At 38.6% G+C, this 1,078,036-nt stretch overlaps 3 protein-coding genes, 1 long non-coding RNA gene and 1 pseudogene across 35 annotated transcripts; 3 read left to right on the forward strand and 2 right to left on the reverse strand.

Moving 5' to 3' along the window:
• Positions 1-308: 308 nt before the first annotated feature.
• Positions 309-118,665, reverse strand: CCDC6 (coiled-coil domain containing 6). Its single transcript, XM_003821180.7, has 9 exons — positions 117,274-118,665; positions 64,149-64,298; positions 44,004-44,132; positions 26,158-26,261; positions 24,141-24,301; positions 18,443-18,599; positions 15,941-16,041; positions 6,016-6,140; positions 309-4,656 (listed from the first exon to the last, which is right to left on the reverse strand). The coding sequence occupies exons 1-9, from the start codon at positions 117,574-117,576 to the stop codon at positions 4,462-4,464; spliced, it is 1,425 nt and encodes a 474-aa protein (XP_003821228.5). The 5' UTR covers positions 117,577-118,665; the 3' UTR covers positions 309-4,461.
• A 119,666-nt stretch (positions 118,666-238,331) lies between these two features.
• ANK3 (ankyrin 3) lies at positions 238,332-947,857 on the reverse strand. 31 transcript variants are annotated; one of them, XM_055092833.3, is made up of 48 exons: positions 947,594-947,790; positions 827,053-827,091; positions 490,443-490,544; positions 489,955-490,053; positions 489,679-489,777; positions 481,033-481,131; positions 474,741-474,926; positions 474,032-474,055; positions 472,763-472,861; positions 445,765-445,863; positions 424,380-424,478; positions 418,994-419,191; positions 416,749-416,847; positions 413,963-414,061; positions 411,099-411,197; positions 409,309-409,506; positions 407,498-407,596; positions 407,116-407,214; positions 397,676-397,873; positions 392,283-392,381; positions 384,027-384,125; positions 383,839-383,937; positions 383,241-383,336; positions 377,756-377,828; positions 377,523-377,585; positions 356,918-356,971; positions 349,912-350,035; positions 345,194-345,296; positions 325,149-325,255; positions 319,767-319,991; positions 319,125-319,223; positions 316,843-316,997; positions 299,100-299,311; positions 297,620-297,827; positions 296,113-296,209; positions 295,557-295,785; positions 294,444-294,569; positions 293,567-293,689; positions 293,101-293,127; positions 291,491-291,572; positions 279,608-287,425; positions 278,906-278,980; positions 275,137-275,268; positions 274,091-274,234; positions 270,379-271,045; positions 266,730-267,108; positions 253,776-253,863; positions 238,332-240,886 (listed from the first exon to the last, which is right to left on the reverse strand). In XM_055092833.3, the coding sequence occupies exons 1-47, from the start codon at positions 947,648-947,650 to the stop codon at positions 253,795-253,797; spliced, it is 13,875 nt and encodes a 4,624-aa protein (XP_054948808.1). In that variant the 5' UTR covers positions 947,651-947,790; the 3' UTR covers positions 238,332-240,886; positions 253,776-253,794. The 31 variants fall into 31 exon arrangements, with proteins under 31 accessions (XP_054948808.1, XP_054948823.1, XP_054948826.1 ...); XM_055092848.2 differs by lacking the exons at positions 827,053-827,091; positions 947,594-947,790 and adding an exon at positions 600,255-600,924 and having other exon boundaries at positions 270,379-270,469; positions 270,737-271,045; XM_055092851.2 differs by lacking the exons at positions 827,053-827,091; positions 947,594-947,790 and adding an exon at positions 600,255-600,921 and having other exon boundaries at positions 270,379-270,469; positions 270,737-271,045; positions 280,949-287,425.
• Positions 899,096-899,981, forward strand: LOC100980957 (ADP-ribosylation factor-like protein 4A; annotated as a pseudogene).
• Positions 947,858-947,880: 23 nt separating the features above from the next.
• Positions 947,881-956,120, forward strand: LOC130540538 (uncharacterized). Its single transcript, XR_008954529.1, has 3 exons — positions 947,881-947,966; positions 948,669-948,754; positions 955,766-956,120. It is a non-coding gene; the product is annotated as an uncharacterized LOC130540538 (long non-coding RNA).
• Positions 956,121-992,620: 36,500 nt separating this feature from the next.
• CDK1 (cyclin dependent kinase 1) lies at positions 992,621-1,009,149 on the forward strand. Of its 2 annotated transcripts, XM_008955812.5 has the most exons (9): positions 992,621-992,821; positions 994,392-994,453; positions 995,014-995,100; positions 998,980-999,136; positions 999,936-1,000,059; positions 1,002,353-1,002,523; positions 1,006,186-1,006,349; positions 1,006,444-1,006,585; positions 1,008,176-1,009,149. In XM_008955812.5, exons 2-9 carry the CDS (start codon positions 994,417-994,419, stop codon positions 1,008,272-1,008,274), a joined length of 981 nt encoding a protein of 326 aa, XP_008954060.1. In that variant the 5' UTR covers positions 992,621-992,821; positions 994,392-994,416; the 3' UTR covers positions 1,008,275-1,009,149. The 2 variants fall into 2 exon arrangements, with proteins under 2 accessions (XP_008954060.1, XP_003830379.1); XM_003830331.5 differs by lacking the exon at positions 995,014-995,100 and having other exon boundaries at positions 992,626-992,821.
• The last annotated feature ends 68,887 nt before the right edge of the window (positions 1,009,150-1,078,036 follow it).

A 1,078,036-nucleotide genomic window follows, 5' to 3' on the forward strand; every position in this document is an offset into this window, starting at 1 on the left:
GCCATCATTCCTTTTTTTTTTTTTTTTGGAGATGGGATCTTCCTTTGACACCCAGGCTGGAGTGCAATGGCGCAATCGTAGCTCACTACAGCCTCGAACTCTAAAGGCTCAAGTGATCCTCCCACCCCAGACTCCTGAGTAGCTGGGACTACAGGCTTGTGTCACTGCACCCAGTTGTTTAAATTTACTTTCTAAGGCAGCCTTTAGAGTTTACAATTTAAGTTAGATGTCTGTCAGAAGCAACAGAGAAACAATGTTTTATTCCCAAAAACCGAAATGAAAAAAGATAGGGTTTGAGGCTCAAGAGGTGCATTTTAAAAAATTATCTTTATTTAGGTTTCTGATTCAGCACATGTATCAAAGACTAATCAACATAAAGGAGTAAATAAGACATTAATTGAAAGTCTTACATCTCTCTAAACTCTGACCAAGAATGTCAAGATTGCCACTATTACCAGAACTCCAACCTAGTCAAGTTGTAGACAAGCTATCATGAACAACATACAGTGTGCACAGATATGCAGAGGCAAAAGGCATGCTAGCGCTTGGCTCTCCTCTTTTGCTTGTTGACATCTTTCTGTTGGACAGTCCACTTTCGCTTTCCAGGCTAAGTTCCAAATCAAGTCCAAAGAAGGCTCAGGGTCAACCTGACCAGATACTCTTCTGGAGGAATGCATTCTTAAACTGTTGTGCCTGCAACTTTGTTTTTGCCAGGATGAAGTTCAGACCGAGATGTACAATACAATCTAGATGACGGTGCAGACTAAGTCAAGAACTAAAGTTGTGCAGTAACCCGAGTTAAGGCATGAATGCAGACACACAAATGCACACACACAGCACCCATGCTATCAAGACACAGGATTTTTTCAGTTGCCTCACGAGAGGCAACCTGGGCTTGGCAGTTAATCAGAACTGCTGAGCATTCCAGAAAATGCCCCCCACGACTTTATGCTAACAGCTGTGTGTATGTTTTAATCAAAAAATTAAAGAAGAAAAAAAAACCCTAAAAAACAAACAAAGAAAAAAACAAAAAATCACCAAAAACCTAGAAACCCCTTAATCTCTTACAATGGCTCTTGAGCATGGAACTCATGTAGCAGCATCAATGGCTGGCTCTTTAACAATTTGGAAATAAAAGGTTGTTTTACTATGTATTTCTTTGGTAGTCATCACTACAAAGTTTTCAGTGTTGGTTACCTATAAGACAAGTACTAGACAGAAGATCAAGTTACACAGAAATATTTCTTCTGTACTGATAAGATACAAATATTGAGCTCTCAAAGCACAAGTTACTATGCTTTTTCTTGCCTTATTGGGCATTCTCTAAAAGCAAGGCTTTGTGCAGGAAAAGTTCATGTCTACCTAACAAAGGGTGATACATGTTCTATTTTCCTACAAGTGAACAATTAACAAAAATTCACATTATCAATTATTTCTGGTTGAATCCGTTAGAAGCCAATTACAAAGGGACAGTAGCACTTGGTGTCAAAGCCACTTTCTGGTCACACATTCATTCCATGGTTGCTAGTCAGTATCTCAGGAGCTCAGAATTTAAAACTCCTTTCAGTCAACGAAGGAGTAAGTTCAATTAAAGGCTTCCACTATCTGCCAAATTTCTAGAATTCTGTCTAGAGTGCTAGCATGCTTGATGAGAGAAAGCAGTTCAGAGCCCAAAGAGGTGTCAGGTATTAGGTAAGTTAATTTGGTTTTGTATAAAAGGCATGGTAATCTGGCAACAGAGTACTTATCCTATTAGCAGCACAGTGGTAGCCAAGGGTCTCTGTCTGCAAGACAGGAAAATGAAGCTACTGAAGCCCCTATTGCTCCCGCCTGCCTGCAGGATGGCTACTGATTTTACAAAGGCCTTCTGGGAGCCAATCCAGGGCTCACCTGGGAGAGTGGGTAACAGAATGGCAGGAACCATGTTCAGCCCCCATGAGAAGTGCCCGACTGAGGGAAGTCAGCTTCCCATAGGTGAGGAGGCTCTTGCCATTATGGGCTCAGAATCTAAATCTTACTGATCCCTAGTAGTAAGACAATTGCCAAGAAATTGTCCTAGCAGGTACTACCCAAGTGTTACAGGCTCTGCATAGGTCCTCAAACACTTTAAAGGACACGAACCATCAAATTCAAAAGAGTAGTGTTTGTTCTATCAGTTCTGAATGTCCACAGGGAGAGGCAACTAGATTTATGTGGAAAAAGTGCTGTTTGAAAGAGCTGTGTTTTATTTCGAAGTGAAATGACTTTGGGAACCAGAACATTTCTGCAGATGTCTGAATATCAAGAACCTATCTCTAAAAGGCATTTATCAGGAAATGTTTGCTCACTCCAAGTGCTTTTTAAAAATTCAACATATGGCAATGTTTTAATTTTTGTGCTTTCAAGAGGTAACTAAATCGATAGGAAGCTGAGGGAAGATCATTCCATTATGGACTTTCTTGTTTGGGTGCAAGACACTATCCACAGCATTGAAATCTATAATCTCATAAAAGATTCTTATAAACATATACCATATTTCTCCTATAAGAAAAACTGAGAACTGTACCATGAAGGCAAAATTTGTTTGCCTACTCTCAGAATTCCTTGGAATGGCAATGTACCAGGAGGGTCAGTGAACTGTTGGTGAAAATTCCGGGTTTGACATGGCCCAGTCTGATCACATCAAAAACCTAAAGCCTCAATGATTAAATGCCAAACTTCTTCCCTGCATCTGAGAACTGTATTATGATTATGTATATTACACATACATTATAAATAAAATTTATATAGACCTACAGTTTCTTCCAAACAATTGAGTGATGTTCTTAGTTTGGGGGTGGAAGCAGGAAGAGGTGAAAAAATCTTATTGTTGCTTTTACTCTCAAGTTCTTAAAATGCTAGTCAAACACTATTATCCAACAAGACTTCTTTTTTTTCATTCTGTTAACTCTTAAATATGCATTCGAAGGCAAAAATGGAGGTTTCTATACTGTACAATATTAAATATCTACAATGTCATGGTTCCTTATTTTTAGGAGTGTGTTTAATAAAGAGTTGGCTATTAGAGATGGTTGTCACAAAACATGGACTCTTAAAAATTACTGATAAATTACTTTTCAGTTCTCTGATTATATCCAACAGATACACATTCTTGTCATAAAATATACATTCTCTAGTAAGTTATTTTCATCCACAGCATATAGAAATATGCAAACACAGGTGGTAAAAATCACTTTACTACCAAAGTACAAAACAGCAACTGCTGAAAAACAAAAATTAAGATGTTGCACGTGTTAAGAAAAGAGTGACTCAGTGTTCCACTGCAAAGTGAAACCAAATGATTTATTTGTGCTAAATGAATGGAAATAATGTATTCAGAATATACTTCTTTGTACACTGCACTTGCTTATACTGGGTGAAATGAACAGCCATCAATGCTAATGTGCTACTTTCCTTCAGACCTTTTTTTCTTTTCTGCCAAGCAATACAATATTTTCTGGCCATTATGCCAAGATAATCCCATAATGTCCATTTCAAATAGTATTTTCTAATAGTATTTTGCACCTTTAAAATATTTGTTCAAACTCTATTTTAAGAGAACACAAATGAAGTATGAAAGGGGGAAGCCACATTGTTTTTGTTACAATCACACTGCCTTCTGCAGCAGAAATCAAATAACACATTCTAATTAGCCATTGAAACCACGGGTGAGTAGGACAACATTTATTGACTCATGTTAGAGGGGGCCAGGTTAAGTAGATTAACATTAAAGATAAAAAAGAGAATCACATCTTAATATACGATAATTATCCATCCCATTTATGTGGAGAAGGTACAGCCACATGATTCATTACTTTGGGCCATCTGTTTTACGAGAGACATGGATGTCAATAACACAATGAAAATAACCTGTAAAAAATGTATCTGTAGAAAGTTCTGTTAAACAGAAAATATGTCTTGGGCACTGATTCATCTAACTTTCTGTTCTACACTGAAAGCCAGATTTTCAAAGGTCTGAATTGTAGTGCTGAATTATTGGTATGTTTGGTAAACACTATTATAATGAGAAGAGGGTAACAACAGCTCAGTAATTTTCTGCAGATTCATGGAAAAAAATATAAAAAAGATATCCCTTTTTCTTTTACAAACCTAAAAGCCAGGAGAATGAAGCTCTGGGCCAAGCAAAAATTGCACACTGCTGCTGAAATACCAAATACCAAACAGCGAAGGTTCCAGCCAGGGAATGGACGTACATGAAGATTCAAGTAAAACACTGATGGAAAAAGTCGTCTGGTTAGTGTTGTAGACCCACAACACTGGCTGCATTTCTGACAAACATTTACAACACAATGGATAGTGAAGCCTAGATAACCTCAGTGCAAATAAGTCATATCCAAATATGCCAGAGAAGGAAGCCTTTGGCGTTGAGTAGACGGCTCCATTGGATGAGTCCCAACTTGAAATTCAGACTAAGCTCATGCATTAAGGCTGGGAGGAGGGGTGCGCCGAATGTTGCGAAGGAGTAGGCTGTGAGGTGGCTGCTGAGGGGACCGTGGGCTGCATGGGTGGCGGAGGTGGAGGCGGAGGTGGCTGGACTGGGGTCTGTGTGTTGGGAGATGGAGGCGGCGTGGGCCGTTTGAATTTGTCAGGACTGTTGCTTCTCCGTGGTGAAGGCCTCTGCAGAGGGGACAGGAACAGCAAGTCAGTCTAGGTACAGGTGGCTCTCATTCTACCTAACACAGCCTGACTTGGCACTGGGGCTAATCAAACACTAACCAACAAAGACAAGAAACCAGGGATTTCTTTCTTCATCCCTACTGGTTTCTGAACTAGTAATAAAATTTAAATAAGGCAGTGTTTACACTTCCACCTATGAAAAAGCTACATAAAATTACTGCACAACTTGTGTTGAACAAACTGCTGGACTTGGGTCCTTCAATGAGAGCTGTAAAATATCCCCTTAAATCTTTCTTTCCGTGTGTGTCACCAATTCCCTCTATTGCTTATCTCCAATAAGTTGTCCACATCCTGAAAGATACAGCTCAACAGAAATGTTTCTATGTTTGAGGCCGGGTGCAGTGGCTCACACCTGTAATCCTAGCACTTTAGGAGGTAGAGGTGGGTGGATAACCTGAGGCCAGGAGTTCGAGACCAGCCTGGCCAACAGGGCAAAACCCCGTCTCTATTAAAAATACAAAAAGCAGCCGGGTATGGTGCCATGTGCCTGTAATACGAGCTACTCGGGAGGCTGAGGCAAGAGAATCCCTTGAGCTCAGGAGGCGGCTGTTGCAGTGAGCAGACATCATGCCGCTGAACTCCAGCCTGGATGACAGAGTGAGGGAAAAAAAAAAAAGTTCCTACTTTTACATAAAGTCCATCAAACTGGCCAAACAGCTTCAGAAATACCTTAAGTGCATTCTTAGAATAGGGTTCTTCTTTAAAATATTATAATTTATTCTTTGAAATATTGGTATTTCTGTTATTGGAAATACCCTTAATAATACTCTCACTCTACTAGCTACATTTCTAATGGCTCTATTAGTCAACTATATTGCCGACTCTAAAGAAAAAACTCCCTTGGGTAGAGTTGGAACCAGATGCACTTAAGCTTCCTTGTAATTCGAGGAGAGAAAATTCTGAGTGACATTACAAACAAGGCTAACTTCAGGAAGAATACTTGAAGGTCAGTGAACTGTGAAGGTGCAGACAATAAATATCTTTAGACATTATGGCAACCAACAATAATGCAAGGAGCTGGCCAGAGTTCAATCAAAGCACTGGCCAGAGTTCAAATTATATTTCACAAAGGGTAATTTTTCATAGGAAGTGAAGTTAAAGTTTTGTCTCCTGGGAAGGATTTTAGTTTCAATACCAGAATTTGGTATCAAACTGTTAAGTCTCTACAGTTTCAAGGTGAACGGATGGAGGAGGCAGGAAGAAGGGCAAATGTCTAAGGGCACCGATCCTGTTCTCCAGAACACCAGTCGGTACCACTTTCAGGAGTAAAGTGCTGCTTCCTACCCCGCGGACACTTACTGTGATACCATGGGATGTTCCCATGTGCTGCACGTGAAGACCCGGGGAATTGTAATAAGACATTCCAGCTCTAGTCAGTGAAGTTGGTGGCGTGAAACCAACCGTGTGACTTGCATATGATAGACCTAAAATATAACAACAAATTAAGTATCATTTTAAGCTCAACTATCTGGTGTCTTCAACTATCTAGGAGGTTTTAAATCGCAGTAGTTCTCTATCACCCACAAAAATACAAACAGATGAAAAGAATGATGGGCTCACTAAATGGTGTGGATAACGAGGGAAATAAAAGTTAATTCCTAGGATAGAATAGAGAGCCCAGAAATAAACTCACACGTATATGGTCAACTGATCTTCAAAAAGGGCACCAAGAATACACAATGGGGAAAGAGAACAGTCTCTTCAACAGATGGTGTTGGGAAAACTGGATATTCACATGCAGAGGAGTGACACTGGACCTTATCTCTTACACTATATACAAAAGTCAACTCAAAATGGATTAAAGACTTAACTATAAGACCTTAAACTATAAAACTCTTAGAAGGAAAATAGGGGAAAAGCTCCCTGACATTCATCTTAGCAATGATTTCTTGGATATGACATAGGCAACAAAAAAAAGCAAAAACAAATACGTGGGACTACATTCAACTAAAAAGTGTCTGCGCTAAGGAAACAGTCAACAGACTGAAAAAGGCAACCTATAGAATGGGAGGAGATATTTGCAAACCATATACCTGGTATGGGGTGAATATGTGAAATACATAAGTAACTCCTATGACTCAAAGCAAACAAACACACTCAAATAGTCCAATGAAAAAATGCACAAAGAACTTGAATACACATTTCTCTAAAAAAGATACACAAATGTGCTAACAGATACATGAAAATACGATTATCACCACTAACCATCAGGGAAACGCAAATCAAAACCACAGTGAGATATCACCCCATAACTGTTAAGTTGGCCATTATTATTTTTTTTCTTATTCATTTTTATTATTATTATTATTATACTTTAAGTTTTAGGGTACATGTGCACAATGTGCAGGTTAGTTACATATGTATACATGTGCCATGCTGGTGTGCTGCACCCATTAACTCGTCATTTAGCATTAGGTATATCTCCTAATGCTATCCCTCTCCCCTCCCCCCACCCCACAACAGTCCCCAGAGTGTGATGTTGTTCCCCTTCCTGTGTCCATGTGTTCTCATTGTTCAATTCCCACCTATGAGTCAGAACATGCGGTGTTTCGTTTTTTGTCCTTGCAATAGTTTACTGAGAATGATGATTTCCAATTTAATCCATGTCTCTACAAAGGACATGAACTCATCATTTCTTATGGCTGCATAGTATTCCATAGTGTATATGTGCCACATTTTCTTAATCCAGTCTATCGTTGTTGGACATTTGGGTTGGTTCCAAGTCTTTGCTATTGTGAATAGTGCTGCAATAAACATACCTGTGCATGTGTCTTTATAGCAGCATGATCTGTAGTCCTTTGGGTATATACCCAGTAATGGGATGGCTGGGTCAAATGGTATTTCTACTTCTAGATCCCTGAGGAATTGCCACACTGACTTTCACAATGGTTGAACTAGTTTACAGTCCCACCAACAGTGTAAAAGTGTTCCTCTTTCTCCACGTCCTCTCCAGCACCTGTGGTTTCCTGACTTTTTAATGATTGCCATTCTAACTGGTGTGAGATGGTATCTCACTGTGGTTTTGATTTGCATTTCTCTGATGGCCAGTGATGGTGAGCATTTTTTCATGTGTTTTTTGGCTGCATAAATGTCTTCTTTTGAGAAGTGTCTGTTCATGTCCTTCGCCCACTTTTTGATGGGGTTGTTTGTTTTTTCTTGTAAATTTGTTTGAGTTCATTGTAGATTCTGGATATTAGCCCTTTGTCAGATGAGTAGGTGGCAAAAATTTTCTCCCAATTTGTAGGTTGTATAAAAGAAAAAAAAAGGTAACAAGTGGTGGTGAGGATATGGAGAAAAAATCCTTATACACTGTTGGTAGGAATGTAAAATGGTGCATCCACTATGGAAATCAGTATGAAAATGCCTCAAAAGATTAAAACTAGAAGTACCACATGATCTAGCAATCCCACTTCTGGGTATTTATACAAAATAATTGAAATCAGGATCTCAAAGAGATATTAGCACTCCCATATTCACTACAGTGTTATTCACAATAGCAAAAATGTGGAGGCCTGGAGTGGTGGCTCATGCCTGTAATCCCAGCACTTTGGGAGGCTGAGGCAGGCAGGTCACAAGGTCAGGAGATCGAGACCATCCTGGCTAACACGATGAAACCCCGTCTCTACTAAAAAAATACAAAAAAATTAGCTGGGCATGGTGGTGGGTGCCTGTAGTCCCAGCTATTCGGGAGTCTGAGGCAGGAGAATGGCATGAACTCGGGAGGCGGAGCTTGCAGTGAGCTGAGATCGTGCCACTGCACTCCAGCCTGGGCAACAGAGCCAGATTCCATCTCAAAAAAAAAAAAAAATGTGGAAACAACCTCACTGTCCATCAACGGATGAGCAGATAAAGAAAATGTGATACATACAGACATATAATGGAATATTCAGTCTAAAAGGAGAAAATCCTGCCATATGCAACAACATATATTAACCTGGAGAATATTATGCTAAGTGAAATAAGCCAGTCACAGAAGGACAAATCCTGCCTGGTTCCACTTACATGAGGAGTTTAAATAGCCAATCTCATAGACACAGAGTAGAATCGTGGTGAACTGCTGCTCAACAGGCATCAAGTTTCAGTCAAGCAAAACGAATAAACTACAGAGAGTTGCTGCACAACGTTATACTATAGTTAACAGTACTGTATTGTATTCTTAAAAATAAGAGGATAGATCTTATATTAAGAGGTCTCACCACAATAATGATTTTTTTAAGTCAAACCCTGTCAGGAGTTCAACTGAGATTCAGGAAAGCAAAAGACATGAGAAAGAACAAGAATAAAGTGGAGAAAATCGAGCAAAGGAGTAAATATCAAATGCAAGAAAACCAGAAATGTCAAAAGATGTATCAACAATTGACCAAATTGGAGATAGATATTAAGTAGCCAATGAACTCAACCTCCTAGCAAAAAAAAAAAAAAATCAACAAGAAGAAGACAGGGAGAGTGTGGGCATGAGTGAGTGAGTGAGAGAGAGAGTGAGAGTGTTGTGTGTGTGTGTGTATGTGTGTGTGTCTCAGCCATAACAGCAAACAAAACCACTGGGAATATCACGACTTGAGAATATTCAATACAAGGAATGAAAGCCCTGCCAATGTTCCCTAAAAGAACCTGGTATTTAAGGAAGAAACAATCCCCAGTCCAATATAATGCTCTGCGTAGTCTTCATCTAGGACTCCAGGATCATCTCCAATGTGTTTTAACATCTGTATGTCCAGACTCTCCTTACTGTTAGACAGGTTTGGATTGGGGTCCATATTTTGAGAACATCTAAAAGCGATCCTCACCTACATGTGGCATGTGAAGCCCTGGTCGTCAAGAGTTAGTGCAGAAGTCACCAGCCGATCTGGGGAATTACTTGTTTTATCACTGCACAAATGTGGCTAGCTTTCTTTACACCTTTGAGTTCCCAACATCTACCACAATACCTTGCACAGGGTAGGTTCCATACTGGCAAAGTGAAAAGGGAAAACAGAGGAGCTGTCTGGGGAAATGTGGATAGGAATCACCTATTGACAATTACTCTGAACATACTATCAGCTATTAGAGGTCAAGCAATGTGAACTCCACTTACTGCTTTTCTGAATTACGTAAAAACAAGAAGCTGTTAAGTATGCTCTTCCATCTGTCTTTTTTGTTTCCATGACAGAGATATTCAGCCAAGCCTTCCTTTAGTTGTGCTATTATCGCAGGACTTTTCTGTGCCCTCAGCATCTAATACTAAAAGTTTATTTTGTGATTTGGCTATGAATTAGTGATGCTTTCTATTTGACATATTTCCATTTCCAATTGTGGAGTTTTTATTCACATTTACAAAATGGAGGTCTGGGATAAAGGACAAGTCTTTGGGAACTAAGTGGTTTTTTAATGTGATATTTACTGGAATCACAAGAACTTTACTCATCTGGGAAAAGAAAGAAGTTGTTTTCTTTAAAATAACATTGGAGAATAAAATCCTAATTTTATTTCTTATGAAAGTGATTACATTTAAGAGAAAGGCTATAAAATATAAAAGTGGGCTGGATGTGGTGGCTCATGCCTGTAATCGCACCACTTTGGGAGGCCGAGGTGGATGGATCACGAGGTCAGGAGTTCGAGACCAGCCTGACCAACATGGTGAAACCCCATCTCTACTAAAATTACAAAAACTAGGTGGGCGTGGTGGTTTGTGCCGATAATCCCAGCTACTCAGGAGGCTGAGGCAGGAGAATCGCTTGAATCTGGGAGGTGGAGTTTATAGTGAGCTGAGATCATGCCACCGCACTCCAGCCTGGGCGACAGAGCAAGACTGTTTCAAAAAAAAAAAAAAAAAAAGTGGATCCTTGTCTTCAAATAGGGGATTCAGTTCATTTTTAAAAATATAGTCAATGTTCTAGTATTACTGAGTTAACTTTTCTGAAGGGTAATTATGAGTACTGCCTACTTACTTAAAAAAAAAAAAAAAATCCTGGCCGGTCATGGTGGTTCATGCCTGTAATTCCAGCACTTTGGGAGGCTGAGGCGGGTGGATCACTTGAGGTCGGGAATTCAAGACCAGCCTGGCCAACACGGTGAAACCTTGTCTCTACTAAAAATACAAAAAATTAGCCAGGCATGGTGGCAGGTGCCTGTAATCCCAGCTACTTGGGAGGCTGAGGCAGGAGAACTGCTTAAACCCAGGAGGCGGAGGTTGCACTGAGCCAAGATCATGCCACTGCACTCCAGCCTGGGCAACAGAGCAAGACTCTATCTCGAAAAAAGAAATCTCCTTCTCTAGCTGTTATCAAGACTTCTGCATTTGGCTTCAAACTATATTCGGATGCTGCAGGTCAGTGGTTCTCAACAGTGAGTATCAAAGTTCTGCTTGCCTTATCCCAAACCAATGAATCAGAATCTCCAGGGAGCTGGACCCCAGGGCAGCTGTGAAGAGAACTGCAGTGATTTTATTGCTCTTGATTCAGACCTCCATGCCTCTGTTAATGGTGTGCCCTAGCCTGAGAATGTCTTCTCTTTACCATAGCTTCTTCCTGCTCCCAGTGCCAATCAGCACCTCACTCATCCTTTGCAGAAGGCAAAGACCACAGAGTCTAGAGTCAGACTATGTTGGATCCTAGCTCTGACACTTGGCACTAAGTAGACAAGTTCCTTAATCTCATTGTGCTTTAGATTCCTGAGCTGTTCAACGGGAATACCGTAGCTACCTTGCAAGGTTGTCATGAGGATGAAAGGAGATAATATCACAAAGTGCTTCGAGAGTGCCTGGAAAAAGTAAGGGTTTGATGCGCTTTAGCTCATTAACTCCTCTCAAAGCCCATCTCAAAAGCTCTCTAAGCTGGTCGCTCTCTCCTCTTTGAACCTCTTTTTAAACTATTTTACCTTGGGTTTATAAAAATTATAACTTTTTATTTTGAAATAGTTTACAATTCACAAGAAACTGCAAGAATATTACAGGGTTCCCATGTATCTTTCACTCAGCTTCCCCTGATTACACCCTACGTAACAATAACACATTGTCAAAACCAGGAAATTGACATTGGTATAATATTAGTAACTAAAGCACAGACTTTGTGTGGATTTCATCAGCTTCCATGTGTGCTCTCTGTGTGCCTATGCATGTGTACAGCTCAACCATCCTTATCCTTCTACTACTCTTAACTCATCCTAGCAATGACTGATCTGTTCTCTATAATTTTGTCACTTTGTGAATGTTGTAGAAATGGTATCATATAGTAGGTAACCCTTTGAGATGAGGTCTTTTCATTCAGTTCAATGCCCTTGCAATCCATCCAAATTGTTCTAAGTGTCAATAGTTAATCTGTTTATTGCTGAACAGTATTCCATTGAATAGACATACTGCCATTTGTTTAACTACATAACTTTTTAAAGGGTATACGATATACACAATTTATGAAATTTATTACATTTAGCCTTGTATTAAAGTTTTTTTTTTTTTTTAAACCTGCTTCTGTAAGCCCTGCTGTTGATTATAAGCTCTTAGAGGTTGGAAATCATGTACTATTGATTTTTTTTTTCCTTAAGTTCTAATTATCATGCATCTTCACCCTCTGACCCAGGAATACAATAAAGGATAACCCCTCCCCACCAGAACCTAAGTTGAAATTGCCAAACCACAAACACCAGCTTACTAAATATAATACTATGGTTTTACATCAAGTCTTTGCTGGAATAAACTTCCCTTGCTTGATATGGAAATGTATAACAAAAGCCAAAATTCTAAGATTTATTTCACTGTCAAAACTGCAAACTTAAAAAATGATTAATTAAAAGCGACTCATGACTGAGAGAACACACTAAGCTATATAAAACAAGATACAAAAGCATTTCATAATATGTATGAAACCAACTACCTAAAAGAAAACTGCAAGGGGTGGGATAGGAGACACTTGAAAACACTAAAACATTAACACCACCTTTGGATGAAAGAATTCTGGATGACTTTATTTCTGCTTTTTTATACCCTTCTCACTGCCCCAAGTTTTAATATATCTTTGCTAAAGAAAAAAAAATTGTGGAAACAAATTAAAGGCAGGCACTTTTCCTTCCTATTTGACACACACAAGTTATATATGAAAACATCTTCCTTGTTAAAATTCAAACAATTTGGAAACAATATCCTCTTTAACTCTATCTGATCTGGCTTCTTTCCCTACCACTCCATCAAAAACTGCTCTAGCTAAGGTCAGTGGTAAGTTCTGTGCTGCCGGTCGCCATCACTGATCTCCACTCCTAATTGTACTTGACCTTGCAGCTAACCACTCCCTTCTTGGTGAAATTCTTTGCCTTGACCTCAGTGACATCATACATCAATTTTCTTTCCACTTTTCTGGTAGCAACTTCCTCATCTCCTTTGCCAGGTTTTCATCTTACACTTGACCTTACAGTCGCATATCCCACATTTAAGGAGTAGAGTTATTTCCATCTCCTTGAGGATGGAATATCTACATATATTATCTGGAATTCTCTCCGTGAGGATTTGTGTCTTCTCCCTTGTTTATTTATTTAGTCATTTATTCATATCAGTATGGACTTTGGATATTTGTTTGATGTTTGAATTATATTTTATTATATTAAATAATGTTATAATATAGTAATTAATACTGCTCAAATTGTCCCAGTTTTGGTGTTTGGGAGCTCCTGTATCCCTCTGACACACCCTCATCACTTTGTTTTCTGGGCACTTGTTTACTCTTTTGCACTACAAGTTATCTCACCCAGCTCATCTCGTACATTCAGTGCCCCAGCTCTAGAAACATTCACTTCTCCAAGTAGCTCTAGTTCTTTTAACTGGATTGAAACCAATGTCTGTGGGGTACGTTCATTGCTATGAGGGTGCAGACCTATTTTTTAGACCTCATTATTGCCTATCCCTAATTCAGACACATCAAAACAGGCTAACTGGGAATATCCTTCATTATACTGCATAAAATGACGGACAAACTGAAAGATAACACTCTTCCTATATATAATTCATAGAAGCAGTCCAAATATAATAAAGATGATGCTCTTTCTTAGTTTTAGGCTATGTATTTTTCAAGTACATTTTCAATATGTAATTGCCAATATTTCAACAAGTTAGTGAAGTTAGTGAAAACACAAGATTTCCAATGTCAACCACAGAGGGAGGAAAATTCAGAGCCAATATGTTTAAAATGGAAATGAATGCTATTCAAACAGTATACTTCCACTAAGGAAGTGATTAGATGTTCTTAATACTTAGAGCCACAAATTTTTTCCAATAAAAACTAATGTGAAAAGAAAACTGGAATATTCAGGTTTTGGTGATCTACTATGTATAGGACTACAATGTACTAGATCAGAATAGAGTAATTCTGCTGCCAAATAGATAAAATCTCCTTTGGTGATGTTATAGAATTTAAAACAGGATAAAAATATTCTCATTTAGGCTAGCTGTAAGGAAAAAAAATCTAGGTGTTACTTATGACATAGTTTAAGAAAAGTCAAATAGCTTATCTATCCAAGCAAGCCCCACACTTGATGTAGGTCCCACTATGGGAACAGGTACAGTGAAAGTAAAAATTATGTAAATAGAGTAAGATTTTCCTGAAGAATCTTTGTTAAAATAGAAGGAATATTCCTAACCAAGGTCTGACATTTGTTCTTTTTCTTTTCTCAATGATTGCAACAATCTTTTTAATCAATCGGAAATTACATGCCTCTAAGGCTTTACGTTTAAATAAATCAAACAGGGTATTAAATTATATTTAATATGAATCAGCATCATAATCATTATCACAAAATAATGAAATAATCCTCCATTTTACTTCTTCTTGACTCATGACTTCCTTTTACATCAATAAATCAGAAGCAAAAAAGACCTTTATCATGGTAATGAAACCCAAGTGCTATTTTGGGAAAATTGAGAGGCAGCTAGAAGAGAAGCTTCTGAAGAGAGATTTAATGGCACTGGAAGATGGAAGAAACAGGTTCGGGAACATCTTTTTGGCAAGAACAAGTTGTGATGATTGTGCCACTGATCTCTGATAGGAAGTCCTTCTGCTTTGGAATCAGCATCTTTACCCCTGCCTGACACCAGAGAGCACACTGGCCCATCGGTACAAAGGCGGCCACCCTTTGTGCTAGACTTTAACTTTTGATTGCCTCCTCTTAAAAAAAAAAAAAAGTTAATGGCAGCACAGTGCTGTGAACTTTTGTTATCCTGATGCAACGCTGTTTTACTTTATAAAAACTTTATGCTGCCATCCTTCAAAGCAGTCACCTCACTCTATTCTACTGCAAAACTCTGCCTCTGTCACAGTCCCCTCCATACTTTTCTCCCAACTCTGCTGAAAATCTGCTTACCAGCAAGCACGAGAAAATCAGTCTCATCATTTTGGTCACAAGATGTGATTCTTTGGCCCATCACCTTTTCTTTCCTCCCCCTACTCCACTGGCCACCCACTCCACCCTCTGCTCCTCTTTCTCTCTCACTGGATCAGCTACTTGCCTCCTTGGCCTGAGAGCCCCATGCCATGCTGGTACTGAGCCACAGAGCTCAGGAAACAGTTTTTGGGGTCAGATGGAGACAAGCAATCCTTTGAGGGAAAGGCTGTGAGGGCAAAGCCAGAAGCAGGCTGCCTGACAGAAGTTTGTTCCCTCTTCTGCAGCCTGCCTGCTAGGGCCAGGTCCCACTCACCAATCACTGGAAATATCAGGAAGCAGCTCATGCAAGAAAGAACACACAGGCTCTTTAAACAGATAGGCCCTGCCTTGCCACTTCCTGGCTGTGTAACCAGTAGTGACCCTCTGAATTGCTGCTTCCTCATTTTAACATGGGCAAAATGATGCCTACATTAATTATTCTGAGGACAAAAATGAGATTAATGTATGTGGAATATGGTAGAAGAACCCATAAAAGGTGTGCTATGATGCATCTTGGAAATCTACCTAAGGCTTTTTTGTCTACCCATCAGCACTTAAAATCATAGTCAAAGACATTCTTCTTTTTAAAAGGTGTTTTAAAGTCAAATTCCTTTTAGATTAAAAAAAAAAAAAAGAAGAGAAACACCAGCTGACACTATAACATTTATGCTTAAAATTTTCAAACTCTTAGCCTTGAGAGTGATGAGTTTTTGATGTTTTTGAAAAAGACATGATTATTATCTCTGTTTCCAAGATTTTTATACACTAGAAGGGAACACAGTCAGGGTTGCCTATTCAATGTGCCAGGAATCAGTCACTGAAATAGCCAAAGACATATGCTCACCAGGTGATATAGGCCTGCTTGAACTCGGAGAAGGTGTGTAAGGGATCGGGCTGGACACAGTGCGAGGTCTTAATCCTTGTGCAGACATCTCATTAAAATACCTAAGAGGAGAGAGGAGGAAACGATAAAACCGCCTGCATTTAAATAGGCCTTAGGAGAGTTTTTAAGAGAAAATGTTTGGGGTTCACACCTTGAGGTCAAAATCCTGAATGTTTAGAGTGATGTTATAATTAGAAGGCATTTATAAAATGGACTCCTGAGTCACACTGCTCTGCTGTTTGACAAACCTCACTCCAAGGGTCACCAGTTGGGAGACCTAGGATGTTTTAGCTCAGGATGGAAGCCAGGTGAAAGAGGTGCACCACACCACAGAGAGGACCAGTTTTTCCTCCATCACACAACAGCTATGCTGAAATTCACCTCCACTGTCCCAAGAGTTACAAAGATACTCACATGTTAGTGGTGACATTTAAATTGTTATTTGAAACTCAAAACCAAGCAAGCCCTCTGAGATTTATGTCATCAAATTAAAGCCTACAGATACTTATTCCTATGAACTGAGTATCAACTGTTTACAAGCAAGCCCTGCTTAACAGACAGTCACACACTAGGATTTAATAAGCCTTGAGCACTGAACACCTACAGCAGGTCACGCTTAGTCACACCATGCTGAGTCTGCCTTTTTCCTGGATTCAGAAGTCACATCAGACCTGAAAATGCTGAAGTGTGATCATCAGGAACATCAGCTTACACTCTGTGAAATGAGCATGGTGCGCTGACGAGGAGAAATTTCTGCTTGAGAGACTTCCTGATAAACCATCCTGCAAGAGCAACCCACCCTAGTGGCACCAGGTGGAACTTCTTGTACTCCACACATCCACTAGTAGACTAAGAGGCATCTTGTGGTCTCTTAAGTGCCGGACAATTTTCTTTCTCCCAAATGTAGTATCATTGTTCCTAGTAGGGAAAGTATTTATTGGGCAGCTGTGGATAATCTGACCTACAAAAGGTAGGGCAAACTTTCTGAAATGAATACCGGTTCTGGAAAAAAATATTTATCTGGAAGGCTGAAATTGCTTCACTATTGACACTGCAGTCAGAATACATATTTCCTTAGAGTGTATCTTAACCCAAACTGGGTCCCAGATGCTATATATGAGCTGTATCTGAAGATAGTTAATAAGCTATTTAGTATTCTAGCTAGCAGTTTTAGTCAAATGGTTCTTAAGGGATATAGATTTTAGGAAGAACAGGGAACTGTAGTTTTATAAGGCAAAGTTTTGAGAAAGAATAATCTTTATTATTTCCAAATGAAGAGGCATACACACAGGTATTTAAAATAGAATAACCTGTTACTGTTTTCCTTTTTTTCTCATTATAAAAATATAGACTTTCATTATAGATAATCTTAAATTTTTAACAATAATGTCACTGTCCACAGCAAACTGATCAACAGCGTTGTTAGTCCTCTAGATCTATTCCATAATAGAAACAGAGTACAGATGTGCTAACATTGCCTACATGTTTTGGACAGCACGTATTGGCATCAACAGGCAGTACTACTCATCACAGCCATGAGTAGCCCTGGTTTCAGACACTGAATGCCCAGTCCTGCTGGAGGGACCCCCAAGAATACTCAGTCTCACCTCTCACACTAAGATACGGCGCATGTAACGCCAGGGCACTGCTGATCCAGAATGGAGAATTTTCTTGCAGAAATGATCTGGTTCAGAGAAAGGTTAATTCTCTAACTTCTGGGTTTCTCTGCAGATTGAACATCTTTTTCCATTTATACTTGTTTGTTATCTTACCACTGCCTTATCCCAAATTTAGAGAGGAGGAAGAGGGAAGAGAACTGGATGAGGCACAAATACTTGAGACTATTTCTGCTAGTTAACCAAAGGATGGGTCTCTTACTCCAGATCACTCACAGTGGGGCAATGAGGGGATTCGTTGCTTAGGTTTGAATAGATGAACGCAATCCATTAGTTTTATTTTTTTTTAAGTGGCTACAAAAAGGCTCAAAAGTTATCAAGTGTGTTAAGGCAAGTCCTTGGGATTTCAACAACCCCCACCTGTGTCCCTGCTGATTCCTTTCAACCTATGCATGCACTGTTTTCCTCGAGCTGCACTATAGCTTGCTTATCCTTATACAGTACAGGAATTAATATGTTCCCATGCTTTAAACAGATATGACACTGGATTAAACTAATTCAGCAACAAATGCAAACTCTGCTGCTTCTCTAATATAACCCTGTCTCCATTTCTCTCCCCACCAAATAATTTTAGAGCGGTGATTTTTTTCATCTTTTTGTGTTTAAGGAAAATGTTCAATCTTTATCCCATTCTTGGCATCTACTATAACGCAGTGGCATTCATTAGCACAATAAATACATATTTAAGCCATCCCCTTATACATCTAACAGGATACCAAAGAAAACCTCTGTAGAACCTGGGTTTTATTTTTTAAACAAAAACAAGGCTCATAAGACATGCACACACCTTTCGTCGTCCATTTCTAAGCTGGACTCACTCTCGGAGAGCTGTCGACAGAGGGCTTCTCTTCTCTCCATCTCCCTCTGCAGCTTCCTCTGCAGCCTCAAGTTCTCTTCTCTCATGTGACGTTCCTCCTCCAGATACTGTGCCATTTTCTCTGAATCTGAAAAGTCAGTTTTCAATTAAACCATGTTTCATGCAATCATATCCAAATCTAAAAAAAAGGAGACTTCAGTTCAGCCCCTATGCCACAGACAGAGGGAATTGTTACAAGATGGTCTTTCTGGTCAGGTATGGTGGCTCACACTTGTAATCCTGGCACTTGGGGAGGCTGAGGAAGGCGGATCACCTGATGTCAGGAGTTCAAGACCAGCCTGGCTAACATGGTGAAACTCAGTCTCTACTAAAAATACAAACATTAGCCAGGCGTGGTGGCAGGCACCTGTAATCCCAGCTATTTGGGAGGCTGAGGCAGGAGAACTGCTTGAACTCAGGAGGTGGAGGTTGTAGTGAGCGAGACTGAGCTACTGCACTTCAGCCTGGACAACACAGCAAGACTCTGTCTCAAAAAACAAAGAAACAAAAAAGATATCTGGTCTTTCTCATTCTCCCACACATAGATGAGATATGGATTTAAAGTTTATCTCAAGTATAAAAGTTTACCAATTATTTGCATTTAGAAAAAAATATAAAACGCAGTGTTGGCAGGTTAGGCATCGTCACTCCCACTCATTTGCATTCTAAAGTGCTTTAAGTAGAAGAGGAAATGGTGGAATTGGAGTCTACAAGTAGCCACTACAAGAGCTCTTCTCTACATTGCCAGAGCTGGGAAAGGAGGGAGGCCCAGATTCTGCCCATGGGCTCTGCTCTAGACACCAGTTTGGCTGCCTCTCAACTCCAGACACAGCAAGCCATCTAGGGGAGCCTGTGACACTTGTTGGCATCCCCGCTGTGCACAGTGGTGGCGGCACACCAAGAACCACTGTACTAGAACATGTGATAACAGTTAACATTCTTTTCATGAGAATAGACATTAACATAGTAAACTAGAAAACTTCAGATTAATATTTCCAAGTCTAATTTGTGGTATGTGTGTGGCTGTCTGTTACCCTGACTCACACACACGTAGCAGCAGAGGGCAGGTGAAGTCCTGTATATAGCTGGCACCTCTAGGGATGGCATCTTGCTTATGACAAATACCCCTTCCTCAGGAGCTCCCCCACAAATCCAGGTCTCTGCTACAGCACCCATCTCCCAGGACAGAGCTGACTAGCCCTGGCACTAGATGTTGGACCCAGGCTGAGCCACTTAGACTACCTCTCCCAGGAATCTGAAATGGGGAACTGACATCTTTATGGGGATCCAGGGTCTGCTTCAGCTAAGTTCCCTGGAGCCATCAAAACTCTTGTCCTTCCAAGGTTATTCTTCACAGGATTCTGTGGCATACTCCACAACCTTCCAAAAAAAGAAAAACACGTCTTCCTTCCTCTTTTGACAACCTCCCCACCGCCCCCATTCCTTTCTGGTTTATCTCACACAGAATCTGCTACTAAGTAACCAGAATTATCTAATACAAAATGTGGTGTCTACCCATCTTCTTGCTTCATTTCTTTTCCTTGTCTTTGTCAATGAACTTGGGAAAAGTAAAATCTCCATATACTTCTCTTTTCTGAAAAGCAGCTACAAATTCAGAGTGGCCATGAGCACGTCTAAGAGAGTTTCCTGTAGGCTGCTGTTCCATATTGTCAGTTCGGTCCAAATTTAGGGAAGAAGGAGGGAGCTGAATGCCACAATGAGCATTTTTCTCCCACAGACTGACCCTATTTCAACTCTCAATGCCCATCAAATTAGTTTCAGTTTTAAGCAACTCTACAAAGGTCTGGCATTTTAGCCAATAAAGACTTCTGATAAGTATTCAATGATTTCCAAGACAGCATCATTACAGATATACAAAAGCTCTTGAATATCCTTATTTTAGAAATTCAAATAAAAATACCAAAATTATTAAACACTATTACGTGCACTAAACACTAAATCCCTTGGCTGTTTCAACATAGCCAGAAACCCTGCTGTCTAATCCAGACACAAAAATCTCTTTAATTGAAGGCATGCTGGGGAAATATTTACAAAGTACACTTTTAATATAAACGATTTAAATTATTTCATCCCAAATATGCAAGCATGCAGAATTTTTCACTTGGCTCTATAGGAAACAAAAGATTGACCCCTTGGAGTATTTGCTGTTTCTAGAACTAGAAGGGTGACTGTCAGAGCAAGCTGACTTTCTTTTCCATAATAGGACTCTTATAATGCCTTTTACAGGAAGTGTGCTGGAGACTACCATGAAATCCTTTGCAGAATTAACATTAGTGAGGCTCCAAGAACAATAACTTCAGAGAACACTGTCTTTCAAAGAAAAAATGGCAATCCTTTAGCATTGGGGAACTCAGCAGGGGGATCCTTAAACAATATATCTATAGATAAGAATGTCCCCTGCAGTGATCGGCTGGGAAGACTTCCTGGCAGTTCAGCAATTGACCTAGAAGACAGAGGCACAGAGAAGGCACCAGGTCCAACACCTCTGGGTGTCACTGACTCACACACAGAAGGCTGTCACCAGAGCATTCCTTGGCTGCCCCCTGTTGGCACACAGCCTCACCTGACCAGATTTGTTCCTATGAGTCCTCCTCCTTCCTCTTGCACACAGAACTCCCTAGTACTTAGGGGCCACAGCTTATATTTCCCCAGGTCTACAGCCATCTCCCAATATAGTAGGCCCTCACTTAACATCATCCACAGATCCTTGGAAACTGTGACTTTAAGTGAAACAACATATGTATGCCATAGGAACTTAACTCTTGTTTGTATCAGTTAGCCTATGGTAAAATCGGTTTTGTATATAGAAAGTTGTTTCACTTTAAGTCTCAGTTTCCAAGAACCCAAGGATGATGTGAAGTAAGGACTTACTGTATTTTAGTCAAAGATGGTGTGAACTGCGGATGACTTCCACACAGATTCCAAAGAGGTGGCTCCCAAATGATCCAAAGATCTGCATGGCTTGCATTCCCTTCCAAGTTCACAGTTAGAAAATACCAGTGCCCAGACTATACCCCAAGCCAATTAAGTCAGAATTCCAAGGATGAGTCCTAGCCACTGGTCTAAGCTGGCCAGGTGATGCCAACGTTCAAACATTGCTGAGAACTGTTGAGAGAGAGGTTCAAGTTCAGATGCAGTCAAGCTTGGAGGGTGAGGAGCCACCTGCCATAGCTGCATCCAAAAGAGGCCCAGGTCATCTAACCTAAGGAGAATGCAAGGAATGGATGATGAAAAGTCATTAACACATCCTTTAGGCCCAATCCAACCACTGCAAGCAGCTAAGTGCCACTGCTGCTTCTTTAGTTCAGCTTTCTCTGTCCTCACAAAATCAGAAATAGCACTTACAAATGCCTCTGTTAGTATCTGCAGTCTCTTCAGACTAAACAGTGCAGTATGGAGATAGTAGTAAGCAAAAATTCTCCCCAAATTCCTTCTGAAATTTTTGCTAGGGGCACGATGGAGCAGTATAAAGGAGGAGGAAAAATGCAAACTGACAGCACTGGAAAAAGTTCAGGAAGGTGCTGAAAGATGTTTGTGTACTCACATGGTAAAAACTCAAGAATCTTAAAATAACTAATATTTGAGAACTATTTGATATATCTCATTTGATTTCCACCAAACACACATAGTAATTATCAACCTGAGGTCCACATCAGGATTACTTATATATATATTTTTTAATATGCTCCTTTTTTACTCCATGGAGTAAGCCCAGAAACCTGTACGGTGCTAGAATAGTGATTCCCTAAAGATGTCCACATGCTAATCCCCAAAACCTATAAATGCTACTAACCTCACTTGACAGAAGGGCCTTTGCAGAAGTGATTAAGTTAAGGGGCTTGAGATGGGTAGATTATCCTAGATTATCACAGTGGGCCCAACATAATCACAAGGATCCTAATAAAGGGAGGCAGGGGAATCAGAGTGAAAAGAAGATGTAACAACAGAGGCAGAGGTGGGGTGGTACGACTGCAAGGAAGGGGCCACAAGCCAGGGAATCCAGGCAGCCTCTAGAGCTGGAAAAGGCGAGGAAACAGAGGCTCCCCAACAACCTCCAGAAGGACGGCTGCCCTGATGACACCCTGATTTTAGCCTAGTGAGTCCCATCTTCGAACTGTAAGATGGTTAAGTTTGTATTGTTTTGAGCCTCTAGGTTTGTGGTAATTTGTAATAGCAGAAATAGGAAAGTACTACACCATATTTCTCAAAGGCTCCAAGGATGATACTGATACACCATCCCAGATGCTCCACAGCACAAGAATTTGTAAGGAACTTCAGAGATGAAAACAAAGGTAGGAACCACTGAACTTTTTAAAATGCACATTCCATGTGGCCCAACAAATCCACTTCCTGGAATCTATCCTGAAGGTGTTCCTGCACAGGTATCAAACACGTGTATAGAGATGTTCATTGCAGTTGTAGCATAGCAACCAAAAAGGGTCCACTGGTATGGGACTAGTTGAATTACGGCATATTCATACAATCAAATACTATGCAGCCTTTAAATAAGGGATGAAGGCAGCTTTGTACGTATCGGCAGGGGAGAAAACTACAATGCATAGTAAGCGAAAAGAGAAAGGTGTAAATGAGTGTGCTCATTGTGTTACTACAGCTGTCCCTCAGAACCTGTGAATCCCAAGTATACCAATATGTGTGCATACTCAGGTCCTGTAGTCAGCCCTGAGGAACCCACAGATAGGAAAAGTCAGCCTTCCACATGTACAGGTTTGACATCCCATGAATACTGTATTTTCCATCCATCTTTGGTTGTGGATGCAGAACCTCCAGATACGAAGGGACAACTGTATTTATTGAAAAAAAAATCCACAATATAAGTAAACTAGCACAGTTCAAACCCGGGTTGTTCAAGGGTCAACTGTATGTGTATAAATAAGTTTATATACAAATATATCTGGAAGAATATAGTACAAATGTATAATTGTGGGAACAGGGTAGCTAGAGAATAGGAATGAGAGAAAGACCCATTTTTTCACTGCATACCTTTCACTGAATTATCTGTTCAAAAAAATAAATTTGAATAGCCAAAAAAAAAAAAAAAACACAAATAGGAGAGACCCAAGAAACTACACAGGGACATAATCAAATATTCAGAAATCTAGTCCTTTGATTTTTCAACTCAACATCTTGGCCTCTTCCAAAATATTAAGTATAAATTTCAAAAGCATTTACTCTTCAAATAGCATGAACAAATGTCAGCTAAGGTTGAATGTAGTAGTAAGGAAGGTAAACACTACTCTCTGCCTTAATATTTTGAAAGTGCTTTGAGGTCTGCTGCAATATTTTTGTTAGCACAATCCTAGAGATAAACATGGCAGAGATTAAAAATGTTACTTGTGATCCTGGATGTTCCTGAAATTACTTTAATTATTTTCTGGAAGTATTCTAAATGGTTTTGTTCTCCCCTACTATAACACTCAAAAAAAAAAAAAATTCCATTCCAGGATGATGAACTTAAGTAAACATGCATCAGTAATATATGAATTTAATTACTGCAAATTCAACAGTAATTAAATATTGGTAATACCCTATATTTGGTAAAGTTATTAATTCTATAGGCATGAAACTAGTGAAACCAGAGGCTACGTACGCTGTAACTGAGCAGCTCTCAGTTGCTTCTTCAGCCGTTCCACTTCATTCTTTAAAAACCTGATGTGACGCATCATATTTTCTGGAGAATCAATCTCCATGGAGATATCTCTAGGCGATGGTGGAGCAGAGACGGGCTGGTCTAATTTTTCCTGCAGGATTCTTCATTGAAAAGAAAAATTCCAACAATGACTAACAGTTTTCCTTGAAAAGACAAAACAACATACTAGCTGGCAGGTTTGTTTTAAAAGCAAACTCCTGTTTACTGCCAGAATTCACAGGGTTGCTTAATTCCTCTGCCCATTTTACATCAAACTTCTGCCCTTACCTGGTGTCTCACGTCAAAGGGCAGAGCTGATTCTAATCTCCCTTTTTCCTTTTAAATGACTATTAAATGTTTTAAATTAAACAATACTGAAAAGTCTTTATTTAACAACAGGATCTGATAATTATGCCTGGAATACAGTATGCACTTAGAAATACCTGCTGACTCAATGTTCAACTTCTTGGGTTTAGTGCATGAAGATGCTGAGGAAATTCCATTTTCTTACGGCTTTTGATTGAAGCTTCTAAGCTACTATGAATCTCCTTGGAGGGTAAAGTAACACAGAGACTCAACTTCTAAAATTCCCTCCTGCAAAACTAATTGCAAGGGCATGGCAAACTGGACTAGCGGCCCTTTGCTTTTGGCCACAGCAAAGGTAAAAAGTTAAAAACAAAACCAAAATTGTCAGGTTAATAATTAGTAGTGCCACCTTCTTTACCAATTATTTTTATGTTGAAGGATATAAAATACTGATATTCAATAGCTCTGATCTACAAAATGAAAACTTCCATACTGTTCAATCCAATAATTTGGCACTAATACATGTAAAACCTCCAACTGCCTTTTACAAAGTCTTCCTTTGGCAGCAGATCTCTAAATCCCTTTCCATAGCTGCTGGGGTTTTTGTTTTGTTTTTGCTTTGTACCTTTGAGTTTGTCCAAGAGCAAACTGAGTTACCTCCATCCAGGTCTACCCTTGAGAAAACTAGTGTGTTAAATATTATAATGGTCCCTGCATTTATTACATAAAATGACTTTTCGTAATTCAACTTATTAGTACTGCTACAATAATACCTATCAGTAAAGCATAGTGGATATGATTATAACAAGTATTTCTTATAGATATAGCTCTAATTTTCACTTTTCTTAAAGCTATGTGGCATGCCGATATTTTGCAAATGTAGACATGAACTCAAAACAATTACAAATATGCATCCAAACCAAATACTTAAGGAGGAAGGGCTCTGGGTAGCAAACAAAAGATCTTGGTGAAGTAGATTAATGACCATTTTTAAGAAACTCACTTTTTACACCCGTACACACATTCCACATACAGAATCTTCTTCCCATTCTTACAAGCCCTGCCTCACACACTCCAAAGTACTCAGTGCTTGAAAATAAGGGCTTAACTATCTTGCACAAAGAGGTTTAAGAAATGTTTGCTGTTGAGTGACATTCCACTTCCAAGTACATACATTTTATATAAAGAATCCTAGCCTTAAGTATGTAAAGGTATTTCTTTACATTAGGTTTTAAAACAATTTTACTATTAAAATCTCAGGCTTCCTAAAGAAGTAAATTCCAGAGATGTATAAATAATAGTACGCAGTATACCCTATGTACTTTAGAAAACAACTGAGGAAGCCAGTTCAATAAGATGGAAAGTTGAAATTGCAACCATTCTTGAAAATACTTTAAAGGTGAACAATAGCAGCATGACTAATTCTCTCATAGCCTTGTAACACCAAATGAAAAGAAATTCTACTGGGACAGTATGATAGCAAAGAATAAAGAGGTGCCCAACATGGGAATAGTTCAGAAGGCTTTCAACATTTTTTTTCCTTTGGCCAATTAAAATGATGTGCATCACCAAAGAATTAAGGTGTCCTACTGCTATTCCTCAGTCACACCCAGAACAGCAACACACACACACACACACACACCCCCATACTGAACAGCAAGACTAAACAAACCGCTTTTCAGCTTCAAGCTTATCCATCCTTTTCCAGAGGCGATTAACTAGTGCTTCTTGTTCTTGTTCCAATGTATTTTCAAGGTCAATCTTCTCCCGTCTCAACTAAAGGAAGGAAAAAAGTGTTACCAAAGTGTCAGGCCACTTATACTTTGTTAATACATTTTTTGATTGAACAATTAGGACCCCTTTTCTTGGAGAATACTGCAAACATATGGCCAATTTTCTGGCACAAACATATTAAGTGCATCTAGTTCTTAAACTTTGAAAAAAACTAGATAGGTTCATTCTTGGATGTTAATGCTTAATTGTTGTCTGGTACATGAAATGCATTGCTTGTTTCAGCATTTATTCGAGGCACGTGGAAAGTCCTCCTTAGAGAGGTCTTTAGGGGAGTTCGGTGTACTAGTCATATCAGGACTTTTCTGGGCTTGTCCCTTACAGTTCTGGGCTTACAGTTATTCTTCCGGGCTTGTCCCTTACAGTAAGTCAGAAAGGTTATATTACTATTCATATAAATAACTCTTAAAAGCTCCCAAACACTCTACATACTGGCTAATGGAGATAAATAAACATGTACTAAGATATAAAAACACACACAAAATATGATAAACACCAAATCCACAATACTGGTTACTCTAAGGATTTAGGGAAGGAAGAAAATTTGATTTGGGGGAGGCTTTGCAGTTGGGGAGGGAACCCCAACAGTGTTCTATTTCAATGAAGCAAACATGGGAAAATTCAATTAATCAATATTGAGCAATATGTAATAAATACTGAGAACAATGACTGGATAATGGGGGCATAGCAGTGAATCAAGGAGTCAGGAATTTCTGCCCTCATGGATCTTCCTTTTAGTGGGGGTCAAGACAGTAAATGAAACAATTATATACTTGTGAAATAGTATGAAACAGATATGCAGAAAAAGGGCTGGTAAGAGAGACTGAAAGTGCAATAGGTTTCATAGCAATGAGTAGAGGACATGTGTTCTATCATTCTCCGTACTTGACATATTAAATAATTAAAAATTTTTTCTTAATGCAAAGAGCCTATGCTACTGCTTCCATGTTATTTCTTCAACCAGTGGCAATTCACCTTTCAATGGTTGAGTCAACAAATTATTCTTGATTGCACAAAGATGTTAATAGATTCCACATTTCCTTAGTGGGTCACAGAGGCAAGCTCCTCATCCAAAGATCCCGTGTGTACACATAAGGCAGAACCAAAAACATGAATAAAAAGTAGTCTTTTAAAGCAATCAAACATCAGAAAATAATATCCAAAGTGCGGTTTTACTTTTACAGCCAAATGACATTCCCCTTTCTGAAACTCTTGGTAGCTTAGTCTTAAGAAGCAACAATCTCAACCTCCCGAGATGGTTAGTACTACCAACACCACCCAAGGTCCTTAAGGAGCTCACAGAGAGCAAAAGACTTGCCCATATTCACACAGGAGCACAGGACAGCCAATGAAGGTGAGCAGCTACTTGTTCCACATCTGAGCCAGAATGAATATGCATAAAATCAGCTGCCTCAGAACCTGAACAATCAAGACCTGAGAGGAAATGATATAAGGATAATGATATCATTATGTTCTAAGTTTAGAGAAAAAAGGAGGTCTCAAACAGATGGGAAAAACACTCTCCTGTGACGACAGAGCTCTAGGCTTTTCTTTTCTCCTCTCAAAGCCATAAAAATAGCTGTAGAAACAACTGGCCATTTGAATATTTAAAATATTTCCTACAAACAGGTACAGTCACAAAACAGCAGCCAATGCATTGGGGGGAGACTCCTGTAATTACACTTCTGTCTTATGATCATAGACTTTGAGCCAAATGCCTAGGTTCAAATCCCAGCTCCATCAATCACTAGTTAGAAAATGTTGAGAAAATTACTAGATATAATTTTACCATTTGCAAAGTAAGGGAAAAAATAATGTTTGGCTCATTGGATTACAGTGAGCATTACATTTGTAAATCTAGGTAAACCATTGATAACTAATTGGCACTTAGAAAGCACTCAACACTTTTTGGCTATGATAATCACCATATCTGGATATCCGTTCTATTTCTGTTCCAGCCCTCCACAATGTAAGTCCTACAAGGCACTTGTCTTGTCTGTTTCATTCCTTAGTACATCCTCAGTATCTAGAATAACATCTGGCACCTTATAGGCCATCAATATATATTAGAGGGCTTATTTGACAAGTGAATAAGCCGTGATTACGTAGCAAACTGGAAACAGAGCTTCAAAATATGTTGTTTTTGCATGGCAGAATTTGATTCTGAAGAACAGTTCAAGGGCAAAAAGGAGGAGGTGCAGGGTGTCAAAATAAGTCAAATATATTGTGCCGCAAAGTTGGGACCCCACTAACGTGCAAATGCTCCTCAGAATGTTAAACAATTCCTACCTGCAGCAACAATGAGAAATCGTGGGACCCTTATATGACTCCTACTAAACCTTGTGATTCTCTGCATTCATCATACATTTTGGCCAAGCTTTGAAGTACAATCCACAGTCATTTCTTTTCTTTTCTTTTCTTGAGACAAGGTCTCGCTCTGTTGCCCAGGCTGGAGTGCAGTGGCACGATCATGGATCACTGTAGCCTTAACCCACTGGGCTCAGGCATTCCTCCTGCTTCAGCCTCCCAAGTGGCTGGGACTACAGGCACACACCACCACACCTGGTTAATTTTTTATTTTTTGTAGAGATGAGTTCTTGCTACGTTGCCCAGGCTGGTCTTGAATTCCTGGCCTCAAGCAATCCTCTGTCTTAGCCTCCCAAAGTGTTGAGATTACAGGTGTGAGCCACTGCCCCCAGCCTCAGAATTATGTTTATTTAAACAAATAACTATGAGGCATTTACCTTTAAGGATCCCAATTCCAGTGTTTAAAAGCATCATAGGAGGTAGAGGTAGTTGATAAGCAAGAAAAAAATTCAAGCAGGCATCATTTTGCAGTATGATGTCTAGTGGAGAAACACATACTCAATTACTTTTAGAGTAAATACTCATAATACTAATCAATAACTCTGAGAAGCAAAATCAAGACAAAGCTGTCTTTACCCATATGTAACTAATAAGGCATGTGACTCTGAGCAGGTCACCCAGCTGCTGTAGCTCCGATGCCCTCATCTATGAAATGAGAAGTTTGGCCTGGATGATGCCTGTGGTCCCTTTCTGGCCTATCCATTCTGTCATTCCCTGCCCAATGTCAAGACAGTAGCTGTCTTCAGTCGGGGCTAGTTCCGTCACACGCATTTAGAGCCAGAAGCAGCAAGGCAAATCATCATTTTAAAGCTGAGGAAACCACTAGCCTGCAAGATGACATGACTCAGGCAGTCATGCCACCAAGATAGGAACGGATATCGGTCACCATGGCAGCCAAAATTGCTGGGTCCTGTCCAACCAGCAAGTACAGAGGAACTTGAGGGAAACATGGATTTAGGGCAAATCAAGCTGTGGTTTGTGGGCCTATCTCCTTTGCCAACAATACTTGGGAGTAGCAGAGTTGGGGGTAGCTGATGCCAGGGAAATAAGGACAGTTTAGGGAGTCTATGAGCGATTTTGGAAACAGACGAGATCAGGAAACATGGGTTGGAGCTCTACGTGAATCTCGGCTCCTTCCTGGCATCTGTTGGTAGAGTTACCAGCTATCAATCTACTGCCCACCTCAGCAAACGTGGGCACCCTGAGTGTGAAACTTGGGTTTGCTGTCCCAATTTGCTCTACTAATTTATTTCTATGATGCAGGCAAGACAGGAAGCCCCAGCTCAGCCGTGTGGATTCTCAAGTACAGTAGGTCCTTGAATGTTCAACATCCTTTTATTATAATGTTGACGAGGGGGAAAAAAAAAAAGCAGATTCTCAGTGGGGCCTCTGTCTATGTAGGGTTCACATGTTCTCCTTATGTCTGTGTGGGTTTTCTCCAGATACTCGAGTTTACTTCCATGTCCCAAAGATGTGCAATCGGCATGTCTACATAGTCCCTCTGGAGTGAGTAAGAGTGTGTGTATGAGTGTGTCCTACAATGGGCTGGTGCCCCATCCAGGGTTGGGTCCTGCTTTGTGCCCTGAGCTGCCAGGACAGGCTCCAGCCACCCTTGATCTGAACTGGAATAAGCACGTTAGAAAATGAATGAGTACAAATTATTGTAAAATACAAATTCATAAAGTATATGCTAATCATACAAACACATGAAAATCAATGATGCAGTATGCAAGTGTTCAGCAAGCTGCTGTAATTGTTACTATTTGCTTTTGAACTGTGAGTTGGGGGGAGGTGCTCCTTACAATTTTTACTTTGCAAACATTTATCCCTTGATTTAACACATCACTACTATGACCATCACTCACTGATTCACTAAAAATGGGGTAATTATATGGTTTTCATTAATCTTTAATATATGCATAATTCATATTTGTTTCAATGTTTAATATCAGAAGTATGTTGGGTCTTTATTTAGAAATGTGATAATGTTTTTGTGACCAGAAATACGTCATAGGAACTTAACTCTTGTTTATATCAATCAGCTTCTGGTAAAATTGATTTTCATATATGTTGTTTCACTTAAAGTCAGTTTCCAAGAACTATACTGACAATGTTAAGTGAGGACTTACTGTATTTCATTACATAGGCTGGCAGTGCTACAGGACTCTATATTATCTTTAACCCTGCAAAGAGCAGGGCCTCTTGTTTTTTCAGTTTTAAAAATCTCAACTTTTCAGCATTGTTGAGGAGCTCTGGCTGACAATAAAGAGCAGAGAAGTTAGAGGAAATCATATTGAGTCCCTTGGTTAATTTCCCCTGAAGTTCTTTATCAGTTTCCCCACCACTTCCTGCCCACCTAATTCCAAATCCTATATACTTAGAGCCAAAGTGAACATAACAGTTCTGCCAATTAAAACAGATTTTCAATGCTTACACTGTCCTGGTCATTGCACAAGCTCATAATATATGTTAAGTTTCCAGGGTAGTAAGTTGGAAATTCTTGCTTCAGGTGTAAAAAGCCAAGTGATACAGTGCTTTCAATATGCTGGTCTCTATCTGTAATAATCTCTCTTCCACATCCTTCCTAGTATCAACTGATCACTTTTTTTAAAAAATTGGTGTTCATGCAATACATACCCCACTCATCCCTTACCAAACATCTAATTTTCAGGCTAACCCAAGCCCCGTACTGTGATTATTCCGCAAGCATCCAGCACCAAGGGATAGAGCTGATTTATTCATTGGAGCTGAATATTCATTGGAAAGACTGCTTTGTAATTAAGTCAGTTCAATGAACTGCCAAATTCTTTACTCCTCTTGAGTAGCTCTACTTTCCATTACAGGTTAATTAACATCAGACCAGGAGTTCTTATTATGTTCCCAAAATAAATTTAGAACTTCTTCAATGAATAAACTTAATATATAAAAATGCATCTGGCTTATTTGAATTCACAGCCGGTCCTACTTGTGTCTTCTCAGTAGACAGATCCAGACCAAAGAAGCAGAAAGGGAGTGGGCCAGCCCAGAGGTGGCTCCCAATGCTACCACAGTTCTTTCTTACTATTGCATTTTTCCATTTAAAGAGGACTACGATGCTAGGGTGGGAGTAAGGAACGTTTGGCAAAAAAGCCGGATGAGAACTCTAGCTAAATCTAGCTCAGTTATAGGATTTTGAAAGGTTTTAGTGAACCTTTTCAATCTGCTTTGAAAGGTTTTAGTTTAAGGACCATATTATCATCATTACTATGGGAAAATCTGTTTTGAAACCCAAATATTTGATTTATAACACAAATTTTGGAAAGCAGTCCATTATAACTACGACATGTACTAATCCAGGCATAATAAAGAAAAGGGAAAGCCTATGAAATAAAGGCTATCATGTAAATAGAACACAAAGTTTGCCAGGCACTTAAGCCTGGGAAACAGAGTGAGATCCCGTCTCTACAAAAAAAATAAAAAATTATTCAGATGCAGTGCCATGTGCTTCCAGTTCCAGCTACTCAAGAGGCTAAGGCAGGCGGATCTCTTGAGCCCAGAAGCCTGAGGCTGCAGTGAGCTATGACTGTGCCACTGTACTCCAGCCTGGGTGTCAGAGCAAGACTCTGTCTCAAAAAAAAAAGAACGAATGAACAAACGAATGAAAGAAAGAAAGAAAAAAAAGAAAAAGATAGCAGAATACTTTAACAGCCACATTAACCAAACTCTAAAGTTGGCTAGATTTTTTTTTTTTTAAATAAGAGGCAAGTCCTAAGACAACACGAGAGTGTGTTGGGGATTTAACACAACAACTTCCCAAAGCCTTTCAGCTTAGGTTATGTCTAATGCTATGTCTAAAGGCCATTAAAAGCTTAGCCCCATCTCCTATCACTTTACTATGTGATTTCATAGATGTTCAAGTGTTCAAAGTGCTGACCTGGGGGTACATCAACATCACCTGGGAAAATATAAGTACAATATTCAAAAAATAAATCAGTCAGAAAAATGGTCACAGTTTTGCTTCTACTACAAGAGCAGAGACAATCTCATTCCATCCTATTTTCCCATACACCTGAGTTAATCCAGATTGTGCCTATATATTGGAAAGAAGTGACTAACAGAATTCATGAGGGGGCTATTAAAATACATCACGTGCATCTGACATGAAAATAGCAATCCACAATGGTCCTTGACAAAGCCTTCACAAAGTAAAGCAATGGAGACAAGTCAGGTAAAACAAGCAATGTCTGTGTCAGCTGTCTGTTCAGGTGATCAGTGGAATTTTGCTCAGTCCTGGCAATTCTCCTAAGGTGGAAGACATCTGACCCTTGCATTCTGGAAAACTGTCTTTTAAAAAAAAGACAAAACAAGTAGTCAGTCTGTGTTACAGATAAACTAAGACAGGTGTTCATAGACCACAGAGTCCCCCCAGGTGTCTATTTGATTAATCAAGCTGTGATTGCTTTCAGAATTTTAAGAACAAGTTCTAGGTCATCACACAGCTCATGCAATGCTGAGAACAGAAAGAGTTGAGGGAAGTCTGCCAGTGAGGAGCAAGGAAAAGGGGGAGGAAGAGTGGTCACTTTCTAGACTAGAAGATCAAAGTTATAATTGAAAAGAAACTTACCTACATATATCTAAAATACAGGAAAAAGGAGAAATACGCAAAAAAAATCAGAAAGAACTATACAGCAAGATAAATATGGTTGTCCCTTGGCTGAAAGTTATGCCATTGATAATTTATCTTCCTATTTTTTCCTGGCCTGCCCAATTTCTTAATCAACATCTGCTATTTTTATTATAGAAAAAAACTCAGATATCTAATCTTAAAAAAACTGAGTTTCCTAGTATAATTGAATAGTACATCCAAAAACAGCAATCCATTAATATGGTATTATCTGGCATATTTAAAATACAGAATGAGCTAATCAACCTTCAGAAGAATAAATGACAGTGAAAGCTCAGTTATTTGGAAGATAGAATTTTCCAGATAGCTCAGAGTTTACTTTCTTTAATACAGCTTACATCTTTTTTCTTCTAAAAAATTATGTTCCTGTAAGAATTAGATTTGTTCTTTGAAATTGACATAATTTCAGGACAACATTAATATGCCATTATTAACATGAAAATGACACTATTTCATAACTTATCAGTTCAATAAATTTTGCTTTCAATGAGAAATAACTTTTGAAATAGACACACATTTAATTACTCAGATTAATACAGTTTCTAGTCTTAACATTTTCATCACTTTAACATCAACATAATATTACAGAAATTTGCATACTGGGTTCATTACTTGAGGGGATTCTTTTAACCGATAATTGCCGTTTAGGGAAAGCAAGTTTCACAGTATTGTGTATACATTCTTTTACTACATCAAGAGTTCAGTGGAGAAGTCCTCAGGAAAGAAATGACATCTGTAACTGTTGCAAATATACTATCAGATCAGTGGCTACCATCAGACTATTACCTAAAATAAGCATCTTGCTGGGTGTGGTGGTGCATGTCTGTAATCCCAGCTACTTGGGAGGCTCATGCAGGAGGACTGCTTGAACCGAGGAGTTTGAGACCACCCTGGGCAACACAGTGACAGAGACAGGGGGGCAGATAAATTCTAGGCAGAAAAGGGCAGGTCCCTGGCAAAACCCCATCCTCAAGCCAAAAAGCCTGAAACCACAGTCCAAAGTGAGAACTCATATCCCTGTTTTTCCACTCGAATGTTGCCTTTTCCTAAACCACCCATGGCCCTGTCCCACCCCACCCTATGCTTATAAAAAAAAAAAAAAAAATCCAGACTCAGCTGGTAGACAGGACTACAGCTGGAGGTTGGAGAGAAGCGGTTTGACTTCGGAGGGACAGCTTGCTGGCGTAACTTTGGAGAAGACTCCAGGCAGACTTCAGGGGAAGATTACCTACCTGCCCCATCCCCTTTTCAGCTCCCCTTCCCGCTAAGAGCCACTTTCATCGGCAATAAAATCCCCCACATTTACCATCCTTCAATTCATTTGTGCAACCTCATTTTTCCTGGATGCCAGACAAAAGCTCGGGAGCTATGAGTGCAGATACAAAAGGCTGTCACACTGGCCCTTTGCCCTTGCTGGTGGAGGGCAGCCGACTCATGCAAAAAGGCAAAGGGCCCACTGAACTCTTAACACTTAAGCCGTCCATGGACAGCGGAACTAAAAGAGTACAGTAACACACCCTCTGGGGCTTCAGGAGTTACAGGCACCCCCGCCTAGATGCTGCTACGGGGCCAGCACAGAGTTCGTTCCTGCCAGTACCTAAGCAGCCAGCCGGTGCCAGCACTTGTTCACTCCAGTTCCCACACTGGAGTTGAGAGTGGTGGGCTGAGTAAATGAGACAGGCCTCTCACAACTACTGTGAAGGGGTCAGGGAAATATCCTGCTTCAATAGCAAGACTTCGTTGTCTCCCAACCCAAAATATTATTAAAGTTAAAACAAGCTTCTTTAAAAGCAACAGGGCAACTTCTCTTGCCCTAATGTGATTTATCCAAAATGGAAGTTTTGGACAAACTTGATGTTCTTTATCCAAAATGGAAGTTTCCTTGATAAATCATTTCTTTCTTGTCATTACCACATTCATCCCACTTCCTTACATAGGGATGATGAGTTTATTTAGCCATTCATTCATTTGCTGTGTGTTCAGCTAGAGAGAACACCTAAGTCATCAAGCAAATTCTTGTTTTGATCATAAAGAAACAGACCTGTGCATTTCACAATTACAACTAGGAAGTCTCAGTACAGTATCCCTGGGTTTCACTGCTCTACTGCAGCAAACCAGTGCCCTTCAATTTAACATGCAAGGTCTTTGTCCCCAGTGGGTAACCAGAAGATGCACATCATTGGTCATGATGAACTGCCTCTCCTTTGACACAGGAAATACATTGAGTTTTTCCCCCACCATCATGTAACATCATCTGTACAAGTTGATCTATATGTGGCATCTGATGCTTCAAAATAAAGTCTTACAAGACTTACAAGATGGAACACAGTTTTTCTATTTAATTGAAATTGAGTCTAGGAAAGGAATTCGGGGGGATTTTTTTCCTTTTTCATATCCTACAGAGAGACTTATCTGTGTCCCTTGACAGAGCTCAGAGTCTATTTTCACAGGTCTGGAGTTGGCACCCCTTAGTTGGCTTCATCACATCCCAACAAATGGATTCCAAAACAAATCAACACAACAGACAGCCTCCTGAAGCTTCTTTTGAGTATGGTGTATTGACCCTAGTTTTCTCACTTCCAAGGCACAAAATTCCATTTATTTATCAGCTATTATCTGAGGTTTCTTCCCCACCTCTCTTGGACAAGCAGTGGGTGGGATGAATGCACTCAAGCTTCTCAGGCAACTGAAACATCACTGTGGATTCGCTATAATCAAATTCCCACCAAGCTGACTTCAGGGTTTACTATGATTATGTCTCCAATACAGCTTATCTAAATGTGCAGACATAAGTTATGATGTTTTATTTTTTAAAAAGCAGGGCAGCCAATTATAAATCCACTTAAAAAAGAGAGGAAGAGAAAAGAGGAGGAGGAGGAGAAGATGAAGAAAAACATTAATAGCTGTTTTTCTAGGGGAACTGCAATCTAGGTCATGTTTTCTGATTTTTGTACTTCTTTTTGTACTTGTTTTCCAAACTGTCTTGAAAGAACAATGGATTATTTGTACAATGCAAACGTTTGATTTTAAAAAAAATTCCAAGACTTCCATAATCTGAAATTTGTATTTATAACTAAACTACAAAGTATGCATGGTAGTCACTAAATTTCATTTCCTTAACGCAAGTGACTCCTCAAGGAACATGGTTGTTCTTTGTGTTTTCAAAATGGCACACAAAAATTGGTAGGTGCTCTACTCAGCACAATTTCAATGGATTCCTCTAGCTGTCAGAATCTGCAAGGGAAGCTTTTAGCATGAATGGAATTCTAAACAAGACCCAGTATGGTCACACTACCTGTGAATTTAAGAGAAACACCACTGATATGGTTTAGCTCTATGTCCCAATGCAAATCTCATCTTGAATTGTACTCCCATAATTCCCACATGTTGTGGGAGGGAACTGGTGGGAGATAATTGAATCATGGGGGCAGTTTCCCCCATAGCGTTCTCATGGTAGTGAATAAGTCTCACGAGATCTGATGGCTTTATCAGGGGTTTCTGCTTTTGCATATTCTTCATTCTCTCTTTGCCTGCTGCTGTCCATGTAAGACGGGACATGCTCCTCCTTGCCTTCTGCCATGATTGTGGGCCTTCCCCAGCTCCAAGGAACTAATCCAATTAAACTTCTTTCTTTTGTAAATTGCCCAGTCTAGGGTATGTCTTCATCAGCAGCGTGAAAAAGGACTAATACAACCATGTTTTACAAGAGTTAGTAAAACCACATCACCCAAGGATGCAAACTTGAATATGAGCCACTAGCCACTGAGTTCACTCATAAATCACAAGGACACAAAGATTATCTGTATAATTCACTAGAGTTAGTTGCTGTAGCTACTAAAACAAGTGGCATCAGAATTGTATGGGAACTGGCTATGATGTCAGTTTGGTTATATTTTTGAATGAATTGCCTTCTAGACAACCAAGGCAGAAAGGCCATCTTGTATCCTTAGCACTATCCTTAACTGTTTTTAACATCTTAAGAGCCACTATTCTAAGAACTGGAAATGTGAAAATTTTCTTTCCTTCCTGATAAGACTTTAAAATATACTAAATATTTTCCTGCTTAAGACAATGAATTTAAAAAATTTTGTCCTGAGGATTCAAATTCATTATTCTAAACCCTGGCCTCTGTGATTTGCTGCAGCTGTAGATGACGAGGGGCACTGAGATGAGTGAGGGTCACTCCCTGTACTGCCCCTGGAAGCTGGGGTCCCATCAAGCCCCTTTAAGTCATCCAGTGTCATCTAGTGGCTGAAGATAATCACTGAACATGGTTAGCACTGAGGCTTGCACAAGCCCTGGTAGAGCTATGTGGCTTCCTTCCATCTGGCATTCACTGTAAAGACAAGCCTAAACCCTCAAGTACACCACACAGCAGATACCAAAACCTCCTCTTACTCCATGACCCCCAAAGTAGAGGCAGGGAGTCAACTTCAAATCTCCTTCACAGCTCTTTTTCTGTTCTTGGCATCTTTACTCTATATAGTACCTGCAAATACTTTTTACTACCTATTTTCTCTGCTCATTTCTGCCTCCTCTCCCATCTCTGCTTCCCTGCAACATGGCTGAACATAGACCCACTTAGCCAGTGGGTCTTTTCTCCTGCATCAATCTCAGAGCAGCTGCAGGCATTCTCTGCTGGCTAGGGGGCTGCTGTGCTACAGTGGGAGCACCACTACTCTCCTCCACTACAGTATTCTGCCCAGTGCATCCCTCAGCACTGGCCTCCCTGGACCAGGCTTCTCAAGGCCAGGGACCTCCCATCATCTTTCTTAGAAGAGTTTGTGACACACAGCAGACATGCAATACAGGTGTAATGGATTAATGCAGGATGCATGCCATACAAGGGCATCAACAGCAGCATGGGCAAAGAAGAAAGTTAAAGAGGCCAGATCACAAATGACATATGAGCATAAATATGTCCATAACTGAAGAGACAGATAACCAGTTCAAGGAAGGTAGTGAAACATTTGAGGCTTAAATGATATACACACTTATTTTCCTGGAAAATGGGTAGGGCAAAGGGCAAAGTACCATAGGAATTAGATGACATTTTTCAGTATAAATGGCAGCAGCTACAATTTTTGGAGAGCTAACAGATTAGAGTCACCAGGGATACAGTGTTAAGGTCAACCTTGTCTCGGCCCTCCTTCATCTTATAGGGAAGCTATTAGAAAGAAACAATTAAACAGAGTACTGAATGTTACAAGAGTAGTTCTGAATATTATAGAAATACCTCATAGCACAGACACCTAACTGACCGGAGGAGGGACGCTAGTAAGGCTTGAGCAGGGATAGGATAGAGGAGGGAGAAAGTGTTCCAGGCAGAGGAAACAGATCCATGAAGATCTCGAGGCACCAAAGCATTGGGCAAGGCAGAGCACTTTTTTCAAACTGCAGGTCAAGACCCATTACTGGATTGTGAAATTAGTCTAGTCTTTTGTGACCTACATTTTAATAAAAATGAAATATAATTAAATAGAAAATCAGTGCAAAGCATGTAAGTACCGTTTTATGAAAGTCATCACAGTGACACATACAATTATATATCATCAGTGACTAGGTTACCATATAAATGTATTTCTTGCTGTGCAGTCCACATTTGAATAATCCTGCATCAGAAAGAACTTTAGTACACATGGAGTGTGAGGACAGGCAGGAAGGACAACTAAGCCTCCCCAAAATATACAAATAAGAATTGCAACTGCTTCACAGAAGAGGTCAAATTGCATGCATGAGGCCACACTGTTTATTACAGATGAAAGGGAGATTTGAACCCAGGGAAGTTTCCCTAAACTACACGGGCTAAGATATCATTATAAATGGATGCTAATAAGCTAAAATTAATATACCAATCCTAAATCCAACCTTTACATATGGGTTTTAGTGCTATGGAAGAAGGGGGACATCTCAGATAAGAAAATATGTCCCTAAATTCCAGGAATAACTGAAAAAAAGACACAGGGCCAACTACAGGAAGGAAAAAGTAAGGGGCCTGGTACATGGTAGGCAATCCTGTTACACCATGTAAGTGTTAGCTGAATTAGATGACTAACCCTCCACGGACATAGTGCCCTATTTTTCTACAGTACTACTTAATAACCATGGAGTGTCTAAAACCCACGTACCTTATGCCACTGTTGTCTTCTTCCCCATCAGATAATTTTCAGAGCAGAGTACACAAAAGGCCCTCATATCTGATGAGCTAAACTTCACTTATTATATAAACTAATGTGTGCCTTTTAATGCTAGACAAGTAAGGAAAATTTTCCCTAAGTGGCAGAACATATTATTCAGAATAAGATTTCTTGACATGAACAGAAAATTCCAAGTTCCAAATGTTCTTACCATTACCTAAGAAAATGTGAATAGCAAATAAGAGATGTATAGTGACCACGTTTGAAGAAAATCTTCAAGTCAGGGTTTATAGGCACTGGCCACCAGTGTTTGTTTAGAAAGCCCCAATATCATTAAAGCCATGTTGACTAGATTAATCCAATTTACTAGACTAATACTGTGTGCTACAAAGACCACACAATTTTACATTATCCTGAATATGCTTTTTTACATCTGCTTATAAATTGACTTTTGGCATCAAGCATTTAAGATGCTAAATAAATGCCAAAAAGGTAACTAAAATAAATGATTAAGAACTAATGCAGGCTGTTTGAACAGGAAAGCAGCAGAGTTCTTTGAAGTATAAAAGAAAGGTGACATTGCCTTTACTTTTGCAAAGGCTAAAGTCTTTCCAGGGTCTAAAAGACCACTAAGACGAGAACCAGGGGACCACGTTTGCCACTCATTAGCTGTGTGACTTAAGAAACCCTCCCAATCTCTCTCCGGATTTCCATTTCTGAAAAGGGAGCATGAGCAAGCTGGGCCACTCACAGGCCAAACTGATCTATCACTAAGCAGTGATTCCCACCAAGCCCAACTCTGCAGCAAACTCTGGAGGGAGAGGACATGAGAATAAGAGGCTGTTGTCCCAATTTCTAAGAGCAGAGCTGATGCCCCTACCCCTGGATTTATTTGTGATTTTCCCACTGTCTCATGTCCCCACTAGCGTCTGGGGAAAAAGGTAGTCTTCCCAACATCTTGGACTTCTAGCTCTACAATTCTGTGAATTATAATACTGCAAAACACCAACAGAACCATTTATAGCCCATAGACCTTCATGATCTAGCTGTGAACATTCCCTGTTTGAAGAATAAGAGGATTCCAGATTCAAGGCCTATGAAAAGAATGAATGATATCTGACTAATTGAAGTGTCCATACCAAAGGACTAACTTTCAGTGAGATAAACTTACAGTGAGGCCCTGCTGACATGTGAGTTAACTGGGGCCTTCCTAGGAAGAAACTCAGCCCAGTTAAGTTCTGCTTTACAGAGAACAGAAAGGAGCCAACTCAGAAACCACGATAACCCAAGCTCTACTTTCAAAACAAACACATCGTGACCAACTCAAATCTCTGGCAGAATGCCTTCCAATATCCCTTCTGCAGGTTCACCCACTACATGCAAAGTATGGATTATTTTAAAATTACATTTTGTTTGCACAATTTTAAGGAGAGTTACCACGTGACCCAGCAATTTCACTCCTTGGCATATGACTAAGAAAAATGAAAACATATGTCCACACAAAAAAATTATACGTGAATGTTCATAGCAGCATTCTTCATAATAACTAAAAGATGGAAACAACCTAAATGTCCATCAAACGATAAATGGATAATTGATGAGTGTGGTATATCCATACCATAGATGATTATTTAGCCAGAAAAAAAGAAGAGTACAGATACAATAGGGATGAAAACATTATGGTAAATGAAAGAAGCCAATCACAAAAGACCACATATTATGATTCTATTTACATGAAATGTCCAGAATAGGCAAATACACAGACAGAAAGTAGAACAGCAGTTGCTTAGAGGTTATAGGGGATTAGAGGTGACAGATGAATGGTACGGGGTTTCATTTTGAGTTCACAACAATGTCCTAAAATTGATTTGGTGATGGTTGCACAACTCCGAATATGCTGAAAACCACTGGGTTGTACCTTTTAAGTGGGTGAATTGTAGGATATGTAAATTACATCTCACTAGGGCTGTTAAAAAGAAAGTGAACTGGTGAAAGGATTATTAAGTAGAGGGAACAGGTTCACAACTGGTTGCTTTGAAGTCAGAGCCCAGGCCCTGAACACTAGCCTGTGCTGCCTTCTGAAATACAGAGGACCACTCACCATTCACATGCCCAAACCTACACTTACTACTGATCTAACAAAGCAGTGGGACATGTGGGAGCATATGTGATAACTGCCTTCAAGTGGCTTATAGTTTAAAAGCATTGACTGTCAGTAAAGCAAAGACAAAAACTACATGTAAATCATGATAAGGCATAGTGTAGTGCATGCCTTTGCTCTTCTGACAATAATATAGAGTACAGGATATCCTTTATAATATAATATAGACTATAACATATACTACATCGTATCATACAATACAGATAATTCCAAGAGATGGGCTCAAGGGCTGGTCAGATCATATCCATGGAAACTAAGAGATTTATTTCTATTAGAGGGAAAAACCAAACATGCCCCCTAAATGCTGATTAAAATTATTTATAGTCAAAGAAAACACATTTAATTATCCCAGTCATACCCAAAGCAAAGTGGGGGAAATTTTTATGACAATGTTAAATTTTTCTACTTTAATTAAAACATAGGCTTCATATGCTGGATCTGAGGCTTACTTCTAGAATGGGCTTTGCATTACACATATTTTATTGTGGAAATCTATTTCTTTACCATCGAGGACTGAAATAAGCCTAAAAGGTCACTAAGTTATTAACTTGGCGCTTCAGACTTCATTTTAAAGAGGTTCAGCTACTAAAGTCTGCAAAGGGTCTTAAGACAGGGAGGCAGGACTTTTTCCCAGGAACAATAGGATGAGACTGCCCTTCTTTCTGACACTAGGCCACTACCTCCCCCTTGTGGCCATAGCTAAACCCTCTGGGTCACGGTCCTAGTTTCAAAGTCTCCTTTAGGAGCCTGTGAACAAATACCAGAGAGAAGCTATTATATTTAAAATATTGACAACCATCATTGTGAAGGGCATGGCCAGGCAAAGCTCTCCTAATACTAGCTTCTGTGAGGACTTCACTTGGTCACTTGGTTAACTCTTGATTAACAAGTAAATACTTGGTGTGTCAGGGACTTAAACACAAATCTTCGAAGCTTAGCTTAACTTGAACAGAACTGGAGCTACTGCCTATCCTGGGAATTAAACGGGTGAAACTCAGAACAAAATGTTTTTAAACTGGTAGGGCACGGGGCATGGTGTCTGGTTAATTTAGACACTGAATTTAAATTTGGAAGATGAATGGTAAGAAGAAATTACTCTAGAGATGTATAAAATAGCCAGCCCTTGAAAACTGAACTTTCATCACAGAAAGGATGAAAACACTTTTAGGGTCATCATTCAGTGTTAGAAAACCTAGTACCATTCCCTGCTTTGCTACAGGTAAAAACAAGAATAACAGAATAACTAAAGTCAGTCTTACTTTAAGACAAACTCTAACTTCCCTTCAAACCTTGCAGCATGATCACTGTTTCATTCTCAGGTAAAATATTCAAACTAGAGCGGTCCTGAGAGTGACTGATGGAATGAGTTAACATGGAGTAAGGTGCACAGGGAGAAGCCTGAATGTGAGATAAATCAGACAACTTTAATGAGGCTTAGCCTAATCAGGGCAATCAGGATCCAAAATACAAACAGCTGGAAGATCTTCATCTACTGCATTTTACATGGAAACCCAGGTAGCAGTACACTAGCGTCAGCCTCTTATAACTTAGGGGAACTAAAATTTCAGGACACTAGCATGGGTGAAGGCATCGGGGAACACCGAGGCTAGCAATAATATAGTTTGACACACCCTGAATGGAGTGACAACAGCTGCCCAGAGTTCTGTGTGATAATGGGGCATACAGACCAAGTCTGGACTCCCAAGGCCAATGTTCCAACACCAATGCCTGCTGAGGGCAGAGGACAAAGGGATTGCGTGCTATTACTACTTCCCACCTTTGTCCCTTGTTAAGTTTGCCATTTCTGGTTTTAGTCTGTCCTGCTCTGTTCACAAATGGAGAACCTGAGCCCAGAGAAATTAATGAAGTTAATATAAGGTCATACAATCAGTCAGTGGTTGACTCAAGGTGAGTTACCAAGTCTATGACTCCATATTTGTACCAACAAGTCTGGACTGGGAGAAGAGAAGGCTCATGTAAGGTTGCTAATCAATCAAAGAGGAAAATGTTAATTGTTTATTCTGAAGAAGCTTTGAAAGACCAGTTTTACTTCCATAGCAACATTGTCTTAGGAACTTTCACAGAAACTATCCTGTGGTCAAAAACATTCTTCTCCCTTTGCTTTGCAAAAAGGAAGCTGACATTTCCTGCTATAAATCAGTACATCACAACTTATCTCCTGAAACTTTATTAATTTTGGTTAAAAAAGAGAAAATGTGTGAGAGAATGATAGGAACTATGTAAACCTGTCAATGCTCACTTTAGAAATGAAGTCTCCACAGTGGGGAGAGAAAGCTGAAAACTACTTTTCACTTAAATTCCTCCAGGCATCTTAAAGCTTAAAAGAACAAGCTGAGAACGAGAAAATACAATGTAAAGGAAGAGCTACAGGTGCTTACCTGTTCTAATGTAAGTTGCTTAGAAATGGTGTCATTCTCCAGTTTTTTAATTTTCTTCATCAGTTTGTTGACCTGAAATTCCTGCTCTTGTTCAAGATGCTGTTCTAGTTCGGCTTTCTCATGCTGCAACTGGAAAATGAAAAACACAGAGATGTGGAAATCAGGCAACTCAAATGCCATGGAAACACTGGCTCCAAAAGGTGACTATACAAAGAAGCTATACCACAAAAGTTACATTACCCATTTTTGCTCAAATGTGCAAGTGTATACCTAGTAATCTGTGCCTAACTGGTTCCTCTAACTTAAAACCAAAAGTCATAGGGAATGGAAATGCAATTTGTGTTTTGCCATATACTTTTTGCTACCTTTCAGGTTTTATACTATAGGCATACAAATAAATTTTTAAAAAATAGAAATTTCATACCAATTTTTATTAAATGAATTGCAGTTTATTCAGATTTGCATCATGTATGTAGACAGAGAAGTCAAAATCACAGAACATACTTAGGTAAATTATTCAGAATGCTATTTCCAGTGTACAAGTAAGCATGCCTTCATAAAAATCAGCACAATTATTTTTCCATACAGAGACTGTACGCCACAGTTACTATATATTCCCTAAAAACCAAGAGGGAAAATGTTGGCTGGTCATGGTGGCTCACACCTGTAATCCTAGCACTTTGGGAGGCCAAGGCGGGTGGACCACCTGAAGTCAGGAGTTCAAGACCAGCCTGGCCAACACAGTGAAACTCTGTCTTTACTAAAAATATGAAAGTCAGCTGGGCGTGGTGACAGGCACCTGTAATCCCGGCTACTTGGGAGGCTGAGACAAGAGAATCGCTTGAACCCAGGAGGTGGAGGCTGCAGTGAGCTGAGATAGTGCCATTGCACTCCAGCTTGGACAATGAGAGCAAAACTCTGTCTCAAAAAAAGAATCTTATTCATGCAATTAAAAGATAAGGCTAAGGTGTCATTACCAGAGAAAATTTAAAAACAAAAACAAACCAAACTCCAACCTACAAAACCAAAGGAAAATAAAAGAAATCCAGTGGACCCATAGGGACTTGGGGAGGTTCTCATTAATAATCGTGCGTTATTTTTATAACACTCTCAACTGGGGGGGGGGTTTGTTGATCCACAGCAGGGGTTGGCCTGATGTTTCAGAATTAAGGGAAACAAGTAAAAGCTACTAAAAACAATGAAGCACACAAAAGTTTTAGTTTTTGGCTGAATAGGACACTGCTCCCTAATTTTATGTTCAAAGCCATTTCTTTTGGCAGACACTATACACCAGGTTCTTCACATGCATTTAGACAGGCATGGTCACTTCCATTTTATATGTGACATTTTATATGTGACAAATCACATTATTAGACTGAAGCAATACAGCTGGAAAGTGGCAGAGCTTGGGACCCAGAACCCCAAACCAGTGCTCTCTCCCGCTGTATCACTGAGCAAAGCCAAGAGAGGTTGCCTTCAGACTGCTCCACCCATGAGCACCTACCACACCCTGTGCACCTGGAAAGCCAAATGATTAAACATAGAAAAAAAGCCACGTATGCTTGCCCAGGGGATGCAACGTTTCTTTGTAAACCCTCCTTAGGGTGGAGTGGACAACTGAGAGCTGAGGCAAGCCTGATCATCCTCAAAATGGCTACAAGTAACACTCTCCACATTTGACAGCGTCCACTGCCCTGAAAACACATACTCAGTTTAAGGAAAAAAAAAAATTGTTTTGGCTAGGCGCAGGGGCTCACGCCTGTAATCCCAGCACTTTGGGAGGTCAAGACAGGTGGATCACATGAGACCAGGAGTTCAAGACCAGCCTGACCAACATGGTGAAACCCTGTCTCTACTAAAAATACAAACAAACAAACAAACAAACAAATAAATAAGCCCGGTGTGGTGGCATGCACCAGCTACTCAGGAGGCTGAGGCAGGAGAATCCCTTGAACCCAGGAGGCAGGGGTTGCAGGGAGGCGGAGGTTGCAGTGAGCCAAGATCACACCATTGCACTCCAGCCTGGGCAACAGAGCGAGACTCTGTCTCAAAAAAGAAAAAAAAAAAAAGAAAAAAAAATTTTAATCTGACGTAGTCTTCCAACACTGGAAATATTGACTAAATAGATGCTGTTTTCCTTCCAACTGTTTTTGATGTTCAAGGCCAAAAATAACCTGGTCAATCTTGCAGGGACCCAAGAGAAAAGCAGGTGTAAGGAGGTGCTTACAGTGACAAGTCTATATTTAGCTAGCTCTTTAAAACTCAGGTTCTGCAAGACCAAGCAGCAATTAAAAGAACTAAGACGAATGAATAGAGAACAAGAAGAGTTCCCAGCACTTTCGACAAAAAGAACCCAATGGAACAAGCATCGCTTAGGAGGAAAAATATAGCAAAGCATGTTCATCTGCGCCTAAGGCTTTCATTCAGTAAGCGTGCTGTGCTGTCTTCTATCTGCAGGTACTATGAGAATGGTAGGCGAGATCTATAGTTAACATATCATCCTTGCTCTAAAAATAGTTATGAACACTAAGCTTTAACAGTATCTACTAGTTATTGAGAGATGATAAACTTAAGTCTTAAAACCTTTAAACTATTTGCATAGCTTTTTAAATATAGTAGCTATGTTTTCCTCCAATATGTTTTCACCTGCTGCCATTTTTATTTGAAAGAACCCTTCTTTTTTCTCAACATTATGCCTCTGCCCTGAGGTAAACTAAAACAATAAAGGATGTAATCTAACATTGAAAAATCTCTTGCCCACCAAGCAGCGTTTGTCATAGAATGTTGTAACATCTGAGGAAAGGCAAGGCTCTCACTGGCTTGCAGGAAAATATCCATATTTAGACAGATGGTCTAACACTGTCAGTAGCTTTAGGTACTTCCTTTAAGACTACAGATTGAACTAGTAATAAAGCCTAACAGAGCTCTCAATTTTAGGAGGCATTTTCCTCTCAAGAGCTATACCCTAAGGAAAATTTGATGGTAAAGCTGTCATTACCAGAACTCAAGTAAGGTCACTGGGTTACACTAACCCATTTGGAAAATATCAAGCCATTCTGAGATCTAACTCTGTTTGCTAAAGATTCACAGTTTTTATCATCCCCCAAAGACAGTGCTAAAACAAACAGTTCTGCTGCCTGCTTTGTTCTGCCACCTCAGGTGACATGCAACAGAAGCAGAGCATGCAGTTCCTGAACAAAGACTAGAAACAGAAAATATAGTTCTTCCTGGAACAAAGAAACTGCCAATAAAAAGAGAAACACGGCCAGGCACAGTGGCTCATGCCTATAATCCCAGCACTTTTAGAGGCCGAAGCAAGAGGATCGCTTGAGCCCCAGAGTTTGCGACCAGCCTAGGCAACAGAGTGAGGCTCTCTCTCTACAAAAAAAGATTAGCTGGACATGGTGGTGCGCGCACCTGTAGTCCCAGCTACTCAGGAGACTGAGGTGAGAGGACTGCTGGAGCCCAGAAGGTCAAGGCTGCAGTGAGCATGAGTGCACCCCTGCAATCCAGCCTGGGTGACAGACTGCGACCCTGTCTAAAAAAAAAAAAAAAAAGCTTGCTCGAGAGAAACACAGAAGCACCTCAGTCCCCTAAAATCATGAGACAAGGGTTAAGATGAGCAAGAGGTAGGAGGCAAATGTGCGCATAGGGACCTTGAAGGACTAATAACTACAGAACTTGCCTCATATAGTTTGTCTAAGAAAAATTCAGATATTCTCTTTTAAACAGATACCATGTAAATTCAAGCAACGTGGCTCCAATAGGGTTTGAACCAACACCCTGAATTGACCTGCCTATTTTAAAGCTATAGCTCATGGCACCACAGACGTAAAAACCCTGGGAAGCCTGGTGCAGGGTGACTCAAGACTAGCTGTCAGTTTCACCTCTGATGCCCATCTTCAATATGGGCAAACTTTTCTAGGCACGACTTTAAATTTATAATCATAGGTCTTAATGTACTGTTACATGAACAATTTTAAATCTTCCAATAAAGTCAAAGATCCTGAACTAGAACAAAAATTATTCCATCTAATAATAATCAAGCATATTAATTAATATTTTGAAATGATACTTATGTGTCTGCCTTAAATATATATAAAGCTAAATGCCTAGGCAGATTAAAAGGCTTTTTTCAAAAATCAGAATTTTCAACAAATACATTTTTTATATAAAGTCAATCTCAAAGATTATGGAACAGTTTTATAACCCTTATTTGTGCTATATGTTAACACTAATAAAAATATCCCTGTGGAATCAGAATCACATAACAATGATCCCTCAGCAGATCACATTTTCAACGGAATTAGGGTTATATAAATAAAAGTTTGTTCCTTGGGATACAAAAAGAAAAATATATTAACAGAACTGAAAAGGGCATAAATGAAAATGCAACTATATGCTCAACTATAAATCAGTATAATTTTAAATTCTAAGTCCTAAAGCAAGCATTTTCTTGTATCATCCACTGATTAGATATATAGTCTCAAAGCAAACATCCAGCCCAATGAAATACACAAGTGTAGCATTAATTTGATCTTAAGCAGGCTAGCCTTAAGCATCATCCAATTACCAATAATTGTTGTGCTTATAATTTACAAAGGATTTCTGGAACCACTTCAATGAACCAGGCCTTTCACATAATAGATTCAAGAACTCTGCACCAAATGACTTTTTTCTCAATAAATTCTTTCTAGCAGGTAGAGGCATTGAAAATCATTTACCTGGGAGAACCTCCTCCAATAGGTACCACAGGGGCATGTGCACGCTGGATGCTGAGAGCACCTTCCCACCCAACATGCAGCAGGTTTGCTGGATCCTAGGTTTTGTAAAATGTCAATGTGCAGGTCTGGGCTTGTTGTCAAGTCAGTCCTTGCCAACCGAAGCAAGGCTTCTAGCCACTACCTCTAGGACCCAGCTTTTTCAAGACAACTTAAGAATAAACCAGGCCAGGCGCGGTGGCTCACGCCTGTAATCCCAGCACTTGGGAGGCCGAGGTAGGCAGATGACCTGATGTCAGGAGTTTGAGTCCAGCCTGGCTAACATGGTGAAACCCTGTCTCTACCAAAAATACAAAAAAATTAGCCAGGCGTGGTGGCATGTGCCTGTAGTCCCAGCTACTCAGGAGGCTGAGGCAGGAGAATCACTTGAACCTGGGAAGTGGAGGTTGCAGTTAGCCGAGATCACACCACTGCACTCTAGCCTGGGCGACAAGAGCGAGACTCTGTCTCAAAAAAAAAAAAAAAAGAAAGAAAGAAGAAGCTTGAGAGGCCCCCAGCTTTGTTTTCACTAGTCAACTGATATCTCTGTTACCCACAGTACCACAACTAACATCCCTGGTTTATTGAAAATTACCAAGGAATGGAGCTACCTGCATTGGACCAAGTAAAGGCCACCCCAGGACAATAACTGCATTAAGCCATTAGACTGTCAAAAGCAATCATAATGTTATTAATATGAGCTTTGGAAAAAAGCTCAAAAATCTCTCTCAGAACATAGAAAGTCTCTCAAGAACCAACTTGTCAGCTGTGCTACTGAGCAGAAATTCAGACTCCCACTTCAAACTCAGCACTTCATCACTAAGGGCTTCTTGGGCCCACACTTATTCCCACCTCCTCCCCTTCTGTTACTGGTACCAGTATTCTGGGTCAATGCCTCACATCTCATGAGTTACCAAGGCCCATGAAGTCAGCCTCCATAACAGCTGTCACACACACACACACACACACTCTCCTTTGTGTGTGCCATGTGCTCATGGCCCCAGTCTGGTTCAGGCCTTTTATTCCTTTTCCTTTGGGCTACTGCCAAAACCTCCTACTGGATCTCCCCAGGTCCACTGTAGATCATCCTAGCACAAGTCCTATTACTTCAATGTCCTGCTCAAAACTCTTCAATGGCTCCCTACTACCTGTGGACTAAGTCCAAACTCACTGGCATAACATTCAAGTCCTTCCATGATCCAATCCCTATGCAAGCTTCCCACGCCTTCCTCATACTATTTTCACACTACTCAGTTGATGTGACAGTCCAAGGTTTGCAAGCATAAATGCCTTCAGGGTTCATGCATGCAGCAAACAAAGAATGGATGGGTGTAAGCCAGGGAGTGGTAGCTATTGTGGTTAAAGGAAAAGCTTATGTCCTTTTCTGACTCTTGAAAAGAAAATCCCATCATGCCAACCAAACACTTTTGGTGACCATACTGGTCCAGGGGCTTCTAGATCACAATACTTGCTAGTCATGCCGGATCACTCTTACAGAAACCATGCCACTCACTCTGCCCACATGCCCCACTCATGCTGTGCCTCTGCCTATAGGGTCTGAATCCCTCCCCTCAATTTACCAAGACTAGGGGATAGCATAAAAGACTTCCCCAATGCTTTCCCACAGGCCCTCAGCATAATGTGCACTCACCCTCCTTTAAGGGGTGAGAAGCACATTGTCATTCAAGTGCATTTTGATGTCCATTTCATGATGTTTTTCTGTATCTTTTCCATCAGCTACTTCTAAAGGCAGCTAATGCTTCAGGGCGATTACTACGTCTCAAGCACTTTATATACACGAACACACTTGATGGTTGAATCTTCATAACTCTACAGTAGAAACTGTTATCTGCATTTTGCAAAGAGTGAAATCACAGCTTAAAGGAATTAGGTGATCTGCCTGAAATTTCACACGTAAAGGGTAAATCCAGGGTTCAAACTGAGGTCCTTGGCTTCAAAGCCTTTGCCCTCATCTCTGATGTGTGCTGCCATCCTAGAACACCTGGGTACATTCTCAATCACTCTTTACAGGACTGAAAGCTCTAAGAAGGGCAGTGACTAGGATTTCCTTGATCCTACTCCAAAACATAGAAAATACATTGTGAATGCAAATACTGATTGAATAAATGATAACGTCCTCACTTCATGGGGACTGTTTGCTCTAGATTAAGCCTCAGGATAAGCAAAACAACGGTTGGGGGTGGGGTGGATTAATCAAGATCTAGGACATTACCCATATATCATGGTCTGCCCCAAAGCCCCTGTTTCCCTTCCTGTTTATAGCCCCTCTCCAACTCCTAGACATAATCAATATCCTAATTCTTATGGTATTTACTTCCTTACATTTTTCCTAAAGTTGTTTTTTTTAAACAACCTATGTATTCATTTACTTCCAAACATTGGTCTTGCTAGGTTTTGCATTCTTTCATATCCAGCTTCTTCTGCTAAATGAACTTGTTACTCATTGTGGTTTGTATTTTCATTGCTTCACAGTATCCAGCTATTTATACCACAGTCTATCCTCTCGACGGATGACAGGCATTTGGGTCATTTCTTTTATTTATTTTGAGACAGAGTCTCACTCTGTCGCCAGGCTGTAGTACAGTGGCGTGATCTTGGCTCACTACAACCTCCGACTCCCTGGTTCAACTGATTCTCCTGCCTCAGCCTCCCAAGTAGCTGGAATTACAGGCATGTGCCACCACGCCCAGCTAATTTTTGTATTTTTAGTAGACACGGGGTTTCACCATGTTGGCCAGGCTGGTCTCAATCTCCTGACCTCGTGATCCACCCACCTCGGCCTCCTAAAGTGCTGGGATTACAGGCATGAGCCACCATGCCTGGCCATTTCTAGTTTTTTATCATGATCAATGGCACAAAGAACATTCTTCTACATATCTGGTACACATGTACATGTAATATGATATATACCCAGGAGAGAAACCACTGGGTCATAGAGAATAAGTATTTCCAACTTAATTAGGTATACCAAATTGTTTTCAAATGCGTGTAATGATTTCAATTTTCTATCTGCAGTACATAAGAATTTATTAGTAGTCTGTTTAAATCATTTGCCATTTTTCCTCTGGGTTGTTTGCTTTCTTACTGATTTGTAGTTCTTTGTCATTACATATGGTGCATATCTCTTCTCCCATTCTGTGGTTCATCCTTGCGTTTTCCTTATGATATGTCTCTGGTCCTCTCCTCTGGGCACACCTCCTGAGTAACAGCATTAATTTCCATGGGAATAAATAATTTCTAAAGAAAACACTCCCAAATTTATATCTCTAGCCCAGACTTCTCTGTTGAGAGTCAGAACCTCTGTCCCACTGCCTTGTCTGTTCTCTCCATATGGAAGCCCAGACATTGCAATTGAAATTCTGACCTTCTTACTCCAAACATACTCCACTTGCTGTCTTTTCCATCTTAAATGATGGTAACTATTCTTCCAGTCATTAAGACTCAAACCCCTAAGTCTTTCTTGATCCTTTTTTTCTACACCACTTCTAATCCATCCACAAATCCTATGAGGTTATTTCTTCAAAATGTACCCAGAATCCAAAGTTTACCATCTTCAGTACTACTTCCTGAATAATCCACTCCATCTCTTGGCATGTATTACAGAATATCCTTCTAATATGCATTGCTCCCACCTTGGCCCCCAATCCATAATCTCTTCATGACACAGCAACCAAAGCAATCATTTTAAGAGCTATGTAGGATCATTTTGCTACTCTGCTCAAAACCCTGTGGTGGCTCCTCCCATGCAGAATAAAAGCCAAAGTGCCGACAGTGGCTCCCAAACTTCTATCATATCAAGCCTCCCGACCCATTACCTCCCAATTTCATCCATCACTCTTCTCTCCCCATGACGACAATCTAACCACACCAGTCTGTCTGCTGCTTCTCCAACATGGCAGGCACAATCTTACTTCAAGGCCTTAGCACTTTCCTATTCCTTCTGCCTACAATACTCTTCCCACAAAAATCTATTTGGCTAGCTTCTTCTCCCAGATTTTGCTTAAGTATTACCTCAATGACTTGAACTTACTTAGAACTTCAACTGTCCCTATGCCCTTTACAGTGTTCTATATTTTTCCATGGCACTTAATCCCTTCTCTTGGTTTTTGATGCTTTCATATTTTCACATTTAACTGCTTATTGCTGGTACACAGAAATACAATTTTTCATATGAGAAAACAGAATTCTAATTACTTACCTGTAGATTCTTAAGATTTAAAAGTTTTCCACTTACACAATAATAAGTAAATGGCAGTATTAGTTCCTCCTTTCAATCCTTACATCTTTTTCTTGCCTTTCTGCACTTGCTAGAAATCCACAACAAAAATCAATATAGGTAAATGCAGCAGGCATCCGTGTCTTGTTTTTTTTTTTGAGACGGAGTCACTCTGTCGCCCAGGCTGGAGTGCGTTGGCGTGATCTCGGCTCACTGCAAGCTCTGCCTCCTGGGTTCAGGCCATTCTCCTGCCTCAGCCTCCCGAGTAGCTGGGACTACGGGTGCCTACAACCACGCCCGGCTAATTTTTGTAATTTTAGTAGAGATGGGGTTTCACCACGTTAGCCAGGACGGTCTCGATCTCCTGACCTCGTGATCCGCCAGCCTCAGCCTCCCAAAGTGCAGGATTACAGGTGTGAGCCACCGCGCCCGACCCCGTGTCTTGCTCTTGATTTTAAAGGGAAAGTTAACTTTTCACAATCAAACACAATGGTTTGGGCAGCCTTTTTGTAAACACTTTATTTATGTTTGAGATGGAGTCTCCCTCTGTTGCCCAGGCTAGAGTGCAGTGGTACGATCTTGGCTCAACGCAACCTCTGCCTCCTGGTTCAACTGATTCTCCTGCCTCAGCATCCCGAGTAGCTGGGACTACAGGCGTGCACCACCACACCCCACTAACTTATTTTTGGTACTTTTAGTAGAGATGGGGTTTCACCATGCTGGTCAGGCTAGTCTTGAACTCCTGACCTCAAATGATCTGCCCATCTTGGCCTCCCAAAGTGCTAGGATTACAGGTGTGAGCCACCGCGCCTAGCCTATGTAAACACTTTTTTTAAAAGTCAGGTTTCAGTTCTATTCTTAGTTCACTAATTTTTATCATGAATTGTTACACTTTATCAAATCCTTTCTCTCCATCTATTAACATGATCATGACTTTTTCTTTTTATTCTGTGAATGTGGCAAATTACACTTACTGATTTTCTACTGGTAAACTAAACTTGCATTTCTTGTATAAACCCAGCATGGTCATGGTGCATTGTCCTTTTAATATATTGCTGACTTCATTTACTTATATTTTGTGTAGGATTTTTGCTCATGATTGAGGCTGTAGTATAATTTGCCTTTTCTGAACTACACTTAAGTTTGAGCTTTGAAGGTTATGTTACCCTTAAAATATGTTGGGGACCCATTTTTTTCCCTTTAGAATTTATGGAAGACAATTTTTTTTTTTTTTTTTTTTTTTTTTGAGACAGAGTTTTGCTCTGTCACCCAGGCTGGAGTGCAGTGGCGCAATCTCAGCTCACAGCAAGCTCCGCCTCCCAGGTTCACGCTATTCTCCTGCCTCAACCTCCCGAGTAGCTGGGACTACAGGCACCTGCCACTGCCCCTGGCTAATTGCTTGTATTTTTAGTAGAGACGGGGTTTCACCGTGTTAGCCAGGATGGTCTCGATCTCCCGACTTTGTGATCCACCTGCCTCGGCCTCCCAAAGTGCTGGAATTACAAGCGTGAGCCACCATACCCGGCCTTTTTTTGTATTTTTAGTAGAGATGGGGTTTCACCGTGTTAGCCAGGATGGTCTCGATTCTCCTGACCTCGTGATCTGCCCGCCTCGGCCTCCCAAAGTGTTGGGATTACAGGCGTTAGCCACTGCGCCTGGCCTTTTTTTGTATTTTTAGTAGAGACGGGGTTTCACTGTGTTAGCCAGGATGGTCTCGATCTCCTGACCTCGTGATCCGCCCGCCTCAGCCTCCGAAAGTGTTGGGATTACAGGCGTGAGCCAACGCGCCCGGCCAGAAGACAAATTACTTTATCCTTGAATGTTTGGTACAACTCTCAATGAAACCATTTGGACCTGGAATTCATTGTTTATGAAGGCTGTTGATCTCTAATTCAATTTCTTTACAGGACAGAAGACAGTTTTCTTTTTCTTCCTCAGTCAGCTGGAGAAAGTTATGTTTTTCTAAGAATTTGTCCACATCATATAAATTTCAAACGTATTGCCCTATAGTTATTCATTAGTTTTTCACTTAACATTTGAATGTCTACAAGAAAAGTGATATGTTTCCGGTTTCCTGCCAAAGATTTCAAGGTTGGCTTTTACTTCTCTGAGTATAGTAAGCATGGTTGCTTTATAGTATACGCCCGGTAATTCCAATATTTGAAGAATCTGCGAAGTCCATTTCTTTTATTTCTAGTCACTTACATTCATGGAATCTCATATCCTCATGTGCATGGATCTTTAACTGTGGGCTGAATATTGTATTTGAAAATTTATCAGCAGGAGAAGCTTGTAGCCTAGAATGATAGTAACTTGCTCCAGAAAATTCCATCTCCTTTGGCTAAGCACCATAAGTCTGGGTTTACCTTAATCCAAAATCAAAGCCTTGTGTCTCTCATTTACCCAGCTGATGCAAAACTAGTTCACTCTTAGCCTAAGCATGCAGCCCTTCATGATTCCAGCTTGAGGTAGGGTTGACTGATCACTCTCTCTAAACTTTGACCAAAAGCAATCAACTGACTTCTGCAGCCCCAGCTCCATACAACGACCAAAACCACAATTTACTATCTCAGGTGTTTTTCTGGATGAATTCCAAGTGCCCTCTGAATAAAAGCAGCCTTGGGTGCTTCGTTCCCACCTTCCTTCAGATCTCTGCCCAATAATTCTTCACCATCATGTTAATTATTTAACAAAGAAGGATTTTGTTAAGCTTTTGTTTATCTTCAGTGAGGTATGTCTGAGTTATCTAATCTGCTATTTTCTATAGGAAAAGCCACAATATAACTTTTATAAAGAGAAAAAATAGCTACGTTCTTCCAGAAATTAGTTATTTGTTATTTTGATTCCTTGTTAGCAACACTGAGGACCAGAGTCAGGCCCTCACTTCTGAGCAGATGGCTTCAGGATAATATCAGACTTCCTATCTACTTGGGTATATACCTAAAGGGTTAAGTTTGAGTTTCCTGGATTTCCAGGAGCATGATGCCACTAAAAGCATTAACATCTTTAAAAAAAATCTGGTTAGGAGGAATATTAAAAAAAAAAAAAAAAAGCTCCATGGAAAAGATTTTTAAAGTCCTTGCAGGGCACGGTGGCTCATGCGTGTAATCCAGCACTTTGGGAGGCTTAGGCAGGCAGATCACTTGTGGTCAGGAATCCAAGACCGGCCTGGCCAACATGGTAAAACCCTGTCTCTACTTAAAAAAAAAAATACAAAAATTAGCTGGGCTAGTTAAAATTAGCCCAGTTACTCAGGAGGCTGAGGCATGAGAATCACTTGAGCCCAAGAGACGGAGGTTGCAGTGAGCCAAGATCATGCCAGCCTGGGCAACAGAGACTATCTCCAAAAAAAAAAAAAAAAAAGAGAGAGAGAGAGAGAGAAAATCCTTTAGGCTCTGGCATATTGAAAAATCCATTTTGTAAAAACTGGCATTTTCTCCTGAGGAAGAAAGAGTGTTTAGCCCAAAGAATTCATTCTAAGCTGAGGCATTATTGAAAATTACAATGAAAGGTCTCATCTTTCTTACCAAGTTTATGAGTGGAGGAAATAGGAAGGTGAGGACAGCAGCAGGATATAACTCCGTATTTTAAAGTAATTACTGACTGGGCTGACTGTAAATTGTTTAAAAATGAAATGCAAAACATTGTAACATTTAGAACTACAAAGTTTTAAAGTTATTTTAAAACTGTTTCTAGTGATAGCTAGGGTCCATCAATAGTGGGGCCTAGTATCCTTCAATAGACAAGATTCACCTTTCCAACTAGAAATAACAATATTTCTCCCACCTACTTTGGTAAATAAAGCAAGTTTAACTCCAGCTTCACCTAATTATTTTTATCTTTCTTTTCTTCTACCTTTGTTTTTCCCTCTACCTACTTTTTCTCACATTTTACGTCAAAAAAGTCAGCACAGGAAGCTTCTGAGCCCTTACTTTTGCCCTTATGGGGTTTTTTTTTTTTTTTTTTTTTGGGATGTTAGCACATCACATCTAGCCATAACCTTAGTACATGCACACGTGCACACACACTTTAAAAGAAACTCAGTAATTTCAACACTGAAGAACTACTTCAGCTTTATTGTATTATCTACTCGTAACAAATTACATTGCAATGAGAGATTTTTGCCATGCTACTAACAGAATTCTGGCTTATAATTTGGCCACTGGTGGCTGTAGCATAAAATGCATTAAAAACAACTCAGTAGCTCTTTGTAGGCATACTGTGAATGCAATGTGTGAACCTCTTGCTCCTGAAAAGATCAGACAAAGCTGAGGTTCAGGTAATTTGGAATGAAAACAATAAGAAAAAGCTCTGTTCTGTTTTGAAAGCTATTTTGTGATAGCAAATTTCTCTGATCAGTATTAAGGGCCCTGAAAAACAAGCCAGGAGGGCCACAGATCTAGTCATCTAAATATAAAGGACATACTTCATTTAGATCTCTCCCCTAACATAGGGAGAACCAAGGTTTCATCTGAATGGATGCAATGGTGTTATAGTCTTGGCGCCTTTGAAATTAACTAAATGATATTTCATACATTATTTATCAGCTTGACATGTGATTTTGCTCCTTGCATAAACAAAATAATTTCGTTGCCATCTTAGTGGCTTCGGAAACTTGAAGGGGAGCGAGGGTGAAGAGGATGCTTCAGATTCTAGTGTACATCCTGGAAAAGAAGAGAATTGGGAGTCTATACTCACTTCCTTTGCCTGCAGAAATGTCATGCTACTCAGAAAAAGAGTCTTTCAGGGGTTAAGTAAGCGTACACTCTAGAAAAAAAAGAATCCAGTAAAATGGTATTAGGAGAAACCACTTCTCCAGAATTGACAGGACAAGTGAAAGAAGGCAAATGAAGTGCTAAGCCCTTTGTCCAGATGAACAGGCAGATCTGGAGACTTAGAAATTCTTCTTCCCAGTTTTATTTCTGTGTAAATGAGATAGAAGAATAATTCTGTTGCATGATATCCTTCTGAACTGCTCAGCTATAAATCATTTGGCAGAGGTAGTTTCAGCAGTTTTGCCCACAACTTCCTTCCTGTCCTCTCTCATCTTTCCATAGATGCTAGAAAAACTCCAACTATTTTAGTTCCAGGAAGCATTCTTACTTCAGGAACCAAGTCAATAATAATAAAAATAAGCCGTATCATCTTAATAAGAGATCCAGGACTTTTCCTCTTAAGTATTTCAAACCATCAATGTGCCCCCTATTAGGATATGGCTACAATAATTTTTATTATAGTTAGAGCAGCATTATTTTCTCAGAATCAGATCCTATTTCAAATGTGAATTGAAAGTACTGTACTACAAATCTATTGATTATTTTAAGGTCTGAAATTTGCAAGCTGGATTAGATTGAAAAGATTAAGATATATGTAATATGCAGTACTCTTCCTACCCCAGTCATAATCTATGGTTAAAAAAATAGTTTATTAACTTTTGGTAGTGGTATTTGTTGAGAAAAGTGTAGACAATCCAGAACAAGCTGAGTGTGCTCCCAAAGAGCAGAAAGCCAAGTTGATGCTTTGGCCCTGCATAAAAGCAGGTGGGAAAATCCACAATTGCTAAAACCATGATCAATCTCAGTGTCTGAGATAATTGATAAGTCTTCCAGTAGGCATTTGTGATTGGTGGTTAAGAGTTTGCCAGGGGAATTAGAAATTTTTTTTTTTTTGAGACGGAGTCTCGCTCTGTCTCCCAGGATGGAGTGCAGTGGCGCTATCTCGGCTCATCGCAAGGTCCGCCTCCTGGGTTCACGCCATTCTCCTGCCTCAGCCTCCCAAGTAGCTGGGACTACAGGTGCCTGCCACCACGCCGGGCTGATTTTTTTGTATTTTTAGTAGAGACAGGGTTTCACTATGTTAGCCAGGATGGTCTTGATCTCCTGACCTCGTGGATCCGCCCACCTCGGCCTCCCAAAGTGTTGGGATTACAGGCAGGAGCCACCGTGCCAGGCCTAGAAATTTTTTTTTAAATGAAAAGAAGTTTTACAATAGAGGACTAGTGGAGTGAATCATACAAAGACTGACAAGACAGTTAGGCTAATCATTAGAGCATTCTGATTATACTAGTTCTTCATGATGTGGGCAGCCAAGAATCTCCTGTCACTTGCAAATGAGCCTGACTCTGCAGGGGGGTTCAGTGCACTGCTGCCCATGACAAAGAGATGCTACTAGCATAGCAGGACTCTGAGCTCTCTAAGTCAAAGAAACAGAAGGAGGTGGTTTCAAAAGGTAAGGACAAACCAGGCATCACAATTTTTAAATTTCCTTTTCAAGAAATAAGATGTTTTCTAGTTACAAAAGTATCATGTTGCTGTTACAGAATTAGAAGGAATAGGGCACAAAGAAAATAACATAACCTGTAAGTTCAGCACCCAAGTATAATTACTCTATAACATTCTGGAGAATAGCCTTTTAGACTTTTTTTTTTTTTTTTTTTTTTACCCCTAACGTACATGTTATACAGCAGGTCCTCAAATAATGTCATTTCACTAAAACGTTAATAGGGAGTGGAGTTGATTCCCCCACTGGGGCCACTGTCTGTGTGGATTTCCTGTGTTCTCCCCACGTCTGTGCGGGTTTTCTCCAGGTACTCCAGCGCCCTCCCACATCCCAAAGATGTGCACAACATGTTAACTAGCATTGTTTAAATGGTTCCAGTCTCAGCCAGTGTGAGTGAGTGTGCCCGTGTGCCCTGCGATAGAATAGATCCTGCCCAGGGCAGATTTCCACCTTGTAACCTAAGCTACCCAGAACTGCCAAGACAGGTTCTGGCCACCTATGACCCTAAACTGGAATCACTGGGTAAGTAATTTTCTTACTTGTTCTTAACTAATCTTTTTTAAAGTATACATAGCTCAGTTTATTTCAATGTGTAACATTTAAAGTGTTTGGGGTCTTTATTTGGAAGTTTGGTGATGTTTTCGTGACCAGAAATATGCAGTAGGAACTTAACTCTTGTTTGTATCAATTAGTCTCTGGTAAAATTAGATTAATTGGCCAGGTGCAGTAGCTCACGCCTATAACCCCAGCACTTTGGGATGCCAAGGCATGCAGATCACTTGAGGTCAGGAGTTCAAGACCAGCCTGGCCAATGTGGTGAAACCCTGTCTCTACAAAAATACAAAAATTAGCTGGGCATGGTGGTGGGTGCCTGTAATCCCAGCTACTTGGAAGGTGAACCGAGATCGCACCATTGCACTCCAGCCTAGGTGACAGTCTCAAAAATAAACAAATAAGATTCATTATACGTCATTTCACTTAAAGACATAGTTTCTAAGAACTTATCGGCAACATTAAGTGAGAACTTACTGTATATTAAATTCTTTCTTTGAGACAGAGTCTCACTCTATCCCCCAGGCTGGAGAGCAACAGCGTGATCTCGGCTCACTGCAACCTCTGCCTCCCAGGTTCAAGCAATTATCCTGCCTCAGCCTCCTGAGTAGCTGAGATTACAGGCGTGTGCCACCACACCCAACTAATTTTTTGTATTTTTAGTAGAGATGGGGTCTCGCCATGTTGGCCAGGCTGGTCTCAAACTCCTGGCATCAAAGTGATCCACCTGCCTCGGCCTCCCAAAGTGCTGAGATTACAGGCGTGAGCCACCACGCTCAGCCTGTATATAAAATTCTGATAATTTTGCTCACAAACACTTCTTATAGGTTTTAATTACAAATAATGATTAAAGCACAACCTCTCTTCAAGGCATTCAAGAGTAGAATTTAGCTCTAATGTAGGTTCATGTTGAACTTACCAAAAGAAAGAGAGTTCTTTTTGGAACAATGTCTCACCAATCAGGTAGTGAATCCCATGGCCTGGGCTCAGAAAGATGTAGACTTCCCAGTCAAGAGTTCTCACGAGATAAAGATACAATTTTGTGTCTGTACTGGATAGACACAAAAGCAAGGGAGAAAAGCTGCATGCTCCCTTTTGTGTGTGTTTTCCTGTTGGTGAGGATGAACACATATGGAGGTGTTTAAGCCATCTCCCAAACTGGATCTTTTAAAGGGCAAAGGGATTTACTCTCATGTATCTTAAGTAAACTTGATTCTATTTTTTAAAGGTATTGGATACCCAACTTGGCCATAGCAGACAGGAAGGGACACGTCTCTTCTATAGCAAGTCTCATTTTGTTCTCAGGATCAAAAAATCCCTTTGAAATGCACATAAAAGCATTGTCCAATCACTATCAGAAATAACAGCCAAAGCACTCTGACAAAACAAAAATTGATCTGTATATAGCCTCTCAGTGGCCTTTGGGTGAAAAATGCTGAACACTTTCACAGTGAACAGGTCAATGCACCCATTTGTCTGTGAGTGACACTTGTAGCATGATTTCTCTTAGCAGGCTTTTTTTTAGCAAGGTCCTATGCAGAAGCAAACATCCTAGAAAGCCATATTAAAATAATTACATAGTTGAAAAAGTCTATTGGTATCAATTACTCCAAGAATCTTCCAGATGGAAAACAGTATTTCCATGCTGGGTGGCACAAAATGTGGGCATTCAACAAAAGACTGGTTGAACCTATTAAGGGAATACATATTGGGAGCCTGAGGGATGAGTATCATAGGCTGAACAGCCCTTCCCCTGCTGCAGCTATGATATCCCTGAACCGGACAACAATAGAGGGCAGGTTCTTAGGCACTATCAAAAAATAGACATGTTGTGATACCTGGTGTCTAAAGCAACAGATCTCCTGTTATGCCTCAGAATGACAACAGCTTCAGAACTTGCCAGAGACCTGAACCTAAAACTACCTGCTATCCATCTCCTTTCAAACACCTAAAGACGAGGGGAAGAGAATGGGCATTATTGTTTAATGGGCACAGAGTTTCAGTTTGAAAAGGTTCTGGAGATGGACAGTGGTGACGGCTGCACAACAAGGTGAAAATGCTTAACGCCACCGAATTGTACACTCAAAAATGGCTAAAATGGTAAATTTTATGTTACGTAAAATTTACCACGACATTAAAATAAAAAGCCTAAAAACCAAGCTGGGATGCATGACAGATTGTCTCAGAGACATGCTAACCATCCATCTGTCCAGATTCTACAAGCTGAATCACCAACAAGCTACAGACCCATCTAGAGAACCCCAGTGTTTTCACAGAATCACACCTTCATACTACGCCCTTTCTTTTGGCTGAGGGCAAACATAAGACATGCCCGCATGAAGGCTAGGGCTACACATTGTATACCACTTTTGGAAATAACAGTTTATTTTGTTCAGTTTATATACTATTCAATCCCTTTAGAAAGATCCACTATCCACTGAAAAATTTTTCCAAGTTTTTAGTCTATGATTTTTTTTTTCTCCTGGCCAAGAACTACTGTTTTAGATATAAGAATTATGAAAACACAATCCCTACATTTCTATGTCATAGCATTATTTAGAGGATGCTTGGAGCTTCAATTTTAAGTTCAAGCCTTCTTACACCAAGTATACACAACTATAAATAACTTCCTTTGCTGTTGCATTATGTTCTTATGTTTTCATTCTTTTTTATGTTTTCATTCTTATGTTCTTATGTTTTCATTCTTTTTTAGTATCTTATTTTAAGGAACATCAATATCCTTAAAAGGTAGGTAGGTTACATAAGTGAACGAGAGGCCAATTACAGACTATACAATCACTCATACTGGAGATACATAGAGAAAAGGAACATGATCTGGTGAGGTCTTGACTGTCCTATAATGTACTTTGGTTAAAGACTCCAAAAAACAACCATGTAAATTGAAAAAAAAAAAAAAGTTTCTTGCAGTGCCAAAAATTATGGCACCTGATTACACATACACCTAGGAAAAACAAACCATAATTACATCCCCATGATTCTAGAAGCACTAGGTAAAATAAGTCATTTAATGCTGCCCCAGTGAGACATACTAAAAGGTCAAACTAAACTTCTCCATCCATTTTTCTCTAAATCACAATGCAAATGAATAAACAAAAAGTTTCAGTACAAAAATTTTGCTATAAATCTCTGCTAGACAGTAATGCCTGGGTACCTATTCTTCACATTTCAGTAACTACCATATAAATCAAATTTTGTGCAAGATTAACAGTATCTTTATTCAGTAATTAGGTAGAAAAATGAGACTAATAGAAAGACAGGGGTAAAAGCTGCCTGGAACATGTTATGGTCTTAACATTAAAGTCGCTACATCAGAGTTTCCAGTGTCCTCTTACAGGATCATCTATGAGGGGAGGTAAGAAAAGAACTTAGGAAGATTTTTTAAAAAGCCTCGAATAACTTCTTATTACAACCTCACTAATATATATACTTCAAGCAAATTAATGAAATTGTTATTGATGATGTTAAAACATATGGGGGTGTTTCACAGACATCTAAAGACAAAATGGTAATAATGTTCTGATAATTTTATACCTGCTCACTATTTTGGACAAGCTATGTTAAATAATGAAAACTCAATATCCCACTTATTTTTAAGTTCATACTAACCCACAAACTATTTCCCCTAAGCAAATTTTACCTTGTACTTTACCAGTAAGCTTTGAAAGGGGGAAAAAAAAAGGAGGGGGAGAGAATGAGCCTCTGAAGTAGAGAAATCAAACCTTCCTATATGTTTTGTGTGGCATCTTCTATATATTACTCGTGATCAACATTGAGTTTTAATAGCAGTCTGATATTTGTTCAGTAACATATTACTCACCCATTTGAACACGGTTGATTGTGGGTAGTTTTAACTATCATGGATACCTTTCTAACTTCCTAAAGATGTTTCACTTTATATCCTCATATTTTAGTGCAAAAGACCCACCTATGACTGCCAAAAAGTTTACGTACTTATTACAGGCTCAACATAAAAGGAGAAAAATTTCACATTTGGCATTAGTCCCCATACTTCCAAAATGCTACATTCAACACCTCATGCCAAGATCTTGTGCTCATCAGCAATTTTTTGGAAATGCTCGGGGTACAAAATAGCTTACCTAACATATGCAGATAAGCTAGAAAACCACAGTCTTGACTATTACACCGCTGCCACCCTTACCTGGTATTTTGAATCTCCAAAGAACTTAAGCTACAACCTCATCAGCAAATGTTACAAGCAAAGTGCTATATCAAAGTCATTTTCTCCTAGAAAGGAAAATAGGCAGGGAAGATGAGGGAGTAGAAAAGATAATTTACCTGCATCAATTTTCTGGAGAGCTCATTAGTGAGGAATTCTTCTTCTTTCTCATAATTTACAGCAAGGGTTTCTTTCTCCTTCTGCAAAGCCTGAATTTTCTTGAATAAAGTGTTACTAATGAATTCTTCTTCCTGCTCAGCCCTGGCTTGCTGTTTAAAAAAAAAAAAGGAAAGAACAAAACAAAACACATGTTAAGGAAACAGGAAATTTACTAATCGAAATATAGTTCTTATTTCCAGAAAGGGTACCCATTTTAAATAGAGCTCTATTTTTAGCTGTGAACCAACACACCCAAGAAATGCAAAACAGAGGAATTCAGCAGAGTCTACAGAAATGAATATCACTATTATGCCAAAGAGCCCCCCTTTACTATGTGTGGTCCTTATTCTTAAAGTGATATTTCAAAGAAATTAGCCAAGATCACATTGCAGTTTTTATGAAACTGTCCCAAATCAATAACCAGAATACAGAAAGATCCTTCTAATGTAGCAGACGGGTCCAGTCCTGTGCTATGTACATCAATTCATGATAACTCTCACAGGTTGCTACATATCTCGATGGTTTACAATTAAAATATCTGGGCAACATTTTTTACTGGAGCAGAGCTCAACTCACTTAAAAGTAGAATTATATCACCTCCTTATGATGTCACTTAAAAGGTTTGGATAGGTTTGGATATGCCATTAAAAAGGCATTATGGGCCAGGTGCAGTGACTTACACATGTAATCCTAGCACTTTGGGAGGCAGAGGTGGGTGGATCACTTTGAGCTCAAGAGTTGGAGACCAGCCTGGGCAGCATGGCAAAACCCTGTCTCTATCAAAAATACAAAAAATTAGTCAGGCATGGTGGCACATGCCTGTGGTTCCAGCTATTCGGGAGGCTAAGGCAAGAGGATCACTTGAACCCAGAAGACAGAGGTTGCAGTGAGCCGAGATCATGCCACTGCACACCAGCCTGGGTGACAGAGTAAGATGTTGTCTCAAAATAATAAATAAAATAAAAAATAAAAGGCATTACAAATGTACATGGACACGTGTTCACTGAATAGCTGAATTACTAGAAAAAAAAAATTGCACCAAATGGCTGAAAACTAGTTATTAGGAGGTAGTGGAAATCTAGGGGTGAGGGGTAAAGGTGGGTGAGACGGGCTTCATTTTTTACTTTATTTCCCTATTGGGAATTTTTTGGAGATGAAGTCAACAAGAGAGATTAGTGAATTGAATTTTAAAAACAGAAGAGAAGGGAGTCTTTTTTGAAGGCATTATTCAATGGAGATGAAAATATTCTTCTGTAGATACCCTCCTCTCTCCCTGAAAAAAATGTTTTAATAGACTAGGCTTATTATTATTCCGTCTAAACAGAAAAGCCTAACCATCTTTGAAGGAAATTAATCTTTTGGGAAAGGGCATCCATGTTTCAAACAAACTCAACTCTATTTAAAGAACTTTTTAAACCACAACACTTTGATTTATACCAAATAATGCATTTGTTTTATCTGTCAAATCAAGGGAGGAAGAGCCACATGAATTCCAAGCCTCCAGCACCTGTTATTTATAATATTCCAAGAGAACCAGACAGGCAGAAGACAAAAGGGCACCCACATTAAACAATTACCACCTCTTACTGTAAAAGGCTCTGACAATCAATCCCAACTCTGGCAGTTTCGATTTCTGTATATACTCACCAGCTTCCCCAACATCCACACACTCTAATATCCACGGTTTCTGTGGAGTCCACCCTCCCTGCTCCCCATCACTGTGGCCCTAGAGGAGGTATGCCAGCTTCTGATACTGCTTGCTGAGCAATTCTACAAAGAGAGCCACACATAGTACACAGACTGAAAAACAGAGCTACACCAACACAAACAGTGGAGGCTTTGGGAGAAGGTCCAGTACTCACATTTTTAAAGCCATTCTGGGGTAGTCCAAGAGAGCTAAGCAACAAAGACAAAATCCTTCAGCTAATAAATTTGTATTACCAGCCAAGGCACCCAGTGAGCAGTCCATAGGTTCCCCCAGTGGTTCCCTTACATACCTCCTATTTCATTAACGCTTCTCAATGTCTTACCCTTTCCACTATAGTCAAGGAAAACTGCTGAGAACTCGTACTTCTCCTCCCCCTTTAAATCAATCCCCACTTGCCTTCCGAACTCTCAAACTTCAGGATTTCACACTAGTGCCATGGGCAGGAATCCAAAGTATTTATTTAAGACATATTTGACACATACATATCTAAGCCTGCCATCTATCCAAGCTACTTGTTTTTCTGGTTTTGACCGACAAAGTCCTATATGATTTGAATTCTGACTATTCTAAAAGTTAAAGAACAGAAAGGCTGAGAGGAACTGTAGTGCTCTTGCAGGTGATTCTAGACTTGGCATTCAAAAGGGTGTTTGCCATAAACTCATTTCATTATCAGGTCAGACTCAACTTCTTGCACATTAACACACATTTAGTATTTTAGATAACTGGTAAATTTTATTATAAGCAGTAAAAGTGAAGTGGACTCAGAGGCTAGGCAGATCACCTTTCCCTTTACACAAGGGCCTAGAAGTCATAAATAGAAAATAAGAAACTAAGAGATTATTCTTGTGAGAAGTTGAAAATCAACCTTAAGAGTTTATTTGTGAAGCCACCCCTCCCCAATTCATCTAGCTACTAAGTCATAGGGACAGGAGATTTCACTGTAACATAAAAAAGAACTTTCGGTAGAAAGTAGATTGTGGCTCTAGGCCAGGCGCAGTGGCTCATGCCCGTAATCCCACCACTTTGGGAGGCCAAGGTGGGTGGATCACGAGGTCAGGAGTTCAAGACTAGACTGGCAAAGATGGTGAAACCCCATTTCTACTTAAAATAAAAAAAATTAGCTGAGCATGGTGGTGAGCACCTGTAATCCCAGCTACTCGGGAGGCTGAGCCAGAGAATTGCTTGAACCCAGGAGGCGGAGGTTGCAGTGAGCCAAGATCGTGCCACTGCACTCCAGGCTGGGTGACAGAGTGAGACTCTGTCTCAAAAAAACAAACCCCAAAAAGAAAGTAGATTAGTGGCTGAAGCGGAGGGGATGGGAATGACTGCTCATGGCTACACGGATTCTTTTTGGGGTGATGAAAATGTTCTGGAATTAGGGCTAATACTTTATACAACCTTCCCAATATACTAAAAACCACAGAACTATATACTTTAAAAGGGTGAATGTTACAGCATGTGAATTGAATTATATCTTGATTTTTAAAAAAGGACTCATAATCAACACATTGTATTCACAGAGGACCAGTTTCCTTTGCATTTCTTCCCAAGGACAGCAGCAAAATGTAAAAATGAAGAGAGCTAGGCCTGCTCTAAATGTGCCTTCCAAAGATGTGTTACAGGTCCTGGGAGGCCGAGGCTTTGGCAAACAAAATTATTCACTGGTTTAGAATAGCTACTTATTTCTAAGCGAAGCTCATTAATAGAAAATGCCACTCTCAGGACCTCTGAATGAACATGAGAAACTGTTCTGGTGCAGCCTGTTAAAATCTGGCTAACTTAACAAAGGGTTAACATGGCCTAACACAGCTTTAATCACAGGCCTCCTTTAGCAAAGATTTTGCCAGTTCTTAGGTCTAATTGGGGGGTGTTATTCTGCCTCTTACGGCATCTAAACACCCAGAGAAAACATCAGTACAAGATTTCCAGGTCCTCCAAACGTAAAACCCCAGCTCCCTCTTTTTCCAGTTGGTGCAGATCATCTTAGGAATGAGCATATAAACGAGTACAAAGGGCAAAATGCTATATCCAATACAGCCTTAGGTAAAAAAAAAAAAAATTAAATGGATACAGTGTCCTGACAATATGCATAGAGTTAATTACCAGAGAATGAACCATGCATCATAAAAAAAGTATTAAGTGTCCATTTGACTTCTCCCTGCAGATTTCTCCCCATATTACACGCAGTATCATCTCAGTCTCTGTCTTAGTCCTGTTTATTCCCCCTTAATCCCAAGGCAAGACTTTTTATTTAAGCTGTAAAACAAATTACCTTTCCAAGGTATTTCCCCAAAATCAGCCAGCAAGGAGCCAGGTAGACAGTGGCCTACAAGCAAAGAAGCAAGCCCCAGGTACCATTCACAAGGCAGGAAGGTGCACAGACGGAAGAAAAAACAGGCTACCTCATGAAATCTCATTATCAGGTTTATCAATATATTTCCTTTTTACCTAAAATGCTTGCAAGTCTCAGCATATCTAAACACATCCCAATTCAAAATTAAAAATCCATTTCCAAAGCAAAATAAGTGAAGCAACGTTTACCTATAGCTCCGTAAATTCTCAAATGAAAATGTGAACAAAAAAATTAGGAACTCTTTGAAGGAAGAAACATTTTCCTACTGTTTTCCCTTTTGTATGGTAGACTGGGAAAATCTGGAGGAAATAGAAAAATTTATGATATTTTCCTGTTCCATATTCAGGTTCTAGTTGCTATATTTAGAAATTTGGTATAATCATAATCAATTATTTGTGTAATTTAAAACATTGCCCCTCACCCAGCAGTAATCACTGTCTGTTAATGTGAGGACTAGACCACAAAGCGTCTCTTCATCATTCTTTTCCCATCCTACTAAAATCTAATAAAAAGGGAAATTAAAGGGAGAGTAGGATCAGGAGAAATTTACCAAGTCCTGTGGGAAAAATAAACACCAAAAAAATTACAGAAAATATTTTATCCTGAGTCACCACATATTTAGGCAACCACACTCTAAATTAAATTAGCATAATTTTCTGCAGATAAGGAAAACACAGTTTGTTCTGACCCACTGCTACCATGAACTGAGCACAAATTTGATAGGAGATTCTAATGTGATTGTTTATAGTGTTTCTGTTCTTTTATCAATGGCGTTTTGGAGATCAAGGATTAGTACAGAAAGAATTTTAAAACCCTTCACAATAGCACTCAACCACTGAAGAGAAAATCCAAGTGCCAAAACCAAAATCACGTAGGGTGGTGCAATTCATAATCTATTAAGCATAAGAAAGAGAACGGTTCTCCAAAGCAAGAAATTACAAACATCTATTTGATAGCGCCCTATGGATATGGTCAGGAGAAAGTTCAAGTGCCTACCAAGATAACACATTTGCACAGATTTTTTTTTTTAAAGAATTACTTTTAAGTTAGTTGATGACTTGTTTTAATAACAAAGAATCATGAAACTAAGACATCCTGAAGCTTTAAGAGTCCAGGCAGGTCTATTTATTATTCTCATTATTTAAGTTTACTAGTTTGTTGTCTAGTCACAAATTAATGATCTTAACATCTCAGTTTAAAATAGCATCTGAAACTACATTATTAGGATAGCAGGGACCACCCAACACACAGGCAACTGAATAAAAACTTGTTCTGTTTAAACTGTCCTTTCCTAGGTATACTACTGTACATAATGATTGTTGTGGGAGATGGTCAGAGTTTAGCAGAATCCCTCATGACCAATGGCTGGCAATTCTTATAGGATTAGCTTGACTGTTGGTCACAGCAATGGGTTTATCAACACCAACCACTGTCCTGCAGACATCTGTTTAATATTTAAGTGCCGGTGCAGCAGGGGTAGGTAACAGATGACACAGAGGACAAGCCTGCATGTGCCTTTATTTTTTCTATTAGAAGAAGCAAGAAGAGGATTTCAGTCACATGCCTGAGAATTACAATTCTCCATTTAGTCTTTGGAAGCCCTAGACTAGTATACGCTTCCTCCGCATACTGCACACTAGCTCACAATAAAAGCAACTAATAGTTGATAACTGAAGCATTCATATTATTTACTCCATTCCAGTATTGCCAGCAAGTCACTAATATATACAGGGATTGGAGCAGAATCATTATTAGCCCTGGCAAATGCACTAATTCTGCCTCAGATACTAAGCCTAGGTCATTGTTACAGGACTGCAGAGCAAGAGAGAAAATAGCACCAAAGAGTGACTTTCTGGATAAGAATTCTTAAGTTACTAAATTTTACCAACTGTGGTTTCTCTCAAACCAGCTTTCATGAAAGACCAGGTAGTCGTCACTGCCCACCCCCATCTGCAGTGGACAGACACATGTCCTTCTGGGCATGTCCTAATGCACATGACTAGAACACAGCTTTGCATACACACCTCATCATGTCAGTTCAAAAACACTCAACCTGGTCCATACCTGGTTCAAGAAGATGGGTTCACTGGTCACTTACTTGGATACAGAGCAATGAAAAATTGCTAGAAAAGTAGCTAAATATTTACGCTGGATTTATTAACTTATTTTCTTATGGGCAAGGGACACATAGTTGAAGTACTAGCCTGCAGACCACCCTTTAGAGGAGGTTTATAGACACTGTCAGACTTGACTCACACTGCCTGGTTTACAAGGTCGCTGTGCCTTTGTCCAGCTATATGACCCTAGCGGAGTCATAGAACCTCTTCAGGGTGCTGCTTTCTCCTCTAAAGTGAAAATAAGGGCAACTCCCTCTGGGTTAGTTGTGAAGATAAACTAAATAATTCACATAAAGAGCTTATCCTAGTGCCTTGCATGTGTTAGCACTAAAAAGATACAAAAAGGGTTAGGGAGGGAACATGAACACAAGGATTAATGAGAATACAAGGAAGGTTTCTGGAAAAAAAAATATATGTGTGTGCGTGTGTGTGTGTATGTGTGTGTGTATGAAGGTAAAAGAATCTCATGTTGTGTTCTCAAACAAATCATACAAAAGACACAAACCACTATAAATAAGTTATAGCAGAAACAATCTATTTTGGATCCCATATATATGCACTAACTCCCCTAAATCCTCATCATTCACTAGCCTTCAGTTATCCAAATTCTCAGAAACTATAAAATAACTTTATAAAACATTTAGAAAACAAAATATGATGAATGAGCAGCAAGAGACTAACACAAAAGATCAGGCAGGTTTGAAAAGAAAACAGAACTTCTTAAAATAAATGTTTAGATTCATCTTGGGTTTTCCATTTCAATAGCAAATCTGACACCACTGAATAGCAAAGCAAATAACCAAAGACAAACCTAACAATCCAAAATGTGGCACAAAGAAGCAAGATGATGGAAAATGAGAAAGATTATCAAAGCACATAGGAAGGAAAATGAAAAGATTTAATACACATGTAAGTAAAGACTAAGAAGACAAGTACAGAGAAAAAGAGGGAAAGAGTAACTGAAGACGATGGCTGGGAATTTCCCAGAACTAATGAAAGACATAAATCTAGAGATACAGAAACCACCTCTTTGGGAGGCTGAGGCGGGCATATCATTTGAGGCCGGCATATCACTTGAGGCCAGGAGTTCAAGACCAGGTGCCCAATGTGGCGAAAACCCATTACTACTAAAAATACAAAAATTAGCTGGGTGTGGTGGCGCACGCCTATAATCCCAGCTACTCGGAAAGCTGAGGCATGAGAATTGCTTGAACCTGGGAGGCAGAGGTTGCAGTGAGCCAGTTTTGTGCCACTGTACTCCAGTCTAGGCAACAGAGCGAGATTCTGTCTTGAAATAAAGTAAAATAAAATATCTTAAGCCACTCTGGGTGGAACAGTAAACCCTCCAATCCCAGAGTCCAGGCAAAAAGGCACTGCTTCAGCATGACAGGCATAAGCAAAACTGGTCTGTGTGTGATGCAAAGGTAGGAAACCCTCCCATCCCCAGGACTCAGACACAGATCCAATGCCCCTGAGGAAAGGCTGGAAACTCTTCTGCCCATATACACATCAGATTCAAGGCAGTTTGACTACCAGACGAAGAAAGGAAGAGGAATGCTGTGGAGACCCTATCTCCATGACCCAGGTACCAGGGCCTACCTTAAACTGGATCAGAAGAACTGAGAACCATTCCCCTGACTCTACAATGAGCCCAGATATGAGATCTAAACCACCAATGGTAATCTAATGCTGAAAAAGGGGCCAGGGCTAGATTATACTACAGCTCAGGCATTTGAGAACTTCTAAAAAAGCTGAGAAAATAAAGCAAGAACACTGAGGAAAGTGGGGCACTCCAGGCACTATTTTAAGTATAAGGTAACAGCAGTTCACAGCTGGAAGAATTAAAAACCTGTGGTAGAATGAAGGAAATAACACGAAGACCCAAACCCAACTCAATTACTGATCAAATTAACTCACAATCCCATATACATGACCTAATAGAAAAAGAGGCGTGCTCATTTCTAGGCATAAAAACAACTGGGCGCGATGGCTTACGTCTGTAATCCCAGCACTTTAGGAGGCCAAGGCGGGTGGATCACTTGAGGCTCAGGAGTTCAAGACGAGACTGGGCAACATGGTGAAGTCCCATGTCTATGAAAAATTTAAAAAGTAAGCTGGGTATGGCTGGGCACGGTGACTCATGTCTGTAATCTCAGCACTTTGGGAGGGCAAGTTGGGTGGATCACTTGAGGTCAGGAGTTTGAGACCAGCCTGGCCAACATGGTGAAACCCCGTCTCTACTAAAAATGCAAAAACTTACCTGGCCATGGTAGCGAGCACCTGTAATTGCAGGCACAAGAACTGCTTGAACTCGGGAAGTAGAGGTTGTAGTGAGCCAAGATCTCACCATTGCATTCCACCCTGGGTGATGGAGTTAGACTATCTCAAAAAATAATAAAAATAAATTTTAAAAAAATAATAATCTGGGTGCAGTGGTGTGTGCTTGTAGTCCACTTACTCAGCAGGCTGAGATGGAAGGATCACTTAAACCCAGAAAGGTTGAGGCTGCAGAGAGCCTTGATCGTGCCACTGCACTCTAGCCTGGGCAACAGAGTAAGACTTCATCTCAGAAAACAAAACAATTTACCTTGGTCTCTACTGGTCTTCTACACACAATGTCTGGCATTCAATCAAAAATTATCAAAAAAAAAAAATCACAAGAATGTAAAAACAAAATCAAGATACAAGACAACAGAAAAGTCTCAGAGATGACCTAAATGTAGGAATTATCATACAGTGATCTTAAATAACCATGCTTAAGGTGTTTAAAGATCTAACGGAAAAGGTAAACAACATACATAAACATATGGGAAATTTCACTGAGATAGAAACCAGAAGAGTTAAATGGAAATGACAGGAATTAAAAAACTAATTAGAGATGAAGAATTCCTTCAATGGGCTCATTAGTAGATTTGGCATGGCTTAAGAAACTTTACTCAGTAAACTGAAAGATAAGTCAATAGAAATTATTTTAACAAATAAATTGAAACAAAGAGTGATGGAGGTGAAGAACAAACAGATTATCCATGGGTTATCAAATGGTCCAACAATTCTTTTCTTCTAATACTCCAGTTACACTGATAAGACAGAAGACTTGAGAAGATACGACAAAAGTTTCTTCCAAAATTAATGAAACAGAATGAACCACAGATCCAAGAAGCTCAGAAAGTCCCAGTCAGGATAAATTCAAAAGAACAGAAAACAGACCCATCTCCTCAAATAATTATAACCAAACTAGAGAAAATCGAAGACAAAAGGAAAATCTTCAAGGCAGCCAGAGAAAAAGGACAGTATAAAAATAGTGAAAAGGCAGCCCTGAAACTGAAGGATACTTATAATACATTGTAACAAACAAGTGACTGGTATCCTACATAAAGAACAACTTGATAAAGAAATATAACCTCTGGCCCAGCATGGTGGCTCACGCCTATAAACCCAGCACTGCGTGACCCCGAGGCAGGTGGATCACCTGAGGACAGAAGTTCAAGACCAGCCTGCCCAACATAGTGAAACCGTGTCTCTGCTAAAAACACAAAAAATTAACCAGGCACAGTGGTGCACGCCTGTGGTCTCAGCTACTCAGGAGGTTGAGGCATAAGAATCGCTTGAACCCAGGAGGCAGAGGTTGCAGTGAGCTGAGATCATGCCCCTGTACTCCAGTATGGGTGACAGAGCCAGGTTCTGTCTCAAGAAAAAAAAAGTATATATATATATATATATATATATATATATATATATATATATACACACACACATACACACACACATATACATATATATACACATACATATACACACACACACACATATATAAAACCTCTGATGGGAAAATGACACAAGCAGGCATTTTTTAAAATGAAGATTTGAATGATAAATTATTAGAAGTTCATAATCACCCTCAGAAGTGTTAAAAAGGTTTAAGATCACAATATCTGACATCCCAGATTGACAAAAATTAACAAGTTTGATAATATCAAGTGTTGACAAGTATCAAGATCAGTGGGAATTCTTATATAACGTATATGGCAGTGTACATTGGTACAAATATTTTGAAAAACTAAATATTTTTGTACTCTACTATGTAGCAATTCTACTGCTAGGTATATGCCCTACATAAAACTCTTCCATGTATAGAAGAAAGCAGTTGTAACATATTCATTGTGTTGTTGATCCTTAAATAAAATACTGGAAACACCCCAAATACCTATTCAGAAGAAAAACAGTATATTCACACAGAAAATTAAAAAGCAATGAAATCAAAAGAAATACATTAAATACAATATGAATAAAGCTAAGAAACACAGTATGGTGTGAAAGAAGCTGCAAAAAAAATACATTTTTTAATAAACTAAAAAAACAGAAGAAATGATATATTGCTTAGAGATACACTTATGAGATGAGGAGGTGGGAGGAACAGAATAGGAATGAAATTCACAGGTAGATGCAATGGTATCAGTACCATTCTTGAGTGGTAGGAATCCAGGTGCTCATTTTGTCATGCTTTATAACTTACACGTGTTATATGGTCCACTTTTGTTTGAATAAAATATTACATAATGAAAATGTTAAACAACGTTATAAATATAACTTGGTGGGTAAATCATTTTCCCTCTTAGAATTCATAGCTGTTACAATACAAAGCTCAAAAAATATTATGCTACGTGATAGAAGCTTAATGCCAAAGACCACATATTATATGACCCCACTTATAGAAAATGCCCAGAATGTGCATATTTATAAAGACAGAAAGATTTGTGGTTGTGTAGGGTTGGGGCAGGGAAGGCTGCGTGGTGGGGAGAGGGATAGCGAGTGCTAAAACTAGATTATAGTTCAACTCTGTAAATATAATAAAAACCACTGAATTGTACATTTTACATGTGTAAATTTTATGGTATATAAAATTCTATCTCAATAAAGCTGTTTTTTAAAAAAGCATTCTCTATAAAATGCACGCTTTTCATATATCAGAAATATCAATGAAATATAAAAATGTTAAATGACCTTAGAAAGCAAGGAGATACAGACTTAAATATATGACATAATTCAATAAAACATGAAAAAGCCCTAACTTTACATCACTATAACAATTCACTGTAAAAAATGGGGCATATCTAATACTTATCACTTTGATATATCTAGAAAAATAGCTAGCCCATCGTTCAAATATCATCTCTAATATAGTTACAGGCACATTCCAACTTATAAATGCTCTAAAAGTCACAAATGTTCTAATTTATAAGTTGGTTGTTAGGATAACATTTTCTATTGCAACAACATAAACTACAGTTAGTTCCCATGGCCAGCTTTAAAAAACTCATTCATGCCATGATGTAACTGAATTCTGCTATGAATAGTAGTCTGAATCTGGGTCCTAAAAGCAAAGATTCAAAGTAGAAGAAAGTTCCCCCCACCTTTAAGTATGGAACCAGTTTAAGGCATAATTTTCAAAAGCTACCTTGGTAGTTTCTTATTCTTCCTCTCAGAATTCTTTATCACCTACTGCTACACTTATCAGATGCAGAGTCCACTCAAACTGCTAAGTCCCTAACTCCAGTAAAGCATAACAACCAAACAATCCTTTCTCGAAAATAAATCATGCCCGCAAATCAGCAACCTTCCTTTCCTTACAAAACAAAGTTAGCACCTAACAACCCTTTCAGTGGGCAACTGAGAAGAAAGCAGACTGATCCAAATTATTAATATACTAAGATGTGAAAGCCTTTCTTAACCCTGATGATTGTTCTGCGGGGTGTAGGAGGGCATGATAGGATCCCTGCCAGAGTATTTTCTGCCAGAACAAGCTTACTCAATCAGTTACCTATTGTTATGTAACAAACCATGCCAAAACTTAAGGCTATAAACAACAACAATGTACTGTCATTACTCTATGGGTTAATGGGTGGTTTCTTGGCTGGTTTCACTGGGCTCACTCACATGGCCGCATTCAGTGGGAGGTTCAGCTGAGACCCAAGATCAAAGCCAAGATCAAGGGATAGGAAACAGACTCCCACCTCTTAATGACAGAAACAGTATAGACCTCCTCAGATGTATGCATGATATATAAAAAAGAGATCAGACAAAAAAGGGCTGTGCCTAACAAGTCTCAAACCACACACATTTGTAAGAACAAGAGTCACAAACTACAAGGGAGCAATGAGTATATCGGTGTTCTGTGTTTGTGATTCACATCAACGATTAACTAATACGAGATCTTCAAGTTGATCAAATTACTACCTCCAAAACGTTTTAGCTCAGAAGCTACTGGGGAAGTTCTTCACTGCCCTTGGAAGATGTGTTGTTAATTATGGAGGCCTCTAACCAGCTATTTACGAGAAACCTATCAATGCCCCACCCTCTACATCTCTACCTATACCTGACACCCGAGGTTTCCAACCCTGGCCCAGGGGCATTGACTAACACCTGAAGACCAGGATATAACATTCCAACAGCTATACATGCTTGGAAAACCTGGGGTGTTTCTCAGTTGCACCTGTGCAGAGAAAAGGAAGTAATCAAGCACCTCCTAACTTCAAAGAATCAACAGGGGGAGCTCTGTGATAAAGTGACCTCTGCAACAGAAAGTAGGGCCAATTACAGACAGAGATGACTGCCAAATCCAAGGCTCCTCCCACCCTTTCCCGGCAAGGTGCATTCCCCAAGACAGAGAAATCTTAAAGGAAATTAAAAACAACAAAACAAAATAAAAATCCAAACAAAGAATAAAACCCACTGGCAGTTGATCTCCATTTGGAGGTTGAATGACTGTAAATTGATTGCAAAAGAATATGATTTCAGCTGGGCACGGTGGCTCACGCCTGTAATCCCAGCACTTTGGGAGGCCGAGGCGGGCAGATCACGAGGTCAAGAGATAGAGACCATCCTGGCCAACATGGTGAAACTCTGTCTCTACTAAAAATACAAAAATTAGCTGGGTGTGGTGGCCCGTGCCTGCAGCCCCAGCTACTTAGGAGGCTAAGGCAGGAGAATCGCTTGAACCCAGGAGATAGAGGTTGCAGTGAGAGAGACGGGGTCACTGCACTCCAGGCTGGTGACAGAGCGAAACTCCATCTCCACAAAAAAAAAAAAAGAATACCATTCCAGATTAAATACTGGCCATGCATCATTCACTGTGTACCTACACCAGGAACCCTAAATTTCTAAATAAGTTCCTCTGACTTCTGACATGGGCAGGGTGAACCTCAACACTAGCCCCAGACGTTTATCTTCCATCTGCCTCCTCTCCCCACGCCCCATAATAAGTTCCCAACCAGAACTGCTGCCAAGTAGAAAAATAAGCTACAATCATTCAATTTCTAAAAGTTAACATCTGTGATGGAGAATCTCCTGCATGGGAAGCACCGTGTGGATGTGACACTGCATACGACAGACACTGTCCCCACCCTGAAGGGGTATATAATCCTCCTAGCAATTAAAGAAAAGCAACATCATTAATCCATACATTTAGCAATTGGCTTTGGAATGATCTTGTCTTGGCTACATAAATAGCCTCAAGAATAAAGAGATTTAAAATGGGATTAAGCTGCACAGAGGAAAAAGCTAAGCATTTTTATCTACTACAGTAACAGAAGAAATACAAGAGACTACTCAAGGCCTAAGGTCTGGCACATAAGCATCCAAACACCTGCTGAATAGGGAGGAGCATAAACATACAGAAATATACCAGCTGTATATATGCATATACTCGTATAACACTGGACAATCATCCTTGATAATGGAGGAGAATGTTTAAGTATTGATTGTATTCCTGGCAACATGGCAGGCTCTTCCATACAGTGTCACATCCATACACTGACTCCACACATTTCGGCCTCACATCATATATAGGGAAACTAGCTCAGAGAGGTCAAGCAACCTGCCTGAGGATCTCAGCTACAAAGTTATGAGGGCTATGATTCAAGCAAACCCTGGAATGGCTTCAAGGCTCCTAGTCCTTCTATGGTCTAAACTCAACAATCCAGTAACAGTACCTTCCTCTGATCCACAGGCTGCAGCATCATTCTCCAAAAGTCACTAACTTCCCACAAAAGTCAACATTATTTACGCTGCTGTCAGTGCCTGAACATCACAAAGCAGCTCATCTTCAGAATGACATGCCCTGTAATTTGCTTTCTCAAACTGAGGGTAACTAAATGTTGGGTGACCAAGAGGTACTCTCTTTCAGACTTGCAAAAAAGCCACTTTCTGCTATCGCCGCCATCACTTCAAGTAGTAGGATACATATTCCCTGATGGCATACACGCCATACATAGTGTTCCTGTGTGTTGACAGCAAGCTTTTGTAGGGTAAATGCACCAGAGAGCAATAACTTAAGCATATCCCCAGAATGACCCATATGGCAGAGGCACCTGAATGTGTGTTCTGAGATAGGGAATTTGGGAGTGGCCAACCTGGAGGTTCACATCTTGTAGACCGAAAATAAAATTCTAAGCCTCCCCCAACCACCTGATGGACCCCCTTCTCTCAGCCAAGGGCATTCCAAAGTTAGCCTGAAAAACTGATTCAGGCCACGATGGAAGAGAGGGTCACACATGCCTCATCATACCCTCCCTCCCTTTTTGAATTCAGGAAAAGCCAACCAGCATTAACATCAACATAGACCTTAAGTCTGATAAGAAACATTTATAATCTATTCTCTCTGAAGCCTGCTACTTTGGAGGCTTCATATGTATGATAAAACCGCAGTCTCCACAACTCCTTAACATAACGCAGACATTCCTTTCTATTGATAACTTTTTCAACCAATTGCCAATCATTTGTTTGTTTTTGAGACAAGGTCTCACTCTGTCACCCAGGCTGAAGTGCAGTGGCACTATCATGGCTCACTGCAACCTTGACTTCCTGGGCTTGAGTAATTTTCCCACCTCAGCCTCCGGAGTAGCTGGGACTACAGATGCATGATACAATGCCCAGTTAGCTTTTGTATTATTATATCACTATTTTGGTAGAGATGGGGTTTCGCCATGTTGCCCAGGCTGGTCTCGAACTCCCGGGCTCAGGCAATTCTGCTCATCTCAGCCTACCACAGTGCTGGGATTACAGGTGTGAGCCACTGTCCCCGGCCAAGAAAAATTTTAAATCTACCTATGACCTGGAAGCCCCCACTTTGAGTTGTCCTGCCCTTCCAGATCAAAACAATGTAAATCATACATGTATTGACTGATGTATTATGTTTCCCTAAAGTGTACCACAAACAAGCTGTACCACCTTGAGCACATGTCATCAGGACCTCCTGAGGCTTTGTCACAGGCGTGTTCTTAACCTTGGCAAAATAAACTTTCTAAATTGATTGAGACCTGCTTCACAGGCGTGTCCTTAACCTTGGCAAAATAAACTTTCTAAACTGATTGAGACCTGCTTCAGATACTTTTGAGCTCACAATCTGAGCTCATCCCATCCTGTGGAACATGGGCTGTACAAGGATTAAGGCCCTGAGTTTTGGGGTAAATGAAGGTTGCCAGGTAGAAGTTATTAAGGGGAAGGTGCTAAGTGAAAATTCTATACAAACTGCATGCTGTTTGCAAGGGTTGCTGTTTTCCTGCCAAGCCCACCACCACTGGACCGTGTGATTTTCCTGCCCAGCCCACCACCACTGGGCCATACAGATACGTTGTCCAGCCCGCCGCCACTAGACCGTTCCTGTGATTAAGGTGGTTCTTCTATTCAGCTCACTGCCACTGGACACTCTTCCCTGGATGAAAGCCCCTAATAAAACCCCACATCTCATTTGCTGGCTCCAGGTCTCTTATTTGGCCTTTTGAACCTGGTGCCCTCCCTACTGAGGTTGATAGGGGTTTGGCATGACAACTCTAATTTAACTTTATTCTTCACGCTTTCCTCCCCTTCTCTTTCATGGCTCACTGTGCCTAAGCTTTACAAACAATATGGTTTATGATGAACACCTGCTTTCCTTTGAGATTCTGGAACTTTGGTACATGCTAAGCAGAGCCAGCCCCCAGTAAAAACCCTCGGCTCCAATGAGCTTCCCTGGTAGATGACACTTCACACGTGTGGTTACAATGCCACACTGGGGGAATTAAGCACATCCTGTATGACTCTACTGGGAGAGGACTCTTGGAAGCTATGCTTGGTTTCCTCTGGACTTTGTCCCATGCACCTCTTTCTTATGCCGATTTTGCTTTGCGGCCTTTTGTTCTAATACATCTTAGCCATGAGTATTACTAGATACTGAGTCCTGAGTCTTTCTAGCAAATCACCAAACCTGAGGGTGGTCCTGGGGACTCCTGACACACCCTATATCTAAAAAGAATGCCTTTAACCTGTCTTTCAAAAGCCAATGGGAGCCATAGGAAAGAGCACACTTCATCCCTACCACGCCCTAATGATCTCAGTGTAGTGCTATAAACTATAGCCCAAAGTCTTCCAGTTAAGTGCAACTTTACTAAGAGGGACATGAGAGCACTTAGCCAGAAAAGCCTCCCTCAGATCTCCAGACTTAACCAACTGTCAACCTGTCGTCACCACCTGGACAGCATATAGGCACCTCCAACATAATCGACCCCAAACACCTCTCTGGATTCCTTCCCCTCTGTCCTAAGCAGTGAGACATGGACTTGCTCAGGCAAAAAAAAAAAAAAAAAACAGAAAAAAGAAAAAAGAAAAAAAAAACAGAAACAAAAACAAACAAACCAAAAAACCAGCAAGAAGTAAGCCTTGGTTTTCTTTCCCTCACTACCCTTGTGCCTATTTAGCCCATCAGAAAGTCCGGTTTCTAATGGAAATAAATCTTGAATGTCTTTCTGGCCTTCTCATTGCCTTTGCTCCAGCCACTATCATTCCTTATCAGGCTTACAACAGCCGCCTACCTGGCCCTGCTGATCCTTCCACTCTTGTGCTCATACAACCCGTGCTCATTCTGCACACCCACAGTTTTAGAGATGGAAAACTGACCACTTTGTTACCCTGCTCAAACCCTCCAAAGGCTTCCCATCACACTAAGAAATAGTGATTCCTTGCCCTGGATCATCTCTACCAGCCCTCCCGTGGTCCAGCCTCTGCCTGCCTCTTGCCCCGACACTCACGACACTCCAGCCACTCCAGCATATCTGTTCCCACACATGCCACACTCATGATCCCTGTTGTGGTATCCAGGCACTAGCTAGGTTCTCTGCCACATAGCAGGCTGGCTACCTGTCATCTCAGATCCCCCTGAAGAGGCTGTCTCAGCCATCAAACCTAAAGAGCCCTCACCACCATTCACCACCCCATTACACTACCTTCTTTCCATCGAGGATGTATCTTACCTACTGCCACAGGGATATCTTTTTACTGTTTGTCACTCCCACCAGAATGTAGGCTTATGAGCACAATCAGGGCCACTGGTGACTTCAGAACCTACAATTGTGCCTGGCATATGGCAAGTACTCCGATACTGGTTAACATATGGGCAACTCATTGAGACGTGGAAAAAGGCTTCTCTTAAACTCAACCTTTTCTCCCCACCCGCCTCTGCTGGTTAACTGAAGTTCAAAGCACTGAGTCAAGTTCTCATGACAGAAAAAATAAGGTACTATCACTGCTCTTGGAGGAGCTCAGAGTCTAGTAGTTCCAGATCCATCACCACTTTTCACACCCCCACATCCACTTGCACAGATGCCACTGATACCAAAACACAGCACTATACTTGGTAGCTCTAACTCTTCCATCCTGTCACCACTGTTGGATCATGAATCGAGCTGCAGTGGATGGTACGTGAGTGACCCCCAGCATTAACTTTCTTCATCCTCTTTTTGAAAAGAGGACTCTCCTACATTCTGGTGGGACACAGGACCACCCAGCTAGATTACATATCCCAGACTCCTGGACAGGTAGGTGGGGCTATGGGGCTAATTTCTGACAAACAGGAGATGGATGGAAGTGGTATGCAACTTCGGAGTCATAGCTTTTAAAAAGAAGCAGTTATCCATGCTGCTTCCCACTTTTCACAGGCTGGAATCGAACTAGAAGTTATAAGGCAGCTCCCACCACAATGGCAAGGCTAACATCCCGCAAGATGGTACAGCTACGAAATAGGAAGACCCCAGTGAACAACCTCATGGAGGAGTCAACCACCAGCCCTGGACTATTAAATGAGAGCACCATGAACTGAGCAGCTGTATTTGGGGGTCTCCCCATCAGCAGTTTAGCCTCTGCCATACACAATTCCTGAAATGAAAACTCATCAGTATGAGAGGAGAGTCAGTCAGATCTATGTTTAGAAATGAAAAGCTTGCCCAAGATACAGTAAATTGGAGAGGCAAAATGCTAAAGGCTATGCACATTATGATCCCATGAGTGAAGTTTTATTTAACAAGAATATATAAATAAAATGCTTTCATGTATTATACATGAGGAGAGTTTATATTATATAAACATGTATAAGTATTATGTATATAATTGTAAATATTTTAAAAATTAATAGAATTGTGTCTAAGAAATGTTAACAGTGCCTCTGGAGTTGTTAAAGAGGCTAATCTGTCACACCACATTCGCAGAGCTAAGAACACCGCCTTGTGTATACGAAGCACTCAAGTACGTAAAAATAAACATTCACCTTGTGTTTACATGTGTATACACGTACACACAAATCTCGGAGGGACTGCTTTGTAGGCAATGGATTCCCAAAGCTCAACATCAAGATTTCACTGGCATCACCTAATACTCATTAAAAAAAAAAAAAAAAGTTGATGCACTACTGATGCCCAGACCCTTGCCCTGACAAACTGGGTCAGCTCTGAGGGATGGGGCCCCAAGGTTCCATTGAACAGTTTGGTTGGAGAGCCTGGAGCAGATAAAAAGACACAGCGCTAGCTAATCAGGAGACCTTAGCCCTCGTCCTGGTTTTGCTGTTAACTCTTAATTAACTTTGGCAAGCTACTTTCTTTCTTCAGCCTGCCTACATTTCCCCATCTGTAAAATGGGAGATAATATGAAGTCCTTTATGGCACAGCACACATCCTGCCTTGTGAGGGGGCAGGGGATCCACGCTGCTTTGAACAAAAATTCCCACTAAGTATTCCCCAAATTCAGTTGCTAATTGGCAAAAGAAAAAAAAATAGCACTCTGATTAAATATAAGGATACAAGTTCTCCTCCAAAAGTAAAAGGTTCCTCAAACAAGGGACTTAAAGGGAGGAAGAGGGGAAATGGATTACAGAAAACTAGAAAATTCTCAAGTATAAAGAAAATAAGGTGTCAATTATGAAAAGCACTGCTAATGTTATCCATCCCTTGTAACCTCTGTGCTTACACATTTTACAAAATTGGTTCACATTACACGCACACTGTATCCTCACTCCACTTACTAGATTTTAACTATCTCTATGATTAAATGTTCCTCCAATAATTTTTGATGTTGTAAACAACCTATCTCACTGATGTGCCAAAACCATCTCTCTACTGCCTGACATTCCTTCCAGTTGTTTCCAATGCTTCTGCGCTTTGAAGAATCGTTACAATGAACATGCTTGAACAGTCTGAGGCTGTGCTAGCTGGATGTTTCTTCCAGCAGATTCCCCAACCTTGGGTATCAGTATTCAGTTAAGATATGGAGACTTAAGCAAACAGCTGCCTACATTTGCAGCTACAAAGCTGTGTCTGTTTCCTGTGCTGTTGCAGGTAAGAAAATGGTAGCCAATTTACATCCTGTTCCTTGTCTCCTTGTTCATGCGAAGGTGTCCAGGGGTTGGGCTTCTGAACTGACTTTCTATGGAAGCCAACTCCTCCGAAGAAGTAAAAGACACACTGCTTTAACTATAAGGCTGGCTTTGTGAGTTGGAGGTTATTGATGTATGAACATTTTCTAGTTTTCAGTGAGTAAAGAGGGACGGAAGGTTTAACCTCTAGCAAGGGGTTAACTTTCAGCATCAAGTTTCTATTCTAGTTGGACACAAGGATTTCATGGTCAAACTACATCTCACCACCTTGATACCTGGGGCTGCATCCAGTCAAAGAGGATAACTTTCCAGATTGGGGGGTGGGGGGAAGGTAACAACATTAGATAGTGCATAAGCAGTAACTCTTCCCTGCTAGAACTTCTAAGAAATATTGCTAACCTGTCATTAGGAATTAAGGTGAAAATCTAGCACAGGTCCTCGATCCTTTAAACACAATTCCAAAACCCAGAAGACTGAAAACCGAAAGCTACATTTGGCAAGCAACCAAACAACTGCGTTCACTTGGTGGAAAGCCTGATCTGAATTGGCATGAGGCTCTTTGCAGCTTTATCATCAAACTTAGCATGCCTGTTCACATGTTTTGCTGAGGTGGTTTGATGTGTCTGCTGTTCCAATCCTCTGGCGGTGCTACAGTATACGTGGTAGGTGCTCAGTACCTTTCCATAGCTCCACTCCCTTTTATGGGATGGATTGTGTCCTTGAAAAAGATATGTTCAATTCCTAACCCCACATACTTGTGAATGTGACCTTATTTGGAAATAGGTTCTTTGCAGATGTAATCAAGCTAAGATGAGACCATTGGAGTGGGCCCCAATCCAATACGACTGCTGTCCTTATAAGAAGGGAAAATACAGACAGAAACATACAAGGAGAAGATGACCATGTGACTTCAGAGGCAGGAACTGAAGTGCTGCAGCTGCAAGCCAAGGAACGCCTGGAGCTACTAGAAACTAGAAGAATCACAGAAGGATCTTCCCCGGCCAGAGGTTTCCAAGGGAGAACAGCCCTTACCAACACCTTGATTTTGGACTTCTAGCCCCTCCAGAACTGTGAGAAAATTAATTTCTATTGTTTTATGCCACTCAGTCTGTGAAACATTGTTACAACAGCCTTGGGAAACAACAGACCCAACTCCCACCACCAAAAAACCTAAATTCTAAAACATATCTGGCCTCATGGGATAAGAGACTGTGGAGCTATATTTTAATATTTAGTATTTTAATATGCCACTTTATTCTGAATATTTCAAAGTAACTGCAGGTTTTTCAATCTTGGTTTCTGACAATGGTATTTACCTAAATTTGTGATGATTTTGTAATAGACTGCTAATTTAAAAAAAAAAAAAGGAGAAGGACAGAGAACACATATGTAGCTTTTAAAATTATCAAAACAGAATAGTTAAAACAATCCAAGTACATCTTAAATCTTCTATATGAGAATGAATGTTCCCCATTCCTATGATGTTGAGGCAGTAGCACATTTAGACACAATACAGCTGTCAAAATCCCAAATGCTGCAAAATCAACCATGGTCAGTGAAGATCTATGACATCTAATACTGAAAGAAAACGAAGTGAAAGAATGGTGAAGCACGTCCGAAGCGTAGACATTCATTTTCTTACACATTTACCTAGCAAACACACACACACACACACATGCACACACCCCTACATAGATTCCATATGCCAGAAGGCACAGGGAATATAATAAAACTATAATGAGACAGGACCTTACACTCTAACAGGAATGTAACAAAGGCACAAATTGATCTTCTCCCAGTTCTAAAATGTTTTCTTTGGCACTAAACTTGCCTTTTGTTCTCCTATCCAACCAAGACTAGAGTTTCTGTAATTTTATCATTTTTATCAAACATATTAAAATTATCACATTGAAATCCTCCGTTTACAGAAAGGTGGTTCATGGATTAACCAAAGATATACAGAGATCAATATACAAAGATATTCACAGAAATGCCATCCATACCAATGCAAACAACCAATTCACTAACAATACTCCTATTCTGCCAGTGAAGGCAGAATGCTCCCTCCTGCAAACTTTGCCTCAAGCTGTCTACATTTGAATCCCCAGAACCTATGAAAATGTTACTTACATGCAAAGGGGAATTAAGGGAACAGATAGAATTAAGGTTGCCCATCAACTGACTTTAAAATAAGGAAATTATCTTGGGTTCTCTGAATGGGACCCGTATAATCACAGAGGTCCTTTAAAATGGAAAATGGAGGCAGAGAAGAGATCAAAGTGATGCCTAATGATGACTTAACTTGCCATTGCTGGGTTTGAGGATGAGGAAGGGGCCATGAGATGCAGGTAGCCTCTAGAAGTTGGAGAGGCAAGAAAATGGACTCTCCTCTGGGTCTTCCAGAAAAACTGCAGCCCTGTCACACTCTGATTTTAGCCCAGTGAGACCCATATTGGACTTCTAACCTACAAAACTATGAGATGATAAATCTATGTTATTTCAGGCCACTACATATGTAATAATTTGTTACAGCAGCAACAGGAAACCAATATAGGCACTAATAAATGATGGTTTATCCTGACAATGAAATAATATGTTGCCATGATTAAGAACAAGTGAAAATTGTCATGATATGTGTTCAGTTGGGAAAAAACATGCTGGGAACCACAACATGACCCAAATTTTGCTTTAAAGGTTCACACCAACCCTCAGATATGTTAGAAATGACTAGACGCACATAAACCAGAATAGAGGTGGTTGTGAGGGATGGCACTGATGACCTATTATCTATATAATGAACCTGTTTTCCAAATTTTGTCCAAAAAATAGTTATTTATCATCACTAAAATATATTTAAAGTCTGGTAGAGATCTGCTCATCTAGGGTGGCTGTTACAGGGTACTCAGTGACTGAACCAGGAAAGATTTGGGACAGGTGAAGTCTTTCTGAACACCATACAGAGGAAAAAGAAGGTTCGAAGGGCACAGAAGTTCAAAGGTTCTTGTCCAGGTGAGCTTCAAGGACAAAGACCTTTTTTATGTTTCTATCTGTGAATGCTGAGTCCTGCATACAGTTGGCACCTCAAGCACTAGCAGTTCATCTTAAAGTTGCTGATCTGTTGAAAACTACATCACAAGTCCAAGTTGCACCTCCTAAGGAACCAAAAACTGTTTAATTCTCTAGTTACAACATGGCAAAGTTTGAGTTAGTGGTCTGCGCCGACGCTATTCTTCCATCAACCCTAATATTTTTAGTGTGTGATTCTGGAGAATGCAAAGATTTTCAGGAACACATGCATCACATTAAGACAGAGACCTCTGTATGCAATTTGATGTTTAAGACCTACAAAGCAAGTTAACTAGGTAAACTAACGAAGACAAAAGCTCTGCCCAGCCCAAGCCTGCCACATGACATTCTGAATGTGTTTCATGATATTATGCAAAGGAAATTGCTATTTGGACATTAACCTGAGACTATATACTCCTATCAAAATACTAAATTCTGCAATCCCAAAAAAAATAATGGTTGTTAAAAAAATCTTAATAAATTCGCAATGCCAAGCACATGGCCAACAAGCCTACACACATACACGAGTGCATGCACACACGTCTTTTTTTTTTTTTTCAGACCGAGTCTCGTTCTATCGTCCAGGCTCACTGCAACCTCTGCCTCCCAGGTTCAAGTGATTCTCCTGCCTCAGCTTCCCTAGTAGCTGGTATTACAGGCATGCGCTACCATGCCCGGCTAGTTTTTGTATTTTTAGTAGAGACGGGGTTTCTCCATGTTGGCCAGGCTAGTCTCGAACTCCTGACCTCAGGCGATCCACCCGCCTTGGCCTCCCACAGTGCTGGGATCACAGGTGTGAGCCACTGCACCCAGCCTCACATATCATTTTTTAAAAAATCACTGATGCATTACATGCCCAGCTGCCTCACTAAATAGATTATTTGCCATCACCATTCTGTCACCATAAAAGTTTCTAACATTTTTGAAAAGGCTCCCTTACCCAGAAAGGATACCAGGCCCAGGTGTGACTTTTTTTTTTCCCTTAACTAGGCAAGGTCCACCAAACTTTTAAGATAAAGATAGCTGCCGTGTTATATAAACTACACCTGTTAAGGGGGGAAAAAAAGAAAAGAGCTATCCAAAAGTAGCCCTGCTTCCAAACTGTCCTAGCAAAAAACCCAAAGGCCACTTTTATATAGCACATATACAGAACTCTTGAATAAAATATTAGCAGCATGAGCACAGCAATGTATTAAAATTAAAAAAAATTATAAGCTGGTAGAGTTTATCTCAGAAGTAAGTGGATAATTCAACATTAGACAATTGTATTTCATTACATTGAGATTTTTTAAATACAGTCATGTGTTGGTTAATGACAGGTTATGTTATGAGACATGCATTGTTAGGTGATTTCATCATTGTGTGAACATCAAAGTATACTTACATAAACCCAGATGGTATAGCCTACTACACACCTAGGCTATGTGGTATGGCCTATTGCTCCGAGGCCTGTACAGCATGTTATTATACTGAATACTGCAGGCAATTGTTACATAAGATTAGTATTTATGTATCTAAACATAGAAAAGGTACAGTAAAAATATAATATTTTAATCTTAAGGGACCACTGTCTTACACACAGTCCATCGCAGACTTAAATGCCATTACGCAGTGCATAATCATCTCAGCAGATGCAAAACATTTGACAAAATTCTGCTCATTCACGATGGCAAAACAAACATCCTCCATCTAGGCATCTACCAAGAGCTTTCGTCAGATAACGTATTTAATAAAGCACCAGAATCACTCCTGTAAAGTTTGAAACAAGAGTAGGATGTCTGCTATCATCAATATGACTCAACGTAGTACAGAACATCCTAGCTAATGCAGGAAATAGAAAATAAATGGAGGTGGTTCTTCTGTTAGGGCTAGGTTCCAAGGTTAGGATGTAAATGCGAAATGGCAGAAAGTCAGGTTCTCTTTGATTACGATACAGCTGGGGTAGGGTCAGGGAAAACATTTCTATAAAAAAAATCTGCACCAGTGGAAACCCGCACCAGGTCATGGAAACTGATGTGGCCATCTGAGGGAAGGAGACTGACTCAGGGCCTACAAATGTTTGTGGAGCAAGAGAGACAGTGGAGGAGCCAGCACTGTCTAAATTATCCCTCTCTTCTGTTTAGTAGGCATACACAACAGAATATGTTAAGTTAAATGTGAGTATGATCCCATTCTGTGGTAAGAGATTGAGAGATGCTAGAAAGGAAAAGACACAAAACTGTCACTCCAGACATCCACCTACAATGTGCAAGAAAACCAACCAATAATTGTTCATCAGGGTAACCAGAGCCAAGCAACAACAACAAAAACACAAAACAAAATCACTTCCAAATACAATGAGAAAGTAAAATTTTAAAAATCTTCACAATGGCAAGAGCAAAGCACCAGAGAAAATACTAAAAACCTGTAAATCCTGTAAAAGTGTTTTCAAAAATACTTGAAAGTGTTAAGAGGGTACACAACTAAGTTCGGGTATCTATGGAATTTAGATGCCATTTCAAAGCATTTCAATGGAATAAATGGCTATATACTGTGTTTAGACAAAATTAGACAGTACCTCAGTTCCTTAGTATCTTAAGGAATAAGAAGTTACTAAAGTTCAATCCTATTTTAAGAACACCCATATTATAAACTATAGATTTATGAAAAACAAGAGTTTAGAAATTTTTCTTGAGAAACAAATAAGTATCCAGGAGTTAATTGGATGCTCATAGCCAGACCTCATTATTACAAATATGCACAAGAAGTCCTACACTTGACAGCAAAATGTCTGCATTTCCAGCTCCCCCCTTGTTTATTTCATCTACTTGAATTGGTCTGAGTTTTGATTCCATTGATCCAAGCACTCCTCTTTACCTTCCTTCCCTTTCCTGAATACTGTCAGGCTGGATACTGCAAGGGAAAACTCGCCATTTATATCAGCCAGTTTCACAATCTATCCCATGAAACCAAATGAGAAGGAATTCACGGATAAGGCTATGTAGCAAAACAGGGGTGCCAGAAATCAGAAGGTTCAATGCCCTGTTAGACAAGAAAATTAGAAAAGTATGTTCTGGTCAAGTCACATCCCAATCCATGTGAAAAGATTCAGGAGTCTAAGGTGACCCAGAATGTGACACACAAACCCCTACCCCTTCACAACCAATCATAACATTCAGCTTGCCAAAGTATCAAGTCTTCTACTCACACCCTGCCTTAAAAAGAGTCATAATGAGAGATCTCAGTGCCTCCATGGGGCATCCCAATGAAGTTTTTTTGGATGAAGAGCCCCGTTTCAGAAAATTTTTTTTCATAGGCAAGGAATTATTTAACAATTATGACTATTCATTTAGGCCAAGCCATAAGGGAAAGGAAAGGAAAAGATGCAGTTTGTGTGCTTGGAGGGAAGGGATATCTTCTTGGCCACCTCAAATCCATTTGAGAAGCAGTTACAGTATAAATTAGGAGTTATCATCTCACTGAGAGATCCAACAATTATTTCACAAGGGACCATTAAGAAATTTGGGTCACTATTATGATCATCCTCATTCAACAGGTAAGGAGTGAAGGGTTAAGTGTGATTATGCAATTGCCAAAGGTCCACATGACTTGACAAGGATTACCTAAAACCTTCAAAAGCAGTCCACACAAGGCAACCCCAGTCACTTAAGAAGCCTGAAAACAAGGATCTAAACGGTAATGTTCTAAATATACTTCCTGTTCAGAACACTTACTTAGTATCTTAAAGAATAAGAAGTTACTGAAGTTCAATCCCATTTTAACAACACCCATATTATAAACTATAGATTTATGAAAAACAAGAGTCTAGAAATTTTTCTTGAGAAACAAATAAGTATCCAGCCAGACCTCATTATTACAAACTAATCTGACACAGCTAACTCACATCATTCTACTGTAGGAAGGACACAAGCAATCTCATTAAACATCTACACCAAACAAGGTCACTCTGAGACGATGACAAAGTGAGACAAAACAAGATCACTGTGAAACCCACAAAATACAAACATACCCCATTCTCGGCAAAATTGAGTAACCACTACTTCTTTACTAATTACAGCTGTAGCCTGGCTCTAATCTGCCTTCCCTAAAGGTACTGAGATACCCAATCACAGAATCGCTCCCACTTTCTGAAAACACCCAATCTAAAAAGAACCTTTGCTTCCCTGCTTCCATCAACCCTTCCCAATATTACTCAACCAAAGCCCAAAGTTTCCAATAGGTTCTTTCTAACACCCCTTTCTGCTCTTTAATGTGTTTTCCCCTCAATGCAATGAACAATAAACCCAAGCTTGTTCAATATGTGCCTAGAGGTCTCTGAGGGCACAAATGATTCATCATTTTACCAATTTCCCTTTTCTTTCACCATCAGGCTCCCTCATACATTTACATTTTGATAAAACCGAATTTAACTTCATCTGCAAATAAACTTTTCAGGATCCTAGCTATTGCATAGAAGCATGCTACATCTATAAGAGAAAATGTCTCTGGCAGAGGCTCTGAGTGCATCAAGATTTTTAATCCATTCTTTAAAAAATACCAAAGACATTTCCTTCTTAATATACAGAGAATCCTCTATACCAAGAACTCTGAAAACCAGGTAGTTTTTTCTTCTAATGCTCAAAGCATGGCAGACCACGATGACACCGAGAGGACCACATTTTCCAATTTTACAAGTTCTGAAAATACCAACTGTACACTCAGGGGACTTTACAGCCCTATAGTAACAAATGGTTTTGCCCTATAGTAACAAATGGTTTTTCTGGACACTCTAGGTTCTAAGACCCAATCTCAGACGGGAAGAGACCAACAATATAGATAAATCCCACAGACATAATGCTGGGAGAAAGACATTAAACACTTAAGAAGTACACACTGTCTAATTCCAGTTAAGCAGAGTTCAAACTCCGCATAGTGGCTACCCTTGGAGGGATAATGGCCGGAAGGGGGCACAGTGGAGTCCAGGTATTAGTAATATTCTGCTTCGTGATCTGGGTGCAAGTTACACATGTGCCTTCAATCTGTGAAAATGAATCAAAATGTACACTTACCATATGTGTATAAGTTATACTCCAAAAAAAGTTTTTAAAAGGAAAAGATAAAGTGGTAGCATGTCACAGAGCAGCCTCCACTTAACTGAGGCTCTGAAAGTGGCATATGTCCACTATTTAGGCCAGTTCCTTAACCTCTCTGAGACACATCTTCCATCTGTAAATGAGGATAACTCTTATACTCACAGGCTCCTTTTGAGAGTTATGTGAGTTACTGCTTGTATTTAGCCTGGTGCACAGAGGATGGTGGTTCAAACCACTGATGTCCTGCTGTCCAGTCTCTGCCCAGTGCCGCCTCTGTGCAACTCAGGAAGGAACGATCAGTTCTGACATGATCAGAGATGACTACCTTTCTATAATCTGGCAGAGCAAAGCGTCGTCTGCCCCACCCCCTGTTGCACTCCCTTTATCTCCTCCTTCCCCAACCAAAGCCCTTCAGCCCCGCCCAGCAGGTCCCAACAGTCTCCTCAGCCATGTGCCTTCTGACTAAATCCACATCTTCCACCATAATAGCCATCTTCAACCAATATCTTGTCTACTGTTTTCACTGTACTATCACAGATGTCACCACTTCCTACCACTCACCACTGTTCCTGGGCCCCTGATACTGACAGTCACCCCAGCCCAGAGAATGAGAGGTCCAGGGCAATCCCTGAGAAGTGGGTGTGAGCCACAGTGTGATGTGTCCTGTAAGACTTCAGAATGGTTTTAAGATGAACATCCCGGCAGCACATTCATAAGAAAAAAAGAAACTGTTGGGGCTTCACATGGGGGAAATTCCACCTTCTTTATCTTGGTGTCCCAGAAGGGGCATAACGAGGTGAGACAATTATGCCCCTTTCCTCTCTTAGGGATCAGCTGAGGGCCTACTAAAATTTCAGATTCATTTTGGGCTAATTTTTAATACATCAATTCATTCTAAAATTCACTGGGGGGTTCTTGTATAAATGTGTAAGATTTTAAAGGGAGAGGAGGCATGGAGGGCCAGAGGAGAAAAAAAGTCCAATATTCAAATGAAGCCAAAAGTTGAAATTACACACATGCTAATCAACAGGTAGTATGCATTTTGAAAACTTCGCTGAACATCCTGGCTGCCTAAGCAGTTTTTGTTGCCCCAAAACTGAGGAGCTCTACTTGGTATTAAGACCAAAGAAAACAATTTTCTTGTGAGAGTCCCCATGAAGGGGACAATGTGTGATAGGGTAGACGTAACCTCAAAAATATCCTCACTCCACGTTCCTGTCCCTGGGAGGGGCACACTGAATACTTACGAATACTTAGGAATGAAGTGCTCTTATATCCAAAACCTGCTTTCAGATGGTTGGGCAAAAGGGAACAGAAACAGAGAGGGAAGGAGAGGGAGGGAGAAGGAAAGCCGGGGAGAAGGAAAAGAAAGCCAGGGGGAGAAGGAAAGGAAAGCCGGGGGGAGAAGGAAAGGAAAGCCGGGGGGAGAAGGAAAGGAAAGCCGGGGGGAGAAGGAAAGGAAAGCCGGGGGGAGAAGGAAAGGAAAGCCGGCGGGAGAAGGAAAGCCAGGGAGAAGTGGTGACATGGAAGTGGTAACCTTAAAAATTAGTGAAATTGGCCAGGAGCAGTGGCTCACGCCTGTAATCCCAACAGTTTGGGAGGCCGAGGCAGGCGGATTACGAGGTTAGGAGATCGAGACCATTCTGGGTAACACAGTGAAACCCCGCCTCTACTAAAAACACAAAAAATTAGCCGGGCGTGGTGGCGCGCACCTGTAATCCCAGCTACTCAGAAGGCTGAGGCAGGAGAATCGCTTGAACCCGGGAGGCGGAGGTTGCAGTGAGCAGAGATCGCGCCACTGCACTCCAGCCTGGGCGACAGAGCAAGACTCTGTCTCAAAAAAAAAAAAAAAAAAAAAAAAAAATAGTAAAATTAGGTGAGGGGTGTAAGGGTGTTTACCGTATTGATCAACTTTAACTGAAAAAAAAAAAAGGTTTAATTCAGTAGAAAAAAGAAAAAAATGATATATTCGTACCCCCGAAACACAGTGAGTCCCAGGGACTTGGAAGGGTCCTATCAACTGGGTCCATTGCCCACTGTGGTCTCTCCAGTCTCTGTTCCATCAATGGACTCTGAGTCTTAGTCTTTGAGTTAAATACCATGTGTCTTTGCAATAAGCAGACAACACTGTCAGTTACAAAAAGGAGTAAAGTATAGCAATGAGTGAAATGTGATACTGGAAGCTATGGGACAGGGAACAAGGAAAGGAAATAAACTCTCCCTTTTATGACCTCCAAGTGAAATGATGGTATCAATACCTTACAAAGGTATTGTAGAATCAAAAACTAAGACGTACTCGGATGTCCCTGATGAGCCAACTATCACACGTGATATGAGAAGCAATGCTAATACCATTCATGGGAGCCATCATCTCCCTCTCGCACTGTATTTAGAAATCTAGACTTTCCTTTTTCTTCTCTTTGCTCTTTCGAATTCTATCAGCTGAACTTATGTCAGCACAGGCTGATGATAGGGAAAAACTTAATCAAAAAGTTTTACTGGAAGGTTACTCAAAATTATAAATCCTATCCAACTGGACCATAATATTAAAAGTTTATATTCTTTTTGTTGGTTTGACGTACACAAATTGGAGTCAACTCAACTGATTATTTAATGAGGAAACACACTTTCCTCTAAAACTCCCTAAACTATATTTGAGAACAGAGGGCTAAGATCCCTATCACATATACTGATGGTGATCAGGGTAGAGCCTGCTTTAAGAAACTCTGTATGCAGTATAAACTGGATAAAGTTTAATGTATTGTTGTCAGAGTTCAAAACCCTCAAGTTTGACAGAAAGCCTCAAACTTTGAACAAATTTCCCAACATTTTCTAGCATTTTTACAAAGACCACCACCTTCTTATGTGACTTGAGAGAGTGACCCATACAAACAGGAGACATGCCTTTAATGGGCTCCAAAAACAGTTTTAAACTCCTAACATCAACCAATCTGTAGATTCTTACTAAGAGAAGCATTTGGTACTAAAAGCCATATTATCTTTGTTCTCTCACTTACTTCTAAGCCAATTAAGCAAAAGAGGAGTTTAATGTTAAGAAAGTTGACTAAGTTTCAGGAAAAAAATAAAGGTAAGTAACACGGCAATTTGTTCTAAGTAAAAGCAACCCCTTCAAAACAAACAAAAAAATAAGATGTTCCCTGCTACAGGACCAAAAAAAGAAGGCAAGAATATAAAAAGAAAGGATTTCAGGTCGAGAGAGCGAGGACAATAAGCAAAAGATGACTTACTGCTGCCCAAGTGAATACAAACAAAATTTCAAAAGCACATACTCTAAAAACTGGTAATTCTACTCCTAGATTATCCTACAGATAATAAAAACCATTGCTAAGACTTGTTAAAAAAATTTTTAAAAGAATGTTTCCTTTAACTTGCTTTATAGAAAGAAAGAGACTGAAAACAATCAACAGAGGAAGAGTTAAAGAGAGTGCTCCCATTTCCCAGAATACTTTACAGCAAGCCCTTGAAAAGAATGGGGCAATTCTATACCCAGTGATGGGGATAAAACTCAACAGATGTGTAAAGTAGAAAAAAAAAATCAAGATATAGAACAGCATGTACAATGTGCTCCCATTTCTGGGTATCCTTTTAAGAGGACAATATAGGCACACACTTGTATTTGCATAATATGTATCCAGAAAAACACTTAGGGCATAAGGTGGCCCGGTGCAGTGGGTCATGCCTATAATCCCAGCACTTTGGGAGGCTGAGGCGGGCAGATCACTTGAAGTCAGGAATTTGAGACCAGCCTGGCCAACATGGTGAAACCCCATCTCTACTAAAAATACAAAAATTAGCCAGGCATGGTGACACGCGCCTGTAGTCCCAGCTACTTGGGAGGCTGAGGCAGGAGAACTGCTTGAACCCGGGAGACAGAGGTTGCAGTGAGTTGAGATCGTGCCACTGCACTCCCGCCTGGGTGACAGAGTGAGACTCCGTAACAACAACAACAACAGAAAGAAAGGAAAGAAAGGAAGGAAGGAAGAAAGAAAAGAAAAGGAGAAAAGGAAAGAAAGGACAGAGAATAAGTGTGAATCAGGGAAATGAAGAGCGAAAGCTAGTTTGGATACATTTGTTATATCTACAATCCTTCCATCTTCATTCTTTTTTCAATACCCCAGCCATGTCAGGAGGTTTGCTTAACAAGCAGTAAATTATTTTGCCACATCTAGATTTTAAAACAAAAAGGCTGTTGGCAAAAACACATCCTAATGAAAAACTGTAAGAGAATGGATTAAAGTACCATTTTTACAGGTCAAATTTATTCAACTAAAGAAAGTTCTAGACTGGCATGGTCCCCTGAATTTAAAAACCTACTCCTAATTTAAAAGCACATATGCCAACATTACCCCTTGAATTAAATTCAAGGAATAATTCAAGTCTAATTCAAGAGTGGTCTAATGCAGGTCCAATTCAAGATTCAGGACTGAGAGCCCTATCAGACCTGGCCCCACCTACTTCCAGCTTCAGGCCACATCCCAATCTCACTCTGACCACAACTCGTCTTTCAGTTCCTCAAACCTGCCCTGCACTTCTGTCGCTTTCAGGATTTTTTGCATAGCCTCTTCCCTGGGCCCAGAACATTTTTTTACCAATTCTCTTCACGGTTAACTCTAAAAAAGATATACAGGGGATTGCAGCCTACATGTCACTTCAGGGAAGCTCCGTTGGCTGCCTTAAACTGGTCTGGTTCCCCCCATCATATCCTCTGAGAAACACATCTTTTGAAGGATTTATCACAGTTTCAATTCTATAACTGTGAAATCAGTTGTCTGATGTCTATTTCCAACCCCGCCCCACCCCCCCAACTAGAATATCAGCTGCCAGAGGCAGGAACTGTCTCAAAACCTCTTAGCACAATGAATAGAACAGCCTTATATACAGAATAACCTCAGAAATGTTAGCAGAATGAACAAAGGTTTATAATATATATGTTATTTGTAATATCTGTGAGATGAACAAAGAAGACCGACCAATATGAAAGAAGATTACATTTAAGGTCTGCAGCTTTAAATCTATCTTTAAGCAGGGGAAATGGAAAATACTGCAGAGTAAAATAAAACCACCAGATAAACAGAGCCCGAAACGGACCAGGATAGAAAAATAATGCCAATTACACTTGAATCCATTTAAGCAGCAGCTTCTGGGGGAAGAAGGAGGCTACAATAATAGTATCCAAAAAAAACAATTCAGTAATTGATCAACTAGTCAGAGGAAATTATCCTAATTCAAGATCTTATATGAAATATAGTGTTATACAGACAAGGATGAGGAAAAAAGACACCAGGAAATGTATCTAATGTGCAGTTGTGAGTTCAATTGTTTATGCAATTTAAAAGAATATCTGGCATCACTACTTCTACGCACTCTTCTGAATCTGTCTTAAATGCACTATCATTTAAACAAAAACACAAAAGCAGTCTGTCCTACTTTTTTCCAAAGAAGTAAATATACAGAAAGGTTTTACCATAAAATGTTAGCAATATTTCCTATAGATTATAAATGACATCAAGAAACCATAAAAATAAAAATTTTCACTGTGGCCAAAAAACACCAAAAGCCAAGTCAAAAGACAATTGACAGGTGGGAAATTTTTTTGCAACTCAAAATTGAAAAACAAGAGCAAGTCATTGTAACATATAGAGTTCTAAGAAAAATGGGTAAGAGAAAGACCAAGGTCCCCAAAGACAAACAAGAAAGGATATCAACTAGGCAGGTATAGAAAAAGAATACAAATGGCTCTTATAAACACAAGAAATGATGCTTATCCACCCCCTTGAGAGAAATGCAAAGACTGTACTAATATGTCACTGTCCACTTACCAGACTACCAAAATCCAGTTTGAGAAAACCCTCTGACAGTGTAGTATGGGGCCACATATCTCTCATATCCTACTAATGGAAGTGTAAATTGTAGAAGCAACATCTATTCGAATTACACATATATAGGGCAATCGACACAACAATGTCACTTCTGTGAATTTACCAAGAAAGGCAGCATCAAAAAGTGAGGGAATTCCCTAGAATCAGCTTGCTTAGCTAGGTGTCAATTCTGGCTCTCCTACTCTCTGGGGTATGACTTTAGGCAAGTCACCCAACCCTCTCTGAGCCTCAGTTTCCTGTCTGTAAACAAGGATAATATGCTACTGGCTACTCCATAGGACTGATGCAATGATTGAGTCAACATAAGGAAATGGTTGAAGAGAGTGGCTAGGAATTATCCCCTCTGATACACTCACCCACATACAAAATGACCTACGTTCAAGGTGACGGTGACATTTTGAGACAAAAGACTGAAAACAAATTAAATGCACAATGGTAAGAGATACCCACACAATGGCTTACCATGCAACTGTTAAAAAAAAAAAAAAGAGAAGTTTCCAAAATATAATTAAATGGCAGGGGGAGGGGCAGAACAGAATATAATATCATATACGCCACCTTTTGTGTTAAAGGGAAGGGGACCAAATACCAAGTGATGTCCTTCCTAGTCAAAAAAATTCAATGAAAAATATTTTTTAAATGGGGCATTGTTTCAAATCTCAGAGGAAATATCATATGTACTCACAAATGTATAGACTAGTGGTTCCCAATTTTTGTTGCTGGGTCAAATGCGACATTGGAATTTCTTAGAAATTTTGGAATTGAATGCCCTTTGCTTGTAAGTGCTGAACTATCAGACCCTTTTTTTAACCTCCTCCTCTGCCAAGGAGCTAACAGAGGAGAAAGAACCCTAGCCTGGATGTGAGGCCACCTCCCTGGAAATGCCAACTGTCCCATTTACCAGCACTGTTCCCTGGCCAATAATTTAACAGCATTTCACCTGAGCCCCAGATCCTTTATTTTCTAAGGAGGTACACACTACCTACTCCCACAGACTTGCCGTGAGACTCAAATGAAATAATTTAGCTGAAACCACTCCATAGATGCTGCTCAAGCTGCAGATTTCAGAGCTGGAGATTCTGGGCAAAGACTGCTTGTTATTCTACCTGTCCAGAAAACGTGTCTGCACATACTGCTAACAGCTTCCTGTCTGGTGCTCTCCAGCCCTGAGTGGCTTCACACATAGTACCGCGCCAGACTTTCTGGAAGCCATAGATGCCAGTCCATCTTCCGAGGGCATGACTCCCCACAGATGCTCAGACATTTCTCAGCTAGAAGCTTCCAGGGAAGGCTGGCTGCACAGGATGCCTCACTTCAGATTTCCTTATAGTAGAACCACATAAGCCAGGTCTGCTTCACACAGGTGAAGTGGTGACCTAAACTTTCTGCTGCTTCGTCATGGGGGCTGGGAAGCCAGTCTGCATACCTACTGAGGGCAGAACCAGCAAAACTGGGATGCTCAGAAGCTGGGGACCAGGAAACAGGGCAGCAGGTAAAAGGTCTCCAAGCCTGCTGTCAACAGCTTTAGGGAGGAAGGTTAGAGCTGGGGCCAGCAGCCTAAGGGCACAAGGCTTAATAGCAGAGGGGAGACAAGGATAATACCTTTCATCACAGAAAAGCCTGTGATGTTTACCTTTCAAACACTAATTTGCCAGGGGAAAAATTGCTAATTTTGTCTGGTATGATAATGGTATGGTGGTTATAAAGTCCTTATCAGAGAGGCAAACTGAACCATTTATGGTGAAAGCATTTTAAGACCATGTGTCAATAATCAGTGAAGCTGGTGGTTTGTGGATTCACTCTACTTTCGTATATGCTTGAAAATTTCCATAATAAAATAAGCTTAAACAAAATCCACTATCATCATAAAAATAAATTTCACAGCAGGGAAATGTGAGAAAAGTATTCTCACAGTCTGATTGCATGCCAGACAAGCAGGGCCACGAGATAAGGCCTCTAAGTCACTAACATGGGCAGCCATTTCTCCTCCCAGGGTATCAACATCCTCATCAGAGCTGGGGCCCTTGAATATCAGGGGACCCACGCACGCTTCACCCATCAAAACTGACTGGCACTGCCCATGAATTCCTTTTTAGGGCTATTGAGGCATCCCAAGATGCTCCCCACTGGCTACATGGTACATGCTCTGTGTCAGAAGCAGCTGGCCTGGAAGATATTCAGGTGCAGAGCTTCCCATCTGGCATTCCCTGCAGGAAAATGTGCATCAGCCATAAATGACAAATGACAACAGGGACACGTGAGAAAGCATTCTATGGGAGGGGCTTCTGAGGCAGGAGGAAGATGGATAGGAAAGACCTCAAATATCAATCCAGCCATTCTGGGCTGCATGGGATGCTACAAGTCAGCCTGCTGTTTCAGGCTGCCATGCCTTCATCCATGCTGATCCTTCTCCCTGGAATGCCCTTTAGTCATGTTTTCCTGAGGGAATAAAAACCTTTGAGTCTTCCAACCTTCTGCTGTCCACAAAGTACTCAACAGCTGCCCAGGCCAAACACAGTCAGTTCCATATTCATTCATTTCTTCCTGGGCCAGCCCTGGGTCTGTCTGGCCCAAGATGCCTCACTGCCCTTCTCTCCTGCTCTGCAAGGTACAGGTGACCTCTGCAGGCTCCATCTCCCAGTTTCCAAAGTACGCCAATGAGATTCAGCCAATAAGAGACACTAGCAAGAGATGGGAGGATGGAAGGGAGAACTCAGGGTATTTCTCCCCTTTCTCCAACTTGGGCAGCGCCCACATCTCAAGGCCCAGGGGAGTTCCAACTTCTTGGTGACTGCAGCCCCTGGGCTCTGATGGCACTATCTCCTCCCTTTATCCTCCAGAGGGGTTGTGGGAGCAGCGTTCTGCTCCTGCTTATCCCTGGGTTGTCTCATCACCCACCCCACTTCAGCTTCTCAGCAACTCTACCACTGGGATGACCAATCTCTGAATTACATTCTTCCCTCTCAACTCCACATGGTTTGTTTTCACAACTCTAGAGCCAAAACCCTCACGTGGGGGCCAAATGCAAGCTGCCCTTCTACAAACCCTAAATTCTAAACACACTTCTCTCAGGAAGCTGAGGCTCGTCAAGAAAGACATGACTGATGTCTCGTCCCGCAGAGAAGGCAAGGCATAGATAGGCCCAGTTCTCCCAGTACCACTGCAGGCTAGTGAGGAAAGGAGACATAAAACAAGGGGTTTCGTAACATGTGGCCAAGTAAAGGCAGATACCTGAGACATCCAGTCAACGATGGCTTTCAGAGAGGAGGAGACTAGGAAGCTGGTGTGGAAGAACAGGAACTGTGAAAGCAAACTGAGAGCCGCTGAGGAAGAAGTGGAGGCACCATCCTGAGAAGACTCCAAAGAGCCCCGCAAAAGGAGGGGATGCTGCAAAGGAGGGGATGCTGCAAAGGAGGGGATGCTGCAAAGGAGGGGATGCTGCAAAGGAGGGGATGCTGCAAAGGAGGGGATGCTGCAAAGGAGGGGATGCTGCAAAGGAGGGGATGCTGCAAAGGAGGGGATGCTGCGTCGGCTTCTTCTCAGACAGCAACCTGATCTCAGGTTTGTGGGGGAAGAAAACAGAAAAGGGAAGGAATGGGCAAGAAGCAAATCTATAATCATTGAATTGAGAAGGAAAAGGAAGAACTGTGCTGAATGCACCCTGAGAGCTTTCCTAAGTCACATCATTTATCCCCAAAACTGGAGAGCTAAGATACTATGATCGCTTTTTAGAGAAGAGGGCAAGATGGCTTAGAGGTTAGCTAAATTGCCCCAGGTTCACACAGCAAGGAAGGGGCAAACAGATTTTTGTTTTTTTTCTTTCTTATTTATTTATTTTTATGTTCTTTTTATTATTATACTTTAAGTTCTAGGGTACATGTGCACAACGTGCAGGTTTGTTACATATGTATACATGTGCCATGTTGGTGTGCTGCACCCATTAACTCGTCATTTACATTAGGTATATCTCCTAATGCTATCCCTCCCTCCTCCCCCCACCCCACGACAGGCCCCGGTGTGTGGTGTTCCCTACCCTGTGTCCAAGTGTTCTCTCATTGTTCAATTCCCACCTATGAGTGAGAACATGCGGTGTTTGGTTTTCTGTCCTTGCGATAGGGCAGACAGATTTTTAAACACAGGTCCTCTAGGTTTTAGGACTATCAAATAAAACACAGGAGGCCCAGTTAAATTCAAATTTCAGATCAACAACAAATAATTTTCTAGTATATATAGGTGCCATGCAACATGTGGGACATACGTATACTAAAAAATAATTCATTGTTTATTTCCAATTGAAATACAGTAGTGCATCCTGCATTTTTACTTGCTAACTGGTAATCCTACTTGGTTTCCAAGTGATTCCGTTATTCCAAGTCAAGCCAAAGCACCCTAGGGTGGGAAAATCAGAAAGCAGTTAATGAATAAAATTGAAAGGAGGGAAAAAAATCACACAGCCTAATAGAGAATGCTAATCTGCAACACATAAAATAAAGAAGCATAAAAACAAAAGCAATAGAACCTATAGAAGACTTTGAGAACTGAGGAAAGAATACACTGTACTTATGGAAAGCAGTAAAGCCTACCGGTTTTCATTTGTGGCCTAACAAGTGAACCCCGGTTCCCTTTACACATCACTGTCAGGCAGCAATCACCCAAAGCTACAAGGCTCTGGGCCAAGTAAGAACCAACCATGGAAGGGATGACTGTCATTAGCACTAATCTTCCTTACCTGAAAAATAGTTCAACAAGAAGGTGTTCAGACGAGCAGCAGAGAGGGAGGCAGAGAAACCAAAAGGCTCCAATAGTTTTGGCTAGAGCCCCCACAACTCTGATGGATAGACAACAGCAGAAGAGGGAAGGGCAGTCTTGAGCTTACTTTAACTTGTTTATTTACAATGCAAGCAGAGTTCCTCAATCAGATAAAATAGCCTCCTTGCCCTCTCTTACCATCCCAAAAGTCAATACCACCAAAATATTAATAGCAGTTTGGAGAAAAGCATGCTCCTCAATCTTCAAAAAGTCCCCAGGCTAGAAAGCAACCCAGAGGCAACAAAGAAAAGAGGTCACTTGAGGAGTCCTTGGCAGAGAAAACTACTGCCTCCCACAGACCACCCTGGCCCATCACCAGGGGTTGTCCTTCCATCATTTGGCTACTGCAATCCTGCAAAGTCAGTCCATTTCAAAGATTCATGTTTTGGTTTCTGTTCTTTAAACCAGCAGCTAAGGAGAAGTGGCACTAGGCCGTTGCCCATCAAAGTCCACCTTCTAGAACCCGTACCCCCATGAAAGAGGGTCAAAAGTCTCTATCAGAGAGGCCAGTTTTGACAGTCTTCTGTCTGCCGATAGTACTAAAGTCAGAAAACGTGTACTTTTTCAAAAAACACAATGGAAAGAGCTCTGTAACTGACCTATAGGGAAAAAAACCAGATCTTTTAGGAAATGTGTTTACCTCCTGCAGTCCTGTTACTTTTACACAGCCACACAGACTGGTATAATCCTGGCTCACCAAACCCTTGGAAACCCGCTCAGTTCCCAGGCATCCCCAAGCACCAGAGAAACATGGGTCGTTAGAAGCCAGGTTGCGAGGTTCCCCAACCTGCGGTGCACAGGGAGCTTGGTGCTGCCTCAACCACCCCCGCTCAGCTTTCAAGAGGTTATTTTTCTATCATAATCTTATAGGATTATCTAGAGCAGGACTGATTTTGAAATGTATTTTGGAGGACAATAGAAGGGGGTGGGGAAGTACTAATAATAGTTAATATCATTTTCTACAGGAATAACTCACACATTACCCCAAAACTTTCCTCTGTGTATCAATCTCATTTGATCTTCATTAACTGTGGGATGGGAGCAAGATTTGTGTTAACTCTACAGTCTCTCATCAGGTAAGTAACCAAGGCTCAAAGGCCCTAAATGCAATACAACTTAGCTAGTAGGGTAGCCAGAACCTAATTAATAAGCACATAAGTCCTGTAGGGCCTGAATGTCCTCTGCTGTGTCACACTCCTTTCACGTCATCCCGCTGCCCAGCACCAATACTGAGGGAAGGGGGTGGGGCCGCCCAGGAAGCTGACTCTAAAACTGAAAATAATTTCACAGATACTTATGCAGACCATTGCACAGCAATAAAAAATAACTACCACTATATGCACTGCATGGATACTGTTTAATATTAGTGAAGGAACTAGGATAATCAAAGAATCCAGACACACAAAATACATTCTGTATAATTCCATTTATATGAAGTTCAAACACTAGCAAAACAAATCTATTAAATATATTGAGATAAATCAGAACAGGGTTACTTTTTGGGGGGGATACTGACTGGAACAGAGCACATGACAGTTTCAGGGGTGTTGACAATTGCATGTATCCTAAGCAGGGTGGTGGTTACACCAGTGACTTCATTTTTAAATTCACTGAGCAGCCGGGTATGGTGGCTTATGCCTATAATCCCAGCACTTTGGGAAGCTGAGGTGGGAGTATCGCTTGAGCCTGGGAGCTGGAGATCAGCCTGGGCAACCATGTGAAACCATGTCTCTACAAAAAAAATCCAAGAAACAAATAGCTGGGCATGGTGGTGCACGCCTGTGGTCTCAGCAATTCAGGAGGCTGAGGTGGGAAGATGGCTTTGAGCCCAGGAGGCAGAGCCTGCAGTGGGCCAAGATCACCCCACTGCACTCCAGCCCAGGTGAAAGAGTGAGACTTTGTCTCAAACAAACAAACAAATACATACATACATACATACATACAATGAGCACTGTTTGATAAATTTGTGCATTCAAAGTCTGTATACTTTAAAGTAAGTTATGGTTCTCCACCGAAGGCTTTACAAAGAAAAGTGAGCAGTTCCCAAAATCTATTCCCCAAACGTTATTGAACAGCTGTGTTAAGGTTATGGAAAACACAAATGACCCTTCAAATGGTAGGGTCTTTACATGGCAGTCACCATGCAAGGTACCGTCCAACTGCTGTGTTCAATCCCCTGCTCTGCTGCTTACTGCGATCTTCAAGGGGTTGCTGGGACTCCCTGTGCCTCATGACTTTCATCTGTGACACTGAGATCACAAAGGGTTGTCCTGAGGAGTCAATGAGTCCCTAACGGTAAAGGGTTGAGAACCGTACCCAGAAACACCACAAGACTGCAATATGTGGCAACTGTTATCATGGAATAAGACAGGTCATCCTACTAATGATAAATAACAAGATACCTGCCTTCAAATACTTCATTAAAAAGACACAAATAAATGTCTGCACTAAGTAGCCAGAGTGGATTTCCAAAAGGCAGAAATGCTCTTACTGTTCCCCCGCCCTTCTGTAGTGAGCTCCTGAAGGGAATCCAGGCACACAGCCCAGAGTTGCCCAGCTGGTCACTGCTCTCCTCCCATCCTCATTTTTCTCGGCATTCAGGTTCTGCCTGGGTGTGGGAGGAGTGCCTTGTCCAACCATTACTCAGCCCCTACTTCTTTCAAATTAACTTCAATTTATCCTTTAGATCGTGACTAAGAAATCTCCTCATTCCAGAGCCTGCGCTCTCTAACTCTGCCTCCACTCCTGGATTGAATCAGGGGCCCACCACCAATGCCACCAGCACAAAATCATCCCAGTTGTTATATACAGGCACACTGCCTGGCATACAGCAGACACTCATGTTTGTTGAAAAAAATAAAAAAACCCACTTGTACTGTGCTAGTCAGACTATTTTTAAGTAGAGATTGTAACATAAATGCAAAGGAAGAAACTGATTCCAGACTGGGATGGAGAGGGGCGGGAGGGAATCCATAAGGCTATGCCATGTGAAGAGGTGGCAATATCCTGGGGTAGCTGAACAGGGTGCAGGAGTGGAGTAGACCAAGGCCCAACTGGAGGGCAACTGAGCCAGGGAGGGGAGCACAGACTGTCCCCCATGCGATGAAGGAACCCTTCTCTAGTGTTATTTCTTTTCCAAGACAGAGAGTTTGCTACCCTGGCAACACTCCCTTAGGCCCAGCATCCTGGGAATTTGCTGTGGCAAAGGAGCAGCCCTGACTATCCTAACTGAACAGAACTGTATAGGAACTTCTAATAGGAAAATGCCCATGAGATGAAGATAAAACTGTCCCCGGGCTGTGCATGGTATCTTATGCCTGTAATCCCAGCACTTTGGGAGGCCAAGGTGAAAGGACGGCTTGAGCCCAGGAGTTCAAGACTAGCCTGGGCAACATAGTAAGACCCTCTATAAAAAATAATAATAATAGTGACCCAGGAGTGGTGGCACACATCTGCAGTCCCAGCTACTCTGGAAGCTGAGGTGGGAGGATCACCTGAGCTCAAGAGGTCGAGGCTGTAGTGAACAATGATGGCACCACTGCACTGCAGCCTGTGTGACAGAGCGAGACCCTGTCTCAAAGAAAACCGACCAAACAAAAAGGCCTGTCCCTAAATTAATTTATATGCCATCTTCCCACAGACTGTAGAAGCTCTGAGGTCAGACCTGGGCTCAAATCCCAGTCCCATCTGATAGTCATGGGACCTCAGGCAAGTGATACAAGCTTTCTGGGCCTAAATTTGTAGGCTTATGGCTATGGATAAACAGTAGTACTGATCGTATAGGACTGTGGTGAGGATTAAATGAGAGGGTATACGCAAACCCCTTCCAATAGTGCCTAACCCATAGTAAGCACTGGATAAACATCCACTGTTATCACAGCAACACAAAAAGATTTGGAAGTGGGACAATGGTGGTGAATAAAAATTCTGTAAGCTTTCTTTTTCCTTCAAACCTTTTAAAACTCCGGTTTACCTTGCCTCAAAAGAGGTCTGGCTTTAGTCCTTGACGTTCTGGAGGCAATTTCTAACCCTTTGGAAGGTCATGCCTGATAAGAGTGTCTTTGTTTACCTGAGGGCGTTGGATCACACTGGAAAGCCTAACAGTGTGATTCAGCCTGAGCGCTTTAGGCCATGTGGTATCAGCACAGCCTACTCAGGGCCTGGAAACTGAGATCTGCCCTGTGGATAGGCGACCATGTCTACGTGATGAGCCCCAGTAAAAATTCTGCAGCCCAAGGCTTGGCCAAACTTCTCTGGTTGGCAATACTCCATGTGGATTGTCACACGTTGTTGCCAGGAAAGTAATGTTGTGCACACTCCATGGGGAGAGGATAACTAGAAGCTCCACAATGAAAAACGTTCCTGGACTCTGCCCTATATGCTTTTTCCCTTGACTGATTTTAACCTGCATCCTTTCCCTGTAATAAACTGTACCTGTGAGTATAAAAATAAGTAATTTAAAAAATAAAATTACAGTTTATTCCAAATGCTATCAAGGAAATTAAATGCATACATTTCATTAAAAATAAAAAATAAAAAGCAACCATGATCTGTGAAGTGTTGGGGGGAAGATATGGGGGGGATGACCCTTCCCTCCTGGAGGACAAGCTCTTGCCATGGGTTATTCCCTCATCCAGCATCTCCACATCTGGGTGCTTACTGGCACCAAGCCCAGAGCTGGGCGTAGGGCTAGGGCACTGCACATTTGCTGAGTGACAGAAAAGAACCATATATGGGACAGCTAACAGGCAGTACAAACTTAAGTTAAAATAAGACATCAACACTTAAGGTCCAAATTTATAACTTCAAGACCAGGACAGTAAAAAGCATCTAGCAGCTTTTGTAGACCAGAGTAAGTCTTTCTTTTAAAAAAAAAACAAAAACAAGAACAAAAACAAACAAAAAAAATTAAGTCACTAGGAATAGAGGTTTACCAGGGAGGAAAAAAAAATGTGTGTTATTGTTTAATGGGTACAGAGTTTCCATTTGGGATGATGAAAAGTTCTGGAGATGGATAATGGTGATGGTTGCAAAACACTGTGAATGTACTTAAAGCCACTGAATTGTATACTTACAAATGGTTAAAATGGTGAATTATATGTTGTGTATGTTTTTATCACAAAAAAAATGCAAAAAAAGTCACTGGTACTCTTCTCTGGGTACCTAAGGTATTTCACAATATAAACCCCATGCATGCAAGGCTCAAAATGGCATAAAACAGTTAATATACTTTCCAAGGGACATAAACCCTTACCAGGTAGTGATTTGAACCTCAAGAAGTCTAACTCTACTTTATGGATAATACACTTAAAACAGTACTCTTTGGTTAATAAAAACAATAAAATCACCTAGTCAATTTTTTCCTCAAAGATTAGTAGGGCTACTTAATGAAGTGAAGACACGATGTTTTGACTCAACGGATGTCTTTGTTTAGATAAACTCTGGTCTAGTGAAGAACTCCACCCCACAAAAAACATCTCTCAGTAGAATAAAAGTTATCATTTGAGTTGGTATATTAGGACAATTTTTTTTTTTTTTTTGAGATGGAGTTTCACTCCTGTTGCCCAGGCTGGAGTAAAATGGTGCAATCTCGGCTCACCGCAACCTCCACCTCCCGGGTTCAAGCGATTCTCCTGCCTCAGCCTCCCGAGTAGCTGGGATTACAGGCATGCACCACCATGCCCAGCTAATTTTTTGTATTTTTAGTAGAGAAGGGGTTTCTCCATGTTGGTCAGGCTGGTCGCAAACTCCCGACCTCAGGTGATCCTCCCGCCTCAGCCTCCCCAAAGTGCTGGGATTACAGGCGTGAGCCATCACACCTGGCCTATTAGGATAATTTTTAAAAAGTCAAGCTTGCATACAAGTAATTTCATGAGTTGAAAAGTTATCTATATGAAACTCCAGGTATAATTATTTTTCTCTCAAATCTGTCCCTTTTAGCCTCTCTAATTCAATCTCAACAAGCAGACAGCACAAAAGACTCAAACTGTTCACTTATAGAAGCAACAGGTGAAGTGTTTAACACAGGTAACTAGATTTCTAAGAATTTTCTTTAGGTCACCCATAATCCCTGCTGCTTTCATTCTTTTACTCTCATCCTTCCTCCTATGGAAAACTTTTTGAATGATGACCTATGCCCGGCTGAACATCCCAACTCTGCTCTGCAGTACCAAGTGGCCTCATTTGATCCTCAGTGCCCTGAGATGCCCTGGTGGGTATTACCCAGATCACTTTGGACACACACCTGGCACCGCAAGGCTGGATTGATCTGGAACAGATGCATGGAAGATTAGCCCATCAATCAGCACTGCTTTTGTAAAAAACTAGAATTCAAAATTTCCTATAAAATAGTACCTCTAATTTTACTGCAAGAAGTCTTTGCTTTCAGATAGTTTCGGATTAAAAACTTGAGAAATTCCGTCCATCCACCATTATTCCATGAAAGAAACAGGAATAGAGGGAAAAAAACCACCTAGATAATTTCCATGTACTGACAGATGCAGATTATGAAATTAAAATATCAATGACATTTCTTTTCAATCATCATCACATAAAAACAAAAATTAAAAACAAACCAAAAGCCTCCCAGTGCCACCTCAGCATAAATTGAGCAACAGCTCTCCCCATCTCTGCCTTACATAATAAACTACAAGCTAATTAAACTGTGAATGAATGTGATAACTTGTTACCCTTAAAGATATTCACAGAGATAGGTGAACTTCATTTTGGAAGCTGGAAGGTAAAATTCCCCTCCCTGGGAACCCCTACAGGAGTCGGCCTAAGCTTCCCTTCCTGCGTCCATGTGTGTGTTGGTTCCTTCTGCACTGCACAATCCCCAAGGCTGGAGAGAAAGGCTGTTTCCCTCTGCTCTGTATTCCCTACAGCACCAGGCCAGGGCCAGGCTGAATGAAAGTCAAGTGCAATCCTCGCTATGCTACCGGGAGAGCCCTAACATTCCTTTTGGATATTTGTATCCAGCACACTGTATTATAAGCACTTGACAGCTGAATCCTGCCTCTTTGAGGCTATATTTATTTTATTTATTACATGCCATTTTGTACCCTTCTGAAGAAACAAAGGCGGGGGCAGAGAGGGGAGACCAGAAAAATCTCCCAGCAAAAAACAAATGAGTATTGTAATGAACTATAATCATTAAATTGCACTCCATATGTCTGATCTAGGAACCAATAAGTAAAGGGGAGGGTTAATTCTAAATGACCATCAATCATATTGTTAACCCTTTTTTTAAAGAATACTTATCCCTAAAGAGAGAACCTACACAAAGTGACCTTTGCAATTTACTGGTATCAGGGTTGGAATAAACTTCACAGCCATAAAAGAAAAGAAAATTTGACAGCCTTGGAGAAGTAGGAAGAATCTGCAAGTTAACACCACCCCAAGATCCTCACAATTAAAAATATTTTCCAGAGGATTAGTTCCTCTGTCAAGAAAATTGCAACCATCACCAAGCAGGAACATATTGAACCTGTGAACATTTACTCTGCCAACTTTGACAATTCAATATACCTGAAAACAACCACAATGTGATTGAAAACAAAAAGCAACACCTACCCACTAAGGAAAAAAAGTATGCAGAGAGGACAGAAAAGATTACCATTATTCCTTACTCAGCCTGACTGCAGTTCAGTAGTTTGGATTAGCATTTTGAAGTGTAAACACAATTATTTCGGCAAGGCATGATTTAAGGAAAACACACACACACAAATACACTGTGGTGACACTTGTGTCTCTGCAAGACACAGCAGACATAAGAATTCAACAATCCCCCTACCCTGTTTTCAGATGCTTCCCCCATCACTGCTACAGGTCACCAGTATTTATTTGCATTACTGCATCCCCCTGCAATGGGCCAGAGTTGTTTCCCAGTGGTGCATTTCAACATTAAAGAGTCATAGGAAACACCTGGAATGATCTGCCACCATCACCAAAACCAAGGCAGCAAATCTGAACACTTCCAATGGGGCTACTTTTTCCTCCAAGCCTTGCTCAGAAACACTTAGAAAGGAGAACCTGAAAATACTTTGTCCCCTTTCAGATATAATGTTATCAGGAACACCCAGGTGTATGCTGCAAGGTAGCCCACATCACCCAAAGCTAGAAGGCAAGGGCACACTGATTGCAATGGTACCCCAAAGTATACAATGCATCCATTCACATATCTGGTCTGTTTCATCAACTATGGTAAAGAAAGTGTTTGCTGTTGTGGCAGGGGAGTGGCTCTATGAAGACAAGGTCCCAGAGGGAGTGTTGGCACCTTCATCACAGAAAGAAACAAGTACATACATACCCGTGCCTCTGGAGCCAGCTCAACAAATTTCTGGGTGTTTCTCGCATGCCAAGCACTGAGGAATGTGATGAACAAGGCAAATTCTGCCCCCAAAGAAATTTACACACGAACTGGGAAAGATCTCGATAGTCGAGTGTCAGTGACGGTGGGGGGGGGGTGTCTATGGAACCACGGAAGTAGGTGCATACCCCGGTAGCAGGTGCATACCCTGGTGTGTGGCTGACAAAGAGGAAGTATCAGGGCATACCAGGAAGGGGTTCAGGTGGAGAAGGCAGTACAGTCTATTTCAACTGACAAGGTAGAAAAGAGGGGAGGAATACAGAAGAACATTTAAGGGGACGAGCGGCACCATTGAGGAGCCAGAGGAAATCTACTGAAGTTCTGGGTGCTAGTAGTAAAGGAGTGATGTGAGAGCTTAGAGAATGCACACTGGGCTAAACGCATGTAAGAGGTGTGGCTGTGAAGCAAGCAGGGCATTCCAATCATGCAGAGCCTGGTAAACCACCAGAAGGTTCACCTGGATCCAAGGACAATGGGGAGTCATTCAATATGTTTAAGCAAGCAATGGCTACCTTCAATTTTTGCTGTAGACCAGCCTCTCTGGTCCTGAACAAGAGTCACCACAAACCAGATACTGTGAATTCTCTAATGATTCCCCATCTCTAGCAAATAGGAAGCACTGTAAAAGACTGTCATGACCTTTAAAATTTCAGCTTTTGGCTGGGCGTGGTAGCTCACACCTGTAATCCTAGCACTTTGGGAGGCAGAGGTGGGTGGATCACTTTAGGCCAGGAGTTCCAAGACCAGCCTGGACAACATGGTAAACACCACCTCCACTAAAAATACAAAACTAGGTGGGCATGGTGGCGCATGCCTGTAGTCCCAGCTAGTAGGGAGGCTGAGGCATGAGAATCACTTGAACCTGGGGGGCAGAGGTTGCAGTGAACTGAGATCACACCACTGCACTCCAGTCTGGGTAATAAAGCTGTCACACACACACACAAAAAAAACAAACGGTTTTTAAAAATTAAGTACAAATAGAGTATATGAAACACATAGAAGATACTTACAAATGTGAAAAACTCGTAAATGCTGAAGAAATAGGAGAATGGCCTCTTTAAGAAGACTTGTGTACAGTTAGACCTAACTGTGAGGTCATATTTTCCTCAAAGTTGTGTCTAAAGTTGTGTGTTTCCATAAGAATCTAAGAAATACTTTTCTAAACGGGGGGAAAAAAGACATCACACTCTCATCGTCACATTTATAAAGGCAATATCGATTTGTAGCTTCAGAGTCTGACAAAAGTCTTAAAAATTGAAAATAACATATTAGACTTCCAGAGTAAATAATCCAAAATATACAACATCAACTATATGGCAGATTTTATTGGTTAATGAAACCATTACACTGTTGATGTTTAAAATAGCCAGGTTTTCTAATCATGCCAGACCAACATATTTTTCTATTATAACTTCAAAACACCTTGTACTTCTGTATTTCCCTTAACTTCTACAATAAAGGATTAATTTTACAGTCAGAGAGACACTTAAATATCAGTGATTTATTATAGGCCTTGATTTCCAAACCAAACACATACCAAAGGTCTGAAACTGCCTGGAAGAGGTACACACCCTAGAGAACCACCTGAGGCCCTGCTTATACACGGAGAATGCCAGCAACTAGTTGAGAACTTTGAAGCCATCCAATTACTGCCCACAATTGCATTTCCTCACCTTCTCTAAGACCACCACGCCTAAGACCACCACCCCGCAATAACCCTCACTACACTGAATCATATAATCCACAATCACATTCTCACTCATAGGACAAACCAACAGATCTGGCCTAACATACAAAAGCTACTCAAAAAGGTGACTATGCATTTGTTTATTTCCCCTACTCCAAAAAAAAGAAATTATGATCTGTAATCAGTAGCCTGATTCCCCTGCTGACTTAATGGGGAAAATTGAATAATCACTCAAAATATTCTATTCCACTTTTAAGCCCCAAATAAAATGGCCTAGGGCAGGCTATAACTCACAGGTGCACTGGGCGCTTGTGGACACGACTGAAAGACTGCTTACTGTTGATTCTCTCCCACAGATGATGTTTACCACTATTATACAGATACTGAGAACACAGGCCCATGAAACTAGTCGTTCATTAAATGGGTAGTTTGACCAGAATAGCCGCTTACATACCAGAAGAGACCATTGGTTAAGAGCTTCTATTAGCCTTTGGACTTGGCTTTAAAAAGGGCATAACAGAGATATTACTATACACCTATTGGAATGGTCAAAATCTAGAACACTGACAACAGCAAATGTTGGTGAGCAACAGTAACTTTTTTTTTTTTTTTTTTTTTTTTTTGAGACGAAGTCTGGCTCTGTCGCCCAGGCTGGAGTGCAGTGGTGCAACATTGGCTCACTGCAACCTCCACCTCCTGGGTTCACGCCATTCTCCTGCCTCAGCCTCCAAAGAGGCTGGGATTACAGGCATGCAACACCACCCCCAGCTAATTTTTCTGTATTTTTTTCAGTAGAGATGGGGTTTCACCATGTTGGCCAGGCTGGTCTCGAACTCTTGACCTGAGGTGATCCGCCTGCCTTCGCCTCCCCAAAGTGCTGGGATTACAGGCATGAGCCACAGCGCCCGGCCCCGCCAAAGCAACTCTTATTCATTGTTGGTGGGAATGAAAAACGATGCAGTCACTTTGGAAGGCAGTTTGGCAATTTCTTATAAAACTAAACATACTCTTACCACATAATTCAGCAATCATGCTCTTTGGAATTTACCCAAATGAACTGATATCTTTCCAGACAAAACCCTTCATATGAATATTTCCAGCAGCTTTATTCATAATTGCCAAAAGGTGGAAACAACCAAGATGCCCTTCAGGAGGTGAATAGATAAATTATGATACATCCAAACAATGAAATACTATTTAACTCTGAACAGAAAACAAGACATAGGAGTTGGGGAACATGGAAGAAACTTAAATGCATTTACTAAGTGAAAAGTCTGCATACTGTATGATTCCAACTATATGACATTCTGGGAAAGGCAAAACTAAGGAGAGAGTTAAAAAATCAGTGGTTGCCAGGAGTTTGCAGGGAGGGAAAGATGAACAGAGCGTGGAAGACTTCCAGGGCAGAAAAACTCTGCGTAATACTATAATGGTGGACACATGTCATTATACATTTGTCTAAACTCATAGAATATACAAGACCAAGTAAACTCTAGACTTTGGGTGATAATGATGTATCAACGTAGGTTCACTGCCTATAACAAATGGACCACTATGATGAAAGATGTTGATGGTGGAGGAGGCTGTGCCTGTGTGAAGGCAGGGGTTATGTGGGAAATCTCTGTACTTTATGTTCGGTGTTACGTGAATGTAAAAGTGCTCTAAAAAAAAAGTCTATTAAAAAACAAAACAAGTCGGGGGGGGAAAAAAAGCCCGTCTCTTCCCCAGGGTGTGGCAAAAAGGCATTGTGTCTTCCTGAACTTGCTCAAGGAAAAAGAAGGCCACAATCACCTTTAGTGCCCAAGGACATGAACGTTAATATCACAATTAGAACTAAAAAGAGCCAGGAAGGCAATTACCAGAATTATGGTACCATCTTCCCTTCAAATTAACTAAAATAGTGAAAAATCTAACAAGGCCTTCACTTAATTATCAGAAACTTCCTAGACTGCCACTAGCAAGGGTAATGCTTAAGTCAGCGATGTCAGGGATTGTACAGCTTAACCTTGACATAAACTACTTAAGTGTTGTTCAATGGACTCTCTACATTCACAGGCCCATTTCATGGAGTCACATAAATTTCTCCTCCCACATTACATACCTGAGAGGTCAAACATACCACCACAGAATCTGGATCCTAGGTCAGTTAACAAAACCTGCAAAATCTTGAAGGAATCTCTTTTCTGCATTTATCATTCAGCTCCTTAGTAACAACTGCCAAGTATTAGGAAACCAGGCGAACCACAAGCACTTTTTTATGTGTCTCCCTGAATATATTAGTCAGAGATTAAAGAAGAACTGAGAGGCTTCTGGTACTTGTGCAGTGTCATCTAAAACAATGTTAACTTTACTCGTTAACACCACATGACATTTCACAAAGTATATTCGGTTGGATGTCAGTGTTAGTTAAAGGTAAGTGCTAAGAAAGAAAGCCACCACCTTATACGCTCTTCTAGCCAAGTACTCAGAAGGCCTCTGATCTTAAACACCGGGAATGAACACATTTGTTCCTGCAAAGCCAACATGTTTAAGCACAATTTACAAACCTAGTTATAATACGGTCTAAGTGTCAAACAGATAACCCTTTCATAGTCTCTGCATCCCTCATTCCTCCCTCCCAAACAAAACCAGCCTGTATTGCCCACTGCATGCAAAAGGCTATTTCGCTTCATGCAAGTCTTACTACTTTCCATGGCTCACAATCTCCAAGAGACTAACCCTCTCATTTACTAACTCAAACCTTAAACTGCCTCCAACAACTTCCCTCTCTTCTTAACCCCCACTCAGCAAAGACATCTCTGTCAGCGAAGAAAGCTGCATAGGAGGCTTGGAAGTGGCTGCCTCTGCAAATTCCCCGCCCCCCTCTTCCTACCAAAAGGGCACTTCAAGAACTTTACCATCTCACATGAAAGTTACTCCAATTCCATTCTCCAAAATTGGATTTGAGCATGAAAAGTTTCTTTTTACAATCAACTGCTATTTAGGCTACTGATCACACTTAACTTGCAACTTGCTTTCTACACAAATTAAGAATGCCATCTAGTTCTCATGTATGAGCCAGCACTGGGGGTGTACACACGCGTGCGCACACATATACACAGGCTCCTCCACCGAAGGCTATTTCCTGGCACAAGGGGCATCCTAAACTTGCTCCATTTCCAAGGTGTGACCCTCTATCCCCAAATTCATCCCTTTTTCTTCATTTCAAAGTTCAGCCTAATCCGCTATTTTGCAGCAGCTATGGCCATTTATCCCCCTTGATTTCTTGACATCTTCTTCTCTGCTTCTGGCTGGGGAACTTTTGATTTGAATACAGTTGTCTGTGTGGGGATCCTGCATGTTAATGATGTGGTGAGCTGGCAGGGATGATAGGTGAGAGTACACAGTGTACTTTTTCTAGTTACGTTTCGCCTCATCACTGCTATAGGGGCCTTTCTAAACGCCTGCCACACCAGAAGAGAGACCTACAGACCCAAGCTTACCCTTTTCTGGGCAGCCTCCAGGGGACAGGTAGAAACAGAACAGATGGCCTGTTCTCCAGTATCTAGACTCAGAAGCAAGATACTTCTAATCACTCCACGAAAGAAGCAAACACACGTACCTCTGGCTCAGCCAGGGAGTCACAGTCACTACCCTTCCCCTGGTTTCGGCCCCAGCCCTGTCCAGGCGTGGATGCTGCACTCTCCTCGCTGTAAACCGTCCACCCTCCCAACCCAAAGCAAAGAGCTTCCAACAGAGGTGGGAGCATTAGCGCCGTACCCGCCCTTCCCTCTCGATCCCGGCCAGAAAACTCCACTTCCCGGATTCCCGGCCACTCTCTCCCGCCCCCTCCCCGGGCGATCCAGCTAGCGCAGTCCAGATGCCAGCTTAGTGCCCAGTCCAGCTGCGAACCCCCACACTCCGAGCCAGGCCCCAGTAAGAGATCCCAGCTTCCTCCCTCTTCCAGGACTGGGGTTCTCCAGATTCTGGACGCACCCCTCAAACATGCTAGGGCTGAAAAAAGTCCTACCCCGCCCCCCAGCCACGCCGCCAGCCTCCAGCCCAGCCCCGGAGGGGCCTCCTCTCCAGAGGCCAAAAGGGACCATGAATGGTTGCCACAGTAGCCTTCCCCCGCACCGCGCAAGGGTCCTCAGCCCCCCGAGGAGGACAGACCCGCGTGGCCCCGAAGGGATACCTCCCTCTCCTCCCGGAGGCCAGCAGGTCCCGGCAGGGAGTGTGCTCTCAGAGGGTCCCCGGGAATCTGGGGAAGACTGGGGGGTGGCTGGATTCGGGTGCAGCCCCTCCCGGGGCGGGCGGAGGTCGGCGCTGCGGCGCGTCCCCGGGGGGCACTCACGATGGTCACGCTGGCTTTGCGCAGGTCGCGGTTCTCCTCCTGCAGTGCCTTGCACTTCAGTTTGTAGGTCTCCAGCTCTATCTTCAGCACCTTGTTCTCTTGCTGCAGCGAGGCCAGGCGGTTGGTGAGCTCCTCCAGGCGGAACGGCGAGATGACAATGCCCCCCGACTTCCCACCGCCGCCGCCTCCCCCGCCGCCACCGCCGCCGCCCGAGGTCGACGAGCAGGACGACTGCATGGCGGCCGAGCTGCTGCTGTTGCCCCCCGCCCCGTCCGTGTCGCTCTCGCTGGCGCTGTCCGCCATGGCCGCGGCGGGCTGGGGAAAGGAGGAGGAGCAGCAGGGAGGCGGCGGCGACGAAGGCCGGGCTGCGAATGAGTGGGCGCCGGGCGAGCACAGGGGAGCGCCGAGCTGAGCGCCTGGCACCAGGGCGCAGACTCGGAGCGGCGGCGAGAGAAAGAGAGGGCGCTTCCCGCTGCCAAGGGACCTCCTCTGCCAGAGAACAGAGACCCCGCCCGGGCTTGGGCAGTATTGCACTGGGGCTCGCTCCAGCCAGGCTGGGCGCGCTCCCTAGGCCGCCCAGCAAAGCTGGCTGAAAGCTCCGGGACCCGCCCGCCGCCGTCTGGTGACCACGGGCGGGCTGGGAACGCGCAGGCACTGCGGGTGCGGGAAAGCCAAGGACTGCCCCCGCACCACCAGCTCGCCAGCCACACGTGTTCCAAGGGAGGGCCTCCGAGCCCCCTGATCTAAGCCCACGGCCGCCCAGCCTCTTCCGGGCTCGCGCCCGCCCCGAGAAAAAGGAAACCTGATGCCCCACCAGCCTCGCCAGGTGCCGGGGACACGTGGAAAGGTCAGCCGGGCTCCGGCACCCATCCTCTACCGTGTTGTGGCCCCATCTTCCGCCGACTGTGTGTGCGCGTGTCTCCCTCTATCTGTTTCACACATACACGCAGTTTTATATTCTCAAAAGCAAGGTGTTTTTGACTAGGAAGGCTTGGATAAACCTAAGAGAACAAAGTTCCTCTACAAGAGGCCGAGGAGGATGAAACAACAGCCCCCACAGGTTAACCTTGTTAGGAAAGAATTTGCAGGAGAGACACACATCTCCTTTAATAACCTCATAAACCACACTGCGCTCAATTGTTTAAACAAGGTGCAACTGTTTTTTTCTTTTTCTCTTTGCATTTTGCAAACATTTCCAGCACATGTCACGTAGTAGGATTAAGACAGTAACATTTACCTAATGAAGAAAAAAAAAAAAGGAAAGCGAAACACTTTTAGTAGAAGATTGAAACACCTCTTTAAGTGCCAATTTTCCAAAGTAACTGCGGACATAACATTATGCTATACAAATAGTAATGATTGAGTGGGAGTGCAACATCACCCGTCTTTGCTATCCTCTTTCTCACTCCTAGAAAACTTTAGCATGTAAAAATAAAACAGTAATTACTGTAATGCGGTCTAATTCATGGTTCTAGCTTTGCAGTTTAAGAAATTAAAAATCAAAAACTTTTATTCCCCCTTCCTCTTCCCAAAGAAAGGCTTGCAGGAAATTGGCCCAGCAGGTGAGATGATTCTAAACACTTTGCCCTGTTGACACAAAACAGCTTTCACTTATGTATAAAAATTGGAAAGTGAAACTGACCAGACTAGTTTTATTACCCACGCTTAGTTAACATTAGAACAAACACATGGTAATAGAAAATAGAAAAAAAAGTGTAATTTTTTTTTCTGTTGGGTTGAACTTTCTGAAAGATTTCTAAAGTGTTAGGAAGAAAGAAGAATGATTCTTATTCCCACTCCCCCATTATCTTTAAACCTAAATTTGATCTCATGATTGAACGGTGATTCAATGGCTCTTGGAAACTGGCACCTCAGAATAAACTCGAAAACACCAAGTGTTCCAAATGACATCATCTTTCACCAAGATGGCTGCTTTTAGCAAACAGCTTAAATGCCAACAGCAACTAAACCCGTTTCTCCCAGGTATTTTTTAGCTTAGTGCTAGAGGGCTTCTGAACTCTGTCACTGTTTGTGTAGCAGGAGGGAGGAAATGCTTGGCTTTGCTCTTGAGAAACATATAGGCAATCTAAATCATTCTGTTACAAGTGATCCAGTTTAATTTGCACTGAAACTTAGTTCTCTCACTTTTTTGGGATCTAGTACATGAGACAATGAGTTAAATTGGAAACGGATTCTGGAAAGCTCACTTGAGGGTTGAAATGGAAGAGTAAAGCTAGCAGGGAGAAGCACCACAGGGGGGAACAGATTTAACAACATTCTTTCCACTTTATTCAGCACTGTGATCGAATCTTAAGAGTAGGTCTGGCTGCCATACCTCACAAGTTTCTATTGTTCCCTATTCCATATTATCTTAAAGCTTCCACTTTTAGAGCTTATTGCAACAGGAACATTCCTTCCAGGCAGAGCAGAGGCAAATTAACTCTCTCTTAGCGTCACCACAAAACTAACCGCCTTGGAAAGGCGGACTCACACTGCTTCAAGTCAGCAGAGGGGTGGAGTTTGAAGCGCCTGGTTTTCTTAAAGGGCCCACGTCATGGTAAGCTTAAGAATGTAGTGGCCTTCAATAGAATTTGGAGGAAATTTGCATTTTGACATGGGACTTGTAGGTAGTAATCGTGGTTAGAAGACTTTAGGGAGAAAGCCATCTTCTAAAGCTTCCCTGCTGATACAGATGGGAATTAGCTGGAGAATATTTTTTCACCGCGGTTTTTATTGTTATTGCAAAGCAGAAGCGTGTCTAATTTTCTACTTCTTGTAAAAGTGATTTCCCTTATAAACAGATCATTTATCACAACACTGGTTCCGTAATAGCATTACAATGGAAACACCAGTTACAAAACCAATAATATCATTATAAAACTCCTTCTCAGCTTTCTAGGGGAAATGAATCACAAGAACAAATGGTAGTATGTGCTGCCTGGAGGAAGAAGGGACAGATTTAGGTAATCACTTCCTTTGGAGAAATAATGAAATTTAGCTTTGCCCTCAATTTAAGCTGCAAAAACACATGAACAAAGGAAAAGAATACCTTGTAGTCTAACTGCAAGGCACAACATCAAGATTTTTATTTGTCTAGTGCCATTTTTGCAAATCACTTACTCTATGGCCTTGGAACTTTAGTGTTTACAACAATAAAATAAAATAATAATGGCATAAATCATAGAGCAATTTTGTTAATTTTTAATATATATAAACAAATTGCTGTACATATCCAGTTACATTAATGTCAGATCTGAGTAATTTTATTCAAATTCTAAATGGATTTAATTGTTGCAGGACCCACCATTACAGTTTTGAAAAAAATTAGGGTGAGCCAAGTATGAGCTGGATGTCACGGAGTGTCAGAAGTTGGATAGAAATATAGAAGAATGTGTCCATGTAGCGCTATCATTTCTCCTTCTTCTTCTTCTTTTTTTTTTTTTTAAGAGACTAGGTCTCTCTATGTTGACCAGTCTTGTCTTGAATTCCTGGCTTTGAACTCCTGGCCTCAAGAGATCCTCCTGCCTTGGATTCCCAAAGTGTTGGGATGACTGGCGAGAGCCACTGTGCCCAGCCTAGGGCTATCATTTCTTGAAAAGTAGTTGATAGTTTCTTTATCTAATTACACCTTTAATTTAGAAGCTTTGTCTAGGTCTAGCAAGGCATTTCTGAACACTGACATTTGAGACTGGGTAATTTTTTGTTGTAGGGAGCTGTCCTGTGCATTGTAGGATGTTTAGCAGCATCCCTAGCCTTTACCTAGTAGATGCCAGTAGTATGCCAGCCAAAAAATGTCTTCAGACATTGCCAAATATCCCCTGGGCAGCAAAATTACCTCCAGTTTGGAACCACTGAACTAGTAGAACAAAAGACAGCCCCATTTTGGAGTGGTTACACACTGATTAGATACCACTGAGTCACCAACAGAATTTGCTTCTCATTTTATCTTCTCGGTGTCAATTAGACAAGAGATCCTGGGCCCAAACAACCATATCCACACTTTATACTATTGCTGTCTTTAGCCACTCTATTTCTTTTTTTTTTTTTCTTTTTTCTTTTTGAAGACCAAGTTTCGCTCTATCACCCAGGCTGGAGTGCAATGGCACAATCTCTGCTCACTGCAACCTCCACCTCCCGGGTTCAAGCGATTCTCCTGCCTCAGCCTCCCGAGTAGCTGGGACTACAGGCACCAGCCACCACACCCAGCTAGTTTTTTGTATTTTCAGTAGAGACCAGGTTTCACCATGTTGGCCAGGCTTGTCTGGAACTCCTGACCTCAGGTGATCCACCCACCTCAGCCTCCCAAAGTGGGGGGATTACAGGCATGAGCCACCATGCCCGGCCCAGCCACTCTATTTCTACAACATGTTTTTTCAATATTTTACACTTTTTAACATTAAACTAGCCTTGCACATGCAACATCTCAACTTGACAAGAGATCATGACTACAAGATTAATTACATATCTCATCCCTATGCTCCTGTTTTTATTCACTCATTATTGCTTCACAGGAACCAAAGCCATTAATACAGATGACAGTCTAAAGAAATAAGTCATCAGCTAAAGTAAATCATTTGAGAAGTAAGAATATCAGGCTGGGAGCAGTGGCTCATGCCTGTAATCCCAGCAATTTGGGAGGCTGAAGCAGGCGGATCACCTGAGGTCAGGAGTTTGAGACCAGCCTGACCAACATGGTGAAACCCCATCTCTACTAAAAATACAAAATTAGCCGGGCATGGTGGCACATGCCTGTAATCCCAGCTACTCGGGAGGCTGAGGCAGGACAATTGCTTGAACCCAGGAGGTGGAGGTTGCAGTGAGCCGAGAACACGTCACTGCACTCCAGCCTGGGCAACAAATGCGAAATTCAGTCTCGAAAAAAAAAAAAAAAACACATATGATTTATGTGTCTGGAGCTTTGGCAGCCAGTAACATCTAAAACTTTGCCTGACACAGAACATCTAGAATTGCTGACCAGGAAATGCTGCTTTAATCCTATTCAATACACAGCAGAACTCAAAGAAAGTAAAGAGAAATCCCAGGCTCCAGTAGCAAAGAGGAAAATGAAACAACCCAAATGTCTGCCTATAATACAAATGCTGTTGCGTTTGTGCAGTGGAATAATAACAGTAATGAGAATGAACAAACTGTGGCTACATGAAACAACATCAGTGAGCCTTACAAACATAATTATAAGCAAAGGAAGCCAGACACAAAAGAGTATATGCTGTATGATTGCATTTACATGCAGTTCAAAAATAGGCAAAATTCATCTATGGTGTCAGATGTCTGAATAATGATTCTTGTTGGAAGAAGGGAGTGATTGGAAGAATCCTAACAGCTTTCTAGTAATGTTCTTTTTCTTTATCTGAGTGCTTGTCACATAGGAATGTTCACTCATGAAGAGGTGTTGAGCTATATACTTATGATTGGTGTACCTTTCTGTATATACATTATACATCATTAAAATGTATGTATGAAAAAAGGGGAAGAGATAACCAAAAACCAAAGATGTAAACCTGGTAGCTAAAACTTGGGCAACAGGGACGGGTGCGGTGGCTCACATCTTGTAATCTCAGCACTTTGGGAGGCCGAGGCGGGTGGATCGCCTGAGGTCAGGAGTTCGAGACCAACCTGACCAATATGGTGAAACCCCGTCTCTACTAAAAATACAAAAATTAGCTGGGCGTGGTGTCACGCGCCTGTAGTCTTAGTTACTCGGGAGGCTGAGGCAGAATTGCTTGAAACCAGGAGGCGAAAGCTGCAGTGAGCCAAGATCGCACCACTGCACTCCAGCCTGGACGACAGAGCGACACTCCATCTCAAAAACTTGGGCAACAGCATTGTGGGTCTTATTAAACAAGGAGTTTTAGTTTAATATCCATCAAGAGCAGAACTTGAGGCCTTGGGGACATACAAGACAAGAAGATTTAACTAAGACATACACGGAATGCTGGAACCATCAAAAGGCTAAAAGCTACTCCCACACCAAAAGGCTGAACTAAAGGGAAAAATCTCCATACCAACAATCAGGTAGAAAACAAGGAAGCTTGTTTACCTTAAACAGAATTCAGAGTTTTGTTTCTTTTTTAAAAAACGTCTCTTTAGAAAAGTTATAACCCAGACCTAAGCCTGATGAAGTTAGAGGGTTCACATATGTACTTGATACTACCTACGTGGTCCAGAATTCTCCAAGATGGCATCTTATTTTGAAGGTTGACCTGAAATGGAAACTCTGAGTGACAGAAATGTTCAATATCTTTTTTTTTTTTTTTTTTTTTTTTGAGACGGAGTCTTGCTCTTTCGCCAGGCTGGAGTGCAGTGGTGCAATCTCGGCTCATTGCAACCTCTGCCTCCCAGGTTCAAGCGATTTTCCTGCCTCGGCCTCCTGAGTGTCTGGGACTACAGGTTCACGCCACCACACCCAGCTAATTTTTGTATTTTTAGTAGAGACAGGGTTTCACCATGTTGGCCAGGATGGTCTTGATCTCTTGACCTCATGATCCGCCCACCTTGGTCTCCCAAAGTGCTGGGATTACAAGTGTGAGCCACCGTACCTGGCCACAAATGTTCAATATCTTGACTGTGGGGATGGTTACACAAATGTACGTATTTGTCAAATCTCCTCATACATAAAGAGTGAATTGCATTCTATGTAAAATATTCCTGAAAAAATAAACAGACTTTAAAAATAGTTGGTGCCGAAATAGTACTATATCTGCTGCACCTAGCAGAGGCAAACACAAATCCACCATGGAAGGACATAGTCTCAAAATGAAATGGGATTACAATGGAAAAATGTAAAACACACAGAAATAATCCATTTTTGAACAAAAATTAGCAAATAGTCAATAGTAGAATGATGTCCCACAACTTCAATCAATACAAGTGTTGGATAGACCTGGATTGGGAAAATTAAGTATGTTTAAAATAAGTGGAGCTATAAAAGAAAGAGTGGAAAATATAGAAAAGAAAAACACAGTCAAAATTAAAAACAAAACAGTCAGATTACAAACAAACCAAATAGAACACCTAGAAGTTAAAAATATAGTATATTAAAACCCACTTTGAAGCTATTTGAAAAAGCTAGCTTTATTTTGTTTCCTGCAGCAAAAAAGAAAACACACTGGAGGAATTGTGGGATGGGGATTTGCACTTGAACTGGCTATTTGTAAGCAGGAGTTAAGAAAGCAAGGGTCAGCCAGGCACAGTGGCTCATGCCTGTAATCCCAGCACTTTGGGAGGCTGAGGCAGGCGGATCATGAGGTCAGGAGTTTGAGACCAGCCTGACAAACATGGTGAAACCCCATCTCTACTACAAATACAAAAATTAGCCAGGCATGTTGGTGGCGCCTGTAATCACAGCTACTCAGGAGGCTGAGGCAGGAGAACTGCTTGAACCTGGGAGGCAGAGGTTGCAGTGAGCTGAGTTCATGCCATTGCACTCTAGCCTGGGTGACAAGAGCAAAACTCCATCTCAAAAAAAAAAAAAAAAAGAAAAAGCAGGGGTCAGTTCTGGATCAGATATTGTCAAGAAATGGAAGAAATTTGGTGATTTAATAATTGATAAGTATCAGGAGTATTAAAGGAGGGCTAGAGTTATCACTGGCAAAAAAGCAGTAGTCACTTATATTAGTCAAGAGTAAGAAACTTAGTCATTTTTGTAGTTGCAAAGTATCTTTTCTGTTCTGCTTTAACCATTGACATGAAGTATCCTTATATAGACATTTTCTATTCTGTTAGCATTATTTTATTTGAGTTAGGAATATCATGATCTAGCTAGCAGCTGCTAGTTAGGAAGTTTTTAATTTTATCACATGATTAAAATCTTAACCCCTTGAGGGGTAAATTAATCAGCAAATTAAACACAACTGAAGAAAGAGTTAGCAAAATAGAAGTTAGATCTGAGGAAATTAGAATGTAGCAAAAAGACTTACAGAGATGGAAAATATAAGAGCAGATGAGAGATTCAGAGGATAGAGCAATGAGGTCCAACATACATATAATAGATATTCAGGAACAACATAACATAGAGAAAGAAAGGAGCTGCAATATTTAAAGTGATAACATCTGAGAACTTTCCAGAATTGATAGAAGATATAAATGTTCATATTCAGGAGATACAATGAGAATGCAATAGAACAAATACAAATAAAACTGCATTGACAGTATTTAAGCATACACTGGTAAAATCTGTACACCAAACCCCCACAACACACAATTTACCTATTTAGTAAACCTGCACATGTACCCCCTGAAACCAAAATAACATTTAAAAAAAATTGCTGGCCAGGCAAGGTGGCTCACACCTGTAATCCCAGCATTCTGGTAGGCCAAGGCGGGTGGATCACTTGAGGTCAGTAGTTCCAGACCAGCCTGGCCAACATGGTGAAACATTGTCTCTACTAAAAATTCAAAAATTAGCTGGGCATGGTGGCAGCTGCCTGTAATCTCAGCTACTCAGGAGGCTGAGGCAGGTGAATCACTTAAACTCAGGAGGTGGAGATTACAGTGAGCCAAGATTGAGCCACTCTACTCTAGCCTCAGTGACAGAGAGAGACCCCATCTCAAAAAACAACAAAAAAAGTAAGTTTATAGAAATTACTACAAATTTATCAGGAAGCACAAACTGTAATTGAACCTACCTATTAAAACACAGAGATGATCAAATTGGAAAAAAAATATTCAGCCATGTGTTTTACAAGACTTAGAAGACACTAAAACCAAAACCTTGGAAAATTTGAAAGTAAAAGAATGAGAAATATATATTATGTAAACACCTACCAAAAAAAAACCTGGAGAAGCCCTATTAAAATAAGTTCCTTAAAGAAATTTAAAAAACCACTGTGGTATAAGAAAGGGTAGACATCTAATAATTCAAAAAATAACCAGGGAAAATATAACAGTTCTAAGTTTTTATACACCTGGTAATATAGCCTCAAATATATAATATATATAAATATATAAAATTAACAGTATCATAGGAATAAGTTGACAAATCCACAATTACTGTAGGTGATCATAGCAGTTTTCTGTTGAAAAATTAAGCCAAAGAAAAATTTATAAGCATGTGGATGATTTGAACACTATTAACAAGCTTGATCTAATATACATATATAGAATTGCACTCAACACTTATAGAAAAAGCATTTTATTCAGGCACACAATATACAAAAACTGACAACAAACTTAGGCCACAAAGGAGGTCCCAGCAAAGAATACCTTATATGTATTAGGCATGTACCCTGTGCCAAACTAAATGCTTTAGTGCTTTGTATATATAATATGAAACAATATAATATTATATATAAAATTTAATCCTCACAACAACCCTACCTGGGTGGGCACTATTGTTATCCCCATTTTAAAGATGAGAAAACTCAAGCTAGAAGAAATCGCCGAAGTTTATCAACCGATAAATTGGAAGATGAGGTTTGAACTAGCACAATCTATAGATGTGCACTTTTTAGAAAAAAAATTTAAAGATACACACAAGCACATAGTCTCAACACCCTGAATTAATAAGTTCAGCTGTTTGGTTGTATTTCCTAGAATCTTTTCCTTTTTTCTAAAATATATAGCACACTTATAGTCAAGTCCCCTTTGACAACCACTCACAGTTTGACTCCCAACTCCTCTTCTCCATGGGTATATATCCTTCAAGTTTACATTTTATATATTTTTAATAACCATTGCCACCATTAAAACCATACACTATTGCTTTGATGAGTATGCACATGTAAATGTGCATATATGTATGGTATCAATTTTAATAGTTACATGGAGAAGATAGGGTGGGCATTTTGAGTAGGAAAAAACAGCTTATGATATAAACCAAAAAGAGTGAGAAATTTAGTGAGGCTGGAACGTAAGCTGTATGAGAGCAAGTGTCTAGAGACATAAATTGGGACCAGATATAAAGCATTTTTTTAAAATACCACATAGTAACAAGACTGGATTTTATCTTGTAGGAATAAGAACAGTTATTTTTTCTTTCTAAGCAAGAAAGTGGTATATTCAGATACTTTTAAGTAAAATAAAGACATCATAATGTCTTATCTCAAATAATGTTCCTATACAACCATAACACAATTATCCATAATACAATTAATAGTAATTTCCTTAATATAATAAAATATCCTATTGGTATCAAAATTTCCCCAATTATCTCCAGCATGTCTCCTGAAACTGGTTTATTCAAATCACATTCTAATCAAATACCAACATTGCATTGCAATTGGTTCATCTCTTCAATCTCTTTTGTTTTAATAAAGCCCTCCTATCACTCTTTTCATGTCATTAAAATGCTGAAGACACTAACAGAACATCTCCCTTCTAGATTTTCCCCAATTTTTCCTTTTGATATTGTTTTAACTTTTTCCTCTGCCCTTTGTATTTCCTACAAAACAGAATTTAGGTCTAAAGCTTGTTTTGATTCAGGTTAAACATTTTTAGCAAGAATACTTCATAGGTGATGGTGTGTTCTCCACATTGTAATACATCAGGAGGTATATGATATCTGGTTATTGACTAAAAATGGATGCTAAGATTAATCACTGAGTTAAACATTGCAGGTCTCACCATTGCACTGTGGTAGTTTACGTTTTTCTCCCAGCAACTAATTTTTGGGGTGATGACTTGGCATTGGATACATTGTCATCCTGTCTCTCCTTATCACTTGACCAATGGCTTTAGCATACACTGGTGATCCTAGTTTCAATCAGTAACTTCTTTCTTTCTTTCTTTTTTTCTTCCTTCCTTTCTTTCTGTCTTTTTTTTTTTTTTTTTTGAGATGGAGTTTTGCTCTTGTTGCCCAAGCTGAAGTGCAATGGCGCCATCTGGGCTCACAGCAACCTCCGCCTCCCAGGTTCAAACAATTCTCCTGCCTCAGTCTCCCAAGTAGTCAGGATTACAGGCATGCACCACCACACCCAGCTAATGTTGTATTTTTAGTAGAAACAGGGTTTCTCCGTGTTGGTCAGGCTGGTCTTGAACTCCCAACCTCAGGTGATCCACCTGCCTTGGCCTCCCAAAGTGTTGGGATTACAGGCGTGAGCCACCATGCCCAGCCTCAATCAGTAATTTCTTTAGGGGTTATAAAATGGTAATTTTCTAGTTTTGTTATTTCTTCTAGATGTATTTGCTGTCATTCCTTTGTAAAGTAGAGCCTTTTCTTATTAGCTGAGATTATTTAGTTGCCCTGATATATAAATCTTACTAAATAAATACTTAGTTATAAATACTTAATTTATAGGACATATACTCTTAACGACCAGGCTATTTTGCCTCTGCAAAGAACCAGTATGAAGCTTTCTGATCATAATGCAATGGAATGAGAAATCTTTGATAAAAATACCTGAAATAATATTTATATTTAGATTTTAAAATAGGTTCTAAATAAATTGTGGGTCAGAAGCAAATTGAACATGAAAATTGACCGATATTTATAAAAATAATAATCTTAGAGTAACAAAGTAACAAAATACCAGACAATGAGATTCAGAAAAAAAAAGGGAAAATAACTATAAGGAATTTTACACCAAGAAATTAAAAAATGTAGACACAATGTACAACTTTTTAAGAAAAAATAATTTACCAAGAACAAGTAAAACACTTGAATATAACCATTGAATTAATTTAATCAGAAGTTTAAAATGTTCCTCCACTAAAAACACTGTCCACTGAGGTCAGAAAGATTTATGACAGAGTGCTACTGAACAATCAAAGAACAAATAATACTTGCCTTATGCAAACTGTTCCAGAGAATAGAAAACAAGGCAATAACCCACAACTATTTTATGAAAATAATATAAATCTAATACTAAAAACTGACAAGAGCAGTGTGAAAAAAAATTAAAGGCTATTAAACTGCTAACTGTTCACCAGAATTGTTCTCTCTTTTTTGGGGCATGCAACGAAACAATATTTCTTAATCTTCTTTATAGTCAGATGTGGGCATGTGACAATGTTCTCTATTGTGGAATAAAGTGGAAGTGATGTATCCCACTGACAAATATAGAGCATAAAAAATTCCAGCCACAGTCCTCCATGCTCTTCTCCTTTATGACTGACTGTAATGGTGACCCCCAAGGCCACCATAGAAGACACAAATTCAAGATGGCAGAGCCCCAGCCTGTGTCCCTGAGAAACTACATGCAGCAGATAAGATATTTACATTTCATATAACTGACAAAGGATTAGGATCCAGAGTATATAAACAACTCTTATAAGTGAGTAAAAAACAAAACAAAACAAAACAAAACAACCCATTGAGAAGACAAAGGATATTGATCAGATAATTCAGTAAAAGTAAACAAACAAACAAACAAACAAAAACCAGATGGCCAATAAAGAAATGCCAAAGTGCTCAATCTCACTAGTAACCACTGAACTCTAATGCAATACTACAGCCCTTGCTAAATTTTGTTTAGCAACAAAATTTATATCTAACAATAGCAAGTGTTGGTGAGACTAGGAAGCAACAAGAATTCTTTTCCTTTTTTTTTTTTTGAGACGGAGTCTGGCTCTGTCGCCCAGGCTGGAGTGCAGTGGTGCAATCTCGGCTCAGTGCAACCTCTGCCTCCCGGGTTCAAGCAATTCCTTGCCTCAGCCTCCTGAGTAGCTGGGATTACAGGCGCATGCTACCACTCCCAGCTAATTTTTGTATTTTTGGTAGAGATGAAGTTTCACCATCTTGGCCAGGCTGGTCTTGAAATCTTGACCTCATGATCCACCCACCTTAGCCTCCCAAAGTGCTGGGATTACAGGCGTGAGCCACCATGCCCGGCCAAAAACTTTTTTCTTTCATTCATTGATGATAGAGGTATAAATTGGAGAACAATTTAGTAAAATCTAATAAAGTTAAAAATAAATTATTTCTTATAATGCAGCAAGTCCATTCTTTGGTATACATTCTAGAAAACAATCACACATGTGCACAAGAAACATTATCAAGAATCTTTGCAGAATTTTATCTTTGCATACAGAGCAAAGCATAAAAACAAACAAACACCAGCAAGAGAATGGCTAAATACAGATACACTATATAGCAAGAAAACCAAATTCTCTAAAGCAATATGTATGAACCTGGATAATTCTCAAAAACATTATGTTAAAGGTAACACACAACAGGTAGCAGACGCATAGTACAGAAGATATGCCTTACACAAAGTTCAAAAGCAGGCAAACCAATCATTGTGAGTACTTATATATGTAATCAGTATGTAAAGACATACATAATGATAAACACCAAATTCAGGATAGTGGTTGCCTTTAGAAAGGGAAAAAAGTTGTATGGCCATATAACCCTGAATGTGTGATCTTGTTTGAGAGCAGAAGGTAATCAGGGTTGGAAATGGTTAGTACTTGTATTGCAGGAATGAAGAAAGATGAAAACAGGAAACATTGACTGAGTCTGTAATGTTTTATTTATTTATTATTTTTCTTTTTTTTTTGAGGTGGAATCTCGCTGTGTTGCCCAGGCTGGAGTGCAATGGCAAGATCTCAGCTCACTGCAACCTCTGTCTCCCGGGTTCAAGCGATTCTCCTGCCTCAGCCTCCTGAGTAGCTGGAATTACAGGCATGCGCCACCATGCCTGGCTAATTTTGTGTGTTTTTAGTAGAGATGGGGTTTCACCATGTTGGCCAGGCTGGTCTCAAACCCCTGACTTCATGATCTGCTTGCCTCGGCCTCCCAGAGTGCTGGGATTACAGGCATGAGCCACCGTGCCTGGCCAATGTTTTATTTCTTTAAAAAATAAGTGTATGAAGGACCTGATATAAATATAACAAAATGTTAAGATTTGACAAGGCTAGATCGTGTATTTTAAGGTGTTCAATAATTTTTTTTGCATGTTTAAAATGCAGTTGATCCTATTATTTATGGATGCCACATTCATTAATTTGCTTACCTGCTAAGATTTATTTGTAACTCCCAAGTCAATACCCATTGCACTTTTGCAACATTTGCAGATATGAACGTGGTGAAAAAATTACCACCCAATATGTACATTCTTACCTGAATCAGAATGAGATGACACTCTGCCTTCTTACTTTAGCTCTCATGCTGTGAAAAATGTCCTTTTCACAGTTTGTTTAGCACTACATTGCTATAGTTTGGATGTTTGTTCTGATGCAGGGCAGGTGAGTCCCCAGATTGGAACTTATCCTGGGAGGGTTCCTGGCTTCACCCAGGAAAGAATTGATTGGTGTTAGACAGCAACTTATATTGGAGCAGCAGTGCACAGCAGCAGCAGAAATACTGCTACTTGCAGAGCAGGGCTACCCCATAAACAGTGTGCCCAGAGTAGCAGCTCAGAGGCAGTTCTGCAGCCATGTTTACGCCCACTTTTAATTATATGCAAATTAAGGGGAGGATTTTGCAGAAATTTCTAGAAAATGTGTGGTAACATCTGGGTTGGTTTGTTGCCATGGAAAAGGGTGGTAATTTCCAAGTGTTGCCATTGCAATGTAAGCTGACATGGTACTGGTGAGTATGCCTTGTGGAGGGTGCTTTCACCTCCTCCCTGTTTCAGCCAGTCTTCAGTCAGGTCTGCAGCCTGAGCCCTGCCTCTGGAGTCAAGTCCTGCCTCCTACCTCAGTTCCCTCCAACCTCATGTTGAAATTTGATCTCCAATATTGGAGGTGGGGCATAATGGGAGGAGTTTGGGCCATGGGGATAGATTCCTTATGAATGGCTTGGTTCCATCCATGAGAGTTGATAGTTAATGAGCCTAGCACCTCTCTCCCTTCTCTCTTGCTTCCTCTCTCACAATGTGATCTCTGCACATGTTGGTCCCTTGTCACCTTCTGCCATGAGGAGAAGTAGCCTGTGGCTCGCACCAGAAGCAGATGCTAGTGCCTTGCTTCTTGTACAACCTGCAGAACCATGAGCCAAATAAACTTCTTTTCTTTATAAATTACTCAGCCTCAGGTATTCCTTTGTAACCACACTAAATGGACTAAAACATATGCATTTCACAATTTTGTGTTTTTATTGGTAATTTCACTCTTTAAATAGCTCCCAAGCATAGTGCTGAAGTGATAGCTAGTGATTCTAAGTACAAAATGGCTGTGATATGCCTTAGGGAGAAAATATGATTGTTAGGTAAGTTACATTCAGGCATGAATTACAGTTTTGTTGGCCGTGAGTTCAATGTTAATGAATCAACAACATGTTAAGTAGGTGTGTTTAGATAGAAACACACATAAAACAAGCTTATGGATTGATTGGTTGATGAAAATAATGTGACCAGAAGCTTATTGGAGCCTAACCCTATATTTCCTCTAGGAGCAATGACTCAGTATTTACTAATTCTGTGTTTGCAGCAACAGTATAGAACATAACTTCCATGAATAACAAGGATCAACTGCATTTAATTTAAAATAAGATAACATATGCTTCCAAGAAAGGGGCAGCCTTTCAAATTTTTTTCTCCCTGAAAAATTTGAAAATATCTAAGAAAGAATACAAAACGTATTCTAGGAAGATGCAGAGTAGGAAGCCCCAGGAATCTCTCTCTGCATATTGACAAAAATTGCACTAGCAGAATCTGTCTGATATAACTACTGTGGAACTCTGTAGTCTATCGAAAGTTTGCAACTACCAGAGGAAGGCTTAGATGGTAAATTGTAGCTAATTTTAGTCAACTTTAGCTTTTAGCACAGTAGCAGCCACTCATGCCCACACCCAGGCAAGTGTGCATGTGTTCCTGCAGCAGCTTGCTCTCAGCTTGTAGGAGCCAGGATGAACAAAAAGCATTCTGTTTTCCACTTATTGAGGATTTGTGTTCTGATTGATGATTGCTGCTCCTGATCACTGTGGTACAGACAAGAAGCAGGCAGCCATCGTTTTTGTGCTTCTCTCATTGTTTCAGGCCTCTTTTCCTCCAGTGGAAGTGAGCTCCAAAGAACTTAAAGGCCAGTGGCCTTTTCTTTCCCCCCTCATTTTCATTCTTTGTTTTTCCCCCTTTTGAGAGCCAGGCATTAAAGATTAGAACACTTATAAGACAACCATAAAATCTGGGAAAATTAGAAAGTGACCATGGATACCAAGGAGAAGATGCGGGCCCAGAAAAGACCTAAGAAGATCTTAAATTTATACCTCAGGCCTATCCTTGGCAAAGAGACACCCTCCAACAATCAAAAAACCCCCAAAACAATCTAAAAAAACACAATAACAAAAAGCAGCAAACCCTGGGACAGAGAAAAATCTGATTTCCAGAATTACAACATTATTAGATTCAAATGTCCAGTTTTCAACAAAAAAAAATCACAAGGCAAAACTAAAAAAAAACAAAAAACATAAAACAAAAATCACAAGGCACACAGAGAAATTAAAAATGTATTGCTTGATATAGAAAAAAATAAACAGAAACTGTTCCTGGAAAGATCTGATGGAGGATCTACTAGACAAATATTTAAAAACAACTGCCTTAAAGATACTCAGTGAACTAAAGAAGATGCAAAGAAAGCCAAGAAAACAATGTATGAAGAAATGAAAATATCAGTTAAGAGATAGAAAGCCTAACAAGAAACCAAAAAGAAATACTGGAGCTAAAATGTTTAATAACTGAAATTAAAAACTCACTACAGGGACCCAAAGGCAGATTTGAGTAGGCAGAATAAATAATCAGGAATCTTGAAAATATGACAATGAAAATTATAGAGTCTGAGAAACAGAAAGAAATATTAAAGGAAGAGAGCTGAAGGGACTTGTGGGACATCATCAAGCAAACCAACGTAACTAACATGAGAGTCTCATAAGGAGAAGAGATAGAAAGAGGGGCAGAGAGAATATGCAAAAATAATAATGGCTGAAAACTTCCCAAATTTGATGAAACATATGCATACAAACACCCAAGAACCTCAATAAACCCCAAGTAGGATGAACTGAAAGAGACCCACAATAAGACACCTTATAATTAAACTTTTGAAAGAAAAAGTGAGAAAGTGGCAAGAGAGAAACAACATGTCACATACAAGGGATCCTTAATAACATTATCAGCATATTTCTCATCAGAATCTTCAGAGGCCGGTAGGCAGTGGGCCAACATATTCAAAGTGCTAAATGGAAATAACTGCCAACCAGTAATTCTATATCTGACAAAACTGTCTTTCAAAAGTGAGGGAGAAAATAAGACATTCGCAGATGAGGGAGTTTGTGACCATGAGACCTTTTCTGCAAGAAGTGCTTAAGGGAGTTCTGCAGGATAAAATAAAAGGATATTAGTAACTAAAAGCTGTATGAAGAAATAGAGATCTCAATAAAGGTAATTACGTGGACAATTATAAAAGTTAGTATTATTATAATGGTTTGTAACTACATTTTTTTTTCTGTATAACTTGAGACTAATACATTAAAACATTATTAGATTAAAATCTAGTATTATTATAAATTGGTTTGTAACTTCATAATTTGTTCTCTACATAATTTAAGAGACTAATGCATTTTAAAAATCATTAGTTTATGTTTTGGGGTACATAATGTACAAATGTAATTTTGTGATATTGACAATTGAAAGTGATGAAAAAGCTGTAAAGGAGCAAAGTTTTTGTATGTTATTAAAGTTAAGCTACTATAAATTCAAATTAGAGCTTTATAACTATAAGGTATTAAATGTAATCTCCGTGGGAACCACAAATAAGAGATATTTGTACACTCAAGACTTTAGCAGCATTATTTTTAATAGCTAAAACATGGAAACAATCCAAGCGTCCATTGATGGATGAATGGATAAGCAAAATGTAGTATATACATACAATGAAATATTATTCAACCTTAAAAAGGAAGGAAATTTCAACATATGCTATAACATGAATGAACACTGAAGACATTATGCTACACGAAATAAGTCAGTCACAGAGGGAAAAATACTATACGATTCCACTAATACGATGTGTTTAGAATAGTCAACACCATAGCGACAAAAAGAAGAGTGATGGTTGCCAGGGAATAATACAGCATTTCAATTTTACAAAATGAAAGGAGTTATGGAGATAGATGGTGGTGATGGTAGCACAACATTATGAATGTATTGAATATCACTGAACTGTGGTTAAGGTCATAAATTTTGTTATGTATACTTTACCACAATTACAAATTGATTTAAAAAAAAAAAGAAAGAAGACAATATTCAGGTTGAGTCTAATCTAACTACAGAATGAGTTGGATTGGACCATATTTCCTCATTCTAAGATGTATTTTTATTATTTTATTATTTTTTATTTATTTATTTATTTTGAGACAGAATCTCGTTCTGTCACCCAGGCTGCAGTGCAGTGCCACGATCTTGGCTCACTGCAACTTCTGCCTCCCAGGGTCAAGCAATTCTCCCGCCTCAGCCTCCCAAGTAGATGGGATTAGAGGTGTGGGCCACCATGCCCGGCTAATTTTTGTATTTTTAGTAGAGACGGGGTTTCACCATGTTGGTCAGGCTGGTCTCGAACTCCTGACCTCGTGATCCTCCCGCCTCGGCCTCCCAAAGTGCTGGGATTACAGGCGTGAGCCACTGCGCCCAGCCCAGATGTATTTTTATTTTATGCTTTTGGCACCTTCGAAACTGGAATGCATCCCACACAATCTATGTGCTCATTTAATGCAGACATGTTTTTTTTATTCCCCTTAAAATGTGATCAAACTGATGATGGTTGTACTATTGAAGGTGTCTGGAATATAGGCAATATGGTCAGTTGAAGTAACTCTGATAAGCTGTATTGTTTGATATCCAGTGATTCCATGGAGTGGTGGGAGTGTGGTCTCTGATTGAGTAGACACTGGAATGTTCCACCTGAAGCCCTTGCTAGCCTCTGCTCTGCTTGGGCAGAATATATCATTAAGCTTCATCACAGTATTTTCCCCTTTCCTGATTAAAAACACAGCAGGAAAGAGGAAACAATCTCTGAAGAATCACTATTTCAGGTAGGAAAGGCTGAGGGATATAACAGCGTTTGGGGGTATCTGCAGATTAGTGGGAGTAAAAGAGTGGTTTTTCAAAGAGAAGAGAAAGAAGAGGAAGGTAAGATGGTATGAAGCCAAATCTTGGAATGTATCTGGTTTTACAATTTTGATTTTGGAACCATGTGAATGTTTTACAGAACTGAAACAAACAAAATAAAATATTTTACATAATTTAAAAAAACAACAAATTTCTAAAAGTCAAAACTAACCCAAACAAACGAATATGGGAATTATTGTATGTTCTATCTTTGCAACTCTTCTGTAAGTCTAAAATTATTCTGAAAGAAAATGTTTAAAAAATTACCTAAACAAATAATCTTAACTATGTTTTACGTTGGTGACATAATCACAGAGAAAATAATTTTTTTTTGAGACAGTCTCACTCTGTTGCCCAGGCTGGAGTGCAGTGGCACGATCTCGGCTCACTGCAACCTCCACCTCCCGGGTTCACACCATTTTCCTGCCTCAGTCTCCCAAGTCGCTGGGACTACAGGTGCCCACCACCACGCCTGGCTAATTTTTTTTTGTATTTTTTTTTTTTAGTAGAGACGGGGTTTCACTGTATTGGCCAGGATGATCTCAATCTCCTGACCTCGTGATCCGCCTGCCTCGGCCTCCTAAAGTGCTGGGATTACAGGAGTGAGCCAGTGTGCCCGGATGAGAAAATAATTTTTTAAATGTCTATATGTGGTAGGCAGAATAATGGTCTTCAAAGACATCCTCACTTTAATCCCTGGACCCTCTGAATAGGTTATATTAAAGTGGCAAAAAAGACTTTGCAGATGCAATTAAGGTTATAGATTTTATATCGGAAAATTAGCCTGAAATATTTAGGTGGGTCTGATCTAATCACATAAACCCTTTAAAGCAGAGAACATTGACTGAAAGCAGAAGAGACGTTGCAGAAGTGGAAATCAGAGAGATTCCAAGCATAAAAAGGACTCAGTGTGCTGTGGCTGACACTGAGATGGAGAGACCCATTCCCCAAAACTAGAGGGTAGCCTCTAGGAGCTTACAGTGGTCCCAAGCTGACAGTCAGCAGAGAAATGGTGACCTCAGTCCTACAGCCATAAGAAACTGATTTGTGTCAACAACCAAGTAAGATTGGAAGTGGATTATTCCCCAGAGCATCCAGATAAGTGCCCAGGCTGGCCAACTCTTGATTTAGCCTTGCAAAACCTGAAGCAGAGAAACCAGCCAAGCCAACCTGGACTTCTGACCTATAGAACTATGAGATGACACATTTGTGTTGTTTTACATTGCTAAGTTTGTGGTAATATATTGTGGTAGCAATAAAAAAGCAATACGCTTTAAAACACATTTTGGCTATGTTTTCCTGGAGGGATATTTTGTAAGGATAAAAAGAAGTACAAAAAATGGCGAAATGTTATACTGAGTAGTCTTATTTTAATAATTACAGTGGCATTGTTTTGAAACTCTTATCAATAAATATATATTAGTCATGGTTCTAGCAAGAAACAAATAACAAACCTAAATTAGGAAAATTTGAGGAGAATTTAATAAAAAATACTACAGGTATATGGGTAGAATGTAGGGAAGCACACAAAGAGTGATGTAGGAATCTACCTGAAGGAGCAAAAGACCTGTAAGGAGAGAACTGTGCGAACTCTGCTACCTGACAGAGTGGTAGCAGAGAGGTAAATGTTTGTTGAATGAGTGAATGAACTAATTTTGTTAAATGGCAGATCTGATCAAACTACCCATCCATAACGTATAAACAAAGAAAGCACTATGGATCTAATGCGAAAATACTTTCTCTAACTTGTCCCTCACACCATCTTTACCCCCAGACTTTTTTCAATTGAGGTAGTTTGTCCCAGTTACTCATTTCTCTCTAATAAAAATACACATTTACCCCTCTTTCGCTTACCTTTGCAATACCCTGTCTCTGAGCAGAGTATACTTCCTGTCCCATTGACATAAGCAGAAACTATAGAGGTGTTTTCATGGCTTGGACTTAGCCTCTTGCACTCCAGTGATCCAACAAATACTGGTAGCTACAGGTTCAAAAAGACTGTAGAGAAGACTTAAACCCAACTTCCGTTCTGGAGTCTAGTGCCTCAATCTAGAGCTATAGACGGTCATATGCAGTTGAACCCAGCTATGCCCAGACAAGCACAACCAAACTGGCCAACTTATAGACTCACACATTGATCCAGAAACATTGAGCTGGTGGCTCTAGCCATAGCAATTTAGCAAGAACAAGCAACAAAAGGCATCCAGATTGGAAAGGAAGAAATAAAAAAAACTCTTTTAACAGATAACATGGTCTTTCCTTAAAAAAAGTTTAAGGTATCCACTTAAGGTATCCACTAGAAATTATTAATAAATAAATTTTAAAAGTTTGCAGAATTCTATACAGTATGTAAAAATCAGTCATATTTCCATACACTAGCAATACAAATTAAAAAAATAATAATAAAGCAACTTTGTTTACAATGACATCAAGAAGAATAAGCACTTAGTAATAAATTTAACAAAAGAAGTGTGAGATTTTACACTAAAAACTGTAATACATGGCCGGGCGCAGTGACTCATGCCTGTAATACCAGCACTTTGGGAGGCCAAGTTCACTTTGGGAGGTCAGGAGTTCAAGACCAGCCTAGCCAAAATGGTGAAACCCCATCTTTACTAAAAATACAAAAATTAGCTGGGTGTGGTGGCATGTGCCTGTAATCCCAGCTATTCGGGAGGCTGAAGCAGGAGAATCGCTTGAACCCGGGAGTCAGAGGTTGCAGTGAGCCTCGCAACATTGCACTCCAGCCTAGATGACAGAGCAAGACTCCATCTCAAAAAAAAAAAAAAAAAGCTGTAATACATTTTTAAGAAGATCTAAATAAATAGAAAGATGTCCTATGTTCATGGATTGGGAGACTTAATATTGTTAGGATGGCAATACCTCCCAAATTGATCTACATATTCAATCCAATGCCTAACAAAATCCTAGCTGCCTCTTTCACAGAAAGTGTCAAGGTGATCACAAATTTCATATGGAAATTCAAGAGATCCAGAATATCCAAAATGATCTTGAAAAGAACAAATTTGGTGGACTCATACTTCCTGATTTCAAAACTTACTGCAAAGTTACAGTCATGTCATAGACAATGTGGTACTAGCATAAAGATAGACCTATAGATTAATAGAATAAAATTGAGAGTCCAGAAATAAACCCTTACATTTATATTCATTTGGTTTTTTAAAAAAATGCCAAGACAATTCAGTATGGAAAGAATTCTTTTCTACAAATGGTGCTAGGCAACTGAATATTCATGTTCAAATGGATGAAGCTGAACTCCTACCTCACCCCATATACAAAAAAAAGAACTCAAAATAGATTTTAGACCCAAATGAAAAGGAATAAAACTTTCTTTCTTTCTTTCTTTCTTTTTTTTTTTTGAGGCGGAGTCTCACTCTGTTGCCCAGGCTGGAGTGCAGTGGTGCAGTCTTGGCTCACCGCAAGCTCTGCCTCCCGGGTTCAAGTGATTCTCCTGCCTCAGCCTCCCAAGTGGCTGGGATTACAGGTGCCTGCCACCATGCCAGGCTAATTTTGTATTTTTAGTAGAGATGGGTTTTCATCATGTTGGCCAGGCTGGTCTCAAACTCCTGACCTTGTGATCCACCCACCTCATCCTCCCAAAGTACTGGGATTACATGTGTGAGCCACCACACCCAGCCAAAACTTTCTTTTAAGGATTCTCCTAAAAGAAAATATCTTCATAAATTTCTATTAAGCATTAAGGCCAGGTGCAGTGGCTCCCGCCTGTAATTCCAGCACTTTGGGAGGCCAAGGTGGGCAGATCACCTGAGGTCGGGAGTTCGAGACCAGCCTGGCCGACATGGTGAAACCCTGTCTCTACTAAAAATACATAAAATTAGCTGGGCATAGTGGTGGGTGCCTGTAATCCCAGCTATTTGGGAGGCTGAGGCAGGAGAATTGCTTGAACCCAGGAGATAGAGGTTGCAGTGAGCCAAGATGGTGCCATTGCACTCTAGCCTGGGCCATAAGAGTGGAACTCCGCCTCAAAAAAAAAAAATTTCTATTAAGATTCGTTTCTTAGACATGATAACAAAAGCACAAGTAAAACAAAAATAGATAAACTAGAATTCATTAGAATTTAAATACTTTTGCGTTTCAAAGAACACCATCAAGAAAATGTAAAATAATTGCATAATGAGAGAAAATATTTGCAATTTATATAGCTAACAATGGAATGTATCTAGAATATATAAAGGACTCTTATTACTTAACAATAAAAGAAAATTTCTCAGTTTAAAAAATGAGCAAAGAAAAAAGAATAAAAGATTTACCTAGGCATCTTTCTAGAAGAAGACATACAAATAGCTAACAATACATGAAAAAATGCTCAATATCATTAATAAGTAGGGAATTAAAAATCAAAACCATAAGATACTACTTCATAACACTGCAAACAAACAAAAACAGACATTATCAAGTGTTGGTTAGGAGGTGGATAAATTGGAATCTTCATACATTGATAGTTGTGTTATAAATTGGCAAACACTGGAAAACAGGTTGGCTGTCTCTCAAAATGTTAAACCTAGGGTTACTATGGTACCCACCAATTCCATTTCTAGGTATTTAACAAAGATAATTGAAAACATATATCCATACAAAAACTTGGAAACAAGCGTTCATAGTAGCATTTTCAGAATAGTCAAAAAGTGGAAGCAACCTAAATGTCAATGTACTGATGAATGGATAAATAAAATGCTGTATATCCATACAATGGATATAGCCACTACAAGAAATTAAGTGCTGGTATATACTACGACATGAATGAACCTTGGAAACATTATGCTAAAAGAAAGAAGACATAAAATACACACATTCTATGATTCCATTTATGTGAAATGTTCAGTTAGGAAGATCATAGGGGTAGAAAGCAGACTAATAGTTTTCAGGGACTTGGGAAAGGGAGAAATGAGAGACAAATACTAGTAGATATTGTTCAAAGTCACACACACACACACACACACACACACAAAGGTAGGCTTCAGAGTTGTATTTGTTTTTAAATGCATGTTCTCATATGATGAACAAAGCAGGATATGTTAAGCCTGAGTGATTATTTTATGTATGTTTGTCACTCTATCTTTTCCTTCCTTCTTTCTTTCCTTTCTTCTTGCCTTCATTTTTCTCTTTCTTCTTTTCTTTTAATGTGAACTTTTCACTATAGATATTTTAATACAATAGAGATGACAATGGACTTCCAATTTATTTTTTGATAAATTTTATTTATTTATTTATTTATTTATTTTTCTTTTTGAGACGGAGTCTCGCTGTCGCCCAGGCTGGAGTGCAGTGGCGCTATCTCGGCTCACTGCAGGCTCCACCCCCCGGGGTTCACGCCATTCTCCTGCCTCAGCCTCCCCAGTAGGTGGGACTACAGGTGCCCGCCATTACGCCCGGCTAATTTTTTGTATTTTTTTTTTTTTAGTAGAGACGGGGTTTCACTTTGTTAGCCAGGATGGTCTCGATCTCCTGACCTCGTGATCCGCCTGCCTCGGCCTTCCAAAGTGCTGGGATTACAGGCGTGAGCCACCGCGTCTGGCCAAATTTTATTTATTTTTATTAGGCATTTTATTCCTTTTTTTTTTTTTTTTAGATGGAGTCTCACTCTGTCGCCCAGGCTGGAGTGCAGTGGCGCAATCTCAGCTCACTGCAACCTCCACCTCCTGGGTTCAAGCAATCCTCCTGCCTCAGCCTCCTGTGTAGCTGGGATTACAGGCATGTACCACCACACCCAGCTAATTTTTGTATTTTTAATAGAGACGAGATTTCACTGTGTTGGCCAGGCTGGTCTCGAACCCCTGACCTTAGGTGATTCTCCCACCTCAGCCTCCCAAAGTGCTGGGATTACAGGTGTGAGCCACTGTGCCCAGTCAGCAAAAATTTTTAACTTTTATTTTGGTTTCTGGGGGTACATGTGCAGGTTTGTTAAATAAGTAGATTATGTGTTGGGGGGTTTGGTGTACAGTTTATTTCATCACCCACGTAATGAGCATAGTACCCAATAGATAGTATTTCGATCCTCACTGTCCACCCTCAAGTAGGCCCTAGTGTCTGTTGTTCCCTTTTTTGTGTTTATGCATACTCAGTGTTTAGCTCCCACTTATAAATGAGAACACGTGGTATTTGGTTTTCTGTTCCTGTGTTAGTTTACTTAGGATAATGGCCTCTGGCTCCATCCATGTTGCTGCAAATGACATGACCTTGTCTTTTTTATGGCTGCATAGTATTCCATGGTATACCACATTTTCTTTATCCAGTCTACTGTTGATGGGCATTTAGGTTTATTCCACGTCTTCTCTATTGTGAATGGTACTGCAGTGACCATATGTGTGCATGTGTCTTTATGATAGAACAATCTATATTCCTTTGCGTATATACCCAATAATGGGATTGCTGGGTTGAATGGTAATCTGTTTTAAGTTTTTTGAGATATTACCAAACTGCTATTCACAGTGGCTGAACTAATTTACACTGTCACCAGCAATGTATAAGCCTTCCCTTTTCTTTGCAGCCTCGCCGATATCTGTTATTTTTTACTTTTTAGTAATAGCCATTTTGACTGGTGTGAGATGGTATCCTATTGTGGTTTAGATTTGCGTTTCTCTGATGATTAGTGATGTTGAGCATTTTTTCATATGCTTATTGGCTGTATGTTAAGTTTTCTTTCTTTCTTTCTTTCTTTTTTTTTTTTTTTGAGACGCAGTCTTGCTCTGTCACCCAGGCTGGAGTGCAGTGGCAGCGATCTCGGCTCACTTCACGCTCCGCCTCCAGGGTTCACGCCATTCTCCTGCCTCAGGCTCCCGAGTAGCTAGGACTACAGGCGCCCGCCACCACACCTGGCTAACTTTTTTTTGTATTTTTAGTAGAGACAGGGTTTCACCGTGTTAGCCAGGATGGTCTCAATCTCCTGATCTTGTGATCTGCCTGCCTCGGCCTCCCAAAGTGCTGGGATTACAGGCGTGAGCCACCGCGCCCGGCCCGGCTGCACGTTATGTTTTCTTTTGAAAAATGTTTGTTCATTTGACTTCCTATTTTTTAGACCGTACAGTGGATGATTAAATATACCCATCATCTACCTTTGACGATTATCATCAACAGATGGCCAATTTTGTGTGTGTGTGTGTGTGTGTGTGTGAGATGGAGTCTCGCCCTGTTGCCCAGGCTGAAGTGCAGTGGTGCATCTTGGCTCACTGCAACCTCCGCCTCCTGGGTTCAAGTGATTGTTCTGTCTCAGTCTCCCGAGTAGCTGGGACTACAGGCGCGTGCCATCACGCCCAGCTAATTTTTTTTTTTTTTTTTTTTTTTTTTTGTATTTTTAGTAGAGACGGGGTTTCACCGTGTTAGCCAGGATGGTCTCGATCTTCTGACCTCGTGATCTGCCCGCCTTGGCCTCCCAAAGTGCTGGGATTACAGGCGTGAGCCACTGTGCCCGGCCAGATGGCCAATTTTAAAAACTCAGTATCTCCGTTGATCTCTGTGTTCGTTTCAGAACTCTGAGAGACAAACGTGAAGATAGGATAAGATGCACAAGAGATTTCTTGGGGAAAAAAAGGAAGGGAACTAGAGGGAGCTAACAGAGCTGTCAGAATGAAATGCAGGTTTAACTCCTGTAGAGAAGAGAAGAGAGGAAGGAAAGTTGGGTAGGAAATGTCTTAGACCTCAGTGGAGTTTTCAAAAAGTTTCAGCAAAGCCAATGGGAAATTCTTAAGCCAAGGTGGCATGTGAGAAAAGTACCCCACTCCCTAAGAATAGGCCTGCCAAAGATCTCTGCTGCACGAAGTCATTGACTGGGAATAGTCCATGAGAAACATGACCTCTGTGTAAACTGGTGATGAATTGATTGCAGAGCACAGCGGCTGGAGCTAGTCAATTGTGCTCTTGGCAGTGGAAGATCTGAGAGACATATTTTCATGACCATCATCACCCTTCTCTCACCCAAGTAATTATGAAGCAAACCCTAAGCATTATACAATCTCATCTTCACAGTTCTTTTTAGTGAAATCAGCCTATACCAAAATTTAGCAAAAGTATCTTGGGAGTGGAAGATGGGAAATAAAAGCAGACCTACAGATTAATTTCGTTTTACTTATATAAAAACTTTCAATTAAATGTTAGCAAATAGAATTTAGTAGTAAAAAAAATTATAAAATAGGATTCATCTCAGGGATGCAAGGAAATTTATCAATAAAATTTACCACATTGGCAGTTCAAAGTAAAAATACAATAATAGTGGGAGATATAGAACTTATTTGTAAGATAACTCGTGAGATAACTTACACTATACTGGGGTGAGACAGGCAATAAACAAATAAACCTACAGTATAATGCAGGGATAGTACTGGTGCAGAAATAGCAATACGGGTTACCAGAAAAGAGGAAAAAGTACAGAAATGAACACAAGTTATACTCATACCTTGTGCATAACAAAAAAGGATTTCAAAGCACTTAGAAAATGATAGACTATACTAGAAACTGTGTTAGGATATTTTGCTAGCTACTTGGGATTTTATTTTTTATTTTATGTATTTATTTTTGAGACAGGGTCTCACTCTGTTGCCCAGGCTGGAGTGCAGTGGCATGATCTCAGCTCACTGCAGACTTTATTTCCCAGGCTCAAGTGATCCTCCCACCTCAGCCTTTCAAGTAGCTGGGACTATAAGTGCATGCCACCATGCTTGGCTAATTTTTGAAATTTTCTGTAGAGATGGGGTCTTGCTATGTTGCCCAGGCTTGTCTCAAACTCCTGGGCTCAAGCAATCCTCCCACCTCAGCCTCCAAAAGTGCTGGGACAATAGTCATGAGCCACTGTACCCAGCCTCATTTGGAATTTTAAAAATAAATAGCTAGATCTACCTTATATCCTTATATGAAAATAAATTCCAGGTGGATTAAAACTTTGTTGACGGAGAAAAAACAATAAAATTACTAAAGTAAAATAAGTAAGCATTTATATTTTCTTGGAGGGAAGTTCAGTGACATGTTAAAAATTATAGAAATCTGATGAAAATGGCAGCACAGATTTATGCACGTTAAAGAGTAAGAAATGTATACACTAAATACGGTATTTTACCTTGAGAAAGACTTGAAGTTTGGATGCAGAAATGGGCTCAGTAGAATTGCCTCTTGTGAATTCTTGTGTGGTGATCTAAGGAGGGTTTTCTGAAATTAGAAAGTTTTAACATGAGATGTGGATGGGCCGGTTTGTAGCACACATAGTGATCTGAAGTAACTGGTAGATGTTTGATGTGTGTGCAGTATCTTTTGTGCATTCTTATTTGACTGTGTTCAGTTGGGTGCAGTTTTCTAGTTACACCTAGTGTTTTACACAGATAAAAATCACACATAAACAAGCAAAAAATTGCCTTACACTCAAATTATTCTCTAATACATCAGTTGCATAGGAATAAATTCTCATTTTCAAAATAAGTGTCATAGCAAAACTGACAGAATAACAAAGATACCGCCACCTCTTCAAAGTAGCACTGAGAAAATACATTGAAAAACTGTGGGAGTCTGATGGGTCGCTCAAGTCACTCCCTGTGTCCCAGGAAAGATTATGTGCCATGGATCTTCCTGGGCTAGAGTTCCATCTCATTTTGTTGAAGTGTATGCCTTTATCTACTTCTTTGTTAGAAAGGATGAGGTAGAATCAAACATGTCTTTGATATTAAGCTTCTGTGGTCCAAACTGAAAGGGAATTTTCTAGAGCAGTTTGTATCATCTGGAGAATTCTCTTTTTCGATTCATTGGTTTCCCAAGTTGTTCACTGTGGGCACATTTTTCTCTTCTTCCTCTTTCTTCCAAAAGTCATCAATTTCAAAAGAAATTTTACTAAAGTTCTCAGAAATGGCTAACCATTAGGAAATGATTTTTTTGTTGTTCAGAAAACTTTTAATCACAATTTTAAAAGGCTTTGAGTTCCTTATTCCCCAAAGGAAAAAATATTGTAAGTCATATGTAATGTTGGCAGTATCGACACAGTATTTCCTTAGAGAGCAACACATTTTTGAAGAAAGTTTCTTAACATTTCTGTAATTCAGGAAGGAATGGGGTAGTCAGGAAAAGGTACCAAATGAACATTGGCAATTGAGTTACGCAGGTTTTGTTTTCAGTTTATTGTGTTATAGTTACAATTTCAGGCCCCATAACATTGCCTGGAGTAAATATTTATTGGAGTCTATGACAAAATAAATTTTAGAGACTATATTGTAAGGAAAATGAAATATTTTTTCTCATCCATTGCCAGGTTCATGACTAAGGCCCTTATAACAAAAGACAAAACAACAAGAGAAAAGCAAATGCATTTATTTAATATAAGTTTTACTTTACATAGGAGCCTTCAAAAATGAAGACTCTCCCAAAGAGGGAAAGCTCAGTATTATTATGCTTAAGTTTGATGAAGAGGGAACAGTCATGGAGAAAGATGACTGGACAAAGGGTGTATGATGTTACGGTAATAAACCGGCGGTAATGTAGCAGCCTCATTTGTCAAATTATTCTCTGTGTTCCTTTCTTTAGATATAAGAACATTCCTTGCCTCCACATATAGGATAGGCACCACTTACATGAGGGTCTTATGACCTACTTCAGGAGGTCAGGGAATTCTTTTATGGCCTGCTTCAGGGGGAAGGGCAGGAGAAGGTCAGAGAGATCTTCCCGCTTCTGCAGTTTTTTCTCAAATGCCAAGCTGCCATATTTTGGGGTAGTGTATCCTGAAACCCATCAGTATATTCATCTCTACTGAAGTTTTGATTTGTTTTAACTATGGGAAACAATCAATTAATTATTAAAGAAATACTGATTCACTTTTTAACCTTCATATATTTATTATTATTTCATATATTTTTATTATTATTTCTGTCAATAACTTTTTATGATTTGGCTTCTTAAGATAACTTTATTGGATGGTAAAAGCACCAAACATAATATAATTTTATAGGTAATAATTTTTCATCTTTGCAAAAAAACTTCCACTAGTTCCAATTGGTTATTCATTCCTTTAATAAAGCAATATTTGATTCCTTAAATAATGTTTGGAAAAAAAAATGTTTGCAGCAGTAATTTATGGAAATGAATTACTAGCCACTTAAGTGCTGCTTTTTGAAACTTTGTTCTTGAAGAGGGTGAGTTTTCAGTTTTATTCTTATGTAATGACATAATAATTAGAGAAATAAATTGCATTTTGTAGATTGTAATTAAAATGTTGTTTTCCTCTTCTTTTATCGAGAAGATTAGAAAGAATTTCTTGCCTTTGGTTTGGAAATATTTACTCTGTTTGAAAGAATAGAAACTGTCTCCTTAAGAAAAACCATAAAAATTGCTTCTTTTTTTGAGACAGGGTCTCACTCTGTTGCCCAGGTTGGAGTGCAGTGGCACGATCATGGCTCATTGCAATCTCTACCATCCAAGCTCATGCAATCCTCTCACCTCAGCCTCCCTAGTAGCTGGGGCCACAGTTATGCACCACACACCCAGCTTATCTTTTTTTTTAATTATTCGTAGAGACACAGCCTCTCTATGTTGCCCAGACTGGTCTTGAACTCCTGGGCTCAAGCAATACTCCCGCCTAGGCCTCCCAAGGTGCTGGGATTATAGGCGTGAGTCATTGCACCTGGCCTCATTCTTTTTTTGATTAAAGGGAAAGAAATAAGCATTTACTTTGCCTGTATAAGAAGGAAATATAGTTTTGTTCCAGTTAATGAGAATAAATGCTCTTTTACAAAAGACTGCCAACTAATAAATGTATAAGAGGTGATGTAATTACGAAGTCAGCATTCTGCACACCCTTCTGCCCCATGAAATAATAGACACAGGCAAGGGACATCAGTACATGCTAAATAACTCAGTGAAAGGTTGTTGGGAAACGGGATACTACCACGTTGCCAAAGCATTTCCCTAAGATAAAGAGAAAACAGTATCTTTACTAGGAAACAACCTAACAGTTATCATCTTAAACAACTCACCTAATTTAGCAATACAAGTAATGGGATAGGGAAATATTGTGTGACTATTAATGGAATGCAATATGAACTACACAGTGTCATCTATGAAATATGTAGGACAAAAATGTTTAACCCAAATTGAACCAGGTCTTTAGATGTAATAGGTCTTTAGATGTAATTTCCAGTTTATGGTAAATAAAGGTGATAGAGTTGAACACATCATAAACAGTAAATCAAATCCAGAAGGTAAGATATTCTACAACACAACTACCTGGTCTCATAAAATACTCATCATCAAAGAAGAGGTGGGGCAATTACTAGATGAAAAGATATTTAAGAGACATAACAACCAAATGCAGTAGAGAAACTTGATTGCTTCCTACTTTAGAAGATAAAAAACAGCTATAGAAGACTTTTTGAGATTGTTGGAGAAATTGGAAGGTTGACTGTGTATTGGATGATATAGAGGAATTAGTATGAATTTTTTACATGTGATAATGGTATTGTAGTTATGTAGGATAATTTTCTTACTTTTAGCAGATGCATGCTGAAGAGGTAAACCAATGTGTTGCCTATAACTTCTTTTGAAATGATTTCTCAAACAAAAATATAAATATGTTTACAAACATACATATAAAAATATTTTTAAATGGCAAAATGTAAAAAAATTGCTGAATATAATAGTAGGCATATAAATGACTATTGTACTATTCTTTCAACCTTTCATATTTAAAATTTTTCATAATAAAAACATGGGTGGAGGGGCAAGCTTCAATTTTTATTTTAATGATCTAGGCTTTATTTCCTACAGCCTGTATTACCATATCAGAGACTTAAGAATAAGTAGGAACTCTGTAGCCCAGAGGAAAATTGGAAGGGAGGTAAGGGATTTAGTCTGTTAGCATTGCATGCATCTATGGACCCAGTTCCTTGCATAAACCTAGAAGCTTTCTCTGAACAGAGGTAGCTCTTGGCATAAGTCCATGGGAGAAAATCATTCTCTCAGATGCTAAAATTATCTATGAATATAAATATAAATAGACAGGAAGAAAAGACAGGCTCAAGACTCCGAGGTGTCACCTTCAAGTGATTCTATTGCTCTGGATCATTGCTCAGCTTGATAAATACTAGGAATCTTGGCCAGTTTTGAGTTGAAAGTACCCCATAGATATCATTGCAGCTTACTGAATTCCAGAGTGAAATAATCTTAAATAACATTAGTTTGAGTCCTAAGAAATTGCAGATATGTGACCATTGTTGACAAACAAAAACAGAAATTTCATGTGGTTCTACTTAGTACTTCACTCTCCTCTACAACATCCTTGACAAAGGGTCACCCAGTCTCTTCATACACAAGAGAAAGTTTCGAGAAGTTCATTTCGTTTTCAGACGGACTTGTTAGGATAGTCTTCCTTACATCCAGATGACATTTACCGCTCTGTAAATACCAGCCTCTCTCCATTGGCCAGCTTGCTCCTTGACTCTTCAATTTTTTTTTTTTTTTTTTTTTTTTGAGACGGAGTTTCGCTCTTGTTGCCTAGGCTGGAGTGCAATGGCACTATCTTGGCTCACTGCAACCTCTGCCTCCGTCACTGCAACCTCTGCCTCCCCGGTTCAAGCAATTCTCCTACCTCAGCCTCCCGAGTAGCTGGGATTACAGGCGCCCGCCACCATGCCCGGCTAATTTTTGTATTTTTAGTAGAGACGGGGTTTCTCTATGTTGGCCAGGCTGTTCTCAAACTCCTTACCACAAGTGAGCCGCCCGCCTCGGACTCCCAAAGTGCTGGGATTACAGGCGTGAGCCACGGCGCCCAGCTGACTCTTCAAATTTTTTTTTTTTTTTAGAGGGAGTCTCACTCTGTTGCCCAGTCTGGAGTGCAGTGGCGTGATCTCCTCTCACTGCAGCCTCCGCCTACCTGGTTCATGCCATTCTCCTGCCTCAGCCTCCTGAGTAGCTGGGACGACAGGTGCCCACCACCACACCTGGCTAGTTTTTTTGCATTTAGTAGAGACGGGATTTCACTGTGTTAGCCAGGACGGTCTCAATCTCCTGACCTCGTAATCCACCCTTCTCGGCCTCCCAAAGTGCTGGGATTAGGGCGTGAGCCACCGCGCCCGGCCTGACTCTTCAAATTTTTGAAAGCAGTTCTCATGCTCTGTGAAGTTTCCCCTTCTCTATATTAAACATTTATGGCTCCTTCAGCCATTCCTCTATCTAATACAATCTTAAGTTCTTTCATTATCATCTTTGAATTTCTCCTGGAGAAGCTTCTGTTCATCGATGACCTGGTGTTCCTCATGTTGGATCTATTGTTCTAGACCAGATCTATTATTGTGGCCTGAATAACTCCTTGTTGTGAGGGGGCTGTCCTGTGCATTGTATGTTGCTTAGTAGCATCCTTGGCCTTTAAGGCTGGATGCCAGTAGTACCACTCCCTTTTCCCCTGATTTGACACCAAAAATGTCTACAAATGTTGCCTGTGGGACAAATTGCCCTTAGTTGAGAATTGCCGGTCTAGCCACCAGAAAAGAACATAGTTATTATTCCAAATGTAACAAATATTTAAATTTTCCATTGGAAAAACAAGGGACTCTTGCAGTTTGGGAAGAGTTGATTGCTCTTTATAACAGAGGAAAGAAAATTTATAGTTTAAGAAGATGTGGTGAGGGTGAGAGGAGGAAGAGGGAGCATACTCAGAAGAAAGTCCTGTTTTTCTGCCTAAAGGGATTTCAGTACACAAATGTCTATTACGAGATTTTCAGAATTTGCTGCTGTGTTTATTCTGTAACAAATTATAATCAAGTTTCCTATATTTTGGAAAGCTTTGGGTCAGGTTGTATGTTTTGTGAACCAAAGAGGGAGGCTCAGTTCCTGGTCTGGGCTGATGTAGTGAAAATACAAACAAATTGTGTGCAACAGGAGCCCAGAGACAGTGGAATCTACAGAATTCTCATGGAGGACTTTGGCCTTTTGTGAGATATGGACTGTAGATTCAAACCAATCTGATCAGGTTCTTTTGGTTTTTCTTTCACCTCTCCCCACCGCCTAGACGGAGTCTTGCTTTGTCACCCAGGCTGGAGTGCAGTGGTGCCATCTTAGCTCACTGCAACCTCTGCCTCTCAGATTCAAGCAATTCTCCTGCCTCAGCCTCTCAAGTAGCTGGGATTATAGGCACCCGCCACCACTGCACCCTGCTAATTTTTGTATTTTTAGTAGAGACGGGGTTTCACTATGTTGGCCAGGCTGGTCTCAAGCTCCTGATCTAGTGATCCGCCCACCACCACCTCTCAAAGTGCTGGGATTACAGGTGTGAGCCAACGTGCCCAGCCTGTGATCAGGTTCTTAAGAGCCTGTGTAATCCCACCTGATATCCCTGTATTATGTACATCCTAACCATCAAATTAGGGGAGAACTATAACCTCTCTTATTTAGATTTCTCTTTATATGAACTAGTGTTTTTCTCCCAGCCGCATTACAGTGATGAGTCCTTCTATTAATATATGTATCTTTTGTGAGAAGTATTATTTAATAGGCAAAAGAACTGACTCTGAAGTTAGACTGCTTGAATTCAACTATGGCATCATCACTTATCTCTGCTACTATGCAATGCTACTTCTTTAAGCTTCACTTTCCTCATCTTTAAAATAAGGACAATAAATCTCATGGGGATACTTCTGAGGATTAAATGAATTAGTGTACACAGCACATAGTAGAATCTGAAAAAGCATAAGCCCTCCATAAATGTTGGCTACTATTATTTAGTCTGTACTTCTCTAAAAACTTGTGTTTTCTTTCACATGTGCTAACTATAATACTTCTATCATCCTGGGTTGTATTAGGCCATTCTTGCATTGCTATAAAGAAATACCTGAGACTGGGTAACTTATTAAAAAAGAGGTTTCATTGGCTCATGTTTCTGCAGGCTGTACAGGAAACATAGTGCTGACATCTGCTTATGGGGAGGCCTCAGGAAACTTACAATCATGGCAGAAGGGGAAGCAGGAGCAGGCATCTCACCTGGTGAAAGCAGAAGCAAGAGAAAGAGTACGGGGTGGGAGGTGCCACATTTTTTTTTTTTTTATGGAATTTCACTCTTGTTGCACAGGCTGGAGTGCAATGGTATGATCTCAACTCACTGCAACCTCCACTTCCAGTTCAAGCGATTCTCCCGCCTCAGCCTCTCGAGTAGCTGAGATTACAGGTGGATGCCACCACAGCTGGCTAACTTTTTCTTTTCCTTTTTTTTTTTAACGGAGTCTCACTCTGTCGCTCAGGCTGGAGTGCAGTGGCATGATCTTGGCTCACTACAACCTCCACTTCCTGAGTTCAAGCAATTCTCCCACCTCAGCCTCCCAAGCAGCTGGGATTACAGGTGCCTGCCGCTATGCCTGGCTAATTTTTTTTTTTTGTATTTTTTAGTAGAGACAGGGTTTTGCCATGTTGCCCAGGCTGGTCTTGAACTCCTGAACTCAGGTGATCTGCCTGCCTCAGCCTCCCAAAGTGCTGGGATTACAGGCGTGAGCCACCATGCCCAGCCAAGTTTTGTACTTTTAGTAGAGACAGGGTTTCACCATGTTGGCCAGGCTGATCTCGAACTCCTGACCTCAGGTGATCCACCCACCTTGGCCTCCAAAAGTGCTGGGATTACAGGTGTGAGTCACCACGCCTGGCCAGTGCCACACATTTTTAAACAACCAGATCTCCTGTGAGCTCAGAGTGAGAGCTCACTTATCACCAAGGCGCTGGCCCAAGCCATTCACGGGGGATCCACCCCCATAATCCAAAGAACCTCCCACAGTTTCCCACCTCCAACATTGGGGATTACATTCCAACATGAGATTTAGGTGGGGACACATATTCAGACTATATCATGGGTTTATGCTGTGTTTTGTTTTAGTTTTGGGGTTTGTTTGTTTTGGCTCTAAGTGCAGAAATTTATATTCATCTCTTCTTAATTTCATCTTGATGACAGTATGCCACCTGGAAATCAGATAACTTTGGCTTCAATTTCAATCTACCTACCTCTTACCACAATTGTGAGAATTAATTATAAATAATATGTGGTAAAGACCAAGTCAGTTGTTCTCATCTGGGAGTAATTTTACCTCCCTGGTGACATTTGGCAATGTTTGGAGACATTTTGGTTTGTCGCAATTGGGAGCTGCCCCTAGTATCTAGTGGGTAGGCCAGGGATGCTGTTAACCATCTTACAATGTACTGGACAGCTCCTCACAAGAAAAAATTATCCAGCCCCAAATGTTAATAACATCGAAGTTGAGAAACCTGCATTAAATTGAAAATGTTAGTTTTTATCTACTCCAGCACCAAACAAGCCTGATGAACTAATTTTGAATCCCGATTCTGTCCTTTAATACATTATCTCCTCCTCCCTGCTTTGGATTATGCTTAAATTTGCCCAGCACGCCATCTACATCTTCATCCAAAGTGTTAACAGAAATAGTGTATAAGGACAAAGTCCTCCAGTCAGGTTGCAGTGGAGGCAGTATACATGGCCATTGACCAGGAGTGCACTGATATGAATCTGCTGGAGTTTAATTCCCATGTCTGTTGATTATTAACTACTGTGTGACCATGGAAAAGTTATTTAATGAATGTGTGCCTCAACTTCCTTACCTGTAAGATAGAGAAAGAGTAATAATACTCCCATAGAGTTGTAGTGAGTGTTAAATGGAAGTAAAGCATGTAAAGCATTTAGTCTGATGACTAACCCATAGGAAGTGTTCAGTGTTAACCAATCATTGAATATTTTTTGTTGTTAATGTTGCTGTTGTTAGAGACAGAGTCTTGCTCTGTTGCTCAGGCTAGAGTGCAGGGCAGTGGTACGATCATGGCTTATTGCGGCCTCAAACTCCTGGGCTCAAGTGATCCTTCCACCTCAGCCCCCTGAGTAGCTAGACGTACAGGTGTGCACCACCATACACACCCAGCTAATTTTTTAAATTTTCTGTAGAGATGGGGGTCCCGCTATGTTGCCCAGGCTGGTCTCAAACTCCTGGCCTCAAGCAATCCTCCCACCTTGGCTTCACAAAGTGTTGGGATAACAGGTGTGAGCCACTGTGCCTGGCTGAGTATTCATTAGTTGTACTTGTTTAAGGAGTTGTATATTCCCTGCTCTGTAGCTCAATCAATAACATGTTGATACTATTTGTCATATGCCTTGAAATCCTCTCATAATACACATTTTACTAAAAATATTCTCTAATGACTTCATTTCTTTCCTTCCTTCTTTCTGTGGTTTTTGTTTATTTGTTTTTTGAGATGGAGTCTCACTCTGTCACTCAGGCTAGAGTCCAGTGGTGCGATCTCAGCTCACTGCAACCTCTGTCTCCTGGGTTCAAGTGATTCTTCTGCCTCAGCCTCCCAAGCAGATGAGACTACAGGTGTGCACCACCACACCTGGCTAATTTTTGTATTTTTCTTTTAGTGGAGACGGTGTTTCACCATATTGGCCAGGCTGGTCTCGAACTCCTGACCTCGTGATCCACCCACCTCAGCCTCCCAAAGTGCTGGGATTACAGGCATGAGCCACCCCGTCCGGCCCTTTCTGTGTTTTGAAAAGACAACTGTCAGAACTCCAGAAGCCTGAGCTTTTACTACCTTAAATGTTCTCTTTGAAATGACTGTAGGTGCTTTCTGATTTATGAGTTGAAAAATATGTGTCACAAATTTAATGAGACAATGCACGTAAACCACTTATCACTGAAATTGCCACATCCAGTGCATTCAAAAATGTCAACTCATTGTTATTAAAAGTATCACTACTCTTTTTTTTCTTTTCTTTTCTTTTCTTTTTTTTTTTGAGACGGAGTCTTGCTGTGTAACCCAGGCTGGAGTGCAGTGGCGCGATCTCGGCTCACTGCAAGCTCTGCCTCCCGGGTTCACGCCATTCTCCTGCCTCAGGCTCCCGAGTAGCTGTGACTACAGGCGCCCGCCACCACGCCCGGCTAATTTTTTGTATTTTTAGTAGAGATGGGTTTTCACCGTGTTAGTCAGGATGGTCTCGATCTCCTGACCTCGTGATCCGCCCACCTTGGCCTCCCAAAGTGCTGGGGTTACAGGCGTGAGCCACCGCGCCCGGCCATTTATTTTTTTTAAAGATCTTATTTGGTTACACTGGATTTCTCAGTCATGAATATGCAGGATAGCAAGATTCTTCTTTTGAAGAGGTGTTCAAAATATTTTAAACCGCAAGTGCATCAGCCTGAGTTTCCTACTTGAGAGAAGTATTTGGGTTGAGAATCCTTAGAAAAGTGGCCAAGGGAGTCCAAGGAGGGGCTTAGGTGATGCAGGGGAAGGGCTACTGTCAAGGGATGGAGCTTGGATGTTGTAAAAAGATGAGGCTGGCCTTGGAGTTCTAGAGCCTAAGAGAAGGAAGGCCTGAGCGATATAGGCAATCAGAGCTCCATAGAGAGGCAAGATTAGAGAGATGTAAGACCAAGAGCTGAGCCTCAGTCTCCCGCTGACCCCGCACCTCTAGCAGTGGCACAGTGCGAGAAAGCAGAGCTGACAGCGGCGCAGGAGCAGCGTGTACTCTTCAGGTGTGCCAGGACGACTGCTTCCAGAAGACACCGCGGGCCCAGAGGACGCTGGGAAAGACGACTAGATGCTTTCTGCAGATGCTAGTGCTTCATTGCCCGCTGCAACTGCCTTCTCCTGGGTATTGGGATCAGGCAGTGGTGAGTCAATAGATGACTGCATCTACGAGTAAATAAACACACAGGACTGATAGTCTGATGGCATCTTCAGAGGCACAGGTGCAAAAAGGCACCTGGCTGGCCTCAGGCTTGTCCACCTGGATCCCTGAGGTGCAGGTGGAACAGAGAAAGCCTCAGAGGCTGAAGAAGGTGATCTGCTGAAAAGACCAATTTTTATTTTATTTTGTTATATGATAAACCCATATGACGTAAAACAGCATTCTATCCATTTTAAAGGATACACTTCAGTGTCATTAAGTACATTCACAAGCCATCTTTATTGTTAAAATAAATTTTTATTTTATTTTATTTTATTGTTGAAATAAATTTCAACAATAAAAAACATTTATTGAAGTCTTACTGTGTTATGGTGCAACATTATGAATAAAATTCAGAGTCCTTATCCTGGCTTACAATGAGTTACTTTGACCTTCCTGCAGGATTGGAAAGTATTCCTTCTTCAAAATAGTATCTGTTCAGTTTAATTTGCATTTCATTTCCCTGGTGATTAGTGATGTTGAGCATTTTTTCACGTTTGTTGGCCATTTGTTTATCTTCTTTTGAGAAATGTCTGTTCACCTCATTTGCCCACTTTTTAATGGGATTGGTTTTTCCTTGCTGACTTTTTTTGAGTGCCCAGTAGATTTTGGATATTAGTCCTTTATTGGAGTATAGTTTGCAAATATTTTTTCCTATTCTGTAGGTTCTTATTTTCTCTGTTAATTCTTTTGCTGTCCAGAAGCTTTTTTGTTTAATTTGGTCCCATTTATTCATTTTTGTTTTTGTTGTCATTGTTTTTGGGGGCTTGTTGGTCACCAGTTGGTCTAGGTGCAGCAGAGAGCATATCACTCAGCCCAGAGAAAGGGTGAGAATGCCTTTTACAAAGGGTAGTTGCATCTTGTTAGGAATAAGGTATTGCATGGAAATTTACATTATGTGTAAAAGGATGAGTAGCCAAAAAGTGAACAGTGCAGACTTTTAAACTATGGCTCTTAGCAGCCAATTTGCAGGAATCTCAAAGGGCAGAGGAATATTTGAAGTTTGTCATGTGTCAGCAAAACCAGGCGGTAGGAGATGCTGCGATTGTTATGACGAAACTTTAGACAAATTAAATTGAGCAAACTTTGGGTAAAGAATGATTCATGAACTGTGCAGCCTACAGAACCAGAACAGGTTCAGAGTGACTCCGGGGCTGCCACGTGATAAGACAACATTTATGTGCAGAAGATGGAAGTGAGAAATAGCTGAATTGGTTATTGCTTGGTGTTTGCCTTATGTCAACATGATTTTAACAGTTGGCAGCCTATGATTGGCCAAAACCCTGTAATTGGTACAAGAGTACCAATTATACATGCAGTTAGATTATTCTCACTATGTATGGAGAGACGTTTAGGCCAAACTTAAATAAGAAGGCAGCTTTAGTCTAAAATTAACAAGATAAAGACCTAAAGGAAGAGAAGCAACATGCATGGCAGGGGAATATCTAGGGGTTAGGGGAATGTGAATTCCAGGAAACAAGTGCAAGTTCCCTGAGACAGAAACATCCTAATGTGTTTGAGAAAGAGCCAGGAGGTTAATTTTATGGGGAGGGAGTAAGCAAGAGGGAGCATGAGAGCACTTGCGTGCCACGGAAAAGATTTTGGATTTTGTTTTGAATGAGCCAGAAAGTCATTTAATGGTTTTTCCCCACCCCACTCTCCTTTGGGGTGAGGAGAAAGTGGACAGTGATGTAGATCAAACATAAATGGCCACAATTGTTGATGCCGATGATGAGAAGGTATGGGAGTTTTATTACATTATCCTTTCTTTTGCATTTGTTTGAAATTTTTCATAATAAAAATAAAGCAATCAAGAACCCTTCGCTGCTGTGTTAAAAGTACGTGGAAGAGGGGCAAGTGTAGAAGTAAAGGGGACCAGTTAGAAGGCTCCTATACTTATCCAGGGAAGGCTTGGGATGTTTACAGTGAAGGTGTTGAGAAGTGAGTGGATTCTGGATATATTCTTAAAGGGAGGAAGCAGAAAGGATTGGTTAATTAGCTGGTTGTGTTGCTGTGGGCATCCTGGGTGTTCCCAGCTACCCAGGAGGCTGAGGTGAAAGAATTACCTGAGCCCAGGAGGTCAAGGTTGCAGTGAGTGGTGATCACGCCACCAACACACTGCAGCCTACATGACAGAGTGAGACTCTGTCTCAAAAACAAAACAAACAAAAGAAGAAAACGAAAGAAAGGGCTGCTTAAAGGATTTGGATGAGGAATGGGAGAGAAACAAGAATTAAGGATGACTGAGTACCTGGAAAAAAGGAGTACTATAAAATGAGATGGGAAAAAAAGGGGGATGCCTTATTTGCCATAAGCCTAGTCTTTTTTCATAAGGTTAGGTTTTTCTTTGTATAAGCCCTTTAAATAAGTTGGCTTCCAATAGGAAGCCATGTTTAAACATGGTCTTAGAGAAAAAAATGAAAAAGGAAGAGCTTTGCTATCATTAGTTGAGAATCCAAAGTTTAGTTTTAGTCTTGTAAATTTTTATATGTATATTAAAGTAAGTGTTGATGTCAAGTAAACCGTTAGGTATAAGAATCTGAGGATCAGGGGAAGGTCAGAGCTAGAGATATGAATTTGGAGCTGAAAGTATATAGATAGTATTTAAAGCCATGTGACTAGATGATACTGCCAATTCTAATTCTCTAATATTCTGTAATTATATTGCAAACAAAGAACCCTCTTTCTACAAAAAGGTTGCATGCACATATGTGCACATTTGTTTTGTTGTTTTTGTTGTTTGAGATGGAGTCTCGCTCTGTTGCCCAGGCTGGAACGCAGTGGCGCCATTTTGGCTCACTGCAACCTCCACCTCCCAGGTTTAAGCAATTCTGCTGTCTCAGCCTCCTGAGTAGCTGGGATTACAGGCACCTGCCACCACGCCTGTATAATTTTTGTATATTTAGTAGAGATGGGGTTTCGCCATGTTGGCCAGGCTGGTCTCGAACTCCTGATCTCAGGTGATCCACCTTGGCCTCCCACAGTGCTGGGATTACAGGCATGGGCCCCCACAGCCAGCCACACATATACACACACACAGACACACACACACAAACACAAAGTCAGTTCTCTGAATGTAGAAACAATAGATTATCTGAAAAATGTACTCAGAGCTTGGAGTGCACACATATTAATCACTTTTATTAGGGTTTCCAAGTGTCATTTAATAAATTGTGTGGTCTTAGGCAACACCAAATGGAGTCCACTTGTTCTGGCAGCATGAAAGGAAATAATTTTACATCTTGAAGGGTACAATCGGAGATAAATAAGTCATTCTCTTTTTCAATATCAGTAATCTCAGCAGTTTCATTTAATATTAATTATGTAGTGTATGAATATGCTAGTCACCCTTCTAATAACCTGCCAGTGAAGATGCCCATAATTATTTAAAGCGAAAACCACATGTGAGAGCTATGAGAGTCAAATTGTACTTTCTCGAGTCTGAACCTGTTGAGTATTGTGCTCCATGGGTTCTTCTAGATTTTTTCCCCACAGATATTCTGTGTTTTCCAAACTGGCTGATTATTATAATTGCTAGCAATGATTCTTGGTTCCCACCTTTAGAAACTCCAAGTTAATGTGTCTAGCGTGGAGCAGAGGAATTTGTTTTTCACAAGTGCTCATGTTTGGGAAATACTGCTAAACAGTTTCCAGAAGCTTTTCATTCTTTCTCTCGAGATGTGCTTCCTAAGCCTCATTCTTCTGCCCTATTCCAAAGTATTTTTTACTTCTGCTTTCCTTTTGCTGTTGGCAGCAGGGAGTCAAAATCACAGATAAGATGGGGTGGGCTATGGAGGTGCTAGGTTCAAGTTGTGGGGACTCTTCTATCCTAACCCCCCAAGTTACTCTCAATCTGGTCACCTTCCATAAGCCTAGGTTTCTCTTTGTATAAGTCCTTTATGCAAGTAGGCCTCCAATAGGATTTTGTTTTAAACACAATTATAGAGAAGAAACAGAAAAAGGAAGAATCTTGCTGTCGTAATTGAGGATCCCGCTACCCTCCTGAAGCCAGAGACAATTATTTAGATATTTTGGGAAGGTGAATTGTAGGGTTGACAAATAGAATAATTTTGAGGTTTTTTTCTTCTTTGAGGGGCTCGCCAGGTAATTTTCTCCCATTCGAGATAATGAAGTTTCTGAATTCTATCTATGAATATCTTAGGAGTGTCTATGGATCTCATACTGGGAATCTCTGCCCAAAATCTATTTTCCACAGTCAAGCCAGAGTGAAAATGTGAAAAATATAAATCAGAGCATATCACTCCCCTGTTAATACTCTTCAGTAGCTTTCTCTTGCACTTAGAAACCAGACTTTCTTTTTCCTTTTTTCCTCTTTTTTTTTTTTGAGATGAAGTTTCACTCTTGTTGCCCAGGCTGGAGTGCAATGGCATGATCTCGGCTCACTGCAACCGCCGCCTCCCAGGTTCAAGCAATTCTCCTGCCTCAGCCTCCCGAGTAGCTGGGATTACAGGCACCTGCCACTACGCCTGGCTAATTTTTGTATATTTAGTAGAGATGAGGTTTCACAATGTTGACTGGGCTGGTCTTGAACTTCTGACCTCAGATAATCCACCCACCTCGGCCTCCCAAAGTGCTGGGATTACAGGTGTGAACCACCGTGCCCGGCCGAAACCAGACTTTTTCAATAATTACCTTCCCCAAATCCCTCCACGAGTTGTCCCATGCTCACTTCTCATCTCATAACTCTCTCTTACTTTCTCTCTCCACTCCTATCATACTATAGAGCTACACACACTGGCCTTCTTTATCTACTTTAAGGCCTTTTTACTACTGTTTTCTGTACCTGCAATATCTTCCCTCAATCTTCACAGGGCTGATTTTGCTGTCATAGTTTAGTCTTAGGTATGATAGCACCTTTTTATTTTCTGCATAACACTTATTATTAGCCAGTATCTTTCTGTTTATTAACTTGTTTACTGATTTACTTTTTGTATTCTCTCACTAGAATTTATAAAACATGAGAACAGGGATCTTATTGGATTCAATGAAATACCAGTGTCTAGAATCATGTTTGGCTCAAGGTGCTCACTCAGTTAAGTATTTGCTGAATCAATAAATGAATAAACAGGAGAGAAATTGGCAAGACTGATAAGGACCAAACTGATAAAGGTGGCTATCTCAGGGATGGGGGTGGTGAGATTGAAGGGGAAGAGAGGAAAACGCTTACACATGTTTTACTTTATATTCTTTTCTACCATAAAAGGAGAGAAATGATTATATGTGATTTTAAATTTCCTTTTTGGGTTATAACTTATTTTTCAAATTTTCTAAAATAAACACTTTTTGCTTGGAAATTAGGAAAGTGAAATACAGTATAAATAGAGTATAATTACTTATCAAGTTTTGCATTTTTGGAGCATGGTAACCTCCACATTCTTGTACAAACACCATCGCTTTTTTTTTTTCCACAAAGGACCTAGTCATCTGTTTTGGTGTAAAGCCACATATTAGAATATTTTCTTAATAGGTAACTGTCTGGATTTTCTTAAACAATGCTAAGGGAAAAGCATAAGACTTAGTTGGTCTCCATGGTAACTAACTCACAGCCAAGACTGATCCCTGAGGATAACAACAGAAAATATTCCAGCACTGGAAAATTTTTAAAATTTCCCCCGGGTTGGGGAACACCCTGGGCATTTAGTTATCTGAGCATCCATCTCAAAAAACCTTCTTTAGTCAAAGGCTGCTTTCCAACTGTGATCTGAATCTAAACTTGGGAAGAACCTGCTATGCTGAAGCTGCCTCAATACAATAGTGTCCCCACTACACAAGTCCTCTCCTATCAAAATTTTACTTATGTTTTGCTCCTCAGAAAAGAAGTTAATTTTTAGATGGAGTGAAACTTGAATTCTGTATACCCCTCATTAGCCCTTATTTTATTCTGCTTTGTAAATGTGACTCTTACATGTCTATTTATTTCCTGAGATACTGATGGAAAGACCAACTTATTTAACAAATATTAACAAATGTGATGGTTTTATTTATTTATTTATTTATTTATTTTGAGACAAAGTCTCGCTCTGTCACCAAGGCTGGAGTGCAGTGGCATGATCTCGGCTCACTGCAACCTCCGCCTCACAGGTTCAAGCAATTCTCCTGCCTCAGTCTCTCGAGTAGCTGGGGACTACAGGTGCACGCTGCCACGCCTGGCTAATGTTTTGTATTTTAGTAGAGACGGCATTTTACCGTGTTGCCCAGGCTGGTTGCAAACTCCTGAGCTCAGGCAATCTGTCTGCCTTGGCCTCCCAAAGTGTTGGGTTTATAGGCATGAGCCACTGTGCCGGGCTGTGATGGTTAATTTTAATGTATTACTTTGAGTGGCCCATTAGGCACCCAGATATTTGGTCAGATATTACTCTGTGTCTTTCTGTGAGGGTGTTTTTGGATCAGTTTAACATTTGAATCAATAGACTGAGTACAACAGGTTACCTTCTCTAATGTTGGTAGGCCTCATCCAATTAGTTGAAGGCCTAAATAGAACAAAAAGGCTGAATAAGAGGGAATTTCTCCTGCCTGACTGCTTTTGAGCTAGGACCTTGGTTTTTTCCTACCTTGACCTGAAACACGTGTGTGTGTGTGTGTGTGTGTGTTTGTGTGTGTGCATATACGTGTGTATACATATATACATATATAGCTCATATTCTGTTTTGCCAGAGAATGCTAATACAATAAATGAGATACTGTTATGTGTCAAGCCTTAGATGAGGAGATGGGTTCCCCAGCTGTCTAGCTTAAAAGAGATGATAGGCTAGCTCCAATGTGGTAAGTGCTTAACAAAATGTTATAATTGCCTAAGGAGTTGAGGGGACTTCACTGAAGAGATGACATAAGCAGGGTTGTGAAAAATGACACCAGATTGACAAGATTAAATAAAATAATTACTTGGTACATGTAACAACATGGATGAATTTCACAGTCATAATTTTGAGTGAAAAAAGTCAGACACAAAAGAGGACAGATGAATAAAGGTGCTATAGCCATCCTTGAAAAACAAATCCTTCCTAGCACTTTGGGAGGCCGGGGTGAGCGGATCACTTGATCCCAGGAGTTTGGGACCAGCCTGGACAACGTGGTGAAACCTCCTTTCTACTAAAAATACAAAAATTATTCTGGCATGGTGGTATCACCTATATTCCCAGCTACTTGGGAGGCTGAAGTGGAAGGATCGCTTGAGTCTGGGAGGCTGAGGCTGCAGTGAGCGAAGATCATGCCACTGCACTCCAGCCTGGGTGACAGAGTGAGACTCTGTCTCAATGAAATACAACAACAACAACAAGTTCTTGATACTGAACTCAGGGAGAAAGCATCCCACATGTGACCATTCATTATGGTGTTAGCAGTGATATACCTGGTGTATACGATGCCCCAAGAGGATCTTTTGTTAACATGCCCCTCTCTATAAAAATTATTGTTTAATAATAATGTCATAATCAGTAAAAATTGTTTTCTTGATATTTTAGCTTAAAAAACAATGAACAATTTAAAAATATATTCAGTTTTACAGATTCTATTAAAATTTAGCAAAATATTTCATGTAGGAACTAAATTTACTCTTACTAAAACAATTACACTTCACAGTTAACATTGTTTAATTATTTTAAAATTTAAACAGAAATAAAAGCTCCAAATAGTCACATTGAATGACAGAATTGAAGTAACCTGTGTTCTGTTTGTTTTTACAATCACTTTTCTCATTGTTTTATTTTGAATTCACTGTTTAAATGCTGGAGTGTGTTGTACCATGGAAGTGGAGACAAGAACTATGTGTCAAGCAAGCTCAACTGTGGATCATTATGAACTTTTTCAAATGAAGGCATGTAGCTGAGACTATGTGTAATGAGCTAACTGTAGAAGTAGAGTTCTCCAAATTAACATATACAAATAATAAAATGCTTAATTACACAATAAGTGTTAATAATGTACTAATTTGATAATTTCATGTATTACTAAAACTCAACAATAATAGCAGTTGTTTAAAACAGCAGTGATTAAACTTTTTGGTCTTAGAACATCATTGTACTCTTGTAAATTACTGAACTCTTTGCTTTTGTTTACGTTGGTTAAATCTATTGATATTTACCCTATTAGAAACTAAAACTCAGCAAAAGTATTAATTTTAAAATTAAGTTTACACCATAAAAATACATAAACTCATATTAACATACATAATATATATTTATGAAGAATAATTAATTTTCTGAAACAAAACAAAATTTAGTGAGAAGAGTGGTCTTGTTTTACATTGATGGAATTAGAGTCTCAAATATCCTTCTGCATCCAATCTGTTGCCATATATTGTTCTAAAGCAGATGAAACAAATCTGGCCTTACATGAATATGTAGTTCAAGGAGGGAGGGTATTTTAGTAGGTTCTTTAAATGATTGTAGGTATTCTTCTTTGACACTATATCAAAACTTGACAGAAGTTAGTTTCTTACAGGTTAGTTATAATGTGTTCTGAAACCATATAAGTGTACTTTTCATACTATCTCACATTAAAATCTGTTGACTTATCTTATATTCTGAATCAATCTTTTTACTCATGCCTGACTTTGTAGCATCAAGCATTGACAATTTGGAAAATATTACTTCCCTGGTTTAATTCAACTTTTCCACATGTTGACATATTTCTTTTTTTTAATCAATATATACAAAAAGTTTATTTTAGAAATCACATATCTTTAAAAAATCACAGAGGATATAAGTTCTTATCCTGACCAGATGGTATTCATTATTTGAATGGCAGAGTGTTGTGTGGTACAATTAACGAGATGCAGATACCAAGTCCATATAATATTCCTGGCATTTACACCAGGCTCAAAACATTGTGACTTTTTTTTTTTTTTAACTATACTTTAAGTTCTTGGGTACATGGGCACAATGTGCAGATTTGTTACATAGGTATACACGTGCCATGGTGATTTGCTGTACCCATCAACCAGTCATCTACAATAGGTATTTCTCCTAATATTATCCCTCCCTTGGGCCCCAAGCCCCCGACAGGCCCCGGTGTGTGATGTTCCCCTCCCTGTGTCCATATGTTCTCATTGTTCAATTCCCAGTTATGAGTGAGAACATGTGGTGTTTGGTTTTCTGTTCCTGTGTTAGTTTGCTGAGAATGATGGTTTCCAGCTTCATCCATGTCCCTGCAAAGGACATGAACTCATCCTTTTTACAGCTGCATAGTATTCCACGCAAAAAAAAAAACCCAAACCCACAAAAAACAAACCAAAAATAAAAAAGCCAGCTAATTTTGAAACACCTAAAACTATCTTGATCTTGTAAATACAGGTCCTGAAACTACAGATCCATTGCTGAGACTATTCCAAAAACTGTAAAACGTGGACATTATTTTAATTCATGAACAACTGAAAAGATCCAATAGAGTGCTGTGTAGTCATTTCAGTATGTGAGCCAAAGCAGAATAATAGGGAAATGTTAAAGCTCTGCTTTACAGTTTAATAGACTGAAAGCAAAAAGAAAGTCCGAAAAAAGAAGTGGGGAAATTTGGTTGGTAATGTTTTTGGTAGAACTGGTTATCCTTGTTACTATTTAGTGGGTGTCTTTTAGTCTTACAAGAGTAGCACTCACAGATGGCTGAGTTCAAATATCGGAGAATCAGAATGCAAAATACAACCATAAATTTATACTCACTATGGACCAAAAAATATGGTTCTTTGAAAATCTGAGCTAAAACCCTGTGATTTAACATGTTAAGAATGCTTAAGATAATTTTACAGATCAAGGAGTTAAAACAATCCTCAAGGATGACTAAAGCAGAATTTTTACGCAATAACTTCAATAATTTCCTACAGATACTCCTACTCAGACCATAAGGTTTTTGTTGTTGTTGTTTTTTGTTTGTGTTTAATTTTTATTTTTTTGAGATGGACTTTTACTCTTGTTGCCCAGGCTAGAGTGCAATGGTGTGATCTCGGCTCACTGCAACCTCTGCCTTCCAGTTTTAAGCGATTCTCCTGCCTCAGCCTCCAGAGTAGCTAGGATTACAGGTGCACGCCACCACGCCCAGCTAATTTTTTTTATTTTTAGTAGAGATGGTGTTTCCCCATGTTGGCCAGGCTGGTCTCGATTACCTGACCTCGTGATCTGCCCACCTTGGCCTCCCAAAGTGCTGGGATTACAGGCATGAGCCATCGCACCCGGCTAGGTATTTGTTTTTTGGGATAAATACAAAGCAAAGTTTATGTTTGTATGGGGTATGAGTTTGTATGAGTTCAGGGTTCTCTGACTCAGCTAGAGCTGAATCCAGAGAAACATTGTCATCTTCTAAAAAGTTTCAAGAAAAATAAACCTTGTATCAATTGGTTAATTGCATAAATCTTCTGAGAATGCAGTTACTATGTGCATCCATGATGAGAAGTTACAGTTCATGCTGAAGAGAACTGAAAAGATTTAAAATCACCTAAGAACAAAGTCAATAGATATTAATCATTCGTGAAGATAAGCAACACCTGAGAGCAATAGCAAGCTGACTCAATTTGATTACATCGGATATATTTTCATTTGTTTCCCATGAAATCATAATCTTATCAGAAATACAGTTACTAAAGAAAAGTATTACAGGTAGTGGAGGATAATGTGGGCGGTATGATGAAAGATACCGTTCCTATAGTCAGGAAAAACCAGCCATTAATTTTATTGAAGTGAAAAATGTATAACATTAAAGTTGCAGATCTGGGCTTTATTATCAGAATAACATCATTTTGGATAGAATTGAGAGATTCTCTAAAATGCTATTGATAGACACATTTCATTTTATAGTAGCAAAAACACTATATTTATTAATATCATCACCAATCTCATCAGAAGAGTTTTCAAGCTCACAGCAGCTTTCAAGCTCACAGTAGCAGATACAAGTTTCCAACATGCAATTTAGGCTTAAAAGCTCAACTTTTAGATAACAGATATTTTAGTTTTTTTCCTTGAAGTGCCAGGCTTACTTTGGTCGTTTTAAAGAAAATTTCTGCTAAATAACTAAGTCTGAATAACTACAGCCTATCAGTTGTTTTTTTAAAAGTCAAACTGGTGTTCCATAAAAAGAAAAAAAATGGCTAGATTAGCTCACAGTCAAATAATCACAAAGTGCTTTTCCTTGAGACAACAGAACTGCTTTATTTTCCATGTCATCACATAAAAAAGATGGGTATGCTAAGGTCCATATTTAATAAAATGTTTTATTTTAAAGTTAATTAATTCATTTTTCCTAGCTTGAGGTATAGTTGATTAAAAGGTTATATATATGTGTGTGTGTGTGTGTGTGTGTGTGTGTGTACTTTGTGAAAGGATTACCACAGTCAACCTAATTAATGTTTTCATCACCTCCCATAGGCATAATTTTTTGGTGGTAAGAACATTTAGGATTTAATAAAGTTAAATGTTTTAGTAAATTTTTAAATTGTAATTGAAATTTTAATTAAAAAGTTAAATGACAATATTTTTTTTTTTTTGAGATGGAGTTTCACTCTTATTGCCCAGGCTAGAGTGCAATGGTGTGATCTCTGCTCACTGCAACCTCTGCCTCCCAGGTTCAAGCAATTGTCCTGCCTCAGACTCTCTAGTAGCTGGGATTACAGGCACGTGCCACCACACCAGGCTAATTTTGTATTTTTAGTAGAGATGGGGTTTCTCTACTAAAGAGGTTGGTCAGGCTGGTCTCGAACTCCCAACTTCAGGTGATCTGCCTGCCTCAGCCTCCCAAAGTGCTGGGATTACAGGCGTGAGCCACCATGCCCATCCATAAAAAAGTTAAATGATAATAAAATGTTTACTGCCTCATTAGATATATTTCTTAAGTAAAACTAGGTTTTTCTTATTGTTGTTAACTGTTAGTGTGTAGTGGTGAAGAATACAATGTATACTAGTATAATCTGTGCCACTGCCTTGATTCCTGCTAAGGAATAAGTAGATTTAGTCACCATTGTCTTGAACCATCAGCGCACACAGTCAACACAATGAAAAAGGAAAACAATGTTTTAGTTATGAAAATATTCTGACTCCATGGACTCTCTGAAAAGATCTTGGATTACTCCAGATCTGTGGATCATACTTTCATTTAGAACTTAAACTAATAAAAGATATTTTTTCTAGATGAATATTTTATTATGACAATGTTTAGAATTTCCAGTGCATGATAATAATAAAGTGCAGAGTGATTTTCAGTGAGTTTTAGTATTGCTTTTACATTTTCAGACAATGAACCCTTTTACTGTCTGCATACAAGGCAGACTTTCCCATTACCTTGCCCTTGGTATACCACTGGATGATGGCAAATATCTTCTCTCAGTTAGTGGTTTGTCTTTTCCTTCTCTGAACGGTATCTTTTGATGAACAGAAATTCTTAATTTTAGTGAAGTATAATTTGACAATCTTTTACAATTGTCTTTTTTATGCTGATCCCAAGATTGCATTCCTGGCATAAATCCTACTTGGTCATATTATCCCTTTTATATAAAGGAGAAAATATGTATATATAATCATCTCAATAGATACAGATTTTTTGTTTGTTTCTTTTTTGAGAGAAGTCTCACTCTGTCACCCAGGCTGGAGTGCAGTGACACGATCTCGGCTTACTGCAAGCTCCGCCTCCTGTGTTCACGCCATTCTGCTCCCTCAGCCTCCTGAGTAGCTGGGACTACAGGCACCCGCCACCACGCCCGGCTAACTTTTTTTTGTATTTTTAGTAGAGACGGGGTTTCACTGTGTTAGCCAGGATGGTCTCGATCTCCTGAACTCATGATCCGCCACCTCGGCCTCCCAAAGTGCTAGGATTACAGGCGTGAGCCACAGCGCCTGGCCCAGAAAAATTTTTACATAAAATTTAATACTTCTTTATGAACTCTTAGTAATCTCGGAATAGAAGGAAGCTTCGAGGTTATGCTGATCTTATAAAATTAGTTGGAAATGATACCCTCCTCTTTTCAAGTCTCTGAGTTTTCTATAAGATTGGTATTATTTTTTGCTTAAATGTTCAGAATTCATCATTGAAGCTATTTTGATTTGAAGTTTACTTTGCGGGAAGGATTTTTAAATGAAGGAATCAATTTCATTGATATTTAATTTCATTCAGATTTTCTATTTCCTCCTGTATTAGTTTTGTTAAATTTTGTTTTTTAAGGAATTTGTCCATTTCATCTAATTTTTAACAGCTTTATTGAGATGTAATTCACATGTCATAAAATTCACCTATTTAAAGTATACAATTCAGTGTTTTTTTAGTATATTCTCAGAGTTGTGCAACCATTCCCACAACCTAATTTTAGAACATTTCCATCACCCCAAACAGAAATCTCATATCCATTTGCAATCACTCCCATTCCCAACCCCTAGCCCTAGACAACCACTCATTTACTTTCTGTCTTTATATATTTACTTTTTCAAGACATTTCTTAGAATATCTTGAAAATGTGCTGAGACAGCAGAAGTGCTGTATTTTTTCATTTCACCACATGAAAAAGATGGGTACAAAAGGGTACATATTTAATAAAATGTCACTAAATGTCAGTGTATTTTCAAGGGGAGAGGAATTAGGCCATGCCTCTTACTAGGATGGGCAGCAAAGAATTTGTGGATGTATCTAATCTACCATACCAAATATACCACATCTGTTGGACCATAGTTCTGTTTTTATCTATTTGCATCTTTCCCAATTCCTCAGGTTGACAGATCCATATTTGCATCTTTCCCAATTCCTCAGGTTGACAGATCCATATTCTTCCAAACTTACCTCCAGTGTCACAAGGCCTTTCTTGAGTAAGGGGACACCTACATGTTGTTTTTTCTGTGATGTAGTTATAGGCTACGTCCCTTAAAAAAAAGAATAAGCCAACCTCTGGCTGATGAACTATAAACCGTCTAAGCTGAGTTGATCTTTCTTTTTTGTACCATGACAGTGTGTTGTATTTATGCTTCATCACTTTTTTTTTGCAATTATTTATGTATGTGGTTGCTGTGCTACCAAATTGACCTCAAATTCTCTGGTTTTTATCTAAATGTTCTCAGTTTCAGGTAGTTAAGATCAGTGTAGTGAAAAGTATGCATGGGAGGAGGGCAAGAATTATTGCCTCAGGGTCATAAAATTGATTTTAAAAAAAGGGTGGTGGTGGTATTGGCTTGTGGCAGGACTGGATCCAGGCAAACAATGCCGAGTGGTATCCTTCTTATCTTCCTTTCCCTTCCCCCTTCTCTCTTTCTTCTTCCTCCTCCTTTTTCCTCTCCCTTTCCTTTCCTTCCTCCTTTGTTTCCATCTGTGTGGTGGCTTCACTCCTGTAGGTGCTGTTCCTCCAAGATAGATAATTTGGCCATGACAGTACTAGGTTTCCAAAATGGCGTCCCCGGGGTAACTGGAAGTCCTTCCTGATAGTTCCAGAGGAAAATTTCTGGAGCAAAGGTTCTGACTGAGGCCAGGGGGATGGAATACTGTGGTTGGCTAACCCTGTAGTGCTGAAGAAGGACTTGTCTGTTATCAGAAGTGTGGTGGGCGATTGTCCCTAGTCAAAAGGCCACATTGAATTCATCTGTTTCTCCAGAGCTCTGTTGAGTTATTGGCAAACAGTAGGAACTTCCTAAATGTTTATTGAAGAAAATGAATGAATGAGTAGAAATAAAAGAATGAATCTGTGACTTGAAATGTTTTCCTTTTTGCAAAGAGGCTTTTGACCATATGACACACTCTCGGATGTTTCTCGCTGACTACAGAAGTCAGGGATTTTGCTATGTAACCATTTCATGGCCACCTCTGTGTGAGCTTACCTTAAAGGTACTAAGGCATGAAAGAACATGACTAAAATACCAAATCCCTTGGCTACCTTTGGGGTTTCATCTTCACTATAGGTCTGTTAGGTCAAGGGTTTAGTTAAGTGTGGTGCGTCCTCATGAAAGTTCCGTCTGGAAATCAAAGAGCTTCGTGGTGAGTCTGTGCTGGGGTTGGGGCTAAAACATAGCTTTGAGTCTCAGCAGCTTGTCATTATCAGCATGTGCTTGCCTTGAGAGCTATGGCAGTTTCTGGTGACCTTATTGCAGACAGCAGTCAATCCACAACTCCTCGCAAAGGCTGGTGATTGAGCAATAAGCTTTTTGAAAACTCTTCCTGAGATCTTTCATTCACATTCACTGTGTTCAGAGAGTAGAGAATTTCAAAGACCCTTCATCATTTCATTCTCACTAGAGGTTATTCCTTTTGTCATTAGTGAGAAAAATCACAGTCAGAGTCTTAGAGAAAAAGAGAAAGACAGGGTAAATGATTTCTGCAGCTCTCACACCTTCCCAGAATAACTCTTAACCGCACCAGCCAGGGCCTGGTACATTCTTCGTTTGTTTGTTTGTTTGTTTGTTTCCCCCTCTTGGTTTTATTTAGTTCTCATGTACTATAAAATAGTAAGGGAAAATAGTGAAAAATCAACCCACAGCCTCATTTCCTTTAAAAGGGTTTTCATGTTTTGATTTATTTTGATCCCTCTCATTTGTATGCATTTCAGTATGAAGATGAAAATACCAATTAAGTTTTTCACTCAACTTTATTTCAGACCTTTCACCTCACTGTTTTATTTTGCTCTTAATGAATGTCTGTATTGTCTTCATAGATTTATTTAAAGGAACAACGTTATTGATACAGCTTAGTTGCTGTAGCCATTATAATGTTCCTTAATGTCATAAGAAGCAAAGCAGTCATTATGTCCACAGTAGCAAAAGGACAGAATCATATTTGTTATTTTTAAAAGCTGTTCTTTTTAAACTCTTCTGGTTTGAGAAGCATGTAACCATGAAGAGTTTGTTTATATTGTATGGATCATTCAGTTGAAAACTGCAAGTAATCTTTGCATTTAAGCATCCCTATTTTTCTTTTTTAGGAATTTTAACTGACACATAATAATTACACATAGTCATAGGGTACAATGTGATGTTTCTATAGATATATACATTGTGTAATGATCAAATCAGGGTAATGAGCACATTTGTCACTTCAAACATTTATCATTTCTTTGTAGTGTTAACATTCAAAATTCTTGTAGGTTTTTTGAAATATATATCACACTACTGTGCAATAGCACACCAGAACCTATTCCTCATAGCTAATTATAAATTTGTACCTGTTGACCAATCTTGCTCCATTCTCCCATCCGCCTTCCTCTCCCCAGTCTTTGGTAATCACTGTTCTATTCTCTACTTCTATGACATCAGCTGCTTAGATTCCACCTATGAGTGAGATCATGTGGTATTTGTCTTTCTGTGGCTGGCTTATTTCACTTACCATGATGTCTTCCAGTTCCAACCCTGTTGTTGCAAATGACAGGATTCCATTCTTTTTTAAGGCTAAATAGTATTCAGTTGTGTATCTACATCACATTTTCTTTATCTGTTGATCTGTTGGTGGACAATTAGGCTGATTTTGTATCTTGGCTATTGTGAATAGTGCTGTGATAAACATAGAAGCACAGATATCTCTTGCACATACTTATTTCATTTCTTTTGGATATATACCAAGTAGTGGAATTGCTAAATTATACAGTAGTTCTATTTTTAATTTTTTAAAGGATCCTCCATACTGCTTTCCATAATGGCTGTAGTAATTTACATTCTCACCAATTCTCTCTCTACATTTTCCAATATTTGTTATCTTTTGTCTTTTTCATAGTAGCCATTCTAACTGGAGTAAGGTGATATCTCATTATGCTTTTGATTTGCATTTCCCTAATGATTAATGATATTTAGCATTTTTTCATAAGACTGTTGACTATTTGTATGTCTTTTGAGAAATGTCTATTAAGGTCTTTTGCCTATTTTAAAATTGTTTTTTTAACTATTGAGTTGTTTGAATTCCTTATATGTTCTGGATTCTTTTTTAGAACACATTGCCTGTCCTCTGTAAATGCTGTCATAGAAAAAAACAACATATTGATAACTTAGACTAGGTGCTTTGACAGTAGAATTGGTGAGAAGTGCTTGTACTCAGGGTAGGTTTTCAGATAAAGCAAGACATTTGCTTATGAATTGGATATGGGGAAATGAAGGAAAGAGATAAATTAATTATGTTTGAAGGCCTACTTTGGTGTAGAGAGAAAGATTAGAAATGTTTGCCAAAAAAAAAAAAAATGGATCTCTTTTGGCTCAATGGGATAGAACTCATCTTTGAACTGTAAGAGAGCAAGAACCTTTAAAACTCACTGAGATACATATATGACTAAAAAAAATACCTGCAGGAATGGGTGGGGAAATGGTGGATTTTGGAACTTGTTAATACTTGTGATTGACAGGTCAGTGGGATCCATTGCCAAAGTGGTAGGAATCATTCTTAGGAAATTTTGATCACTACTGAGTCAGGTACATGGATACCCTGTAAATCTCACTTCTGATTTTACAAAGAGAAGATCTCTTTTCCAAGTCTCTACCAAGTAAATTATTTTCCTTGACAATTAAAACAAAAATTGCAGACCGGGCACTGTGGATCACATCTATAATCCTAGCACTTTGGGAGGCTGAGGTGGGAGGATTGCTTGAGGCCAGAAGCTTGAGACCAGCCTGGGCAGAAAAACGAGACGCCATCTCTACAAAAAATACATAAATTGGCTGGATGTGGTGGCATGTATCTATAGTCCTAGGTACTTGGGAGGCTGAAGTGGGAGGATTGCTTGAGCCCAGGAATTCAAGGCTGCAGTGAGTTGAGATTGTGTCATTTATACTCCAGCTTAGGCAACAGAGTGAGAACTTGTCTCAAAATAATAATAATAATTGCTTTACTTACTTTTCTCAAGTTGACAAGTTTAACTCGACATTGTAGGTACTGAATGAAGGTCATTATCAGGAAAGACTTAGGTACTGGGAGGCTGATTAAGCACTTTGATGGGAAATTAGTAATTTGGAAACTATAAGCAAATATTGCACTGTGGCTCATTGTTTCTGTTCATGAAGGGATTTATTTTTGTAGAATAGGGCTGCCCAGGAGAGGAATTTATAAAATCAAATTGTAAATGCTTACTTGATTTCTTAAAGACTATGTGATGTCAGGCAAAGCATTTACCATCTCTGGCCTTTTATTTCCCCACCTATGAAATGAGATTAGAAATTCCTGCTCTGTCTGCCTTATAGAAATCTTATGAGCTTTAAATTAGATGAAGATAATAATGATAACGCCATTACATTTGACATTTAGTAAGTACTTACTGTGTGCCAGGCATTGTGTTAAGCCAGACACTGTGCTAAATTTAGTGGCTTAAAACAACAACCATTGTATTTGCTCACAATTCTGTGAATCAGCAATTTGGGCTGGACTCCGCTGCATGGTATTTCTGCTTTTCTTGCCTGGGATCATGGATGTGACTGCAAATTATCTGTCAGCTCTGATGGCCTAACTAGTCCTCTCTTGTATGTCTGGTGATTGGAAATGGCTACAACTGGTTAGCCGAGGGGGCTTCAATGGGGAGTTTGTCTCTCTTCCATGTGATCTTTCATCCTCCTGTAGGTTAGATCAGGCTTCTTCACATGGGAGTTTCAGAGCAGAATTCCAAGAGGTGAGAGAAGCTGCAAGCTGCTTGTATTCTAGGCCTGGAATACATATCATTTCTACCATATTCTGTTGGCCAAAGCAAATCACAGGATCTAGGTATAACCTAGATCCATGGGGGAATAAAACATCACCTTTTGATGGGAGGAGTAGAAAAGTCACATTGCAAATGGATAGGTGTATAGGAACAGGAGGATCTATCATAGCCATCTTTGTGCACAATCTATTGTACTTGTCAACATACAATCTCACTTAATCTGAATAGCAACCCTGTTATTCTCATTGGACAAGTGAGGAAACTGAGGCACAATGACTTGTTGAAAGTCACTTAGTCAATAAGTGTCTAAGCTGGGAGATGAACCCAGGCAGCCTGACTCTAGAGGCCATCCTCTATTTTAATGGTCTTCAAAATGGAAATCACATTGTGGTAGAGATTACTCGTGTTTATCTATATCCAGTTTTTGCCTTCTGGGGCACATGGAAACCACACTTCCCATCCTTTAGAATTTAATTGTGGCCATGTAACTTGTTCTGGGCCAATGAAGGCATTTAACAGCAGGTGTAAATTCTTCATTCTCTTTCATCCTCTGCCTCTGTGTCCCTAGAAACCGCTGGTTAAAATGGTGGAATTATAAGATAGAAGTAGACTGGATTGCCAAGTTCCTATTGGAAAGGAAGCTGCCTGACCTGCAGCAGAAAAGAAATAAAATTGCATGTGTTAAGCAGCAGATTTTCTGATTTATTATTTTAGTGAAGCCAGTTCTTTTCTAATACAAGCCTCATTGTATTATTCTGCTTATAAAGTGAATCTGTAATTATATAAAAATTGTAGTTAAAGGCTGGGCACAGTGGCTCATGCCTGTAATCCCAGCATTTTGGGAGGCCAAGGCAGGTGGATTATGAGGTCAGGAGATCGAGACCATCCTGGCCAATACAGTGAAACCCCATCTCTACTGAAAATACAAAAAAATTAGCCAGGTGTGGTGGTGCACACCTGTAGTCCCAGCTACTCAGGAGGCTGAGACAGGAGAATCGCTTGAACCCAGGAAGTGGAGGTTGCAGTGAGCCAAGATCACGCCACTGCACTCCAGCCTGGGCGACAGAGTGAGACTCCATCTCAAAAATAAGTAAATAAATTGTAGTTAAACAAAAAAGAATAAAGAAAAATTTAAAAGTCATTCTAAATCCTACTCCTCAGGGTCAACAATTCTCAATCTCTTGGCGAATGTCACTTCAGATAACTCTCTGTGTATAAAAATACACAATTTGTATAAATAATTTCATGCTTCCCATATTGTTGGGTAGTCTCCTTTTATCATCAAACAGTATTATTTCAAAATTCTTCTTAGTCAAATAAGAGAGACGTATGTAGGAAACTCTTAATTATATAACACACAATAAGACGGCTTTCGAGAATGTATGTAAGAGTACGGGTTCTGCATCAGAGTACTTGAGATCAAATCCTCATCCCATCATTGATTTAGAGAAAGTTACCTCATCATACTGTGCTTCAAGTTCTTCAACTGTAAAAGGAGGATAAGAATAGTAAGAATAGTACCTACTCCACAGTCAGGAGTAAATAAAATTAGGTTTTATTTAACATTTTGTACAATACCTGGCATGTTGTTGACATTCAATAAATGTTCATTTGATAACAGGGTAGCAAATTTACACATTCTATTGAAATGTGCAAAGAAAATATAGCTTCTTCCTTTTTTTTTCTTTTTTTTTTTCAAACGGTCTTGTTCTGTTGCCCAGGCTGTAGTACAAATGCGCGATCTTGACTCACTGCAACCTCTGTCTCCCAGGTTCAAGCAATTCTTCTGCCTCAGCCTCCCGAGTTGCTGGGATTATAGGCATGTGCCCACACACCTGGCTAATTTTTGTATTTTTAGTAGAGATGGGGTTTCATCGTGTTGGTCAGGCTGGTCTTGAACTCCTGACCTCAAATTATCCACCTGCCTCAGCCTCCCAAAGTGCTGGGATTACAGGCATGAGCCACTGCACCTGGCCTACTTCTTTTAATAGATTTTTCTCCTAACCCTTTGCTGGATAGCAGGGTGTGGCTCATGGTGGTGGAAGAAACCATGTTACATTTTGGTTTTAAAATCCTTTCAAGGAAATATTTAAACAGTCTAAAGTCCATCTTTATAATGAGACTGTTGCCCCCACACTATGTAATTTTCTTTTAAAGATTTCTTTGTATAGGGTAAAAGCTTATGAGGTTTCCTGGTGACAGAGGAAATTTACCTGTTATCTTTCTTAATCTGTCTGGCCATGGAATGGATGATTAGTCACTGCACTGGCATCTATTGCAGGAAAACTGGTTCCTTTGGGTCTTTTGGTAAACAATGGTATCCGTTGCTGCCTTGACATGCCTGACTTGACATTGCCTCCAGTCACTGAAGGTCCTGAGCTTGCAGGCCTTCTTTTCCCAACTCTAGGCCTCTGCAATTCCAACAGTCTTCCCAGACTCTCCCTATTTCCTCACTGGCACACACAGGAACTTTCTAGATTCACTGCATACCATGTACAGACCATAGGGAACAAAGAGCACTACCTGCCGTCCTATTTCTCTTCAACCCATCCACTCTAACCCTCTGCCAGAGGCTGGCAGAGTGCCTTGCATGGAGGTCTCATTCTAGTGTTTCAAAGTGGGAGTAGATCAAAACTCCCTCTGTTTTGGCTTTTTATTCAACCTAAGTAACAACCCTCTGCCATTCCGGCCAAATTCAGTTCACATGTCAGATAGCCTGCTTCCTTTATGTTTCCTTACTCTCTTGTCCATGATTTTTAGGTGCTGATTGGGACAGGCCTTCTCCTTTATCTTCTTGTTTGCAGGAACTTCCCTTACACCATTAAGCTCCACTGCTCAACTTTGATGACAGAAAGGTTGAATCCCTACATGATAAGAAACTGCGTGACTCTTGATATGAGAACTACGGGTCACTTAAGAACTAGAGTTAATTATAAATACAAATATATTTAATACTCTCTAATATTGCCCCATTATAATATTATCATTATCATCAGCAGGTAGGACATGCTTATTTCTTTCTCAGTGCCCTTCGACTTTTCCTGTGATCTTGCATTGCCCACCACATTCTAGATTTTCTAGCTGATTTGCCTGTTAAAAGGCAGTAGGAAGGCAGTCCACCTGCTGTTTGCTTGGAATACAGGAAATGAACATCATACCATATGGGCTGTTAAACATCCACCCACATGGCCCCAGACACAAGCATCAGATCCTCTGGCAACTGTGGGCCAGGCACAACTGGGGTGGCTGCTTTACTTAGGAATGACATATTTTAAAAAATCTTCTTAATTAAATTTGTATCGCACTGAAACAAAATTAATTTTTGGTCTTTCTATTGACTACAAACTGACCGAGGGTCTCTCTGATTGTCCATTGTACATATAAGCCTAAAACTGAATAGTAAATGTTTATATCATTGGCAACTGCATAATTATCACTCTCACCTAGCAGTGCTGACCGTACATAGATTAAATAAAAAACTCTGAATGTGAGGCAAGGGGCTGCCACTGAGACCTTTCCTAAATGTGTACTCCTGCCTCAACTACCACACTTTGTCATTTATTTCTTTAAATCAAGACACAGTTTTTTATACCTTAATGTAAATGGGTTTGCCAAACAATTTAAAAGTTAATTTTTGTCAAGGGGAGGAAACTTAGGCTCCTATATCTCTGGGAGAATGAAGATTTATATACCAAAGGAGAGACAGGTATAGAAAAGGAAGTATGGGGAAGCAACACAAACTTTACAGTTTATCAGAAGCAGGTGCTTAGGAGGAGTGCTATCTGGAAGAGAGGCCTACTGCATTGCCATAGCTCTGTAACAGGCAGCAAAGTGATCCCAGTTGTACAGGTCAGTTAGGGTGCTTCACCAGGTGCTTTTTCAGCTGATGTGGACCGGTATTGCCCCACAACAATTGAGAGGTGGTGGAAGCAGAGGGCCAGCATCTGCATGCTTGGGTAAACCTACCTAGTAAAGTTGAGATGGTATCTCTTGACTTCTTTTCATGGCTGCAGGCTCTCATTCTTTGAAACATGATCCCTTAATACCCAGCATGTAGGTAGCTGCAGGAAAATGTCTGAATGAACTCCCTGCAGAGGCCAGGTGGGTCCTGTCAGTGCAACAATTATCAGCTGGACTTGGACACTATCTTCATATCTATCTTCATAGTTATCTATAGTAGTATATCTCCTCACCATGGCTCTCAGATATACACAGCTATTCTCAATAAAAAGAGTCAAACGGGGAAGATATCTTAAGGAGGAGCTAAGAGTGAACAGCAGAAAAGATCAAGGTAAGAGAGAGCTATCAATTGAGTGGAACCAGGAGTCAGAAAGAAGCTGGACAGCATCAGACCTGGAGAATTGGAATAGGCCTAGAACAGGCAACACAGGTATTGAACAATTATGGAGTGAATTCTCACAGCTGGGAGAATTTTATGAAGAGGGACCTGAATGTTTCATGGAGACTTTTCCATAGTGGAACCCTTTGAAATTAGAAAAAAAATATGTGTGTGTGTGTTTCCATAAACACATTGGTCTATGCTGTATATACGAATATACACTGGTTCTAAAGTGCTAGATATGGAAAGCCTGTTTCTTGTATGGCACTGGTAGTATCTCCTTTACGGTACTATCTGGAAACCAGTCCTTTCTGTCTTTTATGATGGAGTTTCCTCAGGGAAAATAAGCAACCTCAGGGAAAGAAAGAGAAAATATATAGGTAAGAGAGTGTAGAAGGGAGAGAGTAGCAGCATAAAGGGAGCAGAAAGGAAAAACCCAGCAAAACACAGTGCATACCTATGAAACAGAAATGGGGGTGTCAACCCTGCAGGAGGGAGAAAGCAGCCAGTTGCTGGGAAGAGGGATGTCACCATTGTTGGAATCTTGTATACAAGGGTGATATTCTGCAGGACCAGGGAGACATGCATTTAGAAACTTAGTCATGGCCAAAGTCCCGCAGAAGGAGTGACTGATAGTCACAGGAAGCTTAAATTGGTGGAGTGTACTCTTAGGCATTTTTCTAATTAGTTCGTGTTCATTAAATGATTCCAGAGTATAGTTAAGCTGTAGTACTTAGTCTGTGTAACAAATTATTCTCCCCTAAATGCCTCCTAAGAACCCTCGCCAGGTGCTGATTATGTCTCCCATACCTGAATCTAATGTGTCTGGCCCTCACCCTGATGATTTGCCAGAACTGATCACTGCTAGTCCCTCCTTCCAGAGAAACACGGAGACAGAATTATTAACCAAACAGGAGGGCAAAAAGGGAAAAAAGCCTATATAACACAAGAATAGATTACACTGCTGACCTGGGTTTCAGTTACATACAAATTGCATCTTCACAGAGGAGCTCAGCTCTTCAGGTTTAAATTAAACTTAGTCCGATAGACATTTATAGGGCACCTATTTTGTACTTGGCACTGGGCCATGTGGGAAAACAAACTGGCTTGGTCAGGTGCGGTGGCTTAGGCCTGTAACTCCAGCACTTTGGGAGGCAGAGGTGGGAGGATTGCTTGAGTCCAGGAGTTCCAGACCACCCTGGGCAACATGATGAAACCCTGTCTCTACAAAATATACAAAAAAATTAGCTGAGCATGGTGGCATGTGCCTATAGTCCTAGCTACTTAGGAGGCTGAGGTGGGAGGATCACCCGAGACTGGGAGGTTGAGGCTACAGTGAACTGAGCCATGATTGCACCACTGCACTCCAGCCTAGGTGACAGAGTGAGACCCTGTCTCAAAAACAAACTGTAAGGCATGGTTACTGCTCTTGAGAAGCTGAAAATATTCCCAAAGAGGCCAGTGTGAACAAGTGTACAATAAAATTTGTAAATGAGAGAAAAATTCCTTGTGAGTAAAAATGCCAGGAAATTCAGAGAATGGAGGCACTAACTCAAACTGGAGTGAGAAAGCTCTGGGGAGAATTTGGGATTTGGGACCTAGGCCCTTGGAACATAAACCAGATTTTGAGGTGAGAATAAAAGAGATGAGAGCACCCAAATGGAGAAAACAGAATGATCTTATCAAGACAATCTCAGAACTACTGAAGAAGCTATTTGATAAAGGTAATCAGTAGGCATGAATCCCTCAGTGGACCATGAGTTCTTCAAGAGCTGGCATCATGGCCAGGCATGGTGGCTCAAGCCTGTAATCCCAGCACTTTGGGAGGTCGAACGGGGGAGATCACCTGAGGTCAGGAGTTCAAGACAAGCCTGGCCAACATGGTGTAACCCTGCCTCTACTACAAATACAAAAAATTAGCTGGGCGTGGTGGTGGGCGCCTGTAATCCTAGCTACTCGGAAGGCTGAGGCAGGAGAATTGCTTGAACCCCGGAGTTGCAGGTTTCAGTGAGCCAAGATTGCGCCATTGCACTCCAGCCTGGGTGATAAGAGTGGGACTCCCTTTCAAAAAAAAAAAAAAAAAAAAGTGCTGGCATCATGTCTTAGGCCTCTTGGAATTCATTCATTCAACAAATCTGGGTGTTGAGAATAAGCAATGACTGAAACAGACAGCGTCTCTGCCCTCATGCAGTGCAGCTTACAGTCTTAATGGCAGAGGCAGACATAAACAATAGACAACTGGCCAGATGCGGTGGCTCACACCTGTAATCCCAGCACTTTGGGAGGCCGAGGTGGGCGGATCACCTGAGGTCAGGAGTTTGAGACCAGCCTGACCAACATGGCAAAACCCTGTCTCTACTAAAAATACAAAAATTAGCCGGGTGTGGTGGCAGGTGCCTGTAATCCCAGCTACTTGGGAGGCTGAGGCAGGAGATTCGCTTGAACCCGGGAGGTGGACGTTGCAGTGAGCTGAGATCTCACCATTTCAATCCAGCCTGGGCAACAAGAGTGAAACTCTGTCTAAAAATAAAAAATAAAATAAAAATAAATTGCAGGAGGCTAGTTACAGACTTCTTTTGCTGGAAAGAAGAGAAAAATATCTACATTTTAGATTAATTTATTTCCACATCCAAAAAGTCCAGCTGAATGGACTCTGTGGAAGTAGTACACACACATACATACCACTTACAAATCAAGCCATCTGTAAAGATTATTTGCCTATGTTAACTTAGTGAGCCTGCAGCAAGACAAGTTCCTCTTTTTATTATTTCAGTGCTTACTACTCTTTTCCACATCATGCACACACTGAAGATGATAGTATTTGTCTGGCTCACTGGGGTAGAGGGAAGAGAGGGAATAGCCCTGGAGATTCCACCCTCAGGCTCAAAGGGAGAAGTATTTCAGTACATCTCTAATCCATTTGGCTCATTAACTAGAAAGTTCTGTTTTATTTAATCACAGAAAAGTCTATTTTTGTAAAATACTTATAACCTTGATCTGTCCCTCCTACAAGCATCACCATCTCAGAGAATGACTACTCCACCTTTCTAATTGCTCAGGGCAGAAATCTTGGGATCATCTTTGATGCCTCTCTCTCTCTCTCACTTAGCATCCTTTCATTCCATTAGTAAATCCTGTTATCTCTATATGGTCCAACACTTCTTACCACCTCCTCTGTGCTACAACCCTAGTCCACAGTCTTTTTGTGCCTGGATTACTTAAAATTCTTCTGTCTGGTCTCACTTCTTCCTCTCTTGCTCCTCTGCAGTCCCTTCTGTAAATAGCAGTGGGCACAATGCTGTTAAAACAGAAGTCTAATAATAACATATCTTCAAAATTCTCTCGTGACTCTCAATCTCACTTAAAGTGAAGATCAGAGGTCTCACAATGGCCTGCAAGGCCTGCCCCCTAATGGCCTACCAGACCCTGCCCCATCTGCCTCCTCCTCCTTCCTCTCTGAACTCACGTTTTACCATTTTCTCCTTTGCTCAATTCTCTCGAACTACTCTGGCTTACCTGTTCTGCCTCAAACACACCAGACAATTCCTGCCTCAGAAATTTTCCTTTTGATGTACTGCCTGCCTGCAATGCTCAGATATCTTCATGGCACTCTCTCACACCTGTTAGGTCTCAGTTTAAATGCCAGTTTCATAGTGGGACCTTCTTTGATCACACTATTTACCATCAGCTCCCACCTCCAAACTAACTCTGTTATATCCTATCCCTTTCCTCTATAGCACTTATTACTGTCCATTCTGTTTATTGTCTGACACCCTCACTGGAATGTAAGGTTCTTGAGGGCAGGGATTTTTTTCAGTTTTGTTCCCTGTTGTAGCTACAGTACACAGAACAGTACCCAATCTATAGTAAAAACTCAATAAATTTTTGTTGAATCGATGAATAAATTAATGAATGAATTCACATGTTACTTGGCTTTCTAAAACCTGAAGTTGTCAGTGTGATAAAAACTGTTTATTGTTTAGAACAAAGGCAGAGGACCTGGTTACAAGGTTAACCTAATGACTGTCTCTGAAATATTACAGTGTTAAAACTTTGCTAATGGATTATTTCCTGATGTTATCTGATCATTTCTTGTTCCATTATGATAATATAATGAAACATGTCCAAAAGTGCCATGAAGAAAAATAAAGCAGGGAGAGAGGGCTTAGAGAATGATAGGACTGCTTTTTTAGTTAGTGTAATCAGGGAAGGCCATTTATCAGAGGCTGGAATGAAGGGAGGGACAACCCTCTAAAGGGCTGCGGGCAGAACATTCCAGGCAGAGTGAACAATGAGTGCAAAGTCCAAGCAGCTGGAACAAACTTGATGTTTTTGAGTAGCTGTAAGAAAGACAATGTGGTCAGACCAGAGTAAACATGCTGGAGAGTGGCAGCAGAAGGGTTTCAAAATGCAGCCAGAGGTCAGGTGGTGTAGGGGCTTTGATAAGGAGTTAGATTTTAAGTGTGATAGGAAGTCATAAGAGTATTTTGAGCAGGATAATAATATGGTTATATTTATGATTTTTTTATTTTTTGAGACGGGGTCTCACTCTGTCACTTAGGCTTGAGTTCAGTGGTGGGATCTCAGCTCATTGCAACCTCTACCTCCCAGGCTCAAGTGATCCTCCCACCTCAGCCTCCTGAGTAGCTGGGACAACAGGGGTGTGACATCACTCCCAGATATTTTTTGTATTTTTTGTAGAGATGGGGTTTCGCTGTGTTGCCCAAGCTGGTCTCGAACTCCTGGGCTGAAGCCATCCACCCGCCTTGGCCTCCCAATGTGCTGAGATTACAGGCCTTGGCCACCACATTCGGCCTGCTTTTTGTTTGTTGGTTGGTTGGTTGGTTTGTTGAGATGGTGTCTCGCTCTGTCACTCAGGCTGGAGTGCAGTGGCACAATCTCAGCTCACTGCAACCTCCCTTTCTGGGTTCAAGCAATTTCTGCCTCAGCCTCCCAAGTAGCTGGCATTACAGGTGCACACCACCATGCCTGGCTAATTTTTGTATTTTTAGTAGAGATGGGATTTTACCACGCTGGCCAGGCTGGTCTCGAACTCCTGACCTCAAGTGATCCGCCCACCTTGGCCTTCCACAGTGCTGGGATTACAGGCATGAGCCACTGCACCCTGCCCTGGCCTGTATTTTTTATTTTAAGAGATCACTCTGGCTGCTGTGTGGAAATTGATAGTAGAGGCAAAAACCAGTTAGGAGGCTATTGCAGCAGTGTAAGTAAGCAAGGGAAGACAGCAGCTTGGACTAGGGTGATGGTGGTAGATTTGATGAGAAGTGGTTAGATTCAGGACCCAGGGGTTATTTATTTATTTTACCTTTTCATTTTGAAACAATTTTGATCTTACAGCATACTTGTAATAATAGTGAAAGGAACTTCAAACTGTATACACTTTAGAGGGTCTCACCACTAACTCTTAAAGTTTTGTCACGTTGGCATTCTCTCTTGCCACACTCCCCGTTTTCTCTTTATTCACACACAGACTCAAACACACACATTTATAGATCCTTATCCATGTCAATATTTATATAAATTGTTTTCTGAACCATTTGGTTATAAGTTACATACATTATACCTCTTTACCTCAAAATTCTTTAGTGTGTATTTTCCAAGAACAAGACAATTCTCCACAGTACAGTTATCAATTCAGGAAATGTAAAACCAATACGATACTTGTATCCAAGCTGCAGTGCATGTTCCAATTTCATCAGTTGTCCCAATAACGTCCTTTATAATAAGTAGAATACAGTCCAAGACTTGTCTATTTTGTTGATTTTTACAAATTTATTACTTTGATCTATCTTTCTATTCTTCAGCGTAGTAACTTCTGATTTTTTTTTCCCCATCTTAAGTTTTTGTTTTTTTCCTAGTTTTTTGAGTTGTAGACTTGGAGATTTAATTCATTTATTTTTTGCTTTTTATTTTCCTTGATATAGATGTTTAAGGCTATGAATTTTCTTTTGATTATTGCTTTAAATCTATACTATTGATTTTTATATGAAGTGTTTTTACCTCATATAATTATCATTTTTCAGAAATTCTTTAATTTTTGCTTATATTCTATTTTACACGAGCTATTTAGTAGATTTTGCTTTTTAACTTCTAGTTTTATTAAATCATGATTTCAGAGTGTATTGCTATATATATATCCATATTTCCATAAAATATGGCTTATTTTCTCACTCTTTGTCTAATGGTCTCACTTTATGCTGAGGGTGATATGTTAAAGGCTTCTATTATTACTGTTTCTGTTTCTTTTTTTTTTTTGAGACGGAGTCTCCCTCTGTTGCCAGGCTGGAGAGCAGTGGTGCGATCTCGGCTCACTACAACCTCCAACTCCCTGGTTCAAGTGATTCTCCTGCCTCAGCCTCCTGAGTAGCTGAGATTACAGGCACGCACCACCACACCCAACTAATTTTTTGTATTTTTAGTAGACATGGGGTTGGCCAGGATGGTCTCGATCTCCTGAACTCGTGATCTGCCTACCTTGGCCTCCTAAAGTGCTGGGATTACAGGCGTGAGCCACGGTGCCTGGCCTATTACTGTTTCTGTTTCTAATTGTATCGCCTTAGTTTCTTCTGTGTCCTTTTTTTGGTCTCATTTAATACTTTTGGGGGCTGAATTTTATTTTGTTTGAGATAAGAATTACAACCCTGCCTTTAAAAAACTTACGCACAAACACACTTCAATTTTTAGAGCAATTTTAGGCTCATAGCAGAATTGAGTGGAAGATTTAGACATTTCCCACATATCCCCTATGCCTACAAATGCATAAGTCCCAAGCTTTGTCAGCATCTCCCCACCAGAGTGGTACATTTCCTACAACTGATGGACCTACATTGAGATATTATAATCTCCCAAAGTCTGTAGTTTACATTGGGGTTCACTCTTGATAGTGTACATTCTGTGGGTTTAGATAAATGTTTAATGACATATATCTACCATTATAGTGTCATACAGAATAGTTTCACTGCCCTAAGAATCCTCTGTACTCCACTTATTCATCCTTACCTCCTACCTCCAACCCCTTGAAACCATGGATCTTTTTGTCCTCTCCATAGTTCTGCCTTTCTCAGAATGTCGTACAGTTGGAATGATATGGCATTCAGCCTTTTCAGATTGGCTCCTTTTATTTAGTAATATGCATTTAAGGTTCCTGCATGTGCTTTCATGGCTTGATGGCTAATTTTTTTAAGTGCCAAATAATATTCCATTGTCTGGATGTACGGCAGTTTAGGTATCCATACACCTACCAAAGGGCATCTTGGTTGCTTACACGTTTTGGCAATTATATATAGTCATACGCAGGTTTTTGTATGGACATCAGTTTTCGGTTCATTTGGGTAAGAACCAAGGAGCACAACTGCTGGATTTTAAAGTAAGAGTATGATTAGCTTTATAAGAAATCGCCAAACTGTGTTCCAAAGTGGTGGTATCTTTTTGCATTCCCACCAACCATGAGGGTTGCTGTTGCTCCCTATTCTTGCTAGCATTTGGTGTTGTCAGTGTTCTGGATTTGGGCCATTCTAGCAGGTATGTAGTGTTATCTCATTGTTGTGTGGGGTTTTTTTTGTTCTGTTTTATTTTTTGTTGAGACAGAGTCTTGCTCTGTCACCCAGGCTGGAGTGCAGTGGGGTGATCTCGGCTCACTGCAACTCTGCCTCTCAGGTTCAGATGATTCTCCTGTCTCAGCCTCCTGAGTAGCTGGGACTACAGGCACCTGCCACCATGCCCAGCTAATTTTTGTATTTTTAGTAGAGACAAGATTTCACCATGTTGGCCAGGCTGGTCTTAAACTTCTGACCTCAAGTGATTCGCCTGCCTCGACCTCCCAAAGTGCTGGGATTACAGGAGTGAGCCGCCGTGCCCGGCCTCGTTGTTTTAAGGTGCATTTCCCTGATGATGTATGATATCTTTTTGTATGTTTATTTGCCATCTCTATAGCTTCCTTGGTGAGGTGTCTGCTAAGATCTTTGCCTATTTTTTTATGCTTGTTTTCTTTTTACTGAGTTTTAATAGTCCTTTGTATATTTTGGATAATAGTTCTTTATCAGATATGTCTTTTGCAAATGTTTTCTCCTTTTGGTGTTATATCTAAAAAGCCATTACCAAACTCTAGGTCATCTAGATTTTCTCCTGTGCTATTGTATTAGTCCATATTCATCCTGCTTATAAAGATCTACCCAAGACTGGGCAATTTACAAAAGAAAGAGGTTTAATGGATTTACAATTCCACGTGGCTGGGGAGGCCTCACAATCATGGTGGAAGGCAATGAGGAGCAAGTCACATCTTACATGGATGGCAACAAGAAAAGAGAGAGGAGAGCCAAGCAAAAGGTGTTTCTCCATATAAAACCATAAGATTTCATGAGACTTATTTACTACCACAAGAAGAGTATGGAAGAAACTGCCCCCATGATTCAATTATCTGCCACTGAGTACCTCCTACAACACATGGGAATTATGGGATTACAATTCAAGGTGAGATTTGGGTGGGGACACAGCCAAACCATATCAGCTATTTTCTAGGAGTTTTATAGTATTGCATTTGCATATTGGTTTATTTTCCAGTTTCAGTTAATTTTTGTGAAGAGTATAAGGTCTGTGTCTAGATTTTTTATTTTTTTGCATATGGACATCCATTTGTTCCAGCACCATTTGTTGAAAATACTGTATTTTCTTCATTGTAATGCATTTATTTCTTTTTCTTTCTTTTCTTTCTTTCTTTCTTTCTTTTTTTTTTTTTTTTTTTTGAGATAGAGTCTCGCTCTGTTACCCAGGATGGAGAGCAGTGGTACAATCTCAGCTCACTGCAACCTCCGCCTCCCTGGTTCAAGCGATCCTTCTGCCTCAGCCTCCCAAGTGGCTGGGACTACAGGTGTGTACCACCACGCCCAGCTAATTTTTGTATTTTTAGTAGAGATGGGGTTTCACCATATTGGTCAGGCTGGTCTCAAACTCGTGACCTCGTGATCCACCTGCCTCAGCCTCCCAAAGTGCTGGGATTACAGGCATGAGCCACCCCACCCAGCCACATTTATTAATGTAACTGATATGTTTGGCTTTGACTCCCACATTATTTTATATTATAGTTATTGTGTTTATTAGATACACTTTCTTTTTCTAAATGGTGTAACTTTGTGGCTCCTTCTTTAAAAATTTTGTTTGATATTTAGGAAGGTTTGCATTTTTGTTCTAATGGTTAGCTTTGTATTTATAATTTAGATAGTGCTTAGTCATTTCTTGGTTGGGTAAAGCTTATCCTGTTGTACAGGAGTCAGCAAACATTGTCTGAAAGAGCTAGATAGTAAATATTTAGGTTCTATGGGTTAAGAAGCAAAACAGAGGCTATTAGGAAACTACTTATATAACAGTTTACAATATAATTGCTTAAAAATGTAAGTGCCATTCTTAGTTTACACACACACACACACACACACACACACACACAATGGTAGCTGGTCAGGTTTGACCTATGTGCTGTGGTTTATTAACCCTGGCCAAGTATATTCTCTAGGAAAGATTCATGAATAAATTATTCTGGAGTACTTATATGTTTAAAATTGTTTTTCTACATCTTAATGCTTGAAGGATAACTTGTGTGGATACAAAAGTCCTTGATATGTACTTTCTTTCATTGGCTTTTTTAAAAAAATGCTGTTCTACTGTTTTCATATTCATATTTTTGACACACTCTTGACATTTTGTGTCAGGTTTCCTATATACATAGTAGGACATTTCATTTTATAAATTTTGGATTAAAAATAGTTCTGGAAAGTTTTGATTACAGTTTTAAATATATAGTCCTCTTCCACTGTTTGGATTATTGTCTTCATGGTCTGCAATTATATGTATGTTGGATTATCTTTGTCTTCCCATCCAGCCACTTTTTTTCTGACCCTTTTTACTTCTTTCTTCATCTTATTTTCATTATCCTATAGGTGTTTTTTGTTTGGTTGGTTTTGTTGTTGTTTTTTTCTTTTTCCTGTGTCCCTTATTACATTTTCATTGGACTCTATTCTCAGATACATTATAATGCATTCATTATTCTGAGATATCTGTCATTAAAAAACTTCGTTGTGTTCACTTGTTTCATTTCACTTATTCCTATTTTTTTTTTTTTTTTTTCTTTTGGAGACGGAGTCTCGCTCTGTCGCCCTGGCTGGAGTGCAGTGGCGCAATCTCGGCTCACTGTAAGCTCTGCCTCCCAGGTTCACGCCATTCTCCTGCCTCAGCCTCCTGAGTAGCTAGGACTACAGGCACCTGCCACCACGCCTGGCTAATGTTTTGTATTTTTTTTAGTAGAGACAGGTTTCACCATGTTAGCCAGGATGGTCTTGATCTCCTGACCTTGTGATCCACCTGCCTTGGCCTCCCAAAGTGCTGGGATTACAGGCGTGAGCCAGCGTGCCTGGCCCATTTATTTATTTTTGACTATTTTTTTTTCTTTTTGATTTTAGTTGGTTTCTTTTTTCTTTTTCTTTCTTTCTTCTTTTTTTGAGGCAGAGTCTTGCTCTGTTGCCCTGGCTGGAGTGCTGTGGCAGAATCTTGGCTCACTGCAACCTCCGCCTCCCGGGTTCAAGCAATTCTCCTGCCTCAGCCTCCTGAGTAGTTAGGATTACATACACACACGACCACGCCCAGCTGATTTTTGTATTTTTAGTAGAGACAGGGTTTCACCATGTTGGTCAGGCTGGTCTCGAATTCCTGACCTTGTGATCCCCCTCCCTCGGCCTCCCAAAGTGCTGGGATTACAGGCATGAGCCACCATGCCTGGCCGATTTTAGTTGGTTTCTTTATCTTCAAATACTTGTTTGAGGATATATTCAATTTGCAATGTTGTGTTACACTTTGATTTTGCTTCAGGGTTAGGTTTGGGGAAGTACATTTCATTAGCTGAAATGTTCAGCTTCTCAGTTTCTTTCATCTTCTTATGGTAGCTTCAAATAGCAGTGGTCTGATTATTTTTTAAGTCTAGGCATTTGTTGATAGAGTTTCTAATTTATGAGTGCTTAGTTCAGACAGCATAGTGAAATGTAATTTCTTTAATAAAATGTCTTAGTGGTGATGTCATGGAGGAGAGGAGAAGAGTTGGCATGTCTTGTAATTCTCTTCTGTTTTCATAGGATCCTTAATTTTTCTTCTTACTTTCTTTTTTCTCTCTGTGGCAGACATCTGAGGGGCATCACTACTTCTATATATTAATCTTCCTTTCCCCTAGAAGCAGTAATTCCTCTAGGCTGACATGTCTGATATCTCACTTTATTTATTTATTTTTTCAGAGGGAGTTTCGCTCTTGTCTCCCAGTCTGGAGTGCAGTGGCGTGATCTTGGCTCACTGCAACCTCTACCTCCCAGGTTCCAGCAATTCTCCCGCTTCAGGCTCCCAAGTAGTTAGGATTACAGGCGGCCGCCACCATGCCCAGCTAATTTTTTGTATTTTTAGTAGAGACGGGGCTTCACCGTGTTAGCCAGGTTGGTCTCAAACTCCTGACTTCAGGTTATCCGCCCACCTCAGCCTCCCAAATTGCTGGGATTACAGGCATGAGCCACCGAGCCCAGCTTGATATCTCACTTTCAAGCCCTTTCCTGTAGGTAGTGCTGTGTACTACTAAGTCCCAGATTTGTTTTCAGTATTTTAGCACTCAGTTTCAGAGTGTCTCTGTCTGAGGGTGATTTTCTCTGTGTTCTAAGTAGTAATCTCACTTCTTTCCTTTTCTCTTCTCTTTTCCACATAGAATTTTAACTCCCCTAACTTTCTGTATTCATAGGGTTGTGGCAGCAATGGAAATGCTATTGTAATTTTATGTTTATATCTTACAAGTAATTTGAAGTTGTTATAGTTGAAGGCATGGGTCATGTGAGACTTTATTTACACTTCTTCCACCTGTTAGGTTTATTATAGTTTGAGTGTGTCCCCCCCCGCCAAAGTTCAGGTGCTGCCAATGTGGTAATATTAAGAGGTGGGGCCTGGCCGGGCACGGTGGCTCACATCTGTAATCCCAGCACTTTGGGAGGCCGAGGCAGGTGGATCACGAGGTAAGGAGTTCAAGCCCAGCCTGGCCAAGATGGTGAAACCCCATCTGTACTGAAAATACAAAAAATTAGCCGGGCATGGTGGTGGGTGCCTGTAATCCCAGCTACTCGGGAGGCTGAGGCAGAGAATTCCTTGAACCAGGGAGGCAGAGGTTGCAGTGAGCTGAGATCGCACCACTGCACTCCAGTCTGGGCAACAGAGCAAGACCCCATTAAAAAAAAAAAAAGAAGTGAGGCCTTTAAGAGGTGATTAGGCCATGAGGGCCCCTCCCTCCTAAATGCAATTTTGTGCCATTTTTTAAAAGGACTTGATGTTAAGGGAGTTCCTTCTCTTTTGCCCTTCCATCTTCTGTTATGTGAGTATGCAGCAAGAAGACCCTCCCTAGAGGCTAGTGCCTTGATCTTGGACTTCTCAGCCTTCATAACTGTGAAAAAATAAATTCTATTTTTTATTATTCTAAAGAATAATTCTTTTCGTTATATGTTACCCAGTCTTAGATATTCTGTTACAGTAGCACAAAGTGCACTAAGCTGTGTAGATAGAAGCTGTATTTTAGGGCTGACTGAAACTCTGAGGATTTATTTTAAGATAGAAAAAAGTAGACTTGTTGACAATTTGTATATGAGCTTTGAGAAAAAGGGAAGCATCAAAAGTACTTCTTAAATTATTGGCTGGCCAAATGAGGAAAAGGAGGTTGCGGAGGGGAATTGAGATAGAGGAAGTGAATAAAGATTTCAGTTTGGGATATATTAACTTTGGGAAATTTTTGAGACATCCAGTTGGAGATGTTGAGTAGGCAATTGGCTCTACAAATTTATATTCAGGGATAGGTTAGGACACATGTGGTATGGATATGATACATCTTTCACTCATTTTCTATTAAGAGAATTTTGAAAATGGATGCTTCTGAGTTGAGTTGGGAAACCATCTCTTTTAACCCCTAAGCTAAGTCTTGCTACCATTAGAAAAATGTGTTTTCCAGTTATGCTTTCTTCAGAAGATTAGCAGATAACTGATGTCTTTTGAAAAGTTTAAATGGTAAATAACTTTTAAAAATATGGTGCCTGTATTGTCTGGAAACATTTAAAAACAGAGAAAAGAAAAACACTAAATTCAGATGGAATCTTGCCACATAGAAATAATCACTACTGATATTTTTGTATATATTCCACTTTTTTGTATGCATATTTACAAATCAGAGACACACTTAAAAAGAAATAAAACAAAGAAATGATAGATGCTTGAGGTGATGGATATCTCGATTACCCTGATTTGATCATTACACATTGTTTGCTTGTATCATAATATCACATGTGCCCCATAAAAATGTATAACTATTATGTGTTCATGATAAAGATGCAACCATGCTATTTGCTACGGTTCTTAACTTTGCACTTTTTTTTCCCCAAAAGTCAATGCTAAAAACCAAAAACCCAAAAAACCCACCAAAAAACCAAACCAAGTCAATATGCAATCTCACATTTCTGTATAATTAAATAAGAGCCTAAGGTCTGGATGATTCTTTACTTTTAACAAGAACTCCAGGTAGTTAATATGATCAACCTCAACTTCAGCTTTTTTCCTGATGACTGCATATTATTTAAAAACAAAACCAAACCCTGCTATTTGTTTCCTCTTTCAGGTTAAATTATTCCAAGTGATTCCAATTAAGCAATCCTCATGTGTATCTCTTTAAGCTGTGACCAGGAAGATCTAAGAAGGTTCTATGGCATTTTGGAACTTTTCTCCCTGACTTGATTGTATTTGAAGTTTTGCCAAAATGAAAAATCAAGACCTGTGCCTTGGGGCAGAGCTGTAGAGCTACGTCATGACTCTTGGTTTTCATTTAAGACAGGGAGGCCATTCTGGAAATCAAACTTTAATTAAGCACACAGCTGGGAGTGGACAGGGGTCAAAGCCTGGAACTTGCCCCTCCTCCTCATACTACTATCCCAGGTGAGATGTATTTTCCTGGTATGATCCCCATTGCTGGGATGCCTGAACCTTTCCCCAGATAATTTCAGAAAGCGGCCTGTGGTGCATGTTCTAAGGTAGGATTTATCTAATTTCTTTTGAATTGGTGAAGATTGTATTGGGAACTAGGGTTAGACTGTTTCTAACCTCAGGAGAGTCACTTCCTACTGTTCCAGCTGATAGCAAACACTGATAACAACTTTCAAAGGAGGAAAATAAATGTTTAAATGGCAGTAACGTAGAAAAGTGCCTTGGTTTCAAAACATGTTGATAACTACTGCTCCTTTGTTATTCAGTTTTGCCCTCTATAAAAGTCTGCTATTATTTCTAGCGCTGTTTCCTGAGTAGTTTTCTAGTCAAGCAATATGAGGGATTAAAATGGTGCCTGGGGCGGGGGTGGAGGGGAGGGCAGGGGCGGGGGAGTCAAGCTGAAGTTTCAGTACCCAAGTCTCATTGTACTTTGCTAGGAATACCTATGGCATTAAAGTAGGAGATTTTCTTTTCTTTTCTTTTCTTTTTTTTTGAGATGGAGTCTCGTTCTGTTGCCCAGGCTGGAGTGCAGTGGCGTGATCTGGGCTCACTGCAGCCTCCACCTTCTGGGTTCAAGCAATTCTCCTGCCTCAGCCTCCCGAGTAGCTGGGATTACAGTTGCCCGCCACCACACCCGGCTAATTTTTGTATTTTTAGTAGACACAGGGTTTCACCATGTTGGCCAGGCTGGTGTTGAACTCCTGACCTCAGGTGATCTGCCCACCTTGGCCTCCCAAAGTGCTGGGGTGACAGGTGTGAGCCACTGCGCCCAGCATGAAGTAGGAGATTTTTATCTCTTAATATTAAGTGAAGTTTTGGGTCATCAAAAAAGAGGTGTGCATATATGTGCCTGTTGTGTATACACGCAGAGTGGAGATGTTGAAGCAGCTCTAGACTGGTAGAATCCAGAGGAAGAAGAGAGTGGAGAGGAGAGAAAGGGAAAAAACAGAGAACTATTAAAACCAATAGATGCTATAAAGTGCAAAGAACCATATTTTGTTTAGGACCTCCCTGCATCTTTAACTTTGTTATTCTCCATTTCAGGTTCCTGTGTGCTTCTGTCAGAGACATAATGTAATATTCTAATGAGTTTAATTTATTATACTCATTTATTCTATTATTCATTCTCCTCTTACTATTTTTTTTTCTCTTGAGACAGGGTCACGCTCTCTTGCCTAGGTTGGAGTACAATGGTGGGATCATGGCTCACTGCAGCCTCCATCTCCGAGGCTCAAGTGATCCTCCCACCTCGGCCTCCCCAGCAGTTGGAGTTATAGGCATGCACCACTACGCCAGGCTAATTTTTAATTTTTTTGGTATAGATGGGGTCTCACTATGTTACCCAGGCTGGTGTTAAACTCCTGGGCTCCAGAGATCATCCTGCCTCGGCTTCCCAAAGTGTTGGGATTACAGGCATGCATCACTGAGCACTGCTGTTCCGTTATTCCACTTCTGAAAATGTGTTTTCAGAGGACAAAGATTTGTCTTTATTCAACACTGAATTTGTAGCACCTAGTAGGTGCTCAGCTTGTTGAATGAACGAAGATTTGAATACACTAAGCACATCACTTACACGACCTCTCAATAATCTGAGCTTTACAATGTTTTGGACTAGAAACAGGACTTTTTCCCCCTTGTTATTGTTGTTATATGTATTTAAAGACAAAAACTTTTGGGTGACTAGTTTGAATTCAGGAGTTTAGGGTATGTATGGCATTTGGAATATGATCACTATATCACTAGGTATGTGCCACCATTCCATTATTTTTATGGAGTCCATACATTTCTCTGATACATGAGCTAGGAGTTGAAAACAGTCTATTAAGTTAGTATGCAACCTATTTTAGGACTGTTAGTCTCCACAGTCTGACCACAACTCTTTAAATTTGTCTGTCATTGTCAGTCTTCATTGTCTTAAGTCTAGCCCAGAGCTGCTACTCACTGTCAGCAGAATCCCAAAGTCAAAATGAAGAGTGTTCCAGAACCCATATCAAGGCCTCCTCATGTGGGCTCCTAACAGCCCAGCTTAGTCTGTTACTGCCTTCTAAATACAGCACCCTGGAGCTTTAGAGCTTCAATACTTCTTTTAAAGAAAGGTTAAAACTTGGAACAGGGAAAGTAGATGCATTCAGAGTAGAGAAACTGATAGGATATTTCTGGATGACAATTGGTTCATAAATTGTAATCCCTCTTCTCTGTTAAATCTCTCAAAGGAAATCTCTAGGTTTTGCACTCTTTGACTCTTATCCTCTGCTTAGTTTTGTCTTTTGTAAAGTATGTCCCCTTTTAAAAAATTATAAAAGGACACATTTGCAGTCTTGTTTTAGTACTCTGAAACCAGAATTGTTAACAGTAGGTTAACATGTGCATGCAAGATTACATTCTCCTCTGTACGTTACAGATCTGAAAAAGGGAAAAGAATTAAAAGAATTATAAATAGTTATACACTACTAATGTTCATCTATTTTGAAATCTATCATTCTATTTCTAAATTTCTTGATTTAGAAAAGGTTCTAAATTTCTTGATTTAGAAAAGATTCTAAATTGCTTGATTTAGAAATAGAAAGTTTTCATACTTGCAAGCTTTTATTTTTGTCTTAGATTTTAATTATTCTTTGCAAAACTCAGAGTCTAATTTATTTGTTGCCCACTGAGAAGGTAACATGTTATACCTGTTACATTAGAGGAAGAAAAAAAAAAAAGATAATACCGGAGACAGGGTCTGCTGAATTAAAAGTGAAACATCCACATATGTATACTCACACTTGGCTGCTGGTAGGGATGACTCAGGAAAACTCATTTGAGAATCAATTTTACATAATAGCAAGAGCTGTTCACAGATTTTTGACCTGATAATTCCACTTTTTATTGGAGCATTTATAATATTTGGAAAAAATTGAAATATCCAAATATCAGAAAGTGTAAATTATGTAGTCGTATAAATTATATCTCTATTGGAAATAATAATATCTAGCTATTGAATTGTAAAGATCCTGCATGGGGCAAAGCCCTTTTTTTTTTTTTTTTTTTTTTGAGATTGAGTTTTGCTTTTGTTGCCCAGGCTGTAGTGCAATGGCTCAATCCCGGCTCACCGCAACCTCCACCTCCCGGGTTCAAGTGATTCTCCTGCCTCAGCCTCCTGAGTAGCTAGGGTTATAGGCATGTGCCACCACACCTGGCTAATTTTGTATTTTTAGTAGAGACAAGGTTTTTCCATGTTGGTAAGTCTGAACTCAAACTCCCGACCTCAGGTGATCCGACTGCCTCAGCCTCCCAAAATGCTGGGATTACAGGAGTGAGCCACTGCGCCCGGCCCTGGCAAAGCCTATTTTTAAATGTAAGTGAATAAAGGAAATATAAAGTTACACCACTCTTATTCACCTGTGGAAAAAAATAAATACATTTGATGCAAACTAGAAGGAAATATTTGTTTTAGGGTGTTAGAATTAAGCATGGTTTTATTTTTTAATGTTTTTGTTTTTGAAATGGAAAAAAATTAAAAATGCTTATCCTAGAAGATCATGTGATTTTTTAGCAACTGTCTACACAAACTACATTGATATTGCAAAACTGGCATAAGCCTTTACTAGAAAACTGAAATAACAAATGCCTCTTGGTTACACAAAATATTCCATTTTTCAACTTCATTTATTCCATCACTCCAAATGTTTGCAACTCAGCTTTTGTGACCCTCATAGTGTACATCCACTATTTTTGAAAGCTATTCAGAAATATTCAGAATTATATGTAGTACTGTTCAAGGTATATCCAACAACACTGTGAGGAAAATGAGGGCCCAGGTCACACAACTAGTGAGGGATACTTCATCCAGGAGTATAATATGTACCCCTTATTGGCCAACTTAAGGGAGAGAAGTTTGAGGAACACCAGCTGATATTACTACTAGGGGTACCCTTGGGAGACAGGGCCTAAGACAGAAAGGTGAAAACTCAGGGAAACCAGACAGAGGAATACTGGGTAACTAGGAAGGAGACAAGTCAGGACACAAACTAGTGGATCTGAGATTGATGCCATATTAGTCATAATCCTTAGTTTTTAGGGAACAAAAAACACAATTTGGACCATATTAAGTATAAAGAGACTGTACTGACTTATGTAAGTAGCAAGTACCTAACTTCTAAGAACTCAAATTACTTCAGAATTTTCCTTCTGTCTCTGTCTCCATCTACCTTTCAGATCTGCTTATTTGTGCATTTTGGTTGGCCTCTCTCCTGTTTTATTTATTTTTATTTTAAGATATTTCTGTGCTTCAATTTTGTGGGTACAAACTAGGTATATATATTTATAGAGTATATGGGGTATTTTGATACAGGCATACAATGTATGATGATAACATTAGGGTAAATGGGGTATTTGTTACCTCAAGCATTTATCTTTTGTGTTACAAATAACCTAGTTTTACTCTTTTAGTTATTATAAAATGTACAATTAAATTATTGGCTGTACTCTGTTGTGCTATCAAATACTAGATCTTATTCATTCTTTCTAACTATTTTTTTGTACCCACAGGCATCCCCACTCCCCCAGCCCCCACCCTTCCAGACTTTGGTAATCATCCTTCTACTCCCTGTCTCCATAAGCTAAATTGTTTTAATTTTTAGTTCCCACAAGTAAGTGTAAACATGTGAAGTTTGTCTTTCTGTGCCTGGCTTTTTTCACTTAACATAATGACCTCCAGTTCCATCCATGTTGTTGCAAATGACAGGATCTCATTCTTTTTTATGACTGAATAGTACTGTATTGTGTATATGTACTCCATTTTCTTTATCCATTTTCCTGTTTATGGACACTTAGGTCACTTCCAAATCATGGCTATTGTGAATAGTGCTGCAATAAATATGTGAATGAAGATATCTTTGATGTATTGATTTCCTTACTTTTGGGTATGTACCTAGAAGTGGGATTCCTGGATCATATGGTAGCTCTATTTTTAGTTTTGTGAAGAACTTTTAAACTGTTCTCCATAGTGGTTGTACTAATTTACATTCCCATCAACAGTGTACAGGGGTTCCTTTTTCTCTGCATCCTCACCAGCATTTGCTGTTGTCTGTCTTTTGGATAAAAGTCATTTTACCTGGGGTGAGATGATATCTCATTGTAGTTTCGATTTGCATTTCTCTGATGATCAGTGATGATGAGCACCTTTTTGTATACCTGTTTGGCATTTGTATGTCTTCTTCTGAGAAATGTCTGTTCAGATATTTTGCCCATTTTTAATCGGATTATTAGATTTTGTTCCTATAGAGTTGTTTGAGCACCTTATATTCTGGTTATTAATCCTTTGTCAGATGGATAGTTTGCAAATATGTTCTTCCATTCTGTGTGTTGTCTCTTCACTTTGTTGATGATTTCCTTTGCTGTGCAGAAGCTTTTTAACTTGATGTGATTCCATTAGTTCATTTTTGCTTTGATTGCCTGTGCTTAAGGGTATTAAGAAATCTTTGCCCAGTCCAATGTCCTGGAGAGTTCCCCTAATGTTTTCCTTTAGTGGCTTCATAGTTTGAGATCTTAGATTTAAGTCTTTAATTCATCTGGGTTTGATTTTTGTATATGGTGAGAGATAGGGGACTAGTTTCATTCTTCTATATATGAATATCCAGTTTTCCCAGCACCATTTACTGAAGACTGTCCTTTCCCCAATGTATGTTCTTGGAATCTTTGTAAAAAATAAGTTAAATGTAGATGTATGGATTTGCTTCTGGGTTTCCTATTTTGTTTCATTGGTCTATGTGTCTGTTTATATGCCAGTACCATGCTGTTTTGCTTACTATAGCTCTGTAGTATAATTTGAAGTTGGGTAATGTGATGCCTCCATTTTTGTTCTTTTTGCTAAGGATAACTTTGGCTATTCCAGGTCTATTGTGGTTTTACAAAAGACCATCCTAAAATTTACAAATTTTGGGTTGTTTTTCTATTTCTGTGAAGAATGCCTTTGGTATTTTGATAGGGATTACACTGAATCTGTAGATTGCATGGGTAGTATGGACATTTTAATAATATTGATTCCTCCAGTCCATGAACATGGAATATCTTTCCATTTTTTGTGTCCTCTTCCATTTCTTTCACCAGTGTTTTATAATTTTTGTTGTAGAGATGTTTCACTTCTTTGGTTAAATCCTAGGTATTTAATTTTATTTGTAGCTATGGTAAATGGGATTACGTTCTTGATTTTTTTTCAGATTGTTTACTGTTGGCATATAGAAATGCTACAGATTTTTGCATTTGACTTTTGTATCCTGCAACTTTACTGAATTTATCAGTTCTAATAGTTTTTTGGTGGAGTCTTTACATTTTTCCAAATATAAAATCATGTCATCTGCAAACAAGGATAATTTGACTTCTGCTTTTCTAATTTGGATGCCCTTTATTTCTTTGTCTTATCTGTTTGCTCTAGCTAGGATTTCTAGTACTATGTTGAGTAATGGTGGTGAAAGTGGGCATTTTTGTTGTGTTTCAGATCTGAGAAGGAAGGCTTTTAGTTTTTTTCCCTATTCAGTATAATATTTGCTGTAGGTCTGTCATATATGGCTTCTATTATGTTGAGGCATTTTCCTTCCTTACCCAGTTTTTTGAGGGTTTTTATCATGAGGGATGTTGAATTTTATGAAATGCTTTTTTGGCATTAATTGAAATGATCTTACAGTTTTTGTCCTTTATTCTGTTTATATGATGTATGATATTGACTGATTTGTGTATGTTGAATCATCCATGTATCACTGGGATAAATCCCACTCGGTCATGATGAATGATCTTTTTAATGTGTTGCTGAATTCTGTTTGCTAGTATTTTGTGGAAGCCTTTTTTTTTTATCAATGTTCATCAGATATATTTGCCTATAGTTTTCTTGATGCGTCTTTGTCTGCTTTTGGTACTAGGGTAATACTGGCCTCATAGAATAATTCTGAAACTATTTTTTGAAATAATTTGAGTAGGATTGGTATTAGTTCTTTAAATGTGTGATAAAATTAAGCAGTGAAGCCATCAGGCCCCAGGCTTTTCTTTGCTGGGAGACATTTTATTATGAGTTTAGTTGTAATGATCGTTACTTGTAGTGGTCTGTTCAGGGTTTAGATTTCTTCATGGTTCAATCTTTGTAGGTTGTGTATGTCTTGGAATTTATCCATTTCATCTAGATTTTCTAATTTATTGGCACATAGTTGCTCATAGAAGCCTCTAATGATTCTTTGAATTTCTGCAGTATTGGTTATCATTTCATCTCTGATTTTATATATTTGGATCTTCTCTTTTTATCTTAGTCTGGCTAAAGGTTTGTCCATTTTGTTTATCTTTTCAAAAAACCAACTTTTCATTTCATTTATCTTTTATATTGTTTTCTTCATTTCAGCTTCATTTATTTCTGTTCTGATCTTTATTATATTTTTTCTTCTACTAGCTTTGGGATTGCTTTTCCAGTTCTCTAAGATGTCTCATTAGGTTGTGCATTTGAAGTTTTTCTTTTCTGATGTAGTCCCTTATAGCTGTAAACTTTCCTCTTAGTACGGTTTTGCTGTGTCCCATAGGTTTTGGTATGCTGTATTTCCATTATCTTTTCCTTCAAGAAATGTTTCTATTTCCTTCTTAATCTCTTCATTCACCCACTGGTCATTCAGGAGCATATTGTCTAATTATCATGTGTTTGTAAAGTTTCCAAAATTCTTCTTGTTATTGATTTCTAGTTTTATTTCATTGTGGTCAGAGAAGATACCTGAAATTGAATTTTTTTTGAATGTTTTGTCTCCTGTTTTAATTGGCTTTCCTCCGGGGAGGGGAAGGCTTTGCTATGGAGTACTCCAGCTTTGTCATCCATCTTAGAGACACCAAAGAATAAAGGCTGCCCTTTCTCATTGTCCGTATGTAATACACCGGAGGAGAACTCTGGCTAGATTTGAGATATGCCTTTCCTTAAGGTGTGTCACTTATTGACAAGGGGCATGAAACATCATGATTAGCCAGGTCTGGGTCACAGGCCCATTCCACTTGTCCTGGAGATGAGTTGCTATCCTTGTCAGCCCCAGTACAACCACCTGACATGGTGGACTGGCAGCTTCCTAAAGGAAGAAGGTGTTCTTACCAGCAGAGAGGGGAAGGGATGTGTATTCAGTATCTAAGCCAGAAAAAGCTAAAGCAAATAATCCAAATAAAAGAAGGAAAGGGAATACACCAAGATGGAATATCAGGTAGAACAGAGAGCGGGGATCCAGGCAAGCACTTGGCAATCACCTGTTGCAGCATCTGGACCCTTTTAAATATCAGTTGTCTTCCCCCTGGGAAACGTGGAGGAAGGCTTGCTTTCTTTTTTTGCATAACCATATTTTGGTCAAGAGAAAGACTTTCAAGTGGAAAGTTCCAGTGGTATGGTCCTAGTTGAAAATCTTATTCTGGGTTTTGTCCACTCCATCTATGGATTGAGGTTTGTATAATGTCATTGCACTCATATGTTTGAAGATAATTTTTGGAAAACACAAACTTATGGAGTTCAGTTTGGCAGTCATGATAAACATTTTAATAGGCTTACTCATTGATGCAACAGTTTTACTTCTGAGAATTTACCTAACCAAAACGTTTTGTACAAATGTGTAAAGACATGCACAAGTATGTTTATTGCTTCATTGTTGTAAGATTGAAAAATTAATGGCACTAAGAGTTTGCCAATAGAAAACTGATTCATTTGTACAATAAACTACTAGACAGCCTTGAAAAAGGTGAAGTAACCATATATATATTAATGTGGAAAGGGTTCCAATATAAATTAAATAGAAAATAACAGGGTACTAGGTATAGTATATCCTTTGTGTGTATGTGAAAGTTGTAGATGTTTGCATGTAGGATTGTGGGTATGAGTATATATGCCTTTTGTGGATAATGCCTGAAAGTATGCATAGCTGCCTTTAGGGGAGTGATATTTGGCTGGGGTGGGAATGAGAGGTGTTTTTTCCTAGTGTGTTCCTGTATTGTTTTAATTTTTTTAATGATCATGCATTATTTTAATAATATAAAAGGGTTTTAAAAATTGTGTTCAGTCAAATTTCAGAAGTGATAATAACTGCTTAAACATTCTTTGGAAAGATTTATTCTTTAAAAAAATCATTTTATGTATAGATACAGTGCCTGACTTGAAATTAGAAAAAAATACCTCTTTTACAGTTCATACCAACTCAGAGGTTAAAAAAAAAAAAAGCCACTGGCTTGGGCAGATTTTTCTTTCAAGCTTTTAGTTCTCATAGTTTCCCCTAAGTAGCTTTGTATGACTGGTTTAGATGTAGCCCCCAAAGTGGTTATTTTGTCTATTTGATAAAATTCCAAATCCATTATTTCCCCTCTCTGTTGCACTAGGTTTTCATTACAAAACCTCCTAATGCTGCCAGCACTGAAGGGGCTGTTGATACTCAGGGCTACTGTGTTGTATAACTACCAGGTGTGCCTCACCTGTTATATCACATATGCAAATGATAGCTGGAGTTTGTGTACCTGGTGCCTGTGAATTGTATTTACAAGTGAATGTTTCTTGCTAAGGATGCTGTGCCTTGGATGCTGACTGCCAGTTGTGGTTGATAATATCAGAGCCATCTTTCTGTCTCTGATAAAAATACTGATACTAAGAATCTCCCCTTAGTGAAAAGTTAGCCCAGAAGTCATTGTGTATTATTGTAAAAACTCCCACTAGAAGTAGTTGTCTTAAAAAAAAAAAAAAGAGGGTTTTGCTAACCAGTGTCCTCTATGATTATAGAATTTCAGACAATGGAACAGAGCTCAGTGAACAAACTCGAGATAAGCTGGGGAAGACAAGCTATTTTACTTGTTTCGATTTCTTCCCTTTCTTTTATTCTGAACGCCCAGCTCCTGTAAAACCTTCTGTTTTCCTCCCCTCCCTACCTTGAGTGGTTCCCATGGCAACAGCAGTCTGGTGGGGTGGAGCAGTAGTGTGTGTCTGGGTCATTTGTAAGTTGAGTGTTTATGAGGTAGGAACTGTCTGTACTGCATTAGTCATTTGTATCTCAACATTAAAGTAGGTTGGCTCTCTTCTAATGAGGAAGTATCTGTTCTTTTAATATTCTGGCAAGCTTATGCATTCTCTTCCTCATACAAGTCATAGAGACAAATGTGTCACAGGATTTTGATCCCCAGGAGGTATATGGAGTGAAAGGAAACTTTGTGGATGAAAAAGAGGAACAGATGGGAATGGCAAGAATAGAAAACAGGAAAGAGTTTTCAATCTCTGTGAGAATGGTGGTAATTCCACAATGATTCAATCATATAGAGTAAACTATCACAAGTGAGCACTATCCACCCTCAGTCAGATTTTGCTTGAAAGTACAAATATTTGGTGGCTGTCCTTCCTAAAAGTTCTTCCCAGCAGGCTGTTAATGGGCCTTGACATCTTCATTAGCTGGTATTCCTTGAGGTTAAGACACTGACTAACTGTTTCTGAAAAGGCAAAAGTGTGAGGGTGGAGGTCACATTTACATTTATTTTTATGCCTCCTGTGCCAGCTCCAGTGCCCTATAAATACTGAGTAAATGACCTGGCCAATATTATCACTAAGAATAGTTTACATTCGGTATTTTTAGCAGATTAATTCTAGTTATTTAATCATTCATTCAGCATGTGTTTCCTAATGATGAAGATAATAAAGATAACTTTTGGCCGGGTGCGGTGGCTCACGCCTGTAATCCCAGCACTTTGGGAGGTCGAGGTGGGCGGATCATGAGGTCAGGAGATGGAGACCATCCTGGCTAACATGGTGAAACCCCGTCTGTACTAAAAATACAAAAAACTAGCCAGGTATTGTGGCACATGCCTGTAATCCCAGCTACTCAGGAGGCTGAGGCGGGAGAATTGCTTGAACCCAGGAGGCGGAGGTTGCAGTGAGTTGAGATTGCGCCACTGCACTCCAGATAGTGCCACTGCACTCCAGCCTGGGTGACGAGCAAGGCTCCATCTCAAAAAATAAAAATAATGAATATAGATAACTTTTATAGTACATGTACTATAAGCTGGGCAATAGTGTGTGCATTATTTCAAGCCTCAAAGCAACCCTATGGTAGGTACTGTTAGTATTACCATTTTACAGGTGAAGAAAAGTAAGCTTAAAGAGGTTAAATTAATTTCCCCATGCAAATGGCTCATAAATGGCAGAGGCAGAACTTGAGTGAGTCTTTCTATTGTGTAAAGTCTGTGCTTTAGGTCCCGTTGCTGTTGAGTGTTGGGAGACAATTTTTCATTGTTATCTTGCATCTTTTTCTTGTAATTTATTTGTTAACTGAGATGTTCTGTGAAGTTTCCTAGAGTTTGGGTTTTGTTGATTGCGTCCTTGGAGTATCATTTAATGTGTTTACTTTTCCTCTGTATTTTCTGTAAATTGGTAGTAGCATTATAGAAGCTTGGTCAGATTCTAGTTTGGGTTTTTCTGGGGCAAATCTCCATAAGTGATACTGTGTTTTTCCATGTGCTGAGAGACATGATGTCTGATTGTCTCTCTTTTAATATTAGCAACTATTCATATTGAAATACTGGTTCAGCTACATTTTTGGAGGTTGTAGAATAGTGATTTTCTATTCTATTGATTATATATGTATTGTGTGTGTGTGTGTAAACCTCTTTTTAAATTTTATTTATTTATTTAGATAGGGTCTCACTCTGTCACCCAGGCTGAAGTACAGTGGGGCGATCTCAACTTACTGCAGCCTCCACCTCCTGAGTTCAAGGGATCCTCCCACCTCAGCCTCCTGAGTAGCTGAGACAACAAGTGTGCACCAACATGCCTGGCTAATTTTTTCTTTTTTATTTGTAGAGACAGGGTTTCGCCATGTTGCCTAGGCTGGTCTCGAATGCCTAGACTCAAGCAATCTGCCTGCCTTGGCCTCTCAAAGTGCTGGATTACAGGCATGAGCCACAGTACCCGGCCACAAACCATTTATTCACTAGAATACTTTTATAAAGAGAAACTTTCCCCTTATCTATTATTTGATTACCTAGCAGTATGCTTTCTTTAGGAAAGGATGGATGAATGCTTGATTCTTCCCCTTATAAATTTTCAAAATAATGAAATAGTTCTTAATCATCTTCCATGGTTATCAATTAACTGTTTTTTATTATGATTATGAATTCACAGATTTAAATACACTTGATATTTTTCAATCCATTGCATTTATTCTTGTTGATGACTAACTCATCTCACTTTGATCTGTCATAGCCTCTTAGATTCATTCCCTGAGTCATTTGACACACCCTAAGTAGTATGATAATTTCTTTTATCTCATATGGCAAGATGTTCCAGATTAGCTTTTAAAATTTCTTGCACCGACTAGGAATTGTCCATTTCTCCAGAGATCCCTTGTTCTCTTAACTGCAAAATGGTAATTGGAAACTCCTGGCTTTTATACTGATGACTAATTACAGGAAAATAATGTCTCTGATGGGATTCAGCTTATGGGTAGTCTGTTGGTGACCTCTGGCCAGAGTTATGATAGTAGCAGTGAGAATTTAAGAGAAAAGGATGGATAATAAAGAAGGCTCATGTTTCTTGTCCAAAAAGTAGGAAAAATTATTCATACTCCAGTAGGTTATTAGAATTAAATTACAGTTACACTACCTACTAGCTATGTGACCTTGGTCAACTTACTTAAGCTTTCTGTGCCTCCATTTCCCCATCTATGAAATGGTATAATAATCTGACCTATAATATTTGGACTTGGTGACTACTTGGATAGGGAAGGGGAAAGAATATTTGATGTTTCAGATGAGAAGATTACAATTTTGTTTTCAAGTCATCATTGCTTGAAAACTTATGTAGTCTGCTTAATGTATTACATATATTATTTAATTTAACAGTGAAAGAGAGGGATTATTCCCATTTAAAGATGAAGAAATTGAGGCTCAAAGGAGGGGTCTCTGTGTGTGTGTCTCACTCACTTCTCGGGGGTTTTCTTGCTGCTCTCCCTTCCTTTCTCACACATAGAGTTAAGATATTGATGTGACCATTTTACAGAATAATGAAAATAACAGAGGCTTAATCAGGATTAAAGTTTATTTCCCTCATAACGACAGGCAGATGATCCGGGGATCTTCTATTTTGCTGTTCCACCTTTCCCTGGAGTTTTACCCTAATCCACATGTTTGAAATTGGTTTACCAGCACCCACTGAAGCAGGCAAAGGGAGTGGATGCCAAGTGGTTAGCTTTGAAGTAAAGAAGTTTTCAGAAGTTGCACCATTGTTCCTGTTCATATTTTATTTATTTATTTATTTATTTATTGAGATGAAGTCTTGCTCTGTCACCAGGCAGGAGTGTAGTGGTGCCATCTCGGCTCACTGCAACCTCCAAATCCCTGGTTCAAGAGATTCTCCTGCCTCAGCCTCCCGAGTGGCTGGGATTACAGGCACGCACCACCACGCCCAGCTAATTTTTGTGTTTTTAGTAGAGATGGGGTTTCCCCATGTTGACCAGGATGGTCTCGATCTGCTGACCTCGTGATCCGCCCGCCTCGGCCTTCCAAAGTGCTGGGATTACAGGCATGAGCCACCATCCCCGGCCCCTGTTCATATTTTATTGGCAAATATTTAGCTACGTGGCCATGGCTAGGTGGAGACATGCTAGGTTGTATATCTCTAGCTGGGCAGAGGAGTTATATTACAAAAATATAGAAAGGATAAATGGATATTGGGGGGATATTTAGCAATCTTTCCACTCTTCCATTTCATATCTCTCTCCTCTGGAAAGCATACTCTAGTATTTTCTCTATTTAAGGGGGAGAAGAAGTCTTGGTTGTACAAAGAGAGAAGGAGACTTTGTTGTACAAACACACTGAACTTTTCGGGAGGCAATTTTTATAGTTGTGGGATGGGGCCGATTGTGAACATCCCTGGGACAATATGTAAGTCCTAGGAACACACCTGGAGTTGGGGTGGTAGGTAAACTGGAGAGGTGCTGACAGCAAAATTTGGCTGTTTCACAAAGAACTGCCAAGAGCAAGATCTTTGTCTAAGCCCTGGTTTAATTCTAACTCTAAGCCTAATAAGTCATTCTGCCAAAAACATTTTATTTCCTCTAAGATTACAAACACTTGAGGTCAGTGAAAATGTCCTTATTATGCAGGGGTGAGTGCATTTTTTACAAATGACATTGTGCTTCAGAAGCAAGTTCTTCAACTCCAGTGTTTGCCAAGTTAAATAGTTCATTTATTAGAAATGAATTTCCAATATATTTCACCCTTAACTGAATTGAAGTAAGCTGGAATTCCTTTGTTCTTGCCAGGACATTGATAGGTATTTTCAACTGCTTTTCTGTGCTATTGGTATTTTTGTGTGTGTATGACTCTTCAAACTTGTTTGTTCTTGCCAGTGAAGCTTGAAGCAAGTGAGCATGCACATTAGTCTTCTGTAGTAATTGTTCACATATGGAGAGAACAAGAAACATACAGAACATTTTTATTTCCTGGGAGTTTTATTTCTAGATCCCTTATTTTCTGTCTGGATGAATGATTATTTTTGATATAAAGGAAACAAAGACCAAAGTAAGACATTTTTTAAAGGATTTAAGTGCTGCTATTGCTGTCGTTGGCCTGCAGAGAGGCGTGGAGAAAGAATACTGATTGGCTTAGGGTGGATTCTAACTGCCACTTACTAATTGTGTGAATTTAGGTTAGTCACTTGACCTCTTTGAGGCTCATGATTCTTGTGCAAAAAGTAGGAAAAATTATTCATACTCCCATGGGTTATTAGAATTAAATAACAGTTATACTACTTACTAGCTATGTGACCTTGGTCAACTTAAGCTTTCTGTGCTTCCATTTCCTCATCTATGAAATGGTGTAATACTCCTATCGTACAGTGTTTGTGTGAAGTAAAGTGCTTACAATGGTGAACTCTATATAAATGTTAGCTACGGTTACTATTCCATGAATACGTAGTAGCCACCAGTGTGCACAGGCCTTGATTGGGACATTGACAAGGTAGAGAAGAGAGTCAGTCTCCAGCCTAGTTCTTCTATGCAGGCCAGAATTCTTATTGGCTTCTGCATTTGCAGAAGACAATATGAAGGTTACTCAGAGGTGAGTTACACTGTTCTTGTAAGGATCTGCTGCGGATGCATCTGAGAGAATGTAAAACCATGAATTTTTGCTGAAAAAGTAAAAGAAAATTCTTAGAATGAAAATATTTTCTTGGGGTAAAACAAATGCCACAAATGTGTAAGTGGGAGCAATCCTAGAAATAGATTCCAGTGAAACCCATTCAGTGATAAGTTTTATTTCTTTTTAAACTTTTAATTATTTTTTTTTTTGGTTTTATTTCTTATAGTCCTTGGTAACACAAGCCCCATCCTCCTCATGTACATGATTTATTTTCCTCGGGTGATGAATGTTTCCTGGGATGAGGGGCCCAAACCTGTTAAAGTGATGCAGTTCTCATGTTAGCAGGAAACAGCAGATAAAATGTTTCCTAGAGTACGGTTATCAAAGACCCTATCTCAAGATTTCACTCAATAGGCTGCCCAGAAACAGTCAATTCTTCAACATCCCCAATCCCCAAACTTTCTACTTTTGAGATTCAACATCTTCAGGGATGTTTAATTCAAGAAACAAGAACAGCATCTGATTTAGAAAAACATACTTTTTTTTTTTTTTTTTTTTTGAGACAGAGTCTCGTTCTGTCACCAGGCAGGAGTGCAGTGGCGTGATCTCGGCTCACTGCAACCTCCACCTCCTGGGTTCAAGCGATTCTCCTGCCTCAGCCTCCCGAGTAGCTGGGAGTACAGGCGCCTGCCACCATTTCTGGCTAATTTTTGTATTTTTAGTAGAGATGGGATTTCACCATGTTGGCCAGGCTGGTCTTGAACTCCTGACCTCAGGTGATCTGCCCACCTCGGCCTCCCAAAGTGCTGGGATGACAGGCGTGAGCCACCGTGCCCGGCCACACGTTTTTAGGTACAAAACTGTGTTGTCATTTCCCTTTTAGCTTTTTTTTAGTTCTTTCCTTGATCCTGGAAGAAGGTAGGGATTTACAATCACATTTTATTGGTACTTTTCTCTATCACACAGATGATAAATAATCGAGAAGCCGTTTGATCTATAAAAGTGAAATACACAGCTCATCCTTATCCAGCAGGCTGCTTGGACTGGTTCCAGCTGCTGTGAACTGCTAGGGCCCTGGAGTTGAAAAAGCAAAGCAAATCTCTTACACATTGTGGGCTTGGTTCTTTGTGGAGGGATAGAAACAACAATGACCTGATGGACTATTGGCTCAATGGATGCTACTGAGGGCCACAGAGAGAGTCTGTTCTTTTATTGCCCCCAAGGAACTTTAATTCATCTGAATGTTGGAGTTCAGATTTTGTACCTATATTTTAGCTAGTTTTTGTTTTGGATTTTAATCAGAGATAGTCATAGCTTCCAGTAACTGACAAGGTTTTAACATTTTCTCATACTTTCCTACAGTCAATATCAACCCTCATGTGGGTCACATACACCTTTGAGAATCTGAGAAAATTACTAACTCCCTCCCCTCTTTTTCCACTGACGGCACTTACACACAAACACACAAAAGGCTTCAGAGTATTAGTGGACCCTCTGACCACTCAACTACTCAACTCTTTATAGATCCATGAATCTCTTATTAGATTATATTTTTCCCTGTGATTTTTAAAAAGCATATGTTTGAAAACATTGATATATTTTTTATTTTTCAAAAATAGAAGATTAGTTATTTTACCATGACCTTTTATGTGAAGATAAAATCAACTGAGGGTTTTTCTAAGAAATAAGATTTAATTTTAATTTTAGGACACCTACCTTTTAAAATTCTTAATATTTTAAATCTCAAATTTAGAAGCAGAGAAAGTTATTTCATATTCTAAAATCTATAACATTTTATAACTAAAATCCAGGAAATTAATTGAAACTGACCTAATAGTCCCATAGATAGTATTTTGGATAAATATAGAAATTAACCCTTCTGGTCTTAAAGCTTGAAGTTTACATTTGTTATATCTGAGTTCCTCCCTCAGGAAATGACTTTCAGACCTCTCAAGAAAAAAAAAAAAAAAAAGTATCAAAATACTGAGACTTATCAGAATTTCAGGCTAAAGCAACCACATCCAGACAATGAGATATGGGACCCTCATCATGATTGCTTCTTTGCCCCTCCCTAGTTCGTATTTCCTTACACATTGTTAACATTTCTTCCCTGCTATATAAACCCTTAGTTTTTGTGGGTCAGGGAGTTGGATTTGAGACTGAGCTGCCTTGTCATTGGCTGCAGCACCCAATTAAAATTTTCTTCCATGGCAATACTTGTCGTTTCAGTCATTGGCTTTCTGTGTGGTGATCAGCAGGACCTAGACCAAACCCCTGGTGTTTCAGTGATATAATCATTAGTTTAGTTTTCTCCCAACTTAAATTTTAATATATGTAAACGAATATGCCTGCAATATAATAGAATGGCATTTATTTTGTCCATTTAAGTAACCTCTAGTATTATATTAAAAGTTTTATGAGAACCATATTGATCAGATATTTTTGGTGAACTCCTGCTCACTTGTTTGAGCTGGAAGTGTGAAGGATTCCTTACTTTCCATTATCTCCTACTCTTGTTCAGTGATGTTGACAGAATCATCAGTTTGGGTTTTAGAAGGTAGTTTGTCATTGGCAGGCAGTTATGGGTATCTAAATCTTCCTTCTCACTATCACACTGAAAATATTTAACCTCTTAAGTGTTCCATTTAGGTGCTTCAGGTTGTTTGTGTGGTATTTTTTTTGAGATGGGGTCTTGCTCTGTCACCCAGGCTGGAGTACAGTGGCACAATTATGACTCACTACAGCCTCAAACTCCTGGGCTAAAGTGATCCTCTTGCTTTTTAATTCAGTGTCCTGAGTAGCAAGGACTATAGGTGCATGCCACCATACTAGCCTAAGTTTTAAAGTTTTTTTGTAGAGATGGGATCTTGCTATGTTGCTCAGGCTAGTCTCAAACTTCTGGGCCGAAGAAACCCTCCTTCTTCCACTTTGCAAAGTGCTAGGATTACAGGCGTGAGTCGACTGTGCCTGGACTTAATGTTTTATGTCTAGGTATTGTATACTTGGGTGCCTTCAGGGTCTGGATTCCATCATGAAGATTGGCATCTGCTTTTTACTACTGCTGCATTGATATGTTATAGGCCATCACTTGCCTCCCTGTCCCTGCTGTGAATGGTGACACCAGGGCTAGTTGACCAACCAGTGAGACCTCATTTCTTAGTACATAATCATCACAAATCTTGGCATAGAGATAATGCTCAAAATAGGGATGTGAAGGGAGGGCAGAAATGAGTATGTGAGCAAATGTGCCCATTTATAGCCTGAAAAACTAACTGGGGACATTGTTTCTTGTCAATATCTCTAATTTTTACTCCCGTCTCCCTTGGTGGATGCTATGGTTTGAAGGTTTCCCACAAAGTTCATGTGTTGGAAACCTAATCCCCAATGCAACAGTGTTGGGAAATGGTGCCTAATGAGGAGAGATTAAGTCATGGAGGCTCTGCCCTTATGGTTGGATTAATGTTGTTATCGAGGGAGTGGGCTAGGTATTTTGGGAGCATTTTTCTTATACAAGTGAGTTAGGCCTCTTGCTGTCTTGATCTTGGTCTTTCTTGCCCTTCTGCCTTATGCCATGGGATGACACAGCATGAAGGTCCTTGCCAGGTGCCAGCACTATGCTCTTGAACTTTACAGCATCTAGAATTGTGAACTAAATAACTCTGCTTGTTATTAAAAAGAAAATCTACTGGTCACCACTCCTCTGGCACATTTGGGATCCCCTACCAGTCATCACAGGAATTGTGCTTTGTGTGATGTCAAGTTGATAAAACTCCAGTTTTTTGTGAGTTAAGGATGCCTGTCTTCTCTGCTGTTAAGCTGACTTAGTGAGAAAGTTCATGGCCTAAGATCCTGGTCTTTCATCTTAGGTAGATGTGAGTTTAAATTTCAGTTTTAACACCTGCGGAAGCTAAAGCAACTCCATCTTGTATGCTAATCCACCATGTTGACTTCTGATTAACCCTAGTTCCAGGAATGCCTCTAAGATTTCTGTTTTATCATTTCCTGTGTAAAAGGATGTATTGACTCTTAGGTCTAAACATCCTTAACCAAAAATCCTGCCCTTATGCAGATTAACACAGCATTCTTGCCTTTCGCTATAACTATCCTACACATTACTCCCCTATGGTATGTAAGCCCTACGTCTGGAGGGTAATGGTGTGGGGATCCACCATCTCATCTTGCCACCACCTGAGACGCAAGCATGGCTTCAGTTCTTAAGTCCCTATTAGGTGTTTCTTTCTGAGAAAGTGGCGATGTCAGTCTCTTTCTTCAACTTCTCCGCTTTCTTGGACTTTGGGGCTAAGTTTGCACAGAGCTGTCCACCACGGAATAATACCTAATAATTCTGGCCAGGCATGTGGCTCACATCTATAATCCCAGCACTTTGGGAGGCCAAGGCGGGCGGATTGCCTGAGGTTAGGAGTTTGAGACCAGTCTGGCCAACATAGTGAAACCCCGTCTCTACTAAAACTACAAAAAAATTAGCTGGGCATGGTGGCATGCGCCTGTAATCCCAGCTACTCCAGAGGCTGAGGCAGGGGAATTGCTTGAACCAGGGCGGTGGAGGTTGCAGTGAGCCGAGATCGGGCCACTGTACTCCAGCCTGGGGTGACACAGCAAGACTCTGTCTCAAAAAAAAAAAAAAAAAAAGAGAGAGAAAAAAAACCCTAAAGAAGTGCTACCACTTTTGCTGGGTTATTCTAAGAATTAAAGATAATGTATGTAAAACACTCTTAGGTACTCAATAAGTGGTAGCTGTTCCTACTATGACTTTCTAGCCGTATTCCCTATCTCTGAAATACTAAAGGGAACCAACAGGTGTTTGTTTGATTTGCTCAAATGTAAACTAGCAGAATATTTAATATTGGCCTGGGACAGCCATCATGGTATGGTAAGTGGGACAGAGAAAAAACAAGGGTTTCTGCCAATTGTTAATGCAGTTCTCATGTTGAAACAGTGCCCCTTTGGAAACACATTACAGTCGTTTAAGGACTAGATCATCCAAGGTGAAAGTTATTGTTACTCAGAAAAAAATGCAAGTGAGGTGAGGGGATCATTAGCTACAAGTGGAAGTTCTCACCAGTTTAGAAAAACTACTCCGGATCAGACTTTACCCGTGAGTGCAAATAGATTGCCTGTGATGGTTACAGTTATGGAGAAAATGGCTTCTTTGTATTTTGCAGCTTCACAGGAGACATAAGAAAAATTGATTTTTGCAGCTATAAAAACACAAAATCACGGTCTTTGCAGCAACATGGATACAGCTGGAGGCCATTATCTTAAGCAAATTAATGCAGGAACAGAAAACCAAATACTGCATGTTCTCACTTATAAGTGGGAGCTAAACACTGGGTATTCAGGGACATAAAGAAGGCAACAGTAGACACCAGGGACTACTAAGAGGAGGGGAGGGAGGAGAGCAAGGATTGAAAAATTAATAGTGGGTACTAGACTCACTCACTGCTGGATGATGGGGTCAATTGTATGCCACAACCATCGTGCAATATACCCATGTAACAAACCTGCACATGTACTGTAAAATAAAAGTTGAAATTATTAAAAAAGAAAAAGGAGAATTGATTTTGGGTTTGTCTTTCTTTCTTCCTTCCTTCCTTTTTTTTTTTTTTTTTTTGAGATGGAGTTTTGCTCTTGTTGCCCAGGCTGGAGTGCAATGGCACAATCCCGGCTCACTGTAACCTCTGCCTCCCGGGTTCAAGCAATTCTCCTGCCCCAGCCTCCTGAGTAGCTGGGATTACAGGTATATGCCACCACGTCTAGCTAATTTTGTATTTTTAGTAGAGATGGGGTTTCACCATGTCGGCCAGGCTGGTCTTAAACTCCCAACCTCAGGCAGGTGATCCACCTGCCTCGGCCTCCCAAAGTGTTGAGATTACAGGCATGAGCCACCGTGCCCGGCCTATTTTTATTTATTTATTTTTTTCTGAGTGTGTGGGGGGGAAAGCTTAGTACTCTTTTCAGGATGCTGCTTTTATTAGTTTTAGGCTGGATTGCTTGGTCTTTGAGGCCCTACTCTGGGAAATTAAAGGCAATCTCTTCGTATTTCTCACATGGAATTGATAAGGGGCAAAGACCTGAATTTAGGCCTCACTTGGACACACTGTTCACATCATGAAAAGTAGACTCAATATCAGTCCTTGGAAAGATTTGGGGAAAATCTTTTCTGAACGTGCATATGAGCAGGCTATCTTAGCTATTTTTACTGTGTCCCACATCTGGAAGAGAAGGGGGCACAGTGGAATCCTGAGGGTTTAATTGTGACCCCAAACTGACTCTGTCCATATTTAAATTAAGTCCACTTGTTTTTTGTTTAAGTTGGCTCAGTACTATTTTTGCCCAAAAATCCAGGTGCTTTCTGCAGTACCAGTTGTTTTACTCAGTGTTTGCCCAAATTAGTCTTTTTAGGAAAGAGAGCATGTGGGGACTCAGACCAGGATGGACTGTTGAGTTATCCTTGGCCATGAACCCTGCCTCACATTTGCACTTTGGGACAAGGGCTCTGGGACAAAGTAGGTTCACACAGACAACTCAGCTGGCTCCTTTCTGAAGAACTGAAATGCTAAAGATTTTTGCTATCTGAACTGTTGCAAATGGTTTCTTTTCTCTCTTATCCTCTCTGTAGTTGACACAGATACAAAGTCTCTCTGTACTTGAGGGTCGATGGATGCTAATTTTCTCACTAATTAGCGAGTATCTGCCAGGATCATTACATATGGCTGTGTAGGTTGAGCATGGCATAACTCCAAGGGATGCTATTCACATAACTACAATGTGTTTGGTGCCCCTGGAGTTGAGCACAACTGTGCCTAGAAGCCATTGTGTCTGCTTTAAATGTAGAGTAGCAGGGGTTTGCAACTCCATTTCTTATGGTAATTGCACTCCAGATGTTGCCTTTTTCTGGCAGAAAATGGTGGTTCCCATTTTTTAGTTTTTGCAGAACGGGAGCAGTCAGGGGTCCTTGCTCTAAGAATTCTAAGGATTATATGGTATCTCTCCTTCGCAGCTGGTTCCCAGAAACCTTGATCCATCAGCAACAATTTGGTCCTGGCTCAGGGCCAAGCTGCTGAGATTCTGCAAGGTTCCTCACAGCCCCCTCTCAATGAATCAATCCTTTGGAGGACTAAGACGATAAGACACCTAAACTATTTTTTTTGGCTGAGTAGGGTGGGGGATAAGGCAAACTTTGAGATCCATGATCAGAGCTGGCTCCAGGCAAGGCTGAACTGAAACTGGTTTGCTTCCCACACCTCTCCATCCACTGTTTCAAATTAGGGTTCTTTTGGCTAGAAGAGACCGAAATCCCAACTCTAAGTGGCTTAAATAAAGAGGATTTATTGGCTCACATTACTGAAAAGTATTTGTTGGCTTCAAGTGCTCAAATGATGTCATTAGAACCTAGCCACTTTCTCTCTTCTCCTCCTCTGCCCTCTTTTCCATCTCTCAGTTCTACTTTCCTATGCGCTGGCCTTATTCCCAGGCAAGCCTTCTGCATCTGGTGGTTTCCAGCACCTCCAGGCTTATGTCCTGCAATTTCAATAATACTAGAGGAAAGATAATTTCTCTTGGTAATCCCAGAGGAAAGGAGCTCAAAAGCTCTAAAAAAGACATCCTAATTCACACCAAACAAAAAGTACAACAAAAATATATGCCAACACCAAAGGATTGTGTCTCCTGGTCTGGCTTGGGTTGTGGTTCATCACTGAATCAATTGCTATGGCCAAGGGAATGGAATCCTATGATTGGCCAGGTCTGAGTCATGTGTCCATGTGGTGGTTAGGGAATGTCTATCCTAAACCAAATAGATTCTGAGGGATGGAGGGTTAGTTGCTAAAGAAAAATCAAGATGCTGTCACCAGAAGAAGGAGGAATGTATATATTGACAACAAAACCAGAGTCATAAGGTTCAGGCCTTTTCATCTTTTTTTCCTGAATCTATCATACAGGGTCAGTGGATTGGGCTTTTCACTGTGGACTCTACTTATATATGCCCTTCCTCAGATATATTTCCCTGTTTAGGGGTAACCACTGCCATTCATTAAGACTGTTTATACTGCTTTTACCAAAAGTCTAAAGGCCTTGTTAAATATCAATAAACATGTCTCTGCTCTTAACTTACTTGATCTTCCCATTACATACTGTTGACATCCATCTCCAATTAAAGTTGTCTCCTTTGTTGACTTTTATGACACTGGTATCCTTGTTCTCTTATTTTCCCTGATTTCCATAGATCTCTTTCCCTGATTTTCATAGATCTCTTTCAATGGCAGCACACTAGGTTAATCTACAAATTTATTAAACCACTAAACTTTTTTCCAGTCTTATCCCCATGATAGTCTTTAGATCTAGCATTTCTCCATCTCTACAGACACTTCATTGAAGCCCCATTATCTTTCATCTTTGATGTTGCTATCCCTTCTAATGGCTCTCTTTGCTTTTATTTTTATGCTTCCTTAAGTCTTTCCTCCCAACTACTTCAGATCCTCTGTTTCCTCTGTTCTGTTCCCTACTTTTCTAAAGATAGTAATACCAGGTCCTCTATTAATTGACTCTAGATCTCCTCTCTAGTTTCATTTCTTCCTTGCTTTCCTCTGGATCTGTCACATTAAACATCTTATAGAGGCCATTATACATATTGCTTCAATCCTACATGTCTTTGCACATGATGTGTACTTCGCTTTTCTCCCACTTATCTACCTGGGGATCTCCTTTGGTCTTTCAAAACCATTTTCAGGCATCATGTCCTCTTGAAAGATTTTCTAACACCTTTACCATTCCACTCTGAGCAGAACGAATAGCTTTCTAGTCTCTGAATCAATTTGTACATATGTTATTGCATATAATGTCCTATGTTTTAATTCCTTCTTTACATATATGACTTTTTAAAAAAACATAAGATTGAATACTTTTGGGTAGGACTTGCCATAGGCTCCACCACTCATTACTGATACATTAAAATAAAAAGCTGCCTCACACAGTTTCTCTTACCTTCTTAGCTACCAATGGCATTTGAGTTTTCATCCAAACTCTGATTAAACTATTAGTATGTAAGCTTCTTGAGGGTAGTAACCTTTGTCTTATTTGCTATGCTTATCAAATAGTAGTTACTCAATGAATAAGTAGATGAATGAGTGGGTAAAAAAGTCCATTGGATTGCTCAGAAACACCTTACCTTTCATTATAGTCTTTCGTCAATTTAGCCACTTTGAGCACCATGATGGAGGTTAGATGGGTTTCCTGTGGTCATCTCATTTCTAAGAGGTAAAGCCTTGAACTAGATATGGGTTTTTGAATGAGTCAGGCTAAAGCTCCTTCTTTCACAACACGTGGCCTCAATCACAGACTGGAAGATTTTGCTTTTAATACCTTGGCCAGTAACATGTATAGATTTTCAGCATTGTATATTAGTAGCCGTTTATATATAAACCTCAAGAAAACTGATCCAAGAAGACTGAAGAGCAAGTTCTAGAAACCCTGTGGGCCGGGAGTGCCTCTGTAAAATAACTTTTCACACTACTGAGAAGAATGTGAGAGGGAAAAGAATTAAAGAAAAAATAAGAAAAAATGTTCTCTTTCTCCCTCTAGCATCCTTTTGCTCTAATTTCCTAAGACCTTTCTGGCCTTGTCCCATGGCTTCTAGGTTTTATTCTTTTGTTTTAACACAGACATCGAATCAGTGTTTTTTATTGTTAGCCTTCGTTAATTGTTCTCTGAAGGTAGAGAGAGTATATAAATCAGAAACACAAAGGAAACCTTCTGTGAGGGAATCTTGGCATTTTGGGGAGGCTGCCAAACATCTAAGCCACCTTCTGTTTGGTGAGTCTGGTAGGAGGTGAGGGTTCCACCTTAAACTGTGGAAGTTGAAAAAGGCCAAATCCTTTAGACCGCTGACCACTAGGACACAACCTAAGTTCCTGAGCTTAGTCTGTCAGACCATCCCCGCCAGAACTTTGTGTCTGGAGTGAATGTCACAAAGAAGCAGGGACAGTTTCGGGTTCACACCAGTGCCAGCAGTGGTAGCATTGAGTGTCCTTCACAGTTGCAAGGTCTCCCTAACCAGGCTAACTGCAGCCTCGACCTCCCTGGGCTTAGGTAATCCTCCCAAATAGCTGGGACTTCAGCTTCCCGAATAACTGAGACCAGAGGAATGTGCCACCATGCCTGGCTAATTTTTTGTATTTTTTGTAGAGATGCGGTTTTGCCATGTTGCCCAGGCTGGTCTTGAACTCCTGGGCTCAAGTGATCCACCAGTCTCAGCCTCCCAAAGTGTTAGGATTATAGGTGTGAGCCACTGCACTAGGTGATTTTTTTCTTACTCTTTTCCTCCTCCTCCTCGTCATTCTGTAGCCATCAATACCACTTCAGCTCCATTTCAGTTCAAGCTAGTGGATTACACTAGATACTTATATCTGAATCATGAATAATCAGCTTTCCTCCACATGGGATTGGCAAGTGTGACAAATACTGGTAATCACTTTGCACAGAATGCAAACATAGCTAATACGATCCTCAGGGAATGTAGTTGCATGACAACAGCTTGAGACTTTAGACAAATAAGGGGATGTAAATATAAATATACTTAAAACCATTTTTTCCGTGCAGTACAGACAATAAGCAGACTTCAGATCTAATAGCAATCCACATAACTCAGTTTTAGAAGTCAATAAAATGTACTTAATAATGAGGTATCTTAAGCATTATGTGTTTTCTAAGATATAAACAAGTTTTACCCGTTTTCCCCCTCTTTGGAGTAGGTGGTAAAGATGGACATTTTCAGTTCCATGTGTCAAGAATAGAAAGGCCTTTTTTGGTATACGTTTTGTTACCGTTTAATTTCTCTATAAACAATGTGAAACGTGTCTTAGTACTAATAGTTTTCAGAGCAGTTATAATGGGGCACATTTAAAGATAAAGAATGTTTTTGACTCACAATCCACTTGCTCCCTGCCATTTTTCTATCTTTTATTCCTACCCCACCAGGCTGCATTCCTGCCACAGTGCAAGGAACCTTTAAAATGACTTATTTGCTATGTCTGCACAGTGTTCAACCTGACTCTATTAGGGCCATGGTAATTTAATTTCTAATCAAAATTCTGTCTCTGACTAAAATAACAGCTACCATTTATTTTGAGGATCAATTATATGGTAGTTACTGGACAAGGATATATTCTCTTGAATCCTCAAATACCCATGCAAGGTAGGGTTAGTGTCCCAGCTATCTATGGAAATAAAATTTGCCTACAATCCGAGTTAGGGTTTGAAGCCATATCTGTCACACTGAGAAGCCTGTGCCTGTTCACTTCTCCATACTTCTACCTACTTGCTTGATGTCTTCAGGAGACTTTGTGACAACAGAACAAGTTCCTTTTAACTAGTACTTAAATTAATCATTTTGTTGTTTTAAAACAGACTTAAAACAAAAAGAAAAAAGAAAAAAAAAAGAAAACTTATAGCACCCAGAAAACTAGAGAAATCAGAAGAAAATAACTCTTTGGAGTCTAATATTCCTACTTTCCCCTATTGGGTACAAAGTAGCAAAGAAATAAAAGCAGCAAAGCACTGGAATTAAGAATGTCTAGGCCAGGCGCGGTGGCTCACGCCTGTAATCCCAGAACTTTGGGAGGCTGAGGTGGGTGGATCACCTGAGGTCAGGAGTTCCAGACCAGCCTGGCCAACATGGAGAAACCCTGTCTCTACTAAAAATACAAAAATTAGCCGGGCGTGGTGGTGGGAGCCTGTAATCCCAGCTACCTAGGAGGCTGAGGCAGGAGAATCGCTGGAACCCAGGAGGCAGAGGCTGCAGTGAGCTGAGATTGCACCACTGCACTCCAGCCTGGGTGACAAAGCAAGACTATCTCAAAAGAAAAAAAAAAAGAACACCTAGTCCCTTGGCCAAGAAAATAGTTGTGAAAAGCAAACAGACTTTGAATGATTTCTGATGAATCAGTGCCACTATACACTGTTGATAACAATAGCATTAAAAACAACCTGTGTTTTTGAGGCACTTTGTACTTTGCAGAAGACTTCGGAAGTCTAAAAGTGGTACCTTTAAGATGCTCCCAGAGTGAACAGCGCCACATTTGAAGGTGGCAGACCCAAGCAACAGGGAAAGCATTTAACAACAATCCTGAATTCTTTCCTGACTCACCTCCTATCCCAACTGCTTGGTTGCCAAACTCAGCGTTGCCTCTAGGTTAGTGCTGTCAGAAGCTTTCCAGTATCCTCATGAGAACACCCAAAGCCCGCCCTGACTTTGCTGCCTGCGATTACAGATCTTTAGTGTGGCATGGTCTCTCATCCATACCTGTAACTCAGCATGCTTTCTGGTTTGGGTCACTGCCCAGCTTGCACCCAGAAGAGGGAGTTCTCCCTTCTGACATCCTATTTTCTAGGGAATTCACTCATTTATGACTTGGTAAGCTTTGAACATTACCTCTTCATCATCCCAGATCGAATTAGATAAATCATCCAAGAACCAAAAGCTTCTTATCTTAATCAGTTGGCATAGTTAACTGATGTGGGCTCAACTCATAAAAATAAGTTCTGGATAGAAGTTTCCCATGACTCAACTGCTACTCCCCACCCAAGGTAGACACATATTTTATGACTCTGAACAACAACAACAACATTTTCCCTTTTTCCTTGGAGCAGAAGTGGATTTAGAGAAACACAAATGAAATTGGAAACTATTATTCTAAGAGGGACCTTTCTACTTTAGAGAAGGGAGTCAGTGATTGACTTTAGAGAGGGATTGCTGCATGGTAGAGAAGGGATAAAGTTTCTTAGGATCCTACCTAAGGGGTCCTAAGGGTAAAGTTTCTTAGGATCCTGGGCTAGGAATGGAGCCCATTTGCCTTGGAGTGTGGGTGGGAGAGAGAAGACTGCTGGAGCCCTGAGGTCTTAGAAGCAGACTGGAGGCAGGACTGAAGTGGAGGGAAGCCAGAGTGGGTGTCCCCAGGCCTCTGCAGCAGCCTGTAGCATCCTAGAGCATGAAAGGTTGTCATGAGCCTCCCACCTGCATGCACCACTACCCATAAGCCAGAGAGACCCAAGCAAGGCATTTTCCTCTGCTTTACCTCTAAGCATAATCCACCACCACTACCAGTAATAAAAAGCAGGTAACATTTATGGAGCACACTTACTCTGTGCCAGATATTTTTGAAGTGCTTTATATGGATGATCTCATCTTCACCATCTGTGGTTGGTAAAACTATCACCCCCATTTGCCAGATGAAGAAACATAACGGTTATGTAAATTGCCCTAGGTCATATAACTAGTACAGCAGGATATAAACTACATAAAAGCATGTATGCACATGAAGCTCTGTTTTCCTTGTCCTTGAAATCTAAAAATTGGGACTGTTTTGAATATTAGTCTTACTCTAGCTGAATGGTCATAAATGCAATCTGGAAGGTTATAGAGAATAGGCCTTACATTGCACTCAAGTGCTTATTGTGATCCACATGGAATCATTCCCCACCCCACCCAAGAAAAACAGGAATAGTGATGGCTTCTCTACTCTGTTCAGCTCATTCTATTTAGTCCCTCACATATGATAGATTTTCCTTTTGAACTCTTGGGGCTGCCCATGCCATTGCTCTCACTGTTGCTGAGGAGCTTCTGCCCTCTATGGACTCCTTCATTTCTTTCCATCCTGATTCCTCCATCTCTGCTACACACCCACTCCTTTTTCTTCAAGGTCCAGCACATGTTAACATTTAGACTTTTTTGCACTGTCAAAAGTAACCAGCTTTGCAGTATTATGACAAAAATGTTTCTGGCCCTTTCTTTGCTTGTAGTCACATGACAAATGTTCTCTTTAGTACAACTAGTTTAAAAGGGCACAGACCAAGAAGACATTGAGCAATTCCCCCAACACACACACACACACACACACACAGAATCATACAAATAACTGAGAGGGAAATTACAGAAATGAAATGTAGTTGTCTTGGTATCGGTGTGGGATTGGTTCCAGGACCCTTTGTGGATACCAAAATCCACAGATGTTCAAGTCCCTTATATAAAGTGATGTAGTATATACATATAATCTATGCATATCCTCTTATATAGAGGCATCCCTCAGAGATATTGCAGGGTTGGTTCTAGACCACTGTAATACAAATATCACGGTAAGTGAGTTGCACAAATTTTTTTGGTTTCCCAGTGCATATAAAAGTTACTTTTATGCTATACTGTAGTCTATTAACTGTGCAATAGCATAATGTCTAAAAAAGTGCATACCTTAATTAAAAAATACTGCTAAAAATACTAACAATCATCTGAGCCTTCAGTGAGTCATAATCTTTTTGCCTCAGTGTTGATGGCTGCTGACTGATCAGAGTGTGGCTGCTGAAGATTGGGGTGGCTGTGGCAATTTCTTAAAATAAGACAGTAATGAAGATTGCTGTATTGATTCACTCTTCCTTTCATGAAAGTTTCTCGGCCAGGCATGGTGGCTCACTCCTGTAATCCCAGCACTTTGGGAGGCCGAGGCGGGTGGATCACCTGAGGTCAGGAGTTCAAGACCAGCCTGATAAACATGGAGAAGCCCCATCTCTACTAAAAATACAAAATTAGCTGGGTGTGGTGGCACATGCCTATAATCCCAGCTACTCGGGAGGCTGAGGCAGGAGAATTGCTTGAACCTTAGAGGTGGAGGTTGTGATGAGCCGAGATCATGCCATTGCACTCCAGCCTGGGCAACAAGAGCGAAACTCCACTTCAAAAAAAAAAAAAAAAAAAAAGGAAAGTTTCTCTGCAGCATATGATGCTATTTGATAGATTTTTCCCACAGAACTTCTTTCAAAATTGGAGTCAGTCCTCTCTAATGCTGCCACTGCATTATCACCTAAAGTTTATGTAATATTCTAGATCCTTTGTCAGTTCAACAATGTTCACAGCATTTTACCAGTAGAATCCATCCCAGGAAAACCATTAAAAAGTTTTTTTTGCTCATCCATGAAAAGTAACTTCTCATCTGCTCAAGTTTTATCATGAGATTGCAGAAATTCAGTCACATCTTTATGCTCTACTTCTAACTCTAGTCCTCTTGCTAATTCCACCACATCTGCAGTTACTTCCTCCACTGAAGTCTTGAATCCTCATAGTCATCCATGAGGACTGGAGTCACCTTCTTCCAAACTTCTGTTAATGCTGCTATTTTGACCTCCCATGAATCATGAATGTTCTTAATGGCATCTAGAATGGTGAATCCTTTCCAGAAGGCATTCAATTTACTTTGCCCACATCCATCAGAGGAATCATTATCTATGGCAGCTGCAGCCTTATGAAGTATATTTCTTAAATAACAGGACTTGAAAGTTTAAGTTACTCTTTGATCCTTGGGCTGCAGAATGGATATTGTGTTAGGCATGAAAACAACATTAATCTCCTTGTACATCTCCATCAGAGCTCATGTGTGATGAGGTGCATTGTCAATGAGCAGTAATATTTTGAAAAAAATATTCTGAGCTGTGGGTCTAAACAGCTTAAAATGTTCAGTAAATTATGCTGTAAAAAGATATGCTTCATCCAGGCTTTGTTGTTCCATGTATAGAGCACCAGGCAGAGTAGATTTAGCATGATTCTTTTTTATTTTATTTTATTTTTTTTGAGATGGAGTCTCACTCTGTCACCTAGGCTGGAGTGCTGTGGTATGATCCTGGCTCACTGCAACCTCCACCTCCCAGGTTCAAGTGATTCTCATGCTTCAGCCTCCCGAGTAGCTGAGATTACAGGCACTTGCCACCACGCCTGGCTAATTTTTGTATTTTTAGCATAAACGAGTTTTCTCCATGTTGACCAGGCTGATCTTGAACTCCTGATCTCAAGTGACCTGCCTGCCTCAGCCTCCCAAAGTGCTGGGATTACAGGCGTGAGCGACCACACTCAGACTATTTAGCATGATTCTTAAGGGCCCTAGGATTTTTGGAATGGAAAATCAGCATTGGCTTCAACTTAAAGTCCCAAGTTGCATCAGCCCCCAACAAGAGAGCCATCCTGTCTTTCGAAGCTTTGAAGCCAGGCATTGACTTCTCCTCTTTAACTATGAAAATCCTAAATGCCTATTCTCCCAATATAAGGCTGTTCTGTCTACACTGAAAGTTTGTTGTTTAGTGTAGCCATCTTCATCAATGATTTTAACTGGATCTTCTAGATAACTTGCTGCAGCTTCCACATCAGCACTTGCTGCTTCGCTTTGCATTTTTGTTATGGAGACAGCTTTTTTCCTTAAACCTCAGGATTCCACCTCTGCTAACTACCAACTTTTCTTTTGTGGATTCCTCACCTCTCTCAACCTTCATAGAATTGAAGAGAGTTAGGGCCTTGCTCTGGAATAGGCTTTGGCTTAAAGGAATATCGTGGCTTCTTTGATCTTCTATCTAGACCACTAAAATTTTATCCATATCAGCAATAACGCTGTTTCACTTTCTTATCATTTTTCTGTTCACTGGAGGAGCACTTTTAATTTCTTCAAGGACTTTTCCTTTATATTCACAACTTGGCTAATTGCTTGGTGCAAGAGTCCTAGCTTTCAGATTATACTGGCTTTGGACATGTCTTACTTACTAAGCATAATTATTTCTAGCTTTTGATTTCCAGTGAGAGACATACAGCTCTTCCTTTTACTTGAACATTCAGAAGCCATTGAAGGGTTATTAATTAGCCTAATTTCAATATCATTGTGTCTCAGGGAACAGGGAGGCCCAAGGAGAGGGAGAGATATGGGGAACAGCTGATCAGTGGAACAGTCAGAACACAAAACATTTATCAATTAAGTTTACTGTCTTACATAAGAGTGGTTCATGGCACCCCAAAACAATTAAAATAGTAACATCAAAGATCATTTAATACAGATCACAGTAACAGATATAATAATAATGAAAAAGTTTGAAATATTGCAAGAACTACCAAAATGTGACACCAAGACATGAAGTGAGTGTGTGCTGTTGGACAAATGGTGCTGATAAGCTTGCTAAATGCAGGGTTGCCACAAACCTTCAATTTTTTTTTTCTGAAGAGGAGTGTATGCAAAGCACAATAATATGAAGTATGCTTGCTGTATTAGTCAAGATTCTTTAGAGGGACAGAATTAGTAGGATATATATATATATAAAATATATATATAAAGGGGAGTTTATTAAGTAGTATTAACTCTCACAATCACAAGGTCCTACAATAGACCATCTGCAAGCTGAAGAGCAGGAAAGCCAGTCCCAGTCCCAAAGCTGAAGAACTTGAAGTCCAATGTTTGAGGGCAGGATGCAGCCAGCACAGGAGAAAGATATAGGCTGGGAGGCTAAGCCAGTCTAGCCTTTTCACGTTTATTTTCTGCCTGCTTTATATTCTAGCCTTGGTGGCAGCTGATTAGACGGTGCCCACCCAGATTAAGGGTGGGTCTACCTTTCCCAGCCCAGTGACTCAAATGTTAATCTCTTTTGGCAACACCCTCACAGACACACCCAGGATCAATACTTTGCATCCTTCCATCCAATCAAGTTGACACTCAGTATTAACCATCACACTTGTGCTTTAAATAATCACTAGGGCCTGTAATCCCAGCACTTTGGGAGGCCGAGATGGGCAGATTGCCTGAGGTCAGGAGTTTAAGACCAGTCTGGCCAACATGGTGAAACCCCGTTTCTACTAAAAGTACAAAAAAAATTAGCTGGGCGTGGTGGCGTGCACCTGTAATCCCAGCTACTCGGGAGGCTGAGGCAGGGGAATTGCTTGAACGAGGGAGGTGGAGGTTGCAGTGAGCCAAGATCACTCCACTACACTCTAGCCTGGGCAACAGAGTGAGACTCCATCTCAAAAAAAAATCTCTAGGTTAGATATAATACCTAATACAATGTAAATGCTATGTAAATAGTTGTTGTTCTGTATTGTTTAGAGAATAATTGACACAAAAAAAGTCTATAATTGTTCAGTACAGGCGCAGCCATCTTTTTTTTGAGACGGAGTCTTCCTCTGTCACCCAGGCTGGAGTGTAGTGGCATGATCTCCGCTCACTGCAACCTCCACTTCCCAGGTTCAAGCGATTCTCCTGCCTCAGCCTCCTGAGTAGCTGGGATTACAGGTGTGTACCACCATACCCAGCTGATTTTTGTATTTTTAGTGGAGATGGAGTTTCACCATGTTGGCCAGGCTGGTCTCGAACTCCTAACCGCAGGTGATCCACCCGCCTTGGCCTCCTAAAGTGCTGGGATTACAGGCGTGAGCCACTGTGCCTGGCCGCAACCACCCATTTTGTTAAAGAAATTTTTGATCCATGCTTGGTTGAATCCACAGATGCAGAACACGTGGACTGGAGGGCCTGGTGTAGTCATGATGCTAGTAGGATTTTAGGTGGCTTTTTTCTTCTTTCAAAATATCCTTGATATTGTTATATTATTTCACTGGTAAAATATTAAGTATATTAAATCTATACACGTTTATTTGATTCATACTGGCCAGCTTTAATATATTCTATTTTATCCATTTCTTCTTTTCAAGTCCCTTCTGTCCCAGGATTTTCCCAGATGTCTGTGCAAATGGAAAACTAGGTTGATTTTGTTAAGTGTCAATGACTTTCAAATGCAGTAAAGATGAATTGGGGATTTAAAAAATACATATTTCCATTTAAAGTCATTTTGAAACCAACCCAATTGCCCCATGGACTGTTCTATTTGATAAACATAGAAATTGACCCTTCTGGTCTTAAAAAGCCTGAAACTTACATTTGTTTTGTCTGAGTTCATTCCTCAGGAAATGACCTTTAGGCCTCTCAGAAAAGTATGAAAGAACTGAAATCAGATCACCACACCAGATGCCGACCCCTAATTCCCCAAGATTGCTTCCTTGCCTCTCCCAGGTTCCTGTTTTCTTACACATTTTTATCTCTCTTGCCTGCCAAATAAACACCTGGTTTTAGTCAGGGAGATGGATTTGAGACTGAGCTCCCATCTCCTTGGCTGCAGCACCTGATTAAAGCCTTCTTCCTTGGCAATACTTGGCATCATAGTGATTGGCTTTCTGTGCAGCGAGCAGCAGGACCAAGACTGAACCCCTGGTTTTTTAGTAACAAGTTCTTCTACTCAGTATGAACACAGTAACCAGAAAAGATTTTCTCTGCTTTTACTGAAAGAATATTAAAATATTTCCTATATTTATAAATTAGATACTAGAAGACTTGAATGTGGAGAGGGAAGAAGAGTGGCCTGAATGCCAGACCCTACCACCCTGTGCCAAACACATCCTGGTATTAATGGAAAATCACTAAGATGGCCACAATTTCTTAGTATAGAATTTTTCCCTTACTCATCATGTAAAATACAACTGTAAACATAGGGCTTACAGGTCTCCTTGCTTGGAGATTCTGTCTTAATGGGCCTTGTATAGGCCCCAGAAATGATATTTTTGACAGGTACACTCCAGGTGATTCTTACGTCAGGGAACATTAGTAAATACTAATGTGACAAAAATAGCTACTATTTACTTGGTACTATTTTGTTCTAGGTATGATAAGTATTTTACAAGAATTATTTCATTTAAGCCTTATAACAATCCTCTTGATTTGAAATTATAAATTTTTTTTGCATTTAAAATTGACATGACAGTTTCAACTCTTCTTACACAGAAGCATTTATTTTGTTATTGTAGTAAAAGTTAGGGCAATTGTTTATAAGGTAGGGAAGTCCTTCATAATGCTGATATTTTAACTCCAATTTATGCCCAACCCACTCTTCTTTATCCTTCCTTGACTTTTTTCAGAGTGGCCTTCAGATTGGTGGTTTCTGAATAATTTCTAGTTCTCAGAAACTTTAATGCTTCATCCTAATGAATGTATCCCATGTCCAAACCAATGGTACAAAAATTTCCCACTTAAAAAGGTCTTAAGAGTTACTAGAGAATGGAAAACCAGCCCTTGCTTTCCTGAGCCTTTGCATGTATTGGGAAAGTAGTTATTTAAAAAAATCTAATTATGGGTATGCATCTAGTTATGTATGACTGTACTAATAGCACTGGATCCGCCCAACTCTGCCACTGACTTGCTATGTGACTCCTGACACTCTTTGGTTTCTGTCCTGTCTACCTCCTAGGATGGTGAAATCAAACAAAAAAATGGCTGATAAAGAGTAGACAGAAGAAAGGAAGTGTATTATTACTGTTCGTAGAATTTTCTTTGGCCATATACAGTCTTCCCACCATATCTGTGGGCTGCACATCCACGAATCCAACCAACTGTAGATCAGAAATATTTTTTTGGGAAAAAAAAAACTGGATGGTTGCATCTGTCCTGAACATGTGTAGGCTTTTTTCTTGTCATTCACTAACTAGTACAGTATAACTATTTACATGACATGTACATTGTATTAGGTATTATAAGTAATCTAGAAATGATTTAAAGTATATAGGAGGGTGTGCATAGGTTATATGCAAATATTATGCCATTTTATATCAGGGACTTGAGCATCTGTGGATTTTGTTATCTCCTGGGGGTCCTGGAACAAATCCCCTATGGATTCTGAGGGATGACTGTATTAATAAAAGGAAGTGTATTTTGCAACAAAGTATGCTATGTTCAAAGAATTGGTTGAGCATACAGTAGGATGATAATCAGACAGTTGAAACAGTGGGAGTGAGCTGTCATGGGGTAGGATGGGTAGTCCTCACATTTCATTGAGTATTTAGTACAGCAGAACAAATAAGGCATGATCACTTATCTTGAAGAGCTCACAATTAATAGAGAGGGCAGAGAGAAGGAAGAGATAGGAGAATAAACAATGCTATTAAGCCACAGGCAAGGAGAGGGAATCTAGAGAGGGGAGAATCTAAGTACTGCCAAAAGTACTCTTGTGAGGGAGCAGATGTTGGAACTGAGTTCCATTTCAGTTCCTGAGATCATTCCAGAATCACATTTTCTGAGAGGGTTTTAACAAAATATTTTAAAGGACCAGTGTGAGCCACATAAAGAATGAAAGATAATTGAGGGCCTACAGTTAGTAATAAACCCCAGTAGCTGCAATCTACTGAATGCTTCCTTTGTGTCAGGAACTTTGCCAATCATTTAACCTGCATCATTCAGTCTAATTCTCTGTATAATCCAGTGAAGTATGGATTATTGACCTATTACATGGATGAGGAAACTGAGGCTCAGAGAAATTAAGTGACATGTCAAAGGTCTTACAGCTAAGTTTTATATGATATTCAAAGGAGTTCATTCTTCAGAAGTAATATGATTAGAGGTTTTAAAAGAAATATATGCTCATGACCAAGCACGGTGGCTCACACCTGTAATCCCAGCACTTTTTTTTTTTTTTTTGAGACAGAGTCTCGCTCTGTCGCCTAGGCTGGAGTGCAGTGGCATGATCTTGGCTCACTGCAACCTCTGCCTCCTGGGTTCAAGTGATTCTTCTGCCTCAGCCTCCCCAGTAGCTGGGACTACAGGCATGCACCACCACGCCTGGCCAATGTTTGTATTTTTACAAATACGAAATTATGGAGTTTCACCATATTGGCCAGGCTGGTCTTGAACTCCTCACCTTGTGATCCACCCACCTCGGCCTCCCAAAGTGCTGGGATTACAGGCGTGAGCCACCACACCCAGCCAATCCCAGCACTTTGGGAGGCCAAGGCAGGTGGATCACTTGAGATCAGGAGTTCAAGACCAGCCTGGGCAACATGGTGAAACCCCATCTCTCCTAAAAAAATACAAAAAGTAGCTGGGCATTGTGGTGGGCGCCTATAATCCTAGCTACTCAGGAGGCTAAGGCAGGGAGAATTGCATGAACCTGGGAGGCAGAGGTTGCAGCAAGCCGAGATTGTGCCACTGCACTCCAGCCTGGGTGACAGAGCGAGACTCCATCTCAAAAAAAAAAAAAAAAGCTATATTCAATTGTCAGAGGTAGAAATACCAGTTAGGAGGTTATTGCAGTTACTCAGATGAGAACTTAGGACCTAAGGTAGGGCTGTGTGAATGGCGACAATTGAAGAGACTAGGAGATATGATGGACATGTTTTTGAACTGGATGGAGTAGCAGGGGGATTACCTGAGTGTTTCTCAAGTGTCTGACCTGGGCAAGAGATGGATGGTGATGCCATTCACAGAGAAGAGTATCTGAGCTGACTTCTTTTGAGGGGATGGGCATGTATTCATTTCTGGATATGAGGAGTTTGAAGAGCCTGTGGGGTATCTGAGTGGAGAGACCTTGAAGGCTGCTGATACATGAGTTCTGGAGCTTAGGGCAGAGATATGGTGGGGGGAGATAAAGACTAGGAATTGTCAGCACATTAATATTTACTAAAGTTTTGGGAATGGATAAGATCACTCAGAGTTTTGGTCTATCCCAATGGTAAAAGGATGGGTAGGAGAAGAGGATCTCGTTGGGACCAACTAATCAGGAGCACCTAGAGAAGTAGCAGGAGACCCAACAAGAGGACTCTGAGGGAAGACAAAGGAAGAGAGAAGATGCTCAACAGGCTGAATGTTTAAAGGATACAAAATTGCAGCTAGAGGAGAAATGAGAAATAAGTTCTAGTGTTTTATACCACCGTAGGGTGACTATAGTTAACAATAATATATAGTTTCAAATAGGAGGATATTAAACTTTCACAACACCAAAAAATGACAAATATTTGAGATGATGTATATGATAACGACACTAATCGATCACTACATTATATGTATCAAAACAATACTCTGTACCCTATGAATGCATACAATTATTTGTCAGTTAAAATACACTTTAAAAATTCCTCTTAAATAAAAGATAAGGGCCAACGAGTCCTCATAACATTTCGATTTGCAGTCACAAAGACCTCAGGTGAATCCAGCTGGAGCGAGATACCTTTTTGCACCATCCCCTATACATGACTCTTTAGGTTCATCCATAAACCAAGTGGGAGGCAGTAGGGTGTGGTGCAATATGTGAATTCTAGTCTTGATTCTACCACAAGCTGTCTGTGAGACCTTGAAAGAGTCATTTAACTTCTCTGGGCCTTAGTTTGCTCGTGTTGCCTCATGTCAGTCAGTCAACAATTAGGATTTCATAAGTAGTTGTTTCTTGTTCTGCAGTTGATCTTGATTAGCTTTTAAATCATGCAAATGACACACTCATCCAATGGCTTCTTTATTCTTATTCAACTGGCTTTAGAAAATGCATTTGGTGAAAACTATGCTTCACTTACTTGGGAGAGGGATGAGAAATTGCTTTGTTAAGGTTACGTGAAGATGGATTCCTATGGTACATGTCCAGAAAGATAGGTTTTCAAGCCCAGGTATATCTCCCAGTTAACTCAGAAACACTTTTCAAATATGGACTCAGGTTCCCAAGCCTTAGAGTCTTGCATGGCGAGCCCAGTGTGTAATAGAGCCTTGCAGTCATTGAGCAGCTACTTTTTGCAAACATGCCGATGCGAGCAAATGCACACAAGATATGATTGATGAAGATGGCTGCTGAAAGCAGTGCCTACAATTCTTGTGATGTCTCTTAATGGTAAGTCACTCTTTTCCATCTTTGTTCCTCCTTTCTCCTTAAATTATGATCAAAACAAATTTTGCTCACACTTCTTTGGATGGCTTTATGCCTTCTAGCCTCTTATTCCTTTTGCCTAGACCTCCTTTCTTCACATATTAAAGTCATACTTGCTTCTCAAGTTCCAACTCAAATGCTGCTCTTCCACTAAGCATTCATTCATTAAACTAGTATTTACTGTGTGTCTAATATGTGCAAGGCTCTCTGCTAGGCCATTTCCAGTTCACTTCGTCAACCAATTCTGAGATCATTATGAAAATGGAATAATACTATTAACAATCATAACAGCCAACACATGTGGCACTTACTGTTTTGTGCTTTATGCTAATATATGTTGTAATATTTTCTTGAGAAGAAAATGGTACAGAATTACAGGCTGGTACAAGTTCTTGATCTTGTTACTGGTTGATGCTCTGCATAGCACGGCTCTAGCCACACCAGCTTCTTCTTTCTGTTTCTCAAAAAATGTCAAGGGCCTTCTTTTCTCATCCTGTCTCATTTGTACTTATTGGCAGAGGGCTGCCAGGGAAGCTCCATCTCAGCTTCCAAATGTCACCCTCTCTATGCCTTCTTTGCATACCCTCTCTAGAGTATCTTGATTCCCCCCAATTATTCCGTCACATCACCATTTTTATTACCTTCATAGCATCTGCCACTATAATTACCTTGTTTATTTGTACACTTGTTTATTGTCCTTCTTATTCATTGCTGTATCCATAGCATTTAGTACAAGGCCTGGCACTAGTAGTCATGCAAACATTTATTGAATAAATAAATGAGGGATGAAGGGAAGCACAAATAAGTATAGCTTTGGATCAGTATCTTGTGAATGCTGTGAATGTCAAGGAAAACCACTCACATCTTCAGTGACTCACTGTAAGGTATCAAAACTTCAGTTTGCCTTTGAGTGTTGCTGTGCTTCCACCCCCAGTGAAGTCTTGCTGAGAAGAGCTTTATAACAACTCCCCCACCACAGTATTTCATGAGACTTCTGTTACTGTCAGGTGTCATCATAGTGTTTTTCCATTTTGTGCCAAGGACATGTGATGGGAAGGTTGTTAAAGTCATCTGGTATGTGTCATGGCATCAGATCTTTAGATGACTCTTTGAATCACCCAAGTACGCACAGCCTCTGCTAAATTGGTGTTAGAAAAATGAGCCATCTTTCTGGCTGAAATGAAAATCTTCCTGGTTAAACAATAACAGAAAAGAACTGTTCAGGCAGCCTGAGTGGCTACGTTCTGTAATGGCTGCAACTCTTCTAACCCTAGTGGGGCAAAATGGTAGCTGCAATCTAAACTCTTTTGGCTTTACAATGGTCAAAAATCAAGTGCCACAGGGCCTTGTGCAAGGCATATAGAATAGTAGAGACTGTAGAAAACTTGAGAGCACATGCTCCAACCAAAAACAGTGCTTAGTTAGCTCTAACAAAATACTGCAATGCAGGAATTCAGGCCTAGATTTGTCAGCTCTTCTGATTTTTCAAGAGAAGCTTGGAATCTGCATGAGGGGATGAAAGTGGGACACGGATGTATGGTGGGTATGGCTGTAAATCAAATTCAGCTCAAGTGGTATTTATTTAGTTTATACTGTGTCCAAGTCACCGCTCTAGACATATGTATGTATCAGGAATAAAAAGGAATAAGAGCTGAGACCCATGGACTCAAAAAAGCTTTATTCTAGTCATAAAACCAAGATATGTTCTGAAATAAATACAACATAAGACTATATGGGGAGCACTATGTATTACATAAGTTAACATACTGTATTTTTTAGATCAGCTGAACTAAGGAATATGCTTAGTAATGCAGTCAATTTACATTCTGGCTCAGGTTTCTTGTCTCATTGCAGACAGGTAACAAGGGCTTCTCAGACTAAGCCCAGTCCATGGGCTACACTTTATCACTGGTCTAAAGTGTAATGAGAGAAAGAGATAAGATGGCATGAGATGTGGTTATACAGGTAGGCAGGGAACCATACAAAACCCAAATGGACTGGTGAAGTCTTCACTAAGAAGGCAATAAAATGTGAGTAAAAAAGCTTAAGTGACTCCTTGAGATCCTTAGAGTTCCAGGGTTTGAAATGGTGCACAGAGAAAAACCAAGCTGTACTGAGGTGGGGATAAGGGGTAGTCTATGAATCCGACTCAGGAGTTATTTGCTTATGCACACTAGTCTCACAGGGTGTGATCAAAAATCATACATTAATAAATTTGTGTAGCATGATCTAAGAACGTGTCCATTTTGCAAATGCCAAGAGCTAGTGGCAGAGCTTGAAAACGGTGACCCACAGGCATGTTTCATTTGGCCCATACAATATTATTAGGGAAAAAAAATTAGTCGCCAATATTTAAAAAACTTCAAAATCTGGTAGAGCTGGGCTTATATTCCCACAAGGCAGCCTCATTAGAAGAGGAATTTGCTTACCCGATACCCATCAGCCCTTAATGTCTTATACCTGACTTGTATATTAATTGGGGCAGTGGTTATGCCACAGTAACAAATGACTAAAACATCTCTGGCTTACTAGAAAGGTTTATTTCTTGCTCACATTGCTTATCTATGGTGGGTTGACTGTGGTTCTGCTCCACATCATCTTCATCCCAGCAGCAGAGCAGGGAACAGTCTCTCTGGAGCATCACTGGAGTGAGGAAAGGGTACATTAACAAAAATACACTATCTCCTGAAGTATCTGCTGTTATTTCATTGCCCAAAGCAAGTTCCATGGCAAGGGTGAAGGCATTGGGGCTGGGAAGTGTAATCCACCCTCAGGGAGAGGCAGCTATTATTTATGTACAATAGTCTACAACAACCCCTTTGCTTAGATGACCTGCCTAGTCTCCATAGACACTTCAGTGTGACCACTCTGGCCTAAGGAACTTGAGAATCTAGTGTTAACATGGCCAGAAGCATGAGGGCTACTCTAAAGCTTACAATGCTACAGCTGTCACCACTACATCTGTTTTATTTTATTATTCTTTAGAGCCACATGTTCTTAAATAGGCTAATATTTCATAGGCTTTTCCCTAGATATTCTTTACTTATTTCAGCCTCCACCTGGGCAAGGCACACTATGATAGCAGTGTCAGAAAGCCAGGCTGTGTGATAGCTCTAGCTCCACTCTTCGCTGCACTTAAGCACTGGCTTCCAGTGGGTGGGGGGTGCGCCCAGACTGAGCTATCAGATGTGTATTGCAGCATAGTTGAAGTCTAAGGCTTTACCATAAAGAACAGTTAAATGATTAGGCATGTGAAGCTCAACATTACAAACCATCTGTATACCCAGCTCTGCTCATGGAAATGTGGAAAGCACAAGCCTTGTTGGAGAGCAAGGGGACTACCAGAGGATGTAGAGTTGAGTGCCACATTGTGAGGTATTCCTTTAGTTTACCAGTTGCCAGTGTGGACTGGCATCGGCAGGGACAGACTCTGTGAAGTGGTCAAATTTATGTAGGAGTTGACATATGGAAGGAGAACATCATGCATGAGTTCAAAGTTACAACTGGTTTCACCTAAATTCAGAATCTCTGGAAGTCAGATGGGCTTATACAGTATTATAGAGTTGGTTAGCTACCTTTAAAATGTTTTTAAAGTTTTCTATTGAAATATTTTTGTCAGGCCTTGAGTCCCACTTAATTCTGACTAGCAGGCAGAATATGGAAGTGCAGTGGGGCTGGGCGGCTCACACCTGTAATCCCAATGCTTTGGGAGGCTGAGGCGGGCAGATCACCCGATGTCAGGAGTTCGAAACCAGCCTGGCCTACATGGTGAAACCCCGTGTCTACTAAAAATACAAAAAAAATTAGCCGGGCATGGTGGCGGGCGCCTGTAATCTCATCTGCTTGGGAGGCTGAGGCAGGAAAATCGCTTGAACCCAGGAGGCGGAGGTTGCAGTGAGCCGAGATCACACCATTGCACTCCAGCCTGGGTGACAAGAGTGAAACTCCATCTCAAAAAAAGAGAAAGTGCATTGGTTACACTCAGCAGCCACAGGGCTGTTCCTCCCCATTCTACATGTCTTCTCACGTTCTTCAGCATGCACTGCCTATGATGTGCTGCGGTAGTTTTATTTCCACAAGTAATTCTACAGTTTCCTGTCCTGAGGAGCCCTAATTTAGATTTCACACAGAGGGTGGTGGTATTCTCCTCACTTTGACGGGAGTGGGTAGGGAACTGATGTATCCTGTGCCTGGGAGAGCACCTGGAAGGTGGTAGGCACTGAGTACATGTTGTGAAATGAGAAGAATGATTGGAGGGATGCATAGGTTTGGAGAACCACATGATCCATCTTTGTCTTCTCAGTTACATGCTCCTTTATTCCATCCTCCTCTTACTGGCATTGAGAGAGAGGGGATGAAAATGAGGTAGATATCTGGCTTGCCAGAAAGAAGGATTTTAAACAGAATAGCATTCGTTTGCCTTCTTTTCCTTCCTCTAATGATATTAAACAGAGATGTGGGATAGAAATGAATAAAGTAAGCTGGATTTTAGAGGAAACAGGGAAAGGAAGAGGAGCTGTGGTGAATGGTGAAACACATTTACTCAGCAACACCAAGGTGGAGGCAACCAAACGAACTTTGTTATAGACAGGAAGGTTCATGATGGGTTCTCCGCACTCTTGCCTGGTTTCTCAGTGGCCAGTCAGTGATGAGGATGAGCACCATAGCCCGTGGCCACAGGAAGGATGGCCACTTCAGCAGCATGGCTGTGTGCTCTTTGCTCATGAGGTATTGGAACATCCATACCCCAATTACTAAGGACTTTTTGGCTAAGAAGGAGGTTGTGCAACTGGAATGGACCAGTGGAGGTTGGTGACACAAGCTAGTCCTTGGTGAATGAAGTCATTAGAATCAAAAGCTGTGCTTTCCTTCAATTTCCAAGTTGGTTGAGCCTGTAAAGAAAATGGTATAGAGTAACATTCCCTATTTACTGCTCCTTGCCCTCTGATGTTTGCTGACTCATTCATTCTTGCACTCAACAAATATTTCTTGAACACTCATAAGGTGGCAAGCACTATCCTAGGTACTATAGATATAGCATAGAACAAAACAAAGTCCCTGTCCCCAGGGAGTGTACAGTCTAGTATGAAGACCTGGTGACATACGTCATGTGACAGAACATTTTTGAAAAGCTGGCAAGCCATCATTCTATCCCAGCTCTCAGAATTATGCCAATGGTTGAGTTAGATGACAAAGGAGAAGCGGTAATTGAGGATGTTGGGGGAAATCAGGCAGGGAGATCACGTTTTTGGGGATATCAGAGTTCCATGGTGGTCCTAGAAAAAAAGTCCTCATAGGTATTGCCTCTGGTGTGCTTCCTGTGGCATTCTAAGGTGGTTCTGCTCACTGCCTTAGAATCCTCTGAGCATGTTCATCTCAACTTTGCTATGGAACGCTTTTGGAATTGGTGAGGAGTCTCAGGATGTCCAGTTGGAAATGCAACCCTCAGGGCATTTTACTCCCTAACTCAGGAAGCACTAGGGGCTGAAGAGTAAAAATTCTTCACTTCATGTTCACCTACTTGCACATATCATATGTAGCTAACAATGAATAAGTGCAGTAGATATGGTAAATTTCATTTTGCTCTATTTTTGAACTATCTGCATTTCATTCTATTAAAGAAATGAAAGCTGTTGGGCTTGTTACTAAGGATACTTATTGGAATCCGCTCTATTATTTAATTTTTGTATTGGTACATGTTTAGCCAGGTAGCCGTGTAAAGAAATTACACCACTGCCTTCCACCTCTTATTAAAAGAACTCTTGAAAAGTTTGGTTCAAATCTCAATCTTGTAAATGTTTACTTCTGGACAATTTGATCAATTCATGAAACAGAAGCAGTGTGATATGCCTGGGAAATTACACACCTTGTAATATGTCACAGCCTCTTCAAGCAAATCAAGAATACCAAGACTCACTCAGATAAGAAGTTAGTTTTTGGATCACTGGCTTCTTCAGAGAGACTCAGAAGATGCCTTATTATTTTTGTGATTTATTTCTGGGCTTCTCACATATCCCTGTCATACAGCCAAACGTGAGCTGATGCTGACAATAGTTTATTGGCCATGGAGAAAATCCTCAGTCTTGATGGAACTCCAGGATGATACCAAATGAACAGCGAGGAACATCAGGATGCCAAAAAGTCCTTATTTACAGAGGAAAGGAGGCTAGCTGCTTATGTGTTCAATGAAGTAATAGATGCCTCTTAAAAGTATTGAAATAATACTGCATAGTGTATTGCCATAATTTGGCAATACAGTGATAGCACATTTTAATTTAACAAATTCAATAATTTAGTAAGAATATAAAATGAAAAAAACAGCAAATATCCAGAACTTCTCAATCATAATTCATTTTTTACAGTAATGTCAGTCAATGAAAAGCTTAAATACATATTTATAAGCTGGCAGGCCAAATATTATGTTAGAAATACATAACGTCACATTCAATCTACATATACATGTATAAATATATGCATATACACACATATGCAAGTTAAATCTTGAATGTCATATTTTGGATACTTCTGAGTAAACTTATGACCTCCTGCTTGATCGGAACCAAAGCATATCACATATACCTAAAGTCAAATTTTTGGGCATATAAACACAACTATTTAATACCTAAACAGGTATACATCATTGAGTTTCTGGTTCAGGATAAACACCTTCTCTCAAAGACTGAGTCAGAAATTTGTAACTCTTAGATAGGAAGTTAGGACACCTATATTCTGATCCTGGCTTTACAGAGAGGCATTTTGGGAAAGTTGTTTTTTTTTTTGTTTTTTTTTGTTTTGTTTTTTGTTTTTAAAAACCTCTCAAGGGTCTAACTTTACCCATCATAAAATAATTTTGGTGCAAGGGTAGTGGCACATTTTATTTATTTGGGATACCATGCAGATGCAACCTAGCCCCATTCTTTATGCAAAGTAGATTATCCATGCATTTCTTCTGCATTGATAGTGAATCCTTGCTGGGGACAACTCATTCCATTTGGCAACAATCTTTAATGGACAGGCAATATATAACATTGCTGAAAGTCTCTTAGCACTCATTTAATTTTATAAAAGGGTCATTACCATCAAAGAAAGACAGTACCTAATTCATAAAGTAGATATGAGGACTAAGTAAGTAAATGGAATGTGCTTAGAACAGAGAATAGCATGTAGTGAGCACTCCAGTTTTAGTGATGATGATCACAGTTACTACTATCACTACTACCATATGCTAAGCTGGTAACTAGAATAAAAGTTAAAACAGCCATGGTCTCTGCCTCAGTAGAATTTAGATTCACGCAGTGTATGGGTTGCAAATTCACAGTCAGGATGTACAAATATAAGAAATGAGGCTGTGGCAGTGATACCTGTAGACCCCACACCTGGCTGGAGAGGGCAGGGACAACTTGGCTCTAGCAGGTTGTTACCTTCTGGGAATGAGGTCCATTGTTGCCAAATCTTGCTTTTTAAGAGACGTTAGCAACTTAACTATGTGAAATGTCCCAACTTGTAAGAATGGACAATAAATGTAAATTAATAAAACAAAACAAAAACAAGCTCTGTGGGCTAAAAGCAACTGCATGTTGATGGTTCCTAGAAGTGCCAGTCAACTTTTTGACATGCTGGCTATAGTATCTCCAATTCTTCACTTTTCGAGATGGCCTGAACAGATGTGGGCAAAGCTTACTTGTCAATTAATCTTTAATTCCTGGCTCCCCCATGAAATGCACAGAATTTATAAGCTGGGAGCTTGCAGGGCACATATGAATGTTAGAGACTATCTCTTCAGTGACCACAGAGGCACAAAGAGGACCAATGGGGTGGATTGGCCAGGACTCATATGACAAGGGATTAGACAACTACCTTTTGCCAGAAAACACAAGGAGACTGTAGAGCACAGATAGGTGAAGAGTTTAACACAATTTATTTTATGCTTAAATAATCGACTAGGTCATCCAGTGTATGGTTTTTCATACATATGTCATTAGAGCTATGTGTCAATGAATGCTGATTTTATGTGAATATAATCAACAAATTAAAGAATTTCACCAAAACCCAAATAAAAATGCCCTTTAAAACACAGCAGCCTTATTAACCTAATATGACACTGCTAGAATGGTTACAAATGATTGGCTTACTGAAAGGTGTCTACATCTTATAGCCAGTACACAATACAGTAATAATTTTACAGCGTGCTGCCATTCTACTAGCTAAGGATTTCTGTTCAGTCCTTTTTAAATACCCCCGACTGGGGCCTTTTATGAGCACCATCCACCTCTAAAGCGGCAAGCATTTACCCCCTTTTAAGCACTAACAGATAGCATCCCCCCACCCCCTAAAGCAACTACCGTATAGGTTATTTTTTTTGTTGTTTTTAGGTCATTTCATTGAAAAATTGGCAATAGCAACAAATATTAGATGAAGGGCTTTGTGTTTACAGATAAAATCTTTTGTGTTGCAGTATACTGTAGTGTTTGCAAAATTGGAAAAGATTTAATCAAAATAAGGTGATACACATGCATCAAAATATTAGTATTCTGAAGAAAAAAATTTTTCACAGAACTACAGAATTCCTCATTTTGGGAATTATTTAAATTTGCAGCAGATTTTAAAGATTTGTTTTTTTTTAAAATCAAGCTAGCAGTTTTGCATATACAAACATTATAATTGCTAATATACAAGAATCAGTGAAGAGTCACCCCCACCCAGAATCCCGCCCTCCTCTTCTAGGGTGAAGTCACTTGAGACCCCTATTTGTTAAATGCATTTGCAATATTCTGTTTGTGTTCTAAGAGGCAGTGCCTTATCAACATTTTATTCTATTTTTCTGTTAGAATTTATACAGTGTTATTATTTACAGCAAAACTATCGATGTTTTAAAAAAGAAACAAATAGTGTTTATACCCTGACAGTTTGGGTCCAAGAAAAATAAGGCGAGCTGTTGTAGATTTAGTAATTTTAGTGTTTCTCTGTGATTTGATCATTCCATCTCCTTCTGTCCCTTCTGATGGCAGGAATTTCTTCCTTTTGTAAATGACACCAAATTACTTGAGATAAACTGTTAACAGCATGGCTTCTTGTATATACACTGCATTGCTAATTGCACACGCGCCAATCCGGAAATGAAAGTGATTTCCATGCTCTGTAAATTGGCTCATGCTAAATTAAAATGTGGGTGGTTTTCTTTTCTTTTCTTTTTGCATAAAAAAAATCATGCCATTAATGTGTGGAAGCAGCGAACACACACACACTTCTCAGTGAATTTTTACTTCCTGCTGACATTTCTTCCACGAATTTCTCAATACTGGCAGTAAAAACTTATGATCCTGTGGAAAGAGACAGTAGATAGTGAGTTTAGCTTTCTTTTTCTTTTTCTCTTTTTCTTTCTTTTTTTTTTTTTTTTAAGACAACTAGTGTAAGCCTTACTTGCCATTCAATAGAAAAGTCTTAGGGAATAGAGGCCCTCCATTCCCTATGGGGTGGTTTAACATGATGCTGCTACCTGCTAGATGCCTTAGAGGACAAGGCCCTAAGGTGTACTGGAAAGCTCTTAGAAGGCAGTGAGCTTTTCTAGGTGACCTCCAGAGAGCCTTGCTTATTATTGTATCTGTGTTTTGTAATTGCACCAGACCACCTGGTTCAACTTTTTTTCTTTTTTGAGACGGAGTCTTGCTCTGTTGCCCAGGCTGGAGTGCAGTGGCCCGAAATTGGCTCACTGCAAGCTCTGCCTCCTGGGTTCACACCATTCTCCTGCCTCAGCCTCCCGAGTAGCTGGGACTACAGGTGCCCACCACCACGCCTGGCTAATTTTTTTGTATTTTTAGTAGAGACGGGGTTTCACCATGTTAGTCAGGATGGTCTCGATCTCCTGACCTCGTGAGCCGCCCACCTTGGCCTCCCAAAGTGCTGGGATTACAGGCATGAGCCACCACGCCCGGCCCTCAACTTTTATGTAACAAAGTTGTGAGTTGTTTTTGAGTTGCCACGGACACCCCCAGGATGAAGGTCACATAATGTGAGCATGCCCAGATGAACTAAATATGCAACCATAGGAGGAACCTAAGTTCTCAGACTGGGGAGCTAATTAAGAAGCTTATGTCTCATGGCAGGATCCAGTCAGATAGAGCCCTGGCGTCACCCCATTGCAGGATCCAGTCAGATAGGGCCTTGGCGTCACCCCATTGCAGGATCCAGTCAGATCATGCCTCATTACCCTATGCTTCTGAAACATGACCCAGCCCCCAGCTTGGAGAGACAGATTTGAGTGGTTCCTCCTGTCTCCTTGTCAGTCAAGTGGCAATACACCTTTCTCCTGCAAAAACCTGGTGCTTTGGTGTTTGGTGTTCGACTGTCCATTGTGCACGGGCAAACACCCAGTTTGGTTTGGTGACGGTTTTAGACTGTGCTGGGAAGACCCTCTTCTAGTTCTGTCTGAAGCTCAGGTTATTCAGCTGCTTGGGGAAGCCATTTGTAGCCCTTTGGGCCTTAGTCTTATCTGTGAAATGAGGTGGCTGAGAGAGGTAATCTCTGAGACTTCCCTAAATATCAAAATGTAAGAAGTTTGGGACTTCCATGTGCAGAAAGGGCCAGAGATAAGGAGTCAGGATAGAGCATCTCAGCTATTTCTGAATGCTTTGTAAGTCTCTCACTTCTCCAAAAATTCAACTAATCTTTCAAAAGGAAGAAAAGCGTCATTACTTCATTACAATGAAATTTCTTTTCCATAACCAAATTAAAATTAGAGACAAACTTCTACCACTGCAAAGAACTTTCGCTTTTCCTGTCCATGTCAGTCATAATGGGATGAATTATTTTTATTTGAGCTTTTTAGTGGAGGCTCCACTGAGAATGTCTTGTCTTGCTGGAGGATTCCTGCATGAAGCATCTGTGTTTTATAACCAGTCTTACTGTGTCAAAATAAATCATTCTTTGGCAGAGGTTTTCATACTTTTGTGTGCTATTGTGGTATGAATTTGCCTTTTCCATAAAACAAAGTTCTTCCCATATATTGTCTCTCCTCCTTGTTTAGTGTGAAAAGCTGACAAACTTGCATGCCTACCTGCCTGAGAACAAGATACAGCTCCTATAGAAATCCTGAGTAAGGCAAGAACAATTTTAAGAATAACCCTGCTCACTCCCATATAAACAACAGACTATATTTGCAGATCTAGGACAACCTTTAGAATTCGACTTCTCTTGGGGCCCAGGAGTTCCAGTGACCTTGAAGATGTTTACTTACCTCAGACAAGTATCTTCCTCTTTAGATGGGTCACCTAGGACAGCCTGGCTTATGGAAACATGTTGGTAGAGCACTTCCTCTCTCTGCCCCCCTACAGGACCTGGCTTCCTTTTTAGTATTAAAAGTGCTACTGACCTCCATGCCCCAGGTCACTAACGCTTGGAGCCAAGAACATGAAAGTATCAATTCCTCCTATGTGATTTCAACACCCCTCCCCTGTGACTCTGCTGAGGTTCCAAAGAAGGAAAGTGACTCACTTGGGTAGATCATCTTGCAGAGGGTGGGCAAATCAGAAGATGATGATCAGGATTTTCTCACCTGTTTTTATCATTTAATCCTAATCTTGTAGGCACCAGGCTTCTTAGATGGTCCTATGATAATGTTACTACAGTCTCACTCCCTGCTTTCTCTAAACCCCTCCCCCTGACTTTTTGAAGCTTGATATATAATTTGTATATCATACTTCAGCTATTATAAATACACAGCTTCTTTTTTTTTTTTTTTTTTTTTTTTTTTTGAGACGAAGTCTCACTCTGTCGCCCAGGCTGGAATGGAATGGAATGGCATGATCACAGCTAACTGCAACCTCCGCCTCCCGGGTTCAAGCAATTCTCCTGTCTCAGTCTCCCGAGTAGCTGGGATTATAGGTGTGTGCCACCACGTCCGGCTAATTTTTTGTATTTTTAGTAGAGATGGAGTTTCACCATGTTGGCCAGGCTAGTCTTGTACTCCTGACCTCAAGTGATCCACCTGCCTCGGCCTCCCAAAGTGCTGGGATTATAGACATGAGCCACTGCGCCTGGCCTGGCTTGATAATTTTTAATATTTATGTAGATGTGTGATCATCACTACTTTTCTCCATGTCTCCTAAAAACCAATCCAACTTCCCAGGTTAATTTCGTAATGAGTAGCAAGGCCTTTCTCTTCTCACCTCAATCCAAGCAAATGTTATCTTTCTGGATATATTGGATATGTTTCTATCATTTAAAAAAATGCTGTGAATTATGCCCACTTATATCCCAGTGAGGATGTTTTGGGTGATTTTTTTTAAGTGGGAGTTAGTTCCTCTTATAACTTTTTCTTTTCTTGGTTATGCAATCAGAGCCTGTTGGTCCCAACCACACTGGGTACAGGAAGGTCATTCATTGGACAAAAGACTTTACACCAAGTACAATGTTGCATAAAAAGCATGAGAACCTTGGCTAAGTGACTGTGTACTTGCTATAAAAATATTGACACTTGGTATAAACTGTGATGACAGCGCCATCTGATGGGAAGGTGTGAGGGCAGAAGCCATCAAGATGACATTTCAGAAATAGAATTTTGACTCATCTCCCTTTTCTGGTTTAGATAATGGATATGAGATAGACGCAGTTGCACTTAGGAATCTGTCTTGCTTTGGGTTTTGTATGCCTTTCAAACCTAAAGGTGGGAGAAACTAAATCAGAAAACCAATCATTCCTTTTAGCCATTTCACTGTATTTTTAAGAAACATTTTAAAATATACGAAAACAGGGCCACGCACGGTGGCTCACGTCTGTAATCCCAGCACTTTGGGAGGCCAAGCCGGGGGCAGGGGAGGGGGGCGGATCACCTGAGATCAGGAGTTCAAGACCAGCCTGGACAACATGGTGAAACCCAGTCTCTACTAAAAATACAAAAATTGGCCGGGTGAGGTGGCAGGCACCTATAATCCCAACTACTCAGGAGGCTGAGGCAGGAGAATTGCTTGAACCCAGGAGGCAGAGGTTGCAGTGAGCTGAAATCGTGCCATCACACTCCAGCCTGGACAACATAGCGAGAGTCAGTCTCAAAAAAAAAAAAACAAACAAACTTGGAAACAGCAATTCATTGGATTTTCATGGCAGCTGATACTTTACAGTTAAATATGTACTGCATACATCACATCTTCAAGTCAGGAGCATGCTCTGGTACAGAACTGACTCGTTTTTTATAGGCGAATGGACATACCTGTGGATTTTAGACCCTAATGCCTAGCTTTAAAAAGGGTCTCCTATCTTTAGTTTGGCATCTGAAGCTCTCTGGTCCAGCCCAATGAACCTTTTTTAGGCTTAATTCCCACTGTCCCTCACTGAAAAGCTGTTTTGCAATCTCCAGTGGTTCTCAAACTTGGTTGCACATTAGACTTACCTGGGAAGATTAAAACAACAACAATATCCAGGCCACATCCCATACCAGTTTATATAGAAGTTTTCGGGATGGGGCCAGCATCAAAATTTTTTAAAAACTCGATAATTTGAGAGCCAGTCAAATGTTCTGGAACAGTGCTTCTCAAAGTTTAATCTGCATTACACAGGAGTCTTTGAGTATAGATTCTGATTCAGTAGGTCAGTGTGTCTGAAATTCTGTTTTTGTTTTTTTTTTGTTTTGTTTTTTGGTTTTTTTTTTTTTTTTTTGAGACAGAGTCTTGCTCTCTCGCCCATGCTGGAATGCAAAGGCATGATCTTGGCTCACTGCAACCTCCACCTCCCGGGCTCCAGTGATTCCCCTGCCTCAGCTTCCTGAGTAGCTGGGATTAAAGGCGCCCACTACCATGCCTGGCTAATTTTTTGTATTTTTGGTACAGATGGGGTTTCACCACGCTGGCCAGGGTGGTCTTGAACTCCTGACCGCAGGTGATCTGCCCGCCTCAACCTCCCAAAGTGCTGGGATTACAGGCGTGTCACCATGCCCAGCCTGAAATTCTGTGTTTCTAACAGACTTTTAGGCATGCTGATACTGTGGTCCACAGACTTCACTATGAGGATCTAGATTACATGCCAGGTATCAACTACAAATTGTTTTCCAACTTCATTGTCTTTGCTCATGATTTTGTATCCACCTATACTTGCCTTCTCTGATTATCATCTGTGGCTAATTCCTCTTCTACCCTTCAAATTTGTTTCAAATGCCACCTCCTTGAAAGTTCAGATTTCTTTCCCTAATGAAATCCACCTTTGTAGTTCAACTCTTACTCATCTTTAAGACTTAGCTGTGTCATGGCTTAAGGAAAGCCTGAGCCCACTGAGGACAAAGAGGTCTTTACTCTAGTTCTTTGTTTCTCTCCCTACCCACCTCTCTTTCCCTTCTTTTCTCTTTTTCCTTCTCTGTAGTTACAGAAATCATGGACTAAGACTTTTTTCTAAACATTAATTTTAATTACTTTATGTAACTAAAATACACTACAGTGCAGTTTTAAAGTAATTCCCAATTCAGGTAGCTTTGTTTCTTCACTAATACCAATAAGTAGGGCTTTTTTGATTGTTCTTTTCTGTTCACTTGTGATTAAAAAGTATCTTAAGTCAAAGGGCTGGAAAAAAATACTGGAAAACTGTTCATTCGTGTTTTAGCAGTGAAAGAAAAACCTAACAGTAATAAAATTTTATTACTGTTATTATTTTTATTAGGTAAAGATATTTATTCTAAACTGTTCTAAAGTGGATTAGCTAATTTAATCCTAATAACCCTGAGGTACTATTACTTTTTCCATTTTGTAGATAAGAAAATAGAGCCACAAAGCTTTTATTTATTTATTTTTTAATTAATTTAGTTCTTTCGAGATGGAGTCTTGCTCTGTCACCCAGGCTGGAGTACAGTGGTACGATCTTGGCTTGCTGCAACCTCTGCCTCCTAGGTTCAAGCGATTCTCCTGCCTCAGCCTCCTGAGTAGCTGGGACCACAGGCATGTGCCACCATGCCTGGCTAATTTTTATCTTTTTAGTAGAAATGGGTGGGGTTTCACCATGTTGGCCAGGCTGGTCTTTAACTTCTGACCTCAGGTGATCCACCTGCCTTGGCCTCCCAAAGTGCTGGGATTACAGGTGTGAGCCACTGCACCCGGCCAAAAAGGGAGCCACAAAGCTTTTAAATAGTGAGCTCAAGGTTACACAGCTAATATATAGTGGAGCCAGAACTGGAAATCAAGCCACCTGCCTCTAGCTCTTATCTTGAAGCCAAGGCTTTTGTTAATAGGAATTTTTTAAGGGTATGAAAAAAAAGGCGGGGTGCGGTGGCTCACACCTATAATCCCAGCACTTTGGGAGGCTGAGGCAGGCAGATTACCTGAGGTCGGGAGTTTGAGACCAGCCTGACCAACATGAAGAAACCCCATCGCTACTAAAAATACAAAATTAGCTGGGCTAATTTTATTTCTTAAAATAAAAAATATTATATATTTTTAAGAAAAATAAAAAATACATAATATAAAAACATATTTACTCTATATGAATTCCGGTAAAATATTCTGGAGGGCAGGGTCCTGAATTTGTAGTGAAGCAATTCAGCCCATAGCTCTGACTTCTGAGAATCAGAATCAGGAAATCCAGACCTGTCATTAACTGCACTCAGCCTTAGAGATTTTGCTCTCTCTTTGTCACTGTTCATTGCTTAGTAAAGAGGAACAAGAATACCTGTTTTACTAACTTCCTAGGGCTACTATGAGAAACAAGTGATGTGAAATAATGGAAACTTTTCTGAAGTGTAAACCACCATCACATGCAGAGGATTTCAGACACTGCTGTTCTCACTTCTCCCACTGTTATATTCTAGCCATCACTGGCTGCTGCTGCTTAGTCCACCAGCCTCTGCAATCCAAAGCTCTTCAAGGTTCTGTTCTTGGTTTTCTTAATACTAGTAGCAATAGCTGACGCTTATTGAGTGCTTACTAAGGAGGGTCATGGTTGGAGCTCTGCGGAAGAGAGAGGTCAGAGGCAATTTTTTTTTTTTTTTTTTTTTTTTTTGAGACGGAGTCTTGCTCTGTCGCCCAGGCTGGAGTGCAGTGGCAAGATCTAGGCTCACTGAAAGCTCCACCTCCCAGGTTCACGCCATTCTCCTGCCTCAGCCTCCCAAGTACCTGGGACTACAGGTGCCCGCCACCACACCTGGCTAGTCTTTTTGTATTTTTACTAGAGACAGGGTTTCACCGTGTTAGCCAGGATGGTCTACATCTCCTGACTTCGTGATCTGCCTGCCTCGGCCTCCTAAAGTGCTGGGAATACAGGCGTGAGCCACTGCATCTGGCTGAGGAAATTTTTTTAAACTCTGAAATGTTGCTTTTGAGGACTCAACTTTTGAGCCCCTTCTTGGCTTACTTCAGCTTTCTCCCTAGGTAATCACATCTGTTCACTGGTATTCAATACCCATGTCTTTTGTGATGATTCCCACATTTTTATATGCACAGCCCCAACTTTTCCTCAGAGCTTCGGACTTGCATATGTAACATAAATACTTGGATGTCTCATAGCATTTCAAACCCAAGTCCAAGCCTGAATGCCTGTCATTCTTCTTAAAACTCATTCCTCTTCCACTTCTGCTTCTTTCTCTATCATCCAGTTGCTTATGCCAGAAATCTAGGAGTCATTTTTGACTCAATGATTCTTCTCCACTCTACCCACCATGCTAATCTATCAAGTGCTGTCAATCTTCCCAGCTGAAGCCACCATTATGGCTTAGTTGAACTGAAGCAATAAGTTCCTAACTGGTTACCTTCATTTTATTCTTGTCCCCCTATCCATTCTCTAGATAGTCCATGCTCTTGTGTTTTTTTTAAAGAGGGAAAAAAGACCAAGTTAGGTCCTTGCTTAAAATCCTTCAGAGGCTTCGAATTCCTCTAAACATGCACACAAACAATTATTTTATTAAGTTCAAGGGTACATGTGCAGGTTTGTTACACATTATTTTGCCACCCAGGTACTAAGCCTAGTACCCAATAGTTACTTTTTCCTCTCCTCTCCCCTCTCACCCTCAAGTAGATCCCAGTGTCTGTTTTTTCCCTTTTTGTGTCCATGTGTTCTCATCATTTAGCTTCCACTAAATGAGAACATACGGTATTTGGTTTTCTGTTCCTGTGTTAGTTTGCTAAGGATAATGGTCTCTATCTATGTTCCGTTCCTGCAAAGGACATGCTCTCACTCTTTTTTTATACCTGCATAGTATTCCATGGTGTATGTGTGTGTACATTTTCTTTATCCAGTCTACCACTGATGGGCATTTAGGTTGATTCCATTCTTTGCTATTGTGAATAGTGCTGCAGTGAACATACATGTGCAAGTGCCTTTGTGATAGAACAATTTATATTCCTTTGGTTTATACACCCAATAATGGGATTGCTGGGTTGAACGGTCGTTCTGTTTTTAGCTCTTTGAGGAATTGCCACACCACTTTCCATAATGGTTGAACTAATTTACACTCCCACCAACAGTGTATAAATGTTTCCTTTTCTCCACAACCTTGCCAGCACCTGTTATTTTTTGAGTTTTTAATAATAGCCATTCTGACTGGTGTGACATGGTATCTCATTGTGGTTTTAATGTGCAATTCTCTAATGAACCGTGATGCTGAACTTTTATTCATATGCTTGTTGGCCACATGCCTGTCTTCTTTTGAAAAGTGTCTGTGCGTGACTGGGCACAGTGGCTCACGCCCGTAATTCAAGCACTTTGGGAGGCCAAGGTGAGTGGATCACTTGAGGTCAGGAGTTTGAGACCACCCTGGCCAACATGGTGAAACCCTGTCTCTACTAAAAATACAAAAATTAGCGGGGCATGGTAGCATGTGCCTATAATCCCAGTTACTCAGAAGGTTGGGGCATGAGAATTGCTTGAACCCGGGAGGCAGAGGTTGCAATGAGCCGAGATTGTGCTACTGCACTCCAGCCTGGGCAACAGGTGAGACTGTCTCAAAAATAAAAGAAGAAACAAAAAGTGTCTGTTCATGTTCTTTGCCCACTTGTTAATGGGGTGGGTTGTTTTTTGCTTGTAAAAAGCAAAAATTGACAAACTGGACCTAATTAAGGAGCTTCTACACAGCAAAAGAAACTATTAACAGAATAAAGAGATAACCTACATAATGGGAGAAAATATTTGCAAACTATGTATCTGACAAAAGTCTAACATCGAGCATCTACAAGGAATTTAAATTCCCTTTAGAATGAAATCTAAATCCTTTCCTCTGGCCTACAGGGCTCTGAATGATGGTGTGTGTGTGTGTGTGTGTGTGTTTTAATGTTATCTTGTGCCTATCTTACTTACCACCAGCTCACCTAACATATTTGAAGAAATGAAAGATCACACACCAATCTTACATACTTGAAGAAATGAAAGATCATGCACTGATCTATCATTTCTTCAACTATGTTAGGCCTTTTCCCACCTCAGGGCACATGTTGTACCCTTTGCTTGGGGTCCTCTTCTTCTCCATTATTTTCATAATTGGTGCCACTGATGAGGTCTTAGCTTAAATGTCATGATTTCAGAGAGACCTTCCCTAGCCCCAAAGTCTAAGTACATTCTTACATTCTTTCATTGGATCCTGGACTTTGTATTTTCAGTGTTTAAACATTTGTCCCATTTCTTTTTCCCATTGCAGACTGGGAGATCCAGAAAGACAGGGACCATGAAGCATTTATTCACTATTGTATATCTAGTCCTTCCACTTTAAGCCAGGCAGATGGCCAAATATTCTTTGAAGAAATAAATGAAATGGGTTAACTTTTTGGCCTCAGGTAAAGGGCTGCCTTGACAAGCATGGGCACTCTTGCCACTCTTGGCTTACACATGGCTGTGAGAACCTGAGCATTTTCCTAGAGGAGGTTTAGAATACAGTATGTGTCATGCAAGTCTTTGCCATGGCTTAAATGACCTTTTATCTGGGGATTTTCCCTTGCCATGACCTCACAAATCAGCCCCCTTTTTTGGTATTTGAAGTAAAAATCTAGAGATTTAGAAATGAAGTCTTGCTTTGTTTAAGAAAAAAGAATAAAAAACTATGAGTCCTTTCACTGTGTAGAGTAAGAAGAAATTTACGACAGGTTGCTTTTGTGCTTATATTTGATTCAGAATTTGCTTTTGGGTCTCTAATGATCAAATACTATTTATTAATATAAGTAGTAGTTAAGATCTATGTTCTAGATAAGTTCAAATTTTATTCTTTTGCTCCCTAGCTGTAGTACCTTGAGTAAATCATTTAAGTTTTCTGAACCTCAGTTTCCCTATTTTTTAAAAAAAGGGGTTGGGGGATAGTTGTATTTACCTTATAGCATTGTTTTGGGGATTTCCTAAGGTAATATATATAATTATTTACCTAGTGCCTGCCATATAGCAATCATTTCACAGAAGATGATTATTATTATTCTTTGTAAATAATTTTAGAGAGATAGCTTAGTGTAATAGAACATTAGGCTGAGAATCAATAATCTTGACTTCAAGTCTTAGCTGTACCAGTCATAAACTGTGTGAAGGCAGAAACATCATTTGACCTGTCCGAGCCTTAATATCCTCATCTGTAAAAGGTCACAAGCAAAATTGCCTGACTTGCCTTAAGGCTTGTTGGAAGGATTAAATAAGACAAAAATGTAAAAGTACTTTGTAAACTATAAATCACTATATACTATGTGCAAATCTTGAAAGTCATTGGCTTTTCTCTTTAAAAATAGGATGGCTATGACTCAATATTAAAGAAAAGCAGGGGCAGAGTTCAGATAGCTCAAAATTCAACTGCTTCTAAAATGGGAAATACAAATTTTGATGTTACCATCTAAGACTCAGTCATATTTGGCAGCATTCTACTTGCTTAGTTTTTTTTTTTTTTTTTTTTAAAGAGGCAGCCAGCATGACTATAAAAACTCTCAATATATTTGCAAATTGATTTTTCCGGAGCACATACATTCAGTCTCCTGGAATTCAAGGCAGTATTCTTGGACTCATTCCCTAAGTTCACTTACGGAAGGTAAACACTACCTGGAAAGTAAAATTAGGCTTGTCAAGTCACTGTTCTTTCAATCTGACACATTGTTTGCTTTAGCTGAAGTTATTTTCACATTCATATGAATCTACCCAACGTTCTCTCTCCTTTGAGTGGTGCAGCAAGTGAGTCTGACAACTTCTTTATAGGATGATTATTTAAAATTTTAAAACTTCCTTTATATTTAGTGAGCAAGCTGTTTTTAAATCAACACAGTCTAAAGGACCCTGGAAGCATAGCACTGTCATATTTTTTGGTGTCATTTATTCACAGGTATTAGGAATATGTCATTGTAGAAAATGGCTCAGCTGGTGTAGGTAACCCTTTTGGTTCTTTTCCACTAGGAGCCTGAGAATATGATTGAACAAGCTGCTAAACTTTAGGGGCATACTACAGATGACTGAACTCTTTTCTACTTTCGTTTCATTTTTCACTTAGAATTGCATAAATAGACGAATTCAAGATAACAAACTCATGCTTAGTATTTTGTGGATCTGCTATAGGGAGAAGACTTTCACCAGGTTCAGCAGTAGGACATGCATAGGAGTGGGTTCATTCTAGCTACTGCTACTAGCTACTGCTACATTGACGTCATCCTTCATTTTCTCATCTTGGATCCTTCTCATCCAATAAAAACCAAGTTGTGTTGATATTTTTTTATTTAGCCATCCTCACTGCCAAGCTAGCTTCTGCAATAGTCTCTCAACAGGTTTTCTGTTCATCCACCAGTGCCCCTTCCAATTCATTAACAACTACCCTGCATTTAGAGCGAGTGATGCAGACAGAACATATAAACTGGGTCATACCACACTCTTGCCTAAAATCCCTTAGTGGTTTCCCACTGCTTTTCGGGTACAGCCCAGAATCCTTACAGGGATGACTGACTGCTACTCATTCTTTAAAATTCAACTCAAACATCATATTCTCAAGGAAACCTTCCCCGTCACCTCCGACCCAGGTTAAGTCTCTGGCAAACAAGTGGACACTGGAGGCAGCTTGTTCGGGTTTGTATCCTAGTTCTGCCACTTTTTACTTATGTGAGCGTGGGCAATTTATTTAACCACTTTGGGCCTGTTTCCTCATCTATCAAGTGGGGATGATGAAGGCCTTATCCAAGAGGGTTGGCTATGAGGATTCCCTGAAGAGCACACATGAAACACTGGGAAGAGGATGTGTAGTAAACATTCTTTCCAGAATGCTCTGCAGTTCTTAGTGGTCTTCTCAATGCCATTAAATGGTCATGTGAGAAAGTCTCACAGAAAGAAATGAAGTAAATGTTATACTGAATCAACAAATGATAAGGCTTGCGGGGAGGGAGAATTGAGAACTTATCTGGGCCTTAGTTAGCTCACACATAAAATTACAGGCAGTGAAACTAGATTACTTCCCAGTTCCTTCCCTCAGCACTCTGCATACCAGTATTCTGGCAAGCAGGGAACAGCAGATGCATGAAAATGAAAACTAGAATCTGTTTGCTCTTTCTTACTACTTTAACCTGTGGGGCTAAGAAGACTGGCGGTGAACTAAAGAAGTGATTTTGCTTTACCTTACAGACTATAGAGGACTTTCTTTTTCACCCCATATGGCCTAATTGTAGGTAAGTAGAAAGAAATAGGACAATGTAAAAGGAAAATAATGTGATCTGTAAAGAAAAGTCCAGGCAAATGTAAACAAAGCTCACTTACTAAACATTTAACTTAAAAAACAAACAACAGTGCCATTAACCTCCTATTTTTTCCTTTTGTTTCTATAAAACACCAGATAGATATGTCAGTCATTTAATTTAGACTTGGAAAGTCACTTATTTCAACCAAAATGATATCCTCAGATGCTGTTCTGCTAAAATGGTGAAAGTCTGGATCAATAAAACTCTGAGTATAACTGTAAGAAGTATTCGTTGCCAAATAGTCTTCCTGTTAGATTGTATAAGGCTATTGTATTTCATAGTGAGCCTTTACTCTTATCACTATTTATACTTGCTTCTGCAAACATAATTTACAATTAAATTGCTGCCTAATTTGTGAGGAGAAAGTTAATGGACTGTGAAACCGAAGTCAAGTTTCATTGTGTGTATATATGCAAACATCAACAGAACTTGAACAACTTCATATTTGATTTTCAAAGCTGAAATTCAGTGAAAAGGAAAGGACGGGGAAAATCTGAATCACTTATTTAGTGAAAAATATAAGTTTCACAGGAATTTAAGTCCTACTGTTGTTGATATGAACACACCTCACCTTGCCTGACCGTTCGCTGTTACGAGTGGCTCTTCTTTTCCACATGCCGGATTTCTTTCTTCGTTTTCACCTTAAAACCTTCTCCCTGCTTTGAAAGGAATGTACATATTAAGATTTCACAGTGAAACAGTTTTAGTTATAAAGCAGTCCCATTCTGATCCTTGGAGGCTGGATTAGGACAAGCGAAACAGTTTAAAGCATTTTGTCACTTCATGTCCAAAAATACGTACAATCTTTAGCTTAACCACACAGTTTAGCATCATCAAGGCAAGCTAGAGAGCACTGTCAAAATGAATACAACATAATTGTACTTGACAATAATTCAGTAAGTTAGTGATAAATCAAAATAACGAGCAGCCTATCCATTTCCTATAGTAAGCTAAAAGAAATCAGCACCACAGCTCACAAGGCAGCAGAATTGTAAACAATCTGTTGCAATGAGATTCAGACTTCTTAGTTAAGTACTAATCCATGGAAATGCTGTTGATCTGAGGGACTTTTTTAAGTTAGTGGAATTGCCAATGACTTCCTCTTACTGTCAGACCCAGAAGGCATCTATTTTGCATAAACAAATCCTCTCTTCACTGAGCATCAGGAATACAGTTCCCCGAGAGCAAGGTTGTGGCACAAATACTCAGTTTTTACCCAATTTTTAACAGAAAACAAATGAAGCCTTTTCAATTTTGTGATTTGTACTTCTGATAAATTTTCAGTTTACTTTTTCTAATGTAAACATAGTCTATTGAAGTTTCTATTTTTAAATTGAAAAGGGTGGAGATCTGAGAAACAAGTGAAAAATAACCAGAGATGTTTTCTCTGAGAGAAAGGGGTTGACTGGAGGGATTCTTTAACTGGCACATTGGAAATGGGCTGTTATAAACCCAAAGAGGGGAACCCCCTCCTCAGATGAAGATGGAGGAATTCAGATTTCCCTGCAGAACATACTGGAAAGAGAAAATGTATGGATCCGATGTGCAGATCTTGAACTGAGCCTTTTGCCATTCTAACTTTTAAAGCCTGTGCTTTTGGAGTGCTCTCCGCCCCTGTCCCAACAGACACTCTGCTGAAGGCCAAGCCCTGGGTGGGGCTGAAGCACTGCTCTGAGATTTGGTGGTGAATGGTGAAGGTTTTATCTTCTTTCTCCCTCAAACTGGCACATTCTGTCCCCTATAAATGACCTTATCTTTGTGAAAACTCTGAAGACAGTAAAAAAAAAAAAAAAAAAAAAAAAAGTATGTAACAAAGAATGTTAGGAAGAAAAGTATTTTTCTTTGACCCTGATCAAATGCATAAGATGTCAAAAGCAGCAAACACTTCAAGCTGCCACACTGCAGATGCCAGCCTGTTAGCAGCAATTTCTAGGGAGTGCACAAAGCTTTTGTCCTCTACATTCTCTTTGGCAATCCCTCTCCATTACCACATCATCACGTTTTCTCTCTTGTGGGATAACAATTCGTCTTAATACTTTCCGAGTGATCTGTAGGAAGTAATGGTGAAAAGTAGAGATTTTTCTGTTTCAGGAGATGACACTACAGCACAAAAGTAGCAGAGTTTTTAATGCAGAAAAGCTAAATTCCAAGAGAAGCATGAAATCTCAATGATGATTACTTTTCTGGTGATGAGGTTGCCTTCTTCATCAGTAAATTGTTCTTCTGTGACAGATTCACCAGGAATGTTTTTTGCTTCCTCTCCCTAAAGGATGTGGCATAAAGATTAGCAACATACTAGATGGAGAAATCTCCACACTACTCCAAACACCACACACATGCTCTGGAATTTTAGAGAAATAAGTTGTAAGTTCTACTTGCTACTCCAGTGCAAGGGAAAAAGGCTGACTTCACTGACAGTTATTTAGCAGTCAACAACATTCAAGCATTAAACCTCAAGTATGTATAAGCGTGACGGTTAGCAACAGATTCCAGAAGGAAGAATTTGAAAATACATAATTATAGGATGCAGTTACACACTGTAAACCGAAAGGCTTCATATGTTGAGACAAATTTTAGCCAAGGATTAGAGCTCTGATTAGATCGTCTCACTTTAAGCACTGTTTCTTCATTAGTTCTACCGAATCTCTAGAGATTTTTGTGGATTGAGTTTTATCTAACTTGAACTAAGATAGTACCTTAGTTTGGGCATGATATTTATCACTCTGGTTTATTTAAAAATTCATTCACTAAAGATAATACACACATTTTTTGAAAGATTATGAGAAAAGTTGAGGGTACAGAGAGAATCTTGAAGACTGAATCTTTCATAGCTCTTAAGTGAGAATAATTGTGTCGGATATAGTACATAGTTTATACACTGAAGTATCTTCATTGCCATAGGCAAAAAAATAGATAAAATCAATACCAAGGGAATTTAAGATGATATCTTCTGATCTATGCACCCACAATCTATAAGAACACAAAGTTGTTTCGTAATAAAAAAAAAATGAGAACAAAACAATAGTGTTTTAGTCTTTATTCTGTCATTTTTAAACCAGAACTGCTGCATCTCTATTGGCTGTAACATATGGCAGTCATAGAATGTGCTCACCATTGGCTGGCATTGACAAAATTATCAGAGTCACTATCTTTTACATTCCAGTAATACAGAGTTAGAATCTGGCTTTCTGATTTGTTATCTAATTTTGGAGGGGAAACTCTGAAAGGTCTCACTATGAGTTTTAAAAATAGAATACATTCTTAACTCTCCAGGGTGGGCGCCTATTTTCCTGTCATAGACAGCTTGGTGGATTTAGATGGCTCCATAGTATCTCTCCACTAGCTCTATGATTGTATAACACGACAAACTACTCAGCGAAAGTAGGACCATATCTGCAATACATTACCTTCATTTGTGTTTAACTTAAGATTTGTGCCACTTATAGTTCGGGAGAACAAGGATAAAGATCTTAAGGATGGACTAGTATTCCAGGGACCTATTGATCTGTCAGTCAAACTTCTTACTGAAAAGGTGAAATGGATAATGCTGCTTGGCAGTGTACAGATGTGGTTTTGTTTTGTTTTAGGGAAAATGGCCAATCACAAAAACAGCTGCCTTCCTGGAAAAGTGAGATTCTAACTCTTTGTGTTACTGGCATGGAAAAGATAGTGGCTCTGAGAATTTGGTCAGTGCCAGCCAATGGTGAGAACATTCTATGATTGCCATATGTCACAATCAGTAGAAAGGCAGTTCTGGTTCAAAATAACAGAATAAAGACTAGAACACTATTGTTTTGCTAGCAAAGTTTTGTTCTCATTTTTTTTTTTTTTCTTATTACAAAGTGACTTTGTGTTCTTACAGTTTGTGGGTGCATAGTTCATGACAATGGGCGGGACATTTAACTTGTTTTTCCTCACTGTGGTATAGGTGGAATGAAAATAAAACAAGGTGTTTCTTGATCTTGTTTAGTGCATCTCCAATCTTGCTTATGACAGGTTTGAATCAGCGCAGTGAAGAGAGGGGAGAAGAACTGGAAAAATGTAGAGGTCTTGTGTAAATACACTCAAATTTGCAACAAGTTTTTAATGGCAGTGTTATTTGTATTTTCTATGGTTGGTGGTTTCACATGTTTGGAGAAAACCCAAAATTTTATTTTAAAAGTAAAGTCATAAGGACAGCAAAAAAAGCCAATAAAAAGTAATGAAAGTTTTCCTTATAGCTTAAACACGAATGACAAATATTTTTGAGCTAACTTTTGGAAATGTACACCTCTTTGAGTGATAGACAATTAAAGAACCCAGGAAAATCCCTAAAATGGTATCCTATTGGGCAGGTACTGAATGAATCTTTTTGTGGGAAAAGATGTCAGTTAATTTTTGAATTGTTTGGACAATCTCTGAAAGGACTATGAAGTAAGCATATGTATAAGCATAGTGAATACAGACAAGTATGTATTCATTGACTTAGATTAATAGCCTTACAAAAAGCAAAACCTATTTATAAATAATAAGCCAAAATGAATAGGAGGAATAGATTAGATAGGAGTTGATTAAATAGATACGAAAGACAGCAGGGAGTCATAAAATACATTTTTAAAAAATTTATCCATCTTTAATTCTGTCAACTATATTAGAGACCAAATGTTACCTAAGAGAGAGCTCTAAGGCCTCTCTTCAATGGGAGAAAGTAATCTCAATTTTTTTTTTTTTTTTTTTTTTTTTTTGAGATGGAGTCTCGCTCTGTTGCCCCAGCTGGAGTGCAGTGGCGCGATCTTGGCTCACTGCAGGCTCTGCCTCCCGGGTTCATGCCATTCTCCTGCCTCAGCCTCCTGAGTAGCTGGGACTACAGGCGCCCGCCACCATGCCTGGCTAATTTTTTGTATTTTTTAGGAGAGACGGGGTTTCACCGTGTTAGCCAGGATGGTTTTGATCCCCTGACCTCGTGATCCACCCGCCTCGGGCTCCCAAAGTGCTGGGATTACAGGCCTGAGCCACCGCGCCCGGCCTCAATGAGGTTTTTAAAGTTCTTGAAAACACTTAGTATTTTTAAGTAAACAAAATTGTCCCCGTGGTCTTGTTGACAACATCGTTTCTGGCAACCTCCCTTCCCTTCCCCCCAACCATTATAAAGGAAAATTATAGCACATGCGGTGTTACATTTTCACCTCTGGTGACGGTATTAATGAAAATTAACTGTACTTCCCTCTGGACTCCTGCTAGAAGCACTGCATTTTATAACTTTTATTTCTCTTTGAATTTTTGAATAAAATGGAAGAGTGACAATATGAAATGTACCGATTTGCTTTGATGGATACGTTAAAACTTGAATTGTCCAAAAATAGGATTGATGCGATATATTTTACAAAAAGCAAATACTAAGCAATATGAATAGTACGAAACCTACATATTTTACACACATATTTGTATATGTATGTAAAAACAATCTGAAGCTTGTGAAGAGTGGTTACCTCTGGGAAATGGAATGAACGGATAGAACTTACCATACGTTTGAACTGCCTGAGTTAGCAGAAACATACATGTAAGCTCTTATTTAGAAAACCAGTAAAAATGTTGAAAAATTGAAATAAAAATACAGTTGTACTATATAGTAAAAATTCAGTTATTTGAATTTTATGAAATTTCACAATAGTTTGGTTGTGTGTTGGTTTACAGTTTTTTACCTTTGCAGTTACTGGATTTGCTAAGCTAATAAGGTAAACTCACGACTGGTTAGTAACATAAATTGCTCCTAAGCATTTGAAACCACTGTATATTATCAAATTGTATAGAGATCAGAATTTTATCAGCACATTCATTTAAGTCCCATGACAAATGGGAGATTTTGTTGACTTGACTCATTCTATAGGAGTTTGAAAACATTAAATGTAAAAAAAAAAAAAAGGTTAAAACTTCATAGAAAAAGAATGGATCCACTTTGAAAGTAAAGAGAAAAATCACCGTCACCTCATTTATTATACAAATGGAATTCTAAGAAGACAGATTTGCCCAGACTTTTGGCAATCCAATGCTTAGCATACATACTGCTTCCTCTGGGAGATACTTCCCAGCCAGAGCTAGCTCTGGGAGGGATGGAACAACCCCAGACTAGTTTTCAGAACTGGGATACTAAGTGCTAGGGGGCTTACTATGGCAAACAGTGTTAACTATGCTGGTTCAGTCCAGGTTTGGACAGCATCCATGAGGTAAGTCAAATTCCCAGCATTCCAGCCCCATCAAATGGTTCCCAGGAATGACAGCCCAATGCTGCCCTCTTCTGTGCTGCTGAAAAGATCTGAATGGTCAAATACCTGATTTAGCCTAGCAACAAGGAATACTTTTTCATTTGTTCTGGAAGAGAATACACTTGTTCCTTAGTATCCACAGGGATTGGTTCCAGGACCCCTGCAGATAGATAGCAAAATCTGCAGATGCTCAAGTCCCAGATATAAAATGGTGCAGTATTTGCATATAAGCTACACATATTCTTCCATATACTTTAAATCACCTCTAGATAACTTATAATACCTAATATAATGTAAATGCTATGTAAGTAATTGTTATACTATATTGCTTCTTACTTCTACTGTTTATTGTTTTATTTTTTCAAGGTTGGTTGAGTTTGTGCATGTGGAATGCCCAGATATGGAGGTCCAATTGTATAGTATTGAGGAAAAAGCACTTCACTAGAGGGCTAGGGATTAGGTTCTAGTCCCAGAGCTGCTGCTGTCTGGCTGTGTGATTTTGAGTAAATAAATTTATCTCCAATCTTCAGTTCTGAGATCTTGGAAACACAGTAATTTTAGTCTCAATGACCCATTTAGGTACTACATTCCCATTTTATGTTTTTGACAAGAGATGGTTCCCATGTCATATTCACCATATACTATTATAGTCCTCGAGCTCTTTTCCATTAGAAAGATAGCAACATATGGAGTAAAGAGAAAAGCAACAGAAGTGTGACTCTTTGCAATTGCCCCAAAAATCTGAACAGAAAAATAATTTATAAAGTGTTTTTGTTATACCTATAGCTTCCAATGATGATTATAACTATTTTTTAGCCTTTGGTTTTTCCATCTCATATGAAAGATATCTCTCAAAGCTTGTTTGTGAATGATCCTATTGTTTATACAATGCCTTCCTCAGTTATAAAACCTATTCTCTGATGACTTCACTCAATCTCTCTAAAATTACATTAACTTCAAGAAGTAATGGGTCTGGGCGCAGTGGCTCACGCCTGTAATCCCAGCACTGTGGGAGGCCAAGGTGGGCAGATCACAAGGTCAAGAGATCGAGACCATCATGGCCAACATGGTGAAACCCCATCTCTATTAAAAATACAAAAATTAGCCGGGTGTGGTGTCGCACGCCTGTAGTCTCAGCTACTTGGGAGGCTGGGGCAGGAGAATTGCTTGAACTGGGGAGGTGGAGGTTGCAGTGAGCCGAGATTACACCACTGCACTCCAGCCTGGCCACAGAGCGAGACTCCGTCTCAAAAAAAAAGTATCTGGGGAGAATACGGACTCCCCTGTTTTTATGAAACCTACAACATTATAGTGGATTTTTGTCTTTTAAACCTAAGTTCTTAATAAATATGTTAATATGTTATAATCATATTTTAAGCTGAAAAACAAAGATAACTTACTCTCAGAAAATTACTTAATAGCTAACTTGCTGGTGCATATCTAGAATTCTAGGAGACCAACGGAAATAGCCCTTATTGATTTGAGAGGTTTTGAAGTTATTGTTTTTGTTTTCTCAGAGAAAAACTTCTTTATCCCCGCCTTCCACTTTTTTTTGCATGGCTATATTTGTTTTCTTTTGTCCTGGATAGAAGAAAGTCAACTTCTATCATGGGCAGCTATTATAAAGGAATGTGGTGGATTTAGATGTAACATTAGTATGTGATATGTTAAGCATAAAAGACAAGTTCGAAGCACTATGTGCTTTTTCTAGACCTTTCACTTTAAAATATCATATCTTGAAGACACTGATTATGAGAATAGCAAAAACTCAGAAAAACTGAATCAAGCATTCCCCCACCCCAACCCAGAGAACATGTGTGAGGTGACTGATTATGAGGATTTTATTGATAGCAGGTTAAGTACTTGCAAATGTGCTAGACAGCAATAAGTAATTTGGCTTGCTTATATACATGGAATTTTCAAAGAAGTGATTCATGGTTTTTAAAGGAACCCTACTGAGCTTACAATTAATTGATTTGCAGGATAACTCAAAATTTAGACAATGATTTATTTTCTTCCCTAAAGTTTCCAGAGTCTTAGAAAAACTGTATTAGGGCAGATTTGGTGGAGTTTCTTCATGAAAAGTGAAAAGCACCAGGATTAAGAAATTTTGGACACCTGTGCCAACTTCTGTGCTTTCTGTTGGGTCTCTTGACACTTTGGGATTGGATAAGTTTGATAAATGGTTTTCAATAGATATTCTCTTCCTCTTTCTCTCTAGGGCAGTAACCAAGAAGCCTCAAGTTATTTGGATCATATTCAAAAGTCTGCGCATTGAAAATGGCTTTCTAGTTCTCTGAACTCAATTATTCTAACCCTAAGAAAGATCTGATGACGAAGTAATGAAGACAAGGGGGAGACTACAAGAAGCATTCTGTGGAACCTTACTACGCAAAAGGTAAGTGCTTCAACAGACCTTTGTGAAGGAAAGACAGAATATTTATTAGTAGTGTTTTCAACTGTGCCGTAATAGGGAAGAATTCTATTTTCCTTTTTTTTTAAATTGACTCCTATACTTAAAAATGCAGCTTGATTTTTTTCTTGTGTGTTAGTAAAGTTAAACACCTATTTCAGATTTTTTTTTTTTTTACTTGACTTGCATTGTGTCACATATATCCATGCCAGATTATAACCTCAAATTCTCAGCCACTGATTGCTTATGAAGAACTGGTTTTAATTTAAAAATTCTTAAGGCAGTAGGAATTTGAGACTGAGAAGGAAGCCTTTTAATTCTTTCATTCTCTTTCTTCTTTATCGTGCCTCATACCTTGTTACAGTTTCTAAGGTTTCAATTAAACATTTCATTTGATATGAACTACTGTGTCACCAAGACAGAATCTTTGCTCATTCACATAACACTTCTTCAAGGAAAGCAGGATACAAATGCCAAGAATTCTCAAATAAAACTACAACCGCCACATATCAAATAGGCCTATACAGAATACCATGCAACATGGCTTCTTTTCTTTTTGGTTGTTGTTTTTACAGGCTTTCAAGGGTGCAAAAAAATTACACAAAGCCATTTCATTATCAAGCATGCTGAAATTTCACAACCACAAGGAAGGAGTTTCTAATAGTAGAGCAATGCCACATAATGATCCAGCTACAGGATACCTTTATAATCAAACGCCGGCGAATAACTCGGGTAGTGACTCTCCGTTCTTCCTCTGAGCTTGAATCACTCTCACTGTCTTTCAAGTCCTGATAAATGCATTTTTAGTATAATTTTACCATCACACTTAAAATAAAAGACATTCTGAGAAGGGAAATCAAGAAAGAATTACACTTACTTGATGTTTTTTTCTTTTTTTTTTTTTTTTTGCCAACTAAAGAAAATCATGATGTATATTTGTGAGAGTCTTAAAAAAAATTTAAGTGGAAGAAAATTTTTGACCAGGATTCTAAGTGAAATTACTCTGTGCATGTGTGTGTGTGTGTGTGTGTGTACAGGTAAAGATCAAGGTAGTTATAAGTTATTAAAAAATAATTATGGAGACTTTTTGGCAGCAGAAACTACAATTAAATCATTCATATTCCTTTTAAAACTAGTTTAAAATCTATATTCATCTACCATGAAGGTGTATACCCTTGTAAATTGGGCCATATTTCATTTGATCTACAGAAAGAGGCATAATATTTTGGACTTCTATGAAATTTTGGTCAAATTTGACAACCTTATTAAAAGCTATTGTGAACTTTATTAAAAAGTAAAGAATCTAGCTGGGCACGGTGGCTCACACCTGTAATCCCAGCACTTTGGGAGGCCAAGGCGGGTGGATCACTTGAGGTCAGGAGTTCGAGACCAGCCTGGCCAACACGGTGAAACCCTGTCTCTACTAAAATACAAAAAATAGCTCCTTAGGAGGCTGAGGCAGGAGAATTGCTTGAACCTGGGAGGCAGAGGTTGCAGTGAGCTGAAATCGCGCCACTGCACTCCAGCCTGGGCAATAGGGCAAGACTCCGTCTCAACAACAACAAGTAAAGAATTTATATTAGCATATTTTGGCACATATATTTATATCAAGAGATTAATATCAGCATAATTTGTACCTAACACATAACTGGTACTGAGAAAGAATTTAATGAAGGAATAAACGTATGAAAGCTTGAAATCTTTTTTTAAAGAACTGATAATGAAATTAGAATATAAAATAGAATACTTTTCACAGACAAGAATATAGTTACTGCACAAAATGTTAATTTTTAGGCAATAAAGGTGGGAATCTGGAAAAACTACCAAGGGGCAAATAGTTCATAATTTGAAGGGGAAAATATCTTTAGCTTTCACTTAGATGCCATGGGGAAGAGTATTTACTGAGTGGTTAAATTTCTAAATTTTAATGGTGGAACTATGAAAATAATTCTGGTACTTTATCTCTGAAGTTAATTCATTACCTCAAATCTAATAGTCCCAGAGACAGAATTTAGTTAACATCCACTGGAAAAATGAATTCTAGTATTTGTTTAAAAAAAGTGGAAACAAAATAAAATTGCTATAGGAGGTACAGGTGTTAGATAAAATGCTTTATGAAATGTTAGTTGAATAGATAATAAACTAGGCCATCTTTTTCATCAACAGTAAACTTGACAAGTATTTTAAAATGTTAAACAGTACTATCAGCCTTGACTTCATAGGAAATTTCACCTCAACAAATCACCCCACTGAACAATATGGTTTTAAAAGAAAATCGTAGCCACTATCCTTACAAGGAGTAAGAACTTGAACTAAGTTTGCTATTATTATTTTAAATTTTTCAGTAAAGGACAGTAAATTTAGGAGACTTAGAATGATCTAAGTATTGTGGAAGGAAGCTTTGCAAAGGCTCAAGAAGTCAGAAAGAGGTCAAAGGAATCTGTGTTGATGAAAGAAAAGAATTATTAGCATTCCAGGATTAATAGGTTGGATGAGGCAAAAGGGAAAACTGAATCTGAATTATCTGTACATGGAATCATAAGTTGAGGAAAGGTTTTCACTTGGGTGAATTCAAAAGTAGAAGAACATCTATGTTAAAGCAAACACAAACAACAAACCTAGAGGTGATTATAGCATAATCCTACAAAAAATCATATGAGGCCAACCCCTTACATAAAGAAAAAGTGGCCATTTGGTCATTGTTTCAGTTTCTACTTTTTCCCTGGAATCTCTGCTAACCTTACAGTGAAAATGGAGGAAGAATCTCAGGCTCAGGATTCCTTTCAGTGAATTATCTAGGAATTGGTAAAGGGGAAAACAAGGAAACCAAATGGAATTTTCTCAGTACTCTTTGCCATGGGTTGCTGCATGGAAACAGGTGGAAAATAGCGGAATTTTACCTTATAACAGCAGGCAGTCATCCGTGTAAGAGCCGCACCCGGACTTTTGACCTGATTTTTTAGGGGATAAAAAGGGGGCTGTTTTCTGAGATCATACATCAGATGACCTAGTTGGTTGCTATTATACTATGGTATAGCCACAAACGATACATCCTAAACATCTTTGGTTTTCTTGTGAGGTCAGGTTCATGTCTCCTAGAAGCTTTAACTCCATTATGGATTTTTTAGGTCATGAAGTCTTTCTGCATTCGAATAGGACTCGAAACCATTATCAGAGGCACAAACTCATTTACAAGAAATCTTGAAAATGTTTTCTAATGGTAAATTATTTTCCATTACTGACAAACTCAGCTAAGTTTCCACTCAGGGTTTAAAACTAAATTTTCAACCGTCTTTATGCCAATGGCCAATATGATTTTCCAGTGGCCCATACATATGCACATGTACACACACAGCGGTGTTTATATGTACTTGTATAGAAATTTGCCTTTAGAACTTTAACAGGCTTTTGCAGAATAAATATTCACAGGAAAAATACCACTATGTTATTGCTTCTCTCTATATTTTGTGGGATCATTTTAAAAGGAAACTTATCTAAAACTCACACCACTTAAATATACTAAAAGTCAAGTCAAAGACAGAAATCAGTATTCAAAACCACACTTGTCAGGATGGAGTTAAAGAAGGCCTGAAAAAGACTTAAAAGAGCTTAAAACTAAAACAAAACCATTAATAAAAATTTAGTGAAGGCAGTTATTAAATGAGCTGGAGATTATTTTAGGATATCATTTAAGCAACTGATTACCACCACCAAATCTTATATCAAAGCAACTTACAGGGAAAAAAATAGATGATCTAGAACTAAACTTCCTCTTACTCTCCCTTCTAACAAGCCTGAAAATAGTCAGATATTGTCTGCAGAAGGGAATAGGAAAGGATGTGATTACTGATAAGCTGAGAATCAGCTCCTGAGCGATTGAGTTTGCTAAAAGTCTTCCTAAACCTCAAATCAATCTTGAACTCATTATTTTAGAAAAGACTTGTTTTTTCCTCTCAAAACACTAAAGTGGGTCTTCAGTGAACTGGATATGTCTCAGCGAAAACTGCAAGTGCTACTATTAATCTCTGTCTATTGCAGAATTGATGAAAAGACATAAAAATTGGGAGAGTAAAAAGCAGTAAAAAATGTAGGAAACAGAGCTGCTTTTTATTTTCTTATATCCACGTATGAGTCATCATTTCAGTTTAAAATACTTTTAATATCTAAAAATAGAGTAAACCTCAAAGAAAAAAATCTATTAGATTGTACCACAAAAGTACAAAGAACAAGCAAATCTATCACAGTAAGGTTTTAAAGTGATTAGAAATACATGTTAAGACAATCATCATCAACTTATATAAATTATAAAAATTATACTTCTAATTTTAAATTTCTAACTGCTGTCAACTCACCTCATTTTAGGCTTGGAATTTCATCTCTTTAATTTTTAAAACACGCTTTCAGACAACAGACCATACAGAATAGAACTTAGATGGGTCAGATGCTATAGACTGTTTATGCCAAGGAGCCAGAAAGGATCAGAATGATTATCCTCCTCCCATAAGGAAGAACACGGAGTGGGAGTTAGGAAACCTAAATCCCAGATAAAATACTGGGTCTTAAACTAGTTACTTAACGTCTCTCTGGTTCTTGTCCCTCCTAAAAATGGCTAAACAGATACTTATTCCCTTTTCCTGCACAATGAATGAAGGTATAATGAAATGGCATACATTTTACTTGAAACTTTTTTTTTACCTATGTGTTTAACTCAGTACTTTCTTTACCTCCACCATTAGTGCTACAATTTCACACATTTATAATTTAGAAATCGTAAAAAACCTTGGGCCCCAGGCTACAAGATCAATCCAAAGAAGTAAAGCATCAATACTTTCCATTTCAATGACTGCTACTGGATGACCAGATGACATACCTTTTGCTCAGACCCACTGGACCCCTCTTCTTCATGGAGGTTAAGCCTTGGCTTGCCATCTGCTGGAGAAGTCCTACTCATCTTTTTCATACTGACAGGCACACAGGGTTTAGTCTCTTCTATTATAAGCTTGCTGGTTTCTTCTAGAGATTTCTGATATGCTGCTAGTGGTGATGCTGGTTCTTCAACATGACCAGATCCATGTATTTTTGGTTTCAGAGTTTCCTTGGTACTCTGTTTTCCTACATCATTTTGGGATTCTGGAAAGTAAGATTTTGTCTTTGCTTCTGGAGTGATTTCTGTATGGCTTCCATTTGCTTCAAATTTTCCAGCTTCTCCTTTGAGATATGAGGTAATGGAATCTCTACACTGGTCAGGGCTGCAACAGAAAATTTGCAAATTTACAATGGCAAACTATGACTGAATATAGGTTGCAGAAACTCTAAAGTTTTAAGAACTGTGTCTTTTGCCTACTTCTGAAGGCATAAAATAGAAAAGTGTGAAAAGTGTGGCCACTGGATTTAAAATGTAGCTGGGCACAGTGGCTCATGCCTGTAAATCCCAGCACCTTGGGAGGCTGAGGCGGGAGATCACCTGAGGTCAGGAGTTCGAGACCAGCCTGGCCAACATGGCAAAACCCCATCTCTACTAAAAATACTAAAATTAGCCAGGCGTGATGGCACGTGCCTGTAATCCCAGCTACTCAGGAACTTGAGGCAGGAAAATTGCTTGAACCTGGGAGGTGGAGGTTGCAGTGAGCTGAGATTGTGCCACTGTATTTCAGCCTGGGTGACAGAGTGAGACTCTGTCTCAAAATAAATAAATAAAATGTAAAGGGCTCTCATGGGTGGGGTGTCAGGAGGTGCTACACAGCTTCTAGACATCCCCCATATCTCAGTTGCCAAATTGCCTAGCTATGCTCTCATCTAAATAAACAAACTGCAGTTCTACAGCTACTTGAATTCTATCATCTTGATGAGTGATCCTGAAAGGCTCATGGACATACCTAGAGTTCCAAGCCCACCAATCTTAAAGGAGAAGAGATTTCAGAACGCTTTTCTATCACCAGTAAAAAATAAACTGCTGGCCGGACTCAGTGGTTCTTGCCTATATTCCCAGCATTTTGGGAGGCTGAGGCAGAAGGATCCCTTGAGCCCAGGAATTTGAGTTCGGCCTGGGTGATGTGGTAAAACCATGACTCTACCAAAAAACTACAAAAATTAGTGGGCACAGTGGTGCATGCCTGTAGTCCCAGCTACTTGGGAGGCTGAGGTGGGAGGATCGCTTGAGCCTGGGAGGCAGAGGTTGCAGTGAGCAAGGATTGAGCTACTGTACAGAAAATTGCGCCCTGTCTCCAAAAAAGAACAAAACAAATTCCTGTGGTCAAGACTGTGGTATTCCCCCAAGTACCCCAAATTCCAATTCTTTGTATATGTTTTCAGTCATGAATCCTGCCGTTACTTTTCCAACTCTAATACCTTTACTTGAATCTCATTTTTCTCTACTCTTGACCTCTGCTAATCTCACTAGTGATTTGAGGGTTGCACACTCTTTTCTACCTACTGAGAGAACTGTTTTTCCCTTAACTATTAAAACTCTTTCCTTTCCAATGCTTTCTTTTAAATTGACTTCTAAGTTTTTTACAAGTTTCAGTATAGACTATTTTTCACTTTTTTTGTAGCTTGCATATTATTTGAGCATCTTTATTACCGCTAGAAGGCAATAACTAGTACAGTGCTTTATATGTATAATATATACTTATATATGTGTGTGTATTCCTTTAAATCAGATTCTGATTATCTGAACTTATTTATTTTTAAAAGACATCCTTAGCACACTCTATTCTTTATGTGTAAGGATAAATAATCCAAGCATACTGTGAAGATCCTGTAACATATAGCTTTATGACTTTGGTTTCATTTTCTATTCCCCAGTCCACATTGCTTGCCGGCGTTCTCCTACCCTGCATATTCTGATAACAGGAGCAAAGTGACTGGCATTTTCCTCCTTCTATGGAACCAGGGGATTCACTAGTGTTTTTTCTATATAATTCACTGGCAGAGCCTATATAAAACAAGGAATTTCAGCGGTTTAATAATGATGAACACCTTTCCTATATCTATTCCCTGATATGTAACTATAAATTGTGTGACTATATCTGAACATAGACATCAAAATTAGTACTGTTTGTCTTCTTTGCAATTGTCTCTTTTGTAGGCTGTAGATAAAGTTCATTCATGCCTGCAATTTTTCAAAAGTAGTTTTGTGAACTCCCTCTTTGGGAATTTTTATTGAGCAAGAAGCTTATTAATGACATAAAAATATAAAATATGGTTATGAAATAATATAAGTTCTCTTGTGTCCAATTTAATCACTAGCTGTCACTGAAGTAAAATATATTTTAGTCTAATGTGTATGTAAATAAAAATAATGCCTAGTGCTACTGAGAAATTACTATTTGTGTCAGTCATTTGGTAGACATGATACATCTTCTCTTTTTCTATCTATAAATCTGTTTAAGGAAGGTAGTAGTATTCTTATATTTAAAGATAATTAGAGTGACATTCTTAGAGCTTAGAGATTCATCCCAAATCACAAACTACATTCCTAATGGTGGTGGGATTTGAAACTATGTCTCAGATTCTAGACTTTCACCTTTCTAGAGCAAGGCCAGTATAAGAATTAACCAAATTCATGACCAGGAAATTATTTTGGGTAAAGACAAATGTTCATCATGGCAATATTATTTGGTGTAAAAAACTGTGTATCTTTCAAATTATGAAAAATAAGACTTGTGGAAAAATAGAAGGATGTGTAAAATCAGTTTTTCCTAGTATGGTAGGAGAATGGATGGCTTTTCTTTTTGCTACTCTGCACTTTTTACATTAAGACATTTAATCATGCGTAGAAGAAAATCCACCAAAATGTTATTGGTAGATGATGGGGTGTATTGATTTGTTTAATCTGCATTTTAAGTTTTAATAATGAGCATATTTATGTTTGCAGTTAGGAAAAAAACAGTAATGTTTATATTTCTAAATAACATGGACTTTCATTCATTATTATTCTTATTTTTTTGAGACAGAGTCTCACTCTGTCACCCAGGCTGGAGTGCAGTGGTGTGATCTCAGCTCACTGCAACCTCCACCCTCATGTGTTCAAGCAGTTCTCCTGCCTCAGCCTCCTGAGTAGCTGGGATTACAGGTGCGTGACACCACACCCAGCTAATTTTTATATTTTTAGTAAAGATGAGGTTTCACCATGTTGGCCAGGCTGGTCTTGAACTCCTGACCTCAGGTGATCCACCCACCTCATTATTTTAAAGGAATAATAATTACTGGCTATATGAAAAGAATCATACAAGTAAGTAATAAAGTAGAAAAGAATAGTATTCTAAAGTAGACAACGTATAAATCTTGGGCATGTATGTAAATTTTCTTGTATTTTATTTCAACAGTTTTGAGAATTAAATTTAAATTTAAATTCACTTTCCTTTCCAGATTAGCATAATGAACTGGTCTTTAAAGCAGGTTTTATCCCAGAACTAGAATGGTAATTTAGAAGAAGTCACCACTAAAAAGCATGTATTTAAGATAAACTATTAACAAGTAACCTGTGTTCACTTTCCTTTTTTTTGAAACAGCCATACCTGTCATCCAGTCGATCTAGTAACCCACCAGTTACTCTTCGAGCTTGAGCGCAGGACTCTAGGTTTCCACTTGATGTCTCATTCTGCCAACCTGTAATTGAAGACATTTCCAGTTCTGCTTGCTGAACACGCTTAAGAATAGCCTGTACTTTTTCTTCTGTCATCTCCTCAGACTCTACTCCTTCTTCAAGTTGAATGTCCTCAAATAGAGATTTGAGTTTCTCTTCCATCATCTCCTCATCAGGACCAGATTTTCCTTTCTCCTGCTGCTCGGAGCTTACTCCTAGTTTTCTAGGCTCTGCTGGTTTAACATCTTTTGGGGACCCAGCCAAATTTCCAAGGTATTGAGGATACTCACTCAGACATACATTCTCCAACTGGCTCTCATCTACATCCACTGCTTCAGGCATTTCTGTTAAAGGCACTGAGTCTTCCAGTTTGCTGTCTTCTAAGGAAGTGTCTTCTGCAGTTACGACTGGAGGTCCATCTGTGGAATGCTCTATGTTCCCCTGGGAAGGCACTAGCCCATCACTCAGTCTACTAGGGGTTCTAAGGGGAGATTCTATGCTAGAGATATCACTAAAATAATCATCTTGCTGGAAAGGGGTAGGTGGTGTGTAGTGCAACCCTGTGGGGGTTTCCAGTTCCACTTGAAGGGAAGGATAACCTATGGAAGACAGTACATTTGGACTGACTGGAATGAATTAGAATACATCAAACAAAAACACATGGAATGACTAAAATTATATCAGGCATGAAAAATGTATGATGAATTACAGATTAATGTCAATAAATGTATCGGTTTAGTTCAATTAAATGTAACACAATGAAATAAAAAGCCTAGTGCAAACTCCAATAAAATAGAATACTAATTAAGATATCAATTGTTTCTGTTTTGGAAATTATGATACAATAAGTAAATATGCACACTAATCCAAAGTATGCAGACTAATCCAATATAAAGTTAGTTGTCATTATATGAGATACTTATTATCTTTCTATATTTAGCATGCAAAGTTCATACTGTGGTGGACTGAATACAGCAAGCCACAAGAAACCAATTTTTATCATTAATTACCTACAACTTATTTTAAGAACTGTACATATGAGCAAAGCAACCTAGTTCTTCTTTCACATGAAATTATAGCACAGAAAAATGGATTTAATCTTTGGAAAGAAATGATTGTTAGATTTTAGAGCAGTGGCACTGGGAAAAAAATTTTAAACGATGTTAAGAAAAGGATTGAAAAAACAGACCAAGTTTAAAAGACTCCATGTAGTTTTAGGGTGTTGTACAAAAACAGATATGACCAAGATGAAAGGGTTGTGGAGTACGTGAAGGTCTTGGTGAAGTCGGTGGTAGGGTCCACTCAGAACCACAAATCAAATAAAGAGAAATGATACACAACAGAGATAGATAGTAGGAAAACCATTTGCAGGGAGCACTCTGAATATTCACGACAATGCTATGAAACATAGAGTTTATTAACCAGCCTACACAAAAGGGGAGGGGGGAACGAATCCCTTGTTTTAAACATTGCTGCATGGACTATGGAAGCATTTTTCTGCCTCAGCAGAGAGAAAAGTCAACAATGGTCTGGTCATGGTGAGGAAAGGAAGTTTCATAAAAGTTCGACGAAGAGGAGAGACAGGAAAAAAGCAACAAAGCACAGTTTCTGAATTGTTGGTCTACAAAATAAAAGTCTAATTTTTCCATCAGTCCCAGGTAAATACCAACTTAGCTGCTGTTGTAAACTCAAATTGCTATAGGTAAGTGAACATTTTTCAGTTATGGTCATCTATAAACCAGACTCTTGTTGAAAAGCTGGCTAAGATTAGCTGAGGTTTATAATCTGCCTAAGTGAAATTACTTCATATACATGTTTCTAAATTTCCCTAAGAAATTTTGAAAAAGGAATTTAAAAATATTAAGATACAGCAACAAAAAGCCATTTCATTTTTGACTGTATTTTAAGGATATTCCAATTTTAAAATGTTCAAATTAAATGAAGCTTTCAACACAACTACTTCTGTTGTGTTCTGGTGATCTTTTTTATTAGAGTTACTTAACAACTATTTTTTCCAATAAAGAATATTAGAAGAATGTATAAACTATAACTTATCAATAATTTAAAATTTGATAAGATGATCTATATTTATCTAGTGCAAAAAGCATGTGGTTACTAATATATGGCCTTGCATATAAGACAAGGCCTCAAAGGGAGCATTTTTCCAAGGTTCTATGGTCTTTATAAACTTAAAAAGAACCGCTTTTTACTTCATTACCCATTGTGTTTGTTACATGTATAACAAGTATGCTTTAAATCTTTTGTTGACTTAAACTTTTTTTTTTTAAGAGACAGACAGTGCTTGGCCAGACTTAAACTTTTTAATAAGCAGAAACTTTCTAAGAATTTTAAGATTTTTTCCACAAAATATATGCAGAATTAGAAGTTAATTAGAAGTTTGTGACTCTTGTTAATCTAACTTTGCCAGTTTAAAAATGGAATAGTAGAAAAATATCCTTAGTTCTTATTCCTGCCTCCACACCATCATCAAATTTTCTACTCAAAATTCATTATAGAGGCTGGGTGGGGTGGCTCATGCCTGTAATTCCAGCACTTTGGGAGGCAGAGGTGGGTGGATCACTTGAGGTCAAGAGTTCGAGACTGGCCTGGCCAACGTGGTGAAACCCCCATCTTTACTAAAAATACAAAAAATTTGCTGGGCATGGTGGTGCACGCCTGTAATCCCAGCTACTCAGGAGGCTGAGACAGGAGAATGGCTTGAACCCAGGAGGCAGAGGTTGCAGTGAGCCGAGATCGTGCCATTGCACTCCAGCTTAGGCGACAGAGCGAGACTTCGTCTCAAAAACAAAACAAAAATTCATTGTAGGAATAAATTTTCATTTGTGAGCCTAAGACAGGACTATTTTGAAAAACATAGGAAGATATTTATTATGTTTTTCTTAATATTTCAGTGAAGAAAGCACAATTTACATAATGAGGAAAAAATGACAAGATCATTATATAAATTAAGCTAATGTGAAAGAGGAATTGTTGTTAGTAAAATGTATGCCGACTGAATTAGAAATTATGCTGCCTTTGATATACAATAGATCAAGCAGTTTTTCCAAAGAATAAATGGCAGCATATTCATGAAGTTAAAATAACAACGAACGCTAAATAACTAAAGCACATACTTGAATGATACATTAAATTTTTTCAGTGCACATTTAAATACCTGGTGCCACACAGTAAATTGCCATTTTACCTTACAATTTGTATACTATATGCTTACACTTTACTCAATACCTTGCTTATTTGATAAAAATGGCTCATCATTTGTTTTACCTATATACGAATAAAAGAGGTAACTAGTTTGGGAGGGTTAATACAAAAATTAAAAGTGACAAAAGCAATGCATTCTCTAGATACTTAACTTTTATGAAATATTAGAAATACCAACTCTTTCAGATACCTTAGGCGTTCATACGTCATGATTTATATTGTATATTTATATTGTATATAAACAGAGGTATTTACCAAGTTTGCTCTGATATCAGAGTGTTTATTTGCAGACTCCGGCAGAGAAAATGAGAAACTAAGTCAAGCAAATCACAGTTTAGTTGCTTTTAAGTGACTGCCTTGTCTGACTGCACTTTCAAATTTTATCAAATGATTAAATAAATATGAACACTAAATTCGATTACCATCAACAGGGTCATGGAAAACATTGTTCTCATCTGCAAAACTTCTGGTGCCTGAAATATTTCCATAATCAAATATTGGTCCTTCTAGCAGTGTCACTATATCTATTCGATTAATTTTTGTCAAGACCGAAGTTAAGGCATCAGCTGAAAAGGAGAAAAAAAGGTTGAAAACCCAATTAAATTATGTTCTTTCAGTCAGCACAATATCTACACAAAGGCATGCCTTTTGCAGCCCTGCTGACATTTTAGCTCCTTCTTACTCCATCTCTGCAATCTCCCTATCCAGAGGACTCAGAATGCTCGCTGCTACAGGGAAGGTGTCAGAGTCTTAATCATCACTTTGTAAAGCTGTGTTCCACTGGAACAGTGTGGATGGGCCTTAAAATAACTAGATTCCTGTTGGCTATAAGGGGATCTAATAAAACTAAAGTTTCCTTTCCTCTTAGAATGTCAAAATAGGTCACCCTCATATTTGGTACTTAGCATTTTAATGACTTTCTAAGGTCAAGTTGACACAGGCAAACCCATAATAATTTATTCCACATTGTTGTGGGTTGGCACTTGCCAAAATATAGGACTACCACCCAATCCCACCAGCCAACAAAACCAAACCCAACAACAGTAGAGCCAACCAAGCTGAATAAAACTATTTGCTCCCCTAATATGATCCTGTCTTCCCTCTCTGCACATCCACCTCCAGCCATAGTGGTAACTTCGGAGTGTTTCTGATGACTGTGTCCCATGATTTAACAACTAAAATTATGTTTTCAGTTTTGATGGTCACAGAGAGAATGACAGGCCAGATGCGAAAAATTCCCTGCTGCTTGCTTTCCAAAAAGCTTCTGAAGAATAGAAGTTTAGACTGTTAACACTAAATTAAACAAGTATAACTTCAAAAGACTTGCTATTACCTCATGATCACTTAGTTTTCTGTATTAAAGATTACAGAAAATTACAACAATACTTGAATGAACCTAACAGTTGGCTTATCTAAAATATTACATTTATGCAGTTTTGAAAGTTAAAATAATATAATTTCGGCATACTTGTGGCATTTTTTCCGTCTCTGGTAACCCATTTTTTTAATAACATGAAGCTCTGAGAAATTAAAGAATTTGGATTTTCCACACGTATTTGATTGATTTCATCCACTGAAAAATTCAGTTCCCTTGCCAGTTCTGTAGAAAAGAAAGAGAGTTACTAAGATTGCATATTCTACTTTTATCACACGTTTCATAAAAGTAATGCTCAATTGCCACAAAAAGAAAAGGGAATTTTATAGTCAAGCTCAAGTACAGCCTCAGGAATTAATTTTTATATACTTGGCTTCATAGCAAAGTAGTGACCATACACAGGCTGTGACTTAACTCCCCTTAGGTAATGACTTACAATCAGATTTTTTTTAGAGACCATCTTATAAAGATTTTTAGACTTAGGCTGGGCACAGTGGCCCATACCTATAATCCCAGCACTTCAGGAGGCTGAGGCAGGTGGATTGCTTGCACCCAGGAGTTTGAGACCAGCCTGGGCAACATGGCAAAACCCCCGTCTCCATACACACAACAACAACAGCAACAACAACAACAACACCACAAAAATTATCCAGGTGTGGTGGCACATGCCTGTGGTCCCAGCTACTCAGGAGGCTGAGTTGGATCACTTGAGCCCAGGAGGCAGGGGGTGCAGTGAGCTGAGATTGTGCCACTGCACTTCAGCCTGGGCAATAGAGCGAGACCCTATCTCAAAAAATAAAACAAGATTTTTGGAGTTTGCAAAGAGGATGTTGGATGATTGTTTTAATTCAGCCAAATTCTCTATAATTTGAACAAATTACAAGATACGTAGGGGTATACAATTTATGTATATGGCACAAGAGATGCTGATAGGGTTTGTGCTAAGCAATCTTCATGAAGGTATCTTTTACTCACATAATATGCCACCCTCTATGCCTTCAAGTTTCATAAACTCCACACAGGAGGTTATATGATGACTCCAGGCCAGATCATCTTATATGATATGAAGCTACTTGAGTAAAAAATAAAAGGGAGACAGCTTTCTGTCCATCTACTCGTATACACTCAGATATACTCATATTCAATCTTGTAAACTGCAGAGTGTCTTTGGAAAGATACATATGATCTCAGTATTAGTGGCTGCCTTGGAAGAGGGAAACTTAGGAGTCAGAGAAGGGAAGGAGACTTAGTTCCCACTGTATTTTTTTATATTAAAACAATTTATCCAGTGTGTATTACCTTAAATGATAACAAAAAGTAACAAATGGGCAAAAATGATCCCATGGAAAAGGAATTGGTCAAGACTCTATCCCCCTTACAAAATACTTCCAGCAATTTTGCAAAATGCATTCAGAGGCTCAGAAAAGTCCATTATCTTTTGACCAAGTGATTCACATTTAGAAATTTACCCTGACAATATATGAGTTATATACAATGATTTATATACATGAATGTTCATTGAAAACAATCTGCATGTTGAACAAAAGGATAAGAGTTAATTTAAGGCAGTGGCTTGCAAACAACTGTTGTGATCATGGCCTACAGTTAGAAATACATTATATATCATGGTGTTTACATAAATAAAATCAGATCTCCCCGGAACAAAATTTAGCCTTAATACACTTAAACACAGTCATTTTCTTTTATATAATATTCCATTTAAAAACAAAAACAAAGTATGAACTGATTTCACATCTCATTGAAGCATTGTGAACCACAGTTAGAAAACCACCATCATAAGGTACATCTATTGGATATTTTTTTATGCATTAAAACCAAGATCAGAAAATATTTAATTTTGTAGAATGACACAGTTACAAATAAGCAGATTACATTGTATGTATAACATTATAAAAAGTTCTTGTTTTAAAAAAAGCACATAAGATGTTAATAGTGGTTTCGAGGGACAGATATAAATTTTGTTCTCTTAAATGCTTAATATTCTTAATAATTATCATTGAGCATACAGTAATTCTAGTTAGAGAAGTTAATTATTTTAAGTTCTTCATCTCTGTGTCTTAAGAGACAATACTCCTACTGCCCAATAAGCCTTCATGACAAAACTGTATCCATTTTCTAGAGCCTTAATAAAGAGCAAAGACACTGACACTAGGAATTTTAGGTTTATGGCTTTTCGTCTGGCTATTATGCCACATCTCCAAAAATTTACTCTGACTGTATTTGCTTAAGGAAAATAATCTAACAGTTCTAGGCATATAATAATGCAAAACAAACATTTGCTCCAGTATATTTTCAGATTACAATGTCCAATGTTAAAATATAAAGTTGATATTAGTAAATATTTATACATAATAAATTACCGTTAACTCTCAACTGCCTACAAAACATTATTCAGACCACCTATCTATCTTTTCAGAACTCCACTCAGCTCCCAGCCATTAGCAGTATACCTGAGAGCAGAGACTAGGTTGATGAAGAGAGGAGGGTTTGAAATGGGGTAGTGGTGGTGGGGGTGGACGGGGACTGAGGGCATTCAAAGGAAAAAAAAAATTAGATGAAACTGCTTCCTATTATCTAGTTTCATATTCTCCCATTAAATAGAGATAACTGTATGGAATGTATGTTGCTAATGGTATGCAGGATGAATTTAGATGTGATGATAATGAATATTTATTATTTGGCCATGCATTAAAAAATACACTTAACCTATAAAACTTGAAATTTCTCAGATTCATGTGAGGTAGGAGTTTAAGGGTCCTGTTAAGCTTAAAATTACAATGCAGAATTGTCCAATTTGTCCAATTGATATGAAATCTCATCATCTTTTATTTTATTTTGTTTTATTGAGATGGAGTCTCACGCTATTACCCAGACTGGAGTGCAGTGGTGCAATCTCAGCTCACTGCAGCCTCTGCCTCCCGGGTTCAAGCGATTCTCCTGTCTCAGCCTCCCAAGTAGCCGGGATGACAGGCATGCACCACCACACCTGGCTAATTTTTGTATTTTTAGTAGAGACAGGGTTTCACCATGTTGGGTAGGCTAGTCCTGACATTAAGTGATCTACCTGCCTTGGCCTCCCACAGTACTGGGATTACAGGCATGAATTTTATAGAATTCAACTTTTGTGAATTAAATATATTTATTTACATGTTTATCATATTTTAAAAATCACATTTAAAAATTTTTAATTCAAAATTTAAACTTACTGTCATTGTTTTCTTGTTTACATAGATAATGCAAATAATCCTTTCCCATTATCGAAGTGATATAAGATTTTTCTTTTAAATAAATATTTGGGCAGAAAAGTGAGTTTACTTAAAGAAGAGTATCAGATAAATAAACATAGAGTTTTATGTGTATATCATACAAAATGTGAAGAGAAGTTCACAGTGAATGACTAAAATTTGTGCAGCCTAGGCGTGGGTTAATTGAACTGTTGCCTAGAAAGCTGCCCTAAGGACATAAACCATGTGAAAGAATTCTGATTAATTAAGTCATAGGCCTTAGCTGTGTTTTCTTTTGTGCTACAAGATAAATTTGCTATTCAGTAGAAGGTTAACCTATATTACAGAAGTGACATTGTGAAGAAAATGCTTACATTTAAGGTAAAATAAATTTAAATTTCTATTTCTTAGTGCATATGCATAGAAAAGGCTTTGGAAAAACACAGTATACAAGGTACAATCAGTATTTATCTCTGGGTAGATAAAATTATTGGTGATAAAAATGTTTTTTACTAGCTGCTTGTTTCTATTTTTAAAATATATATATTGAACTGCTTGTGAGTAAGACAAAGAAATGAAGAAACTAATTTGTTCCATTCAGGAGTGTATGCACTTACCTGTCCAACTAAGTCCCAGGTGATCGGCTACTATTGCCATCCTGATATCTGTCCGTTCACATGGACTCTGTGGACCTACGATTTACAATTTCTTAATTAAAATAATCATCAAGAAAGATACGATACTGGAAAATTGCTTTTAGCAGTACGCAGATTTTACAGAGAGACTAATGCTAACACTGTACACTGAAATGTGTCCTAGTCACCTACATGAACACTTCTTTGCACATGGCTCACTTGTTTTTCACCTGCATCAGGCCAAATGTCAGACTACATGGATGCTCAATGTAATGGGATTGAACATGCTGACGAGCTAGCTAGTTTAAACAGTTACAGAAGTGTCGTGTTGGTGAAAACACCATGATGGGATTTCAACATCTGTGCTTTTACTTTGACAGAATCATATCCATTAGCACATTAAAAAAAAAAAAAGAAGGTTGTTCATCTTGAATGACACCAATATCTTCAGCATGCTTCCCTAGCTGTCTACCGTGTAGTTTGATCAAAAGGCAGAAAGAAGAGTATATACGACAGCACATACAGATGACAATGACATAATGAGAAACTACGGTTAAGTCACTCCACAGGCAATCACAACAGTTCATGCACTAGGGTCTACGAGTTGGAAAGTGTTTACAAACTATGCTCGTTCTCCAGGATGTGAGCAGAGTGCTCGAGAGACCTGACTGCCTTCATTCTCACCAGTCCTTCTACTGCTCCTTTTCTCACTGCCGGCCTTTTCACTCTTTGATTTTAAAGGTGCTGCCTCTGTTTTCTTATCTCTAGCAGACTTCGTTGTAACCGAAGGCTGGCCACCCCGGGAAGTCTCGGACAACGACGTGTTTCTTGAGGTACTTTCTTCCTCATCGGACAACTCGGACTGCATCTTTTTGTCTTCTTCAGAGAGGCGCTCCACAAGCTTTAAGGTCTCACCACTAATTCCCTTAAAATATTCAATGGAATGTTTACATACTTCCTTGAGCTGACTTTTCCTAACTTTAACTGTGCAGCTGGTGGTGGTGGTAGTGGTGGTAGTGGTGGTGGTGGTGGCAGTGGTGGTGGTGGTAGTGACACAGGTGGATCTTACCTTTACTGGCAACTTGGATGGAAGCTGTTTGGCCTTGCCTTTCTCTGGCTGCCCTTGCTTTTGTGTGGCACATGCTTTTCTAACTGCAATTATGTTATCCCTGTGTGTGTTTTTCACTGGAATTCTGGACTTTACATCTACACATGAAGAAGTAGTAAGGGCTTTGGTTTTCTCGGATTGACTAACCTGCTTCATTTTACTTGCTTTAGTGTTTGACATATGGTTCGGTGGGAAGGTATCTTTTGGTGAAGTGGCCTTTATGGGAAGTTTGGATTTTTGCCTAATCCCTATCAATTCCTTTGTTTTTTGCTGTTCTCCAAGAACTTTCTGCTTATCTCTTACACAATGTCCTTGTAGTACCCCTGTCTTTTTTCCTGATGAGACTTTCACTGGGTTATCTTTCTCTGTGGTACAAGTGGGTGCAGAATGTTCTGTCAGAACTATATTACTCATAATGTTATCTGTCTGTATAGTGGAAGAATCCAAATTGTTGTTGTTATTAAAGTTATCTTTTTGAAAATCATGTTTTTCATGGGGCCTAACGCCCATCTGGCTATTGGCTGTATTTGAAATCATTGTTATAGTTTCATTTTCTAATCCCTGACAACTGGTCATCACCGCTTCTATCTTATCTGTTATTTCTCCAGGGCCTTCTTTCTTCATGGTCATGGTGGATGCAGAAATTCCCATTTTTATAGGCGTGCGCAACTTGGGGTCAACTTTAGAGGTGTTAGTGGCTGCTGCTGCTTTCTCCAGGGAGCCACTACTGGATGTGCCTTCCTGACACTCTCCGCTGGTCGGGATGCTGGGGTTAGGTTCCACTGTAGGTGTCTCTACATTTCTCTCTAGATTGGTTTCTACAGTGGTGTCCCCTGACTGTGGCTGTGGTGTGGCAGTGACCATACTTTTATCCCCTTCCCCCTGGTCCCCTGACTTCCCTTCAGAAGTATGCTCACCAATCTGGAAAAATTGGAGCCTCTCTTCAACAAAATCCCTCTTGCTCATGTCAATTGCACCACTGCGAGTCATCTCAAACATTTTTCCTTCATGAAATGGGAAGGGGTTAGGCTCACTAGTTGGGGTACTTTCATCAGTTGGCGTTCTGGCTGGCGTTGTATCAGGGGTTGTTGCCGGAGAGCAGTCTTCTACCGCCAGCCCAAATGGCTTAGTTTCATCTTCCCGTGATTTACTGTCAAAAACTTCATCATCCCCTCGGTTATTAGACCAAGGGTCAAAATCTAGACCTTTGGTAGCTACTGTTTTAAAAGGAGTGGCAAATTCTTCATCTACTTTGTAACTGAAGTAAGTATCAGGAAACACTGATCTGTCAGGATGTCTGCCTTCCAGTGTGAAGAACTGGGCCCCTGACTTCTGATCAGTCTTATCAGGAGTCTTTTCAGATGAAGAACTTTTAGAAGGTGGCTTGTCCTCATCTGGTCCCACCTTTCCCTCCTCCTCGATAACTTCAAGTTTACTTTGGCTAAAAGAGCGGTCAGCTGGCTTCAGAATGCCCTCTGTGTTCCAGATATCTTTCTTAATTTCCATGGCTTGAATTGGGAGTTTAGAATCACTCTCTGTCAAGCCATCATCTTCATCTTGCAGGTCATAGCCATCCAGAGAGTCGATCTCTGTGGCATCCGTGTCATGAGAAAACTCTGCTGTGGTGGCAATGGAACACTCTGTGATGGACTGGTCGTTGTTCCCATTCTGGGCAATTTCATTCTGAGGTGAATCAAGGCCAAGGCCAAATTCATTATCTTTTCCAGATCCATTACTTTCCAGTTCTTTCTGGTTGGAAGCCTTTTCAGCAGAAGCTTTGGATTTTTCTTTCTGTTCATCGTCCACTTCCTTTAATTTGAAGGTATATTTTTTAACTGGGACTGGCTGATAAATAGATTCGTCATCGCTTGAATCACTGACGTCTGCCCCGGGAGGAACTGGTGAAGGTGGCTGCACTCTAATGACAGGTTCAGCCAGCTGGTACTTGTCATGCTCATCTTGCAGATTGACTTCAATCATGTCAACCTCTTTTTCTGGGAGATAATGATGCTTCTTATCTGACTCAATCTGGTCCGCATCCAGTGGTGGAGGAGGGGGAAATTCAATATAGGCAACTCTGTTATTTTTGGGTCTTTGGTTAGAGTCTTTGCTCACGTCATTAGGCATTTCACGCTCAACTGCTGTTTCCTCCACTGTAGTCTGCTTAAGGGAGGTTGACTTGGCCTGTTCCTCCTCCTCTGACTCCTCAGAAACCTCGGGAATTGGGCTGGGTTTGCCTGGTATATAAGCTATGAGCGAGTCAGGTGTCTTAGATGTAAATTCATAACTCACTTCCTCTGAACTGGGTGTTTCTGGGGTTAAAGGGCTTTTCCCAGAGCTGTCTAGAAAGGATACTTGCTCTAGAGTATCATCTTCTGGACTACCTTGGGGAGAAGGAGGTTGCTTTTGCTGTCTAGTTGTATAAAAGGTCCCCCTGGTTTCTTGTACTGTCTTACATTCCTGACTTATGATTTTTTTTACACTTCCTTGTTGTATCTCCTTTTCATATTGCTTCCCCACTTGTACAAAACTGACATAAACGGGTAAAGTTTTTATCTCTTTCCCTCCCTCTGTCTGGGCTAGTGGTGCGAGTTTTTCCAATCCATCAATGGGACTGTGGTCGAATACATCACTAGAGGGAGATTCCTTTCCTGGGCTAAACTCTAAAGAATCAGGAGATTTGGTGGGGGAGGTTTCGGTTTCCTCGAGAGGTGGGCATAAACCTACATAACTCTGGTGTTTGGAAACTTTGCTGATTTCTGAATAGGTAACTTTTTCATCTTCTATAGAATTAAAGTGCTGTGTCTCAACTGTCTCTTTACTCATGCTTGACTGGGACAATTTTTTTGATAGTTCATGTTTTGGAAATGCCGACTGTTCACAAAAACCATCGGGAATATTAGAAGACAGCATTCTCCTCTCATCAGCAACTCTGACGGGAATGTGTGACACTGCTGAGCTCTCGCTCCTCCTGGAAGGCTGATCAAGCAATCCACCTGGATGGTCCCCTTCTTTCACAACATATTCCCTATATAAGACTTTTTTGGAGGGAGATTTTACAGTCATTTCTTTAATTTCTGAGAGAGAGCCGTTTGTTAACAATTTGTGTTCTCTCTCAGTCACAGACATAAATTCATTCTTTTGATCAACACTTTTACTCTCAGGGTGACCAATGTGATTCTCTCTTACATCATGAACAAGTACATGTGAAAGTTTTTCTTTCTGAGACTTATTGTTAGTGGCTCCCGAACTCTCCCATGTTCTAAAGACCTTTTTGTCCCATGGTCCCCTAGTTGCTAAATCTGAGGTTATATGACATGCCAAGTCTTTAGCCTGCTGCTCAGAAAAAGAGTCAGGCATTGCTTTACTTGACATTTCAGTTCTCTGTTTTTTCACATTATCAGAGCCAGAATCATTTACAACAATTTCGTTGCTTTGGGCATGCTCATCTTTGGCTTTTAATACCATAAAATCTTTTTGCACAGATACACTTTCATCTGGGAGGTCTATGGCCTTCTGCTGTTTTTCTCTAGCAAAAACTTGGTAGACGGGTAGCTTGCTCTCCTGTATTTTTTTAACTGGGATTCTGGACTGGCCATCTGACTTTCTGTCTTCTTGAGACGTGTCCTTACTTTTTGCGTGTGTGCCTTGTTCAAATTTTAATCTAATGGAACTGAGTTTAGATTGTTTGAGCTGGAATCCAGACTGGGGCCCATCTGGTGCTTTGCTCTGTGAAATACTTCCTTTGGCTTCCACTGTGGACTTGCTGTCCTCAGTCTGTTGGGAGAGAACCATCTTCTCTGGGCTGCTGGGCAGACTGGGTGCCTTCTCCTCGGCCTTGGGGAAGCCTTGTCCATCAGGGCCATGCTGTCTTGCCTTAACCCACTCATCATTGGATGCCAGCAGTTCTGTCAGTAGCACTTTCTCAGGGCTGCTACTGGTAGGGCTTTGAGAAGAATATTCTTTGCCATTTTTAGGGCGTGCCTTTTTCTCTGGGGACTGCAGTTCATCATTTAGCTTTTCAGTTTTGTCACGAAAAAACTGTGACACTTCAGTCAGTTTTTCTTCAGCCTCCTTCACAGTCCTGTCCACCCTATCTTCATATATCAACTTCTCTCTACCTCTGTCTAATCTGTCCTCAGTAAAGCGCATCCACATGGCATGTTTTGGACTACTAACATTGCCAGAATAGTGCAACACTGTCACTTTATCAAAATGCTCATCTTTAGACACTTTACCTACACCATTTTCAGAAACATCTTTATAGATTTTGGAGAGAATTTCTTTTTTGGGGGCAGTGGCTATTTTTTCTCTGGACCGCTTATCAGACCCCTGTAACTCTGAGCTAGGGGGTCCTGCATGGTCTGTAACCGATTCCTCAGTATCGGAATGAGACACATCTAGCTTTTCTGACAGAAGCATTTTCTCAGCAAACCTGTAAGACTCCCCTCTTAGTTCTGACAACTCATCGTCATGGTATTCTATTGAGTGTTGACTCAAAAGCTTCAATGTTTTATAAGAGTCATCAGATATGAGTTGAGCAGAACTAGGGCGGCTATCTTCTTCTTGGGACACAGGAGTGTTTACTCTGGAAGACTCCAGATAAGAAGGCAATGACTCTTCAGCAGTAAGTTCTTCTTCTTCTTGCTGACCCTGTTCCTCTGAACAAGGAAAAGCATCGTGTTTTTCTGGCAGAAAATCTTTTAGGTTAATATCTCCCCGGGATAAGTCTTTCTGATATACATACATTTCTTTTTCTGGATGCTTTTTGGTTTCTCTAATAATGACTTCAGTGGGCTCAGCTTGGTTACCTTTTTCGATGTGGACTTCTATTATACGCTCCAGTTTGGGTTTCATTTGGTTGTCCTTCTCTGCATGCTGGGCTGAGGTTTCAGCAGCAGACTTGTGAACATCTGGAGACACTGCCGACTTATGTTCAAACAGACCTGCCAGTTCTTTGGAAGGATCCCGCCCGGACTGAAAGGCCTTCATGATGTCATGGACTGACATGGTTTCTTCAATTCTTTCAGATGCACCTTCACCGCCTGGTGGAGAATGATAAACCATTCTGGTGGTTGTGGTTATGTGAGTCTCTTCTTTAACACGCATGCCTTTGCTTAAAACCCGATTGTGGTCATCTTCTTCGCTACTGGCTTTCATTTGAAATGCTTTAACTTTTTCTTTAATACTAGAGGTGGTGGGCTTTGGTTCCAATTCCATAAAAGTAGGTGAAGGTTTAGGTGACACAGGCTCCTCTGGTTGGGTCTGGGGAACATCCCCAGCTGAGGGCTCATAGCTCCTGATAACATGAACCACTTCAGTTCTTGTTTCTGTAATGACAGGAGGGATGGGAACTTCATGAAAAAGTGGTTTAGGACCAGTGCTTTCAGCGCTTTGTGGGGCTGAAGGTGTCTTTTCACTTCTTGTTTCAAAGCCACTGTCAGACAAGGGACTTTTATCTTGGTCGTGTTGAGAAAAGTCATCAGGAGACTCTAAAATAGTATCTGTTCCAAAAAAGGAATCAGCCATTTTACACAATTCTTTCTCAGAGGTGGAAGTCCTCATGGAGGCTGGAGGCATTTTGAGTTTGTGTTCCTGCAAAGCAATTGCTGGTTTTAAAACTCTTTTCTGTCTCTCCTCACCATCCTTCTTTGCATCCTCAAACTTGTATTTTAAGTTTGTCAGTGAACTACTCCCAATATCATTTGTTAGGTAATCAATAACTTTGGTCAAGTTATAATCCTTTTCGGAGGCGGCTTTTGCTTTCACTTGCACTCTCTCTGGCAGAGATGGAGACTGGCTCGCAGCAGCTTGTTGTCTGGCTTCCCGGATTTCTTCCGAACTAAATTCTATCCAGTCATCTTCAGGAGAGTGTCCTTTGTCACTCTTTGGTGATTTGGGTGATCCTTTATTATCTACACATACATCCTTTTTAAGGATTTCACTAACTTTCACTAAGTCTTCCTTTACTTTCTCTACAATTTTGAAAGGTTCTTCATCATCGATTCTCCCTTCCTTTGGGAGTTCAGGTTGGAATGGCTTCTCCTCAGGCACATCTGTCTGTAGTATTGCGGTCATCCGCATTAGGTCCTCTTTCATTTCAGCTACATCTTTTAGTATCTCCTGACTGGAAGATAAAGAAGATGGTGTAGACAACTTAAGGGCAGAGGGTGCAAGGAACAAAGATGACTTAACTGGAGATGAAGTTCGACTGAAGTGAGGCTGAGGATGTGTCTCCGTAGTCAATGTTTTAATGGGTGACAGCAAGGCTGCTGCTGATTTTGTAAATGAATTAGAGTCTGGAAGTTTCTTTAATGCTGGTTCTGGCAAAACATTGACTACAGAGTATACTGGCACTGTTATAATTGATGAAGTTACAGATGAGGTAGTTGCAGATATTGACGACCCAAGGGATGTATAGAGTGCACTTGCGGAAGGAGTTCTTAGAGACTGAAAAGCTGATGGTGCTGCAGAAACATATGACCTGAGTGGGGAAAATGGCATTGCAGTCGTGGTAGAAAACACTTTCTCAACTGTGTCAGTGGCTGCACTGACCACAGAGCTCACAGAGTTTGTAGCAGAAGAAATTTTTTCCTGTAACGTGGCAGTGGCTTTGCATCCATTAATTAAAGTTGAGGATGATGGATATTTTAGAGGGGAAATAGATCCATTGACTAATGCTACCTCTGCATGTCCAGGCATCTGCTTCACAGGTGATGAGAGAGAAGATGCCATTGTAACTTTGGCTGATGAAATGACATCAACTGCTGATTTAACTGGAGACACCACGGACTTTAAAGGTGAAGATATTAGCGGTGCTGCTGATGTAATAATTGACTTAAATGGCAAACTTGAGGAATACATATTAATGTTTGATTTGGGGGAGGCAGGGGGTGTCATAGTAATTGATGACCTCTCCAAAAGAGACCCTGCTGTAGTCACTGGAGAGGTTCGAGAGGAAAACGTAGAATTGGATGCCAGCCCTTTTAAGGGCGTAGCTTCCGTGACTGCTGGAGCTCTAGCCAGGGTACCAGAGGAAACTTGGATATTGTATGGAGATTGTGACACCACAGTTTTTATCGGCGAAGACATTGTCCGAAAGGATCTAATTGGAGATGCCACGTCACTAATGGATTTAACTGAAGATGTAGTTGACGCGCCTAATGTGGATTTGATTGGAGAAGGAGTCGAAACAGACCATATTGATTTTAACGGAGAAGCTGATGGCGTATTAGAGGAAGAACTTGATAAGGAAGTGAAGCCTGACTTGGCTGGCCCGGGCACTGTAATCGGAGCTGTTGTCCAGGACTGGTATGGTCTTGTAGAAAAGAATGGCTTGTATGAGTAAGTGGTGGGGAGGGATCTTGTTGCTCCTGTACTCCGTTCAACTGTTTCTTAAATTTTAAAATGAAATCAAACACAAAAATCAACAAAAATGGTTGAGAAACAGAGAGACCAGAGAAAAAAATTGGTCAGTAAACTTTGAAATATTACAAAAGCAAGTACAATTGTTTGCATGATTTAGAATGGAAGAGGCAAAAGGAACAATTAAGAGGAAAAACAAATTTCTACAGACATAACTAATCTGAAGTTAAAAAAAAAACAACTAAATAAAAAACAGAGTAATGTGAAATGAAAGAAAATGCACATTGCAACCAAAGAGGCAAACAATGAAAAATAGAAAACATGAGGAAAGAATTAATGATGACAAAAATAACCATAATGGAAAACTGTTCCCTACTTCCTATTGACTTTCTTATGTGTTGGTTTTGAAATATCAGTAGCCATTCTATTTTGCCTGTATAGGTACATGTTTGTTTCGTGCAACCATACAACTTTCATTTTAGTAATTTCTAACGTCCTCTCTCTCCTTTAGCCTTTCCATGATACAGATTGCACCTACTTAGAACCATTTCAATATATGTAGCTATACATTAAATATCTAAAACTTTTTTCCAAAACCACTCAAGCCTATTTCATGCAGAATCCAAAATAACTTTTAAGTGACAGGCAACTGATGTGCAAACTGTGAAGCCACTGGATTTTAAATCTGTATCTCCCATGCACAGTTCGGTTATGCTTTACACCCATAAAAAGCCAATAAGAGCAAGAAGTTTTCTGAGTCAGAATTTTAAACAAAAAAACAAAGAAAAGGAATGTTTGCATTTATCTTTTCCATGCAGTATATTCCTTTTGATGAGAGGAAAAGAAAACATAATATGAAATGACTTTAAAATGCATGTGTACATATACACACACAAAGAAAAAAACAGAAAATATGGTTCATGGTTACCATAAGCAAGCAAAGCAACTGAAAACATTTTATCATGCACAATATATCATGGCAAACAAGCCAATGAAGTAATACAATTCGTATGCCATATTATGCACAATATATAAACTTTAAAGATACTTTCACAAGGGCATTTAGAAAGAAGAGTACACTTTTTCCATGAGATATGAAGTCTTGGTACCTTTTGAGATTTTAGGAAAATATTTTCTACTGCACGTTATAAAATCACCTGCAACTACATATGTCCATGTATGCAACTCTTCAATATGGATAAAAGCATATAGTTTATCTCAGATACTTTTTCATAACCTAATCTACATTTAATTTTCAAAAGCTATCATGGGGGACATCTAAAAACTACATTCATATTTTTAACACCCCATATTTAAGTACCTACAGTAGGATATGTGGGGTGTGTGTATGTATGTTTATCAATTTCAAAGGTACCAATTCTGGTGCCTTCCCATAATATTCATAGGACTCATGGATATCACAAACACTGAAGCAGTCATGAGGGAGACCTACCACTAGGAAGAATGGATATAGTAATACCAGCATTTCTTCTGGCAATGGAGCAAGAAACACACAAATGAAGTAAGCACACTTGCTGGGGAGCACAAACACATACTTGGTCCTCTCTGCTTCTACAACTCAAACAAACCAAACTGGTCAGAGATTTGCAAGGCCTGCCAACGGCTAATGTTCTACATCAAAGGTGAATACAGTTTTGCTCCAAGAAAGCCCTGGTTCAGAATAGTGAAACTCAAAGAGAAAATGAGAATCTGCTTCAGCTTTTATGTTCTTCTTCATGCTGTGCCCGTGCCATTGCTACAGTCCAGTCCTTGGATTAGCAGCTACTCCCACAAGGGTGAAGATGGTCATTTCTAGAGTACATTTAAATTCAAACATTCCGAACATATCCTTTCCTAGGCTTACATATTATTCTAAAGAAAGTGGAAGAACTAAGGAAAAACTCGCCTATTCTTTACCCCTTCTTGCCATAATTCTCAATATTATATTGCTGAACTCTTTTGGAAATGCCATGCTGCAAATGGAAGGTTTGCGGATTCCTTCAAATTCAATGATTTGAGCTTAGTCTGTGTCTCACAAGCATTTATTTTTGTAACTATCAGACACTGACAAAGCATCTATCCTTTACCACTGAAGGCTGGCTCTATCAGGCAAAGAAATCTTTTGAACCACATCTATGGTTTTATACTTCGCAAGGAACAACGAACCTACCAATCAGTTACACATTTTATGCTTTAATGACATATATTTTGGGATCCCTTTATAAGAGGGAATTTCTGGATGTCAGGCACCGAACTAATCCAGAATCTTTTTCCTGGGGGGAAGGGGTTGGAAAGGCAGCGTGGTGAAGGAAAAGTGGCATTCACTTGGAGTTCCCATAACACCAGTTTTGAGACTTAACTTTTCTTTTAGTCACTTCCTATTCCTATTCATTCCCTTGTTTACCACCCTTATGTACCCTTTCATAAAACTGAAAAGTTCGCTCCTCTTCTACCAAAAGTCCAGGAACACAAGCTGCATACACCTTAGCTGGATCTAACCAGTAACACTATTATAAGTGGGAAACATTCAATTGACTTTGCCTTAGCAACCAGAATCAGATGGAAACTCACCGGCCTGAAGGGGCCTCCGACCTAAAGCAGCTGGTCCATTGAGCCTGTCCAAAGCTTAATGATGTTGCCTACAGGGTCTCAACCAACTACGCACTGAGGATCTCTAGGGCAAAATAGTATTCCAAAGAAAACTTCCCCAGTGTATTTAATTCTACTGGAAACCACCTAGCTACCTAGCTACACACACACACACACACACACACACACACACACCCCTCTTCTGCTCTGTAGCATAATATGAGTTAATTTCAGCCCTTATGTTTCTGGGAGGATTTTGACATTTCTGCTAGAGGAGAACAGAGATCTGAGGAAACATTCTTGAATGTGGTAGGTTTCTTTCATTTCTCTTATATTCTCCATTTTGTATTTAAATATTGAAACGTCTCTAATAGTCAAGGAGCTAGGCTCCAGAAGATGATGCTAAGATCGTCTCAACTAAGTGGTGCAGTAGTGTCCTGCCGCAGATCTTACATGCTATGCTGTTGGCCCACAAAAACAAGACTTCGGAAAAGGTGGGAAAAGCCAAAGATGTGACTCTTACTGGCAAATTTCCAGACCTCCTTGAACTTAAGAAACTGTGTCAGTGGGAAACAGCTAGGAATGATTCACTAATTAAAAAATAATTTTTGTATAATTTCCCCTCATTTAAAATGAGGAGAATGGTTAAAGTGGCACCAATATGTCAGTCAAATACAATGCTGAGCTCAATACTCTTAGTTCCTGCTGGTGGAGGGGGTTATCTTGAGGGCTGTAGAGATCACCAGAGGTGAGGATTACAAGGATGAGGGAAGGAAAGGGAGGAGGAGGCAGACAGAAACAGAGAGAGAGAGGGAGAATATATAAACAGATAGGACTGAATGAATCTGTATCTTAATAAGTGCATGCCAGCTAACAATGAACCAAAACAATCATTGAGAAAAGAAAAGGGTCTAACTGGTTTAGTGAAGACCAGCCTCAGAACTGATATTTTAATAAAGGACAGGAGGAGAGGAAGTGAGAGGGAGGGAGGGAGGAAAGAAGAACTCTGTAAACAAGTGCTACCTCAAGAAGGTAAGGAAATGTGATTCTTGCAAAGTGGGAAGAAAAAGAATCGGGACTAGGATATGACAACCTATCTATACTGAGAAAAATGAGATGACAAAGTAACTTTATCATTTTTCTACCATTCCAAATATTTGAGTAATTTTTTTCATCTGAGCATAGATCTAAAGCAACATTCATATTTATCTCCTAGCATAGTTAATCAAAGTAAAAATCAAGGTTTTAAAAGAAAAGTAATACATGTTTCTAATTTAAAAATAGTCAATGGCTTTAAAAGCTGTTTTGAAGTATGAGCTAGGGGCGTTTTTACCTCACATCTTCAACTAGGCACAAAATATTACTTAGGTTGTATGATAGGGTTTTCCTGCAGGCAATTTTTCTTTTGCCATTGAGTTTCCAAATGATAAAATTTGGTTTGTATAGAAAAAATGTCTCTTCTTATGAAAATCCACATAGATTAGTAAATGTGTTAGGAAACTCACTCATTCCAGGCTCAGTCAAGTAGCTGTAGCGCTTACGTAAAGCTAAGGATGCGAAGCTCTGTCGTCTATCTGTTTTCTCAATCTGAAAAGGAAAAAAAAAAGACAACTCTATTTCCAACTTCCCTGTGACATCTTCAGTTTTAAAACATTTTGTAGGATGGCATGTTGATAACTTGTTTATTTTCCTTCTTAGGAAATGTTAATTTCCCACTGGGATTTTATAGCCCCACCCCCCATGTCTTAACCAAAATCATCATTTGGCAAATTTAAGAGCACCAACACAGCAGACTACAGGGAAGTACAAGTAAAAGACAAGCATTACAGAGACTTCTGATGCTGAGCAGTAAATTTTCCTGGAACTGTTCATATTGAAAGCACATATATCACAAAGTACACTCACTCTATGTGAGTACATTCAAGGGAGAAAGGCACACAAAGTTTATTATTCCAATTACTGCTGGGGATTCTGTATGTTAACAGGCATAAAGTGTAGATGAGGAGATTGAAAACAGATGAATGGTTCTGTTAGAAGTACTTTTTTTTGGTGGGGCAGGCAGAGGAGGGTAGGGACGGAGTCTTGCTCTTGTAGCCCAGGCTGGAGTACAGTGGTGAGATCCCGCCTCACTGCAACCTCTGCCTCCTGGGATCAAGCAATTCTGCCTCAGCCTCCTGAGTAGATGGGATTACAGGCATGCAGCACCACGTCCAGCTATTTTTTGTATTTTTAGTAGAGACAGGGTTTTGCCATGTTGGCTAGGCTGGTGTCGAACTCCTGACCTCAGGTGATCCCCCCACCCCATCCCCGCCTCGGCCTCCCAAAGTGCTAGGATTACAGGCGTGAGCCACCGCACCTGGCCAGAGGTACTATTACTGCATCCTAAGGCTACTTGATTCTATTTATTACTATTGATGTGTGGGATTCAAAAACCTAATTATCATATAACTTAGAGAAACATTAGGAGACAACTTAATTGAACTATATTCTTAAAAAAATGGTCAAGATAAATTTCTTTAGTGAGAGTATCAAAGATTTATCAATAGCTAGTAAGCAAATATTTTGTATCACATACAACATAAGTTTATTTGTACAATAAAATTGCACATATTAAACGTGATCTTGATTTAAATGTTATAACATGCTGGATAGTAGGATATAGTTGATAGTAAAATAGGCACATGAAACTTTCACAAAATGTCTATTTGGCGGGTTCGAAGGTAGTGCGTTATCTCAGTTGACTGTTCTCGTCAGTCATAGATAGAACTTCCTGGTCCTACTCTTTCCCCCTTTCTCACTATTGCACTTGACTTGTCTAAAAAAATTTTTAACGTTTATTTATACATGCCAATCTACCATATTTAAAAATGTTTAAAGACCTTCAGTTTCTGAATCATCAGCTGAATTATAATTTCGTTGAATATATTTAAGTACTCTTAAGTACGTGTGGAAGAAGAGTGAACCATTTAAGAAAAATATATACCCTTTTACCTACTTAAGACCTGAAAAATATAATTTATATGTTTCCCACACTTTAGCCCTCTGCAACTTCTGTCATACAGATTCAATTTCTATTCTACTTCTGATAGAATAAAAGCAGAAGTGTTTATATTACCTCATCATCTTGATCTGACTCTGTCTCCTTTTGGTTCCAAGATGCATTGCAGAGACAAGGAATATTATAATGGACAGCAGGGAAAAGAATATCAGGATATGAAAAGGACTGAGTAGGGAGCACAAATGCAAGCTGATTTAGAAAGCAAAGCAAATTAAAAAAAAAAGCCAACAAAAAATATCAAGAACTGTACATCCATGGCAAATTAACATATGACGTTATTTAAAAGCATAAAAATCTATGCGCTACCAGCAGAAGCAAAAGCGATAAACAGAGAAGACTCCATCATACAAACTATAAGAATTTGACACCACATTAACAAGACTTAGGCAATCTACACGAGGAGACTAATACAACTTCAGTTTCAAGAGCTTTATTCATGTTACAAAGCATTCCTTAATTGCATACCAAAGGCCCACTTCTTCAAGACCAGGGAAAGACAATTTAAAGCAGTATTAAAAGATACCTTTTTATGTGCTGGCAGAGTGATATTTAAGTTGCAAACCGCTGTTTGAGGCAGTCCTTTTGTTGTCTTTGGTTCTTTCAGAAAAGACAGACGACCACAGGGCTCTTGGCTGGTGTCTCTAATCTAGAAGAATTTTGGTAGTTGATGGTTATAGAATGAGACTTATCTGAGGATTTTTAACTGTATAAGAGTTAAGCATGGTTGTTTTATCAAGCCCTATGAGAGGCAGGAAAGGTAAAGGGAAAAGATGATGATTACGATTATGCAGCTACCGGGGTGGTCACATCTGAACTCAGCAAGAGTTAGATGCCCGATTCCTAAACACAGGATTGTTGTGTCTGATGATCTAATCCTGACAATTCATAGTACAGTCTGAGTTATGTGCATTTTCCTTCTAACAGTTTTTTTTTCTGAAAGCTCCAGCTTTTGCAACAGTAACAGCAAATAATAATGACAAAACAATTTTCCTCTCTCCTTCTGTTCTTGGAGAGAGAAGGTGATCCCTCTAGAATGTCCCTGGGCTCCACCAGAAATGAAAATGAAACTTGAATACTGTATTTGCATTTCATCCATTATTTGATTACTGAACATTAACCAGAAATAATACATTGTATTACTCTAAATTGTTTGGTTTTACAAATGTTTGCTTAAACATAAATGTTATTAAACTCTTTGAAAAATAAAGATCCTTTTTACCAATTGTAAAGCTTTACTGGCTTGAAAGTATACTCTGGTAGAACCAGAACAAAATCTGACCTTATGAGTTCAGATTTGATGGGGTATTTCAAATTAAATAAATCATTAAAACCTTTTATTTTTATTCTCTAAGAGTATTTTTTCCCCATAATTCACAGATTCTCTGTTAAAGATGATTTACCTTGATGGAAAATGGCAGTCTATTTTCTTTGAAAGAATAAAAGTTAAAAACAAGTTGCTGTCCTCCTTTGGTAAGTGGGGCCAAATTTCCATAACAATCAACATAAATAGGTTTTCCTTCCAGAACCTTTTAGAGTAAAAGAAATAAACAATTTAATGTTAATCTGAGTTTAAAATATTTTGAGATTTTATGTCACGTAACATTAAAAGACTGACATGTTACTATGTCACACGTGTCTCTATTAGGCAGTTACTTCTGTGGTGCTATTTGCAATAAAAATAACGTTGTGTGCTTACAATTCACCAACTGTAATTGGAATCCATATCATGGACATATACAGAACAGAATTACACATTTATTTTTATTCTGGCAACTTTAAAAATATTTAAGAATGTGCCTGACATCAATCACTTATTCGTATAGATTTTGAAAGCTTTTTTTTTTTTTTTTGCACTGTTAGATACTTACATGCTCACTGGGTTTGAAAAAGGAAAATCATAGTAATGTGTATAAACAGTGATTCTGAAAAGTAGGTAACTCAAGTGGCCACAAGAAAATGGAGACCATAACTTAAATTCATTAGTGCTATGTTTTAACCAGCTAAGACAGCCCCAGAGACACTTAAAATAATTTGAGTATTAGCCGGGCGTGGTGACTCATGTAATGCCAGCGCTTTGGGAGGCCAAGGTGGGTGGATCACGAGGTCAGGAGTTTGAGACCAGCCTGGCTAACATGGTGAAACCCCATCTCTACTGAAAATACAGAAAATTAGCTGGGCATGGTGGCAGGCGCCTGTAATCCGAGCTACTTGGGAGGCTGAGGCAGGAGAATTGTTTGAACCCGGGAGGCGGAGGTTGCAGTAAGCTGAGACCGCGCCACTGCACTCCAGCCTCGGCAACAGAGCAAGGCTCCGTCTCAAAAAAAAAAAAAAAAAAAAAATTAAAATTAAAAAAGATAAAAAAAATTGAGTATTAATCTATATCAAATTTTTTAAACTAAAAGTAAAATCAATAATGCACTTGGTATTTTATAGTGAGTGCTATTAAGGCCACAAAATAAAACCTCATATCTGGAGTATGTAATGAAATGAACTTGTTTTTGTGAACAAGGTACCTCAATATCTTTGCTTCTTGCGACTTCCTCAAAATTCTCTTGTTGCTCTAAAGTTTTGTCCACTTTGTCATCTGTCATGCAGAAACATCGCAAGGAAGATTCTACGGGATCATTCATTTTGGCAAAAACAACAAACTTGGCCATATATGGAACACATATCAATTCTCTGTACAGTTGCGTGGCTAACCCCACAGTTTCTAAAACTTGATGGCAGTCTGCAAGCCAAAATCTGAGCAAAACAAAAAAACAGAAGTATGAAAATGTGGCTATTTAAAAGCCAAATCTTAAAAAGACTCACAATTAAAAAAATCAGAATATGTAAAGGAACTAACCCAAAACGTTATTAACTTGTTCATTTAAACAGCAAAGATGCTTTTTCCATGTATCAAACACAGAAACCCTCTGTTTGTTATTTGAGGATAATTTTGATAAGCAAATACTAAGGATTTTTTTTCTCACAACATTTTTTTTTAGTATTGAACACAACAATTTTTACTTTCCAAAAGGTAATAAAAACTAATTCCTTACTGCTTTTTGGAATCCTTTATTTCCATACCTGGCTGAAACATTGGTTGTAAAGGAGACACAATCTTTTATAAACGTCAAAGGAGTTGTTCCTGTGATGTCTTCCCACTGAGCAGGCGAAGTGCCCCCTGAGAGAACAACAGCAGATATGTTGACTTTATCATGGGAGATGCTCCTTGTAAAATTTTCATCATATCCTGTTCTTCTTTCTGCATAGCCACAAACTGGCAAAACTTCAACACCTTCAGTTTAATAGTGTGTACTAAAGGTAGTTTTCCTCTCTACTCTCCTTTTATACTTTTACCAGGCTTATTGTGATTTCCTTGTAAGATGATATTAAATTATAAAAAAATTCCTTGTTTTTTGTCTGGGTACTAATGAATGGCTTAAACTTGGGGCAGCCACAATTTATAAGTATATTTTATAAATGCAATTTGTAAGTGCAAAGATTGGTTGTTTCAGATGGATAATTAAATCTCTTACTCTTTTTTTTTTTTTTTTTTTTTTTTTTGAGACGGAGTCTCGCTCTTGTTGCCAAGACTGGAGTGCAATGGTGCGATCTCGGCTCACTGCAACCTCCGCCTCCTGGGTTCAAGCGATTCTCCTGCCTCAGCCTCCCCAGTAGCTGGGATTACAGGCGCCTGCGACCACGCCCAGCTAAGTTTTGTATTTTTAGTAGAGACGGGGTTTCATCGTGTTGGCCACGCTGGTCTCGAACTCCTGACCTCAGGTGATCCACCCGCTTTGGCTTCCCAAAGTGCTGGGATTACAGGCGTGAGCCACCACGCCCAGCCTCTTACTCTTTAAAAAGGTAAGAACTACCAAAGTTAAGAAACAGCTCATTCTGTACATGGCATTCTGTACAATTAATTACCGAGGGTAAAAAGGGGCATCAGCCATTAAAATTACTCCTCAGAGAACAAAAGAAGATCAAAAACAAAATCTATCTTTAATAATCTTGGAATTGCAGTTAAAAATCGGACTAGGATAATCAAAGGATGAATTGCGCTCTAGATTCCAGGTGTTTATCACAAAATGTGTTCTTCTGAGCCCTGAATGTTTAAACTCTCAGATTACACTGGCGAGTACAGTAGGTGAGAATAACCATGTACTGAACAATTTCCTATTACTAGTGCTCTGTGGGACATGTATTTTTCCCAAAGTCCACCCAATTTCCTTGTAGTTTAAACTATGTTGCTAAGTCCATTACCTCTGTCTAGGTCACCAAGAAATTACCTAGATTGAATCTAGAAATTACCTAGATGCTCCAGTAGGTTCAATGATACTTCTACTAATGCTAACCTTAATAGCAGGAAAGATGCTGTCACTAAATTTTAAATGAGTCATGAGACCAGGATCTTGACCAGGATCTTCCCAAGAAATGATCCTTGGGAAACCAGAGATGAGGTGATGGACAAGTAAAATGTTTTGTTATTTTATTTTCTCTTATAATGTTGGCATGGATATTTCAAAGGTTTTATGTCTTTGTACACAATCTTTGTGAATCAATAGGAAGTACAGCAGTGACTTAACCAAACCTGTAATGCTACAGAGAAGACGCAGATTGGGTGTAGTGTCCCCTTTGTATCCATTGGATACACCTTCTCCTGAGGGCGGGGGCACCGGAATGGTCATTGTGATTGGTTTATGGAATTTCCGTCTTCTTGGTTCCACAGTGACAATTGGGCTAAAAGTTGCTTTGTTTCCAAGGATCTTTTTCACAATTTCATCTGGAACAGGCTGGGCCTAGAGACAGAGAAAGGACTTTAAATGAAAGTGACTTTTTTTTTTTTTTCCCCAATCAGGAAGTTTACTTTTTAAGTGAGAAGGAAAAAAACAAAAACAGACAACCAAAAAAAAAAAAAAACAAACAAAAAAAAAACCCATGTCTTTTTTAACCTTTCTTACTATTTTAGGAAAGCATGAATAAACGAAACCAAACACTATGACAGGAATTGGTCAGTCTGAGTATTTCCCCAGTAGAACACAAATAGCACTGGCTTGCAGGAAAGAGAGGGGATCCAGTCTCACAGCATAGAAGTTTCTTAGTCTAGTCCAGATTAAAGGACAATACATGCTGAGTCCAATATATTTTAAACCTATGCAGGACATTCAGTAAAACCTCCTAAAGGCAACTCATACCCACATAAAAACTGAGGCTTTCAGAGTTAATAACAAAATGCATTCAAAATTTCAAAAGATTTCAATTCTAGTCTACTAAGCCTCTCTTCTACCACTTGGTTTCTTTTCTGTTTGGTAAAATAACTTGGTATGGGAGGCAGGTGAAGGGAGCTTCATATCCCTGAAATGTAAGGTGGTCTCGTTAGTGCTAACTACTTATTAAAGGTCATCTCAGGACTTAAGTGTGCTTGGCTCAAAACAAACAAACAAAACCCAGTAACTCCATTGGGCAGGAGAGTCCAGCCTCACAAGAAGAACATGAACCTTCAGTTAAACTATTAATTACAATATTAATAACATCTATTAAGTTACTTTAGTTCATTTTCCTTATTCAATAAAGAAAAAAAGAACTAAAGTCTAGCTGAAATAAATACAAGAAAAATCTTTTGATCCAAGATTTCCAGCCAGCTTTCCAAACCAAATCAAGTTCCAACTGGTTTGGATAAAACCCAGTATTTATGATTTACTTCAATCAAATCAAAACACTAAAGTTTGCAGGCTTCACTATAACTGATTTTTATGATGTGGCATATCATAAACCATGGCTTGGTATGTTGTTCCACATACTGAGACCAATAACCTATGATTTAAAAAATTATTTTTCATCAGAAACCAACTGAGACTTTTAAACAGAACAACCCTAAAATATGTACCTTATTTAACAAGCCAGTAAGCTAACTTTATACTTGATGCTTTTTATCTGAAATAGGTAAATGATTCCCCAAACGGCCTAATTAGCAGTATCATTAGGATGTTAGAATAACTCTTTCCAGAGCAAAACATGCACTCACATGCTCTCTGCGCATACTGAGGGAAACAACTTTTTGTGAACATTACCTGGAGGCCCACTCGAATTCTTTTAGTTAGGGCACCCTCTGGGAAAGATGCTTGAACAAGGGGCACTGTGGTGCTGCTCAGAATTCCACCTTCAGGACCAATCTGGTTGCTTTCCTGCTTAATCCGGGAAACCACTGCAAAATACTGGGGGAAATCTTTCGTGATAATCCTGCAGATACGCTTTTTCCCTAACTCTTCTGGGCTATCAAGTTCTGAAAAGACAAATGAAAGAAAATGCCATGAGAATAAGCATATCTACAACATACCTTAAGTCAAAATGATATATCTTTTTTTTGAGATGGAGTTTCACTCTTGTTACCCAGGCTGAAGTGCAATGGCGTGATCTTGGCTCACCACAACCTCAGCCTTCTGGGTTCAAGTGATTCTCCTGCCTCAGCCTCCCAAGTAGCTGGGATTACGGGCATGCACCTCCGTGCCCAGCTAATTTTGTATTCTCAGTAGAGACAGGGTTTCTCCATGTTGGCCAGGATGGTCTCGAACTCCCGACCTCCGGTGATCTACCCGCCTCGACCTCCCAAGGTGCTGGGATTACAGGCATGAGCCACTGGGCCCAGGAGATACATCATTTTAATAGTCAAAATCATTTATACTCCATAGCCTAAACAGTTTTTATGATGAAGAGAAAATGGTAGTGACCATAAAATATTGGGTTTTGCAAAAATATTATAAAACTATTAATATAAGTATTTGTAGAAAATATTTTTACAGAGTGGGAACAAACATTTTCAAGAACTGACATTTTGCCACCTGTGGATAAATTCCCCATTTTCAAGAACAAGAATGGGAATTTACAATAATTTGCCCCCAAGCTGCCAAAAGTAGAAATGAGTTAGGAAAAAGAAAAAAAAGTGAGGCCTCATAAGAAAGTGAATAAGAACTTAAGTATGCCTGAAAGTTCCAGAACTTCATTTAAAAACCTCTTTCAAATATTTTAAAGTTATCCAAATGTTTAGCATCATCATCACCAATTTCTTTGTGCCCACTGATGGCTCTCATGCGTGGAACTCAACCTGTCCACAAATGGATACATCTTCTTCCCTGCTGTCTACCTCCAAAAGTACTTTCCGCCATAGTCCTAACTCTAGGAAGGGTTTACAATCTGCTCATTCCTTCACTCTAATAGTTATGACTCAACTTCCTTAACAAATGGTCAAAGTCCAAGTCCAGCTGATTCTCTTTTGGACGTGGCTCACCCTCCTGTCACCCGGGTGTTCAGGCCCTGTTTTAGTTTGCCTAATTGCTAAGACCACCTCCCAACCAACTCACCTCTCTCACTCCAGTCCATCCAGGTGTGTGTGTGTGTGTGTGTGTGTGTGTGTGTATGTATGTGTGTTTCAAAGCCAAATTTTATGCATAATTCTGGTGGGCTTCATTGGAATAAATGATTAAAAATTTTTATGGCATAATAAGTGTTTGAGATTAGCAAGAGTATTTTGAAAAAGTAGGTTTGTGACGGAGAATTTATCTTATATGATATTAAGATTTACTCAGAAGTACCATAATTAAACAGTTAAACACACACATATAGAAATATAAGAATTATACATAGGAATAGACAAATAGGTTGGGGGACAATAATAGAGAATCAAGAAATAGATTCAAGTTTAAATATGTATACTGAATATATATAAATCCATATATACTTTTATATATGTATTATGTATTTAAGTTATATTTAAATCAAGGTCATATATTTAAATTTCAAATAAGTGAGAGAAAGATGATTTATTTAAAAGATGGTATTTACATAATAGGAAATCTATTTGGAAAAACAAAGCTAAATAACATCTTATTGTATATAAATAAAAAATTACATTTGCTTAGGAGACAACTATTTTTAAAAATTAAAATCTGGCCAGGCGTGGTGGCTCACACCTGTAATCCCAGCACTTTGGGAGGCCAAGGCAGATTACGAGGTCAGGAGTTCAAGACCAGCCGGGCCAACATGGTGAAATCCCATCTCTACTAAAAAGTACAAAATTTAGCTGGGTGTGGTGGCATGCGCCTGTAATCCTAGCTACTTGGGGTGCTGAGACAGGAGAATTACTTGAACCTGGGAGGCGAAGGTTGCAGTGAGCCGAGATCACGCCACTCACTCCATCCTGGGTGACAGAGTGAGACTCCATTTCCAAAAAAAAAATTAAAATCTTACCAAAAAATTCAGGAAAATATGGTTTCGCTTTAGTTAGGGGAAACTTTCCTATACAAAACTGGAAACCCAGAAGCCTAAAAGCATAATATAAAAAGTAATATATTTGACTACATAAAAATGTAAAGATTTCCATGGCAAAAAGAGTAAACTTGAAAAGCAAAAAGTAGACTGGAAAAATAGCCACACCTGACAAGTAAAAGATTAATATGTTCAATACCAAATGCATTAATAATAGGATGGCAGATAAGTCAATAGACGATAGCAAAATATTATAAACAGGCAATTCACAGAAGCTGAAAAATGGTCAATAAAACATATTACAATGTTCAAACTGGATAATTTACATGGAAATGCCAATCAGAATGAGATACTATCTCCCTCCTCTTGGATTAGCTAAAATTAAACACTAATCACATCTTGTTATCAGAGAAAAATTAAGGGAAATAAGTGCTTTCATTATTGCAAGTGGGTATGAATGGCAACAATTTTTTAACAGTGTAACTGGGCATCATCTATTCAAATTGAAAATGCACCTACCCTGGACCCAGCAATACCATTTACTGACATCTTTTTTTTTTTTGAGACAGATCTCGCCGTGTCGCCCACGAGTGCAATGGCACGATCTCGGCTCATTGCAACCTCTGCCTTCCCAGTTCTAGTGATTCTCCTGCTTTGGCCTCCTGAATAGCTGGGATTACAGGCACACGCCACCACGCCCAGCTAATTTTTGTATTTTTAGTAGAGACAGGGTTTCACCACGTTGGCCAGCCTGGTCTCAAACTCCTGACTTCAGGTGATCCCCCCAACCTTGGCCCCCCGAAGTGTTGGGATTACAGGCATAAGCCACAGCACCCAGCAGCATTGCTTATAAAGACTAAAGCTTGAAAGAACTTGCATCTCTATGAATAAGGGAATGGTTACATAAGTAACAGTTTACCCATATCCTAGACATTCCTGCAGTTAGTAAACAGAATGATTCCAATTCATTCATTTACCAAGTTTTTACTGAGGGATCACCATGTAGAGCACTGATCTAGTCACTGGGGATAGGGTAGAGAGGAAATTAAAGTCACTCTCACATGGAAATTTTATTCTAATAGGGGATAAAGAGGGGTAGATACATCACTAAACAAATATGAAGAAAAAATAAATCAAAGTGAGGGACTAGAATGTGACCAGGGAGGGTGGGGGTGGGAGGAGAGTTTCTCATTTGAACAGGATGATTTGAGATGTGACACTAGAGGGTAGACTGGAGGGAGGGAGGGAGGGAGGAAAGGAGGGAGCCAGACAAACAGCGACTGCCCTGTATAACCTGCGGAAATTGCTGTACACCTGAGCAAGATGCACAGCAATGTGCACAGGATCATCTTTTATAGGGGAAAATGTAATCTGCACAATTTTTTTTTTTTTTTTTTTGAGACGGAGTCTCACTCTATCGCTAGTCTGGAGTGCAGTGGCACAATCTCCACTCACTGCAAGCTCTGCCTCCCAGGTTCAAGCGACTCTCCTGCCTCAGCCTCCCGAGTAGCTGGGACTACAGGCATGCGCCACCATGCCCAGCTAATTTTCGTACTTTTAGTAAAGACGGGGTTTCACCATGTTGGCCAGGATGGTCTCGATCTCCTGACCTCGTGATCCGCCCACCTCAGCCTCCCAAAGTGCTGGGATTACAGGCGTGAGCCACCGCGCCCGGCTACGTTTGTATATTTTTATAAGAAATATGTAGAAGAAACATTCTAGGCTGTTAGCAATGGTTACCTCAGAGGAACAGGAAATGGAATTGGGGAGGGAAGATGAGAAGAGGGTAGGGAACAAGGAGTATTACCCTTGGGTTGATATAGCTGTGCTTGTTTTACCTATTAACAAAATAAAGGAAAAATTCCCAAACTTTGGGGGATGGGGGGTTGTTTTGTTGTTCATTACTCCTATAGGCCTCTTTTCAGACCTCAGATACATACTGCACAGGTCCCCCTGTCCCTTCACTATTAACATTTCTGCCTCCTTTATCAGATATGTGAGGCTGAGATTATGGCTTATTTCAAATAGAAACTTGTAGAATGACAAAATGAATGATTAGGTAATTGGATCAATACATCTTTTTCATTTTACGGATCAACCACTAAACTCTGAGATGGGAGGATCAAATTATCAACTAGGAGAGAAACAGGGTTCAACCCAGATTTTAAAAATGAGCCACCAACAGAACTTTTATTACCAAACATTGATTTCCCAAATGGAACAATGACTATAGAACTATTTTCTTCTTTAATTAAAAAAGATAACTATTAGAAAAAAAAGGAACTGCAATTTTACTCCTTTTTGCCTCCTCAAGTATCTTCTTCTCTGTAAACCTAAACACTGAAATCCTAGTGTAGGAAAAGAAAAGAAAACAAATAATTTTGTTTTGTTTTGTTTTGAAACAGAGTCTCACTCTGTCGGCTAGGCTGGAGTGCAGGGGCATGATCTCAGCTCACTGCAACCTCCGCCTCCTGGGCTGAAGCAATTCTTCTGTCTCAGCCTCCCAAGTAGCTGTGATTACAGGCGTGTGCCACCACGCCCAGCTAATTTTTGTATTTTTAGTAGAGATGGGGTTTCACCATGTTGGCCAGGCTGGTCTCGAACTCCTGACCTCAGGCAATCCGGCTGCCTTGGCCTCCCAAAGTGCTGGGATTACAGGTGTGAGCCACTGCACCCAGCCAGAACTTTTAAAAAGAAAGTTTTCCTACAGAAAAATAGGAAAGAATCAAACAGTTTGCTTAGGAGAATATTCTGGGGGAGTTTTCACCTATTCAATGTAACTGAAAGGAGATAAACGTTTTCCATAGAAAGCAAATATATTTCCCTCTCCATGATTTGGCTTAAGAGAGTGAATTCCTCAAGTTCATAACTCATGCTGCAACTGAGAAAGTTCTGATTATCTGTTTAAATCGCTATACAACATATCATCATCAGCTAAGCAGATATTTTTTCACTTCAGCCACAAAGATGTCATGTTCTCCTTCAAAATGGCTCAGGACTCCTTACGGTGCTAGCAATTTAAGAAGACAGATCATGAAATTACATCCTTCAAATGGGGCAGATTTCCTAATTCTGCTTATAACAAGCTGTGTATCCTGTGAGTATGAAATTTACTTGAGATCAGTCTAGACCCACCAGAGGAACTGAGGCATCTTTTGGGGAACTGGCAGTACTGTACACTTCTTAGCTATTTTTGTGTGTGAGAGAGTTCTGGGTATATGTGCACACATTTGTGAGGATTAAAAGTAGAAAGAAACAGCTATAACACCCCTGAAAACGATGACAGCACTGAATTGAGAAGAATTGCCACTTTGCGTGATAGAGGCAGGCTGACCACACTTAAGCTCTACTCTGTCACCTTTGATAAGGCATTAAAGCCACCCCAAATATAAAGTGAACATGTACATTTCAGATGCAGCAGACAAGTTGCAAGTGGAAATGCTCAGATTTCTAACTATATAAACAGAAAAGCTCCGAGGAGAAGCGATCAGTACCCTCCACATTCAAATTCTGACATATTTTATAATTTCCCAGCAGCTCAGGGACCCTCTGTGTTGTGTCCATTTTTTTTCAAAGCTTTTAGCAATTCTTTTGACACCATTAAAACTTGCATGGTTATTGACCTTCAATGTACATTTTAACAGTATTTTGAAGATAAGCCCCAACTCAAAGACACAACTAATGTGGGAATTTCAGGCACTGCTGTAGGCAAGGGGGACATTTAGTGTCTCCATGTACTATTCCTTAAATAGAATCACATGCACTGCCTTCTTCAACAGTCAGATTTCCAGGTGTCTACATGATGAAATGGAGAAACAGTATTCTATTTTTTTTTTTTTTTTTTTTTGACAGGGTCTCACTCACTCTGTTGCTTAGGATAGAGTACACTGGTATAATCTCTGCTCACTACAATTTTCACCTCCCGGATTCAAGCAGTTCTCCTGTCTCAGCCTCCCAAGTAGCTGGGATTACAGCCGTGCGCTACCATGCCCAGCTAATTTTTGTATTTTTAGTAGAGATGGGGTTTCACAATGTTGGCCAAGCTGGTATTGAACTCCTGAGCTCAAGTGATGTGCCCGCCTCAGCCTCCCAAAGTTCTGGGATTACAGGCATGACCCGTGAAAACCACGCCCAGCCCTCTCTGGTTTCTTATAACCAGGTTTCATCCTGTTTGTGTGCTTAAGATATTTATAAGTTTTTTCTCTAAGAATAAAAGCCAAGAAAAATACAAAAATATACAAAAAGTATTACTTAAATATTCTTTTGTAAAGAAAGGCATAATCTCTTCTTCAAGGGCTGCAGTTGATGGCTAGGCTATGAAATTCTAGGATATTGCATAAGTCAAAAAAAAAATAAATGACATAGATAGTAGGTAAGTGTGAAAAGGCAAAAGGAGGAGGTAAAGCCATCAGTAATGTCACTACAGAATTCTTAGGATCTGAAAACTTATTACCTGACCATTAATAGGATTAGCATTAATAAATATTATATGTAAATAAAACACTAGATAACATTTTAATGTGTTAACACATTCAACTCAAACCTGTTTTTTCCCTGTTTCTTGCTTTTAAAAAAGGAAAGTGAAATACAAAACAAAATATCCTTAGCTCAGTGCTGGAAAATAGAGAACTAAATCCCCAGACAGCTGGAGAGAGGCTCCAAGGGGGAAGGAGGCAAGGACCCTCCACACTCAGCTAACTCTCACACCCTGACTGTGGCCACATTGCTCGGCATCATGAGTACCTTCCCCTAAGGCTTTTGAGTCTAATAAAATTATTAGTTGTTTTAAAAATTAGGTGTTCTTTTCATAAAGAGCAAGGTAGCCATAGTTAAACTATATTAAATTAAATGATGTTTGATATTGAGACCCGGCACACAGCAGGTGCTAAACAAGCATCTACCAAAGAAATCAACTGGGAATCAATGAGACTCAGACAGTTTTCATACCAAACAACTGTACAGTTCTTTAAGTCTTGCTATAAAATATACGTACTAGTAGAGACTGGTTATTGTTTGTTCTTTTAGATTACTTTATTTTATTAGATACGAGGTTTCACTTTGTCACTTTGGCTGGAATGCAGTGGTATGATCATAGCTCATTCCAGCCTTGAACTTCTGGGCTCAGGCAATCCTCCCACTTCAGCCTCCTGAGTAGCTGACACTACAGATGTACATCACCACGCCCTGCTAATTTCTAAACTTTTTTTGTAGAGACTGGCCTTTGCTATATTGCCCAGGCTGGTCTTGAACTCCTGGCCTCAAGCAATCCTCTGCCTCAACCTCTCAAAGTATTTGGATTACAGGCGTGAGCCGCTGTGCCTGGCCTAGTTTTATTTTTATTAAAAAAAAATGCACGTGAAAAAGTGGTTCTAATCTTCCTACTTTTTAATCCACAGTGAAATCTATTATGTCCATGTGTTTATAACTCAAATTACTGTTTACTTAATGAACATTTACACAAAATGAGTTTAACTTTCATAAGAATATAAAACTCTTTCTGGAAGTTTTGTATTACATATTTTAAAAGTATATCAGAGGCCGGGTACAGTGGCTCATGCCTGTAATCCCAGCATTTTGGAAGGCTGGGGTGGGTGGATCACCTGAGATCAGGAGTTCAAGACCAGTGTGGCCAACATGGTGAAACCCTGTCTCTACTAAAAATACAAAAATTAGCCAGGTGTGTCGGTAGGTGCCTGTAATCCCAGCTATTGGGAGGCTGAGGCAGGAGAATCACTAGAACCCGGGAGGTGGAGATTGCAGTGAGCCAAGATCATGCCACTGCACTGCAGCCTGGGTGACACAGCGAGACTCCATCTCAAAAATAAAGAAAGAAATAAAATAAAATAAGATAAAAGTATATCAGAGAAGTCAGATTTCCAGACAAATAGTAATAAAGCCTGATAATGTAAAAATGAACAGTGCCAATATTCTTTCTGGGATTGAACTTATATGTATTTAGATTTTAAAAACGGTCCTTACTAATTAGGTCAAAGAAGCAGCAATATATTACCAAGAATCCTTTGTTTTGTCCCATCCTATACATTACAGAAAAAAGCTCGACAAAATAATCTGCGGCACAAATGCAATGCCACTATCACATTCACATCTGCAGAGTTCCTAGCTCCTAATGCAATGTCCTCCAACCTGGCCAGTTCGTAAGAAATAATCGTACTACATGTTAGTACCACAGATTGCTGGGCTTCTGACTAGGCAGACCTGGGGTGAAACCTAAAAATCTGTTTTCACACTCTACCCAGGTGACTTTTTGACACATTTGAAAAAGCAATGTCTTGGTAGACTCTCATCCTGTACTTTGTCTTAAAAATTCAGAACCCAAATTGTTAAAAACATGACAACAGGACCCTATAAAAAATAAGAATGGTTTAATATGAGAAGAAAAGCTTATTGGCAAAAATAAATATTCATTACTTTTATATGGTTTTGTTTTTTAAAAGGATATTCTAAATAACTCCACAGCTACAGAATTGAGGGAGAAAAATGGCATAAGTTGCTGTAAAGTAAACAATAGAACATAAACATAAGAGCTTCTTACCTTTCAGGGTGATTCATAATGCCATAGACTATGAAAAGACCCTGAAATTCCTCTCTCCTCTCTCTTTTTAAAATCTGTTACTAAATTCTCACATACAAAAAGAGGATTAGAGGGAAAAGAGAAGTGAGTTCTGAAATAGGCAGTTTTGGCCAGGAGGAAGATTGAACTTTACACTTACTGAAGGTCTATTTTGTGTCAGGTCAATTATCATTTGGCCCACACAGCATTTTGGTAAAATAGGTGTCTGAAGTTCAGAGAGGTGAAGTGACTTGTCCAGATGGATTTAGCTCGTCAGTTTTAGAGCTTAGAACCTAGGTCTAGGAAAGGGGCGTTGGAAAGAGATGAAGTCACACAGACATGGACTTCAACCACTCTTTAACAGTGTCTTTGCAGACTACCTCACACATGAGTGGTGGTTGATAAATGGATGAGTAATGAATAGATTTGCAAATGCCGTGGTCGAAAAGGTGACCTGACTTCTCATTGACCCATCTAAGCAGCAGGCCTGATTACAGAGCCACTAATGTTCTATAGCCTTCTTGCCTCATAGATAAATGATAAATTTCTTAAGCACCTTGTAACTCAGTTTATTTGTAAAAGGTGGGACAGCATTCTCTGTGACTGAGGTTTTGTTACAAACAACAAGAATCATAAAATGCTTTGCAAATATAAATGGTTATGGAGACCATAATACAATGAAGCATAAATAACATGACTGAAATCATGTTCTGACTAAATGGGTTACTCTTAACGCTTTCAAATGACCATCTTGATTAGTTTTTGCCTCACTCTTATGGGCACACAATTAAATGTCTCCATCACTTGGTTAAATGGGGACACAGCTCTGTTTCCTATATCAATTTAGATTTCAAAGGCTATTTGTGACCTGGTCAGGGTGGAGTGTGAATAGTCCATGGAAGGAATACAAATGGCCTCAAGGTTTCCCAAAGGATGATTTGTGTATCAGGGTTAATTTCTAGTCAGGTGCAGGCTTTTCTCAGCTCCTCTAAGAATGGGGTACTTGATATTGAGAGGTGAAAAAGTAAAGGATTTTTAGAATGTTAGATTTCAAAAAGCAAGTTATGGGGTCTGTGGTAAGTCACTGTAGACAGGTGCCCAGGGTTGAAATATAGCTCTATAGTCAGTGCACCTGGACCTCAGGCAAGTTCCTGAACTTCTCTGAGCCATATGTTCCTCATCTATGTGATTAGGATGAGCAGTTTCCTCTGGGATGGATATGACAAAAAAATGACAGAAAACCACCCAGCACAATTCTGTTCACATAATAACTTAGAAGAGTTATATATTCTTTTCGAGGTCACACAGCTTTTGAGGGCAGCCAGAGAGTCAATCTGTAGCAGATCTAAGGAAATACACAAGTTATATTTTAAAAATAATTCTCTACAAAGTATAAATCTGAATTGCTATCATTTCCATTTCATTCCATTAAAAAAAATCACCAATTACTGAAAATTAAATATCAAATAAGTTGGGAGAAATGAAGAAAATAAAAAATAAATCTATAATATTCAACTCTAGTTATAGAATATGTAGAACAACATAGCATTTGTAATATATTTACTGAACTAGTTTAGAAAACTACAGGCATTTATCCCTTTGGAATTAAAGTTCAGCTCCATCAAAATACACAACTTTCATAATAAGTTCACATAAGATGTTATAGGGAAAAATCCTCAAATGATATAACTTGATCCTTCTTCCTTGAAGTAAACATCATAGAGATCTTTTCAATGTTTTAAAAAACATTTATTTTAAAATAATTATAAATTCATGGGGCATGGCAAAGATAGTACGAAAGGCTCCATGCACCTTTTATAATTTTAGTGTTTAACTCATATTCTTATTCAATTCTGTCATCTGCTTTATATATATTTGGGTCAGCATTATTTCACATCTTTATTCAGGGTAGAGATCCCCTTTGTTGTTTAGATTTGCACGTGTAATAAGTGCTGATGATGCAGAATGTCTGGAAACGATGATATACCTGCTTGTTTTTACCTACAGTTTTAGCAGTCTATTAATATAATTTCTGACAATCATATATTTTTAAAGCTATTTTTAGAAGATTAATTTTTAATCATTATGTGCTTATGAGATATTACTTTAAAAATCAGGGAGAAATGTGACTATTTTTTGAACTCTACCTTCAGTGTTGACATTTAAGATTACTTTGTACTCTGTGTGTAGAATGACCATAACCTGCCCCAGAGCCTTCCCCAGGCTCCAGACTTCCTCTCCCCATTTGGTGTAGCCTCCCTTCTTCCAGAAAGTTTTTCTCTCTCTTGGGTATGGGTCACTGGATTGAGAAAAAGTGTCACCAGCAGGGGGGCATATGCCTGACACAAGTCATTCATTTCTCCGTTCATGCAACAGACTATGATGAACTGACAACTCTGTATCAAGAGTTGTTATATGCAGTGGGCATAATGGCTGTCAACAAGTCAGAGTTGGTCTCTGCCCTCTTAGACTTTTGCAGTGCACCAAGGAAGATATCAAAGTTCAAAGTTGCAGTTATGGTACTGTGGGTGTATTTACCAGTTTGATCTGAGTCTGGGGTTTAGGGAGGGCTTCCTGGAGGAAGAGAAGTAGGGGACGTCTGGCCACTGGAATAATCCTTCTAAGGTTTTCTTCCATGACTGCAGATTAAGAGACTTACATTTGTTTACTTTTCCATGTGTGCAAATAAAAACATGGTTTCAGGCAATTAGTCCCCATATGTCACTTTTTTCACCCCATTGTTTAAGCCATTACTGTTACATCTAAGGGAAAAATCAATTAATATGATTCTATCTTCAAAATCCAGAATCATAAATAGTGTCTTAAACACCATGAATCAATAACCTCGCATGAGCAGCAAATACAGAACACACTAAACTCCAAAAGCTTAGACCTGCAGTTTCTGGCACACTGGTCTCTCTGTTCACATCAACACTAAAGGTAGTGGAGGCTGATGTCCAACCTCGTGGACCTGCTTCACTGCCCTCAGAGGGCTAAAAGCTCTACTGTGCCTGATATGGGGGGTGGTGGGCAGGATGGCTGATGTCATTATTTTGATCCACTAATGTTTCATAAAGACATGTAATTTCTGGCAAATCCATATACACAAATGCATTAAAAACTTGTCCTTATTAATGCTTATTTGCTTTGTCCTAATTTTCATTTCTAAACTAGAATTTTTATTTCTACTAGTTTGGGGGACTGTTCTGCTACAGTTTCCTTTCCTTTCCAACACAATGGACATCATTCAGTTGATTTAAAATGCCAGTTTATGGCAATAGGCTGAAAGTCAGTATTTTGCTATGGTTTTTTTTTTTTTTTTTTTTTTTTGCACCCCAACCACAATCCTGATTTGGTTAAATTCTATTTTTATTCTCTCCTTGGGAATTTTTCAAAACTGTTACTAGATTTCTCCAGCAGACAGTGCTGTGCACAACATAAAGCTACACATTTCATATCGGTGCTCAACTGCTTCTACAATGACTTAACACTATTGGTCTCATGGCAAAAACAATTAAATTATATTGAAATGAACCTAATTGGCAACTTCTGAGAAGTCTGTTTCTAAGATACTGTTTATGTAGTCAGACAGTAAATTTAAAAAATTTTCTGTTACATAGCAAGTACCAATTTCCCTTTCCTGTTTACAATAAAACAATAGTGTAATTATTCAATCTAAAATGTATTATCTTAAAAACTTCATTCGCTCTCATTTGAAAGTTCAGCAATGACAAGAAAATACGTTCCTAGCATTGTAAAATTGTTTGGGGGAACTTCAGCAACATTTTGTTCCAAGACAGTGATTGGGATTTTTAAACAATGGCATAATTCATATATACTCAAAGCCTTCCGTGTAATACTTAGGTAGCAACAATTTTTGTGTTAAAACAAAATAGATATGTAAAACAAAGCATACACACTGTCCAGAGAGGCACTGTCCAGTAAAAATATAATGTCAACTGGGTATGTAATTTTAAATTTCCTATAGCCACACTAAAAAATAAAAATAAACAGGTGAAATTAATTTTTTATTTGTTTTTTAGAGATGGAGTCTATGTTGCCCAGGCTGAGCTCCTGAAATCTTGACCTCAAGCAATCCCCCCACCTCAGCCTCCTGAGTAGCTGGGATTATAGGCACATTTTATTTAGATTAATATATCCAAAATATTACCATTTCAATGTGTAACCAATGTAAAAATTAATAATGAGATATGTATTTGGAGGAGGGTACTCATCCTCGCGTATCTGGTGTATTTTACATTTGCAGCATATTTCCATTTGTACTAATTTTATTTCAAGTGCTCTGTTGTTCCCTGGAGCTAGTGGCTACTGTATGGGACAGGGCAGGACTAGAACATTTCTGGAGCTTTTGGTTTGTAAATTAAGGACCTCTTCTACTAGAAAATTCCAGATGCAAGATAACAGCAAACTACAAAACACTCTTTGGGGTCTGACTTTGGAGATGTAATTTTAAACATGTTTAATTCAACTTTGTGAGTTTAATTAAAGTAAGGTTTTCATTAAACTTAAAAAGTTAATTCAGTTCGCTGCGTTATAATTTGGTGGGGGGAATGAATGTTTGTTTTCTGTTTGCAGCATCTTTTTCTTGGCTGAGAAAACAAAAATTGACAAAGACTAGAACAAAATCTATGTCTGCTGCCAAAGTTAAAAGTTGTTCTTGTTGCATGATACCTTAGTGGTGATGGCAAGTTCTTCACACCCAGACGAACTGTCCTTTCTGTGATTCTAGCCTCTTCAATAGACCTTTGCTAATACACCTACTTCGTTAGCAAAACCACTGATATTTTAGTCCCTGGGCTTGCTGGTGATAAGGAGTAACTTTTAATTCCCCCTTATTTTGCAGCTACAGTTTTTCCTGAATACATACCATATTTTTTGTGTCATACAAAGAAACTAAGAGGTGTCTTCATTAGTAATGGAAAACTTAAATACCAGCTGACATATATGTGGCTCTTTTGTTCTACACAAAGCACTTTCACAGGCATCATTCATTTGAGAGCATACAGAGGCAAAGGAGCAGTGCAGAGAGACAACTAGGTGTGGAGTCAGAAGTCCAGGTTTGGAAGACTAAATCTATTTACTGTTTCCGGGTGGTGGCGATGTTGAGTGTGTGTCATCATAATCAATGATGACCAGGGCTTTTACTAGCTGATGTAGTGTCTTTGTACGATTTGGAAAAGGGTGCCCACTTGGGGTGTATACAACCTTGTAGGTACACAGGTTGGCAACTAGATAGCAGCTTTGAGCAAATTAGAAAAAAGTACCCCTATGTCTTACAGGCCAGTGTCAGGGCAGATGGCTTGACAAGTGAAAAGGGCAGGATTTCAGACCCCATTTGCTCTCCTGCACAACTTACATGGCAGTTGTGACTATGACTAAACACTGATTGAGTGATTCTCATATATCAGGCATCAAGCTAGGAACTTTACATATATTAGCTCATCTATTCCCTATTAGTTCACTATTAGACATCCTCACTTTACACATTTAAACCAAGGCTCAGAGATCGAGTGCTTCGTTACGGTCACACAACGAGTAAGCGGTGGAGCCAAGATGAGAAGTCTAGTCTGTGTAACTTCCATAAATCATGATCCCAACCACCACATTACATGGGGCAAATTATCCTGCTCCTTAAACTTCTCTTTCCCGGGAGTTATTCTACCAGTTAAATTTGACTGTGTGCATGGAAAGGCTTCACACATTTTAACACACTATAGGAACATAAACTGATATTTACAATTGTGTTAATAAATCAGAATATTTGCTAAGATGATTTTTAAATACTTGAGTTTTAAGATTTTCAGAGAAGAACCTACAACAGGACTGGTTATAAAAGTGGCATGTAGATTGGTTGTAAAGTAGCACATAGAATTCATCTATGGAGAAGGGGGTTGAAAAAGTAAGCATTTATAACAAGACAGACATTATCAAGGGTCACTTGCCACAGATGACAGATAAAGCTTAATTGTTATGAAATTAATACATTATATTAAATAATGGTAAGACAATTTTTTTTTTTTTCTAAGACAAAGTCTTGCTGTCATCAGGCTGGAGTGCAGTGGCGCGATCTTGGCTCACTGCAACCTCCGCCTCCCGGGTTCAAGTGATTCTCTTGCCTCAGCCTCCCGAGTAGCTGGGACTACAAGCACATGCCACCACGCCCAGCTAATTTTTGTATTTTTAGTAGAGACGGGGGTTTCACCATGTTGGCCAGGATGGTCTCCATCTCTTGACTTCGTGATCCACTTGCCTCGGCCTCCCAAAGTGCTGGGATTACAGGCGTGAACCACACTGCACCCGGCCTATTTGTCTTTTTTAAGGAAACCTTGAGTGACCTGGTCACTGGTTTAATTCAGGAACTATTTTCATCTTGTTAATTAACAGTTATTCAGTAGCAAAATGGGAGGGGAACAGAGAGGATAAAAGAACATAAAAAACATGAAACCTCCTAAACTGTGCTTATGCTTCTCTCTGAACTAGAACTTTGAAAAGTTGTACCTTCAAGGAAGAAGTTGGCTTTTTAAAAAGACAGATTTGGGGTTTTTTTTTTGGCTGGTCTGCTTTTGAAGAGAGGAAAGTTCTGGTAAGAATGAAGTGTCTTTGGGGATATGAAAAGAGTGGCGAGAAAGGTTCGAGTTTGGCATACAATTTGATTAATTGAGCTTCAATTATAAAATGTGTGTAGTGGTTGCTTCATTACTATTAAGTTTAATACATGAAGAAAATCTGTGCCTTGAAAATTCCGTCCTCATTTTTGCTCTAGTGGACTCCAGTACTTGATTCTTTAAGCCTGGAAGTATATGCATTTCCTTTGCATTGCCTAAAATGGAACCAAAGTTTATCTGGTCTTTAAAAATGTGGCAAGGAAATGCTATCTAGTTTTTCCAAAATAACACATAGAATCCAAGACAGAAGATTACATCATTGTTTCTTTACACCTTGGAAAACTACGCAGCCATAAAAAAGAATGAGATCCTATCTTTTGCAGGAACATGGATGGAGCTGGAGGCCGTTATCCTTAGCAAACTAATGCAGGAACAGAAAACCAAATACTGCATATTCTCACTTATAAGTGGGAGCTAAATGAGAACTTGTGGACACAAAGACAACAGACACTGGGGCCTACTTGAAGGTGGAGGGTGGGAGGAGTGAGAGGATCACAAAAAGTAACTAGTAGGTACTAGGCTTTGAACCTGGGTGAAAGAATAATTTGTATAATAAACACCTGCAATACGAGTTTACCTATATAACAAACCTACACGTGTAGGTTTGAGTTTGGCACTCAATCTCTCTGAGCCTTAGTTTAGGCTGAGGGAGGAGAACTGCTTGAACCCAGGAGGCGGACGTTGCAGTGAGCTGAGATTGTGCCACGGCACTCCAGCCTGGGTGACAGAGTGAGACTCCATCTCAAAAAAAAAAAAAAAAAAAAGAAAGAAAGAAAGAAAGAAAAGAAAAGAAAAGAAAAGAAAAGAAAAGAAAAGAAGTAGACCTACATTTGGACCCCAGCCTTACTACTCAGTGGAATAACCTTAGATATGTTACTTGACATCTCTGAACTTCAGTTTCCTTATAGGTGGAATTAAAACCACCTGATTAGCACCCTTATAAGTAAAGTGGAATTAAAACCACCTGATTTGCAGTGCTATCCTTTCTTTTTAAATTTTTCACATATGAAGGCATTTATCAGTGCTTCATGAATGCTAGACACTCAACAATTACTATTTTCCCTCTACCTTGCTGTAAAGCCATCTTTAAATTCATGGTTGGTGGTGATTGTGTCTTATACCAAACATTTGGCATGACAATTTTTTCTACAGAACAAATATAATGGTGATAATAACTCATAATTATCAAGGGCTTACTATGTAACAAGGACTGTATTTCATATGCGCCTCACATAATTATTTTATTTATTCTCAACAATAACCATAGGAAGTTAGGAAGGTAATCTCCATTTTGCAGAAGAAAGACAGGCTCACAGAGTTCAATAAATTTGCCCAAGGTCATTCCTCAAGTACCCTACGGTTCACCTCGCTCCTTTGTTCACACCTTGAAACTCACTGGAGACTATGCTGAGTGCATTCCAAAAGTCAGTGAATTGAAAAAGAGTGGATCTTATGGAATATGAATTATATCTCTAATAAAGCTGTTGTTTAAATAATTCCTGGATTTGGAGTGATTAGGAAGTGAGTATAAAGGAAGAATTAGCTCTGATATTTTTCTCTCAGCATCAGACGTTATGGTGAGCCTGTTCTCTAATTTTTTTTTTTTTTTTTACATTTTTAAAGGAAAACTCTGCGTCAAACACCTATTCTCAAAACCAGACTATTCCCAATGTCTACTAAGAAAAATTGCTCTGGTTCTTAGGGTCAGACAGCCTGAAGAAGTTGTGTATGAAAAAGTGACATGTTCAGATATATATCAGTCTTACTAGGTCAAAGAATGAGACATTGAAACAACACAGACCCCAATAATTACCCTGAAACATTTTTTAAAGACTAATTATGGCCCAAGAGAAATCAAAAATTTATGAAGGATACTGAAATTATCTGGGAGAAACTTGAAAAAGCTGAAAGAGTCCAGAAATAATTCCAAAAATAAAATGTGAACATATTTTCTTCAAAATGCTCAGCATGCCTTGCATACTTTCCATTATTATTTCACCCTCTTCTTGCTCATTTTTGACTTAGAAAACTTCCTTTGGTATTGGAAAGATTGATGTATGTGATTAAAGATGGAATCATCAAAATACTTATACTTCTATATTACGGAGAATAAAGTTTGTTAGATTAAATGGAACTTCAGCATTATGATATAGAAAACAGCAACAAAAGCTGAAGAACTTGGGTCCTAGCTTAAAATACAAATGTGTGAAATTCAGGTCCTGCTTCATGTAATCTAGCCATTCCTTTAATTTCTGCCTGCAGACATTTACAGAACCAAGGAGCCATCATTATTACCTTCATCCATGCCATTAAGTAACTCGGTTAAATCTTCATTTTTGCTGTCAAACTGATGCTCCTTCCAAGTTTCACCATTTTCACTTCGAAGAACAATGAGTTCTCTCTCTTTTCCTCTCATGGACCCAAAGTGAGGGATTTCCACTATGACAGGGCTGGAAAAAAAATCCACATTATTTTGGTATCAAATTAAATATATTTATAGTATCATACTTAAAAAATGTTTCATTAACAGTATTCATTTGAAAATCAGAGGTGCCACTAAGGTTGGGAATGATTTCAAAGCTGCAGAATCATTTGCTAATTAAAGAATATTTTCGAAGCCTGAAAACATGCCATCATTCATTCATTCACAAACAGTTCTTGGAGGACTACCATATGTTAGGCATAGGATTTAATGGGGGAAATTTTTCAGTACATATAAATAGGAATTTTGAATCAGAATGGAAACTTTTTAAAGTAGACCATAAGAAAGTTGGTCCATTTTTAAAAGACACAATAGGTATATTATACAAATGCTAATGATTTAAAAGGACACAGTCATTTCTTTAAAAAAAAATTCTATAAAGTTCCTAGTTTGAAAGATGATTGCTATATTTTCTCCTTAGCAAGAAAACAATCAATATGTTAACAACTCCTCCAACAGGCAGATTCCATGCTTTTCATGGCCTGTACAGTTAAGACAATTCCTGTGTTTTTCAATTTGTGAAATGGTAGTAGGTAGCTTCCATTCCTGGCTCTAATATAACCTGCATAGGAATACTTACACTTTCTGTAAAAGTACTTGTTGGTTTGAAATTGTCACATAATGACACAGTAATTTTTGACAGTGTCCTTTTGCAAAGGAATGTAAAAGAATGGCTGCAAATTGAACATAGCCAATCAAGCCACGGGAAATAATTTTGTTAAATTTTAAAGTAGGATAAATACTAAAAGAGATGAATGGAAGTAAGCAGACCACAATCACACACAGTTTATGTAGTTGGATTGTGCAGCTTTATTTTATGACATTTAAGTAGACAGTATCATTATTCTCCTACAGAGGTTGTATGGAACCCCATTTCTTAACCTATGTGTTTAGGTATATGTGATAACAGAAGATACAGGCTTAAATAAGTAAGAGCAGAAAAAGGGATAGTAGTTGTAATGATCAAATAATATAAATAAAAACATGAATATCGATTTATTAGAAAAGCATTTGCTTAAAACGGGGATGATAAATATGGTCATTTTGCTTTTAGCAAAATCATAATTCATTCAAATTAAAGATTAAAAAATAATTTTTATAATGCCTTTATTCTTCAAGAGGTAGAAACAAAATCAAGTGTTCTTAGCAGTATTAATAATTTCAAGATTAAGATATTTACCAGAGTTTTTAACTACACCTTATAATTAAACATTAAATTGTATTTATTTTTGAGAACAAGATACAATCTTTGCAGGTTAATATGTCAGATACTGTCTCTGTAAATATTTAAGGAATGTGGCTTTATGTATGATGTTCAATGATATTGGAGAGAAGGTATGAACAAGGGTCTTTGATCAAGGTGAAAGCCAAGCATAGCTTTTCATTAACAGGTTTCTTCATGCAGACTGCCAAGGCAAATACAACAATCAAACAGACAAGTGAACAAACAACAAATACCAATGCATTTCAGCTCAAACAAAACCAAACGAAACAATTTTATAACTTTAAAAGAATACTCTATCTGCTGCCTATTTAATTTTATTTAAATATCTTATTTTCCCAACACTTTTCAAAATCAGTTTACTTATTGATGACTTCTTCTCAAAGCCCATAAAAAATTACACAGTACTCATGTACTTTTAAAAGATCTAATTACACACACACACACACGCGCACGCACACGCACACACACAGGTGTACATACATGTAATTTATAGCAAATGTTGACTCAAAGCCTGCAAATACCTTCTCTTACACTGGGTTAAAGACTTTTGCTGTCTTAAAAAGTATCATATTCAGAAGAAACATTTCAAATAAAAGAAAGGTTTACAAAAGCACGAAGTTATGAAAGCAGAATGCTTGCAGTGAATTCCACATGCCTGAAAAGCACAAGATAGGTAGCGGTGCTACATTAAGTCAAGCCACTATGATTTTTTTTTCTTTCAGTGACACACATCAACTGAAAGCATTAAAAAAAACTTAAAAAATAAAAATAAACTTAAGACAAGAATCAGACCATGGGTGTGACAGAAAAAAATTGAAAATGGAAAAAAAAAATTGTAGACATTCTGTATCTTGTCTATAAAGGTCCTACCCAATAAATTTTGTTCCTTGAGGCCCAAGCTGCAGGATTCGGCTAACCAAGCTCTCACCCTCATTTACAGGGGGAGGATTGGTAGGAAGATGCAGTTTACTGAATAACATCCATGCAGCAGAAAGAGAAACGAGAAGGGGAAATTGTGAACAAACTGTCAGTCACGACAGAGCCTGCCTGATTTGTACCCAAGTGCCACCTCAGAAAATGAATTAAATTCATTTTTCCTTTTTGTAAAATACCATATCACAATGAACTGTTTCCCAAAAAATTTTCTTTAAAAAGACATGTCCCCAAAGTAGCCATATATTCAATGCGGTAAAATAATGCCAGCATCTGTATTTTTTCCCTAGAATGGTGCCTTGACTTCTACAGGGACCACTGGGGTTCCGTGCACTTGCTGAGCAGAGAACATGCTTCTCGGTTAGTAAAAGCCTTGACTAGCAAACTGAGTTAAGAAAGTATCAGCCTATTAGCCTTTCACAGAATCACACAGCTTTGTGACCTTTGACACTTTACAAAAAGTATACTCAATCAGGTACAACTAAGCAGTTTTAAGAGTTAACTCCTTGAGTTAACAAGGGTAAAGAAAATCAAAGATGCATTGTGAGGGCCAAGGTTAAAATTGACAAAACAACTTACCCTAAAAATTGTGCCCCTGCAGGACCCATTTCTACCAGCCTACTGGCTAATCCCTCTCCTTCCACCATGGGGGGTGGGTTGGCCAGTTTATGTCTCTTTACCAAACGGCAGGTGATTCGAGTGGGGGCCGTACACTTGCGTGGAGGAATGATGATTCTCATCCCATGATGACGGCTTCCTCTCATGGAGCCCCCTCTCGCGTCCACCATAAAGCTAACCAGAAACCTGAGGGGAGAAGATCAGAGGCCAATTCAAGGACGGAAATAAACTGTGTTCACAGCAAGTTTGGAAATTAAATGTTTAAGTTTATTTAAAGCGACAGACAATGTAGCTATCATTTCCTCTAAAGATAAATCAGAAGTCAATACAGTGGAGTCACATCAAACATGCATTTAACTTGTGCACTTTGCAAAAACTGAAACACAACTTGTTTTTGGTGGAACATGCCCCCCATAGAAAAGCCAACTACTTTACCAGGCTCAAATGGAAGGAATAAGGAAGGTTTCAAAACTGGAGTAAAAACGGTCTAGTAACAGGATTCTCATGCATTTAAAACAAAAAAACTGTGGTCTTTATATTCAAAGGTCATTTTAACTATAAGTGTTTTTTGCCATATGCTGCCATATGGTCTCTTACAAGTAAGATGAAACTCCACAGTATGTCTTGACATTTACGACTCATAAAATAAATGTATTTTTAATCATACCAACACTAATTTTTACTATGATGAAGCAGAATATAAGAATAAAAGCAGGAGATGACTACATTTGCTACGGCGATTTTGATGGAAAGAGATTAAATGTTTTCAGTATAAATATGGGCTTAAAAGCTGTCTGAAATAACCTACATTTGAATATTTTATACAATGATTAAAAAAGTGGAACTTAGACTTTTAGAAAATGGCTCTAAATAATATAATTCTGTCATTGGCCTTTTATTAAAGCTAATAAGGAAAAAACTGTCTGCATGTATTAATAGGTATAGAACTATAAAGAAATTAACTGTTATTTTTGGGTAGAAGCATATTGGAATCACTGTCTTCCATCACATATGCATGGTCCCACTATCATCATCACAGAGTTATAACACAGTTATCATTATCACAGAGTTATAAGTAAACATAAATCAATGAGTTCAATGTGTGGAAGAGTTAAGGTCAGACAGGGGAACACAAATATATCCCTGTATTCTAGTTTCCACGTATGAAAATACACAGATTACTACTAGCACAGTACAAAATGGTGATAATTAGAAAATTGTCTGAATTCTTAAAGTGTTTTTAGAAAAAAAAAGTCCCATCCATCAAAAATCTTTACTATTTTTTCCCCTAAAAACAATGCTAACATCCTGCAAACAGATTTTAAGACCTTGCATGGACTTCCTAGCTGGGGACCATCTTCTGAAGAATGATACCTCTTGACCTTGAAAGAGTGACCTTTTCAAGCAAACTGGCCTGTGATCCCCACAGGCAGAGGCAATGGGCTGGCGATCATTTTTCAGCCTATCAGATTCCTAGAACCAACTCTGCTCATCAGTAAGGTGGACTCATCTTCATACCCTTTTGCTCATTTTGGATTTAACCATTTTACTCTGAATGAATTTATGTCTTTTACAACATTCTATCAATTTTGGGAGATTGGGACCACTATGATAATCAAGGTAAAAGGGGAAAACACTGACTATCTCAAAAACAAAAAGAAAACAAAAATCACTCCTCCCTAGTCAAAGAAAAAGATACTTGTTCACTTGTACAAGTGTCGGGATGAATTGTTACCAATGCTAAAAGACATGAGGCTCACCTGAAATTGCTCTGGGCTGCCTACATTTTCTTAGACATACGAATATTTAACAACTACTTTTATTCAATAATGAAGGCAACATGGCAATATTATAAGACAAAATCAAATCATTCCCTGCACTTAGTAGTTGTAACTACAAAATCAATTTTTCATTAGGAATAATAGTAACAGAATGGATTTAAAACAATTCACGACAAACTCTGGGCTTGAAGATTCAGTTGTGTCAGTACACACATACACCCACACTGGAATGTTTCCACTGAGAGGGGAATGTTTGCCCTGGCAACCGCTGAGTCTCAACAATATAGATAGTAATTCTGGTTGGGTCTGTCTTGTTCACTGATTGACCTGCAGAGCCAAGCACAATTCTAGCACAAAATAGGGACATGATAAATGTTTACTGAATGAACCAATGAATAAAACTATTTTGCTTAGAAACTGTGTAGGTGAGACTTGGTTACTAATACTAATGGATTGATGGGTGGATAGATAGGTAGATAGCTGATTGGAGCTGAGCGGACTGAAGGTAGTGTACAGTTTATCAGATTAAAATAAAAATATCTCAGCTGTAAAGAATATCAGAACCAATGGAAAAAACACTAGTTAAGATGATATTAACAACAAACTGGAAGAGTCTCTTTCTCTGTGTTCTGTATAGCACACAGTACCTGCCTGGTGCTCATCAGCAACCATTTATTGTTCTGAGGTTCTCAACTTCATAGAGTCAACAGACTGAGGAAAAGTGGGACTATTCATTAAACAGGACATGGGTCCTATTATTTAATAACATTATAAAATATAGTGATTTGTTTTACAAACTCATGTCTTACATATTCTGTGTGAAAAAGTCATGCAACATAACTTATAGAACAAATTAAAAAGGTGATATATAATAATATTTGTATCATTAATATTTAAACTATAGCACAAATTCTACAAATGATCCTAAAACTAATACATGAATGTTTCTAGTTTTAGGAACAGCAGGATGACAAATGCTGATATACTACAGACATTGACACGATCTAACTATGGGAAAAATTCACATAAATTAAAAATACAAAAAGGATGGTTCACATAAAGGACACAGTTATCACCTTGAATCATACTGAGGAAGTGGAGAAGAATAGCTGCAAAATAATTTAGAAAGCAAATGGGAAGAATTAATGTAATATAATTAGAAGCAAGCAACAGAAAATGTCAATGACGAGCAAAGGAAAAATAAAAACCATCAGAAAATGAAACCAGGGCATCTGGCATTTGTGGGACAACCTAGAAAAATATCTGCCTTACGTAGCTGCATAAACTGCAAGGACCTGGCATCAGTGAAATATTTCTAAGTGCACACCAGGTCTATATTTTCCTTTTCAAATAAGCCCACACCTGCTGCCATTACTTTTGCTTTCCTGCACATGTCTATTGTCTCTCGTCTTCAATAACATTCAAGGTGAAGGGGAGATAACTTGCATACTCAAATACTTCATTGTTTTTAATGTATGGGAAAGTTCATTTCTGATTTTGTTATCATGTTTCTTCAACTTCTCAGTTTACTAAATTAAGCCCTAGTACCTTGTCTTTGATTTGTAGAGAATACAAAGTGATGGTTTCAGGTCTTTGAAATATGGCGGCAATTCATCAAGCGTGATTCAAAAAACTCTTCAACATGTTTGCTCCCTGAATGTATCCCAGATGTTATATATTTTCCTTCTTGAATCTGATTTTTTCTTTTGCTTTTCCAATATTAGACCCATATGCATTGAATATAAATTATATAAATATTTTTAGCAGTTTAAAATTATAATAATTCAAGGTTTCTCTAATTGAGTTAAAGAAATGCAATGTTACTAACTCAAAAGCCACCATAAAGTTTATAATTTATGAAACACTTTCATGTCAATTATTCCCATTTGAATGATATTGCTCTGTTTCTCAGAATTGTAGTATTACAAAGCCAAAATCTATAACGGTATTTTAACCTGAAGCATTCCTCTGAGTCTGATTTTTTATTTGTAAAATGAGGATAATGAGTAATACGTATCTCACAGAATCATTATAAGGTTCAAGTAAATATAAATGAGACAATACATGTAAAAGATCTAGCACAATGCCAGGTACACGACAAGAAGTAAGTAAACGTTAGCTATTACAATTTATTTTAATTAGGAGCAGCAGCAAATACTTCATATAATATATGAAGCACTTCACAAAAGTTAAGTGTTGTTAATTTATTTAATTCCAAAATAATCTGCCCTTGTCCTTGATCACAATTAACTTATGGCCTAAATGCCAATTTCAAAGGCAAAAATACCTTGAGATATTCATCATTTTAATGAATTATTTTGATTCTACTTATATGGATGTCAATTATCCCAAATTTGAATTACCCAAAGATGAAGAATCCAGTATCTAAAGATACACTAATTTATTAATTCAGTAATTGAAGCAGGTCCCCTTTTAGCCTCCTGCCTCGAATTCCATTGACCAGGGAGGCAGGATGAGGAGGCTACTCGATGTGGTTTTTAACCACAGCACTTCCAGTGTAGACACTGGTATGTTTTTTTTTAAGTAAATATCTTTATTCTTTTGATTCATTTTCTAAAATTACAATTTAATACAACTTAATTGTAATTTTATTTCAGAAATGCAGAGGCACCAACTTGAAAGTTCAAATTTATATATTCTTTTAAAAGGAAAATCACACAAATCATTTATCAAATCAAAGACCTGTATCACATGAGAAAAAAATGACAATACCAGAGCTCACTGCTCATTTAAAAACTAAATATTTGCTAGGTGTGGCGGCTCATGCCTGTAATCCCAGCAGTTTGGGAGGCAAAGGTGGGCAGATTGCTTAAGCTCAGGAGTTTGAGAACAGCCTAGGCAACATGGCGAGACTTCATCTCTATGAAAAAATACAAAAATTATCCGAGCATGGTGGTGCACACCTGTGGTCCCAGCTGCTCAAGAAACTGAGGTGGGAGAATGGCTTGGGCCCAGGAGGTAGAGGTTGCAGTAAGCCAAGACTGCACCACTGCACTCCAGCCTGGCTGACAGAGCCAGACCCAGTCAAAAACAAAAAACAAAAACAACTACTAAATATTTGAGAGAAATTCTTCTATTATTAAGGGAAGCACAAAAGTCAGTTAAGGTAAATTAACAGGCATACTTACATATTTAATTTTCTATTGGAAAGAAAAATCAGATACCTAGAAAAACTTCATTTGAATAGAAAAGTAAAACGGAGAAAAATCATTATGTTTCAAATTTTAAAAAACTTAAAAAGGAAATTTTCTGAAAAGGAAAATTAAAGACCTAGAAGATTAGAATAGCCAGGAAAGTTTGTTGTACTAATAATTTCATTATTTTTCTAACAAAATTAAATTTTTCTCAAAAAAAACTCATACAGAATTACTTAGAAAAAAACAATGATTTACAAATACATCTCACATATACTAATGAATATACATTTCATACATGAATATATTCATATATATGAAGCTTGTTGATGTGAATTTATAACTCTCAGTAATAAATGCACTGTTCATGTAGTAGGATAATGAAAAGTGACATTTAGGTTACTTACCCAGAATGAATGGGGCTTGAAACAAGATTGACATTGTCTAAGGTGTCTGCAGCCCAGCTGTAATGTCTAAGAGAATCTGAATCAAATTCCCTTGTGAATGTTAGATGCTGAAAAATAAAATGGTAAATTAAATTACATCAACAAACCACACAAGACTGGTTTCTCTACACATATAAAATATATCTGTATTCCTCTAATTCCAGATAGACTTACATTCAACATAAATAATTTTTAAATTCTCCTCTATAGAAATACATTGAAATCTGAGTGTAATGTTAGAAAATAAAGTCTATTGATGTATTGTTTTATTTCAATCTTTTAAGAAAGTTCCCTGGGTAACTGACATGGCAAAGAAATATCACAGAATTAACTCCAACTATGATTTTAAGCACATGTCACATTTTCAACATGTCTCCAAATTAATCCTATAACAACTGTAATTTTTTTCCCCAATTCTCAAAATAAAAAATGAAAAATTCAATCTTGATGACTTCTGGTTCCAAGTGGGGCGGAGTAGCTAGTAGCAGCCTAGTGCTTCTTCCAAGTAAGCCAGATAAAATACAGCAATCGTATCTGAATGCAGCAGACGGCGGTTGAAGCATCGAGAACTAAAAGAACTACCAAACTCTGGGAGGGTGAACATCTTCAGGAGTTGAGTTGACTTTCTGTTGCCCATTTTTAACTTACAGGCTTTTGTCAGTTACCAGTGCAAACAGATTTGTACTTTTAACCTACAGGGGTCACTGTTGTTGAACAGAAAAGCCAGGAGAGTTTTGGTGGAGATTTGGGTGGCCTCAAGCATGCTACAGTTTCCTGCTAAGAACATTTGCTGAATTCCGAAGCTGTGCAGAACAGGAAGCTCAAAACCTAACCAGAAATATCTCTGAAGAGCATAATGGAGATTTTTGGCAGTAATGAGAAAATGACTTAAAAGTTTAGAACTTATAATGGGAAGAGATTTGAAGATCATACAACGATTTTAAATAAGGATGCTGGTGTGCTGGGGGTACCAGAGGTAGTGTGAGCTTTCACCAGGGCTGCAGACCAGCCTCATTTCAGCAAAATCTTAATTGAATTAAAATTTACTATTCTATTTGCCTAGCAGAGGGAGGGCAAACATTCTGTGAAGGAATATATCACCATCGGGTGTGTCCACAATTTTTTATACACCATGTCTAGCATAAAGTGAAAAATTGCCAAGCATGGTCAGAGTCGGTGGATAAAAGCAGAAAAATGAAATAAAACCAAACCAAGCTAGAGAGACACTATAAATAGACTCCCAGGCCATCCCGATTCTGAGGTAAGCTAAGTGCTTTATAATAACTATGATTAGTATGTTTACAAAAACACAGGGAAAGATAGAGAAAATAAATTAAATGGGATAGAATGCTAGAATATACATAAGAAGGAATCAAATGGGCATTGGTTCAGTGCTAAATACAATGTCAGTTCTTTACTTAGACACAATATAAAAGAGAGTTAAGTCAGAGCCCTAAATGGAAAAATATACAAAATGAAGGATAGGTTAAAAAAAAGAAAGAAAAAAGTACAAGATGTGGAACATTGAGAGATTTTAACATAGGTGTAAATTGGACCCTTAGAAATAGAAGAGAAGAGACTAAAGTAGAAGCTGTATTTGAAAAGATAATGGCTATGAATGTGCCAATGTGATAAAAGATATTAGCCCACAGATCCCCCACAATCTGCTGCCTACTGAAACCTCAGTGAAATGACAGTCACATAGTTAAAAATACAGACACAGAAAGGACAGAGAGAATAAGAGAAAACACATCGGCAGAAAAACAGAAGGATTGGCTAGAATTCTCTTTAAAAAGTGATTTGACCTTCATAATCCCCTCAGTTGTCAAATAATGATCCCCTGCCATCACTACCACCAACCCTAGCAGAAGACTAGAAGGCTAGAGGCACCATATTGAAAATGGGGATTGTACACTGAATATTCAGAATCGCACCCTTCCTTTACTGGTCTCCCAGACACAGCTGGGGACAGAGTTCTAGGCAAAAAATGGGAAGTCTCTGAGGATTCTGACCTGCCCATTGGAATTTCCCAGTGAAATGTTCTGGCTTATTACTTCAGTGGAAATCACGGATAACAACCTCTACACCATATAGAGAGCTTCCAATGAGCTTATTAATGAGTAGACAGCTGACCGTCACTAGACTGCTGAGAAAAGCATCTAGTATAAAAACAAAACAAACAAGCAAACAGAAGGAAAGCAAATTGCAGGAAACAGGCTTTTCAGGGAGAAGAAAACTTAAAATTATTCATTAATATCTAGAGAGAGATGAGATATTTTTACACCTATGAAACAATAGACTACTTATTAAAAAAAGAAACATTTAGGGAAAAATAACTCTTAGAAGTAACAAATATATTGAAAAAAACCTTAGAAAGTATAGAGAAATTTTTAACTCTAGAAAATAGGAGAGAAAATACAAGAAAGCAAAAGATAAGTTCAGGAGGTTCAAATCCTCCCCTCAGTCTAAAAAAAAAGAAGTCCTAGAAAGAAAAAAAAAATTGTGAACAAAGGAAAATAAATCAAGGAAACAATTTAAGAAACTTTTCCAGAGCTGAAGACAGAGGTTGCCAGCGTAAAATGACCCAGTGAGTGACCAACACTGTGAATACAGAACCCATTGTGGTACATCATCGTAACATTTCAGAATTCGGAGACAAAGACAGAGTCTATAAACATGGAGAGAAAAAATGGTCACAGATGGAGGGTCTGTGTCAGACTTTTAACAGCAAAACGTGAAGGTAAAAGGCAATAGAGCAATTCCTTTAACATGCTGACAGGAAATGACTTCAAGTCAGAATTCTATAACCAGCTAAATTAAAAACAAGTATAAACTAGACAGATATTTTCAGATATATAACACCTTAAAAAACATATTTCTCATGCACTCTCTGAGGAAACTAATGGAAGATGTACTCCACCAAAGTGAAGGACTGACCCAAGAAAAGGGAGGGCATGGACTCCAACACAAGAGAAAACAAAGGGAATTTTCATGGTTATGATGAAGGAAGACCCAAGAGCACATCTGTGTGCAGTGGACCTACAAGGAATATAACAAGTAAGAAAGGTCTAAGCGAGATGAGGTAAGTAGATGAGACACATAGATCACCTAATGAATGTGAACATATTGAGAGATTTGTACAACTGGGGGAGAGTTTTGGGGCTGGACTATTGATATGCACAGAGGACATCAAGCAAGTGAAAAAACTCCAGGGAAAATAAAATATTGTGCTGGAAAGAAAAAGCAATCAGGTCAGGCACGGTGGCTCATGACTAATCCCAGCACTTTGGGAGGCTGAGGCAGGTAGATCACTTGAGGTCAGGAGTTTGAGACCAGCCTGGCCAACATGGTGAAACCCCTTCTCTACTAAAAATACAAAAAATTAGCTGGGCGTGGTGGCACGCACCTGTAATCCCAGTTGGGAGGCTGAGGCAGGAGAATCGCCTGAACCCGGGAGGCGGAGGTTGCAGTGAGCCGAGATTGCGCCACTGCACTCCAGCCTGGGTGACAGAGCAAGACTCCATCTCAAAAAAAAAGAAAGAAAAAGCAATCATAATATAAGCCACATATGTGAGTAACATTTACATAGGCATAACAAGATAAGCATCAAATACAGATATAAGCAAAATAAATTACAACTGTTTGCGGAAATGGGAGGATACGAAGTGTGCATAGGGAGGAAAAGTGTGGGAAAAAAAGCTTCATCTTTCATTTGGGGAAGTCAATAAATAATTCCTGAAATGGAGAAAAATCAACAAGAACAATATACATGCAGTATTTAGAGATATCCAAGCACATCATACGAGTTATCAAAAATTATTCCAAGCACTTGTCTCTGGAAAGGAGAACTTGGGGACTGAAGGTGTATATGGGGATTATGTTTTTTCCTAACAAGTGTGTCTTGTAGAATGATGTGGCTTTTTATTTAATTGCATAACTTTGGTAATAATAAAATCTAAATTTAAAAACTTACTCTGAATTACACAGATTTTTAAAAAATAGCCCTGAAGTCAAATTGAAAAATAAATTTGTAGAGCAATTACATGCAAGTCGCTATCTCACCCACATCCTAGGAAAATGCAAAAATGAATGAGGAACAGCTTTATCTGCATTTAATGAGCGAGGACACATCTAGTGAATGGGTGTGCAATTAAGCTTCTAATAAGAATCCACGGAACCAAGATTCTAACCCGTCAAAAGCAATAAACCATTTAGGAAAGTTCCCAAATTCTATATGGATTAACCAAATATGAGGTGTTGGTTTCAGTCTGGCCTTATTTAACAACAACTTATACTGACTTTTGGAGACCCAAACCAACAAACCTTCAGAGTAGGGCAAAACACTTAATACAAAGTAGTGATGCTCCTTTAATTTTTTTGGCACGAGTGGAGTGGAGGGCAAGCTACAGTTCTTACACTGGGGAGCCTAAGGTTATTTTTCACAAAGGTTCATTTTTTTAAAAAAAGTTCTCATAAATAAATAATATCATTCCTCTTTGGTAATTACAGTAAATTATTTACCTTTGGTACTCTTAGAAACATGCACTGGTGCCATTAATTATTGAAACAATGAATTATGTCTCACAAAAAGGTATCACTGCAATCATGTAATATTTATCAAAGCCAGAGTGTGCGAGGACATGGATTCCACATCCCTCTGAGTCCTTTCTTAACTTCTTTAGTCTTGCAACTCTGCCACTCATTGAAGCTTTGTTGTAACACGAACAAATCTCATACTTGATCAAAACAATGAGCTATATATTATTTTGAGCTATACGTCCCAATATTTGTCCCAGATAGTAACACTTAAACATGTTTTTAGGTACCTTAGTGCTTTCTCTTCTGAGTTTTGTGGTTTCTTCAGGTTTATGAGCAGACGTAACTCAATTTTAATAACCTAAATACAGGGAAACAAAATACTCTTCCTATGGAGCATCCATCTAAATATAAAATGAAGCAATTCAACGGAACCTATGGTTTATACATAGATACTGAATTGGTATTTCATTTCCATGCTACCTGTCTGTGAAGACTTACTCCTACAGATTAGAATCTACTTAAAACCGAAATATAAAATTTCAACTATTCACTTATGTTTGTTCTGACATGTTACTGTGCATAGCACCACAGTACTAACAAAAAAACTTTGCCTCTATTTAATTACTGAACAAATACACATTTAAAATGATTAACAGGGCCAGGTGCGGTGGTGGCTCATGCCTATAATCCCAACACTTTGGGAGGCTGAGGTGGGTGGATCACTTCAGGTCAGGAGTTCAAGGTCAGCCTGGCCAATACGGTGAAACCCCATATCTATTAAAAATTCAAAAAGAAAACTAGACGGGTGTGGTGGCATGCACCTGTAATCCCATCTACTCGGGAGGCTGAGGCAGGAGAATCGCTTGAACCCGGGGTACAGAAGTCGCAGTGAGCCGAGATCGTGCCGTTGCACTCTATCCTGGGCGAAAGAGCAAGACTTCATCTCAAAAAAATAATAAATAAATAAAAAGAAATAAAATGATTAACAGAGATTCCATGTTCATGGATTGGGGCAATCAATAGTGTTAAATATTGTTAAATATTTAACAGTATGTCCATACTGCCCAAAGTAATCAAAGGATTCAATGCAATCTCTATCAAAATAATGATATTCTTCACAGAAATTTAAAAAAAAATCCTAAAATGTATGTGGAACTACAAAAGACTCAGAACAGCCAAAGCTATCCTAAGTAAAAAGAACAAAACTGGAAGAATCACATTATCTGACTTTAAATTATACTACAGAGATATAATCACCAAAACGGCATGGTGCTGGGAAAAAATCAGGCACATAGATCAGTGGAACACAATATAGAACCCAGAGATAAATCCATACATCTACAGTGAACTGATTTTTGACAAAGGTGCTAAGAACGTACATTGGAGGAATACTAGTCTCTTCAATAAATGATGCTGGGAAAATCAGATAGCCATATGCAAAAGAATGAAACTAGGCCCCTATCTCTCGCCATATACAAAAATCAAATCAAAATGAATTAAAGACTTAAATCTAAGACCTCAAACTATGAAACTACTAAAAAAAAAAATACATTAGGGAAACTCTCCGGGACATTGAACTGTGCAAAAATTTCTTGAGTAATACCCCACAAGCACAGGCAACCAAGGCAAAAATAGACAACTGGGATCACATCAAGTTGAAAAGCTTCCGCACAGCAAAAGAAACAATCAGCAAAGTGAAGAGACAACCCACAGAATGGGAGAATGTATTGACAAACTCTCCATCTGACAAGGGATTAATAACCGGAATATATAATGAGCTCAAACAACTCTCTAAGGAAAAAAAAAATCTAATAATCCAACTAAAAAATAAGCAAAAGAACTGAATAGACATTTCTCAAAAGAAGACATACAAATGGCAAACCGGTATGTGAAAAAGTCCTCAACATCACTGATCATCAGAGAAATTTAAATCCAAACCAGAATGAGATATCATCTCACCTTACTTAAAATAGCTTTTATCCAGAAGTTAGGCAATAACAAATTCTAACCAGGATTTGGAGAAAAGGGAACCCTCTTACACTGTTGGTGGGAATGTAACCACCACAGACAGCAGTCTGGAGGTTCCTCGAAAAACTGAAAATAGAGCTACCATGCTATCCAGCAAGCCCACTGCTAGGTATATACCCAAAAGAAAACAAGTATATCAAAGAGACATCTGCACGCCCATGTTTATTGCAGCACTATTCACAATAGCCAAGATTTGGAAGCAACCTAAGTGTCCATCAACAGATGAATAGAAATAGAAAATACATACACAATGGAGTATGTACATGCAACGGAGTACTGTTCAGCCATAAAAAAGAATGAGAGCCTGTCATTTGCAACAACATGGATGGAACTGGAGGTAATTATGTTAGCTAAAATAAGCTGGGCACAGAAAGACAAATTTCTCATGTTCTCACTGATTTGTGAAAGCTAAAAATTAAAATAATTGAGTTCATGGAGATCGAAAATAGAAAAATTGTTACCAGAGGCTGGGAAGGGTAGTGAGAGAGTGCAGGGGGTGGAGGGTAGTGGGAGTGGTTAAAATGCACCAAAAAAAAAAAAAAAAAAAAAAAAAGGAAGAATGAATAAAGGCAGGGTGCATGGCACATGTCTGTAATCCCAGCACTTTGGGAGGTCAGAGTGGGCAGATGACTTGAGCTCAGGAGTTTAAGACCAGCCTGGGCAACATGGCAAAATTCCATCTCTATAAAAATTACAAAAAAGAGCCAAGTGTGGTGGTGTGTGCCTGTAGTCCCAGCTACTTGGAAGGCTGAGGAGGGAGGATGGCTTGAGCTGGGAGGTGGAGGTTGCAGTGAGCCAAGGTAGTGCTACTGCACTCCAGTCTAGGTGACAGGGCCACACCCTTTCTCAAAAAAAAAAAAAAAGTATAAGACCCTAGTATTTGGTAGTACAACAGAGTGACTACAGTCAGTCAAAAGTAATTTAATTGTACATTGTAAAATAACTAAAAGTACATAATTGGATTGTTCGTAGCACAAAGGACAAATGCTTGAGGTGATAGCTACCCCATTTGCCATGATGTGATTGTGCACTGCATGCCTGTATAAAAATATCTCATGTCACCCATAAATATATATACCTACTATGTATTCACAAAAATTTTAAAATAAAAATGATAAACAGGATACCACATATGATGATGGTTAAAGATGAACTAGACCCGACTTTTAAGTTTTCTCAGCAAGGAGGGGTGTTGCCTGGGCTTAATGGAAAAGCTTGGCTTTGAAGTTGAGTCACAGACTTAGATTTGGAAATTGCCTTTGCCACTTGTTAATGAAAACACTTCTTTCCCACTCCCGATTTTTCCAGTTTGAAAAGACAACCCAGTTGTGTAACTATGGGCCTCTCCCTACCCCCTTATATTCATTTTAGCCCTGGAAATTAAAGTGATGTATCTGAATGATAGATTTGGGAAAGGTAGCCGGGAAGGTTCTGCTCAGATCCAGTTTTCAATCTGTGGGCACAGAGAGTGAGCAGTCTCCTCTTCTCTCCAAAGCCTACTTTTGCAAAGAGTGTGCCTGGCCTGGGCCAGCACCACAGTCATTGGGTAGGGGAGTGTGCCTGTCTCAGGGATTCAGTTAGCTGGCCCACGTGGCTCAGACACTAAGTCAGTCCTCGCCTGGCCTCCATCAGGAATAAAGGAGATATTTTGTCATTGACCTTTCCTTATCTTTACTTATTGAAAGCTCCTTCAGAGATGCCCCAGCATCACCTGCTGGTTTTGTGATCATTAGCAGATTACTCAACTTTCTTCAGTCTTAGTTTCTGCATTTTCAAACTGGGGATGGTTGATATGGAGATAAAAGAAAACATATACGTCAAAGTCTGGCACCAATGCAGTGCTGGTGTTGGCATGGAATTATAATAATGTCTCCTTATATGTGTAAAGCCTTCTATACTTTTCAAAGGACTTTCACTTATATTAGCTCATTTGTCACAATCTGATCATTTATGGGGGAAAACAGCAAAAATAAAAATATTCCAGTCCCAGCACTGGGGCATTATAGTAATACACATAGGATGCTTTTATCAAACCAATGGAGGCCATTCAAGAATGCATCTTATCAATGCCTAGGTCTTATTTATTGACTCAAAATACTTACATTCCTTTGTTAATAGCACTACCACAACTTACTGTGCATCAGTTCAATGGTAAGGACTGACCTAGGCCCATACATTCATTTTTTGTTTGAGTTGTCAGAACCTATTAGCCCTGAGAGTAATGGAGCCATTTGACAGATGAGGAAAATGAGGTTTAGAAAGACTTCAAAAACTAGGCAATACAAAGTCAACACCTAGCACTGGGTGGCTTTAATAGAACACTATGTTAAAGAAAAATTCACACTGAATTTTTAATAATTTTTATTCCCATGTCAAAGATAATATGAATAAGCACATTACTTTTCATTTTGGAAGTGATGTCAAGGATTATTCAACTGAAAATGCACATTATTTAATAGAGTCCAAAGCCTGACTAATGATGATATCACTGTCTCCAAGAGCTTAATACTTTCCAAAAATAGTTTCTCACTAGTCCTATTCATCAGAGGAAAGAGGAGAACAAGTACACACTGGCCTTACAAACAAGGACACACCCAAATGCCCAGGTCTGGAAATAATTGTCCAGGCAGGGAAGGAAAGAGGCAGGGTCAAGAAAGTGTTTGCAAGAGAGAGAGAAAAAAAGGAGAAATCCAATTAACTCCAATATTAGTAATTCTCTACGTTGCTGACTGTCAACCTCCAGTGTTAGATGACATGAGTTAAGGTCCAGAACTAACTCTGCAAGTTTTCTTATCTAACAGCTCTACCATCTATGGGTGAAGGTGGTCTTGCAAATTAACTGGTAGCCTTGACAGGCTAATGTTAACAGCAACCGGGAAATCTCCCAATAACAGGTCACATGCAACACTCAGTGCAACAATTCTGGGAGATTGTAAATACAATTTAGTTTAGTAACAGTTGGATGATACAATCAGACTAGGAGCCACAGAAAGTAAAGGGCTATCAGGGATGACTTCACTCTATGGCCACAACTTGGACAGGGCCAAGGCAGAGGAAGTCATGTGGGTGTCAGTTCCCCACACGAAGAATAAGATGACTTGGGTTTGAATCAGGCTCTGTCACTCCATAGCCCAGTGACTGGCAAGTCAAAAAACTCACTGAATCTCCATTTCTGCATTAGGGTGACAGGTAGAAAATATTAATTGCCCTGATTCACTGTGAGAATGGAATGACCCAAGTAATGTGAAAGTGGCTTGAAAACCCTAAATTACCATGCAAACAAAAACACAGATGATGCTAATCTCATACCCCTAGATATTTATTTATTTTATTTTTTGAGACAGAGTCTCACTCTGTCACCTAGGCTCAAGTGCAGTGGCGCTATCTATGTTGGCTCACTGAAACCTCTGCCTCCTGGGTTCAAGCAATTCTCCTGCCTCAGCCTCCCCAGTAGCTGGGATTACAGGCATGTGCCACCATGCCCAGCTGATTTTATATTATTTTATTTGTATTTTTAGTAGAGATGGGGTTTCACCATGTTGGCCAGGCAGGTCTCGAACTCCTGGCTTAACTGATCTACCCACCTTGGCCTCCCAAAGTGCTGGGATTACAGGAATGAGCCACTGTGCCCAGCCTACCTCTAGATTTTTAATAATTGAAGATAATTTATTTCTTATATTTCTATAATGTTGCATCCCTCTATGTAGATATTTAGGATAGCATATCCTTTTCACACCACAGGGAGAAGTCAGAGCTGCCTGCTGGATTAACAAAAATAATAGTGGTGTTTTTGCTTTGCAAAATACTTGTCTACGCATCGATTCTTCCCATGGCTAACATGCTTTACTCAGATCTGCTATGCCTTGCTTATTAGAGTGGCACTATTGCCTAGTGGCCAGCAGGAGAATGGGTTTAAGCAACCATCAGGTTTACAGTCCATTCTCAGCTCTATCGCCTAATAGCTGTGGACAAGCTATTTAACTGGACAAGCTAAACACTCCTCACAGCCCTAGTCTCCTCGTCTGTAAAGTGGTAATCATAATACCCATTCCATTAGGTAGCCAAAAGCATGAAATGAGATGATGCATTTAATAAAATATTGTGGCAGGTAGTGTATTAAGTATTATAATTATTGTGACGTGCAGTGGATATTGAGTGAAATGGCAAACCGCTACCCAAATAGATAGTAGTAGGTTTAAACATCCAGCACTACTACATGGAAACACTTTTAAGAAATGGATTCCATAAAAGGAAACCTGACACAAGTAGTAAAATAAAATAAAAATTAAAGGCCTACTATAATAGAAAAAGCAGGTCTTTTTTCCCTTACAGTATTTATTTTCTTGAAGTCAACTATTATTACTCTTAAGACTTATTTTGAGAATAGCATATAAAGAAATTTCGTTCATTAAATTTCCAAATTGGATTGATTTCAAGACAATCTGGTTATGAACTTGAACAAAAGAAGGTGAATCAAGGTCAGAGTGGAAGCTGAGCGTGTCAACACCCAGCTTGAGACATCAAAACTAACTGCACTACCTTAAGGAAGTCACAATACCAACTTCTCTGCCTTAAAACAAAAAATCTGTAATCTTGCTGACCACTTGTTGAGAGGTGTTGAATGCATCACCTGAATAATGCTGGCAAAGCACATTGAAGAGAGAAAGCAGCATATTAAATGTCACCAGTCAAAGATGCCTATCTTCTAGGGGGACTATCTCTAGCAAATCTTTAATCTGAGGCTGGCTACCTTCTGCCACCATGCACGTTTCTGAGCACCCCCCTTAGAAATTAGCTTACGTGAAAGAAATAGCAAGGTTAATCTGCCGACGGGTGTGGGAGATGGGGGTGGGAGTGTGGGTGGAATAGGGTTGAGAGGTAGAGGAGGAAAATCTGACTGTTAGCATAGGCAGCCTTTTGGGTTAGGTATTCTTCTCCCTTCCTATTACTGAGATAATTGAAAATGCTTGGATCTTGAAAATACAAGCAGGAAGTTTCTTCTGAAGAACGCTCCAATTTTCACACTACTTGCTAACATATCAAATTGTACATTACACATTATATGACTAAATGTATATGAAATCATCCTTAGCCTCAAAAAAGACCAAGTCCAATCCAAAGGAATCAGAATCCTTGGCTGTGAAATAAATGAGAAGAGTTACGGGGTGGAAGATGTGACAGCAGCCTTCCTGTACATGATGGCTATAATGAGGCCTCCAATATCACTTACAGAATTTTCTCCACAGTCAGCATTCAAACAGCCAGTGCAACTGTTGACATCATAGTCTAGTTAAGTCTTCTAAACCAGTCACTATTGAAGGCCTGCCACTAGTCCCCTCAGGAACAAACCATGTAGGCAAATCTGGTCTGAAAAGGAAGTCTTCAAAAGAAAGAAATCTACTCAGAGAGAGAACAGGGCCAAACAGCTGTCCCATTCCTCTCTTTTCATAGATGCACTGCCCCTAAGTCAACAGAACTACAAGGAAATGGAAGGTGTTCATTTTAGAGTGATCAATTGGCAAGGGGCTCCTTTCTAAAGTTTTTGTTTGGAAATACCCAAGTTTATCCAGGTGTGGTGGCTCACGCCTGTAATCTCAGCACTTTGGGAGGCAGAGGCGGGTGGATCATATGAGGCCAGGAGTTTGAGACCAGCCTGGCCAGTATGGTGAAACTCCATCTCTACTAAAAATACAAAAAAATTAGCGAGGTGTGGTGGTGCATGGTTGTAATCCCAGCTACTGGGGAGGCTGAGGCATGAAAACTGCTTGAATCCGGGAGGTAGAGGTTGCAGTGAGCTGAGGTCACGGCACTGCACTCCAGCCTGGGTGACAGAGTGAGACTCCGTCTCAAAAAAAAAAGAAAAAAGAAATTCCCAACTTTATAGCATTCTCTTAAATCATAGTTCCTCATTTTCTTTCTCTTTTGTTAATATTGGATTTACTTATTTCTAGAGAGAAAGCATAAAATAATAGAATCTCAAGGTTGAATGGCACTTTAAGATGCGAGACTTTTTATGTTTCCATTGATATGTGGTTGTTCCTACCAGGTTTCATTACCACCAATAGCAACCACATTAGTAATGACAGAAAACCAAATTGAACTGGTTTAAGATACTCCCTTTCCAGGGAGGGGGGAGACTGAAATTAAATTGCTGGTTTATATGGCAAGAAAATCTGTATGGTGCTAACTTCAAGGTCGGTTGAATCCAGCTCAAATGATGGTAGGAATCATTGGTCTTCACATTCTACTCCCAGCAGCTTTGGACTTATGTCATCTTTAGAGCTTAGGAACCCCAGTAGAGTTTTTCTTTCCCAAAAGGTTAGACAAAGTCTCAAATTTGAGTCTCACTAGATGGGCTCAGATTTCACTTTTTATCCTAAAGTAATTGCTGTAATCCAGGAGACAGGAATGCTCTGAACGGCCAGAATTGGGTCTCACTGTTGCAGAACAGGAGGGACTTATGCCCCTTCTAAACAACATTAGCTGAGAAATGGGTGGGGTTAGGGATTCGACCATCAGATCCAGGCACTGCCACGGAAATGGGTATATGCGGAAAGCCAAATGGGTGTATGCAGGCAAAACCAACCGACATCAATAAGTGACTTATGCTTTTCTCCCATCTTTGAATGACTCTATAAAAAATCATACTGAATTACATGTTTCTGCCTACAGTATACACATACCTTTCGGTCTTACAACTAATTTTGGTGTCATTTAAAGGAAGATAAACTAATTGGTTAGCCTGCTAAATATTTGTAAACTGATGCCATGCCTTCTACCTTTTATCTGTCTGAAGGTCAAATAGTTCCATTCCTGTAATAATGCCTTCCATGCCATAATTTTTAGTTTTTCATACTTTTTTTTTTTTTTTTTTTTTTTTTTGGAGACAGAGTCTCGCTCTGTCTCCCAGGCTGGAGTGCAGTGGTGCAATCTCGGCTCACTGCAACCTCCACCTACTGGGTTCAAGCGATTTTCCTGCCTCAGCCTCCCAAGTAGCTGGGATTACAGGAACGTGCCACCATGCCCGGCTAATTTTTTGTAGTTTTAGTAGAGATGGGGTTTCACCATGTTAGCCAGAATGGTCTCGATCTCCTGACCTCGTGATCTGCCCACCTTGGCCTCCCAAAGTGCTAGAATTACAGATGTGAGCCACCGCGCCCAGCCAGTTCTTCATACTTTTTATAATTGTTACTGAATATGTTATGTCAGTTCTTTTTAAAGCACATTGAATAAATAAAAGACTTTATTAGGATTAGAAATAAACGTTAACAAAGAACACTGTCTAAATATAATCTTTCATGCTAAAAAATACATCACGATGGTGGTTCTGTGGCCCAACCAAGAATACTAGCAAGTATAAAATCCTGGAGGACAGACTATAAAATATGTGGACTCCTCAAGGGCCTTTTTCTTGCACTGAGCAATGCAGATGTAGAGTGTTCAGGATAAAATGAGGCAATCTGGAGCCAGATGGCCAGTGACTCTGCCACTTACAAGCTGTGTCCCTGGGGGTGAGTCACTCATGCTCTCTGTGCCTCAGTTTCTTCATTTTTTTTCTTTTTTTTTGAGATAGGGTCTCACTATCTTGCCCAGACTGGAGTGCAGTGGCGCAATCTCAGCTCTCCGCAACCTCTGCCTCCCAGGCTCAAGAGATTCTCCTGCCTCAGCCTCCCGAGTAGCTGGGATTACAGTCGTGCACCACTACCACTCTGCTAATTTTTGTATTTTTAGTAGAGACAGGGTTTCACCATGTTGGCCAGGCTGGTCTCGAACTTCTGACCTCAAATGATCCACCCACCTTGGCCTCCCAAAGTGCTGGGATTACAGGTGTGAGCCACCGTGCCTGGCCTCTTCATCTTTTTAATGGGGTTAACAAATTATTTCATAGGGATATTGTGAACTATAAACAACTTAATACTGCTAAATCACTTAGAATAGTTCCAGGCACATAATAGGAGCTCAAAATTAGCTGTTTTCACCACCACCATAAGTGTTACCACCATTATATCTCCTGACACTGAAGGTATCTAGTGAATAGCATTCCATTTATGTAATGAGCACTGTCTAATCTGGATCACACACAGTTGTGTGTCTTAAGTACATTAGCTGTGCCAGACAGTTGCTTTCAATAATTACATCAGAAGAAATGAAAGCACCATGCTATTACATTCATCCCAGACAATCAGGCTTCAGTTTAGACTCCTCCCTTTATTTATTAACTCCTATTTGGAGAGGAATGGAATGTTTCCAAGCACAGGTGTTGCTCTCAGACAATCTGACACATACAAATCTGAGCTTATAAAACAAATACATTAGATGTTGACTTACCAATACACACCAAGCTTCCAGTGAGAGTTGCCTTAAATCGGTAGTTACTAACAACATCTTAGAATTGTCAGGGGAACCCTTAAAAATACACATGCCCAAGAACCCAGACATGGAAATTCTGATTCTGCAGGCATCTTGCTTTTAAAAGAGCCACAGGTAATTCCATTGGGCACCCCCAGTTAAGAATACTGACTATGAATCAGTGGCTTTCAACCTTGGGTTCATTTAGAATTGCATGCCCAGTCTCTACACAGGCCAAAGAAATCAGGAACTGAGCAATCGTCTTTTTAAAAGTTCTCCAGGTGGCCGGGCATGGTGGCTCACACCTATAATCCCGGCACTTTGGAAGGACAAGCTGGGCGGATCACTTGAAGTCAGGAGTTCGAGACAAGCCTGGGCAACATGGCAAAATTCCGTCTCTACTAAAAAATACAAAAATTAGCCGGGCATGGTGGCACATGCCTGTAATTCCAGCTACTAGGGAGGCTGAGGCACAAGAATCACTTGAACCCAGGAGGTGGAGGTTGCAGTGAGCTGAGATCACGACACTGCACTCCAGCCTGAGTGATACAGTGAGACTCTGTCTCACACACACACACACACACACACCCCCCACAAAGTTCTCCAAGTGATGCTTGTAAGTGGTCTGGATTGAGTCATTGCTTTAAATAAACAGATCTTTTGACAAATCCAAGACATGATTTCATTTACATATACATTTTCAAAAACATATCTTCAGGTGATTTTTGGCTAACAGAATTCTTTCATGTTTTCTGATGAAATTATTGCTGTGGAAAGGCTACATTTTGAAATTTATAAATACAGAGAGGAATGAAAGAGAAAAACTAATGATTTTGTGTCACTTAATTCTAATAGAAAATGTTTAAATGCACTTCTGAAGTAAAGGGAAGGTAAAAGAATAGGAAGTTCATGATAACCTGTAACAAAAGAGTCTACTGTTGACTGTCCAGGAGGGAATTAAGTGGATTAGGACTAAGTACTCAGGCTCAACAGGGGGTGGGGATGGCTCCACCTCTCCCACTCCCCTCCCCCAGCTCTGGCCTCCACATGTGCCTTCAGCCAGCACAGGTCCCTAGAGGGTGAGGTGGCAGGCCTGCACTAATCACCCTGGGTCTCAACTACACTTTAACTGTGGTTAATATGCAAACTGATTAATCAGCAGGATAATAAAGAGGCAACTGTACTTTGTATGAGTGAGGTCTACTCATTGAAAAAGAGAAGTGTATGAGAGTTCATTTTTACTCATTTTTCACCTTTACTTGTCAGGGCAAATTTAACTGGGCAATGACAGTGCAGTTTTAAATCTGACAGTAAGTTATATGTCATTGCTTTGGGAATTCTAAATACTGAAAACTTCTTTCACGCTTTCCAACAAAATTATTACTGTGGAAGAGCTATATTTTGAACATTATAAATACAAAATTAGAGAAATGAAAAACAGAAACTAATAATTTTGTCATTTAATCCTAAAGTGTTTAAATGCACTTCTGAAGTAAATGCTTCCCATGAGTCTTGCACAGTGTATCTAGACACTTCTGTCTGCCAGCTTCTTCTTTGAGCAATTAGCCTTTTCCTTCTCCTCTATATCTATAATTTTATTTATCTATAATAATAGACAGAGGTGCATTAGCTTTTTTAGCCTCAAAACTAGAGACTTAAAAAGTTAATGCACCACTTTCAGGATTTTTCCTCCTTCCTCCAAGTTACTATTTTGAAATTGTTCACACAAATGAAAAAGTTGAAAAACTGTATAAAAAATACCCATGTACCTTCCACCTGGATTCAACAATTAACATTGCTATATTTGCTTTAACTTTATCCACATGCATTTTGGCTGAACTATTTGGAAATAAATAGTTGAATTAATGATTGCTTAATTCTGGAAAACTTCAGCATGCATACCCCAATATTCTCTGAGTAGGTCCAATAAGTAGCAGTGATAAGCTAAGAAAATTATCAATGCTAAAATTATCACTGCTAAGAAAATTATCAATGATTTCCTACATACACAGATATCTCCAAGACATTTTCAAATGCCCCCAACAGTCCCTAAAATGTCTTTATGACTTTCATTTCCCGCTCCAAAATCTCCTGCCAATTTATTCTGGATTTGCATGGATCTGAGTAGTGTTATATGCTTATTAAACATGCTGGTTCCACAAGGAATGCCTATGTGGGTATTCTGTGCTCATTAAAGACAGCAACTTTCTGTTTCTACATTATCAACTTAAAGTTTATTTTGAAAGATTTTCAGATGTCCTATGCTCTCCTTTCCTCTGATGGGTCTATAGAAGTGTTCATGATGTCCACAGAGGTATTTTTGAGTTGGAAGCAACAACTGACTACAAGATCATCAGTTTCATCTCAAAACTTCTCTTTGTCTTCTATTTCTGTTCACAAAGCCTTAGTTCTGAGTAAATGCTGCACCCCCAGTCTACCTGAGTAAGTAGGTCTTGGTAATAGTTAATAGGCAATGGTGTGAGAACCCTCAGAAGCCATTTTATAGCACCACAAACACTTGCATTTTACTTCAATGTTGATGTGCAGAAGGTGGGTGGTAGAGTAACTATGGTGGTAATAGTGGTGGTGGTAGCAGTGGTGGAGGTGACAGTGATGATGGTAAAGTCATGGTGATGGTGGTGGTGGTGGTTCCAATTTTGGGCCCTTGACCCATAGCAAGTTAATATGCAGAAATATAAGCCACAATTAGGTTTGATCAGAAATTCCCTGACACATGCTTTCTACATTAGCAAAGTGTCATTGATACCTGGGGAGTCTCCTTTCACATGTGATTTTACGTTTTGTGGGGTTTCCTTAGAGTGTAGAGAATAACAGGCATTTTTATACTTACAAGTGGTATCAATATCTCCACTGCCATCTCATTTCAATTGGGAATATGAAAAGAGCAGGATTATAGACTGAGATAATGACCACAGCCAACCAAGCAGAAAATTTCAACCAATTCCTGGCAACACCTTATAACCAAGACTTAGTTTCATTATTTGAGACAAGTGCTTTCTCTAGTGCTAATACCCATTTAAAACTCATGACATGCTATTGCACTGAAATGGTTTGGCTGTGTCCCCATCCAAATCTCATCTTGAATTGTAGCTCCCACAATTCTCACCTGTTGTGGGAGGGACCTGGTGGGAGGTAATTGAATCATAGGGGCAGGTATTTCCCATGCTGTTCTCATGATACTGAATAAGTCTCACAAGATCTGATGGTTTTATAAGGGGGAGTTACCCTGCACAAGTTCTCTTCTTGCCTGCCACCATGTAAGATGTCTCTTTCTCTTCCACAATAATTGTGAGGCCTCCCCAGCCATGTGGAACTGTGAGTCAATTAAACCTCTTTTCTTTATAAATTACCCAGTCTCTAGTATGTCTTTATTAGCAGCGTGAGAACAGACTAATACATGCACCTATAATCTTTTTTTTTTTTTTTTTTTTTTGACAGTCTCGCTCTGTCGCCCAGGCTGGAGTACAGTGGTGCGATCTTGGCTCACTGCAAACTCTGTCTCCCAGGTTCAAGCAATTCTCCTGCCTCAGCCTCCCGAGTAGCTGAGATTACAGGCGCCCACCACGACACCTGGCTAATTTTTGTATTTTTAGTAGAGACGGGGTTTCACCATGTTGGCCAGGCTGGTCATGAACTCCTGACCTTAAGTGATCTGCCTGTCTTGGCCTTCCAAAGTGCTGGGATTACAGGTGTGACCCACCCATGCCCAGCCTATAATCATTTTTAATAGAGTTTTTTTGTCTGACCAAACACTGAATAACCACTGTATTCACCTCTGTAAGGCCTGCTTGTTAAGAATGTTCTAGAGAGTAAAAAGTAATAAAATATATATTGTAGGTCCCTATGAAGTACAACACACATATGTAGGTCTAGACATCAGCATCTGCAGACATGTGGGAGTCCCAAAAGTCTACCTATTGCTTAACTTCTAACTTGGCTATGATATGTGACTATCATTTATTCATCTGCTCCAATTCACGTTCATTGTGCAGTAAGTCAAAAAGCCCAGCATGATTTCACCAATTATTTACATTGCTTAAATATTATAAGCCACCTTTAAAAGTTTTATTGTCCAGATAGTTTCATCTGTCATTAAATCACTACTGTGCATACTTAAAGCCAGGTATTATCTGTGTAGTAATTATTCCAGGACCATCCTGAGCCCACATGCAGGAAGACTGTGTTACTGGAACTTCTTATAGTAACCCACTATCTATTCAACCACAATTATTGGAAGAAAACAATTACACAAACACCAAATGCATGTAGCAGAGATTCTGGTAGAAAGCAAAATACTATCACATCTTCAGACACCCATCAAAGGCAGCTTTGAAGCTAAGGGAACAAAAAATGACCAGTCTCATCTTTACTTACTAAAAACAATTCTAACAAATTCCAACATAGATACACAGTTTGTTTAGCAAAATACAACATTCAGGCTGGGTGCGGTGGTTCACACCTGTTCCCAGCACTTTGGGAGGCCGAGGCAGGTGTATCACTTAAGGTCAGGAGTTCTAGACCAGCCTGGCCAACATGGTGAAACCCCGTCTCTACTAAAAATACAAAAATTAGCTGGGTGTGGTGGTGCGCCTGTAGTCCCAGATACTTAGGAGGCTGAGGCATGAGAATCACTTGAGCCCAGGAGGCAGAGGCTGCAGTGAGCTGAGATCATGCCACTGCACTCCAGCCTGGGTGACAGAGACTCTGTCTCCAAAAACAAACAAAAACATTCATGAGGTTAATACCAGCAACTTCAGCTACCAATGATTATTAACTCTCCTTTTAAAAAACTGAAATAGATTTGACCTAGAGAAGAGAAAGGTAACTACACATCTCCTAGGACTTTCTGAGTTCTTCTCTGATACTCCTATCTTCCTCACCTGCAGAAGATAGGAATATTTCTGCTTATAGTACAACTTATTTTTTTTTTTAACTGGCTAGTACCAGAAGATTTACAAATGTAAAATCAAACATGCAGAAATATATTTTTTGTCACAAGACAAAGAGCTTGATTAAATCATACAAATGTAAGTTTAATGGTCAAAGGCTATTTTGAAAAGAATGCATACCTGCTCTTTGGATGGCACAAGGAGTTCTTCAATCATCATGCTGTCCCGTGCATAGGAGCTTCTGTTCAAGGTGTAAGACCTATCCGAACTGAAGGAGCGGAGGCTGTTGTATTTACAGTTAACCATTCAACAGTGGTAGATGATGATGAGATGAATAAAAAAAAATTAATGCATGCAACTTTAAGAACAGGCAAGATGGCTAAAAATATCAACAAAAGTTGTTCTTGAAAGGACATAGTGAAAAGTAAAATCCCTTGTATTTGAGAAAATGTCTTCAGTGTAGACAACCTTATGATTAGAATTTGTTTAAAATTAGGCCAATTTTGAGAATATGAAATGCATGAAAACTTTGGATGTTTCACTATGAAGTTGAACTGACATGACAATTGAGAAGAACCAGATGATTCTAGAGAGTTGACAGATTTTTCTAGGATGAGATCTTATGTTAGAATGTCTCCTCTTTCTGGTCTATGTCTACTTGACATGCGCTACTGATAAGAATTATGTCTACTTTAAATGGGTCTGTTTATAAGTCTTTGGGACTTACTGAGAACTCTGGTTTGTTGTTGCTACTCATAGAAAACATCAAGAAGGAAGTAGTGTTATGAATACACTTTGCATGATCCTCTTTGCCATCTTCCTGGCTTTGAGGAAACATTCATATTCCCTGCATGGTTATTTGGTCTTTTCTGCAAATATTCTTTCTTTGCTCTACTGTTGTCTTTCTAGCTCCTTCAACTGTTCTTTCCAGCCACTGTCAAATCCTCCATATGGCCCTTGAACTTCTCAGATGCAGGTACCCTGATGCCCTGATATGCCATCATCACAGTGACCTCTAAACTAAAACTCAATAGAGTCAGGGCCCTTGGGAGAACAGTTCTGCCATGTCATTCTCGTGACCTTGCATATATTCACATAAGTCATACAGGCAAAGACTGGAATTGAAGCTAATCTGAGTCTTCACAGAACACCCTGTGATCTTCCAGGAACTGAGAGGATGGAGGTTGGTGAGGAGCTTCCATGAGATCATCTGCTACTCACCTCCCCATCTCACCTGGGAGGCTGTCATGAGACAGCTTTCATCACTTCCTCTTTCTAATGATGTATGAGGCTTCCTATTCTGCTCTCCTTGGAATAGAGCTGCAGAATATAAAACCATTTAGCTGAAGTCTAGAATTGGCTCCTCGGCAATGGGGTATCCCACAACTAGCATTGTAGACATCCAGCCCCTTTTGTTCTGGTGTCCTTTTAGGTGTAGGGGACAAGGATCATGAGAAGCTAGCACCTTTCACTTCTTCTTTCACTGCCTATATAATTAAAAAACCATCTGGATCTAAAAGCGGCTTCTTGTATCTTTACCAGTTGAACCAGCCAGACTTTCGCTTTGGCCTTGCCTTTTGTGTGCTTGATGGGGAAATGAACAAAGAAGATATACATAAGAGGTAAATAAATGATTCTTTGCATGAAACAATTTCTTTTCCCCACTGCCTGCTAAACTAAAGAAAATCAGAAAGTGGGTATCCTTTTATCAAGGTACAGAGCCTCCTGACATTAGAGGCCTCATTCTAAGTGTCTACACAGATAGGTACGTACATTCTTCTAGGATTGGAGCCTTCACTTTTATCAGAATCTCAGATGGACCTCTCTTATCCCCAAACAACCATCATTCTGCAGTCATTATTTAGTGTATTCAGCAAAACTTACTAAAAGACCATTATAAGCATAATTCCTGCACAGAGGAACTTATCTAGTAAGCCACATGACTCTAGCCACTTGCACAGTCAGGCCCTCTGTGCCCAATCATGGGACCCATTACTCTCTTTTTTCCCCAGTTTCAATTGCAAGCCCTTCTTTCTGCCATTCCTGTTTCTATTCTCTTACCTTCTCTCAAATACAGTAGAAGCTTCCTAAGAGCAGGAATTCTCTAACTCAACACTGTCCAACAGAACTTTATCCTATGAAGGGGATGTGCTAAATCTGAGCTATCCAACAACAGCGGCTACTGAGCACTTGAAATGTGGCTGGTGTGAATGAACAAATGAATTTAACTAATTTTAATTTAAGTAACTATAGGTGGCTAGTGGCTACATTATTAGTGCAGCTTCTAAGTACTAATAACAATGTTAAATTTTGCTCCAGTGGTGTGATTTGAGAGTCGCCGGCCACTCTCTGCATTAGACATTCATTTCTTCAAATTATGGTCCCCATGGCATGATATGTTAACATTGGTGGTGTATGAAACAGTTTTCTATGTAGACAAACACTTAAAAGTTTTAAAAAATAATTACCTATTCATTTTAATTTCATTTTTAAATGTATCTAAACTTTGTTGATACTTCTTAAACAGCTCCTCCTTCTTTTAATTTCTCTATGAGTGCCAACTGCAGAACAGAGCCCTGAATTGGGAGCTATCAACCGAAAGGCCTAAAGATGTCTTCATTTTGCATAATGTCTAAAGTTCCTACTTCTGATCATTCCAGACCAATTTAAATTAGACATATGGAGTCAATTAAATCCATCAAGTTTCACTGGGAATCCTTAATACTTCGAAGTACTTTCAGCTGAAAATTAAAGATTATTTGCATGGGGATCTAGAAAGCATTAAATTGTTTTCAACTAAGGCCAACTATTTGTAGCCATCAGTACACCCTAAGTGTTAAATATAGGAAGTGTTAGAAAAACATGCCTCAGAATTCTAAATTTATACTAATTTACCTAGCACAACTCAAATAAAACAGCAACCAGCAAACAAACAGCCCTTCACATCAGGACTTTTTCTTTAAACCCAGTGAAATTTCTTTAATTACTTCATGCATGATACAAAACTTGTTAAGGGAAAGAAATTCCTTAAGTATTCAGTCAATTTTGCATAAGTAATATTTATTATATACTTTCTAGTTTTCTTAAAATCAGAAAATTTTTACTGATGTTTCTAAAGCTTTTGAGCAGAAAAAAAGAAAGCACATCGCAGCACATCACAGCACATCACATTACAATGCTAAAGAAAATAAAAATGAGAGCATGAGCCAGGAGAGGGAAGAGAAACACTATAAAAGTGCCATGTCTTCTTACCTTATCTTGGGACTATTTTAAAGTAATTTTAGGAAAAAAAAAAAAAAAAAAAGAACAGAAGAAATAGAAAGCAAAAAATCAGACAGGGAAAAAAGAAAAAAAATGTTATGGTTGAATGAGTTACACATTTAATGTACTCCTTTTAAAATGTTACACTCAGAATATATTTTACTTGATAATACTCTAACAATGTGCTTAAAAATATTGGCTTTATAGATTTTTAAAAAATATTTGCCTCTGAGCATAACATGAGTCATCAATGTAAAAAAAAATGAGTTACATATAATAGCAACAAATAATAGTGCAATCAAAATTAGAAGTGTGAAAGCCTTGGAATTATATTAAGAAAAAAATTACAGTGCGATATTCTGGTTTCCTATGTCACTGGAGGTCAGCTACTACAGTTTTCTACATAAAAATGATTGATCACAAAATGTGTCATATATTATCAGAAGAACAGAAGGCAAGCTAGTTATTGGATTTCAAAAGCTATACATCTCTACAATTTAAACAAGATCTACAGGATCTCAAGAACCTTAAAAGTTCTACATATTTTCCATTTTTGATCGCCTAAAAGATTGCATTTTTTTTAAAGTTATTTTTCCTCTTCCTGTTAATGACACCTGCTACAATAAGACTTTAAGGCCTTTTATAAATGTATTTATAAGGCAAAAGTTCTACCAAGCTATATGAGTTTCAAATTCCTACTAAAATAAAGACTAGAAGAAAAATCAATTCAATATCCATACTGGCCACACCAACTACACTGAGAATAAACTCCAGGGTTTACTTTGTGGGAAGTGCCATTTACTATTAGACAATGAAACTTTTTACAACAGATCCTTAAACTATAGGAAAATGTCCTCAGGGTTCTGGCTTAGAAGGTTTAATTATTAGCTTTAAAATAACTTGACTGTCAGCAAACACTCTGTTAATCCACACTAGGGCAAAGAAGTCTCCAAATTCTGCACAAGGTTCTGTTTCTTTCAACTAGTTTAAGAAAAGTTTGAGTCAAGGTTTTCCCATACAGAAGTTTTCCACTTCAGTTGTAAGAACTGAATTTGTCACCATTCCTGTCTGTGAGTTTTGGTAAATCACTGTTATACTTCTTACACGTCCCTTGTAAACAAAATAATGGAATAGTTTTAGAAGAGATACTCAAACACTTGGTGGACAACTTTAATAAACAACATAATTTTTTTTTCAAAAATGCTCTCTTTTAATCATGAATTATTATTTCAGTAACAAAGAGAGAGTAGTGAACAATCTATACACATATTTCTCACTTATTAGCAAATAATACTTTCTTTCAATATGGAACAAAACTTAATTTTGAAATATGTGACTCAGATTGGTTCTCCCAGTTTTGTCAGTGAGCTCTTTTGCTACTGTGCTGGAAGCATGACTGCAAAGTGGGAAAAAAAAAAGAACACACAATTAACATGTTCAATCACATGAAATTAACAACCGCAAACCACAAAAGAAAATAGCAGAGCATGTGTATTTGCGTCGAGAACATTTTGCTAAATTCACATCTTCATCCAAAGAACACATTTTGGAATAATGTGAAAAATGAACATGATTTTGATTTATGACAAATCATGGTTGTTTTAAATTAACTATGAAAGACAGCAACAATGAAGTACCTGGCAGAACGCGCTCCGAGACTAAAGCCCATGTAACCCTCTGCAGGCAGGGAATCATCACCCAATTCCTTAAGGTCCTGTGGCCCAAGATATTTGTCTGTGTCCCCGGTCATTGCATCTTCACCTGCAGATGTAGAGAGTAAGCCCACATCAAAATCTTCCCTTTTGAAAGTGTCAGCTGTGGAGGAAATCACTCCTTTGGTTATCAGCAAATCCCCCAATATCTCATATTCACCTTCCCCTATCACCTGGATAATTTTTGTAACTCTCATTTAGAAGGAAAAGGTATAGGTAAAGGTTAGTACACAATTTCAAGAGTGAATTTAAGTAGCGGAAACAACTCCTGGTATTAAATACAAATCTTAAAACATTACCCCTATCCCTTTGCTTCCCCGTAAGCCTCAGCTGACTAGAAAGGTGGATGTTTTATGTCAGTTACAGTTTTCCTCACCTCACCTCACCCACGATGAGGGCAGCTTGTTTGAATGGACATGGATTACAAAATAAGAACCACCTCTTCATTACCGTTCTTGAAATTATATGTGGGAAGGAAACAGACATTTAAAAAAAAAAAACTGGTTTTCTCACACACAGGATTTCAGTTTGGGGCTTATGTAAGAAACTAGCAAGTTATGTGAACTATAACTTGCTTGGTTGGAGAGCCTTGGAACACATCAATTTTGAAATGCTTCTAAACCTATCAAATTAACAACAGCCCAACTGTCCCAATGCTTGAAATCTACATGGAAAGCAACACAGCCTTCTCCAGAGATAATATGGGTGCTTTAGCACTTTGAAAGGACTATATAAATTGCTCTTTAATGATCAAGACAAAGAGTTAATTATGTGAAATACTTTTACCAGCTACGTATGCAAAACATGACCTCATATGGAAAAACCACATTCCAAGAGTGACAAGGCAGGTTTTTCAATTGTCTTTTGCCCTCTGGGACATTTCCCATCCTTCTCAAAAGGTTGCACAGGCTGCAGAAAAGTTCCTTCCCCAAACAGGCAAACTCTTACCCTCTTTCTGGACGCAAGCTTCACTGGCCAAGAGATTGCAAAAGTGTACATGTTGTGTTTTCTCAAAGGTAAGTGATTCATTCCCCCAGATATATTTTCCAATTCCTGCATTCGGTACTGTTTACATTTTCCATTCATTTAAACTCAGGAAACCGCAAGAGCTCAGCTTTTAAACTACCAATCAAGTCTAAAAATACACTGTCAACTACTGTTTTTGCAAATGTAAAAACTAAACAGATCAACTTTCTACTGCTGCTACCCAGTACCAAGAGATTATTTTAAGTAATTATTTACGGCTGGGCTATTTGCACATTCACTGCATCTCAAACAAAAACAGCACACACCAAGTACAACTCAAAGATCTTACTCTGCGGTAAAGCCATTTCCACTAGGCTTGGATGATCAAATGTTTTCCTGATGTTTCCAGGAATTCCTTAAGCAGTGATTTAGAATCAACCTCCAAAACAGCTCAAGGAAACCAATCCCTGGTTTGTATCCACTCTCTTCACCACCGCTGAATTCCTCTCAGCATCTTGATATCCTCGTAGGCAACTGAGGAATTATACATCTTTCCCCACTCAGAGTTCGAAGATTTTCAAAATTTCAGGCCCCCCAAAAAATCTTTTTAAAAAACCCCACTTAATTGAGGTTAAGATCCTTTTGACCACTTCACAGACATCCTTTTAAAGCTCCTTCTGATTGGATTAAAAACTCCTCTGGCAAGCCTCTAGCAGGACAGAATGGTGACATAAATGCAAGCCCCTGAGTTATTTGTATGTAAATATGAGGACTGCTCCGGTGTAGACTTTCGGTAATTTGATACCAATGCACGTTGCCTAGTCGGGTAACCGAGACAGCCTTCATGTAGGGAGAGAGCGAAGTGCTACATTTAATTAGGAGGTGATTCTTCTCAAATATGAATGAAGAAACAGCCAACCCAGGTAGAGGAAAAACATTAGAAGAAAACAAAGCAGTGGCCCAGGCGGGGAGTGGCACGGAGCTCCAGGCAAACTTTCAACTTTGTACTCAGCTGGGAACACTGGGAGCCTCAGTTATTTATGGTCCCTGTCAGGTGGAAGGAGGGGAAAAAGAGAGAGGGAGGGCCTGCCCTTGAGTTGAGGTTGTGAAACTGGGGCTAAGGAAAGCAGCAGTGATTCCCATAACTCTCCAAGAGGCACTTTGCAATACACTAATTGCCGCTGCTTTTTATCAAGAGTTTGAAGAAGGGAGCAGAAGTGAGACAAGTTGGAAAAAGCAAATGGGTGTTCTGCTTTATTTTTGGCCCAAGTTCTTTCAACTATTTAATATGGAGGGACTCACTGGTGCTCCTTCGAGAGGTCCCTGGAGGAAGTGCAAAGCAAAGGGAGAACTGGGGTTGGCTGGAGAGGCCTTTGTTGCCCCAGATAGGAGGCAGGACTGAGGTCTGTCACTTTGCTGTTACATTGTTTCTTTCTCTCTCCACTAGTGGCCTTCCTTCTCAGCTGCTCCACCCTGTTTATGTTGGCAGTGAAGGAAAAAACTAGCAGGACTTCCCCATCTTCCATCTGGGTACACTGGAGAGGCCATTTCAATTGCTGTTTTTTTTTTTTTTGCTTCCCTCCAGCCCCCACCGCCCCCGGGAATAGCTGGAGAACTGGGCTCAAAAGTAAAGGGTTTAGAAACTGTCTTGCTGAAGTAAGCAGTCTTTTATAAGAGCACATCTATCCCCTTGGAATGTTACCTAAATATACAGGAATCTGAATCTGTAGAACCGATAAAGTAGGGGGGAAACTCTGTTTTCCCTGGATACATGCATAGATGAATGGATAAATGCATGATTCATATAATATTAGGATGCTATGACACCTGGTGCTTTACTCTGATCAGCCTGGCTGTAATCAACATGGGAAATACATGGAAATAGAAGGGAAGTCATTTATAATGTCTGGAACATATTGAAAACTATTCCCAAGCAGAGAATAATTTCCAACTCTAAAGAATAGAAGGGGAAGTCTTGTTTAAAGAGAAATGTCTGAATGTTCATCGACTTTTTAAGTCTGCATTTCGAATCCAAACTACAGAACTGAGCAAAGCGTTATTCAAATACTGTCATTCATTCCAATTTCTCAGCAAGGCCTATGATGCAATGTTCCTTCCACTGACTTCTTGGCTATTTTTCCTTCTTGGCTATTCTTCCACACCCACCTTCCCTCCTGTTATACAGAATTTTTTCAGTCCCTAGAAGTCCTTAAACTCTTTAGACTTTGAGCCTTTACTAGGGTGTATTCTCTTGATGGAAACTTTATCGTTTTTTCCAGATGAACTTCTCTAATCTTTGACTCTTTCTAGAAGCCGTCGCACCCTCTACTCACCATTAGGTGTCCCTCATCAGAATGTATTGCCAGTAAACACATCTGCTTAGTCTTTCCCATTGGCTGGTGAGATCCCCTAAGTTAGGAGCCATATTCTTCCTTGGCCAGGTATATTGGAAGTTCTCATAAATAATCTTGGAATCCATGACTGATAATAAATATAAGTTATTTTTATCTTTTAAATCTACATGTCATGGCAACTTAGCACTCTTTTCAAATATTATGTTAAATGACTGGTATACAGTAAAATTTCAATGAAAGTAAGTTTCCATTATTCTTTAGCCATACTTCTTAGACTTCAGAAATGGTCACTATGAAACCAAAAGAAGTCTGGGGTAGGAGTGGGAGTTGTCAACACACTTGGCCAAAGATTAATGAAAATAAAATAGCCTTATAACATTAAGTAATTATCCACTTAGCATTTTAGAATGGTGAGAACATTTCTTAAAAGACATGGAATTTAGAAATAAAAGCAATGGTATTCTTTTAATGCTGTTTTCCACAGTAGGTGCTCTAGGTTCAAATCCAAGCTGTACCATGTATTGACTGGGTGACCTTTGAAATACCATTTAACTGCTCTGAGTCATAGTTCCAACCTGTATAAAACTGGGGGTAATAAGTCTGCCTCTACCCTCAAGCCTCCTGGGGAGATTTAAATGAAATAATGCACAAAGTAAGGGCTTAATCAGCACGATTACTATTATTCTGTAGCACAATTTTTTCCAATGCCCAAATATCTGAATGCATGAACTCAAATAGCATTTAAATTGCTACTATTTATACTGGTAAAGGCAAAATCCAATCACAGCAGTAAAATGTCCCGTTCTCCATTACTTATAAGCCAGGCATTGTGTTAGGTAATCACAAAATTTGTTGATGGAATGAATGAATGAATGAACAATAACAACAACAAAGTTCATTCACACTCCTTTCAATGAACAAAACATTCTATCATTATTATATAGTACAACACACTACTGTACCAAAGATTAGAAAGGAATGAGATGAATTGTATTGTGTGATTTGTTAACTTTCTCTAATCCACTATATAATCCAAACACATTTTGGCTAGTGGCAGCTTCTAACACGTGTGTATAAGCCAACCAAGGTAATTTTATTAACAGATGACATGCATTTTATATCAGATATATTTAGCTTAAAAATGTTACCAAGAGTCACATATTTTCACTTACTAAAAAGGAGTTGTGTAGGTTTATGTTTTCTAAAGGTATTTGGTGCAGTGAAATAAGAGTTGTGTTATAGAGGAATTTGACTATTTTTAGGCAAAGAGGATTTTGGTAGCTCATCTTTAAAATGCCTCCCTCACCCTTACCTCCAATGAACTATGTTTCCTTCTATTCATGCCCTTGCATAGTACCCCTAAATTGAATCTGGGTTGGCTGAAATTTTGAACAGTAAAATTTGGCAAAGTGATTTTGAATGAATGAGTATGTGTTCAAAGAAACCTTGCAGACTCCTCAAGTCTCTTGAAACAGTGGTTTGGGGGAAGCCAGTCCCAATGTAAGAAATCTGACTATGATGATAGCACCATGTTATAAAGAAGCTCAAGGTAGCCATATGGAGAGGCTGCTTAGAACCAGGGAAAGAGAGAGACAAAAAGAGAGTCAAAGAGAGAGAGAGAGAGAAAGAGAAATGCCCAGCCAACACTCAGCTGTCGCTGCCATCCTAGCTGAGGTGTCAGACCTTTGAATGAAGACACCATCTTGGACATCTGGTCATGTTCCTCCACCTCAGCTGCTGACTGCAATCTCATAAAAGATCCCAAGACTCAGCTGAGCCCCGTTTAACTCACAGAACCAAGGTAGATAATAAGACCTTAAATCACTGAGTTTAGGGGAGGCTGTAATTTTGTAATAGGTAACCAAAGCAAAAATGAGAAATGACAAGGTCCAAAGGTAAACCAAAGAGGTCATACTCTGGTTGCCTAATGTATCACTAATAAATTAGAGTTAGCTCTGTAGTGCATTAAATGATGTGCATACACAAAGCCCAGGAGCACAGTGGCAGATGCCATTAGAGAAGGCCTCACTTAGTATTGACTTGATGCATTTCGAAACTTTTATCTTGAGCACTGATGTTCTTATTGTTAATCTACATCTGTCAATAAATTATCAGAGCCTACAAAATATATAAAAAGAATACAAAACTCCCCAAATCTACCTGATCCCACCACTAACCAATTAATAAAAGCAGTTCAGAGGCATTTTACTTCAACTACTCAGCAATCTCCTCTTCCTAGTCCTCCCTACATCATGACTAGGCTGAAAGAAGAGATTTCCTACACCATAATCAACCATTCAAAGATCCGTCAACTTCGTCTGCCAGGAAAACAATACAAAATAGAAACAGGAACAAAGGAGAGAAAGAGAGTATATTAAATGATTATCAGGACTGTGGTGGGCCAAATAGGTGTGCCCTCATTCCTTTTTAGATTCCAAGTCAATGGTCCAGTACATGGTGTAATATACCCAACCCAACATCCTCACAATCTTTCGTTATGCCCCCTAATGATCCTTTTTCATGTCGAATAAAGGAAATAGTTATTGGCCTAATATTTAAAAATGTTTTCTTATCCTAGAAGTTATTTTCTCTTCTTTTCTTCCCCCACCCGATGTACTTTTCTTCTAATCTCTTTCCACCTTAAGACCATCACCAAGGAAAACTTCTGTCACTTTTCCATGAACTGAAAGCTGTTTTCCCATCTGGCTGGAGACTTCAGTCATAAAGTTCCTTAAGACAAGGATACCAAATTGTATTGTTAGAAACTTTGCTCAGAAGTGTTTAATTCTGCTGTAAAATACAGAATCTCCCATTATAAAGTTTAAATTAATAGTTAATAGTACAGACCAAATAGTACAACCCTCCAAATTACATGGGATTAAAAAAGATTAGAAAGAATAAAGAGAAACAGTGTCTCTATACTCTACTGATTTACTAGGAGTTGATTTCTTAATAGAACTCAGCAAATAGTCTAATACACAAGAGATTAATGATCAAACTTGACTAAAATTTACTGTTGCTTATCCTTTAAAAAGTGATTTTCTTTGATCATACAGCAAAGAGAGGAAATGAAAACTATTGGGAAAATAAATCCTTTATTTCTAGTCAGCATTACAGAACAGTAGAATCAGATCAATTATAATTAACACTAATATTTATTGAGCATTTACTATGTTTTAGGCACTGTGTTTGGTGTTTTATATGTATTATTTCATTTAATTCTCATAATCTTATAAAACAGAATTGTTATTTCCATTTCAAAATAAAACACAGTTTAGAGTGGTGGAATAAATACTCCAACATTACTTAGAATATACAGAAAATAGGATTCAAAATCAGTTGCTGTCACTCTAGAGCCCTTCTTTTAACTACCACAGCGTGTTGGCCGTACAAAACTTAAGATACTATTGAATGAATGTTACAAGAAGTTCGTAATCAAAATGTAAGCTCCTTGAGGGCAAGGGGGCTTTGTCTGTTTTGCTTCATATCATTGCCCAGAACAGAGCCTGGCACATAGTAGGTGCTCAATAAATGTGGAATGAATGAAAGAGCAGTGATTGCCTTTCAAAATGGGAACTATATTTACTGGGGCAAAGAGGAGGGAGACTTACTTTTCACCGTAAACTCTTGTACCTTGGGAATTTTGTACCATGTGCATCTATTACCTATTCAAAAAATGAATAAAATTAACAAAATAAAACAAAACAAAATATAGGGACCACAGATCAGTCATATAAGCTCTATGTTCCATCCACCAGAAACAGTATTGTCACTTACATAAGTCTGCCATGTAGATACGAAGATGTGTTTGTTTACCAGTGGATATCCAGCAATCAAGCAGAGGGAACACTCAATACTTTGATATTCTACCTTATATGCCTCTTTAAGAGATGGAACAGAAAAAGTGAAGTAACAAAGCAGGAAGAAGGAGATGCACGCTATTAATGTGGTACTTCTAGTAGTTTCAGGGGTACGTGTGCAGGTTTGTAACATGGGAAAACTGCATGTCACAGGGGTTTGGTGTACAGATTATTTCATCATCCAGCTAAAGAGCATAGTACCTGATAGACAGTTTTTCAATCCTCACCTTTCTCCCACCCTCCACCCCCAAGTAGGCCTTGGTGTCTGTTGCTCCCTTCTTCTTTTTTTGGAGACACAGTCTCACTCTATTGCCCAGGCTGGAGTGCAGTAGCATAATCTTGGCTCACTGCAACCTCTGCCTACTGGGTTCAAGCAATTAGCCTGCCTCAGCCTCCCGAGTAGCTGGGATTACAGGCACCCGCCACCACGCCCAGCTAATTTTTGTGTTTTTAGTAGAGACAGGGTTCCACCATATTGGCCAGGCTGGTGTTGAACTCCTGACCTCAGATGATTCGGCCTCCCAAAGTGCTGGGATTATAGACATGAGCCACTGCGCCCGGCAAAGATTTATATCTCATTCAACATTTAGACAATAAATTCTCAGCCTAGAGAATCCAAATGACATATTTGCTCACATTACTTTTCTCTTGATCTCCTGATATTTTCATTCTCAAAAGAACAAGGAAGCAGGAGTAAGAAAAAGAAATATGGTAGGATTAGGATCCTGATCCCTCAAACTTGGATTCTAAAAGTCTAATTCTGGCCCGGAGTTACAGAATAGTTGATGGGAACGTTAGTTAGATGCCAGATCTGCATGTATTTCTCCTTTCATTTTTCAGTTTGGAGCAAGAGCTCGTGTTAAGTAAGGTTTCCTGTGAATATTCTGAGAGGTGATAAAAAGCACGAGGTGGTGTTTGGAGGATGGAATTGTGCCATCTGCTTCAGGAGGTTCCTGCATGTAGCCCAGGAACTTCTGTGTCAGGCTGGAGGACCCGCAAGCCTTGCACTGGTGATGCTGCAAGCCCAGCTCATCTCTGTACCTTCTGGCAGGACTGGAGCCTCAGAGAAAAAGTGACAGTCCCATGCTCAAGGTATACAATAGAGTGAGCATTTACTTCCTGCCCCCTTCACTCTCCACCTCTCCTCTCAGTAGGAAGAAGGAGAGGATTATTTAGGGGGTGGGAGAGAGGGTCTTCACTTTAACCCTTTGTTTGCCATCATATGCTGGCCATGGTTGTCGTTCTTTCAAAACAGAAAATAAGTGCTAGGATATACTTTTGATATGGTTTGGCTCTGTGTCCCCACCAAATCTCATGTTGAATTGCCATCCCCAGTGTTGGAGATGGGGCCTGGTGGGAGGTGTTTGGATCACATGGGTGGATTCTCATGAATGGGTTAGCACCATCCCCTTGGTGCTGTTCTCGTGATAGTGAGTGAGTGAGTTATCATGAGATGTGGTTGTTTTAAGGTGAGGGGCACCTCCCCTTCCTCTCTCTTCCTCCTGCACCGGCCTTGTAAAGTACTGGCTCCCCCTTTGCCTTCCCCTATGATTGTAAGTTTCCTGGGGCCTCCTCAGAAGCAGAAGCTGCTATGCTTCCTGTACAGCCTGCAGAACCATGAGCCAATTAAACCTCTTTTCCTTATAAATTACCCAGTTTCAGGTATTTCTTTATAGCAGTGTGAGAATGGACTAATACAACTTTCTGGCTTTCCTTCTGAAAATGGGTGGTAATTATGGATTAAGTTGAGAAAATAGTTAAATAAGCATTGGGTAAACTAGGTAAATTAAGAAGGCCGAAGAAGCGTGTTCTCATTTTAAGGGATGCATGTGCCTCCTGTGGGATGGCCATCAGCAGCATTCTGCCTTCCTTTCCCTAGTTCTAGGTGCTCATGAGAGCCTGGCATTGTAGGTGGCCAAAAAAGAATCAGGTTTGAATGACAAAGTTTGCACACCTCTGAAAGAACAGCAAACTGCCATTATTCATTCCACAGAACAAATGACCCTGCTTAAGCTGTTTTTTTTTAGTACAACCTCAGTTTGATTCTTTTTCTACCTCTTCATAGAAAAACCTGAATTCTCTTTCCTTTCTGAGATGGGTTTGTTTATTAACCCAAACAAGATCACATAGGACATTTTTCATTGCTCCACCTGGAAAAGTTCCAACACTGAGTCATGCATGCTTACTTTAGAAACTATATCTAGCCTGGATTAAGAAGCAGTAAAGTGCCATACAGGTTTTAAAAAGAAGCACTTTTAGCCACAAAGAACAGAATAAAGAGAATTCAGGTTTTTCCTATGAAGAGGCAGAAAAAGACAATGTTGGGACAGACTCTAAAATTTCTTCATGTTCTTTCTTATTAGTACTCCTTAACTCAGATACAGAAATTCCTTTAGTCCTCTAAGTAAGATCAAACACCATACTGACTTGGTCAAAGGAGCACTGAAGTCTAAAGACAGAATGCAGGTAGAAAGAAGTAAAAGATTACTTATACTGTTCTCATTATCTAAAATCTAAGCCACTTGTGAAGAAGACTAGACAATGAACTAATTGCTAGCCACAAACTAGCCCTGGAAAATCAGGCACAAAAATGTTGGTTCTCACTTGTAGAGAAACTAGGTAGCTAAATTCAAGGTGGCAGTATCATGACAGCTGATTTGTCCTATTCATTCTTCCTTAGCTATTTGTCTAGCCTCAACCCCAAATCCAGACTGCATTATTCTCACCTCTTCATTGCCTAGGCACACAAGGACCATGAGTACAATGCAGGAACATGTTAATCACTGTTCCCAGGTATAAAGAAGTACCAGGCTCGAGTATAAACAGCGATTTTGGCCTTTTCTTTCCCTTACACCCAAATTGCCTATCATTGTGCCTGGCAATAAACACCCATTTATTGGTTTGTTTTGTACTTCCAACCTATACCCCAGAGATGTGTACACACAAGGCAAAGACACATGAGGCCTGTCCTCAGTTCTCATTCTCACTGGGGTTCTGACTCACCCCTCCCCATTGGGACATCTTTCCCGGGCTCCTCTCACTCCTCTTGCTCCTAGCTCCCTGTGCACCACCTTGTCTTCCCCTTGCTCATTCATTCTCACTGTTGTGTTCTCTGAGCTAATGAGAGGGCTACAGGGTGGTTACATTAGGACAACCTTCCACAGGAAGCAGGTCAGACTTTTCAGGTAGATGGAAGGGACAGACCTGATTTAGGGGGAAAAAATATTCAAAATTACAATTTGTTTGGGGCAAATAAAAAAAACCACAACAGCCTGTTGTTTGCAGTTAAACAAGCACACAATTCCTTGGCGTCTGTTAAATATTTCACAGGCTGCTCTAGCTGCTCACTCTATCATAGCTTCTTGGAGGAAAAAAATATACTCGCTATGACCTTCCCTACCTACACTAGAACTCTTATCTTCTGTCTATATCCAGGATATTCCATATGGCATGGCAGCTGCTGAGGTCACCAAGGATTCCCATACCCCTTATTTTGTTTTGTTGTTATTTGAGACGAAGTCTCGCTCTGTCGCCCAGGCTGGTGTGCAGTGGTACGATCTCGGCTCACTGCAACCTCCGCCTCCTGGGTTCAAGTGAGTCTCCTGCCTCAGCCTCCTGAGTAGCTGGGATTACAGGCACCCACCACCACGCCTGGCTACTTTTTGTATTTTTAGTAGAGACAGGGTTTCGCCATGTTGGCCAGGCTGGTCTCAAACTCCTGACCTCAGGTGATCCATCCGCCTCACCCTCCCAAAGTACTGGGATTACAGGCGTGAGCCACCATACCCGGCCTCCTATACTACTTGTGCTCTTTTGATTGGAGCTTTCTAGGAAAGTTCCTCCCAGGCTTCCTCTAGCACCCACTCCTCAGGTTTTTTCCCCTTCATCCTTCACCACTCCCTTTCCATGTCCATTAGCATTCTTCTTCCTCTTATGTGTGCCCAGAGTTTTCTAGAACCGCTTCTCTTCCTCCTTGTGTGCTGCCCTGGGACCTCATCCGGTGCCTGGCGTCTGCACCCTTGTCCCCACTCCTGTGTGCTGAGCTCTCCTGTGGGGGCCTGTGCTTTCCTGTCTCTGACACTTTGACCGACAAGTTTTCTAAATATGAAACACCTCTTCCCAATCCCCATCCTTCTACCCGTGCAAAATTTCTGTGTGTCCAAATCCTATCTATTCTTTAAAATGCCTTTAAAGTTTGTTTTTGAGGTCTTTAATAATCTCCCTGTCTTTTTAATTTTCTTGTCACTTAATCTGTTATTCTCTCATGGCACCTGACATGGTTTGGATGTCTGTGCCCTCCAAATCACATGTTGAAATTTGAGCCCCAGTGTTGGAGGTAGGGCCTTGTGGAAGGTATTTGGATCATAGGGGCAGATCCCTCATGAATGGCTGGATGCCCTCCTTGTTGTAGTGAGTAAGTACTCACTCTGTTTTTCCACACAACGGCTAGTTGGTTAAAGAGACTGCCACCTCCTCCTCTCTCTCTTGCTCCCTCTCTTGCCATGTGACATTCCTGCTCCCCCTTCTCCTTCTGCCATGAATAGAAGCTTCCTGAGGCCTCACCAGAAGCCAAGCAGATGCTGGTGCTATGCTTGTACAACCTGTAGAACCATGAGCCAAATAAACCTCATATATATATATAAATTATCCAGTCTCAGGTATTTCTTTCTAGCAGCGCAAAACAGACTAACACAGAATCTCGAGTAGAAAGTCTAAGGTAAAAAATTCTAAATGCAAATTCCAGTTTCTGTAACTGTGTGAACCTGAGCAAATATCTTAAACTCCTTGAGACTGACTCCTTAATATAATTAGGACTAATATTACTTTAAATTAGGGTATTAAATTAGGACATAATGGAAATTAGGAGTAAAAATAGTATTAATAATGCTGTTGAATACTTTGAGAGAAGTAACAAAGATACAGCACCAAGTAAGTAACATTCCCTGAGTTCTTACCACATGCCAAGTTCTAGGCTAAATGCTTTTTACATATGTCATTATATATACTTTGAAGGTCTATCCCCTCCAAATCTCTTGTTGAAATGTGATCCCCAGTGTTGGAGTTGGGGCCTAGTGGGAGGTGTTTGGGTCATGGAGGTGGATCCCCCATGAATGGCTTGTGCCATCCCCTCTGTAAAGAGTGAATGCTTGCTCTATTAGTTACCGTGAGATGTGATGTTAAAAAGAGCCTGGCTTAGTTAGGCTTTTAAGATTCATTCATACTGTTGTATATAATTGAAGTTTCCTCCTTTCCTCTCTCTTGCTTCCTCTCTTGCCACCTAACTCTCCTTTACCTTCTGTCATGAATGAAAGCATCCTGAGGTCTTACCAGAAGCAGATGGATGGGCAAGGACAGATACAATGCAGAGGAAAAAAAAAGTGTTCAAAATTACAATCTGTTTTAGCCACCATGCTTCTTGTACAGCCTGCAGAACTGTGAGCCAAAATAAACCTCTTTTCATTATAAATTACCCAGCCTCAGATATTCCTTCATATGAATGCAAAACAGACTAGCATAGGTATTCAAACTTAACAATAACTCAACCATTATGGGGCTCTTATCTAAATTACCAGACAACATCTATATTAGAAGTACAAGGATTTGCATATCAGCTCCAGCACTGATGTTGTGTGACCTTAATCAAGTTCCTTAACCTTACTGAAACTTATTTTCCACATCTATGAAATGAAAATGACAATGGCTCCAATTTAATCATTGTGAGGGTTAAATTACATAATGCATGAAATGTGTCTAGCTTAATGCCTAGCACATAGAAAGATTCAATCATGGTAAATACCTTGTTTCTGATGGTGAGAGTATTAATTTATATGGAATCCTGAGGGGGGACAGAGACACAGGTAAATGTGTGGAATTAAGCCAGTAGATACATTCATGAATGAAGGTACAGATGTATACACCCTAAGACCTATGATAGACACCAGGACAACTCTGATCCTATGGCACTGACTAGTCTAGTTTGAAAGAAAATATAAAAAACTAACCATGAGTTGGCAAACTACAACCCATGGGCCAAACCCAGCCTCTTGCCTATTTCTGTAAATAAGCTTTATTAGTATCACACAATCAGGCCTGTTGATTTAGGTATTATCTCTGGTGGCTTTTGTTCTACAAAGGCAGAGTTTAGTAGCTGTGACAGAGACCAATATGGACTAAACATTCAAAAATATTTACCACTGGCTCTCTATAGAAAAAGTCTGCTGACTCTTGAAATTAATGACTAATAAAATGAGATGAGTATTAGGACGAAATAAAAAAGCATAAGTGAAAGGAGAATGGAAAGGGGTTAGCCAGGGACCATATCACACAGGACTTACTAATCATGGCAAGCTACTGAAATTACTCTAAATGCAATATAAAGCCTTGCGTGGGTTTTAGTTTTGTATTTGTACTACTTTAAGGGTGTATTTATATTATTTGTGTGGCTTGGTTACTTTTGTTACAAAATACGGCAACCACACAGATGAGAATATAAAATATAAATATACATTTTAGCAAACTGTTATAAAATAAACACCATCCAGGTGAAGAAATAGAACATCATCAGCACCTCAGAAGACTCCCACATCCCCCACCCCAAACACAGGCCCCTCTTACCTCCTCAAGGTAATTGCTTTCTATATATTCTTTTCCTTGCATAAAAATCTCAGTATCTAATTTTACAAGCATAGTTTATTGTCATCTGGTTTTGATGAATTCTGTTGTCTTCACATAATATACAACTCAGCAATTATACTCCTAGGTTTACATCCTACAGAAATGTATGCATATGTGTACCAGGAAACTTATATAAGAAAGTTTGTAACAACAGTTCAAACTTGAAACAACCCACATTCTCATCAACAGTAGAGTGGATAACTCAATGTGGTACAGGCAGACAATGGAATATTGTATAGAAATGAAAATGAATGAAGTTCAATTATATGCAACAGTATGAATAAATCTTAAAAGCCTAACTATAAGGTTTGGATGCTTTTAAGCTAAGGAGTGGAATAACATGATCCAATGTATATGTTTAAAGGCTTGTGTGGATGCTGTGGAGAAAGCTGAGTCTACTGGGTAAGAGAAGAACTGGAGATCTGTAAGGAGGCTCCTGCAGTATTCCATGTGAGAGATGTGGTGGCCTGGATGGGGGTGGTGAAAATGGAGATGGAGAAGAGAAGAGAGATTTGAGATGTATTCTGAAAGTAGGACTGATATGACTTGCTGATGGACTGGATAGAAGTGCTGTGGGAAGACAGATTGCATAAAACTCAGATTTTGCCTTGGGCGATGGAGCCATTTATTGAGATGGAGAAGGGTGAGAAAAGACACTATTTTCAAGGGGTATGTTTAGGTATCTTAAGGTGACTTAACATATCAGAACCTAAATGAAAATGTACATAGCTGGATAAGTGGATAGTGTGGGTGATAATCACTGTATAATTCTAATTCCAAAGACAGGATACCAATGATGGAACAGACTTTGCTTTAGAATAAAGGCCCTTGTCCTAGTCCACAGATCTTCTTCTTTAGCTGGTAATTCTTTTAAATTCATCAACTATTCCTTGAGATGCAGATATGCTTTGGGAGAGTCATTATAAAGCTGTTTATCAACTTAAACATAGCCTAGGACTGTCTCAGTAAAAAGGAGCTGAATGAAAGGAAAAGGTAGCATTGTCAGCAATCTTCAACTTGCTTCATCTCAGAAACCTGCTAAACTATCCCTTGAGTATGACTTCATGTTGATGCAACCGATCAAACATGTATTGAAGATCTCTGTGTACCAAGCAGTATACTAGGTTCTTGCGATAAAACAGAGAATAAGATTTAGTCTTTGCTTCTGGTATTTTAAAGTTACCATTTTGGCTTTATCCCTGAGAGATACAAGCAATTATGTAACATCGATTTGAAAGGCCAATTGTAAGCAGAGAAATCTTCAGGCAAAAGGCTAAATGATATAAGAGGTTCTTGTAAAACGACAAAATTTCAGGTGAAGAACAATTTCTGAAGCTGCTAAGAACAGTGACTTAATGAAACCAAACCCTTGAATCACCTGAGGGCAACCTGATCTCCATGGCCTCTTTCCAGATCTATTAAGCTAATAACATAACAGTCCTATTTATTTAGAATGATTAGGAGATTAGGGTAGCAGGAGAGTCCTAGACATTTGGCAAGAAGAGGTCCTAACTGGTCTTTTCCTGGTGGTCTTCTTCAGATCTACCTTCACATTTCCCAAAGTAATTCACCCTACTTTTTTGAGTTTTGGATTGTGTCAAGTCAAAATCTGTTTATTCCACCAGGCTTGGTGCCTCACGCCTGTAATCCCAACACTTTGGGAGGCTGGGGCAGGTGGATCACATGAGGCCAGAAGTTTGAGACCAGCCTGGCCAACATGGTGAAATCCTGTCTCTACTAAAAAATACAAAAATTAGCCAGGCATGGTGGTGGGCGCCTGTAGTCCCAACTACTCAGGAGGCTGAGGCAGGAGAATCACTTGAACCTGGGAGGCGGAAGTTGCAGTGAGCCGAGATCATGCCACTGCACTCCAGCCTGGGCGACAGAGTGAGACTGTCTCAAAACAAAACAAAATGAAACAACCAAAATCTGTTTATTCTTTCCTAATGAGAATACACTGATACGTTTACTAAAACTACTGGCTTTTAGTTCTTAAAATCTATTTGAAATTATGTTTATATTTATTTTACTTGAATTTTCATCTTGGTGTATATAGTTCTTTTGCCAAAAGAAACAGAGGAAGGTTCTCTAAATATTTATCGTTATTGTAAAGGGGAGGAGAGGTAGAGAAAGATGGCTGAATAGAACACTCCAGTAATTTTCCCCTCACAGGAACCCCAAACTGAACAACTATCAATGCAAGAAAGCACTTTCATAATAACAAAAAAATTAAGTAGTAATCACAATACCTGATTTTAATGTAATATCAAGGATAGAGGCATTGAAAAGCTCAGAAAGACAGTCTTGCATTATCTACACCACCCCTCCCCCAGCTCCAGGCAGCACAGCATAGAGAAACAATCTGTGGGCTTGGGAAAGAGAGAGCAAAATGAGTGTGCAACATTGCATTGGAGCTCAGCACTGCCCTGTCACAGTGGAACACAGTACAGGACAGAATTCTGCCAGTGCCCACGGAAGGAGCATTTAGGACAGTGCTGGGCCAGAGGGGAATCCTCCACCCCAGCAAGAGGAAACTGAGTCCCAGCCAGCTTCACCATTGGCTGACTAAAGTGGCTTGGGGCTCAGAATAAATTTAGGTAGCAATCAGGACCCAAGGACTGCAGTCCTTGGGCAAGCTCTGGTGCTACCCTGGTCTTGGAGGTTGTGATAGTTAATATTGAATGTCAATTCGATTGGATTGAAGGATGCAAAGTATTGTTCCTGGGTGTGTCTGTGAGGGTGTTGCCAAAGGAGATTAACATTTGAGTCAATGGACTGGGAAAGGCAGACCCACCCTCCATCTGGATGGGCACATCTAATCAGCTGCCAGCAAGGCCAGAATAAAAGCAGGTAGAAGAACACAGAAGGACTAGACTGGCTGAGTCTTCTGGCCTCCATCTTTCTCCCATGCTGGATGCTTCCTGCCTCGAACATCTGACTCCAAGTTCTTCAGCTTTTGGACTCTTGGACCTACACCAGTGATTTGCCAGGGGCTCTCAGGCTTTTGGCCACAGACTGAAGGCTGCACTATCGGTTTTCCTACTTTTGAGGTTTTGGGATTCGGACTGCCTTCCTGGCTCCTCAGCTTGCAGATGGCCTGTGAGACTTTACCTTGTGATTGTGTGAATCAATTCTCCTAATAGACTCCCCTTTATATATCACATCTATCCTATTAGTTCTGTCCCTCTAGAGAATGCTGACTAATACAGAGGTGGTAGACTTCAGTTATGACACCAGCTGTGGTGACCAAGGGTGTGCCTGTGTCACTCATCCCCCAATTCCAGGCAGTGCAGCTCAGGGACTCTTTCCACTTGGAGAAAGGAGAGGGAAGAATACAGAGGGCTTTGTCATGTAACTTGGGTACCAGCTAAGCCACACTAAAATAAAGCACCAGGGAAACTCCTGTACCTCCTGATTCCATGCCTTTGTTTCTGGACAGTGTTTCTAGACCCACGCTGGACCAGCAGGGAATCCAATGTCCTGATGGGACAAACCCCGTTCTGCTGAATAGAGTGGCTTTGGCCGGGAATAAACATCAGCGACAGCCAGGCAGTAGTGACTACAGCCGTGGGGTGAGCCCCAGTACTGTGCTGGGCTACAAGGCTTTACATGTGACCCTGTGCAGTGCCAGCTGTCATGGCCATTAGAGTGACCGCGTTATCCCTCCCCCAACTCCAGGCAGCCTGGTGCAGAGACTGACTTCCTTTGCCAGAAAGAGAGGGAAGTGGGAGGGACTTTTTACCTGGTAACCCAGGGAATTCTCCCTTATTTTCCCAAAATCTACCAAAGCTGTGTATCAAGGAGTCTGTAAGAGTTGCAGCATTCCAGGGCTTGGGGCACTCTCTAGTGCTGAAATGGCTGCAGTGACCATAGGCTTAGGTCACAACACTCAATCCCTTTTGAATTCTTGGAAAGTCCTCTCAAAAAGGATGGCTAAAAACAAGCCTATACTGTGAAGACTGGAATAAATAGCTAACTCTTTAATGCCCAGGTATCAACAAATGTCTACAAGCATCAAGGACATCCAAGAAAACATTACCTCACCAAATGGACTAAATAAGGCATCAGTGACCAGTCCTGGAGTGATGGAGATATATGGCCTCTCAGATACGGAATTCAAAATAGCTGTCTTGTGGAAGCTCAATGAATCTTTTTTTTTTTTTTGAGATAGAGTTTCACTCTTGTTGCCCAGGCTGGAGTGCAGTGGCATGATCTCGGCTCACTGCAACCTCCGCCTCCCAGGTTCAAGCCATTCTCCTGCCTCAGCCTCCTGAGTAGCTGGGATTACAGGCACGTGCCACCACGCCTGGCTAATTTTGTATTTTTAGTAGAGACAGGGTTTCCCCATGTTGGTCAGGCTGGTCTCGAACTCCTGACCTCAGGTGATCTGCCTGCCTCAGCGTCCCAAAGTGCTGGGACTACAGGCGTGAGCCACTGTGCCCGGCCTTTTTTTTTTTTTTTTTTAAAAGGGTTCTCACTCTGTTGCCCAGGCTGGAGTGTAGTGGTGCAATCACAGCTCACTGCAGTCTTGACCTTCTGGGCCCAGGTGTTTATACCACTTAAACACTGCAAGTACTTGGGATCACAGGTGTATGCCACCATGGCCAGCTAATTTATTTTTATTTTTTATAGAGACAGAGTCTCCCTATGTTGCCCAAGCTAGCTCAATGCACTTTAAGATAACAAAGAGCAGAATTTCATCAGATAAATTTAACAGAGATTAAAATAATTTTTAAAAGTCAAGCAGAAATTCAGGAGTTGAAAAACTTAATTGACAAACTAAAAATGCATCAGTTTCTCAATAGCAGAATGGATCAAGCAGAAGAATTAATGAGCTTGAAAACAGGCTCTATGAAAATTCAGTCACAGCAGAAAAAACAAAAAAATAAAAAGGAATGATGCATACCTACAAGATCTAGAAAATAACCTCAAAAGGACAAATCTAAGTTATTGGCCTTAAAGAGAATGGAGAGACAGAGAGAGAGAGAGAGAAAAAGAGAGAGAGAGAGAGAGAGAGAGAGAGGCAGCGGCAGGGAAGGAGGGAGGGAGATCAGGGTAGATGATTTACTCAAAGAAATAATAACAGGGAACTTTACAAACCTAGAGTAAGATATGAATATCCAGGTATAAGAAAATCAAAGAACAAGCAGATTCAACCCAAATAAGACTACCTTAAGGTATATAGTCATCAAACTCTCAAAGATCAAGGATAAAGAAAGAATCCTAAAGGCAGTGAGAGAAAAGAAGCAAAGATACTTTCCCAGACAAACAAAAGCTGAGAGATTTCATGAAAAACCAGACCTATCTTATAAGAAATGCTAAAGGGAGTTCTTCAGTATGAAAGAAAAGGATATTAATGAGCAACAAGAAATCATTTAAATGCATACAACTCACTGGTAAATGTAAGTACACAGACAAATACAGACTACCCTAACACTGTAATTGTGGTGTACAAACCACTCATACCTTTGTAGGAAGACAAAAAGAGAAACCTATCAAAAATAATAACTAGAGCAACTTTTGAGATAGATAGTATAAAAAGATGTAAATAGAGGCAACAAAAGTCAAAAAGTGGGGAGGATGAAGTTAAAGTGTGGAATATTTCATTTTCTTTTTGCCTGTTTTTCTTTTCTTTGCAATCAGAACGAAATTGTCACCAGTTTAAAATAATTGATTATAAGATGTTATTTGCAAGTCTTATGGTAAGCACAAAAACCTATAATAGATATACAAAATATTAAAAGCAAGAAATTAAACATACTACAAGAGAAAGCACTTTTTTTTCTTTTTTTTTTTTTTTTGAGACAGAATCTCATTCTGTCACCCACGCTGGAGAGCAATGGTGCTATCTTGGCTCACTGCAATCTCCGCCTCCCAGGTTCAAGCAATTCTCCCACCTCAGCCTCCTGGGTAGCTGGGACTACAGATGCATGCCACCATGCCCAGCTAATTTTTGTATTTTTAGTAGAGATGGGGTTTCACCATGTTGCCCAGGCTGGTCTTGAACTCCTGGCCTCAAGTGATCCACCTGCTTCAGCTTCCCAAAGTTTTGGGATTACAGGCATGAGCCACCGTGCCTAGCCAATAAAAAAAATCACTTTTATACAAAGAAAGACAAGAAGGAAGAAAGGAAGAGAGGACAAACAAAACAATCAGAAAACAAATAACAAAATGGCATAGTAAGTTCTTACCTAGCAATGATAATGCTGAATTTAAATGGACTAAATTCTCTAATCAAAAGACATAGAGTGGCCAAATGGATTTAAAAACAAGACTGAACGATATGCTGTCTATAAGAAACTCACTTTACCTATAAAGACACACACAGGCTAAAATAAAGGGATGGAAAAAGATATTCCATGCAAATAGAGGCCAAAAAAAGAACAGGAATAGCTATACTTAGATGAAATAGATTTCAAGATAAAAACTGCAAAAAGAGACAAAGAAGGTCATTATATAATGATAAAGGAATTAATTCAGCAAGGGGATATATAAATTATAAATATATACACACTAAATGCTGGAGCACCCATATATATAAAGCAAATATTATTAGAGGTAAAGAGAGAGATAGACCCCAATACAATAGGTGGGGACATTAACACCCCATTTTCAGCATTGGACAGATCATCTAGAAAGAAAATCAACAAAGAAACACTGGACTTAATCTACCATAGACCAAATGACCCTAATAGACATGCACAGAACATTCTATCCAACACCTGTGAAATACACATTATTTCCTTAGCACGTGGAATATTCTCAAGGATAGACCACATGTTAGACTACAAAACAAGTCTCAAAAAATTAAAAAAAAAATTGCAATCATGTCAAGTCTCTTTTCTGACCACGATGGAATAAAACTAGAAATCAATAGCAAGAGAAACCTTGGAAACTATGCAAACACATGGAAATTAAACAATATGCTCCTGAACGACCATTATGTCAATGAATAAATTAAAAAGAAAATTTTAAAAATTTCTTGAAACAAAAGAAAATGGGAACACAACACACTAAAACCTATGGGAGACAGCAAAAGTAGTACTAAAAGAGGAGTTAATAGCAATAAATGCCTACATCAAAAAAGCAGGGAGACTTTGAGTAAACAACTGAATGAGGCAGCTTATAGAATTAGAAAAGCAAAAGTAAGCCAAACTCAAAATTTATAGAAGAAAATAAATAATAAACATCAGAGTAGGAAAAATTGAGACTAAAAATATACTACAAAAGATCAACAAGACAAAAAGTTGGTTTTTGAAAAGATAATCAATAAGCTTTTAACCAGACTAACTAAAAAAAGAGAAGACCCAAATAAATAAGATCGGGGATGAAAACGGAGACATTACAACTGATAGTGCAAAAATTCAAAGGCTCATTAGAGACTACTATGAGCAACTACTGTATGCCAATAAATTGGGAAACCTGTCAGAAATGGATAAATTATTAGACACATAAAGCCTACAAAGATTGAATCATGAAGAAATAGAAAACTTTAATAGACTACTAATGAATAACAAGATATAAGTAGTAATAAAAAGTCACCCATTAAAGAAAATCCCAGGACCTGATGGCTTTACTGCTGAAATCTACCAAGCACTTTAAAAAAGAACTACTATTAATCCTACTTATATTATTCCAAAAATTTGAGGGAACACTTCCAAACTCATTCTATGAGGCCAGTGTTACCATGATACCAAAACCAGACAAAGACACACACACACAAAAGGAAACTACAGGCCAATATTTCTGATGAGCACAAATGCAAAAAATCTTCGAATACTAGCAAACCATATATAACAACATAGTAGAAAGATCATTCAACATGATCAAGTGGGATTCATCACCCAGGGATGCAAGGATGGTTCAACATATGCAAATGAATCAATGTGATACATCATATCCAAAGAATAAAGGACAAATCCATATGATCATTTAATTAATGCTGAAAAAGCATTCAATAAAATTCAATATACTTTCATGGTCAAGAAACTAGTATAGAATGAACATACCTCAATACAATAAAAGCTGTAAACAACAGGCCCACAGCTAGTATCATACTCAATGGGGAAAAACTGAAAGCCTTTCCTCTAAGATCTGGAGCAAGACCAGGACACCCACTTTCATCACCTTCATTCAACATAGTACTAGAAGCCCTAGCCAGAGCAATTAGACATGAGAAAGAAATAAAGGACATCCAAATTAGAAAAGAAGTAGTTAAATTATCCTTATTTGCAGATGATAAAATCTTCTATTTAGAAAAACATAAGGATCCCTCCAAAAACCTATCAGAACTGATAAACAAATTTAGTAAAATTCAAGATACAAAATCAACATATAAAAATCAGTATCATTTCTATGTGCTAACAGAAAATGGAGAAAGGGGAACCCTCATATGCTATGGGTAGAAATGTAAATTAGTACAGTTACTATAGAGAAGAGTATGGAGGTTCCTCAAAAAACTAAGAATAGAATACCATATGATCCAGAAATCCCACTGCTGGGCATACATCCAAATAAAAAAAAGAAAATCAGTATTTCAAAGTGACATCTGCACACCCTTGTTTATTGCAGCACTATTCACAGTAGCCAAGATATGGAATCAACCTATGTGTCCATCAGCTGATGAATGGATAAAGAAAATATGGTACATACACATAATGAAATATTATTCAGTCACAGAAAAGAATGAAATTCTGTGTTTTTTGCAAAAACATGGATGGAATTGGAGACATTATCTTAAGTGAGGTAAGCTAGGCACAGAAAGATAAATTTAGCATGTTCTCACTCATATGTGGGAACTGAAAAAAAAATTGAACTCATGGAGATAGAGAGTAGAATGATGGTTTCAGGAGGCTGGAAAGAGCGGGGATAAAGAGGGGATGGTTAATTGGCACAAAAATACAGTTAGCTAGAAGGAATAAGATCTAGTATCTGGTAGCACAATAGGGCAACTATAGTTAACAATAATTTATAGTTAACAATATATTTCAAAAGAATTAAAAGAGTGGAACCAGAATGTTCCAAACACACAGAAATGATCAATGCTTGAGGTGATAGATATCCCAATTACTCTGATTTGATCATTACACATTGTATAATTGTACCAAAATATCACATATACCCCATAAATATGTACAATTATTATGTATCCATTATTACAAATTAAAATATTCTTATTACCTTGTGATAGTTTCCAAGAACATGATTTGTTCCTTTTCCTTAACACACCTCCTTTTTTTGAAGCTAAAAATATGCATTCTTGGGTTCTATATATAAGAAACATTTCAAGTTGGAATAGCAATGAAAGAGATGATCTATGCAGTGTTGTTTGCAAGTAATTGATCACAACCAGTTACAGATCTATGTGTTCCTTCTCTACTCCCAGTGCTTTACTTGACTAGACTTTGGGGGCAGGGGAATGAAATGATCTAAAACTACAGAGTGTCAGACCAGTCTTCTTGTCCAGCTCTGCCACAAACCTCATTGGAAAGACCATTCAATGTGTATTTGGGCTTTCCTACCTCATCAGTGTAATGGCAGGAATAGACTTACAAGACTCCAACTTGCCCATTCAGTTCTTTGAAATCGGTGGATTTTAATTTACTGTGGCTTCCACTGGCCACCAAATTTGGCACGAAGCTGAACATGACTCTTCTTACCCCTCATGTCACTCTATTATCTGCTAAAATTTTATTGCTTTATTATATCTCAAACTTATACCTACTCGATATTATTTTTACATGTATACTTAGCCTCTTATTTTTCTTTTAATATTTAGTGTCTGCATTTGATTCAGAGAGATATTTTTCAGCCTTATCAAATTTGAAAGTAGCTTAGAATTAGAAAATTCTTCCTAGCAGGAGTTTGCCTCACCAGCTGCTGTCTCCTAAACCTGTTTAGTAGAGTCATATTTCATAGAGCTGCCTTTTAGATTTTTACTTTGCATGGCTTAATTCCACTTCTCATTATCTCCCATCTATAGTTCTTTCGATCTGTAACTACACTCCAATCCACTAGAATTCTACAAGCTAAAATAACATTTTATACCCCCCTGCCCCAATTTATAAAATACATTTTATAGGCAGTTGCAATTTAAGATCAGAGTTGAACCAAAGCCAATGTAAAATCCCTTGGGAGGAGACGCCAAACTCAATCACTTGAACCTTAATCTCAATTTTCCCTCTTTTTCTTTCTCTCCTTTCTCTTTCTTCTTCCTTCCTTCTCTCTTCTTTCTTCTATACACACACTCTTTCATATTTTCAATTACAAAATATGAATTGCAAAACATAAGAATCAAACTAGCACTACAATCAAGATACTAGTTTTGTACGTATATTAAAGTTTTATGAATGTTATATGCATAGGTATTTTCTGGAACAGGAGACAGTAGAGCAGTAAGGTATCTACAAATGCATCTGACCCTCTGAGGAGCTCTGCTTAGCCCCCACCTGCCTAATGTGAGCTTAAAAACCTGCCTTGGACAAAGTTGCTTGACTTCTTCTACGGCTCTGCTTTGCTGATGCTTCCACCTGTGTTCAACTTTGCAACTTGGCCCCATTGTTCTCCCACCTCATTAAATGATAACATTGTCTAGTCTTGTATTCCTTAATTTTTATTTTTTTTGAGAAATGAATCCAAACATTCTTTCACTTGCACTAGTTTCTCATAGTGTACAAAAGAAAGAGAAGACGATAAGGAGAAAGCAAAGAAGAAAAAGGAAAAGAGAATGAAAAAGAAGAGAGAGACTACTCTTGACATTTCTTCCTTAATATTTATTTTACTTTTGCTTTTTAATTTTTTATCTTATTTATTTTAAATTTTAAATATCTACTTACAGCAGATTATTTTTAGAATCAGATTAAAATTTTATTTTCCCTTATTACAAAGTCATTTTCATTTTCTTTCTTGAGACAAACTGGCAGCCTATATTGCTTATTATTTTTATTTGCTTTTAAAAGCTGCTGTTATTCTTTAGTGTCTGGGGATACCAATGTGATGATCTCTCACTAGTTCTTGTAGATAGTTATACTCACAACATGCCTATGGCTTCATGGAAATGAACATTTGCCACAGCTGCATAGGAGCTTACTCAAATGGCCAACACTAAATCTAACTAAAATGACAATCAAAGCTCTGGCAAGACTATCAGGCAAATGAGTCAGAAGTTAAAATTATCATTAAAGTTGTAGGGGTCCTTTTAGAATCCAAATTTCAAAATGATTTGTTTTGGGATTTGCAGTAGTTAGAAATGCTAATTTATGCAGCAGAGGACAACATAAATACATAATAGGGCAAATGTGGCTTTCTAGAGCTCTTGTAAGCAAAATTTAGGGACCTTAGCAGACAGTAATACTAATATGACTTGAATTAAAAGTGTATTATAACCTTAATCTTCAAAAATAGACTTTTAACATCTTCCATGGAGAATGCAATAGTCCTGCTATACTCTGCTTTGACGAGACTAAAAATATTGTGTTCAGTTCTGGTCACCTCAACTTGAGATGGCACAGACATGTTGAAACATGCACAGGAGAGGGCGACCAGGTTGCTGAGGGGAACAATAGAAGGAGGTAGCAATGATATACCTGAAAAAAAAAAAAAACTAAGAAGAAATAGAAAAAGCATTTTTAAATATCTGAAAGATTGTCACACAGAAAAGGCAGCTTTTGTTCAAAATACTACATAGAATGTAGTCTTCCCTTCAACTTGGTCAAATACACCAAAGCTTGAATCAATGAGTAGATGCTACAGGAAGTTCAATAACATGAAGGATTTTTAAAGACAGAATTGTCCAAATGGACTAGGCAGCTTAGGAATTAAAGAATTCTCATTATTTGAAGGGCTTGGGCACAGGAGATCCTAAGCAGATGAGATTCCAGCAGATGTTTGCTCAGACTGAGTGACCTTTAAGGAATCCTTTTCAACATTAAATTCGGCAATACCACAAAATTAAAAGCCATTTGATTCCAACAGCCCTGGAAACATTAAAGTAAGGGCCAAAGATTTTAAAGAAAAGATGCATAAAATGAGAATTTAAAATTGCCAATTTCAAATTCCCAAGCTGAGATAAACACATTTCTAGTTAAGTAATGAGGTCAATTAAATTCAAATTTCAAGATTCAAAATCTCCATTTTTGAAATTATTTGGTTATCCATATGTATAAGGCTGTTAGGTAGTCCATTCAAACTTGGCCTCTCATCAATGGGGATAATTTTAGATATTTCGTTAATGAACAGTAAATTTTTAGGTCTATGATTGTCATACCATGATTCCTAATAATTTCATTTGACAAACATACTTTTGACATCATGTTTTGTGTGTGTAAACATCTATGTAAGAATATCATTTTTTCTTTTATCTTCTGCACAGAAGTTACTCTGAAATGTATGAGAAGGCAATGAAATATAATATGACAGTAGGTATATTACTCTAAAAGTCCTAAAGATGATAACAAATATTATCCATTTGGGGATAGAAGGGAGGTAAATGTATAGCGGATGTTTCAGAGAAAAAGAAAGAAAACTGAGTAAAAGCCTTTAGCATTTATCAAAACAGCATTTACAAACATTCAGCCAGATCCTCCGAGGTCCCTAAATGACCAGCAGGACATTAGCTCACTGGGGTGTGCAGTCCCTGGCCACAATGCATTATAGTGGGAAGTCATTGATTGGATAACAAAAAGATTAAAGTGGCTTCAGACTAGGCAAGCTTTTCCACTATTTAGGTTCCCATTGAAATGCATGCAACTCAAAGAAAGAAATCATATGAATTAAAATAGGGAAGATTACTTAAAGGCAAAAAAAGACTAGCAACATTAAGACTAACCAAAAGAAAGCTACTACATGACAGGTGGCAAATGGAGGTCATAATAGGGTAGACTGTATTTGATGATCTCCCATCATTTAGGAGAGTCAAATGATGCAAGAAAAACAGTTAAATATAATTTTCCCATGGTAAATATTTTGTTATTACAGTGACACTCCAAAATGTGTCATCAGTACAATATTTACTCACTATAAAAATGCTTGTTTTCCAATGGACCTTTTAAAGATGCCATTCATTGATATAACTGTATATCATGACCTGGTCAAAGTATTGGTTTTTAAGCAAAACAGAAACCAATTTCTGAAAACACATAAAGTATAGCTACAATAATATTTTGATCTCTTTCATTAAATCATTATTGAAAATTTCTATTTCAAAAGTTTTTTTTTCAGGTTGTTTTCATTATCATTTCAAGATCAAAAGCTGCTTTTTCTACAAAGTTTAGCAGAATGGGCAAATCTTAGGGCATTTAAAAGGATTTCCTATAAGGAAACTTCTCTTGTTTTAAAAAAATATTGTAATTAACCAGTTTTCCCTTTCTAGATTTCAGATGCAAACAATAAAAGCATCAGTATTCTGTTCGATAGAAACAAATAGAAGGCAAGGAATCCAGATAATTAGTGACACTTTTATATTTTAAAGTTAGGAAACAGGTTCAAGGAAAGAGGATTCAAAGAGACTTAAAAAGGAGAGCTAATAGTACCAGATATACATTATTTAAATAATACACAAATTAATAATCTCAAGATAATATGAAAAGTTAGTAACTCAAGGAAATATTATATTTCAAAGATAAGAAATGAAAGATAAAGTTGGTAGTAGTTAAGTTTCATCACAATAAAAATTTACAAATACCTTCTTCAACATCTGAGATATATTCGCCATCACTGAGCATTTCAGGGGCATTGGCTTTACGAACTGCATGATTTAAGTGAACAATATAAGTGGATGAAAAATACATACTCTTGATATTACAACAAAACATTTCAATATTCCTGATAAACATTTTTGCAATGGACTTTCTTCAGGAAACAAACAAAATACACAGTCACTTATAATTATTGTGAACTCAAAGAACATTTTCATACCTTCATCATCAGACATATCAAGAACTTCATTCATCGTTTCTGGAACATTCATTTTGTGCTTCTCTGTGACAGTCTAGTAACAAAAAAGCAGTCATTTTAGTGTGAGCAGACTGTACATTTTAATGGGTCTTTTCATTCATCTCTGAATTAATCAGTTTCTTGTGGAATGTATGTGTTGAATATCTTGAATCTCCCACATATAAAATAACATCAAAATTGTTGTCCCTTAGTGTCACAAAGGTTGTCACCATATACAAAGCACAGGAGTACAAAATGAAAGAATTCTAGTGGCAAAGTACCACAGCTTAAAAGATTTAGGTCTCTAATAAAGCTTTTCAAAGGAAAAGAGAAGATTCTGCCCCTCCTACTCCACTGCTATACTTTTTCATGGTCTGATGAATCTGCCGCCCTATTCCACGAAAGGTCTCAGCTGAAGGGAAGCCAAATGAGCTGCAAGAAATATGTCTCTATTACTTGTGCCAAGCTTTCCGTCTATTTTGTGTTCTCCTCTTATATGTAATTTTAATTCATAGGATAAAACAAAATATTAAAATAATATTTACAACAATAATCTTTACAACAATGTGTATGAAAAAATACTTAAAAGGTGATGCATTGGCAGATCATTTTAGCCTCTCCCAAAATTTAAAGAACAGTATATTATGCAGCAAATGCCTACTGCCTCTTTTACTTTCTCTTTGATAACTTAGATTATACCCACCCAAAAGACACTGTCAGCATCACTGGTAAGAAAATCTTGGATTATATCCATCCAAAAGACACTGTTAGCATCACTGGTAAGAAAATCTTAATGACCTTAGTTTAAAAGTGAGTTTTTTTTTTGTTTTGTTTTGTTTTTAATTCTCAGCATATGAGACACTAATGGTACAAGGGAAGATACACGTTTAAATGAGACAACTGAAAAAAAGCCAGGTTGTTAAAACTAAAAAAAGGTACAAATTCATAGTTTCTTAGAGATAATACTTGGTAAATGTGATTTCTACCCCTATCCCCAATTATTGTGTTGAAATAAACCATTATTTGATGTCTTTTCCAGCATGTAATACTGCAGTGGAGCAGTTTTAAAAATAAACTTTTATTTTTAGAAGAGTTTGAGATTTATAGAATAATTGTGAAGATAGTATAGACAGTTCCCATACACCCCACACCAAGTTCCCCCTATTATTAAAATCTTCGTTGATAGTATTATTATTATTTGAGACCAAGTCTCGCTCTGTTTCCCAGGCTGGAGTGCAGTGGCACAATCTCGGCTTGCTGCAACCTCTGCCTCCCAGGTTCAAGCGATTCTCTTGCCTCAGCCTCCCCAGTAGCTGGGATTACAGACGTGCATGGCCACGCCCAGCTAATTTTTGTATTTTTAGTAGAGACAGGTTTTCACCACGTTGGCCAGGCTGGCCTCGAACTCCCAACCTCAGGTGATCCACCTGCCTCAGCCTCCCAAAGTGCTGGGAATACAGGCATGAGCCACCGCGCCTGGCCTATTATTAAAATCTTTTATTAGCATGGAAAATATCACAATTAATGAATCAACATTGATACATTATTATTAAAGTTTATATTTTATTCATTTTTCTTCAGTTTCTGCTTAATGTCCTTTTAATGTTTCAGGATCCCATCGAGGATACTGTATTACATTTAGTTGTGTCTCCTTAGGTTCCTCTGGGCTGTGACAATTTCTCAGACTTTCCTTGTTTTTTTAAAAAAATTAATTTAAGTTCCAGGTTAAATGTGCAGGACATGCAGGTTTGTTACATAGGTAAACAAATGTGTGCCATGGTGGTTTACTGCACCTATGAACCAATCACCTCGGTATTAAGCCCCACATGCATGAGCTATTTATCCTGATGTTCTCCCTCCCCACCCCCAGGCCCCAGTGTGTGTCCTTCCCCTCCCTGTGTCCACGTGGTCTTATTGTTCAGCTCCCACTTGTAAGTGAGAACATGTGGTGTTTGGTTTTCTGTTCCTCCGTTAGTTTGCTGAGGATAACAGCTTCCAGCTCCATCCATGTCCCTGCAAAGGACATGATATCATTCCTTTTTTATGACTGCACAGTATTCCATGGTGTATATGTACCACATTTTCTTTATCCAGTCTATCATTGATGGGCATTTGGGTTGATTTCACATCTTTGTTATTGTGGATAGTGCTGCAATGAACATACACATGCATGTATCTTTGTAACAGAATAACTTACATTCCTTTGGGTATATACTCAGTAATGGGACTGCTGGGTCAACTGATATTTCTGGGTCTAGGTCTTTGAGAAATTGCCACACTGTCTTATATGATGGTTGAACTAATTTACATGCCCACCAACAGTGTAAAAGCATTCCTATTTTTCCACAGCCTTGCCAGCATCTGTTGTTTTTTGACTTTGTAATAATTGCCATTCTGACTGGTATGAGAGGGTATCTCATTGTGGTCTTGATTTGCATTTGACTTTCCTTGTTTTTGATGACCTTGACAGTTTTGCAGTGTACTAGTCAGATATGTCCATCAACTGGGGCTTGTCTCATGGTTTTTTTTTTTTTTTTTAATAGACTGGGGCTGTATGTTTTACGGAAGAAGATCACAGAGGAAAAGTGCCATTTCATCACATTGTATCAAGGGTACAATATCATCAACATGACTTATCATTGTTGATGTTGATCTTGATCGTATGTCTGAAGCAGTATTTGTCAGGTTTCTCCATTGTAAAGTTACTCTATTTCCCCCTGCTTCCATAATGTTTTCTTTGCAAAGGAATCACTATGTTCAGCCCACATGTAAGCAGTGGGGAATTATGTTCCACTTCGAGAGTGAAGTATTTTCATACATTATTTGGAATTCTTTTGCCTGAGAAATTTGTGTCTTCTTTTCCATTTATTGAATTACTTATGTATAATAGTATGAATTCATGGATAGTTATTTTACAGTTTGCACTATACTTCAATACTATTATATTTATTTATTTTTGCTCAAATTGTTCCAGCTATGGCCATTGGGAACTCTTTTAGTTAATTCATATGTCCCTTCAACATACCCCCCACCATTGTGCCTCTGTATTAGTTTATTTACTTTTGTTGGGGGAGGGAGGAGCATTTCCTTACTTTTTGACACTCTAAGATGTTCCAGGCTCATCTTATATATTTACTGTGCTATCCTTAGATTCAGCCATTTCTCCAAGGAGCACTGTTTGCTTTTAGTAGAAAATAGTATTAGCAACCAATATCTGTGTGCTAGAGGTGTTCTGCTCCTTACATATGAAGTAATTGCGTATTTTAAACAATGCAGTTTTGATAGATACAATTCACATCTTTTGAATATCAGCTTCTATCCATTCAGTTTGGTATGCTGTTTTGATTGTAATCTAATTAACTAAACCGTCTTTCTCAGCATTGCCACATCATGTATTTTACTCATATGGAAAAGACATTCTCTTTTTGTTTTGAAAAACTGAAGTCTGTTTATAGAGTCAATGGCTGGCTGCTGGAGTCCCAGTAACTAGCTATACAAATATCATGCCTGTGGTGGAGGCTGAGCTATAGTTATTAGCTTAAAGTCATAGACTCCACCCTGAATTACATCAGTCCTGTCTAAGCTAGTTTACATGTAACCGCTAAAGCAAGGCTGACAAGGTGGTGTCTCAGCTTGAGATAATGTACCAAATACCACAATGCTGGGCGAAGTTTTAGAGACTTCTCTGGACTCTTTTTTAATCAACGTGAACACTTCTTTTGGTGGAAGCCTCATTTTCTTCACTAGGCAAACTGGACCTTTCCAATTAGCATGCATAGTGTCTTCTCTCTTTTGCAGAAAGTCATCAACAAGGACAGCTGATGATGTTGGGAGTGAAAAGGCACTATTCCTGTACACATTCTGTCTTCTGATGGGAACCTGATGGAGCTCTGAGACCCTTCTCTGTCTTTCAGTTGATTTTTTGAAGCTGTAACTTAATTTTGTTCTTAACTCTACTTTCTCTTAAAGCTTTTTTTTGATTTTGAAGAAAAGTTTTGAAATTTCATAATGGGTGAGAAAGTCATTTACATTCAACCAAATAAGATTTGTATTTTGAACTTTTACATGTCTCAAGTCTTTTAACATTGAAATAGAAGTATTAATATTATATATTTACTGCAATGACTTCAAATCTTTATAGCATTGTGACACTTGGCTATCATTAAATAGTTTGTTCTCTTCTTCTCCTTTCCTATCCTAGATAGAGCTACATGGGATATAAAATTAAAGGTAATAAACATTATTGGTTTGAACACTTTTTTTGAGAACTTAATGATAGATTTTAATATAATAAAATCCTCAAGAGGTGTATGAAAGCAACATGTGGAAATTTCTCTCTTAGACAAAATATAACTTGAAGTTCGGAATGGGTGCTGGTTGACAATCATTGTTCTATTCCATTAAAACAACTGTTTTCTCTTTTGCAAATTACAAAATTTTTCTCCCGTAATCAGCAGGCTTGTTTTTTAGTTTCTAAAGACTAAGAATTATACATTGAGTAACACTGCCGGATAACTCAAACTGCAGGTAGTTACAGAGACCTTCAACCCATGTTTTTCACAAAAAGCACTGGGTATACAAACTAATTTGCAGATGCTAACCATTTTCTCCTTCATGTTGGAAGGTGGTCGAAGAGAAAAGGGGACAGAGCTGATAATTCAAAATGTTCCAGAGTCCTATATTTACTTTGTTAAGAGTCAACCTCAGGTCTATGTGTTGAGTCATGGAGTCAGGAATAACTCAAATAAGCCTCTGATATAATGTAATATTTGCTTTTAATTCCAAAGTTACCAAATGTTAATGCTGTTCAAAGGTACCAGATGGGGTTGGAAAGAAATGACTTATCCTAGAGGCTGCAGCTTGTAAAAATGTAGTTGATGCAATAGGGCCTCCTGGTAAAGATCCACTTTAAATTTTAACAAAACAGCCTATTGTGTTTCTTATGAAAACTCCAATAGGACAGAAGATGAGTGACAGTAGCAGGCAAAACCAGTTCTGATCCCATCTGGATTTTTTTAAAACAATGTAAACATTTTTTTTTTACAGGAATGATAATGTATCCATGTACCATTTGTGCATTAAAACATTTTTAAGGAACCAACTTAAGAGTTTTCAATTTCTTTACGCTGCCAAGGAAGGATGTTAAAAAATTTCTGCCTTCACCATCATTTCATTAAAAGCTTGTTATATCAAAGCAAACAAATAAATAAATACATTTAGCTGTATATGGAAGTAAAAACTCTATAGCTACAGATGCATCTTTTAAATAGGTATTCTTAGTGTTTTAAACTTTTATTCATATTAGCAATAAGAGTTTTGCTATCCTGACTACCAACAATGAGGTGACTGTATTTTAAAACATGGTGCTTAGTTTATGAATGGGAAAAAATATTCATCTCAGAAAAACCCAAGAAAACTGGCTGAAAGCTGGCTCCTAGGGTAACAAGGTTCTGCATTCCTTACTTACAGTTGTGGTCATGGTCTCTTCGGTCACTATCTTCAGGGTGTCCACTACTGAGATGTAGCCGAGGCGCCGGGCAATGCCAAGGGCAGTATTCCCATTCTGGCAAAAGGAAAATGTGAGTGAGGAATTAGCAAGCCTTATTCCACATTTTTTTTGCTGATACAAAATGTAAGGTGAGTGTCTCATCAGACCCATCCCACTGTCATACACAAAAAAGTGTTTCATTAGAGACATACCTTGCACAAAACCCACCTAACCTGTTTGTACTCATACAGCAAAGTCTGGGCAGCTACACATGCAATCCAAGAGGCTTTTTAACGTTCTAAGTAAGAAATCAATGAAACCAACACATTTTTTTTTTCTTACATGTGTACTTCCTACTAGGTGACAATGCAGTAGGTAGTTTTCACATATAAAACACTAATCATCTCTCTCTCTCTGAACAGATCAGAACAATATGGTTATTGTCCTTCTTTCCTCATTCTACTGAATGCTCTGTTTATGCCTCTTCATGAAAGTACAATGAAAAATGTAAGAAGACACCAGAGTCCAGGCCCATCTATCTCCTCCCTCTTCTCCTGAGCTGGCCCTGAGCGCTTACCACAGTGAGTTCATTGGGGGAGGCATTGTTCTGAAGTAAGACATTTATTATATGCGTATGCCCCTGCTGTGCTGCTTGATGTAATGGCGTATACCCATTCTGTAGAAGGAAGATGGAAGAGATGATTCTTAATTCCTTTGAAGCAAAAATAAATGATTCTGACAGAAACAAAAAAGGAAGGAGCTTACCTTTGTTTTGGCATTAACTTTTGCAGAATGCTGGAGCAGGAAATTAACAATCTTGATATTTCCATAGTGGCAGCCCACATGCAGTGGTGTGTATCCCATCTGTAATTATTATTTTTTTTAAAAAGAAGCATCATAATTACACTTTTACTAACAGCTATCCTAAACAGAAGCAAAATCATTATTTAACCTTTCTTTTTGAGCTGGAAAAAGTAGGTTTTTTTCTTCTCTATATTAAAAAAATTGCCCTTGATAATTCTCAGCATAAGACTTAGGTATAAATTAAAATACCACTGCCCATAAAATTGTTAGCTCCCCATAGTGCTTTATTTTTTATCAGGTCATCTTGTTCTTAGAACTTTTCAAGATACAAAGGAAAGATGGAACAACTGACAGCACAGACAGACTGATTCAGTGGCTTCTTATTCGGGGTCAGAAGAGCACTTTATGGAGACTTGACTTGTCTATTGAATACTTTCTGAAAGCTTTAAATCTACGCAAAAATGAAGTGGCTAAATAATAACACATGGCAGGAGGTGATTATCAGAATGCCTGATAGAGATAGGAAGAAGCACAGAAACACTAAAAGGAAGAGGGAGGCTGGTGAGAGCTCAGGTGGTCTGAGAAGTATGAACTTGAACAAGGTATATCAAGTTAGTCTTTTGCCTTCCTACCTAGAGTCCCAGAGTTTGAAAACCACTGATTCACTGATTTAGACAAGAAATGGTTTGTTTCTCAAATTAGTATCCACTGACCCCTGAGGGGCTATAAGTTCTCTGTGTGTGTATATGTGTGTGTATGTATGTGTATACAATCTAGATAATTATTTTCTTTAAAATAAGGATATTCCAGATCCTTCTCTAGATGGCTGTGTTCATTATAACATACTACCCTGCAATTTCAGAGCCCCTGTTCATAATGACACAGGCAGTACCAGATCTCTGAAAGGGAGAACATTGACCTTTTATCACAATATTTCTAAACAGGAATGGGGGTGGGTGATCCATATTTTCAAGGGTCTGTATCTTATATGATGGCACTAGTGTCTTTACGGTGACCCCAGCAAATGAATACATTTGAATTTGAAAAAGAGATGCCCAAACCACAGTTGACTGCAGAAGGTGAAGATACCTTACCAGGGATGTGCTGCCCTAGAGAGGTGACTCTTGGTAGACTTTGTCTCACTAAACAAACTGTCAGTGCACCCACACTGACCAGACTGTCCCTGGAAAGCTCACCATAACCACATATAGGAAACTGACTTACAACCTCTAACGCTACTGAATACACGATGGAGGATATTCCTTTTTGGTGACCAGAATCCATTTGCCTGCTTTGCAGGGTTCTCCTTTTCAGTACAGAGGAACTCAGATACTGCACCCATGATCAGAATACTGCTTAATAAGGGAAGCTTGAAAATAATGTGTCCAATCAGTGCTCAGTACAGTTGGTTTAATTGATTGAAGTAACATTATTTGCAAGTTCAGAGAACTTCCCCTTACAAGTCAAAACCATGTGGACCCAATATTTTTTAAAAATCTAAATATTAAAAAATTCTTTGAGATTTTAGTCAATTTGCCTAAGTTATAATACAACCATTTCTAATAGTTGTTGAGATGGATGTGTTGATTAGGTATATATAGTTGAGACAGGGTTGTTTATTTATTTATTTGAGACAGGGTCTTGCTCTGTCACCAGGCTGGGGTGCAGTGATGGGATCATGGCTCACTGCAGCTTCCCCTCCTGGGCTCAATCTATCTCAAGTAGCTGTGACTACAGGCATGCACCACCACGCCTGGCTAATTTTTCTATTTTTTGTAGGGATGAGGTCTCACTATGTTGCCTAGGCTGGTCTCAAACTCCTGGGCTCAAGTGATCTTCCTGCCTTGGCCTCCCAAAGTGCTGGGATTACAAGTGTGAACCACTATGCCTGGCCTAAATATTTTAATGCACAGGTTCTATTCATCCTCATAGCTTCCCATCTCATTCTTATTAAAACCCTAAGTCATTATAATACAGCGTTAGGAGCTCTCTAATTCTAGTCTCCCCTATCCTCCTCATTCCCCATCCATACAGCTTTTAATCTTCCCACCATTCTCTCCCTTGGTCGCTGTGCTCCAGGACACTGGTCTTCCTGCTGTTCCACAAACACTAAAGTGTTTTCTCAAAAATACGTGGGCATGGCCAAGAAGATTGAACTTGCATTCAGAGAAATCAGATGTGGGCTCCTCCATTCCTCGGGGTTAACAGCATTCCCATACAAAATAGCACCTCGCATAAATACGCTCAGAGAGGTGGGACGTGAGCAATTCTTTCCAATCAGCAGTAACAAATTTTTCAAAGACTCCCTATTTTTTTCTTGAGTAGCTAAATAAACAAGCAAACAAATAAAGAGCCATAGCCCAGGGAACAGAGCAGCCTCTGCCTCTTTGTCACAGCTGCCTCCCTGATAACATCATTACAAGCTGATTAGGTTTTTCCCTCCTTCCTTTGGGCAACACTGGATAGAGCTCAGCAAAACCCTGCAAAATACATCCGAGTCTTTAACAACATTCCTTCCTTTTTTCCTCTCTTGATTACCAAGTAGTAGATGTTTACATCCATTCACTGATAAGACTGCACTTCTGACTGATGAGAACGGGGGAAGGAGGGGCTCAGCAGCCAGGAACCTGGGCCTCAGAGGCAGACTGTCTGGGTTTGGGACCCAGCTCTGCTACTTACTATCTGTGTGAATTTGGATAAGTTATTGAACCTCTCTGTACATTGGCTTATGCATTATAAAATGGACTTTAGTAGCAGTACCAAAGTCATTGTGTTGTTGTAAGGATTAACTGTTAACAATTATTTCAACAGTGTCTGACACATAGGGTTAGCTATTATCACCTCGTGCTGAAAACAGTGCCTGGCATATCATCAGTGCTCAATAAATATTTTAAATCTTTGGTAAATTAATGACTGAAAACAGGAAAAGATCAGGCCGGGTGTGGTGGCTCATGCCTGTAATCCCAGCACTTTGGGAGGCTGAGGCGGGCAGATCACTTGAGGCCAGGAGGTCAAGACCAGCCTGGTCAACAAGGAAAAAACCCTGTCTCTGCTAAAAATACAAAAACAAAAAAACAAAACAAAAAAACAATTAGCCGGGCGTGGTGGCATGTGTCTGTAGTCCCAGCTACTCAGGAGGCTGAGGTGGCAGGATCACTTGAACCTGGGAAGTTGATGCTGCAGTGAGCCATGATCATGCCCATGTACTCCAGCCTGGGCAACAGAGTGAGAGACTCTGTCTCCAAAAAAAAAAAAAAAAGAAAGAAAAAAAAAACAGAAAGAGAAAGAAATTGTCATTTCTAACTCTGGCTCAGCCTATTCCGCTTCTGATACCCCTTATAATTTTGCTAACCAGGCCAGGCACAGTAGCTCATGTCTGTAATCCCAGCACTTTTGGAGGCCGAGGCCGGCGGATCACCCGAGGTCAGGAGCTCGAGATCAGCCTGCCCAATATGGCAAAACCCCATCTCTACTAAAAATACAAAAAATTAGCCAGGCGTGGCGGTGCCTGTAATCCCAGCTACTTGGGAAGCTGAGGCAGGAGAATCGCCTGAATCCGGGAGGTGGAGGTTGCAGTGAGCCAAGATCACACAACTGCACTCCAGCCTGGGTGACAAGAGCGAAACTTCGTCTCAAAAAAAAAAAATAAAATAAATAAACAAACAAAAACAAACAAACAAACAAAAAAACAAGTAATTTTGCTAACCATTTTTCTTTCCTCTGGCATGCTCATCTCAGCTTATAGACATATTTTTATGTTTCCATCTTAGAAACAAAAAGCACTCCTTTCAAATATTTCTCCTTTTCTCTAGGTTTCTATCCTTTGAAAACTAAACTTCTTGGAAAAAAAAATAATCTTCATTCACTGTTCCAGCTCATCCTCCCTACATTTCACCATCTCCACTGCTCTAGTAAAACTGCTTCTTAATATCCCAAGTGTCCAGCCATGCCTGGCATGCATGGACTTTGAGCTTCTCTTATCTGAAACACCTTGACAGTTTTTCATAATTTGACAGCCCTATCATATTCTTTCCTGATTTCTCCTCTACCTTTGGACAGCCCTCCTTTGCCTCCTCCATCCGCTGTAAAATGGAGTGGATCCCGAGGGTTTTGTCTTTGGTTTGCGCCACACTTTTCCTTGAGGATCACGTCTACTTTCACAGTGTCAGCTAATACCTTGACTGTGATGATTCCGAAATCTGCATCTTTAGTCCAGCCATCCTTTCTGTGTCCAGATCAATATGTGAGTCATTTCTTGGGTTTTCCTACTTGATTGGCCCCTGGTAATCTACAATTCAACACACCCAATAGGAAACTCATAGTCCTCTTTCCCCAGCTGGCTTTGTCTCTCCTTTATTCCCTGTCTCATTGAATGGTACTTGTGATCACCCAGTTGCACAGGTCAGATCCTTAGTTTCCTCCTGAATTTCCTGCTTCTCCTTAGTCCCCATACCACACATGGTCTTCAAATCTTTTTTTTGAGATGGAGTCTCGCTCTGTCGCCCAGGCTGAAGTGCAGTGGTGCGGCTCACTGTGAGCTCTGCTTCCTGGGTTCACACCATTCTTCTGCCTCAGCCTCCCGAGTAGCTGGGACTACAGGCAGCCGCCACCATGCCCAGCTAATTTCTTTGTATTGTTTTAGTAGAGACGGGGTTTCGCCGTGTTAGCCAGGATGGTCTCGATCTCTTGACCTCGTGATCTGGCCGCCGCGGCCTCCCAAAAGTCTTCGAATCTTAGCTGTTTGTATGTCTTTTAATTATCTCTCTAATTTCTCTCTTGTTCTCAGTGTCTCATCTGCCACTTAGTTCAGGCCTTCTTTATTCTTCATTTGGATTTCACAATAGCCTAACTGCCCCTGCTGCAAGGTTTAAAATCAACTTACTCTTTGCATTGTTTCCCAGGATCTTTTTAAACCAGATTGCTGATCTTATCACGTTTGTGTTTAAAAACTTCAGTGGCTTCTCAGTGCAAACAGGATAAAAAGCTGGGCAGCTTAGCCTGGTACATTAAGGCCCTCTGAGATCTTAATTTTCTAGCGATATCTTAAGACATAATCCCTGTTTTTCTTCACATGTTCCCATGATATTGAACAAGCTATAGCTTCCTCTATCCTACCCACCTTTGTCAAAAATCTTAGTTATTACCTAATACTCTAAAATTATATATATATTTCTAGATATAGACCTGTGGTTAAAATCAGGCTTTGTAATAATTAGCTTTGGGACCTTATGCAAGTAATTACTTTTTCTGTGGTTCAGTTTCCTCATCTGTAAGACGAGGATGCTAATTTTACCAGCCTCATAGGGTAGTTGTAAGAATTAAACAAAATAATAAATGAAAAGCACTTAGAATAGTACCTGGCATAGAGAAAATGGGTAATACATTGTTTTATTTTATTATGATGATGACTTTGTTATTATAATACTATGTGTTTTGCTCTCTAAACTATGAATTCTATGAGGGCAAGGAATATATCTCCCAGGTAAGAATTTGGTGACCAGTAGGAAATCTACACATAAATGTGAAATAGGTAAGTATCACATAAGTTCTCAGAGCTTTTTATGCTTTTACACACATTTAAAGAAATCCAGTGTAACTCCTGATCCCTAATTAGTGTCCTCTAAGAATCAATGCCTTTCAGGGGTGGTCTAAATAAAATGCTTCTGGACATTATCCTTCTAAAAAGCAAAAGCAGTGGCTTCATCTCTATCAAACAACACTGATTATTATACCCTGTGGCACAAATTAGCTTAAACTCATTTGGTGAACTTCAAATGCAAAAGGGGGGTGGGGTATAAAGGGTCAGCAAACTGGAGGGGTGCGGGGGGAGAGGACTGCAAAGGCTGTTACCAGGATTTTCTAGTCTTCTCCTCATCAGGAAGAAGAGGTCTTGATATTTTTATTATTATTAATTATTTTTGCATGTAAGCCAATGAGTTGAATGGTATACATCCCACCTGTGGGCTGCTTGGGGATGTCTTCTTTACCAGTGAGAATGTGAACATTCCTGGGATACAACAAACTCCTTATTCACAAAATTAAGCAGCAAATGCAAGCAACCCAGCTATCTGCACTTCTGCTGTGCTCTAGTTATGGGACAATCATGGCTTCACTTCCTTTTGGTGGCTGTGACCTTTGCAGAGAAGAGAAAGGAAAGGAAAATAACTTGTAAAGGACAGAGAGATGCTTTCTGAAGTGAGACGCTCTGCTCCGTTTGTAAAGGGCAGGAAAGGTTACACGCTGCCAGATATTATACGGGGTACAAAAATGACTACGTGGCCGGGAACGGTGGCTCATGCCTGTAATCCCAGCATTTTGGGAGGCCAAGGCAGATGGATCACCTGAGGTCAGGAGCTTGAGATCAGCCTGGCCAACATGGCGATACCCTGCCTCTGCTAAAAATACAAAAATTAGCTGGGTGTGGTGGCATGTGCCTGTAGTCCCAGCTACTCAGGAGGCTGAGGTGGGATTGCTTGAATCCGGGAGGTGGAGGTTGCAGCAAGCCATTACATTCCAGCTTGAGTGACAGAGTGAGACTCCCTCTTGGAGAAAAAAAAAAAAAAAAAAGACTACCAACTGGGACCTGAGTTGGGCTGGGTTAGAAGGAAACTGTGGTGGAGTCCCAAGACTCGTACATCGAGGGGCTGTGTGTGCAAATGGAAAACAGATGGAGGCAGCACAGTACTTGCTTCTCTCCTCCCCCACCTGGCCTTGAGAATCCTCACCATACTCCCTGGCTGAATTTTAGGGCATGGCTTGGTTGTGCTGGGGCAGAAAAATGTTGAGAAACTTGACCCAGACCTTGCCTTCTAGAGTTTTGTATCTATAAAAAGGAGAGAGAACCTAAGAAAGTGTTTAAGTCTCTCTCTCTCTCTCTCTCTCTCTCTCTGTGTATATGAATAAAGCAGTATGGAATGAAGACATTTACCATAAAGTTGCAAATTTCCAAAGTCAAGAATTATTTCCTGATGAAAGTATTCAAGCAGCATAAGAAAATAAGCTAAATTCAGTCTCATTTTGGTGTCAATACCCTTTTATCTGGCTAATTTGGGGTAATATTTCTGTATTACTAGTTACTTCAATATGCCCATATACCTCAGAACCTGCCTATATTACATATAAAAATTTTATTCACAATATTTAGTAGTTTCTTTTTCATGTCAAACATGGCATATAGAAAGAAAGCGTATGTGGCTGGGTGCAGGGGCTCATGCCTGTAATCCCAGCACTTTGGGAGGCCGAGGCGTGAGGATCACAAGGTGAAGAGATCAAGACCATCCTGGCTAACATGGTGAAACCCCATCTCTACTAAAAATACAAAAATTAGTTGGGCATGGTGGCACATGGCTGTAGTCCCAGCTACTCGGGAGGCTGAGGCAGGAGAATTGCTAGAACGTGGGAGGTGGAGGTTGCAGTGAGCCGAGATCAAGCCACTGCACTCCAGCCTGGTAACAGAGTGAGACTCCGTCTCAAAAAACAAACAAACAAACAAAAAACCAAAAAACAAAAAACAAACAAAAAAAAGTGTTAGAGTAGATGACACAAATCTGATATGAAGAAATAACAAAAGTAAGCATATAAAGAAAATTTTCAGAGAAATGTGATTAATGTGAAGCTACATCTTTGATGATGACATGAGAAGTCCTATTTTGTGTGTGTGTTTGAATTGTGGCATTATATAAGATTAATTAGCAATTTTTTTTTCTTTTTGAAATGAGAGCTTTTTCGTCTGAGACAGGGAGAACACACGCATGACCGCACAGACCATTAGGAATTTAGCAAGTGAGTAATATTTAAATAAGCCTTAATTTATCCTGTTTCATAAATCATGCTGAACGAACGTAGAGGTCACAAATTACAAGTTTTTCTATTTGTCTATTTGTCTGCATTTAAAACATCCATCACAAAAACTAAGAAAGGTACAAGCTTTCACACTCTGCCCCGAAGGACACATTTGTTGTAAGGAGGCTCAAGAGTGTTAATATAGGGGGAAATTACTGTGCAGCTAGAATCAAGTACCCAGGCCGTTAAAGACAAAAGTCCCTGGAATATGGCAACCGGAGACTTTAGTGTCCCTTGCATAAATAAATATTTAAAATACTACGTAGAAAAGAGATGATTAAAGGGTTTGTTCTCCTGATACAATTATAGTTTCTTCCTTACTGCAGTCACCAAATGGACACATTCTTTTCTGTGTGGCAAGGGAGGGCCGTATACCTTTGTCTGGGCGTCCACATGAGCCCCTTGGTTTACGAGGACTTCTGCCACATTCACTCGATCTTCTTGAGCAGCCAAATGGAGTGGGGTCAGGCCACTCTGCAAAAGATTCAAAGGGCACAGTCATCGTACAGGAAGGAATGTCACACACATAGCCATGTTTGAGAAACCATTTGTGAATTCTAAGATGGTAAGCCGAGAATTTCTATGTTAGAAAAAACCTATGGAATAAATTTATATGCTTGGGAGGCCGAGGCAGGTGGATCACATAAGCCCATGAGTTTGAGACCAGCCTGGCCAACATGGCGAGGCCCCATCTCTGCAAAAATTAGCCAGGTGCAGTGGCATGCACCTGTAGTCCCAGCTACTTGGGAGGCTAAGGCAGGAGAATTGTTTGAGCTCGGTAGGTGGAGGTTGCAGTGAGTTGAGATAGCGCCATTGCACTCCAGCCTTGGTGACAGGGGTGAATGAAACCTGTCTCAAAAAAAAAAATTACATGTTATACTGTCTTAGCACTGTGGCAACATGACTATCTGTAGGCTGCATGAAAAATTGTAGGCATACTCGAAAGTGTAAGAAATGGAGTGAGCCTTGTATACTCATCACAGACTTAGCAATTATCAAAGTTTTCCTATATTTGTTTCACCTATCCCTCTTTTTTCATTCATTTGTGGCAATATTAACACAAATCTAGACACTATAACATTTACCCCCATACATTTCAGTGTTCATCTCCAAAAATTAGACTCTTTTTTTTTTTACAAAATTATGCAAGAGTTTTAACATATTGCCAATGCCACTAGCTTTACCAAAAATTATTTAAATGAATCTGTTTACAAAGTGAACACTGACATATGCTGATAATATTTTCTCCATATTAATTCCCAAGGTCTAATGAATATTTTCTGTATGTCACTCTGGGTAGGAAAGATTGCCTGTGAAATGTAATGTGAATGCAAGATCATGACAATTTCCAGGTCATTTAGATGATGTATGGATTGAACAAGACTGATACAGTATTTGAAACTAACCCTATTAGAGAATTTGCAGAACACATGGTTGCTCTTATGACCAAGAAAAAAAATTACTAAGATTATACTCTGGTTTTAAAAAACCTCTTTAAATTGTAAAGCATTTTTTATAATATTTAAGAGAAAGTGAGTTGGTGTTAGTGCTTTCAGATTTTTTGCTTTCATCCATTATGAGCACAGAAGTTAATATCTTAATCCTGGAAGTCTTTTCTCCCCCTCTAGCATCTGTGCAATGAAAATATCAGCCTGTCCTATTTGTTAGAGGAAAGGAGGTAATCAAAGACAGTTTCAGGAAGAGCACAGAGTCTTCTAGATGTGAAACATTATTTATTCAGGGGTTGCTATTCCATCAGAGCAATTATGGAACACAGAGAGAGTCAAGCTGGGACTTTTTAATAATGTTTATAGAATTTTGGAGGAAGCTCACTTGAACTGAATAAAGGGGGAAGTGTGAAAAGGAGGACTGATGCATTCACTTGAAATTCAAGAAAAATAAGCCAGAGCCAAAATTGGCACCACCCAAACACTGACCTCATCACAGAACCATGTTCCGTGTTCTACTTCAGAGGAAATAATATTGTCAGCCACAACATTTTATGAGTGTCATGGTCACCTATTCTAAGTTTGAAACTTTTGACACTGAGGGTACTTTACTGAGTAGCTCTCAGCAAAGACTGAGAAATGTGTTGTGGGCACATGTTGTCCCCTCATGCTCCCATGTCTAGGTGCCTGCTGCTCACCTGGCTTACCCACTCACTGATGGAGTCACTTCAGGCTTCCCTGGTCTTTCTCTCTTCTCGTTTCAATAAAGGGCCAAGGTATTACATTTATGTGCAAACCTACTATGTGCTCACTTCTATTACAAATATCATAATCCTGCATTTAAACTCTGTTTTCTTGCTTGTCTTCCTCAAACCACTGTGAGCTTGTTGAGGCAAGTATTGTATCTTTGATTTTTATATAACCAGTGTCTAGCATCTAGCATTTAATCCACTCACTCATAGATTAAATCAGAGAAAAAAAATCAAACATTTTTCTTAGGTAGAACAGTATAAATTATATAAATAACATTTTATTTTTATATTCTTGGTTATAATTTAAAAGATTTTAAAAAACAATATGAAGGTAACCACAGCCCTGTTTGAGTTCAGAAGTTACCTGTTAATCTTTTATGGCATTTTGATCATTGCTCATTTTAAAAATAGCACTTAGGGCCGGGCACAGTGGCTCACGTCTATAATCCCAGCACTTTGGGAGGCCAAGGCGGACGGATCCCCTGAGGTTGGGAGTTTGAGACCAGCCTGACCTACATGGAGAAACCCTGTCTCTACTAAAAATACAAAATTAGCCGGGAGTGGTGGTGCATGCCTGTAATCCCAGCTACTCAGGAGGCTGAGGCAGAAGAATCGCTTGCACCCTGGAGGCGGAGGTTGCAGTGAGCCAAGATTGCATCATTGCACTCCAGCCTGGGAAACAAGAATGAAATTCTGTCTCAAAAAAAAAAAAAAAAAAGTATTTATTTGAAACAGAGAAAACATCAAATTAAAATAGCAACAGCTCTGTTTAATATTCTTTCAGTTGTATAAAAAATATAAGCATTGGGGTCTGCAAAACCTATATGGGAAAATAGGAACATCAAAAGCAAAATTGAATCAAATCGAACACTAGCACCTCAACAATAACTTGGGGTTCATGATCATTTTTCCTTAAAAGTACTGGGAAAGTGCTGGTTACTAGTAAGAAAAAAGAAAGTAAAAACAATAAAGTGTTTAGTTCAACATAAATTATGAAAGCTAAATCTTTTTTAATAGTTATTTTTTAGCAAGGAAATAAAATGTAGTGTTATGTGAGAAGAGGGAAAGGTAGGCAGGAGAAGGGAGGAGGGAACAGTGAGTAATTGATGCTTAAAACACTGGCAGCTCAGGAAAAACTGACAAAAACTGAGAGACAGTTCCTTATTGAATAATAAAAAGTTTTGCTGCTTTTCTGTTTTCATATCAGGGCATATTTAGTGCTTTATACTGAAAACGACAACGGAGAAAGGATGCAAGGATTTACAAATGCCTTCTTATTAGATAGTTTCTAATGAGAAGTTAGAAGTTAAAAGTATTAGAAGTTCTTGGAAGTTCCTTGAGTTCAACATGCTAATGGAAAGTCAGTTGATCTTTTAGAATTCCTTTAGGAATATCTCTGCTTGTGTATCATTTACTCAGGAAAGTGGCCAGAAATTTCCAGGTTTCCCTGGTTTGCTATATGTCTTTGAGTCTTCAGAATTCCTTTTGTTAATTTCCACTCTACTAAAACAAGCACTGAGAAAATTTTTGCCCTAAATATTTTTAGCTTAAAATCACTCTATGAGGCTAAGATGAATTCAAGGCTGGGCATATATTGTACCAGTTGGCTGCAGGATTTTGAAGAAACAAAGTCAGTCACACTGCAGTTTGGTATCAAACCTACTGGAAATATTCAATTTAAACCAATTGTGCAAGTACTACATTGTTTCTGGAAGAAATGATGAAATACAATATTATGGGCTCACAAGAGAAAATACACTCTGACACCAGCATGTGCTTCAATTTGGGAAACACAAGGTCCTCTTTGTCATAAAGACAAGTTGAGTTTTGAGGCAAGCCATTACAATTCTGGTCTCTAAATTGGTATATAAAACTATAGAAAATTCAAAAGATCAAACAAATCTTAACTATAATTACGATTATGAAATTGCTTTTTGATTCCCATTAATGCTGAGACATGCACTCCTAAAAGGAATGTTTAACAAGAAAAAAATAAAATTAAAAAAATGTGTTTGCTCTGTAATGACCAAAAAAGATTTTCACAATACTAAAACTAAAAAAAGATATCCCTGGTCTCCTGTATATGTCTTTTGGTCTATAGAATTTGTTAAATAATAACCTTGAGAATTCAGATTGTTATGGAGTAACCTTTTTCCAAAACTGTAAAAACTCCAAAATTAAAAAAACGATTTTTTCTTACTTAAAAGTGTTGAATGTTTTCTCAGTGTATCCTCAAAGCAACTCAAGAAGTCAGTAGTGCTATCTCCATGTACTAAAGGACAAAACTGAGGCTCAGAGAGGTAATATAACTTGCCTAAATGACACAGGAAGAATCCAACTTAGGATTCAAACTCTCTGTGATTTCAAAACACAGGCACACGTGTTGAAAGTATTTAAATTACTTGTTATTTGTCAACATAAGACTATTGCTATTTTGCAACCCTACTCCAATATCTGAGCTAGGCCTGAGAAATATCACAGCTATGCCCACACCCAGCAGGCAGAAGAGAAGCTAAATGCCAGAGAGGGGAGGTTATCAGAATCTGAGGGCCCTTTTGTGTGGTTTCCTATTATCTGAAGATTTAGAAACACCTGTCTTGTGTTTTGGGCCAATCTTAATGAGCAATTCAGCAAACCTAAATTCTTTGATACATACAGGGAGAGGCAGTAACTTCATTAACAAGTTTCTGGTTAATTGTGGGCTGAACTTTCACTTTGCTTGACAAAACTCTAGTCTTTTCTTCATGAATAATGAGCATATCAAAGATGACAGCATGGGTGTTTGAAGAGTTTAGGGAACAGTCTTCACAAGTTCCTTCAAAATTGCCAACAACTTCTCCTATCTACTCCATAAAATAGCTACTCTAAATTTGTTATTAAAATGAACTCACGAAGGCAGCAATGTTTCCCATTTCTCTTTGTAACCTAGATCTTAAAAACGGATGAGCAAGGAGCAGGACCCCAAACATGTTTGTGGAATAAAGCAAAGGGCTACAATTTGCAGCTTCTTATTTGCTATGTTATGGTGAAGTAACAATGGTGCTCTTTGAATTAACATTATAACAAAACTTTATGTTACTACAAAAACTTTCTGGACTTCATTTTTATGGCTATGTGTATATAGAGCCACTCCCATATACACTCATTGCCTGACTGAATTATCTGAATTATTTATTTACCATTATCTTTCTGTCTCTCTTTTTTTTTTTTTTTTTTTTTAAAGAGACAGGGTCTCACTCTGTCACCCAGGCTGGAGTATAAAGAAGCAATCAGAGCTCACTGCAGCCTCCATCTTCTGGGCTCGAGCAGTCTACCCGCCTTGTCTTCCCAAAGTGCTAGGATTAAATGCCTGAGCCAGAGCAACTGGCGTATTGACCATTTTTCTTATTGTTTAAACAGATTGTTTCCAAATTTTTGCTCTGTTAAGTAACACTTTGGTAAACAACTTGGTGCAATATTACACTTTACACATCCTATTTGACCCAGATCTTCTGTGAATTCTTAGTGACCTTTCTGAGGGGTGAGGTTTTGGTGTGCTGCATGCTTTGTCAAGAAAGAAGTGGGTTACCTTATTGCTCAGGTTCACATTCGCATTTCTACCGAGGAGCAGCGACACCATGTCCACGTGCCCTTCCTGAGCTGCGAGATGGACGGAAGCAATTCCTTGCCGGGTAACTGCGTTGGCATCAGCACCATATTCCAGCAGAGTTGTCGCTATGTCCATCTGGTTCTTTTTGGCAGCGATGTGCAGTGGCGTATAACCATTCTGTCAACACAAATCACTTGGTCACATGCCCAGGAACAAGATAAAAATGTGCACAGTGCATTTTCAAATAGTTTATGTCTCTTTCTAGTGGTTTTCTATGATTGCTTAAGAAATCATGATTAAGTAAGCAAATACTGGTAAACCAAGTGGTACATGAATATAGTACCCTCATGTATCCTGCATTCCTAAGTAGGGAAAACATAATTTAATATGGACATTTTATTTATTTTATTTTATTTTATTTTATTTTTTGAGACAGAGTCTCACTCTTCACCCAGGCTGGAGTGCAGTGGCTGGATCTCGGCTCACTGCAAGCTCCACCTCCCGGGTTCACGCCATTCTCCTGCCTCAGCCTCCCGAGTAGCTGGGACTACAGGCGCCTGCCACCACGCCCGGCTAATTTTTTGTATTTTTAGTAGAGACAGGGTTTCACGGTGTTAGCCAGGATGGTCTCCATCTCCTGACCTCGTGATCCACCTGCCTCGGCCTCCCAAAGTGTTGGGATTACAGGCGTGAGTCACTGCGCCCGGCTTAATATGGACATTTTAATCAAAAAGAGTTAGAGTATTATTGGTTTTCTAAAAGGAATATAAATTTCCCTTTTACAGGAAATTATGTTACAACATGCTCGATAATTACTTGCTTTATTTAAATTGAGGACAGGAGGAAGAAGCAACAAACAATCAGTTATCACTAGGGCATGTTCAGAGCCATTCATTCTTTTATTTAAAAAAATACCTTTAATTGCCATCTATTGCTTACAAGTTGAAATTTTTAATGTTCATGGAAGTTAAGACACTACCATCTCTCCTCATTTGGCCTTTTGATTTCCTCTTTTATAAAACCTGTCTTCATGCTGGTCTGTCATCCTGCATGTCCCCCAAACAGAATATAGTCTCATGTTTCTCTGTCTTGCCTTACTCTACAAGAATGCTTTTCCCCAACATGCCCAGCAGCCAGCATCTGTCAGCTGAAAATTCAGCTCAAGGGTCACACCCTCCATGAGGTTTTTTATTTCTTCCCATCCCTCAAGCCTCAACCCCTACCCCCAACCCTGACTGACTCTTATCAAAGTCCTGGGGATATTTAGTGGCACTCTTCTGTTTATTTATCTGTCCCCTCCTACTAAATATACATTTCTTAAGGGCATACATTGTGTTATATTTGTCTTTGTATCTCTCTAGTGCCTCACAATAACTGCCATGTATTAATTACACGAAGAAAGGAATCCTCAGGTTTTGAATCAAGAGTACTAGAGCTTTCAGCATATTCTGGCATCCTTTTCTTGGCTGACCCCTGATACCCAGAGAGAGACAATCAAGATTCCCTTGATAAACTGTTAGTCAGCTGTGCCTCAGGAGCCATCAGGGTCTTCTGCCCCAAGAAAGAGTTTTGGGGGATGTTGCCCTGGTTCACAGTCACTTACAAGAAGTGTAAGATTACACTTTGACATGGACATAAACCTGAGTATGTAAAATATGCTAATGACAAATCAGAATGATTTTTTTCCATGGACAGGAAGATTTAGGAAAAGAAAATAGAATCTAAGAATTTATATTTGGAAGTACGATCCAAATCTTGACAATGGATCAGTCACAATCTTTTTGAGCCATGTGGAAGGATCACAAACAACACAGAGGGTTTTGAGGGGCTGCTGCACCCAGTACTCAGCCATCCTGCTGCAATGACCCTCACATTTAAGTCACTGGCATGTCCAAGTCCAACAGCATTCCTCACTTGACAAATCCTTATATCAACCCATGAAAGTGGAAATGTCACTTCTAGACTCTTCTGAAACTAGCCTCTGCCAAACTGGATGAGCCAGGGTAAAAGAAGATTTTATATCCCTATTTTTAATTTTGACCTATTGCCATCTGAAAACCCCAGCTGCCCTGAGAAGCATTTGGCCCTCTGATGGGACACACCCTTCAGAGACCGATGCCCTCAGAGCCAAATGCAGAGCTTTGCTCTGAGCCCAATGCTACAATGAGTGACCAGCATAAAAGAGAAAATTCACAAAGCAGCACTAAAATAGGAAATATAATTAGTCAATGTGTCTAACACTAACCTAACTACTTCGAGTGGTAAAGGGAAGATAAACTCAGAATTTAGCTTCTTATCATGCATCTTCTCTCTTTTTGCTTTTGCTATTGACATAATATTCAGGTTAGTCACTTCTCAACCCCCTAACAAGGTAAGGCAGCTCAAACATGAAAATCTTATTTACTTCTAATGCCACCAAAAAGAATCCTATGTCCTAAAAAAATGTTTTAATCAAGAGAGCTGTGGCAGTCAGGCATGGTGGTGCATGCCTGTAGTCTCAGCTACTTTAGAGGCTGAGCCAGGAGGATCACTTGAGGTCAGGAGCTCGAGACCACCCTGGGCAACATAGGGAGAGCCTGTCTTTAAAACTCTGAGAGAGACAGAGAGACAGATACAGGGAGAGACAGAGACAGAGAGAGAGACAGACAGAGACAGACTCAGCTCTGTAATATATGCCAATTACAGACAAATTACTATTATTGCTCAAGGATTTATCTTGAGCTCCTTACCTGAGATACAAAGGAAAGTATAAAGCAAGGGAAAAGTGACTCAGGTATTATTTTAGTATGAAAAGTTAATCTCAGAAAGACTTAAGAAATATCTTCAAATAATAAGCATATTTATCTTGAGGCTTATAATGAATTTTCTAAATTTTCTAAGTTGTTTCTACTTTGTGAAAAGTAAAAATGATTCTCACTTGCCACACTAAGAAGGGCAGATGCATCTATCAAAAGAAAAATTCAACGGGGAGTGATTCAACTGTAGAATAATTCTGACCTACAGGGTTTTTTCCCTCATGATATAGAGGACCAAGTGCTTGCCACATGTGCTTTTGCATTTCAAAATTAAAATAAAAGCAAATGCAATTTGAAATTATCAAAAGTAATATATAGCATTTAAATCATATTTTAATTTTTTTCAAGAACTTTCACAAATATACTGATCCATATCAATAGATAAGTTGCACATTTTATGGAAGAGAAACCTGATAAATAATACTTAAAGCTCACTATCTCTTCTACAATTAGTATCCAGGTTATGCCTGAACTCAAGCCAATCCTCTTGCCAGCATAAGGTCCTGCCACAGGAAATAGATTGGACTAAAATAGATTAGAGCTGCCCATCTACTTTTCAGTACCCCAATTTCCTGAAACCTCATCACATTTCTAGGACATGTATGAGTAAGACAATACATTGGCAATTTTAAAAAAGAGAAGAAAGGAGAAGAAAGGGTAAGAAGAAGGCATCACATGCTCTAAGAAAAAGGACAAAGGATGTGATTTGATGATGAGTTAACATTGAGGTTGCTGCTGTCACATCCATATGGTAATCATGCCCTATTGAGGCTCTGTACCTTATCTCTCACCACTGCCAGAATTCAGGAATGCCTGAGCTTCCCTGGAGTAAAGAAGGCAGATTGCCTACTCTGTATTTATTCTCCTTCCTTTCTTAGTGAAAACAAACAAACAAACAAACCCCAAACCAAAACACAAAAAATAAAAGCAAAACAAAACAGACAAACTTCTCTGGTAGTGTGCTTAGCACTATTTCTCAACCTTTTTTTGCACATAGAAGTGGCCAGTGGGGTGTAAGGAGATGTGGTTTGGCGGAACTTCTGCGAAAGCCTTGTTGTGCTGACTTTCTTGCTGTCTGTGGCTTGAAAGTAAATTTGGCAACCCAGTCAACAGTCTTTGGAGGGAAAAGCCAAAGATTCACTGCAATTCCTGTTAAAATATCAACCTCATTTTTCACAGAATTAGAAAAAGCAATCCTAAAATTCATACGGAACCAAAAGGGAGCCCAAATAGCTAAAGCAATCCTAAGCAAAAAGAACAAAGTTGGAGGCATCATATTACCTAACTTTAAATTATACTACAAGGCTATAGTAACCAAAACAGCATGGCACTGGTATAGAAATAAATGCATAGATCAGTGGAACAGAACAGAAAACTCACAAGAAAAGCCACATTCCTCCAGCCAACTAATCTTTGACAAAGTTAACAAAAATAAACACAGAGAAAAGGACATCCTATTCAATAAATGGTGCTAGGAAAATTTGATAGCCAGATGAAGGAGAATGAAACTGGACCCATAACTCTCACCATATACAAAAATTAACTCAAGATAGATTAAAGACTTAAATGTAATACCTGAAATCATATGAACTCTAGAAGAAACCATAAGAAAAACTCTTTTGGGCATTGAACTAGGGAAAAAATTCACGACTAAGACCTCAAAATCAAATGCAGCAAGTCAAAAAATAGACAAATGGGACTTAAGTAAACTAAAAAGCTTCTGCATAGCAAAAGAGATAATCAACAGAGTGAACAGGTACCATATAGAATGGGAGAAAATATTCACAACTATGCATCTCACAAAGAACTAATATCCAGGATTTATGAGGAACTCAACTCAACAAGAAAAAAAAAATCCATTAAAAAGAAGGCAAAGGACACGAACAGACATTTTGTGAAAGAAGACCCACAAATGGCCAAGAAGCATATGAAAAAATGATCGTCATCACTAATCATCAGAGAAATGCAAATCAAAACCACAATTAGATACCATCTCACACCAATCCAAATGGCTACCATGAGAAGTCAAAAATAATAGATGCTGGTGAGGATGCAGAGAAAAGGAAATGCTTATACACTGTTAGTAGGAATGTAAATTAATATAACCTTTAAGGACAATTGTAAGGAGATACCTCAAAGAACTAAAAATAGAACTACCTTTGATCCAGCAATCCTACCACTGGTTAGATACCGCTGGTTAGGTATTTCCCAAAGGAAATAAATCATTATATCAAAAAAGATACTTGCACTCGTATGTTTATTGCAGCACCATTCACAATAGCAAAGTCCTGTAAAATCAACCTTTGTGTCTACCAATGGATGATTAGATAAAGAATATGTGAATATGTGGGATATATACATTTTATTCTTTTTTATTTATTTATTTTTTTGAGACCGAGTCTTGCTCTGTCACCCAGGCTGGAGTGCAGTGGCGCGATCTTGGCTCACTGCAACCTCTGCCTCCCGGGTTTCAGTGATTCTCCTGCCTCAGCCTCCTGAGTAGCTGGCCACCATGTCCAGCTAATTTTTGTATTTTTAGTAGAGAAGGGGTTTCACCATGTTGGCCAGGATGGTCTCCATCTCCTGACCTCGTGATCCACCCGCCTCAGTCTTCCAAAGTAGTGGGATTACAGGCGTGAGCCACCGCACCCGGCCTATTTTATTTGTTTTTATAGCTGAGTAGTATCCCATGGTGCGTGTGTGTGTGTATACAGATATATATACATACATAGAGTAGTATTCCATGGTATGCACATATTGCATACCATGTGTGTATGTGTGTATATATATATATATGTATATACTATATGTTTATAGCTGAGTGGACTATTACTCAGCTATAAAGTCTTGTTTGACAAATATAAAGCTGGAAATAAATTGTATATAATTATATATAATTATAATATATACAATTTATGTGGGTGTATACATATATACCAACACACATAAATACACACACACCCCCCATGGAATACTACTCAGCTATAAAAAAGAATACAATTATGTCTTTTGCAGCAACACAGATGAAACTGGAGGCCATTATCTTCAGTAAAATAACTGAGAAAGTCAAATACTGCATGTTCTTGCCTGAAAGCGAGAGCTAAATGTGTGCACATGGACATAGAGAGTGGAATAATAGACATTGGAGACTTGGAAAGGTGGGACGGTAGGAGTGGGGTGAGGGACAAGGAATTCTCTAATGGGTACAATGTACACATTTTGGGTGATGGTTACACTAAAAGCCCTGTCTTCAGCACTAAGCGACATATCCATGTAACACAACTGCACTTGTACCCCCAAATTGATTTTTTAAAAAGTCACAGGGAACTTGCCTCAACACCCTATATCAACATCAACAACTGCCCTGTCTACCTCCTGTTTGTGCCATGAGAAAATGGAGGCTCATCAATTTAAACCATTGTAGCTAGGACTTTTTTTTTTTTCCTAGCAGATAAAGCCAATACCTAAAATTATATGACTGGCTTTGCGTAAGATTAAAGTCTAGAAAAAGTTCCTGACCAGTACCACTGCCCTGAAGACAAGGATTATTGGACATGTGCCAGAGATGGCATTACCCAGGCTCTTATGGAGGCAATTGTGTATGGAAATGAGAATCAATGTCCCATTAGAAAAGCCTGTGTTTAATTGACTATAAAAATATGCCTGAGGCTAATGGAATGTTATAAAGAATTATTTAAAGGATTGCTTTTCTTTTCAAATCTTTGTAAAGGATGTTTTGCAGATAGAGAACTATGAATACTAAGTCTTGTTTGACAAATGTAAAGGAGAAATCAATTAGGAATGTACCAACTATTGCCCTGTTTAAGAGTTATTTGTGGGCCTAGCACAGTAGCTCATGCCTGTAATCCCAACATTTTGGGAGGCCAAGGAGGGCAGATCACCTGAGGTCAGGAGTTCAAGACCAGCTGGCCAACATGGAGAAACCCCATCTCTACTAAAAATACAAAAATTAGCTGGGTATGGTGGTACATGCCTGTAGTCTCATCTATTTGGGAGGCTGAGGCAGGAGAATTGCTTCAACCTGGGAGGCGGAGGTTGCAGTGAGCCGAGATCGTGCCACTGCCCTCCAGTCTGGGTGACAAAAAAAAAAAAAAAAAAAAAAAAAAAATTATTTGTGAGTAGAAAGAGAGATTGGAGTCATTTGCTGCACTTACTGCTTTATAACTTTGGTCAATTTTACACTGCTTTTTGTGCCAAAATTTTTATTCTCATCCAAGGAAAAAATAGTTCACTTACTAATTATTTACTTGTTATCTATGAAGGACTTGGGGTTATTTATACATAAGAAAAGTAGGGGCTGGGCAAGGTAGCTCACCCCTGTAATCCCAGTACTTTGGGAGGCCAAGGTAGGAGGATCACTTGAGGTTGCGAGTTTGAGACTAACCTGGCCAACACAGTGAAACCCTGTCTCTACTGAAAATACAAAAATTAGCTGGGCGTGGTGGCACACACCTGTAATCCCAGCTACTTGGGAGGCTGAGGCAGGAGAATCGCTTGAACCCAGGAGGCAGAGGTTGCAGTGAGCCAAGATTGTGCCACTGCACTCCAGCCTGGGTGACAGAGCGAGACTCCATCTCAAAAAAAAGGAAGAAAAAGAAAGAGAAAAAGAAAAGTAGCCCACAAGCACAGAGGTAAAAATGAAATGAAATAAAATGTACAACCATTAAATTCCTTACAAATTTTTCTCCTTAAAATTATGCTAAAATACACATAACAAAATTTCCCATTTAAAGCATTTTCCAGTGTACAGGTCAGTAGTATTAACTACTGTGAATTCACATTGTTCTCCAACCATCACTATTATCCATCTGCAGAACTTTTTAGTCTTCCTAATTGAGACTCTATATCCATTAAACATTAACTCCCCATTCCCTTCTCCCTCTACCCTTGACATCCACCATCCTCTGTCTGTCTCTATAAATTTGACTACTCTATATACATCATATAAGTAGAATCATACATTTGTCCTTTTGTGACTGGCTTACTTAGCACAATGTCTTCAAGATTCTTCCATGTATTATAGTAGAGTATGTCAGAATTTCCTTCCTTTTAAAGACTAAATAATATTCCTTTGTGTGTATATGCACAGTGAGTATATGCCTTCATCCATCAATGAATATTTGCATTGTTTCCACCTTTTGGCTATCATGAATAATGCTGCTGTCTTTTTTTAAGTTAAAGTTTTATCAAGTCACATTGTGGTTTTGTAATAGAAAGAATGTTTGTCAGGGTCAGAAATTGTGGAGGGGAAAGCTACATTTAGATTAAAAGCAAGTTTGGGAGTTTGATTTTGAATTTTAGATTTCACTGGGTATAATTCTGGAGAGGATGGGGCAGAAAATGATCGAAAGTTTCCAGGAAGAAATATCTGTCGAAGATAAGATACTCTCTAAATGGAGAGAGTACCGAAAACTTGATCTCTTAGGGTATCTAAAGTAATCTAGAACCCCAGTTCATTCATCTGTGTATACAACGATGTGATCTAAATATTAGGTTTAAAGGAGAGCACTGCAGCTGCCCCAACATGGATTAGCAAATCAAAGATGTAAAAAGCATAAGGGAGGCCGGGCGCGGTGTGTCACGCCTGTAATTCCAGCACTTTGGGAGGCCAAGGTGGGTGGATCACAAGGTCAGGAGATCGAGACCATCCTGGCTACGGTGAAACCCGGTCCCTACCAAAAATACAAAAAATTAGCCAGGTGTGGTGGCAGGTGCCTGTAGTCCCAGCTACTCGGGAGGCTGAGGCAGGAGAATGGCGTGAACCTGGGAGGCGGAGCTTGCAGAGAGCCGAGATTGCGCCACTGCACTCCAGCCTGGGAGACAGAGCTAGTCTCCGTCTCCCTCCAAAAAAAAAAAAAAAAAAAAGCCTAAGGATCATAAGGGATACTCAATGGTCCTCCAACCAATAGTGTTTAGCGAAATAACTGAACAACACTGAAATGGTTTGCATCATTTCAGTGTTCTCTGATCATAGCCACCTGCTCAACAATAGGAAGCTTATTAAACCAACAGCACTCTATTAACCTGTCTTTAAGGAAGCTCTTCTTTATGATTTGTCCCTCAAATTAGATTACTAAAATAATAATATAGCTATATACCCACTCAGTTTCTCTTTTCTCAGAAATCTAAGTTGTCTACTGATCAAAAAGGCCCTAACAATAAAGATCCTCCTTAGCAATAATAAAAACACACAGGTAAAACCTCTCAACCTATTTTACTAAATGCAAATAAACAACTTGAAGGCAATTATGTGGCCAGAAAAACGTAACACATATTTCATAATTCTGACAAATCAGAACTCTCTTACTTCCTCAGGCTGTGCTTATGTTTTTCATCTGGCTAAAGAGTGTTCCAGCTCTCCTTCCTCCAGAAGGTCCTGGATTGCCAAAGACAATCAACTGACAAGTAAATATTTCCTGAGCATCTACCATATTAGCAGACTAAATCACTGAAGGCACAGATGCCCTAAGGTGCTTCTATTTCTGTGATTTTTTAGTGGTGCCTAAACTAGGAGGGTGCTCCTGCTGAAGCAGAAGTAGATGTGCAGATAGAGACTGATAGACCTTACCCATCAGTCTCCTTAGGCTGTGGAATTATAGGTACCTTTGCGGCTGCGTGAGGTGAGGCTCCTTGGTCCAAAAGCAGAAGGGCCACTTTCTGATTATCGTAATGTGCAGCTACATGCAGTGGTGTTAGCCCGCTCTGAAAACACGTGCAGAAACAACAACCAGTGTCAAAGGTGTCTTAAAACCAGAGGCTTAGATTGAGGAAATGAAATTAGATTGGATACGACATAGGGCATATTTACATTCCGGTTTCCACAGTACTTGGACCCCAGCATTTACCTTTTATTTCCCAAGTGCTCTTCATCCTAGTGGGACTTAAATATTTAGTTATAATTTGAGTGGCTATTAGTGAATATTAGCAAGGGTGTATTTTGTTATCGTGGAAGTGGCCTGCTTCAGGCTGGCTGGTGACCTCTTACCTTCCCAGCAGCATCTGGAGATGCACTTTTCTGCAGCAGGAGATTGGCGACTTCAAGCTTTCCATATTTTGCTGCCACATGAAGAGGAGTAAATCCTTTCTGAAAAAAAAAAGAAACATAAAAATAATGAACAATAGAAATGACATAAGGAAAACACACACAAAACCCAAACCAAACAACAAACAAACAAAAAGATATGACATAAGGGCACTGCTTTCCAGAACTGATTAATTATTCTATTGATGATGAGCAGTGAAGTCTGCATTTAAAATCCAAGACTCATAGATAAGAGTTCAAGAGCCTTCTTATCGACAGGGTGTGAGCATAACATACCAGGATACCTAATCTTTCTCCCTTCTGCCGACTGAGCCATGACATGCTATTGGTTCTGGAAGTCTTCAGGTATCTCACCAGGATGAAGTTGGAGAGCTGGATCTGGGGCTTATTCTAGGGCTGTTTTCAGAGTTTATATTGTGGGAAGAATAAGTTACAGGGTCCCAGACTCAGTTTGGAGGGCTTGGGAAAATCCAGGGCAAGTCTGAACCTCTCACAATCTCACATCACCAGACCAGCCACTTTTCTTCTTTCCCTGTTTCTCCATGTATACACAATCCTTATGTGTCCTCTAGTCTTCAGGAGGAGGGATCAGAAATTCTCTCATCTTTGCCACCAGAGGTGAACTGAATAATGACATGGTTTTAGAATGACGACGCCTATTCTGTAGGTGAACTGAATAATGACACATGGACAAATACGCAACACCTGGATATTAATAGCTGAGTGGCTGGCTCCCTCAGACTTCCAACTCCTACAAGAATCTGTGTATCAACCAGCCAATCAGCACACTGTTGTGGGGGTCCCAATCATGAGTCAGGGATTACGGGGTCATCAGCACATTTGACCTCATGAGACTACAGCAAACTAAAAGGAATGTGCAGCTGGTATGGTGAAATGCCTGAATACTCAAGACCCTATCACCCATTATTCTGTTTCGCATCAAATGAGCTTCCTGAACTTGCATCTCAACTCTACCGAAGATCCCAAAGAATCACAGGAAATGAAATTTGAGGTAGTCATCATTTATCCTGATAGTTTTCTATTTGTAATTGTCTTCTATATTGATTACACATTAATCTTTCTTATCTGCATCCAAATAAAAGAGTGCAGTACCAGTTACTAGCTTTGGAAGATGCGCCACAAGCCAATTCATCTTGCTATCACACTTGCAAGGCTTATGTAGTATCACAAAAAAAATGAGCTCCAAATTTTGCATTCTGCACATGCAGAACAACTGTTTATGTTAGGGTATTACTCTAAGGCATCAGAGTTGAGATAAAAATAAATCAAACCATAAATCAGACAAGACAATAATGACACAAAAAAGAACAAGAACAAACAAAAACAACCCCAAGAAAAATTCACTGCCAGTTTTGCAAGTATTATAAAAGCATCTACCAACCGAGCTGTGATAATGTGGTTTGTGTGCTTGGCCTGAGCATTTTGCTAATCTGTAGCTCTGTTTTTAAACTACCATTTAAGGCCACCAAATAATTTACAAGAAATCTGACTCTGGATATCAGTAAGGTTTCATTGGAAGATAACATACTAAGAAACTTAAGGCAAAAAACCCCCCACAAAATACTACCAGTTACCCTCTCCCACCACAGAGCTTTGCTGGCCATATTAATGACTACCGTGGGATCGCAAGAATAGATGCTGTTGTGCAGCTTCTGGACCTGTTGCTATGCTGGGAAACATAAGGAAGATGTATTTGGGGGGACAGAGCAGGATTCTGAGATTTGCTTTCATACCTTTGTTGTTATAGATAAAGATGCTCCATGATCCAAAAGGAACGCGGCCACATCCTCATGCCCCTCTCGGGCGGAAAGGTGAAGTGGGGTGTACCCAGAAGTTGTGGCTGCATTTGGAGATGCCCCTTGCTGCAATAGCTGTTGTACTATGTCTGCTTTCCCCAGGCGGGCTGAAATGTGGAGTGGGGTTTGGTCATCCTAAACAGCAAGGTAGAAATGTAAGGCTGATGAGCTGAGGAAACAATGGTGCCTTTATGAAAAATTCAGGGAATATTAGCTGCTTGATGTAAGAGGTACAATCAACTTTTTGAGTCAATGCTAAAAAAACTCATTTGTCTTTTTCTTCAATGTTCAGAAATGAGGAGATGGTAGCTCTAAGCTAATTAAATACCTGTGGAGAGTGACTCATTAATAAGAAAACCATGAAATGCAGTTGTCTATAAATTACACCCCACCCACACCTGCCACAGAGAATCAAATTTGAACTTTAATTGCTCCTTCTTTGGGAGATAAGAGAATGTATCCTAGTAAAACTCGTATACCTGGGAGGGATATTATACCTCCACACCAGTTATTATGCACTCACATGGGATGAATTATTTTGTTGGTTCTGCCTTCCCATAGACAAAAGCAGAGTGTGAGGAAGGCAGTGTGGGGTTGTGCAGTATACCTGTGCAAAGGCTCCCAGCTGAAGGGTCAGCAGGGGCTGATGCCCTCTGCTTGCCAGGCTGTGCATCCTGGCAAGGGCTGCATCTGTCTAAACTGGAGAGCCACCTCACTACAATTCACCCAAGGGCAGGAGGTACTCACCAAGTCCTGATCCCCTAGGGTCTTATCCCCAAGTGGGAGGTGCAAATCATCTTAATTTGCTCAAAGATCCCTGTGGTAGTCCTCTAAATAGAAATTCTCTACTGAATTGTGATAAGGTTCAGGTAAATGGTTTAAGTAGGAAAGGTAGAGAAAAGAGGCTAGAATAGAGGACACCATTTTGGAAGAATAAGGAGGATGAGGGTCAATGTCAAAGTAAGAGGGGCTATCTAACCAGTAGGAAGCATGAGGAGTTAGGGAGATGCTGCAAGGGAGAAGAGGAATATTGAAAGCAGAAACGAATAGGTGCCAAGGAAAAATCTCACATACTGCTACTACTGCCACCCCTTACTTGAAACTAGAGACTGCAGACTTGTGCAAATGTATATTTACATATTGTAGGTTGAAATTAAGTGGTTTATGATTCTGGACCTGAACTGCCATTCTGATAACCTGACCGAACTATCTATCCCAATAGCAGCAGATAAGTGGGTTTCTCCTGCAGGTGAAATACAAGGCCAATTCTGAAGTGGCCATACAGCTTGTGTAGAAAAAAAAAAAAAATCCCCCATTTTCCTTTTGTGGCTGTTGACAGCTGACTTATAAGTCAACCAAAAAAGCTCAGTTATGCTTCTAGGTTGTGATTGTTCTAGAAGCTTTGTGCATAAGCCCTTCTCCACGGAGTGTGAAGAACTTTGGACCAAGTCTAGATTCAGTCCCCAATCTGTTAGGGACTAGCCGTGTGCTGACAGTTTCAGGCACAAGTTCTCATCTCATCCTATTTCATTTTGTTAAATAATAGAATGAACAAATGTGCAGGGAAGGGATTTTTTACAATGTTACTTGGGTAGGGACTTTTATCATTGGAGGTTGTTCACTATTTTTAAAGTATTCTTGAAAGACTGCATGTATATACTTAAAAGTTTTATGAAAATCCAACAGTTTTTCCTCAATTTCAAACACTTGTCAAGTATTGCGCATACCTTAGCTTTAGCTTCTACCTGAGCTCCGTCTTGTACCAGATACCGCACAACTTCAGCTTGGCCGGAGCGAGCTGCCATGTGCAGTGCTGTTTCTCCTCTCTGGGGAACATGAGCCAAAGTAAATTAGCTGCAGCTCTGAAGAAGAGTGGCGTATTTTATTTGGCATAAAGCTTATGATGGACTTTTTTCAAAAATAAAAAATAGTCCTAAGCACTTCCTTATTGAAAAGATAGGAAATCAAATGCATAAGAATTTCACAGGAACCTGGTCCATGAGGCGAAGACTTTGGCATAAGCCTCGGGAGTCTTGTCACCCACTGTGCCCGGGGTGCTGCTCAGTAACCTACAATGTGGCCTCCCTCGGGGCTGGAAAGGTGAGTGCTCATAGGAGCCAAGCAGGGGGGTGAGTGAGTGCAGCTGGGCAGGTGTGGAGTGCTTGAGAGAGTCCACACCTGCACTGAAGCAGGCAGCCAACCCCCCACCCCCCACCCCCCACATCTGCAGCTCGCTGCTGTCACTGTGCAAGATGCCAGCCTTACCATGCCACACCATGCAACTTTTCAAAAGAAGTGGCAGTCTGGATTTTATACAAATTTTCTAATTCTTAAATATTGACCATAAATTCAGAATTAAAAACAAAACACTACATGGGCAACATTAACATAGCCAAGGGCTGGATTTGGCTTGTCAACAGCCAGTTTGCATTTCTTGTTTTATCTGAACAGATCAATATCTTAGTCTTTGGGCATTTTTCCCAGTGGGTCATTTTCTTTGCCCTGGACCACCCTCCCCCTACTTTTTCACCAAATAGATTCTAATTCAGATTACTTCTTTACTTGATTAAAAATGAAAATGGTATTAGAAACAGATACACTGAAATGGACAAATAACAAAAATGAAATATATTCTCTCACATAGGTGATGCTCACTTTTAAACTGCCTTTATAAATTGATCTTTGCTTTATAGGCCACCTACTTCCATGGAAGGACACGTGAAGACAGATTCCACAGGAAACTGGTGGATTGTGTTTACTGGAAAGGTGCTGAGGATGTCATTTAGTATATTACTCAGTGTTCCTTTTACGAATGAAAACATTCTGTGCAATTAGTACCAGGAAAGACTGTATTTCATCTCAGAAGCTGGCCTATTTCTATCTTTTGGTTGTACTGCTTGGGGCTGCTGGAAGATGCACTCTTACTGGGGAGCCCCACTCTCAGGGTAAGTGTGCAGGGCCTCCTAGCTTGCCCCTTCTGTGCCAGGATGGTGCTTGTTTTATTGTTACTTCTTTAATGCTCATGAGTCCAATGAGTGTTATTATGTTTATGGTCTGTTGTGCTAATATTATGATGTCAAATTTGAAATTCTATAAAACAATGTCAAATGCCAGATGCAGATCATGGGTGGTAAGTTACCACTCTGATAGCTACTCTGAAGTGAGCCTCGTGGTTCCTACAGAGCAATGTTTAGTGTGGGAAAAGAATACCATCGAGTAATCTATGAACACAGAATTCCATGGGTTTGCTATAACATGGTGAAGCACATTAAAGAGAGACTACCTTGAAGTTAGTTGAAATCACTTCTTTTTTTTTTTTTTTTTTGAGACAGAGTCTCACTCTGTTGCCCAGTCTAGAGTGCAGTGGCATGATCTTGGCTTACTGCAACCTCTGCCTCCCAAGTTCAAGTGATTCTCGTGCCTCAGCCAGTAGTTGGAATTACATGCATGCACCACCACGCCCAGCTAATTCTTTTTTGTATTTTTAGTAGAGACAGGTTTCACCATTTTGGCCAGGCTGGTCTTGAATTCCCGACCTTAAGTGATCCACCCATCTCGGCCTCCCAAAGTGCTGGGATTACAGGCGTGAGCCACCATGCCCTGCTAAAATCACTTCTTTGTATAAACAACGATAGTATCTAAACGACCTCTCCAACATGCGGTACTTTTTAATGCTTTTGTTGTAGAAAAATACCCCCCATACTTTATTTTTTATTTATTTTTATTTTTTTTGAGATGGAGTTTCACTCTTATTGCCCAGGCTGTAGTGCAATGGCTCAATCTCAGCTCACCGCAACCTCCGCCTCTCAGGTTCAGGCACTTCTCCTGCCTCAGCCTCCCAAGTTGCTAGGATTACAGGCATGCGCCACCATGCCTGGCTAATTTTGTATGTTTTAGTAGAGACGGGGGATTCTCCATGTTGGTCAGGCTGGTCTCGAACTCCCAACCTCATGTGACCGGCCTGCCTCAGCCTCCCAAAGTGCTGGGATTACAAGCGTGAGCCACCATGCCCGGCTACACTTTATTTTTTAAAACATAATATCCAGTAGTAATGCACCTGTAAGGTTAATGAACGTAGTTCGTAAGTCCTAACAATTTGTGGCCAGCTAGAGACCGAGTGTATCTCGCCTTTGAAGTAAAGGAAACAAATGTATTCTTGAACTTTCTTCTTTTAAGTAGTCATATTAATTACATATTAATTAATTATAATAATAATAAGGCCGGGCATGGTGGCTCACGCCTATAAGCCCAACAATTTAGGAGGCCAGCGCAGGAGGATTGCTTGAAGCCAGGAGTTCAAGACCAGCCTGGGCAAAATAGTGAGGCCCCCGTCTCTACAAAACATTTAAAAATTAGCCGGGCATGATGGCACATTCCTGTAGTCCCAGTTAGTTGGGAGGCTGAGATGGGAAGAGCACTTGAGTCCAGGATTCAAGGCTGCAGTGAGCTATGATTGCACCACTGTATTCCAGTCTGGGAGACAGAGCGATACTCCAACTCTTAAAAAAATAAAAAATAAAAAAAGTAGATAAAAACCACCTTTGCCAGTTTATTAAATACAATGGACCTACTTTGTTCAAAGAATACTTACCACATTGGTGGTGTTTGGTGAGGCTCCATGATGCATTAGTTGTGATACAATATTTACATGCCCCATGAAGGCAGCAACATGGATTGGGGTAAGGCCCGACTAAGGGGAAAAGAAGAAAATGGTGGTTTGTTGGCTTAGCATAAAAAAGGTTTGTCTGCGAGCCTGCCTGCCTGCCATCCATCCACCCATCTAAATCAGTTTAATGATCAGATTAGAAGACTTCAGGACATTCACCATTATGTTACAGATTCTATATGGTAAATATATAAACATATAATCATCGTTTTCCTAAAGCAAATTCTGTTACTATGAAAGACTTATGTCATACCTATTAAAAAAGAAAAAGAATTTATTTCATACTTTTAATGTAGATCTTTGAAAAAATTGATAAATAACTTGAAGGTTGTTTTCCCCTTTACTAATAAACCTTCCTTATCCATATGTGTGTGTATAGAAGGAGGACAGCTGTGATTTCATACATATTAGTAAAAAGTCAACTTTTATTTCAGATCCTATTCTGGGCTTTAAAGAGGATTCCCATTTATGTCACATATAAAAGAGCAGGGTACCTAACACAAAGCTGTTTCTTTAGTAAATGAACAAATCAGCATTAATAGTTTCAAACATTTAATTTTTTAACTTTATGGGTATTATAAATTAAGGCAATATAAATAAAGCAAATATTACAATGGTCACTAGACTAGACTTGAATTGCTTCAGATCCTAGGCACACATACATATACATAAATGTACATAGACCCCAGAATACTCTTCAGCATAAAGCAGAATTTATTGATTCCAGGATATTTTATATTGAATATGTCCATGATTGTGAGATTTACAGTGAATAAGAAAGATAAAAATCTCGTCATTAATATTTTAAAGAGTATAATTTACTAGTGCTTTTTATATGAAATGATTCCATTTTAAATTTTTCAGAGTTTAATTTAGCTTACAACATGAACATCATAACTTGATAAAACATTTTTTTTAGTATGTCTAGAAAAAGCTAACCTGTTTTTTTAAAAAGGGACAGAAGGGGATAATTAATCTCAGCAGAAATTTGAGAAATGTCAAAAATATATGAAAGGAATTCTATACAATCAAAGTGAGGTAAAAGACAGAAAAGGAATAATTCCGGCTGTCCAGAATTCAAAAAGTGAGAAGAATGGAGGACAATTAGGAAAATGAGAATTTTGTTATAGTCTTGGCACCTTTTTCCCTCAGCAGGCGGAGTAGTTAGAGCTTGTGCAAGGCAAAATCTTGGTCTGAACTGCCTTTTAAAGCTCTTAGGGAACAGACAGCTGGATTACTGGTTGATATCTCTGGACATTTACACAAACATCAGCCAAGAATTTACTTTTATTTTAGAGCCTATTCTGATCTCTAAGAGGGTTCCTATGCACTGAAAGTAAACTTTCTATTTTATACTTAAAAATAACAGGTTGCCTAATATGAACCCATAAGCCTGACAATATGGCAAATCAGTATTCATATTGTCAACCATTTAATATTTTAAAAATTCTAAGTGTAAATCTAGGCAAATATTCCATTTGGAGGCAAGAAACTGAAGCCAAGCAACAATCACTAGACTAGACTTTAATGTTTATGTTTGCTTCAAATCCTATAGCTAAGCATCAGGCATTCAACAAAACTTTACTGAATGATCTGTGTATGGGCCAGACACTGTGGGTATATGAAGACCAGTCAGACTCAGCCCTGCTTCCAAGGAGCCTTCAGCCTCTGGGGGTCTTGGGGGTGCCACTGAGTCATAAGTCAGAGAGCTGGATAAGGGCTTTGTTGGAAATATGCACACGATGAGGTGATGGTTCCTAGAAGGAACATGTAGTCCAGGCTGGGGGGTGAGGGGGGGTTTCCTGAAGAAGGTGGCCCAGATCTGGTTCTAAAGGACATGCAGGATTTGCCTGGCCAAGGGGGTGTGACACACAGAGGCAGAGACATACAGAGGCAAACAAGAGAGTGTCTAGTCTATGGAAGTGCCAAGGGTTAGAATTAGAATTAACAGAGATCAGAGTGCTAGGAGGTAGTGAGGTGGAGGTTGGGGGTCTGGGACAAGTCTGAAAGGGTAGGTGTCAGGCTTGGTTTGCTTTGTAGAAGGCGCAGCCCTGATTCTGATGGATCATTTCTCTGAGTTCTGAGTTGGTTCCTATGAGAGAAACTTAGATCTAATACTTTACTAACCTCAGCAGCTGTTTCGTTAATTTTGAGTTTTGAGACAGAGTAATCCTTACTTGAGAAAAGCACCAAGGTCGTCTTGTGCAGGGTTTCTCAACCTCAGCACATTTGACATTTTGAATCAGATGATTTTTTGTTGCGGGAGACTGTCCTGTATACTGTAAACTGTTCAGTAGCATCCTTGGCCTTGACCCACTAGAGACCAGTAGTACTATCCAGTTGTGACAACTAAAAGTACCTCCAGACATGACTAAACGCCCCTTGGGGGACAAAACTGCACCCACTAGAGAAGTACTACAGTATAGGATTTGATATAAATTATGCTTTCTGTGAAGGTGCCCTTCCCCTTAAGCATGTGTTTTAGGTTACATTTCTTGACACGGTGATACATTTGCATCAAACTCACCCACCAACATGTTTGTCTGCTTCTCCTAGGGACTGGCAGCCCTTTTCCTAAAGAGTTCAGAATGCAGTCTATGGCCATGATATGCAAACAAACTAGCTGGTCCCTGGAGATGGCCCTGGGGCTCTGGCTGCTAAGGCTATACTCTCAGTATCTCAGGACTCCCAGAAATCTTAACTCTTCTCACCTCGGTTACAGCTTGGATGGATGCACCGTGTTTCAGAAGGAGTTCCATTACTTTAATTCGATTCTTCTTGCAGGCAATATGAAGAGGGGTAAAGCCATTCTGCAAGGGACAAATACATATGCCCGCTTGACTACATTCCATCAAAATCCAGTTTCACTGTGTGCAGTAAATAGTTTTGCTAAAATGATGTGTGGTAAATTGAAATGAACAGAAAGTACCAGGGTTAAGCAGCATGTAGATTCTATTCTGGAAGTAGTCTAGCTGCCCTGGGAACCCAAGGTGCCCTGATAATTGTGAACAGGAAGTGAATTTTTGTTACAGTCTCCTGGTTAGCTGAGGTAAAAATGATCACTCATTTCATTATTTTATTTTGGAATTCACTCTTCCAAATATGTCTCAGGCTGGGTGTGGTGGCTCACATGTGTAATCCCAGCACTTTGGGAGGCTGAGGTGGGTGGATCACCTGAGGTCAGGAGTTCGAGACCAGCCTGGCCAACACGGTGAAACCCCATCTCTACTAAAAATACAAAAATTAGGCAGGCATAGTGGCGTGCACCTGTAATCCCAGCTACTTGGGAGGCTGAGGCAGGAGAATCGCTTGAACCCAGGAGGCGGAGGTTGCAGTGAGCCGAGATTGTGCCATTGCACTCCAGCCTGGGCAACAAGAGCGAAACTCTGTTTCAAAATAATAAATAATAATAATATGTCCCTCCTCTACCTCATTTCAAATACAGACTGAAAACGTCTGGCCCCAACATTTGTCCTCACAGCTCCACTTCACCAAGGTTTATTCTGTTCTGTTTGCTGTGTTTTAGGACAACTACAAGACCAGCTCTAAAACGTTTTGATTTCTTCTCTAGCTTTATGCTTCAAGTAGGTGTTTACTCCAAGGATGCAGAAATGTAAATAACCCATTATTTGAATCATTTGGTTTACTATTTAATCTAATAAAAGAATCTTCTTTTTAATAAATTATGTCCTAAGTTGTCCTGCCTGCCGATTGAGACTGTGGCACGTATTTCAGCTGCCAGTGGAGAACTATAAAATACCAGAGTCCACTGTAAAAGCTTAGGTCAAAGTCACTGCAGGTGCTTTCACCGAGGCTTCTCAGACCATTTGGCTACAGTCCATCCCAGGATGACTGGCTACAACCTCCATATGTTGTGAAATCTTCAGAGTCAGAGGAAAATGAGAGTGGGAGCCCACGCCCTGTTTTAGGACTTATTTTTTTTCTTGTATGGAAAAATGAGTCATGACTGCTAATTTCCTTTCCTCCCTTCTCAGAATTCAGACACATTTGATAGACTGGGTGGGTCAACAGACAGATCTTGAAATGCTGCTTTGGTAAAAGGTTTTAGAATTATAGTGGCAAGGAGGTGTCTGGGGTCTGGAGAGTTTCTCTTTCGTCATTCTTTCCTGCCCACTCTGAATTTTAGAGCCCACAGAGTACAAGAGGTGGTACGGATCTATCCAGACAGGATGACCGCACTCTTTGGAAAGGGGCAAAAACCCTTCCTAAAAGGGTCAATTGGATGATGACAACCTTTACCTCAAAATTGCTAGTAAACTCACATGTTTTCCCTAAAATTGGGTGACTTATTTTTTCCTAAACTTGGGTACTTATTCTGAAATAGACAGCTTACTAATTTGGGACCATTTATTTTTGCAAAGACAACAAGCACCATCTTGCTGAGAAAACCAAAGTATAGCATAGCTAAAGGTTAAAAGAACAAATTAAAGTGAAGCCTATAAACTGGACCAAAATTCTGATTGGCAAACGGAAACAGAAGATTACAGGCAATATTTCATTAACTTACAAGGTTAAGATACATAAAATTTTAGCTCACAAATTCCTAGACCACTTATGTTTCAAATAGAGTTTTTTGATAACTTTGCCTTGTTTTCAGATCTCAGAATAAACTTTTAATTCACAGAATTATAGGTTTATCCACAATAAGATGACGTTGGCCACCTTAGTCTTTTTATAATTGTATAGTCTTTGGGTTCATAAGGGAATCACTTACGTGACCATAAAAACATTAACAGTTTGGCTCCCTCAGCCTTTCTCATGTCAGAAATAGAAAATTTTGTAGACTTTCCTGAAGGATATTTGAAACAATTGACAAGAAGTACACTTACACTAGCACCTTCTATTTTAACCTCCTCAAAGCATTCCCTTCACATACAGAGGCAGCACGTTGTGAGCAAGACAACTGAGGCTGGACTCGCTGGTTGAGCCACTCACCAGGGCTTTGGCATTGGGGTTAGCTTTCTTATCAAGGAGAACCTTGGCAACTTTGTAATGGCCACAGTGGGCAGCCACGTGTAGGGCAGTCAGGTAGTCATTGGTGACATCATCCACGGGTACATTATGCTGGAGGAGAAGCTGGACGCAGTTTAAATGATCCCCTTGTGTGGCCATGTGCAATGGAGACAATCCATTCTGGAACACATAAAGAAATCAGAGTTCATTCTTTTACCTTTTAAACACAAATGTGCAGAACACAAAGTGCAAATATAAACAGATAAAAACTCCAGTTCTTCACATGAAAATACCGTCTATTTGTAAAAGCTTTTGACAACTATTTTGAACTACAGCTATTTTTAAAACTGGTCCTCCCAACTGCTTATGTCAGTCAATAACAAGTTGTCAAGGATAATGTCTTTTCCTAATTTAATAGAAGTGAGAATTGCAGCATGGGTCATAACTTAGATGCACAGGAATTTTACTTTTCTTTTTATTTTAAATAGAGATGGGGTTTCACTCTGTTGCTCAGCTGGTCTCAAACTCCTGGCCTGAAGCGATCCTCTGGCCTTAGCTTCCCAAAGCACTGGGATTATAGGTATGAGCCACTGTAATTTGGCCAAATAGGAATTCTTAGTATTTAAGACTAAAAGAAAAAATGAAGGTAAGAACAGTGGTATTCATTGGACTGGTGTTAATTTTGTCCTTAGAGATTACTAACACCCAATATTGAAGACTATACTGATTTGATTTTAAAAAAGGTCTGAATGTAACGCATTTCATCTCACATCAAAGAAGAAAGGAAAACTTTTCCCTTTTCTATCAATCTGGTGCCCCCATGTGTCTATGATGAGGAAAGGCAAGGCATTGACAAAGCCATTAACTAATGCTTGACTTGTTAGTTTAAATCAACTGGGTTCAATAACACAGTTAATCACGTGCAGTAGGAACGAGTTGAAAATTCACTTAAAAAGCAGAGAGAATAAATAAATAGGGTCAAAGGTAAATAAAACCTAGAATGACACTGGCACTCAATATGTTTCCTAATGAAGGCAAAACAAGCTATGAAGATGTCAGTCCTTTCTTTTAACTATGATGGCAAAGTGGGGGAGCCTGGGAAATTCCTAGAGAATTCAATTATCAAGAGAGGCTCTATCAATTATTGTAACATAATTTAACATATTTTAGGGAAAAGTAATTTGACAGCAAATTCAGTTTCAAAAAAAATTGTCATCAATGAATTTTGACAATGACAGATCAAATATGCACCAAGGAACCAGAGGTTTCTGAATCCTCTGAGCCAAGTTATTTGCTCTGAATTTATCAATGGATGACACAAAGAAGGAGTTCAAGATAAGAAAAAGTAGTATAAGCTCCTTGTTAACCATTCTAACGGCATTATCCACTCTCTGACATATATTTCAACTATTTGTGTTCCGTGAAGGCAAGAGGTACATGGTTATTATTTTTTCATTGCCCAGAAGAGAGCTTTGCATATACAGAAAGAGCTCAGCAAATATCTAGGTCAATTTAAAGGCCTCGTACACTGTCAGCCCATCAGGATATTTCTGCCTAAAAAATTTCCCTCGAATATTTTAAACTGTAGAAATTAAGGTGCAGGAAAAGGTAGGAACATTTCCCATTTGAGATACTGCTACCCACGAGCATATGGACTGCTTTATTCCTGCCAAAATATTCTTTTGCTTTATGTTTTGATACAGTCTTAGAGGAAAACATGAAGTAAACAAGTGAACAAACAAAAAAATCCCACAAAATCTGAGAGAACAAGTAATAGTGGAGAGTAGAAATGGGAGGCAGTGTCAATAAAAAAAAATTCTCTAGCAATGCAAAAACACAATGATTGTGTGGATGGGAAACTTAAAGATAATTGGAGAAGGACAAGAAAACGGTAAAGAAAAGATCATCTGCCCTATGGAAAGAGGTGGTATTACATATGGTGCCTGAAAATATGGATCCAATGTGATGGGCTTTCTTAGCTCAGTAAGATGAAATTCTTGAAGAACTGGTCAGATGGCCTTAAGGCTAGGAATGTACTCATTCACTTAATAGTCATTCAACAAATATTTACTGAAGCCCTACTGTGTTCTGCGCATGAAAGTAGGTGCTTGTGGGTATTGCACTGAACAAGGAAAAGTTCTTGCTTTCATTCTATTGAAGAGAACCAGACAGCAAGCAAGTAAACAAGCATATAATTTCAAGATGGTGTTAAAAGCTCTAAAGAAAATAAAATATGGCCAGATGGCACTGGCAGGAGGTGGTGAAGATGGGAGGGGTAAATCGTGAGAAAACGCCTGTCTATGAGGAAGACATTTGAGTTGAAGAATATACGGGGACCACAGAGATCTGGAACAAGCTGAGGGAACTCAAACCAAGCAAACAGGAAATGAGAACAAAGGTGTATTCTAGGAAGTAAAAGAAGGCTGGTTAGCTAGAAGATGGCGAGGAAGGAGCAAAACCGGAGGAGATGAGGAAGAGAGGTGGTCAGAATCTGTTAAGAAGTCTATCCTCAGTGCAGAGGGAGACTTCTGATCAAACACAGCAGGTGTAATAGATACATGTATCCTTCCTCTCCCAAAACTCCACCAAAAAGCAGTAATGGATTTAAAGGGTAAAATCTAGAAGGGCACACATGTGTGTTTCCTTTTCCATTCCCACATACACAATGGGGAAGAAATAAAAAAACAGATGAGGGTTGTCTCCAAACTTCAGAATATGAAAAGAGGATTCGAGTGTGGTAATTCATCCAGCTGAAGAGAGAGGCTGAAACCTAAGTGTCTGAAGCAGTAGAATCAGTGCTGTGCTGACAAATGTTTTAACACCCAACTCCTGGAAAAAGAAAAGCCCCAGTGTGTAGCACTAGCCAATTTCCATGCTGTAAATCCCCCCACAATAACCAATTTCAAGCCGTCCATCTGATGTTACTGAATGGGGAATTGGAAAGAGATGTACACAACCAGCTCATGAGCCGATACAATCAGGATCCAGCACACTGCTGGGAATAAAAAGACAAGCTGATTTGCCTCTCAAATCCCAAAAAGGCGAAGGCTGTGGAAGCGTAGTACCTCAGAAGATAAAGTGAGACTTGGGGCTGCAAATAAGATTGGTTCAAAGACTGTGTATGGAGCCGTCAGGTCTCCAGGCCCTTCCCAACTCAGCAAAGTCAGGTAACTGCCTCCTGCTAGCCTGAAGGACACCAGAATTAGTGTCTGGAGAAGGTGAACTAGAGAGATTCAGACTCAAGGGCCCAGGCAGAACAGAGGGCAGTGACGAGGATCTGGACCAAGAATAGGTGATCACAGAAAAAGGAAGGAGAATGGAGGCGTTAAGGATGTGGTCTCTGGAGTTGGGCTGCTTGGGTTCAAATCCTTGTTCTGCCACTAATTGGGATATTTTGAGAAAGCTACTTTACCTCTTTGGGTTTCAGTTTCCTCATCTACGAAAAGGGAATAACAGTAATACCAGTATCTCATTTAACGAGGATTAAATGAGTTAATATGTGTAAAGACCATAGAGCCTGATAAGCAGTAATCACTATGTAAAATATTGCTTATCATTATTATGATTAAAGTATGCATAAAGCACAAGACTGGCAGCCTCTTTCCCCTACACAGAATGTATTCACACATGTGTGCACTGCAAAGATTGGTGGATTTGTCTCTCAAAAAACTATACCGCCTAAGGTAAAGGGAACCTAATTGTGACATTAAAGAGCCCCTCTTAACCACTGCCACCTGATCAGCACTGCCTACACTCTTTAGAGCTGCCACTCACATGTTTGTGCCTGACACAATTAGGTACAGCCATTGTGGGAAGCCTTCATTATAAAATACAGAGCCAAAACAAAAAAAACAAAAAAAAGGAAAAAAAGGAAATCTGAGGAATTAGGGACATTTGGGAAATAGAAAAACTAAATTAAAAGAAAAGTTATCTCAAATGTTCTCAGAAAGGCAACAGAAAAAAATGTACACATTAAACAAGAACAGGATACTTTAAGAAAAGAAGCTATCTGATAACAAGAAAATGTTCTCGAAAATTAAAAGATTGGAAGAAAAAAATTAAGAAGATTTCTCGAAAAAATCCAAAGCAATGAGATGAATAGGAGAAAAAAGATGAGCAACTCTCTGATTTTTAACATTGGTCTTTACTGCTCTGAGAAAATGAAAATCAATTTGAACGAGAACAATGGGGATTAATGGGAGGGTTTTTAAGCAGGAGGCTGACATGATTTGGACGACAGTTTATATGGCCACTCTGACTGCAAAGTGGGAATTGATTTGTAAAGGAGCAAAAAGGGAAATGGGGGACCAACAGGAAGCTACTACAGTGGTTCAGTGAGAGATGATAATGTGGCTTAGAAGACAGCAGTGGAGGGGGAAAGAAAATAGATATGGGGTATGTAAAAGGAAAAGAACAAATAGAATCGTCAAGATAAGAAACACTCAAAAGGCCAAGATGTCATCATATACAATGAAAACATCATGGCTGTTTAATTCTGTTAGACAATACCCTCAACAGCTCACCAATCTAAACCCTACGTTTTAAATGAGTGATGGAATTGTCCAGACCATCTCAACCCTGTCTAGTCTTCCTAATATTGTTGAGGAAACACTGACCAGAGTGAAGACAGAAAAGCACCTAAATAATAGGTGCTTTTGTTGCTTTGATAATGTTTAGAGATTAAAGCTCTTAGTAAAGCTTAGTATCATTTCCAAAAAAATCACTGGTTTAATTAATAAAAGTAGTAGTGACAATGAGGTGGTTTATATGTCTCAAAATTTATTTGCAAATATTCTCTTCTTCAAATGATGTCAAATGGTTTTACTATTAAAAAAAAGTCTAAAAGAGAGTCAACCATTAATTTTTTTCAGGCAATCATCATGTGTTCCTTTCAGCTATGTCAACATTCCCAAAAGCCCAATCAAGGTGCAGTCTTTCCAAAGTTTCCAGTCTTTATCAGCTAAGTGATATCCTTGACCTCCTTAATAGTCTATGAACTCTCAAGAAGTAAGCTGAGGTGCTAAAGATAGCCGGCACCCAAACGTTAGAGAGTGTAGAACTTTAGTCTTTCTTAACCTGACAAGCAATTATTTCTGAGCTATGAAAATTTCACAGAGTAAAATCAAGCAGTAAGCATTCCTGAAACAAAACAAAAACCACACACACACAAACAACTTTGTGGCATAGCACATTCTACATAAAATCTTAATTAGCCCAAACTTATTTTAACGTTCTATAAAGATCTGGTGAACATACCTACTCTGACTGCTACATTGAAAATGTCATTTTCTATGTGATTCAAAAGGCTAGATCATATAACCATCAAAATAAATACAGTCCAATGTCCAGAAACCTGAAAAGAAATTACCTTGGTTTTTGAAAGAATGGGGGCAGCTCGATCAAGCAACATTTCTACCACCTGCTCGTGGCCACTCCTTGCTCCACAGTGCAGTGGTGTCAGACCATCCTGTTGAACAAAGGAAACATCACCAATTAAATTTGACAATAAATTCTATGAGTGCAGTGTACTTCTTCAAGATCCAGCATGGCACCCAACATGCTGTGGGCAAGTGGGCTTCAAACATTTGCTCATTTATTTCATAAAATAATTCCTTATTTTAGGTTGAAAACTACATTTTTTCATAAGTTTAAGTAGCTGCAAAGTATGTAATTTCCCACAAGTTTGAATATTGATGTTTAAATATATAACTTTTCCACTACTCTTTTGAATAGCCAATAAAATCTAAGTACTACAAGTAATTTGATGCTCACCATTAACAAAAACACATGAATAAACTCTAAAATAGAAATGCGTAATAGAAATTCTACATTGGTTCTTTTTCCTCTTGCGTTTCTATTTCCATTCCATTTCCCCTACATAATTTTATCTTAATGTAATTTTATGCTTGAAGGTTTTTTATTGATTACTACATATTTCTCTGCCATGAAATTATATAAGTTTAAATTTAAGAAAGGTTGAAATATTTCCTGACAATACATTTCTCTAAGTGTAAAAAGCGAATCACCTGATTGGATTATTATAATTATTTGAATATAACCAATCAAAACAGCAAAAATATATAAAAAGTTTTGTGATCATTCCACAAAAACAATGTATTAAAAATTTCTCTTTTAATGAGATATGCTTTTTTCACGACTAGTTTACATATCTGCTAATGAAGATTAGTTATTGCTAGAATAAGACAGGGTTCAGCATCAATATTAGCCCTGATTTTTGCTTTTATACATATTAGTGCTGAGAAACCTTGTTCATGTAGACTGTTGTAGTAGAGTTACGAATTCTCTGAACTCCATGTGAAAAATTACTTAATGATCTTTTTTTGTCTTTAAAATCTTTTTGAAAAATTTCTGCTAAAAGAAAAAAATGGGATACATGTGCAGAACGTGTAGGTTTGTTACATAGGTACATGTGTGCCATGGTGCTTTGCTGTACCTATTGACTCATCCTCTAAGTTCCCTCCCCTCACCCCCCAGCCCCCAACAGGCCCTGGTGTGTGTTGTTCCTCTATGTCCATGTGTTCTCATTGTTCAACTCCCACTTATGAGTGAGAACATGAGGTATTTGGTTTTCTGTTCCCGTGTTTGTTTGCTGAGGATGATGGCTTCCGGCTTCATTCATGTCCCTGCGAAGGACATGATCTCATTCTTTTTTATGGCTGCATAGTATTCCATGATGTAAATGTACCACATTTTCTTTCTCCAGTCTATTGTTGATGGGCATTTGGGTTGGTTTCATGTCTTTGCTATTGTAAATAGTGCTGCAATAAACATACGTGTGCATATGTCTTTATAGTAGAATGATTTATATTCCTTTGGGTATATACCCAGTAATGGGATTGCTGAGTCAAATGGTATTTCTGGTTCTAGATTCTTGAGGAATTGTCATACTGTGTTCCACAATGATTGAACTAATTTACATTCCTACCAACAGTGTAAAAGTATTCCTATTTCTTCACAGCCTCCCCAGCATCTATTGTTTCCTGACATTTTAATAACTGCCATTCTGCCTGGTGTGAGATAGTATCTCACTGTGGTTTTGATTTGTATTTCTCTGATGATCACTGATGTTGAACTTTTTCTCATATGCTTCTTGGCCGCATAAATGTCTTCTTTTGAGAAGTGTCTGTTCATATTCTTTGCCTGCTTTTTGATGGGGTTGTTTTTTTCTTGTAAATTTATTTAAGTTCTTTGTAGATTCTGGATACTAGCCCTTTGTCAAATGGGTAGACTGCAAAAATTTTCTCCTATCCTGTAGGTTGCCTGTTCACTCTAATGATAGTTTCTTTTGCTGTGCAGAAGCTCTTTAGTTTAATTAGATCTCATTTGTCAAATTTGGCTTTTGTTGCCATTGCTTTTGGCGTTTTTGTTATGAAATCTTTGCCCATGCCTACGTGCTGAATGCTATTGCCTAGGTTTTCTTCTAGGGCTTTTATGGTTTTGGGTTTTACAATTAAGTCTTTAATCCACCTTAAGCTAATTTTTGTATTAGATGTAAGGAAGGGGTCCAATTTCAGTTTTCTGCATATGGCTAGCCGGTTTCCCCAGCACCATTTACTGAATAGTATATCCTTTCCCCATTGCTTGCTTTTGTCAGATTTGTTGAAGATCAGATGATTGCAGATTTCTGAGGTCTCCGTTCTGCTCCATTGGTCTATATGTCTGTTTTGGTACCAGTACCAGGCTGTTTTGGTTACTGTAGCCTTGTAGTGTAGTTTGAAGTGAGGTAGCATGACGCCTCCAGCTTTGTTCTTTTTGCTTAGGATTGTCTTGGCTATATGGGATCTTCTTTGATTCCACATGACATTTAAAATACTTTTTTTCTAATTCTGTGAAGAATGTCAATGGTAGTTTGATGGGAATAGCATTGAATCGATAAATTACTTTGGGCAGTATGGCCATTTTCACGATATTAATTCTTTCTATCCATGAAGATGGAATGTTTCTTCATTTGTTTGCATCCTCTCTTACATCCTTGAGCAGTGGTTTGTAGTTCTCCTTGCAGAGGTCCTTCACATCCCTTGTTAGCTGTATACCTACGTATTTTATTCTCTTTGTAGTGATTGTGAATGGGAGTTCATGATTTGGCACTTATCAGTTTAAGGAGTTTTTGGGCTGAGATGGTGGAGTTTTCTAAATATAAAATTATGTCGTCTGCAAACAGAGATAATTTGACTTCCTCTCTTCCTATTTGAATATGCTATTTCTTTCTCTTGACTGATTGCTCTGGTCTGAACTTCCAACATTATGTCGAATAGGAGTGGTGAGACAGGGCATCCTTGTTTGTACCAGTTTTCAAAGGGAATGCTTCCAGCTTATGCCCATTCAATAATGATATTAGTTGTGGGTTGGTCATAAATAGCTCTTATCATTTTGAGATATGTTCCATCAATCCCTAGTTTGTTGAGAGTTTTTAACATGAAGGGATGTTGAATTTTATTAAAGGCTTTTTCTGCATCCATTGAGATAATCCTGTGGTTTTTGTCTTTGGTTCTGTTTATGTGATGGATTATGTTTACTGATTTGCTTAAGTTGAACCAGCCTTGCATCCCAGGGATGAAGCTGATTTACTTGTGGTAGGTAAGTTTTTTGATGTGCTGCTGGTTTTGGTTTGCCAGTATTTTACTGAGGATTTTCTCATCGATGTTCATCAGGGATACTGGTCTGAAGTTTTCTTTTTTTGTTGTGTCTCTTCTTGGTTTTGGTATCAGGATGATGCTGGCTTCATAAAATGAGTTAGGGAGGAGTCCCTCCTTTTTAGTTGTTTGGAAGAGTTTCAGAAGGAATGGTACTAGCTCCTCTTTGTATTTCTGATAGAATTCAGCTGTAAATCCATCTGGGGCCTGGGCTTTTTTTGGTTGGTAGGCTATTAATTACTGCCTCAATTTCAGAACTCGTTATTGGTCTATTCAGGGATTCGATATCTTCCTGGTTAATCTTGTGAGGGTATACGTGTCCAGGAATTTAACCATTTCTTCTAGATTTTCCAGTTTATTTCCATAAAGGTGTTTATAGTATTTGCTGATAGTAGTTTGTATTTCTGTGAGGTCAGTGGTGATATCCCCTTTGTCATTTTTTATTGTGTATTTGATTCTTCTCTCTTTTCTTCTTTATTAATTTAGCTAGTGGTCTATCCATATTGTTAATTTTTTCAAAAAAACAGTGCCTGAGTTCATTGATTTTTGGGGGGGTTTTCATGTCTTTATCTCCTTTAATTCTTCTCTTAGTTATTTCTTGTCTTCTGCTAGCTTTTGGATTCATTTGTTCTTGCCTCTCTAGCTCTTTTAATTGTGATATTAGGGTGTCGATTTGAGATCTTTCAAGCTTTCTGATGTGGGCATTTAGTGCTATAAAATTCCCTCTTAGCACTGCTTTAGCTGCCTCCTACAGATTCTGGTACATCGTCTCTCTGTTCTCATTGGTTTCAAAGAACTTCTTGATTTCTGCCTTAATGTCATAATGTCTACCCAGGAGTCATTCAGGAGCAGGTTGTTCAATTTCCATGTAATTCTGTAGTTTTCAGTGAGTTTCTTAATCCTGAGTTCTAATTTGATTGCACTGTGGTCTGAGAGACTGTTGATTTCAGTTCTTTTGCATTTGCCGAGGAGTGTTTTACTTCCAATCATACGATCGATTTTCGAACAAGTGCCATGTGGCACGGAGAAGAATGTGTATTCTGTTGATTTGGGGTAGAAAGTTCTGTAGACGTCTACTAGGTCCACTTTTTCCAGAGCTGAATTCAAATCCTGACTATCCTTGTTAATTTTCTGTCTCATAGATCTGTCTAATACTGAGAATGGGATGTTAAAGTCTCCCACTATTATGGTGTGGGAGTCTAAGTCTCTTTATAGGTCTCAAAGAACTTGTTTTATGAATCTGTGCGATCTTTTATTGGGTGCATATATATTTAGAATAGTTAGCTCTTCTTGTTGAATTGTTCCCTTTACCATTATGTAATACCCTTCTTTTTCTTTTTGGACCTTTGTTGATTTAATGTCTGTTTTGTCAGAGACTAGGATTGCAACCCCTGCTTTTTCTTTTTTTTTTTTTTTTTTTTTGCTTTCCATTTGCTTGGTAAATTTTTCTCCATCCCTTTATTTTGAGCCTATGTGTGTCTTTGCACGTGAGATGGGCCTCCTGAATAGAGCACACTGATGGGTCTTGACTCTTTACCCAATTTGCCAGTCTATGTCTTTTAACTGTTGCCTTTAGCCCATTTATAGTTAAGGTTAGTATTGTTATATGTGAATTTGATCCTGTCATCATGCTGCTATTTGATTATTTTGCACATTAGTTGATTCTGTTTCCTCATAGTTTCATTAGTCTTTATATTTTGTCATGTTTTTGCAGTGGCTGGTACTGGTTTTTCCTTTCCATATTTAGTACTTCCTTCAAGAGCTGTTGTAAGGCAGGCCTGGTGGTAATGGAATCCCTCAGCATTTGCTTGTCTGTAAAGGATTTTACTTCTCCTTCACTTATGAAGCTTAGTTTTTAGCTGGATATGAAATTCTGGGTTGAAAATTCTTTTCCTTATGAATGTTGAATATTGGCCCTCAATCTCTTGGCTTGTAGAGTTTCTGCTGAGAGGTCCGCTGTTAGTCTGATGGGCTTCCCTTTGTAGGTTACCTGGCCCTTTTCTCTGGCTGCCCTTAACAGTTTTTCCTTCATTTAGACCTTGGAGAGTCTGATTATTATGTGTCTCGGGGTTGATCTTATCATGGAGTATCTTAATGGTGTTCTCTGTATTTCCTGAATTTGCATCTTGGCCTATTTTGCTAGGTCGGGTAAGTTCTCCTGGATAATATCCTGAAGTGTGTTTTCCAGCTTGTTTCCATTCTCCCCATCTCCTTCTCATATTCTAGTAGTAGGTCCAGTCTTTTTATGAAGTCCCATATTTCTTGGAGGCTTTGTTCATTCCTTTTCATTCCTTTTACTCTAGTCTTGTCTGCATGCCTTATTTCAGCAAGGTGGTCTTCAAAATCTGATATCCTTTCTTCTGCTTGGTCTATTTAGCTATTGATACTTGTATATGCTTCATGAAGTTCTCATGCTGTGTTTTTCAGCTCCATGAGGTCATTTATGTTCCTCTCACAACAGGTTATTCTAGTTAGCAATTCCTCTAACCTTTTATCAAGGTTCTTAGCTTCTTTGTATTGGTTTAGAACATGCTCCTTTAGCTCAGTGTAGTTTTTTATTACCCATCTTCTGAAGCCTACTTCTGTCAATTTGTCCATCTGATCCTCCATACTTAATGATCTTTCACCCAAAATTCTTCTCAATGATCCGTCACAGGACAACTTTATTAGGTCTTTCATTTTTGTGGGCAGCAAGGGGTTTATCAGATCATTAGAATCAGGCAGTTATCAGCAGAATACCAATATTTTGAATTTTTCTGCTTGCCCCCACCACCTCAGGGGTTTTTGCACCCTTAGGCAATGTGCGTGAGAGAGAGCTAGGTTTTTCTTAGTACTAGGGCAGAGGGAATGTGTGTTAAAGGATAGGTGGGAAGGGAGACTCTGCAGGAAGTTGAGGAAGTAGAGAGTTATTCACTTAAAACTAAGTGGCCCCAATCCCGCTGGAGAAGTTTTCACAAGTGTTCTTGGTTTAAGAGTTCCCCAACTTGAAGATCCCTGAGACTGGTACTTAGTACCTACCCTAAGGATAATCACTTTAAAAAATACAACAAAATTTGATTCAATATGTTCATATAACTTTCTGGATTGTGTGAGCAGATATTGAAAGTAAGCCTAATTATTCTAATGTATTGAAAAGAGCCGTGCACATTCCTCAGCCCCAGGCTCAAAACAAACAAGCCCAGTACAAACACCACCAGGAAAGTCTCCGATAAGGGGACAGATGAGGGGACAGCCGTTCAAAGTTTTACTGAAAGAGCGGGAACCAAAAGAATTCCTTTGTTCCCCTGTAACTTTCAGGCTATAAAAAAGCAAACACTCGCATTGTTCGGGGCCCTCTTGTATGCAGTGGAATGGAGGGACCAGGTTCGAACTTGTAGTAAAGATCCTTGCCGCTTGGCTTTGACTCTGGACTCTGGTGGTCTTCTTTGGGGAACAAACGGTCTGGGCATAACAGTATAAGCAACAAGATACAACCCTATTTCTAAACTACTAGCCAAATCTCAATAGTATTAATGTTATTTAAAAATAACATTTGAATTGCAAATAGTACATGGCCTAATTTGAACATTCTTTGGAGCACGTTTATATCTTCTGCCTTTTATGTTGATTTAAAACATTTGCTTTTATAAACCAAAGTAAAGCAGCCTTTCAAGTGAAAACAGCATTTTACTAATAAAATAAAATCTGGAAACATACAAAAAATAATGTCCAAATGTCTACTTCATAATGTAAAACCTGAAGACATCTGATGGAGAAATAATATACAATAATCACATCCACCTTCCACCACCTACACAAAAAACATTTCATACAGACTGCAGTACAGTGATTGTTTTTTATGAACTAAAAGGTCAAAATTGTTTCATTTTCTCTTCTGCAGATTCTAAGTAGAAAATGACAAAATATGCATAGACATGTTTGTAAACCAAAAATAAATGTCTAAGGCCCCGAACCATCTGAATGGACCCCTCCTCTCAGCCAAGGGCATTCCAAAATTAACCTGCAAAACTACTTCAGGTCATGATGGGTAAGGGAAGCCAGGTATGCCTCATTCTGCCCTCCTCCTTTTCGGAATTACTGATAGAACAGACTCTTTAAATCTGATAAGAAACATTTACAATCTATTCTCTCTGAAGCCTGGGAGGTTCATCTGCATGATAAAACGTTGGTCCCCACAACCCCTTATCATAACTTAGATATTCCTTTGTATTGATAATAACTCTTTCAACCTGAATAACTCTTTCAATCAGAAAATCTTTGAATCCATTGATGACTTGGAAGACCCTCTGCTTCCATTGTCCTGCCTTTCCAGATGGAAGCAATGTACATCTTGCATGTGTTGATTGATGTCTTGTGTCTCCCTAAAATATATACAACCAAGCTGTACCCGAACCACCTTGGGCACAGGTTCTCAGGATCTCCTAAGGGCTACATCACAGGCCACTAGTCACTGATATTTGGCTCAGAATAAATCTATTCAAATATCTTACCAGTGTCTGACTCTTTTCATCAAGAATTTCAAACTGTGCTCACACAGAAAAATAACTATTTTAGCTGCACTCATTCATCCTTGAAAATTATCTTCCACAAAGCAGAATGCTACATACTGAATGCAAAGTGTTTGGCTAAGAGCAAAATCTATCTCATCCATCAACTCCTTAATCCTTTGAGGTATACTGTTTCTTCTTACAGATACACGTTTTTTGTTGATTTTGCCTTTTTTTTTTTTTTTTTTTTTTTGAGATGGAGTCTCGCTTTATCGCTCAGGGTGGAGAGCAATAGTGTGATCTCAGCTCACTGCAACCTCCGCCTTCTGGGTTCAAGCGATTCTCTTGCTTCAGCCTCCTGAGCAGCTGGGATTACAGGCACCTGCCACCACGCCTGGCTAATTTTTGTATTTTTAGTAGAGACTGAGTTTCACCATGTTGGCCAGGCTGGTCTCGACCTCCTGACCTCAGGTGATCCTCCCACCTCAGTCTCCCAAAGTGTTGGGATTACAGGCGTGAGCCATCGTGCCTGGCCTGATTTTTGTCTTTTCAAAAAAGTTTTAATTATAAAAAATGTCAGACATATTGCAGATTAAAATAGACAGAATATTATAACAAACCTCTGGGTACCTAACTCAGCTTCAACAATTGTCACCCCATGGTCAGTCATGACTCATCTATATACTGACCAAAAGTCAAACCCTTTTCTTGTATTATTTTGAAGCAAATCCAAGACATCATATTATTATATCCTCATGATTAGTCCTATAAGAGTATAATATTGATTTGATAAATAGAGATTCCAAGGTTCAAAGAAGTGAAATTACTCATTCAAGGCTGCACGCACCAAATTTAGAACGAGGCTTGGACTATGAGTGCTGGCTCTACAAGACAATCAAGGCATGTCTTCAGAGGGGTTACTAAGGCAAAGTCCCTGTGCTCACACTTGCAGCCACTCTTAGCCTTCCCTTAGCTACATTCAGAAGCTGCTACCTCTGATCTCTGATGTTTGTTTACTAACAACATGTGGCATCTAAAGACTCAGTAGGGAAAGGTGACATTTCACCAGTGGAAGAGCTGTGAAGTATTATATTCTTTAGCCATTGTTCCTTTAATCACCTTGCTTCCATGACAAAGTCAGCTGTTTCCCCAAGGTACAACTCATCAGTTCTAGCTGAACTGCAAAGAGCTACCTGAAGCACAACTCTTTCAACTGTAATTTTCCTTGTAGTATTTTGAACACTGACTTCAAGTGTCAGTCTCCTTTGGATCTTCTACAGATTCAGTCTGGCTCTTTTCAAAGGCATGTAGCTCTTCAAGTAGCCAAAATTGCTGCAGGAGGGATGCCTCATCAGGAAGCTGCACAAGATATCAATGATGCGACTGCCTGGCTGCACAGGCAGTGCTGGCCCAGCTGCTGGGACATTGACAGGTCAGTGGAAAACGAGTGCCTAGGGTGAATGTAAGATCTTTAATTAGCATCACAGTTCTTGCAGTCATGAAGATGGGCAAGACCAGCTGATCCACAGTGGGACTGAAAAGTACCTGCCATTTAATGATTCACACTTAATTCAGTTAAAAAAAAAAAAAAGAGGAGGAAAACTAGCAGGCATTTGTTCTACTTCACTTCTACTTTTTGGTTAAAAAAATAAATTTTGAACTCATTTCTTTGGCTTTGAAGCTGGTGTGGCCTATCACTCACTTTCCTGACACACGGTTCTGATTTAGGATGCCATTCTGCTCAAAATGATCTTCACTGTCATTCACAGTTACTCCTCAGTCAAGTCTAAATTCTTCAAGTTAGCATTCAAAGTCGTCTAAAATCAGTTCCTGCTATACTTGGTCCAACTTGGCCTTTCCTGATTCCCTTAACTTATACTGCAATTAACAAACTCTCTGCAGCTTCTGATAAGAGTCCCTCCTTTTCTTGTTTTACTGTCTTGCCCACGCCATTTCATGTACCTGAGAGTTCCTTTCCCACTTCCTACAGGATCCTTACTATCTTAGAGCAGAACATTTCTTTGAAATCTTTTCACAAATTAAACGGAATCTTTCTACCTTCCAGACTCCTGTCTTATTTTCTATACCTCTTTTGGGGGACCTGTAACTTTTTACCTAGTATTTTCTTTACCTGTGGGCACACATGAATATTTCCAGTGACAAAGATGCTCTTCCTTGACTTAACTCTAGTCAAGCTTCTCTGAATTCTCTTCTCATCTAGACTTTTGGCCTTCCATATGTTAGTGTCTGCTTAGTTCAGTTTTAGCAAGACTCCTACTGGATCAGTTTAATGAAAATCCCAACCCTTACTATTAGATCAAATTCCTTATCTCCCACCCTGCCTCTCTTATCCATCTGACCTGCCTTTGGCAATAATCTTGTCAAGTCAGTTTAGCCAGAAGTGCCCCTATCCTTGACATTTCCTCTTAGTAATTTTCTATTTACTGACCTCAACCCTACTCCTTGGCTATAAATTCCCACCTTTCCTTGCTGTATTCAGAGTTGAGCTAGATCTCTTTACTACTATAAAATTCCTTTGTAGTAGCCCCCTTTGGATAAAGTCAGCTTTACTGTTTTCTTACAAGTATCATGAATAATTTTTTAATTTAACACTAGTTTATCTCTGAGGACAAGATTACCAGCTTAAGGGATAAACGAATCTTACAGAGGAGATAACTTAGTACTATGTCCATGAAGGTTGCCTAACAAAAATTACTGAGTAAATGAATGAATGGAGTGAGTGAATGAATGTGTTTTCAGGCTAGTGAAAAAAAATATTTTCTAGTTAGTTGTTTAAAATTATTTTCCTTGTTATCCTTTTTGTTTAAGAGTAGACTCATTTTGTCTACTTCAGTAGCACTATTAAAATACCTTATTTTTCCAGAAAAGTAAAATTCTCAATAGAATAAGTGACTTGTAAATTGGGATTTGATTTAAGGATGTGACTAAGTCTCTTAGCTTTCAGAATTTGTTCTAAATAAGATTTCCTTTTTCTACTCAGAATACTAATAAGCATAATAAAAGAGCTATGGTTGATACTGTGCTTTGCAATGTAGCACAGAACTGGCATATTCATTTCCCTAAAATTAGAGCCACGCTTTTTTTTTTTTTTTTAATGCGGAATAAGGATTCTTACTTGCCTCCAACCCCTAGAAATGTATAATTAATGAACAAAGTCACTTAGAATGAGCTGGAGACCAAAAAGCAGTTTTTCAACTGCATAGAATAGTGTTGATCTCCAGTTGAAAAATGCTAGACAAAGGCAATTTCGGGGGATTGAGGGAGGGGGTGCCTCAAGAAAGGCAACATATGCAGTTGGACAGGAGAGAAGGAGAGGGATGCTGAGTTGCCATAGTAACATTACGGAAGGGAAATGAAATTGCATGGGGTTAGTAATATTTTCCAATTCCCTTGATTTTTAAAGCACTCACATAATGAACAAGTTTCCCTTGGGCAGAATTCTAAAGCAACACAAACTGGCTAGTCCAGATCTCATATTTCATTTTAGTGACAGTAATCTTATTAGTGAGGAGGGGAACTGCACGTTACTCGCCGGACAGAATGCTCTCATGTTAGCCTAAGAGCAAATCCTTGTACATGCGAAGGTCAAAAGACTTTCCAGTCTGATTTTTCTGAAAAGCATGAAGCAGGATATTAAGGCATCACACCTAGGACTATGAAACCAGAATGTGTCTTTAGCAGGTCAAATTTGCTCAGTGTCACTGAAGTGACACAAATTCGTGGTTTGGGAAATATTTTCAAGAAGAGACATATTTATTTTGATTTGTATCCTTTAGGATACTCTTTCTTTTCTTTTTCACCAGCAAAATAAATAAATAAATACAAACTCCTCACTCTAGAGAAAGAAAAGGAATTCAAGCAGAGAGAACTCTGCAGATAGATCATGGCTGTAGAACAGGATATAATCTTTAATTAAAAACTGAAAACAATGAAAAAAATGTAGAGAGTCCTTCAAGAGAAGAGAGCTATGATGATAGTGAAAGATAAACTAAACGGCATCACTTACAGTCTAATAGCTAAGCTCTTTTCTTTTCTTTCTTTCTTTTTCTTTCTTTTTTTTTCCTCTTTTTTGAGACAAAGTCTTGCTGTCACCCAGGCTGGAGTGTAATGGCACAGTCTCAGCTCACTGCCACCTCTGCCTTTTGGGTTCAAGCAACTCTCATGCATCAGCCTCCCAAGTAGCTGGGATTACAGGCATGCCCCACCATTTCCAGTTATTTTTACATTTTTTGTAGAGATGGGGTTTCACCAAGTTGGCCAGGCTGGTCTCAAACTCCTGGCCTCAAGCAATCCTCTCACGTCAGCTTCCAAAAGTGCTAGGATTACAGGCATGAGCCACCGCACCCAGCCAGCAAAGCTATTCCATACTGGCATTTTCACCAAAAATTTGGACTGTGTCCTCATTTTTTTTTGTGTTAGGCAGTTATCGAGATAGCCTAAGAGGTGAAATAAAATTTTTTGAATGACCTCTATGTTATAGGCTCATTATAATTGTGATCTTATTTAATCTTTGCAGCAATTCTATGAGAAAAGCATCAGCAGTTACATTTATAGATGAGAAAACTTCTCCAGGGGATTCACGTACCTACTCAAGGTCATATGGCAAGTACATAGAGTAAATAGATAGAATTAGAATTTACATTCAGGATTGCCTCCCTTGGAAGGACTGGGTTCCTTCTACTATGCCAAGCAACCTCTTCAAAAAATATAAGCAGTCAATGTTCTATTTAAGATTAAGAGTTCATTTCTGCCTTTTATATATAGGAGGGAAAATATATTAATTAGCTTCCTTGTTCTACTGCCATACCACCTATATGTTTAAATGAAAATAAGGTAAAATCCTTTTGTGTCCTCTCTACTTGGAAAACTACAGCCTTCATTCTGAGACTAGAAAACACCCTTATGTTATTTGTGTTGTAGTTTTCCACTCTGTTCTTTGTGTTTATTGTCCCTCCTTGCTTGTCTCCTTTTGTGTTGGAATTATTTAGTATTCTAATCATTGAAACATCATATATATCATTGGCTGTCTTCTGATTTTTTTAGTTAATTTTTTTTGGGGGGATAGTTGTTTTATAAATTAAAATGTGTATCTTTAACTTACTAGTGTGAATATTATAATATTACAAATTGTAATTCCTATAATGTAATAAGATAATTGTATATCATATATTATATTATATATAATAGAGATTGTATATAGTATATATTATATATAATATAGAGGATATAGTATATATCTAAATAGTATTTATTGTAATATATATTATATTACATATATACTATATGTGGTAATATATAGTATTATATATGTAATACTATATATACTATGTATATATACTATATTATATAGTATATGTAATACTATATATACTATGTATATATACTATATTATATAGTATATATAAGATAGTAAATTATAGCATAATAAATTATAGTATAATATAGTATAACATAATATATATAACATATATAATATATAATATATAATATACTATAGATATATACTATATATAATCAAAAGCAAAAGTCACTATATATTATCTATAGTATAGATAATATATCATAATAAATTATAGTATAATATAGTATAACATAATATACTATATTATATGGTATATATAATACATAGTATTCATTATATAAATATTATAAAGTAATATTAATATTACATATATACTGAATTAATATACCACTTTATGTATAATGAGAATTCTGCCATATTATAATTATATTTACACTATTAGTTTTATCTTTTGTGCTATAGCATATATTTTATTTCTACATACTATTACATATTATAGACCTCACAATAGATTGATATTTTTGCTTCAACAATTGACTTTTAAAGAACTTAAGAAGAATAATATTTTATTGTATCCACATATTTACTACTCCTAGCTCTTCTTTCCTTTATGTAGATCCAGTTTTCTTTTTGGTATCATTTCCCTTAGATGGAAGAAATTTCTTCAGTATTTTAGTTCGTATGGGCCTGATGGTAACAAAGTTATGTCAGCTTTCGCTTGTATGAAACAGTCTTTGTTTTGCTTTTATTATGTAAATATAATTTTTAGTAGATATAAATACCTCTTTTACTAGATATTTATATCAATCTATGTAAGTAGATTGCTAGATATTTTTCATTCAGAACTTTAAAGGTGGCCCATCATTTTCTGACCTTCGGTGTTTCTGATGAGAAGTCAGATAACATTCTTATAATTGCCTTTCCCATTCATGATATGTCTTTTTCTCTGGCTACTTAAATTTTTTTCTTTTTGATTTTTTGACTCTTTGTGTGATATGACTCTGTGTGGTTTTCTTTGTATTTATCCTCTTTGGGGTAGGCTAAGATTCCTTGATTTGAGTGCTGCAGTTTATGATCAAATTTGGAAGTAAATATAAACTTATTTTATGCCCCATTCTCTTTCTCCTTTGCCTGTTGGACTACATTGTATAGATTTAGTCGACTGGCTATTATTCCACAGGTTACTGACATAGCAGTGTATTTGATTTTTAATCTTTTTTCTTTCTGTGCTTTAGTATGGATGATTTCTATGACTTGTGTTCAAGTCCTCCAATTTTTTTCTTCCTTTGTATTCAATCTGTTATTTATCCCATGTAATGATTTTTAAAATATTTCTGATACTGTGTTTTTCAATCTTAGGATTTCCATCTGGCTCTTTCCCCCGCATTATACTCGTTTCTCCTATAGCTTAACATATTTATCTTAGTTATTTTAAATTCAGCAAATTTCAACAGTGGAGTCATCTGTGGGTTTGTTTCTATTATCTAACTTTTCTTTTGACTGTTGGTCATATTTTCCAGGTGACTTTGTTTAGTAATTTTAAAATTACATACTGGGTATTATGTATGATATGTTATACATAATTTGGAACTTACAGCAGCTTGGTTTTGTCCAGAGCTGATGATTTTTCTCAGCAGAAGGCTTAGTCCAATGCATGCTATTCCATCACAACTTAATGCCAGAACTCTCATATATTTGAATAAAAACAGGATATGTGACCTCTGCATATTACGCCATCATAGTTTGTATTTCTTTCTATCATGCACCACTTACGAATATTTCTTCTATGAAAACATGACAGAATTCTTGACTTTCCAGTTGGTAGATACTGAATAACCTACTATAAAATATGATTTTGGCCAGGTGCAGTGGCTCATGCCTGTAATCCCGCACTTTGGGAGGCCGAGGTGGGCGGATCACGAGGTCAAGAGTTCGAGACCAGCCTGGCCAATATGGTGAAACCCCGTCTCTATTAAAAATACAAAAATTAGCTAGGCGAGGTGGCGTGTGCCTGTAATCCCAGCTACTCAGGAGACAGGTACGAGACTCACTTGAACCTGGGAGGCGGAGGTTGCAGTGAGCTGAGATTGCGCCACTACACTCCAGCCTGGGCAACAGAGTGAGACTGTGTCTCCAAAAAAAAAAAAAAAAAAGATTTCAAACATACAAAGGTGCTTTTATATGCTTCTTATAAGATGTTACATGTTTGAAACAATTTAATATTCATAATTTACAAAACACTAATAACTTCTTTTATTTTTATCTTTCCTTTGAGGAAGGAGGGTAATTAAAGATGGTTATAGTTGACAGCTATAGGGTAATTTTGTGTCTAACTGATGTAGAGCTATTTAAAAAAAAATTAGATGTGAGCATTACCAACATACATTAAGAAAAAGTAGGAGAAAAAGCAGACAACATTCTGACCATTAGCACTTGGAACCACATAGCAATTATCTAAAATAAAACTGTCCTGAGCCTATTTTGTTGACTCTTGATTCAACAGAACCAGGCATACCACATTTATTAGGTTGGTGCAACAACAATTGTGATTTTTGCCATAATACTTTTAGATCTCTAATTTGGCAAGGGAAATGAGGTTTACAATGTAGTGTAAAAACTTTAGGAGAGGGAGAAAAATAAAACAAAAGATGCTCCCTCCATGTTCTCAGAATGCTTTGCAACTGTAAAAAACATTCTTTCCTTCAAAGATATTCTCTCATGTTTTGAAAGCTAGTGGCATTTCATGATTACTGGTCCTTCTTTTAATCTAAATATTTTCAATTAACTTGTAATTTTTTGACATAAAAATGAAAAAATTGATATATTTTTATATGACATGAAGAAACATTTTCAGGCTAGTTTCAACTAATATAGAAACCCAGGGTCTTCTTCACTATTTCTAATGTTCTTGTCAACATATCTATTTTAGAACTCAAGGAGGAAGCATTGTTTTACAATTTCTTTTTCAGAGAGACTATTCTATGACTTTGAAATATTTAATATTTTATTCAAGGATTTATTTTTAACTTTGGACAATCACATCCCTTGAAATATAATCAAAAGCAAAAGTCAGTATCAATAATTCTTTTTTCTTAGTATTTAACCTGAGAAACAGAACCAGTTACATTTCTGGGAAAGCATGGGCTGAAATTATAGTACATCCAAATGTCCCCTGACACCTTCCCAGGCAGTAAAAAGTTAACAATTGACAGATTGGAAGTGCCTTGAAAACACTTCATCTACCTGAGCATAAATACTTCTTTATTCTTGTACATAAACCGGATGCCGTTAACTTCAGTGGAAAAATTACGTTACCATAGGACCAGTATAAAGTCAAGTAAATTAAGATGTTTTGACAAATGTAATATTAAGAAGTGTATCTTATTTCAATATATTCAGCAAACACTTATTAGGCATTTAATATGCACCAGGAAGTGTGCTAAGTATGCTAAGTGTGACAGACACTAAGATGACCACGTGCATCTTAGAGTTAAGGTGTAGCTTTGCAAGTAATACTGTGGTAACGGGTTTCTCTGAGGATGCAGGCAGTGGCAACTTGCTAGAAAGGCTAGAAGTTGGGAGGGGCACAGTTAGAGTAACATTCTGGCAATGAAAGTATTGTTATTACCAACACTACCGGGGATTCTGCATCTTCTCTGAAGCACTAAATACAAGTATAGCTGCTTTTATTATTAGATGGAGAGGAGTCAGTGAAAAGAGATAGAGAACTCAAGTCTCAAAATGGTTCTGATTTAGGGTCTATATTGAGTCTCTGATTGGTCTGTGAATTGATGCAGAGCAAACTAAAAATGACAAGAGACCATCCATTGCAAAGTATCTTTCTTCAACATGTACCAAATACTCACGCTAGCTTTAAAGAGGGAAGAATTCAGTGGAAAGAAATAGGGGCCATTCTCGGCAAAACATTTTAATCTATAAAGAAACGAAGCCATTGTGATCTTGTTGAAAAAATGAACTACATAAATCATTTTAAAATTAGAAAGCTGCATATAGACCAGATTGACAAATATGCCTTGATAGGTGTTTATATCTCAGCACATGTCCCACCACTATGACAGAGATTCTCTGTATATTTACTATCAACAGGAACATGAGTTAACAAGCCAGTTGATATTAATTAGCATTATGGAGCTGGGAAAATGGGAAAGACTTTCCTGAAATGAGGTAAATAGAAACATGAAGGGTTTGGGGGCCGGGTGCGGTGGCTCACGCCTGTAATCCCAGCACTTTGAGACGCTGAGATGGGCAGATCACGAGGTCAGGAGATCAAGACCATCCTGACTAACACGGTGAAACCCCGTCTCTACTAAAAATACAAAAATTAGCCGGGCATGGTGGCGGGCACCTGTAGTCCCAGCTACTCAGGAGGCTGAGGCAGGAGAATGGCTTGAACCCAGGAGGTGGAGCTTGCAGTGAGCCGAGATCGCCCCACTGCACTCCAGACTGGGCGACCGACAGAGCGAGACTCCATCTTAAAAAAAAAAAAAGAAACCTGAAGGGTCTGTAATTCATCATATCCTAGCTAAACACCTCCAAGAAGATTCACGTGCAATCATCCTAAATTTTACAATAACTAATTATTCTTAAAGTTACAATTTCCAGTGCCCTTCCAGCTGAGAGAGTGAGATCCTCAGGAACAACTTTCTATCTGTACTGGCTGGAAAACTATGACTCAGAAGGGTGAACTTTTCTCAGGTCACAATTTCACTACTTGCTAGTCACACTTAAGATTACAGATCAGGCACTAGGGTGAAATTAAATTCACTCATCTGCCTTTCCAGCTGGTAATATCTTGCTCTGATCCTACCTAAATTACACTGAACACAATTCAAGTTTACATCCTTGAATGAAAGAGCTCTAAGAATCTTCTTTTAAACTGAATCCTCTATTCTGTGAGCACCCAGGCAGGGCACAGAGCAATAGGAACGAGGTCCCTTACAGTGCTGTCCTCTGAGGTGAAATCCAGTGATGCTTTCCTGCCTCTAAAACACGGGGGATAAGTGTGTACCAGATCAGATTTATTGAATGCAAGCAAGGTTGCCACAATAGTAAGTACTTGGTAGGAGGCAGATGGATAGATAATGGTATCTATTTTCTCAGGGGCTACCGGACTGGGTAGTTAGAACTTGTTTTTGTGACAAATTCTCCTTTCTATTTTTAGGCTTGCCCCCATGGCTTTCTGACATTTTAGCCCGCTCCTTGCCTTTCACCCACACACCCAATCACTACTTCATCATTTCAGCAGGAGAGAAGGGACATTCTGATGAAGAGAACACAAAACAGTTTACATATTTCGGGTATATACTATAATTTCTCCCATTTAGTCTGCCAGAAATTCAGTCTGCCCAACTGACACCCTTCCCCCAACCCATTCCATTCAGGACAACTGCAGAAGAAAATGTCAGGCTTTTCTGTTCTCTGGTTCTCCATGTCTTTCCTTCACTTAACACAGGAGGAATGTAAATCCAAGTCAAAACTGAGTGGGAGGTACAAAGGAATCTGTATCTTTGTCGAAAATTAGACAGCCCTTCGGAACAGGGAGGCAAAGTGGCACAGAAACCAAGTTGCACACCAAACTTTGCCTATGTAGATTATTTCCTATCTTTGGTACTTTCATGCAGAGGAATTTGTATGTTTTTCTCCCGGCCCTCCCCTGTGACCCTCTATGCCCTCTAAAGATGGGGCCTGAACTTCCTATGTATCCTTTTCTCCTCCCATTGAACCAAATAGGACATGTAAGTGTTTGACAAATGATGAAAAATGACTGACAAATCATTTTGCTGTTCTGTTGATTGACTATATCACCAGAGAGAGAAATAAGGTAATTTCCAATCCATATGCCAACTGAAATCTCTATATCCGGGCACCTCTTCAAGCTTCTCTTTTCTGCGTGTCTTGGTAACCCTCATTTCCCTTTGCAAAGATTCCTCCTCTTTACAAATGTTCCTTTTTCTCCATGTGATAATCAGGCAACAGATGCAATGCATCTCTACTTTTTATTCCTTACAACTCCTTAAATAGCCTGCGCTTTTTAAATGGCAGAAGACCCCTGCCATTTAAAGCAATGGTTCTAGCATTCTTTACATACTGATAATTGCTTCTTACTGGAATGATGCAAAATCAGTTCAGTAAGACCTATATTCAATTTACCTCTCCAGTAAGACAGTCGTTTAGGGGTCGGCCTTCCTCTTTCTTCCCTTTTCCTATTTAGAAAGTTTGTTTCTTTTAAGGTACATACATGGTTTCCAGGTTCAATGGTAATCAAGAAAAAGAAGTCTAGGTCTCCTGCCTATGGCTGGGCTGTCTTAGGGTCAAAGTACAGAATACAAACTAGACCTTTTGTTTCATAAGGGCAGGGGAAATGTTGTGGTGTCTTGCTCTGTCACCTGCTATGTCTGGCCCACAGTAGACACTCGATGATCATCTATTGGTTGAGTAAATAAATGCAAGGAATAAAAAATGAAGTAGTAAATCAAAGCACTACAGAAATTAAGCTGAGGTTACCAGGCCAGTTTTAGGATCATGGAATCAGAATTTTTAGAAGAGGGAAGCACAGGATTGCAGGGGTTGCAGTTACAAGAAAACTACTTAAAACCCTTCGATAGATGGATGTTTGTCGTGAGACCATCTTTTGATTAGATTGCTTCTTGCACAAGAAATATTGAATAAGAAAACCCGTGGCTAGAACTTTAATACTAACTGGAGCTCTGAGATATACTAGCAGTGGCTAGAATTTATTTCTGGCCTACTTTATGCCAGCACAGTTTACAAACATTATCTTGATCGTTGCAACAACCCTACAAGGTGGCCATTAATGTTCTTTATTTTCAGATAGAGAAAGGACAATCAGTAAAGTTAAATAGCCTACCTAAGTCAGCTAGCTAAGTTTAGAATTTGGATTCAAATCAAATTCTAAGTCTTGGTTTTTTCCCCTACCCACAATGCATCACTCCAAAGAACCAACATGACATAAACACCTAGATTAGACATATTTGTGGGTTTTTATAATTTTTTAATTAAAAAATGTTGTTTTGTTTTGTTTTAGAGACAGGGTCTCACTCTGTTGCTGAGGTGTGATCAAAGCCTACTGTAGCCTTGAACTCCTGGGCTCAAGCGATCCTCCTGCCTCAGCCTGTTGTACAGCCAAGACTATAGGTGCATGCCACCACTACCAGTTAATTTTGTTCTCTTTTATTGGTAGAGATGGAGGTTTTGCTGTGCTTCCCAGGCTGGTCCCAAACTCCTGGACTCACGTGATTCTCCTGCCTTGGCCTCTAAAAGTGCTGGGATTATAGTTGTAAGCCACTGGGCCCAGCCTTTAAAATTTTTTAACTGTGGTAAAATACATACAACATAAAATTTGCCCTCACAATCCATAAGCAGACACTTCAATAATGTTAACCACATTCACATTGTTGTGTAACAGATCTCTAGAACTTTTTCATCTTGCAAAACTAAAACTCTATACCCATCAAATAACTATTTCCTCTACCCCCAGTCCCTGCCAACTACCATACTACTTTCTGTTTCCATGATTTTCACTATTCTAGATGTCTCAGATAAGTGGAATCATACAGTATTTGTCCTTTTGTGACTGGTAAATTTCACCTCAGCATAATGTCCTCAAGGTTCATCAATGCTGTAGCATGCAACAAGATTTCCTTCTAAGGGCCGAATAATATTCCATTGTATTTTAAAAATTTTAAATTCATTCATCTGTCCATGAACATTTGGGCTGCTTTTACCTCTTGCCTATTGCTGCTATGAACATGGTTATGCAAATATTTTGAGATCCTGCTTTCAATTATTTTGGACATATACCCAGAAGTGAGATTGCTGGATCATATGTTAGCTCTATTTTTAATTTTTTTTGAGGAAGCTCCACACTGTTTTCCATGGCAGTCACATCATTTTACATTTCTACCAGCAGTGCACAAGGGTAGACAGATTTGTTTTGAAATAGAATAACTTGCAGTTTTAGTATCAAACTGACCGAACAGCTTAGCTTACAGTGTCTTGAAAATTAAATGCAACAAAAACTCTAGAACTTTTAAAGCCAGGTACCATTTAACTGTGAATTAAGTATTTATAAATATAGATGGATGGCCATACCATTTTAAAAAGAATAAAAGTAGCAGTCATTTTCCAAGAGACTATAACAAACAGAACAGAGAACAAAGCTCATGTTGTATCAGTGCAAAGGTATCAGGAAAAGTATTCCTACTTCCTGAATACAAGTAGAAGCAGGTACATAAGTTGCACACTTACCCTGGTTTTGGCATCGATTTTAGCTCCTCGATCGAGCAATAGTTTTACCATATTTGCATTTCCTCTTTTTGATGCAACATGTAAAGGAGTGATGTCATTCTGGGAAGAAGAGGAAAAAGTACAGATTTGATATTTTTGGTTTCAACAAAACGTTCCTTTCTAAACTTCCCCCAACATATCCCCATTTCCCCCTCTTCTTTTCTAAACATCCTTTATGAACAGTGTGCTTCCTAATACTTCTGAGAGGAATTTTCTTCAGAAGGAGACTTTAAAAAGGAATGAATTGTAAGGGAATCTGTGAGGCAGGGTCCAAGTTAATTTATTTCAATCACTTGAGGTGACTGATGGATGAGGTGATAATTTGGTTTTTTTGCTCAAAAATCCTGCATTTTTAAGTCAATGTATTTTTCTATAATTTGAGTGATACATACTGGCTAGTGAGTGGTTGACTAACAAGTAGCTGATTAAGTCAGTACAGACTCAGTTTAAAGGAGTGTCATGTGACTTGGAGCCTTTCCCAGGTTCCATTGGGAACATCAGGTTGTCAAGGAGAGACAATAGGAACTCAAACTGGAAAATCTGTTACTTCTATCCATAGTCACATAACTTCCCATGCCCGTGGTGCTTAAATGTGTTTACAGGCATTTGTTAGCAGTCTCATGAAAACTGTAATGCTTATTTGACAAATATTTGAAGAATAACCAGATTGTTAGGATTATCTGAAATTCTAATTGTGTTCTCCTTGATTTCAGTGGTAGGCTACCATAGTTATTCTTCTCTCCAAGCATCTTACAGGTGCTATGATTATTTCCAGACTGTCAAGGAAATGTATGCATACATCAAAAACAATTCCCTGATTTCTTGTGTTTTTTTTTTTTTTTTCTTTTTAAGTGACAGAGTCTCGTTATATTGCTTAGGCTTGTCTCAAATTCCCGAGCTCCAACGATCCTCTCGCCTCAGCCTCCCAAGTAGCTGGAACTACAGGTGTGCACCACCATGCCTGGCTTCTTATTCTTGTGTAGCAGCAATATGAGTTTAAGTTCTGCTGTTCACAAAGAATCAATTACATCATAAATGAACTAGGCTCACAGGGATTATGTATTTATAATTCGATAACAGAAACAATATAGTAGCTATCAAGTATTGATCACTTCCTGCATGTCAGGGACTATGCTAAACTCTTTACTACTTCATTTAATTCTCACAATCCTCATATCATCATACATAATCTGAATTACAATCCCCATTTTACACATGCAGAAACAGTTGGCAGAACCAGGATTCAACTCTTCAACACTTAAACTCTTGAATGCATGATTTTAAAAAACACAATAATGAAAAGTTCCAACATACACAAAGTTTGGGCAAAAAAACATAATGAACTTCAAGTGCTCCTTACCCTGGTTCAGTAAACATCAACCTTTTGCCAATATTATTTCTTTTATGCTCCCTACTGTTTTTTTTTCTTTCTGAAGGAGTTTAAGAAGAGGAGAAAGAAAATTCTTGGCATCATGTTATTTTACCCATAAATACTGCAATTTAATTATCTCTAACAGATGAGGACATCTCAAAAAATCACGATACCATTATCATAACGAAGAAAGTAAAAATAATTCCTTTATAGCACCCAAGACCCCCTCCATGTTCAAATTCTCCCATTATCTCCAACTATCTCCATTAGTTTGCTCAAGTTGGAGGGTCGACATATTGCATTAGGTTGAGTCCTTTAAGTCTTTCTTAATCTCCACAGCTCCTCTATCCCACCTTTTTCCCCCCGTGTTCATTTATTTATTGAAGAAACTGGGTAATTTATTGTGTAGACTCTTCCACACCTGGATTTGACTGATTGAGTCCTCATGGGGAGTTGTTTAACATGTCCTTTTCTCCCTGTATTTTATGTAAACTTTTCTAGTTAAATGCTTTTAATGGTTGTATGGTTAGGGTTAGGTTTACAACCTTTCCACAGATGGAAAGGTTGCACATTCTCTTTGCTCACTATTCTTAGATGCTAAAATATAAATCTTAAATGAAAGAAGAAAGAGACCTGAGGAAAACAAATTTCTCTTAGTAATGCTGGTGGAAAGTAAACAGACCAATATTGCTGTTACCCAGGGTATAGGCAAACATTGTCCGCAAAGGGCCACATGGCAAATATATTCTGCTTTGCAGGCCATACAGTCTCTTGCATCTACTGAACTCTGCCATTGTAGCACAAAGGCAGCCATAGGCACATGCAATATGTAAAGAAATGGGAGCGGTTGTGTCTCTAAAACTTTATTTATAAAAACAGGCAGTGCGCTGGATTTGGCCTGTGGGCAGTGGTTTGCTGACCCCTGCTCTAGACCTACCAGCTTGCAGCTGCCCAGCTTTCGACTGTGTATAACAGGTTACAAAAGAGGAAGTGAAACTATAGGCTGTGCCATTGTGCACGCTGTGGTCTTTTTTGGTGTGGAGGACTATTTGGTTTGAGTGAAAGCTGGCAGAAGGAAATAAATTTCATGACGACTTTTAGATGTGCTTGCTTATGTCTGTTTTCTGAGTACAAGTGTGTATTGCTCTAGTGACCCAAGCGGCACAGTGGATGAATTCTAGAGCTGAGACAGCAGATGGAGGGTCAGGTTGGGAATAAAGGAAACACTGACCAATAGGAGAGCTCACTGAGCCCCAAGTGGGACGTGACACGAAGACCTCATCACTTCCCAGTGTGAGTAAGGGCTGGCATGCCATTTCCCTTTAAAACTATGCCCTCACTGGTTGAGAAAGACTTAATTAACCTTTATCACAAACAGGCTAAGTTTAGTAAGAGGAAGAAGTCTGTTTCTAATTTCACTCTCTTCCATATTCACCCACTCTCTCATACTGTGGATGTGTAGATGACAAAAAGCTGCCTTGAGTTTCTTTTTTTTTTTCTTTTTTTAAAAATTTAATTTAATTTTATTATTATTATACTTTAAGTTTTAGGGTACATGTGCACAATGTGCAGGTTAGTTACATATGTATACATGTGCCATGCTGGTGTGCCTTGAGTTTCTAATTCTCACATTTTCTCCACCTCTCCGGCCCTTCCTAGAGAAACACTTTATATTCTACAGCACTTAAACAGTGTTGTAAAGGGCCTGCACTTCTGTAATTTCATTTTACCCTCACAGCAATCCACTGAAATAGGATAAATATCATTAACCCCATTGGATAAAGAAAGTGAGGCACAGAACTGGTAATTTGCAGATTAAGAAACAGCTAATCAGAGGCAGAATCAGGATCAGAATTCGGGCTCTAGACCCTCAGGCTGTGGTAATTTCAGGCAGGATTCAGAAGACCTTTGTTTAAAAACCCTAGCTTCTCATCTCTGTCAAATGCAGCTTCCAGTAAAATGCAATCACTTTTTATTCCTGAATCATATCGTGGATGCCTCTGTGAAGTAGAAACAAATCAAAATGAAAGTGGTACCTCAGGGCCACTCAACGGACTACTCATATTTTGATTCCTCAGCTAACCAATAAAAATGTATCATGCCCTACTATGAGTAACGCTGTGAGCTGCACTTCCACTGTCTAAGCAAGCAACAGAGTTAAGAAATCCCAACATATCAAAGAAACTCAGTGATGTTAGAGCTAGAAAGCCTGCCTAAGAGAACCCTCACTTACTGCTGGTGAAATGTAAATTTGTACATGCTTGCTAGAATGCAGTTTGGCAGTTTGTACAAAGAACCTTCAAATCCGTAACCATACATACAGGGCAGAGTTTGGCTGCTGTGGTGGAAAGGGCAGGAATGTGGAGAAAGACCCAGCCTTGAACCCAGACACACACCCTAAAGACTGAGTCTGAGCTTACATGAAAGACCTCCAACCCCTAGCACTAGCCTAGCACAGAGTAACAAGCAAGAGTAGTCAACTGCTGAGGTAAGGCAGGAGTGTGGGGAGACCTCCTCTGTGCTGCAGGTGTGCAGAGAAAGCTCAGGGTGGAGCACTAACACTAAGCAAAATTCTCTGATGCCCCAGACTCCACCCCAAGCAGAAAGCAATGGCAGCCTTCCACTGAGGAATCTGAAGCCTGAAACAAAATGTAAACTCAGCTCAACTCCTGCCAAAACAGGCGCCACCTCTCACATCTGCAGTACAGAAGAAAAAGTATGAGTATGCTCATTTCCAGGCAAAAATATTATTTAACTCAATCTCTCCCCTTCTACACACAATATCCAGTGTTCTATCTAGTAGGAACAACATGCATGAAAAATAGGGAAGTGCAGCAAAGGCATGGGATTCTTAGCAAAGAGTCAAATGGAAACATTTGATAAGAAAAATTGCAATATCAGAGTAAATTGCTTTGTGGGCTCCTCAATAGACTTCACACAGTTGAGGCAGGATCCATTGAACTTACAGATATGTCACTTTAAGTTATTTAAAATAAAAACATTAAGGAGAAAAAAGAGTGGAAAAGAAAGAACAGAGCCTCCAAGAGCTGTGGGATGATACAAAACAGCTAATGAGAGCTGCATAAGGAGAAGAGATAGAATGGGACAGAAGACATATTTGAAGAGATAATGAATGGTCAAGAATTTTCTTGGAGTAATGAAAGGCAGAAAAATACAAATCCAGAAAGCTCAGGAGATGCCAAGCAAGATAAACAATAAACAAACTCCAACTAGACACAATAGTCAAATTGCTGAAAATGAAATATAAAGGAACAATCTCGATGGTAGCCCAAGGAAAAAAGACACATCTCATACAGAGAACAAAGATAATAGGTAGAGTGGCCTCCTCATCAGAAATTATGCAATCCAGAAAAAAAGAAGTGACATCTTTAAATACTGACTGTCAAATAAGAATTCTACACCAAATGAAAATACCTTCAAGGAGTAATAAAGACTTTTTAAGATAAACAAAAGCTAAGAGAATTCATCATCAGCAGACCTGCAATACTTAAAATGTTCAAAGTTCTTCAGACAGTAGGAATATGATAGTAAACAGAAACTTAGGCCTGCACCAAGAAATGAAAGGCTCTGGAAATGGCAAAAAATGAAGGTAAGTAAGAGAGATAACGGATGGTCCAAAGTAAAGACAAAAACAACAAATTGTGGGGTTTATAATATATGCAAAAGTAAAATGTATGACAATAACCACACATAGATGAAAAGGAGGAACTGGAACTATACTGTTGTCAGGCTCATACCATATTTGAAGGTATACTGTGATAAGTTAATGACATGGAAAACATGGATATATTATTAGATATCAAACTATGAAAAATAAGATCAATTTTTATACATAAATATATATGCATTCTAACATATATTGATCCAAATATATATGTGTGTGAATATATATACACATATATATACACATATATACACATATATACACACATATATACACATATATACACACATATATATACACACATATATACACACATATATACACATATATACACACACATATATATACACATATATACACACATATATATACACATATATATATACACACACACATATATATATATTTTTTTTTTTGAGATAGAGTTTCGCTCTTGCTGCCCAGGCTGGAGTGCAATGGCACGATTTCGGCTCACCACAACCTCTGCCTCCTGGGTTCAAGCAATTCTCCTGCCTCAGCCTCCCGAGTAGCTGGGATTACAGGCATGTGCCACCACACCCAGCTAATTTTGTATTTTTAGTAGAGGCGAGGTTTCTCCATGTTGGTCAGGCTGGTCTTGAACTGCCAACCTCAGGTGATCCACCACACCCAGTCAATTTTTTTTGAGACAGGGTCTTGCTGTTGCCCAGGCTGGAGTGCAGTAGCACAATCTCAGCTCACTGCAACCTCCATCTCCCAGGTTCAAGTGATTCTGCCGCCTCAGCCTCCTGAGTAGCTGGGATTACAGGTGCTCACCACCATGCCCAAATAATTTTTGTATTTTTAGTAGAGACGAGGTTTCATCATGTTGGCCAGGCTGGTCTTGAACTTCTGACCTCAAGTGATCGCCCACCTTGGCCTCCCAGTGTGCTGGGATTACAGGCATGAGCCACCACGCCTGGTGAGATATTAATCCAAATGTTAACAATTTCTTTCAGTAATGAGATTATAGATGACTTTTTGCTTCTTCATGCTTTTCTAAAAAATTTCTACCATGTACATTTGTACAGTGGAAAGATGGTTGTATTTTAATATTGCTTAATTTGCAGCCCACTACCACCATCTGTTTCAACTCTCACCCCTTGCTTTCTATACTCTGAATGCCCCAGAGAGGTTTAACTTAGCCATTAACTTCCCTAACATGTAAACTTTGAAGGAACCTGAGAATATCCTGCACCTAAAAATATGATGAATTTTTTTCCCATTAAGGTAGAATATTAAGTATGGCTAGAGTTAAAGATCTATATGCACTTTGTGAGAAGAAGCATGAATTAACATTTAGATAAAAACAAATTCAACCTGGAGTTTTGAATTTGACCTGATTTAGTTCAAACAAAAAAGTAAATACAATTGTAATTTTATATATATTAGTTTCTTAATACAATGTTTGTTCTTGTACCAAATAAATTTTTTCTTGTTCATTCAAAATGTTATAGAATACATTAGCATTTGGGAAGTTTCTGAAAGACCTCTGAGTTCATTCAGTCTAATCACCTATATTACAGATAAGGAAGAGACCAGGGAGGAGGCTAAGTGATTTACATGGAGTCACAGAGCTTGGTGCTTGGCCAAGACCCCAGGTTTCCCAACTCCCAGGTACTACCCCTTCTATTTCACTAAACTCTTTGGGTTTATTTATAAACCACTATTTTCATCACCAGCACAATAGCATCTTATTTAACTTAACTTTCCCATCAAACTACTCAAGGTAATATTTATTCGCTCTAAAAAACTTAAGTATACATATGATTAACCAATACTTTTTTTTCTCTAGTATTTAATTCTCCTTAATCCTTTTTGAAAAATGGTGGATAAAGACAAAAAGGGAATCACATATATACACAGATGCATTTTATAAACAACGAAGGGAATCGGCTATACATACATTTATATAAAGCATTAATGGGACCTGGATAAATATTCAGAAATTTGACTGAGCAAAATTACAGTACACAGCAAGTTTAATTCTCTCAAATTTCTAGGCCAATAAATTAATTAAGTACTTAAGAAAACAACATGGATCACTGCTATATCCTCTAATGTGTGGATTTTTGTTCTTATGTATAATACCATTTCTAGCCCTTTTTTCTTTTGTAGTTTATTCACTTTCTTCTATGAGGATCTCCTTCCACCTCGATTTTCAGACAAGGTTTTTAGTCTCTAACCTACTCCTGGAAGGCCCCCACAACTGAAGTTAGAGGATAAAATTCCAATTTAGAAAAGATTTTGCCTTCTACTTTTAAGAAAAAGAGAAGCAAATCACCCAGAACAAACTAAGATCGCTTATGATTTGTAAAAATTCAATATATTCCTTTACAACTTCATCACACCGCTCTACAGTAATATATGGTATTATATGTTACATTATATCATATGATATACTTTAGAATAACTCTTAAAAGGTCATCTAACTCCCAAAATAAAGATGACTTTTTACAGTACTTCCTAAACTATAAATCTGGCTTAGAAATGTACAGAAAAATTTTAATAATGAATTGGGTAGGGGGAGAAATTCTATCCTGGTTATAACTTTATTTCAGTCCTGTCCTTAGCATATGTCTAGTGGGAAGCACATTTCATCAGGAATGAGAAGACAAGGCCCCACTCTCACTCTTCTACACCCACTTTCATGAGAGCTGATACTGAGAATGTGCCTTATCCTTAATGAACTTATCTCCTCATCTGTGCAGTGGACACAATACCTCCACTGCCTCCATCACAGGGGTGTCAAGAGGAGACATGAGATAATTTGTATTAAAAGAAGGACATTCACAGGTATTTCATATCTTTTGTCTCATTGAATATACACAACAACCCTAGAAAGAAGTACTATCGAATGTTTTTCTTTATTTTACAGATGAGGAAATCTGTAAAAATCTGAAAAATTTGATTTTTTGAAGACCCTAAAAATGAAAATACCTTGCCAAAGGTCCACAAAGCTGCCATCAGTTGTCTAACCCCAAGTTCATATTTTTTTCGCTAGACCAGATCATGCTGTCACCGTACTTACTTTGTAGTGTACTAATATATACTTATGTCTTACTATTTTTGCATTTTTGGAGCACCTAAGAGTGTGTTAAGAGAGAAACATTGCATTGTGGCAGGACAGGACAGTGGTTAAGGGCTAGATTGCTTAGGTTCAAATTCCAGGCCTGCCCCATACTAGCTAATTAATCTTAGGTAAGTTTACTTAAATTCTCTGTATCACAGATTTCTTATCTGTAAAATTAGGCTAATAATAGTACTTACTCATATCATAGTTGCTATGGTTTGAATAGGCCCCCCTAATTTTATATGTTAGAAACTTAATCTCCAAATTCATATGTTGATGGAATTTGAAGGTAGGGTCCTTGGCAGGGATTAATGATTAGATAAGATCATCAGGGTATGGCCTCCACAATGGGATTGGTGGCTTTATAAGAAGAGGAGAAAGACCTGAACTGGACATGCATACTCTTGTTCTCACCATATGATGTCCTCCGCCATCTTGACAAGGCCCTCACCAGATGCAGCCCCTCGACCTTGGACTTCCCAGCCTCCTGAACTATAAGAAATTTTTTTCTTTATAAATTACAAGTCTGTGGTATTCTGTTATAGCAACAAAAACTGGACTAAGACAATAGACTGTCATGAGGATAAATGAGTTAATAAGTGTAGAGTCTTAAGATTGGTGCTTGGCATTTAGTAAACATTATAACTATTAGATGTTATATTATTTGTATTACTTGTTATACAGACATTTAGAAATGTATGAAATGACTGCATCTCACAAGGATATTATGAAATAATTTGGGTAGAAAAGACATGGCGATCTAAAGTAAGCCTTGAAAGATAAGGTACTAAATCAGGTGGATCTTATGAGGGATGCAAAGGGTCTTAGAGGAGCATGAGCTCAGAACAGGCTGTGTCTGTGAGCCATGCTGGGATCAGGAGCAGCTGAGAGGAATGGGAAGCTCAGGCAAAGCTGGAGTTGATTTAAAATGATAGACATATGTGGTATATAACATGATCTACATGATAGAATATGATAGAAATATATGGGTACTATTGATGTCAGGGACCTGGAAAAACAACTGCCTCTGCTGGGAAATGTGGAATTGCTTGCTTATTTCTTCTTTCTCAGTGTTTCTGAAAATCCCAGCCAAATTTATTTCATGAAATAATCATCAAAACAGGGGCATGTCTGCAACTGCCCAAAGTGAAATCAGGGCCATTTTCTATATTACTTGTGATAAATGGGAAACTTTTCATTTAAATATGAAAAGGATGTATGTGAATTACTGATGTCTCCCCCAACCCTCCCATGTCTCATCTCTTCTTTAAAAATGTCTGGGAGAGGTTATCATTAAGGGAAGAGTTAAGTGGATGATATCACTCAAAATCTTGTAGATAATGAAAGGTTAACTTATACAGCCTTTTAGTTTGGTTCCTTGACATGCTCCCACTGAAGACAAATTCTAAAATAATAAAAGTTGAGATGGAATCCAGTATCTTCTGCTAATTCTTACCACTTGTCATAATTTTTGTCACAAAGTTACTATTATGATTAAAAAATAAGTCGAAGTGGCATAACAAATTGAAGATCCAGATTTCAGTGTGTGATTTACATTTAAAACACATACATTTTAAGATTTTTATGTTTTCTCATTCTATTTTCTTATACTTTGGCATTATTTCTAGTATATATAGAAACGGAAAAATGATTAGTGAATACGTTCACAGAGAAAGCACAGGAAATACACGGAAGCAAAGATTACTACCATCCTTGTTCACGCTATAAACATATATCTTTTGAAAACTCTTTTAGCCTCTGAGGGAAGAGGTTGCATCTGCTAACTCTCCAGCACATAAAAGGTAATCAATAAATGTTTGATAAATTCTATTTAACAGTCATATAGGTTTTGGGCCGGGCGCTGTGGCTCACGCCTGTAATCCCAGCACTTTGGGAGGCCGAGGCGGGCGGATCACGAGGTCAGGAGATCGAGACCATCCTGGCTAACACGGTGAAACCCCGTCTCTACTAAAAATACAAAAAATTAGCCGGGCTTGGTAGCGGGTGCCTGTAGTCCCAGCTACTTGGGAGGCTGAGGCAGGAGAATGGCGTGAACCCGGGAGGCCGAGCTTGCAGTGAGCCGAGATTGCGCCACTGCACTCCAGCCTGGGCGACAGAGCGAGACTCCGTCTCAAAAAAAAAAAAACAAAACAAAACAAACCAAAAAAAAAACCAGTCATATAGGTTTTGATACAATGTAGAAAATTAGAGAACTGAATTTCTGTTCCCTTTAATTTTCTTAAGAGTATAAAAACATATATTTTCTGTAAGTTTTTATTATCTTCCACTGAAAGTTTTCTCTAATGGTTTATTTTTATAATGGCATTATTAAGATTGACATATCATAATTTTCACCATTTTAAAGTGTACAATTCAGTGATTTTTTTATTCCATTCATAAGGATGTGCCATCAGCAGCAGTATCTAATTCTAGCACATTTTCATCATTTTCAAAAAGGAATCCCATACCATTAGGTGGTCACTTCCCATTTCTGTTTCCCAAGCCCTTGTTAACTACTAACCTACTTGTTGTCTCTATGGATTTGCCTATTCCAGATCTTTCATACAAATGAGATTATATAATATGAAATCTTTTGTGACTGGCTTCTTTCACTTAGCATGTTTTCAAGGTTCATCCATACTGTAGTACTTATCAGTACTTTATTTCTTTTCATGAGGACGCCAAGTTTTTAAATCCCTTAAGAATCCCATAAAACATATGCAAACAATGATAACTTCCAATGATAAGGATTTGAGATTTCAAGGATATACTCAGGAAAATTTCTAATATTTGAATAGACTGATAAGAAAACACTCCAGCCTTCCTAGTCCGACACTATGTGCAGGACATTTCTTTTTAAAAATTTGACTTAGATGACCTATTATTAGTGACACAAGTATAAAATAAACTCAGAAACTTCCTTCATACCATAGTGATCATTATTAAGATAACCACTAGGCCGGGCATGGTGGATGACACCTGTAATCCCAGCACTTTGGGAGGCCGAGGTAGATGGATTACTTGAGGCCAGGAGTTCAAGACCAGCCTAGCCAACATGGAGAAACCCTCTCTACTAAAAATAGAAAAATTAGCCAGGCGTGGTGGTGTGTGCCTCTAATCCCAGCTACTTGGGAGGCTGATGCACGAGAATTGCTTGACCCTGGGAAGTGGAGCTTGCAGTGAGCTGAGATTGTGCCACTGCATGCCAGCCTGGGCGACAGAGAGAAACCCTATATCAAAAAAAAAAAAAGAAAGAAAAAAGAAAAAAAGATGACCACCATTGTAAGTTTTTTTTTTTCCTCTTTCTTCATGAGACTTTAATTAAATGAAATAGGTCTTTTTAGACAAAGTCCTTTTCTCTTTTCCAGTTTTGCTAACTGTTTGCTTATTCTACACCAACTTTTCTCTGTATGCTTTCTGGATAAGGAGATTAAGTCCATACTGGATTTACTGAGACTGACACCGAAGATACTGACGCCAATGACATTTCCTTAACCTCACTCCTCTCAGAGAGACCAACTAATCCCATTTGATCAGACACCTGATAGTGCTGGCCTTCCCAGGAAGCAGCAGCAAATGCTTGGATGTTTGCTGTTTGTTGTGAAGTCAGGCTCTGAGTGTTGGGATCTGTTCTAAACTCAAGAGCCTTATTTTCTTTTAAGGACAGTACAAGGCTGTTTATTGTTAATCCTGTCAGAGGGCTCCCTTTGAATTAATAGAGGATGGCTCATCAACAATTCAGATAAGGCACAGCCAGGTCTTCCTTCGGTTCTCAAGTGATTTAGGGGGAAGGCAGACCATATTTAAAGATTCCCACACCTGCTTCTCCCCACGCACACCCTCAGCCAATACACACAATCTCAGGAGTTGCCAGAGGAGAAAGACTAGGATGGAAGCTGATCTTGGATCTCCTCCCTTAATTACAAATTCTCTTCCACCTTTGCATGATTAGATGTTACAGATGACTGGGTCTTTGGAGCCAAGTGGTTTTCCTATTTATTTATTTGAGATGGAGTCTCGCTCTATTGCCCAAGCTGGAGTGCAGTGGCATGATCTCGGCTCACTGCAAGCTCTGCCTCCCAGGTTCACGCCATTCTCCTGCCTCAAGCAGGTGGGACTACAGGTGCCCGCCACCATGCCCAGCTAATTTTTTTGTATTTTTTAGTGGAGACAGGGTTTCACCATGTTAACCAGGATGGTCTCGATCTCCTGACCTTGTGATACACCCACTTTGGCCTCCCAAAGTGCTGGGATTACAGGTGTGAGCCACTGGACCTGGCCAGAGCCCAGTGATTTTCAATATACACTTTAAAAAATTTTTTAATTTAAATTGTGGTAAAATATACATAACATAAAACTTCCATTGTAACCATTTTTAAGTGCACAGTTCAGCAGCATTAAGTACACAGCATTCTGCAATCAGTCTCCAAACTCCTTTTATCTGGAAAAATGAAAAACTTTATAGCCATTAGCTGCGCCTACGCCCCTTTCCTCCCAGCCCAGGACCACCACCATCCTACTTTTGTCTCTGAATCTGACTACTATAGATATTATAGATACCTGTGTTAAGTGCAATCATAGTATTTGTCTTTTTGTGACTGGCTTATTTCACTCAGCATTTTATTATTTTTTTCTTTTTTGTGGTGGGAGGAGACAGGGTTTCACTCTGTCGCCCAGGCTGGAATGCAGTGGCGTGATCTTGGCTCACTGCAACCTCCGCCTCCCGAGTTCACGTGATTCTCCTGCCTCTTACTTCCAAGTAGCTGGGATTACAGGTGCACATCACCACACCCGGCTAATTTTTGTATATTAGTAGAGATGGCATTTCACCATGTTGGCTAGGCAGGTGTTGAACTCTTGACCTCAGATGATGTGCCTGCCTCAGCCTCCCAAAGTGCTGGGATTACAGGCGTGAGCCACTGTACCTGGCCAGCATAATGTCTTAAGGTTCATTCATGCTGTAGCATGCATCAAAATTTCCTCCCTTTTTAAGGCTGAGGAATGTTCCAGTGTATGGATGTACCACATTCTGTTTATCCATTCATCTGTTGGACTCGGCTTGCTTCCACCTTTTGGCTACTGTGAATAATGCTGCTATGAATATCCATGTACAAATACCTCTTGAGAACCTGCTTTTCATTATTTTGGGTATATACCCAGAAGTGGAACTGCTGGATCATACGTTAACTGTATTAATTTTCTGAGGAAATGATGAGCTGCTTTCATTGTGGCTGTATGAATTCACATTCCCATCAACAATGTACAAGAGTTCCCATATCTTCACATCCTTGCCAAGACCGGCTATTTTCTGATTTTTTTGATAGTAGCCATTTTAATGAGTATTCCATATATGCTTTTTAAATATATTTTTTTCAGGCTACATTTCAGAGTTTCCATAATTCCATAAAAAATAAGAACTTTGGGGGCACTAAAGATTGACATAGTAAATGCCTAATTCCTGTCGAAATTTGTTAGAAAAAGAGTTCTGCTAAAAAAAAGGACACCACTGATTTAGACCAAGAAACTATTTGTTTGACATGAGAACAAACATAATTAAAATGGAAGGAAATGACCAGTTATGGGACCTCTACTTTGTGCAGGCTCTATGAAACATGCATCATCTCATTTCATCTCCATAACAACACATGAAATAGATGCTATTAATGTCAGTTCACAGAGGACCAAAGTGAAGCTGGAAGGGGTTACAGGTAACACGGCTAGAAAATACCAGAGCTGAGATTTGACGCTGAGCTGTCTGATTCCCAAAGCTGTGCTCCTTCCTGTGGGTCACAGAAGAGAAAATATATCCTGATAGTGAGTCTCTTCCTAACTTGGGCAAACATTAGCTCCAGCTCTGAATCCAAGTAGCATAGTCTCTATACAGAAAATGTTGCCGAGAAACAATTTCCAACCAAAAGGAAACAGCATATTCAGTGACAGCAAAAATAGTTAATGTCTAAAAGAGTGGCTAGTTCAACTCTTTCATTTTAAATAAGAACTCATGGTTTTTCTTTATATTTCTTTAAAGATGTCACTATTAAAGCTCAATCAAGAGTAGCCTGCTATCTGTTTTACAGTAAAGAAAGCCCCTCCCAGCTAGAAAGATCTATGAGTAGAGAGATATATATAGCAGTTGAACGGAAAGGGGCACTTAAAACTCAATTGTGGAGGAATCAATTACTTACTCTACTTTGAGGAAAGTTATTTTAACATTTGAAACAATTTAGAATATGTTGATCTAATGATATTAGATTTCCTGAAATGTTTCTAATGAATGTTATAACTTCAATAAGAAAGTCCACCCCCTTTTGTTTTAACATTCTGCCATCAAAAATTCTTTAAAAAGTAATGGGGATTTATATTACAAATTTTCTATACTCCTGTATCACTTCTGACAAACCTGGAACTAAATTAATTTCTGTTTTGAGTATTTTTTCTTACCCCCCAAGAAAGTAAATCACTCTTGCAGGCTTCTGAGATATCAGTTAATTTGAAATTCTTAGTTTCTCAGGTATCTTGCCTTCACTTGATCTTTTAACAAATTAGATGCAGGAGTTTCAAACATGTCAAGAAATGAAAACAATGTCTTTGAAGTTTCTAAAGAAAGATGGTTTGGAAATACTAAAGTCAGTCTGTGCCAACAGCTTTATCTGCGGGCAGCACACATGTCCTAAGGAGCTGGAGCTACTCTTCTAGGTGCCATGAAGACCCCAGCTACCACCAGTGGCCGATACCCCATCCTCAACGAGAATGAGGCACTGAGGCTGCCCACTGAGCACCGTGCTGACTCTCCCCACAACCAAGCATGCCCCACCAGCTCCACAGGTCACGCACTGAGGCGTACCAAAATGTGTTAGAAGGTCTGGATTCACATCTGTGTTCTGCCACTTTATTCTTAGTAGGGCCCAAGACAAATGGGGGCCTCACTGACTTATCTATAAAATTGTATATTTTTTTGTGAATTTCATATGATGGACTATACCTAAATGTGTTTTGTAAGATGTAAGACATAAAATAAATTCAAGGCTATATTAAGGGGTTATCAACACAAAAATAATTGTTACAAGTAAATGATTTTTAAAGACTTCCATGACTCAACTTTGGGCAATTTATATAGAGAAACATTTTCATAACATAGCCTTGGTCAATATTTTCTAATCTTGCCTGATCAGAAGAATCACCTGAGGAACTTGTTAAAAACACAGATTGCAAGTCCCCAGTGCAGAGTTAATGATTCAGAATCTATGGGAAAATGTGGCTGAGACAAACTGGGAAAAACCAGTTGAGAGGTCTTGACTTAGAAACTGTTAGAACATTTGCTTTTAATTTTTTTTTTTCTTTTTTTGAGATGGAGTCTCGCTCTGTCGCCCAGGCTGGAGTGCAGTGGCACAATCTCGGCTCACTGCAACCTCTGCCTCCCAGGTTCAAGCAATTCTCCTGCCTCAGCCTCCCCAGTAGCTGGGACTACAGGTGCCCGCCACCACGCCTGGCTAATTTTTTTGTATTTTTAGCAGAGACGGAGTTTCACCATGTTAGCCAGGATGGTCTCGATCTCCTGACCTTGTGATCTGCCCTCCTTGGCCTCCCAAAGTTCTGGGATTACGGGCATGAGCCACCGCACCCGGCCTGCTTTTATATTTTAAACTAAGGGGACCTCACTCCTTTTAGAGAGAAGCCTGCCTTATATTTCTTACCAGGAAATATATATCATATGCTTTTGTCATAAGGTCATCAAGTTTCTAAATGTCCAGAGTCCATTTCAAAGCCCGATTATTTAGGGATTCAAAAATGTATTTAATTCATCTCACAAGCCTGGCCCAGGTAGAGACCAAATCACCAGCCAGAACACAAGAGGCTGCTGTCAATTCTGGTTTTCTTGTGATGACATTGGATTACGTCAAAGCCCAAACACACATTGCCTTTGATGTTACAATATTATGAACTACACAGTTTTTATTGTCTTTACTGTATCTTAGCACTAGCTCCACTAGTTTGAGTGGCTTTGTACAAGTTATGGAACTTCTTGCTTCCTAGTATAAAATGGAAATCATATCCACACCTCATGAAATTATGAATAATAAATGAAATACTTGCTACTGTACCTGGCACCCAGTGATACATGAAAGCTATTAACTAAATTAGTTTGAATTTTGTGCTGCTTTTTCCACCTCGTATTTCAAAGTCTTAGCAGTGGGAGCTGAACAGAGCCTCAGGGTCTTCTGACCAACCGCTCTCTGGGGTGCATTGCTGGGGGATGCTAGACACTCTCTGAGAGCATCTCAGACCAACCATGGATTTCTGGGCCCTTCCTTCCCATCCTGGGACACCTCACTGCTCCATTTCTTGGCTGTAAAGAGATGTTCAATCCAGCATGTCTGATGGGTGCATCACTGGCCTTTCGGTTGGGACACTGTTATTCGTGTGAGACTGACCCATGCATTGAAGGAGCCTAAGCCATCCTGGGCCTCTCCCATTACATGCCAACCACCACTGTGACAATCAAAAATTCCTCTACAAATTTCCAAGTCTTTTAAGGCAGATGATGCTCCTTTTCCCTCCACTGAAAACCAGTGGCTCTGGCCAGACTCCACAGAGGTCATCAGCAAGTAGAAGTGCATCATACTAGGGGGCAACATGCTGCTCCTGTCGGTACTTTTCTTTCTGTGACTGGAGTCAGCCACAGCTTGTAACTTCAGTTTCCTGATTTCCCCTTCATATGTGTCATAATTCACCTTATACACTACTGCCATCATTCTATCCACTTAAAGACCTGCAATAAGTAACTCCCTCTACCTGCAGGATCAAGGCCAGTGCCCACAGCCCAGGCTGGCATTCACTGAGCCCCTTCCCCACCGGGCTGGACTCTCATAATTCATCTCCAGTCTCATTTCACACCTGCATCTGGGCTTCAGCCTCCTTTTCTTGGAGCTGATCCCCATTTCTATATTTCCATCACAGTCTAGCTTTGCAACTTTTTCCTACCAATTATCTGGTCCATGCTGATCTCCTATCTGAATTTATTTTCTTAGAACTTCTTGCTTAAGTTTGGAAGAGGGCCAATAAATGATCGTGCCTGTGTCCAAAGGGGCTGACACCTGTGCAATCCTTCAGTTCTATGAACCCTAACCTCTACACTCTAGGTACCCCTTTGCCCTTTCTGTATATTCTTCAAACCACCAGAGGAAGAAGAGCAATGTTTTTTTCACTGCTGCGGAAGAACTGCAGTGCTCAAGGAGGGGACCAGGATTCATCTGAGCAGATCCAAATGCACTGTCTGATGACAGGGAGTGTGGACAACGTGCTGGAACATTTAGCAGAGCATCAGTCTGGGGCATGGCAGCCCCTAGCTGTTATTTTCACTGAATGGGGGAAATAAAAATTCTACAGCTAATGAATAATTCTCTCTTAAAGTGCAAATGAATAAAGTGAGTTTTGCCAACTCCTACCTTAATAGAACTTTATTTCACACAATTTCAAAATAGGATTTTTTTCGGGTCATTTAAAAATGTTCTCAGAGCAACAATTCTGGAGCAGCACCCCAGGCGGCAGGGCACATATTCAAGGAGAAAAAGTGAAAAACTTTCCAATTTCCATGATTTCTTTTATTGGCTCTCTTATTGTCTTAATGTCATTAATTAACAGTTTCTTATTTATTATTTATTATTTCTTATTATGAGACTTTCTCATGCTGACAAATAGCACCACAAACAACATAATTCATTCTGAGAAGCCACATTCCTGACTACTTCTGGATGTACTTTAGAGGGCTACCTTGGTGCCATCGACCTGACCTGCGTCATGCTTTACAGGGGAACGTGACTTGCAGTGACAGCGTCCCCTCCTGGATGCAAGCAGTGACAACCATCACCATGTCTTGAGCCCTTGCCCATGTCTTGTGGGCCAGGCACTGTGTTAAGCAATTTCTGTGGATTATTTCATTCAATCATCACAGTGACAGCATTAGGTTCTACCATTGGACCCATTATATGGATGATTAGGCTGAAACATAAATAACTACTCAAGAGCACCAGGAGAAGCTGCAAGGCCAGTGTGGGACTCCAGCATTCTGACAGTGCGGTTTACTTTGCCACTGTCCCATACGTACTCTATTGTGAAAGGGGGAGGGAAGCTGAAGACTACCTCCATTGCTGTCAGACAAGGTGGTTGGGCAGAGGACAAGGGCTTGGGGTTGGCTGATGTCTCTCTCATTTGGCTAAAATAACTGTAGGCCAGGTGATGAAGGGACTTGCCCTGGACCACATTAGTGATTGATGATACAGCCAAGATAAGAGTCCAGAGTCCAGTACGTATTCCTCCCCTCACTCCACTGTCACTTAGAAATGGCACCTCTTCAGGTGAGGAACATAGATCCCACTCCACACGGGAAGATGTCAATGAAGTTCAAGTATATAAATGGATATCAGATAAAAATACTCCTTTAAAAAATGTATGTAAGAGATTCTCCTTTGATGTGGCATTCAGGAAAAGGCAGAAATGAGATTGCACGGCATAATTATAAGAGCAAATCTATGTAAACATGCATCTCCTCCATTCTGTCACCTTACAAAAACTTACTGGTTTTGTTCCTCCTGAAATGTTAATATCACCATGGCAACAAGAATATGTTTAATGCAATAGACACATGGCTACTTTCCCATAACTCATATTCCTTTGCTAAGGCTCTCAAATCCCCATTTTCATGGGGAGGTTTACATAACCCTTAAAAGAAAGAAAAGAAGTCTTTGTCTTTAATGCTGTTGAGCCTATACTAGGAGATAAACCTATTAAAAAAATATGTACCAATAAAAAAGAAATGTATGTGTGTGTGGTCTCTGTTGGGATAAACATTCAAATGCCAAAAAAAGTCTGCTATAAGTGGTTTTTATTTTCTCACTTGTGATTTATTGTATTTTGTTTAAAGCATGATTTGTATAACAAGAGGAAAATATACAGTCATCCTATGGTATCCATGGGGATTGGTTACAAGACTCCTGAGGATGCCAAAACCCGTGGATGCTCAAGTCCCTTATATAAATCAGCATTTGCACATAACCTACGCACACTCTCTGTACACTTTAAATGATCTCTAGATTTATAATGACTAATACAATATAAAAGTCATGTAAATAGTTATTATACTATATTTTAAAATTTGTATTCTTTTTCTATGTTGTATTATTTTTTATTGTTTTTTTTTCCCCCAAATATCTTCCATCCATGGTTGGTTAAAACCATGGATGTGAAATCTAAGAATGTGGAGAGCCGTTTGTATTTTAAACGTATGTTTGCAAATGCATCACTACACAAACCAAAGTAGAGTCTCCAAAAGCCCTACACCCTTGTAAAACCATCAGGAGTTTGCCACACTCTTACTGGAGCCAGGCTCACCTCTTCTCCGTGCTCCAGTAGCTGATGTCCTTTCTAGCATCTTCTGGTGGTCACTTGGGGCCTTCACAGCCCAGAGCCTGAGGCCCTGCTTAAAACACTCTTAATTTTGAACAAAGCTTGGCAATAGACTTTTAGCCTAGGCTTAGCCCAGTTAGCCTAGGCCTGTCTTCCAAGGTCATCTACAGAGCTGAATGCAAAGTCTCCTTGCTGCTCAAATAAACTTGTCCCTCTGCCTCTGACATTGGGTTTGGTGCACTGGTCTAAAATTCTATTAGTATCCTGTGAATTTTTCCATCTCCCTTAACGCAGCTGAGTTTAGTTTGGAAAGCAGCTCCTAGACCAGGAGAGATTCAAGTTGAAGTAACAGGAATTTTGATAGGCTAGGGAGAGGAAAGCAGGTTTGTATAGGTGCTGGGTGACCAGGAGTGGTGGACAGGAAGGCCAAGAAGTGATTTATTCATTCATTTTTGAATTCAATAAATATATACTGAGTCCCTCCCAGCACCAGGTACTGGGCTATACTCCAGGGATTCCAAAATGTGTAAGATGACACAGGTCTGTTCTTGGGGAATTCAAAGTCTGCATGTGAGATGAAAAACAGGATGTGGGAGAGAGCTATATTTTATTACATTTTTACTTTAGCCCTCGTAGGATTGTTATGACAATAAGTGCAAAATGCCTAATAAAGAAGCTGGATAATAAATTATAACTTAAAAAATCATTATTACTATAAATATCACCTGAAGAAGTAAAGAAGGGAATGGACATTTACTGAGCACTTATTTCGTAGCAGGCAGAATTGTTGATGTTTTTATATTCATTGCCTTCTAGGTGAATGAAATGCAGCTGAACATTTTGGTGACTCTATTAATATGTCAAGGAAGGTAAATAGAAAAAAGGCTATCAGGCAGCAAAAACAAATCATCCTCTGAAAGACTGAGAGAATTAAGTTCATGTTAAAGTCACTTGCACAGAGCCAGGCACATGGTAAGCACCTGGGGACCAAAGGAAAACCTAGAGACAGAGGATGACTAGGGCATCTCAACCTTCCAGGGGCTTAGATAGCAAATAGAGTGTGCAAAATGGACAATAGCAGATAAATAAAATTATATTTGAGGCCTAATGTGAGTGGAAGTACAGGCTGTGATGCTCACCTATGGGGTCAGGGACTAACCATCTTCCTTGAGGGAAATGTTGCATTTTCAGATCATTATGACATTGAAGGGAAGGAAGGCCTAAGATGGATGGTGTCATGGCTTCATTCAAAATAACTTTCTATGATGATGGACATGCGATATATCTGTGCCATTTAATAAGACAGTAGCCACTAGCTATTGAGCACTTGAAATGCTCTTGAGAATAAAAAAAAATTTATTTAAATCAAAGCTAGTTCCCCAGGTTAGTGGCTACTGAAGTAACATAGCCCAGGTGTAGAGAAAACAGAGTTTCCTTCCTCACTGGGGCCCAGAGGTGGTTAAGAGGCCTGGACTCTGGCTAGGAGAGATCTGGTAAAGGGGTTCCCACTTGGGGGAAATGAGATAGACTCTGCAACACAGTGGTCTCCGGGGGCTCAGAAGGGGTCACCAGACGAACTCCAAGGAAGGGGGCACAGCCTGTGGTCTTTGGGGACACTGTTACAGAGGACCTATCCTTCAGCTTTGCCTTTCTGCTTTCAACTCCTTTCATCAATTCCTGAGTTTTTAGAAAAGTCCTATTCAGCATTATAGCCTAGATGCAGCTATGCTTTGGGGAATTACAGGAGAAATTGTATTATATGGTTTGGCACCTTGGTGCCTGAACGAATTGGTAGTGTAGGGACTAATAAAGTACTAAGTATTCACACATTAGTAACAAGTACTAATGGTAGAGTAGGTAACTCAAGTCTGAACCTTCAGGTCCAGCTTATAGTAGATGCTCTATAAATATTGCTAAATTGGATTGAATTTAGAAAAGAAATCCCCCAGATAATGCTCATCCATGGATACTGTTTTGCTCATGCATGTGCTAAGCCATGTTGGCCTCAGGTTTGGACAGAACATAATTCTTTTAAAAAAATAATTTCAACCTTTATATTCAGGAGGTATATGTGCAGGTTTGTTACGTGGGTATATTGCATGGCACTGAAGTTTGGTGTACGAAAGATCTCATCACCTAGGTTGTGAGCATAGTACCCAATAGGTAGTTTTTCAACTCTGCCACAACAGTAGTCCCCAGTGTCTATTGTTGTCATCTTTATGTCCATGAGTACCCCACATTTAGCTCCCACTAGTAAATGAGAATACGTGGTACTTGGTTTCCTGTTCCTGCATTAATTTGCTTGGGATAATGGCCTCCAGCTGCATCCATGTTGCTGCAAAAAACATGACTTTGTTCCTTTTTCATGGCTACGTGCTACTCCATAGTATATATGTACCACATTTTCTTCATCCAGTCCACTGTTGATGGGCACCTAGGTTGATTCTGTGTCTTTGCTATCATAAATAGTGCTTCAATGAACATGTGAACACGTATTTTTTGGCAAGACAATTTATTTTCTTCTGAATACATATTCAGTAATGGGATTGCTGGGTTGAATGGTAGTTTAAGTTCTTTGAGAAATCTCCAAACTGCTTTCCAATTTGTGGCTGAACTAATTTACGTTCCTACCAACAGTACATAAGTGCAGAAGAGAAGTCTAATCCTTTTATTTTTCCACCAACAGGCTTAGTAGTTCAAGTATCTAAAAACATTGCTCTCATTTTATCCAAACATTAAAATATCTTAAATAAAGTAACCCTTTGTATGATTTAGTAGGGTTCTGAATGTGGTCCAATATCGATCAAAACCTTGTATAAAATACCCAATATTTGAAAAAGGCAGCCCAATGGACATGTTAACCAGTCACTGATCTGTGCCATACATGCCAAGTTCTTTCTTACACAACTAGAACATCATAAAGTTAAGTAGCTGGGCCACAGTCTCTCAGCTTCTCTGGGCAAGGTGCCTTCACAGATGGAGTTATAGCAGTCATAGGCAGTAGGAAGTAGAATTGAGCCTTTTGAAGTATAGTAACTAAAGATATTGCTAACTATTTAATTCTCTGTTCTTAAGGATTCATATGATAAAAATAATGTTTGAGTTATTTCACACAAAAATTGTCTCTATAGGTAACTACAGGATTTCAGTTGTCAAAAGTGGAAACTCTATTATCCATGCTTCCTTTTCCACTATATATATCAAAGCTTTTAAGGCCTATATTTATTTTCCATTGTATTTACTGGCTCATTCCTGCTGCTTGGTAACATTTACTTTTTTGGTTCCGCCCTTCACGTCTGTATATTTTAATCTGTAAACCACCCGAAATCTTTTTGGAAACAAATGAGGTATAGAATCCAAACACATAAATCCCTAATCCTTTCAGAGATCAAAACAAAAAGTGCTAAATGGCAAGACTAACAGAAGAATGCTTTATTCAATTATCTTCTAAAAATGGGAAGTTGAATAATAATTTACAAGAGAAAGGCCAATGACAAGAGTGAAGATTAGATTAGGTGGTCCATTGTATTTGATGAAAAAATTCAGCCAGCAAAGTATTAATCTATCTTATTCAATCAATAAAGGGAACTTTGCAGGCAACCACATAATACAATTTGGCCTTTTGTTACTCTAGTGCACAAATGCTCCTTACTGGAATGACAATCGGTACTAGCTCTAGTATGTTTTAGTTACATTCTCTTTCCCAAGAGAGCTAGAATGATTTGCAAAGAGAGCAAGGGTCATGCATAAATTCAGACAGTGTCAGTGCCATCTCAGCAGACTCAGTTCAAAGAATGAAGAATGCTGACGCTGCATTGCAGCATTCAGCAGCTACTGCATTAACTCCCTGCAGCAGACCCATGAGCCTGAATAGATCTCCAAGGATAATCCAAAAGGAAATATTGACGATGTCAGACAGGATATCTTACATATACCTAGTAAAATTACAATGCAAACATCATAATAAAAATTGAAGGAAAGGTGTTATTGAAACAGTTAAGTATGCTATAAATCAGTTACCAGAACTGCTACTCAGAAGTATACATTCACCACTGACTGGGACCTGCTTTACTGCTGCATGAATTAGTTGGCACTACAAATGAATACAGAAAGCAATTCCTTCTATTGTGTACTCCCTTCAGTCACATCGCCTTTGTTTCTACCTATTATCTGCTTTGGAAATGAACATCTATTGCATGCAGGAAAGATTCCAGAAGTGTTGTCATTCTTCCTCTTCCCCAGCTCTCTTTGCTAGCAGGTGGTCACTCTCTGGGACATTCCCTCAGTCTACAGTGCTATAAAGAACTGCAAGACTTTATCTGTCATACTTCTTTCTTCACTGATTTAAATCTTCCACTCCCTACTGTATTTTGTCACAGGCAGAAAACAGAAATTGCAGCCCCCCAAGACAAAGGGTGCTGCTGTTTTTTAATCTACTTCTAACCACCTCATCAATACCTCTCTCCAAACCTGGCTCTGAAGCATATGATTTATGGTTACAATTTGCAGCCAATTCTTAGCAAATGAGGCTTAATAATGCTCCCTTTATTGCTCTGACTGGATACAATTTGATCCTGTCTGCATTCAGGGGCCTCTTACTTTCACCTGCTATTTCTGTTACCTTCTTGAGAGAACTATGACCTAGAAAGACTCCATGGAAGCTGGGAAGGGAGAAGCCTCTGTAATATGAAAGTGGAGATGCTAGATTATTATACAACAAAATTGCTACAGGTGTGGGACCTCAAATGGATTGCTTGAGGCAGCTGGCAGTTGCCTCAGTTTAAGCTCTTTAAAAAGAGTTCTCAGGTACCCTAAAGCCAGTCATCAATCACCCACTGCAGAGAGAGGCATAGCTCATTTGGGAATACGCAACAGCCCAAGCCTCCTATTAAATAAAATCAAATTCCACCACAGCCTTCAGCTCAGAATGCTATTAGACCTCATTAATTAGGAAAGACTGGGAAAAATGCATTTCTGAATCAGTGAAAAGTCTGAATTTTAACATATTTTAAACAAAAGCACAGTGTAAGTATTTTAAATCATATATGGTAACTCAGGAAGGTTAACGACGTGGGTCTGATGTCTCCACTGATTTTTAATCAATAAATAAGCATCTTTTGTCATTACCACAGTCATTGTTTTAATGCAAATGAACACTTTAGAATCACTTGGAAAAGTCTGAAAATACTGTAATATGTCCTCTTAAATTGCTTAAACATTTCTCTAATCCTCTTGTTTTTAGCAACTCAGAAAATTTCTGAACAAAGGCACAAAGACAAACTTCAAACACCACCCTGACATAAATTTTCTGAATGTCCTAATTAGAAGATGTAACTTAATGAGGTTTTATTATGCTATGAATTACAGAAATAAAACCAGAAGAATGCATCTTGAAATGAACTTCAGCTTCAACACTGACATACCCTGTTTATACTTGACTTAAAGAAGGGCTTAGCTTTGTCCTTCAAAGTGTCAAACTAGGCCTTGGATCTGCCACATCAAGGATGTAGTTAACACAATAAGAAAAATTGTGAATAAAATTGACTGACGCTCTCCAGTCATTTAAACTGATGAAGGCTTTCGGCAAGCTCATGACAACAGGATAGGAAATAGCTTTTCTATTAGTACAATCTCAGCCCTTATTAATTTTTATAGAACTAACAAATTATAAGAGGGAAAGTAAAATAAACCCCTTTAAGTTACCTAGGGGAGAGAATAGTGGTTAAGAGCTTTGGGGCTGAAATCCTGCCTCTTCCAACCTGCTAGCACTGTGATCCTAAAGCAGCTACTTCTTATCTCTAAACCTAGGTTTCTTCTTCTGTAAAATAAGGATAAACTGTACCTTTCCTTATATTAGTATACGTGAGATAAAATGCATAGCCTGGCATCTTACAGTCAGGAAAGACTTCAGAAATGATATTATTTTTACTGCTGATGTAACTACCACTGTACTGCTGTTGCTAGCATTATACACTATCTCCCTATCTAATCTAGTTTCATTTCTCTTCTAAGAAGTGAGGGTTCAGCAAAAAATAAGACTTCAAATGCTACGTTCAAAATAACAGTGCTGCTTGATATCGTGTAGATGTATGTCCCCACCCAAATCTCATGTTGAAACGTAGTGTCCCGTGTTGGAGGTGCAGCCTGGCGGGAGGTGATTGGATCATGGGGAAGGACTTCTCATGAATGGTTTAGCACCATCTGCTTGGTGCTGTCCTTGTGATAGTGAGGGAGTTCTCATGAGACCTGGTCATTTAAAAGTGTACAGCACCACTTTTCTTGCTCTCTTGCTCCTGCTCTGGCCATGTGATGTGCCTGTCCCTGCTTCGCCTCCTGCCATTATTCTTAAGTTTCCTGAGGCCTCCCCAGGAGCCGAGCTGGTGCCAGTATCATGCTTCCTGTACAGCCCGCAGAACCAGGAGCCAACTGAACCTCTATTCTTTATGAATTACCCAATCTCAGATACCTCTTTATAGCAATGTGAAAACAGACTAATACACTACTGCCGCTGCTGTTAGTGATGATACTACATCAGGCACCAGCTGAGTGATTTACATATGCTATCTCTTTTAATTTTCAGTGACGCAGTGAGGGAGAGGTGATATTTTATAATTGTTTATTTAATTTCATAATTCATATTATCTCATCTTATAAATGAGGAAACTGACAGACACAGGGAAAAAAGTGAAAGCCAAAATTTGAACCTAAGGAGTCTCAGAGTCCAGGATTTCAGCCACTACTTCATCCTGCCTCCAGCTTCACTTGTACTTCCAACAGTGTTTCTGATGGTCAAGCTGAACACCAGTTTTTAAATTGAGAGCAGTGCTACTCTGTTTGGATGTCCAACCTGCTGTGCAGTGGGCCATATGACATTGTAATTCCTTTCTTCAATGGATATGAGCTTACTCAGGTTACACAAACTTGTTACTCATTATGAAAGTTTGTAGGGGACAGAAGATAAAGGCAAAAGATGGTCTCATTATTTAGATTCTGTAGTTTAGGCTTCACCCAGGTATTCCAGAACATTCCCATTGTAAGGTCAAGACCCTGATCTCTAGAGCACTGAGTGCCATCTGACCAATTTCTAAGGGTTTCAGAAATTTTAACTTAGGGAACTATTTGTTGTCTCCAGCCACGATTCCTTGAATCACATCTTCTATATATGCATTTATAGATTTATTTATCATCCATCCCAGGTAGCATTCCTGATCTTGGTTTACTGCTCCTGCTAGGAAACAGGCACACCTATGTAAAATCAAGAACATACACTAGGATGAGTAGAAATCATAGCCTTCACTGACTGGAAGGACTCTTGGAGGCAATTTGTCCCAACATCCTCATGTTGGGGAAAGAGAGTATAAAATAGTTTCAAATGCTTTAAAGGCATTACACATTGCTGTGCTCTTACCCTTGCGGTGAAGTCCACAGCAGCCGCTCGGTTTAACAGCAACGTGGCTACATTGATATTTCCATAGTGAGCAGCTATGTGGAGCGGAGTGAAGCCACTCTGTAAAGAAAACATAGCAGACATTCAATTGATTCCTGCCAGCCCCCTGCCTGACAGGCAAATATCATAACCCTGCCCAAATAAAAATGAGGAAGCAAAATATGCTGAGGTCTATGTTCCATTCTGTACTAGGTTTCGATCAGTGCCAATTGCTCACAGGGTTTCTAATAACCCCCAAACTTACAGGCAGAAGAATAGCCAGGGAGGAACCAAGGGTGGAGACTGAGCAATTTTAGTAATCCAATAACAGAACTATATAAAAGCCAACATTTCAAGAAATTAAGATAGAGATGAGAAAAATCTTTATAGCTGATAGCTTGATTAGTGCCGCTGTTTTATAACTGATGATAGAATTGTGCATTGAAACTCAAAATTCAATTAGTTTATATATTTGATATAGATTCAAATTACTGAACAGTAAATGCCAATTTTCATGACAAAAGCAGTTTTGGGGGGAAGAGGTACTACCACAAAGTTGGTTTTATATAATGGGCAATTGTATTCCATGAAAAATCCACAAGTTAATCTCTTTGTTAGCCAATGCCTATTCAATAACACATGTTTTTGGATTGTTCATACCAAGGTCATTTTACTTCCTTAAAAAATGCTAAAACATGCAGCGATTCACTTAGTCCCCAAAGATTGAAACCTTATAGGAACTAGATGCATTTCTAATTTGTTAGCAAGCTTCTTAGCCATGCTAGCTATCTCACTGAGTCTTGTAGAAGGGTGGGTCATATTGACACCATTCTGAAATACCTTTCCTTTTGCTGACACCACAGAGGGTAAGTGTCATGCACAACCCTAAAAAACGAGTCCTGGATGAGTAGAATGACAGGGTTGTCTGCAGCTTTAGATATAGCTGATAAACATCTAAAGTGTCCAGACTCTTCATCTCACACAGCTCTATTGCAATACCCTTAAGAGTCAAGGATTCCTCATCTCTTTCAAACACCAGGTTCAGCTGCAGAAAGCCCTGGTAATCAAACTACTGCTATCTTATCTGGCACATGCTCCTTTGGGGAGAGGAGGGATTGGGGATAAAGCAGGTATCTAGCCTACAGAAGGCGATGCAAAGAAGAAGGGAGAGACATGAGGCAGCAGCACTAAGTCATGGGAAAATGATGATGCAGATATAGACTACACGTATATGCATATATATATATATACCTCTGTTGTTCTATTCACCACCATCTAGGTTAACACATTTGGAAGCAAAGAGGAGGAAAAAATGAACGGTTAGTTCACTATTGGTGATATGGATTGCAGAAAGCTCATGACAGCTAAGTAATGAGGATGGAAGCTCTGATGAAAGCACAATAGGCACAGAAAGAAAGCTAGACTGAATGATGGGCTACGCAACGGCCTAGTCCAAATGCCACATTTCCGTCACAGAGACTTTCAGGTACCACATGTCAAGACGATGGGAATTTTTGGCTGTGGCTGTCTTGCTGCTGGCATGCTTTCCGCAGCTGATCTACGCTCAGTGCCTGGCCTGTCATCTTGGGTATCAACCAGAGGTTTGTTTGTGTACACTGTCTTTAGCATTTTGTAATTTTTCACCCTGATGTTTGAGCTGAACTGTTGAATATATTCCAAAACTATATTCAAAGGAAAGAAATGATCACTGCATAGAAATTGATTTCTTTTGAGGTGGCCTCCCTTTTAGCACGCATAGGGCCGCATTCCCCTCACCCCCCAGCTTCTCATGTGAAGGGAGGCTGTGCCTTCAGTGGCTAGCTCAGACACACATTGTTCCTCCCTTCAATGAAGTTAAAGGCATGGCATAAGCTTGCCAAGAGGGAGACCAGGTGCTCTTAAAGGTTGTGTGTCTAATACCGGAGAGTTGCATGACAGGCCCGTGTCCCTCGTGCCTCACCTTTGATTCCACATCTGCATTGTTGTCATTCTGTAGCAGCAGGGCGGCGGCTTTCGTGTCGTCTTTTCGGGCCGCGATATGAAGAGCTGGGAGACGCACTTTTCCTTTGGTGTCATTCTCTAGCAGGAGCGAAACGACTTGGTCGTGACCTTGTTGCAAAGCCACTGCCAATGGTGTGAAGCCATCCTGCAAATAAATGGATGGGTCAAGATGGGCTCCAATGAATATTTTCTTTTTTATTAAATTAACAAATAAGAAGGCAACCAAGTGACCAAGCATCAATTTTTGTTTGGGGTTATTAAAACTAACAACATATTCGAATGGACAGAAATGTGAAAAGATATTTTCAAAAAAAATTTATCTATACAAAGTAAAAAATACTAAGAAATTTGTAATAAGTTCATGGGTTTTGGTTTTCTTTTCCATTAAAAATTAATATACATTAATTGGGAAAATTTTGAAAGTGTACAAAAATACTACATATAAAAGAAAAAGTTGCTATAATATCAATATTCATAAAACAATCTCAGGGCCAGGTGCGGTGGCTCATGCCTGTAATCTCAGCACTTTGGGAAGCAGAGGCGGCCGGATTGCCAGAGGTCAGGAGTTCGAGACCAGCATGATCAACTTTGTGAAACCCCGTCTCTACTAAAAATACAAAAATTGGCCGAGGGTGGTGGATGCCTGTAGTCCCAGCTATTTGGGAGGCTGAGACAGAAGAATAGCTTGAATCTGGGAGGTGGAGACTGCAGTGAGCCAAGACCATGCCATTTCACCTGTGTGACAGAGCAAGACTCTGTCAAAAAAAAAAAAGAAAAAAAAAATCTCAGGCTACATCCAGGCAAAGTTTTCAAAGGAGATCATTTAAATAAGATGTAAACATTTCCACTGATTTTTAAAAACTGAGATGTATGTCTGTCTGGTTCATTACTGTGCCCTGTTGCCTCGCATATTCCTGCTGCTGTCAGGATAGGTGAATTCATGAACTGTACTCATTGTTGCTTTATGAAAGATCTATAGAGGCTAATGTCTCTAGAGCTAAGAGAAAGACTCTTGGCTTCTGTGACCATTGAGAGAAGACAACACAAAGATCATGCAAAACATGACTCTATATATTTATTCTGGTTTTTGTCTTTTTTCTTTTTAAATTTTATTTTAAATTAAAAATTATAAATATTTATAGAGGTACAAGTGATATTATGATTTATGAATACAATGTGGACAAATCCAGCTAAGTAACATCTTCATTACCACACTTATTTTTTCGTGGTGAGAACATTTGAACTTTATTCTCTTAGCAATTTTGATATGTACAATACATTATTACTAACTCTGTTAATCAAGTTGTGCAATAAATTTCAAAAAAAGCAAAATAAAAACAAAAACTTATCCCTCCTCATTGACCATTACCTCCTGTCTCCCCATTACTCCCAGTTCCTAGCCTCTGGTAACCACCATGTTCCTCTCTGCTTCTATGAATTTGATTAAAACACGACTTTAGAATAAATTCAGACATAAGTGCACACATACATACTCTATACATTTTGAATCTCCCCTTTGTGTTGCCCTGGGACTTGATAAAGGGGACACAGCTACAGATTTCACTGCAGTGAAATTAACTTGTGGATTACCTAGAGTTGTTGAATGTAGAAAAAACAGCACAGGGTAGAAAATCCTAGGACTGGCTCACAAATTGTAATTCTGCAAAGGTTTCATTATTATATACTCAAAAGGGCATTTTTTTTAAACTAGAGAACTGGCATGCAAGTTACTTATTATTTTATTTGGGTCATGATATTTTATTTCTGTAGTCCCATGGTAAAGAAAAGCATTTGGAAAACACATAGGAGCACATATGCACCAAGGTCTTCCTAAAACATCCCTTTCAACATTCCTTCCCTTGCTAGCATATGGAGAAAGGCTCTCATAATTCATCTGATTGAATGCAAATCAGCATACTTATACCCAAGATGTGCAAAACATTGACCCAAAGCACTTAAGGGACATTATTGCTCAGTATTGTCTCCTATAAAATCCTTTCTGCCAGTGTCTGTACTGATTATGCACGTACAGACTTCACTCTCCTCTGACACCTGTACTCATGTTATTTCCCCCACCCTGAAATGCCCTCTTCTTTTCTCTATGTATACAAATCCCCTCTACCCTCCATGCTTCAAGGCTTAAATGCTGCCTGTTTCTTTTAACTTTACTACCAAAGACAGCAGGAAAAAGGAAAACAATAACATAACCAAAACAACTAGAAGGTTATTCCCTGAAGCCTTAAGAAAGATAACAAACAGGGAAAGACTAGATACATCCAAGATGTCACAAAAACAATATCATAGGTTTACACTTAAAGACAGGAACTTTAGGATATAACAAGAAAAGTAGTCTACATGTCAATGTAAATATATATTTTCATTTTCATAAAGGTACATACATGTATCTAATGTGTACACGTGCAAGCAATCGGGTAAAATGTTATCTCTAGGGAAAATTAACAGAGATTTCTTGCTTCTTATTGTACTTTCTCATTTATGTAATGTATTACTTTTGCAAAAAAAAAAGAAAATATGCATTGTTTAAATAAGAGTGTGGCAAAAGGAAAATTGTGTTTTAAGATTTAATTTTGCATCTCACTTAAAAAACCTGAACAAAAGCTAAGGGGTAAAAATGACAGTCCACTTCTGTTCTGAAACCAAACAAAATGGCTACATTTCCACTGATGAGAATTTTAAAATTCACAGGACCTATACATAAAGGAAACTACTTTGTACCAGAAAATAAACTGCAACTGAGCCGATTAGCAGTGACAAGAATATGTTTCCTGCATAAGCCAATTAAAGACACAAAGATACCAGCTCTAAGGTGTTAATAGCTAAAATTAGCAGCTCCAGATTTTGTTTCAAAACCAAGTTTAAATGGTGTGGTTTGCTTTGTGCAGTTATTCTTCAGAGAAAAATGAGCAGAAAGGAAATGTGATAGAGGCTACTGGAAAAAAGGTCCATCCCCTGGTTGCTCAAGGATATCCAGTACCTTATGAAGTGTCTGAAACATAATAGGTGCTTAATAATTACTCATGGAATAAATGAACAAACAAATATACTGTGTGCTTCAGAATCGTAATTAGCAAAAGGAAGATTATATATAGAGAGAAAAGATATGAGATGCAGTACACAGTAATACAAAAACATTTTAAAAACCACAATTATACTTAAGTCTTGCTACATATATACAAGATTTGAAGTGTGCCAGGCTTACTGAAAAAAATACATTTGAAAGAATTTGGCAATATCCCACCGTGTAGTGAATTAAAGATTCTATTAAAAACTTGCTATTTAAAGGATCCTTTAATTGCCCCCTACTGTTTGTTCTGTAAATACAGACTTCTCTATAAATGACACCAATATTATTGCTAATGAGAGAGCAATACAGTAATTAGAATATCATTTGAATAAAATGTCTTATTTCCTGTTGTTGTTCTTATTCTCCAATTCCAATAATCCAAAAGAAGAGAAAAAATTCAAAGGTTCAAACATCTCTAGGTAATTAGATGTTGTTTATATAGCAATATAACAGCAACCTCCCTGAAGACATGAACGTGACTTAATAGACACCATGTTTCTTGTTTTTTCCCTTAAAACTACAAAAATAACATGAAATTAAATCAATGTAAAAGAGTAAAAACTTTTAAAATATATATCCTTTGCTAAAAGACTGAAGTAGTGATTTGAAGATCTCACGTACTATTTTTCTTTAAGTTAGCTGTAGGGCTTCTTTTGGGGCCTTGAAAACTTCAAAAAGTACTAGAGAGCTCTGAGAGTTACTGGTAATTGGTTTACAATCTAATTCTAATCTATTAGCAGTAAATTGGGGTTATGTTTGCTTCTAAAGGAGAGATACTTAGTGATCCGTACATCACAGTGTGAAAAAAGAGTCCTACGCCATCTTCACAAAGAAAGCTATGGAATCACTTTCATTAGGTTATTTACAGTACTTAATATTTCCATCCAAAAAATGAGGATGGGTTTTCTCTTAACCAACAGTCTCTGCCTGTCTCTATTTCCCCTGTCCGCTAGGACACAATGTGTGTATCGTAGTGTGCTTAGAATAGCTACTCTTGAGTGTGAAGAGAGGCACCGTTCTCTGCCTAGCAAGTTTGTTCTTTTTTGTTTGTTTAGAGACAGGGTCTCACTGTTGCCCAGGCTGGAGTGTAGCGACTACTCACAGGTGCAACCACAGAGCACTATATCCTCAAACTTCTAGGCTCAAGTGCCTACTGTCTCTACCTCCTGAGGGGCTGGGACTACCGGTGTGTGCCCTTGCACCTGGCTAAATGTTTGTTATTTTGATATCAACCAGTAGTTATTTCCTAACTAGCTTTAAGAATACGATTACAAAAATAGTACATTCTCATGATAAAAATTCCCCAAAGCACTGATGGGTATAAAATAAAAAAATATGTATAAAAATCCCCAACAGTACTGATGGGTACAAAGGCTCCCTCCGAATTCTCAGGGCAAACCACTGGTAACAATCTACTATGGACATTTTCCTGTATCAGTACATAGAGCCTTGCCTCGTTTTTAACAGTGCTAACAGCGTGTTATTGTATAAATATATGAACATTTACTAACAGGTTTCTTTTTTGTTTCTTTCCAAGCCAAATAGTTCTGAATAAACAGGATTCTTATTGGTGTAAATTTAGATTCTGATTTTTAAAAATTGCTATTATTAATTGTGTTGACAAACATCCTTTATACTATTTTTGCATCCTAATGCAAATGTATCTATAATATATATTTGATATATCTAATATTTCTATAATATAACTTTTTAGAAGTGCAGCTGCTAAGTAAAAAGGCTTGTAAATACTAGTTTTTGATAGTTACTGCCAAATGTTCTGTAAAAGTGTTGTAACCAACAATCAATTTCACCAGTATTGTAGGAAAGTTCTGGTTTCCTCTCCCCATGAAATTTTTGTTTTTAGTCTCATGGGCAAAAGATTAGATCTTATTTTGTATCTGACTAATAAATTAGTATTTGACTATAAATGAGGATGAGAATTTTTCATATATTTATGTTTGTTTGTGTATGTTTTCTGTGAGCTATCTCTTAATTTATTTAGTGGTTTCCCTAGAAGGTATAATCTCAAAAACTAAGTGAGATTAGATGCAGTTTATCTACTGCCATCTTTTCTGTGCCATTCAGGAAGCACATCAGCATGCAAGCAAGAGTAAGGGTTTATAATAGGGATAACCCTATATCTGCCCTAATTCACTGTGTTGTTAGAAATAAAAAATACTCAAATATTGATCCTTTATTATTAGCAATAGATATCTGGTGACATGCTTAAGTGATTCCAGTCTTCCATCCAGATTAGTTTAAAAAATAAACAACATTACCTAAGACAGTACCAATGGCCTAAATAACTTTCTATTTTTAAATAATTCTTCTATTCTAGACAGCAAAGATTTTTTTTCTTCAAATACCACATCTATTTAACACTTAAAAATGTGTAATAGTTTTGGCTGGGCGTGGTGGCTCACACTTGTAATCCCAGCACTTTGAGAGGCCGAGGCGGGTGGATCACGAGGTCAGGAGTTCAAGACCAGCCTGGCCAAGATGGTGAAACCCTGTCTCTACTAAAAGCACAAAATTTAGCCACGTGTGGGTGGTGGGCACCTGTAATCCCAGCTACTCGGGAGGCTGAGGCAGGATAATTGCTTGAACTCGGGAGGCGGAGGTTGCAGTGAGCTGAGATTACGCCTTTGCACTCCAGCCTAGGTGACAGAGTGAGACTCCATCCCCCCTCCCCCCCCAAAAAAAGTACAATAGTTTTATTTATAACTATGAATTAAGTCTAGTTAACTTAAAAAATACAAATTCAATCATTATAATTAGGTAAACTTAAATTTGGAAAAACAATTTAAAACTAATGTTTTATTGAAAAGATAGTTCACATCAATTACTCCAAAACAATGATTGCCTTTGCCTATAAGCCAAAATTGTAAGAGACAGAAAAGAATTCTCAAGCAAATGTTAAATATTAAAATAATAGCATAATTATAGCATAGAATCAGGCATTTAAGAGTAGAAAGAGTATCTATGCAACAGAAGATTTGTAAAAATTAAAAGTAGACTTATAGTAATGTATTTCATAAAACTTATGAACCCACACATTAATATAAAACTTCAATTGAAATACTAGTAGGACAAATTCACAACTCCAGGTTTTCAAAATGCCCTATAAATACGTGAACTCACCCACAGGAAAAAAACAGTGTCTTACCTCTGTGGCTAGGCTCTGGCTTGCACCATTGTCAAGAAGAAACTTGACAACTTCCAGGTGATTTTCCTGGGCTGCCATATACAATGGCGTGAAACCATTCTGCAAAATAAGAAAAAAAAGTTTGTCTGCAGCTTTCCAGAGACAATCTATTTTTCCATGGTACTGATGATTTATGCTCCAAGAAGTGCTCACATACAATAACTTTAATAATACTTTCATACAGATATAAATATTTATTAGAAAACCCAAGCACCATGGCTTAAGCTAAATTCCTGATATGTGTAATTCAAAATTATATTTCATAATCCATAATTTGAGTATAGCTCATAGTTAATAGTTCATAGTTAATAGTCCAAGTATAATTCAAAGCAATTTACCCACTTTAAAGAAATAAGTACACTCACTTAGTCATCAACCACTTATTGAGAGTCTACCATGAGTAAGTATTTTACTAGATGCTATGAGACTATGAAGAAAAACACATTTAGTCATTGTAGCTCCCAAGCATCAATTATCTGTTTTAAATAAACATGTAATATTTTCACACAAAAGTATCTGAACTAGTTTTGACTAGTTCAGGGAGGAATTTATATTAATCTCAAATAGCTTCAAAGCTTTTCAAATAGCTTCAAATAGCTTCAAAGTTACCACAGATGTGGTCTTTCAGAGCAAAAAAGAAATGCCGATTTGCATAATGGTATGATTCAATCTAATTCATAGTCTGTTTTTTGTAGGCCTCCTTTCTTTGCATTTTTTTGCTAAGGTAGTTTAATGTTCAGAATACATATATGCATACATATTACACATACATACATACGCACATATATTTAGTGTGTGTGTGTCTGTGTGCCTCTCTGAAATGTGCATCAACTCTCAAAGAATTTGGATTCAAGCAAATTAATATGCATATTACATCTTTTCCTACTAAAAAAATGTTGTATATACATTTTTTCTCTAGAATAATGTATTTCATATCTATGAAATACTATACTATTTTAAAATCTTATTGCAAGATATAAGCATCAAACAATTTTCAAACTATAATTCTTTTATTATTATTATTTTGAGACAGGGTCTCACTCCATTGCTCTGTATCAAAATAATAATAATAATAAACAAATGGAGTGCTGGGGTATCATCACAGCTCACTGCAGCCTTAATCTCCTGGGCCCAAACGATCCTTCTGCCTCAGCTTCCCAAGTAGCTGGGGCTACAGGCATGCACCGCCACACCTGGATAATTTATTTTTATTTTTTATAGAGCCTGGGTCTCCCTGTGTCACCCAGCATGGTCTTGAACTCCTGAGCTCAAGCCATCTGCCTGCCTTGGCCTCTCAAAGTGCTTGATTATAGGTGTGAGCCACTGCACCGAGCCAGTAAATTCTTTTTGAATATACTTTTCAGAATGCAGTTCTATTTAACTGAATGTTCCAGAAATTTTATTGTATACATTATGCAATTTCAAAGAATAAAAGTAAATATATTCTAAACTACAATGTTACCAAATATTCAACCTTTTGTGATTCAAAAAGTTTAGGTTCATTATTATAAATATCAACTACTATATGATCACCTTACTTATCCATAAGTTCAGCCTCTGGCAAACACACTGCTTTTGGCTTATAACTGAGAATTAGAAAGTAAGTTAAAAAGATCCTCAAGCAGATAAATGTGATGCCACATAACAAATCCACCATAGCTATGTACTTATCAGAGAGTTCCTCTATTCTACTTCCTCTATTTGGCACAGAATTGTAACAAGTTAGGTGATCTAGTTGCCAAGCTCAAGATTAGAAACACAAAATTAGAGGCAGTGGAATGCAACATCACATTCAATCTTCTTCCTTTTAAATTGTCTACCTGATAATATCTCTGGAGCCCACTGTTACTCTGTTTTATCATGAAACATTCTACCACATTTAAACATGAAGCATGGAGTACTTGGAACACTGTGGGATTTGTGTGTGTGTGTGTGTGTGTGTGTGTGTGTGTGTGTGTGTGTGTGTGCACATGCCCATAGGTCCCTGTGTCTTTCATCTTTGTCTTTCTTCCCAGTGCTATGACGCTATGAGTGAAATTCAAAGGGAGTTTAGGATTATCCTCATCATATTGCTATTTTCTCATTTTCTAATTGGACCAAAATGAAAGATCATTACATCCTTAGTTAATTTAAATATTCTTTAAGCAACAAAACAAGAAAAGAAAAGGCCAAAACCAGTATGGCTTTTTCTCATAGCTGAACTAGGTACTAAGCATCTATCTTCCCTCATCAAGTGCTCTCTCCGAAAGCTGAAACTTCCAGAGGGCAGGTTCAGATTTTTAGAAGTTTTTTGTTGTTGTTGTTGTTGTTGTTTGTTTTTTGTTTTTGTTGAGACAGAGTCTCACTCTGTCGCCCAAGCTGGAGTGCAGTTGTGAGATCTCAGCTCACTGCAACCTCCACCTAACAGGTCCAAGAGATTCTCCTGCCTCAGCCTCCCAAGTAGCTGGGACTACAGGCATGTGCCACCTCGCCCGGCTAATTTTTGCATTTTTAGCAGAGGTGGGGTTTCAACATGTTGGCCAGGATGGCCTTGATCTCCTGACCTCATGTTCCATCTGCCTCGGCCTCCCAAAGTGTTGGGATTACAGGCATGAGCCACCACACCCACCTTTTTTTTTTTTAATTCCAAAATAAGTGTTTTTCTTTCAGACATGAATATCAACAAGATATTTATGTCAAGACAAGTAATGTCAGTTCGTTCTCAATGTTGGGGTGGAGGTCTGCTGTGGCCCAAGACTGCCTAAGAAACACTAGTCTATCCACACATCTCTGGCTCTAGTGAGTGTCCACTGTTCTCACAGTTTCCTTCCAGAACCAACCATTTCAGGATCCATGAAGAAAGCCCAGACTCAGGCACTGGGTTTTAAGGTAATGCTTTCTTACAGACCGGGAGTTTCTCAAGAGTTATTCTTAAGAGGCACAACTCTGAAATCACTCTACATGCCCTGTTTTATGATGACAGAAACTGAGATGCACAGAATTAGGACTACTTAGAAATATTTGTAGACAACAGCCACAGCAAGATGCAGCCCTGTAATTAATTGTTTTCCTTTTCCACAATAGCTTTCTACTTTCTTTTTGAGTGCTTGCCATCCTAAGATTATTACCCGAAAGTTGGTCATTTTCTGAACAGTTACATACTTCCTTGTTTTTTGATTTTTAAAATATTTGTTTATTAATATATAATTTGCATATCATAAAGCTCACCTTTTAAAAATGTACAATTTAGTGGCTTTAAGTATATTCATAAAATTGGGCAAACCTTCCCACTATCTAATTCTAGAATATTTTCATCACCCCAAAAAGAAGCCCTATACTCCTTAGTGATCACTCCCCATTTCCCCCTAGTAACCACTAATGCACTTTCTCTCTCTAGTTTTGCCTCTTCTGGATATTCTATATAAACAGAATATGATATCTGTCCTTGAATGGTCTGATACTATTTCTTTAATTTTTTTAAGAGATAGTGATATGATTTGGCTGTGTCCCCACCCAAATCTCACCTTGACTTGTAATAATCCCCAGGTATCAAGGGCGGGGCCAGGTGGAGATAATTGAATCATGGGGGGGGGGGGTTCCTCCACACTGTTCTTGTGGTAGTGAATAAGTCTCATAAGATCTGATGGTTTTATAAATGGGAGTTTCCCTGCACAAGCTCTCTTGCCTGCCACCATGTAAAACGTGACTTTGCTCCTTATTTGCCTTCCACCATGATTGTGAGGCCTTCTCAGCCATGTGGAAGTATGAGTCAATTAAACTTCTTTCCTCTATAAATTACCCAGTCTTGGGTATGTCTTTATTAGCAGCATGAGAACAAGCTAATACAGATAGGGTCTTGCTCTTATTGCCCAGCCTGGTGTGTAGTGGTGTGATTATAGCTCACTGCAGCCTTAACATGGGCTCAAGCGATTCTCCACCCTTAGCTTCCTGAGTAGCTAGGACTATGGGCATGCACTACCACATCTGGCTTTTTTATTTTTATTTTTGTGGAGATAGGGTCTCACTATGTTGCTGAGGCTAGTCTCAAATTCTGGCCTCAAGTGATCCTCCTTCTTTGGCCTCCCAAAGTGCTAAGATCACAGGCATGAACACTGTGCTTGGCCTTCTTATGCTATTTCTGCTATCTATATTGATAAAATGTTTTTGGTGAGTGTTTCATGGTGGAAATTTCAATTTTACAGTGGTCATTTGTAGTGCATGGGTGTTTCTTTTATTTTGCTTTAGTTTTGGTCACCAGTGCCCACACACCCATTTCCCCTTCAGGACAATGTCACCCCTATTTTCTTTCAGAGAATTACCTATTCCCCATTATGCAGGTAGGACTTGTCCTGGATGGACTGAGACAGAGAAGCTTGCCCTTCATTAATTACAGGGTAGACACACATGCAGGCTATCTTCTGTTTTCTCTTTTAGGTCCACCCTTGATTCTCCCTCTCCAGTCTTGATTGACCTGTAGGAACCAGGTCAAAGGGTAATCCTACTCTCTTTCTTCTCACTCTGTTCTCCCACTCTCCACCCCAGCTATTGGGTTTCCAAAGCTTTCTGAAAGATTCTTTAGCTTTCTATTCTCTGTGTTCCTTAACTAATTCCAATAAATTCCCTCTTGTGCTTAAGTTAGTTTCTCTCCCTGTAATTCAAATAACACCCCAAAATTACAAATTTTATGTCTCAAGAAATGGTCAAGACATGAGAACACATACATAACCATTTAGTTATGATTCTAGAGAGAAAATTAGAAGTGTTCTTTGGAAAGAGCAAATAAAAATATTGCCATCACTCCCTAGCTCAAAGAGGTTGAGGCACCATAAACTCAATGTGTTGTCATTAGACAACCTAGAGTCATAACTGTTTGCTGTGAAATGGCACATGGATTGGGAGAATGGTCAGATTTCAAAATAAGAGAAAAAAGTACACCACTGTTTTTATAATAATTTCCTAACTTAGAACATTTCCAAAACAAAGCTAGCTAAGAAGGAATATACGGGTGCCCAATTTGCATTTTCTTTTCTGTAGCAACAACAGATTAAATTCTCAAAAGGCAGAGCAGCTTAAGATGGAATGAGTATGCTATTTGAAGTCTGATTTTATCCAATATATTCAATACCTTCTGCTCTGAATGTTTATAGTGTTGCTATTATAAGCATGCAAAGCTGCAGACTTATAATTTTGTAGATAGTACTGAGGCATGCTGTCTAATACACATCAAAATGAAATAATAAGTATTCCTATGACTTCATTTGGAAAAGGGATTAAATTTCATCCATGAAATTTTTCTACTCATTCTAGTTTTCTATGGCCAGCCTTTGCACATCATAAAGTGCTGTTTTTAACTAAGATGTTAAGGGTATGGTGAAAGATTTGCATTGATTCATATATGTTACTAATTTTCATGAAGGTCAGTTAGATTAGAGGTGCAATATAAGGTCACAGAGGCTCAATCTGAACCATACCCAAAGTCCCATACTTGTACTGTCTAACTTTGTCAGGATCCGACTTTCCCACCATAGGGAATATCAGAGTACCCAGAAAGACCAAGGAGGCACTGGCTAACCTAAGGGATCTTACCTTTGCAAACGCCACTAGAAAAATCTGTTCACTAAAAATACTTTGGTAGTTAAAATATTATTGGAAACAGACTTTGCTTCTTTATAAATTCAGTTGGTATTTTATATTATAAAGACAGAGAAGGAGAGAAGAGTGGGGGATGTCATTTGACTGTGCAGTTTGAGATTTTTCAATAGCAAACATTGTTAATCATTGTTGATACATCTAATATAAAGTATTAAGGACTTAATAATAGAATTCTTTATAATCACAATTTAGTCAGCTCAATTTCTTTCTCAGAGTAGGACTAAATGATTACTGGAATGTTAAGTACTAAAAGAAGGAGTTAACTTGTTAAGACCTACGATCAAGGCAATGACAAAAATTACTTTAAAATCTACAAATTCCTAGTTTATAGAGCCTTGGTTTATAAGATGAGAACTTGATATTGCCCAATGTCATTTTTATGTTTAAGATAAGGAGAATTTTTATAGTAAAGAAGAGTAAGGGGCTCTTTTTACTCTATTTTTTGTTGGCTATTAAATATCACTTACAGGTTAAAATTTCATGTCAACAGAGATGCTGTCTTGAATATTAATATTTCTGTACTGTTTTATGTGCTGCTTCCTAAATCAAGGTGACATAATTGCATGTTACTCTTTATAACAGTTCCTACTGAAGAGTTGTTACCAGGAATTATCATTGAAACTCCATTCCTCTGCAGGGTCATCTCATTGCTTATTCCATCCACAGAACAATGCAGTTCAGAAGGCATATGAGGGCAGGTGTTCAGATGAAGGGGCAAATGCTTTGCTGTGCCATGTGTGGCTGGTAATTCCGAGCACAACTGTAAGTAACAGGGAGTTTCACATGTTCTTCTCCCTTACTGCATCATAGGTGTGGAATGCGTATAAATTGAAATTAGAACTAATTAGGATTTTATTTCAACTGCAGCTTCTCCCAAACATTGCCGAGCCAGTTTAAAACTATGGCTACTCTAAGCATTAATAGTCAATAATGGATGTGATGTTTGAAAGGAGGAGGTTGATTTTTTCCTCCCTTGAGAAAATAATAAAAGAAATGAAAATGGATTAAAGAGTTTTCCCACTATCTCAGAGCTTAAAACTACTTAGCCACATTTCAGTAAAATATTATTGGGCTATTTTGAAAAACACCCGTTTAAAAGCATGATGCTTCTATTGTAGTAAGCTGGTCTGTATCTCTCTCAAAGTACCATACTTGTTGCTATTCAATTTTACATCATTCCTTTCTGGAAAAGCGTTATTACTCCAAGAGAACTCTCCTAGGGAATCAGAATAATTGGCATAGATCATGTAACGAAGGTCCAACAACAGGGATCTAGAATTAATTTAGAGCAAATATACAAGAACCATGCAGTTGGAAGCACTGTGCAGTTCCTTTTCTTTGACTCTGACATTTGATGGCATCAGAGCTATCACTGCTATGTCGGTAGTAAGCAGGGGAGGAAGTCACTACGATTCTGTGAACCCATAAAACAGAGGAGACTCCCAATATCCAAAGATAATCATACTAGAAAGTCCTGGTAAAATCAAGTGCATTTAAAATGGAGAGCAAAAGGCCATAGTAAATAATTTTGTAAAGTTTGATTCAGACTTACTCTTAAAAGATAAAACTGGAAATTATAAAAATAGGCTTATATGATTTAATAAAATGTAAGTTATAACTGGATTCATATATGTTCTCAGAATGAACAAAGACTAAACCAAGTGTTATTTTTCCCAACAAAATGATATATGTTGACATTCTTCACTTTTTAATTTTCATAGCATAAGCAAAAAAGACCATCTTTTGGAAGAAGTATTTGCCATCCAAAGATCTCACTTATCTTTTTGTCTTCATTTAATCTATGTATTTTCAAATCATTCTTACATGAAACCGCTAACAGGAAATCATCCTAACTTTTCGCATGCTTCCTAGCCTAATACTGCCAGAGTGCCACGTACCCACAGCTCAGCTGTGCACCCAGAAGTTCTCCAATATCACTTTCCTTGACTTCAGGAAACTTAGTGTCTTTGTCAAAACTTGCAGTTTTGTTCTGCAATCAATTTGTTCAATATCCAACACCCCTGGGGAGACACTGACAAATAAGGATGGAAGTCAGCATTCGACTGGAAGGAATGTTTGAGTGGGAACCAGTTTTAAATGTGGTCATGTCCTTAGTGAATATTTTTGAATTATGATGACGTTTGCTTTCCTACATGACCTGTCTGTGGAGGCTCAAATAATGAATACTTGAATAATGAGGACCTATATTTTTAAACAAAATAAAGCAAAGTTAATTCTTTTAGATTCAAAGTCTATCAAATGATAAATGATAACCTATTGGTGTTCCTCTTAGAAATTCAATGAAAGACCATGTAAGATTTATAGGAGGACCTATGTTCATTACAAAGAATCTGAAAATTTTTATTAAACTTGAGGACTTTTAAAGTTCCTTCTGCCTGTTTTTAAAAAGATTGAACCTAAGCTAGCATCATAAAATAGTGTAAGACCCTGCATTACAGATACCCTTTAAACATTTGTGTCTATGACCAGTATCTTTTATAGATAGGCCGCTTTAAAAATCTCTCTCTCACACACATATATATTGCAAATGAAAATACATACGAATTTAAATAATCTGCAATAATTTATCTTTTTGAGACAGAGGCTTGCTCTGTCACCCAGGCTGGAGTACAGTGGTGCAATCTCGGCTCACTGCAACCTCCACCTCCTGGGAACAAGTGACTCTCGTGCCTCAGCCTCCCAAGTATCTGGGATTACAGACACCATGATGCCAGGCTAATTTTTTTTATTTTTAGTAGAGACAGGATTTCACCATGTTGGCCAGGCTGGTCTCAAACTCCTGCCTCAAGTGATCTGCCAGCCTTTGCCTTCCAAAGTGTGCCAAATATAACTTTTTAAATATAGTTCTTAAGTATTCTGTTCTTAGAGGATATGTGAACTAAGCAAGCACCTGACCCAAAGAACATTGTTTGTAAATGATAACAAAATGTCTGTGGCATGGAGTTGTAGGCTTACCTGAGATTGTGCATTGACATTGGCTCCATTTGTAACCAAGACTTTTACCACCTCTGCTTGCCCAGCCAAAGATGCGATGTGCAATGCTGTGTTTCCTTTCTGTGAAATGAAAGTCAAGATATATCAACTCATCGATCTTTTGAATTTTCCTGTTCTCCCCAAAGAGAACAAATTTGACAAATATCTTATGAGATTTGTGCCCCCATTCTTACTGAGGGCTGAATCCTCACAGAACGTGGCGAGTGGTTCAAAAAGCATTAAATATGTGATACTGACCTTTGTAGCTGCATCCACATTGGCTTCTCTCTGCAGCAGCTCAGAAACAACCTCCACATGGCCTTCTTTGGAAGCAAGGTGGAGAGCGTTCAACCCATTCTGATTAAAAGTAAAGGAAAAGCTCTACTCAGCAGGTTGAAAATAGAGCAGTAAACAACCGACCAAGAACTCCTGAGATATTATAAAGTCCCACCTGATGATCGCTTGCATGTATGCTGTGCAGGAACTTGAATCTTGAATTAGGAATCAAAGTACTTCAAAACTGGATGGGTTGTTCTGTTATCATTATTTACTAAATTTTAGAAATTAATTATTAAGCGACATATGCTGACATTTCTGAATGTCCCTCTAACAGAGAATAATTTGACAATGACAAGCTGATAAAATTCAATGGAAAAAAACCCCACAAATAAATGAAGTCTTTAAGGAGCTTGAAGTCTGGATTTTTAGAATTTTAAGTAAAAAATTCAATAATAACTCCAGCTAACCTGATTGCAAATGTTGATGTCAACTCCATTTTTTATGTAGTCGAGGGCCTTTTCAAGGTGTCCAGCTCGAGCTGCTCTTAAGTAACTTGCATTGGCATCAGACTAAAATAAAAAAGAAACACATTTTGATGAAAAATGAAGCTAATATGCATGTTTATAAACTATCCAGCTTAAGGTCCAAACTAAAATAATTGAACTCTTTTATTTCTAACATGAAAATATGAATAAAAGTTCTTTGTAAAAAGAACCAAGAAAAGGACACATTTTTTAAAAGTTAGTTTCAAGGGTACAATGTTATCCCTTGTGTGATGTCAGAATTCCTTCTGAATTGAGAGAGAAAATTTCCTATAACGTATAGGCACCTTAAATCAACACACAATTTCCAGAGGGAAAAGAAAAATTCTATAACTTATTGATAATTACATTATGAAGACCCCACTATTTTCTTGTAGCAGAAATGTAACATCTATTCCTTTCATCCATATCTACCACAGCAATTTTTTCAATTAATGGATTCAAAATGGCATTATTCTTTTTCTTCTTAGAGACAGGGTCTCACTTTGTTGCTCTGGCTGGAGTGCAGTGGTGCAATCACAGCTCACTGCAGCCTCGAACTCCCGGGCTCAAGTGATCCTCAGCCTCAGCCTCCTCAGTAGCTGAGACTATGGACATGCGCCACCATGCCAGGCTACTTTTTTATTTTTTAGAGACGGGGTCTCACTATGTTCCCAGGCTGGTCTTGAACTCCTGGCTTCAAGCAATCCTCCCACCTTGGCCTCCCAAAATGTTGGGATTATAGGCATGATCCCAACTTAACCCATTTTATGTTGTACTTAATAGTCTAACAGACATTTGCAGGCAATGATGTTCTACTGGATTTTCCTACAGTACATAGCCATATGTAGGAGCAGCAGCAGAAAGAAATACATATACAATTTTAAAACAACAAGACATGTAATTCACTCATTGAAAGCTTGCAACATTGAACACTGCTAAACTCTAACATGTATAATTTCATAGTTGAAACCACCTACTATTGAAATCTCTGATAGAAAGATGGTGAGAGGAAAGACACTGCAAAGCTGGGCCTGCAAAATTTGTAAAGAAGTCTTGCTTAATACAGTACAATACAAAAGCAGGTTTTCCTGAAAGAGCAGCCAAAAACATCTTGTCACCAGTTATAAATGCAATCATGCAGGGTATGGCTTAAAAGAGAAAAGTGTCTTCTTTCAGCGATATGGTAAACACCGCCTTCAAAGGCTTTGTTCATGCCGCCTCATCTGTGAAGCCTGCCCAGACCCCCCAGGTGGAGTTTAGTTTCTCAGTGCTCCCAGCATTAATTTCATTGAACTCTCTTTGTATTTACTACACAACATCACAGATTTGGGTATACCTGTCCTTCTTCCACCCTAAATTATGAGCCCCTTCAGAATAAGCAGAGGAGGCAGATTAAGGAGTAGGCAACTGGAAAGCAGCCAGGATGCCAGTCTTTAAGACAGGAATGCTAATTCTTTCATGGAAATGTAATTGAGAAGAAGAAAATTCTACCCCTCAGAATGGTCTTTGGTTCCAGTGTGGGTCAATTCACTAAGAGTCAACTTGCTCGGAACCTCAGAGGAGAGGCCACTGCCTCTGGAGTCACCTGCCCCCTTCTCTTTTACAGTAATGAGCCTCTCTCAATCACTACTGTGCCTCTAAATTGGGGCTTCTCAGCCTCAGCAGTATTGGCATTTTGATCTGAATAATTCTTTGCTGTAGGGGACTGTCCTGCTCATTGTCCAATGTTTACCAGCATTTTCTGTTGACCAGGTGCCACTGGTATCCCCTATTTGTGATAACTAAAAGTGTCTCCAGAATTGCCAAATGTCCCTTGGGGGAGGGGGCAAAGTCTTCCTAGTTGAGAACCACTGCTTTAAATAAACAGTAACCCAACTTACATAAAGATTGTACACTTGAGGAGGCTTAACTCTTTGGCCTGTTTGGGTTGCCACAAGCCTTGACTCAGCACAAGGCAATGTGACTCCATGTAATATTCATCTTACTGTTTCCCCTGCAACTGGAAGCATTCTTGGCATATAGCAAGTGCCTGTAAGTTTTTTGTGAATGAATGCATCAACAAATAAGTAAATTGGGTGGAAATAACTATTAATTGAAGTATTGCCTGGAATAATACAGGAGGCTTTATTAGCAGCAGCAGCAGTTTAAGTTGAGAATCTGATAGATACAAAGGTGAATACCAGAGATTATAAACTAAGTCACCGAGTCAGGTGTCTGAGAGCGCACATAGCTATTACTTAAAATAACATAAAATTGGAATTTGAGATAAGCATGAAAATCATTTAATCAGGGCAGAGGGTTAAGCAGATGACAAGAGATAAAGGTTCAAGTTAAACAAAGGACAAATAAAAGTTTCCAGGGATTTAAAGAAAAACAGAATGCAGTTTTTAAAGAGGTTCACTATTTAGAGGTTAGTTTTTTGTTTATAAGTTCAGTTAGAACTAAATTAGCCACGCAAGGATGGCTCATTGCACCGTAAAATATCATCTTCTTTGTGCCTGTTCAATGACTTATCAGTGAATTTGCCCAGAAGGGCTCTGATGCCGTTCTGGGAACAAATGACATCAGTCTGCCTGGATATTTCAACTGCCAGAGATAACAACTGTGAGTTAAGCATCCCAAACTCCAACATGGAGTACATAACAACAGCAGCTAAAGAAGTTAAAATAGAGGTATTATAATTCAAGAAAAAAGCCTTTGAATTGATCCCATATCTGGAAAGATTTAATAATTCCATACACTGTCCATTTTGCTCTCAAGTTTCCTCAGAATTTTCCCATCCAAACCTCTAAAACAAAACAAAATCAGTATAAAACAAATCTTCGAATTCAGTGGTTCTCTACCTATTTGGGATCTGGATTCTTTTGAGACTAATAAAGGTGATGAATAAATTATCTTCCTTCAACAATTGCACACACACACACACACACCTCAAATCTACATCTGCATACACAATTTGCACATAATTTCATGTGGTTCAGGAGTGTTAAGCTTGCTCATGAACTTGCATTTAAGAACTCCTGCTCTACTGATACAAAATTCTCTGGTGGATGCCTTCATTATATCTATTTCATTCAATGACCCTGATATCAAACAATTCTCTGAGATAGCTAATTGACCACCTCAGAATTTTAGGAAGTACATGCAGAAACAGAAATTAATTTTCTTCACTTTCCTTGGCCCTGTTACATATCAACATGCTTACCACACCAAAACCATAACAACCACCCACTTCAAATAAAAAGGGGGAAAAGGTAGAGAAAAAGCAAGAAGAGGCAAATGAAGACTGTCCTGAAGAAAACTTACATCTTAGGAAGAGACATTACAAAGCCCACAGAAAAAGAACCAATAAGTTCCTCCTTTTACTCTTAGCCACCGGCAAACAAAATAGCCACCTCTTCCTCAAATATTTGTTGAATGTCTACTATGTGTTAGTCATTGTGTCAATATCTGGATACACATTGGTGGAACAAAATAAATGTGGCACAAATAATGACTTATTTGCTTTCATTTCACAGCTTCTTACTCTCTCTCCTCTAAAATAACCTTGCATAAGTGGCAGGGCAAATATTGGATTCTTAACCATTTTCCCCCCAATTTTGCCCATAGAGAATATATTGATGTTTATATCCTTCGTGTAAAAAACACAGTATTTTGTCCTAGACTCAGTATCAGTGGGTTGTATCTCATTGCCGTCATTTCATGGAATGACTAGGAGTTACTCTTAACACAGTCTATAGTTTGTTTTTTTAACCTTTTGATAACCTTGTATCAAAATAATGCCTCTTTTGATGCTATATCTAAGATGCATCCAAAAACGTCAACAAATTACTATAGAGGAAATTAGGTTCAAAGACAAGCTGGGTGCAGCCACATGGAAAGTCACACAGACAAAGCCACTGCCTAAGGAATTAGTTGCACAAAAATGAATATAAACAGGTTGTTCAGCACTTTTTTTCCTCTGGGTGACCAAAATCTGAGGAATTTGGAAATGAAAGTTTATTTTATTACCATTTAATGTCCTGTCTACTTAGTCATTTTACTAGAAATATGAATCATGTATGTTTTTCAAGGAAATAGCTTCACGGATAGAGTCAAGCATTATTATGAATTAATCTAGTAACTCAGCATCTTTACCGGCAGTGGAATATTGATATTATTCAGCAGAAAGCAGTTATTGGAAAGAATAAGCATTTTCAGAGTGCCAACCTCAGTAATACTTCATACCTTTGACTATAAGCTAGACATGATTATAAGCACTTAATATTAACTTAATTATATTATTCATCACTTAATATGTATTAATTTTATAAGTCCTTATATTAATTTATGTAATCCTTATAACAGTTTCATTAAGTAATGTAGTGGGTTGAATGGTGTCTCCCCAAAACTGATGTTCATTAGGAACCTCAGAACATGACTATATTTGGAAATACAATCTTTGCAGATATAATTAGTTAAGATGAGGTCACACGGGATTAGAATGGGCCCAAAATCCAATGACTGGTGACCTTATAAGAAGAGAAGTCACATGGACACATAAGAGAGATGATGGCCGAGTGAAGAAAGAGGCAGAGACTTGACTTACGCTACCTCAATGCAGGGACCACCAGAAGTGGGAAGAGGCAAGGAAGAATTCTGCCCTAGAGTCTTTAGAGGAAGTGTGATTCTACTGATACCTTGGTTTTGGACTTCTGGCTCCACAACTGTGAGAGAATACAGTTTGGTTATTTTAAGCCGCCCGGTTTGTGGTGGTTTACTATGTCAGCCCTAGCAAACTAACACAAGTAGGTACTATTACTAGCTCCATTTCGTAGATAAGAAAATTGAGCTGCAGGATGAGTGACTTTCCCAGGGACACAGAGCTTGTGAATGACAGGGATGCAAACCCAGTCTGGCTCTGGAGTCTAGGCTGTTAATCAGCATTCTAAGAAAGGGCTTAATACATGTTTGGTCTATTCCAAATGAGAATTATTAGCTCATTCATTCATTCATTCATTTTCCATCATTCCATCCATTTGTCTCTCCATCCATTGAATTAACTATTTTAGGCACTTTCAGGTATATCTTCCATGGATCAGAATTTCCTCATTAAGTTTATTATGAGACTCAAGATCAGGCTAACAGTGGATCACCTGAAAAAATGCAGACTGGAGACCCAGTGAGTACATAACATAGCTCTGCTCCTTTGCTTCTAAACTTTTCTGGGGGGCGGGGGCAATCTCAGGAGCCTCTTTCTACTTGATGTGCCAAAAAAATCTCTAATCTTTCCCCATTACCTCATCTTCCCAGCTACCTGGGAGCCATGTGAAGGGTCAGATGCTCCTTCCTGTAAACTTCAAATTCCTTTTTTCTACTGGTGCCCTGTCTTCTGCCTACCAACATACAAAACAAAACCCAAAATACAAAAAAGTTTCCTTCCACTTTTCTACCCAGCACCCCCTTGCAAGTGATGATTGCCTCTATTTCCCAGTGCAGTGGACTAGGTAAGAACCAAAGCACTGGAATCACACAGCCCGAATCTGTATTTCAGCTATTCTACCTCTTAGTGTTTGGTAAGTTTTTAAAAATATCTATGTACCTCAGTTTTCGCAGCTGTCAAATGAGAATAAAATAACCTACTGTTAGGATAAAATTAGATAACTCAGGTAATTAACAATGTGAGTGCACAGCTAGGCACTCAATTAAATAGATGTTTATGAGTTCTCCTTTAAATATCAAACATTTTGAAAGATTGGTGTAGGTTCACACTGACTTATATCCTTAATACTAATTCATATTTGCACTTCTGGCAATACAGTTTCTCTCACTAATCAATACTGTCTCTCTGTATAAAATCACCAATGACCTTCCAGTCATCAAGTTCCATGACTTTTAAGTTTCTCCTCTTGTAATGTTTGACAGTACCGATCACCTTCTCTTTCTTGAAAATCTTCCCTCGAGCTTTTCTTCTGTCATCTCTTTGTTCACTTCCTTCTGTGCCTCACTGCCTCAACCCATCACTGAAAATGTTCAGAACTCACATTTCTTTCCTTCCTGCATGCTCTTTCTAGGTGACCTCATTGCTTCTATGGCTCCCACTATTCTCTCTAAGCTCAGCACTCCATATCCACGTAGTGCTCATCCTCACCCCAAGACATTTCCATGTCCCACAATTCCCTCACTCAACAACAGCAAAAACAGAAGTGTGCTGAGATATATAATGCATCTGCCTGCAACCAGATGTTAACAACAGAAATATGAACAATAGATTTCCTTGTTTTTTATTTAAATATCTGAAGATTATCCTAGCCATCCAGGCATGCAATCTTGGTGTAACTCTCTGATTACCTTTTTTTCTTCACTCTCTCCCTCAAACCCCCTTCCAGAAAGTTATGTGTACACATCTGATTCAATATTCTGTCTTAGGGACTTTTTTAGTTCTTTCTCCTTTTATAAAAAAAGTATTTATCATGATGCATATCATACATTTAAAAAATACATAAAACATATATGAACAGTTCAAAGAAAAATCATAACATAAACACCCACATACCCTCTTTTCAGCTCAAGAATGCAAGTTACAAGTGGATTTGAAGACTCCCAACGAGTCCCTTCTTGAGTGGTTCTCCTAAGGCATCCTCTGTTTTAGTTAATCACTCTCATGCCTTTCTTTATAGTTTTAACATTTATGTACCCCTCTGTAGGCTAAATATTATGTAATTGACTTAGTCTTAGTACTTAAGAGTCTTAGTACTCTATATAAGTAAAATTATATATTATGTATCATTCTGTCTTTTTTTGTCTAATGTTGTGTTTCTTAGAGTCATCCATGTTGACATGTAACATGTGGGTAATTTATAATTGCTAACATAGAATAGTCCATTATGTGATTATGACATAATGTATTGATCCACTGTGGAGTTGATGGATGTTTGTCTTGTTTCCAGTTTGGACCCTCTATGAAAGATACTGTCATTAATATTCTGGCACTAGTTGGGGTGCATAAGGGCAAGAGTTTTTTAAAATCTTAGGATCATAAATGCTGGGTCACTCAGTATGTGCTTATTCAGCTTTACTAGTTAATTTCTAGTTAATTGTATTTCAAAGTGATTGCACCAATTTACATTTCCCTGGCTTGTGACTGTTGCTTGTGACCTCATATTCCTTAGAAACTAATCTTTGGTAAGTCTTTAATGCCTGGATTAATGTTGTCATATTCCAAAGAGAAATTTGAGATTGGTTCTGCCAGTTGCCTAGAGGCACTATCAACCCAAGATTACTTTAAAAATAAATGCTTGGCTTGAGGTTTTTTGTTTTTGTTTTTGTTAAGACTACACGGATAAATTTAGATCTCAAACTGGTATAGATATGAGGGATTCCTTGTGGTTACAAATTCTCAGGACAGATTTTTTTCCCTTCCATCTGGTGACAAATGGGGAGAGGAATATTTTTCCTATCTCTTCTGTATGGTGGGTTTATTTCCTGTCCATTCTTATACTGGGGCCTCACCATTTGGAGCCCAGGTTAATGTGGGGTCTCTTATTAGACTATCCACCTTGGGCATGTCCTAGGCTTTGTCTCCTGTACTCTGTGTTCATACAACCAAGTAAAACAGTTTTTGCTTTCACATATATATATTTTTAAATCTCTACAGGCCTCTTACTTTTAAAGTGCTAGTTCAAAGATGTACTTCAGAAGACTTATTTTTATTGTTTTCCTAACTTCTTAGCTTTCCCTACAGCTGAAAATATGGTCACTTTCTTTTTCCTCATTCATCCTTCTCCCTGGCCAGTTCAGGCCCTTGCTGTATAATGCCCAGATCATTTAAAAAATCTCCAGGAGGCTGTAGTTGGCACTAGTTACTCTGCTGGAAGCACTGAACAGTGTATAAAGGGCCACTGAGGGTTCTAAGAAAGTCAAGATAAGGAAAATAGCTGCAATTAAATGAGTGCCTACTATATACCTGGGACCTCACTAAGCATTTTACATGTATTATTATTATGCACTATGTCTTACTATACATGCATTATCATTTATTTCTTAAGTATTCAATCAAAACAGGAATCTCATTACAGAGGCAGAAACCTAACTTTCTTAAAAATTAAGTGGCTTGCCCAAGGTCACATAACTAATAAGTAAGCAGCAAGGAATGAAACCCAAGACCGCTTGATAGCAAGCCCAGGCTCTTCCCTCAACACCAGGGGTTTTCCATTTGAGTTCTGTGAAGCCCAAAAGTTTAGAACCACTGAGATCAAGGGTAGGGCTCAGTGAGCAGAGTTGTGTGTGCCTATCTTCAGTTTCGCCCCAAATAGGTCTACTCTTATCTGTTTAATAGATTGCTGTTTTATACCATATCTCATTTGTTCAAACGTTGTTGCTTTTAAACCATAATATCCAATCCACTTCTATGGCATAGGCTCACAGGCCCTTTAAAACCTGTCCCAAACACATACTTCAAGCCTGAAACAAAACATGAATCAACACTAATCTTGAAAGCAACCTAGATGTCTTTTTATTCCTCAACTGCCCCCTATAATTTCCTGGCACTGTGACTTCGCCCAGGACATTGGTAATAACAGTAATGCCCGGCTAGTAATGCTCACCAACCCTCCTCACTTTCCCTCCCCGACCAACAGACGCACCTACTAAATTCTGGGTCCAGCTCAAAGATCCCTTCATATTTGCTACTTTCCCTGATAAACACTAGGCATGATCCCTTCTCGCTCTGGACTCCAACAGCACTTGGTCTGTTCTGCTTAGGATCACATATCCTACAGAGATGGATGATAATCTTTTTTAGGGTAGGTCTTTGTCCTAATCTAGCTGTGCATACTGGAGCCTGAATTCATGGTAGATGAACCTACAGAAGTTCATAAAGTCAGAGAAGCTCATTGGGAAGGGCCATTTCTGCATCCTGTTACAGCTGGGAAAACAGCCGGTAGGAGGAGGCAGGATTTCAACAGGGGATTTGGTCAGTGGAGAATAAAAGGAAGAAAAGGTAGGTAGAAATAAAGAGCCAGAAAGGTTTGAGGAATTGTGAATAGACAGTCTCTATGCAAAGGGGATTCCCCTGGGAGGGGGGAGTAGGCGAAAAGGACAGGTTCAGGAGAGGTTTGGAACACCAGATAAATCTGATTTAACTTCGCCATAAAGATACCAGGAGGAAATAAAGAGTTTTGAGGAGTGAAAAGACATCATTGAAAGCTATATATTGACCCAATTAATTGACGTCAGATTTGAGTGTGGGAGGAAATGGAGATAAGATCTGTGGGTCCTTGTTGTCAACCCCACCGTGCCTCAAGGATCTCCCAGATAGGAATAACACACACACACACACACACACACACACACACACGCACACGTCACAGCCAAGGGATTCAGATTCGATTGGTCTGAGATGGGACATTTTGATCAATGCTGCTCAAACTGATCTCCTTTGGTGGCACATTAAGTTCTCCTTCACCAAAGGAGAAAGCCACTGAAGTAGGTTACTGTGAAAATATGGTTGTATGTGACAATGTGATAAGAAGACCTGGTGGGGGGCTAGCTGTGGAATGGACAAGAAAGTGATATAAGAGGCATTCTGAAGGTATACTGACAGGCTTCTAGTTTAACATACAAGATTAAGATCTCAAGGCCAGATTTTAAAGTCTTCACTTTCATAATTACCTCCCCCGACCCTTTTTCATCTATGCCCTGCCTTTTTTCTTTTTAAAGACATGGGGTCTTGCTCTGTTGCCCAGGCTGTATTCAAGCTCCTGGGCTCAAGCAATCCACAGCTTCTGGTTTATGCCACCCTCTTTCTTCTTCTCCCCTCCCCCTTTCTCTTTCTCTCTCCCTCCCTCCTTCTTTCTTTTTTTGAGACAAGGTCTCACTCTTGCACCCAGGCTGGAGTGCAGCGGCATTATCATGGCTCGCTGTAGCCTCGATCTCCCCAGGCTCAGGTGATCCTCCCACCTCAGCCTTCCAAGTAGTTGGCACCACCACACCTGGCTAATTTTTGTATTTTTTGTAGACATGGGTTTCAGCATGTTGCCCAGGCTGGTCTCAAACTCCTAGGCTCAAGTGATCTGCCTGTCTCAGCCTCCCAAAGTGCTGATGTGAGCCACAGTGCCCAGCCTTATGCCCCCTGCTTTTCATAGCCAGAAACTAAAGATGAGAGGGTTTGCTTGGTAGCACTGAGAAGTAATTTTTGGTGGACAAAGTAACATGAGTTTGAAAATTATTCTCCATCAGAAACGGGACTTGAACTTTTCAAAATCTAAAATGTGTTTATTTAGAATAAGATAACGCCCAACAAAAAATTAGTCTAATGACTTGAAAGGCCCATTCTTCTGTGTTTAAGGCTTTCGTGTGGGACACAGAACTGTGGCTCTGCCCAAGCACATGAGAGGGGAGCCAAAGGGTGGATTTTTTTTTTCCTATGAGACTAGAGCTGAATCACTGGGACACGGCCATCCCGATTGTGACCACTCAGTTGCCAGATATTTTAGAGTAAGATATTGTGCACTGATATTTTTATAGATATCTTGCACAGTGATCTAATTTCCCACCGATTTCAAAAGAATGCAACCAATTACACAAACGAAAACAACGGTGACATTCATACTATAATCTGCCGTCTGTCAGTAAAAACCTTGGATCTTTAAGAGATTGATATTTCTCTTTTTAAGAGATTGGTCTATGTCAGCAAATGCATTATTTTCAAGTATGTGTTTTGGGTGTGGAGATCTTAAATAAAGGGGAATTTTATGTGCCTTTTTCATGGTAAGAGCTTGAAAAAACTTGAACCCTTTTAGTCAGGAAAGACCTCAGATTATTAAGCTTTTATTCTTTTTTTTTTACTTAATTGCTATCCAGTTATTAGAAATAAACCAGCATTTCTCATCCATAAATCAGCCAGAAGAGGAGTAGAGAGGGGGTTACTTAACCAATTAAAAAAATGCTTCTAAATTTCTAAAGGTGGTCTATATTAGTAATAATCACTGTCAAAACTAACTGAAGTAAAAGGGGCTTGCTCCACAGATTCCCTCTGATAGCTACAAGGCTGCCTTTGCATGGATTTTGCTTGGAAGTACCCTCAGTTCATCCCTGAAAATGAGGTCACTGACCCCTAACACATGTTAGGCATGGTTAGCATCTTTACACTGGGACCTGTGCCAGAAAGGCCCCTGCTGGTGCACATCTCAAACCTGCTGGGGTGTCTGTGCACAGTGGCCACTCTCATGCTGAAAGGCAAAACAACATTCCCATCTTTATCTTTAAATAGAGGGGAGTGGGAACCAGTTAAAAAAAATACAGTGCTGGCAGGCTTTTGTTTTTGTAAAGGCAGTGTTTTCAAGAGATTTACCTTGCCATATGCTGATAAAACATACCCTCATCCAGTCTGTCCACTATGATCTGGTTTACATCAAAAGGAGGATCTAGAATTCAGGCCCTGGGGGTATTTTTTCTCACTCAGAATTCAGACCCCTAAAAATTCTCTTGGAGACTGATTAGCAACAAAAATAAATATAGAGAAGAAAAAAAATTTTCCCATGGGAGGAAAAACACATGTCAGGTGCTGGTGGGTGGGTGGGTATTTCTAATATTCCTCAACATAAACTTGATTATGTTCAGCTGCAAAATAGGATCTGTGTTTGTCTCAAATTTTCTGATAATATAAAGTAAGATCTTAAAAAGCCAGTTTCACTTGTCTCTCAGAGGATATAAAATCATAGGTATCAGGAGAGGAGAATTTGTGTCTTAATAATATGAGGTCAATATAGTAACATTTTGTCTTGATTTGCACCAGGCTATGGCCAACTATTTTTACTTCAAACTATTTTGACTCAAAACTTTCATTTTCCTCACACTATGGAAGTTGCAAGGTATCTTACTGTGCTGCAGACACAAAGTCACTATGCTGTATTAGGCAGAAAGCCATAAATGATGTAAGGAACTGGTAGGATGATTTGACTAGATGACAAGCAAGATCCTCCCTGCCCTAAAAGCTCCATGATATTATGCAATGTGCAAATGCTTCCACTGCTAATGGTAAGTGTTTAATTTTCCAAACAAGCAAAGACGGAGCAGTGTTAATAAAAGTTCTATTGTGGCCAAGGTACCTAACCCAAGATGTGAAAAGAAATATAGCCCTTTATCCAAGATACATTTCTTTCTTTCTTTTTCTTTTTTTACCCCCAGACAGTCTGTCTCTATCACCCAGGCTGGAGCTCACTGCAACCTCCACCTCCCAGGCTCAAGCAATCCTCCCACCCCGACCTCCCTAGTAGCCAGGTCTACAGGTACAGACCGCCACGCCTGACTAATTTTTGTAATTTTCAGTAGAGACAGAGTTTTGCCTTGTAACCCAGGCTGTTCTTGACTTTTTGTGATCAAGTAATCCACCCATCTTGGCCTCCCAAGTGTTGGGATTACAAGTGTGAGCCACTGTGCTCAGCTCAAGATGTTTTTCAAATTTAAAATTAAAACGAATTATTCAACTTTATTTCATTAGGAAATTTTAGGACAGCATGAGTTTGCCTTTAGTTGGGTTAAGCTATACAAGAGGAACAGGCAGGTCAACCTTAAAATTAATAAAATATTTATATTTGGTTATTCTGAAATCTAAAGAGTCAAATAAATAAGTAAGCCTGGAAAATAACCGCAGATGGAGAAACCATTTCTGAAAAGTATGTTTTGCAGGTGTATTCATTACCAGACTATTTTGAAACCTCCTCTGTGTTTGAACCTGTTTCTGATTACCTCTTGAGACAAAGAAGCATGAGAGAAATAGTAATATCTTGCTCTGGAAAAAAAAAAAGTCTATCCATTGCATTCTCAGGGCTAAGCAATTCAAAACATACAGCAGCCCTGGAGAATTTTTTTTTTTCTTAATACACGCTAATGGAATGTTAATATAAGGAAGATTTAGTCCTTTGGAAAAGTGTAATCATGTTTATTTCAGGGAATTATTTTCCCCATTGAGTTAAAATAAGATAGTAATCAAAGGTTTAATAAAATAGCAGTTAATGGTTTCTAATCTGTAAGTGTTCTAGATGCCAGCCTTCCCAAAAATACCTAAAGTATTTTTCATTTGTTTGGGAGAAGGCGTGTGCTGAACAAAAAAAACACAAAGCCACTGGGGTCCTAAACTTTCTTTCTTTTTTTTTTTTGACGGAGTCTCACTCTGTTGCCAGGCCAGAATGCAGTTGTGCAATCTCAGCTCACAGCAACCTCCGCCTCCCGGGTTCAAGCGATTCTTCTGCCTCAGCCTCCTGAGTAGCTGGAATTACAGGCACCCACCACCACGCCCGACTAATTTTTGTATTTTTAATAGAGACGGGGTTTCACCACGTTGGCCAGGCTGGTCTCGAACTCCTGACCTCAGGTGATCCACCTGCCTTGGCCTCCCAAAGTGCTGGGATTACAGGCATGAGCCACCAAGCCCCGCCCAGGGTCCTAAACTTTCTATCAGTCACCCCCTCCTCTCTTTTTGCTTTGCTTCATCTAGCTCATCTGTCTCAATTATTTCCCACATGAACATGTCGTTAAGAAATTCTCTTTTGCTTTCCTGCGAGCCAAGCTGCCTAGGAAATCCTTGATGCATAATCTATTCTTCCTTGTTTACCAGAGAGAGTGGCTGCTTTAAACATCCCCCTCCTGGAGGGATCCGCTGGCATGCATCTCATCACGCCTTCATTTATCATCTTGTGATAGCATTAGTCATTTACATACATACCCTCGGCTCACCTTAACGTTTACTAAATAATCTCATGGTTCATAGCGCTGAACTAGTAAACTGGTAAGCAAAGATACAGTAATGATTAACTCTTAGTCTTAATAAACAACTTGCTTTGTATTGAACAAAAAAATACGTACAATTCTATCTGTTATACACATCTTATATTTTGGGGTAAGCAGTGGTCACCGTATCATCTCTATCAAATAGATAGAAAACTGAAGCAAAGAGAGGTGTGATTTGCTTAACTAGCTAGAGAAAGTGCTGAAAATAGAATTTGGGTTCCCTGGCTTTAATGTTCTTCCTACCACCTAATGATACAGAACAAGAATGAATTGGACCCACTCCTCACATACAAAGAAGGCTAAAAATGACCGACAACTTTGTCTCATTAAACATAAAATGAAACGAGATAGTATTATGCAGTTAAAATCTGGCAGTCTGCGGAGATCCTTGTTTATAAAACGAATTCCAATTTTTTGCATAGCTTGGCTACACAACAACCACCACAACACAAACTGCTGAGTCCCTTAGAGAGGTACCTCATAATACTGAAATATTGCTATATTCTGCTCAGGAAATACATAGCAGTAACTTCTGGCATTATACGTGGTAGATTATATAAAACATGACAACTGTTTGGGATTTTTCCATTTATTTGGTATGTTATGAATCAGAACAAGGATTTCAGGCCTTCATGCTTAAGGATCCTTATTATGTAGGAGGTATTGGCATGAGTCCTAAAATATTTAATCCGAGCAACTATTCACATTTTATATATAGCAACTGAAAACAGTGATAAGCTAAAACTGGTCTAGGTAGCAGAGAGAAGAGAAAGTATTTGAATAGATGAACATTTTCCCAACAGTTTTTTTTTTAGACCAGGAAATAAACAGCTTGATTTTTAGTGTGCATAGACTTAATACTGCAAACATAACTATTTTCTTGCAATGCATAAATATACTCTATACGGTGCGAATCAGCTAGGAAATTACAATACAGTGGACTTCAGCTTCCTGGTCAGATAATTAGAGGCCTGAGGTTTAAAAGCCCAGAGGAGTTGAAGGGTGAGGCCATGGCACCAGAGGGAGAGGAGGCGTTAGCTAGTGAGTTCTTGAATTTATCATCCTAAAATGTTGGCCACCAGCTGATGCAGCTGGAGCCTTGCTAGAATTGTTGGTAAATGAAACTATGTGCCTTTTTTGGGAGGTAGGGGGCTTGCAGGGAGGATAGTTTCATGCTGATTTTTTAAAAAACAAATATACCAAAATGCTATTGTTCTTTTCACTTAAAATGTTTCATTTTTACTTAAGTCTGTAATCAACAAAGGGATTTTAGGAGGCCTTGCTGAAAATATAGCTAAAGAAGTTCTTATTTGAATGTATAAAAAATATTTTTAAAAACAAGGTTAGCTCACTAGAGAAGTCAGATAGACAGATAGATAGATAGACTGATTTGGGATTGTAAATAATCTGTAAGTGACATTTATATTTTTCCTTGACTAGATTTGGAATTGGGAGGCTTAAACAGCTTTACATTAAATACAACAAAAGGGCAAAATATAGAAAGAGCACATACATAGACACACAAGAAATCTTTCTAGAAGTGCGAAGGAAACATGTAGTAAAGAAAATAAGGAAGGATGTTATTTTCTATGACAAAAAATGAAACAAGGAAGAGTGGACTTTACCCCAAAGTTAAGGTAACCACTGGACTCTGTCATTATAAGTAGTTATAACATGGAAGGTGACTTTCCGTTATGTTACCGTCTAACAGCTAAAATGTACTATGAGGGTTACTAGGAGCAAAGACTCCTGTTTAAGGAGCTATGTGATATGTGTTTTCTAAGTATTTGCAGATAGATCTAGACTAATATGTCACTTTCTATTGGCAAGTCAATGTAGTTTAGTGATTTCAGAGTTCAGACTCTGGACCCAGGATGCCTAAGTTCACAACCTGACTCTGCAATTCACAAAGGATGTGACTTTGGCCAAGATACTTAAACATACTGTAGTTAAATTTCCTCATCTGTAAAATGAAATTAGCAGTAAAATTTAACTCAGAGGGCTGTTGATATTAAAGGAGATAATACATACCGAGCAGTTAGAAATGGCATGGCACACAGTTGGTCCCCAATTAACATTATCCTTTATTAATTATCACTTTAAAATTATTTTAAGTTAATATTCTAGTTTGTTTGGCTACAATTATAACCATGAGAGTCAAACAAACATACAGGGACTGAACCCACGAACTTGACCTCATTTGCCCAGTGCTTTCAGGAAGTAAGGGAAGCAAACAAAGCAGAGAACACTCACATTGTGATCTGTCTACAGCAGCGGTTCTCAAACTTATTACTCAAGGTAGCTTTATACTCCTAACTATTATTGAGGAACCCCAAAGAGCTTTTGATTATGAGGATTATAACTATTGTTATTTACCACATTAGAAAATAAAGCTGACAATTTAAAAATTAATCATTAATTTATTTTAAAATAACAATGGCAATCTTGTTACATGCTAACTTAAAATATTTATCTTATGAAACATAACGGTATTTTCCAAAACAAATAAAAAAGATGAGATGAATGGTATTGTTTTACGAGTCTGCAAATCTCTTTAATGTACGTATTGTTTTGGTTGAAGTAGGTCAAGGATACCAGTCTTCAGGGTACTCTAGAAGGGTCTCAGGGACACCCAGGGGTTCTTGATTGACCTCATGATACAAAGGCCTAACACCTCCGAAGAGAACATTTAAGCAAAAGGCAAGACTGAGCAGAAAGCAAAGTCTAAATAAATATAGTGCTACTATTTTTGCAAAGTACAGATCAGGATCACTCTAATCAGTACCTATTCATTGCTTTTCTGCTACCTTGCTTTAGTTCTCCTAGAGTCTTTCCAAGTGGCTATGTCCACACAGTCGAAATACTTGAACACTAATACACTTCCCCAGTGGATGACACTGTCCATAGGATGTCCACTTAAGGTCCTTAGAAATGACATGTGACAAATAAGCAACAAATTCCATTGCAAGTGATGCTGCCAAAAAGATAGCATGAGAATTCCTTAAGGACAACTTGTCATTGTTGCATAAACACAACTACAGATACAAATCCTCTGTTCTGGGAAACTTCTGCATGGAAAATGACAGCCTGATTCTGGTCACTAAAATGGAAAGTTAATTAGAGCATGTTCCTTTTAAACATTTTTTAAAATATTTAAATATTTTAAAATAGTCTCTTGTTAGGACTAACTGGTAACTAGAAGGCCACGATTATGAGAGGCTGTACCCTTCAAAGATGAAGTTTTGCTTAAAATCTTAACAAATATTTACTGAATACATATTATATTCCAGGTTTTGGGGATCAAATAATGAGCAAGTCACAGTCTGTGTTTAAAAGTCTACAGTAGGGCTAGGCGCAGTGGGTCATGCCTGTAAATCCCAGCACTTTGGGAGGCTGAGATGAGAGCCTAAGAGTCTGAGATCAGCTTGGGCTGAACATAGTGGGGCCCTGTCTCTACAAAAAATATTTTAAAAATTAGCTGGGTGTGGTGGTCTACACCTGTAGTCCCAGTTACTCAGGAGGCTGAGGTGGGAGGATCGCTTGAACCTGGGAGTTCAAGGCTGCAGTGAGCTGTGATTGTGCTACCGCACTCCAGCCTGGGCAACGGAGTGAGACCTTGTCTCAAAAATAAATAAATAAATAAAAAAGTATGCAGTGTTCAAAACGTATCTGATCTTACAGATACAAGTGTTTTCAAAATATGACAATAATCACTGAATTACAGAAGTATGTAAATTTACAATATATCAAAATGATGTTGAGTTAGAATACAAAATAATCAATAATTCAAGACTAAATAAAGCTGAAACATATCCAGATTCTGAAAAGCAATTTTTACATTATTGGCTTCTACTTTTCAAACTGGTTGCCATCACTCACTGTCACTTGACTAAAGAAAAAAATGGCATTCACTACCCAACATTATTCTCTGGAAATGTTTGCTATCATGAATATCTACAAAGATATTCTTACAAAAATCTTACTTACAAAAGTAAAAAGAGACTCCTAAAATAAAATAATTAAATTCCTTACAGATTCTTATGCTTAACGAGTGATTATTAGTAACTATGAATATTTCCCTGAAATACATTGAAATTTATGTTATATTATCTAATTATATATTTATCAATAGTCCAATTAGAAGACACAGTTTAATTTTTATTACTAGGTTTTGCAATATATTCTGAGGATCATGATAAAACATTTAAAAAATAAACATTTGCATTAGGATAGAGTTGGCAAACATATTTACTTTGCGACTAAAAATGTCTTAACATTATAAAGAGAATGACTTCGAAAAGATATCTCATTATATTGTAAATTCTTTTTGGTCTTACAGATAACTTAAATTTGATTATCATCCAAATTTATAACCGACCTGAGGTAGCATCTTTATATTGTCACACAGAACAAATTTAGTTGGTAAGTAAATATTATATTTACTATATAACTAAAAGTTTCCATTTCAAAACAAACACTATAATAGTCTCAGCAGCAAAAGACAAGTTTTGTGATTTCTTTTTTTGAGTTTGACTATATAAAATATCCTACTTGCCCCCAATTTTCTTAAGTGAAAATCAACAATAAAATGAGGGATTCCTCCAACAGTTAAATATGTATTTATTACTGGATCAATCATTGAAAAATATATATATAACATAGGAAACATCCGAATTCAAAGATTTTCTATTTGGCATTATAGGGTAACTTCACAGGATTTAAAATTAATGCACATCAGTTGCTATTGAAGGATCTTATTATTAGCTATCTCTAAAATGCACACTAAAATTGGATTACATTTGGGCTTTGTTCAATATTACAGTCTAGGTTTTTTTCATAAGCATTATTGAAGAGTTAAACTTTAAAGTTAACTTTTCATCAATCATTTATGTCAAAACTAGTTCTAGTTCTTCCATACAGAAAATCTCTAAACAATACTGTAAAAACCACAAGCCGAACAGAAGCAGCAGGAAGTATTAATGATCATTCATGAAAATGCAATTATCTACTATACCCTCTTTGCAAGGATTTTGTCCATAGTTCAGCTCATGCAGATAAAGTGTTCAGTCTTCCATTCAAGTCAGAGATGAAGGCAGGAGAGGAATAATTCTACATTTTCCAGCAAAACCCAGTACAGCAATAGTATATGCTACTCTATTGTGATGGAAGTTCTATATGATTCGTATCGGGTCAGTACCCTTCCAGAGTTACTGCTTACGGCATGATAATTTCAAATTCAGTCTGTCATTTTATTACACGTTTTTTCAAACAGCATGCCCACCAAAACAGAAAACACTGCACATATGGGCTGAGATCAAATGCTTTCACCATTTAGTTGATATATTCTGACAGGAGGCAGAAACAAGATGGTCTACTTTTATTTAGGCTTTCCTTTTGGATCTCAGATTTTTTAAAGTTATTAATTAATAAAAGGCCAGAACTCTTCAGGTACATTCTTTAAGACTCGTTACAGCAAGCCTTATTGCTCAAACCCTTCCCAGCAATGAGTATTTCTCAAAGCTGTCTAACTACGTAATTTATGATCATGCATATGCAAAGTTTTCAAATCCACAACTAATGGAACAGAATACACATCAAAATTTAACAGTACAGTTTGAAAGTTTTGGATGGGTAAGTTGATTATTTTTAGAGTGATATAACATGATTTTTAGGACTCACTTGCCAATATGCTTATATTACTAGTAAATTACAGTTGACATCAATGTCTGGCATTCACACACAATCTTATAGCTTTATTATGAATCTCAAAGATTACCCTTAAAAACTCTTTCTCTGAGACACACAGAATGTTTATAAAATCTCACTCGATTAAAATTTCATAATTGTACATATGCAATATTGCCACATTCCATAAAGGTCACGAAAGGTTAATATTTTCGCAAAAAATATTCTGTCTTTAAGAGTACAAAGATGAAAACTGAATCCATTTAAAATAAAGATAAAAATTGTGAGTTTTCCAAATTGCTTTTTGTAACACTGTGAAATGACAGCTGTTTTCTCAAAACCACCTTAGCATGTTTGTCCACCTGATATTAGAACAAGCAACAATGTCCTCATTTTTATGATGTCTCATTCTAGTCATTATGACTATTTCACTAAATGTTTAAACACAATATTCAGGAATCTAAGGTGTTCTCAGAGTTAGATACACTGATGTTAACTGTGTAACATCACACAGTTAGATGAAAGGATATAGGTAGAAACAAGAGATCACATGAACATTTTCAACCATACCATGATCTACATAGCATTAGGTGAATCCCTCAGAATCAAATACTTCAAAATTTCACAAACATAAAGCAAATATTTACTCCCTTTATCTACACAGTATCCCTTAAGGGGGAGATGGCTTACTATGCCAATTCTTTAAAATTATTAAACAAGATGACTTATTTATATCTATGTGCAATTCTATTAAGATGGAAATAAAATTACATTTTCCAACTTCTAATTACATCCTTCATCTACCATTTATATGAGTTTCAAAAATAAATTTTAATTCTATGTTTTCTCCCCAACTGTAAAATTTCATATTGCCCCTTGTAATTAATACATCAGAAAAAGCTGAATTTTAAAGCTGTTGGATTTCTCTTGAAAAAAGTGCAACCATATAAACCTTTTTACGCTCTTGGATTTACCAGGCTTTTCCTGCACTCCTAATCGCCCCCTGTCTTTTTGTATTTTGTTATGCATCCTCTTAAGGCAGGCCTTAGCTGAACTCACTCCAAATTACATCACAGGCAAAACATATCTAGAGTCCGGATCGGAACAAAACAGAAAGGACAGTCCATTGTCCCACACATATTTAACTCAAGTGATCCATAGTGCAAACAGGTTAATTTCCTTCCTACCCAGCAACAAACATTTTTTAAAAGGCACAACTATTCAGGGCAAAACAGAACTTCTATAAGGAAAGTACATTTCATTTAGAAGCTGTAAATGCTTACTTGTTCTGGGAAGCTCTCTCCCTCTTCCACTGCCATTCTCTGTGGCCAAGTAAGAAACTTGATAACTCAATTAGTTAACACTTTGGACAGAGCATCACATCTAAAAATATCTGCCTTCGGAAATGTAAAGGTTTCCCCCACTTCCTAGGAAGGAGGTAGGAGCTGGTCAGAAGCAACTAACTAGAGTATTTAAATGGGGGGTGGGCGGGGCAGACAAGAGTACAGAATCTGCCTGGGCCCTTATAAACAGCATAGTACCTCCCAGAATTCCCCACGACTTACCATATTGGCTCTGTGGATTTAGTCATGATATGTGGAATACCGAGAATAGCAGGGCAATCAGCTGGGGATTGTACCCTGGCTTTCTGGCTGCTTGGAATTACTCATGAGACCAGCTTTTGTCATTCTGCTTATCAGCACTTTCCTCTGTACTCACGCTACTCTGACATTCCTTCTAAAGACAATACCACCATTTTCTCCTCTGTCTTTCTGGAATCCAGTCAGGCTTGACTTTTATTATTGGGCTTTTTAAACTTTTAATTTCCTTCTCTGTATTAGCTTTTCTAATGAATATATGTCTGCGTAGACATGTATACCTACAGTTATATACACACTCACACAGACACACATGCACACTCTGAGGGCATACTTTACTGCCGAGGAGAGTTACTTTACTAAACCAATTTCCTTTTATCAAAGGGCAAATGCAACTGATGATCATCTTTTTAAAAATACAGCACTATGCCAAATTCATGTGTATAACCGGGTGGGAGAAAAAAACCAAACAACTCATTGAATACTTCCGATATATATATATATATATATATATATATATAATGTATGTGTGTGTGTATATATATATACACACACTATATATCTATGTGTGTGTATATATATACTATATATGTATGTATACATAAACTATATATACATATATACACACACATGTACACACACATATACACACGCACACATATACACACATACATATATACACACACACGTGTGTATATATACATATATACACACACATGCACGCACACATATACACACATACATATACACACACATACACACACACATACATGCATACACACACACATACAAACACACACACACATACATGCATACACACACACACACAATATACTTTTTTTTTTTTTTTTTTGTGAGACAGAGTCTCACTCTGTCACCCAGGCTGGAGTGCAGTGGCAGGATCTCGGCTCACTGCAATCTCCGCTTCCCTGGTTCAGGCAATTCTCCTGCCTTAGCCTCCTGAGAAGCTGGGACTACAGGGCCCACCACCATGTCTGGCTAATTTTTGTATTTTTAGTAAGGATGGGGTTTCACCATGTTGGTTGGCCAGGCTGGTCTCAAACTTCTGAGCTCAAATGATCTGCCCACCTCAGTCTCCCAAAGTGCTGGGATTACAGGCATGAGCCACTGTACCCGGCCCAGATAAATATTTTTTACTTAGCTTTTTTCAACTAATACAATTCAGCTTTTCAGATATGCAACACTTTAGGCAACTTTTTACTGTTCTCACACTTCAGATAACTTTCTACTGTTCTTACACAAGAATCAGAGCCCTAAAGAACCCATCATTATAACAACCTTCATTTATATTTTATTTAGTACAGTTCTAATCAATAGTTCTCTTAAACCTTTAAGGCTTGAAGGAACATGACCATGGTAGGCTCAATTAAGCTTCAGAAAGATCAGTGTGTAAGTCTATTCACTCAACACATAATTTACACAGAGACTACTAAGTGCCAGACATTATTCTAGGTACTGGGGTACAGTGGGGGAGGAAAAACAATGAATAAAACTGAGAAAATCCCTATTTTTTATGAAACTTATATACACTAGCAGATGTGGGAAGACAGATGATAAACCGTAAACATAATAAATAACTTGTTGAATATGTTCAAAGTGATAAATACTATGGGAATAAATAGAGCATGGAAGGGGGAATCATAAGTGTGTGTTTAGGAAATGGGTATATAGGCTTTAACAGTGGCAATAATGTCACAATAATGTAGATGGGGAGGATTTTATACAAAATATTATGTTGAACCATATGAAATTGCCATTTTTATAGTTTAAAACCAAGCATATACCAGCAATTTTATGTGGATCAACATGATATATTATATCAGCTATTCATTATTATAATATCAGATATTATAATAACATCAAACATGCAAGGCACTATATTAATTTCTTTACATACATTATTTTAGTTCTCACAGCTATGTTGTGAAGCAATTTCTCTGTTTGTGAGCAAGAAGCTAGAGTTCAGAGAGATCAAGAACTTGCCAAGGTCAGCAACCAGTAAATAGGCAGTATTTATATCTAATTCTACATGATTCTAAAGATAAGGCCACACGCTGGCAGCAAATAGTAAATGTATGTCTTCTTGACTACCACAGTATTTTAAAATAAATTAGAATTAGCAAAACAATTTTGAGCAAAAACAACAAAGCTAGAGCTATCAGACTACCTGGCTTAAAAATATATTACAAAGCTATGTAATCAAAACAATCTGGTATTGGCCAAAAAAAAAAAAAAAAAAAAAAAACCCAGACAATTTAGAACAATGGGACAGAATAGAAGGCCCGGAAAAAATCTGTGTGTCTAGTCAATCGAACTTTGGCAAGGGTGCCAAGAATGCACAATGGGGAAAGAATAGTCTCCTCAGTAAATGGTGCTGGGAAACCAGGATATCCACATGCAGAAAAATGAAATCAGATTTTATCTAACACTGTATACAAAAATTAACTCAAAATGGATTACAGGCTTAAATGTAAGACCCCAAACCACGAAACTATAGAAGAAAACACAAGGCAAAAGTTCTCATAACATTGATCTGGGCAATGATTTTTTGCATATGATGTCAAAAGCTCAGGCCACAAAAGCGAAAATTATTAAATGAGACTACATCAAACTAAAAAGCTTCTTCATAGTAAAGAAAACAATCAACGAAATGAACCAGCAACTTAGGATTCAGAAAAAATATTTGTGAACGATACATGTAATAAGAGGTTAATATCCAAAAAATATAATGAATTCATACAACTCAATAGCAAGAAATCAAACAACCCAATTTAAAAAATGGGCAAAGAACCTGAATAGACATTTTTCAAAAGTTGACTTCAGGAAGGCTGGTGTGTAAGTCTGGCCTTACAAATGACCAGCAGATATAGGAAATGGTGGTTGACATCACTAATTATCAGGGAAATGCAAATCAAAACCACAATGAGCTATGACCTCACACCACTTAGAATAGCTATTATTAAAAAAACAACAGATAATAAGTGTTGGTGAGGATGCAGAGAAAAGAGAACCCTGGTACACTGTTGATTGGAATGTAAATTGGTACAGCCATTAAGGAAAACAGTATGGAAGTTCACTGAAAAATTAAAAACAGAACTACCTTATGATTCAGCACCCCACTACTGGGTATATTGCCAAGGAAATAAAATCAGTACCTCAAAGAGATATTTGCACTCCTGTGTTTGGTGCAGCATTATTCATAATAGCCAAGACACAGAAAAGAACTAAATTGTCTGTTGACTAATGAATAAAATGTGATGTATATATATATGTGTGTGTGTGTGTGTGTGTATATAATTAAATGCTATTTGATCATAAAGAGAGATAAATCCTGCCATTTGTGACCACATGGATGAACATGGAGGACATTATGCTAAGTGAAATTAGCCAGACACAGAAAGAAAAACATTGCATGATCCCATTTACATGAGGAATTGAAAAAAGTCAAGTCTATAGAAACAGAGAGTAGAAGGGCTAGGAGTAGAAGGGAAAATGAGAAGATGTTGGTCAAGCGGTACAAAGTTTCAGTTATGAAAAATGAATGAGTTCTGGAGACTTAATACACAGTAATGTGAATATAGTTAACCGTGCTTTATTATACTTGAAATTTGCTGAAAGGGTAGATCTTAATTGTTCAAAACACACACACACACACACACACACACACACACACACACAGAGCAAAAAAATAACTATAAAAGGTGACAGATATTAATTAGCTTGACTGTGATTATTTTACAATGTATATGTTATCAAAACATTGGCTGGGGATGGTGGCTCATGCTTGTAATCCCAGCACTTTGGGAGGCTGAGGTGGGTGGATCACCTGAGGCCAGGAGTTCAAGACCAGCCTCGCCAACATAGCAAAACCCTGTCTCTACTAAAAATACAAAAATTAGCTGGGTGTGGTGGCGCGCACTTGTAATCCCAGCTACTCAGGAGGCTGAGGCAGAAGCATCACTTGAACCCCAGAGGCGGAGGTTGCAGTGAGCCGAGATTATGCCATCACACTCTAGCCTGGGTGACAGAGTGAGGCTCTGTCTCGAAAAAAAGAAAAAATTGAGTTATATACTTTAAATATATACAATTTTTGTTAATTTTTACCTTTATAAAGATGGAAAAAATATTGAAATTATTTGCCACTGTTTGAAAATTGAGAGACTGCACATCAAAATCTAGAGTTCCAGTTACAGGTTGTTCATTATTCACTGCCCCTCTCCTCTTTCCCACCCCTGCTTCATTCATTTATGTATACAATCACCATGCACAGGGTAGGCACTTAGTATGTGCTGGAAACTATGCTTTAGCAGGGAGGCCTGGAAAACCATCACCCTGCTTGCTCTGTGCCTGTTTCTCAATTGACATACAGTGAGGTGGAGCCAGTCCTCTCCGGAAAATAGCAAATCTGATCTGCCTGTGGCAGGCACAGTGGGTGGGGGAGATAGTCAGAAAGGGAAGAATTGCCATGAGTTGATGCTCTGGAGAAGGTGAGGCTGGCTTAAAAAGTCTTCACTATCCCCATGCCCGGCTTCACCCAATTGAGATCAAACCCTTCCATAAACTTCCAGGACACACCCCAAGCTCAGCTAACTTCCCTGAAGCTGCAGATTTTGTTCTGATGAAAATTGCTGCGTTTTTTGGTCTGTTCTTTATGTCTGTGTGGAGCACCTTTGCTTTATCAAAATGCTGAGGGCCAGGAGTCCAGGCCTGGGGGTCTGTCCCTCAGATCTTGTAGGCAGACCTTAGTTCCAGCAACAAAAACCAGAAAATAAGACGTCTGGCTCTAGGCAGGACATTCGTGTCCTCCTATCCACCGAGACCTCCCCTAGGAACTCGCTTGGGAGTTTAATCATGCTTACTGGCAAGATATTACTCTGCACATTTAATTTAGCCCTCTGCTATCAATTTCTTAATCTCTGTCTTTAGTGAGAAGAGACAGCAGTTGGTTATCGTCTTTTTAAACACTCCATGCTGTTACTGAGTCATTTCCCTCCCCACAGTCTTCCCCACTCCAGGATAAATAATCCCTACTCATTCAAACTTTCTGTGGTGCTCTTGAGAGAAAAACACTCTACAATTATACGAAATAAGAAGACTAATAATTCCCATAATTGTGTCTTTCAACCCACCCCCTGGCCAGGACATTTTGTTTCTCAAACTACTGTCACTCATCTCAAAGATACTGCAGCAGCAAAAGGAGACGGAGGCAGAAGCTGAATCCCCAAAGGGTGAGCCCAGGCAGATGGGGAGGCTGGTGGAGTCTGAGCTGGGACTCTGGTGGATGGACTGAAAGTGCCGCTTTCACAGTCGGATATGGCGTTAACATTTTCCATCTCATTTGATGACAATAATACGCCCTGCCTCAAGGAAAGTCAATATGTAAAAATACATTTTTTTTTCACAGAAAATAAACTGAAGAAATCACATAACCTCAGAGCTCATTTAACTGAACCCCTTCCTTTTTAATTATTTCAATGGTTTTTGGAGTAAAGGTGGTTTTTGGTTACATTGGTAAGCTATTTAGAGGTGGTTTCTGAGATTTTGGTGCACCCGTCAGCCAAGCAGTATACAGTGTACCCAATTTGTAGTCTTTCCTCTCTCACTCCCTCTCAACCTTCCCCGTTGAGTCCCCAAAGTCCATTATATCACCCTTATGCCTTTGTGTCCAGCATAGCTTAGCTCTCACTTATAAGTGAGAACATTTGATACTTGGTTTTCCATTCTTGAGTTACTTCACTTACAATAATGGCCTCTACCTTCATCCAAGTTGCTGCAAAAGACATTATTTCACTTCTTTTTATGGCTGAGTAGTATTCCACGGTGTACGTGCATATTTATATATATATCTTTATCCACTTGTTGGCCGATGGACATTTAGGTTGGTTCCATATCTTTGCAATTGTGAATTGTGCTGATGTAAACACGTGTGTGCATGTCTTTTTCATATAATGCCTTCTTTTCCTTTGGGTAGATACCCAGTAGTGGGATCGTTGGATTGAATGATAGTTCTACTTTTAGTTCTTTAAGGAATCTCCATACTGTTTTCCATAGTGGTTGTATTAATTTACATTCCCACCAGCAGTGTAAAAGTGTTGAACCTCATCATTTTTGAGATGAAGAAACAAAAGCCCAGAGTGATTGCATGATGGCATATTGTGAGTTGATATTGCTGTGTCTAGAATTCATAACTGTATTCCGTGAACAAGCATAAAGACTTAGGGTATTTATGAATGGTCCTCCTGCCCTGGCCTCCCGAGTAGTAGGTGTGAGCTACCACATCCATCTAATTTTTGAAATTTTTTGTATAGACAGGGTCTATGTTGCCTAGACTGGTCTCAAACTTCTGGCCTCAAGTGATCCACCCCCCTCAGGCTCCCAAAGAGCTGGGATTTAGGCATGAGCCACTATGCTCTGCCCAGCTTTTACATTTTTAAATGGTTGAAAAAAATCAAAAGAAGAAAAATATTCTAACATGTGAAAATCATATGCCATTCAAATTTCAGTGTTCACAAATAAAGTTCTATTGAAACACAGCAATGGTCATTTGTTTACAAATTGTCTATGACTGCTGTCATACTACAATGACAGAGTTAGCAGTTGTCAGAGACTGTTTGGCCAACAAAACCTAAAATATTGCTCACCTTTTCAGAGAAAGTTTTCTGACCACTGATCTAGAACCAGGAGTTTGGCAGTCGTGGCCTCATGATATAGTTGTAAACTTTTTGTTATTTTTTTATAGAGACAGAGTCCCAGTCTGTCACCCAGGCCAGAGCGCAATGGCATGATCATAGCTCACCACAGCCTCATCCTCCAGGGCTCAAGCAACTCTCCCACCTCAGCCTCCTAAGTAGCTGGGAATACAGGTGTGTGCCACTATGCCTGGCTATTTTTTTTTTTTAATTTTTAGTAGAGATGAGGTCTTGCTAAGTTGCCCAGGCTGGTCTCAAACTCTTGAGCTCAAGCAATCCTCCTGCCTTGGCCTCCCAAAGTGCTGGGATTATAGACACAAGCTTTTATGTTTGGCCTATGATGTACTTTTAAATGAAAGGCTGTGGACTCCCATGAACCTAGAATGCTGTGTGATCCTGAGATTGAAAAAATGGTAGAAACCACACATGCCCCAGAAGAGTCCACTTACCCATTAGCTTTATATGACCAAAAAAACCCTACTATCTTTTCATGTAATAATTTAAAGCATTAATATCCTCTCTAGCCACTCTTTGTGTGTCACACATGAAACGCTGAGCCCCAGGACCTGGATTCTATATAATTTGCTCTGTTCAATATTCAGTAAAACTATGAAATGCTTTTTAAAAAAGAAAATGTGACAACAGCATTTATATCACTGATGTGACTCCTGAAAACTTGTAGTAACAAAATGTGCCCTTTTTCTTGTTTTCTCCCTTCTTTCAAACTAAGGCCATGACACAGACATTATTCAAAGGAACACATGGAAAAAGCAGCTCATTGAGCCTGTAAGAGGGCAAATGATCTAATCTACAAGGAAGCTTTTAAGCAGCCAATTAATCTAGATTGACTGTATTCAATATTTCCTATGATCTTCATTAGAACATATTCTACTTTCCTTTATCAGCCAAGATAACAGATAAGACAAAGGATAAAAGAAAAGTTTAGAGACCCAGTTTTGACAGGAGACCCTTGACTTTGGAGGGAATCTGGCTTTTTTTTTTTTTTTTTTTTGAGATGGAGTCTCGTTCTGTTGCCCAGGCTGGAGTGTCGTGGCATGATCTCGGCTCACTGCAACCTCCGCCTTTCAGCCTCCCGAGTAGCTGGGACTACAGGCGTGCACCAGCATGCCTGGCTAATTTTTATAATTTTAGTAGAGATGGGGTTTCACCAGGTTGGCAAGGCTGGTCTCGAACTCCTGATGTCAGGTGATCTGCCTGCCTCGGCCTCCCAAATTGCTGGGATTACAGACGTGAACCACTGTGCCTGGCCGGAATCTGGTGTTGGATGTCTGTTGTTGGGACCATGAGGTCAAGGACTCAACAGGCTGAGGGAGGGGAGGAGGGAAAGTGGTTAGGGAAGCTGTTTCCAACTGCATTTTCTCTCCCATCCCTCAGGTCCTCAGCCCCTACCATCCAAAACCCAGCGATACACTGTCTAGGCAGGGGCACATGACAGTTACCTTGGAGGTTGCTTTTACTAATATGACTGATTCTAAGGTGGGAATGACCACTTTACTGAGCCCCCAGGAGGCCTGGTTTATCCCTAATAGAAAGCAGTCATAACTCCCCTGGCATTGGATGCCTGGGGGAACTTTTGCTTCGGGTGCTGTTTTTCCCACTGAGTTCACAGCTTCCTACTCACATTTCCCTCAAAATCTTGTAATCCAGGAGAATTCGAATAGTTGAATTCACACATCCTATCCTGCTCCCCTTCCTTAACTTTTGCAAATGGCCCTAGATGCAAATGAGGCCAATAGAAATAAGAAAAGATACAAAAGAATAAATCATGTGCAATAATAATGCCTTCAGGACTTCATACGTGTGTTCTTGACACCTGCACACTTTACAGCTAAGACATAAAAGGTGCTGTCCCTTAATGATGAAAGCATGCTGATTTTTATAAGCCCAAATCACATTAGGAAAGCCACTTTATTTCTTGACGATCAAACTGTGCTCAGTGTAGCCTGAAGAAACACAATGATGAGATATTTCTTCATTATTTCATATGCACTTGAATATATAAATGTGAAGCATGCAAAACTCACAATTGATTATGAAATGATTACTTTTTTCCCCTTCTCTGAGGGGCTCCACTGAATGATAATATTCTTAGCTAGATGAACTTGACTATGTTCGTTTCTGCTGTCATGCATAATAAGGGCTTGGAGGATTTTGAAAATGTAATGAACTCTGTGGGGTTTGATTAGCTGAAGAACAAGACCTTTAAAGATGATGAGCTTACAGTTGTGCATTTGACATTGACACATTACTCCAGGGGGGTGTTCTGAAACTATGACACCAACACACATCTCTGGAGATGAATAAGGAGGTTGGAATAACTTGCAATAGGTAGTTTTGTCTGCAGTTTGAAAATTAACATACTCTGTTTAAAATACTTGTGATTAAAGAAAAAACAGCTGTAGAAATATACCAATCCCTTTAAAAATTATCTATTTAAAGCATCAGAAAAAAACAAACAAAAACAAAGGTAAGAAACAAAGGAATAAGAGTTACATATGCAAAATCAATCATCCCAGAATCAAGCATTTAGCAGTTTTATAACTGGCATTTTATCAGGCATATATCAGTGAAATCAATATCTTTTCTTTTCTTTTTTCTTTTTTTTTTTTGTTTTGAGACAGGATCTCACTCTGTTGCCCAGGCTAGAGTGCAGTTGTGTGATCATAGCTCACTGTAACCTCAAACTCTTGGACTCAAGTAATCTTCCTGCTTCAGCTTCCCAAATGGCTAGGAGTACAGTTATGTGCCACTATACCCAGCTAATTTTTTATTTTTTGTAGAGATGGGGTCTAGCTATGTTGCCCAGGTTGGTCTCAAACTCCTGATCTCAAGAGATCCTCCTGCCTCGGCCTCCCAGAGTGGTGGGAATATAGGTTTGAGTCACTGTGCCATACTGCAGTTTTTTAAAAAGTCATTTCATGAGCAAAACAGATACACATGTGCACACTCACCCCCAGGTTTCCAGGAATCTTCAATAATTATTTGATTCTAATTGCAGTGCTTTTATTCCAAGTTTTATTTATGGATGACAGATCTTCATCCACAAATAAAAGGAACAAACTTAGATCCTATTTCCAAGCACTGCTTTTGTAATAAACAAATACTCACACGCATTTATTATATGAATGAAAAGCACTATTATTCCAGAAAATTGTTCTTTGGACAAAATTCTGCATGATTTGAATACATGAGAAAAAAGAGTAAATAATAGTTTAATGCAAGGAACTAAAAATGCATGTATTAACAAAAGTTCAGGAGATAGGAAGAGAACAAATTAATAAATCAATGTGACAGTGCATTAAGAAGAAAATTTGGACTTAGGAGCCGTAATGCCTATGCCAGACAGATCTGCAATCAATTCTAACACAAGTAACTCCCAATGTCTAAAATGTGTAGAAATAATATAATTATTGAAGTTACCTCCTCCTTTCTACTGAAATAATTTTTTTCCCAGAAATTCAAAAAGGAGGTAGAACTAAATATCTTCATTCATCACTCCTCTCTGCAATGTCCTTTTCTTCAACTCTATAAATCAAAAGGTCAAGTGGAGCAAGTCACATGACGGTCCACTACTCTGCAGAAAGGACTGGTGTATGTCATGTGTTTCGTTTTAAGGGAGAGAACACTTAATGACTACAGCCTGCATTCCAGCCACCTTTAATCTCTCTCAGGCAAAGGATGAAGGGGGACTGGGGAGGAGTAGTCAGTTATCAGAGATAGGAAACAAAAAGAACTTCTCTCATTAAAATGCCAGACTTAGTGGAGAAAAACCATCTTCTGGTAGTGGTTGTTCAATTACAAAGACTTGTGGAAGTGTCCCTCTGTCTGCTTCTTTATCCCCTAAACCATATTAGAGGGCTGTTGGCTACTGGGTCAAAATAACATGCAATGAAACAGCACACAGATGAATGAAGAAGCAAGGAATGAAACTTTGTCCTCAGATGGGTACTGCCGAACTAGCCATCAAGAAAGGGCTGTTCAAACCTCCTAGGCTGTTATGTGTAGCCCAAACCTTCTGAATATTCCCAAGTCAAACCACTGAAATGTAACCCTACTTTGCTACACTAAATACTAAATGATTAGTGAGTTCCTCACATTCAGTCAATTAACTAAATAGTAACTAAGTAATTGGGTATATGGAAGCCAAAAAAAAAAAAAAAAAAAAGAGAGAGAGAGAATAGTCCTAGTTCCTTCTAGAAAATTTTACTCCAATTGGGAGAATGGGGGAAGAATACTTCCCTGTTTTCTTTTTATACCTGACCAAATTCTCTGGTCTGGTCTCACCTAGTACGTCTCCCCTCTGCCTCTAATTTATGCTCCAGACACACTGACTTCTTATATATTCCTCCTAAAGGCAATTGTATTCCTCCCTCAGAGAATTTGAATTTGCAGTTCCCTCCACCTGGAATGCTGTCTTCCTCCAGATCTTTCAAGGCTGCTTTCTTCTTATCAATAGGTCACAGAATATGTATTGCCTCCTGAGAGGGGCTTTTCCTGGCCACTCAATCTAAAGTAGGTCTGAAATCACTACCATATCACCCTTATTTTCCAGGTAATACCATTTAATCAATTTCTCACTTATTACTGGTTCATAGTTTGTTTCCTACTTCCCTCCAGCCCTGTAGAATTTTAGTTCTTAAAAGCAGGACTTTTGTCCATCTTGTGAACAGTACCAGGAACATAGTAGATGCTCAATTAATATTTAAATGAATGTGAGCAAGCAGAATTCAGAGTTTGCAGGCAGGAATAAAACAGGATAGACTTGAGCTGGTTTTTGAGAGTAGTTAAAATTGCTAAAGAAAGATAAACATATCCTAGGCCAAGGGAAGAAGTCAAGCAAAATGAGTTCTGGAAGAATTCTCCATGGGAGCAGCTTCAGGGAAGGAAGAGAAGAAAACCAACAATTACTGAGCCCCAGTTCTGAGCCCAGTGCTGGGCTGGGTGCCTGAATGTCACAGCTAGAAATAAAAAATCTCCTTATCCACATAAAGAGGCCTGATGGATGGTGACTGGCACAGGGCTTGGCACAGTGAAAGCTCTTGATAAATGTCTGTTGAATGCTAGAAATGTCTGCTCCTTATTGATGTGTTTACTGATGATCCAGAGAGGTAGACATGACACATGGTCTGTTCCTACCTTAAAGGGGTTTGGCATGGTGGACACAGTCCTCTTACCTATGGACATTGTCAAGTCATAGCAATTCTGTCTTGCCTTCCAACTATCAAACATTGAATCTTAGGCCTAGATGGGACCTCATAGTCAGTGGGACCCAATTTTCCTGATAATGAACCCATACAGGAAAAACAGCTTGTTCAAAGTCACACAGCTTGTTAACAGGTTTCGCATCTCCCTTAATTACAATCTTTATTAGGGTTAAAAAAAGCTAATTAATTTCCAATATTCACAAATAGAGAGATTTTATGAGTTCAGATTTTTGCCCCTTCTTTCAAAAATCAGATGTTTTAAGCAAAGCTAAGCCTTCCTTTCCATGCAGCAACAACTGGCTGCATCAAAGCCACAGCTATGGCCTAGAGCTGGGCATTTTCTCTGCAGTTTGCTCTAGTTCTCCCTAGCCTTGTCTTGGTAAACAGTGGACTTTGCAGTTCCATGATTGAGAGCCATCAAGAGGCCAAATTGAAGACACCTGGGGCCTCCCCAGTGTGCAAAATAGGGTGGTGCTCTTGCTGGGAAGGCCAGTCCCGGTAGCTATGATTAATCTTTAGGGACAGGTGTCCTCTTCACCTTTGCTCCTTTTTCACAGAGCACAATACCTGAGATATGTCTGCAGAACTGACCAGAACAGAACTGAGCACGTCTAGTCTGGAATGGCGCTTACTCCCAGGGCCCTGCGGATAACATGAGCTGCAACTTTGTTAGGGTCAACACCACTGTCGAAGAGATATCCTCAAGAAAGTTTGGAGATTCAATCAAAGTTAAAGGAAGCCAGTAAATTCTGAGTAATATATGAGTCACGGGAAAAGGAATAAGCATATTTATGAGAACCATGTGAATGTAATATTGTAAAATATAATTGAGACTGAAAAAAAAAAGAGCCTCACTTGACTCAAGTATGTGCAGAGAGTAAGGAAAAAGTGCTGACTTCATGATATCATTAGTTTGTCTTTCCTGCAGGAAAGGATGAGCTGGAACATATAGATCTTCTGCTGTCCACAGCTTATCTCTTTGCCTGTCCTCCAGGGCCACTCATTTCCTCCTTAACTTCAGTCATCAATCACTCTATTTTCTTGAATCTTCAGTTGGTCTTTTCCTGAACTTGGCTCTCCTGCAACTACCAGCGCTTTCATAAAATATTCTTTTCTCCAGTTTCAAACCAAGTTCATTAAACTCAGCTACCCTAACATCCTTGATATTTACAGAAATGTTTAGCAAAAACAAAAAGTCCCAAATGAAACACAAGAATAAATAGTCCAACAGTTGACATTGAACAAAGTTTATAAATCACCTCTAATTGATGACAATATCTCATCTGTAACCTTGTCAGATTTATCCTGAATATCTCAGCTAAAAATAATAGCACCTCCAGCCTGCATCACCCATTACCCTTGTCCCTGCCTCTGTTTTGTTTTTGCTTTTTTTTTTTTTTTTTTTGCTTACTGGCTCTTATCTCTATCTGAACTTATATGTAGCTTTAGTAGTTTATTCTCCATCTCCCTGCTAGAGTGTGCACTCTTCTAAGACAAAAAGTTACCTATTGGTTACTGTGGTATTCAGTAAATATTTTTTTGAGTGATTGAATAAATAACATTTACTACAGTGGTGATTCTGATTAGGAGGATATTTTGAGAGAATCAAGTTAAAAAGCAAAAATTTTCAAAAGTCTTAGCTTTCATCAGGTGATGTCCAGTCACTGTTTTCAGTGTAGACAGAAATGCATAATGCTAATGCTATTAACTGAACACGGGCAATATATTCCAGGCACTGCACTAAGCATTTTGCATTCATTTTCCCAGTTAATTTTCACCATACTGTAAAAAGTCATTGTTATTCATTTTATAAGCAAATCACTCAAGGGCTCTTTACTACTGTGTTATACTGGAGAGAGCTTGCAGAACATTAATCTCAACAGGAGTTAACCAAATTAACCCTTAAAATAGCAATTTTTCGATTATGTTATGTAAATAGAGCCAGGTCTAGGCCAGACAGGAAATGCAAATGAGGTCACACTTCTGGGAATCTGTGTTATATGAGTAGTACATGACTCATCTGGAAAGAGAATAAGCGTATTTCTGTGGAACAATCCCATGAATATACAACTGTAAAAGCATAACTGGGACTGAAAACATGAGCTTCACTTTCATCAAATGGGGAAAATTTTATGCAGAAAGTGTAGACCCTGATGAGTGAAGGTACCAACTCCATTCGAGGAGGACAGCACACACCTGGCTCAAGTTGACAGGTGCAAGAATGTGGATCTTCTAATAGTTCAAGAAAGGCTGTAAGTCTGGATGTTTTAAAATGCCACTCTCCAGTTATTATATATTGGCAACTAATTTAAAAAAACTGGACATAAACTATGAAGGGCAGATCTAAAAGGAAAACACTTGTGTTCTGGATCTCAGAGTTAAGTTAAAATTCACATGATTTTAAGTCTAAAGGTAAAGTTCTTACGTTGGTTTAGACTTCTGATACCACACAATTATAGAAATGTAGACAAATGATGATATCTTTCACTTTCTCATGGTGCTTTACATTAGAGTGGAATTTTCCAGTTTACGCAGCCCATTATCCACCCTTTTATTCTTTCCTAGTGTGGCTTAGCACTATATAGGATGGTAGGGGTTGAGAGAGGGTCCAGATGAGTTTAAAACAGTCAGAACTGTAGGGCCAGAGATAGAGGGTGTAAGTGCATAAATAAGTAGTAGCTATGAGTTCTTCCTCTGATAAACAGAATGGATTCCCAACTTGACATTGTTTTTATATTTCCTAGAATATTAGGTTTTTATGTAAATTCTTCTTGAAAGTATTTTTATATTACTGTGTTTTAAGGTCTATGTAACTTTCACTGAGGTGTGCAAATGAAATCCACAGTAGATCACTGGTTAAATCCAGTAAATGAAATGACCCTTCCAAGAACCCAAGAAGAAGTTGGGCATAGAACCCAGCCAGAGCTCACTAAGGTTTCAATGATTCAAGCACTTATCAACTAAAAAGTAAAAACAGGTCCAGAATCACTGATTCTGCCAAAAGAGCTGTTAGAAATGAGTCATTTGTTAAAATACTAACAATTAAAATGCAAATGACTTAGGAAATTGTCTAACCTATCCACCTGTTACTGTGGAGAGAATGTTTTGGTAAAATTTAATCTGAAGATTTAGCTTCACTTGTTTAATTTTTTTTCCACAGGATTTGGGAAGGTTCAAAATATATATATATACTGCCACTCTCTCTAACTTCTTCCTCATCTCAGCAATTCATGGCAGATTTACTGTGCCAGGAGTGAGCTGGCCCCATTTGCTACCATTCTCTTCCCAACTAGCATGTTAAGGATTTATTTTAAGTGTTCCAGCGAGATTCTGCCAGCAGATATTATGAGCGATAAGGTGATAATTCAGTGTATTCTGATGGTTATATTTCAGGAGTGTTTGAAATCTCCTCAGCTTTTACTCTATGCGCTAAGGTGGGCTAATTGCAATGGAAATAATCACGAAAAATGCTTTTGGCTCAGCAGACCGCATTTCCAGAGACTCAGGGCTCCCTCAACATCAAAAACCTGCTAAAATCAAGGTTCCCCTGTGCCACAGCTTCTGTGGAGAGAGACAGGGAGGACTTGAGAACTCCATACAACTTGGTGAGCTATGAGGACATGCTTGTTAATCCTTGGATTCTCCTAATCTGCCATCAAAGGCAGGCTCTGGGGCAGCCTGGTGCTCGCCCTGTGAAAAACTGTTCAAGTAAGCAGAGACAGAACAAGAAATGCTAGGTAAATGTATGACACCTTAGCAAACTAGATGCCCTCACACAAACAAAAAAGCAGGAAGTCTCATGGTTCCCTATGTTAAAAGTCAGGTTAGGGGCTGACTACTTGGGTTTAAAGTTTGCTTGGCTCCTTCCTAGCTCTTAATCTTGGGCTAGTTACTCAGCTTCTTTTCATCTTCTGGAGTTACTTCTCACTTTTTTCATCTTAAAAATGAGCATAATAACAGTTTTATTTGACAAGGTTTCTACAAGGAATAATTTAATATAATAAATGTAATATATACAATGAGGTTAATTAATGTATATAAAGTAGGCACTCAACAAATATTAGTTGTAATTTCCATTTTTATTGTTTACAAAAAGGAAGAGAATGTGGTTTTATAATTGTCCTTTTAGAGACACTGCAACCCTGTCTCGCATATGCATATATCGTAAGTATAGTTTAACCATCCATATTCCATATGTTTTTATTTTTATTTTTATTTTTTTTTATTGAGATGGAGTCTTGCTCTGTCACCCAGGCTGCAGTGCAGTGGCACGATCTCGGCTCACTGCAAGCTCCGCCTCCCAGGTTCACGCCATTCTCCTGCCTCAGCCTCCCGAGTAGCTGGACTACAGGCGCCCCCTACCACGCCCAGCTAATTTTTTGTATTTTTAGTAGAGATGGGGTTTCACCGTGTTAGCCAGGATGGTCTCAATCTCCTGACCTCGTGATCCGCCCACCTCAGCCTCCCAAAGTGCTGGGATTACAGGCGTGAGCCACTGTGCCTGGCCCCATATTCCATATATTGTATGGACTTGGATTTGCACACGGCAAGGGCAAATTCCATCCATATACATGCATACTAACTTTTATTGAATACCTGATAGGTTTCAAGTACTTTGTATACTCAGAGTCCTACTCAGATGCCCAGGCTGGAGTACAGTGGTGCGATGTCTGCCTCCTGGGTTCAAGTGATTCTTGTGTCTCAGCCTACTGAGTAGCTGGGATTACAGGTATGCACCACTGCACCTGGCTAATTTTTACATTTTTAGTAGAGACAGGGTTTTGCCACGATAGCCAGACTGGGCTCGAACTTCTGGCCTCAAGCTATCCCTGGCTTTGGCTTCCTAAAGTGCTGGGATTACAGGCATGAGCCACTGTGCCCGGCCCCTACTTGGACGACTTTTTAAACTCCCTTGTGTCCCCCATCCTCCTTAGCCTGCTTGATTTGTTCTCATAGCACTTAGCACCTTCTATTACATCTCATAACTTACTTTTGTATATATCTATTTTTAAAAAATCACTAAATATATGAAATTTGACTTAATGCCCATAGCATGTCTATAAAGTAAGTATTATTATCTCCATCTGACAAATGAGCAAACCAAGGTCAGAAAAGTTGCCTGAAATAACATCATCAGATATATGATGAGTTGTAGCTATGGCCCCAAACATCAACTCATGAGATAATTTTTTTTTTTTTTTTTTTTTTTTTGAGACGGAGTCTCGCTCTGTCACCCAGGTTGGAGTGCAGTGGTGCGATCTCGGCTCACTGTAAGCTCCACCTCGCGGGTTCATGCTATTCTCCTGCCTCAGCCTCCCGAGTAGCTGGGAATACAGGCACCTGCCACCACGCCCAGCTAATTTTTTTTGTATTTTTTAGTAGAGACGGGGTTTCACTACGTTAGCCAGGATGGTCTCGATCTCCTGACCTCGTAATCAGCCCGCCTCGGCCTTCATGAGAGAATTTTGACATATTCATAAGATTATAAAAAAATACACAAATGCTCCAAAGAAATGCCATTTACTATGCACAATTTATAGAAATGGTTTATTTTGGGTTATCTGTACCTATTTCATAATTTTTAAAATTTTAAGTTCTGGGATACATGTGCAGGATGTGCAGGTTTGTTATATAGGTAAATGTGTGCCATGGTGGTTTGCTGCACTTATCAACCCATCACCTAGTTATTAAGCCTGGCATGCATTAGCTATTTATCCTGATACTAGTTCATATGTTTAAATAATAGTTTTTCCATTATCTACTCAACACCCAGCTTTATAAACATTTCCTAGAGTGCCCTTCTTAACAGTTCACCGTGCATTTTCACTCAGACTATACAACCAATAATACATCCTTCCAAAAATTTAACAGATTAAAATTTGAATTTCCAAGATCAGACTCTCAAATCAATGGCTGTAGATAACGGGATCGACTTTACCTCACAAGCCAAAACCAACAGAGCTCTGACTTACTGAACATCCTTCATGACCACATACAAATTGACTCAAAGCAAAATTCAATTGTAATATACCAGACCAGGTAGTCTTAATGTCACAGGATTTAGTGGTTCTCTGAACTCTGGGAAGCAGAGTGCAAATTGCTTTTGTGTTTCTGCATGAGGCCATTGGGGAGAGGAGGGGGGATCATAATTCAACAAATTAAGAACCATCACTCCAGAACACCAAGAAGAAAAGGTCACTTCCTCGCCACCCTGCCCCCTTTCAAAACATTATCTCTTTTTTTAAATCTCCCTCTTCATGTTATGACACAAAACATCATCTCTTAATGCTGATAGTGATAGGATACTTAAATAACTGGATTAGAAAATTGCCAAATGCTGTGATAATTTATGGAAGAAAACTTTCCTGAATCTAAGAAACACTGACAATTTCCCCAAGTGCCCGGTGGCATTTTAGGTTGCTGTGATCCTAAGTATGAATCCATTTGATGCCACTGAATTCTGAAGAACTCTTCACTAATCAGCAGCGCCTTGCAGAGCCTAATGTACTTGGTAATGAAGACTTGCACTCTTGCTTGTTCACTACAGAAGACTGATGAGCTGGCATTGTTATTGCAAATGATTACTAATTACTTCAAAATATTGCTGGACTGTAAATTCTTGCCTTTGAAAAAAAACACTGTTCACAGGCTGCTATAACAGACACTTGCAAAGGGCAAAGGGATGGTTCTAGTTCCAAGGCTTTGTTATGTTTTATTTCATTTGGTCATCACTAGTACCTGAGATGTAAGGTACTCTGGGCAGGTTTGTTATTATTATCCTTCTTTAATAGGCCAGGAAACCAATGCTCATAGAGATAAAAAACCTTTCCCCAAACAGGTAGTTGCACTAGAACTAGGCCTTTTAATTTCTAACTTGTGCTCATTAACGTAGTCTCCCATCATGACAACAGTAATAAGACAACACGACAAATGCCAGCCTGGGGAAAAACAACTGGATAGTAAGATAGAATTTGTTATAAAGAAATATATCGTCTATTCTGTACCCAATATTTACTATTTAAGCACATATTTTGCCAGTCCCCAAGATGCTTTAAAACACACCCATTTATTGATTCAACAAGTACCTAATGATCACTGACTGGGCACCAGGCACTACACTCCATGTTAGGGATTCAAGGAATGAAACCTTGCCTCCACCCACAGGTAACTAGCAAAGTGTTTAGAAACAGGTATGCTGTGAAGACTTCTTTCTCTACTCGGCCACAAAAATCTAACAAAATGTAAAAAAAATGTTACAGTATATTGATTGGCCTAAAAGTTCTATCTCTATCTTGCCCACAAACCATGCCTCTTCACCACTGATTATGACTACTTATAACCTAAATACTCCCTGTTATCTCTTTCCCTAGTCACCCCAACTTTCCCCATGACATTCCAGACAAGAGTTTCTCAAACTGGTACTCCAGAGGAGAAAAGAGACACCAGTTTCCCTCAGCCTTCTATGTCCCTTCTTCATATAGATCATGTCTAACTAAGCTAGGCTGTCCTTCCTTGAATGCCTTAAAACTTGTTTCTCCTCAGTTCCAACCACTTTCTTTCCTGGATTAGAAGGAGCTGGGCCTGTGCCTAACTTGTGGCAGCAGCCCTACTACCACCTACAATTTCTCTTTTGGAGTAACTTGGAACCATTTGCTTGACTTTGTCTCAAATCTTCCATGTGCTTTGCCCATGATGGGTACCTTAAGGCATAGAAATGCAAGGCTGGATAAAGGAGGGAGCTCGCGGCTCCAGCTCTCTCTGGTCTTGTATTCAAAAAAGCACCATGGGCCTGGTGTGGTGGCTCATGCCTCTAATCCCAGCATTTTGGGAGGCCTAGGCAGGTGAATCACTTGAGGCCAGGAGTTGGAGACCTGCCTGACCAACATGGTGAAACCCTGTCTCTACTAAAAATACAAAAAATTAGCCGGGCATGGTGGCACATGCCTGTCATCCCAAATACTCAGGAGGCTGAGGCGGGCATGAGAACCGTTTGAACCTAGGAGGTGAAGGTTGCAGTGAGCTGAGATTGTGCTACTGCACTCCAGCCTGGGAAACAGACTGAGACTCCATCTCAAAAACAAACAAAGCAATATGTTTGAAGGCCCGCTGTGTGCAGAGCACAGGAATTGTCTTGGTGGTTACAGAAACCTGAAGGGAACACACAGAGCATGGCACCACCTATAGAATGACTTCCTCATCTATTTTGGATGGGATAGTTCAAGTTGAGAGAAAAGGTTTGTTTGGTGCACACCAGTATAAAATACCACCAAACAGGGTGTTCTCAATCTGTGGAATACAATCCCTCCCTTCTCCACCACCCCATTTGCAAGAGTGACTTCATGCAGCAGTGATTCAGACTCTCTACTGGGTATGTGTGGGGTGACAAAATCCTCCCAGCAAGCTCTGTCACAAAGTCCCCCAGTCTGGTTGAAAATCACTATTACAGAGAAACTTTCTAAGCTTCCTTAGTAAAATCAGGACAAAAAGGTATACCTTCCAATTACAATGATGCTATTTTGAACATTAAAAGTGGAAGGTGTTATACAAACATAATAATGATGCTATATAAAATCATAGTTGGCTGGGCATGGTGGCTCACACCTGTAATCCCAGCAATTTGGGAGTCTGAGGCAGGAAGATCACTTGAGCCGGGAGTTTGAGACCAGCCTGGCAGCGTGAGACCCTCTTCTCTACAAAAAATTTAAAAAATTAGCCAGAATTGGTGGCACACATCTGTGGTCCCAGCTACTCAAGAGGCTGAGGTGGAAGGATCACTTGAACTTGGCAGGTCAAGGCTGCACAGAGACATGCAGTAAGACCCTATCTCAAAAAAAAAAAAAACAAAAGGAAAAGAAAGAAAAAAGAAAAGAAAAGAGAAGAGAAGAAAAGAAAAGAAAAGGCATAGCTTACATGTCTTGGAACTCACAGTATAGCCTGGGAGAAAGACAGGTAAATACATGTGGACATGAACCAAACGGAAAAGAGTATCTTCCACTAACTCAGGGCTTACTCTCGCTAGGCATTCTACTCTGAACTCTGCATGTATTAGCTCATTTAATTGTCACAGTGACCTCGTTAGATAGGCACCACTATTAGTCTCACTTTATAAGTGCAGAAACTGAAATTAGAGAGGTCATATAACTTTGCCCATGGTCACTCCGCAGAAGTGGGTGTCAAAGCTGGGGCTGAAATCAGCAGACTGACTGCAGAGCCCATTCTCTAACCACTGTGGAGCCCTACCTCCCCTTTGTTGATCATCAGGGTCATGAGAACAGTACATTGATTGACCCTGACAGTAATTCACTTAAAGTGATTCTGGACATTTCAATTTTTTTTCAATATACGCACACGAATAGATAAGTTTCTGTAAATCTGAGCCTACAGAACTCTTGCGGTGGGGGGTGGGAATTGGCAGAATCCATTACTAAAAACGATTCCCTAGTTTTTGGACCTCCCTACTTTTGTAACATAATATTTTACTGTAGTGCCCTATGGTGATAAACCTTGAGTATCTAAAGTTGTCTTAGGATTATTTTCTAGTTGTATAAATATTTTTATAATAAAGACATTTGGTATAAGCTTGATGGGTTCTTAACTAATATATTAAGTAATTACAAAGATTCATTTTTTTACAAACTTTTAAGCTATTTTAATAAAATGGCTATAGACCTCACTATACTTCCATTTATCTGTGCATTAATAAAAACCTGTTAAAATTTCTTTAGTACTTCTGAAAAAGTCTAGTCAAATAAGATCACTAAAATTACCAGAAAAGCTTTGAAATACTGATTGCAGATTCATTTCAAAGTAGATTTAACACCTTTCAGGATCTGGTGTTTAAATCATGAATGTCTTCACCAACTTCAGCTCTGAAAATATAAAAATTTTAGCCAGTGCTGGCTATAGTTAAACAGTAGTGGTATTATTTGAAAAAATAAAAATAAAAAATATATTGTCAAAAAAAAAAAAGACATTTAGTCTGGAAAAAAGTACATTCATCCTCCCCAAGCATTCTATGTAGCATCCTTTTATCCCTTCCTTCCCCAAGGCCTTTTCTCATGAATCAACTTTTTTAAGCATCCATGCAACTCTCTTAGCAGATTTTTTTTTGTGTTTAATGTATGTCAGACTCTCTTTTAGGCATTGAGGGTACAGTGACAAACAAAACAAACGAACATTGCTTTTCTCATAAAATTGTCTGGATACAAACAATTTTGAAATGTCAAATATTATAATATTCCAGAGGGTGAAAACCTATGGGGGGGAAAAAGAACTAGTGGTTGAATTTGGGGTATATTTTAAAGGCAGATCTGCTGACTAATTGAGTATGAGGTGTGAGCACAGATTTCTGACCTGTAACTGGAAGAAGTTCTTCATTTACTGAGACAGGCAAGACTATGGGAAGAGCAGGTTGGGCATGAAGATCGTGAGCTTGGTTTGGGGCTTGTTATCATTGAGATGCCCATTTGACATCTATCTTTGGATATCCCCACAAGCAGACCTTGAGACACACATTTGAGTGCAGGTAATCTACCCGGGGGATGATCCCAGGAAACATCACAGGGAATTGAAGTGAGATGGGTAAGAAATGGACTCCAGTAAAGGGTGTATTAACAAGCCAGTTGATACCATAGGCAATTGGAACTCAATCTCTCTGGGGAACTCTGAGAAACAGAAGATACCTTAAAACAAATGTCTGTGCAGGAGCATAGAAGTCCCTGAGAAGTGAACGAGCTGGAGCATTCATCCTTTAGCTCCCATCAGTCACTGGTTGACAGCGGCTTATGGAGGGAGTTAACTCAGCCTCATACACAGGCCAAGTAGGCTGACAAGGCTCTAGTGCTAGAGAAAGCCTTCTGGCTAAGTTATAAATATTTACAACTGGAAGTCAGGCCAAAATGCATGGGAATTGTGCATTCCAAAGCAATATGGATGTTACAGCAGCATTGTTTATCCCGACATGTGGGTGGTGATTTTAAGTAGGCTATTAGAGATACACACACACACACCTCTAGAGTTTAGGGTTTAGGGGAGATGTCTCGAATGGAAATATAAATTTGGTAGTTATCAATATATTGCCAGGTTTTTTAAGCCATGAGAGTGGATGATATGACCAAGGGAAAATGAAAAATGGACAAGAGATATCACCTAATGACTGAGCTCATGGTTACGCCAGCACTCAGAAGTTGGAGAGATGAAAAAAGATCAGACTGAGAAAATGTAGCTAGCAAGGTAGGAAGACAAGCAGGAAAGAGGTGTCCTAGAAGTGAAGTGAAGAACATGTTTCAAAGAGGGGGAGGTGGTCAAATGTGCCAGATGCTCCTGCCAGGGCAAGTCAGACCAGAGCTGAGAACTGATTGAAGCATTTAGTGGTAGAGAGGCCACCTGTGTTCCTGCAAAAGCAGCATGGATGATGTAGTAAGGGATAATGTCGTTTACAGAGGGTTCGTGAGGGACCCAGAGAAGAGGCTTGGAAGCAATGAATGTGAGCAACTCAAACATCTGACTATAAAGAGGGACACAGAAAAAGAGGTAGTAACTAGAAGAAGACAGGGGACAAGCATGTGAGATACTAATGGGAACCATCCACTACAGAGAGAAATATGAAAGCAGAAAGAGAAGGGAGAAATGCTGGAGTGATGTCCTAGAGTTGGCAAGAATAGATGAATCTCATGTACATGTCGAGAATATGTCCTTAGACATGGACAGTTGGTGCCAGGACAGAAGACAAAGTGCAAGTGGAAGGTGAATATGTGTGGCAGCAGGGACTTATTAGTACCATCATTAGCTGAGTGCTCATCTGGATCTCAAGTTTAAGATTTTACTTAGAGTGACCTAGGGAGTCTGCTCCTGCCAAGAAGAAATATTTTCTCTCTGATTACAATATTGCTCAAATTATCTCATTTCATGTTTCTGTTTCTCAGTGACAGTGTCCCTTTATTGGGCTCTCATTAATTCCCTGAACTTTCAACCTGGAAGGAGCCTAAGTGAAGGCTGTTCTCAGTTTCCCTATCTCAAAGAATCCATGCAATCCCTCTAGAACATTTGTGGTAAATGGCCAGTCAGCTGCAGTTTGAAATCTTTCAGGAATGAGAAGCCCAGAGACCCATAAGTCTCCTAATTTTTTTTCTTTTTTTGGAGAGCTCTCCCTTTGCCTGCCTAGACCATAAAATCTTTTCCTACTCTCACAATTCTAGAATATTCTCCATGCCACTCAGCGATTCACCAACCAAGATTATCTGACTATTAAAAATATAAGGTCATTGAGCGGTAAAGTTGTGTTTATTGTGGCCACTGCTATATCCCTAGTGCCTAGAATAGCATATAGTAGTTGTTTAATAAATATTTGGTGAATACTGAAATGAGGTACTCCCAGCAGCCTCTAGATTGAGGTGGATATTCTTGCTGTTAAACAAACAGCTCATATTCATATCCTAGGCTGCTCCCTAAAATTATTTGACTTCCTTAGGGTTTAACTCTTAGCCCGTCACTACCCATAATGTACTCTGCTTACCCTGGTTAGATGGTGAACACTTGAACCAAGCTAGGCTAATCAGACATTTCTTCTGTGATATTTGAATCTTAATGACAGCAACAATGAATCTGAGTATTGTTCAGCTTCAGCTGTACCAGTGGAACTGCCCAGACAAGACCATCTGAGATAAGGTTCCTGTTATTCCTATTTCCTTGGTCTCTGGACCTGTCCTGCTTCTTGCTCCCATCATAGAGGCACTGAATACTTCCCTATACATGGTTTTCACCTCTTTCTGTGCCTGTGAGAAGATTACATCTCTCCGCAGTTAGCAGGAGACAAATGTCCACTTTTGGCCAATGGGTGGTAGGTGGAAATTATACATGTCCCTTCTCAGCTGGAACACTTAACTGCCAGCCTGAGACCACCCCCCTGCCCCTCCACCACCAACCCAGGGCTTTCTTTCCTAGCTGCAATGACCATAAAATTGTAAGATGGTTTGGATCAAACTATGAGGAGTGGATTTTCATGCTCCCCATTCCTGACACCTAAAATGAGCAACACACTTTTACTGATTCTCTGTTTTCCAACCCTGGGTCTCCTGCTCCCCTTAGACACAAGCTCCTGGTATCTTTCAGAAAATTATCCTTTGTGAATGCTTATACGCTGTTGGTGGGAGTGAAAATTAGTTCAACTATTGTGGAAGACAGTGTGGCAATTCCTCAAAGACCTAAAGCAGAAACATCATTTGACCCAGCAATCCCATTACTGGGTATATACCCAAAGGAATATAAATCATCCTATTATAAAGACACATGCACACATACGTTCATTGCAGCACCATTCACAATAACAAAGACATGGAATCAACCTAAATGCCCATCAATGATAGACTGAATAAAGAAAATGTGGTACATATACACCATGGAATACTATGCAGCCATAAAAAGAACAAGATCATGCCCTTTGCAGCTCATGGGTGGAGCTGGAGGCCATTATCCTTAGCAAACTAACACAGGAACAGAAAACCAAATACTGCATGTTCTCACTTACAAGTGGGAGCTAAATAAAGAGAACACATAGGCACATAGAGGGGAACAACAGACACTGGGGCCTTTTGGAGGGTGGTGGGTGGGAGGAGAGAGAGGATCTGGAAAAACCACCAATGGGTACTAGGTTTAATACCTGGGTGATGAAATAATCTGTATAACAAACCCCCATGACACAAGTTTACCTATATAACAAACCTGCACGTGTATTTCTGAACTTAAAAGTTAAAAAAATAATAATAAAAATAAATTACCTTTTGCTTAAGAAAGCCAAAGCTGGTATCAGTTTTGACACAAGCCTCCATGTGTCATTTGACTCAAGATCAAGGGGGAAGTTCTGATGACTGCCTCTAACAATTTCCAGTGAGAGCCTGTACCTTACTTTTACCTCCAAATCCTTCTCTATCCTGATGTGAGTCTCTATCATTGCTTTCTTTTCATACCACGTCTAAATATTTGAACTCGAAAAAGTATTTTTCATCTCTGGGTTCTAATGCTTCCTCTCCCTCCTTTCAGTCATAGTCTCCCTGGAAGACTCTCTGACCATCGCTGCCACCTGTTCTCTAAATGATCAGCCAAATCTCACAACCCCTCTCAGGGACCCTCCTACTGACACTCAGTGATTTAAATGAATAGGTGGATGTGGATTCCCTGTCTTCTCTCCTTATTAAAAAGTAAGCTCCCGACCGGGCGCGTTGACTCATGCCTGTAATCCCAGCACTTCAGGAGGCCGAGGCGGGCGGATCACGAGGTCAGGCTTTCGAGACCATCCTGGCTAACACAGTGAAACCCCGTCTCTACTAAAAATACAAAAAATTAGTCGGGTGGGTGGCGGGCACCTTTAGTCCCAGCTACTCGGGAGGCTGAGGCAGGAGAATGGCTTGAACCCAGGAGGCGGAGCTTGTAGTGAGCGGAAATGGTGCCACTGCACTCCAGCCTGGGCGACAGAGCGAGACTCCGTCTCAAAAAAAAAAAAAAGTAAGCTCTCTTAAGGCAGGGACTGGCCTCATAAAGCAAGTCAGATCTTTATTTTTATCGGAGCATGCAGCTTTCCTAAACAGTCGGTGGGATGAAGGCATAAAAGGAAGAGCCAGACTGATTGATTCAAGTGTGGCATCAATGGAGGGCGAGGTGACAGTTATGACCATCCTTCACTTCTATGCCTATTCTTTCGTAGGTTCTTGGGCTACTGATATTCAGGGTACACATGGATTTAGCAAATAAATACTTATGGAGATTGACTGTCCTCTCTCTTTTGAGATAGGAAGGGGACAAGACACATTTTCTCTTAGGTTAAGATAGCAAGCTGTTTTTTGTTTTTTCTTTCTAAGTGGACAGATACAATACATATTAATATGTAAATTTAGAACAGTGGGATGGTTGGTAAATACTGCCTATACAAAAACTTACTTTTGCACTGACTCCCACATTCTACTAATCTTTTCCTCTCCTTATACCGCAGTAAAACTGTCTTCTAGATCTGGAGTCCCTCCCTGTCCTCTTAAATGCTCCAGAAAAGAATAAGGGTGAGGATATGGGAGAGTGCTATGGGATTTCTTGGAAGTAAAAGAGAGGCTCAAAGGCTGTGTCACTTTAACTAGTAGACGTTCCTCACTCTTCCATGCCTTCTTTCTTCTGTTTGATGTCTTTTTAGCATCATAGGATAAAACCTAAAAGATGCCCTTGACTCTACAGCTCCGCAGCCTGGCTGATCATCAGAATTAACAGGTCAGATTTAAAAAATACCAGTTCTCTAGGGCCACTCATTGGACTTTCTGCTTTAGTAGGCCTAGTAAACTGTATTGTTCAAGCACTCTTCAGGCAACTGGAGTCTCATCCAGGTTTGCATACTACTGTTTCAGAGTCAAAATGATTTATTTTTAGAAAGGTGTGTGTGTGTAAATGGAAGTTTGGTAAGTTTGGCTGTATTTTACACACTCTTGGGTTGACATCAATTAAATAAACTCTTTAGTGAACATATTCTTTAAAAAAAAGAATCCCTTCTAAAAGGTATCCAGTGGTTTTCAAATTTGTCTGTTTTGTCTATTCAAACATAGGCTTGATTCACTTCAACTAGATATTTCCAAGATAGGGAACTCAAGTCGATGCAGCGGTGACTTTTCTGAGAGACAACAATTGAAACAATGGAAGCAAATACAACAAGAAATAGAAGTCTAAGTGACATTTTTAATACCTTTAATCTCTCTTATTGAATTATGTAGGCTTATGAAATCAGTTATAAGATGGTGGCAGTTTTAGATGATCAAAGACAGAGTTAAAAGTGTTATTGCTAAAGAAATAACATTAAATTTGGACAAATATTTACCATTAAATATTCATTGCATCTTTATTTATACTTAGGAGCAATTGTGAGCAATGCTTAATAATAGAGAAGTGATTAAATAAAAGGATTATATCTCTATGGTGGAATGTACTGCAGGCATTAAATCAATGTTTATGCACCTCTACACAAATAAACTAGAAAATCTAGAAGAAATGGATAAATTCCTGGACACATACACCCACCCAAGACTAAACCAGGAAGAAGTCCAATCCCTGAATGGACCAATAACAAGTTCTGAAATTGAGGCAGTAATTAATAGCCGGCCAACCAAAAAAAGCCCAGGACCAGATGAATTCACAGCTGAATTCTACAAAGAGGAATTGGTACCATTCCTTCTGAAACTATTCCAAACAATAGAAAAAGAGGGACTCCTCCCTAACTCATTTTATGAGGCCAGCATCATCCTGATACCAAAACCTGGCAAAGACACAACAACAAAAAAAGAAAATTTCAGGCCAATATCCCTGATGAACATCAATGTGAAAATCTTCAATAAAATACTGGCAAACCAAATCCAGTAGCACATCAAAAAGCTTATCCACCATGTTCAAGTTGGCTTCATCCCTGGGATGCAAGGCTAGTTCAACATATGCAAATCAATAAACGTAATCCATCACATAAACAGAACCAATGACAAAAACCACATGATTATCTCAATAGATGCAGAAAAGGCCTTCAATAAAATTCAACATCCCTTCATGCTAAAAACTCTTAATGAATTAGGTATTGATGGAACATATATCAAACTAATAAGAGCTATCTATGACAAACCCACAGCCAATATCATATTGAATGGGCAAAAACTGGAAGTATTCCCCTTGAAAACCGGCACAAGACAAGGATGCCCTCTCTCACCATTTTTATTCAATATAGTATTGGAAGGTCTGGCCAGGGCAATCAGGCAAGAGAAAGAAATAAAGATATTCAAGTAGGAAGAGAGGAAATCAAATTGTCTCTGTTTGCAGATGACATGATTATATATTTAGAAAACCCCATCATGTCAGCCCCAAATCTCCTTAAGCTGATAAGCAACTTTAGCAAAGTCCCAGGATACAAAACCAATATGCAGAAATCACAAGATTTCTATACACCAATAATAGACAAACATAAAGCCAAATCATGAGTGAACTCCCATTCACAATTGGTACAAAGAGATTAAAATACCTAGGAATACAACTTACAAGGGATATGAAGGACCTCTTCAAAGAGAACTACAAACCACTGCTCAAGGAAATAAGACAGGATACAAACAAATGGAAAAAAACATTCCATGCTCATGGATAGGAAGAATCAATATTGTGAAAATGGCCATATTGCCCAAAGTAATTTATAGATTCAATGCTATCCTCATCAAGCTACCACTGACTTTCCTCACAGAATTGGAAAAAACTACTTTAAATTTCATATGGAATCAAAAAAGAGCCTATATAGCCAAGACAATCCTAAGCAAAAAGTACAAAGCTGAAGGCATCACACTAGCTGACTTCAAACTATACTACAAGGCTACAGTAACCAAAACAGCATGGTACTGGTACCAAGACAGATATATAGACCAATGAAACAGAACAGAGGCCTCAGAAATAAAGCCACACATATACAACCATCTGATCTTTGACAAAACTGACAAAAACAAGCAATGGGGAAGGGATTCCTTATTTAATAAATGACGTTGGGAAAACTGGCTAGCCATATGCAGAAAACTGAAACTGAACCCCTTGCTTACACTTTATACAAAAATTAACTCAAGATGGATTAAAGACTGAAATGTAAGACCTAAAACCATAAAAACCCTAGAAGAAAACCTAGGCAATACCATTCAGGACATAGGCATGGGCGAAGACTTCATGACCAAAACACCAAAAGCAATGCAAAAGCCAAAATAGGCAAATGGGATCTAATTAAACTAAAGAGCTTCTGCACAGCAAAACTATCAACAGACTGAACAGGCAGCTTACAGAATGGGAGAAAATGTTTGCAATGTATCCATCTGACAAAGGGCTAATATCTAGAATCTACAAAGAACTTAAACAAACTTACAAGAAAATAAATCAAAAAGCAGGCAAAGGATATGAACAGACACTTCTCAAAAGAAGACATTTATGCGGCCAACAAAACATGAAAAAAAAGCTCATCATCACTGGTCATTAGAAAAATGCAAATCAAAAACACAATGAGCTCTCACGCCAGTTAGAATGGCGATCATTAAAAAGTCAGGAAACAACAGATGCTGGAGAGGATGTGGAGAAATAGGAACACTTTTACACTGTTGGTGGGAGTGTAAATTAGTTCAACCATTGTGGCAGACAGTGTGGCGATTCCTGAAGGATCTAGAACTAGAAATACTGTTTGACCCAGCAATCTTATCACTGGGTATATACCCAAAGGATTATAAATCATTCTACTATAAAGACACATGCACATGTATGTTTATTGCGGCACTGTTCACAATAGCAAAGACTTGGAACCAACCCAAATGCCCATCAATGTTAGACTGGATGAAGAAAACGTGGCACACATACCCCATGGAATACTATGCAGCCATAAAAAAGAATGAATTCACGTCCTTTGCAGGGACATGGATGAAGCTGGAAATCATCATTCTCAGCAAACTAACCACAGGAACAGAAAACCAAACACTGCATGTTCTCACTCATAAGTGGGAATTGAACTATGAGAAAACATGGGCACAGGGAGGGGAACATCACAAACTGGGTCTTTCAGGGGGTCGGGGGCATGGGGAGGGGGAGCATTAGGAGAAATACCTAATGTAGATGATGGGTTGATGGGTGCAGCAAACCACCATGGCATGTGTATACCTACACAACAAACCTGCACGTTCTGCACATTTATCTTAGAACTTAAAGTATAATAAAAAAAACAATGTTTATGAAATATTAAATGATCTGATAAAAATGCCTAGACTGTAATGCTAAGTAAAATAAACAAGATCTGGAATTATTTTTACAAATATGTATCTACATGTGTTATATACCAAAATTAAACAGAAGATTGGAAAAAAAACAACACAAAATGAAACAGTGTTTTTCTCTGGTTGGCGAGTTAACAGACGACTTACTTTAAAAAATTTCGACAATGGGAATGATTAAATTTTTTAAAAGTTAAGATCTCAATAATTTGGAGGAAACCCCCCTGTGAAGTTAAAACAGCCTAATTAAAAAAAAAACACAAAAAGACTCTCATTGCAGCAAACTTGCAGGTCATTCTTCAAGCTTGCTTGAGGCCTAGAATCTCCTTCCTGCCCATCCTTTCAAGGCAAATCCAAACAGGTCAGTCTTTTTGACAAACACACTGTCCTTGAGTTAAAATTTGCTAATCAATAAAACAAATTAATTTTCTCCAGGAGATTTAAAAAATAGTTTATATTTTAAACTAACACCTATTAATTTATTGCAAGGAGCAACCAATTAGAACTGAAGACCTGACTTCATTCAGAAATGAATATTAAATATTAAATTACCTTTGCAGAGAAACCATTTTAAAGATAAAATCAGAAAGAAATTGATTCTTTTCTCCCTTTAATTAGGTAACATCTTTTTTTCTTTTTTTTTAAACTACAGACCTAGTCTCTGAGTAATTCATTTGAACAACTCATAACATCAGGAAATTTATCCATATGGCTAACTCAATTTCTTTTTGTCGCAGTTTAAGCCCATTTTCTATTGTGCTAACCTCAGCAAAAAAGGACATCAGCTAGTTACCATTCTCCTCATGATTAAAACTAATTAAGACATCCTTCCATCTCTGTCATTAGAAGCACATGCAAGTGGGCATGTTTCCTTAATTTCTGATTCTAAATTGAGAAAAGTATAAAGAAGCAATTCTGGGCTTTATTCAGAACGACTAGCAATTTCCTGGTGAAGACATATGTAGCTTAATTATATGCATAATATTTAATACAATGTGTCGAGAAAATAGGACACAATTTCGTTTTAGAAGCTCACCTCATATCAAGTACATATTCTAATGCAAAGTATGAATTTCGCAAAGGGCTGAGTATGTAGGTGTTGGCGCCACTGTTCTGATGTTAGCACCCAGCACTTATTTTTCTAACTTTTAGAAAAATGTTTACTAATTTCTGCCAGTTGCACCACTTTGTAGTCACCTCCCAGTTGGCCCAGTGAGAGGGACACATGGAGGGGGACAGAAGGGAATGGCAAGGCTGCTGTAAAGTGACAACTGTCAGTATTGCCACATTTGTTTGGCAGCAGCTACTGAGGAGGAAGAAAAGGAACACAACAGATATTTGGGAAAGGCCAAAAATAAATATATAAATAAGAGCACCCTATTCTAATTTCTAAACAGTATTAAATGAAGGCATCAGTATATTTTGATGGCTCCGTTCCACCTCTGAAATTGCTGCTATGTGGTTTAATTTTGACCATTCCAAGAATCGATGCTTTAAGATAGTATCAGATAAATCACTGAACCGTAAAAAGTGGTTACAAGACAAAAAGAATGGATCTGTTGGGAGGATTAATAGAAATAAGAATAAACCACGCCATTCCAGTATTCTAACATTAAGCAAATTTTAGGCTAATTAGCAGGCTATTTAAAGTGTGTGTACACATATATACCCTTTTCAGGCATTGAAGTATAAAAACATACAATTTTATAGGTTATTTAAAGTCTCTTTAATCTTTTTATTTTGATAAAGAACTATAAAATGGGACATATGGATATACATCTAAAGTCTCCAAATTTCCATAGTGTGTTTTTTGAGCATCTTTTTATTATTATTATACTTTAAGTTCTGAGATACATGTGCAGAATGTGCAGGTTGTTACATAGGTATACACGTGTCATGGTGGTTTGCTGCACCCATCAACCCGTCATATACATTAGGTATTTCTCCTAATGCTCTCCCTCCCCTAGACCCCAACCCCCTGACAGGCCCCGGTGTGTGATGCTCCCCTCCCTGTGCCCATGTGTTCTCATAACTCAACTCCCACTTATGAGTGAGAACATGCTGTGTTTGTTTTTCTGTTCCTGTGTTAGTTTGCTGAGGATGATGGTTTCCAGCTTCATCTATGTCCCTGCAAAGGACATGAACTCATTCTTTTTTATGGCTGTATAGTTTTCCATGGTGTATATGTGGCATATTTTGTTTAACCAGTCTAACATTGATCGGCATTTGGGTTGGTTCCAAGTCTTTGTTATTGTGAATAGTGCTGCAATAAACATATGTGTGCATGTGCCTTTACAGAATGATTTATAGTCCTTTGGGTATACACCCAGTAATGGGATTGCTGGGTCAAATGGTATTTCTAGTTCTAGATCCTTGAGAATTGCCACACTGTCTTCCACAATGGTTGAACTAATTTACACTCCCACCAACAGTGTAAAAGTGTTCCTATTTCTCCACATCCTCTCCAGCATCTGTTGTTTCCTGACTTTTTAATGATCGCCATTCTCATAGTGTTTTTAAAGAAAATTTTCTTTTCTACAGATGAGCCCAATGAAAACACATATTATCCTGATATTCTGAACCTGGGATACTATTTAGTTCTAATTATATTTTTTTCTTTACTTCCATCAGTTGTCCACTAATGATGTATATATGTATTGGTTAGTTGTGTTTCATTTCCTACCTATGTGCTCACAGGAATTTCGGCAGAGAGCAGAAATTAACACTACACTAAAAAAGGTTAAAAATTCCAGGTGATGGCAATTGGGTAATCTCTATTAGTCTGTTACATAGACTCTTACACAATGTCTGCAGTCTTGAATATGTTGGTTACTAATTATCTTATACTTTTTCCCCTAATAAAGATTTTTACCAACACTTAATACAATGAATATGGGCTTCACATATTTATTTTGACCACATAAAATAATCTTTGTAATTTATTTAATTTGAAACTGTACTTCAATGACAAATGTTTCCCCTGATAAAAGTGATCTATATTAATAGCACCCAAAAGCCACCACACCACAATCCTCCCTTCCCCCTGCACCTCATAAAATATTTACTACCGTGGTTAAAATTTGCACTCTTAGCAAGCCAGCATCACTGTGCTTTATTACATATCTGCCAGTTAGAGAGGTTCAAGTCTATCTAGGTGCAGAGGAGCAGAGCTGGAAGACCCAGATGAGTTTCCTGGGCTAATTTTCTGATTGATCCCAAGTTGCTGGGCCAGGGTCTCTCCCCTTGACTCCAGGAGGTTTAAGGGAAAGCAGTGGCCTTGCATAACTTCGCAGCAAGTTTTCTAATGTAAGATGATGGATTTCTGAAGTCTTTTATGATGCAGTAAATTTTTTCTTAGCTAAAAAAATGGGAAATGTTTCATCCTAAAATTGAGAACAAGAGCCCAGTACAGTCCCCTTCTAGTGATAAATTTATTATAACTTAGCATCTTATGGGCATAAAAATAATAATCTAAACTTGAGTTTTTTATTATTAAACTGGACTCCATGGGACAAATTCAGGAGATTCATGAACCTCAAACAATTATGTGCCTACTGGGTGTTAACGTATATCTGGAGTGGAAGGTGGAGTCTATCACTTTCATCAGGTTTTAAGAGGTTTGAAACACTGTACTGGCTTTATACGGCCTTATATTTATATTCCCACTATTAGGCTAGTTTCAAGGAGACACTTGACACTGGGGCTAGGTCCTCTATTTCAACTTACACCATGTTGAGAAAATGGATTTTAAGAAAAATGTGCATGCGTGTGTATGTCTGGGGGTTAAGGAAATAGAAAAAATGATTACAATCCACGGTATGGAATGCTTCCCAAGTTTGCAGTAGAGACTCCTGGATGCTCAAGAACAAGAATGAGGTTGTGGCTAGTAAGGGAAGCGAGGGTTACTGATAAGAATCTTAAAGACAAGCTCTACTTCACATTCAATCTCCAAGCAGCTAGAAAAAAAGTTTTTGTTTTCTCAAAGGAATAAAGCTACTGTGGGACATTAAAAAAAAACTGTAAACACATGATCTCTGCATAGTAGAGGGAATTCTTTTCTGGTAGGCTTTAACCAGGAGGTTGTTCTTTTCTAGACCATCTATAAAATTTTCTCTTCTGCAAATGAGAAGTCAGGCCTGGACCATTCCTGCTGTTTGGCAGGGTGAATGTGGCAGGTTGGCCCACCTAAATTGCAGCCTTTACAAACAGCTGCAGAATAGCAAACCAGGGCAAGACATCAAACTATATAAATACAGGCAATGAAGGCAATTTTGGAACTTAGGATTTTGAGCAACTACAGATGGAGTGATCAGAATTTTAATGAGCTCATCTGTCTTGACTTAAAAACTAACCTTAAAAATGGGCAGGTATGGCAGGACATCATCCATATCATCATTTATTATTGTTTCTTGAGGTAATAGTATAATTGATTTGTAAATTTTTAATTCATCTAATCCTATAACAACCCTACCTAGCAGATTGTATTATTATGCCCAATTTACCAATGAGGCAAACAAAGCATAGAGAGGTGGAGACACTTGTCCAAAATTACACAGCTACCTCTAGGTGGCAGAGACGGAAAGCCAGCCAGGCTTAGATACAGAAGCCAATAGACTAGAATTTTAAGGAGCAATAACTGTAAGTGTCCACTATAATTCAGAAGCCCAGTAAGAAAAAGACCAGAAAATATTCTTTGGATGCGGAAGTTTGATGATCACTGGTGCATTATTGAGAGGATTTTTAACATAGTTTGGGGAAGGGAAGCTGGTGCCAAGGAGCAGGCAAAAGTCACATTGGGGCAGGTTGGGGAGTCGAGGCCAAACTAGAGTACTCTTGCAAAAGGTGAGGTTAAAAGGGGAGAAGCAGGCATTGGAGGTCCTGGGGGCAACCAAGGCTTAATTAGGCTGGGAGAGAGTTGAGCATATTTGCAGGAGAATGTGAAAACTCTTGAGAAGGAGAAAAGTTTAAAATGTAAGAGTGAGAGGGAAGAGATGAAAACCCAGATTTCACTTTCTCATAACGTACCCCTCAATTCAGTAAATCATAGCAACTGATAGCTCACAATACAGAATGTAAACTGTAAGCCCTGGATGCTCTTCTCCCAGTGCATTTTTCCTGCAGGAATGCATTTCTTTTTGCTAGGACACAAACACATATACACACAGAAAAGCACAATGCCAAAATGGTCATAGTAGTTGCATATTTCGGGTATGGTGGAATCTGGAGATCTATCTATCTATCTATCTATTTACATATTTAGCTAGCTGGCTTATCTATATTTTCTAAAATGAATGTGCATTTTAAGAAAAAGCTATCAGTGGTTTACTAAAAAAAGAAGTTAAATGTGCATTTTACGTAAGACAACTGTAAAAGAATAGCCAGCATATCTACTGATGCCAGATGATGCTTTTAACTAGCTCAGACCCCTTTGAAGATTGAGAGCACCTTCACAGAACAAAGTGTATATTCAGTAAGAAAAGTACCCAATGTTTAGACAAAGAGAAGGACTCGTCCCTCGGACCATTTTGTGTGCATCTACATTCTCTTTGCGGTCCAGCAGATGAGGATGGCACCTGAATGATGAACTGACCCCTGAACCTGCTGGCCTGGCCTCTTGGTTTTCAGGCTGCAGAAAGGAATTGCTGCTCAGTGGCTTGTCATCAAGAAAAAGGCTTTAAAAAACAAACAAACAGTGGAAGATAAAGAATTTCTGTTGCCAAGACCAAATTATGCAGTGGGGGCTCTCTGGGAAGACAGTTGGGCAGTGTGGGGACACTAACAGATGGTTTAATTATGAGTTGGACTTTGCTTTGGTTATGAAACAATAAGATAACAATGAACTTTAAAGTCCTTAAGTCCAGATGATCAAGTAAAATAGAAAATACTAGTTCCCCAGCCCCATGATTTTATCCTCTCCTCTTCCACTGCTCAAGGTAGTTCCATGTCTTCCATGTAGTTTTTTCTTTGCTGCCCCCATCTTGCTCCATTCTGTTTTCTGAATTCTCCATTCTTGCCAAGCCCTATAATCTAAGTCCTGATCCTTATACATGACCCTCTCTGTTTTCCTCCAAACATCACATTTTCCCACCATTTCCTTTCTCTTTTCAATCCCAGACTCCTACTTTCAATCATAGCATTTTCTCTTATCAGGCTCCGACTGAATATTTTCCCTATTAAATTCCATGTCTCCTCTTTGACCCCACAATCTCTTGAGCTTTCCCCTAGTTTGTCTTCTTAGTATGTTTCCCCTTCACCCTCAGTGACGTCTCTTTTATCTCATAATTGGCAAGCATGCAGCTTGCCCCAAACCAGAAGTGCCTGATTCAATTCCACAGCTATCCATTAAGCCCCCTAATATATGTTAGGTAGGTGCTAAGGCATACCACAAATGAATAAAGCAAGATATTCCCTGACTTCACAGTTTTATAAACATAGGTTAACAAGTAATTCTTATTACTCACACATCCTGGTGAGTGCTATAGTAGAAAAATATATTATTGGAGTACCATATTAGGAAAAAGCATTTTGTATATGACTGGCCAGTGAAGAAGCATTGAATTTATCCCATTATCTGATTTTATATTTGATTTTCCATATGACATTTCATTTGGCTCCACTTTTTAACCTCAGTCCCACTGTTTACAAATGCTTGAATTGCTGTTGTGAACTATGAGGAAGAAGCTGGATGCCTGACCTCTCTCACCTGTACTGAGAAAGATGTACCTGTGTTCCTGTTACTCTCTCCATCTCTGATTTCTTCCCGAGTCTTGGCTCCCACTTCTCTGCACTCTGAGGTTCAGTATAGTGTGAAACAGAGTACTGATTGACTTAAAGTACAAACAGTTAACTAGTATAAAGATTGGGCAATAGGCTAGAATAAACCTTCCCCCATCCAGCAGGCATAGAAAGCAGTACTCAGGTTAATTCAATACTTTAGCCAGTACTTAGACCATTTGCATCAGAATTACCTGGAGGACTTGTTTAAAACACAGATTACTGGGCCCCACACCTCAGAGGTTCTGATTCAATACACCTGGATTGGAGCTCAAGAATGTGCATTTATAACAAGTTCCCAGGTGATGCTGATGCTGCTGGCCTAGGAGCCACACTTACAAAATTGATATTGTAAGAGAAATGGGCTATAAGCAGACATTTCTCAAATTCAGTAGAATGCAGAAGGTCAACAGCATCAGGACACGTGCATGGTATGTCAACATGTATTGGGCAATGGAAATTCTAGGATGTGTATGACGTTGTGTCCCCCCAGCCCTTGTGGGAACTATTGCCACCCGAATTCATCATCTCCTATGGTGATTTATAAGGTAGAGGAGACTGGGCTGAAAGTTCCCCCCTTTGATAAAACTGTGGTACTGCTTTTCTAAATAAATCCCTAATTCAGGCTTGCCCTTTAAACACTTCCTAGAATCTTTCCCCCCATAGCGGGAGTTTAATCCCACATCTGTGGGAGTTTAATCCTCTGCATTGTGATGAAAATGCAGTCTCCTCAGAGGCCAAACATATTTAATGTAGAAAAATTTTAGTTACCTGAAAGTTTTGTTTGTTTGGTTGTCTCCAAATAAATAGGAGCCATATTTGGGTCTGGAAGCCATGAAGTCTTGGGGAGAGCTTCACAGATGTTTGGTGGGTTTCCAAAGACAATTAGCATATACTCCAAGAGTGGAGTGAAATAGGATGTGTGCTTGTTTCTTTTCTTTGTTAGTACCAAAATAGATTTGTGTTTATTTGATAGAAAAAAAAATTCTAGCATGATTAAAAGGTTCAGACATTAAGTGGTACATTTTGAAATTGCTGCATAGCTATATGGTTTCCACTAACATCTGTGGGAGTTTAATTTTCTGCATTGCGATGAAAATGCAATCTACTCAGAGGCCAATCATATTTCTGGATTGTGGAATAAAATTAAAATGTTAATAGAGAGATAAAGCATGAGCAAACCTTAGAATCCTATAACTCTTCTCTGAGGAAAGGATGGATACCATATGATAATACCTGTACATGTCTCACTTAATTATAAACATGTCATCGTGTCCCATGCACATACCTATTTCACCATAATCCTCTCACATGGTCTCTGAATCAGTTCTCCCTGTCATGTTAAACAAGGACAGGCACTTCATCTGAGCAGGCTGTATGTGTTAACAGAAAAATATATACAAAGCTAAGTTTATATTCCAACTTTATCAGTCTATCACTTGAGGCCATTTGAGGCTTTTCAGTAAGGAGCAGAATATTTTCTTTCTCTATAAAATGCAAAACAAATGTATCTTACACTGTTTCTGAAAATAGTAAATGAAATAATAAAACCAGAGTAGCTTTTCTGATTTGTCCAGACAACTTTCTCCTCCCAGGGCAGGATTGAGGCTTTTGGTGAACAGAAAACACGAGTAGAAGTGGAGGTAAAAATACTAGGAATTACAGGAGCGGCAAGAACAGCAGCAGTAGCGGTACTAACTAGAATTTACAACGCGCTTGCTGTTTCCCAGCTCTCTGCCAACAAATATGACTTTTTGCAAATTGGAAAATAATTGTCACTTCCTCAAGAAAAGGTACTGATGATTACATGTATCTATGATGACAGTGAGCAGATTGATGCCTCCCTTGAAATGTGCAGTGTAGAAGTCATGCAATAGGAAGCTGCAGCCCTGGCTAAGCTTTCTGCGTACTTTCTCATTTAATTCTCACAAAAATTTTCCATGTATGAAGAGGTACTTTTTAAAATTTTATTTTAGAGACAGAATCTTGTTCTGTTGCCCAGGCTAGGGTGCTCTGTTGCCTAGGCAGAACCTCTGAGGGTGAGGCCCAGTAACCTGTGTTTTAAACAAGCCTTCCAAGTGAGTCTGATGCATGCAGATATTTGAGAACCACTGGTCTAAGTATTGGTTAAAGTACTGAATTATCCAGAGTACTGAACTATAATGGCGTGATTATAGCTCATTGCATCTTTGAACTACTGGAGTCAGGCAATCCTCTTGCTTCAGCCTCCTAAGTAGCTGGGGCTACAAGTTGTATATATCCAGGGCCAGCTAATTTTTGTTTTTTTCTTTCTTTCTTTTTGAGGCAGAGTCTCACTCTGTTGCCCAGGCTGGAGTGCAAGTGGTGCAATCTCAGCTCACTGCAATCTCTTCCTCCCGGGTTCAAGTGATTCTCATGTCTCAGCCTCCTGAGTAGCTGGGATTGCAAGCATGTGCCAAAACACCTGGCTAATTTTTGTATTTGTAGTAGATATGGGGTTTCACCATGTTGGCCATGCTGGTCTCGAACTCCTGGGCTCAAGCAATCCTCCTGCCTCAGCCTCCCAAAATGTTGGAATTACAGGCATGGGCCACTGTGCCTGGCCAGAGATACTATTATTACCTTTTCTTACAGATCAGAGAAGATACTATAGAGGCAGTAGTACAAACGGTGGCAACGCTGAGCAGCCAGCATCAACTAAGCACTTAATCTGTGCAAACACTGATCTAAACACTTCATGTGCAAAATTTTGCTGTATCCTCACAATGACTCTATGAATTCTATTATCATAACCATTTTACTGATAAGAAAACAGAGGCTTAAGGAGATTAAAAGACTTGCCCAAGTTTTCAAAATGAGCAAAGTATTAGATCTGGGACTCAAACCCAGGGTTATTTGACTCCAGTGCAGAACTTCTAAGCCGTCATTCTGTGTTGGCTGTCTCTTATCCCTTCTAGAGTCTGCTCAAAGCCACTGCCATCTGACCACTTCCTCAGTCATTGATGCTGCTCCTGAGAATTCTGATCTTTCTTTTCTCTCCAGTCTTGACATGGGCTACTCAACTCTACATTGTTATTACTAAGCATCTGGGACATTCTGATTTCTTGAGAAAGTATAAAAAATCAATCAAAGCCAGTAGGGAGAGTTTCTGAAACTCAAATCTGTTCTTCTGGTGATTAGTCATGCTCTACTTTATAAGAGCTCATGTATCTTCTGGCTTATGTTGGTTACCTCCTCAATTATTATTATCATTATTGTCATTTGCATTCATGCCTTGTCTTCTGATTAAGTTTTTCAAGGGCACAAAACAGGCCTTATGTTTCCCTAGATTCTTCCCAGAAGCTACCAATTAGGGCTCATAATTAATTGATATAAGTAGATAATATCAGAGGTCCCACTAAAATAACCTAAATATGAATATTATTTTTATTCAGAGAACTCCAAAAGAATTGTATTCATGGTCTTGTTACATGGCAGGCTTCTGCTTTGCACTTTATCCACTTATGCGCATGTCCAATTTTCCCAAGTAAAGAGGGGGCATTTAAGGGTAGAGATCGTGCCTGGTTCCTTTTTGTGTTCTGTTCTGTGTTTGGCATAGTGCTTTAAAGAGAGTAGGCACTGAGTGATTGGTTTTTGAATGAATGGTTATGCAAAATACACAGTTTAGTCAAAAGAAACCTAATTTTAGGTTAAAAATGTTTAGATTGGTTTTTAAGTAGACCACGATAGGGTTAATTCACAAGAGGCATAGGTTTTTTGTTATAATATCATATTTTAGGGTAAATGGTTGTCATCTTCCCCCAAAAAAGAAGTATCTCAACGGTGGTTTAGCTGGAGATATCTTCCAGAAAGATAAATATAAACCAGCTTCCTACACATTCATGAGAGGGAGTGGGTTTGGAAGCGAACCAAATTTGTAGGAGAAAAGGTAGGAAAGTTTCATTTGGTAAAAATTAATAAATATTTTTATTAAGCATCTACTCTGTGTTCCATTTCATGTGCTTGCCTAGACTTTGCAGTATGCTGCAATATGACAAAACCTTTGTCCTCAGGATGGTATATTTTATCTTGAGAAGCATGAATCAGACTGAAATTAAATGTCTCCTACACTGCAGTATTCCAAAAAAGTCCTTTCCAAAATAAAAAAGTTTTTATTTCAGTAGATAAGAATTCGGATATTGAATCATAAAATTTTAAGAACTGGAAATGCACTTCAGGGGTTTTCTTATTAAATGAGTCAATTTGTTTTATTATTAGATGGCTCTGCTTTTCAGAAAGAAAATATCTTCAGAGGGGAAGGCTGGTTAAGGTTACTACTTCTAGGACAATTTGGAGGAAAACTTAAGAGAAACCAAGCATTTAGGAAACATGCATATCACCATCATATGATCTGATAAAAGACAATCAGTGAAGGGACACTCTGACTGAGGCAATGGTATTGGCAGTACTTGATTACATCATGGATCATACACATTAGCTCTTTGAAACTAATACGGTAGCCGAGAGAAAATGTATTTTCTTGGGTCGAAGTCAGGGCTAGGATCTCAGTGAGCAGTGGTTCACTAAGTCTGAGCATTGAACCAGACAAGTTAGGTAATAGGCTGGATGTAGAATCTAGGCAGAAATGAGGTCATCTGGATCTGGAATCGAGAGATCCTATATGGCAGTGCTTTCCAAAATATTTTCTACATAAGATGAAGTCATTGAGATAACTTGTGAAAAAGGGTTTCCATGACCCAGTACATTTGAGAAATGCTATATACCAATCCCTCTCTTGAAGATTAACAATTCTCATTAGAAACTAAAGGCTTTGATGAGTTCTACAGTCATGTGTTTGTTTACTCAAGTGTCTCCCAAACTTACTTTGCCATGATTTTCCTTAAAAACCTATAGAAAACACTTTGGGAAATGTTCTTATGATACAGTGTAAGGCTGCAGACAAAACACAGGCAAGCAATCAAGGACAGGAGGACACACACTCGTGGGTGAGTTATTAAGTCAAAGATCAGTCCTATCCCTTTATTCTGCAATGAATAATATTTATACAATCATCCTATTGCAAACACTATTTCCAATTTTCAGAAGCAATGTATATATACATTATTAGATAATTTATCACAGTAAAATAAAAATGTCAATAATCTAAAGTTAGTGGTTTTGCATTCAGCATAACAAATAAAATAAAAATTAATGGTTTATCTGAAAGAGGAAGGGAGGGTGAAAAGGGGGAGTAGGGAAGTGGATATCCATTTATTTTACATAGTACTCTCTAAGTTCAATGAGTAAAGACTTAGGAATTTAAAGTTATAAACGTAATCTCTGGAAGAACCGAAATTTCAAAAAACTAAGTGATAAACAATTGGGAGGAGCCAGAGGAAAGAAAGGGGAGTATAAGTAAGCTAAATCCTCATCTCTCAAAGCAGGTTGCAATAAATGGTTATCAGAGATGATACATAAAGAAAATATTTAAGAGTTGGGAGGGACTACCAATATATCTAAACCCAGAAATGATCAGAAATGGCTCCTCTGAGGAGTGAGAGTGGAGATAGATCTAGAGGTACCTTTCTCTAAAGTTTGAAATTGGATTTTATGTATTAAGCAGTCATAAAGAGAGGTGATGACAGCGGGAATACAGTTGTGGGTGAAGTTTCTGTTCTTGTAAGAGTCGTGTTGAACTCCAGCATACATGACAGTCACCTGGAGGGCTTGTGGAAACACTGCTGGACCCACCCCAGCATTCCTGGTTCAGTCTGGCTGATGCGGGGCTGGAGAATCTGTAGTTCCAACAAGTCCCCAGGTGATGCTGATGCAGTTAATCCAGAGATCACATTTTGAGAACCCTTGCTACGGCAAGTGCCAGTTCTGCACATCCATGGACCTGGGCCTATATTTTTCTAGCATGCTTACTCCTTTTTGAACATGTGAAGGGGAAAAGGGAGAGGCAGATCTAATAACAGCCTAGTACTAAACCAGCTCATAGAAGCAGGCCTTGCCTGCCCGCCATTGCCATTTTCACCTAAATCACTTGCTTCCAACATCCAAAATCCAACAGGTAACAAATGAAAAGAGAACACTGAAAATCATCTGTGAACTAATTTCAGGCCATCTAATATCATGTCTATATCTTAAGCATATTCCACATTAGTTAATATTCCTAATTTCATATTCCATATTAATTCTTAATTCTGTATTCCACATTTCTTGGATGCTAAGACAAATGTGATCTGAAAAGGTACTTTTATAGCTGTAGAAAACTGAAGAATAAAACAATAATATAGTTACTAATCCAGATTATCCCGATGCCAAAGATGCTATGGGAGTGCCTAGATTTCACAGGAGATGTGAGCAACACAGACAACAGCTCTGTTTGAGGAAAGCTACAAAGACGCACAGCAAAGAGGTATAAAAAAGCGTTCTGCATCCCCAAGGTATTCCCATGCACACGGGCCATTATAAAGAACACTCCTCTTAAAAATGTTGCCACCACCCTCCTGAAAATATCTTTCATATTTGTTATTGGCACTAGGTAACACAACTTCAAAACTCTTTTAAAAAACGTTAGATCAAAATATATGGCTATGATATTTTACCAAGAACAAGATTTCATTAGAATATACAACATTGAAAACAGAGCTTAAAAAGTGACTATCAGTGGGAGGTACTTCACTTATTTTGTAGCCACAATAGAATCCACAGATATGTGTATCAATCGAATTCACTGTGTGATCTGCAAATTCAAATGAAATATTTGGTTAACTTGGAAAGATGAGATTTAAAGAAATGTGTTGCGTGTGAACACACAGAATGGAAAGTAGGCATCATTTTGGGACACATTCATTCTGAAAAGGCTAACAGAACTTCTGACATTTGTATAGTTGGGTCTTCAAATACAGGCCCAGGTCCATGGGTTTGCTAGTAAATGTCCTTTTGTTTTGCCCCTTTCTTGCTGCATAAAGCTCAAAATATTGAATCAGCAGCCAATATTGTGAAACAAAGCCCAACTAAGGATGCTGTACATGTACCTATGCCTCAAATGAGCATTAAACTAGATTCACGGTGCTATTTGTTTTATTACTGTAGAAACAAAAAACTGCATTAACATTTTGAAAATAAGCAAGTGGGGTCTGAAATATTACCTCCCAGCACAATTTATCATTTTTCATGTAACTCATTCTAGGTTTTTCCCATTTTGTGCATGTGTGTATGTGTGTTTTCATAGTTGGCATGCCATATCCCTACTTTTGTATTTGCTTCTAAATTATCTTAACAGTCACTCATCTTATTGGTCATTTAGATTACCTGTTACCAACATTTTGCAAATATAAAGAGTACTGGAAGGGTAATTTTATAAGTGTAATTTTCCCTTTCCTGTTTGATTCATTTTCTTCAGATAGATTCTCAGAAAGTTTTATGGCTTTTAACACATAGTACCCAACACAAAATGGCTGAATTATATCCATTTAGGTGTATTACTTTCTTATCTGGATGAACTATGTTAGCCTTTTAGAAAGTAAAGAACAGATAAGACAATATTAAAGCTCCAGTTCATTCATCCAACACATGTTTATTAGGAATCTGCTCTTCTCTGTTCACTGCTCTAGGTCCTCATGGATCTTACATTCTTGGAGAATATATTCATTAAAAATCACGAGTCTTATATTCTTAATAAAAATACTCTTTAAAACTGCATCTCACTTTTCTGTAAATTATACTGGAGGCAGTGTTAAGAGGAAGCTGTTTGGACAAATGTGGTCCCTTATTAACTAGCAATTGATTCTAGGAGCATAGACTGATATGGGGAAGATGCCAGGAAGTCTAAAAATTAGTTCAAAAATAATTAAATCACTCAAGTAAATTTGGGAGTTTAATATATAATAGAGGTGGAATTTGAAATCAGTGGGGGAAAAGGTAGATTATTCATAATGATTGGGTCGAGAACATGTGGTTGGCCACTAGAAGAAAAAACAATGAAGCTAAGTTCCTTCCTCACTCTTTGTAACAAATACAACTTAGATTTCTTAAAAATACATGTATACAAAATAAAACCAGAAAACAACTGGATGAAAACATGGATAATTTTGCTTTGGAGCAGGAAATTCTAAGTAGGAGAAAAATGCAAAAGCCACAGGAAATGTATAATTTATACTTTTGTGTACATGAATATGTAACAGTTCTATATGGCACACAAAAAAGGTTAAAAAAAAGAACAAACAAAAGGAAGTATATGCAACTTATACAACAAAGGCTGCTATCCATACAGTACAAAGAACTCTTAACAATTAAGGAAACCCTTCAATCAAAACTATCTGCAAAGGACATAAAATGAAATAGGCATACAAAAAAGTACTCAAACTTATAACTCTTTAAATAAATTCAGATAAAAACGATATTATTTTTCCTACTAAATTAGTAAAGATTAAAATATAATAAATGCCCCACATTAAGGAATAATAAACATCCCATGTTAAGGAATACAAAGAGAGGTTATCACACATTGTTAGAGAATTATCTGCTTGCAGGGGATGGGGGCAATTCAGCAATTACTGTTGATGTTTTACATGTACATACATAACCAACTCTCATACTTTGGAAATATATATGCAAACATATATACACAAAAGTACACACACAGAGTAAGCTATGCCTCATGTCTTTTGCCCTAGGCCCAGAGTAACTAACTTCGTTTTACCAATCATACAGACTTATTCTTCTGGAAAACACTGGTGGCTTGAATTATTTACAGAGAATGGGTGTTCTGAGCCTCACTGATTTCACCCTTTACTCAACCACTATTACGTCATGTTGTTTAGGCCCTGATATTCTATCTTTTATTGTTTCCTAATGATTTCATACATAAGAGTCTTTTAAACAACTTGAGACCATCTATTAGTATCTTTTTTAGTTTCTATCTAGTATGTATGTACAGTACTGCATTAGCAAGAAATATATGCTATATATATATATATTGCATTAGTACTACCTAATGCAGTACTGTACATACATACTAGATACATGTTTACTGAATGATTTGCACACTAGCAGGTGTTCAAAAATGTCATGTTCTTCAAATATAACAATTTACACAGGATTCCATGATTATAAACTATACATAGAAAGACTGCTTGCTTAGTCTCTTTACCAAACCCCCCTAGTCTAGAAGAGTTTATGTAGATATTTAAGGGAACATCAGCTTGATTAACTCTTTGCATGCTGAAAAGGTTAATTTCATCACCATGAAACTACATAGATAGTAAGGTTTTCCAATTTTTGCTTGTGTATCTGTCTTTCTGCTTGACTATGAAGCACTTCCTTGGGATTGGATATTTTCAGAGCATGTTTCCAGAAATGTGAGTCAAATCCCAAGACAGGTATTTGCTGTGTGATGTTGGACAAGTCACCTAACACCTCTGAATCTCTGTTTCCTCATCTGTAAAATGAGGATAAAAATATCCTACAGGGTTGTTTTAAGGATGAAATCAATTGAAACCTATCAAAGTGCCTGACACTCAATAAATGGTAATGAATGAATAGTTAAGTTCCAAATTGGTGAATTGATACAATCATAAATCTATTGCTTTTTTCTTACATCACTAGACCTATTCGTAATGATATAAAGAGGTGTACCTTAAATCAATGGTTGCAACACTTTGCTATGCATCAGAATTTCTTTGTTAAGACACTGATGGCTGGGACTCACCCCCTGAGAATTTATCTTTCCAACAAGTTCTCAGCTGATGCTGATGCTGTTGGCTCAGGGACCAAGTTTTGAGAACCACTGCCTTAAACTCTCAATAATGTGCGCCTGTATTTGGACCGCAGCTTTTCAGCATGAGAGCATCAGATGGGCTCTGAGTCTCAGGTGTGACTTTGAACTTCTTAGCCCCAACCCCCAACCCTCACCACCACCATGCTTTGCTTTGTTTGCTTGCCTTGTACTTGAAGTGTCAGCCAGAAAATGGACTTTGTTTCCTACACTAATTTAGGGCCTTATATTCTCTCCAGCCTCATTGGCAATAGGATGAGGATGGATCACAAATTCTTTAAAGGGCCAAAGGAGGCTCCTCCATCTTACCTCTGCTATTTCATACCAAACAGACTCATATTTGAGTCTTACATCTTTGAAACCCCAGCCAGCCCATTCTAAGTCTAGGTGACACAGAAACCTGCTGGGATGTAGGGTTTTAATTATTCATATCTATGTGTTATCTGTCATATGACACTAGCCAAAAAAAAAAAAAAAAAACAGAAAACAAAAAACAAAAAAAACGAACTAACTGGCTGTCTCAGGAAGCACTGGCATTTGAAAACCTCCAGGAGACAGTAGCAGATAGTGACTAAAGACACAGACTTGGGGTAAGATCGACTTGGGTTTGAACTTCAGCTCTGAAACAAATTAGATATTTAACTCAAAATAAGTAATTTAACTTCTATTAGCCTCAGGCTTCCCAGCTGCTAAATACAAATACATTACCCACTTCAGAGGGCTGAAAGATTCATTACAGTGTCTGGCATAGAGTAAAGCCCTTGTATTTGGTAGCTGCTAACAGCAGTAGTGGTGGTGTGGTAGTGGTGGTTTTTGCACTCATGATACATTATATTTCTATTTCATAGAAGGGTACCTTTAAAAGAAAATGTGATTTCATAAGCCACACAAGAAATCAATTTATAGTAGTCTCATCCAGACCATATAGGACCACATTGTCTGGTACAGTAAATGATATGCGCGTGATAAGGTCTCCATAATTGTACATTGAATGAAAGGGGTATATCCATTATCTGCTAAAAGATCTTAGACTATAACATCAAAAGACAGAAGGGATGCTAAAGCAATGTATACATCTCTCATACATATTTATAAGCTCTCTACTGCCATTTCAGCCTCCCCAGCATGAACTGTACTTGAAGAAGCCCTGCTCCAAGGGTGAGTAAGTGGTAACAAGATGGGCTCATGAGAAACACAGAGAGGGAAGAGCATCAGTACCGCCACATCTTAGTTGAGCAACAGCTGCTTGAAGGAGAAAAATGCAGAACATTTTTGCTGCAAACTGTTTAGTGTTGCATTTTGCTTTTCATTTGCTACTTGAACTTAACCTTTCATTCAACTTGTGATCTCATGAATTCAACCAGAGAAATCAGAAAAAGATCTTTTTCTGCAAGATGTCTACGTAGACAGCTTGAATTCTGGATTTCATCAACTACTAGAGAAAGAGTACAAAAACCTCATGTGTTATAGCTCTGGCAGGAAATTCAAAACTGAAGCAAATAGGAATTTTAGTTCTCATGAAAATAGTAAGCAAAGATTAGTTAAGGATAATCGGTTGATGCTAAGGAAGATAACTGCTTAGTAAACAAATCCATGAAATATTCAGTGCATCTAGAACCACATTTTTTTAAACACGAAAAACTCCAAAATGTATGAAAATCTTAATCCTTACCCTTGACTTGTAATCATTGCTCCTCATAAAGAGAGACTCAAAATAACTCAAATTCTTTGGCTACTAATAACTCTATTTATCTGCAAAAAGCCACATGAACCCTAATTCTTTCTAAGCACAAAGAAACAGAGGAGAGGATATATAAATAGTAGCAATCATTGGAACAAAAGTTGAAATGAGGGTAGAAATAGAGACTCCCACCCTCTGTTCTCCCTTCTAATAGGCACAAATATTCATGGAAGAATAAGAAACTTCAGAGCAACATGGGTCTCTGGACAAGTCATAATTTTTAGAAGTGAGTGGAGACTTAGAGGGAACAGTAAGACAAGAAAATAGCAGGGAAAGACCATAAAGTAACGGACTTGTCTAGTTAATAAGCATTTTCCTGGAAATGAATGGAATAGGATACAATGGTGAGAATACACACCTAATAGCTAACATATCCATTTCTTATATATTTCAAGTCGAGTGATAATCACAGTGATGGCCTCATTTATTCAGCACTTACTAAGTGCAAGGCACTACACGAAGGAGAGGCAAAGGCAGATAATGCTTTGTCCTTGATTTTAAGAAATTTACAATCTAGGAGGGGAGATAAGACAACGTATGCAATGTATGTAGATATCTATAATATGCATAGTAGAATACATAGTCAACAGCCAATAAATGTAGGCTAGCTAATTATTGAGCAAAATGGTAGCTAAAGGTTTTGGCTTTAAGGAGACCAGTTGTATATAGCAGTGGAGGGGATATGGGGGAGGGAATGAATTAGGAATGAGACAGCTTAAACAAACAGAGGAAAGAGCTATGGTTTAAATAAATGTGGTTGAAAAACTTTAGGTCACGAAAAGCTCAAGCAATATGGGGTCTTCTAACTCTTGGGATGTTACAAATGAGGGCAGACAGGACAGATAAGAAGTAATTTACAGAAGCTATTCCAAGTTTGTCTCATGTAATGAAGCCAGTCCCTTAGCCTGTTCAGGCCAATCCTCTCAATCCTATTTCCCCAGGAAAGAGACTCAAAAATCTAACCAAGAGATTCTCTTAAACCTCAGCTCTAATGGCTAAAGGAAAAGCAGCAGCTGTGGAGATCTACAAACGTAGCTGTTGCCAAGATAAAAGCAACTGAAGGTTGCTGGTACAGGCAGAGGGGAAATACCACAGTGTGAGCAGTTTTTTAGGTCAGCCATCAAAAAGGAAAAGGATCCCAGGAGAGGTGAGCTGGGTTCCACAGGGTCTCAGCAGCCCCTGGCTCAGCAGGTGGACAAAGGTAATGATGCTGCTGCTGCCCACCATAGAGTTCCCTGTGCCCTTTGATACTTCCCAGGTCCACTGACCTGGCTGTGTTCCAGGAAGAATAATTTAGCTCCAATTACTTAAAACTGCTTTATTGGTTTCACAGAGAAAAAAAAAATCTCCTAAGCCGACTTTTATAAAACCAGACAATACCATTCAGGGGGCATATATTTCCTCATTTTTTTAAAAGAAACAATTGGAATTTAAACAGTGACAAAGGCCAGGCTTACTTCTTTCTGTTCAGTGAAAATCTTCCAATTCAGTGCTTCCAATAGTTACTATGACCACAAACATTTAAATAGAAAAGATCCATTTAGAGATTCAGACTGAGAAAGTTTTGCTCCCAATAGTTAATAGGACCACAAGCATTTAAATAGAGAAGATCTATTTAGAGATTCAGACTGGGAAAGTTTTTCTTTGGGGGCAATCATTCAGAAAATAAAACAACAAGGGGTAAAGTCCTGGTTCCCCTTCCTTCACTATCTTCTACCCCCAAATCTGCCCATAACCAGTCAATAACCCCTCAGATGCACGCTAATGGCAGTCACCCAGAACGTACATCTGCTGTGTTTATGAGACTTGCTTTGACATAGAACTGCCAAGTCTAGAATTATTCACTTCAGTGCTATCACAGACTGCTCCATCCCAGGGCAGGGGCATTGGGGAAGTTCCCTATTTGAAGAAGAAAAATAAAAGACTACTCATTTGCATTTTTTAGTCCAGCTTCTTTTATTAAAACACAAACTACCAGACCATGTAAAGGTGTTAAGTTCTATTTTGAACTTTATTGGGAAACTGTATGACAGGCTCAGGTAGAAGTGCAGCTACCTACAATTCAGACTCTGAAACAATCAAGACAAGTCACAGGGAATTTAATGGGGACTGGGCAGCCACAGATGGGCAGAGGATCACTGCTTAGGCCATCGGGGTCTCAGAGAACAGTTCAGCAAGAACCCAGAATGTAAAGGTACACCTCCCTGTTACTTTTAAAATTTCTTTCTAATAAGGATTATAAAACAAGTACCTCAGATAACAATGCATTAAAAAGACCAAGAAATGCATTTAGAATGAAAAAAAAACCACTATAAAAGTATAAGTGCACAATGGAAATTTATTCTCATGTTCATTTGAATTCTGTATTAAAATAAATAGCAAGGCCAGCACGCAGTGGCTCATGCTGATAATCCCAGCTCTTCGGGAGGCTGACACAGGCAGACACCTGAAGTTGGGAGTTCAAGACCAGTCTGGCCAACATGGTGAAACCGTGTCTCTTCTAAAAATACCAAAAATTAGCTAGGCATGGTGGCAGGTGCTTGCAAGTCCAGCTACTCAGGAGTCTGAGGCATGAGAATTGCTTGAGCCCAGGAGGCGGAGGGGTGCAGTGAGCTGTGATCGTGCCACTGTACTCCATCCAGCCTGGGTGACACAGCAAGACTCCGTCTCAAATAAATAGCAAATTGAAAAACAAAACAGAAACTCTTTCTCACTTGTGATAATAAAGTCCTTGCTGAAGGTTTGCCTTTGGACTTCATTCACTCATGCACATAAACACAGATGCTAGTCCTGAACACACTATGGGACTGGCTAAAGTAAGGCTCTCATTTAGACAGATGTATAATCTAACTTCAGTTACTGCAGCACTTAGAAGTTCAAGTTAATTGGTAGCTGTGGAAGTATGATACCAGATCCAAGGAAACTATGGTGTTTGGCATACATTGGTATTATCATGGCCCCTGAGAGCACAGGTGAGAACTTCCTATGATGTTCTTCAGAATAACTCTACACCATCCTTGGACTCTCTTTCAACTCTTCCAACACATGTTTCTCCTCTCCTTACTTTCATTCCCAAAAGAACAGAGGGTAGGATTCTTAGCAAGTAGAAGATGTAAGTGTTGAGCCATTTACTTTTCTATTTCTACTTAGAAACTAAAATTTGAAGACTCAAGGATGGTAAGTCCTATGTTGTGCTATGTATATGTGCACAGTACAGTTAAATTATACTTGTATTTAGCGTGAGTAAATGGAACTAGACTCTTAGGAGAGGGAGGGAAAAAAGGGCAAAAAGGGATGGAGAAAGAGAGAGAATATGAAGAAACAAATGAAAAATAGGAGGTGTGAATTTTTTGTCTTTTTCTTTTGTTGAGACAGGGTCTCACTCTGTCACCCCGGCTGGAGAGCAGAGGCGTGATCTCGGCTCACTGCATTCTCCACCTCCCCAGCTCAAGCCATCCTCCCACCTCGGACCCCAAATAGCTGGGGCTAAAGGTGCACCATCACACCTGGCTAATTTTTGTTTTTTTTTTTTTTTTTTTTTTTTTTTTTAGAGACTGGGTTTCACCATGTTGCGCAGGCTGGTCTCAAACCCCTGAGCTCAAGCGATCCACCTGCCTCAGCCTCCCAAAATGCTGGGATTACAGGCATGAGCCACGGCGCCTGGAGGAACTGTGAATCTTAAATCTAGTATTTCTTTAGTCCATGAGTTCACCATAACTGTTATAATATGCACTGTAATAAGCCATGAATAGAATATCTTTTCATTACTTATTTTAATTATAAGCCCCTTTGTCAAACTTTCCTTGATTACCCCTGCCTAACACAGGTCTTTAGATTCTCATACTATTTACTGCCTATAGGATTTCCTGCCACACAATCTTCCTTTTGTCATTAATTTTGCTCATTAACAGAAACTGAGCCTACTCTCCTGTGAGGGAACTCTGTTTTGAAGATGCTAGATGTAGTTAAGACCTTTGGCCCACTGCCCCCAGCTGAACAGCCGAGGCAGAAGATAACAGGCGCCGTCTCTCATTCTATTCCCTGCATGTGCTGTTGCTTGTTCTGGGGAAAGGGGAAACCAGGAACATTCAGTAACCACTAAAGGAATACAAAGATCACACGGGCAGTTTTTAGAATGAAGACCAATTCTAAAATAAACATTGCCTCAGAAACCTACTGTTTCACCCCACTAACCTTTGACTCAATTCTCTTAGGATTCCCCAGGAAGATCCCAGCCTGTTAATTTTCCCCAGTAGTTGTCAGCAGGCAGGGCCAGCAGAGCTACGTGTATTGTTATCAGCTCAGCCTGTGACCAGGCACGAAATGGCTGTGCTTGGCTTGCACATCTCCATATCCACGTGCAGTCCATGATGTCATGGAGGCCGTGTTGCCTCCTGCACAGCATTGTATACTATCTATCAAAGTTGAATAAATAGCCCAGTTTTCAGTTCCATCCCACCTTCTCCAATACAATCAGCTAGACTTGACCACTGAGTACTTTGTGAATTGTGAATTGTTTCAGAATTGTGAAAATCAAGCCTTAGAGTTTAGGCGATTCTTCCCTTCCCCCAAGATGCATGGCACATCTGCCACAAGAAATGTGAGAGAAGATCTGAGAAACCTTTAAGTCTGAGTGCTCTACGCCTTTTAGATAACTGAATGGTTCTCCAGGAATTATAGCTGTCTTTAAAGACACAAGATGGATTACATCTTCACCTGCTTGAAACGCTGTCTTCAGTAGTAAACTGCTTTCATTACCACAAAAAAAGACAGATACTATCTTCAAACTCAATAGAATACTGAATTTGACATTGTCTAGTAAGTCCTTAACGAAAAATAACCAAACCAGTGTTGTTTTTTAATAACACTTTCCAAATAAACCAGAGTTAAGAACAGCAGTTAGGAAACCGTTTGCTGCCATTTCTCTTGCAAATCCCAGAAATAAAGAACATATAACATAAAAATAGCTCTTGCCCCAGTTCTTCCTGGCTCTTGCTTACTGATAAGGAGAGGGAAGATAAGATGCAAGTTGTGTTTAATGTTAATTCCTTGTTTTTATCCTATTTTAGAAGAACTACCCCCCTACAATGCAGTTGTATAAAAAGTGGAATGCTATTATAATACACGTTTATCTTATGCTTATGAATTTTTAAATATAAGAAAAATTTTCTTTTGTATTTTTCGATATTGATGGTTTTGAATTTTCCAGAGAATTCCACATTTGGTATTTCTGCTAAATAAATACCCTGAGTCTGATCATCTCCATAGTTAACTTTACAACTAAAAGATTTTGTTTCCTTGCTTAATCTAAGGACAGCTTACAAATTTATTTTATCAAGACTATTTATAGTATATAATTTAGCCACTTAAGAAATAGTACATAAGAAAAAAGACTAGAAGGAAATATGCTACATTGTTAAAAATGTTTAATCCTGGGTATTGAGGCTATTCATGATTGCTATTTTCTTCTTTTTATAATCTGTATTGCTAATTTTTTCTTTCAATAATCTACATTTCTCATAATTTTCAAGATTTACAAACCAACAAATGAAAAACAACGGTATTCTCCAAAAAGTTTAATTGAAACAAAAACAAAACCTTATCAAAAAGTCAACACCTTTACTTCCTTCTCAAAGACCTAAAAGGGAGGAAATCAGTGATCATTTTTTTTTAAACCTAAGTTTAGCTTTTGTGCCACTGTCTTGAATAGCCTGTTCCCTCGGGATCGTTTAGTGGCACCACTAGTTTTTATTGGATTGTCATTGCCCATGACCTTGTTGGACACAGCTAGGAGATTGGGCAAAGTTCTTCCATATGGCTTTATCACTTTTAGTCACTATGAGGTATCTGAAGCCAAAAATAGTTTGGAAAACATTGCTCTCATTGAGGAAAAAGACAAGCTGGCTGAACAACCAAAGGCTCCCCCTTCTAACCTACTCACAAAAGACCATGAAGTGCTCGCTCACCTCCACGGTCATAGTGCAATATTCCTTTGTTTGTCGATTATAAGGTGCACTTCAAACCTTCCCCAACATCTCCCTCCAGGCTCCTTTTCTTAATGTGCCTACAATTAGTCAGTTGTATTTTGCCATCTCACAACTTTAAACAAAGTTCTACATTTCAGACACAAGTGGAAAAATGAGGCCAGTAAGGATTTTCTTCCTTCCTTCATTTATCCTTCCTGTCTTCTCAAGATTCCTTTCTTGCCCTGCCAAAAAGGACAAGGCAGAAACAGAAGCCAGTTATTTCGGAGTGTTTTTCAGGGCAATTTAATGTGGGCATCGTGGTAGGATTCAAAGATCTTAACAGTCTAGTAACAGCAACACACACATAAGAAGTTCACAAGAACAAACAAAATATGTGCTGGGCTGCTTATGTGAGAGCCCAGGGAAGTAGCAGTAAGTAGAATGCACGTTTCCAGTAGAAATAATCTGAGGCATGGTGAGCACTGTAGTCTCCTTAGACCTCTGGTTTAGCCATCCTGCATGTGAAATGTCTTCACACACTTCCCTGAGAATGACACCCTCTGTTGTTAAACACAATTTTCACAGGAAATTTGAGTTCTGAGTTCACATACATAGATTTCTAAAATAATCTGGGAGCTGAGAACTGCCTCTGGGCATGTATCTATATACTGGATTCAGTCTACATATACAGTCAGTAATAACCCTACTGACTCTGGAAAGATTGTATGCTCAGAGGTTTCCACTTGCTCTATGTCCCCAGAAGGTGTGGCATCTACTGGCTTGAGGAGAATGACCATTCCAATTCCTCCCTTGGGGACTCCTAGCTCATGAAGCTCCCTCAGAGAAAAAAATCCCTGTCTATCCAACTGTGCAGTAGCTGGAGGTTAGAACACTTGCACATTGGCCCCAGCTAAATGCTTTGGACTCTATTGGATTGCCAACCATCCTCCTGGAGAGATTTCCAGGAGCAGTCTCACCTCACCTAATATCCAAGGTCCCCTTGATCACTATCAAAAGTCCATGTTTCCCAGACACTTATTATGTTTTCTTTTTCATTTCCTTGAGATGGAGTCTCACTGTGTGACCCAGGCTGGAGTGCAGTGGTGCAAACTCAGCTCAGTGTAACCTCTGCCTCCTGGGTTTAGGCGATTCTTGTGCCTCAGCCTCCCCAGTAGCTGAGATTACATGTGTGCACCACCACGCCCGGCTAATTTTTGTATTTTTAGTAGAGATGGGGTTCTGCCATGTTGGCCAGGCTGGTCTTGAACTCCTGTCCTCAAGTGATCCACCCGCCTTGGCCTCCTAAAATTCTGGGATTACCGGCGTGAGCCACCGTGCCTGGCCCACCAGACAATTACTATGTTTTCTGATCACCCTACTATTCCTATCCTCATCACTGCCCTTGGTCACTGGTGATTACATTCCATGGCCCATCGTTTTTACTCCACTATTGATCCTGGCTTTCTTTGCAGCTTCAACATTAATGTAGTGATGTTTCTGAGGCTCTGGCCTCTTACATCCTTGACCTCCTTCACTCCAAGGCTCTTTCTCCAATCCACTTCAGCCATACACTGGTGTGGGCACATGCTAAATTTAATCACCAACAGCTGTGTCACCTCCAAAGTAACTACTGTGGGTATTTCCAGTTAACCATTCCCTTGTGTCTCTTGGCTCACTTGTTCTAGTATTCCATTCCATACAGACCTTCATATCCAGACTCCGCCTATCCATCACCTCCCTCTTATCTTCCACTATCCATCACCTCCCTCTTATCTTCAGTTTCCTCCTTATCAGCTTATATTCTATGACCTCCTCTGTAATCACTTCCTTTATATGCTTTGCGCTCAGCATTTCAGCCATACCTTCAATATGTATAAGGAAATCGAGTTGCACCTAGATCTGGCCAGTTGAATAATCCCAGAGAAAACCACCTGACTTTGCTGACTGGGCATACTTCAAATTTGTTACTATGAATCTTGAATGGACCCTCAATAGTGCCAGAAGGTCTTATAAACTTACCTAGCAAATTTGCTTTTTCAGCCAAATAAGAAAATTATTTCATACCTAATCTTTCTCCATTCTTTAAACCCTCTTCATTTTTCACTTCCAGCCATCCCTCATACTTCATAGAGAAAATGGATACGAAGTGATGAGTACTACTTCATCTCTGACTGCCACTTTGCCAACCTTCTGAATCTGTTCCAGGCACCCTACTCTCTCTCCTTCTGCAATGGCAGAAGCATCCCTGCTTTTCTCTAAGGCCAGCCCTTGAATGTGGGTGCTAACTTCCTCACATCATTCTGGGCTTCTCTTGCCCTCTCAAAAACTCAGCTTTTGCCATTATCTCCTGTCCCTTTTACATTGTTAATTTCTCCATCTCTACAGTCATCTTCCCATCAAGGAGATGCTTTTCCTATCCTTCTCATACTTAAAACATGCATATGTATATATACACACACACACACACCCAAAACTTCTCTCTTATCCCACTTTTCCAGCTACTATGTCATTTATCTGCTCCATTTCACCATAAAATGCTCCAATATATTGTTTTACTTCTTTATCTTGCTCCTCTCTTTAACCCACCTAGCAAGACTGCCAGTAACCTACATCTTACAAAGCCATTATGTAGATAGGGCATGCAATCATATGTCAGGTATTCCTTGAGCACCTCCCTTGTATCAGACACTGTTCGTTGGCCACACCCTCCTTCACAAATCACTTTCCTCCCTAGACAATCATGCAGGCTTACCTGGTCTTTCCCCTGCCTCACTGTGTTTTACTTCTCAGCCTCTCATTTGGTTTCTCTTCCTTTTCTAGATCTCTAAATGTTGGGGTGCTCTGTGCTCAGTCATCCTCTATTCTTTAGTTTCCCTCTCACTGAGTTCCATTGGTTTAAAATTCAATACACTCACAGATGGCTGTCTCATGTCTCAGATTTAGGCTCCTGATTGACATCCCTACTTGTATATCTGACTGACTTGCTGATGTAGCTACAGCTGGCTGCAGAACAGACCCATCAAGGTTAAATTTAACTTCACCTGCTGCCATTCTTTCTGTTCACTTTACTTCTAGAACACTGGCCACCTTTCTGAGCCTAACACACACCAGCTTAGATCAATCCACAGGGTCTTTGCACTTGTTGTTCCTTCTGTTTGATTAAACCTTTTTTTTTTTGGAAAAGATTTTTTATTTTAGTAATTCAGATTATAACTCAAATGTCATCTCTTCTGAGAGGTCTATCCTAACCACCCTAAATAAATAAAGCAACTCTTTCTAGTTACTACCTACCCACCTTAGCCGAGTGTACCTTCTTCACACATTTATTTGGACCTGCAGTTATCTTATTGGCTTATTGTTCACATGTTGATTGTTTGACTATCTCCACCAGCTATAAGCCCTATTCTTGCAGGGTCTCATGCTGTCTTATTCACTACTGTAACCCTGGTGTGTAAAAGAGTGTCTGACACTAGGGAGGTGCTCAAGGAATGCCTGATGTCTGCTTGCATGCCATGTCTACATACATGGTAATGAGAAATAACAGTGATTCATAAAGACATCTGGCTCTCCTCTTTTATAAGCACCTGCTGCCCTCACTTTCCCAATTTGATTGAGACCCTGTGATGTCAGTGGCCTCAATAGCACTCCTCTCCAGCTAAAGCATATGCCTCACACCTTGGTTGGAAGTGTTAGTCAGAGTGGCTCCCTTGGATCAATTTCTCTCTACAAATATATACCAAGCCCAACTTTGGCAACAAGCTAATAACATCTTTTCAATTCACACATAAATTAACTACTATTATTTACTAAAGCACCCTATCATATACCAGTCAGTTTGAGGTTCTTTTAAGCATTTGTCACATGTATTCTTAAGTTCAGATTATATTTTATTGGTGTGATTTATGATTTCCTTAGAGTAATTTGATCTAAATCCTTACTAATTGGTCTTTTAAAAATCCCTTTAAAAACAAAGCTATTTGGGCCAGTTGTGGTGGCTCATGCCTGTAATCCCAGGACTTTGGGAAGCTGAGGCAGGAGGATCGCTTGAGCACAGGAGTTCAAGGCAATGAGCCATGATCATGCTACTGCATTCTAGACTGGGTGACAGAGCAAGCCCCTGTCTCTAAAACTAATCAAAGGATTATCAATCAGTCAAAGCTCTTTTAAGTCACATGCCAATTTAAATGAAGAGTTCAGCCATACTATCTAAAATATAAAAATTCCTAACCATTATACTAAGTAATCAAATTAGACCAAACTTAAAGGATTAAGCACAACTCTACTATTCCTTTGTAAAATTTCTATTTGGCATCAGTACTCTCCAAACTTCTGAACTAGTATAATAAAATAGTACATTAACTGATTCCTAAAATATATCTAAAATATCTAGTGTTTTTAGGATCCATAAAATAGTTTTGATAGTTATAGAGCTTCTTAACCACAGTTTCAAATCTTGTTGCATCTGGTACTCTGTGTGTACATGCGTGCCTATATGTGTGCCTGGCAGAGTGAGAGACAACTGCACTTTTAGGCTTACTTTATTTGCCTGTTTTGACCAAAATCTGAAGGAATTAAGTGAGGATCTACTTTTATCAGAAACAATTCTTTTATTCCAGGGAGCTAAAAGAATAAGAGTGCTCAGCTAAAAGGTCAAGAAACTTACAGTGGGACATCTATTTCATTTTGTTTTTAATAAAGTTGGTATGAAATATTTCTTACTATGTGAAGAGAAAATAAAGAGTACTATCTAGGGCCTGGAGCGTTGGCTCATGCCTGTAGTCCCAGCACTTTGAGAGGCTGAGGCAAGATGACTGCCTGAGCCCGGGAGTTTGAGACCAGCCTGGATAACATAGTAAGACCCTGTCTCTACAAAAGATTAAAAAGTTAGCTGGGCATAGTGGTATGCACCTGTAGTTCCAGCTACTGGGAAGGCTGAGATGGGAGGATTGCTTAAACCCAGGAGGTTGAGGCTGCAGTTCACGCCACTGTACTCCAGCCTGGGTGACAGTGAGACCAGCGTCAAAAAAAAAAGTACTGTCTAAAATACTCTCTTTTCCTTCTAGTGACAGGATATCCCGGGAGACAGGAGCTGGATTTATTGAAGCTTAAAGAATTTTTTTGAATAAAAAATCACATTTAACCTTTAAATCTAATCGTGTAAAACCCTTATTTAAATAGAGAAACAATTATATTTCTTGATTTCTACCTATGATCTACCCATGAAAGAAAAAGGAAGATTTACACAGAAAGATTATCAATTTTTTTCTAAGAAAGATTGGTGAAAATGAAAAATGCCACACCTGCTTAAATTATTATTAAAAACAATAGACCAGATAGATTTTCTGAATTAATACAATGTAAAAATCTTTACTAGTCTGAAAACTCATGCAGGTTTTTATCAACAAGAAGATGAGAGATACTGGACATATTCCAGAATCAAGACATTGGATCAATTCTATTTTTTGAAATCTTTCTTCTGGGGTTTTCTTTTCTTTCTCGACTAAGGAAGCTGTTCAGTATTCCACAGAATTAATGTGTACCTTTACCTTTCGAATATATTTTCCACTTGAGTTATCGGAATTTTGCTACTAACAATTATTCTACTTACAAAAAAGCAGGGCAATACAATAGTATGAGTGAACTGCTCTCGGGAGTTTTCACCTGTATTTGTGGTGAATAGTAATAGTCCTTTGATACACTAGAATTTCAAAGTGAGAGTTTTAAAACCACTTCTTCAAAGTTTCTACGGTGAATGCTTTATTAATTGGAATGTTTAGGGAATAGAATTGTGAATTTAATTTTCGGTTTAACTCAAGACTTTTCAGAAAATACCTTTTGTTTAGATCTTGATGTTGAAAATATTTCATCAATGTATTATTCCACTTGTATTTCATATAGTTCAGTCACTTTATTCAGTAAGAAAGGAACTGGCAGGAGTTTGTAGTCAGGGATATCATTCATTGTAGTGGAACAAGGTATGGGGGAAGTGGAAGAGATGTAGTCCAAGAAATATTCTGAGGATTATTATTTACAATATATTCCTAGTTATAGTTCACTTTTTGTCCTGATTTTCCATTCTTGTGAATTAGAAGAGAAAGGTCATTAATCCAGTTTTATTGTTAATTTGGGTCAAGTAAGTTGAAGTTTTGTACATAGTTCTTTAGACTTTTTTTTTCATTAACCTAAAGCATTTTTTGGGAAAATTATGTTTTGTGAAAACTGCTTTTTCTTATTGGAAAACACATACACACGGTTTCAAAAATAAAACAATACAAAAAACCTTAAGGTTGAAAAATGTTACCATGAAGAGATAATCATTATTTAACATTTTGGTGAACAGCCACCCCTATATATGCATAATTTCAGCTTTGTAAACAGAGAAGGTTACTTCTCACACACACACAGCCTACTTGATATGCCCCACAACATATCTATACTCTCAGGATGTCCTATGTGATCACTTTTAATGATTCAATAGTGTTCCATTATCCATTTAACCTAACTTCATAGTGAAGAGCTGGAATGTTTCCAAATTTCATTAAAAAACACTGCTAGAAAAAAAAAACAACTTTGTACATATATCTTTGCACACTTGTTTAACTATCTTATTTGGGTAAATTCCAGGAAGTATAAACTATATTTTGAATTATATGCCTATTCAGACATAACCAAGAATAATTCCTATGAATAGATATTTTGTACATTTTCTCGTTTCAGAAAACCGTACTGATTGTTATGCTGAGCTAAGATTTATATCATCAAGACACTAAATGGCTATCACTATTTAAAACTGTGTAAGAATTTTAGGAAGGCAGAAAGCTTACTGTCCCAAATGAGAATACTTCTATCGCACGTGAGCCTGCAGGGGTTTGGCCAAAAGCTCCCCATAGGATCTTAATGAATACGATTGAGTGGTCAGGGATGTGGTTTTGCATTTCATCAGGGAATGTCCAGGGACAAGGATGGAATGTCAGGTGGAAAGGAGAGTTCCTCATTCAGCACTCTGCATACCTCCAGCAGCTGGCTTCAGGCAACACTGAGAGGATCCCCACACATTCATTCATTTCTTAGCAAACCTTCACTGAGCACCATCTCTCAGGTGCCATGGGCGGTGATGGAGCCCTCGCCCAGAGAGCACACTCAGTCTAGTTGATGATGACCGCAGAACCAGGTGGATTCACAGAGAAAAACTCTGTCTGAGGAATCTGGGAAAGGCTTTACCTGGGGACATTAGAGCTGGTCCTGGAGAGTAGATAGGGTGGGCTATCCTGGACATAGATGACTTGTTCTCTGTTCATCCATTGGATATTCCCAAGCCGTTTTCTTTTGCTACCCTTTCCAGCAGAAATGCCAACTACTTACTTTTCCAGTCTCCCTTGCAGCTGGGGTTGCGGCGGGCGGGCGGGGAAGGGGGGCGGGGGGCGCAATACAACATGCAGTTCTGGCCAGCGGGATATAAACCCAGGTTGGTTGTGACTTCTGGGAAGGCATCTGCTTTTTTTGATAAAGGCACTGAATAGCTGGCCCTGTCGTTCACTTCTTTCCATCTTGAATGCAGATTTGCAGCATGGAACGAAGGGAGCGAAGGCCAACATCACTAAACCGAAATAGCACCAGCAGCTGTCTACCTTCAGATCACTTGTTTTGTGGGGGAAAAAGAAATCCCTCTTTGTTTACCTCACTGTAAGTCAGACGTACTGCTATTTGTAGCTAAAGACATTCCTAACAAATATATCACTCCTCCAACCACTTGTATCTGGATAGAGGCAAGAAAATTAGAGGAGAATAAAGGGCCCAGATAGGGCAAAATAGGGAAGATTCCATAGAATTCAGAATGTGCAACTTAAACAACTATCTGAGATTCTCAACACACGACCCTTTCTAGGTTGGGAGGCATGGCTAAGTGTACAGGGCAACACTTCTCCGACTGTGATGGCCCCAAAGGGCATATGAGTATGTTTTCATTAGAAATTATAAGGGCACAGCCCAATAAGAAATTCAAAACATTACAATTTCCTTAAGTCACACCAATGTCAAAAGTACCAAAACAAAACAACCTTAACATGAATCACAGAACAAAAGAGTAAATATGATGTACATATCAAAAATGAGAATGAAAAAGGCAGTACAACCAGGAAAATGGAACATATGCATATAATGTCCTTTCTAAATCCCTTTTCTTATAGAAAAACATTGTAAGTTTTTATAAAAAGATAGGATTAATTTGTTTTTAAGCTAACAACACAGGTGTTACCAGCCCACTGTAGTTAAAAAAGAGGAAGGAGAAGTGTTGTTGTTGTTTTTTTTTTTAACTTTAAGAGAAAACAGGCCGGGCTCAGTGGCTCAAGCCTGTAATCCCAGCACTTTCGGAGGCTGAGGCGGGCAGATCACTGAAGGTCAGGAGTTCCTGACCAGCCTGGCCAACATGGTGAAGCCCTGTTTCTACTAAAAATACAAAAATTAGCCGGGCATGGTGGCGGGTGCCTGTAATCCCAGCTACTTGGGAGGCTGAGGCAGGAGAATTGCTTGAACCTGGGAGGCAGAGGTTGCAGTGAGCCAAGATCACACTACTGCACTCCAGCCTGGGTGACAGAGCAACACTCGGTCTCAAAAAAAAAAAAAAAAAAAAAGAGAAAATGATTAAGGCGGCTCAAGTGATCTAGAAATGATGTAAAGTGGTATCTCAAGAGAAGAGTTAATAATAAAAATGCATATATTAGTTTGCTGAGAATGATAAACCATCATTCTCAACAAACTAACACAGAAACAGAAAACCAAACACCGCATGTTCTCACTCATAAGTGGGAGTTGAACAATGAGAACACATGGACACAGGGAGGGGAACATCACACACTGGGGCCTGTTGGGGGGTGGGAGGCTACCGGTGGGATAGCATTAGGAGAAATACCTAATGTAGATGGTGGATTGATGGGTGCATCAAACTCCATGGTACGTGTATACCTAAGTAACAAACCTGCACATTCTGCACATGTACCCCAGAACTTAAAGTATAATTAAAAAATGGATGTAATTTGTTAGAAAAATAAGACAATATAGCCATAGAGCCTACTAGTAAACTGTTTCCTAATGTAATGAGAAAATAAGGTACCAATTTTTAATGTGGACAATTTACAAAACTGTAAGTAAATGGGGAAGAACTGTATGTTTTAAACAAATAACAAAAAAAAGGAAACATAAATTCAGAGACATTTTCTATATTTCCAAAGGGTAAAGACAACATCCACCTTTTGTGGATGTTTTTTTTGAGAACAAATACCCCCAAATTACCACACACTTAAATGTGAAATACTTGTGTAATACATTTCAAGGAATGAAAAACACAGACTTTAAATTCCAAGTCAAGGCTTTGGCTATTATTTTCCATTTTCCCTCATCTTGTATGGTGCCTAAAAAATAGATGCTAAAATATTTATTGAAAAAAGGAAAGAATAGAAAATGAGATGAGGGAAATGAAAAACTTATTATATTAGCAAGATATTCTTTATAAAGATCTTTTAGCCTTTTCTGTTACAGAGATATCATTCAATGTAAAAGATACATAAGTTGCTAAATGATATTCAAGAAATCAAAAACTATAAAAAATACTTTCTTATGAAGTTATAGATCCCCATGCTTTGAAGATTACTCCCAAATTCCACTTTAAATTCTATTAATCCAAATCTGATAACACCTATCACCATTTTCCTTGAGCAGTTTTCATGTTTGTTGTAAAATAAATCTCCAAAACAATAAAGGGCAATCAATCTGCTCTTAAAAGGGAAAATTGAATTATATGATATTGCATGACATTATAAGCATTTACCACTTATTAGAAGCATTTCTCTCTTGGTTGTCTAGTGTTTAAGAAATACCTGCTGTTGACAAGTATTGAGAAACTTAAAAAGTCTCAACCAAGATTTAATCAGAAGTATACTCTTTAAATGGAATGAGAGAAAAACATCAGAGACTTATTTAGCACTTCTAAAACAATTTACGTTGACCATTTCAGGAAATTTTTCCAATGATCCCCTTGAGAGATGGATTATTGTTGTCTCTATCTTATACATGAGGAAATTGACTGAGGTTAATTAACAAGCCCAAGGCCACACTGTTAGTAAGCAACAGAGGTGAGACTTAAACACAGGAAATCCAGGAATCCTACTCCAGAGCTGACTGACTCCTAACCACCAAGATAAACTATGATTGTGTCAGCAGCAGTGAGAGTGATAACAGTAATAATAATATGACAATAAATTACCATATACATACAGCTGTTGAAACAACTTCACACACATTTAATCTCTGTAAGTTGTACCAAACCTTAGTCTCTCACCTGTTAAGGGCAAAATACCTGTGTTTTAGGACTAAAATGTTAGGCCAGGCATGGTGGCTCACACCTGTAATCCCAGCAGTTTGGGAGGCCAAGGCAAATGGATCATCACTTGAGGTCAGGAGTTCGAGACCAGCCTGGTCAACATGGTGAAATCCCGTCTCTACTAAAAATACAAAAATTAGCCAGGCTTGGTGGCACGCACTCCCAAGCTACTTGGGAGGCCAAGGCAAGAGGATAGCTTGAACCCGGGAGGCAGAGTTTGCAGAGAGCTGAGATCATGCCACTGTACTCCAGCCTGAGTGACAGAGACAGACTCTGTCTCGAAAAAAACAAAAAAATCAAACCACTGTACTTAGAAATTCTTTGTTAAAGCCCAACTGCTCTTTCTCTGTTTTTACCTTAGTGATAATGACCCTGCCAGGAAAGGAGGCACTTTCAGCACCTCCTCCAGGTCTCTGTGATACGATCTGGTTAGGCTTAGACCTTTCTTTCCTGCTTTCACCATGGATATGTGCCTGAAATGGTTACTCTAGCAGAATAAGAGGAGATACTAGACTTTTCCTGTTTAATACATTGAAGGAAGAAAGAAGGGGGAAGAAGAGAGGCAGGAAGTGAGGGGGCTTGGGGAGGAAGGGAAGGAGGAAAGACGGGAGGCAGGGAGGAAATCACTCAGGATTCAGAGTAACTTGGTAGCCAACTGACCTTGAGCAAGTAGTATAACTTCTGTGAAAATGACACTATCCTTTTTCACAGAGTTACAAGGATCAAATGTGATAATGTACATGAAAGTCCTTTGTAAATAATAAATCAATATGTACCGCTTAAGACTTCAGAACTTTTATTTTTTCGGTTTCCCCTTCAGTGTCCTTGGAGGTCCTTCTCAAAGCACTGTATCCCATCCCTTTATCCAATGAAAAAACGTGCTCTATTATCATTTTTATTCTTGCTATATTTACCTAATTATAGTACTGCGTGAACATTTTATTTTACTCTCCAAGGAGAGAATATATATCCTCCTTTCCCAACATCGTTCTAAAGAGATTAACCTTGTTAAAATTTTCTGTTACACTTAAGTTAACAGAGGCAGAAGTACCACAAACATGAAGTCTTCAGGGAGAGACAAGCATTAGAGTTTCCTGGACCCTGGATTCCTGTTAGATGTCTATTACTGAGATAGATGGCACAGACTGCCTTACATAACCGTTCCTACCAAATGGGAGCTTGGCGTGACATCTGACGGAAGACTTGCTCCTAAAAGAGTTTGTTTAAATTTTTCATCAGACTGCCTTTATGAAAAATTGAAACAGAATATTCTCCAAGTGGGGGAACAATCTGCTAAAAAGAGGATTAGAATTTACAATTACCTTCTTAACTATCTTTATAGGACTCTATGCTTTCTATGCCTAAAATGTCAAGCAAATGTTTGGCTTTGAAATTAGAGAAAGAAAGAAATGAATTCTTCCTCTAGCCAGAGAAGGAGGCTTTCACTTTTACATGCCTTGGTTGGCAATTTCCCATTATTAAAAGCTTTTCTCCTTCAGGCAGTGGGGAAAAATGTGCTAAAACGACAATGGTTGCCTTGCCTCTGGGGTGATCATCAGCACACTGCAAAAATGGCTTTTGTTTTCCTTCTGAAGGTGATTAGGCTGGTAGGGTGATAGAAGCAGAACTACAGCAGAATTACCAAGCTGGGAACCCATTCATTTCCCTCTGCTGCACTGCAGATCTTTCTGACCCAACTCCTGTGTCCTCAGTGACATTTAAGTATAAAAGGCGAGCTTTCTCTTTAAAATGGATGCAGCAGTTGAAAGCACGGATGAGGATAACCATCGCTTTCAGAAATTAAATATTATAATTCTCTTGATCCCCAATATTAAAATGTTTCAGTCCTGGGTGTTTTCAAGAGAAGGGGGAAAATCTGTATTTCAGATGGTGGGAGCCTGCTGTGAATGCAGATAGAAATTTTATGGCTTGTCTAATGCTTGTCTATTTTAATAAAGAGAATAAATTACAACAGCAGTGCAATTTCATTGTATACTCCATGTGTTGCAATAATGAAATACAAGTAGCCCTGTATCCTAGAATCGTGTATCTCACTGCATTGTTCAGTTTATTACAACCTTGCCTCTGAAATTTATTTATCAAGAAACGCACATTAGCTAAAAGAAGGGAAGAGAAAATCTCTAGGGGCAATACATGATGCTATACACCAGTGCATGTACACACACACACACACACACACACACACACACACACACTTTCCAAGAAAAAGAACAAAAGTATTGTCTGGCTACCATGAGATTCAAATGACGGAGCTTCACATTTCATGCAATGGCACATAGTCATGGAGAAGGTATGTATGTGGGGAGTATTTGACTTGATCTCCTATCACCCCACAGAGGCTGATATATACCAAGGCAAACATTCCTTCTCCAAACTCAGTGCGGGGGGTGTACTGAGCTGTTTGGCTTTATTCATGATGTTTATTGATTGTTCTTACTAACTTTACATGTATTGATCATCTACGCTCTACACAAAGGGAGTATACACCACACAAAGTTAAGGTATAATCATGATGGATTGGCAGCAATTTTTTAGCATAAGTGGAAATTAAAATAGAGCCAAATGAAAACAAGAAAGAAAATTACTTGAAATATTTTTGACAGGCTGGAAACTGACCTGCTCCTCCTTTAATAACAATTAGACACAGAATGCTGTCATGTGTTTTAGAAGCAATAGAATGGAAATCTGCATGGCTGAGTTTTAAATCCCCATTCACGTACTTCTGAATAATTCTCTATGGAGAAAAAAACTCCTCAAATAAAACATAGTTTTGAAAATCCTTTTTGACATGTCAGTCTGACATATAACCTCTAAGAATTAACATTAAGATCCAACCTGGTGCTGGAAATCCTAACACTGACTGCTTCAAGTAGCAGGGGGATACTGACTATAGAAAGGAATAAAGGAACTTTCAGGGCTGATGAAAGGTTCTACATCTTGTGGAAGGAATAGGTTAAATGACTGTGTGCCTTTGTCAAAGCTGATGAACTATACCCTTAGGATCAGTGCATTTGACTGTATGTAAATTATACTTCGGTTTAAAAAAAAAACTCCCCAGAAACAGTAAAAACTAACAAGATCTAAGCACAGAGTTCCTTTCAGAATTTTCTGGACATATAATTGTAAAGCAAATAAGCAAATAAAATGAACATCTTTGGCTGCACATTTACACGAAAGCTGAAGGATTCCTTGTGCCACATGTCTCAGATTCAGTGCCACACTTTACTAGGACATTACCATAAACAGTTTATTGTTAAGAGATGAAAGTAAACATTGCCGAGAATGCAATTAAAAGCTCAACATTATTAAATTGCAAGTTCAAGCTAACGTTCTGGGCTATTCATTCCTGTCATATTCCCCATTCTGACAAGAGGGACTATGGGACTTCCTAGTCCTATCTGAAGTCAATGACCCAGCTGTGGTCTACAGCACAAAAGGCTGAGTCTAAGAAGGCCTCTTGCCTTAGAATATATGTATGCCTCATTTTATGATAATTGAATATGTGACCTCAAACACAGGTACAAGAAGACACAATTATTCTTATTATAAAAAGATTTCTTTACATTGTTAAATGTCATTGTATATCTCACAATCATTCCATCCAGGGAACTTCCTGTTTAACATAACTATTTGAGCAGTAGATACCTGTTTCATCTTAAAACAAAATGAACTGTGAACTGTTCTCTCTCATGTTTGTCTACTTCGACTCTTATCTAAGATAAACTCTTATCACGTTAGATATCTATTTATTTCTGCTAGAACTATTAACTGCCAGTACTGATATACAATGTCAGGTTAATGAAATTAAACATACAGAGAGATTTACAAACACACATTAACACAAACTACAAGAAGAGTTAGAAAATTAGTCTCATGGATTTTGGGGTAACGGCATTCTTTACTGGTAATTTGAGATTTTAATATTAAGGTGACATTTTTCATTAAAATATTATGTACACTTCTTCAGAGGTATTTTATAAAAAGATCAGCCAAGTGCATTTTAATGTTCTTGCAAAAATCTTTAAAATGTAGCTTCAAACTTTAAACAATCTTTCAATAAAGGTAGCACATTTCAGACAAGTGAAACCTAGTCCATGTTGTTTAGACTTAGCTTGGCAACTTTTCCAAGCATTCTTACATCTAAGTGTAATCACGCCTATTTTTGTTAACAAAAAGATTTGAAAGGAAAAACTATTCTCATGTAAAATTGTTTTTCAAGATGCTTCCTTTTTCATTTCTCTAAACTTCTGAAAATTAAACTTTTAATGCTATTACAGCATGTGAAAAAGAAATGGATTATATTAATCATGCAGAGCTTACTGTGGATGATTTTCTTCTAATTTTCCATTTTTTAAAAATCGCTATGAATAGCATTGAAAAATTAATTTAAAAAGAAAAAATATATAAAAATCACTATTCAAATATTGCTCTCAAAGTAGAAGAATGCATTAAAACATGACACTGTTTTAAAGGCCCTATTATGAATCCAACAAATACTTACAGCACAGTAAATGGGAGAACACAATTATAACATCACAGTTCTTATCACAAAGTTTGCCATAGTCTAGATCTGAGAAGCCTTTTAATTAGTATTTCTAACATTCATCATGCCCAGTGAATGACACCTTAGACAAAAATCAGTGGCTTCAACACTTCTCAAAATTATTCAGTAATTATTCTCCAGGTTTCTAATTCATCAGCTTGGTAGATTTCTGTGTTCTCGGATGTTCCAAATCTAGAACTTCAGCATTTGTGAGCTAGCTCTGAAAACTCAAGCTAAATATCAACCTGAGATAACATTTCTTACTTTGCAAACATACTGTTAATAGTTGAAAGTAATAGGGGAAATCGGGAGGAAAGGAGGGGGCATACCCTAAATAAGTGGAAACCAATCCCTGTGCATTCCATTCTCAATACAAGGTATCACCATATATTGGTTACAGACACTCACACATGACATCACTGACAGGTTCTTTCGGGATCCTTCCTTTCTCTTCCAACCACATTCAGTAAGTCATCATGTCCCATTAATTTTCAAAGCATTTCTATCTGTGCTCCCTACAGTATCTGCCACACTTCTCAATTTTCAAGACTCCTTCAATCTACACATCTCTCTCATCTCTACCCTCTGCCCTGGTAGATGTGCCCCTTCATAAGATCTCCAAAAGAAGACATACGAGTGGCCAACAAACATATGAAAAAACGCTCCACATCACTAATCACCAGAAAAATGCAAATCAAAACCACAATGAGATCCACCTTATGCAGTCAGAATGGCTATTGTTAACAAGTCAAAAAATATCAGATGTTGGTGAGGCTGCACTTTATACATTTTCTATATCAACTGTAAGACTATTTTAATTATTTTAAAGTTGTCTGTCTCTCTTAATAGGCTGCCAGTTCCCAAGGGACTGGAAGCATGTTTTATTTTTTTGTACCCCTGGAGCATAAAAATATTTGAACCAAAATGTTGAAATATTGTTGAATCAAAACATGTATGTTTCATATTCACTGCACTACAACAAATACTCAAATGTTTCAGAATTTTGTTCTTTTTATGTCCTTCTTATGGGGTAATTCTCCAGTCAAGATAATTCTACATACTTGCTAGTATCTAAGGATTCAGTCCCTAAGAAGCCAACTGTTTATTAAATTTGTTATTCTGAACTATATGAAAATCAGCCTTTCATAAATTTTAACACATTACATAACTTGTTCCTTTCTGGTATCCAAACTGATATTAAAATATTTCCATCTGTTCTAGTGAATTTTAGTGAAAACTTCTACGATGAAGAAGGTGAGAAAAGAAAGCAGAAACATAAATAGAAGGGTGGAAGCCAAGTGGAAGTAGAAAAAAGAGAAAGCAATGTAGACCATAGGGTTGTTCCTTAATCAATATTTAGAATATAATTTCTAAGTGTGAGGCATAAGGTAATGGGAAATACTACAATGGAAAACATAGACGATAGAATATTAGAGGGAAAAAGCTTTCACATCTTTATAATTCTACACTTTACCGCTGTTTATAAATGTTGCAGTATATCCACAAATCAGTTAAATTCATATATTTCAAAGCCAACCAAGAGATAAAACTAAAAGTTAAAGAGGAAGAAAAAAATTTATGTGAAACAGAAACAAAGTTCCCATGAAAATGGTCTGAATGGGCTCTCAATTGCCTTCTCCCCAAAACAACTGTGACCTTGGCCCCTTTTACCAATTGTGGCAACAACTGTGGATGTACTACATCAATATATTATGATCTAGACAATCCACACATGAAATAGTGTCAATTCTAGTTATCTCATGATGGCTAAGAGAGGATTTAAGGGGTATCACGATTCTCTGTCTTATGAAGACCAGCTAAAGAAACAGGGAGCGTTTAACTTGAAGAGAAGCAGCAGCACCAACATATCACTATCTTTATCTATATAAATAGCTGGCATATGGGTGGCCATGACAGGGTGCTAGGTTTAGTCTCAAAATAAGAGAGCATATTCTAACAATCAGAACTGTTCAGCAATGGGGGCTATGTTCAGAGATAGGACATTTCCAGTCACAGGCAATTCATAAGCAGAGACTGACAAAGCATAGAGCTGTTGTCAAGGAGAAGCTGGCTCTGCAGAGGCCCCGGCTTACTGACCTCAACAGTCCCTTCCATCTCTAAGATTCCTTGACTCTAGAGCCTCTTTGGGAATTTTCCATACAACTCTGCCCTTCGAAATCGATGTATTTATATAAATCCTATAGATTTAAATTCAGATGTCTACAGTAGCTTTTCTTTTCACTTAAAATAAATGAAATCATCCATTTACTCACTCTAATGAAGTGACTGAATCATGTGTTTTCATCTGCAGCCTATAAAGTCATTAAAAATGCATTAAATATGATTTGAGTGATTGGTATAAAAATAGAGGCATGATCAGTAGATTTTTTTTAAACCAGTATTTATTGTAAAGCAATTTGAAATCATGTTTGTCATCTCCATCATATGAATTTGAGTAAAAAGTGATCCTCTTGCACATGCAATATTTTAGTTACATAACTTTGTAGCATCCCCCATCATTTTCTAATAAAACAATGGTGGGCTTTCTCTGACTGGGACAGGAAAAAATCAAACTAGAATTAAATTAGAAAGTAGTAATGTTCTTTATGTCTATTTATGTCCAATATCTCATCGGGTAGAAGGTGGCCAGGCCAGGGGCCTCTTGTGTGGGGAGAAGATTTAAATGTCCGTCCCTTGGCTAAGGCAGTATAGGCAGGGGAAAGTCAAAGTTGGAAATAATCAAAATAAGAATGCAAATGAATAAGAAACAAGATCCTGGGAGTTGAAGAGAGATAAAAACAAGGCAAAAATTGGGTCCTGGGTGAGACCCTAAATAATGAAAGCAGGAGTTGGTGTGCCCAAAGCTGAATTTTATGTACTTTCATATAATCGATTCACCATGACATGGCATGGGGAAGATGTCACTGTACTTAAACAGTCAGGAGATGGTAGGAAATTTAGGTAGGAATAAAGCCTATTGATGACACTGGAAATTACAAAATGGGAAATGGACTCCTAGAGGAAAAAAAGTGATGTCATAGTCACAGATGGAAGGCAAGGCCACGGAAGGCAAGCAAGGCTGAGATGGTTTTAGAGACAGGTGGCATGGAGGATCTCTCCCTTGCTTTACAATTTGCCCCACCACACTCCATGAATTCTAATATGCTCTTGGAGTGAGAGATATAGCCGTCCTTGTTCTAGCACTGAAAGTGGAATCCTGGGAAACCTTTCAGTCCTGGGCGAACCAGGCCAGGTGCTTACGCTAACCCCAGATGAACCTGATGAAGCCTCTTCTCTCATCAGTTGAGAGTCACTGGCCTAAAAGAATTGCAGATGAGTTAATGAAGGCTGGAGGAAAAGTACAGAGCCCTGGGCAGAGAGCTGTGTACCCACTATCATTTCTTCATTCTATAGGACAGTGTCAAGGGAGCTAGAAGAGGACACACTGTGATTTGTAGTCCTGCCCAAGTGCTCCTTGTATCCCTTGTGCTCCAAGTATCCCTTGTGCTCCTACTGTGTCCTGCAGTAGGAGCACAAGGGATACTACTGGAGCTGGGAAGGACTCTCAGGACCAGTGTCAGGGTCCTCGAGATAAAACAGACAAGGAAAGGGGATCCGGCGGGCAACCTTAGGGGCCTTGCCAACATTCCAAATCAATACCTGTGACTTTTCATCAGATGTCTTCAGAAAAACTATACTTCCATGTAGAGTATCTTTGGTTTCCTGAGAGATACAAACAGTTGTAAAATAATAGTTAAGATGAAAGAAATTCCTTCCAGCTGGATAAACTAGCATTTCAGGAAGAGGGTGAGGCTGGAGATGAGCCCCAGCAGTTGGAAGGATTTGTATATATGAGATAGAAGGAGTGATTGCAGGCAGACCAACACAAAGACCCACAGTGACAAAGTAGGGTATGCTCTGGGGATGGTGAAAAGTAGAGTTATTCTCACCAGAACTAAGGTCAGCTAGTGGATTTTTGGAAAATGAGTTCCAAATACCAGCTCTGGCTTAAAAATGGAGGACCTGGAATACCATGTTAAAAACAAAACAAAACAAAACAAAAATCACCACAAACCCAGGAGAGTAGAAAACAAGAACACTGTGGGTTTAGGAAAAAGATGAAGTGCTGTTGTCCTTTGTGGCATTTTTCCTAAAAACAAAAATGAAAATAAACTGAATATAGAAAAATAAGAGATTAGTTGGTACTTTTGGTACACTCATAAAGTAATATGCTATAGATCCTTTAAAAATTTAAAGAAATATATTTATTGAAGTGGACATATGTTCATTTTTATGTTCATATTATATTTTTAGTGGAAAAATGAGGTTACAAAAAAGGAGGTACTATTATTATCTCATCTTCATTTGGGAAGAGGAAAAAAGGGAAGAGAAACAAAAGAAAGAGAAGGGAGGAAAGAAGAAGTGACGTATATACATGCACAGAAAAACATTGAAAAAATCTATTTCAAAATGGGAACAGCCATGTTTCTCTGGGTGATCTTTGCCTCTCTAGGTTTAATGTGGTTTCTACAATGGACATCTATTTAGATGTGAGAAAAAATAAGTCCAAAGAATACACAGAATGCTCTAGTACATTACAAGTAATCAAGCACGAGTACTAGGGGCACAACAGGTATTAAACACTGTCAAAAGCTCTGAAAGCAGTCTTCTTTGCATTGACAGTTAATATTTAGCAAGAAAACCCATCAATTCATGGTTTGCCTACTTCTAATTGTCCCTGAGAAACTGCATATGAGCACTCTTACCAGAATCACTAGAACTGAACTTCTGCTGATGAATTTCTTCCAAGTGGTTTTTGCTCTGGGAGTCAAGCAGCACTGCCAGTGGGAGGCCTTTAGTGAGAACTCAAAGGTAACCCATTAAGGCCTGCCTGGGGGGGGTGGGGGGAAGGACTGGTTTATCACAATTTAGAAAATCTCCCAAGCAGGCCGAGGCACCTTCACTGACTGTGGGGGTGCTGGTGCAGAAGCAGCTGGAGCTGCACTGGTTGATCTGGGAAATACCACCACACTTCGCTAGAACCCAAGCCTCCTGCCCCACGTTTAATGCCTCCATAAACCACATTTCTTCCTACTAGAAATTTGGCTCTGGTTTTAACTGTCCTTTCTGGAATACATATTCCCTACTTCCCCCAACATAAACACATACAGATATTTATCATTTCCTTATTTATTTACCCTCAGCTTGTAATTCACTTTAGCAAATTTACTTTGCCCATTTTCACTGATGACTATCACTAAATATGCTTAGCATAAAATAAACCCTCATTTCTTCCAGGTGGACAAGGGAATGAAGAAAGGAGTGGGGAAGTGGGAGGAATTAACATTTGTTGAATCACTGCATTGGGATGGCCACTTCATGTTCAATTTAATTTAGCCTTCATAGCGTCTCTTCATGGTAGGCATTATTATGGATGAGGGCACAGGGGCTCAGAGAGCTTAAGTAACCGACTTCACACTCCACAGAGAAGTAGTAGTAATTGTGTCAAGATTCAAACCCAAGCCGGTCTGCCTCCACAGCCCATGCCCAGGCCCTTTCCCTTATTCCACAGGGCCTCCAAAAATCTGTTTTCCTATTACTTCAGAGATTCCTGGTAGCACTTTAAAAAACAGGCTGGATAAAGCTCTCTGCACAGGCACAATGCAGATCGTATTAATAATTTAGTTTCCACTAAAGCTGAAATGGAGGTCTAGGAAAACAGGTCAAAGCTGAGAATGCCAAATGAACATGAGTACCCTCCTTTCCTGTGCCACAACAGAATCCTAACTAATCCACCAGAAAGCAGATAAAAACATAATGTCTATCAGATGCCAAATGGATGGCTATATAATTATTTGAATCTTATCCTACAGAAAATCCACTGAAACATGTTATGTAAAATCAAATTACAGCCTGCCGCTGAAGACAAGGCTCTTCCATGGAGAGCTCAGGAAAAGACCAGAAACTGGACTCATATGCTTTGGAGCAAGAGAAAATTCATGCTACCTTAGCCACTGGGCAGGACTGGAAAATCAAGACCAGCACTTGCATTGGCCAGGCCATGACCCAGTCAGCAGGGTAAACACATATTTTAAATGCATTCATGGTCACCCTCAAAGATGCAATTCAGCAAAGATGAGGCACACTCAATATCTTTTGAAACGAATCAGACTGGAATTGAGGAGATCAGGATCACTAATTCTATAATAATGAAGACAAACGAATGGGTGAACTTAATCTGCCTGGATTCCTAGTATTAATATATTAACTGTAGTTGGAATAAATGCAGATGGAATAAATGTGCATAACAAAGCCATTTATTTTTAGATGGCAAAGAATGGCTCCAGCTGAAGAGGCATAGTAAAACAGGGATCGTTAACAATGGCCATGCTTCAAAGGAAATAAATTAATTACGGGCAGCACTTTTAAACATCAATATGGTTATCTTCCTGTTACTTAAGGACAGGCAAATGTATTTTGAGGGTTGACAGAGAGCTAAGTAAATATACTCATCATGTTATTGAATCGGGGTGCAGTGGCCAAGCCACTGAACAGAGGGACAGCAGGTCCTTGCAGAAGAGGGGAGGGAGCAGGGAACAGTGTGGGGATTCAGTGACCTCTGAAGCTGTGTTCCTTTCAGCATGTCCTGTCTCCTTCACCCCTAACCAGCCAGGTAGCAGATATGTGGCCAGGATTTTAAAAACTGGACATTTCAAGGGGTTACTAGAAGAAAACAAAATGCATTGTTCAAGGTTATGATTTTGACAAATGTTGCTTCCCTAGACTATTGTAAAAACACAGTGCCAATATCAATTATGAGCTTTATGCACCTGATTCAAAATAGCTTTGTGCTTTTGCAATAATATTTAACATCCCCATGTAATATTTGAAGTTAAAAACATAAAGCTTCAGTCATGCACCATTATTTAAAAAGCACTTTTTAGCTAGTTTTACTACATAAAACAAATGAGCAATACTGGTGATGATGAGGGAGGGATAAAAATTACATGACATAAAAATCATTTATATATAGAAAATAAAGTAATAAAAATGAAAGTAAAAGCCTTCTCCAAATGCATGAATCTTATATGACTGGTGAATAATCTGCGAACAGAATAAAGGCCAGGGGCAGGGTGCCTTAGAGTCTGATAGCCATGGCTTCAAGTTCAGCCTCTGAATTTATCAGTAATAGTGATAAAAAGCAATTTCTAAGCCTTGATTTCCTCATCAGCAAAATGCGAATAATGTCACCTTACTCAGAGGGTTCATTTAACTGTTATGTGAGACAACAATGTTTGACACCTACCAATTATTTTTATTATAAATTGAACCTAACTTTTGCTAGCAGGTTTCCTATCAATCCAAACTGAGGTTTGCTAGCAAAGTCTAAAAGCATCTGTTTTTGTCTAATCAATTTTTTGAGAAATTTAGTAGTTTTTGCCAAGCCCCCTCCTCAAATTCAACTTTTTATTCATTGCTTCTATTGTCAAGGAGGAAAACAATCCCCATCACTTCGTAAGGCCTGTGAGACTTTTCTATCCTGATAATAAGAAAAGAATGTGGTAAAGTCCAAGGTGACTCATTTCTAACATTTTGTCTGTATCATCAGCTGAAGTAGTTTTTTTGATGCTGGTGTTAATTTCTTACCATTCTACAAATTGCATTTAATTTCTCATCTAAACTCTAAAAATTAGTCTGTTTTAAAGCCCTGAGCGAGATATTTAAAGCCAGCTTTTTCCACAGTTTTCTCATAAAAATGATAAGCGTAAAATAAAAGGTGCTGGCAAATGTGGGAATAGACTCATTTCAAAAAGCAAAAAATTGACACTATCAGACTTAAAATATACTACAAACCTATAGTAGCCAAAACAGCATGATACTGGCATAAAAACAGACACATAGACCAATGAAGCAGAATAGACAATGCAAACTTTAATCCACATATCTACAGCCAACTGATTTTTGACGAAGGTGCAAAGAACGCTCATTGGGGAAAGGAGAATTCCTTCAATAATTGGTGCTGGGAAAATTGTATATCCATATGCAAAAGAATGAAGAATGAAACTAGACTTTCCCTTCTTACCCTACATAAAAATCAGCTGAAAAGGAATCAGAGACCCAAATATAAGACCCCAAATGATTAAACTACTAGAAGAAAACACAGGAAATACTGTAGGACATTGGTTTGAGAAAATATTTTATGAATAAGTTCTCAAAAGCATAGGCAAAAGAAGCAAAAAGAAACAAATTTGATTATATCAAACTAAAAAGCCTCTGCACAGAAAAATAAAAAATAAAAAACAATCAACAGAGTGAAAAAACAATCTACAGAATGGGAGAAAATATTTGCAAACTACTGCTGACAAGGGATTACTATCCAGCATATACAAGTAGCTCAAACATCTCAACAGCAAAAATCCCACACAATCCGATTTAAAAATGGGCAAATTATCTGAACAGACATTTCTCAAAAGAAAACATACGACAAATATATGAAAAATGCTAAACATCACTAATCACCATGAAAATGCAAATCAAAACCACAATGAGGTATCATCTCACCCCAGTTAGGATTGCTATTATCAAAAAGACAAAAAAAAAATAAAAATAACAAATGCTGGCAAGAATGCAGAGAAAAGGGAAATTTTATACACTGTTGGTGGGAATGTAAACTAGTACAGCCAATATAGAGAACAATATGGAGGTTCCTCAAGAAATTACAAATAGAACTACCATATGATTCAGCAATGCCACTACTGGGCATTTATGCAAAGGAAATAAAATCAGTATGTTGAAAAGACATCTGCACTCCTATGTTTTTTTGCAGCACGATTCACAATAGCCAAGATATGAAATCAACCTAGGTGTCCAAAAACAGATGAATGGATAAAGAAAATGTGTACATATACCCAATGAAATACTATTCAACCATAAAAAGGAATGAAATCCTGTCATTTGTAGCAACATGGGTAGAAATGGGGGACCTCATGTTAAGTGAAATAAGCCAGGAACAGGAAGTTACACACTGCATGTTCTCATTCATACGCAGACACTAAAAAAAAGTTGATCTCATAGAAGTAAAAAGAACAGAATACTAGAGGCTGGAAAGGTAGGGGAAAGGGAGGTATAGAGGAAAGATTTGTTAAAGGATACAAAATTACAGCTAGATAAGGGGAGTAAGTTCTAGTATTCTGTATCACAGTGGGATGACTACAGTTAACAATAATATATAGTTTCAAATAGGTAGATGGATGATATCGAACGTGTCCAACACACAAAAAAATAAATGTTTGAGATGATAAATATGCTAATTATCTTGATCTGATCACTTTACATTATATTGAAACATCACTACTTACCTCATGAATATGTACATTTGTCAATTAAAAAAAATCGAAGAACCCCCCCCAAAATCAGCTGACACAAAGTGATTTTGCCACTTATCTTCAAAAATACAAACATATTGGGAATTAATCATATTTATATCTTTTATTTTAGCATTAATAGAATTATAGTACTGTTAAGGTAGAATACATTTCCAGTAAATGAAGTAAAAGTCATTTGAAGTTGAGTCAATTTATTTATTACATCCAGTAATATCACCCTCCTACTATCTACATCCCGTTCTGTAATGTTCTTTAGGGGGAAAGAGATAAATCACAAAAAGGATTCTATGTGAGATTTCCTAGGGGGAGGAACCCTTGCATGGCATTTCATGGTCCAGGAAAGATTCATCTCATGGAGCTCAGTATTCTGTAAAAACGATGCTCTCAGTGTGACATAGAGGCAATTCCAGGTGTGAAGAGTGGTGGAAAAAGCACAGGGCTGGAAATCAGACCAATTGGGGTTTGAATTACAGCTTTACACTTACTAACTGTGCAACTTTGGGCAAGTTTTTGAAACTTTCAGAGTATAACTTCCCTAATCCAGAAAACTGGATAATAATATCCATGCCATGAAGATTCAATACAATGATCTACGTCATGCATGTGGTAGAATGCCTGGCCCACTGTAGTCCCTCAATGAATTATAGCCCAACAAATAACAGGACAGGTAAATTCTGCTTCATATACTTTTGCTGTTGGATGTATCACTGGGTAGACCTTCCTGCAATAAAAAAATCACAGAGGGTCTATGATGAAAATGTCTAAGGACAGATGTCCAGGTTTCAGACTCACTTCTTCTGTTTTGTTTAAGACAAGTGGGAGCGTATGAATACACTGATAATTCTAAGTGGCAGTTATGGAAGTGGGCCAGTTCGGTCAGGTGAAGGTTAACTAGCTATATGTGATTGAAAATTTTAGAGGCTCTTGCAAGTAGCAATCAGATCGCAGGGAGAAGGGAATCCGCCGATAAAGGAAGACAGCCACTGGGCCACCTTAGGTTCAGAAACCAGGTACAACAAATAAGTCTACATTGGTCAGATTATTCATTCCTCTCCCAGTCCCCGACTGTCCCAAAACTGTAACAATGCCTCTATCATGGACACTGCCTAGATTGGGGGATAAATTGGTTGGTAATGAATCTTATCTTGTATAAGTAATATTTTGTTTCTTCTCCATAATCACAATACATAAACTACATAATGAAGATTTCTTCATTCAACGCAAGCAGTCCTTTTTTTTCCTTTTTCAACATTTATGTTTGAATCTGCCAAATAAAGTTCATTTATTAAAGGAATCATTTGATACTTCCTCTGTCTGTACATAGGGTTCTTAAGCTTTAATATCTGCCTCAGCAATCATTTAGCTACTGAGAGAAGCTAATTAGTACTATTGTTAATGAATAGAAAAATGTATTTAACATATGAGTCTTCAGGAGTATTTCTCAAAATGACAGATTTAATTCCCTGAGGGCTGTGGAAAGTTTGCAAAGAGCTAACTGTGGGACTTAAATGGTTGTTTGGGAATGATAGTCTCTTAGTAAAACTTCATTCACTGTATCAATTCAGCAAATAATTTCGAGTGCTTATAAGGTGCAAAAGTTGTTAAAAATATTCCCTCTTTTTCTCAGTTCTTCCACCTCATTCTTGACTACAATCACTCAATGACATTTAAGAACCTATACTTTAGGAGGGGAAGTTGGAAACTTGCTAAATACACTCTTTTTATGCAAGGAACCTGGCAAATGCATTTATTTGCAGTATCTCTACTCTTCACAACATGTATGTAAAGAAAAAATAGTATCCCTATTTGATCAATGTGCAAACTGAGGCCCAAAGAAATTTAGTTCATGGCCACACAGTTAATTAGTAGCAGCTTCTCTGTGAACTCACATTGAGCCTCAAGGCCCATTCTCTTCAATACCATGAATTGTAATGCTTAGGCCCAGATACTTCCCCACATCGCTCCTGATTGCTTGCCTGTTTTATTAATGTTTCTAATCTTCTATTAAATAAAATTTACCATGTTTTCATACTTTCTTTCACTGTATAGATGTCTTACAAAATTTTACTTTATTAGGGTAAAAGAATGCTATTCATCTGATTGGTTCCAAGACAAGGTATTTCTGATTTCAGGGGTACCTTCCTGGTACCTTACAAATGCCTCAGTGTCTCTGACTTTCAGTACCTACAAAATCTTGAACTTCCTTCCTTCCAACCCTCTTAGGGCCTAGTTCTATTTCCCCATTTTTTTACCATGCAGTCCACACATCCTTCTTCTCCTGTGGTGATGGTATTAGTAGACTTTTTTTCTTCTGCCAAAAGGTAAGCTATATCCAGCAGATATGAATGGTAGTCTCTGTTCTTCCCATTCTAATGAGATACATCTAAGTTCAGACAAAACTGAGGATATGATCCTAATTAATCAGAAAGTCACCCATGACTGAGAAATCATTTACTAGAACCAATTAAATCTAAATTGAAATCTATATATTTTATAAGCACCTCCCACATTTGACAATAATGGACGATCCCATTTCATGACTCCACTTTGGGTCCATGAAAGCAGAATCCTGGGTGAATGGAATAAGTACCAGAAAAAACTCTGACGTATATGTGAATGATTCAACCTTGATGTCCTCTGGTTTGCTTTTAACTCTTCTACTTTCAATTCACATAATATAAACTAGAACAACAATTTGGGCAAAACTATAGCAAATTGCTTGTTATTTCTTGAAAATAAAATTTGAATTATGTGACTGACAATATAATGTTGTATTTAGATATTCTCCTTCAATATTTAACCTATACCTAAATCTATATATATATATATATGCCAATGCTTTTATTGTTTTTTCAGTAAATGGATTATATTTTAAAATTTTAAATGCAGAAGTACACTAAGTATAAAGGAATATACAAATCTAGATTTTACAGTTAAATTTAAATGATTTATTAAAATTTGAATTAGTAAATAATTTAACTTTCAACATCTCAAAAGTGATAATTTTTTTCTTGATGTAAGAATTCACCCTGGGTGTCCATTAATAAGAATCACCCTTAAGAAAACCTCTCTTGTAGAGGTTTTGATGGCCCAAGCAAGAAACTTACAACCACACCGGCCTTGGTTCCAAGACCAGGTATTTCTGTGACCTGAGGCAAGTTGCATAAACAAACCTCAACTTTGGTTAATGCCTCAGTACATTGGCTAACACTAAATACTCACACTATAGTCCGTTTATTCTTCTGTTCATTTGTCTGTACATGCTGAACAACAACAGCAACTGCAACAACACTATGGCTCTTACTTTGTGCCAAGCACTGTTTTAATATTAACTCACTGAAACCCCATTACAACCCTATCCTAAGCACATCCTACTATTACATCCATTTTGCAGGTGGAGAGCCTGAGGCACAGAGAGACTAAATAACTTCCCCAAGGTCAACAGCTAACTGATAGTGCCAGAATCTGAACTCAGACAACCTTACTCTATAGTTCACACTCTTAATCATTACATGATACTGCCTCTCATACACTCATTCACCACCCAGCAAGCCCCAGTTTGGTTGTAGTAGATAATTACACCATCTCCAGCCTCAAGGAGCTCATAGTCTCTTGGTAAGACAGACATGTAAACACATAATTATGGTACAGAATATCAAGTATGCTAATTGACCATGCTCCCTGGAGACCTGGAGTCCATATACTCAATGCAGCAGGGAACAGAGCAAGTTTCCTTGATCTCATAAAGATCTACACAATCTTCTACCATAAAAGTCCAGCTGCTGCAGTACAAAACCTTACTCTTGCCTGGCATCTTAGGGTGTCAGAGATACCCAGGTAATTAGGAATGGGGAAAGCCTGTAAAACATCAGGAAGCACTGAGCTTCAATAGCAAGAAATAACAGTATAGTTCATGTCTTTAAAAAATCTGTTCTCAAACCCTTATATTGTGGCTGACCTTAAAAGAGACTGCTAGCATCTCATTACAATAAACCCAGTGGTTAAATACAGAACCCAAAGTCCTTTGACCCAAGTTCAAGTCTAGGTCCACCAATCACTAGCTGTATGACCTCAGACAAGGTATTTTTAAGCCTTAGTTTTACCTATAAAAATGGAGATGAAAATAATGCCTGCCTCATAGGAAAGTCATAGGGAAGAAAAAAGAATAACCCATGGGAATCCTCTGCACATTGCTGACATACAGCAGGCATCTAACACACTGTTATGCTGTCATTACACAATGTGTCTGAGGATTTGAAATCCTTGTGTTGGTAATTTTCATTTCTAACTTCCAAAAAATTAAAAAAAAGAATCTTAAGAAAAAACATCAAAATTTACTGCAGAGGGTAAGAAAAACAGACACTACAATACTGAATTAGAGACATAAAGCCTGTCGTTTAAAGTTTCACATGTCTGGAAAATAGCTTATTACTTAGAAGATTTTCTGAAACAAGCCCACTTTGATGTGTAGCTGTGAAAATATTAATGCCACATACTACATACCTTGTATGGCACAGAAGTTAAGAGCACAAGCTAGAGAGTTAGACTGTCCAAATTGGAATCCTAGCTCTACCACTGTCTGACTAGAGTGAAAATTTGGGCAACTAGCTTCAAGGCTCAGCCTCAGTCTCCTTGTCTGTAAGATGGGGATAATAAAAAAATACTTTCTCTTCTCACAGGGTTATTAGGAAGACTAAATTAGTCTCCACCTATAAAGCAATGTAATACCATACCTAGTGTAGAATAAGTGGTCAATAAATGGCCTGGGAGAAAAGACATGAATCCAGGACATTTAATTCTTCCTCTTCCCCTTCAAGCCAGGAACTTGGCAGTTATCCTAGAATCCGATCTCTCTCTCACATCCTGCCTACAATCCATTGCCAAGTTCTACTGAGTCTTCCCCTAAATATCTTTGGTATGCAACACCCCCTCTCCACTGGCATAGTCTCCACCTTGGTTCACACTCAGCATTTCGTGCCTGGATCCCCATCAGAGCTTCCTGACTGCTCTCCCTGCTGCTGCTGCTACAACACGGATGCTTGAGTGACGGCTCTACCCCATAAAGCTATTCACAGTCCTCTCTTCTACCACCACCATTAAGGTCTCTCCCCGCTTTGAGCAGGGTGATTTCCAAACTATGCAAGATGGCATATGAAGATCTTCATGCTCTGGCACCTGCTTACTTTTCGTGCCACACACTCAGGTCCCCTTTGCTCCAGGAATTCCAAAATACTGTTTCCCACACAGCCTAATAGTCTCTCCTACTTCTGTTACTTTGGGCATGAGACTCCTGTTCTTCTGCTTGACTATCTTGCTGACTCCTCCTCCAAAGCTCAGCTTCATTGAGATTCTCCTCTGAGTGCATCTGAGCCAGGTGAGGGTCTTTCTGTGGGCTCCTGGGGCTCCCTCTTCATTCTCTATGGAGGGTGATTAGTGGCTCTTATCTTTCTCCCTCCCTGCCTCTTCTGGGCGTTACTGTAGTGTTGCCACTATGCTTTGACTGGCTTTGTCTCCAACATTTGATGCAATGCCTGATCCACAGAAGTCACTTAATAAATGTTTACTGAATGAATACATGAATACAAGAATGAAGCAATGAATATTTGTTCCTGCTCTGTCACTGATTAACTGTATGTTTGACATCAATAATCAGAAAAGATGTTAATCATGGAATTAATTGTCATTTTATCCCAGTATCTAGCACTGTGTCAGGCGCATGTATAGAGAGAGATCTACCTACCTACTTACCTATCTGTTGAGAGCAAACTCCAAAATGTTTCCTTTTTTAATACAAATTTCATTAGGTCACCTCAAATTTTTTGACAGGACTTGGTAAATATATACAAGCATGTATTCATATACTAAAAAAACCCACTTATGGAACAAATTAGGGTCAATTCTAGTAATATCCCTCACTGTTGAAACATATTTTATAGTGTATGTGGGGAGAGGGCATGACACGCAGGTAACATGGTACCAGAAGCCAACAACGACAGTCAATGTGCTAGGACTACAGCCTGACCACAAAGAGAGCACGTGTGACTTCAGCCCATCATGGCTTTATGGTAGGATGAGCCACCTACCAACCACTGCTCATGGACCAGGGCCCTGCTGGGAGCAGGGGATATAAACAGCTCTTCTCAGCTACTTGCTCAGTCAGGGCAGGGATCCAGTAATAACCCACCCAAAGGCACTCTATCTACTTTTGGCATGCCTCCCACTGGTTGCCAACCTAAGTGGCCCATGAGCAGAGAAGTGTGAAGGGAAAAAGATATGGCAGGGAAGGGCAGTGGGAAAGTATGGCTAAGGGGCATTTGTAAGTGCATTGATAAGCGCCTTTTAAAGAAGATACTCATTCAAACTTTTTTTTTTCAAGCCAGACAAATTAGTAATAAAAAAGTAAAGTTTCATCCACCTAGACACATTTCCTTTTAACAAATAGGAAGATTTCCTTTTTCTTAACACTACTTATGTCAAGAATAAAACACATCTTTATTAAAACTCAACTAATTATAAATTCCTAGAAGTTCTGTACAGCTTTTTTTTTTTTTTTTTTGGACTGGTAATCATGTACTCATGATTAACATATTCAAAATAGACCATATGTATAATTCATTGAGTTTTTAAAAACTTGATGAAATGTGAATCCAATGTTAAGTCTACATATGTATTATGATTTCATGATAACACATAGTGATATCCCATACTACACGATTCTGTGTCATCACACCTATCAAGAAAGCTTCGTCTTTGGCCTTGCTCAAACCTGAACTGCAGGAGTGTCATGGACCAAATTCCTTATTTTATAAACTAGATACTCTTTAGGATTTTCCCAAGCTTTTGAGTGTATCCACTATTACTTTTATGTGATTAAAAGCTCCTGGCCTGGTGTGGTGGCTCACGCCTGTAATCCTAGCACTTTGGGAGGCCGAGGTGGGTGGATCACCTGAGATCAGGTGTTTAAGACCAGCCTGGCCAACATGGCGAAACCCCATCTCTACTAAAAGTACAAAAATTAGCCGGGCAGGGTGGCGGGTGCCTGTCATCTCAGCTACTAAGGAGGCTGAGGCAGGAGAATCATTTGAAGCCAGGAGGTGGAGGTTGCAGTGAGCCGAGATCATGCCACTGCACTCCAGCCTGGGCAACAAGAGTGAGACTCCATCTCAAAAAAAAAAAAATCCTATACAATATTTCTGCATATGAACAAGAGCAACTATCCCCATAATAACCCACAAAATATTTAGAAGCAGCATTTTTTATTGACATGAGGTCTACAACATGGAATGAAGTAGCCCATAGGCCTTCATCAGGATCTTAGAAAAAGGTGGGGATAAAGAAACTCAAAGTCATAACAATTCACTTTATAGAGGAATGAGGGTCATATATGGCTATGCCACTGAAGGAAATCTAGAGTGTTTTCAAAATAATTCAGTCTTAACTTTGTACATTACAAGTAGTATATGAAATAATTGGACTATGAATATTATATCTTCTGTAATACACTGTATCTTACAGAATATACCTATTTTACTATGTTAAGAATTAACAAGTACAACAGCAATGAAAGTGTTATCCATGAGCCAGTTTTAGGATCTACTCTGTGAGTGTCCTGAGAACAAAACGTTTAAATCCACTTGCACATTTACAATAGCGATATTGATATTTCTCCTTGTTCCCTTCTGGTTGCTAAGAGATTTACACTGGACAGACTCTGTTGTACTGGTAACAAAGCACTTTGGTCCACAAAGCATTTGCTACAGCTCATTGAGCCCAGAAACTCCCTCTGCCTCACCCCTTCCCTATTTTGCTTCCAAGTCAAACAGGGACCCAGGCACAAAAGTAACAGATCTGTCATCACTGCTACAGAAAACTGCTGTACATAAACCTAGCTAGCCTAACAACCCTAAAATACAGTGTCAATATTAATATGACACCATATCTTCATACAAATATATGTACCTTTTCCATCTTTCTTAGAAGCTAGTTTATCATGGTGGGGGTAGGCAGAGATGTATGGACAGGGGGCAAGTGGTAGTGACCTACCCACAGAGAAACCTCACACAATAAAATTAGACCAGAATCTAGCAAAGTATGGCAATTTCATAACAACTGTGCTGTGCAAGGCTTTGAAATACGCCTGCACACAATTTCTTAACCCAAGTTTGTATTTTTATGAAAATATATTCAAGAAGTTTATTTACAAGAATATCAAAGTAGGAACTATCTATATTTAACATCTTGCAGTGAAACAACTGCAGCTCTCCAGCTTCAATCTCAAAGTCAGCTATGCAACAAAAGGCAGAGAGTCTTCTATAGATCCTAACTCTGAAGAAAATGGCAAAGGTACCAGGAATATTCATGGTCACTCCTGAAGAGGGGTACATGTGGGAGATGCAATCTGCATGTCATTTAGAAAGCACATGCCTTACTGCTCAAATTAAGGATATCTTTCCTTTGGGAATTTTCACAAAGACACATAAAAATCTTTATGACCTGCCTTTCCTATTCAGATCACAGAGTTTTAGTCAATTTTTATTAATTATCATGGAGGAAAAGTGCTTTGGGGTCTTACTCCCGGCTCAGTACCTAGGAGTCATATTTAAGGGCACTCTAAGTACTCACGGGCCATAATAAATCACCACTGACCCAGAATATTCCTCCTATTTTCCCCCTGCCTTGGAATATCAGTAAGGAATCATCAATGCCCATGCTTTGATCTAAAGCAATCAGTGTTGAAGGTTGCAGGTTACTGGAATTCCTGCGTTCAGGATAATCACTTTCACCCAGCAGGGAAAAACAAACCTCTGTGATTTCAGCTTTATTTAACAAAAGAAAGTTATTTCTAGCAGCTTATTTCCATTGCACAACTTGACAAAAAGCACCTTATAAAAATAAGAGGCAAAAGGAAAGAAAGAGGAAATAAAAGCAAAGCAGGAAATGACTTTTGTGCTACGCCTCTAAGGTCACAGATCTGCCTGGGAAACGCACGCATGTGACACAGTTCCAGCACAAAAGCTCTTTTTCCACGAGACAAACCTCTAAGAAGTACAAAGCCTGGTTCTCTGGCCTCTCCCTCTAACCCAAGTCACCGCAGTGCATTTCACCTTGACTGGGCTGTGAAGAAACTACTTTTGTAACTCCCTCACAGCACCTTTCCATGTCATGGAAACATGCCCATGCCTATATAAAGTGAAGCACACTTTCCGCATAGCCCTGCAATCACCCCACAGGAGAAAACCGTCCCTCTTGCCTTGCCCATCCTATGGCCATGTTCTGCCATAGGGTTTATCATCTGTTCCCAATTTACACACACAATTTACACTCTACCCAGCATGTAAAAATAACCCTTAATGCTTCTAACAGATGCCAGAGGGAGATTAAAACAAAAAGAATCCAGGCAAGATATATGCTCTGGCATACATAGATACCTTTTTCTTCCGATCCCGGGACCGTTTGCGGTGTTTCCTTTTTTTCTCAGGCTCTTCTTCAGCATTGATTTCTAAATCCCTGTTTTTCTTTAATTGTGAGGCTGCATGAGCCATAATGCATTTAAAAAGATCCTCTCAAGCACGCACGGCTTCCTTGTAAAAGGTGATATCCTCAGGCACCTTTAATCAGGCTTACAGCAGCATTCCAATCACTAGAGAGAAAGCTTTGACTAGAAGCAGGAAGATATTCACAATGCAAAGATGCTGGAGAAGCTGAAGCTTTTAAAAACCCAAATGATGGTGTCCGGACTTCATCCTACACCTTCCTCTACCTGAACCTTTACAGGAGAGTGCAGCCATCGTAATGCATTTACCGTAGTGAAGAAGACAGCTGGGACAGAGGAAGCTGTATTATGGCTGTATCCCCTGCCACCAGCTGGAAGTGTCTAAGTGATTCCTCGGAAGGGGGAATGCTGCAAAGGATGCTTCTCCAAAGGGGAAGAATCAAGAGTCACCACACATGCAGAAGCAAAAATCCAGCGCTAATTCTGAAAACCTATTTTAGAATCCTTTGAAAAAAAGAAAAGGCTGCAATTTATACATCACCACTAGATCTACACGGAGAATAATTTAACCCCTGATAGAATGGAGCTGTTCCTACTTTAGTTCAACTGCTGATGGTGACAAAATATATAAAATAAGATTTCAAAAAACACACTAAATTTTGCTATGGAGATCCTGACTGCATTACAGGGAAAACAATGCATGTATTGCCTGTCTCAACAGTGCATCCTTTATGCTGAACTATCAATCTAAATGCATTTTGTGGGGAGGACTACAGAAGGGCTTGTTGTCTTTTAAAAACAACATGCTGATTACAACACATCATACAGAAAGACGTGAGCATATTGGTGTATGGAACAGATGCCTGATTCATAGGAGGTTCCCCAGGACTCTCCTCTCATGGGGTCTGAAGGTCAGGAATCTGTGCTGTAATCAGTGTTTCTGAGTCACTGAAATGCAGATTTGCTTTCATGTTAGGGTTTGCTTCAATCACCTTACTATTTTTGCCACCTGAGTTCTCAATGACTGCAGCCTCTGAATATTCATTATGTGAAGTGAAGCAGCAGCAGTGCTCAAGGCCTGCTGGGGTGTCTTCTGCTAGGATGCACACACTGGAAGAAATCTAATAAGTCGGGAGTCATTTGCACACATACTACACAGTATTCACAGTAAGCGCTTTAGCAAGAAACTGCTGAAATGTCAGGCTGGGCCTAAAACATGAGACCTAGTAAAAAAAAAGAAAACACACACACACACACACACACACACACAACAATTTCACCAAGAAAATCAGTCAGAAAAAAAAAAAAAGATGTTCTGATGAAAATACTTTGTTAGCATGTGTGCTTCTGATACAAAAGTCCATAACTTTGGCCGTCGGTGCATTTGACTTTGTAGGGCTGAAAGTGTAGGTGTGTAAAGGACACAGCACCAAGTCCAATGCATAATGTGAGGATTTGGTTGGGGTTCTCTGGAGCTGTTGTTTGTCTGCTTCACAAAGAGTGCCAAGTGTGAGTTCCTGCAAACAACTTTTACTCACCATACTTCTAGATTTGGGGTTCAAAGGTCTTTCTTCTTTTCCTCTTGTAGGATGCTTTATAGTCTCTGCGAAGCAGTGATAAAAATGGGAAGGGAAAGAATCAGGGACCATGGCATCCCATTCCTACTACCAATGGACTGCGCGCTTCTCTGAGGCCTCACGGTGAACCACAGGGAAACCACGCTGGTCATAGAGTTACCAAGGGCCTACTATGTGCACCGATGCTCACATGCTTGACTTCCACACAAACTATCTTCATGAAGAAAGAGTTCTGGAAAGTTTCTCCATTGCCTATGAAACCATACAAAAATGGAGAAAAATGAAGGTGGGGGATTAAATGTAATTCAGCTCCAAAAGCAGATGAAAGGTATTTGGGTCTTTGTAGTAAAAATGAGTGTTTTTCTACTAAGATATTTTACTGTATTAGTAACAGGTGGGGCAGAGTAAAAATTAAAACTTCGTATGCATTTTCCCAATATAAATCGTCTTATACTTTTGAAAAACGTTCATACAATTTCTTTTATTTTCAGCAAGTTGAAGAGAACAGCCAGCTAAAAAGCTGGCGTCTTTCCCACTGGCTCCTGGATCATCTTTTCTTTTTTTATAGACGCTAATGATACTTTAAAATATATTTAGAAGTGTGCTTGATCAAGTAACTTCTCCGTCTGAGGCTGGCAAAGCACTATACTTTCTCATTGATTTCTATCGGCAAAAGTATAGTTGGAAATTAGGAAAATAAGCCACAGGTATTTTTCAACATACTTCTCTCTAGAATAACTCTTTGCTTCCCCCAAATGTTCAGAAGTTGAGAATGTGTCATGGCTTTTTAGGACTCTATAATGTGACTTTTTTGTTGCCTTGGATGTTTCCTTATCTCAGTAGGTGGTTAGCCCATCAAAAATAAATCCTAAGGTATAGCTTGCTCAGATTACTTTTTTAACAGAAAATGTGATCTTTTATCTTCCATTTCTAAACTAGAACTTTGAACAGTGACTCTACTAAGAAAGGCAGCCCTGTGGGTCCTAGGTTTTGACTGTGATATTACTAAAGGCTAAATCCCTTTCTCCCTACACAGCAGACATCCTGACAAGTAACTCTCAAGCTCCTTGTGTACTTATTCTCAACACAAAGGCATTGACTCAAGATAGCCACAAATGCCAGTTTCCCCCCAAAACTGAATTGACAGTTTTATCAATAGTTCCAGAAAGCCTTTATTATAGCTGAAATGAAAACATTAAAACAACTTTTAAAAACTTTATTCCTTGACTAAATAAAGTTTTATCAAAAATGTCCACTTAAATTTCAAGAACTTATGGTCATTTGGGAGATTAAAAACTGGTATGAATCTTTAAAGTACAACCAATCGTCCAACTGGTACAAGCTCATGTGTCTGAGAAGTGGGGCAGATCCCTGGTAGCAACAAGAATGAGATGCAAACATGGCCTTAGAGGAAACAACAGTACAAGGTCCAGTCAGGCCGATGGTCACCTCCCTCTACAGCAACTTCTCCAGTCCTACTACTTGCCATTGACCATGAGAATGTTTACATAGGACTTACATAGGATGGGCGTGGCCCATGCACGGAATGTCAAAGCTATTAAAAGCTTAGGGTATGCCGGGCGCAGTGGCTCATGCCTATAATCCCAGCACTTTGGGAGGCTGAGGTGGGCAGATCACTCGAGGTCAGGAGTTCGAGACCAGCCTGGCCAACATGGTGAAACCCCATCTCTACTAAAAATACAAAAATTAGCTGGGTGTGTTGGTGTGCACCTGTAATCCCAGCTACACGGGAGGCTGAGGTATGAGAATCACTTGAACCTGGGAGGCAGTGGTTGCAGTGAGCTGAGATCACACCACTGCACTCCAGTCTGGGTGACAGAGCAAGACTCTGTCCCTTGGCTCCCCCCTCCCTCCCCCAAAAAAGAAAAAAAACGCTAAGGACAAAAATTCTTAAGTGACTTCCCTTTCTCAAGAAAAAAAGAAAAAATCTGTTCTTGTTTTATAAAAGTCCCAGGTACAAGAATTCCTAAGCCATGCTTCCAAAATGTAGTACAGAGAGATCTTTCAAATTTTTATTAGCTGAAGAAATCATTCTTCAAATAAGTCCTCCAGGAAAGGTACTTATAATAAACATAACAGCGGAGCTGCATGGCTGAATGGAAAAATGGTATCCTGGAGCCCCAGCTCTTTGGCTCTCCCAGCCCTCCTCCAGAAGGCAGCTTTGGTGAGCACAATTTGAAAGCCACCATACTGCCCCAAAGAGTCTCAGTGTTTTCCCTGCTTGCAGCTTTGTTACTAGAAGTTATGTCAAAAAAGTCATTCTCCCTGCTAAAAATTGTCTGAAATAATTTTTTTAAATTTATTACCAGAACTAACAAGTTTCATGTAGAGTGCTTCCTGCCTGGGCATTATTAGAGCATGAATCTTCTATAAAAACAATAAAAATATCTTTCCGTGTTGGGCATATGGAGTAATGGGCATACTCCAGATAACATCTAATCCAGGAATCAAACAATTGTGACTAAATATGCCACCGAAAATAAAGCCAAATCAGTTCATTAGGATGCCTTAAAGACTTTAGATATCACAGCCAAGTATTTCTCCCCGCTCATTTTTCACATACACCTTTCCAGGATTTCAAGAAAAGCTCTAAATATTAATTCAGCCAATTAATAACTTGACTACTCTCTCTTGTCATTTCATGTTGTGTGTCTACCTTGTTGAGTTGAGTTGACACATAAACTAATAACAACATATGCGGTTTCCACAGAGATGACACTGTCACTTGGGGATTTTGAAGTTACAAGAGCTGTGCACATTTAAAAAATATTACACTGTGCTATAAAGAAGGAGAAGATGGGGAGTATATAGAATAATGGAAGATGGAAGAAAGAAAGAAACGAAAGAGAGAAATGGTTCCAGGGCTGCCAGGGAGGGTGTGCCTCCTCAACCCTAATCCAGGTTCCTGGTAATGAGGCAAGTGTGTGTTTTGATGGAATGAGAACGACTTCATGCTGCACCCACTTCAGTTTTCTCAGAAGCAGAGCAGCCTCGCCATAAGAGATAGTCAAAATATTTCTTCTTCACAAAGAAATCCAGATCCACGATCATTTCATTAATTATTGGCATCCTAGATGATATCAAGAGACCTAGAGCAGGTTTGGAACAAGGTGAAGGAAAAGGAAAGAAAACAAGCGCTAAACTTGTCAATGGTTATAAATGACAAAATAAAAAACACACCTGGAAAATTTTTAATTCACAGTCTCATATTATTTTTCACTTTTAGATGAGACATATGAAGTTCTTAAAACAAAAAACTGTGACTGGATAGCATTGAGGGACTGGTAGCCATTCATACACCCCTTATAGGGGGTGGCACCCCTGGATAACAAGCACTGGCCTTGGTGCCATCTGTCTTAGCACTTAGTCTGCCCTCTTTCCCCATCTATCTGACTATCCAGCTTGACCTCAGTGCTGGAGAGAGCCAGCTGGTCCCAAGCATGCCAGCTGCCTCTGTGACCTCACATGGGCAGACAGGAACAGGCACATGAGGAGGCTTCCCCAAGGTCTCTCCATCACACCCACACTGGCCTGCAGAGAGGAGGAGATCCTCCGTTGCACACAGAAGGCCCCCACAACCATATCTGTGGTGTCTGTTTAACCCAAAGGAGTAGACTGGTAGTGCCTGGCAGAGTTCTGAGTGCAAAGCAGGCACCAAGAGAGGAGTGGGAGGAAGATGAACCACATGCCACTTCCTCTCTGTGCTCTGGCTCTTGTAAAAGGAGGCAGCTGGACCAGATGACTTCGATAACAGTCCTCACTCTTCCAGAATACTGTGATTTGATGTGATAGGAGGGTTTGGGTGTTTGCAAATTTAAAAAAATATATAAGGAAGGTTTATTCAAGCAGAGTTTATATATAATCTGCACTGGCCAATACAGTAGCCACTAGCCATATGTGGCTACTGGTAGGGAAATGTGAGTAGTGTAACTGGAGAACTAAATATTTAGTTTTATTTAAAATTTCAAATTAAAATTGATATTCAATTCAGATACTAGAACACATGCAAGTGTGTTTGGAACAATTTGGATATGCGAATCTACTTTTCTAACTTTAAATTTTATGATATAACATACAGATCAAATATTTCTGACAAAAATTTTGCATCCAAATTGAGACGTAAAATACATAACAGGTTACAAGATTTAGTACCAAAAAATGCAAAGTAGCTCAATGATTTTATATATTGATTCATGTTGAAATAATATTTGGGTTATGTTCAGTTAAATAAAACATATTATTAAATTAATTTCACTTTCTTAAAGCTTTTTAAATGTGGTTATTCGAAATGTGAAATTAGATGCATGACTTACACTCCATTCCTACTCGACAGCACTCGTCTACATAAAGAACTTACACAGTACTAACAAAAAGAGAGCCCGATCTGTCAGAAATTGTCTTCCTGAAGGCAGGTGTTTCATCAAACAAGCAGAGAACACTTAGCAATCAACTACTATGCCTTTCTTTCTTTCTTTCTTTCTTTCTTTCTTTCTTTCTTTCTTTCTTTCTTTCTTTCTCTTTCTTTCTTTCTCTTTCTTTCTTTCTTTCTTTCTTTCTTTCTTTCTTTCTTTCTTTCTTTCTTTCTTTCGTAGAGGTGAGGCATGAAGATATGTCCTCAGGCACTTGTGCCGAAAGAAGCATTCGTGTGCTCATGGACGTGTTCCCTCACCCTGCTGGTCACTGTGTTCAGCACCAGGGACATATAGAGAAATGAGACTTGGTCCTTGCCCTCAAGTTTCCATGGGCGAGAAAGACAAGGACACCAATAATTAGAACACACAGACAGGTGCTACAGAAGCAGGGATGGGGTAACGTAAAACAGAATGAAGAGCTCAGCACAATGCTTTCTAGGTCACATCTCTTTTTGCTACCCATGAAACTTACAATTTCACAAGTGACCGCTTGATATTCTAGTCAACATGCCCAACTGCTCATAACCTGAACAGAGAATACAAAACTCCCTTTACACCCTGGCTACTACTGTTAGTGCTGGTGATACAATGGGGAATGAAGCCGATAAGATCCCCTTTTCAGAAGCTTCAATTCTTGAATATCGAGCCAGGGAGTAAACAAATAAAAAAATGAACAAGATAATTTTAGATAGTAACAAGTGCTATGAAGAAAATAAATTAGTATGGGTGAATTGAAAGTGACCAGATAGGGAACAATTGTTTTTGAACTCTCTGCTTCCTTCCATGTTTAGATTCCCCAGGAAAAATAAATCAAGACAGTGAGGAGCCAGTTGAATCAGGTATTTCACTCTATTAGGGTAGTAATTCTCCAAAAATTGCCCTCTAAACCAAGAAATTCATTTAATAGTGAAGAGTGACTGGTTTCTCAAGTAATGTGTTCAATTCAAATATACTTATTACTGAAGATAATAGATATGCTTTGGTAACACTTATCTCTTAAACTATTTGTATAATTATAGTTTCCATCACCTTTATTAACTTATAGCTTAATAACAATTCAAAAAGACTGATAAAGTGTAACCACTGAGTAATGAAATAAATTCTCCTGTGTACCTTGTGGAAATAAGTCTTGTTGTTTCATAGTCAAATGTAACATTCTATGAAATGATTTCTTCTGATAATTCAATAAACTCTCGTAATTTAATGTCTATATAGTAATTATATTTAAGTTGGCCGAAAGGAAATATAATGAAAGTAACTAAGTAAGGCAAAATAGCTCTTACGCCAACTTTGTCGCTAAGTAGCTATGAGACCTTACAGAGACCTTATCCTACCTAGTTTCTGTTTCTGTATCTGTAACATGAAAGGAATTCTTAACTCTCCCAACATACACACTGTGATGCTGAAATACAATTACAGTAAGGATGAAGTGATTGATTTTTGCATCCTTTTATGTTGGTGAGTTCTGACCAAGATATAAGGAAAGCAAATTCACTTTCAAAACATTTCTTTCAAGAAGCAACTTAAAGGCAAAGGTACAAAGGAGATTGTATTTGAAGATTCAGGAAACTGTTGGCCCAGGAATCATTTGCTGACCCTGTGTAGGAGGAATGGAGCAGCACATATAAGGAAGCAAAGGATCTTATCTCTAGAGAATGAAGCATTTAATTCGTTGATTTAGGAGGTCATACTTATAGTAGGATTTAAAAAAAAAACTAAACACTACGCCAGATGCTATAATGAAAATCAGTCAAATTTCAGACTAAAACTCAGATAATAATTCTTTAGCATATTGTGGAACATATCCACCATGCAGAAATTTAAGTCTAACAAAAAGACATCTTATTTTCTTGGATTTAGCAATGAACTGACTTCCTGCCATGGAAAGGGCTACATGTAGAGTTTATAGCCTCATCCTTCTGTAGAGTGGAAATAACACCTGCTTCTTCCCTATCTTACTAGTGTGTTTCAATAAGCAATGTCTATGAAGCAACACGGACATCACAGAGAACAAAAACATTAACACGCAAACACAGGACATCATCTTGTTGGGGAGACAGTAACACAGATTGGCACTTAGGGTTCCTGAGTAGATTTGGGATTCACCCTCTTCCTACTTGAACTTGGCAAGTGTTAGCAGGTTTTCTCTTTCATGTTGTTTTGGAAGGCAAATTGGAATCAGACTAATTGAGCTTCATGTTATATGTTCCACAACTTTGCAAGTTTTTCCTTGCCCTTCCATTAGATCATGCCAATATAATCACAAGAACGATTAAAGTTTGAATATTCAAAACAGTCTGTTTGGAATATAAGGTCCTATGTTTTGGAGATAAAGGTGATGAGGTCCTTTCAAAAAATACAACTCGAGAACAATTTTTTCATTCTTTCCCAATATCTTTTAAAAAGGGGCTGAGAGTGAACAGCATTGTTTGTAATACTGTGAGGTATTCGTTGATTCAGGCAGATTTCATCCTACTTATCTTTTGTATCTTCTAAGACATGAGTCAGCAAACATTTTTGTAAAGGGCCAGAGAGTAAATATTTCAGGCTCCAAAGGCCAGGTGGTCTCTATTGCACCTAATAGACTCTGTGAAAAAGCAACCAGAGACAATATGTAAGGGTATCAAAGTGTCTCTCTAATCCAATAAAACTTTATTTATGGACATTGAAATGTGAATTTCATATAACTTTCATGTGTCACCAAATATACTCCTTGTTAATTTCTTTCTAACCATTTAAAATGTAAATAACATTCTTAGCTTACAGGCTATACCAAAATAAGGCTGGATGTGGCCTGCAGGCCTGTTTGCTGACTGCTCTTCTGAGGTAGCACATTGTTAATAACATATCATTCTGAGGGTCTTTGGGAAAGGGTGAATGGACAGCATGGTCAAAACCTGATGCTTGGAATATTTATGTGTACATACATGTATATGTGCATACCTGTATGCATATACACACAGGTATATGTGCATACATGTATGTATACATGTGTGGATAGTGTATTCACATAATACCCATGAAAATTTGTCCTCTGGATTTGAACATGATCATTGACATTTCAGTGATGGAAAAACGTATGTTGCTATGTACATTTTCTATACCATGTCCACACAGATAACATTTCTTTAATTCACTCATTTAACAAATATTTATTGGGTACCTTCTTTAATGAAGCAGCATAATCCAAACATTATTTAAGACACCCAAACTCAACAAATGGTCAGCAAGCATAAGTAAGAAAACAATTTTAAGTAGTACAGGTGATTGCATATGGCATTCACTCAATGGTCATCTTCCCTGGAGTGAACCTCTAACAGTGTCATAAACACAATGCCCTGTATGCAATACATAGCATATCTGGTTCACTATGTCCAGTTCCTCCCCTAGGGTGGGGAGAGGGCATAGGAAGTTCTGATGCTTTATATTTTATTTGTAATTTCCTATTATATACGACACATATCTTACTTCAATTACTTTGTAGAGCACATAAATTACTTCAATTACTTTTAGGGCAACACATGGGAATACACAAATATTTATGGGGTAGCGCCTATGTATGTAATACTGTACTAAACCCAGTGGAAAATTAAAGAGAAAATGCATAATCTTTTTAAAAATCAGAATCATGATTACAGACTTACAGGCTTCTTTTTGGCATTATTTCATTAAAAAAACTAAACTTGATGGTTTGTCAACAGTTAATGAGTGGTGCAAATTTTAAACAGTTATCTGGCCATTAAAGATGTGGAAGTTATGGAAAGAACGAGCTCAGGTCTGTGACCTAAAAGAAACTCTATCTACTCTGAAAGTGAATACATTGTCCTTTACGAAATGTAAGATGCTTGTTCCCCTTCTCTCACCCCATCCTCCTCCCTCCCACCACGCATGCACAAAATTGTTATTCAGAGAAAGGGAAGGGCCAGATGGTTTTGGGGATTAGCAATGAGGAAAGGCCCAAGTTTCACCTCAAGGTTGTTATTAAATTCTAGCGCAGATTGGCAGGGATACAAAACCAGGGCCATCGGAGAGCTCTCTGGGAGTCTTGGTCCAGTTCCTAATGAGCAGGTGTTGACATGGAACAAGCTGCCTGAACAACGGAGCTGCAGGCAAGGAGCCGCTACAGTTACCCAGGTGGACTGAATCTGCCCCAGTGCTTCCGCCGGCACAAGAAAGCTTGCACTAAACTCCGTACACTTAGCCATCAGTAATCAGTATCTAGGTTTTGCTCCTTCCCGCAACAAACCAAATAATTTAATGAAAAAATTTAAATTGTGGTCTTTTCTGCAGAGGTGGTGATATCGCAACACTTTGCTCCACTCTAAAAATTCTTTCCAGCATACATCTAATTTAAATCAAATTTAATTTGGGTTACAGAAAGTTTCAATACCCCTGGGCATTACCGAGTGTCCGTTACATTAGCCCTTTTCTAGATGAAAATTAGCTTGAACAATCTATTCAATGAAAACAAAATATAAATCAAAACCTCCAATACAGTGTGTGTGTGTGTGTGTGTGTGTGTGTGTGTGTGTGTGTGCGTGCAGCCATGGCACTAAAATCCAGTAAGATTTGGCTAAAGTCTGTACTACACCAGTGATAACAGTGGGATTTGCTAAATAGAAATACCATTTTACTACAGATGTGTAATGGATATTACTTTGTCAGTGAGCTCTTCAGTCAGACTGGTGAGACAAGCACAGGATAACAACCAGTGGTTTAAAACAGATGCGATATTTGTGTCTATTTTTAACAATAATTTTCTAGCCAATTTGAGTTTTTAAAAAGATTTCAGATCCTATGAATAGGAGTTATGGGAAAGGAATAAGAATGCTGATTCGGCTTCCAACCAAAATCTTTTACAAGTCTTTCTCACAGTAATGTCAAATAAAAAAGAAATCATGCTTATTTAAAAAGAATTGCCCCACTTTATGAGTACTTGTGAGTATTAACAGCAGAAACAACAATCCTAAGGTAACTACTGCATTTCATGATAGCATATTCTATCAAGGTGGCAATAAAACCAGTCTTGGGGATAAGCAGATCATTCCAAGGTTTTTTTTTTTTTTACATTACAATAAAAACTTTATTTATAAAAGCAGGTGCAGTCTGCAGGTGCAGTTTGCCTTTAGATTCTAAAGAAACAAGTCTTGCTTCAGGTTAGGGGAATTTCCTGTCATATCTCGAATTATATTTTATTTATTTTTTAATTTTTAAGTTCTTGGGTGCATGTGCAGGATATGTAGGTTTGTTACACAGGTAAACGTGTGCCATGGTGGTGTGCTGCACCTATCAACCCATCACCAAGGTGTTAAGCCCAGCATGCATTAACTATTTTTCTCAATGCTCTCCCTCTCCCCACCCCACTTCCCAACAGGCCCCAGTGTGTGAAGTGACTCTGCAGGCTTTCTAAAGCTCAAGAGCTCTTCCTGCATTGAGGGTGGCAACAAAAAAATAAAAATAATTTTGAAAACTGTGGCTGTGTAGAGCTTTTCTGTAAAAGCCATTTTTATTCATTTTTCCTGCCTTCAACATATATTCATTCTAAAAATTTCAAATCATGGATTTAAAAATCAGAAAAACAAAAAATATACATTATGCTAAGTGAAATAAGTCAGTCACAGAAAGACAAATACTGCATGATTCCACTATATGAGGTATCTAAAACAGTCTACTTCATAGAATCAAAGAGTGGAATGGTGGTTCTCAGGGGCTGCGGAGAGTGGGAAATGGAGGTTACTAATCAATGGGCATAAAATTTTGGTCAAGCAACATGAATAAGCACTAGAGACTTGCTGTATATCTTTGCACTGATAGGCAATGATACTAAACTGTACTGTACACTTAAAAATTTTGTTAAGAGTGCAAAGATCATGTTAAGTGTTCTTACCACAATAAAATAAAATTTTAAAACTGCCACTCAAAAAGCACAGGATAAATAAAGGGAAAATTTCAGCTAGGAAGAATTTTTTAAAAATTGTATTGCCACTATTCAGAAATGAGTACCATTAGTATTTTGTTGTATATTATCCCAAGCATCTCTTTATGTTTATATGTATTTAAATGTAACTATTTTACCAAGAATATAATCATTCAAGTAGTTTTACAATCTACTTTAAAATGTATTATGTGTTAACATATATAATGAATATCCATGCAAATCACTAAGTCCTCTTCTATAACTTTTAAAAGGTTGTATAATATTCCATGTGATGTACATGTCATTTTTTAAACCAGTCCCTTTCTATTACACATTTAGATTTCCTCCAATTTTTTTTATGAGAGAAACAATGCTACAAATGACCACTTATCACCAGATGAGTTCATATACCCATTAAGTAACTTAGGATAAATTTCTGGAGGTAGATTTCAGGAAAGGTGAAATCAACCTGACTTAACGGCTAGGCTAAAATATATACTTAAGAGACTGGTGGAATTAAACTGTATTTCTATCATCCCATTCCCAACTCTACTTATATATTCTCTGTCCAAGAATTTTCTGTGACAGTTGGCAGACAGAATGGGGACCTGGATAAATATATTATCTATGCTATGTTTCATTTTACTTACAACTTATTAACAGCTGTAAATTATTTAAAACCCAAGCTGTTTTTTAAACCCAAAGTCAAAATATTCACGATAATATTTACCAGTGCCACATTTTGAATTATTCAAGTATTATGGATCATAGAGCAGTAATATTGATCAAAAAAGAGCTTAGAACTATACTGGTTTGGGGTTGTGTGGATAACCAAAATAAATGATTTATAAAACTAAGAATATAAATAAAAAAATGCATAAGTATTAATGGGGTAAATGGTTTTGATGAGACACCAAAGAATTTACTGCTCAGTAAGGCCTGGGAGGATGCCTGAGGATTACTGTATCATAACATTGATGGTAACATTAGACAACTTACATGAACTGTTAAATTCATAACAAATGGTGTATACATTTGTAATATGCCTTAACATGCAGGAGATTGAAATAAATGATCCTATATGCACACTCACTTGGAATTGTTGGTGAACTATATTTTTCCTCCCTATAAGTCTGAGTTGTTTATGTGACTGGCTTTAGGCAATATAATGTATAAAAAAGAACAAAAGCAATTTTGCACTGGTCCAAGCCTAGGCCTCAAGAGAATTTGCACACTTCCATTCTGTTTAGGAACATGGCCAAGCTACCATGTCAAAAAGCCTGGGTTAGCCTGGTAGATAATCAGAGACATGTGGCCCATCACCCCCCACCCCAGACAATAGCCAGCCAAGCCCCAGCAGCAGCGTCACCTAGGAGACTGGCAGGTAACCAAAGACCCTATTTGTGGGAACCTGCCTGAACCATAAGAACTGCCTGGCTGATTCCAGCCCAGTGGCCAGCCTACTGGCTGGCCAGTTACATAAGTGGTTATTATTTTAAACCACTAAGTTTGGGGTGGTTTGTTATGCAGTGCAAGTAACTGATACCAAAAAAGGCTGAGAATATGAATCACAAATACTGGGCATAAAAGAGGGACTATCACTACAAAACATACAGATATTAAAAAGTAAAGTAAATATTATGAACAACTTTATGCTAATAAGTTGAAAATTTAGATAAAATGAATATATTTCTCAAAAAATACAACTTATCAAAACTGACACAAGATGAAAAGGAAAATCTAAGGAGCCTATGTAGAAATTGAAATTACTACAAAAACAATCATTACAAAAACAATTACACAAAGAAAATTCCACACCTATATGGTTTTGCTGGTGGTTTCTATTGAACATTTTGGGGGAAAAATCAATATCACACCAACTGTTTCAGAAAACAAAGCAAATGAGGACACTTCAATTTGTTTTATGAGGCCAGCATAACCTTTGCACCAAACCTAGTAAACAAATTACAGATATGCACACATACACACCCCAGATTGATCTCTCTCATCAAGAGAAATGTAAAAATGCTTTACAAAATATTAGCAAAATCAAATTTAATAAAGTGAGGCTTATCCCGGAATACAAGCTTCATTTACACATAATGGTGAAATATTGAATGCTTTTCCTCTAAGACTGACAAAAGTATTGGCCCTTTTTAATTTTTATTTATTTATTTATTTAATATTGAGATGGAGTCTTGCTCTGTCGCCCAGGCCGGAGTGCAGCGGCACGATCTCGGCTCATTGCAAGCTCCACCTCCTGGGTTCACACCATTCTCCTGAGTATTGGCACTCTTACTATTTCTATTCAACATTATACAGGAGACCTTAGCCAGTATAATACGGCAAAGAAAAGAGAGCCACAAGATTGGAGAGGAAGAGTAAAACTGTCTCTTTTTACAAATGACATGATGGTTAACACAGAAAATCCTAAAGAATTTATGAAACAACTCCTAGAACTAAAAAGTGTATCTTGCTTGGTTTCAGGATACAAGATCAACATACAGAAATCAGCTGTATTTTGTATGATGGCTGCAAATGATTGGAAAATCAAATTTAAAAAAAGAACAATTCTACTTTTGAGAGTATCAAAAACCATAAAGTACTTTGGATAAATTTAATGAAAGACATGTAAATCCTCCACATTGTGAACTATAATCATTTCTGAGAGAAATTAAAGATCTATATTAAGGTAAAAATCTACTACACTCAAGGATTGAAAGATCCAATATTATTAAAATGAAAATTCTCCTCAGAACTGTAGATTCAACATGATCCAATCATAACACCACAAGTTTTTTAAAAAAAAAAATAGACAAACTTATTATAAAATTTGTATGTGAATATAAAGAACTTTGAATATCCAAAACAATCTTGAAAAATAATAACAAAGTTGAAAGAGTGACACTACCTGAATTTAAAATTTACTATTACAGAAAGACACAATAATCAAGACAGTATGGTACTGGCATTAAGATAGACACAAAGATCAATGCAAGGGAAACAGACTTACACTTATATCATTGATTTATTTTCAACAAAGGCACCAAAGCAATTCAATAAGGAAAATCATTTGAACAAACCATGTAAAACAACAGAATACCCATATGAACAAATATAAACCTCAACTCCTACTTTACACACTACAAGTAATCCAAGAAAAATCATATATCTAGACATAAAAACTAAACTCTAAAGCATTTAGAAGAAAACATAGGAAAATATCTTCACAACCTGGGGGTAGGCAAACATTTCTTAATACAGTTATACAGAATATAGTAGTTACAAAATTTAAAAAAAAGTTAGACTTCATTAAAATTTAAAGCTTCTGCACTTCAAAGGCCACTGTTAAGAAAATGAATAGGCCACAAGTGGAAGAAAATATTTTCAAGAATATATCCGACCAAGGATCAGTGTCCAGAAAATATAAGTGACTCCAACAAATCAAAACAAAAAGATAAAAAACCAAGTTAAAAATGAACATAAGACTTTAACAGACACTTACAAATTGGTCAATACATAAAGAGTTGGGGACTAATGCAAATGAAATCTGACATGAGATATTACTATCATCTACCAGAAAGGCTAAAATTAAAGACTGACAACACCAAATGTTGGCAAGGATGTAAAACAACCAGAACTCTAATATGTTGTGAGTGGAGGGTGTGAAATTGCACAAGCACTTGGAAAAAACATTTGGCGGTTTCTTATAAAATAATACAAACACCTACCCTATAACCTAGCAATTCCACATCTAGATGTTTCCACAAGAGATAGAAAACATATGCCCAAAAACACTTCTATAAGAATGTTTATGGAAGCTTTATTTGGAACAAAAAAATAAAAGCCCAGATGTTAATTAACAAGTGAATGGATAAACAAACTGTGGTGTATTCATACAATTAATCTTAAAGAAGGAAAAAACCCCTACTGTTACTGAGCATATTATGCTGAGTAAAAGAAGCATTTCTCAAATGAGTATATACTGTATGTTCCATTTACATGAAGTTCTAAAACAGGCAAAACTAATCTATAGTGAAAAAAATCAGAACAGAGGTTGCTTCTGGGAGTGGAGTGAGGTGGGAATTGACTGGGAAGGGAGAAAATTTTCTGGGGTGATAGTAATGTTTTGTGTCTCAAAAAGATCTGTGTTACCAAGCATATGTTTTTGCCAACATTCATCAAATGGTACATTTAAGTTTTGTGCATTCCATTGTGTGTAAATTTTACCTAAGAAAAAAGTAAATAAATACCTCCAATTAACGACAACATACAAGCTAATGTGTTTAGGGTGAATTTTACTGACATCTATGTATCGAAATACATAAAAAGAAAGATAAATTTATGAATGTATAGAGAGATTGACAGAATGTATATAGGTAATAAAACAAATACAGCAAAACGTTAATTGTAGAATCTAAGGGCAGGTATGTGGGCATTCATTGTATATTCTTCCACTTTTTTTGTTTTACATTTGAAAATTCTCCTAACAGCACGTTGGGAGAAAAAGCAACCAATACTACATGGTAGACCCTTTTTCAGTTTACATATAATTTTCATATACAACAGGTTACATTTTTGTAACACTGTACATTAGACAAGGCCAGCAACATTATCTCTGTTTTCTTGTGGAAGAAACTCTCAAAGAGGACCTTGCTCAAAGTGTCAGGGTAATAAAAGGGGTCAGACTTTTTCTGTCATCAAACTTTCTGTAAGGGGCTATATAGTAGCTATTTTAGGCTTTCCAGACCATACATAATACCACAACAATTGAACTCTGCTTTTGTAGCATGAAAACAGCCATAGATGATACGTAAATGGACATGGCTGCATTCCAATAAAACTTTATTTACAAAAACAGGCAGGCACTAGATTTGGGTCATGGGTTGTAGTTTGCTGACCCCTGATCAGCAGCCCCCAGCCTTTTTGGCACAAGGGACTGGTTTCATAAATGACAATTTTCCCACAGATGGGGAAGTGGGTGGTTACGAGATGGTTTCAGGATGAAACTGTTTCACCTCAGGTCATCAGGCATTAGTTAGATTCTCATAACGGGCAAGCGATCTAGATCCCTCATATGTGCACTTCACAATAGGGTTTGTGCTCCTCTGAGACTCTAATGCCACTGCTGATCTGACAGGAGGTGAAGCATAGGCGGTAATGCTGGCTCACCTCCTGCTGTGTGGCCTGGTTCCTAACAGGCCTACAGACTGGTACCAGTCCACAGCCCGGGGGCTGAGGGCTCCTGCCCTAGATAAGTTAGGTTTTCTCATTAAAGATTATCAATAAAAGGATTGACTTAGAGTCAAATTAATCTGGTTTTTGCCTATCACTTGGGGTTATTACGACAAATAAATTAGCTAACTCTCATAAAGTAACTAGCACAGTGCCTGTTTTATAGCAGATATTTGGTAAATTTTAGTTGTTTTTGTCTTTTTTCATTACCTTGCCTTTTCCTCATTCACCATTTTTGCCACCAAATCTTTCACCCGGGCAAATTATAACAGGAAAGCAAGCCGTTTAATGTCATTTGACCAAATTAATCAGCCATAATAGATCTTTTGTTCAGTAAATCTATAATAGTTGCACTATAAATGGAAATATATCATTTTCCCTGCATTTTCTAGGCAAACTTTCAGATAGAAATTCATTGAGAAGCCTGCAGATTTTCTACTCTGTTGTATCACATGAAAGTCCCAGTTACTCTTTCTCACACTAAACTAGAGCAAACAAATTGGTTAACCCCTGCTTTCGAGTTTCTCTCAGGTCACTTCCATAATCCACATTATTTTATTTATTTCTTGGTGCCAAGCTGTGTATTCAAAATCCCACTGAAAATTGATCTTTTCTTGAAGTATGTGGCACCTCTAAGCTCTTATTTCTGGCCTCTGTCCAAATACCTTGAAGGAAATGGAGGCAGGAAAATGTTAGCGATAATTATAATTTATTCTCCTGTACAGAATTGTGAGGATGCAAATTATCCAACCATTTCTCACTTAATTAATATATCTTTTATTTTTTATTTTATTTTATTTTATTTTTTTAATTTTATTATTTTTATTTTTTATTATACTTTAAGTTTTAGGGTACAATGGACAAAGTTGCGAGGGTATATGTGAGTGTTATGTTACAAGGGAAGAGATATCTTCCACCTTCTTTAATGGCTTACAAAAATAATACCATCATAGCAATAATAGATCCATTTAATGAGTATTATGTGCCAAGCACTGTGCTAAGTCATTCATTCATTCATTTATACATTCATCAATGTGTACGGAAAAACTGCTACATGCCAGGATTTATATAAACCATCTTATGACTTTGTAATTCCTGTTTTATAAGTTGTGTAAACTGAGGCTCAAGAGAGATTAAATGACTTTCACATAGGGCTCAGAAATGGCACAGATCAGATATAGCAAATTATCTGAAGACTGTCAATAAATATTATGACTGGATATTTTATGTCACACATTTAGTGAATTTCTGCCCCTTTGAAGCAACGCAAAATGATGCTACACTTTTCTATTATGTTTGCCCCATCTCTGCCACTTGATTATTTCTGTGAAGAATGAATGAGGAGGCTCACACCTTAGCCTGCCCTGACTGTGTCTCCCATAGTCTGCATACAGTGGATAACCAATAACTTTTGCTGACTTGCCCCTACCCCTGCTGCCATCTGCTCAGGCAACTTACTTTCCAACCCACCTTCTATGTGATGTTTTCTCATTTTCTTTCTGGCTTCTCTGGAATAAATCCATGGAAGGCAATAGAATAAGGAATTCCCTTTCCTAAGAAACACTCTTTCCATTTTGAACTTTCTGTTATATTCTATCAGCCTGACTGCTTATGATTTCTCTGTCACTGTGGTATAGTTTGGATCTGTGTCCCCACCCATGTTTAATTGTCACCTCCATCATGTTTAATTGTCAACCCCAGTGTTGGGGTGTGGCTTGGTGGGAGGTGATTGGATCATGGGGACAGAGTTTTCATGAATGGTTTAGATCGTCCCCGCTTTGTACTGTAGGTGAGTGCATTCTCATGAGATCCGGTTGTTTAAAAGCGTATGGCACCCCCTCCCCAACCTTCCTCCTGATCCGGCCATGTGAAGATGCTCGCTCCTGCTTTGTCTTCTGCTTTAAGTAAAAGCTCCCGGAGGCCTCCCCAGCCATGCTTCCTGTACAGCTTGCAGAACAATGGGCCAATTAAACCTCTTTTCTTATAAATGACCCAGTCTCAGGCATTTCTTTATAGCAACATGAGAATGAACTAATACACACTGTAACAAGAAAGAATAACTCTAGAGAAATAAGCAGTAAAGATCTCAACATAAAAGAAAGTATCAATCTCTTTACTCCTTTGGGGACCAAAGTGCTATCTCAAGAGATCCCTTCCCGAGTGCATACACAGAAAACGCTTCCGTCACTGGGCCTGATATGGAAGCTTTCCTCTTACAGTTGGGTTTTGGCTTTCTTTTCCTCTTCTTCCCCCCTCCCAAACCCCTCAGCCAGGCTTTTATATGAACTCAGCTCCTTCTGAGTAAAGATGTGGTTCTGAGATCAGTTAATAACACTGGGCGCATTAACTAATTAACAAGAGTAAGGAGTTCAGAAAACAAACAGTCATGGAGCAACGCTATCATTATGTGGCTTCTGCCTGACTCTCCTGTCCTCCTTAAGCAGGCAGCGATGTCAATATATCTGGGAAGGCAAAGTGAAAATCCTTACTACAAGTTGCCTGCTGAGTTCAAATTTCTTTTTCCTAAATTAACAGAAATAGCTAGCACTGCAGTGAGGGTTACAGCTGATTTCTCCGTTTTATGGGTTTCATTAAAAAGAAAAATCTTCCCTTCATGCCACGTATTATCATCTTGCATTGCTTGCAAGTTCAGTTCATGAAACTTGCTACCCAATCCAAAAGCAAATTTCCCATTTCTGGAGAGACCAAGAGAAAAACAATAGCATTAATTTCACCTTTCCCACCAATTGGAATTGGTCTCCATTCTGAAATGAAGAAGTTATTGCAAATATTCCTGCATATAGCTCATGGCGGAGAATATCAGTCTATGTGGGTATCATTTGTTTAAAAAACAATGAATTCTTTTCTGATTAAGTAAAAAGATGTATACATAAAGAAGTTGGCCGATTCACTTTCCACTGGTTAGTTTTTTAAAAAAAGAAAATGAAGCTTACAAAGTAGCTTTTGCAGAAGAGTTCCTTTTGCAAAAGGAGTCGGGCTCCTTCTGTTTCTGATGCAGAACAGCTTGCTTTCCCACTGAACATTAGAGGCCATCCAGTCTCCACTTTGGGACTTCTCCTCTCCCACTCTGTACTCTCTGCCTAGGACACCTCATCCATGCCCGCAGCTTGAAGGATCATCTATGTGGAATGACTCACAGCCTAGACCCCTCCTCTAGCTTCTGATCCCAAAATTCAACTCTCTGTTTGATGTCTTCCCTCGGAAGTATCAAACTCAACAACATTTAAAAATATATGATGTGCCTCCCACGAGTCTACCAGTGTTCTTAGCTCAGAATGACACCATCTTCTGCCACCTCCCTTTTATCACGGATCACGTGCTCTGAGCCCTAGTCTCTCAGCTTCATCATGTCTAGGCTCATCTCACTCCATAGGTGCATCCCCTCTGGTCCACTACCAGTCCCTCCACTTCCCCTCTCCACCTAGATTATGCCTCCTCAGTCTCCAAGAATCAGCTCAAGTATTGAATTTTGATATTCTGTTTGAGTAAACTCCTAACCTTGTAGGTTTCACGGTATCACACACCTTGCTTCAAAGTAGTAGGCAGGCCAGGTGTGGTGGCTCATACCTGTAATCCCAGCACTTTGGGAGGCTGAGGCAGGAGAATCACTTGAGCTCAAGAGTTTGAGACCAGCCTGGGCAACATAGTGGGACCCCATCTCTTTATATAAAAAACTGAAAAAGTTAAAAAAAAAAAGACATTACTCATAGTTGCAACTTTACATGCTTTTTGTGTGATTTCTCCACACCAGGTGTTTAGCTCCATGGGGGGAAGGAGCAACGTCTGTTTTTCTTCACTAATGTGTTCCATAGAGCTTAGAGTGTTTGATACTTAATAGGTGGTTCTCCTTAAATATTTGTTGGAAGGATGGAGGGAGGGAAGAAGGAAGACGTAACAAAAAGAACATTCATTCTTACCAAACTTTGGTTGGTGTAGCAGAGACTGGCTAGATATTTTTCAAACAATTTTCATGATCCTGGGTGAAGCCATGTGTCTGAGGATGAAAGGGGATGCAGATTGATGTGACATGTGGCACCTCCAGGCCTGGTCCTTAAAAACCTCTCACCCAACTTTTTTTTCTTTGAGACAGGGTCTCAATCTGTTGCCCAAGCTGGAGTGCAATTGTGCAATCATAGCTCACCGCATCCTCAAACTCCTGGGTTCAAGGAATCCTCCTGTCTTAGCGTCCTGAGTAGCTGGGACTACAGGTGCACACCAGAATGCCTGGCCAATTTTTTTTTTTCATTTTTTGCAGTGACAAGGTCTCACTATGTGTTGCCCATGCTGGTCTTGAACTCCCGGCCTCAGGCAATCCTCCTGTCTCTGCTTCCCAAAGTGCTGGAATTACAGGTGTAAGCCACTGTACCTGGCCTCTCCCATCCAATCTTTATCCCTCTCCTTCCTTTTTCTTCTCCTGGCTTTTGACCCAGCTACCAAGGATCCACTGGGGGAACTCCAAGGAACTGGTGGATAATGGAGCCCCAAGCTGGAAGGCGCTTGGTTTCCAAATAACTGCAGCCTCTACACCAAGCCACATTGGACTGTGACGTGAACCAGAAACAAACTTTTATTATGTTAGATTTGGAGACTGTTTGTTTTAGCAGTTAGGTTACACTGACTCACAGAATTAGGAAGAGGAGGGACAAAAATTAGGCCAGTTATGTTCAGGGTTCAGAGGTAAATATCTTTCAGAATGTACAACTGGTTAGCAATAACTGTACTTTCTGGTCAAGGCAACCTAAACTGAGAAATGCTAAACTTCTTTAAGCCAGATGAAGTTGTGCCATTAAGGATAAGTAGATGTTTTCTTGATGGTTCTTTTGTGTGTATGAGAAAATAACAACAGCAACTAAAAGAGAACCACTTCTAATAGAGCAGGTCTGGGGAGAAGGGAGCATGTGGCAGGCAGTCTGCCTCTCAGTCTCTGGAGGGTTGGAGGTGGGGAACACTGGCAGAGAGCCTAACTCCAGCTGGGGCAGCTACCTGTGTGCCCCTCTTACCAACCCTGTAGAAGTAGGAATAGAAATGAATTAAGCAGCACCACAGTGGACTAGAGAAGAGCCCAGACTCCAGGACCAGACTGCCTGGACATGAATCCCAGCATGGTCACTTACTAGGAAAATAACCTTAGATAAGTGAACCCATCTGCCTGTGCCTCAGTTTCCACATTTCTAAAGTGTAGAAATGAGGATATAGAAGAAAGTACTCATGAGATTTTGAAATGAAAGAGTATTTATAAAGTGCTCAATCCAGTAAGTACTATATAAAAATAAGGAGTCAAATTTAAAAAAATTAGAAGACAGCCAGGGCAATTAATCCCAGCTGCATACTGCCTAGTTCTAATGGATCCTGCAATCTTTCTTGAAGAAAAGCTACCTTTGAATCTCTAAAAGGCTTATGAACACCATAGAAGAAATAAGAAAGTAAAGAGCCCTGAAAGTGGCTCGTAGAGGGTATGTAAGGAGGGGATTCCTCAATGGCTGCTGGTTAGGAAGCAAGTGGGAAGATGTTCCCAGCCATCAGGTAGACAAACTATGTGTGTTAATTTTTTTCGTCAACTTGACTGGCCGTGCAGGGTGCTCAGGGTGCATTATTCTAGGTGAGTCTGTGAGGGTGCTTCTGGATATGATTATTGTTTGAATCTATGGACTCAGTAGCGTAGATTGCCCTCCCAATGTGGATGGGCCTCATCCAATCCCCTGAGAGCCTGAAGAGAACAAAAGAAATTGATCTCTTCCTGCCTGATTGCCTGAACTGCTACAACCATCTTCTCCAGCTTAGTTCTCAGGCCTTCAGATCCACATTGGAATCTACATCATCGGCTCTGCAGGTTCTCAGGCCTTCGGACTGGGACTACATTACACCACTGGCTTTCCTGGGTCTCCAGCTTGCAGATGAAGATTGCAGGACTTCTCAGGCTCCAAAATCAAGTGAGCCAATTTCTGACAACAAATCTCTTTCTGTGTATATTTTCTATTGGTTCTGTTTCTCCAGAACACCCTAACTAATATGCTGTGTGAGTGTTAAAAAATCTCACTGTCAATTACTCACTAGCTATTAGGAAGCTTTAGCCATAGTAGCTCCCTTAGAGCTGAGACTGTCTGTAATTTTCACTATGGTAGCCCCATTGCTAATTACACCCAGCACAGAGAGAATGTGCAACAAACATTTTACTGATTAATTTTCTCTCTTTAATGACAATCAGAACTTTCTATTTAGAATTATGATTATTTCAATGTGTGTGTCTTATTTCTCCCTCTAAAGCCACTTGAGGACAGAGTGCACACCTCATTTATCTTTTTATTCCCACCCAGCATGCTATGTGGTACATAATAAGGTCTCAATAAATAATTGAAAGAGTTGATGAATCGATAAAAGGTTGGATCATCCACTAAAGTCTACTCATTAATAATCCTTCCTTCTAGTTTCAGAAACAATAAAACCTGACTTTACAAAACTGAACTGTAAAGTGCAAAATAATTATCACCTTTCTATGACACTAATATTGAGCCTTTTTATAAAAGAGAATTGTAGCAATTCTAGCCACTTCTTCCTCAGTAAAGTTTTATGACATTGAATGAAGACTTTATTTTGGCCAATTTACTAAAGGCAATATTAAGTGCATAAAAGAAGTCTATTTCCTCTTCTGATGCTATGGCACACAGTATACAAGTGAAGAATTCATGAAATGAATGAGAATGAATATGAAACTGTGGGCTACCACGTTCTTTTATGTTACTACCTGTAAAACTTCCATGCCAGTGCCTCAGCTAAAGCTCTACAGAATAAGTGCTTGAAAAGATGACAGATAAAATTTTTATTATACTGACAATCTTCTCTAGTTCCCAAAGTAGTTATTGAGTAACTTCTCTTCTCTATGGAGACAATATGAAAACCTCTAAGACCTATTACTTGAATTCCAAAACAATATTGCTCAACATCAAATATCACATTAACCTTTGGGAAATCTGGGAAATTCTGCAAAATAAAATAAGTAATCCTACAGAAGTCTGGGGAAAAATCAATTTTACCCAGAAAAAAAGGGACTCGAAATGTTCTATTCAGAATCATGCAGAGTATTTAATTGATATTTCATAAACTAAAACAGGTGGGCTGTAGTGACTCATGCCTGTAATCTCAGCACTTTGAGAGGCTGAGGCAGGTGGATCACTTGAGCCTAGGATTTCAACACCAGCTTGGGCAACATGGTGAAACCCTATCTCTACAAAAAAATGAAAAAAATTAGCTGGGTGTGGTGGTGCTTGTTTGCAGTCCCAGCAACTCAGGAGGCTAAAGTGAGAGGATCACTTGAGCCTAGGAGGTTGAGGATGCAGTGAGCTATGATGGTGCCACTGCACTGCAGCCTGAGTGACAGAGTGAGACCCTATCTCAAAAACAAACAGAAAAAACAAACACTCTCTCAAATGCTCTGTAATTCATGAAAGTTGAATATAAGAGGAAATATTGATATTACAATATAGGCACTGTAATTTTGTCTCCAATTTTTAAGACATTTGTGATTTGAAAAAAGTGATTTCAATTAGTCTCACATCACAGAATCAATGGCATTTTAAGTTACCAGCATTTATATTTATCATGTAAAACATGCCCACAAGAGATCTGTTCTGTAGAATAGATTCAATCCTGTTCCCAGCAAGTCCACTAACCCACTTCCTGCTGGGGAGGGCGGCACTGAACCAGAGCCTGTTGTGTTCAGCCATTCAATACACTCCCATATCCATGGGGACTGGATTATGAAACATAACAGGAATATACAAAATTTCTCAGGAACATGCAACTTTATAACAATGAAGATCGATCTTCAGTGCAGTTCAAGGAACACAAGGCGTATCCACAAATAACCACAGTAAAGGACAAGCTTGTCTAATTAATTACAAAAAAAAGGTGGTATAAACAAGAAGCTGTACAATTTTTTTGAGGGAGATCTCCTTTGGAGATAGGGAAGGAAGCCATGGTGGTGGAACAGGTATTGGAAGGAGGGGAAGGTTTAAATAAATAGGCCTTCTCTCCTACGTGCCATGGACTACCAGAGAAGGGTAGATGGTTCAATGCTGGCAAAAATCTTATTTTATATATTACTGGATGTCCAAACAATATGGTTCCATCGCTTTTTTTGGCTGAAGTCATAAAAAGTTGGTGGCAGCTACCTTCACCTTTCAGAGTGAGCTAATAGACACCTGAGAAGCATTTGCCAAAGCAGTAGCCTTAGCGTTCTCACCTTCAGACTGTATTAGAAAGGCTGAGAGGAGGCACTGAAGATTAGAGAGGAATCATTTGGAGATATAATCAGTATGCTGTGACTAATCTCCACCCACAATGACTGTGAGAACAGAGTCGAGGAATTTCCTTCGAGGTCCTCTGGAATTCCAGGGGCTGAGTGGACCAGTCCCTGACACACGCCTGGGGGAATCTCCATGCCAGAGGCTTTGGCTATTGAAGGGAGGCAGCAGGAGAAAGAAAAACCAGATTGTATTGTCAGCTGCCTACAATTCCGTGCCCCACCTGCAGCAAGGCCAGAGGGCACAGGTGTTTCTTGTGATCAGCTGTGGGGCATGGGGTAGAAAGAGACAGTCTGGCCTGGAGCTACTGAAAATCCTGCCTACAAGGACTTGTGGAAGGAGCATCATGCCTCCGGTATTCCCAGAGGCCGAGGGAGGAAAATGAGCAGACCAGCCTGTGTTTTTGGAAGGAAACTCCTAAAAACTACAATCAGTCAGAGGCAGCCTGGATCATCTGCAAAACGCAAAAAGAACCTTTAAATTCCTCTTAAATGACCAGCGGGAACTACTGCCAGATGACATCAGCGGTCGTTCCCGCCTCTGCTCCCTCCACCTGCTGCAACCCGAGTGTCCAGAGTTAGCCACCTGTGGGAGGGAGGATAAATGTGCAGCAGGAAAGTGGGCACAAAACCTCGATGTTCCCACACCCTGCTACAGGCTTCCAATCAGGCTGGAGCTGGAGAAGGGAAGAGGCTTGATCATCCAATGAAATTCTGGGTTATTATTATTATTGTTATACTCAAATGAACCTGTTAATTTCCTAAATGAAAGTATTTTTTGTGACCAAAAGTGGCCAGAGGCTGTTTGTTATAGGAGAGTCATGGGGCTTTAAGCCCTAATATTTCACCCAAGCAGCAAAGAAAATAGTACCTGACAAAAAATTTTAATGGGCAATAGGTGCATTGAATAAAGTTCCTGTTCATTCAGATACTAGTACACTTACATATGGCATTGGTAAAAGCAGTAATAATTTATATTTTGGTTCATCGTATGGTCTGAATTTGTGCCCCCCCGCCATTCATGTGTTGACATTCTACCCCTTAATGTGATGGTATAAGGACATGAGGCCTTTGGAAGGTGATTAAGTCATGAGGGTGGAGTCCTCATGAATAGGATTAGTGTCCCTATTAAAAAAAATAAAAAAGACCCAAGAAAGACCCTCATCCTTTCTACCATGTAAGGACACAATGAGAAGACACCATCTATGAACCAGAAAATGGGCCTCAGACACCAATCTTATCAGCACCTTGATCTTGGATTTCTCAGCCTCTGACACTGTGAGAAATAGATTTCTGTTATTTATGATCCACCTAGTTTGTGGAATTTTGTTATAGTAGCACAGATGGATTGTTTCTATTAAAATAGAAGATGGATAATGAACAATTATTGTTACGTGGAACCACACAGATGACTCTTAAAAACATGTTAACCAAAATAAGCCAGACACATGTATCTGGGAATATGCTAAAAATCATTAAGTGCATGTTAAATGGGTGCACTGTGTGGTGTGTTTATTATATCTCAAATGTGGTGTTTTTAAAAAGCCAAACCAAAGAGGACATCCAATATGATTTCATTTATATGAAGTTCTAAAGTGACAAAATTCAGTATCTTTGGTGCTTGGTGAGTTGTGGGGAGGAGACTAACTGAGAAGTGTTACATTAGGAAACTTTTGGAATGATGGAAAAGTTCTACATCTAAGCTGTACAATATAGAAGCCATCTAAGGCTACTTACATGTATTAACATTTTTAGAATTAAACAAGTTAAAAATTCATTTTCTCAGTCACACTAGCTCATTTCAAATGCTCAATAGCAACATGTAGCCAATAGCTACCATATTAGACAGCATAGAACATTTTTATCATCACTCAGACTTTTACTGGGCAGTGATGTTCTGTATCTTCATTCCACTGGTGGTTCCAGGGGGTCTCATTTGTTACAATCCATGAAACCGTACACTTAAAGCTGAGTGTTTTAAGATATATAAATTACACCATAATAGAATTGACTACAAAAATGGTTTTTGAGAGAAAATTGTACCAAGAATAAACTGTTCTCCAAGACTCGGAGAATGAGTCTAAAGGGAAGGAGATGGTGGTAAAGAAAGGATGGCTGAGAGAAGCGGAGGCTAGGAAAGATATCCAGATGAGGCAGGAAGACCTAATAGAGGATAACACGCAGCAAACAGCATGCAGGAAAGAACTGCATTAACTGCACAGTGTTGAACTGACAAGAAAAAGTTTGAGATTAAGCAGAGATCTCTGGGGAACATGTGTGCTCAGGGAAAAAGTGAGTCCTTGATATTAGACATAAAGGTTCTGGAAGATGTCATGAGTAAAAATGAATCCTTAGGCCATGATCCAGGTGGTTTGAGAAACAGCAACTTGACAGGAGGTCAGCTGAGAAAACTGAGTGCCCCCAGGGCTAAAGAAAAAGTTACAAACCTGGCCACTGCCTGAAACCTGGAATGAAAACACATATAGAGGCTGATCTGACTATCCAGCTAGTTTACTAGTGCAGGCCTGGTTTCCTGGGAATGGAGGAATTCTGTATAAGGTTGGTGTTTTATAAAATAGTCCTGATCTCAGAAACAGATGTCTGAGCAGGCATTGTTTGCAGCTGGTTGCAATTGAACAATGGATGAAGAAAAAGATATAAGTGAAAGGTGATGTGCCACCTATGAAGTTAGCAACCTGCAGAAAGAATGGATGAAAATCTGCAGGAATTGCTGTGGTTTTCATGGGAAGCTAGCTGGTACTACTGGAGGGATACAGACTGGCAGGTGGATGATGTCACAATTAGGACCAACAGAAATAAATCAGATCCTACTCCCTAAAGAGAACTCTGGGGAAGGAACATTAAGAAAATGGGTACCAGTGTCTTTTTCTTGAATACCCTTGGATCCCCTGCTTAGTAAACAGGCATTCATGTAGGCACACTATCAAGATAATCACTCAAAATAAAACATTTATTAATCATACTTGAAAGGTTTTTTAAAAAAATTTTGCTTTCACCACATACACATTTCTATTTTCTTGAAGTGAAAACACTTCAAGAAAAGTTACCACCTACTATTTGTGAGATCTACATCTAACTAATAAGAAAGGACAGGTGATTTTGCCTGTGGCATATTTTTTGATCTGTTCCTTCTCCTTCAGTTATCAGAGCCCTAGTTCTGACTCATCATTCCTGAGATGGACTACTGCAGCAGCCTCCAAGCTGTCTTACCTCTAATGCCGGCCTCCTGATATGCACTGTCCAGGTCACAGTCAGAATGGTCCATCTGAAGCCACCATTGTGACTATGTTTTCAAAAGCTTCCCCAACTCTGACTTCCAGTAGAGCCTCAATAAATAAACACCACACTGACTCACTGTTCCCATTGCTTCTGCCTGGAACCCCATTCCTATGTCTCATTAGGTGGTTAACATTCCCTCATCTGCTACACCTGCGCCTAAGTATCATTTCCAGCAAAAGCCTTCCCTAATCACCAGGCTGCCCAAGTACCCTTTCTCTTTGCTTTCATAGCTGCAGTTATTGCATTATTCATATTTCCTCTATATTTCTTGAGGAAAAGTGGGTTTTATTCATTTTTTAATGCCTAGCACCTAAACTGTGGATAATCTAAAGAAAATCTAACAACATAATAATAATATCAAAGTAATAAATATAATGAAAATTGGGTTGCCATATTAAGTAAAATATAGGACTCTCAGTTAAATCTGAATTATCAGATAAACAATATTTTTTAAAGTATAAATGTGTCTCCAATATTGCATGGGACATACTTACGCTAGAAAAAAAAAAAAAAAGCCTTGTTTATCTGAAATTCAATTTTAACTGGGCATTCTGTATCTGACCTGGGAACCCTAAACAGAAATTTTAAGAGAGCCTAAAAATTATTTAATTCCTGTATTTATTTAGGGTGACCTTTTCAAATGTATAAAACACCCTGAGTTTCATAAAATTCTGTTTTCTTAAACTGATCAAAACCGAGATTCTAAATCTATATTCTTTTGAAGGCATAGTGTTAGAGTTGTATTTGTAATATTTACAATACATATTAAAAAACAATTCTCTCCTAAGTGTTTTTGATTTCAAAAACAAAGTACAAGTTTTAGGTTGAAATTCTCAATTTGATTGTCTTAAATGGCTAATGTGTGAATCCAACCTTCTACTGAATATAAACCTGTTTGTTTTTAAATGAAGTTCAAAGTTTTGGAAACATTTACAAATGTCCCACAAGCTCATTTTAAAAATCCATTGAAAAGAGATGAATTTAAAGAAAAAGTACTGGGTCAGGAGTTTGGAAACCTCATTTCAGCTTCATCTTAGTCATTGGCTTGAAATGGGAGCTTGGGCATGGCACATCACTCATTCTTCTCATCTATTATATGAAGAGCAAAAATTTAAATGATCTCAGAGGCCCCTCCTCCTACTCTGACAGTCTATAACTGTATTAAGCCAAAGACATGGGCCCTGGTACCACAGGCTCTAAGTTAGCATACCTGGCCCTATCCTGCATCTGCTAGAAAATTTGCACATATAAACAGCACCTGGCCTCCTGGGCTGGCAGAAAAACTCCATGCACCACAGTTCTTAAGCCTCTGAACTTTACATTCCTTCCAATGTTCATCTCATTTTGCTAAAACAGGACATCATTAAAGACAAGAATGTCAGAAGCAAAGTGTCTGTATTGATATGTTGGATGCCCTCTTGGCCTGTTACATTCAGGAAGAAACTGAGTCCCTTCTCCTGCCTACGTAAGCCTGCCTTCTGATTTCTAATTTTTAGTCCAGGGACCTACCTTTTTAAAAGAGAAAACAGACACCTGGAATGAATCCTAACTTCAGGTGAGGCCACACTTTCACAGGGATGCAGACCTCAGTAAAACATCAAAACCGAACTCGATAACTCCAGTATTCATCTGTGGTAGTCATTTTTTTACATCCAACCTCTCTGGGCCTTGCTTTTCTTTTCTCTACATATCTTAGAGTATTTCTGCTAGCAGTCATTACCTTTGTTTTCCTGTTAGGATTGCAATCTCCACTGTAGCAAATTAGCCAATGACCTCTCACTAAACAACAAAAACCAAACATCTGACACGGATGATCTCCAAATAACAAGTCCACTTTGACACCATTAAGCAAAACATTGTACTGGCTACTCCCAATGGTAGGCAGAAACAAACAGCTTTGCACACCAGAGCAGCTCTGTTTATATACCATAGGGAAGACCTAGTGAGCTGTCTGGAGCAGTCACCTAACATGGGTTGATTACTTCTTTTTGACTACCACACAGAGGCATATTTTATCACCCAATTTATTAAATGTCCATGCAACACTATTTAAAAACAGAATAAAATGGCTCCCAAATCACTTGTACTATTCACTAGCTCTTTATCAGGCAAACACCATGTTTAAGGCACTGACCCATGTTGAGAGCCTGGGCCACAGAAAGCATCTTCTCTCAGAAACTTACAGTCTAGCTGAAGAGAGAAGGAGCTTTATGAATAAGCATCAGAAGAGAGAGAATGACCCCAGGCCTTTTGGCACAGTCTTTCCTCTTCAAAGAGGTAGATCATACAGCTACTGAGATGGTTACTGGTCAGCTTATTAGAGGAATGCAATGAGATCCCACCCAGAGAATAAAAGTAAGTGTCCCACTTAGTGGGCATATATTAAAAAAAAAAGTTTCTAGGACAGTATAGTGCCTTGAATTAGTCTGTGTCAAAATGAACCATTATTACACCTGAAATCCTGTTGTCCCCTAAATGAACAGTGTTTACACATAAGATGCAGATTCTGAGCACCTGGCTATCTTCTGGCTTGGCAGGAAGAAAAGGAGAGATCCCTTTTATAAAAGGGAATAAAAAGTTACCTTAAGTGGTTCCTCCAAAAGTTAAACACAGAATTACCCTATTACCCAGCAATTGCACTGCTAGATGTATATCCAAAAGAAGTAAAAACAGGGATTCAAACAGATACTTACATGTGAAATATTCATAGCATTATACACAATAGCCAAAAGGTGGAAACAACCCAACTGTTCATCAGATGAATGGATAAACGAAATACAGTAATTACATATGATGAATACTATTCCGCCATAAAAAACAGTAAAATTTTGATACATGCCACACAAATGAAACTTGAGCACATGTTAAGTGAAAACACACACCAAAAAATACTGTATGATTATACTTATATAAAATATCTAGACTAGGCAAGTTCACAGAGAGAGAGATAAGAGATTTCCAGAGGGAAGAGGAGAATTGGCAGCTATTGCTTAATAATAGAGTTTATGTTTGGGGTGATAAAAGAATTTTGGAGATAGATAGTAGGGATAGCTGTACAACATCTGAATATAATTAATGCCAGTGAATTGTGTACTTAAAAATATTTAAAATGGCAAATTTTGTTATACATCTTTTATTACAATAAAAAAGTGGAGGAAAAAAGGGAAAGTCTTAATAAACGTGGGGGAGGAAAGGAAAGGTTGCAAACTCTGAGTACTCCATGTAAACTAGAGTGACACAATGAGAGTGGGGAGGGGGCAGTTGCACCACCTACCAGCCTGTGAAACTAGAGAAATCAGGTTTTGATTTCTCAAAGGAAAATCAAGTGGAGGACAATGAGGGGAGGGAGTGCACAATTACTGCCAGAAGGTACTGGAGGTAGATAGTGGCATGGTCTTGTGACTGACCTCCCTTGACTCCCTAGGAGTTCCCCTCCCATCCTCACCCTAAAGAGCAGGCTACCATAGATCTCATAAGCAGACAGGCACTCCAAGGGTGTGTTAACCAGGCACAAGTAATCCCACTAGATCTTTTCAAGTATGTAGTTAAAATCCAACCACACTATTACATCCTAAACACAGCATTTGTATCCTCCTTCAGAATTGGTCATTACTGTATAAACAAGTGGTATCAGTCAGGTCTGTATTCAAAACCTACAGGCTTTAATTAATTAGGGGATACTCTGGTGACCAAAAGGAAGAAGTTTATTGAAATGTGGCTTTAGTTTGGAAGGCCCTGACCCCAATGTGGATTGTTAAAACTAAGGGTATAAAAATTTTACATTTTTATAAGTAAATAAAAGGTCTTAGACAAAAGTTCAAATTAGATACTATAGAGCAGGAGTTTGAACATGGCTTGAGTTTTAGTGATCAAGAAGTCTATTTGCAGACTCTGATTCTTTGCTTGCAGTAGTTTTTAAATGTTGACCCTGTCTTGTCTTTTAATTTTGAACAACTTCCACCAAAGTCTTTCCCCAAAGTTTCTACCATTAATTATCCTTGGCTAAGACTTAGAGCCACAGATTACTAGTTACTAAAAAGCCACAAGGAACAAAAATTCATTCATTCTTCCATTAACTTATTCATCTATACAGCTGCCAATAAATACCTGCTGAGCATCTTCTATGTACAAAATTATTCTGCTTCACATGTTATTAGCAATGTAAATTTTAACTGACAAAGACTACTCTAGACTTTTGATTTGTCAAGAGATATAGATCATCTTGCTATCCAAGTTCATTGAAGTAATCATAAAGATCTGCCTAAAATATTAAAATCTATGCTTCTAGGGACACGGGGTGACATGTCTTTTTATAAAGTTCTTATCTTTTGGATTTCAGTTCTACCTGGATTCAGCAACACATTATTTTATTCATTTCTAGGTAATAAAGCTTCAGCAATCATTTTCTTTAATAATGCCTTTCATTAATTTGGTTCATAAACATAGCCTATTTCTTTTTTCCCTCCTAAGCTGTAATGGCATTTGCACAGCTGTTACAAGGGAAGTTTTTAAAATGCAAATAAGAAGTAGGTAGACTGCACAAGCTAATAAAGAGAGCTTTGCCAAATATTAAAAAATGTTCTCAGTCAAAATAATCATACTAATGAAATAGAAAGCTCATGTGAGAGTGATTTTCAGTAGTTTTAAAACGTGAAAATTTTGCTTTGACTTTTATACATACGGAGAAAACAGAGTACGTGTTACCAAATCGGAATACATGCTCTCCACGGCATTTCACAATGAGGCACTATTGACATTTGGTGAAGGACAATTCTTTACTGTACAGGATAGTTCTGTGTACTGAAGGGCAAAGCGCTGTTACCACCCCTGACCTCCACCCACTGATCCCAGTGGTGTCCCTTCAGTCACCATGACAATCAAAACACCTCCAGATAATTTTAAAAGACCCATAAGGAAGTAGTTTTTGTCTATGTGAAAACCAATCTAGTGAAATTCTCCCATGAATATGTCCTAAATATACTTTTAGGGCAAGAGGAGCACCAAAGAAGACAATCACTTCCAAAAAACTTGCTTGTGGTCTATTTCCACATTAGGTATCTGCACATCACCTTCCCTTATTGACAATCATTTGATTTTTAAATAAAAGAAATAAAAAGAAAACAATATCCATAGCTGCCTCTGAGTTAAAAAGTCTTAATACAAGGTGGAGGTAGGGCAGTCTGGAATATCTATTCTGCAACAATGATTCTCCGCCTTTTTGTTTTCACAGCACACTCTACTACTTTTATTACCAGGACTTTTAAATAATCAAACTATAACAATATACTAGCTCAGAACATATAGAATAGTGTCTGTGGTTGTCACTCTTCATTGCGATAACCTTCAGGCTGGAGTCTCTGTGGACAACTGCCTTGTCTATATCCCTTATGTACTAATAAAACAAAGTTCTTGTATATCCCTATTAAAAACTCTTTATATTTACCAATAGCTTCATGTTACCCAGCATTTTCTCTCTTAAATAAGAGCAAGTTGGTCCCCACTCTCCACTGTATTTCATGAACAATTAAGTCAGCCAGGATGCTACCAGACAGGCATGCCAATAAAGGTATGAAAACCCAGAATATACACTTTATACACTGATCTAAATTTGGTAGTATCCCTGTGCAAGGTTTATGTATTCTAGAGTGCCACAGCACGCTGGTTGCAAACAACTCTCCTACCATTCTTTCATAAAAGTTACCTCTGATGGTGGTTTTAAAGAAAAATAAAGTTAATTTTGAGATTCACATAAGCGTTTTAATATTGGCAAATATATATTATTTCCTTGGGCATTCCAGATTTTGTCAAGGAATTTTACATTTTGAGAAGTTGTGCTTGACTGTCAGCACTTTGCTATGCTATGATAAAATCAGAGGACAACAAAAGTTTGATTTAAGGGCTTGGTTAAAAGTGTTGAATTTAAGTTACCCCTATCTGTGAGTCACTATACTTAGGGTGACCACACATCCTGGTTTTGGCCAGCACAGCTCCAGTCACATTTGTCCTCCCAAAATAATTGTTAATAGTGTTCCCTTTCATTCTCAAAAGTGTGATAAATCATACCATCACTCTCATTATACTGAGAGTCTATGAGAGACATTTGATAAGGTCACCAATAAGAGAATCTAGAAAACTAATTTTAGGGAAAAAAATACCAATCAAGTCTTTAATATTTGTCAGTTGAACAACTGTAGAAATAGTGACTCTTTAGTATAGACAGTATTCAAAGATAGAGATGGAAGCTAGCTCCAAAATAAAAATAATCAAGAAGGGCATATGAAGAAAATTCAGGTCAATTACACCAAACATTTTTGAGCTCTTCCTATATTAATATGCTTGGGTTCAGGAAATAAGAAAAAAGTTATTTCTGCCCTTGAGAACCTTACAATTCCACCCTTACGATTTTCTGGAATAGATAGAAATTAAAGCAGAATTGTGGGATACATTGTAGTGTGGCAGTTAGTTCCCTCCATTTCCTAGTTCTGAGCCTTGGGAAAGATAGTGAGTTGCTCTGAAAATGATTTTTATCACATGAAAAATCTAGATGATAATATCCCTCTTATAGGTTGATTCTATTCAACAGACCTTTTCTAATTGCCTGTGTGACAAGTATGAGGTGGTTGCAGGGATTACATGAGATGCTAACAATGGTAAACAATGAAATTTAAAGACATTACTTTGTAATCAATTTCTTATTTCAATTATATACACAGAAAGGCATATATGACCCCTAAAGAGGAGCCTTTAGGTCAACTAGAGATGGGAAACGAGTATGGTTCAGGGCAGAAATGCACAGAAAGGAAGACACAGAAAAAGGAAGCAGCAAAGATATGAAAAGGTGACACTATGTTCATAGGGTGCTTGTGGAAATTCAAGTGAGGTGAAATACATTTCAGGATAGAGAGTGACAAAAAGGGAAGCTGGAGAGCTGGGTGGGGCACATGATGGAGTCTTTGTATATTCAGGTAGGAAGGTTGCATTGTTCCTGTGGGCAAGTGAGGGAGCTGCTGAAGGGTTTTACTGCGTAAGTGACAGAGTCAGACTTGTGTTTTAGACCAATAATTTTGGCAGCACTGGAAAGATGAATTTGAATTCAGAGGACAACAACAAAAGAACACAAAAGGAGTTTGGAAGCTACTACATTGATAAAACTATAAAATAAGTATTGGGAAGAAATACTGGAATACGTAGTGATTCTGTTTCCCTTTCCACTTCTATTGTCAAGTTCTACGTGTTTAAACAATAGATTTCTTGCTGCAGTTATGGCCATTAGTAAGTAGAAAAGGTTTTGCCTTTCATTTCACCTCTGCAAGCCAAGCTGATTCAACAATGCATCCTTCATCACATGCCATTAATCTTGGCTAAAGCCCTTCCTTAAGTAAACAACCAACCCTGATGATACAGCCATAATCTGTGAATTCAAGATTTTGTTCCCAAGGCAGGCAGTTTCCTTGCCTAAAAAATACATAGCAAATAGATCGTGAAAGATTAAGGAAGCTAAGATGGGCTCCTCTGGCATGACAGGGAATGGCTGAGGTAAGTCGGCAAAAGCTACACAAAGGACTGGGTCTTGGGCTTAAGGTTCAAATAGGCTTAGAGATAACCAAGGGGGAAGAAGAGGAAGTAGAATGAGTGTCAGTTACCAGAGGATTAAATGATATTAGTATTGTTTAGTCTTTGCCAATTACCACGGGACCTTGAGAAAGCCCTTTAGGTTCTCTAGGCCTCAGTTTTCTCATCTGTTAAAATGGGTATAATATGAATCATCCTATTTATCTCTCAGGTTTGGAAAGAAGAAGAAAAAAGAGTACTTGACTAAGAACAAACCTTGGAGATTATCTGGGGAAGCAAAAATATTTGAAAAAGCTTGAAGTGGTGTACAAATGTTTACCAGTTTTTAACCACCTTTCTTCCTCTTCAGTTGATTTGTATTTTCACCTTTCCAGCCCACCACATTGTCTAATCTCTCTTGATCTCCCCTTGATTCCTGCTTCCAGTTTGGCCAATAAAACTCCTGTTGTATGGTTGATGCCTTTTCATCATAAGCTGATTGCTCCTCTCTCCTTTCTCCTTGTTTTAGCATAAATCTATATTCCATCTCACCTGCTCCCAAAGCTGCCATGTCCCTAAATTTAGTCACAACCTCAAGTTGCGATACTACTGTCTTCTATAATTTAATAACCTATACAAAGCCTCCTGTGTTTCTTTCTCATCTCATAATTGCATATCTCATTATGATAACTAATACAAAGCCAGGACTTTGTCTTATAATTTATTTAATCCCAATAATTTAGATTGAACTCATGGGCAGGAGACACAATGAGTCATTTGGCAAATCCTTGCTCAAAGTTTTGTTGAATCATCCAGATGATGAAATCTGTTGCTTTAGTTCCATAGGGATGTTGAAGATAAATGTGCTAATATGTAAGAAGTGCTTTTAGCTCTTATAAAAAAGAAACTCTATCAATCCAAGAGATTATTATTTCAGCTGAAAGGCCGTCAAGTATCTTCCCACAATTACTTATTTATAGCTTTAGAAGCTTTTAGCAAAGCAAAAATCAGCATCTTCAATTAGGTCACCCAAGTTCCAAAATTATGAAGTATAGAAGCCGATATGTAAAGAACAGCTAATGGGAATAGATCCTATGAAAAACTGTAGGCATTGTATAGGCATCTTAAGGAAGAGGCTGAAATTTAAGCAAAATCACACCTGATTTCCAGTGAGACTCAATTGCAGTGAACTTGGAGCCTCAGGTTCTCTTCTGTAAAACTGAGAGGACCCAATCTGATGCTTCGAATTCCTTTCCTGCTCTGACAATTCTATGCCACCAGGCTGGCAAAATTGCAAGTGATAAAGAAGGTGTTATCACATGGAAAACAACTGAGCATTTGCTGAAGTTCATGAAGAGAATAATTCACAGAGTCAGAGCAATATTTATACCCAACATTCCAATTTAGGTAATTAATTCAACAAAATGCTACATGTAAATCAAATAAGCAATCAGAGAATATCAAAATGGATAGGAGTAAACATTTCTTTCTGGTTCAGATTAACTAGTGAAAGGTACTGAGAGAATGAAAAAGGGAGAGATAAAGAGAGATAGACTAACTGACATATCCTGACTCTGACCTGTATATGTGTGGGCATCTGATGTGAAAGCCCAGGGATGTTCACAGTCAAAATAGAGTAAACAGTAAAGTAAGCTTTCCTGACATTCTTGGTGAGAAACCGCAGAGATAAGAGAAAACCAGAAAGTGGTTCTTTTAAAAGCACTTATGCCTAAATAGGTCTCATGACAGAATATAGGGTTTCAGGGCCCTAAAAAAAAAACCTCAGGAGTTCAAACTTGGTAAGTGAAAGAAGTGGCACATATCAGAATCAAGTTAGTGTCAGATATCTTTCAAAAGAACATTATCCAATATGAATGCCATTTTGATTATAGTTACCATGGACATTTTGTGATTTAAAAAAATTAAACAAGGGCATGAAATTTTAATGTTTTTGAAAATATAGGTGGGTTATTAAAAAAGGTAAAAAAATACTGATGCCATCCAATCTTCATGCACAGAGAGTCAAAGCCATTTTCCCAAGGTCACCAGGTTAGTTGGTGGCTTAGATGCAGAGCTAGACTAGAACCCAGATTTTCTGACAATGCACTGAACAGATGAGATTACTCAAGTATCTGAGAAGGACACATTTGAGTAAGCAGTTAAACAATGCACAGTTACTAGGGAGCATCTTAACACCTCAGATCTTCCTTGAGGAAGAGGCTGGCATTCACTTCAGAAGGCAATCTGTACCATAACCTGTCTAGCCCCAGAGCCCACATCAGCAGTATCCTGCACTTATCTTTTTCCAACTACTTCATTTCTTCTAATACCCAATTCTGAAAGGTTAATTAAATAGCATTTCCATGCAGTGAGTCTAGGCAGTGAGCTCTTCATAGTTGTTTACAGAGTCCCTCAAAGACCTGTATGGGTCATCATTGAATTAAACAAGCACATCAAAACATGAAGTTCAAACAATGAGGCTGTCTGAAACATGACCAAGCACGAGAATAATGCTTCTATCAATTCCTAAGTGTGGAGCCAGGCCTAGATTCTGTGCTCATCCTTCCTTTGAAAGACGGTTAGCTTCTGAAAACACAACTCCTCATTTTACATGGTGCTGTGACTAGCGTTAGTGGCTTAGCCCAAGAAAGACAAATTAGGACACTATGAAGATTGAAAGATTGAAAATAAGCTGCCCCTTACAATTTCCTATTGTTCACGGTTATTTTTTAAGTGACTTGATTGCTTCATCACTACACCATGACATCGTTCCCAGAGGAGCCAGGGACGTAAGGAAGACACCACAGCCCTGATAATAGTGACTTACTGAAAATTCAAGCAACATTTGTTTTTAGAAACTGCATTGGCATTGAAATCACATCTTAAGACTCAAGGAGGAGCTAGATATGGAATATGTTGGGTTTCCCTGAATAAATCAGTATTATCTTCTCCCTTGAATAGAAAGGGCAAGGTAATTTCCAACAAGGTTTCCATGGACATAGAACGAACTCTGACCTCTTGGGAACCACATCTACTTGCATTAAATATGCACAAGCAAAGGAGAAATGCTGGCAGAAAGGTTTTCTAGATTTGGTAGGAGAAAGACATGTCTTAACTTGCCTTCTGTGTTGTGAGGAAGATAATTCACAGAAGAAATTAGAAATATGATTTCCTGTCAAATCTTCAGGAATAAGGGCTGCTTATTTTAAATGTCTATGTGTTATTGGATAATATAAATAACTTATGTATTTGGAGCCCAAAAGTTCAGTGTTAAAATCTAGCTTTAATTCAACTGCCAAAAATAAATGTGATTACAGGACCCAGGGACCCCATCTCAGGTATTTTATGACAGGCAAAAACCCAAGGGAATTCCAGAGCCTGCTGATATGAAAGTCACATGGTTTTGAAGTTATGATGCTGAATCTCTGTAATCCATCAGATCCAACTATTCGACAATTGTTGAGTCACTTATAAATAACACATCTTGAGGCGCTTTGTTATCTTCTCTCAAGCAGCCTATCTTCCTTCCTGTTTCTCTGTAAGTCTAGGAGAAAGTAATAAATAAAGGAAGTAAACGGGACTTATATAAGGAGATGTGGAATAGGAAAGAAAGGCAAGGAGAAAAAGGGGGAAAAGAGGGTACACATATTCCAAGTAAAATAGGGTACTCTTACCCCAAACAGAATGGATAGAGTTTTCTCTAAAAAGCCTTTACAGATTAGTAAAGATTAAGAGTTTATTTTTGTAGGAAAAATAAGAAGTGAGTATAAGAAAGTAAGCATGATTTTTAAGCTTTTGGGTGAATGTGTTGACAGAATAGAGATGAACAGTGGGAACATTGGTTCAGCAGAAGGCTGTTGGCCTGGAAGGACAGTTCTTGGTTTTGGCCCTGGCTTGGCTTCCAACTGGCAAAAATTCACTTAGCTTCTCCACAGTTCAGGTGCTTCCTCTATAAAAATGGACAAAATTCCCTGTCCTACTTTCATCACACGAGTGCTGGAGGATTAAGTAAGCTAATCGATGCAAAATTTCTTTAAAACACTAGAGCTCTATATATAAACATATTATTAACAGTATATATTATTCAGTAAGTCATCACTTTGAATCTCATATTTTAATGTAACATTTAAATACAAACCATTACTTTGATCCTCACACCGTTTTTCTAAAAGAAAAAAAGGAAGGTTTGGAAATTGTTAGTCCTACCTGACTGTGGTGACTGGTAAAAATATATTTATCCTATGTGGATGCAGATATGCTTATATACAAGTAGTAAACAATCATATGAAGTTATATTTTTGGAAATTTTACTTGAGCTTTTTTATCTGGATCATTAAAAAATATAGTGATCATTTCAGAGTCCATTATTTAAAGTTTTTCTGAACAATGCATTTAACTAGCACCAGTGTGGTAGATGGCTCATAGGCTTGGAAGTCTGGGCAGAAAGTCTGCCTGAAGGCTCAATGCCAAGAAAATCAAAGAGGGAGAACTGGAATGTTTAGACATAGGAGTGTGTGGGAATACCAGCCCAGAATTCACTGGTCTGTACCCTGTAATATCTACCTTCAAATAGTCCAAAGACCAAACATTATCATTCCCCTAAAGATGCCTAGAATGAGGTGGTATCGGTGGTCCATAGAGTGCAAGAGAAATGACTAGCCATCTGTTCATCAACTCCAAACTGGCAGGGCTTCTCTATTCTCAGAATCTGCTCTGGTGAAAAATGAGAAGGTTAAATTCGGGGTGATGATGTAATTCTTTGTTCAAATCAGGACACTATTAAGATTGAAAGGGGGTGCCAACAATAACTGCACCAGGGTAACAGAGCTGAATGATTTGTCCCAGGCAATCGATGGGTATGGTTATCCTAGTTACACCTATTACTGCTGTTTTTTACCCCAGAGAATTTTTTTTGTTAGCATAAAATGCACACAGTCAACTTGTGGGTAATGAGAGAAAAATCATGACTTCTTATTTCCTCGTTTCTCAGAAGTCTAAGTTTTATGGAGTTTTAAAGGCATATTTCATAACACAAATAGGTCTGAAATAAAAAAAAAACTTGGATTTGAATTCTTACTCTACTATCTCTTAGCTGTGTAACCCCAGGTTAAAGGAACAACCTCTCTGAGACTTAGCCTCTTCATCTATAACACAGGGAAAGAAATGTAAGCCTTATAAGTTTGTTTTGAGGATTAAGTTAATGCATGTAAAGCAGTGGTTCCCAACCTTTTTGGCACCAGGAACTGGTTTTGTGGAAGACAATTTTTCCACGGACCAGGAGAGGGGGATGGTTTTGGGATGATTCAAGCACATTATATTTATTGTGTACTTTGTTTCTATTATTAATACATTGTAATATATAATGAAATAATTACACAACTCACCATAATGTAGTCAGTGGGAGCCCTGAGCTTGTTTTCCTGAAACTAGATGGTCCCATCTGGGGGTGATGGTGATAGTGACAAATCACCAGGCATTAGATTCTCATAAGGAGCATACAGCCTAGAGCCCTCACACGCATAGTTCACAGTAGGGTTTGCGCAGTTCACAGCAGGGTTTGCCCAGTTCACAGTAGGGTTTGTGCTCCTCTGAGACTCTAATGCCGCTGCTGATCTGACAGGAGGTGGAGCTCAGGTGGTAATGTTAGCCATGGAGAGCGGCTGTAAATACAGATGAAGTTTTGCTCTCTGGACAACTGCTCATCTCCTGCTGTGCAGCCCGGTTCCTAACAGGCCACAGACCACTACTGGGGAATAAGGACCCCCGAAGTAAAGTATTTATCATAATTATTATTACCATCATTAAAATATAAATTACTCTCATAAGTGGGAGTTGGACAATGAGAACACGAGGACACAGGGAGGGGAACATCACACACCCAGGCCTGTTAGCTGGTGGGGGGGCTAGGGAAGGGATAGCATTAGGAGAAATACCTAATGTAGGTGACGGGTGGATGGGTGCAGCAAACCACCATGGCACGTGTATACCTATGTAATAAACCTGCTTGTTCTGCACATGTATCCCAGAACTTAAAGTATAATTTTAAAAATGTAAATTCCTAGGACAACATCTAGCACAAAAAGGTCCCACATTCAGCCATATACATCTAAACAATTCTTCGTGGTGTCTTTGCCCTTCTGACTCATTCCTTTCCATCTGTCTGTTAGCCTGTTTTCCATGCCACCTGGATCACAAACTGTTTGTAGGCCTTAACTCTATCCTACCTATCTCATGAAATGAAATCAGAATTCCAAACATTCAAAGAAGCCTAAAATGTGTCTGAAGAGGTGATCAATAAACATTATTCTGATGGCTGTTTGCCATCCCTGTTTATAAATAAGTACTTGACTTGCAAAGTGGATATTGGCAGTATCACATCAAGTAGGCCTAATATCCATACAAGTCAGAATAACTGTTCCTTCTTGCAGGAATTTGGGGCTGCATCAAATATTATAACAATTGCTATTAACATATGAATGGTAATTTTTCATCAAACCAGCTGGATCTTTCTTTTCTTTTCTTCCTTTTTTTGCTTTATATGAAGGTATTAAGAGTTTGGTGCCCCCAGTAGAGGGCTCGTCTCTAAGGTATGTTGTATTTTCTTGGGAATAAACTTTTAGAGAGTTCACACAAAGGTATTCTCTGAAGGATATTAGGCCACGGTATCTGATGACCATAAACTCTTACTTCCTAGTTCCTCCCTTGATTCAGGGTGACACTGATAGCAGAAGATCTCCTAACACATATAAAGGTAAACATCCTTATTGGCACTTTTAATGCAAAGACATCTACTGTATTCCTTATTAACTCTAGGAATTGACTATCCATGGAGTATGGCAACTCCCTTCTTAAATAATGATGACAAAATGATAAAAATGGATAACTTTTAGAACACAGAGTTGCATTAGAAAAAGCTGAACAAACATGAGGCCAAATATTACAGCTCTTGTACATTCAGATGGAGGCCTAGGAGGAGGCCCAGCATGGGTACAGGAATAAAATGTTTCTCAGCATTATTCTAAGATCTTGCAGTAATGAGGAGAGCATGACAAGTTCTTACCAAGTGAAATTATCCCACTGTGGCTCTGCTGCTGTTCTGAGAAAGTCATTTACAGAATATCTTCACGAACAAGTTGAAAATCTGACCCAGGTTCCTCTTCCTGCATCAGCCCACTCCATCATCAAGAGTCCCCTTCCTTTTTCCATCCTCAGCCAAAGGTTGGCCACAGCGATAGAGCCCCTTTGAGACCAAGACAGTGGGATCATGACGGCAGAGACTGCCCCCAGTGCTCTTTAAAAACTGTTCCACTTCAGGTGCTAATCACAGTCTAAATGGCCAGAAATGATTGATAAAAAAGAAACATTAAAACAACAAAAAGACATACAAAGAACAACACTGAAAAAGAGAACATAAGTAACACCAGGCATGATGGTTCATGCCTGTAATCCCAGCACTTTGGGAGGCCAAGGTGGGTGGATTGCTTGAGGCCAGCTGTTCTGACTTTCTCAGAACAGCAGCAGAGCCACAGTGGGATAATTTCACTTGGTAAGAACTTGTCATGCTCTCCTCATTACTGCAAGATCTTAGAATAATGCTGAGAAACATTTTATTCCTGTACCCATTGAGTTTGAGACCAGCCTGGCCAACATGGTGAAACCCCGTCTCTACTAAAAATACAAAAATTAGCCCCAGGTGTAGTGGTGCACAACTATAATCACAGCCATGTTGGGAGGCTGAGGCATGAGAATCACTTGAATCCAGGAGGCAGAGGTTGCAGTGAGCCAAGATCATGCCACCGCACGATCGTGCCACTGCAGCCAGGGCGACGGAGTGAGACTCTGTCTCAAAAAGAAAAAAAGAAAAAGAAAAAACAAATGTTTAAGTTGCCTGGGGATGACGAAGGAGGTAGGGAGGTGGAGGGCAGAGAAGGGAGCAGGAACCAGGAAGAAGGCTTGAAATAATCGAATTTTGCTTTTACAATATTTTAGAAAAACACTTTTACTACATCATCGAGATAATCACCCAGAGTATATCCAAGTTCTTGATCTATTTCCAAATTCTGAGTACATATATCAAATGCAGCTCGAATGAGTAGTGCTTTCCTTGGAGGATCCTGCCAGCAGGATATGCATGGCCTGCAGAATAACTCTGAAATCTCTTACTATGCATCATCTCCAGCTGCTGAAACTTTCTACACTTGGCATGTGCTAAACAGATTTTGTAGAAATTCACAGCAAGTACCAGCTATGTTTATTACTCATTAGCTTTAAAAAAGTCAACTGTGTCATAAAAGTGGAACAAACAATATACAAGCAACTAATTTTAAAATACTTTATATAACAATAAGGAAGGCCTTGATTAAACATTCAAAACCCCTATGGAATATCAAAAATGTGTTTGTGCTCTCATATTTCTTGATTAAAGAAAATGGTTTTACCTTTACTTGTGAATATTCATCCTAATTTTAATATAACATACAGATACTTGTCAGCTTATAATTTTGATTTTCAAAAATTTATTTTCATATTAATGGCCCTATAGCATAGCCCATGTTTTCAATATTCAGAAGGAATATAGTCTACTTATTATACTATAGGTAATTAGAATATGGCATTTAAATCAAATCACACATTGACTAGAGTACATGAAGTCACTATTTAAAGAAAATTAGTGATTTTAACAAAACAAAATAACAAAGTGAAAACATTTTTAATGTGAGTTATCTTCCAATTTGTTTTCTTTAAAAAATCAAATCCACTTGATCATCAACTCCTAGTTCAGAAAACAGTCTTTTGTACATAGAGAGCCTTAAATTCTTTGGCAGGTTCATCTTGAATGGAATTGTTAACAGCATATGGCCTTCCTGCACTGCCACCCTGTGGAATATTCAGAGAAAACAACCAGACTTGGAAAAGCATAAACTTAGGAACTATGCTCCCAATCTGCATCCCAGAGTACGACTAGATCTTTTTATTATTTAGTACAGTGTATGCATTTTTGCAGAAGCTCAAATCAAATGGTTTCAGAATCTATACACCTGCAATAACTTTACACTTTAGAATTTTTCAGAGCATTCTCCAAACTGAAAACTCAGTGATGTTTTATTTTTGATTAATGTAAAAATTTGTTTTATGTGAACTTGAGTTTCTTTTCAGCAAGTATGCTCACTTTTTTTCAAAGAGGATTATGTATAAGGCTCTGTGAAAATGCCCAACAGAAGTAAATGAAAAAGTGTATTGGGCAACGAACTATAAGCATAACTCTGAAAAGAGGGTTGCGATTATCTGAATACTACACCTTTTCCTATGGACCAACCTCATTCTTGAGAACTGTGTTACTTTAACAGTGATCATTGGAATAAAATGTCATAATGCATTGCTCAGTATTTTGTTTTTAATATATTGTTTCTTTGTATTACAAAACAGTATAGGATTACGGGTTGAATCTGTTTTCCTTTGTTGGTCATTGGAATGTATATTTTTGAAAGTTTGTAAACTTTCCTAAGAAAAGTTGTTTCCTACTAATTTGATGTAAATGATATTTTACATTGGAAATAATAATCCATTTATCAAAACAAATGTATAAACTGTTGCCTTAAAAGACAAATGTAGTTCTGTCTCCATATTATTTTCTCTTACTTCCAGCACATTTTCTTTTCTTAGAACAATCTTTCCTCTAGGTGAGTCCTAATCACCATATAGACCTTTATCAAAAATCTTCCTTGGGCAAAAATTATCTTTTTTCCTTAAGATGAATTTTCATTTTAAAAAAGATATAATTCAGATATAATATTCTCCCATTTAACAAAGCTATAGAATTACCACTATCTAATTTCAGAAAATTTTCATCACTAACCAAAACAAAACAAAAACACACGGACCCAAAAAACTTCATGCCCATTAAAAGTTATTCCCCATTCTCCCCTCTTTCAGTCCTTGTCAACCACTAATCTACTTTCTGTCTTTCAGGATTTGCCTACTCTGGACATTTCATATAAATGTAAACATGCAATATTTGTCCTTTTGTGTCTGGATTCTTTCATTTGTCATGTTTTTAAAGTTTCATCCATGTAGCATGAATCAGTACTCTAGTCCTTTTAACAGCTGAATAATATTCCCTTGCATGGATATATTATGTTTCTCCGTTCATCAGTTGATGAGTGTTTAGACTGTTTCCATTTGTTGGCTATTATCAACAATGCTGCTATGAACATTTGTGTTCAAGCTTTTGTGTGGAAGCATGTTTTCAATTCCCTCAGGAAAATACCTAGGAGTGGAATTGCTGGGTCATATGGTAACTGCTTAATTTTTTGAGGAACTGCCAAACTGTTTTCCAAAGTGGCTGCACTATTTTACATTTCTACCAGCAGTGTGTGAGGGTTCCATTTCTCTACATCCTTGTCAACACTTGTTGTATGCCTTTTTTATAGTTATTCTAGTTGGTGTAAAATGATATCTCATTGTAGTTTTGTTTAGATTTCCTTGATGGCTAAAGACGTTGAGAATCTTTCATGTCGTTGTTGGCCATTTGTATATCCTCTCTTGATAACTATCAATTCAAATGCTTTGCCTATTTTTCAATTTGGTTATTTATCTTTGTATCATTGAGTTGCAAGGATTTTTAAAATATATTCTAGATAAAAGTCTCTTGACAGATAGGTGATCCGCAAATATATCTCCCATTCTCCAGGTTGTCTTTTCACTCTGATAATGTCCCTTGAAGCACAAAAGCTTTTTTATTTTGAAAAGTATAATCTATTTTTTTCTCTGGTTGCACATGGTGTCACATCAACACAATCTACTTTAATCCACAAATATTGTGGTGGATTTAAACAGAAACAGAACAACAGATTTAATCAGGACATTGCAGAGAATCAGTTATCACGTGGGGTCTGTCAAATCTTCATCTAGTCTGTTGTAGACTGGAGTCAGAACGCACAGGACCCCATGGAGCCTTCAGAAATGTGGGCCTTTCTTCCACCTGGAACACTGCTCCTCTTAACCAAGCCTCTGGTTGAACTACCACTGATTCCAGAGTGTTTAGACCACTTGTTTGGGCATTACAAATTCACAATTACTATTTAAATGTGGTGGAAAGTGAACACAGTCTGAGATTCATGAACACAGGCAGATGGTCCTGATAGAGGAAGTCAGAGTCCTAGAGGACTCAGCGCTGGCCAGACAACAGATGGGGTGGGATTTCTGGGTGCCATATTTTATGAAGGATAAAAAAAGATTGAAATGCCACTAGGCAAAGGTGGACAGGATATTGACAGGTGGGAGAAAACAGCTGAAGACACTTCAAAGAAGAAAAGATACAAGAAAGACCTTTAGCATGTCCTTAACTCAGCAGTAGGGCTGTCATGTAGGGGAACCCTGCAGTGCTGCAGGGGCCAGGGACCCAAAAGCAGAGTTACAGAGACAGGGACTCAGGATCTGATGTAAAGCAGTTTTAGCACAGTGCCTGGCACTGAAGAGGGACTTAATAACTATTGCTAAATAAAGGAATGAATGAACAGATTCAAGCTTCCAAACAATGCAAGTGGCGATCCAAAAATTTAATAGGTTCCATGACCCTGGAATACTCGAGCAGAAGGATATGGCAGAAAGGATTCCTACAGTGTGCATAAGGGGGAGAGGGGAACAGGGATATAAATTTAGTAATCTCTTGACCTAGAGCAAAGCACTCACATCAAGATTTCACATTAGATCTTTTCACCCTAATTGTCCTGTCAGATGAAGAAACAGACTTAAAAGGATTAAGCAACTTATGCAGTACCTCACAGAAAGTGAGACTTGATTTGAAGTCTGCCTCCAGAATGCAGGTATTTCTATTTAACCACACTGTCATGAGTTGGCTCAGAGGTTCTTACACACTCCAAAACTCTATGCTTTTATTAAATTTCTAGCAATTATTATATAACAGCAAAGTTATTTACTATTTTTTTCCAAATGGAAAAGCTGAAGTGTCCATTAAAGCTGAGAGGAGGCCAAGCTTATCTTGGCCAGAAATTCATGCTGACCCTTATGTATGATGGTCATACCTAATTTTCTACTCTCCAATTCCTAGATTAGCTAGTGGTTTTAGGAACACACCTAGTTTAAAAATAACTTTCAATACACCAGGTTGCTCTTGCCCAAAGTTATATATATATATATAGTATGTATTGAAGAGTGAGGCTTGGATGGCCAGGACAGGCATTAGAAATGAGAACTCCATTGTCTGAAATAATACAGCCTCAACTCCACTTACAATTAGGCCTACATTGAAAGGATGGGATATGAAGCTTCTATGAAAATTTACTCTCCCACCTTCCCGCTCCTCTGCTAAATCCCTTTGAAGACCTAACCTAGTTCCCGCATCCCAGCATCCAGTACTTTAGTTGTTAAAGCAATAAAAAGCCCAGTTTAAAATGCCAAGTGTGGGGAAGAGTAAGGCAAATGTGAATGCCTAAGCCATTTCCAGCTATTCACAACCTCACAATGATTGGATGATTAGGTGTTAGATGAAAAAAATAAAAAGTTTCTATTAAGTGAGGAAGACCAAATAAGTGATCAGTACAAAACCTCAATGGAGCCTTGAGCTGCCAGCAATAATGACATAAGGAAGGGACGAGCAAAGAATAATTGTGTTCTCTATAATTTACCATAAGGGAAAGTGCATCAGACCTCTGAGATATTTCCCCTGATAACATTTTGATTCTGATTCCCTCAAGAGCAGATGAGCTGATCTTTTGCTGTGGGGAGGGAGGAAAGCAGGAAGAAAAATTTTTAAATCACGGAAAATCCCTTTGGCCATTTCACAGAATGAACATCTGTCCCCTAAGAGTCTTAAAACAAAGTGAACAGAGTCTGTCATTCCCTTTGAAAGTCTCATGGATGTGGGAACCCCTGGGATTCTACTGTTTAAAATAATATTTTTTTCTCATAACATGATCCTAAACACAAACCAGCCAATCCAACTGAAGAAAGAAAGATCTATTCCAAAGCTGCAGGCAACGTTTGTACTGTTGAAATTATTAAGAAATGATAGATTATCTAGGAGCCTTTCAAGGTGAATTTTGATGAGCCTTGACTTCGAGACCTTAGCCACTGAGTAAGATGTGGCTCCACTGTAAAAATGACTCAATGTGGTGGCTCCCTGTAGCTAACTTCTGTGAACTGCTAGAGAAGGGAATATCTTATTTATCAAAAATATTGCATTAAACAGAATCCTGTGGTAGAGACTGGCAAAAACATTTTGCTATTTCAAATAACACATAATAGGCTGGGTACAGTGGCTCATGCCCGTAATCCCAGCACTTTGGGAGGCCAACGTGGGAGGATCGCTTGAGGCCAGGAGTTCGAGACCTGCCAGGGCAACAACATAGTGAGCCCTCATTTCTATGAAAACAACAAAAAAAATTAATTTAAAAAAAAAACAAAAAACAGACCGTGTTTGAGAATTTATATATGAAGTTGTGTAAACCGAAAGCAGCCACCATGGGACATTTTAAATTGTTAAACCCTTGTGAGCCTCAGGAATGCCAGCCAACTGAGGATACACGCAAACACTAGATGGAGGTGGTTCTCCAGGATGAAACAGTTCTAGAGCTGATTCTGACTACAACTTGCTATGTGGCTTTGGGTAAGACATTTCACCTCTCTGGGCTTTAGTTGCCTTCTCTGAGAAATAAAAGCATTGCTTCCAATGACATCTGAAGTTCTTGGATCTCTGACAATTCATGACTGTAATTTTTTCCTAAATTTCCATTTTAGCTAGATATTCCTCCTTCCAGCAGCTGAAAAACCTGTGTCAAAACCTAAACCAATTGTAGCACATTTCACTTCATGGAAAAAATTAGTTAATTAATACATTCTGCACTCTGAGTTTTTCAATCTGTACAAAGTACATTTCAATATGCCCTTCCCTGCTGCGTGCCCCCAGGAACCTTCCATGTTACACAGAATGCTCCATTGCCAACGAGTATTCACAAGTCTGGCTGTTACAACAATTCATGCAAAAAATCAGAGTAAGAGTAGAAGGAGGATAAAGAGAATAACAGCTTAAATAATGTTCACCTCCTTGCCCTTGACTCGGTGGAGTTTCTCAAAGTGTGGTCTCAGAGCAGCTGTATGAAATGATCTGGGATAGAAGTGGCCTAGTGTAGTAGTCCACTCTCACCCTGCTATAAAGAATAACCAAGACTGGGTAATTTATAAAGAAAATAGGTATACTTGACTCACAGTTATGCATGGCTGGGGAGGCCTCAGGAAACTTACAATCATGGTGGAAGGGGGAGCAGGCACCTTCTTCACAAGGCAGCAGGACAGAGAAGAATGAGCAAGAGTTCTTCAACCAAGAGTTCTAACAACCAAACACTCATAAAACCAACAGATCTCATGAAAACTCATTAACTATCATAAGAACAGCATGGGGGGAACCACCCCCATGATCCCCTCACCTCCCGTCAGGTTTTTCCCTCAACACCTGGGGATTACAATTCAAGATGAGATTTGGATGGGGACACAAAGCCAAACCACATCATGTAGGAAACAATGCAGAGTACTGAGACTCCCACCCAAGGATTCACTGACCCAGGATCTTTAGGAGTGGGGAACAGGAATTTGCATCTTTGTCATGTTTCTTGAGTGACTCCTTTGCACAGTTTGAGAGCTCCCAATGTTAAGAGACTTACGTAACAAAAGGTACATAAATTTCATCCAACCACCCAAATTAATGTAGGAAGTAATGTGTGTGAGGTGGCATATAGCCTCAACAATTGGAACTAACAGTAGGTACATTTTAAATGGAAAACTAAAAAAGGGTAGTTCTTCATACGCCAGTTTTAAAATACTGAGTTTGAGGAGCTTGTGGGACTTCTGAATGGCACTCACTCTGGAGACAGATCTGAACTGGCAATGCTGATTTAGGAGTATTGCCTACGGGCAGGAGGGTGGGCAAGAGAGAGAAGGGAAAAGAAACAGAAGGCAGGAAAAAGTTTAGAAAAGATGTTCACCAAAATATTAACCGTTGCCAGTCATGTCTGGGTGGTAAGAAGGATTGTGAGAGAGTGCTTTCTTTATAATATCATTCCTCTTGCATGGTTCAGATTTACTTTTCAATGAACATTACTATTTTTATCAAAATATCATTCCACTCCTGATTTTAGAGATGAGAAAAACTGCCAAATAGCCTGAGAACATGCAATTTCTTGAGATTTAGAAATCTAGGATTGTTATCCTAATACACTTTCTAAAAAATCTAGGTGAAAGCATTACTTTTATTAACAAAGAATGAACTAATATATAATGAAACCTCTGACTCTTATTATCAGAAGCCATTTTTTCCTCTGGATATTTTGCTAATATGTAAAGTTTCTGAAGCTTGATTTCTACTTCTCCTATCTTGAATTTTTCTCTTAGAAATGCTGTGTGTAGGTCCTATACATGCACAACAGCAATTACATGGCTGGAATTCCTATTAAAATCTGTTTCATGCTTAAACAACAAAGTTGTAGAAAATGTTTATATCTGGCATAATTATAAGTAAAATTATATTTACAGTAAGTACAATAAGATCACTTAATTCCTACTCATTTGTTTTGTTGCTATTCACAACACTTCCCTCTAGTGTTCATACAAGTACATAAATTTCAGCGAAGCACCAGACACCTAGATTTTTATATATGGTAAGCTTAAAATTCCAAATATTTATCATAATTTGCTTATTTTAACTTTCTCTGCCATATAAACTAACCAAGAGAATTTGGGATATATTCTCTTTCCCCATGGTCTGCAGCCATGGGTTATTTTTCACTCAGCAGAATTTTAAGACACATTTTGCTTAAAATTTTGCACTGAAGAGCAAACAAATACAGTTGTCTCTCTGCAACCACGAGATTGGTTTCAGGACCCCCTGCAGACCCCAAAATTCAAGGATGCTCACACCCCTGATGTAAAATGATGTATCATTTGCATATAATCTATACACATCCTCCCATATACTTTTTTTTTTTTTTTGAGATGGAATCTTGCTCTGTTGCCCAGGCTGGAGTGCAGTGGGGCGATCTTGACTCACCACAACCTCTGCCTTCTGGGTTCAAGCAATTCTCCTGTCTCAACCTTTCCAGTAGCTGGGATTATAGGTGCACGCCACCACGCCTGGCTAATTTTTGTATTTTTAGTAGAGACAGGGTTTCACAAAATTGGTCAGGCTGATCTCAAACTCCTGACCTCAGGTGATCCACACACCTTGGCCTCCCAAATTGCTGGGATTACAGGCATGAGCCACCACGCTGGGCAATCCTCCCATATGCTTTAAATCATCTCAAGATTATTTATAATACATAATACAATGTAAATGCTATGTAAGTGGTTGTTATATTGTGTTTAATTTGTTTTACTTTTTATTATTGCACTGTTATTTTTCACTGTGTTTTTTCCCCAAATATGTTCAATCTATGGTTGGTAGAATCCGCAGATATGTAACCTAGGGATGTTGAAACCACAGATACAAAAGGCAGACTGTACTTAATAAATTTTAACTCAGTATTGTATTAGGTATTACATTAAGAGAAAAAAACTGAAAACTCTTTCATGATTCACTTGGAATAAAGTATTCTTCATTCAATCATTACTGCGTAACTTCTTTTTGTTTTACACAGTATGCTAAATTTCTTACATAGATTATAGCATTTGATCCCCCACAAACTCTATGCAGCAGTTGTTATTATCCCCATTTGACAGATGAAAAAATTAAAGCACAAGCAGGTGAAATGATTTCCCCAAGGTAACATACTTATAGAGACAATTCAAACTTAGACTGCTAAATCAAACCCAAGGATCAATGTGAAAATAAATACATGTAAAGTATACAGTTAGGTACTCAACATTATCTGTCTTCAACTTAGAGCTTCATGATATTATAAACATTGTATCAACACATCAAGTTTCAATGAATGCTTTTTTGCAGGAGGAGGTCTTAGAGCTCAGGTCTTAGAGCTGAGCATTAAAGGATGTCTGTCTAAGCATTTTCTGAGTTGACTGTTAATTGAAAAGTATTTATTGTATATCTGCTTTGAAATAGGCATTATGGCTAAGCTAGTACCTGGGTACTATAGGTGAGGAAAGAGGAAGGTTAGTTTAAGCAGAAAAACATAAAGGTGGGAAAACATAAAGGACATTTGTTAGAATAAAATGTGTGTGTGTGTGTGTGTGTGTATTAGAGTAGGGCTAGGAGTGGGGTGTGGGCTGAGGATGGATCACTGCTGTCTCATAATCTAGATGAAAAGCTTCACTTTGTTTTTTCTGGAATCTGCATCATATTCCTTCTGGGAGCCTGAGAATAGTGAAAGTGAAAAAAGATTTTGCACCACTCTGGCACAAAAATAACAAATCACAGATTTCTAAAGTGGCCCAATCGTGTTTTTCAATGCTTACTGCCAACATAAACTCCTTCATTTCAGAACCCCCACCGTGACCCATTGCTTTTTGCCCAATTTACTTCAAGTTAAAATGCTATTTTTTCCTAGGGAATATTGTACTAAAAAAGATGACTAAAAATAAAAGCCTTTGACATTCCACGGAGAGTACCCCAGTGTGACTGACAGATGCTTAGTGGCAACCAGAAAATGGATGTCCTTCTTGGCTAAATATATCACAAAAGCCCTGCTTAGTTCAAGCTTCTTCCTACTCTTCAAAGCTTTTGTTTAATAGTGAGGTTACTTCACTGATTCTTTTAGCAAACATTTCCTGATCCTCTGATAGGTGCCAAGCAAGATGGCAGCTGCTGCTTATTTGGGAGCCCATGTCCATCTCAGATGTACTAATATCAGAATCTACTCAAACCTACATTTACCAAGGTACCTTGGGCTCTTGAACTCACCTTCAGTTAACCAGAGGCCCACCTCAGTGACACTTATGCAGATTTTTTTAGGATGAAAATGTCAGAATTTTCATTAAAAAAACATGAAAATATATATGTATCTCAAATGTTAGCATGGGTACTTCTCAGTAATGGGATTGTGTTTATTTTCTTCTTTTGGCTTATTTTTTTCTACTTCTTACCTTATATCCATTTATTGTGTATCACTAGCACTAAAATTCTGGCAACTGATTATGGTATCAGAATTAAAATAGTTAACCCCAGCTAGAGAGCAAAACTGAATAATTCTGAGGTTAAAATGCTAAGTGATTCCAAATCAATCTCCAAGCTTGTACATTTGAACTTATTCACATGATATAATGCTCCTGAAAAAAACCCATATATATAACATATATGTGTATATATAACATATATAATATGTAAAACATTATAACATACGTGTGTGTGTGTGTGTATATATATATATATATATATATATATATATATATAAAGACTAATGAAAGGAGAAACAGACTGGACAAAAAGTGGCTATTAACACTTAAAAACAAAAAGTAAATGTTCTCCATTCACCCACTTTTCTGCATTTTAATTTCTTTTAATTCCAGCCATAAATCCTTTCATCTAAAATACAAGGCTTTCCATCTCCACAGTGTTTGGAATTTTAACTGAATTTCATCTTGTGGCTAATTTTTGTCACTAGAGGGAGTGGTTGATCTTTTTTTCTTTTTAAGCAAGTTCTTAAATTGCTAAGAAAACATTCCTTTTTTCTTTAGTATGCTTAATTTAACATACAGTTTTGAATTGTGAATACATGGTAAGAGTTGTGGGTATTTATGAAGTGTCTGAAGGGCCTTCTAATTTTCTATGTTTTTGGTTACAAATTTGTAGCTATTCCTATTGAATTCAGCACAATTCTGAGGTTGGTAAAACCTTTTCTCTTGCATTTTAATTGTTTTAAAAATGAACTCCTTCTGCTAACATCACAATTATATAGCTGTAAAAGTTAAAGTAATGTAAGAGAAAGTCATTAGTGTTTTGAGAGATAGTTTTATTCTTTAACAAACGATTTTGGAGTAATTCTGAAGGCACAAAAATTAATGCAATATTCTAGATTACAAGAAAACTAATTATTGAAACTATGTTTTAAAAAACAATAAAACAGTTCTTGGCCTGGTACAGTGGCTCACGCCTATGCTTGAGCTCAGGAGTTTGATACCAGCCTGGGCAACATGACAAAATCCCATCTTTACAAAAATATACAAAAAATAGCCAGGCATGGTGGTGCACGCCTGTAGTCCCAGCTACTTGGGAGGCTAAGATGGGGGGATTGTTTGAACCCAGGAGGCAGAGGTTGCAGTGAGCCAAGATCACACCACTGCACTCCAGCTTGGGCAAAAGAGCAAGACCCTGTGCCAAAAAACAAACAAACAAGCAAATAAACAAACAAACAAAAGCTCTTGGCATATACTTGGATCATAGTAAATAGTTATTAAGCTGACAATAGTGATTTAAAAAAAAAATCAGGGCTCCAGGATTAGTCAATCTTTAGTTTGTCTGGTATATCTTCTACTAAAAAAAAAAAAAAAGGAGCGCTGAAATTCAGATGTAAACACCATTTATATTTGTACAAGTCTCTCTATCAAAGGCAGGTTTCACACATTACCAGCCAACAAAATTCCCTAAATAACTGCAATAACAGTTTTAAACAAGAATTTCTGGGTAACTCCCAATCAGAATGGTAACATAAACAGTGCACCACAGTTCTTAAGCTTTTTGGCCAGGCCAGGTCATCAGGGAAATTTTTGAAGGGGCTGCTGCAGAATTGTATCTTGTTTCCCAGGCCTGTTACCAGCATGTCAATCAATGACAAAAATACAGACAATGAAAGTAGACAAAGGCTTTCTCAGATGATCACAGAATATGAAAAAGAACATAAAAATATAGAAAGCTGTGTTTTATGTCTGCCCAATGTAACCACTGGCATTCGTCATCAACATTTTTCTCCATTAGTGCTGTTCTTAAAATTACAACCTGTTTGTTCAGAGGAGCAAAAGGAAGGGAAAGCAGAAAGCAATTTGTGACCTGCTTTAAATACCCAGCTTGAAATCACAGCAAATCTGGTGCCTTGATGCGTTGATGCCGGGGTACTTTTGATGATGGCTAGCCATTTAGAATTTTAAGCCATGGAGGATTTTGTCTTTCTCAACCATGAAGAGGTATATTTTAAAGAGCAATTTTTCTTGCCTGTTGTGAAAGAAAACCTTCCCAGGAAGCAAATACCTCCTCCGTCACATTGGAATGCACTCATCCAGAGCCAACTAAGTTTAAGAAAATTGCATCTCAGAGCGTGGTCCATTATGCCCTGCGAATTTACTCTTCTCCAAGGCCTATGCACCTTGACCAGGGATCAACTGGCACTAATTCTGGGTAGTGCCTGATATTCCTAGTGAGCTCCTCCTTCCTCTTCATCTTTTTATTCCTACAGTCAGCATGACTTAGTATGAGTTCCCAGTTTACAGATGAATTAGAGGTTTGGAGACTTTCTGATGTCTTCTCTGGGTTCAAAGACATTCAGTGACAGAGCTTTATCCAAACAAAATATTTTACTCCTTTTTATCTCTCTCCTTGTTTGTTCTTTTGAGCTTTTCCATACAGCCAAGGGCAGATAACATGTACAGGCTCTGAAGCTTGATACCATTTTTCCAAATAGCAATGCCAAGGTTGCTTTCAAAGGAGCTCCAACTTAAAAAGTTTATTTGGAGGTTTATCTGTGCGAAAGAGGCTAGGATACTACAAGATATTTTTATATTATCAAGACAAATGGTCTCACCCAAAACTACCATAACCAAAGAAAATGCCTTTGAAAAAATAATACAATGGCACCCAAGAAGTACCTGGAAGTGAAGCACCACTTAAGATGAGCTTACTTTGACATTTAATCATTGCATTTGATCCACAGATTACTCTGGGTCTTGTATGTAAGAAGTACTACGGAAGCAGGAAGTGTCTGCTTAAAATACAGACCTTCATGGGTTAGCGAAGGTATTAGGAAACAAGTTCCACAAGTGACAGGAAATACCAGGGGAGTGAGAGACTGAGCACTCTCCTAGTGTCAACTGCTCTGCCAAATGCCACATGGCCACATCCCAGGCATCTGTGCATATTTGCTTCCATTTCAGGGAAGGGGGTGACTTGAGTGTTCAAAGACTAGTGGGCTTCCCTCAGAGAGGAAGAAGAAGAAACCCCATAAGAAAAATGAGGAATTTCATTTTCAAGCATTCTAAAAACATCACAGCCTGCGACAAAGGGGTATCAGGACAAATGGAGAGTAGAGATAAAGTATCCAGCTGAGGGTGTTGAGAAGGATGGTGATGGTTCAGGAAAGGCAAAAATAGAACCATTTCTAAGACTGCTAGACAGGGTAATTCTTCCCTCAAAAGCTTACTTATTGAAGGACACTAAAGTTTTTGTTTGTTTGTTTGTTTTCTGGTTAAAAGGAGGGGGTCTGTGCTACTCCAGTAGTAAAAGCATCTCAGTTCTTGTTATTGACATTAACTGAAACAAATGATGTCTGCATGTGGGAGGGAAAAAAAGCAAACAACAAGGGAATTCCGAAGTCATTGTGAGAAGGGGTGTTCCCTGGGCAAAATGCACCATGCCAAGATTTTCCTACTGAATGTCAAAAACGACATTTATTCCTGACCTTTATACAAAACTAGTTTCTTGCCCTCTACCTTATTCCTGTGAATGAAATGAGGGACTTGGAAGTTGTTTACTGAAATGGGATGGCCTGATATGGTGGAAAGAAGCCTGGACTAGCAGTTGGCAGGCCTAGATATGCAACCCTCCTTGAGTGACTTAACCTTGCTGTGTCACTTACCTAAAAATTAAGGGGTTGTGACCGATAATTTTAAGAATCTTTTCCTTCTCTAAAATCTTATGGTTTTGTTCCCCTTAAAGGAATGACATTCACAAATATAGGGACCCTTAAAATGATTGTGCTCTATTAATGAAGGAGGGGCAGATAGGCTCCCCCTGCCAGAGGGAATCCTTTCTGACATCCTTTGCAAAGCCCATTCATTCACAACATAGCAGCTTAGATGAGACTCACTTTCATACACCTGGGAATCCAGAGAACAGGCAGGGAAAGTCTGCAGCATTCTGCAACTGCAATCAGAGACGGCCATAATGACCACAGCCTGCGCACTAATGTCTATGTTCTACGACTGCAAAATTGGGGAGATTCATTATATTTCTGGGAATCGGCAATCAGAGAGACTCCGAGCACTGAAGAAAAGCCAAAATAATTATATGAAACTACAGCACTCTGGAGAAAAATAAAATGTCATCATAATATTTTCAGAATTTATTTCTTCATTAGAAAGTCAGGAAAATTAGGGTTCTCACATCCTGTCTTTCCTTCTGACTCAGACTGGAACATGTGAGAACTCCCCTGGCAGAGGAACAGAAAAGCAGGGAGGCTGGTTAGATGCATTTTACTGACATTTATTGGTGCTCCATTTTCTGTTTTCTAAGACAGTTAGTTGACCTATTTACACAAATTGTTCCTCTTCTTTTACTACTTGCCTCCTGCAATAACCTGGTAGGATAGAATGGCTAAGTCTTAGTTACCTGCTTCGTGCATTTTCTCTACTCATCAATTTAGAGCGACTCCCCAACCAACTCCTTGACCTCAACCTAGCCAGCTGGGGAGAACAGCAGGATTCTAGCATGGCTTATTTTGTGTTTGCTGGAAGCAGATTCCTGCCCTAAAGGAAGAGAGGAATTGATTACTAATTCCTTTGAGATATCTTCTTTTGAGCTGTGGCTCCTCTCCAACGGAGCAAACATAAGAGTTATTGTAACCGATATTCACAGATTATTCAGAGATAAAATTTTGGCCAATGGCTCCAACCTTGTCCCATGAATCCCTGGATGCCCGACCTTTTCACAGGATGCCAATTTGACTGAAGCACTGACCTTTATCTCTTCATTCATAACAAATGTCTCATCTCAAAGGGTCAGTAAAATGACCAAGAGGCAAATTTCAGAGTAGGTTAGAAACATGTGAAATAGTCTCTGAATGAACATGCCTTGGCCCTATGCTAAAATAAGCACGGGTCTCTCTGCACATATAAATGCTAGTATAGTAACAAGGTGGCTAGAGGAGAGTTCCAGGTCCTAGGAGACAGTAGTCTACATTTCTATGAAAATATAATGCCAGCCACATATGTAACCCATACATTTTCTAGTACCCACATTAAAATATAAAAAATAAATTTTATTAATAGATATTATCTAGCCCAATATATCCAAATTATTATTATTTCAACATTTCAATATTTAAACATCCTTTTTTGCACAACAAATGTTTGAAATCTGGTATGTGTTTTGCACTTCTCAATTCAAGCTAGCCATATTTCAAGTGTTCAGTAGCCATACGTAGCCAGTGGCTACTCAGTTGGATGGCAGAGGTCAGTCTGGGATAGGAAATTTCATCTCATTAAAAAGTATTCACATAGTACCATTAAAAAATATTCAGATTGTACTTAAGAATTTAGGGTACAGGCTCAGACTCCTGGGGTCCACCTATTAGCTGTGTGACTTTGGACAAGATACTCACCTTTCTAAACCTCAGTTACTTTCCATAAAAGGGCCCAATAATCATACGTGCTTTCACAGAGTTGATGGGACAGAGGAGGCTCAATAAATGTGCATTGGCATTACTCTCTTCATTTATTTACCCTTATCTATTTACTGAGAGCCTTTTATGGATTAGGTGCTCTGAGAAATAAGACAACTCCATATATTTTCCAGAATACAGAATATTCCTTTGGCCTCAAGGGACTCAAAATCTAGCACAAGTGATGGCTGTTTATACACCTAAGTAATAGATGGTTAAAATGTTAAAATAGAAGTAAACATAAAATGCTCTAAAAGTCTAGAGAACCAAAAAATTTAGTGGTGTGATGGAAAGAAAAAAGAGGAAAAGAGAAAGAAAAGAGAGAGAAAAAGATAAAGAGGCTGGGCACAGTGACTCATGCTTATAATCCTAGACTTTGGGAGGCCAAGGCAGAAGAGTTGCTTGAGCCCAGAAGTTCAAGACCAGCCTGGGGAACATAGTGAGACCCCATATCTACAAAAAATAAAAAATTAGCTGGTCACGGTGAAGTGCCTATAGTTCCAGCCACTTGAGAGGCTGAGGCAGGAGAATCACTCGAGCCCAGGAGTTGGAGGCTGCAGTGAGTTGAGATTACACCACCGCACTCCAGCTAGCCTGGGTGACAGCGGGAGGCCCTGTCTTAAGAAAAATATAGAGAGAGAATGAACAAGCTCTGATTTGCGGTGTTTGCCACTTTCCATGATGTAAATACTCCCATCATGGCTGATTTTGAGCTGCCAAAAGTATTACTGAATATTTAACAATCAGCAATCAGCTCTTTCTAGACAGTATGAGCTAGCTCCAGCACACCCCTGGAAAAATTTCAACTTACAGGAAGAAGCATAGTTAGCCAAAGAAGTGGGCTAGCAGCCCAGCCCGGAGAGATAAGTAGGAGAGGAAAGAGAACTTACAGTAAAGTAGAAGAATGAGTGAAAAAAATTAAGAGGGATGAAAATGCATGATGAATCAAAAAAAGAGTAAGCTCTTTGGGCTGGAGTATAAGATGTCTTAGAGGATAAAACAGGAAGTGAATCTGGAAAGATGGCTTAGGATCCCATCATAATGAAAATGGAATCAGGAATAGGAGAGGAAAACAGGAAATGTACAAAAGCCACTGAGTTGGAAAGTAACAAGAAAAATGTAGCACTTCATATTTCACAGAACACTTAACGTGCATTTTCTCACTTTTTCCTAATGCAGACCTATGCAGTAGGCACTCCTGCAGTGGGTTATACTGGCCCTCCAAAAGATCTGTCCACTTGGGAACCTCAGAATGTGACTTTATTTGGAATAAGGGTCTTTGCAGATGTAATTAAGGTAAGGATCTTGAGAAGGGATTATCCTGGATTAGGGTGGACCCTGAATACCATGACATGTGTCCTAACAAGAGACAGAAAAGGAGAGACTTGGAGACACAGAGGGAGAGGCACGGGAGGAAGGTGAAGGCAGAGACTGGAGTGATGCATCTGCAAGCCAAGGAACACCGAGGATCGCCAGCCACGCCGGAAGCTGGAGGAGAGGCATGAAAGAGAGTCGCCCTCAGAATCTCCACAAGGAACCACCCTTGCACATACCTTTGTTTCAGACTTCTGGCCTCCAGAAGCCTGTAAGAACACATTTCTGTTGTTTAAGCCACCCAGTTTGTAGTCATTTGCTATGGCAACCCTTGGAAACTCATACAGCCTTTAAAAAGAGATGAGCATGAAATTGAGGCTTCAGAGAGGTGAAGTTACCCTTTCAAAACCATTGGCCTAGAATTTGGTGAGGCCGGAGCTGGAACTCAAGTCTTCTGGCAGCTGGTCTAGTGCTCAACTTATTTCACATGGCCTTGCCTTTTGAAGAACACATGGGGATCCAGGAAAAGTGTAGAAGCTACATTAGGCTGCTTCACGCTAGGGAGAAGCAAAATGTAAGCTTCACTTCCTACCCAGAACACAGAATCAGACTTTTTTGTCTTTTCCTCAACATCCCCAACTGCCTATACCCATGAATGTGTTTATAAAGAACCCAGACCAGGGCAGTCAGCTGGGGCCCAAGGACTAGCTGGCATTATGGTAGTGCTGGGCCTCTGGGCAGCTCCAAATGTGGTTGTCTTTGGGCTGTTTGTTCTCACGGCTCACGCTCTGCGGGTGTGTGTGGAGCTACCCTTAGGCCTAGCCTGAGAGAGAAAAGTCACTTGAGGAACTGAGTGATTTTTGCCACCACTGAAGGATTTGACAAGTGTATACCAAGGGTTTCCACTGTCTTCAAGGACACTGAACATACCCTGGAGGACCTGTGGCAAGGTTACTTCTAGAAACAGAGTGGAGTCTCACCAGCACATGGGTGTGAGGCACATTCGCTCTGTCTCGCTCTATAAACTCTGCTGAAGTACTTCGCCTTCTGGGGGGAATAAAATGGAATAATATGTTTCTGTAAATTCACTGAAAATGTTATCTTTACATTTCTAGACATCCCCATGACCCTAGGGGTAAGAAAGGAGACATCCAGCCTCTAGCGGTGCACACAGTGCAAACCAGCAGAGTGGACTGATCAGCTCTGGAATTATTTTTGCCATTCTTTCTCCAGGTACAAATTCCAAGGAACTGTTTCTTGGCTATTCATGCTGCCAGGGCTGTGCCCTTATTGATTTCAGTGTAACCACCACAGCTATGTGCACCCTCAGCACGAGAGTTGCTTCTATTGTGGTTTCTTCATAGCAACCAGGGTTGTTCCTTTGGGATAAGGTTCTAGCAGGAGGCAAGAATGGCTGCTCCCACCTCAGCCTCTGCACTGAGCCACTGTGCCTGGCCATACCCTTTTAGTATTATTGATACCCTATCTTCAGTGAACTAAAGAGGAACCTTAGAGAACCCATCTTCCTCCCCTTCGATTGCCTTAAAAGGAGGGGGAACCCTCATAATAAATCTTCTTAGTATCACCAGAGTAAGGAATGCCAACTGCAGTTCAGAAAGAGAATCTTCTCATATGAAGAGCTTCCAAACTTTATAAAGATACTCAGAAATTCAAGCTCCATCCAATTATGTGAGTTTTTACATTTTTAAAATAATATTTCCAAAAGTTCACCATTGATTTAAATTGTTTGCAGGTTTTCCTGCAGATTTGGGTGTCTCTTACTTCTCATTTGATTTCTCCTTTTATTAGTTGTGCTGGGAAGGCTTGTTTGTTCTGTGGCTACTGGAAAGTTCCACATAAACTGAATTCAAGCTATGCAGGTGCTCACAGCTTTTAGAGAAGAATGCCATCACATATATCTGGACACAAATCATCCCAGCACACTTCCTGTGATGCCCAGGCACTGCTGACCAAATCAGTCAGACATCTTCTCTGCTTCACATGGCAGCAGGGGCTGAAAGAAACTCTGCAAGTCCAATTTGTAGTTTTAAAGAAAACTAAATTTATGAAAATGATCTCTAGCAGAAGTTGCACAGTGGAGTGGAAAGAACACAGTCTTTAGAAACAGACTTGAATTTGAATCTCAGTTCCAGGATTTACTAGCTATGAAAGCCTGGGCAAGTTGCTTAACCTCTCAGCCCATTTAATCCTGCATAAGGAATCAATAATAACATGCAATCTACAAAGTAGCTTTGAGGACTGAATTGCACACTGCTGGCAAGTGCCAGCACAGACCGGGGGCTCTTTTCACCCTCTTTCACCACTCTGCACAGATGCTTTCTGGAGAAGAAAATTCTATGACCTACTTCCAAAATCTGCTCTAACTCCTTCAAGTTAAGAATTCTTTGTTGAATTTAAATACATTTTCCAGCCATTTAAATAGTCTTCGTGGTGTTCTGTTCTCAAAGAAAATTAAAATGTGTCCCAAATGTATCTGTGCATGTGTGTGACTACAAAATCCTCCGTGTCTTAGAGACTTCAAAGCTAAACAGTAATGATCTTGGGATTCAGGTAGGATCTAGAAGATACACATGAAAAAATGGCTGAATAAATGTCTGAGAAGTTAAACTCCTCATTACTTTTTTCTTTGTTTTCTTCTATACTCTGACTGAAAATGGACCTTTTTTTGACACTAGACCAAACCGATAGGAAACAGCCTCTCTCTCTAAACACACAGACACACACACACAGACAGACACACACACACACACACACACACACAGAGTGTGTGTTAAATAGAAATCCCCAATTTTGATTGTTTCTGAAGTCATAACATTTTTCAAATTTTATGCCTAAATATTAGCAATTGTTCTAGATATTCCCATTATAACTCCCATATGACTTACTAAAATTTGGTTACTGTTGGTAACTAGAAACTGAAAATAAATGAAATATAAATTTACAGCCAGATGAAATATGACTGGTTTATAGGTTTCTCAACATTTTAAGTTAAACAATGAATCAAACAGCTGGCACATTTTTTCCTATATGCAAATTAGGCCTTTTTAAAGCCATTCTTGTCTACCACTTTCTTCCCTTCCCTTTTGAAAGTGTAGATTTAAATTCACAAGGAACTGGATGCTTCCTTTACATTTTTGTTCATCTACTAAATTATAAGAGTTGGATTATAGGTGCTGAACTGTTATGTTGACTTGGAGTAGAAACTTCTCAAGAACTGTGTCTTTTGATAACGTCGTTCTGTCTTCCTCGACATTAAAATGTACTGTTCTGTATGCACTGGAAAATGAGAGAGGGAGAAAAAGCACAATCCACAGAAAATCAGTAGAAGTAAAGCACAATCTAGGATGACACTTTTCTCCTTCTCTTTTCCTATCCACTGACTGCCCTCAGGCTCCTGCCTTCAGTTTCTATTAATGCCAGCCCAGCCTCTTAGAATCTCTCCTGTGTCTCCCGGCGGCTTTAGAGCCCTGTGAAATTGTAACCCCAACATTGATAAGGACAGGAAGAGCACTTCCTTTACAATAGGGAAGAAGGCCAGGACGGTCAGTTTACAGGATGCCCCCTGCCAAAGAGAAGTCCCATTCAAAGCACCAGGACAAAAATAGGCCACCCTTTGGCTCTGCCTGAAGTAGGACATCCTGGGATGACGTTTTTATTACATACACAAAAGGGTTCTGCTGTTCAATTTGACTCTACCTGCAAATCAAAGATAAAATAATTTATCTCCTGACTTGAAGTTGTTCGAGTTCACAAATAAGCTTTCTGGGCTTGAAGCGCTAATTGAATGGGTTATTACTGGAAAAATTCCGTCACAAAATAATCTGAAGTTAACGTAGTGAAACCTTATATAGCACTGCAACTAAGTTCTCAAATAGTTTTTTATCACTCAAATTGAGCAGGGGGAAAGTAAGATCACATTCTTAAATATGAAAATGTTGGACATTATTGTAAAAACTCCATTTCTGTAACATGTGGCAGTAAGTAAATAAGTAGCATTCTTTGGTGTGGTGTGCCCAAACATTTGAAGTTTTTGCTGTTAAAATGTTTTTAAAGAAGCATAACCACTTTCAAACAAGATCTTAATAAGAAACTCCAATGCATAAAACAGAAAAAAAGAGGTTTCTGGTTATGAAAAATATTTTACAAAATCCAATTTCACTACCAAATTTACCCACTACAAAATTAGTTAGTGAGAATAATAAGGTTGCTTTTAATTTACTCCAAAATTTCAAACTAGGCATTATAGATAATAATATTTGTCTCAGCACTGCATGTTTTCTTTTTGTTTGCAGAATACTGAAACATTCCCGATTAATACAGATGACTAATTTCAAAGAATAACGGTTCTCAATTTTTCACCCTCTTATGTCAAGATATTCTTCAACTAAATATAGGTAATGAAAATCTTTATTCAAAGTATGCACAAAACAACTTAAGCAGCAACAAATAATAATGCACTAGGGGCCTTCAATGTACTAACATTTTATATTTCATTGCAGTTTTCAACAGTTTATAATTGGTCACCTTAAAACTATTATATGTTCATTGTTTAAATAGTTTAAAATGTTTCCTTTACTTTGCCTATAAATATAAATCATTTGTCTACATCACACTCGGAAATTACATTGATTTTAGTCAAAGAGGTGACTATAATTTTAATTATGTGCCTGTCTCATCGTTGTATATATTTCAAATTCTCTACATTTGAGGCACTGTGATCCCATTCATAGGCTAACCCTATAGGAGGCTTTGACCATTTTTGGCCCTTATCAGCCAATGTCAACTCAGTCTCGGCTATTCGTCTAAGAATAAATCCTTCTTAAGTCTTCATAGAATCAATCCTTCCACTCTAACTTCAAGAGTCACTCCCCTTGGGAGATGTGATGGATGATATGGGTGAAGGTATGTACAATGAGATTATTAAACAGTTCCCTCTTCAATCTATCCAACCAAGTTCTGTGTGACCAAAGGTGAATCTGTATTATAAGCACCCTAGGCAGAGAAAGCCAGGTCTCCGTAGCTGATTTAATTCAGCATGTCATTTTTAAAATAAATGTCACACATGTGACAGAATTTGGAGGTCCACCTATATTAAAAGGCCTGAATCAACTGTCCTCCCAATTAGTGGAAGATACCTGCCGTGGGGTTTTCTTCTGAGAGGACATCCTTCTTATCCTGCATCTAACCAGGGAAGTAAAATGCCTGTGAGAGCCGGCAAAAAAATCCAGTCAGGAGTCAAGCTGCCAGCGCCCCCTTTGGGGAAACACGGCGCATCTTCCCTAGGAGATTGAGTCACTCACTTTCTTGGAATGAATCACTCTATTTCCTATCATTAGTCAAAAATATCTCATCAAGCATTAGTTTCTATAATTTACACTGTAAAAACAGTGGGCCTATTTTCCCCATGAGTAAGAAAATTATATTACTACACCAATCAATGGTTTTCCAAACTACCTCTCTCCTACCCTGATCCCACAGAGGGAGGAAACACGCCCTGTCCTGACACTATTCACCTAACTGAACTAACCAGCAATGACGCTATAATAACGAATGGGATGGCAACTGCCAATTGGAATTTTGATGATGTCTTCTAACTGTATCCTAATAATTCCCTACATTTGAGGCACTGTGATCATCAATAGGATGGTCCCATAGCAGGCTCTAGCACCATTAATTCTTGACCCTCATCAGCCAAAATCAACTCAGTCTTAGCTGCTAGTCTTCCTTTGGTCCTGTACCCAAGTTCCTCTAAGACTCAAGTCCTGGCTTATGAAATCCTACTCGGGGATTGCCACCTGACTTCCAAATCACAATCTCCAACACTAGATTTTTGCTTCCTGCTGCTAGGTCTGGTTAACCTTAATTTATTGTTTGACTGCTCTCTAACACTGAATAGGATTCTTCTTACTGCTCCTCTCTCCCTTGAGCCTGGGCCATGTGCTTAGTTGCCTGCCCAAGTCTTCAACTATCAACTATAGTTGGGACTTTTCTAGTCTTCTGGCCAAAAGGTCAAACATTGGTGGGTCTCCATTCCTGGAGTCAATCTAAGGAAGGGGCATATTTCTTAGGAAGTTGGGCCTGTAAGACAGCCTTAAGTCTCTCTACCTTGACTTTAACCATGGTTTGTCATACTCAGAAGGAGCTCCTGGGCAGAGGGCAATAATACATCACCCTCTCCATAGAAAGATGCTAAACATGTGCAAAGTTAGAGCTAAACTGTGGATACCAGGAATGGGTAGAAATGATGGGTATGGTAATTGAAAGGGGCCTACAAATTCCTATGAACAATAAATGTTGTCTCTTACTAAGTAAGTAAAAGTTGCCCTCATAATGGAGAAAACCATTAGGATCACTGTGCTAATGTATGGATGTTGAAGGAAATGAGGAGAAGATAAAGGCTCTGCCAGTTCTGGCAGAAGATGAAGTCAGGTAGAACAGAAGCCTGGAATTTATAGAATAGATTGCTAATATGTTCTAAAATTGTGTTTATATCCCTTTTGCTCTCCCTTGGTGTTTAGCAAGTTCCAGTGGTCTCTGTTATGTTAATGGAACCAAAAAAGGGGATTCACCCTTCATGTCGCCCTTTAAGTCATAGGATAAAATGATCATCAGTGTCTCCTTAGAGTATTGGAAGAGGAACATGAAAGGATGGAGCCTCATGGGGAAGGTGAAAATGACAGGAAAAGAGTTAGGGTTAGGGCCTCCTGATTTCCTTTGAGAGAATATTCTCGAAGATTCTAGGCTCTGCTTATTAAAGCAAACAACCCCTCCTTCATGTCTGCCTTATCCTTGGGTCCTCACTATTCCTAGCCTGGTATATCCTGCCAGAAACCATTTAAGTCTGAGAGCGAATCAGTGAAATGCAGTGGGTGGTAGTGTAGTAGAGTAGAGAGAAGACGTGGCCTGAATCAGGAACAGGCACAATCATGGGTCTGTTGTGCCATTTCACAAATGTTCTTGGGTTAGTTAACCTGTCTCTTTCTATTCTAATATGTAGAATAATATACAATCTTTTTCATAGGGTTATTGTAAGGAATAAAACGGGTGAGGATGGAAAGTGCCTTCAGCTATCTAGCACATAGCATGAACAAAAAATGTTGGCTGTTATTATTTCCCATACATAAAAATTGCCCAGGGAAGTTGTGATGTTTTGTGCACAAAAATCTCTGAATCGGCATCCTGCAAGTACAGATGGAAGTTACTGGGAAATGAAAGTGTACTCTCTCCTGTCATGTTCTTTCATTTGAAACTAGCTTCTTCCACAGTAATCTCATATTGCCATCAAAGTAACTCAAGAAAATGAGATTTGCTAGCAGCTCAGGTACTCCATAATTCCATTTACAGGAAGGTACATTCCAACATCTCTTAGGGAGGGTCCTAATATGTGTCTGGTACACCTTAGGTTACTGTGATAAGTAATAATTAGGCACCCCTCCAGACCCCAAAGACATTCATAATCTAGAGGAAGAAACAGGCAAATACCAGCTGATTATGACCTCATATACAATGATTGTATGTAGTAACAGCAGTACTGAGAAAATTCAGCCAGAGCACAAGGGAGAGAGAGACTGGTTCTGACCTTTGGGAGCAGAAGAGATGAAAACAGAGGTTACTTTTTCTTGTGAACTTGCAATATTGTTTTGGATGACTAGATGAGAGAAAGGGAAACAGAAAACAATAAGCTCAGGTAAAAATATCTACCACGTAGCAATGGATAGTTTAAGGGAATAATAACAGAAGAAAGTTATTAACATCAGCCAGATTTACATGAGGCTCCCAATTATTTCATTGGAGTTACACCTGTGTGAAGACAATGGGGTCATGCTTGAGGGTCTGCAAATAATGTAGTGGAAGTGAGAAGCCTTACTTACGTTATTCAGACCTAAAACACCAAGGAATTTATGAATATGCATCACCTTTAAAAAAAGAGAATTGGATTGGCCTTAATGCTCCTAACAAAAAATGTTGATGACATTTATTCTATGTAAAATATGGGAGAGTTTTTTAATATAAAGTTAGGACACTAAAAAGTACCATAAAATATAATACATCAAAATGAGTGATAGTGCATATCCAAGAGCCTAAACTGAAAAGTACTCAACTGTGTCTTGACAGAATCGGCTTACGAGGAACAAATATATTCCGTTTTCAAAGGATAGACGTGTTATATACAGAACAATTTGAGATTGTGTTCCTGTGACAGGTAAAAGGTTAAGTCTCTTGGTCTGAGGGTGAAAAGCTTTGAGCATATTTTCAATGTTTCCTTTATCTGAAAGCCACCCACATCTGTCATAAACAGCACACCTACCTGTCTCATTCACCATATTTCTCACTTCAAAACCCTGTATGATCTGGCAGGTCGGGGACACTGCCACTGGTTCCTGTACTAACTAGGAACTTCAACCTGACAATCACATAACGGATGTGGTGAGGCACTCTGGACATTGTCAGATACCTGTTGCTGCTACCTTTGTTAAATAACTACCTCAGAGTCTTTACTCAGCTATTTTTTTGCAACTGCCTGGAACCCTCTTCTACTTTATTAAGATCATCTGCTTTCAATGCTGATGCATCATTCTAGGTCTTTTCTCTTTCTGACTGATTGCTTCTTTTGTCAGCTTTAATTAATGATGCCTGGTGGATTTTAAAACTGTTTCCATAAAGATTTCCCAGTCTTTCTCACCCAGCAAGTAAAATGCAGCTTCTTTCTGGAATATGACCTTAATGAACCAAAGGCATCTCAGATCACTAGCCCTGAGTTCCTTCAATGGGCTCCTAGTAATTTACTGTTTTTAGGAACTTACACACACTCTCCTAGACATTTGCCAATCTCCTTTGCCAATATTTTCAGTGCTTCCTTTATCTGAAAGCCATCTGTCTCCAATCGGTCTTTGTAAAACTTCCTTGTGTCTCTGAAATATACCACAGCTCTGGTGGCAAGAGCTTCAAAAGCAGAGTCGAGCATATGAGACACAAGCCTAAGAAAGCTAGAACAGCTCAGCTCAGAAAAGCAGATGGCAGAATGGTTTTCTCACCTTTGCCCTCTAACATCTGAAACATGAAGACAAAAGCCAGCCTAGAACACACCACCAATTCCTTTGAGCACACCCACATGAAATTCCCTATTCCTGAGCTTAGCTGTACGCTCCCTTCACAAAAACTGTGATTTATCTAAAAAGAAGCCAAACAGCAGAAACACCTAAGCTGCTAATATATAGGGAATCACTTGTCGTCAGGAGCAAACCCTTTGGGAAATAACCACCTGTCTCCCAGAGGCAGATACAATGACTCAGCAGATGAAGAAGCCAGAAAGGCAGTATTTAGGAAAGCAAGAATCATTAGAAACTTGGGGAGAAAATACAACTTTGCATGGAAGTTACATAAGAAATTTAAGGCACAAAAAGATGATTGCCAGAGTCAGCCAAACAGATACACTTTTCCTAAGTCTCTTGAATATTTCTTGGAGAACTAACAAGGTATCTCCAGTGGCATTCAAATTAGACTGGCTGGTGTTCTCAGGGTGTTCTGAGGGCCCTGTTCTGATTTCACCTCAATGTATTATTTATTTTGTGTCATTTTATATCTGAATTTATGTTAAATTTGTACCATCACTAATATTCTGAAATATCTAAGAAGTTGAGGAGAAAGTGTCTTAGTTCTCCGGATTTTGAAAGTATTACCACCAAAAAAATTGTACCTCAGAGTTCTTATTGTCCATAGTCCTAAGAATTCATTTTATTCTCATATTTTCCACATAAAGACACTAACAACACAATGCAGACAGAACCATAAATTTATAAGTTTGAATGGACACTTCAATTATTGCTGAATTTTATTAAAATACAAATCTATGGCATAATACTGTACATACATGAGATATGACTTTATAATTCACAATACCATAGAGGATTTTGAGTGAGAGGTTTGAGTAATTCTGTTAAATAATTTCACTTTGCAGAGAAAGACACTAACACCCAGAAAAGTCGTGACTTCTAGTGAAACACTGGCTGGAAGCAGGGATGCAATTTAAGCACAGGTCACAAAACTCAAAATGCATGTTCATTTTCAACTAAGCCTGAATCTACCCTGAATGGCCACACTGGCCTTTATCATATGCTCTCTCTCAGCCTGTCACATCCTATCACAGGCTGCTCATATTTCATTAAAATAAAGGCCCTGGTTTCTGGTCCTTTTTCTCAAGGGGAGAGCATCCTTTCTCCAGTATTAGATCTGAAGAGAAAAACTCTTTTCTCAAACCTAAACCACAATCAATGAATGCTATACTTACCATGCTACTTCTTTACACTACCAAATAATAATAATTAAGATTAAAAGAACTAATGCAGTTTAATAAGTAATGCTTTACAGTTATTAAAATAGTCACCCTATATATAACTGGATCAAAATGATATTTTCAGTGCATACATTTGTTGGTAATGGATAGGAACATCCAAACATGTTATGAAGCACAGATAGGCACATCAACAAGCAGGGTGAATAAAGACGGCCAGGGTGGGCCCAATAATGCATTTGTTTAAATTGAATCTGTATACATAAGACATACTTTGTCTGACTGCGTCTAGGTGTATGCCCTGACTTCAACATTCCATCAAAAATTGCAGCAAAACCGTCCTCAGGAAAAGGCAATCACTGACTTGAGGACAAGTTAATAACAAGACAATGTAACTATTATTTGAATGGCTTAGTATCAGGAAAAGTGTTTGAAATGACTCCCCTGCAAACTCGGATTGGGCAAGGTCGAAAATCACGCAATCAAATATAAATTCACACATTTCACCCCTGACAGAGTAAAGAGATTGATATGAAAATAGCTTCTTCTCACATTAATCCCTCTTCTGCAATCACCAAGTCAGCACTGGATACCTCCCTGCCACAAGACAGGAAGAAAGGGGAAGTTCTGTACAATGCTGCTTAGATGCTGAAAGAGGTAGTCAGCGGGTGGGGTGCCCAAGGGGACTGAAGAAGAACAATGGAAGTACAGGTTTACGGATGTGCAATTTGTGCTTTGAGAGAGAAACTAGAACAAAGAAGAGATTTACTAAACTAGCTAATAAGGAGGGGCAAAATGGGAAGATTTGGTCAAGAGCTGGCAGAAATCAGTGCTTTTCCATGATTGGAAGGCCAGGGTTCTATATTCTAGATAACTGTTGACAAAGTTAAAAAAACAAACAAACAAACAAAAAGGTTTGATAAATGTGTCCAACTCCAAACTACCAAAAGGAGAAGACTCGTTTTAATGAGGCCCCTATTTCTTACAGGATAGTCTTTGTGATATTCTGATTCTCTACAGACAATCTAGTCTATATTTTTGGAGACATTCCCAAATAGTAACCCCAGTTTTCTTTGATAACCCTGAGTGTAAAAGCATGCATGCTAAGATCTGTTCCTTGAAAATGTTTACTGCCATATATGTGTTTATATTAAGAGTTTAAGTATTTACAATTTCTTAAAGAGTTCTAAGACTTTGAATCATTTCTCCATTTTAGTCTTGTTCTTCCTGTACAGACTTCCTTTTTCCCCTAAATTTCTCTAAATGTGATCAGATCAACAAAAAATTTAGCTTTTTTTTTTTTTTTTAAAGAGATGGGCAGTCATGTACTGTTAGTTCTTTATTGGATTTATAAATCTATCCATAAAATAAAATCAGTGGTTTTCTACTTAGGATGCACTATAATATCATGTGGGGAGATTTTTAAATGTATCAGTACCTGGGCCTCACCCCCCGAGATTCCAACTTAATTGGCTGGAGTGATGCCCAGGCATTGAAATTTCTTAAAAACTCTCCAGGTACCCACATAGAATGTATAACCAAAGCTAAGAATTTCTGTCATATCTCTGTTCTTTGCTATCTTCTTTCCCTAGGTTCTTTTTTAAAGTTTTATTTTTTTTTTATTCTTTGAGACAGGGTCCCACTTTGTCTCCCAGGCTGGAGTTCAGTGACACGATCATGGCTTACTGCAGCCTTGACCTCCCAGGCTCAGGTGATCCTCCCACCTCAGTCTATCCAGTAGCTGGGACTACAGGCTTGTGCCACCATGTTCAACTAATTTTTGTATTTTTTTGTAGAGACTGTGTTTCACCACATTTTTCAAGCTGGTCTGGAAGTCCTGGGCTCAAGTGATCCATGCGCCTTGGCCTCCCAAAGTGCTGGGGTCACAGGTGTGAGTCACCACACCCAGCCTCCCTAGGTTCTATAGCTAAGAAATTTCTTTCCTCTTTTGGACTTGTTCCATAAGTTTTCTTAAACCTTACATTTATCCCTATTAAAAGTCATCTTTTGACCCACTTTTTCAGATCTTGTTATGGTATTTTTGGCAGTCAATATATTTTCCGTCTGCCTAGATTTGAGGGGATGAGCACTGTGTCTGTTTTATCCTGGCCACTGACAAAAACAGTGGCTAGGTCAAGGCCCAAGACAGAACCCTCTGGCATGTTTTTGTAAAGCTCCCTGTCATCTTTGGGTAAAATCACTCAACTATTTACCATTATTTCTCTTCCTTGCATTTCCCCATCTTTTCCATAAGAATATCAAGAGTGATCATATTGAACATACATTAAAATTCTCTGATCTATCAGGTTAGCGGCCCTGTTGCAAAGGACAGTCTGATACAACTGTTCCACTTTATTCTCAATGGTGAACATTTTACAATCTTGCTTAAAAAAAAAAAAAAACCCAAACCAAAAAATTTTCCAGGAGATTTTTTTTTTTTTGAGACAGATAATAGATTTTCTTTACACTTTTCATTTCTACTTTTTTTTGGAGCCTTAAATTTCACGAACAAATATAATAAAATCAGCTCAACTCTTTCTCCTCTAGAAAGATTTTTTTTGTGTGTGGAGGAAGGGAGCTTTTTGTATATCATGCTCCAAGGGGAATGATGGGTACATTCCACCAAGAAGACATTTTTAACTCTCTGCTGAGGAGCTAAAAATGCTGTCTTCTTTGCCAAGAAATGTAATCCACTAAAACTACGAAATGGTCCAGAAACACTGAAAAGATTAGCATTGTTTCACACAGAGATTTCTCTCCACACTGTATGAAACTTTGTGCCTTCTATGTGGGTACTATAGGTATATACAGTAAAGAAGAAACAGCTCTAAGTCTGCAGAGAGATAATAATGCCAGAGATAAGGGTGCTAATCGGTGCTGTTGTCGCCATTCATTAGAACAACTTCTATCACAGAGCTAATCAAGAGGTGAGAAAAATGTTAAGTATTTATTCAGGAAAGAAAAATTATATGTATTAGATTATTGGTTTTCTTCTCATCTTTACATTTTTAACTATAAATACTTTTATGTTTTGCTTTAAAATGTGATGCTTCAAATTAACACATATCTTTTTCCTAAAAAATATTTTTTCTGAAAACCAGATAATAGTAGACAAAGTAATAACCTGCTATTTATTCCAAGATATCTGACATAATTGGTCAAAGATTCACAAAGCCTTGTCTGTGGACAGGGAGATAGGCTGTCTCTATAAGAACACTCTCTAACTAAAACATCTTAAACATTACCTAACTAAAAGTGATCCACATGCAGAGAACCCCCGACGTAATGTGCTGAGAAACTACTGTTTGTCAAAGTGTTTCTGATTCTTTTCTTTAGCATACGAAGATGGAATATTTTTGCTCTATTTCTAGTTTCCAAAAATTATGTTTAGCTCTACTTGGTAACCCCCAATATACTGTCAAAGTGCCTCATGTCAAATATTCAACAACAAAATTATAACACAAATGTCACTTTTAATTAGGTGCAATGTGTGGAACTAATTCTATGCTCATGATATTAAAAATGCGAAGTCACCCTAAAGCATCAAAAAATGCTCATAAAAACATTTCCTTAGCCTGCTGCATTCATTATCTAGAAATCAATGAGCCACACCCTTAGGCCTTCCAAAGCAAATGTTTCAGGACTCTATTCTCTAACTATGTTTCTGTGATAAACCAGATTCTCATGAGAAGTTCCTGCCCCGAGCACAGTGGCTTACACCTGTAATCTCGGCACTTTGGGAGGACGAGGCAGGTGCAATCACTTGAGCCCAGGAGTTCGAGGCCAGCCTGGGCAACATGGTGAAAGCTGTCCCCACAAAAATTAGCTGGGCCTAGTGACACACGCCTGTAGTCCCAGCTACTCAGGAGGCTGAGGTGGGAGGATCACCTGAACCTGAGAATTTGAGGCTGCAGTGAGCCATGATTGCCCCACTGCACTCCAGTCTCCAGCCTGGGTGACAGAGTGAGACCTAGTCACCAAAAAAAAAAAAAGAAAAAGAAAAGAAAGAAAAGAAAAGAAAAGAGAGAGAAGTTCTTCATTTACTACTGAGACTTGTGTAGGAATCTTTAGATCCTATGTCAACTATAAAAATTCCCATGCACATTGCACAAAATTACAGATCAATATGTATGATTTCCAGTTGCCTGGAATAACATAAGTCCACATCTAAATGACCAGCAAAAATAAATATAGTCCTGATCAGTCATCATGTCTGTATCCATAGGGCAGGAAACTGTAAAATTCAAAAGAAAGGAGAGACATTCCTCTTGAAGAGTTTTGGGAGGAAATTAAACCAGAGTGAAATGAGTAAGAAAGTGTGACTAGAGGGATATTGAAAGGCTAGGTCACTCTGCCACTGAGGCCAAACATTGCAGGATTCTTCCCTTTGTTAGAAGCCAGGGACATCTTCTCAAATGATTTCCGAAATAAACTCAATAGTAAAACTTGACAGAATGCTTTACAGCAGTGTAAGAATTCCTAATAGGAATAGTTTTCTTTTTCTTTTCTTTTTTTTTTTTCAAAAAAAGAGGACTTAGGATGAAGAGTTAGGGTATTTCATTGGGAAAAGTCTAGCTATTTGTGAAATTAAGCTCTTTTTCTGGCTATAGTAGAAACCAAATATTAAGTAGAGCTGGAACTACCCTAGAGATCATCTCATATGAGCCTTTATTTTATAGAGGCATTAAGTAACAATTCAATGATTCACAGTTAGTTGGAGAGTTGGGAGCAGATTCTAGCCAAGAGCTCTTCCTCCTGCATCACACCATGGTCCTGCCACTCACTCTCTTCGTTTCTCTTGAACACTTCTATAATTATGTAAGAAACAACACATGGGTCTATTTATGAAAAACGGGTATAGAAAATAGATTATCACTGAACTGGTTTAAGTAGGGCCTTTGATAAAGAGGGCATAATTGTCTTCTAGTATCTGAAGGACTAGCTTTGGAGGAGGCAGTAGATTCATTTTCTTTCTCTTCAGTTAGAGTCCTGTGGCTCAAGATTTTGGATCAGGGTAAGAGGTGTTTCTAATAATGACAAGGAAAAGAAAGAGACATTTATTAAACCCTCACGATGCCAATAACGCCCTAATCACTTTACATGTTTGCCTTGTTTAATCTTCAGAACAATGGTGAAATAGGTTTTATTATTCCTATTGTAATGATATAAGAAGCCTCATACACTGCTGGTAGGAATGTGTAGCTGCTTTGGAAAACAGTCTGGAAGACTCTCAAAAGGTTAAATATAGTTACTATTTGACCTAGCCATTCCACTCTAAGATATATACCCTCCAAAACTGAAAACACAGGTCCACACAAAATTTGTATATGAATCTTCCCAGCAGTAATTATTCATGGTGGGCAAAAAGTAGAAACAACTGAAATGTCCTTCAGCTGATGAATAAACAACATGTATATATCTCAACGGAATATCACTCAGCCATTAAAAGAATGAAATACTGATGCATGCTACAACATGGATGAACCTTGAAAACATTATGCTAAGTGAAGGAAGCCAGAAACTAAACACCACATAATGTATGATTTTGCTTATGTGAAATTTGCACAATAAGCAAATGTGTAAAGTAAAAACATACATCACTAGTCACCTATAGGGCTGGGAAATGGAGGGGTTTCCAGGGTAATGGAGGGTGCCTGCTAATAGGAGTAGTGTTCTTTTTGGGGGATGAAAAAGCTCTGGAATTAGATAGTAGTGACGGTGACACAACTCTGTAAACATACTAAAAACCACTGAATTGTATATTTTAAATGAGTCAAATGTATGGTATGTAAATTATATCTCAATAAAGCTATTAAAAAGAAAATATGGAGAGTGAAACTCAGGAAATATATGCAATTCATTCAAGATTAAAAATTTATTGGCTGACTCAAAATGCAATTACTTGGCAATTTAATACATTATCAGCTTACTACCCTTATGAAACAGAAAATGAACAAACTTTCATAGGAGAAAAGAGCAAACTCAAACATTATCACGTAGCCACAGCTTAGGCTTCAACGCAGCAATTCATTAACATATAGTTGCTCTTCCACTCCCCATACTGCCACTCTAGAAGTTTCATTTCATTTTGATAATAAAATTATTCCACCAACGCTTATATCTTAATCCTGAACACATCTTTAGCAGGATGTGGGAGGTATCAGATTTTTAAAGAAGTAAGGCTCCATTCTTTACAGAAGGTTTTTGAAAAATTGGCAAACAGGTTTACGTTTATGATATTTAAATATCAAAATTGTTAATAGAGGCATATTTAGCCACAGGCTGGCACTATTAATCTTTTATGAGAACATCTTTCACCTAAATATTCACAAGTAACATTTAAAATACATTCTTTTTTTATAATTAAAGAGCAAAAATTATTCAATTATTTTATATTATTCTTTTCGAACTAAAAAATATTTCCCAGTAAATCATGTGAAGTATGTACTTAAACTATTTTTTCAGAGAAGAACAGGTAATAAAAGAAAAAGGAAAACAGTTTAAGCAAACAAACTCGATTTATTCCTTGGAAATTTTATAGACTGTTTATGAATACATAAGTTGGAGAAACCTAATAAATATGGAGCTGCAAGTCATTGAAAGGCAAAGTAACTGAACTTACATAAACACAATGTGAAATTACTGAGACAAAGTTAAATTTAATATTTCAAGATAAAATGGAAAAAACATATAAAAAACTGTTTTGTTTTTTTTTGAGATGGAGTTTTGCTCTTGTTGCCCAGGCTAGAGTGCAGTGGCATGATCTCGGCCCACTGCAATCTCCGCCTCCTGGGTTCAAGTGATTCTCCTGCCTCAGCCTCCCAAGTAGCTGGGATTACAGGCATGCACCACCACACCCAGCTAATTTTGTATTTTTAGTAGTGATGGGGTTTCTCCATATTGGTCAGGCTGGTCTCGAACTTCTGACCACAGGTGATCTGCCCATCTCGGCCTCCCAAAGTGCTGAAATTACAGGCAGGAGCCACCGTGCCCGGCCTAAAAACTTTTCAAAAATATGTAATTTAGCACCATACATGCTTGAAGTGTGTATTGTCTATAAATGTGTGAAGAAATTATGAATTAAGTAAAAATGTGGAGAAGCTCTCATTTGTGAATTTTGAGTATCAAATTTCTGAAAGAAAAAGGAACAGCAATAATTAGGCTGTACTCATATTTAAGTATGGGTGTCTGATATTCTACAAATCTACAATTTTCAAGTAAAATAGCAAAATCACATTTTACATACTGGACTCTCTCTCCTTCCATTCCAACCAAAATTTTTCCCTGACCAATCTCTTGTTTACCATGATTACTGATTCATACACAAGGATATTCTAGCCTGGTTTCCAGTCCCAGCTCTGTCATTTACTAGATGGGTGAACTTTGGCAGATTTTGCTTTAAAATGCAGCTTTAAAATAAAGACAACATTAAGGTGAGAATAAATGAGATGATGCAATGAAAGAACTTCAGCATAATATATTATATCACTCAATATACACTGGTTATTGTGATTTGTTATTGCACACCATACATTAATAAAAGATAGGGCTAAAATGAAATACTGAGACAGACTTGTCTTTTTAATATTCTAATATTTCTTTGCGGTCATATACAAAGTGGTGTGTGCATGTATGTGTGTGTGTATATATACACACACGTATATATGAGAAGTATATATAGGACCACTATATATATACCACTTTTAGTATATATACATATATATATATATATATACCACTTTTAGTATATATACATATATATATATACCACTTTTAGTATATATATATATACCACTTTTAGTATATATATATATATATATACCACTTTTAGTATATATATATATATACCACTTTTAGTATATATATATATACCACTTTTAGTATATATATATATACCACTTTTAGTATATATATATATACCACTTTTAGTATATATATATATACCACTTTTAGTATATATATATATATATACCACTTTTAGTATATATATATATATATATATACCACTTTTAGTATATATATATATATATATATACCACTTTTAGTATATGTGTGTGTGTATATATATATACCGCTTTTAGTGTATATATATATACCACTTTTAGTGCATATATATATACCACTTTTAGTGCATATATATATACCACTTTTAGTGTATATATATATATATACCACTTTTAGTGTGTATATATATATATACCACTTTTAGTGTGTGTGTATATATATATATACCACTTTTAGTGTGTATATATATATATACCACTTTTAGTGTATATATATATATATACCACTTTTAGTGTATATATATATACCACTTTTAGTGTATATATATATATACCACTTTTAGTGTGTATATATATATATACCACTTTTAGTGTATATATATATATACACCACTTTTAGTGTATATATATATACACACCACTTTTAGTGTATATATATATATATATACACCACTTTTAGTGTGTATATATATATATACACCACTTTTAGTATATATATATATATACACCACTTTTAGTGTATATATATATATATATATACACACCACTTTTAGTGTATATATATATACACATACACACACACACAGTGCTTTTTAGTATATACTATATATATATATAGTGGTATGTGTGTGTATGTGTGTGTGTGTGTGTGTGTATATATATATATATATAGTGGTATATATATATATATATATATATAGTGGTATATATATATATATATATATATATATATATAGTGGTATATATATATAGTGGTCCTATATGCCATTTTTTATCTCACACTGAACATGTGCTGAATATAATATTTCTCTTCCAATTGTAAACTTTTACTAACATTAAAGACTGGCTATCAACACATTATCAATTAGTCACATCCTTTCATTTATCAGATTGGAAAATGAATCCGTGCCAATGAAACCCATTCTCTCACCAAATTGACTGTGCCTCACATATGGAACTGTGGTCTCATGGACATCAAGCTTTACAAGTTAATTGAATGGTCAAAGATAACTTCTATAATAATCTATTTATCTGTGTGTAATTTCATTCCCCAACTTTAGACTTAGTGATAGAGAAAACAGGGACCAGAATCGGAGTTGAATAGTTTTCCTCTTATAGATGGGAAAATATTTACAATAATCTTCCGTGTCAGTCTACAAAGTTTTTCGGCTTTCCTTGGTTTCCAGCTAGTCGAATCAGAAAAATCACAGAAATGGTGGCATATGAAGCATTTGAGCATTGAAGAACTTACAATATCACAGGGGAAATGTGTATTTTACAGCTCTTTGTTGTTATTTTAGTTGGATAGAAATTCGTCATTTTGGGTAACTGTGTGGGCCTCAGCTGTTCAATTGCACAACTACACATTAGGGGAGCTATGCTTGGTAAATTAAGTTAGATAACCATGACAATAAATAAACCACAATGATTTCTTGCAAGTCAACATTTTCTGCCATCATGCAGTACTTTGCATTTTCCAATAATATCAATGCAGTATTATGTTTAAGCAATTTTATACTATTTTTTGAAATAAAAAAAAAGCCCTAGCAATTCACTGTCTCCTAGTACAAAAATAGAGAATGTCAGAATTCGTTGACTTGAGTAGAAGAAATACACATTTGAGGTGGTTCAGATATTAGGCTGTTGGAGGACAATCACCCCCGTGGCTGGTCAGTGATAGGCACAGGATAGACGCTGATGTTGACTTTGGTAACAATACCCAAAGCCCCGCTCTTACTGCAACCCTTCCAGAAAAGAGGACAACAAAGAACCACACAGACCAATAGTTGGGAGTGGGAGGAAATGGAATAGCACAGAGTATAGAGGTAATCTAATAAAGAAGCCAAAGAATAAAAAACAAACAAAGAAAAAACAAGTATAAAATAATAACGTTTACAGAGAGAACAAAACTTGAAATAAGTGCAGTTAATAAAATTAAAAGCAGTCATCCTTTCCCACATTCCCCAAACAAACCCTTTTTCTCATATTTTTCCCTGACTTGCAATCCTCTGACTTTCTAGGATATGTCTTTTATCTCCCCTGGTGCCCTTATTATTTCTTCACAGCACTGATTTTTAAAAACCACATTGAAACAATATCAATATTAGCACTGCTCTAGCCTTTTGACATGTGTTGTCTCATTTGACATTTACAAAAAAGACCCCAAATCACACCATACAGATAATTTACACTGACAAAAAATAGTAATAAATGCAATTAGTTTGAAATTCCAAACAATACAGAAAAATACAAAAAGCAAATTACAAGCCAATTGGTCCCTATCTTCAAGGAAAACAAAGCCAAGAGTTCTTGCGCATAGTCCCAGAAAACAAACAAACAAAAACGTATATACACAGATATACAGTGTGTATGTGTCTGTGTGTATTACCTTTTTGTTACTGTTATTACTTTTAAGAAGATATTCTGTATAAACCAGTTGGTATCATTTTTCCAGTTACTGGTATACAGTATACTGGTCTATGCTGAAGATCTTCCCATGCAGATATATTTACACTTATTAATGGCTGCCTGGTATTCAGTTGCATGGATGTACCAACAGTCATTTGTTGAATGCCTTATAGGAAGACAAAGCTGCAATGATGATTCTTATACATTATCATGAGGGCTTGTTTTTATGAGGATATCTACTGGATACATTCATAGCAGTGAAATTGTTTGATCAAACACTATATACCTTGTGACAATTGAAAAATATTGCCAAATTGCCTTTCAAGAATAACATTTTAAAACCCCCATCATTATTATAAGAAATTACTAATTTTTTACCTTAGATACATCAAAATACTTTTTACCCATGGCCTGACAACAAAATTCTATACTAAAATGCTAAACAGGACTGGAAAACATACATGCATCAAAGGAATAAGCTGAGATGAAAATGTGCTTTCATTCAATGGAGCTGCCACTAGATACTGGAGCTTTCCCATACCGCAAATAAAGGCCCTAGAGAGAAGAGTTACAAAAAGGAGCCAAAAGCAGATTAATAATAATATTAATATTTGATAAGGAGTCATTATCAGTGAAAGCCCTTGTATGCTCAGAATTTATTTCAGGGATATTTAATAGAAAAATTTTAGAGAAGGAGAACTTAGATCTTATCAGATAGAGTGGCTCTAATTTAGCATTTCAAGAGATGCTTATGACAGATGTCAAGTAAGACTTGGAAATAAAGATTTTCAGAAGTTCAAGGCAAAGACTAATTGAATGATCTGCAAGCAGACATACATACGTGGTTAAGCACCACTGCAATCCTCTTTGCAATTACCTAGCAGTGCTGAAATCTCAGGATAGCACTTTGGTATCAATAGTCCTCATGCTATTATTTGAGACTAACTTAAGGTCAGAAAAAAAATCCCTTGATAATTTATATCATCACATAGATTTCCAGTAACAATTCAACCTTCAGCCAAGAACTAAGCCATCACAAAACACTGTAGTGCTAAATAATTTACTGTATTCATTAGGAGAATTCAGGGGCATCTTAATGTGTTCGGATAAAGGTTTCTGTGATTAGAAAAGTTCTGGAAATGCTTGATTTAATAAAGCTGAATAGAGTTGGGTTTTTGTTTAGTTTTCATTTTTAGCTATAGGACTTCTCAGAGCTCTATTTCAGAGAGTGAGATATAGTTGCAGCATTTTATAAACTTATCAGAACAATGAATTCTTTTCCTCTTAAAATAATTCATTTATGTCTTAAGAAGCAACATTGTTACTTTCAACAGAGACTGGGTCAGGCAACAGCAACCGCACAAGCACTAAGGAAAGGATTATGTCCTACTCCATCCCTACTGCTCACACATTTCTTGACACATGGTAGAAATTGACTGAATATCAGGTGAATGAACAACTTATCATAATAAAGAAAAACTGAGATTTTAAACTTATACAACATTTGTAAAATCATAGCATTCATTGCCTATGACGGCATCCTCTTCTTCATGGAGCTCAAAGATTCAGGAAAACAACCTGAAACACCTGATAACAAGGGCAGCAACCTACAGTTCCCCCGTCCTTCCCCACAGGCAGCTGTAAGGTAGGAATTATTTCATGCATAAGTAACAGAACACACACTTGAGAGTATTTTGAGCACAACTGAAGAATATTTCATGACATCAAAGAATGTGCACAGAATATCAAATAAAAAAAGGATACAAACCTGAATATAAAACATGATTCCAATTTCGTAATATCCACAGACATGTCTATAGACACCCACAGACATTCACACTCATGTATTTAAATAGAAAAAATTCTGAAAGGAAATGCCTAAAAATATGTTAATAGTGATTTTTGTCTGAGTGATGGATTACCATTGTTTTTTCTTTGTATTTCTATTTTCTAAAAGTTTACAAATAACATCAAGAACTTACATTTATTCATTTTATAAAGAAAATCCAGGATATAAATCTATTTCCTAATGCTTCAGAAACTTCCAGATGCCTAAGTATTCTTTGTCTTAGGAATTACATTCTATATTCAAATGCAAGAGTATAAGTCAGGATTTTACATTCACTAAGATGATCAGAAGACATAAACGAGGCAATAATGCGCATCTCAAATGTGATCCTATCATGAAGATAATAAGAAGATGAGTATGAAGGACACCTTAAGAAAAGGACAACTTTCCTATCCTGTTCATTTAGGAGCACTAGGTAATGCAATTCACTGAATGAATGACTAACGTGACTTCTCAACCTCAACAGGCTTGGGGTGAGGAGATTGAAGCATAAAAACCCAAGGGCAAAGGTGGACATCTTCCTAGAGTGCTGGTTTAACTTAGGGAGGGTGAATGGTAATATGACTTGGCAAATTACCCTTCTATGAAAACAATGACATATGACAGAGTGGAATGCAATGTTTACATGAACTTTTTGAATAAACAGGCTAGGTGCAGAGGCTCACCTTTGTAATCAGTACTTTGGAAGGCCAAGATGGGAGGATTGCTTGAAGCCAGGAGTTCAAGACCAGCCTGGGCAATAAAATAAGACCCTGTTTCTACAAAAAAAAAAAAAAAAAAAAAGCCAAGCATGGTGGTGCATACCTGTAGTCACAGCTACTTGGGAGGCTGAGGCGGGAGGATTGCTTGAGCCCAGGAGTTCGAGGCTGCAGTGAGCTATGATCACACCACTGCACTCCAGCCTGGGCAACAGAATGAGACCCTATCTCTAAAAAATAATAAATTAATAAATTAAACAAATATTTCCAAAGAAATTTCAAGCTTGCTACAGTTAGTAGCAGATAGAAATTCACTATCCTTCAGCAGTTTTTCAAAAAGTCCAGGTAGTGCAGGAAAGGGACAGGAATACATACTTACAGAGAATGGACATGCTCAAACTTTATGGAGACAGTGCTTCCACGCACAGACAAACTTAGAGATCTTTATGGCATTCCAATGCCAGAGGGCAGGACCAACATTCTTTTTTTTTTTTTTGGGGGGGGGGGCGGAGTCTCGCTGTGTCTCCCAGGTTGGAGTGCAGTGGCGCGATCTCGGCTCACTGCAAGCTCCGCCTCCCAGGTTCATGCCATTCTCCTGTCTCAGCCTCCCAAGTAGCTGGGACTACAGGCGCCCGCCAACACGCCCGGCTAATTTTTTGTATTTTTAGTAGAAACGGGGTTTCACCGTGTTAGCCAAGATGGTCTCGATCTCCTGACCTCGTGATCCGCCCGTCTCGGCCTCCCAAAGTGCTAGGATTACAGGCGTGAGCCACCGCGCCCGGCCAGGACCAACATTCTTTAGATCACTGAAGTCACTCTGAAGAGAAGGCTGCCAAGAAGAGGGAAAGGATGAAAGATGCCTCTGCCTCTCTCTGAAAGTGGGGGTCAGTGATAGGAACAATGGGTTGAATCAAAGGAAAAACAAATTTCCCAGGTAATATTAAAAACTTAAAAAAGATGTGCAATAAAACAGTTAAGATTGGGTGATTTTAAGATCTGTGATTTCATCCTTCGGCCTCTAGCAATTGTGGCCTTTCAAATAGTAATCACACCTGAGTTTTTCTTTTGGCTAAGAATAAGACTGAATAAGAGTTTCTGTAGCATTTAGGGTGTTTTCCAGTATGAATTTAAAACCTAATTATTACATATGCAAGTCTATTTGTTTTTTAAATATTCCATACTCATTTTGAAAACAGCACACATCTCTCTGTGTGTGTGTGTATTCACAGAAAAAAGTATAGAAGAATATATACTACTATGTGATTAGTAGTTATTTCTAAGTAGTGGGAATGTAGGAGATTTTTATCTTCTTCATTATGCTTTTCTGCATTTAAATTTTTTCTGCAACATTTTTATATTTTAAAATATCTAGAAGAGAAATTGTTTATCATCTATATAATATAAATGTTATCTTGTTAACCCCAAACCTTTAGTCTTACCTATTGAAATGTGTGTCATTCAGGAGCTACCATTCACATCCAATCAGAAATTTAAATAAAATTTATAAAACTTGCTGGCAGCACTGAAAGTAGCACATTCATTTGAAGGATTTGGAAGGACTAACGCACATATGCCACTATATAGTAATGCTGAATGAAAACAAAGCAATGATATGAATCTCAACTTTTTTATAAAAGCAAAAGGATCATACTGATAGCCATCTATGACCATAATCCTTATCAGAAAAATACACGTCAACTATGACAGAAAAAGTTTTACCATCTCCCCATTTTATATAAATCTGAGTTGAAAATAATGATTATACTGTAACTATAGTTACTGATCATAGACAAGTGTTGCATTTCCTTTTCACTACTGTTCCTTGCGTCCATAAATTTTGGCTTCTGTTTGTCACATCAGCTCTATAGACATGTTTTAGTCCTATTTCAGAGCTGACAATAGAAGTCTGATTTTACCCATGTGGGAGAAAAAGCATCTCTAGATCTGTATTATACAGAATTTTTCCTACCCCAAACAAAAGCATCTGAACAAAAACCTGTTTTGTAAAGAAAAGCCAAATAGTTTAATTTTGAAACAGTCTATCAGATCAGGAAACAAAACCCAGTTATAAAATTTAGAGGGATTTTTTTTTTCTCCTCAAAGAAGAGAACATATTACTAAGTGATAATTATTCCCACTACCTACTGGTATATCTTCACTAACTAGAGAGCCCTTCTCAAAGACTCTGGCCATATCCCACCAGCCTGTCTGGACACATTTCCACTGGCCTCATGGGACGGAGTCGCTTTCGAAAAAATCTGGTTCTGAATCAGCCAAGATACACCAAAGACACACACCATGCTGATAGATATATTCCAACTCCACCTAAAGCAGCGCTTTAAAAGTAAGGGTTTATAATCCCAAAAAGATCATCTCTAACCAATGTACAAAAAAGAAAACAACTGAAAGAGAAATCTTGGTTAAATCAAAACAACAGGACTTAGCAGAAACCTCTATGTTTTATTGTTGTTGTTTTAATAATATTTTGTCTTCAACATTGAAGCCAGGAGCTAAGAGAAATGAAGTCATACCTACATGTTTGTTATGAATCTGGTAACTGGGATCTCAGAATAAAATAACAAATAAAGTATTTTTAAGAAGACTTTGATGGAGGAAAAGAGAACAATGAAGTTCCAAATTTGTTCTCCAAAATCATGTTCATAATGAAGGAGTTAATACAGTTGAAGGAACAAAAGCAGGAGCCTTTAGACATATCAAATGCTCGAAATATGGCAGCCCACACGTGACTTGATGATGTAAATTGTATAGAGGATAAACAATAATATAATTTCTGTAGGCACAGCACATTATAACATCCTTTTTTAAGTGATTTTAACTTTTTTGCCTTGGTTACCTAAGAGAATGATCAGGAAATAACGAAAAGTAGGTAGAAACTATTTTCTTTCAGCTAACAAAGAGCTTCATAGAAAACTATAAGCTCCTACTCTGCTATTTTAAACTACATTATGCAATGCCAAAAATTATATGTAGGCACTAACCATATGTTTTTGATAAAGTTTAAGGGGGCAACTTCCAAAATGTAGCTTTACTCTAGTGGTGAGAATACTGAATTTACAGTCAAAATTCTGGATATAAATTGGATTTACAGCCAAAACTCTGAATATGAATTGGATTTACAGCCAAAACTCTGGCTCTGTTATTTCATAGACTGTATCAACCTAAGCCAGTCAATGGACTGTCTGGAGATTCAGTCCTTTCATTTGTAAAATGAAGTCCTTGTGTAAAAATTAAATTGGATTACAGGTACTAAATGAAAAACAACAATCATTTTCGAATTCTAGTTGAAAACAATTCAGTCACAAATAGAGAGAAGTTTTTCTCCTAAATTAACATGCAAAACTGTTTATGAGCATCTTCCAGCTTCGAAATTGCTAATGGTGGCACACTAAAGGAAAGAAAGCCTGCAAAAAAATCTTCTAGAACACCCACCAAAAAAGGTCACTTCTATTCTTAAGTAAAGCATGTGCAATTCCACAATTCTGCATCCCACAGGAAATCACTGCTTAAAATATATACTTATTTTAATTTCAAGAAGTGGGGAGAGAGTGAAAGGGGCTTTGATGCTAACATTTTTGAAAAAAATTAACATCTTTCTGGAGACTTGATAATTATGGGATTTAATTTGTGGAAAATATACATGGCAATGAGTAAGAAGCGTAAGGGGAATGGCCAATTTCTGTCTGGAAAAAGGAAAGATCATCATTCTCAACTGGAACAAGATCTTGCAAGTCCAAATACCTGAATTATATAGAATAAGCAGCAAAATGCAACACTGAAAGTCAAGGAGAGAATCACAGAAATTATATTTTTCTGTACTCTTGAATTATGTTCTAATTTCTAAAGCAAAATGAGTTGGGGCTACGAAGTACAGGTGAATGCAAAATATACATACCTACTGACAGACAGACATACACACACACACACACACACACACACACACACACACACCAGGTAGCATGAAGAATAGTGGAAAACAAAGTATTACAGGGCTATTAAAACCAACAAGCACAGTAACATAATAATAAATGCTAGCTCCAGTTTGGTCAAGTCAATCTAAAATGAATAAATAAAAATACATAAATTTAGAAAGTTCTTAGAAAGCCCAGGAAGTTCCCACATAAAAATTATATAAATGACTGAGAAAACAGGTAAGCAAAAAAGGATAATAGAGTTATTCTAAAAAACATTTACCAAAAACCTAATTGTATATCCCTGTTCTTTCCACAGTAAAGAAACAATAAAACTAAGAAAGAGGTTGCAAATGAACAGATTGAAACATTTTTATGTAATCTATTAATTATCCTGCAGGAAGGACATTCCTAGGATAATATGAAGTCAGGTGACTTTGTAAAACTTAAAATATATAATTGACAAGTATGTAAAAAATCAACTATCATTACCCACTAAGTGAGACTTCCTTTTAATGAGAAATTAAATGCCAGTCTTCATTTGGGCAAACGGAAACGGGGAGAATGAATTCATCATTAATCTTCAAAGAGATGAATTTCTTTCCTGATATAACATTTATAATAAGAGGTTCTCCAGAGTCCAACCATGAAGCAGTCAACAATTAACATTTTTAAGAAACAAACCTGAAGAGGTTATTAGTCTGACTCAATGGGTTTTTCATGGTCCAATTTCAAGTTCAAAATCAAAACTTCAGAAAATTGCCATTTCTCATACTTCCTGATTTTGTTCGTAACAGTCACATATTTTTCTGCAATGCTAAAAAAATCTGTAGCTATTTCAGTAGGTTATATGATAGATGATTTTAATACAATAGTAAAAACAAAAACTGAATGGAATGAAGAATGACTAATGGAACTTTGTGAAATTACCATTATAGCTGTGTTTCAAATCTGACAGCAAATATTTAAAGACAATTGAGATGAAATAAATGGTTATTCTTTCAAGAGTGGGTACAGATCATTAATATAAGCCAATTATTGCTGAGAACAAAGAAATACTGTATAAGAAAGATATAAATTTCTGATAATTTTGTTAGCCTGAAAAGGAAGGTGAAAGGAGAAAATGATGTTTTTGAGCTAATCACTTTCATTGACAGAACTACTACTGTGTTTTTAAAGAGAAAAATTTGATAAATATATTTCATTAACACAAATCATGGAAAACCAAATGGAGCATGTTAGTGGTTAACAGCATAAGCTTTAGGGTCAAAAGACCTGGATTACAATATCTCTGAAACTTAATTTCCTCACATAAAATAAGGATTGTAATATCTACCTTAATAACCATAAGGGTTATTATGAAGTCTGAACAGGGTAGCTAATGAAAAGTATATATTATAATGCTGTTCTTGGCATACGAACACGGTGGTTATTTTTATTGTCATTATTGTTGATATTTTTCAAAGAAAAGGCAGCTGTTCCCAAACCACGATCTCATCTTTATTAGCCAAATTTTCTAAATACATGGAACTAAAGCCTCTTCTAAGATTTATTTTATTTACCAATATTTAACAAGCTGAACTTGGTTGTCCTAGGAATCGCTTGAAATTTAAGTAATAAAAACATCATAGCAACTGAATGATTTTTTTCCTTAATAAAAAGCGTACTGTCATGCACCACATAACGTTTCAATGATAAACCACATATATGATGGTGGTTACATATTATAAAACCACATTTTTATACTGCTTTTTCCTATGTTTAGATAGATTTAGATACACAAATACCATTGTGCTACAACTACCTACAGTGGTTAGTACAGTAACATGCTGCACAGGTTTGTAGACTAGGAGCAATAGACTATACCATATAGCCTAGGTGTGTAGTAGGCTATACCATCTGGGTGTGAATAAGTACACTCTGTGATATTTGCATGACAAAACTGCCTAACTGCATTTCTCAGTACTTATCCCCATTGTTAAGTGACACATGACTGCATATTAAGAGGATTAGCTGACTCATTTCTGGGTTTTGAGAGTTTTTGAAATCCTAAAATCAAATTACAGAATTATATGTCAGCTAAAAATTTTCAAAGTCATCCAGTGAAATACATTTCTTTACCATGAGGCTATCATGAAACTGAAACACCGAGAAGTGGAGACACTCCTATCTTAGATACCTCTTTTTATAGGCTGGTAGCATATAAAGAGACAGCCAACTATGTTGGTCGAAATCATCCTTCAAGGTTCAGTTCAAACACAATCATCTCCATGAAGCCTCATACACAGCCAAAATTAACCTCCAGAATTTCACAACGCCTTTGATTACTTACTACACATTAACTTGTTTTCAACATGTTTATGACAAACCTCTTTCTCCTTATAGATTACTTGAGGGAAGGGGCTTGGTCTTGTTTATGCTTGATTGCTCCCATTACATCATATACAGTAACTATTCAGTACATTTGGAGGTTAGCAATAAATACAAAAAGCTGGCGGGCACTGCCTTGGTGAAACAAAACTATTGTTCAGGAAATGTGGCCACTTATGACCCCTGACACAGCAGTGTTGATTAGATGAGTAGTGGTAGAGACAGGAAGGGTCAGGGACTACTCCTAGAGTTCCAACATGAGCACTTGACTCATTACAAGGAAGGAAAGTTCTAGAGAAGAGTCAATTTGGGGTGATATGATGAGTTCAATTTGGTCTTGTTCAGTTTAAAATGTCCATGAGAGCTCAAGACCTATTAGGTTTACAAGTAGGGATCATCAGCATTTTAAACACGTTCAAAGCCATGGGCACAGACGAATGCTTACGGAAAAAATATCTTGAAGGGGAAGAGGAGAATGAAACTAGAAAAAAATTCACACCTAATGAATGAGATTACAAAGTAACCTAATTTGTGGCCCAGAGATCTGGGAACATTCAATTTCAATTGGAAGAGGTGAAAGAAAAAGGGATGTGAAAGCTAAAACAAAACTGATTGTTGGTCAATTTCCAAAAAAAAAATCAAGTCAATATATTTGTGCATCTACCATTCAGTCATTCAGCAAATATCTCTTAAGCACTTTGTTAGAAATTGGAAATACAATGATAAATAAGACAGAGTTTACCAAAGAAGATAATGAACATGGAAATAAGGCAGGGGGAAAGGTTTTCACAGGGGCTCCCTGGCCAACCAACTTGGTTATTCACTACTTTTGGTAGTTTTATCTGCGAACTACAGACAAAAATCACAACTTGATGATACTTGCCAAAAAGTCACTCAAATAATCCCCCAAGCTCTGTGCAAACTCTGATAGTAATGTCCTTTTTAGGTTAATTTTCCTTTGGGCAGCAAATTGCTAACAAAAGTTTTGGATCCTTTCATGCATCATTATAAATTACCATGTTCATTTATACATCAGCATCTTGTAAATTTGGTCTGTTAGGATCAGTTTTCATGAACTAGACTGCCAGTGCACACACCGACAGATGATTCCGCTGGACTTCCGAAGCTTAAGTCCCAGATCTTAGAAGCTAATGGCCTCCCTGAGATATTGCATCTTGTGAATCTCTGACTGAGTAAACATTCAACCTCCCTGGTTATTCATCTCTATGAAACTTTCTTTTAAAGATTAATCAAAGTGATCTTAACAAGCCTGAACAACAGAGGATACTGTTTGTCAAACAGTAGCAAGGAGTACTTTACTGCTAAATGCTGATCTTTCTACGTGCCTGTGTCCAATCCCAAATTGTCATGATGAAGATTTTTGGAAATCCTACTGAACGACTGGCACAAGGCAACATGAGCACATGTTTTCAAAGTGATTTCACTGTATCTGCCAGCATGACTAATATCCAGGCCTTTAGCCAAAGCCAGCCTTACATTCTGCTGCCTGGCAGCAGCAGAATGGAATTGAGCAAAATTCCGTAGCTCCTATTGGCTATGAACACAAGGCAGATATATATATATTTGAGATAGAGTTTTGCTCTGTTGCCCAAGCTGGAGTGCAGTGATGCAATCTCGGCTCACTGTAACCTCCACCTCCCGGGTTCAAGCAATTCTCCTGCCTCAGCCTCCTGAGTAGCTGGGATCACAGGTGCCTGCCACCATGCCCGGCTAATTTTTTATATTTTTAGTAGAGATGGGGTTTCACCATGTTGGCCAGGCTGGTCTCAAACTCCTGACCTCAGGTGATCTGCCTGCCTTGGCCTCCCAAAGTGGTGGGATTACAGGCGTGAGCCACTGCACCCGGCCACAAGCCAGATATTTGAAATTCCTGTTAAACTGGAGAGCAAAAGCCGTCACACCATACTTTTATTTGCATCCTAGCACAGACACCTAAACATTCATATTGTCTTTATCCCCAGTGAATTGCAAAGGCCTAGGGTTTCCCCAGAATTTGGGTTTACAGTACACACTCCCTGAGCGATATTCCTTAAAACAGGCATGTCCAGAAGCGTCAGTGGAGACTGCTATGAAATCCTGGCATCGCTCAAAAAATAGAAGTCAGATTAGAGTTCCTGGCACTGCTCTCCTTTTCTGTTCTTCAGTTCTCATATTTCCTCCCACTCCCCATATTGTTCCCTTGATTATGAAAAGTAATGCCTTCTGTCATCTCCTGTTGTTTCTTAATTCCTACCTCAAACTCATCAGCCTTGCTCCCCTTGTTGCTCTGACTCAAATGGCAAAGCTCTGCCTGCCCAACAATAATCACAGGGCATTGGACCTGAAGCATCTGCACTATCACCTATTCCAAACCCCACATTCATAACAGGGGACACTGGTGTCCAGAGAAATTAAGTAAATTGCCTGAGAGCAACAAACTGATTTCTGCCAGAACCCAGATCTCCTAATTCCCAAACCAAAGATATTGCCAGTTTCTCCTTCAGCTAATCTTCAACCATTTTAAAATAAAATCTCCTTCACCAGATTTACAAGTGTTCTGAGATACCTACCCAAAATAATCAAAACTACTCTCTAACAACATTTTTTTTTTAAGACAGAGTCTCACTCTGTCACCCAGGCTGGAGTGCAGTGGCTGATCACAGCTTACTGCAACCTCGACATTGTGAGCTCAATAGATCCTCCCACCTCATTCTCTCTAGTAGCTGGGACTACAGGTGCATGCCACCATGTCTGGCTAATTTTTGTATTTTTTGTAGGGACCAGGTTTCACCACATTGCCCAGACTGGTCTTGAACTCCTAGGCTCAAGCGGTCCACCTGCCTTGGCCTCCCAAAGTGCTGGGATTACAGGTGTGAGCCACTGCACTCAGCCTTCTACCAACATCTTAAGAAGACTCATTTACTAAAGTAAAATAAAAAGCAAAAAGACTTAAGATTTCATCCAAGAGACTCTAATCCTTAATAAAAGAAAAAAGAAATAAAAGACAACAGATTATGTTATAGAATCATGTTCCCAAAGAAAAATGAAAGAACTAAGCACAGGATTTTCTAAATGTTGAGCATCAAGTAAGAACACATGAGCGTCACATCGTTCTCGTGCTTAATGTGGATATGTCAGTGCTGAGTTCTGTTAGATACATTATCTTGTTTAATCCTTGTAACAATTTATAAGGAGTATTTTTTAACTGAATAGTGTAAACAGAAAATTAATGAAGTTATGTATCTTGTTAGTCCCAAGAATTGGTTATTAAGTGGCAGAGCTGGTGTTTGGAAAAAGGCCTGTTTGAGTCCAAGGCCCAGGCATTCAATCATCATAAAACACCTGATCTCTGGAGGACAGAAGCATGAAATACCATGATTCATTCTAAGCAAAGAGACTTCTATCTGTAATATCTCTATTTAAAAACTTTAATTCCAAAATAATGAAAATACCTAACACTTCCAAAATATTTTTGCATGTAATGGGATTTTCATCAAATATATAGCCATAGAAACCAAGGTATAAGTCTGTAAATAACTACTTGTCCTTTTGCAACCCTTGCCGCCCATTTTCTTCTTTCCTCAGGCTCATGTTCCTTCAAAGATAATTTTCAGCATGGTTAAAAATAAGATGACAAAGACCTTTGATCCAATGGGTTCTGTTCAGCTCTTTTTGTATGCTTAGGAAAGTTAACTGATTTTTTTTCTCTTTGATTTTATATCAATGTGTAATAGCAATTTTAAAATGATACAGAGCATATTTTGTTAGGCTTTTGCTTTTAATGACAATGATTTCGAAGCCTGAATGTTTTCTCGACCTCCCCCTCCAGCCCCCAGGAACTCATGGAGCCCTCACCATGGGCCCATGTCAGCTACACACTCCACGTGCTTGTCTATACCGCCGAACAAGACCTTATGAGAAGGCAAGAAGAGAGTCTCTATTTATTCTTAGGTCACAAAGGGCTTGAATAGGCTTGCAAAAGATATGACAGTCGGACAGAACAATGTCCAGGTACTGTCCACAATATACAGATAAGCAAAGTGACTAGTTGACTTGATTAAGCTAACACTGTTAGAGAACAAAGTTAAGATAAGGAGCCTGGACTTCCACCTTCTGATACCATGTGCATTCTTTCTGGAGATACCATTTCCCTCCTTATTAAACTCACATCCTAAATGAAGATAAGCAATAATAAAGTATTGCTAACATTCACCACCAATGATGCTAAATAAGGAAATACTGAAAATGCATAAGCCATTCAAAAGAGATCTAAGATGGAAAAACCTGGAAAAGAAAAATAATAAGGAAAACTGAAAATCATTGAGGGGGATGGAAATGAGAGACAACCTTAGATGATGGTTGTGTCAACTGGGCTTATAATGAGAGTAAAGCTTTATCAAGTTAATTAGTAAAAGAGAGGCACAAATCTAGGGTATTCATTATTCAAATCTTGACTCTTCCAATTGGGGAAATTTGAATGAACGGGAATTAGATGATATCAAAGGATTATTTTTTAGATGCAATAATGGTAATCTTGGTTATTTTTAAAGTCCTATCTATTAGAGATATGTGGGAAAGACTAAAGAAACAAGCGTGGCAATGAGTTGGTCTTTAAGCTGGGTGATGGGTAATCAGTGGTTCATTACATTATTCTCTGTTAAAAAAAATCTAGGCTGTTAATTATCAGAAAGAATTGAGTGAAGAGCTTGGTAAGACACATAAAGGCGAAACAGGAATGTCTAACTACATAGTCTGTGGAAGGACTCACTTGTTTTCTCCTGATGATGGACTCAGCATTACTACTGCACAGGCGAAAACAAAGAATCTAAGCAACTTCCACCTATCACACATTAGGCCACTGAACTGAGTATTTCCCATTCCTGACTCAAAGTTGACCTTTTCAAAAATTATGACATGGTTTATATTTAGAAACTAATTTAAGATGAATCCAATGTTACTTTCCTTTTATATCAAGTAAAATAATGAATTTCAAAGCCACATACACACACATATGTGTGTCTGTGTATTTTGGCATTTCTAAAAATGACATTGACTTAACTAGATCATTGATATAATTAAATCCGATATTTCCTTGATGACCATGAGAATCATCAAAGAAAAATAATAAAGTACCACTAATCTCAAAAATTAATATAGTAAAAAGAGTAAACAGAATAAATGAAGAATTAGGACACCCAGGTAATAGCACCAGAAAAACCTCTTGCTAACTCAAGCAAGTCACTCAACACTCGAGTCAGTTTCATCATCTGTACCATGACTGGATTCTATTACATGCTACATAAGATTCTTCCAGTTCTAACATCCTAGAGGCTGAAATCTGTTTCTTTCCATGTCTACACCTGTTCAGGATCCCAGTGCTCACCAGAGATTATGACACCTCCAATTTTAGGAAGGCTACAGGTCTCGGCAAGTCCTACTGATGGAACAGCAAAAAGAAGTCTATTTCTGGCTTTTCTCATCGGATGTGAATGAAGCCATGCAAACAGGCAGGGAATCTCGGAGATATGTTACAGTCATGTGGAAGGGATTATCCTCAGGGAAGGCTTTAACAATGTGATCAGTTCTGTTGCAGGGATTATGGGGTTCTAGGGACATCAACAAGGGACACTAAACCTCTGGGAGAGGGCAGGAGGCAGGTAGTGAAGATGCTGGTAAATCAGCCAAGCACAGCTCTCTAAGGGCGGGGTAGGTGTCCCCACCTGGTGTTCCCATTGTCTTTGTGATCAAGTCTGTACATCTGCCATACTGATTTAAAATTAGGTGTGGGCATTGTTGTGGCAGAGCGTGTGGCTTTCTTATTTGTGGTGTATCTCCAGCTTTCAGTGTCTAGCACACTTGAGTTGTATTTGCTGGGACAACATAGGATGGCTTGGAAAATGTCAGCATGATGGGCACATTGAGAACATTCTATCTAAAGCAACTGTAAATTTTAAAGTAATACATTGAAAAACTGGCTTTTGGGATACTAAAAATGGAGGGGATTGGGAAAGTTATAACTAAGAGAAAGTATAGAAAGATGACGAATGAATGAGATGGAAAAATGAAGGAAAAAAAGCAAAGAGGAAACCAGTGGAACAGGAAAGGGGTGCTTGAGAGCCTACTCAAAGAAAAACTTCCCTCAAAAAGAATGGAACATCACGTTTCATAGGCTGATGCTCCAGTTTTACCAACTGGCAAGAGACTGACCCACACACTAGAAGCAGTATTTCTGAACACGAATTCCCTGGAAGTGGTATAAATATGTGCAATGAGAAAAATAATTAGCAATTTCATAATTAAATCTCATTGATCCTCTAATAAAAAGAATAGTGAATAAAAAGTTGCTGATTCGTTTTAAATAAAATATTAAGCCTCAATTAAAATCTAGTTATTTGTGGCCAGGCGCAATGGCTCATGCCTGTAATCCCAGCACTTTGGGAGGCCGAGGTGGGTGGATCACTTGAGGTCAGGAGTTCAAGACCAGCCTGGCCAACATGGCAAAACCACATCTTTACTAAAAATGCAAAAAATTAAGCTGGGTGTGGTGTGCGCACCTGTAGTCCTAGCTACTTGGGATGCTGAGGCAGGAGAATCACTTGAACCCAGGAGGCAGAGGTTGCAGTGAGCTGAGATCATGCCACTGCACTGCAGCCTGGGTAGCAGAGTAAAACTGTGTCTCAACACAACAACAACGAAACCTATGGTTATTTGTAACAAAATTGTGGTCACATTTTATAAGCACGTTTGAGTTCCAGACTTTCTGATTTTATTCTCCAATCCCTCTACAGTCAATACTTTATTCTTAAGACATTCCAAGCCATGGAATCTTAAGCTAAGAAATAAAAGTTTAACAATATATATTAAAATAAACTAAACTAACAACTGAACTGCTCTTACTGATATATTCAAGTAAACACTAAAAAATGTGTCCCTCCAATTTTCTGTAGTATATACAGCAATGCAATTTTAAAAGATACGTTTCAAACTAGACTTTAATTCTTAAAAGTTATATGCTAAATTTTAGTCTGTTTTATAATAAACAATAAAATATTTTTTACTTAAATTCCAAGCTATTTATGCACAATGCTGAACTTTTAAGTTGAGGAGCCATATGTAATTATTCCCAAATTTAATAACACAAATATATTATTTGTTCCAAAAGTTAGAGTGATGAGCAACTAAAGGAAAAAAGAAACTTAAAAAGAACTTAATTCTTGAGAGGGGAAAATAACTAAACCAAATAGTAAGAACTCTATACTATCAATATTTTTTTGGAAAATATCTGTATTTTATTAATCCTGCATTACCCAGAATATTTAGTGTTTAGCACAACACTTGGAATCATCCAGTACTTTGCATTAAAAGAAGAGAACAGGGAGTGGTATGAAGGAAATAAACTATTCAAAGAAGAAAAGTAAGATATTTAGGAGTCCTCACAAAGAAATCAAATATCTCAGGTAACCACGTTGGCCCCAATCTTCATTAAGCAAACACTAAAGCAAAGGAGTTTCCTAATAGCTTGAAAGAATAAGCCAAATGAGATAGAAAAGACATCAATAATTGTTGAGCATGACAGATGGGCAGGACCATTAATCAATCAATAAGCAGTGATTCTTAAATTTTAGTGCACCTGAGAATCACATAGGGATGGTGGCAGTGCAGAGGGAGGAATAGACACGCAAATTCGTGAAGCATTCCATATTTTATGAAGAAATAAATCTTTGGCTCACAAAAAAAAAAAAAAATGCATATCTCTGGGTCCCAGCAAAGAAAATCTGACTTGGAAAGTATACTTGGTAAATCCCAAGAGTCTCTAGAAACTAGACCTAAGATCTGCATTTCTAATATTAATAAATTCCCCCAGATAATTCTGATGATGTGGCTCATGCATTTTTTATTTTATTTTATTTTTTTTGAGACGGAGTCTCGCTGTTGTTGCCCAGGTTGGAGTGCCATAGCGCGATCTCGGCTCACCACAACCTCTGCCTCCAGGGTTCCAGCAATTCTCCTGCCTCAGCCTCCCGAGCAGCTGGGACTACAGGCATGCTCCACCATGCCTGGCTAATTTTGTATTTTTAGTAGAGACGAGGTTTCTCCATGTTGGTCAGGCTAGTCTCGAACTCCCTACCTCAGGTGATCTGCCTGCCTTGGTCTCCCAAAGTATGGATTATACTTTTGAAAACCCTGGGCATCTCATCAAACTTTCCTCCTAGAAGTTGAGAACAAACACATATGAATAGAAGTCAGGTTGAGTGCTTTTTCTACTATACCAAAATAAAGTAAGATACAGGGAAAAAAGAGGCGTACAGAGGGTAGAGAAGTAGAAACAAATACTAAAAAGTGTTTAATTAAATGAGATAGATGCCATTTGGATTTTCTTTGCATGTCAGCTAATTAAAATGTTTGCCAAAAGTAGCTTGATTTGAGAAAAATCCCTTAGGCCAAGTTTTGTTTTGCTTCAAAGTCTAAATGCTTGGACAAGTTTACACATGCCCTGGAAGAATGGGAAGGTGAACAGGAAAGGGTGGGCAGACGAAGAGCTCCTGAAAAATATGTTGAGAAATATTTTTAAAAATGTTTTGTAATCATTTTATTGAGATGTTATTCACATCCTATACAACTCACCCATTTAAAGTGTAAATTTCAATAGTTTTAGTATATTTAGAGTTGTGCAACCATCATAATTAATTTTAGAATATTTTATCACCCCAAAAGAAACCCCATCCCCACTAGTAATCACCCTGTTCTCCCCTTTCTCCCAGCCCATTCTCCCAACCATGAACCTGCTTTCTGCCTCTACAGATTTGCCTGTTCTGGGCATATCATATGAATGGAATCATAAATCATATGATATATTGGCCTTTTGTGTTTCACTTCTTTCACTTTGTTTAATGCTTTCAAGTTTCATCCACGTGATAGAAAATATTGGTATTTTATTCCTTTCTTTGCCAAAAAATGCATTTTTCAATCAAATGTTTAGAAAAGATGAGTCTTGATAAAAGCTGTAGTTTATTCATGCATTAGACAACTGTACCATATGTTACTGGAGGATGTTAAATTGTTTAAATCAAATAATTAATCTTATTTGCTATGATTTGACATTACCAAACATAGCCTTGGAAATTTCGCTCATTTTCATGAATAGATTTCAACCAGAAATGGATATGGTATCCTACTTTTATTCAGATAAAATACATTTAATTTTTTTTCTAGGCAAAATTATAGCACTTTTATTACAAGTGGTTACTTTGGAAGCAAATGACAATTTTCACAATGACCATAGTCCATAGTCTCAAGAAATGTATAATCCAAAAGAGGCAAACAACATAAACATGAATAATAGTACTTCAAAGCAAAATATACATGTGCAGTTACCCTGTGCCAAGATAGCTTCTCCAATGCACAGTGAATTTAATCATTGATATTCCAAAATACCAACCCTGAAAGTAGAGGGACATTTTACTTGTTCATTGATACATCCCAAGTGCCCAGGAGCCAAGACTAATGCACTAGACATAGATTAGCTTTTATGCTGTTAGTTATTATTACATGTTATGTATTACATTATATTTTATGTATTATGAGTAGTTTGTTTTACAAATAAGTTTTATGAAAATAACTCATTTTAGAAACATAAAAAGCAGAAAAATATAGAAAAATTAAATTAAAACCATCTGTGATCATATAACTCAAAGAAAAGCCACAGTTAACATTTAGCACATTTCCTTCTAGTTTTTCTGTAAACATAAACAGGTATATTAATTGGTATTACTATACATAGTTCAAATTCATCTTTCACCATGACTGTGTTGCTTTTCAATATAATTCATGTATATACAACAAAAGGCGCTTTAAATATTAATATATATTTTTACAGTCATATTTGAATAATTTTCTTTAAAATATGTATGTACCCTGGGTCCACAAAAGCATGTGCATGCAAATAAAGAAGCAGCCTTTTAAAAATAATGTAATCATATCTCCATTAATGAACATCCTAAGAACAAACCTTCTTCACAGGAAAAAAAGCAAAGCCCTCCTAGAATCTGAAGCTATGCTCATATGTACTGAACAGGACAAAAACATTTTCTTGCCCACATTTATTCATCAGGGAACAGGCCATAACAAACTAAGGCGACCTTAACAAGATTTGCTTTGGTGATGTCAGTTTCTCCTTTCTCCAAAATTCCCTGCCTAGTGCACACTCCCTACTTAACCCCTGGAACCCACTGCCTTCTGCTGCTCTCCCTCCCTGAAATCAGAGCGCATATGTAGGATGAGCCCAAGCTGGAGGCAGCAGCCTGGACTACTTACTAGTCACAGTTCCATCACCTTAGATGAACCATTTTATTATTCAAAGCATGAATGTCTCAGCTATAAAAGTGAAAGCTCTACACCAGTGGTTCTCAGAGTCTTATCTAGATCAACATCATCTAAAAACTTCTTGGCACATTCTCAGGGTCTTTCCCAGTCCTACTGAACCAGAAACTCTGGGATGAGGCCCAGAACGTTTGTTTTAACACACACCATGCTTCTGATGCATGAAAAAGTTTGACGACCACTGCTCCGCACTTCCTCAAACCTCCTGCACCTCCTCCATCCTTAACCCTCACTAAAAACAGTTGTCCTGCCTTCCTACTTCCTTGTGAAAAATCAGGCAAAGAAGACTTGGGTAGACTCAGAACATCATGACCAACCAGCCATCATCATTTACAGCTACACATCCTGTCTTTATCCATGACTGTTCTAAAGCTAGTCCCTCCACCTGTGCACTCACTCCCATCCTCTCTCCTGCTCAAGCACATTGCTTCACCAATTCTCCCTTCTCTCTTATTCATCAATACTTTTCTTCCACTGGATCATTTTATTTAGCATACAAACTTGCTGTTATTTATTCTATCTTGAAAAAAAATTCCTGGGCTCCCACTTCCCTTGCTATTGCCACCATTTCTTAAAAATAGAGGCATGACTGGCATATAATAAAATGTACAGATTCTAAGTGTTCAGGTTAGTCAGTTTTGATAATTGTCTAAACTTATGTAAAAATCACCCAAAACAAAATATAGAGCATCTCCATCCCTCAAGAAAGTTCTTCCCTGTCCCTTTCCAGTAAATTCTGCCTCACATGCTCAGGCCACCACTGATCTGATTTATAGAACTAAGATTAACTTTGCCTGTACTGCAACTTAATCTAAATGGAATCATATATTATATACCCTTTTGTATCTGGCTTTTTTGTTCAGTATAATGCATTTGATGTTCATCTATGTTGTTGCATGGTATCAGTTATTCATTTCAATTTTTAATTGTTGATTAGTATTTCATTCTATGAATATAGCACACTGTTTATTCATCTATTGGTGGATATTTGGACTGATTCTAGTTTTTTAATAATATGACTAAGGTTGCAATCAACATTTGTATATTAGTCTTTTTGTAGAATGACTTGTGTTTGATGAAGAAACATATAATAAAGTGAGGGATCGACCTAGGTGAGTTATTGTCTTGCATAAATCAACTGTTCTTAAATTGCAGACTTGGCAAAATGCAGGAAGAACCTCTTTCTTAAACGAACTAGACAGCTCAATCAAAAACCGTGCCTCTGTGAATGCAAATCATAATAACATTTTCAAGGCATTTGAGAGAAATGTTGACTCATTTCTTTACCCATAAATACTTTACCAATCATTCTTTCTATTCCTTTCTATCCACATCCTATCAACACTTTGTGCCTACTGTGTTGAGAACTAGATGTGAATAAGAATTGCTGCAGCCTCAAGGAAGTTTGATATAGTTGGGGAACTTAGACATGAAACACAGTGCAGTAAAATATCTTAAGTGCAAAATAAAACTGTGTCCAAGGTAAAATGCTTCCCAAGAAAAGATTGATCAAATGATTGAGACACAGTACGGCGTAGTGCTTAAGAGTACTGATCTAGGAGCCAGACTGCCTAAGGTCAAATCTCAGTTTTACTCCTTGGTACCTCTGAGTCCTTGGGCAGGTAGTTTCATCTCTCTGCACCTCTGTCTCCTCATATATAAAATATGGATATAAGAGTGCCTACCTCACAGTATTTTTGCATGGCTTAACATGTGGAAAGCACTTTGAACAGTGTCTGGTGATATATACGGTCATGCACTGCATAATGATGTCTCAGTAAATGACAAACCTCACATACAACTGTGGTCCCATAAGATTATAATGGAACTGAAGATTTTCCATTGCACTAATACCTACCATTGTGTTATTATCTTCTTACACTATTCAGTACAGTAACATGGTATTCAGGTTTGTAGCCTAGGAGTAATAAACCACACCATATAGCCTGGATGTGCAGTAGGCTATACCATCTAGCTTTGTGTAAGGACATGTTGTGATGTTCACATACAAAATCACCTAACAATGTATTTGTTAGATTATATTCCTCTCATAAAGCAATGTGTGATGACTGCATTAGCTACCATCACCATCACCATGATTCCCTCATCCTCAGTTCTCCTGGCAGAGTAAAAGAGTTGTGAGGTCTTTAAAAGGGGATAATGATTGTCCTGAGACATAAAAGTAAATGAAACAGCATGAGGATAGACACTGTCAGAAATGGCACCGTGGGGCTGGGCACGGTGGCTCACATCTGTAATCCCAGCACTTTGGGAGGCTGAGGTAGGTGGATCACGAGGTCAGGAGATCGAGACTATCCTGGCTAACACAGTGAAACCCCATCTTAACCAAAAATACAAAAAATTAGCCGGACATGGTGGCGGGCACCTGTAGTCCCAGCTACTTGGGAGGCTGAGGCAGGAGAATGGCATGAACCCGGGAGGCAGAGGTTGCAGTGAGCCGAGATCGTGCCACTGTGCTCCAGCCTGGGCAACACAGTGAGACTCTGTCTCAAAAAAAAAAAAAAAAAGAAAGAAAGAAAGAAAGAAAAAAAAGAAATGGCACTGCGTGTTTGGGGGAAAATAATAAGAAAAGCTAACTGAGCCGGGCGTGGTGGCTCACACCTGTAATCCCAGCACTTTGGGAGGCCGAGATGGGGGGATCATGAGGTCAGGAGATCGAGACCATCCTGGTTAACACGGTGAAACCCTGTCTCTACTAAAAATACAAAAAAAAAAATTAGCCGCGTGTAGTGGCAGGCACCTGTAGTCCCAGCTACTCAGGAGGCTGAGGCAGGCGAATGGTGTGAATCCAGGAGGTGGCGGTTGCAGTGAGCCAAGATTGTGTCACTGCACTCCAGGCTGGGTGACAGAGCGAGACTCCTTCTCAAAAAAAAAAAAAAAAAAAAAGAAAGAAAGAAAAGAAAAGAAAAGAAAAGAAAAGCTGACTGAATTGTAAGTTTCAAAGATGAGGGCACTGGGAAAGGCACAACTCATTTACATGCTAAAGAGGTAAGATTTAGAAGGTCCTGCTATATAATGGCTAGGAATATTGCTAGACAAATGGGAGTTGCTGACAGTAAGCAGGAAGTGTCAAGATCAGATATAACTTTGGGATGTTCTCTTAGTAAATGTGAAGAAGAAATTGCACGTGGGGAGCAGCATGAGTGGAGATGGAGAGATCAGTTAGAAAACAATGCTCAAGATAGAAACAGTAAGAGCCCTATGGGAGGAGGCAGCAACATGGAGAGGAGGAGAAGAATGAGCACAAAAGAAGGGAAGGAAGAAGAATCAACAGAATTTGGTTCCTGACTCATTCAGTGGTCATGGATGACCCTTAGGGTTGTAGTTTAAATGACTCTCCAAGTTGGTAGTAGGGGATTGAGACTTTTAGGTAAAGAGATTAATGAACTAAATTTTGGACTATATTGAATTTGAGATTGTGCTAACAGTGTCAAGTTGAGTTTTTTTAGAGAGAAATTGCATGTTCCCACATCTCTATATAGCCAACCCCAAAAAATGGGTTGGTTATATAGAGATGTAAGAACTACATAGCCAACCCCCCAAAATGGGTTGGCTATATAGAGATGTAAGAACTATCATTACACATAAAGGTGGTTAAGACACAGAATTGGATAAAATCACACAGAGAGTATACAGTAAGAATGAGAGATTCTCAAACACAATCTTTGGTAATACTAACATTTTAAAGTTGTCAGAGAAAGAGGATAGTGGACACTGTGGTTGACTGCCCAACTTCCATTCCACCTTACTACAAATGATCAGAACATATCAATCATGATAATATCATTTCCTCTGCTAGCAACTAGGAGAGATATGGACCCAGTCAAGGCCAAAGATAAGTATGGTGGGAGACTTCTGGGGAATTTTTCTTTGTTTATAGAAACAGAAAAAACCTGACCTTTAGTGAAATTGCTGAACTAATCTATCAACCAGATCCAAAGCCTGTCCTGCAGATTTTGGACTTTTGGTTATATGAGAGAATAACTGTCTTTAATGTATGAGACTATTTGAGTCAAGATTTCTATTACTTGAAGTGGAAAACATGCTGATGGAAAAAAAATGTATCCACACTAGAGATGGAAAAAAATCATTAGAATGGAAATGGGAAAAGTGTGCTTTTATTGAAACCAAGAGAATAAATTTCAATATGGAAAGACAAGCTTAAGAGATACATTATCTGACCTATGAAGGCACTGCATGTGTGTATGTGTGCTTATATAAAAACATTATTTATGCTGATATATAGTTCTATGTATCTCAATTTAGGCATTCTTGTGCTATCACTTTTGATCATTGTATTAAAATATTCATGATTAAGAATAATAAAAATCCTAAATACTTGCCTGTTCTCTCTCTACAGTATAACCTGATGCTTGACATATAGTTTGCGGTAAATATTTGTAAAATGAATGCAAACTGGTTCCCACAAGGTAAGGTGTTTTCTTTTAGCCTTATTTTTAAAAAATTGAGTGACCAGTTTTATTTTTTATTAGTTACTATAACAGACCCTCTCTCAGTTACATTCAAGAAGTATACACTTTAAAATTCAGGAATGTTATATGTTTCTGGGAACATGATTTGATTTTTTAAGTATTACCACATAAAGTTAATATTATGAATGACATAGCACAGATTTGATGGTATATCGATGTAAATATATACTTATAGATACAGCATAATGCAAATGATTTGTTTCACCATTCTAAAGCATTACCACAGAATAAGATGAATCCTACAGGGATTAGCAAAGGATTTACAAGGCTAGACAACTCTAGCTGTACAAGGAACCAAGAAATCTAACAATACCTTTTCCACAAAAGATCAGATTAATAGCAGAAGGCAAGCCAAAACATGTCATCGCTCATCACTCATTCTTTTGTAAAAAAGAGAAACTCTACCTCCTTTAAGAAATGTTCACAAAGTAGCAAAAAGTTCAGGTCAACAGCAAAGGACAATTATTTTGTAGTGTAGACTGGTGGGGCAATTTTAAGAAGCTTTTCTAAAGTTTTATAAACCAAGACTAAAATTTCAAAGTCAATATCATCTATAACTATAGTAAGATCCCTGAGGTTAAGGCTCATGCTATAGTTCTAGAATGCTACTACTCAAAATGTGGTCCAGGGATCAGCAGCATTGGCATTACATGGTAAGATATTTAAAATCAGATTCCTGGGCTACACCTAGACTTACTGAATCAGAATTTGCATGCTGACAACATCCACCAGTGCTTGGTAGACACATTACAGTTGGAGAAGCACACTTCTAGAGTATCCTCTATTTGACCTCTGGCTTGAGTTCTCATTGAAATAATACAGAGCCCATCATTCACAAAAGCTAGTCTCAGAATTCGAGTGCAATGCTTAATTGCTCATTGTGCACAAGGGGGCTCCAGCAAAAAGCCAATAGTCTGACTCAGGACAAAACAATGTTATGAGAACAGCCTTTATGAAGCAGTATGAAAAATATTGGATATAACTTTTAATACTTAGACAGAAATTTCTGTGATCTTACTGCACATTCTAGCATATAGGGCAGAGGAAAGAGAAGAGGAAATCAATTTGCAATTTTATAATTATAATATTAAGTGGGGCAAAGAGAGTTAAAAGATGTCAGCCCTCAAGCACAGAGGCAGCAGTTAGTTGTGATTTTTTTATAAGACTCCCAAAGGCTTGTCTTCAATAATTAACTTGTCTTTGCAAATCCCTATTCAGAAAGGCATTTAATAAGTGTTCTTATAGCTGATGTAGTCTAAATTAAGGACAGATTACTGGTGTGTGCATTTTCCATTTTTCTTTTTTTTTTTTCCTCTTGTTTCCAATGTCAAGAATGGCAAAATTGTCTGCTTCTAATTTATATAGCTAGGATCAACATAGTGTCTGGTATATGATGGAGCTCAATATGGAATGAGTAAATTCAAACAAAAATAAATTTTCTTTTCTCCTGTTGAGTAATTTATGATTTAGATGTGGATACTACCAAGGTTCAACATGGAACTCTACTTGCTGTATTCCCAGTTACCCATTGAACCCAAGAGTTTCCTAAGTTACTAAATACCAAGCAGTACTTACCAATTCAAACAAGTATTGGGGCATAATAAAAATGTCCTTAGACTTTCCCGTGTATTAAACCAACCTACTCATAACAGACTCTGTAGTACTCATGATGACAGAATTGTGAATGAGGCCCTTTCCTATGTGTTGAGCAATTAGGTTGCTTCCAAACAACTGAAGATAAGCTCAAAACAAACCATTGGTAAAACAAGCCAGGCAAAATTCAATGTAATCTTCTTCCTATTTCTTTATCACTTTTATTTCTTCATAGAATCCTACATAACATTTCATCTCTGGGGGAATTTAATCTGCTCTTTTTTTTTTTTCCCAAAACGACTTCAAGAAGAAAATCTTCCATACAAACATTAGCTTTTCTTTTTATAATTATGGCTCAATTTATCCAACTTTAATTACTTTAAAGGCAACAGTACTTTCTGTCCAAGATAAGAGACATGTTCAACTCTCATTTGGTATTCTCTACATAACTTTTTGAGACCAAAAAAAAAAAAAAGATCACCCTAATTTACAAAGGAGAACATCACAAGGCATGGTAAGGTTGAACTGCTTGGCCGGGAGGTAGGTCAGAGGCAGGTGGGAGAATAGGGCCTGAGTCTCCTATTTTCTACCTATTTGTACCACATCTTTGTATCTTTACTATTTACCAAAATCATACAGACTACCATTGGTGTTCAATTCTCTCTGAAAAGGACTTGTTGCAGAAAGCATTTGTTTTTCTTTTTGAATACAATATCAGTTTTAGAAAAAAACAAAACAAAAACAGGCTGGGTGTAATGGCTCATGCCTGTAATCCCAGCACTTTTGGAGGCTGAGATAGGAGGGTCACTTGAGCCCAGGAGTTTGAGACCAGCCTGGGCAACATGGTGAGATGCTGTCACTATAAAGAAATTTTAAAAATCAACCAGGTGTGGTGGCATATGCCTGTGGTCCCCAGCTACTCAGGAGGCTGAGGAAGGAGAATTGCTGGAGCCCAGGAGGTTGAGGCTGCAGTGAACACTTCAGCCTAGGTGATAGAGTGAGACCCTGTCTTTAAAAAAAGAAAAAAATGGCCCAAGTAAGTTGTAATAAATATGTGCCTAGTATCAATCTTCTTAATAGCATAGTCAGAATAATTGTAGTTGTTCTGGTACCTGCTTAATTACATTTAAATATGCTTAACCCCAAAAGCCAACAATAGAAAACACACAAAGTGAAGTCCCAGGCAGTCATGTATTCACACTTTGTACTTCAGAGTTTGTGAGATAAGCCATAAAAATGCACAAAGCAAAATGCTGGAGGAAATTCAACATATACATGATTGATTTATTAAGCTTTTGTTTTTATTTCATTTTGGCACACTTCCTGTACATGCCTCTCAAGATTCTTATAAGGAACAAAGAGAAGCATTCTTTGCTTGGTATTCTTTATAATAGTATTTACAGACTAAAAATGTTCATTTGATTGGCACTGTAGCCATCTATTTTAAAAATAATGCTCAGATCCCCTTCGCAGTTTTAAAAAGCTAGTCAGACAACTTTGATGCACAAAGTTTGAAAAGTACTGTCCTAGATGATAACACAGAGACATAGATGCACCATACAAAGCACCGTACACTCAAAACCAAAATATGGTTGCTATAAATCACCCACAAAATTTCATTTTACCCCTGTATCTCAGAGAACAGAACTTTCAGCATCTCTTAGGAAAGGAAAGCATTTTTAGAGGTTTTATCTGCAGTTATGTTTACCTTTTGTTGGAACATCCATTATCACCGTCGGACTCCTGACAATCCACCCACAATCTCTATCTCCAAATTGCCTCATCTTCTGTTCTCATACAAGGTTTTTTCTAAAAGCCTTCCTTCCCATTTCTACCTCGCTGCCCCCAGACCTTTTTCTCCTTTCTGTCTTTGAATCACTGGGTATATTCAACCTTCTGTGATTAGAACAACTGTTCTTCACATTCTCTTGATCTTTTATAGCTCAAAGCTAATTTCATAAGAAAACAAAACAAAACAAAACAAAAACCCTCCAATTTACAGAGCACAGTTTGTGATATGCAGTTCAGTAAATATGTTGACTCTGGGTTTATTGAAGAGAATACCACAAAACTTCAAGCTTGAAGTTAGCTTATTTTTATCTTTTGACTTCATGACCTTTTTATTTTTATTTTTATTTTGTAGCAGGGCCTCACTCTGTCACCCAGGCTGGAGAACAGCACAATCACAGCTCACTGCAGCCTTGACCTCTTGGGCCAAAGCAATCCTCCTGTCTCAGCTTCCTGAGTAGCTGGCACCACAAGTGTGCATCACCATACCTGGCTAATTATTTCTTATTTTTCGTAGAGACACAGTCTCACTCTGTTTCTCAGGCTGGTCTCAAACTCCTGGCCTCAAGTGATCCTCCCATCTTGGCCTCCCAAAGTGCTGGGATTACTGCCTTGATAATATTATGGCCAATGATAATATATTTTTAATGCACACACTAACTCTTTCAATCAACATTCTATCCCATTCCATTGTCTTTAACTGACTTGACTGATTTTGTCATGTAAACTGCCATTCAAATCATTACTATTGTATGTCATTAAACTACAAAATTGTAAGGTGGCCATCAGGCATATTTGTAAAACAATCAATATACCTATGTTAAGGATAAAGATTTTATAAGTCCTTCACACTAATTCAATAAAAATGATTGATTTCAATCTATACTTGTCACATCAAGCAATTAATTAAAAGTCCAGTCACATTATCTTCTCACAGTATCTTAATCACAATTTTGTAAAGTGGCAGTTCTTTTAACCACTGTTCGTTTATTTGTTGTTATAGTCAAAGTACCCATTACATTGTCCTCCAGGATGTTGCAGGGGAGAAAAGACAGATTAAGACACATTCTCGCCCTCAGAGGTTCTAGTGGCCTCAATATGTCCATAAAAATTCATTAGAGTCCTGGCTACTTGACAAAAATGCATGTTCTTCCTCAAAAGGGTCATGAATAATGCCATACACTTCACTTCTAAAAAGTAACAGGAATCTTATTTATAATACACCATGCGAAAATAAAATTAGCTAACTCATATTCAGCTGCATGTGGGCACCTGCAGGTAGCAATTACCAGTTGTCTATAAAGTATGATTTATAGTGCTCATTATGCTTATAATACATATTTTTATAAGTCATCAATAAAGGAAAAGAAAACTAGAGCTCAACTTTTCAAAAAACTATACACAATAGGTAAAACATTATGCAATATCACAATCAAGGGGTCAAATTACTATCCACATAACACCAATTTCATTTTACCATTTCTGTCCAGATTAAAATGTGAGAGATATGGAAAGAAAACACCACATTCATAAGGGATACTTAACACACAATGTTTCGCTAACATGGGTGCATCTTCCCATTCCATTCCCATTCCTACAGAAGAGCCAGACACTGACAGGATCAGAATGCCACATTACTAAGAGGCCAACTCAAAAATAACAAAAAGGAAGGTTTGGCCATGCTTGGTGAAATGTTTTAAGCCCATTTTAATGTTTTATGGTAAAAATTTGAAACGCACACATAAGAGAGTGTTGTATAATTTACTACTCTGTACCCATTAGTTGGCTTCACTGAGTATCAACACCAGGACAACCTGCTTTGTCCATACTATTCCCAAACCCCACCCCCAAGCCCCATCCTATATCTACTGAATTATTTTAAATAACTGCTTAAATATTTACCTTTCACATCTTTCAGAAACACTTAGGTTGACTAAATATCATCTATTATAGAACAGAAAACTATGGCACTTATCAAAAGCCAAAGAGCTTGACTAAATTACCTGAGCTCCTGCTGCATCAATTATTGAGCAGAAAATGCTACCACCTTGGCTTGGTTGATGTCAGGTCTTAATAACATCTTAGGTGTTGCACGATCAGAGCAGTTCCAAGAAGAATGATCCTTGCCCTAAATCATGTCTTCCCATGCCCATTCCCCAAATCTGCCTTACTAACTAAATTTTCACTATAAGAGTTATTCATCTGGGCTTTGTAAACTGAACTCTAGGAAGGGGTAACACTTTAAGCAACTGTCAATCATGCATACCAAACCTCAAATTTGGCTTTTATGGGAAACAGCTAGTTAAGCATGATGAAGAAAAAAAGAGTTTCAATTTGTGGAAGGTATTAGGAATATAACTGAAACAGGTAATGTGAGGAAACCAGGTACCTTGTGCACAAAAAGAGGTGGGTGGAGGAGGGCTGCAAAGGCTATTCAGTTGCTTAACCTACTCTAGGCTCTATCCCAACAGTAAGTGCAGATACTCTAAAATAACAGTTGAAAATACAGTGAGGTTTTGAGATAACAAAGCCACCCTCGAACAATGATTCTCCAAGTGTTTTAAGAGGATCACTGGCACAGAAGCAACTGGGATAATGTTTTAAATTATCCAGGTTTCTGGGCCCTGCCTCATCCTTAATCTGAACCTCTATCGGTGTGATCTAAGAATCTGCATTTTATAGCAAGTACTTCAGGTGATTCCTACAATGCCAAAGTGTAAGAACCACTGCACTAGAGGGTATTAATATTTTTCCTTCAAGGCCCAGAATTCTCACCTTGAAATCTGTCATATACATACATAATGTCATATTTCTCAATTAAATATTTGATTGTGGTAATTATATCCTGTTATTAAACAAATATTACCATTTGCAAAGTGCTATCTACCTTGAGACATGCAAGCAAACCATATAAATATTCTGCCTTCCAAGTCCTTACAGTCCCAAGTTAATCAACCATGTCATCAAATTGAAACATTAAAAGGTAGGAAAAAAATCACCATCAAGAAACAAAGAAGCTGCTATACTCAAAGGTATTCTTTAACAACAGGTAAATTCTCTGCAAGCCCAAATCAACATAACCCTGAGAGCTTTTGACTTTAAGACAACCCAAGGAGGAATAGGGCAGAGAGGACAGTGGGCTGAGAGCAGGCAGGAGGTGAGAGGAGGAGGACGGAATGAAAACATCAGTGCTGAACACTCATTCTGATTTGAGTTCTAATAGAAAGCACACTACATCACAGGGAACTCGCTTTCTTAAAGAGGGTGTATTTTTCTTTCCAAATGACAAACCACAGTGCTGACAAAGTGAATGTATTTCTTCAAGTAATGAACAGCACCTAGAAAATGAAAACTTGGCCGGGTGCAGCGGCTCACGCCTGTTATCTCAGCATTTTAAGAGGCCGAGGCAGGCAGATCACTTGAGGCCAGGAGTTTGAGACCAGCCTGGCCATGATGGAGAAACCCTGTTTCTATCAAAAATACAAAAATTAGCTGGGCGTGGTGGTGCACACCTGTAATGCCAGCTAGCTGGGAGGCTGAGGCAGAAGAAATGCTGGAACCCTGGAGGCAGAGGTTGCAGTGAACCAAGATTGTGCCACTGCACTGTGGTCTGGGCCACAACAGTGAGACTCTGTCTCAAAAAAAAAAAAAGAAAAGAAAAAGAAATGAAAACTTGTCCTTTAAAAGAGGACACAGTTTGAGACCAGCCTGGGTAACATAGTGAGACCCCAAGTCTACAAAAAAAAGAAAAAAGAAAATTGAAAAATAGCCAGGCTTGGTGGTGCAAACCTGTAGTCTAGCTACTGGGGAGGCTGAGGCAGGAGCATCGCTTCAGCCCGGGAGTTTGAGGTTGCAGTGAGCTATGATTGCACCACTGCACTCTTTAGCCTGGGTGACAGGGTGAGACTCTGTCCATTATGCAGGGAAAAAAGAGGATACATTTTAACATCTTCCCAAATGACTACAGGATACCCCAAATTTAAGCAAAATAATGGAAAATACTTTGACCAGAACTTCTGACCAGCTAGAAAAGTTTTAGCTCAAGTGACAAAGCTGTCTGAAGCCTCAAGAATGAATTGATGGTAGCCTAGGTAGTAGAGCTACAGGGACAGTTCATGTAGTTACAGCCCCTGTAGCAGCAACTCTTGGACCACAAGATGCAAATACTTAACTCTTGCTTCATGGTAACATATCACACTAACAAACAGATGCCAATAATAAGCCCCTTGATTGAAAACACATTAGAAAGAAGAGTATGTGGAAGCTAACAAGTGGCTCCAGTGCTGGACAGACCTGAGTTATATTCTAGATCTTCCGTGTTCTAACAGTGCGGCCCTGGTCCTCAGGATAACAGTGGCACAAACTACATAATCGTTGCCAAAGCTCAATGACGTATCTATGTAAAACATTTGGCAGAATATCTGGCATTAAAGAAAGCTCTTGTCGGGCATGATGGCAGATGCCTATAGTCCCAGCAACTTGGGACACTGAGGCAGGAAGCCCGCCTGAGGCCAAAAGTTTCAGGCTGCAGTGCGTGATGATTGTGCCTGTGAATAGCCACTGCACTCCAGTCTGCGCAACATAGGAAGACCCTGTAGGAAGAAGGAGGAAGGGAAGGAGGGAAGGAAGGGAAAGAAAGAAAGAGAGGGAGGGAGAGAGAGAGAGAAAGAAAAAAGAAAGAAAGAAAAGAAAGAAAGAAAAAAGAGAAGAAAAGAAAGAAGGAAGGAAGGAGTAAGAGAAAGGGAGGAAGGAAAAGAAAAAGGAAAATAAAGAGGGAAAGAAAGAGAGAAAGAGAACAAGAGAGAAATAAAAAGAAAAGAAAAGAAAGAAAAGGAACGAAGGAAGGAAGGAAAGAAGGAAGGAAGGAAGGGCGGGCAAGCAAGCATACTCTCTGGTTCAATTACTTATGCATACTTAACTCTGTAGTATGTGACCTTATATAAACTTATATTAATATATATTTGTAATTTACCATCCATTTATACTCTCATACATAAACAATCAGCAAGTAGGTTGAATGGATTCTGTTGACATGCTACTCTTTAAACTTTTTAAATTTAGTGTTTATCATCTGAGGACTTTGGCATACAAAGAGTAATTCTGTAAATTAAATAACGGTTATTAGCCAAAGAAATCTAAACTCTGAGAAAATGCAACTTATAAATTTAATTCTCTGCCAGAATTTGCTATGAAGTTTTTAATAAAGGGAACAACCATTAGTTATGATCAATAATAAAACAGTAGAGGTGACATTTATTGATCATTTCCTAAGTACCAGAACTATGCAAGCACTTTATATGGATTGTCTCACTAAATCCTCATAATAGCCCCATAAGGCCAACGTCTATTATTAATACCATTTTACAGATTCAGAAACTGAGGCTTCTCAGAAAGTTAAGTAAATTTTCTAAGGTCACATGAGCAAGAGGCCACCCAATGTGAATCCGGAGTTTGTGCTGTTGATCACCAAGCTACACTGCCTGGAACCCAGGACTGAAGCTCAGTATCTCTTTACTCCTCATCCACTCTTCCTTCTACAGACCACAGAGCCTGGGATAGGCATTATCAACATAATTCAGTTTATTAGAAACCAGAGGCAATAATCCCAAGATAGCTCATATTCTCCTTTTGAAGTTCTCCACTTCAACAACAGAATTTGGTCTTTACAAGCTGTTTCCCAGGTGTCCAGAGCCCAAGAAAAATTCCAAGATGAGATGTTTGTCCAAGGTCAAGACATTCTTTGGATAGTGCCTACTGAGATCATCATCTCGGTTTAGGTGACAGTGAGTCTTATATATGCGTTATTTTTCCCAAGTAATGTGATACCTTGATTTCTCTTTAATAAACATTTCCAGAAAGACCAAAAGGAATGATTCTAACAGTGAGAATTTCAAGCCCTATGACTAGAAGTAATGGAGATGTTGAGTTAAAAATACAAAAGTATAAGAGGGAACCAAATGGATACAGCAAGGTCTGTAAGCAAACCAAACACATATCATAATTTCTTGTGATCTGTTTTACTCATAAAAGACATACATTGGATGTTTATCCAAAACCTAAAAACATGATGCTTTAATATAGAGATGGGAGTAAAACCTTGATGGACATCAAAGCTCCAAATAGCAGGTCTATCTCAGTAAGACTTCACTAGAGCATGGAGATACTTGCTCACAACAGGGGCAATGTGAGGGCAGCAGGTTCAGTCTGACTGGCCATTGACAGTTTATGACAGGCATGGTAGGTACAGCTTTCTTTATGCATAGCCAAATTTAGAGAAATTAAAGGGTTCACTTTGTCTCTGGTATTTTTCATGCATCAATTAATTGAAGTTTACTCCCATAAGGATTTGATTATAATAAAGACTTATTGGGTAGGAAAAGGCTTTTTCCCCCCCCGGAATGTAATTACTTTTGAATATTGCAGCAAGAAGTCCATCTGAAGAGTGGAATAAAATGACATTAGTTACTAAACAAATGTGTTTGGGATACTGAGAGAATGTATCAAAACCTCATCTACGAAGTATTCTTGTTGAAAATATTAATAGAATCCCTCAAATTCAATTTCTAGTTTGCATGAAGTATGGGGGATGGAGGAACAAATTAAAAAATACAACTAGGATGAAATAAGAAAAATGCAGAATATAGAACATTCTATAGGACCCCTGGTCAAATTTCATCAATATCAATGCCAAGAAAGAGAGAGGAGGGAAAAGTAGAAATTGTTCTAAAATTTAAGTCTTGAGAGATATAACAAATGCAATGAGTGGAAACTGACTTGAATTGAGATTCAAACTAGCTACAGAGTGCATATGTGAGCCATAAGGGAAACTTGAATGTAAACTAGGGATTAGAGCATATGAAGGGATCATTATAACTTTTCTATGTGTGAATATTATTGTAGTTATCTAAAAAAACTCCCTTTTTAGACACGTATATGAAGCATTTAAAAGCAAATGACATGTCTAAGATTCATTTTGTAATATTTCAGCACTCTCTACCCCCAATGACAAAATAGCAATATGGCAAAGTGTTGAAGCTTGCAAGATGGGATTTATTAAATCATTTTCTCCACTTTTGTGTGTGATTTTTATAGTAAAATGTTTTCTTTAAATAGAGATAATCTAGAATTCTAAATATATAAAACTATTATACATAGTGTTAATTAACATGAATTATAAAATGCATGACCTTTAAAAATTATAGCATAAAAGATATATATATATAAATTATATTTTTGAAAGAGTTGACATTTTACTTGCAGACTAAAAATTCACTCATCTCATTTGCCTAATATTTTATATTAAACATTAATCTTTTATTTCATCTACCAAGATATATTTTGTCTTTAATATTTTAGTTCTTGAAGACTAATTTCTGTTCAAATTAAGCATTAGCAATTGTTCTTCTGGAAATTACAAGAGACCATATTTTTCATCAGGGAAAGAACCGGAAGTTCTTCCTGATCAAGATTCTGAATTCAACCTTACATTTACTGGCATTTCCAAAGCTATGACATCTTCATTTCCTTATGCTACAAAATCCTTTTGGCAGAGGAGGATCCAGAGGTAAAATGAACACCCCAAGTCCTCATTTCCTCCCACTCCAACTCTTTCAGAATATTCCAGTTTCTTTTGGACCCCATAAATTTCCAGCATCTGTATTAAAAAACTCTGAAATAAGTTAGACTATTTTTAAAAAGCTCTTTTTTTGATTTTACAAAACCTCAAAACTGTATTTTCCAAGCACAATTAAATATATTGCGATCTCAAGCAGATCAAACAACCTACTGTGGTTTACACAGTAAAATGGCGAATATCATTGTGTGGGGCAGGTTCAAATTTGTCCAGCCAGCCCTCAGAAACAACTTGCTTCTGCAGCCACCTGGATCAAGTTTCTCCACCCAATTAAGTATTCATACTCACAATAAACCCCCCAAACCTATTTTCTCAGAAGAGCACAACAGAAGATAAAAAAGGACTGCGTGATTATTTTATATTTTTTAAAATATAAACAATAAAACTGATGAGAGTGCTCACTGATGCAGGAAAATATGCAAATACAGTTATTTCCTTCCTATCCAGTTGTATTATTTTACTAACAAAAAAGTAGTGTTCTTCTATAACAGCTATTAAAATGATTCTGCTCCTACAAGGGAAGCCACTCAGTTAACATCAGCACGCTTTAAAGGACTATGCAAATGACACATAATGCAAACAAAATCACTCAAGAAAGTACCAAAGTGACTCTAGAAAGCTTACCTGGGAATAACAACTTTGGCTATTTCCGAACTTCTATTAAAGAGAAAGATGTGGCTGGGGCATCTTTCCAAAGTTTGGGGACTTAAAAACATGTTATGATGTGAACCATATACTCCAAACATAAACACGATTCACTGTATATTAAGCTACCTTTAAGTTTCACGGGCTTCTGAAGAACCTCCAGTTTTGCCAGGATTAAAGGCTCTGGATTTCAGCAGATGCAGACATGACTCTGCTTCTAATCAGAATTAAATACTTGTGTGACCAGGAGTATCCCAGTAAAATCCATGATATTTGAAACTAGTAGTATGATGTTTATTGGGTCAAAGCATAATGTGGATTGAGATTTTAATTTCTGATGAATAAACTATAAATAAAATTTACAAGATTCAAGGTCCTGAAGGAGGTAAACTAAAAATTTCACAGGTCTGAAGTTCGTGCCCAATTCTTTCAAGGCCTTATCTTGAAAGTTCTTACATCCAATTTTTTTAAAAAAGGACATTTTCCCATTAGCAGTGAAAGCAGTTACTTTGCAAATACTACGTGGGAAAAATATTTTATTTATAATTCATAATCCCCAATTTATGAAATGTGAAATATATTAATTTGTTGTGAAAATAACCACCATTATAAAATGGCATTTATTCACACATCCATCCAGCATTTAGAAATGGGTTGTTCAAAGAAATGGTAGCTGTTTAAGATGATGGATATGCTAATTACCCTGATTTTATCATTACACAAATATATACATATATGGAAACATCACATCGTGCCTTCTAAAATATGTACAATTATGATGTATCAATTTTTTTAAAAAGAAAGAAACGGTTGTTTAAAAACTTGTATGAAACTTGGTGCTTTGGTGGGGGGTATATATTTGTTTACTTTAACAACAATCACTGCCAAAAATTAATGCGTCACAATGGCATAAAAATTATGAGTTAAAAGAATCATACCACCTAAACATATTCACTTAGAAAAAAATCAAAATGAAATAGGTCAGCATTTAGAATACTCGTAACATTGAGCCACTCAAATAAAATTTCTAAAGGTAATGACAAGATTTCTATACATTTATCCCAGATGAAGCTATAATAAATAGGAAACCAATGAATCCAGGTACTATCTAAGTATGCCTATCTGAAAACACGCTTAGGCATATTTCAACAAATACTTTAATGCAGTATCTGTTTTCCAATAATAAATGAAAAGAACAGCAAAGAAAACCATCAAGAATTTATATTTAAGTGTAATTTGTCTTAATTTTCAATTGTTCAGAGTGAAAAAGTAATAACCATTCTCAATGTAAAGAAATAGCCAACTAGTAAATTAGACTTCAAATTTTACCAAAAAAAGCAAAATGTTACTAAACTCCTAGAGAATTAAGAACAATGAAGATATTAAAAGGATTCAGCTATAACAGTCCTATAATGTTTTTTAAAAGCTACTTAATACTTTAAAAATCTATAATGACAATGTATTTTTCCAATAGTAAGTTGAATAGGAATCCACATTCCTATTTAGCTTAAAATGCCTCTAGACTTCCTTCTAAATATAGATCTAATATTTGAACATCAAAATAGTAAATACAGTCTTCAAATATTTAAAAAGGAAACTCCAATTACACTTCTTTGATTAGAACTGTGAATTTTTTTAAATAGAAGTCTAATAATACTGTAGTCTTTAGGCAACTATTAATTTAGAATGTTTTACTTTGGGTGGGACTTCAGACCATTCTTTCAGCCAAGTGTTTTTCTTTTCTCTAAGCTACAAAAACCACTTCATGACAATTACATCACTATAGTCTGGTGATTTTCTAAGTTTCATTCCAAACTGGCCAGATGTGAAATGCAATGTGCTGTGATGCAGATGCATTGAAAACACCAACAATGCCAAATGATTTCAGGCTTTTGGTAAAAATTATTCTCCAGAAGCTCATCCAACAAGCTTGCAAAGTGAATCTCATTTTTCATTATTTCCGCTTTGCAGGGTAGAGATGCTTACTAAACCAAGAGAGCCGCTTTTGGGGGAAGACGGGAGTCAGGGAATGAAGGGAGGGGGCAACTTGATATCACGAGCTATGTTTAAAATGGAAAACCAGCACTTACCCTCTCTCTTAGGACACACACTCCAACAGCATCCATGGCACCTGCATATCAGTATTTTTGAACTGCCTTGAGTTTTAGTCCACAAAATGGCAACATGAGTAAGAGCCAGACAGGAAGCATAATAAGCAATGGCCAATGCCAAGTTCACTTACCTACAAAAGGAAAAGCAGAGGTTTAAATCTCTCTAATCATGAAGGCACAATTACCTCTTCACATCTCTACTAAATAGCTTTGACTTAAAGCAGATTATGTGACAAAGAAAAAGACAAATATAACTGTGTGGCCTTTAATAACACTGCTTGAAAATAGAAGGTCCCTTCCCCCACCTACAATCTATAAATTCTTTGACAGATACAAGTTAATTGGATGCCGAAGTAGAATATTTTCTTTATGGTGAGTTCATAAACAATTGATTGCTCTTCAGTTTGTTGAAGACAATAAAACAGGTGATTGAACCAGGAATCGCTTAAGATCTTGAGGATGTTTCCCAGGAAGTGTCTAATGATTGTCGCTGGATCAGTTGCAACTCTTTCTTTACAGGACTAAATGGTGCTAGTTATTGCTGGGAGTTTGCCAATGTAGTTCTAGGGCAACTGGCAGCTAAAAAAGCCGTAAATAGAGCAGCAAATACCATCACTGTTCACTACCCTGCAGTTTTCTGCCCTTAAATACTTTGGTGTGCACATCCTCAAAAGTATATTTTAAGACAAACATTCCTCTGTCTTGAGACATAGGAAATATGCAAAATAGTGAAGCACCAAGGACATATAACTAGCAAAAAAAAAGTCAACATAAATTCATCTCCTCTAACTCTAGCACAACTAGTATGTATGAGCTCACATATTGTGTCAAATACCAAAGCATTTTACATGTACAAATTCACTTAATACTTTAAACAATTATTTGAGGCATAAACTAGTAGTATCCTCATTTTTTTTGTAAACAAGGAAGAAAAAGAAGAGTTAAGAAACTTGCTGAAAGCCACATGTTCAAGAATGGCAAAGCTAGAATAAAGATATGTGTGCTTTGTGGGATTCATACAATGTCTGTATTTTGTGTATTATTGTCAACTCAGATTTCATAGATTCATGAGTTAAGACATAAAGTTCTTTCCCTCATGGGATTCATTTTGACATGTTTTTTGAAAGACTTGAGGAAGAGTCTGCAATTGTGCACTTCAAAAAAATCAAAATGATAACAGTATGGTTTTATAGCTATTTTCTCCAAGACAGTGAATATTATTCCCTCAGAACAAACTATTAACAATCAGTCTTTGGTAGAAATAAAACGCTTCAGTGGATCAAAGTTTGCAAAGTATCAAATTATTATTTGTCCTTAGATGAATTCTCTAAAACGAGTCCCACTAAAGTTTCTTTAAGGATTGTTCATAGGACTGATACCTGATATATAAAATATGAGATAATACACATAACATAACCTTCTATAGTCAATGGCATCAGACCTCCTTTCAAAGCATCCCCACATGGAAGCAGTGTACTCACTCCCCTGTAGTTACCAGCTCTCATTTTTTAGAGCTGTCTTCAGACATTATATGAATCCCACAAGGCCATGGTCTCTTTATAACATTTTGATTTTGACTTAAAAACCATATTATTTAGTGGAAGTAGTCCTTCATCTAGTATCAAATAACTTTTTATTTTTGAAAAGTCAAATCTCCCCTTATAAAATATTTGCATTCATTAAGGTTATTGCATAGACACATAGGTAAGTGATAGGTAGATAGAGCTTTCATATATATATCTACATATCAAGGCAAGTATCCCTTGAATACAAATAGTACTTTCTATCGTGAAGACTCTGAAGGGCAAAGTATTCCTTTGAATGTTCTGGCACATGCGTGGTTTTCTCCCTCCACTAATAAACTTATCTTTGGGGCCAATCATATAAGGGATCTGATTCAAAAGTCATTGATTACCCACCATGTGCCAAGTACAATACTAAGCATTTCACCTATGTCAGCTGATTTTAGTTTAGCAAATATCCTCTTTAAAATATAGTGTAATTCTTATTTTACAGATAAACAGATTTAGAAATGTAGCGTCAGAGCATGGCACAGTAGCTCACGCCTATAACAGCACTTTGGGAGGCCCAGGCAGGCAGATCACTTGAGGTCAAGAGTTTGAGACCAGCCTGGCCACAACATGGTGAAACCCTGTCTTTAGTAAAATATATTAAAAAATTCAGCCAGCCATGGTGGCAGACGCCTGTAATCCCAGCTACTCGGGAGGCTGAAACATGTGAATTGCTTGAATCTGGGAGGTGGAGGTTGTAGTGAACTGATATCGCATCACTACACTCCAGCCTGGGCGACAGAGAAAGACTCTGTCTTGAAATAAATAAATAAATAAATAAAATAAAATAAGAAATGTAGCATCAGAGGTGAAAGCCCACATGGGTCTCCACTGGGATTCCAGCCTATGCCTCTACACTGTAAGACATGCTTTGGGCTGCCTGCTTCCATTTGACTGCATGACTATCTCTGCTTTATAAGGAAAAAGTGATATATGCATCTACAGAGTGAGAAAACATTTTTTTAAGGAGAAAATAGCATTCATCAGGTCTAGTTAACTTCTGTTTCTTATGACTATATTTTAGATCTGTGTACCCCATGTTATTGACTGCTCTGGATATCACTTGAACACCGGTATGAAATTAAGCAGGCATATTCATGAGCCAATTTTATTTCAAATAGAAATGGTCACAATTGTTTAATCCTTATTTATCTCCTTTCTACTCTCAATTTGTCAGCAAGAGAATGTTGGCCAATAAAAAACAGGTCTGCAATGGGTATTTTGTTACTATGACTTTAACTTTTAGCCGTGAAAGGATAAAAGAGGAATATGACAAGAAAATGAATGCGACTACAAAACTGAAAAGGCAGCTCCAAATAATTGTAGAATTGTGAATTCTACAAGATTAAAAAGTAACTGTTGTGTTGGAAGAGCAGTAGTACGATCTGTGCTTTGCCCTAACAAAGTTCCATCTCTGAATTACATAATAAAAGCTATTGGCTAGAGATAAAATAAATACTTAATGTGTCTCACAGAGGGTATCCTTAATAAAAGGATTATTTTATGCAAGTAGCTCTTCATGTGTCTCAGAATATTATTTTCAAAGCATTCACAGATGACTGCAAGTGGCCTCCAGCCTCTTATGACACACATTAAGAGACAAGACCTCAACTCTCTATGGAATACTGAAAGGATAAGCTCAGTTCCACCAGTACCAGAAGGAACTCCTGCTTCCCCCACTTTTCTCGCACTATCAGCAGGACAATGGGGAAAGGCATTTTTTTTTTTTTTTAAGGAGAGGAGACTTTGCAAATTGTGCAGTACACAGAATATTTTCCTATCTAAAAAGAGATTCAAATGCCTCTGGTAATGACAGAATTTCAGAGACATTTAAAGGTCTCAATTCTTGATGTAAACATTGAGTCAAGATTGAAATAGCTATCCTGAAATTATCTAGGTTTTGGAAACTTTAGCAGCTCTCCACAGAGCACAGAGTGTCCTTCTTCACTGTAGCAACACTCAGGGAATCCCCTTTCCTGGACAAGAGGCACACATCACATGTTTCCAGGAACTTTCGTCTTTTCCATCAATTTAAAAAAAGTACAAGGTGCAGACACCAGTCTGGGTCTTATCTTGTATAGGAAAAGTTCATTTTCATCTCCCAGAAGTCAGGGAAGTAAATAAAACAAAACAAAAACAAAAACCATAAAAACAGAATTGAATAGAGTCATTTTGCATCAATGGTCTTGGGGCAGTCACTAAAAACCAACACTCTCATGTCTTCAGCTGCTTTTACCCCCTGCATCAAACAATGCAAATAATCCTTGAAAAGCCTTTTTAAACTAAAGAATAAAGAATTATAAAAGGAAATGTTCATCCAATTAGTGAAAAAGCACTACTGATTTTAAGTGTTTAAGATACCACCAATTGGGAAAGTATCATGATGTACATGACAGGGGTTATTTTTCATACTGAGGAAATAGAAAAAAGATCTTTCTGCAGGAGAAAAGAAAATTCTTAAGTAAAATCAATTATTCACTGCAGTGCAAGGAAAACGATTTTGCTGCTGGTCCAGGATGCTATCAATTTCCTGGCTTCAGACATTCTTACTCTCTTCATTTAATGGGAAGATGATTCTTTCAAAACCTTATGGCAATATGGAAAAATTGTCCTTGAGGGAATAAAATTTTTTAGAATATTACTGACTATGGTTCTGATGCAGAACAAAGAAATATTAGCCATAAGAAAACTACTTCTGTGTTATCATTTGGATTACATATATGCTAATGAACAAGTAGACTTAAGAGCTGCAGGAACGGTTAGAATATAGCAGTAATGGTGGCCTCTATTGCAGGAGACCCAGGGAATTCCTGCAAGGTAAACTCCAAGTAGACATAACAAGGAAGAGCATTATTTTCCATAATTTACATGATTCATATTTATTTTCATTAAAAACTTGCACTTAGGAACTGCTGAATCATGAACAACTTTAATGTTAAAAACATAGCTGTGTCTCAATGAGGAAAAATAAAAAATTGACAGAAATCTGAATTTGTTTCAAGAGGTTCATACCTTTATTAGTGTTTTTCCTCTCTAAGCTACGTGTCTTCCTCACTCATGAGATTAATAATTGAGGAGAGGAATTCATTCATCTTTGTATTTCTAGCATCTAAAATAGTGATTGATCCATAGGTTATGTTCAATATTGCTCAGTAAATGAATAAAGATACATCTAGGTGTGAGTAGCTATGGTGGAAACAAAGATTATAAGATGTGGTCATTACTGTCAAGGTTAACAAAGTAATTGGGGATATTTAAACATAAAAATCCAACTACCAGTCAAGATTCTACTTTATATGAGGGTGTTTGTTCCAATGGTGTTACTATCCATGGGGGTTCAGACTAATGAGATACCACTCTAGGTTGGCAGTGAGAACCAGGGAGACTTTTTTGAGGAAGTGAAACTCAAAAAGAAGTGAAACATTGAAGGGAGTTGAGTCTTAATATAAGGGAAGTTTGGCTAGAATAGGTGGTTAGTGTGAGTAAGAAAAAAAGAAAAGGTTGGTAAAATATGAGTCCAAATTTGAAAGTCATATGGCTTCAATTTGGTAACAAATCAATCTCTCCCTAAATATACTGTACTGTTTGCCCTCAACATACTGTGAAAAATTAGAGACCCTATCTTTTTAATATCTTTTAAAGTAATGCATAGCAAATGGAAGGGGAAACATGTTTAACAGACATTCTTATGCATAGCACTATCTCAGGTAGTCATAAGAAACAAGTAATTATTAATGAATTAAAATAGCCTTACATATAAACAATTGAACCCTGAGCAACATGCGTTTGCACAGAGTGAGTCCACTTATACATGGACCTTTTTCAATAAAAGTTACACTGAGTGGGTCTGCCTCTCCTTCCCCTTCCTCCACCTCAGCCTTTGCTGCCCTTGAGACAGCAAGACCAACCCCTCCTCTTCCTCCTCAGCCTATTCAACATGAAGACGAGGATGAAGATCTTTATAATTATCTACTTCCTCTCAATGAATAGTAAATGTTTCCCTCCTTATAATTTTCTTAACCTTTTCTGTAGCTTCCTTTATTATAAGAACACAGTATATAAAACATATGCAAAATATGTGTTAGTTGACTGTTTACATTATCAGTAAGGCTGCCCGTCAACAGTAGGCTATTAGTAGTTAAGTTTTGGGGAAGTCAAATTATACACAAGAGTTTTTACTGTGCAGGGGGTCAGTGCCCCGGCCCCCTCTCTGTTCAAGGGGCAACTGATCAGCAGATGGATAAAATAAAAATTCCAAAAAGAAGCAAACCCTATCAGGAGTGATATTTAAAATGTAATAGCCAGTAAAGTTTAGGTATTAAGTAATCAGAATGGCCCAGGTGAACTGGGCTTAGAGTTCACCTGGTTGATTATTGGCTCCAGTTCTAACATCGCCTTTCTCAAAATTACCTATTATCAGCTTTCTGTTCTTTACATTAATCTTGCAGTTGGATCCCCCCATATACATCCTTTAATCCCTTAAAATAAGCTCTTTTCTATTTGAGTTTTCTTGAGTGAGTTTCTCTTCTTTGAAATCTAAAACAAATAGGAAAAACACAAAGCAAATTGATGGCCTATATATATCCCTGTCCCTCACGGCATGTCAACGTTATTCTGTGACTGTCCTTTCAGGGGCCTTTCTTCTTCGAGATTGGCAATAAAATGTTCTCCTAATGAAGAAAATAGAACCGCTAAAGGATAAAAAACTAGTGAATATGTTTCCAAGTTGCTTCTATGTCAACTTATCTGACTCAAAAGTGATTTAATAAAAATAAACACATAAAAGTGTATCAAATAAGCTGTTTCTCTCATATTTCATATAAAATGACAAATTTTATTGTAGAGAGTTGTGTCTTTGGTTGATAACTAACTAGATCTCTAGGCTCTAAATAAAACTGATAATTTTAAAAAACATACTATTGCCAAAATTTACATACACTATTGCCATCGGATAAATAAATGTGAATATGTTGCACTTAAAGCTAAATAGGCTTAATAATATGTAGGAATACTAGAGCTATACTATAAGAAGTTCTGATCAGGAAACTATATAGGTAATGTGTTATATTAGACATTTTGGGGTGATGCAGGTACAGATACTTCCAAAAGGCACCTGATATCATAGGCAAACAAGGGCAGAAATTATTAAATCAACTTAGCAAATACTTTCCAGTGTTCTTATTACTTAGGGAATGAACTGAGACTGCAGGAAGCATTGACCATAAGCACTCCCCAGTGGTTCCAGCCCCTGCACATTCAGCAGGGTCTGGGCTGGCCTAGCATGAAATGAAGAACCTCCAGGCAAAAATCACAATTTTATAAGAAATGCTATATCCAGAAAGAGGATCTTCATGATTACACAGGAACTTCTCTGGCCTATGAGAAGAAGGGAAATAAGTTTTCAAAATAAAGCAGTGATAGACAAGGCCTAGAATAATGATTAGTTAACTTTAATAAAGGGCTTTAATGTAATTATAAATCATTATTAAAATATCTGTGCCTGGGATTTACTTGAAGCTGTTGTATATTATAGTAGTTAACCACCAGGGTATTTTAGAGCCACCGTCATCTCCTTCAACACCAAGTTCCAGCCTTGCTCGAGTGCCACCAGGGTTCGTGGTTACAGCCTTGGGACATGAGAAATTGTTATTTCCTCATATTCTACCTTGCTTAGAGTTAGAAATCAAAGAAAGCAGCTAAATAGAGAAAACCAGAAGCAAACAAACTGATAAACATTAAAAGCTAAAATCATGTCATTATACTAGTAAAAACTATTCATTCCACTGGTATCTTTTGGAACAAACTATGTACCAGGCCCAGTGCTAAGTGCTGGATAAACACCAAGTAAATGCATTCTCTTATAATCCAGAGCTTGCAATCTAGTAAGGGAGATAGATGACCTCAAGCAAATAAATCAGTGTGTCACTACCAGTTGTGGTCAATGCTTTGAACAAAATTGACAGGGGCAGGGATAATGTAATAAATAGGGAATTGTGATCCCTATTTATAGGGGATAGAATAATGGAGAATGTAGTAGGGACCTACTAAGTGTGGCCAAGGAGGAGGTGAAATTTATGTGAAGGTCACCTCCCTCCAACAGTCATCTGAGGACTCAATTCCATAACAATGAAGATGTAAATGAAGAACAGTCATAAAATGTTTATAACAGTAGCCCCCAAAAAGAGAAAAAGGTATCAAGAACCTTGGCTGAAATAGAAGAAAAACCTACTTGTAACACAAATCCATGGGACTGAGGGCATAGGTACTGGGAGCCAGGATCTGTTCTGGGAAATCTCATTTAACAGACTTAAAACTACTGACAGTACCCCTGGAAGAGAGAGGGACAGAGTGGTGGGAAAACCACAAGATTGGCATCAGTAGAGCAGCTTCAAGCTTGGTTTTCACTGTAACATCCTACTTTAATTAGCCAAGTGTCTAATATTTTGAAAGACTGTAGCAACTTACTCCTGTAGACAAAATAATGAGGCTGCTGTTTTGCCAAATATTTTCTCACCACCTCTAACCACTCCCATCAGAAAATGGAGGAAAAAAAAATTAGGAGTAGTTAGTAGTGAGCTCCTATGATCCCAGTTACCTAGAGGATCACTTGAGCCCAGGAATTCAAGGCTGCTATGAACTATGATTGTGCCTGTGAATAGCCACTGCACGCTAGTCTGGGCAACATAGCAAGACCCTACTTTGTATATTTTTTTAAAAATGCACCAACACTCCAAATATGTAGGTTTAGCTGTCACTAAAGGGATCACAGAGCAGAATTTTCTTTTTCCTAAAGAGAAGGGAGACAATGCTCTTCTTAAAACCTCTGTGAAAAATAGCCTCCTTGATCATTGCAGACTAAGGAAAATACTGTAGAGCCACGTTCCATGGAAAGAGCTTTGGAATGGAGCTGCTCTGGCTTTGAATCCTGGACCTCAATTTATCATCTCTGGGTGGTCTTGGGCAAGTTATCTGACCCACTCTGATTCTTAGTTTTTTCTGTTTGGTTTTTTGACAGTCTCGCTCTGTCACCCAGGCTGAAGTGCAGTGGCGCGATCTTGGCTCACTGCAACCTCCACCTCCCAGGTTCAAGCAATTTTCCTGCCTCAGCCTCCTGAGTAGCTGGGACTGCAGACACGTGCCACCACACTGGCTAATTTTTGTATTTTTAGTAGAGTCGAGGTTTTGCCATGTTGGCCAGGCTGGTCTCAAACTCATGACCTCAGGTGATACATGCACCTTGGCCTCCTAAAGTGCTGGGATTACAGGTGTGAACCACTGTGCCCAGCCGATTCTTAGTTTTCTTAGCTATGAAACTGGTAGGCTTGTGAAGATGAAATGAGATTACCCATCTATGGCCATACCATCCTGAACATGCTCCATCTCACCTGAAACGAGATTACCCAGAACATGCACCCTTTGTACAATTTGAATTTGGGGCCACGTGTATGTATTTATTACCTGCCCAAAACAGCTAACGAAATAAAAAGACAGAAAAGTAAAAGCTATAACTGCAAGCCTGGCCAAGTCATAACTTTCTAACTCAGTTCTCTCATTTACAAAATCTAGAAATAACCTCTCAGGATTGTTGTGGGGACTCACACAAGATGGCACATTTCAAAGTACTTTGTAAACTGTAAAATATAGACCAATGTAAGACACTATTATTAAAAAAGAGAGAAAGAGAGAGAGAGAGAGAGAGAGAGAGAGAGACAGAAGTGTGCTCTGTATAAAACAATTAAGATGACTCTCCCAGGGTACAGACAAATCAGCCACTGGGGCCTCCCTCCCCAGCAGACAGTAAAGGGTAACTGGGAAGGGAAGGCACAGGAACCAGATAACCACCCCACTGGCTAGCTGTGTAAAGTCAGCCAAGTTGCTTAACCTCGCTCTGCTCCTATTATGCATCTCATAATAAACATAAGAATAATACTACATCTCAGAGAAGTTATGCAGTTTAAGTGGCATGACTCACTGGCTTAGCAAAGCCCTGAACAGCAGAAATACTGAATAAATGTAGCCAAAATACGTTAGCACCACGCTACCCTAGAGGTTGGCATGGCTAAAACTTACTCTAAAGCCTGGGGCAAGAAGGACTTCATGGAAGAACTTGTTCCATGCTGCCAGAAGTTTCTGGTGTTGTCATCCCATAATTTATGTAAAATGCACCTACTTCTTCTATCTTCAGATGACATGGTGCATATCAGCAAATGTCAAAAGAGAAAAAATAGCAAGCTCCTACTTCCCAGCAGATGAGATGCTCCCAGTGACACGTAGCAGGCCTATACTGTTGCTGCTCTGGCCTCCTTGAGCCACAAGCCCCCTAATGTTACTACAGGAAGCTGGATTCTTCAGATACCTATGAAAGGCACACAGCAGGTTTTCTCACTCTTAGCCCATCATAAGAATCACCTGGGGTACTTGTTAAACATCTAGACTCCAGGCTCTACCTCAGAACACCTGAATCAGAATCTCTAAGAGCCCTGAGAATCTATACCCCAAATGAACCTTAGGATCAGTCCTGTTTAGGATACAGTGTACTCAGAAGCCTAGCTGACTACTAGACACTGATGGTGATTCTTTATCACTTTCCCCTCCCTTCCAACTCCCAATCTCACAGCTTGTGAAACCATTATCTGCAGATTCATAAACACACATACACACTTACTAATTAACTTTAATGACAGGAAAACTATTTTCACCTGAAGACTACCAAGGGCTTGAATACAAATTTTTTTGATGGAAACAGCTTTTAATTATCCAAACCAATATGCAATTCTGGCTTGCGATGCCCGAAGGCATTTCGATAATTCATGACTTACCCAAAATGATAAAAAGAACCCAGCCATGGTGTTGCTGGGAAGCACTGGGAGGTCCCCATCTCTTCCTTGGCTCAGATCCCAGCCTCCTTTCTACCTGGTTTCCTTCTGCCTTAGGGATGAGCAATTAAGTTATTTCCCCTTTATAATAAAAGCCTTTTCTGTAGATGCTGGAGAACACGGTAAGAGAATATTACCCTTGCTTCCCTCCTTGCTGTAGGCTAAAAAGTAAGAAGAATAAAGAAAAAGTAACGTTGCAATATCTATGGAGCTGAGAGGAGCCCCTGGCCTAGACCCAATGCCCTGGGTGAGACATTAAAGAATGACAAGCTCCAGCAAAGAGGCTGAGAAAGTTGCTTTTGTGGCTTGAGGCCCTTACTGGAACACAGACTAGCTCCTCTGTCTATCCACTCACCAAATATCTCATAGTGTCCTGTATTTAAGACACTAGACAGGTGTCACAGGAAAAATCCATGTTCAGGCAAAATCCCTGCCCTCCAGGAGCTTATAGCCCAATGCTGGTGGAAATGTTAATCCAAAGGAAGGATAAATGACAATATGTCCCAGAGGTTTGGAGGAGGAAGAAATCATTTTCTACTAATTGAACTGCAAAATACCTTGGACACATTTATCTTGCCCCAGTTCCTCATTTTGCCAGTAGAGAAGCTGCCTCTCACTCTAAATTCTGATAACCTAAATAGGTTCTCGGAGAAGACAAGTGCTTGAAAATGAACTAAGAACAAGCCTCAGCATTCATCCTAGGTTTTCTAATTTCAAATAAGTCAACAAATGTATATTCGACACCTACTATGCTCTAGGCCCTGTTCTAGATACTGGGGACACTGGGCAAAAAGAATAAATCACTGCCTTCAAAGAGCTTATATTCTCTTGTTCATTTTATTACACCTGACCACAGTAAGAGCCAAGGCATAGAATCATAAAGATAACACTGGGAAATATGGATGACATCAGAGATGATGGTTTGTGTATGTGTGCGTATAGGATGAGGAAGATGGGTTAGAAGGTTGATCAGTTATTAGATTATTGAAATTTTTGTCATGAAGTGATCAGATATTATGCTCTGATCATGAGTTTCAATTTTAACACAAGCAACACAAAGTCAAGTAACTCTATTGTATATGATGGGCCCAAGATTCAAGCTCAGGTCTGTTGATGTAAAATTCCATTTTAGTGGTACATATACACATGGAATACTACATAGTCATCAAAAAGAATGAAATCATGTCCTTTGCAGCAACATGGATGCAGCTGAAGGCTGTTATCCCAAGCAAATTAATGCAGAAACAGAAAACCAAATTTTGCATGTTCTCATAAGTGCGAGCTAAACATTGGGTATACATGGACACAAAGATGGGAACAATAGACACTGGGGACGAAGGAGGGAGGAAGTCAAGGGTTGAGAAACTACTTATTGAGTACTATGCTCACTACCTGGGTGATGGGACAATTCGCATCCCAAACCTTAGCATCATGCAATATAACCATTAACGAACCTGCATATATACTACCTAAATCTAAAATAAAAGTCGAATTTAAAAAAATAATAAATTTTGACCATCTCCGTTCCATTCCAATCCATTCATAGGAATGAAAAGAAGTCATGAAATAAGAAACATTTCAAAGGATTAAAATATGGCGATGAAAAAGTTACCTTCTAAGAGGCCTGCTCAGTTTGCACACAATTCCAGTATGCTAACAATCCTTTAATTGAACTTTTGTCTGTATATTCTCCTGACCATCTAGGTCATAAACTTCTCCAGCAAAGGCCCAGTCTTTTCTACTTTTTGTATTACTCCCTAGAGTACTTACTATGGTGTTTCTGCCCATTGTTGTCACTCAAATCATTTTGATTGGCAAACAGAAATTATTTGTCCTTCTAAAAACTGTTTGACATGATTCCTTGGCAAAAGTGAAAATCAAAAACAATTTTTACATATTAATAGACCAATTATACACAGTGACATGTTTCGAATTCTTTGAATTCCTACTTTGCTCAAAAGTCCTAATCATTTTTCCATTTTACAATTTTTGTCTTAATTTTTTTAAATTTGATTCATAGACTAGCTCAGCACTCTATCTTGAGGACTGTTTCAGCAGCCAACCAGCCATTATAATCTAGAAAATCTGTTATCTCAAAAATAAAAGTAGTTAGAGTTGTCAAGTGTTATCTATTTTGTCACAACATAAATAAATCATGCCTAGGAGACTAGGTTATTAATTATGGACCTTATTTTATTTACTGTGTATCAGCTTTAAAGAGGTTATTTCTCGTCTTTGTAGAACATCTATATGTTACATCAGCTGAGTTCTAATTAATCTGCCTTATGAGTCAAGTTGCAACAGTATATGATTTTAAGAATGAATTACATCGTATTGCAACTAATTTTTTTAAATACCTAGTACAGTTTTCCATCCTTTAAAGGAATATATTATACATTATGTAATGCAAAAAGCTAATGTGTCTATAGCAAAGAAGTACTCTACCTAGAAGCTATTAGCTACTTAGGCTCCTGATCAGACTGGGGAAAAAGCATAGTGGTATTAACTGTCTTACAGTTTAAATAAAGCCTAGAGTTCTGAGCAATGGTTAGTATCTGAGCACAAAATATAATTAGAAAATTCATGACAGGACTGATAAAGTTTATTTGTAATCATGATGAATTACCTTTGTAAGACCCATAGGTAAAATTAAAGACCAATACAGACAGTAGCTGCAACGTTGGATAATGGTGTGGAATTAATCACCCTAGTCATTTTAATGTTTCACATTTGAAACATCATTTGTGGTTTCTTAGAAGCCATTCCAGGGCCCAATCTGAAATAACTTTTTTCCTTTGTAATGTAATTGATCAAAGTTGTGAAAAGGGTTGCCTTAACTTAAAGGCCATCCTACCCCAAAAAAGCAATGACAAAATCTCCCATTTTCTAAATCACTTTCAATACATCACTGTCTTCTGGCTGTAGCAGATAATGAAAGCTACTAAAATATCAACAATGCTTCTACTTTAGAATGGCAGCAAACATAACCTCAAGAATAATTTAAGCATGGAGGGATGGAGGGGAGACTAGGTAGCATTGCTGCCATTAAGGGACTAAGAATACCTTGGGCAGAGAAGTTTCTTCACTTTGAACACAGTGTGATTAATCAGGGTAGTAAGAAAATGTCAGCTCCACGGGGATTTGGAAAATGTGAGCAGTTTTCTGAAATAAACCACATGCCTAAAAATCAATGCAATTCCTTGCAGCTGAGCCCAGCTGAAGGCCATTGTCCTTATCTAGTTATCAGGAGTTGCTGCCTGCCTCAACCCACAAGCGCCTCCGTTTAGCCAGGTGTTTCCAATTTTATGCTTACTTTCAATGCTCACGCTGGGGTTGTTTCCTGCTGACACAGGATGACATAATGGCTCTGACACAAAGGGACTGCTAAGGTTCCATATTGAGACTTTTTTTTTTTTTTTTCTGTAGCCAATGCATGCTTTTGGGCCAGATTTCTGCTTGGAACATGGCCCTTTTCTGTCTCCTTTGCTAGATTAAAAAAAATTCCTTCCCTATATCCCAGCTCCTTCCCTATATTCCACAATTGTTGCTTGTATAAATCTTTGACCTTCTACCGGGACCCAGGTTTTAGATCTGTACCCATTCTCTAGCTTTGGGCTATCTGAGCTGACACTCTAACCTGCTGGGTTCCAGATCCTCTGGTCCAGCATAACTGCAAGTTGCTACGTACTTGTCTAGGAGGTTTCTAATCCTATCCACTGGCTGAATTCCTATCCTCTCCTAAATGGAGATAGTAATATCCATTTTATAATCCTCATAAGGCTTTATAAGGATGATATGAGTTAAAGGATATTTTTAAAGACTAAAATGATGATTCTTCTATGAATATGAAACAGACATGTTTCAAAGATTTTATTGAAATCCTTAAATTAATGAGGAAACCAGTAAGACATTACAACCAGTTCAAATAGCAGACACATACACGGACAATCTGAAATGCTGAAATGAATTAGAAGACACAAAACCTCTTCTACAAGAAAGATGGGTGGTGTCAATTGAATCTTCATAGATAAAATTTATTTGCCTATCAGTTTTCTATAGCCTATGTTAAAGATAATGAAAAGAACACACCTCTAGAGAATTAGATAACCAAGAACAGTATACTAGACATCACCTAACGGTCCATTAAAAAGACATCAAGTAATCTACTTTTGCCCATTTCAGAGTCTTTTACAGCCTTTCCTGGTATATGCAGAAGTAGATTTGTGCCAAAGAATTTTGAGAATAATATTTATGTACCAAAAGTAGTTTGTCAGAGATACACATTTTTCTTTATTTCATTTTTTTATTATTATACTTTAAGTTTTAGGGTACATGTGCACAATTTGCAGGTTAGTTACATATGTATACATGTGCCATGTTGGTGTGCTGCACCCATTAACTTGTTATTTAGCATTAGGTGTATCTCCTAATGCTATCCCTCCCCCCTCCCCCCACCCCGCAACAGTCCCCGGAGTGTGATGTTCCCCTTCTTGTGTCCATGTGTTCTCATTGTTCAATTCCCACCTATGAGTGAGAACATGCGGTGTTTGGTTTTTTTGTCCTTGCGATAGTTTGCTGAGAATGATGATTTCCAGTTTCATCCATGTCCCTACAAAGGACATGAACTCATCATTTTTTATGGCTGCATAGTATTCCATGGTGTATATGTGCCACATTTTCTTAATCCAGTCTATTGTTGTTGGACATTTGGGTTGGTTCCAAGTCTTTGCTATTGTGAATAGTGCTGCAATAAACATACGTGTGCATGTGTCTTTATAGCAGCATGATTTATAGTCCTTTGGGTATATACCCAGTAATGGGATGGCTGGGTCAGATGGCAGAGATACACATTTTTCTACTGATAAAATAAGAGCATGTGGTCATATACACTCTTTGTCACTACCATTAAAAAATAAAAGTTGTTGTAAGATTAAATGGGATGCTTACATTCTGAACAATGACACCGGGTAAAAACAACAAGCATCTACATCTGCACACATATGTATAAACATACACTGGTCTATTCAAAAGGTGTACAAGCCTTTGGCCAGGTCTTTTCTTGTATTAAATTAAAGGAATGCTCTGGTGCTCTTATACTCACATTCTATTCCTTCTGGCCTCTCCCACTTACTCATTCCACCACTACCATCTAAGTTATCTCTAGGTCCACTAATGTCCTGTCCTATACTCAGTGGTATAACCAAAGGGTTACAGACTCCTGATAATAAGAATCTCCTGAACTAAATCAAATCTTGTCTCCAAGAAAAGGTCTTGGGGATTTTAACCAGCCATCCCAGGTAATTCTAATTATCAGGCAAGTCTGAGAAACACTAGGTTAAGCAGCAACCTGGAGCCTGGCTGTGAAGAGAGTAATCCACAGAAGAGTATAGACCATTGATACGGTTTAGCTCTGTGTCCCCACCCAAATCTCACTGTACAGCTCCCATAAGTCCCACAAGTTGTGGGAGGGACCCAGTGGGAGATGATTAAATCATGAGGGCTGGTCTTTCCCATGCTGTTCTAGTGATAGTGAATGAATCTCATGAGATCTGATGGTTTTAAAAATGGGAGTTTCTCTGCACAAGCTCTCTCTTTGCCTGCTGCCATCTATGTAAGATGTGACTTGCTCCTCCATGCCTTCCACCATGATTGTCAGGCCTCCTCAGCCATGTGGAACTGTAAGTCCATTAAACCTCTTTCTTTTGCAAATTGCTCAGTCTCGGGTATGTCTTTACCAGTAGCATGAAAACAGACTAATACAACCACAAAAGCTGCTGACTAAAACCACATGTTTCATCATGCCTGGGGGGTGGAGGATACTGAGATTGGGGTCAAGTGAACTTGATTTGTCATAAACTCCCACGACGACACATGTACAAGGATGAAAGGGAGCATCATGTCAAAAGCATGAGGAGTCCATGAACCCACAGTTCACTTGATGAACTGGACCCATGAAGTGAAATATTTTGCAATGTAATCATTGAATACCCTAAGCTGAATCAATAATTCAGCACTGTATTTTGTCAGTTTTTGCTTATTCAAATCATTGTGATATTTGATATCAAAACAAATTATTTAAATTAAGTACTTTATTTTCCCTTCTAATAATTTCATCTGACATTAATTTCTTTGTAGAAATTCCAACCCATAGGACAGTTCTTTCACGGGCAATTGTAGGAGAAACTGGTTAATTCTAAAACCACAACACAGTTTCCATATGTAAACAGAAGCGTCTCATTTTGAGAAAAATCTCAGAAGATTCTATTATAAATATAAACATCCATCTTGAAAAGAGACAGGATTTTTAACATTTTCACTCCCAGAAACCATGTAAAAATGTCAAAGCTGATTTTCAATATTAATAGTCACAGCTGTCCTTCAGCATCTCAGAAAATCCATGTAAATGCTCTTTATTGATATGACTATAAGGTATACTAGGAAAATTGCATTTAATACACATGTTGTTTCAATAATATATAAAATTTAGAAGGGTTGAAGGAAACTATTAGTTCCTTTTGAAAGAAAGAGAACACGGTATTTAAATAACTCATTAGGTGTCTTAGAAAGATATTAAGTACTTGCTGAGAGCCTACTATATGCGCTAAACTGCAGTGGTTACCAAGGAAATAAGAGACGTGGGTTCTGTCCTATATGACTGTAGTCCTTTTTGGGAGGAGACACACCAGACTTTGTCAACTATTTTTATTTTGCCAATATAAAAGGATTCCTGTCCCTTTACCATGTATTTTGGTCCTATCTGTTCAAACTGTGAATTTGGACAATCACTTAACTTCCTTGCAACATGGAGGGAATAGAATGCCCACATTATTCGTGTTATTGTGGGGAACAAATGCATGCGAACGCACTTTGTAAATGATGAAGCACCTGGCAAATGCTAATTCCTGTGAGTTCACTTATTCTGCGCAGATGTGAAAGCTCTAACATTATTTGCAGAAAGGGGAGATGGTCCAGACTGCCTGATGCTGCATCAAGGAAAACCAGGCCAAATTGATTTAAGCTCTTTCAGAGATTGCAGAGAAAGGATATTTGAGCCTTAAAAAAATCTAGAAATAAAATGTAATGTGAGCTAGCCCAGGTTTACATGGAACTTGTCAGAAACTCTGACTCCTCCAGGATAGTACAAAACAAGTCAACTATGAAAGAATTCCCCATCCTAATGGTATTTTTCACTTGCATAATTCCCTTAGTTAACAGAGTCCTCTCAGTGAAATCAACTACACTCATTCTTCACACACAGTTGACAGAAAAATTAGAAGGCCTTTTGAAACTGTTATTTTCCTCAGTATACAAAAGACGTATTTGATCGATTGTTCTCTGAGTACTGTAATGTTGGTTTCCTACGAATGATTTCATCAATGTTATTGGAACAATGAAATCAGTAGCAACTTTAAAAACAGTATCAATCTCAGCTGAGGCGATTATAAAATATAACATTATCCCTAATACTCTGCTTCTATACATTGGAGTCCCTTTTATTGTGTGTTCCATCAAACAGACATTCTTTGAATTTTACAGTGACTCATAAAAATGTCAGGAGTGATTATTCCAGATCATTGTGACAAAACAGCTCTTTAGTGTAATACGCTTACCCATCAAGAATTTGAAACAAAAAAGGCATTGTGGTAGGAATATATTAGGATCATTCTAAAGAGGTTGTTAGGATAGAGATAATCAGCTTTTCCCAGTGCCAAATTAATATTTTCTACAACAGATTTCCAGAAAATTATGTCAATGCAGTGGAAAAGAAATGAGAGACCCAAATGGTATATTTAGAAAAAGACTAGTATGAAGAAATAAAAAAATGTAGGTTGATAAGAGCACAGGCTCAGTGCAGTTTATTGTTTTTGCTCTTTTTAATGCTCATAGAGAAAACAAAATGCAAACTGGACAGTTAGTGAGTCTCCAAACCCCAAATCTCACTCAAGTGATCAGCACTAAAAATTTTGGTGTGTCTCCCTAGAAGTCATTTTCTGAATATATGTATTGTGTGAATGTCCATGTTATACACACACACATATATACACGTATATATACATACATGTATACATCTAATAAATATCCATGTCTTGCTTTTTTCACTTAAATATATAGATATTGGAGACCATTTCCATAGCGTGCTAGATGGGCAGTTAAATTAAAAAAGCAATTGTAGAAAACAAATGACAATTAACTTCTAAGTCAATGGCTCTCAGCACTGACTGAAAGCTAGAATCACCTAAACACCATTTAAAAAATACTTATTTTAGGGATCTACCCCAGATCAGGTATCTGGATTCTTCAAAGCTCCCTAGGTAAGCCTAACATTCATCAGTTGCTTAAGTGCTAGGAAGATAAGCACCAGATCTCTTCAACATGCTTCATAAGATCAATGTACACTATGTAACCATATGCAGGAGAAGTCTTTTGTTTTTAGTAGTCCATATTGATTGCAGGAAATTTAAGAACACGAGAGAGAGAGAAGGGTTCAGAAATACACACCCACACGAGTTCTTAATAAATACCACCAGATAAGCCAACAAAACAAAAATAGCATATAAACCTGCCTAAGGCTAAGAACCTTAAGAAAATCAGATTTTTTTCTGAAAGTATTACTAAAAGAAAAAATTTGCCTTTCCATAATTCAAAGTCCTCCTCAATCCAAGTAACATTTTCTCTGAAATTCATTCAAAAGAGCATTTATTGAGCAGTTGCTATGTGCTACATATTGAGCATACAGAGAAAGGAAATAATCCCTGTACTTCAGAAAGTTACCATCTCCTTCAGTGGTTTTCAAACTGTAATTTTGCCTGCTAAAGGCTCTCTTGCAATGCAATCTAAATGAAGGGTGGATATCTTAAGCATTTCAGCGGAAAGCTGATTCAATTGAGATGGCAAACAAGATTAGAGCCCAAATTCCTATAGGTCTGTCTGCGCTACCTGAGGCAGCCAGTCACCCTAGACATCACCAAGGAACCCCTAACTGCTCCAAAGAGCAAGTAGGAGAGTGCTGTAGCCTAGTAAACTGATGGCTGTCACATCAACCTTCAGATTAAACGAAAGTCTAGAACAGTGCTCACCAAGATGGGATACATGCAAAACGATCCATAAGCAAACAAAAAGAAAATACTAAAATTCTGAATAACAGCCTTTATAAAAGTCAATGTTTTTTTCTTTTTTTCTTTTCTTCTTTTTTTTTTTTTTTTTTTTTTTTCGAGACAGAGTTTCGCTCTTGTTGCCCAGGCTGGATTGTAATGGTGCAATCTCGACTCACCACAACATCTACCTCCTGGGTTCAAGCGATTCTCCTGCCGCAGCCTCCCGAGTAGCTGGGATTACAGGCATACACCACCATACCTGGCTAATTTTATATTTTTAGTAGAGACGGTGTTTCTCCATGTTGGCCAGGCTGGTCTTGAACTCCCAACCTCAGGCAATCCACCCACCTTGGCCACCCAAAATGCTGGGATTACAGGTGTGAGCCACCAGGCCCTGCAATGTTTTTGAATTTTAAAATGTAAATAATTTATTTGTACAGCAGTTCATTCAGAAATCCATACTTACATTAGGTTGAACTGTATGAAACTGCCATTTTTACAAACCAAAATATTTGCAGTTTTATATGGCTCAGCCTAATATGTATTATTAAAAATTATATGCATTTCATATGGTTCAACCTATGCATTAGGGTTTTGAAACTTCAGCATTATTGACATTTTAGGCTAGATCATTCCTTGCTGTGGGGTGATGCCCTGTGCATTTAGGATGTTTGGCAGCATCCTTGTCCTCTTCTTCCTAGATGTCTGTAGCACCACTCCTCACCCTCCTCCCCAACCACTGCAGCAACCCAAGTGTCTCCAGGCATTGTCAGTTGTCCCCTGGGGGACAAAAATCATCTCCTGTTAATAATCACTGATCTATATTGAGTACAGATGCTGAGTTTTTACTACTGAATGATTAAAATAGTTTGGAGACCACTGCCTAAAGAACTGAGATGGTTGACATTAATGTTTATAATAATGCTGAGATACTAACCCAATATGGACATTTGCATGAATTTCACATTTGAGCCATCTGTTAAAGATATGATGGGTTCACCATTACCATGAACATTGTGATCTACCAGCCCTCAAAGGATACTCACGACAGTACCATGCCATGCACAGAAGGTATATGCAAAGAACCATCAGCAAGGGAATGCACAGCAGCTGCTCTCCCGAGATAAAGTGGGGGTAGACAATAAGGGTGAGAGAAAACATGTCTGCAAAGTGCCAGAAACAACAGTCATGTATATATGCCAGGCTAGCATGCAGTCATCAGGCCTGAGTGTGCTTTTCCCAAGCAAAGGCTTTCGGAAGGCTCTGAAACATTGGATCACAAAATGTTCTCAAATGCCTAGGCATAAACACAATGAGAGTGGCAATCAGGACTGTCTTCACAGATGCACATGGTGGAAGAGGCTGTCAGTTACCAACTGATCTATGTGCCACCCCCACACATCGATAGAGGTTTAATCAATACAATTTATTTTGAAAATTAAGACTGATTATATATGGACATGTTTGGGGGCTCACGTGCACGCACTCCAGAGTGTTGTAAATACATACATATAGTAAGCTGGTTTTCCTCCTATCAAAAGCAAGAATGGCGAAGTTCAAACACATGTTTATTTATTCACATGCTCTGAAGGAACATTTATTCTAAAAGAAAAGAAAAAAACATGCCTTACAAACACCAACTAACAGCTTTTAGTCATGAATCTGTTAGTCTTGGTTCTGATTAAGCACTGGCATATATGAGATGTGACAATATAGCATTTAGACATTACATTAACACCATCTATAGGCAACCCCCAATCATCTTACTGTCTAAACCAATATATAAGATACATGATAGACATTTTCAAAGGACTTATTTAAAAGCCTCAGAATTTGTTTTCGTTCTCAGGCATTAATATTTTTGGATATTGAGTGGGAGGAAGTGTGGGAAGGAGGGAATTCTCAAAAGGCATTGAATAAAAGCTGGCATTAAAAAGGAATTGGGATTCCCCCATCCCACCCCCTGCTTTTGAAGGAGAAGGAAACAAGACTCCAGTCTTGAGAACGTCTCCCCCTGGCCTGACCCCTTGCAGCCAGCTGGTCTTTGCCAGAACCCTGCCTCCTTTCCCCCCACCACAAGACAGAAGCCAATCTTGGTGCCCAGGCAGTGGTTTCTGTTGGGTAGATTTTTAGGAGATGATGACTTGAAAGGAGATGTTGGGATCTTCCTATTTAAGTCAGTCCATGAAAGGAAGCTCACAAGAAGCCATCAAAATTTTTCTTTGTTCTTTTTTAAATTTTTGAGCATCTGGAACCCTGTTTATTTAATCAAGATTATGACTGTTCTACATAAGGGAAGAATCAAGAAACTAAATTTAATGATAACTAAGTTTAACTAGAACTTATAATAGGCGAGGCACTTCTAAATATTTTATGTGCTTAAATTTTATTAATCCTCAATTTTGTTAATCTTCACCAAAAAAAAAAAAACCCTATGATATAGGTACAAATTTTATAGATAAGAAAACTAAGGCACTGGGGCTGACTAGACTGCAGCAAATGAGGCGCCTCGGGCACACGGGCAGGATTCTGAGAGTGGGCGCCTCTGTAAGTTTGTTGCCCTATGTGCCTTCCTCACCTTACCCTAAAGCTGACCCTGCTAAGGAAGGTAGGATTTGAGCCCCCATGGCCTTGGGCACCCCTAACCTGAAGACATTCATAAGGGAACGCACACACAGGGTTTTGGATCTTGGAAGAAGTGAGTTAACACCTTAGCTCCACTGTTTGCTAGCTCTACACCTTAATTTCTCAGAGCTGGATGCTATTCTGTGTGGTGGATGTGGGGGTTGGGTGGGGGACATATCCACCAAGCGTTTGCCTCCTAATCATTGAGTCTGTGAACACCTCAAACCAAGAACATGGCCTTGAAGGTGCACTCAATAAATATTACTCTCCACCCTTCCTTACACAAGAGAACTCTTCATTTAATACATTAATGGTAATTTTTAAAATTATATTTTACATTGAGCAAAACTAAACTTTGTCTTTAGAATCAGTGAGAATACAAATAATGGAGAATGTTCAGCAAGCGATCTCTTCAGGAGTGAATGGAGAGGATGAGGTGATTTGCTCAGATGTGATGTTTTTGGACTTTGGGTGGCTGCTCGTTATTTGTGGACTCCATGACTGGCAACTCAATTATGCCCAAAAATAGAGGCTGTTTAAATAGATTATGAGACAATCATGCAATGAGTACCACACAACCACGCACAAAGAACCAAGGAGCCTTCTAGATACTGAAAGGGAAAGATTCACACAGTATATTAGGTGAAAACAGCAAGGTACAGAACAGGGAATGCTAGGATTTTAATTACAAAGGAGGTTCAGTGTGTATATATTTATATACACGTGCCTTTGTAAACATAAATATCTCTGGAAAGATACACAATTAACTGTAATATTAGTTGCCTCTGGTGAGGGAAAATCAGTGGCTGTGGGCCAGAAGAGAGAAAATTTACTCTATGTCTGTTTATACATTTTATTTTTCTTGTTTTTTGAAATAGCTGATATATTCACATAATTAAAAGTTATTAACTTTTAATTTTAATATTCATATAACTTTAATATTCACATAAAAGTTAATAACTTTTATGTGAATATATCAGCTATTTCAAAAAATAAGGAAAATAACAATAAATAGGGAACTTTAGTGAGATTGGTACAAGTCTTGGTGAGCTCATGGAAGTCAAGCCTGACATTTATTTGGGAGCTCAGAAGTTCGTATTGCAGTTTTCTGTGTCAGAGTGCTGAGGTCCAAGAACCAGTATCACCTAGAAGTCTGTTAGAAAAGCAGATTCCTGATCCCATTTCAGACCTCTTGAAAAGATATCTCTAGGAATGGGGCCAGGAATCAGGCTTAAGAAGCTCTCCTGGTGACTCTAATGTTCACTTATGTTTGAGAAGCACCATCCAGATCAGTAATTCACAAACACTCTGCAGACTGGCTGCAGACACATCTGGAAGGTGTATTTTAAACAGGCACCTGGGCCTCAGATTAGACTGAATTTTAGTATTCCAGGTGAAACACAGGAATGAATATTGTTTAAAAGCCTGATTCTGACACAAAGCCAGAGCTTAGGAACCTCTTTCTAAAATCAAAATGGGCTGTGATCAATTCAAATGATTTTTACTGAGATTAATCTGCATGTTGCAGTCTAAAGAGACCCAGTTGCATACTTACTTCTCACAATCAGGCCTCTCTGTTGAATGTATGTGTGGCCATCTTTGTGCAGCCGACCAAATTTTAGCAGGCACCAGAATGCTAAATGGGGTGCACTCTTTCATTTACACAACCAGGGTGCTGCTGTACCTCCCAGGACCTGGTAGCAGCTACATTTGGTTGAGTCCTATCTAAATTGAGTGGCAAGGGTCTGGGGCAGGCAAGAGCTGAGTTCATGAGAGCAACACTTCTCAAACCTTTAGAGTCCCAGGATCAAGTTCACACACAAGAAATGCTGGAGGAACATTTCTAGGACTTGCATTCCAACGTGATACACTCTATTTTATGACTTTTGCTGGATGAGAAGAACTGTTTGCAGCCCTTGTTAAAACACAGATTGCGCTCTCCCAACTGCAGGGTTCTCATGCAGTAGAGACTGGGGGTCGTGGTGATCATTTGGTGATATGGATGATGATCTCTTGGTTCCAGAGCTTTCAGAAACACTTCTTTGGACCACAGGTTTTCAACCAGAATGCTATAGGCCCTTTTCAAGCATGCTGACAAATATGATCACCAAGTATAATAAATTTTGCTATAACTGAAGATGCATAATGTTATGGGTGTAGGTGTCAGACAGACCTTTGAGCTGAGCAAGTTCTGCTGGGAAATGTTGGGCAGGGAACAACCTGGCGAGGGTAATTCTAAGAGGAGTGGCTGAATGTTTAACAAGTACCCTCAGGAGGATGTAATAAAGCCTGCTCAGGGCTGCAAACAGTTCTTCTCAGCCAGCAAAAGTCATAAAACAGAGTGTATCATGTTGGAATGCAACTCCTTGAAATGTTCCTCCAGCATTTCTTGTGTGTGAACTTGATCCCGGGACTCTAAAGGTTTGAGAAGTGCGGTTCTCATGAACTCAGCTCTTGCCTGCCCCAGGCCCTTGCTGCTCAATTTGGACACGACTGGACCAAAAGGAACTGGTACCAGGCCTTGGAAGGCACAGCAGCTCCCTGGTTGTGTAAATGAAGGAGTGACTAAGAACAATAGAATTTATGAGGACTCAGAACTTTAGAGCTGGACTGGATCTGTGTGATCCCGAAGAATCCCATCATGTTTGGGTCAAGGAAGCTGTCACTCAGAGAAGAGCTCAGCACCCTCCCCAGAGCTGGACAGAGGGTTTATTTCTTCTCCAGAGCAGCTGAAGAAGTGCTCCAGGCTCTCCAATCTTCTAAAGCCCAGGCTAGGCACTCTTCTTCTCCAAAACACTCCTCCACACATGCCAGTAACTACTTCTCAGAGACAAAAGATGAAGCTAGTGGATATTACAGCCTAGTAGTATCATGGGAAGTAGAGTTAACTCCACTTCAGTGTAGAGTTATCAACACTGGAAAAAGCAAGTGGAGTTTGAGGGTGAAGAGGGAACAAAGTGCACAATAAAACTGAATCAGTTTCTGACCCCATTATTTGTAATGCATGTTCATTTTGTCATGAGCTGGGCCGAATTATTTTTAGGGAATAGCTGTCTTATATTCCAAAGGTAAATGTATAATATAAGATTAGCTGGTAGAGAAGAAAGTTAAGGAAGAATATGTACTATTGTTCTCAAGCCCCTTTATACCATCTACCTTTATTTATCTAATTGTAACAAAGACTTAATTTAAGAAATTATTCCATTATCCATTAGAATATCAACAAGATTTATTTTTGTAATATGGTAACACTGGATATATTAAAATATTTAATAAAAAATTAAGGTGTTTTATTTCTATTGTTATATTTAAGCCTCATTCCAGTTGGTTTATTTCCTCTGCTTCTTCTTCCTGCCCTGACACACCTGAGGATTTATGACACAACCTTTTCACTATGGAAGTGATTCTCAGAAGGCCCATATTAGAATCTTTAGTTGGTGGTGTTAAGAGTCACCACTCCGATATTTCAGAATAGGAACAATAACAACAGAGTGCTGATATTTATGACTAGATAAGCTAGAGACCTCTGTGGCTCCCCAAATTCATGGATCCCTCTAGCACATAATTTCCTTCCTAGGTGCAAACAAATAATATAGGACAGTCAGAGTGCAATGGGTGGCACGTCCTGAGTGGGTGGCTAGGTTTGTTCACCAAGTGAATTGCTTCTGCGCATCAGCCTTCCAGAACTCCAAATGCATTCATGTCTCAGCAGAATTGCAAATTACTCTGGATCACTTGGGAAACACTGAGACTCTCCTGTTAAATCTGTGAAGGTCAAGAGTCAACTACACGGTAAAAGATAAATGGGTGTTCTAAATTGCAATAAGTCAAAGAATTCTTCAGGATATATATATTTTTTCTAATTGAAGTTGCTTCAAAGGGTCCTATGCATAAAATATATTGGCACTCAAGAAAAATAATACATCTCATTACTGTAGGGCAGGGCATGAAGTCTGCAACAACCTAAATTTCCTCCAGGATATACACAAAGTTTTCACTTCTCAGAAGCTTGTCAGTTCTACCTGAGAGTGTGATTATGTAAAAATTCTAAATTAGCGTTATTAGTATATGTGAGAAAACTGTAATTCGCCTGAAATCATAGCCATAAGCCAGCTGTAACAGTTAAAATGGCAATTTTCTATTTTCAAGTATGCGGAAAATGCATGTTTCTTATTACCACAACTGGTAAACTATTGGCTTGTGACAAAAGTCCCAATGCTATAGGATGGAAAAGTACTTCCCTAGCTTTTCAGCAAGAAATAAACTCAAAACAAAAATCCCCAGCAGGATCACCTAGTGTCAATCAGCCTCCACTGTTAAACCTTCATGGATCCTTAAAACCAAACCTAATTTCATCACAGCTGGGTAAATATTCATACAACTGCTGGAAGCAAGTTGGGCTCACTGCAGCTACGGCTCCAGAACTCCTAGCTTGAGACATGTTTTTCTTTTTGTGAAACTATTCAGCATTGCCACTAGCAATACGGGTCACTGTAGACTGGCAGCCTTAAATCACAGCACTTGTAGATTTAGAAACATCCAAATTTATTGGGCTCTAATGTTTGCGGTTTCACAGTCACTCAGTATCAGTGGGCTTTTCAATTTAGGTCAGAAATGAAACCAATATACTATATGAGCCACATCCAGAAAGGGAAATTCCTCACTTTTCATTTCTCTATTTTATAGCAATGAAAAATATGTTCACTCAAAATTTCTGACTTGGTGATGCCCAACAGAAATTGTCCTGTCTCAAAATAGTCCTTCATTGCAGAAGACTCTGAAAGCCCCTTTATCTGAAGAGAACGTTATTTTCCCTTTGAATATATGCCAAATACATACTGGTGGGCTATATATAGTGGAAATAATATTCAGGCAGCCTAATGTTACATCTAAGAAAATTATGTACCCTCCACAAGACTTAGCAATAAAGAGGAGGGGCTGTAATTTCTTGGCTTGTTACTGATCTTACCTCAGTCAAGGTTGAATGGAGTTTACTCTGTCTACATCATGCATTCTTGGTGAGGGTGTTAATTCCCCTCACAGGGCAAATATTGGTTCTGGGGTTGGGGGAAGAAAAATCTTATTCATTGCACATTATTTTTATGCATAAAGTACAGATATACATATACTACATAAAGAGATAAAAAGTAGATCTATAGTACTAACATTTCACTGTGGGGAGATGATTAGAAAAAAAAAATTGTATACAGAAGCCCCTTAAGTGAGCAATGATAATGAAACAATGGTTGCTCTAAATATCGGCAAAGCAACTGTTTGAAACCTCCAGCTAAAAAAAAATCACAAATAGTATTTTGGAAACAATATTGGTTGTTTAAATTCAAGATTTCGATAACAATCAAATTATTTTCTCTTTGGGGATAGCCATTGCAAATTGCAACTAAGTGAAAAAGAATTCTATGTGGTTGCAAATATTTTACAAAATGCTTGTGATCTTATTAGGAGTGACTAAAAACTACTTTCAACAAGTTTGTCTGGTTATTTTTCAGGAATTCACAAACTATTTCTCTCTCTTATCAAACCCATTATAAAATGCATATGTAATTATTTCTGTTGAGATGGTGATCACTGATTTTATAATTGCAGATGAAAAATTTGACAATCCTACTTTAAAGATGTAACAATCTGCATCCCCTTAGTTAAGCTTCGGAAAGCTTGTTTTGCAGAAGAGTGCACACATATTTTAAAGCATGCATGAAAAATTGAACAAGCTGTGTAGTTACAATGATGTAACAGCAAAAAATTAGAGAAATGCCACCTGCAATTCATCCGCTTTCCTTCTTTAAAATCCTTTTAAATAAAGTTTTACAAACTAAACATGAAAACATTGCCTTCATAAAAAACTTAATAGAGTATGTTTCTAAAATAGTCGACATGATCAAGGAGAGGAACGTTCTTTTCTGAGTATCCTGAAATATACCCAACACAAGTTCATATATGATTCCTTTTTCAGGGATCTTCTCATACGACTTCAAGAAAAGGTGAATCACATAAACAAAAAAACATGTCCACTTCTACTGAAAAGAGGGCTAAGCAAGATGCATCCACCCAGCTAACTGTGGTTCGATGGGTGACAAAGCTTTCCACAACGGAGTCTGACTCATCTCTAATAAGTCATCTTCTTTCTTCTAGTTTCTTCTTCTTTAATAGTGCACCCAAGAGTATCAGAGCCAAAAAAACAGACCTGCTGTCTATAAAAACTTTTAATTTTATTTATGCGAGAATAAATCATGCTTGCAAAAAGGGACTGGCACTTTTCTAAATTAAAGTAATCCCAATAATTGTAATCAAAATTCTTCAGTTGGCTGAAACAAAGCCAGCAGAAGCATTAACCTAAATGTCTGACCCACCAACAGCCAGAAATTGCTACTGTTGACATTCAGCTTCAAGAAAAATTGTAAGGGAAAAAAATGTCAAAAAATTCACATTTCAGTGGAAGGATTTGAAATAAATGAAAATTTAGAGGGAGGATTTTAAATTCCACATTCAACTAAACAAAAGTTTTCTTTTCATTCAGAGACTGTTATTTTGTAGAATGAAAACAGTTATCGTATTTGCCGAAATGCCTTTGTTATAGCTACTCAGTTCTTCTAACAGTTGGTATAAGATTTGGGGAGAAAATATAAGAAAGGATGTGTTAAACAATTCAGCAATTTAATGTGATGCATACCTAGTTTTAGATTTTTCATGTATTTTTTGAACATACTAATTATTTTAAGATTGTTGTATGAAAAATACTTTTAAAGTGGACAGTAGAGATCATTTTCAATTGAGAACCTCAAACCATCACATCATACGCACAGAAAACAGAGGGATTAAGTGGTGGGATTAAGTCAAATATCTACTAGATAACCCACCTAATTATTCAGAGTCACTCAGTATATATTGCAATATTATATTCACAATACCCCAACTCACTGGCTTAAATGATAAGCCTGCTTTTGAAATTTATGGGAGAAAATGGAAATTAATTTATGTCATGGAAAAACTATATTCATTAATTTCTGTATCATAAAAATAAGGTATTGCACAAATGAAATAAATATTCCCAAGCAGGCTTATTTTACAAATTAAAAATTCATATTTGATTTTCAAAAATATGGTAGAATTGGAATATATGGTGTATTGGCTATAGGCTATAACTTAAAAAATCTGAATCTTAAACCACACAACATAATGGAACAAACAAGGTGACATTTCATTTTCCTTTGTCACTGTCTCATTTGTGTACAATGACTAAAATGCTCCTATAATGTGTGATTCATGATGAGTCATTCTTATAAGGGAATACATTTAAAATGTATTAGTGTAATGAATAAATTCTAGGTTCTTTTTAAAAATCTGAGCACATCAAAAATAATTTCAGATAAATGTCATTTCCCTCTAAGCAAGGCAACTGTGGTTATACTTAATTTTGTGTTATTCCTTATCCATGGGGCCGCCAACCACAGCTTCATATTTGGGTTGGGTCACATGTCCCTTGATAGTTGTTTTTAGAAGTAGAGAAGATATTTCAGGATGATGATTAAAACTGAATGAGGCAAAGAAAAGGGCCAGTGGTGAACAAGGATAACAGATAAGGGAAATGCATTCTCTACAGAATTCCAAATTTGTCCACCACTAAAGAAAAGTCTTATACACTAGACTTTTCTGTATAGTCAGGTGTACAAAAATCTTAAAAGCCAAATCCTCCCAGTTACCTGTTTGTCAGCAGGCTTCATGCCACATTATCTTTTCCTTCCTTGGAAAAGCAAATCAACTCTTATTAATTCTCTCTGCCTGGAATACTTGCCTTCTGGCTCCCACGTTGCCTCTTAAAAGCCTACCTCTTCATCAAGCCTTTTGCTTTAATTACTCTACTTGGAGGTTTGTTCAAGTATCCAGTCATGCATATAGCCATTCAACAAACATCTATATACTCTATTCTATATGCTATGAAATCCACTCGACACTAGGCCAGATATGTAGAAAGAATGCTCACACACATTTAACATACACCATGGTTCTGCAGTTATTTTTTAATGTGACTTTTTCTTCTGCATTTAAAACTTCTAAAGGCAGGGGTTATCTTCTCCCATATAGAAAATAGTAAATATATATTTACTACTGAATGAGACACATACCAAGAGCATCCATTTTAATAACTTTTACACTTTCTTAAAATAAATGGTACGTTTATAATTATAAGCTCTGTGCCATAGTTATTGAAACAATGGCTTCTAATGAAAATATTTAGCCTATGCATTTCCTCTTTTTTTGTTGTTGGTTGTCTACATTTCACTGACCCAAGCTGTTTCCACGAAGTTCTTTAAACATAGCGCACAGTAATCTCTCCATTAACAGTGAGTGAATAAGTAGTAATAAAAGCCAAAGGAAGGCAGATGCAGAGTAGCACAGCATTTGTTCTCTGATAATACATTTTCAGAGATCTGTTACCAAGGGAAGCATAAAACAGGATATGAGTAAAAAAATGAAACTACCATTAATACTTGAAATGTCACAATTATGTCGACATTATCTTGAAATAGAAATCTATGAAAATAGAACTATTATTGTTAGAAATTTCATGCATATAAAATTGATCCACAGGAAGTTTTAAAAAGCAGATATACACTATAATACCATTGATGTTTCTTGGCATGGTCCTTTGTTGTACCTTATGAAGAAATAGCACTTTTGAGTTGGAACTAAAAGTTCCTTGTCAACTGCAAACAATCCTAGGAGCTAGGGATTATTGAGAGGAACCCCAGCAAAGACATGAGTTCTAGAATGAGCTCCATTGTCTACTAGGTATTTGATTTTGAACAAAGCATACAACATCTCAGTTAATATATCTACTAAAGAAGATGGTACCTAACTTGCTCACCCTATGTGGTTTCTAAGAGATTAAATTAATAAAACTGTAAGCAGTTTGAAGGTAGGCGTGCCCTGTTTAAATCAAGAGGTAGTGAAATATATGGTCTCCAAATAAGAGAAGTAGTCAAATGTACATACAGGACAAAACAGCTCTGAGAGAAGCTGAAATGTACAATGTCACCAGCCACTAAAGTCCCAAGAGACAGCCTCTGCAAGACAAAGAGGTGTCTTCTAGGTCTGTCCACCTGGGTCTTCACCCACCATGTATTTATTGAGTGCCTGCTATGAAATCAAGCCCTATTTCAGGCCCTGGTATTATGGCAATGAATATGATAGATACGTTTTCTTATACCACGAAGCTAATATTCTAGTGGGAGAAAAAAACAAACAACAAAGTAGCTCAAAATTAAGTGCCTCAAAATAATAATACAAAATCAAGAGAGGAAAAGTCATGGACAAGGGGTACATTTTGGGTGGGTGGAAAGGCCTCTCTGAGACAGTAACATCTGAGAAGGAGGAAGTGATTGATAAGAAGAAAATGACAGGCTCTTTCACCTTCATTCCCTAACTATACCAGGAGTGAACACATGACTACACAGACCAATAAAACATTCTGCCCTAGGAAATCTGGAACCACGACTCTAAGACAGTTGATCTTGTTAAATGCTTGATGGCCTTGGGTGGCTTGTTTCCACTTGATGGGTCGAGATAATTGATCATCCAAAAAATGAATGAGAGCAGAGAGACACAGAGATGAGAAACCCCAAGGTCTTGGGAAGATGAAGTGACCTCAGTTCTATATGGCTTTTCAGTTCCTGGTTCTAGTCTTTTCTGAGGGACGACTGTGTTTTAAGCTCATGGGATCCATGAAATTCATCTGGATCTTTCAGATAAATCCCCTTCTTTGGTGTAAAGTAATCCAAATGGGCTTAATCTTTCTAAAACATGGTTATTACAACTGGGTTAAATTGCTCTCTGAGCTCCATCTGGAAGCACATTAGGAAACCATTTACTGAGTTAATCCTAAACACTGTCAGCTAAGAGAAAGCACGGTACAGTGGGGAAGGTACATGGATGAAGATGGCCATGACAATGAGATTAAGAGACACCATGGTGAGAGCTTCACAAAGCCACACAAAGGATGGTTTAGAATGTCTCTAAAACTCAAGAGATTGGGCAAATTATTGCATCTTGGCATTTTGAATGTGGAGGTGATGAGACCTATCACCAACATAGCCATTGGGTTTAGGCTTTACTTGGTTTCCTAAAATAATTCTACCTTTAAAAAGCCTGTCACGACAGTGACAATTTGCTCATGTAAAGGCTTCAGTTTTTTTAAATGTGCATATCAAAATTTCACTCCAAGTATATTGTAGAAATATTTGCAACAGCATGTATAAAGATATTTATTACTATAGTATCATCTAAGTGAAAAATTGGAAATAACAAATATATATCAAAAGGCAACTGGTTTACTAAACTATGATATAGTCATAATGGAACATCAAATAGTTAAAAAGTAATCTAGTAATGCTACATGTATTGGCATGCAACCATGAGCAAAACACACTGACAAATGGAAAAAAAAGCAAACCTTCAGGAAAGAACATATAATATTATCTTAGGTCAAAAATAAGCACGTATGCATGCACATTTACATATGTAATGAAAATATGCAGAGAAAAGTCTGTATGACTCTCCTCAAAACTCTTCATTGAGATTTGATCTGATGGTGATTAAAGCGGGATTTTCATTTTCTGATTTGTTGGTCTCTATATTGTTCATATTTCTTGCTAGTAGGCATCACTTTTCTAATCAGTAAACCAATATTGGTATTAAGCTCAATCTATGCCTGTGCAGAAAATAAAAGATAGGTTTAAAAATATAAAAATGGCAAGCAAACTCAGATTTAGAAATGTGAGATAATATTACGTTTTCTTTCTTTTTTAAACTGCTCTGCAATACTGTAAAGAAAGAAACCTAGTGATCTTTACATCTTGTTCATAGAAGCCGACAGTTTTGGAAAAACACAAAGTGCCGAAAGTACTAAAAATAACCCCCATACCACCACAGCACCCAGCTTTCACTCAACTCCCTTTGCTATAAATAGCTTAAGAATAACACCAAGACTCTCTAGAGTACTCCTAAAAGTGTGGCTAAAGATGAAGTCTCACTACTTACTAGGCCAGAATATGGTTTTGGCAAACGAGGGAGTTCCTTTGGGGAAGGAAAATGAGGATTGTCATAGTATCCTGACAGGCTTTTCCCAAAAAGCTAAATTGGGAAATCACTGTACTTGGCTTAAAAATAAAGCAGAGGCTTTTATTCAGGAGCAGGTAACTGAATTATTGCTTTATTTGTGATGATCCTTTTATTTTGGTACAGTAGGCAAAGTTCCTTGTGGGAATCCTTCATTTCTGAGCACTAAAAACTAAAATCTACTTCCTTGGGACTGAGCTGCCATAGATTAGCGTGCTCTTAATTTGTAAACTAATTTGTAGTTTGAGAATAAGATGCTTGAGCCAAGAAACATCCTCTCACGTCCCCTCATACTAGTGAACACCACTCACCAATTACCAACCCTTTGGCTGTAATTTTTTTTAATCCTTTATCTTTTTAATCCTTTTATCTCCTTCCTGTGAATTTTGGACTCATTTGATGGTACTTCCAAAAAATATTAAAAAATTATATATATATGAGTCCTACATGAGTCTGCACCCTCAGGAACTGTCCAGTTCTTTTATTGAGACTGAGATGCTGTATTACAGTTACAATAGCAGAAATTTCCCCCAAATCCAACCTTAATCTTCCTTACTTTGGGAATGACATTCCCTCAATACACCACTTTACAACATGAAAAAATGCTAAGAATGTTTGGATTGGCTGTATTCTCTTTTATAAGCAGGGCTGGGTTTTTTGGTTTTATTTCGTTTTTGTTTTTCTACTAAGAAGACAAATCCCGCAGGTTTATTAATTTTAAAAATACCTTATAGCAGATGCGGATAAAAAGAAAGGGGAAAAAAATCACAGAAAGAAATCCAGAGCCATTTGATCAATAAAGTACATTATTTATTATTTCAGGACACTAAGGATAATATAATGCATATATCTTCATTCTGCCCTTGATTAGTCTTTGGATGGAGAGAGAATTAAAATAATTAGATAATCAGAGAACAAAACCAGAACGTGAGGTTTATCTCTCCTGCCTTGAAATCTCACCTTTCTAAAGGTTAAGATTCCCATTCATTCTCTGAGTCATTAATTCAAGCCGTTGGGAGCCCACTCGGTGCCAGGTTGAGGTTTGAACCATTACGTTTTCTTTTACTTATTTTAATGATGTTTAAAGCTGTGGGAGCCAGAAAAATGTACAGCAACAACACTAAGGTAATTAACACCCTACATACCCAACATGATTCAGCTTGTCCTTAGTATGGTTTTGTAGCTGTCACTGAAACCAGTAAGTATCCAATAAGTAATCTTTCTAGTAAAATGTCATATTTTAAATAGTCCTTAAGGGATTGCGCTATCTATATTACTTAGAATCTCATGAAACTAAGAAACACACATTTTAACTACAATGAAATATATTTTTCCCTTTCACATTGACAAATATCAAAAAGTCTGACAAATATATGTGAAGGCAGAGCTGTAGGGAAAAAAGATGTCCCATATATGACTAAGAGGAAATATGGGACAATTTGGGAGATACTCTGTGGAAATTTGGCAATATCTATAAATTTAGAGTATACATCTTTTGCCCCTAGATTCCTGTTACCACAGAAACATTGATATGCACAAAGATATACGTATAAGATATTTACTGCAACATTTGTAAAAGCTAAAGATTGGAAGTGACCCAAATGTCTATTAATAGGCAAGTGGCTAAAGTATTTAAATAAAGCAAGCACTTTCATATATTGACTTGAGCTGTGGTGAAGAGCAAGGTATCTCTTCATGGAAAAGGTCAGTTCCAGGGAAAAAAAATACAGACAGATAGATAGGCACACATACACACATTTTTCTATACACAGGCTATCTCTGAAAGGGAATTGATAACAGTGATTGCCTCTTTGGGGACGGATTTCTCTGTCACTGGATAGGTACCCACTATTTATACATTTTTATTTTTATGTCATGCACATGTATTTATTCTTAAATATGTTTAATCTCATAAAATTTAATCTAAAATTTTCAATCATTCATTTCCTGAGATATAAATTCCATTTTCTCACAATGCCCACCTTCTCCCACCTACTTAATTACAATTGTCAAAACCTTCAAAGTTTACCTGAAATCGCAGCATGGTGCTTTCCCTAGTCAATCTGTCCAGACTCAATTCTTTTCTCTTCTAAACTTCTATAGGACATACAGTTTATGCCTCAATTTGACTTAATAAGCTACTTGTGTTATTGTTTTTGTTGCTTCATTTACCATCCTTTCAATAAGAATGTAAACTCCTCAAGGGGAAAGACAATGGAATGTGAGACAGGGCTATTCCTCTCTGCCTGGCTTGCTACAGTGAAAAACACTCAGTAGGACCTAGACACTGGTATGTTGTATGCTCAGAAATTTGCAGAAAGCAAAATGTACTGTATAGAAAACACCATCCAGAAGGCAACCCAGAGAAGGGGGCAGGCATCAGTAAATATCCATATATGCTTTATTCTAAGAGCCCACTCAATGTGTCCTGGCAGGAAATAGTATTAGTCTTGTTATAGTTCAACCCATTTTGAGATAATACCCTTTAACTCAACAGACTATCTGATGTTGATGCTGTTACATAAGAGTTTTAAATTAGAATGTAATTATGGTCTCTGGAAAGTAAAGAAGAGTAAAGAAAACATGATTACTAAATCCTAAATGTATAAAATAATTTAACATTCTCCTTTGCCACCCCTGCTGCATTTCTGCTTTCTTCAGTACCTCATTTGAAATACGGCTTTCCATTTTTCCCCTATATTTAATCACCATTAATAACCTTCAAACTCTGACAGGTTAACAAATTCTTCCTTTAAAACATAATGACTTTGCACTGAACTTCAAGTTCTCTCTAACTGGCAGTTACACATATGAAAATATTATTAGACAGCTCGCTCTAAAGTGACAGACTTAGATTTTAATCTAAAACAACACATACAGATATCAAAATAATGTAAAATTAGTAAGTTCTAGCCATATTCTCTCATTTATAAGGCTGTCCTGATCATTTTGTTTGTGTTAATCTATTGTACTCCTTAACCTAGGACAGTTGAAGAAGTCTAAATATTCATCACCAGTGTTTGTAAATTTCCATATAGCTTTATCTAAACAAATAATATTTTAACACAAATCCATTTAAAATCCCCAAGTAATTCAGTGGTAGATGTGTAGTTACGTGACTTGCTAGTGAACTAATCATTTTAGGGCGTGGACAATATTTTCAGAAATGGAGTGTTGTGCCATGTTATCTTGGCTAAGATTGTCCCTTCTTGATTCTTCCCCGGAAGGCTCTTGTAACAAACGCTTGTTTGTTACAAGTTACAAGGTTGCTATATCAATATATATGATATGATATTAATATATCATATTAATATCATTAATATCATTAATAATATATTAATATGTCAACCTTGTAACTTGTAACAAATGCTGATGTTTTAAAAAAGTTAAACAACCATAATCAGTAAGTACGAAAGACCCGTAAAATAGTACATCCAAGTCATGACGAACAGTGATGATGCTAGGGTGGGAAGAGGATTGATAAAAGACTGTAAAGGAAACCTAGGGATGCTTTTAGAAAGACACGATCAGCAACATCAGATGGAACCGAAGAAGAGATGGAAGCCAAATCATACAAGAAAGATACCAAAGTTGTGGGAGAGAACAGAAAAGAGAGACTTAAAAACCAGCAGTGTCAGAAATTATTTGTCCAGGGATTGCAATTTCATCTTGTTTTCCAGCTATGTATCTCTGGGGAGCATATTGGTGTCTTTTATTGAACTAAATGTTTTGTGAAGGTACTTCCAGAATTGAAATTCTGTGGTTCTAAGTCAAATGAAAAAAAAAATGGTTCTACAAATACTTCATAGAGTTTCTAGTCAATTTTGTGCTAGCAAGTATTATAAACCTTGGTTATAAAACTTGAAAAAAAATTCTAGAAGCCTTCAAGCCTGCAAGTATGATGGCAAGAACAGTTCTTGTAATTCTCATGAATGTGTAAGATTTTCAAGGGATTGAAAGAAATACTAGATCTAGTCTAAAATATTTATCAAGTCAAAGGAAAGAATATTGTATATCTAGATCTGACTCACAAGGTCAAAAGATCAGGATAGACATATAGAGGGCACTATAAATTAAAATCTGGTTATATGATATTTAGATTTTCTTAAATTAAGGACATTGCACAATGGCTGTATCACCTCAGTTTATATCACTAAAATTATATAATTGTCACAATGCTAAGCCTGTGCTATCAACCACTTACAAGAAAAGATAATGCTATAATGAGTTTTCAGAAGGAGGCCTCAGCCCAGAGGGACTGAGAGATAACTTGCTCTTCAAACCAGCATGTTAATCTTTGCCATGTCTTCCAGAAAGCAAGACTCCTCTGCAGAAGGCAAAGATACAAGAGATAATAATAACCCACATCTGGATAGTCTTTTTATTATTTAGAGACAAGGTCTCACTCTGTCACCCAGGCTGGAGGGCAGTGGCACAATCATAGTTCTCTGTGGCCTCAAATTCCTGGGCTCAAGCAATCCTCCCACTTCAGCCTCCTGAGTAGTTGGGACTACAGGCATGCACCACCACACCTGGCTAATTTTTTCATTTTTTGTAGAGACAGGGTCTCACTATGTTGCCCAGATTGGTCTCGAACTCCTGGTCTCAAGTGATTGTCGTGCCTCAGCCTCCCTAAGAGCTGAAATTATAGGCATGAGCCATGGTGCCAAGTCTGGATGGTCTTTTTATAATTACAAGGTACTTCCACATTTACAATTATAGTTACCATGCAATATTATTGCAATTCTTTATTCCATTTTTATCCTTCTGAAAGCAATTGAATTTACAGCTTATCGCTGAAATTAAAAGGATCTACAGAAATGACTAGCCACTTAAAAATGTTAAGGTAAATACTAGGAGTTTTGCATGACTTTAGGGTAAATTCTTATTCCAGTATATTCTGTACTGATTTTAACTTAGCAATAACCAACATTCCATTACATTCAACTGCTCTATTTATTCCTGCAATTTCACTTCCTTTAGACATTGTGGCCCCTCCTACAACAAGCAACTGAGCTTAATTTCTGCAAAGAGGTGGAACGTACACACAGAGGAAAAACAATAATTACATTAAAACAATAATTTCACTAAAAATGAAACCATATTTAATAAACATTCAAATTAAAAGAAAAGATCAAGAAAGTTTACAACATCAGGCCACTCTATGAGTGGTAGATCCTCTCATAGTGCTTCCCAGTGCCAGGTGACGTTTTAACTCATAATCCTCATAGTGATTCCATAAGGTAGATAATATTAACCTCATTTTACAAAAGTTAAAATGGAATCACAAAGAGGTAAAGTGATTTGTCCAAGATCACACAGCTGGTAAACGTCAGAGCCTGAACTTGAAATCAGGCATACTTTCAACTACTACTAATGTTGTCTTTGCTTCCTCATCTTGTCAGTTTGTCAGTTCCCTCAATGCAACTCTTTTTTTTTTTTTCTTTTTCTTTTTTTTTTTTTTTGAGAAGGAGTCTGGCTCTGTCTCCCAGGCTGCAGTGCAGTGGTGTGATCTTGGCTCACTGCAACCTCCACCTCCTGGGCTCAAACAATTCTCCTGCCTCAGCCTTCTGAGTAGTTGGGATTACAGGCACCTGCCACTATGGCTAGCTAATTTTTTTGTATTTTTAGTAGAGACAGTATTTCATCATCTTGGCCAGACTGGTCTTGAACTCCTGACCTCATGATCCACTCGCTTCGGCCTCCCAAAGTGCTGGGATTACAGGCGTGAGCCACCGCTCCCGGTCCTTTTCTTTTTTCTTTTCTTTTTTTTTTTTTTAAGACAGAGTATCGCTCTGCTGCCCGGCTGGAGTGGCGCGATCTCGGCTCACTGCAACCTCCACCTCCTGGGTTCAAGCGATTCTCCTGCCCCAGCCTCCCAAGTAATGTAGCTAGGATACAGGTATGCGCCACCATGCTCTGCTAATTTTTGTATTTTTAGTAGAGAGCTGGTCTCGAACTCCTGACCTGGTGATCCACCTGCCTTGTCGGGGCAGGGTGGGGAGGGTGGTGGTGGAGACAGACAGAGAGACAGAGAGAGAGAGACAGAGAGAGAGAGACAGAGAGAGAGAGACAGAGAGAAGGGGCGGGAGGTGGGGAATAGGGAGGAGAATTGCCCTTATCAAGCAAATTAACTACATATTTAGGAAGAGGATAGAACAAAAGACAAGCAGTTACCTATTCAAACTCTTCAAAGTAGTATGAAACCCTGTTTTACAAACTGATCTGCAAGCAATATAGAAGGTTGGAGCCATCTGGACATCATAGCCCTAAGTTTTATTTAATTTCTAAGAAAAAAAAACTACACAAATTTCCTTTCAGTAGAAATTATTAGTTAAAATTACAAGATACTGCAAAGGAAACACACAAGTCTGAAACAGCATAATAAGCACCATTTGCTCTGAGGACAGGTTCTTATCATTTTCTCCCAAAGAGGAAAATTTTCCAAAGTATTTGAAAACGTTCACAGAGAACTTTCATAATACCCAACAATAAATAACACATAGTTTCAAAAAACATCAAAATACCTGTCTTATATAATCAAATGAATTTCAAACCCATTTTTAAATATTTCCTCTTTTTTTTTTTTTTTTTTTTTTGAGACAAGTCTCTGTCAGCCAGGCTGAAGTGCAATGACATGATCTCGGCTCACTGCAACTTCTGCCTCCCAGGTTCGAGTGATTCTCCCACCTCAGCCTTCCCAGTGGCTGGGATCACAGGCACCCACCACCATGTGCAGCTATTTTGTGTGTGCGTGTTTTTTTTGTTGTTGTTTGTTTGTTTGTTTTTTAGTAGAGACGGGGTTTCGCTATGTTGGCCAGGCTGGTCTCGAACTCCTGACCTCAAGTGATCTGCCCACCTTGGCCTCCCAAAGTGTTGGGATAACAGGCATGAGCCACTGCACCCGTCCATATTTCCCAAATATTTTAAGTGTGAAAGTTCAAAATAAGGGTTGGGTCCTGATTTATTAACATTCCTCACTTACAGACTTAAGTAGTTAAATATACCTTACTAGTTCCCATTGATTGCAATAGTTTATTCCTTCATTCTAATGCATAACTAATTCCTAAAATACTATAGTATAGGATTATTATAATTTACATTCTGTGTAAATTATATGGTTATAAACCATAGAAAAAGTTCCCATTCCCAATCTCATTTAATTCTTACAACAATCTCATCAGGTAGACAAGACATCATGCTATCCCACTATTATGGCTAGGAAAGCTAAAGATGAGAGTTCAGGGCTTTCTATAATAAGAATTTACAGCTTCTGCTCACTTAATCCACAACTTGATACCAAAATCCAAATCATATGCACAACAGAAATGTGTAATTGTTAAATTCCTCAATTGGAATATTGTGAGCATTTCCAATTCCCATGGAAATTAAGTAAGAAACCAAGCCTTTATTACCAGTCCTTCTGAATGATAGAATTATTAAGGAAACCAAGGTAATCAATAATTGCTACACAAATGAGTGAGAGAAGGGCATGTTTCATACACACACACACACACACACATACCATCATGTTGACCAGGGTGTACACAAAAACACCATGGTTTTCCAGGAAATGTTAGACACCATGAGTTTAAAATATTTAATAACATTGAAATAGGTTTCAAAAGTTGTAGTTTAGAATATTAATAATTAATATTTGGCTTACTGCTTTTGATTCAAACTTTACAACAGGGATAAATGTTGTATAATGTTCTTGCTATTAACTTACTGCAGTTTAATATTTTATTCTTATTCTTCAACAGTATAAATACTATAACACAACATTTTTCTTACAACTAATGTGCGTGCTGTTTAGAGAACAATCCCCTTACTTCTACCTCTGGGAAAAGGCCTAGTACTTATTTCTAAGGTACATAATTAACTGAACTAGTGCTTATAACATATTTTAAGTCACTGAAGCACTTAACTATATTCCAGACACAAAAAACATGAATCTGCCCAGAATTCTAGGCAATTTGGCCACTTAACTTGGATTTTGTTGAGGACTATCAAATTTATTACTTCAGGAGGAATGGAAATTATATGTTGAAATTGTTTTATATCAAATCCAAATATGAATATCATAATTGACATTTGGAAATATAAATGAAAGAGGAGATCCAAAGCAGTACATATACAGGTACATAGAAGTCATTTTGAAAAAAGACCTGTTCTGTGAAATGGCTTTAATGCATGATGGACTATTGATTGAAATTTGTGAATTCTTTATAGAGTCACTAGGTGGCATATTACTCTGGGTTGTTTGCCCAGGTACCTAGAAGGAACATGCTATCAAGAAGAGTAGAAGGCATGGAATGCCTTCAAAGAAATAAGCACGAGTATTTACCGTGCTTCCATAAGGAAGCTTTGTTTTCATTGAAGTGAACTAGAATAATTCAAACTGAAAGAACAGACCTGTTCAGTAACCTGCCATTTCATGTGAAAATTATTGAAACTAAAAATCACAACAGTAAAATCATATATAAATCACACCATTTTTGTTATTAAAAGATGATAAAAATATGACATTCATATCTTTGTATAAGTATATATTTTAATATATTGCATATTTATGATTATATAAATGTAATAATGTTTAAAAATATCCATGTGTCTTAGGGATGCATAGTCTTGATTAAGACACATAAGCAGCTTTTAGATTCCTTTCCTGTAAGTAACTAAGAGGCATTTGCCGTGTGTGATTCCTTTAAAGCTTGATATAAATGTATCTTGAAATTTTTCAGGTGAATATATCATTTTTATTAGAAGAAAGGGAAAATATATATGCTTAGAGTTTTTAAAAGAGTATAGAAAAGATGTAAATTTCTAAAAAGTCTAAAACACTAAAAAGAATTTTTTAAATGGCTATATAAATTTCTTCTTTCTTTTATTTGTATTTTTCTGGTATTTTCATGACAAGGTATATTTCTTGTATTCTTAAAAGACAGTAAAATACACTCTCTAAAAAAACATAAAACAAAATGGCAGCATGAAAGTATAAAGATTAAAAAATAAATGATATTTAACTTTACAATTATGCATCTGCCTTTTAAATTCAGCAGAAAAGCATGAACACAGCGCATTCTGGCAGCTAATATATCTTTGGAGAAGTCATTGCTATAATGAAGTGAATTTTACTTTGTGAGTTTTTCATAAACTGGGAAGTTTTTTTGTTTTTGCTTTTGATTTTTACTCATACATTAGATTTTATGCCTTTTTGTAACTTCTGCTTAATACATCAACCATATCATTCCAAATATCATGCAATGTCTCTTCAGGAGTGAGGCTTCCATCACTTCAATATATCTACAATTTACAAAATGGTTTAGTGTATCCTTATCAAGGATTTTCTATGCACGAAAGTTAAGTTAAACATATCCTATGTCTTCAATTGCATATTTTACCAATGTCATGATACTGGCTCTATTTTCAATATATCACACAATAAAGTGCCTGGTTTGGATTTTTTGTTTTCTTGCTTTTTCAATATAACAAGATTTTATACATGAATTTAGAATCTGAATATTCAAGGATATCTATCACTGTAATATTTTAAAAGTGCAGATTCAAAATGAAAAGGCATGGTCAATACATTCAATAACAGATCAAAGAACAACTGTTTTAAAAAATAAGAATCAGATTGAAAATAGTAGAAAGGGCCATTATTGATGAAACATTTACAGAAGGAATCCAAGTGAGAACCAATTAATTTTTCGGCCATTCAATTATGTTTCTACTTTTGATTTTCTCTTACTTACAAATTTAAATTAGTACACACTGCTGACTTTTGGGATGCCATTTACAAATTAACCCACAAAAATTTAAAAGAAGATATGTATGTACAAACAAACAATACTATTAAGTTTCTAATTTTAGTGATGAAAATAAATTATTTCTGAGCTTTGAATTTTGATTTGAAGTGTTATTTACTACTATGTTTAATCACATGTAAGATGCTATTGCTTATGAAATACTATTGCTTATGAAATTTAACACAAAGAAAAACACTGTCAAATTATGACTGAATTGATTATCACACAAACTTTCAAATTTAGTCTTTTTGAAAAATTAGGCTCATTTATATAGAGACTTTTATCTCATATGACCTTTATATGCATGTAAAACAGGAAGATAATAAGTAAAATAAACTGGTTAAGGTATTCTTAATACTTCTTCATATTCAGAGTCCTACTCTTTTAAGTCATCAGTGACTTGACTTCAAGTCATCAATGCCTTGTTTCACATGTAACATCAACCTCTGTGCCATCAATATGGGAGATGATGCAGCATTTCTTAATGTGCTCCACAACTGTCTCCAGGAACTTCTTCCAACCTACTGTCTGAAAATTCCTTTCTCAAAGGATCTTTGTTTGTTAACTAAAATTTTGAGGCATTGCAATCATACTACCTGCAGTAACGACCAAGCCTGCACACATGAGAGCAATGACAACTTCATCAAGGCTGCCGCCTGGACAATACCAAGGATAAGACTTTATCAATTATAAGATACACTCCAATTTCAGAGACAGCAAGATATTATATCACTTAGAACTGAGAAAACATGATATTCATATTCATTTCTTTGTTAATCTACAATTAGAAATAGGAGTCTTCATGTATCTTCTAGTCTATGATTATAAAACGTAAGCTAGTTTTTGTGCTGCTCTCAACTATTTAATGAGATTGAATGCATAACACTTTTTAAATATCCATGTCTCAGATTTCACAACCTACTAAAATATACATATGTGAGATTTCAACAAAATACTTTTATTACAACAATAAATATAAACATCACCAGCTTTAAAGTTTTATGGATAATTACAAAGTACAAGCATATGTTTTTGTTAAGGATCTTGGACACCTTGTGAATTCGGTATTGCACTTTAGTGAAGATAGATTTACTTACTACTGCTGTTCATGTATCAGTCATGAACTCTCAATATGTGAGATTTGAACTGTTTTTATGAACCTAGTTTGCTGTAGAGTCTTGGAAATTTGCTGTATGTAGTAATAAAGTGTAAATAACTAAATCTACTAAAGCTTTGCTAAATCTACTAAAGCAGGTGTTCCTGCTTCCTTCACTTTGTGGTTGATATGGCTTGGCTATGTCCCCACCAAAATCTCATCCTATAGCTCCCATAATTCCCACATGTTGTGGGACGGACCTGGTGGCAGATGATTGAATCATGGGGGTGGGTCTTTGCCGTGCTGTTCTTGTGATAGTGAATGGGTCTCATGAGATCTGATGGTTTTAAAAATGGGAGTTTCTCTGCACAAGCTCTCTCTTTGCCTGCTGCCATCCATGTAAGATGTGACTTGCTCCTCCTTGCCTTCCACCATGATTGTGAGGCCTCCCTGGCCATGTGGAAGTGTAAGTCTAATGAACTTCTTTCTTTTGAAAATTGCCTAGTCTCAGCTATGTCTTTATCAGCAGCATGAGAATGGACTAATACAGTGATAATACCAGCTGATAAATTACAATTATTGAAATTTAATTACACCGTCTAAATGGCAAACTTCCCTAATACGGGGAAGTGCTAAAAGGGCAAGAGAGAAGATACTAGGCTTTGGATTCTGAAAGGCTAGAATCCTTGGTCTGCCTTATACCCACTGGGTAACCTTAGACACGTTTCTTAGGTTAAGCTTGATCACTAGTGAAAAAACGAAGAAAACACTTCACTGGTTTGCTGTAGGACTTAAGAACGAGATAACTTAGATAACTTACATAAATTTCATAGACTATACCCAGCACATAGAAGGGATCCAGAAAATATTAATTTCATCTTCTATTTTTCTGAAATAGTTAATTCATAATATATTTTTAATAAAATAAATACCTGCTGATATGTACTAATTTGGAAATCTGAAATTCTACCTCCATTTATAGCACCTGAGCTGCTCAGGTGTTATCCAGATTTTTTCAGCTACGGTCTCTGTATTCCTTCTATTACTCAAAATTAGCTCTTCAGTGCCTTGGGGAACACAATGCAGCCAGTGCTCATTAAATCATTTTTCTAAGAGGCATTGCCTGGGGCAGGGGGAGGAGGTGCAGGTGAAAACTGAAATCAGTATTTGAACAATTAAAAGAGTAAAAAAAATTTTTTTGAAAACCAATAAAGGAAAAGAAGATAGGTATATATTAGATAAACATTTACCACAAAGATTCTCTGCATAGGAACTCAGTTGCAATGTTCTGCTCAGTGATAACTGATTATGGTAACTAGCCCTTTATAACACAGTTCAAAACAGTTACAGACTTGGAGTCCAAGGACTGAGCTGGTTGATTGGTTGGTTGTTTCAACCCACGCTAAGTTTTTAAATAAATATTAGTTTCAATATATCAGCATCAAGAGCTTTCACATAGAAATTAGATTTCTGGCTTTTCTTAAGTAATCATTAAAAGTTGGCAAGACTGGCTCCAATTTATTCAATTCTATTACTTCTTTGGCTTTTGATTTATATGAATTTGCCACCAGGGTTCAAAATAAGCTTTCTCCCCTTTTTCGGATACACCATAGCACAAAATGCATCTTTAAGTCTGTGTTCTTCCTGGTCTTAAGCTATGCTTTTTATTTTTTTCATGTATTACCCTTTTCAAACCATAGCACTTAGAGCCCTTTCTCTAAGTAAAATTCAAAAGTAGTCAACCCATGAGACTGTAATCTCCCTGAGAACAGGGACAGGACTGCACCCAGGGAACCCAGGACAGCGTGTTGCACCATAAATGCAGGTAAGCACAGGTGGTCCTGCTGGGCTCCAAACTGGTGGCAGCTCAAGGAACGAGCCTATAGTGCAAAATCCTAGCCTTTCTTTGCTGTAGCATCTTTTTACAAATGATATCTGCTTGCTGCTGACCAACTTCAAAACGATGAAGCCAAAAATTGCAATGGTATCAGGTTTTGTAGCACAAAAATAAAGGAAGTAAATGAATGCATTCTAAAGTAGATGATGAGCCAAAAACCACTATGAATTTCATTTAAAAATCCAAACTTCGTCCAATAGATGCTGACATCTTCATGTGTCAAGGTGCATTCCAAAGAGAATTTTCTTCTATTACTTAAAAATAATAGCAAAAACCACAATACTTTTGCAACAACCTAAAAACAAATTTAATTTCCTGATAAAATCAATCATACATTACCATGTATATTTGTCATCCTGATAATTATACACAGTTTGAATAATTATTAGACACTATATAAAAGTTACATTACATCATATTAATGCCATGAATCAATATACTGTGTCACATAAGACCCTAAAAGAGACTTAGGGAAAAATTTATTTGGAAATAAAAAGATGAAATAGCTTCCAAGTTGATTCTCTCCGCAGAAATATTCCCAACTTTTCAGCTTTGTAATTCTTTTGTTTTAAAATGGAACCAGAGTACAAAATTCTTACAGAAGCAGGCTGGGAATAAGAGACACATTTACAAGAAAAAAAAGACAAAACTTCCAGTTATAAACAAATTTAAAGCAAGAAATTTTAAGAAAATGTTAAGGAGATCAGATTTTATTGGAATATATCCTATTAGAATTGAAATTACAAAACTTGGCCAGGCATAGTGGCTCACACCCATGATCCTAGTATATTGGGAGGCTGAGGCAGGAAGATAGCTTGAGGCCAGGAGTTCGGGGCCAGCCTGGGCAACATAGTGAGACTCCCATCTCTATAAAAAATTTTAAAATTAGCTGGATGTGGTGGTGTGTACCTTTAGTCTCAGCTACTCAGGAGGCTGAGGTGGGAGGATCACTTGAGCCCAGGAGTTGGAGGCTGAAGTGGGCCATGATGGAGCCACTGTATTGCAGCCTGGGTAACAGAGTGGGACCCTGTCTCCAAAAATTAAAAATGAAAAAAAAAAAGAAATTACAAAATTTTTTAGTTATAAATAAATATAAGGCAAGAACAAATTTAAAAGCATTCGGGTATGAAGGCTACATTGTATTTTGAATCTGAAGACCATAAAAGAAACTTGGGTGGTTCTTCTGAATAGGTCATTCTAAATCTTCAATATTGTAGCATATGTCATGACTAGAAAGTACCCTATGGAGTAACACCAGTTTGGACCGGTAGACTGTGGAATAATTTGCACTAACTGCATATTTTTATAAGGTTGGGTACCAGCAAAAATGAAAATAAAAAACCTACCCCACCCAAAAGAGATCTGGGTCCCTGATATGTGGGAATTTTCCCGTGTTGTCTGTAAAGCTCATGTGATTCATGAGCAAATACGTTTCCTGCACTTCTCTCGTTCCTGCAGTGATCAAGGCAGTAAATAATTGTTTGATGTCAACTTCCCCATTACAGTCACATATTCATCAGGCCTTTATGAAAGGAAATTCCCAGTGGTATAGCTCACCTGGTACTGCCCAAAATCGTGGGCCAAAGCCGTGGCTGCAGTTGTCAGTCATAGCCCACCTGCTTCAGAAACCTCTTTATAACATCGCTCAGGGGCATCCTCTGACTCCAGACATTAAAAGAGAATCAACTGAGGATGACTGAACTTCTACTAGAAAATGAGAATTACATACTATTTGAGCCATGGTTAAGTTAACCAATATGCAGAACAGAAGGCATATATCTTAAACCTCTAAATTACTTCTCTTGAGAAGAAACCTTAAGCCAGCTGTAGCTAAGTGCACCATCTATTTTCCGGCCTGCTGTAAATTTTTTTTTTCTGGACTACTGTTCTATCTTATGCCCTCTGTTCTGGAACAGTTGACATGTTGTGTTATGGGATGTAACAGGAATTGCAAGTCTTCTCAGTTTTGCCACTGTTCAAAGTTTATACTTCAATTACAAAGTCCTCAACAGGAATGTGACCACAGTGATTTCACTTGTCTCCAGTGCTCTGGAATGCACCTGCTGCCATTGACTAAAAACTCATGCAGGGATCCCCTCTCTATTTGCAGCAGAACAGTGTCACTGTCTTTATCCACACATCCAGTCCCACTATTTCCATATCTCTATGATGAATATATACAAAATTTTTACTATATTTTACCCAAAATCTTCCAAAAGAGTAATATGTAATGTGACTAGATAAGTAATAAAACAGTAAAATATTTAATACAATAAAAATCAAAGTACAGAAATCTATCAGAGGAGAACAGCTTGGCAGTTCCTGGATAAGTTAAACATGGAAGTATAATACTAGGCCATGGACTGGCACTGGTCTGTGGCCTGTTAGGAACTGGGTCACACAGCAGGAGTGAGTGGTGGGTAGTGAGCATTACTGCCTGAGCTCCACCTCCTGTTGGATCAGCTGCGGCATTAGATTCTCATAGGAGCATGAGCCCTGTTATGAACTGTGCAAGCGAGGGCTCTAGGTTGCTCTCCTTATGAGAATCTAATGCCTGATGATCTGAGGTGGAACAGTTTCTTCCCAAAGCCATCCCCCTCCCCCACTGCCGTGGTCTGTGGAAAAATTGTCTTCCACAAATCTGGTCACTGGTGCCAAAAAATTTGGGGACCACTGTACCATATGACCATTGATTCCACTCCTAGGTATATACCCAAAAGAACTGGAAACAGGTGTTGAAACAAAAACTTATACAGGATGTTTGTTGAAACTTTATTGACAATAGGCAAAAAATAGAAACAACCCAAATGTCCATCAACAGATGGACAAAATGTGGAACATCCATACAATGGAATATTATTCAGCTAAAAAAAGAAAAGCAGCACTAATAAATGTGACAACATGGATGAACATTAAAAACATGCCAAGTGAAAGAAGCCAGACACAAAAGGACAATATTGTACGACTCCATTCATATGGAACATCAAGAATGGGAAAATACATAGAGAAAGAAAAGAGATTAGTAGTTGCCAAAGCCTGGGGAGAGGGAGGAATTTGGAGGGACTTAATGAGTACAGGGCTTTTGTTGGGGGTGTGAAAGTTCTAGAACCAAAGAGTGGTGATAGTTGCTCAACATCGTGAATATAGTTAATGCCACTAAACTGTATATTTAAATATATATTGTAACCAATGTATTTTGTAATATAATATATAATTATTACAATAGTAAATTTTATGTTATGAGTATTTTGTCACAATTTAAAAAGAATGACAAATTGCCCATGACCTACATGTAAGCAATTGACAAAATGCCCCAGAGGGAAATTCTATAAAAGGCCCAGACATAAAAGGGTCCAACTACTTTGACATTAAACAGGGTGTTCTTTTAAAAATGATTTTAAAATTCAAAACACTTCACTGCATTGTTGTTATTAAATATAATATAGGATGGCAATTGAAATTCTACTTGAAAAGATTAGGAAACGTTTCTTGTTTTCTTTGCATCTCAATGATAAAAATACAAAAACTAGAACACAAATTAGTAAACAAGGTGGCTGTATTGTTAGAGACACTGTAATGGTAGAGATGTTGAATGGAAGACAGCAACTACAAAGAAGAGGTTCTCCTAGGCCTTTGCACCTCCTTCAGCAAACACACAGCAATGCAGCAAACCCCACCTATTACCCATTGCTTTGAAAAGATGAATTCAATACCTTTTATAGAGTAGTACTCTCTTAAAACCCATAAGGGTCACAAGTATCGTCTCATTCAACCGCATTTCTGATATTAGAAAATGGGAGTTTCAGTTCAATGTCACACAGTAAACTCAATGAACATTTTTATATTTTCAGGTATATTGTCTTAAAATACAAACAGTTGTGGCAATTTAAGCTTGTAAGATTGTAACAATTTGAAGTAGGTGCTAGGTATTCATGGTAGAAAACAGTGATATTTGTGTGTGGTCATATAAATGGCAATGGGAAATTCCACATCACCTGATTCTGAATCTCATATTCCTTGCAGCACACTACCTCTTGCTACTATTACATCACAGCCAAGACAACTAACCAAGACTTTGAACCGCTCAGTGCATAGTTCTCTCTTACATACCACCCTATTCCCTCCTCCTAAATAAATGAGAGTGCCAAGGATTTTTAGAACACAAATATGTGTAAAATATACACTATTATGCTAATATACTTATGTTAATAATCCAAATCCTATCTAACATGTATCATCAGAAGTTAATCTTACACAAATATATTCAGAACTATCTCTGCCAACTTTTACGATTATATAATTCAGTATGTTCTGTAAATTTGTTCCAGAATCAAAATTTCCCTAGAGATAGACTAAATATATAATTTTCTAAAGCAATTTATAAGATAATATTTGTACAGCTCGGAAGACAAATTTCTAATTTTCTTATTAGGGAGGAAGGAATCAACATTACATATTACTTTTACCATCATGGAACAAATTATTCTGATTTGTAAAGAAGAAAATAAAGCAAGTCAGATTAGGATGGCAAAAATTCTGACTTGGGAGACAAGGACCTGTATTTATAGGCCCCCAAATTTGCTTTCTTATCAAATGTGATAAGTAGCACAAAATCTATTCTTATGCTAGCAATGCCTTTAACACTAATGAGAACAATAGTTACTATATGCTCCATGCCTACTTTTTAAAAAAAATTTTCAATAGGTTTTTGGGGAACGGGTGGTGTTTGGTTACATTAATAAGTAGTAATTTCTGAGATGTGGATGTACCCATCACCCAAGCAGTGTACACTGTAACCATTGTATAGTCTTTTATCCCTCACCACCCCCCAACCCTTTCCCCAGAGTCCCCAGAGTCCATTGTATCATTCTTAAGCCTTTGCATCCTCATAGCTTAACTTCCACTTATGAGTGAGAACATAAAATGTTTGGTTTTCCATTCCTGAGTTACTTCACTTAGAATAATGCTTTCCAATTCCATCCAAGTTGCCGTGAATGCCATTATTTCGTTCATTTTTATGAATGTGTGCCTACTTTTTGCTAAAAACTGTGCTAGCTACTTGACATATACTGTTTCTAATCCTTACATTAAGCCTCTAGGTAGACAAAATATCCCTATTTTACAGAAACAAGGACTTAGAACATTTAAGTAATTTAAACTTTGAATAGCTTTTAAACAGTTGTGCAGAATTCAAACTCTAATATATGTGATTCCATTCTCTGCTCTTTCCAGGTCACCGTGCAGAGTATTTTTCTTTCGACCACAAGCCCATGATTAAAAAATGTTTTGAAGAATCTCCATGTTAAAGATTCTAGAAAACTTCTATAAGTAGCAGACAAAAGGCATATATTGACACATTAGTTTAATACAACCACATCAGTACATCAATTATCTAAAAAGAAAAATGTTAGCCTGGCCAACATGGTGAAACGCCATCTCTACTAAATATACAAAAATTAGCCAGGTATGGTAGTGGGTGCCTATAATCCCAGCTACTCAGGAGGCAGAGGCAGGAGAATCGCTTGAACCTGGGAGGCAGAGGTTGCAGTGAGCCAAGATCACGCCACTGCACTCCAGCCTGGGTGACAGAGAATCTGTCATTCATAGATAGATAGATAGATAGATGGATAGAGAGAGAGAGAGATAGAAAAATATAATTGGCATATTTATAACTTATATATAATATCTAGAGTTTACCTCCAAAAAACCTTTTATACAAAGATAAGGTATTCGGGTTAAAAGCACTTTCATCAAGTGGACTATTAAAAGAAAATTTGTCATTTAAGCAATTAAAATTAATATTTTGTAGTTTTTACACTCTGATGATATCAAGGTCATTCCTTCATTTTTAGAGCTTTGTTCTAGAAATTCCCTAAAATAGCAAAATTCTATGAAAGACAGTGAAAACTTCTCAATTAAGGACTAATGTGTTTGTATAAGTTGGTACTAGCACCTATTTCAAGCTCGTTCACATAATTGAATTCATCAAAAGCCATATGTGGCAATTTTTTTAAAAGCTGGAATCTAGAGCATATTGCTAGTCTAACTTTATAAGTGCCCTGTACATTTTTAAATTTTAACTATAAGACATTTAACTTTAATTTTTAACTTTAAGACATAGAGAACAGTTACGGAGAAAAAGTGCTGCTTAATGGGTCAGAACAGGGAACTTCAAATGTCTGAAACCAAGCTGTTTCCTGAACTTCTCTATTTGTCCAAAACAGATTCAGTGAAATAACCCCACATTTGTAGTAGGAGGAAATCCATTAAATTTCTGATAGGCATCTCTGTTGGGGGATAGGGATGAGAACCCATAAAATCACAACCACAGTTGCTTTTGTTTTTAAAAAGAAACTTTGAAGTTAACTCATAAATATTTGCTTGAATACACGATTCACTTAATTACCTGTAATTATACATAAAATCTTTTTCATTAATAGACCACCGTGGTTCAACTTCTGTATTTTTGATGTTCCTGCTATGTTAAAATGAACTGGCTTGAAAAAACACAAATCATCACTCAAGATAATATGAAAATATTCCAAAGAGATTTTTCAACTTTGTAAAATGCCAAGGTAAATTATCTAGTGGCAAAATCACAGTATGTAAAAACTAAATAAGTTAGCATCATGAAAATAACAATGGGAAATTGCACAATGTTCTCAGAAATTATCTGGAGGTTAAGCTTTGTTTCAAGGAATTAGCGTGGTTTGCTATAATTATTGCTTAATTTTTCACTAAGTACACACAAAATGCTGACATTAAATATGACACAAATGCATGGAGTGGTGCAGCCTGTATTCCAAGGTAATATTTCATAAGCTTCATTGATATCATTTGCAAAAATTATCATGCATAAGCATCATATCAAGGTTTAAGTTTCTGATGTACATATTTTTATTTCCGTTTTATTGAGTAGACTGGGTACCAAGGGGGAAAGTAATTGTTAAATGGAGGCTTGAGAGATGTGGTTTCCTGCAAGAAGTTTTAAAATTCCTCACGTACATAAGGCACAGTGGCTAACAAGGAAAGTGGAAAGTAAAATAAAAGTTCATCATTCATTCACTCAGCAAAAATTCACAGGATGCTGTACTGTTCAGGTATCATGTATCCCCAGCTAACTCCCTAAAATATTTTTCATGACATTTAAAATTCACAAAACATTGGTTGGATTCTGGGAAGAAAAAATAAAATAAACATTTGAGGAGTGTGTGAAGAAATCTTTAAAGTTCATGCCAACTGGGACAGTCCATGATGAGGTCAAATGATGTTTCTTCCTCAGAGCCTGAGCACCACAAGGCCTTTCCCAAGCCGTTCCTTTCTCCTGCAGTGTCTTCTCTCCAGAGTGGACCCAAGTCCCTGTGGTGACTGAGCACACTCACCACTCAAGAGTCATATCAGCCAGACCTTCCCTGGCTACCCTGATCATGAGTTGTGTCTGAGCCCTAGCCTCTCTCCACTGTAGCAGCCTCTTGGGTAATTTTAACTAGTGATAACTAGTGATAGTTAGCATTAGTTATGCACTGTGTATGTTTATTGTCTGCCATGTTCACTCATGTATTCCTTGCACCTAGAATAGTAAATGCTTAAAACAAAGGAAGGAATCAATGGTATGGCATTGAGGCAGAATCAAAATGATAAAACAGACCTATTAAATAGTTTTGCATCATTACGCTTATTTTAAAACACCCACTTGGTAGAAATGCCCAACAAACATATCTCATGGAATATATAACTTAAAAGACTAGTGAGTTAGAAGTGAAAGATGGAAGTTTTAAGGCTGTCTACAAAGACAGCCTGCATTCAGCAAATTGCTTAATGTTCCAAATTTCACTATCAAAACTCTTCTTACGCATTAAAACTTCATAATTGATTAAAGTTTTGTTTTTCTTATGGGTGCTGTTAAAGCAAGTATATTAATGGCATCTCTAAAAATGTTAACAATATGTCTTAAGGGAGCATTTTTTTTTTGGGGGGGGCGTCCGTGGGGTAGGGGGATGGAGTCTCGCTCTGCCTCCCAGGCTGGAGTGCAGTGGCGTGATCTTGGCTCACTGCAACCTCTGCCTTCCAGGTTCCAGCGATTCTCCTGCCTCAGCCTCCAGAGTAGCTGGGACTACAGGCTCACACCACCACGCCCGGCTTATTTTTTGTATTTTTAGTAGAGACAGGGTTTCACCATGGTTTAAATACGCTTTGTTTCTGTTACTTCCCTGGTAATGACAGAGGATTTCAGAGACAAAGGTTGTAAAATCAATAGAGGTTGAAAGAAATTTCTAGATTTTTAGCTATTAACATAGCCATGGGATAAATTACATCATCTAACAGACAGAAAAAAAAATGCATTAAAAACTTTAAAAAAAATTAAAGTGCATAAAAGTCATATCCATAGATGGGAATTTTTATTTGAGACAGATGACAAAGAACACCATTGTATGTGCCAATCGTGCAATATTAATTATTCATATGATTAACATTATTTTCTTGGCAAGCAGGTACAATGACTCAAACAACAAAGTCTATATCCCCCCCCCCCCAAAGTCTATATCCTTTCTTTCAGAAAATATATACGAGTTATTTATTATAATCTCATCAAATGATTATGAACAACAAAAAATTAAGAATTTCAAGAATAGTAATCAGGACTCTTTTTTTCCTTTTATTATTGATAAATCACAATTCATTAAATTCACTGGGTTTTTAAAAAACCAAGCTTTATAAATATCATCTTGAAAACCACCTGGTCCAAATGTTCAGATTTATGATTAAGCAAGCAGTTTTCTGTTAGAGTGCTTCTAGAAATATTTTTCCTACCAAACTGAAAACTTCACTACAGACCTTTGCTATAGTGCTTGGCATTACAGAGCACCACTTTATCTGGAATTTATTAAGGACAAAAACAAGCCCCTTTCCTCTCACCCCAAGCTAACCTTACTGGCTCCCAGTCCCAGCTCAGAACTCAATACAGACTCACAACCCATGATCTGAAATCCTTGCAGCCAGCCAAGCTTTGGAATTCAGAACTTTTTCATCTTAGAAAGGTATGTATAAATATTATGAACATCCCCAGCAGTGTCTTGGGGCAGCATCCCATAAGCAAAGAATTTTTACTTTTTCAGCAAAACATAGGAATACTCACACTAAGTAGGATGAATAAAGACTATAAATAGCTTCACGTAGGTCAGATCAGGTTTTGCTACCAAATGTGCTCAGGTCAGGTCAGATTTTGCCGCCAAAGAAGTTAAGGAAAAAATTTCAGTTTTTCATTTTGGATTTTGAAATTATGGAGAAGAGATTTTCAGTGCCTCAGTCTGAAGCCATGCTCAGAGTCTATGCCCCAAGGCTACTATATATAAAATAAATTTATATCATGTTTTTCCATCCTTTTTATAATAAAAAGCTTGAAGAAAATCTCCAGTAAACCTATCTCACTAAGTTTGATTTTTGAAAGGTGATATTATACTACAGGTCTAACATTTTATGAAATTCTGATATCAAGAAGTAATATCCCAGGTTCATCCAATCTCTCCTTACAAAAAGAAAGTTCTAAGTGCACAATCACCTTGTGCAAAGACAACATAAAAATCTTTGTACGAAAATAAGCAAATTCCAATGCTAAGTTCAAAAAAAATCATTTCAAGTTAATTACCGGAGGAGTCAAAATTTCAGTTTCATGGATGTGTATGCACAAGACATTGAATCATTTTGAATGCCTACTGACTATAAAATGGATAGCATTTATAAAAATAAAATTAACAGCCCAGTAGAAAACATTTTTAAAAAAATTTATAGCTATGTAAGACTAAGAGAAAAAAATTCAACAATGATGTTTAAAGTAAAATGGAAAAGGATTAAAATGCCTCTTGATATAGAGTATCATTAGAAGAAACAATGCACTGAACATGTGACCATGCTCAGTACACCATTACTCAAATCACCTGCTCAACAACAAAAGACTTCAAAAGGTTATTTGCCTGTAGAGCAGTAGCAATCAAATTAAGCAATGTCCAAACACGAGAATGAAAATTATAGGTCAATGAAACTGCCGTGTGCTCAAGGTCTGCCAGCACACCACCAACTTAGAAAGAGGGCATGGTGTGTTCAAGACACCCTAATCAAAGACTCCAGGACCAGATAAGAATACAATATAATTCCAGCAGCATTAAGAACAGGGAATGAAAATTAGAAATGGACATTCCTTTGACTCGCCCTTAAAAAATGAATGTATGTTTGGATAATTTGAGATTCATCAGAGAGGAAACAAGTACAGCTCTCACACATAAGGCAAAGCTATGGTGGCCTGGTAGAAAGAAAAAGAAAGAATGAGATACAGTTATGAAGTCTACCCTTAGAAGAAACACAAACCATAAAAACTAGTTTAAATAAAGTAAGTTAGTTTTTATTCTTAAGATGGAAAAGGCAGCTGAACTGAAATAGTGAAAATCCTTTTTCTGACATTCTCTAAAAAATAAGCAAACTCACTGCAGTGGAATTCCTTACCTAGTAGAATCCTAAACATATAAATATTTTTCTCCAATTTGCCCCTTAAAAAATAATCACTAAATGAAGCACTCAAGGGACCAAGTCTTCAGTAATCATGGACAATGAAAGTATATATTCTGGGCCATGGTCCAATGGAACATATAGTCCTACGAGATAAATGATGGTACAAAAGTAAAGACCTGGCCTTTCTACCAAATAGTTGGGATGTTTTCCTGTGAAGTAGTGGTCTCCAGTGGCATCAGAGACCAGTTTCGTAGAACACAATTTTTCCACAGATGGTGGAGATGGTTTCAGGATGAAACTGTTTTGCCTCAGATCATCAGGCATTAGATTCTCATAAGAAGTGCACAACACAGATCTCTTGCATGTGCAGTTCACAATAGGGTTCACAGTCCACTGAGAATCAATGCTGTCTCTTATCTGACAGGAGGTGAAGCTGAGACCGTAATGTTCACTTGCCTGCCACTGTGCGGCCCGGTTCCCAACAGGGCACAGACTGATATCAGTCCATGTCACAGGGGTTGGGGACCCCTGCTATAAACTATGTCTGACCTTAATACTTCCCTGCTCAAGTCCTTCTGGGAAACCCTAGGTCGAAAATGATGTTGTTAACTAAAATTCCTTGGGATGGTCTTTGTTTTCTTCTTTATTATATCTTGCCGTAACTCACCTCTGCACTCTATAGTCCAAATATACAAACCAATGCTTAGATTCATAAGCTTACACCAGGCAGCTCTGAATCATTTTCTCTCTCATCTCACACTCTCTAACTGGAACACTCTTATCCTCTGTCATCTGGGAAACACATATCTTCTTAATCTCAATGCAAGCATGCCTTCGACTATCCTTTCATGACTTCATCCTCCAAATGGAAGTTACCACTCCCTCCTTTCTGCCACCAATAAAGCCTGAATTCAGCTTTATTTGGTTCCCTTAACACTTTCTACACAGATTGGTTTAACATACCAGCACGCTTCATTTTATTGTGCTTTGCAGATATTGCATTTTTTTACAACTTAAAGGTTTATGGCAATCCTGCAATGAGCAAGTCTATCAGTGCCATTTTTCCAACACCATGCGCTCACTTTGTGTCTCTGGGTCACATTTTGGTAATTCTCAAAATATTTCAATTTTTTTCTTTATTATTATATATATTTGGTGATCTAGGATCAGTGATGTTTGAAGTTACTATTAATATTGTAACTGTTTTGGGTAGCCACAAACCACATCCATATAAGATGGAAACCTTAATCAGTAAATGTTGTATGTGTGTCCTGACTGCTCCACTGACATGTTCTTCTCTCTCCATCTACCTGGGCCTCCCTATTCCCTGAGATACAATAATATTGAAATTAGGCCAAGTAATAACCCTACAATGGCCTTTAAATGTTCAAGGGAAGGAAGGGCCACACATCTTCCACTTTAAAGCAAAAGCTATAAATGATTAAGCTTAGTGAGGAAGGCATGCTAAAAGCTGATACAGACCAAAAACTAGAGCTCTTTCACTAGTGAGCCAAATTATGAATGCAAAAAGCAAGTTTTTGAAGGAAATTAATGTGCTACTCTAGTGAACACATGAACGATAAGAAAGCAAAATAGCCTTATTGCTGATAGGGAGAAGGTCTGAGTGCTGTGGATAGATCAAACCAGCCACTAGCCAGGCATGGTGGAGCTCACACCTGTAATTCCAGCACTTTGGAAGGCCAAGATTGGAGGATTGCTCGAGGCCAGTAATTAGAGACCAGTGTGGGCAACATTGTGAGACCTCATATCCACACACAAAAATAAGTTAGCCAGTTGTGGTGGAGCACACTTGTGATCCCAGCTACTTGGAAGACTGAAGTAGAGGATTGCTGGAACCCAGGAGTTTGAGGCTGTGGTGAGCTATGATCATGCCAATGTGCTCTACCTTGGGCAACAAAGAGTGAGACCCTGTCTCTTAAAAACAAAACAAAACAAAAACCAGCCACAGCATTTGCAGAGCATGGCCCCGACTCTGCAATTCTGTGAAGACAAGAAAGTTGAGGAAAATGCAAAAGAAAAGTTTGAAGCTAGTAGAGGTTGATTCAAGAGGTTTAAGGAAAGAAGCTGTCTTCATAACATAAAAGTGCAAAGTGAAGCAGCAAGTGCTGATTTAGAAGTTATAGCAAGTTATCCAGAAGATCTAGCAAAGAAAACTGATGAAGGTGGTTACACTAAACCACAGATTTTTCAGTGTAGACAAGACAGCCCTATACTGTAGTGGGAGAAGATCCTACCTAGGACTGTCACAACTACAGAGAAGTCAATGCCTAGCTTCAAAGGACAGGCTGAGTTTCTTGTTAGGTGCTAATGTAGCTAGTGACATTAAGTTGAAGCCAATGCTCACTTACCATTCTAAAAATCCTAGCGTCCTTAAGAATTATGCTAAATCTACTCTGCTTGTGATATATACATGGAACAACAAAGCCTGGATGACAGTACATCTGTCTATGGCATGGTTTGCTGAATATTTTAAGCCTACTGTTGTGACCTGCTGGTCAGAAAAAAAAAATTCTTTTTAAAATATTACTGCTCATTGACAATGCACCTGATCACCCAAGATCTCTGATGGAGATATACAAGCAGACTAATGTTGTTTTCAGGCCTGCTAACACAACATTGATTCTGCAGCCCATCATCAAGGAGTAATTTCAACTTTTGTGTCTTATTATTTAAGAAATGCATTTTCTAAGGCTATAGCTGCCATAAGTAGTTGTTTGTCTGATGGGTCTGAGCAAAGTAAATTGAATATCTTTTGGAAAGGATTCACTATTCTAGATCCCATTAAGCACATGTGTGATTCTTGGGAGGAGGTCAAAATATCAACATTAACAGGAGTTTGCAAGAGGTTGACTCCAATCCTCATAGACAGCTTTGGGGGCTCAAGACTTCAATGGAGGAAGTATTAATAATGGCAGATGTGGTGGAAATAGCAAGAGAACTAGAAACCTGAAGACATGACTGAATTGCAAGAGAACTAGAAACCTGAAGACATGACATGACTCATGATAAAACTTGAATGGATGAGGAGTTACTTCTTATGGATGATTAAAGAAAGTGGTTCCTTGAGATGGAATCTACTCTTGGGTGAAGACACGATGAACATTGTTGAAATGACAACAAAATATTTAGAGTATTACATACACTTAGTTGATAAAGCAGCGGTGATGTTGAAATTGACTTCAATTTTAAAGAAGTTCTACTGTGAGTAATGTTATCAAACAGCATTGCATGTTACAGAGAGATCTTTCACGAAACGAAGAGTTTGTCAATGTGGCAAACTTCACTGCTGTCTTATTTTAAGGAATTGCCACAGCCACCCCAACCTTTGGCAACCACCATCCATCAACAGCCATTGACATCAAAAAAAGAACTTCCACAAGCAAAAAGATTAAGACTCGCAGAAAGTTCAAGTATGTACATTGCCTTTTTAGACATAAAAAACACATACTTAATAGACTATACTTAACAGACTACAGCATAGTGCAAATATAAATTTTATACGCACTGGGAAACCAAAAAATGTGCATGACTTGCTTAGTTGTGATATCCACTTTACTGCAGTGGTCTGGAACCAAGCCTACCATATCTGTGAGGTATGCCTGTAGCTGGCTCTAGCCAGTAATTGAAGGCTCTCCCCTATGTAGCATCTGCTAAGTGAATTGAATTAATAGAATTTCAGTCAGTATCACATGATTTATTAAGCACACCTAAGTTGTGAACCTGGATAGTATACCCTTCTTTGGATGCTGCTATGGACAAAATTGTGTCTCCCCTCAACCCCCCAAATTTATATGTTAAAATTCTAACCCCCAATGTGACTGTATGTGTAGATAGGGATTTTAGGAGATAGTTAAGGTTAAATAAGGTAATAAGGATGAGGTCCTAATATGATAGGATTGGTGGTCATAAAAGAAGAGCAAAAGATGCCTCTCCTTCCACAGATACACACTGAGGAAAGGCCATGTGAGCACATAGCAAGAAGATGGTCATCAGCAAGCTGGGAAGAGTGTCCCCACTAAGACTAACCATGCTGACACCCTAATCTCAGCCTTTCGTTCTCCAGAACTGTGAGAAAATAAATTCGTGTTGTTTAAGCCACCTAGCCTATTGTATTTTTTTTAATGTCAGTCCGAGCTAATACAGATGCTAAAGAAAAAAAATCTTTAAGTGTCACTTCCTACATTTTATCCTTGGCAGCTGGTTAAAATAAGCACTTCTGCAGTATAATATCAGAGGGGGGCAATATGTTATCCTGTGTCATCTCTTCTATAGGATCAGTTACTCTACATCAAGCTTGAAATTCCACCATGATGACCACTTCGAGGTTAGGTGTTATCATTTTAAAAACTTTTAAAAATACGGTCTTAATGATTATTTTTATTTTACTTTCCTAGTATCCCCGGTAGCTGCCTCAGGTACATGATCCCCATTTTATAGAAAAAGAGAGTTTGATTCATCTATTCAAGACAAGATATCAAGTTAGAAGCAACATTACAAAAGCACCCAGGTCTCTTCAAGCAAATCCTTCTTTGATAACTAGCATAAGGAGACATAAACAGCTATGGAATATGGATACACACAGATACCCTCTTCACATTCCAGAACAAAACACAGAAATTATTAGAAAAAGCATTTCCTAACACCAACTTGAATCATTATATTCCTGATCAAAATACAAAAATACTATGTGCTAACAGAGGAATAATATGATTCCATCACATTTACCTTGATGACTCCATATTAAATGTCTCAAGAGAGACTTTATACCCAAATGCCCTAAGCATGTGATCTGTTTTTCTGAAAACACTCAACACCAACACATAATTTTAAAGGCCATTTTAAGATAGATTCTTTTATGGAAAATGATGTCACACTAAATTTTGTTTTAAAATAATTCCATATGTCACTAGGAAATATTTTGAATGCTTGGGGAGCTTGTTGCCACAGAGTTTGGCAGGTTGCATATATTTCCCACCTGAAATGCTTTTATTTGACCACACCCTCCCCTGCTTCAGTATAGGTCATCTGGAGCACCCAGAAAACTTCTGGAATATTTGCTTCAGAATAAAAAGGCATATATATATGTATACATATTTTTCAGCAACAAAATATTGTATCCTTTTTCCAGAAAATATGGGGAGAAAAGGCCTACTCCTTTGAAAGATATCTACTTTTTGATATGTATCTGCTCTAACACTGAAAATTCTTAGTAAACTCTGATCAGTAAACTGGTAGAGATAATTCAATGGGACATTTATTTAGTGTCAACTGCATACAAGGCAGCATGCTGAGTGCTTTTGGAGGAAAATATCAGGAGGTTCAATGTGGTCAAGAGAATAAAGTAGGTATCTGATAGCTTGAAAAAGAAGCAGAATGTGTTAAGTGTCCAGACAGTATAAGGTGCTGTGTTCATCCAGAAGACTAACTTCCAACTAGGGAGAATCAAGACATTTCAAGAAGAGGGCAAGATATGGGTTTGACCTTCAAGGATGGGTAGGATGTCACCCAGTGGGCTGGCACAGAAATGCATTCTCAATGGACAAAGAACAAGCATCAGAAGAATGATTTAATTCAGGGACTGGTAAAAACCCTGGTCTGGATAGAGTCAGATGTGAATGAAATATAATGAGGGGAAAAAAACCAGAAATGTGGGTACAGGTTAGACTGGAGAGCTTCAGGCCCTATGGTCAGGAATTTGGTATTCACTGAGCAGGCAGTAAGGAGTTTAGAAGGTACTAGACAGAGGGTGATGATCAAAGCTTTCATTAAGAGTGCCCTAGCAGCAGTTGGGAGAGTGTGGAATGAAGGAAGAAGGGCTCAAAGCAATTGACTTTATATTGTGCTCTGAGCAGGATAACCTCATATGAGGAGACATGGAACACAGCTGGGAAAATTTCAAGGTAGAGAGAGGGGGAAAAAAAGCCCGTGTTAAAGGATTCCACATAAAAGCTCGATGATTTACAACGAATCCAGCCACTGCTCACTCTAATATGGATTGCACTGTCGTGGTTCATGTGTCTGTCTAGGCTCTCTATGACACTCTATATTCAGAATCATGGTGGAGCCTGTCAAGACACTTAAAGCCATATCTCATAAACATGAGCAAACCTGACAGGTGTTTTTTTGTTTGTTTGTTTGTTTGTTTGTTTGTTTTTTGAGACCAGTGCCACTATGCTAGGCATTAAACAAATCATTTGTGCTGTGCAGCTGAGACCTGCTCCCTTGGGAAATCAGACTAACACCTTTGCAACATCATCAACCCCCGCCAAGGCAATGTACAAGAAGTCAAGGCTGACTTAAAACCAGTCTGCACAGATTCACTATCTGGAAGACATTGAACCACTGCCCTAGAATGTTGGCATGTACATAGACATGACCTCAGAACAGTCTGCTGGTGGTAGGTCCCTTAAGAACATCATATTCAAATTAACCTTTTAATTAATAATAAACAGATGATGAACATTTTTTTAAATGCCTGATATATTCCACGAGTAGCTGAAATCTTTATCTTCTCTACTATAGCCACCATTCTGTATGTGTCCACTGTCTGAGCATACATTACATTGGGCCAAGGAAGCATTTTAAAGAGGTAAAATTATATATGAGTCCTAGTAATTAAAATATTATATCTGAAGATTTTGACTATAGATTTTAAAATACAGCACACATTCTCCTTAAATATCTATGAGCTATAATCCTATTTTAGATATTTGTTTTTCTTTGTTACAGATGCACAACTGTCTTTTCCATTGGTGGCACACCCTAAAACCAAGACAATTTATAAATCACAATGGATCAAAACCAAATGACAGATCTAGGGAATTTATCTTTTTTCCCCATTTCAAAATGAATTAAAAAGTTAGGAGCACCTTTGAAGATATACACATTCAAGAAAACCAGAATGAATCTACAGGTTTACCATAATCATCTATTAATATATTGATGATTCCTCAATTTACATGGAAAACAAAATTAATTTTTTGGATTATAATAGACAAACTGGGCATATGGCTGTATGACTGCAGGGTCGAATGCAAACCTGAGATCTGTCAGCCATAAAGTGATCAATAATTAAAATGGAGTTCACCTCTATGCTGTAATTTTAAAGTATAACTATAGGTTTCTCTAAGTTTCCCTAAAATATATGTTAAAGCTAAACATCTATACCATAATAATATTCATTAGTAATTATACACTGTTGATTAACGAGCATTCTGTGAAATTTAAAGGAGAAAAAAACACACCCACCCACATAATTAGGACATGTGTTTACTTAATAATCCTGAATATCACTATGAAAAACACACCACTTCAGTGAAATCTAAATGAGTGTATTTAACTGTTTAAATATTTTAGCAATGTATCCGAGTTGTGATGATTTTCCTCCAAGACAGAACACACCCATTAATAGACTGGAAAAACAAAAGCATTCAGATTCTAGCAGCTTCTTAAAAATCTAAAGCCAATCTCTTAAAAATTCAGCCTAAAGATCACTTCCTCCCCAGAGCCAGAGAACAATGAAGAGAACATGTTGCTTATTCATTTCTTACCTTTTTTCCTTTCCTTTTCCTATGAGCAGGTTTTGCATTTTTCTCCTTTGGTTCTTCACTCATCTTTCCTTTAAATCAGGTGAGTTTATAAAAGACAGATCACCACCGGTATTCCAACATCCAAAACCACGGCAAAGAGTCAAAGCATTGAGACCAAAGTCCATTTACGGGTGCTCCCCAGGCAAAGCAGCCGCTGCTTAAACCCAGCCCCTGCTGCTGTCAGAGAGACGCGGGCTGCTAATGTAGCCCTGTTCAGCTTTCCTCAGGAAGAAACTGGGTGTTCTCTATATCAAACAGTCAATTATTTTTCTAAAGAAAATCAATATTTTAGCCTTTCATTTTTAACTAATCGTTACCCTGAGATAAGGTCCTGACAAGACTTTGTTGCTTGTTCCTCCACAGTGATTTGAGCCTGGAAATGGTGAGAGAGAGAGAGAGAGAGAGAGACACACACACACACACACACACACCCTCACACACACAGAAATAAGCTACAGACTGCTGACAAGTCTCCGAAGCCTTCCCAGGGGCTGATTTGCTGCTTCTAGCAGGCTGGGAAGCTGAATGTAAATTGCTCTCCGTGCTGCTAGCCTCCCATACTAACACATGTGTTGAATGCATCAGGGCATACCGGAGGAGGAGGCAGTCGGGAGAGTGATAAAAGATCAGGTTACTTGGTCTGTAAAAAAAAAATTCAATGATTCAAACAATAAAAGAGACCTACCACTACTGGAGAAGTCACATCACAGGCTAGATTTTCTCCATGATTACTTTTTTTTTTTTAATGTGACATGCAAAAAAGATGCCAATCTTCACCTAAGGATTTCTAATGCAGGGTTTATGACAGAAAGCCCCATACCCAATTTGCCATGATTCATATTTAATCATTGGTTTCCTTCCATGAATATACCAACCAACCAACCAACCAACCAACAAGAAACCCTCCAGAATATTCAGGAAATACTAAGAGCAAAGCTGCTGTCTCTGTGGCAGAAACATTCTGTGCTTCTTGACTGTGTTTAGGGCAGTGCAGGTCTCAGATCACATTACACACTCCCCAGCTGCCCTGGCCACACACTGTGCCCACACTCCCCACTGCACGCCATCCTGAGCCCCAGGAATCTGGATATTTTCTGAGTGTCTGGGGTATTTCACACCTGGGTGGAAACCCCCTCACCATGCCTTCCATCCATTTAAACACAGCCAAATTACTATTATGAGCTGTCATTTAAGCATCTTTAGAAGCATGCCAGATACATTCTGATTCAGGAAAGAATAAGGTTCTAGGAGCAACCACAGACAACCACTAAGATGAAAACAGAGCACTTTGAGCAGATAACTGACACAGGTAAAAAGTGAGAGTGGGGTAACAAGTGGGAAAGGGAGAGAGAAGGGGAGAAAGGGTTCAGGTCCATTCCTAGGGGCTGGGAGCCAGGAATAAATCATATCAGTTCCACACACACTAACATTGTTATTCAGGAGACATAGCATTCAAATGAATATTAACTTTTTCAGGAGAAATGGGATTCAAATGAATGTAAAACACAGCCATACAGGAAAAAACAAGTCACAGAGGGCTAATTTTTCAATGGTATGTGTGGGGGACTTAACAATGGTTGAGGACATGATGCTAAAATATTAAACCAAAAGAACAGATCTGTTTAGGCTGAAATCGTCCCCATTTTTTACCTAGCATATAAAGGGGGTTTGTGTCCATATTCAACCAAGATTCCTTCTCCTACACCTGAAACACCAGTCCCGGAGAAAGACATGAGTTAGAGGGATGCTTAGATGCTTTACCCAGGGCTGAGCAGGCCAAGCATAGGGATTCAAGTGACACGCTCAGAGAGCCACGTGGATTTTACCAACCACAGGGCAGCTATTTGAGCTAATTTCTATTTGAGGTGTGCACATTAATTATAATAATACACATCTCAGTAAGTCTGGGATGGCCAGAATTCTGAATGGTGTTGGGCATCTAATCACCATGTTCTACATTTCTGCTCAGACACTGAACTGCTATTTAACCACAGTTTCCATTTTCTGCCACTATTCAGTAACATTCCTCTTGTCATGCAATATAAAAGGTAGAACATCTCAAGACGGCAAAATAAACCTTTCAAGTTCTTCAGTGATTCAACCCTTGCACATCTTCAAAACATAGGGAAATCTGGGGAACTGGCAGTACCTTTACTGCTTCTACCGCTCACTGACTTCAATCGGGTGAACCTTGTTTATTAGTCGTGTGTCTTTTGAGGGATGAGGATGAGGTAGGTGCTTTATACAAATTCTTCATAAGCTGAAGAGTCTAAGCAGGTGGATTCAGTTTTGACTTTCCCACCTAAATCTTGACATTCTTCACTAGGTAAGCAACAGAGATAGTACATCCACCTAAAGTAATTTGTCTATAGTAGATTCCAAGCAGTAGGATTTACCTCCCAAAAGAAGCCTTTGTCAACAACTATTTACTGACTATCCAAAGAACATGGGCCTCTTTCTTTAAAAACAAAAAGCAAACAAAAACAACTGAGGGGGTATAAAAATTGAGATTAAATTTAGTTCATTTACATAAAAATTTACAAGTTAATTGGGATTATAAAATATACAAAATACAATTAACATGATATGTCTGGCCAAGGGCATAGCACAAGAATATGTTTGAAGAAAATGTCTTTATAAAATTCTTTTTAAACTATAAACGGGTGTTTAAATTAATGTAAAATTTAGGAAATTGATCGAATAAACATGAATTGGCAGGAAATGAATGAACCTGTGACTAAGGGTAGTTGTTTGCCCATTTCTTTGATAAAGCATGATCTTGGCTGTATTCATTTGTATATGTAAGGTTCATATTACAAGCTGAAGTGCTCTCTGCTGGTTGGATGGAATAACAAAAAGGACGTTTGAAGACTGGATTATACGGCAAAATTCTACAAAAGATCATTTTAAGAAGGAATTATTCTTCCTGATGAGGAACTTGTAACTTTGAATAATATTTCAAGATGTCACATTGTTTAATCAGGTCTGACAGAAAACCCAATTTTGAAGAATATGTTTAAAATATGTCAAATTATTTAGATAGCAAAATGTATCATTTAAAGTTATAATTTAATAATAAAACTATGTGGCATATAACATGTTTTATGTCCATTTTCTGTAACTTGATAAGTTCCAGACTTTTTAAAAGAAATAAAGAATTACATCTCTGAAACTGTGTTAAGGCCAAAAGAGCTCCTATGCTAGAGTTAAGGCCTTAAATCATCACAAAATCAATAGTAATTTAATTTCTAACAATGTAAAAACATATCTTCACTTTATAAAATAGGGCAAATTTCATTTAAGGGTTGAAAAATTAAAACAACTTACCTTTAATAGAAAAGGTATTAGTTATTATTATTTAATGATGTTTCTCTACACCTCTACTCTAGAAATACGCATTCAAAGAAATAATGATTGTTTTAATATGCCCAAAGGTGTACCAGTGCATTTTAAATTAAAATTGCTCTGTGTAAAAGAGTAATTTGATTGACCTAAAAACAGTCTAGGGGTGATTACTTGTTTCAAAAATGTTAAATGTTAACTACTTTGTGGCGGTAATCTCTTTTCCACCCAAATTATAAAATTCCCTCAGCTCTTGGGGAAGTTAAATTTAACCTCAGAAAAAACATAAGCTGAATACATGGAAAATATCAATTTGGATGCAAAGCTCTATCAGTTCACCAAAGAGGAAAACACGACTGGATTATAATGTTCCCACACTTAACTCCACAGAATTCACTGCCTACTTAGAGTTCACTCCCGATAGAAGTCATCATAAACTAGTTGATACAGATCTGAGACTGTTCTATTTTTAAATTAAATAACTCGCATAAGAGGACACCAACCAGGGCCAACTGAAGTCTCGTAGAACAGATCTATTTTTAAAACAGAAAGTAGCTTGCCATAGGAGAAATAACAGGGTTGGGGTTATTAGGAAGCAAATTTTTTTAAGCTATCTTCTGCATAAAATTCACTTGAAAACACTAACACTGAATACAATTGTTTGACTGACATGAAGGTATATCATATTAAAGGTAAAACAAAATGAAGCAACAACCTTCCATTGATGTTCAGCAGAAATGCCTATATGAATAGGCTAATTTTATTTTTAAGGTTAGGATGTCATGCACTTACTGTAATTTACACTGCTAGTTGGCAAGCTAAAATAGTTACTAAATCTTACTAACAGCATTCCCTTCATACCATTCATAAATGTTTAAAATACTTGTAAAAGTGAAAGACAAATCCACAGGCAAATAAGCTGTTTTTTTTCTGAAAACAAAGGAATCTTTAGAGCTGAGTGAAACACTGAGATGCTGTGCCCTCTTCCTCCACCTGTGGCAAGGGTTTCCCCTGAGACACCTAGCCAGTTCATAGCATAGCTGGTACCAGAAGCAATTCTACCAACTGCTCTGAAGAGCTTTCTTTGCACTACACCAGTATCTCCCAGAGAATGTCAAGTTAGCAGTGAAATTTGAGATGATATTCAATGGTAAACAAACTTGTCCTTAATAGTTATGCATTTACTTTCAATTTGAAAAAGAAAAAAGTAACTAGGCTCCATCAGGTGCATTTCATGAAAACTTCCCTGTGGGGTTTTGGTATTTACTTTGTACTACTTTGTGCAAATGCCATCAGAGGAGGCAACAGTACAAAGAGAGTGAGTGGGAATAGGTGGCCATTCTTCTTCCGACAGAGCTGGCATTGCCTTAGGCTAAGGATGGTCTTGTAGTTAGTTCCACCACATCCACCAGTACTCTTTCATTCTCCTGCTTGCCCACTATCTCAAGTGATGTTCCTGGGGCCCTAAACTTCTAGGCCATAGAAAAGATTTACAAATACTAAAGCCTCAGTGTATAATTGTATTGATATGGTTTGGCTGTCTCCCCACCCAAATCTCATCTTGAATCCTAGTAGTTCCCACAATTCCCACCTGTTGTGGGAGGGATAGGTGGGAGGTAACAAATCATGGGGGCAGGTTTTCCTTGCACTTTTTTTATGATAGTGAATAAGTCTCATGAGATCTGATGGTTTTATAAACGGGAGTTTCCCTACACAAGTTCTGTTACTCTCTCTTGTTTGCCACCATGTAAGATGTGCCTTTCTCCTTCCACCATGATTGTGAGGCGTCCCCAGCCATGTGGAACTGTGAGTCCATTAAACCTCTTTTTCTTTATTAAGTACCCAGTCTCAGGTGCGTCTTTATCAGCAGCATGAAAACAGACTAACACAAGTATGTATAAAAGTCATTACGTTTTATAAAATGTCTTGGTATTTTTAATGTGATGAAAGCATCTGAAGAAATATGCTCTATATATTAGGCTTCTAGTCTTCTTTGAGTCTTCATATTGAAAAATGATCACAGTGACATTGGTCCATCTTCTTACAGCAACTGGAAATTCAGATAGGTGTGGGGCATAAGGTGAAGCAGAATGAGATTGTGAATTGAGTTGCAATTTCCAACCCATCCTCAAATATCTACAATGATTTTTGCCATATCTAATGATCATTTGTAAATTAAGATAGAAATTTTTAAACCTAGCTTAACTGTAAGCAACACTATTTGTGACAGTATGGTTTTGATACACTAGATTCATTTTTGACAATGTATTGAACTCTTCAACCAGGTCCATAGCAGGATTTTCCTGTTTTGTTCCGAGTTTTCTTTCTTTCCTGGTTATTCAGCCATATGCCCATTAAAATACAATGATATAATAAAAGTATATTAGTAAAATAGGGAGAGACAGAATGTTCAAAGACACATAGCTGTTAAATGCATGGTTTGCTTTTTGTTTATTTACTTCCTTGAACCTTTGCATTTTTGTTGGTATGGTTTTTTGAGCAGTGTAATTTTCTTTCACTGGGCTAACAATTTTCTCTAGAGGCCCAGTGATATTTACATGACAGATATACATTCTTTTGTGAGGTGAGGAACTGATGAGTCATTCCTTTGATCTTCCCTAAATCCAAGTGTTTTACTTAATAATAATAAAGATCCTAAATGATTTTAAAAGAATGATGATGATAGAATCTAAAGATATTCCCTTGCTTTGTAAAAGGTAATTTCCAGCAACGCCCATATTAAAATGACTAAGAACTAAGGCTGCTTATATTTGAGTCCACAGTGAAATGGGGTCAGTAGTTTTGCTTGGCTTTCTTTTATTGCTGTGGAAAAGTCATACAAAAGATGGACAGATACAGCTCCACTGGAGTTCTTTATTATCAAATATCCATCCAACACAGCAGCTTTCCAACTCTCCATATTCCAACAACATAGAACTATCAAGACCCTTATTTGTTCATCTCCTAAAATAAAAGGGATTAGAAAAGGAATTAGATTTCTTAAAATTTTAACTTAAATGATATTTCCTAGTATCTTAAAACTTTATTCTAATCTTAATGGTACCTTGCCTAAGACCAACATGATATAATGATGAGTACGTCTGGATATCTCTTACCTTTTATTTGGTTTTGCTTAATAATTGTTGGCATAGATGCCTGAAATCATTTGTTCAAGGAACAGGAGAAAAAAAAATGAGCTTAAAAGATTTTTCTGGCCGGGCGCAGTGGCTCACGCCTGTAATCCCAGCACTTTGGGAGGCTGAGGCAGGCGGATCACGAAGTCAAGAGATCGAGACCATCTTGGCCAACATGGTGAAACCCCGTCTCTACTAAAAATACAAAAATTTGCTGGGAGTGGTGGCACGCACCTGTAGTCCCAGCTACTCAGGAGGCTGAGGCAGGAGAATCGCTTGAACCTGGGAGGCGGAGGTTGCAGTGAGCTGAGATTGTGCCACTGCACTCTAGCCTGGCACCAGAGCGAGACTCTCTCTCAATAAAAAATAAAAAAATAATAAAAAAAGATTTTTCTAGTTGCAAAATAAATAAATAAATAAATAAAATAAAGGAGAATAGGAGAAATTACAATGAAAGAGGAATGAGTTATTGAAGTGGGGAGTTTGTGGAATGAAGATTATGCAAGCTGTTCTAAGAAGCTCCTGCCTTATTTGTACTCTCACCTGTGACATCAAAATATTGCCTCAGCCCCATGATCAAAAATGATACTGACATTAAAACCAGGACCAGGTTCTAGCCAATGATATTTTCATCATGTCATTATTAACCCACAGAGTAGTTGGAAGTCATAATTATAAAGTTAAGGTAAAATCCTTAATTTTAAAATAAGTTTATACTGATTGTCGTATAGTCTTCCGGATTTGTCATGGTCCTTGACCCAAGTTTCTCCAACCAAATAACTGAGAACACATATTCCTCTTAAAGTGACAGACTGCAGGACGTCAATCCTTTTATAATTATCCTTTAATTATTTGTAATATTGATGCTTTTGACACACAAATATGCCCCTAATCTTAAATGATTCGTACATTTAAGACATGGTAAAATGATTCAGAAAATCCTATAAGAATCAGCAGTGAAAATGACATTCCTCTGGAGTTTACCATTCATTATCAATCTAAACATTCCTCAATGAGGTATAAGGATGTGTGTTTGCTTATAACCTCATCAACATAAGTTAGCAACAATCTTTTGTCATATTTACCAAATTGATAAGAAGAAAATATTATGCTGTGTTTTAATTTGCATTTCTTTGGCTGGTAGAACACTCTTCATATTTCTTCACATTCTTCATATTTGCTAATAACATCCGTTACTTATTTTCTATTTTGTAAATTTTATTTTCATGACTATGCTTAGTCTATCAAGATAATCAATGAGGATGGACTTATTTTTAAGTCTAAGAAACAGAGGACTAAAGAAGACACAGCCTGTATTCTAAATCAAAGTGAGAAATGAATAAGTGATTGGAGAGCCACAGGTGATATCTAAATAAGCTTCTATAAAGTCCTGTTCAGATGACAGCCAGCATATAAACACCATGGTTTCTTTGGTATACTGTCTTTAGCTAACTCAAACCTACCACTGCTATTATAAACATATTCAAATTTTGCCCTTTTCTAACCTCCTCTGTAAAAGAATTTTAAAATAAGAATTTTCCATGTAAATTAAAGTTAGCTTGAGACAATGATTATATGATTCTGTATGAAAATTTATTTATCCTCTGGGATTATTCACTACAAAATCCTCCAAAGTTATTAAGAAATCTCTCCAAATAATTAACCTCAGTATACAAGTATTCTTTATTATTTAACTCTTGTAACATAGTGTATAAAAATTTTTTTTCACTAAAACAAACCCAACTTTTATACTGACTTTGACTTACAAACTAAAGATATGCTCACTCAGAAACTGAAAATGTCCTAACTGAAAAGAACACCTTTGCAGGGAATCTGGCCTAGCCCAGCTGTCCAGGCATTTTTCAGGCTTGAAGGGTGGAAAAAATTATGAAAGAAATGAACTACAAGCTTGCTTTCTCTACCTATAAGGGAGAAGACAGAGTAGTCAAAGAGGGTCACATCTAGGTCCAGGCAAACTATTATTGTCTTTGAAAATGCTATCCCCAATATTCTGATGCAGTACAATATTCTGAAACTTAATAAACATGCATAGCCTGTAAGCTCCTGGCACAAAGCTTATATCAACTCATATGTATGTCTTATGTGCCAGCACAGGGCCTGGTACAGACGAGGTGCATTATAAATACCATCTGAATCAACAAATTGACAAGCAACAGAGTTACAGAGTTTTGTGTCATGCTGGACATTGTCCTACACTAAAAGTGTCATTCTATCTAAAAACTGAAGCCCCATTTTACACTTTGATGTGGTGTGGGAGACAGCATTGACATAGAAACCTCAGCAGGCCATTTCTCGCAAACCACCAAAATATAAAGTTCGTTCATAATGTGCATTTGTCTGATGATTGGGGTACCAAGCATCTTTACACACATCTGTTCAACATTTGTATGTCTGCTTTTGAAAACTGCCTATCCAGGTATTTTGCCCCCTTTTTTTTTTAAGACAGAGTCTCGCTTTGTCGCCCAGGCTGGAGTGCAGTGGCACAATCTCAGCTCACTGCAAGTTTTGCCACCCGGGTTCAAGTGATTCTCCTGCCTCAGCCTCCTGAGTAGCTGGAATTACAGGCACCTGCCACCATGCCTGGCTAATTATTATTATTATTATTATTATTATTATTATTATTGTAGTTTTTAGTAGAGATGGGGTTTCATCATCTTGGCCAGGCTGGTCTTGAACTCCTGACATCGTGATCCACCTGCCTCGGCCTCCCAAAGTGCTGGGATTACAGGCGTGAGCCACAGTGCCCGGCCATTTTGCCCATTTTTTAATCAGGTTATTTGCTTTTTTGCTGATGAGTTGTTGGAATATATTTTAGGAACTGGAAGCCAACATCAGAAAAGGCTGCAGCTTACTATTCACAATAGCAAAGGCTTGGAACCAACCCAAATGCCCATCAATGATAGACTGGATAAAGAAAATGTGGCACATATACACCATAGAATACTATGCAGCCATAAAAAAGAATGAGTTCATGTCCTTTGCAGGGACATGGATGAAGCTGGAAACCATCATTCTCAGCAAACTAACACAGGAACAGAAAACCAAACATGGCATATTCTCACTCATAAGTGGGAGTTCAACAATGAGAACACATGGACACAGGGAGGGGAACATCACACACTGGGGCTTGTCGGGGGTTGCGGGGCTAGGGGAGGGATAGCATTAGGAGAAATACCTAATGTAGATGATGGGTTGATGGGTGCAGCAAACCACCATGGCACATGTATACCTATGTAACAAACCTTCATGTTCTGCACATGTATCCTGGAACTTAAAGTATAATAATAATAATAATAATAATAATAATAATAATGAAGAAGAAAGAAGAAGAAGAAGAAGAAGAAGAAGAAGAAGAAGAAGAAGAAGAAGAAGAAGAAGAAGAAGAAGAAGAAAGAAGAAGAAGAAGAAGAAGAGGAAGAGGAAGAAGAAGAAGAAGGAAGAAGAAGAAGAAAGAAAGAAAGGAGAAGAAGGAGAAGAAGAAGAAAGGAAGAAGAAGAAGAAGAGGAAGAGGAAGAAGAAGAAGAAGAAGAAGAAGAAGAAGAAGAAGAAGAAGAAGAAGAAGAAGAAGAAGAAAAGGCTGCAGCTTATCCAGAACCACAAAGTGACCTTGAGGCAGTACATCTATCTGAGGCAGTACATCTTCCTGAGGCATTTCTACTGAAGTTCCAATTGTTTCCTGAATTTTCCTTCCTTCCTCTCTTTCTGTCTGAAACTCAATGATGCCCCCATATAATTAGATTTGTACACATTCCCAATCCAGTTTGACAAATATTCATCATTCCTGTAATATGTGCCAGAGTTGAGCAAAGGGCTGAAGAGGCCAAGGTCACCAAGGCCCAGTGGGACTTCAGGCAGATGTACCACCTCAAGGTCACCATGTGGCTCTGGACAAGCCACAGCCTTTTCTCATGTTGGCTTCCAATTCCTAAAATATATTATTTTTATATAATATATTATATAAAATATAAATATATTGATTCCTTCTACATTTTGGATATGAGCCCATTTTCAGATGTATAGTTTGCAAATATATGTTCCCACTCCGTAGGTTGTCTTTTTGTCTGTTGACTGCTTCCCTCACTGTGTAGAAGCTTTTTCGTTTGATCTTATCCCCTCACTCCAGTCACAGTGGCTACTATCAGAATAGCAAAAGATAACAAGTGTTAGTGAAAATGTGGAGAAAAGAGTGCTGGTAGGACTCTAAATTAGTACCGCCATTATGGAAGGAGCAATATGGAAGTTCCTAAAAAAATTAAAAATAGGACTACCATATGATCCAACAATCCCACTACTAGGTATATATCCAAAGGTTATAAAATCAATATATTGAAGAGATATCTGCAATCCTAGCTCATTGCAGCACTATTCACAATAGTCAAGATATGGCATCAGCCTAAGTATCTATCAGCAGATAAATGGATAAACTGTGGTACATATGCACAATGGAATACTATTCAACCATAAAAAAAAATGAAATCTTGTCATTTGCAGCAATGTGGATGAATCTGGAGAACATTACCTGAAGCGAAATAAGCCAGGCACAGAAAGAGAAATACTATGAGATCTCACTCATATGTAGAATCTAAAAAGTTATTCTCATAGAAGTAGAGAGTAGAATAGTGGGTTACCAGGGATAGGGAAGAAAAGAGGGAAGGGGGGTAGCGAGACATTGATCAATGGTATAAAGCTATAGTTAGATAGGAGGAATAAGTTCTGGTGGTTTATTGCATAGCAGGATGATTAGAGCTAAGAACAATGTATTATATATTTCCATATAGCTTACAGAGAGGTTTTTTGTTTTTTGTTTTCTTTTTTTTTTTTTTTTGAGGTGGAATCTCGTTCTGTCACCCAGGCTGGAGTACAGTGGCACTCCAGTTCTGTCACCCAGGTTGCAGTGGCACGATCTTGGCTCACTGCAACCTCCGCCTCCAGGTTCACGCGATTCTCCTGCCTCACTCTCCCGAGTAGCTGGGATTACAGGCGCACACTACCATGCCCGGCTAATTTTTTGTGTATTTTTAGTAGAGACAGGGTTTCACTATGTTGGCCAGATTGGTCTCGAACTCCTGACCTCGTGATCCACCTGCCTTGACCTCCCAAAGTGCTGACATTACAGGCGTGAGCCACCGCGCCCAGCCACAGAGAAGTATTTTAAATGTTCTTATCATAAAGAAGTGATGTTTAAGGTGATGATATGTTAGTTTTCCTAATTTGATCTTTACACAATTTACACATGTATGGAACCATCACATTGTACCCCCAAAATATGTATGATTATGTGTCAGTCATTTTTAAAAAGATGATGGTTCTTATTATCTTAAACCTTCCCTTTCCTTAACCTTAGCCCATCTCATCCTAATTATGACCAACTCCCTCTACCTCCACTTCTTACCAGAAGTTCAGAGGTAGGTGAGAGGAAGATTGGGAATTAGGGTTAAGAGGTCCATAGGCTGGACCAATTACTTGGTTGTTTTTAAGCTAAATAGTAAATGGCTTATTATTAAGATGACATCAGAATAGCTATCTGGTGTCAAAACTATGTCATCAAAATGTCCTTAGCATTTTGATTATGGAAGGAACAATAACCACGAGTCTGGGTGTAATGGCTCATGCCTGTAATTCCAGCACTTTGGGAGGCCAAGGCAGAAGGATCGCTTGAAGCCAGGGGTTCAAGGCCAGCCAAGGCAACAAAGAAAGACTCTATCTCCACCAAAAAAAATTAAAATTAGCCAGGTGTGGTGGCAAGTGCCTGTAGTCCCAGCTACTCAGAAGGCTGAGGCTAGAGGATCACTTGAGCCAGGAGTTTGAGGCTGCAATGAGCTATGATTGCACCACCGTACTCCAACCTGGGCAATAGAGCAAAACCCCATCTCCTAACGAAAACAACAACAAAAATCAAGAGCATCAAAGTGTACAAAAGACACATAACAAAGCCATGTAGTTCCTCTAATCTACCTTTCCTGAGACATTTCTACTGAAGTTCCAATTGTTTCCTGAATTTTCCTTCCTTCCTCTCTTGTTGTCTGAAACTCAATGACATCTTCACACAGTTAGACTTACACATTCCCAATCCAGCTTGACGAATATTCATTAAGTCTCTAGTATGTGCCAGAGCCAAGCAAAGGGCTGAAGAGGCCAAGGTCACCAAGGCCCAGTGGGACTGGTAGATGTACTGCCTCAAGGTCACTATGTGGCTCTGGACAAACCTCAGCCTCTTCCCATGTTGGCTTCCGATTCCTAAAATGAAGGCGCATTGGGTGTCCTTCAAGATCTCTAAAGTCCTGTTTTAGTTCTAAAATTTTCTGATCCTGTGACAGTCCCTATTACAGCAGCCAGCACTACCCTAACAAATACTGAAATTAGTACCTTCAAGTGAGATCCTGCCTAACAAATATCTAAAATTGGCCTAGCAGTCGGACAGCAAGGAAATTGATGCTGCATGCTGGAGAGTTAGAGAGCCTTGATGTATACAGATGGTGAAACAATTGGTAAACCTGGCCTGCAGTAACTTGAAAGGCGGACTGCATGCTTGTTGTACCTGTAAGTTTTATGTATATTGGTTGTTATTGTCAACATTTGGCAAAGTTTTGGAAGCAAGAGATGAGCCTAGGCAGAAATTATGAGAAAGTTTAAGTATAGGATAGAGAACATTCAGAAATTTGGGGACTTGCAGAAGTGAAAAGGCTGAGTGCCCAAAAAGACCCCAGACAGTAAGATAGGATACTGAGAACAACTTTGAAGGAAAAAACCCATTGAGATTTAGCCCTGGAACAAAGGTCAGATTAAGAATACGCTCTTCTCCCTATCACTTCAGGTGACATATAATAGCTACCTCTAAATGAGAGATATAGCCAAGGGAATTAGGAAGTAAAGGAAACAACAAGGTTTGGTAGTTATACCTTGACAGACCTTTGAGTGAGGTTATTGGCAAATGGAACTAACTGGAAGAATATAGATTAGACATGTACCAAGGTGAAGAACTGTATTACTAGGCTGGGTGCAGTGGCTCATGTACGTAATCCCAGCACTTTGGGAGGCCAAGGTGGGTGGATTACCTGAGGTCAGGAGTTCAAGACCAGCCTGCCTGACATGGTGAAACCCTGTCTCTACTAAAGACTCAAAAATTAGCTTGACGTGGTGGCGGGTACCTGTAATCCCAGCTACTTGGGAGGCTAAGGCAGGAGAATTGATTGAACCCAGGAGGCAGAGGTTGCAGTGAGCTGAGGTCACACCATTGTACTCCAGCCTGGGCGACAAGAGTAAAACTCCGTCTCAAAACAAAAACAAAAACAAACAAACAAAAGATTTTGACATTTTGAGTGTTAAAAAAGGGAAAAAAAAACCTTAGAATTTCCAAAGTTACCTTCAAACTTGCAAGAGTAGGAAGCAGAATGCAAGAGGTGTATAGATTCCAAAGATGGTACGGTCTTCAATAATCACTTTAAATGTGAACATGGATGAAAATGGATAAGAAAGAATTTTCCAGAGTAGTGACAAGGGCTACAGAGAGCAATCAGCAGGGAATTGCTCTCAGAGGGTAGAATTTGAGTCTAATCGAGAAATTTCATTCAATGTCAGAGCAGAAACACCTCATAATGTATACCCAACAGTAGCCCAAAATTTCTATGGACCAGTGACAGCTGTGGCTCACCTTCGTTTTTCCAAATGGGAGTTTTTTGTGGTTGCCTATCTTTACCCCACCACTATATATTTATTTAATGTGATGGAAAATACTATACCTTGAGCCAGATGCAGTAACCAACTGAGACTTTGGATTGACTCTGGAGGAGTAGGGGAGGGCACATGATTTGCAGTGACAGAAGAGCTGGTTTCTGGCAGAGACAGCTTGACATCCAACCAAGATGTGTGCTCCACTTCTACAATATATTGTACAATGTGTATTCTATACAATGTACAATATCTATACCATAGATATTGTAGCCAGGGGCCACATTTAGTACCATGTTGCTTTGAGGTGGGACCACATGACTAATTCTCACTAATAAAAAGTAGAAATTGCATGTATCACCTCCAAAACAAAGTAGTTAAAATGTAGGTATCGTCCACTTTCCTTTTTGTATTTTTCCACTGAAAGTACAGGATTCTGAGCCACTAGGGGTTATGGTAGCTGTAAGATAAAAGGCTTCTGGGTCTGCAAATTACTGCATGGAAGACTGTCTGCCAATATATTAGATGTCCATTTTCAAACTGCTATACAGAAATATCCAAGACTGGGTAATTTATAAAGGAAAGATGCTTAATTGACTCACAGTTCTGCATGGCTGGGGAGGCCTTGGAAACTTACAATCATGGTGGAAGGGGAAGGGAAAGGAAGGACTTTCTTCACATGGCAGCAAGAGAGAGAAGAAAGAATGTGTAGAAGGACCTATCACTTATAAAGCCATCAGATCTTGTGAGAACTCACTCACTCTCAAGAGAACAGCATGGGGGAAACTGCCCCCGTGGTCCAATCACCTCCCGCCAGGTTTCTCCCTAAACACCTGGCGATTACAATTTAAGATGAGATCTGGGTGGGGATACAAAGCCTAACCATATCATTAGGTGAAGATAAACTTGAATTACATTCAGCCACTGAGATTATGGCTACTTTCATTAGAGTTTCCCTAACTAATTCCTTAAGCTTAAAACTTGAGATGCCCAGGTGTGGTCTCTAAAAGCATTTATTCACCTCCAAAAACCTTGTAGAAATGGCTGATTCAAGATCTGGAGCGGAGAAATGTAAGATGAGCCTAGAACATCTTGGCACTACAGAAAGCAAGGAAGCTGTCAAAATCCACTGCAGTCATGGACTCAGTGCCAACTTAAAGAGGCTTCCAACTAGCCAGAGTGAGGCATCAAAAACAGTAATAGATAGAATGGATTAAAATACATTTAGCATGTTTAAATCCAGAAATTATAATAATACTTTAAAAAATACCCCAAAACATTATTTACCTTTAGAGGATACCTCAGGGAACCAACAAACCAAACTACTAAATAAGGAAAAAATCAAATATTAATCCTGTCTTTACTTTAGAAACTGTACCTCAAAGTAACCAAATTGTTGATAAAAGCAAGTTTTTCTACGTCAAAATATTCCAGGTAATAAATTAAGAAAGAATGACAGTTTTAGAATTTTTGTGATCCTAATGAAATGATGGATCAAAGCAATCATCATCAATGGCTGCTAAACCCATTAGCTGAAAATTTGATAGGGAATTTTATAATGGATGGATGGTCCAAGCTAATAATGCACAAACATGTTCACCAATGTTAACATCACAAAAAGAGAGACAGCTAGACAGCATGTGTTTCTATATGAAAGCACACAATAGCACCTATGAAATATTCCTAGCAAAAAAAAATTAAATATAAATCTGGTTGAGTTTCTCAGTTTTTTATTATTATTATTATTATTATTATTAATTATTATTATTATTTGAGATGGATTCTCACTTTGTCACCCAGGCTGGAGTGCAGTGGCACGATCTCAGCTCACTGCAACCTCTGCCTCCCAGGTTCAAGCAATTCTTCTGCCTCAGCCTCCCAATCGGCTGGCATTACAGGCGAGTGCCACCATGCTTGGCTAATTTTTGTATTTTTAGTAGAGACAGGGTTTCAACATATTGGCCAGGCTGGTCTTGAACTCCTGACCTCACGATCTACCTGCCTTGGCCCCCCAAAGTGCTGGGATTACAGGCGTGAGCCACAACACCTGGCCTGTTTCTCAGTTTAATTATTATTATAATTATACAAGAAATGCAGGAGATAGAGGCACATGATAACCAATATCACAGGGATGCAACCAGCAAAATCTAAACTGTGAAAAATTCTAAGAACAAATTACCTAATGCTCTCAAAAAATATATTACAAAGGGGCTGGGTGAGGTGGCTCATGCCTGTAATCCCAGCACTGTGGGAGGCCAAGACAGCCCAGGAGTTCAAGACCAGCCTGGGCAACATAGTGAGACCTTGTCTCTACAGAAAATAAAAAAAACATAGTTGGGCATGGTTGTACATGCCTATAGTCCCAGCTATTCAGGAGGCAGAACTCAGAGGATGGCTTAAACCCAGGATGTTGAGGCTGCAGTGAGCCATGTTCGCGCCACTGGACTCCAGCCTGGAAGACAGAGTGAGACCCTGTCTCAAAAACAAACACCAAAACAAATAAACAAAAATACATTACAATGGGGAAAGGGGAGAAAGAGGAGGTCTATTGATTAAGAGACTTAAGCCTATCAACCAAAGGCAACATGTACATCCTGATTGTAGCCTGACTCAAACAAGTCTATTATTTTAAAAAAAGATAATTTCAGAAATACAAACATTTAATGTTTCATGATATTAAGATTCTTAAATTGTTGGTGTGATGTAGCATTTTATTAAGGATACTGAAATTACTTATGGATTGTCAATGATTCTAAAATTCTACTTTCGGGTAAATGGGGATAGAGTTACAGATGAAAAAGAAATTAGGTACCAGTTAAAATTGTTGAAGCTAGACTAAATGTTACATGGAGGTTAATTATCTTATTCTAATTTTGCACATATATGAAATTTTCCATGATAAAATGTTTAGGCAAAATAAACAATATCAATCTCATAGAAGCTCTTAATAAGTCGGATCCTAAAATCCAAATGCCTAGTAAATATTTAAGCATCTTCTATATGAAATGGCATCATATAAACATGGTTTTTGTGCCTGTTATAATCAACTAAGTTACGGATAGACTTTTTTTAAGTTCAAGGTAGCACATTGACTTGGCTCATTAACCATGTGGATGACAACTGAAGTCACAGATGACTGTGGCTTGAAGCAGGATAAAACTGGCAACATACAGCATGAAAGAAGAGAGCGCCTTAATCTCCATGGCAATGCCTTCATTCCATAGAAACAACAAAACTGGTTTAAAGAAAAAAAGGCATTGGTATGCCCAATCAGAAATAAAATAATCTTGTAATTCTTTCCTTTCAACAATTTTCATTCTGAAAGGTCTTAGATGGAAAAAGATTCTATTGGCTATTATGGATAATTTATCACCACCATTTTTTAAATGTACTATTTCAACAAACTTCCTTTCAGTATTGCTAAATTGCTATTGGTTTTCCTCTCAACCAATCCTAACTGAAGAAATAGCCTTCCTTTCAATTTCCACAATTTTGCCCCTCTCTAGTAATTGTTTGCTGCTACTTGGATTTCTAAAAACAGTAGGTGTAGTCTTCAAGCCACAATTTCTTTTTTATGTTTACTCTGGATACACTTTATAAAAAGCACATAATGAAAATACACTTTAGACAAGTTTGATTTATTCTATTTCTGTATTTCTCCTTCCAGGTGAGGATCTGAGAATAGTCCAGAACTATTTACTGAAGAATTCATGGCCAACTCTTGGAATCCAGTAACATAATTTAGCCCTGCCCTATCCAATATTGTAGCCACCAGTCATATGTGGGGATTGTACCCTTGAAATGTGTTGAGTGTGAATAGGGATGTACTGTAAATGTAAAATACACAGTGGACACTGAAGACTCAGTATGGAAAAACATGTAAAATATCTCTTCAATAATTACTTATACTTACTACATGTTGTAATGATATTATTTTGAGTATATTAGATTAAAATGTTATTAAAATTAATTTCATCTCATTCACTTTACTTCTTTATGAGGCTATTTGGGAACTACTTGAAAAGAAAACTGGCCAAGATAAATGGAAATGCCAGTCAACCCACACAAATAATTGGGAACTGAGTGTTTCAGATTTAATGGTTCTAGTTTACTATGTTTTCAAGATCAACTTACAAGTGAAGAACAACATGAAGAATGGTTATATATATCTGCAGTAACATCATAAGTATAGTTCATGAGTCTTTTGCCTAGCCTTTCTCAAAAGTCTTTGTGGCCATTTAGTAGACATGGACATTGGGAAATCTGCAGATACTCAAGTCCCTTCTACAAAACAGCATAGTATTCGCATATGACCTACTCACATGTTCCTGCATATTTTAAATCATCTCTAGACTACTTTTATAATACCTAATACAATGTAGATGCTATGTAAATAGTTGTTAAACTGTATTGGTTTTTTACTTGTATTTTTATTGTTGTATTGTTATTTTTTATTGTTTATTTTTCCGACATATTTTCAATCCACAGTTTGTTGAATACGTGAATGCAGAACCCGTGGATACAGAAAGCCAACTGTAGTTAATGACATTGAAGACACCATGCAGAAAGGTGCTGAAAACTAGCAGTTATCCCAGATACCTCAAAGGACACAAGCGTGCCAGAGAGCAAGAGACACAAAACACAGGGGTAGCAGCAGGTTATTCACAGAAGTGATGACTGGGGTTGGCGTCCAGCAGCGATCATGACCAGCTCCATTAGTAAAGTCCTAACTGGACATTTTCTGGGGCGTGACCTTGGCTGTATTATTTAGCTTGCCACATTCTTCTGCTTCTGCCATAATTCCAAGCCTTGTTCTCCAGGCTTCCATTCAAATCTGCAAACTATCCAACATCCTTTATTTTTTATTTTTATTTTTATTTTATTTATTTATTTATTTTTGTGGCAGAGTCTTGCTCTGTCAGCCATGGAGTGCAGTGGTGCAGTGGAGCAATTATGGCTTACTGCAACCTTGACCTCCCAGGCTCAAGCAAATATTCTTCAAATGGATGATTTTTCTGCTAAAGTTAGCCAGAATCACCACTATGAAGAACAGTTTGTAGGTTCCTCAAAAAACTAAAAATTGAACTACCATATGATCCAGCAATCCCATTGTTAAGAGACTTAAGCCTATCAACCAAAGGCAACATGTACACCCTGATTGTAGCCTGACTCAAACAAGTCTATTATTTTAAAAAAAGATAATTTCAGAAATACAAACATTTAATGTTTTATGATATTAAGATTCTTAAATTGTTGGTGTGATGTAGCATTTTATTAAGGATACTGAAATTACTTATGGATTGTCAATGATTCTAAAATTCTACTTTCGGGCAAATGGGGATAGAGTTACTCAAAAGAAAGGCAATCAGTATATCGACAAGATATCTGCACTCCCATGTTTCTTGCAGCACTGTTCACAATAGCCAAGATTTGGAAGCAACCTAAGTATCCATCAACATATGAATGGATAAAGAACAGGTGGTACATATACACAATGGAGTACTATTCTGCCATAAAAAGAATGAGATCCAGTCATTTGCAGCAATGTGGATGGAACTGGAGGTCATTATTTTAAGTGAAATAAGCCAGGCACGGAAAGACAAATATTACATGTTCTCACTAAGTTGTGTGATCTAAAAATCAAGTCAATTAAACGCATGGACATAGAGAGCAGAAGCATGATTACCACAGACTTGGAAGGATAATGGAGGCTTGGGGGAGAGGTGGGAATAGTTAATGGGTACGAAAAAATAGAAAGAATAAATAAGACCTACTATTTGATAGCACAACAGGGTGACTATAGTCAATAATAATTTAATTGTACATTTTGAAATAACAAAGAATGTAATTAGTTTGTTTGTAACTCTAAGGATAAATGCTTGAGGGGATGGATATACCATTCTCCATGATGGGCTTATTTCACATTGAATGCCTGTATCAAAACATCTCATGTACCCCATAAATATATACACCTATTATGTACCCACAAACTTTTTTTAAATAATTTAAACATTTAAGAAAAAAATAGAAAAAAATAAAGTTAGCCAGAATCAGTTTCTTGTTTGCAACCAAGAACAATATTTTGATTTCAGATTATAGAATGTATAGGACAATGAATTAGAGAGTAAACACAAAGATTACCATCCTTGAGTGCACACCATAACCAGCCTACTACATGTGAAGTAAGGCATGGAGAGATTGGAGGGGAATCAAGTGAATAATTGAGTAACTGAGTTAATACAAATTTTGGCTGGGCATGGTAGCTCACGCCTGTAATCCCAGCTCTTTGGGAGGCCAAGGCAGGTGGATCACCTGAGGTCAGGAGTTCGAGACCAGCCTGGCCAGCATGGTGAAACCTGTCTCTACTAAAAATACAAAAATTAAACTAGCCAGGCTTGGTGGCAGTCACCTGTAATCCCAGCTACTCAGGAGGCTGAAGCAGAAGAATCACTTGAACTCGGGAGGCAGAAGTCGCAGTGAGCTGAGATCACGTCACTGTATCCAGCCTGGGCGACAGAGTGAGACTCCATTTCAAAAAAAGAAAAAAAGAAATTTAGACTGAATTACTTCAAGACAGACTAGAGTTCGAGAGTATTCCCCTCACACACTCCTTCTGATGGTTCTGGTAGGCTCTTTGAGCTGTTGACTGGCTAAATATAACAAGAAGTTATTGATGAAAGTAACACTCCACAACGAATCCAGAGAAAACACACCCTAACCTTCTTTCCAAAGGCCCATATCCTGGTGGAGGAAGGGGTAGAAAGAAAACTCTTTCCCCTTTTCTTCCCTCTTTTTGAAACCTACTTAGAATTTCTGTTAGTCAAGAGGCATGAATGACCCCTATGTCTTTGTTGAGATCAGTATCACATAGAAGTTTTTAGAGTTGCCAAGGGCTACCTGAAAGATAATTAGCAGTGGCTAGAAAGATAACTGATATTTAAGTGAATACAACAATTAATCTTAAGGATCTTTAAGCACCTATTAATTAACTCTTATTATCATAGGTCCTCCATATCCAAGGAACTGATGACCATTTTCCCCCAACCCTTTTAAGACATTCTGTGCCTGTCCTATAGCTGGGAAGTAAAGAAATTTGTTTTAATCAAAACATACGAATTATTACCTTATGTAAAATGTTATCCATGGATTTCTATCCCAGGATATCGTGCCTTGATCTCAAAGGACTCACTATAAAGAGAATTAAGTACTTAAGGGCAGGTAATATAGAATAATAAAAGGCAGCTTTAGGACAAATAGCCTCCAAATCTTTTTCATGTAGCAAATAAAACATTTTAATCCATAATTAGGAAAATGCTTTTTTTTAAATCATGACCTTTGAGGTTTCTATTGCTTTCTGGACTCAATATTTCTAAAAGTATGAACAATGTTTATTCATTTCCTTTAGGGCCTTTAAGGCTAGGAGGCCAAATGTGTATTTACTATAAGAAAATTAAATATGTACTAAAGGTAATTTTGGTGAAAGGGCTCTAAGAAAAATACCTCCTGTTCAAGGGAACTGTGGTGAAGTGGATGGTTGCCTCACTCAAGTTTTAATCCATTAATTTTTCTGCTGACAAAAAGCTACAAACAGGAAAATGAAGGTATCTACATGGGTTTCTGTGAATGAAATGCCTGTAAGCTTTGACTTAAAAGTGGTTACAGTGAAAGCACATACTTACACATTAAAAATAGATGGCCTGGAACCAATATCTATTTTCCACATGCTCTAAAATGCAAATTAGGATAAGTCACATGTTTACGTAGTCCCATTGAAGCTTCCTTCCCTACATCATTGCACTGGGCAAATGACCGATATTCATAGAAGAGATTTATAGAACTAAAACTTATTAAAGAATTCTCTGTTTTAATTTTCAAAATTTTCATATGAAACATGAGAAAAAATTAAAATAATCAGTTTCTCTTCCTCTTCTCTCTTTCCCTGTTCATCTACCCATATAGAAATCTTTCTACCTACCTTTCTATATCTTTCCCTATAATCCTCTCAATGTTTCTTTGTAAAGATTGTTATAGCAGGGACTATAGCCACAAAAAGACTCACACAATCTTAGGCTAATCCCCGGACTACAGCTTTCACACCCATCATACTAGGCAACACTTCCTAATACAGTGTATGCTACTTGGTCCTTCTGGGGCTTTCTCTAAAAATAATACATTTTTCAGTTAAAGACCTTATGAACTTCTTCAAAAAACCTGGATTATAGCATGTACCTGATTCTTTCCAGTCTTATTCTTTCAAAAATATATTATTTAATCATTCATTACATTTAATAACATTGTGCAAATTAATGTTAACTTACTATCATACTTTTTGCATTTCAACCTATCAGGATAAGGATATATGCCTATTTTTACACACACACACACGACTATATGTGAAAAATATATATATAAGAAAAGTAAAATGCAGACACAGCAAATTTTTTATGAGTTTTGCCATTTGTGATCTGTAATTTATCTGCAGAAAATTTACATTCATAGTAATGTTGGTTTTTTTCAGGCATTCCTTTGTGAACTATTGCTATGTTATAGCAATAGTTTCACTATGATGAGGTCTTTGAGAGGTTTACAAGGGTTAGTCCTGCTGGTTGTGCCTGAGTAATGCATGTTCTCTGGCTTCCTCAAATCACCTTGCAGGGAATGATGACTGTTCTTTTCAGGCAGCCATTAGCAATTTCAGGCTGATTCTGGCTTAATGGGATCCTTTAGATTACTGCTACTTCCAACAAGGTAAGTATCCCCTGAAGTCTATGGTGTCTGAAGGAGTGAAACATTCTAGAAAAAGAAATAAAATGTTCAGACCTTGATATGAAGCACAGAACCTGTCAACTCAAACAAGTCCCTGGAAAATCTATTTTTTTAAAAAATTGATGAACAGTAGCAGGTAAAAGAGCTTCACGTTTTTGTAACTGTCCCATGGCTTCTTCTTGCCCACAGCCCAGGGAGAGCTAACTTATCAAGATAGGAGAATTGCAATAGTGAAAGTTTAATACATGTAGAGTCAAATAAACATGAGGCTGGAGTTTTATTACTACTCAAATCAGCTTCCACAAAAATTTGGAGGCTAGGGTTTTTGAAAGAGAGTTTGGCAGGCAGGGGGTTAGGAAATGGGGAATGCTGATTGGTTATGTTGAAATGAAATCATAGGGATTGGAGCTGTCTTCTTGCACTGAGTCAGTTCCTGGTTGGGGCCACAAGACCAGATGATCCAGTTTACTAGTCCAGATGGCACCAGTTGGTCTATCAGAATGCAGGGTCTGAAAAATACCTCGAACACCAATCTTAGGTTTTACAATAATAATGTTATCTGTAAGAGCAACTGGAGTAGTTAGAAATCTTGCGGTTTCTGGCTGTGTGACTCCTGAGCTACAATTTCCAATCCTGTGGCTAATTTGTTAGTTTTTAAAAGGAGGTCTGGTCCCCAAACAAGAAGGGGGTTTGTTTTAGGGAGGAACTGTTATCTTTGTTTCAAAGTTAAACTATGAACTAAATTCTTCCCAAAGTTAGTTTGCCTGCAACCAGGAATGAACAAGGGTAGCTTGATAATTAAAAGCAAGATGGAGTTGGTTAGGTGAGATTCCTTTCACTGTCATAATTTTCCTATGTCAGATTTTTCTCACTATCATAATTTTTGCCAAGGTAGTTTCATTTTCCCCAGATATTGCCAACAAGAAAGTAAAAAAAAAAAAAAAAAAAGGCACAAGAGGCCTGATTGACAGTTCACACTGAATCCTTTCCCCGTAATTCTTCAGCTTGAGGCTCTTAACCTTTTTAATATTCCTAACAGCATGCCTGCAGTATCATGTACAGCATCCCTGCTAAGAGGCTCAGTGAGGAAAAGAAGAGAAATTTGAGACATGTGGATTTTACCTGACATGAATAAGACTATGATACAAATAAGAATATAACACTTCTGGGATTGTCAGTTTTGCACATGTGAATTTGTTCTACATATTGTATGTTCTCTTTAATAATTAGATACTGGGAAACTGTGCTGAAGGAAAAACAAATGCTTGAAATAGATCTTTAACAAGCTGTGAAATGGCTGAACACTCAACAATAATGAAATCACCAACACTGAAATTAAAATTTACCCAAATAAATCCACTGCTATGAACATTAATAAGAACAATATTTTATATGTCAAATATGCATGCCCTAATCAAACATGGCAACAGTCGCATACACAGTTGCAGCCATTACCTTACTATACGCTACGGTAGAATCAACTCTTATTTTTAATATTGTGTAAGAAATAATTTTCCAGATTGCCTATCCACTAAACCTGATAGGATTTTAGAATAAATGTTGAGAAGTACTGATAGATTTGTCCACTGGATACTTTAATGGTCTTAATATAAAGTCAATAGTATATTAGACATGTTTCACTTTAAGCAAATCCAATATACAAAAGTACATTTTTGAAACAAGTAAATTACAAGAAGACTACTCAAATCAAAAAATGAATTCATATCAGGGAATCCACTGAATATAGAATTCTCCTGATTAAAAAAATGCAACTATTTAAATGTAATCTTTGAAACTCTTTTAGGATTCCCATCACTAATGTGAGTGCCCCCAAATAAGAAAACAGAGCATGAAATCACCTGTTCCCTTACAAACTTTCTGTAGACTGGGACATGAGAAACCCCAAAATTAAATCAGATTTATAAGAAACCAAGTTTTTTAAATCAGTAAATTATAGAAAGACTATTTACATAAAAAATTGAATCCATACCACCTAAAAAGATTCAATCAATATGAAATTTTCCTGATTTAAAAAATGCAGTTATTTTAATGTATTCCTTAAAAATTCTTAGCATTCCCCTCCATTAAAGTGAGCCCCCAAATGTAAAAAAAATAGAAACCATTAAATCAACTGTTCTTTTACAGAGTTTTAGACCAGGAGACTACAAACCAAAAGCTCATCTCAGAAATGTCTATCAATATTTAGCCAGAAGAATCCCTATGAATTCTCCCTCCTACCACACATGTTCTTTCTTGTTTTGATCTGCAGCAGTCAGATTAGGAATTACAAATGAGATGGGAAGCAAATAAAACAGACTGCCGAGATATCATAACATGAATGTAGCTTATGGGATTCTGTTGCCTTGTTTAATTGATTCAAATATACATTAGTAACCTGTATGCAAATCAACAGGCAAATATGTTGTCTACCTACACTACTGTATGTATTTAGCAGCCTCTCTGTTCAGGGTACCTTTCAAACTTCCCAGTGACCAGTCAAGCGATGGGCACAATCCCTGGTTATAACAGGCAGGCCAGAATGAGTGCTGTCATTTCCCGTCTCCTTCACCTCCCCCAAGGCTTCTTGTCATCTCCCTTTGCTTAAATTAAATTCTACACACCCCTGAAGAATCAGCTCAAATCCTAGATGCCATAGAATTTCTCAAGAGTTTCAACAGAGCTTTCTTTCCTCTTTGTTCAAGCAATGTAATCAAAAGATCAACATGATTCATAATGGCAACTTTTGGTTTTGTTTTTTGTTAACTCAAGGAGAATAAAATCTCCTTGAGCAATAGGAACTGCAACCCTTTCTTAAGAATAACAAGATAAAATATCAAAATATTCTTATAAGGACTGAAGCAATTTTACATATTTCTTCTTATTTTCATAATTTTAAAGTATATATTCTAAAGTGGTTCACGAAGCTTGGTTCCTTTTTCTGAACTTCACATACTAAAATAGCTCTAATACTTTCGGTAAGGTGATGCTAAAGATTATTCAATACATAGAGTTAATTATATTCCTAAAAATAAATTTGGGCAGAAGTCTTTGTTTGAAACTAACAGGTTGTGATAGAGAAATCCATTTCAACTTACAGCATCTCATTCTTTAAAAAAGAACAACAACAACTGGGGATCCAGGAACATCTCTTACATCGTAGCACAATCTAAGTTAGCTGAGTGTTATCAAATTAAAGTGCAGTTACACCTGCCCTAATATTCAGACAAGAGCCATACACAGTGTATCAACAACATCCCTTTGTTTAGCTTTGGTGATATCCATATACTTATGCAGTATTCTTTAAAAGTTTATTAAAGAGACAAATATTTCCCTTCTCTTTAACTCCTCAGTTCCTTAGCAAATCCTTCTTTCTAGGATACAAAAATAAATTGTACCTATCTTGCCTATTTTATCTAAAAATATTAAATTGAGCCTGACTAATGAAGTTTTTGTTATATTAACAATAATGTTTCTTTATACAGAAAAGATTACCTTGGAAATGTAAAGCAAAGCAAGCGTATAAAATTAAACTCCAAGTGCTCATGAAAGGAATTGCTGTATTTGATAAGAGTCAAAATGTCAAAATTGTGACTATATTTAGTTATTCATTCCAAAGAAAGCTTTGTAAAACCCTTTATCAAAAAGTATTTTGCATGAAAGTAACAGTACAAAATTAAATGTTTCCTCAGTAATCTCAAAGTTAAACATCAATGTATGGTTGAACCTATTCTGCTTTGCTAAATAGTAACATCATTATGACATAAAAGCAATTCATACTGAACATTACATCAGAAATATTATTACTAAAATGAGAATTCCCTGAGGATGAATGATTAAATAAATAGGAAGGCTAATCCGTCAGTTGGAAATTAACTGTTAAAGACAAAGTTTTAACATTGTGTGTCTGGTAGTTATTTGTGTTGTTGTTGTTTTTCATGTTGAGACAGGGTCTTGCTCTGTTGCCCAGGCTGGAGTACAGTGGCACAAACATGGCTCATTGCAGCCTTGACGTCCTGGGCTCAAGCAATCCTCCCACCTGAGCCTCCTGAGTAGTTGGGACTACTGGCACACACCACTGTGCCTGGCTAATTTTTTTTTATTTTCCATAGAAACAAGGTCTCACTATGTCACCCAGGCAGGTCTCAAGCTCCTGAGCTCAAGTGATCCTCTCCCCTTGGCCTCCCAAACTGCCGGGATTACAGGAATGAGCCACTGAGCTCAGCCTGTGTTTGGTAGTTATGACAGACTCATCGGATGGTAAAAATTAAGAGCCCACTAACTTGGTAAGCAAGGTTTCTCTTCTACTACTAAATATGTGAACTAAGTTATAATGGACACGACTCCCTAACTTATTCCTAGTGTGTTAATGTGGATATTCGATACCGTGCTTCTTTTAAAGTATTAATTAAAAATATAAAGTCAAATACTTTTACATTACTCACATGAAAGGCTATTTCTATTTGAGGCAGTTTATATAACATCATCACCTTATCTTTTCTATTGATTCCTTTCTGCAATAATTTATTCCAATTCATCTACTAATTCTAACAGTTCTAACCACACAATATTTCCCAATCTGTCTACTTTTGTCCATGTCACTGTTACTGCCCTAGTACAACCCATCATCTATCTCTCACAAGGACTCTCACAATGATATCCTAACTGGTGTTCTTGCTTCCTCTTCTCTCTCCGTAATCTATTTTCCATACAGCAGCTAGAAGATTATTTTAAAACACTCACGTTTTTTAAAACGCATGTCCCTCTCCTCTGATTAAAGCCATCTAGAGATTTCACATAAAATTCAACTTTGTCTGTAAAGCCCCACATGGACAGGGCCCTGCCTTCCTCTGTAACCCTTTCTCTACTTCTCTGTCCTCTCTTCTACAACTCTGGCTTTCTCTTTGTTTTTTTGTTTTGTTTTGTTTCCGCACAGCAACCATTTTATTAAATAATTAGAATGTACCAAGGTCCATATTAAATACTTTACATTCTTTCTTTTACTCCCTTCCGTCCAGCCTATTAGACAGCTTTAAATAACCCCAGTTTGTACACTCAGAAAAATGGCTTAAATGACTTGCCTAAAGTTATATAGGTAGCAAACAATATTTGACTCAAAAGCTCCCACTTTTAACTGGATTTTAGTCTTAGTTGTTCCAAGTGCTAGGAGATAGTGAAGAATTTAGGATTCTGTACTCATACAGTGTCCTGGACAATGACACTGTTTTCAATTGAATTTAATCAACATTTGTTTAAAATCTACTTGTGTCTGACCTTCTCTTTATTCCTGGAATTTGCCAAGACTACTCCTAACTCCAGATTTTGCTGAAATGTTCTTCTCCCAGGTTTTCATATATCTGATGCTCCTGCATACCCAGACTTTAGTTTAACCGCCATCTCCTGAGGACTTCCATGATCACAAAACTTACAGCAGTCCCTAAATAGTCATTATGACCAAGTAATTCACTAGCACTTCACCCTGCTTTCTGGTTTTTTTCTTCGAAGCACTTACCACTCTCTAAAATGATCTTTTACATTAATTTTTAATGTGTTTATTCTCTGTGTCTCCCACTAGAAATATGAACCTTCTCATAGCAGGCATCTAATTTGTCTTTCCACCAAACCATGGTGAGAACATAGCAGAAGCTCAATAAATAATCTGCTAATTGAATAAAGAGCCCCAAAATATGTGAGTGCATACTGAAGTTTTATGTTACAAGGTTATATGTAACATTTGATAAGACAGCAGCATGCTTAGATATTAATGATTTCAAAAACATAGTTCTATGAAGGACTGATTATTTAGTTACCTGGATCAAATAATTTGCTGTCAGGTAAGTAGCTTAGCCATTCTCATCTACGAATATAGATGAGAACAAAGCCAATAAGGTAGCTCATTGTTTATTTTGAATTCAGCTATCTACGCAAAGCATGCCAAAAATAAACTAGAAACGTATTTTAAAACAAACAAAAAGAAGTTTCAGGAAAACTAGACAGAGGTGTCCCCAGATAAGAAATATGTATGAAGGGAGAGGTTAGATTTTGGGAAATATCTTTTGGAACTCTAAATCTAATTTTTATCTGGGGAGAACTAATAGATGTCAAAAATAGACTTTCACATGTCTTGCAAAGTTCAATGGATGATTACAAAGTCATTAAACATGTATACAAACGCACACACACACACACACACACATGCACGCACACACACCCAACATCCCCCTCTCAAGGAAATGGATCTTTAACTTCCCACCCCCTGAATATGGGCTGTACTCACTGCCTTGTTACAAAAAAAAGTAGAGTATGGAAAGAGAGAAAAAAAAAGTTATAACGCAAAACATGGCAAAAATTGCCTTGTTCAGGTCGTCAAGGTTAGCAACATCAATGGTAAGTCACGATGACAGCAGATAATCTTGTTATTAGTGATAAGAATGGTACTTCAACTCTGTGGTCAAGCTCCCAAGACCTATAATCCCAGTGTCACCATCAGAAAAATTTCAGACAACCTCAAATTGAGGGGTATTCAAACCATCTAACCAGTATCCCTCAAGACTTTCAAGGTCATCAAAAACAAGAAAAAACTGAGAAACTAGCAGACATTAGAAGAGGTTATAGGAGACCTGGATAATGGGTGGGATCCTGGAACCAAAAAATAAAAAAGGACATTAGGGAGAAACTAGTGAAAGCTGAATAGAGTGTGGAGTTTAGTCAATAAAATATAATGTGGTACTGATGTTGATTCCTTCATTTTGACAAATGTGTCACGGTAATAGAAGATGTTTACAATAGGGGAAACTGGGCATGGAGTCTGTAGACTCTACTGCTTTTACGACTTTTCAGTAAGGTTGAAATTATTCTGAAAGACAAAGTTTATTTTTTAAAAAACAAAGCAATTCTACATGCAATAATCTCAAATATATTTATTGATATGCTCAGGGTGAAGTACAGTGTATATAGATGCAGTCATAAAAAGCCTGTGTGCACAAACTTGCTTGTGCATAAAATCTTCCTTTAAAGATAGATGGATCACTTTTGTAAAATGTAGTAGTAATAGCTTACACTAGAATAGTAAGAGCAGCATTAATACAGGGCTTACCATGTGTCAGGCATGACTCTAAGTGTTATATATGGATTAACTCATTTATTTCTCACAAAAATCCATAAAATCAGTATTATTATTTATGCAGAAGACTTTCAGTTTGACTACTGGCATTATTTACTAATGTGTTGGGCATTTCCCCTGGTCACTTACAGCCTCTTCAGATGAAATTTCACCACTTAAACTATGACTTTGTTTCTTATCCTCCCTTCCCACAATATAATGGAAGGTTGGCAGTGGGCCCAGTCATTTGGCATCTTCTGTAAAAATTTACCATTCTATTGATAACTAGGCCACATGGAAAATACACGTTTGAAACTCACTTGTCTCTGCTAATATGCACGCTTAATACAGTTTGAGTGACATATATCAATTGGAATTATCCCCAAGGATACCAACCCTAGAGACCTTACCATTTGAAAAGGGTATATCATAACCTTATTTTAATATTAAATTTTAGATTTTATGTCAATGGGGCCCATGTAATCAGAGGTTCTTAAATTGGGATATATGGACCCCTCCAAATGGGTCTGTGGATAGAGCTTGGATGGGAAAAGTACATCTTTATTTTCACAGGCATCTCACTGAAATCTAGCATTTCCTTCCATTATAAATACGGGCATGATACAAGTCACAGTAGTATTCACAGATTACATTTAGGCAGATATCTCCTGATATAACCTAAAACATCATGATATCAAAAATATACCTGGTGTTAGACCCTCTCCTAGATCTCATTACTTAATGCAACACTAATATATAGCTATTACTTTATTACAATTTTTAAATTTTTCAATAATGATTTCAATATAATTTCTTATATTTCATTTCACACATTTAAATTTTTCCTTCTTATAGGTTCATCAGGCTGCTAAAGGGATCTAAAAAGAGGGAGTCAGAATGAGAGTTTAGTACATGATGCAGAATGTATCTGCTCCACTCGTCTTGAAACCAATGAAGGGCCCTACTCAGCAAATGCTTGTGTCTTGAAGAAGTGAAAGAAATCAGCATTCCCAATTCGTGTTTTATGGTTTGATTTAAAACGGTTCATTCTCCACTTTTCTATGAATAACTCAAAAGGAGTTTGGAAACTAAGACGAGGTATCAGGCCTTTTTCCAACAGCCATTAGTGCACTGACATAGCATATGCAAACCCGCAGCAGTGAAAGGGCCCTAACTAGAACCTCACTTGCTCTAGGAGGGCACAAATGGTAAAGACAGCTCATCCTGAATGTTTTGAATCACACTTTCCTAAAATGTGAGTGTGGCATCATGCAATGAAGTGCTAAATATTGACTTTAAAAGGCAAAAGAGTAAAAAGGATCTTCCTATAGTAGGCCAAATTAGGAGGGAGAAATGCAAATTATAAAGTTTATATGCAAATATTATATCCCTGAATTTCAAAAACATTTACATCAGTTTCAATGTTCTGTTTCATTTCTTCAAATAATTTAAATAGAAATCCATTTGAAGAAAAAAATGCTAAGTGCTATTTCTCAAGCATTAAAATTAGAGATTACCATAATGAAATGTTGATTATCACAAGAAATACTTCATCAAACGTGTTACGAAAACCCATATCCAGTGGCTATGGAATTACAAGCTATTAGTTCAAGAACCCAGACTGCAATTTTGCCAGATACTGGTATCAAGTTAATTGATATGTAGTTTCTGCAATCCATCTTTTCCACTTTTGGGACACTGGACAAGAGCTGTCTCATTTTAGTGTCCCCATCTCTGCTTGTCTATCTGTAAGAATACAGTGAACAGTTCTGAGGCACACTCCTCAGCCTCACTCAATACACATCCATATATAACTGAAAATAGATAATTTAAATATAAACATTGGTTACAAGCATTTATTCAAGCATTTGTTTAAAAACTGTTCGTTAGTATTGGAAAGGCAAAATCTGTAAAGGTTAAGAGGGATTTAAGTAAAAGATGGCTCCACAGAATTCAGCTAGAACAAATACTGACCACAAAGTTTTAAATGATCTTGTATTCATTCAGAGATGACTTTCAAGGTCAAGAGGACAAAGGCATGGTAGGTTCTGAGTCACTGATTTATGTCAAAGAGTGCACAATAAGTAAAAATAAGCAGTGGAAAGAATGCAAAGCTACATGTATGTTTTCTTAATAAGATAGTAGCAAAAGCAGTATTGTGACATCATCATGTTTTTATAAGAATTCTTTTATTTGCTTCAAGGTCTAATTCAATACCTACTGCCTTTGAGGTGGAGCTCACCTTTTAATGTAGCAAGATCAAACCAAAATGCCTTCAACAAATAAAGTTTCTCTGGAAAAGGCATTTCTACAAATAAAAACTTCCCAAAAGATGTAAACAAACAATATCAAACACAAAAGTTGACAAAAAGAAAACACACATAAAAGAAAATATTGTCTCTCATTTGATTGCTGGCTTGTGACAAAGCTTGTGAACTCCTCTCCTGGTTGCATAGCAACGAATCTAAGCAGCAGTTCTAGCCTGTAAGAAATTTCCATGCCAGAGCTGTGGAAATAGAAGCTAGCTACTCAGTATATTTTTCAAGGTTACCTAAATTTGCAAAAAGTAAAAAAGGAAAATAGAATAATGCTTTGGGGGTTTCCAGAACCAAAGATGTGGAAGGAATTTCTCCAATGCCCATCTATAACATTTTCAATGAGTGGCCACCACCTATGCTCAGAGGAGATAACTTCCATATAGGAAAGAAAGGCTCCAACACTCATAGATAGTGTGCTTTATTATTGAAACAAGTAAGCTCCAAACAACTAAATCACCAAGTTCAAGAGTCAGAAGGTAGAAAGTGGACCTTCTCCATAAACACCAACATTGTAGTCCACTTGCTATGCTGCTCCCTAGATGGCTATTGAACAGCAGAATGAGATTTAAGTTTTGCTGCCTTAAATTTTCCAGTAAACACATGATTAGAGCTTAATCTTTTAGTATATTCCACCATTCTTGTAAATGGCTGATAGCAGTCCCGTTCAAGTCCCTAAAATGGGCAATTCGTTTCCATAGAGCCTCATTTTAAAAGCTTGAGCCTGGTAAACGTGATCAGTAAACTGAACTGGCATCAGCACAACTGATAGCCACAGACCAGCTTTCAGTCTCTCTCCTTTTAGGTTCTACAGGAAACACATAAATGACACACATGACAAGATGTGATCTGTCTACAGACTCAAATGCGCTTAAAGAAGGGAAAGCAGGCCAGGTGCAGTGGCTCACACCTGTAAATCCCAGTACTTTGGGAGACTGAGGAAGGAGGATCGCTTGAGGCAGGGAGTTTGAGACCGGCCTAGGCAACATGACAAAATCCCATCTCTACAAAAATAAAATAAAAATATAAAGAAATAAATAAATAAAAAGGAAAATAGAGACACACACAGAAGGATTCATAAGCATTTATGAACTAGTCTTAGTTTCTCTATACTTAGTTATAGATTCTATCCATTAGTTACAGATTTTATCCATTCATGTTTAAAGTCCAGGCCACCAAGGAACAAAGCTTGCTTGCTTCTTACAAGGAAACTATGTGAATGGGAGCATGTGGTCTCTTAAAGGAGTTGAGTCAAATAATGGGATGATGGAAAAATCAATGGACAAAGGCCTGTGCTGTATTCATAGGCAGGTCAATATGTGGCTTTGTGCAAGTCATGTAAGCTGAGATTCAGTTTGTTTATCTATAAACTTGTATTAATAAGAGCTTCTCTGCTCATTTCATAAGGATGATTTTTAAAAATCAAATAATTTCAAGCAAAGTGACAGAAAGCATTTACAAACTTCTGAATACTCTTTATGACTTCATGCAACAGTTCCTGCCTTCTAAAATCATGTTGTAGGAGTGCCATATTGGTACTGACAATTTCTAGAGCTTCAAATTATCAGTCGAAAGTGGCAAATTTTAATTTATTTCTGTCTATAAAGAAGTTCTTGGAAAAAAATAAAAATGTAGCTTTATTATTAGACTTTAAGCCATCAGAAAATTTAGTGTTAGCAGTTGATGAGTAGCAATATTGACAATTAGAAAAGGAACATGCAAATGAAAGGTAGTCAGTCTCTTCTCAGTTTCCTATACTTCCTGATTTTTAAAAATGATGCATTTCTTAGTTTTTTGATGCTGAATTAGAAAAATAATAAACACAATTATAAATTTGGGTTGAGGAACATTTTCTTTTGGAACACAGTTAACAGTACAATACTAAAAATAATTTTAAAGTTTTTTATTAATCAAATTAATTGGTCTCATGAGATTTTTTTTTTTAAAGTACACAGGATCCTTTCTAAAACATACATTTCTGTAGAGAGAAAAGTCTTCCCTCATTTGGTGATTAAAATGTTATGTTTTCATTTTAAAAGTATGGCTTGTATATAAAAAGCACTTATATAGCTGTTGAATTAAAAGTGAAAGAAGAGTTAACAAGTTTTAGACACTGGGGAGTATGTCTAAGAGCTGATTAAGGTAAAACCTTGCTATGCTTGTACTCATCAACTGTAAGCCTTTGTTTGGCCACATTTGACATCATTGGAAAAAACTGTCGAGTTTACTTTAATAAGGTATCCTGGTAGGAAAGGCCAGTGTTTATCAGGGAGCATGGAATTCACAGAAGAGAGGAGTCTGAGAAGAAACACATTCCCTACCCAGCCGAGAAGTGGTTCCTTCTATGGCTGTAAGCCTTGACTTGCCACATTACTCATTTCAGCTTCCTGCACAATTTCAAAAGCATCCCCTATGTCATGATAAATGTTGTGTTGAAATCATCAACAGCTAAGTCTACTAGCAAAATGTGACTCTCACTGCTCCCCAGATCCGGCAGGAAGAACACTTGCACATAACAGATGTATGGAACACACCCAACAAGCTGTTGCATATTGAGTTCAAGTCTTATCTCATGCAGAGGTATCAAGGAAATGAGAGGGCTTAAACCTTCCTTTGAATTGGAACAGATAAAGGCCTATAAAGAAAAATAGTCTTTATGTAAGAAAAGGCTTATTTAATCAGCCTTCCTGTCCATATATATGCACTCATTGAAGACAAGAACTTTAGAAAGCATTATCTTCCAGTCAAGATGAAGAGAACTCATATTTGCTCAGTGATGGCCTGTGCTATGCACCATACTGGGTGTTATAAACCATCCCATAAGGTAGGTATTATATCTATTTTGCAGATAGATAACCAGAGCTCAAAGAGGTAAAGTGTCTAGCCCAGGGACACACAGACAGTAAGGATTGGGACTAAAATTTGAGTCTGAATCAGTCTGACTTTCAGGCTCACCCACTTTACCTTACACCACATACTGCCTCCCTTTCTAATATAAAAAAAAAAAATTACTAACGGAGGCTGAATCCAGCCCAGAATACCTTAATCATTGCAAAAGGCTGCCTATCGAATCCTGGAAACTTTCCATTAAAGAGCAACATATTTACATGCCAGAAGGTTTTAGCATATGCTCTATCTATATCATTTCCAAGTACCTATCAGCATAGTGCTCCGGAATCCTGACAAGGCTGACATCTTAATTGCTGACTCTTTCCACAGAAGGTTATACATGCTTCAAATTATAGCTAGATATTCAAAACACTGGATCAAAGTTGAAATAAATAAGTGAAGCAAATAACTGTCACCAATATGTCTTTGCTGGTTAGAATGCAAATCTAGCAAATAAAAAACTATGGTGGGACATATGAGGTAGGGTACAAGTCAGAGCATGCAGGTGAGTAGCCAAGAGTGAGGCTGTACCCAAAAACCAGAGAATGGTCACAGAGAGAAGAAGCTTATGGCTGAGGGAGAAACCTACCTAATGCCGTTATCAGCCACAGTGACCTCCAGCTGATTGCCCTGAGAGTGACCAGCTGGGACCAGCACTTCAAATGTCATACCTGGAAATCCTTGACCAATTTTTCTGTTTTCCTTTATCCAGATGTATCAGCAGGCAGCATGGCCCTGGGTGGGGCATGATTTGGGGACTCACTGAAATCTGGGTTCAAACAGAGCTTTGCTATATACCAACTACTTTGAACCTCTGCTCCCCCATCCATAAATTGAAAGTAATCAAGCCAATTTCACAGAATCAGTAGAGAATCAAATGAGTTAACATCATATAGCACATAATGGCCACTCAGTAAATGTTAGTCCATTTACTCTTGTTTTTTACTGCACCATTTGAAGTAATTAAATATCAGCAGACTGGCCATAAGCTCAAAATACAAACCACAATCAGCTACATCAGGAAGTCTTTTTCTCCTTTGTGAACCTAAGAATATATATATGTCCTACTTTTCTATGGCCTGAGAAGGAAGCATTTTTTATTGCAATAACGTCTTCAGTTGGGAGATACAGACTAAGTAGTGGGTGATATGCATTATACTTTATTGTGAAGAGAGAAGCATATCATTGTAGCTTAGAGAATACAGTATTTATCATGTCGAAGCTCCTCCCCCTGGGATGAATTAGCAGAGTAACTCCCACCAGAGGCTCAGCAGGCATCTGAGACTTTCTAGATCTCTAACTTACATCATTATATATTCTAAACAAATACACATGCACAATGTGAGTTTGTGTATGCAAACATATATATTTTACTTCTAGGAATATCCAGATTACAGATGTTTAGTGATAGTACACAGGCTAGATAGACAAATAAAGATGTATTATTAAAGACCAAAGTAAGATTAACATCCTCAAATCCTGTTCCTCTATTTCGGATCCCACTGTTAGAATATCTTAAATGTGGAGTATGTGACATGTGAGTCAGGGAGATGGGCATAGGAAGAAACCTTGACCCTTTTGAAACTGAACTGTAAAGCATCTTTTCCTAGCTCCATCACCAAGTTCTTGTCTACTGCTTTACTATTATACTTTAACATTTTTTAAGCCCTCATGATTTTCTATGTTTTAGCATCATCTTCTTAAAACCTGCTACCTGGAAAATGGGGTTAGAATGCCATCAACTGAAGAAAAGGAAAGAGGAAGGAATGACTGTATAGTAGTTGTGGTGATCATTGAAATTTATCAAACGTACTTGCCAAGAACTTTTTGAGAACAGTACATTCTCAGTTAATTATCCTAACAACCCAGTGAGATAGATACCTGTTATTAATTACCTTTAGAAATGAGAAAATTGAGGAATAAGGTGGTCTAGTAACTTGTTCATGATTCCTAATGAGTAACTAGCCAGCCAGGCTCCAACCAAGTCATTGTCATTGCAGAGCTCTCACTCTGAATTACTAGGCTATACTACCCTGCAGATGGAGGGAGCTTGTGATCAAGAGCTATTGCATTACCCAACTTAGGACCACAACTTCCATCACAGAGATGAATATTGTAGAGTAAGAATTTACCTTAGAATCCCAGGGTGCGTTTAGATGTGACAATAGATGTAGATGTGACATGAATAAATCCATAAAAGGGTCTACCACAAAGGGGACTTCTTTTTTCCTTTTTTTTTTTCCTTGCCAACTATGGTAGATTCAAAAGGGGACTTCTATGAGAGTTACAAAACAGTGAGATAATATGACAGAATATGAGATAATATGACAGTGACATATTACACAATGCAGGTTGCTTGAAAACCACTGCACTGCATCAAAGAAATAAGCATTCATGGATACCTTACCATATCATAACCCATAATTGCATCCAACAACATCTGCGCTAGACTGAAACACATTTATACTGGATGATCTCTTGCCTTAGAATTTAAAGCCTAACTTTAGCTTATCTTTCAGCCATAGTTACCCCCCTAACAAAAATATGATCCTTAATTGTGCCTAACTATATTTTCTAAAGATTTACATATTAGAAAACAATTATACAGTTAACAGTTCCAGCACAGTTGGAAAACAATTGTTTACTAGATTTTTAAATTAAACTTTAAGGGTTAATCAGAATATAAAGAGAATTAGAAGGCAAAGGCAGTCTAGAAAAATATTCACCACCAAAATGATAAAGGAATAATAGCATTAATATATAAAAAGCTCATATAAGTTAACAAGAAAAATACTAATACTCTAATAAAATAATACCCAAAGACATGTACAGACAATTCACAAAAGAAGTCATTAAATATTTACGAAGCATGAAAAAATATTCTATCCATTAGTAATCAAAGAAAGGCAAGGAGGGCCCCTTTTGTAGAAAGATTGCTTCCTGCCTGTAATCCCAGCACTTTGGAAGGCTGAGGTGAGCGGATCACCTGGGGTCAGGAGTTCAAGACCAGCCTGGCCAACATGGTGAAACCCTGTCTCTCTTAAAAATACCAAAAATTAGCTGGGTGTAGTGGTGGGCACCTGTAATCCCAGTTACTCAGGAGGCTGAGACAGGAGAATCGCTTGAACCTGGGAGGTGGAGACTGCAGTGAGCCGAGATTGTGCCATTGCACTACAGCCTGGGCAACAAGAGTGGAAAAAAAAAATGCTTCCCGAATAAAATCTTCATGGTTGGTCTCTAAATATTGTATTTTTCTAAATGAAACTTTACTAACTGCCAAAATCTTGAGTCTAATAACCAACCCAAACTTGTAGAGATCACTGTCACATTTTTAAGTCATTTTCCAGGGCAAATAATATCCTCACCACAGACTTGAGAAAAGCAAATTAAACCTGTAGGAAAAACATAAATAAAATGGATGATTCTTCCACCTTCAGGAAGAATCAGATGTCTGCAAGAAAATACTGTGATAACAGACTTCGTTTCTGAAATCTTTAACAATTTACAGTGGCTCTAGAAAACAGAGGGGCAATTGAAAAATTAGATTTTCTCAGGGGCTAAAGGATGCTAAACAGTATGCTTTGTGTCAGCATGAGATAAACAGCTTGTGGCTATGCATCTTTTGGTCTGCCAAACCAGAATTCTAAGCTAGTGGGCTCGAAGCTGGTGTCAGTTACTTGTAATGTGATAGCTAGATGTCAGTTAACTAAAGTGATCATTCATAAGATAATTTCTATATGAGTAAATTATATACTTTTATAACTATTCTAAGTAGTATTAATATTTTATTCTTCCATATGCAAATATTTGCATTCCTAACACATTTGTTAAAGGGCCTACAATAACACTAGTCTCCTTAGAACAGAAACCAATACAAATACATCTTCCTCAAACATCACAGTTTGTTTAGGGACCGATACTCCAAAATGAAAACAGCAGTCTTTTCCTCCTACAAAGCACACACCTTCAAGAAGGGTCCACTTGAATCAGCAGAGGAAGGACACACCTGGCAGCCCGCTGGCTCAGTCGTGAGGATAAATAAATGCCAGAGGATGCAGTCAGAGTGCTCGCACTTCTGAACCTAACAGAAGGCAGTCTCCCCACATACAGACCTGCAGGGCAGCCTCGCGCTGGAATAGTGGTAGCTCTGACTTCTTCTGAATGTAGAATGAAAACAAACTTTTGCAAGCAACCAAAATCACCCACCCATTTTTAGTCAGCCTCATTGTAACCCATACCCTTACACTGGGCGTGAGTCAATTCTGACAGTTTTTAGAATTGTGTCATTGGGATTCAGACTTTGCCTGATATGCTGCAGCATTGTTCCTGATGACTCATATTCCACAGTTCAAAGACAAAAGAATTCTACAGATAGGCTCACACTTTCCTTCATCCTTTCTATTAAGTAAATCGAACGCCCTGACAGCACACCTATCTATAGATGTCAAGTCACATTTACAGGCATCTAAATCAAAGGCTTGCCTAGGCAAGTGTTTGGCATACAAGATCTAAAAAGTGACCTCGGTTTCTTAAATGTTGCCACGGGAGTCATATTCTACAGAAACACATTATCAAAGCAGTGGAGGAGTGGGGCGAAGAAATGGGGAAAGAATCAGATACTACACAAAATAAATGGTTTTCCTTTTATTTTTATTGACATTCTTATCTCATTCAATTCAGAATTCATCCAAACTACCTCTTCAATTTGTACACCATGAAGTGTACACTGTCTCATTACCTAATCCCAGGAGGATTTTAATATTTTAGCTGAGTGAGGAGACTCAATAACAGAGATTCTGAAAAAGCATTCTGCATTTTCCGCAGAGGCCCCAGACATTTTGCTGGCAAAGAGGGTTGGACCATTAAGTGACAGGAGCTGCAGGGGCTGAGTGGGTGCCAAGCAGCAAGTTATCTCTGTTGAGTTCAGAGCTCTCACATCTGAAATGGACATTCTTTGAAATTATGACAAGAAAGAAAGAAGGCAAACTGAGCAGACAGGACAGTCAGGGTTCCAAAGCACCGAGGCAGATGAGTATATACCAGATGGGTTAAAGGCCAAAAGAGATGCTCCCAAGATATCAAAAATGTAAAATAGAAGATACTTTTAGGTTGGGGATAAAAGGTATCAACTCTCACCTCTTTTTGCCTCACTCGGTATTTTGTTGTTGTTGTTGTTTGGTTGGTTTTTATTTTATTTTATTTTTTAGATGGAGTCTCGCTCTGTCTCCCAGGCTGGAGTGCAGTGGCGCGATCTCGGCTCACTGCAACCTCCGCCTCCCCAGTAGCTGGGATTACAGGCGCTTGCCACCATGCCCGGCTAATTTTTTGTATTTTTAGTAGAGATGGGGTTTCACCGTGTTAGCCAGGATGATCTCAATCTCCTGACCTCGTGATCCACCCGCCTTGGCTCACTCAGTTTTAATCACTCACCTAACTGAATTCCTGGTGGTGTTGGAGCCTCTAAAGAAATCATTTCAGCCTGGTATTCCCAGTAGTCTTTGTGTCTTCTGGCATCACAGGCACAGAGTCAGAATTTCAGTAAAGACAGCATTTATACCATATATAAAAATTGCTACAGAAGGTAGCATAACCACACATTCATTTCAGAAGCTGTTTAAATGGCTGAAGGCTATAAATGAGGTTGGACTGTGCACAAATATGTGAGTAAAACAGAACAAGAAAGTCCTAAATCCATATATGAATAGTTGTTTCATTCTTGTAGAAGGTTTAAGATAAACTAAAATATTGCAGTCTTGAGATATGACAGCCTATATTTTTGTTCTTCATCAGAGTATTGTTGAAATTCATGTTCCATTCATTCTAAAAATTGTATTAATTATTAACTTTACTAGATATAAATTTCTAAAACATAGAGAATGCTTTTGAGTAACCACAGAATCCTGGAAATATAGTAGGAATGGGAGAAATTGGGAGGATTTTATTTATCCAATTATGTCAAATGAGTTTGGGATAAGACCTATAAAAACCTATATTAGCTTTGAAATTATGAAGACCTTTATTTAACTCTCTGAATAGCCACTAACTAGATCTATGCTCCTGATAAAATTAGTTAACGTATGGCTCCATTTTTAATCTTTAAAGGATTAAGATAGTTTTACTTTTGCTCCTTAAAATTATTGAGAAAGTAAATACAATAAAAATGGAAAAATACTTTGATAAGTAGAACATATCATATGGCTAAGATAAAATTGTGTGCCTGACCCAGATAAATCTGACTTTAGCTTATTACTGGTGACACAGTTAATATTGACCAGCAACATTACAACATCCTGCTGGAACCCAGCTAGTATCATGATGAGCCTACTGAACCAATGTCAAAGTCTTACTAGACTACATTATCATTCTTAGGAGTCCTTCATGAAAAAAAACAGCATCACTCAGTCCTTTCACTGAACAAAAACAAACAAAAAAATCATTTTAGGAAGACAATTCAGACTGGGTACCATGGCTCACACCTGTAATCCCAGCACTTTGGGAGGTCGAAGCAGGCGGATCACCTGAGGTCAGGAGTTCGAGACCAGCCTGGCCAACCTGGCGAAACCCCATCTCTACGAAAAATAGAAAAATTAGTTGGGCATGGTGGTGTGTGCCTATATTTCCAGATACTTGGGAGACTGAGGCAGGAGAATTGTTTGAACCCGGGAGGCAGATGTTGCAGTGAGCTGAGATCATACCACTGCACTCCAGCCTGGGCAACACAGCAAGACTCTGTCAAAAAAAAAGATAATTCAAGTGTACCACAGAATTGTGTAGCGAATATGTTATAGAAACAAAATAACTAAAAGACCATAGATAGAAAATAGAATTATAAGTTAATTAATAATTAGTTTAATCATATGAAATAGCTGGTGTTAGACTATTTTTTACTTACCAAAATGGCAATTTCACATAATTCAACTTCGTAAAATATATACATATGAATGCAGAAAACATCTTAGGAAAAAATAATAATAATGTGAATTATATTGATATTTATTAAGCTCTTATTATGGCACCAAGTTAAACGTTTTGTTTCAATAAATTCTCACAATAAACTTATGAGGCAGATACTATTATTCATCTATTTCTATATGAAGAAAATGAAGCAAGGAGAACTGACATTCTAATGCAGTCTGTCCTAATCCTTACCTGACCCTGCTGGTTGAAAAGAATAGTGGATGGCATGAGCACATGGAAAGATGAATGGTGATGACTCCAGGAAGATGAGAGGCCAAGAGGGAGAGAGTTGAAGCATTTACACATCACTATATAGGGGAAAGGTAGCTTGCATAGCCCACTGAGCAGAATATCCTTCAAGGTTAGACAGACATATCAGGTTACCATAGCTAAAGCTCTTTCACTATTAAAATAATTGAAGTGACTCTCCTTTTTCTAATTCCAGATCTAGAAGCAAACATCTGATCATAATTGGACTCCCATGTAGACTTTTCGGTTTAGCTAAATCAGACATTTAATTTTCATGGCATTATCAATGAAGAAATGGATGCTGTATCAGTCTCCAGGGGGTCTTGGTTACTCTGTACCTGCCATTAAATCAAGCCTCAAATGCACAGCTGAGAAGCAGATGTGAAACACAACTAATAGCACCAAGGAATTATCCTACCATGAGCACATGTCCGGGTGACCAGGTTGCTCCACTAGGCAAGAGTATAAAAGCCTTCAAATTGTTCTCTAGTTAAATAACAACAACAACAACAACAACAACAATAAACTGGTTTAAAAGGACCATCTCCCGTAAATAATTCATTCAACTCTATGTTTATAATTGTAAGAAGAAACTTGTCCACACAAAATAATATATTTGTTGAGTTTAGTGATAATTTTCATTACCTTTCTAGAGCTTCGTGAATAATATGATCCAAAGTCACCCTAAAAAAGTAAAGAAACAAACATTTAGCAAACATGAAAGAATTCCATATATTTACCATGAGAGTGATTTACACATGCACATTATTAATTGACTTATAAACATAGTAAGTTCCTTAAAAGGGGAGAACACAAAGTAAAATAGAGGAAATAAGATGAATTCTAGTTTAAAAAAAAAAAGACATCTGCAGGAAATGCTTAGATAACTACAAAATAAAGAAAAGAAGGGACACCAAATCAATAGCATCAATGGTTTAAAGAGAATTTTTAAAAATGAAATTGTGCCAGATACATTAAAAAAGTATGATCTTGAACTTGAAATGAATATGCCAATGAGATGCAACTGTAACAGTAATAATAAAGATAATTTAAAATTTTTTTCCTCCGCATGAAAATGCAGGCATCAGAAAACATTTTCCCATATAATTTTCTTGCACAGCTATTATGAGAAATCCATTTTCTCCCAAACTTCATTACTGTAAATATTGTTTACCAAGGGTCAGAATAGCAAGGCTTGTAAAGCCAAAAGTCTGATTATGCAAGAGATGACATGGTTCCTATAATATTATTACAACCTCAAAATAGAAAACCAAGGATCTACTCTGACTACAGGAACTCCAAGATGAAGATTAAGGCTGACTTTCTGTTTTTACAAAATGCTAACTTTATTCCATCAGGGAAGAAATACCTTTAGCTCATTTCCTATCAGAATATAGTAATATGTGCAATATGCAAATTATTCCAACTGGTACTGAAGTTTAAATACGTAGAATGTAAAGAAAGGAACATTCTACTTTGAAGTTAACTCTAACTACACTTGTGTACATTTCATTCGACTCTATCAAAGGCTATTCAAATTGACACCATAAAAATTATTTCATCTTGTCAGTTTTAAAAAGCCCACTATCAAGTCATACAGAATTAAATCTGCAATTTCATGTTTCTATTTGAGCTTCCAATAAAGAAAAAAATAGAAGGAAATTAACATTTCTAAAACCTTAACTTTATTCCTGGTATCTCAGCTACATTTTCTTATTTAATCTTCACAACTTCTAAAACAGTAAATGTAATAGCTTTGTATAATCATAAAAGCAATGCACATTCATTACAGAAAATGTGCCAAGCACAAAAAATGAAAATCAATCATAGTCCTACCATTAGAGGAAAGTTAATATTTTGTGTTGTTCTCTTTCAATACACACAGTCTCACATATACAGTGTTTTAAACAAGATTGAAATTATTTCATATATACAGTATATCTTGCCTTTTCCCCTTAAAATCATATCATTTTTCCATATTATAGTCTCAAAATGTGGTCTTGATAGTTGCATCCTAATCTACCTATTTACATGGCAAGATTTTTTCAAATACTTCCTAGTATTTATGATATACATTTTTGTCTAGCACATCTAACATTGTAATAATCTCCTTGCACAAAAATCTTGACTTTACATCTGCTGATTTCCTTAAGAGAAATTCACCAAAATGGTACTGTTGAAGAAAAGGAACCAACTTTTTTCATGGCACTTGCCTATCATGTGCCGACCAAAAGGGCAAAATCTATAGATTGCTCATCAAAAGAACAATTCGCAGTGTAGGAAAGTGCCCATTTCTCTAAACATTCACAAATATATCTTAGCATTTTCATAAAATGCTTTTTTATTTCATAGTGAAATGGTATGTACTTTTTATTCGAGTTATTTTTTCTTGTTATTACAATGAAGCAATTTTTACAATCTATTGCAGTTCTTCCCCTTTATGCCTTTGACTGTCTTTACTTAGGATGTTTGTGGGTTTCTATTGATTTATAAGAGCTCTTTAGAAATAAGGCTATTAATCATTTGTGTATCATAATTATATAAATATTTTCATTTGCTTTCCCAGTCCGTTATTTGCATTTAGGTTTGGTTTATAATGGTTTTGATGCACAGAAGTTTAAATTTTATGTAATGAAACATATCAATCATTTACTTGGGGATGTCTGCTCTGGGCTTCTATGCTTAGAAAGTTCTTCCTCAATCCAGTATCAATTAAATAGCTACTTATGCTTGTCCTCCCAGTCCCTATCACTATCTTTTACCCTTGGCTTTTTTTAACCCATGTGGACTTTATCATAGGTATAACGTGAGATGAGTACTTACTACAGTTTTTGACTACCACCTCTCACGGACTTTCCCCAGCACCACTGGTGAAATCATTTATTTCTTCCTGGTTCATCAGTGCAAAATTTGCTTTGAGGCACACCTGAGCTCTGATGTCAGTTTTTGACACCTGGGCAAGTCTAGCTTGTCAATATCTATCTTGCAGCCTTGTTGTAAGGATTAAACCAGATAATGTACAGAAATCCCTTCAGTGCCTAGCACAGCATAAGTGCTTGATTAAGCCAACCAGACACTAGATTCAGGGCTGTTCATTTCTCTTCCTCTGATCCATCTGTCAATTCTTGTGCCCACAGTATAAACTTTATAGAGCACACAACATTTGATCAGAAAAGATACTTTGAACTTCTTTTTCAAAAAATGTTCTTGGCTATTTCTACCTGTTTGTTCTTTACACAGGCCCAACTCACTTTTCATTACAGTTATTCTTCAGATGCTCTTTTCCTGCAATTCTCTCTTTCATTTTCTTTTTTGCACGTCTTATTACATAGGCCAGAATTTCCAAAACAATGCTTAAAAGTAATAGTAAACACAGATATTCTAGTCTTTTAACTGATTAAAAGAGCAAAGCTTCCAGAGGCTCATAATTGAGTTTGATGTTGACTATGGGCTTAAGACAGGTAGTCTTTATAACATTGTGGAAGCATCCCTCAGTTCTTTATTTTATGATATTAAATTTTTTTATCTCCTTCTCACAGAGGAAACTGATTTTTAAAGCAGTAATATGAGTTGCCCAAAGTCATGCAGCCAGTACATGGTGGGGCCTGAATGCACACCCAGGTTATCTGGTTCCAGTGTCTATTTTCCATTGCAACCATGCCACCATGCTATAATGTAGTCAGTCTCCAACCCAGTTATATGCTTTGTCCAAAATTTATATATAGCCAAAAAGAATTGTTGTTTAGACCTTATAAAACGTCTTCTTATAAAAGTAAAGCAATAAAGCATGGCTAGTTTATTAGCTTACCTAAAGAAATGTAGGTCACTCATTATTATCTGTAGAAATATTTTAATATTCATCAATATTTCTGTGGGAAAGCAAATTAGTAGGAGACACCAGAGACACAGGTGGGACTTCTCCTTAGTCATCCTCTAAGCAGAGAGAATAAAAAACTCTCATAGCTTTGGCCACTGGAGGTACAAACACTGAAGCAGAAAAGAGTAGGACTTTGAAGCAAAAGAGAAACTCTTGGAGGAAAAGGGTTGAGTTAGCAGGTAAGAAGGAGATGGTGGTAAACAGCAAGGTAGAAGGAGAAAACCAGAGTGAAATGTCTCTGTGGCACCCCCTGGCCTTCTCCTTCTTTCTCATACACCCATTAGGGTTGAAGGTGTCTGTCAGAGCAAATGCCAAGTATAAATAAGATTTGGCCCATCCGCTTTCCTTTTCATGACCACTAGCCAAACTCTGATCCAAATGTTTCTCCTATACAGCTCACCACATTATGGAAGGGCAAGTTTGGCTCCTATTCACCTGACCCTAAATAAATACATGTCTTTCTGTGCTACTCTAGGACAATTTAACTTTAGCAACTGTTGAAAAATTGACAGGAAATTAAAACTACAAATAAGAAAAAAAAATGTCCAGTATTAGAAAGCTTCATAATCAAAGTTGACCCTATAGTGGTTCCTAGAAGAAAATTACCCAGGCCATCCTCTTTCTTTAGGTTAGTTCTGCCCTCTTCTGGAAGAGCTCCTTCACCCCCAGGCTTTCTCCCATCTCTCTAACAGGAACCTCAGATCCTGCCCCTCCCAAACCTCTCTGTACCGCCAAAACATATAGATCCTACCTTCTTTTCCTTCCTCATGCCCAGGCCCACTCCCAAAGAGTCTTCAGTCTATCTTGCTAAGACCTCATCTGATAACCAAGTCTTGAAAAACACACCCACACCCACCTTTTCTGATAACCAGCTGCACACCAAGACCCTGTTCCTCCCTAACCCTGCCTCCAATCTAAGTTCCTCTTCCCAGATCTCATTCTGCCAAGCAGGTCAAAATCATATGCTATGAGGTAAAGTGATGTGCTTAAGTAGAATCTGAATAAACAGAATTAAACTAATTATAATTAAATTTAGTGGAATACAATTTAAATAGAAAATATCTCTTTTGCTTTGCTCTTTTCATAGGCCAGGCCATATATTCAGGTTCCACAGAAAAACAAAAATGCTTGGTTCTTGACTCCTGTCTTGACATTAGTAAAAATGGAAAGCACAATCATGTGCCTAGGGCTCTCACATTTTATCTTCTTTGGCTCACAATCCTGTAGAGCCTCAGGGGAGATGTTATTATTTTTATTTGATAAAAGATAAAACGGATGAGCAAAGAAATGAGCGAATTGGCTGGAGTTACACAGTCAGTAATGGAAGCAACAGAACCTGAACCCAGGACTTCTGTTGTCAAATGCCAAGTTCCTCCTGTTTGCCGAAACTGATGCCTACGGTCTCCAGAACCATTAGTTACCAAACATTTACTATTTCTACTAGAGCTACAGAAGCAATCATGGTTCATTTCTCAGCAATTGCTCTCCAATAAGACTATTCTGAAGTCCACAGTAATTACTTTGAGACTGTCTTACACAGTCCTTGTTTCTTCCTTGACTGAATAATCTCTTCTGGTAACAAGCCAGGATATATGGGCCAAATCATGCCTGCATTTATAAAGCCAGGAATGGGAATTATAATATTACTACAAATGCTAAATTAAAAAGATTGAACACTATTTATAATAACTATATACCATCTTATAAATGATTTATTTTAAATAATGACCCTGTTTCCAAGGAGATCTTGCATTGGTGACTTTCCATATCTGACATATTTCTTATTTTACATTTCCAGCTAGTCAATGTGTATGATAATAAAGAATTATTCTATCCATAATTCAAAATGCATCTCCATCAAAGGTGTTTATTATATTTGTGTGAAAATCAAGTTTAGTTATATTAGGACCATCCATCTAAAATAACTGCAGTTAATCCTTGTATCTGCCAGGTACTGTTCTAAAGAGTTTACAAACATTATCTTATCTAATCCTTACCTAACAACCCTATGAGGCAGGTACTTTTATTACCTCCATTTTACATAAAAGGAAACTGAGGCACAAAGAGAATAAGTAACTTACCCAAAGTTACACAGTAAATAAGTAACAGAGCCTATATCTGAACCCAGGTTGAGGGACTCCAGAGTCCAGACAGTTTCAGTAACTTGTAGTTTCCAGAGGCTCATTTGATACCAAGGATTAGGCATGAATTTAAATGTTTTTATATTGACCACTAGAATCAAAGTGTGACATCCTGACAGCCCACTTAAGAAACCATTACTTGTGTTATTGCTTTTTGTTCTTCTTTCAAGTGGCTTTTTTGTATTTAGCAATAACGCTAATTACCAAGACCACTTGTTCTTTTAAAGTAGTGATTTTTTTAATGAATAAAAAGAAAATGGATACCTTCTCTAATAACAAGTAAAACAGCCTTTTGGAGTTACTGGGCATTTAATGTATGCACAGCATAAGCCATATTTGATCATTTAAACAACATGAGGTAGGAATTAGTATTGTTCTCATTTTATAGATGAAGAATCTGAGACTTAGAGAGATTGACTAAATTGCCCGAAGTTACACAGCTTATATACATGGCAAAGACAGCATTCAAACCGAAGTCTGTCTTCAGAGCCCTGCTCCTAGCTGTTCTGTGACCTGCCTGCAATCTACTCTACTGAAATAACACTGGTTAAATTAGAGAAAAGCAATTCAGTCAAATATTTCTCCACTGCAAACGATGCAAGGCAATGCAATGCAATGCAATGTGTTCGCTTATACCTACAAATGCACCTGCCAAGATGTTGAAGAGAAGTGCCTACTGGAATGCAGCATTCTAAAAAGGACCTTTGAGAGAGAGAGGTGCTAGAACAGTACTATTTATCTCACTCATTTACATAACTAAAATTCTAGATTGTTTTGTCCTGAATTTGACATTTTATTTTTAATTTCCTTAAAGAAATGTCTACTACAGAGCTCAGAAAGTACAGATCTCCAAATATATCATTTTAAACACACTTGAATAAATGAACTGAGATGATTCTCATTTACAATATTTTTGCATTAGAGAGCAGTGAAACAATTTGTCACTATCACATCAACATTCCAGACTCTCCTGGGGTCGTGTAATTCATGGCAGGTTTGAGGAGCATAATATCAACCAATTTGTTGAGAAAAGTCATCATCCACTTGTTGAACTCAGACCAACTAATACAGTTAGAATAAACTACTAGCAAATTCCAAGTAGCACATTTATTGTTAGCAATTTTTATCTAGTTAAAAAATATTTCTAACATCATCTATGTTTTTTTCAAGATGATATTCGAGCAATATAATGAGGCTCTGTAAAGAACAAAGACAAATACTACCACTATGGATCCAGGAGCAGGTCTGATCCAATTACTCAGCTGATAATATAGTGGCAACTCAAATCGTAAATTTTAACAGTCAGATGGGAGATGTTTGAACCCTGGCCTGGAATAACAATGCAAGATCAAAGTCAATTCAAGCAAAATGGTGCTGAGGCTTACTCAATCTAGTAGTAATCACACAGTGGTGAAGAGTGCAAGTTCTAGAACACGCAAACCTGAAATATTGCCTGTTTCCTCATTTATGATGGAATAATGATTATGCTGCTACCTAAATAGTTGTTAGGATGAAATGAGGTGATGGATGTAGAATGGGTAAATGCTTGATAAATATTAGCTGTTGCAGATGTTATCAATTTAGCTCTCCAATTTCACAGACATGTTTGGAAAGCCAGAAAGTTGGTTGGGAAAGCCAGTAAGTTTGTAGGTAGGTTAACTAAACCTACAAAAAATAGGCCTGAGGCTTTTTTTTTTTCTTTTTTTTTGAGGTGAAGCCTTGCTCTGTTGCCCAGACTGGAGTGCAGCAGCATGATCTCGGCTCACTGCAACCTCTGCCTCCCAGGTACAAGTGATTCTCCTGCCTCAGCCTCCTGAGTATCTGAGATTACAGGCATACCACCACACCCAGCTAGTTTTTGTATTTTTAGTAGAGATGGGGTTTCATCATGTTGGTCAGGCTGGTCTCAAACTCCTGACCTCATGATTCACCTGCCTCAGCCTCCCAAAGTGCTGGGATTACAGGAGTGAGCCACCGTGCCCAGCTGCCTGAGGCTTTAAAGTCACTTCTAAGAGAGAAACTGAGGACAGGAGCTACTGCTGTCTTGTTTACCACTGTATCTCTTGTACCTGACATAGCATCTGATAAATACATGCTCATTAAATACATGCTGAATCATTATATGAATGAATATATTAAAAGAGCTATCTTAGTAAAATGCATACTAGAATCCTGGCAGGGGAGAAAATGGGCTTTTAAAATGAGAGAGAGGAGAGAGCATAGATCTGAAGTTAAGTGAATCCTATCAAGTTATTTTTCACATGGGACCAATGGAACCCAGTCAAATTCTTTAGGTTAGATTCTACAAAATCCCTGATCTATATGTAGTGTCAAATGCTGCATACTGACCAAAGAACGCAATGCTAGTGTTTATGTGCTCAAGTGAATTCAGTTATTTAAAACTCCTCAAAAGAATTTCCCCTAACCACCTCAGCCCATACAGAACTTAAGAGGGCTTATTACAGAAACTATTCATTTGGCTTTAATACAACAGAGAAGCCACCATTTTAAGGAGTCTGTACTTGTGACAGTAAACATGTATTGGGTCTTCCCCCAGAAGGTAGGATTTAGATTCTCCCCATATTCCATCCCTTCCAGATTCAGGCATGATCTTGGCTTTTACAGGAAATATGAAGAGGAATAAGATACGATCTTTACTCTGGAGGCACTTACTGTCTTAGAAAGAGCATAAGGCAGGTACAAAAATAACTGTAATGCAAAGCCAACCATAGCAAGTGCCACAGAGATGTACAAAGAAAGGGATCCAAAAAGGAATCAAATAAATCTATTTTAAGCAATTAAGTTTTTTTGACAGTGAGGGCACTATCATACGCATGATACCACAAGGATGGGTTGGAGTTCGAATGGGCAAGGACACAGCAGATAGATAGCAAGGGGAAAGACGAGGTAGGAAAACATAGGGTGATTAAGTAACCTGGGACCACTTTGACATTTTGTTAGTTTATGGGGCCAAAAAAGAAAATATTTATAATAAAAGCCACCTGAAAAATATGGAACATAGGGACAAAAATGCATTAAGAAGATATCATAGGTTGTTGAGCAGGAAAGTGACAATGACTAAGACTATTCATTAGAGAAATTTACCTGGCAAGGATATTAAATGGACTGGAGAGGGAAGCAGATGAAGGACCTCAGCAGTAAGGAATTAACCTTGCCCAAAGAGAGGTCTGGTCTTCACTCTTAGCACTCAGGCAGTAATCTCTAAGCCCTTGGGATATCCTGCAGGAAAAGAGTGCCTTTGTTCTCTTTGGGGCTTTAGGCCACCTCTCAGAGTCTATGAAAACAATGTGATTTATATATGGTAGGGTGCCTGTGGCTACACGGTATCAGGAGCAATCAACAATATCTCTGTGACCAAACATGCCTGTGTGACTGAGTCTCAGTCACATAACTCTGTATGTTCTCACTTATGAGTGGGAGCTAAACACTGAGTACACATGGACACAAAGAAGGGAACAGACACTGAGGCCTACTTGAGGGTAGAGGGAGGGAGAAGAGCAAGGATGGAAAAACTACCTTTTGAGTGCTATGCTTGTTACCTGGATGGTCAAATACTCTGTACACCAAACCTCCATGATACAATTTACCTACATAACAAACTTGCACATGTACCCCTCAACCTAAATTAAAAGTAAAAAATAAAAATAAAAATAAATAAATAAAAACTACTCATCACTGCAATCAAAGCTAATGGGGATGTAGGTAATATATTTAATACAGTCGATAAAGTACAAAGTATTTTTTTAAAAACTCTGCACACCAAGGCTTGGGTGTGCTTCCCTGGTTGGCACTACCCATGTATGTTGTCACACACTGTTGCTGGAAGAAGTGGCATCATCCACACAACTACACTGGGAAAGAACAACTGGAAGCTTGGAGCTCTTCTAGACCCTGATCTGTGTTCCCCAGTCTTCCCTTGCTCGATTTGAATCTGTATTCTTTTGCTCTTAAAAACTGGAACTGTGAATATAACAGCTTTCAGAGTGCTAGGAATCTTTCTAGCAAGTTATTAAACCTGAGGGTCGCCTTAGGAACTCAAAAACTTACAGTTGGTGTCAGAAATGAACATGGTCTTGGGATCTTCCTAACTTTACACCAACCAACACAAGAAACCCTCCGCAACAGTGCATGAGATTATAGTGGCTTTAAAAAAAAACAAAAAACAAAAAATACAGTGGTGGAATTGAGGAGGCATGAATGCTAGAACTTTATAGAAAACAAACAAAAATGGGTAGAGATCTGATAGATACAGGAAACTTAAAGGAGTTTTCCTGAGAGAAAATAATCAATTAAATTGTTAGTAAATGAAAGCTGAGAACTAAGAAGGAAGATCTAGTTTGAGGAGAACAAGGTGAAGCAGGGGAAATGAGAAGTACGCGTGACTTCAATTCCTTCTTCCCTGTGCACACACACACCAATACCCCGCTTGAGAGGTGAAGTCTGTTCCTTTACCCTTTGGCATCTTGTCTGGCCAACAGAACACGTACCCACCATGTGCTGTAGCCACTTTGAACCTAGCCTTTAAGAGGACTGGCGGGCCCTGCTTCCTGCCTCTTGGTACCCTGAGCCACCATATGAAACAGTCCAAGCTACTCTGCCGAGAGAGGGAGCCACAAGGGGAACACCGAGGCACCAGACTTGGGAGTAGAGAAGACATCTTGGACGTGCAGAGCAGTGGGGACTTTAGATGGCTGCACACACACAAGAGACAAGAACCCCACGGAGCCACGAGAGATGATAATGCATTGTTGTTTAAGCCACTGTGCTTTGGGATAGTTTGTTATGTGGTAATAGACATTTGAATTGCAAGACAGTAAATATAATTCACCTACATCATTGTCCCTAGCTAATTTCTTTATTTAGAAAGTATGTGATCACCTAAGATAATGGAGGTCAGAAGAAGAACTAATTAAAATCCACAAATGACGCAAAGAGCTTGACAACATTCTATTATGTCGCTACAGAATATCAAAATCAGTTTATTTCCCAAAGTACCTAATTTATGTGTTAAGGAGCCACTAGGCTAATGTACTCAATTACATCTCTGATTATACCTGGCTCATCCTCCCCACTTATTTCCTATCTCCATTATTTCTGGCTTATTAATATCTACAATCTCATACTGTTTGATAAATTACTGGCAAGCTCATTTAGTTTTGTTTTATTTGCCGTGATACTAGAAGGTAACACACATACACACATATCTTTATCTTAGGTTTATTTTGCTGTTCTACAAGTTTTTCAAAAGAATGCATGGTTCTTATAAAATTAGGATATTTTGATCCTAAAAACTGAGATGAAATACAGATTAAAGTAACACCTAGGACATTAGTACATATTTTTAAAATGCTGAATAAATAAATAAACAGAGCAATGACATTCAAAGCTGTCAACTTTTATATGAGCGCTTTTTCCAGGAAAATAAGGGTTCTTATTTTTCTTTATTGAACAAGAAAAGAAAAAAGAACAAGAAACATCTTCTTTTGGAAGACGGTCCCTTTGGGAGACTGATGAACCCTCTGGAGCCCTTCTCAGAATAGTGTTTTTAAAGGCATAGAACAAAACAGGGCTGGTAAGGAAGACAAACAAATTGAAATACCATTATTTCTCCTGACCTCCATTATCTTGGGTGATTACATACTTTCTAAGTAAACAAATTAGCTAAAGACAATGACATCGTTGAAATATATTTACTGTATTGCAATATCACAGTTTTAAGATATTTTAAAAAACAAATTTGTGATAATATATTTGCTTCTTTATTAATGCATTATATTGTACAAATAGTAGGTCTAATAACAACTATAATTTTTAAATAGTAAAGAGCATAAATAATACTTCAAGACATCTTCAACAAAGATAATGAAATATAATAGTATTCATAATTACTACAGTGACAAAGTCACAATTCATACTACTGTGATTTATGCCTATGTTCATAATTAAAGAAATAGCTAAATTTTCATTTAGGGATTACTGAAATGAATATTTTTTACCATCCAAGGAGACCTTGGAAATTCTACTCACAGCCAGTTGATTTAAACCTTCTGCATTAAAGCCCTGGACAGGTCTATTGTTAATTACATTGAATTCACAGTTCTTCCAAAACATTGAGCCTTAGTGCCTGAGAGATGCTAGTACCCTGACAAAATTTAAAAGGTAAAAGGAGACACCTGCTTTAAAAGACAGTGGGAATGAGGTTAAGAGGTAGAGTTGGACAGGGTTAACAGGTCCAAAGGGCCTAGGGCTATATGCCTATTTGAAGTTTTAGCAGTATAATACTCAAGTTGAAATACTAGCATGTAGTCAGACTGAGGACCAGCTGGGGAGGGAGACCAGGACAGGAACAGAATGGTTTTCGAGAAAACCACATAGAGGTAAAAGCGGGATCATGAGATTGGAGGAGAGAAATAAAAAACCCTGGAAAAGATAGGAGGGAGAAAGAGAACAGAGCCTTGGGATTTGCCAAATTTAGGGAGAGAAGCAAGGGACTGAAGACAGAGAAAGGCCCGAAAGTAGTGAATAAAAAATAGTAAAAGGTTCATTCAATCCAGGGTCACATCAGAAAAGAAACAAGAGAGTCTGAATCAGAGGTGTAGATTAGCTGTGATATCCAATTTAAACATACAACACTAAATTCATTGATATTAAAGGAACTCATAACACGAAATTACATAGCAAATCAAACTGCAATTTCTAGAATGAACTGCACTTATCTTTTACTTAATTCTTCCATTCAGTATTGACTCAAGATCTATCAAGGGGAAACAAAGACAGTTAAAAGGGGGCTATATACCATAACAAATTCTACTTGACGTTGTTATTGTCCATCATTAAAAAAAAGATAAAAAATAAAAAATAAAAGAAAAGGCATCTGTATTCTGCTGCCAGAAAGCTCTACACAGGGAATAAAGGTCTTAATGATCAAGGCTAATTAATCATTGTTGGGTAGGCTTGATAGCAAATGGAATCTTGGTATACAGTATAAAAGACTACTAATGTTAAGTCAAAGTCTTACATGCAATTTTTTAAATCTGAAAAACATGAAACAAGCTAATTAGCTATGATATTGTTTATCTGACTTATTTGACATGAATTAATCTTTTATTTGGTCAAGAGTCTGCACTCTGATCAGCTATGATCAGTTGGATGACTCTGAACCCCAAACTTCCTACTTTTTTCTCTTTAATTAACATACACCTGAATAGTACTGTTTGTATATCAGACCCAATTCCAAGCCCTTTACAAATTTAAATACATTTAATCCTCAAAATAACGCCATAACATCACTAGTGTTGTTATCTTCATTATACGAATAAGGAAACTGAGCCCTGGAGAGGTTAATTAACTTGTTTGAGATCACAGAGCTAGTAAATGATCAAACCAGAATTCATGCCCAGGGAGTCTAACTCCAAAGTTCATGCTTTCAAGCAGGACACTCTGTTGCCTACTGCTCAAAGATATCCTGTGACAGAGAAAACGAACGCACACAATAATATTTGTAATGTATTCTCAACAATAAACCCTTAATTTGCTAAATGCCAAGGATTTCATTTTATACTTTTCCTAAATTCAATACTCTTATCCTCAATTGATAATATCCATTAAGTTACTAATTCCCTTATCTGTAAAACTATCAGGACTATGTCAAATGCCATTTATAGGTGAACGTCATTGTTCCAGAACCCCATAGCTTGGAATTCAGGGTAATTTGCTCTCATTTTACCTGAAGCTACTCTTTGCTAAAGGTTTTATGACATGACAACATCATGGATTAGAATATCTGCTTTTGATTTCTATCAAACCCAACATACCTCCTCCATGCAAGCTGCACCTGATAAACATTGTTTACTTTTATCTTTTTCTCTCAAATCCCCCATGATCATCCAGGAGCAATTCATGTGTTCTCTGATTCTCTGAAGTGCCGAATTATGACCCTATGATTCTGTGCTTAGCCTCTGCTGCAGAAAGGAATAGCTTTACATGTCCCACGGGAAACCCCAGCTTCAGGAAAGATTGTTGGAGAGCTCCCAGACAAAATGGTTTCAAGAAAATAAAACAAGGGAGTCCCAACATCATGTATTGCCACAATTTCAGAGGAAGAATTGGCAAGTTAAATAAATAAATAAATAAACAAACCAGATCACAACATTAAAGTTGTAAAACTTGAAGTTCACTCATGTTTAAAAAAAAATCGTTAATATACATGGATCTAATTTGCTGACTTGTTGTCATAACACTTTTCCCACTTAATGGTGTGTCACTCTATGAAGTTAAAAATGATTATTTGTAGACAATTGACATGACATGCCTAACATTTCCAATTGGTTAGGAATTTCAAAATGATTGCTAAAGGATTGAATATATCAAAATGTTTTTGAGTAGTATGCTTAAAACTTCTCTTCAACTTAGATATTTGCCATTTTATTGAAAATAGTTTCTCTGCTTTTTTGTTGTTGTTGTTGTTCTTTTGAAAAGCCACATTGAGCAACGAGTCACCAGGTGATTTCCCTTCTTTATTTCTGAGTTCCATTTCAAAGACAAAAAAAAATACTCTTCCTCTTCTTTATCTTCTCACATGTACCTGAGCTGCTAGGGTTCAAGGTTGTTAAGGAGACCATTAAAACAAAAACGTATGCTTATTTGACAAGGAGCTTTATTACATGGAAGTTTATATCCATGTCAAACATTTAAGGCAATTTAAATTTTTAGTATCTCCAGAGACCAAGTTAAATGGCTGCTAAAAACTAGCTTTTTAGAGCAGTTTTCAATTTCTATTTAATTTATTTGAATAAAAGGTAACAAGCATCATATTTAAAATATCTGTTGAAGTTAGCTAAGATATCAAAATATTATGTTTGCTTTATTTTTCTTTATTGGATCACTAAATAAATATCATTCAGATTCACTATCATCTCGAGCTAGATGATATTGAAAAATACATAATGGCGGATTGTTGCCATAGTAACTCCTCTACAACCACACATTTTCTATGGCAACCCAGGCTCCACGGAATACTAATGAAAACCCATAGCAACAGAGAGTCAAAGAGGTGATGTCTAGAGACCAAATAGCTCATGTAACATTTATTACAAATGTTATGGATGCTTTTGTATATTTAATAAACAAAATCAGTGTTCAAAGGCAATATTAGCTAGAAAATATAAAAGACATTAAAAATCTTTTATAAAAAAAGAATGCCTCTGGTATTTAAAGAATCTACATCAATATAATAATAAATGTGAGAATATGTAATTTATATTTTTTAAATACAGACTCATACTTTTTTATGAAAATGGATATACCTTTCCCCAGTTGCAAAAGATGTGCATGCTACATTGCAATGTGAACCCTCAAAGCAATTCAATAGCACTTTGTTTAGATTTTATTTTTTATTATTTGATTTTACTTTATTTTAACATTTTCCTAGTTCCTATTCTTTTCAAGAGTCCAGCTACGTAACCTCTGAAAGCCTTGGGTTCTCATTTGCAGAAGGATGTTGTATTTAAAGGACATTAAAGACTCTATGATTCCTATTCTATCATTTACCAGCATATGAATTTGCATAAATCATTTAATCTGAGTGTCAGTTTCTTATCTGTCAAAGGGCATGATATCTCCCTCCTCCTCATTACCAATTTGCTGCAAAATGTGCTAGATATAAAAAAGCACTCTGTGAAAAAAATTAATACAGCTAAAGAAAAAAACTAAAATGTTTCTTTACATTTTTATTTTAAGACATTAGAGTTAATTATAAAGATCCATTTATAATCCATGCATATTATAAATTATTTTGATGTACAATTATTTATTTTGTACCTACCATGTTACCAATTGTTGCTGCAACAGCAAGGTGAACGAGATAGGTAGGTAGGTCCCTGCATTCATAGAGCTTATGTTCCAGCAGAAAATGTTAGAAAATAAGTAAGTAAACAAAGGCGATTAAGAAATGTGAAAGTGCTGCAGAGGAACTAATCAGAGTGAAGTGATTAGAGGATTCTTAGGATGTGGGCTAGTTTGGCTCAGGTTGCAGGTCTGTGATCTGGGAGGAAGGAAGGGGCTGTGAAATTGAACTTTCAGGATAAGGAGCCAGCCATGGGAGGAGATGGACAGCCAGGCAGCAGGACAGCTGTTATAAGACACTGCAGTAGGAAAGAGGTTAATATGTTGATAAAAAAGCACAGAGGTCAGTGGGGGTAAAGAGCATAGAACACGGACAGGATAATGTGGTATGAAAACCTAGACGGAGAGAAAGCTAAAGCTGGACCCTGTTTTTATGACTGTGTGGACAATGGATTGCACAGAGGGACCAGAAAGGAGGCTACAACGTCAGCAACATGAGAGATGATGGTATGACTTGTGCCAAGGACGTGGCACTGCTGACAGCAAGAAGTGAACATAAATAAGATCTACCCTGGAGGTAGAGAAAACACAACTTGCTGCTGGATTTGGGTACAGGAGATAAAAGCAAGGGGGTATCAATTATGACTCCCAGGTTTTTGATAAGAACAACTGGGTGACTGATGATGCCATCTCCTATGATGGGAATTATGAAGAGGTGAGCAGGTTTGGGATGGCAGGAAGAGGTGGACTGTGCCAGGTAATCAGGGCTCTATTTTGTACTGATCTGCCTGTTAAATATTTTCCCAGTCCAAAGTCATAGATTTCCTTATAAATAGTTAATACTGGCCGGGCATGGTGGCTCACGCCTGTAATCCCAACACTTTCGGAGGCCAAGGTGGGTGGATCATGAGGTCAGGAGATCGAGACCATCCTGGCCAACCAAGTAAAACCCCATCTCTACTAAAAATACCAAAAAAAAATTATCTGGGCATGGAGGTGCGTGCCTCTAGTCCCAGCCACTTGGGAGGCTGCGGCACAAGAATTGCTTGAACCCGGGAGGCAGAGGTTGCAGTAATCCAAGATTGCACCACTGTACCCCAGCCTGGTGACAGAGTGATACTCCATCTCAAAAAATAAAATAAAATAAAAATAAATAAATAGTTATTACTATTTCATTAATTGTTATCCATAAATATAAAACCTATAGCAATCCAAAAAGACTCTTCTTTCAAAACATGCATCAAAATTATACACGGAAATTGTTAAATCGTCAAAAGTATAAAAGTAGATTAGACAAATAATACTTGTGTGATAATGAAATAACATAGGGAAGAATACAGATCTAGAGCAATACATTCAAACTTTGGAAAATATGGAATAGCTCAGAGAAAATAAAAATTACCTCTAATCCTATCATCCAAAGATAAACCATGTTAATATTTTGATTAATACAAGTCGAATTTTTTTTATCTTGGAGTATTTAACTATTTATGGTAAGGCTACCTAAAATAAAAATTTACATTTCAAAAAGTATTGAAATGAACTAGGGGATTACAATTTACACCTAGATATTATCAAGTGCCTTAAAGTCTAGTCTCAGCCAAGGAATGCAATTAAAGACATAGGAATGGAACCAGTTGGTGGGGAGGGCTCAGCCAACCTTTGGGATGCTGGTGTTTCCCATCAACTAGTTCTCTGCTATCAACTGCTAACTTCAAACCCTGTATCTACAAAATCAGACATTCAGCTCAGATAAAATAAACTTAAAAAATACCATTTAATGTTATCTTGGGGCCTTATAATTGATATGCTACCTATTTATTTAGGTAAAAACCAAATTGCTTTCATCATCAGCAAGGCATTCATCCTTTAATCACATTTCAATCTCTTCTAATTTACTTATAAGACAACACTTACATATAGTTTTTAGAATTCTATATTATAGCTCAATAGAATTCAAAACATTTGCTTTCCAAAAATCTTGACTGTTAGCAAAAAGAAAAAAAAAACAGATTTAGGAAAGCATAAAGTTTAAGATGACAGGTCTTTGTTTAAAACTACTTATTCTTGCCAGGGCATGGTAGCTCATACCTGTAATCTCAGCATTTTGGGAAGCCGAGGAGGAAGACTCATTTGAGCCCAAGAGTTCAAGAGAAGACTGGGCAACACACTGAGACCCTGTCTTTACAAAAATTTTTTTTAAAAATTAGCTGGGCATGGTGGTTCATGCCTATGGTCCCAGCTACTCAATAAGCTGAAGCAGGAACATCGCTTGAGCCCAAGAGTTTGAGACCAGTCTGGGCAACATAGTGAGAACCCACCTCTGTAAAAAAATTCAGTAACATTAGCCAGGCACAGTGGCTCATACCTATAGTACAGGTCCCTAGGAGGCTGAAGCAGAAGGATTGACAGAAAGCCGAGGCTAGTGAGCCATGGTCGTACCACTGCACTCCAGCCTGGGTGACACAGCAAGACTCTGTCTTCAAAAACAAAAAAATAAAAAACAAAAAAAAAACCCTACTTATTCTTGCTTTGATAGCTGACTTTATTATAAAAATTAAAGCTGTAGGAATTTTTAAATATTCTATTTTGAGGTTATTGTCTCTATTAGGTATTTCCAGATAGACTAGTGTATATAGAGATTCTATACTTAACTCCAATTTGATAAATTCAAATAAAAGTTATGTTTAAAATTTTATTATTATTCACATTGGGTTTAACTAAAATTTTCTTTAAAAATTCTGAAATGCAATTTCCACCTAAATTAAATCCAAGTTTAGCAGGTATGCAAAACAATGCAGTCATCACAATACCTACTGAAAATAATCACTATCATGACATACAGCAAAGCTTAAGACATTTTATTGCATGCAATAATTGCACATTAAATAATGCAGAAAATATGCCTCCCAAGACTGAAAAAAAAATGTAAATCACAAAGACTTCCTTAAAGTTATTTTTAAGTGTTATCATATGGCTAGGAATAATTTATTTTCTAATAATAGACTGCTGGAGTTTTTTTAAGCAAATACAATGAATCATCATATAAGTTAAAAATAATGAACATTTATTGATACAAAGGAAATACTAGTTCCTAGAGAATATCAAAGCATGTAAACCCTATGCAATATGAACATATATATTTAAGGAAATCTAAACAAATGTATAGATTTGGATACAAAATGTGGTCATGATTTATTGCTTTAAATTTTAGCTGGCCAATCCAATAAAATCAAACAAGGATTTTAAAAAAATAGAGTTGGGCAGGGAGGTCAGGGCATTGGGTAAGGGTATTCCACCTCTTTGGTTTTCTGGATAACTATAGGTGATATTTACAAATATGCAACATGGTAAAGGAAATCATTGGCAGAGCAATTTCCTAAACCTCCACACCACCTGAAGCATCCATATTGGGTTCTCTCTTTTTCTTTCATTTTCTCTTAAGTTGAAAATCCACGCTTGCCACTGAATATCTGCTGTTGTTTTTGCCTAAGAAATATTGCCAATGCTTCCTGCCTTAGAGCCAAACACAAAAGAGAGGGTATTTTAACATAAGATGGACAAAGAAATAGAATACATATCTCATGGAACTTGTGTAAACTCCAATGCTTTGATCAAAATAAGAGACATATCTCAATTATAATAAAGTCTGCATGGAGTTCAGTTGTAACTATTTGAGTGGAGAATAGTTCACTTCAATTGATTCACTAATTCTGTATAATGGGATATAACAAGCTTTATAGCCCACAGAATAATGTAGAAACCTTGAGATTAATTTGGAAGTTTTTTACCTACTATTTCTGTTTGGGTTTTGTTCAGCTGGTCTAGCTTGGTTGGGTGGAAATCTCTGAAGGCACATGATAATTCAACAAGAAGAGGAAAATAGTACAAGATTGTCAAGTATTTGTATTTCAAAATTCTCCCCTAAACCAACTTGTTTATGATTTATACCATGAGTAAAAAAATGAGCTAATAAGAAATATTGAGAAGTGAAGCCAGCTGGACTTCCTGGGTCGAGTGGGGACTTGGAGAGCTTTTCTGTCTAGCCAAAGGATTGTAAACGGACCAATCGGCACTCTGTAAAACAGACCAATCAGCACTCTGTAAAACGGAACAATTGGCACTCTGTAAAATGGGCCAATCAGCTCTCTGTAAAATGGACCGATCAGGAGGATGTGTGTGGGGCCAAATAAGGGAATAAAAGCAGGCCACCGGAGCCAGCAGCAGCAACCAGCTTGGGTCCGCTTCAACGCTGTGGAAGCTTTGTTCTTTTGCTTTTCACAATAATCTTGCTGTTGCTCACTCTTTGGGTCCACGCTACCTTTATGAGCTGTAACACTCAACCGAGAAGGTCCGCAGCTTCACTCCTGAAGCCAGCGAGACCGCGAACCCACCGGGAGAAACAAACAACTCCGGACGCGCCACCTTTATGAGCTGTTAACACTCACCGCAAAAGTCTGTGGCTTCACTCCTGAAGTCAGCGAGAGAACGAACCTACCAGAAGGAAGAAACTCCGGACACATCTGAACATCTGAAGGAACAAACTCCGCACACACCATCTTTAAGAACTTTAACACTCACCACGAGGGTCTGTGGCTTCATTCTAGAAGTCAATGATACCAAGAACCCGCCGCAAGGAACCAATTCTGGACACAATATGATTTACTGAATATTAAACAAAGGTTTATGATACTATTGGGAGCTCACGCATTTCTAAAACCTTAATGATTCAGGAGTTAAACTTCAGGCTTATTTCAGTTTTCTTAACTCTCTATCCTATCTACACCTCCAGATATAGTCTTGGTGGAAAGACCTCTCATCATTTAAAAGGTGGTTACACCTAAATTCTTTTTACCTATCTGTAGAGAGTGGTCTTTCTGAGACTTCTTCAGATTTAATATCTACTGATTTATCTGTAATTTGAATAAACTCATGTAATTAGAGTCCCAGCCCGGCACGAATCTTATTAGAAGCAGTTAATATAAATGTGAGAGCAGCAAACATGCCTAAGAAAAAATCTATAAAATTAGATTGAATAGATAGAAGTACAACAACCAAGGGCCACTCCTTCTAAGGCCTGATAGACCTAATATCAATAGTTTCTGAACACCTTATCAGTTTGTACCTGATTTCATACAAGTGGTTCCAAGTCATTCATAGAACATTTCACATATGACCTCTATACTAGTAAAATCCAAACTATGAGGAGGTATTTGCCCAAAACTCAAGCACAAGTCCATTATTCAGGACTTAAAATGTTCGTAGTCATTTTAAAAAATAAATTATTATAGCTTAAACCCTGGATATTACAAAAAAAAGCTCATTGCAGCCAAAAATAACTGAAGAATCAGATTAATAGTGCTTTAAATAAAAATTATAACACACAGCCCCAGACAGCCTTTTCTCTCATCTCACATTGCACAACAGGTAAAAGCCTTAAAATTATGGCATAAGTAGAAATAGACAAAGGCCAGGGATTTCCACAAGCAGGACAACTACTCTGATTTTAACTCTTGACATTTGAGAACTCTTAAGGAAATATTTCACAGCCATATAAGCATCTTATTTTAACTATATTCATAGTGAAACATTTTAAGCTTCAATATCTGCTAAGATAAATGAAAAGTAGCCCAATAAATTCTGCTTAGAAATTAAGTTGACACATCATGGTGAGAAGAGAATTAGTTTAAAAACTGAAATCATGCTTATTAAAAGAATCTTTGGCAAGCTGGAAATTTAAATCATTACATAATATAGCTAAATGTTGCTTTTAATAGGCAACACAAATTTAATTTCTATATCTACAATGAAGAAATTTAGCTTCTCTTTTTCTAAAAAAAATTTTAACCCTTGCTTACACATTCAAAACCTAGATCTAATCGGGAATATAGAGGCCACTTTATACACCAAGAAGCAGTGGTTCAAAGGGGTTAGTGACTTGACCAAGATTGCTCAACCTATTAATTCCTAAGCTAAGCTGGAAAAAAAATCAACCCCCAAAGTCTCAATTCCTCTGTTTTTAACGTTGTCCAACTTTCTTCTCTTCGTGTGATGGCTAACTTTGCATCTGGTTTTTCAGTACAAAATACTTATGATTTGCTTATGTTTTAATAAGGCAGAGAGCTAAGATGAAATCTTCACCCTGAGAGAGCCTGAGTTATTAGTAAGAGCCCAGACAGAACATCCATCCAGGAAAAACAGCAGATTCTGTGTTCAGCTCAAGAAAGACTGCTTCAGGCAGGGCTATGCCTGCACTGAAGTGCAATGTCTACTGCTTAGATGACAAGAAAGAATCAAAACTACTGAATTTACAAGAACAGACAAGGCATCAACCTACTCTCCTAAAAAACAAGCAACAAAAAAGAGTTGCTGCCATATTTAGCTGCTGGGTGTTAACTCTCAAATGAGACAGAGCCCATGATATGAAAAGATTTGGGAACATTTGTAAGAAGTAAGAAAAACAAAGCCAATGGTAAGCAGTTGAACTTTACTACATTTAAGGTTTCTGCAAACCCATGAAATGGAGAAGATAGGGCAGTGCATTTCACCTGCTCAAGACCATGCAGAACCCTTCATACCTGTTTCTTACTTTCAAATTCTGCTTTATTTCCTACTACATTCTCACTCCAAACATGCCCATAGTGCCAGCTAAACCATGCAGAGCCTATGCCATGCTGTTTCACATTTCAGTCACCTTAAATAATCCATTCATCTTTCTAATATTTTTTCTCTCTTTAACCTTATTAAAACTGCTTTTCCTCAGATACTTAATGAAAAACTTTACAGGTTCTTCCTAGGCAGAATTTGATCACCCTTTTCCCCATGCTACTAAGTTCCCCAATTTATCACATTCTGATGATTGGCTTACTATCTCTCTTCATAACTCACTTATGAGCCTTTAGGGGAGAAGGTTGTGCTTGATTCTTCCTGGCAATGGACGTTGCATAGCAATTGCATTTGATACACATTCACTGAAAGAAGAAAATAGACAGTGCTATTGAGGGTGTGCCAAAATAAGTACTTTCATACAATGCCAAAGGGAAACTGTACAATCTTTCTACAAAGTATTTAGCAATATATTTGTAGTATCTTACTACTCTCAAATTCTTCAAACTAATAATTCCACCTTAAGACATATATCACAAAGATATAGCTGGATATATAAAACAAAGATTCATGTTCAAGGATTTTTAACATGGCCTTCTCTGACATAGTGAAAAACTGGAATCAAGTATAATATTCTAAAAATAAGGGAAGAATTAAATAAATCATGGAGCCTCTTCAGGGTGAAATGAGATTATAAGAGATGACATGAGAAAAATACTATAATGTTAAGCGAAATATGCATTTATGAAATAAACCCAACTACACAATATTTCTTATTCCTGTTTCTAACCCTAAAAGATTAACTGCTATAAGAATTTCCTTTCTGACGTAAATTAAAGAATATTTGTAACAATGTTTATTCAGACATTGAAAAACAAGCAGCTCTGACCTGTGATCCCTAAGTGAAGAGGGAGGAGTGAGTTCAGCCCTGAGCGCTCATTTTGCCACACCCTCAATAGGTTGGCCCCAACTTTCTGAGAGCCAGTTTCAAGCCACAGTGCTGGAAGGAAGAACCCCAACATAGTGCAACAGTCAGAAATAATTCCAATTTGTGAGCTGAGTACAAGACAGGAGTGAACTGCACTGAAGGTTCCAAAGATCTGCAAAGAAGTTCACTGCATCATTAAATGAGTACAGATCTATGCATGGATGAGGTGAAACTCCATGAGGTAGAAGAAAGAACCAGTAGGCTGAAAAGTTCCTAGAGATTACACAGGGTTACAAATAATTCATGTTGCCATCAGCCAGAGTGGAGAGACTTTGTAACACATGCGATATTGGGTAGACCTCAAGAAGGTCATGCCTTAGTAGTAGGGCTAAATTAGCCTGAGAACAAGCACTACTCTGGACCTGCCATAACAAAACTTACAAGCAGCTCCAAAAGATTAAACTGATCTGCAAGTAACAACTACATAACAGAGCAAAAAATCCAATCCTGTTTAAAGGAACAAAACAAAATCCAGCATTCAACAATATAAAAATCTTAATGCCTGATACCTAATCAAAAATTAGCAGACATGCAAAGAAGCAGAAAAAAAAATCCATCAAAACAGAAACAGAAATGACAGAGATGATGGAATTAGCACATAAAAATGTTAACAAAGTTATTTAAAATATTATAAATATTCTCAAGCCTATAAAGGAAAATACAACCATAATAGAGAACTAAAAAAAAATAAACACCCAGATAAAATTTCTAGAACTGAAAATATGCTCAATAACTTCTAGAGTCAAATGTAGTCTAGATGAGCTTAACAGAAAATTAGACATCATAAGAACAAAAGATCAATGAGTTTGAAGACAGAAATACAAATTATCCTAAATAAAGCACAGACAGAAAAACGACTGAAAATGTGAACAGAGTATCAGTGACCAGTGGGACAATATCAAGCAGTCTAACATGTATAATTGTAGTCTCAAAGAAAGGGGGAGAAGTACAAATATATTTGAAGAAGTTATGGCTGAAAATTTTCCAAATTTGATAAAAAGCCTATAGATTTTAGAAGTTCAACAAACCCCAAATAGAATAAAAATAAAGAAAACCACACAAAGATACATCATAATCAAATTGCTGATAAAGAGTGATAAAATGATAAAGAAAATATGCTAAAAGCAGACAGAGACAAAAGGACACATTAAGTAAGAGCAAAAATAAGAACGACAGAAGATGTCAGAAACCAAGCAAACGGGAAGATAATGAAATGTTAGCTTCAAAGTTCTGAAAGAAGAGAATTATATAGAATTCTATATTCAGCAAAAATATATTTCAAAAATGAAGATGAAATAAAAAGTTTTAGACCAAAAAGAAAAAAAAAAAGCTTAGAGAATTTATTACCACTAGACCTCCACTAAAAGATGGAAATTTAATTCTTTTTTTTTTTTTTTTTTTTTTTTGTGGAAGGAAACGAACATTTATTGAGGACCTACTATGTGCCAGATCCAAACAGGGTGATATAACTGCTTCATTTAATCTTTTTTTTTTTTTTTTTCTTTTTCTTTTTCTTTTTTTTTTTCTTTTTTATTGATCATTCTTGGGTGTTTCTCGCAGAGGGGGATTTGGCAGGGTCACAGGACAATAGTGGAGGGAAGGTCAGCAGATAAACAAGTGAACAAAGTTCTCTGGTTTTCCTAGGCAGAGGACCCTGCGGCCTTCCGCAGTGTTTGTGTCCCTGGGTACTTGAGATTAGGGAGTGGTGATGACTCTTAACGAACATGCTGCCTTCAAGCATCTGTTTAACAAAGCACATCTTGCACCGCCCTTAATCCATTCAACCCTGAGTGGATACAGCACGTTTCAGAGAGCACAGGGTTGGGGGTAAGGTCACAGATCAACAGGATCCCAAGGCAGAAGAATTTTTCTTAGTACAGAACAAAATGAAAAGTCTCCCATGTCTACCTCTTTCTACACAGACACGGCAACCATCCGATTTCTCAATCTTTTCCCCACCTTTCCCCCCTTTCTATTCCACAAAACCGCCATTGTCTTCATGGCCCGTTCTCAATGAGCTGTTGAGTACACCTCCCAGATGGGGTGGTGGCCGGGCAGAGGAGCTCCTCACTTCCCAGTAGGGGCGGCCGGGCAGAAGCGCCCCTCACCTCCCGGACGGGGCGGCTGGCCGGGCGGGGGGCTGACCCCCCCCCACCTCCCTCCCGGATGGGGCGGCTGGCCGGGCGGGGGGCTGACCCCCCACCTCCCTCCCGGACAGGGCGGCTGGCCGGGCAGAGGGGCTCCTCACTTCCCAGTAGGGGTGGCCGGGCAGAGGCGCCCCTCACTTCCCCGACGGGGTGGCTGGCCCGGTGGGGGGCTGACACCCCCACCTCCCTCCCGGACGGGGCGGCTGGCCGGGTAGAGGGGCTCCTCACTTCCCGGTAGGGGCGGCCAGGCAGAGGCGCCCCTCACCTCCCGGACAGGGCGGCTGGCCGGGCGGGGGGCTGATCCCCCCACCTCCCTCCCAGACGGGGCGGCTGGCCGGGCGGGGGGCTGACGCCCCCCACCTCCCTCCCGGACGGGGCGGCTGGCTGACCCCCACACCTCCCTCCCGGACGGGGCGGTTGGCCGGGCGGGGGGCTGACCCCCCCACCTCCCTCCCGGACGGGGCGGCTGGCCGGGCGGGGGGCTGACCCCCCCACCTCCCTCCCGGACGGGGCGGCTGGCCGGGCGGGGGGCTGACCCCCCCACCTCCCTCCCGGACAGAGCGGCTGGCCGGGCAGAGGGGCTCCTCACTTCCCAGTAGGGGCGGCCGGGCAGAGGCGCCCCTCACCTCCCGGACGGGGCGGCTGGCCAGGCAGGGGGCTAACCCCCCCACCTCCCTCCCGGACGGGGCGGCTGGCCGGGCGGGGGGCTGACCCCCCCCACCTCCCTCCCAGACAGAGCGGCTGGCCGGGCAGAGGGGCTCCTCACTTTCCAGTAGGGGCGGCCGGGCAGAGGCGCCCCCCACCTCCTGGACAGGGCAGCTGGCCGGGCGGGGGGCTGATCCCCCCACCTCCCTCCCGGACGGGGCGGCTGGCCAGGTGGGGGGCTGATCCCCCCACCTCCCTCCTGGACGGGGCGGCTGGCCGGGCAGAGGGGCTCCTCACTTCCCAGTAGGGGCGGCCGGGCAGAGGCACCCCTCGCCTCCCGGAGGGGGCGGCTGGCCGGGCGGGGGGCTGACCCCCCCACCTCCCTCCCGGACGAGGAGGGAGGACGCTCACTTCTCAGACGGGGTGGCTGCCGGGCAGAGGGGCTCCTCACTTCTCAGACGGGGCGGTTGCCAGGCAGAGGGTCTCCTCACTTCTCAGACAGGGCGGCCGGGCAGAGACGCTCCTCACATCCCGGACGGGGCGGCAGGGCAGAGGTGCTCCCCACATCTCAGACGATGGGCGGCCAGGCAGAGACACTCCTCACTTCCCAGATGTGATGGCGGCCGGGAAGAGGCGCTCCTCACTTCCTAGATGGGATGGCGGCCGGGCAGAGACGCTCCTCACTTTCCAGACTGGGCAGCCAGGCAGAGGGGCTCCTCACATCCCAGACGATGGGTGGTCAGGCAGAGACGCTCCTCACTTCCCAGACGGGGTGGCTGCCAGGCAGAGGCTGCAATCTCGGCACTTAGGGAGGCCAAGGCAGGCGGCTGGGAGGTGGTTGTAGCGAGCCGAGATCACGCCAGGGCACTCCAGCCTGGGCGCCATTGAGCACTGAGTTAACGAGACTCCGTCTGCAATCCCGGCACCTCGGGAGGCCAAGGCTGGCGGATCACTGGCGGTTAGGAGCTGGAGACCAGCCCAGCCGACACATCGAAACCCCGTCTCCACCAAAAAAATACGAAAACCAGTCAGGCGTGGCGGCGCGCGCCTGCAATCGCAGGCACTCGGCAGGCTGAGGCAGGAGAATCGGGCAGGGAGGTTGCAGTGAGCTGAGATGGCAGCAGTACCGTCCAGCTTCGGCTCGGCATCAGAGGGAGACCGTGGAAAGAGGGGAGAGGGGAGAGGGGGGAGGGGGGAGGGGAGAGGGGAGAGGGGAGAGGGGAGAGGGGAGGGGGAGCTCTATCTACCACACAGTCTTGGGTGCAAAGTCCGGAAATTTAATTCTTAAGGTCTTAGAAGAGAAATGAAGCATGCCCAAAGCAGCAAATATAAGAAGTAATTTTAAAAATCTTTTAATCTATTAGCAATATTATATATATTTATATTTTAAGTTACTTTTTAATGTAAAAATAACAATTACATATTATGGTGTTTATAACACGTAGAAGTAAAATATGTAATAACCTCATAAAACAATGAGATGAACAAATAGAAGTATACTGTTGTAAGATTCTTACATGGGTGGTATATTAGAATTTGAATATATAATGATATTAAATATACATATAGCAATCCATAGACAAACCACTAAAGTAAATAACTACTAAAGATAAAACACAGAAGTATTTATAATAAGCTAATAAATGAGATAAAACAGAATCCTTAAAAATAGTCATTTCTAAAGAAGAATGGAAAACAAAAACAGAACACATGGATCAAATAGTAAACAGATAGCAAAATAAGAGATGTAAACCAAATCATATCAATAATTACATTTACCATAAATCATTTCACATTCCAATGAAAAAGCAAAAAGTATCAAGCTGGATAAAAAAATAAGACTCACCTATATGCTTTCTATGAGAAATCTGCTTGAAATTTATAGACACAGGTTAAAAGTAAAATGATGAAAGAAGATAGATCATACAAATACTAACAAAGACAAAAAAAGCCAAAAAGGCTAAATTCATGTGAGAAAAGTAGGCTTGAGAATAAAGAATACTATCATCAGTAAAAACAGCCATTTTATAATTGTGGCAATAATCAATAGCTTACCAACCAAAAAGAGTCCAGGACCAGATGGATTCACAGCTGAATTCTACCAGAGATACAAGGAGGAACTGGTACCATTCATTCTGAAACTATTCCAATCAATAGAAAAAGAGGGAATCCTCCCTAACTCATTTTATGAGGCCAGCATCATCCTCATACCAAAGCTGGGCAGAGACACAACCAAAAAAGAGAATTTTAGACCAATATCTTTGATGAACATTGATGCAAAAATCCTCAATAAGATACTGGCAAACCGAATCCAGCAGCACATCAAAAAGCTTATCCGCCATGATCAAGTGGGCTTCATCCCTGGGATGCAAGGCTGGTTCAATATACGCAAATCAATGAATGTAATCCAGCATATAAACAGAACCAAAGACAAAAACCACATGATTTTCTCAATAGATGCAGAAAAGGCCTTTGACAAAATTCAACAACACTTCATGCTAAAAACTCTCAATAAATTAGGTATTGATGGGACATATCTCAAAATAATAAGAGCTATCTATGACAAACCCACAGCCAATATCATACTGAATGGGCAAAAACTGGAAGCATTCCCTTTGAAAACTGGCACAAGACAGGGATGCCCTCCCTCACCACTCCTATTCAACATAGTGTTGGAAGTTCTGGCCAGGGCAATTAGGCAGGAGAAGGAAATAAAGGGTATTCAATTAGGAAAAGAGGAAGTCAAATTGTCCCTGTTTGCAGATGACATGATTCTATGTCTAGAAAATCCCATTGTCTCAGCCGAAAATCTCCTTTAGCTGATAAGAAACTTCAGCAAAGTCTCAGGATACAAAATCAATGTACAAAAATCACAAGCATTCTTATATACCAACAACAGACAAACAGAGAGCCAAATCAGGAGTTCACTCCCATTCACAATTGCTTCAAAGAGAATAAAATACCTAGGAATTCAACTTACAAGGGATGTGAAGGACCTCTTCAAGGAGAACTACAAACCACTGCTCAAGGAAATAAAAGAGGATACAAACAAATGGAAGAACATTCCATGCTCATGGGTAGGAAGAATCAATATTGTGAAAATGGCCATACTGCCCAAGGTAATTTATAGATTCAATGCCATCTCCATCAAGCTACCAATGACTTTCTTCACAGAATTGGAAAAAACTACTTTAAAGTTCATATGGAACCAAAAAAGAGCCCACATCGCCAAGTCAATCCTAAGCCAAAAGAACAAAGCTGGAGGCATCACGCTACCTGACTTCAAACTATACTACAAGGCTACAGTAACCAAAACAGCATGGTACTGGTACCAAAACAGAGATATAGATCAATGGAACAGAACAGAGCCCTCAGAAATAACGCTGCATATCTACAACTATCTGATCTTTGACAAACCTGAGAAAAACAAGCAATGGGGAAAGGATTCCCTATTTAATAAATGGTGCTGGGAAAACTGGCTAGCCATATGAAGAAAGCTGAAACTGGATCCCTTCCTTACACCTTATATAAAAATTAATTCAAGATGGATTAAAGATTTAAATGTTAGACCTAAAACCATAAAAACCCTAGAAGAAAACCTAGGCATTACCATTCAGGACATAGGCATGGGCAAGGACTTCATGTCTAAAACACCAAAAGCAATGGCAACAAAAGCCAAAATTGACAAATGGGATCTAATTAAACTAAAGAGCTTCTGCACAGCAAAAGAAACTACCATCAGAGTGAACAGGAACCTACAAAATGGGAGAAAATTTTCACAACCTACTCATCTGACAAAGGGCTAATATCCAGAATCTACAATGAACTCAAACAAATTTACAAGAAAAAAACAAAGAACCCCATCAAAAAGTGGGCAAAGGACATGAACAGACACTTCTCAAAAGAAGACATTTATGCAGCCAAAAAACACATGAAAAAATGCTCACCATCACTGGCCATCAGAGAAATGCAAATCAAAACCACAATGAGATACCATCTCACACCAGTTAGAATGGCAATCATTAAAAAGTCAGGAAACAACAGGTGCTGGAGAGGATGTGGAGAAATAGGAACACTTTTACACTGTTGGTGGGACTGTAAACTAGTTCAACCATTGTGGAAGTCAGTGTGGCGATTCCTCAGGGATCTAGAACTGGAAATACCATTTGACCCAGCCATCCCATTACTGGGTATATACCCAAAGGACTACAAATCATGCTGCTATAAAGACACATGCACACGTATGTTTATTGCGGCACTATTCACAATAGCAAAGACTTGGAATCATCCCAAATGTCCAACAATGAGAGACTGGATTAAGAAAATGTGGCCCATATACACCATGGAATACTATGCAGCCATAAGAAATGATGAGTTCATGTCCTTTGTAGGGACATGGATGAAATTGGAAATCATCATTCTCAGTAAACTATCACAAGGACAAAAAAACCAAACACTGCATGTTCTCACTCATAGGTGGGAATTGAACAATGAGAACACATGGACACAGGAAGGGGAACATCACACTCTGGGGACTGTTGTGGGGTGTGGGGGGCGAGGGATAGCATTAGGAGATATACCTAATGCTAAAGGACGAGTTAATGGGTGCAGCACACCAGCATGGCACATGTATACCTATGTAACTAACCTGCACATTGTGCACATGTACCCTAAAACTTAAAGTATAATAATAATAAAATAAAATAAAGAGGCATTTTATAATAAGGAGTTAATTTAATGAGAAGATTTAATAATAATTTACAATGTGCATGTGTCCAATAACAGAGCTTCAAAATATTATACATGATATAAAACTTGATAGAACAGAAAATTCAGCTACATAATTAAAACATACACACACATACAAAAACAAATGTATTATAATAAAATGTGAAGCATTATTTTCACTCTTATATTTTCCTGTATTTTGAGATTTTTTTCAATAAGCACATACTCAATGTAAATAATCCTGGTATCCTGGCTCCATCTTATTTTTAATCTGTCAGTCCTTCCTTGACCTGGTGACAGACTGTGATGGTTAATAGTGAGTGGCAACTTGATTTGAAGGATACAAAGTATTGATCCTGGGTGTGTCTGTAAGGGTGTTGCCAAAGGAGAATAACATTTGAGTCAGTGGGCTGGGAAAGGCAGACCCACTCCTAATCTGGGTGGACACAATCTAATCAGCTGCCAGCACAGCCAGAATAAAGCAGGGAGAAAAATGTAAAAACGTGAGACTGGCCTAGCCTCCCAGCCTACATCTTTCTCCTGTACTGGATGCTTGCTGCCCTCCGACTCCAAGCTCTTTAGTTTTGAAACTCGGACTGGCTCTACTTGCTCCACAAGCTTGCAGACAGCCTATTGTGGGATCTTGTGATTGTATAAGTTAATACTTAATAAACTCCCCTTTATATCTATCTATCTATCTATCTATCTATCTATCTATCTATCTATCTATCCATCCATCCTATTAGCTCTGTACTTCTAGAGAACCCTAATACACAGACTCTCACTTTACCTTCTAGGGACCAACCTTTCTCACATGGTAGAGCTCTCAATTTGAGTGACTACAACCTCTGCCACAGTGATGGGCATATCCACATAGCCCAGATTGACATGTGACCCCATCTCCTGAAGCCCAGTGGTTAATCCACAAATGGAACATGACCCAAGCAGAGCCCATTAGGTTTCTTGTTCAAGCATTTGTATGGATACTGGAAGACATTTTTATCTGAGGGACTTGTAACCCAGGACCAGGACAGAAAATCTTTATCATTCCCAGAGAATGTGTTCCTAGAACAAGAGCCTACCAACAGGGAAGTTGTGCTGAGTATCAAAGGGAAAGAAACATAAATGTGACAGTGCTATTTGAGTCCCTATCCCCAACCCTGTATACCTAAAAATATCCCCTCCTGGCCCTTTTAACTACATTAGCCAATTATTTTCCATCTTTTGTTTAAGCTAATTTAAGTGTGGTTTCTGCCAGAGGAAACCAAAAGAACCCAGACTAATAGTAAATGAGTAATGTAATGAACGTCTGTTTTGCTTATCTGTTGGAGAAGAGAGTAATGAATGTATGACTTCTTGTCTCTTGATTTTATCTACACTCACCATGCAGGTATTGGCTTATCAGGCATGGCCAATCTCTTGATAGAAGTGCCCAGAGAAAATAAGGAGAACATAGCATCTGCCCAAACCAATAAATATACAAGGTAGATTCCACTAACTATTTCAGCCTTTAAAATACAGTTTTACTCATATTTTAAAATGTTTTCAAGTAGCATGAAAAAGGAATCTTCAAAAATTTCTGCTCTAGATTCATGAAGATTTTTCCTTCATGTTATGTTTCTAAGTAAATACATTCATCACTAAATAAAAACCACTACGTTTTAAATTATTCTTTGAACCAAATGAAGGCATAATTGTCTTTAAAAGTACCACATTTTCTATTGGAAAAAAATGCAGCAAAGAGATTTATGAGTCTAATCACCATCACAACAGGATTCTTAAAATTGCAGCTTGGTTTATGGGATTGATAACACTATTCTTGGCAAATAATTCTCCTCCAGCCACACACTGATCCTCTTCAACCTCCCCTTCCTCTTCTCCTAGATTAGATAATGGAAGAGATCATGTATCTTACAGAAAAGTATAATTGTGAGTCATGTAGTAGGGAGGTATTCAATACTTATGCCAAAAGACAATTTTAAAATCAATAAGAAAAACTATCCAAGGAAGTTAATTTAGTTAAAAAAAAAAAAAAAAAGCTGAGATTCAGGCCTGAATTACAGATAGTTTTAGTTTAAAAAAAAAAAAAAAAAAAAAACGATGAGTCATTGCTGCTCTTCCCTGATGTTCAAATTTAAACATAAAACTCAGGTATATTTTTAGGAGTAATTGTCGTCTACATGGTTGCTTAGGACTAAAGTTTTATTTACTGTAAAAATTTATGAGGCTTTTATACAAATATCTTAATGCTTTTTCCATTTAATTTTAGATATTTCTGGAAATGTGGGTTAGGATGTATATAATTCTCATATATCCTAAGAAAATCTTTCCTAATGAGATTTTTTTGATGCCCAGAATTTGAAATCCTCTTTTGTCACCCAATTTATTTTGTCCACAATTTTCTGTAGGCATTACAAAAACAAAACAAAATAAAAATGTGCAAACATTCTATTAAAAAATTATTGATCTTTAAAAAGAAAGCTAAGCCACTTCTTATAAATCCACTTGTTATTCTAAAAATTGCATTTTGACATGAGTAATTTTTCTCAGAATGATATTTTTACCAAAGTTATTGGTCTAGTAAGTTAATATATAATCTATGACAATGAAAAGCTAAGCTTTAGAAAATAGGAATAGGCCAGGCGCAGTGGCTCACACCTGTAATCCCAGGACTTTGGGAGGCTGAAACTGGGTGGATCGCTTGAGGTCAGGAGTTCGAGACTAGCCTGGCCAACATGGTGAAATCTCGTCTCTAATAAAATACAAAAATTAGCTGGCCATGGTGGTGGGCGCCTGTAATCCCAACTACTAGGGAGGCTGAGGCAAGAGAATTGCTTAAATCCAGGAGGTGGAGTTTGTAGTGAGCCAAGATCACACGACTGCACTCCAGCCTGGTCAACAGAGTGAGATTTTGTCTCAAGAGAAAAAGAAAAACGAAAATAATTAAAAAAAAAGTTTCTGAAGTTCCTGAGGCATTTATTAAACACAGTTGATCTTATGTTCATAGCAGCCTGATCTGTCGGAAAGATTTTGCTAAGAATTAGGATGCAAAAACAATCAGGTAGTAACAGTCTCCCTTCTTGCGGAGCTTACAGTCTAGGAGGGTACACATGGTTACACAAAATTGTATTTAATTAGAGTTGTGATAAATGCTCTGAAATAAATGCAACATAAAATGGGAACTTGTTACAGGAGGAGGATCTAATATCAACTATGGGGAAGAGAAGGAGCCCTTAGGAAAGTGGCATTTAAACTGACACTGGGTTGGGGGCCTTCAAGAGAGTACCAGGCAAAGATTACAACATGTTCCAATATCAGCAGGCAGGGAGCCAAGGTCTTTTGTGGAAATGAAGAAAAAGAAAAAAAAAGCTATCTGGTTAGAGTACAATGAGTGAGGGAGAATGGCTCAAGATTGATGTGGCAACATTAATTACTTGGGCCAGAAATACAATACGGTGTTAAGGACTTGGGACTTTATTCTTAAGAGCAATGAAGAAACTTGGAAGTGTTCTATGCAAAAAAGTAAGATCACTTTGGAAAAGCTCTTTCTGGAGAAATGTGGAGAAGGGATTAGTAGAAGGCAAGTCTAAAGATAAGAAAACCAGATAAAAGACAACTGCAGTCTGGACTAGGTAGCTCATGCCTACAGTCCCAGCTACTTAGGAGATGGAGGCAGGAGGACAGCTTGAGGCCCGAAGTTCTAGACTAGCCTAGGCAACATAGCAAGACTCCATCTCTTCAACAACAAAAAGACAACTACAGAGATCCAGTTCCAGGCTCAGGGCCTGTGGCATCTCTGGGGTAGGAGCCTATTATGGAGAGAAGTCACTGGTTTGATTATAGGGCATGAAAGAAGGATGTCAGAGATTACCGTGACCTGAGGAACCCCAACATTTAGCTCAAGAAGAAGAAGAGGAGGAATTTAATGACTATTAAGCAGTTACTCCTGGAAAAGGAAGGGAAAATGTGAAAATGTAGAATGCTATAAGCCAAGAGACCCCAGTGTAGAAGTTGCTAAGGACAAGGAATATGAGCCCTGAAATGTGTCCCTGGGATTTAGCAACATGGAAATCCCTGATAACCTTCACAGAAGTTTCACATATGAAACTTTCTAATATAAATTATTCTATGTAGCATGGTCATTGGGGTATATTTGTATATGTTGCATGTGTTTGTGTGTGTGATGTATATAGACATTACAGACTTTCAGGGCTTTATGAAACAATGTTTTGAACAGAAAGCACAATAACAATAACATATTTGAATCATTTTTAAGCAAAAACACTGATGAGCAAGTAGGTGAGCAATTATGTGCCCGGCACTGCGCTGAGCAATGTTTAGAGGAGAAATAAAAGGTATAACATGTTATGCCTAACCTTAAGGTGTTAGCTATGTGGTAGGCAAAGCCAAGACACCTGAAATGATGTAATTTAGGTTATAATCAAGGAAGAAATTGCTCAGATCTCATTTAAAAGCTTTTTGGTTGAAAATATACTTTTCTAAATGAAATATGAAGTCATTTTGCCTTAATAATGCCAAATTGCGGCTGCAATACGATGTCCTCAGCAAAGTTTTATTTCATGTACAACGCCATGCTGCCATCTACTGGCTATTGCTTAAATTTTCTTTGACAGGGTTTTTAGTCATATCACTGGACAACTTAATTGACGATTTACTGGGACAGTAAAATATATTTAAAATGCCCTATAACAAAATTTAAACACAATATAAATACTTAGATGATACAGAAGAATCTCAATTTAAATAAAATTTTAAACTCATAGTGTCAAAAACAGTAAAAAAAAAAAAACTTGCCTTGTGAAAAAGTTTTATAATATGTCCTGTATGGACCTGGAAAAGGGAGGACAAATTCTATCTATAATGCTGTTCATAGATATCAGCTGCACAAGGAACAAGTTAGGGTCTAAAAACACGTCATTGTATAGCACAGAATAGAGGAAAACGTTTCCCTTTTCAACTGAAACCACATTTTTAGGAATAAAAACAGGTTTTTCAAATTTTCAAGACAGAAACAAAATTTGCCTTTTTTTTTTTTTTTTTGAGACAGAGTCTCACTCTGTCACCAGGCTGGAGTGCAGTGGAGCGATCTTGGCTCACTGCAACCTCTACCTCCCAGGTTCAAGTGATTCCCCTGCCTCAGCCTCCCGAGTAGCTGGGACTACAGGTGCCTGCCACCATGCCTGGCTAATTTTTGTATTTTTAGTAGAGATGGGGTTTCACATGTTGGCCAGGATGGTCTGGATCTCTTGACCTCGTGATCCACCCACCTCAGCCTCCCAAAGTGCTGGGATTACAGGCGTGAGCCACTGAGGCCAGCCTCTTTTTTTTTTCCTTTTTTTTTTTTTTGAGATGGAGTCTCACACTGTCTCCCAGGCTGGAGTGCCATGGCACCATCTCAGCTCACTGCAAGCTCCGCCTCCCAGGTTCAAGCAATTTTCCTACCTCAGCCTCCCGAGTAGCTGGGATTATAGGCATGAGCCACCATGCCCAGCTAATTTTTTTTTGTGTGTGTGTATTTTTAATAGAGACAGGATTTCACTATGTTGGCCAGGCTGGTCTCGAACTCCTGACCTCATGATCTACCCCTCTCGGCCTCCCAAAGTGCTGGGATTACAGGCGTGAGCCACGGCACCTGGCCTAGGAAGTTTCTTTAAAATCTTGTTGGGAGGGCTGGGCATAGTGGCCCACACCTGTAATCCTAGCACTTTGGGAGGCCGACAAGGGTGGATCATGATGTCAGGAGTTCGAGACCAGCCTGGCCAACATAGTGAAATCCTTGTCTCTACAAAAAATACAAAAATTAGCCAGGTGTGGTGGCGTGTGCCTGTAGTCCCAGCTACTCGGAAGGCTGAGGCAGGAGAATCGCTTGAACCCAGGAGGTGGAGGTTGCACTGAGCTGAGTTCACGCCACTGAACTCCAGCCTGGGTGACAGAATAAGACTGTCTTAAAAAAAAAAAAAAAAAAAAAAAAAAAAAATTCTTGCTGGGAGTAGATACTGCTTCTGCTCCTCTTCCCACCCCAGATACACCCCTTCCAGCTATTTCCAAGCTGCTTCTGCTCCTGCTCCTGCTCCTGCTCCCCCAAAACCAAGGAGAATCTGCTAGTCATATTGGCCACAGCCCAAGGCAACCATAACCTGCAGGGTGAGTGTACCTTATGAAGGCACAAAGCTGTGCTCCCACGACTCTTTTTCTTGGTTCCATGCATCAGCGAGTATAAAGGGACATAATGTCCTTCTTAGGAACTGGCCATTCCTGGCTAATTTTCTGTGCAGAACCACCTAACCCTCTGTTCCCAAGACAGATTCAAGATACCCCAACATAGCTTCCCAGTTACTAAGAGAGAGCATTTTGCTTCTTGGATTGCCAGTATTCTGACATATGCTCTCCCAGGAACTCCACGGGGAGGAAAAGCATAGAGCAAGTCTACCCATCAAAAAACCACCCAGATGAACACCAACTCCTAATAAATACATTAAAAACTATATTATCAAAAAAATAATACTTTTTAAGGTACACTGTCTCTACAGTTCTTTAATAGTATAATGATTTTTACCATAGTAATCATTTAAGCTATAAAAGCACAGGCATCTTAATATGTTTATGGGAACAGTACTTCTGATAACATCCTAGATAAGTATCTTAAGATGAAATACCAAGGGTAAGAACTATTATAAAAGTTTAGCAAAGTCAGTGAATTGCTTCAAAAATGATATCTTATGTGAAATCAATTCAGCTCAACATATTTTTGATACACATCTTTGAAATCTAGAACTAGTTCTCCCAATTGAGTAGGCGGTTGTTTTCTCTAAGGCAGAGCCTTTTAAACTACAATCTACTGAGCCCTAGGAGGCCCCTGAAGGTGCCTTAGGAGAGAGCTTTTAGCCACCTCACTACAGCTTCAGCCTGAGCAGCTCTGCGTTTATATGTTTTTATGCTCTTGTATGTTTTATCTGTTAATCATTCTTGGGCTATTCACAAACACTCCATTTCTCTTTCTTCTAGGTTCATGATAGGATTATATCTCCCTGCCTGTTCCCTTTGAAGTTAGGGTTGGCTATGGGACTTGTTTCAACCAATGAAATGTGTCACCTTCAGATGGAAGCTCTAAGAGACAGTTCATGATCTGTCACCTTGCCTTTTGTTCACTGCATGAGAGCACATGTCTAGATGAAGTCTCCATCAGCCTGGGTCCCTGAGGGTCTAGAATGAGCAGAAATCTCCTGCCAATTCCCACTAGACAGAAAGCATAAGCAAAAAATATGCACTGATGTACAAAGCCACTGAGATCTTCGAATTATCTGTTACACAGTGCAGCCTATCCTTCTGACTGCTAGATAATTTGCTAAACTTATGCTCTAAGGAAGGGATCAACAAACAGTGGCACGGGGCCAAATCCAGCCTGTTACCTGTTTTTGTAAACAAAGTTCTGTTGGAACACAGCTGCACCCATTCATTTACATATTAGCTAGGCTGCTTTAGAGCTACACCAGCAGAGCTGAATAGCTGTAACAGAGACTGAATAGCTCACAAAGTACTATCTACTACTTTACAAAAAAAAAAAAAAAATTACAAGCTCCTGCTTTAAAGTCCCATGCTAGCTAGGTACTGCTAAAGAAAACTAAGGTGAATAAGATCCATGCCCTTTGACATCAAGTGCTGAATCAGTCAAAATAAACATAAGAAAAAATTTGCTCCCTACATGAAGTACAATAGACATTGGCATGCATAGTTCTAATATGCATAATTGTGACAATCCTCTGGCTTCTGTGAAAGATACTGTGAAAAATTTGAAATTTTATGGAGGGAAGGCTTTGAATTAGAGGATGGAGAGACTACTTTGTAGACCAGACACTAATCTAATAATGGACCCCAGGAGGCTGTTTGCAGCAATTGTATCTCATCACAACTTTGTTATTCTCCACTCAGCTTCAAAGTTTTCAAATAAACTGTCATGAAAGGTCAAAAATATTATGTATCTGGGCCCAGCATGGTAGCTCATGCCTGTAATCCCAGTACTTTGGAAGGCCAGGGCAAAACAATTGCTTGAGTTCAGAAGTTCTAGACCATCCTAGGCAACACAGTGAGTCCTCCATTCCTACAAAATTTTAACAACAACAACCAAAAATAGCCAGATGTGGTGGCACACACCTGTAGTTCCAGCTACTCAGGAGGTTGAGGTGAGAGGACTGCTTGAGCACAGAAGTTTGAGGCTACAGTGAGCTGTGGTTGAGCCACTGCATTCCAGCCTGGGTGACAAAGCAAATCTAAAACAATATATATATAGATATTGTTTTATATATATGTGTGTGTGTTTATGTATATGAATGTGTACACACAGACACACACAATGTACCTATCTAAAATTAGCCCTGAAATAAAATTAGCTACTACTGAAATAAAATTAGCTGATAGAAGTAATGAAGTCTTAGAAACTGTTTTTAGCCAGAAAACAGATATTTTGTGTGTTCAAGGATAACACATCAAGATCAGCGGTCATTCCAGCTTTTGACATAGGGAGCCCACTACACTCTCCTATAGAAATTGGTCAAACTGTTTCAGCAAGGGCCTCAGTCAAAACTAACAGAGCTCCTCACATAAAGCCCAAAACTTTAAAGAAATTCATAAAGACATTTAATTTGGCAGATTGAGGACATATACAAGAAACATACTTTTTTGAGTAAAATGCAAATGAACTTCATGTTCTATTTTAACAATAACATTGTGAATTAACATGCATGTTTTTGCTATATAATGCAGCACAGATTAGCAATTTAGATAGACTTTGGGGCCAGACTCTCACTTCAAATATGAGCTCTGTTATTTATTAGCTGCCTGTCCTTGCTGTGGATTTCCTAACTCCTCTCTGCCTCAGTTTTCTCACTGGTAAAATAGAGATAATGAGAGTATCTACTTTGTTGGGTTTTTATGACGAAGACTTATATTTGTGGTAGTGCTAAGAATAGTGCCCAGCATATAGGAAGCACTATACAAGTGTTTGTTAATTAAATGTACCCAACTGTCCTCCCTTCCACTCTAGGCACTCTGACCTCTCACACACAACAAAACAAACACTCAAATAGTGCTCAGCTAAAAGACTGCTAGTCTAAAAACTAGATAGTAAAATCTTATAAAATATAATTTTAAGAAAAAAATATTAAACTTACTGATAGTTGTTTAATTTCTGCCTATAAAAATAACAGAATTTTTCTGGAAGAACTGGTATCATCTTAGTGAGTTCAAAGACTATACTAATAGTCTGGGGACAGTGGCTCATGCCTGTAATTCTAGCACTTTGGGAGGCCAAGCAATCCCAGTGTTTTGGGAGGCCAAGTAATGCCAGCACTCAAGTAATCCCAGGTGGGAGCATTGCTTAAGCCCAGGAGTTCAAGACACAGCAAGACCTCGTCTCTACTAAAAATAAAAATAAAACAATTAGCCAGGCATAGTGGTGCACACCTGTAGCCCTAGCTACTCAGGTGGCTGAGCTAGGACGATCACTTAAGCCCAGGAGATCAAGGCTGCAGTGAGCCATGATTGCACCACTGCACTCCATCCAGGGCAACAGAAGGAAACGCTGTCTCAAAAACAACAACGAAAACTACACTACACTAATGGAATTAAAAGAAGGAGAGATAAAGAACTTGAAAAAGGTCTTATTAAGAAAAAGAACCTTAAACCCTTAATCAAAAGCCAAGGAGAAAAGGAAATAGAGGCAGAGGCATAAATGGGGGCATGATCGTGTAAAGAGTAACAATTAAGAACAGTATTAGTCAAGTACTGAAATTCCTTGGGAGGTTTTTATTGAGGAGGGAAGACACCAGCTTGTTTACCATATTATTGTTTGAGGAGGTGACACCCTTCCAGGCAAAATGTAAAAAACAAAACAAAACTAAACTGGGCAAAGAAATGGGACCACGAAGGTTCCAGTCTGGTAACTTTGAACCAGGAAGTAGTTAGAAGTAGAAGCAGCGGCAGGATAAAGAACGAAACCAATATCAAAAACTATACTACAGAAAGACTGGGCAAGGGCTCTCTAGAGACCAGATAGGAGGTGGCGTCTGGGTACGTTCTACAAAGTGCAGGCCTTTACACATTTGTAGTTCCCCAAACACCACTCACGATGGTGAGCCTCTCCTGATGTGTTTATTTGACCAAATATATATTTTCATTTGTGAAGTATCTTTTCTTCGGTTGTCTTGTTATAATTATAAGAGACCTCTATAATTTCTAGGTACAAGTTTTTAGATATATATATCATAAATATTTTCTCCTATTCTGTACATTTTCTGTTTTCTTAATATTTTTCAAAAAGCAAAAGTTTTTATCCTGAGAGTACCCACTTGACGAATTATTCTGTCTTGTAGTCATGCTTTTTGTGTCCTGAGAAATCTCAGACAAGATCACAAAGCCAAGGTCACAAATATTTTTCTTCTAGTTTTCTTCTAGAAGATTTACAACTTTAGCTTTTATATTTAGGGTTACAATACGTTAGGGTTAGTTTTATAGTATGGTATGGGGTAAAGACTGGTGTTAATTTTTTTTTTCCCATACAGATTTCCAGTTGTTCCAGTAGTATTTTTTTAAAAGACTTTTATTCCTCCATTAAATTACCTTGATATTTTTGTTGAAAATTGATAATATATGTTAGTCTTTATCTGGACTTTCTATGTTGTTCCACTGATGCATGTATCTCTCCTTTCTCCAATTCTGTAGCTTTATAGTAATCAGATAATGTGACTCTTTTGTTCTTTTTAAAATGGCTTTTGGGCTGGGCGTGGTGGCTTATGCCTGTTATCTCAGTACTTTGGGAGGACAAGGTGGGAGGATCCCTGAGCCAAGAGCTCAAGACTAGCCTGGCTAACACAATGAAACCCCATCTCTACAAAAAATACAAAAATTAGCTGGGCGTGGTGGTGCACACCTGTGGCCCCAGCTACTTGGGAGGCTGAGGTGGGAGGATCACTTGGGCCCAGGAGGCTGAGGCTACAGTGAGCCAAGATAACACCACTGCACTGCAGCTTGGGTGACAGAGCAAGAACGTGTATCAAAAACAAACAAAATTGCTTTGGCTATTCTAGGTTGAAATGTTTATGGGCATTGCACTGACACTATCAATGAATTCAAGGAGAAAGCTGAGTCTTCCAATTCATAAATATATCTCTCCATTTGTTTGAGTGTTTTTAAACTTCTTTCAGCCATGTTTTTGTATTTTTCATTGACAGATCTTGTGCATCATTTAATATTGCATGTTTTTGAATGCTATTGTAAATGAATCTGTTTTTGTATTTTATTTTTAATTGTTTATTGCTACTATGTAGAGATACTATTGATTTTATATATTTTTCTTATATCCTGCAACCTTGCCAAATTCACTTCTTAGTTCTAGTAGCTTTTATACATTCCAGGGATTTTCTACATAGACAAGTATGTTGTCTACAAATAGACAGTTTTACTTCTTTCCACTTTGTACATATTTTATTTTTCTTGCTTTACTACATTAATTAGGATCTCCAGTACCATGTTGAAAAGAAGTGAACATTCTTGCCTTCTGCCCAGTGTTAAGGGGAAAGAATTTAGTCTTTCACCATTAAGTATAATGGTAGCTATGGATTTTTCATAGATGTCTTTATTGAAGTTGAGGAAGTTCTATTCCTTATCTGTTGTGAGTGTTTATTATGAATATCAATGGTGTTAAAGGATATCATACTATTTTCTTCATTTATTAAGATGATCATAAACATTTTCTCCTGTACATTATTGCTATGGTAAATTACATCGATTTCTGAATGTTAAACTTGCTTTCCTGAAATAAATCCTACATGGTCATGACATGTTATCCTTTAAAAAATATATTATTGGGCTTGTTTCTGAAGATTTTTTGAAGTTCTTGTATATCTGTGTTCATACAAGATATTGATTTATAGGTTTTTTTCCTGATAATGTCTTTAAGTATCAAAACAATTATGAATTCAGAAAATGGATTGAAAAGTATTCCTTCCTCTATTTTCTCAAAGAGTTTGTATAGGTTTATTATTATCCCTCTTTTAAATACAGTCATACACTGCACGTTGACATTTTGGTCAATGACAAACCACATAGATGATGATGATTCCGTAAGATTATAAGGGAGCTGAAAAACTCCTATATCCTGCTGACATCATAGCCATCATAACAGCATAGTGCAACACCTTACTCACAATTACTCACGTTTGTGGTAAGACTGGTGTAAACAAAGCTACTGTGCTGCCAGTCATTTGAAAGTATTGTACAATTACATACAGTACACATTAACTGATAATGATAATAAACAATTATGTTACTGCTTTATGTATTTACTATAGTATACTTTTTAATCATCATTTTAGAGCATACTCCTATTTATTTAAAAAAAAAAAAAGAAAAAATGGTTAACTGTAAAAGAGCCTCAGGCAGGTCCTTCTGGAAGTATTCCAGAAGGCACTGTTATCACTGGAGATAGCAACTCCAGGCACGTTGTTGCCTCTGAAGACCTTCCAGGGGGACAAAATGCTGAGGTGGAAGATAGTAATATTGATGATCCTAACCCTGTATACACCTAGGATAATGTGTGTATTTGTGTCTAGCTTTAAACAGAGACGTTTAAAGAGAAAAAATAAAATGAAAAAAATTTTAAATAGAAAAATGTTTCTAGAATAAAGATACAAAGAAAAAATATTTTTGGACATTTGTACAATATGTTTGTGTTTTAAGCTAAGTGTTATAAAAACATCAAAAAATTTTTAAAACTTAAAAAGTTTATAAAGTGAAAAATTTACAGTAAGCTAAGGTTAATTTATTATTAAAAATAAAAATATTTTTATAAATTTAGTGTAGCCTAAGTGCACAGTGTTCATAAAATCTAGAGTAGTGTACAGAAATGTCCTAGGCCTTTACATTCACTCACCATTCACTCAGGGACTCACCCAGTGCAAGGACTTCCAGTCCTGCAAGCTCCATTCATGGGAAGTGCCCTACACAGGTGTACCACTGTTTACCTTTTAGACACATATTTTACCGTATCTTTTCTATGTTGAGATACATAAATACTTAGCATTGTGTTACAATTGCCTACAGTATTCATTACAGTAACATGCTACACAGGTTTGTAACTTAGGAGCAACAGGCTATACCATACAGCCTAGGTGTGTAGTCGACTATGCCATCTAGGTCTGTGTAAGTACACTTTATGATACTCGCACAATGACAAAATCACCTGACGAATTTCTCAATGTGTATCTGTATCATCAAGCAATGCATGATTCTGTTTGATAGAACTCACTAGGAAACCATCTTGGCCAGGGGTTTTGTTTGTGGAAAGGTTTTTATGACAAACTTAACATTTTAAATAAATGTAGGTGTAGTAAAATTTGCTATTTCTTTTTTTGTCAGATTTGATCATTTGTGTGGTTCAAAGCATTAGTACCTTTCATCTAAGTTGTTAAATGTATTGGCATAAAGTTGTTAATGATATTCCAGTATTTTCCTTCTAATGTCTGTAGTATTTGTCTTGGTATCCTCTCTTTATTTTGTGAAAATGGTAATCTGTGTCCTCTCTATTTTTTTAAATCAGTCTAGTTAGAGATTCATCAATGCTACTATCTTTTAAAAAAAAATCCACTTTTGGTTTCACTGATTTCCCTCTATTGTTTGTCTTTTTGTCTATTTTACTAATTTCTAATGTAATAATTATTTCCTTCCCTCTGGTTGCTTAGGGTTTACTTTGTTTTTCCTTTTCTAGTTTCCCAAAGTGTGAATGAATGAGCCTAGATCAATGATTTTGCAGTCTTTCTTTTCTAATAGAAACATTTTAAAGCTATAAATTTTTCTGTAAGCACTGCTTCAGCTGTACCCTATACAATCTATTTTTTACAAACATTGATATGTTGTATTTTTATTATCATTGAACTCAAAATATCTAATTTCTTTTTTTTTTCTTTGAATCTTGTACCTCTCATGTCGCCTTGACTGGAGTGTAGTAGTGCGATCATAACTCACTGCAGCCTTGATCTCCTGGGCTCAAGAAATCCCCCTGCTTCAGCCTCCTGAGTAACTGTGACTACAGGCACATGCCATCTTGCCTGGCTAATTGTTGTTGGTGGTTTTTTGTTTTTTGTTTTAAGAGATATATTAGTCCGTTTTCATGCTACTGATAAAGTCGTACCCGAGACTGGGCAATTTAGAAAAGAAAGAGGTTTAATGGACTTACAGTTCCACATGGCTGGGGAGGCCTCACTATCATGGCAGAGAGCAAGGAGGAGCAAGTCACATCTTATGTTGATGGCAGCAGGCAAAGACAGAGAGCTTATGCAGGGGAACTCCTCTTCATAAAACCATTAGATCTCGTGAGACTTATTCACTATCACCAGAAAAGGATGAGAAAGATCCGCCCCCATGATTCAATTACCTACCACTGGGTCCCTCCCACAACACATGGGAATTATGGGAACTACAATTCAAGACAAGATTTGGGTGGGGACACAACCAAACCATATCAGGAGACAAGGTCTTGTTCTGTTGCCCAGGCTGGTCTTGAACACCTGGCCTCAAGTGATCCTAAGATCTCTGCCTCCCTAGTCAGTGAGATTACAGGTGCATGCATCATGCCTGGTCTAATTTCCTTTTTGATTTCTTCTTTGACCTATGGTTAATTAGGAGAAAGTTATTTAATTTCCAGGTATTTGGGGGTTTTCTAGATATTTTATTGTTATTGATTTTAGTTTTATTTTATTGTGGCCAGAGTACATATTCTATAAGATCTCAATCTTTTGAAATCTATTGAAACTGGTTTTAGGGCCCAGTATATGGTCTATCTTGTGGAATATTCCATATGCACTCGAAAATAAGGAGTATTCTGTAGTTGTGTGTAGTGTGGTGTAAATATCAATTATATTACAATGGTTATGAATATTTTTCTAATCTTCTATAGACTTCCTGATTTTTTGGGTTTAATTATATCCAAAAAACTTCATTACTAAGAGATGTGTCTGTAACTATTATATGATTATATCTATTTATTCCTTTAGTTTTCTCTTTTTAGTCTCATATATTATGAAACTCTGTTACTAGGTACATATGCATTTATAAGTGTTACATCTTCTTATTTTGACTGTTTCATTATTATATGCTGCTCATTGACTCTAATTTTACTCCTTATCTTGAAGTCTATAGCCATTCCAACTTTTTTTTTTTTTTTTTTGCTGTTTCCATGGTGTATTATTTTCCAGCCTTTTATTGTCAATGTAATTGTATCCTGTTATTAAAAATGCATCTTTGGTAGAGAGCATTACTTGGTCCTTGCTTTTGTTAGATAGTCTGACAATCTGCCTTTTCATTGGAGTGTTAACATTTAATATAAGTATCCATGTGACTATATTTAGGTTTGCCTTTAAAAAAAAAAAAGTCTCATCCTTTTTGTTCCTTTATTCCTTTTCTCCTGCCTTGTTTTCTATTAATCAAGTATCTTTTTAAAACTCAATTTTATTGCCACTATTGGCTTTCTGCTGTATCTCTTCATTTTTTTAGCAGTTGTTCTAGGAATTAAATATGCATCTTTAAATTACCCTTTTCTAATTATAGTTGATTCTGAATTCATCCAGGTAAAATATAGGAACCATGTAATGGCATATTTCTACTGACCTGCCCCCACACACATCCTTAGAACTATTATTGTCATTTATGTTATATTTATATATATTATAAACCAGAGTTATAATATAGAGTTATAATTTTGTTTTAAGCGATTATAGCTTTCATATTTACCCACATATTCACCATCTCTGGTGCTCTGCATTCTTTCCTGTGGATCCAAGTTGCAGCTGGTATCATTTCCCTTCTACCTAAATTTTTTCTCCTGAGTATAGGTCAAATGTTCTTGTTTCTTTGTATGTCTAGTGGGATAATATATGTAGCAACTCTGGATTGTGTTGCATTTCTCTAAAGATTATTGGTCTTTCATCCTAGTAGGCAGTTGACTGGCCTATTAGGGGAGGGGAAGGGTAGGGAGGGAAGGAGGGAAGCAGAGGAGAGGTGAAGAGGTGAGAAAGAAAAGAGAGAGAGAGAGAGAGAAAGGAAAGGAAAGGAAAGGAAAGGAAAAAAGAAAAGAGAAAAAAGAGGCAGGCAGGAGGAGAGGAAGGGGAAGGGACGGGAGGGGAGGATCTTGTCAACAAATACTACTAAATAGTTCGAAATCTGTATGGGAAAAAATTAACAACATTCTTTACCTCAAACCGGACTAAAAAATTAACTCTAAATGAATTGTAGCCCTAAATATAAAAGCTAAAGGTATAAAACTTACGAAGAAAATATCTTTGTGATCTTGAGTTATGCAAAGATTTCTTGGGACACAAAAAGTAGAATAAAGTGGCTATTTTTCCAGCTCTGATTTCTGATCCCTGGTACCTTTAGCAGCAAAGCTGCAGTTTTGACATAATTATGGCAAGGAAAATATACTATTGGGCCAGAATGACACAACTCATCATGTTGACCCCCTTCAGTCATAGTTCTTTTTTCCAGTTCTATTTGCTCTTTTCCAGTTTCTTTTCTAGTTTCTATCTGCTCTGCGACACTTTCCAGTATCTGTAAATAATTGTAGTTTCTTATTTTTAATTATTACTTTATTCTATTCTTATCATTGTTATCTGCAAGAGAGTTCGTGTGACCTTATCACCTCTCTGCTTATGCTGGAAGTAGTCAGCAGTTGTACAACTTTAAAACTCAAAGATACATAATTGTTATTTGGCCTTTCTGAAACACCATAATCACTGTACATATAAACATTTTTAATAAAAGAGTGTATCCTTAATTTATCATAAATTTTTTATAAGATACAATAATCATTAAAGTGACTAAGGAAAAGACTGCCCCTTGCTTTAAGGTACATTGTTGTAAATATAAAATCCGTGGGGAAAAAAATGCAAGTAGGAAAAGACAATTGGCTGCCTTCTACACAAAGGCAAATTAAGATCTAGAAAGCTTAAAAAATGGGACAAGGTGTACAAAGGAATCTGATAATGGGCATCCTTTGTTTCTATGAGACTTTGAAACAAATAAGATAAAATATTACCAAATGTTCTCTGCAAGCTTTTAGGATTTGTTTCTACTCTACTAATTTGATCAGTAATCTGCCTGTTCTTAAAATTTGGTAATATTAGAGATTGATTTTGCTATCTAGATAGAAAAGCATGTAGGTAAGTAAGCAGGTAGGTATATATGAAGGTACATAAGTATATTTTTCCTTGTGAACTCCCTGGACTCATGGATTATGCTTTTCTTGTGGCACCTATTTTTCTGATTAGACAGTTGCTTGTATATTAAATTTTGAGCTGTGTCAGAATCAGTACCCTCTTTTATTCACCGTCCTATTCACTGAAGCTCCTACCACATGCAGGCACTAAAATATTTCTTGAATATACATACCTCTGCATGAATATGTCAAATATTTACTGCAAAGTTAACATGTGTGTGGCACTGCTCTAGGCACTAAGGATGCAGAGAGTCTTCAAATAGCAGCATCTCTCCCCTCAATCAGGTGAGATACTGTCATACTTATCACTAAGTAAAACACCTGTCAAGTCATAATTATTGTTGCAACAGTAATCATAGTTTGTATTTATGCATATACTTATCATTTCTGATGCTCTTCATTTTTTCTGTGGATCCAAGTTGCCCCTGTTGTCATTTCCCTTCTACCTGAAAACTTTTTCCTGAATATAGGTCAAAAGTTCTTGTTTCTTTGCATGTCTAGTGGGATAATATAGCAACTCTGGGTTGTGCTGGGTTCCTCTGAGGATTATGGCAGAAATGCGATGGAATAGGGAAAAATATTAATAGTTCTCTGGGGCAGAGGCTGGAAGGATTCCTGGAAGAGTTGGCATTTAAGTTGGTCCCTAAAGTGGAAGTAAGATGATTCTCCTACACAGAGAAGTAGGGATAGGATGGGGGAGCATTAGAGGCCAATAACATGGTATGAGCTCAACAGTGTGACTCTGTAACAGTCATCTCAGGAATCAAGAAGTGATCTTGCCTAAAGCCTTGAGAAAAAAAGGAGCAAACCTCTCCGAGTTTTAAATACACACACACACACACACACACACACACACACACACACACACACTCCACATCTATAAGACATAACACATAATGTACAACCAATCAACTTGGAAAGTATATCAAGAAGTTTAGGCTTAGTTCTCTAAAAACTATGGAACCACCAAGAAAAGTTTCTAAGTGGGTAAGTAAAATGATCAGAAACATGAGTCTGGTGGCAATGTGAAAAATAAAATACAGAGGAAGAAGTAATGGGGCTAGGGGCAGAGCAGGGAGAGGAAGTGTTTTGGTTTTTTTTTTTTCAAACACTGTCAATGACGGAACCATAACCAGTGTCTAGGTTACAGTTTTATGTATACTTGCCAAAATTACATATAAACATATAAGCAAATATTACAAAAATAGTATATTTATACTTCCAATTCATAATCATAAAACTAAAGAAATTGTTTCTTAGAAAGTGAAAGAATGAGAGCCAGAAATAAAACTACTGTAAATTCTAGGCATTTCTTTTTCCCTCTACCAAGGTAATGCCCTTCGGGGAGTCCTTTCAATTCATAAAAGGCACCATGCCCAGACATACAGATTATAAGGGCCTAATCATTTGCCCTTCTAGTTTCCTTTTCTTTAGCCTATACAAACTTCATTGTTTTCACCTGTGTATTCTACAGCTTTGTTTATGGATAGCAATTGACTCCAGGAAGATACCACTAACTTTTATCCTATATTTTATCTTTTTCTATTGTCTCTTTACTTTGGATTTTAAGCCTCCAGCACAGTGATGGCCTGCTCACTGTACACGACCTTGTAGACTTAAAAGTCTCAAGCAGCCATTGCTCAGATGAATGGCAAACATTTTGTTTCCAGGCGTAGCTGCAAGAAAAAGCATCTGAAAATGGCATCAACAAGAATGATGCCGGCCACCCACTGGGAGGCCCTGAGCACCCTCATCTTCATCTGGCTCCGTTGGGCTACAAAAGCATTACTACTTCCTCTAAGTTAAATTTCTGTGAGCTAACTCAAACACCAGTATGCACTTTCATCCCCCAAACAAAGCCAGACGGGGATTTGAACCAGATCGTCTGGTTCCAGTTTTAGCTCTAAGCTGCTATACTACCAGGCTGTCAAGAATAGGAATCAAGGCTAAAGAAACTATTTTAAATCAATTTGATGAGATTTTTAAATTAGATCAGTTAGAATATATCAAAAAAGAATATAAATTATAAACAAATTATGAAAAATTTATAGACACTTTTTATCTATGACTACTATTGGTCGTTTTTGAGTTTATTTTGGAAAAAGAGAAATAAAGGATGAAAAAATGCCATGTCTAGCCAATTACAATTGTGGGATTGTCCTGCAATGAGAAGAAAATGCAAAAATGTTTTCAACTGGCACACTGATATATTGTGATCTGAAACATAGTATGTGCCCACTTCATATCTGATAGATATTTTTGTTAAGTACTAAAAAATAAAAAAGACAAATGTATAACATGGAAATTATATATGAATTCAACTAATACTTTGCTAATCTTTCTACAACAAAATTCTGGGGAAAATCAACAAAAATAATAGCTATATGATCTCTAGAGCCAAATCCTTAACAATCTTAGGATTTGTTAGAACCAAATCCTAACAATCTAACCTACTGCTAAATATGTGTATATATTTCTACACACATTCATTATTGTCTGTCACTTTATAACATGTAATCTGAATCATTTATTAAAAGAAACATATAAAATATACTGACCGATTTCTTAAGCAAGTTTTAATTAGAACAAATACCATTATCAATCCCTAGCAAATGTTTATATCTATGCTTTATACACTGAAACATAAACGCAAGCTTCAAGAGGATAGGAGCCTGTTTTCTTCACTACATTATCCCGAGTATCTAGAGCCAGGTCTAGCATGTCGTTGGTGCTCAAAAGATATCTGTTGAATGGATGAATATATTAAGAGTACAGTCTGCTATTAAACTGGCCTTTAAGATAAACAATTAAACTATCCCAGAACTTTATGTTTTATTCATTTGGTTACTGGGAAATTTACAGAACACTTATGTAAGACTTCAGGAGCTATACAAATAAGCCTTACATAAAGTCCTTCAAAAGTCCTGAAGAGCAAACTACTTGAGGAAATGAGTCAAACAACCTAAGAGTTCATGGTAATACCAAGTCTTTTCTCCTCCATGAACTCCCCTCACAAAATCAGTCCCCCGAGCAATTCACATAAAAATAATGTGCTAGCTATGCAAATAGCACACATTCCCCCATCAGATTGCTGCCATTAAAGCACTTCGTATTATACATTCTTGGCCACCAGGAGGTTTGAAATTCTGATTCAAGAAACTACTACAAGCATTTTGTGGGGAAAGGGCTACTGATTTTTATACAGTGGTCATAGGGAGAAGGCAGAGGCAGAGGCAGATTCCACTGAGAAGGCTCCTTGTTGAAGCTATTGGCTAATAGAAAGGGTACCCAAGCCCCTCATCTCTTGTTTCCACCCAAGCAGCTCTACCTTGACCAGTGTTACAAGGCTCTGCTGAAAGGAGATAACATTAAACCACAGTGGGTCAGCTCTGTCCAGGGCTATGACTTCCTCACACCTGCTCAAGAGCACGAAGGGAAAGCAGAGGTAGTGACAGTGGTCCAAGCTTGGAGGGAAGCCCCAGGGTCTCAACCCTTAGACTCCATTCCTGTGACTTCAGTCACAGCACTAAAACTGAGTTTTCTTATTCACAGAATATGTCTGATAATAGCATTTCCTCCTACCTTCATGATGGTGTTAAAATACTCAAATGAGAATTTATATGTAAAGGCATTTTGAAACTGTAAAAGTACCATTTAAAGTAAATTATTTTAATTCTTTCATCTTTAGTAGGTAGCACATTAACTTATTTCTCCAAATTAATACATACAAGATTATTTCTGTATAAAGCTTTTGAATTTACAATGAGCTTTCACAAATCGTATCTTATTTATTCTTGCAACAATAAGCAGTGAGGTAGTTAGAACAGAGCAGATCCTAATATTTTTAAGTAAGAAATGAAATGAGACAGATGAAAGGGCTTACTCAAAATCAAATGCATCTTATCTGCCGAATCATGTAGCACTCTTCCTCTTATTGCATCCTGCCTGTCTCAGAAGGCAAAACAAACAGCCTTCCTGGGAACATAAATGCAGTCTACTGTTTACCCACCCACTCAGCTTCCCACCGCGCTGTCAGGGCGCAAAGCAGAAAGAGGACAAGTGAGACCGCACGAACCCTGATAGGAACTCAGCTTAAAATCTGATCCAGCACTTCCAAGAATTTCTAGATGGTTCGGATGAATAAAGAAGAAGAACTTAGTGTCAAATTTCTTGTACTAATACTGTCAAGTTAGGGCAAACTGTAAAAGAGATTTTATTATGGGATAATTTTATAATTGTACATGAAATAATAGTTATCACATTCTGTGAAATAAGGAGACAAAAATTGAGAAGCAATGACCTTGTCTTAAATCTGAGACACAAAATATTACACCAAATAAAGATATCTATGTGTGTACAAAGATAGCAGAGAACACTCCAGAAAGAAACATTTAATCAAATGAGTTGAGAATCGGTCACCTTGATACACCAGATGGTCCTATTGTAAGCTTGTTTCATGCAAAGTTAGCCATTGAAAGTCTCAAAGCACAGAGAAACCAGAATAAATTAGCTCAAAAGAAACCAATGCAGGCCAAAATAGTTAGCAGAAGGCTCATGAGTTAAGACAGAAATAAAATCTAAAAAATAATTGACCCCAAGATCCATTTAAAAGCATAAAATGCAAAATTCTAACAATGACCTCCATTAAATAAGGTACTGATCCATTATTTTCAGAAGGTATTGCATAAATATTTGCTTCATGTCATATACAATAATTCTCAATTAAATCACAAGGTAATAATTAGTTCTGAATGAAGTTGAAATATTTTCAAGTGCATAGATGCTAAATGTCGATTAAGAAGAATGTAAGAAGAGTAAAATGTGAGGGATTTAAATTGCTTTTATATCCAATATGCAATTTACTTTAAAAAGAATAAGCCTTAAACCATAGAATCAATTATAAATTTTTACAGGATCATGTTACAAAATTGAAACACAGAAAGTACTTCCTATCCCGAATGGCCAGCATGCCTCAGAGGAAAGAATGAGCATGTTGCCTATGATGACTCAGCTGCTTCCCAGCCCCATTGGGTACTCAGATTAGAACCCTGTAGAAGTCACTTAAGGATGCGAAGCCTCTGCCTCCTCATCAATAAAATGAGAACAATACCTTCTTGAGGAACACTGGGGGCACAAAACACTGTTAAAAATTTATTTTTAAGCATATTAATATTTAAAGAAATATACAGGGGTAATATTGTCCACTCTCATTTTGTTTGAACTGCCAGAGAATAGAACAAGAGACCAAAAACATCAAAACGCAGTTATATTCAAAGAGCATTTTCTAAGATGCTAAAACATGCTCATCATTGTGCCTGATGAGCACTAAACAAAATCTAAATGTGCTGGTTCTTCTTTGTGTCCTCAACAACAAATGTGTTGTCTGGCATGTAGCAGATGCTCATGAAATACAGGCTGAACAAATCCTTTGACACATAAATCCTGCTCTTGAGGCTACTACATTGTCGTGGGGAGAAGGGTGGTATTCTAGACAAAACATACTTAAACTCAAACTTGGACTGTGTCTTCAGTATCTGTTTTAAGATAAATACAGTTGATATTCTGGGAATTTATGAAAAATAAAATAGCAATTCTATTAAGTGTATCTTGAGATATTTTGTTAAAGTTATCCAGCTTCTCCATCCTAATCCCAGCGTAATTTCTGCCAACCTAGTATCACAGAATAAAATAGCAGTTCTCAACCACCGTGTAATAACATAGTCATGTACTTGAATCAAATAATGTTACCAATAATTAAGTATTATATTTTTTAGTGACTTAATATTTAAATATTAGAAGAGCCCACCTCACACTCATTAGGATGGCTACTGGAAATAAACACAAATTAACAAGTGTTGGTAAAGATGTGGAGAAATTAGAACATGTATGTACTATTGGTCGAAATGTAAAATGGTGCAGCTGCTGTTGAAAACAGTATGGAGGTACCTTAAAAAATTAAACATAGAATTACCATATTATCCAACAACTTCACTTTGGGTATAGACCCCAAAAAATTGAAAGCAGGATCTCAAAGAGATATTTCTACACCTATGTTCATAAGGGCATTACTCAAAATAGCCGAAAGTATAAGCAACCCAAGTGTCCATCAATAGATGAATGGATAAATAAAATGTGGAATGGAATATTATTCCACCTTAACAAGAAAAGAAATTGTGACACATGCTACAGTGTGGATGAACCTTAAAGACATTATGTAAAGTGAAATAAGCCAGTCACAAAAAGACAAATACTGCATGACTCCACTTATATGAATTATCTAGAGTTGTGAAATTCACAAAGACAGAAAGTAGATGAGGTTGCCAGGGGCTGGGAGGGGAGGGGGAATAGGGAAATGGAAGTTGTTGTGTAATGAGTACAGAGCTACAGTCATTAAGTCAGCGTAACATCCATTTGCAACATGAAAAGAGTTCTGGAGATGAGTGTTTGCACAACAGTGTGAATGTACTTAGTGCCTCTGAACTGTACACCTTAAAACAGTTAAGATGGTGACTTTTACTTGTATTTGAGCACAGTTCTTAAAAATATATTAATAGGTTTCTTAAATGTAGAAAACTTAAGAGAGAAAAAAGAGGTGTGCATATATTACCTATTCAAAAATTATATTGTAAAAAATAATGTAGACTATCTTCAAGATTATCTCTATAAGTCTATCATTCTCATTCACTGAATTCCAGTGTGAGTTCTGGAGAAGGAAGGAAAAAGGTGGCATTTCCTTCGGGGTGCCTAAAACTGCACATACCCCATGGCAAATCTTATTCAAGATGATAACTCTTCTCTTAAATCTTTTAGTTAATAATAGCTGGAGCAATTTTGAAAGACTGTAATGCTTAGATGTTCTAATTTTAGAGTTACTACCAATTTAGAGTTGTCAGATAAAATAGAGGATGCCTGTTAAAATTAAATATCAGGTGAACAATGAATACTTCATATAAGTATGTCCCAAATACTGCAGGGAGTATACTTACACTACTGTAAAAAAAAATTGTTTGATATTCAAATTTAATTATGCATTCTGTATTTTTATTTGCTAAATCTGGCACACACACCAATTTCTTCTTAGTTTTTTTCCTGTGGTAAAACTTTATATTATATTATATTAATTACATTGTATTTGAAGAAAAGTGTAAGAGCCACCCCATTCCAGAGATAAGCCAGGTTTTAGAGATATAAAAGAATCCCCCATTTCCTACTAAGAGGATGTAGAAAGGCTCACTCTTAAAAGTCTAAAGAACCAAAAAAGAATGTTCTTAACTACAAATAAAGAAAACCAAAAATGTGTTATAGACATTGAAATAAAAAACTAACACATTAAAAACAAGTTTTGCTAAACACAATGATTCTTACCATTGTTTGAGTATCAAAGAAACCAAATGATATAAAAATTCATAAAAATTAAAACTGTCCATCTCTAAAGAGACATCAAAGTCGTCGTAGATAGAGGAAGCCAGATAATCTTCTGGAAATATTTCTAATGCATATTTTTACACTTTACAACCTTGTCATTTTTTTGTTCCCTTTGTAACCTAGCTTGTCTTACTCAAGCTGTCTCCATTTCCTCCACTCCTTTCTTTCCTTTCCAGTGAGTACATGGGACATCTCCAGGGCCTCAGAGTGGGTTTGGAACCTCTAGGTTTGTACTGATATGTAACATGGTCAATCCTCAGCTCAGTTCTATCCTCAATAATTTGTATCAGTGTCCCTTATTCTGGAATAGCCCTGAATCTCTCTCTTTCCTGGTTAGAGCAATGTTTCTCAATCTTTAGCTTGCAACAGAATCACTCAGAAGGCTTGTTAAAAACACAAGATTTTAATAAGCTTGCTTGGGATCAGATTGCTGGGAACCATCCCTCAGCTTGGATACAGTAAGTCTAGATTAGGGTTTTTAAAAAATCCACTTCTAGCAAATTCCCAGGTGACTTCGATGATGCTGGCTTGCAGAATCACACTTTAAAGACCACTGCATTAATATGTGCAATCCTGCTCCTTGACCGATTCCAAATAATCTCACTCACTTTCGAAAAAGGAAAAGGAGGAGGAAACTCAGAGGAGAACGTAATTCTCACCCTCCCCCACGGCAGGATGGACTAGCCATAGGAGCTGGGAATAACTCATCAGACGAAGGGCTAACTTAAATCTGGCCTGCCCTCTCTCCCAGTTACTCATTAGCAAATTAAGATCTTCCATAGAGAAGGTGCCCCTGAAACATAAGAACTACTGAGGAAGTAGCTATTCATAGGCCTGGGGACCACTGCAGTGTGGCACTGATTATAGTACTTAAGGGGCACAGCAATCCACAGAGGCTATCCGACTCGTGGTTATAAATAAGTACCAGCTTTACAATATAAAGATCTGGCAGACTGTTTTCACATCATTGGCATCGGGGGTGGGCTTTTCTTGCTACCAGGTGCCAGGAATTTCTTAATCATAGGGATATTACTCATTCCTGCTGGATAGAAGAAATGCAGAGAGAACAGAAGGGACTTTCTCTTCCACTGGGAGATGGGAGGAAGTTTCAAGCAGGTGCACATCAGCCAGGCTCAGCTGTTACCCTCCAGAAAGCTTTGTCCAAGATTCTTTAAAAATTCTTCAAATGACCAAGCACGGTGGCTCACACCTGTAATCCCAGCACTTTGGGAGGCTGAGGCGGGTGGATCACGAGGTCAGGAGTTCGAGACCAGCCTGGCCAAGACGGTGAAACCTCATCTCTACTAATAAATACAAAAATTAACCGGGCGCGGTGGCGTGCACCTGTAATCCCAGCTACTTGCGAGGCTGAGGCAGGAGAATCGCTGGAACCCAGGAGGCAGAGGTTGCGGTGAGCCAAGATCGTGCCACTGCACTCCAGCCTGGGTGACAGAGTGAGACTTCATCTCAAAAAAAAAAAAAAATTATTCAAACACAAGAATTGACACTGTGACAGCTGTGGGGGTCAGCAGTTCTTCACTGTGATCTCCAGGTTTTGAGAAAGGGGCTAAGTGGTCAGACCTATGTTGTCTCCACACACGTGTCAAACAGGTTTTTCTCCTTTCAGGCTGGATTGAGGATTGAACTGATTGTATTTATGAGCTACACTCAGGACAGGGCCCTGGACCAGCCTCTTCACAATCACATTCGCTTCTGACAAGTGTCGGCACAGAAGTGCAGTGCTAAATAACTTGACAAACTTTTCTTTTGTTCCAAAAGCTATTTTTCAAATGCATTCTAGCTGGCAGCCACTTACACCCATTTTATGGGATCCATTCTGCTTCTTCTGATTATCTACTGGTGATTTTGGTTTTTTTGCCTTAAGAAACACTCCGACTTTCAGAGGCTTGCACCCTTTACTCAGCGGTTGGGTACCGCTGGGTCCCTAATCCCACTTCAACCCACTTTTGTCTGGCTTCCATCCTCACCACTTCACTGGAATGTTTTTATGATGCTGCCCTGGGGAATCACTAATGATCTTCAGGTTTCCAGATCTGATGGATGCCTTTCTGACCATATCTTAGCCTCCCTCTCAGCAATCTTGAACAGTTGACACACTACATCCTGAAGCCCTGCCTGGCCAGTTTTCCATGGCACCACATACCTCCTGGTTTTCCTTGACCCCCCCTCACTTTCTTTGGTTGACTTCCTCTCTATCGAAACTTGAAATGTTAAATATTTCTTGGAGCTAGGTCACAGGCCCTCTTCCTTTCCCTTTCTATAATCTCAGCCTAGTTGATTTTACTTATTTTTTACTTTTTTGAGACAGGGCCTTGCTCTGTCACCCAGGCTGGAGTGCAGTGGTGTGAATAGAGCTCACGGTAGCCTTGACCTCCTAGGTTCTAGTGATCCTCCCACCCCAGCCTTTCAAGTAGCTGGGACCACAGGTGCAAGGCACCATGCCAAGCTACTTTTTTTTTTTTCCTTTTAGTGGTAACAGGGTCTCGCTATGTTGCCCAGGCTGGTCTCAAACTTCTGGGCTCAAGGGATCCTTTCGTCTCAGCCTCCCAAAGTGCAGGATTACAGGCATGAACCACTGTGCCCAGCCCTAATTGATTTTAAATATCCCATGGCTGCAAATACAATGAATATACTCTGACCTCCCCTCAAACAACTGAAATGTACATCCAATTGTTTACTCAACACCTCCCATACCCTAACCTCTCAACCCTAACATGCCTAAAATCGAACTCCTAATTTTCCCTCCAAGCCAGTTCCTCCACCCTCCCCTGCTAGTCTTCCTCATCTCCATAAACTGCACCACCACCCTCAGAACTGCTCAAACAGGAAACCTGGATTTCATTCTAGATTCCTCCCCTTTCCTCACACCTCGCTTATCACCAAGACCTGTAGATCTGAGCTGGGTTATATATCCCAGATCCACTCGGTTCCAAACCACCACCTCTAACCTAGCCCAGGCTCATCATCTAACTTTTGGATTACTGCAATAGGTTTCTCACTGGCCTCCCTGCTTCAACTCCTTCCCTCCGTAAGCCGTTTTCCACCAAGAGCCGGAATATCCCTTTTATAAAGCACCATGTCACTCCCTGGCTTTAACCCTTGGAGTGGCTTCCCGTTTGTGACACAGGCTGCTGGTTGCCTACCCCCACACCCAGTTTCCCTTTTCACTAAGTAGCAGGGACACGATATTTAGTTGGTACTTTTTGCAAAATAAAATGCACTCTCTCCCTTGAAATTGAAGAAGGGCATGTGCCTAAGGTCTGGCCAATTGACTCCAAGTGGGAGTGTTGTGCGGCACTTCTGAAGGCCACTGAAGGGGACTGATCAGTTGGGAGAAGTCCCTGTTTTGCTGTTTTACATTTTTCTTCTTCTTCTGACCTACAGCAAGGATGTAACAACTGAAGGTGTAGCAGCCATATGAGGACACAACGTAACTTTCAGGGTGAAAAGTCATTGAAGCCAAAAATAGTTGAATAAATAAGTAAATCAATAGAAACCTGGGTCGGAAATTACCCTGGATTTCCTACCACATGACTCCTTTCATAAGAGAAATAAACTCTTATCTTATATAAACTACTGTTTGGTTTCAGTCACATGCAGCTAAATCTAAATATAAATATACCATTGCATTTGTATTAACAATCCAACTCTATGATCCACAAGGTTCTGCATGATCTGACTCTGCTTACCTCCCCACCTGTCCCTCACCATCCTCTCTTTTCTACTACATTTCAGTCACCTTGGTCTCCTCTGGATTCCTCCAACCGGCCAAGTGCTTTCCTTTCTGGAGGTCCCTACACAGGATCTTCCCTCTCCCCTCCCAGCCTTTCTGTGACTGGTTTTTAACTCATCCATCTGGGCTCAGCCTAAAGGTCACTTCCTCTCAGAGGTCTTCCCTGGTATCTCAATCTAAGTGGGTCCTCCCAGTTACACTCTAATTCAGCACTTCCTTTGTGTTTGTCATAGCACTTTTTGCCTTTGTAAATCTTTTTTGTTATTGAACTTATAAGGGTGTATATATGTAAGTGTTCCCCTGGCAGGGCTGCAAGCTGCAAGGTCAGGAATGTGTGTCTATATGTCTGTTGTTCACTATTGTACCCCAGTATGCAGCCCAGCCCAGGACACTGTGGAAATGCGGCAGTGTGCCTTATGAGGTTAAGTCATAAGATATTGCAATCTCCATCTTACTCTCTAGGACCACTCATAGTGGGGAGAATCCAGCAGCCATGTTGTGAGGATGCTCAAGCAGCCCAATGGAGAATTCCAATTGTGAGGACTTTCAAGCACCCTATAAAGAAGTCCATGTGTTGAGAAACTGTAGCCTCCTGCAAAAGATCAGCACTGGCTTGCCAGGCTTACAAACAAGCTTCTCTGGGTCATGTATGCAGATAACTGCAGTCCCAGCTGACATCTTGGCAGCAACTTAGTGAGAGATCATGAATCGGAAACCCCTAACTGAGCTGCTCCTGGATTCCTAACCCACAGAAACTGTGTAATATAATAAATACTTATTGTTCTAAGCCGCTAAGTGTTGGTGTAATTTGTTACTCAACAATAGACAATTATGACATTGCGATAAATAAAAAAGATTTGGTCTCCAACCCTGGTTTCTGGGACAGAGCTCCTAAAACCCTTGTAATTTCCTAAGCAGAGGTGCTAGGTGCATCTTTTGTTTTGATATTGGGTCTTTGACCCCAATTGCTGACACAGGGCCCCTAATTCCTTGGAATTTCCTTGTTGATAGGAACATCTTCTGTTCTAATAAGGTGACTCTTAGAGGGCCACTAAATGGGGTCTAATCAATGGAAGGACCAGGCCATGATTAGAAGCTTGGAATTTTCAGCCCTATCCCATCCTCTGGGAAGAGGCAATGGGCTGGAGATTGAGTTAATAAGCAATCATGTCTACATGATAAAAACTACATAAAAATCCCTGAACTACAGGGTTTGGGGAGCTTTCAGCTTGACAACACATCCATGTGGCTGAAGGGTGGTGCATCCCAACTCTATGAAGACAGGAGCTCCAGTGCTCAGGACCCTTCCAGACCTCACCCTCTGTATTTCTCCAACTGAATGTTCATCTGTATCCTTTATTAATATAATAAACCAGTAAATGTGTTTCTCTGAGTTCTGCCGGGAGCCATCCTAGTAAATTAATCAAACCCAAGGAATGGGTCCTAGGAACCCAGATTTACAACCAGTTGATCAGAAGCATAGGTGACAATCTACTATCTGTGATTGGTGTCTGAACTGAGGGACAGTCTTGTGGGACCTTGCACTTAACCTGGAAAAGCTGACTCTACTCGAGGCAAGCAGTGTCAGAATTTAATTGAAGTATAGGATGCCCAGTTGTTCACTGGAAAATTGGTTGTTAGTGGGGAGAAATCCCCACACATTCTGGTCACAGAAGTATGATGAGTGTTCATTGTTCATTGTTTAAGAGAAGAAAACATGTATTTTTTTTTCTGATACAACAAGCAATATATATTTCTGTAAAATTTGGTAAAAAAAAAAATCACCTCTGCATGTAGATGAGGACCATCTATCTAAAACCTATAAAAGGTAAAAAAGTTCATGTGATAGAATTATCTAATAATTCTTGAATATTTAGAAACTTCTGCTGTAAACATGTTTTACTCAAAAACATGGTTTTTTTTTCTTTTTCATAGGCACAGAAGAGGAAAGACATTCATGAGAGATTAGAAGGTCCCATTCCTTCTCCTTGACAAGCTGGAAAAACCACAGAATAGGAAATAACTCATGGGATTAGAGATCTAACTTTAATTTTTACCTCTCTTCAGACAAGATTTTTTTTTTCTTTGTGAGACAGAGTTTTGCTCTTGCTGCCCAGGTTGGAGTGCAATGGTGCAATCTCGGCTCACTGCAACCTCTGCCTCCCAGGTTCAAGCGATTCTCCTGCCTCAGCCTCCCGAGTAGCTGGGATTACAGGTGCCCGCCACCACGCCTAGCTAATTTTTTGTACTTTTAGTAGAGACGGGGTTTCACCATGTTGGCCAGGCTGGTCTCGAACTCCTGACCTCAGGTGATCCACCCGCCTCAGCCTCCCAAGGTGCTGGGATTACAGGCATGAACCACCACGCCCAGCTGTCAGACAAGTTTTTAAATAAGGTCTCACAAGTGTTCACGGTAAAAATAAAGATTTTCAGGACACAAGTATCTACTAAACTCTAACCTTCTTTTGAGTGCTGCTCTATTGGATCTCCTTCCTTCTGCACTCTTCAAGTTACCCTCCTCTCTCTTCCCCTAATGTGACTACAATGGGGGAAGGAAGAATATTCAGAGGAATATTCCAATTAGAAGCATGAGTTGAAATCAGCATGATGCAAGGTGTTTGGTGGCATAAGACACACTACATAGGCTGTCTCTACACTGGGTGCAAAGAGTCTTCACTGCTCAGATACGGTCAAGTTCAGTTCACCAGGGTAGGAAGCAGTACATGAGTTTGGGCCAAAGCCTACTGGAGCCATAAATGTTCAGTAGCCTTCCTTGATTGCGGGTTCCAAACTAAAGTCCATACATCCATTCTCAGAGTATGAGAGTTCTTGTATTAAAAAAAAAGAAAAAGTTAAATATTGTGTCTTCATTCCAATAATTTTTTTTCTTTACTAAGGTAAACTTTACTACAGTGAAATAAAATGTTTAATTTGATGAGTTTTTATAAATGTGTCGTATTAGTCTATTTTCATTGCATAAAGGAATACCTGAGACTGGATAATTTTTAAAGAAAAGAGGTTTATTTGGCTCATGGTTCTGCAGGCTGTACAGGAAGCATGGTGCCAGCATCTGCTTCTGGTGAGGCCTCAGGAAGCTTCCACTCATGGTGGAAGGTAAAGGGAAAAACAGGCATGCCACAAGATGAGAGAGGGAGCAGGGAGGAGGGAGATGCCACACCCTTTTAAACAACCAGATCTCATGTGAACTCAGAGCAATAACTCATTCATTACCATGGGGAGGACACCAAGCCACTCATGAGGAATCTGCCCGCATGACCCAAGTACCTCCCACACAGCCCCACCTCCAACAATGGGAATTACATTTCAACATGAGATTTGGAGGAGACAAACATCCAAACCATATCATGTGTGTACCTATGAAAATAATGCCCAAGTCAAGATATTAAAAATTTTGACTATCCCCCAAAATGTATCTTATGTCCCTTTGCAGTGAATCGCCCCCATAGAGGTAACCACTGTTCTGATTTATATAGCCATAGCAATTATAATCTTTAATAAATGAACACATATATTCTGAGTCATCTGGATGACCATCTCATAACTGATCATTGTGCCTATTTTATCTTTACAGTCAAGTTGATATGAAGTAGTAATATTTCAAATATTTGTAAGCCAATTAAAAAAAAGAGAACAAAAACATAAACCATATATTTGAGTCCTGGTATCAGGGGCAAGCTGACCTCAAAAGAACTCATGCCGTAATGGCCAGAACCACATTTGCATTGCAAGTAGCAATTTATTTGCAGCAACATATCATTATCATTGTTTGTGGAATTCTTAAATCAGTTTTGGATTTTACAGTTGCATAAGAGTTATGAGCATAAAACATTCAGGTCAAGTTTTATGTTTTTACATATTTAAGTAACATTAAATAAAAATAATTTAAGTCAGCATTGACAGGCCACAATAATTTCCTTTTAAAAGGAGTCAGTACATTAATCAAGTTTGAAAAACATTGCTCTAGCCTACATATTTATCCTATAAGGATCTAGGCTACCTCCCTTCAAAGATAAAAGGATTCAGGGTTTGAGGTCATCACTAAATGTTTGCAGCCAGACTAGCATCACTCACTTCTTCCACCCATCTTCCCAGTTTTCTGAAGCCTAATTCAACCCAATATAGCCAAGAACATCTGTGACCATTCCAGTCCACACAATTTGTCTTCTAAATTTGTGCAAAAGATAGTATAGATCTGTGTTTCTCTGAGAATTCCTGGCTTCCTCTCAATACCTAAGTTCTATAGCATGCACAAAACTGATGATTCATAAGTAATTTTTGAATGAATGCAAAGTAGTCCTTAGAAATAAGAAGTTCCAATGAAACAAGTAACATATACTAAATTTGAGTGGTTACTTTCTGAAATTAGACCAGAATAGTATCTACATATAGGACAGAGCCAGAGTTCATAAAATGCCTAGAATCATACACTAAATTTTGTTTATAAATATGTGCATTGTTCTCAAAAGAGGCAGTATCACATTCTTCAGATTTCAAATGGACTCCAGTCCCAAAAGGTGATAAGAAATAAAAAAGATATGCAAAGGTCAATTCACCGTCACACTTCTCTACACATTTGGGGCCACAGTTCTTCAGGAACATAGCCAACAAAGAAGTTGAAATATTGAGATAATTGGAGAATGAAAAAAAAAGAATCTACATTTAAAACCATAACTTAAACGTTAAATTGCACCATTTATATATCTAAATACAGGCTCTCTTCAAAAATAAGAATATTCCACTTTTTCTACCTCATCTGGACATTGGAAATTATACAAATTATGACTACCTCAAAAAGTAAGGCTTATTTAATTTTAAGATAGAACACCATAAAACAGTCAAAAAATAAGTGAAAATACTATAACAAAGCAAAATAGTTGATGTTGCAATTTTTAAAAGGAAAATTTCCATTACTTGCTCTACTAAAGTAACAGTAGATAATTCTTGCAAGTAATTTGAAAATGTTTTACCTTTTCTCAATAGGAATGAACTAATAGAAATTGGCTTAAAAGGATATATGTGTTCATATGTCCGTTAAATTTTAAAATATGAATTAGACCATCAGTTTTACATACAAGCTTATTATTCTACATTTTCTATAAATCACTACAGGTATATGCTAATTGAATTATAAATTAAGGTCTGTTATATACATTTTCAGTAACCTGTTGTCATGACACATACCAGTACTTTGTCATATTTGCTGAAGAATCCATTTCTGTGTTTCTAAAGCAAAAATAATACTCATCAATTATAAAACACTAACACAAATACATTTCAATCTCAGAGTAAAATATAGTCATAGGACTCATTAAGGATCATTAATCATCATGATTCCTTCAATGTCATGTTGAAAAGCATTAACTAGAGGGGGTACAAAATATTAGGAACTAAAGATGCTTAACTATGATGAAAGGACAGAAGCAAAGTGATTCCTTATTCATTCAAAAGCATGGGGTAAGGAGAATGAAGAGAGGTTGGTTAATAGTTTCAAATATACGGTTAGAAGGATAAGTGCTAGTGTTCTTTAGCACAGTAGAGTAACTACAGTTAACAATAATTTATTGTATATTTCAAAACAGCTAAAAGAGAAGACTTGAAATGTTCCCAATACAAAGAAATGATAAATGCTTGTGTTGATGGATACCCTAAACAGCCAGACTTGATCACCACATATTCTATGTATGTATCAAAATACCACATGTATCACATATGTACAATTATTATGTACCAATTTTAAAACTTTTTTTAAGAATCTGAGGGTTAAGTGATTTTGTTATCAGCTCTGCTCATACCTGAGGACAGGTTCCCAGAGCAGAGGGTGGCCAAGACCAGGTGCCCTTGAGTGGAATGGTACAGTTACAGTTCAGAGAAAGTACAACAGCAATGTTCCTAAATAACCTAGATCAAAGAAACAGCAACATTCTAACCATCTTCTTCTTTCAAAGAACTGAATGACCACAATTTAGTGAGACACACTGACTGTGAGGCAGTCAACTGGAGAAGGAATTAAGACAAGAAAAAGAACTATATGTATTTATAGTTATACGGTAGTAAGAACATATTACATTTTTCTAGATTTAAATCAGTACATGCTACTGCCCAGAGATATTAGTCTTACAATATATTATGTCATTTAAAAGTTTAACATATGTCAAAAGAAAATCTTTGGTTTAGAGGCTGCAGAGATACAACTTTTTAAAAAAACTGATTTTAAGTATGTCATTTAGTTTTCCTACTCTAATAAGCAGTTTACAAGGTTGCAACCTTACCATTCCAGTTTTCAAAGAAATAAGTATATTTGAAACATCTGAATTCCTTAGATGTGCAAATGGTTATGGAAGATTTAAAATTATTTATGAACGATAAAAGCACTGGCTTTTTCACTGAAGCATTAAGTTTGATCTCCAGAGACTCTCAAATTCCAAAGCTGTTTCTCACAACCTCACCTCGAGACTGAATCCCAAACTAATCCTTTCTCAACTACCCAAAAAAAAAAAAAAAAAAAAAGAAAAGAAAAGAAAAAGAAAGAAAAACAACCACCACGCTACTAGCTTTTCCTTACATGATACTCCTTTCAAATGCTAGATCCTGCTAGGCTTCTACTGGTCCTTTGTCACAGAAGTCCAAATTCCATCCCAGCTGCCCAAATCCACTCAGACTGCCCTACTTACTAACAGTACTTTGCCACACTAAGCTAGGGAAGAAATGGAAATGAGGCCATTATCTGTAAGCTGGTGATTTTACCCTCACAGATGGAGAACAAATGATATAAAACACAGACTGAGAACAAGGCACGGTAACTTAGAATAATTTTCTTACATTCCAGGTACACAAAGGCAATGATAAAAGCTCTAAGAGTTAGCTTGAATATTTCAAAACCATAACAGAAATTGAATTTTAAAATTTATTAAGGTTGCAGAATCCAACAAGAAAATACATTGATAGGGCTTTGGTGAGAATTAAATTGTCAGCTTAGTAAAATAGGTTATCGTATGCTGACTGTTGTATTGGCTTTAACATAGGAAAAAGGAGAAAAACAAATGATTACTTAAGAAACAATTTAGTGGGCAAGGTTTCAAAACACTGGGTCAGGGGAATAAAAATAAGAGAGTTTGGCATAGCTTTTAAGAACCGCAAAAGCCAAAAGTCTAGATAAGATTATATGTACATAAGCGAAATACAAGGCTTACCTTAGTATATAAACACAATATGACTTTATTTTCCTTGGAATTAAGAAAATATTTAATTTATAAAATGCTTCAAAAATTATTTACTAGATTATATCAAATATTATTCCTAAATAAAATCTACAAAGGCTATTACAGATAATGTTAACAGACCACTAGCAAACTTTTATTTTATTCTGCTTTAGTCAACATTTATATGTTATAGTACTCATTTATAGATTATTGAATATTAAGACAAAAATAAGCAGATGACTAAGACCTCACAGTTTCAGAAACAAAATATTTGGAGGCAAATTAATGCAGTTCTGTAACTTTTTTCTTTAATGTTCAGAGGCTCAGAAGAAAATAAAGAAATACACCAACCATAGGCTTAACCCAATGCTTAGACTTGGATTTGGAAGTTAAGTTACCTGGGAATAGTCTCAGATTGGGTTTTAAAGGGTTGAATGGCTGATCACAGAAAACAGGTTGAACTGAAAAGCAAGGGTGGAGATCACATAGCAAAGGCATTTGAGGAACAAGAAAGATGCTTGGTAAAGAGAGTGCTCAGGGTGGAGACAGCACTGTGTCCTCAGCCTGGTGAATAGTTAAAACATGGGTCTCTGGATTATACAACCCGGGAGGGCAATGATCTGAACAAGGGCCACAAACTGCATATGAATGCCAAATACCAAAATTGCTGCATGGACAGGGCAGGCAAAGAGCTTAGTCTGAGAAATACTCTGGTAATGTATAATTGGGGCCTGAGTAGAAGGGAGATACTGTTACAGTAAGTAGTTAAGCGGACATAAGCAGGGCAGGAGAGGGCCCCCCTCCCACCAGGAATGTCAGGCAACCATCAGGTGATGGTCAGGCGGTTGTTAAACAGTTTCTCTAAAATAAAAATTGGTTGCAAGCTGACCCCAAGGAAAGGCAATCTCCCAATAGATAGAAAACACCTGAAGCTGGTGATTAGCAGCTTTCCATTAAGATTTCAGGAGTTGAGTGAGTAGGCTCAAGCATGCACACTAGGAGGCAAAATGGCAGTTTAACCAGTATATGACCTTCTTCTGGGAATGCTTGACTGGTAAGGAAAAAATGCCTCAAACGAGCATGTGCGCAGTTTGGTAAACACACTGCACATGTGCCCCTCTCAAGTGCTGGCAGGCCACCGTGCATGCGGATAGCCTGCCCCAAGAAAGAATCAGGGGAGAAGAAATGCAAACCTCGGAACCATGCCAATGTATAAAAACTCCATGTCAAGGGTTGGACAGCGCACTTGAATCTCTCAAGTCATCCACTTGGCCCTCTTCCAAGTGTACTTTACTTCCTTTCGTTCCTGCTCTAAAACTTTTAAATAAGCTTTCACTCTTGCTCTAAAATTACCCTGGGGCCCAGCGTGGTGGCTCATGCATGTAATCCCAGCACTTTGGGAGGCTGAGGTGGGTGGATCACTTGAGGTCAGGAGTTCAAGACCAGCCTGGTCAACATGGTGAAACCTCTCTCTACTAAAAATACAAAAATTAGCCAGGCGTGGTGGTGGGCACCTGCAGTCCCGGCTACTCAGGAGGTGGAGGCACAAGAATCGCTTAAACCCAGGAGGCAGAGGCTGCAGTGAGCCTAGAGCATGCCACTGCATTACAGCCTGGGAGACATAGCAAGGCTCTGTCTCGGGAAAAAAAAAAAAAAGAAAGAAAGGATAAAAGGAAAAAAAAATAGATTTTAAAAAATATAAAACTTGCCTTGGTCTCCCTGCTTTAAGCCCCTCAGTTGAATTACTTCCTCTAAGGAGACAAGAATTGAGCTGCTGCAGACCCATACAGATTCACTGCTGCTCGCACCACAGTAATGGGTATGCCTTGAGGCCAGGGACAATGCAGTGAGGGCCAGCATGGCCCAGTGGCTCTGAGTTACAGAGGGAGGGGCAGTGGGGACTGCAGAGGCCTCCTTTCAAAACCAGTTACCTCCATGAAGATGTCACTGAATATCTAGTCCATGCTCTCCTGGTTTTCTTCCTACTTCTCTAGCCTTGCCTAACCTCAGTCTCCTGGGAATGGTTCTAAATAGGTGTTCCCAACAGGCCTTCTCCATTCACTCTACCTCCTCTTCCTCACACAGGTCAATTACTATGTACAGGTAAATGTTTCCCAAATCCGTGTCTCTGGCTTAAATTTTGTTTTTAAACGCCAAACCACCGGGTGACTCCATTTAGATGTCTTGATGGCGCCTCAAACTCAGCATGACCAAAATTGAATTTATCTTCCCCGTTGATAAGACAGCAGGGTGCAGTGGTTAAGAACCTGGGTCTTGGACCAGTCTGCCTGGTTTGAATTCTGGCTCTACCAGTTTCTGGCTATGTGGGGAGGTTGTTAATCTCTGCATGCCTCAGTTTCTTTAACTATAAAATAGGAAAAATGAGTAGTAACTATCTCATAAGGCCACTGTGAACAGTTAACAATATAGTATCTGTAAATCACTTAGAACAGTGCCTGGTACACATGAAGTGCTTTATCTAGGAAGTAAATAATAATATTTTTCCTCTTCACTTGGCACTGTCTAACTCAGGGGAAAGTTAACCAAGTGAAAACCTGAACATTATGTTCAACTTCTCCCTCTCCTCTACTTTCCAAGTCCAAGTCCTGCCAGTTCTACTTCCTAAGTATTTCTTGAAGATATTTGCATCTCCCCATTTCTACTATTCTATTGAAGTTTGGTCTCTCATCATCTTGTTTCCAAATCTTGACCTCCTCCCACCTACTTTTCAGACAATAATCAGAGTACAAATCTTATCATGTGGCAAAGTCCTTAAATTCCTTCAGTGGTTTCCCACTGCCCTCAGGTCCGAGTCCAAAACCATTAACATGACTAGCAAGGCATTTCCTGAGGTGCCCTTGTGAATTTTTCCATCTCAATTCTCACCACCTCCCACATGGGCACAGGTTGAACTTCCAGTTTTTGGAAAACATCATGATCTCTTGCATCTCCTAGATTTTGCAAACATCATTTTCTCTGGAACACTCTTCTCCCTCCTCTTTACCTGGCTAAATCCGAATCATCCTTCATTCTCAATGTACAGTTCCAAGCAGCCTTCCCTTCCTATCCAGCCCCACCAGTCTCAGGTGCCCCCACTATGCCTTCCAGTAGTATCCTATGTGGCTGCATTCATTGCTTACACCACCATAGTATAGGTATCTCCAGTAAACCATAAATTCCACAAAGACAGAGACAAGAACTGTCTTGTACACTAGTATGTCTCCAGTGCAGGGCAGACTGGCTCCGACTTGGACATGGAAGTAAGTTACCATGGGATTGAGTATACATATATTAAGACCTTGATAATGAAGATGGTTAAAAGACAGAGAAAGGACAGGGATCTAGAAAATGCCCCTAAAAGATAACTACCGGCTGGACACAGTGGCTCACGCCTGTAATCCCAGAGACTTTGGACACCAGGGCAGGAGAATCACCTGAGGCCAGGAGTTCAAGACCAGCCTGGACAATATAGCAAGACTCCATCTCTACAAAAAATGAAAAATTAGCTGGGCATGATGGTACCTGTGGTCTTAGCTACTTAGGAGGCTGAGGCGAGAGGACTGCTTGAGCCCAGAAGTTCAAGACTACAGCAAACTATGATCATGCCTCTGCAATCCAGCCTGGGTGACACAGCAAGACTCTGCCTCCAAAAAAAACAAAATAATTATTAGCACTCCCACGTTCTAAATGAGAAAACGGAGGCTTAGACAGCTTAAATAACTTGTTCAAGGTCAAAGTCACACAACCAGATTCTAGAAGCCACATTACTAACACCAATCCATGCTGTTTTCCAGTGGAAGGCACGTGCAACACCAAATCGGACATCCTGGGCTCTAATCCTGATTCTGCCACTTGATACCTGTTGATTTAAAACAAGAAACAACTTCTCCGAGCCTCATTTTTTTTTTTTTTTTTACATCAGTGTGGTGTTATGATATATATTGGATTTTGGCCCAGTTCCTGGCTCCGGACTCCCATTGCCCTTGTTACAGTCTTTTGTTATAATATTGGGTGTGTTAGGCCTCAGGCACAGGCCTCTTACCTTCTCCTGCCCTCCTTTCCACTGCCCCAAGGAAGGACTCCACTCTTCTCTGCCTTTCTGACTGAGGGTCTTAAGACCCTTCCTGGTTAGGGTCCTACCCCATACCCTGAGGGAAGGAATGTTGATGTCCTGAAGCTTCCATGAAACCTCAACAGAACTGTATTGAGAGAGTTTCCAGAGAGCTGAACACCTGGAGGTTCCTGGAGGGTGGTGTGCCAGGGGAGGGCATGGAAGCTGTGTGTCCCATACCTGGCCCTATGCATGTTTCCATCTGTATCTTTTGTAATGTCCTTTATAATAAACCAGTAAACACAGGTAAATGTTTCCCTGAGCTCTGTGAGCTGCTCTAGCAAATTAATTGAACCCAAAGAAGGGTTCATGGGAATCCCAACTTGAAGCCAGTTGCTCAGAAGTTCCAGAGGCTCTGACTTTCAACTGCGGGGGAAGGAAGGGGTGGTCTTGTGGGACTAAGCCCTCAACCTATGGGACCTGACACCATCTCCAGGTAGACAGTGTCAGAACTGAATTGAAGGACACCAGCTGGTGTCCAGGCTTGGTATATGAGGAAAAACCCCCACATCTTTGGTCACAGAAGTCTTCCGTGTCGAAGACTGCTGTGGGGGTCTGAGAGCAGAGAAAACTCACGGTTTGACAAAGTTTCTCCCTACATATCAGTTAAATTGTTATCACAACATCTGTTTAGTAAGATTATTAACATAAAATAAGTGACAACTGATAATTTCTGGCCTTTAGAAATTATTCAATAAGTGCTGAAACTATCCCACAATATCTGGTACAGTTATCAACTTTGAGCAAGCATGGGGCTTTTTGGAAGAAACAGAATAGTAAAATAAGTCAAATCCATACTACCAAACTTCATAATTAATGGGGGACTGACTGCAGCCATATCACCCTCTAACACAGGATGTAGTACTTTGTCCTTATCCCCAAAAGGGAAGCTGAACTAGAAACATGATTATGAATTTCACTTAGAAGATATTTCACAAGTGGGGTTTCCTTTTAGAAACAAAGTTTGCCTTCTTCCATATCCATTCTAAAAGTCAATTTGCTCGAAATTTATAGACAGCAAAATCCACCTGATTGCTCTCCTTTTACATTTTTCTAAGCTCCCTTACACTCCTTTCTTCAGTTTCCTTTCTTCAGAAAACAAGCAGCAGCCTTGTTTCCCAAATTAACATTGAGCTTCAGAGAATTTAAGTTGCCGAGCCAGAACTACACCCAGGTCTTCAATTCCCATGTCAATGTTCCTGTCCATACATGACAACCACATATAAACATTTCTTTTAATTAAGAAAGGTAGGCATGCAGGAAGAACAGAAGGATGGAAGGACAGACAGATGAACAGATGGACAGACAGAAGGAAGGAAGAAAGGTAGGTTTACTTCAGATAATCTTACTCTTTAAAACTCATGGAAATACCATCATTCTCTAAGAATACTTTTAAGCTATGTGCCCTTAATTTTTGTTTATGTGTTTGTTTAGTCAATGTGAACCAAAAGAATTATATATCAAATGATTACATGGGGTCAAAATAGGTGGGTGATCATGGATGAAGCAAGAAAAGTATTAACATTAAATAAAGAAAACATGAATAATAATTATCTTGGAAGGGAGGGAGAAGCAGTTTGACATCTATGTTAATCCTTGGTAGTGATTAGGGGCGCGCAGGCAGGGGGTGGGGTCTGTCGCGTGGAGCTGCCGGACAACCACCATTAGGACAGTCTGGCGCGTCGCGCCCACCTGGTGCTCAGGCCTCCACCACCGCCCATGCCTCCCTGGTGCCAGCGAACAGGTATCAGCACACCTCCCCAGCGGCTGAGAGAGACGCTGAGTGAAGGGGAAGGAAGGATGGTTAGTCAGTCTTATAGTTGGATCACCTACGAAGAGAAGTCCTAAGGCAAGAAGTAGAAAGCGTTTCAATTTGGGACATTTATTTGCAGCTGGAAATGGGGAATGGACTATCAGACCAGACTTCTATCCTGTCCAGCCTGCCTTCATTTCAATCCTTCCACATTGTTATGCTGGGTTTGGACTGTGCTGGAAAGACAACTGTCTTATACAGGCTGCAGTTCAATGAATTTGTAAATACCGTACCTACCAAGCATTTAACACTGAGAAAATTAAGGTAAACTTGAGAAATTCTAAAACAGTCACTTTTCACTTCAGGGATGTAGGTGGTCAGGAGAAATTAATGCCACTATGGAAGTCATATACCAGATGCACAGATGGCATTTTATTTCTTGTGGACTCTGTTGATATCGAAAGGATGGAAGAAGCCAAAACTGAACTTCACAAAATAACTAGGTTATCAGAAAATCAAGGAGTCCCTGTACTTACAGTTGCTAATAAACAAGACTTGGAGAACTCATTATCTCTTTCAGGAATTGAGAAATTGTTAGCAACAGGTGAACTGAGCTCATCAACTCCTTGGCATTTGCAGCCTACCTGCGCAATCATAGGAGATGGCCTAAAGGAAGGACTTGAGAAACTGCATGATATGATCATTAAAGAAAAGATGAATATCAATACCTATTATATCTGTGTGGAGGAGGTTTTCTCTGGTCTGATTTTGACAAATGGAAAAGTGTCTACAGCCTGGTTTGCCTGTCTGCCCTCCTGGATGCTATTAAAGCTTTGTTTTGTTCAACGATCAGATGCCTAACTCTGTTGATTTGTGGAGGATGAGTAAATGCATGCTTCTTAAAGTGGTATCTTCTCCCTATCCCACACATCTTTTGGTACTACCATTTGGGGAAGCCAAGCAAGGATAGTAAATTGACCAGAACACAGCTGTAGAAATTTGACCTGAAGTTAGTGAAATAAAACTCTAAAGAGTGAAAAAAAAAAAAATGTGGACATGGTTCTTAATGCCCCTCCCTCAGTTATTAGAAAATGCTCATTAAAGTTCTGGACTAAGAATGTGTTTAAATCATTTAGATTTACAAAGCCGTAAAGTACAGTCAAATTATTAGCCTTTGCTGAAGATTTACAACATGTTTATTATATAGAAATAACCCGCGCTCATGAAGAGAAGGCTGTCAAATCTTCAGCTAATCTAAAAAACATTGGCAATACACTTAAGAATGGATAATATTTGTAATTGAAAATGGGAATGGAAAACAAGGACCTAGAATGAAGACCTTGGGAATTAAGAGCAGGACTAGACAAGCTATGAAAGAGACTGAGGATTCATTTCCATAAGATGATAGTTGGAACTGTGAGTGCTAGCAAGATCTGCAAAGAAGAATATGAAAAGAACAGAGGACTTTTAATGAAAATGTCAAACTCACCAATTAAGTGCATCTGCTCCAAACACAAAAGAATGGGAAGTAATATATAAACATATAAATAGAATAACAAAAAATACAGAACAAAATAATAGAGCAACCCGAGCTATAAATAGAAAAACTGTTCTTAGTAAAACTTTTCTCACAGATCAGTTCTCTCCAAAATTGATCTATAAACTCAATTCCAATTAAAATAAAAATCGAATTTTTATGCAAATTGACAAACTGATATCAATTTTTTCAGAAGAACAAGAATAGGTAAGATAATTTTAAATAAGTGTGTATGGAGGTGCACTATTAGACATCAAGAGTGTTTACAAACCTTAGTATTTAAGACAATAGGTAAAATACAAAGAGCCTTACAGGAAAGAAAATGAGTGAAGAATATAATTAGGCATTTTATAAAAGAAGAAATTGAAATAACATTAAATATATTAAAAGTTGTTCAATCTCATTTTAAATTAGGAAAATGTAGCAAATTAAAGCCACAGTGAGATTCATTTCACAACCAAAAATTGACAAAAATTTAGAAACTTATTTCAAGTGGTAAAAGAATATGAAGAAATGTCATCCCTTACCCATGCTTGTGGCATTTGGAGTGGGATGAAGCTATAAAATTCATTAGTACTAATATTTTGCAGAACAATCTGGCAATATCTTGTATAGTTAATGATGTTCATATATTTTACATAACAAATACTTGTATAGTACTTTCTATGTGCCAGGCACTATTAAAAGTTTTTTATAAATATTAACTCATTTAATCCTCCTAACAACTGTAGGTATTATTATATTTTTACTTTTTATTTTGGTGTAATCTTAGACCTCATGTACACAATATTAAATCAATCATTATCCTTTGTTCATGACACAGTCTCTTCATAGGTCCATTTTTGAACCACGTGAACTCATTACTTTGTTAATTATGTTACAGATGTAACAAGCACGCATAAACTTAGTATTCGATAGGAATGCTAGGATCTTCACAATAACCTACCTCTACCCATATACAATCATGCACCCTGCAAAATAGAGTAAAGTGTAACAATGTTTCAGTGAATGATTGACCACAAATATGATCATGGTCCCACAAGATTATAAATATGCTATTTTTACTGTATCATTTCTATGTTTAGATACACAAATACATCCATTGTGTTATATTTGCCTATAGCATTCAGTACAGTAACATGCTGTACAGCTTATAGCCTAGGAGCTATAGGCTACAGCCTGGGCATGTAGTTAACTATATCATCTAGGTTTGTGTAAATTCACTCTATAATGTTTGCACAAGGATGAAATCTTCTAATGACACATTCTTCAGAACATATCCCTGTCATTAAGCAACACACAACTATATATATCGCAGTCCATCCCTCTCAATAGTTTATTAATATTTATACTGCAACCTAGGGAATGAAAATATTTGGAAGCCATATCTGATAAAGGATTAATCTCCAAAATATATAAGAAGCTCTTACAACTCAACAGCAAAAAGCAAATAAACACCTAGGAACCTGATTTTACAATGGGCTAAGGGCTTGAACAAGCATTTTTCCAAAGAAGACACACAGATGGTCAACAGGCATACAAAAAAAATGCTCGACATCACTAATCATTAGGGAAATTCAAATCAAAACCACAATGAGATACCGCCTCACATGCATTAGGCTGGTATAAACACACACACACACACACACACACACACACACATGCACAACAAGCATTGGTGAGGAGGTGGAGAAACTGATGCCCTTGCACATTATTGGTCACGATATAAAATAGCACAACGGCTATGGAAAACAGTTAACGAGGCTCCTCAAAAAATTAAAAATAGAACTACCATATGAACCAGTAATCACACTTCTGGGTATTTATCCAAAAGAATTGAAATCAGGATCTTGAAGAGATATTATCAGTTCTATGTTCACTGCAAACTATTCACAATAGCAAAGATGTGGTTATATAACCTAAATGTCCATTGACAGATAAATAAAGACAATGTGGTATATATATATAGAATGGAATACTATTCAGCCTTAAAAAAGGAAATTCTGCAATAGGCAACAACATGGATGGGCCTGGAGGATATTATGCTAAGTGAAATAACCCAGTGACAGAGACACAAACATTTCATGATTCCACTTACATGAGGCACCTAAAATAGTGAAGTTCATAGAATCAAAGAGTGAAATGGTGGCTCCTAGGGGTTGGGAGGAGAGGAAAATGAAGAATTACTAACTTTTTTTTTTTTGAGACCTTTCCTCACCCAGGCTTGAGTGCAGTGGCGTGGTCTCGGCTCACTGCAACCTCTGCCTGCCAGGTTCAAGTGATTCTCATGCCTCAGCCTCCCCAGTAGCTGAGATTACAGGCACATGCACACCTGGCTAATTTTTTGTATTTTAGTAGAGACAGGGTTTTGCCATGTTGGCCAGGCTGGTCTTGAACTCCTGGCCTCAAGTGATCCACCCGCCTCAGCCTCCCAAAGCGCTGGGATTACAGGCATGAGCCATCATGCCTGACCCAGAATTACTATTTAATTAGCATAAAATTTCAGTTACGTAAAATGAATAAGTTAGATCTGCCATACATTGTACTTATAATCAATACTCTATTGTACACTTAAAAATTGTTGAGGATAGATCTCATGCTAAGTGTTCTTACCACAAGGAAAAGTTTTAAAATTGATATAGCTAGATTTTATTTCTGTCAGCTGCTATATAATATTCCATTTTGTGAATATACTATAATATAAATGAGGAAAGCAAAGCAAGAGGGATTAAGTCACTTGCCCAAGGCAAGGCAGCTATTAAGATATAAAATCAGGCCGGGTGCGGTGGCACATGCCTGTAATCCCAGCACTTTAGGAGGCCGAGGCGGGCGGATCACGAGGTCAGGAGATCAAGACCATCCTGGCTAACATGGTGAAACCCCGTCTCTACTAAAAATACAAAAAATCAGCTGGACGTGGTGGCACGCACCTGTAGTCCCAGCTACTCAGGAAGCTGAGGCAGGAGAATCATTTGAACCCAGGAGGCGGAGGTTGCAGTGAGCCAAGATGGTGCCACTGCACTCCAGCCTAGGCGACAGAGTGAGACTCCGTTTCAAAAAAAAGAAAAAAAAAAAAGATAAAATCAGTATTTGAACCTAGAAAATACTTTCAGTATCCCTGTTTTAGCCACTATGTAATGCTGACTTTGTTTCTAATGTAATGGGATAGAAACAAATAAAATGTTTGTCAACAGAGAATGGATGTCTACATAGAGGTATATTTGGCTAGGAACAGTGGGTCACACCTATAATCTTAGCACTTCGGGAGGCCAAGGCAGGAGGAGTGCTTGACCCCAGGAGTTTGAGAATAGCCCTGGAAACACAGTGAGACTGTAACTCTACAAAAAATAAAAAATTAGCCAGATGTGGTGCCACGTGCCTGTAGTCTCAGCTACTTGGGAGGTTGAGGTAGGAGGATCACTTGAGCCTGGAAGGTTGAGGCTGCAGTGAGCTGTGGCCATGCCACTGCAGTGCAGCCTGAGCAACAGAGTGGGACCCTGTCTCAAAAATAAATAAATAAAGGTGTATTTATCAAATGAAATCACTTACAGCAGTTAAAAATGAATGAACTGGCTGGGTGCAGTGGCTCAGGTCTGTAATATCAGAAGTTTGGGAGGCTGAGGCAGGTGGATCACTTGAGCTCAGGAGTTCGAGACCAGCCTGGCTAACATGGCAAAACCCCGACTCTACTAAAAATACAAAAATTAGCTGGGCGTGGTGTCGGGTGCCTGTAATCCCAGCTACTCAGGAGGCTGAGGCAGGAGAATCGCCTGAACCCAGAAGGTGGAAGTTGCAGTGAGCCAAGATCATGCCACCATTGCACTCAAGCCTGGGTGATGGAGCAAGACTCCATCTCAAAAAAAAAAAAAAAAAAGAATGAACTAGAGCCATTCATTTTGTAATTTATATTTATATGGATTTTAGATTTATATAGATAAACCTCAAAATTATGTTGAGGGAATAAAGGGTACAAAATTGTATGCACAGTATAAACACAGTTATATGATGTTTGAAACATATTAAATACAAAACAATACTCCACATTCTTTATGGATGCAAACATGCCATTGTAGTATACAAACATGCTTGAGAATAGCAAATTTCAACTTGAAGGTAGTATCCTGGGCATGTAATGAGAAAGAAATCAGATTAGAAAGTAGTACAAACTAGGATAAATAGTATTTAAATAATTTATTTCTTAAGAAATATCTGAGGATCGTTCCAAGATGGCCGAATAGGAACAGCTCCGGTCTACAGCTCCCAGCAAGATCAAAGCAGAAAACGGGTGATTTCTGCATCATTTCCAACTGAGGCACCTGGTTCATCTCATTGGGACTGGTTGGACAGTGGGTGCAGCCCAAGGAGGGCGAGCTGAAGCAGAGAGGGGCATCACCTCACCCGGGAAGCACAAGGGGTCAGGGGATTTCCCTTTCCTTTTCCTAGCCAAGCCGTGACAAGACGGTTCCTGGAAAATCGGGACACTCCCACCCTAATACTGCACGCTTTTCCAATGGTCTTAGCAAATGGTATAAGGAAGTCCAAAGTAGTTCTTATTTTTACTATTACAGAAAATAGTATAATTTATTGAATTTTTTATGACAGGCAATGTTTTTTTCCCTAAGTTTTAGAAAACTTAAAACTTAATACTTTAATACTTTTATGAAACATAAATTTTTGAAAAAAAAGAAATGAGGATTTTGTTGTGCTTCTAACTAGCTGGTGCTTCAGCATTTTTAAAATATGCCTACTGGACAAATCTAGGGCTGCTGCCACCACCATCGTCTCCCAAATCTCTGGTAAAAATAACCAAAAAATAGTTAATACAACCTACCAACCATGTATGACCTACCACCTCCTTTGAGTGATTTAACCAAGAGCTACGCACTCAGAAGTCTTCAGAATCCAGGCAGGAAAATGTAAATGTGTGAAGCTTTGGGGCTACAGCATCGATAGGAGCTGTTACTGAGTGTTTCTGCCCCCACGAAAAGGCATTGTGAATTCTAATTTTATTTAAATATCATACTGGGCTATCACACAACCTGTAGGTTAAATCTGCCCATAGACCACTATTTTTTAACTCCTGGATTAAACCCATACAGATTTTCTTCACCATAAAGAACTCTATTAATAACTTCACTGAACAGGTCAATTGTGTGTGTGTGTTTAATTCTTTTTAGTGCTATAGAGTCAATTTATGGCATCTACCCACAGATCTGTTAGGTCAAAGTCAGCTCTCCTACACTCCATGGCAAGTCTCCCCATCTTTTACATTTCTTGACACATAGAGAAAATACTGGGTACTGTGCTCAGTAGCTGGGTGACAGGATCATTCATACCCCAAACCCCAGCATCATGCAGTATATCCAGGTAACAAACATGTACCCCCGAATCTAAATGAAATTTGAAAAAGAAAAGAAAAGAAAATACTACTTGAAATTGCACTCTGGGTGAGTAGAAAAGGCTGCTCAGTGCTGTAGGCAAATTGCCAACTCTGAGACTGAGAGGATCAATATCTCTGAAACTCATTCACGAGGGTTATTATGAGGATTAAATTAAAGAACCAATGTAAAGCATTTAGAATCGTACCAGGCACACAGAGAAGATCCACTAAATGTTTGCCACTTTTCACTTACTTAAACTAACGGCATGACAAAGGTAATTACTTAAAGGACATTTTGCCCTACAGAGGGGAGCCCCTGCTGCTCACAAAAGGTAAGGTGAGATGACCTTTTTCCCAGCCAAAATATATGTCTGGATCCTTGACCTTTTATTATAAAAGGTCAATTATACCTCTTGCATGACTAACAGATTACTTTTCTAACACAGCAATACCAAATACAGTATCTGCATTTTAATTCCTAACCCTGGCCTTTCATCTGCTCTCCTCTTTCCCTCAAGAGCTGAGCTGAGGTTTTTAAAATTTTTAAGAATGAATAATTTAAGGCTGTGGTTCTGAAATGTTTTCTGCCAAAGCACATGCATGCATATACACATGTACCTGTGCCACAAACTCATTTCCACCAGGAAAAGAGTTCATTCCTATCTCTTAAACCCAGTAGGAGGGGTTGTCAAGAATAGATAGCCTTAGCTGGTAAGGAATATGCCAAGTAGCCCTCTATTCCTCATCACTAGCTAAATTCAAGCCATCATCAAGTAGACTGACCAAAGCTATGTGAACCACATTATTTAAGATACAAATAGGTGTTATGGGACAGAATTAAAACCCAATGTGTGTCAAGGGATTTTGTTGTTTGAGTGACCAACCATGTATCATCTTGCATAAAACATTCTTGTGAAGACAATATCAAATCACTGGGCAGTGTTCCTACATAAGCAATACTGGCATATGTTTTACAGAGCACAGGAGCTCTGCCTCTGCTGACCCCCAGCTGCTGTACATCTTGTTGTTAGACAAGACCAATGTAGCCCAAGGTATTGGCCTTTCTGTCATAGGCTGCCTCAAATGAGGGTCTTCAAACTGGGGCTACTAGGTGTAACCTACAAGGTTCAGGATGACAAATCTGAGCATAGGTATTTCTGTATATCTATTTCTAGGTTCTCAATTTCCATTTCTAGTTTTTCCTAAAACTGATCTATTAAGAATGTATGGAAGTGTCACACATTCTTCTCCTCTTCTCATAATTCCTGTCTGCCCAATTTACCAACAAAAGTGCAAACCTCTTTTCTACTCTGAATTTTTCTAGGGTGCGTGGCCTCAGGGTATAACAACCACTGAGACACCAAATAAACGGACAATTCAAATTTTACTGCAGTCAACTTAATAACGTAAAATCAGAAAGAAATCAGACTCTAACATCTGATTAGTCAATCCTTTTGCAAGTCAGGTATTTCCAATTCTTTGCTTTGAACAAAGCAGAAGGAGAGCAAAATTCAGGTGTTAGCTGATAGCTGATTGTTAAAAGTGATTTTTGATAAGAGATTGTTTTTGTCATATGATATGGAAGCAAGTCAAAGAATTGAATGACACTTACAAAAAACAAAAAAATTATTTTATTACCACTTATTAGGCGTGTGATGTAGGCTTCTTAAGATTATAATACGGGTGATTTCTGCATTTCCATCTGAGGTACCGGGTTCATCTCATGAGGGAGTGCCAGACAGTGGGCGCAGGTCAGTGAGTGCAGCGCACCATGCGTGAGCGGAAGCAGGGCGAAGCATTGCCTCACTCGGGAAGTGCAAGGGATCAGGGAGTTCCCTTTCCTAGTCAAAGAAAGGGGTGACAGACGGCACCTGGAAAATCAGGTCACTCCCACCCGAATACTGAGCTGTTCCAATGGGCTTAAAAAATGGCGCACCAGGAGATTATATCCCGCACATGGCTCGCAGGGTCCTACGCCCACGGAGTCTCGCTGATTGCTAGCAGTCTGAGATCAAACTGCAAGGCGGCAGCGACACTGGGGGAGGGGTGCCCGCCATTGCCCAGGCTTGCTTAGGTAAACAAAGCAGCCAGGAAGCTCGAACTGGGTAGAGCCCAACACAGCTCAAGGAGGCCTGCCTGCTTCTGTAGGCTTCACCTCTGGGGGCAGGGAACAGACAAACAAAAAGACAGCAGTAACCTCTGCAGACTTAAATGTCCCTGTCTGACAGCTTTGAAGAGAGTAGTGGTTCTCCCAGCACGCAGCTGGAGATCTGAGAATGGGCAGACTGCCTCCTCAAGTGGGTCCCTGACCCCTGACCCCCAAGCAGCCTAACTGGGAGGCACCCCCCAGCAGGGGCAGACTGACCCCTCACACAGCCGGGTACTCCAACAGACCTGCAGCTGAGGGTCCTGTCTGTTAGAAGGAAAACTAACAAACAGAAAGGACATCCACACCAAAAACCCATCTGTACATCATCACCATCAAAGACCAAAGTAGATAAAACCACAAAGATGGGGAAAAAACAGAGCAGAAAAACTGGAAACTCTAAAAAGCAGAGCGCCTCTCCTCCTCCAAAGGAACGCAGTTCCTCACCAGCAACGGAACAAAGCTGGACGGAGAATAACTTTGACGAGCTGAGAGAAGAAGGCTTCAGACGAACAAATTACTCTGAGCTACAGGAGGACATTCAAACCGAAGGCAAAGAAGTTGAAAACTTTGAAAAAAATTTAGAAGAATGTATAACTAGAATAACCAATACAGAGAAGTGCTTAAAGGAGCTGATGGAGCTGAAAACCAAGGCTCAAGAACTACGTGAAGAATGCAGTAGTTCGGCTCAGGAGCCGATGCGATCAACTGGAAGAAAGGGTGTCAGTGATGGAAGATGAAATGAATGAAATGAAGTGAGAAGGGAAGTTTAGAGAAAAAAGAATAAAAAGAAACGAGCAAAGCCTCCAAGAAATATGGGACTATGTGAAAAGACCAAATCTACATCTGATTGGTGTACCTGAAAGTGATGGGGAGAATGGAACCAAGTTGGAAGACACTCTGCAGGATATTATCCAGGAGAACTTCCCTAATCTAGCAAGGCAGGCTAACATTCAGATTCAGGAAATACAGAGAACGCCACAAAGATACTCCTCGAAAAGAGCAACTCCAAGACACATAATTGTCAGATTCACCAAAGTTGAAATGAAGGAAAAAATGTTAAGGGCAGCCAGAGAGAAAGGTCGGGTTACCCTCAAAGGGAAGCCCATCAGACTAACAGCAGATCTCTTGGCAGAAACTCTACAAGCCAGAAGAGAGTGGGGGCCAATATTCAACATTCTTAAAGAAAAGAATTTTCAACCCAGAATTTCATATCCAGCCAAACTAAATTTCACAAGTGAAGGAGAAATAAAATACTTTACAGACAAGCAAATGCTGAGAGATTTTGTCACCACCAGGCCTGCCCTAAAAGAGCTCCTGAAGGAAGCGCTAAACATGGAAAGGAACAACCAGTACCAGCCACTGCAAAATCATACCAAAATGTAAAGACCATCGAGACTAGGAAGAAACTGCATCAACTAATGAGCAAAATAACCAGCTAACATCATAATGACAGCATCAAATTCACACATAACAATATTAACTTTAAATGTAAATGGACTAAATGCTCCAATTAAAAGACACAGACTGGCAAATTGGATAAAGAGTCAAGACCCATCAGTGTGCTGTATTCAGGAAACCCATCTCACGTGCAGAGACACACATAGGCTCAAAATAAAAGGATGGAGGAAAATCTACCAAGCAAATGGAAAACAAAAAAAGGCAGGGGTTGCAATCCTAGTCTCTGATAAAACAGACTTTAAACCAACAAAGATCAAAAGAGACAAAGAAGTCCATTACATAATGGTAAAGGGATCAATTCAACAAGAAGAGCTAACTATCCTCAATGTACATGCACCCAATACAGGAGCACCTAGATTCATAAAGCAAATCCTGAGTGACCTACAAAGAGACTTAGACTCCCACACATTAATAATGGGAGACTTTAACACCCCACTGTCAACATTAGACAGATCAACGAGACAGAAAGTCAACAAGGATACCCAGGAATTGAAATCAGCTCTGCACCAAGTGGACCTAATAGACTTCTACAGAACTCTCCACCCCAAATCAACAGAATATACATTTTTTTCAGCACCACACCACACCTATTCCAAAATTGACCACATACTTGGAAGTAAAGCTCTCCTCAGCAAATGTAAAAGAACAGAAATTATCACAAACTATCTATCAGACCACAGTGCAATCAAACTAGAACTCAGGATTAAGAATCTCACTCAAAACCGCTCAACTACATGGAAACTGAACAACCTGCTCCTGAATGACTACTGGATACATAACGAAATGAAGGCAGAAATAAAGATGTTCTTTGAAACCAATGAGAACAAAGACACAACACACCAGAATCTCTGGGATGCATTTAAAGCAGTGTGTAGAGGGAAATTTATAGCACTAAATGCCCATAAGAGAAAGCAGGAAAGATCCAAAATTGACACCTTAACATCACAATTAAAAGAACTAGAAAAGCAAGAGCAAACACATTCAAAAGCTAGCAGAAGGCAAGAAATAACTAAAATCAGAGCAGAACTGAAGGAAATAGAGACACAAAAAACCCTTCAAAAAATTAATGAATCCAGGAGGTGGTTTTTTGAAAGGATCAACAAAATTGATAAACCGCTAGCAAGACTAATAAAGAAAAAAAGAGGGAAGAATCAAATAGATGCAATAAAAAATGATAAAGGGGATATCACCACCGATCCCACAGAAATACAAACTACCATCAGAGAATACTACAAACACCTCTATGCAAATAAACTAGAAAATCTAGAAGAAATGGATAAATTCCTCGACACATACACTCTCCCAAGACTAAACCAGGAAGAAGTTGAATCTCTGAATAGACCAATAACAGGATCTGAAATTGTGGCAATAATCAATAGCTTACCAATCAAAAAGAGTCCAGGACCAGATGGAGTCACAGCCGAATTCTAACAGAGGTACAAGGAGGAACTGGTACCATTCCTTCTGAAACTATTCCAATCAATAGAAAAAGAGGGAATCCTCCCTAACTCATTTTATGAGGCCAGCATCATCCTGATACCAAAGCCGGGCAGAGACAAAACCAAAAAAGAGAATTTTAGACCAATATCCTTGATGAACATTGATGCAAAAATCCTCAATAAAATACTGGCAAACCGAATCCAGCAGCACATCAAAAAGCTTATCCACCATGATCAAGTGGGCTTCATCCCTGGGATGCAAGGCTGGTTCAATACACGCAAATCAATGAATGTAATCCAGCATACAAACAGAACCAAAGACAAAAACCACATGATTTTCTCAATAGATGCAGAAAAGGCCTTTGACAAAATTCAACAACCCTTCATGCTAAAAACTCTCAATAAATTAGGTATTGATGGGACGTATTTCAAAATAATAAGAGCTATCTATGACAAACCCACAGCCAATATCATACTGAATGGGCAAAAACTGGAAGCATTCCCTTTGAAAACTGGCACAAGACAGCGATGCCCTCTCTCACCACTCCTATTCAACATAGTGTTGGAAGTTCTGGCCAGGGCAATTAGGCAGGAGAAGGAAATAAAGGGTATTCAATTAGGAAAAGAGGAAGTCAAATTGTCCCTGTTTGCAGACGACATGATTGTATATCTAGAAAACCCCATTGTCTCAGCCCAAAATCTCCTTAAGCTGATAAGCAACTTCAGCAAAGTCTCAGGATACAAAATCAATGTACAAAAATCACAAGCATTCTTATATACCAACAACAGACAAACAGAGAGCCAAATCAGGAGTGAACTCCCATTCACAATTGCTTCAAAGAGAATAAAATACCTAGGAATTCAACTTACAAGGGATGTGAAGGACCTCTTCAAGGAGAACTACAAACCACTGCTCAAGGAAATAAAAGAGGATACAAACAAATGGAAGAACATTCCATGCTCATGGGTAGGAAGAATCAATATCGTGAAAATGGCCATACTGCCCAAGGTAATTTACAGATTCAATGCCATCCCCATCAAGCTACCAATGACTTTCTTCACAGAATTGGAAAAAAACTACTTTCAAGTTCATATGGAACCAAAAAAGAGCCCACATCACCAAGTCAATCCTAAGCCAAAAGAACAAAGCTGGAGGCATCATGCTACCTGACTTCAAACTATACTACAAGGCTACAGTAACCAAAACAGCATGGTACTGGTACCAAAACAGAGATATAGATCAATGGAACAGAACAGAGCCCTCAGAAATAACGCCACATATCTACAACTATCTGATCTTTGACAAACCTGAGAAAAACAAGCATTGGGGAAAGGATTCCCTATTTAATAAATGGTGCTGGGAAAACTGGCTAGCCATATGAAGAAAGCTGAAACTAGATCCCTTCCTTACACCTTATACAAAAATCAATTCAAGATGGATTAAAGACTTAAATGTTAGACCTAAAACCATAAAAACCCTAGAAGAAAACCTAGGCAGTACCATTCAGGACATAGGCATGGGCAAGGACTTCATGTCCAAAACACCAAAAGCAATGGCAACAAAAGCCAAAATTGACAAATGGGATCTAATTAAACTAAAGAGCTTCTGCACAGCAAAAGAAACTACCATCAGAGTGAACAGGCAACCTACAAAATGGGAGAAAATTTTCGCAACCTACTCCTCTGACAAAGGGCTAATATCCAGAATCTACAATGAACTCAAACAAATTTACAAGAAAAAAACAAACAACCCCATCAAAAAGTGGGCAAAGGACATGAACAGACACTTCTCAAAAGAAGACATTTACGCAGCCAAAAAAACACATGAAAAAATGATCACCATCACTGGCCATCAGAGAAATGCAAATCAAAACCACAATGAGATACCATCTCACGCCAGTTAGAATGACAATCATTAAAAAGTCAGGCAACAACAGGTGCTAGAGAGGATGTGGAGAAACAGGAACACTTCTACACTGTTGGTGGGACTGTAAACTAGTTCAACCATTGTGGAAGTCAGTGTGGCGATTCCTCAGGGATCTAGAACTAGAAATACCATTTGACCCAGCCATCCCATTACTGGGTATATACCCAAAGGACTATAAACCATGCTGCTATAAAGACACATGCACACGTATGTTTATTGCAGCATTATTCACAATAGCAAAGACTTGGAACCAACCCAAATGTCCAACAATTATAGACTGGATTAAGAAAATGTGGCACATATACACCATGGAATACTATGCAGCCATAAGAAATGATGAGTTCATGTCCTTTGTAGGGACATGGATGAAATTGGAAATCATCATTCTCAGTAAACTATCGCAAGAACAAAAAACCAAACACCGCATATTCTCACTCATAGGTGGGAATTGAACAATGAGAACACATGGACACAGGAAGGGGAACATCACACTCTGGGGACTGTTGTGGGGTGGGGGGAGGGGGGAGGGATAGCATTGGGAGATATACCTAATGCTAGATGACGAGTTAGTGGGTGCAGCGCACCAGCATGGCACATGTATACATATGTAACTAACCTGCACATTGTGCACCTGTACCCTAAAACTTAAAGTATAATAATAATTAAAAAAAGAAAAATAAATAAATAAATAAAACAGACTTTGGAGTGAATTAACGACATTCACAGCGACCTGGATGAGATTGGAGACTATAATTCTAAGTGAAGTAACTCACGAATGGAAAATTAAACATGGTATGTTCTCACTGATATGTGGGAGGTAAGCGATGAGGACGCAAAGGCATAAGAATGATACAAGGGAATTTAGGAACTTGAGGGGAAGGGTGGGAGGGGACGAGGGGTAAAAGACTACAAAAAGGGTGCAGTGTGTACTACTCGGGTGATGGGTGCACCAAAATCTCACAAATCACCACTAAAGAACTTATTCATGTAACCCAACACCATCTGTACCCCAATAACCCATGGAAAAATAAATAGATAAAAAAAGAAAGATTATAATAATAAAAACAAACAGGAAAAGAACTGCTGAACCCTGTTTTATTCAAGTGATAACTAATATTCAAAGAAGACATGTAAAAAGTCTCACCCATCTCTTTAAGAAATGCATTTCCAATAAAATTTTACTTTTTAAAAACATACAATGATCAAATCTTTTAATACAATTGTGCTACTTATATAGAATTTATGCTGTTAATTATAATAGAAACTTGAAACCAATAAAAAATTTCTTAGCACTTAAAGCCTATGGTCATAGAAAATTTTTAAACAATTATTTTAAATTAATATACGTTTATTACCAAGAAGTATAATATAATGATCAATTTTTTAAAATTAAGTATAAAAATATATTTAATTAAGATGTAATTCCATACAGGAAGAGGAAGGATAAGGAGAGAAGAAAATGTAAAAGTTGGCTCTCAAAGATCTTAGTTCATATATTGTTTAATGATGACCAGAGGTCTTAAATTGTTACGTTATTTTAATTTCATCGGAAAAATTTTAAATAATGATGTAATGGTATCATTTTAAAATAACATATTTAACATAAACAGGAAATCACATCATCAACAACTGTTTAAATTCGTGGTACAAATGTTAGATGTCAACTACAAGATGTACAAAGAGGCAAATAGTTTTTCAAAATTCTTTTAGGGGATGTAAAGATCCCACTGGCTTAGATGCTCATATAAATGTTGTTATTAACTGTAGACACCTCCAGCATACATTTCTATACCATCATCTCTCTTTCCCATACCCACTCCTCTCCCAGTCAGCCTCTGGGGACTTTTTGATGTTTTTGGTTTTGCTTTTAGTGGGCTAGGGTAGAGAGCATTTTGCTTCCTAAAGATATATGCATTAAAAATAAGTTGAAATAAACTACAAAAGATAAACTAGATATCAATGACCTAATTAATTCCAATACAGATAAATACAATTTATAAAGCAATAATTCTCAATTTTCCTGCTTAATACAGTAAGTTTTATGAGATGTCTTAAGAATTAAAGTGTTCACATAATTTAAAATGCCTAAATCTTAAATAAGTAATATAAAACACACTTTAAGGACACGAAAGTATACAAACTGGAAATTTTTTAAAGTTTTTATTAATTTGTAGCAACCCCTGAAAAAATTTCCCCCCTGGAATTAGACATCAATTGTGAAGTTGATTTGGAAAAATAAACATATAATAAGCCAGGGAAACCCTGCAAAAGAAGATGGGGCAGAGGTGGCCAGCTGTGCAAGATACTAAAACATATTATCAAGTCTCTAATATTAAAACAGTCTGGTATTGAAACAATAATAGGCAGACCAAGCAAAAAAAATACAAAATCCAGAATTACTTCTAATTGCAAATGCAAATTTAATATTTGATAAAGATAGGCTTTCACTTCAGGGAGGTAACATTTTAGCAATTGAATAGAAAGAATATAAATTAGACCCATTCTTCTTATCACACACTAAGATAAATTCAAAATGAATCAGAGATTTAAATGTAAATATGGAAGCCATCTAAACACTAGAAGATAACCTGAGTGAGTTCTTCTATAATCAAGGAATGGAGAAAACTTTTCTAATTAAGATCCAGAACCTAAAAACAATAAGATAAACAGATAAATTTTAATAGTAAAAATAAAAATGTATATGGCAAGCAGAATAATAAGCAAAGTAAAATAAATGACAAGCTGGTAAAAACATGATTTACATCACAAATGAAGGGATTATTTGTTATACATAAATAATTTCTAGAACAATAGAGAAAAATGATATTGTTTAAAATGGTCTAAAGAAACAGTTGACTGAGAAAAATTGCTCTTACTTATATGAAAAAAGGTTTAATATTTCTCATAAGAGAAATGAAAAGGAAAACTGCCAATATATGATTATTTTACTCATTAAATTGGTAAAAATGATGTCTGATGACATATTCTGGGCAAGGCTGTGGGAAAAAAAACATTTTCATATGTGGTTGAGAATATAAAACAGTACAGTCTCAATGAACGGGAATTTGGCAATATTTGAAGAAGTGAAATACTCATTTGCCCTTTGGCTCAACAATCTTGTTTTAGACATTGATCTCAAAGATACACTAGAAAAAAAAACATGAAAAGATACACAGTGGGGAAAAAAGAAAAAAAATGAAAAGACCAGGCAATTCACGGCAGGACTATTTATAATAGCACAAAACTGGGAATAATCGAAATACTCATGAAGAAATGACAAGCTAAATAAAATTATGGTACATTCAACACAATAGCATTTATTGCTGCTGTGACTTAATCTCCAGGCTATATTAAGTAAAAACAGCAAGATGGGGTAAGTATGTATAGCATGCTACATTTATCTAAACAAAGGAGAATGTGGCAGACAGCCCCTTCTCCGCTGTGCTGCCCATTGCACCCTTCCAACATATCTTTGTACTTTCTCTAATTAATCTGCCCTCCTTTACCTACAAAACAACAAAAAATAAAAAAGGGGATGCAAGAATATATATAAATGTGTATCAAAAGTAGCCTATTATGTTCAAAACTGTGAAAAAATTAAACCATAAACTCTAAAAATGGTTAATTAAAGGGGAAGGAAATAGGATAGAAGGAAGAGATACAATTTACATAATTATAAATAAAACTTTACAGCAGAAATTCCTAAAAACAAAAATTAGGCTGGGTGCAGTGGCTCATGCCTATAATTCCAGCACTTTGGGAGTCTGAGGCGGGAAGACTGCTTGAGGCCAGGAGTTCAAGGCCAGCCTGGCCAACATAGTGAGTCTTCATCTCTACAAAAAAATGTAAATAAAAAAATTAGTCAGGTGGGGTGGCACACATCTGTAGTCTCAGCCACTTGGAAGACTGAGGTAGGAGATTCACTTGAGCCCAGGAGGGTGAGGCTGCAACAAGCGGTGATTTCGCCACTGCACTCCAGCCTGGGAAATAGGACAAGACCCTGTCTCAAAAAAAAAAAAAAAAAAAAAAACGTGGCCAATTGGAGGCCTAGCCATACAGAGAGGGACTATGCCAAATGACTTTACGACAAATAATTTGTACTCTATATCCTAAGTGAGATATATGCAAAAGCAAAAAGAACTGGATACAAAACATTGTACAGTAATCATATTGTTGGTGGTAGTGCTGGTATTGTTATTTTGAGACTGTTGGGTATATACTGTGGGATAAATCCAATGAGTAATTATTTGATATTCTGGTGTTACCATTCTTTGGGTCCTTGAGAAATGTGATTATTGGTGTGTAAAAAAAAAAATACAGATGTAAGATAGAAGACTAGTGATCTAACTCATTATTTTGAAAACTTTCTATATGAACTGTACCAAAAGATAAGCAAATAGTGGATATAAGAGATCTTCTCTTATAGAAGCATTTCAGCTAATAAAGAAAACAAACTATGGGTTTAGAAAAGAAGAATGAATTCTATAATCAGAATATCATCATTTTGTAGTTCCAAAACTTTTGTGGATCTGTGAATTTTTCAACAGTGGCTAAGATCACAAAAAGAGACAACCAGGCAAGTCATTATTTTGCCTTCACATGGAAGAATATACCACAATCTAAAAAGAAGTCTTACAAAAAAGTATCCAAGCTTGAATCTGATAGAGCTTCTAAATCCAACTACAATTTACAGGAAACACAGGGAATAAAAGAACATATTCAATGATACCACAGGGATGCAATCAACAAAGGACTTAGTTTCCTTGACAAATAAATTGCCCAAAATACAAAATCCAGAAAAGCAGAAACCCACAGACTAAAGAAGACTCAGGAGATATATCAACTAATCAAAATGTATGGACCTTCTTAGGATCCTAATTCAAACAAACAATTAAAAAATATTATGATATTTATAAGACAATTGGAAGCTTGAACTTAGTGGATATTTGATAATTTCCAAATGGATTGGAAAAATATTGAAGAAATTATTATTGAAAGTTTAGGTATGATTGAAGATTTAGGTATTGTAAGGTTAGGTTTTTGGGGTTTTTTAAATTTTTATCTCTCAGAGATATTAAGTGAAATATGTGGGGCTGAAATGTTAAGAAGTCTTTCATTTGCTTCAAAATAATACAGGAGAGAGGAAAGTAAGGTATAATGAAACCAGACTAGTCATGTGTCTATAATTGTTATGGTTAGTGACAGGTAGATGGGAGTTCATTCTACTACTCTGCTGGATTTTGTATGTTTTAAAGTGTCCACAATAAACAGTCAACCACAGCGTTTGGTTTCTATCTTCAAACACCAAATTTATTTTGATGACTATTTCCTGGATATAAGCTCTTCTTTAAAACAATGATGCTACAGATATCTAAAAAGAAATAAAAAGTATACATTTTTATTATGAAGTATTTCAAAAATACCGAAAAGCATAATAGAACCAACAGCTATGTATCTACCACCTAGTATAAAATATATAAGAAATACAATGTTACCTCAATTGTGTTTCACCCTCTGTGCACTTCTCCCTGCCCTCCCCAAAGGTAACCACTGTTTTGAATTTAGGGATGAGTAGTTCCATATGTGTAGTAGTTAGTCTTCAAAGACAGTGTTCCAATGAACACCTCCAGGTGTTCATGCCCTTGTGCAGAACCGTCTCCTTGAATTGGGGTTGACCTTAACACCGGCTTTTGATCTGATAGGATGTGGTGGAACTGATACTGTGTGACTTCTTGGGCCAGGTCATAAGAAGCCCTGCAACTTCCACCTGGGTTGCTTGGAATACTTGCTCTTGGGCCGTTGCTTTTGGAGCCAGCTGCCACACTGTGAGAAGCCCACATCACATGGAGAGGCTATGCTCTCAGCCCTTATATCTTGCCTCTTATATCTTATTGCCTCTACAAAAGTTAATTCTACATTGCCAGATAAGCATAAGCTTAATAATACAGGCATGGTATCAAAATCAAACATAGGCTGTTAAGCCTCCAAGATGTTTTAAAGTCACTATCATAGGTAATGTCAAGTACGGTGTTTTTTAATCATTTCACATCCATATCAGTTTTATTTCTCTTTTTAGACTATCTCAATTTAATACCAGCTGAAATAAACAACAGACCTATAATACATTTTAATCAATCCAGATTGAATATTTAGCTTGCATAAATAGCAGCAATCAACATATGCCTAAATTCTGAACGAAGTTTAGTGCAATTACACAAAAAAACAAGTATCTGAGAAATAGAGCTTTTAGAGTAAAAGGCCTTTATACCAAAACTCAGAGAAAAAAAAATAACCCCAGGAAAAGCAATAGATAATGGGGGTGAAGTTAGAAAAACCTAAAGAATTTTAATAACGTTGTCCTCCTGACCTTTCCCAACAAAGAAATGCTACAAAGAGGAAGTACAAAGGTCATTCTAGGAAATGAGTGTGAATGAAAGGAGAATCCAGATGCATCAGACTGTTAATGCTCTACTCAGATTTCAAATTCATTTTAATTCAGCAGGGGGTTAGCCAGTAATTTTCCTTTAACAATACTATGCTATCATGGTGGGACAATTACAACATGTTTTATTAATAGACCTCCTAGCACTCCAAGTTAGGTGCAAACAACTGAAAAATAATCGTGTTTTAAAGTTAGAACTAGATCATAGGTGGTATCTATCATTCTCTATATGAATCAATAGAATCTTCAGAGTTGGTAAAATGAAATATTTTTAAAGCTTTTAATCTTTATTAGGAAAATGAAAGCCAACTAACCCATTCAGGGACAAAAAATAGCTTTCCTAGAACAGCTAAAAATAAATGAATTACTTAATTTTCAAAATATGCTATGAATATCATTGTTTGACAGATATTATCTCTAATGTTTGATTATTCAATATTAAAGGCTGAGATTTCTCAGAATTTAATCAAGTTAGATTTTCATAAGACTGTAAGTCTGTTGTCTTTTGAGTTAAGTGAGAATTCTTTCCCTAACATATCTTAGTTTCTTTTTAAACTTCAGTACCTGTTTTGATTTATGTCCATAGAAGGGAAGACAAGTTACTTCTATAACCATTGACTTAAATAAATAAAGGTGATGACGATAATAATAACAAACACTTCACCTAACATTCACAGAGTAACAGACACTATATGATTTTTAAAATAATATTCACATTTAATTCACATGAGTATCCAATGAAGTAGGTATAATGTTATTATTCCTGATTTAAGATATAGGAAATTCAGCATATAGGAAAACAGAGGCTCTAAGTTATGATGAAACTAACTCAGGCACTGGTTCCAAAGTCTATGTCCTTAACTAACCATGACACTCAAATGTCTCTAGAATTTATGACACGTTTCCTTACTTAAAACTTAGATAATGGCATAGAGTAGCTGTGTTTCTTCCCCCACAAAATATGAACGTACAAAACCCACTAAAACCCCCCTTCAAGCAAGCAGCATCTATCTGTACAAGCCCATCTATTATAAGGAAAAGCTATCACCAGTGCTATTATGAACCACAGTGATTTAACCTTGGGTATCATTATACATTCCCAGTTTTGTTTTCTACTAGAGGTTTTTTTTTTCTTTTTCTTTTTTTTTTTTTTTTTTGAGACAAAGTTTCACTGTCACCTCCATTGAGTGCAGTAGTGCGATCATAGCTCACTGCACCCTCAACCACCCAGGCTCAGATGATCCTCCCACCTCAGCCTCCTGGGTAGCTGGGACCACAGGCACATACCATATTGCCTGGCTAATTTTTGTATTTTTTTGTAGAGACAGGGTTTTGCCATGTTGCCCAGGCTGGTCTTAAACTCCTGGGCTCAAGCAATCAGCTCACCTTGGTGTCCCAACATGTTGGCATGAGCCACCGCACTGGTGTGCACCACTGCACCCAGGCTACTAAAGGTACTTATTTTCTGATTCTCTCTTGACAGAGCAGAAGCATGGCCATCTTGCACAAGCACCGCCATTCTAAAGTTCCCCTTGATCAAAAACCACCTAAATGCAAAGGGCATCAGCCTAATGGCTAAGGTCAGCATGACCATAAACCACAAATGATATCTCTGACCAGAAACATTCCAACCATAAGATAAACCCCTCCCTGACCAGAGACATGCCAGCCCCAAGGTAACCTCCCTCCCAGCCGGAGAGATGTCAGCCCCAAGATAACCTCCCCTCTGACCAGAGATATTACAACCCTACCATAAACTTCACCCCAACACAGAAACATCCCAAGCCTGTGATAAGCTCTCTCACCAATAAATACTCTTAGTCTGTAAGAGAGAATGCTCCTAACCAAAAAAAAAATCAGGCAGAAGCCCCTCTCAGGTGTATACTTCCAAAATAAACCTGTCTTTGACTGTTGAGCCGCTTTTTGTGTTTCTTTCCTCTTTCTTTAACTCTTACATCTCTCCTTCATATTTTAGAGTATAGTAGGGATAATGTTTGTGTAATAAAGCTTTAGATGTTATGAGTAGTAAGATTATCTTTTCCTATGGCCTTCATTGTTCTCAAGATGGCCACAATTACTACTATTATTTCCAGTAGACAAATTGTTCAGGTTTATTAGACAATTAACAAAGTCAAGTCAAACAACCTGTAGAACACATAATAACTAATTAAAGCACAGTAAGTTCAGGTCTGTAAATGAGTTTGAACTTGAAATTCCCTGGCATACTTTGAACATAATTTGGCTATATATTTGAAACCAAAGCAAATGAAGATGGTATATATTTGTGTTCATATATACATGCTTATGTTTCAAACCTAATAATAATATATAAATGTATGTTTATATGTAAATATTCCTTCACTATAAATTCTAGGAGTTCATAATCAATAATTACAGTAATGCCACTTTTTTGCCAAAAAATAATTTTTAAAAAACCAACAATCTAACTCTAATCTTATAGTCAAAAATCACTGAATAATTTGGATCATGTAAAATCTAATTTTAGACTACAGATGTCCTAATATGAAATTATTAACAAGCTACATAAAATCATTCAATTTTTGAAATCTGAATCCTCAAAAGCCAATCAATATGAAACCTTACATCAAAATATGACATTTTAACCACTCACTTTAAAGCCCCATTTGTCACATTTCAATTGAGTTAAGAGATTGGCTACCTTGCTTGAGTTAATACAAACACAAGTGTGGAGCAGGTATGTAAAATTAGAGCCTCAGTTGTAAACTTGATAAAGTGATTTAAATCTAAAATCATCAAGAGAAAACACTATAATAATTAATAGAATGTGGCAGAACTACAGATACTCTGACTTGGGCCAGCGTAGAATTTTTCCTGAAACTCCACAAAATACAGTTCTGATACACTTAGACATGATTATAGATTTATATGATTAGATTATATATTTAAATATATAAATTTAAATTTTACATAGATTATAGATTTAAAATGCCAATTTTTAAAAAATTCAAGTTGATTTTGAAATAATTTCTTGCATATTATGAGTTTTTTTAAGCTAGCAATTTGTATGTTTTGCTGTTGGTGTTTTCTTTCCTAAACAAAAACTTCATTCCAGAAGTTTTATTGCTGCAGGAATTTTCCTTAGTTCAGCTAAAGGCAAGGTCTTTGTCACAGAACCACAAAAAAATTAGGCTCACAGACAATTTGAAGGGTGAGAAAAACAAGATTTATTCAACAAAAAGGAAAAAAAGGGAAACAAGAACACTCTGCAAAGTCAGAATCCTGCTAGTGTGCTTCCCGCCTCACAAATCGAATCCCAGGTACTACACCCTGGGAAAGGAGAGGCCAGGCTCCTCCCCACTGCAAAGGACATGAACTTCCCATGTCTCCACCCCGTGTGCATTCCTCCCAATGTACAGGCTGTCAGAGGTTCTGCCAGGGAGCCCTTCCCACTTGACTGTCTCATTATCAATTTACCTCTAACCTTGCTAAGATACCCAAACCTTAGTCAAGTCCAGAATTCCAGTAATCCACCAGAGTTTAATTTCCCATCTGTCTTCAAAGTTCCTTTGCTGCTGTAACAGGTAGACAATCCTGCCTACCTACAGAGAAATCTCCTCTTCAAGTCAAAACACAAAGCTGAATGTAATTCAATGCATTCCATGTTTTTGGAATGTCACAGGTACAACACCAAAGGTGAGAAAACAAAATCCATGAGAAGAAATGGTCAAAACAGAACCTCACAGGGGAGAATACATTTAACATAAGCCCTGAAGAATGAGTTGAGTTTCAAAAGGTAGAGATTTTTACCTCCAAGAGCCCCACAAGTTTCTCAGAGCAGACAGAAGAAAACCCCTCTCACGAGTCCAGCAAGGGAAGGGGAAAAGCAGCCATTTTGAAATACACCCAGAACATTCTGTTTTCCTTAATAAAGAGTTTCCTCAACGGAATCTGATTTGCCAGAGCCTAACTGACTTGGGATTTACCAGATCCTAACCCACCTGAGGGAAAAGAAATACCCAATTCCAGTACCCCCTAGCATTTCTGTCTCACCTAAGGGGGAAAAGAAAGGCTGAGAAGCACTTGTGAAGGCACAGCTCAGGAGTACAGGCACATTGAAAGACTGAGTGAGACCCAGTCAATCTGGCTTCTGTGTAATAACAGGAAATTACACCTGAAAGAACTGCAAGCCTCAAGCCTTATTTAAGAAAGAGTTTCTAAGGAAACCTCAAAGCAACAGGAGAGACAAAAACAAAGACACTATAGGATATTTCAGCCACCATGCCAAAGCTACATCAAACAGTAAACACAACCTGATTTCTAGCAAGATAAACACAAAACCTCACAATAAAGGCCTATTGATTTCAGTGCCTTGTACACAATTCATTGTGTCTGGCTATCAAAAACAAAACAACAACAACAACAACAACAAAACTTGCAAAGAATGCTAAAAGGCCAAAAGCAGTTTGAAGAGACATAGCAAGCATCAGAGCCAGACTCAGATATGACAGAGGTGTTGGAATTACTAGACTGGAAGTTTTAAGCAAGAATGACGAATACACTAAGGGCTCTGTATTAGACTTCTCCAGAGAAACAGAACCAACAGGATATATCTATATCTATATCTATATCTATATCTATCTACATAGTTTACCCTTGAACCACATGGAGATTAGCCTAGGGCACTCACCCCTGAGCAATAACAAATTTATGCAAAACTTTGATTCCCCAAAACTTAGTTACCACTAGACTACTGTTGACTGGAAGCCTTACCAATAACATAAATAGTTGATTTACATACATTTTGTATGTCATATGTATTATGTACTATATTCTTACAGTAAGATAGAGAAAATAAAATGTTATTAAGAAAATCATGACCAGGTGCAGTCTGAAGCAGGAGGATCCCTTGACCCCAAGGGTTTGAGACCAGCCTGGGCAACATGGCGAAACCCTGTCTCTACAAAAATAAAAATAAAAATTAGCCGGGCATGGTGGCACATGCCTGTCGTCCCAGTTACTCAAGAGGCTGAGATGGGAGGATTGCTCAAGCCCGGGAGGCTGAGGCTGCAGTGAGCCATGATTGCGCCACTACACTCGAGCCTCGCTGACAGAGTGAGACCCCATATCAAAAAAAAAAAAAAAGAAAGAAAAGAAAAAAGAAAATCATAAGGAAGAGAATATATATTTATAGTTCCATACTGTATTTATCAATATCATAGGTTTACATCATCTGTTTACAAGATGAATCATCTGTCTGAAGTGATGGGCAGCCACAGCTGTAGACCTCAATCTAAGGTACATATCAAGCAACTCAACTTTTTCTTTTGATGACCTGACTTTTTTCTGCTTCTTGGGAGCACTTCCAGCATCACTAGTGGCCCTTTGTATGGGTCCCACAGTGTTACTCAAGGTTTATGGTATTGCACTAACCAGAGTGAAAAATACATAAGAGCTGTAAGAGAGCACTTTTTACTGCAATACACAATTTACTGGAGAGATGAACTGCTCACACAGACATGATTAGCATCACAGGGCATTTTAAACAAATACTCAACACTTGAGCTCACCACAGTAGCAACAGGAGATGACTACAAAATTATTACAGTAGTTCAGTATGTAATACAGGTAATTTTTATAGAGTTAGGATTTAATACTGCGTCTTTACAGTTGTTTACCTTTCTCTCAAGCGTAAATGGCACCATGAATGGTCTGTGTTTATATGTTTTGATAAATTTTAACTTTTTATAATAGAGTTTCCTATATTTTATGATAGTAAATGATAAAACAGACCAGCATCCACATATATTTTATGCATTCATAAAATACCTTTTTCTTAATTTTTTCAATATTTCTACACTACCTGGTTCATCTGTGTTTTCAAATTGGTGCAAATCTCAAAAATCTTTTCCAATATATTTTTTAAAACAAGCCATATATAAGAGGACCCACACAATTCAAGCCCGTGTTGTTCAGGGTCACCTATATAATGGTTTATTACAAAGAATTAGCTCATGCAATTATGGAAGCTGAGAAGTTCCACAATGTGCCATCAGCAAGCTGGAGACCCAGAAAAAATGGTGGTGTAGTTCAAAGGCCAGAGAGCCACTGATGCAGATTCCAGTCCAAGTTTGAAGGCCTGAAAACCAGGTGTATCAAGGACAGGGGAAGGTTGATGTTCTGGCTCAACTAGTCTGGCAGAAAGCAAATTCAGCCTTCCTCTGCCTTTTTGTTCTATTCAACCCTTCAACAGATTGGATGATGTCCACCCACAATGGGGAGGGCCAGCTACTTTACTAGGTCTACCAATTTAAATGCTAATGTCTTCCAGAAACACTCTGACAAACACATCCCAAAATAATGTTTAAGTAGCTAGTTGAGCATCTTTTGGCCCAGTCAAGGGGACACATAAAATAACCATTACATGTTCTAATGGGAAAAGTGAACAACACAAAAAATAGATGGGTAATGTAAGCAGAGAGATGTAAACTCTAAGAGAGAATCAAATGGAAATGTTAAAAATAAAAAACACCACAAAGGATAAATGCTTGAGGGGATGGATATCCCATTCTCCATGATTGGATTATTACACATTGCATGCCTGTATCAAAACATCTCATGAACCCCATAAATATAGGCATCTACTATGTACCCACAAAAATTAAAAATTAAAATTGAATAAAAAGAAAAAAATAAATAAATAAATAAAAATAAAAAACACTGTAACAGATATGAAGAATGCCTTTAATAGGGTCAACTGTAGACTGGACACAGCTGAGGAAAGCATTAATGAGTTTTAAGATGTCAGTAGAAACTTCCCAAAATAAAATACAAAGAGAAAAAAGAATATTTTTTAAGAAGAAATCGCACATTCAAAAAGTGTGAGACAACTACAATAAGTGTAATAAATACATAATGGCAATGCCAGGAGAAGAAAGAGAGAAAAGAACAAAAGAAATATTTGAAGAGATAATGACCAAAATTTTTCAAAATTTAATGACAGACACCAAACTACAGATCCAGGAAGTTCAGGGAATGCCAGCAGAATAGATACCAAAAAATTTACATCTAGACATATTATATCTAAATTGCAGAAAATCAAAGATAAACAGAAAAACTTTGGAAGCAGCCAGAGGAAATAAACACCTTACCTAAAAAGGAACACGGATAATAACCACATTAGATTTCTCTTCAGAAACTGTGCACACAAGCAAAACAGTGGCATGAAATATTTAAAGTGTTGAAACAATAAACCCTCAACCTATAGTTTCACTTCCAAGAAAATTATTCTTTAAAAAGGAAGAGAAATAAAGACTTTTCTGGACAAAAATTGAGGGAATATGTCACCAGAAGACCTGCCATGCAATAACAGTAAGCACAGTGGCATATGCCTGTAGTTCCAGCTATTCAGGAGGCTGAGGTGGGAGGATTGCCTAAGCCTAGGAATTCAAGGCCAGCCTAGGCAACATAGTGACACCCCCCCAGTCTCTAAAATAATAACAAGAGTAACAAGGTATTCAGTGATTATAGTTTATTTGGTGATTATAGCTTGTAATTCAGTGATTATAGCTTATCCTGCTGGATCTGTTAATTTACCAGTAATTTAGAGATCCTGCAGGATAAATCAAATGAATGACAGCAATATTATAAGGGATGAAAGGGAGGAATTGGATAGCCTCTGTTATAAGGCACTTGTATTATTCATGTACTGGTATGGTATTATTATTATTTGAAAGTAAACTTGGATTGGTTGTTAATGCAAGCTCTAGGGAAACCACCAAAATATTTTTTTAAAGAATACAATTTATATGCTTAGAGAGAAAATGGAATCATATAAAGTGCTCAATACCAGAGAAGAAACAGAGAATAAGGGCAGCAAATACAAAACGGTAAAAAATATGGTAGATATTAACACAACTAAATGCTTTAAACACGAAGGGTTTAAATTCACAAATTAAAAGACAGAGACTGTTAGAATGAATTTAAAAAAGAACACGCAACTATATGTTGTCTATAAGAAACCCACTTTAAATATAAAGAAACACATAAATTAAAAGTAAAAGAATGGAAAAGATACACCATGCTAACATGAATCAAATGACAGCTGATGTAGCTATATTAATTTCTTAAAACGCTGACTTCAGAGCAAGGAAAAATATCAGGGATAAAAAGGAGCATTATATAATGATAAAAAGATCAATATTCTAAGAAGACATAACTATTAATGTGTATAGGTATAAAAACACAACATCAAGATATGTAAGGCAAAAACTAAAAGAACAACAAGGAGAAACAAATAAATCCACAAGTACGGTGGAGACTTCGACACCGTACTGGACACTGTAGTGGTCAGTAATTGACAGATCCAGCAGGCAGAAAATCAGTAAGGACAAAGTTGAAGTAAAAAGCACCATTAAGCAACTGCACCTAGTTGATATTCATGGAGTACTTCATCTAAAAACAGCAGAATACACATTCTTCTCAAGCTCATATGGAACATTCCCCAAAACAGACCACTTTCTGAGCCACAAAATATACCTTAACAAATGTAAACAATAGAAATCATACAAAGTATGCTCTCACACCACAATGAAATTAAGCTATAAACAAGCAATAGAAAGATAACTGAAAAAAATCTCAGCATAATTGGACATTAAACAATACACTTCTAAATAACATGTGAGTCAAAGAAGAAATCTCAAGAGAAATTAAAAATATTTTGAACTAAATGAAAATAAAGATGCAACTTATCAAAACCTATGAAATGCAGCAAAACCAGTGCTTAGAGGGAAATTTATAGTACTGAAGAAATATATCAGAAAAAAGACAAAGATCTAAAATCAATAATCTAATCTAAGAAACTACAGAAGTAAGAGCAATATAAGTCTAAAGCAAGCAGAAAAGAAGAAATAATAAAAATTACAACAGGCTGGGTGCAGTGGCTCATGCCTGTAATCCCAGCACTTTGGGATGCCAAGGCGGGCAGATCACCTGAGGTCAGGAGTTCAAGACCAGCCTGGCCAACATTGCAAAACCCCATCTCTACTAAAAATACAAAAATTAGCTGGGTGTGGTGGTGTATGCTTGTAATCCCAGCTACTCGGGAGGCTGAGGCAAGAGAATCACCTGAACCTGGGAGGCAGAGGCTACAGTGCAGCCTGGGCAACAGAGCGAGACTCTGTCTCAAAAAAAAAAAAAAAAGAAAAAAAAAAGAAAAAGAAAAATTACAACAGAAACCAATAAAATTGAAAATGGGAAATCAATAGAGAATATAAAAAAAAAAGCTGGGTCTTTGCAAAGAGCAACAGAATTAATAAAGCTCTAGCCAGGCTAACCCAGAAAAAGAAAAGACAAAACACAAATTACTCACATCATAAATAAAAGAGGGGCCACCATTATTGATCTCATAAACATCAAAAGAATAATAACAGAATGTTACCAACAGCTGTATGCCTATAAATTTTATAACCTAGATGAAGTGAATCACTTCCTAGAAAGACATTTTGAAATCTACTAAAGCTCAAATAAGGAGAAACAGGTAATCTGAATAATCCTTACCTATTAAAGACATTGAATCAATAATTAATAACCTTCATAAATGGAAAGCATCATTCCCAGATGGGTTCACTGGTGACTTCTACCAAAAATTTGAGAAGAAAATACTAGTTTTCTACAATCTTTTCCAGGAAACAGAAGCAGAAGAAAAACTTCTTAGCTCATTCTATTAGGTCAGCATTACCCTAATACCAGAACTAGACAAAGACATTACAAGAAAGAAAAACCACAAACCACTATCTTTCATAAACACAGATGTAAGAGTCCTCAACACATCAAATCCAGTAATGTATAAAAATAATCGTACATCTTGACCAAGTAAGATTTATTCCATGTATGCAAGACTGATTCAACATTTGAAAATAAACTAATGGGATTCATCACATCAAAAGGCTAAAGAAGAAAAATATCAATAGATGCAGAAAAAGCATTTGGCCAAATCAAATGCTTAATCATAATAAAAATCTCAGTACACTAAGAATAGAGGAGAACTTCCTCAACTTGATAAAGAATATCTACAAGCTACTCAAGAAGCTAAGGCCAATTGCTTAAGCCCCTAGAGTTTGCGACCAGCCTGGGCAACATGGTTGCCAGGGGTTCATGGGCAGGAGAGAGGGATAAATAAGTGGGGCACAGAAGATTTTTAGGGCAGCGAAATTATTTAGCATAATACCGTCACGGAGAATACAAGCATCATACATTTGTCAAAACTCATAGAACTGTACAACACAAAAAGTGAACACTGATGCAAACTATGAATTTTGGTTAATAATCATATATGAATATTCTTCATCAATTCTAACAAATGTATCACTTTACCCAAGGTGTTATTAACAGGGGAAACCATGTATGTTAGGGGAGGTGGGATATATGGGAACACTCTACATTTTCTACTCCATTTTTCTGTAAACCTAAAACTGCTCTAGAAAATAAAGTCTGCAATTGTTTTAATTTGGTACAAATTCTATTATATATATTTACATATACAAATGTGTGTGTGTGTGTGTGTGTGTGTATAAAATTGCTTTGTAAAGTTCGTGAAAGCAAACACGGTGTTTGATTTACCATTATAAATCAAGTACCCCACAGAATGCCTGGCACAAAGAGGTGTGTCACTGTCAGATAAATTAAAGGAACAATGCATAAAGGAACACAAGCTCTGAAAATACACACATACAGACACACATAATATCTGGTGGTGGGATAAACATAAATCCAAGATTTTACATAAGAAGTGAACTCATAGAATCAGCATAAAGTATCTAAGACCCTTCCTGGGTAGATAAGGGTGGGGAGAATATACAAAGAGAACAATTTAAACAAAAGCACAGAGACAGGCAGGAGGGTATATTTGGGTCACAGCAAGAGGAGTAACTTCTGGAGACTTTGTTTGTATTTCTTTCTCAACCCAGTATAAAAGTTATTTCAGATAGTTATTTCAGATATTACAGTAGTAATATTGACTGTTGATAAAATGTGTTCTTAAATGGTAGGTTTTGCATATTTGCAACTCTATTCTACCATGAATGTTACGATTTTTGTTCTATGATTTTTTTTTAAATTCAACTTTACAATGGCTTTCGGCCAAAACCATTAAGGTTCTAATCTGAAGATCACAGGTTTGAAACTTAAGGACCAAGCTGACCAAATCAGCTTGGCTGTACTCCTTAACAAAAGACTCTCCCTTCTTCAAGAAATATTAAAAACGTGTACATACAAATTAAGGTAAATCTAGCTTCAACACTAGAAAATGTGTTTCAAGTGGATGCCTTTCAGGTGGTCAGTTAGAAATGTCATGCTCTCATCTGAAAGGTAATACACTATTGCTACATGTGATACATATTCACATATTCAAGTTTTTCTTGTGCACCTATTACCAGACATGAATATTACATGAAAATAATTCCTATTGAGAATCATTAATACTATCTCACACAAAAATTGTATTTTAACATCAAAATCCAAGAAAGCTTAAAAAATGTCTTTCTAGTATAGAATAACTTTAAAAAATTAACTTTCTTGACCTCTCTTAAGAAAAACTGCTTAGGGGAAAACAAAAATGTGTGGGAAAAAAATGATTGCTACAATCAGAGTACTGCTTCTCATAAATAAAAGCAAGCAACTGGAGAAGCAAAATGTGTATTGCCAAAGTATGCACTTAAATATAGGTTAAAAAAAAATTTCAAAGACAGTAGGGACAATTCTTCATGAAACTCTAGTCAAGAAAATAAATCTCAATCTTCCACTCAAGTCATGGATTGTTCTCTATTTTCTCTTACAATCTCACACTCAATTTAAAAAAAAAATTTAGGCCATTTAAGAAAAATTTTTTTTGTCACCGAGGCTGGAGTGTAGTGGCACATTCACAGCTCACTGCAACCTCCGCCTCCTGGGCTCAAATGATCTTCCCACGTCAGCCTCCCAAGTAGCTAGAACTACAGATGCATGCCACCATGCCCGGCTAACTTTTTTTTACTTTTAGTAGAGATAAGGTCTTGCCATGTTGCCCAGGCTGGTCTCAAACTCCTGCGCTCAAGTGATCCTCCTGCCTTGGCCTCCCAAAGTGGTGGGATTACAGGCATGAACCACTGTGCCCAGCCTTCATCAATGTTAAAAAGGAAAAAGCTGAGAGTGGAGATTTCCATATTCAATCTTCATTTAGTAATAGATTACACAATTGCAACCAGAAGCACAAAGTGTAGCTATGAAACAAGAGTACCCAGGCTCATAAGAAACATCTAAAGAGCGGAGACCCAGCAATTGCTACTTATACAGCCAGTGATTTATAAGATTATCAGGTATTAGCTCCTCCTCACTTTATCCCTTGAGGATTTTTTTATTAAGCCGGTATTCCACATTTTACTTTTACATTGACCAAAAGCTTATAATCACAATGTAAAGCAATGTGAGGCTACTTTTCACCAATCACCCTGGCAAAGGTAAAGAAAAAATAATACCATGCTGTGAAAAGTTTAGAAAGTGAGCTCTCTTCTACACTGTGAGATGTAAATTGGTATAACCTATCAGAATGAAGAAGTAGTGGTACTCAAAAAATAAAGGGGGCATAAAACTGTCAAAACTATCCACACCCTTTGCTCACATTCCACTTCTGGTAACTTATGCCTGGCAAGGGTTCTGGGAGTGAGGAGTTATTAGTCTTCAGGGCAATGGCAGAGTCTAGTGTAGACACAGCCCCACAGCATCAAATTCAGCTGGGAGCAGCCTGTCTCTTTGAGTCCAGTGTGCCATGTTATTAAAAAGGTTCATCTCTATATTGAACATGGATTACCTAAGCAATACGTAATAATAAACATATGTGAAATCTTAAAGCATAATAATAAAAAGAACTTACTATGAACCAAGCACTGATCTTTACAATTTAGTGCTTACAACAATCCTATGGGAAGTTAATAATATTTATTATGCCCATTTTCCTTAAAAGAAACTGAGATAAAAGTCAACAAAATCAAGTAATGAAAACTCAGATTAGTCTGACTCTGAAAGCCCTTCAACTTCATTACCACTCATGAAAACTATTTGTAATGAAAGGTTTGAAAGTTACCAAGAGACTGAGAGATTGACACCAAATTGGTGAGATTTGCATTGTTTAAAGAAAAATTTCAGTCAAATTAAATTTAGTAGAGTTTATTGGAGCAAAAACCAATTTATAAGGCAGGCAGCCCTCAGAACCAGAAGAGGTAGAGTGAGCTACCAGCAACATGAGCAGTCAGTATTTATAGACAGAAAAAGGAAATAACACACAAACAGTTTCATTGGTTACAGCTCAACATCTGCCTTACTTAGGCAGGATGCCATCAGGCATTTGCCTTATATGAACATTGTCTGATCAACTATCAGCCTTTGATTGGCTGAGACTCAGCTGCTGTGATTATCTGAGACTTAGCTATTTGTTACAAGAATATATGCTGTTTGGTTGTAGTTTGTTTACATACTAAGTTAGGTTGCAGCTCACTACATGCAGAGACAGTTTTAGGCCAAATTTAATTTAATAGCATTTTTGTTGTTGTTTTAGAAGTAGAAGAGTTGGTTTTGTTGGTATTTACCTGAACATGACTTTGATTTTTCAGTAATAAACAACCTTTGCTTTTGTAATTTAAAAAACATTATTTTAAAACATTTAAACTTTACAGGCAAAGTAATAATTTAAAATGGGAGGAGTCGATGAAGCAAGGAATGTATTCACCTGAGCAATAATTTGAAATGGGAGGAGTCAATGATACAGGGAATTTACTCATCTGAAATTAAAAAGGATGAGGACAGGGCTACTTAATTTTGGGCTTCAAACATAGAAGGAAAAAAAAAAAGTATTCTTAATTTTACTCTATAAAAACATGTTTGTGCTACCAACATCTCAACAAAAACTATATGCTCCAGCTCAGTTCCAAATGTAATTTCTAAACAGTAGGACAATATACACATCACTAAAAACCTTAACTAGGGATGAGAAGTACAAGCACAATTACCAAGCCATTTTATTTCACTTAAAAAAATTTTTTTTAATGGCCACCCCATTCAGAGAGAAACCAAGCCATTTTAGAGAGTGGAATTCTGTGACTATGTGAATAAGAAGCACTCATAAGACCAAATGTACAGCAAATGATAGTACACAAAAGTTATGCAAAGAAAAGATACCCAAGAGAAAAACTGCTCTCTGCTTTTCCTTCAACCTAAATTTTTTTCTTGTGTTTTACTTTATTGGACTTATTACAAAACACATGCTTATTTTAATATATGAAACTATACAGCAGAAAGAAAAGCTAATAAATCTTCCTCCCCTCAAAATTCCATTCCCCTGAGACAACCAAATCCTCGAACGGCCTCAATTCAGACAAATATTGTGACTTCTTTCTTTTGCTTTTTGTTTTGTTTTGTTTTTAAACTAGTATTATGCAATACTCACTGCTTGGTAACTTGCTTTTTTGCTTTACTACTTGTAGCTCTAACTCAGTTTTCAATTATCACTTTCCATATAATAAAGAAACCATAAATATATTCAACCAGTCCCATAAAGGTAAATTTAGTTTGTTTCTGGTCTTTTTGCTTTACAAACACTGCTGTAATAAGCACCCTTGTAAATATTAATATATCCTTACATATTAATATTTTCATTTCCATTGCAGGAGTTCCCCAAAGTGGTTTGCTGTAACAAACAATAAGCATGTTTTTATTTTAAGAGATTAACCATTTGCCTATGCTTTCCACCAAAAAAGTTGTACCAATTGATGCTCAAATCAGCAATATTTGGAAGTGTCCATATCCTCAACATTATAAAGATTTTTTATTTTTGCCAATCTGAAAAATAAAATGCTATCAAATGAAAATTAGTCATTTTAGTCTTTTATGACTTGTTAATGTATTTTTTATACATTTATTAGCCAGTTACTTTCCCTCTTCTATGAGGTGTCTATTCATACCCCAGAGCCATTTATCCTTTTGGTACTTTGTCCTTTTCTTCACAATATGCACAAGTTCTTTGCATAATAGAGATATAATATCTTGTCACATTATTATAAATATTTTATTAACCTTTCTTCTGACTTTAATTATGATGTTATTTGCTATATTACTTGGTTATACATTTTATAAACCAATAAAAAATACATGGCATTGATTTTGGTGCAGTAAGCACATTATGGCACTGTTTGCTTTATGCATGAGATCACTGGAATCTTCATAGACTTTAGCTGCTATCTATCATAAGCAAATAGAAGAGAGATTAGCTTCATTTTAACATCAACTGATTATATCAATGATCTCTATTTTTAAGATCACTTTAAAGAAAAATGTTGAACGAATTCCCATCATTTTATTATAAGAGGATGAGAGAAGAGGAGGAAGTTTAAGCAAAAGAATCTGATGTCCTTTTGCAACAGAGAATTTGTGAGAAATGTCCCTTCCTTACAAGGATAATACACAGTAGAAATGCATATTATTAACATATATTAGCACAGATATTACACACACATAGTAAAACTCAATTTTAACAGTAGATGCTCACAAGATGGTAGCTATGTGTGAGACACTGTTCTAAGTGCTTTCCATGAAGGATCACATTTAATTCTCTCAACAACCCTATGAGATATGCACCCTATTTAAAGATGAGGAAATGGGTCTTTGAGAAATGAATTCAGTTACCCTTGTCACACAGCTACTATGAAATCTACTATACTATGTTATTTAGCAGAAAATTGTTGCAAGATCAAAGCTTCCAAAAATACCGAAATACAAAATACTATTAGGTTGGCGCAAAAGTAATTGTAGGTTTTGCAATTAAAAGTAATTATATTATAAAAGTATAGTCTTGCCAGATTTCTAACACATTTGCAAAATCTTATATATCTATATCTGACTTAAATATAAGTATCTTTGAAGGTTTTCTGTTTGTTTTCAGACAGGGTCTTGCTCTGTTGCCCAGGCTGGAATGCAGTGATGTGATCACAGATCACAGCTCAGTGCAGCCTCCACATCTTGGGCTCAAGCGATCCTCCCACCTCAGCCTCCTGAGTAGCAGGGACCACAGGTGCACACCACTATGCCCTGCTAATTTCTGTATTTTTTGTAGAGATAGGGTTTTGCCATATTGCCTAGGCTGGTCTCAAACTGCTGAGCTCAAGCAATCTGCCAGTCTCAGCCTCCCAAAGTGCTGGGATTACAGGCATGGGACACCAAGCCCAGACCTTTTGAAGGTTTTTGAAGGTCAAAGTGACCTTAATACTGTCCCACAGGAGATCATGTTAGTAAATACCATCCAACCAAGCATTTTTATGATTAACAGCTGTCAACTGAGCACCAGATGTGCTAGATCCTAGATGTGAGTAAGCAGATATAAAAATATCCAATTAGTAAAAATACCCTCTAGAAGTCCATTGTCCAGTTAGTTAGGGAAGAAACAGTAACTAAATAGTTCCAATAAGCTGTGTTAAATGCCATGACTGCAAAATATACATGAAGTACTATAACACTATAGAAGACAGACTGACTGTCACCATCTGCAGAAGACCATGAAAGTTGCCCAGAAGAGGAGTACTTGAGCTTGTCTTGAAGGAATATTTTCCAGGAGGAGAAAAATGAGAATGGCACAAATTAGCAGAGAGAAGACTTGTATGTAGAGGTGGAAAAATGCAAAGGCAGACTGCGTTTAAAGAAAGGTTGAAAAAATAAGTATAGCATGGTCACAGGATCAGATGTTTCACAAAAATAAAGAGTAAAACTGTTTTAGGTCAAGATGGCAAAAGATATTCTGTACAACCCCCTAAGATGTTTGGACTTTATCCTATTTATAATGGGTAATCATAAAAGGTTTTTAAACAGAGGAATGACATCATATCTTTGTTTTGTACAGATAAAACAAAGATTGGATTCAATGGACATTTGTGGAGTAGTATTAAAATGATTTGTACTTCATTCCATGAGACAGGGAGAAAGGTCTTATTAATGACACAGATATCTAACTTGGGCAGACAATGATTACTAACAGATAAAAGCTGCTTCAAGAATCCACATAAATGCACATTAAGGTATTTACTTATCCCTGCAGAGTCCTCATCAATTTCTAGGCAAACCTAGAGCTTAAAATTAGTTTAGTGGAGGTTCTGCAAAATAGCATGTACTAGTTTTAATTGACACCTTCATCATAGTTCATATCTCAAAGCATGGAGAATCTTTAAATTGGCTGAAATCTTACCAGTTGGGAGGAAACTCTGCAGAAGTGACTTTGCCAAGTGTACATACATTTTGAATGATAGTCTGAACCCAAATTTCCCAACTCAGAGAGCAACTCATTACACTGATTTTTCAAACATCTGAATAATTTCTGGCTGATCAGTTATACACATTGAGACAGACTTAAGTCTCCATGGAGACTTAAGTGGACATCCACACCAACCTAAACTATGCCATTTCATACCCCTTACACCCCACAGCACCTTTTCAATCCAACAAGACTCTGCAAAATGAAGGATAGGGCCGCAAGGAAATTTTAATTATTGCTTATGCACCTGTTCTGTTGGATTCAGTAGACTAAGAAAGCATAGTTTCTGGCATACCTGATGTTTAATAAAATTTAAAATTGCCATCCAGGTGTGGCAGCACACCTGTAGTGCCACCAGCTCAGGAGACTGAGGCAGGAGGATCATTTAACCCCAAGAGATGGAGACTGTAGTGAGCTATGATCGCACCACTGCACTCCATCCTGGGCAACAAAATGAGATCTTGTCTCTAAATAAAAAAATTAAAAATTAAAAAAAAAAATTAATTGCCAAAACCTCAAAGACAGGCTAAAAATCCCAAATCTCTTAAGATGTCAAATTTTAAAGTGTTCACTTATCACTGAGATAGTATTTGCTATTATTTATCATATTTGGCAAGATGCTAAAAGATATGGTTTGGATGTTTGTCCCCTCCAAATTCCATGTTGAAATATAACCCCCAATGTTGGAGGTGGGGCCCGGTGGGAGGTATTTGGATCATGGGGGCAGATCCCTCATGAAGGCCTAACACCATCCCCTTGGTGATCAGTGAGTTCTCACTCAGTGAGTTCATGGGAGATCTGATTGTTTAAAAGAGTTTGGGACTTTCCCCTTCTCTCTCTTGCTCCCTCTCTTGCTATATGATATGCCTGTCTTTGCCTTCCAGCAAAATTGGAAGCTTCTTGATGCCTTAGCAGGAGCAGATGCCAACACCGTGCTTCCTGTACAGCCTGTAGAACCATGAGCCAACTAATAAACCTATTTTCTTTATAAATTGCCCAGTCTCAAATATTCCTGTAGAGCAACACAAAAACTAACCCACTAAATTACTTCAATGGAAAAACTACTACATTGAAAAGAGCAGCTCATTTTTTAAAGAGTACATTAAAAATATATCAATATTTTCACATAGTACTAAGCAATTTGAATTAATTACCTAATCATACAATTTGATCCTTATGACTTGAGAGGAAGTAGGAATTATTATTCCCAGGCTGCAGATAAGGAAATCATCTCTTGAATCTAATCATGCTCTTGAATCTAATTTTCACCACTTGCACTCTGGACATTCTTTGTATCCCTTCTTCAAGATCACAACACCTTCCTTTTCTGAGTATTTCATTTCATTTGTGGAGAAAACCAAAACACAGCACTGAAATTCATTCTTTGATGTCAACATTTCATTGATATTTATAAGAGGCACATTTAGACAACAAAGTGTTAGTGTAGATGAGACTCTTACACAAGAGCTAGGCCTTTCCTTGCATTTTACAGATAAACCTGAAACTCTCACCTGTATGCCACTCATAAACAGGTGGACACTGGGGTCAAAGATGTCATCAGTTTCTCTCCAGCTTCTATACCTATCATTAAAATAATTGGGTGACCTTCTTTTCTCAGGAGAGTTCTCCTACTGAATACCAGCAACACCTCCACAGTAGCAATGGGTAGACACTCAAAGGCTGACCATTTTGAGCTGAACTTTTAACCATTAGGGCCCCCTTTTTTAAACGACCAAGATAGCTGATTTTACAAAAATGTGCAGCATACATAAAACATAATTATAGCCATTTTCTATAACTATCATCTCAGAATTACAAACAGTGAGTAGAAAGGGAAGATAAATTGAAAAGCAATCTGATGATGTGATGACTAAAGCTGGGGTCTGAGTGATGTGAGGTCAAGAGCCAGGAAACACAGGCAGCCTCTAGCAGTGGAATAAGGTAAAGAAATGGATTCTCCTCTAGCGCCCCCAGAAGGAACATAGCCCTGCTGATCTACGGTGGACTTTTGGCCTCCAGAACTGCACCTAGTAAATCTGTATTGTTTTAAGTCCCCTCTACTACAAAAAGGTGATCTATTATACTTCAAAGTTAACTTGGAAAACAAGTATTACAATAGAATGTGATATATTTGCCCTCCTCCCCCCAAAATTTACATATCGATATCCTTTAAGGATAGTATACACACAGCAAACTATTTTTAGATACAATAGGATACTGAGCACCTTCTAAATCCATGAAGTATGATAAAGATACAATACTTTAAGTATCACTTTAGAATTAAATATTTAGCATATTACATTCTAATTCTGTAAAAACTGGTAGTACTATATGGCACATCAGTCTCTATTACCCAAAACGCAAAATTAACAAGGAACTTAATTTTTAAATTCACACTAAATCAAGTGTACTGTCTTGTAAACATTTTAAAAAGAAAAAGATATTCCTCTGAAATTTCACTTGAAACTTTAGAAAACCAATCCAAATTTTATTTCACTTGGAACATCCATTCCATATAATGATAATGTGAGGATCTCTTTGGTTAAGCCTTGTGGTAACAGAGTTAATCACAATAAAAGGAACTCAAACAGTATCAAATAACAACGTGTTGTCTAGTTTTGTTTAACTTCACCATCCAGAGGGTTGAGTTAACTATACTTCCCGGTTCATGGCACATTATCATTATTTTCTTTCTTTATTCCTTTTTATCTCCATAGCCCACTCCCATGCTCTGGATCCCACGCAGGCAGCCATTCTAACGTGTTTAAGGAGTATCTTTATGTAAGATGTACTTTATGTAAGTACTCTTACAAAATGTGCACTGTGCTGGGCTAATGAATTTTAAACTCACATAAAGGATTTAATGTTTATGTACTTCACACTCTTATCTTTTCACCAAGCACTATAGTCTTAAAATCTATTTGAGTTCCTTATGTTTATCTAATCCTTTGCTTCTACAGCTACAGACAACTCCATGACGTGCACCCACCATTTTTCCTCTCCCCCAAGCAATGCTCGCTCAGTTACCTCCCATTCCCCTCCATCACTAATAACAGAAGTAAACAACCTTGGACATGTCCTCTTGGGGACCTCTGGTACACATTCCTGTGTCCACCTGTAGGAACGGAATTGCTGGGTCACAGAGTAGATAACTAGTCAATTTGCTTAAGTAATGCCAGATTGCTTCCCAGAACAGCAGCCCCCATCTGTGCTTCCACCAGCACATGCAAGGCTTCCTATTTATTCCCTCCTTCCCTCATTTGGCTTTGCTATTATACTTCTTAGCTCCCTAAGAACCAGGAATAAGTCTACCTCAGAACCTTGCTTTTCTTTTCTTTTCAATAAAATTAGACTCTCTACTTCAACTACCTGATACGGTTGTTGTGAGACATGAATACAAAGAAATAACATGAGAGTACTTTTTAAAATATATAAATAGCTGCTTACAAAGGTAAGCAATTAGTGTTATTTTTGTTCTTATAATGAAAGTTTTTAACTATTGTCCCCCCATCCCAGCCCCAAAAAGAAAGGAGATAAGTGAATGAGCCTAAAGCTTGGAAAATGAAATTTTCCCAAATATGGGGAAACTGAAACAGAATGGGGAAAGTAATTTTTCTTGTTCACTCATCTATGCATTTATTTCATCAAATATTTTATTAAGAACTATGTACCTGGCCCTCTACTAGTCCTAAAATATAAAAAATTGTACAGCAAATATGCACAAAGTTCACATCCAAATTTTCCATGTATGCCTTGAATTTTGTAATTACTTCAACAATGTAATTACTTCAACGATGATAGCTTCTGGTATCACAGAAGAACAGCTCCTATTTATTGAGCATCTACTATATCAGCACATCACATAGCTTCTCTCAAATACTTAGAACAATCCCACAAGATGGATGTGATTACTTTAATCCTTCATATAAAAAAAACAGACACAGTTAGGTGATTTGCCAAGTCAAGCAATTAAATTGTACAGCCAGAAAACCCCAGCTCATTAAAGTCCAGGTTTCTCCTTTCCACTCCATCTAATTTCTGCCTAAAAGATAGGTTCAAAGATATTTGTAGCAGAGTCAGACATAAGGATATGAACAAAATGTCATAGAAAGTACAAAGGTGGACACAAGGTTCAATAGTAAACACTACCATTTATTTAATATTCATCATGTACCAAGTGCTCTATGTGCATTAGTTATAATCCTTATACAAATATTGCAAAGGAGCTGCTTCATCTCCATTTTAAAGATGTGGAAGCTGAGATTCAGTTTACCAAGGTCATGCAGTTGCTACACCAGTAAAATTCAGACTAAAACATAGCTCTTCCTAACTCTAAAACCATGGTTTTGTTTTTGTTTTTTTCTTCTTTGCTGTAAATGGGTACTTCCTATTTGAGAGTGATAGAAATTTTCTAAAATTAGTTTGTGGTGGTGGTTGTACAACTCTGTAAATAAACAAAATTCACTGAATTGAGCACTTTAGATGGGTGAATTCTATGGTATATAAATTATATCACAATAAAGCTGTTTTTAAAAACTTGTTTTCCTTCTGTAACTATATTTTCTTTTACAAGCTTGTAAAGTCTTATTTAACATCAATGTCTTTTTTCAATATTCACATTTCATCAATAGTTACAATTGAATTTAAAAAATTCTCAGATTAAGTAAATACCAAAGGAACAATTTCCCCAATGGATTTTCCTCTACCCTACCATTCTGATCTAAAATCTTTCATTCCCTAGAGATGTGAGGTAAGACATGAATATTTTCTTACAGAGTTAAGTACATACTAACCTTAGATCCTACAATTTCAGTCTTAAGCACTTACATACCCCCGCCCCAAGCAAAAGAAAGGGAAAGGATTTTTGTACAAAAATATTCTTGGCATCTTTATTTGTCACAGTCAAAAGTTGAAAACAACTCAAATGTCTGGTGAATGGACAAACTGTGGCATGTTCATACAATGAAATACTACTTAGCAATAAAAAGGAATAATCTACTAATACCTAAAACAACATGGATTAATATCAAAAACATTATGCTCAGAGAAAGAAGCTAGACACAAAAATGTATACAGAGGCAAAACTCATCTATAGTGAAAGAGATCAGACTGGCAGTCTCCTGGAGGGTTGGGAGATTAACTGGAAAAGAACTCAAGTAAACTTCTCAGTTTGGCAAAAATATTCTATTGTGATAGGGTTTGATAACTGTCAAAATTCAACAAATTGTACACTTAAATGTAGTGAGTTTTATTGTATGTGAATTATACCTCAATAAAGGTGATAATTAGACATGTACACATACCAACACATACACAAGCAAAACAAGAATCTATTATGCTTAACTTGACATCCTTAGAAACAGGGTCTTAAAAATCATAATCCATCATCCTAACATCAAATAAGCCAGTTACAGACCTCAGTTCTCTCATATCTAATCTAGGTATTTAAGGATCTACTTGGCATTTATTTTGTTCTCAGTGGAAAAAGAGAGACCTAATCAACTATTCTCAGTGCAAGAGCCCTTTCCCTACTTAAAAGTTCATTGAAACAGTCTGCTAAACTATGACATTTTGAAAAGTAAGAACTAGTTATTTATCTGTGCTTCCCCATGTGTGCCTGATACCTGGTGTCATATAAATTTGAAAAAAATAAACCGTTCATCCAACTAAAAATGAAATCTGTGCATCTCACTGTACATAAGTGGTGTGCTTACCAATTCTGTGCTTCTCTTTCCAACTCCATGTTCATTGCCTCTTGGTAACTTGAAATCAGCCATAGTAGAGGTAGGAATCAGCAAATGCTACAAATCAGGGCTTTTTTTCTTTTAGGGACATTTTACCAGCATACCACTAATAATATCTCAACTTTTTTAAAAAAGAAAGAAAACCTCAAGGACCCACAGAGCCCAAGCAGTTATTCTCAATTGTTCTCCACCTACTACGGGAAATGTTTCCGTTCTTCTACACCTAAGTCCTTGTTTTTTGGTGAGTGTTCAATTGCCAGCCCAAACTCACTGACATGTCATCTTACCACTGCCTGTTGGAACTAACAAATGTTTGTTGTCTAAGATGCCATCAATCGTAGGGAGCACAATTGCTTTAAAATCAGATTTTCAGGGAAAACGAAATCATTTTTTTAAAAACAATAAATGTAAAAGTTCCCAACATTTGGAAAATTATTCTAACATTGGGAATTCCAATGTGAGGGAAAAAGTGTTTCCTAGAAACAAGGAAATGTATCACTTATTACTAATTGTCTATAACTCTTTCAGCATTTAAATTTTTTTAAATCGTAGACTGTTATAGTTGGAATAAACCTTAGGAATACTTTTTTCCAACCCTCTCCTTCGTCTAGTGAAGAAATGGAAGCTCAGGAAGTGATACATTTCTGAGGTTACAGAACTAGTTAGTTGGAGAACGGGGACTTCATTCCTTGACTCCTGGTTTTACTACCATTGGTCTCTCCATCAGTTACCAGACAAAGGTTCCAATCCAATTTCAGGTTACCAAATTACAGCTTGTATAGTCTTCCTGAAGGTCAATTTCATCATGTATAAAATGCCAGGGGTGGTGGGTAACAATACTTACCCTCTAGTTTATTGTGAAGTACATAGTATCTACTGTGAGAGGCATAATAAATCATGGTTGTTATTATTACTAGACAATGCAGTTGTATTTTCAAGATGCATATGTCTTCTCTATCTTGGATTATATACTTCTTTTTACTTAACAGTAAACCCCATGCTTTCACTGTGTACCTAAGAGTGCCTTTTACAAGATAGGAGCTCAAAAGTACGTGTTGTTTAAATAATGGAAGCTGCTACTAAATCTGAATGTCAGGTCCTTATCATTTTTAGATTCTTAACTTAACAAACATTAATTGGAGTTAATGTGTATCAAGCCCTATGTTTGATGCTAATGAGCAACACTGCAGTCACATAGCTGCTTTTTGCCAGATTCCCTATAAAGCATCATGACAGGAAAAAAGTGGGGAAAGAGAAGCCCTACACTTGTAGAGCATATCCTCAGCATGAAGCCTTGGCATCCCCCAGAGAAGTAGCACAGCCCAGAAATGAAGCTAGATGACATAATAGCTACCAATAAATCACCATAGTTATCTTCAAAACACATAGGAAAATAGCCTTTCCAGTTTAGCAACACATAGTTCTTAATTCAACAATGGCATTCAAATTAACTTCAGTTCTGGCATTCAAATTAACTTCCCCTATCAAGCCAGGTCCAAAATATATGTTAGGGCCAATTTTTCCTTACTTCCCTTCTCTTAACATCATCTGAAAATGACAGTGCCAAAGCATCATCTGATCAAAAAACACCACAATAATTTATTTCATATTTTAAAGCTCTAACTCCAAACACTAGATCATTTAGCCTCAGGTTATTAATATACATCAAATACTAGAAGCAGTTTGTTCTGGGAAAAATACTACCATCTACTCAGAACTGAAAACACATAACTTTCATCTGATTGCTTTCTTCTTGTCCATCATACCACATGACACTTGGTAATTAATCCATATAAGACCTTCCTAAGAGAGAAAATTCAGGAGTAATTTCCATAAAACTTCAACAAATTACTTCTATTTTGGTACCACTGATCTCACTCCCATAGTCAAACAGGAATCTGATCAACTCCTGGAAAAATCTATGTCCTTTTGAATGGACAAACCCTTTGGACGATTTTGTTTGTCCACCTTCAAACATGCTGAGACAAGTGTCTGGGATATATTTCAACCATGCATGTAGATTTTGGAAATGTTACCACATTTTTTAGAGTCTAATCAGGAAAAAAGATGCATGGTCCTCAAATAAATACTGTACTTAATGCTAAAAGATTTTTTGTTTTTTGAGACAGGGTCTCACTCCACTGCACTCCACCCTGTCACCCAGGCTGGAGTGCAGTGGCATGAGTATCACTTACTGTGGCCTCAACCTCCCAGGCCCAAGTGATCCTCCCACCTCAGCCTCCAGAATAGCTGGGACTACAGGCACTTGCCCCCATGCCCTACTAATTTTTTCATTTTCTGTAGACACAGGGTCTCGCTATGTTACCAGGGCTGGTCTCGAACTCCTGGGCTCAAGTGATCCTCCCATCTCGGCCTCCCAAAGTTCTGGGATTATAGGCATAAACCACCATGCCTGCTCTAATAGAACTTTCAAATTATAACTAATAACAGCTGAGCTTTTAATACTTAAAACACATGTCTAGGAGAAAGTAGACTATATTAAAACAACTTTTAAAATTGTATCATGGATAGAAGGCAACTGAAAATTTTAAAGCTATTTTCACATGTCGACAAAGGGTGAAAATAAAAAATTGCAATTAAATGGCCCTATTGTTCCAAGTACCTTAACATTAACCCAGCATCTGACTGGCACTCACATTTGCAAGATCCAAGGATATAGTTATGTGAACAACAGCCCAGTCAATACATACAGGGAAAAGTTACTTCAGATCTGATTAGATCTTTAGTAACCTTGATCTTTCTAGAAGTATAAACTTTAATAATGTGAGTTTGGGGAAGCTGTATCAAGGCTAAACATTCCAATTAAAATTCATTATGTGTTCTAACTCAGAATCAATCTTGTGTAAAAGTGTCAGATAGTTGGACTTGTCAGTTTCAGGTATTTACTTCATTCAAAAAGGTAAAAATGCCATTTACATAGACTAGAATTTTATATAATCTCCAATTTGGATTATACAGATTCCCTATAATTACAATAACACATTTGACAAAAATATACAGACATTTTGTGCATAAAAATGAATAACTTTAAATAAAGAAGTAACTAATCGGAGATTAACCTGGGGAAAACTGCTGAGAGTCCATAACAATTATATTCTTCTCAGTTATCAACATATTATTCTAGAGTTAGGCACACTTATTTATTTAAACTCATGAACACTGTAAAAAGAAAAAAAAATTAAGTACTGAAAAAAAGAAAACCACAGATATACATACACTAATATAAACACCACCACAAAAATGCAAACAGATTCAGAATCCACACTGTTTCCTTGGATTCCAAAACACACCATTGGCCTTTACATTGTCTGAAGGATCTTGAGCTACAATATCTGCTATGGAGCGTAACACATCACTGTGTAGATTATGAAACATATTTATTTATGTCTTAACAAAAAGAACACTGAGAACCATCATAAATAACAATCTAACTACAGTCCAAATTCAAAGCTCACTTATTTATCCTCCACTGATTTGAGAACTAAGAGAAGTTGGCCCTCCAGATATTAGTAGCTGATTTGGAGATATTCAAAGGATTGTTTTGCTTCAGTCAGTTTTTGTTTCAGAACTGTGGTTTTAACTTTACATTCACTTTCATTACAGAAATTTGCTTCCTTAAACATGCACCAGTTTGAGCCCAGGTCAGCAGATGACAAGGCTGCCTGAACTGCTAAAGCAGCAATCTGTGTCCAATCTGAGACTGCCTCCCTATAAAGCCTACCTGCCCTGACCTACCCTCCTGGAATGAAGTCCCATGTAACCCCAGGATGACTCTTCTATGCTTTTACGAATAAGAGAAAGTGACCTCTTCCAAAATTAGACAACCCACACTCTCAAGCAAGCAAAATCAAAATCAGAATCTAGGTAGCAATCAAAACCACCAATTGACTTGGTTGAAACTTCAGAGTCTTCTTTTGAAGACTTCTCATTGATTCCCTGAGGATTTTTAGAGAAGACAACTAAAGGAAAAACATGACATGGGCAAGATTTGTGTTTCAAGGGCAATTCTACATAACTTAAAACCAGGTGAACTGTTGTTTTCAAGACGATTCAAATGTGCCTCATTTTTAAAACACGTAGTATTTATTCTTCTGCGAAAATAGTTAATGCAAGCCCACGATTAAAAAAAAAAAAACAAAAGTCCTAAAAAGTATGTGAAAGATAAGGGTAAGTCTCCCTCCTCACCCTCTCATTTGTCTCCCCAATCCCCCTTCCCGGGACGACTACTGTTTCTCAGGAACCTTTCCCTAGCCATTCTATGCAAATGCAAACATAAGCGAGTGTTTTAAACCAATTATGCCACATTATACACACCGTGGCAGCACCAAAATTGCTATTAAACGCCTCCGGGCGTAAAGGTGGCAATCTGCTGAGGGGTGTGGGGTGGGAAGAAGGAGACTATCTTGATGCAGCGGTTTTGCTCGTCAGGCAACCGATTTCTACTTCTTGTTTTTTGTTTGCATGCCTTTACAAGGCTCTCGGAGATCGAAGAGAAGGTAAATCCACCAAAGCCACCCCCTGGCACTGCCACGATAGCCACCCTGCTCTGCACGTTTCTGTCTCAATCTATAAAGTGTGCTCTATACTTTCATGGAGTTAAATCGACTCACTTTCAAAAAAGAAAACAAAACAAACAAACAAACAACAACAAAAAAACGCCTAACTCTGAAGGTAACTTTCAGAGTCTGAAGGTAACTTTCAGAGTCTGAAGGTAACTTTCAGAGCCAGGTGATTTCCGAACCAGGTGATTTCCTCCCCGCCAAACGTGCAGCCTCTGCAGCCTGCTTCAATCGTGTCCTTAGGAAAGGTTCAGCCTGGCACGGAGTTGCAGGGGGGAGCCAAGAGCAGAGAAGCCCCAAGACGAGAGACCGAGGTGAGGGCGTCCTGAGCCCGGGGCCCGCTTTTCTTTTTCCAGACGAATGTTTCCAAGCAGAAGCCCCAAGTCCTCGGGCCCCCCTCTCTCCTGGGGATGCTCCAGCACTGGGACCGAGTTCGAGCTCTCGCCTCTGTCCCGGGCCGCAACTTCCAGGCGCAACTGGACTCCCACGATCCGCAGGAACCGGATCCCCTCCACTCGCCCTCCCGGAGCCTCGCGGCGCCGCCTGGCACCCCCAGGAGGGCAGGACTCCAGGGAGTCTCCAGGACTCCTGGGGCCCCCCAGCCCGGGCCTCCCGCCTGCCCGGGTCCTCGCATGCCCCTGGGTGAAGGCAGCCGCAGGTAGGGGGGCGGCGCGGCGCTCACCTGGGCAGGAGCGGAGTCCTCGGTGCCCGCGGGAGAGGAGGAGGCGGAGGAGGCCATGTTGTGGGGCTGCTGCTGCTCCTTCCAGGAACTCCAGTCTCTCCTCCCCGTCCCGCTCCTCGGGCCTCCAAACGTGGGACTTCTTGGGAAAAAGTTCGGCCGCGGCTCAGGAACACCAAGCGCGGCCCCGCGACGCCCGCCCAGCGCGGCCCCTCCTCCTCCTGCTGTGTCCGCTGCGACCGCCAGGTGCCCGCGCGGGCCGGTGCGCGGGGGGCGGGCCCGGCTCAGGTAAAGGCGCCGCTGGGCCGGAGGCCGAGGCTGCGCTGCACCCAGCTCCCCGTGATCACATCCAGTCGGCCAGGGTCCAGGGGCCAGGGTAAGAGGAAGATGGCCTTAGGGTGACTAGGAGCAGCAGAGGCAGCTCCAGGAAGAGAGGGAGGGCGAGTCCTCTTTCCTCCGGGCTGCTGAATAGTTTCATTAGCCATCCCCATAATAATAATAATAATAAAATAACATGGCTTAAGGGAATAAAATCATCTTTAGGCAATTTTGTTTTTGCATTTTTATTATTATTAATCTGTAGCATACGATCTATGTAAAAGCAATGTTTCCCAGGCAGATAGCTTCCGAGCAATGCCCCGAGCCTCCCTTCCACCCCTCCGAGGTCCTGGCAGCACTCAGATTGCTTCAGCTACGTGCCCAATTAAAATATTAAACTCTGGAGCTGTCCGGGGTGGGAGAGAGGCACTAAGCCTGATCCAGCAACAGAATGGGGAGCAGGGGACCTCTGAGCGTCCTTGTTTCTAGGAGCTCATATGATAAGGATTTTGCTGCACTCCTGTCCTGGACAAGGCCGGCGGGATAGGTGGATATCAGGCCACTGCCCCCACAGAATTTACTATTCTAGTTGGTGTGGGGCGAGGGGAGCAATTGCCCTCACGTAATGTCTCCTAAAGGGAGGACATCTCACTTGGAGTCACGGAAGATAGGTCTAGTCGGTGCACCGAGCAGGGCCAGGGCATTAAATGACTGTGAATCACATAGTAAGAAATGGATTCCTTTTTGCATTCTCTTTCAGTTCTTCCGTATACAAGGAGAAAGTATTCTCTCTCAAACAGTAAACTCCCTTTTATCACAGAGCAGGCTCCAGGCTCAAAGCCCTAGGTAAGCACTGGTATCTAACTGGAATTTATAACATTGTTTCATTTTCATTGTTTAGTTCCATTGTTTATTGTTACTGTTATTTTCTATTTAAGGCAAGTGAAAGTGGGTTTTCTATTTAAGGTAGGGATCCAGAAGTTCTTTCCTAGCAAGTATATATGTTTAAAAAATATTTTAAAAGGGTAATTGTCCAGGTGGGACTGGGATAAGCAAAATTTCAAAAGGTAGGCAGGGAATGACTAAAGTATGGGAAACATACTTTTGCCAACAAGTAACAACTAAATACTGGAATGACTTTATTACCAGAGAACACTGCAGTGAGTTAGCTATGTCTCCCATCTAACACCTTGCTCATTTTCTCCGTAACACACATTAAACTGAAATAACATTTATTGGGCATTAGCTCTGCGTTGGACCCTGTGCTAAGCACTTTATTCATGTGGTCTCATTTAGTCTTCACAAAACCCTTGCAAGACAGGCAGCACAATCTGGAAACTGAGTCTCAGAAACATTATTTAGCTAAGGTCACACACTAATAGAGTAACAATAACTCTTTAGGCATTCTTAACATGAGCTTTATAAACCACTTCAGAATTTAGCAAGTCCATAAACCCCTTAAAATTTTATGTTAAATTCTGTGTGCTATTTCATAGGGAGAAAGCACGTCATCTTCATCAACTTTTCAAAAGGATTTGTGTGTCCCCAGAAAGTTAAGAACCACTGTCATCATTATTTCCAAGGCTATCCTATGCCTTGGATTTTAAGGTCTGTTGGGGCAAAAGTCCTGTTTTCTTTTATCTCTCACTGTGCCTAGCCTAGTTCTCTATTCCCTCAGGCACTCATAGGAATTGGTTGCCCAAATTGAATGTGTGAAGCAGACAATAGAGACTACAAGGGCCAGGTGCTAGTGGCTTAGGAGACGCATCACCTTGGTAAAGCCTGCACAGACACAGGTATTTTACAAGCCAACTCCCTGGCACCGATACAGCCACAGAGCCATCTTAAACAAGAGGCAAGCAGCCAGCCAGGTAGACAATAGAGGGAGAAGAAAACTCTACAGGAAGTTAGCACAAGGAGCAGCACCTGGGAGAGAAGCTCAGAAAGGGGTGCTTCCCTGCAGAGCTATTCCAGGCAAGTCTGTTGATCTGGCTGTTTCTGAGAAATACTTGTGTTCCAGAGCATCAAAGACACTTCCCCTCCTCCAGAGGCATACTGCAACACAACTGAAAAGCTAACTGGAAGAAGTAACTGACAGTCTGGCAACATCTCTCCTACCTTTAAAGATTAAACCAAAAATCTTTCCATGCAGCCTAAGTTTGTCTCTAAGTTTGTCCTCCTCTCTGTTTCTCTTTTCACGGCCAAGTATCTTGAAGGGATAGTAGTTGACACTGCGGTCTCTTTTTTCTCACTTGCACACTACTTTATTTATAGTCATCAGGCCTCTGCCCTTCCTCAGCTACTGAAACTTCTCTTTTCAAGTTATGGTTGATCTCCTCTTTGCCACAGCCATGAAAGACTTTTCTAGACCATATCTAGGTTATTTTTTCAAGATCATTTGGTATGGCTGACTGTTATCTCCTCCTTAAACATCTTCTAGGATTTTGACCTCCGTCTGCCTTATTTCTCACATCATGCACTATCTCTTTGTGATCTCATTCACATTAAGGCTTAGCTATCACATAATGACTCCCAAATCCAACTAAGACAATTTCCCTGAATCCCAAACCCAATTTCTTCTCATCCAAAAGGGAAAACATCATTTCTCCTTTCCTACCCCCAAGGACAGCAGAATCATGTACTACCAATGCTCCCTAGCCTAGCACCACCAAGCAAGCAAGACCTTGAAGTCAGGGGAGGAGACTCTTCCCTTCTTATATGTCCCTTCTTATACATCTCCACTACATCCCTGCCTTTGATTCTCTAACGGCTATGACTTATTGAGCAATTACTATGTGTCAAACCATGCCAACTTGCATTTTCTCATCATCTCTTACCTGGACAACTTCAATATCCTCCTAATTTTGTGTAGTGTATCAGCTCTGTCCAATCTTATGATTTGTCTAAAATTTCAAATCTGTTCATATGTTTATAAAATGTTAAATAATTACTTAGTAGCTCATTCTATCTTTCACAATAAGGGTTAACTCAGCATGGGTCCTTGTCCTCTTCTTCCACTGGATCTCAGTTGCTCTCCATCACCATTTCCATCTCCATTCCCTTCTCCCTCTACCTCAGGCAACACACACACACAGCCATTCTGAAATACTTGCAGTTCCCCACAAACACCAAGGCCATTGTCTTTCTACAAGCCATTTCTTCTGCCTAGAAAGCCCTTTTCCCCATCCTCCAGTTCTCTGTTTCACCCATCTTCTCTGCCTGGTTAACTCCTATTCATCCATCAAGACTCCTCTCAGAAAATACATCTTTGAGGAGGCCTGACTCTTTTTCTATTACAATGTAGTTTGTTGCCCTTTGTTCTGCCAAAACACCCTGCAGCATACCTCTAACAATTTTGAAGAATATGTTCCCAAACATTTTCTGCAATTCAGAAATCTAAACAATTACAAAAACTGGAAACCTAAACAGAATTGATATGAGGTTATTTATAGTTTTTATCCCATTTAGTGTGACTAGTTCTATGTCTTAACTATGAAGTACTTCCCCAGGCCCTTTTACTGGTATTATGTGATATGTAGTGTGTATACCATATCACTATTCTAAAAATTCTGAATCGCAAACATATTTGCCTTCAGGGGTTTCAGATAAGGGTTATAGACCTATATAACCATTGCTTTCATTGCCTGTGTGCCATTTTAATCATGTGCTTCTTGATGCTTTGACTATCTTTTTCATGTCCAAATCACCATGACCTAATGCAGTGTCTGGCTCACTCAAAGTTTGCTGAATAAAGGGTGTAGTTATGAACTTGGACTGTATTTCGTAGAACTGATTCCTAAGGTTGAAACCTGACACCTCCCCTTGCTTCCCAATTGATTGTTCCTCCTTTAGGCTACTATACCTTGCATGCACGTCACATTTCTAACTGTAGAATAATTGTTTACACTTCTGTCTCTCCAGTGAGATTGAGCAGGTTAAGAAGAAAGATGATGATATATTTACTAATCTTTGCATTTCTGAGTTTGCAATGCCTAACACAACATCAGGCACATTATACACGCTAGGAATCCATTCTGTTAAATGATAGAGGTTAGAAAGGAAGAAGGGAGAGAGAAAGAAAAGAAAGGAAGTTTTTTGTTGTTTGTTTGTTTAAGATGAAGTCTGGTGGAAGGTGAGTTAATCTCTAGAGAACTGTAACATTGGGTTCCAAACTCAGTCACTTCATAGCATTTGTCTTTTTTTTTTTTGTCACCCAGGCTGGAGTGCAGTGGTACAATCATAGCTCACTCAACTTCCTGAGTAGCTAAGACCACCAGCAATGAGACACCCCACTCAGCTAATTTTTTGATTTTTCATAAAGACAGGGTCTCACTATGTTGCCCAAGCTGGTCTCAAATTCCTGGGCTCAAGCAATCCTTTGGCCTAGGCCTCCCAAAGGGTTAGGAATTACAGGCGTGAGCCACCAGACCCTGTAGTTTGTCACATTCTTGCACCACCTTTGTTACTTAATGTTTTTATTTACACTAATTTACTTTTTATCTAAGCACATATTTTAACCCTTATCCCATTTTATTAAAGGGAAGCTGAGGTACAAGGAAATATAGCCACTGAGTCAGGGTCACACAGACCATGACTGGCCAATTAGAGCCACCAGATTTCTGTCTGTAGTCATAGATCTTCCTTCCTAGGCATCCACTGTTTGAAGCTGGAGATTCTGGTCTGTTCCTCATGATGACACTGTGGTCATATGGTTAGGTCCCTCAAATGGTGCAATGCATAAGCCTCTGGTGTTTCAGTTAGACTCCCCCCAGTTTGGACAAATTTGATCAAACTCTAGTCGTGTTTCCTGTAGTGGATAAATGGTCAGAGCCTCCCCAACAGTCCCAGGCTGGCTGACCATGGACAACAGGACTCTCACTTTACTTGGTATCATAAGGAATGACATAGTACCTCACATTTACTAGTTTGTTATAAAGGATATTACAAAGAATACAAATGTAGAGATGCATAGGGCAAGGTATGGGGGAAGGAGTGTAGAGCTTCCATGCCTTCCCTGAGGGACCACTCTCCAGAAACCTCTGCGTGTTCCTCTATCTGGAAACTCTAAACACATTTATCTTTAAAAGAAACTTTCTTTTAGTACCTTAGGAAAAATCACTTCCACTTACACTAAACACACAGGATGAAAACATTATTATACATTTCTTGTTTTATTCTGTATTCTGTCTCAACCCCTCTCTGTTAGAAAGAAAACTTAGCAAGCACTAAAGGGGCATGAAAACCAGAACTGGATGCAAACTTTCTCCTTGAAATTATCAGGAGGGAAAGAGAAGCAAAAAAGTAATCACGTATTATGTGATTCAATATTATTTAATCCCCTGTCCTTAAGCCACCTACTGTTATCAAGAACCATCAGTAGAAACGGGATTGAACTTTTCTCTCTCTCCCTCACTCAGCTTCTGAATTTATGACATTTCCCCATAGCTATACAGAGACACTATTCCTTCCAGAGTAGTTTCTACTATAATTAGACACTAACACTTATGTTTAAACAGCAGAATTTTTTTACCTGACCATTAGCAAGAGAGAAAAGCTGGTTTTTTACGTAGTATCTGTGAAATCTCCAAGAAACAAGGAAACAAGTGTCAATACAGAAAGTTTTAGCCTGTGAGAAATTTTGTGTAAAGTTCAAGAGATGATGTTTAATGAATGTGTGTTTCTTTCACAAAAGTAGTAATAGAAAACATTTCTCAAAGAGATATATATTTGTTTACCACAAGCCATGGGGAGTATGATGGTATGTAGAAATATGTCCCTTAATTTGTGACTTTAATGAAGGAAAACAGTTCACCAAGCGCAAAGTTGAATCAAAATGTTTTCTCTCCTGTGGCTTTTGGCCTTTCCCCTCCAGTATGGTCTCAACTGGGTAGAAACTCATATTTTTAAATACACAATAAATATCATGGCTTAGCAATCTTTTTATCAAAATCAAGTGGAATGAGAGTATAATGTTTATTTATCAAGTTAGTTTTGCAATCCCATGTAGAATATGGTTAAGTAACTTATTTTAGTGTCTATTTCCATTTCTTAATCCTTTAAGTTTTTCTAAAACATTTGAAAGGAAATAGAGATTATCTGATATATTCTGTAAAATGACAAACATTGTCTGACTCAACATATTTGAGATAACTAATTGTTGATTTTAAAAATCCAGTCCCAAAGTAGCTTATGAAATAGGATAAGAAACTTCATAGTAGAGTTACAGAAGACAAAATAATCAGTGTGATTCATTCTACTTTATCTCCACATTTTGATTGGAACTTTTCATCACTTCTTTTTATTCACTTTGGTCTGGGATTTCAAAAACATTTAAAGTGATGGCAATATGTATAATGGTAATATCAATCTTTAAAAATACACATAAAAAGTTAACATAAAGCAAAACTAATTAGTGACAGAAAATAAACTGGTAACTTTTAGCCACTTATAAATAAGAAAAAGCAAACTTTGTTACCTTTGCCTGAATTCCCAGTGAATTGAACTGTGTTGGTTCTAGTTGCGCGTGTTTGGGAAAGAAAAGGAAAGAGAAACTTTATTTTGTTCATTGGCATGGCATCTAGGATGCAGGGGAAGAGGAATAAAAAAAGTGACACCTTCAGAACAGAATTTGGGGGAATAAAGAGGGCCAGACTTTCAATTAAAATATTTTCATCTGGCCAGGTGCTCTATCTCACAGCTGTAATCCCAGCATTTTGGGAGGCTGAGGCAGGTGGATCATTTGAGCCTAAGAGTTTGAGACCAGCCTGGGCAAAACACCATCTCTACAAAGAAAAAAAAAAGAATTAAAAATTAGTCGGGCATGATGGTGCATGCCTGTGGTCCCAGCTATTTCCAAGGCTGAGGCAGGAGGATAGCTTGAGCCCCGGAGGTGGAGGCTGCAGTGAACTGTGATTGTGCCACTGCACTCCTGCCTCGGCAACAGCCAGACCCTGTCTCAAAAAACAAAATTTTATTTTTATTTCTTCCCACATAACTCCTGTTAGTCCTTTCTCGTTTCACCCTTTACTCTCCCCCATTCTGATTCTAAACCAGAATCAGGCTCTCTCAATTCATACATGTTTTCATCTTATTTCTGAACAAAGGGAAAAAATAATCTGGAAGGTACTTGATCTACTCCATGCATGCTTTGATTCTAGTGCCTACGGAATTGCCTGCTTTAGCCTTTGTATTTTGTAAAACTGTTTCTAATGGCCTTGTATGGAACTTCTTCACCTAGGAATTCTAATCATATACTACTTACATGATATGAGTCTTGAACTTCAAATCTGGATTTTTCTATTTAAACCAGTAAGTAAATAAATTTAATAAAAATAGAAACATACCAACACAACTCCCCAAAACTATGTGCAGCAACTCTGGCTACACTCTCAGAGAGACCCCAACATTTTTGGTTACTTGGACATCCTGTAACTGATCATTTTATTTTGCCACACTCTTCCCCTAGCCCACTCTTTCAAGTACAGTATATAGCTTGCTTAAATTTCACATTGAAAGTTTTGGAAAGCCATATGAAATTATTCCAGATAACTGCAGGTTACTAATAAAACCATAATTAGGGATCACCAACTTAGTAAAAATTGAAACTAGAGAAACAGTCTTCACAATCTTTAGCCGAGGCAGTCCCTTCTTTCCATATTATCATCACTTTCTGTTCAAAGCACATACTTTTCATGCTTCTGTATATAGTTAAACATGTTTCTATACTCCAAAAGGTTGTCATACCCCAGAGCCATTCACATCATAATTACAGTAGAGTTGAACATTTATATTAAAATTGTTGGCAGATGGCAATTAAGGTACTAGAAAAATTAATCTTTTTTGGAATGTTTCTTACAGATGGAGATAAAGTATTTTGAGGAGGGAGGAGAGTGTATTTCTTCATTTACACAAAGATACTCATATGGAGCTGGGGGCAGTTCTTCCCCAAAAGGAAACATTGAACTCAAAGTTCCATGTAAGCAAGGACTGTGGCTGTCATGTCTACCATTGTATATCCCAGCACCTAGCACTGGACCTAGTATAAATTTTGTGCTAAATTAATATTTATTGACTGCATGGATGAACACTCTATTTTATTTATGGTTCTTCCAATTTATTGCTATCTGTTTTCCATTACTTGCCTTCTCTTACCCTGAAATTATGCATCTGGAATGTATTATTTTAGTAAAATTATTGATGAACATAATGGAAATATGGGGCATTATATAAATATTACATACTATTGGTTGATTTGTGTGATGATGGCATTTGAAGTTTATTTCAGATGCTTCCTTTTATTAATCATGTCTTTACAGCTGGGGTCTTCTCTTTGGCAGAGCACGTACAAAATATAGTGCATGACACACCACTAATGTTTCTCTGAATTATCTGCCTCCTTCTTGTACAGATACATCTCATCTCTCTTACATTCCTTCTACCCTCTACTGTTCATTACAATCTAGATCAGGGATCAGTAAACTTTTTATTTTGAGGGCCAGATTGTAAATATTTTAGGCTTTGCAGGTCATTAGAGTTTCTGTTGCAACTATTCAACTTTGCTATTGTAATGTGAAAGTGGCCATAACTAACAAACAAACACGGCTGTATTCCAATAAAATTGACCCACACAAACAGGTGGTGGACTGAATGGGCCATAGTTTGCTGACTACTGATCCAGATTGCTAGCACACCATCCTTTCATTTTCTAAAATATCACCATGTACTTAGTATGTGCTGGGGATTATCACACTTAGTCCCCAGAACAAATTTCCAAGAGGACATTATTATACCCTTTTTATAGGTAAGGAAATTCATGCTTAGAAGGCTGATTTGATCAGCTTCACCTAGCCAGTGAGTCAAGTAGCCTTGTCTGTCCATATGCCCATCTCCTTTCAGTGCCACTGTATCTCACATGCAGTACTTCCATTGTCTCCTAATTTGCCTCCTTGTTTCCCTTCCTCCTACCTACAATTGACTCTTCTAGCAGCATCCAGAATGATTTCTTAAAATGTAAATTACATCATGTGGCTTCCCTACTGAAAACCCTACAATGGCTTCTCTTGCCTTTGAAGTTGAAACCAAACTCCTCACCCTGCCTACAGAGTCTGACATTGTCTAGCCCCTGCCTGCCTCTCTGACCTCATCTTTGCCCTGTTGTTCTTCTCCTGCAGGCCCCAGCCACACCAGCCTAAGTTCTGTTTCTGAGCCATGCCTCGTCCTTTATGGCCGCTGCACATGATGTTCCTTCTGCCCAGATCATCTTCCCTGCTCTTCCCCCAAGTCCTCGTCATTTGCTTTCTTCTTGTCATTTGAATCACAGCATCCAAGTCACTCCCTGCCCCCTGCCCCCAACCCCAGAAAAGCCTTTCCTGATCCTCCAATCTATGCTTTATCATCAAACAGTTTTCTTTCTCTACATAGTGTTCATTACTATGTAGATTTGCTATTGTTCTTGACCTGTCTACTTCACTAGAATATAAGCTCTATAGAAGCAGGGATCTCTTTCTCTCTTATTCACCACTATATTGACTCTGAGTATCCAGTAGCGCTTGGCATATAGTAAGGACTTAAGAATTATTTATAAATATCTGCTAAATTAATGTTTATTAACCAAACTCTCATGCTCTTCATCACATTTTACTGCCTCAGGACTGGCTAAGGCCATTTCCCATGACACACATCATAGCATTTTTGGGGGGAAGCATTTGGTTTGTGTTGTTCCATTCACATCCCTTAAATTATAGTCCCACAGACATAGCAGACAAAAACAAAACACACAAACTATGTTTGGCCAGTTCAATGAACAAAGATGAAGATATGCTCCATTTAATGAATAATACCTGTAAAAGTGACAGCCCCATCTTGATGTGGCTAGAGTATGATTCTCCAGACAGGCAGTCTTGCTGAAATGATTTAGCTTTTAGAGTGTCATTCTTCAAATTTCTCATTTAAAAATGAAAAAGTTGTGGTCTAAAAGAGAAATAACTTTTATTTCATACAGAATTCAGGGGAAATTGACAAAATTTCCCCATAATTATGCCCTGTCATAAATAAGGCCATGTGTTTCTATGAACATATATGATTATAAGTTCTTCAAGGGTAGGGACCATGTCTCTGCTTTCCCCTTGGCACTGAACACACAGGATATTTAATAAATACTTCAATGTCTTAAGTGAAAAATAAAGGGGTGGGGGACAGTTGAAGTGATTGATTTCAAGGCAGATTCAGACTCTAAATTCTGAGGCTATTAAAAGGAAATGATAAGCACCTGCCTTGTAATGCTAAACAGTATGATAAAAGGCCAGGATAAATATTTAGAAGAACTACTCTAAGGCCCTGGATAAATAACTTCACCTTTTTCAATCTCAGTTTCCTTATCCACTGAATACAAAAAAGGATTGAATTATATGATTGTTAGGGTGTCTTCCAGTACTGACATTCTACGGTTTATGATTTCATCAAGACTTTAATCTCAGAAGGCAAAAAAAAAAAAAAAAAATCCTGAACTATAGTTAAATAAATTATGGCTATTAATATGAAACACCATTAATATAAAAAAATTAAAAAGAGCAACCAGAATATTTGGAGATGCTTGTAACTATATCTTCATTCACTTAATTGCTCATTCATTTGTTAAATGATATGTATTTGAATTCTTTTAGGCATTTTACTAGATGTTTTGAGAGGACTGAAACTTAGGGATATTTATCAAATACCCAGTACATGATGAGCTTTAGGAATATTTATTAAATACCCAGTACATGCTGAGCTTTAGGAATATTTATCAAATACCCAGGACATGCTGAGCTTCCTAAGCAGAGGGGAGAGACAGCATGAATCTTAGAGCGTGTCTACCTGATTCTAGTCCAGGCTATACCTCCAACTTTCTGCTAAGTAATATTTTTCAAAGATTTGGTTTTCTTATCTGTTGTAAAGGAATTGGATTTACTCTCTGAGCATCCTTGAAGAGCTGATAGTAGACACATAGCTGAATAGAAGGCCTGGCTCTTGCTTCAGAAGGAATATCGCTTTGCCCACACTGAGGTGATTGCACCCATAGTGCTTGGGAAGGAACATGCCTAACTCGGTGCTCCACAATATGTGCTTGGTGCCCTTTGCAAGAGCATGATGAGTTGCCCACAATGGTTTTAGATATTTAGATGCATCCCACTTAGAAATAAAACTTGAGGATATTAGGACATACTGGTCAATGAGTGTCATTCACCATAAAACTGTTTCTGATTACACACTGCACAGCAAACTTGAGATGCTCTAAAATCTTAGAGCTCATGTATGAAATAAAATTGATAGTGGTTTCCCAAATTAGAGAACACCTTGAAACTTTACATGGCATAGTCAATAATAAGTCTGAAGCCAAAATATTTTTTTCTAAACAAATTTGGATCAACTCAGAGGAAAAATTGAATTATCTTTTCATTTTCTGTATAGAAAATATTATAAAACTGTTGTCAAGTTTCAGCCCTCTCAAACTCTGAATTCTCCCTTGAATATATCAGTATCAAAGAAGAGAAATATAGAGAAGGCAACAGTATTATAAGGGGTGGCTTCTCAAAATGCATAAGATGGGGCCTGGGCTTTGATGAAAAGGTAGAATTCAGAAATTACTAAGTGGATTCACAACTTAGGAGGAGATTACAGAGTACCTCATCTCCAAATGCATGTCATATTCTAGGCATGCCAAATGAGTTTCCTCTACTGTGTTACCTCCAATTCATTGGTCTGAGTTCAATGGAGAGTGCCACCATCCATTGGTGATGCCTGTCACAGGTCGGAGATGGGGTGAAGGGATCATGTGTGTCACATGCTTGCCTTACCCATTCAACTCTCCCAGGGATGTGAGAAAATAACCAGAGACATTTGTTTTCAGGAGAGGGTCCTCTTTCTTCCTCCCCAAATCCTACTGCCTGTCAGCTCCTCTGCCTCTCAGACACCAGTATGTGTGTGGTAGAAGGTGAAGGCATGGAGGTTTCTGGGACGATGTCAGTGCATGCAGAGAGATGTGCATAGGGGCCTTTAAAGGGCGAGAGGGAGAAGATCGCCTTGAGAGGATGCCAGGTGAAGAGAGGCTCAATCTAAGAGGGCCGGACCCTCTATGCATGCATTTTCTCCACTCATTATTCTTTCAGCTACAGCCCCTTTATTTTCTCATTTCTGGAAATGATCAGGTATGTCAAGGGAGGAGGATAAAGAAGCAGAAGAGCACATGCATGGCTTTGAAGCTCTTCAGGGACATGGGGTGTGGAAAGGCCAAAGGGGCCTCTCCATCTGCTGGGCCCTAGGCCACCATGCCTGTGGCATTGCTCCACGTACACTCTGATGGGCAGCCATAGTCATAGACATAAACATACAATGATACCAATAAAAGCCAACACTAAGACTTTACTATATGCCAAACACTGTGCTAAGTACTTGGGGGTACATTTTCTTTTGATCAGAAACAATGTAGCAAAATGGAAAGAGTTTGTGAGATCAGGCCGACCTTGGTTTGAATGTGTGTTCCATCATTGATCACTTGTAGGATTTGGTATAAAATAGTTCATTTTTCTAAGCCTCTGTTAACCTATGTATGAGAAGATATTATAATAATACCTACTGTGAATTGTGGCTATAGTGATTTGGTAGACTTTGCGTAAAGCGCTCACCACATAGTAGACCTTCACTAAACAGATATGATTGCTCTCATGGTTATTATTATCACCATTGATTCCTGGTGAGATCCTGGAGGAAATGATTATCAGCTGCCAGGGATAATTAGACCAAAGAACATCCAGGAAGGTTATAGACACAGGCTTTGTTTGGAGGTGCTGGTGGGTCCCTGTGGCCAACAGGACAGATAGTAGAGTCAGAAATGAATGATCCTGACCCATTGCAATAGCAACAAAAATGTCCTCCCAGGGCCTTGATGAGGTAAAGTGTATGTGGTCTTAGAACGAACCTGGCAGGAATTCAGGGAACAGAGGAGGTAGGCTTGGACAGGTCCTCTACCTGCTCCCATTTTCCCTCACCTCCAGCCCCTGTTCTCCTGGTGCCTTGTGCACAGCTGACAGTAAGCCCACAATAACTTCTACGAAGCATCCACAATATGCCAAGCCTTGGGCTGAACCCATTATCTACTAAGGCAGAGTGCCTGTCAGAGATATTGCAATTTGAATAGATAATGGAACTCTCTAAGATCTAAAGAAAGGCAGCTCTAATGTTGAAGGGCAGGCAATGTGATTCATTGGTCATCCCTCTGATTTACCAGCTATAGCCATCCCCATTGAAAACTTCCACTTTGGGGATCAGGAGAGTGTCATGCTGTTCTAAGCTTGATGTATCTATCTTTTATGGCTGCTGTAACAAACTGTCATAAGCTTGATGGCTTTTAAAAAAGCACAGATATATTATCTTTCTGTTCTGGAGGTCAGAAGTTTGAAATGAGTTTAAAGGGCTAACATCAGGGTGTCAGCAGGGCAGGTTTCTTTTGGAGGCTCTAGGGGAGAATCAGTTCCCAGACTTTTCAGCATCTGGAGGTTGTTCTCACTCCTTGGCTCATGGCCTCACATCATATCACACTTTCTCCCCAACTTCTGTCATCACACGGCCTTCTCTTCTGTAGTCAAATCTTTGCCTCCCTCTTAGAGTAATACCTGTGATTACATTTGGAGCCTATCTAAATAAGACGGGATAATCTCCACCATCTCAAAATCTTTTTAAGAATACTCTTTTAAGAGATAATCATATCTGCAAAGTTCTAACACCACAGAAGGTAACATTCACATGTTCTAGGAATTTGGATCTGGATGTCTTTGGGATTCATTATTCAGCCGACCGCACCACACCGTATGTTAAAGGATGGCATGAACTGCCGCATTTTGACACATTTGAGCAGACCCTTTAGTGTTCAAGTGAGGTATGTTCCAACCCTAGAGCCAGATCTTATCAGTGTTCTTGCTCAAGGAAGTTTCTAGAACCACAGCACTGCAAGAGGCCTCTGAGAATAAATCTAAATTCCTCATCTTATAGCTGAGAAGACCGAATATTTGCAAAATGCCGTGCAGTGACTCGCCCAGGTTATTCAACCAGACTAGAGTCCAGGTGTTTACACTCCAAGTCTCCTGTACTCTCCTTGATTTCTTTAGAAAGCTTTGAATGTAACTGTTTCTTGATAAATGTCCATAAGTTTCTAAGTAAGCAAATGTTCTCTCTTTTGTGGAAAGACTGTGGCAAAACATTCCTATAAAAGCCAGTGCAGCTGGAAATTCACCTATCAGAGGGTAGAACAACCAAAATGTATGTGTACTATAGTGTTGTGTATTTTTGTTTGAGTCCATGAGCTTTGTTCCATAGCTTTGGAAATGTTTCATAGCCTATTCCAAGCTCAGCTGGCATTGCTGGCAGGATGGAACTTGTCAAGACACATTGATCTTTTGGAGAAAAGAGGAAATAAAGCCACGATCCTGCAGTAGGTGGGCACCCTACCTCAATCAGATTCACCTGGAGTGCTTTTTTCTCTGCCATTATACCTTATGGCAGTGGTCTCAAGATGAGATGACCGGAGCAGAAGCATTATCTGAAACTTGTTAAAATGCAAATTATTGGGCTTCACTCCAAGCTGGATTAGAAGTCTGAGGTTAGAGCCCAGCAATCCATGTTTCAGCAGGCCCTCCAGGTGACTCTGCTGTAAGCCAAAGTATGAGAACAACTTCCTTAAAGTAATGCCAGTTTTCTCTGGGTGAAGAGGGAAGGTGGGCAGAAGGAAAGAGTGAGAACACAGCTGGCTTCCCAAGTAGAGAACGACTGTGGAAATGATTATGGTTGAGGATGTTTTCTTTTCAGGTGTGTTTGGGTGGAAAACTCTACGACTGACTGGACAAAAAGCATTGACTGGCAGCTGAACAATAAAAGGATGGAGGCATGCGCATAATACTGTGTAATGCATTCAGGAAAACTCAGGAGTGTGGTTTGGGGTGACAACAAGGAGAATAATTCCAACCAGTATGACAGAGAGACTTGTACTATAGAGAAAAAAAGATCTCACTTCCCAGTAAGCCAGAGACCTGAAAAATAATTTTTTTTTTAAAAAAAGTTTTCTCTGAGCAAAAGAGTAGGGAAAGAGAGATGGATTACCAGCAGCAAAATCATTAAAAGAGAAACTGGCAATCTACTGGGTAACAGCAACAGAAAGTTGTTAAACTGGTTAAAAAACAAAAGAATTTAGGAGCTTTCTGTTGGAGACTGCCCTGAGTTCGATTTATCATGGTGGGGTGTGAAGTGCAGTGACAAAAGGATTTCTTTCTCCTCTTAGGTCAAGGTGTGAAATATGGAGATAGGATACAGCACTCTTCAAACTTGCCAGAAAGCAGAAATTCCTCCTTATGCCTGATGGGACAGAGATCTAGCACAATGGTTCTCAACTGGGGGCTATCTGTCCTCTAGGGCACATTTGGCCAAGTCTGGACACCATTTAGATTGTCACAGCCTTTAGGGTTGCAACTGGCATCTAATGAGCAGAGGCCAAGGATGCTGCTAAACATCCTGCAATACACAGAGTTAATATTATTATTCTCCACAAGGATTACGCAGTTGCAACATAAAATTAAAAAGCTTCTGCACAGCAGTGGAAATATGAGCGAAGAGACAACCTACCAAATGGGAGAAACTATTTGCAAACAGTGCATTTGACAAGGGATTAACGGCCAGAATACATTAAAAACTCAAGCAACTCAATAGCAAAAACACCAAATAATGTAATTAGAATGTGGATTGAAGACCCGAAGGCATTTCTCAAAAGATGACATACAAAAGGCCAGCAGGTATATGAGAAAATGCTTAATATCACTATTCATTCCAGGAAATGCAAATAAAAACCACAAGATATCACCTCACCCCATTTAGAAGGCCTATCATCAAAAGGAAAAAAGTAAATGCTGATGAGGATATGGAGAAACAAAAGCGCTTGCACACTGTTGGTAGAAATGCAAAGTAGTACAGCCATTACGGAAAATGGTAAGTGGGTTCTTCAAAGAGAACTACCATATCATCCAGCAGATCCCATTACTGGGCATTTATTGAAAGGAAATGAAATCAGTATGTCAAAGAGGTGTCCTCACTCTTGTATTTATTACAGCATTATCCACAATAGCCAAGATATGGAATCAACCTAAGTGGCCATCAGCAGATGAATGGATAAAGAAAATGTAGAATAAATGCACAATAGAATACTACTCAGCCATAAAAAATAAAATTCTATCATTTGTGGCAACATGGATGAGCCTGGAGGACATCATGTCAAGTGAAAGCCAGACACAGAAAGAAAAATACTGCATGATCTCATCATTCGTGGAATCTAAAAAATCTGATCTCACAGAAGTAGAAAGTAGAACAGTGGTTACCAGTGGCTAAGGAGAGTAGGAGGAGGGTGGGAGGAGGAGAGATGGTCAACAGGCACACAATTACAGTTCGATAGAAGGAATAAATTCTGGTGTCCTATTGCACAGTAGGGTGAAAATAATTAAGAATATTATATTGTATATTTCAAAATAGTGTGGTGGCTTACGCCTATAATCCCAGCACTTTGAGAGGCCAAGGCAGGTGGATAACCTAGGTCAGGAGTTCGAGACCAGCCTTACCAACATGGTGAAACCCCAACTCTACTAAAAATACAAAAATTAGCTGGGCATGGTGGTGTGTGCCTGTAATCCCAGCTACCAGGGAGGCTGAGACAGGAGAATCGCTTGAACCCAGGAGGCAGAGGTTGCAGTGAGCCGAGATCGCGCCATTGCACTCCAGCCTGGGTGACAGAGTGAGACTCCATCTCAAAAATAAAATTAAATTAAAACTAAAAAAAGAAAATAGCTAGAAAAAAGGATTTTGAATGTTCTCACCACAAAGAAATAATAAATATTTGAGGTAACGAGTAAGCTAAATACCCTGATTTGATCTTTACACAATGTATACATGTATAGAAACATCATACTGTACCCCATAAATATGTATAATTATTACGTGTCAATTAAAAATAAAATAAAACTTAAAAGAATTGCCTGTAGTCCCAACTACTTGGCAGACCGAGGCAGGAAAATCACTTGAGCCTAGGAGTTCGAGCCTCAGTGAGAAGTGATCGTGCCGCTGCACTCCAGCCTGGGTGACAAATAAATAAATGCATGAATACATAAATAAAGAATTATCCAGCTCCAAATATCCATAATGCCAAAGTCAGGAAACCCTGGTCAAGGGTAAAGCGCCAAGCCAGCACCATCTCTGTCACATGTTAAATTTCATGAGGAAGCTACAGACATGAATTTTAGCTTAATGCAGATGCTCCTTTACTTACAATGAGGTTTCGTCACAAAAAACTCATCATAAGTTGAAAATATTGTAAGTCAAAAATGCACTTAATGTATTTAAGCTTTCAAAGATAATAGTTTAGCCTAGTCTTCCTTAAATATTCTCAGAACATTTACATTAACCTACAATTGGGCAAAAGCATCTAACACAAAGCCTACTTTATAATAAAATGTTGACCTGCGTATATCGCTAGCCTGGGAAAAGACCGAAATTCAACATTTGAAATACAGTTTCTACTGAATGCATATTGCTTTTGCACCACTGTAAAACTGAAAAGTCATAAGTTTAACAATAGTAAGTCAGGGACTGTTGGATATCAGTCTTCTTAATGAAAACTTCATGTCTGCAGGCAGTAAAAGTTGTACTTTGGAGTATTGAGGCTGGGTTCAAGCGACTGAGGAGCACAATTTAAGTGATTGGGAGCCCTGGGGATGGTGACAGAGACAGAAGTAGAGACTGACTGCTGGACACAAAAAAGAGAAAATCAAGTAAACAGGTCAGATATGCGACCCCTAAGATTCTCCGGCTCAAGGACATTGGCGCCCTAACATCCAGTCACCTTATCCCTGTTCTTCCCCGGTGTGTGGATAATGGATGTCTTTACATTAGCAATTCCAGCCTTACAAGGGGTGGTAATAGAGGATGCATATAGCTTTGGGATGGGAAATGTACTATTTAGCCAACCATTCTGAACATCAAACACAAATTACGCCCATCCTGAATCACTAGCACGATTTCGTCATTTAACTAGCAAAAGTAATACCTATTCATTATAAAAGAAGCCCTGTAATAAACTTCTCCATAACCTTGCCTGATGAAAGATCCAAGAGGCTAGTATTTTGCACTTAATGTGCGCCAAGAATGCACTGTGTATTAAACATAAAGATCTACCTACTTCCTGTCCAAGATTGCCCCAGGCTACCAGCTGTTCCATTAAGAGAGATATGAAAATAATTCACTAAAGGCATAGAAGAAATAAAAATCAGATCATACCCATCTGATCTGATAAAAGGTACCATCTCTGGTACCTTTTCCCCAAATTGCTCGTATTTAAATATAATCCACCCCCCATCCCCCCGACACACACATTATTTTTGTTTACTTCAATAGATAGTGATGATGTAAAACTTCCTTTCCAGGTAAAATGTAAGTTTATTGGATTACTTTGTTGATTTTTACTGCTCTTCTAATTAGAGTTGAGTAACAATTCTATGTCTGTCTTAATTGTTTTTAACCCCTTAATTAAAAATCGCCTGGAATTTAATTAACTGCTAATTAATTCCTCCACTCTAACAAGCGAAGTGGTTGAGATAAATTTAGGATATGGTTTTCAGTATTTAAACTGAAATTAAAGCAGTTGTAATTTTTTTGACATTCTCGCTCTGTCGCCCAGGCTGGAGTGCAGTGGCATGATCTCGGCTCACTGCAAGCTCCGCCTCCCGGGTTCACGCCATTCTCCTGCCTCAGCCTCCCGAGTACCTGGGACTACAGGCACCCGCCACCGCGCCCGTCTAGTTTTTTGTATTTTTAATAGAGACGGGATTTCACTGTGTTAGCCAAGATGGTCTCGATCTCCTGACCTCGTGATCCCCCCGCCTCTGCCTCCCAAAGTGCTGGGATTATAGGCGCGAGCCACCGCGCCCGGCTTGTAATTTTTTTTAAATGGATGATTTGACTAAATGAACTCAATCCTCTATCAGGATGTTTTTTCCCGGGTCCTTACCTGGTCACTTGTAGTAATTTTACTTCCACCTCTGGGCACCATGAAGAATAAGCCTAGGCACTTCCCTTGTTTTTAAAAGGTTTTTAAAATTGGAAGATGTCATATATTTATGTTGTCTGAAATAAGAAGGGCTAAAATTCCGTCTGGATAAAAAAGACATTATTTTGAGGCTTGTTAATTTTTTCCCCGTCACTGAATAATGAGTCGTCATACCGAGGAAATTATTCTGACTGTGTTTGCACGTGGCTACCAGAGTCAGTGAAAGGAATTCATGTGCCTAAGCCAGAGCAGAGGGAACTGGCCTACTTACAATTACTGCAATTACTGTTAATGTCAGAAAACAAAGATGTGATATGTAACAAGATTTAGCGTTCCACTAGATGTAACTGGTCTTTCTTTTTCATCTTGTACACTCACATAGGCTTGCACTTCTCTCTGTGCACAATTTCTAAATCCTCCTTCTCCTGGCTACTTTAAGAGCCCCATCCACATAGAAATGATTAGGATTCTTACCAGAAAAGTACTTTCTCACAATTTTAATGGATAAAGTAGACTTCCCTTGACTTCAAGCTCCTATTAGAAGTGTCGCCTGGTTTATCCTCCTCCTGTCCACCCCCTTACTGTTAGCCTCATTCCTACTCATCCTTTGAAACTCAGTGCAGTCCACAGCCACCTCCTCTGGGAAGTCTTCCAGGATACTCCATCCCAGTTGGAATGAGTTATTCTTCCACTGGCTCTCAAGCAACTTGTGTGTTCTTCCATCTCTTTGTAATGAACCAGTGACTAGACACACCCTTCCACTGCCTCCTGCTCCAGCCTGAGTTCCTTACAATCATAAAGTGTGTTTCTATCTTTGTACACTGGGTGCCTAGAACACAGCCTGCTATGTGCTAGGCACTCAATACATGTGTTATAAATTTTCATTGGCAGGCTTAGTGGTAGGATAAAAAATTATACCTCAACTATACAGTACAGAAATGCATGACTGTCAGAAACATGGACTTCAGAGTAATATGTCTGGACAGTTGTTTCTGACAGGCAACATAGAAGGAAAGCAACCTGTATGATTAGGAACCATCACACTAGATCATATCCAGAGGGCCGCCAAAGCTGAACCACCTCACCAGCTTTCAAACAAATTCATTCATTCATCCAACAAACATTAAGTTGTGTGTTACAAGCCAGGTGCTGAGCTAGTTTGCGGGAATCCAGAAATTAAAGAGAGTGCCAGAGTTGCCAGGATTGTATAGTTATATTGAAGTGAGATAAGAACAGGTGCCTGTGGAATGCGAGAGCACAGTCATGGTGGTTACATGTTTTAGAGTCAAACCATCTAGGTTCATGATTCACAACACTGATTATATCCACGTGACCTGGACTAGGTACATACCCTCACTAGGCCTTGGGATTCTTATCTGTAAATGGAAATAGAGTAACTCCTACTTCATGAGACCGTTCTGATTATTAAATTATGTAATTCTTGCAAGGTGCTTATAACAATCCCTGGGACATGGTAAACAATAAATGTGAATCCTTCTACTACTGATATATGCTAGTAGTAGCAAATATGGAAGGACACACTGCTGAATGAGTAGAGAGAGGACAAGGGACGGTGAGAGGTAGTATTTTTTTATTTACTTGATACATTAAAAAAAAACTTGTTAGCTTTATTAGAAAACAAAAGTTAAACAAAAATCACCTGTATTTTCAAATTAACATTTTGGTGTATCGTTTCACAATTTTTCATTTGCATATATAGAGATCATACTATGCATACTATTTGGTATCACATTTTCCCACTATGACTTAATAAACATGTATTTACATCATAACAACTCCATGTATTCACTGCATAATTGCACATTATTGTGCTGGATCAGTTGCCTATCACAATTATTTTTCTTTGTTCTACTAAAAGCAACACTGTCATGAACGTCTTTCTGTCTCTCTGCCAGTTATCTGATAATCAACTGATAATTTTGTTTATGTTTCTAAGAGGTGACAAACACACAGCAATGGTTAAACAGTTTTATTTCAACAGATAAAATATTTGCATATTTCAAATATTAAAACAATATCAAAAATCATAATTAAGATATCTTGTTTTCACTCACCTTGCTTTCTATTTCCTCCCATTATAGGAGACTGTTTTAATTAGGTTCTTATGTAACTTTTTAGTGTTGTTATGTAAATAATAGCAAATACTCCACATATATTCTTATTTTCCCATTTCTTACACAAAAGCTAGCGTACAATAATCACTGTTCTGCATCTTATTTTATTTCCATGTAACAATATATTGAAGATGATACAATTTTGGTACAGAAAAAATTCTCTCTCTTTCCCCCTCCTTCCACCCTTGAACCTTAATTTTTAATAGTAGCACAGGATTGTTTGGAGAAACTACAGTTTATTTAACAAGTACTTCATCGATGTCAGCTCCCTGCTGTAATTCCTAGAGTAGGTTTGGATAGATTTGATGCTGCCCTCTCTACCCCACTATCCGCTTGTCACCTATTAATGGCAAGGACAGGAAGAGCAGGTCAATAGCAAACTGCCTGGATTATTCCAAACCCAGGTAGACAGTGAGTATCTTTCCCAAGTCTAGGTTCTTGATTTCTAGGGTTCCTTCCAACAGCAACATGAGTATGAGAGACACTTAGAATCACAGGCTTTATTAGTTTTCACTGACTCTGACCAAAAATAGTGGGAAAAACACAGGTGCATAGTACCATAAAGCTCTCCCAAGTGCAGGATCAAGTTAATCCTGTATATACATACAACATTTCCTTTCCCTTCATGATTTTGTTCATTGTTTGCAGCAAAGACCCCCTCCCAACATCATCCCCTTACTTTCTTCCAAGGATATGGTGACTAGTCCAAAATCCCTAATTATTATTTATTTCATTTGCATGTAGGTTTTCTCATTATGGAATAATTACCGGAAAATGATGACCCCATTGCCAGGCCAACAAGAACTGGATACTAGACAATGAAACTTTAACTAACAGTTCTATTTCCTCTCGTTGTTTTGCTTCTCACTCTACAAGGCTACTCTGTCTCATATTCTGGCTGACCTTCTGTTTCTCTTGATGTTACTGAATTTATTGCCTCCATTTTTACCACCTAACTTGAAACTTTCTCCTCCACCAAGCCAGATTTTTGCTGAACCTTCTTACTCGACAAAGAGTAGGTAAAGTGGGTAGACATTCCAGATAGAGAGAGTGCAATATGACATGTTTGAAGAATCACAAGTTATTAACAGTAGCACAGGATTATGTTTTGAGAAACTACAGTTTATTTAACAAGTACTTTACTGATGTCAGCTCAGTAAAGAAGATATAGTAAAGAAGTAAAGAAGAAAGAAGAAGGTAGAATGGACATGCTGAATTAGATGTGATTCATGAGGAAAAATGGTCATCAAGATCAACATTGAGATTTCTGCCACGGGCAAAAGTGGTAACAGTTACTAAGATGGACAGACTGTATTTGGTGGGGGAAGATATTGGAGGTTAAGATGCCAGTGGGAACTCCAGGTGGAGCAGTCTAGTATGTAGTAAGCCTAGAACTCAGAAGAGAGGTGAGGATTGCAAATATGGTTTAGACAGCATCATTATGTAAGTGATAGCTGTAATCTTGGGGTTTGATGAGACCATGCAAGGAAAGAGAATAGAGTGAGAAGAGTGCCCAGGACAGAACCCTGGGACCCATGGCGGAGAGAAAAGAAATTAGTCAGTGAAGGAAATGGGGGAGCAGAAGTCAATGGTAAAACGGTCAGGCATGGTGGCTCATGCTTGAAATCCGAGTACTTTGGGAGGCCGAGGCGAGTGGATCTCTTGAGACCAGGAGTTCAAGAACAGCCTGGCCAAAGTGGAGAAACCCTGTCTCTACTAAAAATACAAAAAATTAGCTGGGCGTTGTGGCGCATGCCTGTGGTACCAGCTACCTGGAAGGCTAAGGCATGAGAATCGCTTGAACTCTGGTGGTGGAGGTTGCAGTGAGGTGAAATGGTGCCACTGCACTCCAGCCTGGGCAACAGAGCAAGACCCTGTCCCCCCCCCAAAAAAAAAGTAAAGTAAAAGAAATTAATGATAAGAGAAAAACCATAAGAGAGGCTGGTAGTGGAAAGAATGCATCTATCAAAAAGAGTTTCAAGAGAAAAAGTTTTGGCAATAATATTGAATGTCTCATAGAGGTGGCATAAAATCATATATACATGTGTGTATATATATATATATGTACAGAAAATAAGTACTTCTTGTCTGACTTTTCTGTGTGTATGCATAATGAACCAAATAATTTTTATTTCTGTAGAACATGATGAACTTAATTTCAAATTTCCTTTATAGCCTTACCTTCTATCTTCAATCTTTGTTAAATTGTCAATACATGTTTGTAATTGATTTGTAAGTAGCATTCTTATGCCACCCCCAGTCCAGTTTATAACTATTTCAGATTATTCCACTGCAAAAAAATTTTTTTCAGCTTTTTATAATCTTGAGTTTTATTTATTTTCATTTGTTCAAATTTATGGGGCACGTGTGAACTTTTGCTACAAATATATAATGCATAGTGATTAAGTCAGGACATTTAGGGTATCCATCATCCAAGCACAATACATTTTTGTTTAATTATAGCCACCCTACTCTACTATGAATTCATTCATCTGTCAACTGTTTGTATCCTTGAACCCACTTCCCTTCATCTTCCCTCCTCTCCCTGACTCACCCTTCCCAGTCTCTATCTTTCTCCCTCCATGTGATGAAATGCACTATAAAATTATTTATTGGATCCTTACCAAGTGCCAGACCCTATCCTGGTCCCTGTGGATGCAAAGATAAACAGTCTCTGTCTCCAGGCTCACATAGTTTGCATTCTTATCTTCTTAAATTAAACAACTAGAAGTCGTGAGGAGACTGGGGAGAAATGCTGGATCAGATTGTAGCACAGAAGAGCTTTGCAGGTGAAGAGCAGAGACAGCAGATGGGGACAGGCTAGTCTTAAGCAGTTGCTTCCCCACCCCTCCCCCTTGATACTCCTGGGCTCAGTTACACACTCCTGCTTTCAGTAGAAGCGGTATTTCCACTGAAGGCAGCTTCATCCAGCCAGTCGTGGAGGGAGGAGTGCTTTTCTGTGCCTGGTACTGTCTCCCCCAGGATTCCTCACACTTCCTCAACACCTAGTCAGGGATGGACTTTAGCTTTTCCCAGCATATGAAGCAGGCACTACTTCTAGGACATAGGATCTCATAGGCTAAAACAAGCAGATACCTATTTATAAAGAAAAATAGCAAGTGATTACAGACTTCCTCATAAGCAATGTTAGAAGAGACAATGAATTCAAAACAAACCTAAAACATGTATTAAACAAGTAAGAGAAAAAAATACATACAGTAAAAAAAAAAAAAAAAGACAAAATTAGTGGAAGTTCCGATTGAGGAATTCTCAACAAAGGAAGAAGGAGAAAAAAAAGCTAAAGAAAATACAAAGATAAAGCTAGGGGATAAGAAAGAGTGTAATTGTCAACATCTGGGTAAAAGGAGTCACCAAAGTAGAGAAGAATAGAAATAGGGAGGAATAAATATTTAAAGAAATAAAGAAGACAAACTCCTAAAATTAAAGAAAGATGAAAGACCTAGGATGAAATGGTCTATAAAGCCCAAAACATAAGAAATAAGGGGAAAACACACTTCTCCTGGATCTACTAAGTGAAAAACTTCAATATCACATGAAAAAGAAATTCTAAAAGCTTACAGAAAGAGCAGATATGTTTTTTAAAAAAAGGAAAATGAGGGGCCAGCGTGGTGGCTCACGCCTGCAATTTGGGAGGCCAAGGCAGGCAGATCACTTGAGGCCAGGAGTTCGAGAACAGCCTGGGCAACATGGTGGAACCCCATCTCTACTAAAAATACAAAAAAAAAAAAAATTAGCTGGGCACGGTGGCACTTGCCTGTAATCCCCTCTACTCTGGAGGCTGATTGACGCACGAGAATCGCTTGAACCCGGGAGGCCAAGGTTGCCGTGAGCCGAGATCGTGCCACTGCACTCCAGCCTGGCAACAGAGTGAGACTCTGTCTTAAAAGAAAAAAAAAGGAAAATGAATCAGGACTTAGAATTTTTTACACAGCTAAAATATAAGGATCTGGCAAAAATATTTTCAAGCATAAAAGACCTCAAAAAACTTAGCGCACAAAATTCTACCCTGCGAACAATTATAGATAAAGCACTCAAATAAAAGACAAGTCTAGAAAATATGAAAGATACATATGAAGTAAAGGTCTTCAAATACTGGGTAAAGATTTTGGTGTTTAAAATTTCTACATGAGTTTTCTATTACCGTTATGACAAATTAACACAAACCTGGTGACTTAAAACAACATCAGTGTATTACCTTTCAGTTCTGTAGGATCAAGTCCAATGCAAGTCTTACTGGGCTGAAATCAAGGTAGGAGAATGGTATCATTCCTTTCTGCAGACTCTAGGGCAGCAGTCCCCAACCTGTTTGGCACCAGAGACCGGTTTCATGCAAGATAATTTTTCCATGGATGGAGGTGGGTGGGGGGTTGGTTTTGAGATGAAATGGTTCCACCTAAGATTCTCAAGCATTCCACCTCGGAGTCTCATAAGGAGCATGCAGCCTAGATTCCTCGCATTCACAGTTCACAATAGGGTTCGCGCTCCTATGAGAATCTAATGCCAGCGCTGATCTGACAGGAGGTGGAGCTCAGGTGGTAATTCTCTTCCCACCTCTTACCTCCTGCTGTGCAGCCTGGTTCCTAACAGGCCATGGTGTGGCCCGGGGGGTTGGGGACCCCTGCTCTAGGGCTGAATCCATTCTTTGCCTTTTCCAGTTTCTAGAGGCTGTCCCATTCCTTGGCTCATGGCCCTGTTCTCCATTTTCAAAGTAGCAACCTTGATTCTTTCCAATCGTTCTTCAAAATGGTCACCTCTGACTTTGACTCTCTGACCCCTTCTCCTACTTTTAAGGATACTTGTGATTAGATTGGGCCCACCTGGATAATTCAGGCTACTCTCCCTGTCCTCACGGTCCTTAACCTTGATCACATTTGCAGATACCTTTCTGCCATGTAAAGTAACATATTCGTGGGTCCCAGAGATTAGAATACAGTTATCTTTGAAAGGCTGTTATTCCGCCTACTATAAATCTGTACAGTACAGGAGGGGAGAGAGAAATATCCACAAATACCCCAAATTTAATATTTTATATATTAAGGGATGTAAGGACCTGTCAAAATGGAAAGATATATAAAGAGAGGACGAAAACAGGAACACTGAAAAAGTGTTACATATTTAAATAATAAATTATGATTATAGAAATAGTTACATATATTAATAATTACAATAAATTTAAGTGGACAAAACTTACTAATTAAAAGAGATTGTCACATTGTATAAAAGCAGAACTGAGATCTAGAAACCTTACTTCATCAAATCTAACATGCCATAGAATGTAAGATTTATATTATGTAAATCTAAGGAGAAAAGAAGAAATGCTATCGATTAATTATGACAAAAGCTTTCTGATCAGTTAAACTTTATTTTATGCTAGCTTAAGGGGCTATATTTAGACATATATGTTAATCATATATAACTAATGTACACATAGAAAGTAAAATAGAAGCTGGGGCCGGATGCAGTGGCTCACGCCTGTGTAATCCAGCAGTTTGAGAGGCTGAGGCAGGAGGATTGCTTGCACTCAGGAGTTTGAGACCAGCCTGGGCAACATAGGGAGACCTTGTCTCTATTTTATTTTTTTTAAAAAAAGAAAGTAAGTAAAATAGAAGAAAAAAATTAATTAAAGTGTTTCTAAAATTTCATCACATCCACTCAGCTCTCATGAATCACCTTTTAATTTCTCATTATTATTGTTCATGTTATCAAGAGCACTGGTAATTCAGCACTTTCTAAAATAATCCATAAAATAACTAAAAAGCATTGGTTCTGTGGTCTTAAGACAACCTTGCGATTATGTGGAGCTAATTTATTTTGTTTATTCTTGCTTTATGAATGTTGCCAAACATATTGGATTCACACCTTTCTCCACTCCTTTCCCACAAACCATTTGAAACTTAGGGGCTAAAAGAGCCCTCAGTACGCTCTTCTGAAATTTGATTCTAAGCTACTGACACCCATTCTTCAAGTTTTGATATGCTTGTGCATGTACAGGCAATGACAACCATAATGCTTGTGCATGTACAGGCAATGACAACTATGTCACAAATGCCACCTGGCTGACAGAGGTTGTAACATTCCATTAATTATAACATGCATCTTGATTTCAAAGTTGTCCCAATGCCAGATTTGATATTTATCTTAGACTCCATAAAATAATGCATGTGTCTTTTACAAGGATACAGAGCTTGAGAATACAGTTTCAAATACAAGAAGGAAAAAAAAGTAACAGACTAACATTAACTAAATGTAAGTTGATAAAGCAATGTAGAACTGCACTGTCCAATAAGGTAGGCACTGACCACACTCCAGGCTAGTGTAAATTGAGATGTGCTTTAAGTGTACAATACATACCAGATTTCAAAGACTTACCACAAAATATAGAGAATATACAACATCTCATTAATTATTATTATACTAATTATCTGTTTAAGTGATAATGTTTTGAATATATTGAGTTAAATAAAATGTATCATTGGCCAGGCACGGTGGCTCATGCCTGTAATCCCAGCACTTTGGGAGGCCGAGGTGGGCAGATCACCTGAGGTCAGAAGCTCAAGACCAGCCTGGCCAACGTGGTGAAAACACCTCTCTACTAAAAATACAAAAAAAATTAGCCAGGCATGGTGGCGCATGCCTGTAGTCCTAGCTACTTAGGAGGCTGAGGCAGGAGAATTGCTTGAATCTGGGAGGCACAGGTTGCAGTCAGCCAAGATTGTGCCATTGCACTCCAGCCTGGGTGACAGTGTGAGACTGTTTCAAAATTTTTTTTTAAAATGTAATATTAAAATTGACTTAACCTGTTTCTTTTTACCTTTATAGTGTGGTTCCAAGAAAATTCGAAAGTACACATATGCCTCACATATTTCCATCAGACAATTCTGATATAGGTTTTAAGAACAAAAGCATTATTAAGAAAAAAGATGGTTGCTACATAATGATTAAAAGTTCAATTCACCAAGAAGTTATAGAAATACTAAATACATAGCTGCACAATAAAATATTCTAAAAAATATGAAGCAAAATTTGATAGAACTGCTGGTAGAAATTAATAAATTCAACTATCATAACGAGAGATTTCAACACATTTGTCTTATCTATTGATAGATGAGGCTGTCAGAAATTCAACAGTGCTTTCAACCAAACAAGGATTGAAAATTAAAAGAAAAATTCAACTGTGATAAAGAGATATGAGTAATACAAATAATGAGCCTGAACTTAGTGGACATATATAAGATTCTGCTTTAAGTTTAAACAATTTTAAAATGATAAATGAAGAATATTTACAAGTTTTAAAAACACACTTCTGAATAACCCTGGGTTAAAGGAAAAAAATTATACTGGAAATTTAAAAATAAAATGTAGGATACTATAGGTGCTTCTGCTTGGAAGCCTGGAGTGAGAGGTACTAAATTTATCCCCCCCACCACCTTAAAGAATTATAAAAAATAATAAGATAGACAAAATATATGAGACAATACTTTTCAAAACACTCAACATCAGGCAATTTAAGACAGTGATCCAAGAGAGATAAGAATCAAATGGGTTAAACCCAGTGATTGCCCCAGTTCACTGTCTTGAGACAGCCTGGTGCAGGAAGGGGACCCAGGCAGAGCCAGTAAAATCTCTGAGTTGAAGAGACAAAGCTGAGAATCCAGAGAGACAAACCCAAAACTCTAGCATTCACAGGACAGAGTCCTGAGGAGGAAAGCACAGAACCCCCTGCAAATGTGAAGCTGGTCTCCCTTGAGAATTCAGGTGAATGAACTACAGAAGGCAGGAAAAGAACCATTGTAATGGTTAATTTCATGTGTCAACTTGACTGAGCCATGGGGTGCCCAGACATTTGGTTAAACATTCTTCTAGGTGTGTCTGCGAGAGTGTTTTTGGATGAGATTAACATTTGAATTGATTGTCTGGGTAAAGGCAATGGCCCTCCCTAATGTAGGGAGAGGTTGGGCCTCATCCACTCAGTTTAAGTCCTGGCTAGAACAAAAGGTTGAGTAAAAGGGAATTTCTCCTGCCTGAACTGGAATGTCAGTCTTCTGATTTTGTTCAAACTGAAACATCAGCTCTTCTTGGTTCTAGAACCCCCTTCTGGCTTTCAGACTGGAAATTATGCTGTTGGCTCTTTTGGGTCTCCAGCTTTGCCGGCTGCAGATCCTGAGCCATTTCAGCCTCCGTAATCATATGAGCCAATTCCTTGTGATACACACACACACACACACAGACACACACATACACATCCTATTGGTTCTGTTTCTCTGGAGGATCCTAACTAATACAGCCACCCCAAAAGATTAAAGGGAGTAGTACCTGCTGCTCACCCAAGGCCAGGAACAGTGTCTGCTTCTACCTGCCAGAGTAGAAAAACTCATAATTTCTGGGACAACCAAAAGAGTAACCAGGAGGGTCTTGCCTCAGACATGGGGAATAATTAGCTCTAGACTAAACACAGCTCTGGTTCTATCTATTTTTTCTCTTACAAATCATAAAAGCAGGACTGGAAAGGATCAGAATGTTTCCAAGGAAGTTAATCTGCACCTCAGAACAAAGTTCAGAAATATTTATAGCAATACAAAAGGATCCGGCCCCCAACAAGGTAAAAGTAATGCCTGATGTGGTAAAAATTACTGCATGCAAAGAAACAGAAATTACAGGCATGGAAAGAAGCAGAAAAATACAACCAATAATGAAGAGAAAAATCAACTAAGAAGGAAAATGAAATGATACAGATGTCAGAATTAGCAGACAATGATATTTAAACATTTATTTTTACTGTCTCTATACATTCAAAGAGTTAAAACCCTGTATATCGAATCTCATAGTATACAGCAAAAATGACATTATGAGGGACATTTTTAGATATTAATACTTATATTAGGAAAGACAAGATACTAAATGTTAATGCATAGGAGGAGAGAGATAATACAAATAGAAGCAGAAATTAAAGAAATATAAAATTATAGATACAATGGAGAACGTTAACAAAGGCAAACATGGGTTCTTCCAAAACAAACAGGGCAGGCGTGGTGGCATGTGTCTGTAATCCCAGTTACTCAAGAGGCTGAGACATGAGAATCGCTTGAACCTGGGAGGCAGAGGTTGCAGTGAACCAAGATAGTGCCACTGCACTCCAGCCTGGGCAACAGAGCTAGACTCTGTCTCAAAAAACACCAAAACAAAAACAACAGTAAGAAAAAACAAAAAAAGATAACCTTCTGGCAAGATTGTACCAGAAAAAGGAGAAAAGTCACAAATAAGTAGTATCATGAATTAAAACAATGTATAGACCTGCTGGAGATATAAAATGTAGTAAGAGAATACTATTATCACCTATGTACCAACAACTTGAAAAATTGTACCCAATGTAAAAATTTCTTGAAAAATATAACTTAATAACCAAATATTAGCACAATATCTGCTTCCAAGCTCATTCACTAGCAGAACTAGTTCATTGCTGGCTCTTGGAAGGAGACTAGTTTCTCACCCAAAGGCCACTCCAACCATGGCCTAAGTGTTCTCATGGCATACTGGCTAGAGGGAGAAGAATTAAGATCCATCTCATGAGTGGAAGAGTATTAAAGAATTTATGAACACAACTATAAAATGGAAAAATTTATATTTAAAAATTTTATTTTATTTGAGACAGTGTCTCGCTTTGTCCTCCAGGCTAGAGTGCAGTGGTGCAATCATGGTTCATTGCAGGCTCAAACTCCTGAGCTCAAGCAATCCTCCCACCTTGGCCTCCCAAGTAGCTGGGACTATAGGCACATACCACCACACCCAGCTAATTTGTTTGTATTTTTTGTAGAGATAGGGTTTAATGATGTTGCCCAGGCTGGTCTCAAACTCCCGGGCTCAAGTGATCTGCCCTCCTTGGCCTCCCAAAATGCTGGGATTACAGGCGTGAGCCACCATGTCCAGCCTAAAATGAAAAGATTTAATTAAAAATTACAATTAAGTGAAGTGGGCCACCTGAATCATGTCCCTCTTGACAGAATACAATGTGAAATGCACAACTTCACTATTAAGTATCCTTACCAAAAATAAATAACCTGAACTTAATCAAACCTACCAGACCAGTATACAATACAGAAAATACTGTATGCAATACAGGGATATTGAAACAAGTTAAATGACCCCAAGAAGAAATGATCAGATAAATGTACCACGTGGGAACCGTTTCAGAACAACCAGCTTAAATATATTCTCACAAAACACAAACAAAACAGAAGATGGAAGACTATTAAAATAGAGATATAATAAACAGATTCTAAAAGACATTTTTTGGAAAAGTATGGATATTTGAATGTGGATAATATATTAGAGTATTATGGAATTAGTGTTACTTTCCTAGGTTTTGATAGTGGTGTTTGGTTATATAGGAAAACATCATTCTCAAGAAATGCAAGTGAGGCATTTGAGGAAGCCATGATGTCTGTAATTTACTTCAAAATGGTTCAGGAAGTGGGAAGAGAGAAAAGAAGAAGAAGAAGAGAGCAAAGAAAGAGAAGGTGAAGAAGGAGGAGGAGGAAGAGGAAGGAAGAAGAATGACAGAAGAGAAGAAGGAAGAGAGAAGAGAAGAGGAGAAGAGAAGAGAAATCAAATTTGGTCAAATTGGGGAATTTAGGGTAAGGGTATAAGAGTTTCATTGCTACTACTCTCAACTATTTTGAGGTTTAAAAAATTTTAACAGCACTTTGGGAGGCCGAGATAGGCGGATCATGAGGTCAGGAGATCGAGACTATCCTGGCTAACATGGTGAAAACCTGTCTCTACTAAAAATAGAAAAAATTAGCAGGGCGTGGTGGCGGGCACCTGTAGTCCCAGCTACTCGGGAGGCTGAGGTAGGAGAATGGTGTGAACCCAGAAGGCAGAGCTTGCAGTGAGCGGAGATCGTGCCACTGAGCTCCAGCCTGGGTGACAGTGCCAGACTCCATCTCAAAAAAAAAAAAAAAATTTTTTTTAAATAAAATTCAAGGGGACTTTTTAAGACTATACATTTTTAAGGCTATACAGATAAGACAAAACTAAATAAAAAGGTAAGCAAAGGAATGATTATTCAAGATGGCAGCAGTTACCTGAGGTTTGGGCAGTGGTCAAATGAGATGATGCAAAGAGGAGCACACACACACGTAAGTTATTGTTCAGGATCCAGTTTTAATGTTGGGTTAGGGTTTCATGGGTGTTTATTACTTTATTACTATAAATTAATAATTATATAAATAAGGATGCCCGTAAATGCACCAATAGTGACAATGTGTCACGAACCAAGGATTACATTAGTCCACTGCTGTGTTCTTATGTAACCCCCTGCCTAGTCCCACGAAAGCACTGAAAATAAACAACCATGTATCTTGAGTGGAAAATTCTAGTGATGAGAGAAAATCTGGACCTACAGCTATATAAGAATAAGTTCTAAAGTGTCTCATCCATTTCATCTGAAGCTAATGATTGTGATGTTCCAAGAAAAATGGACAACTATTTTAAATACTCTACTATTAACCAATGATTCAACCTTCTCTACTCATGTTCTTATTTAAAGAAAATGATACACTTCTACTGTGATTTAGGGAGATACTGGTGAGAATGAAATCATCATTCAGACACAACAGTATAAGAGGACAAAATATATTATTTCTATATATCAAAATTAATATTAATAATATTTCAAGTAATTTATCATCTTAATACAGTGCCATGTATTTATTTTATTGCACATAAGAGGAACATTGCATGCAGGTAGAGAAGCTCGGCTTTGAAGTCAGGAAAAATCCTAGGTTCAAGTGTCCATTCTGCCCCTTGCTAGCCGTCTGGCACTGCACAAATTATCTAAACTCTTGAGATGTCGGTTTCCTCATCTGAAGCTGGCTCTGCACCAGCAGAATTGTTGCATCTTTAAACATAGTCCATTTAAAGTACTTAGAATAGTACCTGGCACAATTTTAAATATTATAAAAGATGGTTATTATTACCATCTGGAAACATTTCATTTCTTTTTCTATCTGACTACCTACCTACCTACACATAGACACACACACACACACGCATCCTACTTACTGACAAAGTTACACTATTATCAGAAGCTTAAATAACAAAACAAATGTAATAAGTACATGTTGCTCTAAAAATGAAAGGAACGTAACACTCCTTAAGACTCTCTTCCCTTTTCATTAGGAAAATTAGGGTACTTTTCACTAGATGATCTCTAAGGCGTCAACAACTTTAACATTTTATTATTCTATAACTCCATGCTTATTGCCTTTGCGAGTGTTTAGAAGCCATTAGAATGAAGATGAGTTTAGTTTTAGTTTGGGGTTTTCTTATGTTGTTGTTGTTTTGAGACAGAGTCTCACTCTCTCACTCAGGCTGGAGTGCAGTGGTGCAATCTCAGCTCACTGCAACCTCCACCTCTGGTGTTCAAGCAATTCTCCTACCTCAATCTCCCAAGTAGCTGGGATTACAGGTGCCTGCCACCACACCTGGTTAATTTCTATACTTTTTGTAGAGTCGGGGTTTCACCATGTTGGCCATGCTAGTCTCGAACTCCTGGCCTCAAGCTGCCTGCCTTGGCCTCGCAAAGTGCTGGTACTACAGGCGTGAGCCACCGCACCCGGCCTTTTGTATTTTTAAAGATGGAAGAGGATGTTCAACTACAACGTTTTCATGACTGAACAAGTTTCTGAAGGTTCTACTTCCTGCAGTAGGACACACCCATTTGAAATATGGTAACATACTGTACTTCTGGTATGGACAAATTCCATTTCAGAATTCTGTTTGCTCTGCTGGCCTCTTTGCACTCCTTTCCTTAAGCTATTGAGGAAGGTACTTAATAAATCTTTTTTAAATACTATAGCTTACTCCAGAGATATTTCATTGTAGATATGATAGCAGATGCATTCTAGGAGTCTCAGTTTCCTCCCTCCCTCCCCACCTCCTTTCCTTCCCTTCCTTCCTTCCTTCTTTCCTTCCTTCCTGCCTTCCTGCCTTCCTCCTTCCCTCCCTCCCTTCCTTCCTTCCCTTCCTTTTAACAATATAAAGTAAGAGAAGAGAGTTACTCAGATTAAAGTATTAATATAGTGATCTTTGGACTGAAAAATTGTAAGGTGTTAGCTAAGTGGCAATGTCTTGAAGTTGTAAGTAAAACATTATTGACGGTATATTAACCTTTTTGTGTGTGGTCATTCTAAAAACAACATAAAACTCGTTGGAAGAAGTGTTTTTAAACGATGACACATCCCATAACACTAAGTGAACAATTCTGTATCTACTTACTTTTAGTACAAGTTCTTGCTTTTACAAACTTGCTATCACAGTATGTGTCTGTGTATGTGGTATTTCATTAAGAAAAATACCCTAATTTTCCTATTTAACCATTTCCCGATTAGATTCTAGGCTGGCTATAAATTTTTATTAATTTAGAAAATGTTACAATGAACTTTTTCAAGTATATGGTTTTATACATATATAATTATTTCCTCATGATAAATTAACAGTAAACAAAATACAAGTTGAAAAACAAAACAATATATGCAGTATAGATCTTTATTGCCTATTACTTTCCAAAAGTGTATGTGTATGTGTGTGTATGCTAAAATATAGCAATGTATATAATATAGCAGTATCTATTTTAGGATATTATCTGTAGATGAGTATACCAAAGAAATGTCTTCTCAACTTAAATTACTTAACTAAGAGTACACACCAGAATTAATTTTTACCAATCTTTTTTTTTTAATATAATCAACAAGAGATTTGGATGTAATTTTCAGCATTCAATTTAAAAGAAGGTTTTCAGTTCAATGTCATAATGAGTTATTGGTTATTGTAAAAAGGCTAAAGGCCAGCCAGCTTTCTGATTTTGTCAGTCCAGCTTTATTGTCTTCTAAAAATTGATACCTTGAACTTACTAAACTGTCTAGAGCTATAACCCACTAAATGTACTTGTCATATTTTTCTTAGCCATGGAGTAACTAAATTAAACTTGCAACCATTACAAAATATAGACAAGAAAATAGTTAGCCTGTAGCAGGTAGGAAAAAATAGCAGCCTATTTTACCAATTTGTCTCTACTACCCTCTAGTGGAATCACAGTCATAATATCCTTACGGCATAGCCTCCAGATTAAACACACACACACACACACACACACACACACACACACACACACACACAGAGTAATTTATCGATTTTAGCTTTATAGAGTTGGTCCCAGACTTAGATGTTATGAACTCCTAGAGAGTATTGTCTTTTAAATGGCATTCTTGCTCCTCTCTCTTCCCACACTAATCCTTTCTGAAAGTACTGTCAGATTAATCTGTATAAAGGGAAAATTTGATTCTATCATGTCCCTGCTCAGTCAAACAAAAAGAACCTTCCATTCTTCCCATTGGATTGCTTGAAGTGCTGCTGGTAAACTCCCCATGGTGGCTTCCAGAGCTCTTCACAATGTGAATCCAACTCTCCTTCCATTCCTCTAAGCCCTTCAGCCCCTGTACCCACCCTACCCTCCAGACAAATCCCACTCCTGGATGTTATCTCACCCCTCCCCATGTTTCCCTCTTTCTGCCTAGAGTGCCACCCACCTAGTCGACTATCTCCACCCCACTGACTTCCTTCTTCCATCTCTACTTGCCAAAGTTGTGCTCATCTTTCAAGAATTACTTCATATGCACTCTGTTAAACTGTAACAAGCTCCTTTCATCAGTCCCAAGCAAGCCAGGTGCCTTTATGACACTGCATAGGCACTGTTGCATATGCTGTTCCCTTTGCGTGGATGTTTAATCCAGTCCTACTCTCCCTCATTCCCATCTGAAAGGATAACATCATCTTTCCTTCCAAACCCACGGCAGGGATCACACTGCCTTCCCAAGAGTTATTTTCCTTTCTCCTGTGACCCCATAGCAATGTATGCAACTTTCTGTTCCAGTACCCACTATGCGAGCTATTTTTGTAAGAATAGATAGTAATCAATGAGATTAAGAAAAAGAAATCATGTGTGAAGAGCTTACCTCAGGCTAAGCACTGATCTAAGTAAATGTTATCTGGATAACTTATTTTATGACCAAAGCGTTACAACTGGGTACTATTATTATCAACACTTGAGTGGAGAAGGCACAGAGAAATGAAATTATTGCCCAAAGTCACAGATGAGGTAAGGCAGGAGCCAGGAGTTAAAAAGATTTGAGCCCAGGTGGTCTCTAGATCTGAGCTTTTAACCACCATGATGGCACACCCAATTTAGAAGGGCCCTTTGTCATGATAGCACAGCCAACATGCCTTTTGAGTCTCTGGTTTAAGGATTGGCTGTAGAAAGAAAATATGATTCCAGGGTTAAGAAGAAGTTTTGGTTTTGTCTTGTTTAAGAAAAAGTTGATTTTTCTCTTTAAATTATTTTTCTTTGTATATGTCTCCCCACCTAGATTCTGAAGCACAGAAGGGCTACCTTGTATCTTAATCTTGTTTCTGTAGCCGTTGTTTAAGCTAGTGCTTGGGGCATAGGAAAGGCTCTAATAATGTTATCAAATGTTGTTGACATAGCAGATGAAATATGTTCCTTTTTGTCCCATCTGGATGTGACCTCTTTTCTTTGTGTCCCCACTGCACTTGGTTCAAAAACCCAGCTGAAGGAAGATAATTGGTGTAAAGGAAGTATAATCATTTGTTGCGTTATTTCTTATCTTGTCTCCTCTCAAGCTCCAAAATCTCACAAATCACCACTAAAGAACTTACTCATGTAACCAAACACCACCTATTCCCCAATAACCTATGGAAATTTTAAAAAATTAAAAAGAACAAGTAGTCTAGTTCATTTTTGCATCTCTAATGGTCCTCAGATAATGCCAGGCAAACAGAAGACACTCCGTATTTGGTGAGTGGAACTGACACAATTTGGAGCTTTTGTATAGTGTTATGTGTTGTACTTCAGCAGCACATCCCTGCTATAAAATGATGCACAGCACAGAGCCAGATAAGGGATGTTCATAAGGAGGCCCTCAGGCACTACAAGACTCTGAAGTACTTGTCTCATTTTTGAGAAATGTCATTGTAGCTTTGCTCTTTGAAATTTGTTAATTATAGTAAACATTTAAAATGAATTAGAATATTTCTTGATGTTTAATTTTCAGGCCTGTTTCGTTTCAGATGACAGAATAGTGAGTTAAACTAGAACTTCATTTGTTTAACACCATTAGAAAATGAACTTTTATATGAATTCCTTAACTTGCTGATTAGAGATCTAATCATAATCCATTGCCTTTGTTCAGTGGGATGACTTTGTAAAGATAAAAACTTAACCACTTCTCACTCTGCATTGAAGAAAGGCCTATCTTAGGCATAAGTAGTATTGTGATCAAGTTTAAGGGACATCAGGAATCCATAAAAAATACCTAAGCAATTCAACTACAATGACTGCCCTGATCATTTCTCTCAGCTTCAACTATATATAAAATTGTCCACACGTTAGATGTACTATATATAAAATTGTCCACAGAGTTAGATGTACCATGATTCTAATGAAGCTTAAGTGTCCCTCTCATGGCTCTGAGAGGGACACTTAGCAATATGCTCATGTAGTCATGTTTTTGTAAAATGTATATAGTAAGATATTTTAACTACAGTTGATTAAAGCTGCTGTTTGTTTCCACTTCAATTCCCTATCAGTCACATTTCCCTACCTCTTCAATGGCATTGAGTGACTATGAACATTTTTGAGGTTCAGCCCAGGGGAAGTTGAGTTAAGGATACATTGCTGTGATCTAAATGTTTATGTCCCCTCAAAATTCATAGTTGAAATTCTCATCCTCAAGGTAATGATATTGGGAGGCGGGTCTTTGGGAAGTGATTAGCTCATGAGAAAGGACCGTAAAAGAAGCCTGAGAGTCCTTGCCCCCTCTACCATGTGAGGTTCAAGTGAAAAGAGCTGTCTATGCAGAATCAGGCCCTCACTATACACTGGACCTGCCAGAGCCCTGATCTTGGACTTACCAGCTTCCAGAACTGTGAGAAATAAATTTCTGTTGTATATAGACACCCAGTCCATGGCATTTTGTTATAGCAGCCCGAGTGGACTAAGACATACTTTAGATCGGAATTAACGGTATCCAGATGTTTATCCACAGCACTTCCAAGTTATTGCCAGCAGTCCTAATGTAGGCACGTCTCCCAGGGAACCCTTTCCACCTGCTCTGCAAACTCTCCTGGCATCTGGAAGTGAAGGTGTAGGGTAAAAGATCTTAACTGAACCAGGAGTAAGTAAGTAGTGGGTAACAGAGGGGAAGCTAACCTGTGGAAAGTTCTTTCAATTATCAGATGTGGCTGGGCATGGTGGCTCATGCTTGTTAATTCTAGCACTTTGGGAAGCTGAGGTGGGAGGATTGCTTAAGCCCAGGAGTTTGAGACCAGTTAGGGCAATAAAACGAGACCCTGTCTCAATAGCACCACCACCAACAACAAAAAATTAGCAAGGTGTGGTGGCATGTGCCTGTAGTCCTAGCTATTCAGGAGGCTGAGGCAGAAGATCACTTGAGCCCAGGAGTTCGTGGTTACAGTGAGCTATGATTGTACCATTGCACTGCAGCGTGAGCGACAGAGCAAGACCCTGTCCAAAAACAAACAAACAAACAAACTTAGATGTATAAAATTATAAGCAGATAGGACTTTGATATTCATCATTACCTCATATAAACTGAACTTCTCTTGCATCAGGAATATACTCATTAATACACCATAAACAATTATAAAAACATAAGATAATTTTTGGAATCTGGAATATTAGGAATCAACAAATTAGGATTACCATAACTCTTGCATTTGTAGGGCACACACTTAGAGCAGCAGTACAAACAGCTCAGATGTGAAATAAATATTTTCTCAAATTGGACAGAAATTCTAAAAATTTACATGATATGACCAGTAATGACATAGGAAGCCAAAGAAACTTTTTTTGAAATGATCAATTATACAAAACCAGTTTCGATTAACCATGCCAGAGGAAAGACTAAATTATCTTTTTTCTCTATATAGAAAATATTATAAAATTGTGTCACGGAAAAACAAAGATGAAGGAGCTTGTAAGTGAGTAGATAACAAAACAGTTAAAATATGATTCTAAAAAATGTAGCTAAAAAAAGTAGGACAAAAGGCATTATAAAGAGGTATCAACTAATAAAAATATAATTTGTGGATTTTGTGATTTTATATGATTTTACAACTTAAAAAAATTCTATAATTTTGTGACTTCTTATTCTCAATACATATTCCCCCTCACACTTAATTTTGGATTCCTTTTCTTAAAAGGGATCCCTTTCTAAGTTTGTTCCTGCTGCTGTAACAAAACACCATAGACTGAATAATTTATAAACTATCACAGTTCTAGAGACTGGGAAGTGCAAGAACAAGGCACCAGCAGATTTGGAGTCTGGTGAGGCCTGCTCTCTGTTTCCAAGATGGTGCCATCTTGCTGCGTCCTCACGTGGCAGAAGGGCAAAAAGAATGGACTCTGGGTTCTCACATGGCAGAAGAAATGGAAAGATACCAGCAGCTCTCTGCAGCATCTATTATAAGGGCATTAATCCCATTAATGAGGGAAAAGCCCTCAAGGTTTAATAATCACCTCCCGAAGGCCCTACCTCTTAATACCATCACCTTGGGGTTTAAGTTCCAACATATGCATTTAGGAGGGGCACATACCTTCAAATTATAGCAATCCGCAAGTGATATACACTTCAGCCCCCATGGAACCTACACTTACCCTTGGCCATATCCAGCCACGTGGATGTCCCACAGTACTTCACTATCAATATGCCCAAAGTGATGCTCCATGCCCCATAGCTGCCCCTTAGCATCTCTCTAGAACAGCAGGACCCTCAGCCTGTTGCAAAGCCACACACCCAAGTCATCCCTGATGACTCCTTCTCCCTTTTTTAACCCAGTCCCAGCTCCTAAAAATATCTCATTGTCATTTCTTCCTCTTGAAACTGACATCTCCCCAAGTTCGGCACCTGCTGGGACTGTTGCAGAGCCCTCCATTGTCTGCTGGCTCTGATGCTGCATCACCAGCCCTCTTCATGACTTTTCCCCCCTAACTCCCACTTATGACCATGTCACTGCCTTGTTCACATTTTTTTGTTCAAGTCCAACCTCTAATCCAAAACTTTTAGCATGACCTTGAACATTACCTTCAAGGTATAGATATTATTTAACTCCCTAGCCTAATGTTTATGACCCTTGCTGAGCACCCAGATTCTGTTTATGTTCAGCGTACTGAATTAATTTCAGTCTACAAACTTGCATTGTTCTTTCTTGTCAATGGATCAAGCTCTCCACCTTCATTTGTCTTCTTGGCAAACTCTTTTTATTCCTTAAGACTCAGTTCAGTCAACTTTGCTATGAAGCCTTGCCTGATGCCCTCTCCACTATGTTCTGCACACAGCAGTCTTCACCATATTGCATTGTAAACATTTGCACCCCACCTAGGTGGAAGATCCACAGCTACTCACCTGTTATCCTTGATCCTCATTAGTCCCAAGGTTGACGTATGAATCTCTTCTCCCTACACCATGCCCAGTTTCTAAAATTCCAATGAGAGATTAAGGTGGGTTGACATGTATGCATTTAAAGTACAACTACCAACAGGTTTAGAGTGATCTCTTTCTCTTTTTGTGGGGGGGGGATGAAGATAGGGGGCATGGAGGTTGTATATGACAAACTTTTATTATCTGTATTTTACACTTTGGATTATTTCTTAAAATTTACAGAAAAATCACATTACTTTTATAATCAGAAAAATGCCCAACTCTGTCATAGCAACGATAGTTCAGTATTTTCACTTGTGGTGAAAAGACCTGAATCTGTATATCTTGTATTTTCTGTCACTTTCCTTTCTGAATTAACATGAAAAAAGATAAATCTTCTTCTTTTGCATACATTTTCCAGCAACTTTTAAATTTGTTTTTTCTTTTTATATATTTGTCTGCATAGAGACAGGGTCTTACTATGTTGCCAAGCTGGCCTCAAACTCCTGGCCTCAAGGGATCCTCCACCTTGGCCTCCCAAAGTGCTGGGATTACAGGTGTGAGCCACTGTGCCTGGCCAATTTTTACCATTTTTATCCAGTAGCAATGGAGGCCTTGGCAAGACTGATTCATTCATTCATTTATTTATTCGTTCATTTTTGGGCTGGGGTAGTACATTCACATGGCTCAATATTCAAAAGATACAAAACTCTCCTTTCCACCTCTGTACCAGGTCACTTTTGTATTCCACAGAGGGCACATTTTTATTAGTTTCTTCCACCTCCTTCCCGAAGTGTATTTTCTTTTCTTTTCTTTTCTTTTTTTAGAAGGACTCTCGCTCTGTCGCTAGGCTGGAGTGCAGTGGCGCCATCTCGGCTCACTGCAACATTTGCCTCCAGGGTTCAAGCGATTCTCCTGCCTCAGCCTCCCGAGTAGCTGGGATTACAGGCATGTGCCACCACGCCCAGCTAATTTTTGTATTTTTAGTAGAGATGGGTTTTCACCACGTCGGCCAGGATGGTCTCGATCTCCTGACAACGTGATCCACCCGCCTTGGCCTCCCAGAGTGCTGGGATTATAGGCGTGAGACACCGCGCCCGGCCTGGAGGTGTATTTTCAAGCAAATGTTCTCACATTTTTCTTATCTAAAAAAAACACTTGTCTTGACCTGGGCTGCCATAACAAAATGCCATAGACTACGTGGCTTAAACAACAAAATTTTATTTTCACTCAGTTCTGGAGTCTTGGTGTGCAAGTTCAGAGGGCGGGCAACATCAGGTTCTGGCAAGGGCTGACTTCCTCACTGACAGGTGCCTTCTCATTCTAACCTCACATGAGAGCTACCAAGCTCTTCAGCGTCTCTTCTTATAAGAGCACTAATCCCATCACGAGGGCCCCACCCTGATGTCCTCATCTAAACCTAATTACCTCCCAAAGCCTCATCTCCAAACACCATCCCAGTGGGGTGAGGCCTTCAACATATGAATTAGCGGGGTGGGGGGACAACAAACATTCAGACCATAGAAATACGTAAATATAAGAAACAAAACCAAAAAGACTTATGTGCAATACCAACTGATCTTTTCTTTTCCTTCCAAAATGGAGTTTACCAAAATACAAATATGAAGTTTTTCAGAGCACATACCTTCCCCTGCTCTCCTCTGCATTTTTTTTTTTTAATACCACCTCTAGGGTAGTTTTCCTAAAATATGGTTCCAAGGCTGTGTGTACCTCTCCTGTTCAGATCCTTTGGAACAGTGTTCAGCGCTCATCAGGATTCTGACTGTAAACTCCCTTCTCTGACTTTAACATCACAGGATGCAGTACTCCCTGCATTCTACCATGGGGGGCACCCTGAATTACCTGGGTTGACTTTCTGGCCTCTGTGCTTTACTTATACAATTTCCTCTGTTTGGAAGGCCCACTCCAGAATCCTTTCCCCAGCCTTTGTTCAAATGTCACTTCTGCTAGCATTAGCAGTTTCCTCCTCTGGGTTCTCACATCGCCCTGTAACATAAGTTACAAGGTAAGTACCAGAAGAGAATTCTCAATTATCATCCTGCTCCCCTACCCTCAACACCTCCAGCGGTAACTGTATCTTATTCATTTTTGTGTCTATGAAGCACAGTGTTGCACTTTGGAGATACTACATAGAAGTTGGCCCAAAGGGTAATAAACTGTATTTGCCAAGATGATAGCATGGATTTACAATAACCTCTGAAACTTTATAAAGAAAGATGATTGAGTTAAATTGATACACCTAGCATCACAGCTGTGGAAGCTTGTGGTCTTCTTTATGTTAAAGGTAAAATGGATATAATGAATTAGTTGCCATTTTTAGATGATATAGAAGTTGAATTCCTCTTAAGCCTCTCAAAGAGAAAGACATATTAAAATTCATTAAAACCAGTACCATAAACTGCACAGAACAGCCTGGTTCCCTAGAGCACTTCTCTGGGGCAGTCAGTTTTCATTTAAAAAATGAAGTTTGGATTTTAAACATAAGTTTTAAAAGTGATTAGGCTCCAGCAGGAGTTCTTAAATTCCTACCTACACCATGACTCCCAAATGCTCTGCCTCTGTCGCCTAGGAACAAAAATTGTCAAGGTTGAGCCAGACACAATGTATAACACCAGATGATAGATGCAGCTCATTGTGTTAAAAGGTGTTAAACACTTAAGTGCATGTGATATACTCTATATCACAAGGGTAAGGAAGTTCCATTCCATATCCTGATTTGGGTCTTCTAATACATACTTGTAGTGGATGTGGTCATCAGTCTTTGTTCTATGTCCCATTAGGATCAATGCAACCAGAAATCCTTAAAATGGACTTTTATTATGTCTAGCTCTGTTTTACTGTTCTATTTGTTTATTTTAAAAAGATTTTAGAATGGTGTTTAGGTTGGGCTGGTGGCTCATGCCTGTAATCTCAGCACTTTGGGAGGCCAAGGCAGGAGGATCGCTGGAGCCTAGGAGTTGGAGACCAGCTAGGGCAACATAAGGAGACATCGTCTCCGCAAACAAACAGAAAAAAAAAAAAAGTAAGAAAGAAAGAAAGAAGGAAAGAACAAGAAAAAGGAAAAAAAAATTAACTGCAGTAAGTGCAGAAATCTCTCTTAAGGATATGATGGATGGCAATGAAGACAGAGTTTTTGACACTGGATTATTTAAAGCATAATTTAAGCCTCTTTCTCTCCCCTCATAGAATTGTGAATTTTTGTGTTTTAATAATATTTAAGCCAGGCGTGGTGGCGAGTGCCTGTAGTCGCAGCTGCGCTGGAGGCTGAGGCCGATTGCTTGAGCCCAGGATTTGGAGGCCAGCATGCGCAACATAATGAGACCCAGTCTCTAAATACATGCCTCTCTCTATATATTTAAAATTCTGATGTGAAAATATTTTAAAATTTAAAACATTTCAAATGTTTTTAATTGTATAATAAACAAAATGTAAATAATAAAATAATTTAATATTAAATTCAAAAATGAGGTAGAAACAAAGCACAGAGATATAAATAATAAATTTTCCTTTACATTTTTGAGGCGGTCTTTTGAGTTTTCCATTTCCTTCTTAAGGTCACTGAAATGTGCTCCTTGGAGCCAGCCCGCAAATCACGCATTTAGAAAAACATAACTATACACTCCTAACCCTAAGTATTAGAAGTGAAAGTAATGGAATCTCGATGTAAACACAATATCACTTTTTTGATGAGCTATTTTGAGTATAATAAATTTGAACTGTGCCAATGCTGGGAGAAAAAATTTAAAAGAAGAACGGAGCGAACAGTAGCTTCCTGCTCCGCTGACTAGAAACAGTAGGACGACACTCTCCCGACTGGAGGAGAGCGCTTGCGCTCGCACTCAGTTGGCGCCCGCCCTCCTGCTTTTTCTCTAGCCGCCCTTTCCTCTTTCTTTCGCGCTCTAGCCACCCGGGAAGGCCTGCCCAGCGTAGCTGGGCTCTGATTGGCTGCTTTGAAAGTCTACGGGCTACCCGATTGGTGAATCCGGGGCCCTTTAGCGCGGTGAGTTTGAAACTGCTCGCACTTGGCTTCAAAGCTGGCTCTTGGAAGTTGAGTGGAGAGCGACGCGGTTGTTGTAGCTGCCGCTGCGGCCGCCGCGGAATAATAAGCCAGGTACAGTGGCTGGGGTCAGGGTCGTGTCTAGGGGACGGTCGGGGGCCTCGGAGGGCGAGTATTGAGGAACAGGGTCCTCTAAGAAGGCCGGACTGGAGGTCAGGGATCTGCGCGGGGCCCGGCTGGGCCTTGGGGGGCGGTGGGCAGGGCCTTCGCCTGGGTCTGGGCGTGTGAGCCACACTGGGCTGGCTTTAGAGGGAGGCTATGGGAGCCCAGCCTGGCGGGGTTAGGCGGCGTGGGGGTGGGGGTTCGGGGCTGCAGTCATGAGTCGAGGTCGGCTGTTCTCAGGAACTGCCTGAAGAGGCTTTCGGGTCTTGATTGAAGCAAAATCCGCTCCCCCACGCTGAGCGCCTGCGGAGTAGCAGGCTCTTTCCTGGGCCCGGCCCCTGCGCGCCCTGCCATCCCGCCTCGGGGGTGGGAAAGTGGGACCGCACCTGGGCCAGGTACAGGCGCGGGTCCCTAGAGCCAGGCCGCCCTGAGAAACCGATCCTGGAACTCGTGGGCCTTCTTGGGCTTGCTCTGCCCACGGCCCCGGCCCACCTGGAGCTGTTAAGAACACTCAGCCCAGGCACTTAACTCTCATGAGCAGTGTAGTGCAGTTTTTTTCATTTAAAAAGATACATCTCTGCTTCTTTCTGGATTGATTTTTCTTTGAAGATGAATGTGAGAAATAGAACTTAAAGGTCTATTCTGAGTGTGCTTTATAAATGATTTTATCATCAGTGATGGGTGTTAGAAAAATCTAGGTAATTATGCCTGGAGTTCTGACGTTTCATTGGCAAACTTCGGAGGAAGTCTTGAACTTCTGGTTGTCAGCTTTTTTTTTTAACCCATTCATTGTGATTCAAGTATACCGTTTTTCTGCTTAGTCCTTGACATTGTTTAGGTTATAATTAGAATTTTATCTGTGGAATTGCACTTTTCATTCTTTTGTTTTAGGGTGCTTAAGTGATATTTCCTACTCTTGGAAAAAGTACCTTGAAAGTCTTGAGCATGTTTGTCTGTGACCTCAGCAAGCAGAGGAAAAAGATTAAAATTGTCACGTGGGCAACTGTAAACACTTAAAATGTTTTTGTCGTTTTAAACAAAATTTTCCTAATGAACAGTCTGAACACATTTTAGTTCTGTCTTCATAACTTTAAAAAATAGTGTTTTGAATAAAATTAGGAGTATCATAAAGCGGTATAAATTTGTTGAAATATTTGGGTATAACTTTGGCACACGCAGGTACTACTTTAAAGTGTCACAAAAAGGGAACATAATTCTGGTTTTTGTTTGGAAAGAATAGACAAGTTGATACCTGAATTTGAGGGTTATTTTGATTGGAAGAAGCTAAATACTACACTAGTATAGAATATACACGTTTCCAATGTCTCAGGAGTCAAGAAGGATGGAAAGTTATTGTAGGAGTCCTTACCCTTGTAAATATTGTTTGAATGTAATTAATATTTATGGAATACTTATGCTGCAGTAGGCACTGTGGAAAATGCTTTACATATAGTGTTTCATTAATGCTTAAAACTACTCGAGTTAGTGGCATGTAATTAAGTCAGTTTTTCCTTCATTTTAGGATCTACCATACCCATTGACTAACTATGGAAGATTATACCAAAATAGAGAAAATTGGAGAAGGTGAGTGGTTTTAGTAAAATAAATTTTATGGAATGATTTAACAATGCTACAACTTCTGTAATATGAACACATTTAAATATTTATTAAAATTCAACCATTAAGATGTCTTGTAGTACCAGTGTGCATTAACATATGTTCTTTACTTAATAAACGCAAATTTGTTCACATTTCAAGAGAATTGAAATTACCGAATCCCTAATGACCCTTTGCCTCACCCCTATAGTCTTACAGTCTTCTGATACTAAACACTTATAGTAGTACTTGTATTTTGAAGACACTATTGATAACTTGCATGTGTGTTGAGGGGCAGAGGTTAGGGCTGCAGAATTATGCTAACTTCATAATATATTTTTAGTTTTAGTCTCTTTCAATTGTTTTTAGGATGATAAATATTTTTATCCAGACTTTATAGACTGGTTACAATAATTGACTTAATCTAATTTAAATAAAATTTCTATTTAGTTACCCTAAGTATAAATGACCTGTCATATATACATGTTTAAGCTATTCTAAAATTATAACTTATGTATATAATCCTTCTCTTTCTGTGGTACTTGAAGGAATGTTTAGATCTATATATGGCACAAATGAGGGGTATATCCCTTCGCCTGTTCCTCGACTCCAGCAGAACATTCTCGATTCTCCAGGTACAAAATAATTTGCTAATAGAATCCAGTTTATATAGGTTCTGCCAGAAGAAAATTCCCAACTATATTTTTAATGTGATCAAAGACCCCACTTGACAAGAAATAGTGAAAAACAAGGGGGAATACTGGAGGGAATTTAGTGGAATAGGAGTGACAAGTTAGTGTGGTGTTCGATTGGAGGTGTGTGTGTGTATACATATATATATATATATTTTTTAAATCACTTAAATACCTCATACCCATTCTACTAAACAAATTTTGCTGCTGAATTAAAAATATGTGATTAGTATGTCTAATGCTTTGTAGTGTGTTTCTTAAATTCCCAGAGAATTTGTGTTGATTTTAGTTTGGCATAAAAAGAGACCTTCTTAAAGTATAAATATATTTTTCTTTAAGATGATAGAACTCCAAACATACAGGAGACTGCAGATTTGACTTCTGAGAAAAGTACTTTAATTGCTACTATAAATAGGAGCAGTTAAAAGAATGTAATTTTAAATTTAATCCATTACATACATGTAAGTCATAAGACTTCCATTCTTTATTTCTAGCAGTGTGACAGTGGTAAACCCTCTTAACTTTTCTGGATCTCAGTTTCTGCCTCTGCAAATGGTGATAATTGGACTTAACACGAAAGATATGATTCAATTGAACAATATTATGGAAAGCATTTGTTGTGAGCGCTTTAACTCAGAAAACCTTCAAATGTTTATCATTTGAACATTGTGTTATTACTATGAACACTGTCTCCAAAACCATCTCTTCACCAGCTCCATCTAATGCCACTTAACTCTTAATTTGGATTTCTTTGATGTCCTCAAATGTATCCTGTGATTTGGCCTATGAGTTTTGGCAATGGCTGTTCTTTCTACCTGGAGGCCAGTTTCTACTGGCTTCATTTTTTATCTCCTCCTGTAGTCCAAGAGCATTTTGTAGTTCCCTTTGCATCATGCTTAATATCCATTTTAATTATTATACCATAGGATCCTTGAGGGCTGGGGTTTTTGTCTTGTTCACAACTGTTTGCCCACTGCCTATCAGTAGTGCCCAACCCACAGGAGATAGCCAAATAGATAATAATAACATCTGTTTTCCTTGTTTGCTCTTCTGAACACTGTTGTTTCTTTTTCTGGCTTGTATTGTCATTTCTACTCCAATGCCTGATTGTTTTGGATTATGTGCTGGATATTGTTTTGGAAAAAGGAACTTGTGGAAATAAATGGAGGCCTAAATGATTCACACAGAATTTTCTTTTGGTTCTGCCAGGTATCTGGTTAAAGTCTAGTATTAAAATACTACTTTAAAAGTTATATTTTTTCCCCTCAACTTTTCATTTTGAACATCTCCAAATCTATATTGAAAGATTTATGCAATGAACTTGTAATATTTTTACCAAGATGTTGGTGTTTTGTCATGTTTACTTTATTATCTGTATGTATGTTAGCATTATTTTTTATTTTTTTCATTGACATTAATTCTGATTTAGAACAATCTCTGCCTTTTCTCTCACTTGACAGTGAGTCTTGACAACCTAATTCATTTCTTAAATACCTCCAGACTTTACTATTTTAAATATTACAAAAATTGTTCTCTGGTTTCTTCTGAATTACAGAAATCTGAGTGTTGTGATACTAATCTTTGAAATCCTTCCTGTCTTAAGAAAATGTCTTTTTGGATCATAGAGTAGCAGTATCCATGATGGTGGAACCTTGCCTGGCATTTAGTAGGCATTTGATAAATACTTGCTTAATGAAGGTTTTCTGCTTAAGGGCCTCCATAACTTGATCATATCCTACATATTTTTCTTTTGTTTCTTTTTGTTTCCTGGGATAAATCTTCCATTAGATTTAGACTGATCTCCTTCTAGGCTTACCTGTGTTAATGATTTTTGCCTCCTTAGTTATTTATACTTAGTTAAATACCCTAGAGTATTTCTATCTTTAGAATTCTTAGTTCATTTTGGAGGATATGCCATGTATTTCAAAAATAATTTTGGATGATTAACCAATAGAAAGTTCTGCTTTGTTTAACCCCTCTTCCAGTAGTTCAGTGAGAAGTGATATTATCTCTAAAATTCAACACATTGAGTGTTGGCCACTGGTTAATTGTTAATTCTGAAAATTATTTAGGATTAGATGAGATTGTACACTTGAGGGAGAAGAAAGGATGCTAGAAAAAAAATTAGTTCTGAACTTACCATTAACTGTTTATGTGACTGTATTATGCAAGTGACTAATTTTCCTGAGATCACTTAAACAGTCTGCCAGATGATTGTGCTACTGGTTTACCTACTTTTTGTGTTTAATGAGAGCTGAATTGACATCCAAAAAAATGTAGATTTTAAGTATATGAAGGTTGCCTACTTTTAAGGATGGCTGTGAGGATTAAATATAGTCAATTCTCCTTTAATGTAGAGTAATTTTGGTTATCAAAAAGTTATACATTAATCCACAATTTAATCAAAATAGTATAAAATGACTCATGTCAGTTTATAGTTTTAAAATGACACCAGTATTTAAGAAAACATAGACTTTTGTATAGAGGTTCTGTCAAAAAAATTAAGCTTAAGTAGCATCAATTTGTTACTGCTCAAACTGCTTAATATTCTAACTAAGCAGTTGGTAATTTGTTGCTTGTTAGCCTTTTTTAAAATATTGCTACTTTCAGAGAAACTCATAAAAGCTATAGAAGAGGCCCTCTTCCTAGAACAGTGCACTCTAATCACTTTTGAAGTTAAACCCATGCCATGGAAAGCAAGCTATTCAACAAAATTTTGTGTGTACTTAAGGGGTTCAGGACCTCCCTAAACTCCAACTCGAGTTTAAAAAGACTTATCTAGGGAATTCAGCCACGTATATGACGGATTTTAGCTAGTCTTCTCCCTTATTGCCATTTCATTCCCTGTATCCACCTCCTCCCTCCCTGCTATCCCTTATAATTGATATTGTTGCTCATTACCTGAAGCCCATATATCAAAATCAGTATTTTCATCAACTTGCAAATGGGTGTGAGGCTTTCCTAATATGTAGTACATACAATGTGCTTTATTAGGTTTAATACACAAACACCTGGTCTTTTTTCTCCATTCTTTTGAGAATGAGGACTGTTGACTGTATTTTGAGATACAGATAAAAGTGTTTTGAAAAGCATAAAGCACTCTACAGTATTTTCTGAAAGTGTCATAATGACTTTTATCAGTAATATTTCCTGAGCCCAAATTTTTACACTATATTTTATGCCCACTTCGTTGCAGGGTAGGATATTGACAGAAGGTTAATTTTAATTTGCAAATGATCTATTTTGTTCTGTAAAATATGCTGGAACATTAACGGTAATTTAGATGTATAGAAAACTTGTGATGACTACATGAATTTTATTTTTAAGCCATGCAGATTGTAGTTACTCTCAATTTCTTTTTGGAAGCAATGAGGGTATGAGTAAGATACTTCCCATATGGCCACACCAGACATTTCTATCATGTGACCCTTATGGGATTCAATGATCTTGAAATCCTTTAGTTTGACCAGGTGCGGTGGCTCACGCCTGTAATCTCAGCACTTTGGGACGGCGAGGCAGGTAGATTGCTTGAGCTCACGAGTTCCAGACTGGCCTGGGCAACATGGTGAAACCCCATCTCTACCAAAAAGACAAAAATTAGCCGAGTGTGGTGGCATGTGCCTGTAGTCCCAGCTACTTGGGAGGCTGCCGTGGGAGGATCCCTTGAGCCCAGGAGGAGGAGGTTGTAGTGAGCCTTGATTGACCCACTGCACTCCAACCTGGACAAGAAAACAAGACCCTGCCATAAGGGAAAAAAAAAAAGAAAAAAAGATCTTTAGTTTGTGGGGTGTGTCACACAGCATATTATTTACTTTGTTTCAGGTACCTATGGAGTTGTGTATAAGGGTAGACACAAAACTACAGGTCAAGTGGTAGCCATGAAAAAAATCAGACTAGAAAGTGAAGAGGAAGGGGTTCCTAGTACTGCAATTCGGGAAATTTCTCTATTAAAGGAACTTCGTCATCCAAATATAGTCAGGTATGTTGTAATATCTGAATGTAAGCCATTTTCTGCATGCTATTTCAAATATAAATTTCAACTTGGAAATCTTTACATTTGCTCAATTTCTTGGTCTAGCCTTACTGAGTGGACTAGAACCCTATTTTTGTTGAGAATGCGGCACATATGTAAAAGAGAACAGGCTGTTAAAGCAGGAACAGAGTTGGAGGAGCTTGGTGATGTAGATTAATATTTGGGCCTAGAAAAGCAAGGTAAATTGGCCATGGGAGTAAAGCCCTTTTCATAGAGCTTTGTTAACTCTCTCCTACTTGGGGAGCTCTAGTTCCTGAAGACCGTTTAGTTAGAGTCTTAAGAAAAGTAGCTAGGTCAAATGAAAAAGATTTTTTTTCCTTAAAGTATTTGCATTGGGTGTTTTTGGAGAGCTGTCTTCCTAACAGTCCAAGTTAAAATCTAATTGTGCTTGGCTGGGGCTAGAGATTGGAAGTAGCTTTTAAGGTCAGATACCACTTTAAAATTTATTTGTATAATTCACTTCAATGAAAAAATAAGCTCTCAGCAATTAGTAGCCAACCTAGATATGTTCTTTTTGAATACAGGCTCCTTATAAATAAGCACCTCCTGTACAATGCTTAATTTTAAATAGTTGCCCTGAGATTCCTTTCTTAAATTTGAGTTTTGAGTCTCTTCCATTAGGGAAGCTACTACGTCTTCCCCAGTTTTTATTATAGCAACTGAAATTATGGAAGGAGTTTTATTTTGTGAAACAGAGGTCAAAAATGTTTGCTGGATTCTTCGCTCATATATTTTTTTTTCCCAGTCTTCAGGATGTGCTTATGCAGGATTCCAGGTTATATCTCATCTTTGAGTTTCTTTCCATGGATCTGAAGAAATACTTGGATTCTATCCCTCCTGGTCAGTACATGGATTCTTCACTTGTTAAGGTAAAAGCTTAACTAATTTTATTAATATTTATGCACTGTGGATATAAAGGGACTATATGTAGAAGTCCCTGCATTTTGTGGGAATATGCTTGGAAAAAGTGTTAGAATAAGAAAAAGTATTTCATTTTTCTCCCTCATGGTTAGTTTATACAGGTTAGAGATACCCATGTTATTACCAGATTGTGTTTCTAGTAAGTGAAAATTAGTGCCTGAGGTAACATAGAACTGGTAAGTATTGTTGGAAGCTAGGGTAGTCTGGTCTTTCTTTGGCTGTCAGATACATGTAAAACAAAGTAATGAAAACCTAGGGCAGAGTGGTGGTTGTAGGTGTTTTATTCCAGTTTTGAATATGTTTTGGTCAATTTATTGTAGACATTTATTATATTTCAGTTAAATTATAAAATTGTATAGTTTTAAGTACTGAAGTATATAAAAATGTCTTATTCTTGCACCAGTTCTACCAAACCACTCTGCAGAGGTAGCGCTGTTGTTAGTTTTATTTGTAATCTTACGCTTGTATGTATGTTCACTTTGTATGTGTATAAAGATTTTTTTTTTACACAAGGTGGACTTATTTGCATATGTATATATACATATTTTCCCTTTTTTGTGTAAAACATTATCAAGACGTAGATCTACCTATGTCTATTTACATTTTTGATATAATTAAACCACGTCCATATTGATGAACATTTAAATTATTTTCCAACTTGGTTATTGTTGCTCTTATTAACAGTACTGCACTGAATGTCCTTATAGATATTTATCTTTGTATACAACTTTATAGGATAAATTTTTAGAATGGGAATGATGGATTGAAGATGTTTATTTACATTTTGATAGATATTGCCGGTTGCCCCCTAAAAAACTTGTAGCAATTTACTCTTAAATACTCATGGTGTGTAATACTTATTGTTTTAGTACATCATTGCCAAAACTTGGTTTTATCAATCTTTTAACTATGTGAAAAAGCCATATTAAGATTGTTTTAATTTTATATTTCATGACAATTTAACACTTCATATTTAGCTATTATAAACCGCCTATACCTATTCTCTACTATATGTTCGTTAGGATACGTTCTTTAACAATCTTGCATGATTTTGGACTTTCTGCTTTTATGTCTTGCTTAAGTCTTCCTCACTCAAAGATCGAATGTATTAGAATGATACATGTCAGTATTTTTCTGGTAGTTTTAGTAAGTCCTGTCTTCCACACATACTTTTTTTGTCTTAAATTCTGTATGGTTTAAGATTTATTTTGACTTAAAAACTGGGATACAGATTCAGCTTTATCTTTTTCCAAATGGCTAGCCAGTTGTTCTAACTGGTTTTATGTACAGGCAACAGTGGTTTTACTTACAATTTTTCAGTTTTACAATGAAGCAGAAATGATGCACATTCACTAGAAACCATACTTCATTTACCCATACAACCATTCTGTTTTTTCACTTTCAGTACAGTATTCAATAAATAACGAGGTATTCAACACTTCCAGCTATATGCTAATGTAAGTGTTTTGAGCACAATTAAGGTGGGCTACGCTTAGCTACGTTTGGTAGGTTAGGTGTGTTCAATGCATTTCGACAAGGTATTTTCAACTTAGAATGAGTTTAACCAGATGGATCATCCGTTTTGTTTTGTTTTTTGAACACCACTTGTTCCTCTAAGATGGAGCATCTGTATTGCTTTCCAATTTCAAACTGTAAGTCATTTTTCTGTCTACTTTGTTTTTGTAATATCCATGCTACTTCAGATGTCAATGACATTGTCTTTGGCAACAAATGTCTTGTAAAGCACTTTTCTCTGAACTAAGCAGCATTTTATGATAATTTTACCCATTGAAATATATAATCATAATATCTTTGCCATCACTTTTAGAATCTAATTTTTTCAAGAAGGAAATGAATATGTAAAAATGAAAGATAGAAAAGGCCAACTGTATTGAAGATACAAAATAGAGTTGGTAGTGGTATATAGAAGAAAAATCAAGAGGCTTCTGTGTAGAAAACCAATTTGTAATTTAAGGATTGGGGACCAAAAATTTTTAAAGACTAAATGTGTTCACATTACTATAGATATGTCTATAAGGTGAAGATCCTTTTCTTAGGTATACAAATGTGATGTTGCATATAAATGGGCTTCCCACCCACAAATGCTTATTAGCCTAAAATGGCCTGAAAGCTCTAGTAATTAAATTATTTCTCTGCGTCCTAATTTTTTGTCTTTGAAACAGATTATTTAGAAAATCATGTACTTTGCTTAAGTTTCTAACTTTTACTTGCTTTTTCCAGAGTTATTTATACCAAATCCTACAGGGGATTGTGTTTTGTCACTCTAGAAGAGTTCTTCACAGAGACTTAAAACCTCAAAATCTCTTGATTGATGACAAAGGAACAATTAAACTGGCTGATTTTGGCCTTGCCAGAGCTTTTGGAATACCTATTAGAGTATATACACATGAGGTAAGTGGAATAGTGGTTTTTGATGGCTTTTGAATGTGTGTGATTGCTAGATTATTTTCTGTATTTGTGAAAGTCAAGAAATAACTCAATAAAAGATATCTACTCTGTGCCAGTATCAATTTATTGCCTCTCAGCTCCAAATTCATTGCATGCTGTGTGAAAATGGAACTGAAGCCTTTAAGTATTTTTTCTTTACCAGCTGCTATGTTGTTAAGGTAGAGGGTACTAGAGGGACATGGCAGGAGGAAGGAGTTTTCCTAGCTAGTTTTTACATTCTCATTATTTTTTACTTTATTTATTTACATCATTCCTATCCTTTGTTGTACTTTAATTCTTTATATTAAACTCTCCCCATTCAAATCACCACCTTGGTTTCTGTCTCCTGACTGAACCCTCCCTGATTATAGTCAGATTGATTCAAAGACAGGTTTTGTTCCTTAAGGTATATTATTTCTGATACATTTAGGAATTGCTAACTATAATTTATGTTTGATCTGTGTTATATTGCTGACTTGGCATTTAGTGTTTCTGAAGGAAAGGGAACATTGTATAATAAAGGATTATTGAAAGGCTGTCTTTTGTGGAGTTGTCTACCCTTGACCCAAAGACTGTCTCCAGATCAAAACTAGTAACAGTGCTCATCTTATTAGATGTCTTGGCTGCTTGTTAGTCTTTATCATTTTTTTACATGGCTATATAAATAAACTAACATTATTTTGTTTTCTTTGTCTTAAACAAATGCTATTGACCTCATTAGCTTTGTTCTAACAGGCAATATTTTTACCATATGATAAATATACTAAAATGGTTGGTTAGTTCTAGATCACTAATCTGTTATTTGACTTATTCACGTTTTTTAAATAATTTAAAAATCATTTTTTATCGACGCATTATTTTACATATTTATGGGGTACAGTGTGGTATTTGGATACATGTATGCAATGTGTATTGATTAAATTGGGGTAGTTAGCATATCCATTGCCCCAAGCATTTATTATTTCTTTTTGTTGGGAACATTCAAAATTCTTTGTTCGGGCTATTTGAAAATTTACAGTAAATTATTGGTAACTGTAGTCAGCTTACAGTGCTGTAGAACACTAGAGCTTATTTTTCGTTTTGAGCTGTAATTGTATCCATAAACCAACTTATCTCTATCTTCCTCTTCTAAGCCCTGAATAACCACTATTCCATTCTATGGCCATTAGATCAACTTTTTACGTTTTCAAATATGAGTGAAAACGTGGTATTTATCCTTCTGTGCCTGGCTTATTTCATGGCTCATCCTTGTTGTCATAAATGACAGAATTTCATTCTTTTTTTATGGCTGAGTAGTATTCTAGTATTCCATTGTGTGCACGTATGTGTGTGTACACTACATTTTCTGTATGTGTGTATGTATACACCACATTTTCTTTATCTGTTGATGGAAACAGGTTGATTCTGTATCTTGACTATTGTGAATAGTGCTTCAATAAACATGGGAGTGCAGATATCTCTTTGACATAATTGATTTTATTTATTTTGGACATATACCCCCAGCAGTGGGATTGCAAAATTATATGGTAGTTCTAGTTTGTAGTTTTTTGAGCATCCTCTAAACAGTTTTTCATAATGGCTCTACTAATTTAAGAGCCCACCAACAGTGTGTAAAAAGTTGCCCTTTCTCTGCATCCTTATCAGCACTTATTTTTTGTCTTTTGATGATAATTACTCTAACTGGGGTGTGATAGCTCATTGTGGTTTTGATTTGCATTTCCCTGATGAATAGTGATGTTGAGCACTTTTTCATATACTTGCTGGTCTTTGTATGTCTTTTGAGAAAGTTTTATTCAGATTGTTTGGCCATTTTTAAAATTGGATTCTTACTATTCTTTTTATTCTGGATGTTAATTCTTTGTTGTATGAATGATTTGCAAATAATTTCTCCCATTCTGCAGATTGTTGCATTATTCTGTTATTCTGTTCATTCTGTTTCTTTTGCTGTGCAGAAGCTTTTTAGTTCGATATAATCCTGTTTGTCTATTTGTTATTGCTGAGACAGGGTCTTTCTCTGTCACCCATGCTGGAATGCAGTGGCGTGAACAGGGCTCACTGCAACCTCAACCTCCTGGGCTCCAGTGATCCTTCCACGTCAGCCTCCTGAGTAATTGGTCCCATACACAGGCATGCACCACCATGCTAGGCTAATTTTTAAATTTTTTAGAGACGGGACTGTCAGCATATTTCCCAGACTGTTCTCGAACTCCTGGGCTCATGCAATCCTCCCGCTTTGGCCTCCCAAAGTGTTGGGATTATAGGCATGAGCTGCTGCACCTGGCCTCATTTGTCTATTTTTGATATTGTGCTTGAGCTTTTGAGGTCTTATCCATATGATTTTTGTCCAGATCAATATCAATAACAGCGTTTCCTCTGTTTTCTTCCAGTAGTTTCATAGTTTAAGGTCTTATTTAATCCATTTTGAGTTGATTTTTGTGTATGGTTAGATATAGGGGTTTAGTTTCATTGTTCTGCATGTGGATTATCCAGTTTTTCCAGCACCATTTATTGAAGAGATTGGCTTTTCCCTAGTGAATGTTCTTGTCATCTTTCTCAAAAATGAGTTGACTGTAAATACATGGATTTATTTCTGGATTCTCTATTTTGTTCTGTTGGTCTCTGTGTCCTTTTTTATGCTAATATCATGATGTTTCGGTTACTATAGCTTTGTAATACATTTTTGAAGTCAGATGGTATGATGCCTTCAGCTTTGTTGTTTTTGCTCAGGCTTGGTTTAGCTATTGTGGGTCTTTTTTTGGTTCTATATGAATTTTAGGATTTCTTTTTATTTCTGTGAAGAATGTCCTTGGTATTTTGATGGAGATTGCACTGAATTTGTAGATTGCATTGGGTGGTAATATGGTCATTTTTATATTAATTCTTCCAGTTCATGAACGTGGGATGTCTTTTTTGTATCTTCCTAAATTTTTTTCTTCAATGTTTTATAGTTTTTAGTGTAGAGATTATACATCTCATTTGTTAAATTTATTCCTAGGTTTTTTGTACCTATTGTACATTAGATTGCTTTCTTGATGTTATTTTTCAGCTAGTTATTGGTGTATAGAAACTATTAATTTTTGTATGCTGATTTTGATTTTGTATACTGCAACTTTGTTAATCAGTTCTAAGAGTTTTTGGTGGAGTCTTTTAAGTTTTTCTATATATAAGATCATCTCTGCACACAGGGACAATTTGACTTCTTCCTTGGCAATTTGGATGCCCTTTATTTCTTTCTCATGTTTCTTATTCATGTTATAATGGTACTGTTAGTACCATCTTAGCAAGTAAGCAGTACCTGCACTTTGTTCAGTGTCACCCCAAATCTATTATCAATGGGTTTGGTTTTTCAGTGGGGGGAAGATAAGGCTGTATAACTGTCTTGATCTTTAGTGATTTGAAAAGCAAAAAAATATTTATTATGCTTTTATCTGTTTTGTCTTCTAATGAATAGAACTTAGAAATGAAATATTTATCTTCAATTTTGTGTACCTTTAATTGACTTAAACAATATTATTGGTGGCAGTCATACAACCTTTAAAGGACAGCCCTAATAAAAGTATAAATGTTTAAGTGTAGGTAATTTTATGCACCACATTTATTCATTGTAAAAATTTGCTTTTTAATAGGTAGTAACACTCTGGTACAGATCTCCAGAAGTATTGCTGGGGTCAGCTCGTTACTCAACTCCAGTTGACATTTGGAGTATAGGCACCATATTTGCTGAACTAGCAACTAAGAAACCACTTTTCCATGGGGATTCAGAAATTGATCAACTCTTCAGGATTTTCAGGTAGCTATTAAAAACTGAGATAATAAAGGTAACGTATATGTAACAATGAGATTACATTTATGCTTTAAGAAATTTTTGTTTTCCTGTTTTTTAGAGCTTTGGGCACTCCCAATAATGAAGTGTGGCCAGAAGTGGAATCTTTACAGGACTATAAGAATACATTTCCCAAATGGAAACCAGGAAGCCTAGCATCCCATGTCAAAAACTTGGATGAAAATGGCTTGGATTTGCTCTCGGTAAGGAGTGCCCTTGATACTGGCTTTCAAATTATTGATGATTCTGAATATATTCAGTTCTTTGTTTTGCCTAGAAAATAGGAAGAACACTAACATTTTTGAGCTAGGTGTCTGTTATGTACATTGTATTATACTAGCTTCATTTTAGGTATCAGGAGGCACTAGTGGCTTTGAGAGGAGGATTTAGCATTAGTTTTTGTTTTTTATCTGACAGGTAGCTATGGACATTCTAAGGGAGAAGCCAGGATTAATACACATTTTTTTTTAAGTTGCTGAATTGTAGTGGCTCTCCTTTCTAGCATTTTTGTCACTACTGAGCCCTCTTAGTTTATGCTAGACGTAAGTGTTTTTCTTATTGGTTGATATTTTAAATTATTAAAGCCATCTTCTGAATAAGCTTTATTCGCACTTTGTACCTAGTTTCTCCATCAGAAGGATCTATTGCTATACCATTGTATACATTTTCTCATTGGTCTTCGGGTTACTTTCAGAGTGTAAAGACTCCTTATGCCACAAAATTAAGCTTAGATTTCCCCCAAATCAAATACTATAAATCAGATTCCTTAGTCTAGCCACAATTGAAATATCTTGCAGTGGATAAATCTTTGTTGCTGGCATTGTTCTGTGCATCATAACTTGTTTAGTGGCATGTCATCACTGTCTTCTACTCTCTAGATGCCATTAGTATACTCTTCACAGTTAGGACAACCAAAAGTGTCTCCAGATATTGCCAAATGTCTCCTGATGGGCAAAGTCTATCCCAGTTGAGAACCATTATTGTAAATTAAACTTGGTTTCAAATTTGAGCTTTATTCCTTAGCTCTGGGAACTTGGGCAAGTTACTTCCCTTCGAGCCTCAATGTCCTCATTTGTAAAATGACATTAATACCTACTTTTAGCTGTGGGAATTGAGTACCATGATTTATACAAAGCAGTTTGTATGGTGCTGGTTACATGAGAGTTCAGATGGTAACTAGTTAGTAAAATCTCTAGTGTGCTTGTTGATTTTATTTTGTTTTAGTATTTCTTAAAGATCAAATTTAACATCAATCCTAAACTTTATTTAGCTTTTTCTGGTGCGTAAACTAACATACTAAGTTGTGTGACTATAATTCATTTAGTGACTCATTTTTAGCTATTTTTATGACACATTGTGCTATGGGGGGTTTTATTTGGAACTTGTTGGAAGCTACATCAGAAACTGCCATAGTTAATTGCCATTTCAAGAATGTTGTAAATAACTCAGGTGGCCGTTTAATTCTCAATGTAAATATAATTAACTAGACATCTTTCCTATATTTGTGTCTCAGTTTTAAAGCTATTTCTGGATGCTTGAGTCTTACCATAATTGATAACAAAAAGAGGTTATTGAGAATATCTATGATTTACAGAGTAAGTTATTCTAGACCTCAAGAGTGAAATGTAGGGGAGGAGACATTTGTGTGTTAAACTAATGGAAATGCTCATTTAATAGATATTCACTGAAAGTATTAGTTTTGGTTTATTGCTAGAAAAGTTGAGGTTTTATGGAGATTTTGTAAAAAATGGTTTATTTCCTAAATAAATATCTCTTTTTCTTTTTTCTCCCAGAAAATGTTAATCTATGATCCAGCCAAACGAATTTCTGGCAAAATGGCACTGAATCATCCATATTTTAATGATTTGGACAATCAGATTAAGAAGATGTAGCTTTCTGACAAAAAGTTTCCATATGTTATATCAACAGATAGTTGTGTTTTTATTGTTAACTCTTGTCTATTTTTGTCTTATATATATTTCTTTGTTATCAAACTTCAGCTGTACTTCGTCTTCTAATTTCAAAAATATAACTTAAAAATGTAAATATTCTATTATGAATTTAAATATAATTCTGTAAATGTGTGTAGGTCTCACTGTAACAACTATTTGTTACTATAATAAAACTATAATATTGATGTCAGGAATCAGGAAAAAATTTGAGTTGGCTTAAATCATCTCAGTCCTTATGGCAGTTTTATTTTCCTGTAGTTGGAACTACTAAAATTTAGGAAAATGCTAAGTTCAAGTTTCGTAATGCTTTGAAGTATTTTTATGTTCTGAATGTTTAAATGTTCTCATCAGTTTCTTGCCATGTTGTTAACTATACAACCTGGCTAAAGATGAATATTTTTCTACTGGTATTTTAATTTTTGACCTAAATGTTTAAGCATTCGGAATGAGAAAACTATACAGATTTGAGAAATGATGCTAAATTTATAGTTTTCAGTAACTTAAAAAGCTAACATGAGAGCATGCCAAAATTTGCTAAGTCTTACAAAGATCAAGGGCTGTCCGCAACAGGGAAGAACAGTTTTGAAAATTTATGAACTATCTTATTTTTAGGTAGGTTTTGAAAGCTTTTTGTCTAAGTGAATTCTTATGCCTTGGTCAGAGTAATAACTGAAGGAGTTGCTTGTCTTGGCTTTCGAGTCTCAGTTTAAAACTACACATTTTGACATAGTGTTTATTAGTAGCCATCTAAAAAGGCTCTAATGTATATTTAACTAAAATTACTAGCTTTGGGAATTAAACTGTTTAACGAATAATGCTGCTCATTGTGATTCTTACCTATAAGCAGCCTAATTTGAATTATTTGCTGCAATCAAGAGAAGTGTACAATAGTTTTATTACTTTTTTAGTGTACTTCTATCCTTTTTCCAACTATATCTCCTCTATTTTTCCTCCTTGTTAACAGGCTAGAATGTGCATTCCTGGGTTACTGATTTTTACACTCAATTGGATGTGTAATGAGGGATCTATCTAATCCATCTTGTCTTGGAAATTTTGCACTCTAGAAGAAAGTGTGTCACTTTCTTCAGCAGCGAGACCTTTTAAGATTGGTGGTTTGGTTGTCCTGTTCTGTGGTCTTTGGTGGAAGCCAGTTTGTTGTAAGAGAATGCAGAGCTTATTAATGTAAGTCATTTGGGGTTATATTGTGGAGGGTTGTTTAGGATTGCATGACAGGAATTGGATAAATGAAAGGTAACACTAAAGATTGGAGATGGTATAATGGCATATCTACAGGTCTGTGTTTCCTTATCTGCGAAGTGAGACATTGAAATAGATCTGTTTTGCAAATTGTGGATTGCAACCCTTTAGTGATTTACGACCAGCATTAATCACTAACCCCTTTCCTACCCCAGTGTAAAACAAACTATCAGTGTATCCTATATAATTATTTACTTATTTATTTTTTCAGTAATATATAGATACATGGGTGATACAAATGTTTGGGGCCTTGTAGATAATGTAGAAACAGCATGCAACCTCACCGCTCTTGCTCCACGGAGTCCAAGTGTCTGAAAAGTTGATAATACATCAAATTAGAACTGACTTGGTAGACCAGGGAAATGGGATAGCTGGTAGGACACTGTCATCACTTGCTATAATGAGTGACCTACTTTTGATCCTATGTCAACTTCAGTGACTAGGTGAAAAGCTACTGAATTGTGTCCTCATCTCAAATGTATTTTTAAATTAGTTTGTGCTGTGGTACTTCTGATTAATTTTAAAATGGAGCTTGTCTCTAGGCCAGTGACCCTTAAGTCTGTTATGTGCTAGAAACACCCAGAAGCTAATTCTGGCACTACTGTGAATTCAGATTTTGAAAATTGGGAAATGTATCCCAATAATGCATTTTTTCAGAAGCTCGCCAAGCTGATTTAGATGAATTCCATTGTCATCAGTAGTGGTGAGTTTGACCATTAGGGGCCTATATCTGGTTTTAGTTGTCTTAAAACTTAATGACATCATGCAATATTTTTAAAGTTACTCTATTTCTGTTTGAGTTTGTACTCTTTAGTGGAGGGGAAAAAGCTGCATATTTCATACGTATACCAGTATAGGCTTCATATATGTGAGCACAGCAATGAAGTGTTTACTAATTTATTTGGGCATGGCATATATAAATTTAAAGTTTTTGGAAAAAATGGTATTTGAGAATTTAATAAAATGGCCCAATAAAGGGTCTTTTGGGGAGTATAGATTAACAGGGTGAAATAGTTTTTAATTATAGTAAAATATTTTAAAGCGCTTGAGGAGACTTGAAAACTATTAGTTTTTTTTTTTTTTTAAACATTAGTTCCTTTGGCAAACTAGTTCATATGTCAACTTCGGTCTCATTCATGTTTAAATAATTGCCATATTCAAATGAGTCAGTGAGTTTTCACAGGACCATAGACTCATTTTGCACTGTGGACCAAGGCGTGTGTGGGATTTGGAGTGAAGAGAGTAGAGGGCATTGTTTAAATGGGTTTGGGACAATATGGCTAGAGTGAAGCATGACTAATGGGGACAATGAAAAGATAGAGGGGTAAATTAAAGCTGAGAAGACTGAAGAGGGGGAGGTATTTCAGACTAAAAAATAGGGCCCAGGAGAAGGAAAAGGTGGGAAAGTGATGGTAGTGGCATGGATTGTGACTTTAGTTTGTTAGGGGTAGGAGATGAAATTTAATGGATTTGGAAGCAATAGTACACATTGTCATCTCTGTGCCATAGTATAAATTGTATGTGTCTAAGAAGCCTTAAAATCTTCAAAAGAAATGTACCTGGGCTGGGCACAGTAGCTCATGCCTATAATCCCAGCACAGTGGGAGAATCGCTTGAGCCAAGGAGTTTGAGACCAGCCAGGGCAACATGGCAAGACCTCATCTCTTTAAAAAACAAATTAAAGTGTACCCGAGAGTCATGGACTAAGGAACCACAAACAATAGCATTTTAGAAGCAACAGCAACATTTTAGAATCAATAGGTGCATTTTAGAATGCTGAAGATCAGTGGTTTTCACACTTGGATTAAGATCTCCTGAAGAACTTGTTGAAACAGATTGCTGAACCCATTCTGGTTTTCGATTCAGTGGGTCTGTTGTGACCTAAGAATATACTTTCCTAACAAGTTCCCAGGTAATGATGCTGGCGGTTAAGGGACCACACTTTGAGAAATCACTACATAGGCAGTTCTTAGAATTACAGAGAGCTAAACAGAGGCTCAGCTGTTTGATCAGCTTGCCAGGTTTGTAGACAAAGCACAGAGGTAGAGAAGGAGAAATCAAAGGTCAGGCTACATTTAGAGGCTGAACTGGAATCGGAACATAAATCTTTCATCATCATCCCTGAGAAGTGTGTAGTATAATGTGAAGATTCCAGGCTTCAGAGTCAGATAAGAGTGGTTCCCAGCTCCACCATTTCTGTCTGTAGTCGAACAAGTCAGTCAGCGTCTCTCCTCTATTGTGAGTACATACTTGTAGGTTTGACATGAGGGATGGAGATAGGGTTGCTGGGCATCCTGCATATATAGGATGTCCTAAATGTCCTGCATTCAACTTTTTTCAATACATTACGAAAATTGGGCAGTTACAGCTATTGCTTTGCAACAGTAATTCGCACTTAAATCCCTTAAATCAAGAGTATAGGTAAAGTGCTTGGCATGTGATAGTATCTTTTTCCTTTGAACTCAGCCCTTTTTCCTTATATTACCTTTTATAACTTTTTTTCTTTCATTACACATAGACACATTCATTTTCTCCCTTACTAAAGCGTAAGTCCAGTGAGGGAAGGGGCCATGTCTTTTTCATTCTTACTGTCTTTGTCTAGTATCTTGAGCCTTAGATCTAATTCTAGTCCTTAATGTCCAAAGGTAGAGGCACCTCACCTTCAGTAATAGCTACTAATTGCTGCTCATCCATTAGGAGCTGCCACTATGCTTTATATACATTTTCTTTTTTTTTCTTTCAACCATATCAGGGAGTGGGTGCCTTCATCTTACAGAGGATGAAACTAAGGCTCATAGAGATTAACTTGTGGAAGGTCACAAGGCTAGTAAGTGCCAGATCATGGGATTTCAGAGATTTCTGAGTTGAGACTGTTCTTTCTTTGCATCATATTGGTTCCCAAGGCAAATCCCTAAAGAGAATGTGTATTTAGTTTCCAAGGCTTAAGAAAGAAACAGGCAAATGCTAAAGTCAATGCAGGCCGGGTGCAGTGGCTCATGCCTGTAATCCCAGCACTTCTGGAGGCCCAGTCTGGTGAATCACCTAAGGTCAGGAGTTCGAGACCAGCCTGACCAACATTGTGAAACCCCGTCTTTCCTAAAAATAGAAAAATTAGCTGGGTGTGGTGGCAGGCACCTGTAGCCCCAGCTACTCAGGAGGCTGAGGCAGGAGAATCACTTGAACCCGGCAAGCAGGGGTTGCAGTGAGCCGAGATCATGCCACTGTATTCCAGCCTGGGTGACAGAGCAAGACTGTCTCAAAAAAAAAAAAAAAAAAAAAAAAAAAATGCAATCCAGACAGGCCAAGAAGCACCAGGGTTGGGGTTGCCAAAACCAATAGGACAGGGCTACAGACCTCTCATTAGCACTGAATCTCCAGACAAATCATCAGAAACCTGCCTCAAGGTTGAAAAGGCCAAGGTCATCAAAGTAAGATGCAGTTTTCAGTCCAGCTGGTTTTCCTATCTCATTTAGGTAGCAATATCCCCTTTTATTTGTGGAATTCTGCTGCTTGTGGTCCTCATGGGGCTTTAAATGCCGGCTTTCCACTCCTTGTTCACAAGGGTGACCCAGGTTGAATCCATCACAATATGCCATAACCCAGCAGTAGTAAATTGGTGCAAGGCGTAGGCAAATGACCTCACAAGACACAGGGCCCTTTTTGCTATAGAAACGTTGAGAATGAAGTTTAGGAGACTAGGTGTGGTGGCTCACACCTGTAATCCTAGCACATTGGGAGGCCAAGGCAGGAGGATCATTTGAGCCTAGGAGTTCCAAGACCAGCCTGGGCAACATAGCAAGACCCCCTCTCTACAAAACAGGAATGAAGTTCTGCCAACCTTGCTAAATTGGGATGACATGACTGGAGAGCCTCAGAAATATCCCTATTCTGGAGCTAGCTGAGACGAGAAAGATTCCTAGGAGCGTGATGTCCTTGGTCTGGTCCTGAGGCCCTGGTTCCTGCAATACTGCCTTACTATTTGTGAGCTGCCCAGTATTCCTCCTAGGTGCAGGAGGGTATGTGTGTATGTGTGTGTTGTCTGAACCTACTTTCAGTTGGATTTCTGTCATTTAAACCTCAACTAATAGTAACTAACAGTTAATGAGTAGAGTCCCAATGGATACAGCTGTCAATACGAAGACAGCAATTGGGTAAATAATTTTTAAAAACCCTCAATTTAAGAACTCTTGTAGTTATAAGTCATTTCATAATTAAATATCTCAAATTCCTTCTTTAAAAGCTTTTTGTATATCGCTCATACTTTTTTTTGTTAGGTGTTTTTTTTTTTTTTTTTTTTTTTGAGAGACAGAGTTTTGCTCTTATTGCCCAGGCTAGAGTGCAGTCGCTCAATCTCGGCTCACTGCAACCTCCACCTTCTGGTTTCAAGCGATTCTCCTGCCTCAGCCTCCCCAGTCGCTGGGATTACAGGTGCCCACCACCATGCCCAGCTAATTTTTTTTGTATTTTTAGTAGAGACGGGGTTTCACCATGTTGGTCAGGCTGGTCTCAAACTGCTGACCTCGTGATCCACCCACCTCGACCTCCCAAAGTGCTGGGATTACAGGTGTGAGCCACTGCTCCCAGCATAGTTACTGTTTTTAGCTGCGACTTCTAGTATTGGTTGTGTATGAAGTTACTGATATAAATAAATTTTATGCTTACTGATCTTTCAAAGGACCTTTTTAGTACAAACTTCTGAGGAATGTTTATATATGGTACCTACTCTTTACCAGTCAAGAGTAGAAATCTGTAAAATACAGTTTTCTACAGGCATTCATTCCTTTCCTTATTATGACTTCAAAACCATGCTATACTTCTCTGTTGAGGAAATAATGCAATTACAAAAGCAGAATGTATTTGGAGAATTCATTTGCTAATGAGTATTAGTAGTTCTTTATATTTGTAAAGAGCTTTATAGGAATTAAGGGCCACATGCTATTTCAATAGACAGAAGCTTCCTATACTCTAAAAATTCTCTGAACTATAAAACCACAAGAATAAGTACACCGTAACACATTCTTTCTAATGCAGAGAGAAAAGATACATTTCCCAACTGAACATAACCATTTGTGTCAATGGTTTTGGTATCATGACAAATGTATTTATGTGCAAGAAAATATAAATGTATTCTTCATGAAGTGTGTTCACTGCTTCTAGGATCCAAATGGGAAGCAGAGCATTTGCTCCATCTTAAATCTTCTTGCTAGAATCTGAACAGTTTTAGAAATGTGCTTTGGCTTCTTGTTTAAAATACTTCTCATGCACAAGCAGTAATAGAAAATGGCTCAGAACATAAAAAGATTGTAATTTCCCAGATGAGCACAAAATGGTAACTTTTTGACCAGTCAACATTGGTCTGAAACCCCATGAACTAGATGACAAATGTAATGTTTGGGAGCTCTTAATTACCCATGCTAACAGAAGGTCATGGCAGCTAGGATAACCCCAAGAGCAAACACCTCACCTCCATTGCACCAAATTTTGGCATTCACTATGTAACCCACCTGCTTTTAGCAATAAATCTCATTTCCTACTTAGTGAAATCAAAATTTTAAAATTGAATTGGATGTTGAACATCATTCAATGCAGTCTTTATTTTCCCAGTGAGGAGGCTTCAGATCTCAGCAACAGTGAGAAATAGAACCTGGGTTTTCTGATCTCCAGTTTAAAAAGATTTCTACTCTGTTTTAGATAGGCATCATGAAGTCAAGGAAGAAATTGTGTATTTTGAGGATAAAATATCCAGGCAAAAGAGAATCCAAATGACCAGTGAGGAGAAAATAGAAGAGAAAGTTACATAGAATGGGTTTTCAGTGAAATTTGAAGTGTAAAGGCATGCACATTGTACAGTGCAAGTAGCTATAGACCAAGCATGTTGCAATGCTAAGTACTAGGTGTGTTCTCTGTAAACGCAACAATAATTTTCATTCTCTACCTTTCTTGGGAGGGTAATTGGAGATTTAACTCAGATACCACAGGTATTTTTAAATAGCCATAGTCCAAACATAGCAACAAAAAGCTAACTTTATCCAACTTCAGTTTAATTAAAAGCATGTACCAGATAAGATTTATTGTGATAGTTAATATTGCATATTCATAAAGTCACTGGCACAGAAACATCTAACGTATGTATAGTAAAGGAAAAAGGCAAAGAGCTCAACTTCATCTCTTTTATCGTTTTTTCAGAAGTATCTCATGCGTTACCATGTTTGGAATATTTCCTAGCATGTGCAAAAAGCAAGGAATAAACAATAATTCAATGTGCCTAATGGCATAAAATAAAAGGATTATTCACAAACAGAAAACTGGACTTTTGAGCAGATGTTTATTTAAATACAAACGGCAACTCCTACTTTTCCTGTTATCTCCAATTATGTGATGCAACATTTTTAGCAGAAGAAGTGCTTTTTAAAAACAGCCTTCCAGGGAGTGAATAAACAATACTATATTTGGCTAGCAGCTGCTTTTGGAAAATGAGATGTCAGCAAAGCTGAATGTTGTTTAAAGAAAACTAATTATCCAGCTACCTTTGACTTGGATCAGAGTAAATAAAGCACTTCCTGATTTGCACTGAAATGTTTTGTCTAGAATTTAAATATTAGGTATTAGTCAGATACTTATCTTCTTCCTTCACTTGCCTTGTGGACCAAATGGATTTAAATAAGTACCCTTTGTGTTTGGTTGTGCTGCCAGTACCCCTTTATGTTTTCTGGAGTGCATAGCATTTGTTGCTTCTTTTCTTATTTGCCATCCAATAGTTATTGTGTTTGGTGTAAAGCAATGTGTTTATGGTTACATTAAAATCTAGGTAATCTATGATAATATAGGATGGTTGCATTTGTATACATTTAATTATGCAAATGTAAAATATATATTTTATGAGTAATTTTTAAATTCTATTTTAAAATTATGTGTAGAATTTGAATGAATGTAAATACCCTCCATTTTTGAAAATTCATTTCAAGGTTAGCAAGCCAAAGAAGCTGCAAACTGGTTTATACCATTGCCACATGGCACTTTGGCCAGTAAAGAGAAATTCCTGCAGCCCTTTTTCAGGGTTGCATGCATCAGCCTGCAGTGTCCTTGGATCACAGCTCCTGCAAGTACCTGTGGTGATGCCTTTCTACTTGTTTTAACATTTACTATAATTTGAAATACTTTTATATTCTAAAGCAATCTCACCTGAGCACTCATTAAGTGCGGGTGACATAGTGGGCCTGAGAATTAGGAAATTTTGAAGAACTTGAGATGTTATTTTAATGTCACAAAGAAGGCCAAACAACTTCCATGGTACATTTTACAGTGAGCAATTCATACAACAGTATACAACAGTGATGATCTTGAGAAAAATAAAAAGCTGCATTAAAATACACATATACAATAGTTACAGATTTCAAGGAAGTGTCTCCCTACTTAATACTTTACTGTGGAAAAATTTGTGTTGAATTGTGCAAGTTTTTCAAGAATATATTCTCTCCTTTGGGAGGCCGAGGCGGGCGGATCACGAGGTCAGGAGATCGAGACCATCCTGGCTAACACGGTGAAACCCCGTCTCTACTAAAAATACAAAAAATTAGCCGGGCGTGGTAGCGGGCGCCTGTAGTCCCAGCTACTCGGGAGGCTGAGGCAGGAGAATGGCGTGAACCCGGGAGGCGGAGCTTGCAGTGAGCCGAGATTGCGCCACTGCACTCCAGCCTGGGCGACAGAGCGAGACTCCGTCTCAAAAAAAAAAAATATATATATATATATATTCTCTCTATAAAATCTGGTATATGATATTCATGTAAGGAGTGTTAATAGAAAACAATTCTAAGACAAGCAGAAATTTAATGGTTCTATAAATGTTTGTTCATCCAATGAATACTGAGCACCTATTATGAGTCAGATACTGTGAGTTAATACTTGAGGACATATTAATAGTTTTGAACTTAATAGGTTTATAGTTCTTTACCTCCATTCATGAGAGATTATATGCAAGTGAATACATGTAACAGGATCTTAGAATGGAACTCTTCCTGCCTCAGTTTTGACTAAAGACAATAAGGTAATTTCCAGAATTCCATATCTGATATACATATTTATAAGGAAATGGCTCTAAGAACCTGTCCCACTACTTGTAGGTTCAGGATAAGCTACATAATTTGTGGGGCCCAGTGCAAAATGAAAGTGCAGGGCCTCTTGTTAAAAAACTATTAAATTCCAGATAGCAACAGCTGAGCATTAAACCAAGCATAGGGCCCTTCTAAGTGCCCTGTGTGACTTCACAGGTCAGACATCCATGAAGTGTCACCCTGCTTGGATCCTTCAGCCAAAGAAAGAAAATGAAAAGGGCTTAGAGTGAAGAAGGGAGATTTGGGGGAGGGTGATTTTTGGAAGCTGTTACATGCTTTTAGAATGCTGCCATCTAACACATGCTCAACGGAGAGGGCTTCAAAGGGACCCCTTGAGGAGCTCTGAAACATGCCTGTTTGAAGTCTCATTTACGCTCAGACTCGCCTGGGGTGTAAAGCCTACCCACACGATCTACAGGACTGTCAGGAGAATGCCACTGTGGTAGAATGCCACTGCTCGCCTAGAGGTGATGGGGGCAGGGGTTAATTGCCTAACCATGTAGGGGCCAAGAGGGAGAGAGTTGGAAAGGGGATGTCTTGGGCCAGTATGCCCTTGGCAATTGCATCAAGTCCTGCCTCCCAAACAAAGATAATAGAGTCTCTTCCTACCATTTAGAGCAGCCAGGCCCGCATCACTCATACTCCTCCAAGCTCCTTTGTAAAATTAAAATTTAATGTATTATGAAATATTTTAAATGCAACCTTATCAATAACTATACAGTGACCTCATGTATCCATCATTCAGTTTCATTATTATTACATTTGAAACCCTCAATGTCTCTCTCCCTGATTACATGCCCCTTTTGCCCTTAAAATAAAGATTGATTTCTTTTTTCTTTTTCAGCTTTTACAATCTATCTAGCTATCTGTCATCATCATATTGCATATAAAGGGTATTACACTACACATTTTGAAATTTATTTGTCTGGCTCTGCTTTGTGAGAGTTCTCCATGTTGATAAATGTAGCTATAGTTCATTTGCTTTCACTGCTCTAGGGTATTTCACTGTATGACTCTACCACAATTCATTGATCTATTCTGTCGATAGACACTTGTTTCTCATGTTTTGCTTTTAAGAACAATGAGGCTATAAGTTCTAGTGTATATGTCTCCATTTTCTTGGGCAAGGTTGTGTTTGTTTCCTTTGCAGATCAACTCCTTGCCCTTATCCTGCTCTGCTTTGTATCTCGGGACCAGACCCACATGGGTTGCATTTCCCAGGCCCCTGTATCTACCTGGCTTGTTTTTCAGTTTAGGCACTGGTGGGAGAGGGGAGAGAGAAGCCAGAGTGCTTGGCTCCCTATCTGCCAGTCTCAGATGGCCTCATTCTGCACATCTAGCACCCACTGGACAGACCCACCCCAGTTCTAGCCTTCTCTCAGAAAAGCCAGTTAACTCCTGGTGGGGCTACCCTTTTGTCTTAGACTGGGGTGCCAGAGGTTTCCTGAAGTTGCTCACTCCTGGTTGCCTCACTGACTACTCTTTGACTTAACTCTTTCAATTCCCAGATAACCTATTCTGTGGATTAAACCCCTTCTGTTTCAATACTTGGAATGATTTTTTGTTTTCATGGTTGTAGGTATGGTTGTATACATCTTCAACTCCAAATGACTCTCCACAGATGCTGATTTAGACCTCTGCCTGCAGTGTGTAAGAGTTCTCGTTGTTATAATCTTCACCAATATTAGGTATTACCACACTTTTTAGGTTTTACTAATCTGACTGGCCTGAAGCAATATTTCACTGAAGTTTTCATTTCATTTCCTTTATATATTATTGACCATTCAGGTTTTCCCTTTGGTGAATTGCATGTTTGCCCATATTTTGATTGTTTGGTTCTTACTGACTTACAGGAGTCACTTGTATCTACAAGCAAATCTTTTGTTATATGTGTGGCAAATATCTTCTCCCATTCTTGGTCTTGTCTTGCCATTTTTCAGTGATATCTTTTCACAGACAGAAGTTTCTAATTTTAGTGTGGTTCTCAAATACTTTTAATGTTTCCCTGAGTGGTGCAGAAGATTGCTGATGAGACAGGACCCTCCATACATGAGCTAAGCTGTAAACCAGATGTGTCTTATCTGTGTTGACAAGTCTTCTGCAACCCAATCCCCTGGACAGGCCATGTGCAGAGAAATGGTTCATAGCTGGCTAGCCAAGGAACATAGATGGCTGGACTCAAGAAACATCAGGCTCTATTTGCTGCAGATCCCAGCCAGGAGACTAGAGGAGGTGTGGCTTCACTAGGGGCAACTTCCAGGCTTTTCTAGCCTAACTGTACTCCAGGTTCAGCTGAACTCAAGCCTATAATGGGAACTTGTTTCTCTCCATTTTTACTGAGCCTGGTTTGGAAAGTTTATTGGATAGGGCAAGTCCCTGAAACGTAACCAGCTCCATGCAATGTGGCCAACTGGCAGCCAAGAGCCATGCTGAGTTGGAGCAGAGAATACACCAACACTGTATGGCCAGAGCCTAGTGCTGCCATGGGAAGCCTAGAGAGCTGAGCACGACTCCTTAGCAGGCTGAAGAATGAGCTTAGGACCTGCCTGATGCTTCCCTGGCTGCATAGGCTTGGACATTCATCTCTCCACTGGCAATGGCAGCCTCGAGTATAAACCCACTGCGAGGACTGACTCCCCAGAGCAAAGGTCAGGAGCTTGTGTAAAGTGTATTTTAGAATAGTTATACTTGCATATGCTATTTTTAAAATTCAAAGAATATAAAACAAAAAGAACACAAATTCTTAATTCTTCTCATCAGCTGGGTTCTCACCTCTCACTCCCCTCTCTAGCCCCTTAACATTTTATACAAATTCAAGCAAATTTGAATATATCTTGTTATACTTCCCAATTTTTATACAAAAATAACATACAGGCAGTTTAAAAAAAAACTACAGATTTAAGTGATGTTTAATTGATAGCTTTTAAACTCAGGTTTTAATTTTTAATTAGATATTTCCTATGAATTGACTATCATTTGGATAATTTTTCCTTATCTCCTATGACAATTTCGAAGTTTTCTTTTAAGAGTCTGTGGTTAGTCACCAGTGCAAGACAAGTAAGTCTGGGGTGTCTTTGTTTTTATTATTTCAGAATCAGAAAAGTTTATATGTGTTTGGTAAAGAAAATTTGAAGAAAAGAGAAACCACAAAAAAGAGTAATTCTACTGCTCAGAAATATGTAATGATGACTGTTATTGTGTTTAGGACTCTGGTACTGTATAATAGATATCTTGAATGTCCCAATAAAACACAAACAAAAGTAACATTTACTTTAAACTGTAAAGTGGAAAAGCATTAATTTACCATGAAATCACAAATGTTCAAAATTTCCAAGTTCATGGGTGACAGCAATGGGATGTGTTTGTCGATGTGTATTAACTTGCTCTCTCTATATTTTATTTTTATCTATATATCCTCTTTATTTTATTTTATTTTATTTTATTTTATTTTATTTTTTTGAGACAGGGTCAGGCTCAGGCTGGAGTGCCGTGATGGCTCACTGCAGCCTCTATCTCCTGGGCTCAAGCTATCCTTCCTGCCTCAGCTTCCTAAGTAGTTGGGACTACAGGTGTGCACCACCATGCCCGGCTAATTTAAAAATTTTTTGAAGAGATGGTGGTCTCACTTTGTTGCCAAGGCTGGTCTCGAACTCCTGGGCTTAAGTGATCATCTCACCTCAGCCGCCCAAAGTGCTAAGATTACAAACATGAGCCACTGTGCCCAGCCTTATTTTATTTTTAAAAGGAGTCTTAAATAGAGATACGTGTTGATTATGTGCATAGTATAAGGAATTCCATCACCCCTCTATTCAGTGCAATGTACTTCAACAAGTATGTATTCATTACGATTGTAATAGTAATTCTTTACATTGATATATGATACCATAGTCTGCAAAAGTCATTTGCTTTTCTCAACATTCCTTTGAGGGAGGTAGTACTATTCTCATCGGTTGGATGAAGAGACTGAGGGTAAGAGAGGTTAAGTGCCTTGAGGAGTTGGTGGTTTGGACTCCAAGTCTAATTTTCATTCCACTAGACCATGCTGGGAACAGAAGAAAGGAGAAATGCCCTACATTCCTAGGCCTCTTTAAGCTTACAATGTAGTTGATGAGACAAGTCTCAAAACCATTAGACACCCAGATAAAAATAGCCTAATGGAGGAGAAGATGCCCGTCCTCATCAGTCCCTAAGCACTCTCCATTTTGCCAATTTGCGCTACTTCTCCCTGTTGCCTTTCTTGATCTTTAAGCATATATGGTACCTGCCCAGACCCTGAAGGCCTTTGAAGGAGAGCTCCTGATAAGATATGGGGAGGAATTTGACTGAGTTCTGGTCCCAGGAGTTCTAAATTGCAGGCAAGGCAGAAGCTGTGCATTCTACCTGCGATGGAGACTTTTCACTGACAGGTGAGAGTTGCATCTTAACTGTGTTTTTCCTGTGTCTTAAAAATGTTTTTCACATATTCAATCATTCATTCCTTCATGTTTGATTTAAACAGGCACCCCTGAGGACCCAGTATGTCCCCTAGGGCACTGTGCTAGCCCTAGAGGGAGGCAAGACAAGTAAAGCATGGCTTATCTTCTTAAGGATCTCTATTTCCATGTCATTCTTCTGGTTACTCAGGCAACAGACTTCAAATACAGCATTAGTAGATAATATGCAATCCACACTTTCAACCTAGACACTGAGGGACAACTCTATAAAAGCATCACTTCAGTGTCACATAAGCCAAGAGTTTTTCATCTCTTTTTGAAATGACAATCACTCTTTTAAAGACAAGGTCTCTGTTCTGGGACCAGGATTTAAGGTCATGGTGTCGAACATGAGGTGCAAAAGACAATCCACATAAGGTACACAAAGAAAATATTGTGTCTTCTTTAATCTTTCTTTTAATGTATCCTTTTAATATTTCTATTATTGGGAAGATGTTTTGTATCATGTGTAGTAAGTTAGTACAGTAGCATATACATATGCTTTATGAATAAATAAATATACATATATTGTGCTGTGTGCTCAATAGCATTTTATTGAGGAGGCGGGCACTCAAGAATTTGGAGTTTACTGCTCCAAAGCCACAGCTACACTGCCTCTTCTTTCCAAACAGCATATAAAACTCTGCTGAAAAGCTCATTCGGGAAGCTTTCCAAAGTCAGTGAGTTCAGATTTGGCCTGATGGCTGAGGAGATAATTAAATAAGGTTTCTAGAATGGTGAAGTTTGAATACAACATGGTAAAGTTCTGTAGACTGTGCCAAATCTTCTCTCTGACATAGAGGAAGGATAGATTTCTTCTTACCTGGATATGCCCTTTCCTGTCAGGATCCAGAGTTTTAAGAACTTACTTTCTTTTCTTATTATTTGGAGAATCCATTTTATATTTATTTTGTTGTTGGAGCTCTTCTCCACAGTTATTTCCCAGCCATTTTCCCAAATGCCAGACATCATCACTGCTTCCTGTAGCCCTGCTCCTCTTCTAGCTGGAGTTGGAGGAGCATCAGTCGGGGTCCTGAGTTCCCCTCTCTTATACTGCCAGACATTTACATTTGGCTTAAAATGTCCAATAGAGTCCCCCATTTGTCAATTCCAGAGAGCATTCTACCAACTTCACTGACAAGTGTAAGTTCTTCTCATTAACCTAATCTGTTCATTGAATATTCTTTACCTGCTTTCTTGCCCAGGAATCCTTTCTGCTGTGCAACTGTTGATGTCTGGACTGAATATTATTTTTCACTTTCATCTAAAGCAAGCTTGTCCAACCTGTGGCCCAGGATCGCTTTGAATGTGATCCAACACAAATTTGTAAACTTCCTTAAAACATTATGAGGTTTTTGTGGGATTTTTATTATTATTTTTAGCTCATCAGCTGTTGTTAGTGTTAGTGTATTTTATGTGTAGACATAAAGACAATTCTTCCACTGTGGCCCAGGAAAGCCAAAAGACTGTACACCTCTGATCTCCAGTGTTCTCTTGTCTTTTTCTTCATTCTGCCCCTGCCCACACCTCAGTGGAATAATCATTTATGGCTTCTGCAAAATGTAGGTTGTGTTTAACTAAAAACAAAACAAAACAAATCTATGATAATTCAAAAAATACTTAGGTAGAGAAAGTGGATTGTCATGATCTGAACTGCAAGAAGGTCTTTAAAGACAGACTCTTCTTAATCTTCTTGATGTATCATCAGGCTCATAAAAATCTCAACTTCGTATGACTGTTCTAGGAAACCATCTTGTGCAATGCAAATGTTGTGTAATGCAGTGTAGTTGAAGTATCCCTTTCCTCCAGTTCAGGCCATTATGAAAGCCTTTGCTTGGAGTGTCTGTGTTTTGATACAAAATTTGGGAAATTTCCTCATCTACATCAGAGATAAACTAGATGATCCTTGGAAACATCCACTCCTGGCTTTAGAGTGTTAAGAAGGTTGAATTTATCAAACCCAGGGCCTCCTGGGGACAAAGGTAGGCTGGCAAAACAGCTTTTGGATAGGTCATTCAGAGTGATTGTTTCTTCCAAAGCAAATGAGGAATTCCTGTCCTTGAAGCCCAAGCATAATGACATGTTAATAACATATATAATTAGATGGGGAAGGCTAACTGTTGTAAGCAATAGACCCTATGGCGTATAGTGGCTCAAACACAGTAGAAGTTCATTTTTTGTTCTTTTTTTTTTTTTTTTTTTTTGAGACGGAGTCTGGCCCTGTCGCCCAGGCTGGAGTGCAATGTTGTGATCTTGGCTCACTGCAACCTCCGCCTCTCAGGTTCAAATGATTCTCCTGCCTCAGCTGCCCAAGTAGCTGGGATTACAGGTGCCCGCCACCATGCCCAGCTAAGTTTTGTATTTTTAGTAGAGACGGGGTTTCACCATGTTGGCCAGGCTGGTCTCGACCTCCTGAGATCATGATCTGCCTGCCTCAGCCTCCCAAAGTGCTGGGATTACAGGCGTGAGCCACCGCGCCCAGCCTATTTTTTGTTCTTACGACAGCCCTGGACAATAAAAACGATGGCAGGATGGCTTTCCTGCAGCAAATCATTCAGGGATCCAGACCGGTGATGCTCTAGCATCTTCAACCTGTGGCTTCCAGACTTTCCCCAGGAGGTGTCTCCATTGCAGCCATCCAGCAGGCACATGAAACATGGAGAAATGTGCAAGGCCAGGTCTGGACGTGTTGCCCCTCACTTCTGCTCACATTCTACTGCTAGAACAGTCACACACCATGCCTAAGTGTAAGCAAGACTGAGGAATGAGGGCTAGTTACACACAGAGGAAGAACAGGAGAATGAGTGCTGGTCTCTGCCACAGTATATGCACTCTTTTGCTCATGGAAAAATTTATTTCAAAGTCCCCCTTTACCAACCACTGGGAATCAATTGTGTATTCAGAGGTAGCTCTGGGATCACCACAAGCCTCTTCTAATAAGAGTTAAATGTCACAGAGTTGATTTGGGTTTTCAGATGATCGGCAAATCTCCATTGGAGGAAGGAGCAGGGGTGACCTCTCTGGAACTGTACAAACTGGTTCAGCCCGTCTCCTCGCCTGAGCCTGTGATTCAGTGCTCCCAAGTGTCTGAAAAGCCCATGTGCACTGCTTCTTATGTGATCAGGGGAAATTCTGGTCTTATCTTCACAAATAAAAATAATTATTTTGCTAAAATTGCCCACTTGTTATCTGGAAAGACAGCAGAAATCACTTAGCAGGAAAGGCCCTAGGAACACTGCCACACATACAAGCCAATAAATGGGCAAAAGTAGGGAGACTTTCATCTTTTGGAGAAACTAATACATAGGGCATCAGCTGAGTTTCCATTTCAGTGCAACTTAAGCCTGAGTGATAAAAGCAGCAGTGTTCTGTGAACCTTATATTACATAACCCTCATGTGATTCAGGGCTGCTATTTATAGTTTTCCATTGTGTGGGACTCTAGACTGGGTTACAGGGATGCAGCTTCCTCTGGACTCGGTTACAGGGATGCAGGAGGAGATTAAAATGACTCTGCAGTTGTACCCAGCTTCCAACTAGCTTAGGTCTTTCATGGCTGTTTCTGTTTTATTGTCCAACTTAAGTTTTGGCTTCTACTTTACCCTGTACTTGATTGTTCGTTCATTCATTCATTCATTCACCAAATACTTACTTAGTGCCTGCTAGGCACTGAGAATAAACAGTTGAGTAAGACACTCCTTGGGTGGATGTAGGGAGTGGAAAACTGACTCCTAGAGCCCATCCAAGACCAATTAGAACTGTCTGGGTGGTGAGTTCTGGGCATAAGTGTAATTTAAAATCTCCCTAAGAATCGAATGCACCGCCAAGATGGAGAACCACTAGATTTGTAGATCCTGAAGCCAGAGGAATGTATGAAATGTAATACTCCAGGGAGGAAGACTAGGAAGATAATCAAAGAGAAAGTGCTAAGTGGGTGTCAAAAAAACCGTAGAGGGAGGATTGAGAAGTTGCTTGATACAGAGAAAGAAGAATAATTTTGTTGTCAGATCAATATGTGGTGCAATTTCAACCTTTTTACTTTTTAGCTTTGTGTGATTCTGGAAAAGTCATTTAAACTCTGAGCCTTTGCTTTTTCATTTAAAAATGAGGATAATAAGAATCTTCATATCCTAGGATTGCTGTGAGCATCTAAGCAGAGTCTGGTGGGCAACAAATCTCAGTTGTTTTTGTTATTATTTGGAGTTCAGGAGGAGAGATCAAGAACAGAAAGGTGGATAATTTAAAGGTGATTTTGGGTCCTGCGGGAAAGTTGGGGAGAAGGCCATTATTATTATTTTTATCTTAAAACTAACACAAAAATATTGTTAATTAGAGTGCCAATTAAGATAAAAAGAAAACTTCATGTGTTTTTAAAAGGCCCCTTTTTTGGAGGACATGTCAGGGAGTGCTCAAACCTCCCTGGGGATCTTTCACTGTTTTCTGCTATTAGGCGAACCCTAGCAGGCAGGTGGAGAGCACAGCTTTGAGCATCATGAAGGGTCTCACCATTCTGATTGGGTGAAAGCAGCAGACCCTTTGTGGTTGAGCCATTCAGATGCCATTCTTTCTGGGTATTTAACTAACCACTGTTAGCACTTTTTGTTTGTTTGTTTGTTTTGTTTTGTTTCTGTTTTTGTTTTTTGAGACAGAGTCTCGCTCTGTTACCCAGGCTGGAGTGCAGTGGCGCAATCTCGGCTCACTGCAACCTCTGCCTCCTGGGTTCAAGTGATTCTTCTGCCTCAGCCTCCTGAGTAGCTGGGACTACAGGCACGCACCACCACGCCCGGCTGATTTTTGTATTTTTATTAGAGACAGGGTTTCGCGATATTGGCCAGGATGGTCTCGAACTCCTGACCTCGTGATCTGCCCACCTCGGCCTCCCATAGTACTGGGATTATAGGCATGAGCCACCGCACCCGGCCTGTTAGCACTTTTTTTAGTGATCGACTGTGCATACATAAGCAGAAATGTATATTCAGTATATTCCTTTTTTTCACTTATAACATAGTCCTAAGCCCTGTTTTTTTTCTTTTTTACCTTGACAATATGTCTTGGTGATTATTTATATCAACCCATAAATAGCTTCTTCATTTTTTAAATAGCTACACAGTATTCTTTAATGGGGATGCATTATAATTTATTTAACCAATATTCTCTTTATGGGTATTTATGATGTTTTTAGCCTTTTGTTATTTCAAACGTTGCTGCAGTAATAGGCTGTGTACCTATGTCATTTTGTACGTTTGAGAATCTTTTGAACTATAAATTCCTGGAGGTGTTAATAGCTGGGTCAAACGGTACATGCATTTACAGTTTGCTCTTCACAGAGGTTTCTGTTGTATGGGGCTCTAAACCTAATTCCCACTTCTACTGGCAATGTAAGAGAATGCCTGTTTTCCCGCGCTCTCTGCTACAAAGTTTGGTTTCCGCCAATGTGCTTCGTGCGAAATGATACCTCCCAGTAGTTGCAGTATGCATCTCTTTGATTGTGAGTGATGTTGAGCTCCTTTTCATGCTTTAAGATTCATTTGAGTTGTCTTTTCTGGCAAGAGTTGGTTCATATTCTTTGTCTAATTTCCAACTGAGTCATTGTTCCTTGTGGATTTTTAAGAATTCTTTATATGTTTAGGAAATTTAGCACTGTGTCTATTGCAAATATATTCTTCCTTTCAGTTCTGTCTTTTCTCTTTTGACTTTGATTGTTTTGTGGAATTTTGTGGCTTCTGTGTTTTGTGTATGTTATAAATAAAAAGATATTATTCACTTTGAGATTATTAATTCTTTTTAAATTTTTTTAATTTTTAAAATAAATTAAAAAATTTTGGGGTCAGTTTAGCCGGAAGAGATTATTAAATAATTCTTTCTTGGTTTCTTATATCACTCATAACATGCTATTTTTTACATTAAAAGTTTTGCACCATTTGGAATTTGTCCTGGTATAAGGTGTGAGGTTTGGGTTCCAACTTTATTTTTTTAAATTAATTAATTAATTTTTTTTGAGATAGGGTCTCGCTCTGTCACCCAGGCTGTATTGCACTGTGCAATCTCGGCTCACTGCGAACTCTGCCTCCTGGGATCAAGTGATTCTCCTGCCTCAGCTTCCCAAGTAACTGGGATTACAGGTGCATACCACCATGCCCAGCTAATTTTTCTTTTTTCTTTTTTTTTTTTTTTTTTTCAGTAGAGACAGGGTTTCACCAGGTTGGTCAGGCTGGTCTTGAACTCCTGACTTCAAGTGATCCACCTGCCTCGGCTCCGAAAGTGGTGGAATTACAGGAGTGAGCCACCACACCCAGCCCCAACTTTATTTTTAAATGGCCATCCAGGCTGGGCACAGTGGCTCACGTCTGTAATCCCAGCACTTTGGGAGGCTGAGGTGGGTGGATCATCTGAGGTCAGGAGTTGGAGACCAGGCTGGCCAACATAGCAATACCCTGTCTGTACTAAAAATACAAAAATTAGCTGGGTGTGGTAGTGTGCACCTGTAATCCCAGCTACTCAGGAGGGTGAGGCAGGAGAATCACTTGAACCCAGGAGGCAGAGGTTGCAGTGAGCCGAGATCGCACCACTGCACTCCAGCCTGGGCGACAGAGTAAAACTCCATCTCAAAAAAATAAAAATAAAAAAATAAAAATAAAATAATGAAATAAAATAAAATATAAGGCTGGGTGCAGTGGCTCACCCCTGTAATCCCAGCACTTTGGGAGGCCAAGGCAGGTGGATCACCTGAGGTCAGGAGTTTGAGGCCAGACTGACCAACATGGTGAAGTCCTATCTCTACTAAAAATACAAAAATTAGGTGTGGTGGCGGGCGCCTGTAATCTCAGCTGCTCGGGAGGCTGAGGCAGGAGAATCTCTTGAACCTGGGAGGCAGAGGTTGCAGTGAGCCGAGATTGTGCCATTGCACTCCAGCATGGGCAACAGAGCGAGACTCCATCTCAATAAATAAATAAATAAACAGCCATCCAGACACTCTATAACCCTTAATTGAATAATCTATCTTTTCCTCATTAATTTGAGATTCTATTCCTTAACATACATTAAACCTCTATGATATATGAAATTTCCATATGCTCTTGTGTCTATTTTTTAGACTTTCTATTCTTTTCCATTGATCTCTGTCTATTCACCCATCAGCATTACCCATTTTTAATCACTATAGCTTTATAAAATACTTGAATTTCTTGTTTGAAAAAATCTCGTAATTATTCTTTTTCAGGGTTTTCTCACTCTTGTTTATTTTTCCATTGGAACTTTAGAATCAACTAATTCAGCTTAAACCATTAACATTTTCTCAGTACTATAGTACACTTATTGACTAGCAAGGAGAGGCCTGATAGGTTTATACGTGTTACCTTCACAGTGTGGTGGTCCTGACCCTTGGTTAGTGTGATCCAAGATCACCCATCAAACATACCACTACTCTGCCTAAGAGGCCAAGTGAGGGAGGGGGAAGAGGGACAAGCTGAAGTTTACCCGTGCCACTGCATCCTGGGGAGTAGTGCAGGAAACCTCTCTTCCATGGAAACATGAGCAACAAGTGGACTAAAGATGCTCACCATGACACTGGACCTTGAAGAGCACCTAATGGGGATTCTTCCTCAGGATATATTTCTATGGCTGTTAAAGGAATTTGGTCTTATGATTCTGAAGATGTGGGTCATTAAAAGTGTGTGTAGAGAATTTCACCTGCTGAAAAGGACAGTGAGAGGCAGGTATAGTACAAAGAACATGGGCCCAATAGAACTGAGTTTAAATCCAGCTCTACCAGTTGTGTGATTTGGGGCACTTAACTTCTCCAAGCCTCATTTTTCTCACCTTTATGAATTCATTGTGGAATTGTCAGGATTATAATTAATATGTCAAAATTCTAGCACAGCACATGGCATATGTTAGCTACTGAATAGTCAGGTGTACATTTTGCCACCAAAGACAAACTTGAATTATTTTATAGTCTCTCTGAAGGCGTTGGCAAATCTCTGCTGCAGAGAGTGTCCCCGTAGACCCCAGAGAGACCTCCTGCCACCCATCAGCTCCATGGAGAAAGCACCTAGGAGACAGGACAGGTCTTTATATTTCCGGGATTCCAAGCACTTCAATGCTCTCAAGCATTTGCTGTTGTCCCTCCCGTGATTCACTTAGGTTCTCTCATCTCAATGCACTTCTATGTATTCCACTTGCAGGAATTTTTTTTATGTTTGTGTCATCCCAAGAGGGAGATATCCTATATATAAACAAAGAGAAATTTGATCCTTTAAAAAGTCCTGAGTGTTTTTCCTGATTATGATTTTAACATATGCTTAGTTAAGAAACAATGAAAAAATAGTGAAAAACAAAATAAATGAAAACATGAAACCGAAAATATTTATCAGTGTGTATATTTCTTTCTGGGCTTATTTCTATGTCTACACTGTCCACATGAACCTTGATATTGACGTTTACATCCACACTTGTGTAGGTATTCACACCCATGTAGCTATTCATATTGATCTGTATATAGGATCATACATTATACATAATTTGGTGTATTGCATTTTTAACATTATATCATATATTTCATGTTATGCAACATTTCTGGTAAACACAATTTTTGATTACTGTATAATATTTTGTGTATTTTTTTTTTTTTTTTAATCTTTTTTTTTTTTTTTAATTGATCATTCTTGGGTGTTTCTCGGAGAGGGGGAACTGGCAGGGTCACAGGACAATAGTGGAGGGAAGGTCAGCAGATAAACAAGTGAACAAAGGTCTCCGGTTTTCCTAGGCGGAGGACCCTGCGGCCCTCCGCAGTGTTTGTGTCCCTGGGTACTTGAGATTAGGGAGTGGTGATGACTCTTAACGAGCATGCTGCCTTCAAGCATCTGTTTAACAAAGCACATCTTGCACCGCCCTTAATCCATTTAACCCTGAGTGGACACAGCACATGTTTCAGAGAGCACAGGGTTGGGGGTAAGGTCACAGATCAACAGGATCCCAAGGCAGAAGAATCCTTCTCAGTACAGAACAAAATGAAAAGTCTCCCATGTCTACCTCTTTCTACACAGACACGGCAACCATCCGATTTCTCAATCTTTTCGCCACCTTTCCCCCTTCTTCCTATTCCACAAAACCGCCATTGTCATCATGGCCCGTTCTCAATGAGCTGTTGGGTACACCTCCCAGACGGGGTGGTGGCCGGGCAGAGGCGCCCCGCACCTCCCAGACGAGGCGGCTGGCCGGGCGGGGGGCTGACCCCCCCACCTCCCTCCCGGACAGGATGGCTGGCCGGGTGGGGGGCTGACCCCCCCCACCTCCCTCCCGGACGGGGCGGCTGGCCGGGTGGGGGGCTGACCCCCCAACCTCCCTCCCGGACGGGGCGGCTGGCCGGGCGGGGGGCTGAGTCCCCCACCTCCCTCCCGGACGGGGCGGCTGGCCGGGCGGGGGGGCTGACCCCCCCCACCTCTCTCCCGGCCGGGGCGGCTGGCTGGGCAGAGGGGCTCCTCACTTCCCAGTAGGGGCGGCCGGGCAGAGGCGCCCCTCACCTCCCAGACGGGGCGGCTGGCCGGGTGGGAGGCTGAGCCCCTCACCTCCCTCCCAGACGGGGCGGCTGGCCGGGCGGGGGGCTGACCCCCCCACCTCCCTCCCGGACGGGGCGGCTGGCCGGGCAGAGGGGCTCCTCACTTCCCAGTAGGGGCGGCCGGGCAGAGGCGCCCCTCACCTCCCGGACGGGGTGGCTGGCCGGGTGGGGGGCTGAGCCCCCCACCTCCCTCCCGGATGGGGCGGCTGGCCGGGCGGGGGGCTGACCCCCCCACCTCCCTCCCGGACGGGGCGGCTGGCCAGGCAGAGGGGCTCCTCACTTCCCAGTAGGGGCGGCCGGGCAGAGGCGCCCCTCACCTCCCGGATGGGGCGGCTGGTCGGGCAGGGGGCTGAGCCCCCCACCTCCCTCCCGGATGGGGCAGCTGGCCGGGCGGGGGGCTGACCCCCCCACCTCCCTCCCAGACGGGGCGGCTGGCCGGGCAGGGGGCTGACCCCCCACCTCCCTCCCGGACGGGGCGCTGGCCTGGCGGGGGGCTGACCCCCACCTCCCTCCCGGACGGGGTGGCTGCCGGGCGGAGACGCTCCTCATTTCCCAGATGGGGTGGCAGCCAGGCGGTGGGGCTCCTCACTTCTCAGACGGGGCGGTTGCCAGGCGGAAGGTCTCCTCACTTCTCAGACGGGGCGGCTGGGCAGAGACGCTCCTCACCTCCCAGACGGGGTCGCGGCCTGGCCGAGGCGCTCCTCACATCCCAGACGGGGCGGCGGGGCAGAGGCGCTCCCCACATCTCAGACGATGGGCGGCTGGGCAGAGACGCTCCTCACTTCCTAGATGGGATGGCGGCCGGGAAGAGGCGCTCCTCACTTCCCAGGTGGGATGGCGGCTGGGCAGAGACGCTCCTCACTTTCCAGACTGGGCAGCCAGGCAGAGGGGCTCCTCACATCCCAGACGATGGGCGGCCAGGCAGAGACGCTCACTTCCCAGACGGGGTGGCGGCTGGGCAGAGGCTGCAATCTCCGCACTTTGGGGGGGCCAAGGCAGGCGGCTGGGAGGTGGAGGCCGTAGCGAGCCGAGATCACGCCACTGCACTCCAGCCTGGGCACCATTGAGCACTGAGTTAACGAGACTCTGTCTGCAATCCCGGCACCTCAGGAGGCCGAGGCTGGCGGATCACTCGCGGCTAGGAGCTGGAGACCAGTCCGGCCAACACAGTGAAACCCCGTCCCCACCAAAAAAACACGAAAACCAGTCAGGCGTGGTGGCGCGCGCCTGCAATCGCAGGCACTCGGCAGGCTGGGGCAGGAGAATCCGTGATTAATCTTAAGTTAGGATTTGAATATTTGTCAAGTAATGTAAGAACCATAAAAATGTTTAACTCTGTTTACACCTCCATTTATCCCCTCTTGTCTTTGTGCTGTTGCTTTATATAATTTTATTAAATGTAAATGCACTAAACAGTACAATTAAGAGGCAAATATTGTTATACTGGATTTTAAAAATACAAGACACCTGGGCATGGTGGCTCACACCTGTAATCCCAGTACTTTGGGAGGCCAAGGTGTGCAGATCACTTGAGCCCAGGAGTTTGAGACCAGCCTGGGCAACATGAGGAGACTCTGTCTCTACAAAAATACAATAATTAGCTGGGTGTTGTGGAACTTGGCTGTAGTCCCAGCCACTCTGGAGGCTGAGATGGGTGGATCACTTGAGCCTAGGAGGTTGAGGCTGGGGTGAGCTGAGATGGTGCCACTGCTCTCCAGGGTAGGTGACAGAATGAGACCATGATCCCAAGGTCCCACAGTAGGCCATCTGCAGGCTGAGGAGCAAGGAGAGCCAGTCTGAGTTCCAAAACTGAAGAACTTGAGTCTGATGTTCAAGGGCAGGAGGCATCCAGCACGGAAGAAAGATGTAGTTTGGGAGGCTAGGCCAGTCTCGTATTTTTCTTTTAAAAGTCAAAAATGATGCAAGCAGATTTTATCTGCACTGACACTAGTTAGTTAGATAAATAATAACCCCACACTAGATAAACAGTGTGGTGTTATTATCTATACATTTCTGTTTAAATGTTATACAAGTGACATAAAGAAACCAATTAATTTCTGAATTAGAATAATGAATGAAAGCCTATTTAGAGTCATTGTTTCCTGTCATTTTTTTAGGAAAAAGATTTCAATACTTTTCAGTCATTACTGAGTGACTTGCACAACACTTTTTATGAGGAGTCTAACGAAAGCCAAAAGCAAGAGTTATGCCGCTCCTTTTGTTTCCAGAACACAGAGTGTTTATCCTTTCTATGGGGGCAAAGTTGAATATTTTCCATAAAGCAAAACAACATGGAAATCTAGAGCAATTTGAGCCAAATGGTAAATAAAAAGCAAGTAAAGTAAATCAAGAAATGCTTGTGGGAGAATGAACTAGGTCACTTCTCTCATCCCACTGTGACATGTTTTGCAGTGTCTTCGGTGGTTGACCACTAGATGTCACTATGGCATCTTTAATCCTAATAGTCATGTAGCTAGCTGGGGGTGGGGAAAGAACAAGAAGAAAGAAAATCTTACAGTTCCATGCAAAATGGAATAGTACTTTTTTTTTTTTTTCCGGCAGGCAGCCAGGCTAATAAAAAAAAATTTTTTTTAAACCAACACTATGAATTGAAAAGGCTTTCAAGAAACATCTGCATAGTGAAACTGTTAACTCCAAAGAAGTCCAACATCGTATTTATACTGTATAAATTAAAATGGAAAATAAAAACCTGTTTGGGCCAATGTGCAAAATCTCCAAAGCAAGAGAAAAATACTTCTGAAGTCAATCCGTTTTCAAAAATGATAGCATTAAATATGGAGGATGTAAGAGCTGAAAACAACTGAAATCTGGCACAGTGGAGCTTCAAATAACCAGTTTCCAAAAATGTGTATTCTTAATTGACCACATTTCCCTTCACACTCAAATTTTAGGAGAAAGAAACAAATCATTTTAAAAAGGGCAAACTCTTCTCGTGTTACTTGGGGAAAATGATTTTCAGAGATGACCTGCACAGTCAGCAGTGCCCCTCCATGTGACACATCTGTAGGTCAATAAAGGAGAGTTGATGTTCTCAATCATGATTCTGAGGAACTGAAAGTTCCCTGGTCATCAAAAACACTATTTCTTTATTTACACTGAAGGCAAAGAAGTACTTGTAAAAAGCAGGCACACATAAAATAAATCCTGGTATTTGAACGGCCACCTATTGCATGGTCTCCCCGGCTCGCCACCTTTATGTGAATGTCCATAATGCATCCCTCCATCCACATGGTCTTGGTGTGACTGGCATACAATGTGGCCTATCCACTGACCTCCTGGGTGGCCAGTAGCCTGGCCAAAGTCTCTTCCTCAGGAATTTGCAGTTGAGTCACTTTAGTCTCTCTCTAGATGACAGGACAAACTCTGCCACTGCTGGTCACCATATTTTCCATCTTGTGGACCAAGATGCAAAACAAAACAAAACAAAAACAGAGGTAAGAATGAGTGGGCACTGAGGAAGCCTTCATGGCATCCAGGTGTATGGTTCCAATTTGTCCTTTACACCTAGAGTCAGCCACTCTTGGATTCCAAGAGAAAGCCCTCATTGTAAATAATCATTTGTTCAACCAAATGACTCTGGTGGTTGCAATTAGTCGCAACCCAAAGAGTCTTAATTTATGAAGAGACTTTTCAAGATAAACTGTAATTTTTCCTCTTTGCACCTCAACTCTCCTCTGCTCTCCAACTCTCCTCTTCCCCTATCATTTATCCAGGCATTTAGGTTATGGGGTACTTTATTCGGTGCTTTGAACCAGCTCTCCTGGCTTGTTGAGGGACAGTGGGGGTGATCCAGAAAATCTTCAAGGAATGCTTTGAAAGGTGACTTTCAGCATCCATGATCTTTGGTTGAACTGTATCTGTAAATCAGAACTTTACAATAGCTGTTCCCAAAATTTGTTCATTAGAACATTAATTCTGAAAATGTTAAGAAAAAAAAAAAGGATTCTATAGTAAAATAAGTTTGGGAAAAACTGCAATATATAACCCCCTTCTGGAGACTCACAATTCACGTTAATATATTAAAGGCTCTGACAAGTCATGCGGTTTCAAAAGGAATCTGAAGTTGTTTAGCCTGGGATTTTACAAGCATATGTGATAATAGATTTATTTTGGGGGGTTACTCCTTATTTACAACATTTTAGAATGTTACTTAAGATGTTTGTTTAACTCTGCTTTACAGCCAAACTGAGTTTGAGGTGGGTCCACTTTGGGAATTTTGATACCAAAGACCCTGCAAAATCTCAATGTCTCACCCGTCTAGCCCTTAATTAGTGAGGCGATTAGTCAGAAGATCTGGAGAATGGCCCAGACATCAGTGCTGTGGGAAAGACTGCCTCGTTGCTTCTTTTGAAGCTCCTACATTTCCCAGAGTCCTGACTCAATGCCCTGATTTTATTTCTTTTGCAAAATATAATATACACAAAGAGGTGGAGTTTCACAAAGTGTTTCACACGCTTACTGTAACCAGCACCAGGTCAAGAAACAATATTCCTAGCTCTCAGAAGCCCCCTGTGTCTCTTTCAGTTATCCCCACCCCCATCTCAACTCCCAAAAGATAACCACTACCTTTAAGCCTTTTTTCCCCAACTAAACGGATACATCCTGGAGGACTCAGGTCAACCCTTGATCTCTTTGTATCCCTGCAGTGTCCTGAATAGGACTTAGTCAGTGAAGGAGAGTTAACTGCTCATCTACAAGCATGAACCACAAAAGCACAGCTGCCCATCAGACTCCTTTGTAGGTTGGTAGAAGACCCTGGAGTCAGGCTGCCTGGGTTCAAACCCTGCCTTTATGACTGGTTACCTATCTGACCATGGGCAATTGCTTCATCTTTCCAGACCTCAATTCCTGATTTGCAGAAAATCTACTTTATGGGAATGTTGTAGGAATCAAATGAAATATTAACAAAAAGCTCCTTGCAAAGAGCCGGCCAAATAGTAAATGCTCAACACACACTTGTTTCTCAGATTTGTCGCCCCTAAATGTTCCTTCCACATCCCATGTTCCCGTTGTAAGTCAGCCAAGAATGAAGGGGTCAAGTTAGTCTCACCTGCAATTTTTTGTAGAAGAGTGAAGGCAAGTGTCCACTTATAGGCTGGTGCCAGTGACTCTTCAAGCTATGACGCCCCTTCCTGTCCAAGCTATGATCTTCTTCCTGTTCATGCTCAATGAATGTAGGTCAAAGGGCCTTTCTAGGTGATTGCTTGAAATAGGGGTGATGAATTTTTACAAGTGGGGTGGAGAAAGATGTTTTCTGCCCTTATTAAGCCTACTATTCAAAGAAGAACTCGGCAAAGTGGTAAATGGTACACTTACACACATCTCCCACACATTAAGCAGCCATATAGTAAGATATTGGGATTGGATTGGTTGCAGTTTTCAGTGTTTCTCAAACTTATTTTGTCTGAACAAAGAAAGCAAGAGCTTTTTAGGAGCAGCTACTTCCAAGTAGTGAGCTGAGGGCTTACATATGTTCATCAATACATTTCTCTGTGCTATTATTAGCATAATCCAGAACAAGCTTTCAAATATTTTGAAATCAATTGGTGTGTGGGATAATTCATTTATTCAGCCATTATGTCTTTGTCACTGTGGTAGGCTAATCCCTGGACATGTCAATGTTACTTTCATGGCATTTATATTCTCATGTGGAAGATAGACAATAAAGAAATAGATACATGCACAATCTTCTGTCAGAAGATTCTGCACGCTGTATACTAAAAATAAAGCAGGTGGCTGAGGCCCAGGGAACCTGGGAGCAGTCAGGGGAATGGTAGAAAGTGAGTTGAGCAGGCTATGAAGGGCTCTGCAGTGGGTGCACTATGAAGGGGTTAAAGGCTTAGTATTTTATTCTAAGTATGGCTTTAGGAGTTTTCAGTATGCTTGAGAAGCCAGTAGGTTCACCCTCAAGATGTCCTGTGGGCTGACTGATGTTCCTGTCCTGATTTAGCCCTTAAGTCACTCTGTGACCTTGGGAGATTTCCTTGACCTCTCTAGATTTTAACGTCCTTAGCTGGGGTTCAAGTAACTATAATTTATAAGGTTCTTCCTCTTAAAATAAGAAACCAGCACTCGTAACCCCTTCCTGAACAGGAAGACATTAATCAGAAACACAATGGCTCCTCTGGCCAAGATGATCTTACTCAGGACCACTAGAGGGAGGCCAGTGAGGCTACCTTTGCAGAATTGAAATGTTAAGACTGAAGGCATGTTGTTAAAAAAAGCTCTTGCTCACTTTTATGGTCTGCTTCTAATTAGATATAGGGCTAGACTCTAAACCACACACATTTTCAGCCAACCCTAGAAGGCCCGGGCCCCTTTTTCAATCTCAAAACAGTCAAGCCACAAGCCACAAGCAATGAGCTTTCAGACCAGAGGAGAGGCATGAAGAATCACAGATTCAGTGTCTCGCCCCTGACCATGGCATCAAGGGCCTACTCAAATTGAGAGGCAGCTTCTGTTAACATTCCTTGTGAACTGCCCCAACTCCTGATGATTAAAGAGCTAAGATACGACTCAAGGGTCTCTCAATTCTTCCAAGAGTAATTTTATAATTTATCTTTTCCCTCTAGGTTCAGTGTTAGAAGCTGGTAAAACATCCTCTTTCCCCTACATCAAAGTGGAAACAAAATAATTTGGAGTTCATGTAATGAAAACCTCAATTTCAGGGATCTAAAGGCCCTTTTAAGAAAAATCACAAGGAAGGAGGTAAATTCTGGAGGCACTTTTAGCTCATACGGTTAATGCAATATAAGAATATAATATTAACCATTAAGAGAATTTTCTTTTTCCTCCACTTCATCCTTCTAACACCTTCCAATGCCTAAATCCAAAAACTGAAGATGGTGGGGTTTCCAGAAATGTATTCATTTAGTAAACTTAAAAAAAAAACAAACTCCTTATTTTGACATAATGTCTAACAGAGAAGTTTTACAAATAATACAAAAAATTCCTGAATACCCTTCTCCCAGATTCCAAATATAAACACTTTATGTTTACTCTCCTCTCTTCTCACTCTCTCATATTGCTTTCTGAACTATTTGAAAGTGAACTGCAAAAGTTACACCCTTTCTCCCATTGAGTGTATATTTCCTAAAAACAGGAACACTCCCTTACGTAACTGCTGTACAATGATTAAAATAAAGAAATTAATATTAAAACAACATACTGTCCAGTCTACAGACTTTATTCTGATTTTTCCAATTGCCATAAATATTAGAACAACATATTGGTAATCTATTGACTTTATTCTGATTTTTTTCCAGTTGCCGTGTGTGTGTGTGTGTATAAAATTTAATTTTTTTAATCTAGTAAAAGAAGTTCCTAGATAATATGTGGCATTCAGTTGTCATGTCTCTGTATTCTCCTTTAAACTGCTTTTGCTTTGTCTTTCTTGATATTGACACTTTTGAAAAGTACAAGCAAAATATTTGGTAGAATGTCTCTCCATTCGGGTTTGTCTAATGTTTCTTCATGATTAGATTCAGGATGTGCATTTTTGTTAGGAATACCATGGAAATGATGTCGTGTCTTCTTATTGCCTGACATCAGGAATAATGTTTATTTGCCCAATCACTGGTGATATTAACTTGGATCACTTGTTAAGGTGGTGTAAACATATAAAAACTCATTATGTATTAGGAAATATGCTAGGCTAATGGTTCTTAATCTTTTCATCTTAGAAATACTTTACACTCTTAAAAATTATTTTGGCTCTCAAAGAGCTTGTATTGATGTTAGTTACAGCTATCAATATTTACTGTAGTATACTAGAAATTAAAACTGAGAAATTTAAAAATATTGATTAATTTGTTTGAAAGTAACAGTAATATGCCTATTGCATAGAAACATGAACAACATGTGCTTCATAACAATAACTATATTTTCCAAAACAAAAAATACCAGTGAAGAGACTGTCATTGTTTTGCATTTTTGCAAGCTTCTTTAATGTCTGGCTTAATAGAAAGTAGCTAGATTCTCATGTTTACTTCTGGATTCAGTCTATTGCAATATATTTTTGGCTGAAATATACGAAGAAGAAAACATACATCTGTAATCGGAAACGGAAGGAATATTTTAGAAGCCTCGCGATTGTGAATAATGTTTTTTGATACTATTTCAAAACTCAATAAAGTAGTGGTATCTTAAAAGTTAGTTACAATGTAAAATATGAAACCATATCAATGAACATTTTGTTAGCTGTTAACATTAAAGTCCGCTGGTTTATTGTGCACTTCTTTTACTAGGCATGACTTTTGTAACATCATACATTGGTCATTTGGAAAATATTGGCTCCCTGAGTTGTACATATCATCCAAATGTTGCCACTTCTTTATACAATCACTGAAAATAAATCATTTGTTAATATCACCACTGATCTCTTCAGAAAGCACTTAAGTATTGGGAAGCTGTGACATTTACAGGGATACATACAAATTTCCAAAATTTGAGTTTTCACTTTAAGATCAAATTTTTATTATTGGCAACAAATATTGTTAGTTGTATTCTTTGAAGTCACAGGTTTCCTTTGTTGATTTTGAGAAAATGTCCTCTAAATTCCCAAGTCTGAATAACCAATGCTTGTCTGTCAGTTGTTCTTTCAAGTAAAAATGATGTTACATGAAGAAAGTGATGAGTTCAGCTCACAACTCAAACAATTGCACAAACGCTTTTCCTGGACAACCATTGTGCTTCAGTATTCAGCACAAGTGCTTCGTGCACTTTCCCCATTTATCACGCAGACTATTTGAAAAGTTGGGCAGCCAAGGGTCAACGTTTAATACAATTAATAAATTTTTACTGCTTCCTCAGGGACATTTTAAAGTAAAACCTGAATTTCTTTTTTTAAGCCCAAAGTGCATAGCACTGAAGATGACAATGGCTGCTAGTAAAGTTTGGTTATCACCGCCTTGATTAAGGTGCCAGCAGTTTTACATGCTGTTGCTTTTGAAATATGTGTAAATATCAACACAGTGAAAAAGGCAAATAATGTCTTAATACCATTGTAAAAATCTTTTTGACCTAAAAGTGTCTCAGAGAAGCCTGGGGTCTAGGGACCAAAACTTGAAGAGACAAAGAAACACTAACATTTATATATTATACAAGTTCTGTCCTCCAGGAACTCAAAACCTAGTTGAAGAGGCAGACCAGCTGACCAAAAGCCATTCGAAGGAAGAGTCCAGATGTATATTTAAGTTATTGATAATATTTCACTTCTTGTTTTGGGTTGTGAGTTCAAGGGAGTTAATTGTACTATAAACCTGTGCTGTGTAATATGAATGTTTAATTTGTTCATTTGAAGTGTGACTAGATCTAACTGAGATACACTCTAAAGGCAAAATATATACCACATATTGTTTTTATATGCAAAAAAGAATGTAAATATCTCATTTATAATTTTTATAATTGATTAATGTTGAAGGGATAACCTTTCAGCTATATTGCGTTACATAAAACATATTTAAATTGATTTTGTCTGCTACTTTTTACATTTAAAAATGGAGCTATTAGCAATTTTAAAGTTACAAGTGTGGTTTGCATTATAGTTCTGTTGGGCAGTGGCTTGTATTATATTTCTCTTAGGCAGTAATGTAAATAAATACACAGATGAAATAAAATACTGATTATAAAACAAGGCCAAGCATAGCAGTGATAATAGTGCATTCATTACAAACCAAGGATTATTTTTCAACTGATTTCATGCATCCGAGGTCAAGGGTGAAAAAGAATTTTATATAAGTAGTGTGGTAAAGCTTATTTAAATCATTTGATAAAGATAGAGATTGCTAAGGGAATACAGAGGTGAGCAGCCACCCAGCCTTGGGAGGTCACAGAGGCTTCTGAAAGAAAGAGATGTGTCGGTTGCAACTGAAGGAAAATTAGAATTTTTTTTTTTTTTTTTGGAGATGGAGTCTTGCTCTGTCGCTCAAGCTGGAATACAGTAGCATGATCTCGGCTCACTGCAAACTCTACCTCCTGGTTCAAGTGATTCTTCGGCCTCAGCTTCCCAAGTAGCTGGGACTACAGGCGTGAATCACCACGCCCAGATAATTTTGTATTTATCACACAGACGGGGTTTCACCATGTTGGCCAGCCTGGTCTCAAACTCCTGACCTGAAGTGATCTGTCCACCTCAGCCTCCCAAAGTGCTAGGATTTCAGGTGTGAGCCACCATGACCAGCTAGAAAATTAGAAATTCTTCAAGTGAATCAGGTGCAAGAGGGGAGATATGAGGCGAGTACTCCAGGGAGAAGGAACAGAATTTGCAAAGTTTTAGCCATTGCTCCATAGCCCACTTGGAGAACTCCAAAATTTATAGGGGCTTATTGTGATACTATTACATCACCACCTGCAGCTATTTACATAAAGTTCTGTTTTCCCTGAGGCACTTGTATATAAAAGAGAAGATTTATTTTACTTTCCTGCATTTCTCTAAAGAATCATGAATTTAAAACTGGATATTTAAAAATCTGGGAAACAGCTTGGGCTCATAGTAAGAGATACTTTGCAATTACTATTTAGTTTTACACACACACACAGGGTTTTGCTTATCTGCATCTTGCCAAAAATTCAACCTTTTGCTCCAGAATAGTAACAACTTGACTCCATAATGCTGAGAGCTGCACATGACTCTCAGCAAGAGGGAAAGTGAAAAAATAAAAGTCTGCAAAGGCATAAAAATGATACTAAGTTAATTTTGCAGTGACCTCACATGGATGTTATGGTTGATGCCTAACTGAGCAGGGGGATCCCAGAGCGTCAGAATTGGAGAGGACATTGATGATGAACAATTTTCCAGCCCATTCGCTACCCTGTCAATAATGAGAACAGTTCCGAGTGAATGTCGGAGATAGGATTTAAAGTGGTGTCTGGACCTTTAACTTGACCTCTCCCCTTCTTGGATGAAAAACTTGTCTGAAGTCCTCAATCTTTCAAAAACTAGAGACTAGAACATCCTCAGTGTGAAAAAAGCATACCCAAAGCCCAAACCAACTTCCTGAGCGCCACAATTTACTTTCAAGACCATCTCACTCGGGCAGCATCCCGCAAACACGGTCCTCATTCTCTGTGCTTGTTTAGGTTTGCCTCACTTCTGCTGGGATGTAGGCGCTACGAGAGCAGGGGCTTCACCTGCCCTGTCGGTGGCTGTATCTTTAGGGCTGGGAACAACCTTTGACACACAGTAGGTGCTCAAAACGTGTTGTACTTGTTTAGTGTACTGCACAGTGTAGTTCCTGACTGGTGACCTATGCCAAAATTGTTCTATTTGGCATAATTGAGAATGATAATGAGTCTACTTAACCCAGATGCTCTCTTTTCCCCAGGAGGCTAAGTGAGCACATGACTCACTAACTGGTCTTCAGTAGTTAACCCATCCCCAACACTAGTGAAACCGCTTCGTAAAGATTATGACAGTGAGAGGAATCTAGCATAACTGACTCCATCTTGCTTCTCGCCTCAAAGGCTGGTTGTTCTCACCCATTCTTGGCCATAGGCAAAGCTGACCATGTGAAGATTTAATTTGTAGTTTAACTTTGAAGCAAGAATGATAATAGTCTTTCCCTAAAACTAGCCCCCTCCTTGTTCCAGGATGAAAGATCACCTTTGTAAAACTAATGAAAGGCCACGATATTAGGATTATGGGAGAAGACTAAATTCTGCTAAAATGTAGGCATAATTCCCATAATCCCTGACTGCTCAGGAGTCCTGTGGCCAGAGGTCACAAGAACTGTGACTTCCTCAATTGCTCCTACAGATAACATTCCTATTATAGAGCCTAAGAGCCTAAGATTGCTTTTTTGAGATGTTGTTCAGATTTTTGCATGCTGGGAACCGACTGACCCCACCTGGACCTATGGCTCACGACTCAGTCAGCCCTGTGGCTCCCACCCAGAGGTGGACTCAGTGCACAAGGACCATTTTCCAGAACCCTATGATTGCATCCCCAACCAATCAGTAGCACCCTTAGCCGCCTGCCCACAAAACTATCCTTGAAAATCCCTAGCCCATGAACCTTGGGGATACTGATTTCAGTAACAACTGTCTTCTGCCTGGCCCAAGGCATGTTACTTAAACTCTGTCTTTACTTCAATACCGTGGTCTCAGTGTATTGGTTTTGTCTGTGCAGCAGGCAGGAAGAACCCATTGTGTGATTACACTGGAAGAGAAGAGCTGGAACTAAAAGCCATTCTGCTTGTCTTCCAGCCCCTCCTTTCCTCCTCCTCATGATAATGGCCATGGACTCAGTGCCTCCTCAGTGCCAGGCACTTTACAAATGTAATTTCTAGTCCTTACTTCAACCCTACAAGATGATGGTAATTAATATTGTCATCATCACTGCTTTACAAACAAGGGAACTAAAGCTCAAAGAGTTGATGCCACTTGCCCAAGTCCATACTGTTAGTGGTAATGGATTTGTCTGAGATTCAAATGCTGCTCTGTGTCACTCACCCCAAAGTCTGGCCTTACTCTTCCATCCACAGGTAATCTGGTCTCAGATTCTGGAATGCAGGCAGCTTGAGGAGGAGAATCAGTGTTTTGGGGATACCTGGAATAAAATGAAAGTGAAGAGCAAGCAGTACTTTGTACCATGACACTTCCTGGGCACATACCATGGGCCAGCACCACACTAAACACGTTATTGGGACATCTCAATTACCAGTGGGCACAATTTATAAGGAGAGAAGAATCTTGGGCTTGCAGAAGTTGTATGTTATTATACACCTTCACGCTTTGCTCTTTTCACTTTATGGTATGTAATAGTGACTTCTCTGCTGTGCACCACACCTAGTTCTAAGTGCTTCATGCATATTAACTCATTTAATGCTCTCATCAATACTGCGAGGCAAGTTGTGTTATTATCTCTACTTTATAAATGATTATATTGAGACACAGAGAGGTTAAGTGATTGTCCAAGATCACACAGCTAGTAAGAACCGGATTTCAGACTTGGGCAGTCTGGCTCCAGAGTCTGTGTTCTTATTCTCTACTCAAAGCTGCCTTTCTGATATTACATATTACATATAAAGAAAATATATCATGAATATATAATGCAGATCACATATTAAAAAATCAATTGTCTTTTATATTATGTGAATTATATACCTTCTGTATGGAATGTTAAATGCCTACCCTGTCAGTACATAGAGGGCTGTCTCACTTTTTAAACATCTGTTTAAACATCTGTATAGTATTCTGTTATGCCAGTGTTGTGTAATTTATCTAACCAGTCTCCTATTGATGAACATTTTGGTTGTTTCCAAACCTTTTGCTATAGTAACAATGATAACAACATAGAATATAGTAATTATGTACTTATATATAACATAATTAAAATATAATTTATAATTAGAATAAAATAATGTCATAAAATAAATGCAATAAATATCCAGTACATGTTTATTTCTTGCATGTGCAGTCTATCTGTGAAATAAATACCCGGAAGTGGAATTACTGAATCAAAGGCCATGTGCATTTGTAATTTTGATAGATTGTGCCAAGTTGCATTTCAAAGGACTTGTACCCTTCACCATCTCCACCAGCTATAGAGCACATTGTCTATTTCACCATGGCCACACTCCCATAGTGCTCTGTCATAAGACTCATGCCCTTAACCACTGCACCATACCGTCTCCCGAGGACAAATTAGTGGGAAAGCTGCGTGAATCCAGTGAAAACTAAGTTATGTAAGAAAAGGTCAGAAACTTGACCTTGAGTCAAATGTCTGGCCAGAAGTACGAGAAACCAGAAGCAAAACAGAAGGTATTTGATAATGACACTCAAGGGAAATTTTATCAAGACTCTTATGCCAATGACTCAGTCCTCGTTCTGGGGAGCTGGGTTTCTAAACTGTTCTCTTCCCTTGTTGAGAAAGGAAGGTAGTTGAATTCCAGGAAATACCACTGAATTCCAAACACAGACAGGAAATGTGTTATCTTCTGACAAAGGGGAAGAACTGGCCGTCTGCAAGGCTAAAAGCCCTCTGAGCTTATGTGGGATAAAATTGCCTTTCTGGTTCTAATTCTTGTGACCTAGTTGAGTGCAGGTTTCTGGGAGCTGATCAAAAGGAAATAAGCAGGACCCAGCTTCTCCCATGGGCAGCAGCCTCTACAGGGGTGCAAGTGAGGGTACAGGGTATACAGATGGCCAACAAGTATATGAAAAAAATGTTCAATATCACTAATCATCGGGGAAATGCAAATCAAAACCACAACAAGATATCATCTCACCCCACTTAGAATGGCTATTTATCAAAAACACAAAATAAATGCTGGCAAGGATGTAGAGAAAAGGTGACTCACATGCACTGTTGGTGGAAATGTAAATTAGTACAGCCATTATGGAAAACATTATGTAGGTTCCTCAAAAGACTAAAAATAGAACTACCATATGATCCAACAATCCCACTGCTGGGTATATACACAAAGGAAAGGAAATCAGTATGTTGAAGAGATATACACTCTCCTATGCTTATTGCAGCACTATTCACAATAGCCAAGATATGAAACCAAACTCAGTGTCCATTAAGGGATGAATGGATAAAGAAAATGTGGTATATTAGTGGTTACTAGGGGCGAGGAAGAGTAGGGGTGGGATAGGGAGAGGTTGGTTAACAGATACAAAAGTATAGCTAGATAGGAGGAATAAGTTCTAGTGTGCTACTGCACTGTAGGGTGACTATAATTAACAACACTTTATTGTATATTTTCAAATAGCTAGAAGACAGGATTTTGAATGTTTCCAACACAAAGAAATGATAAATGTTTGAGGTGGTGGAGAAGTTAATTACACTGATTTGATCATTACACACTGTACACATGTATTAAAACATCACTGTGTACCCCAGAAATATGTATATTATTGTGTGTCAATTTAAAAAGTTTATATACAGAAGAAGAAAAAAGAATGAATTGAGCCTCCACTGCTGATAGGAGTTAAAATCAATCCAACCTGGATGGCAGTTTGCTAATACAGATGAAGATTCCAACAATGCAATTTTCTTCTTGGGAATTTACCTTGAGGAATTTACCTTTCATATTTCATATTTTGAAATATGAAAAAAGTTGTTTACCAAAATAATTACAGCATTATTAATGAATCTAAAAATTAAGACATAATTTAAATGTTTAGTAACAGGAAAATAGCTATATAAATTAGGGTATATACACATAATACAATATTATGCAGCCATTAAAAATTTAAGTTGGCCGGGCATGGTGGCTTACACCTGTAATCCCATAAATTTGGGAAGCCGAGGCGGGAGGATTGCTTGAGGTCAGGATTTCTTGAACCAGCCTGGTGAGTGAGACCCCATCTCTACAAAAAAATTAAAAAATTAGCCTGGCATGGTGGTGTGCACCTATAGTCCCAACCACTCAGGAGGCTGAGGTGGGAGGATCACTTAAGCCTAGGAGTTTGAGGCTTCAGTGAGCTATGGTCACCACTGCACTCCAGCCTGGGTGACAGAGAAGACCCTGTCTGAAAAAAAAAAAAAACAACTTTAAGTTATAATTTAAAATAGGAACCCATGTATCTGCTTTATAATTTAAATTATGCAAAAAATATGTTTAGAAAACTCTAATGAAATTTACTAAAATGTTAAATATTAGCCTTTGGGTGGTTGGGATTATGAGAAATTTAGTATCTTTTTCTTCTAATTTTTATAGTGAGTACACATTTTTAAAAATTAAAGATATATTTATCGAAAAACATTAGTAGATTAAGGACTTTACATGTATATATAATATATACATGATTAATTGCATTTCAACGTATGTACATGATTAATATAACTATGTGTGAAAAAAATGGGTTAATTTTCTGAACCACTAGTGAATTAGTGAGAGGTTGACTTGGAGCTCAGTATATATAATCGCTAAAGTCAGTACCAGGAGTCAATAAAATGCTTCAAGGGGTCCTGTTGGAAGTATTTTAAATAATTAAAGATTCATTTTAAGTAGCGCAAGTTTCACATAAGCAATAACAGATTCAATAAAGCCCTAAGAATTTTCTCCTTTGCTAAGAATGGTAAACTCCTGCAAATTCCACTTATGTTGTTACTTTGCTTGACAAAATATACCCTCACAGAAAACTCTCAGGTCAGTTTCAGACTGGACCAGATTGGTTCCAATTGGATAATTAAAACTTAGTAAGGTTTTATTATTCATATACAGTATTTTTGTTTAAAGCTTGCTTACTAAACTTGAATCTTTTCTTAGGGTAGCTATAGGGGGCCCAACTCTATAATCTGTACACCTAATTTAAATTTTGTTAGTTATGTTTGTATATTAGTCTATTTTCTGTTGCTTATAACCGGATATCTGAAACTGGGTAATTTATAAAGAAAAGGAATTTATTTCTGACAGTTATGAAGGCTGAAAAGTTCAAGTTCAAGTGGCCACATCTGGTGAGAGTATTCTTGCTGATGAGGGCTCCCTGAAGAGTCTCGAGGTGACGTAGGGCATCACATGGCAAGGGGGCTAAAGATGCCAGCTCATGTCTCTCTTCCTCATCTTATAAAGCCACCAGTCCCAATCCCATGATAACCCATTAATCCATTAATTCATTAACCCATTAATCCATTAATCCATCCATGGATTAATCCATTCATCAGGGCAGAGCCTTCATTATGCAATTATTTCTTAAAGGTGCCTCCTCTTGATACTGCCCCATTGGGGATTAAGTTTCAACATGAATTTTGGAGGGGACAAACATTAAAACCATAGCAGTTTAGTATCATTTGCTAATGGCTTTGTGAGTAAGTGAAATCTTACCTCTTTTTGTTTCTCTGGAAGGCCGGGGTTTGATAGACACTTGTTGAACTAATTTTAACCACGGGCCCAATGCAAGGGCTGTACTCTGGGGATTTATTGTAAATTATTTAAAAAAAAAAAAGGATAAGGAACATGCTCCAAAACACAGCTTTTCTATAACAGGGGAGAGGTAACAGTTTAGGGATATTTATTGTACCTATGCTATTTATCATGTGCTGTCCAGGTGCTAGGGATGCAAAGATGAATAGGACATGGTTCTTGCCCATGCTGCCTTAAGCAAGTAGCATAATTTAGTTAAGTGGACTGAATATGACACAATAGGGCATAGTGAAGACTATGGCAAGCAGGAGAGGGCTTTCTAGATTTAAAGGCTTTGTTCCAATCTTATCACTGGGTCCTCTAACTTTCGAGACACGCTAAAAAATGAATTTTTACATTAACTCTCCTGATTTTAAAATGCTGTTGACTAATTTAAAGTTTTAAAAAATACCATGACTTTGGATTAAAAAAAAATTTCACTAGGCTACATTGCAACTCTGGGTCACTGAATAGCCAAGGCAAAAAGAACAAAGCTAGAGTCATCACGTTATCTAACTTCAAACTGTAACACAAGAGTATGGCAATCAAAACAGCATGGTGCTGGTATAAAAAAAGACATATAGAACAATGGAACAGAATAGAAAGCCCAGATATAATGTCGCACATCTACAACCATCTGACCTTTGACAAAGTTGACAAAAACAAGCAATGGGAAAAAGATTCTCTATTCAATAAATGGTGCTTGGGTAACTGACTAGCCATATGCTGAAGACTGAAACTGGACCCTTCCCTTACACCATATACAAAAATCAACTCGAGATGGATTAAAGGCTTAAACCATAAAACTATAAAAACCCGAGACGATAACCTAGGGAATGCCATTCTGGACACAGGCCTTGGCACAGATTTCACGACAAAATGCCAAAAGCAATTGCAACAAAAACAAAAATTGACAAACAGGACCTAATTAAACTAAAGAGCTTCTGCACAGGAAAAGAAACTATCAACAGAGCAAACAGCCTACAGAATGGGAGGAAATATTTGCCAACTATGCAACCGATAAAGGTCGGTCTAATATCCAGATTCTATAAGGAACTCAAACGAATATATAAGCAAAAAACAACCCCATTAAAAAGTGGGCAAAGGACATGAACAGACACTTTTCAAAAGAAGACATACATGCTGCCAACAAGCATATGAAAAAATGGTCAACATCACTAACCATTAGAGAAAGGCAAATCAAAATCAAAATGAGATACTTCTCACACCAGTCAGAATGGCTATTATTAAAAAGTAAAAAATAACAGGTGCTGGCAAGGTTGTGGAGAAAAGGGAATACTCATACATTTCTGGTGGGAATGTAAATTAGTTCAGCCATTGTGGAAAGCAATATGGCGATTTGTCAAAGAACTTAAAACAGAATTACCATTCGACCCAGCAATCCCATTATTGGGTATATACCCAAAGGAATATAAATCTTTCTACCATAAAGACACATGCGCCTGTACAGAAAACCAAATACTGCATGTTCTGACTCATAAGTGGGAGCTAAACATTGAGAACACATAGACACAAAGAAGACAACAGACACTGGGGCTTACTTGAGGGTGGAGGATAGGAGAAGGAAGGGAATTAAAAAACTACCTATCAGGTGCTATGCTGATTACCTGGTTGACAAAAAATAATCTGTACACCAAACCCCCATGACATGCTACTTACCTATATAACAAACCTGCACATGTATCCCTGAGCCTAAAATAAAAGTTAAAAATTAAAGAACTGTGGGCCACATTTGTGCAACTTCTGTCTTTGGGAAACTGTCTTGTTGAATGACAAAGCACTGATAATCTGTCTAACTGTAAATCAATATAATAATACCTAGCTCACAGGTTTATTAACTATATTAAGATATTGGGTGTAAAGTATTTGACAAAATGATTGCTGTTAGTAATTATAAATTGGTGATAAAATTCATGTGTCAAGGATAGAAGGAATCAGATGATGGAGTTATAGATGTTCAGGGAGAAATCAGAGAAAGTTCCCCAGAAGTGGTGATATCTGAGCAGTTTTTTGTAACAGCTTTACTGAGAGATAATTAATATATCATACAATTCACTCATTAAAGTGTACAATTCAATAGCTTTATTATATTCATACAATTGTGCAAACATAACCACAAATAATTCTCGAACATTTTCATCACCCTGAAAAGAAACCTTGTACACATTAGCAGTCACCTTCCATTTCCCCCAATCCTTCTAGCCCCAGTCAACCACAAATCTACTTTCTGTTTGGACACTTAATGCAAATGAAATCATACAATATATGGTCCTTCGTGACTGGCTTCTCTTACTTAGCATAATGTTTTCAAGAGTCATCCATGTAGTATGTATCAGTATTTCATTCCTTTACATTGCCAAATAGTATCCTACTATGCAAGTATACTACATTTTATTGATCTGTTTATTAGCTGTTGACCAACTGGGTTGCTTGCACATTTTGCCATTTATGAATAATGCTGCTATAAACATTCATGTACAAATTTTTGTGTGGATATTTTCATTTCTCTTGGGTATGTACCTAGGAATGGGATTGCTGGGCTAAGCATTGTTTTGAATAATAAATAGGAGTTTTTAAGCTGAAGAGGCAGGGAAAGTCAGAGGAGGGAGAAAAAAGGGGTTAGAATTGGGAGGATGTTTTGTATTTTTAGCAAAGCCATGAGGTCTAAAATATAAAGGCATATGCAGGAAACTCATAGTGGTTCTGTATGGAGAAAGTGGTGAGAAATAAAGCTAACAAAGAAAGCAGAGTTCAGGCCATGGAGGAGCTTCTTGGCCTATCCTTTCTTTGGAAGGTACTAGGGAGCCATTGAATGCTTTCAAGAAAGGCAGGGCAAGATCACTCTGGAAATCATGTAGAGGGTGGGTTTGGTTCCACAGCCGGGATTCTTCCTGGCAGGCAGCTTTGGTCAACATCTTGCTACCCGCAGAGAATTTTACTCTTCAGAGCGCTCCACCTTAAATATTTGGACTGGCTGCTTGTAACCAAAATAGCGTAATACGGATTTATGATATGTGATGTATTTATAACATGGGCAATGGAGTTTTAAGTTAAACCATTTTGTTTTCTAAAAAGATATTGCAAAATTGAGCAAGTTTTATTTATGTTGGTACAAAAATGTGTTTAAATTAAGTTTTTGAAAATGAGTGTGCCAATTGCTTAGATTCTTTTTTATTTTTACTTTTTGCAGTAAGAAATATTCATTTCAACCAATAAAAAGTCTACCAGAATGGTGATTGAAATGGAGAAGATGACTCATGATTTGAACCTGAGTTTTCTGAAATTAAAATTCCTTCTGCATTGGCAGCTCTTACAACAGAATATTCTGAAGGTACTCCTTGTTTATTCTCGGTTGAAGGACAAGAACCTGAATTGAGAAGCTGTCATCTGGAATGAATAGTTTTTGTGTCCCTATGGTATAAGAACTGTTAGATACTATTAAGAATGTTGTGTATTTCTTCTCTCAAAGCTGCAAATATTGGCTATGACTCTCTTCTGAGTTTTATTTAATATGTTTTCCAGTCTTTTTCAGTTATGGGCCTTCAAAAATAATATTTCTCTGTGCTGATTCCAAATTGAATTTGTCTTACTATTAAAACAGCTTGTAGTTGCTTTTTAATTTCCTAACTCACTTGGTGAACATCAGAAGTGGAGCAGTATGAAAGGATTTGGAAAAGTTGTGTAAAGCCTTCTATTTTCTAGCATTTAGTTTATTGGAATTGCTTCCTTCCTTTTGAAATGAAATAGAAGTTGGGAAAGTTTAAAACGCTATCAACATACATCCGGTCCACAAATATGTATTGATTTGTGTGTATCAGATACCACAGGGGTATCAGTATACTATGATATAGTGTCAGATACTATGGGAGGCATGGGGGTCAAGATGACAAAGATAAAGGCCCATTTAACAGAGTTTACAACCTGCTGGAGGAGATGAGAAACATGCACAAATGACTGCTGTGACACAGTAAGGCAAAGTCTGGGAGTGGCACAGTTGCAGTGCATAGGGATGTAGCAGTGACAGCAGTCCTTTGGGACTACTTCCATGTGACACTAAATGATGGGGTATGTTCTGAGAAATCCAACCTTAGGCGATTTCATCATTTTGCAAACATCATAGAGCATGCATATATAAGCCTGGATGGTATAGCCTACTAGACACCTCAGCTATATGGTAAAGCCTATTATTCCCAGGCTACAAACCTGTACAGCATCTTACTGTACTAAATACTACAGGCAATTGTAACACAATGGTCAATATTTATGTGTCTAAACATAGAAAAAATACAGTAAAAATATACTATGAAAGATAAAACATGGTACACCTGTATAGGGCACTTAGCATGAATGGAGCTTGCAGGACTGAAAGTTGCTCTGGGTGAGTCAGTAAGTGAGCGGTGAGTGAATGTGAAGGCCTAGGACATTCCTGTGCACTACTGTAGATCTTATAAATGCTGTACACTTAGGCCACACTAAATGTATAAAAAGTTTTTGGCCAGGCGCAGTGGCTCATGCCTGTAATCCCAGCACTTTGGGAGGCCGAGGCTGGTGGATCACCGGAAGTCAGGAGTTTGAGACCAGCCTGGTCAACATGGTGAAACCCTATAACAAAAATTAGCTGGATGTGGTGGCGGGTGCCTGTAATGCTAGCGACTCTGGAGGCTGAGGCGGGAGAATCGCTTGTACCCAGGGGGCAGATGTTGCAGTGAGCCGAGATCGCACCATTGCACTCCAGCCTAGGCAACAAGAGTGAAACTCCGTCTCCAAAAAAAAAAAAATTTTTTTTTAAAATAAGAAACTAATCTTCTCTTACTGTAACTTTTACTGTATAAACTTTTAACATTTTTAAAAACTTTTGACTCTTTTGAAATAGGACTTATCTTGAAACAAACACATCGTACAGCTGTACAAAAATATTTTCTTTCTTATATGCTTACTCTATATGCTTTTTTTGTATTTTTAAAATATTTTATTTATTTTTCACTTTTTAAACTTTTTTGTTAAAACTAAGACAAAAACACACACATTAGCCCAGGCCTACATAAGGTCAATATCATCAAGATGTCACTAGGCCGATGGACTTTTTCAGCTCCATTATAATCTCATAGGACCATTATTGTATATGCTGTCCAATGTTACACACATTGTTACGTGGTGCATGACTGTATTGTTTTGGGTGATTTTATAAGGGTTGTGCGGAAAAGGAGTCTGCGATTGAACATGTTAGGAAGCGTTCCTTTATTTTTATTTTTATTATTATTATGTTTTTAGATGGAGTCTTGCTCTGTCACCCAGGCTGGAGTACAGGGGCATGATCGTGGCTCACTGCATCTTCCGCCTCCCAGGTTCAAGCAATTTTCCTGCCTCAGCCTCCCAAGTAGCTGGGATTACAGGTGCACGCCACCACACCCGGCTAACTTTTGTAGTTTTAGTAGAGACGGGGTTTCGCCATGTTGGCCAGGCTCGTCTTGAATTCCTGATCTCGGGTGATCTGCCTGCCTTGGCCTCTCAAAGTGCTGGGATTACAAGCGTAAGCCACCATGCCCAGCCAGGAAGCACTGATTTAAACAAAATCAAATGGGGAGTGGCTAAGAGGTTCTGGGTTTAAATCCTGTTATCTTTCCTTTTTTTTTTTTTTTGTTTTTGTTTGAGAAGGAGTCTCTCTCTGTCTCCCAGGCTGGAGTGCAGTGGCACGATCTCAGCTCACTGCAACCTCTGCCTCCCTGGTTCAAGCGATTCTCCTGCCTCAGCCTCCCAAGTAGCTGGGACTACAAGCACTCGCCACCACGCCCAACTAATTTTTGTACTTTTAGTAGAGACGAGGTTTCACCATGTTGGCCAGGATGGTCTTGATCTCTTGACCTTGTGATCTGCCTGCCTTGGCCTCCCAAAGTGCTGGGATTACAGACGTGAGCCACCGTGCCCGGCCTAAATCCTGTTATTTTTTAATTACCCATTGTGAAATTTTGGTCATGTTATTTAACCCTAGAATTTCCTTATCTACGAAAACAATCTATTCCATAAGTAGTAGAAAGGATTATATGAGACGTGTAAAACATTTAGAAGAGCTTGCTATAGAGTATGCCCTCAATAATGAGTATTCTGGCTGGGTGCAGTGGCTCACGCCTGTAATCCAGCACTTTGGGAGGCTGAGGCAGGCAGATTGCCTGAGCTCAGGAGTTCTAGACCAGCCTGGCCAACATGGCAAAACCCCGTCTCTACAACAAACAAACAAACAAACAAAAACAAAAATTAGCCAGGCATCGTGGTGCGCATCTGTAGTCCCAGCTACTTGGCAGGAAGCTGAGGCAGGAGAATCGCTGGAGCCTGGGAGGTCAAGGCTGCAGTGAGCCATGTTCATGCCACCACACTCTAGACTGGGTGAAAAAGTGGGACCCCAACTCTTTAAAACAACAAAAAAATTATTCTTTGATTGTGGGACTTCTCAGAACCCAAAGTGCTAATATGCATTCTGAACTGAAAAGTGAGAGAGAGAGAGAGAAATCATGCAATTTATTTCAAACACTTAAAAAAATACAGTGTCTCAAAGGCTAGTGTTCTAAGGAGCAGATCTTGAAAACCCTAGGACAGGAAGATTAGAGATAAAGAAGACAGCAGTTGAGCTGGGCATTGTAAGAAGGAAGTGACTTGATCAACTAAAACTGGGGTACAAAGCATAAAAGAGCAAAAGCAAAAAACAAAGCGTTATTATAATTGAGAGCAGCAAAAACAGTTTGTAGAAGTTATATTTGTTTCCAGGGGAAAAAAAAAATGCCTCCTTGATGGATAGGAAAGAAGCCAAAATGATTGCAGTGAATAGCTACTGTTTTCCCCCTTCTTCGGGTAGCAGCATCAGAATTTCCTTGGGGAAACACTAGAGGTGAAGAGGTGGATATACCGTGAAAGGGCTGCAGCTAAGACTTCAAACAAAGTCCTTGTGTTGTAAAATGGGCAAAAGTGAGATACTTTATCCTCCATTGGTTAAGACCACTGTCTCTTTTTGTTCTGACCTTTCCTCATTCACCCTTCCATTGTGTTTGAGATATTTAGAAGGGCTGTTGGCCTATTTTTGAATCCATTTGAGGGAAGTTGAGTTGGGGATCATACATTTAGTTTCAGTTTAATGGATATATTTATGTGGTTCACAGTCACTTCTATGACAGTTCAGTTAGTGCTGGCATCCTAATGTAATTCCTGACTTCCTGAAATACCCCTGTTATCCTGTGATGACTGCCTTGTTGTTGTGATGAGCGGACACCGACAGCAAACTGGTTAATGAGAATCATCTATTCTAAGAATATTTAATATCAGTCCCTGGACAAGAAAACTTGACATGTCTGGAAATCTTCCAGCTCATATGGAGAAGAAATTTGAGAGATTCCAAACTTGGCAGCGATGATAAAAATACACAGAAAAGTATCAATAACAAGTTGTGAAGCTGAAAGAACATTTAAAAGCCATCAGTAACCAATAAAACCTCAAACAAAAGGCCCCGACGAATTCTGATCAACGTGGTAGAGGAAGGACTGAATTATCTATTTTCCTTAAAATATGATACTTTGAAGTTATTGTTGTATGAAGAAGTGATTGAAGAGTATTCAGCCAAAAAATGTAGCGGGGGAAAGAAAAAGCCATTATGGACATAGGTCAGGGAGGATTTGGTGATGATTGTGGTATTTCTTAGCTTTTCTGGATCTGTGATTTGTTATTTCTTTTCTTGTTTGAAATATTTGCCTACAATATCTAGTTTTATATTTGTTGTTTTCTGTTCTTTTTCTTAAAAAGGGCTCTGCAAACTGAAAAAGCTTTGAACTCACAAAACTTGATCTGCCTCTGGGAATGGTCCTTGTCATGGCGCATGGTGGAGTCCAGGTGGGGCTGATTCCAACCCAGGCTCTGGAAGGGTAAGTCTTTCCAAGCTGGCCAGTGGAGCATTGCAATCAGCTGGTTTGAGAGAATGAGTCAGGAATGGACACGTGACATGATCAGAGCCAGAGACTCAGTTCTCTGGTTTGTGCCAGAAAGCCAGTTGGTTGGGAGGCAGACCCTTCCCTAAATGTGCAGGGCACAGGTGGAGGCTTTGTACCGTGTGTCTAAAAATGATCAAGACACCAAATTGGTAATCAACATATAATCTTTCTAATGTGACTAGTATAATTTCATAAGGACAGAATCAAAATATATGTTTAAGGTCATGATTTTTATATGATTGAAAATTATCAAATAGTCAAAGACAAATGAATTAAAATTTTGTGAACATGACTGGGCATTCTGTTAGTAGGCTGGCAATGATTAGAGGGATAATAAACACACATGGGCACACACATATATCTCAAGTTATTATGTAATTATTTCATAAAATGTATTTTTAAAATTTATAACAGCAAAAATAACTATTTTATACTCAAGATTTTACATACTTTGTTCTATTTATTACAATATTACAATAATGATCCAATGAATTTTTAAAATTTGAATATATTTTCATCAAAAGATACAGAATTAAGGTAAATGCATTTTAAAGAATTAGCAATATTTTTCTGTTTTCAGTTGTTTTGCTTCTAAGCTATGTCTATTAAAATAAAATGTAAAATGCATATTACAGATAATATAAAAGTATAAATGAAAGGTACATGAATATAGCTTAAATTTCAAAATAATTTTGAAATTGAAATTCAATCTTATTAAATAAAAAAGATTCACAATTCCAGTGTTCAATATTCTTCTAGTTGCCATGGTATTATATCAGGATCACATCTTGTGCACAAAGCAATCTAGACACATTGTAAAAAATGTAAGGTTGATATGAATTCTTTAGTATTATAGAATGTCTCTCAGCTATAATGTGCAAATATTAGAAATATTTCTCTAATTGTTGGCTTGCTCTGTAGCCAAAGTTGGGACATGAAGAAACACACAAGAAAAGGGTACTTGGCAGTACTGGGAATTAATATTTCATTTGCAAGATTCTATTGCATTCATGCTAATTGATAGAAAGGACTGGACAAATGAATTAATTTGTCTTTCTTTGTACCTCAACTCTTCTTCCTCTCAAATCCCCTCACACTTCTAATCAGTGTCTGTCTCTGACATCGTCAGCAGGATAACTCACAAGATTTCATGGTGTTCAGATACAGGTGAATTTGAGGACACAGAACGAGGGATGGGGAGAAGCATTTCCCGGGTGTCTAAAAGTTGTGATTGATAAGAATGGATGTTTAAGACACTCTCTAATGAATATATACATAGTATATAGTTTTGTGTGTGTCTATGACAAGTGGAGTCTAAAACCAGGAGACCCAGGGAGGAAATAATACCCTACAGGACCATTCTGTTGCTATGCAGAATTCCCAGGGCTCAGTCTCCTAGGTGACTTCTTCTCTCCATTGAGGGGATGGGGAAGGCGATCCTACCCCTCACCCAGGCTGCTTCCTGAGCGATTTTCTTCTCTCTCTCACTATTTGTCTGATCTCTTTCATGACAAGTATTTAAAAAAGACTTTGACTCTAATTAGCTTCAGAGTTCTGCCCCTCGTAGGGGGTAAGAATCCCCGAGTCAAGGAATTATGAAGGTTTGGCAATCTGCTTAAAACACGAAGAGAGGGCCAGGCGCGGTGGCTCACGCCTGTAATCCCAGCACTTTGGGAGGCCGAGGCGGGCAGATCACGATGTCAGGAGATCCAGACCATCCTGGCCAACACGGTGAAACCCCGTCTCTACTAAAAATACAAAAACAAAAATTAGCTGGGCGTGGTGGCGGGTGCCTGTAGTCCCAGCTACTTGGGAGGCTGAGGCGGGAGAATGGCGTGAACCCGGGAGGCGGAACTTGGAGTGAGCTGAGATCGAGCCACTGCACTCCAGCCTGGGAGACAGAGCGAGACTCCGTCTCGGAAAAAAAAAAAAAAAAAAGGAAGACTGCCAGGTGCGGTGGCTCACGACTGTAATCCCAGCATTTTGGGTGGATCACTTGACATCAGGAGTTCGAGACGAGCCTGGCCAACATGGGGTAACCTCATCTCTACTAAAAATACAAAAATTAGCCCGGTGTAGTGGCGGGCGCCTATAGTCTCAGCTACTCGGGAGGCTGAGGCAGGAGAATCGTTTGAACTGGGAGGCAGAGGTTGCAGTGAGCTGAGATCGCACCGCTGCACTCCAGCCTGGGCGACAGACACTCCATCTCAAAAATAAATAAAATAAAATAAAATAAAATAAAATAGGAAAAGAGAATAATTCAGGAAAAACGAACAGAAATTAATATATCAATAAATTATCCTGCCATAGTGACAATGGCTACTTGCTCTCCAAGTGGTGGGAAAATAAGTTTTAGTTGTTTCTTTCATCCCCTGTATCTCAATAGGGGCCAATCATTCTAGAAACCAGCTAGAGAAATGAGAACAGATATTAAAGAGAAGACTCCAAAGTCCTACCTGAGAATAACACAGCTTCATTAAGGGCCTGCTGACAAGGAGCAGGGGGCGGGGGCGGGGCCAAGACCTGGAGATTTTCTGTCCTAGAACTTCTTCCAGAAGCGTAGAGAGACAGTTGTCTCCATGAAACAGGTATTGTTAAATAGGACAGTAGCTGAAGTAGCCAGGTTATATATTGGTGAGCCTAGCATGAAAAGAGAGAATGTTTTGCATAAGACTGAGCAGGCATAATTACAATATGGGTTAGAAGAGTGGTAAAAAAAAGTTAGGTCCAGAGGAAAATGTATCAAAAGTAAATTGTAATTTTATGTTGTGAACTAATTGGAAGCTTAAAATGGCAATTGAAATTCTTTCTGGGCCTTAGGGAGATGAGGCGGCCTTCTTCAGGATGTTTGAACTTAATTACCAGGTGCAGCAAAGGCAGAATAGATTTTGTAAAATTACTTAAAATAATTGTGTTGGGCACCAGCAATAGTTATATTTATCTAAAGGCCTTAGCACAACTTTCAAGTTGAAAGGTAATTTGTATCATTGAAAATTTAGTAGAATTTCAGTGCATCTACAGATGAGTGGAAATAATGTTTGAAAAATGTGTTCTGTACCCTGTCAGGAATACATTTGAGTTTTAAAGTGTATATGGATGTTTCTTTAGTGGTATAGTGGCAGAAAACTGTTTTTATGTTCTTAAAAATATTTTTAAATGCTAAAAGTAATATAAAAACATTACAAAGTTTTAGAAAAATAGAAAAAACTCATGTATAATCTTACCAGCCTACTACAAGAACTCATCTTTTCTTTTTATAATCCTTTGTGGGCATATGGTTTCCATATTGTTATGCAATTTTGTATCATGCTCTTTTTTCCCTTATTATAAAATAAGCATTTTCTTATGTTTTTACATACCCCATATTTTAATTTACAATTTTAATGGCTGCATGGTATTCCTTTGAGGAACTGTGCCAAAATTAACTTAATGGCAGTCTCTAGGATAAAACACTTAGATTGTTTTCAATTTTTGCTATTAAAATAAAAATGCAATGAAGGTACTCATATGGAAAATGCCCCCCTTTCATCTCTTGTCCTGGCTCCAAGTTTTGAATTATTTCTATGAAGTAGGATTAGTGGGTAAAAATGGGGATAGGACATTTTCTTGGCTCTGGATATGAATTGTTAATTTTTTTTTTTTACTAAAGGGTAGTGACAATGAAATAAAATGTTACAATGTTTCAGACCAGCACATTCATCATTGTACTCGCTAGCATTTTGTCTTTTCCCTCCCTCCCCTCCCCTCCCTTTCCTTCCTTCCTTCCTTCCTTCCTTCCTTTCTTCCTTCCTTCCTTCCCTCCTTTCTTCCTTCCTTCCTTCCTTCCTTCCTTCCTTCCCTCCTTTCTCTCTGTCTCTAATTTAATACAGCTCTCCTTTCTGTTCTTTTGTGAGCAGAGTTAAATGTTTTTGCATATGTTTATTTCTTCTTAGGTCTTTTATGAATTGTGTATTCAGGATCTAAAGGGTAACCTCTCAAACATGGACCTAAATTCAATTGATGACAAGTTCATTAAAAGTTCCTGAAAATTTGTTAGATGAAAGTAATTACATGTCCAACTCAAGTGAATGAAAATAAACTTTTAGTTATATATGAATCAGAAATTAATATTTCTGGCCAGGCACAATGGCTCATGCCTGTAATCCCAGCACTTTGGGAGAGCGAAGTGGGAGGATCATGAGCTTAGGAGATCGAGACCATCCTGGCCAACATGGTGAAACCCTGTCTCTACTAAAAAGACAAAAATTTGCTAGGCATGGTGGTGGGCGCATGTAGTCCCAGCTACTCGGGAGGCTGAGGCAGGAGAATCGCTTGAACCTGGGAGGTGGAGGTTGCAGTGAGCCAAGATTGCACCACTGCATTCCAGCCTGGTGACAGAGCAAGACTCTGTCAAAAAAATAAAAATAAATAAAAAAAAGAAAGAAAAGAAAAAAATAAATTAATATTTCTAATGAGGGTTATTTAATAGTTTCAGATAATGATTTTCTCTGGTTACCTCAATCCAAACTAATTTCCTTCAAAATGTTAATAAGTCTGGATTTCGTGGGTTCTTTAAAAAAAGAGAATAAAAACATTTAAAAATAAGGATTCACAAAAAAGAGTTCTGTGATGACATAATTTGCGATATAACACTCAAGGGGATAGTGGGCAAAAAGAAGAACCTTTCCTCTTTGTGACACTAAAAGTGCCTAGACAAATTGAATCATATAATCCAGTATCCCCAGTTTGTATGATTTCCCAAATTCTGTTCCAAGGGACCTGACTCCAGCCTCTTCTTGGAATTTATGAAGCACATTAGCTAAATAAATCTGTTTAACAAATCACTTGATCATACAGTTTACATTCTTCATGGGCGTGGTCATGAGAGATATGGATGCTTTTTGCTTTGAAAAGAGGAAGACTTGCTCCTTTGACTCTGCCCCTTCCTACCCTAGAAAGCCAAATGAGTAGCAAGGGAGGTGTGGGAACAGGGGGTGCTTATCTGGGCCTCAGGGAGAAGACTTCGTTGCCTTGGGTTCATGGCGTTTTGCCTTTTTTGGCCATTAAATGGTAAGATCCATAGCAGTGGTTAAGGTTGAGAATGCTCAAGAAGTACATAATAAAAATCCATGGGATCTTTAGACAAATGTAATAGAACCTCTAACTATTTTTTATTTTCCATCTTATTTTTTGGATGTTTCCATTTCTACTGTAGAGTAGTATATGTTTATGGTAAGTAAACATATATTAAGGGGACATGCTGAAATTTGGATACTAGTGATCTAAGATGGGAAAGAATAGGTTGTGGGCCTAAAAGAAAATAAAGAGGATATTTATTTAAAAATATTCATTCAGCAAACAATGAGCGTCAAATATCCTAGGCACTAGTATAGAGCATATAATAATAAGCCAGGGTCCCTGCCTCCCAGAATTTTAAGGACTTGAGCCAGAGGGACAAAAGATGTTCTAGAAACTCATGTGTAATCAATGTAGCTCATCAGGCAAGAACATTCAGATTTAGAGCATGTTTTTACTTGGAGTTTTCTCCCATCTCCAATCTATGGTGGCAGCTAATGACTTGTTAAGAACCCTATTTTCTGTTCATCTCTTTCTTTTCCATGTCTTTCCATATTAAAGATATGCACAATGATGCTTGACTCTAAAACCCATTATTCTCAAAGCTGTGTGCACTTTAAAATTGGTATAGCTAAAAAAACCCCCACAAAACCCAGAGTGTACACATTTCTAAATCATTGACCAGATTTCTATAATGAGAAGGAAAACAAAAAATAACTGGTCTAGCTAAGAGGTTCATTATTATGTGAATTATCTGGTTAATTGATATCAACTTGGGGTCATTTAATTGTATATTTGCTAGGACTCCTATAACAAAGTGCCACAGACTGGGTGGCTTAAACAGCAGAAATTTATTGTCTTATAGTTCTGGTGGCTAGAGCCAGAGAGGAAGATGCCAGCAGTGTTCCTTCTTTCTGTGGGCTTAGAGGCAATCTTTTCCTGGTGCCTCATCTAGCTTCTGGTAGTTTGCTGGCCATCTTTTGCATTCTTTGACTTGTAGATGCATCACCCCAATCTCTGCTTTCACCTTTATATGTTTTTCTCCCTGCATCTATCCAAATTTTCCCTTTTTAGAAGAACACCAGTCATATTGAACTAAGGCCCACCCTAATAACTTCATCTTAGTTTGATCATCTGCAAACACCCAATTTCCAAAGAAAACAATCTTCACAGGTTATGGGGATTAAGGCTTCACCATCTTTTTGTGGGACACAATTCAACCCATAGCAGATGGTTAGAATATGCTGGCAGATGGAAGGATGGTTTGACAAATGCCACCATGATCTACAATGATTTTATGCTACAATATTTTATATTTTAGACTTAATCAATCTGCCTTCTTTACAGGGACCATTTTGTAATATGTAATTACATTTATATATGCAATTCCATGTAAATAAAGAGTGAGTATTGATGTGATTTTGACGGTGACCACGCAATAATCTGTAATTCTATTTGGTGGTGTCTGAGTTGTGCCTGAGCTCGCCACTCCTGCATGGTATTGTTCATGGATTCTGACCATTTTGGAAGGGCACATTTCCCATCTGATTCTGTTAGTTCAGATGACTCCAATCCTCCCAGCTCCAGGCAACTAGTTCTTATAGTTCTAAGTCTTATTTTTTGAGATTTACCTACCCCCTGGGGAGTTCATATTAACTCCTTCTACTTCCTCTATGATGGCCTCTAGATTGTCCTCAATTTTTCTGAGAAGATTTTATGATATGCTTGAAAACACAAGGCTCATGCCTATAATCCCCACACTTTGGAAGGCCAAGACAGGGGGATTGCTTGAGTGCAGGAGTTTTGAGACCAGCCTGGGCAACATAGGGAGACCTCATCTCTACAAAAAATAAACAAATAAAACCAAACCAGAACGGAAGCAGATATACAGAAAAGCAATCCGATAATATGGTCCCTAAATACTACTTCATGAGTTGGGTGCAACACAATCATTGGGGGGAATAAATATATTGATTTCAGACTCCATCCATGGAAATTCTGATTCAGTATGCCTGGGATTGGGCACAGAAACATGTGATTCAGGAAACAGGAATGTAGGGGATGTAGCTTGCTTATCATCCACTTCCTGTTTAGCTCCTCCTAGTGACAGAAGCCATCTGTCCCACTCTATCTAGGGGTTTTCTCATTCATGTTGGGACTCCTAGAGGTCTAGATTCTAGACTCCAAGTCTTAGAAAGACTTGAGAATTTCCAGGGTGGCAGTGTGGTGTAATGATTGGGAGCCTGAGCAATGGATTCTGCCTCTGGCTAGCTGGCTTACTGTGGGCTTAACCTCTGTGGGTCTCAGTCTCTTCACCTATAAAAGTAATAAGAGCTGTTTTCTAAATTTGTGAGCTTTAAATGAGTTCCTACATTTAAAGCACTTATGATAGTACTTGGCACATATCAGTCTCTCAATCAATCTTGTTATTGCTAACATGATTATTTTCCTACCCATCTAATGTTTAATGTCTAAATTCCAGTTTCTGTCTAAGGAGCTACCTCATTCTAGGAGACTTACAGTAGGAATTACATGTTTGATTTCAAATACAAACTCTTGCCATTGGACAAGTTAAACCTTCTCTTTACTCCTCATCCAGTTTGGTATGGACTTACCCTAAAGCGGCAACAAGAACACCATATTAGAATGTATAAGGTCACGTGTCTATAATCAGCATAGGAGGTGCAGTGGTAGGGCGTTTCTTCCTTATAGCTGCAGTGGTGGAGTCTGAGTTGGTCTGCAGATGCACAGGGAGACCCTGGGTAACTCAAAGCACCGGGGTGAGCTGTAGACTTTCCCCCTTAATCATATCCCATTTGTCCAATTCAGAGCATTGGGCTGCGGCTTTTGACTCGCATGCTAGTTCCATGCTGGAACTGGAGTCCTATCCAGGGCCCTGCCCATGTGGCTAGAACTCACCTCAGCCACTCAGGCTACTCCAGCCTGGCTCTCTAGGGTAATGAATCCTATCCTTGCTGTCTCAGCACTGGTTTCAAACTTACTGGCAAAAAAGGTGGTAAGTGAGGTGGGGAACTGCAGAGGGTGGTTGGTGCCTCAAGAGATTTGGGAAGCTGTGTATTGATATTAAAAATGTGTGTATTGATAGATATGGAAAATGTCATGAAAATACATTGCCATCACAAACACAGAAGTGCATAAGGGAAGACATATATGTAAGGGACAATTATTTTTATGTTAGAGGAGACATATTACTCAGCTCTCTCTGCAATTATTATCCTTGCTAAGGATTCTCTGGGAATCCTGCTATCTGTGACAGGGACTTCTCTTTTCCTACTCTGTATATCCTTTATTACAGTCTCTACTACACTGTGCATTTGTTTACTTGCCTGCCCCTTCAAAGGACTGTGGCAAGGCCCTTAAGGATTCATCTTTACAGCTCATCACCTGACACAGTGCCTGGGACTTAGTAGGTGCTCAATAAAAGTTTGCAAAACAAATAAAAGATTTAAGTAACTAATTTTTTTATTAAACCATATGAAGATATCAAAAATTAAAAATAGCAAAAAAATGCAAACCAAAAAAATCATCAACATTGAGGGGTGGCTAAGTAAATCATGACAAGATTTACTTATGTGACAGAATTTCATGATTTGAATAAGAATGTTTTCAAAAATATTTAATGACACAAGATAATACTAATCTATTAAGTTCAAAAGCAGTGTATAAAACTCTGTGGTGTCATCCCATATGTTAGTATATAAAACATAATTGTATATATTAGATGTATGGGTCTAAGAAAGGAAAACAATGTTACTGGTGATCATCTCTGCTTGGTAAACTAGTTGTTATTTTCTTTGAGGTATTTTATCTTACAAATTTTCTGCATGTATTTTTTTCCTTTGTGGATTTGTGTAGAGAAGTATGCATGTATTTTTATGTTCTGAGAGAAATCGAGAGATGGAATTTAAAAAATAAAATACAAGCTAAGAAAGCCTAGTGAAGCATTGCTAAGGCTGTTCTCATGGGGTGGGGGAGGGTAAAAAGAGGGACGAGATCATTTATTACTTCAAGATTAAGTTAGAAATTTGTCCTCAGGATCTCCAGGCTTTAAAGGAACCCTCTGCTGGCTCCTTTCTGAAAGTGATTCCTTGGAATCATGCCACATGCTCCAGGATGACCTGGGTCAGTCTGGCTCTTGCCTCATGAGGGACAGCAGCTGTTTGCAATTTTTGCTGTGTTCTTCCTGTTACAAGCCAAGGTGTTACAAAGAAAGAACCCTATGCAGAGGTGTCCTCAAGGGGTGGCCCCCTCTCTTTGTCCCACCAAGGCAGATTCCTTCTCCTGAGGTGTGGGCAACCTCACAGCGGGGCAGAAAATATAACACAACCATTTGTTGTGCAGAGCAGTCTGTCTGGTCACAGTTCAAAAGCCTTTCAAGCAAAGGTTTCTCATTTATTATAGAAAGGAAAACATTATTGCAAAGATTCTTAAATGAGGGCTAGTGAACCATGTTGAGGCTAACTTAAAAAGGGGTGGGGTTGCAAAATTGCCCCTGCTAGAGGAAGATGAGGAATGGACTGGGAGCATTTGAAAGCCGAGGTGACCTAGGAGAGCAGGGGTGGAGGCTAAATTTATACTCAGCATCTAGGTCATGCTGACCTGCTTGGGAAAGGGAAGTTGAGAGGAGGGTTGAGTGATAACTGTGAGGCCAGTGCATAAATAAAAGTGGCCTAGGCCAGTGCTTCTCAGATTTGCACATGTGCACAAATCACCTGGGATCTTAAATTCAACTTCTGGTCCAGCAGGTCTGAGTGGGGCCTGAGAAGCTGCATCTCTAGCACACTCCCACGTGATGCTGATGCGGCTGGTCCATGGACCACACTTTGAGAAGTGAGGGCTTAAAAGCTGGGAGGCGACACAAAAAGGGCTTTGAGGGGCTGAGAGGAGTGCAGTTTACCTTGCTGTCTGAGCACACGAGGCCGGTTGGGGAAGGATTTCCTAGTGATAGCAAAAATCATTTGATCAGGTTGGAAGGGAAGCCATCTGTTTTCAGCCAGTAGTATTTGGGAAGCCCTGTGGTGTGGTGGAATAGAGATCAAGATTTTGAGTCACATTGACATGAGTGTGAATCCAAAGGAGCTTGGTGTTTATCTTCTAGGGGACAGGAGGCTTTGAAGGGTTTAAGTTTCTCCTGGTCAACGCATTCCTTAGCCTGCTGGCTAAGGGCCTCATGCATGCTTGAGACATAGCTGGAAGCTTCAGTGGAAATGGCCCACTGCCACCCTCCTGGCCCAGTTGAGGGACACTTCCTGGCCAGAGCCACTTGCCCAGAAAGGGAGAAAGGTTTGCAAAGCCCAACCTCTAGCCACAGTCAGGGTACACACTGGACTCAGGGCCCCTTCCCATAACGAGGCTGGCTTTCTGTTCTGTGTTATCAGCATCTCGCACCCTTGATACTCAAACTCGGGTCTGCAGACGAGCCATGTCTGTATCACCTTGTTAGAGACTCAGAATCTTTGACTCCATCTCAGAGCTTCTAAATCAAATCTGCATTTTAAGAAGATTCCAAAGTGATGTGCATGCACATTAAAGTTGGAGAAGTACTACCTCACATAACTCTTCCATCAGCACTTTTCAGGCCAGGGAAAGAAAATTAATAAATTAAACAAATGCTTACATAGCCTTACTGTGGACCAGGCAATGTTCTAAGCACCTTTCAAATATTAACTCATGTAGTCGGCCATCAGCCACATCACTGCACTCTTCTCTTGCCTGAAGCCTATGTCACAGCCACACTGCAGTGTCCAGGAGGGCAGTAGGTGTCCTGTCATGTAGAACTCTAGCACCTGCCTGGCCAGCTGGGAGGTGACTTCAGGCTCTTCCTGGGGCTCAGCAAAAAGCACGGCCTATGGGGGAGATTTGCATGTGAGGGGCTGTCTTTGTGGAATCATCCTTTCTAAGCATCTTGGAAAGCGTTCTGGGTTCTGATAGTGATTGCATTCTAGAAATGGGTTGGTAGATGGGCTTTCATCATCTCTTTCTCTCTAGCCATTCTTTGGACTCTAGAGGGAGGGGAAAGATAGCTGTTTGAAATCTCAGATCAGGACAATGGGGTGAGTCTCTGGCATGGAAAACCGCCTACTCGGGTTTTCTATGCCAGAGACTCACCCATTGGCCTGATCTGAGATTTCTGATCTAAGTCCACTCTCAGGGTGTGGACTCTTGGCCATATCAGGCCATGGTTAGATTTTGGACTCTGGAGAAAGACTTCCTGGGTTCAAACCTGTGTCTATCACTTGCCAGTTGTATGGACCGTGGATAAATTACTTAACATCTCTGTACCTCAGTTTTCCCAACTGTAAAAGGGACATATAAAGTACCTACTTTATAGATGTGTGGTGAGGATTAAATGAATTAATATGTGTAACATACCTTGATGCACTCAATGTTACCAATTGTTGTGGTTCTGTCCCAAGTCAGAGTTCACATCTCCTTCATCCTGGTAGAGCTGGATGGCTGTGCTATTCAGGAGGCCTAGAACTAAGCTGGGGATTCCAGGGATGTCCCCAGAATTGAAGAGGGAGTTGGCAGATCTCCAAAGTTGGAGAGGAATTAAGGCTGCTTTCCTTTCCTACTGCTGGTGTAACAAATTACCACAATTTGGCCACTTAAAACAATATCAATTTACAGTGTTACATTTCTGGAGGTCAGAAGTCTGAGATGGGTTTCATTAGGCTCAAATCAAGGTATTGGCAGGATTGAATTTCTTTTGGAGGCTCTAGGGGAGAATCCATTTCTTTGTCTTTTCCATCTTCTAGAGGCTGCCTGTATTCCTTGGCTCATGGCCCCTTCCTCAAGCTTCAAAGCCAGCAGCCTACCATCTACAAATTTATGCTGCATCATCCAGTCTCTGCTTTGGTCTTAACCCCTCCTCTCCTGTCTCTCATTCTCCTGCCTCTTTCTTTCACCTATAAAAACCCTGGTGACGACAGTAGGCCCACCTGGCTAATCCAAGATCATCTGCCTATCTCACAATCCTTAACTTAATCACACCTGCAAAATCTGTTTGGCTATGTAAGGTAACACCCAAAGATTCTGGAGATTAGGATGTGGACATTTTGTCGTGAGGGGCATTATTCTGCCTACTACAAGGGCCAAGGAGACTTAGTAGCAGTTTACTTTGCCTTTGTTAATGCTCAAAAGAGATTGGTAAGAAGCTCTTGGATAAATGTCCGACATTTATCTGTGCTGAGCCCTACTGTAGGTACCTCCCATTGTTTTTACCATTTAATTTGCATAGAAGCCCACTTTACAAATGAGGAAACAGAAGCCAAAAGAGATGAGGATGCTACTCCAGCAGTAGGGCTGGTATTTAAACTCAAGTGTATTTGGTTGCAAAGCCCATACTTTTCACACCTCTACATGCATTTCATTTAGAGTAAATAGAGCCCAGTGGGGCATGACTGTTTAGAAGGCTTAATGTCCTCAATATAATCAATTTTTATAAATATTGTTTGAATATTTCTGCAGCTGGGAGCTGGCCAGAGCAGAATTTGTCAGTAGCCTTTGGAGTCTCCTTTAACTAGGGCAAGAGAGGGCTGTGTGAGCACCCTGGGGAGGAGGTCTCAGTTTGCTGTGGGCCCCTCTAGGGCCTCATCTCAGAGCCCCATGGTTTCCAAGGTAATGTGGCCCAGAAACCCAGTGCCCTGCACTATGTGGCCCAGTTTGATGTCCAGCCCAGGGCAGAATCCTTTCAGATAAGTAAATGAGAGCATCTCAAAGTGAGCAAACCACTCTACAAAATCAATTCTACGCCTCTGGCAGCAAAGCTTTTGGCATTAAGAAAATTAGAAGAGTTCATGAATAATGGAGATCACACTAAATGGCAGGAGAGAGAGAAACATGGTTTGGTAAAAGTACTCTTTTGTCACCATAGCCCTTGGAAGTGGAACATTTAAGAAAACAAACAAACCTAGGCAAAGGCCCTCCCAGATGGGATTATGAGCAGGGCAGAAGTCCCAGAAGTGATGATGATGGAGGTGCTCTTGTACTGTCAGGGGACAGTGCTTCACATATACTCACATCAGTCCTCTTATGTTCTTTGGAATCACCCTGCTTGTTGATGTCACCTACCTCCAAGTTACTTGAGGAAGACACTTCAAGCCCATCACTGCTGCTGGTGGCACCGTGATTATGCGGCTGATTGCCAAACACTCTATGTGCCAAATGCACTGTATTCCCAAAGAATGGGAAGAAAGTAGTAAGATTCACTGGTTCTCCAGAAAAAAGAATAAAGGCCGTGATTTGTAGTATTTTCCAGATTCTATGGTGCAAATGCTCTCATCATGGCTGATTTCAAACTACCAACTTGATATCAAATGGCTTGCAAAATTCCTGACAATTTAAGAGTTTATTCTCTTAACCTGGTGCAGATGAGCACCAGCACACCACTGAAAGTAAGTTTTCGCTTTGCGCCTATTTGACATTCAGGAGCCCTATTGTGTGTTCCAGAGTCCACTGTGAAAGCAGCCACTTGGCTTCTGCGCGTAGCATTCTTTTCCCTAGGGGCCCACAGCAAAGTTCTTGGGGGCAGGCTGGGGCAGTGCTTCCTGCCTCTGAGCATCTGACCATAAACTTAACCATTTCAGGAGAAAACTTCCCGTGTGTATATCACTTGGGCAAATAGATACCTGGTGGAGTCTCCAGATCCTCCCTCCAATCTCACTTTAAGTTTAGCTAGTTCCCCAAAGTGGCTGATCATCAGAATTTCATGAAGAGCTTTCAAAAATATAGAATCCTGGGCTGCCTCTTTCTCCAATGAATCTGATTTGGAAAATCTGTAATTTTCAAATGTTCCTTGGGTGATTCTAATGTTGAAACATTTTGGGGAGTCACCACACCTTGCTACTTTCAGAAAGAGGTTAGAGAGGATAAACTTAAATGGCCCTTCCAGAAGAGTCAAAGCCATCAAATCCTACCATTATCTGGGGGTGATGTCCTTAGAAGAGAAGCAGCGAATCCAAGGGATATGTCCGTATCTTCTTTCTCCCTGCAGCAGGGCAGGCTTAGGAATCCAGTGGTCAACACACCACAGTCCCAAGACAGCTGCCAAGCCCGAGTGTGGCAACTGCCTAAATTAGTAGCTCTGAGCCATGTAACACCCAGTGCCAAAGGGCTGTGGCTGGACTAGCCCGTGGCTCTGCTAACCCTGCCCTTCTCCCCTGTTCTTTCTCCCCAAGTCTTCTATACTGGATCCTGGTTGCAAAGCTTGCTGCTCAGAGTCAGGCCTTGGATACTAGGTTTCTCCAAAGGGAAGAGGCATTTTCTTCTGAGCCTGGCCCAAGAGAAAATAACCTCAGAGACAAGCAAAAGATCTAAGGTGGCTGCAGTGGGAAGAGAGAGGGAGGGGTTCATGACACCTTACTGACATATACAGTCAACTTTTGACATAAGTGGACCCATCGGTTTTGTTTTGCTTTGCTTTCCTGCCTTGGTATCTGTAATTCATGTAGAATGCTTTGTTGTGGAAATGAAATCAGTTGTTCTCTTGGCCATTGTGGCTGGAATTGGAGACTGTCATATGAAACAAAAAGCAAATGGCCTTTGGCCCTGTCCAAGAGAGGTGCTTTGTACCCAGTGACATTAAACTAACTCCACTGTATTTTATCTGGGAAAGATAAATGTAGAGTGGAAAATGAGAGGGCATCTCAGCTTGGAGGTCAGTCTCTGGTGCTGCTGTGCCCCTCCCTGGTGCTGTGAACCACATGCATCCAGAACTGAAAGTGAGACTTGGGATGACCGCATCCATTCTCCTCCTATATGGTGTGCCTAAGGATCCTTACAAGGAAACTCTCACTGCTTGCTGGGATCTGTAGGCTCTAAATGCATTTCTGCCCTGTGACCCTGAGGAACTTGACTAAATTACTGGATGCTCACCCCTAGTTTTAACTCATCAGCCAAGTATTATGATGCTGACTCCCGAATTCTCCAATCCTACAGTGCCTGAGGGCATGTTTGCCTAGACCAGGATGAAGGGGGAGTCTCAAAGTGCCAACCCAGGCTATAGGCCCTACTGTGAGCAATGAGGTTTAGAATAGCAATACTGGGTACAGGAAGAGGCTTAGGGCTGAGAGTGGGGATGGTAAACACTGAATGGAGCCTGGGTAACACTCTTTCTCCAGCCTCAGTCTCTTTGTCTCTAATCTGCCCTTCCCTGAACTCCCAGTATGTTCTGTCCCAAACACGCTCTCCTTGATTACCTAGGATCTCCAACTGTGCTCACTTTGATGCCTCCTGAAAGATGAGGGTGGCTTTACATGAGCTCAAAGGTGCCTTCTATCCTCCTAATTTCTGCATTTGCTGCCAAGACACTTGAGGGCAGGCAATAGGTTCTCTATGTTATTATCTCTCCTAGTGATCTATCTTCTAAACTGGGATTATCAAAGAAACACTTACATCCAACTGGCCTCTTGCCTCCCTAGAGAACAAAGATGCAGCCTCAGAGCCCACCAGTGCCAGACTCAGGGCTCATCTACTTGCTACCTGTAAGTGCAGATTACAACGCTGGTGAACTTTGGACGACTCCAGAATCCCATCACAGGTTAAACTTTAGTCAACTAGCCAAGGGAAAGTGAGATGCACATTTCATTAAAAGGACCCCAGGACCTAACACCCAGGCTCTGTGAACATAGTGATAAGAGGGATTTGTGGGTGTGAGAGACAGTTTGTAGGTACCAACTCAAGTAGAGAACAGGAGGGTTTGTCACTAATGAAGAGAATTAGGGCGGACAGCAGATGGAAATTCCTAAGAGTAGGTGGCCAAGGAAACTGACCTTGGACTCAGTAGCCCCACATGAACTCTATGTGGCCTGGGGCAAGTCACTTACGTTCTCCAGACCTCAGGATCCTTATACCTAAGTGTGGGGTGCAAAGGAAAGAGTGAATGAGTACTGAAGCAAGTTCAAATCCCTGCTCTGGTGCTAGTTGCATAAAATTGGTAAGTAATTTAGTTTCTCTGGGTCTGTTTTGTCAGTTGTTAGACAAAAGAGAAGCTAGATAGCAGAGCACTGGAGAGTGGATCCAACATTCAGACAGAAATCTGGGCCGCTTGCTAACTTTGTAACCTTGTGTAAGTGATGCATCCTCCTAGAGCCTCCCTCTCCCCACTCAAAGCAGGGTTAGCACCAGGGTCTTGTAAGGACAGTGTCAGGGTCATAGTAAGTGGAAAAGAAAAAGATGGTTGGGCTCTGGAAGTCACCTAGTTATCTCTTCCTACTTTCAGGTTCTAGCTGGAGGAGAAAAGGTACAAGCAGCCAAAACATGATCACTGTTTCAGCGATACTAGTGGTGTAAGGTGCCCTGGAATCCTGAATTTCAGGACTCTCTGGTGAAGGTGAATTGGAGACCTGGGCCTGGGGCTCTGGGCCAAGTGACAGCCTCCTGCTGCCTCTCAAACCCAGGCCTTAGCCCCTGCCTGCGGGGTATTGGGGCACAGTGGGCTCCCAGCATCCCTACCTGGCTGGCTTCAGGGAGGGCCGGGGCTTTCTCACACATCTGGTACATAGAGAAGGGCCTGTGAGAGAATAGCAGCCTGTGGGTTACCTCTTGAAGTCCCAACCCAGAGAGTCCTGGCCCTTTCTGCACTTCCTCAAGGCAAGGGAGAGAGAAACTGAGCAACCTGGTCCAGTGAGTATCCTGCTGACACCAACCAGGTTGGCTGCTGCTCCACAGGGAGGAGTAAGTGTAAATCAGGGGTGTCCGATTTTTGGCTTCACTGGGCCACACTGGAAGAAGAATTGTCTTGGGCCACACGTAAAATATACTAACACTAACGATAGCTGATGAGCTTTAAAAAATTGCAAAAAAAAAATCTCATAGTGTTTTAAGAAAGTTTATGAATTCGTGTTGGCTGCATTCAAAGCCATCCTGGGCCTCATGTAGCCCATGGATTGTGGGTTGGACAAGCTTAGTGTATATGGAGGGGCTCTGGAATTGTAGTTTTAGTAATCCACAATTGTGGAGGGAGTGTTGTTATGGACTGCATATTTGTGGCTCCCTCTACCCCCGAATCACCTCCAATGGGAATGGTACCTGGAGATGGAGCCTTTGGGAGTTAATTAGGTCATGAGGGTAGAGTCTTCATGATGGGATTAGTCCCCTTATAAGAAGAGACAGGAGAGCTTGCTTCCTCTTTCTCTCTCCTGGCTGAGGATACCAGGAGAAGATGGCTTTCTACAAGCGAGGAAGACAGCCCTCACCAGAACCTTACCACACTGGCTCCCTGATCTTGGGCTATCAACTGCCAAAACTCTGAGAAATAAATGTTTGTTGTCTGAGCCACCCAGTCTGTGGTAATTTGTTATAGCAGCCTGAGCCAACTAAGACAGGTGTGAAAACACTTCTCTGCTGAAGCATGGACAGGTGGCTGAGGGTTCCCTCCTAAAATGGCTGTGCCTCTTGTGATGAAAATATCAGTTATACTATGGTGAAGAGACTGGGCTGAAAATATTTCCAAGTCAGACGATTGGATGGCTCTAGGAATTCTATTGGATGAGTAGCCTAACACCTGTCTTAGGCATAATCTGTCCTGTTCTCATTCACGTTGAATGATCTGAATATCAGTTCCTGTTGAGATCTGTAAAAGCCAAGGGCAGAACATCTGAAGCTTTATAGTGCCAGATGCCCAAGAATATATATGATTTTGATAGTAAGAAACAGGATGCCTGTTTTTGGAAAGGTTACCCTGGGAAAGGGGGACTTTTTTTTCCTTCAATACTCCCTTCTTCTGGCCCCCATCACTGCTTTGAGGCTTCCTAATTGGTGTCCCTGCTGGCCGTGTCTTCCCATCCTGCATCCTCTGCATACTCATCCAGCCTCCTTAGAATTAGGGAAAAGGAGCCATCAGATTGTGGCTGGGACTGCAGTCAGGCCAGAGGACTGGTTCAAAGGCAGAACAATGAGACTACCCAGAAATCACTGAGAGACAATTTTCAGAGAAGGAGACATGTAGGAGACCAAGTTGCTGCTTCTTTGTTTTGATGGTGAAATAGACAAGCAAGCAGTGATGTGTGTAATTGTAGAACTTCAAGGCTGAATTCTTTTCAACTCTAAGCTGAGATGGCTGCTTCTATCTGTGCACCAGCCCTTTGGGCCCCGGAGAAGATGGTTATATAAGTGGACAGAAACTCAAAGAGATCCTTGTGGTGGCACATCCAGGGAGGAGGAAGCTGCTACGCAAAGCTTTATGGCCCTGGTATAGGGGCGAGGACTAACCCATGAACCCTCCCACGCTTCTGGTGGGGATGGGAGAGGAGCACAGGGAAAGGGGGAGATTGAGGGCTTATTTTACATATTCATTTATATACTCATCCCTCACTTCAGCCTCCAATACCATTTTACAGGTAAAGAAACAGAGGTTCAAGAGATCATCACCTGCCCCAGCACTTATACTGCTATTAAGTGGCCTGAGCCAGGATTTGACCCCAAACCTGACTCTAAGAGCTTCTACACCAACTGCACTGTTTCCTATTATTATTCAATGAGAAGGGAAGACACTTCAAACCTCATTAGTTATTAATACTTGTTCTAGTTACTACTGCTGGATGTCTTAGTCTATTTCATGTTGCTATAAAAGAATACCTGAGGCTGGGTAATTTATAAAGAAAAGAAGTTTATTTGGCTCATGGTTCTGCATGCTGCACAAGAAGTATAGCAAGCATAGCACCAGCAGCTGTATCTGGTGAGGTCCTCAGACTGCTCCCACTCATAGCAGAAAGCAAAGGGGAGCCAATGTGTGCAGAAATCACATGGCAGGAGAGGGAGCAAGAGAGAAGTGGGGGAGGAGTCAGGCTCTTTTTAACAACCAGTTCTTGCAGGAACTAATAGTGAGAACTCACTCGTACCCTTCTACCCCCAGGGAGGGCATATTCTATTCATTCTATTCATGGGGGATCATCACCCCCATGATCCAAATACCTCCTGTTAGGTCTGCACCTCCAACACTGGGATCAAATTTTAATATGAAGTTTGAAGAGACAATTATCCAAACTATAGCACTGGATAACACAACATCTCAAAATTTAGTGGCATAAAACAACCATTTTTATTATTCTCATGGATTCTGTTAGTCAGAAATTTGGAGAAGACATAGCAGTACCAGCTTGTTTCTACTCCATAATGTTTGCAGGTGCCTATACTCATATATTTGGTGACTGATGCTGGCTTCTGGCTGAGACCTCAGTGAGACTATTGATTAGAAGAACACTTACACTGGATCTTTCTGTGTGGTTTCTCTGCCTGGGCTCATTTGGGCTTTCCTAGAGAATGGCAGCTAGATTCTGAGAGTGTGTCCTCGGAGGAGAAAGTGGAAGCACATGGCATAGTTTTGATCTAGCCTTGGGAGTCATGTGGTGTCACTTTTACCATATTCTATTGCTTGAGGTAGTAAAAAAGATCCATCCAGGTTCAAAAGGAAGGACCAGTGACTCCATAACTCAATGGGAGGAGTGTCAAGGTCCCCTAGTAAGAAGAACATGTGCAATGGGAGATATTGTTGCCACCACCTGCCAAAACACCTTAGAGTGAAAGAGTCTGATGGTTTTCTTTTTTTTTTTTTTTGAGATGGAGTCTTGTTCTGTCACCCAGGCTGGAGTGCAGTGGCATGATTTTGGCTCACTGCAACCTCCACCTCCCGGGTTCATGCCATTCTCCTGACTCAGCCTCCCGAGTAGCTGAGACTACAGGTGCCTGCCACCACGCCCGGCTAATTTTTGGTATTTTTAGTAGAGTCATGGTTTCACCATGTTAGCCAGGATGGTCTCCATCTCCTGACCTCATGATCCGCCTGCCTCGGCCTCCCAAAGTGCTGGGATTACAGGCACGAGCCACTGCGCCCGGCCGAGTCTGATGGTTTTCTAGAGCTTGCTTTTTACTGGAGAAAGGATGAAAAGGCGATGGAGAGGCAATGAAGTATACTCTATGTCTTAAGGGAGAAAAAGAGTCCCTGGGGTGGTGTCAGGGCTCAGAGCAAGAAAGAACTCTGCCACTGCATACTTTATTATTTGACGTCTTCTTTCACATGAAATGTGATTGCCAGAACTACTGCCTGGTCTTTCTTCCCTGGTTCTTGCATTGACCTATGACCACTTAACCAAAAGAAATTTTGCCTTCCTCACCCAAGGTTTTGGTCATTAAGATGGTCACCTCTCCAGGTGGAGCACCCTCCTGATTTAGCAGTTTCAACAATTTGAAGATTATCGAGCCTAACCAACCCAGCTGTTTCTCTATAATATCTCCCAGGTGAGAAACAACCACCTTAAAGGCCATGCTCTCTTATCCTTATATAAACTCTCCAGAGAGGAATTTAACTTTTTGAGATAGTGGTCTTTGGTTCAGTAAAAGTTCAAAAAATAAATATTTATGGCCAGGCATGGTGGCTCATGCCAGTAATCCCAGCACTTTGGGAGGCTGAGGTGGGCTGATTACCTGAGGTCAGGAGTTCGAGACAAGCCTGGCCAACATGGTGAAACCCTGTCTCTACTAAAAATACAAAAATTAGCCAGGCGTGGTGGCACATGCCTGTAATCCCAGCTACTCAGGAGGCTGAGGCAGGAGAATTGCTTGAGCCCGGGAGACGGAGGTTGCAGTGAGCCAAGATCGAGCCACTGCACTCCGGCTTGGCCAACAGAGTGGGACTCTGTCTCAAAAAAAAAAAAAAAAATTTCCTTATAATCAACAACAGCAGCAGCAGCAACAATATTATATTCAGTAAAGGAAACGGGGACCCTAAAGCCAATAAAAAATTCAGATGGGATGGTGCCAGGATGTCCATACATTTAAAACATACTGTGCAATTATATTGCACATTGATTGAGAACAACTGTCTGATATGATTTGTCCTGACTACCTCCTTAAATATGTCTACCATTCTTCCTCTTGCTCATATTTATCTCCAGGCCACAGGTCTTCTTGACCAGCCTCTAATATACTAAGTCGGGTCTTGTCCTCTGGTCTTTGCACATACTTAGCCTCCAGATGCCATTTTCCTAGTTGTTTGCTGGACTCACATCTTCACTTAATTCATGTGGTGAGACTTATGCAGGTGTTCTAGTCAACAGCCCTGCTGAAGTCTCAGCCAAGAGCCTTCAAGTCTTAGCTGAGGCTACAAACATTGTGGAGCACAGACCAACTATCCCCAGTGTCTTCTCCAAATTCTCTTAATTCAGGTCTCTATTCAAATAATACCTCCTTGGAGAGAATATCTCTGACTACCTTTGTTTAAAATGATATTCTTAATCATCTTCTATCCTCTTCTTTTTTTCCCTTTCTAGCACTTACCTGATAAAAATACATATTAGTTTGTTAGTTTTCATTGCACACCTCCCACAAAGGAATGTAAACTCCATAATGATAGGGACATTGGTGCCTAGAG

This window comes from Pan paniscus, chromosome 8 (assembly GCF_029289425.2).
Source record: "Pan paniscus chromosome 8, NHGRI_mPanPan1-v2.0_pri, whole genome shotgun sequence".
NCBI classification, from domain to species: Eukaryota; Metazoa; Chordata; class Mammalia; order Primates; family Hominidae; genus Pan; species Pan paniscus.

Coding starts and splice junctions, on each gene's coding strand:
- CDK1 (XM_008955812.5), top strand. CDS start 994,417: ATGGAAGATTATACCAAAATAGAGAAAATTGGAGAAG. Junction 1,000,060..1,002,352: donor TGGATTCTTCACTTGTTAAG/GTAAAAGCTTAA, acceptor TGCTTTTTCCAG/AGTTATTTATACCAAATCCT. Junction 1,002,524..1,006,185: donor TTAGAGTATATACACATGAG/GTAAGTGGAATA, acceptor GCTTTTTAATAG/GTAGTAACACTCTGGTACAG.
- ANK3 (XM_055092829.2), bottom strand. CDS start 600,368: ATGGCTCATGCAGCCTCACAATTAAAGAAAAACAGGGATTTAGAAATC. Junction 325,256..345,193: donor TTGTGCCATCCAAAGAGCAG/GTATGCATTCTT, acceptor TTTATTTTTCAG/CATCTAACATTCACAAGGGA. Junction 271,046..274,090: donor TTTCCATGACCCTGTTGATG/GTAATCGAATTT, acceptor TGTCTTCCATAG/GTTATCCTTCCCTTCAAGTG.
- CCDC6 (XM_003821180.7), bottom strand. CDS start 117,576: ATGGCGGACAGCGCCAGCGAGAGCGACACGGACGGGGCGGGGGGCAAC. Junction 24,302..26,157: donor AAGCTTGAAGCTGAAAAGCG/GTTTGTTTAGTC, acceptor TTTTCAATGAAG/AATCCTGCAGGAAAAATTAG. Junction 16,042..18,442: donor TTAGAAATGGACGACGAAAG/GTGTGTGCATGT, acceptor CTCTCCTCTTAG/GTATTTTAATGAGATGTCTG.